This window comes from Stegodyphus dumicola, chromosome 9 (genome assembly GCF_044657685.1).
Source record: "Stegodyphus dumicola isolate Sdum_Otavi_A_Nest chromosome 9, ASM4465768v1".
In the NCBI taxonomy this organism is placed as follows: domain Eukaryota; kingdom Metazoa; phylum Arthropoda; class Arachnida; order Araneae; family Eresidae; genus Stegodyphus; species Stegodyphus dumicola.
The window spans coordinates 35,698,089-36,792,506 of NC_140776.1; the positions used below are offsets into that span (position 1 = coordinate 35,698,089).

Genomic DNA, 1,094,418 nt, shown 5'->3' on the forward strand with positions numbered 1-1,094,418 from the left:
ATTAGTCCATTTTATTTGATGGGCGCCTCATTCGGACAAGAGTTTTGAAACGGTGCCACAAATTTTCGATAGGATTGAGGTCAGAACTGTTTCCTAGCCATAACAACAATTTAATGCTCTTTGCACGAAACCACTCTTTCGATATTTTGGCCGTGTGGCAAAGAGCAGAATCCTGCTGAAAAAAAAAAAAAAAAAAAAAAAAGCATTGTTGGGAAAGAGATCTTTGATGGAAGGTAGAAGTTTTGGTTCTAGAATAGTGTCAATGCATTTTCTGGCATTTAGTGTCCCATCGATCACATGAAGGCTACCAATACCATCTGCTGACATGCATGACCAAATCATAATATAAACTGGGTTCTTCACAGTTGCTTGAATGCAGTCAGGATGTAGCTCTTCTCCTATTCTACGTCTTACATATTTTCGCCCATCACTACCGAATAACGATATCTTAGTTTCATCACTCCATATAACTTGTGACCACTGATCATCTGTTCAATTAATGTGTTCCTTTGCCTACTGTAGTCTTTTTTTTCGTTGCTGAAAATTAAAATAAGGCTTTTTTCCTGGAATTCTACCCCTCAGTGCAACATCTGTTAATCTTCTCCTGATTGTTCTTGAACTGACAGAAACATCAGCATCATTCAGATTATCTCTGATGCCCGCTGATGACATTTTTTTATCTTGGAGACATAGTCCTTTTATTCTTCTGTCCTTTTATTCTTCATTAGGTGTGGTGCCACCTTTTTCGGCCTTTTCCTTCTTTGTTTTTTATTGAATTTGGCTCCTGATATCGTAAACAAAACTTTCAGACTCCAGATGTAGTCACTGAACCACCCACCTGTCTTGTAATTTCAGCATAGGAAAGACCACTTTCTCGTAGCACAATAATATTAAATCTCTTTCTAGGTGTCCAATCTACTCTTTTATTTGATGTCATTGCTTCTTGACTAAATATTAAAAATTTTTGCAAAAATTCCTACTTGTAATTGCAGTGTATAAGAAACAGGTCCTCCTTCTACAGAACAAAGCAAAATAATGAATTGTTTCAAGTGTAAACATGATGTCAGCTTCTACTGGAAGTTACTAACATTTGATTGGTTCTCAGAACAAGAACAGTGATTGGCCAGGAAAGCTAGACATTACAAACCACTTCATAACTGTGTTTTTCATTTATATTAAAGTACATATAACTTTTTTTTATATTGCAAATAATTGAATTTTGTGTTTTGTATTGAATTCAGTAATAAATTGTCTTTAAAATGATACATACAAGTTTGCATTTTGGGAAAGGTAACATTTTCTATAAGCATACAAAGTTCAAAAACATAAAAATTTCCAAAAGTGTCCACAATTTTGGCCACCACTGTACTTCCATTTTGTTAACTGCACTAGTTTTTATTTACTCTTAACCCTTTTTTTTTTGGCTAGGTTGCTCATGTAATTTTACCCCTTGTCAGTTAAAGGGTTAATTGAGAGTTATAAAATTTATTTGCGAGTTAATAAAGTGAATATTATAATAAAATATACTATATAATTATTATAAATAAAGAAGAATATTATGTTATTATTATACACAATGAAGAGAAATATATTATAATTATAAATAATGAATATTGTATTATAGTATAATCACTTATATTAAAATAAAGTATTATAGTATATAATATTATAATAAAGGAAAAATGTCTTTACGAGGTTGTAGAGACATTAGGTTATTGTTTGGAAGCAGGTGAGATAAAAAATGAGCAACGCCTTCGGGAGTCCATCCATGGACTTCGAAATATGCGCCCAGCGTGCAGACCACTACACTACGAAGGCACGTTAAGAAGGCGGGAGAAATACCTTATATGGTCATTATTTTAATAAGGTAATAAAGGGTCATAAATTTTTTGTCATTTAAACGTTTTTAGAGTAAATGTTTAATGCCAAGAAATAACAATATTACTCTGTTAGTCTGTAGTTTAGGCATTCGGACAAAATGTAACTTATTAGTATGCATTGTTTTGTTACTTTTCTTTATGTTTTATGAATCTCATCAATAAGGTAGCTAAAGGAACATTCATCATAACAGCAACAACTGATATTGCAATACTGCTGCAATACTTTTGTTTCCTAGATATTTTACAGTTTACATGTAATTTACCTCTGACTAGCATGTTGGACGTATAATGTAACACGTTATTACTGTACATCCAGTCTAACAGCTATGTGCATTTCTTTTCCAAAACTGATCAGAAACTTTGTTTAAACAGTCTGTTTGTCTGTGTTATTTTTTCTTGATAAGAATCTGAAAGGAAAAAAAAATGATATATATTTCCTTTAGCGCAAATGCTCATCTCCGACCAAATGCAAAGACGTTAAACACTGGTAGTTCGATCCGGTGCCTGAATTCAGTGAAAGTGCTGACTGGGTGAACGTTTTCGTAGCATTACACTTGCATAACATGAATATGAGTCATTTTCCCTCTAGAAAGCTTCTATAAAGGCATTCCTCGAGTTCTCTCGAGATGTTTTGTATTAAAACTTGACCATGCCTAAGTGAAAATTAATTTTGCATTTTATACCATTAAAATAAAGAAAGAGAAATAAATTAAGAGAAATTTAAAAAAATGAAGGATCTGCATGAATGTATGCATGTTTTTTGCCCTGTGAAAAAACAATGATTCATAGAGCGATCAAATTGTGATTAAAGCAGGATTTTTATGAAATTTTTATTTCACTTTTTATATTTGAGTAAACTCTCAATGGGTATGAGGCTGATATCCTAAAATAAATTTCCTAATTATTTTAGGGTCCTAAAATAATATTTCAATTTAGAAGATCTTAAATCTATTCAATAACTGCTATTTATTAAATTATTATAAAAAGAGTAATATATTTGCTTTTTTTCTAATAACATTTGAATAGATGCGTATAAAATTACCTTCCTTTCATTGGAATATTCTGATACGGATATATGAATCATTCTTTAATTAATAGCATATTTATTAAGTTAAAGCGAAATTTAATTACTTTAAAATAGGAACAAAATTCAGTACGTAAAAAGAAAGTGTGAATATACGTATATTAATAAAAATGCAGCTTTCCTCTAATTTAATAAAATAAACAGTTTACATGTAAAATACCCAACCATGATTCTTCGCATTAATCTCACGAGAACCCATTTAGAAAAATGAAATTTGAAATTAAGTTTAATATGATCAAAAGAATTTTATCTGCTAGATGAGGAATAATATCTTCCTTTAATTAAATTCGATTTCCTCGTATGCATTTGAAAAAAGCGGTAATCTAGCCAAGTTAGGAAAATTTTCTTTCATGATTAAAGGAATTTAAGTGTTATTTCGAACCAAGCGCTGTGAATTTAATTGGTAAATATTTAAAAAAAATGATATTTCTATCTTTTTTTTTTTTTTTTTTTTTTTTCTGTTAGAAATGCATTCCTGTCTTCTGCGGTTAAACGAACACATGAAAATGTGTATATAATCTCTGCTATTTATACAGACTTTGTAACATGCATTTTCAAAGTATTCAGACAAAATACTATCATGTTTGCAAAAGTAATTTTTTTTACTGTTAAATTCTTTCATAAAAACAAAATAATGCTTTTAATTCCTTTTTACTACCATGCATGATGAGTTTATGTTCAGACATATTGATCATGTATTTGAGGATTTTCTGCAAATTCTTTCGAAGTACATTGCTATTTAAAATGATATCACTCGAATCTGTTAACTTTTTACTGCATTTTGTTATAGACTTTAATATGATATTTATTTGTTAAGGAAACTGTGAAAATATGCAGAGACCAGCACTTATGGTCTAAAACATAGAAAATAAGAAATAAGCTAACTTAATAAGAACTAAACTTAGATTCTTTACAGAGACTAGTAACACGAAGATTGGCCTTTTTGACACTACGTATGTAGTGAGCGAAATACAAAAGACTACAATACGTCAAATATCAGCGAGAGCTACATTCTAACCTTAAAGGCAGACGTGAACTGACTGAAAAGCACGCGCGTGGTACAGCAGCAAGATGTCTCTCTCTCTTGGCTAAAAGCCACTTCTTAAATACCAATGCAGTTTTCAACCTCATTAACATAAACAATTTTTCTCGCGCTTAATTTGGCCAGAAATGGAAAATAAGGGAGGATAGCAAAGTTCTAAAATAAAATAAATGTTAGTAAAACTTAAAATCCTTACATAACTTCCTTTACTGATGAGTCCTTTTTTTCTAATAGAAAAATTTTCCATTCAACAAAAGTAAAATGGTTGTACTTCTATTTATTTAAACACTTAAATGCTCTAATTACATTTAAAAAGTTACAATTTCAGCATAAAATTTTAAAAAATGCATGCAATTTTAAAGAAAATACAAAAGTGACTTTTACTTGAAAGGCTAAGGTTTCCAAGCACTCAAACTCTATGCTTTATGTATGGATTTCTTTGTTTGTTTGTATCTACGGATTCCTTAGTTGGCTTATTTTGGTGCTACCGTATTTCTAGGAAAATATTAATCATATTTATATCTAAAATCGAATTAGCTTTCTTCTCCCAAATAACTTATTATTCACCTAAGAAATGATTGCGAAATATGTAATTTTATTAATTTACTCTTAGGCTACAACTATCCATTCAGTTTCTTCAGATAAATCTTGAATACAATACATTGAGTTATTCGAAATTTTTTAATTGAAACGAAATATTAGATTTTTTAATTTTTTTTAATAATGAATTTAATTTTAGTAACCTGTAAGGTTCCCTTAATTTTATTAATCAGTTATTTAATGTTTTGGATCTGTACTGTCACTTCTGTACTGTACTTATTTTGGTATCCTGTAAGGTTCCTCTAATTTTATTAATGAGAATTTATTTTACTAATAAAAACTGTCACTTCTACCTTTCCGTTTTCTCGCCAGAATGCAAACTTAATTCTCGTGCATTCAAGGTTAGGTTTTGAGATTGTAAGGCAGAGAGTGTTTTGCCCTTCATGGCCACGTTACTGGGTTGTTATTATAGATAAGAGCTCCTACCTTCGGATTGCATTTTAATTGCTGATAGCTGAAATCCACGCCGGTGAAGTTCTGAGCCAGCTTCGCGTTAAATTGATCTGCGTAGCCTTTATCTATTAGCTTATTTAAAATTAAACTTTACATTGATCTACTGCTTTTAAGTTTCTGGTCATAACTGCTGACGGTACTCTAAGGAGAAAGGTTGCTTTCTGTTCACGTCTTTTAGTTTTAATGAAAGAGGCTTTTCCATTTTTCCCAAGTTTCTGTTGTTACTTAGCGCTAAGTCTCTGAATGTCTACCAAGATTTGGGTAGCAACGAAGGATTTTATAATGCTTCAAGCAAAATTTTATGCTTTAAATAATTGCTTCTTTCTCTCAATATACTATAAAACTAAAGGCATTAACTGAAGCCCAATTAAATTAAATGCTCAAATTTTAATAAAACTGAAGGTTTTAAAAACCTAACTATAACAGTGAAGGTAGGGAAGAAGACATTGCTATTTACAATCCTTATCCACAATTTTCGTTCTCGGGCAATTTTCCGAATTATAATTTCTTCAGGAAAAATTAAATATTCATATATGTTTGAAACTTGAATCAAATACTTTTGCATTCTTCAAACCAAAGAAATATTTCTTTCGGAATTTCAAATGCGTTCTTCGACAGCATATGAACATGCATTATACATTAATTTAGTCAAACAACAAAAATCAGCGTTATATTTGCATATTTTCACAGGACTGGCTTCGATAATTTTACCTAATCATCATCTTCAGCTGCCAAAGTGCAAATGAACAAGATAAGATAAGAATATAACTTACAGGTAAATAAATGTTGCTTAACAGGTAAATAATTGTACAACATACAGCTGAGGTTCTCAACTGGGGGTGTAATTTCATAGTTTCAGGGGGGAAATGCGATTTCCCTTTTATTTACCTGCTAAGTATTTAGTTACAGTTTATGAATATAAGAAACCACTTTTATTCAAGTTTTGATCTTTGTGAACATTATCTATAAAAGTTTTTTGTTTAACTTATAAAACACAATCTAAATGAAAATAAATGCATATGTGTTTCTGGAAATTTAAAAAAGATGGGGAGGATAATGTTCTAGTAATGGTAAAAGGGATGTATGTGGTTAAAACTGATGCAAACCACTGCTATATAACCAAAACAAGGATGTAGTTTAAAAGCTTTATATTGAAACCCAGGAAATCAAAAGTCAAGTAAGAAATCAAAGTTAGAAAGGGAATTTTTAAGAATCGAACCATTTAGTAATTGATGAAACCATTACTTAAAAATTGAACTCCTGGAGAATCCTTGTAATTTTGTAATGTAGGAAAATAGCTTCTGTTCAAAATGCACATGGGAGGAAACACAAAAAACAACCATTTGGGCAGTCTGTTCAACTGATTTCGAAACCAGGAAAAACTACTAGTACTCAGCGCTCTCAGCCACTCGACCGCTAGTGGAGCCACATACAAAGGAGCAAAGGAGGTATTGCAAAATTAAGCTTCCGATGAAAATTTATTTTTCATGGAGCTCCGAGTATAACTCCCATATTTTCAATTTATTTTCATGTAACTAGGGAAAAGTGTAGGAAAATGCATGCGTTAATTCAGATATTTTAAAAAAACTTTCATGTTTTTGTGTTAAAATCTGTTGTTTGTGCTTTCATCTGTTACACTATCAAAACAATTCATGAATTATTTAACATTATACAACAAGTAGGTTCAAAACAGGCAGATGTGACCCTTTAACCAACACAAAAGACTTTTACAGTTTAAGACGAATAATGTAATAAATGCTGTAATTTAAAAAAAAATCTAAAATACAGACGTATTCCGAACATGATATGATTAATGTCGAATCATCTAGGTTCTTTAGCACGCCTTCAAGTGTAAGTAGCTGTACTTTAACACATATTCGAATTGCAAGTTATGTGAATTTAATATTAATTAAAATAACAGTTCATTAATCTATATTGTGATTGACAGTTACTTAAATATAGTAAATGCAAAACACGTATCATATGGTACAGTATTACTTCAAAACATGTATAGTATGGTACATATCGTATCCTCTATGTTGTTTATTATGCCCCTCAAGATTAAATAGCTGTACATTAACATACATTCGAATTGCAAGTTATATAAAATTAATATTAAATAAAATAGCAGTTCATTAACTCATATTCCGGCTTACAGTTATCTAAATATAGTGTTAATTTAAAACGTGTGCAATATGGTGCAGGAGTAATTGAAAACATGTATAAAATGGTATAGTATTAATTCAAAATGTGTATAGTATGTTACAGTATTAATTCAAAACATGTATAATATGGTACATATCGGATGATGTAGGTTGTTTATTACGCCTTCACAAGTAAATAGCTGTACATTAACATACATTCGAATCACAAGTTATAGAAATTTAATATTAATTAAACAGCAGTGTAGTAACCTGTATTCTTATTGACAATTACTAAATATGGTATTCATTGAAAACGCTGAATTGCAGAAAATAGCAATGTTTTTTTTTTTTTTTTGTTTGTTAAACTTTTAATAAGTTTTAATAAGATTCAGTTTTAAAACCTAATTACAGAAGTACATTATTTTGAAACATTTTTTAATCTCATTTGTTTTAGCAACCAGTAAGTGGAAAACTTAAAAACCTATAATTTAATGCATCGTTTGACAGAAATCAATATCTAAAATAATTAGAAATATTCCTACCTATGAGAGATGACTCGACATATTTAATTACAAGTATCATTCTTACCAAATTGAAAAGGAGCAGGAAACTTAGTATGAAAACACGCTTCTGAGAAGTTTAAATGTTGGATCGATAATCATGGATGAGCATAATTCTTCACTCGAAAAAGGATCGCCCTTGCTGAAAATCGTTGCGAAAATCCATGCAAAATTGAAGTCGTTCTTCTTTCGAATATTTTTGTTCGTTCTCTCGTCTTCCCTCTTTCCATTTACCTCCAAATCTCGAACTATGTCCTGCATTGATTTCCATCGGATCGAAAATGCCACATGAGAAGAAAATGGCATCAATCAAAGTGACTTCTTTTTCTGAATTATTGATTTTCGCGAAAGAAAGTTTTGAATTACTTTATCAAGTCATGAGGATTTAGCTTTGAATAAGATTCTTTTCATATTTAAAATACTACTTTGCTGCGAACATTTCGGGTATTGGGAAGTTGCCCAACCTGCAAAGTCATCATTAATTTTAAAGGATTGAAAAGGAAATGCCAAAGCTTCGAAGAGACTGATGCGATTCATGGTTGGTTGGTTTATCTAGGAGTAACAGAGGTGTGAGAAGAATTTTGTACGATTTCTAAATATCGCTGTCCAGGCGTAAGCCCATTTGTTTCAGTAATTGAAGCGACAGGTTAGCTCAAAATACATGAATCAGCTTATGACTTATAATGTTTATCATGATTATTTCTTTAGAAATAACACTTATACAACGAGATAAAACATTCAGATTTCAAATTAATTTAAATTTTAATTTATAAATTAAGATTATTATGAGAATTATATAGTTATTTGCAAACTTTCTCTTCATTGGTTTCAAAATCCTACGTCCTGAGTTCTATCATTTATTAATTATAATCATCGTATTTCTGGTTGAAGATAATTTTTTAATCCTTCTCTCAATTTAATTTTTTAATATCTTTGGCATAGTTTCATTATTCATTGAAATTTGAAACATTATTATTAATTTTTTTTGACAGCAAATATGTTTGTGACTGATACTAGAATATAAATTTTTCATACCCATGTTTTTCAATGTTACAGAAATATGGCTTTATTATTATGTACCTCAAAAAATCTGATGTGGTCACCGCATGAATTCCTTGTATGCTGTATTAAATTATACACATTTCTTGCTGCATTTCATTTAAACATATTTCCTTGAATTTCGTTAGAGATTTACTTTTTATTTAGTTGATTCTGATCTCACTTCGCTGCAAAGCAAAAATACATAACATTTCAAAACATCTTCATTAAAAATTGTAAATTACACAGAAACATAAAGCACATTTACAAATTCAGTTCAAACAGCTAAAAGAAAAATATTTATACAATTAAATTTAGAGATTTTACGGAAAACCAAGCAACTCGGCCAGCGGGCAAGAAGGCAGACTTTTCGATGCATAAAACTGAAAAGTGGGATCAAAAGTTTACTTTTGATCCCACTAGGCAAAAAGACTTTGGAGGTGCAGAAATTGACTTAATTCACTATTACACTGAGTTTCAAATGTAAACAAATGACGGTTCATTTATCTTAAGTCGCCACTTTACATTGTTCATAATTATACATTTACTGTGCGCAGATTAAATAATGCATAAAAGCTTAACCAGAAGATAAAAGCCTTGTACTGCAATCAAATTTAAAGCAAAAAATGAACAATTTACCAACATATATGGATAAAAGAACTGAGCTCACCGAGCCAGGTAACAAATAGTATATATACGATTGTAGCAGTTGATTGCAATAAAAAACGGAGGCGCACAATACATGTTATAGCAGTTTAATATAGAAAATTTCAACATTCTTCAGCTACTCATTATTGAGTTATGCGAGATACATATACATAGGTACGTATAGAACTCAAGGAAAAAATATGTTCGGAATCCATTTTAAATTCATTTTATAATCGCTATTGGCAAAAGGTGTCCTCTATTATGTCCGTACGTAGAGATGTCACGCGAAAACATAGTTCAAATGGTTTCGAGAGCGCTTAAAATGGCTATTTTCGTTGAAACATGATATGCGAAATTTTTAGCGATACCAATACTACCTTTACCTCGCACAAGGAAATAAAAAGTACAAAAATATTATTAGTGAAAGGAAAGGCAACGAAATCGTGCCTGATATATGTCATATATAAAGAAAAATTTATAATGTATTGTAGAAAATTTAATGGTTGGATAATTATTAGCAAATAGAATGCTTGTATTTTTTTTTCTGCACAAAATTAAACAGCAGGAAATGAAACAAATTACTGGAAAAATATTCAATAAACTATTTCAGATTTCGTATTAAATAAATATATTTAGCAGTCAGAGCAGCATTTTTTGTAATTTATCCCTCCTGTCTCCTAAGTAATTAATGTTACTTACATACTCTTCAGTCTAGTCAATATTTCTTCTATAGAAGTAAACTTCGCCATGTTTAATGCTCACCGTAAGGAGATATATTGCACAGGAACTCGACTACCATTTCGATAAAAACTGGGTCAGCGAATGACAAACTGCAATACAGAAGACCAACAATCCGTGAAGATTTTATAGCCGTAATCCTGGAAACATTGAGAGTAAACATCTTTCCCCCATTTTTTTTTGAGGAGAATTATTTATATTCCTCAAAGTTGAATTGTTTTCAATTGTCGTCAAGATAAATTCAGTTCCAACTTTTATAGAAAAGATAAAAGTCCAAGGATATTGAGACTTTATTTAATTGCTGTAAATTATTTTTAGTCTGTAATTATGCGCGAAACTTTGGACACGATGGGCGTAGACAAATTAAAAACATTTATCAACTAAATACTGTAACTAACATTACATAACTACTTTAGTATGTTATCATCACGTCCGAATCAGTAAATGTATACTAGTATTCAGAAAATCTGCTATTTAGAAAACTTACTAGGAGCAATGACCTATCAAAACGTAGAATATTTGTTATAGAAACTTGCCTTGCAGTATTAAAGTAGGTCGCTAAAAATAATTTATAATGTATTGTAGAAAATTTAATGGTTGGATAATTATTAGCAAATAGAATGCTTGTATTTTTTTTCTGCACAAAATTAAACAGCAGGAAATGAAACAAATTACTGGAAAAATATTCAATAAACTATTTCAGATTTCGTATTAAATAAATATATTTAGCAGTCAGAGCAGCATTTTTTGTAATTTATCCCTCCTGTCTCCTAAGTAATTAATGTTACTTACATACTCTTCAGTCTAGTCAATATTTCTTCTATAGAAGTAAACTTCGCCATGTTTAATGCTCACCGTAAGGAGATATATTGCACAGGAACTCGACTACCATTTCGATAAAAACTGGGTCAGCGAATGACAAACTGCAATACAGAAGACCAACAATCCGTGAAGATTTTATAGCCGTAATCCTGGAAACATTGAGAGTAAACATCTTTCCCCCATTTTTTTTTGAGGAGAATTATTTATATTCCTCAAAGTTGAATTGTTTTCAATTGTCGTCAAGATAAATTCAGTTCCAACTTTTATAGAAAAGATAAAACATTCCAAATAAGAAAGTTATGTTAAAGGTTCCTTTTTTTTTCGAAGGAAAGCAGAAAACGTAAAAATTGAATATGTCAAAAATTTCATTTCTTCTGCTATAAACAGTTATTGTATATAACGAAAACATCGAAGTAATATTTAAGCATGTGACGATTCTTGAACAATATTCATCTAAGCGCTCTGGTTCTCAAAGCTAATTTTACCGTTATTTCGTCCATTTTAGTTAGCTATGCTGTCATATAAGATGTAGTCAATTAGTTGAACAATTACAGCTTGCATTCTATTGAAAATGGGCTTTATATTTTATTAACATCTTTTAACACATCAGCGCCAAATTAATGTTTCGTTCAATCAACCAGTTGAATATTATGAATCTAGCTCATTGCTTTCTAAAATAATGATAATATATTTTAATGAAATATTTTTAAAAATAATTACAACAGCCAATAAATAAAAAATATTAATAATTTTATTTATTGCAATAGGTATTTAGCGCAATAGGTTTCAAAATCCAAAGCAAATATATACTGACGGGGAAAAAATCCCAACATCAAGAAAACTGTTGGTTTGAAAGGTTTCAGATTTTAAATTACGTCCAAAGCGGCGTTTTTTTAACATTTTCTGTTTTACCTTTGTTTATTAAATATCATGTTCTTCGCACTTAAACCGTAAAATTCAGTTCAAGAGCAATATCGCAAATAATTTTAAAATGAGCATATCTTTAGAATTTCCGATGCACAGTTTGGCGGGCTGAAGAGAAAAATGCCTTTCCTGTACAACGTTGCCTTTGCTCAAATTCAAATACTTAAGTTGGTTAATCACAAATTCGTTAACGTTTTACAAAATATGAAATCGACAATAAAACAAAGCCCAAATTTCAAATTTGGGCTTCCAGATGCCCATATTCGCAGGAGGATTAGGTTATTCAAAATTGAATGGCTCTAGATACCGTTGTTTTATCCCAATGCGAGAAGCATATATACATTTTTGCAGATTCTTTATTATTTATTTTTTTTAGTATAATACAGTGCGATTTGGTCGCAGCAATTTGAAAAGTGCAACAACGCTTGTAAGTGAATCAACGGGAATTGCCGAAACGAAATTAATGGTCCTTCTCAGGCTTTTGATAGCTTCGCCATATTAATTAATATTTGGGGACCAACTACTCAAAATTCTTGATAGCTTCGGCTATATCTTTTAGTTAAGCTTCATTTCTTATTATTTTGAGTTCAAGCCCAAGTGGAGACTTTGCTGTACGTCCTGAGAAAGGGACCATCTGTGAAATTTTTATTTTGAGAAATAAAGGGTAATTAACCCTTCTTGAGTTTTACGTATTATATATATATATACGATTGTAGCAGCTGATTCCAATGAAAAACGGAGGCGCACAATACATGTTATAGCAGTCTAACATAGAAATTTTCAACGTTCTTCGGCTACTCGTAGGGTTTATATTTATTTTAACTAACATTTATTTTAAGTTTAAACTACCTTTCCTGTCAAGCCTTACTTTCCCCTGGAACTGCCAATGCCAGAGTATGTAAATTTTAGTAGAACGCGCAAGGATTCAAACTATCAGCGGAAGTATTCTGAGTTAAATAGAAAGGAAACGAGTTCGAGGTGTGCTGTTCTTACTTCACGAGCGCGGAGGTAGTTGGCCAGAAATTGAAGAACCCCGCGTTTCGGCCTGTGTGCTTGCCTGGAAGTATTGTTAATCGTTCAACGTGATCTTCAATTTGCTGAATTAGCAACGGTATTGTAAAACGCGGTGAGGTTAGTTACTTTTAGAGAGCCTCGTAGTTAGAGTCTTGTCTTTAGTTTCTTTTCAGGTTATTATTTTTATTTTACCGCCAAGTTGGCGTAGTTTGTGAGCGTCAAGAGCACGCACTTGTAATTTATTACGTTGAATAAAAAGGGACTTAAACCCTTAACAAGACTCTGTCTTTTATCCAGTTTCAACAGTCACCTCTTGGTTGCGTGCAAGTTGGAGGCGCGCAACGCTACAAGCTGTTAGATAAAAGGTTGGAACACCACAAGCTGCTACCTTACCGTGAATTTAGTCAATAGTCAAATATCAAAAGTTTCTCCTATTAGGAATGGAGAAGGGGTATAATTTATAAAGCATTATGAGCATTTACCACTTACGCACTAGTACAGATTCTCTAATTCCTAGGACATCGATGCTGTAATGTTAAAGCGTGGGATTATAATTTTAACCAAAATATGAATAATGTTTCAGCGTTTTCTCGTTTCCAGACTCCTCCTTCGGTCTCCGTAACAGGTGCTCGTCTAAAATGGAGGATGGTAGTGTATTAAAAAATAGGGATTTGTCAACTGATAGTTATTCCTCTCCTTCCAAGAGACATTAAGAGTTTGAACATGTATGAAGTTAAAGGTGCTTATCTTTTGTGATTTTTTGATGTAAAGTCAAGATATCAGTCTTCGACATTTGAAGGCTCAAGTGAAATTCTAGGCAAACGCAAGCTTATTTTTCAAACCATATCTTGCTTCAAATTCCTCTCCATAATTTGTGCAGATATATTAAAGAATTAAAATTATAGCTGTTCTGCAGGAATTAAAATCAGATAAATTTTCAATTACTTGAGGCAAGCTTCAATTAAAATTAAAATTTTAGTGCATGCCATACATAACCAAAAACTGCAATTGGCCTCTTCCCAAGGTTTTAACTAAATTTCATTTTCAATATTTATGCGAGACACTTGCTAGTTTTAAATTTAATTCACAGTGTCTTTACTTGTTTTTTAATTCGAAAAAGCTCTAGCTAAGGGTTCAAGAATATAATTTATTTTATTTTGTAGGCATATTTTTATTTAAACATAGTGATGATGTAACGGTTAATTCTCTGAACGACAGAGGGAAGCTTTGCAATATCATTTGCAGGGGCATTAAAAGAGTCATTATATATTCATTTAAGAACAAAATAGTCTTAAATATCATGAGTGAATTATACAAAATGTATGTTTATTGCAGATCACGCACTGTTTTGCACATATTCGATGTGCAATTGAAAGAATAATAAGATTTTTGTTCTCCTATTTAAGCACGAAATTACCAAACTAAGCAGCAGCAAAATTTGAAAAAGTCTTTATTCTTATTTATATAATGTGCATTTATTTACATATAAAAATATATCAGTTATGTAGCTAAGATTTTAAACATGTGGTAAAAAGCTTTTCAAATTTTAGTCTTTATCTCACATAATTTATGAATGTAGATAGCAAGTTAGATATATAAGTTGCCTGATTTTTAAATTTGTACATTAGTAAATCATATTATTAATATCATCATTCATATTACTCCTTTTGCAACTTTGAACGGATTTTGTTGTGACAATAATTATTTCCCCTTCAGCAAAAGCATCAGAAACATATCTTCTAGAAGAACAAGGGGGGAAACTGAAGAGATAAAAATGAAGGAAATATCTACCAAAAACAGGAATGTAAAAATCAAAGAAATCTCATTTAGAAATAAATATAAGAGAAAGGAACTCACAATTTCGTCCACAAAAGCTATCCGCTCCAATGAGTCCGGTCTTGAGCATCATTGTTTCAAGATGAGTTGGTAAATTGTATCAACCCATTCCCTTTCTCCTTACGAAATTCAATTGTGACTGTAGAACAAAGACTTTCCGTTCGAGAAGACTGCAAAAGAAAACAAGTACAGGAGGGAAAAGTCTCGCAGTAAAATCATAAAAGTAGCGAAAGGATAACCATTCCTGTGTCGCAGACTGAGGAAAGTGAGTTGCAAATTGCATGTATGACGTTATTGCCACTGAAATTTGCTTATTAGCAATCGGAATAGTCTTGAAAATGTCCTACTTCCTTACCGTGAAACCAGCTGTATATGGCCTCCCAACCAGTATAGTGGTTAGCGTCGGTGAGTGATGTGCCGAAGAGCCCAGGTTCGAATCATGGATGTTTGTAAATATATAGTGTCTGTGAAGCTTGACGGCACTCAAAATTTGAGGCAAGCCGAAATATCTGTCGAGAGGTTGATGTGAGGGAAAGAGCGGTTAGAAGACCCTCGGACCCGTGCCCCTGGGATGCTCTCCATCAAAATTAGGGGGGGGACTAAGCAAATAAGAAGACAACTCTCCCGGTTCTGATAGTATAAGATTATCATTTTCACCAAAAATAGAAATTAGTTTCGTCACCTGCAAAGTTTAAGTAATATTGGTTTTCGAAATGTTTGTAATTTCCTACGATAAACAAATGTAACAACAGATTTCAGTCCTTCAAAAATTATTTAAAATACTGGGAGAGGCATCATAAAAGAGATTTACAACGTACAATACAACACTGTAAAGATTGCGTGAGTTATTCTTCAAACAGAGCATCTGCTCTAAGTCAAGTGATGCGTGATTCAAGCAAATATATTGTTACGAATTTTGTACTTAGGTAATTTTAGTAGAATTATAAGTAAAAGTGTTGTATATTTCCGTGTAATATAGCGCGAGACAAATTTTAAGAAAAATCTACGCCGGAAAAGTAAGAATACAAGGGCAAGCACATTTAACATTGAGTAAATGGGTATCTCGGTAATTTGGCGATATATCACCAAGCTGGCGACGTTTTCGGCGACTTATTTTGAAATTTGGCGAGACATCTCAAAAACTCGCCAAATTTTGCGACATTTGGGTTCGGACCCTGTAAAACCGTAATATGCACTGAAATTGAATAAGTATAATTGAATACTGTGTTAGCTGTAACCGTCATTTCACCCTCGTATTGCTTTCTAGTAATTTCGAAAAGTAGAATGTACTAGAAATATCTCGCGGTCGGTTAAAAACTATTTAAGGTCGAAGAGAGAGTATCTGCTCTCAGTTGCTTAGTTATTGTTATTGCGAGACGTTTAGTTCCGCGTGCTTAACATGACCTTTCGATGTGCTTTGCATTGCGTTATGTTTAATGATCTTAGCAGTTTGAAGTGGAACGAATTTACACTGGTCCAATTATACGTTAATACAATTGATTTTATTTCTCTTCATTTTTATTGCTTTATTTATATAGTTTTCATCCGACCGCCGAGATATTTCTAGTACTTACTGCTTCTCTAAATTACTGAAAGGCATATGACGGCCGAATTACGGTTACAGCAACATCGAGCATGAATTACAGTTATTCAGTTACAATGTCCGTTATAGTTGTAAAGGGACAGGACCCAAATTTCACCAAGTTTTCTCGCCAATTTGGCGACAAAAATTAGTCGCCAAAACCGTTCTTAGCTTGGTGATATCACACCAAATTAGCGAAACAGTCATTTATTCAATGTTAATTAGACCTGTCTCTCTATTCTTATTTCTTCCGGTAGAAAAGAGATTTTCGCGCGAGATTCTCACTAGATTTTCAGGTTAAATTATGCAGAAGTATACCACAATTTCACATAAAATGTCTCCAAAATTTTTACACGTACAAAATTCGTAACACTATGCTTTTATATCACTCTGCCTCAATCAGTGTGGAAAAATCTTTTTTTACATTCACAATCTGATTAAAAATATATAGAGAGATTTACTCTGTTGTAATTTCAACAAAATTGCTATATCCAGTTAGTGGGAAAAGACCGTTTTTTAATTATAAATCATACCGCGAATTTGCAAAAGCAAGTTTGCTTTACGCTAAAACATGTGTACAGAACTTGCAGAAGCAGTATCATTGTTATATATTAATTTTGGAGAATTTATTATAGGTCATTTTCGGGCCCACCAGCGGCCGAGCGGTAAAGTCGCTGAACACTGGTAGTTCGGTCCGAGGTTCGAATTCCGCGAACGGGCTGGCTGCATGGGTGTTTTCGTGGTTTTCCCCATGTGTAACGTGTATACGAGCCAGTTTCCCTTAGAAAGTCCTCCACGAAGACATCCCTCCCCTGAGGCAGATAGCCCTCGAGGCTTTGCCATAATCACACACACACACACATATAGGTCATTTTCCAACCCATTATTCTTAAATTTAAAGTAAACAGTTTAAACCTGAATAGTTTTTCATAATGTCAGAAATATTCAAACAGATTTCACATATTCTGTTGTTGTTGTTGACTAATGCTCACTTGTCTGACCTATAGTCAGTCCAAGCCCACGAAAAGTTTCGCCGTAAGAACAAGTATACGCCTGTCGTTGGCCCGCGACTTACCTCAGTTTCGTTTCAGTTTTGATGAAGAGCACCCCGAGGGGGGACGGGTCCGATGCCCCCATGCCATGCATGGCTCTATGCATTTACAAATATCCTGTCTTTTCCGCGATTCGAATTCAGACCCTTTCGCACGGAAATCTGCGACGCTAACTACTATACCGGTTGGGCGGCTCGCATAATCTAATAAATTGCTATAATACCGATTTTATCCTTCGCAAAACATTTTCATGGCTTCTGATGTAAAACATAACATTATGTATCAATATGTGCTTTGCGTGTAAAGTGTACTTAATTGCGTATTGAAGAGTTAACACATTTTAAAAATACTTCTTAACATTGAATAAACCCAAATTTCCTTCGAAATATCGAGTAATCTACTTTTTAATGTGGTTATTAATTTTCATGAATGCTTAATTTCCATTCTCAGTAATGCAATTACTTCATTTGATTTCTTCTTCGTTTATTGATTTTATGAACTAACTTACCCTTTATAGGTTTTCATTCTTGAAAGGGCCATATTTTGATAAATCTTACTTTTACTGTATGAAGTATTTATAAATATTTTTACCTACGAAAATTATTGTTTGTTTTCAGATGATTAATCGTAAATTTATTCCTTCAATAATAGACTGCAAACAAAAATGCTTATTGTTAGCAATTATTCAACTCCTCGGTTAAATATCTCCATTTTAATTTTGCGAATGTTTCGTAAGCGGAAAAAATGCTGGCTAAATTAGCTAAATTTTACTCCGAGGATTAAAAGGAGCTAACTAGTAAAAATAAGTTAAGTTTCGGAAAAAGTTATTGAAAACTGATTAAAATATATTTTACTTTTTATTTATTTATATTTTTACGAATGCGTGCTTTTCATTTTAAAAAAGTCATGCTTCTAAGGAGTTATCAGACGCAAATGATTGCCTAAAAGGAAACAAAAAAACCACAAAGTTAAATATTACCTGATCAGAATTTTTGTAGCTCTATCCGTAAAGAGAATTGATACCAAAATTCATACTCTCGAATATTAGTGCGAAAAATTATTTTGCTGAATCGTAAATGAATTTTGGATATGTATGTGTTGTAGAAGACGTTTTACAGTGAAACATTGTAAACTGGCCTATAAGAGAAATGAAACAAACTGCAAAAATAATTTAACTGTTATTCCAGAAACATTTACAAGCAAAAAGCATGAAATCTTCGTTTGAAAAGTTTTTAAGCACATACTTCCTTGATGAGCGCATCACAATTATTCGTTTCCTGCTTGCTACAGGCAAGAGATATGGATCTCGATCCGTGGAATTTTTGACTGTGGTGCCACATGAAGAATGTTACTTATCGTGTTAGTGTTGAAAATTAGGCAGAATTAAAAATTTACATATCATAGAGATGTATTTTGGAATGCATTCTAGAAAATTATTTAACACGTAATAATGAAAGTTAAATATATTAGGTAAAAGGTATAGATATTATGCTGAAGAACGTATATCTTTCTCGATTAAATATGGTAGGCTCAACAAAATGCAGATTTTTCATGGAAGTAGTTTGTTTTATAATATATTTTTAAACAGCACTACTACTGTTATACATAAATTTTACACGGTATTATTTGTATAATGAGAGACTAGTCATATACGTTTCTGGGAAAGCGGTTTTATGTCATATACGTTTCGGGGAAAACAATTTCTTCCACGAATAGCTCTTTTTGATAATAATGCCATGTTAGCAAAGGAAAAGGAGCGTGATTTGCTAAATTCTGACACATTTTAAATTAATCATTGGAGTATAATTAAATGCCTGTCTTATTTCTTCGCTTTAATTCCAAACCTTCTTCTTTAATTATCGTCTCCTGATATTGGTTTTCTTTTAAGATTAAAAGGTCTTCTAAGATCGCAGAGTGTTATACGTTTTTCAAACTTTTTATTACCTGCAAACTTCTTAAATAGTATATGCAACAATATTACCAATGTTTTAAATATCTCTCTTCCCCATTAATGTGCACATTTAGATTTATAATTACTCTTAATAAATGCTGATTTCTATTAATCATTGAGAATATATATTAAAAATTTAAAATGGCATAAAATCAGATATGGTCTCTTAACCGACAAAAAATAAGACAAAAGAATTATATCATAAGACAAAGAATAATACCCGATCACAATAATTAAAGTTATCCAATCAGTTCAGATACCATGCCCGTTTTATGCCATTTTAAATTCTTCATATACTTTCTAAATGATTAATAGAATTAAGAATTTATTAAAAGTAATTTAAATATAAATACGCATATTACAGGGGAAGATAGATAGATATTCAAAAAATTGATAATATTGTTGGGTATACCAATTAAAAAGGTTGCAATCACTTGCAAATATTGTAAAACTTATAGTACTCTGCGATCTTAGAAGAAAACCAGTATCAGAAGATGGCAATTAAAGCAGGAGGATTAGAATTAAAGAGAGGAAATAAGAATTGAATAATAAGGCATTGAATTATGCCCCAATGATTAATTTAAAATGAGACAGGGTTTAGCAAAGAACGCTGGTTTTCCCTAGCTAACATGCCATTATTATCACGAAGAGGTATGCCGTCGAAGAAATCGTTTTCCCAGAATGGTATATGGCAAGAAATCGTATTCTCAGAAAAGTACATAAAGTGTCTCTCATTAAGGGGACTCATACACCTTAAAACCCATAAGATGTTCGAATAGGTGACTGTTGCAAGGATTGGAATAACTTATTTATTTCAAAAGCAATTACTGCCATTTTTTTACAGCTGACTACATAATATAACTGCTTTCTGAAATAGTAGTCAGAAAGTTTGTGTTGCCACAAATATATATATAATTTAATCCGCTTTGTGACAACATTTTTCGTCATGTTTTAAACTTGCGCGCACAGTTTAAAACATTCTGTTTCATAATTTAATTCCATATTTAATATATAGCTTTTATAACATCTGGAAACTACTGTGAACCTAAAATTCTAAAAATTTCATGTTAAATTTTTATTTTATTTGGAGTTGAGTTTATAAAATGTATTTTATTAAAAAAATTTGTAATGTTTTCGTCCATAAAATTTTTCAATATTAAAATATTCATCCATGGCGAAATATTTTGTCACAAAGAGGATTAAATTACAAAAATATTTGTGGCAACACAAACTTTCTGGTTACTATTTTCCAAAGCAGCTATATTATGTAGTCAGCTGTTAAACGTTGGAAGTAATTGCTTTTAAAATAAATAAAATATCCCAATTCTTGCAACAGTCACATATTCGAAGATCATAAGGGGTTTAAGGTGTATGAGTCCCCTTAAGGAATACTATATAAAATTTACAGATAATAAAAGCAATGCTATCTATTACGATAATTCCAACTCTGCCTTAGTAATTATAGATGAAATCATATATCAAAAGATATTTTGTATTGTGGACGATTTAATAGTTGCGTCTTTTTATTGTTTGGTTTGGTATAATTTTGACTGTATCCGCTTTTTTTTACAGGATAAGTTAAAGTAGCTTATATTTCAAAAACGTGTAAACGGAAGACACCATTGCATGTAGTGCAAAATTCAATGACAGCTTTAGCAAAACTGAAAATATTTATGCCTTGAAATAAATAAATTCTGAAGACAATGTGCGTTGCGATCGTCTGAAAGTAAAATGAATTAACCTGTCAACATTATTCTTATAATATAAGGTTTAGAGTTCATGAGAGTGACGTAGTTATTTTAAATGCACAGCACCTAGCCTTGCAGACATTAGCAAATTAATGGGTAGGAAGTTGACAGCAATAGCATTCCTAACTTGGTTTCCGCCATTTATAAAATTGAGACAAATACGTTTTCCACTTTCATTGCCTCAAGGGTGTAATTAGATGGAAATTTGAAAATGATTGAAATAAATGCGTTCAATTGGTATTTTAATGAAAAGGCTAAAAGCTTATCTGGCAGTTAGATTGCGAGATAACGGTCTAAGAACGTGAAACGTTCTGATGAGATGTAATCAGTTTTGCAAAATAAATGAAAATAAGAAAGTAATTATGTAAATAAAAGCAATTACTGATATTATACACAGCATTTTTATAAAAATTCTCATTGGTTTATAGTAATTTTGCATTAAAAACATTGTTGGTAGAAATAAGAATGCTGCTTAAAACAAATTATATTTCCCCCGCATATTATTCATTCTACTCTTATTTCTCTAAACTCCAGAGACCCCCGACCCTCCCAGACCTCCAGAGACTAGAATTATACTTCTACTTTAGCTTATGTACTTTGCTTACAAGATAAAGTATAAATAAACCGAAATAGTAACAGATAATACATGGACATTAAAAATAATTGGTAATTTTAAGTAACTGACCACACTAAAATAAAAACATTTCTTGGACATCACAAAGGAGACGTGACAGCGGGCAGACCCGTTTCGACTCTCGCAACTCCTTTCTGATTATATAAATGAACTAAAATCAATAATTCCTTTTTCTGAATTTTAAATTTATAAGCAAGCGCAGAGACGATGCCCCTAGGTATAATGATTGCACGGGGGCGTTACGGATGGCGTTAATGCGTTCGGTGCATAACTGTGCATTAAAAAAAAGAGATTTCAGATCATCTTTTCTCATTTTCATTTCCTATCGATGATAAAAGAGAAATTAGATGAAAAAGTAAAACAACTAAGCAATACTTAAAAAATTAAATTACATTTTAATCAAAAATGTATAACTTTGAAATTAATTTAAACATTTATGTATAAAAATTTAATTTCTTAAATAATAAATGAATTTTTTCCATATGATTTTTATATTTCTATACTTTAGATAAAGTATACGCAAAGCAAAGAAAGAAAAAAAAAAGTTTCGGGCAGTTCTATATCTCCCGTTTTACTGGGCCGATTAACAAAATCCAAACCGCGTTTTTCATGTTTCCAAAGCGCGACTTATTAGATTTACATGTTAGATTTATATATAGCATTATTCTAACATAGGGATTTCGACACAAAATCAGACTTTTTCTGAAATAACATGTCAATAATTTTTCATATGTTGTTTCTACGACTCAATTTATGCCTCAATATTAAATTTTGTAAAATTTGGAGAGGAATTTTCGGAGAAATTAAAAAATTTATCTTGGCGTATTTTTTTTTATTTTTTATTTTTATTTTTTTTTCAGTTTGCGCCAAGAATAATTCACTTGGCAAACTTCTTAATTTATGTCAATCTGTTTTCCTTTCTCTCTTTACATTGTGCACGAGGGTAAAAAAAAAAGTCACATCGTTCCCACCTTCAATAATTTTAACAAAGAGCATAAATCACATTTGATATTTTATTGCTTTCAACAAATATCCAAGTTTTTAAAACGCGCCAATATATAAAATCACGTATATCTTCGGAAATTTTTAATAAAATACTATAATTTTTTGCAGTTATGATTAGAAATACATCTACTTTAAGATGATGGTAAAAATTGTGTAATTTATGAATCAAAATTGTTTCCGAAAAATGTATACAATTTTTTTAAATAATTCATAAAAACTGGGTGAATATTATTTTGAATGAACCTAAATTTCGAAATAAGAAAGGAAGAATCAAATAAGTTTAATAAAAAAAGAGAGATTCATAAATACAACCAAATTCAATTAACATTCAGGGGCTAAAATTTTGAGAGCTAATTTTTGAAAAGCTATTCGTACGATTTTCACGAAACTTCGCAGTTTGGCATAATTTGAGTCGTAGAATTGAAATATGAAAAAAAAATGGCTTGTCATTGTGTCAAAATACTTAAAGCAGAACAATGTTATATATAAATCTAATACATATTCTAGGTTGCTCTTTGAAGATATAAAAAACGCAAGTTGAATTCCTTCAATCGGCGCAGTAGAGAACGGGGGATATAAAACTGCCCCATTTGTTTTTTCGCGCAGTGTACATAGAAGTTATTTCTTTTATATATAATACTACATGCACATAATTTTCAAATTACATGCAAAAAATCTTACTTTTGACTTATCCATATGTAAAACATCATCAGCAATACTCTTTAAACTAAATTTTGGAAAACGATCTTTCACCATTTGATATTCCTACAAGCAAAATCAGTAATATTTTTAATGAAATTAGGAAAGGTAAATCGCTAGATGGAATGAATAGCAGAATGTCAAAGAGATTTTGGGTTTTAAATTTATCTTTGTCAATATATCTAAACCACAGATCTTTAGCTTTTTTCTCAAAATTCTAACAGTTTCTCCATAGATCTTCGTTTATTGATCTCTGACAAACGTTTATAGAAAACTAAAATTATCATTGTGCACTTTAAGTAGTTTAAAATATTAGTTTTAGGATGTCCATACAATATCAAAAAACGGAAAAAATATAAAATTCAAAATTTGCCTTCAGGCCATTTGCAGTGATTCGTCTTGGTGTTGATAATAATAACTGATGAGCGTTTCGCCTTCACTGGATTTTGACCGCAAATTTCAATTTAAACTCCTCATCACATCTACATTGAATTCTCCCTCTGTTCTGCATGCCTTCGTGGTGTAATGGTTAGCACACTCGGAGCGTGTTTGAGCTTATCAAATTTGAGGATAATAATAGTACTTGAATGATTTATAATAAATATTACATAAGGTTGTTCTAAATTTTATCTTAAGGTTAAAATGAAATATTTTAGCCGTTGATTCATAATCAAATGATTGATTTAAAATTAATTATAACTGTCTTATAATAATTAATTTATAATCAATCGATTTCTGTATAATTAATTTATATTTAATTGATTGATTTACAGTTAATTATAATAATTCATTTGTCATGAAATTATATTTAAGTGTTTGATTTGTAATTAATTAGGTAACTTAAATTACAGTAATATTATTATCACGTGGACGGTTTTTTATCCGAACAGTTCGATTTTTCGAATATTCTCCTAGCTGTTGATTTTGTAGTGTGATTGTCCAGTTTTTCCAAGATTTCTGTCAGAAATATAATCATATAGCTTAAATTAAAATTAACTATTATGTTTTATGTATTTTTTTTTCTTTTTTTTTTCTCTTTGAGAACATACAGACTCCCCGTGCACCACATATGTACAACACGGGGCTTACAGAAGTAAGTTAACTAAAATATTAAAGGTTACATGTATAAATAAACATTAAAAATTACATGCATAAATAAAGCGAACAAAAGCAGAGAACAGCAGTCTGGACTTCACGAAAACAGATATGTTCACTGGCCAAGTCACTCCGAACATTTTCAAATCGTTCCGTAAGCATAATCTAAGGCCATCAAATGTAGGGCACGGGAAAATGAAATGTTCCACATCCTGAGGAACTCTTTTTGAACATTCACATAAATTGTTTCATCGTAGATTAAAACGAAACAGATAACTTTCAAATTTACCGTAACCAGATAAAAACTGAGACACTTTAAAATTTAACGAAAGGAAAGACTCGGAATTCAGTCTATGGTAAATAGAAGGGAGGAACTTTTTGGTGACTTCAGCATTACAAGATGAAATGTATTCCTCATTCCACATAGCTAAAAGCTTTTTATAATGAAATGACCTCCAATAACTCTTTGGAATGCTAATGTTGATATCAATGGGTAAATTTAAGGCATCTTTAGCTAAGAAATCAGCTCTTTCATTTCCGTAGAAACTATGATGAGCACGCATATAAGCAAAGCAGTGTTTTATATTGTTCTAGATAAAATGTTTAATTAATTACTTTCATAAGTAATTTCAATCTTATTCACTCCTTATATTTTAGTAGTCATTAACCATACGTTAGGAATCATAGTAAAAAATCGCTTAATCGAAATCAGTCCTAACAAGAATGGTGGAGGAAATCAGACCTCATTCACAATTGTGTCCAACGTTTTTCTTCTGGAAACATTGGCTGCAAAAGGAAACTCTGAAGTAAATCTTATCAATAGATACATTTTAGTGTTTTTGCTAGGTTATGTCAATTCGAATTTGAGTTGTTTCCAGCAAGTTAGAAATTGCTAATCTACAGAATCTGAAGCATTAAAGACTCTAATTATATTTGAAAGTATTCCGTACAAAAATATATCTTCTTAAGTGGATTCTGATATTCCATTAGGACATTTATCGTTGGTAAATCACTGAAATGGATAATGTAATGAACTCTTGAATATACATACGTGAATTATTCCTGTTCCTGTCTATCCTCGCGTCGTCGCATAGAAATTCTCTTGATTTTCCTATAACAAGAAATGGAACACAATTGACTTTATGGAAGAAACTCTCTTTCCTTGGCACAGTAAACCTCACTACTAAGCTTGAGGTGAACTGAGTTTAATGCTACATTGTGGCTCTGTTTTATAAAAAAATTCAAACGGCCTTCAGAAACTGAGGCAAAAGCATAGAGCTTCTGCAATAACTTCCTTGTTCAAGATTTTGAAAATATAAATGAAGTAAGCAAAGAAATGCCGAGGGGAAAAATAATAATAACAAAGACTGCAGGATTTTTTAAAACCAAGGCAGTTTAATAGAAGAGATTCAATAGAAGCCCACAACAAATCTGAAGACGAAAGTAAAGTAAATAAGAAATAACAATGATGATCAGTATGAAGCACTAAATTGTTATTTGAGTTCTTAAACTATAGTTATAATTGAAATTGAGTTTAATGTCATTATACCATTGCACAGGGATGCTGTTCTCACTCTCTCATAGCACTCTAAATAAAGCAATTTAAAATGCTTTATTTAGAGTCATATGAGAAATCGCTTTCATAAAAAAATATTTAAAATACAAATAGGCTCTGAGCTACAATTTATGCCATAGAGGGTCTATAATTTTCTGCCTCTAAATTCTTTGCAGCCCATTTCGTCGCAACGCCGGAGCTGGCTCGAAAGATATGTGAATTTTATTATTTAATTTCATTCTAAAGTAATTTTATATTAGACATTTATATTGAACTGAGTTTCTGTCATTACATTTAATTTTCGATTATTTGTTTACAAACGTCCAACTTGCAAAACTGCCAGTCTATATTAAATAACGCTTTTGTAAAAAAAATATATATATATATTTGAATCATCAGAGTGGCAGGTAACCATTCTACAATAAGTAACAGTGAGTTTTATTTCAATCGATATTCTTCAGTTTTGACCAATAGTTTAATATAGCTGAGCTATAATAGCAATACAATTTTCATTTATTGTACTTTACGTCTTATAGTTTAGGTTAGAAATATAAGTGATTTCTGAATTACATGATAGGAAATTTCGAACAGCAACGTTACATATGTAAATAAGGAAAAATTTACAAAATATCAACATTCAAAAGAAATGATGCATGCTGGTTTTATGAGAAATAATTCTATGCACTTCAAGATCATTCAACACCTATCTCTCTTCTCCAAGAGGCAAATTATTTTGCATATTTCATTTGGTCTCTCATTTATCTGAAATCTAAGAACACGTCTGTGAAGTATTTCTTGATTCAATGCAAATTAACTACAATGAATTTTGCCTTACTGATTATCAAAAATAAATTGATGATGTTGTGTTGAAGAAATTTAGACTGAATAATCAGGCTGTAAATCAGAAATCAGAAACACAAGTACGGATACTTATTAACAGATATCCTTTGAACATCACCAAGCACTACCGCAATAACTTCATGTGTTGAAGAAATTTAGACTGAATAATCAGGCTGTAAATCAGAAATCAGAAACACAAGTACGGATACTTATTAACAGATATCCTTTGAACATCACCAAGCACTACCGCAATAACTTCAACCCAGTTCACTTTGATAAAAACTATTTAGAATTCTTAAAGCTGTACTTTAGTAGACAGGGAAAACTATAATCTTATAAGTCTCAAATAGACCTTTAAAATGTTTCTTTAGCTTTAGTTTAACACGAGCATAACATACGTTAATATTTGGTACGTTATAAATTTCTTTAGAATGCTATTAAATGCAAAATTCAGCATGAAGGATCAGTGAATTTATTATTATATTCATTAGAACCATAGGGAAAAAATCTTAACTTATTAAGAATCTTGACCTATACTGACGTGAGTTCGTCGTCAAAGATTCATGCTACATGCTAAAGGTTCATGCTGCAAGTCATTTCTACATGCTAAGGGGAGCTGAGAAGTACTTACATGGAGTGATGACGAAATGTTCCATAGAATCACATCCTACCTTCTGGGATATAAGTTTACAATTTCAACTGATACTTAATCCTCAATACATCCTATATAAAACTTGTTGCACTTCCTTCATCATAGTTTGTTTTATTGTTCACCAGCACACAGCATGAGTGGATCTGTTTTCTCCCTCACAATAATTATTAGCCGTGTCTGTTCATAAGTCTGTTCTTAAGACAGTCTAATAACAGTCTGTTCTTAAGACGTCGCCAGTCAAGAGCACAATTCACGTATCTTCGAACAATCGTCTCAGTCGAAAACCGGTACTCAGTGTCATCTGAGACAGATACGTTCACTGAACTTTCTTTCATCACACACCGAATAACGATTTTGAACAATATTTCTGACCAATGCCTATCAATCATTCCAAAGGTAATATTATTGGTATTTTGTCTTGCTCAGCACGCAATCATGAACCTTCACAACGGTCACGCTCATCTCGTCGCAGTAAGAAACAGAACCTCACAATCCTTCCAAGCTGAAAACAACGATGACACTCAGGAAACAGTCCCTTCTTAAATATCAGTATCAAAACCAAAAAATTATAGTTCAATTGATCCTTTTCATGCCTTTCGCAAATCAATTCATAATAGACTCATTATATTTCTATTTTCTCCACTTTTATTTTCTACTGTCGTGTTTTCATTGCATCAAGTTTCCATTAGAATGTATTGGGGCTCACCAGCGGCCGAGCGGTAAAGTCGCTGAACACTGGTAGTTCGGTCCGAGGTTCGAATCCCCCGAACGCGCTGGCTGCATGGGCGTTTTCGTGATTTTTACCATATGTAACGTGTATACGAGCAAGTTTCTCTTATAAATCCTCCACGAAGGCATCCCTCCCCTTAGGAAGATAGCCCTAGTGTGCTAAACCACATAATTAAATACATAACCACATATTAAATAATATATAACTCTTAACTATAATTATTTTTAATCGACACTATAACATATAATACGTAATATTAATTTTTGCATTCATTATGCTTGTGTCGAAATTTCTGGCAAAATTTTAAGCATTATATCTCAAAAATATGTTTGAAAAGGTTTCGATACATTGTATTTCAAGATACATTTCTCAATTTCGTATTTTAATCGTAGAAATGTTTTAAACTTAAATATTTTGCACTATTGTGTTAATATTCTTTTAGATACTTTCCAAACAGCTGCCATATTCTAGTTGTTGGTAAACAGTTTAAAACCGAATCCGACGTTTTCAAAATTTAATTCACAATATGTGGAAATTTAGGTTGAGAAATTTAACGGTTCAGTACCCGACGCCTTTTGGAATTTCTGCAATTTGCTACACCTTTTTCTAAGCATAAAACCCCCAATATTTCACAACCGCTTCAAAGATCTTTCTTCAAACAGAAGGGCGTAGTCCTTGTCATTGTTCGTCTTAAAGAAAAAAAGGCTTTTGAATACGAGCAACGTCAGATGAATCTTTAAGTATCTATAGCTTCTCTTTGAGGCTCAGTATTCAAGACATAAGTAAACGCAATACCATTACAAAACTGCGGAGTGTACCATAGTACCAAAGTGGTATACGTCCTTAAATTTGCTCTTACAAATACTAATTCTTACTTTTGAGTTTTGCTTTTGCGTGCAGTAATTCTGTTCAAGGGTTCTTTTGCATGTTACAAACATCACCTACTGACTAATTTTACATTTATTTCATGTTTGTATTACTAAATTCATATGAAAGGAATAAGAGAAAAAACTAATAATTTATTTTTTCTCTTTAGTATTTGTTTATTACTGTAAAATTTACTTAACATATCATATAATCAAATTTATTTACTTTCGAAATTTCTTTTCGTTTTAATTGCAATGACTTCTTTTTAGTGTTCAATAATTTAAACTTCCTAATTGCATAATGCAGGATGTAAACTTAAATATGGATATTCCGCAGTATAATAATATCTAGAGGATGTAGTGGCAAGCCTTGAAAATTCTTAAAGTTGGCGTTAAGACACATTGCAGATTCTAAAATTTGCAAATGACTCTAGTGAAGATCAGAGCGAAACCTAACTTTTGCTCTCATTTTAATTCCCTAATTTCAATAAATGAGCAGGAAAAAATCGCATGCGAAAAAAAAAATTATGAACACAGTGGCGAAACTCAAGAAATTGGGGTATAAGGTATTTCTCCCGCCTTCTTAGTGAACCTTCGTGGTGTAGTGGTCACTACACTCAGCGCGTAATTGAAAGGTACGCGGTCCGATTCCCGGAGAAGGCGTTGCTAATTTTTCATCTTGCCTGCTTTAAAAAAATACCTGATGTCTACAATGGCACCCGAACTAAAAGGGTGTTGGGTGATGATTCTCCTCACCCAGGATTTGGTGATTGGGTCCCCTAAAAAACACCAGTTGCCCTTTAAAGGGGAAAGTATATAAGGTATTTGTCCCACCTTCTTGGCGTGCCTTAACGGTGTGGTGGTCTGCACGCTTAGCACGTAATTGAGAGGTCCTCGGTTCGATTCCCGGCGAAGGCGTTGCTAATTTTTCATCTTGCCTGCTTCCAAAAATACCTAATGTCTCTACATGGGCATGGGGCAAAATATGCAAAAGCCAAAAAATGAAATACGATATATTCATCTTTTGCAGAATCGTCATCAGGGGGTTGGTGGCACGAAATAAATAAATAAATAAAACAGCCTGCTTCTGGACAGAAAAAGACCGAAATCAAAGTTTAAGTATAGTCTTAGAAAAACAATAAATGTAATCTCTCTCTTTATCACACTAAACCTTGCAGGCCGAAGTAAGCAATGCAAAAAATTGCAAACTTATATCATGAAACCATGGAGAAAATCAAAAAGATTGCGAAAACATAGACCAATTTATAAACATATCCAAAAACAAAAAGAAAATTTCAAAGGACTAATGCAAAATCATTAAACTGCTCAGTGTCAGCTGTCAACAAGTGATTAATTCTGATCTGAATCTCAAAAAGGACGAAAAAACATAATGTGCATCGTCTTACTCCAAGACATAAACGGAGACATGAAAGATCTGACTGACATGAACGGACATCACTGAACGGAGAATGAACTGCAGAATTCTTTATGAGAAACATTTATCCAGAGAAAAATGAAAAAATGTTGTCACAATAGACGAAAATTGGTTGTATTTAAATGAATGGAATTAACCTGCGAGGCCCGGTCTTTACAAAAACGTAATACAAAAATTTCTCCCTTTGGTGAAATTTTTTACCTTCTCAGTAGCTGCGTTTAAGGTCATGTACTTGTCATTCACAAGCATTTCCGGAACTTAATCCTTCATCTTTTATAAGAAATTAAGTAACCGGGCTTCTCAGGCCCGAGGCTCGCGCTCGCATAGTCATTTAAAATTGTGAAAGAGATTAGGCAGTTGCAAAAATGTCTTGCTATTTGAGCTATGACGATGAAATGAAAAGACTACAGAAACTATAACCGAAGTGTCGATTGATGAAGATACAATTAATGAAGAAGAGGAAGAAATAGTTGGTGAAGAGCAGTTTAGTGATCAACAATCGAATTCTGAAGAGGCTAGACTCAAGCGATAATTCTAGCAATGAATAAGTAATTTTGCGTCTGTCAGCGAATTCTTATCTTGGCAAATATAATGTGACAAAATGGAATAAAAAAGAACCAAGACTTGCTGTGAGAACTCTTGCTCACAACATTGTGGGAAAATTGCTCGGAAATGTTTGTGAAGCAAAATTTGTGTCCTCCCCTATGAATTCTTGGCAACTGCTTATGGATAAAATAATAGTAAAAATTCCAGTAGATTGTGCAAACATTTATATCGAATCCATCGCCGTCAAATTTGAATGTTAGAGAGATGCTCGATCCACAAATATTACAGAAATCAGAGCATTTATCGGTCTTCTTTATTTTGAAGGACTCCACAAGGCTTCTCACATAAATGTTCTCGACCCTTGGGTGACTGACGGAACAGTGCTTGACATTTTTTATCGAACAATGTCTAACAAAAGTTTTTTTTTTTTTTTTTTTTTTTTTAATTTTTATTTCTAATGAGATATTTGAGATTTGATGACATAAGAGATCGCTTTTCTAGAAGGAAAATAAATAAACTGGCTCCGATAAGGTATGCCTTTGAAAAGTTCGTTGAAAATTGCAAACAATTTTACAGTCTTGGCGTAACGGACCGAAAATCACAAATTTGCTGTGCTATGTGCGAGAAAAATGTTTGTGGTAAACACAGCACGATTACTTGCAAGAAAATGGTTACTTGCAAAAGAATGGGAAATGTAACTTTTATTTTGAAACTATTGCTGTAAAAATTTAATACATAAATTAGTACTAAATTTCATTTGCACTCAAAAAGAAATCAGTTTAATTTTTGTTGTTAATGATAAATAATTTCAGTCTTGAGGAGCGCGTCTTCGCGGGTTAAATTAGATCCATTTATTATCATCAAACAGTAGAAAAATAATTTTAAGACATGAGTCAAATAATCTAAAAAACTTTTTCTTCGGGATTTATGATTCTTGCTGGTTTTTCATGTAACAGCAAATTAAAAATTAATAAAGAGAGAAATAAAATTAAGATTAACTCCATATTTGTCGAAAACATATTTCATATCCAATTTTCAAATATGAAATAATTTCTCTTTGCACACAGTGTGATGATTAGTAGAACTGCGTCAACACAGAGCAAGCAGCGATATGTCAAAATCTACACTAAATTTCCTAGAAAAAATGGTACAAGAAAGTGGTATCAAGACCACGTCCTTCACTTACATCCCTACACTCCTAGCCATTGCATTTTTGCGCTTTTTGACTTTTAATAAGTGGGTTGTCCAAGCGTCGACCTATCACCTCCTTAGACTTTGGTAAGCTGTTTGGGAGCAATGGGATAAAATGCCTCGTCCAGTGTTACAAAAGGATTTATTATCTTGGAAATTACGGTGTATAAAGGTAATGAAGTGTATGTTTATCAAATAGAAAATTACAATGCAAAATACTATACAGAAACATTTTCAATGCAGGTTTTTAATAATGGCCGGGCGCTTTATTTAATAGCCCTTAGCTATGCGCCATTACAAGGACCATATGTGGTGGCCATTTCATTATGGATGCACCTGATAGGTGGCCACCGTTGCCTTCTATAAACAAACGGATAGTTACAACCATGCCTTCTCCGAGATTCGAACCCGGGCCCATCGCAACAGCAGTCAGTTAGCATTGTAATATTAGTATTATTGATTCAGTGAATGCCGCCGGCAGTGGATGGTAGATTCTTTTCCGTCGAATGGGCATAATTATGATTGGTGAATTCTGATTGGTGAACCCCTTAGGTCGGAGGTTCATGCGACGGCGTTTCGGTCACTAACCACTATACCGACTGGGCGGCTTTGAATAAAATATTTCTGTAATTACAATGAAAATCCTCTAAAAGGTGTGCAAATAGCATAAGCGCATTGTGTTTTTGTTATGCAAGTTCTAATTCTTACGATTTTATAATAATCAAAACGTCATTTGTGGTTTCTAAAATACGATGTTTCTTGTGTTACTAATTTCATACTAAACATTCTCGACTAAAGAGATCCTTTGCATCCAATGAGAAGATCTTAATTAACAAGTGAAACATAACATGATCATTTCTACATATTTCCCACGTACGTTTCTATTAATCAGTATGCATAAAGATATAGGTCTGTGTAATTAAAATTCAGAAGGGGAGATTATTGGAGTGAGCATCATTTCTCCGCACGGCTGAATTGCACGAACTCTAATTTAATACAAGTAAGTATCGAGCTAATAGAAACCATTTCGCTTATTAATTCCTAAAGATTCGGTAAGTTTAATGGAATGAAAAGCAACGCTCAGTGAACAGTGAATATCCAGCGAAGGTAAAGTAAGTACTGTATCTGTTTACCTTATGGAATAAGGTAAGTACGGTGGAATTCTTCGAGATGAATTTCCTCTCATCCTTCCTAATCTAACATTAAGTAAAATTATCTTTGCGTCTGTCTTATCTGATCAAATTGCAAAATTTATAGGTGTAGTTAACAAGGTGAGATAATAAATGGATAATTAATGCAGGAAATTTTGTTTTTGTTATTTTAACTGTAATTCATAAAATGCTTATTTTGAATGTACACTATGAAGTAAGTTTTTATTTTAATTGAAGAAAATGTATAAATTGTATATTAGGAATCAATCCGTAGGAAGGGCGTTTTAATTTATAGTGTTTTTAACTTTTCTGTTATACATGATTCTAATAAATTGCTTAAATATTAAAACATTCGAAGGAAGTTAAATATTCTGGAATTGAATATGCGTGCATTTAATTTAAATTTATTATTTATTATTCTTAATGATTTTTAGCCCAAAAGAGCGGTAGTCCAGAAGGGCTATTAGGCTCGAACGGCATTTTGTAACGTTTCACTCTAAACGGTGAATCACTTTTAACATATTGCCACCAAATATGATCGCCATGTATTATAGTTAAAGAAACGAAATAACGAAGAATTTACATGGACGTATGCATGTTTCTCCCAATATGAAAAAAAAACGACGGTATCTAGAGCCATCAAATTTTGAATAACGTAATCCTTCGCCCGAACATGGGTTCTTGTAAGCCCGAATGTTGAATTTCGAATTTGTTTTATTATATGTTTCATATTTTATAAAACTTTAAGGAATTTCTGATTAATAAACCCAACGATTTCAAAGCGAGCAGTGGCAACATTGTATAAAAAAAAAAATATCTCCAGCGCTCGAGACTGCGTTTCTGCTGTTGAATTGAATTTTATCTGGTTTAAGTGCGAAGAAAATGATATTTAATAAATAGTAAAGGTAACACAAAAAACGTTAACAAATTCCCTTTTGGGCATAATATAAAAATTTGAAGGATTTCAGAATTTTATTTTATTTTACCTTTTCATTAATTTATTTTATATTTTCTAAGCATATTACCAATTTTTAATGTCCTGCTTTACTTTTTTATGACTAGTTAGTTGTTTACTTTGCTACGTTTCTTTGGAGTATTGTACTGGTTGTAATCCTTCTTGCAGTTCTAAGATATTAATATCCAGTTTATTTAATAATCCGACAAAAATAATATATGTTTTCCTTTTTAATTTTTTTTTTTTTTTTGTGTATGTTCTTTCTTATATATTTCAAACATCTGTGTCATTTTATTCATTCCTAGTATTTGTGATTTAATTTTTCTGAATAATTAAATTTGGCTTATTCTTTAACCGTTTAAAAAATATAAGTAGAGAAGAAGATATTTATTTATTTTTTATTATTTGTCAAATGCCAGTTACATTGGCCGTTAGGCCATTAAACTCCTTGCTTGCCAATAGCGCTGAAATCTACAAGAAAAATTTGTCAGTGCTTCACATTCGTCCAAACGTTCCGCCGTCATTGGCCGTCCACTATTACATAAAACCCACAACGGCGAATCAGCTAGTCCAATGCGAAATAAATGATTCTGTAGACAGTCATGTCCCGGAGAAGAAGGTATACTGAGCAGATATATGAAATTCTGAAATATAATTTTTTTATTATCAGATCAAAGGCTGATAGACATTAAGAAGCACTTTTATGCAATGTATGTTCGTGATACATCCTATTTTGAAATTCTCCCATCATTAGTAGAAAGCATAAAGCCATGAAAGTAGCTGAAATTCCATTCCTAATCAGTTCCATCTAAATACGGCTGATGAATGCGTTTTGTGGCTTTGAAATTTCTCCTATGTTTACAGTCGCTCCGTCAAAAGGACACCATTCCCTTTAGGGAACTGGCTTAAAATAAGAATTTTAGTGCAATGTATCCTCTTAATACATCTTATTTTCAACTAATGCCATCATTAAATGAAAGCATAAAGCCATGGAACTAACTGGAATTCCATTCTTAGTCAGTTCCATCTAAATACGGCTCATGAATGCGTTTTCTGGCTTTGAAATTTTTCCTATGTAATAACAGTTTCCTTTACAGTCGCTCCGTCAAAAGGACACCATTCCCTTTAGGGAACTGGCTTAAAATAAGAATTTTAGTGCAATTTATCTTCGTAATACATCTTATTTTCATCTTCGTTCTCTTTATTTTCAACAAGTGCCATCATTAAATTAAAGCATAAAGCCATGGAACTAACTGGAATTCCATTCCTAGTCAGTTCCATTTAAATACGGCTGATGAATGCGTTTTGTGGCTTTGAAATTTCTCCTATCTAATAACAGTTTCCTTTACAATGGCTTCCGTTTAAAGAAGACCATTCCCTTCAGGGACGTAACTTAAAACAAGCATTTTTTGTGCAATGTATGTTCGTAATACGTCCTATTTTCAACTAGTGCCATCATTAGATGAAAGCATAAAGCCATGAAGCTAACTGGAATTCCATTCCTAGTCTATTCCATCTAAATACGGCTGATTAATGAGTTTTGTGGTTTTGCAATTTCTCCTATCTAATAACAGCTTCATTTACGATGGTTTCCGTTAAAAGAAGACCATCCCATTTGGGGAAGTAGCTTAAAGGTTGCTTGTTGAAAATAGTTCTCAAAACAAGATAGTTTTTATTTGCATGGTTCTTAAAAGCATGGTTCTAGCTAAAGCAATCATTTCATTGCCAATCTCGAAAATGAATTTTATGCAGCTGTAATACACTTTAATTAGTAGAAAAGTTTCCTAATCTAAAACTGTAGTATTTTGTTGCTTAATGTTTAACTGAAAATAATTAAATATAACATGTTCTTCTTCTATTTTATTGTTGATAATTATTATTTAAAAAAATGAAGTTTCACATAACCTTATCAGTGAGAACAGAATTTAGTTAGCAATCTGGACAATAATGAGGCCAACATATGTGTGTATTTCTTTTATTTGAGAATTACAATTACCTTACTAATCATTAAATTCAATATAAAAATTACATGCTTCAAAATGCTTTTTAAAACCATGATTATTAAAAAATTTCAGCAATTTTTTTCTTTTCAGTTCCCTAAAATTGCAGTTAGCCTTCATCTGCAACGCAGTTTTGGCACTTAAGCCATACAAAATCCAGTTCAACAGTAATATCACAAAATATTTAAAAAACAGCATATCTTTAAAATTTTCCGATATACAGTCTTGCGATGCGCTGGAGATACACTCACTTCCAAATGTTAAGCACAGAAGATGTAAAATGCAAAAAAATCAACAGATACTGCTTGGATTGACACAAAATTCCGCAGGAAAGTAGCATATATATTTATGCATAAAACAATATCAATAATTATATACAGAAATGAAAACAATATTAAATTTTTGTAAATTATCAGATAATGACATACTAGAGACTTAAACATAATTATGTATAAAGTGAAAATAAACAGCATAAAATGAAAAAAAAGGACATTAATAGGATATGTGATCCCCTCTCATCTGTACACAAAGTTTATCCCTTGTGACCATGCTTTCAATTAAGTAGTCAACAACCGCATAATTAAGCAATCGCCATTCTTCTTGTAGAGCAGTTTCCAGCTCAATAAGAGTGGCTGGAGGTGGGAAACGTGAAGATACAGCACGGCCAAGAGCATCCCAAAGATTTTCAATGGTATTAAGGTCGGGCGAATATGCTGGCCACGCCATACACGCATTCCCAATACTCTCCAGGTAGTCATCGACGATGTCAGCTCTATGAGGAACTGCATTATCGTCCATTAAAACAAATGTAGGGCCAACTGCTGCTTACAATCTCACAATGGAGTCTACGACTACATCTCGATACCGGAAAGCCGTCAAAGAACCCCGTTTAAAGATGTGCAGGTAGGTGCGGTATCCTAATGAAATCCCTACCCACACAATAATGCTTCCGCCTCGGAATGCGTGATGTTCGGTGATGTTTTGTGGCTGATTGCGTTTTGTTGTTCACGCCATATCCTTATACGCTTGTCATCTGGCTCCAGAGCAAATCCTGGCTTATCAGCAGACATGACATTGCCCCAGTCACATTCCAATTGACATGTTCCCGGCACCACTGTAATCGTGCCCCTCTTGATTGGACGGATAGAGGAACACAAACTCGAGGTATCCGGGCGTACAGTCCACTCATATGTAATCTTCGGCGTACAGTAGCTGCAGATATCGCCTTACCAATGGACGCTGTAACCATAGATGTCACACGTGTGGAGGTCGCTCTAAGATTTCGCTTGGCTACAATAGCAATATATCGATCTTTCGCGGGGGTTGTAACCCTTGGGCGACCGGCTACGGGCCTTCGGACAACTGTCTGTGTGGTTTGGAATTGTTTCCATAAACGTGAAATTACAGAATGATGAACGCCGAAGAAAAGAGCAACATCTGTGATCGCGCTCAGAATCTTCCATTCGTCTTCCGGAAGTCGTAGAAACACGTATGTGTTGAAAACAAATTGTACAAAAGTTTTAAACACCTTCTATCAGCACTTACAGTCAACTTCTGTAACCTTTCATAAAGCTGGCTTCTTATAAGACTGCCTTTTTTGCATATTTATTGACATGAAAGCGCGATTGGCTGTAACCTAACATATTTAAACACTTCCATCTACCTCTTCAGCGAATTGGATCCTCTTCAATTCTGATTGGCTTCCGGAAATTACCATTTTCCTCTCTGTGCTTAACTTTTGGAAGTGAGTGTATTTTTTCCCCTTACGATGTTGCCATTACTCACTTTGAATTGTTGAGTTTGTAAATCTAAAATTCTTTAAATTTTTACAAAATAAGAAATAGATAATAAACCGAATTCGAAATTCAAAATTAGGTCTTCTAGGTGCCCAGGTGACCTCCCGGTGGCGAAGTGGCTAGCGCGTGGCGCAGCTGCACCAAAGGTCCGGGGTTCGATCTTCGAGCTGGGCAAGGTCTACTCAGTCTTTCATTCCTCGGATGGGTCGATAAAATTAGTACCAGTTCGCTTGGGAACTAAACACCGGGGGTCCAAACTGACGACTTGCTCAGGGCATATGCTGATTCTTTCCACGGCACAAGCTCAAGAAAGCAGATTTCGGGTCAAGCCGTGGCCCACTAGGGCTGTTGCGCCACTGAGTTTAGTTTGAAGTGCCCATGTTCGGGTGGCGGATTACAAAATTTGATGGCTCTAGGTACCGCTGTTTTATCCTAATGCGAGAAATATATATACATATATGCAGATTCTTCATTATTTAATTTCTTTAAATATAATACAGGGCGATAATATTCCGTGGCAATAATTAAAAAAGTGAAACGCCGTTTACAGTGAACCGACAAAAAATGCCAAAACGAAATTAATAGTTCTTGTGGGTAAATTGACCGGTCAGGCTAATAAAAACTTAACATATCCCATTTATATGTCACATTTCGTTTCCTAATAAAATATATTTATAACGTAACGCTTAATATATGTATATACTATCAGTTAGACAAAACGTTGCAAAGTTATTCTTGTTGACAATAATTTTTTTTTAAATGTAAAACAGAACAAGCTACCTAGATAATTGCTATAGAAATAAATCCAAATTAATTTGTTAAAAAGACAAAGATTCAATACGATAATTTTCTCTATCTATTCTATTTTCTCTACTCTCTAAGCTTTGCTCAAAATCTTACTTTCTTAATGTTTGAATTGGAAGTGTGTTGCGAAAACGTGTCCTAAGCTCAGGAGCAATATAGTTTGCAGTGGGTCTTCCTGTTTTTCATAATTCATGTTTTAATTCCTTTGCTCGGGTTTTAGTGTCATTTGTCAACTATGTGTTAATGGCTATGTTTTGCTACTGACATTGTACGCTGAATAACATTAGACACAGTATCCCTCATCAAATATTTTCATAATATTTCTAGGGTTAAATCTAATTTAAAGTTAAATTAAAATATTATATTTCTTGATTCTGATGAATTTTCATCTTTACACGGAACGAGAAATCCAGAGGACGAAGTACGCGTAGTTTAGAGATAGAACTTAAATATTTTTTTTAACCTCTGTTTTAGATACGAACAAAATTTAATATAACATAACTAAAACTACTTGCGAGGTCTTAAAAGTACAAATGCTTTAGCTGCACAACAGAAAGACTCTAGTAACCTAATTAAGACGAATCTGGCCATTCGTGACTTCTAGACTTAAGCGCTAACAAATTCATAACGGCATGCAACGAATCATTCACGAAATAATTGCTCTCATGAAGTCTTGTCAATGTTCTCTCTCTAAGTTAGTTATTGCCTGGCTACATTAATTCAACCTCATTTGCTTTCTGATGAAAGCTTGGGAAGAAACAGAAATTGCAGGAAAACATGTAAAAAAAAATTATGTGATAATAAGTTGAATCTTACACTGTAATAATTTGAAAATAGCTATTTTTCTACATCTACGAATTCACGACCCAGATGTTCCAGGCAGAACCTATAATTTGTCTATAATTTGTCTTTTATAAATTTTGTTTCCTATAATTTGTCTTTTATAAATTCTGTCAGTTCATTTACTTTTCCATCAACCATATCCAATTGTTGCACATCACATGATTTAAGCAAAATTATCAGAAAGCATGAAAATTATGTGAAAGAAATAAACTGGTAAATATTTTTGCGATTTATTTTGCTATTACAAAAAAAAAAAAAAAAAAAAAAAAAGTTTTTTTAAGTTGGATGTTTTCTTTGCTTTGTACAAACCCTTCATACTTACTATTATAGATTACATAAGCATGACATTTTGAGAGCTAGATTACAAATATTTCCCTTCTTAAAAATATGTAATAGGTTTAATACTACCTTATTCCGAAAACCATTGCATAAGAAACTATCTTATAATTTTAATTATTAGATTTAACGCCAAGATTAACTTAAAAGGAACATTTGTTTCAGAACTAATGCCTGTTATGCGTGGTCATCACGTACAGGGTGGTTGGAAAGTTTCCTTACATGTGCAGTCATTTCATAAACACTTACAGTTATTTGCTCAAAACATCCCTATGTGCAACACCGTTTTGTAGTTTAAACCCTTGCAAAATTATATCCATTTCATTCTCAAACGTTACAAGCTCAGAATCTCAAATACCAAGATAAACATTTCCACCCTAAATCTATTTAAACTTGAGTTTTGCTTGTAAATATTTTAAGGTACAAAAAAGAAACCATAAAAATGTTAATGAAATCATACTGAAGAGAGCAATGACTCTGTCATATAGACAGGAATGTAGAAAATATTTACTTAAATAAATTCAAAATTAATAAATAAATTTAATTTCTTGCATTCCTTGATTGCAATACTGATTTCTCAAAATTAGTTAATTATGAATGCATTTAATCTGAGAATAACACTCAAGATCGTGGAATTAAAATAAGAACACTCACGTTAAGATAAATTTTAAAATCATTTTTCTAGTGTACTTATCGATTATATGAATTTCTGCACTCGCAAAAGTTTAAAATTTTATTTGCCGTTTTTGTTTTCAAATTTTCCATAGGAAGATAATGGAATAAAACAAAAAGAAAGAAAAAACAAAAATCTGAAATTTTTCAGATTTTAAATTACGTCCAAAGGGGCGTTTTTTTAACGTTTTAAGTGTTAGCTTTATTTATTAAATATCATGTTCTTTGCATTTAAACCATAAAATTCAGTTCAAGAGCAATATCGCAAAATAATGTTAAATTAAGCATATCTTTAGAATTTCCGATATACACAGTCTCGCGAGCTGGAGATAAAAGTATTTTTTTTTATATATAACGTTGCCATTTCTCGCTTTTAAAGCATTGAGTTTGTAAATCAAAAATTCGTTAAAGTTTTACAAAATATAAAATCTATAATAAAACAAATTCCAAATTAGGGATTTCAAATGCCCATATTCGCAGTAGGATTTCGTCACTCAAAAGTCGATGGCTCTATGTACCATTGTTTTATCACAATGCGAGAAACAGACAATCATTTATGCAGATTTTTCATTATTTAATTTCTTCAAATATAATGCAGGACTCTAACATTTTTTGGCAACAGTTTGAAAAGTGAACCGACGTTTTTGAGTCCGACGCAAAATGCCAAAACGAAAGCAATAGTCCTTCGGGACTGAAATCCCTTTGGACTAAAAAAAAGAATTTTAAAATTCTGGAAATTAATTATAAAAGCGTAATTTTGTTTGTTTAATTATTTGCTGTTTGGCAACAACGCTTATCTATATTCGGGAAACTAGCCCATCCGTTTTCGATGTGAAAAATTCACATGCTAAGAAATGACTGTTATAAGTTCCGTGGCGCATTATTTGAATATATTAAATTATGCTGATTTTATTCATCTGCGCGCTGAAGACAGTCATTAAATGCCAACACACTTTATACTGGATATTAAAAGTTATTCGTCTCACGTTCGTTCGCTACTTACTGTACGAAAAGGAAACGAAATTAATCACCCTGCGCTGGTTGTTTCCTTGCAAAGCACCTCGCGTAAAATCCGCGGAAACAACACCTGCTCCCGCGTTAGTTTGACATTCACTGCATGCTCAGGAGTGAAATTTGAAAGAAGATGTAAAAGAATAAAATAAATAAATAAGAATGAAGGCGTACAGGGGAAGCATGGCGTATGAACAAGGCAAAAAATAAAAGTGCAAAAGTATCTCAAGGGATAAAATTAATTTCTCCGAACTGTACCGAAACTCATCGCTTTCCACTATCCATGCGCTTGGTAGTGGAAAGAGACGACCGCAAAACTGAGCAAGAATGGCTCTTTGAAGTCGAGCCGCACATTCCCACAGCGTATTGCGCATTAAAATCTTGCGCATGCTCTCGATGTCCCGTAATGATATACGGAGCGTCCCGCGTGCTTTTGGCGGCATTTCATCGTCAGATGCCGCACAGGGATTTGCCACGTTCGGCCGTGATGACGCTCAATCACGGAGAGCAACTCCAAACCATGTGCTCCCGATCCCGTCTTTGCATCAGCGCGTGGGAGCTGTCTCCTTGAGTAAACTATCTACCGTGTGATACACGTGTTGCTGTGGGAACTGTTTCATAATTTTGCAAGTTACTGATCAATAATTTTCGGCAACTGAAACTTTGTCATAACGAACAGAAAAACAAAATAGAAAAAGATGCACAAGAGAAGACAGTATGAGATTTCTCGTGTTTTGTATGTCATGACTATCTTGATGACAAGTAAGTGAGAAAATTTAGTTTAATTTTTTTTTAATATATTCTTGGTAATAAGTTTCTATGCAGTGTTTATGGTAATAATGTTACGTGACATGAAAAGCATAAATATTACGTTACAAACATCGTAAACAACACAAAAATAATGTAAAATATATGTATAAATCAAATATTCTGCTATGTTTATTTGTTTGTTTTTAAACTTATCATTTCTTGTTAACATCCAAAATATCAGAAAAAATATGTTCTTAATATTAAATCGATATTTTATACGATTACGTTTAATTTAGCTTTGTACAGGTATATAGTGAATGAAAAAAATATTTTGTGTAAGAAAACTGAAAATAATGTACTTGCAAAGTGATATGATAGCATATGGGAATGTTTTTATGTAAATTCTACGATTATTATATCTATAAGTAAGGACAATCAGTATCTTATGTGGAGGTGTTCTTCAAATACACGTAGTTTCATATGCTTCATTGAAAAGGCGTTTTCCAACTCTTCGCAATTTTCTGTGATAGATATGTATTTGGAAGAAATAGACAAATATTTCTAACAAAACAGAAGATAAACATTTCTAACAAAACGGAGGATAAACACAAGAGGGAAAACGTACACGATATTCAGTTACATTTACTAGCATATAAACGAATGAGATAGTTGAAAATGAGCCATTTAGCCTCGAGCACTGCTCTTAGCAAAGTGGAATATTGCATACAATATATTGTAAATGTGCTAGCATGAAACGTAGTTAACATTTAGCTAATACTTAAGAAAGCTTCACAAACTGAAGAGATTCTGATGCATTTTTTACTTGAAGTTCAAATATATGTTTACATTTTATGCTTCATGAAGATAATGTCAAAACATGAACACGAGTTTTAACTTCTGTCAGTCGTTTTCGTTTATTTAAAATAATTTAATGCTCATCTTTCTTAAAAAAGTTTCACTTTAATTTTATTTTTCTCATCTGTTTATTTCAGTCATTTAGGTAGTTTCAAAGTAAATATTGCTATTTTTTTATTTCTAGTTTAGAATTATTTTCAAATATACCGAGATCTGTTATTTTAATATTTCAAGGTTCGTTTATGAGTTACAAATTTAGTATTCAATTACATTCTGCGTTCTGTTCTTCGATACAAACACCTGTTACATAAATATTTTAGATTTGAATCTTTAGTTTAAAATTATAATGTTAACCTTAACACATAGTTTATAAAAATAGCTGTAAACATACTTTAAATGAATTTTAATAAAATCGCACTCATTGTAATGTAGAGACACCTCATATCAAAAGAATACACCTCTTATAAAGTATTTAATTTTTGAAACCTTCATCATGAAGGTTAAAACTGTGTATATTCTGTATAAACACAGCGTAGCATCTTTCCCTTTTAGCAAAAGAGAATGAATTCTCTCTCATGAAAAGATACGATTCTAATAATAAGCCGGGCGACTGTTTACACATTTTAAATCGCCCTTTTATATGATTAAAGACTTTAAAAAAATGCACGTAGTTCATATTCATAATAACATCGATTTCTTGCGGTGAGAACTTACGAATAAATTAGCGTTAACTCAAAACGCAAAGAATACTCCAGGACTACTTAAAACTAATAGGCTGATTAAGCAACCTACGCCAGTGATAGAGTTTAAATAAACGGCCAGAAGGCATATCAGCTACTCAAATTAACAGCAGGAAGGAGAAAATAGCAACGTGCGCTACGCTAGCGAAATCACGCTCTGACAAACGTTCTCTTTTCGTCCGTTAAATTACTCTTCTTTACTTTAATTTAATATGCATCTTAGCGAGGAAATGCAAGGGGAAACTGAGGATTTCAGAAAATATAACAAACATTAGAATAATTGGTTATTAAAACTAAGGGGAACCTTAAAACCGTATATATCTTATCCGTGTATCTGTATCTGTGTATATCTATTCAAGGTACCTCAAAATATATCAGTTATACACAGTATATAATAAATTATTTTCGAAGAGCCTTTTATAACCAAATAATAATAAACAGTTACAACTATTTAACAAATAAAATCCTCATATAATTGCTATACATTTTAAATGTTGAAGATTGGGGAAATGGATAATACCCTGCTAAACTGCATGCTTGTGCAAGTAAGTACTTGTATCGTGATGAGCTAGTACAGAGTCTGAGCAAAATGTCTTCTAAAACTGAACTACAGAACATTTAGCCAGCTTTTGGTGGCTTCTATTAGAATTGATGGTCAGAATAAGGTCGTTTCTATTTGAATTTATGGTCAAAATAAATATCGGTGATGTGTTGTTGTATGTAGAACATTGACTTGAAACCCCTTTTGTGTCTTATATATAATAGGCATCAAGGTTCAAACATTAAATAGAATTTAAACACACTTCAAAATTAAATTAAACTTAAACACAAGGTTCAAACATTAAATAGAATTTAAACACACTTCCCTTGCTCCAAATATCTGAGATCCTAGCAGCGGTTGAGAGCTAAAATAACTGAACACTAGAAGTTCGACCCAGGTTTAAATCCCAGAGGCCAAGCGGTAAAGTCGCTGAACACTGGTAGTTCGGTCCGAGGTTCGAATCCCGCGAACGGGCTGGCTGCATGGGCGTTTCCGTGGTGTTCTCCATGTGTAACGTTATATGAGCCAGTTTCCCTTAGAAATTCCTCCACGAAGGCATCCCTCCCCTTAGGCAGATAGCCCACGAGGCTTTGCCATAATAACACAGACACAGATAAATAAGTTAAATCCCAGCAAAATGACTGGCTGCATGATAGTTTTCATTGTGTTTCCTATGTGTCATGGGAATGCGAGTTAGTTTGCCTTAAAGCATGCTGCATCAAATCTTTAATACCCTCAAATGCTTTTCTGTAATTTAAATAAACAAACTAATCCATCCTCAAGTATACTAACTATATTCGCACAGTCAGATCTATATAGTGTGCTCGACAGGGTTGTCCTTGAAAGAACTGAATTTTCTCTAACGAGAAAAAGCTGTACTGTGCTTGTGACATTTGAAACACCGTGATATGATCGCATGTACTTCAGGCTTTTAATCGGCTGATATCTGATATTAAATTTCTCAAGTACAATTGCATAATATCCAAAGCAAGATTTCGGCAATTTTAAGAAACTTACAGTTGCCGGGAATAATTCATCGGGATATGAGCAGATTTTACCAGAGCGATTATTCTTTCGCGTATTGAATATTTCGTGAAGGCTTTCTGAATTATATTTATGTAGTATTAAACATTGTTGCTTATCTAAAATATTAAAAATTACTCAATATACCAATTCTGATATTCCCTTCTATCACTCGGCTCATCAGCGGCCGAGCAGCAAAGTCGCTGAATAGCGGTAGTTCAGATTGGGGACTCGAATTCCGGCAAACGGGCTACATTGGCATTTCCATGGTTTCCCTCCTGTGTGATATGCATACTAACCAGTTTCCCTTAAACGTCTTCAACGAAGGCATCCCTCCCGTTAGCCAGGTAGCTCTTCAGTAGCTTTGTAATGATGAAATAAACAAACAAACGAAACCTTTCTATTTCTCAACATATTGGTGCATGATGTAAGTGGGGTTAGCAGAAACGCCATCACTCTGCCGGGTCAGCTAACGGTCCTTTCTGCTGCATGACCTGCTGTAATGGCGTTGCTATACATTTAATGTAAAATATTTTTGTATTTATTTAATATAATTAACACGTTTCTTGAAAATTGCATTCTTTTTAAATTATGTATTATATCGCAAAAACTGAAGAAATGAAGATAGAAATAACAACCTCTGAAATACACGCGGATGGTTCTCATATTGCAGAAACTCGCCGGCACTGGCCGAAGCTGCCAGGTTTTGAACTCTTGTAGTCATCCACCTTAATGTGTCAACCTATGCCTACAAATTTTGAATTTACAACACTTTGCTTTTATGAGGATTTAATGAAATTTTGATCACCAAATTGGCTGATTTAAGAGCAATGAGTTGCTACTCGGCAAATCGTAAGTCGTATTAATCATTAATGATTAAAATTTAATCGGAAAACTCAGGTATTTAAAAGGTATGTATCGCCACTCGGCAAAGCATAAACTCAGCAACAGAAAAGAAATGCATTGCCATTATCCGTAATAAACTATTTTCATCTTCCACTCAACAATCTGTTGCCATACGCCAAAGTATAATTTATTTAATTTTCCTTTCAAAATTTAAACTACGTGTTTATGATTACCTGTCTAAGCGGCTTAAGACCAATAAACGCAATTTTTCATCTCTATTATTATCGATGAGTAGCTAAACTCATTAACGTATTAATGAGTAGCTGAACTTATTAACGAGCTGGTCTCATTAAAATCATGATATTTAACTATGTATCTATTTAACATATATATTTTAGGCTGTTGCTCCAGCAAGCGGCTAGTAAATTTAGAAAACATAAATAAATCCCTTTCTACGTCTGTTTATTTCCAACTAGAGAGGGATTTCTGCACGCTTTTAAGTTCACTTTCGAGTTAGTTAGCCATTAGTTTGACTTGCTTGCTATTGTTCCTTGCGATTCATGTTGAGGAAATACTTGTTTACATGATGAAATCATCTCATTTCATGTCTGGAAATCTAAGGATGAGATCTGGGAAGAAAATCTCTTATAAAAGATAATCCTGAATGGAAGAATCTTATGTGTTGCCAGGCATTGTGTACTTAAACATCTAGGATAACGAAAAACAGCATATTTCGTTTCCTAGGTTCTGAAACAAAAATGAAATAAATTTTAGGAAGTTGCTGCATGTGGAAGTTTTACACTGAAAAGGATATTTCAAAACATTGTTAACGTTCATTTCTTGCGGAATTCTGGAAATGCTTTCTGTCTAACAAAGCCATAATTTTGATCAGCACTAAACAAGAAAGTAAACATGAACTGTTGATACTGGCAAGCTGTTAAATAAACGTAACACATTCACTGGCGTATTCATTATATCTAAAAAAAAAAAAAAAAAAAAAAACCGCCCCATTGATCATCGAAATATGTTATTACGCATTTAAGAAAACAAATGTTTGTAGAAATTTTGCAGATCTGTGTATTAACCCTTTATGTTTCACAAAAAAATAATACATAAATAAATAAAATTAATTAAAATAAAATAACTGTTGTTTTACGTATGAAGAAGATTGCAGTTTGTTGTAATTAGCTTGCAATAAAATTCTAGTTAATTGCAGATGTGTGTATTAGCCGTTTACGATTTGAAAAAAAAAAAAAAAAAAAATAACCGTGCGTTTACATACCTACAGGATTGCAATTAGTTGTAACTGACTTCAAATAAAATTCAAAATTATTGCAAATGTGTGTATTAGCCCTTTACGTCTTGTTAAAATAATAATAATAACCTTTGTTTTACATATCTAGGAGACTGCAATTACTTGTAATTGGCTTGCAACCAAATTCCAATTCATTGCAGATATGTGTATTAGCTCTTTGCGTTTTTCAAAATAAATAAATAAGCGTTGGTTTACATATCTAGATGATTGCAATTAAATATAACTGGCAATAAAATTAAAGTTCATTGTCATTAATATTATACCTTTCATACATCCTTTTAGATTACAAGACTACCTGTTCAGGATTTTGGGTCTTTATTTTCCTTTATTGCCTGTATGCATTTCTCATTATACTTGACGAAAGGCTCATTATGTTCATGACTCATGACTTCTAAGCTTTCTGAAAGAAATCACTTTTTTACATGACATAACTCATTACAATCTTAAATTCAATAATTCATTATCTGTAACTTTATGCTTGATTAACTAAAGTTTTAAAAATAGAAGGATTTTAGAATAGTTTAGCATGTCATACATGTCAAAGATAAGACCAAATAATGTTTGTATAGTCTTTCTAAAATTTTTTCGAACTCAAGAAACTGAAACATTCTGCAATGCATTCGCTGGAATTCGAACTTCGGACATTTCCGTACACGTGTTGAGCGAGATTCAAGTTACGTAACGAAGGCATGCAGAAAGGAAGGAGAAAATACCTTATATACTTCCCCTTTTATAGGTGGCTGGAGACGAGGGGGCCCAACCGTCAAATCCTGGTGGCGACGAATTATCATCCTCCGCATTTTAGTTCTGGCGCCACTTCTACGGTGTTTTAGAATTTTTTCAAAGACAGGAAACTGAAGTCATCCGCAATACCCTCGCTAGTATTCGAACTTCAGAACTCTCAAAACCGCAGCGAGTCTGCTTCCAGTTATACCACAAAAACATGCGGAAAGGGTGGGAAAATACTTCATATATTTGCGTGAATGGAAAATGCCCTTCTTCTGATTATTATTATTTTTATTTATTCTTCTTATTATTATTTTTATATTATTATCATCATCATTGAGAATATCTACTCAAAATCCTGTCACTTCATAAGTATTTTGATTCCTACGTGGCTTTATAATACTTTACGCTTTAATTATTTGCTAATTCCATTTAAAAATTAAAATATTGGTTATTTCTAATAATATACAACAGTTTTTATTCCTCATTATTTCATTTAAATTAAATTCATCTTGGTGTATTTCGTTTTAAACCTAGATTTAACAATGGATGAAATTTGTAATTTTTATTCCAAGCATTCTGCAACTGCATTGGGAGTCTTATCAACCTTACTTTCTAATATATTTGATTTTCCTATTTAATTAGCTAATGCAGAAATCTATGAAGTACTGCTGAATATTCATGAATGTAGCTAATGAAATTGCGTGCATGTCACTTCTCTAATGAGCTATGCATAATTTCATTTTTAATGAATTTTGTGATGTGTTTATGTTTTTTAGAGATGTCAGTACAAACACGGAATGTTTTCATACTCACTGATTTATTGTTTATGATATTCTGTGAGGACTTCGTTTTCAGAGAATCCCATAGACTCTCGAAGAAGTCTAATGATTTGTAGTTTGGGATTTTTCTTTCCATATTCGTAAATTAGAAATTGTACACAAGTTTTATGTTTTATAAATTGTACACAACTCTGTGTTATTTGTATGCATTTTTATGTTTTGTAAATTCTATAAAATTTGGCTTTACTATTTGTATACAATTTTTATGTTTTCATTCTTGATCAGAATGCACAAAAATGAAATTTTATATGCTTTAGCTTTCTGCTTACAGAGAAAGCTTACATATACATATTTATATTAGATTAAATTCTAACTTTAATTTGCAAAAGTATCTTAAATCTTCCATGCGGTTTCGTTACTTTCCTTTTATATCCTAAACCTGTAATACGCTAAAAATTACTCTTTAGAATCTCTCGTATTTATTTCAAAACTTCTTCGTTCATTCGACTCATACATAATAATAACGACGAATTTAATTAAATAACATCGATATTAGGCTTAAAATCTTCTACCAAGATAGAATTAAATCATAGTTTTATAAGAACAATTGCAGCAAAGCGATATTTTCTCCATCTACTGGGAGAATAACATCACTGTTCTTCATTTAATTTGATAACATCATTTTCGCTCTCACACTCAACTTCCCTGTGCAAACATCTTTTTTGACATTTCATTTCTTTATATGCTGAAGTTCTGAAAATGTAAACGAATGCTTAATATAATGGGATGCAGAGTGTTATCTTGTGACTAATCTGTTGTGTAGGCTTTCAAATATATCATTCTAAGATTAAAAACTATGACGTGGACAACAATGTTACTTCCTTGTACGGCCTACTGAATTATAGATATTTTTGCTGCATCTCCTTTAAACGTATTTCATCGAATTTCATTAGAGATATATTTCTTATTCAATCAATTCAGTTATCACTTCGTGGCAAGGCAAAAAATCGTAAAAACTTCTTGGCAAGGCAAAAAACAGTTTTAAAATAATTTGCAATTCAAATTACAGTTTCCTCACAAAAACACGCAATTTGGTCAGCGGGCAGGAAGACAAATGCACAAAGCTGAAAGCTTAATTTTGGCCCCACTCGGCAAAAAGACACTGAAGTTGGTGCAGAAAGAGACTTCATTCCCTTAATAAAAGTTTAAAATGTAAACAAATGGCGCCTTCGTTATACATTAGCACTTTAAAAATTTAAAATCTTTCATAATTCTACAATTATTTAATGCAGATTAACAAAATGCATAAAACTTTAACCAGAAGCGTGAAAGAAAATAATTTTGATAGTTAACTAAGCAATTTGTAAACAGGTATTTGTCTGTTTGTAAAGAGATATTTGTCCTATGCAGATATATATATATTTTTTTGTTGTTGTTGTTTTGTTAGGGTGCAGCCCGGTTCACCTTGCAAAACAAAGTTTGCCCTATGACCATATGCGGGCTAAGCCAGTACAAAAATCACCACACAATTATGCAAATACACGAATCACACAATGTCAATGGTTTCGTTATTGTTTTAATAATCTTCATAATCTTATGAATCGTTTTGGTTTTCCCCATGTGTAACGTGTATACGAGCCAGTTTCCCTTAGAAAGTCCTCCACGAAGGCATCCCTCCTCTTAGGCAGATAGCCCTCGAGGCTTTGCCATAATTACACACACACATAATCTTATGCGCTATTCTTTTTGCACTAAGTAAACCATTTTTCACAAAATTTGTGTTCGCTCCATCATCCCATGCAGGTATTTTCTTCCTTTTTCTAAATATATTTAGACTATATTTTTCATGAAAATTATCAGCAAAACTTTATAAAAAAGATGAATTTATTAATAGCCTTTATTAATTAACTATGTTCATATAAAAATTCTATTAAGTGCTAAAGGTTGCATTAATTTTCTACGCATTTTCAATTTTTAAATGCATAAGTTTCCTTCTTACATTTTCAGCAAAAATTTACTAGTTCACTCTAATATATGAAATATAGAAGTAAAAATATGCCTTTTTCCTTCTTACGCTCCGAAGTCATTATGCGAAAATGCACTTACAACTTTTAAAACCTGAAACACGCATATGTGCGATGTTATCGTCATGCGATGATTTGTGGGTGCTTTTATTTTTATCACGATAATTTTAAGCTGCAAAGTTTATGAACTCCTTTATTTTCGAACACGATATTTTGTACCAAGATGTTCTAGAACTGCGATGTTTTCTCTTTGCTTTCTTTTCTCTCACGATGTTTTGTACTACGACGTTTTCGCCTTGCGTTGTTTTCTCCGCGACGTTTTCGTCCCCGATGTTTTTGCCGCGATGTTTTCGGCGGGCGCCTTTAATTCCCCCTTCCCTATTCTAAAAATAATAATGCCTCTTTCCGGACTGTGACATTTTAAGATTAATCCATCTCATATGACTTGAGTAACATTGATGACGCAGCTAATTTTTAACTTAAAATTCCAAGCACTGCAACTTTCTCTTAATATCCAACTTAAGCCGAAATTTCTCATTTGTGAGCCTTCATATTGGATAACTGCGCACCTTTTGCTTCAGCTCTCTTCCCTTTAAGACGTTAGTTCGCTCGCCTAGCCTCTGCCAGAGTCTTGTGTCCATTGTTCTAAATATAGAATCTCTCTAAAATTGTGGGACGCACAGCGCATACAAGATGCTGACGTAAAATGAAGCAGAACATGTGTCCTCAAAATTAATTATCCAAGAATAGAATTATGTGTGGAAGTTACGGCTACGTCTATCTTCCAGTATCAGCTTTCCAACTATGCTGTAAAGCCTCTCCAAGTTGTTACAAAGCAGGGAACCATCTCCATTGCAGCTTTCCGCAACTGTTATATATATATATATATATATATCCTATTGCATATATATAAATGTAATAATATATTTCATAAAAAGAGAGAAAGAGATGGGTCTTTCTCTCTTTTTATATTTCATAAAAAGAGAGAAAGATCTTAAATTATATATATATATATATAATTTAAGAAAGGAGAAAAAAAACTATAAAAGACCTTTGTGGTTAAGAATTTTGCGCATTGAGCTGCATAAATTAGAAAACAGGGTAAAAAGGATATTCTTCATGCTTCTACTTTATAGAAGATCTGATACTGTGATTTCGGTGAATAATTTTAACACTAAGTTAAAATAAATTGCAATTAAAAGTGTAAATACAAGCTAAATGAAATTATCACAAGGATTTTTACAAATAAAAAGCGAATTTAAAACTCAAATCAAATTGAAAGTAAAATGTTGATTACATTTAAAACTATCCTAAAACGTATAAATAGAAACACAAAAGTTATTTAAGACATAAGCAAAAATACAAAGATATAAAGAAGCGGTAAATTGCAAATTAGCCTAATTCGAATCTCATTATGGACTCTTCAAGGGAAATGCACAATGGTTTTCGATTCCAGCTAATTCCATATCGCTTTTCGTCAAAACAGAAGAATCGAGACTGTACACGAAACTTTTTGATTATTTAATTGACAAAATAATCTAGATAAAAACTTAAGTCTCAATTTATCTGCTTCATTTCCCGACGACCCACCAGCGGCCGAGCGGTAAAGTCGCTGAACACTGGTAGTTCGGTCCAAGGTTCGAATCCCGCGAACAGGCTGGCTGCATGGGCGTTTTCGTGGTTTTCCCCATGTGTAACGTGTATACGAGCCAGTTTTCCTTAGAAAGTCCTCCACGAAGGCATCCTTCATTCTAGGCAGATAGCCCTCGAGGCTTTGCCATAATCTCACACACACATTTCCCGACGTTCCGCTTGTTAAAAGTAAATGATAAACGCATTAATGGTGTAAGGAAAAACTATACAATCTAGCTTCGTTAGGCAAATGTACAAAATAAAACAAATAGCGAATTACTATTAGTCAATTAATACAAGATTTATAGGGAGGACCTACTAGCTTAAAGAGTTTAAACTTTGTAAAAGAAGGAAAAAACTTTGAAATTAAATCTAAAAGCGCCCCAACTTGAGTCTTGCTATCACCAAAATTAAAACAAGTGATAATATATGCACTCTCACTATATGTATGTAAGCTATAAGAGAATACGATAGCGGCTTTAAAAATAATTGGCGACCTTAAAATTAACTTTCTAGATTTGGTGCTCTCCCCCAAAATTTAGCTGTTCTCCCAAATTCGAGATCCTTCCATGTTATATGACGCTACTTAAAAAGGGACATTAAAACTAAATTTAACCAATCACAAATTAGCTGTACTTATACATCAGACTTAGTATAAATACCCAGCTGGTGAATTAATTACGCCATTCTTTTGCTAGCTTCTACCTTGCTAACATCTTCGCTCTGATTCGCTTCTAAAATACCTACGTCATTTCTTTAAAAAAAATGTACATAGAAATGTATTATATTGAATTCTGATTGAATAAGTGTCTGCCAAACTACTTGGTTACGTGTGAAAATAAAGATTGGCGATTTGACAGAATCCAGTTTCGTCATCTTCGTCTCGTCTTGCCACTCTGCTATCACGAACGACTAATCATCCAAATTATTATATATATATTTATACTCACGATATAGCCAAATATCACCGGATACACTGGATTGCACACATTCTTCCAAATTTCTAGAGAAATGCTTGACAAAGCGTACTTTAACTACGGCCATATAAATAATATGCTTGAAGTCACATTCCCAATGAAAACTCACTCACGAGTGCATCTAAGAAACGAACAAAAAATTACTAAGAAGAAAAATATTTCCGATATCATAGAAACCAGAAAATGGTTCGTAACGTTCACAAAATATTGAACATGCCATATGTAACTTTGGGATGCAATCTCTTAAAAATAACGTGCATGTTAAAGAAGCTATAAAAGTATCTTTGAGAAAAATTAGTTTTATTCGTATTTTTTCCTTGTAACATGCAGAGGTTTCGAATAAATTTAAAGAAACTGACAAAAAAAAAAAAAAAAAAAAAAAAAAAAGGTGACAACACTCAAGAGAAACATCAGACCATATTCTAAAATCAAAATACTGTGCATTCGATAAGATATGAGCAATTAAAGAAAAATATTATAAAAAATAACAGGTTTTTCCCTTTCATAATTTGGTAGTCTAGTACATAACGCAAGCTCTATGAAAATTCCGTATGAAGATCATGAAACGTCAGAATGATTTCGACCATATAATGAACTTTATATAGGAATAAGATATAATTTTAGTCGTTTGAATATTTACTTTTATTTAGGATTTATTATACCAAAGGGAAAATTTGCCCTGAATTACCATTAATTTCGTTTTGGCATTTTCCGTTGGTTCACTATAAATGGCGGTTCATTTTCCAAATTGTTGCTACCAAATGTTAGAGCCCTGTGTTATATTTAAAAAAATTAAATAATGAAGAATCTCCATAAAAGTATGTATGTTTCTCGCATTGGGATAAAACAACGGTACCTAGAGCCATCAAATTTTGAATAACGTAATCTTCTACCAAATATGGTCATATGGAAGCCCAAATTTGGAATTTGAAATTTGTTTTATTATCAATTTCATCTGGAACTCAACGATTTCAAAGCGAGCAATGACAAAACAAAACGATTTTTTTTTTTTTTTTTTTTTTTTTTTTTTTATCTCCAGCGCGCAAGCTTGTGTATCGGAAATTCTAAAGCTCTGCTAATTTTAATATGATTTTGCGAACTTGCTGTTGAATTAAATTTTATGGTTGAAGTGCGAAAACATGATATTTAATAAATAAAGGTAACACACAAAACGTTAAATAAACGCCCCTTTGGACGTAATGTAAATTTTTTTAAGTTTGTTTTCTCGCTTTTTTCTATATGTTTGCATTAAATCACTATTCCGGAAGTTTTACTTTATTACGAGTACGATCTTATTTTATTGTATTTAATATTTTTTTAAATTTTTAACCCAAAAGTGTGTTAGCCCAGAAAGGTTATCACTCTCAAGCCTGCATTTTGCGCCGATTCCCTACAAACGGCGTATCACTTTTTAGATTGTTGCCACCAGATATTATCGCCCTATATTATATTCAAAGAGATTAAATAATGAAGAACCATCATGAATGTATGCATATTTTTCGCATTGTGTAAAAACAACGGTACCTAGTACCATCAAATTTTGAATAACGCAATTCGATATTCGGCCTTCCACCTGCACACGAACATGGGCACGTGGAAAGCCAAATATTGAACTTCGAATTTGCTCTATTATCTATTTCACATTTTGTAAAACGTTAACGAATTTCTGATTAACTTACTCAACGATTTTAAAGATAGCGCTGACAACATTATAAGGAAAGTAACTTTTTTTGTCTTAAGCGCGAGTGACGATATTCTAAAGATATGCTGTTTTTAAATAATTTATGCTATTGTTGTTGAATTGAATTTTATTTTGTTTAAGTGCGAAGATTATGCCATTTAATAAATAAAGATAACACACAAAACGTTTTAGAAAGGCCGCTTTGGGCGTTATATAAAATCTGAAAGCTTTCAGATTTCCTTTTCCATTTATTATACGGAAACAATAGAGTGATAATTTGTTTCTCATTCTGTGGATTTCTGCATTTTTGTATCTCCTTTAAACCTAAAACTTTAACACTTTATTCCTACTACTTATTAATTTGTACACTTATTTCACTTTCAAGAGCTGTTTTAGAGCTGAACTGTGCTTCAAATGAAATTTTTATTTTGTTTTAGTGGTTACTTTACTTTGTTTTGCTGTTGGTTATAAGTAAATTTCTAATTTTAAAATCTTTCTGTCTTCGAAAAGATTTTTTTCCTATATTTAACTATTTTTAGCATATAAATATGTTACTGCTGAACACACATCGCTTAAACAATATTAATTTTCATTTGTTGTTCTTGTTATAAAAAACGCATCAAGCCTGAATTAATTAAGATAATTTTACTAAAGTTCTTACATATAATATGCATGCAGGGCAAAATCTGTAAATTGCATAATACCACAGAACATTTATGTCACACTCACTATGCAATATTTATACTATATTATTCATTTCTTTTTTCTTTATTTTTTGTATGAAGTAAATAATTATTTAAGGAAATAATCAAGCGTAATTATTTTTAAGTGACCAGATCTTGGTAAAACGATACAAGATGAAAAAAAAGTTACGTAAAAGCTACCTGTTAAAGTTATTTCATTACTATTACAGTTGGGTAAACGGCCAACGAGGATAGTGGTTAGCAACACTGACTCCGTACCAATCCCGATTCGAATCCCGGAAAAGACATGGATGTTTGCACTCTAAATATGCGGCCAGCCGAAAGTCCTTTTGAGAGGTTACTGTTAGAAGAAGAGGGTGGGAGCACCTCAAAACAATCCCCCCCGGCGTGCTCTCCATCAAATTTGGGGGAAGAAATGACAAAAGTCGTATTGTGCTATCTTGCAATCTTGCACTCCTTTCCTCGATGAATTTTGTGGGCTTGTTCTGAAGTTACTATCACAGAAGTGAGATTATTCACAACAACAACAGCACATTTCGGTGGGTTGAAGTCCTGCACATAAGTGCGCACTTGTACAACCAATGGCGATATTCTAAAGTCTCAATCTGGGATTAGACTTGGATCTAGTCCCACCAGCATCCCAGTCTGGGACTAGACTGGGATGCTGGTGTTAATGTTGAAAAGCACTTAAAATTTACATTATTTAATGTTCCTTTTGCTTTCTGTGAATATTTTTCGAAATTAAACTTCAAACTTAAGAAAGCTCAAAAATTCAAATTTAACTAATTGTCCTTCGTGGTGTAACTTTAGTACGCTCTCAAATGCGCGTCCATTGTGCTATCGTTTCACCACAAAGTCATACAGAAAGGCGAGAGAAAATACCTTAAATGCTCCCCCGTTTAAAGGACGACTGAGGATTAGGAGGCCCACACCAAATCCAGGTGGTGAAGAGTCATCATCCACCACCTTTCTGTTCGCCCGCCACGGTAGAGTTATTTGAATATTTTAAAGTAGGAGACATGAAAAATGTGCAGTACCCTCTGCGGGACTCGAACCCTAGACCCCTCGAATACGCGCCGAGTGTGCTACCGTTACACCATGAAAAAGGAGAGAGGAAATACCTTGTTTTGAATAGCAGTATTTCAATTACTAACAAAAATTGATTTACTAAATTACGTCCTTTAGGTATCGTTAAATTTGTGATAATCTACTGAAAACTGTTTGCATCACTCTGCGGAAAGAAATAAGCTATTAAAGGTATATAATCTCTTTGCAGAAACTGGACCCAACTTAGATGCAATACGAACAGTAATGGAGAAAACACAGAGTACAGAAATTCAACACAGCATTTTAAATTATCGATAGAAACTCATTTTTTGGGGGGTGGAGGAAACTAATTTCAGAGTATCGTGTTCAAACACTACAAGTTATATTAGTGTTAATTAACCTTTCGTTTAAAGAAATCTGCTTTTGGATTTCTTCATTTTCATTCCGCATAAAGTTAAAAGGAAATTAGAAATACCATAGCTAATATTATGGAAGAACGTATTAAAATGTATTTTCATTTGACAGTCTGTGATTACGTAATTTATTTTTATGCAATGTTTGTATCAGCAGCAATAAAGAAAAGAAAAAAAAAATATTAAAAACTTTTTTTTTTTTTTTTTTTTTTTTTTTTTTTTTTTGCTAATTTCTCACACGTTGAAATCTCCAAAACATTATGCTCGAATAAGTAGGCGGATAAGTTATTTAAAACGCCTGATCTTATACTAATCAGCGAGCATTTCTCTTCTGTTTTAATTGCGCACTTGAAATGACAAACAGATCTTATACATATTAAAAAATCGGGTTTTGAAACGAACAATTTTATCCCTATTAAAATAATGGTAAAAGATAAGTTAATTATCCCATTGCTCTCAAAACAACGGAGAACTGATAAAAAAAAAGAGTTACGGTTTTTCATTAAATGTTCCCCAAGGAGTTAATTAAGGCAGCAGAAAAATCAAACTTATTTTTCAAGAAATTCTAATTTCTCTCGGCAGTTTTTAATGAAAAACCATTTTTCCTTCTGTCATTTCATGACAGTAAATTAAAAGACGTATGTATATATATTTAAATTAAAAAAGACAGGACGGGATAAATTCCCTTCAGATATTTTTAAAGCGCTGAAATAGTGAGTTATTTACATATTTGGATTTTTGAATATGTTAATATCAGTTTGTCTTCCTTATCCTTGAGAAATGCTGGATTAAAAAGCGTAATTTTTTTATGTTTGTGTTGAAGTTACGATGCACAGAGTAATTTGAAATGTGTTTATTAAAAAAAATCCGTCCTTTACAGATATTAATTTTTTAATATTTAATTAATCGTTCGCATTACCCAGAGAGAAAATAGTTCGCATTACCCGAGAAAACTGAGCAAAATTGCGCTCTTTAGAATCTAGTAATCGAGGATGTCGTATTCAGTATCATCAGTTAAAGATAAGTTAGTTAACATACTTGGAATAGGATTAGTTAAAGAGATCGGTTTGCAATTGAAGAAAAGCAAACACACGAAGCTTCTTTTACGTAGAACATTCTGAGCTTATATTAAAATATCTATATTACAAAAATTTTTATAATTAAGACACAATAACACGCCGAATAAATGCTAATTCAGAAGTCAAACAACAAAAATCAGTGTTATATTTTCAAATTTTCACAGGACTAGTTTCGATGGTTTTACCGAACCGCCATCCTCAGCTGCAAAAACGCAAATGAACGAGATAGGATGTAATGATTAGATAAGATAAGAAAGCCTGGGCAGAAAATAAGCTAGTGGTGCTATCTGTTGATGAAACCAGAAATAAAACATAATTTCTCTAAAGGCCGAAGGCAAAGATGGATTGGACTTAGGATCGTTCTGTTAAAAAAATAATTATTATTGGAATTAGGATTTCTGTTCTAGTTAACGATCCTAATTCCAATCCATCTTTGCCTTTGGCCTTTAGAGAAATTATGTTTTAGTTCTGGTTTCAACAACAGATGGCGCCACTAGTTTATTTTCTGTTCAGGCTTTCTTATCTTATCTAATCATTAACTAGTCCTGTGAAAATTTGAGAAATATAACTCTGATTTTTGTTGTTTGACTTCTGAATTAAAAATTGTTATACTTAGAAGATACAAGCAAACTGCCCACGAAATTTATCGTGGCAAGTAAAGCAAGACTGCGCATGTCATTGGTAAGAGTCTTGTACACAGCACAAGTGACAGTAAAACTTCGCTCAGTTCCACTCAAACTTTGCTCAATTTTGATGGAGGGCGCCCCGGCGGGGACATGTCCGAGTGTTTCAAAGGCCTCTTTCTCTATCATCAGCATCTTGATTGGACTTTCGACTCACGATATGTTTAGATTGCCCCCCATGCAGCAAAGAAACTATACATTTACAAACATACATGCCTTCTCCGGGATTCAGTTCCGCGCCCTAGAGTACCACAGTAAGCTCCCCTAACCACTACAATATTTAAAATAAGACTGCAAATAAAAATAAATAAATAAATAAAAAAAAAATTTTTAAAAAATCATACTTTAATTTAACTTTCTTGAGTAAGTAGCCTCAAGATAATTTCTTTGTGTGTAAAGAAATGCAAATAAATTTAGCTGTTTCCACTATTAAGAAATTTAACCACACATATGCCATAACACAAACACTTTCTTATAATCGAAAAACATGCGTTAAATTTTCCCTCCGTAATTTATTAAAAAATGCGAAATTTAAAATTCCAAATAAGCATTTCATTGTTTTTCACTTAAAATAATATTAAAATATTAGTTACAATTATCGCAGATTTCAATCCAAAAAATGACACAGGAAAATTATGAGTACTACTTAAAATTATTATCTAACACCTATTACGTTTCTCAACTAAATTCTTACCTTTACTGAAATGCATTCATTTGGAAAACATATTGAGAATTAATAACAAGAGTAAAAAATGATTTTGGCAATGCATAATGGTAGTGAAGCAAATGTCTACAACATTTTGAAAGGACAGGGAACTGTTCCTTTTCAAAGCACAGGTATTAAATTTTCACCTACCGCCTGAGCAGGATATTTTATGTTATATATAACAATATTATATATTATAGAGTTGTTTACCTTAGAACGAAATACCCAGCGTAAAGCTTTTGTACTCCAGACAGTAAACTTTCCTAGAAAAAATGAAATTCCCTTCTAAATTAAATCTCAGGTATTATAACAAAGTCAAATATACAGTATATTTTGTGAAATGTACTTAAATTTCACTTGAATATATGAATGTTTGGGGATGTATACTTTTAGCCTTTAATCTCAGAATACTACATATACTGGGAATACCCTCTTTATTTGCAACAAAATTATTATATAGCTGAAATACATGTCTAATACAGTATCTCTGAAATATATAATTAAGTATTCATTTTGGTGTTTATGTGTATAAATGGTAAGTACCTAGAATTCTTCTCTCGAGATAAATATTAATTTTAAATTTAGAAATCAGAAATTAATTCCCGGTTTAACCATATTTAAACCATTGATTATGAATTCGCTTAAAAGTGCTTTCAGCTAAATTTTCCTTTCCTTCGTTTCATCTGAAATAACTTCGAATGCGACAAAGCTTAAAGTTGCTATAAGATTTAAGAGTGAAAAAAAATTATTTAAACGAAAATAAATTTGACTATAAAGGAAATATTACTTAATTTAACCTGTTATCCTACTAAAAGATAATCTTGAGTATTAGTAAAATGCTTCAGTATTAAATATTATGTGTAACGATATTTTTGCATCTGAGTGCTTATAATCGATTATGTTGGAAAGTGACATATCGATATGGCAGCAATCTTCAAAAATATTTTTGATTTTTTAAAAATCATTGAATGTTTAAAAGGAACAATTTAGTGGCTTCATATAAGCAAATTTTATGAAATATAACAATTTCAACTAATGTAAATATATTTGTAAATTTTAAGAAGTGTTCCTTTATAAAGATTTTTAATTTAAAAGTACATTTTAAAATTATATTGTAAGAAGACTCATTTTCTTAAGATAAGGTATATTCTATTGAGCCTGTGAAACAATTTTGAAAATTTCAGATACAGTTAGCAGGTCTAAAGGATGTAAAAATATATGCAATCAGAATAATTGTAGATGGGAACATTTATAAAAATCTGACATATTTTTTACGCCTAAAACGTGCTCCTTAGAGGCGAATACATTTTAACATGTGTAGTATTCGAGAGGTCCGTGGTTCGATTCCCGGCAAGGGCATTGCTCATTTTTCATCTCTCCTGCTTTAAAAAAATCCGAATGTCTCTACAAGGTCACTCTTAAATTCATATCTGGGTCGTTTTAAAATTAAATATTGGATCTATTGTTATGGTATTTACAACGTGTTAGATTAAGCAAATACTTTTGTTAATAGTTAAGTAATTTTTAATAATTAAAAAATTGACTGTTTTATACTTTGATGTTAAATTTCGATTTTTTAGAAGCATTTTAAAATAAGCCTATTAAACATTCGCTATAAAAGCAAAAGTACGGTAAAGAAAAAGCATATACCTAAGATTTTGCCAGCTATAAGGCCGTACGGTTCTTAGCATCTATATATCAGGAAATTCTTTGCATTAAGTCTCTGAATTATGCATAAAATGCTTCGCATATGCCAGTATACAACTAAAGGCTTATCCACGATAGAGAAGTTAACTTTTAACATACTTATTTATATAGTTATTAAATTTAAGAAAATAATATCCTGACAAAATTTTAAACTAATTTCTATTTTAATCAATATTTTGTAGAAATATGATTTTATAGCTTACGTGCATGATTCATCTGAACGGGCTGATTAGAACTTTAAGAAATTAAAAAAAAAACCTTAAATATCTATCAAGCCTAATTATTGTGCTTCTGGCATATGAACTATAACTAAATTTGGGTTGGTATGTAAATTTCTGCTACTCACTTTTCATTGTTTGAATTAAAAATGCGGTGGTTATGCATGCAATAATCTTTAAATATATAATTATGCATTCTTACAAACTCTAGTATATGTTTTTATATTTATCGTTGAAAATGAAAATAATGTATTTTTATAAGCATGAGAAGGTAATTATATTGTTAGTTACGGTTACTAAAAACCGCAGTTTTCTTGATTGCATGCATGATTTCCTTAAAACCGAAAGTCAGTGTTTCAAGAAATTTTATCCATTGCATAAAACTTATGTGAGTATAAAATTTCCAATCTCCTCTTACATAGAATATTTAGAAATTACCTTTAATTTTCCATTAAAAAATAGTCGATGCTGAGGTCTCAAAAGTAAAAAAAAAAATTATATTTTTAAGGAAACATAAATAAATATTTGACGCTTAATTTAGAACGCTAGACAAAATTGATTGTTAATTGTATGAATACAAGGTTTTGAAAGGAAAATATTATATGTATATTGTAACTGAAAGAAAGCTATTTTGGGTACATATAGATAAATATGGGAAGATTTTACAAAACCTTATAATTCTCGGATCATAAATTTATATTATGAATATTCTTCAAGTACTTTAATCATTCTCCTCTATTGAAACTCTGCAATAACGTTTCTGTACAATAGAAAGCAAAACTTATCAAGTACGCATTTTATCACCTCCAGCGATGGGCGGTAAATAGCTTTTGCATTTGGAATTGATTAATAAACATGATTATTAGCCCAAAGAGAAAATTTGGCCAGATGGAGTATTAATTCAGTTTTGCCATTTTGCGTAGTCCAGTATAAAACGGCGTTTCACGTTCCATATTGTTGTCACCAAATATTAGAGCTTTGCATTATATTTAAAAATATACAGTAATGAAGAATCTGCATGAAGTTATGTATGTCTGTCGCAGTGTGAAAAACAATTGTTCGGAGAGACATCAAATTTTAAATAACATAGCCCTCCATTCGAATATGGGCATCTGGAAGCCCAAATTTGAAATTAAGAATTTGTTTTATTTTCTTAATCATATTTTTTTAACTTTAACGAATTTTACATTAACAAACTCAACTATCTCAAAGCGAGCAGTGGCAACATTATACGGAAAAGAAAAATAGAAAATCCTTTATCTCCAGCGCGCAAGCCTGTTTATGGAAAATTCTAAAGATATGCTCTTTTTAAGTATTTTGTGATACTAACTCAGAAGTCAAAGAACAAAATTCAGCGTTATATTTTCAAATTTTCACAGGGCTAGTTTCGATGGTTTTACCGAATCACCATCCTCAGCTGCAAAAGCGCAAATTAGTACGTGTTATTGTATCTTAATTGTTTTGTGATAGTTCTGTTGAACTTTTATGGTTTAAGTGCGAAGAACATGATAAATAAATGTAACACACAAAACGTTTAAGAAACGCCTGTGTGGACCTAATATAAAATCTGAAACCTTTCAGATATTTTTATTAATTTATAGTTTTAATTCGCATTTATCCTTTTCTTGAATATTTAATAATCTTCGTATTTTAACTCGCTTTAATGTTTGATACTAATCTTATTTTATGTGTGTGTATTTAATTATGGCAAAGCACACGAGGGCTATCTGCCTAAATGGAGGGATGCCTTCGTGGAGGACTTTCTAAGGGAAACTGGCTCGTATACACGTTAGACATGGGGAAAACCACGAAAACACCCATGCAGGCAGCCCGTTCGCGGGATTCGAACCTCGCGACCGAACTACCAGTGTTCAGCGACTTTACCGCTTGGCCGCTGATGGGCAATCTTATTTTATGGATGAATTCAATTAATTCATGGCATGATCTTATTTTTTGCATGCTTTCCTTAAATACAGCACAATAATAACCGCACCAGAATCACTGCATGCCTAGAAAATTACACTGTGCATGCGACAGACACCTTAGGTTGTGCTAAAGGCTACATTACACAAACTGCATCCTGCAGAGATAAGGATATACATATGGTGCTAAAGGCGACAACGAAAATGTCAAGTGTTATCTTCGCGCACCTGCAGGTCAAATCTCCACCGTTGAGTATTTGACAAACAATGTGTTGAAATCAAATATCAATTTCAATTAAGTTACACCTGAGCAAGTACTCGTAGAATTTTTTTGTTTTAATTTAAAGAAACGAAGTAAAGCAAATCGTGTGAAATATGAATATATGAATTACAACGTAATTTATTCCATTCGACACAAACCTAAATATACAATTCAATTTTCCAATTTATCTGACAGCTCCGTAAATGCTCGCACGGAGTTCTAAAAGACGCCGTATTAATTAAGTGCTAATTAGTAGTTCAAAGAATTAATATTCAGCATTTAATCAAAGCGGCAAGATGCAATATTACTCTGGAAACTGTAATTTAAAATTGCTCTGGACTTCCTTGCCCGAAAATGTCGTCTTTTGTTAAAAGCAAGGCTTTACTTTAATTAGATCAGTGTTATAATTCAGAAATTTAGTTGCACGGGTTACGCTTTAAGTTACTTAATTTTTCGAAACATTATCTTCTAACAAACAGAACGGCACACTCGAGGCAAATTTGTATTAATTTAGGAATTTGTAATACCTGCTAGCATTATAAAATATAGTGTGATTTTGCTGTTACTAACAATTTTGCAGCATTTATGTATGTGTCTGATTAATAGTTTACTATGATTTATTTAATTCAAATTAAGAAGATTTTAACATTATCCTATCATTATTCGTACTTTTATACCACTACCTGTATAGCCGCCCAATCGGTACAGTGGTTAAAGTCGCTGACTGCCGTGCCGAATTGCCCGGGTTCGAATCGCGGACAAGCCTTGGATGTGTGTACATGTACAGTTTCCGTGTGGCACGGGGCACTCTAAATATGCGGACAGCCGAAAGTCCTCTCGTAAGATTGGTGGTAGGAGAAGAGGGGTGGGAGACCCTCAGACCCGTCCCTCTCAGGGTGCTCTCCATCAAATTTGGGAGCGGAACTCACCTAAATCGCACTGTCACCGGTAAGATGCTCAAGGTTATTGTCAACGACAGGCGTACGTAGCTAACTGCCATGCCGAAGGACCTGTGTTTGAATCCTGGAAAAGGCAAGAATGTTTATAGAGTTTATAGATTTATAGATATATAGTGTCTGTGCGGCATGCTTTAAATAGGTAGAGTAAAGTGGGATAATAGGTTGGTTTGACTTACGTGATTACGGGAAAGTGTCGAAGCTCTGTGCCCTGCCTAACGGGACGGATGCCTTCTTGGAAGATTTTTAAGGGAAACTGTTTCGTATATACGTTGCCCATAGCGAAAATCACGAAACCTCCCGTGCAGCCAGTCTTTCGTGGGATTCGAACCTCAGACCAAACTACCAGTGTTCAGCGACTTACCATTCAGTAGCTGGTGAACGGTGGGATAATAAGTAGGTAATGGTGGTAGAGGAAGACTGGGGTAGGAGACCCTCGGACCCGTTTATACGGTATACTCTTCTTCAAAACTGCGAGCGGAACTGAGCAAAAGAGGTACTGTTTTCTACATAGTGCTTAAGGCTCTTGCCAACGATAAGGCCCCTTGCCACGATGAATTTCGGGTTTGCTCTGATATCAGGGACCTGATCTGATGTTTCTGTTGATTGGGTGGGATACTTCATACACAAAAAGTGCATTTTCATGCAGTTCATTTGGTAAAGATGGATAAAAATTTTATTGCCTTAATACTGATCTTAGATACAGACTTTTAGTTATATTTCTCAAGGTGCTTAATGTTATAAAACATTTTTCAACGCTGTAGATGAGAGTAACAGGAAATTTGTAGAAATGAAATTTACTTTTTTTAATGGCCTTGTCAAACAAAAAATTACTCAGTTAATTTTCAGTTGACATTATAAAATCATAAACAAAATTTTCATTATCTTATCATGCAAAATTTTTCCCCGTAGGTGAGCGGGAAGTTTTGCTGAACGCAGGTGCTCGTTCCGGGCTCATGTGTCAGTGAATGGGCGGCTGGCTGTACCCGACTGCAATACCGATACTTTCGTATTTTTACCTATGTGTAAATGAATGCAAGCCAGTTTTTCTTTAAATGTGCTCCATTTAGGCACTCTCGTATACTTGCCATAATAAAACAATTCAATACATGCTAAATTTGCAGATATGTGAGTGAATTATATTTTTATTAGGCCCTCTTACAAATGCAATAATTTATAATGTTTGTACTAGGGGAATTATTTTAGACTTTATATTTAAAAGCAATATGATCAGTAGTGCATAAATCCTAGGTTCGCCATAATCAAAATAATCCTATATAGTAACAGTCCTTAAAACGAAAGAAATGTTATGTTTTTAAGGCGTTCGTTACCCATTAGATATGACTAACATGTTTACAGAAGAGCCTAAAACATTCAAGTTATAAAATGTAATATACATTTAAAATATAAATTCTATATGGGTAAAATTATGGGTATATCAAGAAAAATATTTGTTTTAAAGAAACACCATACGTGGAATACGAATTCTATTTATTCATGAAAAGGATTTAATTCTGATGTTAAATAAATGCTGGTTCTACTGATTACATGAAGAATTTTAGAAATGAAACAGTATTGAAGATATTTATATTAAAATAATTAATAAAAAGTAAAATGTTAAAACTGTATTATAAATGCAAATTTCATAAAACTTGTAACAAATTGTATACTTTGGTAATGAAAAAAAAAATTACATATTTGAAAAATGCTATAAACTTTACGTATCTACCAAAATTTTATGGATTGGTTATGTCTTTTGTGTAGGAACCGGCTTCACATCCATTTGGTTTTCCGTATCAGTGATTGTGCTTATGCTCAATTTTTAGGATTTTAATTTATTTTGCTAATAGTTATTTTTAATTCTGGAACAAACTTTTCCTTTCCCTTCTAATTTCCCACCTACGCTTTCCTACCAGAATGAGTTTTCAGTATTACAATTTGAGCAAATAAAGTAGAAACAAGTATTTAAACTGGTGGCTGAGTCACTTCAAGGCAAGAGCGTGTTCTTCTTTTCGGCTACGTTGTTGTTATTAGTTAAAGCTTACTATTCTATGGTCGTACTTAATACGTGTCTGCCATCCTTTTAATACGCCGGTTTTCATTAATAAAGGGCCAACTTTTCGAGTTTGATTCTGTGCAGCTTCAGCTAATTAAATTTATTAGTATTAATTTAGTTTTATATTTTTTGAGTTAAAGCCCAAGTAAAGGCTCCTTGTACTCCTAGAAGAGGCCATCTGTAAATATATTATGAGTTCGAATAAAAGGGTATTTTAACTCTTTTCTGGCGTTGTTACGTACAAGAACTCACGGAATAGTCGCTACATAATCCTTCAGTATTCTACTTTCAAGGAACTCTATTTTAGCTAGGACTACAACTTGCTTGGTTGCTTTGTATTCTGAAGAATGCTTTTAATTTTTTTCAAGTTTATGTTGTTAAATTACCTTATATTGAAAGAAAGTTAGGAATTTGTGTGTAATTATTGTGTAAAAGCAGTACCTTTTGTTCGAAGACCAATAGCTTACTGCCATTTCTTTTCTTTTTACTTTATAAAAAAATATTATTTTTAGGAAATTCATGCACTTCTTTGTTTTGAATTTCACAGAGAAAGCATTTCAACTTACACAAATACAAAACGTAATTTATTGATCATTCATTCATTATTGTACATATATAAAAATTTAATTACATAAAAATTTAAAAGAAAAACAGTTATTCGTATTACATACGTAAATATAAAAAATCATTTGTCTTGAGTAACTACCATAGTTTTTGTTATATACCGCAGAATTGATTATAAATTCACCCTAGGAAATCTTAAATAAAAAATTACAGACCAAACTTGAGGCCCGGAAAAAAGAAATGGTCGGTTTGCAATCGACTATATACGGTAGTCATGAAAACTTAAAATACTAAATGATGCAGTGCATCCTTTACAGTTAACTTTGGCGTTTCCTTAAAATACGATGAATCGCTTTGTCAAATATGAAATTACAACGTTAGGTACTCAGAGTCTACCAGGCCAGCCAGTTTAGGCATTTTATGACAGATACTTCAACACACTCATCTGACTAAGGATGCCTTTGAGACGGAACTTTCTAACGGAAACGACGATATTTGGGTAATACTTGACAAAGAGCACTAAACTATAAAAATAAATGCACGTTATGTGTTCGTTCAAAACGAAATTGAACTTGGCATGTGCTATGCGGAATTAGCTACATTGTAATCCTGGATATAAATTAAAGCACTAAACATCTTGAAACTGAAGAATGAAATTCAGTTTCTTATTATGATTTTTGTGTTCGTAATTCAGATAATTATTAAACCACAACAAAGATATTAAGTTTGAAAGTCTATTCAGTTTTTACATTACTATAAGATTCTCTGAGACAGAGAGTCGAGTTCTTCTTTTGAGAAATACATATTTTCGTTATGTTGTATTATTTTGGACAAGCAAAGTCATCACTTTATCTATATGCATTTGCACTACCTGCTTTGATTTTTTATCGTCCATATAAAGTCTGCTTATCTTTATCTTACATCTGTGTTGATTTTGCATGTTTAATCGAATATATTGCACCATGAGGAGGGTTGTCCTTTTCAGACTCACTAAACTCGTATTAAAAATGAAAACAAAGCTTTGTAATCAAATTTTAATCAAAGTAAAACATAGGAATGAGAAAATGTCACAAAAATTAACGTTTGCATAAATCGTTCAAAAAACAAATAATAACGTTTTTGTTTCTGCTTACTGCATAGGAGATTTCAAATCGTGGCACATCGTTGCTAACAGCAATTCGTAATATGAGCAATATTCAGTGAGGTTAATATAAAATCTGAAAGCTTCTAGAAATTGTCTGCTATTTATTTATTTATTTAGATTATCGAATATTTATGGAAAATATTTACTCTTTTTCCGTTTTTCTGAAGCTGCTTTACATTGCGTTCTGTTATTTTATATTCCAACGCAACACTTAAATTCTGAAAATTGGTATTCCTTAAATGAGCTAACGAAGTACATTTTCCATACCTTAATCTTCTTATCACTGAATTATCATCAGGAGTTTTTATTTTCGGTTAAAGGACTTCTCTCTCTAGCTGACTAAAATCGAGACTATTCTGTTATAAAATATTGAGGTAATCTCCTAAAAAGTAATCAAAAATAATATATGAATTCTCACGTTCACAATTTACGATTTCGACCGTCCTGAACAATGACAGTTGTGCGCAGGTCAGGGATTTGGATTAAAAGAAAACTTTCACCTAGATGATTAATTATAATAAAATTTTTGTACAGGATCGTGATAGCATTAAATAAAAAATAATAAAAAAAAAATTCTGAAAGCTTTCAGATTTTAAATTACGTCCAAAGGGGCGTTTTTTGTGATACCTTTATTTATTAAATATCATGTTCTACGTATTCAAACCATAAAATGTTGATCAACAGCAGTATCGCAAAATAATTTTAAAATGAGCGTGTCTTTAGAATTTCCGACAGAGTGTCTCGATCGCTGGAAATATTTTTTTTCTTCCCGTACAGTGTTGCCGAATGTCGCTTTGAAATCGTCAAGTTTGTTAATCAAAAAAAAAAAAAAAATGTTTGAAGTGTTGCAAAATATGAAATCGATAATAAAATAAATTTTCAAATTAAAATTAGGGCTTCCACATGCCCATATTCTATGGAAGATTACGTTATTCAAAATTTGATGACTCTATGTACCGTTGTTTTATCACAATGCGAGAAACATACATTCAGTTATGCAGATTCTTTATTATTTAATTCTTTAAATATATCGCTGGGCTCTAATAATTGGTGGCAAAAATTTGAAATGTGATTCGTCGTTTATAGTTTTCAATGTAAAATGCCAAAACAAAATTAATAGTCCGTTAAGGCAAATTGTCGCTTTGGGCTAAATATATATAAACGTGCATTTCTATGGTTAATAAATTTGGAAACATCTGTGCAGAAATGCAGCCTTATATTTTCTAGCAAGTTTTTATAATAGTTTATGACATGAGTGACTTAAGAATATATTTGTTTTTGCACGGTTTAATTGAGCGTTGTCGAAAGAATGACAGTGGTAGCTCTGTGTAAATAATAAAATACACATTGGAAAATTATTTTTTCTCAAGTGCAAGGTGTTTCTTACTCTAAAACGATATTTTTCATAAACCGTATGGTAGTTAACAAATTACTAAAATAATTACTCCACAAACACACACACACGGAAAAAAAATTGTAAAGCTCCATACCTCCCGTTTTACTCGGCCGATTCATGAAATTTAACTTGCGTCTTAGGATATGTATTAGATTTATGTATACCAATTGTTCTAACATAGGTAGACACAAAATCGGACATTTTCTGAAAGAACATACCACTTTTTTTCCATACTTCAATTATACGACTCAAATAATACCAAAGTGCCAAGATGCTTGAAAATCATACAAGTAGTTTTAAAAAATTCTCTCAAAATTTTAGCTCCTCCACGTTAATTGAACTCGGCATATATTTATTAATAACTTTTTTCATTAAACTTATTTAATTCTTCCTTTCACATTTCAAAATTTAGGTTCATTCCAAATAAAATTCGCAATTTTTTAAGATTTAGTTTCAAAATTTGTATTTTTAAAGAATTTTTATATTTTTTCAAAAAACACTTTTGAGTTATAACCTATAAACATTTTACCATCATCTTAAAGTAGCTGTATCTCTAAGCATGCGAGCAAAAAATTGCATTTTTTTATTTAAATTTCCTAAGGCATACGGGAATTTTCATACTGGCGTGTTTTGAAATTTGGAGTATTGATATGAACGATAATAAAGCCAAATGTAGTTTTGGTTAATTTGTTAAAATTGTTTGAAAGTATGAATGATGACCTTTTTCCCCTCGTGTACAATGAAAAAAAGGAAAGGAAAATAGGTTGCTATAATTTAAGATGTTCGCAAAGTGAATTACTCTTGGTGCAACTGAAAAAAATTGCCGAGATAAATTTTTTAAATTTCATTATAAATTTATCTCCAAAAATTATAGCATTTAGTACCTAGGTATATTTGAAACATAGAATACAAAAATGGAAAAGAAACTGTGTGCTGTTTCAGAAAAAGTCCGATTTTGTGTCATATGTTAGAATAATTTCCTATATATAAATCGAACATATATCCTCAGTCACGCTTTCGAGTCATGGAAAACGCAAGTTAGATTTCGACAATCACTTCATTAAAACAGAAGATATAGAACTGATTTCCATTTTGCGATTTTGTGTCAAATCACTCTGAATGTCCTTTTCACTTTCCAAAACTTCCAAATATTATCGTCCTGTATTGTAGTTGATGAAATTAAGCAATGAAGTATCTGCATAAATGCATGTATGTTTCTCGTATTGTGATAAAACAGCGGTACTTGGAACCATCCAATTTTGAATGACGTAATCCTACTGCGAATATGGCTATCTGGAACCCCAAATTTGAAATTTGGAATTGTTTTATTATCGATTTCATATTTTGTAAAACTTTAACGAATTTTTGATTAACAAACTCAAGGATTTCAAAGCGAACAATGGCAACATTGTACAGGAATCGCATTTTTATCTCCAGCGTGTGAGACTCTGTATAGGTATATGCTCAACTTAAAATTATTTGCAATATTGCTCTTGAACTGAATTTTATAGTTTAAGTGCGAAGAACATGAGATTTAAAAAATAAGGGTAACACACAAAATGTTAAAATTGGTGTTGATGTATTTAATTATGGCAAAGCACACTAGGGTTATCTGCCTAAGGGGAGGGATGCCTTCGTGTAGGACTTTCTAAGGGAAACTGGTTCGTATACACGTTACACACGGGGAAAACCACAAAAACGCCCATGCAGCCAGTCCGTTCGCGGGAATCGAACCTCAAACCGAACTACCAGTGTTCAGCGACTTTACCGCTCGGCCGTTGGTGGGCCTCACAAAATGTTAAAAAACGCCTCTTTAGGAGACGTAATTTAAAATCCGAAACCTTTCAGATTTTGTTTTTATTTATTTATTTAATTTTGTGCAAGGATTATCTAGAGTATAATTTATAATGCTGAACATGAATTTAAATATAAATTAAAAATTTCAGCAAACAATGAAGTCATATCTATTGCATTGTGAAAAGTTTTTTGATTAAAATACCGCGACAGAGGGTGCGCTTTAAATTATTATTGTATTACCAAGCAAAATGAGCTAAAATATTAAAATGTTTACAAACATTTTTAGATTTCGTAATACTTTCAGTCAATAACGAAATCATGAGTAGGTATTAACAAACATTCGAGCATTAACTTTTGTTAACTTTTGTTAGTGTTTCAGAAATTCTGAAACAGAACTTTACTTTTCAGCTCCTACGCGTCCAAAAATTGAGCAACAATTGGGTATTCAATTTATCTGGATCTTTCTATTTGAGAACGTCTGCTACTGATTGGATTTTGGAGATGCGCAAATCAGATCAATTTATTCCGAGCTTCTCGTAAGACTTTAATCTCCCAAATTTCTAACTTAGCGAATAGAGAGGAAATAAGGCTGTTGTCATGTAACTCACTAACTGGAAATAAACTGTAAAAGAATTTTTAGAAAAGTTTTATCCTGAAAATTTCATTAGGATAAAGTTTTCTATTTCATACTTTATTAATGGGATTTTATTTATTTTTTCCCCATTTAAGAGCTTTCTTTAATAGATTTTTCAAGTATAGAATCTCTTTAAAATGTACGTCAAGAAAGCGAAAATGTAACTATTCGTTAGTGCAATTTAATTGTCTTAGCTTTTTGTTAAAAAGTGCAGAAAAAGCAACTGCATATCGCTAAATGAGATAATTTATAATCCTGAAAGATACTGCTAGAAAATCCAGAACATTATACCCATTGAAAACGAACGTAAAGCAGTATTAATTAAATAAATTCGAAACAAATTAATGGCATCGTGAATGAGATGAACACCTGAACCTACTTCAAAAGCCCACGTAGAGACGTTTTCAGTGGCTGGTAGCCGAACGGGAAATGACACGTGCAGTATTCTTTTACAAATGCCGTAAAAGAATAATATTTGTGTCATGACAAAAACTTAGCCACTTACTATTCCACTTACTAACTGCAATTAATAGCCCTTCTGGGCTATTAATTTTGTTTTGGCATTTTGTGTCGAAAAACAGTGTTTCACTTTTCAAATTGTTGCCAGCAAACATTAGAGTCCTGCATTACATTTAAAGAAATTAAATAATGAATAATCTGCATGGATATATGTATGTTTCTCGCATTTTTTAAAAAAAAGTATCTAGAGACATCAAATTTTGAATAACGTAGTCCTCCACTAGAATAAGGGCATCTGCAAGCCCAAATTTGGAATTTGTTTTATTATCTATTTCATATTTTGTAAAACTTTAACGAATGTTTGATTAACAAACTCAACGATTCCAAAGCGAGCAATGGCAACACTGTACGATTGAAAAAAATATGTCCAGCGCGCGAGACTGTGTATTAGAAATTCTTAAGACATGCTCTTTATAAATACTTTTTGATATTGCATTTGAATTGAATTTTATGGTTTAACTGAGAAGAACATGATATATAATAAATAAAGATAACATACAAAGTAATAAAGAAACGTCCATTTGGGCATAATATAAATTTGAAAGCTTTCAGATTTTTTATTTATTTTTTCTTATTTACTATTCCATAAATTTGATGCTAATTTATTTAATTTAATATCTGTGTTTTCCTTGTTTTTTCGCGATGTATTGATACAAATTAAATACATAATTAATTAAAAACTGAAAGAATAAAACTAACTTAAATGTTTGTGAAGCAAATCGTGAAATACACTTTTATCTTACTTTATTAAATGTTATAATATGTGCAGAAATCTCTCTTTGATTCAATTAAATTATTAAAAACTGAAAGAATAAAACTAACTTAAATGTTTGTGAAGCAAATCGTGAAATACGCGTTTATCTTACTTTATTAAATGTTATAATATGTGCAGAAATCTCTCTTTGATTCGATTAAATTATTATTCATGCGGTGTTAAGAACTTCAAAGGATAAAGAATTTACTGTAGTCATGATCTTATTTGCACAGATTAATGTAGAGCAAATGCTCTTTTCTTTGAGTCTATATAGTTTTCAGTAAATTCTGTTAATGAATTTCTGTTATAACCAGAATTCCACATCATTCGTTTAAGTTACTAGTCATGTCGTTTTCCCAATTCGTCAACTTTAATTTGAATGTTAATAGTGGTAGTATTTCTTAAATATTACTTTAGCATAATACGATAACATTAGACCAAACCATTTTACAAAAGTTTTAAGAGATAAATAATTTTATCTCACATTCCAGTCACATCACTGTTCCTTTTACTCAGAAAACCTTTTGCTAAAACTACCTAATTTGCATTTCAAAGCAATAGAAATTTCAGTATTCCTGACCCATTTTTTTCATCATGAAAGGACTTTCAACTGAATTTTAAGGGTGCTCCCGGAACTACAATTTTTGGTTTTACGATAGGTTATGTCTTTGGCTTATTTTCTTTAAGAGGCAGTAATTTCTATTTTGGAAAGATAACAAATTTTCTTAATGAAAACAATGAAATCTCGAAAGTAATTTATTCGAAAGCATTTAAATATAATGAAAACATTTTGCATAGTTTTGAACATAGTGGAACTTTTATCTCCGTGAACTAATATTTCAGCTATGAAAGTTAAAAAAAAATAACTCGATCTTGTAGAACTTAATAAAATTGTAAATTACGCAACAAAGACCTTCTTGAATAAAGCTTATTTAAAAACGTGTTTGTCTGCAATATTTAAATACTTTTCAGAATATTAAAAAATGTTTCAAAGCCACAGTAACTCTTCTTTTATTCTACGAAATTATCTGGTCTTCTCTTTGGTAATCAGCTTTATTATGCACTATTGATTTGCAGAATATGCAATATCCTTACTTGTCTGCATTTTCATAATCGTCCTTTCATGTATCTTTGTGAAAGCCGAAATTAATTAAGCTGTCTTATTCGCAATAAAAGGAGTCTATCTGCGTAAAAATGTTATTTGTAATACATCTCTATCATGAAGGGGATCGCTAAGGTTTTCATCAAAACTATAGCTAAACAAGTTTCAGTTCTGTTTAATCTTAGGGCCATCCAGTTTCCTCTCTGAAACTATACCCTACGTAAGGAAACTCACGTTTCATCACCTCCGAATGCGATCTTAAGACTAAAGCTTCACCTGTAGCACTCACTGGAGGATTCTTTGAAGATAACGCTTTTGTTCTTCACGCATTTGTCCTCGAAGATTCCTGTAATCCTAAGACCTTAAAGGACACTCGAATGACTCCATTGTTTGGGAAAGATAAGCCGATTGTAAGAAATAAAGAAGATTGTTTGAAAGCTTTATTTGTTTATTTACATACAAGATGGGATTTCCTGCAGAAATCCCTTTCTTTCTATCATTGAATTAAGGTTTATAAACTAAAATAGAAGAAAAAAAGAAAATTCAATTAATTTAAGGACACGCAACTTAAAGTGCTTTATTTTAAAATTCCAAATTAGCGTATATTAAGATAATTTTAATAAAGCGTATTTAGAAATTTTGGCAAAATCTCATTTTTACTTCCTTGTACGAAGTAAAAAATGTATTGTAATCTAAAAACTTTTCGAGTATTATATTTCAATGAAAATATTCATTTAGACCGCTATCAATTGCAATTTAACGACGTTTTTTAGTGACATCTGTTCGTAAGAAGAGAATAAATGATTCTTTTTAGCAAAAGGAGTTGCAAAAGAATATAAAATGGATTGAGAAGAGCGTTTTTCGTAATATCTGTACGTGCGTGCGTACGTACATATGTATGTATGTACCTCGCATAACTCAAAAATGCGTAGCCTCAGAATGTTGTAATTTTGAATAGAGGACTGCTATAACATGTAGTTGTGCATCTCCATTTCGGTTGTAATCGGCCGCATCGAAATTATACAAATATATGCATATATATATTTTAACAAACATGTATATACGTAAAAAAGCAAATTTAAATATACTATATCTGTTACTCGGCTCCGTAAACTCAGTTTTTTATTCCTATATATTGGCAAATTATGTATTTTTGCTGTAAAAGGATTGAATTATATTGTTCTTATCTTACGATCTTATCTAAGATTTTTATGTCTTTAGTTAATCTGCATGCAATAGTTGTAGAAATATTAACAATTTTAAAGTTGTTTAATTGCGGTTAAGCCTATTTTTTGCCATAACGGACATATTTGTTTACATTGGGAACTTAGCAGATTAGTGAATTAAGTCAGTTTCTGCACATTCAGTGTTTTTTTACCGAGTGGGACCAAAAGTAAACTTTTAGTTTCGTGCACCGTTGCCCAGACGGTATAGTGGTCAGGGGAGTCTAACTGCGATACCGTAGGGCCTGGGTTCGAATCCTGCAGAAGGCATGGTTGTAAGTGTCCGTTCTTTTATAGGAGGTAATGGTGCCTCCATAGTAAAGAAACCACCACATCTGGCCTTAGTATAGATTAATGGGCTCTGTTGCAAAATTGTAACTGTTCACAATCTGCCTTTGTAAAACCAAAAAAAAAAAAAAAAAGTTTTTTGCACCAAAATTTCTACCTTCTTGCCCTGTTGCCAAATTGCTTGTTTTTGCGTAGAAACTATAATTTTAATTGTAAAAATTATTTTTAATTGCTTTAGCAGTATTTGGTCTTTTCTACAGTCTTTGCCGAGAAGTGAGAACTGTATTCGTTTCGCCGAATTTGCTTTATTTACAGAGAAAATAAGTGTATAATCGTATTTTCTCTGACGAAATTTAACATTTTATAAACACTTATTAATTAAATTCTGCAGGGTCAATGGAATTCTTTTAGATTATGAGAATTATTAAAAATAAGTTTAAAGTATTCCATTTCTATTCGAAAATTTAAATGAAAATGAGAGTGCTGAATTTAAGGTATTCCTATTTAAAAGTTTGGAGAAAATAAGAGAATCTACTATAAATAACATTATTATTCAAATGTGAATTATCAGTGCTGAATCATTGTGCAATAATTGTTTATTAAATATATCATCAGAAGTATAAATTACTTTGATAAGAATAAAATTACTCTGAAGATTAGGATTTTTATCTGAAACTCTCGAAATCATTAGAATTTTATTCAGTATCTACGTCAGTTACTAACGTTGCATTTTGCCTAATTTTAAATAGCATTACCTAGTATAATCACTTTCAAGTTTATGTAATTAATAATTATTCGACAGTAATAATCAAAATTTTTAAGAACTAAGGATGATCAATCGAAATCTTGATTACATTAGGGAATGATTAATGAGTAATGGAAAAGTTGTTTGAATCATCAATAGATTATTATTATTATTAACTTGTTCAGCCTAAAGAACAAAGGGGTTGCCTTCGTGGAGGTCTTTCTAAGGGAAATTCGCTCGTATTAACACGTTGCACATGGGGAAAACAACAAAAACGCACATGCAGCCAGACCGTTCGCGGGATTCGAACGATGGACCGAATTATCAGTGTTCAGGGATTTTACCGCTGGCCGCTAGTGGGCCTATATTAAATGTTAGAAAAGTAATTTTCATGCCGTCTTCATATTCAGATCTCAGCTTTGTTATTCTAACACGAAAAACTCTGTGGATCTGAAAAAGATATTTTTTTGTCCGATTTTATGTTTAGTTTAAGAAGATGGCTACGAAATAAGGCTGAAAATAATAAATATTTTTTACTCAGAAATGATGGGTCACTCATATTTCATGAATGGTCATCAACCATTTACATAATACCAAATGATAGTAATAACACAGTGAAAACATATCTGAATTACAGGTCATATTAATAATCAAAACTTAAGATTACAAGAATGAACGAACATAATTTTAAATTTAATTTAGCCAAAAAAAAATTAATAAACGATAGGAAATAAGGCAGTTTTAAATATAAGAACAAATATTTGAATTTTATATAAATTTTATATTATTATTGACATTTAAATAAAATTTTCATAAAATCCCATACTTTGAAATTTTTTAACTAAACATTTATTTTGAAGTCTTATAAATCAATAGCGTTCAGGCTGAAGAAGACAACGCTTCTATTCTGAGAGCCCTAAGCTATTTTTGAGATCAGAAAATAACACAGCAGCAGGCTCGAAATATTATTTTATTGCAGTCGTAGCACGAGCGACTATTTTCACGGTCTGTAGGAAGCATATGCCGTCGACATGTTCGTCGAAGACAAATCAGGTTGTCTGATAGCTCTAAGCGAAACTTTAATAACACAGAATACGCCACCCTTTCGAAAGACAAATATGTTTTTTTATTTTTATCTTCAAAGAGCAACCAATTGTTAAAATACTTATGACGTTTATTTTATTTATATATATATATATATATATATATGTTTCTGGATCCAGAAAATACGTCACTGAAAGCATTCGTTTCATTGTTTAGTGTTTAAATCATTCGAGGTTTCTACTCAGTCCTTTTGAACTTAGTTATAGTATAAATAGTATTGACAGCTAAGAGAGAAAATTAAATCGTTTTTCTTACTTGTTGTTACAATTCTTTATAACGTTTTTATATATTCTTTATATATTCTGTATAAGAGACTCATTAGTAAAGGGGAACTATCAGCCAGGTGAAATGGACCCTCCCTTTGTTCAGAACTAGAGTACTTTCTAGTATTGAATTCAAGACAATACCGCTGCCTTTCTTTCTTATGTTAGTATATTGATGGATTGTCATGAGGCTATTTTGCACAAATTGTGCCAAATGAGGCACGTTGCGTAAGCACTTGTATGGTTGTCTTTACCTGTACCGCGAATAGGAATTTTTCGTTTGGGAAATTCTCCATAAGGCCATCATAAGGCCCACCAGCGGCCGAGCGGTAAAGTCGCTGAACACTGGTAGTTCGGTCCGAGGTTCGAATCCCGCGAACGGGCTGGCTGCATGGGTGTTTTCGTGGTTTTCCCCATGTGTAACGTGTATACGAGCCAGTTTCCCTTAGAAAGTCCTCCACGAAAGGCATCCCTCCCCTTAGGCAGATAGCCCTAGTGGGCTTTGCCGTAATTAAAATACACATACACATACACATACACCATAAGGCCATCAGTCTTTATGTAGATAACAGTTGTATGCTTTGGCATGACGCTCAACCCGGATAGTGGTTAGCGACGCTGACTGCAGTAGTGGAATGTTATGTCAGAAATGTTATGTCAGTACGAAATGTTATGTCAGAAATGTAAGACAAATTGGAGGAAATATCACTGACGTGTAAAAAACGTTATTTTATTTTGTTGTACAGTGTTTTATTCTGTTTCTATAATTGTCTGCAATATAATATCTAATAACTAATACTCTACAAGCATAGTGTATCTGATTTCGCATTGTGTAACTATCTATAAGCATTATGTATCTAATATAAGCATTGCGTAACTACACAAAGTATATAAGCATTGTGTATATTGCTTGTACAAGTGCAAGATATCTAAAAACAAAATATAATATTCTACAATGTGTCTACATGCTTTATGTATGTTTTATATGCGCATTTTACATATGATCTATATATGTCTTTAAATGTGTAAGTGTATAATATATACTATATATATACTATTAGCTATAAAGCATATAAATGCTTTTTACAAGGAAATCTGTGTAAATATATTAATAGATGAATATATTTTCACACTTTCTGCACATTAAATTATTCACGCCAACATTGCTAAATGAAGAACATGAGAAGCAATGTGAGATTAACGAAAGCATTATATAATACTTCAAAGGATTATAATCAACATTAAACTTTCATTTAATAGATCTAATTTTACACTTGTAGAGTCGTAAGGATTTTACATTGAATCAGAATAGGTGAAAAATGCGAAGTGCCCTCATCGGGCCTCGAACCCTGCACTTGTGAAATACGCGTCAAGTATGCTTCCACTTACACTACGAAGGAATGTGAAAAGAAAGTAGAAAATACCTTATGCTGTATTTTGTGTATTACAAATGCAGTGAAACCTCGAGATACGATTTTAATTCGTTATAACATTGAGCTCGCATAGCGAATTTCTCGTATCTCGGAACAAACTTCCCCATTGAAAATAATGGAAATACGGTTAATCCTTTTCGCACCTTCAGTTTTGGATAGTGCTTTGAAGTAATGACAACTTCTTTGGCTACATCGAGTTTCTTAGGTTCTCCTTTCTTCTTCAGAACAGTGTAGATTGTCAATGTCGAAAGGCCGTAAGTCTTCGCCATTTCCGTCACTTATACATCACACTTATGTTTACCTATGATTTCTTTAATTTCAACTCTTATTTTTCTTTTCAGCACTATTTGAGGCAACAGTCTTCTTGGGAGGCATCCTGAAATATTTATTTTCCCGTTAAATGTAATAAACAGTTAACGCACAAGCGCACAAACACATAGATCAAAGAACACTGAGTGATTTGAAGAGGGGATTCCCCGAGTCGAGCCGCATCGAGAAATGGGGCCATGCATACTAACAGCCTGGTCCACTGCTCGTTACTCGAGTCAATGCTCGTACTTAGAAACACATTTTTCGCTCATACTTTCTTTGTATCTCGAATTTCTCGTATATGGAGATGCTCGTATCTCAAGGTTTCCACTGTAGAATTTACTTAGGTTGCAGACAGAAATATCTTATTTTACTTATTCGTTTCTGCTAGAATTCGTCACACGTTTTAAATACCTCAAAATAAGTGCTTTCAATTATCAGATTTCCTGTACTAGTAAATGAGCAATCATTGCCATTTTACGAAATTCTTCTTACAAGTTACTCTTATTCTTCTTGTGAGTATGTAATGTAGTGAAATAAATTTTAAATTATACATTGAATTATTAAACCTTTTTATAAAAATCAAATAAGTGCAAACATTTCTTGAGGGCGTTAATTTAATAAAATAATTCACAGCTAATATTTTTCGTAGCACTTGTTCATGTTGTTTTTAATAATTTAAGTATGTAGATGTCTCATTCTCTGAATTCCTGGAAGTTTATTTTTTTCAAGATCTGTCTTAAATGTTAAGTTTAAATCCTTTTCAAGAGTTAATTAAAATATGCACTTCCTGATTTGATGACATTTTTTCAATTATTCGGCTTTGATAAAATTGAGTTTTTGTTATTATTTTTATTATTCTGCTTTTTAATTTTTTATTGCAAACATTTCAAGATGATAGACTCGATCTGAAACTTCCGAAGTGCAGTTATTTCAGCGTTTTCGAACTTATTCTCAATCAGTTAATTGTTTTGATAACTTAAGAATGAAAACGTTGCGATGTTTTGTACCTTCCGGAAGTTTTTCACCTTCAACCTATTTGTTCAGTAATCAAATCCACTTACGTAACTGTTTCTAATAAATGAATCTCTATTGCGTCTAGACAGCTTTATCGAGTTTTTTAATTATTTTGTTTAAATTTTTAAAATTTTTAACCGTAAACACTTCAAAGTACTAGACTGCGATTTGACTTTTCACATTACAATTTTTCTTCGTTTTCTTATCAGTTAGCTTACTGCTTGCTAATTTAAAAATGAACCAGTTTCGAAGTTTTGCACCTTCTGGGGGAGCATCTGTTTTTCACCCTCATCCTATTTATAAGGGCTAGGCACTAAAATCCATTTATTAAAATTGCTTTTAATATAAATCCCTATAACTTTTGTCCACCCTTTGGTAGTTTGTAATAAAAGTATGATTTTAGTAAACTCGAGATTAATTATTTCATTCATTAAACTCTTCTTAAATTTAAGGCATATGAAGTAAAACAATTTTCATTTATCGAGAAATTCAGTGTTTTGTAGTTTGAAGCATTATGTAAACGCTAAAACAAATCTTCTCCCGAAGTTTTGCATTTAATAAGTGCGGAAGAAAATTCCAGACTAATTTCTGCTCCTTGCATCTAAATTGCTAATTATTTAATATAAGCATCGGGTGTTACTTTTGCAGGAAAATGGAATTCTATTTATACAAGTAAAATACACACTTTACATGCATTTCTGCTCTTGAGATATTCTTTGCAAACAAGAGTAAAAGGATAAAGAAAAAGAGAAAGAAGTGTTTTTCTTCCCTTTGATTTAATTGGCACGGAGGATAACAAAGGCTTTTGTTCTCAAAGTAAACAGAATTAAAATCGCTTCGATGCCCCTTTCCGTTAACATGTTTGATCCAACTTTTTTTCGTGAATGTTGAAAGGGATTCGTATGAATAAGTCATTACGTAGATTGAATTTCTCTGTTTTCTCGCTTGCGTGGCAATTTTCCTTGGCCACAGTAGTTTGTTGAGCGAAAAACTGAAATTGTACCCATTAATTTTCATTGTGTGAAGGCTATTGCCATTTAACGTTTTAGATATTATCTTCATTGTTTTCTTTGGGGTGGGAAGCAGTCAAGATTGGGTTCCGTAAGTTATAACGAATTGCTTCTTATTTTGCATAGGCAACCAAAGCGTGCAATGTATTTCATACCTCAGTCTTTGTTAGGAAGTGAAACATTTACCGTTTACAAACGTATACATATATATGCATAAATGCAGCATGTTACTATTAATATTTAAATAATGAGATATGTCAGTTTTCGTTTTTTTGGTCATATTGATCGTTATATGCGTGTCTATTTACGAATTTTTTTTAAACCTAATTGGTCATTATAAGATTACTAGCATGTTGTCATTTACATGAAGAGAAAAGTGGGTAAACTGTATCATTATTAATTTTTGGTGTTGATTTTCTTTCGCGTATTACACGTTTTCGTTACTTATAATATTGTGCAAAATGAAAATGTATGTTTTCGCAATTTAAATTGAAGATTTCTGTTCAGTATCAAGTATTAGATGTAAATTTTATTTTTAACCTATTGTAAATATAAATAAAACATTCCACTCGAGCAACCGTGTTTATGTTTTGTTATCATTATATTAATAGGAAATAAACCTGTTTTACAAATATCCCGGCAACACTTTCAGTTTATTTATAATTAGAAATCATTCTTCATTTACTTTTACGAGAGAAAAAATTAATAATATCAAGAATGTTATTCAAAATAAATTATATTTTACGTTATATTATTTTATTAGTAAATTCAGTGTATTAAACTTCAGAAACACCGACTTGAAGACCAATATTATTTTGTCGATAAATACAGGCTGCCGCATATTGTATCTAGTAAACTGATTAGTGCATGCATATATGCATAACTCAGTTGCACGTACAGTTTCATGAATGCATGAATTTACATGTTTGCATGAATTTTCATGAAAATATTTTTACATGCATTTCATATCTGCATCCTCGGAGAGCTGGAAGTCATTGAGTTAGATTACCATACAGCCGTTGGTTGCTGCGATTGTGGATTGTGTTGGTGGAAGTCATCATTAAAATATGCTTTCTCACAAATGCTTAACAGGTATTACGGTGGAACAACAAAGCCGCAACTATGAGCAAGACAGTTAAATATATTTTATTGTAATAGAACAGCGTTTTCACAGCAAAAGCATGTCACAAATTTCCAAATCGTCTGATTTCTTGCTTTGACGATTTGGCTTGGCCATACCGCTTTTCATATTTCACAACTCTGAATTTCTTCCTCCGACATTACCCAAATGAGAAAGTATTTATACATTATTTGTTTAACGATTTAAGAATAGAAGACTGCTATTAGCCGTGAAGTACATGTTATTCCAGGAAACATATTAAGATGTGTCTCAGAAGTATTTCTGCATCGCCTTAAGTAATATATCCAAGCAAAATATACTGAGAAAATTAAACATGCATTGATTTCCGATGTCCACTGCATTGAATGCCTATGCATATACTGTTACTTTGTAACCCCGCAAAGTTAACGAAATCTCGCCGTGTTTCTGTTGTTTAAATGGCATAGATACAATATGCGGCACCATGTATATATCTTGCGATATTTATTTGTTTAATATTTTAGTCTTACAGTGATTAAAATTAGATATATTTTAACCAATGTAAAGTATTAATGCTTATGAAAAGACGTAAAATTATAAGAACTCAGATGCTCATAAGCTATTGTTCTGCAGAGAGTAGTTAATATGCAGCATGAGATAAATGCATTTTATTAATATGTAAACAAGGGCAAGTGCTCATAAAATTCCTCAAATAGATACAAATGTTTAATTCATAATTTATCTAGTTTATATGAAATAGATACAGATAACATAAATTTGATAAATTATGATTTACACCATTTAAAGTCTTAATATAAACTAAGGATATAAAAAGTAATATTGCTACTAAATTATTTTAACTTAAATTATTTATAATTTGAAAAATAAACTAAAAGTCTCCCATTCATGTCAGATAACGTGCCGTTTCATGGTTGAATTAGGTTTACATACAGCTTTTTTCTGTCTGGTTTGACACATAAATTTCAGTCATTAATTATTAATCAAGAAATTAGCCTTAGCCCAAAAGGGCGTTAGACCCTGTAAGGCTATAAGTCTCAAAACGGTATTTTGCGTCATTTCATTTTCTGCGTTGATTCAATTTTCGAACATTTACCACCAAATATTATCGCTATGCAATATATTTAAAGGAAAAAATAGTGAAGGCTCTGCATAAATGTTTCTTACATTGTGAAAAAAAAGGTGCTTAGAGTCATCAAATTTTGAATAACCGAAAATAGTCTTCAAACCGAAAATAAGCACTTAACGATTTCAAAGCGAGCAATGACAACACTGCACAGAAAAAAAAAAAATAAAAATTATCTCCAGCTCGCGAGGCTGTGTATCGGAAATTCTAAAGATACGCTGTTTTTAAATATTTTGTGACTTTGCAGCTGAATAGAATGTTCATGTGGTTTATGTACGAAGAACATGATATTTAGTAAATAAAAGTAACGCACAAAACGTTAAAAAAAGCACTTTTGAGCGTAATATATAATCTGAAAGCTTTCAGATTATTTAGCTCAAAGTGCGTTAGCCCAGAAGGGCTATTAATTACGTTTTGTCATTTCGTGGAGTCTCACTGTAAACGACGTTTCACTTTTCAAATTGTTGCCACCAAATATTATCGTCCGGTATTATATTTAAGAAATTAAGTAATGAAGAATGTGAATAAATGAATGCATGTTTCGCGCATTGTGATAAAGCAGCAGTAACTAGATCTATCAAATTTTGAATAACGTACTTCTCAACCCGAATATGGGCATCTGGAAGCCCAAAAAATAGCAATAATTAATCATAGCTCTGTGCAAATACAGTTTTTAAAAAAAAATCCATCAATCGTAAATAAAAAAATACCGATTTTTTATTTAGTACATTCCATCTCCAGAGAATTTCAAATTCCTCGACATCTATGGAAGGCAAACAATTCTAATGCTTGTGTTAGAATTGTTTGCCTTCCATAGATGTTGTGTTATTCCGATTTTCTTTCTGCAGTAAAAAAGTAACTCAAAGTCAAGACACGAAGTCGCCATTGCTTTGGTGACTGCTTGAGATTACTTTTTGAAGATAGGTATTTCGTGGGTGGCCTAGAAAGGTATTGAAAGTAATCCTAAGATCATTCAGTTTCAAATAAATTGTTTTCCCGAAGGAGAAGTAATACAACATAAAGGATTCAAAAGAATATTTCGCAGTATCTTCTAAAAAATGGCTATTTTTTAATAAAAAATAATACTTTCAATTTTTGAACAGTACTTTAAAACTTAACTTACTTACATAAATATTTTATTAAGTTCCTAGTATTCACAAGTAATGGAATTTCTAAAATTAAAATAGTAAACTAAATGAAGCTGAAATCTTTTCATCAAAAATATATGAAATCAAAAAGTATGACGTTTACCCTTTTATATTTATTTGTTTTGTTTTCCACTTTTTAATAGTTGAAAGAATTATTGGTATTGAAATTCATAATAGTTTTGAACCACGACCTGTCATTATACAGTTACTAGCTACTGTACATCCATTTATTGCAGTTCCATGTGCTATGTAATTAAATTAGATTCAAATCAGTAGCACGTGACAGCCAATGATGTCTTAATGAAGAAACATTAAGGAATAAAATACTACCAAAAAATGCCAGACGTGATCATAAATCACTCTAGTAGTCAAAGGCTGGCAGAAGAAGCCAGTGTATATTAATCGCAAGATTGCGTATACCTTCACGACAATGAGAGCAACATATGAGAAGACCAACCAGGGATACCATTCAGCGACTGGTTGGGAGACACTATTTGCGCCACACAAAATTGCCCAAGTATTATTATATCTTCCATTCCCTGGACAACCTTATCCGGGGGAAATCCTTCGACAATAAGACAAGCTTGCGGCAATCTTGTAACCCTTCGACAATTAGACAGACTTGCAGCCCACACTCTTGGTCTTCTTTTTATCCAGGATCCTTTTGCCAGGACATTGCACATCTGTACGTTGGTAAAAGACACTGGATGGTGACGGAGATTACTTCGAGCCTTCGCTTTGAATACCGTGCGCAAATTTGCGATAAATATGTTAATATCCAACTATGTGTACATTGAAGATTCTGTAACTGTTTTGCTGCTAATCAAATGGAAGAGAAACACGAAAATGATATAGATTTCAATTTTTCAGTCAAAAATGCTTTCGTTCCTTAAAACCAGGATCAGTGTGTGATAATTCCAATGGGACCAGTGTGTGATTGATAGCATTTTGTTCAAACCCTGCACACAAATAAATTTCCTTTACTGCCTAATTTGTATTTTGTTGCTGTTCAGATTGTGCTACTTTGGATGCTATTATTACACATATACGAATCACATATATGTTATACATCTGCCACTTTCATGAAATTAGTTGTGTATGATGCAGGTGCCATAAACGCTGTTTCTATCTCATTTACATAAAAAACGATACTGAACACTCATTCTGACAGGAAATTATAGGTGGAAAACAAGAGAATAAAGGAACAGGGCTCAAAATTAAAAAATAAGTATTAGGAAATTAAAATAAACCTCTATAAGCTTATGTTACAATGTATGCTTTTTTCTAAAAGCTTGTTAAGGTAAACATTAGTGAATCAATCAACAGATTAACGCAGGGAAACAGAGAAAATTTAAGAACCAACTGCTAATTAATATACCATGCGAATTAGAAAGCTCATGACAATGTTCATCAAAATTTTAATTTTAAAATTTAAGGAAGCATTTTAAGCCACCAATTTGCTAAGTCAAAATCACTGCTTCTGTTTAGCATTTGCAAAATTATATCAGATAACGATCATGTCCATTTGCGAAAAAATTTAGGGCATCCATCCCTCCCAAAAAATAATTGTGTTTTTAAAAGATACAAAAATATTTATTAAGAGAAGAAGGGGGTTATTAAATTGCACTACTAAAATCTGCACTTATTTATACATGTGTTTCTGTAGGAATCTGTCATCTTAACTGGAATTCCTTTCAAAAACCTCACTAAATTTAATTTTTACAGCAAAATCTTCGGATTTTCTCTCTCTCTCTCTCTCTCTCTATATATATATATATATATGCAAAAACTGCAAAAATAATTTTCAAATATTTGTTACATATTTTACTGATGTATTATCGGCAGTGGTAAAATAATTCTAAACATCAGGGCGAAAAACAAAGAGACGTTTATTTATAACTTTATACATAAGAGCATTAAATTATTCAGATGAAAAATAAAAAATGAAAATTACCTTCATCAAAAGCTCATTCGCGTCCTTATCTTCTGAATAAAAAAAAATCGTAAACACTCCACTACATTTTCTGTTCTTATCTGAGAGTAATATTTCAAATAACCTAAGTTGTAAATTCTGAACAGTTCTTTTAGTAAATACATATAAAAGATTAGACTTACCCTTTCACAGAAATAGTATTCTTTATTTTTCAAAAAGATGACGTGACTGACAAAGAATATTGTCACTGTTCCTTCCAGAAAAGAGCCGGGAGAGTTCCCACCTTCATTATCTGTCCATCCGTCCACTTATAACGCCCATCTTATTCATTATCCGAATGCGGCACATTAAAGTAGGCGACACACCCAAAAATGCCTTTTAAGTTATTAAGATGCTGTAACCGTGAAACAAAGACGAAAAATATTGGACGACAGGTATTCTTAAGTCTTGTAATGTCTTAGATTTTATAGTTAAATGTTGAATACGTCTGACTTCAAGACTTAAATGTTGAATACGTCTGATTTCAAGACTTAAATGTTGAATACGTCTGACTTCAACACTATTCAGAGCAAAATAATAATAATAAAAAAATCTGTGCTATCACCGCAAGCAAGCATTTTTAGTTTCTAAAAATATAAAAATATTTCAGGATTTACATACATGAAAATACGTAAATGCAATTGGGAAAAAAGTAGATGTTAAAATGCCTAGGACATTTTTATTGCTCCAATATATGAATTCAGAGCTCTCTAATAAAGTATTAATTTATTAACCGGATCTAAGAAATTTACTTAAAAATAATCATCTTGATAATGAATGTTTAAATGTATATTTTACACTTAAAAGATAAATTTAGTTTTCAAAAATAATTATAACCGTGAAACGTTTTATGTTTCATATTTTGTAAGCTGAATTGTAAAATATTAAGAATATACAAATGCTTGTATATACCATTGAAAGATACATTTGAAATAAGTCATTTTAAACTCTTCTGGAAACTGATTTTTAAGAATATAATTTGCCAGTTGATAAAAAAAAAATATTATTTATTTCGACGTAGAAGAGAAATCTAAAATTAGATTTATAAGTTTTAGATTACTGTAGGTTTTTATTAAAACAAACTTTTCTTGAAACATGAGCTTGGAGTAAAAACTTAAAAGCCCACCTATCTTAACTTAAAAGCACAAGAAACCACAGAACAGAATGTTTAAAAACTCCATGTGATTACGTTATCTATTTCTTTTTGGACTTAGTTTAATGCAAGTACTTAATTTTAATGTGAATATAGGAAACCTGCTTTTTAATTTTTCGTATTTTATATTAGCATAGATTTTGTAGTTAATATAGAAATAGTTTCAGTTCCCTTAGGCAGAATAAACAAGTAATTTTCTCCGAGAAAATTAAACAACAACCCCATTTTTTGTTTATTTCCTTCAACAGTTAAATCATTTTTACTTTAACTAGGAGGAAGTAAGAATAAATTTTATTTTTGTTGAAACTTAAATTAAGCATATAAATTTGTTACAAAAGAATAACGGTGCATACAGTGCCTTGTTTAATAATCGAAATTCAATATACATACATATATTGTGTATGTGTAAATGTGTAAAATGAAATGTATGGTTTATTTTCTTTGAAATGAAATTAAGAATATACATTTTATGACCCTTAACTAATAAAATAATTTAAGTTCCATTTCAGTATTAAATTTTTGTGGTTAGAAAGTGTAGTAAATTTAAGATTAAAATAAAAATTGTCAACAAAATGAAGTATATTTTATAAGCACTTTAATTTATCATGCTGAATTTGATAAATTTTAGACACAAAAAAGGGCTATTATGATTTGGAGCTGTATATATCTGAATGCAAGTTAATTAGAGTATGTGCTTTAATATCCTTAAGATCGGACGCATTTATTCAATTCGTCTGATTTTGACCGTCTAAAATTTCAGTCATTTTAGGCGTTGGCCACTACTAGGCTGGAAGAGGTGATCACTTTATTCTGAAGGTACCTAGCAGGTGGGCCACCTTTGCCTCCTTTAGAAGGACATACATTTTGCATGATTCCTGCGACAAGATTCGAACCCGTACGGCATTAAGAGTGGCTAGCCACTTTTCCCTGTAGAAGGCGATAAACGAAATATTAATGAGTTCCAGTCTGAATCGGATGGAACTAGTAACCGTTTCGTATTTGCATTTGGCGCACTTATAACCAACTGACGATACTCGATTTTTCCTTTTAAGACAAATATTTGCAACATCACGTCCAGTTTCTGAAACTGAATACCTGAAACGAATTCTTCTTTCTCAGCATGACGTTCAGTTATTTACGTTTTATCAAAACTTTCTTACACCTCACTTCTTTTGTTTTGATAAAAACTCAAGATCATCATCGATAATGTGTAATGGAGACTAAAAAACAGAAAAAAATATGCAATTAAAAATTTTTATACAAGGAAATTTTATTTAACATGGATATGATAATTCATGTACTAAAAGAAAAAAAAAATTATTTTTCCTAATAAGAATAAAAGATTAAATATTTCTATCTGCAGAATTTATCTACAATTTTATATCGCGATTACAAAAGCGTGGGACGCCTAAACAATGAAATCTATTAACATATTTGCATTGTCAAATGTATAAGCCATTATCATTTTAAATTTTCTATTAATTTAGTAATTGGATTGTGAAATACAGAACCATTATCATTTTTAATTTATCACGGAAGCCCCACACTTTTATCATTCGCAATATAAAATTATAGATGAAACCTGTAAAAGTATTCACTTAAACGGTTATTCCCGTTAAAGTGCAGGATAAAATATTCTTTTCCTTTTAGTGCATTATCATATTTATTTTAAGTAAAAGCTTGCTGCATAAAAATCATTCATTTTTATAGTATTTTTTCTTGTTCTACATTTACCTCTGTGCCTAAATTAAATAACAATATATTTCAAAACAATAAATATACTTTTTTCTGCCTATAATAATTTTATTTAAAATTATGTTAATTCTAACTGTCCTACGTTTCTGGAAAATAGACTGTCATTTTTACAAAAGCCTGTTCATTGCTTAAGCTCTATATGCTATGCTAAGTCAATTAAATCATATATGGACATAAATGGAAATTAGAATACATTACTTTGTTAAGCATATTAACACATTTAGGAAGAAAAAGTAATATTTTAATACTGCCTCTGCAATTATGCACGAGATATGAAAAATGTATTTATATTTTAATTTTCATCGTGATCTTAAACCAAAAAGTTACGAAAAATGTTTTAAGTGCGCGTTTATGTCTTACTGTTATCAAATAATTAATGCTGACGCAGAGCTGTATAGTATTTGATTAGATGTTGAGTTCACGCAATTAGAATACGGAACGATAACCGTCAGCACATTCTGACTACTCAGTTCTCACAGATGGTAGACCTAGGTTAATTAATAGAGCTTACTACCACGGTAATTGATTTCCAGTTGTTGGATATTGATATACTAGAAAGACTTATTAGTAAAGCACAGATATGGTTCAATAGTCTGAGGATGCATCTGCTGAATGCATTTAACATGTACAGCACGATTCAATTATCAAGGTACATATCTTTTACATTACATGCCTAAAACTTTTGCGACCTTCTTAGTCTGAAATACACGTGCGGAGGGAGATGTCTAGGCACACAGAATAGTCATAACATATTTCTAGCAATTATAGAAGCTATTTCACTGAATACTTCGCACTAAATTGAATTTATTTCTAATCATTTGCATAGATTCTGGGTTATATGAAGGAAGTTATTTAGATTTGGATTTTTTTCGGGGGGGGGGGAAAGCAAGTATTGTCAATTTTTTTTTTCCTACAAAAAGTGAATGAATACGAAACACATATAAATACAGTTCTTGTTCTTCTGAATTAAATTATAAGGTATTTACTTCCTCCTTTGCCGCATGCCTTCGTGGTGTAACGGTAGCACACTCGGCAGGTATTCAAGAGGTCCATGTTCGAGTCCAGGTTCGAGGGCATTGCTCATTTTTTACTTATCCTGCTTCAAAATAACCTAACGACTCTACAAAATGAATTCGAAATTTACGATATAATTTATGTTTCTTCATTTTATGCTATACTAACAGATATTATTTAGTTCTTACATAAGAGAAGCCATGGTTTGCTATGTAGTTCCTCATTTTATTCTAGTCGGAACTCACTTCAACTTATCATGTACAGTTGTCTTTCCCAAAGCAAATCTACATATTTGACAAATATGCAGGTTCCAGGGATTCGTCGCTTTCAAAGAAAAGACAATTCTATCTCTGGTGCCTTGAATATTGAATTAATATATGCGTATATAAACCAATTATGCTTTTTGTGCGAAAGGAGTGTCAAATGTGAATATGAAGAACAGACAACCTCTGCCAGTTCTTGCCATTTAAATAAAATGTGCATTTAATGATAATTTAAGTCATGGCTAAAATATTATGAATTTTATTGACAGTATTAGTTAGTTCATATACTAATCTAAATTTAAAGCAATATTTCGGGGTACCGAATACAAACTTTTGCTTTGAAAGTTTAATTGATGTATTCAGAAAAAGCAGAATTTGAAAATCCTAGGATGAACTCTAATTACGTAGCATACAAATATAAACAAAACAAAAGTTAACAATTACTCGAGAACTAAAAAAATGTTTCTACGATACGAGTAATCCACCAGGGGCTAAGCGATAAAGTCGCTGAACACTGGTAATTTCGGGGAATGAACTCGCTATATGGGCATTTTCTTGGTTTTACACATATGTAACGTGGATATGAGAAGATTTCTATGATACATCTATGAAGGTGTTCGCCCTCTTACAACCTAAGATGGCATCGAAATTCAATACGTCTCAGAACAATACTTCTTGGTTTCCAAACACAATGAACTGAATTGACGCAGCCAGCACTCAGCAGCATGACAGAGCTCTTCATGCAATAGGACACCAGTTCCAGTTAACATTTTTTAACATATTGTTTTTTAATTTCTTGCTAATATTTCAAAATTGTATAACTTCCCGTTTAGTGTAATGTAAATGAATCAAATTTGTCCTATTTACTAGTGAAACTTAAAATAACTCACAAATGTAGGAAATGGGTTATTTTCGAATGAATTTTAAATGTTCCGTCATCATTTACTTCCATTCACCATTTTGAGAGCTAAATCTTTACGAAAGTATATTAAAATATGTGCTACACATCGGAAAAAGAACTTAAATTTATCTCTTATTGTATTAAATTTATTGACTGATAACAAATGACCCGTTAATTAGTTAAATTAGTCAGAAAGATCATTTTAGCTGTATTAAGAATTTTTTACGGTCACTCTTAATATAATGCTTTTCATTAAGTATATCTTGATCTACCTCAATAAAACACAATACGTATTGTTTGAGATAAGAGTTAGATACAAAATAAAATTGTGCAACAGGAAATTCGCAGAAAGTTGTATTCTGGAATAAAAAAACGAATAGAAGATTGGAAAATCTAATCATTAAACTTAAATTAATCTGAAAAGGAATACTATGATATAAAAAATTCGCAAATAGTGTCTTTGTAAAGTGAATTGTAGAATAACCGCAAGAACAGAATCCTAAGCATCCATTGATGCACCATTGAATACCTGTCTCTATGGTACAAGTTCAGCTGACTTTCAGCTGGCTGATAGGACAATAATCTGTTAAAATACATGATTAGCTTAAACTGGGAAACGGCTGAAACGTATCATCTGCGTAAAAGAATGACTGAAACCAGATATAACTAGAGCAGTTCCGTGCCGTATTATTGGGGATAAATTGCATTAGCCATTTTTGAAGTGAACATTTTCAGAATTTTCAAGTGAATTTACTGACCATATTCGAAGTGATTTACTCTTAGAGAGTTACCAGCTCTGCTTCTCAGCTTTACAACGCCTTGTGTTTGGGATTATAGAGATAAAAGGATAAATACCAAGTATCACAAGTAACTAAAGCTTAACACTCCTTTTATAGTAGTAGCAAGAGCGAGAAAATTATTTATCAATTTTTAAAGGAATTCAGAACTTACCTCTTATCCATATGCTGTTTGAAACATCGAAAAATCGCCGTATTTAGTGATATTTTTCAGATGCAACTAGTTTTATACTCAAGATCAATATATTTCGACATGTGATATCTCCTTATATTTTAAACTTTCTACAAACTGACAGCAGTGTAAAAAGAGAATTTCTAATGTAGAAAACAAAACAACCAAACAAAACACAAATAGGTATACTATGATATTATAATTTCAAATCAACTGACAAATAACATTTTATAAGGATGCAAATAAAGTACAGAGTGTCCAGAATTTAAAAAAAAAAATCCTATTTTAAGGCTGCCTACAGGGGAAACCAGTCACCAGAAAATCCTTAAACCTTTTTGGTGGACTTAATTAAGAGATAGAAATGTCTTTGAGTTAAACTAAAAGTTACAAATAGCTTCATCAGAGGGCGTTTCGCTTTGAAAATCTGTATTAAAAATGTAAATATTCATTGCCATCACGCAGCAACTATCACAAAACTTATATACTTTCTCTGAGATATTGTTTCAATGTGCTTGCAGCTCACCTTGACGATAATTTTACGAGATTGCGTTTTCTTTGCAAAAGTGTTTTAACAAAACAGTAATTCTGCACTAGTTGATTTCTGGAAATTTCGGACTTTGAAACTGATTCGAAAAAGTCCCATAAATATTAAAAAAAAAAAAAAAGTTCGGAAAAGAATAATGAACTTGAAGAAAAATGATCGTTTTCTGTTTGTCCAGGAAGAGGAAGAAATCCCGTTTCTCTAGAAACAGCACAGAAGGTTACGCTTCAGGTGGTCGAGGACAGAGTTTTAAATTTCAGGCTAGCACCAGTGGCCGACGTGTAACAGAGGCTTAGATAGGTCACATAGAACTGTCCATAAGATCTTGATGAATTATCCTCACAAACTTTCACTAAGCAGTGGTTGCTTATACATAATTTTGATGCTCGACTCCGATTTGTGACTTTAGTTTCCTGCTCGTTTTGAGGTCGTTTCAGAATGGCATTGGAACATCCTCTCGACAGACGAAGCGCTTTTTCATTTGGACAGTGAGGTAAATACCCAGAACTGCCAAATTTGGGGAGCAGAAAATCTGCGCCCTATCTCAGAGGTTCCTTTGCATTTGCATTATTTAAAGTGATGGTATAGTGTGGATTTTCTGGATAATTTATGCTCGGCGCCTACGTCTTCGAAGAATTAATTTCTACAGGTCCAGAGACATACTCGATCGCTTGGAGAGAAATATGCATCGCTGTTTGCTTGACGTGCTTTCGGTTCCGTAAGTACGCCAATGCCTTTCCGTACAATGTCTATGCACAGCGGAGCTCCTGCAAGCATTACACAGTTACAAATGTTCTTAAACGTCAGTTTGTAGGAGAACGTGCCACACTTTCGCAATGTATGGCTTCCCCAACACCCAGATCTAAATCCGTACATCTTTGAGCGTCGGGGCATTTGAAACATATTTTAAGTCTTGGAATCGAAATATATTACCTGGTCTTAAAGTCAGCATTTCACGCCTCATGCTCAACATTTCCCAGCATACAGTTCGGAAACCATAAAACATGCCATTTTGTGATTTCAGAAAGTAGCAAGAAGTGATGTCCATCATGTGGAATATAATTTTCTCTAATAAAATTTGAAAAACTGAAGAACTGTCGTAAAGGTGTGGCTAAATGTGTAATTTATTAATAAAATATTCGCTGATGGGGTTATTTGTACTATATTTTTTTTTCTAAAAGATATTCCTATCCCATCATTAATTCAGCCACAAAATTTCACTACTTCCTGATGAATGGATTTGCCTGTAAGCAGTTTTGAAATAGGGTTCTTTAATTTTGAAAATCCTGTTCTATAATACTGTAAGGATCTTAAGTTTTACTAACGTTTATTTTATTTTAAATCTTTACTATCACTTCTTATTTTCTACTTCCGGCCAGAATTATAAGCGTTAATGTATTTATGCAAAGTTTATCTGGCGAACGCCAAGTATTTAAGTTGTGGCTTTTTGCCAAGCGAGAGAGAGGAAGCAGTTAGTCGAAGCAGGCCGCTTACCTTAGAAGTTTTACTCAGTTGCTGGTTGCCTTCCAGGCCAGAGGTTTTAATCCTCTTGATAATTTTTAAATGTATTGTAGTGTTCACAGTTCTCTGTACTACATACGGCTTCCTGTTAATATAAGGCCAATCTTCCACGTTTATTATTTTAAAGTTAAATTAGAGTTTAGTTTTATTTTTATATTTTTACGTTAGACCACAAGTAGCGGGTCTGTGTATTCCGAAGTACGGAAGTTATTGTAAATAGAGAAAAATAAAGGGTTTTGTATACCCTTCTTGTGTATCCTGTCTATTTCCCACAGTGATTGAACATAGCTTTAGTAAGCTCTCTGTTCCGAGTCAGGTCCTTGCATGTTCCTGAAGAAAGTAAGACGGAACATTGAACCTGATAGTGGCGCCCAACGAAGAAGAATAAACATGGCCGAGTTTCAAGAAGAACCTGTGCTGCCTGCAGAAGCGGCTCAGAATCCAGAAATGCCAGCTGCCGCCCTGGAAGGATTTGGTTACATCGTCCAGACCATGCGCGCTTCGATGAAACCAGAAGCAACATTTAATGTAAACTCACCGGTAACCAGTTTTTTGGAAAAATTGGATGACCACTTCATGCTCTACCCCGTGCACGAATTTCAAAAAGTTACCTTAGCCACCAGCGCTTTGAGGGGCCAAGCGCTTAACTGGTTCAAGTGTATAGGCAGAAGTCTCTTGGGTCAAGCAGGAAGTCCCACCTATACTTACGAGAATTTCAAGACTGTTCTACTAAAAGCCTTCCCTGTTGTAAGGGATCGTGCGAAATTAGAAACGGAACTTTTCAGCATATATCAACAAAGAATCGAAAACCTCTCAAGCTTTATTTTAAGAAAAATTCACGTCTTCAAACTCTTGTATGGAAACCGTCCGGATCCTGAGATAATTCAAGTGATTTTGCCGAGGTTATTGCCCCAAGTGCAAGACTTTATTGAATTAAGAAATCCGACTACACTGGAAAAGTTATTTGAGCTAGCAATCCAGTTTGAAAGTAGAAGAACGACGGACGTTGAAAGAAGACGCCAATATCAACAGCGAAACCAATTTGGTGCGCCAAGACTACAGCAAACTCAAGCACACGGCTACGGAAGCAAAGCGAATCAGCGGGCAAGGAAACCCGATCATTCAAAAACAGCCGGCGAACGTCGACAGTTCAATAGCAATCCAGGAAAAAAGTCTCAAGGCCAGTGGAAAAAGAAGGAAAGCACGAAAATGAAAAATAAGTTAAACTAAAACGGATTTCTGCTGACGGGAGAGTGCGGAAATCCTAAGGCCAAGAAAACCCCTCTTCCTTCAAGTTAAATACAGTAATGGTGAAAAATTTGACTCTTCCGAAGATTGAAGTGTTGGTGAATAATATCCCAGCCACCGCACTCCTGGATACAGGCGCGCAGTGTTCCTGTGTGGCAGAAGAATTTTTTAGGAAGTATTTTCGGAAATACCGCATATATAATTCGGATAATACGATAGTGTTAGCGGCGCAAGGAGAAAAATGTAAGTGTATAGGTAAAGTACCGCTGTATGTCCGTATCAAGGACGAACAAGTAAAGGTGATTTTTTTATAGTAAAGAATCTGCAAGCACATATAATTTTAGGAATAGATTTTCTTTCAGAGGCACAAGCAACGCTGGATTTTAATGAAACGTCCCTTAAGCTGACAATGAAACCAGTTCGTGCAGAAAAGGCTGAACCGCCGATGTTAAATCTTGACCACCTGCCTAATGACGAGCAAGAAAGAATACGACAAGTGGTAAGTGAATTTGCTTCGTTATTTAGTGATATTCCAGGATTTACTCAGGTTACTAACCATAGTATTGACACCGGAGATTCAATGCCAGTTCGCCACAAAGCATACCGGTATGATAAGAATAAGGAAAAAATTGTAGAATGGCATATCATCGATATGCTACGTAAAAAGATCATAACGCCCATCTCAAGTAGTTATGCTAGCCCGGTGGTTTTATGTAAGAAAAATAATGACTATCCTTTGACACATCCAAAAAGGTGGAGATTCGCAATTGATTACCGTAAATTAAACTCCATAACTAAATATCCGGTATATCCGTTACCAATTATTGAAGAAATTCTAAGGAACATAACATCCACCAAATACATGACGACTTTAGACTTAACGACTGGTCATTTTCAAATAGGGTTTAGGCCTGAGGACGTGCCTAAGACTGCTTTTATAACCAAGTCTGGCACTTATGCATTTTTGCGTATGCCGTTTGGCCTTTCAGGGGCGCCGGCAACATTTCAGCGATGTATGGACATTGTGTTAAGACCTGTTCTTGGAAAGTACACATTTATATATTTAGACGATATCATTATTACTAGTGATAGTCTCGACCAACATGTACAGGATTTAAGACAGGTGTTTTCTTTATTAAATGAGGCCGGTCTAAAAGTTAATGTCGAAAAGTGCAAATTTGCAGCCCCTGAATTAAAATATTTAGGTTACAAAATATCTCAGAAAGGAATAGAGACAGACGAATCAAAAATAATTGCTGTACAAAAGTATCCGACTCCAAACACGGCGAAGAAGCTATCTTCTTTTCTAGGACTTTGTTCATATTATAGGTCCTTTATAAAAGATTTTGCAGCTATCGCTGAGCCATTGTTAAAATTAAAAAGGAAAAAGGCAAGATTCTCGTGGACGGCCGAAGCCAACAGTGCTTTCGAAAAATTAAAACAAGCATTAACGCAAGCCCCTGTGTTGAAATTTCCTAAAAAGGATGAGAATTTAGAAATTTCAGCGGATGCTTCGGATTATGCGGTAGGAGCGGTACTTTCGCAAAATCAGCAGCCCATGGCATTTTTTAGCCGAACTTTAAATCAAACAGAAAGAAACTATTCCGCGACCGAGAGAGAGGCACTTGCAGATCTGTTAGCAGTGCAAAAGTTCCGAGTCTATTTTGGAAAGGCGCCAATAACAGTGTACTCTGATCATGCGGCGGTAACTAGATTGTACTCAGGGAAAAACTTATCCCCAAGGTTAATAAGATGGGCACTCAAGCTACAAGAATATAATCTGGTAATCAAGCATACCCCCGGAAAGGAAAATATCGTAGCAGATGCCCTATCCAGAATTAAAATAGATGAAGAAGGTAATACCGTAAAGGTGGCAATGCTCACAGCATGTACAATAAATTCCCGAGAAACTGTAATAACCGAACTGGGTAAGGATCCTGAGTTTGGAAGCATTTATGAGTATTTAAAGGATCCTGAAAATTTTAGCCACCAAGATATTGTGGCGATAAGAAATAGGGCGGTCCATTACGAACTAATAGATGGTCTATTATTCTATACAAAAACTACGAATTCCAACAACGAATTTCGACCTGTTATCCCAGCTAGTCTTAGATTAAATATCCTGCAGGAGCTCCATGACAGCCCTTTAGCTTCTCATGCTGGTATTCGAAAAACTATCCAACGCGTACGCGAGGCAGTCTATTTTCCTGAACTGCAAAAGTTAACAAGGGCGTATGTCCAGTCCTGCCCAACATGTCAAGCAGTTAATTATATTAATTTCCGCCCGGCCGGGTTTCTAAATAGTATTAAATCCGAATTTCCAAATGAAATAATTGGCATCGATTTATTGGGCCCTTTCCCAAAAAGTCAGTTAAATAAAAGTCGCTATCTCCTTGTTATGGTTGATCATTTTAGTAAGTGGACCGAAATTGTTCCCTTAAAACGAGCCTCCGCGAAATTAGTTACTGATTCTATTTTAAATAAATATATTTTAAAATACGGGGCGCCCCTAAAAGTTATATCGGATAATGGTCCTCAATTTGTAAGTAATGTATTTGAAGACATGTGCCAAAAACTGGGCATACGTCATTTAAAAATGGTCCCGTATCGGCCGCAATCAATTATAGCGGAACGGGTCAATAGAAATATAGTCAAAATTATCCGTAGTTATGTTAAAATTTTTCATAAAAGCTGGGATAACTATGTCAATGAATTTGCTTTCGCCCTTAGGACCGCAAAACATGATACAACGGGCAAAACTCTTGCTGAGTTATTTTTAGGCAGAAAGATTATAACGCCGTTAGATAAATTATTTTATGTGCAACAAAGAGCCCCAGAATTTAAAATGGGTGATATAGAAAAACTAATTAAGGAAGCAAAGAAGAATACCGAAGTAGCACAGAGAAAACAAAAAATATATTATGATTTGAAACGACGGGGAGTAACTTATAAAGTAGGGGATGAAGTTTTAAAAATTAAGCATTCACTTTCTTCAGCACCAGAATATAAAACTGCCAAATTTTTTCCACGATTTGAAGGACCATATGTCATAGAAAAAATAACTCACGCTGTAGTAGTGTTAAAAGCTAGAAATGGTAAATCCTGCTCCGCAAACATTGATCAAATCAAACCCTACTATGATCGTAATAAAATGAAAATTTTCCAAGATCTTTTGCAGGATCCGGCACGGCAGACACCGCAGGCACAAGCTGCAGAGGTGGAAAAACGACAAGTACAAGGGCAAGGCATTAAGAGGCAGGAGCAAGTGAAAAAAATGTTTCCCCCCCGGAAAAATTGAAGGTGGCAAGAAAAAGAAGCCGTTCCACCGTCCAGAAAAGAGAGCTAACGAACACCCCCAGAATGAAGAAGGGAGAAGGACGACGTATGCAAAGAGAGCCAGGAGAAATGGCTGCAACTATAACCCGGCTCTAAAACGGAAGATCTACTCATCCGACAGGACTCTCCGCAGCAAATGTCGCCGAACTGCGGAAGGGCCACCAGCGACGGAGGAAAAGTTACAAGGAAAATTTGAACGGCCAGCAACGAGGTCCAAGCAGGAACACGACAGAAGTTTCCCGGTTCCGCCAAGACCAGCTGCCATCAAATGACCAAGACCACAGGCAGAAGCGAAAAAGAAGGTATTCAAGGGTAACCGAACTGGAGAAAAAAGAAAGCATCTAGAGGAAGGCACTGAAGGGCGAGCCCGTACAAGAAGGAGGATAAATCAAACAACAATCTGCACAACCTTTGAGGACTGGGCCCAGAAAAGAATGTCCGAATATCACAAAGATAAGTAAAATTTTATGTTACTTTGCAAACTTAAGTTAATCTTTCATTCTTACTGCAAGTGGCAGATTTCAAGAAGTTTTACCTCATGCGAGGTCTACCTTTATCGCCAAAAGGGCGAGAAATGAGTTGTTACCGATTTTGGTATTATGTTTTTCAATTACTCGCGTGTAAAACTAAAGTTGATGTATAATAGCGATGTGTAAAGACTTAAATATTGTAAAAGTTAGTGTATAAATTTTATTTAAAACATTCTGGCAAGAAAGAAGTTTTAGTCTGAAAGACTTTTTGAAATGTATTATTTCAATGTAGAAAGAATTGGCACTTGCTTTGAAAAGAATAGAAGTTAACAATGTACTACTAATGTATGTTTTCAAATCTGTAAAATTAACGGCATGTTGATATGTTCTTATATACAATGTGAACTGTTATTTTAAATGTTAAGAAATACCGTGATATGGTAAAAGTGAAAGTAATGTTAATTTTTTTTTTATTCGTGTGACTGTAAAAAGACTAAATCATGGTGAATATGTGTTAAAGGTTGAATGATGTAGTTAGGCTCTCTGACGCTACATATCAGAGTTAGCCACTTTCAGAATAGTACCTCAGGGTTTAGAGTTGAAATTAGGGTGTGTTACGAGGTCTTGGTATGTTGAATTTTAACACGTTAGTGTTTTGATTGTAGGAGGAAGTGTTGAACACATAGACATAAACACATTCGTATTTGGTGTTCTTCTACAACACATGTCAGAGAGCATGGGGAGAGATAACTAAAATAGTTATGAATGAAATAAGAATGTTAAGAGAAATATAATTATACATGTTACTTGCCATTTCATTGTGTAACATTTCATTAAACTAGTTTTCCTTCCAGATCTCTAGAAGGAACCAGATTTGAATAAAAGCTCCTGTTTAGATGCAGTACAGATGAAAAAAAAAAATTGTGTCCTGGGTGCTGCCATTGTAAAAACAAATTTCTTTCTTTTAAATTTCTAGTTTCTAGCGAAAAATATTTGTAAAAGATTGGCCTCGCGTTAGATTCTAGAGCTAAAAGTTTTCAACAAGGTCGTTTTAGACCTCAGTTTCAAACTAATTAACTCTGGCGGGAAGTATGTAAGGATCTTAAGTTTTACTAACGTTTATTTTATTTTAAATCTTTACTATCACTTCTTATTTTCTACTTCCGGCCAGAATTATAAGCGTTAATGTATTTATGCAAAGTTTGTCTGGCGAACGCCAAGTATTTAAGTTGTGGCTTTTTGCCAAGCGAGAGAGAGGAAGCAGTTAGTCGAAGCAGGCCGCTTATCTTAGAAGTTTTACTCAGTTGCTTGTTGCCTTCCAGGCCAGAGGTTTTAATCCTCTTGATAATTTTTAAACGTATTGTAGTGTTCACAGTTCTCTGTACTACATACGGCTTCCTGTTAATATAAGGCCAATCTTCCACGTTTATTATTTTAAAGTTAAATTAGAGTTTAGTTTTATTTTTATATTTTTACGTTAGACCATAAGTAGCGGGTCTGTGTATTCCGAAGTACGGAAGTTATTGTAAATAGAGAAAAATAAAGGGTTTTGTATACCCTTCTTGTGTATCCTGTCTACTTCCCACAGTTATTGAACATAGCTTTAGTAAGCTCTCTGTTCCGAGTCAGGTCCTTGCATGTTCCCGAAGAAAGTAAGACGGAACATTGAACCTGATAATACAAAGTACTAAGCTAGGGATTTAAAAATAAGACATACAAATACCTTTTCAGTCAAGAAATTCTGAAAATGTATTTTGGTAAATTTTAAAACAAATTTCAAAAGATAAATTGTCTCTGCTACATTTTTTCTTCATCTAAAATGTGCATTTATTGCTTTCATAATAGGCAGCTTAATTGAAAATATTTTGATGCGAGCAAATTGTGGTCAAAATTACTTTTACAAAATTCTGAAGACCTGGAGGACTAAATGAGTTGTTTTTCAAGTCCTGATTTACATGTTTTGAAAAGCACCCAATTTTAGCTCTTGATAAGCATAGCTGTACGGTTATTTTATCAAATAAATTCATCACACGTGTAACAATATCAATATTGTATTTCAAGCAGTGAAAGCTTTCAAGACAAATACATGCAAACTTAGCATAAATAGGTTATGTTATGCCGCTAAAAATGTACTTCTAAACCTGTTTAGTAGCACATATACGGTTAAATATCTTGCTAAAGCTGTAAAAACAATTTTGCAGTACTGGAATCTCAATGATAAATAAGTCATAAGTTTTTAAATTTACCTAATCCAGTGTTACTCAAACTTTTTCAACTTATGGAACCCTTAGAACTATAAGGTCTTGTCGGGGAATTCGATCTCAGCATTAAAAAATGGATCATAAAATAATGTATAAAGTAGATCAAATATGTTACAGGTATTTTATGTAAAGATAATTAAAGAAAAGCATTATGTTTTTATTGAAATATTTTAAATTAGTGTAATTTGCTCATTAATAGCATGAACTCGTGCTTCAGGTTTTTCGTACCTTTGCATTATATTTAGTAACGGGGCTCTGTTTACATTTGTTTTGCACAAACTGCCGAAATCTAGCTCTATTAATGTCACATGCAGTCGCGTTTCATAATCTGCATTTAATTTGCTTGTGTATTTTTTTTGCCACACATGCTGAGAAATGCTTTTCGCTTAAGTATGTTGTCCCGAATGGCATTAAAATGTTTATAGCTTTATGAAGAATTTCTAGATATTCTTCACGTATCTACAACCAAAAATGTACGAGCTACTCTTGCCAAAATTCAGATTCTAATGTCGAATCTGTTGATATGCTGATCAGTTGTTCCCTTGTCGTATTACTCGAATAGATGTTTTTTCCCAGTTATACATAGCTTTTACTTTTGGAAAATATTCTTTAATGGTTTTCTTCAATTGAAAAGGTGCTCCATTTGAGCAGTTTTTAAAACTGTCATCTAAATTCAATTCAATTCATTTTTCATTTACAAACTGTTTACTTTTGCAGAGTATTGCACGTCATTCTCTTTGAAATATGATGACCACATGTTAAATTTTAAAACCAATCTGTAACTGAATGTATCTTTATATCTTTGAATTAATGAACACTTGTCAACTAGTCGGATTTCTTTACAATGTTGTTTTCAAATTTCTTGTCATCACTTGTCAACTGGTCGGATTTCTTTACAATGTTGTTTTCAAATTTTGACTAATTGAACACAAAATATGAATTTCCCAATTTTCCAAAGATTAAAGGCTTTAAATCATTCATTTCTTGGAATAGATGAAACAAATGCATATAAACCCTCATCAGTTTCATCTTCGGAATGAAAACGACTTTCACTTAAGTTCTATTTTAGATTACAAAACAACCAAAAGTCACACGTAGCTAGATCGTGTGAATAGGGTGGATGCTCAATCACTTTGATGTGTTTTTATTCAAGTGTTATGTCGAGAATTTCAATTATTAATATGTGTTTTAAGTTATTATTATTCTAATATTTTTATTTGTATTCATGTGTATTTTAATCGGAAAAAAAAAGTATTCTTAGGCTCTTAAGGTTTTATTTAATTCATTATTCTTGAGTTGGAATTGTGACAAAGGCGAGAGACGGTTGCGAGGACACACATCTGGTTTATGGCCTTTTCCAACAATGGAGGCAGTAGGGTATATGTGTCGCCCTTTTTTAGCTAATGCGTGTGAAACGGAAATCGCTTTGTAAAGTTTGCAGTTTTGCGTACTTCAAGACAGTGGGGGTTAGGTAATTGGATGCTCATAAAGTTAGTTTCGCTTGTTAGTTGGGGGGTCTATTTTTTTTCTCACGTTGTGAGTGCAGATGTTTTTCGGATTTCATTGTCAGATTTTCTGGTGTTTGATTCGTCATGGGTGTGTCATTTTCTCAATTTAGATAACATAAAATTCCGGGATTGGTAAGATATAATTTTATGATTTTTTTGAAAGCCTATGAACTCACAGAGGCGGAGAAACCGAGATTTCCTGGGTACTTGCACCAGGCTAGAGATCATTCTGTTTCCTAATTTTTCAAGCTAAGAGTAAGAACAAAACGAGTGGCGGGGGCTTGACCCGTTTGCGGGTCTTGCTCTCGCAAATGCCGTGTACCAGCGGGCGGCGGTCATATATTTCTGTCGGCTTTCAGCTGATGAGAATTTTGCTCGAGTTGAGACTAAGTGATTATGCAAAATGTAGTTTGCTGCTGCTTCGTTATATTTTCCCAAGAACTTTAATTTGACATTCTCGAGGTTACCTTAATACATATTTTGTTGTAGCGTTAGCGTTCCTGATTTTAAAAGCAGTTGGACTAGCTGTTGAACTAACTAAAACTCCGTATTAATCCGTCGATGATGGCATTCTCGATCTCTTCGTATGGTCAACGAAATGAATAGGACGATCTGTTGAACTATCTAAAACTCCGTATTAATCCGTCGATGATGGCATTCTCGATCTCTTCGAATGGTGAACGAAAGGAGTAGGACGATCTGTTGAACTATCTAAAACTACGTATTAATCCGTCGATGATGGCATTCTCGATCTCTTCGAATGGTCAACGCAATGAGTAGGACGATCTGTTGAACTATCAGCACTCCATATTAATCAGTCGATGATGGCTTAGGAGTTGAATGTATGAACTTCACCCTGTGAGTGCATTTTTTTTCCTGTCTTTTGTATTTAAATTGTAGCCGAGTAATGATACTATATTAATATACGTATGGTACAACCGCCTAAATTGTGAGTTATGTAATGTTAAAAAAATTAGTACACCTAACTTGAGTATAAGATTTAAAATGATATATATGTTAATTTACCTCTTAAGGTTAATTTGTAGGGTACTGATCAGTTTACCTAGTTATCATATGTTTGAATATTCTAGAAATTAATAAATGTGTTTGATATGTATTTTATGTTTCATTTGTTTAATTTAGTGTAGTTTCTGTGGTCTGTCATCTCCCTCCATTTGTTTGAGCCGGGAGGCTTTTAAGAAACCTGGAATTTAATTGAATTTGGGGTTATTGAATTTTCCTTGGCATAGGTTACTTGTGAGTAACCTATGCCAAGGAACCTATGCCTAAAAGTTAGATTGTACTACCACTATACGATTGATTGATAGATATGATATACGATTGATTGATAGATTTACTATACGAATGTTTATAAGAATGTCGAAATGATATATGAATATTATGAATTAGATTTTGAATGTTTTGAATTATTTGATTTTTGAATTTTTTTAGTTAATCCTGTTCACGGCACCATTGTTAAATCTTGAAAGCCTATCAACTCACAGAGGCGGAGAAACCGAGATTTCCTGGGTGCTTGCACCAGGCTAGAGATCATTCTGTTTCCTGATTTTTCAAGCTAAGTGTAAGAACAAAACGAGTGGCGGGGGCTTGACACCTTTGCGGGTCTTGCTCTCGCGAATGCCGTGTACCAGCGGGCGGCGGTCTTGAATTTCTGTCGGCTTTCAGCTGATGAGAATTTTGCTCGAGTTGAGACTAAGTGCTTATGCAAAATATAGTTTGCTGCTGCTTCGTTATATTTTCCCAAGAAGTTTAATTTGACATTCTCGAGGTTACCTTAATACATATTTTGTTGTAGCGTTAGCGTTCCTGATTTTAAAAGCAGTTGGACTAGCTGTTGAACTATCTAAAACTCCGTATTAATCCGTCGATGATGGCATTCTCGATCTCTTCGTATGGTCAACGAAATGAGTAGGACGATCTGTTGAACTATCTAAAACTCCGTATTAATCCGTCGATGATGGCATTCTCTATCTCTTCGAATGGTGAACGAAATGAGTAGGACGATCTGTTGAACTATCTAAAACTCCGTATTAATCAGTCGATGATGGCATAGGTGTTGAATGTATGAACTTCACCCTGTGAGCGAATTTTATTTTCTGTCTTTTGTATTTAAATTGTAACCGAGTAATGATACTATATTTAATATACGTGTGGTACAACCGCCTAAATTGTGAGTTATGTAATGTTAAAAAAATTTAGTACACCTAACTTGAGTATAAGATTTAAAATGATATACATGTTAATTTACCTCTTAAGGTTAATTTGTAGGGGACTGATCAGTTTACCTAGTTATCATATGTTTGAATATTCTAGAAATTAATAAATGTGTTTGATATGTATTTTATATTTCATTTGTTTAATTTAGTGTAGTTTCTGTGGTCTGTCATCTCCCTCCATTTGTTTGAGCCGGGAGGCTTTTAAGAAACCTGGAATTTAATTGAATTTGGGGTTATTGATTTTTCCTTGGCATAGGTTACTCACAACGCAAACCTAAAAGTTAGATTGTACTACCACTATAGTATTGATTGATAGATATGGTATACGATTGATTGATAGATATGATATACGATTGATTGATAGATTTACTATACGAATGTTTATAAGAATGTCGGAATGATATATGAATATTATGAAATAGATTTTGAATGTTTTGAATTATTGGATTTTTGAATTTTTTTAGTTAATTTTGTCCGGCACCTTGCAGCAAAGGTTAAAGTAATAAAAACAAAAATTTAGATTTATTAATCCCGGAATTTTATGTTATCTAAATTGAGAAAATGACACACCCATGACGAATCAAACACCAGAAAATCTGACAATGAAATCCGAAAAACATCTGCACTCACAACGTGAGAAATAAAAAATAGACCCCTCAACTAACAAGCGAAACTAACTTTATGAGCATCCAATTACCTAACCCCCACTGTCTTGAAGTACGCAAAACTGCAAACTTTACAAAGCGATTTCCGTTTCACACGCATTAGCTAAAAAAGGGCGACACATATACCCTACTGCCTCCATTGTTGGAAAAGGCCATAAACCAGATGTGTGTCCTCGCAACCGTCTCTCGCCTTTGTCACAATTCCAACTCAAGAATAATGAGTTAAATAAAACCTTAAGAGCCTAAGAATGCCTTTTTTGTTCGATTAAAATACACATGAATACAAATAAAAATATTAGAATAATAATAACTTAAAACACATATTAATAATTGAAATTCTGGACATAACACAAGAAACCCAACTGTAAATCTTGCTGAATGAGAAGAAGCATTGTTATGGTGGAGCAAAAGTCCTCTAACATTCACTTCTTAAAGAATTTCTAAACACAGTAGTATACCAGTTAGCTGTGACTGCCTTTTCCCTTCCAGCGTTGATGGCTTCAACCAATCTTGTACTTCTGAGGAAAACGGCATACATTACGTTTTTCATGGCCCGTTGTCTTTTCACCATTGGAAGCGTTCGGCTACCTTCAAAGACCCCTACTTTTACTTTCTTTACGTGTTGGAAAGTATGAAAAAGATATGTGCACTGCGCAGAAAAAAAAAAAAAAAAAAAGACAGTTCTATATCTCTTGTTCTAATGGGTCGATTGTTTAAAGTCAAATCGCGTTTTCAATGTCTCGAAAGCGCGACATAGGATATATATTAGATTTATATATAGCATTGTTCTAACATAGGTATTTTGACAGAAAGTCGGACTTTTTGACTTTCTCTTAAATAACATACCAATTTTTTTTTCCATATTTCGATTCTCCGACTCAAATTATGCCTATATATTAAATTTTGTAAAATTTGATGCGAATTCAAACACATTTATCTTGGCATATTTTTTTCAGTTTGCTCCAAGAATAATTCACTTAGCGTACTTTTTAATATATGGCAACCAATTTTCCTTTCCCTTCCATTATGCTGGAGCGGAACAAAATACACTTCGTTCCTACCTTTAACACTGTGCATGAGCGAAAAAAAAATAACAAGACACATCGTTTTCACTTTCAAATAATTTTAGCGAAGTGTCTAAACCACATTTGGTGTTTCATCGCTTTCAACAAATATGCCAAATTTCACAATGCGCCATAATTTCACAATGCCGAAGATAAATTCGCATTTATCTTCGGAAATTTTGAATAAAGAACTGTAATTTTTTGCAGGTATGCTTAGAAATGCATACACTTTAAGATGATGGTTGTTATAGAAATTGTTATAGATTATAATTCAAAATATTTTCCGAAAAATTTATAAAACCTACTAAAAAGGAAAATTTTAAAAATAAATAATAAAAAATGCGTGAGTTTTATTTGGAAGAAACCTGAAATTCGAAATATGAAAGGAAGATTAAATTTAATAAAAAGAGAGACTAATAAATATATGCCAAACTCAATTAACATTGAAGAATAAATATTTTAAGATCTTATTTTTAAAAAACTACTAGTGCGATTTTTACAAAACTTAGCAGTTTGGCGTAATTTGAGTCGTAGAATTAAAATATGAAAAAAAAAAAAAAAAAAAAAAAAAAAAAAAATTTCAGAAAAAGTCCGCTTTTGTGTCAAAATACCTATATTAGAACACTGCTATATATAAATCTAATATATATCCTAATTCGCGCTTATGAGACATGAAAATCGCAAGTTGAATTTCGTCAATCGGCCCAGTGGATCGGGAGAAATTGAACTGTAATATTTTTTTTCGCAGTGTACATTTCATCACCAGTTACGATTTTATAAATAATGCGGTCGCCATCACCTTTAAGTAATTTAAGGATGCCTTTACTGATTCTGACACGCTTCTCTATTTGATGAAGTTAAATTATGAGGAAACCTACGGCAAAGTAGTTTTTTCATATGCAATTCTTCACGAATAACTTTATGTATATCAGCGGATCCAATGTGAAGTTCCTTCTGTATCATTTGGTAGGTACAGTGGTGATTATTGATTAACGTTTTCTGTATGGTAGACACATTATCCTGGATTACTGCTGACAACGATCCTACAGTGCTTTTTTCTTTCTGAAGACAGTTGCAACCTATGTGAAATTCTGTAAACCATCTAAGTATAGTAGCATAGGATGTGTCTTCCTTTCCTAAACATAATTGTATATTTTGGACCCATTCTTCTTGATTTAATCACTTTTCTAAAATCACAGGAAATAATAGCGCAATAATGTTCCCACGTCAACTCCATTTTTTCTTCTGCTTAAAATTTATTCTACGGTAAACTATTTATAAACTGCCAGTAAAAAAATTGTCTGCTAGGCTAAAATAATTCATATTTTCAAATCTAATCGTTAATTCTTTTCGACCATTTATCATCTGAGTGTATCTCAAAAATTTCAGAATGGCCTACGTAATAACTGATTTAAGAGCGCAATCTATTGATTGGATTTCACATTCTAATTAATAGATTCAATTATTCATGTGATTCATATTCCATTCATATGAATTCATATTCCATTAATATGAATTCATATTCATATGAATATTATATTCCATTCCAATCAATCATATTCAAAAGATTTCAGATTTATGTGCATTGCGTTTAGTTAGGAGCAATTTTTAAATGATTAAACTATGGTTTTAAAATAGAAGTCTAAATAATTTTCAAAAAGATCTATTCTCTGTTCCCCGAGAAAATAATTTATAATCCCATATAAAAATGTAAATGAATGTCGTTGAAATGCAATAATCTATAACCGACAAAATAACTCATTTTAGCACATTTACTGCAACTTTAAGCTTAACAGAGTCTTTCAAATTTCCTTTGTTTAAGACGAAACAATGACTTGTGAATAATCTCCGGATAATTAATTCATCTCTGTTGTTTCCCCTTTCTTTAGATACAGAATTTGCAATGTTCTAGGATTTCAGGACACTGAGATTGAATCTGAAAATTAATTACGATATGAAAAATTACCGAACGTTGCTAGCCATGTATTTTAGTTCCCACAAAGTGTTATTTCTTTAGGCTGGAACTAAGATCATTAGATTAGGGTATATTGATTTATACCAGCGACACAATAAACTTGACTCCACCAATTTACATCAAACACATAACATACGATAGCAATAAATAATAACACCAAAAACTACCAAGCTAATTTTAGCAATATTCCTTTGTAAACAATTATAATTTTGATTTCTCTAGATACTTTATATATCAGATAAGCTTTTATCCTGAATACAGATTACGTATATTTGAATCATTTCATTAAAAAAAAAAACTAAAATAAAAAAAATCCCAAAGATTTATAAAGTATTTTCTCTCGCCTCACCTCATGCATTCCTGGTGTAACGGTAGCATATTCTGCGCGTATTTCGAGAGGCCCAGGCTCGAGTCCCGGCGAGGAAATTGCTTTTTTTTTATACATCCTGCTTCAAAAAAAAATTTAATGACTGTACAGTGGTGCTGAAACTAAAAGGGGCTGGATAATAATTCGTCATCACCAGAATTTGGTGACTGAATCCCCTAATCCCCAATCGCTCTTTAAAAGGGGGCTGTATAAGGTATTTTCTCCCTCCTTCCAGCATGCCTTCGTTGTGTAACGGTTGCACACTCAGCGCGTATTCGAGATGTCCAGGTTCGTGTTACGGCGAAGGCATTGCTCATTTTTCATGCTTCCTTCTTCAAAAAAAGTCTAATTACATAACATGTTTCAGGTTTTAACGGCCGCGTAAAAGAGCTTTTAAAGTTTTATACTTTGAGTTCTCACTCTAACTGTCTGCTCTGTCACTCACTCCTGCTAAACTATTTTTTTCTTTTAGATTTATTATTAAACATCGCTTTCTTCGCACTTACACCACATACAGTTCAATTTTTAAAAGCTGCATAGCAGCCTGTTAATTAGCAGAAGTTCTAGGAGCATGGAATCAATCATGAAGTTACCAAAAGATGGCATGAGATCGTTTAACAGAATGGAAGATACTTGTCTGATTAAAGTTCGAGTTTCATTTTGCACTAAAAAACGCAAATTACTTCCTTGCAAAGCCGATTTGTATAATAAGTCTTTCTAAAATGCATCATTTAAAAATTAATTTTTCGCATTATATTTATTACATATGTATTCTTATATAAATATTTCCAACCAACGACATATCTTCTCATGCTAACCTTTATGCTTGCATGATAACAAACGTAATTTGTGTAAAGCTATCCAGCTTCGTAATCATCATATGTGCATCAGATCCCAAAATCATAAAAATTATATATAGATTAAACTTTCAAAATCATATATAAAGTAAGCCCACCAGCGGCCGAGCGGTAAAGTCGCTGAGCACTGGTAGTTCGGTCCGAGGTTCGAATCCCGCGAACGGGCTGGCTGCATGGGCGTTTTCGTGATTTCCTCCATGTGTAACGTGTATACGAGCCAGTTTCCCTTAGAAAGTCCTCCACGAAGGCATCGCCTACCTTAGGCAGATAGCCCTCGTGTGCTTTGCCATAATTAAATACACCAACACCATATATAAAGTAAGTAAAAAATGTAATGATGATTAATTTAAAATCTAGGCAAATTAATAAAATCGTATGATCAATATTTAAACTAGACAGCCGAAGGAAATATTTAGGCTGAAATTTGCTTTCTGTCATAAATGTGCCTTAAATATATATGGGTGAAAAAGTATAGTATAAAAAATGCGCTTTCCATTATATTATGCAGTTATCTTCGACGCAGGTAACGGCGAAATATAAGCTTAAGGTCAGAGTTTCAAACTATCATCATGTTGCAGACTTTCCGCTGTAAACGTAATTGCTATTCAAATACTTTCCGCTTCACGTATAATTGTCCTTTAATTAGGATTTTGTAAATAGTCGCGACTCTTCGGAAGCAACCGAAGCAGTCTTTGTTGCAATTTCCTCCTAATATACAGAAGCCAAATTGAATCTGCATTCTGAAGGAATTTCCGCTTGGAATAAATGAGTTTAGAGCAAGTAAAATGTGGGACGTTGCTAAGGTTTCGATCTTTGGAATTTAATGCCGTAGAAGCTTATTATACAGTTTTAAACTTCAGCATTGGGCCTGTCAATACACAGCAGCTGATTTGCATAGAATTTGTTATTCGGTTTCAAATAGAAAATACTCCTGTAACATTGAATTAAACGAAAAGTCTGCTATACTGACTTTTAATTAAAATAGTAATACGATATATTATATTTACTGCGCAGTGGAATTATAAAATGGTAATTTAAAGGGAGAATACTATATTCTTCACGTTCATTAGAACAAATTAAATATCTGTGAGACATAAAGTTAGAATGAGGGTAATTTTGGATAAAGTATGTATAGGATTTTGAGATTTTTAAGTATAATAATTTAGAAGATGTTGATACGTAAGTGTATGAAGTATGTGAAAGCAGTTGGGGGCGTATCCAGCTCGTTTCTTTTATTCTTTGGCCAACAATTCGTAGGACGCACGTTTTCATAAAGTCAATCTTATAGCGCAATGTGGGCACCCGATCTTGATACCAACTGCCTTGTTACTTCCCTCTGATTACTATAGTTAAAGAAATAGGGATAAAAGGTGAATAGCAAGCACGAGCAGAAATGCGACGATAAAGATTGTAGAGTCATTAGTATGGAACTTAGAGTCTCTCCCTGGAACTTGGAATCTCCCCCTGGAACTGATAGGGGAGAGTTCCTCCGTGTTCCCAAAATCCCTGAAAAACTGACGGTAAAATACAGAAGCATGAAATTTAGATATTTTTTAATGATTTTTTTTAATTCAAATACACAAAATTTAGGATTTTATTTCAAATAAAAAGTCTCAAACTTTAGCTACGTATCTTCAAATTCGCAGGGGTTAGTTGACCGCATTAAAGAATGTTGGTATTCACTTAAGACAATGATGTCATTTTCAGTCAATTTTTCCAATTGATAAAGGCAGTTTTTAAGTCGACTATCTGGAAAGTATCATGACATTAAGAATATACAGCTATAAAATATTATCAGAAATTATCACAAATAATGATATTATCACAAATGATGTATACATTACGAATTTCATACTAAAGTAATAATACCATAAACTATATTTGCTTCATTTTTAAATCAAATCCGAAACTATACGAAAGTGATCTGGGTAACAAAAACAATTTAACTCATCAGTGAATGTATCTTGATTAAATCTGATAATTACCATTAAGCAGAGTTCAAATAACGTGAAATTAGCGAAATTAAAAATTATCCAGTTTTGTTCCAACCAGAGCTCTAAGAATGTAATTAAAAATATGTTTAACTTTAGTTGAGTAAAATAAAATTTATGTATTATTTTAATACTCATAAAAAATTAAGTTTGCTTGAATTTCGTGTAACTAAAAGTTTGGTTTATGTGATTACGGCATACCCTCGATGGTTATATGCCTAAGGGAAGGGATGTCGTTGCGGACGACTTTCTAACGGAAACTGGCTAGCATACACGCTTTAAATAGGAAAAACCACGAAAACGCTCATGCAGCAAGCCCGTTCACGCGATTCGAACCTCGAAGAGAATTACCAGTGTTCAGCGACTTAACCGCTAAGCCGCTGGTGTGTCCGTGCTGTCAAAAAAAGGAAAATGTATTTAGTTATGAAGATTAATTAATGAAAAATAATCTAATTTAATTTGTCTGTTAAAGATTAATGCGCATTATAATGGGGGCAAAAGAATAATTGGTACTTTTCCGTTTCGCCGGCGCAAATCTCGCCAAGCAGACTTGGCGATAGCATAGAGTAGACACATAAAAAATGCTAACGAAATGTTAGTTCTAAGAATTTTTCATTTTGAAGGCATGCACATTTTAATATGGTTTACAATTTTGTAAAAAGCCAATAAATTTGTAAAAAGACATTAATTTAAGAACTTACTATGCTTTCATGTGCATGCATTCCTGATTCGCCGGTTCGTATCACGTGACTCCCAGTGATCTCCTATCACTTAAACTACATTACAAAAATATAATTCTCTCAGTAATTATCTAAATTAATTTCAAGTTAAATCTTAATTTGGAATGCAAGTTTAAATGCAAGAATTATTTCAGTTCGCACGAATAGCTTACTCAGAAATTATGTAAAACCGTAGTGCTTTACTTCGCTAGTGCATTCTCATTAGAACTGAAAAACCCTTCATTTTCCCTTTTCTTTATTTTCGCCTTCGGGTGAGTGGTGTGATTGCATACTAATTGACTATATTACCGCGAATGGACATAGGGCATAAAATTTAATATCTTGTAAAAATTTTATGTAATTGAATGCCAGTATTGAAAGAAACAAACAATATGATAAGAAACGGATTGGATTGGATTACTCAATTATGGCAAAGCACACGAGGGCTATCTGCCTAAAGGGAAGGATGCCTTCGTGGAGGACTTTCTAAGGGAAACTGGCTCGTATACACGTTACACATGGGGAAGACCACGAAAACGCCCATGCAGCCAGCCCGTTCGCGGAATTCGAACCTCGGACCGAACTACCAGTGCTCAGCGTCTTTACCGCTCGGCCGCTGGTGGGCTGATAAAAATGACTGCGACTTATTTTGAAAATGAAGCGTACAAAGTTACTAGCGAAGATATTCCGTTGGCATCAGTTGTACCATTATTGGCGACTTTATCGTTAGCGCCGGCAAAACGGAAAAGTACCGAATAAATTCTATTGACTATTTTGAACTGAAAAGGACGATTTCATTTTTTTACAAACATAGAAATGCATAATTAGCAAAGCACCAACCTTGGATGGCAAAAATTTAGTCAATAAGTCTAAGTATTTCAATGGCAAACAGGTAGAGATCCCTCTTTATCAGAAGGAAAGACGGTTTCTTTGCTCAAACACACGGGAGCAAACTCAAATAAACTACAACGAACTTTTTTTCATGTAAAGCAAGCTAATTTTGTGATATATTTAGAGGTTAGCATTCAAGTTATACCTTATTCTGGCCTGGAAAAATCCATACTTTCTTTTTGAAACGAAACTTCTCCAAAGTGCTTACTTTAGTATATTTTACTAACATGGTAATTCTGACATCTAACTTTTCCCATGTTCCTTCAACTCCTTCAGTTTATAGTTCCTTTAATTATTAGTTTCTTCAATTGTTAGTTCCTTTTTAATCATTAGTAAATTCAAGAAAATTGTTTACATTGATTAATGCTATAAAATGTATGTATTCTTAGGGACTGCAATTTTCAAAGTGATACTGAAATAAGATTAAAGACACTTTACTGTGTAATGATCAGTAATAACTTGCATACAAATTTTCTAATTTCTGAGTCTAAATGAGGGCAATGCATTTACAATTGTTTTATAGCTTTTATTAGTCCAAAGCGGCTTTGTTTTGTCCCTGAGGGACTATTGTTTTCATTTTGCGTCGAATCACTCTGTCCGTTTCACTTTTCTCTGTATGTCCATTTCAATTCTTGTCACCAAGGATTATCTCCCTGTATTATATTTGAAGATATTAAATAACGAAGAATCTGCATAAATGTATGTATGTCTCTCGCATCCCTATAAAACAGCGGTATCTAGAGCCATCGAATTTTTAATGACGTAATCCCATTGCGAATATGGGCATCTGAAAGCCCAAATTTGGAATTTATTTTATTATCGATTTCATATTTTGCAAACCTTTAACGAATTTTTGATTAACAAACTCAAGGATTTCAAAGCGAGCAATGGCAACGTTGTGCAGGGAAAAAAAAATTATCTTATTAAAATTGTAGTTAATAAATAAAGGTAGCACACAGAATGTTGAAAAAACGCCCCTTTGGACGTAATTTAAATTCTGAAACCTTTTAGATTTTTTTTTCTTTTTAATTCTCCTTTCATTAAAACGGATTTAATCTATTCTGTTTGATAACACAAATTAATTAAATCGTTTCTCTTCCCTATTATTAATTTTAATTACCATTAAAAACAATGAATGTTTTAATATTTCTGAAAAAGTTCTTCTAAGCAGAAAATATTTTCAATTTAACAGACAATGAATTTTTCAATTGATTAAGACTTCAAAAGTCGTTTACCTTTGTGAAGTGTAATTTTACGCTCACACGTCTACAGCGATATTGGAAGAATCGTTTTAACTCCGAAATTCCCTATCGCAAAATTTGCTTTCGCTTCATAATTGTAGGTGGTTCGATGATAAACACATAAAGCTTTCTCATAGTTTATAACCGACGGCCGGACAATCGCCTCTGAAATTAGAAACCTCTTGCCAGTAAATCCATCAGACTCTAATTTGGCACTTGTGACTCCTGGTGCGGGAATGGTATTCCGATAAGGTACTAGGTTTGGATAATGGGAATTCCTCTTACGCCCACAAGTTCGTTCGAATGAATGAATGCTTAGACTGTATATCACAATGTGCAGCTCGATTGCAACACGCTTGACAGCTGGACGTTATCTTATTGATGGATCTAATGGGTAGCATTTCAGATCATTCCCACTGATAAAAGGCTGGAAAAGATAAAATTCTGACATTTTGATTTTCGTATTACTGATAGTACGGGGTCATTGGATTAAAGATAAATAGTAGGAGACGTTACATTATTGAATTGAAAAATGCAGTTTATCTAGAATTCTGCAAGTTAAAAATATGTAAATCAAAATTATAATTTAAACTAACCCCTAATTCCCTTTATTTCCCCCTTTCTGTTTCAAAAAGCGTAATAACTTCTCTAGTTTGCATCATTTCTAGATCATTCCATTTGGCCTGCGCAACGCTGATGGCATAATAATTGGGAACTGAAACTTTTTGACTCAAAACCTTTCTCTTCGTGCGCTTCCATATTGCATAATCACGTACCTGAGGTTCGCTCTCTAGCCTGCTAGTATGTAATTTCGCTGTCTTGCTTTTTATCGCAATAATATAAAAAATGCAAATATTCTGTGAATAGGCACGACTAGGGCGTCAAGTGATTGTGGCCACAAATGTCAACTGGAAATAAAAATGGAATTAAAACTGCATCGATTACCAAGCTTTTTAGATATTACGAAGTCAACATACTAGCATAATACGCAATCATATTTCTTTCTTTTCAATATGGCTCTACGATCTATCCTATATAGCTATTACGAATCAACACTCCTCCGTCTTTTCCTTGCTTTTATTTCATGTATAAAATAAATGAAAAATACATTTAAAGTTCAACAAATATTCAACTTGGAATAAATCACATGAAATAACCAAAAATCTACAAACACAGTGCAAACTGTAAGAAATAGGGGGTCAAAACTTGCTAAAACAAAAAATGAAATGTTAAATTTACATCTTTCGCTGTATTGTCGTCAGAGGGTTGGGGCAACGTTGCAAAGAAAAAAAGTAAACGAAATAGCCTGTTTTGTTAGCAGAAAAACACAAATTAATGTTTAAAATTTATTAAGGCTTAGGGAAAAAATATAAAAGTAATCTATATCTGTATCAGTCCAGTCCTTGCAGGGGGAAGTAAGAAATCGCAAAATTGTATTATCAGAAGCACAGAAAAATTCAAGAATTTTGTGAAGTAACAGACAAATTAATAAAATTATGTTTAGTAGATCAAATCCAAAGACAAAAATAGTAATGCAATTCTTGAAAATAAAACCAAAAGCAAATTTTTACTCCAATATTTTAAAAATAAAAACCATATGCAAATTTGGAAAACCTACAGGCTGGAGTTAAAAATAAAAAAAAAAAAAAAAAAAAAAAAAAACTCATAAGCAGGCAGTAAAGTTTAAAAATCTTAAAAATGTTACAAGAATTTCACGATTATAATGGATCAAGTCCAAAAACTTATAAAACAAAAGCTATCCAACATACGAAAAATAAGTTAAATAAAGGAAAACTTAGATGTAAAAAATATTAAAAAATAAAATAAATAAAAACTTACTCATGTGAATTTATTTAACTTAAAATTTTCATTTATTTTTAAAATTTTACTCCTTTATTTTTCATGTTTTAGTTTACATAAAAAAGTAAAACATAATATTAAAAATAGAGGATTAAATTTTAAGAACTTACTTTCTTATATTTATTTACTTTTTATTTTATGTACTTTAGATAAATATTTTCATTTACTTTTAAGAACTTTAAATAGAAGAAATGCCGTCCGCGTGACGACAGAGCATTTTATGCGCACATCACTCAAAGCACTGTAGCAACAAAAAACAAAAAAAGAATAGAACACATAAATCACATACTCGAAAGGTTCGTTACCATAGCAGCCATAATTGAATCATGAGGCAGTAACGCCATCTATTGCTGCAAAGACACACTTAGAAATTTATTTGCTAACAAAAAAGGACTAAGCAATGACTATCTCAAAAAGGAAATGTAGACCTCTTTATTATTCTAGTATTACAAATGGATATCGCAAAAGGAGTCTACAATGTCTGCCTTTTAATTCCTGAACTATAATCTATTGTTATTGTGACTTATCTCACCTCATCAGAATAAGCCCACGAAATTCATTGCGCCAATTAGTATGATATTACTCCTGTAGTTTGCAAGAGCCTTGGGCACCATAAAGTAGAATTTTATCCAGTTCCATCCCAGTGTTATGGGTAAGCTACGCGGGAGCTATGTCCGAAGGTCACCCACCCCTTTTTCCTTACTACCAATCCACACCAGACTCACAATATTTAGCGTGCCTCCATGCCGCAAATACACTATACATTTACAAATATCCATGCCTTCTCTGGGATTCGAACCCGGGCACTTCTATACAGTGGACAGAATAACTAACCACTATCCCATTTGGGGGGACATATAATCCGTTCAATTAAAGTATTTCGCTCCTGTTTGTATGCTAAGAGATATATGTATACAGGGGGGTTTGAAAGTATGCAAGCAATATTTTATAGTATATATGTTGTTGTTTTTACTTATGCTCACTTTCCTGACGCTATTTTTATGTATGGAAGCAAGCACTGTTTTTTTTATGCTTAAATTTAGCTCACATTTGCACAAGAGATAATTTCAGGAAAATGTTCTAAACACTTTTAGAGAAGAATTTTGCATTATTGCCTGAGCTTTCATTGGAATTTTGTAAAGAAGACTTCTATTCTAATTAATTTTGCTCTCTTGAATTATTCTCTTAATAATCCTTCTCTTAAAGATATCGAAAAAAAAAAAGGGTTTTCAAGGGATGGTTTAAAATTTCCGTAAATCTTCCACATTTATCATTATCTGTTAAATTTATTTAATGATTCAATTTCCATTTCTATCCTTCCAAAGGTTTTAAAAGCATTATTTTAATTTTTCCCTATTCGAGTTTGCTTGATAAATCGCGTTCCAATTATCCTATTTATTCTCCGCCTTAGTAATGATAACTTTTACTTCTTTAAAAATAAAGATTCACATTAAAGTTTCCAGAAATGCTCAGATAATTTCTTGGAAATTAAAGTTGATTTAAAATCAGAACTTTCGTTTTTTTTTTTTTTTTTTTTTTTTTTTTTTCAGTCTCTGAAAAGTTTGAATTTGAATGATCTCTAACTTTACAACTGGCTCATTTCTTCTTAGTTCATAGCGAATATTAATATTTTAAATGACTTTTGTAACATGGATTGTGGCGGGATGTTCTTCAGAAACTTTATTAATAACTAGCTGATGAAAATTCGGCTATCCTATTACTTGAATTGGTCAAGAAAGCAGACAGGTAAACTTTTTATGGCAAAATCTGTTATTTATTTTGGATATCATGCCTTTGTCGAAAATTTCTACAGAACATGAGCTTTTATTTTATTTTTTTTATTATTATTCCAGCGTGAACGAAGAAGCCTGCCTCCCAAGCGGTATAGTGGTTACCGTCGCTGACTACTGCGCCAAATGGCTCGTGTCCGAATCCCGGAGAAGGCATTGATGCTTGTATTTTGTTTGTAGTGTCTGTGCGCACTCTAAATATGTGGAGAGCGGAAAGTCATCTCGAGAGGTTAATGGTAGGGAAAGAGCGGGTTGGGGACCTTGGAGCTTTTACGCCGGAGTCTTCTCCCTCAAAATTGGGAGCGGAACTGAATTAAATCGCACTGTCACCTAAAAGTGCTCAAGGCTGTTGCCAACTGTTAATGAGAGGCATAAAACTTGCGCGCCTTGCCACAAGGAATTTCGTGGCTTTGGGCTGATTTTATAGGTCAGGGAAGTGAGCATTGGCAGGTGACAGGGACGGGGACGCCTGAAGTTTAACAGACGTTAACAGGCATATGTCCCGCGTCCTTCCCTGGAGTTTATTTAATAATTAAAAGTGTGGATACATGGCCATACAGGAGCAACTGTTGAACATCTGGCATTTGAGATACATTTGAATTAACTTGTTGATACAGGCATGGGTTAAAAAAACACTTAATAGGTTATAAAAAAAGAAGAAAATTAAACACCTAAACATATAACATAAAACACGTAATATATACGAGCACATAACACTTAGGATCACATGACATAAATCACTTAAAAACGCATAGGGCATACATAGGGCACAATATCATTAAATATGTTTACAATTCCGGTACAGATAAGCATGGAGTATAAAACAAAGGAAAATAGGGAATGGTACTTATATTACAGATTCATTTCATGACAATAATGCTTAGAATACTGATGATGTTAACTGAAATAAACAAGGTCGAATAAAAACACATATATTATGCATACTAAGACTCTATATTGTGAATTGTACATATGGCCTAGTACAAGAACGCAACTTGTATCGAAGCATAAGGCATGGTACAAAGGGCATGGTACAAGGACAAAATATTGTTGTATGGTATAATTAAATATTACTGCTGTATGTTACAGTTAAATGAAATTTGAACATGTTGGAGTATGGAAGACACATGCTGAGGTGATATAATACAGAGTGCATGTTGTAGATTAAGCAGTGGATGGAGGGTATGCAATTATTATTGTACAGTTACATTACATTACGGGTGGTACATTCCATTACAGGTAGTACAGTTGGTGCAGTTTCATTACATTACAGTTGGTACAGATGCCTTACAATTAGATTATAAGTAGAATTACAATTGCAGTTACTATTACAATACGTAGCATTGCTCCCTATGCAGTCAGAGATTAGATGGTAGAGCATTAGAGCAAGTAATCAGTCAAGATGCCAGTGCAAGTAATGCATATAAGCCCTATTACTCTGTTTGACAGAGATCCTGGCCATATGCTGCAATGGTGGTTATTACTTTGCAGATTTTATTTATGTCCGCTCTGTTTTTGGCTAGGAACTTGTGAAATGCTGAGATATTGGCTGGTATCGGGCAGTGAGCATTGGCAACAACATCACCAAAATCAACACCAAGAAGCATTTTATGCTTTGACTGAGAAAAATCCGTCCACTTTTAGATTGTGTGGGTTATGGCAAAGTACAGAAGAGCCTTTCGGCTTACGAATGTTTTCATGAAATCTTGTTAAGGGAAATGGTGGTATTTATGTTTTATTCAGGGAACACCACGAAACCTGTCCTGCTGCCATTTATGCATCTGAGGCCGGATCGAAATGTTGATTCCATTGCTAGTGAATATATAGCAGCTTTCAGAGAGAGTTATTTGTAAGATTTTCATTTCAAATTCTTTCTCTATCGAGATAATTCTATGTTCTGCATTCCGTTTTAATTCTTTTCGAGTTTACAGAAAACAAGTCAAGAAATAAAATTTTTGTAGTAATCCTAAAACACGTTCGTTTAAGCAAATGATTATAAAGGAAAATAAAGGATTATTAGTCCAAAAGGGCTTTGTCAATGAAGGACTATTGTTTTCGTTTTGCGATTTTTCGTTGAATCGCTATAAATATCCATTTCACTTTCCAAACTGTTGCCACCAAATGTTAGAGTCCTACATTCTATTTGAAGAATTTAAGTAATGAAAAATTCTGCATAAATATATGTATATGTCTCGCATTGTGATAAAACAACGGTACATACAGCCATCGAATTTTGAATGACGTAATGCTACTGCGAATATGGACATGTGGAAGCCCAAATTTGAAATTTGGAGTTTGTTTTATTATCGATTTCATATTTTGTAAAACTTTAACGAATTTTTGAGTAACAAACTCAACAATGCAACAATCTACGGGGGACAAATATTTTTGCCTCCAGCGCGCGGAACTGTGTATCTGAAATTCTAAAGATAGGCTCATTTTAAAATTATTTTGCGACATTGCTATTGAACTAAAATTTCTGTTTAAGTGCGAAGAACATGCTGTTTAATAAATAGAGGTAACACACATAACGGTCAAAAAACGCCCATTTAGACGTAATTTAAAATCTTTTTCAGATTTTTTTATGAGATTATTTTTGATAGAGCATATAAGATTTGCATAGGAGTTACAGCATTAGATGTTGTGATGTCAAACAATCAAAGAAAACATTGTTTTGAGTCTAAATTATTTCAATTTAAGTAAACTGCGATACTAGGATGCTGTAGTGCTGTTCTAGTGTTCCCCTGCCTAAGGAGTAAGTCTCAGAGAAATTATAGGACCAGCAGCGGTAAAGTCGCTGAACACTGGTAGTTCGATTCGAGGTTCGAATCCCGCGAACGGGCTGGCTGCATGGGCGCTTTCGTCGTTTTCCCATGTGTAACGTGTATACGAGACAGTTTTCCTTAGAAAGTCCTCCACGAAAGCATTCCTCCGTCAGGCAGATAGCCCTAGTGTGCTTTGCCATAATTAAATAAACCAAACCAGAGAAATTGCAGGATTCCTTAGGTAGCATCTGTGCTGCTCAGACGCTGTTTCGTTTTGCTCTGTACCTATTGCAACAATATCGAAAATGTAAATGTTCTTGAATAGGTACAACTAGAGTGCGAAGTGAACTGTGGCCACAAACGTCAACTGGGGAATAGAAATTGAATTAAAACCACCTTGACTGGTAAGTTTTTTAGGTATTACCAAGTCAACATATTAGCATACTTCGCATCGCAATCAGAATTCTTCCTCTTCAATATATAGCTGCGTACGCATCAATACTGTTCTGTCGTTTCTTGCTACTATTTCATATATAAGCGTTAATATTTTATTTACCTAAGGATTTCGAAAATGTAGCTGTTTATTGAATTTTCATTAGAAATTTAGCTCCTGTTTTCTCCTTTTGTGAATTTGTAAATTTATTATCTCTGAGAACTACGTATATCTACCACATCGTTAATAACTGGAGTGAGTTTTCGATGTATGCCACTCGGAAATGAAGTTGGAAGACAAGTATTAACATCGCTCTGTATTATTGATTGTTATTGATTATTTTATACGTATTTAATGAGCAAGATATCGTTTACTGCATCATGGTAAACTCATTTTTTTTTCTGAAGTGTGTTATTATATTTGCCTGTAATGAACTCCCAGATGTGATCGTTTAATTCATAAAGCATGAGTAATGAATAACATATTATAATTTTAATATATATATCATCTGATGTATTTCAGGGTTTTTGCAGTAAGTTGGATTTATGATGTTTATCGTGTGATTGCAATGATGTTAAAAGATTCTTGCTTGGTAGTTTTTAGATTATCTTTTTTAATATATTGCGCTTTGAAATATATTATTAAATTATTATCCTTATTATCTTTACAGCGGTCAAAACAGATAAAATGGACAGAAGGACTTTAGCCTTCGTTAATGAACCAGCAGAACATGTGGACTTTTACAATACAACTGGAGCTGTGATTCCATGCACAGCAAGAGGCGATCCGGCCCCAGCAATACGATGGGAAACAAGAGACGGTAGTCCAGTAAAGGATGTCCCCGGACTGAGGCATATCCGCCCTGATGGATCTCTTGTATTTTCTCCATTCCATGCGGACCATTATCGTCAAGACGTTCATGCTGCCGTTTATAGATGCACCGCTTCGAATTCCGCAGGAGTAATTGGAAGCAGAGATGTTCATGTGAGAGGAAGTGAGTATTTTGCTTTATAATCTATATTATGCCTAGCATCCCTCTAGCTCCCATCACGTCTTCTTAAAACTTAAAGTTGTACTTCAGAAATGATGAAATAGTTTCTATTAGGAAATTATATTTGCAGGCATGTATTTAAATTAGATATTAAATTCGGTTTCGAAATTGGCGTATTGCTTAAATTTGTTAATTCATTTCTGATATTTAAGAAGAATGTTGCAATTGGGTGAATTACTAATTATTTTAATGCAATTAAATAACAATATATTTTCCCAACAAATCAATTGTTTTTAATCAATAACGAGAAACAGTATTAAGAAATATAGTACTGGGGGCAATAACTGTCATCGTTTTTCTGTTTTGTGAGATGTTAAATGCATTTCTCTTGCATTTTCTTTTAAATAGAATTTGGTAAGAAATAAACTCATATGAATAATTCAAAAGTATTCTTACATTATGATATGCTATTTCCAATTTATTCTTCAAATTTTATACTAATGGTTCTGTTATCTCCCACCCGTATTCCTGAAATGCAAATGGATATTTTAATGCAAGTATTTTACAAAGCTTATGGAAAATAAACACAAGATTTTAGACTTAAAATTAGGCAATATTGAGCTTTAGAATAGCTGTATTTCGTATATTTTTTGTGTATTGCTAGAGATCAATGTACGATTTTGGGAGAACGCTTATCATGCACGCTGCACACTGAGAATATCATATAGCGATTTTACTGCTTTAAGAAAAGATCCGTTCCTAAAGCACATTTTAAAAGGTTATCTTCTGATATATCTTCTGATATATATTAAATGAAATATATATTTTTTTCTAATGCTAGATTAGAAAGAAAACTGCAGACGGAACAAGAAAAAATGAAAGAGAACTACAAAACTAAAGTAGAATTCACAGTGTAATCTATAAATCTATTTTATGTCTCGCCTCCCGGTATCTCTCAGAGTTATCCAGCATTAAGTACAGGGCACGACTCAGATGTGACGCATCTATTACTTCATGAAGGTTACACAAAATACGAATAGTGGTTTGGATAATTTTCATTCGATGCTAATGTTTTAGAAAACAATCATGGACAATAACAAAAAGATAGCAACGGATTTCTTTCTGGGATCTAAAGGAATGCCTAAAATTCTGTCAATCCATATTTTAAGACTGTTCCTTTTATTAACGTCTTTCCAAAAAGCTTTTATGCAGTAATCTATATACATATTACCATTATCAATTCAAAGACAGGCTAATTTATTTGCAACATCCCCTTGATGAAGACGCGTCGAAAACAGTAAATAACCTTTCTTCTTTTACAGTTTTCTTTTTTGATTTACGCTACTTTTGCATATTTTTTTGCAACTAGTTACTGTGCTTCTCATTTTTAATTTGAAGAGTTTACCCGAGTTGAACGTAAGATGATTTTAAATATTTTATTTTTACTTTTTCTCGTATATAATACGTATATATCTATATACGCTTATTTAAAGAGGTAACACGTATTGTCCTTAGATTCTGGGTGAGCAACATTTTTGAGATCACCTTTGGACCGGATTTGCATGTATTTAAAATCCCCAAGGAAAAGCGCAAATATGACAGTAATAATAATCTAATAGCTTGGCAATAAGATACTAAAATGTAACGTAGTGCTGCAATAATTTGAATAATAATATTAATTAATTAATATAATATAATATTTTAAGATGTAATATTACAGTGGATATAATATAATAACATTAATAGGTTAGACTATTAATTAACTATAAATTAACTATAAATAAGAATTTATTAATCGATTGCAGAAACTATTAACTTCTCTTTTGTGTACTTCCTTCACTTTTTAACTCTCTTTATTTTTGTAAGAGAAATAACAATGAGAATAAATTAACGTCAACTCTAAACTAATGTTGTTTAATGAATGAAGTATTTTTAGATACAGTTTATTATGGTAATAACTATTTAAAACATGAAATGTTTCTTGAGTTGGGAAGGAGATTTTCAGATTTCTACGGACATTAAAATTTTCCTGGAAATCAAATAAATCCAAGATGTTTCCTTTTTTTATTTACAGTTTCCTATATATTTCCTAAATAATCTTTTGCACTTGAATAGATTTAAATTTGTAATTTGATGTTTTAAGATGACCATCAAATGGAATTTCAAACATATAAAAAGATATGAGTATAGTCTCATATAATGTCGTGCATTCATGAGTGCAAATAAAACCTGACTTGCGGTTCTCGATGCGTTTTGATCTGGATGAGGCAAAGAACACGTAATTTACCTTCCCTTGTTCATAAAAGTTCTCATTTCTACAAAAGAATGTTCATAGTTTGGGAATAGTGTCTTTCTAACTGGTTACATATATCTAGACGAGTTGTAATAAGACATGGAAGGCTGTTTAACGGTACTATTGGCCTAGATGTTTTGCTAGTGGAAAACAATGTTCGTTTGCCTGAAGAATTTCAGATACCAGAAGATATCACTTGAATGAACTGGCCATAAGATACGAACCTGATATACAATGCACGGGATGCCTTTGACCTAAATGCAGCATACCAAATGCAGATACTGACTTCCCATGATCCTGAAAGTGCTTTCTCAGAAGGATTCTCAGTGGGATTCAATTATACTAGTAAATTCTAGAAACTCAAGATACGAGTTTTGTTTACGTATCAGGAGTTATCGTACGAAATATTTAAGAAATATTTGTTCCAAATTAAAGGAGATTATTTTTTCTGTATTTTAAAATTTTCATAAATATGACTTCAGAACTTAAATATTAATAAACTGCATTTAGGTCACATAATGATTTGGTATAAAGATTTAACAGCTCATTAGGAAGAAACATTCATTTTATTTAAATTAATATGCATTGTAGATTCATTAGGTTTATGGATGTAGCAGATGTGAAAAATATGCTATGCGCTCATCGCGATTCTAAAACCGAACATCCCAAATTCCAGCCAGGTATGTTATCCAGTTATACCATGACGTTAAGACGTAAAAAAAAATGAGAAAATATTATATATTCCTTCTATTTATTGGTCAACGTGGGATGAGAGAACCAGGTTTCCAAATTATTGTGCTAACGAATTTATTATCCACCACCTTTTAACTTCAGCGTCACTTGTAGAGTCATTATGTTTATCGATGTAGGAGACGTGAAAAATTCGCTGTGCCGTAGCCGGGATTTTACCATCAGCTTTGCTAGTTGCCAACCAGATGTGCTATTCAATTGCACCACGAAGGCATGCGGTAAGGTGAGAGAAAATACTTTATAACCTCCTCCTTTTAAAGGGCGACTAAGGATGAGGGAACCCAAATGACAGATCCCAGGGGTGACAAATTATCATCCGCCATCTTTTAGATTCATTAAGTTTATTGGTGCCGGAGATCAGAAAAATTCACGTTGCCGTCACCAATGCAAATTAAAAATAAATCTAGTTTTGAGCATTTAGATGTCATGCACTGATTCTATTAATTAGCGGCTGTATGTAAGTCAAAATTGGATCCGTAGTGCTAACAAAACAAGAAAAAATAATTACACATATAATCACAGATTGATTATTTTAAAACACAAAATACTCAATTATAGATCGGAAGGGACTGGCTTAGATTCTTGTCATGTCTTGGCTATATCATGATTGTCAAGTCATGATATAGCCAAACTGATGTAGAATTTTAAAGAAGATTTCTATCCATATTGCACTTCCAACAGTAGATTACAGCCGCCTAGCCAGTATAGTGGTTAGTGACCCTCATTGCCGTCGTGCAGGCCCGAGTTCGAGATCCGGAGAAGGCATGGTTGTAACTGTCCGTCCCCTTTATAAGAGGAAAAGGTGACCACCTGTAGGTGATTCAATAATGAAACAGCCATCCCTTTCGGCCCCTGTAGTAGCGCAAGACTAATGACTATAAAATAAAGCGCTAGGCCAATGGAAAAAAATTAAATGAGAAGGAAGTACATGCAAAGGTGGTTTGTAGCAAAAGGAGAAATCCGGCAATCACGTGATTTATGAAGTTCTTTTTACATTTGTATTCTGTTTGACGCATACTCTTTTATTATTCAATAAAATATTTTTAACAGTTGAACAGTTCAGTTTGACTAGTCAAAATCCTTTCAGAGCAGATTTTGCTTTAGAACCATATGATTATTTTTTATTCTTGCTGCAAGACAGTAAAAGAAAGAGAAGATTGTTAAAAGTTATTTCAGATTTTAGAAAGAATTTCTCAAAAAATCCTTTTTCCTCTGCCTTTAATGCTAGCTGCATTCTCCCTCTATTTTTAACGGGGAAGTGAACGCTTTCAAAGAAAGTATATTTTGATGCATTTCTTTTGCTTTTCTGCTTTCAAAGTTGATATAGGCTGGCGGATAGCATGCAAACTAAGAGAAACGGTGTAATATTTTATTAAGCAATTCGCGAAAATATTTAGAAATCTACACAGACTTCGCATTTAATAAACTTAACATAAAAATTTTATTATAGTTATATAATGTATTGTAAATTTGTATTGTAAATTATTATATTGTAAATTTTTGCACAAGAAAAAATATGTGGTACAAAGTGCAATTACTTTTTTGAACCACTTTGAATAATAACTGAAAAGGTATCAACTGTTATAATAAATACAAAATATTTTAAAACTATTTGCATCTTTTTTACTCTTAAAATGTAGTTAAAATTAAACTTAATAAACTCTCTAATTTATGAATCGACGCAAAATGCCGTTTTCAAATTAATATGCCTTCTGGGCTAACGCCCTTTGGGTAATAATAAATTCAAAGTGTACAAATATATAAATAAAAATGCTTAAAATATTCATTTTAATTAAGAGTATCTTACTTTAATTAAAAAATAAGACAAGAAAAAATGTTTAAATTGACTTCAGTACAACGTACAAATGGGGTTATCTTATTAATTCAAAGGGCAAGAGTGTCCTAATTGCGTTAATTTATTTCCATTTATATTATAAGGTATTTCTCCCGCCTTCCTGGCATGTATTTGTGGTGTGGTGGTCTGCACGCTCGATGCGTATTCCAGAGGTCCGTGGTTCGATTCTTGGCGAAGGCGTTTGTCATTTATCACTTCTCCTGCTTCCAAAAAAATAAATAATATCCCTACAATATCTTAAATTTTTTTAAAGCTTCAAAAAATTCATACTTAACTTCAGAAACAGAAGGAATGGCTATTGGTTGAAGCGGAATTTTATTTTTGTATCGCAGCTGAATCCAAACTAGCAAAATTTTATTGTAAGTTTACGAGAGTATTTATACCTGGTGTGGAATTTACCTATCAAGTAATTTCAATGGAAATGTCCATGATATGCATTATTATTTCCATTGCGTCTAGTCGAACGCAATTCTTAAGATTTTTCTTTTGCATTTTGCCTTATTTTGTATGAATATATTTTATTTGTTGAAGTAACTGAGCTCCTAAATGCTTCCTATCTTCTTTCTCAGTACCAGGAGTTTATATTTCACTACACAATTTTTATAAAATTCTAAAATGGAAAGTTCAAAATATTTCACAGCTAATTTTAAGCCCGGTAAGGAGGTAGGTGTATATATACATATATATATATGTATATATGTAAATATGTTTCAACCTTCTTATATATATATATATATATATAATTCTCGCGTGAGTATGGTTTTGTATTAACTCTTAAAATGCATGAATTTTTGTTTTTATTTTGAAAGTTAAACACATGAGAATTAATATAAAAAAAAATAGGAAAATGCTAAAGAATCTAAACTAAGTTTTTATTCCTATTTTTGAAAAAATGTTATTAACGTTTACAAATAAATAACTAAATAAATTTTAAAAAAAATATGATAGGCAAATGTGTAATATCAATTTTATGTAATAATACGTACCTTATAAACTTGCTCAAATAATTTTAAAACCTTTGAATACATCAAAATAACAACAAAAACAAAATCCAAAATTTTTAAACACAGATGATGTCCACATCCTACACATCAACATACAATATTGAACGTTACACAATTAGCGGTTCCACCATAGCCAAACTTTCAAAACTATATACAAACTATATAACGACTAACTATTTCAAAACTATATAGATATAGTATATATCCAATTGGTTACACTATGCGGTAAGCTAAAGTTTCTGTTTTGATTTGATTTATGTGACTAAATATGAGTATGTTGCCAAATAGCAACTAAATGCATTTAAGGGATAAAATTAATGCACACAGGTCCGATGATACGTTGATAAAAAACAGTCTTCTTTTCTGTGCGTACGTATGTACGACACGCAAATCATTCATCCAAATTGGTTCTTCAACGGTTCAAATAGATACTTCAGTTAAAATATGGATATCCGCAATTTTCGGGAGTATAATACTTCCTTACCTTTATTTATTAAATATCATGAAGTAAAGTATTTATTAAATATCATGAAGTTCAAGGAAGTAAAAATAGAAATTAAACGAGAAAGTATGGGGCAGATTCTTCTGTTATAGTCTTTAGCTGAAAAGTATGTATCGAATTTCAGCTTGGCTTCTGTACTTAGAAATTTTAGAAATTCAATTCCTCACATGCAAGCACTATCCTTTAGGAAAAGCGAGGTGGATGTTCGTTATCACATTACGTGGTGTTGCAGAAGCTATAGATAGAATCAACTTTGTCATTTGAAACTAACTGTGAATAGGGGAGACTCTAGATTGTGATAGTACTGGTGGAAGTTTAACAGTCAGTTGTGCCTCCATATTTGCGGATAATACATCCCACAATTCACCGCAGTTAACAATGAACGCTGTAGGTATTGAAATATTCGTGAAATTCACTGAATTCCAGCTAAGGTTAACTGATAAATTATATATATTTCGTACCTGCGAGTAATAGATTATCGTTATAAAATGAAGTGATTATATAGCATTCTGTACACTACAATGCATTACAAATTCTATTTCTCAATAAACTGCATTGTATATTGTATTCCTTAATAAAGTGTTTAAACTGCATTGTAAGTATACTCTTTCTTGTGCTTATCAACGTAATATATTTCTGACATTTCAATTTACTACGTATCAGATTGTAGAGTCATTAGGCTTTTTTCTGAAGTAGGAGACGTAAAAAATATACATTGCCCAAGCCGGGATTCGTACCCTGGGCTCCTCCAGTACGCGTCTAATGTGCTACCGTCATACCACAAAGGTATACTGAAAAGGAGGGAAAATACCTTATATACTCCCACTTTTAAAAAGAAACTTCGCATTAGGGAGCCAGTCACCAAATAATGGTAGTCACGAATTACTGTTAACCACTTTTTAGTCCAGGTACTACTGTAGACACATTAGGAGTTTTTGAAGCATGAAAAGTGAAAAATGTGCAATGCCCTCGCTAGGACTCGAACCCTGGACTTCTGGAGTACGCTGAGTGTGCTACAGTTACACCACGAAGTCATGTTGGAAGGAGGAAGAAAATTCCTTATAAATAACTGTTCGATGTTATGCAAATTGTATTTCTTTCTTTGTACCGAGGAGCGGCGCAGACGCAAATTTGTTAGGTTTTTAAAGCTCGCGTTTAGAGCTTTGAGGTTACTGTGAATTACTGGAGTTTCAATTAAGCAGAGGTTCTTCTGAGTTTGTGTGATAAGCAGCTACCGAAGTCGAAGTTTGCAGTGTGGTCTTTGCCGTTCCTCAACCAACTTAATGTTTGAAAGCCAATAAAGAAGTTTCGGTCAACATTATGACTCTGAGGTTTCTTGGGTTCTATACTGAAGTAATATCAAGTCAATTTACAGTCCACTATTTTTAAACAACGGAACGTACATGTTTTTGGTCTGTCGGCTACGGAGTCGCAGTAAAATTGGTGAATCAGTGTGTTTTTATATCTTTCTTATTAGATAATGGAATTTACAACGCTTAAGACTAAAAAGCGTGTAGCTAAAGCTGAGTAAACTGAAAGAGAAAATTACAGTGACTTAGGATTCTGATGATGTTGATCAGTTAGAACTTTTTAAATCTAGGTTAAATAATGTAATGACCGAACTTTAGGATATTTTAGTAACATATTTGTAGTGTGTGAAGAAAAAGATATTGATGTCTTTATAGAAGAACAGCAGGTCATGAGTTAATTTTAATGCTAACCAGAGTTAAGAATGTTAAAAACATTAGTGTGGAAACTAAATCTTGTGAAATAGCGAGTATACGCTTACCTAAGGTAACTCTTCCTGTATTTAGTGGCAGTGCTGATGAATGGTTATCATTTTTTCATTTATTTATAACGGCGATAGTGGATAATGACCGTTTATCAGGTGCACAAAAGCTACAATATTTAAAGGGTTCTTTAAAAGGAGATGCTTTGCGGATTGTTCAAGCTTTAACTATTTGTGACAGGAATTTCGAAATAACGTGTCATTTATTGTGTCAAAGATTTTCACATAAGAGAGAATTACTTTCATCGTTATTAAAGAAAATCTTGTATTTATCAAATTTACAATCTGAAATTCCTAGTCAGATGTTAGCGTTAGTAGACACTGTAAGAGAATGCGTATGTTCGTTTGAAAATCTAGGATTCAAAGTGGAGCAATTCGCGGATACTATTTTAATGTTAATAGTACAGTTTAAATTGGATTCTTCGACGAGAGGATGGTGGGAAAGAACATTAAAGAGTGAGGAAATACCAACACTTAATGATCTGCTTGAAATCTCATGCCAGAACCTTGCAAGCAGGTAAAACGCAAGGTGGTAAAAAACAAGTTACAAAAGACAAATTAACTTCATTGGCTTCAGAGATTCGCGCGCAGTGTACGTATTGTAAAGCCAGTCATTCAGTTTTTAAATGTAATAAGATTTTAAATCTGAATGTTCAGGAACGCGTTAACTTTGTCAAGAGAAATAATGATTGTTTTAATTGTTTGGTTTCAAATCATAAAGCTTTCGAGTGTAGAAGTACACATAAATGTAAAAAGTGCTTTAAAAATCATCACACACTACTGCATTTCGAAAGAGTTCAAAATGAACCAAAGCCACGTAAAGGAATTACGAACAGTTCGAATGAATTATCAGTGACGGCTAAGCCATTTTTCCCTGAGCCAGAACTTCGCTCTCAATCGGCTGGGTCAGGGGAGAATATCGCAAGTTCTAGTCCAGTAATTAAATCTTGTGTTTCAGACTTTAATTTTCAGCGTGAAGTTTTATTATGTACGGCTGTTATTAAAGGGTTAGATTCATCGGGTGAATACAATTGTGTAGAACCCTCCTTGTCCCTGGCAGTCAAGCAAGCCTGATTTCAGAAGATTGTGTACAAAGGCTAGGGTTAGCAAGAAGAAATGCCAAAGTTTCTATTTCATGTTTAGGGTCTTTGGATACGAAAACTAATGGAATTACGGAAATAAGCTTTTCCGCATTTTCCGGCGAAAGTGTCATTTAAAACACCAGTATTTATCATCAATAGAATTATTGGAACTTTGCCGCATTTTACATTGGATAAGAAGTACGTTGAGGAATATATTTATTTAATGTTAGCAGATCCAACATTTTACAAAAATGGACCTGTTGATATACTTTTAGCCGTAGATATTGCCTTACCTCTTTGAAAGGGAGAAATAATTAAATGCGAAGAAGGTAAACCAGTAGTAACAAACTTCATTTAAAGGATTACTCTCCGCTCTATCCGAAGTTGTAAAGCGTGAATTCTTCAGATAAAAGTTTCTAGAATTAAAATAAACCATGTCCACAAATTCCCGAAAAAAGGTTTTAACATCAAATTTGAAAAAAAAAAAAAAAAAAAAAAAAAAAAATCTGCGTCAAAATTTTACAAAATCGGTCAACACGAACACTTTCACAATCCGTGTAGCATGTACACCAAATTTCATGACTCTGGTCTATCTGTCTTTGCTCTGTATGAAGAGCTTTACATAGCCATATATTCTTCATTTTATAAAAATTGATAGTATGAAAATTTTTCGAAAGCGTTTTAAAGTTAGAACACAAAAAATGAATTTTTATATGCACTGCAAATACATATTTCTAAATAATAACTTCCAGCTTATGTCTTCTTGAAAAATTATGAAATAAAATCCTTCACATGTATGTTGTTTTCTAGGTAATATTAGTTTCTGTTTGTGATTTTATGACATTTAAGAAACTAAAATAATTTTAATGAAAAAGTGCAGTATAATGTATTGGTTTTCATTCACTTTATTAACAATTTAAACTTTAAGCTATTTAAATTTTATCTTATTTAAAATGCTTTATTGATTTATATTTTAGATTTATCTTAAATTTCTGAAAGCGTCATTGAAAAATTATAAACAAAACTTGAAGTTTTCTATGGTTTGATGCAGGTTTATTTTGATATAAATTAGTCGAAATAATATGCATCTAAAATAATTTTTTAAATACGCCCCAAGGTTTCATATGATGTTATATTGTTGTTGCTACAGTAATGATAATTAAATTTGTATTTACATTGATTTTAATAATGCGAAAATAACTATACTCGAAATATTATTTTCTTCTCCTAAAATCCAAAGCTAGGCTTTTCTTTGTATCAAGTGAAAATGTTTTACGTCATATTAATTTGAGTGCTTCTTTTCGAGACAACTCAGTGTTATTATAGTTGAAAGGATAGTAAGCAATTTTTTAAGCAGAACCATTAAGTAAATCCCGCCAAAAAGAAACACGTTAAGGAAAATTAGTATTTTTTTTCCTCTGATCAAAATTTACGTAGCTTACTTGATTCATGCCTCGGTATTTTTTAATTTTAAGAATAGTTAAAATCCTTGTGCACCGCATAGTATTCCATAAGACTTAATTAAAGAAAAAAATGCAACAGCAAAAAACACAAAATTAAATAAAATTAAAAATTCACAGATGAAACGTAAGAAATGAATACGCAGAAAGAAGGGAATACAATTTTATCTTGTGCAAACACATGGAGAGGGGATGAAAACTTAATATTTGTAGAATTCAACTGATAAATAAGTTCTTTTCATCCTTCCGTAAGCTTTCAACAACAAATGCTCGACATTTTGCATTCCAACGACGCTATAGGAACACATGCCTGTATCAGATAGCCATAATCTCTTCAGATGTGAGTAGAAATCACCATGCCTAGTTAGGTAATTAGTAATTTCAAATGGCAGAAAAATTTTTCATTATTCAGTCTGTAAATAATAAAAGGCAAAAATAATTTAGTCAAAGAGGCAGTAGAAAAATTTTTGCATAATTCATTCCACTTGAAAATTGCTTTGTTATAACTTTGTTTCTTTAACCGTAACTCAGGCAGTTTCGCTGGAGTCTTAATTTGAAGGTTTGTAGCATGTTTGGCCAACCAAATGGCTCTTTGATTTCCTAGACATGTCCTAAATACTGAAACTTGCCTTTGTAGACATGACCTCAAACATGTATTAAATTAGAATCATATTTCTAGAAATCATTATTCGAACGGCTATAAATTATACAATTTCAACGAAACACTAACTATATATTTTCTGAGACTGTTAATTGTAAATATTATCTTTACAAACCTCTACTTAGCAGTTTTAAATTCGCAAAATTAAGCAAATTTAATAGAATTAAAAAAAAAAAAAAAAAAACTATTAAATAGTGGTGGTTTCACAATTTATGCAAGTACTATGCATAATATTGTTTAAAAATCTAAGTGACCCTAGACCAGGGTTGTAGACAGTGACTCTAACTGCCGTACCGAAGGGCCCGTATTCGAATCCCGGAGAAGTCATAGATGTTTGTAAATGCATAGTGTCGGCGCGGCATGGGAGCACTCCAAATATGCTGTGAGCCGAAAGTCCTCTCGAGAGGTTGCTGGTTGTACGGTCACCTATATGGTGCTCAAGGCTCTTGCCAACGACAGGCGCGTTGTTGGACTGCTTGCAGCTGTGCATTTCATGGTTTTGTTCTGATGTTACTGTCAGACATGTCACAACAGAAATCTAAATAGTTGATGACTTCAAAATTTTGTTATAAATATGAAATGGTTTTAAACTTTAAAAGATAATCGCGAATGCTGATGAAATATTGCCAAAAATAAGGTTATTTCATAATAGAATAATTCATTAAATCTAACTACCAATAGTGCTGATATGGTGAAACTGGAAGCTGATTAAAATATTATGGAGAACCTGATATTGAACTAAATAATATATATATATATATATATAAGAATTTATTTCCTAAACAGTATTGATTAATTGATTATATTATCTCCTAAGTTTAATTAAAGTAGAATTATTTTAAAAGTGTGCATCCATACTGGTAAGTTATATTTTGAAAGATGTTTTGAAGTAATTTGAAAGCAAAATGTTAATAATGTTTTAACGGGGACTGGAGTTATTTTTCCTTTTACAATTGATATATTATTCTTCGTGATGATTTAACTCCAGTCCCCGTTAAAACATTATTAACATTTTGCTTTCAAATTACTTCAAAACATCTTTCAAAATATAACTTACCAGTATGGATGCACACTTTTAAAATAATTCTACTTTAATTAAACTTAGGAGATAATATAATCAATTAATCAATACTGTTTAGGAAATAAAATCTTATTAACTAACTTTGCAGCAATTGCGCAAGTAATAATAACTTGTATTCGCACTAAATGGATTTAAGTTCATACAACATTATATATATATATATATATATACATGTTTTTACTAGTAGAATAATTACTGTAACATAAAAATTTAAACACAATACGTTTCATTGCTTTTTAAAAATTTTTAATTATTTAAAATCGTTTAATTTTTACACAGCGATTTTGTCAAAAATACCAAGCTTCTTTTACCTCATATTCTTCTTCTTTTTTAACATTCCGGCCCACCAGCGGCCGAGGGGTAAAGTCGCTGAACACCGCTGGCCGAGCGGTAGTTCGGTCCGAGGTTTGAATCCCGCGAAGGGGCTGGCTGCATGGGAGTTTTCTTGTTTATCCCCATGTGTAACGTGTATATGAGGCAGTTTCCCTTAGAAAGTCCTCCACGAAAGACATCCCTCCCCTTAGGCAGATAGCCCTAGTTTGCTTTGCCATAATTAAATACACCATACCACCTTTTTAATATTCCATTTCAGAGCATTGAAGAATAACTTAAAATATGTTTTAACACATTTCTACAAGAAAAGTGTTATTTTTTGCAAAAATTCTTTACGTTCTACAGCAGAATTTATAAAGTTTAATATTTGTTAAGGGAAATAACGTTATTTAAAGTACGATTTGTGCTTAGGGGTTGTTTGCAATTTATATGTTAAACTTCCAGAAAGCCTTATTTTCCTCATACACTTTAAATTCAGCTGTTTTTAAAGAATAATCACTAAATTACGCGATTTTGAAAATTTGTTTCAAAATGTGATACAATAAGAATTTCATAATGTTAATTAATGTAGTATATAAAGCGATTGAATTCAAGCTTTAATAACTTTTAGATATTCAATAACTTAATGAAATTTATTTCCCATAAATATCTGAAAACAAAATGCATCTTGAGATCGAAATACCAAACATTTTAATTAAAACAGAAAGCTATTAAGTAATATAATGAATTGTGCATAATGCTCATTCACTTCCATCTACAGCATATATCACATTACATAAAGACAGCTTGTCCGAACTACTATAATCGCTTGAGACATTGTCTTCGTGTAATAAGGTTGCATGATAAATGACATCATCTACTGCTCGTGGCGTATAGTCTTTCCGAGGTACCAATAATTTCTTGACCTCAATCTTAAACCATAATTTATCGCAACAGCGGTAAGAAAATCGATAACCATTGATTTAGCGGATTAGTCGCTTTGGTTTTAATATAAATTTAAAATGAAACATGGTTCACTAATCGAAGTACATATAAGGCATATTTACTGAAATATAATTCGTTCGTATAATGAATGATGAATAAAATAATTCTGGTAAGAAATGACTCGACTAAGAAAATAAATGTATTGCTTTTCTGCTTAGATGAGTAATTTTTGTGGAATTATAAGTAAAATTGTTATATTTCTTTTTGTATAATATAGCATGAAAAAAGAATACATTTAGTTGCAAGTGCGTTTAACTTTGAGTAAATGAGTATCTCGGTAATTTGGCGGGATATCGCCAAGCTAACAACGCTTTTAGCGACTTATCTCGTCGCCTTATTTGGCGAGAAATCGACAATACTCACCAAGCTTGGCGACATTTTGATCTGGTCCCTATAATTGGTACTTTATTTGAATAACTACAACTGATAACTATATGTAACTATAACACTGTCTGGCAGTTATATGTTATTATAACTGTATATGCCTTCCAGTACGATTAAGTCGCCAAACATACCGCCACCATTTGGCGACATTTTGGTCCCGGCCCTTATCATCGTAATAAGTATTGTCATTGAATAAATATAACTGACCACTATATTATGTTAGCTGTAACCGTAATTCTACCCTTATGTTGCTTTCCAGTAATTTCGAGAAGCAGAAAGTAATAGAAATATCTTGGCGGCTGCCCAGTTAAAAAATTTATAAACCCGAAGAGAGAGCATTTGCTCTCAGTTGTTTAGTTATCGTATTTGCGGGTTGTTAGTTCAGCGTGAACTGAGATATATTCACTTCTCTTTAGGTGCACTTTTCGTTGCGTTTTGTTTAACGTTTTCAGCTGTTTCAAGTGTAACTACTAATTGTACTCCGTTATACTGTGAATACGAGTAAGAGTAATAGTACGAGTAATTCTGCGGTAAATTCCAAAACTTTGAATTGCTCTTATTTTGATAAAAATAAATTGTATTAACCCATCAAACGGACAAAAAATATAACGAATCCGTACGCACGCAATAGTATTTTTCACAGATAAGGAAATGGGTCACTAAAACCGAAATCTGAAATATGTTGGTATTTTTAGCATTAAACACACATTGCTCATGGCTAATGGACACAGGAAATATCTTTATTTGGGGACAATAATTGTTTTAGGCAATGTAAATTTCGAACACGCATCTAAGACCCATCTTAAAAAATTCAGGGTAAAGTCTTCTTTCGTTTTGCAAATATACAGATGTATCGTCCATGTTTTGCAAATAATTTCTGATAGTGATGGATGGCCGTGTCACTTCTTTTGACAACAAAAGATAAATTCAAATGGTAAGAAACGTATGCTTTATTTTTAATATGTTATAAAAATTATTTTATTCGGTGAAGTAACTTGAAATTCAAAGCCTTAATATTATAATTTTTGCCAAAGTTTGACAACGAATTATTGCGAGTTGAATTAGAGCGTCAATTTTACAAATAGTACTTGAATTTCAGAACGCAACCACGAAATTTAGGCAGAAATATCTTTACTTATGATTTTTTAAAGTTTCAGAATTAAGATTAATTTACGCAAAGCGATATGTCTCAGCAATCATAGATTTCAATCAGATCAATTTAAACTTAGAAAATGAGTGTTGCATACTGAACATGTACGTATATGTGTGAAAAACATTTCTTAGAGCAAAAATGTTAATTTGAAAAAGTATATATTGGAAAAAAAAAGAATAACAGTTGTAAGGATCCTAAGTTTTACTAACGTTTATTTTATTTTGAATCTTTACTATCACTTCTTATTTTCTACTTCCGGCCAGAATTAAAAGTAACTTATTTATGCAAATTTGTCTTGCTAACGCCAAGTACTTAAGTTGTGGTTTTTGCCAAGCAAGTTAGAGGAAGGAGTTATTGGGAAGCAAGCCACTTGCCATTTTAGTGTTACGTGTTTTCACTCGGTTGCTGGTTGCCTTCAAGGCCAGAGGTTTAGTCCTCTTGATAATTTCAAACGTATCGTAGTTTTAGCAGCTCTCCGTACTACATACGGACTTTGTTAAATAACGGCCAATCTTATTGCTAGGCACTTGTATACTAATTCAAAGTTAGTTTTAGTTAGAGTTTTAGTTAGTAGTTTTATATTCTTACGTTCAGACCACAAGTGGTTGGTCTCTGTATTCCGAAGTTCCGGAAACACCTGTAAAGATAGAAAAATAAAGGGTTTCGTATACAATTCCTGTGTGTATTGTCTACTTCACAATTTATTGAACATAGCTTGAGTAAGCTCCCTGTTCCGAGTCAGGACACTTCATGTTTCCAAAGCAAGTCAAGAGGAACACAAGTCCTGATACAGTTTATTAACGAGGGCTGAATTCTATAAGAAGAAAGTTCTTTACATTTAAAACAATCGAAAGTCAAGTAGTAAAATCTGAAGGTGTGCGGGTTGAAAATTGCTTCTTAAATTCATTTTAGGCCCAGAATAAAAAGAATTTCTTTCGCATATAGTCGTAATCAGGTATGTTTTTCTTTTCAAGTAATTTCAATTATTTGCAAAGCCGTAGTACTCGTAATCAGGATTTCTTCATGTGCGAGGACAATTACGCTTTTTATGCTGACTATAGAAGTCATCAGATAGCTTCCGTTGATTTCCGCTTGAGATGATTGTTGGTATCCAAATGGTTATTTCTAGGAATGTTAACTGATGACGATACGGCATTTGAGCATTAAAAGCAAGCAAGTATTATCCGACGTACTTTCCTTTTAAAATATGAAATTCGAATTAAATTTTTGCTTTCACATTTGTGAGTAAATGGTTTGTGGAAATCTATATTTACAAGTTTAAATATTGCTACTATGTAGTATAAATTGAGCAAAATTTAAGCTGTCATTATAAATTTGCTGTAGTAATTTTAATATTCAAGTGAAATCCTGTCTGCAGCCAAAAGGCACTATATTTATAGTTACTATTACTTGTGTTCCATAACTTGTAAGCAATCATATTGTTTAATAAAAAATGATATAAATCACGATTTTTATAACTCAAACGATTTAAGCTACTGATTGCATAGATTTAACGTACCTTTCAACTTATCATTTAATTTACATTAAAAACATTAATAATGGTAAGTGCAGGGACTTTTTTTACGACTTATATAGTTTTTAGGTATAGATTTGGTACAGTAAAAGATACTTATAGTTAGAATATGGAATGCAATTAGTTTGAAATCTTTAAAGTAGTTTAGTATCCTCAACCTATTTAAAGCAATTTAGAAATCGTAACTTTTTTACGAGCATTACATAGCAATATTTTAAAGGTGAAATGACTTAAAGTAATTAATTTTAAACTGAAGTACGGAATGAGATAATTTATGTATGATCTCTGAGTAAAATGTGACGATGAAGTGATAATATTACTTCTACCGGAGTTACAAGTTTCTCACCAACAGAAAAATAAGTAAAGCAGATGGAGTAATTATGAAGCCTTTCTGAAAACTCTGTAACATCAGTGGAGGTTGTAAAGTTCAAAAATTAGGGAAAAGAGAACACCAGAGGTTAGTCTATATCTATTTCAGAAAAATGGAAGTTCGAGGGCTATTTAGTAAAATCATGTGACTTTCTGCGATGAAGACTAGATAACGCTAGAGCGGTTGATGACTAAAATCTTTACCATCATGTAGTTGAGATCAAATTTATTGTTATACCATAAAATTCATGTTCAGAGAGCTTCATGTTGGAAATATTGAGCTTTCAATGACTTAATGAAGATCCCCAGTGTTAAAGGTAACCCACACCTCACCACGCATGCAAATATGTTTTTAGATTTTAATTTATTGTTATTTGCTTTTAATTAATGTTTACGGTGATTAAATTTTTTTCTTTGAATTTAAACATTTCTAGAACTCGAATTATGTTTAAATATTGCAAAACAGGATTTTAGTAGAGTTGAATATTTATTTCACCATCAGCTAAATTTATGTAAACTAAAAAAAAAAAAAAAAAAAAACATTTGCTTACAATCTTGTTATCTGATGGCTAATGTATAAAATGGTGCTAACAGATAGGAATTGTTTATTGTATAAATATAGAAATTAAGAAACATTTTATGATCGATATCGGATCTGTTAGAACTTGAACACCTTGCAGTATAAAAAAAAGAATAAAAGGCTACAATGAAAAATAATTTACGAAAAACAAAACACTATTACATATATCTCGTAACATTTCTTCAGGTGGTTAAATTATATAAATATAAATATACGTATACAAAGAGAAGCGTAGTAATGTGCCAAAAATTTTAACAGTTCTGCGCTATAGCTGCAGAACTGAAGTAAATTAAACTTGGAACAAACTTGGAAAATTAAATTCGAATCAAAACGAGGCAATTCCCAAGCAATATTAATAATTGCAACCGTGTATAAGAGGTCTAACATTGTATCTAAGCAAATCAAAATTAATATAAGAATTCATCAACAGAATAAACCCGAAATGTAAAAATGTCAACAGGAAAAAATATATAAAATTTACAAAAATATAAAAAATAAAGTCCTTTTCCTGAAACCCCAATTCAGAACTCATCAGGGGAAGATAAATTAAAGTTTCATATAAGTTGATTAATATGTTTCGAATACATGCTTCGTTCTTCTGAATCATTTGAGTTCAAGAACCGAAAAAAGATTTAATTAAATTTTCATTTTAAACATTAAAATTCACTTGAAACCGAAAGATCGAAACTCAGATATGTTTATATATATATATATGTAATAGTAAAATCACAAGGAAAAGCCGGAGCAGTGTCGATGCGTAGTTACGCTAAATTAAAGAGGAAATATTCTAATTGCGTCGTAAGCTAATGTGTTGACTTCTTAAATAAAACTTGGCAATCGAGGTGATTTTAATTCCATTTTTATTTCCAATTGATATTTGTGGTCACAATCATTTGGCACTCTAGTCGTGCCTTTTCACAGAAGATTTACATTTTTGATATTGTTGAGATTGAAAGCAAGCCAGCGAAATTACATCTTAGCACAGTGGAGAGCAAAGCTGAAGAGCGTACTTATGTAAGATAAAAAGAACGCGGAGAGAAACGTTTTGGTTTGCAATTTGGTGATTGGTCAAGAGGCATCTGCATTAACGGTTACGTAAGATCGCATGATTAATTTGAATAAAGCAGTTTAGACTTAAGCGCTATTTTTAGGACAGAGCGATGAAGTTTCCAAATGAAATAAAAAGTAAAAGAGGTTATAGTGAATTAAATTTAGAAATTTTCTTTCATCTTTTGCTTTGATACATATATATATATTGGCGAGCTAACTACAATTTCTCTTCTCATTTCCTTTTTGCGTAAAAAAGCATATTGCGCAAAAAGTTTTAGACCAAATTGGTCTTTTTATATAGTACTTACTACCTAGCTTTTTAATTATATATATATATATATATATGAAATGTAATTTCTCATACATTATTTGTTTTGTGCAGCCGGGGCAACAGGAATGAGACAAATTTTGAATATAAAGTGGTAGGTTTATTTTAGCATCCATCTCACAAGCGTTTCTTCCGTACCTTGAGCAGAAGCCCTATTTATACCTATGTGTGCGTCAGGAGGCTCCTCCAATCAGCGATATTAATTGAAATCACGAGGTGACGCTATCTTTTCATCAGGAGTGTTCTAAAGGACATTATGTAATATGACAGATTTATGAGTTTGGCGATTTGGCGGGCGCCAACAGGTTAATATATTTTATACTAAAGAAAGGATTTCGCCAAAATTTAGGAACAGGGATGCAATTTAGGTAGAGAATCGCCAACACATTTTTAAGCAATATTATTAGAATTTAATTTAATCAATTAATTTAAAAATATCATTACATATATATATTAGTATTATAAATGCATATCTTTAATACATAACAGCATCACAAATCTTTATTTTAAAACAAAATTATCCCAATTTCATTTCTGAGCAATATGCTACTGAAAATCAGTCAGTTAAACAATCATATTGCTAAACGTACGAAATTCAAATCATTTAGCTAAACGTATGAAATTTAGAGCAAAATCCACAAAGACACAAAAGAAATGAAATTGAAAACGAGTAAATTTCAAAATTCCCTATAAATATATAAGTACTCAAACACAAAAATGGACAAATGAATAGGAAAAGGAATGCAGTTAAATCTGATTCAACGTTATCAAAAAGATATAGATCAGACTCAATTAACTCCTCTTCCTTGGAAAACTATTGCATTTTTATTCATCCAGAACTAGCTGATGTACTATTCTAAATTATTTAATTATAGCAGTTCATTCCTAAAATTTTTAACTCAACGCGGAGACAGTCAGAATGTAATAAAAAATGTATCAAAAGATACAAAAGCGAATCCATTTGTAAAAATTTTCAGTGTCCAATAAAGTAATAAAGAACAGTTAGACACTTTAACTGAGGACGAATTCGGTTCTAAATTTTCTATTTTTGTCTTTATATACATATACATATTTATATGACCTTTTAATAAGTAAATGAAATTACATTGTGATTTCTGCACGCAAATTAAAGAAAAGCAAGTTCTTTGCTCATAAGTCAAATACATACATTTTATCCAATATTTCCTTTTCTCCTAAATTTTGGTTTCAGTTCATGTATCATATACATTTATATTCAATTCATAAGTTTGAATACATGTTTTAAAATGCTATACTTAAAACTCGAATAATTTATTTTAGCACTTCTGAATAAATCAGCATTTTTGTGCATGTGAAAGCAATATGAGTGTCAACATATCTATTACATATGAAAATATTATGCAAAGAGCTACTTCACAAAAAGTAAAATTTCTATGATGCACCTAAGATGGAATCTGTTAAATAGATCGGGCTGCTATCATGAGATATTTACTGAAAATGAGTTATGCCTACAGGGTGGATATTTTAATCGACGCTTTTCTGTTCACGTTGCCCACATGAAAATATAGCAAGAAACGATTGCAGTACTATATATATATATACATATATATTTCTATATAAGATTAAATTGAAGTAAATATATCAAATACGCGTAATACGTTGCCTAATGCTTGCACAAAACCTGCCAAGTAATAAAATATAAATTTATTTTCTAATGGATTATTGAGTATATTATCTTCTTTGAGAAAGCGAAGGAGACTACAATTCTGCAAACTTTCTCAAATAAGTTACTTCATTCAACTGAAATTCTACTAACTTTCTCAAAATAAGTTATTTCATTCAACTAAAATTCTACTAATATTTTCAAAGGAGATGATATAATCAATAATCGATTACTAAATAAGTTAAATTTATATATATATATATATATATAATGTATATATATTAGAAAACTCTTTCATATACCATCTCCAAGAAACAGAAATTCAATAAAAACTAGGAATTATTATAAGAACAAAAATGTTTTTAGTCATTATATATATATATATATGTATAAAAGTAGTAAGTAGTAAATCATAAAAACGTCAGACCTAGTTGGTAAAAAACTGCGCTTTGAGCTACAAATTTTAAAATAAATTTTAAAATAAATTTGTCTGTGCAATATAATAAATTGGTAAAACGCAAATTAAAGAAAATTACAGAATTGTAACCAAAAAATTTTCACTTCAAAGAGAAAAAATATAATAAACAGAAAATTTGTATATATTAAAATCAAAATAATAAAAAATAATCTCCTTTGCTTAGCTCTTCAAACAGAACTTATCAAGGGAAAAGTGGTTTGAAGTCATAAAATTCATTTTTTCCCTACATTTTAGATATATATATATATATATCTAAAAAGGCCTAAAAAGACTAAACCAAAGATGAATAAAATACTATACGAAAATAAACATAAATCCTGTTTAAAGAATTTTAATAATCATTTTAATTTCAAAATTGAAAATGAAATTGTATAGTCATAGTATATGTATCCTAAAACTTATATATGTAAATAAGATGCATATATAAATATATGTTCCAATTATGTGTATGGCAAGTTAATGTTAATTTTAAAACTTCGAATCATGAATTCTGTATAGTTAGTTTGAAAAGGCAATATGACAGTAAAAGATCATTTCAAATAAATCTGTTTCATTAGTCCAATGTCATTTTTTATCATTTCGATAACAGCGGAATAGCTTAATTTTTTTTTTCTAATGCATTTTATCATATAGTACGGCTGCAAAAAATGTTCTCTAACTTAAATCTATCTGGTTGTCTGCTTTGTAAAAAGCAAAAATGCATCGTTTTTCATCTACATTTTAGCAACCTTTTTTCAGATAACACAAAGGCTAGCTAATAAATTGTATAGCTTTTCAAAGAGCTGAACTGAAGCTCATCATTTTAGTCGCGCCAAGGTAAAATGTATCACTCCTATCAGGAAGAGAAAGATGATTAGATGTATAAACGAAGGTAGGCTGCCTCTTGTCAATAACACGAAGAACACAGCATCCCCTAGATACGAACAACCCAATTCATTAGTCTGCGTTTAGAAGAGCTCTTGTACAAGGGGCTCCAGGGAAGTTCCAAAAAACAACAGATGCTTTTATTGGTGAGGTGGAGGAGACGTAAAATTGTTTTTGTGGAGAAGTATGTGTGGTGGTTGGATGATTGGTGGATATTTTCTTTTATTTTTATTTTGCTTATCTTTTCATTAGACTTTTCTTGGTGTGTTCGTCAGTTGGAGGATAAAAAATTGTTTTAAGGGTTGGAAAAAAATAGAAGAGAAAACCGCAAAAATGTAATATTGTTAGTCAATATTTTCTGGAAATAGTTGCTGTAGTATAACCTTAGGTCTTACATAAAATGAAATTTAAAAGTTTTATTATAGAAAATACTTTGCCTTTTTTTTTCTGGTTTGCACGAAGGAAATCTTCACACTCTCTGTCTTTCAAAATCTCTTTTGATATATTCTAAAGCACGGAGTAAAATGTTAAAGTAAAGCCAACTAATTTTCTATGATTTTTGTAATAATTATTTGATTTTATAAGCAGAATTTCTACTATAAAGTAAAAGCTTGAATTAGAGATATTTATTAGTAAACATAATTAATTTTGCCAACTATGTATCACACATTGGAATGGCATCAATAAGAAAAATATAAGCTAGAGGTTAAAATAAGTCTTTGCAATTAATACATACAGTGATTTAAATTTTTACTAGGGCATATATAATATTATTATTATTTACGTGTTCCGCCATAAGGCACTACACGGAATGAAGGGAACAAAATGAAGGGATGCTTACGTAGACGATTCTCTAAGCGAGACTGGCTCGTATTAACACGTTACATATGGGAAAAAAAAAAAAAACTCCCATGCAAGCAGCCCATTCGCGGGATTCAAACCTCTGACCGAGCTACCAGTGTACCGCTCAGCCGCTCGTAGTCCGGGGCATATATGAAAGGATATTATTTCATTATAGAAAAAAGTTCAAAATTTCAAGCAAAATAGATGTGTTTTGTGAAAATCTGAAGGCTCTAGGATTGCGGTTCTTAACCTATTTCGCTCTATGCACTCCTGTCACCACTGAAGATCATTCTCTCTCCTTTCCAAAACTCAAACAATCCGTATGCATTTATTTAAATTTTGGTTAAAGTGTTTTATTAATTAAGCGGTGAAAGGAATACAGAATGTTGCATCTCAGACGGTATAGTGGTCAGGAGAATCTACTGTGGAGCCCAAGGGCCCGGTTTTCAATACTGGAGAAGACATGGATATTTGTAAATGTGTAGCATCTTTGCGGCATGGGGGCACTCTGGATATATATGGCTAGTTGAAAGTCCTTTCATGTGGTTTCTGGTAGGCGAGAGGATGGGGAACATTTGGACCGCACACCCCTAGGTCAAAAATCGGTCAAAAAAGAAACCACTTCCTCAAAATTGGTGTGCAAGTAGAAGTCCAACCTCCTTGAGGCTCTGGCAACCATTCTTCTGCGCAATACATGGACAAGACAACAATAGAAAATATTGATAAAAACCCTATTTTTTCACATATTCAGAACTAAAACTGAATACTTAACAGCTAAATAACAGTCTGACTGCATTCTCCCTGAAACTGAGAAATTTTACTCTAACCTCCCCCCCCCCACTCCCTCTAGTATATGTACAACAATTTCGAGAAACTTCCGCCTCTGGCGACGACAATCTTTTAAAAAAAGTAAAATAAAATAAAAATTAAGATGTAAAGGTTCACCCGGTAAAAATAGGTATGCAAATAATTATCACATAAAATTAAAAGAAGCATCATATTAAATGTTTTTAAGTAAATATTATATAAATCAGTCACTGTCTCACAGCGTTAGAAATGTAGTGACAGGAATGTAGGATTGGGATTTAAAATGAGTTGAATCATCTTATTTATTACGCACATTTTATTATGTGTGTGTGTTTTTATGTGTATAGTGGGCACTGACCTTCTTAAGCAAGAAAAAGAAATGAGAAAGAAAAAAATACATGACATAGTTTATGAGTCCTGAAGTTGACAGAGAGCGGATTCATGATTTCTTAGAAAAACGAATTTTTTGGGCGTCAAGAAATTCTGGAAATTCTTGCTGGGTCTGTAAATTGAGCTGCTATCTTAAAAGCTAACGCAAAATTCTGATTTAGGCTTTAGTTCACTGTATTCTCTCGTGTTTAAGAAGCATTTTTTTATTCGCAAGAAAGCAGACGAAAATCAGGGGTGCGACTTATATGCACAAATGATTATTAATAGGTACAATGCAAAAAAAAAAAAAAAAAAAAAAAGAATAGTTCAACTTCTTCTGTTCTACTGGGCCGACTGACGAAATTCAGCTTGCGTTTCCATGTCTCGAAAGCTCGACGTATGATATGTATTAGATTTATAGTCAGCATTGTTCTAACATAGGAATTTTGACACAAAATCGGACATTTTCTGAAATAACATCCCCTTTTTTTCGATTCTACGACTCAAATTAGGCCACCCTGTTAAGTTTTGAAAACGTCGTAAGAGTAGTTTTTTTTTTTTTTAAATTAGCTCTAAAAATTTGAGCTCATCAGTGTTAATTGAATTTGTTATATATTCGTTTTTTTCACCAAACTTATTATATTCTTCCTTTCACATTCCGAAATCTAGGTTCATTCCAAATAAAATTTGCCCATTTTTTACGATTCATTTTTAAAATTTGTATTTTTAAATAATTTTTATAATTTTTTTCGGAAAAACATTTTAATTACAATCCATAAAATTTTTACCATCGTCTTAACGTAGATGTAATTCTAAGCATACCAGCAAAAGATTAGAGTTTTTTATTCAAAATTTCCTAAGATATTGGCGCGATTTGGAATTTGACATACTTGTTTTAAACGATAATTACGCTAATTGTGGTTTATGCACTTTGTTAAAATTATTTGAAAGTATGAATGATGTCTTTCTTTTCCACTCGAGCAGAATGTCAGAAAGGAAAACAGGTTGCTATAAATTAAGAAGTACGCCAAGTGAATCATTCTTGGCGCAAACCGAAAAAAAAGCGCCAAGATAATTTTTTTAATTTCTCCATAAGTTTATTACCAAAAATTACAAAATTTAATATCTAGGCATGATTTGAGTCGTAGAATAGAAATATGGAAAAAAATGGGTATGTTCGATTTTTGTGTCAAAATACCTATGTTAGAACAATGCTATATATAAATCGATATTAGCATGTTTTAACACATCGATATTAAACACAGAAACATGTTCATTTTGACCAATAATAAAATCTTCGTCTCGATGTGTAACAGCCATTTCAGCTGTTTGTACAACTTACAAGACAAAAGATTAAAATTATCGTAGATGGCAGACAGGCTGTCCATGGCTCATTCTCGATTTTTTTTTTTTTTTTTTTTTTTTTTTGGTAAAATTCAAGGGTGCGATTTATGCACGGAAACTGCAAAAATTCAATACAATTTGGGTAATTTTGCTCCATAGTAAACCTATTACCTTAATTATCATTAAGACTTATTACAGTAGCTTGTTTTCTAGAAATTTGTAATATTACTCGAATAATTCTTTGCTTTAATTGATTAAATTTTGAATTGTCTTTGTGAATGACTATGGGACTTTTCAATTTCGAAGAACATTTGAAGTAACTTCTGAACTTCCATTTGTGCTCCGTCCCTCTTTTTAAAGTTTCAACAAATAAAATTCCATTACCTTATGGAAAGTCACGGAACGTCGATTTTTGAGAGAACACTGTACTTGTAAATCTGCTTTCTACCCTGAGTACTTTTCCTTCATTTCTTCCATCCTTATCCTCCAACATCTTTTACGAGACTTACATTTCCTTCTACGGTCGCAAGAAATACACGACTCTTTCATTAAAACTTTGAGAAAGATATTTCATAAACTTAACACCTTCTTCTGAGAAAATGTCGTCAGAATGCCGAACGCATTACACTTTGTGGTTATTTCGAGAAATGTTTGCTTTGCTTGCATTGCACAACATTTCGGTCTGCAGTGTCACGAGGAATAGTTTCCGAAGCTATCAGGATTTCAAACAACACAGTTCAGCTATTTTAAGCGCAAAATAGCTCTTTAAAACACATTTTCCGAATAGGCATACTTTGAATTTTTAATGTTAAATTTTGTTTAAGTATGAATTCCTTTGAGTATATTCAAGTTTTAAGGGAAGGAACCAGATATTATTAATTGCAATTTGAAAACTCCATGCAGTATTTAATAAATATTTATTTTATCCTTAATACAATAAAAGTAATTGAAGCATTTGATTATAGTTTACACTATATGATATACATGCCATGAAAATAAACTGCGAAAAATATCCCAAGATTATTTGTTTTACCTAATTATGCAAAAATAAATAAATAAATAAATAAATCTCATATGTAAATTCAAGAATAAATAATGTAGTGTGCATATGGGTTCGTAATGTACTGAATGCATACAGAACCGATGACAGAAGCTTGATAAAATATATTTTCCCTAATTTATTTTTCACTTTAAATTTCTGCAGTTTCCGACAAAAGTACATGTAGAGCTCTTCTCAGGATGAAAGAGCATTATCAGTAGTTATTACTTGAAACTACTAAGAACATTAAACACAACGCAATGCAAAGCGCATCTAAAGAGCGAAGCTCGCATGGAGATCTCTCAGCACTGCAAAGTCAACTCAGTGCTAAACATTTCAGAACTGATGCTCTCTCCGGACTTATGTAAATTTAACTTGGCGACTGAGGAATTTCCAGTACCTTTCATTTCTAGAAAATACTGTAAGATATATAAGGTTAAAGTTATATATGAAGGTGGGATTAGAGTTACAGTTACACGTGAGGATCAATTACAGTTACCCAAGGCTCAAAATGGTAGTCAAGGTTGGCGGCTTTTGGTGATTTGTCTTCAAATCTGGCGGAAAAAAATCAGTCGCCAAAACCATTGCCAGCTTAGCGATAAATCGCCAATTTAGCGAGATAACGATTTACCTCTGTTAAGTAGACTTGCCCTTTAATCTTATTTTTACCTCAATTTTCCGATTTTGCTTGACGTCGTTATTGTTAAATTATGCAAATTTAGTAACAATAGTTTATCGCGTGTAAAATTTATTAAAATTGTGAAATTTCCTTTCAGCACACAATATATTACTTTTTAGTTTAATAAATTCCATATTATTTTTAAATGGAGCATGGTTTTTCAGTAAATCAAAATATAAAGCACCTTTTCTCCTGATAAATTAAATACGGCTTTACAGTTTTCTTCCAAAAGAAGCGATATTTACGTACATACGCCAACTAAAATAAATTATATAATTTCCATTTATATGATTATATATTATATAATTCCATAAAATCGTGTACATCATTTTGCTAAAAAAGAAAAAGAAAAAAACATGCTTTAAAAAAAAGGGTTGTAAGTTAATGCTAATCTCCACACTGTAATTAATAAATATTATTTCCAGTGGTCTTTCTGCAATATTTTACAACATTCGGAAATTTTGAAAATTCCCAAAATAGCGTTTCAAAAGCAAAATACAGCAATTTTTTTACAGATTGAAACCTAATTCAACAGCAGTAACATAAAACATTTTTATCGTTATACATTTATAGGTTGGCAAGATTTTTTTTTTTCTGGTTTGTTTTTTGTAAATTTTCACTTTAACGAAGTCATGTCGTTTTCTGTAAGCCCTACATCAACCTTTAAAAAAAATGTCAATACATACCGTATCCACTCATTTTCTTTCAAGTCCTTTATTTTGGCAACTATTGATCATAGTTGTTATATTTTCTCTCTGTATTTACGTTTAGTAAAAGTTTATTCTGAAAAAAAAAAATATATATATATATATATAAAACTCCAAATGTTTGACTTTTTTATGCAAAAATTTAAGGCGATGTTTCATTTTAAAATTGGCAACCATATTCAGGGTTTGTAGAAATATTCAAGAGCAACATGTTTTCTTTCGTAAGCAAATAAAAACGAAAAATCAATTTAGAAAGAGGTTTTTGACGTATTAGCTTAAGATCATTGATAAGCACGGGTAACGTATTGAGTAATGAGAGAGCTTCTCAATGGATTGGATTATTTAATTACGGCAAAGCACACAAGGGCTATTTGCCTAAAGGGAGGGATACCTTCGTGGATGACTTTCTAAGGAAAACTGGCTCGTCTACACGTTACACATGGGGAGAACCATGAAAACGCCCATGCAGCCAGCCCGTTCGCGGGATTCGAACCTCGGACCGAACTACCAGTGTTCAGCGTCTTTACCGCTCGGCCGCTGGTGGGACCGAGAGCTTCTCAAAACGGAAGCTGTATGCATTCATAGAATGTTTCAGAGGCCGTGTTTGAGAGAAATGTGTGGCAGGTTTCAGCACTGCCACCATTTTTGTAAATTAAAAGGGAAAAATATTTCTAACATGATAATTATTTGCTTAATAAATAAGTTATGTTTTTTAAGTATGAGGTTACTCATGAAAATATTAAAAAATAATTTTAACATTTTAATAAAAATTATAAATTACTTGTATAAAAATTTTTGTTGACATTCCAATATAACAAAATTATAAAGAAATATTATACATTATTATTAAGAAATATTATACATTAGTGAACAGCAAAATTATGAGAGAATGTCATTTATTACATAAAATTATGAGAAATTTATTTTTTATACATACCCCCTAAATAGAAACTCTAAAAGACGTCAAACGTAACATTTCCTTAACATAATTACAGGCAGCAGGGAATACGCACTATATTTTGCAATGTTTTAACTAACTAAATTCTGTAATGCATCTAGGTTAAAATACCGAAATTTTAACCTTTCTTTCAACTGCACCTCAGTGATATTAAACAATCAGTCCATAATTTGTGAACTAATTATTTCAGGAAACGTGTATTACTTGATTATGCTTACAGTTGTTCGTATGAATATGCTTACAGTTGTTCTTAAGACTTATCTCACTTGTCCGACAGCAACATCCAAATAAGCTCATGAAATTCATCGTGGCAAGGAGTGAAAGACTCGGTAAAAGTCTTGAACACCATAACAGGTGAATGTACGACTTTTCTCAGCTCCGCCCCTAATTTTAATGGAGCACTTCGGAGGGGCGGTCCGAGGGTCGCCCACTCCTTTTCCCTTACCATCAAACTCTCTCGAGGACTTTCGGCTTGCGGGATATTTAGAGTGCCCCCATACAACACAAACACTATACATTTACAAATATCCATGTCTTTTCTGGGATTCGAAACCGGTACGGTAGCCAGAGTTATTAACATCTATATCGATCAGGTGTTATACAGTAAAAATGCTTTTGAAATGAAAAATTTTTAGAATTCCTTGCATTCTAGCCGCATAATGTAAAAGCTGAATTTTCTTCAATTCTGCATGATACTTCAGAAAGCATATCCACCTGTTTGCTTTCAATCTATTAATCTATTGCTTAATATTTATCTTCCGAGAGCCAAACGTTTAGGCAATGGTTAAAAAAATTTTGGAATTTTGGAAAACGACAAAATAGCACGAATAAAAATTATCGAAATTTTTGTTTCAGACAAGCTGAGCATTTTCAGTTGAAATATTTCTTTCCATAACACTGCACTTTATTAAAGAAAAATTAATAAGTAATAAAATTACCGATGCAACACATAGTTCATTTAAAAATTCGCAGAATGATGACAGAAATTGAAAGAAATTTATCCAATTTAAAATAAATTTAAATTCATTTGTCCTAGAAATGGCAACGATAGATATGAAATTCGCCATTCCGTTTACGTAGAATTATATATTTGGATTTTTATTAAATCTATTGCACTTTCAACGAATGTTTCAGTAATTTTTAGCCTGACCTCAGCATTAATCATTTTAATATCTTTGGTTTTATTATGGTATAACATATGATTAGTCATGCGCAAAGATTATTTTTAAAACATGTTAATGGGATCTACTGGTCTAAGTACACCTGTGAAGATTTACTTAATTTACCTAAAAGTTAATTTTATTTTGAAGTAACCTTTAATATCGCTCTTACTTTCAACCCAAGCTTTCTTGTTAAAATGTAAATTAGCGCTTGTGTATAATAAGGTAGACCGGAGAAGTATTTAAGGGAAGGTTTTGGAAGTGGTTTTAGTGCGTATTATGCCCGTTTGAAGGGCACGTAGCTATTTTGATTTAATAGGATTATATTTTTTGTGGAATTGAGCGCTTCTAGCCATTAACCTTCTTTACGCCGATCATTATGAGTCAGAGCCATCCTTCGCGTCAAATTATCCTATGAGTCATTAGGCTAAACTTATAAAATTTACGTTCATCGTTAATGTTTTTAAGTAAGCCAAATGTTTGGCCTCTGTAAGCATAAGTCGATGCCATCTGTGATTATATTGAGTTGATAAAGGGTTATTTGCACCCTTCTATGAACTTTGTCGTACTTGCGCATAATTACTCACATAATCTTCTAGTGTCTCGTTAGTTTATGCTTGCGAATAACGATACACTATACACCATTATAGGAGATGAAACTGAGAGTGTCGCTGGACATTCTAAGTGAAATTCAACATTAGTTTTCTGTCAGATAATAGCTGGAAAAATTAAATAGAATAGGCTTGCTCATATAAAAACTTATATAATATAAATATATAGTCATACATACACTTTTATATATAAATAAAGAATATATATATATATTATATATAAATGAATATTCTAGAATAAGAAGAAGGAACTCATAAATATGTGAGACTAAAATGAAATTTAAAAATCATGAAAGTTTTGAAATCATGTTACATTATCGGGATCTTTTGTAAACCATTTTAATATTTATCTCTATCTCATAAATAAAAATGCAAAGAAGAATGCTTTCAGAGCTGTTGATACATGATTATGGGCTTCTGTGTTCTTTTGATTACATTCCATTTATATGAAAGATTCGATTATGATGAAAGCTTATCGAATTTAACATTTTCACGTTCGTTATTTATTCAGCTGCTCATATGTAAACACATTACGTTGCGAAATTTCGCTAAGTTCTGAGAAATTCATTCTGTTCGTTAATGATGCAATAAATCTCTTATTCAGAATACCAGAGTTTCCAAAGAAATGTGTTATTTCTGAAAATGGATTTATATATTGAGATGGTGAAGCAATATCAGAATATTCCCCATACGAATTACAAGTATTTCTAATGCAATTGAAACTTAATTAATGTAAAATTTATGTTGTATTGAAAACCTTTTTATGCAGTAGGATCCAAAGCTGAAAGAAATTTGCATTGATTTATTCTACGTAAGTATGACAATACACAAGTTTTATTCGACTATGGTAAAGTACTTAAGAGCTGTGTGTCTACGGAAAGGACTGCCTTCGTGGAAGACGTATCTAAAGGGGACCATCTTGGTCGAAGACTTCTAATAGAAGGAATCCACTCGCCTGTAGCCTATAAACAAACCTATGTCGAACTGACACTGTTCAGCGACGTTACAACTTGGCCGCCAGTCACCCGGGCTAGTGGCTAGTGACGCTAATTGCCGTACCCAAGGATCTGGGTTCAAATCTCGGAGAAATCATTGATGTTTGTAAATGTATAGCATCTGGTCGACATGGGGACACTAAAATATGCGGTTAGCCGAAATTGCTGTCGAGAGTTTGGGGATAAAGGAAGATGGGTGAGAGTCCCTCCGCCCGGGGTGTTGTCTCTCACAAGTGGGGATGGGACTGTATTAAAGGGGAGCTGTCACCTTTATGATGCTCAAGGCTGTTGCCAACTACAGATGCAGCAAACAAACATAGATCCTCGGCCCAGGTCCGACTTGTGGACCCATACGGAGTTTGTATATCTATGGTCCAGGGGACCTAGTCCTTGCGGGCGCAACCCCCGCAGTCCCCGCCCGGCTTTATACAAAGCATTGGGCATAACTAATCGTAGATATGAATTGAACTTAGTCATTTTGCCTCCGGGCACCACTCCCTCGGCTAAACGTACGTCGTAAAGTGCGCTCTGACCACTCTTACAGTCTCCGTCACGAGAACTGAATGGGTTCAAACCCCCGGGTAGTTGGTCGACGATTTCCAATCTAGCTCCACCACAACCGAAGGAACAGACACGACAGTACCAGTACGGTCTCTGCCAAGCCTGAACCTACGTGAGTACAACACTCGGGTTCTAGTCCTGTGAAGTCAAATTATATACCCCCGTGGTTGAGACTGCCTAGGTACAGATCCTAATCTTTACTTCACAAGAATTCTCCTGAGTCAATACCCGGGGAGATGTTGCCAGCGACAGGCGCATATGACTCCATGCTATGATAGATGTCGTGGGCTTGTGTTGATTTTTGTCAGACAAATGAGACTGGTAAAGTAAACACCGCTTGGCCACCGGTGGGCTCCGCCTTGTTTTGTATACTGAAATTACCACCTAATAAGGTTTTAGAAACAGTACAAACTGAATTCGTTGTAAGTTACTACATAAAGTTTATTGTATACTCATGTTCAGTGCATAAATTAATGTTATTATTAATCAGCATATAATTAATTTGTGCGTGTAATGTATAATATAAGTTTAATTTATCCTATTAAAGTTAAGCTTAACATTGAATAATAATTCTCGAAAATAAATTAAAAATTTTAATTAATTAAAAAATGTATTCAGTTACAATTTTGTGTTTTTTTGCAAAGCAGACTTTGCTAATAAATTCATTATAATAATAAACTGAGATTAATTCTCTTATTTAAATAGCATGTGTAGAAGATTCCAACAAAAAAATGGAATAATTTTTTTGAATCCCTATAGGAATAGTGAAAAAATAGCATATTGAATAAGACAGGCGATGCGGTATTGTATGAGAATACAATTATAAGAATCAAATTATCAATTAAAATATTAAAATAAATTATAATTCCTTAGCAAAGAAGTGCAAGTTAAAAATAATTCAAAAAGATGTTACCTGAATTCCGGAGTATTCTGCTCAATCATTTTTAAATATACGTATAAATCGCTTCACTTAGAAATTACCCGGCCATTAATATTCAAAACAAACACAGTCTGAAGCATGGACAGCATTCAGACGGGATTAGAGGGACGCAATATAGTGCTGAGATGTGTTCACAGGATATGGAACTATGTTGACTCCAGTGCGCTTGACAATTGCTGAAGGGTAAATGGAAGATCATCCATAGAGCGAAGCACCTAACTGACGCACTACTTTAGATTGTCAGTTGTTTTAAGTCGAGAAAATCCGGGGCTCCAGGAAAATTTGTAAAGCTTTCCTCGCCTTCTTCCAAACATTTACATACTTTGTTAGCTGTGATAAGCTAGGACATAAATCCTGCTGGATGATGTTTTTATTGTCTCCGAGATCGGCTTACGTATAGAATTTGCCTAGTTAGTATGGATTATTATTTTCATTTGAATCATAGTTTATTGTAAATCCATTGTTAAGATTGATAAAAAAATTAAATTGTGTAATACAATACATAAACAAATCATTTAAATAAATTGATTCCTTTCACCACAAGCACATTTTGTAACAGTTTCAGTGTGACAGGAACATGAAAAATTCGAATGAAAATGGAAAAAAAATATTATAATTTCGTTAATAAAAAAAATCTAATTAAATCTCTAATAAATATAGCATCTGATTAGATTTTACTTTCATTTAGTGCGGAAAGTAATATGGAATGTAATTTGGAAATTTGCTTTCTAACCCTAATTATATGTATAATGTCTCTGTTTTATCAAGTATTCCCTGAGAGTTAAATATATTTAAACACAGTGATTTCTTTCTTTATCTTGTAATACGTATCTTAACTAGAAACCGCACTAGTCACTCATTATACAGGGTGATCAGCGAATAAGCCCTGATTTCACAATTAAATATCTCTACAACAAAAATCGATAGAATTATGTGGTAAACTGTACATTTATTAGCAAAACTGTAAAAATGGTGTACAGAAATTTAGAAAATTTAGTTATGAAAATCATTAACAGATGGCGCTCTGCACTGAAAACATTTTCTCGAAAAGGTGTTAAAAAAATTAGTTAAAAAATAAAGTGAAGCAGCCTTTGCAATCAAAATACAACTTTTTCACAATGTTCACCGTTCGAAACAATGAGGTGGCGTAAACGAACAATGTAATTTGACATCACATCTTGCAATGTCTGGACAGAAATGGAATCACATGCAACACGAATCAACGATTTAAGCTCATCTAGAGTAACAGGATTATTTCGATAAACAGCGTCTCTCAATGCGCCCCACAGAAAGAAGTCACAAGGACTCAGATTGGGAGAATATGGATGTAAAGCTATTCCTGTGTCAGTAAATTGAGGATAATCTAACGCAATTACTCTATTCCCAAAGTATTCATGAAGAAAGTGTAAAACTTTATTTGTTCGATGTGGTCGAGCCCCATTTTGCAGGAACCAGTCAATACCTGGTCGATCCTCCAACGCTAGTTGAGTGCTGACAAATTGTTCCAAAATTGTAACGTAACGTTCAGTAGTTATCGTTTCTCGTACGAAAAAGAGTCCGATAATGCCTCTGACGCATACCGCAGCCCATGACGTAATTTTAGGCAAATGCAGTGCATTTTTTCACACAAATGAGGATTTTCGGTACCCCAAAATCTCCAGTTTTGTTTATTAACGATTCCATTCAAATGAAAATGTGTCTCATCTGTGAACCAGATGCAGCTCACATCAAATCTGTGGTTGTCGACCATTGTTAGAATCTGATTCGCACAGTCAGCCCTTTGTTGCACAGCTTTCATGGGTATGGCCTGATGACTTTTGATTTTGTATGGAAACAACCGTAGGCTATTTTTAAATATTTTTTGTGTGTTCGTGTACTTCAAACCTGTCTCTGATGCAATACGTCGGATGCTTTTTCTACGATTTTGCTGAACAAATCCAGAAACTTTGGCTGCATTTTCAGGGGTGACTATAGTTTGCGTAGGCTCAACATTTCCCTTTCGATCATCAGTCACGCTGCCAGTCCATTCGAATTTCGCGAACAGCATGCGAATGGTTTTCGCATCGGGTCCAACAGGAACATTGAATTAGTTTCGAAAACTGCGACGTGTTGCCGTAAGACTGTGTTCTAATTAGTGATATTTCAGAACCAAAATACACGTTGTTCAATGGAATACATTATTTCACTTTCTACGCTAGTCTCTTTTCTGATCGCTTTCGACTTTGAAGCACATTTTAAAGGCTACTGATAGGCCATTGCGATTAGAGCGCCATCTGTTAACGAATTTCATAACTAAATTTTGTGAACTTTTGTACACCATTTTTACAGTTTTGCTAATAAACGTACAGTTTACCGCATAATTCTATCGATCTTTGTTGTAGAGATATTTAATTTTGAAATCAGGGCTTATTCGCTGATCACCCTGTATTAGACTGATATTTCTACTATCGCTACTTCATTTTCTGACAATTCCGATGGAACGTACCCTTTATATGCCGCTCACCCCTCCTAAATTCTGAAGGTCGAAAGTTTAAAACGAAAGGCAAAAACTTTGAGAGACATTTTGTATTCTGGCATACCACAAGTGTGCAAGAGTTCTTGAAACAACTGTCATGAATTTTCTGCATTAATTATATCAGAGACATTCATGGATCATTTTGACCTCTAAATTATTAGTTTTAAAGTTCTCCTCAACTTTGAAAACCGACTTCTAAGATACGTCAAACATTTCCATTTTTGCCAATGGCCTTAAAAAGCTTTTCGCCAAGCCAGATTTTATACTTGCAAGTGATAGCAAAACCTTGTTTAAATTTATCAGTGGTACGTATTTAACCATTATATAGTCCTGGTATGAAAATTTCTCTTTATGAACCTATTTGTTTCCTAAAAATGTTTTTCTTTGCAATAATAATAACAATGTGGTTGCCATGTTTATATATGGAGGCTTGCAAAACCATGAGTAGAAAATTCAACTACTTTAAAAAAATTCCCAGTTTTTACCGCAATCTATCTCATTTTCCAATATTTTATAAGGCACTTGAAAATCCTCGTCAGAGCAAACAAAATAATTAAAAAACACTAATTAAGATGATTTTCTTTGTAAAAGAAGGTAATTATTTGGACATCTTAAATTTTATGAAGCAAAGCTCAGTTGTGAAATGCAATGTAATATTTTAATTATAAAAAGGAGATTAATGATATATCTTCAATAGTACTTAAAAATTTAATCAGACAGCCTGTTTTAATTTTTACGTAAAAAAAATTCCTAATTTATAGAAGTTTCCTTTTCTCGATATATTAGGCAACTTACACATATGTACATATGGCATGAGTAAAATAAATATTTTATAGTTTATTTGAATAGCACTAGTAATTAATAACTTTTTAACAGTATGAAAAGTTAATGACATCGAATTCAAGAAAAGGTTAATATTATAAACATAATAATAAATAATTATAAACAACAGCCATCATAAAATCTTATCTTATTCAGCAAATAAATCTGCAATGAATTTTCTCTTTTGATATTTGTTAATTTGTTTTATTAGAAAAGTAGAAGTCTTTCCAGAGTTCAAGAAAATATTTCCCATTCTAATTTTCTTGTCGAAAAACCTAATGGAACAAATACTTCTAATATCTCTCCTTTAGAGATATTAGCTTTTTAGTTTTACAACCACTTCGAGTTTTCTGTCAAAAGAAACCATTTTTGGGCTTTACATTTATTACTTGTTTTTCTAGGTCAAATTTCGGAGTGATGTTTTCTGTTTCTGAATTAAAATTTTTTACTCTGTTGTATTTATAAAATAATATTATTTTTTCCCTTAGCGAAATGAGTAAAACTGTTTATCATATAATTATTTTATTATTGAACATGGATTACGTTTCACCACTTTGCAAATTTATGAAATTTAATTCATATTGAGGTAAAACTAATCGGAAATCATGCATATTAGGAATCAGAAGTTGCAAATTTCTTGAAAATAATGATTACATACTTGAACATATTTTTTCAAATGCCTAGCCATCCAGATGCAAATGAAGAATTATATGGTGTCCTTTTTATTATCTATATTTTTCACAGGCAACTAAGTCACCATATTTAAATATTTGGGGCTTGATATTTATATTGCTTGTCTAGATTTCAAGTAATTGTTCTGCCTATAGTATACGTTTAGCAATATTTTTAACTTCTTGTTATTAACTTTTCGGTGTTAGTGATACCTAATTACATCGTCAGACCATTCGGCAATGATAAAAAGGTTCGCAGTGAGAATTGTATTATATATTTGTTAACTGTGACTTTAATACTTATCTCTTACATTGACCTTTAGTACTTATCTCCTTCTTTCGGAGTGCTTGAAATTGAAAGACATTATGAGTATATTATAAAAGGAGAGACTATCCTCAATTACTTTACAGATAATTTTCTGCCCAGAAAATAAAACTGTTTTGTCCTTCAATGGTTATCAATAAAATGACGTTAAACAAGAGAATTACAAAAAAATTCTATTTAAAAAGCATCTCAGAAGAAGAAAAATTTTTATTATCTGTTGCTTACTTTAACTTAATTAATCTCACTTACAATGTATTTAAAAAGCCGCTTTCTGGCATATGCAGGCATTTAGAATTTGCTAATTGAAACACGTTAATAAACTATTCTAATCTATGCCGAGGCGAAACTATCAATAATAATAATTCTTCAAACTAATCTATTCCGAGGCGAAACTATCAATAATAATAATAATAATAAAAGAAAAACTGAAAGGATACTGAGTAAAATTTAAAAGAGAATAATAAGTTCAAAAGTTTTTTTAACGCTCAGTTAAGTTGTCCTACATACGGTTTCGAATTATATTTAAATTTCAAAGTTCATTTTTAATTGGAATTTTGTTTTTGACATGGTTCTGACCAATTTCTAACGTTTATTGATATATCTCTGACTTAAAGAAATATGCAATGGTAAATGAGAGAAGGATCATTGAAACCTTACCTACATTTTTATGTTAATTATTCGATTGTATTCTTTCAAACTACTATATTTAAAAGTACAAAGACATATTTTTAAAATTTTAAAACCACGAACCTCTGGAATAACGGCCCAGCGTGCAGAACCACGAAGGCATGCTAGGAAAGTGGGAGAAATACCTTATATACTTCCCTTTTTATAGCGCGACTGGGGTTTTCAGGGGACTCAATCGCCAAATCCTGGATGTGGAGAACCCTTTTAGTTCGAGCGCCACTGTAGAGACATTAGTTATATTTTTGGAACAAGTCGGGAATCGAACCACGGACCTCTGGAATACTGACCCAGCGTGCAGGAAAACTGCACCACGAATGCACGCTAGGAAATCGGAAGAAATACCTTATAGTCTGATTGAATGTTGTTTAGTTTTCATATGTTTAAATTCTACTAATTCTATTGGGTCTGCGCACTTTTCTTCAAACATCCTCACGCATTAACCATATACACATTGAGTGGTAGTAATAGTATGACTCATTAGATCATAGTATGATTTATATTGATAAAACATAGAATGATTTATTAGTTTGATAAATATAAAGCATGTTTTCTATTATATTTAGCTAGAGGAGTACAAATACGATTTAGTAAAGTAACGGAAATTCAAATTTTCTTACTCTAAGCAAAACTAAGCTATTACTCGATTGTTTATTCTTATTCATATATATGTGTTGTAAAAATGTATTTAGTTTTAAACTAATCAGTTTTTTTTTCAACTACTTATCTTTTCTATCTTTCTCCATTTCCATTTCCTGCTTGCGTGATATTTCAGTTTTTTGAGTTATACAAAGTAGGGTTAGAAATATACAATTTAAGGTGGTGTCTGAGTTATTTTAAACAGACCATGCTCTGCCGTTCGGCCAAGTTATCCCGATGATTTAAGCTTGCTATTTTTAGGGCCGTGTTTCTTAATGGTGTTTAGGGTTAAGACCCAACTAGTGTTTATTATGTATGTGCAACTTCGGCCGATTATTTAACTTAATTTCAATTTTGTATTTCTCTTTTGAGTTGCTGCTAAAAGTATTGGCTAAGTTTATAGGCACCAGGAGTGCAATCTCTATTTCCTCCTTGAGTTAAATAAAATGGTCTTTTAACCCTCCTTACGTTTTGTTATTGATACTGTTTAGCTTAGTGAATAGTCACTTGATAGATCAAGTAAAGATTTAGCAGCAAGATAATATTAATTTAGTTAGAATCTTACAGTGTATAGCAAAGACATGTAGAAACATATATATTCTAAACATCGCATCATCTTGAAAGACCAAATGGGTCGGAAGAATGTGCGATGGAATGATCACGCTAATAACAAGTATGATAAACCTCAGCTTAAATGAATGCCTGAAAAAGGCGAAATATGCTGAAAATAGTGTACTTGTCGCTTGTTTTGAAAGTAGTGCTCATTTCTGAAGTAATACATGTCGGAAATCGTAAAGTGTCCCTGGAAGCACAATGCTGCCCACTATCCCCCGTCCCAACATGTCCCACACATGTTATATGGGATTCAGGTCCAGTGATCTAAAGGGTCACGGCACACGTGGAATAGTTTCACTCTCCAGATAAGTTCGCACCCCCCCTCGTGCCCTATGCTGGAGGACGTTATTGTCCATAAACAACCATCGGTATCCGTTGCAGCAATAAAAGGAGGCACAAGGAGGTGTAGAATTTCGGTCTCGATATAGGCCAACTAGATGGAGCCACCAGGAATCACATCGGTGCGGCCGCTCGTTGCTATCCCAGCACATACAAATAATTATATTCCTGTGTAATGGTGCGGCATTCGGTAGTGTACCCCTGATTCTTGACATATCATTATCCTTCGTAAATAGTTCCGATTATTAAATCGAGACTCATTTGTAACAAATGTGTGGACTCACTGCTCTGGTGTCCAACTGCTATGTTTACGGGCCCTATTTAATAGCGTTCTGATATGCCATGGGAGGAAAGGAATACAGTCGTCCGGTGTACAGTCCACTTTCATGGAGTCGACACGAAGACTTTGGCTTGAAGTTAGCCATCCTGCAGGAGCAGAGAATGCAACGCCAATTGTTGTGCTGTTAGTGATCTACGGCGTCTTACACAAAGCATAAGAAAGCGATCGTCTGCCGTTGTGGTAATCGTCCGGTGCCCAGACCCCTGTTCTCTACAGTGATTTTGATCACTTTGGTAGCGAATCCACAGCCTGTTGATGACACAATGATACACATTCTGCCCTCTCACAACAACAGATTATCTTCCATAAGCATGCAACATTCGATAACCGTGTAACCCATTTCATCGTACAAATCATGACTTGGTGCCTGTTTTCCGCTACGGGTATCTGGGATTATACTAAACTATTAGTGTTTGGGAACGACACATAGACTCGGTATGGTCCTTTTAAAGGCGTTGTGGTGTCACTATGGGATTGATTTTAATGTTAATTTTGGTTGCCTGTTTGCATTCTGCGATGCAACATCTGCCTCATATGTAAATTATATGTGTTTAATTTTCGTTTGTTTTACATTCGTATCCTTTCTTAGCCTTTGTTGCTTAATTTTTGGCACGAATGTGTATATGTGTATGTCTAGCTACTAATTATTTACGCTGTTGATGAGATATCGCTTCCAGATATATTTAAACTCAAGCTTTCTTATTGTTTGAAGGGAAGAAGTAACTAACTGAACCATTATTTTTTTAATTATAAATTAAAGCCTTTTTTATTGTGATTTTTAACTTTATTTTTGTTTTGTTCTAAATCCAAATTAGAAGTTTAAGAATTAGAGAGGAAAAGTTAATGTGTAATATGAACAGTCTGAAATTTCTTATAACCTCAGCTTTACAACTAGAAAGATAACATTTCAGCCAGCTGTTGTTCTTTTATGAAATCATAAACATGTAGAGAAAAGTGATTTAGCACTAATCGTAGTTCTTCAATTCAACTTATTAAAAATACCTTTCTGGTAAACAAAGTAGTGTTGGCTTTAAATTTAATATAAAAGGTATTTTATCAGCTTTTCTGTAAAATGTGTTCTTGCAAAGCACGTTTAAGTGACATACATTACTGAGGAAAAACAAACAGTCTTTTTATGTCAATTATGCTTGACAATAATGTGAACAAAAAAAGTCAAAGTTTCTAGTTGAATGTTTAATCATTGATGCTAGCAGACCTGCAATCGGAAGCAAAATCGTTTCGACTAAAAGCAAGCAGATTTTGCTGGAAAGGAAAGAACGCTGAGACAATTTAATACATTCAATAATCCTTTTATTTTCAGATCCACCAATAACATATTGGTTAAGTTACACTAAATACTGGTAGATATAACCGGGTTTAGATCCCAACAAACGGTTTGGTTTCTTTTATGTGATTACAGCAAAGCCTCTAGGGCTATCTGCCTAAGGGTCGGGATGCCTTAGGGGAGGAATTTCTAAGGAAAACTGGTTCGTTTATACGTTTCACATGGGGAAAATCACAAAAATGATCATGCACCCAGCCCGTTCGCGGGATACAAATCTCGGACCGAAATACCGTTATTTAATGACTTTAACGCTCGACCGCTTGTGGACCCACGCAAGCGGACTAGGTGAACTGGATTAGGGGCTTTATTTTATGCCGTAAATACGAACCAGTTCGCCTTAAAAAAATTCTTGGCGAAGGCATTCTTCTCTTAAACACATAACCCTCGTGTGTTCATTGCTAATAGATCAGCACACAGTTTTTAACGCCAGATCGAAATATATTGCTTCGGAATTGAAGTTAAATAAGGTACTTAACAAAATAATCGTTTACTTTATCTGGTCATTTTGTCATACATGTACTTAAAGGGCAACATAGTCAGAGTTTCGTAGTCATCCAGTAGAAAATTTAACGATTCTATGAAATGGATAAACGTTTGACGGAAAAAAAACTTTCTTTTTCTTTCTTGTTAGTCCAGAGGTGCTTTGTCCCTGAAGGACTATTGTTTTCGTTTTGCGATTGAATCCCTATAAATGTCCGTTTCACTTTTCAAACTGTTGCCACCAAATGTTAGAGTCTTGCATTATATTTGAAGAAATTGAATAATGAAAAATCTGCGTAAATGTATGTATATTTCTCGCATTGTGATAAAACAACGATACATAGAGTCATCTAATTTTGAATGACGTAATCCTCCTACGAATATGTGCATTTGGAAGACCAAATTTGAAATTTGGAATTTGTTTTGCTATCTATTTCATATTTTGTAAAACTTTAACGAATTTTCGATTAACTAACTGAAGGATTTCAAAGCGAGCAATGGCAACACTCTACGGAAAAAAAATATCTCCAGCGCGCGGAACTGTGTATCGGAAATTCTAAAGATATGCTCATACTGAAAAAAAAAAAAAAAAAAAAAAAAAAAAAAACATGATATTTAATAAATAAAGGTAACACACAAAACGCCCTTTTGGATGTAATTTAAAATCTGAAACCTTTTAGATTTTTTTTAAAACTTATATTTTGAAATACAGAACCACAAATGTATGTTCATGTAATTTGTAGACAGTTAACTAGGTAGGCGTAAATGTTAACACCTAGACATCAGCAACTATAATTAAGCTTCGTTACTACTAACTAAAAGAAACATCGATTACATTTAATTACCATTTTTCTATTTCCTATTTGCTAAAGGTAAATTTAAATACTATTAATAACATCTGGTTCAATTTAAATACTTTTGCATTTCATAGCAGAAATTTATTTAGTGAATAAAATTTCGTTAAAGTACTTTATTCATATTTGAATAGACTTAACATTTTCAGCTGATTACTTTTAAGCATACAATATATTCTAATTTTAGAGCTAAGAGAATATTAATTAATAACTGCTTCCGACAATGCTGAAGTGAAATTACTTAAAGCTCAGATATTTGTGTAATCTTATAGAAATTCGAAGAAATGGATTCTTCTAAAGTTATTAAGGCGTAGAGTGACTTTTCAAGAGTGGGTGAGTTATTTTTAACTTTAAAAATGTCAAAGGCTCTGCACGCCGAAAGGTTTTATGAAATAAATTTACTTTGAACTATGTAACCAATATACTGAACTTAAACTTACATTAGCCTTCTTGTAACTGTGAAACTTTCCCAAATTGAAATCATTTGTAAGACGTTTTACTAATATTGTAAAAGGATTACAAGTTCTACTACCCCAATACATAAATATTCATTCTTGTTTCAGAAACCCTGATTTTTGCACTTAAATTGCATTATTAATTTATGCATTATTTATTAATTTATTTTGCAATCAGTAATATTAGATTTCATTACGTTATTGTAGGAGAAATATAGCGACAGAAAATTTATTTTTGTTTAAAATGTAATTTATTGTATGTTTGCTTTCTTATATCACTGTTGATTTATAATTAAATGTTGAATGGATTTAATTTATGGATTACTCATTTTAATTTATGGAAGTGTTCTTTGAGCCTATGTATAACTAAAAATTCTGTAGATTTATTTGTACTTTCCAAAATCTGGGTATCGAATATAGTCGGATACCTTTAATTAATTTGCATATATGTATATGTAAAAAATTACTAATAAATTTACTTTCATATTGAATTTATATTTTGTTTGCTTCCATTAAAATATCTGCGCATATTAGAAGTATTGGAGGATTATCAGAAAGCTGCTGCGAAAATTAACATTGTATACAATTGGATACAAATTACAATAAAAAAAGCATTTAATGAATAATATGTCTAATATTCGTATTTTAAAAAATATTTTTGTAATAAATGATACTGAAGTTCTATTATTATTATAACAAAATCAAACGGAGTGGTTTTTGTCTCTCCGATCATTATTAAGTGGCAATACGAAATAATTAGCTTAAAAGGGCAATTAGCCCAGATGGGCTATTAGTATAGTCTTGGTATTTTGCGTCGTCCATTATAAACAACTCTTCACTTTTCAAACTGTTGCCACCAAATATTACAGCCCTACATTATATTTAAAGAAATTAAATGATGAAGAATCTGTATGAATGTACCTATGTATGTCTTTCTCATTGTGATAAAAGAACGGTACCTAAAGTCATCAAATTCTGAATAATGTAGTGCTCCGCTCGAATATGGGCATTTGGAAGCCCAAATATGGAACCTGGAATTTGTTATATATAATATTCTCAAATATGGAATTATCTATTTTATATTTTGAAAAACTTTATAACAAAGTTTTGATTGACAGACTCAAAGACTCAAACGCGAGCAATGGTAACACTATGTGGGAAAAAAATATCTCTGGCGCGCGAGACTGTGTGTCGGAAATTCTAAAGATAAGCTGTTTTTAAATACTTTTTATATTGCTGTTCAGTTCAATCTTATAGTTTAAGTGCGAAGAACGTGATATTTAATAAATAAAGGTAACACGCAAAACGTTAACCTCCCCTTTAGGCGTAATATAAAATCGGAACTCTTTCAGATTTTATTATTTTTTTTATTAATGTAATTGCAACACACACAATTTCTTTCAAAATAGGTAATTGTCTGTTACTTAGTTCGTTTTTCATTGTCAGGAGTTTTACTTAGTATGCAGTTTTTAAATATTAATTTCCTTCTTATAGAATTTAAAATAATTATTTTTTCTTACAATACCATGCAGGTAGCAACTATTCCTGAAGTTTTGCTTAAAAAATGTCAGTTTATAGGTAAAATAGTCATTGATTTTATTTTTACGTGTTTTAATATATCACGTGTACAATTTCCTCATAAATTTGGGTTCTGCGAGTCCCTTTTAGGAAAAGCATCATAACATGCCTGATGTTCTATATATAAATTCATCCGACAGTGAAATCGATTCTCGTTGACTATCATTTATCAGTAATCAATTGCGTGACATCTTCTGGCATTCTTTCTATCTAAGCTAAAAATGCAAATTGTGTAATGTAAAAAGTCACGCGAAAGGAAAAACTGTTTTCTAAAGGGGGAGATTTATTCTTTACCAATAGTCCAGAGGTTAGTACTCGATGTTTACTACGCACAAAAAATGTTTATTGAAGAAAAATCATTTTTTTCCAATATTTTATTTTATTAAGTATCATTCTTAATAATATAACGAAGGTGAATTTACTAAAAAAAACTGCAGACAGATTTCAGATCTAAAAGTTACATTGTTTTTGAATGAAAGGAAACAGATTCAAAAAATTTCATCAAGAAAGAAAATTTCATTCCTTAAAAGCATCAGCTTGCAAAATAAAATAATATTAAAAGTTATATTTATATATGTCCCTTATTAATTTTAACCGTAGCTGTTGTGGATTCAAAAGTATAGATTTCACATTACTGACCAGCATTTTGCTCATTTTTTCTGACCAGGAATATCATTAAAGCATATACTCCAAGTTTTAACATTCTTGCTGATGAAAGGGATAATATCAATAATCACAGTAACTGAGGTATTGTTTGTAAGAATTGTTACCTGCTGTTACATTTCCATTAAATTATATTTCCGAAAAGATTATTTTATTTTAATTAATTAAGTAAATAATATTGTTTAGTTTTTATTTATTAGCGCAATTTGGCATAAACCCAGAGGGTCTATTAGTCTCAAAACGGCCTTTCGCGTCGAATCACTTTTGAAATTTTTGCCACCAAATATTATAGCCCTGTATTATATTTAAAGAAGATAAATAATTAAGAAACTGCATGGACGTATGTATGTTTCTCGCATTTTGAAAAAAAAAAAAAAAAAAACAGCGATACATCAAATTTTGAATAAAGCCCGAACATTGACACATGGACGCACGAATTTTGAATTTTGAATTCATTTTATATCTATTTCCTATTTTGTGAATCTTTAACGAATTTTTGATTAAAAAACTCAAGAGTTTCAAAGCGAGCAGTGGCTACACTATAGGGATAAAAACATTTTTAACTCCAACGAGCGAGTTTGTCTAAATAACTCTCTAAATATAAACATTCTAAGCATATGCTGATTTTAAATAGTTTTAGCTGAAAGTGACGTTAGCCCATATGCTCTCGAAACGAGTATGCGTCCGTAAATGGAAAAACGCCAGTTGGGACGTAATATGAAATCTTAAAGCTTTCAGATTTTTTTTAAATTTTTTTAATTTATTCTGCATTATGTTTATATATATATATATTATTATATATATATAAACATAATGCAGAATAAATTAAAAAAATTTATAGCGAATATATATTATATATATAATATATATATATATATATATATATATATATATATATGTAATAATAAAATCACAAGGAAAGGAAAAAGCCGGCTTAATCGTCATAAATAAAAGCACAAGGAAATGCCGGAGCAGTGTCGACGCGTGATTAGATCCATATTGAAGAAGAATTTTGATTGCGTAGTATTTAAAGAACGTGGCATTCGAGGCAGTTTTAATTCCATTTTTATTTCCAATTGATATTTGTGGCCACAATCACTTGGCACTCCAGTCGTGCTTTCCACAGAAGATTTACATTTTTGATATTGTTGATATAGAAAGCAAGCCAGCGAAATTACATCTTAGCACAGTAGAGAGAGCAAAAGCTAAAGTGCGTAGTTATGAGAGATGGAAGCACGCGAAGAGAAAAGTTTTGGTTTACAATTCGGTGATTGGTCGTCAAGAGGCATCTGGTATTAACGGTTACGTAAGATCGCATGATTAATTTGAATGACGCAATGCAGATAAGTTATTATGATTTTAGAATAGAGAGGAAGAATTAATGTTTATAGTTATATTATAATTCTGATTCATACATTGTTATCTTATATATTTCCCCCTTAAAAAGAAAAAGGTGTAGCGACAGAGAAACTTTTTTAAAGAGAAAGTGTGCTTTAACTAGCAAATGTAAAAAAAATAAAAAAAATAATAAATCATAAAATTTTTGTCCTGTAAAGTATAATTTATAAATATCAATTTTTTTAAATAAATTTTTAATTTTTAGAGTCCTATTGAATTTTTTAGCATTTCAGTCCAAAAGTCTTTTTGTTTGAGAGTTCACATAATCATAATTCTTCAGGGAAGGTTCTTGTTATCACAGAATATCACAAAATAAACATTTACATAATCATTACTTATAATTAAATGTAATGCACATAAATATTTATGATACTTATTTACGTACTGATAAATTATAATTTAACATCATAAATAATAGGATTAAGATTTTCAGAATTTATGGTTTCACCGTTATCATCTTTCATTTACAATTCCTGATTTTACCAAACTGGAAGCCTCGCAATACTTCTAAACAAACATATCCATCAATAGGGCTGTCCTCTTGAGCTAACCAGTGTGTTCTATGCACTGGTGGCCCAGGGTGCCTAGACAGTTACTTGAAAAGGCCTCCGTTCCTTGCATTAAGGTAACTGGCCTTTGAGAACTGCACTAATACATTCCATAATAAAAAAATATAATAATAATATAAAAAAATTACAAACACTCATAAAATGAGAGCCTCCAACATTATCTTACTTGAAGAGGATGAAGGGAACAACTGTATAGAGATAATTACAGGCCTCTGTTGAAGGAACCAGTACACCCTCATCATACTATACTTAACACACAATAACCCACAAATTTTAACATGCATTTACCGTAATTTCATATTACTTATCTGTACTAATTTCACTTATTTTTAACATCTTTATTTTTAGAATAATTATAAAATTCGTATTCAAAATTCTCAACAAAATTTCAAAAACAAAAAAACTTATCTTAATATCCTTCCCTATGAATAATTTAAATAACTTAATTACTTAATTTGCTCACACATAATAATGAAAAATTAGAAAAATTAATGAAAAAGAATTCCAGATTTTCTCAAAACAAATTGCAGAAATTTTAACCAAAGTTGAAATGAAAACTATAGAATCCGCAGCACATCAAATAATTTAGTTCCTGAGCTAGATTCACACGAATGTAATAATTTTTGAGCTGTTGAAAAAGCGGAAGTGCAAATAATTTTCTGTCGCACATACTTGCAAACACTAACTAGGATCGACCTTGAACTCGCTGTAATGCTGAATTCCTAAACGGTAATTCACTGATGATTTCCTTTTCACTAGGCATTCGAACTTCTCAATTTATCGAGAGATTACTTTCAATCTGTAAACACTACGCGTGATTATTCTTTTGAAGCACTTGCAAAACACCACAGCAGAAGAATGATCTATATAAAATAGAGAGAGAGATAAGGAGAAAGTTGGATACATATAAACGAATAAATGCCCAGCAAAAAACAGTTCAAAACGTAATCCTTTTGCACGTTAATAGCAGGAAGTATTGGTTTTGTTATGGTTCACATCATAATAATACATTTTCTTTGAGAATTTGTTCCTCGCAATAATACTTGTACATAATCGAAGAAAGGATTTTTTAACTATATTCCTAAACTATAGCAATTTTTTATGTCTATAACTGTTTATGGGCAGCAATTAATGTAACACTTTTTTTAATAAATAAATTTAATTTGCTAAATTTCTTCATTTGTTAAGTAAAAAGTAAATCCTACATCAACACTTTTTGTCCGGAGCATTTGAGAAGGTAACATTGCTATTTCTAGAATTTTATGGGAGTATAATATCATCTAAGGCTGCTTGTGCAATTATTTACTAAGAGAAAAATTCTCATCATTTATCATTTAGAATATTTTGACGAAAAACAAAAAGATCCAGTACTCTGGAGAAAAACTCATTCAAAATCTTCCGACCATATGTTACAGTTAGAGGCAAGAGTGGGGAAAATACAAACAGCATCCAAAACGGACAATTTTCAAACATGACACGCATGCCATTTATCCGAGCCTTGCAAAAGGAATTCGCTGTCATACGCAAGAGGATGAAATGTGATACTGCATTGCAGACTATGACAAGAGAGCTCATCATATGACAGCATTGTACTATAAAGAACAAAAACTGGGACTCCAGGCGGGTCTGTAGATGGAACACGTTTCCGTGCGGGGGAATACAGTCCTCGTTCCCTTCGTGACTGGGGCATTCCGGAGAAAGATGGTTATTTTGTGAGGAGCATTCCTTAGCGTGAGACAAGTTCGTGACTTTTAGTTTATTCGCTGTCTTATTTTCAAAAGAGTGAAAGGATTTTCGCAGGGAAAACTTCAAAATAAAGGCTCACGAAGTGCACTGATATAACCATGTTAAAGTTTATGCTAGCAAAAAAATACAAAAATGCAAGTTGCCGTTATTGTCTAAAATATTTTGCATGAATACTCGCGGTTTTTTCTTTGGTTACAATAATAGATGACATTCCTTTCAAATTTCTGTTTTAACTAGAACATTAATAAATTTTAATGTAGATAGTAGTTCTGAAATATAATTAAATTAGTTGATTATTAGTCTTAACAAAGAAAGAGAATGCCTGAGATTTTAAAACAGATTAACAAACATAGAAGGAATTTATAAGGTCCTCCTTTCTGCATGTGTTTGTGGAAGCACACTCGACCCGTATTTGAGAGATCTTGGGTTCGAGTCCCGGGGATGGCATTGCACATTTTTCACATCTCCTGCTTTAAAAAAAATTCTATGTATTTATACATGTGTAACGGATAAATCTAACGCATAAGCAAATGCTGTGAAATATGTAGCATACCACTATAAATATCGATTTCTCATTAGAATGCTTTCACAACAGTTGTATTACAATATTGCTGGTCTAAGTCTAATTAACAGTTCATTGTGTTCACGTGACACTGGAAAAAATATCCACAAACAAACATTCCCTCTTTCTTCACAAACGAAAATGCTAAGCTTTGAGCTCATGTGCCCACTTTAAAATCGATGTTGCCAACTTCATGGTTTTAATTTCCTCAGAAATATATATATATATATATATATATATATAACAAAAACAACTACATACTATTATTTATTCGCTTTTATAAAATTTGTTTGGAGGGTATTTTATAACCGTATTCCGTCTGAATAGTTTTGCGATTTGAAATTTGTGAATGAAGCATCAACCACTAAACACTTTTGTTTCCTTCTTCGAAGTTTTCAACATACACTGAAATATTAATTTAATCAATATATACATATCACTCAAAAGTGAAGAGTACAAATGAGAAAGAAAAATAAATGAAGACCAAATGGAAGTATTCAGTTGTAAGGCAACGAAATCGAAGAAGCGAGGGACGTTTATTATATCAAAACAATCATCAACTCTCACTGATATAAGCCATCGTTTCGCAGCAGGTCAATGAATCGTACTCCAAAGGTCGATAGAATGATTCAATCATTTGTTTCGCTTCAACACAGAAATGACTTTTGTTAAGGTTCAGCTATTGTTAATTTGTTTTTAGATTTCAAAAATTGTAATGCTGTTGCATTTATAATGACAAGTTAAGATAACTACTGCCGTCATGTCAAAAGTTAATTCGTTCCTTGTGCATCCTAACTTTGTTTGAGTTTGCTAATGATATAGTTTTAAGTTATGCAAATTTCAATATGCAGTAATCTTCAGTATCACCGAGCAAATCTGCTGTTGTGTTAAAGCCATTGTTCATATTTCTGAGGATGAGATAGGAGAAGTGCAAAAACGCGTAAAACTTGTGTTAACATGTTTTTAACAGTTATCTTTAGTTAAAGCTACTTTCCTATCCCTCCTAATTTCCTACCAGAATGTGTTTTCAGAATCGCGGTTAATGCAGATGAGTAAGAGCAGTATTTAAGTCGAAGTTCCACCGACTTCGTTAGAGAGCCAGAGATTCTGACTAGCGCCCGTTTGCCTTGTGGCTACACTCTCTCTAAGCTATTACAACGCTCGGCCGTATTTCAGGTCCGACAGTTTCAGCTTTCGACAGTTTAGTTTATATTTAGGGGCCAACTACTTAGAATTTGGATAACTTCGGCTATATATTTTTAGTTAAGCATTAGTTAAGTTTTCTTTTTTAATACTCTTGTGTTCAAGCCCAAGTGGAGGCTTTACTGTACGCTCCGAAAAAGGAGCCGACTGTTCAATTCTTATTTTGAGAAATAAAGGGTAATTAACCCTTCTTGAGTTTTAAGTAGCTGTTCCTGAACTAAAGCGAATATTCGCTTACCTGTTCACAAAGTTCCTATACACTTAGCTGTTAAATAAAAGATGGAAGCCCACAGTTGTTTCTGAAGGTTCTTGATCTTTAGTAAACATGAGCTACGTTCCCTATTAATAGAAAATAATATAAAATACAATTTATATTAAATGGAGGAAACTTTCACAATTAAGCAGCTGTAACAGTGATTCCATTAACTTCATCAACAGTGATCTGAATTATAAAGTTTATCATTATATTGGTTTTAGCCCAAAGGTTTTTGTAAAACTTTAATGAAATTTTTGATTAAAAAACTCAACGGTTTCAAAGCGGGTAAAGGAAAACTGTTGGGAAAAAATAGTCTCTTAGGCGTTCCATACTGTCTATCAGAAATTCTAAAGATATGGTGTTGTAAAGTAGGGGAAAAAACCGCTACTTTTTGGTATAATGTAAAGTGTCAAAGTTTTCAGCAATAATATATGAGGAATCATCTAGTCAATGATGTTGCTATCTCAAGTACAGCATATTATCTTTGATATTATTGTTCTATACTAGCTTCACGGTACCCAATAATGTTCTGTACTAGTGTCATGGCACCAAAAATGTTATGGCTTCCTAAAATTCTGGTACCTAAAAGGTTTCCTACTCTGTTGACATAACACTTAAAATTTTTCTAACAACAGTAATATACTAATATCAATAAGCCCTGTACATTTGCGTTGTGTTTTCGGATTAACCCTGAAATCGATTTGAGAATGAGACGGGTGATAATCATGAGCACACACACACACAAAAAGAAATAAATAAACATTGACTGATCTAGAAAAGTGAGCCTATTTATTAACTTCTTCAAGAATTACTTAATCCATTAAATTGTAGGCAATTAATATTCAATCAGAACTATTAACATATTGATTATTACACAATGCAGAATTAACTTAGTAAGCAAATTATATTCAAGCTGAACTGTAAAATATTGCTTTCTACAAATGAATATCCCTACAGAGTAATATTACTTTTATCTTAGACTCTATAATATCAAACTATTATTTCTATTACATTCAGGTAAACATGATCAGATAAAACTTTGGATAAATTAACAATACCCTCCCCGGGGAGAAAAAAAAATAATTAACAAGTTATACTTTTTAAAAAACATTTCACACAGAGTAATCAATACCAATGTAATTCAGGTTATTGCACATAGTAACTTTCTATTTTCAAAAGAATGATTTAACCGGGTAATATGTTAATTAAAATCAGGCTTTTACATCCTACAAGCAATTTAGTCCCAAAGAGGAGCAAAGAAGCTCAAATAATGACACCTTTACCAATCAATCTTCACTATGAAAGAAATTCACAAGTTCAATTAAATAATTTAATGAAGAATATATTTCCTTAACCAATCTAACTAAGTTACATTCACTGTTTCAATTAAATAATTTAAATAAGGAAATATTTCCTTAGCCAATCTAATAATTTACTTTATGGACAAACAAAATGATTTCATTAGAATTAGGTTAATTTACTCAACTACAATATTTTTAATTCAACTAATTAAGTTATTTCAATCACTATTAACTATTTTAGTTGTTAGAATTACTATTAGATATTACTATTATAATTTACTATTAGAATTTACTATTATTATTTTTTTTTTTTTTTTTTTTTTACATCAGACCAACAAATAAAAGAAAACAAATAAAAAAACTTATCTGCGGAAATACAGGCTGCAAGTGAACAGGAGGAGGAGAAATGCCCTCATATTTAAACAATTATCAAGATGCCAAGGAGGACGGCTGCTGAGCGTAGTAGAAAATGAGAAGAGTTCATAGGTAGAAGAATTTTCAATAGAGTCCAGAAGTTACTTATTGATTTAGGATGCACTAAGGAGGTTCTCGTTGATTTCGAATCCAATATTGAAGTTAGCCGTGGTTTCAGTTAAGTGAAGCATTATGTAGTAGCGACCCCGGAGCTAGCGATGCCGGAGACTCTTGCAGGGCGGAAAATAATTCTTAAAGACGTGAAACATCGAGGCAGATGAAAACTCTATTCATGGAGGAGAGACTAAAATTTCTTCTTAACGGCACCAGTACTAGGCATCACCCTTCGTTGCATTTTTCTATTTTAATTATCTTTGAGTAACTTACATATTCAAGAACTAAAATGATGAGACTATAATTTAGTCGAGGTCATGATGCGTATAACTAAGTCCCTCGTTCAAAACTCAAGGGCAAGAAGCCCGTAGATCCAAAGGCGGAAAAATGCATTTTCCAAAATAAAATTCAGCTGCCAGCGAGTACAGCGTCCGATGGTAAGTCAAAAGTGCAAAAAAAAAGTGACCTTGTTCCTCAAAACACCCCGTTAAAAGGGAGGACGCCGGACTGCCTAGTTGGCAAAACCCACTCTTCGCCGAAAGTTAAAATAGTTGCAACAACAGCATACCCTCATGTTATCAAACTCGCCAAATCCTCTACTTTGAAACCTCAACGGAAAATCTATGTCGCCAAACCCTCGCCAAAAAAAAACCACCTGTGACAGGGGAAATTAGGAATTTCAACAACCCTGCAAGGGTCCCAACGAAAGAACGCTGAAAACTCGCAAAAAGTGACTTTTCAACCGGAAAGAAGGCATTTCATCCCCCTTTAACTAAATCACAAACAAACGAAGAAAAATCTACTAATTAAAGCTCATAACTGAAATGCAATTAAAGTTAGAAAAACGAAAGTTATGCCAAATTAAAGAGCTAATTTTTCTCCAACTAATGATATTAAATACTAAGAAATCAAATTAATTTTTGACATGAAAAACTGAGTTTATTACATAGAAAGAAATATTTATCCATTGTTTGCGTGTACAAGATTGAAGACGCAGTTCGCGTAAACTCGGAAAGCCAAAATATATTACACTAGAATTAATAGGCCCAAAAGAATATAACCAAACTTGTGTAGCTCAAATTTTGAATAATTACAAATTAAAATTTTGATTTTTATGAATCACTTAATTAAATTAAATTCGCTACACAACATTATTGGAAAGACTTCTATGCAGAATAATTTTACTAAGAAATATATATCTTTTGTCATTGACTTCAGTATTAATTTCCTGTAAAAAGTAACTCATTTTCTGAAGCACCAAATGAATGTGAATTTGTGTATGTGTTTTGTTCTTGACTACTGCAAATAGCAGTTTCAGTTTTAATATTTCCATATTGGAAGCAGCCTCCATTACGCAACTATTTAAGCTTCAGTGCATAAGTTTAGGCTTTGAATATTATGCATGATACCTTTGTTGTTGCTTTGAATTTCTGATTGAACCCAACTTTTAAGAATTAGCCATAGCACATAGTGATCATTAATATTGTAAAGAGAGAGTTAAGCTTTCTGCGTCAAGTGCGAAAGTTTAAGGAAATAAAACTGGCAAACAAATAAATCAAATTAAATTTAGATAGATAAGATTCTGTTTTGCACATACAGTGGAACCCCGAGATACGAGTTTAATTTGTTCTCTCATTGAGCTCGTATAGCGAATTTCTTGTATCAAGAAATATCAAATTTCTCTCCTATAGCGAAACAAACTTCTCCATTGGAAATAACGGAAATCTAATTAATCCTCACCTTACTCATACATAAAAATTGATTTTTCTAATAAATAACGCTGGTAAATAATATAATCGTAGTTTAGGTTTATAAAGAGTCCTGAGTGGGGATTGGGATGCGGGGAGACGAAACGGGTTACTGGGGAGGGGGGCGGGTTTCCTCACATGCCATGTCATCAACAGTCAACGTACCTGGTCTTCGGAGAAGGTCCAGTACAGATTCTTAGCCTTAGCGCAAATGATATTTTCCGACACTAAATCACCTTTTATCTGCTTCTCGTTAACCTACTACAACAACAGCTTCTCAACACCTTCTAGGAGTTTTGAACGATGCTTGATAATGCTTTTGACCACATCAAGTTTCTTTATATATTCCTTCTTCTTCAGAATAGTGCAGATCGTCGGTATCGAAAGGGCGTAAGTCTTCGCCAATTCCGTCACTCTTACGCCTCGCTTATATTTACCTATGATTTATCTCCCAATTTCAATAACCATGCCTTCCTTCGTTTGCTTTGTAGCACAATCTGAGGCAACAATCTTCTTGGGAGAATCGCGAAATAATTATTTTCAGGTTAATTGCAATCAACAATTAACTCATAAACGCACAGACACGTAGATCAAACAACACTGAGTGATCTGACGAGAGGATTCACGGAGTCGAGCCGGATCGGGAAAGGCACCACGTATACTAACAACCTGGCTCGTTCGGTCCAGTCAATGCTAGTATTTAGAGACGAATTTTTTGCTCATACTTTCCTCATCTCGAATTTCTTATACATAGAGGTTCTTGTATCTCGAGGTTCCACTGAATCGGATGAATATAAGAAAAGTGCGATAAAGGTATTAAATTTTAAAATTTTAACTGTAAACAAAATGGATACTATTGCTAATGTAGAAGAAACAACAAAAAATATTAACATATGAAAGGATACGAGACTGTGAGCAAGGTCATACAAATATTAATAAGTTTTTAAGATCAGAACGAATCTCTAAAAAATTAAATGAATTTAGTTCCAAAAATGCTAATTTTGTGTTTAAATTAATGGTTGGAACATTTTCTAGAATCGCAATTGAAATGTTTAGAAATGAGAATATTTTCTGAGGCATTAATTCATATTGAAGAAAAGTGTTTATGTGAAGCAAAATTCTGCAATGTAGATACTGTAAGAAAAAAATTATGTAGCCTCTTCAAAATGCTACTTAGCGTTGAAGACTTCGTAATTTTTGTATTCAATACTCTATAAGATGCTCACCAGCGGCCGAGCGATGAAAGCCGCTGATCGCTGGTAGTTCGGTCCGGGGTTCGAGTCCCGGCGAACGGGCCGGCTGCATGGGCGTTTTTGTGGTTTCGTGCGTAACATGGATACGATCCAGTTTCCCTTAAAAAGACCTCCACGGGGCATTTCTCCATTTCCGTGTAGTGCGTAAGTGTGGAGCACGTAATAAATTAAAAAAATAATAATAATAAAAAAAAATTAAACTTAAGCAAGAGGGAAAAAAAGGCCTTCGCCGGGAATCGAACCACCGACCTCTGGAATACCGACCCAGCGTGCGGAATCACTACACCTCAAAGGTACGCTAGAAAAGCGGGAGAGATACCTTATAGTCTTTATGTTTACTTAATAGAACTGTAATATTTCATGTTCCAGCTCAATGCTTCCAAAGAAAAAAAGGTTTAAATAATGTTCAAAATTGCGTAAATGCACGTTTGTTACAGGAACTTCTGAAATGTCTGGTTAATTTACAATCTTATAATACATTAATAAAATTTTTATTCAGTGCAATTAGTTGCTAACAAGATCAAATTCTAATCCTCAAAGAGACTGTATATCTAATTACAAAAGTAATATTTTGGATCTTAATTTTCCGAAAGTGGGGGATCTACCGCTGATATTCCTTAACGGCTATGCGACATTGTCTAACATCTGTCTTGCTCAACATACATCGCGGTATCCTGCCTGCCGTGACACCACAGTGCGTGCAAGTCAGAATTGCCGCTTTCTCCCGTCTCCCCACAAAGGGAATTCCTTTCCGTTCCTCATCAGTTACAGGGCATGTCTCTCTCCTGTATAGGCAGCGATCACTCTCTCTGGCATCCAGGAAACCATCCCGTAGGTGACATTCTAGTAAGAGGTGGGGAGATAGGGTCGTCGGATGGTATGCCATTACAGTAAAACATCTAGTGAATGATGGTGGTATTTGGTAGTAAAGGGTAACAATGCATGAGATTAAACTTAAGCAAGAGGGGAAAAAAAAGGCCTTTTTATGAAGTAAATTGCAGCTAACATGATTCATAAAAATGAAACAATATTAAAGGTGTGTTCCTTTAAAGTATAATTAAGGTAACAGGAAATTATCACTGATTTTTCATACGATACCTCAGAAACTGTCTTAATGTAAGATAAAACATTTTTTCAAGTTAGTTAGCTATATTAATAGCATCTTGTCATTAATAGGGTTTTATCTGCAACTTGGCAGCAATAAACAAATACTAGCTTTCAGTAGTACTATCGTTTGACTCTATCCCTGACAGAGATATCTATGCAGTATAATAACGTATTTGTAGTTTTTTCTCTGATTTCAGTAATATAAAAATGCAACACATTGAATAGTGTTTTATGAAACATTTTGGCAAACCCTATCCTCACGTGTATTATTCTCGCATATTACGATAAACATGCGCATGTGTGATTTTAAGAAAAGAGAATTAGATAGAAAGGACTTAAAACAGTTTAATAACAAACCAATAATGAATAATTTTTATTACTATTAAAATACTTAATAAATATTGGTGTAAAACTAATAATGCGAAGATAGTAGAACCTTTTTCCTTTATTTTTGGTTTATTGTTTAAACAAAACATATGCCCTATTTCGAAACTGTACTAAACAAATGTGGCGCCTTAAGTTATAAAAATTGTCCTCCTCGTCGGTTATCATAAAGCAGTTATTATTACAATTAACTAGTCAAATAAAAGATTTGGTTTGTTTTTCCCATAAATGAATATAAAATAAATTTTCGAAACTTTCTGCGTTTTTTAAGGACTCTGTATGTGTAAGGTAGACAATAAACAGTCAAAATCTTTCTTCGAAACACCGGGTCTCGCTTTGTTTCAAAATGAAGTTTTAAATAGGGAGCTATTTGAGGAATTAAAGATTTTGTTTCGAATATATACTCGTTATATTTATTACCTTGCACTTTAAAGAGTCAATGCAAAATCATTTTGGTCTCCCGGCGACTGGTAAGTGTGCAGTTGATTTTCAAGATTCCTTCGTAAACATTCTTTAAATTAAAAATTAGTTTCGTCAGTTCTCAGCATGTTCCATTCCTTCTTTAACCAGCGTCTTCTCCACCTCTCGATTGAACAACTGTTGTATTTTTGGACAGAGATATTTAAATGTATGAATACGTGATTTATTTATAAATTTACATGGTTTTCATATTTTTTATAATAGCAACTTTTAAACAAGTTTATATTACTCAAATTAGGTACAAGTATATATTTCTCAAATTAGGAACAAATATATATTACTCAAATTAGGAACAAGTATATATTACTCAAATTAAGAAAGCAGGATATTTAGAGAGAATGTGCAATATTTTTTAGAACAATGTGCACAATACAAAATTTTTTTTTATGAAACACAAAAGAAAATAAAAAATCGAGCAGGAGGAAAGGAATATTTCAAAGTAAACAAAAAAGCAGAAAATACCTGGTGATATAAGAACCATTGTTAAACATATCTTTCAGAGACGGAAACGCAAGCAATAACGAACTTTGTTAACGTTTCGTATAAGGCGCAAAGCCACCTTGAATGTGGAAAGACGGCTGTACAGCTGAGTTAATTTATTTATTTAAGATAGATTTGATTCTAGGGGGATTCTTCACTACTTTTTAAGATGTACTTTTCCAACTGACCATTCGGCAACAGACATATATTTCTACCATCAACACTACTGCCTAATATATATCTCAAGATTGTTAGTCAAATTCTGGGAGCATGCTGTCCACTCTGTACACTCTGCCATTTCTTCTTCAAACATCTAGTTCACGAGGCGTGCTCGATGAGGTTGAAAGTTATCACCTGTTAGGAGGATTAAAGTTGCCGATGGTTGCAATATAAAGTTCGACTAGAAAACAATGAATTTCATTTCTGTAACTCCAAACAGTCATAGACCGTTCCAAATGATGAGCAGATGATATTCTTACTTCAGTTTCTTCCAGCCTAAACAAGCACACTGCCACTACAAAAATACTATCTTTCTCGAAAATGCTTTGAATTGTATTGGGTATTATGCTTTCTTCAGATCAGAAGCCGTCGATTATGCAGCTCCAGACTGAATCTGTAAGAATCAGGGAAGAGGACTTGGTACCAACTGCCTGTTGTATAAGCCCTAAAAATGTGTTCTTAGTCCGGTTTAATTTAGCCCTAGTATTCTGAGAGATCATTTTGATACAAACTTACTCAGGAGAAGGGACTTCTGTGTATGTTGTGTCCATAACTTTCTTCTGATTGTACTTTACAGCTATTCTTGTAACTGCGTGGCATTTCATTTGCTCCAAAATAATTTTATTGACCAGTAGCGGTTATTGTTCAACGTGCTGCTCCATAAGCTACTCTTTTCGTATTACAGGCGTTACGAGATTGTAGTTTATAAAGAATCACTTGTTTTATGTGATATACATGTCGACGTCAGTTTTGATGACATTGATGTTAGCTGTTATTTAAGTACGGTGTTTCATTATTTGAAGAAAAATCAATAACACTTCATTCGACTGATCTAAAACATCTCTAGATCACGGAAAAAGTAGAGTGGTACAGCTTCTATTTGTCAAGAGACGTGGAGCACCAAAAGATAAAAGGCTGGCTTCGTTCGGACTTCACCTACTAGTTTTAGCTGGGCTAAGAGAAATGGACTTCATGCCTAGGGTGACCGTACGAAGAGAAACTCCCGACGTACTTAGCCCATTTCTCTCATTGTCACTCCCTCGCCACTCGAGGCAACTAGTAGGCCTTGAAGTTGATCTTTTCACTCCTGGACATCTTCTCATCTGTTTGGAACAAAGAGAACCTATTTAAGAGACCTACCTCCGTACTGGAAATATTGACGGCTCTTGAACTCATGAATCTGGTCTACCCTAATGGATAACTAGTCGAGATCAGTAACAGTAACAATAACAGCAAAAATAAAATATTTTAATCAATGTAATCTAATTTTATTGAGCAGTGCTTTTAAGGTACATTAAAAATTTACATGTAAAAGATGAAACGTCACATTACTTCAAGGATGTAAAGGATACATGCATCCTTTTTATGTCACACGTAAAGGATACAAAGGATACATGAAAAGCAATACAAATGAAGTTTTATTCGTTGCTTATCATAATAATTGTAGACATAACCATCGTAAGGTGTATTTTTATATTAAAATAAGGCATATTATGCTTTACATGCGTATATTTATGAACTTTTCGCATGCTATAATCTATTTAGAAAATCTATATTTAGTAGAAACTTTAAAAATGCATTTTCAGAAATTTAATAAAATTAACTAATATAAGAAATTTTATTATTTTAATTCTGAAAACGGAATACTAACATTAGAAAAATCTGATTCGGAATTCAACCAGCCGAATTTCCGGCCTCAGTATTTTTTTTAAATTCGTTTCAAAGATAGATTGCTTTTGTTTAAATGTTTTCTGTTTATTTATTCATTAAAGAACCAGAACGTCAATATTTCTTTCTCTATCCTAACAAATCTAAAATTATAGGAAACATTATTTTCAGATTACTATTTAAGCACATTTTAGACATTGCTAACAAGTAGTATTTCGCAAATGAATTAATACTATATTTATCATATATAGCGATAAATATATATATATATATATCCTCAAATAGGATAAACCGGATTATAAAAGGACTATTATATCCTAATGTACATTTAGTAGAATGTATCAAAAAGAGGGAGCCCATATGTATATATATATATATACTGTTTAAAACAGAACTTATATACATATATCCCATATATACCTTTATATTTCTTACTAAACAAAATCTGATATGGACACCACATGACTCCCTTGTACGGAATATTAAGTTATATGCATTTTTTGCTACATTTAACTTAAATTTGTTTCTTCGAATTTCATTAGAGATAGATTTCTCATTGAATTAATTCAGCTCTCACTTCGCGGTGAGACAAAAATTCATGAAACCTCAAAATATCTTCATTGAATTTGAAAATTATAGAAACAATAAAACAAAAAATACAATTAAAACAACTGAAAAACAAAGTTTACAATTAAAATTAGATATTCTATTAAAAAGCAAGCAATTCGGTCAGCAGGCAACAAGACAGATTGTGCGCTGCACAAACCTGAAAGTTTACGTTTGGTCCTACTCGCCAAAAAGCATTGAATTCGCAGAAACTGACTGAATTAACTATTCAAATGTAAACCAATATGACTGCTCTGGTAAACAAAAATTAGGCTTAGCTGCGGTTAAGTGTCCTTTATTCAGTCTTTAGAGATGTCACGCGAAAGCATAGTTAAATTGCATTCGATAGCAGTCAAACTGGATGTTTTGGAAGCCATATAACACTGTTTCGTGATTACAATACTCCCTATACTCCGCACAAGGAAATAAACAGAAAAGTAAAAACGAAACACGAATAGATTTTTGTAATATTTGAGGAATATTTTATCAAATCGCTATTGAAATCATTTCTCCATCTCTCTGTGTTTTTAATTTCTTCAAATAAAATCTGTTCATCTATTGAAAATTGGAGGAAATGTTCTGTCAATAAAACAGAGTTTGAAAATTGACTCTCAGAATTATTGAAGCAAACACATTTGTCAAAATGCAACGTTCTCTGCCGCAAATGTGATAACAATTCGCAGTTAGGAAATTTGCAGTCGAGTGTTTATACGAGGTCCATGAATTAAAACACTCCTTCAGGTCCCTACCACATCGACTAGGAGGTATACTTGGTAAACAAAAGCACATAACTCATGAAGCAATTTAAAAAAATGAAAGTCAGATGAAATGGATTTATGTATTTTTTCAAGTAAACAAGCGTGATTTAAGAATATAAAAAACTAGTAAAACAATTATTTGTTTTTAGTTTATTTAATGCATTTTATTGAAAGTATTTTATTATTCAAAGTATCCACTACAATTATTAAAACATCTCCTTCCCCTCGTTTCTAATCCTAAAAACTGATGAAATGTGTTCTTTATCCGAAAACACTTTTATTAAGAAGGTATTTTAAAGAAATTTCTCTCACACAAGAAACAAAAATAAAAAACCCCTTCAAACAATTAAGATTGTTTAAGAAAGGATCTATACAAAGAAAATTTGGAAAGGTATTTAAAAAGGCTTCTTTGAAAGGCAGTAAACACCAAAAAAACCACTTTCCGTTTTCTAAAACAACTTGCTATAGATAATGACTCTTTTGCGTTCCACTGCAACATCTCGGTGTTGCTCTTCCAAGCAACGCCACATATTTTTTATCGGTTTGGTGAAGCCTTTCTTCTTGAAGTTTCTTTCACAAAAATTTAACGTGCTAGGGAATTTTTCTAACAAATAAAGCTCAGCAGTTTAACGTTCGTAAGCAAAAGAAACATATTATTTGTCAAGTTTATCACGTTTTTGTTCAGATGTCTCTTTCTTTCTACGGTGCAAACCTTTGGAAGCCATACATATCATGTCGTATAAAAGGATTTGTGTCAGTAAACATACTTTACTTGTTCTTATTCTAGAGAGTGTTGCAAGCAGATAAAGAGGAAGTTCTTTTCTGTGTGTACCGATGAAAATGATTTCGAAATATGTATTTTACTTTCGTAGTTCTTAAGATGAATTATTTTTTCCTTTCCTTCTGAAAGAGCTAAGCCTTTAAAGTGCGAGTCTTAATCAGTAAGTTTAAATAGAATTTTTTGATATGGGTATTTGCCTGTGCATCACTGGCAGGAACTGATATTCTGTTGAGAATATTTTAAATTATATTCTTATTCTTAATTCCTCTTTACAGAATTTGAAACTGACCTTTGAGGAGAAAATAATCATAATCAAATATCAAATAATTAATATAATTAAATCGGAGAGTCTTCAGTTTTCACAGCAAGTAAATAATTATAACAAAACTTACAAATATTATTCTCATCAGAGGAAGTGCTTTAACGAAAGACACTCTAACATATTCATGTTACGCATAACGAGAGAAAGGAAACCTTGCGAATTCAGCTTTTTATCCGGGAACCGAACATGGAAAGAAATGCTATGTGCTGCTGTCTTAGGACACTGCTAGTGATAAGCCAAAAAACGTAAAACAATTTAAAGTAGTAAATATAGAGAATGGGGCATTTTACTCAATATGTAGAGGTAAACAAACATTTTGTAGGAAGGGGTGAATTTTACAATAATATATATTATAACGATAGATGAAGTGTTTATAGTCCCGTTACCTTTATCTAAGTTCAGATTGAATTTTCGCTTGAGAAAGAGTTCAAGTTAATCCGTTTGTTTAGGAAAAATCAGAATTTTATTTAATTCCGTGGATTATTAATTCGATGTATTAAATTAAATGTAATATTTTAATTCTTATGTTTTGGGAAAAACCAATGCTTCAATGATATTTTTTTTATTTAAACTTACAAGGTATTTCTCCCGCTTTGCTAGTGTGCCTCCGTGGTGTAGCGGTCAGCACACTGAGCCGATATTCAAAGATCCGTCGTTCGATTCTCGGCGAAGGCGGTTGCTAATTTTTCATCTCTTTGGCTTCCAAAAAATCATAATGTCTCTATAGTGGCGCCCAAATTAAAAGGGTGTTGGATGAGGTTTCTCCACACCCAGGATTTGGCAATTGGGTTCCCTGAAAACCCCAGTCGCCCTTTAAAAACGGGAGTATATAAGGTATTTCTCCCACTTTCCTAGCGTACCTTCGTGGTGTAGTGGTTCTGCACGCTGGGCCCGTATTCCAGAGGTCCGTGGTTCGATTCCCGGCGAAGGCGTTTCCTAATTTTTCATCTTCCCTGCTTCAAAAAAAAAAAAAAAAAATCTAATGTCTCTACAAGCTTAACCAATAAAACTTCTTTTTTTTTTTTTTTTTTTTTTGTAAAAAGATTCAGGAAAAGGGCGAATTTTGCTGTGTCATTCTTCTTTCAGGGTATGAGTCATTTAGAACATTCTAGAAAGATATTTCTTTGTTTCGGTTGCTTTGGGTGAAGTAGGTACGTGACAAAATTTAGGGGGTTTATGTTTCACTTACGACAAAAGGCCACTGGTTTTGGCGATAAAAGTATCCAGTTTGGCGCTGGGTCTTGACCGGTTGCGCATGCGCATTTGAGTTCTTTTGTTCCTTTGGGTGAAAAAGTGGAAATTTGATCTCTAAAGAGGGGCGAAATTCTAGTTTTTGTAGTACATATTTTTGTGATTGGTGAAGGAGGTTTTTTGAGTACAGGTCACTATGGTCTTCATCGTTGAATGGGTATGTGGTGGTTCTTTTTGAAGACCGAGAGGAAATAAGTAATTCCTCGGTTGTTCTAGGTTAATTAGCTAATCATGTTTCAACCTTGCTTCGTTTACGTTTTCCTGTGCGGTTACCCTTTTATTCCGCGACTATGGACGGCGGACTAATTTGTCGTGATGAAGGGACCTTTGGAGACTTCCCAGAAGTTTTGTTTTTTCCTTTCCAAGAAATTTTATTTTCTTGGGGCAACTTGCAGTTAGAAGTGTGCAGGAAAGCCTCCACATTATTCAGACGCTAGGTGTGTTAATCGCAATTGCAGGATGACAAGGCCAAAAGATTGCAACAATTGGTTTCTCGCTTTCTTCCTGATGCTGGGGTTGGAGGTTCCTGATGCTGGGGTTGGATGGCACTTTGGCTGTTCCTCTCCTGCCGAGGCAATGTGCCATTTTTTTTTTTTGCTTCTTCTTTGAATGCTGCTTGATAATACCATGGAAGATTTTGTAAGATTTTTTGGCTTAAAGGTAGAACGATAGAAAAGATTTTTCCAGACTCATAGAATATTGCTGCTGTTAATAATTCTTCTTTCCAGCCGCATGATCTTTTTAACATTACTTCACTTCGTAAGTAACCCCGCGCACGTGTTTTCTATTCTTCGATATAGAGACCAAATATTATCGTTTACCGAATATGCTTATGGACGGCCCAATTTTTAGACGGTTCCAACTTCTCCAGAACTTTTATTTCGTACTGATGGAAGAAAATTGACTTTGATAACGACGAGCTCAGCGTTATATTAGTAATGTGCATTAAGCACGTGTTATATGTTCCTGGTAGATTCCATTTAAGTACCTTGCATTCTCTTGTCTGGCAAATATCTTCTTATTTAATCTTTAAGGCTTATTCTAAAGTAGTGATGCTAGAAGAAAAAGAAAAATAATTAATTTCCTTGCGATATTTGAATTATCGTCTATGGGGGGTAAGTTTACTTTGATCTTATATTTCCCTTCACAGATCACACATATCTATTATGACATTTGTATGTATCTATAGGTTAATGCGGACACAACGCGATCTAGTAACCCTTTAAGAAATTCATTTGTATTACATTAAATCCATTTGGTGCCTTCATTCTCTATCATATCTAATTCATTATAATATTACAAGAGGCAGTAAGATTGGAGTTTCCCTTCAGTCGACTGGAGTCATTGTGCGCTTAAAAAGGCAATGACCTATTATACCTCGGCGAGTCGCCTACGGACTGTATTTCCAAGAATGCAAGCCTTAAAGTTGTAGCAGCTAACGGGCGGTAGATATTGTAGTTGAATAACATCGACTGTTCAGTGGGATTTGCCCATAGGTTCCGGATCTCCAATGTCATGGCCGCGTGTTCGAGGAGAAAAGGCGACCTGCTCGACTTCCATGTTCTACTTCTGATTTTGCCGAGTCCACGTAATGCAAACCTACATAAGTGTTGTAGGTTTGGTTCCTAGGAAAGCAGTCCCCTTCCATTTCAAGATTGCCACCCGCAAGATAAGTCATTTTTTTCTCTTTTTCGTGAAATAGAAAAAAAATATCAATTACCTAGTAGCCTGTCATTAACTTTGAATGAACTGTAATTTAAGAAATTTTAATCAGGAAGAAACTTTAATTGATTCACCTAAAAATTACGTCTTTGGAACTTAACTCTTTTCACTTGGAGAAAGTTATTAAGCCGAAAGCTCCCTGTAGTTTAAAACCAATAAGAATGTTAACCCTTTTGAAACTATTGCTTTTCCTAATGCGTATACTTAATAAAAATGTATTTCCCTTTTTATTCAATTGCCTTATAACAATTATGATAAATAGAAAATAGGTATGATTTATGATAATTTTTGGTGCCAACATAACATTTAGAAATATGGAATTTATAGGTAATTGCGAAAATAACTAAGAATAATTTGAGCCTTAATAAAGTTACTGATTAATCTGAAATTCATATTATGTTTCCTTGTGTATTGCATTTATCATTTATCCTAAGCTTTTTTCCTGAGCACGGTTCCGGAAAAGGCATACTCACAACGCGATATATCCTTAATAATTAAGATCACAAATAAATTCTTAATAGGTTAGCACTTATATTTTTATCTTATCTTAGGGTTTTGTTCTTGCTAGTTTAAATTGTAATTACTTATTTAAACTTTTGTTACGGATTCATTAGTTGATATTATTGGACCTAAAAAGCCACCACTATTACAATGGATATCTTAATACGGTATACGTATTAATGTGTACGCAATGTATACATGCGTATACGTATTAAGCTGAAGTGTCGAAAGTTTTGTTTCCTGGTTTAGCAACAAAAAATTTATTTGCGAATTGGTTGTTGCTTGGAAAGAACGAAATTATATCATTCATATTAAAATATTTTTATACATTTTCTTTTCATGTGTACATATAACTTATAAATTTTGCTTTAGCTTTAGCCAGCTAGTTTCTTATTACATTTTGAAAGTCACACAAAAGATTTTGCGTATTCGGCAGTATGTCGCGTATTTTTAGCATACATGTCATTGTTTTATTTTTATTTTTACTTAATTTTCATACCCTGATAAGAAAGAAATCGTGATGATTATTAAAAATTAAACTTAATTAAAAATAGCAGATAGACCGAGACTCAGAGATACAGCTATGCAGCTTTTCATAACATGCTATTTTTCACGTACGTTTTGAATTCCGCTCATAATTCTAATAGTTGACACCTTTGTAATTTAAGACATTAATAACAGCACATAGAAGAAAATCTGTCGATGCGCGTGGAAATTTTGGATATTTCAGGTTGTTAACAGCGAAGTTACAATGCTATTTATTCACGATTATCTTCCAGATTCTCAAAACGAAAAAAAAAAAACTCAACTGAATCGTTAACGACATAAAAAGAATCACCTATTTGCTCCCGGTGGTTGTCGCGTAATCGCAAATAAAGAACGCCACTTCCTGAATTCAGTGACAAAATGTCGCTTTTACCGGTGAATATGCAAATCAACCTTCACTCTTCTCCAAATTCAATAAGTGAAGGACTAGAGCCGATGTTGTGAAATAGCAATTGGGAAACGAATAATGAATGACGAAAGTGACGGTCTACGTTATTAACTTAATTAAGTTAGCGCCCTCATACTGGAGAAAAGGACAGAGTATCCAGGGAAATCATGGCTTCTTTTCAATTTCCCATCACGGAGAAAATTTCAGAGTTACATGCTAATGAATAGTTTCTCGCGTTTTCCAGTTAATGATAAATTTTCCTTAGACATGCTTCGTATTATTGATTCAATTTGCTTGTCGTGCTGAAGTGAATAAAATGAAATGCTTGTATCGGATAAGCGAGTGACAAAAATGTCGTCACTTCAATAACTGAGACCTTTTTTTATTGGTCTCTTTTATTTGTTTGGTGAATCATTAGAAATTTAAAAACTTAAGTATTATAAATAATTAAATGACAAATGAAGTCATGTTTGTAGCATATTTGTAGCAGCATATGTAAGCAGGATATGTAAAAACGTCAGTTCTCTTGCCGGAACTCGAACCTGAACTTCTCAACTGTGTGCCAAGTCTGCTACCGTTACACCACCAACACATACTGAAAGGAAGAAGGGTCGGGCTGTGCCCACTTCTGATAACTTATATAATCGCCCTTTTAAAGGGCGACTGGGGATGGGGGACCCAATAGCTAAATCCCGGTGGTGACGAAACAGCCACCATTTTTTGATTCCGATACAACTTGTTCAGTTATTACATTTTCTCGAAGCAGGAGAGGTGAAAAATGTGCAATGTTCTCGTTGGGATACGAACCTGGACCTCTCAAACCCCTCGAGCATGCTACAGTTGCACTCCGAAGATAAGCTAGAACGTGGGAGAAAATACATTATAAGTTGCCTGTTGCTTTACTGAAAATTACGGTGGAAAATAAATGTTAGTTACAAAAGCTCTCTATTCAGATATTTTCTTCGTGAAGTTTTCAATAAGAACACGGGGATTAATTTTTTAGTTTTTAGTTTCATTACAAAGACTTTTATTTTTACAATTTAATGCTGGAATTATAAAAAAAAAGTGTTAAATTGTTCATGCTAATCAATTCATGACTTCCTGAGAGATTAATACCCTTTAGGCTGCTTAGGACTAATTTAATCTAATAAATAAATAAAACAGCTAAGCCCCCTCGAAAGAAAAAACAGCTTCTCCATTAAAGTATTAAGTATTTATTTCCTCATGTTTCACAATTTATAAGCTTTTGTTAACATAATGAATTATAAAAGGTAGAATCTAACCTTGAATGAGTGAGTCAGTACATTTTACCTTATCTTCTAGCTACATCATTGATATGTAGCATTATTAATTTATTAATTTTTGCTTTAATTTCTATTCAATTTCGAATTGTAAATATTTAATACATCGGGATTTTAAGATTTTTTTTTAATAATTAATATTTTTGTTCTTCAGTCTTTATCTCTTCATCATAACATTTTGTTCTTTTTAGCAAAAATTCGATAAAGGTGCAGTTTAATTTACTATTACTTGCTTACAGTAGTTAAAATAACAACACGGGCACTGTTAAGTACTGTAAGTTGGCATTGCATGCCAGCTTACAGTACTTAAAATGTAATGTTGTGTCCTATTTCAAAAAATTACCTACGTAAACATTAATATGTATCTTGAATACATTGTTATAGGATTTTATTTACTTATTTCTCTCTTTCTTTACTTTTTCATATATTTCAGATTGATTGACTTTAATAGGTCTAACGTTTCCAGATAAAAAGTATCAAAAAAGGGGGAGAAGTATATTGCCCTGAAATTTAAGAAAAATACTTAGGAAGATTTATGTATACCACCTATGTTCTTTTTATAACTGAAACAATTGGTTATTTTTTCACTTCCTTGTACGAAGTAAAAAGGAAGTATTGTAATCGCGAAAAGTTTCAGGCAGCATTTTCAACGAAAATATCCATTTTGATCGCTATCGAATGCAATTTAACGATGTTTTTGCGTGATATCTGTACCTAAGGACAGAATAAAATACACTTTTCCTTCAAAAAAATTATAAAACTGCTTTAAAATGAATTTTGAAGAGAATTTTTCGTGGCATCTGTACGAACGTATGTACGTACGTGCGTACGTACGTATCTCGCATAACTCAAAAACGAGTAGCCTCAGAACGTTTAAATTTTGTATATAGGACTGCTATAACATGTAGATGTGCACCTCGTATTTTGGTTGTAATCGGCCGCACGAAACGTATATAAATATATTTATATATATATTCACTTACCCGGCTCAGTGATCTCAGTTTCTTCACTCTTATATGTTTGTAAATTATACATTTTTTGCTTTAAAAATGATTGTATTATGTTGTTTTTATCTTCCGTTTAAGGTGTTTAAGCCTTTAATAAATCTGTATGCAATACTTATTACTAATACTAGAATTATCAACAATTTTATTGTTGTCTAAGTGCCGCTAAGCCTCTTTTTAATGGCGGCCATTGATGCTTACATTTGAAACAGGAGACTAGTGGATTTGTTGCCAATCTAGAGAAACTTAGCTTTGCAACAACAAATATAACGCATTCATTTATTATTGCCAATTAAATCATGCTTAATTCTTTCTGGAATTTTTTCGAGGAAATAAGTTTTTAAGATTTACTTCGTAATTTTTTATATAGATATTTTGAGTTTTTATGTATTTTTGCCTTCTCCCGATGTGAGAACTGAATTTATTAAATGAGAAATACTCAATCGTCTGTGAAAAACTGTTTCTTTTTTGTTTTGTTTGCTTAATTTCTTTTATACATCATATTCTAGCTTTATTATATTATTTGAATAGAACATGTGGCAACGATTAGATAATTCTATTCTTTAAATGCTATAAATTTTGTGCATTATGTGTTATAATATAAACGAAATATATAAGTAAACTATTATATAATTATTGGATTATATAACAGTTAACTTAGATTCCGTTATATAATTATTATATAAGTTAACTGTTATATAATTATTAATACTGTTAGGTGAATCTAGCTCCAGAGTTTCGCTATGGTAAACAAATACTAGAGTGAATTTTTAAGAATGCATTTATTCTATTGTGGTTTATGCGCTGTCGGCGAAGTAGATTTAATTCAATCCAATAAGTTTAAATGCAATGCAAGAAAAAATGCGTATAATTGAATATTCCGTACAAGGAAGTCATGTGGTGTACACATCAGATTTTTTTTTGTACATAATTATGACCCACTTCTTGTTTAAAGTTCTTGTATAATTTATTATAAAATACTTAAATTCTATGGTTCGTAAGGAATGTTCACCTTCTCCTCTGCGTGTTTTCTCGATGCAACAGGTAACACATGCGGTCAGCAATCAGAATATATCGAGTTCGAATCTCGAGGAGGGCGTAGTTGATTTTTGTAACGTTCCGAATCTTTAAAAAACATTAATTTCTCTATTGATGGTGCCCGACTGGATGGTGGAGGATGATAATTCCTCACCATCTCGTTATCGTGGCCCACCAGCGGCCGAGCGGTAAAGTCGCTGAACACTGGTAGTTCGGTCTGAGGTTCGAATCCCGCGAACGGGCTGGCTGCATGGGTGTTTTCGTGGTTTTCCCCATGTGTAACGTGTATACGAGCCAGTTTCCCTTAGAAAGTCCTCCACGAAGGCATCCCTCCCCTTAGGCAGATAGCCCTAGTGTGCTTTGCCATAATTAAATACACCAAATACGTTATCGTGACTGTTTCTTATTTTTTATTTTACTTTATTTTATTTTTTTGCCGTCACTTTTTAACTGGAGTGAGATGTAAAGAATCTTAGCTTTTCCCACTGCGTGTCTTCGGAGTGTTCGGCTCTGAATCGGAAGATCGGCAATCGGAAAATAGGAGATCGGAGTTCGGATACCGGCGAGAATATGGCTACTTTTTCGTGTCTCATTTCAGCGAAAACATGCCTACAAATTTAATAAGGTAATAAAAAGTACTAAAATTATTGTATAATACTTAATCTGAAATGAGTGCTTAAATACAATGTACATCCAAACATCAAGTCAATCGCTCTCAGTACTAGTAAACGTTCCCATCATATTAATGCGTGGCTCATTGATCTGGACCTGTTGAGAGAGTTTTCATTTGTTTTTCTGTGCTTTCCTGAGTGCCTAAGATTCCTGAGTAGGTATTTCCCTTTGTATTTTCAGTTAGTGTCAATGTTTCCCTTATTCCCGCTATTATGCTTCGTAGACGAAATGCTGTTAAGACCCAGGTTTCAAGTATTCCTATAGGAAAAAGCTGAAAAGTTAAATACGTGATAATAGACCTAAGAGCAAAATGCACACTTCAATTAAGACTTTATAGGTTCTTTTTCTTCTTTAGGAGAATGAGAACTTTTTTGGACAGAGATTCGTAAATAAAAGCCTGATAAGGATATATATGAATATGATTGATGCAAAAGGATGTAAAAGTCACGCCAAAAATGCCCAATGAAAATACCTTGGAAAAATCATGAAAAGAGAGCAGCAGTACAGCAAATACAAGACGAAACTTAATGGAGATTAAAATAGAAGGGATAACCCTGAATGGAGCAAATATTTGAGACATAATTTTTTGAGAAAAACTGCTATTATCTGCAAGATGGGGCCAAATATATAAATGGAAGTTCGAATTTTTTGACCAAACTACGAATGTGCAATAATCCAAACTATACAAAAGAGAAGAAAAAATTAATACCAACGTAAATAAAATTATCTTTTAGTATTTTGGGCCTATTCTGCGTCTAAATAACATTTAAAATTTTCATTTGTTTTTCTCAAGCTTATTTAAAGTAAACTTAAATCAGATAGGTGTACAGTTACAGAGAGTTTAATTTTAATGTGAATGTAAGCTATGTAATGCTTAAATGCAAATGTTTTAAATGCTTTGTATAGCTATCAAAGAGACTAGTTACCTATCCCTTCTCATTAACATTCATCTTGTAGAAATTCTGTCGAAATTCCTGCATTAGTTTTTAATAAGTCTTATTTTACAGATTTTGGGCTGCAAGAATATTTCTGGTTTATTAAACAGACACGATATACATTTGGTGGTCTTGTCGTTTGTCCGTTTTCTGAAATTCGAATTTTGCTGTTGGTCTTTCAGAGCTTTCACTTGGAATTACATTTTCTTCAACCTTTGTGCTCCCTTCATCTGGAATTATCACAGAAATCATCTTCATATGTATTCGGAATTCCTATTGGCTTCCAAATGTTCTTGTCTCGATAAACTCCTTAGCTTTTTAAGTTTCCACCTATTAAGTTCCAATCTTATTTAAGTTTTCGACAGTTCTAAAACCCGAACATCACGAATGCTACTTTACAGGTAATTTGGAAGCTCCATCCTTGATGTTACTTTACGCAATTTCACAGGCTCCAGGTCTTCTTAGAAGCAACGCTTTCACTTCTTACTATGCATGACGAATTTTCCACTAGAAAACGTTTGGGAAAAATTTGTTTTTTCTTCGGGAACCGGTCAAATTCTTTACTTTCTCTTCATTCTACAGCGTGATACAGTATATTTCTTTCAGACCAAGTTGCTTCGAAGCATTTTGTATAAATTTTAACAGTTCTTCGGTTGCGAATGTAAAGCAACTATGGATATCAATTTTGTGCATAATGTTTGAAACTAGTTTAATAACAGCAACTAGATTACAATTGGCGTGCTGTACACGCCCATTTTCCTGAGATTTTTATTCACACGTCCATTTTGCTGAGCCGGTGTTTATTGCCCAACCTCTCCGAAAATTCTTTAAATTCATGATTTGTGAGTTCTTTCGTGTTTTAGCTTCGGATAATTTTAAGTCAATTTGTGTTTCAACCTCCAGTTTGTACATTTTAAATTCTTACCACCAGAAACATCGAGCTATCTTCCTATCTAGAGGCGCCAATGGCAGTCCAATCGGCTGCTCAGTGAATTAAGTGTATAAATGAAAATGCAAATACTTAATAATGCTTTTAATTACTTTTAATTATACCTGTTTAAGAACTTCTTTAAACAAATCTGGCCGGGTTTGTGATTTCCTTACGTAATGCGGAAGTTTTTTTTTTTCAAATGTGTCCACGAAACATATATTTTTCATTTTAAGTCTTTAACTAATGATAGCGAGGAAAAATAATCATTCGCCGCCAAACATCTACCTTAATTCAGATGAGGGCTTCGAAGACGCATTTATTCATTTTCAGGAAGACTTTCAATTTCCCTTCTCGATGTATCTTTTCCAAGATATGGAAAATGATTGCCAATAAACTACGGGTCTACATCGACTAGAATTCAAAATTTGATTCCGAATTTATCTGGTTCATTGGACATATACTGTATAAACTTACATCTGGCTTTGGACGGAAATAACTGCTCATCCACAACTAGATTTTGTCCTGGCTTATGCGGAATATCACAATTCTGAATAAATATATTAGAAATATGTGAAAAATGTGCAAAGCTGTCACTTTCTAAAGGTTAAGTCCTAGTTGAAAGTAAAACCCTAGTTATTTCATATTATCTCGAAGACGAGCGCGAGACATCGATTCTGAAAAAAAAGGAGGACTCCATGTATTATTCCACAAAATATCATAATCTATTTCATTGCAACCATATGCTCTTCTTGCATAAATAATAGCAATAAAATCATCAAACGTTTCTAAATATATTGTCCAGTCTCCTACATTGTTTAAAATTGCATCTGCTTCCGTGCATTTTCTTACATGGCGTAATACTGACTAATCCACAGACAACCTCCAAGCACTCGACACATTCTCCACGACATATTTATTTTCCATGACATCCGTTTTGCATATGTTTGTCGGACCTCGTATTTCTTATAGCACATTTTGGGCTTCACAATTTCGAGCTGTAGTATGTGAAGCATATGTCACAGTCCACGAGGTTCCATCTTTAGATACATAAGAAAGATCCTTCCTTTCTTCGTTTTTGAAAAGACATCCTCTTCACCCCGCCTATCCTCTAGTTAGGTGAATCAGGTTTTTTCTTTGATCCTCTATCAAATACATTAGCGGAACCTAAAATAAAGAAAAAATAGTATATGCATATTTAAACAACAAATGATTCATTACGCCTTTAAAAAATTCAAGTACTTGATAAATTGTAAAAATGTAAAATATGTGTGTGATTATGGCAAAGCCTCGAGGGCTATCTGCCTAAAGGGAGGGATGCCTTCGTGGAGGACTTTCTAAGGGAAACTGGCTCGTATACACGTTACACATGTCGAAAACCACGAAAACGCCCATGCAGCCAGCCCGTTCGCGGGATTCGAACCTCAGGCCAAACTACCAGTTTTCAGCGACTTTACCGCTCGGCCGCTGGTGGGCAAGCAAAATATGTAAAGATAGATATGTCTTATATGTTTCAGAGGATACGGACGTTGTGATTATTGATGACGAAATATTTGTTAAGGAAATTCCGATGGGCGGAATACTTTGTCCCAAGTATTGCTTATATGTGCTTTCTTCAACATCACTAGAACTACTTTTCTCCTCAAAGTATTACATATCACCATCAACACAATGTTGCGGATCATTTTCAGATAATTACTGTAAATTTGTGCCACTTCCTCTTGACTAAGATATCAATGTTCGAGCCGCCATTAAAGTGCACTTAATAAAATGTCACGAAACATAAACTGACTCAACTACTGCAAAATAATGACTGTAAAATTTCGCCAAGAAAGGGACGGAACGTTGACAGGAAGGCGAAGAATGTGCGAAATATTTCCTGTTGTAAATAATGATTGATTGAAAGGAATGTGTAGGTTAGAAGTTTTTTCAAGAAAGTTGTTTTCTGAGAGAGATAAGAAAATGAATCTATTTAGGTTTACTAGCAATCAGTATGACTCCTGGTGGCTCTTCTAGGGGTAACTAATAATATCTTCGTTTATTTTAATTTCATTCAATTCAGGTGTGGTACCAATAATTTTCAACTTTTTTTTTTACGAAAATAAAAAAAAAAAAAAAAGTAACAGCTGAAGATACGGCAAAGGCAGTCAAATTGACTGCTCTGGCGTTTCAAATCTCATGTCATTTCTCATCTTTCGCATAAGGCGTATATTGTATAGGCGTTTCTCATCTAGGAACGTTATAAAATATTTTATATCACACGAGGATGTCATTTTAATTGAATCAAAGATACCCGTGTGCTCAGTTTCTGTTATGTGTGTGATTTGTTTGAGAATGATTGCCTAGACTGTTTGTAGTTTACACACATTTCGTTTGGTATTAATTTGCGCACAGAGATGACAGGAGAATGTTGAAAGTTCTGTCATACCACGACTATTTCGGGTAAAGTTAAGAAAAACTTGCCAATCTACTAAATGTTTAAAAGCCAGTCAACTAATACAAGGTATCACCAGAGAAAAAACGCTCTAAATTATGTAATATATTATGTTTTTAATTATTTATTCTCAGTCTGTTGAAAAATGGAGAACTCATTTACAGAAATACTTATATTTTGTATTAAACTGATTATATTTAGACTACCTATCTTGATCTCTCTGTTACCACATCTACATATAATAAAATGAAGTGTTTATCTATGTGTGAGACTTTCGTTCGTGCTGTGCATAAGCTAATGAACCCAGGGCTACGAAATGTGGTAAATAGGTGCATCTAGACAAGAGGCCAGTGCACCTCGAAGCGAATTTTTCAAAATTTGAATGAGTTGTTTTAGTTTAAGTTTTTTGATGAAATCGCATCAAATGAATGGCACACAACCATTGTTGCTGATATAGCACTGTTGTCATTGCTGCGGATATCAGCACTCGGAAAAATGAGGGCGAAATTCCTGTGCATTTTTTAATGTTTCTCTTGGATACTGGACTTTTGTCGAGAGGTACTTGGATACGATGTTTGTCGATAAGACGTTTATTTCCCGGTACATTTAAAAGCCAGACGAAGGCTGACAGCACAGCATCTAATTACTTATAAATGAGTTTATACTTTTTATCACAGGCATTTTATGTGTGGAGAATTCCACATACAGGTGTTCTTGGAATCATCTCAGCTTTAATTCTAATAAACGAATCATAAACCAAAAGTTTTGTAAGTCGAAACCGCAGTTCACGGCATCTACTAGCTTAACAAAATTCATAACCTAGACTAGCATATATTTATTGATTTCACTTACTCTGATGTTAGAGGAATCATTTCATATAAAGTTTATTTCAAAATAAAACTCTGAATATATTATGCAGATTACTGAAAGAAAAAAAATATATATATAGCTTTACTGGTACTCACCTAAAATTTCAATAAGGAGAAGCAGAATAGGTTTTAAGAAAGTTTGGAACAAATAAATTTAAATGGATTGTCATATTGCTCATATTTTGAAGTAAGCAACTCCTCAACTTCTCGCCTTTTTCTAACTTTGTTCAGTTATTTAGCATAAAGAACTGATTCATTGACATTTGATGGTAGCTTTTTAGAGACATTAGGTTATTTCGAAGCAGGAAGAATGAAAAATGAGCAATGCCCTCGCCGGGACTCGAACCACGAACCTCTCGAATACGCACCGAGCGTGCTGACCACCATACCATGAAGGCATACTAAAAAGGCGGGAGAAATACATTATAGCTTAGCAAACTTACTGCTGTGCAGAATTATACATTTTTCCTATAGAGTCTCTTGTTTCCTTAAATATTTTTATCTAACAAAAAGAAGCATTCTTTAACTATCTTCCAGCTCTTTACTTCGCGTGTATATAATTATCCAGAGAAATAATCAAAGTTTGGAATTATAAAAAAAATATTAGTTGAATGTATAGTGCTTTTGCATGGGTTTAGAATTGTAAACACTTAAGATGGAACCCCATTAAATAGGGGATCACTTTAGATTGGCCAGCTTTTAGTGGAGTATTATGTTTGATAACGGAGTGATATTTTTCCATTAAACGCATATTCAAATCCAATGAGGAGTATACTTTTTTATAGATGCGGAATTACATTAATACCGATTAAGTTTATTGAATAAAACATTCTTCTCAAAAAACATTTACTTTGCGATTGGTCGATTCTTTCGGCAGTTTCAAAAGGCAAATATACATATTTATGAGGCGCATAACAGGAGTAAAAAAATGCATAATTTGAATACCTATTGGGAATAAAATTTTCTGTGTTCAGGAAATTTATTATTCGATTATTCATTTATTTCCCATTTACATAGTTACTAGTATAAATAAAATGTATATTCATGTCTTTTTAAGAAAATGACAACTAGAAAGAAAAAAGATAATGTTTATAACATATCCACGATAATTAGAAATGATTCCGTACTGAAGTATGCATAGTACGAAGAACGTCATTTAATGCTTATATTGATGGTATAATTCTACATAAAAAAATCTGTTGGATATATATTTAGTTAACTATGACAACACATATGAAAATTATCCGTTTAAGCGAAAGGATGGCTTCATCGATGGCATTTTAAGTGAAACTTGATGGTATTTAATTTGAACATTTGGAAGTCATGGTAATACCTATGTTCTAACCCATTTATCAGGATCTGGCGTGGTTCAAACTACCAATGATCAGCTGCTTACAGCCTCTTTTGGTTAAATATATTATTAATTATATCAATGTGCTTTATTATTACAAAATAAAATGACGAAGGAAATCATTAAGAAATACGATAGATAATAGATAATCAATTATGTTTACACATTTCGTGGCTAAAAATAGAGGCTACAAAGACTGACGTCCTTTTATCCTCCGTATTAGGCGTGAAGCTCGGAAGATAGTCAAAGATCACTAGAAAAGGAAAGGGATCATCAAAATATGCTTGCTGGAAACTTGGGGCCTAGCACTGCAGATTTTTAAAGCGAACTCTCTCTGACACACCCCTACGTTGAGCCGGCAACCCGGGCGGTCGTCAAACCTCGAGCGCACGGATGGAGGTAGGAAGTAAGATGGAGTCGCCCTAAACAAGTTTCTCCGTACCCTGCTCTGAAGCACCGGCGATCCCTACGTGGTGACCAAAACATTGGGTCAATTACCATTGAGTTCTATGAGATTTGACGCGTTCGAGTGTAAATATTTTGTAATTACGTCGCATATATACATATAAATGTATATATTTTCTTTTTCTACAACACTTCAGAGTCCTATGTATGTGAAAACAACATATTTTTAAACAACATTTCATTCTGAACGGAATTAAATGCTATACTTTTCACAGGACAGTTTTCTTAGAATGGTTTAATTTGAATGAAATATTTTCACAAGTTTTCGTTAATTACATTAGAAAAAAAATTAAGGTAATTCGATTTTATTCGGTTAAGGTACAAAAATTAAGATCAAAGTTTATTGTATTATTAATATTAAAATTATGCATTATTTCTTTTCTATTTATAGAGCTTCTTCTTAAAATACTTAAATATGACATGATTTTTTGGCTTCTTTTAAATCGAAAAATGTAAGTCAATTTATAATTAATGCTCTATTCGGTTCATTTTAAATTAAAGAATTATTAGAAATTAGCGAAAATTAAATAGGTATTAAATAGTATTTGACTTTCTCTGAACATTTCTGAAAGGGAATAAAATAAGTTTTTTTTTTTTTTTTTTTTAGTATTATTTAAAACTTGTAACTGAGTTATAAAATGTAAAAGGAATAATTCTTTTAATTATACTTATCAGATTTTTTTTTTTTTTACCTTTCATTTCAACAATACATATTCCAAAACTCTTTATTACGTTCTTAAGTGCGCATCTCATAGCATTTGCATTACAATACCTTTTAACAGATTGCTTTCCAATATGAACAATTCTTGCTTAAATAGTTTTATAACGTATTTGTCAACAGGATTTCAATTTATGTTTACAATTTAATATTAAGGTTATTATATATTTAGATAACATTTATAATCATTATAAATTAGATACATTTAATCATTAGATTTCTTCACAGTACTTTCACATTTGTTTATAAGTGAATAAATTCTTCATTTCAAATACATTTATAAATAATTTAATGAATATTTAAGTATTTTGTCAAAGGCAGATACATGCTTTTTGCAAGCACATGCATAAATACCCATACATATTTCCTATTTATCATTTCCGGCATGTGCAAATCTTTAATTTCTGTGCATTCACTATATTTTTCGTGTAAAGTAATTTACACTAATTTAGCATACACCCGAAAGTTTTACATAAAAAATATATATGAATATAATTTGAATGAAAATTATAAGTATTATATTTAATACCCACTCAAAGGTCAGTTTTTCTTCAAAATTCCTCCACGATGGCATCTCTCTCTTTAGGCAGATAGCCCTTGCATGCGTTACTCTATTTAATAAAAACTTAATCTGACCTATGTGCCTAATTACAAATATTTTAACATACATAATTTTATATTTACATTTAGCCATCAAGTTTCAAACTTTTCAAATCTTCTAGAAAATAAATTTTGGCAGATCTCTTTTAGCAATTTTCTTAAAATCTATATTTTTGTAGTGCAACAGCTTAGAATTTTATAAAACAAATTCATAATCAAAATCGCTGTTGTTAGTTATCGAAATATAACCAAGATATGATTTTTGTGCAAATGTCAGTAAACTATACAAATTGCTATTATCCATTACACTATGAATGTTTCTTTCATGTGAGAGTGTCCCTTTTTCGATTTCTATGGAACTGTCGTGTGTCGAAATACTATCAGAATCTTGTCAAGCGAGCTTCTGAATGTAAACAAAGAACACCCCGTCTGGTGACCCAAGCTTCAAAGCGTTGCTTCACTTCTAGCGCGGAATGGCCCCTCCTCCCTTTCCTACCTCCATACATACGATAAAGGGGGAGGCAATTATTGGCTCATGTTAATGACCATCACGTGACTCATTCGGTTGGCCGAAAACAGTACCGTCCGGGATAACGTAGACTGCCCGTTCTGGCAGCAGCAACCAGGTTCGTGTTATTATGTTCCCAGAGCCGTGAATGTCGTATTATAATACTGTTACGAAATGTCCAGGAGCGGTAAAATAGCTTCCCCGCAAAGCAGATTTAGGGTTGCCATAATGCAAAGGCAGGCACGGTTGTCACATTTGGCGAAAAATCGCCCATTTGGCGACAAAATTGGCGATAGGCCATGGACGGATGAATAATTTTCTGGAACAAATTCTTGCCGATTTATCCCAGAATGTTCTCGAACACAAGCCAAAACTATATGAACCCTGCTGGCACGCGGAAAGTTAGAGTGCGAGAGAGTTAGTCAGTCCGTGCGGAGTCGATCGAGTTGACAGCCGGGCATCGAGTGCCGAGTGCGTCGTTGAGTGCATCGCGGTTAGTACATCGTCGAGTGTTGGGCTCCGGGAACGACTGAACCGAAGAGTCGGGAGCTGTGCTCTGTGTGTCGGTCGAGTGCATCGCGAGTTGTAGCGTGGAGAGTCTCCAGAGCACGTGGAGTTACGAGAACGACCGAGCAGAGTTGGGAGCTGTACTCTGGTGCTTTGCAGTGAAGCTGTTTCCACCGTTATTGCCTGACAGTGTGAAGGCTGTGTCGCTGATTGTTCCAGCGTGTTTATAGTATATCTTCGACGCCTGCAAAAAGTGACTTGGAGCTATCCTGAATAATATTGGCTCAAAAAAGTGTGTTTCGCTACTTTATCAAGTGCTGTCGTCGTCATTTATTCCAAATCCGTACAAACCCATAACATAAAAGCGTGAAGAAAGAAAATAACGTAACAACTCGTGTTATTAAGTCCTCAGAGCCGTGAATGTCGTATTATAATACCAAAGTTATGCTAACCCAGGTGGTACATCGGAGATAAATTAACACTAGAACAGCCGAATTTCAGACTAACAGAAAACCGCCATTGGGGGTCAATTTGACCCTCATAAGAAATGTAAGTAGAAACACAGTAAATGGTTGAAATGATGCTGAAAGGACCACATAAAAGAGTTTTTAGATGTTTTTATTTATTTTTTATACTTTATAATTTTTTTTTCGTGCAATAAGTGCAAATTAGCACACAATATCTTTCAATGTAAGATTACAAAAAAAAAAAAAAAAAAAAAAAAATATGAAAAGCAAACAAAAGATACAAATGCAAAAAGTAGAAAATAGAACATATGCAAAAAAATAAAAAAAAAAAAAAAAAAAAAAAAAAAAAACATAAATTGGGAATAAACACGCAATGTTTTTCAAAGTTTGTTATACATTACCGCAGGTGATAGAATATGAACACTTGACAGTGACAGCAACACATTTACCACAAATTGGTTTCTGGCATCCCTCACAGCTGACAACAGTGTTGTTTTGTCCCTTGCAACTTTGAAGTGCACATGTCTTTCGTTTAAGTGTCTGCATTTGAGCAATTGGAAGGCATCGTAGTGCACCAACTCGTAGTTCTTCCCCGAGTGCAAGAATAAATTCTCGACGGGAAATAGAGGTGCCCAAGGATTCTTTGAATAAAATCCAAGCATTGAGTGCAGCAATGTCAAGGACGTTGTAAAAAACATGTACAGGCCATCTGCGACTTCCACTACTTGTACTATATTTCCTCAGCATCTGATCTGCGACATCAACGCCACATTTTGTACTGTTGTAGTAAGTGACAGTGTTCGGTTTTTTCTTTATGCTGTCGTCAACAAACACATTACTGTGCATCGTGCTGAGAATCACGACATTCCTTTTGCTCTTGCACCTATATATTGTGAGTGTTTTGTCTCAATTTTTCAGTGCAAAACATGAATATCGTTCCGAAGAAGTGTCACGAGCAATATGGGGTAATTCTCGCTTATTCAGACGCATCGTCCCGACAAGTTTCACAGAAGTAAAAAAATTGTCAGTTGTGACATTGAGTCCGGAGTTTAGATGTGGTTGCAGTAATCTGAGAACTACACTTTGACCCATGTTGTAAATTAGTTGTAAATTAGTCGTTCTTCATCCATTCAAACATAACAGGATAACCATTCAAAACATATTTGGATTTTACACCAGTTGCTAGCCAGAATTTGATGCCAAACTTGTCCGGTTTATTCGCCATGTACTGGATAAATCTACATCTTGATTTACAAGGCAACAATTGTTCATCAACGGTTATTTCTGGTCCAGGATTATAGCATAAATAACAGTTTTCCATTAGCTTGTGCCATGTTTCAAAAGGCACTCTTGTGTACTCAATCCTCTTCCTCTCGGCATTGCAATGGAGAGAGAATATGCTCCGTTTTGGAGTTTATTTTTCTTCCCTGAGTCATCGCGATAAGAGCTGCGTGTTTCCCAATGCGCAGAAAACGAAAACGTGGCATTGGGAATTCGAAAACGGACATTCGCTTAAAAATATGTCGTTTTTCTTATGAGGGTCAAAATGACCCCAATTGGCTCTTTTAGGTATATCTGCGGTTATTTATTTAAATAATTAACATAGAAATATGAAAAATTGACATAGTACACTTGGAAACATTTTAGAAAAAGTAAAAACATATCAGCTTCGAAGCTCAGCTGTATGTTAAAAAAAACGTTGAAAATTGGAAAAAAAGGTCAAAATGACCCAACGGCGCTTCTAATGTTAAGCAATTTGTATCTCAAAAGATCAGTGTGTTTTCGAACAAATCTAAAGTCCCACAAAACAGGAAAAATTCCACTAGAAATATTAATTGCCAGATTTTGAAATGGAAATGTTTGTATAATATACATGCTTCTGAATAGTGAATCTATTATTTTTAAGAAGTTATTTTTTTTAAATAGGGTATATGATTATCTGACACAGAGATAAGCTGTTTTTTAATCTTATGTTTTAAATGCATAAAAATTATGATAAATGTTCTAACCTGAAACAAAAATATTTCGCAGTGTTTGACTAAAAAGCGATATTTTAACTATTAAAATATTTTAATAATTTATGCTTAAAATATTTACATTTAATTTTCATGCTTCTTTTGAATAAAATGTGCTTCTTTTGAATAAAAGAGTAAAGTAAATAATATTTGTTTACTAAATAGTCATATAAATTGTTTACTAAATAGTAATAGTTTAAACCAAATCTTTATTCAAATACAAACGACAGCAGATGAAAGGCATGCCAAAATTTAATACTTTGTTGTATGGGAGCAAAAAATAATAATTTCCTGAATCCAACTTAGTAGCAAAGATTTCGAAAATTCGTCCCCAATATCAAATTTCCAATTACTGTAGGTAATTTTATTCGAGTACATACAACGGCTTGAGTAAAGGCTTTTATATTAGCTTTGTTAACTTGTTAAATATTTGGTATTGAATTTCGCCCATTTGGCGCAAATTATGTTAAGGAGATTATTAAGGAGAACTTTGAGATTTTGTTTAATTTTACTTTCTATAAATAGAAAAAAGTACTTTCTTGAAAATAAGTATAGTTCAAATAATTATTCGCATTTCGATATTAGAAATTTATGAGGAATTCAAAATTTCCTGGCATATAAGAAAATGGTTATATTTTAATTGTAAACTCGTATAAGAGGAAACAAATGTTAAGTATAAAAGGAAATAATACACGATAAAGTCAAACCATATGCGATTTTAATTTTTTCCCACATTTTCTTCACAGCATCTTAAAAACTCATTTTTTAAAAAAATAAGTGCTTCGTCACATTAAAAGGAAGCCTAAAGACACCTTTTTAAAGCTTCCTTTCAGGAACGGAAATAACCCTTTCAATAGTTATTTATTTATTTTCTTATTTTTGTGGTTTGATGTAATTTATCAATCTTGCTCAAAATCTCTTTTTCAGTTAATCGGAGAGCTTGTGAGGATGTATTTATTTATTTTGACTAACAGTTAAACTTAAGTTTAAAAAAAAACAAAAAACTTTCCTTTCATTGTTGTTTCACCTACGCTTTCCTGATAGAGTGCCAACCAGATAGTGCGGGTGCATTCAAAATAAGGGAGAGAGAAGAGCTATTTAAGCAAAGGTTTCGGAAGGTGATTTTAGACCGTGTTATGCCTGCTTGAAGGCCACGTTGTTATTTACTAGCGATTCGAATCTGTGGCGTTGAGTGCTTCTAGCTATTAAGCTTGTTTCTGCCGGCTACTACGAGTCAGAGCCTTTCTGCTGCTCTTTATGAATTCCAGTTCAGAAAAATATTTATATAAAGATTTAAATTATCCTGTGAGCTGTTAGGCTAGTTTAGTTGCATTTTATTTTCAGTTCAACTTGTACCTGTTTGAGTTAAACAAGGAGTTTTGGCTTGTGTAAGCCTTAGTGTGATCGTCTATTCAACTAGGTGATTGAATACATTCTTCTTCTGACTTTGTCTGTTGTTATCAATACCTGGGGATAATTCTTCATACCGTCTTTTGAGAGCTTGTTGGCTTATGCTACCAAAAAGAACGAGATAGTATAAGCTAAACATCAATAAGTGCTGTATTATTTTGCACAATTTCAGTTCAGAGAGATATTTATATAAAGATTATATGGTCGCATATCTTCGAAAAATTACACACATATTAAATTTTTATTACATTTAGAATAAAAAATGCAAAAGAGTATCTATTTATAATAAACAGACAATATCCTTTGACAGTTTTATAATTATCAAAGATTTGTCTATAGTATTTTCAAGCAACGTTTAATCAAAGTTTCAAACATATATTACATGGCCTCTGTAATTGTATGCTTAGTCCTCATAATTATTTTGATTTACTACTGAGTGCAAGTGTTCTAAAACTGTCCAACTCGAAGTCATTTATGTAATTTGACCATCTGAGAAACATCCTCTAATTTTCATCGCTCTTTTACAGTAAGTGTCGGAGTGCAATGGATATTTTCAGGACAAACAACCATTTGTTGAACTTGTCCCTAGATATTTAGAGACATCTGAATTGTTCAAGCTGCCTACAAGCGACCTGGTCCAACTCATGTCCTGTGTAATTAAAACCCCAGAAGCGGAAAGCGAGACGGAGAAGAGAGCGCTATTATCCTGCACGCTATTTGCAAATTCTCATAAATACGCTTTAATCACGCGGTGTGACGACTACAATTGGGAGTATTTAGGAGGGATGACTGCAGTTTCCAAGCGCTCCAGCGCACAGCGAAATCATTCGTTGATGTGTCAAGACACTTGAGTAGCATCTACATGACGGACGCATCTCCATATATGTTCTGCTTAACATGGAAATGCAGTTCGGTTTAATTTGGAATCATTTCAAAACGATGCTTTCAATTACTATTCCAATAATAGCTGTAACTAAATATTGGAAAGTTTGTTAAGTGGCTGTCATTATTAAATATTAATTAAGTTTCGAAATAATAGAATTCTATGAACTTATTTCTGCTTACTTTAAAATTTTAATTTCACTTTCCAAATTCCCTTAAAATAAATATTTAAATGGAAAATTTTACAGCAATTCAAATGAAACAGGAGTTTTGTAAATGAGGAATTTTGCAAGTTTTAGCTTTGTGAGGTATATTTTAATTTTATAGTTGTTATTTTAATTTTGAAACCCTTTCGTTTCAATCCTTGTTTCCATTTAACAACTCTATCAGAGTGAGTTTATAGAATCACGTTGAAAGCAAATGAGTTAGAAGAATTATTTAAGGAAGCCTCAGCTTACTTCGAGAGAGAGAGTGCTAGGAGTCTTTAGTGGCGCGTGCTTGCCTTCCGGCTAAGTCACTTTTGAAGCTGTTACTTTCGGCCGTATTGTACGTGCCTACTGATATTAACCGGCTAGTTTAATATAAGGACCAACTACGTTAGATAGTTGTGTCTGTTTAGTTTCGGTTAAGTCTCGCTTAGTTAATTATAGTTTAGTTTTTTATTTTTTAATCTGAGTTAAAGCCCGAGTAGAGCTCCTGTAAGGCCGAGAAGGAGCCAACGGTTATTTTTATTTGAGTCAATGAAAAGGTATTTTTATCCTTCTTGAGTCTATGTCTAAGTTGTTTTGAACTCAGTGATAAGCCGCTACATAGTTCACTAGGTTCCTCGACGTTCATCTTACAGAAAGGGCGAGAAACCCTACAACTTTATATGTAAATTTTAGTTTATACTACGTTATCGTTAAGAAAGCTATCGAACTTTAAATGTTGCAAATTATTTTATGGTGATTTAATACACCTTATGCATGTGCAATGCTTATTGATGTCACATCTGATCGAAATAAGTTACTGTTCGTAGTAGACAGAGTTATGGCAGTGATAGTTTGGTATAGTACTTATAAAGTGATCACTATCTACCAGATGATGTTGACGATCAGGCCTTTAGCGGAAAATTTTACATATTCTCATTTCTGTATCAGAAACTTGTTGTTGTTGTTGCTAATGCTCACTTGTCTGACCTATAGTCAGCCCAAGCCCACGAAATTCCTTGTGGCAAGGAGCGCAAGTTTACGCCTGTTGCTGACAACAGGCTTGAGCACTTTACAGATGACAAGGCGATTTAGTTCAGTTCTTCCCCCCCCCAATTTTGATGCAGAACACTTCGGGGGGGACGGGTCCGAGGATCACTCACCCCTCATCCCCTACCAACAACTTCTCGAGAGAACTTTCGACTCGTCGCATATTTAGAGTGCCTTCATCTCATACGTACACCATACATTTACAAACATTCGTGCCTTCTCCGGGATTCGAACTCGGGCGCTTTGGCACGGCATTCAGCGAAGCTTACCGATTGGGCGACATATTATAAACTATACAAGTTATAGAAAAATGCGTAAATTAGAAAAAATATAAATATAGGGTGTTATAAAATCAATAGCAAATTACTTTTTGTTGAAATTAATGGTAAAAAAATAAGCACTAAATGCTAAATGAAAGCCTTTGAAATTATATTCTGCAAAATCCATTCCATAGATTATACAATTTAATGTGCAGGTTATTGAGCTATAGATAAATTTGTGTAACACATGTTTTTATCTTAGCAAGAATTATCAAGTATGGCCTTTGTTATCATTGCGTACAGAATTATGTTAGCTGTTAAGAAATCAGAAAATATAGAGTTTCCCAGTTTTATCTTGTAGTGCATATACACTTTATTGAATACCAGTAAGCTTTTTTTTTAGATATGCCCATTTTCCTTGGAAAACCCATCACTGACATAAGACATTACTAGGGCATAGATAAGATACATGAGTGTATACATATCCTATGCAGGAATATGCGCTGCGCAAAACAAATCGGACAGTTCTATATCTCCCGTTCTACTGTGCCGATTGACGAAATTCAAATTGCGTTTTACATATCTTAGAAGCCTGATGTAGGATATATATTCGATTTATATACAACATTATTCCAACATAGGTATTTTGATACAAAATTGGACTTTTTCTGGAATGACAAATGCATTTTTTCCGTGCCTTTGTTAATGTATGTTTACCTTAATTAATGTAAGTTAACATATGCACTACTTTCAGTTTAGTTTCGTTTAATTTCCAAACAAAATACTTTCACCTGTATTAAATAATGTTTCTCTTCTTCCTTCTATTCAGATACTTACCGTTCTTAACTTACTAAAACATTATAGTCAATAATAACATGAAAACAGGAATAGGATTCATTTAAAAAATTAAAATCTTAAATAAGTTTTACTGCTATTATTCATAATATTAAAATGGACAATATAAAGTAAAGAAAGTATTATGATTTCATATATTTAACGAACGAGAGTAATGTACATAAGCAAACTTTCCTTTTCATAAATTTCTATATTTAAAAATAAAAAAAGGTCGTTTTTAAATCGCGCAGGGAAAGCTAAAAAATCTCATTAAGTTTGGAGTAATTAGCTTTTCGCCATGGTACATTAGCTTGGAAGGAATACTCTTTTCTTAAGATTAAGTAGGAGACTGAAGAAGTTCGTTAACTAAAATTAAATAGGAGAACGAAGTTGTAGGTTCACCAAGATTAAGTAGAAGATTGGAAAGCTACTTAATATCCTAATGCTGTAACAATTAAATAAAGAATAAAACAACACAGGTCTCACGTTGTTAAGATTAATGACTTTAAATTTAAAACAGGTGCTTGGACACCTAAAAGTGTTCCGTAAACTGACTACTGAAATTATTTCTGACTGAAGTTTTCTGAAACGTACGAGTACTTTCAGAAAACTTCATTTATTTCAGTAAAAATTTAGAATTCTCGGAAGACAAATTTTAGAAGAAGCTGCAGTGAATAATATAAATAACTACCATATTAGCTTTTAATTAAAATTAAAGTAATACTACCATATTAGCTTTTAATAAATAACTACCATATTAGCTTTTAATAAATAACTACCATATTAGCTTTTAATTAAAGTAATAATAGCTATAACTGTGCATAGTTTTACCAAACTTTCTCTGTAAATGATGTTATTTAAATATTTTGTTAGTTGTTTTATTTATGTATACAAAATACATATGCGAAATCTCAAATGAATTTAAAAAACCCCCTTTGAATTATAATAATTTTTCTCTTTCAGAAATATTAATAAAGTTCTCATGTAAATAACAAGTAAATAATTAGTCTGTAAGGATTATGTTAATTTTATTAGCAGTTAAATTTTAAGTTCCTTTCCTGTCGATTCTTAACTTCAACTTACTACTTCCGCCCAGAACATAGTTTTAGAATCACGTCTAAATACATAATGAGAAAGAGAGGTATTTAACCGCGAAGTTCTACTGTCTGGGCGAGAGAGTTACCAGGTATTCTGTCTGCATGCGTCCACCTTTTTAGGCTTCTCTCTCATAAGCTATTACTATTAAGCTCGGTCTTACTTAGGTCCTTGGTAGCTTCGCAGTCAGTTAGCGTTAAGGGGCCAACTCGGTTAGAATCTTGATAGCTTCTGCTATATCTCTTTAGTTTAGATTAGTTTTAGTTTACTTCTTAGCCTCTTAAGTTCAAGCCCAAGTGTCGACTTTTATTGTACACTCCAAGACGGAGTTCTGTTAAATCTTATGTGAATAATAAAGGGTTATTTATCCTTCCATCTAGTTGTTTCTTGTCAGACAAGCTCAACGATTATTCGCTTATCAATTCTTCAGATTCTTCACGTTCAACTGTCACTTAGCATTTAGAAAGTGGGGAACTCTACAAGGCTTCTGCGCAACACATTCTCACTGAAGTATGTAATTTCTATAGCTTGATTCTATTTAATATAAGTGGCATTTTCAAGTAGAATACTTGGAGAAGTATATAGAGACATTTTGATTACTTCTTGAAACGGAAAAAATAAAGTCCAAAGAAGGGTTAAAGTTCCCTTTTATTTGAACTCAAGAACATTCGCACTCGGCTACTCCCGGGCTTAAAGGAAGCCTTCGCTTGGACAAGGCAGAAAATACTCAACTGAGAACTTCAGAGCTGCTCTGAGGAATTGATCAAAATTTTTGACATTTCCTGATTTTTATAACTTTTGGGGATAATTTAGATAAGCTAGGTCTCTGATGAGAAATTATCACCTTTTTTATGCATCTCGAACAAGCATATGCTACAGTGATTGCAAAGAAACATTTAACTACGATTTATTACCTGCTATATAAGAAAAGTTTTACCTAGTTTATTCGTTACATATTTGAAAGTTTCCCTTATTTTATAAATTTATCGATAAAACATTATTTTGTAAAAGTAGTATACTTAAAGAATTCTGTAAATTACAACACTAAAATGGTTTCTTTAATTTTTCCTTAATCTATAGGAAATTTTACTAGCAACAATTCCATTACAATACTTACTATATAATGTGCATGATAATTAAATTAAACTAGTAGATGGAAAATGTCACTTGTGAATGTGATTATATTTCTTTCTTCTGTCTTTGCATATATTTACATATTTTAAACTATTTTATTTTCGATTCTAATAATTTAAATTATGTTAGCGAATAATAATTCACTTCTTTTAGAGACTTGTCTTTATTGCTTTTATTTCTTTATTGCTCTTAGAGACTTTTCTTTCGTTAGAAAATATTCATTTATATCAAAAGCATAATTTAGATGAAAAGATTTTATATGTAATATAATACTGTATATTACATATAGTGTTTATAATAATATTAGACACGTTAGACATAGGGAAAACCACGAAAAACGCCTATGCAACCTTCTCGTTCGCCTGAAATAAAACCCAGGTCTGAACTACCAGTATTAGCGACTTCATTCCTCGGCCGCTAGTGAGCCGATATTGCTTTTTAATTTGTGTTTAAAGCATCAGCTTTAGATACTGCTAAAAAAGGTGAAATAAAAGAAATTAAGAGCTACAAACGATTAGTCTAAGGCTTTACAAAATTACAATGATTTGAATTTTGTAATTCTCTTTTGATTTGAATTTGAATCTCTTTTGATGCGCTTGTTTAGATTGTAACAGAGTTCTATAAGAATGCTTTTGTGGAAGACTTTCCATAAGAAGATAACTCAAATTCACGTCACGCATGCGAAACCGTCGATAAATCCCATGCAGCGAACTCGTACGTGAGGGTCCAATATAGGGTGAACTATCAGTTTTTCTTTTGATAACATTAGCAGCTAAAATTTTAATAACATGTGATTTCTAGTGAGATTTAGAAGTTTCAAGCCATTTTTTTTTTTTAATTTGGAGTTTTGACTTTTCATAGTTTTCGATATATCGTTACAAATATCGATATTGTAATATAGTTAAATTCAGTCTTAGGTAAGGCCGAGCGTAATATCCATCTGGACAATGGGATGTTCGAACAATTTTTCCTGTAAAGTATGTACTGGATATTAAGAATCGCGTTTGAAGAAAAAAAAAAAAAAAGACTGAACTGAGAAATTTCATCTAAAATGTTAGACCATGAGAATTGCAGAAATATTTCAAGTACTCATACTTGGGAAAGTGGAAGAAAATACGAATATTTATAAGGCCGTAAGGAGGACATTTACCAAGCAAATACAAAGCTGTCCAAAGCATTGTGTGGAATGAATGATATTATTAGCAAAAAGGGCGTTAGCCTAGAATTGCTACTAATTTCGTTTTGACATTTTGCGTTGATTCAGTATAAACGCCGAATCACTTATTAAATTGTTGCCACCAAATATTAGAGCCTTGTATTATGTTTAAAGGAATTAAATAATGAAGAATCTGCATGAATGTATGTGTTTTTCTCGCATTGTAGTAAAAAAACGATACCTAGAGACATCCAAATTTAAATAACGTACGTCTCCACCCGAATATAGGCATCAGACAGAGCAAATTTGGAATTTGTTTTATTATCTATATCATATTATGTAAGGTATTTATTAATTTTTGATTAAGGAACTCAACGATTTCAAAGCGAGCAATGACAGCACTGTACGGGAAAAAAAATTATCTCCAGCGCTTGAGACTGCGTATCAGAAATTCTAAAAAATGTGTTGTTTTTAAATATTTGAAATATTGCTGTTGAATTGAGTTTTATGTGGTTTAACTGCGAAGAATATGATATTTAATAAATAAAGGTAACACACAAAACGTTAAAAAACGCCCCCTTGGGCGTAATGTAAAATGGGAAAGCTTTCAGATTCTCAGCTTTTTTCTTGGTTTATTTTGGTTTATCGAGATTACAGGAAAACACACTAGGGCTATCTGTCTAAGGGAAGATATGCCTTCGTAGAGAATTTTTTAAGGAAACCTGGCTTGTATACACGTTAGACATAGGAAAAACCACGAAAAACGCCTATGCAACCTTCCCGTTCGCCTGAAATAAAACCCAGGTCTGAACTACCAGTATAAGCGACATCATTGCTCGCCCGCTGGTGGGCCGATATTACTTTTTAATTTGTGTTTAAAGAATCAGCTTTAGATATTGCTAAAAAAGGTGAAATAAAAGAAATTAACAGCTACAAACGATTAGTCTAAGGCTTTAAGAAAAATAAATTCTCAGTTTTTCCCCCCTACAATGCATTTAATCGCGTATAATATAGAAATACAGATTTCAAACACTAAAAAGTTTATTTTTAATTCTGCATTAGCGTAATTTATAAGAGAAAGCTCAGTGAATTTTGGAGTATTCAGATAGGTATATAACAAGCATAGGATGTATCAAGTAGGTATATAACAGACATATTTTAATGGGAATGCATCTGTATTATAGGCTGATGACATCATTATCTTGTCATTAAACTGCATTCAATTCAGTCGGAAATTCCTGAAAGAAATAAATTAATATGAGAGCGAAAAGTCTGAAGGAATAGACGAGAAAATGACGGTAATTTTACATGCTGAAAAGTGTTTTTTTATTTATGATTATGATATTTTATTCTTTAGCAAATCTTTCGCTTGCGTAAATTTCAAAAATTTATATGGGATATTTTAATTTTATTTCGTATTGTTCAGACGTCTTCATCTTCCTAATATGCAATATTATAAAATATTATAAATGTGGAGGAAGGTGAAATAATATACAGGGTGTTTCATGGGGTACAGCGAAGTTTTAAATTGAATAAGTCTTGAGTGAGTAGGGTTAATACTGTTAAGCTGTGCACGCATACGCATGAAGCCAAAGAAAGGTTATTTATGGACACTGATTAGTTTCAAAGATTATTTTTGTTTTGTCAAAGTGTACCGCTATTCCAACGAAAAGTGACTTTTTCAGTCAAAGAGTTTTATCTTTGTGACCAGAGACCTGGCGAAACGCTCAAGAAATGGTCTAGTGTCTTCGAAAACAGGCCGAAGCCATCTTCAAGCATATTAAGGACATTAACTGCCAGGCTTAAACAGACAGGTTCAGTGTCTGATGACAAAATGGTCACGCAAATCAAACAAGAGTTAACAAGGACACCCGAAAACCCATCCGCTTCCAAAACAATAATGGAAGAGCCATCAATATCAACTCAATAATTTCCTCAAAAACTTTATGTCGGTGCAGCCATAGTATGGAGAACAGCCCTCAAAGATCTTAGTATTTTCTCTTACAAAATTCAGTTAGGACTCAAATGCTATTAAAAGTGATTGGAGATCGCCAAAACATACTATGCAAAATGAACAATACTGGTTTCAACTGTACCAATATAATTTTTTTCGATAAAGTGCACGGCTAAAATTAACGGATTAAGGGCAGCATAATAGAATTCGTCATTGTCAAACCTCCACATTCAAAAAAGTCACTATCTGGTATGAGTTGTTTGTTGATGAAATTTTGGGTCAGTATTACTTTATCCAGACAGAGAATTCTGAATGCTATCTCGATTCCTTGAGAACGAATTTTATTCACGATGCCTACCACAAACACTGGATCCAGGACACATTGTTTCAGCAGGAGGGAGCTAACTCCTATCTAACAAGTGGTATCCTAGACTTGTTCAGAAGTAACTATGACAAACTTGTCACTGCAATACTGTAGTCCTTTTGATGTCAAGAATGAAATGTACTTGATGTTTTAAATCTATTTTCATTAGCTTTGAAGCTAATAAAAAAACCCGCTTTAATTAGCTTTAAAGCTTTTTTGATTTAGTTACATTCCTACTTCTCTAACTTATTATAAATATAAAATTTAGAATATTTTTCATGATAATCTTAAATAAAAATATTTTATATCATTCAATTTAGTAGAATGAGTACCTTTATAAAACCAGCCATTTTATTAACCTCATAGTTCTGGATTTACTGCAAGAAAAAAAAAAAGGATAGTTCTATATCTCCCGTTCTACTGGGCCGAGAGACGAAATTCAAATTGCGTTTTTCATGCCCCGAAAACGCCACTTGGGACATGTATTAGCTTTATAAATAGCATTGTTCTAATATAGGTATTTTAACACGAAATCGGACTTTTTCTGAAACGACATACCATTGTTTTCCCATACTTCGATTCTGCGACTCAAATTGTGCCAAACTGCCAAGTTTTGTAAAAATAGCACGAGTAGTTTTTGAAATATTTGCTCTCAAAATTTTAGCACCTAAGTGTTAATTGAATTTCGTATATATTTATTCATCTCTCTTTTTTATTAAACTAATTTGAATCTTCCTTTCACATTTCGAAATTTAGGTTTATTCCACATAAACTTCGTCCATTTTTTGTGATTTATTTTTAAAATTTGTATTTAGAAAAAAAATTTGGAAAAACAATCTGAATTAGAGTCTATAAAATGTTCACTATCACCATAAATTAGATATATTTCTAAGCATACCTGTAAAAAATTAGACCTCTTTTCCAAAATTTCCGAAGATATACAATCTAAAAAGGGAAAGGAAAATAATTTTCCATATATTAAGAAGTTCCCCAAAGATAAATTTTTTGAATTTCTCTGTACATTTCTCAGCAAATTTTACAAAATTGAATATTTAGGCATAATTTGAGTCGTTGAATCGAAAGATGGGAAAAAATGGCATGCCATTTCAGAAAAAGTGCGATTTTGTGCCAAAATATCTAAATTAGAGCAATTGCTATATATGTAAATCTAATATATATCAAGTTGCGCTTTCGAAACATAAAAAACTCAATTTAAATTTCGTCAATCGGCCCAGGAGAACGGGAGATATTAAGCTGTCCTATTTACGAATTTAATATACTAAAAGCTCCCTGAAGAAAGATATATTTTTAAACTTTCAAACTTAGTTATTATGTTTTCCAGTTTTACATTTCATAAATGCAAAAATAAGGAACATAATAATTAAGATTTGTAGTTCCAAAATGTCTTCTATTTAGATATGCTTTACGTAATTGATTTTATATTGATAAATTAAATCCTGAATAATTAAATAGATTTAATTTTTGAAAATATAATACATTGTTCTATAGTTAAAATTTAACTTGTATTCCTATTTGATGATATTTTATACTTTCCTAGAAACAAGACCTAATTTCTTTAGGGAAGCCGTGGATATTTCTCGAATTACAACTATCATAAGCAAAACTTATTTATTTATTTATTTGCCCAAAGCGACTATTAGCTTAATTTTGGCATGTTGCATTGGTTCACCACAAAGCGTTGGTTCCCTATTTGCGTTTCACTTTTCAAATTGTTACTACCAAATATTAGAGCCCTGCATTACATTTAAAGAAATTAAATAATGAAGAAACTACATGAATATGTGAATGTTTCTCGCACTATGAAAAAACAACGGTACCTAGAGACATCAAATTTTGAATTATGTAGTTCTCCACTCGAATATGGACATCTGGAAGCACAAATTGGGAATTTGTTCTATTATCTGTTTCATATTTTGTAAAACTTTAAAGAGTTTTTGATTAACAAAGACAACGATTTCAAAGCGAGTAATGGTCACAATGTACGAAAAAAATATTTCCAGATCGTCAGACTGTGTATAGGAGATTCTAAAGACATGATCTTCTTAAATATTTTGTGATATTGCAGTTAAATTGAATTTTCTTGTTTAAGTACGGAGAACATGATACTTAATGAATAAGGGTAACACACAAAGCGTCAAAAATTCGCCCCTTTTGACGTAATATAAAATATGAAACCTTTCAGATTTTAAACTTTTTTATATTTATTTATATGTGTTTTATACAGGTTGCTATGATAATTACATAATTTTTTACTGTAAAGAAGTTATTTTTATGTTTAAGTTTATTTTTATAAAATATTACCGAAGTAATATCTAAACGAATTTGAAAATCCTTAGTTTCATAATATTCATTAAACATGTACATCTTAAAGTCTTGTTCACATTTAATTTTTTCCTGGGAAGACTGTGCGAAAATTCCCTCAGTGCGGAATTTGCTTCATTTGAACCCTCAAGTTACTCCATTGATGTCAAAATAAGCGCTTCATGGAATAACATTAAAAACATTTTTGTGTTAAAACAAAGGCACATATCTGGCTCTGTGTAATATATTTTTGTGAACTCATCATCTCCATGCTCTTAAACTTCTTAATCACGGAGTGTAGAAGTAAACAGAGTAAGCCCAGAAAATGCAGAACAAATTCTCGTGAGCTGGCTAAATAATTCATTGTGTCAACACAGCTTCTCAGACCAGGCCGAGATATTTGTCAACTGTTGCTGCGAGATTAAAGTCTTCGTCCTCAGAGGGTCCTCGTCTGGGAAGGTTTGTTTACGGAAGAATGTGGCATTCTTGAAAGGCTTTACTGGGTAAGTTCTGAAACTGTTTTAAATCACGAAGAAAGTAATTATGAGGTATGACTCAGGGAAATTGAAAAGTTTGTTGCTTCGTGTGTTTACTGTAAGGAAATGTTAAATATGGTAGAGATTATGCCTCGAGAAACGGGACCACCATTCTGAAATGTCTATTGTCACCTTTTTTTTCCTAAATGTCTGGAGTTAGAGACACGTATGCAATGAAAATAATATTTAACAGATTTCTTCTAGATATTTAGTTTAGTTTAGGTTTTTTTTTTTTTTTTTTTTTTTTTGTTCAAAATTATAAATAATACTATTAATGTTTATTATTACTTAAAACAATGAAGATATCCGATGTTAAGTATCATGACAATTATAATGACCCCTTTGAACATTTTCAAAATTATTATTTTTATGATTATTAGTATAAAAATTATTAGCATGAACTAAATTTATGATTAATTGCATTTATGAGTATTAGCATTATCAGCATTATAGCAAAAAATTAGCATAAAATAAATTTATGATTATTAGCATTTATGAGTATTAGCAGTATCGCAAAACATTAGCATAAACAATTACGATTATCAGCATTATAGGAAAAAATGTGCATAAATTATGATAAGTTATTAATCATCGTATCATATATATAAGAATTTCCTCAAAATTTATTTTTAAAATCAAGAATTTTTTACAAAAGAATGGAGATAATACATTTTTATATTTCTGTGCTGTTAACAGTTCTCCACTGTTATGCAAAATACCCTTGTGGGAAAGCGCAAATTCATTTTCAACCCGCAGTATTGAATTACGATGTATTGAAATCTAAAGAGAAACACAAAGAAAATCACCTCAAAGTTTCAACATTGAAATATATTTTAAGTCGAGCAAATTAAAATACCCTTCGGTTCAATCTATATAGATATTTGTTAGATAGTTATGGATGCACAGATAGGTATAGCCGGACAGCTATAAATATATGTAGATAGTTAGATAAGATTTTTAGACCTGAACATCTCAACATGTAGAATCCTAGTCAGTACGTTACATTTTGTTTTATTGCAACTTATTCCTTAACGTAGTGATGGACATTTTATCAGATTTGGTTTACTGAAATATAAAGCAATATATGGGAAAATAATCATTCAATAATTTCAGGGAAAGACAAATCAGTTTGTGAAAATTCATTTATTTTGACTTATAGTTTTTAATTTATAGTTAAGCATCTTCCCTTTCTTTCTCCTTTTCGCCCACGCTTTCCTACCAGAACGCTAATCAGTTAGCAGCATATATTAAAAGTAAGGAAGAAAGAAGTGCTACTATATGAGCGAAGGATTTGGAAGAATATTTTACAGTTATGTTATTTTACAGTTATATAATTTACGTGTTATGGTTCCTTGAAGGTCACGTTGTTACTTAGTAGAGATTTGATTCTGTGCCGTTGACTGCGTCTAGCCATTAAGCTTATTTCCGCCGGCTTCAACGTGTCAGAGCCTTCTCGCGCGTTTGAATTATCCTGTGAGCCGTTAGGCTAGCTTAATTACACTTTATTTTAAGTTCAATATTACTTTTATAGTTAAACCAGAAGCATTGGCTTATGTGAGGGCAAGTGGGGCCGTCTATGCAACTATTTGTGGTTGAATAAAGGTTTCTTTACACCCTTCTTCTGACTTTCTTGTCCGAGCACCTGAGAATTATTCCTCATGCAGTTTTCCCAGAGCTCCTTAGTTTATGCTACCTAAGAATACGAGACTCCATAAGCTGACCAATTGCAACATGCTTTGAGCAAGGAACATAGAAAGTTTTAAATGTCCTCCACAAAACAATTCAAACCAGCCCATAAAATAAATTCAAGTCATCACTTGATCAAGATAGCTTAATTTACATAATACGTGTCCTTCTGTTTTGGCATTCACAGCAGGCCAACTAATGAATAACCAGCCAGGAACTCCAGACCAACTAACCTTATGAAATGCCAACTAATAATAAATGATTTTACTTGAGTTCTCTGACATGTCTAAAATTACTCAGCAGTCAAGTAAATACTACTATGAAGGATATCTAATGAAGAATATCTTATACTTTTATTTGCCTACTATTTACGCTAAACTATCTTCGGAGATTTTTCCTTCTGTGCACGATACAACTCCGTCCCACGATGCGAGATTTTTCCGTAGCTGCGTCCCTTGCCTTTATTTTTTCTCTCTACTCATTCTATGTTGTCTTCCTATTACAGGCAGTGCCGTTTCAATAATTTTTAACAAATTCTCATTTTTAAAAGTTGTTCACAAAAAAAATATTCTGTTTCTTCATACGTAAAGAAGGTTATCAAGATGTTTAACGATCTGATGTGCATACGTCTCAACAGATTTCCTCCATTTTAAAGAAACTGTCGTAAACATTAACGTAGTTTACCTTTGGCGAATTCGAGAAACGCTGCTGCTCTTCTTACAGATGTATGTTACCTTGCTGTTATCAAATATTCTATATAAACTTCTACATGGTATCTTCTAACAATAATTGATTTTTATCAGGAACGTTTCAGGAGATGGGGGATAGAAAGCATCTCACTGTGTGATACCCAGAAAGGTTACTTCAGGATCTTTCATTTCAGAGTGTCCAGTTTTTGCTCCACGTCCGTAGGAAATAAGAATACTTATTTTCTTGCAAAAGATGGAATCTTTACAGAAATCCCCAAGATGCTTCCACTTTTTCCGAGATTTGCCCATATTTATGTTATTTTTTTAATGTTCGTATGTAGTATTTAAAATTTCACTTTCAGTATTGTCTATATTTTATAATTTTGACGAATTATAGCTGTACATACTAAGAATTCAGGATCACAAAATATTATTAGATATTCTTAGTTACATGTTATTCTTTGGGAATATCGAATGAAGGATAAGCGGCGCAAACTATGCATATTATGTCAGAAAACATACTATGCAAGATATGAAGTATGAAAGAATTTTGGTTTCTCGCCTTTCTAATATTATAAATAGTTTGTAACATTGTTTATAATAATATTCAGGTTTGCGTCTTTCCATTCCATTCTTATGTATTTCTTCAATAAGAATAGCTTTTGTACAATCCGATTAAAGAATTTTTTTTATAAATATTGCTGCTATTAATATACAGCCCTATGTTTCTGCTTCGTCAGTTGTTAATCATGCATAATTTACTGATCTCTTTCGTTCTTTATCTAAAATGTTATAAGCTGTACAAATTGTGGTGTGAATAGTGCACCCATAAATGATGATGTGTGAATCTATTTATGCTTATCAAGATAGGCTCTATTACAAAAATAAAGTTATGTGTTGAAATCGAAGGCCACGTCAGTAGCATGAAAATGACAGTTCTGCATCAGGAGGAGCTGAGGGCGTGGTCAATGACATCACAGAGGGCGGGGCCAAAGGCAACGTCATCACACTAGGAGGCGTGGTCACGAGTAGAGTTGAGGTGTTCGTAGACTGCTGGTTGAGTTGTAGACCTCCTGCTTTTCATTTAAAGTTAGTTTTTTTTTTAATTTGGCAACGGAGTCATGGCGTCCTCTAGGGACGAAAAAAGAAAATAATGTATTTAGGAATTGCTTATGGCGTCCTCTAGGGATGAAAAAGTGAATTATATGTTTTAGAAATATATTTTTTAAGTCTGGTGTTAAAATTATTCAATGCGCGACTCTGAAAACAATGTAAAAGAAACAAATATAAAAAAGACTTTCCTTTAATGATAGTTCATCATGTCATGAAAATGAAATTACAGGATAATTTGTTTTTATTACTCAATTTTATTCTGATACTTTTATCCTTTCTAGTTTTAAATGAAACTTTAACTTATTTCTTAGGTTTTCTGTTCATAATAACATATTCATTTACTGTCATATTTTTTTAATACTTAACACGTTTCTAATTTGTAATATTTATTTAATTTCCACATACTATTTTTTTTTCATACCTTTCATAAATTTCAGCATACCCTGATTTTTAACTTATATGTTATATTTCACAAACGTTCCCGCACATGCTGTTTATTTGTTACATTACTTAATTTTAGATGCAATTTAACACTTTTTTTAACGTTATAATGTTCAATATATTCTGAATTTTAACTTCATTTACTTTTTTAAACCACTCTAGTATTCTATACACACTTTAACTTAGTGGTATGAAATTGTATTTAAAAAGAAACGTTTATTTTTCGTGATCTTAGTTCTTTTACTAAATTTTCTACAGAATTTCTAATTTCTTTCACGTGTTTAACAATATCTTCCTTACATTACCGAATATTTTTTAAAAAAACTTAAGTCTATAACTGTTAATTGCTTTTCTTACGTTCATGATTTCCCTTCTGTGTTTATATTTCTTAATTCTAGCTTAACTTATTTATTATAATGTTTTTATTTCTGTCTCATCACTCGTAATTCCAACATTTTATCCCTTTTTATTCATTTTAACGATATGGATTGTTTTCATTTACTCCATATTCAAATATTTCCTTACAATTTTTATAATACTTGTTTTATTCCTCGATCATAATAGATCATCTACAGGTTTTACTCAGAAATTTCCATTCACAACTTTACAGTTTAATACCATTTATATCTAAATGTATTTCTTTCTCATATAGTTTTATGGTCTTCAAAGTTTCTAACATCATATTTAGTTTTAAATCCCGATTACCTTTAAGTGTGTTGATAATTTTCATTTCTAATTTTACAACCACGTTCAGTGTTTCATCCACACATACCAAAATATTTCTTACATTTTCTGATATTTAGTCTATGTCATATTTCAGTACTTCAAATGAATTTACACTGCTCACACTATTATTTTTTCATGTTTTAGAGACACTAACTATACTAATTTTACTATTTTTCCTGCACTAATTGCATCTATGTCAGCACTCATGCTAAACTAGCAATTGTTTTGCATCACATGCATAAAGAAATTCTTAAAACCAACTTTTTCAATACCGTACTCAAATTACTGTTTTCCAGATGGGAATTACCAGTATTCTTTGGTTTTACTCTGTTACATCTTTTTAAATTTTAACATCTTACTTTTAATTCTAACATACATCTTTTAAACAGTTTTTTCTTTTAATGATAGCCTTACCTTATTTGTTCAAATTAATTCTTTCATTCACCTTCTTTACTACCTTTCAGTACCTTCATAATTCACTATGCAAACGCAATGTCTTTCACTGACATTCTGTTTAATAATACCACAAGTTTCCTTAATTGACAAAAAGCGAATTATTTCTCATTTCAAAATAGAACTACTATATTTTTGCACAAACATTACCTTTATCCATTCAAGCCACCCCTTAACCTGTAACTGACGTAGCGATAGGAAAGGAGATTCTTATCATATGCTCTTTCGACATTTGAGGTTTCTAGAACTTCTTTGACAAGTATATCAATACCATCAGAAAATATACTTAACACTTTTACCCAGTTTAAAGGCAACATACTGTTATAAGAATGGTTTTAGTTAAATTTATAACACAAATAAAAGCATTTTGTGCTAAATAGGCATAAACATTTAGATTCAGAATATTTCTTTTTAATCCGATGTAAGACTTGAATTTCATTCATGATACGGATTGTCTCTTGATTTTCTTTTTGTTTACCTTACACTAATAGAAAATTTTTATTTTACAAGTTCAGCTTTTAATGAAATAAAAATAAAAACTACGATACACCTGCTGTTTTTAAGAAAAGGAACTTTGATATATTTCTGGAAATGTAAATGCTTTTAGAGTTTTCTTTCAATAACGTTGATTTTCATTACTTTACTAACTTCAATAATTCTCTTATTAGCTAATATGAATGAAAGAAGATTGTCAAAAATGTGACACAGTATAATTCTTTCGAACATATGTACCTTTACCAGCATACAGATATTACCGATTGAAATGAAGAAAGATACAGATATTTTACTCCAATCTACATTAAATTAAAAAAAAATATTTAAACTTTCATACATTCCAAAGAATAAACGAAAACTCAATAGATATTGTCATGTTTGTATATATGAGATAAAAATTTTATGAATGGTATCTAAAGTAATGCTTAGAACTTCATAAAAGCGAACATTCGCTATGTTAATACACATATCATCAGTTATTTACATTAATCAATGTAATATTAATCATTACATGTACTATATGCATATATATTTAAAGTTTAATTGTCTTACAATTGAATAATTAACTATTGAGAGAAAGAGGTTCATATCTTACACTAATGTTATGTAGAGAAATTACCGGATAGCGTTATAAAAATTAGGTGAATGATTTTATGATTTATGGAAATTTAAATTTTATTTTGATTATGAATTATTTATTTTAAGGCTTTAATTTTGGGGAAAGACAGATGCTTCTGGGAATATTATTTAGTTTAAAAGAGTATTATTTATTTTCCTCTATTTGTAAATCTTGTACAAACTTTTATTCATTGTGAAAGAAGCAGGGAAAGGGAGGCAATTTTCGCCAAGTCATGATTTCGCGCGCTTTAGAATGTTCGAGAAAGAATTTTCATTGTTAGTTGACCTTAAGAGAGGAAAGTACGTGACGGAAAGGTCAAAGGTTGCTACTTGTCTTTCAATGTAAGTCATTCAGGTTTTGGCGATTGAGGGTCCGGTTGTTGGCTAAGTGAAGAAGGGCACGCATGCGCGATCACCCTTATTTCCGCATTCTGGAGTTGAAAACGAAGATTTTGCCATAATTAAGGGGGCGATAAGTGAAGCCATAGTGGGAGCCCGTTTGGTGAAGGAGAAGAAGGAAATTTGAGTTGGACACTCTTTACTTTTGGCTGACTCTCTGACTGACTCGCTGATTTTTGGGCTTCCTGGAAAAAATGTAAGTGACTCCGAGAGGTGTTTTCCGGCGGGGAGCGGCAAATATGCTCCCCGGCCGCGTTTTGGTTAAGAGGCGAGACTCTCTTACACTCTTACTTTTGGACTCGCGCACTTACTGGTTGGCTGGACTTGTGGATGTTACTCTGGAACTTACTTGGGACGTTACCCGTGAAGCTTGCTCTTGGGATGAGTAAGAACAGGCGAGCCGTAATTTCCTAGCAACAACGTTTCTGACCGGCGAAATTTGAACGAGTTACCTGCGTGTTGACATAGGACTTTCAGGACCAAGCGGATAGCCGTCCTGGGCAGCAGTGCTCCTGTTTCTGTTCTACAGTAGTGAAGTGGGTCTACATTTTTAGAACCAGTGTCAAGATGAGCCCGGCCGACATCAACGCGGGATAAGATAAGAGTCCTCCGCTTCAAGATGTCCCTTCAAGATAAGTTTTATTTTTTTTTGGTGTGTTTGAACTTTAGGCAAGCTTTTCAAAAACGTCCTTAGCAGTAAAAAAAAACAACGTCAAATCTAAAATTTAACTCTCAGGCCTTAAATTGTTTCCCTTTCCTTTCTTTTAAATCACCAGACAAACCTTAAGTTTTTTTATGAATTTAAATGAACAGACTCTCAGATGAGGTTAAGATTTTTCTTATTGTGTTGTAATTGAATAAACTGATATTTAATCTGGAACCTCTTACAGTATGTTTTCTTTATATATTTAATATGAACTTTTCCTTTATACCTAAATTTCAATATATTTCTATTAAAAAAATATAATGAAAAAAAAAAAATACTCATAACATCAACCAAAGACAGAAATTTAAATAGAATAGCTGTACTTATATTAGTGCATTTTTATAATCTTCATAACATTTCGATTCAAAAAACCTATTACAAAATAAATGAAACATTTTTTTCTGCCTTAAAGAATCTCTTATATTTTTAAAATTAATACATAAAAATATATCTTCACCAATATATTTTAATTCTGTCCTCAACACTTATTATAATGCAATCATGTCTTGTTTGTGAAGGATGATTTACAATGCAACCTTCGCATTTATATAGCTTTTTTATCACTGAATTTAATTCAGTTTTGATAGAGTTTATGAGTTCTTTAAAAAGTTCATCATCATCACTTACCATATCCGAACAATTGTTTTTACATTTGATTTGCAACGGTAAAATAATTTCAAAAATACTTTTATATAAAGTATTAGATACATCAGGAATAATTTCTTTCAATTTTTTTAAAATATCACAGTTTACTTTTAGGTATGTAGGTTTTAGTTTAAAAGAATTTTCATCTTGTTTAAAAACTTGTTGAAAAATACACTCACCTTCTTTGTTGAAAACTACCAACTCATTATTGCAAATGATGCTGGCACTCATATAGACAAGATTAAATTCATATATTTTTGAGGAAAATTCTTGCCATGTTGCAAGAGTTATAACAACACCGCGTGTAGTAGGGTATAATATTTTATTTTGTTCCACACATTCACGTAGATGAATGTTCATTCTGTTTTCAAACTGATTTATGGACACAAAATATCCCCAACCAAGAGTCCACTGTGCAATCAACTTCGAACTTTCTTTTTTCTGTTCTCGATTATTCGGCATGAAGATATTTTCAGGAACAGACTTCATATAGTGGGCAAACCAGTCATCCTCTGGAAGTTCATCCTCATTATCTTCCAAGCGTCGTTTTTTAATTTTCGAAATTTTTATGTTTCGGAATGTGATACTAATTCTAGGATCTTTAACGTCAGGTTGAGAGGGTATTCCGTGCATCCAAAATTGATTCGTTGGGTGTTTCATTACAAGGAGAGTTCCATGAGTTAAGTCCACGCTTCGAGATGTGAAATTTCGCCTGGTAAATACCATTTGACGTTTTGCACCTAAACTGATGATAGGTATATCACTTTCAGGTTCGAGACAAGTTTCATTGTCTTTATGCGTTGAAATTTTCGCCACTCCGTCAGGATAATAGTTCAATAAAGCAAAATTATATTTTTTGCCAGTTATCGTTTCAACATAATCTTTTACATTTAGAAGAGTTTGAGTCCATGGTTCTGCACAAATGCTCGTTCCAGAGAATTCGTAACTAAGTCCTTCATCACCAAAACCGAGTACGTTTCTTCGTGGAACATACTGAGTCCCATTAATTTCAAAACTAATATTTTTAAAATCATAATTTGATAGTTCATCTAGCAAAATATCAGCTTCATTTCGTGAATAAAATTCTTCGTATAATTCCACATTTAACTCTGTATCACATATATTCCTCATATTCGCTTTTGAATCTAACGACAATTCTGAATGATATAGAAATACGTAGCATTCTTAAATAGCAAATTTATCTAAAACATACATTAACGAAATGATTTCATCAACACTTATCGTAATACATTCTTGTCATGTCTTGTTTGTGAAGCCAGTCTTTCCGGCGTCATATGTGTAAAAATAATCATGATAGGATAGTGGGAAAGAGTTTTAGTGTCCTAATGTTGTTATTCTGAACCTCGATATTACATATATGCATAAGGAGAATCTTAAAAGCATCATCCACTTATCATGATAGAGTAATGGAAAATTTTTAAAACTCTGATAATCATACGCGAAAGAATGTATTATCTTAAGGTTGTTGTTGCTATTCCAAATTTGACAATACATACAGAAGTGAAGGAAGACCCTTGATGAGTGCTGCACGTTATCATGATAACGTGAAGTCGACAGCGCTTATCAAGGATCTTCCTTCACTTCTGTATGTACTGTCAAATTTGGAATAGCAACAACAACCTTAAGATAATACATTCTTTCGCGTATGATTATCATAGTTTTAGAAATTTTCCATTACTCTATCATGATAAGTGGATGATGCTTTTAAGATTCTCCTTATGCATATATGTAATATCGAGGTTCAGAATAACAACATTAGGACACTATAACTCTTTCCCACTATCCTATCATGATTATTTTTACACATATGACGCCGGAAAGACTGGCTTCACAAACAAGACATGACAAGAATGTATTACGATAAGTGTTGATGAAATCATTTCGTTAATGTATGTTTTAGATAAATTTGCTATTTAAGAATGCTACGTATTTCTATATCATTCAGAATTGTCGTTAGATTCAAAAGCGAATATGAGGAATATATGTGATACAGAGTTAAATGTGGAATTATACGAAGAATTTTATTCACGAAATGAAGCTGATATTTTGCTAGATGAACTATCAAATTATGATTTTAAAAATATTAGTTTTGAAATTAATGGGACTCAGTATGTTCCACGAAGAAACGTACTCGGTTTTGGTGATGAAGGACTTAGTTACGAATTCTCTGGAACGAGCATTTGTGCAGAACCAATGACTCAAACTCTTCTAAATGTAAAAGATTATGTTGAAACGATAACTGGCAAAAAATATAATTTTGCTTTATTGAACTATTATCCTGACGGAGTGGCGAAAATTTCAACGCATAAAGACAATGAAACTTGTCTCGAACCTGAAAGTGATATACCTATCATCAGTTTAGGTGCAAAACGTCAAATGGTATTTACCAGGCGAAATTTCACATCTCGAAGCGTGGACTTAACTCATGGAACTCTCCTTGTAATGAAACACCCAACGAATCAATTTTGGATGCACGGAATACCCTCTCAACCTGACGTTAAAGATCCTAGAATTAGTATCACATTCCGAAACATAAAAATTTCGAAAATTAAAAAACGACGCTTGGAAGATAATGAGGATGAACTTCCAGAGGATGACTGGTTTGCCCACTATATGAAGTCTGTTCCTGAAAATATCTTCATGCCGAATAATCGAGAACAGAAAAAAGAAAGTTCGAAGTTGATTGCACAGTGGACTCTTGGTTGGGGATATTTTGTGTCCATAAATCAGTTTGAAAACAGAATGAACATTCATCTACGTGAATGTGTGGAACAAAATAAAATATTATACCCTTCTACACGCGGTGTTGTTATAACTCCTGCAACATGGCAAGAATTTTCCTCAAAAATATATGAATTTAATCTTGTCTATATGAGTGCCAGCATCATTTGCAATAATGAGTTGGTAGTTTTCAACAAAGAAGGTGAGTGTATTTTTCAACAAGTTTTTAAACAAGATGAAAATTCTTTTAAACTAAAACCTACATACCTAAAAGTAAACTGTGATACTTTAAAAAAATTGAAAGAAATTATTCCTGATGTATCTAATACTTTATATAAAAGTATTTTTGAAATTATTTTACCGTTGCAAATCAAATGTAAAAACAATTGTTCGGATATGGTAAGTGATGATGATGAACTTTTTAAAGAACTCATAAACTCTATCAAAACTGAATTAAATTCAGTGATAAAAAAGCTACATAAATTCGAAGGTTGCATTGTAAATCATCCTTCACAAACAAGACATGATTGCATTATAATAAGTGTTGAGGACAGAATTAAATATATTGGTGAAGATATATTTTTATGTATTAATTTTAAAAATATAAGAGATTCTTTAAGGCAGAAAAAAAATGTTTCATTTATTTTGTAATAGGTTTTTTGAATCGAAATGTTATGAAGATTATAAAAATGCACTAATATAAGTACAGCTATTCTATTTAAATTTCTGTCTTTGGTTGATGTTATGAGTATTTTTTTTTTTTTCATTATATTTTTTTAATAGAAATATATTGAAATTTTAGTTTTAATTTTAAAGCAAACATGTATATCAAATATCAGTAAATGGATATTGTTGTTAATTTGATATTAACTAATGAAAGAAAATTCTAAGTATATTTTATGTAAAATACAGAAACTTGTTCTTTGGAAATAAATAAATGTATTTAAATAGAAAAGCTTCTTGGTGAAATGAATGTATTTTTATTTTTTATAACAATTTTTTTAAGTATTGTATGTTTACAGTGCAGTATATGCTTCAAGTGATTCACTCGTGTTGAAAATTTAAGAGTTTATGAAGCGATTATTCGCTGAACTTATGTGATATATTTGTAAGGTTTCTTGAATACGAGTAATCTGAAGAGATATTTGAAATCTCATGAAAGAAACATCAGATGTAGTGTATGTTCTAAGAAATTTAAGTTTGTAGTTTGAAAAGTCGCGAAGCTTCTCGTCTTAGAATTTTGTAGTGAATAATCACAAGTTCTTTTCATGTAAAAAGGATATGAAAACTTATAAAGTTACTTTTAAGAGTAAATCGTGATAAAAAATATTTAGTGAGCATAAGAATTTAAAACAATATGAATCTTTACATCGTATTGAATGTTCGGACATTTTTTTCAAGTAAAACAGAATTTGAAGAAAATCTCACGAACCTTTTTTTTTTTTTTTTTTTTTTAATTTTGCTGGTGTCAAAAGAAACAGAAATATGCTGATGATGATGTTTTGAAACAGCATGATACTTCTCTTCTTATAAATTGTATCCATTGTTTACAAGTGTTTAAAAGAAAAAGTGATCTCTTACACCACATTCGAATGCGACATGGTTTGATACGAATCTTACAAAAACGAAGAAACGTTGACATCGTTAATACATGCAAGTCTTCTAAAATCGCAAGTCTTAATAGTATGTTCGCAATTGAATCGATTTGCTAGAACATAGAAAATGATCATGTCTTAGATGTACTTCTTGAATATATAAAATTGTAGTTAGTAGGGAAAAAATGAGTTATGATGTAGTTTTACTCTGAGTTATGATATCGGTGTTTGAAATGGTAATCAATAGTTACATTTAAAATGTGTCGTGAGTGTGAAAATGCAGAAATAAAAGAGCTTTGGCAAATTTAATAAACGTGGTTCAATGTGGTTGATGGAAAAATTTGTTCCATGTGAATTAAATAGTGTTAAATTGCTTAAGTTCACGCCGGGAAATAATGTTATGAATCTTACTTCACGGCACCAATGTTATATAGAAGAAAGTTTCGCCACCAAGGTTAAATAGTTTACTTCTAGGTACCAGTTATATCTGAAATTCCTATATTGTTAAATGTTAAATATGAAACTACTTGCCGTTAAAGGCAGTAATCGTATAGTGAAACGTGTACAGCATTTTTGCGTTGTGAAAAAAATGCATTCCGGGACCGCGCCGTGAGAGGATCGAAAACATAAAACATATACAAGATATAAAGGAAAAGTTCATATTAAATATATAAAGAAAACATACTGTAAGAGGTTCCAGATTAAATATCAGTTTATTCAATTACAACACAATAAGAAAAATCTTAACCTCATCTGAGAGTCTGTTCATTTAAATTCATAAAAAAACTTAAGGTTTGTCTGGTGATTTAAAAGAAAGGAAAGGGAAACAATTTAAGGCCTGAGAGTTAAATTTTAGATTTGACGTTGTTTTTTTTACTGCTAAGGACGTTTTTGAAAAGCTTGCCTAAAGTTCAAACACACCAAAAAAAATAAAACTTATCTTGAAGGGACATCTTGAAGCGGAGGACTCTTATCTTATCCCGCGTTGATGTCGGCCGGGCTCATCTTGACACTGGTTCTAAAAATGTAGACCCACTTCACTACTGTAGAACAGAAACAGGAGCACTGCTGCCCAGGACGGCTATCCGCTTGGTCCTGAAAGTCCTATGTCAACACGCAGGTAACTCGTTCAAATTTCACCGGTCAGAAACGTTGTTGCTAGGAAATTACGGCTCGCCTGTTCTTACTCATCCCAAGAGCAAGCTTCACGGGTAACGTCCCAAGTAAGTTCCAGAGTAACATCCACAAGTCCAGCCAACCAGTAAGTGCGCGAGTCCAAAAGTAAGAGTGTAAGAGAGTCTCGCCTCTTAACCAAAACGCGGCCGGGGAGCATATTTGCCGCTCCCCGCCGGAAAACACCTCTCGGAGTCACTTACATTTTTTCCAGGAAGCCCAAAAATCAGCGAGTCAGTCAGAGAGTCAGCCAAAAGTAAAGAGTGTCCAACTCAAATTTCCTTCTTCTCCTTCACCAAACGGGCTCCCACTATGGCTTCACTTATCGCCCCCTTAATTATGGCAAAATCTTCGTTTTCAACTCCAGAATGCGGAAATAAGGGTGATCGCGCATGCGTGCCCTTCTTCACTTAGCCAACAACCGGACCCTCAATCGCCAAAACCTGAATGACTTACATTGAAAGACAAGTAGCAACCTTTGACCTTTCCGTCACGTACTTTCCTCTCTTAAGGTCAACTAACAATGAAAATTCTTTCTCGAACATTCTAAAGCGCGCGAAATCATGACTTGGCGAAAATTGCCTCCCTTTCCCTGCTTCTTTCACAATGAATAAAAGTTTGTACAAGATTTACAAATAGAGGAAAATAAATAATACTCTTTTAAACTAAATAATATTCCCAGAAGCATCTGTCTTTCCCCAAAATTAAAGCCTTAAAATAAATAATTCATAATCAAAATAAAATTTAAATTTCCATAAATCATAAAATCATTCACCTAATTTTTATAACGCTATCCGGTAATTTCTCTACATAACATTAGTGTAAGATATGAACCTCTTTCTCTCAATAGTTAATTATTCAATTGTAAGACAATTAAACTTTAAATATATATGCATATAGTACATGTAATGATTAATATTACATTGATTAATGTAAATAACTGATGATATGTGTATTAACATAGCGAATGTTCGCTTTTATGAAGTTCTAAGCATTACTTTAGATACCATTCATAAAATTTTTATCTCATATATACAAACATGACAATATCTATTGAGTTTTCGTTTATTCTTTGGAATGTATGAAAGTTTAAATATTTTTTTTTTAATTTAATGTAGATTGGAGTAAAATATCTGTATCTTTCTTCATTTCAATCGGTAATATCTGTATGCTGGTAAAGGTACATATGTTCGAAAGAATTATACTGTGTCACATTTTTGACAATCTTCTTTCATTCATATTAGCTAATAAGAGAATTATTGAAGTTAGTAAAGTAATGAAAATCAACGTTATTGAAAGAAAACTCTAAAAGCATTTACATTTCCAGAAATATATCAAAGTTCCTTTTCTTAAAAACAGCAGGTGTATCGTAGTTTTTATTTTTATTTCATTAAAAGCTGAACTTGTAAAATAAAAATTTTCTATTAGTGTAAGGTAAACAAAAAGAAAATCAAGAGACAATCCGTATCATGAATGAAATTCAAGTCTTACATCGGATTAAAAAGAAATATTCTGAATCTAAATGTTTATGCCTATTTAGCACAAAATGCTTTTATTTGTGTTATAAATTTAACTAAAACCATTCTTATAACAGTATGTTGCCTTTAAACTGGGTAAAAGTGTTAAGTATATTTTCTGATCGTATTGATATACTTGTCAAAGAAGTTCTAGAAACCTCAAATGTCGAAAGAGCATATGATAAGAATCTCCTTTCCTATCGCTACGTCAGTTACAGGTTAAGGGGTGGCTTGAATGGATAAAGGTAATGTTTGTGCAAAAATATAGTAGTTCTATTTTGAAATGAGAAATAATTCGCTTTTTGTCAATTAAGGAAACTTGTGGTATTATTAAACAGAATGTCAGTGAAAGACATTGCGTTTGCATAGTGAATTATGAAGGTACTGAAAGGTAGTAAAGAAGGTGAATGAAAGAATTAATTTGAACAAATAAGGTAAGGCTATCATTAAAAGAAAAAACTGTTTAAAAGATGTATGTTAGAATTAAAAGTAAGATGTTAAAATTTAAAAAGATGTAACAGAGTAAAACCAAAGAATACTGGTAATTCCCATCTGGAAAACAGTAATTTGAGTACGGTATTGAAAAAGTTGGTTTTAAGAATTTCTTTATGCATGTGATGCAAAACAATTGCTAGTTTAGCATGAGTGCTGACATAGATGCAATTAGTGCAGGAAAAATAGTAAAATTAGTATAGTTAGTGTCTCTAAAACATGAAAAAATAATAGTGTGAGCAGTGTAAATTCATTTGAAGTACTGAAATATGACATAGACTAAATATCAGAAAATGTAAGAAATATTTTGGTATGTGTGGATGAAACACTGAACGTGGTTGTAAAATTAGAAATGAAAATTATCAACACACTTAAAGGTAATCGGGATTTAAAACTAAATATGATGTTAGAAACTTTGAAGACCATAAAACTATATGAGAAAGAAATACATTTAGATATAAATGGTATTAAACTGTAAAGTTGTGAATGGAAATTTCTGAGTAAAACCTGTAGATGATCTATTATGATCGAGGAATAAAACAAGTATTATAAAAATTGTAAGGAAATATTTGAATATGGAGTAAATGAAAACAATCCATATCGTTAAAATGAATAAAAAGGGATAAAATGTTGGAATTACGAGTGATGAGACAGAAATAAAAACATTATAATAAATAAGTTAAGCTAGAATTAAGAAATATAAACACAGAAGGGAAATCATGAACGTAAGAAAAGCAATTAACAGTTATAGACTTAAGTTTTTTTAAAAAATATTCGGTAATGTAAGGAAGATATTGTTAAACACGTGAAAGAAATTAGAAATTCTGTAGAAAATTTAGTAAAAGAACTAAGATCACGAAAAATAAACGTTTCTTTTTAAATACAATTTCATACCACTAAGTTAAAGTGTGTATAGAATACTAGAGTGGTTTAAAAAAGTAAATGAAGTTAAAATTCAGAATATATTGAACATTATAACGTTAAAAAAAGTGTTAAATTGCATCTAAAATTAAGTAATGTAACAAATAAACAGCATGTGCGGGAACGTTTGTGAAATATAACATATAAGTTAAAAATCAGGGTATGCTGAAATTTATGAAAGGTATGAAAAAAAAATAGTATGTGGAAATTAAATAAATATTACAAATTAGAAACGTGTTAAGTATTAAAAAAATATGACAGTAAATGAATATGTTATTATGAACAGAAAACCTAAGAAATAAGTTAAAGTTTCATTTAAAACTAGAAAGGATAAAAGTATCAGAATAAAATTGAGTAATAAAAACAAATTATCTTGTAATTTCAATTTCATGACATGATGAACTATCATTAAAGGAAAGTCTTTTTTATATTTGTTTCTTTTACATTGTTTTCAGAGTCGCGCATTGAATAATTTTAACACCAGACTTAAAAAATATATTTCTAAAACATATAATTCACTTTTTCATCCCTAGAGGACGCCATAAGCAATTCCTAAATACATTATTTTCTTTTTTCGTCCCTAGAGGACGCCATGACTCCGTTGCCAAATTAAAAAAAAACTAACTTTAAATGAAAAGCAGGAGGTCTACAACTCAACCAGCAGTCTACGAACACCTCAACTCTACTCGTGACCACGCCTCCTAGTGTGATGACGTTGCCTTTGGCCCCGCCCTCTGTGATGTCATTGACCACGCCCTCAGCTCCTCCTGATGCAGAACTGTCATTTTCATGCTACTCACGTCTGAAAGCTTTTCTTCTTCGTTGCATCATCGCATGTATCCACGTAGCTGTTTTTATAGTCTTAAGATACCTACAGACTTTCTATACGTATATAAATAGATAGCTAGAAAAATACCAAGAATAGAAAAATAGTAATAACTTATAAAATCAAAAAATAAATGAAACTTTAAAAGCTACTGTAAATTGAGAGGCAAAAATAATAAAATAAAACAATGAATAAATTCACTACCATTTTCTAACAGCAGTAAACTAATACTGCAGTGTAAAACAAATATAAAAAACAGGACCAAGTTTTACATTTCTCTTAATATCTCATTAGGAGGTTCATATATCCCTGGACTTCTTATATGATGCTGGAATTTTTGATGTGTTCTTCTCTCTTACTTGTTACTTCTTCCATCGATTCCTGTCGATTCTCAACTACGCATTGCATAAAATGCCATTTTCTCTCTTCCAACTTCACTCTGGAGGTATATATTCATTTGAATGACTTCATGGCTTGGGAAAAAGGTATTGCTTTTAACCTCTCCTCCATGCCATAATGTTAGCCATATTTCAACGTTATGTTCACTTCCCTACGCAGCTCTACACAGGATGGGGCAACCGTCCAGGCGCCTGATCACGTGACTGAGTTCACTGAGTTCATATTGTTACGAAATGTCCAACCGCGGTAAGATAGCTTCCCCACAAGATGGGTTTTGGGTTGCCAGAAAATGGCGAGGAAAGGCAGGGTTTCCAGATTTGTACCCTGGCTATACGCGGAGTTAGCAGTCAATCCCGAATTTATCGAGTGCCTCGTAGTCTATGTAGTTGATCATCAGTTTATCGAATGTCTCCTAATCTATCGAGACGCCCGCGTGTCTATCCAGTGTCTGGTAGTCTTGTGTCTCGTAGTCTATTGAGTCAATCGCCAGTCTAGTATCGAGTTAGTCGTCGAGTGTATCGCGAGTTATTGCATCGAGTGTCTCGTCAGTGTATCGCAATTGGTGCATTGAGAGTGTGCATCGTTGAAGATATCGAGTCTATCGTCGAGTGCATTCCGAGTTGTAACGTGAAGAGTCTCGAGAGTACTTAGAGTTCGGAGAACGGCCGAACCGAGTCGGGAGCTGTACTTTAGTGTTTTTCGGTGAAGCTGTCTTCATAGTTATAACCTGATAGCCTGAAGACTGTGATGCTGATTATTTCAGCGTGTTTGCCGTAGTTTTTCGACGACTGTAAACGTGTTTTCGGAGCTGTCCTGAGTAATAATGGCTAAGCTATTGTGTTTTCATTCTTCATCAAGTGTTGCCGTCAGTAACGCCAAATACCCAAAGCAGAAACATAAGTATCTTTGGCACAATTCGTGGCACCAACCGACTGACACCATATACCAAGAAAAAGATATTTCCACTTTCTTTAAATACCTTAAATCATTAACTGTGTCAACTTATAGGGATTTCTTGTATTATCTCTTATTTATATAAATAAATACTTCTCTACAAATTTTGATACATATTTTTGAATTGATGTCAGAATTAACAGACATCATTTGGTTTACTTAAAACTAATTTATATGTTTGACTAATTTATGTCTTATATTAGTAATTAGCATTCTGCAAATTGAGATTCAAATTTTATTTCTTTACTAAGAAATTAATCTAATACTCTTATTTAATACCTTCCATCAAGACTCTGTTTGTCTAATCTTATGAAATGCACAAAAATCACAAATTTATTGCTACTGCCCGTATATATATATCAATCAATTTCTCTTTCTCTCTCTCTACAAACATACATACACATTTATATATATATAATATATTTATATAGAGAGAGATATGGATAAAAAGAGAGAGATAAATGAAGTTAATGTTTAATAAGCCGCTTAGAAAGAATGAATTTTTGTATTGGTATTTAGCTTAGATTCCTTCTTGACAGTCACCGTACTGGCGATAAAAAGGGCTATAAACTGTTGTCTATCTCGGAAAACACATTTGCTTTAGTTTTGCTCACGACGCAGAGAAAAGAATTTTGGTCTAAAAGAAACCTATTATTCTACATTCTCTGTCGGATAAACCATGACCGGTGAGCTGGTTTTTCTCACAGGAGGATAAAAGTATCACATTAAAGGGTCCATTTGCTACCATTAGAAGCTCAGTGACTTTTATCAAAGGACTCCAGAACACAGATGGTGGACAGTGAATGACGAAGTTGTCACAATGGAGTCACAGCACTGCTGGACTGAAAGAAAATTGGGAGCGAAATGAAACCGACTGCAATTCTTTTTTATGGGGGCCAACAGCCATAAACGGTTCGATAAGCTTATTTGCTTGCAGTTTAAGCAAACATTGTTTACCCAACTCATATAAAGCTAACAACTGCTTTATTCTTCTTAGTAAACTCTTCTAATTTTAAATAAACCGAAGATGTAATTTGTAAACTGAATATTCATCAACGTAAATGATTATATATCTGAATAGCTTAGTATCAGCTGAAAAACCCATGACTGTATCGTATAGATTTAAATGTGTTCTTTAATGCATTTATAAGAGTTTAGCTTTATTTTAAGTTGTACTGCCACTTGCATAAAAATGGTGAACTAAATGAGAACGATATTCGAAGAAAAACTAATTTGGGTACTCTGGAAAAAAATATATATAAAAATAAAATTAGTTATCAAACAAATTTTTGAATACCTATGAGACGATATGTAATAAAAGTTTGATGTTATACCCATAAATGAGAATGTGTGTGGCTACTACAGGAAGATGATGGAAAAGCTTGCCTTCATTTCGAAAACATGGTTTTACCAATCTAAGTCAATACGCTACAAAGATATTTATTTATCTAAATATGCAATCAAATTAATATTGAAATTAAATTAAGATTTTTGGAATACACCTATCGTCTATCCAGGGACATTTATTGGCATGTTGTAGAGGGTAAATTGGGAATAAATACTGAATTAAATTTACAGCATATTATTTTTAGCCAAAACATTTATAAATGAAAATTATAATATAAATGCTATTTTTTATTGTCCCACCTACTAATGATCTAAATATTTTCCTTCCTTTATATATTATACATAAAGTGTATTGAAGCTTGTTGACATATCCAATATGTATAATTTGGAAAAGATTATTCACTGCGCTGTGGTATTCCCACTAGGAAACGTTTTGTTATTTTTTAAGTTCAACACGTAACTTGGGAGTTTCGAAAGCCTTCTATATACATCGCATGTATTTCATTCCAGATCTGCTAAAGTATCTCAAAAAAGCAGCATGGCCGATAAATCCCAGAATAAATCTGCTAAGTTCTTCAAAGATACATTCCTGGTAGAAATGATAGGCAATCCAATTGCTATCCAAAGTGTTTCAACGTTTTTTCAATTCTTAATAATTACATTTTGTAGAAGTACTATTTTACAAAACTTTGCGAAATTTTAAAAACAATATGATTTTGATTTAAAATTGTAGCTTTGGCTAAGTTCTCTTATTCATATGATCTAACTCAAAATGCCCATTTAATTAAAAAAGCCATACTTGTCTAATTACAAGATAAGTTTAATACTGTTTTCGATTTGATTAATATTTAAGATATTTTTAATTACTTCTAGGGAAGCAAGGTCATCTGAGAGAACATTTAGTCTGGAATTTGCAGTACTTTGGTTTATCCATATTCACCCTAGCATTACAAACTAAACTCAGCTTGATAGATGAAACATCGAGAGTCCAATTTCAGTTTTGGTTTCTGTGTTGAGTATAGTGGGTTAGAATAAAGCGATAGGTCTGCTAATTTTCATTAGTGTACTATACATTCTTAGTTATTTTATTTTTTATTTTACAATTTTTTAACAAGAAAAAAAATCCTGCAACATGTTGAAATATTAATTAAATTCAGAGCTATTTGATGAGTAATGAAGCAGGAATGCAGCCAGTTTCCGAATGCAGTTGTCAGATCTGCATAGGAGCAGGAAAATCCCATTCGATGAAACAAAAGTTTGTTGTCAACATCTTTTGAGTCTTTGCACAAGGACTTTTCTGAGCATTTTGAGGATATTTTGTCTCTGGAAGACCCTCAATGGATTATAAAGACTTTTATGAATATTCAGAAAACAGATGTTCAGATTCAGGAGGAGGTGGTCGATCTTTCGACTAATGAAACTTAGAGAGTCTACTCGTGCAAAGAGGGAACTCGCGCCCTCATCTCTCTAAAAGTATTTAACCGAATGTTCAGAAACTGGCTCTGAAACATCGAGCCCAAGCATCTCGCTAATCATACTTGATTCTTTTATTTATATTACTTGTTTAGTGTATTTTTCCTGTTCCTTTTTTAATTAATTAATTACTAAAGAATTTTTTAAACATGAAAGAGTTTTAGGACTTTTTTTAATTAATCATTTCAGATTTCATCAAAGGAATGTAATTATCTTCCAGGGAAAAACTATTGAGTTTAACAAACAAATTTGGTGTATAAGTCTACTGAAAAAAATTATTAAAAATGTTTGCCTTTCATAATTCAGGGACTCCCTTTATCATACCTTAAATTACAGGATTTTTCACATAGGGGCGCTGAAACATATTTCGCTACTTAGGGAAACGACAGATTTAAAATGTTTGAGAATCACTGGTTTAGACGATGGTTTCGTCTCCATAAAGCTCTGTGGTTTAAGACATGAAAGCCATTAAGTCCATTCACATATGTTAAGCAAAGTTTGAAATTAGTTGAATTGAAAAGTTTCGAATACAAATATGTGTATCTGAAACTCAGCGAAATCATTGATGTTATCTTCGCTGTGGTTGGTCGGCTCTTATGTCAAGTGGTATAAAGTGGAAAAGTTAGAGCATTTGGCAAAAACCTTGTGTTTTTCTGACGTAGCGAGGTCTGGTCGCCTAGCAACGAAGCTCAGCTTAGATCACTTATGATTTTAAAGCGTGATCTAAGCTTTAGTCACATGTTTTTTTAAACTTCTTAAAGTACTAATCAAGGAATTTTTCTATATGACGGCGTACAGGCAATCCTCCTCACAAATAATTCTCTTCTAAATTATCAGAAGTTCAGTTAAATCTTTTAATACCATTCTTATTTTTATCTCAAAAGGAATGCGTTTACCATCAAGAATATAGGATGTACTTTAGGAATGCCATGTTCTGTGTGATCGGTAAATAAAACTGAATCCACATGAAAAACTAGAATGCTTTCTGTTACTGAATTAGGGTTAAGAATTAAGAATATAGGATGTACTTTAGGAATGCCATGTTCTGTGTGATCGGTAAATAAAACTGAATCCACATGAAAAACTAGAATGCTTTCTGTTACTGAATTAGGGTTAAGAATTAAGAATATAGGATGTACTTTAGGAATGCCATGTTCTGTGTGATCGGTAAATAAAACTGAATCCACATGAAAAACTAGAATGCTTTCTGTTACTGAATTAGGGTTAAGAATTAAGAATATAGGATGTACTTTAGGAATGCCATGTTCTGTGTGATCGGTAAATAAAACTGAATCCACATGAAAAACTAGAATGCTTTCTGTTACTGAATTAGGGTTAAGAATTAAGAATATAGGATGTACTTTAGGAATGCCATGTTCTGTGTGATCGGTAAATAAAACTGAATCCACATGAAAAACTAGAATGCTTTCTGTTACTGAATTAGGGTTAAGAATTAAGAATATAGGATGTACTTTAGGAATGCCATGTTCTGTGTGATCGGTAAATAAAACTGAATCCACATGAAAAACTAGAATGCTTTCTGTTACTGAATTAGGGTTAAGAATTAAGAATATAGGATGTACTTTAGGAATGCCATGTTCTGTGTGATCGGTAAATAAAACTGAATCCACATGAAAAACTAGAATGCTTTCTGTTACTGAATTAGGGTTAAGAATTAAGAATATAGGATGTACTTTAGGAATGCCATGTTCTGTGTGATCGGTAAATAAAACTGAATCCACATGAAAAACTAGAATGCTTTCTGTTACTGAATTAGGGTTAAGAATTAAGAATATAGGATGTACTTTAGGAATGCCATGTTCTGTGTGATCGGTAAATAAAACTGAATCCACATGAAAAACTAGAATGCTTTCTGTTACTGAATTAGGGTTAAGAATTAAGAATATAGGATGTACTTTAGGAATGCCATGTTCTGTGTGATCGGTAAATAAAACTGAATCCACATGTAAAACTAGAATGCTTTCTGTTACTGAATTAGGGTTAAGAATTAAGAATATAGGATGTACTTTAGGAATGCCATGTTCTGTGTGATCGGTAAATAAAACTGAATCCACATGAAAAACTAGAATGCTTTCTGTTACTGAATTAGGGTTAAGAATTAAGAATATAGGATGTACTTTAGGAATGCCATGTTCTGTGTGATCGGTAAATAAAACTGAATCCACATGAAAAACTAGAATGCTTTCTGTTACTGAATTAGGGTTAAGAATTAAGAATATAGGATGTACTTTAGGAATGCCATGTTCTGTGTGATCGGTAAATAAAACTGAATCCACATGAAAAACTAGAATGCTTTCTGTTACTGAATTAGGGTTAAGAATTAAGAATATAGGATGTACTTTAGGAATGCCATGTTCTGTGTGATCGGTAAATAAAACTGAATCCACATGAAAAACTAGAATGCTTTCTGTTACTGAATTAGGGTTAAGAATTAAGAATATAGGATGTACTTTAGGAATGCCATGTTCTGTGTGATCGGTAAATAAAACTGAATCCACATGAAAAACTAGAATGCTTTCTGTTACTGAATTAGGGTTAAGAATTAAGAATATAGGATGTACTTTAGGAATGCCATGTTCTGTGTGATCGGTAAATAAAACTGAATCCACATGAAAAACTAGAATGCTTTCTGTTACTGAATTAGGGTTAAGAATTAAGAATATAGGATGTACTTTAGGAATGCCATGTTCTGTGTGATCGGTAAATAAAACTGAATCCACATGAAAAACTAGAATGCTTTCTGTTACTGAATTAGGGTTAAGAATTAAGAATATAGGATGTACTTTAGGAATGCCATGTTCTGTGTGATCGGTAAATAAAACTGAATCCACATGAAAAACTAGAATGCTTTCTGTTACTGAATTAGGGTTAAGAATTAAGAATATAGGATGTACTTTAGGAATGCCATGTTCTGTGTGATCGGTAAATAAAACTGAATCCACATGAAAAACTAGAATGCTTTCTGTTACTGAATTAGGGTTAAGAATTAAGAATATAGGATGTACTTTAGGAATGCCATGTTCTGTGTGATCGGTAAATAAAACTGAATCCACATGAAAAACTAGAATGCTTTCTGTTACTGAATTAGGGTTAAGAATTAAGAATATAGGATGTACTTTAGGAATGCCATGTTCTGTGTGATCGGTAAATAAAACTGAATCCACATGAAAAACTAGAATGCTTTCTGTTACTGAATTAGGGTTAAGAATTAAGAATATAGGATGTACTTTAGGAATGCCATGTTCTGTGTGATCGGTAAATAAAACTGAATCCACATGAAAAACTAGAATGCTTTCTGTTACTGAATTAGGGTTAAGAATTAAGAATATAGGATGTACTTTAGGAATGCCATGTTCTGTGTGATCGGTAAATAAAACTGAATCCACATGAAAAACTAGAATGCTTTCTGTTACTGAATTAGGGTTCCTGAAGTATTTTGTTGCGTGATTAAAACTTTTGCTATGTATATAGTCTGCTGCTGTGTTTGTTAACATTATATCAAAATGTCATAAAATCTTTATTACAAGATTTAGCTTTAGTCAGTTACATACTTAACAACAGCATTTAATAAAGCAGCAAATATCTCTGCTTAAATAGTCTATAAATGTTTTGTAAAAATATTTACATATGCACATATTATTACTATTAAAATATAGGTATAAATATCCTTGCCGTTGTTTTAATTAATGGAAAAATACAGCACGAAGGAACTATTTACTAATGATTTTTAGGGCTTTATATAGTATATCAAAAACAAATTTATATATTTCGTATCACTAGAAATGTTATTGGTATCTTTTTATTAAAGCTAAAGAGAGATTTTTTTATTTTATATATTTGCCCCAAAATATCCTGAAATGGTATACAAAAATTTCATTACTTTGGCTTCAAAATTAAACTAGTGAAGCAGAAAAGAATTATGAAGCATATTTTTAATATTTATTCCACAAATTCGTTTCCTAAATTGGTAAATCTGTGTTTAAAATTTTGTGATCTACAACACAAAGATTTAACTTATATAGCTCTAAAAGTGACTCATAAAAATGTAAAGTTTTGCTGTTATTCGGTCAATGTGATTTATCGTTTACTTAAACCATAATTGATATGTCAAAATTCATAACAAGAATTATTTTATTAAAAAGACTCATAATGCATGGCTTTCATGAAATGATAACATCACCAAGCTCACAGGAGAATCATTAAGCATTTTTATCTCAAGTTGAACATTCTTTGACTTAAAGCATAAGCATATTAGTTTTCATTAAAAGGGAAAAAATTTCTTTAAGAACTGAAAGAATAACGGTATTTAATGAGTCAAATAAAGTGATTAATATTCAGTAATAATTTTTATTTAAATAATGGAATCTACCTGTTCATTTAAGTTAGTACTTAAAATTAGAAACCTAAAACCAAAGATAAAATATCAGTATTTTCGTAATTCAAATGATTATATAAAAGTATGTCCATTTGCATGATAATTAATACTAACATGTGATTTTACAAAGCAACAATACTGTGATATTTCATTTAAGCATACTACACAACTATATGAATCTTATCACATCACCTCTTATGAAATCTCCCTTGACGAATACTGGTTATTTAATACTTTATTTTATTGCTCAGCTGCATCTGTGGTAGCATTCATCCAACTCCCATTGTTCATCTAATCCTGCAATGTTAAAATATATCAGTATATTCATAATCCAAATTAGGCCCACCAGCGGCCGAGCGGTAAAGTCGCTGAACACTGGTATTTCGGTCTCCACGAAGGCATCCCTCCCCTTAGGCAGATAGCCCTCGATGCTTTGCCATAATCACACGCACACACATAATCCAAATTACTATATAAAACTATACCATTTACATGATCATTAATGCTAACATGTGATTCTGCAGAGCAAATAATATCGTGATATTTCATTCAAACTTGCTGCACAACTATATAGAAAATATCACATCACCTTTTATGAATTCTCTCATGACGAATACTGTGAATTTAGTACTTTATTTTGTTGCGCCGCTGGTTTTGTTATATCATACATGCAACTTCCGTTGTTTCACCATTCTATTTTAAACAATCAAAAAATTTATTTAGTAAAAATCTTAAAAATCTCTGCAAATTTAATAAGGGCATCTTTATTACGTAACATAACTATAAATTTCTATTTTAAATCTCCAAATATTTTAATGAATCTTACTTGGATTAAACTCAATTATTTGTTAAGAAAATCACAAGGTCATTTAAAAGGAAATAAATGCTGGGGTCCTTGTAAATGTTGACGAATATACACTAACTTAAAGCATTTAATTCAGCAATCAAACAAACGACAAATTTTTGGCAATATAATAATTACAACATCAACTAATATTATATTAATAATAACAAATCAGTGTATTAAATGAATCTGATCATGTGGGGAAAAACTGATAAACCAAATGCATAATTGTAGCTTTCTGCGTTTATTCATTTTTCAAAATGTTGCCACCAAATATTATCACCATGTATTATATTTAAAAAAATTAGATAATGAAGAATTTCATGAATGCTTTTTGCATTGCAAAAAAAAAAAAAAAAAACGGTATCTAGAGCAATCAAATTTTGAATAACGTAAGCCTCCCAACGAACATCACTTGGAAGCCCGAATTTTGACTTTCGAATTTGTTTTTATTATCTATTTCAAATTTTTTAAAAATTTATTGAATTTTTAAGCAACAAGCTCAACGATTTCAAAGCGAGCAATGGCAACACTGTACGGGGGGAGGAAACACATTTTTATCTCCAGCGTGCATTACTGTGTATCGGAAATTCTGAACATATGCTGTTTTTCCTTTTTTTTAAATATTTTGTGGTATTGCTCGTGTACTGAATTTTATATTGTTTAAGCGCGAAGAACATTATATTTAACAAATAAAGTAACACATAAGACGTTAAAAAATGCCATTTTGAGTGTAATACAAATTTTGAAAGCTTTCAGAATTTTGTCTCTTTTTAGAAAATTAACTTGAGCGATATTTTATTTAAATCCATAGCATTTTGCAGACTGCATTGAGTTATTCAGGAATAACTAAAGTTTAACTCTTTCAATAATAGACGTTTATACACTTCTAAAGAATCTTATATTAGAAATCGTTTTTCGTGTTACAAATTTTCTTCTTCACCTGCACGTATGAACGAAATCGAAACGTCTGTGCATGGATGTTGCGGAGTTTTAGGGTATGACTGATAATTCTAATGAAACAAAATGAGCTAAATTTGTTGTTTTCAGATTTTATACTTGCTTTGAAATCTTAGGCCCCTATTTATGCTTTCCCGTCTTTTAAATGTTTTCGACCTAATTTCGACCACACGTTTTGTCTCTTTACTGTAAGGAATCTCATGTTTGCTATTTTGAAATTAATGAACGTTTTAATGCATATTAAAAATACGTTTAAATGCTAAAAATTGCTATTATTAATTTTTATACCCTTAAAAATTGCAAAACTAATTTTAAATGAATTCTATTATTACTATTATTATTATTATTACTATTATTAAAAATTACTATTATTAATTTTTAAACCCCATTTTTTGGGGTATATATATCCTGTCCTTACGTACAGATATCACGCAAAAACATCGTTAAATTGCATTCGATAGCGGTGAAAATGGATATTTGCGTTGAAATATGATGCTTGAAACTTTTCGCAATTACAATACTTCCTTCTTACTTCGTACAAAAAAGTAAAAAAGCTGATTGCAAATTATTTGCAGAGGAATTTGCTATTTTTAAGTCCAAGTTGCCTCTAAAAGTACAGTAACAATGCACACCAATGTTACATATATGCAATAAACTCTTGTAATATTCCCACTTGTTATAAAACATTAAGGAATTATTCTGCATTAAAGTGCAAAACATACGGCATTAAAATGTTATATTGATTGCGCAAATGAAGCCAAATTATCAGCTGAAACTTTCTAAATTATATCAGTTAAATGTATTAATTTACATTAATTAGTATAAAATATAAAGATGTGAATTTATTAAAAATTTTCTTTACTAGACAGGTAAAGTAGTTCTGTCACATCGATTGGCATCGCTTAGAAAAATGGCTAGTTTCTAAGTTGTGTGTGAAGTATGGTACCTATAGTAAAAAGATAATACTTACCACATTGCATGTTTAATAAAAGCCCTGTTAACTAACCGAATGCATCATACTGATCCAAAACACTTTTAAGATTTTTATTAATTGCTTTCATCGCAAAAATGCAATTTTTTATTATAAATAATAAAAAAAAAAAAATCTGAAATGTTTCAGATTTTAAATTACGTCCAAAGGGGCGTTTTTTAACATTTTGTGTGTTACCTTTCTTTATTAAATATCATGTTCCTCGCACTTAAACCATAAGATCCAGTGCAACAGCAATATCGCAAAATAGTTTTAAAACGAGCATATCTTTAGAATTTCCGATACAGAGACTCACGCGCTGGAGATAAAAATGTTTTTTCTGCACAACGTTGCCATTGCTCGCTTTGAAATCCTTGAGTTTGTTAATCAAACATTCGTCAAAGTTTTAAAAAATAGGAAATCGATCATAAAACAAATTTCAAATTTCAAATTTGGTCTTCCACATGCTCATATTCGTTGGAGGATTACGTTATTCAAAATTCGATGACTCTATGTACCGGTGTTTTATCACAATACGAGAAATATACATACATTTATGCAGATTTTTCATTATTTAATTTCTTCAAATATAATGCAGGTCTCTAACATTTTGTGGCAACAGTTTGAAAAGTGAACCGACATTTATCCGTCCGACGCAAAATGCCAAAACGAAACTAATAGTCCTTCGGGATTCAAATCCCTTTGAACTAAAAAAAAAAAAAAAATAATCTGAAATGTTTCAGATTTTAAGTTACGTCCAAAGGGGCGTTTTTTTAACATTTTGTGTGTTACCTTTCTTTATTAAATATCATGTTCCTCGCACTTAAACCATAAGATCCAGTGCAACAGCAATATCGCAAAATAGTTTTAAAACGAGCATATCTTTAGAATTTCCGATACAGAGACTCACGCGCTGGAGATAAAAATGTTTTTTCTGCACAACGTTGCCATTGCTCGCTTTGAAATCCTTGAGTTTGTTAATCAAAAATTCGTCAAAGTTTTAAAAAATAGGAAATCGATCATAAAACAAATTTCAAATTTCAAATTTGGTCTTCCGCATGCTCATATTCGTTGTAGGATTACGTTATTCAAAATTCGATGACTCTATGTACCGTTGTTTTATCACAATACGAGAAATATACATACATTTATGCAGATTTTTCATTATTTAATTTCTTCAAATATAATGCAGGTCTCTAACATTTTGTGGCAACAGTTTGAAAAGTGAACCGACATTTATGAGTCCGACTCAAAATGCCAAAACGAAACTAATAGTCCTCCGGGATTCAAATCCCTTTGGACTAATAATCTGTATGCATTTCTTTTAATGTTAACAATTCAAGTAAAAAGTGGTTTCGCACACTTAAGGAATTAATAAGGAACTTTCTTGTTTGTCAAGCATTTGGTATAACTAATATATTTTATATTCTTTATGTCATGCATACTCAGTAATTTTTACACATTATGTATTTTTATTTAATATATAACAAAATATGATGTTATATATTATATAGCAACAGTACAAGAAATAGCACAACGGCACAAGAAATTTCCAGAAGATTAAATTACTCTGCAAGGATATATTACATAAATGAGAGCAATATAGCTTTCCACTATATATCTCTCTCTTGCATACAGTGACGATAAGGCTCAATAATCATTATTCAACATATCATTGTGTCCTTCTGGAACTGATTCAGATCTAGCGGTCGAATCAAGCGGTAGATGATTGTGCTTCTATGCGTGCATTATAATGGCTTAATTTAACTGTAAATGTAATATGAGAGAGATGTAAAGACCTTAGCTGGAGTGAGAGCTGAGTCTTTGATCTCATTCTCGTCATGGTAATTATGCATTTATTCAGTTACTGAAATTCTCTAAATTTTCGGGTTCTTAGGAAAATATTTGTCTTTATTTATCTGCCTTTCATGGAACTGAACTACTTATATTTATGGACAACTAACATGATAAAATGCATATATGTGATCTGTTATGTTTCTCAAAATATATATTTTGAAAAAGTTTCTCATAGAAAACTTTCATTCTAATAATAGTAATTTCAGTGTTCAATTCTTCCAGAAATCTTCATATTCATTTCAAATGAAGAATTGTGTCATCCAGAAAAAGCGTTTCAGACTTTTATATCTGCACGCGAGTCTTTCTAACAGTATGTTAATTTCTCATTAATTAATTAAGTATGTAAACAAAAAAATGAAAGACGGCAAGATCTTTATCTAGTAATTTATTCAGCAAATTCGTAATAGTTTATAACAAAAACTCTATCATATGATAAAATTCTCAAAGCAATATAAAATAGCATTTTCGTATGATGTATTGTTAATTTAATCGTTTAATTAACGCTAGAACAAACACTTCCCAAAGCTATCAATATGGTAGTTTAAGTATTACTCAATATTGAACATATTACTGTTCATCCAAATAACCAGTTTCTACTGAAACTGGTCGCTTGGAAGTAAAAATTGAACAGAAATAACTCATTTAGTTTGTTGAGTGAGGAAACCAACGATCATAAGATGAAGAATTGCTTGATAAAATTCACAGAGCAGTTACCACGTGTTCTACGTGAAAGTACCACGTGGAAGTAACTTCGAAGATTGGTCTCTAAGTATTCTATGCAAAAGTATGAAGGTAATAATATTATCACCAGAAAATATATTATCAGATCCTTGCAAGGAAGAAAGAAAGAAGAAATACAATTCAATCCCTACAGTAATCCTAGAAATGGCACAGTCAAAGTTGTGAAAGGAGGACTTCCTGATGACTACTTAAAATCGGAAACTAAAGAGGAACTACTGCAACTTAAAATCCCCGTGTTCAAAGTAAGCCGGTTTAAGAGGAAACTGGAAAACCATTTTTAACATTTCTCTAATTATTTTGCGAACGCTTTCTGCAGTGATGACAAGCTTCAGATCTTCTATTAAAAATTACATTTCAGGAATATTCAGGATACTGCATTTAATTCATAAAACAGACCCACCATTTATTTCAGATGCCAAACCTTGGGTCGCAGTCATAGCTGTTGTTATAATGAGCTCATATGCATAAAATGCGGATAAGCGTACTTATCGTATATGTGTAATCTACCCAATAATCAGCCCGCAACATGCTATAAAAAAGATCATCCATAAGGTCCCACCTCAAGAGATTGCCCGACATTTTCAAAATTATAATGAATACAGATGACGAATGATACCCTCCCAATCTTATCCGTATTAGGAAAGACCTTTCAAGACTAAGAATTCTACAGTAACAAATGCCCAACTTGAAAATTCTCATAATATTGATAAAAAAACTAGCAAGTTCCTTAAGGAAATCCTAGAAAAAATGTCAAAAAGATAAATACCCTTGGAATAAATTCCAGTTGGGATTTCTGCAGTGACAAAGGATCTCGCCTTTTATGCCTATTACTTCCTCAATCTGATGCGGTGAAACATATTCATCGAGCAGGAATTGCCTGTGTTATTCGTCTAACAGACGGGCACGTCTTTATGGAGTCGGATACGTCCTTTCTTTCGGTTTTCTACACAAAAATATAATCAGTCATTAATACAAGATGCACGTGGTGCAAAAGCTGCACCTTTAAGACCCGTATAAACGCACTGATTTGGCGCACTGTTCTTCGATGAGATAACCATTTTACAATGCATGATTTTTTTAGGCATAAGTCATACTAGGTACATTTTACCCTAGCAAAAGCAGTGAATACTGAAAACGGCATATGGGAATATGCCCGTCCCAAAATTCTGAATGAGCAATCTATGCTTTCTTATTACATGACTGTAAGATTGTGACCCCGTATTGCTGAATTTATTCTTGGCTTCCTTTCTTTGAAAGAAGTTTCCAGCACTTTTAAACTTCTGGAAACGTCTTTTTCAAAACGTGAATCCCTGTGGCTTATGATTATAGGGAATTTTGAAAGGTGATATCAATGAAAAAAGTATACGGGCTCTCTCTGATTTGAAAGCAAGCACAGCACGCCATGGTGCTGCAATTCCTCTAGAAATCCTTCACGCTGCTGTTGAATATGTGATTGACCCAAATAAAATGCACATTAAAGAAATGCTGGGGTTTAAATAAAGTTACGAGTATTAGTTTTTTATTAACCACCTTTTCTCATGATGGTAAAATATTTAATAATTATTTTTTACTTCGTTTGCAATTTCTCTAAGCTTCGTATAAAGTACATACCAGATTTCAATGAGATACCTCAGTACGAAACGTCGATCCACAGAAGTTGGTCATTTAATAATAAATGTTATTTGAACACGAAAAATCGTCATCATTAATAGCATTTACATCTCCTTCCTTACTGTTGTTCTGTGCAGTTTCAGTGGATTACGTATTCTGCAATCATTACTGTTTGGAGAAAGCAGTTTCGTATATTCAGTTATCTTCCCTACATTCTTATCAACATTACGATTTGAGTCAATTATTCTTGTTTTCTTTAGTTCGGCAATAACTTCAAAATTACATTACGCGATAATGCCATTATAGGTAACTAAATACTGTCTAGTTCGTATGTTTTAACGTATGGATGGCGCTTGAGACTAAAACCTATATTTAATTCTATGCTAGTTATAAAATCAGGATTCTCTGGGCACTCCTCAACAAACTGGGGAATCTTCATGTTTGCGGTTTCAGTTGTCATGCCTACTGTTACCAACTGATTCCCGAATCCATCGGACTAAAAATAGATTTCTTTCCTTCCAGCTCGTCAAACAAATTATAATTTGACACTGTGCACGGCATACGAAACATCTGATTGATTAGAACGAACATATTTCATTTCTTTATGCTGAATTTTAATTTTAATTATGTTGAGAGTAGCTTAATTAAAACTTAGTTGCCTACCAATCGAGCATATTTGCCGAACGTTAAACATAAATTTTAATACGTGCCTTCAATGAGCTTAACAAAACCGATGTACAGGATATGTCAACCTATGACATGTGAGTAAAAAGCATAACGTGAAGATAAAAAATGGATAACAGGTGATTAATACTCGACCGTGATTTCGGCAGGTACTTGGCTGCAACAATTCCAAGCGATACTTCACATAAATGCTGTCCGGGTCCATCCGATAGATTCCAAGTCCCATTCTACTCTTTAAAAGCTTTTTCCATGTCAGGATTCCATGTATCACATCGCCACACCACGCTGGAGAGAATCAATGCTACTGGGCACTCTGATAAGCAGGTGCGATAATCACATTCGGTTAGGCACATCTGGAAGACAGACAGTCCTCAAACACCTTATTTTAGCTTTTATTATGGTACTTTAAATAGTGTTGAACTTAAACCCATGTTCAGTACTGCGCAGCCGCAAGAGAGAAAGCACATTTTCCAATACTTAAAATTTTAATATTTCTTTTTCTTCTCATGATCCAATGACGAACTTCATTTAAGTTACCATTAACCTCATTATTAGTACACATTCTCGATTTGCTTTTACAAAGAAGCTTTAAATATCTTTCATCAATGTAATCTCAGAGTGGACTTTCTTTAGTTTTAGAGTCTAATTTTCAACCCATTCTTTTCAGATATATGTAGCATACTACAATCTTTTGAAAGCTAAAATCCGCTGAATAAAATAAAAAATTTTGGAGAAATATATAGTTTATCAATTAATTCTCGGTTAACTCAGCTTTTGTCACGCCCTACTTTTATAGCAACATGACTGTTTACTCCCACAGCTAACACATTTTCTTTGCTTAGATCCATACTCTTAATTTGTTATTTTGTGATAAATCTCACTTTTCTTACCTAGTCAGAAAAGATACACGAGATTTATTGTGGCAATGGGCACAGTATTACGCCAGTAGTTAGCAAGAGCCTTGGGCACTATATAGATGACCGTACGGTTTTGTCCAGTTCCTCCCTAGTTTCGAGGAAGAGCGCCCCAGGTGACGATTCGAAAATCTCCCCCTTCTCCTACCAGCAAACCACACGAGAGAACGTTCTGCTCGTTATATATTTGCAGCCCATAAAACGCCTCAAAGACGCTGTGCATTTACAATATTCATGCCTTCTCTAGGATTTAAATCCGGGCCATTTGGTACGGTAGTCAGAATCGATAATCATTATCCCGTTGGGCGACAGACGTTTACAATCAAATGTCTCATATATAGTATGGTCACATATATAGTATGGACACTCATATATAGTATGGTCTCATATATAGTCTCATATATAGTTACAATCAAATGTCTCATATATAGTATGGACAAAATGTGCAAAAATAATGATACGCGAGGTCATGTATTCATTATTCATAGCGGTGACAATGCAAATTCCTTTCAGATAATTTCACCCTTCTGCAGAATACGAAATCCACGGATTTCTGTTCTACAGCTGAAGTGATTTTCAGAATGGATCGAGGTTGGTTTACATATTAAGATGACATCTAAGTAAAATTCAAAATTTCTAAACTCCGCTATACGTGAGTTGTACTCGTGTTCTATTTTTCGAAACCTTGTTGTCACATGCTTTTCTCTTTTTGCACAGACACAAAACGTATAGGTATATTGTGCAACTACTTTGCTCACCAATTAGAAAACTTATCACTTATAGATTTACACAAATGATGCCTGTCAGCAATATGTTATTATTTTCAAAATTTCTTTACGCCGATGAAGTGTCGAATGACCGGTGGAATGAAATTAGTACCTGCTGTTAAAAAAATAATCATCAGGTTGCCTTGGCAAGGCATATTTCTAAAGCTCAGGCTGACACAAGAAATAGGCGCATTTTTTAAATCGATTTGCAAAAATATCCAAGGATCTGTTTAATTTCTATGTCACAATGAATTTTCTGTCTTTGGTTGAACAGTGTTATGAATTAACCAATGCTTAATCTAATGTCAGTTATATAGCAATTTCTTCGTGTCTTTATACCAGAACTTTAAAAAGTTAAACATAGCACTAGAATGTATTATTTTCATGTGTAATGCATTTGGAAGATTAAATTTCACATTTCTTTTCTTTGGGTAATTCTTTGCTAAGCTACATAAACGTTATAGGGATAATTTTTAATGTCAACAATTACAAAGTCGAAAAATTAACAATCTAATCATTGGAAGCTGTTTCTTTTGCTTCCAACTTATTCAGCTGAAGTTAGCCACAATGGCAAAGCAAGACATTTTTCAGCACCAAAATTCCATATGCCGATGTATAGGCCATAGAAATTGGAATGATGCGGAGAGCAGGTGCATATTTCGATGAGTTACTATGATATGAAAATTTTCGCTCGACACTTTTCTTTCGACAATAGTGACGTATTCACTTGACATTTTGATTTATGTCTTTGATGATATTTATGATTTATTTGGGACGAAATACGTTTGAAGATTCAAAGATCGATACTTGAAGAAAATATTTCAACACATCTTCTTGTCCTCGAATAAAAAACTGTTTTTTCAGAGATGATAAATATTAAGAAAACACAACCTTACATATTAGACACGAAAAATATCAAACGAATTGTTAAAAGAGCTTGAATTTGTTTCTTCTAAAAATTATTTTACACAATCCTAGATAAAAATGTAATTCAGTATTTTCCATTTTCTTCAGCTTTTACGAACAAAATACATGCATATATATATATATATATATATATATATATATATATATACCTATAAGTGAACTAAATTTATTTCAGTGAGTTTAAACATACATTTAGTGAAAAGTAAATAAGTTTGAAAATTCGTGACACATTTCGCAGAAAATCAAAAGACTACCTTTGCCTTTGGGAAACATATTGAATTTAAGTTATATTTTCATATATGTAACATAAATGTCTGCGTTAATTACAAGGCAATGGTTAAAATCATTGCGTCTATATTTCGTAAACAGTATGTTTAAACACGGAAAAATAAAAAGAATATAAAATTCAGAAATCTTTTATAAAGCGTTCATAATAATTATTATTTTCTCTAAACTAATTAACATCAATTTAGTCCTGGATCAGAAATCTACATCTGCTTCAATGAATATTACACTATACTTCTTTTAGTGCAGAAACATAGATGCCTGTTCAATGGCAATAATAAAAGTGCATAGTCCTTTATATTTTAATATTTTAGTCCATTGTAGAAGATTATATTAGCCACACGTATAGGAATTTATATATATGATTTAATCCCCAGCATCACAGGTTTTGGCTTATAACATTAGAATCTATCTTTTATTCTATTTCACTGAAACTATGTGGCAAAATTCTTAAATACTTCCGATTATATGTATTCCATGGGTAGGGGAGATCTTCCAGTACTACATTAAGGAACTCAGGAAACTCTCGCCTGATGTGAGTTCAGTTTGAACGATGTTCAGTTATTGAAGAATGAAAAGGTAACATATTTTGCTCTAAAGAAGCTTTAAACAAGTGAATTAAAACATTCTGAAGCTATGCATTTTATTTTGTCGCCAGTTTCCTAGTATATATTTAATTTTAAAATATAGATTTTGTGAATCCCACCAGCGGCAGTTAGTTTAAAATTCTTGAATGCTGGTAGTTAGAGCCAATTCAAATCCTAACAAATGGCCGAACGCATGGACAAATGATTTCCCCATGTGTAACGTGAAAACGAGCAAATTTACCTTAGAAACACTTTGACGAAGGCATCCGTCTTCTTGCAAAAATCTCTCATAATGTATCGAAAAGGAAGAAGAAATTTTTTGGGCTAAAGGAGCTCTTCAGAAGCATCATTGTTTGTGTTCTGTAACATCCAAATTTTCCAAATTTTAATGCACTGCTCAATTAGATCTACAGTTTAGTTTAAATATGGATATACCATTTTCTTTTTAAGATTTTGTCTGCAAAGTACCATATTCTAATTATAGTTAAATTCCTGTTTCTACAATGATTTTAATAAAGCAGAGGTTTAGGACTTTAAGAGAAATACGAAATTTCTGCTTCTTAGGCTAAAAAATTAATACCATTTAAATTATCAATTCTAATTAGATTTCAGTTTAGTTTAAATATGGATATACCATTTTCTTTTTAAGATTTTGTCTGCAAAGCACCATATTCTAATTATAGTTAAATTCCTGTTTCTACAATGATTTTAATAAAGCAGAGGTTTAGGACTTTAAGAGAAATACGAAATTTCTGCTTCTTAGGCTAAAACATTAATACCATTTAAATTACCAATTCTAATTACGAACCCGCTAGTAGAGTACAAACCATGAAGCTAACAATAAAAAAAAAATATTTGCTTTTCACAAACATTTAGCGTGCTAAGGAAATTTTCCTGATGATGATTTTGATACTAATCCAGGTTTCGGAAATTTTATCGAAATATTGATATAATGATCCATAGGTATCATAAATTGAACGAAGGACTAGATTCGGTGAAGCTTTTAATATCTTCACTCAATAATTTTGATAGAAAGTACCTCTTTCAAATAAAAACTAAACTGTTGACTTTAATTGAGTTTGATTATTTTTATGCTCTGTTATAGATTATTTTTTTCTAATTAGTTTAGAATACCTTTTTTCAATTTTAGCCTAACTGGGCGGTTATTATCTATTCCTATCATTTATTGTATTTGCTTAACACAAGCATGTTTGTTGCTTATTAATACATATACTACTTATTAATATAAAAATATTTTAGACTATAATATTTCCACTTATGCTTCTTGAAATAACCTAATCTTCAGAGATCGTAACAGAACACAGAAATCATTTCATTTTTGAGAACGAATCCTTTAAAAAATTATTTGAAAGAAACTGAGGAAATAATATATCCATGTGTCCTATCATTGTTATGTATAAATTATGAAACCTACTGCAGCTTTTGATTCCATACATATAAAAATAGCATTTTTCAATTCGAATTTCCTGGATACTAATAGTGATATGGTCTGTGCAAAACAAGTGGCCAGAAAAAATTAAAAATGGAAAATCGTTGTTTTCTCTTGAATGAAATTTATACTTTTTTTCCATTGTTTTATGATATTTGGTGTCTTTTTGTTTTATCGAATTAAGCTACGGAATATTGAATCCTACAAAACTACAAATATTAAATTAAAAAGAATATTTTGTTTTAAAAGAAAAATCAAATACACACCGTGAGGGTGTGTGCAAATAAAGTTTATTCTTAACGCTAAAATCACACCTACTCTTAAAAGAAAGGAACTAAATTATTAAATCCATTTCATCTGTACTGAAGGCAAACTTCCGAGAGTAAATTAAATTACAATCTGTTAATCTGATATGATATTGGCTGCAAGCTAAAGTACCATGTCAAAAACTTCTTTTGCTAAGTTTTAATCATTTAACACGACACCTTTGGAGAATCTTTATGTGCGTAATATGAATTGTTAAGATATCATTTATAAAAAAGGAACAAGCAGTCAAAATAAAAGTAATACTTTATAAAGCACAGTTGATTAAGTGTAATGAGGTATTTTTGGAAAATTTTAGCTGTTAAAATTGTTTACGCGTTCGCTATTGCATTTTTCTGAAATTATTAAATATACATTAAAATATGCGACTTATTATATATTTGAAGACTTATATTTTGGTATCCTCCTCTAACCAATGCATCCTTCGATAAATTATTGTTATTTAATTTGTTGTCACCCCGCGATGACAATTTGATTTTTGTAATTTTTTTTTCAAGCAGAAAAATTTACAACTAATTTGTCCTTAAGTAAAATGGAGGTAAAATTAAAAATAATATTTGCAGCGTTTAATTTTCTTCTTGCCTTTAAAATGTTCTTCTGTACTTCTGAATATTGTTATTGGGCAGTTAATTTGGATGTAGATTCTTTCTTTTATTATTCTTCTTAGGCGGGAAAGTAAAATCTTCTCAAATCTCAAAATAAAACTCCAAAACAATATAAATAAAAAAACTAAATGGTTTCTAATTTTAAAACGGTGGCTAAAAGGGTTTGTTAAAGCCTTTTTAAGCTCTTTTCGCAGTTTACCGAGTTCGCAGTTTACCAGAGTGCTTTTGCACTTACCCCTCAAAACACATTTCTTTTTGTCATTTAACCTTAATTATTAAGAATCATTTTCTTCGCATTAACGTCATACGCAAGTCAACAACAAAATTATTAACTATTTAACAACAGCGTATGTTTAAAATTCCCGATTCAGTGCTAGGTGTTAGCATACATTTTTATATTTATTTCAATTGTTTCTCACTTCATCAAATCAATATTCAGTGTCCTTAGTAAGATGGCTTGTCAAACATTTTTTCTCTTCGTTATTTAACTTTCGTGTGTGCATTTTATTTATTAAATATCCCATTCCTTTAGCTTACGCCTTATAAAATTCAATTCAACAGCAAAAACAAAAATATTTAAAAGCTTATATTTTGATATATTTGTTATATTAGAATATAAGATATTTTTAGCACATATCTAGAATTTCTAATAAGCAGTTTTGCGCGCTGGAGATAACGATGTTTTATTCCCTACAGTGTTGCCTCTGCTCGCTTTCAAATCATTGAGTTTGTTAATAAAAAATTTAAGAGGATTCAAATTTTAATAGCCCTAGGTACTGTCATTTTCCACTAAGCGAGGAACATACGTGCATACTTGCAGATTCTTTATTATTTAATTTCTTTAAAAATATTAGGCGGCGACAATACTTTGTGGCAAACATTTTGTACAGTGATTCGCTGTTTACAAGGGACGACACAAAATCCCGCATGGAGACTAATAGCTTATTCAGGCATTTATATTGTGCCCAAAGGGGTCTTTTTTCATTTCCACGCACATACACGTTTCGAGTGCATTTGAGCTAATGTCCCTTTGGGCTAAAAGTATTTAAAAACAACATATCTTTAGAATTTCGGATTAAAAATTCGTTAAAGATTTACAAAATATTAAAGAGGCAATAAAAGAAACTCCAAATTTCAAATTCGTGCTTGCAGGTACCCATGTTTGGGTAGATGACTGTGTTATTCAAAATCTGATGACTCTATGTACCGTCGTTTTTTCACAATGTGAGAAACACATGTACATTGATGTAGATTCTTCATTATTTCGTTTCTTCAAACAGTTTAGTTTGTTTATACAGAGCGATAGTGTTTGGTGACAATACTTTGAAAAGTGATTTGGAAATTTAAAATGATCCCACCCAAAATACTGTTTCGAAACTAATATCCCTTCTGGGCTAAAAATAATACTAAATAAAATTTAAAGAAAAAAATGATTTCGACCATTTTATAAAGATCAATTTAAAATAATTTTTGAAATCTCTAAACAACTGAAAGATTGAAGACATGCCAAAATGTACTTTCTAGTAGAATGCAAATATTGCAAGTTATCATTAATATATTTCAAATTAAATATGTATTCTTAAGCCTGTGTGTTCATTATATTTTTACCGCCATATTAAAATATTAATTTATTTATGCTTACCTTTCAATTTATATTCAGGATAACAAGCCCAATTTAGAATTTATAGTCCGATTACAGAATTTGCATAGAAAGTGTGCTAATCCATTCCATTTAATTTGTTTCCTTAACTTCCTCAGCGTTACTTTCTTAGAAATTGATCGGGCTTACTTTCCTTGGCGATCAGAAAACTTTGTCCATAGATGACCATTTTCCCTTCTACAAGCACAATATTTATTCCCTCAATTGCGTACCTCGTAATAATTTACCGCCTTATGCCAAAAACATCTGCTGTTTTACCCGAAAGTCTTGTTTGAATGCTTTACGGCAAGGCTGTAGCTTATATGAGTAAACATTTTCAGTTTAACTATCCCTGCTGTTGAATCTTGTTGACAACTTATAAAGATTACGGTAATTGTATAGTAGTGTTATCTTAAGATATCTTCAAACACATCTGTTGCTTAATTTTGCGACGGAGAAATAACTTAGATTCATTATCGTTGAATAATTAAGAAACGTCATCTAAACTTGCGAACGCATATAGGGTAGGAGAACAATTTCGAGAAAAGATGTTTTTATTTACTGCAAATATGTATCTCTACCATTTTAAAGTAATTGGATAAAATATTAAAAAGAATGAGTCTTTGTGCATTCCGTTTAAACATTTATATACTGAGATCTCATTATGCGTTTTATTAATTTTTTAAGCAATTTAGTAACAGTTGTCTTCATTTGTCTTCAATGCTTTGACAGAAGTGAATTTTAAATGTATGATTCACAATATGAATTTTCTTGTGATAAGAATTAGATTTTTCACTTAGTTAGTTTTAGTTTTAGTTATTATTTAGATATTATTTAATTTTAGTTTTGTAGCTGTTAAAGAAATCTGTAAGAGATTTGCAGTTATATGATTTTTTCATCTGATACAAAGCGCTTTCAATAAATAATACAGATTTAATATATGCAGAAATCCTCAAATGAGAAAAATTCTGTATGGCGTCTTCCCAAAAGTTCTTGCTATTGAAAAAAATGTTGTTTTGCAAAAATACAGGTATAAGTATTCAACATTCATTTTTTCTCTAATTGAAATTTCTGTGAAATTTAATAAAATATAACCGGACTTGTTTTGCAATAATATCGAAATGAAAGTAAAAGAAAAATAGGAGGATTAAAAAACTACTTAACTGATATAAAACTATTTTTTTAATCTGTATAGGGTGAATCTGAACAAAAGGGGAAAATGTTAGAGGGGGATAGAAGGCAGCTATACCAGCAATATTCGTCATGAAATGTATGGTCCAAAAGCAAATGGCGAGGTGGCATTTTAAATAAATGGTATAAAAAAGGGACGATTCTCACATCGAACAGTTCTGCTATGATGTATTGTATGTGTATCTTCTGTAACCGGGAATATTTGAGATGCCAGTAATAGCTGGATATAATTCCAGCTGAAACTGGCAAAATGATTAGTATCATAGTAATCAGTGGCATTTTCTACTGGACTGCCGAGGACTGGCATTTTCTAGTGGACTGCCGAGAGTGAATTGGCGGAAATGGTGAATAGGAACTACGAAATTTCCAGCGAGATGGATTGGTTGACAGGGTTCCATAGCTTTGCCACTAAAATCACTGGATCTCTTATGTTGGGACATTTACCTGTGGAGCCAAATGAAAATCCTAATCTTAGAATCCCCCACTGAAACCAATATGGATCTAGTCGCCGGGATTGCCATTGTTGCCGGCGATGTTCGGGAAATATCTGATGCCTTCGTAAATATGCGTCAATCTTCCTTATCCCGCAGGTGTGGAGCTTGCATTACAGCTGGCGGAAAGTCTTTTGAGCAAGGTCTTTGAGAAGTCTATGGGCATGTTCTGTTAATAAAATGTTTTCTGAAGTATTTCCTCTCATGTTTGTATTAATTCTTTAAATGTGACACTGGAAATCTACCCCTTAACTTCTCAGGACTTGCGTTCCAACCATACATTGTATGACGAATATTGCTCGTATAGCTGCTATCTAGCATCCCCTAAAGCTTTTCCATCTTGTTCAGTTCTTCCTGTATAGCTATCTTACTTTCTACACTTAACAGCTACTTGCAGTTATCATTATGAACAAATCAGTAAGCATCTGCCTGAGTAAAATTTAAATTACTAGGTTTCTTAATTGCTAGAGATATTGAGTGATTGAATGAAACTAAAACATTAAAAAGCTTGAGGAAAAATCCATTTGATGCCAATGGGTTATTTCCCTTTCGCCTAGCCACAGCTATTGCTGAAATGTTTAGCAATAATGTATCTGCGTTATGTAAAAATATTTTCAAATTATACATTGTATAAAATGTTGAAGAGAATTGTGTGTTCCAATGGCCGGCTCTAGCCGATTATAGGCATTGGCCATTACTAAGGCCAGAAGCAGTGACCTTTTTATTACGGAGGCACCTAATAGGTGGCTCACCGTTACCTCCTATGATGGGACGGAAAAATTACATCTATGCTTTCTCCAGGATTCAACTCCGGAAACTTCGGGACTGCAGCCAGAGTCACTAACCACCTTTCCGACTGTTAGATTCATTATCACAATTTTAACGTTTCTTCGCACTTATTCTATTGTTCACATGCAAGGGAAAATGAATTCTTCAATACTGATAATTAAACAATTGATATTAAATCGACAGAGATCTGCCTATTGTCACAGAGATCGACAGAGATCTGCCTATCTTTTAATTTATAACAAATAGCAAATTATTGAAAACTTCATTTCGCAGTTCAGTCTAAAATACTAGATGTGTCTGGTATAGAACATGTACCAGGCATGATATATGAAGTGAATCTACATTCTACATTCTTCATTAGCTGATTCTTTTTTTTCTTCATGGCACTCACACTAACCTGAAAAAACTCATGTGATTTTTCATTAGGTTACGTCAAAAAGTTAGTTTTTTTGTTATCTTTGCTATATGAATCATCATGATTGAGAGAATGAATACTGAGCGCTTCACAGAAAGTGGATATTAAGATTCGTAAAATAAATGATGAAATTCTTTATGCACTCTTAAGCACATTTTTGCGCTATTTGTTACTTCCAATACAGACTTTGAAAACGTTTTTTTGCACTAAAATTACCCCTTTTAAATTAGTAAATATGAAGTTTACAGCTTAACAAGGGATGCTCCTGTAGGATACATACAAGAGAGTGGGGAAATACCTTATACACTACTGTGCACGTTTTCGCAACACTTGTTTGAGCTGTTGTATTACAGATACATCTTTCATATCTTTAAGAATCAGTCTTCTGCAATGATCTGATTCTTCTAACACTGACGTTGAAAATGTTTTCTATACTAAAATTGTTTTGATTTAAATATTAACTAATGCATAATTAATTTGATAACTCATTGTATTTAACTCTGTATTCCCTAGAGATTAACTAAAATTATTAATGCAAAATAATCTATTCCAAAATTGATACAAGGATTTCAACTATAAATTATTCAACAAGATTTCCATTCAGATTCAAGTCAATATCCAGCGAATGCTGTCAAGAGTTATTTAATATGGAAAAATATCATTCACTTTAATATTGTCATTCGTTATACGTCCATACCTGAAAAAATCATGGATGCCGAACGAACTTTTCTAAATTTAAAAAGTTGTTTTTAAAGGAGACAAACCCATCTTGCATTAAAGAAAAGTATCTGTTGACTGATTTATAGCACATGTATTGTATTTCAAGATATTTAACACTATTCATATTTAGTTATGTAAAAATCATTGAAATTATTAAAACATAATGAATTCATATCGGGGATATACTCTGTGCTTTAAAACTTCGCTCAAAGATTTTAGACTCAAAATGTTTAGCATAAACCCTGTGGCTCGAAGATTTTGCGGAATTTTATAATTTCCCCAATCAACAACTAATTATTTTGCTTTAGCCGCCCAACCGGTATAGTAGTTAGCGTCATTGACTGCCGTTCCCAAAGGTTCGGGTTCGAATCCCGGAGAAGACATGGATGTTTGTATATGTATAGTGTCGGTGGAGCATGGCGTCATTCTAAATACGCGGCAAGCCGAAAGTCCTCTCGTGCGGTTTGGTGGAAGTAAGTTTATGTAAGAGGACATGTCATCTAAACTTACAAGCAGGTTAATAAATTAATAAATAATCAAATTGAGAATATAACTATCAATACAGAACTACATACAAAATTGAATATGGGTAATAGCATTAAGTATAGATGAGGAATGTTCTCATGTTGTTACTTACGTTATATTTGTGTTTGGGTCAGGCTGCATATGGATTGACATGGCTAAATTCGCAATGGCACAGTATATAATGATTAAGCCAATTTTATTTTTTGCAGATCTGTTACTGCTCATGCTAGTGGCCTACGCTTACCAATTTGTGGACAAATAATACTAAAATTACTGTTAAAGGATTTTCAAGCATGTAAATTCACTTTAAAAGAAGTCATAAAAATATATTACTTCTGAGAATTAAAATAAGAGTTTTTCTTATTTTCAGATATCTTCTTTTCTCATAATTAAAATAAACTGTTAAGGAAATACGTATTTTTCTTAAATTTTATGTGATAAATAAATTAATTAATTGAAGTCGAACTGGTATTAAATAATAATTACGAATTCCTCTGATTATTCCAAAGAAGTACAGCTTCTTGCTAATAGATTTATTAAGGATCACATAGCAAATTAACAGATGGCAAATTAAAATAATAATGAGGAATTGTATTACCCATTTTTAATTTCCAAAATAAGTATTATTTGGATCTGAAGACTGATTTAATTAAAACGGAAAATGTTTTCCCACACAATCCCAACAAGAAGTATCACATTTCAAAATTAATTGAAACAAACTCATTAGTCAGCTTGTAATCTATTGTATGGTAAAGAATAATAATCTAACAACGATAAATACCTTTTAAATAACTGAATTTCTTTTTCTTTAGAGATGAAGCGAATAACGTATAAGGTAATTAATCAATCTTCCTTTTTTTCTTAAAGAATCATTTTTCGAATGGTTTAATCCAATTTTAAGAATGTATTGCTTACGGAATTCACAAATCTATATAACAGTTAATAATAAAATTTTTATTATTATGCAAAATATGCAGTACGTGTCAACTTTTAGGTCTGAATACTGTGCAATTAAAAATGTTTAGGAAAGTAATTTTGTTTAAATTTCTTTGCTATTAATTAACTGTAAAGTTTTGTATTACTTCGTATATTTATTTCAATAACCCTATAAGCTATATATAAATAATTTTAGAAAAATATTTGAATTAATTTATATACACATATTTTAATTTTTTAGCCCAAAGGTGCGTTAGCTCAGAATGGTTATTAACTTCGTTTTGGCATTTTGCGTCGATTCACTATAAACGGCGAATCACTTTTCAAATTGTTGCCACCAAATATTATTGCCCTGAATTATATTTAAAGAAATTAAATAATGAGGAATCTGCATAAATGTATGTATGCTTCTCACATACAAAATTAAACAACGGTACCTAGAGTCATGAAATTTTGAATCACGTACGTCTCCACACGAATATGAGCATCTGAAAGCCCAAATTTGGAATTGAAATTTATTTTACTATCTTGTTTATATTTTGTAAAGCATTTATGAGGTTTTATTTCAGAAATTCATCGATTTCAAAGCGAGCAATGGCAACACCCTCGTTTAAATATTTTGCGATAATGCTGTTGGGTTGAATTTTATGGTTTACGTGCGAAGAACATTATATTTAATAAATAAAGGCGACACACAAAACGTTGAAAAAACTTCACTTTGGGCGTAATATAAAATCTGGAAACTTTCAGATCCCCCCCCTTCATAAACGGAATTTTTTTTCTATATTTTACTTCTGAAATAAATGTAATTTTTCATATTTATATTTTTATTTTAATGTGTAACATTTATTATTTAAGTTAACAAGTTATTCGTAATTTCACTCTTTACTTCAACTTCTCCTTTACGTTTCCTCATCAGAAAGTGAATTGAATTAGAGAGTAAGGTGAGGTTTTAGGAATGCGAAACAGAGCATGTTTCTGCCCTCGTGTCCACGTTGCTTAGTTTTTCGATCTTTGATAAAGCTTAATTATTCGGCTTCGCATTAGTTAGATATTCAGATTTTTTACTCTGGTTTCAATTTTCTGAGCTCAATTAGGTTTAAATATAATTGCACAGTCTTTTACTACTAGCCTATGTTTTAATTTTTAAATTAGACTCTAATTTAAGCTACATTACTGCAAGTTGTAGTTGTTTACAGTTTGTTAACACGAGAAAGTGCATTTACGTTCAAAATTTTTGTTTGAAACAAAAAACGTTATTCTAAAACCTTTCCAAGTCATTGTAGTTATTTTCAGAAGCAAAGAAAAATTGCTTTACGTCTGTTAAGAGCTCGGAAACAGTTTAAGCAACGAAAGCAACAATGTTAGTTCCATAAATGGGTAGAAAAAATTCCTCTTTGTTATATCAATTTAACATTTTAAACACGGGTGCAGTTGTTTTACACCATTTGAGTTTCATGAAGCCGTGCATAAATATCGGTTTTGTCCTTTTTAGAAGGAGGGTAATAACGTTCATCATTTGTTTTGTACAATAATTACGGTAACGTATGTTTCTCAAACTGGTAGTTAGACTTTTAATGTACGACACATTAAAAAAACTGTATAATAAAGAGCTGCATCAGTGTGGCATTCAGACATAGTCATTTAATTCAAAGCGTTCATACTATGATCAGTAGGCCACAAGCCCAAACCCTCGGCATTTAGATAGGGAGACATGTATAGTTGTGGTATTGGTAGCGGATTTTCTGGCGCAAAATCTTATAGATTATATGCGCTGAAAACATGTCTGATAGTTCCAAATTAAATATGGTAAAAGCGCACATTTTATCAAAACACAGATTTAAAACGACAGCACGCTTACATTTCAAATGATGTGATAAAGTCACAAATACTAAAATAAACGAATTACGTAATACTTAGATAATTTCAGATCTCACATTTGAAAAAAAAAAAAAAAACTCATGTGAAACTGAGGGCTCGAGTAAAGGAAAAAATAACTCATTTTATTTCATACACATATATTTAAAGGGGGTAATGTTTTTTACACAAAAATTTGAAAAATTTGATCACGAATTTTCAATGACTGAGCACCAATTAGGTTCCCCACAAAATAGGTTTACTCTTTTGACGATGATATGTGTCTACTGTGTGTCTGTGACGATTTTCCTTCAGCTGTAATTTTGATATAAAACTTCCGAAAACTGACAAAATTTTTTTTTTTTTTTTTTAATATATATTTAAACTTTGAATATAACGAACTGACTAGATATTGGGTAAAATTGGGCACACCGAAGTGGTACTTTACATAAAAATCTTTAATTGACAACCGGAAGTAGTCATTTTACTTTAAACCCATAACAATGTTTAATGTAAAGCTATATTAAATTGCAATTGCTGCAGAGGCTGCAGACATTGGAGTAGCGAGAATAAATGACGCCGGGGCAAAATACCTTTTTGGTGCCCTCCCTCCGAAAGAAACACAGTGACATGATGAAAATCTCGTTTGGAGACCATTTGGCGCCCCTCTGCGAGCGGCGCCCGGGGCATCATATATCCCCTTGCCCCCCCCCTCGCTACGCCACTGGCTGCATAGGGTCATACACGTTTTTTTCCGACACGAAATTTATCTTAAGAGACTTGTGATGTGGTAAGGAAAGAAAAGGCCTTAAAGACATCACAGACATAGAGAATAGTTCAAATCTTAAAATTGCAAGCTATTTATTTAACCGTGATCACGTGATGTGGTCGAGCCAAACCGAAACATGTGTGGGAGTAATCGTAACTCACGATCCTAGTAATGTCATTGAAAGCTTTGACAGAGAGTGTCTAGGAGAGAATTTGCTAAATACTTCTGCTGGAAGACATAAAAGTCCAAAATGTATAAACATAATATAGTAAACATAATAAATATGTATATACGGTACATGGATATCTCAGATGCGTATATGCATAGTTATTAAAGCATATTTACTGCTAAGATGCAGCAGCACTACATAGGAAATGTCCTATTAATTATATGTGCAGCAAATTTCACATATACTTATCCTTACTGAGGATTATGCTACTTGAGTTTTTTTGTATTGATATACTTTAATGTAATTTAGGTTCTCATAGTTCTTAACATTTTTACAGAAAGTTTCGTTCACTTTCCTGAGGAACTCATTTAAATATTAATATTTAACTCTTTGAAAACCGAAGCCTTCGCTAACTTATATGTTAAAAAACCGAACAGCCCGAAATGGTTTTCGAGAGTAACAGCAATTTCTTCTCCTCCCCATTCATTAACGCACAAAGAAAAGTGAAAATTTCAAATGCCATCCTTTCTACTTCTAACAAATAAAGATAAGTAACCACAAGTAAATCCTTTCAGGGCAAGCTGTCTGTAATAAACTGATACCATGGATTGGGAGAAACTGCATACTTTAGGGGAGGGAAGAAAACAACTTCAGAAATTTAGCCGTTTGGAGCGGTTGTGATCGTTTGAATGAAAGGCCATCTGGGGCGTTATGGTCTTCAAAATCAAAGCTAAGTCAAAGTTAAATCCTTGTGTAAGATTTTGTTCCTCACAAAACAGAGAGCATTAGTGATAATAATTAGATATCTGCTTTGAACACCTTGCAACATTTTCAAAACAACTTGCAGTTTTAAATTTTTCTTTCATTTTAGCAAATGCAGCCCAAGCGTAAATCAAAATAAGTGTAATCACAGAGATGTAAAGTAAACGCTTATCACTTTGTTGGCTTTGCATGTAATAGTCTATTCTTTTATATTCGTGCACAACGGAATGTGTTCCTCTGATGTGATGATATTACAGCTTGACTGGAAGGAAAATTCCTAAAACTGCCAACTGCAGGGTTATTTTTGACCATGTGAGAAGTATAAGCCTAATACCCACATGCGGTGTAGAACAATAAATTTCGGAGTCTGCAATGCCTAGAAAAAGAAACGGATGGGGTTGGTTTCATCAATGCAGCCACTTTGCATAAATATGCCGACATCTTTCTGCAGATCGGTCATTTTCTGAAAAGTTATGAGAAGGCTCTGTTATAAAGACGGAAAATGGTGCACGACAGTTCAGTTTATATCATGAAGGACGCTGCCGCGTTGAGAAGGTGCGTGGGCGTCAATCATGTTCACAATTTCTTTGGGAAGGACCTTATCTTTCCGAACGTGAACCATGAAAGGTTGCACATTTTAAAAATCGCTAGAAACGTATCTCCGTAAGAAAGACGGTAGATGAAGATGTGGTTGCAAATATAAATAATGTATTTTTGGTCAGACAAGATAAATATTCAGAATTTTGATTTCATTCGACTAGGATCTTAAGGAGAGGGTTTCCATCTAAATGTTTCTGGCAACTTTACGAAAGTGGGGCCACGCTGCAACACATAACAGCTTCCGAAAACTTTATGAAGTTTGAGGAAACAACTTCGGTCGAAGTGCCCGTACAGTTATGCTAGAACATCTTCATAATGGTTATTGTCAAGACAAAATTCCCATCGCAAAGTTACTGGAAACTTTATGCAAATTGGTCGCTGTTTTGCGTGGATGTCCTACTGATCGTTGGACACAAATTTGCGAAGTTCGATTTATAACCTAAACAACTGTGGGATAATCATATGAAGGGCACTGTCTTGACGACTGCTCGCCAAGACATCGCTCGTATGAAAGTGTAGGCACAAGCTCATAAAAAAGCGTAGCATATTTTTGACTGGGCATATTTAAGATCTCACACGGATTGTGGGACGAGAAAATTCCTTGCTGTATACAGTGAAACAAAAAATTAAATCCAACAATTACGAATTTTAGACGACAGCTTTTATAGTTATAAATTTATTACGGTTAGCATTAGTTTATGTTTTGATTTTTTAAGGTGTCATTATTTTTTATCCTCCCCAGAGTTTATCGTTTTTTGCTGTATAAATTCTGCAGTTATAATCGATGTTTCATCTTCTTTTAAAATGATTTAAATATGACTTGGCCAGGCTACGCTACAGGCGCCGGCTCCATGGGAAATTTCCTGAATTTCTGATAGCCTCACCAAACCTTGAAGTACCTAACTTATAATAGATAACGAGCTCTTATTTTCAGTTAGTTTTGTCAGTAATTATCTTTCATTCAATTCCTTATACAGTTTTGGCACCCCCAGCGTCCAAGCAGTAAAATCACTGAACACTGATAGTTCGAATCCAGCAAACTAGCTAGCTGCATGGAAGTTTTCGTGGTCTTTCCCATGTGTAACATACAAACGAGCCAGTTTTTCTTAGAAAGTCCTCTACGAAGACACACCTTCCCTTAGAAAGGTAGCCCTCGATGATTTGCTGTAATCACATAAACCGAAAATCTTCTGCATTTTGAAGTTATGAGGTAAATACTCATATTTTCTTTTATGTTCAAGAAATTTTCTTTATATATGTATTAATTTTACATTTTAACACATTCATTTTTATTATTTTTTATCTAATATTGTGAACTTTTTAATAGTTTCCTTAATCTTGCTTTCTAAGATAATTCTATTAAGAGACGACTCTTTATTCAAAAATTTAATAGGTGCAAAATGTTTCCTTCTTACATTTATGACATTACTTGTTTTGTGAAAAGCATTTAACAAACTCATAATTTCGGCTGTTATGAGGACAGAAGCGATAAACGTATGCAGATAACCATTCTCTTTCAGGATCCAACAACACAAATGATAGCTATGAGTATCTGCTGATCTCGGGTCTTTATAACTAGCTGCATTACTTTGAGAACACTATAATTATTGGAGATAAAATTTTATCTTAACTAAAATAGCAAATACTTCCGTCTATAAATAACAATGTCCGATTTGATGAGGACTATGTGTGCTGAAAGGCATACTATTGATGCAATCTAAATAAAAGCAACATTTTATGTAAAAAAAGAAGTTTTATAAACTCTTTATAAATCAAAAGGTAATAAAACAGAGGTAAGACTAGGATATGTTTCAAAATTTTCAGCGACTGCTCAGGTTTAGTATTTTGATTTTTGAAAAATCGATTTGCGTATTTATTAAAAGGAACATAATTCTATGGATTTGCTATCTTTAAGTAAAGGTTTTCTAAATGACAAATTTTGTTTTCACTATTGTAAACGAAATCAAACTTTGAAAAAGAGATTGTAATATCATTTAGAAATAATGTGATATACATATATTATTGCATAGGAAAAGAAGCGTGTAATGTAATTTGATAGGTGTTATTATTTCATAAGTACATAAGTTGTGGCCTTTTATGTTGTACGTTCGCTAGTCTTTCAAACCGTTACGAATTTTATTTAATTATAATTTTCTGGATCTACGTTTCCTTATAAGCGAAATAAATTTCACAGAAGTTATCTAAAATTCTCTTATGGTTAACAAATATTTAAATTGTTATTAATATTAAATTTTTTATTTATTAATATAGTATAATTAAGTCTTTTCTCATTACTCACTATCTATTACAAATAAACACCAGTCTAAAAAATATCTTATGAAAGTTGACTGTTTGGATGACAGTTACGAACACGTCATTTTTTCAAAGAATGAAAACATTTCTTTTTTATCCTGAACTTGACGTATATGTATTTTAATTTAATTTATCATTGTGCGCGTGTTATTTTAGCTCTGGTTTTATTACATAACATTATCTTTATATTCATTGCTATAAAAAATCAAGTGTTTCCTCTTCTTTGTAAACAAACAGAATTGTCTGCCGAATATAATAAATTAGTTATCTTTCAAGCATGAATATTAAATAATTAAATACTAGTTTTAAAACTTTAGTCCAATTTAATGCGAAAGAGGGAAAAGGCACATTAGTTACAAAATGCACTTAATTATAAATTTCTTCACTTAAAACAACAGATTTAAAAAAAAAAGTGGTTTCAAAATTTGCAGAACTCTCAGACTGCGACCTTTTATGCAAGTCATTTATACTTAAGACTGAATACTTCAAATTAAACCACATTCTTATTTATAGAATTTTTTTTTAATTTATTCCTCATTCAAATTTAATGAAGCACTTTCAGAGTTTTGAAATAATTATTAAATTATGCAATAAAGTTAACATTTGCTAGGTTTCGTTTTGCTAAATAAACTAACTCATCTTTAGTCCAAATTTTTAAATTAGTTTAATTAAAGAGGAAAAAAGCACATACTTTTTTAGCGCATTTTAAAATGCCTTTATAGAGACAAGTGCTTAATTTTTCTTTTCTACTTATAGTCATTGTTTTCTTTCAAATAACAAACTAAATTAATGTTACGTCAATAACACTGCAGGGCAAGAATTTTTTCATTTGCAGATTTTAAACAGGTTACATACATATCTTTTTAGGAATGTCAAAAAGAGTCATGAGAATATACAATTGCTTTTCGTTTTGAAAATAATCATATTTCATATTTTTCTATTACATTACTTTATGGCATTTTTTATTACTTTTAGAAAGCAGATAAACTTATTGGGAGAATTACATTAAACACAGACTTGAAAATAGTCTTACTCAGTACGATTCTGGCCGTAACATCTGTCAGTTTATTTCGTATTTTTCGTATTCTATTTCATTATAGTGTATTCGTATTCTATTTCATATTTTTTTTTAAAATTGTCACCAAATATATGGCTATTTCGTAATGAACACACAATATCCCCTAAATGTTTTCCTCAGTGTAATTAATTGTCTATAATTAAGACACAATAACACGCCGAATAAGTAAGAGTCATGAGAATATACAATTACTTTTCGTTTTGAAAATAATCATATTTCATATTTTTCTATTACATTACTTTATGGCATTTTTTATTACTTTTAGAAAGCAGATAAACTTATAGACTCAGTAATTGTCTATAATTCATAATACCTATACATGTGCTTTATTTTACTATGTAATATATTTTAAAGCATTAATTACATTATTATTTCATCCAATTTACGAATTTTTATTAACTGAAAGGGTGAAAATGAATCTAATAAAAATTGTCTAAGCGAATGCAGAAATATTATTATTTTATCCCATCCTTTCATCGCATTTTCTGTCCTTCGACTACCCTCTAAAGGATTCATTTCATTTACTTTGATTTCAGTTACTTTAAATCTAAATATCTATTTCAACTGCAGTAAGATTTTTCTATTATTTCAGCCTGAATATTTTCTTTCATCATACTTCGGAAACTAAGAATCAGTGTCTCGCTTTTTCGCCTAAATTGAAAATATATTTAGATCCTCCCCCCCCCCGCCACACTACAAAATGAAACCTCGAACTATTTTCTTAAGATAAATATATGATTGTGAATGAGAATTTTCATTGGTCAGCTTTGGGAATAACAAAAACACAAGTTATCAAAATTGAAAAACTTTAAATATTTTCAATTACATTATTTTTTTCACATTTCCTGATATAAAATGGCTTAGACGATGGCTAAAAATAATAACCACCTTTCAAATGAAACTTCACGAATACCCCTTTCTTATATTACTCGCTTCCCATATCAAAGAATATTTGAATGAAAAAGCGCACATAAATATATATATATATATGCATATATATATCCTAGCTCATAAAAGCACAAAAAGTAGAGACATTTTGAAAGCTTAAACGGAAATAGGAATAAGCAACAAATAATATCAGCTAAAGGCGCAAGTTAGATAAAAAGTGACAGCTGCATTATCCCTTCTTAGGCCGGACGACAATTGCCTAGGGAACCATGTGTGGGAGGAGAGAAGGAGGCATAAAGATGAGACAAAAAAGGAAAGGGAATAAAAGGCTTTTAACTTTGTCCCCGCAAACGTAAATGGGGAACTAGAATGTTGTCTCGTATATAAGGAAAATGCAAAGGCTGATCAATATGCTGATATCAGTCACGGTAAAAGTGGCGTAATATCAAACTCAGCGTTCACTGTTAAATGCAGTGTCTAAACATTTAGTTGCAGGATTGTAACAAATTAATTATTTCTAAAAACTAGGTGTTGATTATGATGTAATTTACATGTTAGCATATTCAAAATTAAATTAAAGTTTACTTTTGTTTTATCACATTGCGGGTCGAAAACATCATAGCAGATATAGTAAAATTAAATATATACGCCTATACATAGCAGTATTGTTAGTATTGAATATACTGAAATTTCATTTTCTCCTAATTAGTTATTACATATACACATGTTTATTATCTTAATAAATAAACAAATATATATAATCAACAAAAGACTTTCAAAACTTGTTCTACAAAATAATTGTAAAATAACATAAATCAGTATTAAAGCAAATAAATGAAAAATATAAAAATACGTAATATATGCAAAATGCTACTATAGATGGGCCAATAAATATCTAAGTAAAGAGAATGAGACTGAATCCTTAAGTGCTTGAGTATTGCTTTATTGTGCTTAATTCAAAAATTAACGGCAATCTTTAACTGTTTACGACTGCCTGTAATAAAAAGAAATTTTCAGCAGTACAAAGCATTAACATAATCATGCACATATTACTTAATGAAGAGTCGTTATATCTCAAAATACTTCATTGTATACAGATATGTAGAGACATTAGGATTTTTTTGGAAGCAGAAAATGTAAAAAATGAGCAATTCCTCGCCTGGACCCGAACCTCTAGAATGTCTATTAACCATTACACTACGAAAGCATGCAGAAAACACCTTATATAATCCTCTTTTTAAAAGGCGACTGAAGCTTATGGGATCCAATCGCCAAATCCTGGTAATGAAGAATCATCATCTACCACCTTTTAGTTCGGGCTCCCCTGTAGAGGAATTAGATTATTTTGCAGCAAGAAAAATGAAAAATGAACAATGCTCCTGCTGGGACTCGAACTCAGACCTCTCGAATACGCACCGAGTGTGCTAACTATTACGCCACGAAGGCATGCAGAAAGGAGGGAGAAAATGCCATATAGATACATATACACAAAAGTTTCCTCAAAAATTTTTATTACAAATATATTAACTCAACTCTGTAAATAAAATAGGAGTCTATGTATAAATCTCATATCTCGAAATTTTTCATTGCATGTTTTATTACATCCATATTAAATATATATTTAAATTCTCCCCAAAGGTAACATAGGCGTATAATAAAGAAACTGTAGTTTAAAGTAAAATCACTATGGGAAATGTACATTTACAACTCGTAATGTAAACGATGTATATTGATTTGTTAATGACTTTTCTACCAGATGATTAGGAATACATTGCAATCAACTACAACTGTATCTTACTACTTGAAACAGAATATTAGTAAACATGAAGAAGAAAAATAAACATAAATCTGGAAAAGCACATCTTTGCAATTATTTTTAGATTTAACAGTTTCTGTGATGCTTTTACCTTTATACATATACAAATATATGCATTTTGAATAATTTTCTGTTAATGATTATCTCTTAAGAAAGGAAATGTAAAATTACTGCATACTGAAATTCTCAAATGTGAATACTTAAGAAGACCGTATTAAAACTATCAAAATCCTGTCATAAACTTAAAAGACATTTAAAAAAATTATGTATACATTAAAATCGTGGATTCTAAAAAAGAATAGTACTTATAAAAAATAAAGTAGAGCAGTGCATACACAAAAAATAAGTAAATTATTGTTTATTTTCGGAAGAGGGTTGACTTTCCAATGGGAATTAACTCAAATCCCAAGAACCCCCCCCCCCGAAAAAAAAAAGCCAATGAACTAAAAAGAAACTTTAACCCCTAAAGAATTAACCCGAAAAAATCGTCAATAATTTGTTTATAATTTGGGCATACATATATATACAGGGTTATTCAAAAAGAAAGAGCAGATTGCAAACACGTATTTCTTCCGAACTATAAAAGATAGAAACATGATTCTAACGTTAATGTATAGAGAAAAGTGTACAATTTAGTACGGGTAAAAGTTCCAATCATGGCCGCATTGGCGCTGTTGTTTGTTCTGGCATTATTTGTCGATTGGTAGTCTGTAGTGAAATGGCGGCGATACCACAGCAGAAGTCTTTCTGTGTTCTGCAAATTGGCAAAATTAGAGTCCATTGTTGCAGTTTAGCGAGCATTTCGGCGTCAATTTAATAAACAACCACCGCGTCATAAGCAAATTTACGAGTGGCATCGAAAATTCGTAGGAAATGGTTGCATCTGCAAAGGGAAAAGCACGAGACGTCCACGCACATCGAACGAGTGTGTCGAGCGTATTCGAACACTTTACGAAAGAAGCCCAAAGAAATCCACATCGCGAGCAAGCAAAGAACTTAAAATTCTTCAACCAACGTATGGCGAGTTCTAAAACATTCTCTGCACATGATGCCACACAAACTGCAATTATTGAATGCATAGCATAATTGTAAACTTTTCTCTATCCATTAACATTAGAATCATGTTTCTATCTTTTGTAGTTTGGAAGAAATAAATGATTGAAATCTGCTCATTCCTTTTGAATAACCCTGTATATATATATATATATATATAGAGAGAGAGAGAGAGAGATAATTAGATGAATTTATAGATAAATTATATTGAATACGATGATGCTGAAGCTACCGCATAAAAACGTATTTGCAATCACATCCGCATGTAACAATATAATATCACAACAATGTCACAATGTAATATCACTTTTAACAGGTATGGAAAAAAATATAAATCTAGTCTTGAAAACAAATGCATGATGATGGAAGGACGATACTTAAAAGATATTAAGAGTATTAGTGGCTAGTTTAGTCGCTTCTTACACTTCAGAAGTATATGTTTAACATGAATAACACAGCATAATTGAGCAATCTATGCCCTTCATGGTCACATTTGTGCCTTTTTTACATTTTTAAAATAATTAATTTCGATAGAGAAAAGAATAACCATTTTTTAGAGTAAAATCATTAAACATTAGAAAATGAAGGGAAACGTTTTAATATGGAAAATGAATTTGTATTTCACTTTCTTTATAATTTCTAATTTTATACTAATAAAAGGCTTCCATATTTTGTAAAAAATAAACCTGTTCATATATAATTATACAAATCCCCATAAAAGGACTAGTGAGCTACATCACGAGTGACTAAGAACAACTCGTACAACTAACTGAAAATAACCTCCGTTGCTTGCATAAAGCAACTAATCCTTCTGCGAATTGGTCCCACCAGCGGCCGAGCGTTGCTGTCGCTGAACACTGGTAGTTCAGTCCGAGGTTCGAATCCCGGGAACGGGCTGGCTGCATGGTCGTTTTCTTTGTTTTCCCCATGTGTAACGTGTATACGATCCAGCCTCCACAAAGGCATCTCTCCTCTTAGGCAGATAGCCCTCGAGGCTTTGACATAATCACACAGACGCGATCACCTTTTGCGAATTACATTAAAGAATTCAATAATAATAAGAACATTACACAAATGTACTATGTTCACTCGTATTTACTGACAGTTTTAACTTTCTTACAAATGGCGGAAAGGGGTAAATTATTTACTAGTAATATATTCTGCTCTGAGATTCCAAGCCAGTACTCCTTATATCATACTGTACTGTTAACATTCAATTATGTTGTATTACACAATTTGAAATTATAATATCATAATTCCAAATATTAGTTTTTCTACATTTAACAGTTTAATTTACATTACTTGCCCTTAATTTTCATAGTTTGCTCGCATAATTCATTAGCATTCTTACATTTATTATAATATTTAAAATCACATTCTAAAAATTCCTGTAATGATCATCAAAAACACAATTTGCATTCCTTACTAATATGCAAATACGTATTTCTTATAATTCCTTTCATTATATTCAAATCATTTTTATCATTATTATTATTATTGTTCTTTATTAATATACATGTGTAACGTGTATACGAGCCAGTTTTCCTTAGAAAGTCCTCCACGAAGGCATCCCTTCTCTTAGTCAGATAGCCCTCGAGGCTTTGCCACACTCACACACACTCTTTATTAATATAATTTTCAAAATAATACGAAATTTTTAAAAGTAGTTAAATACTAATTGTTTTTCTTGTATTGATTGACGTTTATAACGCATTTGGCGATATCTTGTTCTTTGCGCCGTCCTTGGCACATGACTAGAACGTCCCTCATGTTCCTCATGTCCCTTACACATGACTAGATGTCCCTATCATCTATGTACTTGCAGTTTAGTTTTCGCCTATAGCTGAAAACAACGCATTTAAACAATTCAATAAGTAGTTAAAGATAAAAATTTTATGTTTAACTGAACGCAACGCATTGCATCCGCATCCACAACAGCAGTAAAAATTATACTTATTAGTACATTAAATTTAATATTCTTCCCTAACTGAAATGCGTTAGAAATTTTAAAATCCGTTGCAAATTTATTCTGTATAATCCCAATAACATAAAATATCATATTTAATAATAAATTTCCCTAGTTGAAATGTTTGAAAGGTCTTAAAATCCTTTACTTGATTTTTCAACACCTTACTGAGAAGTAAATTTCAAATAATGTGTGGTTTTAGTATGCCATCATTTTTATAAAAATATATTTTATGTCTAAATGTCAAAATAATTAATATTATTAGCAATTTTACTTGTTGATGTTAAAAATCAATTAAATGGACTAATTAATTCATTCATTCATGAGAAACTTTAAAATAAATAATAAATACAAAATGAAAGAAACAACATAATTAATAAATGATAAAATTAAGTAAAATTACCAGAATAACTATGTTAGGTCTTAGGTCTTAGCTTATTCAATAGGTATATGACCCTGAAGTCTTTACCTATCTATAACTGTCCTTAGTAGGAATCCTAAAAGTGAAAAAAAAAAATTCCAAATATTGGAATAAACCTGTACGCTTGAAGTGTTGAATGACATCCAATGTGGCAGTATGTAACAGTGGCATAACTTGGGCAAAATATCGATTTAGCATCTGAAGCACATCGTAAAAGAAATTTAACATATCTGTAGCATAAAAACTTTGGCATAACTTTCTCCTCGTAAGTACTACGGTTGAGTGTCCTCCTTCCTCCGTGTCTTGGAGCACCAAAAAAGCGTGGGCATAATAGTTGAGGCATATAACAGTAGTGGGCGGAGCATAGTTGCACTGACCAAACGTTGAAATTTTATACACATAATACAAATCAAAGTCCTGCCTCCGGGGGCGCAAAGTCTATATCGCTTTGCAATAATTAAGTAATAATCAAGTAAAGATAAATAAGAGTAAACAATGAAAAGTAGAAAAAACATTAAATTCACTATGTACATCGATCACCATAACACGTTATGATGTATCGTTCTTGGTCTTTTGCAGCGTTGAATGACTGTATAGCCATAATCTCCTATGCTACGTACAGCTTCATTTTCGTGATTATCCCATTTGGTGCAGAAATTATGTGAGGCAATTAAAATCTCGATATCTAATGGTTTGATTTTCATTCCACGATGTATTGCAGTGTTTTTTACAAACCACGGTGAGTCTGTGATAGTTCTAAGAAATTTATTTTGCAATCTTTGCAAAATCTGGCGATTTGATCTGGCTGTAGCGGCCCATGCTGGTGCTGCGTACAATAAAATCGGTCTTATTGCTTGAAGTTAGAGAATTCTCTTAGTACTTAGTTGTAATTTTGAATGTCTCCCTATTAAGGCATAAATAGACTTAAAAGCTTTGTGAGCTTTTTCACGCGTATACATAATATGCGGCCTGAATGTAAGCTTATTTCCAAGAATTACACCCAAGTATTTAATATTTTTAACTGTAGGTACTGTGGCACAATCTAGTGCTATGTTGTTTACTTCTTTGAGGTTGTATCTGAAAAATATGACTTGAGACTTAGTTGCATTGGTTTTGATCTTTCAAGCGTAAAACCACTTGGTGAGGATATTAACGGCTTTTTAAAGCTTATCTCTTGCTTTGATGGGGCTAATAGAACTGCACATGATTGCGGTGTCATCCGCATAGCAGGCAAAGGTAGTATCTGGGATATTTGGAATATCGTTGATATATAGACAAAATAATATTGGTGACTATGTTTACTGTGTAAACTGCCTTAATAACTATGTTAATCATTTTTAAACAGTTTGTAGCTTTCACTGGAGATATATAGAAGCAGTTGTTGAAAAATTTAAAACTTATTACATTTGCTCCAGTAGAGTTTCATTGAAGAGTTTGTAAGTTAAGACAGTTTGAATGAAACAAAATATATAATAAAAATTTAAAAGTCTGGAAGCTTTCAGATTTTACATTATGCACAAATGTACGTTTTTTTAACGTTTTGTGTGTAACTTGTATTTATTAAATATCATGTTCTTTGCACTTAAACCACAAAATTCAATTCAACAGCAATATTGCAAAATGGTTTCAAAATGAGCATATCTTTAGAATACCAGATACAAAGTTTCGCGCACTGGAGAAATATATATTTTTTTTTCATACAGTGTTGCTATTGCTCACTTTTAAATCGTTGAGTTGGTTAATCAAAATTCGTTAAATTGTTACAAAATATGAAATCGATGTTAAAACATATTCCAAATTAGGTATTCCAGATGTCCATACTCGCTGGAAGATTAAGTTATTCAAAATTGGATGGCTCTTGGTACCCTATTTTTATCACAGTGCGAGAAACATGCAAACATTCTTCATTCTTTAATTTTATTAAATATAACACAGTGCGATAATATTTGGTAACAACAACTTGAAAATTGAAACGGATTTAACGTTTTCGATTCAAATTGCCAAAGTGAAGTTAATAGCCCTTCTCGTCTAACGCCTTTTGATCAGTTAAATCTAAATGAAATCGTTGAACTCGGAAGTAAATGAACAGCATTTCAAGCAAGCCTTTAACACGTTTTTTTCACTCCTAGAAAACAAGGCCTTAGAATCGCTGATAATCTAAGTCTTTGAAATCATTCGTACGTTGTATTTTAAGAATTTATTAAATCACAGTTGATGCGACAAGTATTTTGCGCATTTTTAGATACCGGTACATAGAATTTTTTACTTTCTATGGCACCTTCACCCTCCTTAGAACTTGCCTGTTTGGTGTAATTGGAAGCACGTCCGGTTAGCATCGGAAGGTCCAAAGTTCGAAACCCAGCGAGGGCAGTGCAATCTTTGCATGTTACCTGCTTCGATAAACCTAATAACTGTAAAACATAATCAGGGATTTTGAAAGGTGGCCAAAGGAATTATGCAGGTATAATGAAGAACTAAAATCTTGCAGCTGAGAAGAAAAACACTTCTTTTAATATCAACAGGTGAACTTCCGTTGACACACGAGTTTCCCAACAAGAGATCCACTGTGGAGTTATATAATGTGATGATACCATCTTTAATAACGGTGTGGATTCGTGACGATGAAAGCTAATTCATGAAGCAATCGGTGCATGAGGATGGAATGACGATGCATAAAAAGAATACCAGTCGTAGAAGCCGATTTAACCCTTCTAATAAAAACAACATTCTTAATATGAGTTACGCAATATAATGGCCGATATTTGCGTGACCGTTCATATTCCCAATTTACTCTGATGAAGGTAAGAGTGTGGAGACATTAGGTTATTTCGAACCAGGAGAGATGTAAAATGGGCACTGCCCTCACCGGAACTCGAACTACTGACCTCTCGAATACGCGCCGAGTGTGCTGACCACTACACCACGAAGGTATGCTAAGAAGGCGGGAGAAATACCTTATAAAAGCAGCAGGAGACTGCAAGTTGGCAGAAATATAGCGAGCGACAGAGAGAAAATACAGTGATCCCAATATCAATATTGTTTCAGTTTAAATCACTTTTTCTGAAGTTTCATTTTGATTGGTTGTTTGATTTTGTTTATTCCAAAACTTCAAATTGTTATTGGTTAGAACATCATCAGCGTTAATGCCGTTATTAAAGTATCATATGGAAAGAATGAACTCAAGAACACAGTTTGGAGAGATTTATTTGAAACTGTTACTATTATTTTTACGTTACAGAGAGGAAATAACCAAATTCAAATGCAGTATTAAGAGAATATTAGCAAATTAAATTTAGAATTTTGATTCGCATATTTATTACCTTATTTATGTTTACATATATGTAATGTTTTCAGTTATTCCAACACATCGTGGGTGAATAGTGAGGCTATTCCATTTCACCTTTTGGCAGATGGTTGACGAAGCTGGGATGATTGCACCACGGAGAAAAATGACGACTCAGGACTTTTCACTTTTAACAGCATATCTTTATTTTATTTTAGAGCAGATGATTTTTTCCAGATGAAGTTACTCAAATAACTTATTCAGTAATTGAATTATTAGATACGACTGATTTACATTATAACGTTCTAACAAAGAAAGAGGAGCATAGCTGAGGCGTTAGCAGAACGAAGGAGGGAAGGCATCTGTGTAGGAGAACTTATGACGCAGCATTTATATGAAAGGTTATGTAACAGAGTAGCTTCTAGAAAAATGTAGGAAAACTTATGACGCAGCATTTATATGAGGAGGTTATGTAATAGGCGCGAATGTTCTAGAAGGTACTGGTCTAGGGGAAGATCCTGAATTGCAGAAAATTAATTAAAGGTTGCTGGTTCGCAAAGAGCAAAGCCATCCTATATTTTTTTTTATTTTCTATCTCAACAATATCAAAAATGTAAATCTTCTGTGGAAAGGCACGAGAGTGCCAAGTGATTGTGGCCACAAATATCAGTTGCAAATAAAAGTGGAATTAAAACTGCCTTGACTGCCAAGTTCTTTAGATATTACAAAGTTAGCGTTACTAGCATACTACGCAATCAAAATCTTCTTCAATATGGGTCTAATCACGCATCTACAGTGTTCCATCTTTTCCTTGTGCTCTTATTATGACATATATATATATATATACAGATATTTATTTTTAGTATGTACTGTATATGAGTTTCATATGCTACATTTTAATAAACAATGACAAACATTCTACATATATTAATTTGCAATGCACATAGGTAGTAGATATATTTATTTGTATATATTAGGCAATATATATATCATATCTAAATCTTGGAATTCATATATTATTATTTTATATCATTGATTAAAAACATAATTTTTTGTTTTTTGTGCCACTTGGCTATAAGTCTGCTTGCAATCATGATGTTGAATTAGCTATTTATGAACACCATACATTTTATAATTTCAAGTTAGTTGTATTAATGGCTTCAAACGAAATAATTCTCTGTTTAATTGCAATTAAAATTACTACAAAATACTTTTTTGCTTTAAACTTAGAAATAAACCTCTTTAAAATTTTGAAATTAAAATTTAGAAATAATTTTAAATGATTGCTTTAAATTTAGAAATAAATTTAAATAAAATACTTGCTTTAAATTTTTAATACTTGCTTTAAATTTAGGAATAAATGTCTTTCCAAACAGCCACTGTACCTAGTATGTTGTATTAAAAGCCATTATAGCACGGTTACATTCAATTTGTAAAGCAATCGTCATTTAATATTTTCGTATGTGTTACTTGCTTACTGCTGGATTTTAAGTGTTACTTGACCTTTCTCTATTACAACATTTTAAGTGATAAAAAAAGTCCCAAAAATATTCTTATACCACTATGTCGTGTATGAAATCATACTTTTATAATGCTCGATGTATTGAATATATTTCTTTCGCGCGTGCAGTGGGAAACGGGAAAACGCAAAACCGCGGGCCTCCAGCGCGTATGGTTTAGAGTCCTGTTTAGAGTCATTGTATTCATCGCAGTCGCTATGGCAACAAATGGATGCGACAGTTACGGTTACAGAGCATTTTTTACGAAGAAGCATTGGTTGCGGAAAAGATTTTGTTGAAAGTCTTTTTTTGTTATTTGCTATATATTTGATCTTTGTCTATCGAGATACGATTCTTTGTTTACAGAAGAAAAGCGCATTTTTTCTCGATGTAGTCAAAGTCTGCTTACTCAGCAAAAACCTTAGAATGCTCATATCCCAAGAGTAAGAAGATTTCTTTTGAAAACCTCCTAAATATGCTTGGAAAAGTAAAAGATAATTTATGCAGAACAAAAAAAAAAAAAAAAAGAGAAAGGAAAAATGGAAATACCGCTTTCTTTATTTAAACATGCATTATCCTTAGTTGGTTAAGGATCATGTACTCAAGGGTAATGGGTTTGATTTGTTCTTATGTATGGCAAAGGACTGTTACACTGCTCAGATACATTGCTCCGTCCCATGTGTAGTTGCTTAACATATCAGATATTTATTATATGCGCATTTGCATTTACAAACAGACATTTATAAAAGAAACCGTAAAATTCGTGTATATTTTATACATTAATAAGGCATATGAAAATAATTTAAGATGGTCGTATAATTGCTAAAATATTATACTTACTAAAGCATAATAGATAAGAAGTGTCATATAATACGGTATCTTCTTTAGAAATTGCTGATGTTTGAGCCTCATGATTGAAAATCAAAAGAAATTTGTAAGGATATTTGATTATCCTTAAAAATATATTTAACTACTAAATTACTACAAATTTACTAAAAATAATTTTTATAGTAATTTAGTAATAATAATCAATCAAAATTACAAAATAATTTGTATAATATTGATTGATCCATTGATTATTACTACCGTATTGAAATTCAAACTGTTTATCTAAATTTTCACATCCTTTTCCTAGCTCTGATATCAATAAATGAAAAATCTTCTTTAGAATATTCTCATAACACCTGTAAAGGCGGCAAGTAGATAAGACATTTCAAGAGATAGTTTTCAGCTTTAACAAGAAGATAATTATTCCGCAAATTTTTATTTTATATTTCTAGTTTCGAGTTAGTATTGGAGAAGTCTGTACGCACCAGGGATGCCGACTGTAAATACTTTCTTGGGTCCTTTAACAAAAAGGCCTTTTTGCCCTTCGTACGTTTTGTTACTGATACAGTTTGAACTTAGTGAAGAGTCGCTTCACAGTTCAAAGGTCTAGTATCTTTACTTGAAATGTGTATAAAGTATCCTTAATTTGGCTAGAATCGTACAAGTTACTAAATCATATGCTGCGCACATAAAGTCAGTCTTAACAGGTGTTTAGCATTCCAGACTTGCAGACTAGTGAAATGTTATATTTGGTATGATTATGTAAACTTGTGAAATGTAAAATCATAGCATTTTATTACCATGCATCATTGTATAATATTCTTAACGTTATGTAATAACAATTTATTATTTAGTCTCTAAGAAAATCGAATAGGAAAAGTATATTTTATGGAAAGTTTATATACTATGGAAAGATATATTTGATACTTAAATTATGTGGAGTTAAGGGCGACAATATACTTGGCATTTTCAAGTTTGCAATTTTTCTCCTCTAAAGAACTAGTTGGTTATATCCCGCCTGCTATTAGCTAAAAACCGTAGTAAAAAATAGGGGTTCATAATATTTGAATCATATTTGCTTCATGTACAGTATTCGTAAAGCAAAACGATTTATTCTTTTCAGCAGAAACAAATATTTAACAATGATGATAAAGTAGTGAACAAATAATTCCATTACAAACAATTGCATTGCCTGTTGATGATTTTGATACTATAATTTTTCAATCTGTTACAGTATGACTTGTAGGGTTTGGAGTGATAGATGTACAGATTACATTGATTAATTTTCTGAGGTTTATTTTAAGTATTAAGCTTAAATGTGTGTCTTTGTTGGTTCAGAAATGTGCAATATATTTTCATTATTATTGCCCCCTTGGGTTTACGATGCAACCAAAGATGTCAATTTTGTTTTCCTTTCCATTTTGGGTTTTAGTATTTTTTGCACCTATCATACAGTTTACCTTTGTTCTTCTGTTTCTTGTTTCTTGCATATGATTTGTTCCAAACTGATTATAAGATAGATTTTAAACGTATTTCTTAATTTATTTTGTATATGCAGTGGTACTTTGGTAAACGTCATTAATATGTTCCGGATAACTGGACGTATACGAAATGAATTTTTGACCTAAAAAATAAAGCGAAAACGTAATTAATACGTTCTTATAAAAATTTATATTGGATTTACTGTAACACCCTTCAATACTAAAATGCAAATACTGTGGGTGAAATATATATTATATATAAATTAAGCCTCATATATAATACTGCAGATACATCTTTTGCTGCTAAGCAGAACCAAAACATTCTTAAACTTGTGTAACGTCTCTGATCTTTATTTGGTAATTGATTTCATCCCCTTCGTAACGTTAACCAATTTAATACCGTCTTTGGTTTTTATAATCGCAGATATTATCATACGTGTCATGCAGTATGCAGTAGTTGATCCAGGATATGCATGTCATCCTCATACGCTTCAACAACTCATTTTTCCCTTCCGATCGTGATCCTAACAATTTTTTTTTCTTTCTCTTCCCATTACCTTTTTGAAATTTATTGTTAATGAAATAATCAAATCCTAATGTGAAAAACAGGAATACCCCTTGAAATTTTAGAGATTTGCGCCGATTGTTTTCTGAATAGTAGATATTCTGGCGCGGATGGGCAGTTGTAGCATTGTTTTGAAAGACGTAAGCAAGTGTATTGTGCGCAGGTGTGACTCATCGAACTCAAGTCGTATTTCGAAAAAATATCATACACCAAAAAAAAAAAAAAAAAAAAAAAAAAAAAAAAAAAAATGCTTTCCCGTCCAAACAGGAGTATACGAAGTTGGACGTGTATCAGAGCGGATGCATATCTTGGTATCACTGTGTGTGTGTGGGTATATGTATGTATGTGCATAAATGCATAAGAAAAACATAATAAGAGACAAAAATGAAAGGCAAATTTTGTGGACCCGTCCTGCCTTATAGATACAGGCTTGAAGTAAAATAAACTTAAGCATCTAAATTTAAAAGTAAATTGGAATCAAAACAAGGCGATTCCTCAACAATATTGTTACGTTTTTCTCCTCACGTTAAGGGTTCATGGATTTGGAGTGAATAATGACGACACTCGATGAAGTATCGAAACACAATTTATTTTTTATAGCTCCAAAATCACGTTTTCAGTCGTCGAAGATGTACTCTTAACACGCTGAAACGATCAGCGAAGCAGCCTTCAGGTTACCAGGCTATAACTGTGCAGAAAGCTTCACTACTACTATTACTGCACTACAGACCAGGCTCCCGTCCTAAAGTTAAACCAATCGGAATATAGACAGTTTCACTGCAAATCAGGTCGCGTCTCTGCTCGGTCTTTCTCTACGTACTCTGGAGACTCTCCACGCTGCAACTCACGAGCACTCGAGGATACACTCCCGACTCAGTCCGAGTACAGCTCCCGACTCGGTTCGTCATTCTCAGAGCTCAGCACAGTCTAAGATAAAACTCGGCGATAAACTAACACGCGATACAGTAAAACTCTCGATGCACTCCACGACTAACTTGGCACTAAACTTCGAGACACTCACACACTGACTGACTCTCAACTTGCTAGACGAGGTACTAACTCACTGACTCTTAACTGACTCGACTAGGCAGTCTGTAGCTGACTATCAACTCGCTGAACGAGAGACTGACTCGACTAGGCATTCACTGACTGACTATTAGCTTGCTAGACGAGATACTAACTCTTAACTGACTCGACTAGGCACTCACTGACTGCCTCCCTGCGTACCAGCAGGGTTTATATAACTTTGGGCTTGCGTTCGAGAAAGTTCTAGGCTAAACCAGTACGAATTCGTTCCAGAAGGTTCTCCATCCGTTTATGCCATAGCGCCAAAAGTCGCCAAATGGGCAATTTCTCGCCAAATTTCTCTTCTAAAGGGAAGACCACCCTGCATTCCCTTGCCATTTTCTGGAGACCCTAAACCTGCATTGTGGGGAAGCTATCTTACCGCGTCTAGACATTTCGTAACAATATTAATAATTGCATCCTTGTAAAGGTGTTGAAACTTTAATTCAGATCTCATCAGGGAAAATTAAATTAAAGCTTCATAAAAGTTGATTAATATGCTTCGAAAACGTGTTTCTTTTACCCAGTAAACTTGAGATCAAAAACCGAGAAAAGAAAAAAAGTTATATAAAACCGAAAAAAGTAAATCTCAAATGTACCAGGATTTTCTCTACACGCCTTCGAAGCACTTGGAAAAAAGAATAAAACATAACATTGTTTCAAATTGACTACAAAAAAACTAAAACATTACATATTGCAAAATTAACACTCGAAAAAATACAAATTGATCTTAAAACATTATATGCAAATACTAAATTCAAATTCGAAAATAAAGATAGATCGCAATATAAGTATACTTTAAATCAAATAGCCATTTAAAAAATATTTAAAAAATCTTGGTACCACTTTGGTTCTCGATTATGTTTAACTAAACTTTTAATTCCAGAAAAACGAATAACTTTTCATAGACATTGCATAAATAACAAAATCATAGCAGAGCCTATTTCACCTGATGAGTTCTGAATTAAAGCTTCTATAAAGGGAGATTAGTTTTTATATTTTTATTATCTTTTATACATTTTCCATTTTTGCATTTTTCATTTTCGAGTTTGTACTACTATGATTGTTTTGATTTTATATTTAAACTCTTTATTAGAATGCAATTATTAATAATGTTGACGAATCGCCTTGCTTTGACTCCAATTTACATTTAACTTTAGATGCTTTATATATATTTATAGGTATATACATATGTATGTGAGGTGTATATATGTAAGATATAAAGATATGTGAGGTGTATATTTGCAAGATATATGTAAGATATATGTAAGATAAAATATGTAAATCAAAAATTATTATTTAAACTAGCGATAACTCCTAAATCCCCCCTTTCTATTCTAAAAATCGTAATAACTTTTTTGAACTGAGTCATTTCTAGATGAATCTATTTTGCATGGCTTGCTGACGAATAATGCTGACGGCATATATTGAAAATAATGTAGACGGCATAGGCAATTAAAAATTTTGGGAAATGAAACCTTTCTAACCTAAACCAAAAATCTTCTCTTGGTGAGCCTGGCATATTAGATATTTTATATTCATTTGTCCGCTATTTTTCAATTATTGAAAATCCTGAAAACGATTCAGTATATGTCTTGGCAGGGGGAAAACTATGTATTTAAATTAATCTGCACAACTAAAACTCTCATACTCCAAGAGGTAACTATAGTTAAAGCAGATATTTGAAAAACGTATTCAGCCATTTGTTTCAACTGCTAAAAGTATGCATAAAATTAACAAATTACAAAATTGTTTTTTTTTTTCAGCCAGTTGAAAAATTTAAGGCAACAAAAACCTTACCGTAATTAAATTGCATTAAAGAAATAACTAATATTCTAAAATACTCAGGTTTTGTAAAATCTTCTTACTTCATTTAAGCTCATATGAGCCTTCGAATTAACATATTTTCCGCTAAAAATATTGTCGAAACAGTACTGGGTTTTGGTGTCGCAGTTAGAAATGCGTGCTAAAAGAAATTGGAAAACTGAGGAAAAATTTTGCACACAATTTTGAAGATTATTTTCATTCTCTGTAAACCTTTCAATGGCTGGTCGTGTTACGGAGAATGAATTGTTTTTTGTACATTATATTCCCTGGAAACCTTTCAATGACTGGAAGTGCTACCGAGAATGAATTATTTTTGCATATCTATTATTCATGGGCCGTGGAGTACATCAGCATATCCACTGGGCAAGTGGTCGGCTTGTCGCAGGACCCCCAGAGTTTAGTTTCCAAGCGAACTTGGTACTCATTTCATCGACCCATTCAACAGACGAAAGGCTGAGTCAAACTTGCCCAGCCCGGGAATCGAACCCCGGAGCTGTGGTGCAGCTGCGCAAGGCGCTAGTCACTTCGCCACCGGGCGATAAATTATAAATGGTAAACTATTAAATGGTATTTTGCGCTGGGTATTATACTTTAGAAAAATTTAAGAGATTTTTCATTTGATGGTATAATTTTAAATACCTGTACATTTTCGTGTTTAAATTGATTTTCACTAAATGAAAATTTTGAAGAACGAAAGAAGTACAAATTTGGTAAACTATGCATTTGCATTTAAAATGTTTATATGAATCTTTTATATACTTTAATAATACATTTCTAGATTGAAATATTATCCGGAAATATCCCGGAGATTACTTTCGAATGAAAGTAATATTATAAACCTTTCAATGACTGGACGTATTATAAACCCTTCAATCAACCTATATCTATAAACCTTTCAACCAATCAACCTATATCTATAAACATTTCAATGGCTGGACGTGTTACGGAGAATTAATTGTTTTTTCTACATCATATTCCCTGGAAATCTTTCAATGACTGGAAGTGCTACCAAAAATGAATTATTTTTGCATTTGAGTTAAATACATAAACACGATTAGAGAAAAGGCATGTTTATTTCAGGCTAAGGAAGGTAAATGTAAACTTTCACAATCTATCTTGTGTGGGATTTTTTTCTTCTGTTGCAGGGTTATGCATCTGTTCTGCTTCATGCTCCATAAATATCAGTCCAAAAAACACACATCACGGATGTATGCCCTGTATCCAATATATCCTTGATTAAGTACAGGTCGTCTTGTGCTTAGCGCATATCGATCATTCTTATACAGTTCGTGAAAAAGCATCTAGGTATCTCCATCCCATTCCTGTCACGAATTTCTTAGGTTGTTGCTTCTTTAGGTAATGGACAGGGACCAAATAGATGCTACAGATGAAAATCAACAGAATTTCATCTGAAGGAGAATTATTGCGAAGGAAATATTTCCCATATTTTAGTGCATATGAACAATATCTGTGTCTCTGCAAATAAATCGCTGGAAAGATTCCGTATAATTTCATTAAATCTATAATGTGAAATCAGTAGTTATTACTCTTGTTTTTATTACAATCCGAATTTTGTGATATCCTCAGGTAACAAGCTAATTTATTTTTATATTGATGAGTAATAGAAAAGTGAAAATTTGGTGAATAAAATACTATAGAGCTAACGAGCACAGATAGTGAAAGAATATAAAGTCTAAATAATATAAATAATAAACAACAAAAATAAAAGGAAGCGTTCCTGTATACAATAGAACGCAAACGATTGAAAATTTTTATTTCATAACATGATACATTCTTCTAGCGTCTATTATTTTTGTTTAAGAATATAAATGTGATCTGTTTCCAAAAAGCTATTATGTCTTTCTCAAATATGTAAGTTTAAATGTGTTGCATATAGCTCTACAGGGCATAAGCATTCTAAAAGGCATTACACACTGTTACTTATTCGGATAAATAATAATAATAACTCAGCTCAATGCTTTGAAACATGCATTACACAGCGTTGCTTATTCGAACAAATAATAATAATAACTGAATATTTTGAAACACAATGTTACCAAATAAAATAAATAATAATAACAACTAATTGTTTTCAAACAACATTACATGGTATTACTAATTCCAATAAATAATAACTCAACTCGATGTTTTGAAACATGCATTAAACAGTGTTAATGACTCGAATAAATAATAATAATAACTCTGTGTTTTAGAATATGCATTATACAGTGTTACTGTTTCGAATAAATAATAATAACAACTAAATGTTTTGAAACATGCATTACATAGTGTTACTAATTCGAATAACTAATAATAATAACTCAACTCAATGTTTTGAAACATGCATTATACAGTATTATTAATTCGAATAAATATTAACAACAACTCAACTCAATGTTTTGAAACACGCATTACACAATGTTACTAACTCGTATACATAATAACAATAACTCAACTCAGGTGTCACGTGGCTCAATCTTATGTCAATTTGAAGAAAATGAAAAAAAAATATCACATAAAAGGAGTTCAGTAATATGTTTCCCATTTCGGTCTTAAAATTAAGAAAATTTGATTAACGAAAGCTAACTTTGATTGTTGTATTAATTGTACTATCATCAACAACGCGGTACAAACCTGAAAAATCGGTTAACCCGCTCCTGAAGGAAAAAAACTATTTATCGGGCTGGCAAACAAGCAGTTTCTATTTGCAGAAAGAGAGAGTATTATGTTCGTTTTGTTGAGATATGGCAGTTGCTATCGAAACAAAGTCCGTGTAATTTTGCTTACGATTGTTAGTTTATGGTCAATTTTAACATGAGATGCAAAAATAAACATTTTCGATGTACTATACTTTTTATTTTGAGAAAGGAAGTGTCTAGGCACACAAAGATATATCTGAAGTTCATGTTGTTGATTACTTAACATAATGCATTTGTCAGAAGTGTTTCAAAAAATTTCCTTCTGGCTAATTTTCACACGAACGCAACCAGCTTTCTGGTCGAACTTTTGAAGTTGATGTTGACAAAATTAAAACCACAACTTAATAGAATTGTCATATAAGTAATCGAGAGATAGCAGAAAGATCAAATGTATCGCACGCAATAATTGAATATCACATATATTGTCTTGGACTTGTTAAGAAGCTCAATAGTTGGTTTCCTCATTGGAAAAATTTGGATTTACGAATTGAAAAAAAAAAATCACTTAACACAATGAATCAATATTTGAGATATGCACTTTGAACGTAATACAATCGACCTTGTTTTGAAAAGAATTATCATTGTTGATGAAAAATCGATTGTCTACAATATCATTAATCGAAAACGATCACTCTCAAAGCATGATTAATCAGCACAATTGCGTAGAAATCTAACTTTGAATCAGAAAACGGTCTTCTTGACAGTTTGATGTGATTAGAAATGTGTTGAATATTTTGATCTGCTTCCAAGCAACCAAACGCTCAACTCAGTTGACTACTTCCAACAACTGATGAAATCCAATCAAAGAGAAAAGGCCAGAATTGCCAAATCGCAAAGTAAGTGTGTACCATCACCGCATATTTAGCAACACGTACGAAATCATTGCGGTTTATTTGAGAAGTAATGTCGTCTCCACCATATAGCCTAAATCTTGTGCCATCGGATTATCGTTTATTTCGAAGGAGCGATTGTGCTACGACACAATGGAATTTTTTAGAATAGAATTTACAACATTTTTGTGAGGAATGTGTAGATTAATTACTGGAATTTACGATTTTTTATACAAATATAGAAAATCGCTCTTTATTATGTTTATTACATTGGATTAAAAATTCTTTATGCTAATTTAGAAACTATCATGAAAATTATTTTCGGAAATTATGTTTCAGTTTTGATTATTAATTGTTAACTGATAATCAAAATAATTATTGGTTACATGGTTTCTTTATATAACTTCGTAATACAACCTACACATGAATTTGCAGAGCTGTATTGCTTGCGTCATATTATAATGGTATTACTTAAGATCAAAAAATTATTTTGAATTATAGTTATATTAGTTCTCATACACCTCATATTTCTCGTTTTCCGAATTACTTCATTTATTCATTAAACATCACATATGAAGTCTTATGTATTATGCAAGACTTATGTATTATAAAGACGGAGTTCATACATTCATACAAGCTATGGTTTGAAGCTACTTGCTTGTTGTTTTCTAATTTTCGTAAAGCTAATTGATTAGCTTTGCGAAAGAGTTATATTAAGCATTGTAATTTAGAACGAAGAAAATAAATTTAGAAAGCGATAAGATATCAATTACTCCTAGAGCTTTAATTGCCCTATTACCTATAGAGATTTATTTGTTCCAAGCTAAAATCCGTGATACGTTAAATATTTCAAATTTTGGAAATTTTAAGTTTTTAGAAAGGAGTAGAATTTAAGCTAATATTGGAAAATCAAGTAAATTACGTGCAATAATACTCGTAATAGTAAAACCATGAAATAAAACTTTTATTTAGATTCCTTAATCTGAAAACTACAACTTCAATTTAACAACTAGAAGGAATAAGAGTGTCTTTTAAGATATTAATTGCAACGAAATTTACCAGCTTCAAAATTTTGTTTTCAGGAAGGAAATATGAAAATATAAAAAAATCCTCTATTTATGACATAGGCATTTATATGTCATAAAAATATAAAAAATCATATCCTTATGACAAGATAAAAATCCTGTATTTTTATGGTTGGAAAATCCTGTATTTTTATCTTGTTATTATCGAGAATTTTAAATCAAACGGCCAACTAGAATTTTATCTTGATTTTCGTTGATAGGATATTATGTTTTATAATGTTACTTTTATTGATTCGTGCCTTAGGCAGAATTTTTTTTTTTTTTTTTATTTCGAACACTTTTTGAGTTGTCCAAAGACATACATGAGTATAATTTGCAGTGATATAAGAGACAAAGAATATGAGATATTTGAAGTAATCATTTTTTTTTTCAAAAATGTTCGTATCTAAAATTACTCTGCTGTTGAAACGTAAAAGTTTATATCAGTAAGTCTTGAAAGTTTCTGAAGGTAAAAGATGAAAAAAAATGCCTCGGCAGTTCCTGAATTTATATTTATTAAACAACGCAAAAGTAATGCGTTCTGTGAAACCAGAAATCATCATGTTCAAAAACGCAGAGTCGAAAGAGAAAATGGGAAAAATAAAAAAAATAAGAATTTTATACTTTATTTCATTCTTTCTTCAGTCCCCTAGTGACTTGCACAATTCGAGCGTCACGTCGAAATTCAATTTTCAAGAGAAATTCCATGATTTCCACTTGAAACTTCGCAGAAACCACTTTGCATATTTCCAGCACTCGCATTTCTCCTGTCTCTGAATTTTGTTTTAAATTGAAGTCTGATGACGGAGAAGGCCCTCAACATACACTGGGGTAAGGAGTGGGAGGGAGGTTGGGCTAGGACGCTTGGGACAAATAGGAAGCGTCAGAACAACCTGCTCTTGACAATTATTGTGTCATTCGAACTCACTACGAACACAATAGGGCATTGTTATTAAGGAGCAAGACGTTTTGGAGTGATGTCTTTGCACTGAGGTACTTATATCACAAATTGATGAGTAAGAATGCGATGGCCTTTCTTTTTCTTTTTTTCTGGGTTGAAATGCATGATTTTTATATAATAAAAATGCTCTTTACCATATTTTTGTAGCTAACTAAGTCAACAGGATTTTTGATGTGGCTCATAGTTTCTCATTCAATGAACAAAACTGATAAAATTAATTTACGTGTATAATAATTTCTCCACAGATCTGTTGGTTAAGCGAAGTTTTTCGATCTGCTTAATTTATAAGAAAAAATTAAATAATCACTTTATAAATATACGCAAATAATTTACATACTAAGTATATAACAGCAAAATGTTGCATTTTTCTTTAAAGCCCGAAAGGAATTTCGTTTGGGCATGTTTCCTTGATTTACTATAAACGCCGAATCGCTTTTTAAATTGTTGCCACCAAATATTAGAGTCCTGTATTATATTTAAAGAAAATAATGAAGAATCTTTATAAATATATGCATATATCTTGCATTGTGATAAAACAACGATACCCAGAGATATCACGTTTTGAAGAACGAACGTTTCCACCCGCATAATGGGCATCTGGAAGCCCAACTTTGTAATTTGTAAATTGTTTTATTATATATTTCTTATTTTGTAAAGCATTTATAGTTTTTTATTATTATTAAAAACACATACCTTATACTGTTGGGCGTTATATTACTGCAAATTATACTCACGTATGCCTTTGGGCAGCTCAAAAACGATCTACATAAAAAAATTGAAATTTTATGCCTAGGGCTCCTATGTGAATTTTAGTTTGAATCAATAAAAGTAGCATTATATAACAAAATATCTCACCAACAAAAATCAAGATAAAACTCTAGTTGATAACTTCATTTGAAATTCACAAGAATGACAAAACGAAAATATAGGATTCCTTTTATTTTCATATTTTCTCCCTGATAATGAAACATATAAACTTGTAAACTCCTTCGCATTTAATATCTTTAAAAAAACTGCGATTCAGTGGTTAGACTGAAATTTTAGTTTTCAGGTTAAATAATCTAAATAAATTATTTATATTATGGTTTTACCATAATAATTATATGCAATTGATTTGATTTTCTGATGTTAGCTTAAATTCTAGTTCTTTCTAAAAACTTAAATTTGTCAATATTTGAAGCATTTAACGTATAACGGGTTTTACCTTGGAACAAATAAATCTCTGAAAGTAATAGGTCAATTAAACCTGCCTCGGTAATTGATATCTTATCCCTTCCTAAATTTATTTTCTTCGTTCTAAATTATAATGCTTAAAATAACACTTTTTCAAGGTGAAGATGTCATATGAAAATCAGGAAACAGCATGAAGTTAATTTCCAACCAGAGCTTATATATATAGATGATTTCAAAGCCAGCAATGGGAACACTATACGAAAACACACGCACACACACAAAAACTTTAAAAAAAAGAGACTATTTGGGCATGATGTAAAATCTGAAAGTACTAAGCCATTTTTTTTTTTTTTTTTTTTTTTTTTTTCAGGGAATATTATTCTTTCTCGAAATGGAATTTTGACTTGATTCGCTAAAAACCAGGAGGTTAGACTAGACCGAGAAAGCGTGGCGTCACAAAAGGAAAGCAAAGGAAATGTCAACAGCATGACGTTACGACTTATGGCCCTACATACAACATACGCATTAGACTACGAAACATATTGTTAAAAAAAAAATGACACAAACGTGAAGAGCAAATTTCAGCATACGGATGCTTAGTGTCTAATGTCAGTCTAAGTGTTTTTAGGCATAATTTGCAAAAAATACCATTGAAACTTCCACTGGTCTTTTAGGTTTTACCATATGCGCACATTTGCATGTACCTAGATTTTATTAAGTTCAAACCAGTTACATGGAAGTCTTGTGATTTTTCTATGTACTAAGTAGAAAATTATTAACGTTAAGCACTACAATTAGAACGCGAGTCTCATGTATCTGGCTGCGGTCAGTCAATCAGCTGTCTATCTCGCGGGAAGAATACAGCAAGTGAGACAGAGAAGAGATGTCTGCAGAAAGTGTGGTAGGGCGTTTACGCCTGAGTTCTAGTTCCGATTTTAGCCAGAGTGGGTGATTAATTTGTAAGGTATTAAACAACTGTGTTTCATTGGAGTTATTTTCTTAAATCATATAATATGAACGTCATGTAAATATTTGTACATGAAAATCGTGCTTCTATATAATAGAGGAATCATTTTCAATAATGTATTGTGTCACGTCTCTGCCATCCCGACATGCATGACAGAGAGATTTATAAACATACAATGGCAAATAGCTAACATGTAGACAACACTAATTAAAATGTAAAGAAATACAACCAGATTTCTGCCCGTGGCAGTGGCCAAGATAAATCGTGACGTCACACTGTGCCGTTTCGTCGCTTCATTTTCATTGCACGGGACATACTGTGAGCTGTACTCCATTTACTCTAACTTTTGCTAAAATCGGCGTACTACTTTTGTTACCAAATATTATCGTCATGGAAAGAAATTAAATAACGAAAAATCTGCATGTATGTAGTATGTTCCTCGTATTGTGAAAAAAACCAAGATACCTAGAGCCATCAAATTTCGAATAACATAGTCTGACCCAAAGGTGATATTTAATAAATATCGCATAAAGGTATTAAAAAAAGGTATTTAATACTCACGTTTTCTATTAATATCACATAACGATATTACTAGAAAACATTTTATTTAATAAATATCTTAATATTCAAGTTAATATATAAAAGCTAATAATGAAAAGACAATCTTTTTTAGTTATCTTATTAAGAAAGCTAAACATTGATATAATGAACTGAGAACAGATTGAACATTAAAAAAAAATGTCATAAAAAATGTAAAACTTCATTTTTGTAAAATTGTTTCTTATTAACAAAATTCTCAGGAATATTTAAATTAGCCTAACTAAAAGTATTGGCCAGATAATTTAGAATTATTGCATTATCAAGAGATAAATTTGTAACACACTGTGTAAAACTAATCTAGGCACGTTCATCAAATAAAATTCGAAAGTTAAATAAACGCTTGAAGTTCCTCCTTTTCCTTACCTGTTTGCTTATTACTTTGGTTATTATAATTACGCTGTTAGGAAAATCAATGCTTCCAGATTATTTAATTTCTCTATGAATTCTCAAATTTATTTGATTTCTCGCCACAAATTTTGCGATGAAAGAAATTACCGGTAAATAGATTCCGCTCTAAATCCTGTTGCGTTGAATCTTAATCGATTTTAAGGACAGTCTAAATCTCAGTAGTATTTTATATTACACAATGGTAAATATGTTTCGTTCTAAATCCTATTGAGTTGAATTTTAATCTATTTTAAGTGTAGTCTGAATCTCAGTAGTGTTTTATACTACATATTTTCATTTTGAATCAAAATATAATAAACTGATTACATGATTACTATGTAAATCATGTAATCAATTTATTATATTTTGAAGTAATCAATTTTATGTTGATTTAAATAAAAAACAAAGTGACATTTTTTAATGAATAGTTATTTAAATCAAACACCTCTATTACACGTTAGAAAATATACTAGCAAGCAAACCCGCCAGATTAGTGGGCTGTGGCAAAGCAAAATAAGTTCTATATACACTTGAAACGAAAATGGGTAAAAACATTTCTACATGAATCAATTCATTTTCCCAGGAGCAACTAATTCGTAAATAGTTTTATTGTTGCCAGACCAGGAAACGTTTGACACATCTTACGTACAAGTTAATACCAAAGCGTAAGACGTCGTGATTTAAAATTTAATGTAATAAAAAAAATACCCCCCCCCAAAAAAAAAAAAAAAAAAAGAAAAAAAAGAAAAAAAAAATCAAGCTTTCAGATTTTACATCACTCTCAAAGGGGTGTTTCTTCAAAGTTTTCGTGTGTTACTTTTGTTTATTAAATATCATGTTCTTCGCATGTAAACCATAAAATTCAATTCAACAGCAATATCGCAAAATAATTTTAAAATGAGCATATCTTTAGAATTTCCGATACACAGCCTAGTGCTCTGGAGACAATTTTTTTCCCGTGCAGATTGCCATTCCTTGCTTTAAAATCGTGGATTTTTTAATCAAAAAATCCTTAAAGTTTTATAAAATATGAAACATATAATAAGACAAATTCCATATTCCAAATTTGGGCCTCCAGATGCCCATAGTTGGGTGGAAACGTACGTTATTCAAAATTTGATGGCTCTACGTGCAGTTGTTTTATCACCATGGGAGAAACATACATACATTTATGTAGATTCTTCATTATTTAATTTCTTTATAGTACAGGGCTGTAATATTTGGTGGCAACAGTTTGAAAAGTGAATTAGATTTATCGTGAATCAACGCAAAATGCCAAAACGAGACTAATAGCTCATCCGGGCTAACGCCTTTTGGGCTAATAAAAGGTTTTTTTCAATATCAATAAAATAATTAAGGTGACAATGACATATCGTGTCAATTAGCCTAACCTGAAAGAAAAAAGTTGCAAACAGCAGCTATTTATTTAAAATTCTGAAATTAACGAAACATTTCGACAAACAATGGCTTCACAAGCAATCGCACGCTTATGTCAGATCAGAATATGACCTTATAATAATATGTTTAATGCTTGGCATTGCTGTTTCTATATAATATTTTGTAAAATTTGCAAACTTTTTGATTAAAAAACTTTACGATTTGATAGCGAGCAGTAGAAACACTTTTCGAAATATGTTTATCTCCAACGCAACGCAAGGCTTGCCACTCAGGAAATGAGTACAAAAATTAGCTTTTTCATACTTTTTAATTAATATATTATCTGATTAAAGTTGTACGAAGATGAGAATAGTCGATATGTCTTTTCATGAATATGTGGAATCCGGAGGGGTACCTCTATCAAAACTCAACTCTTCGCCGTCCCGGAGAAAAGACAGTCACGCACAGACAGACAGACGCGCATAGATTATAATAATATAGATTAGGAAAAAAAAAAAAAACAGCAGTTTATTTTTATAATGATTATGTCTCTATGATGTGTCTGTGCTATAGAATATGTGTGTCTATTGTGTCTATGGACACAGATATGGGTTATAGAATATGTGTGTCTAGTCTATTGTGTCTATAGACACACAGATATGGGTTATAGAATATGTGTGTCTAAAAATATGTATTTGTATCTATGATAAATTTGCATGCATACCTTGTGCGCTTATATAAAAATAAAAATCATATGCAAGGTTATTAAAAATTCAATGAAACATTTTAAAATCTTATGTCACATAATCTCCCCAATGGATGGTGGGGTTAGTTGATCATGGCAACACTTTCAGAATACCGAAAGAATTAGACACTTTATAGAGTTTATTTTTCGAATTATTATTCATATTACGATAATTCATAGTAGTCATTCATCTATTCGGTTTGTATATAGGCGGCAACTGTATAACCGGTAGTAAATGTAACCTGTTTTTTTCATTGCGGATGCACAAAAACCACAAACCCCTTCCGCTTTGATAATGCAGACGCGATAGCAAACAAGATTCCAGAAGGAAGCACCTGTTTCCAATATTATCAGTAAATGTTAGGGAAATTCTCTGTTTACTCCACTCCCTACTAATCTAAGGGATCTTTTCAGCCCTGACATCTATGCTCGACTTTGACTGATCATGACATTTATGCTTAGCATATAATGATCAACTCAATCTGACCAGTGCATTGGCACGCTGGATAGTAATAGAATGAATGGTGATAAGAGTAGGATCTGAAATGAGTTATCTGCTTATCATCGCATCAGCAAAGGTGGACAGGTTAGCATTTTTGAAAACATTTATGTATTGAAATTTTATCATATTAAGTTTTTTCTCCTACAGAACATGCGTTAATTTAAAACTGCGATTGCGATGCGAGTGACGAATGTGTGGTTACGAGTAGTGGGAACAAATTCAGATATTTTCTCGATGCGGTAACTCGTTGTTAGTCAATTTCTTTGACCGTGCTGTGTTTGAAACGTTGATTTAAAATACTCTTAATAATAACATAGCAACATTAATATGTATTATGATTAAGGCGGCCCACCAGCGGCCAAGCGGTAAAGTCGCTGAACACTGGTAGCTCGGTCCGAGGTTCGAATTCGGCGAACGGGCTGGCTGCATTGGCGATTTCACGGTTTTTTTCCATGTGTAACGTGTATGAAAGTAAATTTCCCTTAAAAAGTCTTCCACGAAGGCATCCCTCCCCTTTGGCAGAGAGCCCTCGAAACTTTACCGTAATTCACATAAACCAAACCATGCTTAACCAGTGTTAAAAATGTAAGAATATACTAAATTTTTGCGCTTATTCTCTTTAAGTAGAATGTGAGATTTCTATACTTTCCTAGAGCTGAAATTTGTCTTTTTTAAATTTAGTTCAACCGCTACTGTTTGCTGTATATCATTTGCCTTTTGATTATTTTCTTTTCATTATAACAGTAGAATCAAATGAAATATACGTATTTTAAAAGCCGTGAGGCTGTATTTTAATGAAATTTAAATGCAGAAATAAGTGTGTGTGTGTGATTAGGGCAAAGCCTCGAGGGCTATCTGCCTAAGGGGAGGGATGCCTTCGTGGAGGACTTTCTAAGGGAAACTGGCTCGTATACACGTTACACATGGGGAAAACCACGAAAACGCCCATGCAGCCAGCCCGTTCGCGGGATTCGAACCTCGGACCGAACTACCAGTGTTCAGCGACTTTACCGCTCGGCCGCTGGTGGGCCACAGAAATAAGTGGAAAATGTAATTTGAGTGTTATTCCTTTTACCTTAACATATATTTCTATCATTAATTTAAATTATTATAAGGAAAAAATCTGTTTTTGATAGTTTTTATTGTTTTTAAAGCGTATTGATGTATTCAAATGGAATCTTCATGAAACATGAAAAATGTGAATTCTCATACATAAGCTTGCTACAGTCAATTGTTTTATAGGATTAAACTACAGACAGCAGAGCAGAAAAAAAGTTACATTCCAAACTTTGATAAACGTGGCATTCAAACCCATACTATCTTAAATGTTCATGGTTCAAAGCTAAACTTGAAAGTGCTTTGTTTTCAGTTTATCATCTGACAGTAAATATTTAAAAATAATTAAATGTATTAAAAAATTAAGAAATTCGGAGAAAGGTATTAATAGCATTCTAGTATTTGTAGGTTAATATATTAATCAGAAATTAATTAAATTATTTTTTTAGTTTCCCTTCTAGTTATATAATAAGTTAACTAAATATAGTTTATATAACACTGCTGAATAAGTATATTAGGATATTAACATTTCTCTCAGTATCAACTACGACGAACAAGTTTTCATTCTTTGAGCTTATAGATGGTACCAGCTGGAAATAAGGAAATTGTTTTATTATAGTTTTTCTCCTTCAATCGCAAGATATTCTCAGTACTCTATACCTTATTGAAGAAGTTAAACAACTGAAATCAGCCTAAAACTCGTAAATTTTGCAGGAGTAGTTTCGATGGTTTGAATACAGAACCAATTCTTGCCAAATTGTAAATGAACGAGATAGAATACGGTGATAATATAAGAATGACTTGAAAGAAGTTAAGTTACTGGCAACATGTATTGACGAAACAAGAAAACAAAAGCATAATTTCCTCAAAGTCTGATGGTAAAGATGGATTAGAATTAGGTTCGTTAAGTAGAAAAGAAAAATTTTTTGAATGAAAAACGCCTCTAGAAAATCTGCTTCTCCAATGGAAGATTTCTTTGATAATTTTGGCTCTCGATAAATGGAATGTGTGATTTTCTGACGAACAGTGATGGGAAACAAAGGATTTCTGTGTTTCCTTTAACGCGTTAAAGTATATGAGACATATGCTAGGAAAAAGGAAACCCAGAAGTCCTGTGTTACCCAGCACTGTTGGTCAGAAAAATCACACTTTCGATTTTTCTGCAGGCACAATTGTCAAAAATCACCTTCCACTGGAGAATTGGATTTACTAGAGGCGTTTGACATTCAAAAAATCCTTTTTTTCTAAATAACGAACCTGATTCTTATCCATGTTTACCATCAGATTTTAAGGAAATTATATTTTAGTTTTCTTGTTCGTCAACAGATGTCGCCAGTAGCTTGATTTATTTCCAGCCATTTTTCGATTATCATAGTTTATCTAGTTCATTTGCAATTTGGCAGCTGAAGGAGATGGCGCTGTTGTTAAACCATCGAAACTAGTCCTGCAGAATTTATACATACATTATGCTGATTCTTGTCGTTTAACTTCTCCAATAATTGTTATTTGGCGTGTTATTTTAACCTAAAAATATCTATATCTTTTTTGTAGATTATTGGCAACTGAAGAAATTTTTTTCGCGTTTCTATACCATAATGTTTAATAGACAACAAGGTTTATTAATAATAATAATGAGTTCAATAGTAATTTATCATGGTAATGGTATGGTCAACTAGGTATCCTGCCTTTCCACAGTTCGATATTTAACTGGGGGAAAATATAAGGAATTATTGCATCCCCGAGCTGCTATTTTAGTGCAAGCTAGCAAACCGGAAGATCTGCATTTCAAATCTTGAGGAAAGAATAATTATAGTTCACATACCCCGCCTCGAAAAACCTCACAGTCTACTATGGAGGGATACAACAACACTTCTATTTAAGCAGATGTCTCACAAAAGGCGATTATCGATGATAGAGATTATCGATTTTCATGATGTTTTTAATCTATTGGAGGATTACATTGAAGGCTGCTAAGAAAAAAAAATGAAATAGCTTTGTATGCTTTGATTATTTTCTAGAATTACAAATTGTATACCAAAAAAGCAACGATGAACAAAACCCAGAAAAACATTATTTTACATTTAGTTTTCCAAATTCAATTCGAATAATGTTATAAAAAAGAGTATACAGATTTTATGGTGTAAGAGGGAAAAAAAAATCATCCGTGTACTATAAACTTCGCTTAGCGACTGCATATGACTTACTCTTCTTTCCATCCAACTAAGTAAATTAATTAATTTTGTGCTCTGATTAATTACTTCTTTCTTAAAACAGATTAAACTTCATAAATTAAACAACCATTATATTTACTAGATTATGCCCTAATTATTTTATTAAATTACTACGTAATTGCTTTGACTTGCTTACAGAATTCAATGATTCATCCAAGGATTTTACTGGAATTTTTCTGTATTAAAAGCAGGCATTAATACTTTTTTAAAAATGCTCTTCACCAGCCAGCTTCAACCGAGAGTTTTTTTTTTTTTTTTTTTTTTTCATTGGTTCATTTTGATGTAAACACCTAACGTTAGACACAGCTCACAACTTCATTTTAGTTTTAGATCAAGGCTAGAATATATTAATTGAATTTTCCTGCAAACTGCAACTAATGACATCTTCTGGACGAAATATATTATCTTATTATTATTCATACTTTTCCATTGACCAAAGAAATTTCCTGAATTGGTTTGTTAAAGTAAACTAATAAAATGACTAGTGATGTCATATTAATCATTATATGACTCTATTAAATTGATGATATTAAAGTTTAAATTGAATTTATAATTCTGAAGTCTCAGATTTTGTAATTTATTAGCCAGAATTTAACACAAGCCAATGAATATACTGGAATGTTATCGAAAATTTGCAACTATCTAGTTATACTTTGACACAAAGTCAATGAATATACTTGATGTTATCTTTCCGTGGTATGGGAAACGAATAAACGTTGCATTATTAAAATTCCTCAGGTGGGTAGACATGAAATTAGACCAAAATAGTTATAAGGCAATTTCTACCTCTTTTCAGTTAGCATTGCCATGTAAATGGAACAACATCTGACACGTAATTTGGATGGTCCGGAGTATAAATTCCGGTCAAGGAGTTGCACATTTTTTATGTTTCCTGATATCGATAAACAAAATGACTCTACACATTATAAACCGTAAAAAAGTGACGTGGATTACCCTTATTATAATATATCACGTTGAGGATTGAATAAAAATATGCATTCTTGCAAGAATGACTTAACCCTTTGAAACCTAAAACGCCGAGACAGCCTTTCATTCAGACGACCACAACCGAACAAAATGACCGAGTTTACGATCTTGCTTTCTTCCCCCTAAAGCAAGGATGTCAAACTCGCGGCCCACAACAAATATTTTTGCGGCCCGGACAATATAACGGCAAATAATAATATATAATAATAAAATAACATATCGAGGAAGAAAAAAATGAAATGTTTACTGCTAAGTAATTAACGATAATTTATTCAGTGTTGTTAGATTACTCACAGCAAGCTGACGCACACACTACTTAAATTACACATGCGTGTGAGTAGCTTGCGTTCAGCTACCTTCGGCTTTTGGGTGACACGTGCACTCAGAACTTGTACGCATCCCCCGATAGCCGAATGTGGCCGAACTCAGTTTTCAATAATAGTTTTGTACGATATATTGGTACTTTGCTTTTATTAATTATTACTTAATTCATATTGTTACGGATTTCATAGTTATTTATTTATTTAAGTTTTTTTTTTTTTAATTTAGAATTGTAATTAGATTTGCTTCATGTTGCCTTAGCAACGCAGACGATTTTTGAAAAGACAGCTGCGTTGGAAGGTTAAAAATAGAACAGCGCGTGCATTTAATACCTAATAAATAAATATCTCGTAATTGCTGTTGCCATCCACAAAAATCCAGATATTTATAGATGTTTCCAGTATATTCGAGAAATTAATTATAAAGCTTATAAAAGCCGAGAACAAACAACTCATCTCAGTAGTAGCTGTAGTTCAAGCGAACTGTTTGTTTACTTAATGTTGTGATTGATTTGTAGCGATTTTGCTGTGAGATAGAATTAGTTTATCTGTTTTGAATTGATTTTTGCTAAACTTTTGACATTTTGTGATATTGTTAGAATATTTTTGAAGAAATATTTCAGCATTTTGATTTATCTCTTGTGGAAAGAATAAATTTTTGTTAACTTTTTAACGTTAACCGTGTTTATTCCAGCCCTTTGTATTCAGTATGTCTATATCAAAACCAAGTGGTAGCAAAATTAAACGAAAAATTGCTGACGAACATAGAATATTCCAAGTAAAATGGGAATTAGAATATTTTTGCTGTGAAATAAAAGATAAAATAAGCTGCTTGATATGTAATAATACTATTAATGTACCAAAGTTATATAATATTAAACTTCATTACGAACAACACAAATCGAAATATAACAATTACGAAGGATTAATGAGAGAAGAAAAGTTGAAAGAGCTCAAGTTAGGAGTGAAAAAGCAACAGTCCATGTTTAGTAAAGTATTGCAAGAAAGTGAAGCGGCGTACATGCAAGCTACGTCTTGTCCGAGTTGATAGCTAAACATTCGAAGCCTTTTACTGACGGTGATTTCATCAAGGAATTCCTAATGAAAGCTGGAGAAATTGTTTGTCCTGGAAATGTGAAGGCTTTTCAATCAATTTCATTGTTTCGAAATAGAGTTTCAGAAAGAGTTACTGATTTAGCCGCGAATTTAAGTGATCAGATCAAAGCAAAATCATCTAGTTTTGAAAGTTTCTCCATTGCCTGTGACGAGAGCACGGACATTAGTGACAAAGCTCAATTAGCAGTGTTCCTTTGTTCTTGTGACAAGAATTTTAACATTTTTGAGGAATTACTGGAACTAATACCGATGCCTGGTACTACCACAGGAGAAGATATATTTACTTGTGTTTTTGGACTTCTGCAGAAATACAATCTACCTTTGGCAAAATTAAATTCTGTAGCTACAGATGGCGCTCCATCAATGACCGGGAAAAACAATGGCTTCGTAGCATTACTAAGAAAAAAACTTAGTGAAATTCACGGTTCAAACATTCCTCATATGCATTGTATTATACATCAAGAAGTTCTATGCACGAAAGTAATACATATGGAGAATGTTTCGTCATATATAAAAAAGTTATAAATTTTATAATATCTCGAGGTTTAAATCAGCGTCAATTCACTGCTTTCTTAAGTGAGTTAGATAGTGAATATTTGGGTTTGTCCTACTATACCGAGGTACGTTGGTTATCTTGCTCCAAGATTCTCAAACAATTCTGGGATTTGAAAGAAGAAATATGTCAGTTTTTAAAAACGAAAAATCAAGACGTAAGTTTGTTTTACGATCCAATATGGATACAAGATTTATCTTTTTTGGTTGATATAACCAAACACTTAACCGATTTAAATTTATCGTTACAAGGAAAAGATCATATCATTACGAACATGTTTGACATAATTAAAGCATTCAAATGTCAACTAGTTCTTTGGGAAAAACAACTTAAAAATGAAGATTTGACGCACTTCCCGACGTGCAGCATGTACAAATCAAGTTTAGATGATACTTGTTCGTATCAAAAATACGCAGAAAAAAAATTGCAAATTTAACAACTGAATTTGAAACGAGGTTTAATGATTTTAGTTCCCTCGAAGAATTTTTTTTTTTGTTTTGTTTTCTTCGATTTTTTTCCCAATAAGTATTGACTCAGTACCCAGCCATATGCAAATGGAGGTGATCGAGATTCAATGCAACTCAAATTTGAAAGCAAAATTCATTGAAGTGGGCGTGCCTGAATTTTACAAATATTTACCAGCCAATTCGCATATGAAATTATTTCCATGTTTGGTAGCACTTATCGGTGCGAGCAGTTATTTTCAGTCATGAAAGGTAATAAGTCTCCTATTAGAAACCGTATTAATGATGCTCACCTTGGGTCAGCGTTGAAAGTTATCACTGCAAACAAAATTTCTCCCGAAATAGGAAAGATAATAGCAGAGAAGTGATATCAAGTATCAGGACGTAAACATTAAATTTTTCTTGTTCTTTTCTATATAAATATATATATATGTTTATTATTGTATTATTCGAAATAAATCTACGTTTCTATGAATATTGATTTTTTTTTTTGCGGCCCGCCTAAAGTTAAACCTTGTTTGTTTGGCGCAAGTGTACCTATGAGTTTGACATCCCTGCCCTAAAGCATGCAGTAGCAGGTGAAGTTCCCCAAAATGCATTTTATCATTTAATTGAAAAAAGCTTGTCCTAAAAGGCTGATGGGAGCTTCTTTGTTAGGAAGTAGAAATGATATCATTTGAAATCTTCGCATCTTTTTGTACATTAATGTACCGGGAGAGGAGGGGCGGGGATGGACGTTTCGGTATTTTAAGCATACTGATTAGCGAAGGCTTCAGTTTTCTAAGGGTTAAACACTATTTTCAGTAACAAATGACACATTTTATTTAATTAAGATTTAACTGTAATAGCCGTTTCAGTGCATAAGATATTTTAGCGAAAAATTTTGATAGCGAAGTTAGATATCGTCATGCTCGCCTTAATGCCTATTGATGACTTAGATCGTAATACAGGGTGGTCAAAGAATGTGGTGGTTAATGAAAAATACTACAAGTATGAGTATGATTCTTCTAAATATATGATATATATGATCTTCTAAATTTTTATCACTGTAAGAGATCAAAGATATTGCGTAAACGGTGTTATTGCATTTTATTGTTAATCAAATCAAGGCAAAATATAAGCATTTTAACTACATTAACGTGTAAAACACTAATTTATTTATTGCATTAATTAATGTGTTTTATTATTTTTTAATATTGTTGTTTTATTATCATTTGTGCATTATTTTTATTATCTTTTTATGATTATTTTGTTATGATTTTAAATTTTATTATTGTGTTATTTTTATTATGTTATTTGTGTGTTATTTTTATTATCTGTTTATGATTATTTGTATTACCTTTTTTAATTTTATTATTATTATCGTTATTATCCTTATTATTGTTTTATTATTATTGGTGTTAATTTTATTATCTTTTTAAAACTTGAACAGTCCCGTAAAAGTATCTAAAAATGCATTAGTTTATATGCTAAAAAATCATTAAAAAATAAAAATAAGCAGTAAAACTCATATCGGTTTTACAACGTACTACACATTAAGAAAAGTTAAATGCATTTGATATATGCATTTCTATAAACATTTGGAAGATCTGGGAAGCAATAAATGTACAATGTTATGCTTAATTGCATATATATATATTTGCGAAGCAAAGCCATTCTTTGGAGCTATTAAAGTGTGAGGATCCAGATTCAGGTTTTTATTCCCCAGGTTAGGTGAACATTTTAAAGTCGAATGTCAAAGCTATATTCTTCTTCTAGATTCAATTCCCAGTAGGTACATATACGAAACAATCCTCAATTCAAATGACATCCTTAACATTACCTTAGGAAGTGTCATTCCACACTTACAAAGTGCCATTAAATGAACATTTCAAAATATAAAATATTTCTCAATGCACAACTAACGACAAAAGGATCTTCTACTATAAGTCCATTATCGACAAGCAGCCTGAAATGCACCATCAGCGCCAGATTTTATCTTTCACACTTATCACGACATCATACTCAACTATGAGCTCCACATTAGTCTTTCCATCCTTTCAACTCCTGCACCCTTCTCCCACTTCATCTTCTAAAGTGCACCGAATAGGGACCATTTTCAACGCAAAATATCAAGCCTCTTATCTTCGGGCCATTTTGAACCGAAAGCTTTCAGGGAAAACTCGCTCTCCCTTCTCGATGCTGTATACTCCCCGTTTTCCTTTTAAACAAGCATGCGCTTAATTACCGAGAAGTAGTAGAGTCCCACGTTTAACCGAGATACCCAACAAGGCCCTTGAGGCTAAGCTTTCTTCTCGTGGTTGATACGAATGAGAGAGGTTTTAACTGGAATGCTATCTTTTCCTGGCACTATTTCGGAAAATGTCGTCCCCATTACAATGTCACCGACATTGTCCAAGAACAACATCGCGCCCGGGAGAATATGTTATTTCATACTCTGGTCAAATTCTTGGAATCCTGAGATGATTATATAGAAAATGCACTTTAATGCCAAAGGAAATGTTTCTCATTTGAAACCCGAAATATGTTTCTAAAATTCTGATATTTAATGTCATATTTTAAGTATTTTTAAATTTACAGCTATCAAAATGAAAAACAAATACTGAATATTATTGTATTTTGAGTTGTTAAAATATAGAAAGGCATGAAAATTAACAATTCTAATTCGCTCATTTTAATTTTTAATTTTTTTATAACAATGTAAAAGTGTTTTTTTTAATAAATATTTATGGCAACGTTCAGTTCAAAAGCATATATGTTTCTTCCTACTTGCTTTTATATTTATTTTATCTTCTTGCTTAACTAATTTTGAATTTAATCCCCACCTTCCAACGAATGGATTTTGGGTCCTAACTAATTTCTTGTGCACTTAAAGTGATTGTTGCTTTCTAAGTGGTCGTGGATATGGAGTGATCGATTGCAACACCTGAAAAAGAATCAAAACATAATTTATTCATCAGTATTACACAGGAAAGTTCCAAAGACACGTTTAAAGCCGTCGATAAAACTACGTTAAGCACGCTGAAATAATTAAACAATTAGCAACACAGCTATTCGACTGTCAGGCTATAATGGTAAAGACAGTTTGACGGAGGGGGAAAAAAAATTAAATACAGCCCCGACTTGTTCGATTGCCCTCGGAGCTCAGCACACTCGAGATCTTCTTCACGATAAAATTCACGATACACTCAACGATGCACTCGGCTAAACACTGCTACTCCGCGTATAGGCAGGTTTTGTATAGCTTTCGACCTACCTTCTAGAACATTCAGGGGCAAACCAATAAGACTTTGTTTCAGAATATTCTCACTCAGTCTATGGCATATCACCAATTATGTCGCCAAATGGTCGCTTTCGCGTCCAATCTGGCAACCCTGTATTTCCTTGCATTTTCTGGCAACATTAAACCCGCTTTCCAGGAAGCTATCTTAACGCAACTGGGCATTTCGTAACATTATTATATACGGCTACAGCGAATTTCCGAATATGCGAAAATCAGATATAAGGAATTTTATGCATCTCTTCAATTGAAATTACGTTTAGAATTTTGATAATTTTCTCCAGACATTCTGTAAGTTTTGAATGAAAAAAATACTAATCTTACCCCTGTTTAGGCTATTGGATAGGAAAAAAGATGTCTTTATGTTGGTGTTTTGCCTTTAATACGATCTTTCTTTGTGCTCTAAGCAAGAGATAAGCGAAGCAGTTTGTGAATTATAATTCAGGTTCGCTCACCAAGTTAAAACTTTTCTGTTTATTTCACTTTGTAACACACACGTCCATTCCCGAGATTATAGAGACATGAATGGCAAGAAGTTTAGTATAAATTTACGGAAAGAGGTAGTAAGTGTACGAGTGTTTGGACCAACATCTGGCTGTATGCCAATCCCCCTTGCCTACAGGAGCAAACCGTTGCTGAAGATAAAATTATAATCGCAAGACGTCATTTGATTTGTCAGCTAAGATTTAAGCTAACGTTTAATTACCAGCCAGTAGCTTTGCTTAAAATGTATTTAAATTTGCAAATACAGTGTCAAAAGCCAATTTATTTTAACGCTAAAATTCAAGAGACTGGTTATTTGTTTTGTAATATTTTAATTTATCATTCATAGGTGGTGAGGTAAATTACATTTCAGTTAAAATTCAACAATTTGTGTCGGTTTGATTTTATCAATTAGTTAAAATATCAGTGCTAACTTAGATGATATATTATCAGTAACATTTGAGGGATGAGAGTTAGATTCAAAATAGTTAATAGGTAAAAAGAGCCCATTATAATTGTTGCAAGATTAACACCTAATTCTTGGATATTCGCAATAAACATGCCTTAGGGTACAATATGATTGATGTCCATGACCGTTGAGCCAACGAGCTTGAAAGTATTCTCTGATTCCATTCACATTCTTTAATTCAGCTTCCAAATAGAGCTTTATTCAAGACTGATGATATAATGGAAATTGTGAAATTTTCTGTGTTTTGATAAAGAGGGAGTAATGAGTAGATTCCAGAAAGCTTGGGAATATTATTAGGTCGTCTTTTATGGAATGAAAATGTTTGATCCTTATTGCTATATTTATAGAATTTGAAACATTCGAATTTCTGTCTTCCGAATAGGTAGGTTGCATTCTTTAGGTCTTTTCAAGATTTAGTATATGCTTTATGAAGCCAAATAAAAATAACCTACTTTTGTTGACTAACCAGATATATATTGGGGTAAATGCATACTATGTCATTGACATTGAATAAAGTAGATTAGTGATTGAATTGTCTTAATAAGTTTTCCCGTTCACATTTCGAAACTTGGTATATTTTTTGATAGAACTTCATTCAAAGTGTATTGGTGAAAATTTTCTGTGTCAAACATTCATAATTCATTCCATGGCGAGCTGTAAATGTAAAAGCTTCTGCACTGAAGACAAAATGAGGATTTAGAATGGAATTGGTTGGAATTCAAATGGTTTCCATTTGAAATTTCATATGATTTGGAGAGAGCCCAAAGATCACTCATGTGACTGTCCCTTTTGTACAGTGAAAACGTAAGGATACAACAAGAAAAATAACTATGATAGAGTATCCCAATTTACTAATCAGCGACAAGCGTATTGTTTCACTCAACTGAACTCCCAGTATCAGTTTCCAAAGAAATATCCTCTTTGAAAATACAGGAATACGATTCTGGTGAATATCAAATTGACCCTCAAAGACAAAGATTTTGAAATTGAAGAGGCTGATTTCGTTCGTAAGGGATTTGACCAGCATGAGTTGAATGATTTGGTACGATCTAAAAAAGCTTCAGAGCAGTTAGCATGAAAACTGCATAGGAAAAACGTGCTTAGAAAAGGAGTTAAAGTATCTTATTTTCGATCAAGAGAAATCGCGATTCTGGAATATTTTCGAAGTGATGATGGATTTGTGTATTGTGGTAACATACATGAATTAATAGAAAAGTTGGGAATTTCAGCCTATAATGCAACTCAATGTCGATTGTTCATCGAATAGCTCAATATGCAGACATAAAGAAAGTCATTGATTTGTTGCAACATCACATGCAACAATGGATCATCTGACCTTAAAATGTTCTTCCTCCTGGGCCAAGAATGCGGATTTACCAAGTATACCTGTTTGCTGTGTTTGTGGGTTCTGCGTTCTTGAAAATACACAAGCACAGAATTAAAGGGAAATTGCCTAGCAAATTTCGGTCGTTTTCAAAATGCTTGGTTGCAACATGAACATCAAACTGCATTTTGTACATAGCTATTTTGTTACATTCCCGAAAAATTCTTTCGTGCAGTTAGTGATGAGCAGGCTGATTGAATCCACCAATTTTCGAATGCTATGGAAGCACAGAACCAAGGTAAATTGGTCTGTGAATACGACGGCTGACTATTGCTGAAGCATGAAGAGAAAAGGCTTGATTTATTCAGTAAATTTTATTTTAATTTTAAAGGTTTGTTTTAATTTTAAAGGATTATTTTAATTTTATAACCTATAAGGTTTATTTTAATTTTATAACCATTATTTTTTAATTTGAAACCATTTCCTTTAAATTCTTGTTTCCTACTTACAACTCTCTGCTAGAATGAGCTTTTAGTATCGTGTTGCATATAAATGAGGTATAAGGACTATTTAAGGAAGGTTCAGCTTACTTTAATAGGACAGTTTTGGAGTCCTTAGTGCCACGTGTTTGCCGTCAGGCTACTTCGTTATTAAGCTAATTACGCTCGACCGTATTGTGAGTGCCTATTGATGATCGCCGGGTAATTTAATTAAGTACGTTAGGTAGTTGTATTTAGTTATTAGTAGTTGTATTTACCACCTACGTTAGGTAGTTGTATTTAGCTTCGACTAGGTCAATTTAGTTTAGCATTAAATTAGTTTCATATTTTCTTATCTTGATTTAAAGCCCAAGTAGAGGCTTTCCTGTAAGCCTGAGAATGAGCCAACTCTTATTATTTCTTTGGGTGCATAAAAGGGTATTTTAACCCTTCTCTGGGCTTTTTTGTTAAACACTTGAACTCAGGGATAAGTCGCTAAGAAGTTCAATAGGTTCGTCTATGTTCAGCATAGACGAAGTAGTTAGGAACATTATAAGCTATAAGCGAAAATTTTTACTTAAATATGTATATCACTTTTTGAATAAAGACACTTTATTATTTGTATGAACAAAATGTAGCTTGGAAGATTGTATATAGCACTTGTATGAATCAAACTAATTTTTGTGAATCGTATAATTAGTCCCCCTTTATTTTCCATTATATCTCTATTTTGTATGAATGTTCAGACAAAGAGAGGATATCCTGCAGCTTAGAAAATTAACTTGATAGACACAACTGATATTACTTTTGGATTTAGAGTCCAAATGTTAATCAAAAACAAGTGGCAGATCTAAGAGAACGAAATCGCTCTTCCCTACTGTTATAGATAAAGTAAAAAAAATATATATATATATATATATATATATATATATTATTATATACTAAATGAAGACATTTTACGAACTGACAAGGCTAATTAAGGCCATAGTTCATAATTATTCTTTATTTTCATAATCATATTCTTTGATAATTTTCTATCATTCAATAACAATATAATTTATTTCACTTTATTGTAACAAATTTACATTAGCTATGAGTAATAATAGGAAATACGTAATATTTTCTTCTGTTTTTGTTGCAATTATTACTATTTATTTCTATAATATTTATATTGCCGCCTCAATATCTACAGTTACACGGATTTCTTAGATAAAAGCTTTCTATTGTAAAGAATATCAGCCTTAAGAAATTCATTCTCATAAAAAAACGTGTAGGCTTGTAGAGCCTCACTTTCTTTGGGAATATAGAATGGTGAACTCTAGAAAGAACGCAGAGGAATAATCCACATGTCTTAAACTACAGACAGACAAAGCCCGAAGAATGGTGTAAATAACCCTTTTATTTGAATACAAAAATTAACAATTACCGAACTTGTGTTTACATAAGCCAAGCACTTATGGCTTAACAGAAGTACGTAATATTGAACTAAATTAAATGTGGTAGATTATCCTAACGGCTAACAGAATAATTTAACGCGCAGGAAAGGCTCTGGTTTGTAGAAGAACCGGATATACAAGCTAAATGGCTAGAAGTACTCAACGCCACAGAATCAAATCGCTAATAATCACAGCACAACGTGGCTTGAAATAGGCAGACACGCTCTAGCACTAGCTTTGGGGTTATACTGGTTTTCAGCAGGCGATGTATTGGCCTGTTTTTCCCAGTTCCTTAATGTATTCCAAGTTAAGCTTGACGGTTATGAATACGTAGGGTGATTTTCTCCCGTAGAGGTACATCTGAAAGAGAAAAGAATGTGAAGGACCTTGCTTCTGGATGTTAGCTGCTAGGCTGGTGTATTCAAAAAGGGAGGTACTCCTGAATGGTCCTTGATCTTATTTTAAGAGATGGGCAGCAAAAGGGCGGTATCTCTTGTCTTCTGCTAGGATCTCGTATGCTAGGATATCTGCAAAATTGGCAGGATTATTGCAGATGGATTTTTTGAAGAAATTTTCGTTCATTCTGTGAATGAAGTCCGGAATTTTTCTAACACTAAATTCCGAAATCCTTGCCTAAATAGCACTTCTTTCTACCTTAATCTGAATAAACGCCCCTTACAGACTTACTAAATAAGTACTGGCTTGGGCTCACATTGCACAGAGGAAAACTGCTTACAAAATCGAATCATTAGCTTAAGAGACATCGCGTGTTCTACATTACCTTGCTTTATTTGACATTACCATTTTTTAACCATGCGCTCACTACTGTTACCATTTTTTCTAAACATTCGTCCGTAAACATTACCACTGCTTCTTTAAGCATTCGTCGACTATAATTTCCGTAGCATTTTCATTCTTGTTTCATTATCATTACTGTTGGTTTCTTAAATATTCATCCACTACCATTTTCAGTGCTTCTTAAACACTCAGCAGCTGTTATTAGCATTGCCTTTTAAACAAACACTCGCCCATAACCGTTACCATTTGCTTTCCTAAATAATCGTCGACTACCATTTACATTTTTCCATCATAATAATCATTGTTTTCTTAAATATACGACCACCACCATTATCACTGCTTCCTAAACACTGGAACACTATTATTAGCATTGCCTTTTAAACACTCATTCATTACTGGTGATTGCCAAATATTTATCTACAACAATTCACTCTGCGTTTTCAAACATACGTCCATTACCATAATTGTTGTTTCTTAAACATTATTCCATTACGAAAACCAATGCTTCTTAAGAATGAACTCAACAGGAAGCAGTTGCAAACTTTGAAAAGCAAGGTAGCCTGAAAATAACGGCATTTATTTAAGGGTTTAAATGAAGTTTTGTGGTTATTCCTGTTTGTATAACAGTTTTCAGAAGAACTTTATAGGTTTTGGCTTCATACTTTATGATATTCATAAAAATAACGATAAAGTTTACTTAAAATAGTTTTCATTAAAGAAAATACTAAAATATTTGTCACACACAAGTAAATTATTTTTATATAATTGGTAAAGTTCCAAATTTACCTTGATGCAGATGAATTTCTTCCGAACTAAAAGCTTTTTTATTTTCTTAAAGACCATCCAATTTTCATTCCTCCAGCAAAATAGCATTCTGGAGAAAAATAGTCAAACATTCGAGAACAAAAGAAGATAAACAATTTGCATCAGTCTTTTCGCTTATATTATATTGTGTACTGTCAATTGTCTTGGTTTGACGCAAAGACAAAAAATAATTTGTCTCTAATTAGGAGTTCTTTTTAATTGCTCTTTCTCTGTCATTGCAAGGAATTGGGAAATCTAGTCTTAATTGCATTTCTTTGTATTAAGGATTCTTCCTTAATTGGATGTTTTTGTCAGAACACATTAGTAAGGAATTTGCATAGGAGTTGGAGTTGCGGAAAAATTCCTATGCAATCAAATTAATTTTGCTCCTTGTCTTCGAGATTTGTTTCGTATAACAACAGATATGTTTGTTTTAACATATTTTTGTTTTAACGTTTTGGGTATGTATGATGACGAGTTTCGTATTTTAGAAATCAAGCATTTTATTTACCATAATCATTGATTACAGTGATAATGATGCAAATCTCTGCATATTCAAAAGATTTAGTTGCTACTAAATTCAAGTAATAATGTAATTCTAAATACGTATCTGGTGAAAACAATGTCACTTCATATAAATTGTAATTAATGTTTCGTTTAATTTTTTTGTAGCTATTTGCTAAATTTGACAAAAAATATAAAGGTGATTTCTAAATACCATTTGAGTTTATGTGTTTAAAACAAAATATTCATTGTATTTGATTAATGTTTTATAGAAGGATTAAATGAATAAGGTAATAACTCACAGATCTAAAATTAATTAATCGTTAATGTTTATGTCCAGATTTAATTAATTTTAGATTTATTATACTAAAAAACTTTAGAAACAAGGTCTATTTCTGTTTGATATGAGTTGATAAATACACTAGGTTTTTCTAGGTGCATATTTTAAATGAAATATTATACATAATTTATGGGTCATATGTTTGCTATTTAGTATTTTATGAATGGATATTTTACTATTGTTTTTCATTAACTTTCAATACAAAAACAGTATTTATACCTAACTTTAAAGTTTTTTGTGCCAGTGTCTTCATTGCAGTATGAATTATAGGCGGTTTTTGCTTTTTTAAGTAATTGCATATCTATACCTTGGAATTATTATCTTTTGAAATTTTTCATGAAATTGAAATCATGAGATTATTTAATTATATCATTTGAGTGACATTAAATTTACTGAGATATTTATGTATAAAATTTCCGATTAATTTAATTTAAAAAATAAATTTATTTAATGCTAACTTCTTTCAAGTAATATTTACTTTATAATTATTTGCCACTCATTCGATTTCATTGAAATTTTCAAACAAAGTATGGATTAATTGTTTAATTATTATATTTATAGCTAAAATATCTTTGTATGTGAAAATGAAACACTTTGAAATAAATAAAAATTATATTTTATAGTTTCCATCTACTCTGAAGTAATTATAGTTATACAACCTGAATATTCTGATACAATGATATTTCAAACGGTAAAGAAATATGAGCTTTTAAAGACTGAAACTAATTAGTATTCTAAATATACCTCACATAGATTTAACTCCAACGTCATGATGATGACTAAGGGATATAAATTTGTGTAATTTTTGGTAAAAACGTTACTTACATAAAAAGTCATTTTACATAACATTTTACGGGTGACCTACTTCTGGTTTCTATACTTCTGGAGACTGAAGAAAATGCTTTAGAAATCTTATATCACTTATTCTTGAAATTCGAAAATTTTATACAAGGTATTTCTCCCGCATTCTTAGCATGCTTTCGTGGTGTAATGATCAGCATGCTAGATGTGAATTCGAGAGGAGGTCTGTGGTTTGAGTCCTGGCGAGAGCATTTCTCATTTTTCACATCTCCTGCTTCGAAAAAACCTAATGTCTCTACAATACATTTTTTCTGAGTTAGCCTAATTTTACATTTTAATCGACGAATAAATTTTTGTTCTATAAATTGGAAATTAGTCTAATATATTATGTATTCCTAGTTTAGCCTATTATATTAATACTGTAAAATTGAATACAAGAATTTGCTAAAGGAAAGAAGAAATCAAAATGAAAATAACAGGAACCAAGTCCTGCCAATGTTGCTAATATTATAAGTTATTTCTCCCACTTCCCTAGCGTGCCTTCGTGGTGTAGCGGTAGCACGCTGGGCCGGTATTCCAGAGGTCCGTGGTTCGATTCCCGGCAAAGGCGGTTGCATATTTATCATCTTTTCTGCTTCCAATAAACCTAATGACTCTACAAGTGACGCCCGAACTAAAAGGGTTGTGGATGATGATTCTCCGCACCCAGGATTTGGCGACTAGGTCATTTAAAACCCTAGTCGCCCTTTAAAAAGGGGAGTATATAAAGTATTTCTCCTACTTTCCTAACGTCCTTCGTGGTGTAGTGGTTCTGCACGCTGGGCTGGTATTCCAGAGGTCCGTGGTTCGATTCCCGGCGAAGGCATCGCAGCGATTTTTCATCTTTTCTGCTTCCAATTAACCTAATTACTTTACAATATTACAATATTAGAAATGCTTGGTTAACTTTTATTGCAACTTTTATCCTCTGCATTAGTCTTTAGGTAGATATTCTTGAAACTTCGTTGAATACAAAAGTACCCTTGAAAATACTGTGCAATCCACATTTTATTTATAAATAAGATGCTCTGAAGTTAATCTAGAAAAAAAATTGGATTTAATTAATTTCTTTAATCTCACACTCGAATTCTAAACTTAATTTTCAAATTAGATAAACAAGAACATAATGTAATACTCATATCAAATTTAAAAAAAAATATTTAATACATGAAACATAAAAAATGATTTAATACTTGAAAACGGCTTTCGTGCTTGGGGACATGTTCAATCAAAGAAGATAGCAAAAGAAATCTAAGAAAAATTCACCGGAGAATCTTCGCATTATTAATGGTTATAGAATCTTAAGTCATGAGTCTACTTTTGTTCTTCCAGGATTTCCGCCTATTGATTTTGAAATTGAATATAAGAATAATATTTTCGGGGCATTGGCAACTGATACTTTGGAAGACTGCATGAATGGAAACGTCCGCTTACCGATACTCCTCATCCAACTACTTTAGAGCCCATAAATTTCTGCCAAAAAAGACTGTGGAAAAGTCTTATCATACGATTTGCTTCACAGATGGCAGTAAAATGAAAATTAAGTTTGGTCTTGCAATTAATCCTTTTGAAGCCCAATCTATGGTTTGCCATTTTAAGCACCGTATTAGAAATGAATGCACTGGTTTTCAAGCAGAGCGTCTTGGTACTTATCTTGCCACCAAGTAGATCAAGAATAATGGGACAGCATCCTGAACGCACCATATTTGTTCTAATTCTCTTTCTTTTCTTCACCTTTCAAGCAATATTACCAACAGCAACAAATTATTACTCAAAACTTAATTAACTGACAGTTCACTTAGAAATAGGGGACCTGATATTTTTTTCGCTTATGTGCGCGGTCACCTTGGATTCTATGGAAATGATAAAGTTCATTTATTAGCTAAAGATGCTGTAATTTACCAATAAATATTGATATTTCAAAGAGTTATTGGAAGTCTTTTCATTATAAGAAGCTCTTAGCTAGATGGAATGAGGAGTATGTTTTTATCTTGTCATACTGAGAGCGCCAAAAAGTTTTTTCTTTCTGTTTACCGTAGATTACATTCTGAGTATTTTCTTTTTAAATAATTTTAAAGTATCTCAGTTTTTATCTAGTCACGGTAAATTTGTAAGTTACTTGTTTCGTTTCAATCTAAGATCAAATAATTTAGATACAATAACACGCGGAACAAATATTAATTTTGAAATCAAACAACAAAAATCAGGGTTATACTTGAATAGCCATGGGAAGGCCCCTCAATCCCATCCTGGCTGATATCTACATGTATTATTATGAATCCAAATTGTTTGACACTTGCCTCCAGAAAATCCAGTTTCTTCTGGTATGGTTCCGCTACGTAGACGATAATTTTACCCTGTTTGAAGATAATAAAGATGATTCATTGTTGAAAGTTCTTTCAACAATGAATTCCATTGATCCTGATATTCAATTCACTTTTGAACTTGAAACTTGCCTTCTCTTCCGTTTGTCGACATTTTGGTCACACGTAACACATCCAACTTCAGTACTACAATATACTGTAAACCTTCATCGGTTTGCCTTCCACCACACTTCAAATCTTGTCATCCGACTAAACAAAGTTAGCTTCATTTTATTCCTATGTTTTCCGTGCTCTTGAAGTTTGCTCCTCTAAAAGGCACACTCTTATTTTAGGAAATTATAAAACTTCTGTTGTCATTCCCTTCTTTCCATCAGTTAGCTATAAAGTTGCACGTATTTTGCAGAAATTTAACTTTCGGGTCGTTTATTCTCCCATCAATAAAATTCCGAGTTCCATACTCAAGGACCCCATTCCAGATATGAATTCCAGATATGTATTTACAGGTTCATTGCCAGTGTGGCTTAATTTACATTGGCCAAACTAAGAGAGCCTTAAAATGTCGCGTTAAGGAACATGAGGCATATGAAAAAAAGAAACACAGAAGTCTTCTGTTGTCCAACTTTTTTGGTTCTAAAAATCACACTTTCAATTTTTTGCTGCCAAAATTATTCAAAAAACATCTTCCCGTGGTGAACTGGATTTTCTTGAGGCACTTCAAATTAAAAAAAGTCTTTCTGTTCTAGTTAACGACCCTAATTCCAATCCATATATGCTTTCAGCCTTTAAATAAATTATATGTTTGTTCTGGTTTCATCAACAGATGGCAGCTTATCTCCTTTCCAGACTTTCTTAACTTATCTAGTCATTATATCTTATCTCATTCATTTGCGCTTTTGAAGCTGAGGATGATGGTTCGGTAAAACCATCAAAACTAGTCCTGTGAAAATTTCAAAATATAACGCTGATTTTTGTTGTTTGAATTCTAAATCAAATAATTTACATGAGAAGAATTGGCGTGACTTGCAAGGCGAACTTCTCTGTTTTTGTGAAGTCTAGACTGCTGTTCTATGCTTTTGCTCGTTTCATTTAGTATCATATTTAATGCTTTAGTTAACTTACTTTTGTAAGCCCGTGTTGTACATTTGTAGTGCACGGGGAGACTGTATGTGTTAAAAAATTATACGGGAATACGCTTCCCCTATTTTAGTATTAATGATAAGTGGTGGCTATTTATGATATGGAATAAAATTATTCAAACAGTATCTAATGACATGTATTCATGTTGCTTTCTTCATGGCTATTTCTTTCTAAATGTGTCAAAGATTTGTGGGCCATCCTGCATATTCATATATTTGATTAATATATATTTTAACTAATTGAGTTCCTTGCATTAAAAGTTTTCCAAATTTTTTGTATTCAATGCTCTCGCAGCTATCATTTAAATTGTTAATTGCGTCTTTTTCTTTCCAGTGGTGAAACAACCTTACAAAATTCAAGTATTTGATGAATTTACTGTCAGTGGAAATACAGCTGTTCTGAGATGTAGCATTCCTACATTTATGAAGGATTACGTCACTGTCACGTCATGGATAAGAGATGATTCTAGGACAATTGTCGATACTCCTGAAAAAGGTATGTGTTTTAAAATAAGTCCCAATAATTTCTCTTACATGTAAAATTTCATGTAAGAGATGTACAACGAAATAAAATTTCATAAAGAATATATTAATACTAGAAAGTACGAAATAAGGAAAAAGCAATGTCAGTGATAATAAATTCATATTTGATAGCAACAAATTTACTTATTCCAATTTCGAAAAATTCTGCAATTCCAATTCGGCTGACATTTCTCTTTTTTAAACATAGAATTTACAATAAAACTCTCAATAAACTGAAAATTACCTTGGATTTCTGGGAATGGAACTATTCACAACTACCATCTTGGCATGCCAATTCTGTTTTGGGCCAGTTCGCAATTGGTCTATATTTCACCGTCAAGACAAGCTTATACTATATATATTCTGTTTACTTATCTCTGGCTGTGTTAAATTTTAAAAGAAAAAGCTTTTATAGTTAAACACATCTTCTAGATGTGTGGTGATTTTTGTACTGGTGTAGCCCGCATATGGTCATAGGGCAAACTTTGTTTGGCAATGTGGACCGGGCTCCGCCCTAACAAAACAAAACAAAACACATCTTCTAGAATTACTAAAATATCCTAAAGTAATAATTTCATTAATGGCATACTTAAAATTCAAATCAATGACCAAAAGCATTCGTAATGAAGATGAAATATGAAATAATGAAATAAAGCGTTAAAATTAAATTAAGCAAAATATAATGCAACATAGTAAGAAGGAAATTATTTTGAAATTTCAAATTAAACTAGCCTAATTAAACTAATTAAAGAGCAAGATAATATTTAAGGGGTATTTTATTTATATAATTAAAAGAAATTGAATTTTGTTTTTGATTTGACTCGACTGGTTGCAAGTACATTAAAATAAATCGCAATAATCGTACTTTAAAATAATTTGCTCTACCGCCAAATTTATGGCAAAATACACTGGTGTGCAAAAACTAAGGACGAAGTCGAAAAATTAGCATATCAGCTGAACGAAGAGGCAGAGTGGACAGAAAGACGAATCAGGAGATTAATAAGGTGATGTACGGTAGCACATGCGCAGATATGCAGGTAGACGTGATGAGGGAGTGTCTGAGTAGTATAAAGCATGTTGTCGGTGTAAGATCAGTATTTCTGGCAAAGAGATTGCACGCCGTATAGCAGTTAAAATCACACCGAGTTGCTGCCTCAGCGAGAAATGGCGAATAATCAATCTGTTAGGCGACATCTGGATTATTTTACCCGAGGTCGAATCATTGGGAAGTTGGAGGAAGGCCGCAGTGTGACAAGTGTGGCTGCAGAGTTCGGAATTGCTCACAGCATCGTTTCACGACTTTGGAGACAATTTCAAACTAGAGGAACAGCTATCCGGGGGTTTAGTAGTGGTCGTCCACGAGGAACCACACCCGCAGATGACCGGTATATTGCCTTACAGGCCAGAAGAAACAGGCGGCAGACAGCGGGAGAAATCGCTAGACACACGACACAGGTGACTGGACGACCGATATCGCGTTTTACCGTGGCCAGAAGACTGCACGGTGGTGGTCTGTTTGCACGACGCCCTGTACGGTGTGTACCTCTAACGCCTGCCGATCGGAGAAGGCGTTTTCTGTGGTGCCGGGAACACCGGAATTGGAGAGACAATGAATGGGGACGAGTACTCTTTACCGATGAGAGCAGATTCAGTCTGAGTAGCGATTCTCATCGCATACTCATCTGGAGAGAGCGGGGAAGCCGCAATCATCCCTCGAACATCATTGAAAAGAACAGGTATGGAGGTAGCGGTGTTCTCGTTTGGGGAGGCATCATGCTTGGTAGTCGTACAGACCTTCACATCTTCGACGCAGGTTCAGTCAACGGGACCCGTTATTGTAACGAGATTCTTCTTTCATATGTGCGCCTTTTTAGAGGCGCTATGGGTCCGCAGTTCCTTTTCATGGACGACAATGCACCATGTCATCGCACAGTAGCTGCCGAACAGCTCTTAGAGAGTGAGGATTGAACGTATGGATTGGCCGGCACGATATCCGGATCTCAATCCCATCGAGCATGTATGGGATTTTCTAGGCAGACGCTTGGCAGCTCTTACCTTAATACCAGTAACGATTCCGGAGCTTCGATTGGCGCTGCAAGACGAATGGGCAGCAATGCCTCAACAACTCATTGACACCTTCATTCTCAGCATGGGCAGACGCTGTGAAACCTGCCTAGCAGTCAGGGGAGATCATATCCCCTATTAAAGACCGGATGTTTCTTGCTAGACACCCATCACAGGGATTTTTCGGCCTTCAGTCGCATTGCGCCCCATGCTACTTTTTAAATAAAGCTTCTTTTTATCACTCTGATTTCTCTTTTAGTAAGTGTTGCTTACATTACTCATGTCCTTACGCATTGGGGATCTTACGGTATTAAATGTGTTGATTTGGAAAGCTTTTGTACAAAGTTATATTGAAAAAACCGTCTCGTCCTTACTTTTTGCACACCAGTGTATATTCTAAACTTCTATCATTTGAAGAACCCGTTGGTTTGTTAACATTCACATTTCAGGTAGTATTATAACATTTTGGATAATATAATACGAAATGTTTTTGTACTCAGTTTTATACAAATATATTGTTACATATGAATAAAAGTTGACTCATTAGAATATCTATTTATATATTTATTGATTTTAAGAGATGATTGTGCCAACAAGATTCCAAAGTAATTCCATTTTAGATTAAGATTTCATTAAAACATGAATGTCTAGTTTGCATGAGTGAATATCTGAACCGGCTGATTAAAATTTCACCACATTTTAACAAATCGTGTGATCTCTGTATCTGCATAATTTTAGGGACGATAGTATAATATAATAGTTCAGAAGTTGAGCCCATAATTATGAAATTCGATAATTTTGTTCATTTGACATTGACACAATTTTTGCGCTGCGTGAACTTTCTGTATATCGCAAATTTGTAATCAAGACATTATATATATTACAAGCAATCTTAGTAATGTTTGCCATTTCCACGTGTCGGCGAAATGCTCTGCGGCGGATCAGTTGCCTACTTGCCGGCGAAAAGACGACGAAGGAACGGCGACTGGGGAGTCCAGATCCGAATTTATAGGCATGTCTAATATGCAAATGGAGAGTTTGGGTCGTTCTTAGCTTAAAATTTTTAACCAGTTCAATGAAGAATTACTTTATTTATGAAACTAATTAATTAAAAAAATTGAAATTTTTCAGGTTTTATATTCCGTCTAAAGGGATGTATTTTATCGTACACACACTTGCACGTTACGAGAGCATTTGGGGCTAAAGCACCTTTGAGCTAAAAATATTTAAAAACTGCATGTCTTTAGAATTTTCGATAGACAGTCTCACGCGTTGGAGATAAAAAAGGCTTTATTCCATACAGTATTGCCACTCCTCACTTTGAGAAATCGTTAGTTTTTAATAAAATATATTTTAAACTTTTACAAAATATGAAATAGATAATAAAACAAGTTCGAAATTCGGAATTCGGCTTCCAAGTGCCCATATTCGGATAGAGGCCTACATTATTCGAAATTTGATGGCTTTGGGGTACTGTTGCTTTTTGGCAATGCGAGGCACATACATACATTCAGCCATATTCTTCATTAATTAATTTCTTTAAATGAAATATAGGGTGATAAAGTTTGATGGCAGCAATTTGAAAAGTGATTTTGAGATTAATAGCCCTTCTAAGCAATCGCGCCTTTGGCTAATAGAGTGAAAGGAGGATGATTTTATTTCAGCTAAAAACCTGCTCATTTATGTTTTTAAACCTTTTACTAAATGGGAATAATATACCCATTTGCATTTATTAACTGCGTTAAGTTAAACAAAATTCCTCTGACTTCAGTTTAAAAGCATAATCTTATAGCATTCATATATTTATGTCGCTAAAGATAAAATAAATATTATGGAAAAATTTTTATAGTCAGCTTATTACATTTTATTTATTATTTTTTGCAAACGTTAATCATCCAGTATTGATTATAGTTAAAAATAAAATGATTTTCAGATTATGTTTTATAATACACAGAATAAATTGTGACATATATTGAAAGAAAATTAGTTCTTTATTCCTATAATATGAACTAGTATTTGCAATTGAACTAGTATTCAAATATATTTCAACATTTTAGCCCAATAGGGCGTTAGCCCAGATGGGTTGTTAGTCTCCAAACGGCATTTTGCGTCGAATCACTTTAAACGTATGAATCACTTTTCATATTGTTGCGAACAAATATTATCGCCCTGGATTATAATAAAATAATGAAGAATAATTAAAGAAATCTAATAATGAAGAATGTACATGAATGTATGTATGTTTCTTGCACTGTGAAAAATCAAAGGTACCTGGATCTGTCAAATTTTGATTAACGTAATTCTCCACCCGAATATGGGCACCTGGAAATCCAAATCCTGAATTTAGAATTTGTTTTATTATCTATTTCAGAAAGTCCTCCACGAAGGCATCCCTCCATTTAGGCAGATAGCCCTCGAGGCTTTGCCATAATCACATACGCACACACATTATCTATTTCATATATTGTAAAACTTTGAAGAGTTCTTCTTGGTTAAGAAACTCAACAATTTCAAAGCGATCATTTTCATCACACTGCACGGAAAAAAATATTTTTATCTCTAGTGCACTAGGCTATCTATTGGAAATTCTAAAGATATGCAGTTTTTAAATATTTTTAGCCTAATGCGGCATTACCCCAAATGCTCTCGTACCATGTATGTGTCTGTAAATGAAAAAAAAAAATAAATAAAAATATAAATAAATAAATAAATAAATAAATAAACGCATGTTTGAACGTAATATAAAATCTGAAAAACCTTTAGATTTTTTTAGTAAATTTAGTTACTCACTTTTTTTATAATATATGTTTCAGAATAAAAGCTTGTAAATAGAAATTGTGTACCATTATGTTTCGAATGATCTTTCACCTCCACTAGTGTGTTTGATGCAACAAATCATTGCTGTTATTTTAAGCACTTAAATTTGTAGCAATTTCATGGATATGAAGTTTTTTACTTGCAAATGTATTAATTCATACAATTTTAATGAGAACTGTTCTTTCTTTAACATTAGTTCTTATCTCATTTAGGAATAATACGAATTTAAAGACAATTAAAATTTTTATATAATAAAACAACTTTGTAAATACATTAATGTGCTCTGCAACTCATTAAATGATAGTTTATATAGTGTTTTTGTACCTGATTAGATAACTGAGTAAACACAGTTACCAAAGTTTCATAGTTATTATGTTAAATTAGGTTTTCATAGTTACCAATTAGTTCTTTTTTAATTTTTTAAGTTAAAAAATTACCATTTTCATAGCTACCAATTTTAAGCATTCAAACTAAGGTTTACTTTCATGCTTTTTATCAATTGTTTGTACATTATTCCTAATTAGCAATTTTTTAGCTGCAGAAATTACTTTGAAAAACATTTCAGGATGCAAAAAAGTAGTTCCTGTAGCTACGCTGTGTTTCATTTCAGAATAATAAAATTGCAATACTTATTTAATTACTTAAGTTTGATTGCTAACGAAATATATTAAAACTATAACTGAGGTGAAAACGAAACAAGCTATTTTTATGTACAACTGATGAATATAAATATAAATATAATTTGTGTAAAAAATTTGCCGTTGCAGGTAAATTATTGTACCGTTGCATACAGCTATAGAAACGCAGTAAATTTCAATACAAAATAAGTTACATTAATGAAAAATTCGAATTTATGCAATGGACTACATTTTTGTAGAACAACGGACGAATTAAGTTTTAAAGATTTTGAATGTTTTGGAACTGTTATTTAAATCAATATAATTTGAATAATTCGAACAGACAGCAGTTCTAGCAATATATATAAATCATTGCAAATGACGATATTAACTACAACTTATTGTTATAATTATTTCAAACTACAAAACATTTGATTTTAGAAGAAATTTAAGCAGCTTTTCGCAACATAAACTCAGTTCCTTCTAAACATTTATAGTAGTTAATAGAAGAAATTTCATTAGACATACGTTGCGATTATAATTATTTACAACTAGCCGTCTAGCCCTCGAGTGAATGAAATAAACCAAATGAACCATTAATGAAATAAACCAAACGAAACAAAACGAAAACCTCATGTATGACCAAATAGGACAATTTTAATTAAGAGGACTATTAAAAAAATTCTCAAACAATGGTGACACAAATTTGGTTTACTCATAGAAAGGTACAATTAGTTTAAATCTGAAAAGTGTTATAAGAAAATCATGGTTTTACATTCAAACCAAAAATTATATATAAAACCCAAAATTCAAGTGTGGTCTTTCTTCGGAGATGTTTCCCGTGATGAACTAAAATATCTTTTTAAATCATCTTGTATTATTGTAGAGCTGTTAACTTAATTTTGAAAACTTTTGGAAAAAGAATTGTTTCCGCTTCTCTCTCCCCCATTCTTTTTGAAGCAGAATAGATGTATCCTCCCCGCATTTCTGGGATTACTACTTTATAAGGTGCGTTGGAAGTTATCAATGCTTTAACACTCATCATCTTTTCGATATGAAAATGTGACTAAATGTTTCTCCAGGAAGGTCAAGAAATTATTTCTTCTTTCTTTAATTGCGGAAGGAGTACTAAAGAATTTAAGGTATAATGACCTTTGTTTTCCTCCGGCAAATTTTTGGCATTGATTCAACATACAAGTAATGCATCTGAAAGTAACAAGTATAGGTAAGGCATCTGAAAAATAATGTACAACAGATAAAGCATTTCTGTTGGACAAAAAACTAAATTAAATTAACTTTTATATTATGTTGTTTCTCTCTTGTTCTAAATAATTTATATTGCGTAATAAAGTACGTTTCTATACTTTTCAAAGTAATAAATATGAACGTTTTGCCAACAAACCATTCTAGTTTAGAGAAAATGCAATATGAAGTTTTCATTTTAGGTATTAGATTATTTTAGTAGTATGTTTAAAATATAATATTTCTGACGTTAGAAACAAACACAGCCAGCTTTCGCATTTTATCACATCGCGTCATGCTTTTCTACAACTTATTTTCTGTTTTAATTACTTGCGTTCTTTTTACAATTATTGTAAAACCGCTGCCAGCTCCTGCTTCACTACAGTTCTGATAGCCTTAGTCAGTCAATATTACGATTTTAATTTATATTTCGTGTATTATTATGTGTCGTAAATAACGATTAGGTTACTATTAGTCCAAAGGGGCTTTGTCCCTGAGGGCTATTGTTTTCGTTTTGCGATTTTGCGTCGAATCACTCTGAATGTCCCTTTCATTTTTCAAGCAGTTGCCATATCGTCCTGTATTATATTTGAAAAAATTAAATAATGAAGAATCTACATAAATATATGTATGGTTCTCGCAATTGTGTTAAAACAACGGTATCTAGAGCCACCAAATATTATACTGCGAATATGGGCATCTGGAAGTCCAACTTGGAAATTTGAAATTTGTTTTATTATGGATTTCATATTTTGTAAAACTTTAACGAATTTTTGATTAACAAATTCAAGAATTTCAAAATGAGCAATGGCAACATTGCACAGGTAATATATTTTTATCTCCAGCGCATGTGACTTGGTATCGGAATTTCTAAAGTTAACTTCAATTTAAAATTATTTCGCGATGTTGCTCTTGAACTGAATTTTATGGTTTATGTGCGAAGAACATGATGTTTAATAAATAAAGATAACGCACAAAATGTTAAAAAAACGCCCTTTTGGACGTAATTTAAAATCTGAAACCTTTCAGATTTTCATTTATTATTTTTATTATTTTTTGAAATTCTGATTATGATATTCTCTGAGAGAATGTTTTTATTGTTAAATTTACTGTTTACCTTTTAAATGAGCTATAAAATCCACTGGTGAAAAAATGAAATCTCAACACCAAGACAATATCAGTATAGAGTGATGAAAGATAGGTAAAGTATTTGTGCAGATGACATATTTATTTGATTAGTGTTTCAGGGTCGCAGATTAAAGACATTTCAAATGCGAATGTCGGCACAATAATAACCGCTGAAGTCTCTACTATGTTGAATGTAAATATGCAAAAGAGCATGCATTATGTCGTTCAGCGCCTTGCGTCATTTTGTGAGATGGAGTTCTAACTCTGTTGCAACTGGTCAATGAAATTAGAAGCAGCACATGTTGGCTGTGTATGACGCTGGATTTGCTTGTCGCATACGTGCTCGATGGGAAAAAAGGAAAGTGATTTCGCAAGCCAAGGCAACATGTCCACTCTTTGCATATAGCACGTTGGGTGATACCTGTGGTATAAGGAAGAAAGTTATCCTGTTGGGGAAACTGCCCAGTGCAAACACAAATCTGACGTACAGCATTGCTGTCAAGGTATGTGTGATGATAACGACGAGAGCTTCTGCTGTAATATGGAGTTATCCCATTAGACCTAGCTCCTGGTGTAATTCCAATGTGTCTAAGCCGCAGACAGCTTGGTTTCAAACGCTCACCTGGCGTCTTTCTAAACAAATTACGGTCATCACTAGCACCAACGCAAAATTATTATATTAGAATTAATTCTCATATTAGAATAGAACAGATTATCCACTCCGAACATCAATGACCTCTAGCTTGACACTTCTGAAATCGTAAATGGCGGTGGTATGTATGGTGGTATTCCCACTGCTGAGCGTCTGTTCCGCAGCTGTCTCTCAAGTAGATTAAGTCATAGTCATCACGCATTGACTCTCAAGTAGCTGTGTCTCAACTGGTCATTGCAAGTAATCGATTAGTTAGTGTTTGCTTTGTCGCTCTGGTGCTAACAAAAGCGTGAACGTCTGCTGCACATGTAATGCGAAGCCATACAGATACGTGGGGAACTCAACGGTCTTCCTCGTGACTGGCGGCACTTGTGCGGCCGTACCTCTATCTACTTTTGGTCACTGATATCAATACAAGTGCACAGTGGATACATTCCGAGTCTATCTGCATTATCGAGAAAAGAAACTCTACCTCCTCACAGCCGTTTTATACGGCCCCGTTCAAACCTAGTAAGCTGCTGATACAGCTTTCATCGTCTCTTTAACGCATTCTTGACTCAAGTCTCGCTTCCAAATCCCAGTCCTGAAGATAAATAAAGCACACGAAATTTATATCGATTACTTAAAGTAAACGTGATTTATATATGGCGCACATATTTGTTGATTTGAATAGATGTTATCTTTCACATGTGCAAACATGCCTTCCAAATTTCGTTTATGTACCACAAGTTCTTCTTTCAACTTTTTTTTAGTCCAAAGGGATTTGAATCCCGAAGGACTATTAGTTTCGTTTTGGCATTTTGCGTCAGACTCATAAATGTCGATTCACTTTTCAAACTGTTGCCACAAAATGTTAGAGTCCTGCATTATATTTGAAGAAATTAAATAATGAAAAATCTGCATAAATGTATGTATATTTCTCGTATTGTGATAAAACAACGGTACATAGAGTCATCGAATTTTGAATAACGTAATCCTCCAACGAATATGAGCATGTGCAAGACCAAATTTGAAATTTGAAATTTGTTTTATGATCGATTTCCTATCTTTTAAAACTTTGACGAATTTTTGATTAACAAACTCAAGGATTTCAAAGCGAGCAATGGCAACGTTGTGCGGAAAAAACATTTTTATCTCCAGCGCGTGAGTCTCTGTATCGGAAATTCTAAAGATATGCTCGTTTTAAAACTATTTTGCGATATTGCTGTTGCACTGGATCTTATGGTTTAAGTGCGAGGAACATGATATTTAATAAAGAAAGGTAACACACAAAATGTTAAAAAACGCCCCTTTGGACGTAATTTAAAATCTGAAAAATTTCAGATTTTTTTTATTTTCAACTTTTTTTTTTTTTTTTTTTTTCATTTGAGATTTCGTTATCCATTAGTGTACATTGGATTGAATTACTTAGATTAGAGTACACAAAAGCTATTTGCTTAGGGAAGGATGTTATTGTCCACGTTTTGACCCAGTTTTGACGAGTTTCGAATGCTTACTGGCTTTACCGCTCGGTCGCTGGAGGATCTGACATTATGAAATGCAGTAAAATTTAGCTTCCACCTAAAATAATTTTTGATAGATCACAGTGCATTGAAATAAGAAGGTTAATATGAAAAACCACAGAAAATAAATTATATCTTATATTAAATCTGAAAGTTTATTTATTGTTGAAAACGTCTGATGCATTAATATGTTAGAGATTTTATTAATATGCTATTACAATGGATTAAATAATTTTTTATGAAAACATATTTTAACAAATACAAATTTATTACAGTAAAATATAAAATGCTATTAAATTTTTGAAAGCTTTTCTGTATCGTTCTTACGACACTGGTACATATTATAAATCTATAAAATATTCGGAAAATATATTCTGTGATAAAAAACTCCCGTGTTTAGAAAACGTATAAATAAATAGCATGTTCCTGTAGCAAATATTATGCTACCTTTCTGATTTCGAATAAAAAGTATGCATATAAAGAATATAAAAACGAATTCGAACTGATATTTTATGAAAGGGTCTTATGGTAAAATTGTGAATAATTTGATGAGGTTTAACAGTAAACTTGTTAATTAAACACACTGATAACATTTTATACGCATAAATAAGTTAGATAAGACATTGAACAACGCATATGAAATCGAACATATTTTGTTTTTAGTGGCAGATAAAATTTAATATCGGTTTCGAGTATATTACTTTAAAACGCAGAATTTGACAGATTATGTATTCCGATTTAGCAAAGAAATTTGAATGCGCATGCAAAATACCTGTGTAGTTATAACATATATCAAATTGGATGAATAGTAAAAGATATTTTCCAACAAAGAAAATAATTGATCCATCTGTTAAAAAATTCCCATTGTCATTTCCATTTCCATTGTCCATTCAATTGTATAACACTGTTCAATAATAAAAGACTGAAAACCCCCTCATCTTACGTTAGCCGGTTTAGTAGCGCTTTTATCTTTTACAATCGCAGACAACGTCTTTCTCGGTATACCCTATTGCAAAGCTATACTCTGAATGTGCATGCCATCTTCAGACTTCCCAACAATTTCTTTCACCTCCATGGTGACCTTAGACCTTTCTCCGTCATTTAACTCTTCACATTATCTTTGTTAAAATTTATTATCAACGAATTTATAAAATTTTTACAAACATTACAACACAAAATCATGTGAAAAACTCTGAGTTATCACGTGGATTGCTTACTGAATAATAGCAACAGGCGTACTGACTTTCATGGGCAGTCTCGAGGCATAATCTCAAAAAAATAAACAAATGTAATGCGTCCAATAGTAACTTTTCGATATTGAGTCGTAATCCAAATAAATGTCGCAAACCAAATAAAGATTTTCAGCCCAAGCTGGACGTAAATCAAGTTTTCAAAAAATGCTGTATGCGTTTTACATGTACAAACCAGGAGTTCTCAACCGGTGGTACGCAAGAGAAATTGTGGTAAACAAAGAAGCAAAGTATTTTTAACTACTGTAAAGGCCCTTATTTTCGCGAGCCGTAATTTTCGCGACAATGAATATATCGGTGATTTCATGAGCTGAAAATTTCGCGAATTTTATATGAACAGAACCGAAAATTGAAAAATTTCAAAAGTACCTAAGTAAACTTGAGATAGTTGAAAAATTCTAAAAGTGCACCTTTTGCTAAAGCATTTTAATAAACTTCCTTTTGTCCGAAACGTTTGTCTCCTCCGTTCCCGTCTAAATGGCGAGTTCAAGCGTTTGCTCAAGAATGAATTTATTGAGCGGTATTCTAATGAGATTCAATTTCTAGAGGAAAAAGTATCTGTGGACTTGCGAATATCACGATTAAAACCGATTTACGCTTCTTGGTTTGTGCGCTTATTTAACGGTATTGAAGCCAAACATGAGATAATTTTGAACGGCTTCAAAGAAGCTGGTATAAATAGTATTCTAAGTACATGAGCTGCCTTCTATTAATTTTATTGTTTTATATACGAGAAATGCAGTTGTATATTATTCAAAACTAGTTATAAGAAAGAAAGTTGTTAAGAAAAAGCTTGTAACTGTGCTATTAATCATTAAATTTTGGGTAAGTTAAAAATTTCTGATTTTTTATTAATATTTGAGGTCGGAAAAAAAAAAAGTATTTTGCGAGGCTTAAATTTTCGCGATTACGACGAGCTCGCGAAAATAAGGAACTTTACAGTATTAAATTCAAAAAATGAGTTTCCCAACAGCTTGATTGAGTTTTTTTCTTTAACACTTGTAAATTTATGCGATCTGAGCTTTGTTCAAGAGTGGTGGTAATAGTACTTTATAGTGGTGGTTCTAAAAGTTTTCAATTTTAGTTTAGATGGTAGAAGTTAGTCGAAAGGTTGATAACCGCTGGTGTAAACATTAATATTAATATAAATATTATAATTATAAATGTGTATTTGTATGTGTGTAAGAAACGAAATATATAACTTATAATTTAAAATATCAATAGCTTCTTAATGCTTAATTTTAATTTGTGTATTACCCCTCTCTATTAAAAAAATATTTCTAAACTGCGTTATTTCGAGATTTATTATATCATATGATGTATAAATAACGCTGGTGTCGTAAATGAAACTAAAACAGATAATAGTATTTTATTAATTATCAAAGCATTATTAATTATGTGCGTTGATTATGAAGATAATCTTTACACTTATGCCACATAAACTTAACAACAAAATCACAAACTCTTCAAAGCCTGAGTGTCTTTTATTAAGCCCTATAGAATATTAAGTGTTGCCTTACACTTTTTAATTCGTTATATTATTTATTTATATTTGCTATATTATTTGTTTAAAGGTAAGACATAGCGATAACATCTGGCTATAGATTTGAAAACTGATCTGACACTATGAAATGGACACAAAATTGAGTATTGAGGCTTATGCATTTAAATGCTTCATAATTCTTCTTTATAATGAGATTTTTCTTGTTACATTTAGCATAATTATAAAAATACATTTAATGCTTATAAATGTAATAAGTTGCTGTCAATCACATATATATTTTAAATACTAAATTTGTGGATTATCTTAAAATATATTCCTGCACGAAAATATGTTCAGAGCTTCGAGTAAAGTATTATTTCTTATTTATTAGTTTAAGTGAAAATGTAACAAATTTCTCCCATTGATATAAACGTCTTAAAAATTAAATTTTGAATATTTGGGATTATATATCAATATCATATTTAATTAAAAACGGTTACTGGCTTCAAGTAAAATACAACTTCATATTGTTCCATCAAAAACTCTTACGGACTTTATGTAAAGTACCACAACTCGTTGTCCAGTTTAACCTAAAAGCTAACTCTTTATATGAATGCAGAAAGAACTTAAATACGGAAAATCGAAATTTTGAGAAGTTTCATACAATAGTTTTCGTTGATATCATATCGTTCCGCACATACACCCAAACAGACATTCTAAAACTTTTTGGGGGACCACAAGTCATGCTTGGACTACAAGTCATGTTTGGGGACCACAAGTCAAAATTTCTAATGTATTTTCTCCCTTCTTTCCGCAAGCCTTATGCTTTTATTGACATAAGTTTAACATTTCGTTTTGTTTGCTTTGGTTCGCACTAACTTGTTGGATTAAGGTTGTTAGCACGTTTTTTAAACTAAGAAGGTAGTTATTATTGAGAGACTGAGGATATCGACAAAATATCCTGGAGGTATTTATCTTTAGCTAAATACAAACTTGCTAAAACTATTTTGGATACAATATGCGAGTATTTCTTTAAAATTTAATCCCTGAAATACTGTTTGATATCTCTTAGAAATTGGTAGTTATATGTAGGTAAGTTCTAATTTATAGATATTTCTTTTCACTTATATATTGTTTTGCTTTATTTAAATTATGTATTTGCAATCTTAATACCTACTTTTAAGATTAAATTTTGTATGAAATGATTGATGTGCCTAAACATGAAAATTCATGAAACTACATATTTAATCTTGGGTTTAATCAATAAATATACTGAATTTCATAATATAAAATGAAAAAAATCGTAACAGGTTTTTGTATACATCTTATCTTTTGCTTTACTTCTGAAAATAGTATGAAAATGTAGAAAATTAAATAATATACCATGAAATATACATTTTCAGTGAATATTTTAAAAATTATTACTGTCTTAAAATAAAATAAACTACTGACTTAAAAACAAGGAGATAGAATTTTTATAAGCTACATAAAATGAAACACAATTAATTCCGTTCTAAAAACATAGAACATAGTAATTTAATTCTGAGAAGCATAACACAAAAGACTGCCTTAGAACTAGATATCTAGGCATTCTAAATCTGAGTTTTTATATAGAAAAGGAATTGAAATAAATGTCCAACTCAATTCTTTTGAGTCCCATATATTTTTATTTACTATGTTATTTTTTATACCTTTCAGGTGGAAGATTCAGCATATTCCCGACAGGCGAACTGCACATTAGAGGGGCAAGCATCGAAGATGGTTTCAAAACTTACCGATGTGTTACTAGGAATCGGTTGACTGGAGAAGTAGCCCCCAGCACTGCGGCTGGAAAGCTTTTTGTTACAGGTAAACACCAGTCCCAGTTCTCTATTTTTAGAATGGAATTGCAATATTTCTATAGAATTGGAAAATACAATGCGAGAGATTATTTTCGTAGAATGGAATGCTATGAAAAATAATATTTTAATAATGAGAAAAAAGTACGTCAAAGTAATGGGTCTCTAAAGTTTCCGCAAATTCAAGTTACAGTTCAAATTCTAATTTATGTTAATTTTTTAGCTATCGACTAGAAAAGAAATTAGATTTCGTTGAAACTAAAAACAATGAACGTTGAAATTATTTGCATAAGCTTTCTTTATATTGTATTTATTACGTCATTATGCTTTTTCATCATAAAACTACAATACAAATAGTTTGATTGAGTATTTGTATTGATTCTAGCTCAAGAAATTTATAATGTTGCTTTTGGTGAAGCATGAAAAAAAATTAATAAAACTGCCTGTGCAAATTAATAACGATCTTCAACTTCCTAATTACAGTAAAATGCAACAAATGGGTAACAAAAAATTGTTAAAACATTCTTTAAAAGTGAAGAAATCGAAAATGATCTATATGGAGAAAAATATAAGAGTGAAAAGGTGCAGGAACCCTTCAAAAATAAATAAATAAGTTTAAAAAAATACCTGTAGAGAACTTTCTTCCTTTCTTCTAGAAATTATAGGTAAAGATTCATGAACTTGAATTCCCTTGAGAACAAGAAATTTTACTTAAGGAAGTTTGGTATCTCAAATTTTTCTGACTAATATAAAATTTAGAAGAATTTCAATACGCTTATAAATTACGTATCATGAATTATTTAATATATAATATTTTGTGGTTTACCTTGCAATAATTAAAAATAAATCTGACATAATATAAAAAAACTAATAATTAACTTTCATTTCGACCCCAGACTTCAGCCATATCTTAAAACTGTGCTAGCTTTTTTTAACCATCTGAATTTTAACATTTCAATTATAATGTTCCAGTTTGCAACCCCTTACATTTTTTAATTGAGAGAAAAATTTCAATCGCATGATTTTCCTCCTAGTTCTAATGCATATACACTATTTTTCTCTTCTTTTTTTAAAGTGTTTTTTTTCTCTTTAATTTTCGTTTAAATCTCTTTCTCTTCTTCTTCAGTCTTTGAAATAATTTTCCATCAGACCTACTAGAAAATGTACACATTCAAAATATTCACTTCGATTAATTAAAAAAAAGAATAAGTTAATTATATCAAATTCGTAATTCGAAAAAATAATTGCCTCACCGACTTCCAACCGTCTGTAATGAGGAAAAATAATACTAATTCAGTTTGAAAAGCATTCATCTCCAATTGTTCTATATTTTTTCTTTAATTCCATACCAATTCGTATTTCACAGTTAAAACAAGTAATTTGATATACTATGTAAAATAAATCTTATACAGTAGACCGCCAAAATGAAATTTATTTTAGTACACTAATTTTTAAGATTTCTAAAAAAGCTTTACATTACGCACTATTAATTCTATTAATTTTTATTTTATTTTTTATATAAATAGGTTCTGATTTATTAGCCCAAATGATTAGTTCTGATTTATTAAACAAGAAGGGCTATTAGCCGCAAAACGGAATTTTGAGTTAAACCACAACAAATGTCTGAATCACTTTTCAAATTGTTGCCACAAGATATTATTGACTTGTATTATATTTAAAGAAATTAAATAATAAAGAATCTGCATGAACATATGAATGTTTCTCGCATTATGAAAAAAACAACGGTACCAAGACTCATCAAATTTTGAATAACATAGCCCTCCACTCGAATATGAGCACCTGGAAGCCCGAATTTGGAATCTGGAATTTTGTTTTATTGCCTGTTTCATGTTTGTAAAATTTTAAGAAATTTTTGATTAAAAAACTCAACCATTTGAAAGCGACCCAAGGCAACATTATAGGAAGTAAAACATTTTTATCTGCAGTGCGTGAGACTATCTATCAGAAATTCTGTTTTTACGTATGCTGTTTTTACATAATTTTATCCCAAAGCGGCATTTGCCCAAATGCTCTCAAAACGTGTATGTGTCTTTAAATGAAAAAGACGCCTGTTTGGGCGAAATATAAAATCTGAAATCTGTCAGATTTTTAATCTTATTTGTTTTATGATTCAGTTCATTAAGTAAATTTTGGTATAAGCATTTCATATTACATATATGTATATATATTCATATTTCATATATTATTATAATAGCAACATAAATTATAGCGAATGACAAAGTAAGACAGTCTTTGATCTCTACGTATGCTAATTATACCTTTTGTTCTGAAAAAATATTGTCTGTGCCATCACGAAGAAAATCCATCCTAAAATATGCGCAGAAGGACTTCCTGGGATGTTGTTTAATGGGTTCAACTACTAAAGAGTTTTTGCCATTAATGTGAAAGTTTTGACCTAGTAACAACTGCTTGGTTTAGAAGAATTAACGATGCACGAAGACATGTATCAGCGCACAGAGGTGATAATAAAAAATGAGGAGACATTAACTTGTATCAATGAATTTTAAATTTGTGTAAAAGATTGTCAAAGTAAATCGCGGAGGCAGAGTTCGCGGTGGCACATGACAAAGATAACATCGCTGGTTGGTCCGGTCATTAGAGTCAGGTAACTCCACAAGACCATTGATCAAGGAAACGTAAATATTTTTCAAAATTCATGATGTAACCTCCTCAAAATTGATTCTGCCCCTTTTTCGACATCAAAATTACTAATTTAAGTCCTTCAGTGTTTTTAGCTTTTATCACTGTGTAAGGCAGTTACTCTTTTGTTAATTTAATATTTTGACACTAAATTTTACCTCTTTGCGGAACCCTTTTTTTGGCGATAAAAATAATTCTTTGACGATGTGGGGATAAAGGCTATAAGCTTAAGAACCTGGAAATAGAACCCTCCCTTGTCCTTGTTCTTGGTAAAGTAACGAAGAAGCTTCTGTTTGGGTGAACAAATGACAAAAGAGAATCCACTGAAAAGATCAAATAAAGTGATAAGAATGAGAAAAAGGAAATCAAGCTTTTGGTGCCATTTATTGATGACAACTGGAAACAACTACGAAATAATTTTCTTAAAAGGTGAGAGCAAAGGCAGTTTGGAACTGGACTATAAAACTATAAAACTATAGAACTGGAAGATTTTTATGAACGTTAAACGCTTGTAGAAAATTTAGTTCGCCAACGGAAGTTTTTGTTGAATAATTCTGGCTGGAAAAAAAAAAAAAAAAAAAAAAGGAAAATGTGATTTTCTGACCAACGGTGTTGGTAAACATAGGATTTAAGTGTGTCGTTTCTCCTAACATATGCCTCATGTTCCTTAGCGCGAAATTTTAAGACTTAGTTTGATTAATGTAAATTAAACAAATGGAAATAAAATAACTGTATCAAGAAGTTTATATTCGGAGAGGTCCTTAAGAACTGAAGTGCGAATTATATTGACAGAAGAGAAAACAATCCGAAAATCGAATTCCTGTAAAATACGTGCAATTTTATAACTAATCGATGCAAAGAAAGGAATGACAACAGAAGTATAATAATCTAAAACCAGCGGCTCTTTTTGATATGTTGAGAATTTTTTAATCTCTTGGTCAATAATGTAAAGTGAAAAGCCTCTGTCAATAGTAAATTTTTCAGTAATTTATATTAATAATATATATTTAATTTTTAGACTGTATAACATCATTACATTTTAGTAATTTAAAAAATGTTATTTAAGGCTAAAAAGAGTAGTAGGGTAACATTAGTAGGGTGGGTAACATTAAAAGTAAAACATTAGTAGGGTGTTTGACCGCCGAGAATCATCAAACACATTTTACAATAGCCTATGTTTTCAATGAGGTATCAAACCATGGCAGATGATAAACCTAGTCTTTTCTCCATTAGCGTACTTTCCAAATGTTTCAGTCTGGTTGAAGGAGCTAAGCGTGGACAGATAGCATACCCAAATACTCTCCCCGGTTAAAATTTAACCGCACTGAAAATCGCATTTTCACTGTTATCAAATGCGGCGAAAGGGGGAATATGACGGCCGCCTCAGTACGAAAAATGCCCTCACTCTCTAGACAGACATTGAGGATGTTGGCTCGATGAAACGAGTATTATTGTCATAAGGAGAAACTCAGTACCAATTGCTGCAGCGTAGAATTCTAGAAAAGTGAGTAAACTTCATCTCGACTCTCGCAGTCGCCCCAGAACCGTCACTAAAGATGTGCAGCTGAAACATTACCAATAATTCTTCAGGTTTTTATCAATGAACATGGGGCAAAATGCTTTGTCACGATAGCCGATTTCAAACTTATTTCGTGAGAAAGCACAGATTCTGAAGAATAAGCTTTGAGACAATGATATCTATAAATGGCTGTGTACTTCGGAGTTTATGAACTAACAGACTCTGTTCCAATTGTCGACTATCTCCGTTAGACGCTAAGTTTAGGTTAAACTGTAAGGTTTTCCTTATTTTGCATTACACATTTATTTTAAGTTTGATTCGTATTCTAAACTTCTCAACTTCCTCTCACATTCTCTCGCCACGATGTAAATTTAAAATTAAGTGAAGTGCTTATTTAAACGTGTGAATCTCTGAGATTATTCAGAGAGTGTTTCGCTAGCCAAGCGCACATTTCGTTATTTTTTTGATAACCTTTTGACCATATCGGACTAATCATCATGCCGGTTACGCTTTTGTGAGTATTCATGTTATGCGTAACTTAAATGCTATCTAGCACTATTTATTTTAGGTTTGACTTAAATTATATTCTACATTTTAGTTTTACCGCAAGTTGGACGGTGCTTTGTAATGCATGTAGACTGGGCCTTTCTGTTAACTGTTATGAATTTATTTTTAAAGGGTTGTTTTTCACCTTTCTTCTTGAGTCAGTAGTTTTCTTCACCCCTGAGGGAGAATTCACAACAGGTCATTTTAAGATCTACTCTAGTTTATGTGGAACAAGAGAGAAAGACTGTATAAAACATCTGGCTTAGTTTTGAAGAAAAACGTTTTTTTGACAGGTTGGGAGCAGGGTCAGCTACGCCAGATGTCTCGGTAGCTCATATAAACCCTAGTGTGAACGGCCTTTAAGAAGAATCCATTTACTGCTTAGCGTGGCACCATAATTTAGCCTGAGAATAGTAGCATGATTTAGCAATGGTTGACAAAGAGAAAGGAAACGTTTTACGATAAACAAACGATAACATAAACATTCTCATAAATATTCTTCATTCGTATTCTTCATCAAACATTGCGAATATATCATCTAAATAGCAAATCCAATGACAGCGTACCAAATCCAGAGGATGTTTAGGGATCAATCAGTGCAGATCTTCTTAAACGTATGTATGTTTGTGCATAAAAATGACCTTCCAACATTTATTAGCTTAAAAATTAATAATACATTTTCGAGAAGGCGTTCTTTCCCTTTTAGTTAAGACTCGAAATGGATGGTTTAATATTAAATGTAACTGTATGTTTAACTGTCATCACACCACACTGACAAAGTTGTCCAACTAAAAAGTGTAAAGAAAAGAAGATACAAATCTTCTGTCCAAAAAGAAGAAAGAAGCATTTATCAAAATTGTTGCAGTTTTATTTGAAATCTATGCCAGATTAAGTTTGCTGTTTTTTCTAATTTTAATAATTGTTTATTTGAAACAATTCGATTTCTGTGACATTCATTTAAAAGATAAAGCTAAATAACTTCAGCGTGTTATTTAGCTCTATATTTAAAATAATTATAACTTTTAAGCTACCTTTAATTAAGGAATAACGTTTATTCGTTTATAAAAAAATAGCATTAATATAATATAATCTCTACGGAAAAGAAATTAAGATTTAATATGAACAGAAAAGAATTTTCTAGTAGTAATTCTTCCTCTTTTTTGCCATTTTTAACTTTTAAATTTGAGTAATATGATTTTCGTTTGAAATTTATCTGTGCAGAAGGCATTTATGTGCGAAATTAACTATGACTGTCGCTTTGGTTGGTAATGTTTCCGTATCGGTTAGAGAAAACTCAGTATTACTATTCTTGCCTGCATGTCAAACTGGTATGTTCTGTGTTTGGCTGCATATAAATGTATGCAGTTCTTTTGGGCTTTAGACTTTTTTTTCTCCACTACAGATCTCAAATGGTTAATATTTACATTTACAAAATCCAACTCTCTTGCGCTGAAGTGTCTACATATTGCTTGCTCTCAGTGTCATTTTGAAAAGTTTTATGATTCAATGTAATCATATAACATTAGTTTCTTGAAAGTATTTATATTTATAGGTATTCTGAAAGTATGTATTGCTGATTTTAACGCCGTTTACAATGCTGTTTTTCTGATTGCTTACAACTGTTCGGGTATTACAGTCACTGATTTTATATTTTGATGATAATATTACCCGGATAACCAGTTCTTGAGACCACAGATAATATTTTTCAGCCATTTGTAATGGCATATATTTTATCAACATATGTTCGAGTATGAAATGTGACTTTTATTACCTCCTTTCGAATGCACAGAACGTCTAACATGGTATTAATTTTTATCTGAAAGTATCAAACTTTAAAGAGAAATTTGCATGATTTATTTAAAGAAATTTTATTCCCAAAGAGATAAAAAGCTTTGGGAAACATGAGTACCTACATGTGTCATACATCCCTGAAATTTTCATTCAACTTTTTTTTCCTATTTCAGACGCTCGAAGTAATGTATCTCCAAGAATTACTCACAGCCAACCAAAAATAGAAGCCGAAGTGGGCCATACAGTTGAACTTCCCTGCGCAGCTCAAGGATATCCCTTACCAAGATATACGTAAGTGGTCGGCAATTTTTTTGACATAATATCTTATTTTATCGCTTTCAAACTTTGAATTATTGAACAGATTTGGGGATATTGCGAAATGTGTGCGCAATTTCTAAGGGGGGAAAAAGGAAAAGAAGTGGTTTGGAATAAGATTTCTTTGCAGAAAATTGGGACATGTGGAACATTTATGACTTTGGAATTTCCATTCCATCGGTTCCTTGTTTAAATATCTTGACAGTCTTTCATTTTGCGATAGTAAATGCATCCATACTTTATTTATAGTTTTCGCCATCGTCACATACGAAGAGTTGAGTTTAAGAAACGCAGTTTGCAGCATTAAAAAAGGAAATACGTTTTTCCTTGGAACACATCCAAAAATATTTTATTTCATTAATATTTCAGAGTAAAGATTTCGAAGTATACCAAACGAATTCTCTTCATTGATGCAAAAATATTGTGTTGGGATATGGTACACTGCTGAGAATAACTATTCAGTTAAAAATTTTTTTTTGAGATAATACAGATATGCACATTAAGCTTAATCACTTAAAATTTAGTTGCTGGTATTTAATCTATCAATGTAACTTTAAGATAAATTTCTGTTTAGTAATAAAGTACTAGTTAATTGACGAAAATTAAAATTTAAAATTTCTGTGTTGTTTAATATATGCCAGTCAAAAATTTAGAACAAATTTGCGATCTGTACCAACTTCAGAATCAAGTGCATGTTCTGTGAGTGTTGTAATTAGGGGTATTTATAAATTTTCTGTGTGACTCCTTTAAAAATGGAGTCATGAAACAGATGCAATCATTCTTTTGCTTGTTTTGCCTAAAGTGTCTCTGTCGTTGTTTCTCAAGGTTTCATTTGCAACCTTTATTAACCAGACGGAATGTTTCGCTAAGTAAAAATATAATTTCTATAAATTGTACTTGGTCTGTTTCACTTGAGAAATTTATAAATAGAAATACCTTACAAAACATATTGCATATATTTAGCAAAGCAGTTTCGATCCGAAAATAAAAGTTTAAGTATTGTTATACATGTACGCATTAAAAAATCATTATTGTCTACCCTTATCTTTCATATAAATGATATGCATTATTAGTATTCACAGGAGATGAGTTTTCTTGCAGAGGAAAAATTAGTAATCACAAAAGTATATTAAAAATATGGAAGCTTCCCGATTTAATAACACGCCCAAAGCGGCGTCTTCTTAACGCTTTGTGTGTTACCCTTATTTATCAAATGCTATGTTCTTCGCACTTAAACCATAAAAATAATTTCTAAAACAATATCACAAAAAATCAAAAAGAGCATATATTTAAAATTCCGATACGCAGTGTGGCGCGCTGGAGAAATTTTTTTTTATTTTTTCGGTATAGTATTGCTATTGCTCCCTTTGAAATCGTGGAGTTAGTTAATCAAAAATTCGTTAAGGGTATATAAAATATGCAAAAGCATCGTTAAAGGATAATAAAAAAATACAGATTTGGGCTTCCAGATGCCCATATTCGAGTGAAGGACTACGTTATTCAAAATTTGATGGTTCTATGTATCTCTGCTTTTTCATAGGGCGAGAAATATACGTACATATATGCAGGTTCTTCATTATTTAGTTTCTTTAAATAAAATGCAAGTTTCTAATATTTAGTGGTAACAATTTCAAAAGTGAAGCACCATTTACAGTGAACCAACACAAAATGCTAAAAAGAAATTAATAGCTCTTCGAGGCAAATTATCCCTTTAGGTTAATAATATCCCACGTGAGTTTTACACAACCCACACTGAAGCTTCTGTGTTGTATACTTTTATATGATTGTACTTTAATTAAGTTTTACATACAGCCTAAAATTTTGTTTCATAATTCAGTCTTTTTGTTCATAAGCAGAAGTATGATACATTTTAATGAAGCAGGACTTAATTTTTTTACGTATGTTCATATCCTTGCGCGACGCATTTTACTTATGGCATAAATTGTTTCGGTTAACAGTTCTTTTAACTTTGAACTAGAAATTTCTAACGCATAGTATAACTTTGAGATGGAGATAAGAGTATGAAAGAATATTATAGTTAAAAATCAATGACTTTAAATAAATTGTTACAAATATCCAAAGAGATTGGCATTAGGCTCGTTTTCTTACGGAATAAAGGGAGTTTCTAAAGAAAAGTATGAAATGTTTTAACATTTTCTGTCAACCAATGCAATAGACCAGTTATTTGGTCATTAGAGACCATTAGTATATCTATTCACGTAATGCTATATAACTTTTATTAGGCAAAGTTATTCTTTAAAACTATTAATGTTAATTTTAAAAATGCCGTAATATATGATCATGAATTATGACATATAAACATCGCAATCATATTACAATCTATAATTACAAAACGCATTTTTAATATATAATATGAGTGTTTATGTAAAGGATATGATTTATTTTGCATGTTTACTGTTAAGTATTAATATAGATATTTTTATAATAACAGCAGGAAATAAACTTGAAATTTTCCTTTAGAACGTAGCCTCTTTTTATTAGTTTATCGAGATTTGAAAAGTTAAATGCTGTGACGCCTCAACAACCACCAGAAGCTCGATACTGAGTTAACAAACCTGGGACTTAATGTACAGCAGACATAAGAGAGTATGCATTGTAATATTAATTGGTAATAGCATGCCATCACACTAAAGTGACGTTGAGATTGATCACAGGCACGTGCTTAGCTTCCACCATCACAAATTCATTCAAATTGAAGATCTGTATCACGTAGATGTACATGATTAGAATTCCGTTCGCCGAGAGCTCCAGCAAAGCGTTGCAGTTTAAATTACAAAGTGCACTTTAGGCCTGTGGTATAACGTTAGAAATGAGCTTGATTTATCTTTAAAAGCTAGCAAGCTGTTTTAGTATAGTCATGATTAAGGTTTCGCATTCCGAAGGACATCAGATTGATGTGTAGGTCTTCATTATTCTATTCTGAGGGTAGTTTAATTGAGATATATCAAGCGATCAGGAAAATATCATGAGTGGTTGTACTAAATTTATCTAACATATTTTGTGGCGATAGGTTTAGTGATATGCTATAGATTGTTATAGATTCCAAACTAATGCTAAAGAAAATAAATATAGAGATCTACAGCGTCTTATGCTTAATTTACCCACTTATGTTTTACCTTTTAAATTCACCATTACTTCTACGCTCGTAGGTTTCCACCAGGATGCAAATTAGTTGACGTATTTAAAGCACAAAGTTTTGGGTTTCATAGAGAGCTTATGGTAGGTAACTCTGCCCATCTGGCTACTACTCCTCCAGCGTCTGAATTCCTTCAATTGGCTTGCTATCTGTGATTTCTTGCTGGAACTGGAAATTTATCAGAATTTTATGCTTTGTTTCTGTTATTCTTTCAAGTTTCGGACGTTGATTTGTATTATTGACAAGTTGTATAACGGTTGGACTGACGAACTAATAACAAGGATCATTTTAAACTTGCTTCTGTGTTGAAGTTACTTTATCGAAAGACGAGATAATAGGTCGCTTGATTGTCTTCAAGGAAATGAAATTTAACTTCATGTAACTAGGATTTGAACAATTCTTTTATTCTCGCTATTTCTATCTAATTTCATTTTTTTCTAGCTTTTTCGTTGAACTACTATATATGTATCTATATGTAGATTCGTAAATAAAAGTATACATGAAGTGAGAGAACATGCTAGGCTGTTGCGTGGAAGATCTCTGACTCGAATCAAGTCGAACTCATAATATATTTGTTATGATTCATAGCTTTGGAAACCGCAATAATATCTACAGCTTAATAGAAGAGAGAAGGATATTTAGGATGAAAATTTGTTGTGTTCTTAATTTTTATTTCTTTAAAGTTATAAATATATGTATATATGTAATAATAAAAGCAAAGGAAATGACGGAACACTGTAGATGCGTGATTAGATCCATATTGAAGAAGAATTTTGATTGCGTAGTATTTAAAGAACTTGGCAGTCGAGGCAGTTTTAATTCCATTTTTATTTCCAATTGATATTTGTGGCCACAATCACTTGGCACTCTAGTCGTGCCTTTCCATAGAAAATTTACATTTTTGATATTGCTGAGATAGAGCAAGCCAGCGAAATTACATCTTTGCACAGTAGAGAGCAAAAGCTGAAGTGCGTAGTTATGCAAGATGGAGGCACGCGAGGAGAAAAGTTTTGGTTTACAAGGACAGTTTCAGTTCCCAATGATTACGTCATCAGAGCTGCGCCGATCATAGAGTGATCTAGAAATGACGCAATGCAAAGAAGTTATTACGATTTTAGAATAGAGAGGAACGCATCTACAGTGTTCCGTCATTTCCTTTGCTTTTATTATTACATATATATACATAGATATGTGATACTGTGTGTAAAAAGTTTTGGAAATCTTTCCCTGAAGCATTAAATTTGTGATGTGAATGTTCCAGAAACAAGAACTTTTTACAGATTGGACTCAAATCTTAATAGGACATGAAAAATATGCAATTGTTTTAACATAATATTATAGTGTTTAAAATTATTATTGAACTCAAAATTTTACGGATTATAATTTTTTATATTGTTCAAAAGGTGATTTTATGTTTTGTATTTTGAAAGTTATATTTTTCATATTTTGTTGCTCTAATGCTTTTTCTTTCAAAAATGCTTCTCTATCACTCCGACTTTTTCTTTTTGAAGGGGTAATGTGTGTTTGAATGTGTAAGATAAGAAATATAAAAATAAACTTCTAATTGTAATTGGCTATAACCTCTTTTATTTTTTATTTATTTTGGGGACTTGATCTCTCTTTCTTAAAAATATCCCTGTAAGTCTAAACTGCGTCATTCAATTTAATCATGCGATCTTACGTAACCCTTAATGCAGATTTATCTTGCGCAATCAAAATAATTGTAAACCAGAATGTTTTGATTCCCTCTCTTCTTCCTCTGATCTGATGCGTCACTTTTGCTTGCGCATTCCTCTTGTCCTGCTGCAATCATCTATGTATCGCACTGATTGCTTCTATCGCCATAGTACCAGAATTGTAAATGCTCTGGAAATAGCCCATGGAAATTGTGGCCAAAAATGTGAATTTAAATAAATATGGAATTTAATCCGGCTCGACTGCTTCTTCTTCAAAATGGATGGGCGTTCTAAGCATCACGTATCTTCTCAATCAGCTTTTCTACGCATCTACATCTCAGTGTTCTTACATCTTCATCTCAGTGCTTCCAAAATTGTGCTATCATTGCATACATATATATATTGAATGAATTGAAATTCATTGAAATCTGAAATCAATTTTTTCTAGTACTTGCGCAATATCTGAAAAGTAAGATAATAATTTATTTAATAAAGAAATGTTGATTATATTATCTCCTAATATAAATTTAGTAGAATGCATCAAAATTAGGTAACCCAGAAATATAAAATTTAATTCCGAAAAATGTTTTAAAGGGATTTTAATGTAAATCATGAAAATATTCTTTTGTAAATCACGGAAAACATTTTCAAGGGGACTTGAATATAAATAATGAAAAATAAAAATTCAATCTTTGAAAAAGAAAATTAATAAACCAAGTAATTACCGGCATTCATCGGCAATTAGTTTACTTTTCAAGGGAACTCCAAACTAACTCCCGTTCAATGAAAAATAATTAATAAATGCGAAGGTGTTTCTTCGTTTACTCAAGTAAGACTGATGATGCCAAACTCACAGATTTAGTTAAGGTCAAAATAGCAGTTTCGTTATAGCAACTGGATTTTTGGAAATCTTGAGTTATTAAAGCCAAATTAAGTAGAGTACCAAATAATTCATTCTGAACGTACATTTTTGAGAAGTCAATGTATTCATTCACTCAGGATTTCTAAAGAATACATTGACTTAGAAAAAATGCTACATTCGGAATGCATTATTTGGTCAGAATGAATTTTTTGGAATTATTTTTCAGGATTTAAATCCCCTTGAACTTTAAAAGAATTTGAAACATTTTTTTCGTGATTTACAAAAATACTTTTTTATGATTTACATTAAAATCCCTTTAAAATTTTTTTTTCGGAATTAATTTCATACTTCTGGGTTACTAATTTTGATACATTCTACTAAATTTATATTATTAGATAATATAATCAACATTTCTTTATTAAATAAATTATATATATATAAATACATTTTAGCCATCTGTATACATATATATATGGCTAAAAGGTATAAATATATTTATTAAATTGTTTGTTACATATAATAATAGAATAATAAATTGCAAATAATAGAAAATTACTTAAAAGCTAAAATCGTGGGCTGGAGCTGTTTTTTATACATAAGTACACATAATAGCTTCCTTGTCTCCGGTTTTCCGGCAGGCCATGTTCGAAGTGTAGTAGTCCAGAGTCCTTGTATTCTTCACTTAATATTCTGTTTAGACATGTTTCGCTATATCCTGTTTATCTAGAGTAAGACTTTTGCTCATATCACAAAGCGCTTGCATATATCAAAAAAGTATTTTAATTTTGGAAGCATTCACCAGTGAATAATAGGCTATTTATGCTTTGCTTTGAGCAAGATGCATTAGTAATGTTAAAGTTTATGGATTCGTGTTGCTATGTTTTCTGGTTTTTGACTGGGATGAGGTTCCTTATGTGTGGGATGAGAGAAAAATGACTATAATCATAATAATTTTCTTAATGGAATAAATATCTGCACCTGTTGTTCGCGCCTTATGTAAATTTTGATTTTGTTCCCTGCAAGAGGGCGCCTGCGAGCGCCGAACTACTTGTATATCTATTGTACGAACTTGTTCTTCACACAGTCTAATAAACGCAGTAACGAACGTTTGTGTCTACTTTCCATCCGCTAACATGGTCCGCGGTGAGCCAGCGCATTTCTTTGGATTATGTGTCAAGACAATTTTTAACGTTCTGGTATAGGAGGACATTTCGTGCAGGGAAAACGGATTTATATTTTGTCTGGATTGTGAAAACAGCGGCAGGAATATGGAGTCGATTTTAAAGCAAAAGCGAATTATTAAGGGTAAGTTGACTCGTTTAATTTCACAAGTAAATAGTTTACAAAATCTAGAAAATTCTTTTTCTGCCATTGAAGTATACGAAAATGATGTTGGTGCATTAGGTGTTGAAGTGAACTGTTTAAACGATAACATTCTTGATACTTGTTCTGACGCAGAGTTTAGTAAATATGAAATAGAAATGCATGAACTATTTTCCAAATTAGATGTATTAAAAATTACTTTAAAGGAAGAATCAAGAAAACTTAGTAATTCAGGCAAAGCTATAATAAATGCTAATGCAAACGGCTTGAAACTTCCTCGCGTGGAATTTCCAGTGTTTACTTCTAATTATGTTGACTGGATATCATTTAGGGATTTATTTCTGGCCAGTGTTGGAAATAATAGTACATTAAGTGACAGTCAAAAATTGCAATATCTTAAGCTTTCTGTGAAAGGTGAAGCTGCTGTTTTACTACAATCAGTTCAAATTTCAAACGCGAATTATGAAAAGGCATGGGAAGCGCTTACTGAGCGTTATGAAAACGAAATAGAAATAATAAACGCAGCATTAAATAAATTAACTTCACAGCCTGTTCTAAAACATGAATCAGCTTCAGGTTTGCGGAGATTAATTGATACAACACAACAGTGTATTGATACATTAAAAATCCTTAACCAGCCGGTAGAGCATTGGGATACTATGATTATTTTTCTGTTAAAAGGAAAACTTGATCATGAAACACTAAAAGACTGGACGATGGAGCATTCGAACAAGAAAATTTCTGCTTTCGCTGAATTCAAGCGTTTTATTTTAAACAGAGCGAATGCTATTGCCTCTTTGGCGAAGTGCCAGAGGGAGAAGGCAGTTTTGCCTTCTGTTTTAATTTCAGAAGTTTTAATTTCAGAAGGCAGTTTTGCCTTCTGAAATTAAAACTCGCGGTTCAGGTAGCAGATATGCTTTTTCGTCCCAACTTGTTGCTAATATGTGCGTTCATTGTAAGAGTAATTCTCATTCTCAGTTATTTAAATGTGATAGTTTTTTAGAACTCCCTATCAAAGAAAAATGGGATATTATTAAAAGGAATAAGTTGTGTGCTAATTGTTTGAAAGATAGTAAAACGCATCCCATTTTTAAATGTCGTGCAGGAATGTGTAAATATTGTTCAAAGCCACATAATACAGTGTTATGTTCGAAAAATTCAAATGATGCAAAATGTCATATACCCATGGAACACGGAACTTCTGCTATTAGTAGCAATAACGCCACGGTGCCTGTTGCGCAAGCAGTTTTATTGCCTACTGCGATTGTTTATGTTAAAGATATTAATGGCGATTTACAAAAATGCAGGATGCTAATTGATTCAGGTAGCCAGGGCTCATTTATTCGAGAGCACTGTGTAAATTTACTGCAGTTAAAGCGCACTCCTGCAAACATAAGTGTAAATGGCCTGAGCTCGCAAAAAATTGGAAAGGTTTCAGGTTCAGTTCAATTACAAGTAACATCTCCATTTTATAAAAACGCAAGCATTTCAGTTAATGCATTAATAATACCCAAGATCACGTGTGACCTCCCTCAATATCAAGTTGATAGATCTGTTTTGACATCTTTCAAACATTTGTGGTTGGCAGATTCAAATTGTTTCCAGCCTGGCCCAATAGATATTCTTTTGGGGCAGATGTATTTGGCGAGATAATGCTTCATGGACGTTTAACTGTTCCGGGTCATTCGTTAACAGCCTTGGAATCAATATTCGGCTGGGTCATTATCGGAAAGACTAAAAGCGTATCACAAACAATGGTATCTAATCATGCTAGTTGTATATGTTCAGCTCCAGCTTGAAAAATTTTGGAAATTGGAAGAAATTTTGGACATAAAGCATTACACAGAAGAGGAAATTGAATGTGAAAATCATTTCAAGCGGAATTTTTCTCGTGATTCAACAGGTAGATTTGTTGTTAAGTTTCCATTTCGTAGATCGGGAAATGAACTTGGGTCATCAAGGGATGTTGCTGTACATCGTTTACAAAGCATTGAACGTCAATTTATTAAGAATAAATCTCTTTCCAGTCAATATCACAAATTTATGGAGGACTATCAACAACTTGGTCATATGGAATTGATTCCAGAAAATGAAATTGATGTTCCAGCTAATTCTAGTTTTTACCTTCCGCACCATTCAGTTCCGGATAAAAATGGTGATAAATTTCGAGTCGTATTTGATGGTTCTGCAAAATCTTCTAGCGGTATTTCTCTTAATGAGAAATTGATGGTTGGTCCACAGTTGCAGACTGATCTGACAACATTAATTATTCGTTTCAGAATTCACAGAGTAGCTATAACTGCAGATATAGAGAAAATGTACAGACAAATTATACTAAAAGATGCAGACTTTCAGAGAATAGTCTGGCGCGATTCACTTTATAAACCAATTCAGGATTTTCGATTAACTAGGATTGCTTAAGGTACTGCATCAGCTTCGTACCTTGCGGTAAGATGTTTACAGCAGTTAGCCATAGATGAAGCAACTAATTTTCCTTTGGCTTCCAAGACATGTCTTAGGGACTTCTACGTTGATGATTTGATGTCCGGAGCCAATTCAGTTACTGAAGCTATAGAATTACAAATGCAATTGAATCAGATGATGTCACGTGCAGGATTTATTCTAAGAAAATGGGCTTCTAACAGCAAAAAAGTCTTGAATTCAATTAATCCAGATTTGTGCTTATCAAATGTTTCTTTGAACATAGACAATGATGATACTGTAAAAACGTTAGGTATCCTGTGGCATCCAACTTCAGATATGTTTTTATTCAAAGTCAATTCATCATATCCTGAAGTCTTAACCAAACGAACATTACTTTCAATAATCGCAAAGATCTTTGACCCTCTTGGATGGTTGGCACCGATCACGGTTCGGTATAAATTAATTATGCAAAGATTGTGGAAACATCAGTTTCAGTGGGATGAAAAGGTTCCTCCAGATATTGAATGTGAGTGGAAACAACTTACAGAAGATTTGTTATTTATTAAAAGTATCAAAATTTCACGATTCTTGTTGGTCGAATCAGATAACCAGTTTCAACTGCACGGGTTTTGTGACGCCTCAGAGAAGGCCTACGCCGCTGCAATTTATTATCGTTCTGTATTAGATACTGGACAAATTAATGTTCAGTTAGTGATAGCCAAACAAGAGTTGCACCACTAAAAACCATATCACTTCCCCGATTGGAACTTTGTGGAGCATTACTGTTGACTAAATTAATGGATTTCACCTGTAGGGCTTTAAATACTCCTATATCGCAAGTTTATTTTCATACTGATTCCATTATTGTATTAGCCTGGATAAGATCTCATACAAGCCGATGGAAGACCTTCGTCGCCAACAGAGTAGCAAAAATCCAGACTTTATCCTTTCCTGTCCAGTGGCATCATGTGAGTGGAAATGCTAATCCTGCTGATCTTGCAACGCGTGGTGTGTCATCATCTGCACTGGTTACTTCATTGTGGTTACGTGGTCCAGATTTATTGTATAATTTATTTCCTTTTCAGCAAGCATTATCTGCACCACTACTGAATGATTCTGTGCCAGAGCAAAGATGTGCTTTACAGTCTACAACTGCTGCCAGTCACTTGACAGACGCTCATGATTTATTTTATAAATATTCCTCTCTCACTAAACTTAAACGTGTTGTAGCATTATGTCTGAGGTTTGTAAATAACTGTAAAAATTCAGAAGATCAGGTAAGTGGATTTCTAAAAACAAGTGAATTAACTAAAGCTATGCATGTGTTAATTAAATTAATGCAATATGTTGAATTTAAGAATGAAATTAACACTTTAGGCAGAAATCAATCATTATCTGGTACAAGCAAAATTTTATCTTTAAATCCATTTTTAGATAATTTAGGTATTCTCAGGGTGAGCGGTCGCTTGCGACATGCAAACCTTGCATATGGTTTTAGGCATCCAATTTTGCTTCCAAAGAAGCACATTTTAACTCATCTCATTTTTAGACATTACCATAAAAGACTTTTGCATGCAGGTCCACAACTTATGCAGTCTTGCATTCGAGAACAATATTGGATCATAAATGGTAGAGCTGTTATCAGAGATTTAGTTAGGAAATGTATAAAGTGTTGCAAAATTAGAGCATCTGTCACTAATCAATTGATGAGCGATTTGCCGTCTAGTCGCGTTTCGCCTGCTCCTGCGTTTTTGCGCTGTGGAGTGGATTACGCAGGTCCTTTTCAAATTAAAGCAAATAAGGGTCGAGGCTCTAGGTCATTCAAGGCATATATAGCTCTATTTGTTTGTTTTACGACAAGAGCTATTCACCTAGAATTAGTGACTGATCTTTCAGCAGATGCTTTTATTGCAGCTCTTAAGAGGTTCATTTCCCGCAGAGGCAAAAGCAGTGATATATATAGCGATTGTGGTTCCAATTTTGTTGGAGCAAAACGCAAACTGATGGAATTTGAAAGGCTTGCTAGGTCTGCAACTTATAACCAAAATGTTAGCAGATATTTGGTTGATAATGGCATTAAATGGCATCTAAACGTTCCAGGTGCGCCACATATGGGTGGACTCTGGGAAGCTGGCATAAAATCAACAAAATACCATTTAAAACGAGTAGTTGGTGAGGCGAGATTGACATATGAAGAATTTGAAACATTTCTCACACAAATAGAAGCTTGTCTTAATTCGCGACCTTTAACAAGTTTGTCTAATGATCCAAATGACTTATCAGCATTGACGCCTGGTCATTTTCTTATTGGTAGATCATTAACAAGCATTCCTGAACCAAATTACATTGAAGTTTCCCCTCTCACCAGATGGCAACATATTCAAAAAATGGTTCAACAATTTTGGAAGCGTTGGCACAAAGAATATCTGTGTCGATTACAACAAAGACCAAAATGGCTTTTGCCAACTAAAAATCTTCAAGTTAATGATCTGTGTCTCATAAAGGAGGATAACTTACCTCCAACTAAATGGAAATGGGTAGAATTACTCAGTTACATCCTGGTCTTGATAATATTGTTAGGGTTGTGACTATTAAGACTTCAGATGGCATGGTTAAAAGAAATATTACAAAATTGTGTCCATTACCAATTTGAGTTTTAATTCATGTATTATAAATTAAGTATTATATCATAATTTTAATATTGTATTGTGTTTTAAATTTACTGAATTTTAACCACTAAATGTTGAAATAGTATTTCAAGGTGGGCGGCATGTTCGCGCCTTATGTAAATTTTGATTTTGTTCCCTGCAAGAGGGCGCCTGCGAGCGCCGAACTACTTGTATATCTATTGTACGAACTTGTTCTTCACACAGTCTAATAAACGCAGTAACGAACGTTTGTGTCTACTTTCCATCCGCTAACACCTGTCACCGTAGCTTTTTATAGTTTTAGTGCGGAAATAATTTTTCAACCAGAGTAGCGTAATTTTATTTTCCTTTGTTAAACATAGTAATTAGTTATATAGAAATATAGAATCAAGAACATATTAAACAACATTTTGCAAAGCATGTTCGATTGGCTATAAATCTTAGAAATTGCATGTATTGAAATTTTGTACGATTTTTAATGTAGAATTAGTGTTTCAACATATGAGTGAGGCCCAGCGTCATTGGAAGCATAAAAAACCAGGTCATTTAGAATTTAAATATTCATAGCATATTTGCTGGTTTTTTTTCGCTTATTTTACCGTAAATTGCACACGTATTCACTCCTTTAGTCACATTAATCTATGCAAAGTTTCTAATTTATATCGCAAATCTTAATTCATATACACTGCTTTTTAGAGCATCATCTACAGCAACTGTTCTCAACCTTTTGACTAACGCATACCATCTACACAAAAACTGAAAAACTTTAGTACCATCACTACATTTTACAATGATTTGTCATTTTCACATTAGAGATATTTAAAATATATATGTACACTGGTGAAAAAAAAAATTAAGACAATTTTCATATTTGATCTAAAATCTCCAGAACTACTGGACAGATTTTGATAAAATGGTGTGAACATAGGTTTGTACAATGCAAACAAAATAAACATTCAACAGACACGCATGTTCGTGTGTGACACTCATGGGAGTCTGAAGGTCTGAAACAGCGGTGTCGAAAGACACAAAAGAAGTGGGTTAATAGGGGGTATGATCCCCTCTTACAGCCATACAGGCCTCGCAGCGTGATGTCATACTGGAGATAAGGCAGTTTATCAGTGCCTGTGGCAATTGGTTCCACTCATTCAGCAACACTGTTTTCAGTTCCTGGATGGTTCTCGGAGGGGGTTGCGAGTTGCAATTGCCATCCTCAGAGAGTCCCAGACATACCCTATAGGTTTGAGATCTGGAGACCTGGCTGGCCAATCCATCCGGCGAATATCCTCACTCTCGAGAAATCCGTCGACCAGAAGAGCTGTATGTGGCCTCGCGTTATCGTCCTGTAAGATGAACTTGGGGCCCACTGCAGCCCGAAAAAGGCAAACATAGGGCTCCAAGACCTCATGCCTATACCTCATACCAGTCACAGAGCCTCTGTCAAAGACGTGGAGAGGTATGCGGCCATCCAACATGATGCCTGCCCAGACCATTACACCGCCACCGCCATAATTGTTGATTTGACGGACATTGGAATGTAGGTAGCAGTTCCCTTGCTATCTCCGTATGAAAGTACGGAGAGAATCCGTGTTACGGGACTCGTCGGGTAACACCGAATCTCGCCGTACTCGTAGGCTAAAATGGTTTACAGAACGGTCGTCCATTGCTCCGTACTCAAATCACTATGCTGCCTGCACCATGCTAATCGGACTCTCTTGTCCGTAGACGTGAGCGGGATGCAAACAGCCGGTCTTCTGGCAAACAACCTTCTCTCATTCATTCTTTGGAAACAGTCAGCCTTGTTACACGGGTTCCTGTGACTGCATACAGGTCCAGAGAGAGCTGAGAAGCTGTAGGCTGTCTGATACGCCTCGCTAAAATGGACAAATAACGATCTTCTCTGGCCGTCGTGCCTCTTGGATGACCTTGCCCAGGCTTTCTCTCGATACATCCAGTATCCTGGAGCTGTTTCCATAGGTTACACACGACACTGGGCGTTAAAATAAAATCTCTGCATATCTAGTCTTGCGATTGGCCTACCTCTAGCCTTCTCACGATACGCCACATCATTCCATCATCTAAACGTTGGTGGTTACTCATTTTTACTGTCCGATGTGAATTTAACCGATTGCTGCAATATAATACTAAGAAATTCTCCGAGGTGTGCTATCGAACGCAATTCGTCTTACAATTCATGCGATTAGAAAGCCTGTTTTTCTGCTGGCTCCGCTTACACACACGTGTACGCTAACGCATTTGAAGTACAAGATTTTCCTTTTATCTAGAAGCAGTGGTTTTTTCTTCAGTTCAGTTCTTTTCATGCAATTCGATAAAATATGCAAATTCTATTAATTTATTTCACCAGTGTATGTATTGCTATTTGCACAACCTATTGATCACTTGCATTAAATATGCACATATAAAAATATTAGATTAAAAATTGGTTACCATTTTAGTTATCAAATTTTATGTTCTAATACTTTAATTCTAAAATTTAGTGTGAAATCAGGGCCTGTTTAAGAAAGATCAATTTCTTTATGTCTTGTCTTATTTCACTTAGTTTTAAGCTTAAGTTAGGATACAATTTAAATTTTGTTCTGTATTTATTTCTCAGATATGACGGGGAAGAAAATCCTTGATCACACAAATAGGTTGTGCAAATAGGCAATACAAATTTAATAGCTTTATTTAAAATGCCTTTAAATTCTTTTTTTCGGTTCAGCCAAAAGTTAACAAGTTTTTTTTTTTTTTTTTTTTTTTTTTTTTTTTTTTTTTGAAATCTTCAGTTAAACTTCGATTACAGGAAATTTCTATCAATTGTTCTCTTTCTTCATGATCTAAAATTTCAGGTACATTTGAACAAAATTGATTTCTAATCCAATTTTCTTTATCATAATCCTCAGGAAAATGCATGCTGCAATCACTCACGAATTAAAAATAATGGATTTTAATGTCGGAAGCTAATTATTATTTTATTTTCAAATAACTTTCGGTTAGAAATCTTTCTAAAAGTGGTAATAAGCTTAAAATATTATTATACAATTCTTGAATATTAGCTCGAGTTTTTTTATCATTGCATTTATTGCATCTCTAATGGCAAACAAATTAGCACTTTGTCCTTGTATTCCAAATTTTAATTAATTTAACTTTCCAAAAATATCAGCTAAATACGAGAACTGTTTTAGGCAGCTGTGCTCGTAAGCATCTAGTTTTTAACGAAATAGTAATATGAATATAAACAGTAACAGTCTATCAAAAGTTCTAAAAATATGATGTTTTCAAATATTTGGTGCTTTTGCCCTTGAATTAAATTTTATGCGGAGTATGTGCGAAGAATGTGATATTTAATAAATAAAGTTATCACAAAAATTTTAATAATAAAGAGATAAAGAAAGCTGCTTATGAGGAAAATTGAGCATTAATATGATGGAATGAGAAAAGAACGAAAACATATAAAATGTATGCAAACAGTTAGTACTGTATAAGGAAATTCTAAACATATACTGCAATCTGGGTTTAAAAATTGTGTGACTGTTCAGTTGAAATGTCTAGTGCTTAAGTTCGAAGAAAACGATGCTTAATAATAAACCTAAAAAGACAAAAAGAAATTAGTTTAGCAGGAGTAGGTGTAAGAGCAGACTGGTAAACTGCTAGCTCAAAGGGAGCGCAAAATAAAACCTTAACAAACCCTTTTGGGTGACCGTCAAAATCTGAACCTTATGAGATTTTTTTTAATTACAACTAATGTCATAAGATCTAGAATTGACGCAATTCGTGATACTTCCCTCAGAGACACTAAAGTATACATTCTATTGAATTTCAGTTACATTTGTTTCAGAAATTCTATTCATTACGCTACATAATGTACTATATAATATTTTTATGGTAAAAATGAAATTCACTTAGACTGCAAATTAAATTCTAATCCTACATTTTAATAAGCAGATGTATAAGAAATTAATTGCGTTTCAAGAAAGAATCGAATACGGTACTGGTTTTTGCAAATGATAATATTAATTACACTTTAAAAATTCGCTTGTGTAATACCATTAGATATTATTTTAAGCATTTAAGTTCTATGTTCTGGGAAATAAGTAATTTATTTTTAAACATTTAGTTACATTTTTTTAATTTGGAAAATGAAATTTTATTCCGATCAGGAATCTGAGGTAAAATAACAGATGGAATAACTGTTTTATGTAAATTATTCTATGTTCACATGAAGTATGTTAATAAAAATATAAATTATTGACAAAGAAACTTCTTTAAAACATCGCTTGGTACGAAAGCATTTTATTTGAAATTTTATTAAAATATTTACAAACCTTTTCCCTAAATGTTATTTTAAAAATTAATTTTCCATTGAATTATCTATAATGTATCCACGAGTAATAGACTTACCCGTGGCTTTCTTATATATGCATATATATATATATATATATATATATATTTACATATATATATATATATATATATATATATATTTACATATATATATATATATATATATATATTTACATATATATATATATATATATATGTAAAATATAAAAAAAAAAATACGATGCCTTTGCTCTTTGCAAACCAGCAATCTTTAATTAATTTTCTGCAATTCAGGATCTTCCCCTAAACCAGTATCTTCTAGAACATTCGCACCTATTACATAACCTCCTCATATAAATGCTGCGTCATAAGTTTTTCTACATTTTTCTAGAAGATACTGATTTTCGTCATTTCTCTCCGTGCTTCAATCATCTGCCAGAACGTGTAATGGAATAGCCTCACCATTCGCGCACGATGTGTTGGAATAACTGAAACATTACATATATATATATATATATATATAATACCTACATGGAAACGCGCTGACAAGCACGCAGGTATATACACGGGCATTTATTGCTGCGATTTGTGTGACTTTTGAATAAGACGTAATTGTGGGTTTAAGAAGAGTCCGTTTGAATATGGGTGAAATATATAATTTTCTAGGTCTATCTTCTGCAAAACATATATTAGTAATTAGCACTTTGCAATTATTTTTATTTCAATGGTGGCCCCTAGCCATCATGGACGTTGGCCACTAGTAAGGCCGGAAGTGGTGGTCACATTATTATAGGAGCACCTAATGGGTGGGCTACCGTTGCCTTCTATGAATGAACAGACAATTTACATCCATACCTTCTGTAAGATTCGAACCCGAACTCTTCGGTACGGAAGTCAGAATCATTAACCACTTTTCCTGTCTGGGTGTACTTTGCAATGTAAACGTTTTAATAGCAGAAGAGAGTTAAGGTTGCTGTTCTATCACTGGTAAACAGGAAATAATGATTGATGTGGACCCAGAATCATGGAATGAGGATAACAAGCAATCGGCGAAAGTTTACTCATTTTCTAGTCTACCCTGCAGGAGAAAAGATCAAAATAATAGTGCAAAGAAGAAAACGTCATGAGCCCTTCTTACCCAATGCCAATTCTTCTACCGTTGGTGTAGAATTATTGTCTCAGAACTGTTTCTTTGGACTACGTAGATTCCTTTATATGTCTGGAAAATACTTTAAACTCTTTAACTTCTCTTGGTACAGTTTCACATAACATACGCTTGTTTATGGCTTCAAAGTTCCCTGCTGCAGGATATTCAACAGAGCAATACTCCTTGTTACTGTGCATGAATCATTTTAAATTAGTTTAAAGAACAGAACCAGCTGTTTACACCAATAAAGTTCAGCAAGCTTCTATAATTCGGATCTTAATCCTATTTCGTATTTTGGGAACGAAATGGAAAGATCATTTCAATGCTTGAGAATGTTATAAGGTATTTCAACCACCTTCCTAGCGTGCCTGCGTGGTGTAGTGGTTCTGCACGCTAGGCCGGAATTCCAGAGGTCCGTGGTTCGATTCCCGGCGTGTTTAGTTTTTCATGTCTCTGGCTTTTCCAAAAATACCTAATGTCTCTACAAAGTCACCATCAAATCTGAACGAAATTAATGCTGATGTTATATCAGTCTGTTATTAATGCTGATATTACTATGTCTCCTTCATAAAACTTTGGTGCAAACAAACTATTGCACCAAAGGAAGGAGTGACCGTAATATTTTGGGAAACATTTTAAGATTATTTTAAGTTTATCATATAGGATGTAAATTTATAATTCAAAGTGAAATTTTCTTTTTTGAGAGTGTACAGCATTTTAATGTGCAAATATGCGCATTAACCATTGCAATGAATAATAAAATATTCACCTGAAGTCCACGATAAAAAATGACAGATATTTCCTCGCTCGGAACATATTTTGCAATTTAAAAAGAGAAGGACAATTTCTTGTATTTAAATGATAAAGAATATTTACACAACAAGCAGCTATGTAACTGCAAAATACGTTTTGTTATGAGGCAGAATATAAAATATTTGTAGAAATGTTCAATAAGAGGTTCAGTTTAAATGTATCAAGTTATTTAATTTCCATACAAATTCCTACTTTTGAATAAACTAAATCCACTATGAAATATATTTACATAAGCATTTTAAACTTACTGTTTTTAAGAAGCAATGTATGAAATGAGTGCATGTGAGTATATACTGAATAAAGGTATTTCTAGTTAAAAATATTCATATCTCAAACACTCAACATAAAATTCATATTGCAGTTTTCCTTTTGTAACTCATATCGAAATTTATCATGGCAGTAACTAGAGTGTTCAGTAAATATGCTTAAAATGCCTTAAAAGTACTTGTTCCAACAGTGAGTGAATGCAGCATATAGTTTAATCTCTATTCATCTAAACATCTTTTAGTTTCTATCAGTTTTGAATGCTTTCGGCATTTAATTGTTTTCTTATTCAAAGCACACATAAATCATCGCACAACATATTTTCAGTCAATTTATTCAAGAAACAGTTTATTTATAGGTATTTTGTGTTATCACTTTGATGGCAAAATTAAATTTCCTATTTTTCTATGCCATATTATTCGAATTATTTTTATTACATATTTCATGCAGTTATCAATATTAAATTCTTTAAAATATAGATTTTGAAGCATTTGCTTCTACGGATATTTTACACAAATTGCATTTTTTCGATGGATCCCGTGAGCATAATTCACAAGTGCCCATCAGCATCGCCACCAACAGAGGGGATCCAAAAAACGGACCAATGTTCTTCTATCGCTCTTGTAACGTTGGATTTTTGGAACAGTGCATATGAGCGCATGTTTTTGTTTACGTTTTAATTTACATTTGCTATCATTTAGCAGAAAATCTCGTAGTGCTTAAATTTTAGTAGTTTATTTAATAGTCATCATTATACTTTCGCGAAACTTATCACGCATTAATATTTGGATTAATGTTCGTTTCATATTATCGCACTTCATATCGGGAAAATGACTACAGCTAAAATTAGCGTCGAATATTATGCATTTACTAACACATGTGGATGAAGAGAATTCAAGCGTATAACATTTTTATTGAGCAGAGAATAACTGAAAGTGTTTCAATGACTCTAGTATTTCTTATCTCAATGCTTGCATTCCAATGATTTTTTAAAGTGTAAGATTGAAAATACGTATTATGAGTGATCTGATATACCTATTGCTAATATTAAAAGTCACACGTGAATAAATTAAGAAAACCTCTATATGTTTGAGTACAGCGTAGGCTATTATAAAGCAATCATATCGAATTGGTTTTAGTTTATTATTATATATCAGCCATATTTATTTCACTTTTCTATCAAGATATTAATTCATACACCAGTTAATGAAAGTCTTTTTTCCGCATTGTGTTTTAATTATTTTGTATTCAAAGTATAATAAGATTAGGTAGAGTTCTCTTCTATCGCATATTATCAAAGTAAATTCACACTTACGTATTTCCTAAAATGGACACTTTAAAAAAGAAAACTGAATCACAAAAGATACTGCTTTCTCCCCATTTCTTCCTTTCCTCTAAATTTTTCATTGTCTGAGAAACCGATCGTCTGGACACGCGATGTACTACTTCCTCTTGCGCTATAACGGTTTTCACGAAATCCCTATCTCAGAAATTGTTTTCTTTGTTTCCTTTTCGGTCAAGAACGTTACAGTTAACTTTGGACACTAAAGCCACTTCATCCCTTGGTCACTTTTGCAGTTCTGCTTTAAACTCTTTCATCGGAAAAGCCGTACGTGACCTGGTAACAGCTGTATTTCAGCTTTTTTACACGTAGCACATAACTTTGAGCATACATACCAAACCGATAATTTAAAAATGATATGATGATAAAAAATTTATTATCACTTTAAATTCTTGATTTGGGTTAAAATTCTCAGAGCATAACATTTATGTATATCGACGATGCCAAGCCAGAACATAGAAACGTCTATTATTGCTGTTTTCAGTTGGAAGCATTTTCTGCTTATTTTCCCACGTTACGGGCTTGGTAGAAAACAAATGACAGTACACATAAGGGGGCGTTTTTTTTTTTTTAACGTTTATTAAATATCATGTGCTTCTCATTTAAAACATAAAATTCAGTACAACAGCAATATCGAAAAATAACTTTAAAATGAGCATATCTTTAGAATTTCCGATACATAGTCTCGCGCGCCTGAGATATATATATATATTTTTTTTTTTTTTTTTTTTTTTTTTTTTGTTGTTGTTGTTGTTTTCTGTATAGTGTTGCCATTGCTCGCTTTGAAATCGTTGAGTTTGTTAATAAAAAGTTTGTTAAAGTTTTTACAAAATATAAAACTGATAATAAAACAAAAACAAATTCCGGATTCCTAACTTGGACTTCCAAATGCCCATTTTCGGGTGGAAACGTACGTTATTCAAAATTTGAGGGCTGCCGTGGCGTTGTTTTATCACAATGCGAGAAGCATACATACATTTATGCATATTCTTTATTATATAATTTCTCTAAATACAATACAGAGTTCTAATATTTGGTGGCAACAATCTGAAAAGTGAAATGTCTTTTATAGTGAATCAACTCAAAATGCCAAAACGAAATTAATAGTCCTTGTGAGCTAATTGCCTCTTTGGACTAATAATATAAGAGATATATGTAAAATATCTATTATAAAAAATCTATAACTCGACGTTTTTCAAAACTATACATGTATTAATAATTTATTATTCACTAAACAACGATTTTAGTGTCACGCTTTTGGCAAGCTGTCAATGATATCATAGTGATAATTCAACATTATGTGAATGCCTCAGTGGAAACACAAACTTAAAAAAAAGTCACAATAAAAACAATTTTTTTTAAACTTTCAGCACGAGTGAATTAATACTTACAATGCATTTGTGTAGTGTTTCCTACGAACTCCAGGTGTCCTTGCTGTGGCTCAAACGATGCGTGGTATAAATTAAAATTAATGTTAGGGTGCATGATCAATGTCGCGGTATCCCCAGAACGGTTGTTATAATATAAAATAATTACTAAAATTTGCTTTATTACGAAAGTCAAAATAAATAGCAATTATTAAAATGGTAGCAAATTTTACATCCTGAGAAAAATAAAACAAATTGTGTCCTTTTCATAGATATCAGTATCAAGTTAGCCGAATAAAGTTGCTGATTATCAGTGCTCTTAAAATACATTTGGCATAAGTCCATAGCGGGGGGAGGGAAGAAAGAGAGAGAACTACACTTTAAACCGTTGTAATACCATTTGACCGTCAAAAGAATTTGAAATTAGTAAAGAAACAACCTTGTATTTTGAGAACATTTAGTCAAAAATCTCAATCAATTATAAGGTCAGATAGGTTGCTCTTCATTAGGAGCAAAGATTTGATTTGCGTGATTGGAAGGCAACGTGCGTAACGATCATAAAGCAGTAAATCGTACAGGAAGGTAGTGCAAAATTAGTAACGAAAATTAAGTTAATACAATTTTAAAAGCGTTAGGAAGAACTGTATTGGATTTAAAACCATTAAATAATCAATATAAATCTTTGTAAATGTGAAAAGACCATTACGCCCTGCTTTGCTGTTCTGAATATTTCTTTGCTTCTGATGAAGAAGAACATATTTGCCTTCGAAATCGATTGAATTTTTTGTCTAAATTTTCGCCAAATATAAAGTTGCTTCTATACTAATTTTAAATTTCACTTTGACATGTTTCTCTTTTGATTTAGTCAAAAACATTTCAAAGTTAGTTATTGTATTACCACTACAAATGGAGGAAATTTTTTAATAAAATGGTTGTTACTAATTGTATTATCTTTACAAGTAGACGAACATTTTTAATGAAATGGTTGTTAGTAATTGTATTATCATTATAATATACAAAATTTTTTAATGAAATGGTTGTTAGTAACTGTATTATCATTACAAACAGACCAAAATTTTTAATGAAATGGTTGTTAGTAATTATATTATCATTACAAATAGACAAAACGTTTCAATTAAATGGTATGAAATGGATGTTAGTAATTGTATTATCATTAGAAATAGTCGCAAATTTTTAATGAAATGGTATTAAAAATGTATGCATAAACAACTTTTATTATCAAATATTTTTTATTTATCTTTAAAATATCATTTCTGTAACATTATAGCGCTATTTCACTTTTGATCCAATCAGCAAATCCTTTATTTTAGCTACGTTATAACGGGTAGAGTATTTCTTATTAAATAACCTTTCTGTTTACTTAAAAAATAATACAGCCTCATTACGTGCCATTACTGTGTTTTGCTTTCCATACCAAAGCAAAGATTTTATATTGTTGCCATCAAATCGATCATCATCAACGAAGGTAACGAGAGAAAAGCTTTCGTTTGAAGAGGAAAAAAAAGACATACGAAAAAAGCTGTCTGTGAAGGTTTAAAATCCAATTTATTTTCTTTCATACCTGATTTGACAGCACAAACGAAAGCAAAAGCACCCCTCAAAATGAAACCTTTTCTCTTAACGTAGCTTAGTCATCAATACTTAAACTCAAATCCTAAACGGGATAAAGGGATCCTCTCCATATTTCTGACTGAAAAGATTATTTCCCATTGCTTATTTTGAGTGGTTTTTTGGAGCGGTAAGACATACCCCCGAATGACATTGGTTAATACAATCTCTTTGGCCAGAAAAAGTCATCAGAATATATTCCTTCCAACATTAAAGGATTTTAGAAAAGTTTTCTTTCCATTTTTTATGATCCCATCCATGATCGTAATTTTGATCTCGGTGTTCTTGCGGTTTAAAAATCGGAATAAATTGTTTTTCTTTAAATGCTACTTTTAACTTTTTTTAATTCTATTTTTTAAACACATTTTTGGATATGATCAGTCTTTTATGTATTAGAAAAAAATCAGATTAAAGTAAATAAAACCCCTTTTGTGTAAGTAGCATGTTTATCAAATATTTAAGATGAAAAACCTGAAAGAAGATTGCGGGGAAAAAACATAATAATCTAGATATTTATGTTTTTATAAGCGTTCAAATTAACAAATTTTGTAAATATAGTTAATCTGTAATTAATCTAACATAAAAGCGTTTTTTTGCATTTCCGAAATAAATGGTTATTCTTTATGCATTTTTAAGAATATCTGAAATTTACAAAAGCTTTGGTAAAAATGCTAAATGGATGATTAAAATCCTTTCAATGCATTTAAATTCTCTTCGGGAATTTCTAGCCGCCATTTGGAAAATTAATGCAACCAAGGAAATTAATACTCGAAGAAATTATTTCTTAGGATGAATAACCTAAAGAGATAAGCTTCTTACGCGGTACTTAAGTTAATTGATTAGTTAATTTCAAAAGAATTAAAACAGTTTATATATAATAGTAAGACTATGAATAAGAATATAACAAAGAAAACAAATTTGCGATTAATGCCAGTAAGAAGCAAAAGTAATAAACGAGTATCGAATGGGATTACAGTTAAGATTAATATAACGAAATTTTAAAAAGATGAAAATATATTGAATAAGACAGAAAATACTAGTTTGTTTCAGATTTTCACAAAATGTTGCATTTAAAGAAATCAACATTCTACCCATATAATAAAGTAATACTCAGAAAGAGTATGACCTCAATCATGGCAACATTTACTGCAAGCAATAATAATAGCAAATTATCTTCAATATAATTTGCTATATAACGCTATGAAGATGCTATTCTAATAGCTTTTTCACTTCAATATTTGTAAAGAGAAACAAATAAAATAAATGTATAAAAAATGAGGCAAAAGTGCTAATGCAGCACATGAAAAGTAAATAAGAATACATATTAGTAATAAATAATCTGAATAAGGGCTAAATTAAAAACAAATTGAAGTATACATGCAGTTTAAAGACATTTTGAATTTTGGTTAATAAGTGCAATGTTTTCAGTATTTTGAAATTTTGCTTCGTTATTAATTCATATTTATCCCAGAAAAATACAAAATGATATTAAAATTAAATTTTAAAAAAATTGAAATCTTTCAGATTTTATATTATGCCCAAAGGTGCTTTTTTTTTTTTTTTTTTTTTTTTTTTTTTTTTTTTACACACACATGCGTGTTTCGAGAGAATTTTGGTTTAATATCCCTTTGGACTAAAAATATTTCAAAACCGTGTCTTTGAGAATTTTGAATAGAAAGTCTCACCGGCTGAACATAAAAATGTTTTTACTCTTTTGTAGGAAGTACAGGAAGTATTGTAATCACGAAAAATATCGGGCATCGTAAATTTCAACGAAATTATGCCTTTTGATTGCTATCGAATGTAATTTAACGATGTTTTTGCTTTACACCTATACGTAAGGACGGAATAAATGACTCTTTTTTCCAAAAACGGATTGCAAAATGGATTTAAAATGAAGTCAGAAGAGATTTTTTCCGTGACGTTTGTATGTGCGTATGTATGTATCAATCATAACTCAAAAACGAGTAGCCTCAGAAAATTGAAATGTTTTATATAGGATTGCTATAACATGCAGGTGTGCACCTTCCCTTTTGGTTGTAATCGGTCGTACCAAAAGTATGTAAATATGTATATATATATATATATGCACTCTGTATTCGGCTCGTTGTGCTCATTTTATTTATTTTTATATGCTGATAAACTGAACAGTTTTGCTTTAAAAATTACTGAATTATGTTGTTATTATGTTCCGGTTAAGGTTTAAAGGTCTTTAATTAATCTGCATGCAGTAGCTATAGAATTATCAATAATTTGTTTCGTATAGTGTTGCCATTGAGTCTTGAAATCATTACGTTTCTTATTTTAAAATTCGTTAAAGATTATCAAAATACGAAATAGCAAAACATATATGAAATATCAACAGCAAAACATTTTTTTTTTGAATATTTGCATTTTTTTCCCCTTCACTTCATGTTAATTCCAAGACTTAACATAATGCATTATTTATCCCTGTTGCACTTTAATGTCTTATTATTAGACACTACAATGCAAACATTAGTTATATAACATATGAGGCGGAAACTAAATGCTAAAACAGGTAAATAGTAAAGCTGTAAAATTTTGGCTCATCGTTGGTTTAAGTTGACATTCATGTAAGGCTTCACAAATTGCTTGTTGAGATGCTTTGTGCGAAGGGGAAAATCGAATCCAAGGTCTTAAAATATCGTTTTTCAGAAATCCAACTTCGCTTATCTGAAAAGAGGATTACGTGTTAGGTATATATGTAGCAGAAAGTAATTGATCACTTTGGACGTTGAAAAAAGTGAAGCATTAAAAGTAGAACAACACTTACAGTTTAAAATGTACCTATAAGAAATGAAACTGCGCAAAGAGTTCTTCTGAATAGAAGGAAATATTCACAATGTAGGCATAGATAGAAATGAGAAATGTAGTATTCCATTGCTATTGAAAATTTTTTGAATTAATTAGTTCTGTTAATTAGGAATTTACCGATAAGGTGTGGGAAATAAGAGTCCATCGTGCATTTGTACATCGTCCTTTCTGCCTGATTAATAATCAAGAGCAAGCAAGTTAATAATCAAGAGCAAGGCAGTTCTGCAGATGGATTTCAGATGAAGGGAACTTTGCGTGTTCAGCAACAGTTATAGATTTTCCCACTGTTGCATCACACTCTAAGGCTGTAGAGACATTAGGTTATTTCAAAGCAGGAGAGATGAAAAATGAGCAACACCTTCACCGGGACTCAAACCACGGGCCTCTCGTATACGCGCCGATCGTTCTGACCACTACACTACGAAGGCATGCTAAGAAGGAGTGAGAAATACCTTATAAGGTGTGTGCTAAGTGCTAAACTTTCTGGATAATAGCTTTTCAAATTCAACACCGAGTAAGTTTCCTTTTTCTTTTAGAGGTGACGGGATCATAGATCTCTTCAATGTGAAACATGTGAAAATGTAAATTTAACAACAGAATAACTACGGAGTCACTTTAAATACACGGCGAAAAATGCTCTCGCGTGGTTTGGCGGCAGGAGAGGAATGTTAGGTGACCTTGGAACCCGTTCCCTGGTTTGTTCTCCTTTAGAATTGGGACGGAGCTAGGCAAAATCGTACTACCGCTTATAAATTGGTGCAAACGACATACGCAATCCAGCCACAATAAGCATTCTAAAATTCGTGAACTTGTACTGATAATATTAGGCACATCAGATAACTCAAAACCACAACAACAGTAAAGCGAGATAATAAATCCCAGTTTAATAACAACAATGTAAGTTATATTTTAATTTCAATGTGCTTTTCTATCAATTCATGTTTCCACTTACAACTCCCTACCAGAATGAATTTTTAGAGTAACGATTAATGCAAATGAGAAGTAGTATTTAAGGAAAGTTGAATTTACTTCGTGAGAGAGAGCTAGGAATCCTGAGTATCGTGTGTTTGCCTTCAGGCTAAATCTGAAGCTATTACGCTCGGCCGTATACTAAGTACCTTTTGATATCGCCAGCTAGTTTAAATTAAGGGCCAACTACGTTAGATTATTGTGTTAGCTAAGTCTCTTAGCTACTACTAATTTAGTTCTCATTTCTTATTCTGAATTTTAGGTCAGGTGGAGGCTTTGTTGTAAGCCCCAGAAAGGAGCTAACTATTAATCTTATTTTGAGTGAAATAAAGGGTAGTTAGCCGTTATTGAGTGTACGGCTTTAGGTATTTGAACTCAACGATAAGGCGCTTAACAGTTCGCTAGGTTCCTTTACATTTACCTTAGCCAAAAGGCGTGAGGAAGCCAACAACCATAAAGTTTGAATATGGAAGGGGAAGGGTATATACCAAAAAAATAAATAAATAAATAAATAAAGCATTACTAAATTAGTTAGAACTAAATTAGTACCTAGAACTATTTAGAGAACTAAATTAGTTAGTACTAATTTAATTCTTTGTTCTTTGTAAGTTTGAATATAGAAGGCATTGGGAAGGTAATACACCAAAGAAGAAAATTCAAGCATTACAGAACTTACAAAAATTATTTGCCCAAATCTTGTGGAATTTGAAACCATAACTAATTTAGTATTTGAATTTGGAAGATGATAGGTAATACAAGCTGTTCGTAGATAGTACTTTTTATCGTTTTATTAAAATGTAAAGTTTCCATACATTACTTTCAATATAAGACCTGATTTCAAGACGATGAATATTTTTTACTCTGATAGAGGAGCAATGTACCACTAATTTGACCATAATACTTTGTATTTTTAATATAGAAGAAAAGACCTGAAAAATATTCATTTGCCAACATTGTATATGATCGTAAGGCAGTCTCATACATATTGATGACGGTAGACATAAATTATTTAAGTTCTGAAAAACCTAATATAAATGAAATATTGCAATGAAAATCATTGCAACAATATGTTTGAACAACGGTTGTGAACAATCTGCTTTTATCACCAGCGTCTAAAGGATTTCCTGTTACACATTGTAAAGCCCAAGTATAAAACTCCGAAGAAAAGAAGATACTTTTGTGTTTAAATTTCAGAATTTTTCAATTCTTTACAGTGTATAACACAGAAAGTTCTTCACAAAGAATGATGATAAAAAGAGAAGGCTATAAGAGCCTTAAATTTTATTTTCGAGGAGCTCGAAATCAAAATTGGGATGGAGTTTAGATAGATTTCCTGCATAGTGTGCAGGCAAGCCTCCACATTATTCAAGCGTCAGGTGTGCTAAACAAAACTGCAGAATGACAAGACGAAAAAGAATGCAACAACCGGTTTTTCCTTCCACTGCTGCTGGGGTGCGGAGTAGGGCTCACTGGCTGTTCCTCTCATGCCGATGCAATGTGCCATATTTTTTCTCGTTTTGCTTCTGTCTTAAATGCTGTCTATTAACACCATGGAATTTCTTTTTGTAAGATTTAAAAATTAAGGTTCAACTGGGAGGAAAAAAAAAAAAAAAAAAAGATTTCTCCAGATTCGTAGAATATGGTTGCGGTTAATAAATTTTGTTTAACCACTTTATCTTTTTGAGAAGTCTTCATACGCATGTGTGTCCCCTTTTCCCAACATAATAAAAAAAAAAAAAAAAAGAAGAAGAAGAAGAAAAAAAAACATTGTTCACCAAATATGCTTATATACTGCCGTTAAATTTTGATCGTTCTATTTTCAACAGAACTTTGATTTGTACAGATGGAAGACGATTGACTTTGAGTTCAGCGTTATTTCAGTAATGTGCATTACACGTGTTACATGTTCCGAGCGTGATTTTGTTTAAGACCTACGTTAGTCTGCCTGGCTAGTATTTTCTTATTTTATTTTTAATGCTTATTCAGAAATGGTGATGTTAAAGGAAAAATAAAAATTTAATGATTTTGTGATATTTGAATTATCATCCTCTGCGGTAAGTTTACTTTGATCTCATATTTCTTTTCATAGATCACACATTTTTATTTACACATTTGTATGTATCTATAGGTTGTTGTATCCACAATGCAACCTACTAAGTAAGTGATTTATTTGATTTTACATTTTATAATCCTTTATTCACATTTGCCAAAATATATCACATTTACATATTATTACACTTAGGCTTTGCCAAACTATAATAATAGAATAAAAAAGAAAATTACAAATAAAATATAAAAGAGAATTGCCTGTTTCATAAATAATATGCAAGGTAACTACTGTAAAACCAGCTATGAGATATGGGATACTTTAAATAAAAATAAAATCATTATAGTAGAATGTTTTATAACAAACAAGCACTCTAATGATTTATTTAGATTTAATAATATAAGACTTAAATGTTTCCCAAATAAATATAATGGGCTTTATTTTCATTAGTAAAGAAACCTTGGTTATAGTTTTTAATACTGTATATTTTTTTTTCTGAATTTAAGGAGGCAAAGAAGATCAGTGCCACTCAGTTTCTTTCTTTATCGTAAAATTCTAAGCATAAAACTTAAAAAAGGTAAGAAAGATTGGTTTACATAAAGCACTTTTCCGCTTTAGAAGTTTTAAGGGAAAAAAGCATTTTATGTTAACCTAAGGTTTCTTTTCACAAGTCCTTAGGGAACATATCTTTTTCATGAACATCCGTTTCACCCGAAGAATTAGAGTCAAGACTGGATAATGTTCGAAGTTGGAAGCTGATGGATTTTCGTCGGAAGTGCAATTGGCAGGGTAGAGAATGATTGAAGACCTCATTAACCAATGCATTAAATCCATTCTTCTGCCAATCAAAAAAAATGATTGATTTCTTCTTAGAAGTTTATTCCTTTGTTGATGAAGTCAACTATGATTATTATTCAGAGTTACATGAAATGCATAAAAAATTTTTTTCAATGTCCAGTAATCATTAGTTTGCACAAATATAAAAGAATAACATACAGGGCTTTCCATATACAACTGTACTGCCAAATGCAACCGTGAATATCCCCTTGTTCCTTGTATATATGTGATTTTAAACATATATTACTTACACATAATGAATTAATACTTTACTGAGCAGAAGAGAATTTTCATAGATACATGCACATTTAAGAATACATTATCATATGGCAATGATGTCATATGTCGATATATGATGCCATATGATGTTTAAATTTTAATTTCTTCTCGTTGCCAATTTAAAAATGGTATGCTTTAAAATAAAAAGTATGGCTGCGTGCGTACGGGTTCGTAATAAATTAAACGCACAAGTCCGATGAAAAGTGAATAAAATTTATTATTATCACAACAAATAAAGAAAAATGTTGAAATTTCCACAGGTATGCGTACAATATTGCAATATATCACAGTGCTTTTCCTTTAAACTACTCAAACGTTCAACAAAACTTAATTCAAAACATAGAAAGCTAATCCGATTTCACAGCGATTTCGGTGCAGCAAACAACAACAGTTTTCAGAACAAACTAAGCTGAAATGGTCTCTGTCTGGCTTTTACAGCTTTTTAAATCGGTCGCACGAGATTGTTTGAGCAATTTCTCGAAAGCAAAAAGAGTAAGATGACGGTTACGGCTAGTAAATTAACATTTATTCGAATTAAATATAAATTAAAAGAGATAGTTAGTTATTAAATGTTAAATGCACCTGCACTTGTATTTTTTAATTTTCTGGCTTAGCTTTCTCCAAATCGTCATGCGTTTCACTGCACTGGGAATAAAACAATTTAATTTATAATTCTAGTAACATTATCTACTTAAATACAAAATCCGTAACACTATTGTAGTTTTTCGGTAGACGATAATTTAAATGTTTTATAATTCTCACATTTTCGATTATCCTAATAATTTTTCCATTTTTTCTTTCTTTCTTGTCGTCTTTTTCTTAACATCTTCATCATCATAGAAGTCTAACACACGATCATCACTCATGCAAAACAAAACGAGTTTCTTTGTTGCCTCTTTCGTTAAACCTGGGGAATGAAAGGAGACCAAAAAGAGGAGAAGAGGAAAGAAAATGTAAACGTAGGAGTTTTATCTTTTATTTTTATTTTTTTCAATGTTGAGCTCTGTTCATTTATAGACGTTGGCCACTACTAATGCTTCAAACGGTGACCTCTATCCCTCCAAGCGTCACGGGATTAGCCCTGAATATTCTGCATGTAACTGGTGGGCTACCGTTGCCTCCTATGAAGGGACGGACAAATATCATCCATGCCTTCTTCAGGATTCGAACTTGGAATTTTCGGTACCGCAGACAGATTCACTAAATATTTTCTCGTGTGGGAGCCTAAACGTAAAAAGTATGAAAGGAAAATCTCTCTATTGGCGCCCTGCAGCCAGCCAAAGCTTCATGCATTCAGCGGCGGTGGAAGTAGGATTGGGTTCTTCATGATAAAGCAACGTCAAAACGGTCATTCTTCGCAACGTCAAAACGGTCATTGGGTTTGACTGCTTTGGTATAATTAGATTCGAAAACCCTCGGCTGTAATTTCAGTTCTGAATCAAACTGAGTCTACAACTATATTAGACTTCTTTTGTCTTCCAGTTGAGCTTTCATTGGTTCTCTTGCTGTAATATTATGTAATTCGTCGCTGTTTGTGCTTCACTAGTAAATTCGTGACAAGAATATTATTCTTGATTTTCTGTTCTATTCTTTCGATACGACAGCATCTGTAATATGAGAAGACAAAGCTTTGATTTATAATAATATAGATGTATGATTACTTAAACTACCTAGATAAAGGATACTGGTATTTGTTTCTATTTTTCTTACTTCATCATGGGCCTTCTGTGAAAAATCTTCTTTTTTAAATTTTGGTTGTATTACCCAATTTCAGAGTTTTCTCTAGTTCCTTTTTTTTCAGGTCCTTCTGCACTTTTAGAGAATATTTTAAGATTTGCCTTTCAGCATTCTTTCGTAAACCTAGTTAGAACTAATTCCGTTTGTGTTCACAGACGAGGCAGAAATATTACTCTTCAAATCCGTACTTCTATATAGGTTTATCATTTCTGTCATCTCATAATTCAAGCTATCAACAACAGTCACATTAACTCGGATTGCTGAGTAGAAATATTCTTGAAATATTTTATACTGTTTCATTAATTTATTTTTATTTTTATTTTGTTATAATAATAGTATTTTGGTTTATTTTGTGTTTAATCTAATAGTAGACATATCTTGCAGTTAAGTGGCAGTTGTTGCACAGAATTGTAGATCATTTAACTATGAGTGCAATGTTTTTGGGATTGTAAAGCGTGCTCATTTGAAAGACAACTCATAAGCAGTTACATTCCTAAGATTCCTTAATGACAATTTCGCCAAATTGGTAAATTTGGCGATTTTCTCGAAGAATCGCGAAGACATTTTCGAAGCCCTACAACCGATTCATCCAAAAGTTTGCAGAATTCATGCTGCAGAGTACGAACCGGGTAGCTAGGGAATCAAATGTCAAAATACCTATATTATAATAATGATATATATAAATCTAATATATATCCTAAGTCGGGCTTTCGAGACATGAAAAACGTAATTTGAATTTAGTAAATCGAAGCAGTAGAAAGGGAGATATAAAACTGTCATTTTTTTGGCCCACTGCACTTCTTCCATAAAGCTGTTAATAAGCTAACCTAACCTACACCGAAGCAACATATTTCCGAATAAATTTCTCTTGACGTCTACGGGACTTGCACCTGTCCATCTTCCTAGGGAAATATATTGTCGAGCAACAGGAACATGTCTCTAGTGGCTGCGCGAGGGTTATTGACCTTCATCACGAAGAGAAACAATGTTGCTGGAAGTTTAGGATGTCCAATGAAATTTCATGTTTAAATAATGAGTTATATAAGCAAGCTAAATTTTATTTTTCTATTATATTTGTTATAGTATTTTGTATATATTTGTTATAGTTTTTGTATGTTTGTTTCTATTATATTTGTTATTATGTTTGTTCTATTATATTTCTATTAATTTATTTTTTCATTTAAATTAGGTGTTTTAATTTCTTTATGATATCATTAATAAACTTTATTAACGACTTCGTGTTGTTCATAATCCGATGAATCCATGTTCATAATTTGACACTCGTTATTTACAGATGAGAATAAGATACAGAAAAGAGTAATGAAGGAACACGACCTTTGCAAACAGTGCTTATATTGCTATTAGATTTACTCCGAAATTTCAGTTTGCTTGTCTGTGTGATAGGGATTTCTTATTGGATACAAAATCTTGTAGATCATGTTAGATAATGCATTGTTAATATTGGATATAATGTATTGTACAAAAATCTCCTTTTGGTTATATCACGTACTGTTTAACCTGCTTGGTTGGCCTCGTAGCTCAGTGAAATTAGAGTAAAAAGATTACGAGTAAAACTTTAAAGAGAGAACATTATTATGTCACATTATGCATACGGGTCTTAAGTCGACATACATCAAAAAGATAATCAGTGTTGCGCCACATATGTTGTAAATGCAAAAATTCGCTGCAAAAATTCGAGTATTGCAAAAAAAGTTCGAGTATTGCAAAAAAGTATTGCAAAAATTCGCTGCTAATTATCTTATAGTGTGGTGATTTAGATGGCGCTAAAATTATCTAGAGCACTTTTTCTTTCGCTTACGAATCAATAAGCTTTGAGAGCTACTCCAGTCCTGTCCGTGAACCTTGGCAAAATTTTTCATTCGTCCTAAGTATCGTATTCGAATTTACTACAAGATCGCATTTAAAATTAAGTTCTTCTGGTATAAACATGCTTCTTTGGAGAGGAAATATCGAGCTTTCCGATTGTCCCCCGAGCAAAAAATAAGTAATATTTAAATCAAGTGATCAATACTAGCAGTATGGCACTGATGCTACATGAACCTTATATATTGCAAAGAATCACATCTGATAAGAGAAATTGCAGATGTTGTTTGCACAGTTTTAGATGGTTTTGCTTTGCTATAAAAATCGTCTGCTGAAATTCCTTTTTCACTGCAGCTATATGAAAGTATAAATTAAAGTCTATTGCTTGGCAGTTTTATTTTCAGTCAAAATGGCGCTTTTTAAAGAAGAAATTGATGGAAGGTTATGTTTGTTCTCTTTACGGTGAAAATTATTCGTATCTAGTTATTTCAAAACGCTATGAGATCCATGGTTTTTCGATATATAAAGGTACGATAGGTAATATTGTAAATAAGAGAGGGAAAAAAGCAAAAAACTGGCTTCAACTGTAAAAATTGTTCCAAATGCAGGTCCAAAGAAAAACTGGAATGTTTTGAATGTTAGAAAGATTTGAAATTTAATGTTAAAACAAAATCCGACAAGTCAAAGGCCTGTTGAAGAATCGCTAAAATGCTTACTGTCAACTGTAAACGAAATGATTAATGCTAATTTTAATCTTAAAAGCCAAAAAGCATAATGTGAATCGTCTTTCTTCACGACTTATCGCTGAACGCAGAATGCGCTGCAGAAGTCTTTGAGGGAAACATTTATCCGAACAAAAATGGGAAAATGTTGTCACAATAGAATAATGTTAGGTGTGTTTAAATGAATGCAATAAAAAGAGATCCATTTACATTCATCAAAGAGAAGACATAAGTATTAAAAGATGGTTCAAAAATATCAAGAAATGCCTTCAAAGGGATTAATGATTATTGCTGGTTTTTCATATAGTTGGCACATTAAAACTAGAGAGGAGAGAAATGTTAAGGTCAACTGCACATATTATCAGGAACGTATTTTATATCCAATTTTCAAATATAAAATATCTTCTCTTTATCCACAGTGCCATCAATCAGTAGAACTGTATTAAGGCGAAGCAGGCAGCCACACGTCAAACTCCAGTTATTTCCTGGACAAAAGTCTTGGAATCAAAGCCATACCTTTCACTCATATCCTTACATAATCGAATGCATCATCCTTGGACTTGTAGGTTTCTGGATTTTTCAAACATGGTTGTCAAAAATTTGACCTACAACCTTTCTTAGCCTTAGAAAGCCCTTCAAAAGGAATGAGATAAAATACCTCTTCCTATATTACAAAAGACTTTGTATGAAAGGATAAGGGAGAATAGGGGTTGTCAGACAGGGCACTCAAAGCAAAAACGTTTAGGTAAAATATTTCTTTTAAATACAATGAAAAATCGTCTAAAAACTGTGGGAATAGCCTCTGCAGATGTCACTAAGTGGAGACATATCATAAATTTACCAACTGTAATTGTTATATAATGAATCACAAAGTAAATCATGTGAAAGTGATAAACAATGTGAATCCGCCTAATAACAAAGACGGATTTAAATATATTTTCCTTTAATTCGGTGTCTCTGGTAAAGAAGGGTTTTTTTTTTTTTTTTTTTTTTTTTTTTTTTTTTTTTTTTTTGTTTCCAGTGTTTAATAATGCTGTTTTTCTTTTCATTTAGATGAATCTATTAACAACCTCCATTGTTACAGATGAGGTTTCCTATTATAACATCTAAGATTTGTTTTGAGCTTCTCGTTCAATGTGTATAAACTTCTCACTCAAAGGAGCTTATATTTTCGATACAAAATATAGTAGTTATGACAAAAACAGTATGGATCAATTCAAAATCCATTAGTGCATTGCCTCCATAATGACAGAAGAAGAAATCTCATAAAAGGGATTTTTGTTTGGAAATATCACAACTTTCCTACCATTTTGGTTACATTATACTCGTAAATGAATACTTTACGTGTCATATAAAGGAATATTACATGAGAAGTAAAATACGGAAAGATTCATTGCTATATACTTGATACAGACATTGATTTTCTAAAACGTACATAAAATTGTCAATAATAATATGGGAAAGTGAAAGGGGCTGTATTTTCTTACTTTAAAAATGGAGTTTGACGGAATATGTTTACATTCATATTTTTCAATGATATGATAAATATTTTCATGAGTCTTTTCCTACACATGAGTTAAAAACCTGTTTTAATGTATCTATTTTTACAAATATGCTTAGTAATAAATAAATGCGATAGAAATAAGTAAAATTCATGCATATTTATATTCATTGAGGGCTGAATGTTACGGAAAAATATATCGAAGTATTTTTAAATTATGCTTGATTTAAATTAACCTACTTGTAAAAAACGCTCGATACACTCTGAATGAATTTACAATCTAATAATTGGACATCGTATATGTTAAGCTAATTTATGTTCATTAAATATAATATATCAAGAAGTAAAGATCATTAGATGAGTTAAGAATGCTGTCCTTTTGCCATACACTAATTCCCAAAAAATCACCTAATAAGCCTGTCATGTTCTGTTCTTAATACCGTCACAGTCCCTGAGCTTAAATTCCTTAAAGTGTCTTTTCCTTTCTTCGCTGACATTAATGAAGCTATTTAGAGGTCTCTTAGCTGCTCTTTGATCCATTAGGTTCCATGTGGAGACTTAGCCAGCAGTAATTTCCGAATTTAAATTTTCATAGAAAGAGCGTTCTCTCTTTCTGCTTAATGGAAATTAGGAGTTAGTCTAAGAAGCCTCCAATGACCGGATATCTGGGAAGCTTTTAAAAAGAAAGCTCAGAATTTATTTTGTCCATCATTTTGCAAAACCAGATTGGAAAAAGGTCTGAATGGTGTTCTGGCTGGAGGGATGTTCTGAAATTAAATTTCCGCCTTTTCAAATGTACCCTAGTATAAGTAGCGTTTGGTTTATTAAAAACCATTTTCATATTCTTCCTGAAGTACTAGTTATTCAGATATGCTATACTACTCTTTAATACCTGTTTATTCTTCTAACGTAAGCTCTGAGATGTATATATATCTTATTTAAATAATAATATCAAAAAATCATTATAAATGTATCCTTATTTTTTTGCAAGTTGCGACATATATCTAACAACGTACAAAAATAACTATTAGAAAGGCTTAAATTCAACTTCTGAGCAGCAGTTAGTTTACCAGGATTGCGATATAATATTTGTTAACATTTGACTTAACATTTATATCACTCGGTGAAAACAAACAGAACGCAACTGACAGAACATTCCCGCTCTTTAAGATTCAAAACACTCAGTTTAAATACATTAAAAGCCAATTTGCAATTTCGTGAGGAACACGGTGGGAAGAAGTTATAAGAAAGATCGCTATCATAATTACTGGTTAATTAATATAAAAAACCTTACAGTTTTTAAACTTCAGCAGAATGCTGTGGGGAATAAGTGAATCATTAATGCATTTTTGGCAGCAAGGTGAGACTTCCTTCCCCTTCTAGAGATATTTGGGGCTACAAATGACCACCCCTGAATGAAAAGAATCAGAAAACAGCAGTCTATACTTCACAAAAACAGATATGCTCATTGGTCAATCCATTCCAAGCTTTAAAAGGCATTTATATTATTAAAAGATTTTACAAACACGATGTCAAGTATATAAACTTGGTATACTATTCTTCTGAACATGCAATTGTATTATAATTTAACGAATGCATTTGTGATTTTATTGTATACATTATAAGTCGTATATATTATAAAAAATACATCTCTTGAAAATGCATAAAACTTCGTTACAGACTGCATGTATACCATCAAATGGTGAACTATAATTTAACGAATGCATTTGTGATTTTATTGTATATATTATAACGAATGCATTTGTCGTATATATTATAACAAATGCATCTCTTGAAAATGCATAAAACTTCGTTGTAGACTGCATGCATACCATCAAATGTTAATAGATAGGCTCAATGTGTAGGAAATGCAAACTGGAAACTGATTAGCTGTGGGAAAAAAGCAAATAATCTTGATAAATTGAAAGCGTTTGGAAAAAAAAAAATACTAAATGGCCATAAATCTCATAATTTAGTATATGAATAATAAAACCTATCTTCATGATTCGAAGCCATTTTACTTTATTTTCATCTTAGAAATGTTCACTGGCAGCGACAGCGATTTGCGAATTTTATAATGTATTACGCTATCCAAGCTCCTTGGTTGGTTTAGTTTGCTTATTTGATTATGGCAAAGCAATTGTCAGCTACAAATTTTAGAAACTTTACCGTTCGATCGCCGGTGAGCCCCACGTTTCTTGGAAAGAAAAATAATGAAGTAAAAGAAGTATTTCCGTCCATACGCCAAACAGAGTGAGTTAATTACAAAAATAAGTAGCGAATAATGTAGAGGGAATTTAATTTGTATTTCATTTCTTAAAATACAGCAGGGATAATATTTTAAAATACTGAAAAGAGTCTGAAGTGAAGAAATCTGAATATGTATATCTACATCTATATTTATATCTGCGTAATGATATACAGTGGATGGACAAAAATATGGAAACACCTTGTGAAATGCATGTTTGAAAAGAAAGATTGATTTTAATGAAATATGTAGGTGGCGCTGGCGTTTTTGACTACTGACGCCACCTATACAACTTCGTAAATGTGCTAAACAGTTCATTTGTTGTCTGAGTACTGTTATGTGAGGTTGTCATTGCATTATGTCAGAGTTAACAGACTTCGAACGTGGGCAAATTGTTGGAGCACGTAGGTGCTTCCGTAAGCAAGGTAGCCGAGGTGTTTAGTGTTTCAAGAGGTACTGTATCGAAGATTTATTCCGCATATTTGAAAAGCGGAAAAACATCATCTGCTAAATCACAACGCGGGCGAAAGTGTGTCCTGAGTGATCGTGACAGACGATCATTAAGGGCAATTGTGACGAAAAATAAGAAGACCACAGCTGCAAAAGTTGCTGCTGAAATGAATGTTGTGTTACCGAACCCTGTGAGTACTAAAACAATTAGAAGGGAGCTTCATAAACAGGGAATTGCTGGCCGTGCTGCAATTGAGAAGCAACTCATCAGTGATGCTAATGCCCGTAACAGGAAAAGGTGGTGTTTAAGTCATAAAGCCTGGACTGTAGAGCAGTGGAAGCGAGTAATATGGTCTGACGAGGCTTCTTTCACATTGTTTCCCACTTCTGGCCGAGTTTACGTCTGGAGAACGCCATCTCAAGCCTATAATACAGACTGCTTGTTGCCAAAAGTGAAACATAGCGGGGGTTCTGTTATGGTTTGGGCAGCCATATCGTGGTTCTCTGCTAGCCCATGATAACTGTGTCAGGGCATATGACTGCCAAGAATTATGTGAACATTTTGGCCGATCAAGTTCATCCCATGGTACAAGCTTCGTTCCCCGATGGTGATGGTGTCTTCCAAGACAACAAAGCCCTTGTTCATACAGTTCACATTGTCCAGGACTGGTTTTCTGAGCACGAGGATGAGTTGTCCCATCTCCCCTGGCCACCACAGTCACCAGACCTAAATATTATCGAACCTTTGTGGTCTACATTGGAACGGAAAGTGCGTTCTCGTTATCCACCGCCAACATCGTTATCTGAACTTGCCACCGTTTTGCAGGAAGAATGGTGTAATATTCCCTTGGCAAACATACAGGAACTGTGTTTATCCATTCCGAGAAGACTGCAAGCTGTTTTGGATGCCAACGTGTTTCTTACACCATATTAAGCAAAGAAACATGTTTTTTTAAAGGTGTTTCCATATTTTTGTCCAACCCCTGTAGATACTGAACCACCTACTGAGAAATAACTTTTCAGAACTTTGGTACTTCTTCTCAGGCTACAAATCCCGTGAATGGCTTGGTTACATAGTTTAAGTTTTAGGAGTTTCCGTAGTTTTCCTCATTTGTATCGTCAGTATAACCCAGTTTTTTCTTAAACGTCCTCCACGAAGGCATCTCTTTCTTTAGGCAAATAGCTCTTCCGTAATTTAAACAACCATTTAAAGCATGTTAGTGAAACTGGCCTGATTTTTCATAATTTAAGAAATATATTCATGTACATATATATAAAGTGAGAAATTTAGAACTAATGTTTCACAAAGACCAAAAATTTTTAAATTGATAATTAATAAATTTCAAATAATCCTATAAATGCAACCAACAATTTAATAAATGTAAAAAACTAAACTTTTAAACAATCAATACACCAGTTAAAAATTTTTGAAATGAAAAAGAACATAACAGAAGAGAAATTCAATCAATTTAAACGCCATGTCATCAGGGAAAAGGAAAAACTGAAACCTCTCATATACAAAAATCCTTGCTTTTCTTTATTCAAAATTAGCCGATGAACCATTTCAGTGTATTTTAATAATAGTATTTTACCCGAAAATTCTGGCTCTTCCCCAAAGCAAGGAAAAATATTCCCTCTTTGGTTCAGTTTGTTGAGAATTTTGATTGCAATAACTTATAGGAAGAAATATAAAATAAATTATTTGTTGTAGATGGAGGTTTCTCCAGACCTGATTTTGGGGATTATAGTAATATATATATATATATATATTCATACATACTTTCTGTTATATTTTATGACTTCTTTTAATTTGACCTTTATAAAGTAATTTATTTCTGCCAACCGTTTGTTATACTATACTGCTAATGTCCTTAAAGATATTACATATTCACTAAGTAACCTTGTTTCTAAACTGCATTCTTTCACTTTATGTCAAGTATTTAATCTAATGCTAGTTTATCATATTAATCTACAGTTAATCAGTTAAGATTTACAAACTTTAAGAATTGTAAACAAAATAATGATAAAATTACATGCACAAAATTTTTAGCTATGAAATAAAACGGGCAGGTTGAATTTATGTCAGAAGCAAACTCCTGTGACCGCTCTTGAACTTAGATATTTTACCAGCCGAGCAGACAGGAAATAAAAAATTGCTATAGTCTGTTTTGGAATATTATGTATAATTCTAAGGATGCCTTATAATAAATGGTACCGTAAATATTGGGAATCCGGTAAAACATCAAATCTCCGACATTACTGCGGCCGAAAAAATCTCGTTAAAGAACGGAACAAACGCCGACTGATGAGAATCATTAAAGATGGCAAACGTGCAACCTTTCCTCAAATTTCTGCAGATTTCAGTCCTAGGGCATCAACAAGTGCCATCATGCGAACTATTCAACGTACCATCATTGATATGGGCTTTCTGAGCCGAAAGCCAACTCATTTACCATTGTTGACTGCACGACACATAGCTTTGCGCCTCTCCTGGGCCCGCCAACATCGCCATTGGACTGTCGATACCTAAAAACATTTTACTTGGTCTGCCGAGTCTCGTTTCCAGTTGTATACGTGGAAGAACATGTGCGGGTATGGAGATAGTCTCATGAATCCATGGACTCTGCATAACAACAGGGAAGTCTTGTGGGTGGTAGAGGCTCTGTTGCGATATGATAAAACCGATGCGTCTAGGTACGACTCTGTTAAAGACATACACATAAGCATCCCGTCCGATCACCTGCACCCATTCATACCCGTTGTGCATTCCGACAGACTTAGACACTTCTAGAAGGACAATGCGACACCTCACACATCTCGAGTTGCTAACGACTTGGTTCGAGGAACACTCTTCTGAATTTAGACATGTCCATTGGCCAACCAGATCCCCAAGCATGAACATTATTTAGCATATCTGGAATGCCTTGCAACGTGCTAGTCTGAAGAGATATCCACCACCTCGCACTCCTGAGGATTTGTGGATTAACTTTCAGGATTCATGGTGCGAATTACCTCCAGTACATCTTCAGACATTAGTGGAGTCCATGCTACGTAGGATTGTGGCACTTCTGCGCGCTCGAGTGAGCCTTATACGATATTAGGCTGGTGTACCAGTGTTTTTGGCTATTCAATGAAGAATAATATCATAAATCGTAATCTATATTAATATTAAATCTATCATTATCGATATTTCTTTCGTTTCCAAACATTTTGGCAATTTTCAGATGCAGTTGTATTAGAGTAGTCGTGTCTGGAGAGTTTTTTTTTTTATTCTATATGAATATACGTTTTTAGTAATAAATTTTATTTAAAAGTCTACATGTGTCGAGTGATAAGATGATTTAATACTTATAGTTTTTATTTGTTCGAGACCGGGCGAACGAGCTAAATGTCAGAACAATTTGTATTTTTCCGTATTTATAATACGAATGCCAGCTAGCTTACTTTAGAGCGTCCTCCACAAATAAGTCTCTTCTTCTCGCTCTCAAGTACTTTGTCATAATGCTCTAAATAAAAATATATAGTAAATCTATTACTTGCTGGGCGCAGTGAAAACGAAAATATTAAAAGCATTTCGAGGGCAAAATCGTTGCATTACATGAGAATAAATATGATACTCGTTATAGATTGCTTTACCCATTTTTCGAAAATACCGCAAGGAAACTAAAGCTTTCATGGTTTTAATTTCTTTAGATTTGTCTGAATTTCCGAAAGAAAACAGAACATCTTAAAACACTTTTCCGTAAATAATACGTTAAGAAAAAATACTAACATATCTCAATTACCGTCGTATGATTACATAAGACGCAATAAAGAACTTTAATATACTTCTATCTCTTTTAGCAAATAAGCTCATCTCTTTAAAAATTAAAGCTCGAAAAAGCAATGAAAGCGAATTATATATTAAAGTTTAATTAAATATCCATTACTTACATTCTACAAGCGTGCAACGCAACTTTAATAAAGTCATGTTCAAATTTGTAAAAGAGATAACTCAATAAGGCAGAAAAATAGCAAAATCAATGACACTCCTAAATTTCTAATCTTGCGAGGAATTCGAGACTCATTTTTCTAACAAATAACTTTTAATATCTAATGCTCTTTTCCACTACATTAAGCAAATATTTGACGTAAAATTAAAAGAAAATATTATTAAATGAAACAGCTTCCTTCTTTATGGAAACGTGTAACAAGTAGAATCAAATGCGCAATTAAAAGTTGCCATTTTTCTTATGAAAATAGTTGGATGCGAACAAACAAAAAACGTAATGAATTTTAATGATCCAAGAATGTTACCGCGCATTCCATTACCGAAAATGCGCTCAGCTGTCCGGAAAATCGTCGGTATCATGACAAGGGAAAGTTCTTTGGAAATTTATGATTTTCTTTTTAAATCGTTTAGAAAAGATTGCGTGAAAGAACATATTTCAATTATGCGTTATTTTCCTAGACAATTTAATCTGTCCGCATTATTTATTGCAGGCGATTTTCTTCTTCTGCCGTACTGCTCTAGAAGTGAAAGTCTCAGATTTCTCGCTTTAAAACTGTCCAAAGTTGGGACTTTAGGGAATTGTTTTGGAGGCTTAATTTTCGCTGGAACAGAATTTTATACAGAATATTTAGGAAACGTTCTTTGTTTCATTCTTTTGACGAGACAAAAAAGGGTTGATGGTCACTTCCATCAGTGTTAAATAACAACTGAAGAACGTACCTCAGTTTATTTGCATTTTTGGAACTGCAAATTTAAATTTTATTTCTGTGTGGTACTATGAATCATCATCTTCATCTGCTTTTTTTATTATTTACATATAATTGAAATTATTATCATTAAAATATATTTTAAATTTGAAAAAATATTCCATATAGTTGAAAAAAATATAAAATAAATGTACACCTTTATAATTAATTTAAAAGTGCACTTACTTTTACGAAGTAAGGTAATCTTGTAATCGCGAAAATTTCGGATGTTATATTTCGACAAAAATACCCATTTCAACCGCTCTCGAAACCATTTGAGCGATGTTTTTGGGTGATATCTGTACGTATAGACAATATAAAGGATTGGTTTCTGCCGAAACGGATCGTAAAATGGATTTAAAAGAGACTTTTTCTTGACGTATGTTTGAATCTCACATAACTCAAGAACGAGTAGCCGTAGAACGTTGAAATTTTGTATATGGGCCTACTACGAATTGAAGCTGTGCACCTTTCTTTTTCGTTGCCGTCAGCTGCACAAATAGAATATATATACATATATATTCCCACTCTGTAACCTGACTCGGTGAACTTAGTATTTTTATCTTATACATTAGTAAAAAGTGCATTTTTTGTTTTAAAAGTAATTGAATTATGTGGTTCATGTTTTTATGCCTTTAGTTATCCTGAATGCAGTAGTTGTAGAATTAGGAGAAATGTAAACTTTTTTAAGTGGAGAGTTAAGCCTAATGAACCGATGTTTGTTTACATTTAAAATTCAGTGGAATAGTAAATTAAGCCTGTTTCTGCACCATCAGTGTCTTTTTACCGAGTGGGACCAAAAGTAAACTTTCCGTTTTGTGCACCGAAAAATCTGCCTTCTTGCTCGCTGGTTGAATTGCTTGTTTTTGCGTAGAAACTCGAGACTTAATTGTAAACATTGCTTTGTTTAGGTGTTTTGTGTTCGCTTCATAATTTCTGCTTGCTATTACAATTTTTAATGAAGATGATTTGAGTTTCTATGTAACTTTGCTTTGCCGTAAAGTGAGAATGAGAAATAAATTTAATGAAATTCGAGGAAACAGGTTTAAACGAAATGCAGGAAAAAATGTATATAATTTAATAGGTCATGCAAGGAAGTCATATTGCGGTCATACAGGGAAGACATCAGATTTTTACTTCCTTGTACGTCGTAAAAAGGAAGTACTGTAATTGCGAAAAGTTTCAGGCAGCATATTTCAACGAAAATATCTATTTTGACCGCTATCGAATGCAATTTAACGATGTTTTTGCATGATATCTGTACGTATGGGCAGGATAAAATACTCTTTTACTCCAAACAAATTATAAAACTGCTTTAAAATGAATTCTGAAGAGAATTTTTCGTGGCGTCTGTACGAACGTATGTACGTATCTCGCATAACTCAAAAACGAGTAGCCTCAGAACGTTGAAATTTTGTATAGAGGACTGCTATAACATGTAGATGTGCACCTCGTATTTTGGTTGCAATCGGCCGCACATAACGTATATAAATATATTTATATATATAGCCACTCTGTTACCCGGCTCAGTGATCTCAGTTTCTTTACTCTTATATGTTTGTAAATTGTACATTTTTTGCTTTAAAAATGATTGAATTATGTTTCGCGACAACGCCTTCATTTATTATTGCGAATAAAATCATGCTTAATCCTTTCTGGAATTTTTTCGAGGAAACAAGTGTCTAAGATTTACTTCGTAATTTTTATTACAGATATTTTGAGTTTTTATGTATTTTTGTGAAGTGAGAACTGAATGAATTGAATGAGAAATACTCAATCGTCTGTGAAAAACTGTTTTTTTTTTTCCTTAATTTCTAAAAATATCTTACGTTTTTCAGAGTGGCAACAGATTTGAACGAAAAATGAAATATTGCAAAATCGGGTTTGAAGACTGGTAGCTCTATTTTGTCTTTAAAAAAAATTAAATAAAAAGAAAATCTCAAAGCTTTCAGATTTTATATTACACCCAAACGGGCCCTTTTTTTTTTTTTTTTTTTTGTTTTTTTTTAATTGCTTTGTGTGTTTTATTTATTTATTAAATATCATCTTCTTCGCACTTATCACAAAATTCAATTCAACAACAATATCACAAAATAATTTTAAAAGTGAATATTTTTAGAATTTCCGATTCTTAGTTTGCGCACTCGAGATAAAATTTTATTAGCCCAAAGGAGCAATTTGCCCAAAAGGATTATTAATTTTGTTTTGGCATTTTGCGTCGATTCACGATAAGCGTTGTTTCAGTTTTCAAATTGTTGCCACAAAATATTATCGCTCTATTATATTTAAATAAATAAAATAATGAAGAATCTGCATAAATGTATGTATGTTTCTCGCACTGGGATAAAACAACGGTACCTAGAGACATCAAAATTTGAATTATATCTTCCATACAATATAAGCATATGGAAGCTATAATTTGAATTTAAAACTTGTTTTATTATCGATTTCATATTTTGTAACACTTCAACGAATATTTGATTAACAAACTAAACGATTTTAAAGCGAACATTGGCAACACTGTGTTGAAAAAAAAAAAAAAAAATTGTCCCCAGCGAGCTAGACTCTGAATTGGAAATTCTAAATATATGCTCATTTTAAAATTATTTTGCGACATTTTTGTTGAACTGAATTTTATAGTTTGAGTACGTAAAACATGGTGTTTAATAAATAAAGATAACACACAAAACTTTAAAAAAACGCACCTTTGGATGTAATTTAAAATCTGAAACCTTTCAGATTTTTCTTTTTTTCGTTAAGTGCTGCCATTCCTCACTTTGAAATTGTTGAGTTTGTTAATTAAAAATTCATTAACGTTTGGCAAAATATGAAAAAGATGATAAAACGAATTCCGCATTCCAAATTTGGTCTTCCAGATGCTAGTGGCTAGTGGAGGACTACGTTGTTCAGAATTTAATGTCTCTAGGTACTGTTACTTTTTCACAGTGCGAGAAACATATATACATTCATGCAGATTCTTCATTATTTAATTTCCTTAAATACAATGCAGGGGTCTAATGTTTCGTGCAAACTATTTGATAAATGAAACGCCATTTCTTTGGGCTAAAAAATAATCTGAAAATATTATGCCGAAAGGGGCGTGTTTTACATTTAAAGACACGTAAAAGTTTCGAAAACATTTGCTTTACGATACTTAAATATCGTAATACATCTAAAAATATTAAAAACTGCATACATGTAGAATGTTGATAGACAGCCTTCTGGGGATAGAAATGTTTTAATTCCCTACAGTGTTGCAACTGCTCGCTTTGAAATTGCTAAATTTTGTAATCAAAATTTCGTTAAAGTTTTGCGAAATATGAAATAAACAATGAAACAAATTTGAAATTCCATGTTCGGGCTTCTAGGTGCCCGTATTCAGATGGAGGACTACATTACTCAAAATTTGATTGAAATTCCATGTTCGGGCTTCTAGGTGCCCGTATTCAGATGGAGGATTACATTACTCAAAATTTGATGACTCATTTAGGTACTGTTGTTTTTTCACAGTGGAACAAAAATACATATATTGTGAAGTTTCTTTGTTATTTAGTCTCTTTAAGTGTAATGTAGGGCGATAATATTTGGTGGCAACGATTTGAAAAGTGATGCATTACATTCAAGTGATGCAATGTAAAATGCGTTTCGAGACTGATAGCCCCTCTGGGCTAATTATTGAAGAAAAATATTTTCACTGGATGGCTTGAGGACGAGACGTTTTTGAGGAAACAGGAGAAAGAATTCTCGCTGACAAATATTCACAAGCCACACGCTTCTACTTTCATACAGTAGTCCAAACTAAAGACAATAAAGCTTTTCTCGAGGTGAATGTTATTTTATTTTAAGTTGGAAGTTCAGTAAGATCCATCCTTAAGCTAATTAAATTGTAAAAAACTGTTGCACGTAAAACTCTTATGCTTTAAATAAGATAACACAGGGAATAACTAACACAGGGAAGCATGTCCATTCTTGTCATTGACTGGCGAATAACTAGAATAAATTATATTTATATACTTTCAGAAAAAGTACTGAAAACAAAATTTAAAGGCTAAAAGGAAAGAAAACAATTCTTTTATATTTATGCTCAACTTACCATGCACTAGACGAATCATTGTCAATGCCATAAATGTGATACTATGCGATAGCTCAGGCACACTATTTCTAAGCATCCCAGCATTTGGAAAAGAACAAAGAAGCGGGAGAAAAGGCGAATCTTGTTAGTCCGATAAATCTTTCCAAACGGTGTCTTCTTATTTCTGCCGAGACATTAACTTCTCTTTCCGTTCTGATGGAAAGAGAAAGCATGCAGCATTTTCTCAGAGATAAAACTCCTGTTTTATGTCTCAGAATTCACTTTACTTTTAAAGTAATATTTTTTAAATGAGAAATATGAACGGAATGTTTTGTACCATAAATTATGCAATATATTTTTGACCTATAGATTTAAAATGTACGTTTATGCTTATATCTTGTTGAAGTTTCATCAACTTAGAGTAACATATTAATGAATGTTTTTGCGCATATTAAAACAGATTTTGTTATGATCCAAAGATAAAATAACAATTACGTTTTTATGAAGATATATCGTTATTCTGAAATATTTTGTTTAATAATATTGAGGGATGTAAATTTTTCTGAGATCATTGCCCATGAGGGCAATAATTATATATTACGTTTATTAAAATAGTCATCAGAATATTACAAAGTAAAAAAGAATGCTAAGCATGCAACTTACATCACTATCTCCCATAAAAAATACAAATATAGTCACGCTCACTCTGTTTTGTATTCTTAAAAATATGCTTGCGAATTTTTATGAAACTGAAGCCATAACCAAACCTCCGTGTAATAGATCCTTAGTGCTAGATTTTGTTACACTTTCTCTTGTACGAATTTCTCATTATGGAAGCATTAGGTATCTAAACTTATATTTATTTAGAAATTTGTTGCGTTGTGAGTAATCTCACTTGTGCGACATTAACAACAGAAAAAGCCCACGAAATCCATCGTGGCAAGAAATGCAAGCCTGCGCGTGTTGTTGACAAGAGTCTTCAGCACCACACAGATGACAGTACCATAGTTCCCCCGCCCAATTTTGATGGACAGCACCCCGTGGGGAGATGTTCGGGGACTCTCACTCCATCTTTCCTACCACCAACCTCTCAAGATGATTCCTGGCTCACCGCACATTGAGAGATCCCCATGCCGCACATTATAAATTTTTACATACGTACATGTCTTTACCGGTATTTCAACTCGGGCCCTTATGTGCAGCAATCAACGTGGCAAACTATCCTGGGCGACATTTAGAAACTTAAAATTTATGAAATAAATAAATATGAATTTAATTTAATGAATCGGTGATATTGTTGGTAATCCCATAACAGCACATATAAATTGTAAACAATTAGTTTAAAACTAAATGTACTATTTTTTTCATTTTCAATAAAAGCATCTTAATTTTAAAATAAGTGAATTCAAAATGTGTAGAAATATTTGAAATATTACGAAAGGAGTACATTATTTCACTAAGCTTAATTTATGTAAACTAGAGTAATTTAATTAAGGAAGTAATTTTAATAGATTTGCAGTTCCTAAGCATTTACCTTAATTGCTTAGTTTGTATCTTTATCATGTACATAATGGTCTGGCAGTGTATGTAGTTGTATTTCAGAGAATATATAAGGATCTGCATTCTCATTTAGGCTGTCTAATGTTAATTTATAGTCATTATTCTGATAATTAATAATTATTTGATATCGCTAGTTAGCGATGATATTTTATTACAGAAAGCAATATATTTATTAGCGGGCAAAACCCTCCAGAACAGCGGGCTGAAGCCAAAATATAGTCTATACGTTCAAGTACCCCTGAAAAGTAAATGTATAAAAACATTTCAATCTGAATGAAATCAGTTTTCTTTTCAAGCAATAACCAATTCGTAAATATTTTTTTTATTGCCAAGCCTAAAAACAAAAGTTTTTGACACTTCAGATTAATACGTATCACGTCATGATTTAAATTTAATGCAATCTGTACATATAATAAAAGAAAGAGTGTGTGTGTGGTCTTTCGTTCGTGCTGCGCGTAAGTAAATAGATCCAGGGCTACAAAATGTGGTACATAGGAGCATCCAGACAAGACCCAGCGCACCTCGAAGCGAGTTTTTCAAAATTCGAATCAGAATTGCTTTTTATTTCATCTTTTCGATTTATCGCATCATTTTGAATAGTTTCTTTCTTTTAGAAATGTGGTTTTGGCAAGAGTTTTTCATTCAATTTTATACTGGACTGGTGACTGTTGAAAATCAGCACTGTTGCCACTTGTAAAAATGAGGATAGTAATTCTGTACAGTTTTTAATTTAATGTTTCTCCTGTCTTCTCCTAACACTAATATTAAAGAGGAGCTTCTTTTTCATGGGCCAACTTGTCATTGAACCACTATTTCCTGAATCCTTATTGAACAATTTTCTTGATTTAATGAATATTTTCTAATTATTCAAGCAAGTGACTTCAGCAAAAAATCCAGAATTTTGTTAACATTTATTCAATTTGAAAGACTTAAAAAAACCCAAACTTTTTTTGTTTTTCAAAGAAGTTTCCTAAAAATTACTGCAGTAGGTATCTTTAAACTACATATGATATAAGCTTACAAATTTAAATTTTTGCCGCTTCAAACATCAAAATAAAATAAAACTGCTAGATACAGAAAATGCAACACCATGAATATCGGGCTGTATAAATATGCAAATTTCGGGGAATAATAGCGCCAAAAGTCAGGCAGATGAAGTTATATGCAAGTTGCTCATGTGAGTTTAGCGCAAGAAAAAAGGAAAGGAAACTGCGGGCGAATCAACAGTCGCTGCCCTCTTCTGCTTAGGGAATGCAGACTTTCGAGAAATCCAACGTTTTAGTAGCATACGTGATTGAAGAAATACCTGGAAGATGACACATCAGGCATCTGGTAAACGGATGATTTTACAAAGGGTCAAACTCAAACACAGCTGGTTGGTCTTACCTGTCGTATCACTCTGAAACGTACGTAGATCCACTGAGCCTAGAATTTTGTCTAGATGGATTGACGAAGAAAATGTAAGAAAGATCAAGTCCATCTAGAAGTACTACAGAACGCACAGATCGACGCATATGAAGAGAAGCAGTAACGGCCCCACAGTCGACATTTTGCAGAATGTGCAGTGAGCTTTGGATGTCCCAGTACGTGGGAGAATAGCTTCTCTACGTTTGGAATAAAGCGGCTTGCACGCAAGCATATTTGGAAAGACTGCCACTAGCCCCATCGTGAACGCTTTAAAGAAAACTAATTATGTCTTTTTAAGAACATTTACATTATTGATATTACTGCGATAGGAAGAAAGTAGCGAGACCGCGTCTTAGCGAGAACATATATCGCAACAAAGTGCGCAGATATCCAATATGGCGACTTATTACCAACACTTGAGTATTTACGTCATTTAAAACCCTTCTGTAATTAGATGCATATGAATACGACCAACGACTACGAAATTAAAGGTCCGGTAAGTACTTTTAAACCGAGTTAGGTGTACACTACGCGGGAAAAAAGGACACTTCTATATTTCCCGTTGCACTGGGCCCATTGACGAAATTTAAATAGCGTTTTCCATACCTCGAAAACGCGACTTGGATATATATTAGATTTATACATAGCTTTGCTCTAATATAGGCATTTTGACACAAAATCCCACTTTTTCTGAAATAACACGCCGATGTTTTTCCATATTTCGATTCCACAACTCAAATTATGCCTAAATATTAAATTTCGTAAAATTGGTGCAAAGTTTAAGGAGAAATTCAAAAATTTATCTTAGCATATTTTTTTCCAGTTTGTGCCAAGAATAATTGACTTGGCGCACTTTTTAATTTATGGCAACCTATTTTCCTTTCCCTTTTTACATTGTGAATGAGGGGGAAAAAAGTTACTTCATTTCTACTTTCAAACAATTTTAACAAAAGCGTAAACCACATAAGATGTTATTATCGCTTTCAACAAATATGCCAAATTTCAAAACGCGCCAATATATAAATTCACGTATATCTTCGGAAATTTTATATAAAAAGCTCTAATTTTTTGCAGGTATGCTTAGAAACACGTGAACTTTAAGATGATGGTAAACGGTTTATAAGTTATATTTCAATTTTTTTTAATTCTAAAAATTATTTAAAAATACAAATTTTTAAAAATATGTCATAAAAAATGGGTGAATTTTGTTTCGAATGAACCTAAATTTCGAACTGTGAAAGAAAGAATCAAGTACGTGTAATAAAAAAGGGGATATCTATAAATACATACCGAATTAAATTAACACTGAAAAGCATGGGCTTGGGCTGATGTTACTGTCAGACAAGTGTGCATAAGTAACAACAATTACAACAATATTAGAGATAAGCCATTTACAAAGATTTGCAACAGAATTTCCAGCGAACGATTAATTCTGTAATATAAAGTATGTGTCTTCCCTTCAACACATTATGAAATTATGTAAAGGACTAGTGGGTTCCGCTGATAATGGTAATTAAATTTCCAGTCGAGCGCGGTTAATCAACATTTTTGCTCTCAGCCCTATGGCTGCATATGTTGAGCGGATTTCTGATCAATTGTTTCGGCAATTTTGTCACAGGTTTTAAAATAGTCTCCCTGCAGTGCTCTTCATTGAAAGCAACTGGAGTTCAAAATATAGACACAGATAGATAAATTGGTCATACAGGGGTAGTCCAGCCACACTAGTGGCTGAACTCAGGCCTAGTTTTGTTGAGGAATTCCCCAAAAGAATGGTCATATAATCCCCATCCCTCTTCTACTCCCATCAAACCAATCGAGAGCGCTTTCGACTCGCCGAGTATTTACAAATCCCCCCACGTCATATACACACTATACACTGACAAGTATCCATGCCTTCTCCGTTCGTACCCGACCCAACAAGAGATGACACAGGAACACCAACCATTATAAAGATGAAATCGATTAAAAAATACAATACGATAAAATTCGATATAATTGTTAAAACAATAGCTGCTTGATGTGCTTGATAGCATTAAAATCCTTAAACTGTCATAAAATATAAACCTTTTTTCTCTGATTCTTTTTGATAAACGATGTTTAAACTTTACGCTTCTTACAAAAGAAATGTTCTTTAGAAAAATATTTTTGTTGGCATTAATATTAAAAGATAAACCTGGACATGGTAGATCATAGAATTTAAAGTTATTGAAATGTAAATTTTCAGTAGTCAGTCGTATGTTAATATATCAGATCAATACAAATTTCCAAAATGCTAAATATCTTCAAGATAGGAGGACCTGCTTTTGTGGTAAAAATAATATTTACTGACAGCTCCCTATGCAATTATTATGTAAACAACATGGGGTTTCTTGTCAATGTACTCTGATTGATATAACATAATGCTTTCAAATTTTATTAAAATGTATTCATATTCAACGAAATTTCGAAAATAAGTTCAGCGAATTGTAATTTTTCGAAATTTTTCAAAATATTTATTTTATATCATTACTAAGACTTTAGTTAAATTTTTTCCTTCAAACAGGTTTTGTAATTTTAAGACAAATATTCCATTATTAGTTAAATTAAATTTAGAATACAATTCCATCAGTCGTGATTATGAATAACTTAATTATGTAGAGCAATGTATATAAAAGTTCACAATATAATCACTGTTTGAAGAAGTACTATAACTATGAATAAATACGTCTATGAAGATAAGCATTTCGTTTGAATGTGAATTTCCAATACAATAAATAAAAATTCTGAAGGGTTTTTGATATTTTAAGAAAAGTACTTGAAAACATTTATAACGTTGCGCGCCTCTAACTAGCACGCAACCAAGAGGTGACTGTGAAAGCTTGTATAAACCACAGAGTCTTGTAAAGGGTTTAAGTCCCTTTTTATTCAACGTAATGAATTACAATTGCGTTCTCTTGACGCTTACAAACGGTGCCAACTCGGCAGTCAAAATAAAAATAAGAACTGAAAAGAAAGTAAAGACAATATTCTAACTACGAGGCTCTCTAAAATAACGAACTCACCGCGTTTTACAAAAGCCGCAGCTAATTCAGCAGACTTGAAGCTCACTGGAACAATTGCAACTACTTCCCGCCAAGCACATAGGCCGCAACGCGGGGTTCTTCAATTCTCGATTTCTACCTCCGCGCTCGCTAAGTAAGAATAACTCTCTCACCGAACTCGTTTCCTTCTATTTAAATCATACTACTTCCGCTGATAATTTGAATGCTTGCGCGTTCTACTCAAATTTACATATTCTGGCATTGGCAGTTCCAGGGGAAAGTAAGGATTGACAGGAAAGATAGTTTAAACTTAAAATAAATGTTAGTTAAAATAAATATAAACCCTACATGTGCCGCTGCCAGAATTTGGAAAACTTGGAAGCAGGTCCTACAAACGACCTGTTGTAAGTTTATCTAATTCTGAACTAACTGGCGAAAGCCTCGTTTACACAAAAAAAATCTTATGTAACAATTATATACTAAAATTCTTTTGCTCGTTACAAAGCTTTCTTCTTACAGCAACTTTTCCTGGACTTCATCAATCAATCTTGGTCTTTCCTTCCAGCATCTGGAAGGAATAAGTATCAGTATCTTTCTACATACATTATAATTTACACTTTCTTGACACAATAAATTTTTGTTTTTAAGCGATTCGTTTTTCTTAGTTATTGCTTACTTCACATTCATTCAATTTTTCAAGCATTAATTTAACTTTACCCTGGCTCTCCACCGTGTGTGGTGTCAAAGGGGAATATTCGTGTTTTAGTCTTACAACACTTCCCCTAACCACCATGATTTGTTAGAATTCAACAACCAAATAGACACACCTTACTCGACATTCTACAACTCAATGAGCTACTTTAATAGTCTTAAAAATTCAAATGTAGGTGGAGAACCCTACAAAACACATTCATTCTAACTTTCCCCTCATTCATCTTTAAACATGCAGGCTTTCGCTCTAAAGCATGACTTTATCTACAATTTACTACTTAAATTTTGACTTCATTGCTTTTAAGCATTCACTTTTAGCATCTACAATTTTATGCTTCTAGACTAAATTCTACTTTTACATAACATGCAAGTATTTACATACATTTACAAAAGTTTAATACATATGCTTTTTACAATTTACCATAAAATGAATAAGAGAAAATAAATTTTTACTTTACTCATTCTTCGCCAAGCTGGCGGCACTGAAACTAAAATTCTTATTAGTACAAGAATACGAAGTTATTTTTATCTCCGGCCAAATTTTGGCTTTAACATAACAGAATTAGTCTTTCGACCAACAGAAAATGCTTGTTTTTAGCTTTTACACTTAAAGAAAATAATACTTTTGCCTTATCTAAACAAAACTAAGTCTCAACCGAGACATATTGACTTTCGTCAAAACATAGAACTTCGTACTTATGCATAACATTTCGGAACAAAAGAGAAAAAAAAATTATAGAAGGTTTTAACTTATCTTTGAGTTTTCGATGCTTGAAACTCCGTCATCCGTTTTTGACATAATTGATCCCAAGTTAGAGGTGTCATAGATGTCAATCTTCTCCTTATTGATCTCCGCGTGTCGTCCCCGTTGATCTTTCTTTTGCGTCCTCTACATGCTGGCCTCTTGACGGAGTAATCGTCTGGTTGTTGGCCTTTGCGTTTCTGCCTGGGACGGCTGGTCTTGACGTCCTCCGGTCTGGAGTCCTTGAATTTCTTCTGTTCCTCGTACTTCAGTGCCTCCTGTTGGCGTTTCAGTTTCCGGAACGGCGGCCTTGCTGGCACCTGACTCTGTGGCCGTGTGCGCGTTTTCCTTGATGTGTAATTTCTCCTGCCATCTTTTGTAGGTGGTGTTTTCGTCTTTACCACGGTTTCTTTACCCGGTTCATCTGTATTTTTGTTTTTCTTAAACGCCGGAGTTTGAAACTCATTTTTTCTTTTTGATACCGACGTCCGGGTTGTAGAAGTGCTAGGTCTCTCTTCAGTTCTCCGTTTCTTGGGTGGTGGAATAGTTGTTGCAGTCTCTGGCCCTTCTATTTCGTTTAGACTTGAGTCCTGCAAGAAACTTTTAAGGATTTCAAAATCATTTGGATTATAGTATTTTTTCACCTGGTCGGGACTTGCTTTACAGATTTCCCCTCTCTCGTTTTTAAGATATAAGACTACTCCTTTGATTTCCTGAATTACATAGGGGCCTTCAAACTTTGGAGCTAGCTTTGCCATAAAATTGTCTGGGGCACTTGATAAAGAAAATTTCCGTTTCAATACTTTATCCCCAACTTTAAAATCTGCTTCACGGCGTTTTCTATCATAATAAATTTTCTGCCTATTTCTTGCCGTATCCGAGGTTTTAAGCGCCTGATCAATTAGCTTTTGCACGTCCTTTTGTCTGAATTCCTGCTCTCTTTGTTGCACAAAGAATAATTTATCTAAAGGCGTAATTAACTTTCTGCCTAAAAATAATTCTGCTGGAGTTTTTCCCGTAGTATCATGATGTGCCGTTCTTAAAGCATAAGCTAATTCATTTATGTAGCCATCCCAGCGCTTGTGATGTGTGCTAACGTACATGCGAATTATTTTTACAATGTTTTTATTAACTCTTTCTGCTATGTTAGCCTGTGGTCTATACGGAACCATTTTGATATGGCGTATATCAAGTCCATTGCATATGTTTTCAAATATTTGACTAATGAATTGTTTTCCGTTATCGCTAATGACTTTTATCGGTGCACCGTATTTTAAAATGTATCTGTGTAAGAATGCATCTGCGACTGTTTTGGCTGACGCGCGTTTAAGTGGAACAATTTCTATCCATTTTGAAAAATGATCTACTATTACTAAAAGAAAACGATTTTTATTTAACTCGCTCTGGGGTAAGGGACCAAGGAGATCTATGCCTAAAATTTCATTCGGAAATGTAGCGCGAATGCTATTTAAGTATCCGGCCGGGCTGTAATTAATATCATTTATTAACTGACATTGATTGCAGGACCTGACATACGCCGTAACTATTTTGTATAATTGCGGGAAATATACCGCCTCGCGTACCCTTTTTAAAGTCTTTCTGACCCCTAGGTGGCCCGCTGTTTTTTTTTCGTGCAACTCCTTCAAAATGCTTAATCGAAGCGAGGCTGGGATGACTGGCTTATACTCAAGATTTTCGTTTGTTGTTTTCGTATAGAATAATAAATTATCTATTATTTCATAGTTTTTTGCTCTATTTCTTATCGCATCGATATCTGTGTGCTCAAAGCTTTCGGGGTCTTTCAAATAAGCATAGATATTTCCAAATTCAGGATCAGCTTTCAGTTCAGTAATAACCGTATCTCTAGAATCTAAAATTTTTGAAGTCAACACAACGCATTTAAGTTCATTACCTTCATCGTCCAGTTTTATACGAGAAAGTGCGTCAGCTACATTGTTTTCCTTACCCGGTTTATATTTTATTGTGATATTATATTCTTGGAGTTTTAAAGCCCATCTTATTAACCTGAGCGTTAGGTTTTTTCCCGAGTAAAGTCTACCAACAGCCGCATGATCCGAAAAGACTGTTACTGGCGATTTGCAGAAATAAACTCGAAATTTGTGTACAGCCATTAATACGGCTAATGTTTCTCTTTCTGTAGCTGTATAATTCCTTTGTGTTTGATTCAATGTTTTACTAAAAAATGCCAGCGGATGGTTATTTTGCATAAGAACCGCACCCACCGCATAGTCTGATGCATCTGCCGCAATTTCCAGGTTTTCGTCCCCCTCAGGGAATTTTAAAACAGGGGCATTAATAAGCGCTTCTTTAAATCTTTCAAAAGCTGTGTTCGCTTCCGCTGTCCACGTAAATTTACTCTTTTTTCTTTTGATTACTAAGAGTGGTTCAACAATATTAGCGAAATCTTTTATGAAAGATCGATAGTAAGAACATAGTCCAAGGAAAGACGAAAGTTTCTTGGCGGTGTTGGGCGGTGGGAAATTCTTAATAGCTTTTATTTTTGAATCTTGCGTTTCTATACCCTTTTGCGAAATTTTATAACCGAAATATTTAAGTTCTTTAGTTGCGAACTTGCATTTTGAGGCGTTAATTGTAAGACCGGCCTCTTTTAATAATTTAAAAACTTGTTCGAGGTCATTAGTGTGTTGTTCCAACGTATTACTCGTTATAATTATATCATCTAGATAAATTAAGGTTGATTTTCCTAGGACAGGCTTTAGAACAATGTCCATAGCTCTCTGGAATGTTGATGGGGCCCCACACAACCCAAAGGGCATGCGTAAAAATGCATAAGTGCCCGATTTTGTTATAAACGCGGTTTTATGTATATCTTCGGGTCTCATAGCTATTTGATAGTAGCCAGACGTTAAGTCCAAAGTAGACATATATCTTGTCGATTTGATCTATCTAATGATCTCGTCTATAACCGGCAAAAGGTAAACTGGAAATTTAGTGATGCTATTTAGTTTTCTGTAATCGATAGCAAACCTCCAAGCCCTTTTATCTGAAGGAGGAAACTCGTTCTTTTTCCTACATAGTACGACTGGACTCGCGTACTCACTATTTATGGGCGTTATTATTTTATTCTTTAACATCTCCTGAATATGTTCTTCGATGATTAGGTCTTTTTGTTTATCATAGCGGTAAGGTTTAGTCCTACAAGGTTTTTCGGCATTTAATTGAATCTTGTGAGTCACGATCTGACAGTTTCCCGGTTTTTCTGAAAACAAATGAGAAAAATTACTCACCACTTGCTGTATTGCTTTACTTTCCAGGTCATTCAAATGGCTAAGGTCCAATTCAGGTGTCTCCACCGGTTCCACCACCCTCTGGTCCATCTCCAGCACCACGGAACTATCTTGAAAATTTAATTTGGCCCTCGCGGCCCTTAAAAAGTCCATACCTAAAATAAGAGAGTGTTGGAGGTCTTTCACCACAAAAATTAATACTTTGAGATTTTCCTCTTTTATCTGTAAGTTTAATGATACTTTCCCGATGCAGTGACATGTTTTTCCTTGCGCCGCTATAATTTCCGTATTTCTGGTTTTGAATAGTCGTATCCTATAAAAATTCTTTTTGAAGAACTTTTCACTCATGAAATTTCCTTCTGCCCCTGTATCGATGAGGGCTTCTACTGGTACATCGCCAACCAGGACTTGTATAATTGGTAGCTGTGAGTTTTTTACGATGACTGTATTTAGATGTCTATTTGAGGGTTTTTCTAAAACTTCCGGGGTCTGGACCCTCCCTTTCACAGGCCCCTCTAGTCGTTTAAAGCTTTCCTTTCAATCTGTGTCTTCTGGGTACGCGGATGCTTATTTTCAAATTTTCTTTTTGGGCCTTGACCTTCGAGTTTCGATGCGTTAGCTTGATAGTTCTTTCCCCCATATGAGCGATTTCCATTTCTGGTTTCCTCCTTCCTTCTGGTACTTTGAGAATATGTTTCCCCTCTCGCTCTTTCCGCTATTCTGCGATTTTGAAATTTCACCTCCAATTCGAAAAGTTCCTGCAATGTGGTTGGGTTTCTAATTTCAAAGTAGTCTTGGACAGCGGGTAACAATCTTGGTAATATTATTTCAATAATCTCCGCATCGGGTTTCTTGCCATACAGCATATCCGTTAGCTTGATTTTTCGTAAAATAAAGTCCGTCAATTGTGCTGTATCCCGTTGATAGAAACTATATAGCTCGGATTCCAGCCGTGCGCGATCTTTCACTATGGGGAAGGCCTTTACTAACGATTTTTTGAAATTTTCAAATGTATACTTCGGGCTTCCAAATTCACCTAGAAGAAATTTGCCTATATTTTTCCACCATAGCGCGGCCTGTCCTCTTAGTGCTGATGTGGCGATAGCAACTTTTTGTCTTTCAGGCACAGGATAGAGCTGAAAGTGGTTTTCTATACCTTCTAAAAATACGGACACCGAATTTTTTCCGTCGAAATAGACGTTTGGCTTGATTGATGCTCTCAAAGTCTGGACCAGGTATCCAAATCCTTCTAACTGAGTTGTCATTTCTTGGTGTTGTCCAGCGGCTTCCATCCAATTTTCGGCCATTTCAGTTCGATAAGTGTTCGGGCGCCAATATAACGTTGCGCGCCTCTAACTAGCACGCAACCAAGAGGTGACTGTGAAAGCTTGTATAAACCACAGAGTCTTGTAAAGGGTTTAAGTCCCTTTTTATTCAACGTAATGAATTACAATTGCGTTCTCTTGACGCTTACAAACGGTGCCAACTCGGCAGTCAAAATAAAAATAAGAACTGAAAAGAAAGTAAAGACAATATTCTAACTACGAGGCTCTCTAAAATAACGAACTCACCGCGTTTTACAAAAGCCGCAGCTAATTCAGCAGACTTGAAGCTCACTGGAACAATTGCAACTACTTCCCGCCAAGCACATAGGCCGCAACGCGGGGTTCTTCAATTCTCGATTTCTACCTCCGCGCTCGCTAAGTAAGAATAACTCTCTCACCGAACTCGTTTCCTTCTATTTAAATCATACTACTTCCGCTGATAATTTGAATGCTTGCGCGTTCTACTCAAATTTACATATTCTGCCATTGGCAGTTCCAGGGGAAAGTAAGGATTGACAGGAAAGATAGTTTAAACTTAAAATAAATGTTAGTTAAAATAAATATAAACCCTACACATTAAAAATGTAATGGAGGCATATACAGTATATTTATTATTTTCATAAATACTGAAAACTCTTAAAAGTAGTTACTATTGTTTTTCAAAATACGTGATTTTCAAATTAAACTCCCAGTTTTAGTGCTCAGTTTTCATTTTAATATTTTTAGTGATTTAGTCCTTTTTAGTGTAATTATGCTAATATTCAATTATGTGAATTTAAGAAATGAGTTAAATTATTTTAAACTTTTCTGAGTTTGACAATTATTGATGACAGATGTTTCCAAGTTTATGCTTCTATTTGCAGATCAGATGCATTGTATATAAACTATTGTAGAATCGGAACTTACTGTCTAGGAATATGATGTCTGTAAACTTACTTCTTAGCTGGCTCTCTAGGGGCTAACAAACTAGTCCGATTTACAAATAACTTGAATATTTAATGAAACATGAATAGTTGCAACAAACTACAAAGTAATTGCATACGTAGATGGAAATAGGTGAGATTATTTACAGATGAAGAGAAGGAATCATCTTTAATATGCAAACATCTTTTAATCGCGTCATCGTCTTAATGGCGGAATCGTCTGCCTTCTATCATCGAGAAAGTAAAAGATTTATTCTCACAGCTTGTCGCATTATCCGATTATAATGAACGATGCCATCTCACAACTGCTCGTCCATCCTGATGGAATGCGGCCTCGCATTCTCGTAGCACCACCATCTCATCTAGGGATCTGAAAAATTAAATTTAAAAAAAAAAAGTTTTTTAGTTACTATTGAGGGAAAAGTCGTCTTAAATGGTTTATTTCAGCCATCTTTTCTCATCATCTTAACATCTTCAGAAATAACGGCATTAGCTCTTCTTGAATGCTCTTTCAGTGTTCGTTCATCTTGAACAGTCTATCTGAATACATGTATTTCACAAACAGGTCTTCCTTTGATGTTGTCTGGAACAATTCGTCTTCGTATTTGCGTCTTCTTAAACATCATCTTGATACGTCTTCTGAAAGCGTCTTCTTAGATACCGTCTGGATACGTCTTCTGAATGCGTCTTAGATATCTTCAAAATCCGTCATTCGAATGCGTCTTCTTTAAGCTGTCTTCCTTCATACATTTCATCCTTAGCAATCATCTTCAGTCTTCTTAAATTAGTTCACGTCTTTAAAACAATAATTAGTCAAATCGGGAGAAATTAGTCAAGTCGGGAAAAAGTCTATAATCAGGAATCATCAAAATCGGTATTTCATTATCAAAGATTTTCGATTTTTTTCCTGAGTCTTCTGAATCTGCATTTCCGCTTCTTTTTCTCACCTTCTTTAATTTCTTTTGTTCCGTCTTTGCTTTTCGTATCAGCGTTGTTGTCATCAGGTTTTCTGATCGACTTTCACTGCTTTTCAATCTTCTCTTTTTCGGTGGTCTCGGTAGTTTCTTCGTCTCCAGTGGCTTCTTTTGCTTCTCTATTGCAAGGTATTTTACTGAAATTGTTCTAGTAGAATTCGCATTTGATTCATCATCTTTAGCAAATGACTCTTCATTGGAAAAATGCTTCTCTTCAGAATCTCTTTTTGCAGTGGCGTTTCTCCTCGTTGGCTTCAGAGCTAATTGTATTGTGCTTGAGTTTCTTTTTTGCACTAATTCATCTTTAATAGCATAACTTTCATTTACAGCAGAATCTGCATCACTCGGGACATCATCAGAATTCACAATCAGGGAATCAATGCCACTTGCTTTGATTGTAGATGAAGTATCCAGTTTGATCACATTCTGTATTGTAGCAGGAACTATACTAACAGAATCAGTTTCTGGTTTTGGAAGTAAAACATCATAATTAAAAACTTTTCCATATCCTTCTTCAGAACCATTTCCACTGCAATGAGCATTTTTCTGCCCTTCGGAATCACTATCAGATTTCTTATTTTCTGCGATAACGCAAATATTTGATTTAAATAAAGAACCATCAATTTGGAATTCACCTTCAAAACTTCCTATAGGTTTGTTGCCAAATTCTGTTAACTGTAGCTCTGCCGACTTAAGTTCAGGAGAACCAATCTTCTTATGTATATCTTCTCGGATTAACGTTACCTGAGTACCAGTATCTATTAAAGCATCAATTTGCAAATTACCTAAATTAACAGTTTTATGCATTGCTTTCTGACAAGTCTGAGTTATTGGAGTAACAGTTTTGGCATCTTGGATATTTTTAGATGATGGTTTCGAACAATCTACGGCTTTGTGTCCAAACAAGTCGCATTTAAAATACTTAAAGCCTTTAATCTTATTGTAACAGAAATTCGATTTATGGCCTAAACTTCCACAATTATAACACCTTGGCTCTTTAATCTTACTAGGTACAGCGCGTGTTTTATTTTGTGTGTTAGTACTTGAATAACCTTTATTTTCGTATCTGGAACGCGAATTTTCTCATAAAATTTTAATTTCTCTTTGAATTCAGAAATAGTTTTACTCGCATACAAAACAATTTTGTTACTACTCTGATCTGGTATCCCATTGATTACATAATCAAGAATTAATGAATCATCAACAGAACCGCGACTGGCTATTTCACGCATGGCAATTAAATATTCGGAAAGTGATTCAGCTAGTTTTAAGTGTTGTTTCTGTAACAAATTATGAAGTTGTGTACTGTTTATTTTAGAACCAAATTCAGATAAAATATTTTCTTTTAATTTGTCCCATGATATTGTACTCTTCAAAGACCTAATAAATACTTTAGCAGAACCAGTAAGCAATTTTTTAGCAAACACAATTTTCTGTAATTCCGATAACTTAAATAATTTAAAAGATTCTTCTAAATCACCAATGAAGGATTCAACTGGATATGTATCAGTGCCATTAAATTCAGAAACAGTTTCTAAAATATCACGAAAATGTAAGGAAATATTGCTAGGCATTATAATGTTTTCATTCACTGAGTTATTTATGGGAGGTAATTCTGACCGAACAGAATTAATATCATCATTTTTATCAGAATCATAAACACTTTCGTTTCCAGATAACTCATCATCGTCATCACTTTCGGATTTGAAAAGCTTAAAATCACAAAGACTATTCAATATTAAATCACAGTTTTTATCAGGATTTGAATCATAATTAAGATGTAGCAAATTACACACAGAAATAAAATCATTTGCAGTAAGAGTTTTAAGTAATTTTTGTTTTATTTCTTCAATATTAAAATCAGATGGAAAACCACAAAAGTTGCGCAATCTAGCTCTATTTTTTCGATCACCCAAAGTTCGAAACACAATTTGATGTAAAAGTTTAATTGACTTAGTAGGCCCAGTCTTTAAAGAATTTGAAATTCTAGGAATAGAATTTAAGGTAGTCATCTTAATTCACAGTATCATAGAACACTATTCTTAGAAGTAACAATGTGGAAATAATCGAAACAAAACTTACTTCTCTTCTTTTGTAATATTCATCATGCTTCTTCCTAGGCTCAAGGCCCACCAGCGGCCGAGCGGTAAAGTCGCTGAACACTGGTAGTTCGGTCCGAGGCTCGAATCCCGCGAACGGGCTGGCTGCATGAGCGTTTTCGTGGTTTTCCCCATGTGTAACGTGTATACGAGCCAGTTTCCCTTAGAAAGTCCTCCACGAAGGCATCCCTTCCCTTAGGCAGATAGCCCTCGAGGCTTTGCCATAATCACACACACACATTAATTTACGTTTACTGAATTTAGTAATTCTTTATCCGGAGAAGAACGCTTAGACCTTCATATAAAAGGAACAAAATTTCGTATTCAGATTCGTTCCGACATTTTCTTTTTTCATTTATATATATAAATTGTAGTTAACAACATTTAACTGTTCTACTAAATGAATTAAGCTTCTATGCCATTTCTCAAAGCCCACCAGCGGCCGAGCGGTAAAGTCGCTGAACTCTGGTAGTTCGGTCCGAGGTTCGAATCCCGCGAACGGGCTGGCTGCATGGGCGTTTTCGTGGTTTTCCCCATGTGTAACGTGTATACGATCCAGTTTCCCTTAGAAAGTCCTCCACGAAGGCATCCCTCCCCTTAGGCAGATAACCCTCGAGGCTTTGCCATAATCACACACACACACACCATTTCTCAAAATAAAATTGTAAAGGAAAAAATCGAAAAAAAAGCTTCTTATATACATTGGTCTGTTTCAAAACTATTCGGTAATTTATTATAGATTGTGCTTTCTCAGAAGTTTTGTGCTATATTTTCTGAGAAAAGAATAAAATCGAACGTTATTCGAAATAGAAAGTTAGTTTTCAACTAATGTTCCACATTTGTTCGCTGTTAATTTGAAATCAAAATGCTCAAGGCTATTCGAGAGAAAACAATGAGTGGGATGTCTTCTTCAAACGAAATCTATTCTTCGTAGATGCATTCATTCGAGAGCTCAGATAATAGAAACTGACAAATTTTACTGCAAATAAGAAGCTAAAAATAGTCTAAGTGATTAATTTAAGAAATTCTAAGCAAAAAGACATCATAATAAATTTCAATAAGAAGGGTAACTAATTAATATTTTTACCGATTATTAATTAATAATTGTCCTTTGAGAGAATACAGATAAAAGTTGCTTTGCCATAATTAAATAAACCATCTTCCTAGGCTCATCGCGGCCTGAGCGCCCAAATCTGTAGAATCGGAACTTACTGTCTAGGAATATGATGTCTGTAAACTTACTTCTTAGCTGGCTCTCTAGGGGCTAATAAACTAGTCCGATTTACAAATAACTTGAATATTTAATGAAACATGAATAGTTGCAACAAACTACAAAGTAATTGCATACGTAGAAGGAAATAGGTGAGATTATTTACAGATGAAGAGAAGGAATCATCTTTAATATGGAAACATCTTTTAATCGCGTCATCGTCTTAATGGCGGAATCGTCTGCCTTCTATCATCGAGAAAGTAAAAGATTTATTCTCGCAGCTTGTCGCGTTATCCGATTATAATGAACGATGCCATCCCACACTATCAAATTTGGTATTATTATGATGCGATGAATTGTGAAGTTTATTAGGTATTTCTTCCGCCTTTCTAAGCATGCCTTCGAGATGTAATGGTCAGCACGCTCGGGGCGTATTCGAGAGGTCCGTGGTTGGAATCCCGGCAAGGGCATTGCTCATTTTTCATCTCTCCTACTTCCAAATAACCTAATAGCTCTACAAGTTAAAAGATTGCGTAAATTTTTTTAGATATTAATTTTATGTTTGCTCAGTTATCCGAATATGTTTTTTATCTGTGATTTCATATATTTTCCTTCAGTACTTTTTTCATAATTTTTAACAAGAATTTATTGACTATATTTAAAGTAGCTACTTTTAGCTAACAAAACATTACTAGTCAACTGTAAAAAAAGGGCCCTTTTTAAAAATGATTTTATATGTACATAAATATGTGCTACATAAAAATAGAATGCAAAACATACAGAACACTTGAACGTTCTTTTCCAGGTAGTCAACTTTGATTCACTTTAGAGCAGATAATTTCCAGTCGCATTCTTTCAAAAAAAAAAAAAAAAAAAAAAAAAAAAAAAAAAAAGCTGTAATTTCAATTCATAGTACCAGTAGAAGTGAAATATACCTTGGGAATATTGTCATGTCTCGCGATTAACATTTTCCTACGCCCGTATGTGAAAGTCAAAAAGATATTTCAGTATCAGTTCATTTTGTTAGAAGTTGACTCTACTAAATTTCACAGAAACAAATTCAGGAGAAGAGAATAAATTTAAGAAGAGAAATCACTAAGAAGAAAGTAACGAACTTTAGAATGAAAAGACATTTGCTAGAGGAATAAAGAACTCCGATGAGCAGAAGGCAGAAGGTGTGAAATTATCCTTACTTCACTTGCTCTGAAAGTAATCATAGGAAAAGAACATCTCATCAAAATGCTTCGAATTCATTTTAAGTTTAAAATCTAGAGGGAATTTTACGATGGCAATTGGTACTTTTTTTAAACTTTTCTTTCTCCTTTCATTTTCACCTTCCATTCTTTCTCCTTTCATTTCTTTCTCCTTTCATTTACTATTGGAGATTTGAAAATGTTCAAAGAAACCATTTTTTTTTCCGAGAGGGAGGGGAGTGTTTCAGAAAAAAAAAAAAAAAAAGCTATGTTTTAGGCAAAATTCACACACAGACTGGAATGGATTAGAAATACATCTGAATGGTTTCTGAATGTACATATCAAACAGTGGTTATATCTATCTATCTATCTATCTATCTATATCTATATCTATCTATCTATATATATATATATATACGAGTATATAGTACATATCTCTCTCTCTCTCTCTCTATATATATATATATACATATCTCTCTCTCTATCTCTATCTATCTATCTATATATATATATATATATATATATATATATATATACAGGGTGTTTCATAGATCATGGGACAAACTTAGAGGGGTAGTGGAGCGTACTAAAACGTGCATTTTGTTATAGGAATGCAGGGTGTAGAGTGACAGGTTAAGGCAGGAACGCAAAAAAACGACACGAGAGGAAAATGTGCTTATGTTCAAAATCAACGTAAAGTACTTCTTTGTAGCAATACAGTATTCTCAATAAATGTTCAAAATTGCGACCACCAGCAGTAATACATGTTTGGTAACGCCGCAGAAGAGATTGACGGACATTTTGAAAAACGACAGCCATTTCGCTCACGCTTTCAGCCACAATGGATAGTCGTGCAACGAGGTCCTCCAATGAGTCAACGGGAGTCTCGTGAATGATGCTCTTCAGATGGTCGCACAAAAAAAAAAAATCCAAGCTGGATAAATCTGGCGAACAGGGTGTCAATCGACCGGGTACGCCACGGCCAATCCATCTGCCCGGAAATGTCCCATCCAAGTAATTGCGGATCCGAACGTGGTTATGGACTGGTGCACCATCATGCTGGAACCACATGCGATTACGAACGACAGCCGGAACATCCTGCAGCTGTTCCGGTAGCACCTCTTGGAGAAAAATTTGATAATATAAGCCATTTGTAAGCGCAGGTAAGAGGTATAGGCCTGTGAGGTAGTCGTTAACAATATCCGCTCACACATTCACGGAGAAGCGGGTTTGGAATGCATGCGGATGTGTGCCGTGTGGATTATGAGTTGCCCACACGTGCATGTTGTGGCTTCTGAAGATGGCGTCCTGAGAGAAAGTTACCTCGTCCGTGAATAGCACATCCGATGAGAACTCCGCATGCGCCGCACACTACTGCAAGAACCAATGAAAGAAATGAACTCGAAGAGGGTAATCTGTCTCATGCAAGGCTTGAACTTTCTGCAAATGGTATGGGTGCAAACCATTTCCATGCAATACTCTCCAAACGGTGGAATGACTCAGCTGCAGACGACGTGCAATAGCTCTTGTGCTCTTCTTCTCCCCCTCTTAGTGCCAGACGTGGCTTCAAATGACCCGTTTTCACACACAGACCGATGCAACCTCTCGAACATTGTGTGCTTCGGCATACGCCTGTTCGTTCCTGGTACAACCTTAGCGCTGTTCTGCCTTTCCCATTAACAGCACCATACATGAGATACGTGTCAGCTTTTTCTCTGAGCGTACACTCACCCATCACGCTTGACATCAGAGTTGCGAATGATCCTCTGATGCATCGGATCGTGGTTTGTCTAGCTCACTACCTCTCTCTACCGCTGAATTGCCAGCCAATCTTAATTGTAGTTCTTATTACTGTTAGTGTTCCCTTTTTTGAACATTTATTGTGAATACTGTATTACTGCAAAGAAGCACTTTGCGTTGATTTTGTACATAAACAAATTTTCCTCTCGTGTCGTTTTTTTTTTTTTTTTTCGTTCCTTCCTTAACCCGTCACTTTACACCCTACATTCCTATACAAAAAATACATATTGTAGTACACTCCACCACCCCTCCAAGTTTGTCTCATGATCTATGAAAAACCCTGTATGTATAAATATGTAAGAAAAATAAAGAATATATAAAAGTTCAAGTTATCAACATAATAATTTAAATTTCCTTCTGTATTCTAAAAATAGTAATCCCTCTGCACTGCATCATTTCAAGATTAATCCATTCATATAATTCTTATGTAATTCCGATGATGTAAATTGAACTAAAACTCAAGCAACCAATAGTACTTTATAGCAATATTAATTATCCAATCAAAATGCATTGAGAACCAAAACTAAGTCTGAATTAAGATTCCACCCTGAGTTTATTTGCGAACGGTATTTGTACTACATACATGCAGAAAGCACTCTAAGCTATGATTGGTTATTTTGAGGTACTTATATAATCATGGAAGAATCACGAATTTGGAAAAACAGAGAAATTAAGGAGGAGAGCACCAAATTTAGAATATTAATTTGAAGCCATTATGTTACATATTCTCTTCATTTGCTAATGCTTTAGCGCTTTCTGTCTTAAAAACGTTTTCTTTCACCCAGCTCCTTTCTTCTTGAAGGGGAGGGAATATTTTAAATATAAAATATAGCTTTCAAATAATAAATTAATAGTCCTTTAACTCTTGTCTTCATTCTAACAATAACAGAGCAATAATTTTTCTAACTAAACAGAAAAGATCCGTCATCTAATCTGTACTACGCGCTTACTAGCATCTTCATTATCAGAACATAATCAAATTGTAATATTATTTGCAGTATTTAAAAATAAACACATTTCTGGTTTAATGAGTTATTGTAAGATTATTACATTGTGACTCTAAAGTAATAAAACTTCATTTTAATATTCACAGTGGAATTTTAGGCTTTGAAAATTAACAAATTATCTGTGTGAAATCTCTTTAGGCATATCAAATGTAACAAAATCTTAAATTAAAGGCGTTATTAAATGTTAACATTATCTTCGAATGCTATTGAGGGGTTAAAATATCAACCTCGAATTTTTCTCATTTATTTACTAACCGATTCCTCAAAACAAATTGAAAACGACATCAAAAATTCAAATTTTCAATTTAAATATGTCGGTCACTTTTTGTCATACTTTAGTCAAACGTTTGTATTTTATTTTTTATAGTATTTTTCCTCATATAAATATAGGAACCGGAGAAACGTATAAAATGTTAGATTTCCTAAGTTTTACAAAATTTATATATATATATATTTTTAAGATCAAACATGAATCTTTGAGTCATTTAAAAACGTTTTGCAACTGGAAGTACATGTCTATTTTGATGGTTGCCAGAATAAAGGCCGGGTAAAATATCTTTTGCGGACACTGTGTACCTATAATGAGGTGATTCGCTACCAGACCGATAAACTTGCAGGGTGTGTAGGAGGTACAGAGACTACTCAGAATCACATAGGAATACAAGGCCGCAATTTCCGTAGTTGCGAGTTATGGTGCAAAGAAGCGGAGAAAAAAACAGGAACAGCAAAACAATAATGGAACAGAAAATATTTTATTGAAAGATTGTACTACAAAAGGTGTTAGAAATTAAGACCAGAAGACGTGTGGCAGGCCTGAAAGCGGAGTTGCATGGAATTCATTACGTTCTGGAAGATTCCTGACATGTCACGTACCTCCCGGCAAGCTATAGATATTCGAGCGACGAGGTCTTCAACCGAAGAAGCGGGAGTCTCGTACACCAGATTCCTCATGTGACCCCAGAAGAAGAGATAGACCCAGCGTAGGTCTATATGGTACCAGCATGGCGGGGCTCTTCTATATTACACGACTGACGTCCGCCGAAACCTCGAGGTAACCTTTGGGCAGCGGTGAATAGGTCGTGGTGGCTCAGTTCATTGGCTTGCCAGACTGGACCTATCATGCATGGATTGCTTCTTCTGCGGTCACATGAAATGTTTGGTATACAAAACGCCCGTTCCTTCAGTTGAAATCTTCTTCTCTCTAATATTTGTAGTTGCCAGGAGGATACGTGACATGTCAGGAATCTTCCAGAACGTAATGAAATCCATGCAGCGCTGCGTTCAGGCGTGACAGACGACTTCTGGTCGTAATTTCGAGCACCTGTTGCAGTAAAATCTTTCAAAAAAACTTTTCTTGCCCCATTACTGTGCTGCTTTTTCTGTTTTTTTTCTCCGCTTCTTTTCACCATTAATCGCAACTATGTCATTTGCGACCCTGCAAATGTTTCGGAATCTATGTGATTCCGAAACGTCTCTGTACCTCCTACGCACCCTGCATGTTTGTCGGTCTGGTAGCGAATCAACCTGTATATTAGTTATTTCTTCCGCCTTCTAAGCGTGCCTTCGTGGCGTAGTAGTCTGCATGCTGGGTACGTATTCCAGACGTCCCCGCTTCGATTACCGGTGAAGGCGTTGCTAAGTTTTCATCTTGACTGCTTCCAAAAAAAAATAATATCTCTACAAGTGTAATAATTATAGGTATCTTTAACCACATGAAAATGTGTTCATAGCACCTTCTCGTTCACAGCAAAATTACATTCGTAGACTTCATAATATCAAAAGGAAATCCTCTGGAAAAGGTTTCACTTTCATGAAATTTCAGGAAGAAAAATATTACTTTGTTTCTTTTATATACTGAAAAACAATCAGATTTAATTGTGAAATAACGTATGGGTTTGGAGATTTAACTAGCTATAAAAAATTATAGGATTAAAACAAAAATGTATCATGCTAAGTGGCCAAGCAATTAAACAGTCAAGTGACTAAGTGGTCAAGCTTAGATACGCGTTTTTATAGTTCGGATTGTACAGTTTGAGTATTTTTTATAGTGTTACATTAGGATGTTTTAATTTGATTTGTTTACATTTTCCTTCCCTCATATGCGATTACATCTTATCAAATTTTTCTAGCTGCCCAACCCGGATAGTGGTTAGCAACGCTGACTGCCGTAACGAAAACCCGGTGTTCGAATCCCGAAGAAAGCACTGATGTTTATAAATGTACAGTATCTGTGCGGTATGGGGCACTCTAAATGTGCGGTGAAACAAAAGTCCTCTCGAGAGGTTGTTGGTAGGGGAACAGGGGGTGGGAGACCCTCGGAACCCGTCCCCTGGGCTGCTCTCCATCAAAATTGTGTACAGAACTGAGCAAAGTTGTACTGTCACCTGTAAGGGCTCAGGGCTCTGGCCTAAAACAGGCGCAATCTTGCACTTCCTGCCACAATGAATTTCTAGGGCCTTTTCTGATTTTACCGTCAGACAAGGGAGATAAGAGAAAACAACACATTTTTCTTACAAATTTCGTATTGTAGTAATAAGGAAAGAAGCACATTTTATAATTGCTGAAGTCTATTGAAAGACTATATTCAAGTTCATGTTTTGTAACATGAACATGAATATAGTTCTTTCAACATAGTAATCGAAAGAATATAACTTTCGTATTCCTTGAATTCACTTTGGGAGTCCTAATAAACTAACTTTTACTCCATAAACAAAGATAGGTTACTTTTATAAATTTATTGTACATAAAAAAAAAAAAAAAAAAAAAAAAAAACTTTTTATATACTCCTAAGTTTTCCTGCTTTTATGATAAAATATGTAAATTATTATTAAAGAACTATAAAATAAATAAGGTTGAATAAAACGTTTTGGATGAAAATTACGCATTACAATATTCAAGTAAAAATATTCTTTCTTTTCTATCTTTCCCTCTGATTTTTATACTAACTACATGTGCCAGCACTTTTGTTGACAGCAGTTTTACGTTCTTAAATTCTATTAAATTTTACAGCTTTCACGCACATAAAAATACATTTTACCACATGAGATTGATATAAAACAACTCTTCCTTACTTTATATTTCAGTGTTTTGATTCTATTTAACATGAATAAAATTCTTTTTAATGCTGTAACTTCTATTCAGTTTATTTTCTGAGCTATTGCTATACATTTCTCTGTTATTACTATACATTATTGCACTCTTGTTCGGTATATGTATGCTATTTATTTCCGGGATGTACATTTATGTCACTTAATTCTATGCAGCATACTTCTATAGCAAAATACTTTCAGCGCGCATCGTTGAAAATTCACTTCATTCATTCATAATACAGGAATATCACTAAGACATAATAGTGTACTATCCCAAGTATGGCCAGATATCTTTCTACGAGCATTCTGTCAATATAGTTTTTGATTAGTTTAATAAGAATGGATGATACAACGGTGCTTTTTAACAAGATACTTTACTCCTTTTCGCAAGATACTTTACTAACATAAAGATACTCTCCATATTGCACACTTAGTTGCTGTAAAGTCACAGTGACGTCCCAATGTTACATTTTCGTCACATTGTGATGTGGATGTGAATGTCGTACCGATGTCACATACACATCACAGCACACATTTAATATGACCACACGAAATTTCTTTGTCTCCCCTAACCTGGCCTTGCTTGGCCTTGCTCATGCAATTCTTTTTTCAATGAGAGGTATCCCTACGCTCTGAACTTTTTAAATTTTCTTATGTAAATTTTTGAGATTATTTAAAAAAAAATTATTACATTAGTTCTTTAATTTCCGTAAATTATGATTTTACCTATAGCATATTTAAGTTGGGTGGTTAAAGTAATCGAAATTCTTCATTAAGTGATTTAGCTAAACAAAAGTATTTCCGAGTTTAGATTAGGCTATTTGAATATGGCAAAACATACAGGAATACCTTACCTTAGAGAAGCGGTGCCTTTGTGGCGGCTCTTTAAGAGAAACGGGCTCGTATTCATGTTACATATTAAAAAAAACTTTAAATAACAACCATGCAAAAGTATTTCTTGCTCAAAAGATTAAGGAAATTTAATTGCGGTATTAAATTTATAAATAGGTACATTAATTATTTAAACGATAACAGTATAAATATTGGTACTTATAATAGGAAGGAAGTTAAATCTCACATGGGACAAAAGACTGCAAATTAATATTAGTTCGTGTCCAATACAAGTTGCTTCATTTTGTAAAGAAATTGAATTTTAAACTCTCTTCTAACAGAATTTAACCTATTGTGGAAAATTTTATAAATATAATGAAAATTACTATACACCGAACTTAAGCCACACTGACAAACTTCATTCAAAATAATAATTTTATTTTAAATGAATGCATTTCACGTCCTCAAACAAAACATTTTATTTTGCGTTTAAAAAGTTCGAAAAAATTATGCAACTCTCTAATTTCGTTTAATTTAACTAACCTAGTTTGCTTTTAACATCTAGTTTTGCTCTGATATTTCATTTGCAGAAATGGACAATGAAAAGATATAAATATCTATAATTGTATTTAAAATGCTCGGGAAAATTAGGAAAATGATTGTTCACAAAGGAATTTAAAAATTTGCACACTGTAAACCATTGATTCATTACAGTCAAGTCTTTGCAGCATCCTGAGGAAGAAAACTGACTTAATGGAAGATGTAACTTCATAGAATTCTTTTTATTGCGACAGATCTCATGTTCTTTCCCGCATTCAGATAAGCAATTAAATATCTGTCGTAGGTTTGTTTACGACAGAAAGCCATTTCCTAGAGAGTAAGTCGAGTCATTTGAAAACACCGGATAACTGCGTGGTCTTTTACTGTAGGATAATATTTCTTTTAATTTAATAGGAGGAATTTTATAGTTTCGTTATTTTCTTATTTTAATATGAGTTGTAAATTTATGTACTTCAAAAATGAAATCCTTTCCCCGTACTGCAATATGATATCTGCTTAATTTCCGATAAAATTAAGCAGTAGAATTTCTTTTATATTCATAAATGCAGCCAATTCCATTTCAATTAAAATTAAATAAATGAATTTATGTTTTAGTGGAATAGATTCCGAAATGAAAGGCATAAACGGGTTTTTATATTTACTGTAATACTTGTAAATAAAAAACTAATTTTATGTTAAAGAAATCGTACAATCTATTTGTCTTCATTTAGAAGTATACTAGCAAAGTGCTTCGTATATTCCAGTCCAGTAATAAAATAATAAAATAAAATCTAAAATATGTATGAATGCCCTTTTGCATTTTGAAATCATATCTGATTTTAATAAAATCAAATGAATACTTTAAAGTCCACATGTAAACATGCCTCTCCGAATTATTTTTATTACCTTTCAAATCCTTTTTTATTTATGCAATATTTGAAACCAAGTGCCTAACTGACGTACAAACGGTGTCAGTCTTCGTTGTATATATTCATCTAAATTAAATTAACAACTTATAAAAAATATGCATCGTAAAATATAAGTTCTTCATATTATATAAATCAAAGCAAAAAAGTGAAATCACCTAAAGAAACGAAATTCGTTTCGGTTGAAATAGGAATAATAAATAATCCACGTAACTAGAACTTTGGATATCCTATTTCAAGTAACTGGAATTCCTGTCTCATTTCATATTTATGTTAAACGAAAATAATAGCAAGAACGCGCTGTATCTCATGTTATCTCATCTTTACTCGAAAATATATTTTCTCATCTTTACTTCAAAACATATTTCCTGAATTCTCATCTTTGCTCCGTCAAATCGTACTAAAATAATTCCCAGTGCCTAAGTTAAAAAATGGTTCGGGGTTTATTCTAAATTTGCAGAAATTTGTGGCTAGCAAAACATCTTTCTTGATTTTTCTTGCTCTTCTACAAAGTCCATTCTTTTCAGGTATTTTTCTTGACGTTAACCTTTTCATTCTTTATACATTCTTAATAATAACTTTTAAATTTCGCTTTAATTAACATATATTAATAATTACTACTATCCTTCAAGTCAGTTTACAATGAGTATTTATTTCTCGTATGTATTGATTAAAATATGTAACTTATGAAGTTTGTTACCTAAATAACTGATTTTCAAAAAGTTTGCCGTATAAGCTATTAATAGCACTTAAGTATTGCTATAAAGGTTGAGGCATAAGGTATTTTCTCCCTCCTTCAAGCATGCTTTCGTGGTGTAAAGGTAGCACACTCGGCGCGTATTTGAGAGGTCTAGGTTCGAGGCCCTGCGAGAGCATTACTCATTTTTGCGTCTCCTGCTTCAAAAAACCTAATGACTCTACAGTGGCTTCTACTAAAATAGTACAACGTATATTCTCAAAATCGAGCACTATAGATTTTCCGTAATTAGGCTATGTTAACTATGTGTTTTATGAACTGGAATTATTAATTAATGAAATTTGATATAGTTTTGCATAACAAACAGTGTAAGACTGTATTAAATTGTAATTTCATTGTTAAAAGAACAGAAAAATGCGTTCAGAAAATGCAGAACTATTTAAATTAAGTGATCCACATTAATCAGTTAATGAAACAAACAACGCGACATTTTACCTAACGCAATTATTGAAATATACTGACGCTCTGCAGTGTAAAAAAGTTATTTTAAAATTATAGATTTAAAACAGCGTAAAATTGTGATTTGTCAATGGAGAAATAAGAGTGAAAGAAATTGCATGTTTTATATAAGTACACATAAATTCTTTATATTCTATATTCTGTAACTAAATGTAATTCAATATCCAGAGCCAGGTTTTTGACCCACACACTTTTGTACCCATACCTGTTTGTTCAGTATTTCAGATTAAGCAACAAATCACTGATTTCAAAATTAAGATTATGATGTAACATTTTGGTCATTTAGAAAGAGTTTTATTCAAAACGAAGCATTTCATTTTACAAGAAAATATTCAAATAGGTAAATGGGCTATTTAAGCTATCAAATCTAATACTTTATTTCTTTTTCTGGAAACAATAGGTGCTTTTTACGGAGGAAATAGAGTGGGAAAATGCAGCATTAAAATCCAAACAATTAAAAAAAATATTGCAAGTTGATTAAGAAATATCTTTTTGAAATATTTATATTTAGAGACAGAAAAAAGGAACCAGATGTTAAATTAATAAATGTTGTTAAGTTTTTAATAAGCTATAATAACTCATATTTTTAATACAGTTTAGAGGCTCACCAGCGGCCGAGCGGTGAAGTCGCTGAACACTAGTAGTTCGGTTCGAGGTTCGAATCCCGCGAACGGGCTGGCTGCATGGGCGTTTTTGCGGTTTTCCCCATGTGTTACGTGTATACGAGCCAGTTTCCCCTAGAAAGTCCTCCACGAAGGCATCTCTCCTCTTAGGCAGATAGCCCTCGAGGCCATACTCGCGCACACACTCACTTTTTTTAATACAATTTAGAAATTTTGGAACGGTATGAAATGTTTTTAAATAATTCTAATGTAAGCAAAATTATGCTTCTGGGCAGGTATATATTTATTATGCTTCTAAGCAGGTATATAGGCATCTGCAAAAATATTTGCAATGTAATACATGCTTAGAAAATGACCATGTGATCACTTTTGTATCATATAGACTACGTTCTGCATTTGCAGATACAAAATGTGTAACAAGTAGTCATAGTTATGTAACCTTAATAGGATTAGATAAACTTTAGTATGATGAGAAAATTTCTCATAATAATATTGACCATTTTCAATAATTTAAAAGTGTCGAATATCACGGAAATACTTTAATACCTTGAAAAGCATAACTTTTTAATGAATTAATAAAATTAATTTGTAGTAATCTGTTTTACTGAAGCAATTATCTAAAGTAGGAGTAATGCAACATTACACTAGTCACTTAAAAGATAATACAGTGTTGCGTGACATCCATTCACATCTTTATTGACCCTTCAGTGTAACATCCATTCACATTCATGCCAGTTTATTATGTTACATTCATGTCACTCATTGACGTAAAAATCTCAGTGTGACTTAACAGCAGAGTCTCAGTGTAACTTCACAACAACCTCTCAACATGACTATCATGACAGATCAGAACCTGAAAAATAAAGACGAATGGAGTGATTTATTTTTATTATCTTCGTACATTCTCTCCATATTTAAAGTTAAATGAGTCCAGTAATATAGAATATTTCGATATATGCTTGGAAATCAGTCTTTTTTAGGGGGGGGGGAGGACTTTAAAACCACATATCTTAATTTTGTTATCTGTGTGTAACTGTGTTACAGGGATTAATAATTAATACTAAATTCGAGGACTAAAGCTCTGAACTTCTCGAATAACAAAGTATCTGCAACTAAAATGTATACACTATCGTTTCTACTTAGTGAACAGAGAGGACTATTTACTATCTTCTATTTTAATTTTTTACGTTCAAGTTTTTAAATGCCTTTTACAGCTGCTTCGATATTTTTCCGATAGCTCCAATAAGTTTCTAAAACTACGTACAAGGAATAGCTTAACCTTACTTTACTAAACCCAAAACGGGCGAGTTTTAGCCATCATAAATTAACTAAACATATGTACTGAACTACTGCTGAGGGAACAATAAAAACTCAATATTTATTTGATACTTACAACTACAGATACAAAAAATATACTAGACTTATTCACCGCTACTTGCAAGGTTTTAAAGTAATAAAGTTTTACAAATAGTCGAATAAAATTATGTCTATTATGTTTCGGCTCTAGTTGATATACTTATAACTAGCGTTTTATTTTAATAGCTAAGTAAATGACTCAGCTATCTTCTTCAGCATGGCACCTATAATTTGCAACTTTGAGGACTTAGCATTAAAACGAATTTTGCCTTTTTTCCAGCGCGTGTTTGCTAAGTATTAGTTACACTTGCTATTTAAGCTTAGCTTAAATTTTAGTCTATTGAAGATCAACAGAAAAATAAAAGGAACAGAAAACATTTAACATAAAAATTATTTGTTAATCATACATTAATATTCACGTTGCGTTTTATGTTATTTGCTAAGTGTGTCGCAGAAGTATGTATTGAAGGGGATTTCCCTTATCAGACATTAATATAACAAATGCATAACGAACAAATAATTCGGAGAGTAATCACCTATTCCTGCTTAGCGATTGGCATACTAAAAGTTTTCCCTTGACAGCTTGAGTTATGTACTCTATCGATATCTACCTTCAGAATCGATAGCAACCTTCAGAATGTTTATAATATACGCTTTAATGTGCATTAAAGTTATTCAGTTAATGAATTCTTCTTAATAGTATGATTTTAGAATAATTATAGTTTTAACATTCATGGTTCATGCATAGCATGTATGTATGATTATCAATAGTCGAGAGGATCTCCTCTAAAAGACTATCTACAAATTTTATTTTCACTAAGAAAAGTATTGACTTTATTTGAAGCGACCAAATGGAGTACGTACTTAAAGCCTACTTCAACGTACTTGAAAATCCTTTATGAAGTTTGATAAGTAAAATCTTTCCTTTGAATGCAAATAGCTATATCAAAATTATCCAGTCATTTAAAAAACGAGGAAATTTGAAACATTGTTCAGACTACATAGAATTATCAATTCCTTGATATTATTATTATTATCGATGAAAATCGTTGATATTGATGATAAATCAAAGCACTGATACTTTTAGCAACGGAAATGCCTTAGGTTTACAAGCGTAACAATAGCAAAATCTAAAATACTTTCTGCGAAGTGAATATTTATTTAAAAAGTGAATAAAAATTTCAATTACTAATGATTCACCAAAACATTAAGGGGACTCCTACACCTTAAAACCCATAAGATGTTCGAATAGGTGACTGTTGCAAGAATCGGGGTAACTTATTTATTTTAAAAGCAATTACTATTAACTTTTTTACAGCTGACTACATAATATAGCTGTTTTCTGAAATAATCATCAGATAGTTTGTGTTGCCACAAATATTTTTATAATTTAATCCGCTTTGTGACAACATTTTTCGCCATGTTTCCAACTTGCGCGCACAGTTTAAAACATTTTGTTTCATAATTTAATTTCATATTTAATATATAGATTTTATAACATTTGGAAACTACTGTGAACCTAAAATTCTAAAACTTTCATGTTCAATTTTTATTTTATTTTGAGTTGAGTTTATAAAATGTATTTTATTAACAAAATTTGTAATGTTTTCGTCCATAAAATTTTTCAATATTAAAATATTTATCAGATTGTTGGTTCAGCTCGAAAATAGTGCCTATATAAAGATATCCATCCAATTTCAAGTATGTACCATGAGCCATTTTTAAAATATCATGCGCGCAAAGTGGAAACATGGCGAAATATTTTGTCACAAATAGGATGAACTTACAAAAATATTTTTGACAATAGAAACTTTCTGGTTACTAGTTTCTAAAGCAGCTATATTATGTAGTCATCTGTAAAAAGTTGGAAGTAATTGCTTTTAAAATAAATAAAATATCCCAATTCTTGCAACAGTCACATATTCGAAGATCACGAGGGCTTTAAGGTGTATGAGTCCCCTTAAATTAGAATTATCAATATCAACCACGTTCCTTGATATCGAAGTTCCTTGAACGAACGCAGTTCCCCCAACGAAGTTACTTGAACGTAATAATATCAACGAATCATCAAAGAATGATTGAATTTCGTTGATATTGTTACCAACAAATTTGCGTTAGTCTCAGAAATATAACAACAAAATCTGAAATAATTTCTGCAAAGTGAATATCTATTTAAAAATGAATGAAAGTCTCAGTTACTAATGATTCACCAAAACATTAAATATGAATTTACAGAACAATTAAGCATTCCCAGCCAGACAAAAGAAAACTAACAATGCCCTCACAAGGATTCGAACTTCTGACTGCAACTGGACTTGATTCCAATTACACCACGAAGGTAGGCTTTAAAGGAGGAGAAATAACCCTTAGCATTTCCTTGTTTGAAATTATACTGCATTTTGCAAAAATTAATTTATTTATTTTAAATGATTTATAAAACCGTATACTTTTAATTGCTTTGTAAAATGGTTGAATTAAAGTTTAGAAGTAATTTAGAAAGATAAAATTAAAAAAAAAAAAAATTACTGAAATTTAATGCAAGTCTGGAAAATCCTATAGTATTTCCTGAATTACGCTTATCTAATACATAACATGCTCAAAGCCAAAGTACGGCAATTAATGGTTGATTACATTTTTTTCATTCAATTAGTTCTCTTATAACGGAATAAAGATGCAATTAGAAACTGGAAAAGATTTTCAAAAACAATTACTAACTAATCAGTGCTAAAAAACTTATTAGGATCAAAAGAAACTCTATACCAAGCCATTGTAAAAAATGTTCTATTTCTATTTGCTTGTTTTATATGAAATATCATCCTTAACGAGAAATAGTTTTCTTAGAAAATGTTCTACCTCAAATATGAAACATCCATATCTTATTTTCTTTCCGAAGAGAGAGAAACTGCTTCGAGGAATTTCATCAGATAAACAACTTTGAGAAATTTTCTTTTTCTTAAAATAGGGATAAATATAGAGAAATCCAGAAAACTGAAGTCAGAGAACAGTTATGCGAGGGAGGTATTTTCGAAATATTCATATAAACTTTAAAAATATTAAATAATAAAATCCTGATTAGGGCAGAGATCTTTTTTCCAGTTTATGAAAGTTTTGCTTTTCTTTATAGAATTACTTCTGATTTAGACGTTAGTTTTCCCACTTCCTAAGGTATATGCCACATAAATAAAATGTTGTAGTTTATATTTTGTAGGATCTTTAGAAATCAAATGTTTGAGAGCAATATGTATAAATCTTCTTAAGCGAAACTGGGAACTAATTGAACAAACAAATGTTTACTCTGATAAAACACTCTACATTCGAATACATGTATTATAAGCAATTCGGACTGAATGCTATGCGTTCCTTACAAAGTATTACCAATTTTTAGTTTGTAAATAAACCATAATCTCCATAGGGTACAAAATTTAAGCTACTGGGTCGTATATGATCTGTTTGGTGCTTTAAGATTTTGAACCACTGCTCTATCAGAAGCTGGAGTGACGAGGCCCACCACCGGCCAAGCGGTAAAATTCGATGAACACTGGTGGTGCTGTCAGGAGTTCGAGTCATGCAAATGGGCTGGCTGCATAGGCGGTTTCGTGTTTCTTCGCATGTGTAACGTAGATACGAGCCAATTTCCCGGTTTCGTGTTTCTTCGCATGTGTAACGTAGATACGAGCCAATTTCCCTTAAAAAGACTTCTACTGGTATTCCTCCCTTTCCGTGGTGTCCAAGGGCGAAGCACGTTATAAGTATATAAACGCACAAAACAAATAAATAAATAAATAAATAAATGTGCAGACTTACATTTCTGAGTAAAAACTGCGTAAGAACAGATTAATATTTCTGTATCATAATTTGTTTTTCGTAAATGATTTACTCTTAGACATAGCGCTGATACATCAAAATCATTAGTAAAACCGGGAACCTCTAAACACATAAATATATATCTTCAATGCGAAATAATTTTCTCAGATAGAATTTATATTTGTGCTTTGTGCACTTATTTACGTTCAATAATAACTGTAATTATCCACACGAATAGAAACCACATAATTAAATTGTAAAGTATTTATGTGAATTAAGTAGTTATTTTACGTTACGAATCATTACTCTCACTTCTGCCTCTGATTTTTCCTATCAGCAGGTAAATTTCAGCTCGCGCGTATTTAAGCGAGGGTTTCAGAGTGTTTTATTCAGAGCATATTCCACCTGCTGAAGACCAACTTACAAGCTGTTAATCTACGATAACGTTCCTATTTATGGCATTCCCTTCTTCTTGCATGTTTAAATATTGCTGCGTAGCCTTTGGTTATCTAAGATTTAGTTTTAATTTAAAACTTTACTTTTGAGTTCAAAACTGGCTGGTTTGTAAGCATCGAAAGTGCCTTCTTGAGAAAGAGGATTTTCTTGTCTAACCAAAGATTAACAAAGCCAGAAATTGATATACGAAGGAATACAGTGATGAATTCAGAATGCCTAAGGATTTTTGCTTTGAATAGGAACAGATTGTACGACATGAAACCTTATTATGATTTTTCATCCATTTTCGCATCCATGAAAACAGATTGAGTGCATATGATCAGAATAATATGATTTTATGATTTTCAAAGCCAACAGACCTGATACTTTTCAAATTTTGCATTTTGTTTGCAAGGTGTAAATTTAAAGTAAAATCAATATATAGAATTATACTAATTCAGAAGTCAAACAACAAAAATCAGGGTTATATTTACAAAATTTTCACAGGACTAGTTTCGATGGTTTAACCGAACCACCATCTTCAGCTGCAAAACCGCAAATTTTTAATCTACTTTCTGGATAGCAAATTTATTTTAATTCAAAATAAAAAAGGAGATAATGCATAAATTTTACAGAAAAAAGCATTGTCTGTAAAATTTTGTAAAAATTTCATTGCCCAAAATTTGTAACCAAATTTATGAGCCACAAATCCAGCTTTTGTATGATTTTATTAACTTGTTAATATTACTCGAAAAGCCAATGATTCAAAAATTTGACCTTATTACATCGGCATTTATTAATTCGAGTATAAAGTACTTTCTCCTTCCTGACTCTACAGTGATGCCTGAATTAAAAGATGGCGGATGATAGTTCGCCACCACGAGGATTTGGCGATTGGGCGTTGTCATCCCCAGTCGCCCTTTAAAAGGGGAATAAATAAGGTTTTTTTCCCTCCCTTCTTCCTGCATGCCGTCATAGTGTAACTGGAAGCATATTCGACGCGTATTTGAGAAGTCCGTAGCTCGAACCCCGGCGAGGGCACTGCACCTTTTTCACGTTCCAACATCTATACAGCCTAATAACTCTACACGAGTTAGTTTCGCCTAATAACTCTACACGAGTTAGTTTCGCCTAATAACTCTACACGAGTTAGTTTCGCCTAATAAATCTACACGAGTTAGTTTCGCCTAATAACTCTACACGAGTTAGTTTCCACTTGTAATTATTAGTGACTAAAACGTCTAATAAAACAATACTTTCGTGAATAATTTGACTAATTGTTGAATACTTATGAAGAGTTATTTGTATACGTTTGCATTATTAATTGTATTTTACATCCTAGTATCCATAAGCATGAAACGTAAAAGATTTAGGGATAAATATACTTCATCTTATGTCATGCGGGTGCATTGTAACGATTAGCAACCAATTATTTGGTGTTCTTTATCTTCACAGAATATTGGCAACTGCCCATGCCGTCTCCTCAAAGTGTCAACTACTACACTTATCTACCTACCGATAACCACCTAATTAGCGGGGCATCAGGAAATGACATCACGACATACAAGTCCGATCTTCAGCCGACACCAAATTGATTGTAGCATAAATATTCAGCAGCATTACATATGCAAAGGAAAGGGATATTTTGCATCAAAAAATGCTTTAAGTCGGTGCTTCCAAGCATTTTTACTTAGTGTTCTGATTTTGAAAACGTCAGTTTGTAAGGATCTTAAGTTTTACTAACGTTTATTTTATTTTAAATCTTTACTATCACTTCTTATTTTCTACTTCCGGCCAGAATTATAAGCGTGAAGGAGTTTATGCAAAGTTGTCTGGCGAACGCCAAGTATTTAAGTGTGGCCTTTTTGCCAAGCAGGAGAGAGGAAGCCGTGAGTTCGAAGCAGGCCGCTTACCTTAGAAGTTACGCAGTTGCTACTTTGCCTTCCAGGCCAGAGGTTTTAATCCTCTTGATAAATTAAACGTATTGTAGTGTTCACAGTCTCTGTGCTACATACGCTTTCTGTTATTATAAGGCCAATCTTATTCTAAAGTTAAATTAGAGTTTAGTTTTATTTTGATATCTTTTAAGTTAGACCCCGAGTGGAGGGTCATTGTATTCCGAAGTACGGAAGTCATTGTATATAAAGAAAAAATAAAGGGTTTTGTATACCCTTCGTCTGTATCCTGTCTACTTACTACAATTAGTGAACATAGCTTTAGTAAGCTCTCTGTTCTAGTCAGGTCATTGTATGTTTCCGAAGAAGGTTAGAAGAAACATTGAACCTGATAGTGGCGCCCGACGAAGAATAACCATGGCCGAGTTTCAAGAAGGACCTGTGCTGCCTGCAGAAACAGCTCAGAATCCAGAAATGCCAGCTGCCGCCCTGGAAGGATTTGGGTATATTGTCCAGACCATGCGCGCTTCGATGAAACCAGAAGCAACGTTTAATGGAAACTCACAGGTAACCAGTTTTTTGGAAAAATTGGATGACCACTTCATGCTCTACCCCGTGCACGAGTTTCAAAAAGTTACCTTAGCTACCAGCGCTTTGAGGGGCCAAGCGCTTAACTGGTTCAAATGTATCGGCAGAAGTCTCTTGGGTCAAGCAGGAAGTCCCACCTATACCTACGAAAATTTCAAGACTGCCCTACTAAAAGCCTTCCCTGTTGTAAGGGATCGTGCGAAATTAGAAACAGAACTTTTCAGTATATATCAACAAAGAATGGAAAACATCTCGAGTTTTATTTTAAGAAAAATTCACGTTTTCAAGCTCTTGTATGGAAACCGTCCGGATCCTGAAATAATTCAAGTGATTTTGCCGAAGTTACTACCCCAAGTGCAAGACTTTATTGAATTGAGAAATCCGACTACACTGGAAAAATTATTTGAGCTAGCAATCCAGTTTGAAAGTAGAAGAACGGCGGACGTCGAAAGAAGACGCCAATATCAACAGCGAAACCAATTTGGTACGCCAAGACTACAGCAAACTCAAGCACATGGCTACGGAGAAAAAGCGAATCAGTGGGCAAGGAAACCCGAGCATTCAAAAACAGCCGGCGAACGTCGACAGTTCAATAGCAACCCAGGAAAAAAGTCTCAAGGCCAGTGGAGAAAGAAGGAAAGCACCGAAAGAAAAAATAATTTAAACTAAAACGGATTTCTGCTGACGAGAGGGTGCGGAAATCCGAAGGCCACGAAAACCCCTCTTCCTACAAGTTAAATACAGTAATGGTGAAAAATTTAACTCTTCCGAAGATTGAAGTCTTGGTAAATAATATCCCGGCCACCGCACTCCTGGATACCGGCGCGCAGTGTTCCTGTGTGGCAGAAGTCTTTTTTAGAAAGTATTTTCGCAAATACCGCATATATAATGCGGATAATACAACAGTATTAGCGGCGCAAGGAGAACAATGTAAGTGCGTAGGTAAAGTACCTTTGTACATCCGTATCAAGGACGAACAAGTAAAGGTGATGTTTTTTATAGTAAAGAATTTGCAAGCACACTTAATACTAGGAATAGACTTTCTTTCAGACGCACAAGCTACACTGGATTTTAATGAAGCGTCTCTTAAGCTGACGATGAAACCAGTGCGTGTAGAAAAGGTTGAACCGCCAAGGTTAAATCTCGACCACCTGCCTAATGACGAGCAAGATAGAATCCGACAAGTGGTAAGTGAATTTGCTTCCTTATTTAGTGATATTCCAGGATTTACCCAGGTTACTAACCATAGTATTGACACCGGAGATGCATTGCCGGTTCGTCAAAAACCATACCGGTATGATAAGAATAAGGAAAAAATTATAGAATGGCATATTACCGATATGCTACGTAAAAAGATCATAACGCCTATCTCAAGTAGTTATGCTAGTCCGGTGGTTTTATGTAAGAAAAATAATGATTATCCTTTGGAGCATCCAAAAAGGTGGAGATTCGCTGTTGATTACCGTAAATTAAATTCCATAACGAAATATCCGGTATATCCGTTACCGATTATAGAAGAAATTTTAAGGAACATAAAATCAACCAAATTTATGACAACTTTAGACTTAACGAATGGTTATTTTCAAATAGGGATCAGGCCTGAGGACGTGCCTAAGACTGCTTTTATAACCAAGTCTGGCACTTATGCATTTTTGCGAATGCCGTTTGGCCTTTCAGGCGCCCCAGCAACATTTCAGCGATGCATGGACATTGTGTTAAGACCTGTTCTCGGAAAGTCCACATTTATCTATTTAGACGATATCATTATTACTAGTGATAATCTAGACCAACATGTACAGGATTTAAGACAGGTGTTTTCTTTATTAAATGAGGCCGGTCTAAAAGTTAATGTCGAAAAATGCAAATTTGCAGCCCCTGAATTAAAATATTTAGGTTACAAAATATCGCAAAAAGGGATCGAGACAGATGAATCAAAAATAATCGCTGTACAAAAGTATCCGACTCCAAACACGGCAAAGAAGCTCTCTTCTTTTCTAGGACTTTGTTCATATTATAGGTCCTTTATAAAAGATTTTGCGGCTATCGCTGAGCCATTGTTAAAATTAAAAAGGAAAAAGGCAAGATTCTCGTGGACGGCCGAAGCCAATAGTGCTTTCGAAAAATTAAAACAAGCATTAACGCAAGCCCCTGTGTTGAAATTTCCTGAAAAGGATGAAAATTTAGAAATTTCAGCGGATGCTTCGGATTATGCGGTAGGAGCGGTACTTTCGCAAAATCAGCAGCCAGTGGCATTTTTTAGCCGAACTTTAAATCAAACACAAAGAAACTATTCCGCGACCGAGAGAGAGGCACTTGCAGTTCTGTTAGCAGTGCAAAAGTTCCGAGTCTATTTTGGAAAGGCGCCGATAACAGTATATTCTGATCATGCGGCGGTAACTAGATTGTACTCTGGAAAAAATTTATCCCCAAGGTTAATAAGATGGGCACTCAAGCTGCAAGAATATAATCTGGTAATCAAGCATACCCCCGGAAAGGAAAATATCGTAGCAGATGCCCTGTCACGAATTAAATTAGACGAACAGGGTAATACCGTAAAAGTTGCAATGCTGACAGCGTGTACAATAAATTCCCGAGAAACTGTAATAACCGAACTGGGTAAGGATCCTGAGTTTGGAAGTATTTATGAGTATTTGAAGGATCCTGAAAATTTTAGCCACCAAGATATTGTGGCGATAAGAAATAGGGCGGCCCATTACGAACTAATAGATGGTCTATTATTTTATACAAAAACTACGAATTCCAACAACGAATTTCGACCTGTTATCCCAGCTAGTCTTAGATTAAATATCCTGCAAGAGCTCCATGACAGCCCTTTAGCTTCTCATGCTGGTATTCGAAAAACTACTCAACGCGTACGCGAGGCAGTCTACTTTCCTGAACTGCAAAAGTTAACAAGAGCGTATGTCCAGTCCTGCCCAACATGTCAAGCCGTTAATTATATTAATTTCCGCCCGGCCGGGTTTCTAAATAGTATTAAATCCGAATTTCCAAATGAAATAATCGGCATCGATTTATTGGGCCCTTTCCCAAAAAGTCAGTTAAACAAAAGTCGCTATCTCCTTGTTATAGTTGATCATTTTAGTAAATGGACCGAAATTGTTCCCTTAAAACGAGCCTCCGCGAAATTAGTTACCGATTCTATTTTAAATAAATATATTTTAAAATACGGGGCGCCCCTAAAAGTTATATCGGATAATGGTCCTCAATTTGTAAGTAATATATTTGAAGACATGTGCCAAAAACTGGGCATACGTCATTTAAAAATGGTCCCGTATCGGCCGCAATCAAATATAGCGGAACGGGTCAACAGAAATATAGTGAAAATTATCCGTAGTTATGTTAAAAATTTTCATAAAAGCTGGGATAACTATGTCAATGAATTTGCTTTCGCCCTTAGGACCGCAAAACATGATACAACGGGAAAAACTCCTGCTGAGTTATTTCTAGGCAGAAAGGTTATAACACCGTTAGATAAACTATTTTATGTGCAACAAAGAGCCCCAGAATTTAAAATGGATGATATAGAAAAACTAATAAAAGAAGCAAAAAAGAATACGGAAGTAGCACAAAGAAAACAAAAATTGTATTATGACTTGAAACGACGGGGAGTAACTTATAAAGTAGGGGATGAAGTACTAAAAATTAAGCATTCACTTTCTTCAGCACCAGAAGATAAAACTGCCAAATTTTTTCCACGCTTTGAAGGACCATATGTTATAGAAAAAATAACTCACGCTGTTGTAGTGTTAAAGGCAAGAAATGGTGAAACCTGTTCCGCAAACATTGACCAGATAAAACCATTCTATGACCGTAATAAAATGGAAATCTTTTCAGATCTTTTGCAGGATCCGGTACGGCAGACACCGCAGGTACAAGTTCCAGAGGTGGGAAAACGACAAGTACAAGGGCAAGCCAATGAGAGACATAAGCAAGTGAAAAGAAAATTGCCCCGCGGAAAAATTGAAGGTACAAAGAAAAGAAGCCGTTCCACCGTCCAAAAAACAGAGTTCACGAACACCCCCAGAATGAAGAAGGGAGAAGGACGACGTATGTGGAAAAGACCGGGAGAAAGGACGGCAACTATAACCCGGCTGTGAAACGGAAGATTGACTCATCCGACAGAACTCTCCGCAGCAAAAGTCGCCGAACTGCGGAAGGGCCATCAGCGGCGGAGGAAAAAGTACAAGAAAAATTTGAACGGCCAACAACGAGGTCCAAGCAGGATCACGACAGAAGTTTCCCGGTTCCACCAAGACCAGCTGCCTTCAAACGGCCAAGACCACAAGCAGAGGACAGAAGGAAGATGTTCAAGGGTGGCCGTAGTGGTGAAAAACGGAAGCTTCCAGAGGAAAGCACTGAAGGGCGAGCCCGTACAAGAAGGAGGATCAACCAAGCTACGGTCTGCAGCACCTTTAAAGACTGGGCCCAGAAAAGGATGTCTGAATATTACAAAGATAAGTAAAATTTTATGTTACTTTACAAACTTAAGTTAATCTTTCATTCTTACTGCAAGTGGCAGATTTCAAGAAGTTTTACCTCATGCGAGGTCTACCTTTATCGCCAAAAGGGCGAGAAATGAGTTGTGACCGATTTTCTTATTATGTTTTTCAGTTACTCGCGCGTAAAACTAAAGTTGATGTATAATAGCGTTGTATAAACACTTAAATATTGTAAAAAGTTATTGTATAAATTTTATTTAAAACATTCTAACAAGAAAGAAGTTTTAGTCTGAAAGACTTTTTGAAATGTAGTATTATTTCAATGTAGAAAGAATTGGCACTTGCTTTGAAAAGAATAGAAGTTAACAATGTACTACTAATGTATGTTTTCAAATGTGTAAAATTAACGGCATCTTGATATGTTCTTGTATACATGTGAACTGTTATTTTGAATGTTTAGAAATACCGTGATATGGTAAAAGTGAAAGTAATGTTAAAAATTTGTTATTCGTGTGACTGTAAAGATTAAATCATGGTGAATATGTGTTAAAGGTTGAATGATGTAGTTAGGCTCTCTGACGCTACACTTTAGAGTTAGCCACTTTCAGAATAGTACCTCAGGGTCTAGAGTTGAAATTAGGGTGTGTTAAGAGGTCTCGTATGTTGAATTTTAACACGTTATTGTTTTGATTGTAGGAGGAAGTGTTGAACACATAGACAGAAACACATTCGTGTTTGGTGTTTTTACAACACATGTCAGAGAGCACGGGGAGAGATAATTAAAATAGTCATGAATGACATAAGAATGTTAAGAAAAGTATATTCTATATGTTATTTGCAATGTCATTCTGTAACATTTCATTAAACTAGTTTTCCTTCCAGATCTCTGGAAGGAACCAGAATTGAATAAAGCTCCTGTTTTGATGCAGTACAGAAGAAAAAGAAAAAAGATTGTTGTATATTCCGGGAGCTGCTATTGTAACAAATTTCTTTCTTTTAAAATTTTCTAGTTTCTAGCTAAGTTATGATTGTAAAAGTTTGGCCTCGCGTTAGTTTCTAGAGCTAAAAGTTTTCAACAAGGTCGTTTTAGACCTCAGTTTCAAACTAATTAACTCTGGCGGGAAGTATGTAAGGATCTTAAGTTTTACTAACGTTTATTTTATTTTAAATCTTTACTATCACTTCTTATTTTCTACTTCCGGCCAGAATTATAAGCGTGAAGGAGTTTATGCAAAGTTGTCTGCCGAACGCCAAGTATTTAAGTGTGGCCTTTTTGCCAAGCAGGAGAGAGGAAGCCGTGAGTTCGAAGCAGGCCGCTTACCTTAGAAGTTACGCAGTTGCTACTTTGCCTTCCAGGCCAGAGGTTTTAATCCTCTTGATAAATTAAACGTATTGTAGTGTTCACAGTCTCTGTGCTACATACGCTTTCTGTTATTATAAGGCCAATCTTATGCTAAAGTTAAATTAGAGTTTAGTTTTATTTTGATATCTTTTAAGTTAGACCCCGAGTGGAGGGTCATTGTATTCCGAAGTACGGAAGTCATTGTATATAAAGAAAAAATAAAGGGTTTTGTATACCCTTCGTCTGTATCCTGTCTACTTACTACAATTAGTGAACATAGCTTTAGTAAGCTCTCTGTTCTAGTCAGGTCATTGTATGTTTCCGAAGAAGGTTAGAAGAAACATTGAACCTGATAAGTTTATGCTGATATATATGCCTGTATCTGCTCTGGAACAAAAATTAGAAAATTTTGTAATAAATTACTGAAAAACTGGTATAATAATAAATAATGTTGTTTGTATACGTTAATAGTACATATATTTATTTTTTATATGGGTCTGCTAATGTTATACGAATTAGAGACATTTCGCAAAACTTGGATACAAGGATTTACTTGAATGTTTTTGACCTCTTAAAAAGATAATAAATTTTCACTTCTTGCTTGGTGTTGGATGATGATTCTCCTCACCCAGGATTTGGCGATTGGGTTCCCTAAAAAAAAAAGTCGCCCTTTAAAAGGGAGAGTCTATAAGGTATTTCTCCCGCCTTCTTAGCGAGCCTTCGTGGTGTAGTGGTCTGCACGCTCAGCGCGTAATTGAGAGATTCGCGGTTCGATTCCCGGCGAATGCGTTGCATATTTTTCATCTTGCCTGTTCCAAAAAAATACCTAATATCTCTACAGACTTAATTGATTTTCTTTGGCGGATAAAGCTTAACGCATTAAAACATTAAAAATGCAAATGGGTTATGAAATATGATTATACTAAATTCATTTATTAATTGAATAATTATAAATTAATGAATAATTAGATTAGAAAATAAATAAAATTTTGCAAAAATTCTCAATTAACCAAAAATTAACTTTTAAACTGCTACTGGAGCAATAAAAATTTAAGAAATCGGTCATACTGTTTTAGTTATTTCTGGAAATTAACCAAGCGTATTTACATTGTATGCAGTGTTAGTTAATTGCAAAAGAATTTTAATTACAATAACCTTAATTAAGAAACTATGAATAACGTTTGATATTTATATTCTGGGCAAGTTAATAGGAATTTAAAAAAGTGTGGAAAAATTTTGTTAAAAAATCTCTCTCCTCCACTTGCGGTCAAATAAGCTGAAAAATAATCTCGATTAATCTTCTTTTATTAACAAAAAAACAATTTGAAAAAAAAATCATAAGGACATCTTCCAAGTCATTAAACAAGGAACACTAACCTTTTAATGCAAAGAATAGTCCTCATTCATCATCAAAGACCTTACAATATGTTCTTAAATATCATAAAAACTGCGTTCGCATTAATCAGAGAGTCTTTCTGTAATCCTTTTATATTTATAAACTATCTAAAATTAATTTTTCTGACGGCTGAAACATTTAATGGAATTTGGCAGAGAAGCAATCGATTTCTTGAGTGTAATTAACGAAACTTTCCTTTAATCGCAAGGAGGGAAGAACTCTAATTTTTATTATCGCTCGCTTGTAATAAAAATGCGGTAATGAGGAAGGCGGATGCAAAGTAATTAAAAATTTTATAGTCATTACACACGTTAACTAAATTTAGCATGAAAGAAAGTGAAACATCTGAGAAAATAGTTATTAGTTGCTTGCAGAATGTTTCATTTTGTAAATCACTGAAAGAATTCAGAAAGATCTCGCTCAAATGAAATTAAGGAGAGCTTGATAAAATATTAAGTATTCAATCTGGAAGCATAGCACTTATGTAAACGACGGAGATTTAATCAAGCTCTTTAATTATTCACAAATTTAGTTGACAATCCAATTGCGATTAAATAAAATAGAAACACTTACCATTTGGATCAGAAATGTATTTAGCAATGTAGATCACTGGATCTTTGACATTTATCCTCGATAATTAACAACTCTGCATTAAAGATTTAGCTTTTGATTAGCTGGTGATGAAGTGAGGGGGCTAAGATGACATTTCATCAGGGTTAACATTTCATTTACTATAAAGATTCCTAACGTAAAAATATGGCTTAGATATGTTTAAGAGTATTCCTTGTAGCAAAAGTACGCCATGCCAGAAAACCTGCTGCTGCATGATAAATTTTGAAAGTGAGGCTCAATTACTTTTAACTTTCTTCATCTTTGTTGTGATTTATCTATATTTTACCAGACATATTAAAGGTGACATTCTCTTAGGTAGCGTACTATTCTCAAGTCTTTAGTACTACAGAAAAAGTCAGAAGTAGGGTGTAAAGAACCCTTTATTCAATCAAACATAATTGCACAGATGGCTACACTTGGGCTTTCATGAATCAGCACTTCTGTAATAACTGCAACAAGTAACGTTGAACGTGCAATTAAATTTAAACTAACGGCTCGCAGGATAATTTAACGCGCAGAAAGGCTCTGATTCGTAGAAGCCGAAGGAAGCAAGCCTAATGGCTAGAAGCTTTCAACACCACAGAATAAAATCACTAGTAATTCAAAATAACAACGTGGCCATCAATCACTCATAACACGCTCTAAAAGCACCATCGAAAACCCTTTGCTTAAATAGCAATTCTTTATTCCTGATTAGAATGCAGGCTCACTATTTTATTAGCACTCTGGCAGGTAAACGTTGATGAAAACGAGACTGAAAGGAAAGATGTTTTAACCAAAAATCAACTGTTAGTCAAACTAACTAAATCTCCGCTAAATCAAAAAGAAACTAGACAATGCTGACGAGATTTTCAAAATTTCTTCACTTTGCAATTTGACTAAAATGTTTATTAGAATGATTCCAATCTTATTTTACTTAACGTTGTTTCTAGGTAACTCGGGTCCCCAGAATCACTATATTGTTACTGTGTTATTTATCAACATATGTAAACTATACCGTCCACATTATTATGGAATGAATGCTCCATAACTCTCCTACTTTGCTCTTCCACGGTTTGTAATCTCTGGCGGCTTATGTGCCATTCTACAGCTGAGACTGAATTTTAATAGCGTAGTTAATCAGGTAAGAGCCCAGTTGATGAAATTGTCATGATTTTCAGGAATTCTAGAGTGCACGGTATCAAAACATATTGTGGGGGTATTTAAGGTTATTATAAGGTGCTTTACTCTTCATTTATGCCTCAGGGTTGAAGAAGGAAAAGTCATGCGAAATGCCATTCTTGCGAATGTTTCTGAAATACATTAAAAAATTTACACATGTATTTTAACGTTTTTGAATTACATACCAGTTGGCTGGTCGTGAGGGAAAACGTAACTACCCTAAAGCACCAGCCCGAATGCGAGTGCAGACTGGGAAAAAAACAATATCTATCTGTCTATCTATCTATTAGTATGTATGTGTATATATATATAAATGTAATAATAAATTTTCATTATCAAGAATACACTTAAAATTCTAACTGTATGTTCTTTTCATTTTTAATGGCGATGTTCTCTTATTTGAAAGTACGTGGAATTAAATCCACAGCCCCGTAGTCAAGTTGTTTTTGCCGCCTTTTCTACACGTACAGTTATAGAATGTTCTGGAAATATTTAAAGCGAACTGGATTGGCTGACGAGGCTGACGTAATTTCTTCGAAGCTTCGCCTTTTCAGAGGCTATGAAAGGACTCGCAAAAGAATATCGGGGCTTTTTCTTAAATGTCACGATGCATTAAACCTTCATACAAAATATTATTAGTAGTTCTTTTTTATTTACTCCGGATATCTGATTTTGTAACTGCTATTTCTCCTGACCAATAATAAATGGATCCTGTTTTTTTAAACTTATCGTCTGATAATTTAAGCTACGACTACATTTATGATTCTTCAACAATCTATTTATTCCTGACAAGAGCGGGTACATCACACACACACACACATATATATATATATATATATATATATATATACTAATACATATATATATATATTTACTAATGGTTGGTATTGTTGCTTTACGGTAGTGGGACCTGCCGTTCATCAAAGAATGGTTTGCTGCAATTGCAGCTGACAATAATAGCTTCGCATGATTATAAGAAAGTATTTTCTGCAAGGAATAAAGGCGAGATAGAAATACAGTACACTGAAAATGGTACAGTGTAGTATACAGTATGGCCCCTCGACACAAAAGCGATCCAAAGAGGGAAGTTACGAACTATGTAGATAAATCTAAAAATACATAGAAATCAACATGTCGGAATATTCATTACATTGCTAGCATGCTCTCTGCCTCGCTTGACATGGCATAAGTACAAACGAGGGCTGTACATATTTGTAAAGGCATTACATTTATTTCTGCCATAACTGGTACCCTGGACATCAGCAGTAACGTCCGCAGTAACCAGTCCCTGTGGAGACTCAGGCCCGTTAGGTCCCAATCACATTATGTGTTGGCCACGCGGGACTTGGTGTCGAAAGGGACAATTCTCAGAACCCGAACAATTTCAGGAAATTTACGTAGCTACAAAGACACACTACTACAAATACTTGAACGTTAAACACTTATCAATTATCGCTCAAATTGGGATCACGGGATCCTTCAGAAGCAGAACTTTCATCTGATTGGTTGTCTGTACCCGGGACAGAGGCAAAGAATATGTATTGTTAAGAACTTCGCAGTAACAGGAGTGGCTCCCTTCGAACGAAAAGGGAAACATCTGCGCATGCGTGAAATATCTGTCTAAAAAAAGCGCCAAAGCTCGAAGCTGATGTCGAAGTTCGAACAGCTTCGAGCGTCACGTTTATCAAGAGATTAAAGCTGTGTAACTCCATTTGTTTCCTCCTCCATATTTGACGTGTATAAAATCAGACATCAGACTGCAATATGGATATTGCAAATTCAACAGCCAGTGAAAGTGAAACTTCACCTAATTTTCTTATTCATCTTAACTCGTGTTCCTCAATTTGCTGTACACGTCGCGGAGGAGGAAAATGATGGCCAGGTCCGGTACATCACAGAAGGGGAAATTCTCACCAACAGGTTCCATCGCCAAATCCCTTGGCGAATTTCCCTCTTCTTTCTAGCGGCGTAGAAGATAAACTATTTAACATTACGTCTATGGAGCCTTTCCTTCTTTACATAGGCGTTCTATGAAAGAGGTCCAGCCGAGACATTTCCGGTGAGGTTTGAAAAAACCCCGCGTAGCCGCAACATCGCTTCCGTAGCTAGGCAGGAATTCGCTTCGAGTGGGGCGCTTTTTTCTGGGAATCCTCCCGTTTAAACCAGTGCGACCAGAATCTCGTTTCTGAGAAAAGTCCCGTCTGGCAGGACTGTAGCCATATGTGATAACCTCTTTAGATGCACAGCGCATATAGTAGTACCATACATTGGCGCCTTCTTCTTTCACTTCGAGGTGGATAAATAATGGTACAGATTATATAAATGATACGTGGAGTGAAGCTTATAAATACCCCAATATTTTCTATGAGATTAAGGTATAATGAAGTAACACTCAAATATTTGCTACCTTTTCTTCCTCCCCAGATAAACGAAGTTTGCCCCAAATCAACCTGAACCGCCTAATTGTAACATTTACAAGGATGTTGGATAACATCACCCTATCCAAGAGAAAAATTCATTGTGATTTCTAAACTGTTAACTGAAAATTAACAAACACGATCATCTAATGGCACGCTTTCAAATGAGCATAAGCGTCGGCTGTAATGGCAATTGAAAGAGAGATTGAATTATATTCCTATTTCCTGCATTTTTAAGTATGCTTTGCTTTGTAGGCTCTTAATGTAACAATTGTCTGATGACAGTCTAGCCATTTAGGGTATAATTTCTTCTTTCCCTTTTCGCCATACTCGGGGGGGTTGGAAAACACCAAGCGACGAGTGTCTCTCGGGAATAACGATCCAGGCCATATTTAACCCCAACGAGTGTGTATCGTTGATAACGCTTGATGAAACTTTTCAAATCGACGAGTCTGTCTGGTGAGAGAATGGTGAAGTTCTTGATTGAGATTGATAAATTAAAGATACGTTCAAACAAATCAAATAATTGTCTCAGAGAAAGGTAGCAGTCGTGATTTTTCCCTATGAGACATAAGTAAATATCGGCTGATTTCCCTTGGAAAGCTCCCCAGATAGCTCTAACGCACTTTGCTCGATCATATTATTAAATTCAATCCATAAATTTGAAAGATAGAAAGCAGTCAGTCAAGCACTATGTTGGTGAAAAGTTTCAATTATACTGGAATTGGTATATTTTCTTTATTCCAAGCAGATTTTACAAAGCACGTTAACAAGTGTCTATTGTATAAGAATACTAAGTTATGATGTAGATATCATATTAGCTTTGCAATGTCTTCGACACTCGTTTACATAAGGGTAAATATGAATACTAATGCTGTAATAATAAGGCTAGATATGTCATTTGTGTAGATAGATTCTAAAAGCATGTTTGTCATATCTACGTAGTACTTCTATTACACTTATTAATAAAAGATATAATACATAAAATCAGATCACACATACATAGAAAGATACATAGATCATACATATACTACTGATCACAATATAACCCTACACTGAAACATTCATAGCGCGAGAAGCTGCGTTAGCTATTATAAGGCTGCTGTAAATGCAATAGATTTTGGAATTTATGTTATGATATTTCTACGTGAATTAAAAAATAATGGCTGTTAAGAGAAAGATTTCTGCATAGTATGAATGTATATATTGTAGCAAAATATTGTTTATTGTGATACATAGCAATAAATATATTAAGTATTTATTGTTTGTGTATTCTAATAAAAATATTTTGAGTATGAAAATGATCTAAAAAGGCAATTGATGCTCTACTAAGTATGGTATACACGGTATCCTCAAAAGTTTTTATCAGGCCTTTATTTTTTAAATCGCTGGTTGTAGATGTATAATTCCAATTACAAAAATATGTATAATAAAGCAATGATCCATGTTTTCGTTCTTTCAAAATTTTTAAAATTAATTCTGTATAAAATATGATATCTCAATTTTACACGGTCCTTTTGACCTTATATTTAGCAAAACGGTTTACTCATTACAAAAAAAGAAATTAGAAAATAGTTGACTCCCGTACAACAAAGTTTAACCGACATATTATATTGTTATGAATTTTGTATCTATGTAAAGAATTTAAGTTTTTTTAGAGACGAAGCTCTGTGGAGAAATAAGACTACAGAGTCACGTGATCACGTCTATTTAAAACTGAAGTAAAGAGCTATTTCGCAAAATTGGCGACATACCTCCAAGCTGGCGATGGTTTTGCCCACTAATTTTTGATGGCAAAAGTCGCCAAATTTGGTTTACCATTTAAGAAAATTTTGGTCCGGTCCCTCCATGAATGTAATTGGTACTTTAATTTAATACTTATAAGATATTTCTCCCGCCTTCTTAGCGTACCTTCGTGATGTTGTGGTCTGCACGCTGGGCGCATATTCCAAACAGTGGTGGATAGGGCCCGCCGGCGACCGGGAGGTGTCCGGTGGGCCGGAGCTATTTCAGGCCGATTTTATTAGATCAAGAAACTCGAACAATCAAATCGACATAAATGACTCGGCGTGACAGCTTTGCGCGTGAAGGAATGTGCGAAGAACTAATACTTTTACTCAAAATAATATCTTCAAATCAGATGGAAAATGCACAGACACGACACGTGGCGGAATCTATTCCGGATAAAATACCAACTTTAAAAAAAAATTGTCTTCTCACGTATATTAGAAACAGGGTTCGTACGGTCCTTAAAAGTTCTTAGGTTTTTTTGGAATCGATATTTTGTCCTTAAAAGTCCTTAATTTCGGCCAAATTCGGCAGGAGGTCCTTAATTTTAATAATCTGAAATTTCTGTCTTGTTCTTACCACTGCTGTTTTGAGTGTGAATTATCATCATGGAGGAATATTTTTGACAATTTTCTGACAAACATTATTTTTTGAATGGGCTCATGGGTTTCAATTTGTTCCTATTTCTAATGTAAAGGGTGAGATAATGGAGTTTCTGAGCAAGGAGTCAAACATAAGCATTTCAAAATTATTTATTTTTTTTAATGAACAGCATAGATCCGTGGTTAGATTCCCCGTGAAGTTGTTGCTCCTTTTTCATCTTTCCTGCTTCCAAAAAAGTACCTAATGTCTCTACAAACTATAATTGATCCCTATACGTAACTCTACAAACTATAATTAATTCCCATATGTAACTCTAATCGTATCCGGACCTTAGATGTAACTTTAAAAATATATACCTTTCAGTAATTTTGAGATGTGGAAGGTACTAGAGATTTCTAGGCCGCCGGGGGAAACTATGGAAGACCGGAGAGAGCATCTGCTCTCAGTTTCTCAGTTCCAAGTCGGTTAGGAAGTACTGAGTCTCCGTCTGAGCTTCACTCTGTAGATGCGCTTTACATTGCCGTTGTGTTGAACGTTTTTAGTAGTTTGAAGTATAATTAGTGAATGCGCTGAGTTATACTCAAACGTGCTGTATGAGTGTTTTTGTAGAAATTTCCAGAATTGTAAAGTGCTCCTTTTGGTAATATAATGTTGATCAAGATATCATTGGATATTTGCGAATTCAATCTATTATAAAAATCATATGCACGCAAAATATTGTTACGAAATGCGGTAAGATGACTTCCCCGCAAAGCAGTTTTAAGGTTGCCATAAAATGGCAAAGAAAGGCAGAGTTGCCACATTTGGAGAGAAATCGGCCATTTGGCGACAAAATGGGGAATATGCCATGGACAGATGGAGAACCTTTTGGAACGAATTCTTACCTGTTAAGCCTAGAATGTTCTCGAACACAAGCCAAAAATTATATAAACCTGCTGGACGCGGAGAATCGTGCGAGATAGTTGCAGTCCGTGCGGGGTGGATCGAGTTGAATCCAGTGCATCGGGAGAGAGCATCGGAGCCAGTGCATCGAGAGAGTCTCGTAGTGTATCGCGGTTAGTGCATCGTCGAGAGAGTTTGTTGAGCCCCGGGAACGACTGAACCGAAGAGTCAGGAGCTGAGCTCTGTGTGTCGTCGAGTGCATCGCGAGTTGCTGCGTAGAGAGTCTCGAGAGTACGTGGAGTTCCAAGAACGACAGAGCAGAGTCGGTAGCTGTACTGTGGTGCTTTTCACTGAAGCTGTCTCCACCGGTATAGCCTGATTACCTGGTGGCTGTGTCGCTGATATTTTCAGCGTATTTATTGTAGTTCTTCGACGACTGTGTAAACGTGTTTTTGGAGGTCTCCTGATTAATATTGGCTAAATAAAGTGTGTTTGGATACTTCATCAAGTGTCGCCATTACTCACTCAATCTACGAACCTCGTACGAACGTGAAGGAAAAAATAACGTAACAATATTAATATCCAAATCATATTCATAGGGCGTACCCAAGCTTCAGATCGAAATAATGGCATTTGCACTAAACTAAATGTAAAATATTATTTCAGAAACTTTTCTCAAGTTAAGAGATTATGTGACGGTCATTACCATACAGACTGAAAAAGTATTGATCAGTTCAAATCTTTCAAGTATGTTTTTTTAGATTCACCCCAAAATTCCGTTTTGAGACTAATAGCCCTTCTAGGCTAATGTTCCTTTAGGCTAAAAATCATTTAAATTATGTATGAAACTGCAAAGCATTAAGACTCTATGAGAATTCGCTATGCCTGTGAGCTGTCCTCCTTACTGCTAAATTTTGACGTGATTTAGATTAAAATGTCCAGAAGATATACATCCAGAAGTACGAGTGCAACAGGTTCGAAACCGCTGCTGCAGATTGCAATCTAAAATAATATGTACAAACAAATTTTAATAACACAGTATTGAATGCAATAAAGGATAGCTATCATAATGTTTTTGTACATATAGATAATTAAAATTAAAATCATAGCGGATTCATAAAATTGCATCAGGATATTAAAAAATCTGATGTGTACACCACATGACTTCCTTGTACGGAACATTAAATTATACGAATTTTTTCTTGCATTTCGTTTAAAATTATTGGATTTAATTAAATCTACTTCGAAGACAGCGCATAAACCACAATAGAATAAATGCATTCTTTATAATTCACTATATTTGTTTACCATAGCGACACTCTGGCGCTAGGTTCACTTAACTGTATTACATTTCGTTCATATTATAACTCAGCATGCACAAAGTTTATATCATTTAAAGAATGATCGAATCGTTGCCACATGTTCTATTCAAATACTATAATAAAGCTAGAACGATGTAGAAAAGAAATTAAGCAAACAAACAAACAAAAAAAAAACTGTTTTTCACAGACGATTGAGTATTTCTCATTCAATTAATTCAGTTCTCACTTCGCGACAAGGCAAAAATACATAAAAACTCAAAATATACGTATTAAAAATTGCTAATTATTAAAAATTAAATTATTAAAAATTAAGTAAATCTTAAACACTTATTTCCTCGAAAAAATTCCAGAAAGGATTAAGCATGATTTAATTCGCAATAATAAATGAAGGCGTTATCTTTGTTGTTGCGAAGCTACGTTTTTCTAGATTGGCAACAAATTCACTACTCTGCTGTTTCAAAGGTAAACAAACAATGGCCGCCATGAAAAAAATTATTAGGCTAAGCGGCACTTAAACAACTTTAAAATTGTTGATAATTCTAAACATATTGCATACAGATTTAATAAAGGCATAAAAACCCTAACCGGAAGCTAAGAACAACATAATTCAATCATTTTTAAAGCAAAAAATGTACAATTTACAAACATATAAGAGTAAAGAAACTGAGATCACTGAGCCGGGTAACAGAGTGGATATATATATAAATATATTTATATACGTTTGGTGCGGACGATTGCAACCAAAATACGAGGTGCGCAACTACATTTTATAGTAGTCCTATATACAAAATTTCAACATTCTGAGGCTACTCGTTTTTGAGTTATGCGAGATACGTACGTACGTACATACGTTCGTACAGACGCCACGAAAAATTATTTTCAGAATTCATTTTAAAGCAGTTTTATAATTTTTTTTGGAAGAAAAGAGCCTTTTATTCGTCCTTACGTACAAATATCACGCAAAATCATCGTTAAATTGCATTCGAAAGCGGTCAAAATGGATATTTTCGTTGAAATATGCTACATGAAACTTTTCGCGATTACAATACTTCCTTTTTACTTTGTACAAGGAATAAAAATTATCAGAAAGTAATATAAATGACAGAATAGAAATAATGTTTATATTAAAATAATGATTATATTAAGTTCCCTTAAATTTCTCTTTTTAAATTTTGGTTTAAAATAAGACCTTGCGAGCAGTACCACAGTTTCATTTTTAGTTCTACATTATCAAAAATATTAGGATAGCTATTTTTAAATGCATTCACAGACAGACAAACCTGTGCGTTTTAAAATGTTCATTACTTCCAAAATGTAATTATGTGTCTTTTTGTCGGCACATTTTGTATGCATTGCTTATTAAAATGATATTTATAAATTTTATTAACTACTTATTATGTGCACAGAAAAAAAATAAGTATCGTGATAGGGAAGCTTATAAATATGCTGATAAAAAAAAAAGAAAATGGTTAAAAATGCAAGAAAACTGTAAGAAATATCTAAATGAATAGTTTAAATTTGTTAAAACGAATAGTATTTTGTATGAATATTAACTATCTTTCACACACCCTTATTCTCATCTGTTATTTAGGCAAATCTCATCCAAGATTTATATCGCTTTCTTTTAATGGAAAACTTTGGTAAGCAACTAACTACCTAATTTTGTGGGCATCGATTACTGGATTTGATCCATCAGAAAATTGGGTATAACGGCAAAGCTTTAAAACTCTTTTCCTTAAACCGTTAATTACGGAAATTCGCTTCAACCAAGCTTGAAACTAGCTCAATTCCCCAATTCCAAAATTTCCCTGCTTCGAACTTGTGGGATAATTAAGCTGGTAGGAAATTAACTTTCTCTCCACTAACTCACTTTACTTTTAAGACGCTTTTTTGTATTTTTTATTTAAATTATGCTCGCCAAGTCTTCGAGGATTATTCCCAATTGGTTATTTTTAGCTATTTTGCAACTATGAGGTCTACGTGTGTAAGTCAATATACCTCATCACCCTCTGAAAGAAGGTATAATCAACTTTTAAAAGCGTTGCATCCTTCTGATAGGCTGTAAATACTTTCCGCCGTAGTCACCCTTGCGTTAAGTAGATTGAGTATATCTGAAGAATAATCTCAAATCTTGTTAAGTATTTGACATTTTACTCTCCCTGAGGGTATTACCTTATACCACTTTTATTTTATTTAAATATAACAGCGAATTTCGTTTCAAATTCACTTTTGTGGAAGATTGGTTTGGTTGCCACTGGCTCAGAATGTTTGTTTCGTTTTTTTTTTTCATACCACATGACGATTTACTGCACTTTTCCCTAAGTCTTTTGTTAATTTCGAATGAATTAATTGCGCTTTTTTGTGCTAAGACGCTTGTTAATTAGCGTGTTTAATTGGGCAAAACAATTAGTCCGCAGTGAGTACCACTGAAACATTTAGAAATTCAACTGTTGAATAATTTGTTTCCTTTCCGTTTGACATTAACTGGGAATTTAATGTGATAATTAAAAGTTGAAAATGTGAGCAATTTATAATAGTTCTGTCGTAATTTCATAACAAGAGCATGCATAATTTTCTGGTAGAGTACTTCAGTAATACTTAAGTGAAACTGCATTTAAAAAAAAAACTGTAAGCGGTTAATAGCTGCGCAGTAATACATAGCGTGAATAAAATTGCATTAGCGTGAAAAAGATCTTCCTCTCTCGAGCATTTTAATATGACTGTATTGATGACTTTAAGTAGTTTTTAGTAAGCATATAATTAACATATAATATTCAAGCCAGATTTTAAGAGTGCAGATTTATTTCATAGTTAAAATCTAACAAATCCGGTACTTACCTACACACTTCTATTGTCGCAACTACATATTTGTTTAAGAGGCAAAATGAAAAGAAATACGTTTCGTTTGAAAAGTTGGATATGTTTTACTTAATAAAATTTAACTATAGTTGCTTGTAACGAATGAAAAGTATGAGATCGAAAAATATGCATATAACTGAAGAAAAAATGCAATATCATCCTGATATTATTTTGCTTCTCCTTTACTTATATATTGATATCTTATATTTCTTTTAGTGATAATATAATTTCCATTACGAATTCATAACTTGTCCATTCTATTTTTAACTTAGTTATATTGATTTGAGAATTACATGAACACCAACATGGCAAGTTATGGAAAATAGTACGTGTTGGTTTGGTTTTATAATTGTAGCAAAGCATATAAGGGATAACTGCCTAAGGAAAGGGATGCCTTCATGGAGGACGTTTTAAGGAAAACTGGCTCTTAGCCACTTCACACATGGATAAAAATCACAAAAACGCCCAAGCAGACAGCCTGTTCGACGGGACTGGAAAGCCGGACCTGACTGTGACTTTTAAGCGACATTACTGCTTTTTTACACTGCATACAAAAAAGGACAGTTATATATCTCTCGCTCTATTGTGACAGTTGACGAAATTTAACTCGCGTTTTACATGTCTCGAAATTAAGACTAAGGATATGTATTAGATTTACATTAGCATTGTTCAAACGTAATTAATTTGATGCAAAATTCGACTTTTTCTGAAATGACATACTGAATGTTTTTTTCTCTATCGAGTCTACGACTCAAATTATGCCTAAATATTAAACTTTGTAAAATCTGGTGAGAACCTCACCGAGAAATTTAAACATTTCTTATTGCACATTTTTTAATTGCGTCAAGAAAAATTCATTTGGAGAAATTCTTAATTTATTATAACCTTTCCCTTTCATTTACACGAGCTGAAAAAAAGGTGCATCGTTTATTTTTACGAATGATTTTAACAAAGTGCTTAAACCGCATTTGGCGCTATTACCGCTTATAACAAATATGCCAAATTTCAAATCGCGTCAGTATATCAATTTATCTATATCTTGGGAAAATTTGAATAAAAATCTAATTTTTTTTACAGGTGGGCTTAAAAATATATCAACTTAAAGGTGATGGTAAAACACTGATAGCTTACAGTTCAAAAATGTTTTAAAAAAATTATAAAATTTGCGGAAATACACAAATTTTTAAAAATAAATCAGGAAATAACTGCAAATTTTATTTGGATTGAAATTAAATTATGAATTTTGAAGAAAAAACTAACACATGTAATTAAAAAAGAAATATTAATAAATTTATACCATATTCAATTAACAATTTTGAGAGCTCATTTTTTAAAATCTGCTAGTGTGATTTTTATGAAACTAGGCACTTTGGCATAATTGGAATCGTAAATCGAAATATGGAAAACGATTGGTATGCTGCTTCACAAAAGTCCGGTTTTGTGTCAAAATATCTATGTTTCGCCAGTATAGCCAGTAGAACAGGAGCTACTGAGTAGTATAGGATATGTCCGAATAGTATAGAACTGTCCCTCTTTAACCCAAGAGGCGTTAGCGCAGAAGGGCTATTAGTCTCGAAACGGCATTTTGCGTCTATTCACCATAAATGTCCGTTTTACATTTCAAATTGTTGCCGCCAAATATTAGAGCCCTCTATTATATTTAAAGAAATTAAATAATGAAGAATCTGCATGAATGTATGTATGTTTCTCGCATTGTGCAAAAACAAGTGTACATAAAGCCATGAATAATTTTTCCGCAATGTTTGGGCACTTGCCTATAACAGCATTGGTCACTCCTGAGGCCAGACGTGGTGTCATTTTTATTGTGGAAGCGCCTAATAGGTGGTCAGCGTTACCTCCTACGAAGGGACAGACAGGTTTACATCCATGTGTTCTCCGGTATTCGAACCTAGGCCCTGCGTCAGGTTCTTCCAATCTGGACGGCCCATCAAAATTTGAATAAAATAGTCGTCCACTCGAATATGGGCACCTGAATTTGGAATTTGTTTTATTGTTTATTTCAGAATTTATAAAACTTTAATAATTTTTTGATTAACTGTCTCAACGATTTCAAACCGAGCAATGACAGCACTATACGGAAAAATCCTTTGTTTCTAAGCGAGACTCACAATAATAGATTTCAGTTTGATAATTTTAAACTCTTTGCAAAACATTATCGAAATCTGCTACAATGTAATGAACGCATTGCCTCTACACATCTTAATTATAGTTTGCAAACATATTTTTTTACAAATTAATAGAAATAAAACACATTTCAAATATGTTTTAAACTATAATAATTCGAAAATTGAGTTGTTTGAGTTGTTTAAAAAATTATTTCATATTTTTAAAGAAAACAAATGTCAATGCACAATAAATGTCCAATTTTTTCATTAACTATTTCCATTCCGAAAAAGAGAGTTTATGTACAATACACATTTAGTAAATTAGGTCCAGTCGTGGAAAATAAATTTTTCTTTGATTTTCATCTTTTATATCACTGCAAAATATAAATACTGCAAGATTAATTACATTCTTCCTGATCAAATGTTAGTTTAGTGTTTAAAATGCTTAATATAGAATGAAGCTTAACAGAAATTACCTCGGTACTGTTGCTAAAATGTAAAATGGAACTAACTGTTACCAAGATATTAAATATTCAGAATTAAAGCATTATTGTTTCAAATCAAAAAGTGATTTTTTATTTAATTAAATTACTCGTTAATTAAATAGCTTAAAAAATATTCATTCAGGAAATCGCATTAATTTTTAACCTATTCGAATGCTTTATCTCCAACATCTGTGACCGTTACGATTGAAAAAAAGGTTTCAAAACTTTAACATTACTTACGAATAAATAGAAATTTAATTTTACAAATTATTTTGCCCACAGTTATGTATATATTTACGAGTGAAATGTTTTAGATAACGCTCCTAACAGTAGCAACTGTGGTTCTTCTTATCAAAAAGAGTGCTAAGTTAACAAATATTCGTTTTTAATTTTCATGACGTCCTAATGAAAGTCCGTACACAAATTTTCTCATTTCGTATTAAAGATCTCACATTATACAAGTTGAGTTATTACGTGAATGAAATCAATCAAACGAAAGATTGGCATTTTTGTATTGGAAAAGTTATCAAATGTATTCTGCTTCCAAGTGTGGGAGGATAATGATTAGTTACAAACTCTCACAGCATCATTTAGCTCTCATCAACATTAAAAAAACATTTCTAATCGACAATAGGTTTCATTTTAACTTTGTGATAGATAAATCTATTGCAAAATGCAATATATATTTTTAACAAATATATTTATTGATGAATTTCTGTCTTCTTTGATGATACAACCATTCTAAAGAGAAATGGCACTTTTATCCGGAATTCCTCACATGATTTGAAGCTTTAATCCGTGTGCTTCTTTCATCGCTTTCGTGTACAATGTTAGAATATAGAAACATATTACATGACAGAGCCTCTGGAATCAATCGCATACCTGAATAATGCCTGCTAAATGGTGCGTGGTATTTGTTATCTGAGCTGTAGATTGTAGCAATTTCAATACGGCATATTCAAATCAGTTGAAAGCTTCTGATGGCATGCTACTCATGCAATGACTATGATGATGTTGCTTACCATGTGTAATGCTTATTGCTAGAGATGCGTCTAGACAATATACACAGTGTATACTATTGCATCCACATTCATCATATAAAATCACTCATGTTGCCTAAACATCCTGAATAACGTAGTACCCTAAAAGGTAAGACTAGACATTCGTGCATTCGAAGCTTCGGGGATGACTTTGTCATTACAAACGTGAGCTGGAAATCGGAGTTAAACAGATTAACACTTCAGGACATCTAGCATCAAATTTTAAACAAGATTACCATTCATCTATAATGACAAAAATTCTTCTATAACTATATTTGTTTCTAACTACTGCGCCTTGCAGTCGATTTAGATTTTATTACATAAATAACTATTAATTCTTTCAGGTTCTTGCATTTATGAATACTGTCTCTTACTAATTTGACGTTGCTACGTCACTTCTTTCTAATGGTACGTGGAGATCTAATCACATGCAATTAGAATAGATTTGAGGATAGGAAAAGAGAAATAAGAGATTTTTGGGTTGGTCTTTGGGATGTTCTTCCATTAAAATTGTGACGGAGCTTTCACATTCTCGCAGATGTAATTCAGTCGTACTTTGTGGTGAACTGCAAGCAAATTTGAGGATCCACATGGCTCTTTGAACAATGAGACTGCCCTTTTCAGGCAAATGAATTAAATTGCAAGCGTCAGGCCATTTGGAACAACAATAGTATATAATATTATATGAAAAAAATGCTATTGTTGTTGTTATGGCTTATCTCATTTGTCTGACAGCAGCATCAGAACAAGCCCACCGAATTTATCTTGTCGAAGAATGCAAGATTACGCCTGTCGTTGAAAACAGCCTTGGGCAGCATACAGTTGACAGTACGACATTAGTTCCGCCCCCAGTTTTGATGGAAAGCACTTCGGAGGGTCTCACACCCTTCTTCCTCTAACACTAACCTCTCGAAAGAACTTTCGGCTTGCCGCATATTTAGAGTGATCCCATGTCGAACAGACATATTTGCAAAATCCATGCCTTCTCGGGAGTTCGAAAATAGGCCGTTCTGTATGGCAGTCAGGATCACTAACCACAATCTCGCTTGGGCAGGAAAAAAATAATAATAATGCGTTATTCCAGTTTTAGTTCAATTAGAATATTTTTCCATAAGAAGATAAATACTTACGAAACAGCAGGTAATAATGATATTTAATCTCTTTTGTATACAGAGGAATTTCCTTGGGCTGTAAATACATGTTTTTTTTTTTTTTTTTTTTTTTTAATGAAGTACTTTTAAAAGTCTGTCAATTGAATAAATTAATAATCGAACGAAATTTATAGAAGTATTTTTCTCCTTCTTTCAAAGATTTAAATTGTAATCTGGTTCTGTAATTTTGTCTAACCCGGCACATTCAATCAATTATTCAAAACCAAATTTTCTCTAATCCCTCGGTTAAGTAAATGTTATTTAAAACACGTCAAATCTCCGAACAGTTTAATTGCTAAAACATATCCCTGCGGCTCAGGATGGCCTAGATTCGATCCACATCAAAGGATTGTATATCACTATTATTGGTCTATGCTGAAGTTGAGTGCCCTGGATGGATAGAAGAGTTCTTCACCATTTACTTACTAGGATATATCTGATTCGGAAGAAGATGATGGTAAATATGACATGCTCAACCATCCACATCAGTTAGTTGACGCCAGAGCTACGCGGGTATCATGATTAAGTAGAAGACATTTGAAGATACATAAAGTCTCCAGATGATTTAGTTAGTTGAATAGACTACCGGCTTGATCCTTTGCAGGTTTAACGTTTCCAGAGTGTATAGTATCCATTACCCGACACAAAAGATCTTAGGTATGCCTTTGCAAGCAGCCATTTCCTATAGTGTGTCATTTAGCATGACATACGATTTTTAATTTATCTTCCAAACTTCAAGTAGATTTTTTAAAAATAAAAGCGAATTTAGTAACAATTATTTTATTCCTGAAAATTTTTTAATTTTATTTTATTTTGACTCTGTGTACTCTGTCTCTCCAACTGATAATTAATTATAGGATTCATTTGTACTACTAGTATAAATTATATAAATAGTATTAGCACAAGTATAATCATCGTATACACCTATTACAGCATATAAAATTTCTGTTTTGTGTCTTAAGTCGTTTAAGTTCAGAATGTCTGTAACTTAATTAGCATAAGCTATTTGTATACTCCCCTTACTTATTTGTGAAAGCAATGCATATGAAAAAATAAGGCAAAAAACGCAGAGTCGGACAAAAGTGCTCCAAAAATATATTGCTAGGGTGTGTAATCTTGGTAAACGCATATATCCAGTAATATTTATAACTGAAGGGAAAAAAATGAAATAATTTCCTACATGACATTTCAACTAACATAAGTATTACATGGAGTCAAACCTTGTCATTATCTTGCATTATTCACTTCATGCTTGCCTAAAGATAAGCGCTTTAACGGAGAAACCGGTATGCTCGTCAAATTGATAACGACTAGTAGGATCACGTCGTAGAAGCTGGATATCACGTATCGACATTAACCTTAATAACTATGTAACAATTATTATTTTAGAAACGTAGACTCTTACGTAATATTCAGTTTGAGGTGTGCATGACGTGAATGTGTAATTTTAAGCAGCATAATAACACAGGAAATTCTATTAATTTTTCTTAGCCAGTGTAGCAGTGTTAAATGGTCACAGTTGACGAAAAAAAGTGAAAGGATCTTTCAGCTATTATAAAACGTTTAGGTTTTGGAATTAGAAAAGGGATGTGATTTATATGTGCAGTGTCTCTTATTTTTCTTGAAATAAGAACTGTTGCTTAAATCTAATTGTTTAGTACTACTATAGATGAAGAAATTTAGATGAAACTCTGTCTTCAATAAAAAAAATGCGAGTAAATAGATAAATACTTGATCGCAAAGTAAAAGTACAGAAAGTAAAACCTTAGTTCAAACTCATGCATAGCTGAGATTAAAAAATGCTAACCATTGGATGATTGTTACAATCCGGATATTCAAAATTTCTGGGTCCTCAGGCAGCAGTTTAAAGTTTAAGGTTACGTAAAGAAGAATTGTAGAATTTTTCTGAAAATAAAATGAAAAAATCTGATGTGTACACCACATGACTTCCTTGTACGGAATATTAAATTGTACGCATTTTTTCTTGCATTTCATTTAAACTTATTGCATTCTTTAAAATTCACTCTAGTATTTGTTTACCATAACGACACTCTGGCGCTAGATTCACTTAACGGTATTAATAATTATATAACAGTTAACTTACATAATAATTATATAATGGAAACTAACTGTTGTATAATCAATTAATTATATAACAGTTAACTTATATATTTCGTTCATATTGTAACTCATAATGCGCAGAATTTATATCATTTAAAGAATAGTGTTATCTTATCGTTGCCACATGTTCTATTCAAATACCATAATAAAGCTAGAATGATGTATAAAAGAAATTAAGCAAACAAAACCAAAAAGAAACAGTTTTTCACAGACGATTGAGTATTTCTCATTTAATTAATTCAGTTCTCACTTTGCGAGAAAGCAAAAATACATAAAAACTCAAAATATCTATATTAAAAATTACGAAGTAAATCTTAAACACTTATTTCCTCGAAACAATTCCAGAAAGAATTAAGCATGATTTAATTGGCAATAATAAATAAATGCGTTATGTTTGTTGTTGCGAAGCTAAGTTTCTCTAGATTCGCAACAAATCCACTAGTCTCCTTTTTCAAATGTAAACATCAATGACCGCCATAAAAAAAAGGCTTAGCGGCACTTAGACAACTTTAAAATTGTTGACAATTCTAAAAATATTGCATACAGATTTACTAATGTCATAGAAACCTTAACCGGAAGATAAAAACAACATAATATAATCATTTTTAAAGCAAAAAATGTACAATTTACAAACATGTAAGAGTAAAGAAACAGATCACTGAGCCGGGTAACAGAGTGGATATATATATAAATATATTTATATACGTTTGGTGCTGCCGATTGCAACCAAAATACGAGGTGCACATCTACATGTTATAGCAGTCCTATATACAAAATTTCAACGTTCTGAGGCTTCTCGGCTTTGAGTTATGCGAGATACGTATGTACGTACGAACGTACGTACATACGTTCGTACAGACGCCACGAAAAATTCTCTTCAGAATTAATTTTAAAGCAGTTTTATAATTTTTTTTGAAGGAAAAGAGTATTTTATTATGTCTTTACGTACAGATATCACACAAAAACATCGTTAAATTGCATTCGATAGCGGTCAAAATGGATATTTTCGTTGAAATATGCTGCCTGAAGCATTTCGCGATTATAATACTTCCTTTTTACTTCGTACAAGGAAGTAAAAATAATAAATATATGTACATATATGCCATACATACGGATATTATACACGGTTATTAATCTACATGTTAAGCTGTGTTTTTTACAGAGGGTGTTTTTTGTAACATTTTTCATTTTTTCCGTGAATTTGAATATTCATTTTAAAATAAAAACGTGTCTGGTATCAAATTGGTTTAAGGTTTAGTTATCGTCTGCCGCATTAAAAGTATTTTTTTTTAAATGTCGCTGAAAAATAAACAATGGATCGAAGGCTATATTTTTGCGCTGTCCGAAAAGAAAACTCTTATTCAGTTATTAAAAAAGATGTAAAAGTATGGTTTTAATACTTCTAACGTAAAATTGAGTGACATAATTAATATGAAAGGAAACAAACGTCAAAGCTGGCATCTGACTGGGAAAATGGCAAAACGTGCATACGCAACAAAGGTACCTAGAGCTCCTATTAAAACTAAAGTCGCATCTCATGTTTTAAAGGACAATCAAGCCCCCCCCTCTAAAGAGCTATTTCAAAATCTTTAAATATTTCTGTAGGAACTGTGTACAAAATTTTAAAATCTGATTTAAGGCTAAAAAAAACAAAAACAAAAGAACATGATATTCATCGCCTAACGCCAAAACACGTTTTGCAGAGTAAGACTATGTGCAGATTGTCGTATGAAAATTATTTGGTAGGTGAAAATGGAAATGTGTGGTTAATAGTTGATAAGTCTTCGATATATTTATCTGATTGCAATAGAAAAAGATCGATTGTTAGCCAAAAAAAGAGGAGAAAAATACGTAATAGATTGGTTCAGAGGAAACAAGGAAATTGTTTCGTTAGGTTTTATGGTTATTACTGGATTCTCTTATAAGGAAAATTTAAAACAAAGAATGTAGAAAAAAATGTCAAAATTAATTCGGATTATTGTAAGAAATATGTTTTAACCACCTATTTTTAAAGACGAAATTCCATTCGTCTATCCAAATAATCTTTACTGTGTTTAATTTCACTAGGATAAGGCTCCAAGCGATACCTCTACATCTAACTGCTCTATATTTTGAAAAAAATGAGAAATGAAACTAGAATTGAAGCTATTACCTTTAAAATGTGCATCCAACTTAAGTCCTCTGATGCATCGCCTATAGATTACTGTGGATTTCAACTCTTAAAACAAACTCTTTATAAGCGGCATCCCAAAAAATTGGATAGACTCTGGAAGATTGCGAAGAAGGAGTGGAATAAAATCAACCTTGATGTATTAAAAAAAGGACTTATCTTGCAAATCAAGATGTAATATGATAGTTCAACAAAAGGGCTATCAGACTGATATTATAAAATAAAATTCAAAGGTTTGTTTATATATAAATCTTTACAAAATTGTTACAAAAGTGCGTGAACACCTTCGGTATATTAATTATATTTAGTTACTCATTAGCATCGTTAGTATCAGGGGACATACATTTACTGATATGCAATATTTTATCTTAAAACAACTGTAGAGTCTATTAAGGAAATTGAAAAAACGTGATAATTTAACTTTCCTTTTATTTGGGTTTAAATTACGAAGTTACTGATGACTAAATGGATGTGCTATGATGGCATGTGATAATTTATTTTACCAGAAAATATTTCTAACATAAGGAGTTAACAAATGAAGCTGTTTCTAAGATACAAACTAGATAAATATTTAGGACTTTTAAAATAACGTCCAAGATTCTACTTCATACAGATGATTTATCATAAATTTACAAGCGTCGTCTACTTCGAATTGTAAGACTTGTAATAGAACGATTAGTAAAACCAGAGTTCTTTTCCATTTGTTAAATAAGAAGAATAGATAAAAGTATTTAGAAATATTTATCTTTATTATAAATTTCATGTGTGTTAAAATCATTAGATATTACAAAATTCCTTCAATAAAAATATAGTAATTTTCATTATACGCCTGAGAATTTCGCAATAATTATTAACCTAATTTCAGTTGACTTTGCTATGTGCTTTACTTACTAACCTACCTTTTCTGCTCCCGTAGTCCCGTATTATGATATTTTAATTATAGAGCTTATTATTTGTGTGTACATATATTACAAATTTATATATATAGTTACATAAAATTTTTAAAATAAAATCATGCATAGTATTTTCGTGCACTAAGCTAAAACACTACCAGTAAAGGTATAGAGAAAGAAATATAGAACCAATTTTTGACATAGACCAAAAATTAAAATTCATAAGTAATAAATTTCAAATAGACAAAAAGGAATTTAAAAAATGTTAAAACCGAAACACTTCAAACAAGCAATACCCCAATTAAAAAAAATCAATGAAAATTAAAGAAAAAAGAACAAAACAGAAGAGAAATTCAATCAACTTCAATGCCACTTGGAGGAGGAACAGCGAAATCAATTGAAATCTCTCTTCCACAAAAATCCTTGCTTTTCTGTATCCAGAATACGCCAATGCACATTTCAATGTATTTTATTTAAAATAGTTCACCCGAAAAGTTGCTTGGTTGAAGTGTATTGGTTTTAACATTTTTAAATGCTTTTTTTGCATTTGTAGGATTATTTGAAATTAATGATCTATGAATTTCAATTTTTGGTCTTTGTGAAAAATTGATATACATATACATATAAATTTACATATATATATAAACTTTGAATTTATTAACTTACATCTCATTGTATAGTTTTCATACATAGTGTAATGAAAAATTCCAAGATTGATCACACCCTGATCATGCAACACAAAGGATACACAATACTTTTCTTAAGCTCCTGCATAGTCTTCTCCCAATCTAGTACAATGTTTGGATTGAGTATACAAGACCATAAATACCTTCTGGAATGCTTCCATTTCAACACTTTTAAGTTTCTATGTTACAGCCGCTTCATTCTCTTCTATTGACTCATACTATTGCCCTTTTATCCTCAATTTCAACTTGGGAAGTAAACAATATTACGGGGGAACAACCTGGTGAGTACGGGAAGCGGTTGATGCACGCAACCTGTCTTCTGAGCAAACCTGCTGCACAGGGATAGACTTGTGAGATGGTGCATTGCCGTACAAAGAAGCACCAATCTCCACAGTCAAACGAATAGGGTCTTACACGCCGCATTCGTTTGAAATGTCGATCCTGAACGTCTTTGTATACTGTTCGAGAAACGGAAAGACTGGCGACTAAATTATGTATGAATGATACAACTGTTAAAAAAATATAATCAACATCTTTTGTATTTTTGATTTCAAAACGGCCGATTATTTTTCGGACTTGTCCAAGTAGCACTTTGGCGTTTTGTCTCCGATTGTGCACGAGACCCCAAAGTCTCTCCTTGTGAACAATGGTAGATCCTGATTTGCAGAATGGCGGATCATGATTTGTCATGATAATCGATAATCACATCATTGCAGATGGATACTCGTTATTCTTTTGGTTAAGGTATCAGATTCTGATGCATAAAGGCCATACCGAGTGTTCTTTAGCCCAAAGGGGCAATTAGCCCAGAAACAGAAATCGAAAACAGGTCGCGGAACAGATCACTCACTAATATTTAAGGACTGTGCAACTGTTTTTCAATTTATTCCGACGGTAGGATCTCACCAGCGCTTGCACATGCTCAACATTTTCATCGCTTCCACTCGAACATCATTATCGTCTTCTGCCATGTTCCTTCAACATTTAAACCTCGAAAATCACTCAGATACTTGCGAACGATTCAGAGCACCGTCATCATATGCAGATTTAGCTCTTTCTTATGCTTCTGTTGACGATTTTTGCAGTTAAAAAAAAATTGATCTTCTTCTTTGCGCCATTTTTTTCGATAACAATCACTCATATACACTGTTTATGCAAATGAATGCTGTCTAAATAGTCAGAAATGAATGCACTCACTTGATACACGTGACACCAAAGGTCATTGGTTAGGTTATCCAGTCGGGTTTGCAGAAATAGCATAATTTGTACCTTTTGGGAAACACGAGTCCTGGAACGTTTTAATACACCAAACTCGTAGAAATCTAATGTGGTTGACTCACGATTTTATGAATTTTACCAAATACTGCTGATTTAAACCAATTCGTATCTGTAGGGATAGTTAAGATTCACTTTTAATTAGATTTTACTCTGTGTTTTTAAGCATAGAAATTTCCTATAAGCTAATTTATATAGTGCATTATGTTAAAAGATACTAAACCTACCTGTTTAAAATTCTGCTGCTGTCATTTTTCCCGTACCCTACAGGTAAAGCAGCGATTTTCCTACATAATTTTCTTATTTCTAGCAGCATACTAAAGTATGTTTATCTAAAATGAACTGAATTTCTTACATAAATGCATGGAATTTTTCCTGAACATATTCATATATGTTATTTTCAATGCTCGAGATTTAGTATGATCTTTATATGTAAAGCGCCCAAAATGTATTTATTTTTTAACTTGAAGCTTTGACTTTGACGTATATTGCATTGAAGAATGCAAATTGACTCTGTGTTTGACGGAAATGATTCCTCTCACGAATTTCGCTTTTTGCTGCACGAGCGATTTCCAATTTGCATTTGTATGAGGATTCAGCGATTCATGGAATGTGAATAAGAGGTAATCCAGATACCTTCCAAAATAAAGCATTCACGTTTTTCGGACTTTCTCGATGGTTTTAATAGAACGGAATCCTTTTTTAAAAGCCTAATTTCTAGTTATCCATTGTATCGTTTTACTCGTGCGGTAACTGAAAAATATTTTGCATTATAAACGCTTAAATTTACCGTTCGACTTAGAAATTTAGAAAATGATATGAAAATAAATTTACAAGTTAAGATGCCATAGTTTGATATTTTCACTTTGGTATTTGCATAGTTTTTGCCATCATCAATGGAGAATATCTTAAAAAGATCGCCAATGAATATTTAAATAAACATTTCATTATATTATAACTTTTGGAAAAAAAACTGAATTTATTGCTCAGTAATAAATTTAGAAACATCAATTTGCATTTTATTTTTTAATATTCGATCTCTAATAAGAGCTATTAAAACTCTATTGCAAAACATCGGTTACTAACATTATGATAAATCAAAATACTATTTCTACGTTTCTGTAACGAATAAAAATATGCAGATCTGAAATGCAATCAAATGGGCTTTTATACAACTGTAGAAATTTAAATAAGCAACTAGTTTGAATAAGCAGTTTCCGATATTCCAAAGCATGTACACAAAGTTTAAAAACCAGAAAACAAAAAAGGGAGAAAATTAAACTAAAGATGAGAATATATAAGTAATTTTTTCCTAAGTTGATTTAACCCAACAGTTTGGTTTAGTTTAATTGATTATGGTAAAGCACAGAAACTATTATACACGTTATCTGGCTATTATACACATTAAACATGGGGAAAACCACAAAACATCCATGTGGAAAGCCCGTTCGCTGGAATTCGAACCCCAGACCGAATTACGAGTGTACAGCGACTTTACTGCTCGACCGCTGTGGGCTTGATTGTGATGAACGTAAATATGGTTTCTGGAACCTGTTAAAAGCTGAGATTATAAGCGAGACCCCTTTTCATCCTAAGTAGTAAACCGATACCTGATCGCAGAAAAAACAATCTGGTTTGTCTTACAGAGAGTCACACTTCATTTTACTTCACATTTCATAGTACTTCTTCCCTTCATTTTCAAATTTTTGGTAACCTTATTTAGTAATAATAATAATAAATGAAAATGTAATTAATTACTTCCTTGTAGGAAATAAAGGAATTATTGTAATGTCTAAAATATTTGGCAGTCTTTCGGTAAAGTGATTCTAATTTTGTTCTGTGATATAGAAGTATCTTTAAAAAATATGAATACTATGCATTACGTAATTTTACTAATAATCATACTTAAATTTTTATAAGAGAGCTTTATACAGTACCTGATATCTTTGTACATGTAAGTGAATTAAAGAAACGTGCTGCGAAATTTATGAAACGTATTAGAACTTAGTTCATAATACAGCAACTTTCCATTAGGAGCTGTGCTCATTTCAAATCAGTACATTCCTTTCAGTTTAAAGAAATTTAAACTGAAATAAACCCGCAGACAATGGGCTGAAGTAATGAAGGCTGATTATACCTTCAGCACTAAGAAATAACGAGATATACAAACGTAATTTATAAAACATTGAAGGTCATCTTGTGCTCATACCTTAACTACCAAATATTCCTTTTACTCACTGCTATTCCTCCCAAACCTAGCGTGCCAATTCAAATACTCTGAAGGACACAGGCTCCTGTTATAAAGTTATTATATTCTAAGCCTTCTTAAAATTTTAAATTGCTACTTGTTTTACGTCGTGTATAATATTGTATCAACGACAATTGTTTTAAATTTCGAAGTAGAAAGCATTTTAGATTATTATCTGATACTTAGTGTCTTAATAAATGCTATCCAAAAATTCAGTGGTTATTGATATGAAGCAGCGTATGCAATATTAATTGATTATTTGTTATTTTTAGTTGGTATCGCCTGCGAGAAGGGCCTTCTCATGGAGTTAAAAAAGTGGATTCATCCAGTCAAAGAATAACAGAATTAAACGGAACTTTGCTAATTAGGAAAGCCACCATTCAGGATGGAGGAAAATATGTTTGCATTGTGAATAACAGCAACGGGCAGGAAAGGGCCGAGACAGAACTCTTAATTAGAGGTAAGAACTCTGAAAACACATTTATTACTTGTAAATAATAAATAGCAAATGTCATACGATGTAATTTAATGACTTATTTTTAAATAACCAATATGTAACGATCGAAAAAGGTGCCTTTTATACAATTCTCCATAATACATGGATAGGCAACTTATCTAGGATTGTATTTATTTTTCTTTGGTAAGGTATGAACCGGATTGAGGTTTCATGTAAGATCTATAACATATAATAAAAATTGACTTTAGGCCTTTCTCTTTTAGTTTAAAGAGCGGTTGGTGTTCAATGCATAGCATTACTAACGGAAGTGTGTGCACCTTAGAGGACAAACAAAACAAATAAAAGAATTTACGTACATATATATTATATTTTTTGTTTTTTATTTATTACATTTATTCAGTCAAATTAATCCTATGTAAAATTGATCGATGGAATGAGAAATACGATACATATTTTTAAATATTTGCAGCCATATTCCAGTAAATATTGGCATGCCTTCGTGGTGTGGTGATCCGCACGTTGGGCGCGTATTCCAGAGGTCCGCGGTTCGATTCCCGGCGAAGGCGTTGCTCATTTTTCATCTCTACTGCTTCCAAAAATACTTAATGTCTCTACAGTGGCCCCCGAACTAAAAGAGTGCTGGATGATTCTCCATAGCCAGGATTTGGTGATTGGGTCCCCTAAAAAATCCCCAGTCGCCCTTTAAAAAAAGCGGGAGTATATAAGGCATTTTTTCCGCCTTCTTGGCATGCCTTCGTGGTGGGGTGGTCTGCACGCTGGGCGCGTATTCCAGAGGTCCGCCGTTCGATTCCTGGTGAAGGCGTTGCTAATTTTTCAATCTCTCTTGTTTTAAAAAAATAACCTAATATCTCTGCAAAATGTCCCATCATAATAATAGGAGCATCTGTATCTGCAGTAAACTCTTCATTGATCGACACAGTAGCCTCAGAATATTTAGTCAATTCTCTTAACAAGAACATCTTCAAGTCTCCTGAATTATCAGTTGGGTAAATATATACGTGTGCTAGATAAAATCTTGAGTGTCCATTAGCAATTACATCAGCCATATATACATGTTTGTGAATCCTATATTGTTTCACGCTGCTTATCAGTAAACTCTATTCCTGCGCAATCTGCTATACTGATCAAATTTCTATAAATTGCAACGCCACTAGCTTGGGGAAATAAAATGAAGTACAGCAAATATCACCCTCAACACACTGACTGTGTACATGCGACTTGTACGATCTTGCCACTCACGCGGGCTTGCGCATGCGCCTGGAGCTTTGACTTCATCGACATTTTATCCAATCAAAGATTTTTTTTTTTTTTTTTTTTTCAATACGCTCTTTCATCTGTCTAGTGATATGTTTAGATGAATTGTAGTTTCGAAGATATAAGCATCCTCTCACACCTCAAATAGCGCCTTAATTTTTGCTTTTTCATTAGACCATTATGGAGGAACGTAATCCTACGTTAAAAAATGTATTCACATATTTTCAAAGATTTGTTCGGAGTGCAATGTATATGATTTGTTTTTTTCCTGTTAATTATATCGTTATAGTAAGTCTTCTGTACATATGAAGGACAATTTAGGCATAAAATTGCACAGAAAGTTTAATAAACATCATGATATTTTTGAAACTCTAAAAATATGAAAAATTAGGAATACAAATAATAATATATTTAAAAGAGTAAAGTTTGTATTTTAGGTAAAAGCAATATTTCTTTATGAAAGCACAGTTTATTTGTTGCCTTTTTTAAAATCAAGCATTTTATTAACGAATGGATTAGTAAAAAATACTAATAGATTTAATTGGGTAATTGCTGATCTTTTTCAGGTGGAATATTCAAGTAAGTCTTTAATGTAGATATAGTGCGAAGTATTAACTAAGTTTTAAATTAAACTATTTTAATTATAAAAATATTACAGAGCAAGAGGACTTTTGTCTGTTAATATCACTGACTAAGGAAAAGATTTTAAATGAGGCTTTGAAAATGCATTTGAAAATAAAAATTTTAATTGGAAGTTAAAACAGCTTTATACATATTTAAAATCAATAAAAAATATCAAATGCTTCTGCTATTCAAGCCTGTAGCTTAAATTCAATTTGTGAGTGTTAGTACAAAATCACCGCACATATGTTTTTCAAAATCGTAGCATGATGAAGAAAACTTCAGATTAAAAATACTTGCATGCTTCATATTACACTTATAATAAAAATGATGCACTTATATTTCTAAAAATTGCAGCACCATGAAGAAATCCTGAGAATAAAAAGATCTGCATGCCGCATATTACTAATTATAATACAAATTATGTACTTAAGTTTATGAGAATTGCATATGAAGAAATCTTTAGAAAAAAAGACTTGAATGCCGCTTATAACTAACTATAATGCAATTAAGTAATGAAAGTTTCCCGCCATTACAACTATATTACTGTTTCAAAATCAGTATTTTCTAAAGCGCCCAACACCAAACCTAAGTTCTTGTATTGTTGTGGCATAGACTTAAATTGGATATGATCCTGGGGTATTACCTGTCAGTCTGCCTGTTTCAAGTAAAGGTCTAAGTCGTGTGCTAATGAATATCTAAAGATGAATGAGGTTCTGTCGCCAAGTGACAAAGACATGCTTCTAATCACATTTAACATTTTAGTCTTTCAGATTACAGTTTTTTATCTCTACACAGAAAGAATTACTAAAATATTATAATCTAATACACGAGGCCTTGAAGCCATGCTGTAGTTTCTAAACAGGTATATAATGACGTAGTTACCTTCCTTATATATTCTTTTTAAAGTAGCCGCAATCAGATTATAATCGATTACAGATTACATTTGATTTGATTAATCGATTATAGATTTTAGATGATTCAGTTACAGTTGACAAATGGCTACAAATTACATTTTGCACACCAGGTTCGATAAAAACTATATGTGGTTCTAGTAATATATATTATATATACTACTAGAACACCTCAGAGAATGCAAGAAATGTAAATACGTAAAACCTTAGCTTATAAAATTAAATTTATCAACTCTGAAGTTGATATTACTAAAACTCTAAAATATTAAAAGCGCCATTTAATACGTAAATAAAATTCTAATATTTAAATAAACAATTTCTGGTAGTATTACAGTAAATGAAAAATACTTCCTAGAATATGATAATATAACTTAAAATACAATTCAATCCTAAAGAAATAACCAATACATCATTATATATATAAGTTCAAACATTTTGCTTCGCGTATTTTTAAATGTGGTAGGTTAGAAGTTTTGCCAACTGAAAGAAATATGGACATGGAAAAAAAAAGTGATTTTTTTTAATTACAGAAGCATTTTATTAAATAAAACTTTTTATACAATCATGTTCTCCAGAATTTAGTCATTAACAATTGTTGGGGAGAAAATGGGTCTATTGCTGCTGTTATTCTTGTCCTGTGTATGATGGAACCTATTCGAATAGTGCAATGGGGTAAAATGACAGAAGATGACAGCCCTCGCACTTTGCATAATGTTATCATCGAGGGGTTCGGTCTCTTAAACAAGACCCCACATTTTATCAATTCAGCAAAGATGGCTGGGCAATCAAAAATATGTGCAATTTTCAGTTCTTTGTCCCGAAAGATATAACTAACAGTTTCTGCAGGTTTTCCTACACTATCTGTCAATTTTTAGTCCTCTGTGATCATCAGTTATCAGCCGACTACGGGTGCATATTGTCGATATTAGTCGATCTCCATTGATGTCATAGATGTGATGCTTTAATTGAATTAATTGAAATTGGTTTATTAATGAAACATTTAAAAATCTATTTTCATATCTGAAGTGTTCCGAGGACGGCTATCAAAATTATTTACATAATCCGTATGTTCCAAAATATTCTCACAATTTCTGCAATGTGCAATCATTAAAATTAAAATAAAATATTATTGACCAATAATTTTGCGAAGCACAAGTATACCCAAAAAATATATTTTATCATGCTCAAAGGATCTCTTAAGATTCACATATCAATGATTTATGCACACTTAAAGAGGGAAAAAATCATTATAATGAAGTAAAATTTCCTTTTGAAAAGTTCTATGCTTAAGAATTATAAAAAGTGCATAGAAGCTTAGAAATAAAGCTGGTTATCATTACAAGGATTTTTCTGCCTATTAATTAATTGAACTTTGATTTCTCAATTCATATATTTACCTTCTTCTGTAGGGTTTCCCTTAGTTTGCATAGCAAATTATTTTACGTTTGGTATCTTTCCTGAACCTCTCATTTTCCCCTCGCATTTCCTCGCCAGGATGCAAACTTAAAGTTAAATGGAATGAGTATTTAAACGAACGAATCTTGTAGTTTATTCAGAACGTGATTTCGCTAGACAGCGTACATTACTAGTTGCCCTTGCTCTTACGCGGATTTTCTGATACGTATGTTTGGCAATTTAATAAGTATATCGCCGGGTAGGTTGTTGAATCAGCCTCGCTAGCCTTAAATCAAATTGTTAGTCCAGCACTACTCTTTGAATTTATTGTGAACTATTCTTAAATTCCACCGCAAGTCATCGGTGTTATTTTAAGCACGAAGTCCGTGTATTTGGTGTTAAGAGTTTGACGAATATAAAGGGTTGTTTTACCTTCTTCTTCTCTGCTATTATTGTTTACGCCTGTGGTAGAAGTCACATGGTTATCTCGTAAGATCATTTTAACTGTATGATAGGTATGACGGGACAATCTTACACTTTTACAAAATTTTTATGCTTAAGAATAATAATCACCTCATGAAAGATTCGAAATATAGCCAGTTATGATCAAAATGATTTTTAAATGTTCTATAGACTCCACTACACATATTTTTCTTTACCAAATGGCTAATTAACAGTTTCTTCAGACGACATTTTCTAAGAGAGTTGCAAGTAAAAATTTCTGAGCCTGGAATTATTTGGCATTTTCTTCCTTTAACTGTTGGAGATGTCTAAGGGCATTCACCCGCCTAACTGGAGGAACTCTCTCTGATATTCATGACGTCAAGAATAATAGAAGGCAAGCATCGAACAAATTACTCTAGAAAAGAAAGAAAACGTAAGTAACAAAACAATTTAGAGGGGATTCGATCTTAGGCTTGATTTTACTTTTGAGTGCTATCTGGTGACAACAGAAGGGCATTGTTCTGATTATCTCTCCCCATGATCATCATGATCCCTTGACCCCCCATCATGATCTCTTGACTCCGCCATTTTGACTGACTGGCAAAATTTTTAACAAACTTTGATGTTCTGAAGTTCCGTTTCAAACTGCGAATGTCTATCGATATCTCCGATCCCAGGCCTTTGCCTCACTTATTTAACCACTCTGAAACGCCATTCTTATAGCACTGATTGAAACCAGAGAATTGTCGAAAGAGAAACCAGGTCTAGTGGAAAATAGTTTGTGAGAAATCACAAAATCGCATAAGGATTTTCGCTTTTGAGAGTTAAGAGCTTGCATAGCAAATGGATTCGGAAAAGCTCCGCTCGAATCCTATAAGAGGCAAACAAACATGGTAAACCTTTCCGCCCAAGAATCACCTTCCGGATTTCAAAGGGAATCAGCCAGCCAAAGGTTCAGTTCCCCAGTTTGTCGAAGGAAACTGGAGAAAAAAGTAGTTTCTGAAATTATTCTCACATTTCTGAATACACGAAAACATATAGTGGACCTAATGATTTAACTTTTGTACATTTTCGTTTTCATTTTAAATTGGAACTTCATGATGGTACATTCAGTTTATCGGATTAGTTACAAAAAAATCTCTCTAACTTGGACAGTGAAAGGAGAAGATAATTAAATTAGCTTTAATTTGAAAAAATTATATAAATGCAAGCATTAAGTAAACACGTAAATATTTCAATTAAATACTATTATTTAATACTTAAGGAAAATTAGCTCTCTGAAATTACAAAAGTCTATAAATTACCCTTCTACAAATTAGCTTCGTCACCGCTAAATTTCTATCATTTAAGATTACATAAGCAAATAATTTACATAACACATGATTTACTAGTTGCTGGTTTCGGTTCGGGTTGATTATGTGCTCTTCCTCTTACAAGATTCTGGCATGTAATCAAACCCCAAACAGAAATATATCATTAAGTAGAAATTTTAAATAAGTTTTGCTTAGTTACGCAAAATTCTTCTACACTAGAAAAATGCATATGCATTTCTTTAAAATTAGATTTTTAAAACTTCTATCCATGATTAAATGAGAAAAAGTATAAAAAAGTGTTGATAAATACCAAAACTTGAATAAAAGAAGTTTTTTTATTTTCATAAAATAAAACTAAATACTTAACAGGTACATTTCAGGGAGAGGACTGACCGCATTCCCCCAGCTGTAAATATGAAATTTTGCCCCCAGGGAATATTGCTCCTTACTTGTAAACCCTGATCTAGTCGTTTATTATATCTGTATGTTCCAATTATATTAAAGTACAGGTACATTAGTTTATGTACACTTTGCACACAAAAAAGGGAGGGCAGTTCTGTGTTTCCCGTTTTATTGAACCGATTGACGAAATTTAAACTGCATTTTTCATGCCTTGGAAGCGCGACTTAGGATCTATATTAAATTTATATATAACATTATGTAGGTAGGTATTTTGACACAAAATCAGACTTATTCTGAAATGACATACATATTTTTTATACATTTCGTCTCTACGACTCTCCGACTATTATACCAAATACCAAGCTTTGTAAAAATCACACCAGCAGTTTTTCGAAAATTAGCTCTAAACATTTTAGCTCCTCAGTGTTAATTGAATATAATATATATTTACTAATATCTCTTTTTCTATTTAACTTACAGATTCTTTCTTTCGCAATACGAAATGCAAGTTCAATCCAAATAACTTTTGCAGCTATGATGTTATTTGTTTTTAAAATTTGTACTTTTTAGTAAGTTCTTTAAATTTTTCGAATGAAACATTGAATATAAAAATACCTATAAAATGTTTGCCATCATCTTAAGATAGATGTATGTCTAGGCATATCTGCAACAAATTAAAATTCATTGAAAACTTTACAAGACTTACGCATATTTATGTATTTGCACGCTTTGAAATTTGGCATATATGTTGTAAGCGAATATGAGGCCAAATATCGCGTACTTTATTAAAATTATTTGAAAGAATAAACGATGAGCCTTTTATTCTGGTTGCGCACAGTTAAGGGGAAAGGAAAATGGTTACCAAAATTAAGAAGGTCTTCAAATGAATTATTTTTGGTGCAAAATGAAAAAAGTGCGCAAAGACAAATTTTAAGATTTAAAATTAAAATTTAAGACCTAAACTTAAAATTTTTACAAAATTTAATATTTAGGCATATTTTGAGGCGTAGAATCGAAACATGGACAAAAGTAGTTATGTCACTTCAGAAAAAGCCCAATTTCTTGTCCAAACACTTATGTTATAAAAATTTGATTTGTACACCACATGACTTCCTTAGAAATCATACGCATTTTCTCCTGCCTTTCATTTAAACATATTTCCTCGAATTTTATTAGAGATATATTTCTCATTTAATTCATTCAGTTCTAACTTCGCAAAAAGGTAAAAATACATAAAATCTCAAAATATCTCTATTAAAAATTGAAAGATATAGAAAACTATAAAACACCAAACACAGTCAAAACAATTAAAAATGTGTTTTTACAATTAAATTTACAGTTTCTACAAAAACAAGCAATTCGGCCAGCGGGTATGAAAGCAAATTTTTTTGTTGCACAAAACTAAAAGTTTACTTTTGGTCTCTCTCGACAAAAAGACATTGAAAGACGTAGAAACTGAATTTATTGTGGGTGCTATGCTGAGTCAATATATGCGATAATTTAAAACCTTAAATGATAATTTCAGATGGATTAATCATAATTTAATTCGCAATAGTATAAGAAGACGTTACTTTGTTTGTTGCGAAGCTTAGTTTCTGCTAAGTTTCAAATGTAAACAAATATGACTGCTATGGTAAAAAAATTAGGATTAGCTTCACTCAAACTACTTTAAAATTGTTGATAATTCTACAAGTATAACGTGTAGGTTAATTAAAGGCATAAAAACCTTAACTGCATACTTTAAAAACATATAAGAATAAAGAAATTGTGCTTAGTGGATATATATATATATTAATACTTGTATTTATATACTTTTGGTGCCACCGATTGCAACGAATATAGGACGGGCACATCTACATGTTATAGCAATACTATATACAAAATTTCAACGTTCTGAGACTAATCGTGTTTGAGTTATGAGAACATCATACATACGTGCGTACGTATGTACAGATGCCAAAAAAACTCTCTTTTGAATCCATTTTAAATCAGTTTTATTTTTCATTTGGGAAAAAGGAGTCCTTTTTTCTGTCCTTAGGTACAGATGTCACGTAAAAATATAGTTAAATTGCATTCGATAGCGGTCAGTATGGATATTTCTTTGAAATATGGTACTCGAAATTTTTTGCGATTACAATACTCCCTTTTTTACTTCGTACAAGGAAGTAAAAATGCTAAATGCAAATCTAATTTATATCAAAATTCGTGCTTTCCAGACATGAATTAAGCTAATTAATTTTTTTAACCGGCCCAGCAGAACGGGAGATATAGAACTGTTCTTTTTTCTAGCCCAAAGGAGCAATTTGCGCAAAAGGGCCAGAAGGGATATTAATTTCGTTTCGGCATTTTGCGTCGTCCACTATAAAACGATATATTCACTTTTCAAAATTTTGCCACCAAATGTAGAAGCCCTCTTGCATTACATTTTAAGGAATTAAATAAGGAAGGATCTGCATGAATTCATACACGTTTCTGGCTTTACGGAAAAACAGAGGTGAATAGAGATATCAGATTTTGAATAACATCAATTTGGATATCAAACTTAGAACATCAAGTTTTGAATTTTTTACATTACATTTTGAAAGAGTCTCAACTCAAATATGGACATACAAAATCCCAAATTCGGAATTTAGAGTTTGTTTTGTTATCTATTTCATATTTTGTAAAACTTAACGAATTTTTAATTAACAAACTCGACGATTTCAAAGCCAGCAGTTACGACACTTTACGAAAAAAAATATATTTATCTCCTGAACGCGAGACTATGTATCAGAAATTGTAAAGATATGTTCTTTTTAAATATTTTGTCATATTGCTGTTGAATTAAATTTTAGAGTTTAAGTGCGAATAACATGATATTTAATAAATAAAGTAAACAAAACGTTAAAAATGTTAAACGTTAAAAGGAAAACGTTAAAAAAACGCCCCTTTAGGCGTAAGGTAAAACCTGAAAGCTTTCAGATTTTTTTTTCTGTTTTTGGGGAGGAGGGTGGATGGCAAGATGCACCTCAGTATTAACTGATATCTTATTATAGGCCACTGCTTTTATACTTTATGTGCGGTGCGCCTATTCACTAGTCGCCAGTTAGCTACAATTGGAGTTGATTTCATTTTAGCAAAATCCTTTGTTTATTTTATACAATTATTTTTTGAATTCCAGTCATATCCTTAGGAATCCCAATTCCTTCTACGTAGCTGCCATATATTTTTACATTTATACTGTATAAATTAATAATCTCTAATCTTATAAAGCCTCTCAAATTATAACATCATCCTTTATAGGCTAATTGATCTAATGTTTTAATTTAAGTTTCCCTGTTACCTTAAAATCATTACATTAAGATTAAGTATAGATAGATAGATAGATAGATACAGGTTGTATGTATGCACACAATTAAAACTAAATGTTGAAATGAATAAATGAATGAAGAACGTAAAGCATATATATAGAGAGAGAGAGATGGGAGAGAGAAAGCGTAACAGTTAAAATCATGCGTTAGTATATTCGAAAGTGCAAGGATCAGAAATTCATTTAAATTCCGAAAAAAATTATTACATCCAACTGTTGTTCTCCATAGCTGGCATACTAATGTAGAAGTCTTTATATTAATGCAAGAGAAAATCATTATCCCAAATAAATCTTCGACATGATTTTAAGACATGCGCAATAGTTTCAAGAACAGCATCTTCAAATGGGCCATCAGTATTTCTTGATATATTCCGGAAAATTGTAGTTTGTTTATATTCAGAAAGCTAAAGATTTCAGCTTTACACGCTAAAGATATTCTGCTATTAAATACAACGCTAAAACTTTTGGAAATTAATATATCACGTCGCACGTTACACTTGTTTACCCTATGCAAGCAAGATAGTCTGCTGTGCCTCGTGAATATTTATCACAAAATGCAACAATAAAACTATCGAAAGCGAGCAGATTTAAGGTTTCGCTCGGGCATCTATTCTATGAATAATTCTTCTGAACCAAAATAAATTCTTTGCTGTCGCGCCTATACAAGATCTATCCATCACCATCTATTTTGCATTAACAGATCGGGGAAAAGGTTGTTATGAATTATGCAAAAGTTTTCGGTGAAACTTAAAAATCGATCACTAAGGTTTAAATCTCTAGCATGGCGGCTGCCAATCATCTATCGTAAGATGTCTATGAAATCGCTAAAAAAGGACATCTTTTTCGCATCGCGTGAGAAATGTTGATTTGAAAATGCTTCTAAAGAATTCATTAAGATTTATTTTTTGTAGCATATATCTCTGAATGGACTTTAAATCCGTTTTCTTTTCTGAGATATTCAAAGCGGGATTTGTAAGAAGTTTAAATTCTGCTTTTATCTTCTGCAAAGTTAATCGTCTGTAAGCTTTAAAAGACTAATGATAGCTCACTCGAGACATGAGAAATGGTTTTACCCTTTCTTCCGTCTAGCATTATGGTTCAATAAATCAATTTTTAATGCAAGAATAACTGTGGTTAGCCAAAGCTTTGTATGTTAAGATGGAAGTGAAGTTGCTTTTTCACGCTACTTTGAATCATTTTACACTAAGTTAAAAGCATTCAGAGGAAATTTGTGGCATTTAGCATTTTAATTTCTTTAAATTCTTTAATAATTAGAGCGGAAATTAAAAATAACTCTTTGCATTTTGTTTTATTTTCTTGTTGTTTTCTAAATGAACTAACGCCATCTAACACATAACATTATAAATTTTGCTTGGTAAAAAACTGAACTTCCAAGCAGTCCATCTTGCAACATAAAATAATTCGCACACAGTTTTGTACTTATTTACTCTGCTCTTAACTGATGCTTTACATTAGGAGTTATACATTGAAGTCACATTCTGAAATTACCTAAAATTGAATAAACTACTTGCATAAATACATATCTTTAAATTTCTCATAAAATATAAAATATTTAGGGTAAGGTTGCTATCGATGGGCTGGCACTTTTTGTTGAGGCGAATCCATCATTTTTACTTCCTTTTGCACGAAGTAAAAAGGAAGTATTGTAATCGCGAAAATTTTCAGGCATCATATTTCAACGGAAATATCCATTTTGACAACTATCGAATGCAATTTAACAATGATTTTGTGTGACATCTGTCACAAATTACGCCTGAGTACATTAAATGCTTGCTAACGATCCCTCAATCACAACAAAAGGTTTCCTTCATTATGAAGAAACTTTTCTCATATAAAAGAGAAGACATATGTCAAGATGTTATCACATCTGTATAAATACCTCTCATTCCATAACTTGCAAAAATAATGCAAGATTTTAGAAATATTGCAAATGTCTGGAAACAGGCTAAATATGGTATGAATAGTTTTTACAAAATAATTACATTAAGAATTTGGACAGTATTAGGAGATGAGGGGGAAAATCTTGTAATAATTAAACCATTAATTAAAAAATATCATACGACTCTATTAGATATGTTAGTGTAAATGTAAGTATTATGTGATTTTCTAATGTGTATTTTCTGTGTTTATGATACATTAATTTACAAAAATAATAATGCAAGACTTCAGTGCTGATGCAATTGTGAGTAATAAGTTAAAAAAATGAAAGGAAATGTATTATTAAGATAATTCGCCTTAGGAATACAACTAAGTACAATGAGATGCACAAAAAACTTCTTCCCCAATTAGTTCCTTAAAAAGATGTTTATTGTAATTCGATGTAATTAGATATACAAATGTAAATATATTGTTTGTATGAAGTACAATGTACAATGAAAGTTTGTATGATGTATGTTCGAAGTAATTTTGTTATATTAATCAACTTTTGTTAATAGGTTAATTTTTTGTAATAATTGTATACTGTATCTTTTTAATTGTATATTCAATACGTAAGACTAGTATTAATGTAAAATTACTATGTAAATGTTTTGGTAGGCCAGCATCCGATGCAGGCCAACCAAATGCCCAGCGGGGTACAGTAGTGCGGCGGAGCAACACCTGTAAAAGTCACTGACGAAGTTCTGGTGCTCCGTCCACTTTTCCCTGTCCCTGTACATAAAGACATAATAAAAGACTCTTTTCCACCCAAAAAGTTATAAAACTAATTTAAAATGAATTCCAAAGAGAATTTTTCGTGGCGTCTGCACGTACGTACGTACATCTCGCATAACTCAAAAACGAGTAGCCTCAGAACGTTGAAATTTTGTAATAGAACTGCTATAACATGTAGATGTGCCCCTCGTATTTTGGTTGCAATCGGCCGCAACAAACGTATATAAATATATGTATATATATATATATATATATCCACTCTGTTAACCGGCTCAGTGATCTCAGCTTCTTTACTCTTATATGTTTGTAAATTGTGCATTTTTTGCTTTAAAAATGATTGAATTATGTTGTTCTTATCTTCCGGTTAATGGTTTTAAGCTTTAATAAACCTGCACGCAATATTTGTGGAGTTAACTATTTAAAAGATGTTTAAGTGCAGCTCAGCCTAATTAATTTTGCGATGGCGGACATGTTTGTTTACATTTCAAACTTGGCTAAATAGAGGATTTGTTGCCAATCTTAGATATCTAGAGAAAGTAAGCTTCGCAACAACAAAGATAGCGCTTACTTTTATTATTGCGAATTAAATCTTGTTTAATCCATTCTGCAATTTATTCAAGGAAATAAGTGTTTAAGATTTACTTCGTAATTTTGAATATAGATATTTTAAGTTTTTATGTATTTTTGCCTTATCGGGAAGTGAGAAAGAACTAAATTAATTGAATGAAAAATACTATATCGTCTGTTAAAAACTGATTTTTTTTTTTTTTTTTTTGGTTTTGTTTGCTTAATTTCTTTTATACATCGTTCTAGATATATTAGAGTATTTGAATAGAACATGTGGCAACGATTAGATAATTCTTTAAATGATATAAATTTTGTGCATTCTGAGTTATAATATGAACGAAATACAACGCTGTTAAGTGAACCTAGCGCCAGAGAGTCGCAATGGTAAACAAATATAGTGAATATTAAATAGTGCAGTTTTTCTAATGTGGTTTATGCGCTATCGACGAAGTAGATTTAATTCAATCCAATAAGTTTAAAAGAAATGCAAGAAAAATGCGTAGAAAGTAATATTTTTTAACTTTTCTTGTAATTCATCATTATAAACAAAGTATTTCACTATATTAACAATCGTTCTTCTCTTCTTTATAACAGAAATAACGGACGTATTACATATTTAACTGCTAGATGCCATCAATGAGCAAGCCTGCATATATATCTAATTTAAATGGGCTGGTGGCATAACCATGGAAACCATATCGATGCTAATATTTTGTAGCCTTTTTCAAGTTGAAGAATAAAATGTCACTATATCTGATTTAGTAAAAACTATCAAGAGTAATTAAATCTATACTTAGATAATGATCTCATTTTCTAAGTTATAAAAACTATAAGCTATTAATCAAATTTTAATCCATACCAGAGAATCCATAATTGGTGTATAAAATTATCGTTAGGTTAATTAGACGGAAATTATCGTAAAGATTTTCATTACTTCTTGCATAATTTATGCCTATTTGTAGTTTTAAAATTGTATCTATACAATAAATAGATTAAGAAATATTAAGGAACAGGTTTTTTACGACAGAGATGGGGAAAAGGAAAATTAGAAGTTGTCACCTAATTCCATATAGCAAAATTGTTTGGAAAAGCATTTGGATAAGCAGCAGTAGTAAGGACGGCAATGAATTGTTTTGCTAAAACAGGAGTTTGGCCAGTGGGGAGTGTAGCGAATAGTTTATCCAACAGATGGCAGTATCTGACAAGCTCCTTTGGTAATTGTCAATGCGCATGCACAAGTGGAGTGAAAAAAGAAGTATGTTATTAGGAGAATGAGCTTTCGTTAATAATGTTAATGCGCGTTTTCGCTGTGTAAATAAAAGTATATTTTTATATCATAGATGTTCTTTACTCTCTAATGCGAAGCACTAGGTTAGTGCACGAATCTCTTCTGATTCAGAAACCATTTTCAAACCATGGATCACCACAATAAAAAGTGGCGTCCGCGACAGGACGCATTAGTTAGGTAAAGGACACTTTTGATGGTTTAACAGCAGAAATGGAAGCCTTGAAAGTAAGAAGAATACCACTGCGTGCAGCCTTCACGAAAGCATATAATAGCCTACATGGACATTTGAATGAGTCAGAATTGAACAGTGATGTTCTATTATCGTCCCTGGAAATCCTGGAAGATAAAGGAATTCGACTACAACAGTTGGATGAAGAAATATTGGATCTCCTATCAAAATCGAAAGAAGTCTCGCAAGAAGAATATACTAAAGAATTTGAGTCATGTGAGACTTACAAGGAGAAATTAATAGCAGCCAGGATGAAAGTGAAGCAAATCACTGTGGAAATAGAGAAAAATTTGCTGACTCATGCATCGGTAAATGAAACCAGAACTGTTGATTCAAGAACAACGGCAACGAATTTGAAGCTTCCGAAAATAAATTTGATTGAATTTACAGGTGATCCACGACAATGGTTGAATTTCTGGAATACCTTTAGTAAGATACACGAAGATCTAGTGCTAGATGATCATTTGAAATTCGTATATCTGATCCAGGCTACTGCTGCCAAATCGAAAGCACGGGAAATAGTGCAGAGTTTCCCGACAACTAAAGAAAATTATCCGAAAGTCATCGAACATTTAAAGAATCGTTTTGGACGTGAAGATATTCTTATACAAGTGTACGTTCGGGATTTATTGAATCTTGTGTTGATAAATAATAATGCAACCAAAAAGGACTTTGCGCTATCATCGTTGTACGACAGTTTAGAAACAAAACTGCATGCTCTGGAATCTCTCGGTGTGACTGAAGATAAATACGCTAGTGTTATTTTTCCGTTAGTTGAATCTTGCCTGCCCCCTGACATCTTACGCGTGTGGGAGAGGGAACGGGAGAGCTCGTCACAACAAGGTAAGAGCGATCTTGAATCTATTCTTCTGTTTTTGAAAAATGAAGTGATATCTGAAGAGAGAATTAAATTAGCGCGTTTTTCTTTTGATAAAAGTAGAAAATCTAAACGTTACATTAATGATGAGTCTAATATTCCTACTTGTAATGATTGTATACAGAAGACAAATTTAAAGAAAATGCTCCTATTAAGAAAGTTGAGGAATCGTGTTTATTTTGTGATAAGCCACATTTAACAGAAAAATGTTTTAAAGCTAGTACGCTTACATATCAGGATAAAAAAGATTTAATATTTAAGAAGGGTTTATGTCTATTACGCTTGAAGAAAAACCATATTTCTCGTAACTGTAAGTCCAAGGTTAAGTGTTTAATTTGCCAGAAAAGGCATTTGGCAGTAATGTGTCAACAAGTTCCTTCTCAATTGAAAGAGACTAAACAAGTAGAGGTGGCGAAAAATGAGGTCAATGTTTTGGCTAGCAGATCCGCGAGCTCCGATGTGTTACTACAAACATTAATCGTAAGGGTAAAAAATGGCAACAGGGAAAGGATAGTCAGAGGGATTATAGATACGGGTTGCGAGAGAAGTTATTTAACGAAAGATATTACAGATTCTTTGAAATGTAACAGTGTTGGTGAAGTGAAATTAGTTCATAAATTATTCGGAGGTGTAGAAACAAAAGAAAAATTGCATTCTAAATATATAGTTAATGAGTATCCTTGATAATAAATATGTATGTAGTGTGCATTGTTTAAGTGAATCTGTTATCTGTTCTGATGTTAAGAAAATACCTAAAGGTCCTTGGTTGAAAGAACTTCGTAAATTAAATATTCAAGTGTCAGATGTAGAGGGTAATGCTCTCGAAAACGAAAGTGACATTAAATTGTTGATAGGTTCTGATATTGCTGGAAAATTATTCACCGGAAATATTAAATGTTTACAAAGTGGTCCGGTCGCGATGGAAACAAGTTTGGGATGGATTTTAATGGGTAAAATTCCAGCGAAGGAATCTTCGGGTATAAATGATTCTCTTGCATGTGTTTCTTTATTGCTAAACGAAAGATCAGCAGAAAACTTGTGGAAGTTAGACGTTATTGGTATAAATGACCCAGTTGAGTCTAAAAAGAAAGCTGAAACTCATGAGGAGACCATGCGATATTTTGAGGAAAATTTTAATTTGGATTCAGACGGGAGATATGAAACTGCATTACCTTGGGTACTGGACCCCTCTCGCTTGTCTAATAATAAAACGTTGGCAGAAAAACGCCTGACTAATACGCGAAGGAAATTATTAGATTCGAATCAAATTAAAGTTTATCAGGAAGTATTTGATACTTGGTTGAAGGAACGAATTATTGAAGAGGTAAATAAAGGCGAAGTAGATAGAGAGCACTATTTGCCTCATAGGCCGGTTTTTAAAGAATCTAGCGAAACTACGCGAGTAAGGCCAGTTTTTGATGCTTCGGCACACGCCAAAGGAGAACTTTCTTTAAATGATTGTCTTGAGAAAGGTCCCAACCTAATAGAAATAATTCCAACATTGTTGAATCGTTTTCGGAAATATCCTCTTGCAGTAATTTCAGACATTGAGAAAGCCTTCTTGCAGATTGGTATAAGAGAGAAGGATAGAGATTATTTGCGTTTCTTTTGGAAAGGTGCAGAAGAAGAGAATACTAAAATTTACAGACATAGTCGCGTGGTTTTTGGGCTTAACTGTAGTCCATTTTTGTTAGCCGCTACGTTGAACTATCATTTAAATCGTGCCCCAGATCAGTTTGCAGTTACAGCCAACATTTTGAAGGAGTCCTTCTATGTTGATAATTGCCTGACTAGTTTTAAGAATGTTGAAGAATTGAATAGATTTGTACTAGAATCGAGAATGTTATTGTCCCTGGGAAAGTTTAATCTTAGAGGATGGCAGTCGAATTATGAAACCGAAATAATTCCCAACTCTAAATTAGATACATTCGTTTGCGTTTTAGGGTTAAACTGGGATTTGAAGGATGATACTCTTTCCTGTAAAATTGAGTCACTAAAGAAAGAGGAGATTGTCGCGAGTAAACGAACACTCCTTTCTCGCGCGCATAAGTTATTTGACCCAGTAGGCTTCCTTTCTCCCGTTACCCTGTTCCCAAAGGTGATATTGCAAGAGTGTTGGAAATTACGATTAAATTGGGATCAAAAATTGCCAGAACATTTAGAAAAGAAGTCCATACAATGGGTAAAGGAAATGAAACTGCTGTCTCATGTCAAAATTCCTAGATGGCTTAATATTGACAGATCGGTTAACGGAGATTTAAGTCTTCATGTTTTCAGCGATGCCAGCAAGCATGCCTATGCTACCTGTATTTTCTTAAGAGTGAAGACCGAAAATAAGGTTTATTTAAATTTTGTGCAAGCACGCACTAGAGTTGCGCCTTTAAAGAGTATATCCATTCCTCGTTTGGAATTATTATCCTGCTTAATCGGAGCACGCTTGGGACGTATGGTCTTTTCAGATTTGAACATGCCAAATTTAAGAACATTCTTCTGGACTGACTCAACAACCGCTTTGTGCTGGATCCAGCGAGACGTACGGTGGGGAACTTTCGTTTGGAATCGTGTCCAAGAAATCAGAACACTTACAAAAATAGAAGATTGGCATTACATCCCTTCGGAGCTGAATGCCGCCGATCTCCCTTCTAGAGGCTGTTCAGTTAAACAGTTTTTGCTGTCGAAATGGTGGGAGGGCCCATCATGGCTGTTAGAACCAGAATCGTCATGGTCAAAAGGCACCGATTTGCCGGACGAAGAGATCATAAATTCAGAAAGGCGTAAATCAGTATTGACAACTCTTAACAAAGATTCTAAACCTGACAATTGGTATTACAGGTACTTTTCATCCATAAAGAAAATTGTACGCATGTTAGGTTGGATTCTTAGGTTTTACTTTAAATTACGAGGAATTACAAACGAAACCTCCAAAATTTTGTCAGTTTCGGAAATTGAAAGAGCTGAGATAACTCTTATGTTATTGGTTCAAAGAGAATCATTTAAGAGTGTGAACGATGATAAAATTAAAGACCTCAGACCTATAGTTGATCGTGATGGTTTGATCAGAGCTAAAACCAATATTTCTTATCGCGACGATACTGATGACTTTAAGTTTCCTGTCATTTTGCCATCTGATCATGCAGTAGTAAAATTACTAATAATGAATGCACATAATGAGCTGCTGCATGCTAGTACTTCTATGGTGATGTCTCATTTGCGGGAAAAGTATTGGATCCTCAAAACTCGTAAGACAGTACGAAACTGCATTAGAAAATGTGTTAAATGTCAAAGATTTAAATCCAAAAGTTGTGATGTAACTCCAGGAATTTTGCCGAAAGATAGAGTACATGATGCAAATGTTTTTGAGATAGTGGGTGTCGATCTGGCAGGACCCCTCTACCTTAAAGATGGTCGAAAAGCTTATATTGTTCTTTACACATGTGCGGTCTATAGGGCCATTCATCTGGAGTCAGTAACATCCTTGACAACTGAAGCTTTTTTCCAGTCATTGAGACGTTTCATTTCTCGTCGCGGAAGACCATCTATAATATACTCAGACAATGGCAGTAATTTTAAAGGAGCGGAGAGCCTTCTGCATACAATTGATTGGGAGAGTCTGCGATCAAAGGCCGCTGAGCAAAGAATTCAGTGGAAATTTATTGCTCCCTCCGCACCTTGGTGGGGCGGTTGGTGGGAACGTTTAGTTCAAATGGTGAAACAGATTCTGAGAAAAGTTCTAGGTCGTGCTGCCCTGGATTACGAGGAGTTGCTTACAGTACTATGCGACTGTGAGAGAGTAATCAATACTAGGCCACTTACCTACGTGTCGGAAGACGTTGAAGATTCATCCCCATTAACTCCAGAACTGTTCCTGCGGAAAATTTCCAAATCAGGAGTACCTGATATCGATACAGTGGATAAGGAAAAACTGAGTAAACGAGCTAAGTATCTACAAAAGGTGAGAGAACAACTTAGAGCAAGATTCCGTGTGGAATATCTAGGACAGTTACGTCAGCAGTCCATTAAAAACTCTATAGCTAAACCTCTCGAGGTGGGTGAAATTGTTCTACTTGAAGATAACAACAAAAAACGTGCTTTTTGGAACCTGGCGCGTGTCATAAAGCTGATACCTGGTCGTGATGGACAAATAAGACTTGCTGTCATAAAAACAGAGACTTCTGAGTTTCTGAGATCAGTGCAAAGACTGTACAGACTTGAGCTGGATAACCCAGTCCAAAAGGATATGACTGAAAATATTCCTATGACTACCAGCAGTGGTAGAACTGTGAAACCAGTGATACGTCTGTGAAATGTTTTGTACTTGTTTGAATACTTTTTAATAATTTGATTTATTTTTATTTTTCTAGGTTTAGTATTATCTGTTAATATGTCTAGAAAATTATGGAATGATGCATCTCCAGGTAAATTTGTATTTCAATTTAATTAGAACATCTTGGTAGGCATAATTTTATACTTCAATATTGTATACTGTACTATTATGCCTATATTATACTTAACAGATGTGTGAATTTACCTCCCAGTAACTTCAGGTGGGAGGAATATGTAGCGAATAGTTTATCCAACAGATGGCAGTATCTGACAAGCTCCTTTGGTAATTGTCAATGCGCATGCGCAAGTGGAGTGAAAAAAGAAGTATGTTATTAGGAGAATGAGCTTTCGTTAATAATGTTGCTGCGCGTTTTCGCTGTGTAAATAAAAGTATATTTTTATATCATAGATGTTCTTTACTCTCTAATGCGAAGCACTAGGTTAGTGCACGAATCTCTTCTGATTCGAAACCATTTTCAAACCGTGGATCACCACAGAGAGAGATCTATTTCAAGACTCTCATTTTGTTGCAGCAGTGCATTCTGAGATGATGTCTGATGTCGCTGTTGTAGAAGTTCCTGACACAAACCTAACTGCTTTTACTAGTGGACTGTCGCATAAAATGTAGTCTCCAGGGAGAAAATCTGTTTCAGCCACCAGTGGAATAGAATCACAATCGCTTCCAGCTGGTGCATCAACATTGTTTTCAAAAGTTAAAGTTTCTTTCAGTGAATTCTCTCCGATTACATCTCAATTGTCAGTTGGAAAATGCTCAAAGAAAGCTCAAATAACAATACTCATAACAAATAGCCAATACAAGTTGATCCTGGAAGAGGCTTAAAAAAACAAAAGGAAGAAGAGGCACCACTGCGAAAAGAGGATTCGAAATTTCTCAATCGGAGAATACAGTAAAGGCTAAATGTTCATTGACTTCAGCAAATAGGCCTATCAATTCCAACGAGGATTCATGGTTCTATGTTACCTGTTGTGATGACTTCAAGGAAGACATGATTCAACGTCTATTGTGTATAGTGCGGATTCATGAGAAGTGTGGTAGTGTCAGAAAGGGGAACAAAATGTATCATTTCAAAAAATGCAGTTGAACTCATGAAGGGCAAATAATTAATGCAGTAATTTATGTAAGATTTATAGCTTAATATTAATAGTAGGCTGAATAATTATTTTATGCTATATGAAAGTTTTCAGGCTACGATTATTGTTATTTTTATACTAACCTGAGTAGAAATTACCCTCAAATTCTCATTTTCAGTAAATTGTTTCTAATAAACGAAGTTTTTTCGTAGATTCTCGTGGACTGTATTAAAAAGAAAATAGCTACGTCGTAGAAACTCTCCGGCTCATTGAAGGCAAGCAACTGGTTTCTTTCACTGGACAAGTGGCACCTAGTTTTATTTTCCTAATATTTACTGCATATTTCATAATTATAACGTCTATAGATATGTGTAGTATGGAAAGTAATATTTACATTAACATGTAAAATAATTAAATTTGACGATTTTAAGGATTATTTAGTTAAAGTAGCCCATCAAAAGGAACCTTTCCCTATATTGGCAATTAAAATATTTTGTTTGATTTTGTTCAAATACGCTGTTTTTAGTACAAGGTGTGTCTTCATTTATGTCCTTGATGTAAAGATGATTTGAAAGGATTTCATTTCTTTTACAGAATTGTAAAAATATTTTTTTCATCTTTCGGACTTCTAGTACACAAGTTCTTAGGAATTATATCCTTTTTAAAATAAAAATATAGTAATACAAAAATATTCCTTAAACCTTTTTATCATGCACTGCTTTAATTAAAAGACGCGGTTTCGGTATTTGATTTTAAAAACGTGTATTACATCTTCTCTCTCATTTTAAACGTAAGGAATGTTCTCCTTTTCCACCTTCTGCTCTTGTGATGTAGGCCAGTTTACTTTGAAGCACCTAATAGGTGGGCGCCACCGTTACCTCCCATGAAGGCATGGACAATTACAGCTAAGCCTTCTCCTAGATTTGAACCCGGGCCCTTCGGTATCGCAGTAGGCTGCCCTATCCACTCTACCGTCGGAGTGACAATTAACTTACATTATATTACTGCATACATATAGCTTGTGAAATTTCGATTACGCTATAATAAAAATAACTGGTATACACACTAGCAGCGCTTACTAAATTACCCCCACTTTATCTTCTGAATAAATGAACGAAGACATGAAAAATATCCTTACTGATACTTGCATATCATTTTTATCACCCGAAAAATTTATATCTGTGATTTCATATGTATATACGTAGAAATGTTGTCTAATATATCAGAAACTCGGTAGATATTACTTAGATATTAGATATTATAGCTTTTTCATCAGTCTTAAAGCAATTTCAAAAAATACTTTGAGTGTAATTCCATTTATTTGCTATTGTTTTTAAGCATAAATTTTAAATTTCTACAGAATAAGCAACGTGCAATAGATCTTTTGAAAGATATTAAAACTTTGGTGGCTAAAATATTTTTTTTTTAATATACCTTATGTTTCCTTCGAAAAAAAAGGTAGCCTTTTAATAATAGTTGACAGCATGTTCGAGTCTAAACACAGAATTATAGTGACTCAAAGCATATTTGTAACACAATTGCCCATTTCCATTAAATTCTAGCATAGTTTATTCGAATAATTTGTTAAAGCAAAAATGGATTCTGACAGTCCTTCTAATGGGATATTTGGAAAATAGTTCATGAAGTAAAATGGGCCAAGGTCATTACAGCACAGTCAGACATGTCATGGCAAATAATGAATGATGATGAATATCGCAGTTTAAATTCCTTTATTGGGCGGTCATTCATTTTGTCCTTTCACCAAATTTCAGAAATCCTGAAAGTTTTCATAAGCGTTGATAACAATGTGATACACATTAGATTTTCTATGAAAGGTTAGACTCGTTTTGTTTTTATGCTGCGTATATTCTAACATCTTGAAAGTAGTAATTACATTTTTTTTTCTCTAATAAATTCAGCTAATATTTTGTATAATATGAACTTTATGGTTCCACAATCGTATCATTTAAAATTTCATGGAAAATAATGCTAATATAACTTTTCGTTTTAGCAAATTTTGTCATACACATCTACTGAAATTTAAATAGAAAATTTATATTATTTTCTTTCATAAATTTCCTTTTATAATCACAAAGAGCAGAAATTTGAAAAATTACATGTTGCTAAATTAATTAATTAATCAAGAAAGAGATCAATTTCACACAATTAATATCCCTGCATAGCTGTAAACCTAAAGAGAGAAAAGAATAATGTAATATATTCCAAAACTTTTGAATCCAAATTTAATGAAAGTAAAGTGAAATAAATAAAAACAATATTCACATATTATTTAATAAAGTTTGAAACTGTTTTGGTTTCTATCAAGGAGCATTCTACAGAATTTTCAACATATAAAAGTCTCTGATTATATCAAAACAAAACTTATATATAAAATTAATTAAAAACATATTTAAAATAATGAAAACTAATTAAATAAGAATAAATTATTAAAAATAAATTATTATAATTTAATGCAAAACATAGACGGAACACAAATTTTAATCCCAGATTTCACAGAACGCTGAAACTTTTAAATAACGTATCCACAAAGTTCATACTTAGCGTTTATTTTCAAAATCTTTGGTCGTAAACTTATGAAGCTGATTAAAAAATCTTTTAAATGACGTAAAGTTTCATGTTTCGGCATTTTTACATTTAAAGAAATCGATTTAATAAAATTTTCGAAATTTATTTGTTATACACTTCTCTGGTCCTTATGTAATTCTTTAGCAAATTGCTGTTTATGTAATTGTTAGCATAATATTTAGCAAAACATTGTATGTATATACAAATTCCGAATAACTTCTGAAATTTGCTTTTTCATACATTTCTCCGGCCTTTATGATGTTGTTCAGCAAATTTTCCTTATGTAATTGTTAGCATAATATTTCGTAAAATATTATATCTATATAAAAACTAAAACACAAATATTGACTTTCCAAAAATTTTAATCAATGCATTTAAGTTCAAAATCTTATCATTTTTGACGTCATTTTTAATTTGCATTGAAGGGTCAGTTAGTAAATAATTAAAAAAAACTTCGAGGTTGAGTTTTTACCCATTAAATGTCATTCAATGGTAGTCTTTTGGAATTTACTAACATCGTCAGTTTATAATTTTGTTACATTTGATAGGCCGAACGAATATTTACACGAGTAGCAAGTTTTTAATATCTAAACATACATTATTCATATTTTCATTAAGTTTTATTACTTTAGAATCATAATATGATAATCGTACAAAACGTTCATTTAAACTACAATGCTTTTTTATTTTTAACTACTGCAAATAATCTGCGTACAAGTACTGAATCCTGAGATTTTTTCTAAGAGCACACATTTTGTAAGATCCCTTAAGTAATTCTCTATTTTGAAAATATATACAGGGTGATCAAAAAGTCAGTATAAATTTGAAAACTTAATAAATCACGGAATAATGTAGATAGAGAGGTAAAAATTGACACACATACTTAGAATGACATGGGGTTTTATTAGAAAAGCAATAATTAGAAAAGCAATAATCTGATCAGAAAAGCAATAATTAGCATAACAAATTAAGACAAAGCAAAGATGATGTTCTTTACAGGAAATGCTCAATATGTTCACCATCATTCCTCAACAATAGCTGTAGTCGAGGAATAATGTTGTGAACAGCACTGTAAAGCATGTTCGGAGTTATGGTGAGGCATTGGCGTCAGATGTTGTCTTTCAGCATCCCTAGAGATGTCGGTCGATCACGATACACTTCAGGTAAACCCAAAGCCAATAATCGCACTGACTGAGGTCTGCGGACTGGGAGGCCAAGCACGACGAAAGTGGCGGCTGAGCACACGATCATCACCAAACGACGCGCTCAAGAGATCTTTCACGCGTCTAGCAATATGGGGTGGAGCTCCATCCTGCATAAAAATCGTACGTTCCAGCAGGTGTTTATCAGCAAGGCTGGGGACGATGCGATTCTGTAACATATCGGCTTACCTCTCACCCGTGACGGTAGCAGTTACAAAACCAGAATCACGCATTTCCTCGAAGAAAAAAGGCCCGATAACAGTATTTTTTTTTTTTTTTTTTGTTCTAATAAAACCCCATGTCATTCTAAGTATGTGTGTCAATTTTTACCTCTCTATCTACATTATTCCGTGATTTATTAAGTTTTCAAATTTATACTGACTTTTTGATCACCCGGTATATTGATTAGTACTTTTCCCAATAATCCGCACAGAAATGCTCATCGCTTAACAACAGAAACCTCTTTCAAAACTGATAATTTATTATTAGTTAAGTATAAATGCAAGCATTTGCCTTTTCAATTTATGTGCGACCTGCCTGAATAAGATTGAATATCAAATAACTAGGTCAATTTCTATCGTAGAATAATAATTCGTGTGTTTCATTTTTTATAATGATTATAAAATTTTCCTGAATGTTAACATGCTGACCTGAGAAACGTATAAGAAGTTAGATTTCGTTATTATTACAAAATTGGATACTTTAAAAATTCTAACACAATAATGTTTGCCTCTTTTAAAACGTTTTTGCATTTTGAAATACATGTCTACGCCCAGCGGTTGCGAAAATAAATGCTGGTTAGTGATGTTTGTGAACACGGTGTGTATTTCTAATGCAGGTAAGCAATACTGATAATTTCAGTCTGTTTATCAAATAAAACTATAAATTTACCGGTTTTAATTGGATAGAATACGTGAGATGTCCAACCGATATAGTGGTTAGCGTCGCTGACTGCCGTGGCGAAGAGACCGGGTTCGTTCGAGTCCCGGAGAAGGCATGGATATTTCTTAAATGTATACTGACCGTGCGGCATTGGGGCACCTACAAGTTTTCAGTTTACTTATGCATTGAAGAATTTATTATCATAATTAATTTAAAGGCTATTTGACTACAAAAAATTTACTTTAAACGCTTATATAGAACGTTGTATTTATGTATATATGTATATTATTCTCACATGTTATGTTATTGTTGCGTGCGTACGGGTTCGTAATAGATTGAATGCACAAGTCCGATAAAAGGTTAATAAAATTTATTCTTATAGCAAGAAATATAACAAAACGTTGGAATTTTCCTCAGATTCGTACAATATCACGCAATATATTCAGTAGCTATACAGTAAGACCCCGCTTAGCGCTGTTTCGGTTTAGCGCTCTTTTATTTCAACCCGGGAATTCCCCGAAATTGTGCGCAGCGCTAGGTTTCCAAATAACATATCCGAAACAATGTAGTTGTGTTTCTTGTTTGGTGTGATGCTGTACGGACGCAATTTTATCATTTTAAACATTTGTTGACATTATTGTAAGTATAAATTTATATAAATCTATAACGATTAATACAGTGACAAATATTATGATCTTTAGTTTTTATCATGGGTGATAATAAAAAACAAGAAAAGAAAGCAACCAGAAAAAGCATTTCACTGGAAACTAAAATGCAAGTGATTAGAAGATTAGATTCTGGTGAACGTCAATCTCAAATTAGTGCTTCATTGAATTTGGCAACTTCAACAATAAGGACAATTCTTAAGAATAAAGGAAAAATACTGTCATCGGCAACTGCAACTACGTCAAGCTCTGAAACTAAAATTACCCGTTCTAGAAGTAACATTATAGAGGATATGGAAAAACGATTGTCTGTATGGATTGACAACGAAATTTAACGCAATATGCCATTAAGCCAATCTATCATAATGCCTTCTTGAAAAAAAATGCAGAAAATTGGAAACACAGAATAGACTGAATGATCTGACTGGCTTAGAATTTTATTTGTTTTTATAAATATATTCGTTTATATTGTTTTTATTTTTGTAAGAAATAAATATTTTGTTTCATTTTTATTAAAAAAAATTATTAAATTTAATACCTAACCAATTTTCTATCCATCTTCCCCTAACTCCATTATTTACATGTTAAGATAGCCTCGTTTAGCGCTCTTTCGCATTACGCTCTACTTTGATGGAACGTATCCCCCGCGTTAAGCGGGGTCTTACTGTACTTTAAACTACTCAAAACGTTAAAATACAATGCAATGCAAAGAGAAAGCTAATCCAATCTCCACACGAATTCGCAAAAAATAACAGATAAACTTTTATTCAATTTTAAATGCAACTTGCTCCTGTATTTTTACTCTTTTTGGCATAGCTTTTTCATAAAATTTATCACGCGCTGCATTGTACGAGAAAATAAAACAATTTTAATTAATTATCGTACTAAATTAGTATTAATAGTCGTACTAACGATATCTAACTAAATACAGAATTTGTAACATTATTACGTATTGTTATTGTTATTATGTATTATTATATTTCGAATGTATGTTATTCGCATTTTCAGCATTTCTTCGCATTGCAGGATACCAACGATATCCAGATTTAAATTTGATTACACGTAGTCGTTCACCCGAGCATGTACACCCTAAAGTTCGAATTTTAAATTTCGAGATTCTTTTTTATTTTAATTTATTTCAGATTTTGTAAGAAGAGAAGTGTGTTGCCACATCCGGAAATAAAGCACTATTTCCTCGCTCCAGGTTATTGCCGTTCGATCAAATAGAAAAGTTTTAAGTTTTATAACAATTTGTCGGTTAAGGACAGAGACTTTCATTATATCTTATAGCCTTTTATAGTCTTTTAAAATAAAATTCTTCAAGTATTATATTGTAATATGGAATATTGGTGGCTATAGTCTTGCCTCGTTGGACCCGTGCTCACGATTCGTAGGATCATCGCTCAGCATGCATTAATTCGTCAGTAAAAACAAATGCAAATAATTTTTGTTTGATCTAGTACCAGTACTGCAAATATAAATTTAAAATAAAATGAGTGCTAATAAAAATCTGAAAGGTGTCAGATTTTAAATTACTTCCAAAGGAGCTTTTTTAAGCATTTTATCTGTTAACTTTATTTATTAAATATAACGTTCTTCGCACTTAAACTATACAATAAGATACATTCCGCAAGAGAAGAAGAGGAAGAATGACCTTGCCTGTTTGCATTAGCTGTACATAAGTCACATGATCTCTGAAGTCATCTGCATTGTTTGTTTACAAAAGGTATACATAAGTCACGTGATCAATGAGGTCATCGGAATGTATCTCATTCAGTTCAAGAGCAGTATCACAAAATAGTTTTAAACTGAGCATATCCCCCCATTTAGAACTTCTGACACAGAGTCTCACGCGCTGAAGATAATTTTTTTTTTTTTTTTTTTCTGTACAGCGTTGATATTGCTCGCCTTGAAATCCTTGAGTTTGTTAATCAAAAATTCGTTAAAATTTTACAAAATATGAAATCGATAATAAAACAAATTCCAAATTTCAAATTTTGGCTTCCACATGCCCATATTCGCAGTAGGATTACGTCATTCGAAATTCGATGGCTCTATGTACCGTTGTTTTATCACAATGTGAGAAATATACATACATTTATGCAGATTTTTCATTAATTAATTTCTTCAAATATGATGCAGGACTCTAACATTTGGTGGTAACAGTTTGAAAAGAGAAACCAATGCATAATCGCAAAAAGAGATATAGTGAACCAATGCAAAATCGCAAAACGAACACATTAGTCCTTCAGGGACAAAGCCCTTTTGGACTAAAAATTTGAAAGCTTTCCGACTTTTTTATTACACCCAAAGAGACTTTTTTTTTTCATTTAGACACACACACACGTTTCGAAAGCATTTTGGCTAATGTCACTTTTGGTTAAAAATATTTAAAAGCAGCATATTTTTGGAATTCCCGATAGGCACTCTTGCGAACTGGAGATAAAAATGTATTTTCTCCCCGTAAAATGTTGTCATTGTTTGCTTTGAAATCGTTCTGTTCGTTAATAAAAATCGTTAACGTTTTACAAAATATGAAACAGACAATAAATTAAAATTTGGGTTTGCAGGTGCCCATATTCACAGTGAAGGACTATGCCATTCAAAATTTATTTGATTTAGCTTTTTCATTACTTTTAACAATGTCAGAAACCTGCATATATTCATGCAGATTCCTCATTATTTAATTTCTTTAAATATAATACAGGGCAACAATCTTCAGTGGCAATATTTCAGTGTTCAATTCGAAAGGCCAAACGGGTATTTTATATTGAACAGACGTAAAATGACGTTTTGAGACTCATAGCCTTTTCTTACTAAAGCCCTTTTGGACTAAAAAAAAAAGGATAGCACACCCAAATTAACATAAATATAGCTGAGAAATCTGAATGAAAGAAAAACGTGCTCCACATTTCCAAATTCGTATTTAATTTGTACAGAATTTTAAAATTTTTCGAAGCAATGAATCTGAAAAATTCCGCTGGATTTCTCGACTACGTGACGATGTGCTACGATAAGATGCTTTTGTGCACTGAAAAATAAAATCCTCTAAAACATTTTTCTTCGTTTCAAGACCTATAAATGTTGTTGTGACTTACCTCACTTATTTGACAGTAACATCAGAATAAGCCTACGTAATTCATTGTGGCAACGAGAGCAAGACTGGACTGCGACTATCGTTGGCTACAGCCTTGAGTACAGGTGACACGACGACTTCACTCAGTTCAGTTCCAATTTTGATGAAGAGCACCCTTGGGTTATAGGCTCAACGGACTCTCACTATTCTTCCTCTACCATCAACTTCTCGAAAGAACTTTTGGTTCGCCATGTATTTAGAGTGCCCCCATGTCGCAAAGCCACTCTACATTTACAAACATCTAGGCATTCTTCAAGGTTCGAACCCGAGCCCTTTGTTATCGTAGTAGGCTACCCTAAGCACTACACCGTCTGGGCGGCAAGCCTATAAATTATTTGTCAGTACAGCAGTACGGATTGTTTCGTATTAGTACTGCTTAGAATTAAGCAATCTTATAAATATTTCATCAATAAATGTAGATATTAAATGCGAGGGAGATTCTTGGTACCAAATATTCAGATCATTTCCCGGTTTGAGATTATAAACTGTAAATCTAAGCTGTCTTGGGTAATTACTAGTCATTGTATCAGATGTAAGGTAATGGTAATATATTTCCCATATTAGTTAACATCGTGAGCTACCATAATCACAAGCCAATTTTATGCCAGTATTCAGGTTTCATAAAATACCAGCTATTAATCGTCTCCTTAAAGATATATGTTGCACACGTAAACATTCCGAAATATTCTCATCATTAATTACATGATTACAGTATTTCCGCCGTTGAAACTTTATAGCAAAAGGATTATTTTCTTAAATTACTATAATTAACAGAAATATTCTGAAACAAGTTTGATTATAGCTAGATAATGCATTGGAAACAGAAGTTAATCCTTGAGTATTGCTTAAAATAATTTTTTTATTTAGATAATTTATTCAAAAGCAATGTTTTGTATTGATATTCGGCAGAAGGTTCAGCAACTTATTTACTGTCTAATATTATTAAGTTTGATATACAGTTGATTTTCAGGCATTTAATTCATTTCTTTATTTAAAAGGTTACATTTTCTAACTTGTATTAGAATCGAAAAAAAGACTGGAAATACACAATCATAAGATCCCTTGACATCTGATGCCAACGATAAAAAAACGTGTTATTTCTAAACTATAAAACATATTGTAGCGTTTCTGGTATTTAAAATGTAGAGAACACTTGAAAAATCAGTGGATGGGAATTGTATGTATAAATGATACATTACCTAACTTACATGATACATTACATAATAATTAATGATACATTACATAAGCATATCAAATAATTGATATGCTTATGTAATATATCAGATCTTTTATCTTATACATGATCTTAGAATAGTTATATTTCAGGAAATGCTACCTCGCTCCTGTAGATTTCTTTTCGCTATCAATGCGTCAGGATATTGTGCATGGTAAAACGATGCATAATTTTTACCCATCTATAGAAGTATTATAGAAAAATTATAAATCATGAGAGGATTTAGTCTGATATCAAGTATAATTTCGACGCCTCTTTGTGCAAAATCTGTTCAAAAGGCAGAAATTTACTAAAGAAAGGCAACCGCTTTGGCTATTTCTAAGCATTTTCAATAACCATATATTGCAAAAAATGTTCATTAGTAACTAAATTTTACAAATTTATTCATAAATAAATATGATAAATTTCACTTGTATGTGCATCAGTTTATCACTTACAAATTGGTGAAACAAAATTTACAGCTAAGATACAATTTCGGATAAGAGTCGTACATGGAAACACTAAGACATAAAAGAAACTATTTGGGTGGAAAGAATTATTGTAAGCAAGAACACCTAAGCACAAAAAAAAACGTATATGTAGGAAAAAAATCTGAAAGCTTTCAGATTTTACGTTACGCGTAAAAGGGCGTTTTTTTAAGGTTTTGTGGGCTACCTTTATTTATTAAATATGATGTTCGTCGCAATTAAACCATAAGATTAATTTCAGCAGCAATATCGCAAAATAATTTTAAAGTAAGCATATCTTTATAATTTCCGATACACAGTTTTGCGCGCTGAAGATATTTTTTTTTTTTTTTTTTCGTACAGTGTTGCCCTTTTCGCTTTGAAATCGTTGAGTTTTTTAATCAAAAATTTGTTAAAGTTTTGATTCTTCATAATTTAATTTCTTTAAATGTAATACAGAGCTGTAATATTCGGCGGCAACAGTTTGAAACGTGAACAGGCATTTAAAGTTTTGAACGCAAAACGCTAAAACGAAATGAATAGCTCTTCTAGGCTAACGTCCTTTGGATTAATGCAGAGAAATTCATAAAAATTCATAAAAAACAAATAAAAAGTTTTTAATTCAGCATAATTTAAATTAAAATGATTTGCAAGTATGATATTGTTTTCGCATTGAAAGCATGAAATTCCGTTTGTTACCGATGGGAAACTTGTTGACTTTGTTACCTGATAGGAACATCATCCCACAGTCACTTTTTCCCTACCCCAATGGTGGAAACTAGTCGTTATAGATGTCGCCCACTACTAAGGCCAGAAATGGTGGTTACTTTATTATGGTGGGAGCTAATATGCGTGTCAGCGTTACCTCCTATCAAGGTACAAATAATTTACATCCACGCCTTCTCCGGAATCCTGGTCCCTTCGGTACTGTAGTCAGATTTATTAGCCACTTGCTCGTCTGGGTGATCTAATGGAGTCAATTTTTAACTCATCTGCTTAGTTTTATGAATATTTAAATCATTACGGATTTTTCAACTACCTGTATGAAATGGTAAATACAAGCATTCATTTAGGTTTAACACGCCAAGTAATGGTTATTGAAGAAATCAAACAACAATAATCAGACAAACAATAATAATATTTGTGAATTTTGCAGGACTGGTTTCCATGGTTTAACTAAAGAATCATCGAAACGGGTCCTGTAAAATTTATATATGTTTCTCTGATTCTTCTTGTTTGACTTCTCCAACCAGCATCCATTATTATTCATATAAAATATTGTTTTTGATAAAAAAATACTTTATTTCCAGATCGTCTTCATGTGCGCGCAGTTCCGCCTTCACAGATAGTAGATGTCGGTAAAACAGCTATTTTTACATGCAATGCCACTGGACACCCAGTACACATAATCAGTTGGAGGAAAGATATGGTGCCAGTGCTCTCTTCTCGTAGAATAACAGTCTCCAGAGAGGAGCTCCGTATCAGTCCTGTTGAGCGAGAAGACCGAGGGATGTATCAGTGCTTTGTCTATAATGATAAAGAATCCGCCCAAGACGCTGCACAGCTTGTGCTAGGTGGTAAGTGATAAACAAAGAATCAGTGATGTTTTGCGTTATTATTTATTGATTATTTTGGTTGCTGAACATGTGATTACATGATAAAATAGGATTTTATAAAATTTGTATCTTAATCATATATATATATTTGTGTGTGTGTGTGTGTGTATTATAATAAATGTTTAATACCATGAATCAATTTTTACCAATACCATGACTTTATTAGCTTTAGTTTAATTCCAAGCAACATTAGACAATACAATATTTCACTTTTAACAAAAGTCATACTATTTTCTTTTTCCACAAAATTTTGACTTCTGAATTTTTTGTCTTTGGCTATTTTGCTGTAGATTTGTGAAACTTATTTCGCGCATAATCATTCACATTACTTACAGTTATGTAGAGCAGAAATTCATAATTGTTATATTTTTGATTAGAAAATTATATAACATCTAAAGTTATTTTAGTTATATAAAACAAATTTTAATTAAATATTTTGTTTCGGAGTACATTAAGATGCACAATTTGAAGAGAAATTGGGGGGGGTGAGGCAGTTTTGTATCTTTCGTTCTACTGTGCAGATTGACGAAATTTAATTTGCTTTTATCGTGTCTCGAAAGTGCGAGAGAATATATATTAGATTTATATATAATATTGTTGTAAACATATGTATTTAGACATAAAGTTAACCTTTTATACAATTACATACCTATTTTACTTCATAATCGATTCTACTGCTCAAATTATCCCTAAATATAAATGTTTGTAAAATTTGGTGACATACTTACAGAGAAATTTAAAAATTTATCTTGGCGCACTTTGTTCAGGTCGTGCTAAAAATATTTCGCTTGACAAAATTCTCAGTTTATGGTAGCCTATTTTCATTTCCCTTTCTTTGTGTATGAACGGAAGAAATAATGCATCGTTCATTCTTTTAAATAATTTTAACAAAGGGCGTAAACCACATTTGGCATTACTATCGTTTACAACAAATATGACAAATTTCAAAACACGCCAATTTATAAATTCTCGTATATCTTGGGTAATTTTGAATAAAAAGCTGTAATTGTTTTGCAGGTAGACTAGAAATACATCTACCTTAAGGTGATAAAAAACCTTTGTAAGTTATAATTGAACAACGTTTCGAAAAATTCATAAAATTTATGAACATACAAATTTTGAAAGTAAATCCGAAAATGTCTGCGAATTTTATTCAAACTGAACTTAAATTTTGAATTGTGAAAGAAGTTTGATAAAAAAAAGTTTAGTAAAACACGAGATATTATAAATACATACAATATTCAATTAACATCTGGGAGCTAAGGCTTTGAATGCTAACGTTTTAAAAACTAGTCATGCGGTTTCTACAAAGCTTGGCACTATGGCACAAAGATCAGCACTTTGGCATAATTTGATTAGTAGAGTCGAAGTATGGAAAACCTCTGTATGTCATTGCAGAATATGAGTTTTATATGAAAATGCCTATGCTTGAACAATGTTATATATAAATTTATTATAAATGTTATATATAAATTAGACACAGAAAACGCAAGTTAAATTTCATAATCGGCCCAGTAGGATGGAAGATATAGAGCTGAGTCCCCCCCTTATTTTTGTTTTGTGCAGACGAACTTATTAATCAGTATATTTATTTGGCTGCGTTTATGATAATTCATTTTTAGATATAACATCAGTATATTTATTTGTATATACTGATTAAATACGCACAATCAGTATATTTATTTATATATACTGATTAAATACGAACTTTATCAATATATTTATTTATTTTCTCGGACGTGGCAAGTGATTGCTATTCCATTAAACCTCGGTTCGACTCCAAGGCACCATTTCTTTGTTTATGTGGCTTTTTTGACAAAAGAGAGATAAATTATGTTCACATGATAGTTCTATTTATAGGTTGTTAACAGATTAGGAATAATATAGAATCCCTGACCGCCGAGACTGACGTTGTCTTGGTTAAATTTAGAATTGAGCTGTGCTTATTTCAAATAATTATATTCCCAGAATAAAATTATACTGAAATGTTTCATTAGTGTTACTGCACAATTATTAGATTAATAATATTTCTTATTGTATTAGCTGCATAATCGATTTAACCTGCGTTTCCTTGCCATTTTCTATTTGCGGTAGCTAAGTTAATACACTTACCAAAAAATGCAGAATGCTGAAAATACTTAACTAATGCAAGTACATTTCACTGTACACGGAATCACAACTGATAAGAAAATAAGACTTCACTCTTTGCTTTTATGTTAAATTTGTGTGACTGTTTTGCGCAAAAGAAAAATTATGGTACTTAATATAAGGTTACGCAGTTTTAGACAAAACATTGGCTGAATTCTCAATTAAATTTTGTAGCACAAATTATAACTAACAACATTATTACCATAAGTAAATGTATTATATCTATGTACGATGCTTAATTGCATGTTAGCATTTCTAATTTATAACATCATAGTGAAATGGAAATTAAATTTGGTTTGGAGAGCAAGCATTATACCAAACATTAAACACGTAATTTCACTTTCATGACAATGTTTCACTGTTAGGAAAAAATAATTTAACTGTTAATTATCATGTAATTAATAATTATATTGCTACGTTTTTTTTCTGACACTAGTTGTTACATTATTTTCTTCCTTCGCGTTCGTATGGGGTTCGTAGATTTGGAGTGAATAACGACGGCACTTGATGAAGTAGCGAAACACACTTTATTTACCAATATTCTCAGGACAGCTCCTATAACCCGTTTACACAGTCGTAGAAGAACTACAAGAAACACGCTGAAAAAATCAGCGACACAGCCTCTAGGTTATCAGGCTGTAACGGGGAAGATAGCTTCACTGTAAAGCAGATTACAGTTTCCTGACTCTGCTCGGTCGTTCTCGGAACTCCACGTACTCTCGAGACTCTCCACGCTACAACTCGCGATGCACTCGACGTCAGACAAAGCACAGCTCCTGAATCTTCGGTTCAGTCGATCCTGGCGCTCAACACGCTCTCTCGACGATGCACTAACCGCGATACACTAAGAGATTCCTTCGGTGCACTCGACGACCCACTCGGCCCTCGCTGCCCGGCTGTCAACTGGAGCGACTCCGCAAGTACTAACTCGAGACCCACTGACTCAAACTAACTAACTCGCACTCTAGAAGACACTCGCTCAATGACTGACTATCAACTCGCTAGACGAGGTACACACTAACTGACTGCGGACCAGCAGGGTTTATATAGCTTTCGGCTTGTGTTCGAGAACATTCTGGGCTAAACCGGTAAGAATTCATTCCAGAAGGCTCTCCATCCTTCCATGGCATATCGCCAATTTTGTCGCCAAATGGGCAATTTCTCGCCAAATGCGGCAACTTTGCGTTCCTATGCCATTTTATGGCAACCCTAAAACTTCTTTTTGGGGAAGCTATCTCACCGCACCTGTACATTTCGTAACAATATTATAAGTTATCATAATAAGGAATTGCAATCTCAAACTCAAATATTACATATTTCAAAGAAAGTGTTTTTCTTAAAGAATAAATAATGTAAGGAAATTTGTAAAACTTCCAGTATCAAAAATGCTTTTTATTGAAATATTTTATCAAAATTAAGGTGTTAGTTACAGGAACGAATGTGTCTTTGTGATAAGACTTAACAAAGAACAAGATTTCTTTCCCTTAAGCGATATTTCAGATCCTCTTTCTACTAAGAGCAAGCGGTAAAATGCGATAAGCTGTTTTAATTTGAAAGATTTCTTAATGCAGTATGAATCAAAAGTGAACTCAGGAAAAGCCGTATTGCTTCCAAAGTATTCGCTAGAAGTTTTCCCGTCAATCTTTCTCTAGTGCCGGGCTTTAACAACGGAAGTTTCAGAAAGATTTCCAGAATTACAGGGTTGTCAGAAATGATAATATGTCATTGATTCTCTTTCAGAAATTCTTGAGCTAGAATTGAATCATTGCATTGAATGATAACTGCTGCAATTTGTCGAGCAGATGGTCGATTTTGTCCGAGCTTTTAACAGGTCAGAAGGATAATGAGAGCTTTAAGAGAAACATTTGCTATTGATTTAGAAAATTATACATTTTAATGAAGAAATTTAAAATGCATACTTGAAATTCGCTATTGATTTAGAAACATTTGCTATTGATTTAGAAAATTATACATTTTAATGAAGAAATTTAAAATGCATACTTGAAATTCGTATGACTAAATACTAATGAAATGTGCGATAAGTAAATAATTTCCAAAAGTAGATATCCGAGAGAAAATTTAAATTATATATATTTATATACATATTTTTTCATTAAAATCGGCTATATGGTTCTTTTCTAATATCTATGTGTGTTTAACGGATAACTTCTACAAATTTCATTAGCATACCATTTAATGCACTAACACGAAATAGCTAACGGAAAAATGGATATCGGGGGGGGGGGGGTCTGCACTGATGCATCAGGTTGCACAAATGCAAACACTTACTGATAGTGCTAAATACACGTAACACAAGTACATTAATGAGCACTGTGATTCAAAGAGTAAATTATATATTGTAAATAGATTGAGTTTGCTCATAATTCGACTTAGTTAAAACCTTAGCTATTAAGAAATCACATATACTTATCTATCACATAAACTATTTAATTTATTAATTTCTATCATTCTAGTACATAGTTTAAGAAAGAAAACTATAATTTTTGTTTCAAAGTCAGCAAAAAAACAATTATACAATTGTTTATAGTAAACCGGAGCACAATATTTTAGGAAATATAAATTCTTATTTTATTTAAGTTGGTTTATATTCATGTTTAACATTTGCTGCAAGTTACACAAGAATGGGTAGATAATAATTCACCAAAGAAAATCTCTGTTCCCAGCACTTTTTCTTATTAAACCACTAAATTTTATTATTTTGTAACATATAAAGTATGATTTATAGAAATTTTATGTTTAATTCAAGAGGCGTTTGTCGACGGCTATATATATTTTTAAATTTTATTTTCCAAAGTCTCTCGCACACAAAAAGACAAATAAAGCAAAACCACTATAGTGAAGGGATAGAGTTTACCATTGAAATGTTACCGCCAGGCCCACCACCAGCCCAGAGATAAAATCCGATGAATACTGGTAATTCGGTTCGGAGCTAGTCCTGGCGAGTGGGTTGGCTGCATGGGCGGTTTCGTGATTTTTTCCATGTGTAAAGTGGATACGAACCAGCTTCCCTCAAAAAGTCCTGCACGGGGCATTCCTTTTTTTCTGTATACTTCCTAAATATGGGCACGTAATAAATAAATAATAAAAAATGTTATTGGCATTATTTTTTCTGTTTCGAAAGAATCTTGTGGTTGCCATAGATTGTGTCGCAGGCATATAATAAAACGTAAATGTGTCATAAAAATCTAAATGGCTAAATTAGGCTGCACTAACTGTATTTTTAATGTAGTCTTTGGGCTTTTTTATTCCCTGAATAAGAAAACACATATAAAAACGGTTAATTTAAATTAATTTATATCTCAGTTTATAACTGAAACTGCATTTTGTATGCAATTTTATACTCTTTTGTTTAGTGCTATTAGTATTTAAATGCTGTTTTCGAAAATATTCAATTAATTCCGAGTATGACCAATTTTCTCCCTTTAAATTCAATTAAATATTTTTAAAACCATGCTTATTGATACTTACACATCTAGTTTCTCCCTAAAAACACTATATTTTGTTAGCTCTACATCAATAAATATCTACTAACGTATAGATGTACACAAGCGTTTTTTCAACTCCTTCAAATGTCAGTTAAAGTATAGATTTGAAATTCTGCATATATATAAGTGATGAATTGAATTAAGGATAGGTTACTGTTCATTGATACTTACATATTTAGTTTCTTCCTAAAATAACATTGTATTTAGTAAGATCCGCATCAATAAATCTCTAGTAACTTATAAATATATACACGTTTTTTTTACTCTTACAAAAATATGAGTTAAAGGATAGATTTGAAATTGTGCATTTATATAAGTATTGAACTGAATTAAGGGTACACTGCAGAAAGCTTCGTTATGATTCTTAAATTTTGTGATGCCCAAAAAAAAGTAATTAGAGCCATATGAAAATGAATCAAAGATGCTTAATAAATGAACATAAATTTAAAAAGGTTCTTTATGTTTATTTTTTGTTTATTTCACTTTTTTATTATTTTTACAAGTCTTGAAAAATGAATTGTATTTAGTAGGCTTACATAGCAAAAAAGCACAAAATAATGGATGATGAAATTGTAAAATAAAAATTCATATTCTTCTTCCTCCTTATTCTTCTTTAAAAAATCATATGTGCCAAAATGAAAGATGTGTTTTCAGCTCTTTCTGGGTAGACAAAGTATATCGCCTACAAGACTAAAGTGGGAATTAGATGATAAAGAAACATTTATAACATTGACATAGCTATAGTTTCACTTTCTATCAAACGATATTTATTATCAAAGCTATTAAAATATTCGAGATTAATTCACTTTTCGTAGCACATTATGAAACCTGTATGCAATCTAGTTCAGGTGTCTGGACACGTATCGAAGGGGAATGTACAAAACTTAATTATATATATAATTACATAATCATTTTTATAATGCTAATAAATATTTTCAAAATACTACTGGTTGCTGTTTTATTAACACATACTCTCAGCTTCGACAGTTTAAGCAAAACGAAAATACGAAGGTTGCTATTTATATTTCTGGCTTAGTAAACTACTCAGTATATGCGTTTTAAACGCATCAATCGCTTCTTCGGGTCGCTTGTCGCAAATCGCTGGACACATAATTTGCCTCAGATACGCGGGAATAAAAAAAAAAAATTAATCGGATGCCAAATCAGGACTGTAAGTCGGATGATCCATCAATTCGATGTGCTGGCCCTCAAAAATTCCTTCGTTTAAACCGATGCGTGAGTGATTGCATTGTCCATGATGAAGAACGGTTCGCCTCTTCTCCTTTTTTTTCGAATTTCTCCGATGACGTCCGGCAAACAGATGGTCGTCTACCAATTGGAATTGATCATTCTAACGCCACTGTCGCCATGTGACCGGTAATTACGAAGAAACAGACAACCATTTGCTTCGATGTGCTTCTTCCGTGAACAACTTTTGTTGGATTTGGCTCGTCTTGGAAGACCCAGACTGTCGACAGCTGTTTTGTTTCGGGCTGATATGCATAGATCCATAATTCGTCACCTGTGTAGATGTTATACAGACTTTGATGCACCTTGAACTTATTTTCCGAACATTTTCTTGCACCAGTCGATGCGAGCCTTCTTTTGAGCGTTTGTGAGATTATGAGGGATCCAACGCAAAAAAAAAAAAAAAATATTTTTACGGCCAGCGTGTAATATCTTATTTATGCTTTTCATATGCCTCAGTCTCACAGTATGTCACATGACAATCTTGCTTCACGCACAGCATCGATAGTTTCTGGCACAACAACCGATTTTGGGCAACCTTCACGGCATGCGTCCTGGAGCGAACGCCGACCATGACTGAATTCGTTATAGCAGTATTTTACAGTGCAGTAGGATGGTGCTTTATAGCTCTGTAAAGAATTATGTTAATCGAAGCACTTTTGCCTTGGTAATCTACGTAGAAATTTATGAAAAATAATAGCACGAATATGTTCCCGAGTCAATGCCCCTTCCTGACCGAGATGAATCTTTCAATTTACTGTAAATAACACAAATCACGCTAAAATGGCAAAACGTTCAGAAGACGTTATGGTTAAAAAAATTGTCTGGAGTCGCCTAGCAGCACTTACTATTGCCAAAGCCCAGAAATATAAATAGTAAACTTCGTATTCTAAGATATCCTGTACTTCTCGCTGTTGATCTTCTATAACATATACTCCTTTAAATTATTTCTTAAACTTGTAGCTCTCTCCAGATTTCTTCCAAATAATATTTACAATGAATAGCAATATCATTTTTCCAATTGTTAAGTGTATCGTATCACGTGATTTCGAGGTACAATTACATATATATTTCCGTAATAAATGCGGCTTAGATGCGATTAGTAGAAGAATAGAAGCCTTATTATACTCTTATAAAAATAAGTATTTCAGAAAGAAGGCTCCTGCGAACGGGCTGGCTGCATGGACGTTTTCTTGGTCTTCCCCATGTGTAACGTGTATACGAGCCAGTTTTCCTTAGAAAATCCTCCACGAAGTCATCCCTTCCCTTAGGCAGATAGCCCTAGTGTGCTTTGCCGTATTCTCAATACAACAACAGAAAGAAAGCTGAAATTCCAGATATTTGTAATCTTTGATTTTAACTCAGCCCACTACCCAATAGCCTACAAAATGTCTAAAGGATTTACAAGAGTAATTCACAGTAGGATTGCATAACAAAGATTCGAAAACTCATATTGTATCTGTTAACGTTTATGTATTTAAAAAAAATAATGTTGAAAAAACTTTAACAAATTTTATCAATGATCATCTGATAATCTTGCGTATGGTGAATTTAAAATATCATTACGCAGTCCTGTTTAGTTAGAATCAACACTTCAGTCTGAAGCATTGCTGCGCTCTGTTCCAGCGCTAAAAGAAATGTGGAATCAATGCTTACCTGATGAAATAATTTTTTCTACAGCGTTCTAGATTCTGAGCTTGAAATGACCTTTTTTAATCGAAGTTTTTTTCTATTTCGATACATATTTTAATTACGGGGTAGAAATGCAAATTTAATTGAAGAGGAAGAGAAAATAAATTAGAAATTCTGCATATCTTCTTTTTTTTTTCTTTTTTTTTTTCAATCAGTTATTTTTTTCGAAGCTCATAAAACATTATAATAATTCTGCTTTAAATCATTTTTTCATCAATTATCCATTTTTGCCTGGTTGCTTATTAAAACAAGTTTCTGTTCTTTTAAAAAAAGGAAAATAAAATCTTTTCTGAATTTTTTATATATCCCTTTATTTACAAAACGCGCTTATATTTGAAACTTTTCTATGTCTCCTAATGTAATCCTATTATCTTAAGCTGCTTACTTGGAAATAGTTTTAAAAGGCCGTTTTCTCCACAGAATGCTCCGCTCTTGCATAACAAAGGAAAAGCTCCTTATGCACCGAACTCTGTCCTACTCTTCAACTAAATTCAAAACATCAGTGTACGTCAGAGCATAATTAGGATCAAATTTGGAGAAATGTTTCCTGAAGACTACAAAAGGCTTTAAATCCTTTTTCACATTTCCGGATTTCTCTCCTATTTAATTTTTTTGTTTATTCTTAGTTAATGTGTTCAGCTTTGCGTACCATTTCAAGCACATTTTTATAAATAGTTCTAAAGAAACCGCAACGTAGAATAAAGAGGTAAACATCCTAGTATTTGATTATGAATTATTCGTTTATGGGATATTTTAAATTTGCTTATTTTTGCTTCCATTTGTTTGAATGTCTATCAGCAGTAAGGAAACGTTCCTTCACCTGTAAAAGTTTTCGTTACATTTTCAAAAAATTTTTAGCATTTTGCTTTCATAATTCATTGTAAAGTGTGAGTATTCCTTTACTTTCATATATGCATATAATTCCTATCACTGTTATCATGTCATTCATCAAGTAAATAATAATGTATAAATCATTCATCAAGTAAATTATAATATATATAATAAATGAATTCACGAAGTAAATAATAATATATATAAATGAATTCATCAAGTAAATAATAATGTATAAACCTTTCATCAAGTAAACAACATTGTATATCGTTCATCAAGTAAATATCACATCATCTATCAAGTATATGATTCATTATGTAAATAATAATGTATAAATTCTTATACATATCATTCATCAAGTAAATAATAAAGTGTATTCTTTGATTCCAAAGAAATCCAATAACAACGCTGAAATATATTTCATATAATTCAGTTTATTTAGTAAACGCAATATAATTATGCTCCCTGTTATCAATTGTTCAGACTTCATAAAATTAAAGGTTTAAATATTTAATATGTTTCAGCAGTTGTCTTAAACTAGCGGCTCCCAAAGTAATTTTACGCGCCCCACAAATGCATTTAAGTTATCTATTTCTTGTAATTACGGTGTTTATATTTTTAGAGACATAGAGATATGGACTAAGCTTATGTGCACGATTGCTAGTGAAGAAGAAAAAACGCGATAGAATAAACTAACTCGAGTTTTTGCTTTCTCACTATATGATGGCAGGCTAAGAACTGTGATAAAGTTAAGAAATTTGCATGTTGGTACGATCAGTAAATTTATTTCTCTCAGCTGCGCTGTAAGTATTGGTCCGTGGTCCATAGATAGAAAAGAAATAAACAGCTTATAACACATGTTTATTTGTTCTTGTTGTCAGGCGTACCTTATGTTAATATTTGTCAACTGAAATATTGCATAACATTCATGCGTTGCAATTATAGGACCCCTGATCTTGTTTATTTAAAGTTACAAGTAAAATTATCATAGTGCTGTACGTAAGTGAAAATATTTATTTTCTATTATCTTGTAGTTACATTGTAAATTGATATAATTATTTATTTATGTGTTTTGTATTCTGGTGGTACGGTTTTTATATAGGTGTTTGTGTCTTGTATGGAATTGTTGATCATTTTTGTTCTGAATGTGGCAACACTCAAATTGTAAAAATAGTATAAACGAAATGCGAAATACTTTCCTAATGCGCTTGGGAGAAGGATTTTCCCCCGAAATTTCTAGAAGCTCATTTTACGCTATATACTCGTATGTACCCATATTACACTATAAATACATATCAGGGAGCTCGGACTTGTTAGCTCGTTGTTGGTGTTGCTCATTGACTGCCATTTTTCGTTCATGTCCGTCTTACATATTTTCGTTCAAAATTACACATACATTTAAGCTACTTTTATTGCTGATATAAATACGATGGAACTACTTTTCTTATTTATATTTGACGCTCATTCTGAACAGCTGCTACTCTATCATGTGATTAATTGTGAACTGCTTTTCCTCTTATAGTACTGCAATATTTTTTTAATTACGTCATACAATGCATTTTGCCTACTTAGATTTTATATTTTCTTCCGTTCTTTTCAAGTCATAGTATCATCTACAGTCAGTGGCCTTATGGAAATTCCATTGAGAATTACAAAGAAAGGAAACCCTAGGAGGAGTCCCTTAGTGGATTGTCAATCCTTCATCTCTTCGGCTGGATTTATATTTCCCTTTGATAACTGCAACATATTTTGTTCCATCCGACGTTCTTCATCTCAAGAAAAATACCCTCCACGACAATGACTCACAACTGGGGTTATAGCAAGTAATGAATAACTTAGCACTGAAAGCATTACCATCCACTGCAGTTAAAAACTTGCAAGAATGTAAACTACTTATGAATGACGTCGCTAAGCGATTATAATCAACTTTCACTAGAAAAGGTGTGTCGCTGTTTCACTACACACGCCTTACTACAAATTAAAAAAGTTTGGCAAAACCGAAATGACCAAACATCTGGAAACACAATTTAAGGAGAAGTTGAAGCCTCTTTCGATCGACTTTCATCCTGCTGCCGACTAGCAAAAAGACTAAACGCGATTTAAAATCATCTCAATTTAATACAAGCAACCACGTCTGCCAGCTAAATCAAGAACCTCTCAATATCAACATGAATATGAAGCAGGTAACGTAAGTCTTAGCAGACCAATCAAAAAGCCTGTAGGCTTGAATAAATCATTCCACCTCATTGAACGATATCACGGTAATTCGATCCCCCTCCGTCTAAGTAAATTTCTCCTCAGCCAATGATCACGTCAGCCTGCCTGCTTCTTTTTCTCTACATTTAATCAATTCTCAGACTACTACACGGCCATTTCAAAACACTAATCAACATCCTGAATGAATAAAAGCTTCACCCATCTACACCGACGATTTGCAAAATCCTGACCACCGACCATAGCATATTTCAAGGCACGAAAGAAAATCTTTTCCAGCTTACTTATTCCTCTAGACTCCAATAATCACGGATTGATTCAAAAATAATTGAAGAAATGAGTGAGCATGTCTTCTCGCAATTTTGAATTACCAGGGAAAAAACTAAGCTGTAATACGTGGACTCTGTCAACTCCTGTATAACAAGTATTATTAATGAAATCACGAACATATGCTTTATAACCGAAACATATAACCCCACTATGCAATAGAAGAAAGCGTAAGGCTTTACCTGTCTTTCTAAAACATTTTCTTAAAACCGAAACAAAAGCAGATCCTATATTACCGATTGAGGCATATCAAGGTAAAAATGTAGTTATTCTGCAGACAACCTGCACGGTGCTACAGGTAGCCCTGCACAATGCTACATGTGCCAGGAATTGAAACATAGATCGTTGCAGTGCACCGACAATCCCACGTCGTCTGCTGTGTTGGAGACCATGAAACAAGGTCTGCAGCTGAGAGAGAATAGCTTCTCCAAAGTGTGCACGTTACTATGGACTGCGCCCAGCCAGTTTCTCAGGTTTCCACGAAATCAGAGGAATATCAATAATACAAAGACTTTGCAACCCGCAGCTGAGACAGCTACACACCTGAAATACTAAAATTTTGATTCAACAGCACCTGTCGTAATGCAGTTTCTCTTTCTACTAAATGCTATCACTAATAATTACCGAAATGAGCAAGCATGCTGTAGCAGCAAGAGTATGGATTTCTCAACATTTTGAAAATCTAGAACTTTATTCAGATAGCATGAGTAAACTCAAGGCATATTCTGGACATGTGTAAATATTCGTCATGCTTACGGAGCTTCTGTAGATTTACTTGCTTATATCTAATCATAGCTCCCAGAATAACACCGAAGAGTTAGTCATACTCACACAGAATGCTAACAACACGAAGAAAAGAAAGAAACACATTAGCTGCATTGAGAACCTTATCCCAGATATTTTCTTTACCCAGGAGACGGCTCCTTAAACCTTCATACAACGTACTCTTTCCAAAGTTACCTGGCCTACAGGCTTGTATGATGTGGCTGTGGCACTATAACCTACGTGATAAAACCAATCACTACAGGAACAACACGCACACCAATCTTTAAAAGCACACTCATCAGATTCATTCGTGACAAAAAGTAGTTACATATCGATCAGTTGCACTATTGATATTAACGTACTCAATAGCATTTTTTCACTAAAACCTGTCAACATAGCCAGTGGAGAGTGGAACACCAAATACACCTACTAAAGTAACTCCAGCACAAAAACACCAGGAACAGTTATTATCCAACCTGGCTCAGAGCAATGAAATCCGTTTTCTCTTCCCTGTTATAACTTCAAATATTAGGCTCACCGTACGAAGGCATTTTTCATCTTCAACATTCCCTGTCCACATGATACTGAGTCTGATAATCTTGCCTCATCTAATCGTAATCCTGTCACCTTTTTCTACAGTACGTTGGTTCTGCATAAATATCTTCTCCAACAATTCCTCTCACCAGCTGAACTGAATTCAACGAGCGTCTCAAGACATTTGTGTAAGGAAAACCAAAGAGTCTTAGGAATTTTCAAACACCATTTCAAGATGTAAGTTTTTATCTTTATTTGCAGCAAAACAAAAATTTCATTCCACCCACTATTTCTTACGACCGTATTTTCAAGTCGCTATATCATTTCCTGTCTCAAATCTTTCCCATATTAAGAACAAACAATTCTTGAAAGAGTTTCCAATTAGAGGATACTCAATATACTTTATAAATAGTGTATTCTGACGCTAACAAAAGCGAACTATATTGCTGATGAACTGGTAAACACTTCCCACATATGCCCCTGGCCATATGACGATAATATCATCAACTGAGATGAGGATAAATCAATAGAGAAATTATAAATTTCATATAACAACAACTTGGAACAAATAACAGTGCTAAGAGTGTGCCTCTAAAACAAATTTTGAACATCATTAAGAAACTCAAAACTATAAAAGCGACTAGACATGACGAAATCAAAAACAAACCTCTGAAGCATATTTCTTCTCCTGCCATGACCAATACTGCCAAAAGCATTAATTCCTAATTGCAGTTCAGTTACTTTCCTCATCAAAGTTGGATAACTGCAAAAATAGCCACGTTTTACAAGTCAAATAAAAATCATATGTTCCTGTAGAGCTATAGGTCCATCAGCTTGCTCAGTGTTCTTTTAAATGCTGAAAGAATCATCCTGCATCTACTTCTCCAGCACTGCAATATTACCAAAAACCTTTCTCCAGAACTATTTGGATTTCGAATAAATCACAGTACCTCACACCAACACATGATTGTAATGTGTGGTGTGAGGTAGAACACAGAGGTGTTCCGCTACAAATTACTGTCGCTGTCTTCCCAGATACCGTTAAAGCATTGGACAGGGTGTAACATACCGGTTTGCTTTATAAGCTTGTTCAACATATATTGCTTTAGTACATCATTAAGTACCATGATTTAGTACCATTTCCTTTCTCTAGAGCTGCAAATTGTGTGCCTGAATGAACTCGCCACTTTCTGTTACTCGCAATATGAATACTGGAGTTCTCCAAGGTAGAATTTTAACATCAAAACAGTACAGCAATGCGTTCAGCTTTGTCTGGGCGTCTTTAAGCACTTGTACACAAAATGTCGTATCTCACTAAATTCTTTAAAAATCTCCCAAAATGAGTTTTCGAAAAGACAATTCGAATAAACATATGAATGAGGTTAACCTATTTTCTTAGCGAAGTAAAGCTATCTAGCTTGATATCACCCTGGATTCCAAGCTTATGTTCAGCCACCATATAAAGAAAAATACAGAATAATAATATTATATTCTTTATAATACGCGATAGAAACGAATGGCTCCACCTACCACTACGTGATTCTTGTTGATTTTGTACCAGCCGTCCGATATGGCGAAGAAATTCTGCAATATCTTCTGCGTCCCTTTATCGCTCGCTCCATCAAGTATCGCTGCGATATTTATGAAGGATAACTCCCACCCTCATAGAATTCGAGTAGAGTGGAGTTATCTGAAGAATAAAACCATTCCGCATCTGCCGTGGCCTGCTAGATCTCCGGACCTGAATCCTATAGATCATGAATGGGAAACTTGTTGTTAAGCATTTCTCCTTTCTTGAACGTCATGGAGAAAATCTGGCATATTTTAATTTTCTGTTAAGGAGTATAGTATTGAACATTCATCACTAACGAAACTCACAGACAGACTGATGAAGTAGCTGAAAACCACTGCGAATGATAGCTCAGCCCATGCTGATAGCCTGGCCCGTGAGACCCAACCTGTGTTCAGAGTGCAGGAGAATGTAACCAACGGTTAAATAATGAATCCCATTTCGAAATACTTTTTCCTGGAAAACTTTTTTTTATTTGTTGTATATTTGCTTTCCTCTACAAGGTATTTCTCCCCCCTCCTTGGCGTGCCTTCGTGGTATAGAGGTTCTGCACACTGGGACGGTATTCCAGAGGTCCGCGGTTTGATTTCCGGCGAAGGCTAATTTTTCATCTCTACGACTTCTAAAAATCCTAATATCTCTACACCTTCTTTTTCTTGCTTATTCACTTACCTGTTACAGTATGCATGATACTATTAATCTCGTTTATTGTGTATTTTATTTAATTTTAATTTGAAACACTTTACGTTTCAAAATACTTACTACATATAAGATATTGTGGAGTACTTCTTATTCCATAATATATTTGAAGATAGATCCAGAGATCCAACATATCAAGAGGTTAAATCGAGACATACGGACAGCGTGCTGGACCTTAGTGACAATTCTGCTGGACTTATTGAATTCTACTGAACTTCCTAGGCCAGTCCCTTATAGGACATTAGAGGCAAAATCTGGCACTCAGTGAACGACATGTGGTGATTTTCGCAGCTTGAAAGCAATTTTGAACCGCTAGGAGCAATTTTTCTTGCAGGTTTCAGAAGTGCTTATCCTCTTTCTTGAGCAATCTTATAAACATGATTTCGTGACAAGGATAATACCATTTCCTTACATAATTTATCGAAATACAGAAGTTATCTGACTACTTTAACAGTGAATATTTTAACAATGACAATAAATTTTACGACAAATTATATTTCAAAATAAAACCCGAAAGCATGAAATAACTTGCACCAATATAAATTTTTTTTTTTATTTCTTGAAACGTACAACTGCACACAGAAGTTATTTCTAATTTTCTGTTTATTTTCGTAAATGATCCAGATTTTTCCTTCATTTAAATTCAAGACTTCGAGCAGCATTTACTATCTCTTTGAAGACAAATTAGAATTTGCATTTTAAGTTCTTGTTCATTAACATATGCTTAAAAGCATTTAAATTTTATTTAAGGTCAAAAGCAGAAAAATTTAAAGCATCTTCAAATAAGACAAGTTCTGAAGTAGTTTAATAATTTCATTAAATTTAATTGCTGTCTCAAAACCCTTTTTTCCGTTTTGAAATGCTCAGCTAATGAAAACTGCTTTCTTCTTTGGCTCAATTATTTTACAAACATGATCGACCCGCAATGAGCATAATAAAGAGTGATTGAAATTTTAATTAATATTTAAAATTTAGCAAATATATCATGTCAAAATTTTAAAAACCAGATAGTAACATACTTCCTTAACCTTTCTTTCTCCTTTTCATTTTCCTTCTTCTTTTTAAAGCTGAATTTTAATACCTTATTTTAAAACATTTTGCACTCCTTTTTTGATAGAGCAAATGAATCAAGTTTAATAAAAGTTATTAGTGGTTGTTAATGCAACATATTAAATGATGTTTTATAGAGCTGAAAATAAATATTATTGCACAGTAATGCAAAATCTTTCGTAAGACTTTATATTTTACAGGATACGCTAAAATGTGTAATCAAATTTAATTTAGTGCACTAGCTGTAATTTATATAGGAAAAATGTGTATTGCTTTTAATTATTGTATAATGTTACATTTAATACTTTGGCAAAATGTCGAGCTAGGTATCTTAGAAGCAATCCTTTCGAGATTTCAGAGATATATTCTAGAGTTATATTAAACTTTAAAGGGTCTACGTGAGATGAATTCAGCTTCTTTCTGCGTAAGTATCAGGACTTACTTGACGTAGGCAATGCTATCGATTTTGATAATGTATCATGACGGAAATGGAAAGTCATCCCAGAAATCCTCACATCTCATACCTAAATGCTGTTCCTGGAAAGGGAATTCGATGATAGAATTTGTAACACATTTTGATATGTGGATATCTATATACTTTTTATACAATAATGAGACAGCTAAACATTTCGACGAAAAATGCTTTAAATTTACTTATTTAGATTTAGAGGGATAAAATTTGAGGATATTTATGAAGTATACAAATGTGTTTACTTCGTATTTTACTTTCCTAAAACCCTGTAATATTAAATTGTTTCATTTCTAAGATAGTTAAAACATTCAGCACATAAAGCTTATAGCTTTCACATAGTTTATGCCTGAAAATGAATTCTGCTATTAAAATTCACAAATGTTTGTTTTCGCCAATTCTTTGTGTGTCAATATTATATTTATATAATTGTTTACTTTTATTTGAAAAAATGTATAAACCATGCGAAGGATATTTTATTGATGCAACTTAAGTATGAGCTTCATTTCCACTGTACATACGATTTCTGCAACTTTGCATGTTTAAAACGAATTCATTAATTTCATTTTTTCTAACTGTTGCCTCTAACAAAAATGCTTGAGGTCAGTGCTACCATATGTATCTGTAATGTATCATACCATCACTTCAATTTCTTTTTGCATGATTTCTTAAATGCATATTATGAAATTCATTTTGTTGCTTTTAATTTGAGTCATCCGTCGGGTAAGGACCTCCTGATGCTACCGCCTGTCATAATCATATTAGAGGAGGTCCATTTATAGACTGACATGCATCAAAAGATCTTAAACTTTCGCACCATTACACAAAGTTCGATTATCTGATTTCATACGGATATATGCAGTATATAAAATTTTCATGTTGAACTCAGATCGTATAATATTTTATTATTAAATACTATAATATTTTGATATCATATTTATAAATTGCATTTTTATATTTTTATATATACAGATAAGAGAACGTTTGTGAACCAAATGATCGGGCATTGTGAAAGTTAAAGGCTGTGCTCCTAAAGTCATTCATTTGCTCTATCACATCAGTTGTAACTATTATACAAAATGTCTCTTTAGCTAACACTCTAATGTTTTTCCTCAAAAGGCTTTTTCTATAGCCAAGCCTTTTTTTTTTCCTTCAAGGGGGGAGAGAATATGTAAAATATAAAATATAAAAGACACTTAATTAGCAACAGCACTTTAAATTTCTCTCTTTCACTGGAGTATTCCGCAGTGCTACGAGCTTTTATCCTGTCATCATTTAGAAATCAAACAAAGAAATTTTTTCTATAAATACTTCAGCTATCTTACGCGCATGATCCTTTGCTGCGTTCACTGTCCCGCAAAATCCCGTCACTTCCCTAAGATCTATTCATCCATGTAACTACGTAGTTTAAAATTGGGGGATTCAGACTAGCTCATTGTACTGTACCATGTAATGAGATATTTTATGTAGAATGATATGTTATAAGAATCGACGAGTAATTTAAAAGATATTCAAAGTATCAAATGACTTTTGTGATTCTTCAATTATCTACTATGTTTATCTACTACAATTATCTACTATGAGCTTCAATTATCTATTATGCAACGTCAAGCTGTCTTTTATAACCACCTATAGTCTCAAGTGGCGACTGCTAGACAATTCGTTTTTTCATGTCCCATTCCAAAATATTTTTATTTGGTTTAAGGCTTCAAAACCCTTTTCACGTAACAAGTTCTATTTGAAGCTTAAAATATAGAAGATTAATAAAAATAAAATATTTTGTTTTATGTATAATGTTCTTATTTTTTTTAAATTCCATCCTTTTTTCAATTTAATTTTCATTTAAAGATTCCGTTTTGAATGTTTCATTAATCTGCGTTTATTCAGTTTGGTAAATTTTACCCAGAGAAGAAAGGTTAGACCTTCACATTGCAGGAACAGAATTTTATTTATTTTCGTTCCGAACTTTACTTTTTGATTTATATACATATCCGCACCAGTAAGTAGAAAATCGTTGTATAGAACACACATCCTTTTTTTACTCCAATTTACAGTCTTATGTCATTAACACTGTGGGGTTTTATTTTATTTTCCTGACATTTAATTTTATTTTTGAAACAACACTGCCTTTAAACTCTCGTTTTCAACCCACTCTTTCTTGCCACAATGATATTCGATTTCATGCTTTATGCAAATTAGGGTAGGAAGCTGCTATTTAAGCTTATGTATGAGTCACTTCAGACAGAGCATGCTGAGAGCGTGTCCTGCCTTTCGGCCATGTTTTTACGATACTAGTGAAAGCTTTCTACTTTACGGTCATGCATATTGATTGCCTGTTATTCTATGTCGGTGATATTAACCAAGGGCAAACATACGTGTTATATAGCTCTGTTGGCGTGATACTGTAAATGCGACAAGTGCCGTCTGTTAAACTATTCTTGAGTCAATAAAAGGGTTTTGCTATCGTTATTCTGTAGTAAATACTGAACTATAGAACTTGGCAAGTATCCTCTTCACAGTTTTAGTAAGTTCTACCTGCAGGTAACTGAAATTTAGCTAATCTTTTAAGACGATGAAAATTTTCAGATATTGAACTTAAGTTTGAGTTTAATTACTTGTCTAAATACTTCCAGATATGTGTTTAATAAATAGCAAGCGTTTAATCGATTATAATTTGTTTTTCATTTCATTTATAACATTCATGAATGTGTTGAAAATGAAGGATGAGCCCTTACTTTCTAAAAACGTATCAGTGTCTTATCAGTAAAACCTTAATACTGATTAAAATGTATAGATAACAGAAAAATATATCTAGATAGTAGATAATTAATAATAAATATATAGCTAATGAGTAATAGATAAAATAGACAAATATATGTGTATAATAGATTAAAAAATAAAAAGTATTTAAAAAAAAAGAGAAGAAATGAAAAATAAAAAACGGAAAAAATTAAAATATCAGTCTTAATTCTTTACATTTTTATAATGTAACTGACATCACAGTGTACATATATTTTCTCGGAATTTTGTTTTTAAAATTTTATAGGTAGATATTAGTAATGTAGATATAAAAATTTCAAATAACTTCTAAGAATTAAAAATTGATTATTTTTAATCAAAACAAACTAACACGTCAGAAGTTACTGACTATAATAAAGTTTAAAATGATATATTAAAAAAATAACACATGCGAAATTTATATTTTACATATAGAGGACGTAAATGGAATATTTCGGTTTATATTAGGAGCGGAAACAAAGCCATTTCAATTTAGCAGCTCAAAAATATATTAACTGTAAGGAATTTTTATTGTTATTATATCAGTTACTCTCTTTTATTTTGTGTGCATTATCTAATCCTTTTATTGCGTCTCTGACAACTGCTATGTTCCATCATTCTCATGTTTTCATTCTTTCACAGACGTGGCTCCGGTGCTAAAACACACATTTGAGCCATCCAAAGTAGAACCTGGAAGTGCTCTTTCCTTGAAATGCATAGCTGCAGGAAATCCACTTCCTCAAGTCACGTGGACATTAGACGACCTACCCATTCCCGACCACATGCGGTTCTCCGTCGGGGATTACGTCACGTCCAGAGCAGAGGTGGTCAGTTTCGTCAACATTAGCAGCTTGAGAGTAGAAGATGGAGGTAAGAGAATGAAGAAGCACGATATATCTTCCTCGCGTGTAATGAGTAGTAACAACCACGTGCTAACACCCTAAGAATGCGGTCATGAAAAAAAGCCAGTTGTGAAAATCATAGAAAAACATTATCAAACTGTTCTTTGACAAAATGATTGAAAATGATATTTTTGATAATATGTATAACCAAATAATACAATTATAAAATCATAGAATTTTGCAGATATTCTTTTTTGGCAGTCTAAATATTTTTCCTGTTTTACATGCAACTCGATTTTTTCCACTGTTTAATTTAGGAGCTATATTTATAGAATAAAGAAATGACTCTTCCTTTAGGTGATTAAAAATAATTATGTAATTTAATTCACAATAAACATTTCATATGAGATGGTTTTATATTTGAATAGTTGCATTTTCCGCTATTGTTGAGAGATTTAACTCTTTGTATTTTTTTATCTCCGAATCTTAAATTAGTGTCGCCTTATGATCCGTTCAAACGGTGGTATAAATATCATAGTTATAAGACATAAAAGGCGGGAATGTCGTTCACACCTGCAAAACAGTGTCTAAGCCGCACCCAAATACAGAAGCTAAATGTGTGGATGTGTTTATGCTTTCCCACTCTGTTTTCCCGCCCAACAGGTTTCGCGCGTTCTCTCTGATCGGTCGACTCCTATACCAAATCGGCATAAAGATGAAAACTTCGAACTTTATGCCAAAACCCATAAATCAGATTTTGTGACGTAGCAAAATTTGGTTACCTAGAAAAGAAGCTTGGCTTCAACCAGTTATGACAATTCTGAACAATCATTAGGACGTTATCATGAGAATATTATCAGTTATGAAATTTTTACAACCGTCTGAACGGAGCCTTAAGTCTTAAATTATGAGCTCAGAGTGAGTGGCATCATCAAACAAACGGCTGTTTTATAATAGTAATTACATCCAAGTGTGTGTGTGATTATGGCAAAGCCTCGAGGGCTATCTGCCTAAGAGGAGGGATGCCTTCGTGGAGGACTTTCTAAGGGAAACTGGCTCGTATACACGTTACACATGGGGAAAACCGCGAAAACGCCCATGCAGTCAGCCCGTTCGCGGGATTCGAACCTCGGACCGAACTACCAGTGTTCAGCGACTTTACCGCTCGGCCGCTGGTGGGCCAATTACATCCAAGAAATTGTATTCCTTTAATTACGTACAATGATGGAAACAGCACTTTAACTTGTTTTGCAGTATGTAATTGTAAGAAAGATGTTAGGAGGCCTTAAGAATTAAAATTTTAAATTTCAGGATTTTGATATGTACGAAAATGGCCCATTTCCTATGGCGAGAACGTGACTACATTTTAAAATTTTCGAAGAAGTGAAAGTTTAGTGTATTAAGATAGAAAATTTATTAAATTATTAGAAAATTTATTATAAAATTAAGATAGAAAATAGAAAATTAAGATAGAAAATTTAAAGATTGGAAAAATGACCCAATAGTTGCAGAATAATGTTTTATTAAATTCAACTAAAATCAGTGCATTTTTTTCAAATAGTTTTCAGAAAACATTTTTTTTTATCTTAGTATCTCTTCATGCAGTAATTATTATTAAGACGTGAATTTGTCAGTGTTTATACTATAAGTGGTTAGTGATTGTGAATGCGATACGAAGGGCCCGGGTTCGACTCCCAGAGAAGGTCTGGATGTAAATTGTCTGTTTCTTCATAAGAGACAATAGCGGTTCATCTATTATGTGCCCCATAATAAAGTGACCATCGCTTTCGTCCTTAGTAGTGGCCAACGCCTATAATGGCTCGTCATTGGAAAAAAAATTATTTACCCTAATCTAAAAAAACATTGAATCGTTCTAAGTACATCCATCTAAGAGATGGCTATTATAAATCTGTGAAACTTGAGGAGTGTGAGAAGTTCGAAAAAACATTAAGTGAAAATTAATTAAAAATATTTTTCTCCTAAGTAAATGAATTAACTTGTTAAAGGAAACACAAATATATAGCTTAATTAAAAGAATATACCTGTTTTAAATTATCGGTGGGTCTATGATCCAATACTGAATCAATATGAAACTATAGAATGCCTTTCAATGAATTAATAGCTTGAGGGATAGTAGATCCCAGCTAATTTTTGGTGTCATAGGCATAAGTATGATTGAGGAACCTTACAAATTAAATATATTAACGATTAAAAGCAAAATATACTTTAATTAATTGTCGAGTATGGGTTTTTAACTTAGCTAAGATTATCATGCTGAAAGAAATAAAAGTATTGAGGTTAAATTAGCCATATTCAACGATTTGACAATTGTAAAAAGTGAAATCTGTTGGTGAAAAGTCATCTGTCGAAAATAAATTATTGTTTACGAGTAGAAGATATGTATTAAAATTAGAAAATAATAATATATTGCACAAGAATCGAAAAGGTTGTATAATATATATTAATATCACTTTAGGTTATTAACTCTGACAAAACATTTGAGGGTTTATAAGGAAACATAGGATGTTTCAAAGATGCTTTCGTTGAAGATCTTTTAAGAAGCTGTTCTAAAATCTTGCTACACATGGGAAAAGTTGAAAACCTATGACAGCAGTACACCTAAATGCTAGTAATCGAAGGCAGTATAATCCATCGATAATACTCACTTCACTGTCCTAGAAAAGTCAAAAATGTGCTTTTTATTTTGCCTCCAAGGACAACATTTTTGCCTCTGAAACTGCCCTTAGAATCTTTTTCTTCCTCTTTCACCAGCTGTCAAGAGCTGTTTTGAAGTTTACGTCAAATCAAAGTGAACCGCTTACTTGGGACACTCAAGGATTTTGAATACTGTCACCCTACCTAGGAGAAAAGATCGTTTTGTGTTCCCTAGAATCTTATCTGAAAATTAAAAAAGACGATCCCTTTAAGGCACACTTCCAAATGCAGTATATCCCGTTCGGATGTTACCTGAAAGGGTTTGGGAAAGCATTCCCAATTATTGTCTTTTTAAGTGAACTTTGCTTTGCATGATCCTGATGGAACCCCGTTGTTGTTAGACAGTGACATGAAGTCATAAATCTCCTCGTTTCGCTGCATTTTGAGGAATGAAAAATAAGTCTCGAGTCTCCCTCGGTTATAACCATCAGGCAGCATTTAATCAGGACGAGTGTGTGCCGTTGCTGATGCTTGACGACACTTTTCAAATCGACGGGTCTGTCTCAGGTTAAACCACGACGTGTTTAATTAGCCACTTTTTGTCTTGATAGGATGAAAAATATATTAGAAATCAAGAGTTTATTATTATTTAACATTGTGAGCAAAAACAAGATTGGATTCAGCAATTTTGGTGTTCTAGGCAATCAGTGCGTTTGGTGTAGCACATCAATTAAACATATGAATAATTAAAAGCAAAATATATCTTTAATTAGTTTCCGCTTCTTAGAAAAACTAGCAGCTTCCGACAAACTACGTCCTAGGCAGCAGCTTATTCATAACAACACATAATTCATAGTTACGTAATTAAGATAGAACATTTTCCGAGGAATGAAATAAGCCTATTCAACCAACCAACGTAAAGAGAATCGGGAAGGAAGAAAAAGATATAAGCCAGATTTTAAGAGTGAAGAAAAGGAGCAGCGATTTTGAAAGAAAGGCAATGCAAAATATGTGAATTCCTCCTTTTTTAGTGTAATTAATATAATAATTACCAGAACAAAATAAATTATGTAACTGAGAGAAATATTAACCTAAATGAAAGACACATCAATACATTTTCATGAAAAGGATATAGCTTATGAATCTAACTTAACTGAATATAAAACATTCCGTGCTGAATGAAACGATGCAGCCATAAAATAAGGATACTAAGTTCAAAGGCATCAATGTAATTAAAATAGCTGCGAAAGGCTGTGTAGAAATATATTACTAAAAGCCATAAGAGTCAGCTTTCAAAGGAAGATTGCCTATGATGTCTTTAATGAAAGTAGAAAAACTTTAGAAATGTATATATATATACTATATAGCTTAATTAATCTAAAAAATCCTTCCTAATTAAGAAGTGTATTATATATTCCAATCTCTTTTGAATAAAGAAAAAAATGTTAATTTAAGTTAATGTATTTTTATTTGGATTTTAATGCTTTTCATTTATAACATTAATTGGAAATAGGGAAAATTTCTTAGCAAGTTGTCCGAAATTGAGCAAACTTAAAAGGAACTGTATATTTATATTCATCCTCATAAAATATGCCGATATTGCATAATAAAGTGCTGTGAAAAGTATAATTTTTTTTTAAATGATTCTATTGGTTTTAATTAGAAATCTTTACTTTTTATTAATTAATTTTTGAATTATATTTGCAACTGTAAATTTTAAAATCTATGGTTTAAAGCGCCATAAAATTTGAAAGAAGAATTTTTTCTTTAATCATTTTTAAAACAAAGTGTGTTTATTTCACTTATCTTTAATCCATTAACCGCCAAAACTACAAGGAATGTTTCTTTTCTCATGAAAATAATAACAAATATTAAATTAAGCATTTTTAACATAAATTTACATTGAAAATAAAAAAAAAAAAATGCTCTTACCTGTGGAAAAAGCGAGTGTTGCGTTCGCGCAACGTCAGCGGAATAAGAGTACGGATGTTTAGTGAGTAGGATTGTACTCTTGCGATGTTTCTTTTGAATGGAGCGCAGGATTACATTTTAGCTGTATAACGTTTTATAAATCTACAAATCATTTTACTTGTAATTAATTTAATATTAAAATATACATTGTATTTCTTTTACAAATACAGATTATTTCATTTGAAAGATTCAAGCGTGAAAAGCTTGATTATAATCATGATGTAAAGCTACATTACATGGTCCGGCGATTTCTAAATGGACTGTAACTCTCAATTAAACTAATTTACAAACTACTTTGTAACATATCTTTATCTTTATTATAATAATTTTTGAGAGACGCTCAGGCTCCCACAATCACTCTCCGCTTCGCCATTGAAGCCAACTCTAAAGTAATTAACATTCTTTTGGTAAACAGTAACGATGGCAGCGCCATCTGGCTTCAGAGGGACTTAACACTCCCCCGGATTGAAATTACAAAATTTCAAGAAATTATACAAACATTCTTAAACAAAGTTAATATACTTATAAACAACATAATATACTATTACTATAACTACAGCTATTACAATACTATAACAATACAATATATATGCAAAAATATCATTTCAGTTTTCTATCGGAAGAACGGCGATCTTTGTTATCGCTCTTTTCAATTCTCCTGATTTTGTTTTGATTTTAACCGTTCTTTATTGTCAGATCCATGATAGACTTTAATAACCCGACCTAATATCCATTTGCAAATTGGCAGATAATCCTCCTTGACGAGTACCATAGTACCAACAGAAATATTGTCCTTTTCTATCATCTACTTGTTTCTCTGCTGCAGAGTTCCTAAATAGTCATTTGACCATTTCTTCCAAATAATTTGAACTACTTTCATTGTTCTCTGCCACCGGCTTAACCGATTTTCATTTACGTCTATTATCATTGGCTCCGGAATCGTCTGTATTGATCTCCCTATTAAAAGATGACCTGGGGTCAAAACGTCATAACAATCAAAATCATTGGAAATAGGTGTAAGAGGTCTCGACTTTAGTATTCCTTCTACCAGCACAATTATAGTTTCAAACTCCTCATATGTAAAACGCAAATTTCCTATCGTTCTCTTTAAATGATACTTTACGGACTTTACACCGGCTTCCCATAGCCCTCCGAAATGAGGGGACTTGAGAGGTATAAAGTTCCAGTCTATTCTTTCGGACGTGAAATATGAGGCCAAAGTTTTATCAGGAAAATTAATTACATTGTAAAATTTCTTCAACAGAGGATTTGCTCCTACAAAATTAGGGGCATTATCAGTGAATATTTTCGCACATTTGCCACGTCTGGCCATGAAACGCTTAAGAGTGGCAATTAAAGCACTAGAAGTTAAATCTGACAAAGGCTCAAGATGAATAGCTCGTGTCACAAAACATATACATACACAAATGTAAATTTTATTTAGCACGCCCTTTCTCTGATGCTTGTAAGTCACATAAAAGGGACCGCATAGATCCAAACCTGAAACACTAAATGGGGGTGATCTATTAACTCTCTCGTATGGCAAATTGCCCATAATCTGTGAAGACAAAATCGGTTTGCATTTAAAGCATGTCACACAAAGATGTACTGTTTTTCGCGCCAAATCTCTATCACCTAATGGCCAAAATTTTAAACGTACTGCATTCAATAATCCTTGGGGGCCAACATGCAATAATCTTCTGTGCACACTAGAAAAATAAATCTTACTTAGCTTAGAATTTTTTGGTAGGATTGCAGGATATTTCTGAGAAAATGGTAATGAAGCTTTTTCAAGACGGCCACCAACGCGAATTATTCCTTTACGATCAACAAAGGGATGTAAATTTTTTAAGTTACCTGTTATGTCCTTTTTACAAAATAGAGCTTTCTGATCATGCTTAATAAGCATTTCCTCAGCTATTCTTACCTCCTCTAGTTGAAGAGGGCCTACCTTTCTTGATTCACCTTTCCTGCAATTACAAATAAACCTAAAAATATAAGAAAGAACATTAATTATTCTAGAATAATTGTTACTAATATTCAAGAGTTCGTCTAAAACGTTAGAGTTCCTGTCAATCAACATAGTTCTCTCAGAAATGTCATTAATGTCACTAGAACTTTTACTTTCTTGCACAAAGGACTCCCTTTCATTTGCTGTTAGGTTCTCAACCTCTGGAACTATTGGTTGTAAGCACTTGTAGGGAACATGCGGCTCTGTAAAAAATTCTGCACAAGTCCACCACTTAGAATTGTTCACTAGAGAAGAGGCACTAACTCCACGCGTTAGAAGATCGGCTGGATTGTCTTTGGTTGAACAATACAACCATGAATCTGGATTAGTCAACTTCTGAATCTCGTCGATGCGATTCTGAACGAAAGATTTCCATCTCCTGCTTAATCCTTTGATCCAATACCGTGTAACCTTAGAATCACTCCAAAAAAAGATATTAGATGAACCTTTACGATCTAAAACCTTTTAAACTTCCGTTCCCAATCTTGCAGCAATCAGTGCACCCAGCAATTCAAGTCGAGGCAAGGAAACGTTTTTGACAGGAGAAACTCTGGTCTTGGAAGCCAGCAAATTCACAGAAATTTTTTCTGGATTCTGTACCTTTACGTAAACGGCTGCACCATACAACCTTTGACTTGCGTCAGAAAAAACATGGATCTCTATATTTTCATCCCATGAATCCAAAGCAAATCTTGGAACACTAATGTTACTAAGTTCTGAAAGCTCGCTACACCACTGAGACCACTCGTCGTTCAAATCAGAAGGAAGCTCTTCATCCCATGGTAATTTACGTAACCATAGCTTTTGTAGTAAAAGTTTTATTCTAACAGTGAATGGTGTGATGAGTCCAAGAGGATCATATATTTTTCCAGCTGTTTGGAGGATGAAGCGTTTGGTACTTTTCCTTCTCCTCGAAATTTTCGTCAAACAACAAGTCTCTATACTCAAACTATCTTCCTGAATGTTTCATTGAATTCCTAATACCTTCAGTATCTTTTCATTTGAGCTTAGGGGATGAATATCAAAATTTTCATCTTCCCATTTTTTAGCTAAATGATAATCATTCGTCACCCATTTGCGTAGATTCATCCCAGCTCCACGCATAATTTCCCTTGCTTCCCTTGAAGTTTTTAAGGCTTCTGATACATCATCTGCTCCTGTAACAAGATCATCAACATACATGCATGTATCAAGAATTTGAAAGGTATCGGGATACACATTTCTGTACTTTTGGATATGAAGCTTTATAGTTGCAGCTAACAAAAAAGGACTGGAATTAACACCAAAGAGCACACGCTTAAATCTATACACTTCTAGCTGATCGTCGGTATTCTGCAAAGGTGTATCAATATTCTTAACAAATAAAAATCTAACTGCATCTCGATCTTTCTCAGCTAACACGATCTGTAAAAATGCCTTTTCGATATCTCCTAAGATTGCAACTCTATTAAGTCTAAAATATATCAGCAAGTGAAATATATTTTGATTCAGATTAATACCTGGCCACAAACAATCATTCAGGGACAGACTACCTATTTCATGTGAGCTCGCATCAAATACAATACGCATTTTTGTTGTAATGCTTTCTTCACTATAAACTGCCTGATGCGGCATATAAAAACCTGGCTTGTTTACTGATTTCGTAGAATCTAATACTCTTTCTATTATCCCTTGATTTAGGTACTCTTCTAAAGTTTCTCTATATTTCAGGTATAATGTATTATCATGTTGCATTTTTCTCATCAGGATTTTTATTCTTTTTTCTGCGACACCAAAATTGTCGCCTAAATGTTCCCAACGTTTCTTCCAAGGCAGACTAACAATATAACGACCATCTTTGAAACTAACAGTTTTGTTGAATATATCTAATGCTTTATCTTCATCGTAAGAATTGGGATCATCTCTGATACCAATTGATTCCAAATCAAAAAACTTCTTCAACTGTGCTTCGACATTGTCATAAATTAACCCACAATGCATTAATTGTTTCTCATGTGGTAAATCTTCAATGCTACCGCTTACCAAATACCCAAATGCTGAGTTTTGTAACACTAAATTTGTATTTGGTACATAAATTTGCCCGGATCTTATCAAATCGAAAAATATTTCAGATCCTAAAAGTAACTGAATTTTACCCGGTTTGTGAAAGTCTGGATCAGCTAACGTAACTCCTTGTGGAATCTCAATATTACAGACATCAATTTGTCTAGAAGGCATCAAATGAGTAATTTTCGGAATTACGAAAAAATCTAGTTTACGACTGTATGTGTTTCTTTTATTTAAAATAACCGCACTTATTTTTGACTTCACCGTTGTTGAAATCCCAGATAAACATCCTACTGATAGGTTTACATTTTCTCTTTGCAAATGAAGCTTCTCAGCTAATTCCGATGAACAAAGATGAATCATACTTCCACTGTGAAGCAAAGTTCTGGCTGGAAATATTTCTCCTCCATTTCCCTTAATATAAACAATCGCTGTCGATAGTAGGACTCTATTAACTGCATTACAATTTTTATTTACATTAGCTGTCATAAAACACTCGTTATCCTTATTTATAAATGGCTTTGCATGAGCGTTCAGTTTCGCTACTTCCGTAGACGAACTGGCGTCTGACTTTTGATCCGACAGAGAGGCGATTTCGCAACTCTCTCTATTTTGGGAAATCGAAACTTTTTCTCGCTCATAACACAGTAACGAATTGTGCTTTTTTCTGCATAGCCTACAAGAGTAATTTGAAGGGCAATTTCTCACTCCATGATTTCCAAAACAGCAGAAACATAAGTTGTGCTTTCTAACATACTCGACTCTATCCTTTAAGCTGAATTTTTGAAATTTAGGGCATTTAAATAATTTATGTTCCACATTACACAGTTTACAAATTAAAGCACGTTTTTCAGTCACACATGAAACCATTGAAGAAACCTTTGATTGACTTACTGAAGCTTTTGATTTAGACATTACTGGAATTCTAGAAGCGTTTAATGTCCTCGCGTGATCCTTTAGCAATTCTAATAACTCTGTAATGTTCGGTATTTTTTCTTTCTTTAAATTCCTTTCCCACCATAACTTAGTATTCTGATCAAGTTTCTGGCTAAGAATAAAGGCAAATATAGCGGATGAAACCCCATCTAACTTTTGTTCTAAACATTCTAACGATCTTACAACTTCACTTGTAACATCAATTAAATTTAGAATCGCAGAAGCTGACTCGTTTTGAATAACGGGAATACTCATAAATCTTTTAAGATGAGCATACACTTGTTCTCTAGGATTCGAGTATCTTTCTTCAAGGAGAGACCACGCTAACTTATAATTATTATCTGTTATAGCTATCGTTTGGATAATTCTAAAAGCATCTCCTTTAAGCGCTGATTTAAAATATTGCAATTTTACAGCATCTGATAAATTTGGGTTTTGATCAATACTCGCTTTAAAAATATCTTTAAAGGAAAGCCAAGAATGCATTTCTCCTGAAAATGTCGGTAACAAAATCTTAGGTAAACGCACAACAGTATTTTCAGAAATTACTGCATTTTCTACTTTATTTTCTCTAACAACGTTCGACAATCTATTATTTATTTTAAATTCTATATCAATAATACTACTATTGATTTCATCTTGCTCACTGAAGATTTTTTCGATATTTTCTTCACTACTTAAACTGATAATAGAATCAAAAATAATATCAAATTCATTTTGCAGATTGTTAAATTTAGTTTTTAACAATTCTAAATCACTAACACTTAGATCTGGCTCACAAAGTTTCTTTTGCAACTTCGATAAGATAGTTTTTTTAGTTCTCTTTTTAGTGAGGACATCTTTCAGTTTCGTAGCCATTTTCGCTTCACTTATCAATAACAAATTATCACACAAACTTAATTCAGAATTTACTAAATGCAACAGTTAATAATGAATAGAGTGTCAAGGGTTTTTTACTTACCCCTTTCTTTCAGCAACTGGCTATAATCCACAAACACAAATTCCATAGAAACAAATGGCAACTCACTTGTTTTACACTAGATTATTTACTTAGCTGATATCCCTGCGGCTCTACTGGACCACTCAAATGGTCCGGCGATTTCTAAATGGACTGTAACTCTCAATTAAACTAATTTACAAACTACTTTGTAACATATTTTCATCTTTATTATAATAATTTTTGAGAGACGCTCAGGCTCCCACAATCACTCTACGTTTCGCCATTGAAGCCAACTCTAAAGTAATTAACATTCTTTTTGTAAACAGTAACGATGGCAGCGCCATCTGGCTTCAGAGGGACTTAAGATTACATACTTTGCATCTATAAACAGTCTGGCTATGGTACTCTTTACAACAAAGAGTACCATAGCCATCAACGGACTTTACGATAAAATGTCTGTCATCTCCATGCAATGGTTTTTTAATGCTGAATTTAATAGGTTTTCCTGTTGCTGATCTATTTCTGGCTAATTCTACACTCTCAATAGGAGTTTGCAAAAGGAATAATGCATTCTTGCGTCTGAAATCTAAAAGAGATATTTCCAGTAGTAAGAAGTGGTGATATTTAGTAAGTCTAGATACGGTCTCACCTCATATAATATATCAGTATTGTCAATTTGACTATTGTCAAATGCAAATTCTGCTTCGTATTCCTGTACTGCAAACGTGATATAAATTCTCGTACAACAGGAACAGAAATGTCCTTAACAAAAGACCAATACACTTTTTTTTGAGGTAAAGAATAATATACTGTAAGCAATAATATTTCAATAAATCTTCTCATATAAGCTTCAGATGCAATAAATTCTGTTTTTTTTTTTTTTTTTTTTTTTCTTAGCGTATATATTTGTCTGTTCAACGAGAAGAGAGTAAATGTCTAAACAAAAAAGAAAATCGAAAATCTGTGGACTAGTTTCACCTTGTGTTTTGTCTTTTATAATTTCTCTTCTATCTCTTTCTTCATGTTGTTCCTGAGACATAACTAATAGTTCTTTTTTTATCCACTTCAATATTTCAGCCTTCTGCTTTTTAAACTTTTTAGTATCACTATAACTGCTTTTAAAAGGCTGAAACTTACTTCTTACGTAAATTTCAACTTCCCCAGCAGTATCATTTGGTAAAATATCATTATCATTACATAAAACATTGCCATTCCTTTCTTCTTCGTCACTAGCCTCTGTAATTTCTGGGGGAATAACAACAATACCAGTTTCTTTCTGGTCATTATTAACATTATCATCATCTGTTTCTTCATCAAAAAATCTTTGAAGGGCTTCTTCTAATGTAGGGTACCTCGTTCTAGGCATTTTTAAACAACCAGAACATGAACCAGAACATCGAAAGGAATGAGTGAAAAAGGAGATTGACTACTCGTTTCCTGACGTTGCGTCAGCGCAACACCTGTTTTCAATTCCTTCCCAACACAAATATAAACATCTGACTCATGTAATGTTCTGATAAACGATGACCTTGACTAAAAATAGATCACTCATAAAGACGGCGATTCTTTCGTTAAATATTTTTAGCAAAAATACCCGGTCGAAAATTTTGCTTAAATTTTGCTTAAAGTATGACATTAATTATTATAAACAAAATGATTGTTGAAGGCAAATATTTTTTTTTTTACAGAAATAATCTTAATAATATTCCTTACACAAAATCATCTGCTGGTATAAAATATCTTAGGTAGTTATATTTATATACGCATTTATTTTGACCGTTGCGTCAACGCAACACCAGCGGCTAATGGGTTTAGTATCCAAGTCAAACTGCCGTTTAAAACTGTTTTTAATCCAATGCATTAAGGAACGTGTTTAAGGTATATTTTGGGATTCAATTCGGTGAAAATTCAATAAACCACTTTAAAATTTATTTGGTTGTACAGACCGAATATATATTGAGAATCTGATAAATATTTTTCGAAAAGCAAAACTTTTCTGAATCGAATTCGAAAAATATGCAATGAGAATTAAAAATATTTTTCTTAATCGCCGAAAATAATGCTTAAGACATGATGTGAGCTTAAAGAAACGTTCATGTCCCTGAAAAAGGAATCTGTTGCATGTAAAAAATAAAATTTACCTCTAAATTAAACAAAAAGCTGAAAAAATTTTAAAATTTATAAATATTAGCAGAAATTTAAATATATTTCAAATTACATCCATCCATATATATATATATATATATATATATATATGTAATGAAACTGTGGTTTGAGGGTGGCAGAGTGGAAATGATGACGCAATTTAGCACAACATATCTTGAAAAATCGCAATCTTTATTTTTTCCATGCATATCAAATAATCCTTTTTCAGATAAGATATTTCTTAATAATATTTGAATACAGTAAGTTGCATTTGGAAGTAGAACGTCATCTTAAGTAAGTAAGCGGCAGAAGCATAGATGAAAAGCGTCTTACCAGCAGGAGAGCTAGCGCGGAAAAAGGGGAAGGTTATAGTACTTTTATAGGAAGAAGGCTGAGAGTGGGAAAGTTTCAGTTCACAGTTTTGGTTTAGAATTAATTTGATTGGAGAAGAGGTATCTGCATTAAAACGTTACATAAGATAGAAAAGTCTGGAACATGTGAGAAGAGATGAATTTAGGGGCAGATTACCAAATTTAGAATGTTAATTTTGAGGTCGTCAATTATTTTTTTTTGAAACAGCTATCATATTTTATTATATCTTACATATCCCCCCCTTCAAAAGAAAAGTTGGATGAGCAGGGTGGAAGAATAAGCATTAGAGCAGCAAAATGTGAAAGATACAATTTTGAAAATACAAACATGTTAACTTTTAAACAAAAAATTATTGTGATAAAATTTTGACCGATATTTCGAATCAGAAAAATTTGACCGATATTCCTGTAGGATACTTTTCTTTTGAAAGGGGGGATATGTAAGATATAATAAAATATGATTGCTGTTTCAAAAAAATAATTTCGACGCTACAGGCGTGGAACTTCAGTGCAGTTTATTTCAACTAATCTCACATCGTTTAACGAGTGGATAAAATAAAAAAGGTAACTTTTCGTCTGAATTCCCAATCAAGCCACTACGGTCTTCTCGGTCATCTACGCAGTATCAAAAGTTGTTGGGAGTTCCACTGTTTTCATCTACGCTTTTAAAATCATTACATATTTATAAAAAGTCGACAGTGTCAAATCATCGTTTTGTGATAAATCCAAGATAATGTGAAAGAAGTGAATAATCAAATTTGTTTTTTCAGTGTTTAAAAAATAACAGATCATTCTTCTGCTGTGGTGTTTTGCAAGTGCTTCAAAAAAAAAATAATCTCGTGTAGTGTTTACAAATTGAAAGTAATTTTTAATTGAATTTGCTTCGCCGATCTCTACAATATTTAGAAAAAAAAGTTCTTTAAATAATCAGTGAATTACCGTTTAGGAATTCAGCATTACAGTGGGTTCAAGGTCAATCTGAGTTAGTGTTTGCAAGTATGTGCGATAGAAAATTATTTGCACTTCCGCTTTTTCAACAGCTCAAAAATTGTTACATTCGTGTGAATCTAACTCAGGAACTAAATCATTTAATATGCTGCGAATTCTATAGTTTTCATTTCAATTTTGGTTAAAATTTCTGGAATTTGTTTTGAGAAAATCTGAAATTCTTGTTCATTAATTTTTCTAATTTTTCATAATTATGTGTGAGCAAATTAAGTAACGAATTTTAAGCTATTTAAATTATTCATAGGGAAGGATATTAAGATAAGTTTTTATGCTTTTGAAATTTTGTTGAGAATTTTGAATACGAATTTCATAATTATTCTAAAAATGAAGTAGGTGTAAAAAATAAGTGAAATTATTACAGATACGTAATATGAAATTATGGTAAATGCATGTTAAATTTATGGGTGATTGTATGTTAAGTATAGTGTATGTCGAGAGAGTACTGGATTCCTAAGCAGAGGCCTGTAATTACCTCTGTACAGTTGTTCCCTTCACCCTCTTCAGATAAGATAATGTTGGAGGCTCTCATTTTATGAGTGTGTGTAATTTTTTTATATTATTATTATTATTATATTTTTTATTATGGAATGTATTAGTGCAGTTCTCAAAGGCCAGTTACCTTATGCAAGGAACGGAGGCCTTTTCAAGTAACTGCCTAGGCACCCTGGGCCACCAGTGCAGAGAACACACTGGTTAGCTCAAGAGGACAGCCTATTGATGGATATGTTTGTTTAGAAGTGTTGCGAGGCTTCCAGTTTGGTAAAATCAGGAATTGTAAATGAAAGATAATAACGGTGAAACCATATTTTCTGAAGCTTACCCCTATTATTATATGGTATTAAAATATCATTTATCAATATGAAAATAAATATCATAAATATTTATGTGCATTTAATTATAAGTAATGATTATGTAAAAGTTTATTTTGTGATATTCCGTAATAACAAGAACCTTCCCTGAAGAATTATGATTATGTGAACTCTCGAACAAAAAGACTTTTGGACTGAAATGCTGAAAAATTCAATAGGACTCTAAAAATAAAATTAAAAAAATATTTAAATAAATTAATTTTATAAATAATACTTTACAGGATAAAAATGTTATGATTTATGTTTTTTTTTTTTTTTTTTTTTTTTTTTTTTTTAACATTTCCTAGTGTTTTAACTCTTTCTCTTTAAAAAGGCTTCTCTGTCGCTACGCCTTTTTCTTTTTGAAGGGGGGGGTAAGATAAAAATATATGAATCAGAATTATAATATAACTATAAACATTAATTCTTCCTCTCTATTCTAAAATCGTAATAACTTCTCTGTATTGCGTCATTTCTAGATCACTCTATGGCCCGCGCAGCTCTGATGACGTAATAATTGGGAAATGAAACTGCCTTTGTAAACCAAAACTTTTCTTTCGCCGTGCTTCCATCCTTCATAACTACGCACTTCAGCTTTTCCTGTCCACTGTGCTAAGATGTAATTTCGCTGGCTTGCTTTCTATCTCAACAAGATCAAAAATGTAAATCTTCTGTGGAAAGGCACGGCTAGAGTGCCAAGTGATTGTGGCCACAAATATCAGTTGCAAATAAAAATGGAATTAAAACTGCCTCGACTGATAAGTTCTTTAGATATTACCAAGTTAGCATTACTAGCAGACTACGCAATCAAAATATTCTTCAATGGGTCTAATCACGCATCTACAGTGTTCCGACTTTTCCTTGTGCTTTTATTATTATATATATATATATATATATATATATATATATATTCTTAAAAAAACCAGTCATAGATTATGTTACAATAGCAAGATGTTTTGATTAGCGCCATCTTCAGACTGAAAGGATAAGAGAAGTGTCAATTTGCAAACCAAAAATTATACTATATTAAATTTTGAATGAATCCCAAATTTAAAAATTATTGGAGAGTTTAAGCGGTCTAGTAAAAATGGAAATTTGACTAAAAAAATGTGATCTCAATTTCAGAATGCATTTACAAAAAACTATACCACAGTAACCCAGAAATTTGGTAGACTCATAAATTTTGAAGGAAATATCTCATAAATCTGTTCGCAGCGAAACGCAAGGTTTGACGATAAAATGTGCAGGCCCCGAGAAAATTCCGTACTTTTCAGTCTGTCTTCCTTTATAAATTTATTAATTCATGAAGAGCAATTAATAACAATAATGAAACTTTAAACCACTTCTGCTCATACGCAATAATAGAAAATTCTTTTAACTTTAAATTTGGTAAATAACTCCAATTTACATACTTTTAATATCATAACATTTGAGCAGTTAATGGGGACACATTTGGAATTATCTATTTCTGGTATAGTATCAGAATTCATTTCACACCACTATAGTATTATAGATTTTCTAACCCTTTTATCTTATACTTGATTTAAAGCTAAGGTATAAAACAAGCTATTTTGGGAAAAAGAAGCCAAAACTAAAAACATTTTGCAGACAAGTTAATTTAATCAAAAAACAATAATTATCTAACATTTTTAGAAACATCAGTTGTAGAAAATGGAAATCTTATTAGGGGATATTTCAAGAAATCCAAAAGCAAATTAAAGCGTTACTTCTATAAATATATAATCATAAGAAGAATATGTATTTATATCTGTATACTAGGTAATTCAGAACTATTGTTCAAAAATCTACATATGGGTCAGAAACAAGGTAACAAGTAGGAAACATATAGGATCATATGGTCGCATGCGCAGATTGCGCATGCGACCGTATGATCCTATATGTTTCCTACTTGTTAATTAATCTTAATCTTGTTAATTAATCTACTTATTAATTAATCTAGAAGCTCAAGAAAGAACTAGAGGTCGCGAGGAAAGTTGGCCAGGATGAAGGGACGAAAAGCGTATTTTGGGTGTATGAAATATGAGGAGAGACATCGCTACACGAACAGAGAAATGGCGGATATGCACCTCTTTTATGGGGCAGCCAATTGCAGTGGAACAGCCGCTAGGGAACTGTGTGTTTCCTATTTCCTAACAGACGCATCCCTGCTCATACCATGCTCGGACAGCTGTATAACTGATTGAGCGAAACTGAAACGTTTCGAAACACGAATGAATGATACTGGTGCTGACAGAATAATGAGGTGGCTAGCCTGGAAGTTATGCTGTCAGATGTCGAAAACGACCCAAGAATGAGTACTGGAAATATTGTTAGCATGTGGAATGTCTGCAGGCTCTGTTCGCTGGTGATTACGAACAGCGTGTGGAGTTGACGCGCTGCTTTGTACTGCAGGTCCACAGCGTTGTAGCCGACGTCCTCTCTACTGACGAAGCGATGTCTACACTGAAAGGCATCTGCACTGTGCACAAAGTGCAAGTGTACAGGAGAATCCATGAGTCATACGACCCAATGGTGCTCATTGTCATTGCAACATTAGTGTCTAAGCAGGTTTGCTTGGTGGTAGAATGAATGATCGGCCTTTGCTTTCTTCCATCGACCCTAGATGGAGAGATTTATTTCATCTTTTTGGTTCAGGTCCTCCCAAAATTGCTGAACGACGTACCGTAACGTTCGTCGATCGCTGCATCGTCGTTGCGTGATGTATATTACAGCTGAAGGCGAAAACTTTGAACACCTACATAATTTTTTTTATAAACTAAAATATTTTGTGAACTTGTTTTTGTACAATAAATTATCATTAATTTGTGACCTGTCTCGCCACTGTCATTCTCTGGTTTGTGGTCGTCTAGCACATCTGGACTGCATTCGTGACTACATGTTCTTATATAGTTCTTGCTTGTTATCGTGTTCTTGACTTATATGCAAATTTTTTAAAAACGCTCTAAATCACCATTTTTGTAAAGAGTAATCGCAGTATTAGCGAGGTTATTTTAGGCAAAGAAATTCTAACAGGGTTCGTAGTGGTCCTTATAAGTGCTTATAAGTCCTTATATTTGAAAATGAAATAAAGAGGTGCCCTTATAGGTGCTTACGTTTTCATTAAAGCCCTTATTTTTTGTTTTTAGTGCTTATTTTTTGCTTTTAGTGCTTTTTTTTAATGAACGCGCTATTTTTCCCCGTACCAAAGCCGAAACTAAATAAACAACTTTTCTTCCTAATATGGAATTTCAGATGGTGAATCATACTCCCGGAAAATAGTTTCCCCCCTTTCTCTGCATTAACATAACCTTTGGTGTGCACGAAGAGTACAGACAGGTGCCCGTCGTTCTATTGGTCAAAGAATTGCGAAAGCAATAGAAAATTCCGGTACATTCGGCATTCTTTTCCTCCCACCCAAATACTACACACATTTGAATTTCTATCAAGATCTTAATAATTTGCATTCTCGTTCCGCGTGGTCTGTTTATATTCGTGATTATTATGATCATTATGCTTATATTATGAGCATATGTATGAATGTTTATAATAATACATAGTTACAGTAACTTCTGAAGTATAGTAAACTTCCAAAAATGGTTGTGTTTAAACACATATTAGCTTTCTAAGGAATAATATTCGCAATGGCTTAAATAAAGGGAAAGTAATCGAATAGTCAAAATAATTTCATTTTTTAGCCAATACATTATACAGCGGTTTACCAACCCAAGCGAAGAATGATTCTATTACGGAAATTTAACGCCGTCTGTTGAAAATTAGAATGAAAAACACCCCAGTTATTTAGTTGTTTATTCTACCAATACCGGCAGCTGTTGATTCCAATTGCGTAATATCACGTAGGGAAGAATTACGGCGCACGTATTGCGCAATAACGTTTGCGATATTTTGCAGAGATAATTAATTTTGAAGTTTTGTGCGAGATTTGTTTATGAACACTTAAAAGAGATTTACTGTGCTTGCTAAGCAGAATATTTTTCAGTTCCATTGGTTTATTTTTATATGATGCACATATCAAAATGTCAAAAGCATTTATTTAGCGGAAAAATCTAAAGAGCGGCTACAGTCTACCCTCCCTTCCGCTCCTCTTTTTCAAGTTACGCTCGACTGTCCGAATATCCGCCAATTTCCAAGTATGCGGGTTAGTTAAGCTTTTACTGTTAAAGGATGACTGCATGAAGCAAATTTCTGTCTTCTGATTTCAGAAATGTTCCTCTTTTTTTACTTAAATTACTTTGCTTGCAATATGTGTTAAAAGAAAACTGATATACAATGAAAATTTAGAAAATATTCAGAATTTAGATTTAAATTATTTAAATATCAATATGAGTGGGAAAATAAATTGTATTTATTATTAGGTTCCAAGCGAATACAATAAATAGTCCTTATTATTATTTATTTTCTCTATTTTGAACTGAAATTTCATCATTAAATCTTGCAATATAGTTTAGTTCTGCATAGTTTATTTTCCTCTCATTGTAAACTAGTTCTGTAAATTGAACTGTTATTTAAAATAAAAAAAAATTATTATTTTCCATGGTTGAGGTAATGCTTATTCTCTCTTAATAAATACTGCATTTCTCATTATTTTAAATTACAAGTCTAATTTTTAAGGTTATGCAGTTGTGTATAATGTTAATTAGACAAGTGCTTATTTTTTTTTTCTTAAAATGTGCTTGAAAAGTGCTTATAGGTGCTTATTTTTTTTAACTAAAATGTAGCTATGAACCCTGTCTGATTACACACATTTTTTGCTACACTTAGTTTTAGAACAATAAACTGGAATTAAACATACTTAGATATTTTTTGTTAGATTAACTACATATATAAACTGTTATTATACATGTAATTGAATTTCATTAATTTCGAAATTATTTTTTTTAAATTTGACTTATCCAAAATAGAAATATTTCCGTCATTTAAAATATTTCTTATAATCGAAAGTATAGGACTACGAACCAATTGCTGCGAAAAATAAAGGTCTGGTAAGAGTGTGTATACATATATATGTATATATATATATATATATACATATATATATGTAAATATAGTATATACGTTTGGTACTGCAGATTGCAATAAAAAATAATAAGGATGTGCATAACTAGATATTATAACAGCCCCATATACAATATTTCAACGTTTCTATGGCTAATCTTTCTTGAGTTAGTTGAGATTCATACGTACAAATGGCACGAAAAAAATCTTTTTTTAAACCATTTTACAATCCGTTAACAAATATTTTAACCTTTAAGTCAAAGTGTCTTTTATTCTGTACGTACGTACAGACGTCACCCAAAAAAATCGTCCAAACGAATTCGAGAATGTTTAAAATGTATATTTTTTGAAAAATGATACCCAAAAGTTTAAGGAAGGCAGAAATACATTTTTTTGATTCCATTTAAAAGCAAATAAATGCCTACTGAAAATTAATTTGAAAATGTTAAGATTATTGAAACCATAAAATTTTTTAATCTCTAAATGGATATTAAATGCTACCACGAAAAACCAAAGTCTCGCTTCCCATTAGCAGACATTCCCAAAATTTAGCTTGACACCGTTAAGAAATATGAGAAAGTGTCAAAACAATCTCTCAGTTAAATTATACTGAGCTCATATGTGAAATAGTAACAACAGGCGAGTCGCGTAGACCACTCATTTTCCTTATTTTTAGATATTGTTAAAAGCTTTTCGCGCTCGAATGAAGGAAATAATATTTCAAACTAATAACAATATTCTTTCTTCAGAGATTAAAATCTGAAGATGGACATAGAGCATCGAAAGAAAATTTCATTACAGCGGTAATATTCATGTTCTATTTTTGTTTGCATTTTGACAATTTTATACATATATTGTAGAGACATTAGGTATTTTTTGAAAGCAGGCAAGATGAAAAATTAGCAACGCCTTCGCCGGGAATCGAACCACGGACCTCTGGAATACCGCTGCAGCGTGCAGAACCACTACACCACGAAGGGAGGCGGGAGAAATACCTTATAATATATATTTTACTGAAAGCTTGAAATACTAAGTTTAATTCTAATAGCTTTAGTTTGCTTTGTAAAAAAGCATTTAATAAAAATATAATTTAAAGGGTTGTTGCTTATTTCATACACGCTAGACTACGTCTCATTATCAACACGGGAAAACTTCTGCCCTGGAGTCTACCTGGTACACGGAGCCAGCTGGCTCGTGAACTCAAATCCTGGAGTAATTTCTTCTCTGGAATATATCTTTCATTCTTAGATGGTTTAGATAGTCCTATTTTATACCTATAAAATATGGATATTTTTTGTTATCTAAATCCCCTTCTTGCAGGTAAATTAACGATTGCCTCGCTGTGATTAATTTTTGCTGGATCATGAAACGACTAAGTGACTGATGGAATCAGGCATTCTCGGTTGATGTTTAATGAGCAAGGGTTCTTACTTTCAAAGTGAAATTAATAGACCTGGACAAATTCACATAAAATAGTTCCATGAATGGCGAAACATATAATTACCAACTACTCATGTCATGCATACTTCGATTCGATATTCGGTTTCAAACCTTATTTCCATATATAGTAACCCCTAGTGACACATAAAAATATTCTACCTGTTTTGAGAAATTCGTAATGTACTTTTCATTGAAAGTTTTTCAAAATAAGCAAATAACTTTATGAAAGCAATTACAACAGTCTGGATGGAGCGAGTTTGTAGCTATTTTATGCAGTATTTATAGAGCAAAATTTTCAGTTAAAAAATATGCGTGATGGTTTAAATCATATACGAAACGTTATAAAATCTGTCTCTTCTTTTCCACATAAACTAAACTAGATCCTACAAATGAACCTGGCGAATTCTTGCACAGGCGTGAAGTAAATACCATCGCACAACAAGGGTGAAAATTACCCTTTATTAATTCCAACTAAGAACAGAGAGGCACGATCTTCATGTTTGCAGTAACACCAACAACTTAGGGTGGAAATTAAATGTTATATCATAAACATATTCAAGTCTAGATAGAATAGTGCTGGATTAACCCGTTAAGGCTAGTTTAGGTCGGCTCAACAAACCTAACAGGCGTGACAATTATCCGAAATGGCCAAGGGGTGTATTAGCGTAACAGCAAGATGAACAACGAACGTGCGCTGGCTAGCAACAACCCCAAGATTCACTGAATAAACCCCAAGATTCACCCGTTTAAATGCTCATTTCACTTAACTTTAAATTGACATCCTGGTAAGGAAATACGAAGGGAATTGGAGGAGTTTAGGAAAGATAATAAAAATTTGAATAATATGTTAATTTTAACTAAAGGAAACCCTATAACATTTTATAAATTTAAATACAAAATTCGAAGGGGTTTTAATATTCTTACAGAGCCATCCTTATTAAGTCTTACATTATCAAACAATATGGAATCTACCAGTCACTAAAACTCGGTTTTGTAGTTGCTTCCTAAATCTGTTAGAAATTTATAATTTCAAGAGATAAAAAGCAAGAAAACATTATCCCAATTAGTAACTTAGTTTTACAATATTTCCACGAAGTTTGAGGCAAGGGCGCAAAATCTTTTGTTTCTAACCGATTATATCATAATGGCGATTCCTATAAGTATAAAATGAAATACGATAAATATATATGCATAAAACATGTTTATTATATACGGCTTAAGTGTCTGTTTGTCCTCGATAGTTTATTGGTTGCTTGCGTAAATGCTAATGGAGGGAAGTTGCCACGGCATTCAAATAGTCCATATACACTGATAACATACATGCAGCTATCATTGTTTTAATTAAATTATCATGGTATTTAAGGACATTTAAATATTTTTAATTTATACAATTGTTGCTTATTATGCTTTTAACTATATTTACATATGAATTACCTAGAACCTTGGCAACGTTGAGAAATTAAGGAGACGAAACCAACTAACGAGTTGTGCGTAGTACATCTCATCAGGTAGGTTTACCCAAACTCTTATGCTAAATATCCTTTCGCGTAAGGAGTTTAAAATTTTGCCCGATTTTATTCCGACATTGTATTTTAAACTGAATTTTCATCTGAACGCAAACTGAGCGTGTCGGGGGGACGTGAACATTTGTTTGCATTAGCAATCATCTGTTTTTAATCAATTTATAATATCTTGTACAGCGGTCATTTCGTATGATCGCCGGTTTTTCTAGCAAGGTATAACTGGACAGTGCAGAAAAGCTAACTCTTTACAATGATTTTGTGTTCATGATGTTATAATTACTTTCATAAAATTAGCTGCCTCATTTATAGAAATTGTATGTTTCGAAATGCATATGTAAATATTACAAAAAAATATTCTAATATCCTTTTCTTCAAAAATCCATTATAAAATGAAACCTAGGTTTGCTTTCATATGAGGATAATATTTGATAGGAGAAAATTAAAATTTAAAATGTTTTAAAAAACTAAAGGATAATTAAACATATTCATAAAAGAAAATCCCCTGATATTTTGAAAGCAAAATTAATTGCGTTATATTATATAACACAATCTGGTTTAGGTACAGGTTGTAATTAATGCTTAAAACATGAAATCATGCGTTCCTTTAATCTTCAGTATAAATGTCTGCTTTCGAAATCGTTAGTTTTCTGTGAATAAACATAATGACTCGCAAAAAAATTAACGGATATCCTATTTTTATTATTACCTTTGAATCTTATTATTATGTTAATAGTAGCCAAAAAGGGCGTTAGACCAGAAGGGCAATTAGTCTCAAAACAGCATTTTGCGTCGGTTCACTATAAATGTCACTTTTCAACTTGTAGCCACGAAATCTTATCGCCTTGCATTATGTTTAAGGAAATTAAATGATGAAGGGTCTACATAAATGTATGCATGTTTCTCGCATTGTGTAAAAACAATCGTACCTAGAGCCATCAAATTTTCAGTAACGAAGTTCTCCACCCCAATATGAGGACCTGGAAGACCGAATTTGGAACTGCTGTTTCATATTTTTTAAAACTTTAGCGAATTTTTAATTAACAAACTCAATAATTTCAAAGTGAGCAGCGGCAACACTGTACGCAAAAAAACAAAACTTTTTTTTATCTCCAGCGCGTGAGATTTTCTATCTGAAATTCCAAACATATGCTATTTTAAAATAATTTTAGCCTAAAGGGATATTAGCCCAGTTGCTCTCGAAAAGTGTAAATGAAGTGTACTGCATGTAAATGAAAAGTGTGTAATTGTGCGTAAATGAAACAAACGCACTTTTGGGGATAATATAAAATCTTGAAGATTTTTATTTTCTTTTTACTAAGGTTTAGTTTTATTTTACATATAAGACAACTCGCTGCTGGATTCTTTTGAGGTTTACTGTAAGTGAGGTTATTTTAGTTCGTTTAAAGAGTAAAAAACCTCGGAAGTTTAAATTATAATTATTATCTTCGCATTTCTCCTTGTATGAGTAATTTCATTAATGCATTTCAAATAGCGTTTAGTAAGGTATCAGGAAAGTAAAAATTTAATTTCCGAATCAAATATGCCACACAAAAGTGCATTTTATTTTAAATGATGTCTGAGATTCAAATTTCTGTAAATACCTTACAATATGCTTTATTTTAATGGAACTTTTAATTTTTCAATACTTTACTGTATATCCATTTATTTGAGTAACATAGTGTCAAATATTTTGGCATAAAGTTTACACCGCGTTTGAATACACCGCGTTTGAATATTTTGTGATTTTTCCGGTTAAATTGTGTGTGTGTGTATGTAAATATGGCAAAGCCTCGAGGGCTATCTGCCTAAGAGGAGGGATGCCTTCGTGGAGGACTTTCTAAGGGAAACTGGATCGTATACACGTTACACATGGGGAAAACCACGAAAACGCCCATGCAGCCAGCCCGTTCGCGGGATTCGAACCTCAGACCGAACTACCAGTGTTCAGCGACTCTACCGCTCGGCCGCTGGTGGGCTCCCGCATAAAGTTTACAAAAATTTTGATAGTTACGTGTTTTCCACTCGTCCCATTCTAAAAAATCTAATACGGACACTAAATCACTTCATTGTCCGGAATATTAAATTATCCGTATATTTTTATGCATTTCATTTAAACTTATTTCATCGAATTTCATTAGAGATAGATTTCTCAATCAATTACTTCAGTTCTCACTTAGCTGCAAGACAAAAATGAAAAGAAAAGAACCTCAATAAACTTTCGTTAAAAGCTGAAAGATGTAGAAAAGCATAAAACACCAAATACAGTTAAACCAATTTAAAAAAAACATAGAATTAAAAATATCATTTCTACGCAAAACCAAACAATTCGGCTAGCAGGCAAAAAGGCAGATTTTCAGCGCACAAAATTAAAAGTTTCCTTTTGGTTCCATTAGCAAAACGACACTGAAGGTGCAGAAACTGACTTAATTCACTATTCTGCTGAATTTCAAATTTAAACAAATATGGCTGCTCTGGTAAAAAAATTAGGTTTAGCTGTAACTAAACAACTTTTAAATTGTTGCTAATTCTAAAACTATTGCATGCATATTAACTAAAGGCATAGAAAATTTAACCGGAAGGTAAGAACAACATAATTCTATTATTTTTAAAATAGAAAATGCACAATGTACTAATATATAAGAATAAAAAAAAGAACTGAGCTCACCGAGCCGAGTTCTGAGGATACTCATTTTTGAGTTATGCGAGATGCATACATACGTACGTACGGATGTCATGAAAAATCTCTTTTGAATCCATTTTAAATCATATTTTTAATTCATTTTGGAGTAAAGAGTCCTTTGTTCTGTCCTTACGTATATGCGAAAACATCATTAAATTGCATTTGATAGCGGTCAAAATGGATATTTTCTTTGAAATATGATACCCGGAATTTTCCGTGATTAAAGTATTTTACTTTGTACAAGGAAGTAATAAGAAATAACTTAGGCTCCTCATTGGTTTGGAGTGTAGGAATTCTGTACAGCTATTTCTTTATCTGACTGCATTTTTCAATCCTGTTATTATATAGAGACTGAGACAATATCCGAAGTTAACTTATACAAAGGTAGAGCTGCTATAACATTAATAATTTTGTGTATTTTGGACTCCTATTTATAGTGAAATATAAATCAGATTCGAAAGATATCACTTTCTTTAAGCCTTTGCATTTTTTCTTACATTTTACGTTACATAAATGCATTTCTTCTTATTCACAGTAGTCGATAATCAAGAAGTTTTCAGCATCTTTTTATATTTTTACAAACCTAATACTGGCATCAAATTCCAAAATAATTCTCATCACCAAACCCAATTAATTGTCTCAAAAAGAGCTTAGTTTCTCATAATGTGGTTTTTAATAAATGTGAATATCTTAATTCCTATGGTTTTGCTGACGACAGTATTCCTTAAAACTATACGATCATTGGCGCTATCCTCCTCGATTTATTGGCTGGCTCGGGTTAGAATCCTGAACAAGGTTTGATTTATGTACATGCGTAGAATCTCTGCGACAGATAGGCGATGAAATTCGCGTGGTGAGCTGAAAGTTCTCTGGAATAATTTGCTGGTAGGGGAAATGAGATGAAAAACTCTCAGAACAGTTAGTTCTTTGCGAAATTCTCCCTCAAAATTGGGAAAGTGCTACCTAGTGCTTTTCTGATGTATCAGATATATGGAAACATCACAAGAAGAATTTGGCTGGAAATCGTAGAACGTTTTCTTTAGTTAGATGACTTACTGTTAATGATGATCACGTTGCCATTTTTGTCACTCTAGGGTTTGGTTCGTATGTGACACATTAGAAAATTATGAATTGCGTAGCCAAATTTGCTGAGCATCCCTTCCTTGTCTTTTGGCCACTTGACATATCTCTTAAATTTTTCTCGACGATATCATAATCATCATAATCATAAATAAGACTTATCTATACAGTTATAAAGTATTATATAAGGTTCTTCTGATAACTGAAAAGGTAACTTCGAACTTTGATTAGCTGTCTCCAATCTTGGGTTTATTTTGCAATATTAATTTGGAACTTAATTCTAAAGCTCATCTGTACCTCGATACGCAGATATTATTTTAGACGACAGCTAAAAATTTCATTCTAGCATAACTCAGTAAGTTAAGTATTTGGGAATCAGTAACCCATGAATTCGGATTTCCGAAAACAGTAAGAGAGTTGCTCTCCAATAATGAATAAGGCTTTTTTCAAAACAACCGAAGCGGCTGTAATTCTTACATGAGTCGCACGCCGTGCTGGTAATGTACGGATAATAATTGGGTGGTTGGTAGCTACAATATGGCTTGTACCTTTTTTTTTTTTTTTTTTTTTTCAAAATCTAGTTTCGAGTTGTCTCCAGAATCTGCGTTAGTCATAATTCCTGTATTTTAATATGTTTACATGATCTTTCCATGTAAAGATTGTGCAATTATCACCTCAGTTTAGTGAGTCTTTCCTGTGAGTGGCACTTGACCTACTAAACTGATGATTTATCCCTGATTACTCTCTATGAAAATCCTATAATTTTTAATTACAAGCAGCTAAGACATATCTACTTTGTTATCTTCGTTATTTACACTACCTAATTACCTGGTTGTTAAGACATCATAATTTAGCTGCAGTGGACGTATCCTCCGTACAATTATAAATCATTTTCATTTTCGGACAATACTTTATGCTCACTCTTTAAAAAATGCAAATATTTTGGGATAATAATAACATTTCTTTTATTCTGCTAATACATATGCTGTACATTATGTGTATTTATATCGTTATAAATATACATTCAGAATAATAGATGCGTAGAAGTCTGCAAACACTCAATAATGTTTTGAATGCTCAGTTTTATAAACAACTGTATATATTCTAGTTCCATATTTGTTAAAATTAAAGATTGTGTTCATAATTCATTAAACGTCAAGTTGCTTCATTCAATTTTTATAGAAAACAAAAAATGCAGTTTATTTTTATCTAAAAATAAGATTTTTATATAAATTGTAGAGTTCCCCACTTTGTAAATGCTAAGTTACAGTTGAACGTGAAGAATTTCAACTCATAAGCGAATAATCGCTTGAGTTCGTGTGACAAAAACAACAAGATGGAAGGGTAACTAACCCTTTATTATTCAGATAAGATTCACAGAACTCCGTCTTGGAGTATACAATAAAAGCCGACACTTGGACTTGAACTTAAGAGGCTAAGAAGTAAACTAAAACTAATCTAAACTAAAATAGTTATGGCCGAAGCTATCAGGATTCTAACCGAGTTGGCCCTTTAACGCTAATCGACTGCGAAGCTATCAAGGACCTAAGTACGGCCGAGGGTAATAATAGCTTATGAGAGAGAAGCCTAAAAAAGGCGAACGCGTGCAGACAGATTATGTAACAAGTATTATGTATAAAATAATAAATTAAATGCATCCACAATTAGTGCTATAAATTTTAAAATGCCATTTTTATGTCTGGAACATTTTAAAAATTTTTAAGCAACTGTATTATATAAAAAAAATTATTGCTCAATCAAACGAACAATCATGTTAGCAAACACGTGCATCATCAGCATTTTCAAAATACACCTGCGTTATTTTGTGTTTCATTAAATAAACTATAGGCTTGCTGCTCTTCACAGCAATAAATTATTCGTTTTTTCAGCAACAGATGGACAGCGACGTGATTTTAGTCAAGATATTTTATATTTTCTCGAAGACATTTCAAACTGCATTAAAATGAATCTGAAGTTACAGTTAGATTTTCTTTTTTTATTGTGTAATCAATTTTGCTTTGGAAACTCTGTTCACTACAGCCATTTGTTAGGAAATTCTTTATATTGCAGGCATGTACCGATGTCTAGCCACTAATGAGATTGGTTCCTTAAGCCATGCTGCGAAGATCAACGTAATTGGACCTCCCTTTGTCAGGATAATGAAGGATATTGCTGCTGTGGAAGGAGATGTGCTGGTGGTGAGGTGCCCAGTCGCCGGATATCCAGTTGAAGAAGTCTACTGGGAAAAAAGTATGTTTTTTACCAGCTATTTAAATAACTTTCCTCAGTTCTGAAATATTATCCATGTATTTATGTTGCATTAATTACACATTGCCCAGTAATTCATTTAACATATTTTAAATTTGTTTTAATGATATGCCTTTTATCGGGGCTGAAATTAACCAAAAATTTATTCATTCAATTTTTATAGAAAATAAAAATTATTTCTGTGACACGAAGGCGCCAGATCCAGATGGCTTGGATTACGATATAATTAAAGTTGCAACTAAGGCCCATTCTGAATTCTCCTTTACATTTTTCAATAAACTCTGAGAATACAAAATATTTTCTAAAAATTTTAAAAGAGGCCAAGTTTTGTTTTTTTATATATTACGAACCTATGAACTTGAAGTAACTGAATATTACTTCAGGTTCTCAACCTATCTGACCTCTTTGTGATTTAGGTAAAATATATGAAAAATGTTATATCTAGTAGCATCAAATATCATATTTACTGAAAGATTTAAATAATCTTAAGTACGGATTTCACACTGGATATGTGATTCTATATGCACGTGGTAAAATTAAAGAAGTAATTTATGAAAATAGATAAGTAGGAATCCACAGAGCTGTATAGATAATAAAAGATAAGCCTAGATATTAAAATGTATTTGCTACGCTTTGATGAACATCTTAAAGAGGCATACCACCTCTTAAATTTATATGAGGTTGACATGAACCATCAAAAGACCGTGAATCGATAATTGTTCATAATAATGGTATAGAAAAATTAAACAATTAAAAGGCTGCCCTCAAGGATCTTGTACTGATCCTATATTTCTGAATATTACTTTTAACAGTCTGTCTTCAGCTGAGTGGCCTTTCACTGTGGTAGCTTACGCAAATGATACCGTATCTATTTGTAAAGATAACACTGCAGAGTAAAGGGAATATCATTACAATACTTTTATTAATTTATTCCATCTGAAAAGAAAATTATCCAGCTCTTTTCATCAGTAAATCTATAGAAAAGATTAAACAGTTACTTGTTTTAAAACTCAATGAGAAGAGAATTAAATGTGTTAAATCATTTTAATATTTACATTCAAGGGGATTCATACACCTTAAAAACTTTTAATATTTTCTAATATGTGACTATTGCAAGAAATGGGATAACTTATTTATTTTAAAAGCAAATACTTCTAACTCTTTACAGCTGACTACATAATATATCTGCTTTCTGAACTAGTAACCAGGAACTTTGTGTTTCCAAAAATATTTTTATAACTTAATCTGCTTTGCAACAAAATGTTTTATGCCTTTACGTCATGTTTTCACCTTGCGCGCACAGTTTAAAATATTCTGTTGCATAATTTAATTCCATATTTAATATATAGCTTCTATAATATTTGAAAACTACTGTGAAACAAAAATCCTAAGAATTTCATGTTACATTTTTATTTTATTTGGAGTTGAGTTTTTAAAGTATTTTATTTAAAAAAATTGTAATGTTTTCGTGCATAATTTTTTTAATATTAAAATATTCATCAGATTTTTGGTTCAGTTAGAAGATAGTGCCCGTATAAAGAATTCCATCAAATTCAAGTATTTACCATTAGCCATTTTCAAAATATCATGCCCGCAAGGTGGAAACATGACGTTAACGCATAAAAAATTTTGTCTCAAAGCAGATTAAATTATAAAAAATATTTGTGGCAATACAAACTTTCTGGTTACTAGTTCCCAAAGCAGCTGTGCAGTCATCTGTTAAATGTTGGAAGTAATTGCTTTTAATAATATATTTAAGATATCCCAATTCTTGCAACAGTCACATATTTGAAAATCCTAAGGGTTTTAAGGTGTATATGTCCCCTTAATATGGGATGAGAAGCTCAGCTGGAAACAATACATAGAAAATTTTGAAATAAGAACACAATTTATTACATATCATAGTAAAAGATTTTAGGGCAAAATTGGGTTTGATCCCATATGTACAGAAACAATTATATTGTAATATGATAGAAAAGACTGTTCCACAGCTGCTATCAGAGCATTTCCAATGCAGAAGAGAATATCTACTAAGCCCATATTTCCTTACTTTTGCTATTCCTTACCATATTACTAATCGTTCTGCTTACTTACTGCGTACGTAATCATACCGTACTGCAGCTATTGTACTTGCAAGTTAATTTTTATTGCATATCCGAATACAGGATGAAGCAATTCTCATGACTGTACTGCAACTCAAAAGGCAAGTATGCCGGAGAAGAATTTAACTCACTCTGTTATGAATCTGCCAAAACTCCTAATAACATTCGTATAAGCTTATAAGCACATAATAACATAAGTGTACATGAGAGTATAAGCATATAAGTACATTCATTAACAAACATTACAAAGAAACACAAGAAAAATAAAATTATTGTGAACAGAACAGACGCATTTTAATTATCTGCCAGCAAGTGACCGAAATCGTAAAGTTTCGATTTCGCTGTTATCAACATAATATAATACGATTTCATCCTAACATTTTACTATAAATATTGATTTACCATTACTGATAATTGTGTCTGTGGGGTGATTGGAACTCTAGTTCATTATACAATGGAATGTCTCTTACGAAACAATTTCCTGCAGCTAATGTGACTTAATTCGAAAGGTTCATTATTAAGCTAAAACATCTTGTTCTTATGTTTGTGAAATAATATATATAACTTCTGCATTGGTGAAACGTATTTGCCATTCCACTTACAAATATGAATATAATAGTACTATATTTATTTCTTATTCAAAATTTCATTATTTTTTATGAGCTCACATAGAGTAATTTTATGTCGTGAGAATAAAGCGTAAAGGCTTATTTAAGACATGATGATTATTTGTGTGATCGATTTCATAAACGTTGGATTGGATTTTGTGGACTCCATGAACTTTATTTGTAATGCAAACTGCATTTTATTTTAGTGTTGGTGTATTTAATTATGGCAAAGCACACGAGGGCTATCTGCCTAAAGGGAGGGATGCCTTTCGTGGAGGACTTTCTAAGGGAAACTGGCTCGTATACACGTTACACATGGGGAAAACCACGAAAACGCCCATGCAGCCAGCCCGTTCGCGGGATTCGAACCTCAGACCGAACTACCAGTGTTCAGCGTCTTTACCGCTCGGCCGCTGGTGGGCCCGCATTTTATTTTAAATTTTGTATTTCTATTTTATGTAAGTATGTTTCAAAATTTATAACTTTAATTTATGTATTGAATGTGGAAAATGTCATTAATTCTGTGATTATTATTTAAAATTAAAAGAAATCTAATTGATGATGAATGTGTGACAATAGCTGTTAACCATTCATTATCAAATGAACCGAAATAATATGTATACACCATGTCTACAAAAACGCTTCCCCAGCCTTTGATATCGTAAGCGTTGGGCGTAGATTTTCAGTTCCAGTTACAAGTTTTAAATAATGCAAATATTTATGTTTTATATTGCAAATAATTCGTATTTTTTTAATTTAAAGAAATAACTTTTAGAATATTTTAATAGAGTATTTATTTTTCGGTTATTCATAATGATAATTTGAATCACACTGTATATTTGGGCTCATTAATTTAAATATATGCAGAATTTTTTTTCGAGTTCGAAAAAACTCAAACTAACTACAAAATAATTTAAGTAAAAATCAACGTAAGAATTCAAAGTTCCTTAATCTTTCTGATCAACAATTAGTCAAAAGTGTTGTCAGATCGTATTATTTTTGCGAGCAAATTAGAGAATTCTTGCATATTTTATTATTCAGACAGCATATCCATTGAAAACATGTATTATTTATTTTATTATTTGTAAGAATGTAACAATTAGGCTATAAAAGCTTTCATTTTGAGATATTTAAAGACATAGGGTCAGAACTTGGCTATATTTGCATTTAGTTCCTCTGTTTTGTCGTCCATAAATGTGTATACCAGTTAATATATAAAGTAATGAATTAATAATTGTAAAGAATAAGGTATTTTACTAATAGCATGTCAATCAGAGATAAGCCGATATTTTATCACTCTATCAAATACTTAGGATAGCTTTTATAAAAATCGCTTTAAAAGATTCATTAAATTTTACGAATTTAAATAACGGAATTTCTTTTTTAAAGCGGAATCTTATATAATAAAACTGCTTCTCATATTTTATGGATTTTACACATATGTGCATACATATAGTCATAGAGATGAAATTGCTACTCATAAATTATAGTTATTATATCCGCGTATACTACGTACATTATATATAAGAATATGGATTTTCGTTTTTAAGTTGGAAAGGAATATGATAAAATTGCTTCTCATAAATTAAATAAACTGATGTGTTTCATTTGATAAAATCTCATCAATCAATCACGAAATAAATGTTTTTAGATCTTTTTATTATTTATATTTATGTATTAGAGAAAATATTTTATTACATTGCTCCAATATATGAATAAACAAGACAAATTTATAACAATTCTCCTGCATTTATACTAAATTCAATAGTGAAATGCGTACATTAAAAAAGCAAGCTATTTAATGCTAATTGTCCCCGGCATGCGCTGCAGTGTTAATTAAAGAAAAGAATGTGTTTATGTTTTAATTAAGGTTATTAAAATGTTTTTGGATACACAACATTTGTTTCCATCTGTTGCGGGCAATTTCACTTTTCTGCCCACATAGCAACATTCCTGGTGCTTCATTCTTAAATTTGATGGCTTTGCAATACGCTATAATTTCCAACGACCACACTTGGATGAAGACTGTAATCATAATTAGTATCGTAAGCGAATGCACTAAGATTTAAATCAGCGCGCAGTGTTCGTCTAGATCGAGTAGTGCGTACTCGAATATTTTCCAGTCTTGCTTTCCGTTGCTTGTTTTTTTCATACGATCGGGCTTGAGTAGTACATAATCGAACGTTTTCCAGCCTTGCTTCGTGTTTCCATTTTCTTTCTGAGGCCCATGATGCCTTTTTTTATTCATGCTTAGGTGCAAATCGAGCTACCGATTTTTGCTCTAGTAACAGAATTGATTTCATAGCAAAAGTAACGCTTTTTGACGATTATTACAAATTCACTTTCAAAAGCAAGGAAAATGCGTGTGATGCAATAACACGCATGTTGATACGTGCGTGTTATTGCATGAAAAATGTAATATTTTACGCTTTGCTGAAGGAGAACATACTTTGAAATACATTAATTTGAGCAATGCAACACATTTCTTTTAAATAGCCCAGTGTTTTGTTAAATTCGAGAAAAATTAATATAATTGCGTTTTTCCGAGTGACAACACAATTTTTTTATATCGCCGAGTATTCCGATTAAATTTGAAACATATATACATACATATATATATATATATATCTTATGCTTCTGCAGAGTGGTAATGCACAGCTTTCAGATCGCTGAGTTTTAAGTTCGTTAAATTCGCATAAAATGTATATATATATAGAATTGTTTTAGAAAAACGTGGATGTCGACCTATCCCAGGACCTCGAAAAGCATTGTAGAAAGTTTGGTGACGATGGCTATAGTAGTCACTGAGTGTATCGCGAACAAACAAACACACAAACAGGCTTTCTTCTTTATATGTATAGACGAAGAATGAAAAATATTAATTAAAAATTATTCAATATAAGAAATGAACTTACTACAGTCAATTATTCTCATTGCAATTTAATTCATAATCCCTTTAACTGTAGGGTACTTTCATAACAGAAAGACCAAGTTCTTTTTTCATGTCGTGAAAATAATGCAGTCAGCCAGATTTGTAAAATCACTTACAGCTGAGTCCCTCCGGATACCTTTGAACCTCCTTTTGATAAATTAATTTAACTACTGTATTTCATTTATGAAACTTCTTTGGGCCGCTTACCTTTGTACACAGTGAAAAATATTATATTATATTACTCTGAAGAAATAAGGGAGTCTCGTATGAAGACCATTTTGTTCAAGTTTTCTAATTTTAATTCATAACACATCTCGGTATTTTTCCATTTTGCAGGCGCAAATCTCGCTAAGCAGACTTTACTAGCGACAACAATATACATATAAAAATGTTAACAAATATCATTTCTAAGAATTTTTTACTTTAGAGGCATACACATTTTAACATCATTTAAAACTTTTTCAAATGGTTCTTTCGTTTCCCTTCTCCAAATAAATTTCTTAAGTTAAATTTTCAGATGATAACGGGCTGTTCCTCTGTGTTTCTTATTTCGCCATTTGGTGCTAGCCCATAGTCTTTCCATTTCTGTGCACGTGACAGTTTCCGGATCCACAAAATTGTATTTATAGTTCACTTTGAAATGTTCGAAACATTCCTCTTTCAGTTTTTTAGTGCAGTAGGATTTCCACGAATCCGAATATACTATTGCTCCTTCTTCGATATTTTCCTTAATCATTTGTAATATTATACTGCTAATATATACTATATACTTTCTAATATATACTCTATATTATATATTCCTAATGTTATACGGTTTGGCAGTTTAAAAAGAAACATTCGCTTTTTTTCCCACGGCAAGCTCCACTAAAGGTCCACTGTTGTGATAAAATCCGTCCCGCACTCTTTTTACGCTTTGTAAATATACTTTCATCCTCTTCGACAATCATATTAGATCATCCTGTTTATCGTTGTTGACGTTTAAGAAAATAATGTATACTAACCTCGCGCATGCAGGTATTCCACTCTCCAACTGACACACTTCAAGAAACTCAATTTCAATGACTCAAATTATATGCCTTTCCGGATACTTCTTTTACTGCAACAAATCGAAAGTTTGCAGCGCCACTGAATTTCGTTTTCGAAATGCAATTTCATTTCATGATAATTATCACAAGTAGCAATCTCAGGCAAAACGCCTATCGCTTGAAAGAATTAGAAAGATTCTTCCTCTGTTCCCAAATTTTCATTGGTTTCTCTTCCATCTTTGACGTATCAGGGAAAAGAGGTGACCGATAAAAAAAAGCCCGCGACTTGTTTTGAAAATGAGGCGGTAAACGTTTACCAGCCGCGGATATACCTTTTTGCGTTGGCTGCATCATTTTTAGCGACTTTATTACTTGCGCTGGCGAAATGGAAAAGTACCCACATCTCGTACATAAACATATTAGACTGAGTTATTACCAAGTATAATTAACCAGTAATCCGAGAAAAAGAATAAAGAATAAACTAAACCTAGTAAGCATAAAATATATATGCTACATTCAAAATTCTAAATGTTTACATAATCTTCACTCGCAAAGCCTGTTCACATGACCATTTTAATTTCAATACGCAGTGCTCGGTAAAAGATAAATACATGTTGTTTTATTAGTTAGTACTTTTTTTGTTTTTATAAGAGTAAGTGATTGCAACAAAATGGTTAAAATTATATTGCCTTTTTATTGCATTAGTTCATGAAATGAGTACGTAGGAAAGCAACTTATTACCATTTCTGGTTTACGCAAAACACAAATATATTCAAACCTTCTTTCTATTGTATTTTAAAGCAGGTGTTTCAAATGTATAATGCTTTCATGGTAACAAGATCAGCCTTTTTTCTTAATACAACTTAATGCAAAGAGCAAAATTATGACATCGACATGAGGCATTTTATTTGGGTATCTTTGAAGTTTCAAATTTTTCTCGCAGCAGCCTTTACAAAATAATCCTCTTTCTCAAAATCGGCGGAGTCAGACACATATGGTAACGTTCGTTAATAAAAGGATTCATTCGAGAAAGTACTTTTTTCCTGGAATCTAATTAAAATCCAAATTTTTCACAAGGATTTATTAAACGATAATCCCTGCAATAACAATCATCTTACTCGGCGCCTGTGAAATATTTGATCCAATTACATGTACGGGTCTAATCCAATTATGCAACTTAACATTCAGCAGAAGATTAACGGGGAGGTCCACCGTTAGAATGAAATCAAAGAACCCCCAAGGGAAGAAGGGGTAAAAAAGAAAAGAAAAAGTGTGTACTGAACCAGCATTCAAAAGACCCAATTAGAAAGACGAACTCAAAGCATTAAACCCAATTATAACGCGATAAATTTTGATTGGACGATAGCTTGACCTTTCTAGACAGAATTACGGAATCATGGCTTACCCTTTTTTAAGCTAACATCAATCTCAATAAACGTTTAAGCTTCTGTCCTAGCGTTAAAGGAACGGTCTGATGTTCGTTTCTCCGTGAAGAAATTTTTTAAAAAATTTTATTGAATTTTTACTTATGCACTTTATTTTGTTATTATTACATTTTTAGAACTGAGTTAGAATTCTCGATTTATTCGTTTGCAATGCTTTCAACTCGAAATCATTTATCATTTCAAATGGCTGTAACGTAGCTCCTGGCAAACAGTTTATGAAGCAAAAGGAAGACTAAATTGATTGCTTTTTTCATTTAAAGTGATTTAAAAAATTCAGGGTGAGGAAAAATAACAGTTTTAAGAAATAACTTGAATTCAGAAGCTGAAATAATATATTCGTTCTGTTGAATGTGAGGCAGTTTTCTATCGTCTAATGATTGATGAACGTTCTCGTTCAGGACTACTTTAGTATTTCCAGTAGATTACAAATGGCTGATCATTCAATTTCCATATTTATTTTTTAACTTTTGATAAGAAAGGTACTTGAGGATACTTCAAAGTAAGAAAAAATTACTTTTAGCTCCAAAAATAATTTCGAATATTTTGATTTCTTTATGTGTATTTACCCGTGATAAGGCTTGCTTTGATAATTGTATTAAAATCCAAAAAATAAAACCTAGAAAAAAAATTATTGTACAGAGATGATCCATCGAAGCCAATTAAAACTTACAGGTTGTGCACGGTTACGTACGGTACTACTTCAGCTTCATACCTGCCTACCCGCGTGCTCAAACAACTAACAATTGTCGAAGGAACTAAATTCCCAAAGGCAGCTGAGATAATATTACACAATTGTTATATTGATGATGTCCTATTTGGTTCAGACACAGTAGAGAACGCAGTAGAGTTAATTTTACAACGGAGTGAACTTTTACAAAACGGTGGCTTTTAATTGCATAAATGGTGTACAAATGATCGCTCGATTTTAAAACCTGTATTGAATGCTCAGAACACTAATTCTTTATGTACAGCAGTTGATATTAATCAAAAAAATTGTTGGGTTTAGTGTGTATCCAAGTTTTATTTAAAGTTGTCATTCACTTGGCCTTATTTACAATAAAAAATATATACTGTGGTGGCCGAAATTGTGGACACTTTTGGAAATTTTTATGTTTTTGAACTTTGTATGCTTATAGAAAATGTTACGTTTCGCAAAATGCAAACCTGTATATATCATTTTAAAGAGAATTTATTACTGAATTCAATACAAAACTTAAAATTCAATTATTTGCAATACAAAAAAGTTATATGTACTTTAATATAAATAAAAAACACAGTTATGAAGTGGCTTGTAACGGCTAGCTTTCCTGGCCAATCACTGTTTTTATTCTGAGAACCAATCAAATGTTAGTAGCTGCCAGTAGAAGCTGACATCATGCTTACACTTGAAACAATTCATTATTTTGCTTTTTTCTGTAGAAGGAGGACGTGTTTCTTATACACTGCAATTACAAGTAGGAATTTTTGTAAAAATTTTTAATATTTAGTCAAGAAGCAACGACATCAAATAAAAGAGTAGATTGGACACCCAGAAAGAGATGTAATATTATTGTGTTACGAGAAAGTGGTCTTTCCTATGCTGAAATTGCAAGGCAGGTGGGTGGTTCATTGACTACATCTGGAGTCCGAAAGTTTTGTTTACGATATCAGGAGACAAATTCAATGAAAAACAAAGAAGGAAAAGGCCGAAAAAGCGCACCACATCTATTGATGACAGAAGAATAAAAAGACTATGTCTCCAAGATAGTAGAAAAATGTCATCAGCGGCCATCAAAAGTGATCTGAATGATGCTGGTGTTTCTGTCAGTTCAAGTACAATCAGGAGAAGATCAACAGATGTTGGATTGAGAGGTAGAATTCCACGACAAAAGCCTTATCTTAATTTTAAGCAACGAAAAAAAAAAGACTACAGTGAGCAAAGGAACACATTAATTGGACAGATGATCAGTGGTCACAGGTTATATGGAGTGATGAAACTAAGATATCGTTATTCGGTAGTGATGGGCGAAAATATGTAAGACGTAGAATAGGAGAAGAGCTACATCCTGACTGCATTCAAGCAACTGTGAAGAACCCAGTTAGTGTTATGATTTGGTCATGCATGTCAGCAGATGGTATTGGTCGCCTTCATGTCATCGATGGGACACTGAATGCCAGAAAATACATTGACACTATTCTAGAACCAAAACATCTGCCTTTCATCAGAGATCTCTTTCCCAACAATGCTTCGTTTATTTTTCAGCAGGATTCTGCACCTTGCCACACTGCCAAAATATCGAAAGAGTGGTTTCGTATAAAGAGCATTCAATTGTTGTCATGGCCAGGAAACAGTATCAGGTTCCATGTTCCGCCATACTTTCTTTGGGAACATGCAAGGACTTGACTCGGAACAGGGAGCTTACTAAAGCTATGTTCAATAACTGTGGGAAGTAGACAGGCTACACAAGAAGGGTATACAAAACCCTTTATTTTTCACTCTTTACAATAATTTCCGTACTTCGGAATACAGAGACCAACTACTTGTGGTCTGAACGTAAGAATATAAAAATATAACTAAACTCTAACTTAAATTTGGAATAATAAACGTGGAAAATTGGCCCTATATTAACAGGAAGCCGTATGTAGTACAGAGAACTGTTAACACTACAATACGTTTAAAATTATCACGAGGATTAAACCTCTGGCCTGGAAGGCAACTAGCAACTGACTAAAACTTCTAAGGTAAGCGGCCTGCTTCGACTAACTCCTTCCTCTCTCTCGCTTGGAAAAAAGCCACAACTTAAGTACTTGGCGTTCACCAGACAAATTTTGCATAAATAAGTTAACGCTTTTAATTCTGGCCGGAAGTAGAAAATAAGAAGTGATAGTAGAGATTTAAAATAAAATAAACGTTAGTAAAACTTAAGATCCTTACAACAGTCCTGACCTCAATCCTATCGAAAATTTGTGGCACCGTTTGAAAACTCTTGTCCGAATGAGGCGCTCATCAAATAAAAGGGAACTAATTGAGGCTATAATTATTTCCTGGCATCATGTAATAAGGAAAGAAGAGCTTAAAACTCTTGTCAGCTCAATGAAACGTCGATGTGAAGCTGTAATCAAAAATAAAGGGTACCCTACTAAGTACTGATAACTCACTGCAATCATTTGATTTCGGGGATTTTTAAAAGAATATGGAAATCTCGGGAAAACTTGTGTTTGACAAAGTACAAGGAAGAAATTAGTAAAAGGAAGTCTCACCTAATGAATAGAAAAGATGGATTGTGAAAGAAATCAGGTGATACTATCAGGACTGGTGTTTCTCTTTACTTGCTTTTGAAACATTAACTGTCCTGATTCGGAACAGGGATCTTACTGAAGCTATGTTCAATAAATTGTGAAGTAGACAATACACACAGGAAGGGTATACGAAACCCTTTATTTTTCTCTCCTTACAATGATTTCCGGAACTTCGGAATTCAGAGACCAACCACTTGTGGTCTGAAGGTAAGAATATAAAAAATATTATCTAAAACTCTAACTAAACTAACTTTGGATTAATAAACAAGTGCTTAACTCCAAGATTGGCCGTAAATTAACGAAAAGCTGTGTGTAGTACAGAGAGCTGCTAAAACTACGATACGTTTAAAATTATCATGAGGATTTAACCTCTGGCCTTGAAGGCAACCATCAAACGAGTAAAGCTACTATAGCAAGCGGCCTGCTTCTAATAACTCCTTCCTCTCTCTTGCTTGGCAAAAAGCCACAACTTAAGTACTTGGCGTTAGCAAGACAAATTTGCATAAATAAGTAAAATCTTTTAATTCTGGCCGGAAGTACAAAATAAGAAGTGATAGTAAAGATTTAAAATAAAATAAACGTTAGTAAAACTTAGGATCCTTACAATACATTCAAGCTCCTTCGCGTATGAAAATTTCATAATACAGAAAACAAAAAGTTGTTTAACCACGGATGTTAACAAAAAAATGCTTAATATCTGCACAAACTGTTCAACGGAATGATCACCAACTGTAATGCATGCTCACAACAACACCAAAGTGATGAGCCAACACTTTCTTGGATGCCGATCGTGTCACATACTTTTATAACAGAAGCGTTAATTCTGACGCCAGGGTCTTCACTTAAATCAGTCTGCTTGTTTTAAAACGAGTCTCATTGTTGCTGTAATGCAAATATAGCAATTGATGATTTGAACAGCTTAACTATCAAACACTATTTCTTGTAAATATCCATGATTAAAATATCTTTTATTTTTCATGTTTTTTAAAGATACTGTGCTTCCGCACTTATATTTTAAATTCTACATTTCATTGTAGTATTTAGAGAAAACTTTTACGATGTTCTATCATCAATCTTTACAGTTATGATCATCAATTGCGTTACACTCTGACTACGTTGAGCAACAGGAAATTACATGTATATGTATATATACTAGTCATCAAAATTAATTCTTAATGACAGAAATAAAACGTAACTGAATGAAAATTTATTAATAGAAATTTGTACAAAAATATTAGTTAACATAAATTATAATGTTTGGCTGCTGATTATTCGCAAAATATTGAAATTAAAAAGAAATTTATGGAAATACCAAAATGATGGAAAAATTAAATCCTCATTCGTGAAGAAATATTTCTTTGATATGGTGTATGGTCACCACAGACAGAAATGCATATCTTACATCTTGCTTTCATATACTTTAACAAAGTGTTTTTGAAGTCTTGTGGAATAGCATGCCACTCTTTAAAAGTGCACCTTTCAGCTCCTGGTGTGTCCGGGGAAGGATTTGACGCGCTCAAATTCGGCGCCTTAAGGTATCCTATACATGCTCAATCGGGTTCAATTTGAGTGAGTAGGGTGACCAATCCATCAGAGTGTAATCTTCTGTTTTCAAGTATTCTATCGCCACATATGCTCGATGAGGCTGACCATTGTCAACCATTAGCAAAACAATCTTCGCCAAAAGCACTCCTAAATAGTCTAACTTGGTGGTCCAGTACCTCGTCCACATATCTCCGAGTGGTTACAGAAACTCCTCTAAGGGTATGCAGCTCAATGCGGCCATTTCTAATGATTCCTCACTAAACCATTAAACCGCTGTTCCGGAACGGGATATTTCACAGACAAGGGAAGGCAAGTTGCGTGTTTCTTCCTATCTCCAGATCAAAACATGTCTAGAATCACTGTTCACCTTATAACTTGACTCGTCAGTAAACAATACTCCGGCGCAATCATCTTTGTTCCGTTGGACATAACGACGGCCCCAGCTTGAACGGGCACCTTTGGAAACTGGAGTGAGTGGTACACAAACCATTAGTTTTCTAGCATTACAGTTCAACCTCGCTAAGCCTTCGCGCCACAGTAGAACGGCTAGTTTGAGTTGCTGTGGCAGCCAGAAAGTCTGAAAACAAATCTCTTTTAGTCGCTTCGCGGTTTCTTCGAACCACCAAAGACACGAAACGGCTTTATGATGCAGAGTTTGCTCGAGGTCGCCATTGACCAGGTTTTCAGTGAACTGATCCCGTGCTTAAAAAGCGGTTCCAAACTCTTGATGACACTTTGAGGGCTATTTAAATCAAACGACCTCCATCTATGCTTGAAGTCTCTTAGTTCTACCAATTATTCGCCACTTTTGTCCTTCGCTTACACGATGCCTTAATTACTGAATACTGATGATCACTCTCAGAAACCACACTCACTTTAAGCAGCACAACAGACCAAAATTCCAACATGTGTTCATAGCACACCACATTGCCAATCACAGAATTTACATGTTTCCGGGGCTAATGTAAGCTCGGAAATGCATTTTTGTACTCAATTGCATTTAATTAACATAAATAATTTAATAATTTTAATTAATATAAATAATTAGAGCATTGGCATTGCTTGCAATATTAATTTAGTGAGATTATTTCTTCTCATTATACTTTAATTTTGATGAGCAGTATATATATATAGATAGATAGATAGATAGATAGATAGAGATAGAGAGAGAGAGATAGACATATAGACAGATATAGATATATTGTACATATATTAATAGGTAAAAGAGAAATTGCTTCTGTTACGTAAAAATAATTTGGTAAAACAAACAAGTGCAACAATGTATTTAGAAAAAAAAAAATGTATGCTTTTTATTGTAATAGGAAGAATTCCTTATTGTCATAAAATATTTTCTGTCATAACAAGCGATTAAATATGAAAAAAAAAAAGTTAAGTAAACGGAATTAAATAGCACATCTAGAAACATGGATCCATTATGTTCTAGTATCTGAAATTTCAAAGAAATCTGACATTAAATGCCAAAGCCAGAATGAATCAAAGCGTGAAAAATATCAAGGAAATGAAAGCACAGTGGAAAAAGTAAAACGGCATCACAACATAGATTTATGAAAAGACATATTGTTTATTGAGCGTTTAAAAAATTCTCAATTCCACGACGTTTGTAAACTGACAGAAACAGAAGGCTGCACAATTTCCTATTCTATTTGACAGCGACAGTGAAAAATCAATTCTTTATGTTAAAAAATGTTAAGTGTTCAAAAAATTCTAAAAAAGAGGGGAATGAAAATTGGAAAATTTTCTTCAGCGTCTTTGTTCTTTTATGGTATTTATAAAACATGGCTGTCATCCACTTCCACTCAACTTGGAATTTATTTTTTTCCTAAACCGTTGTGGAACTGCCTGTCACATGATATCTTTTTTATATTAAAAGAAACGTTATTGTTTCTCTAGACAAGATAATGGCAGAGAAAATTATTTTGAAAGTTTCTTTTTTAAAAGCTTAGTTCCTTTTAATGGTAGCTATTGAAGTAATCATAGATGTGGGTTCTGAAATAATTTCTGTGGTAATACATTTATGATTTTATTTTATCTTTTTAGAAAATACTCAACATTATTTGCAACTTTGCCAGTTACTCTAGAAAAATGGAAGAACACTCGCGAACTCTCTATGTTTGCCAGTTTCTTTGTCACTCATTACGCATATATATATGTATATGCATATCTATCTATCTGTATACGTATATATTTAAGTTAATCAATCGTAATAAACTGCTTAATACATGCGCTAAAACTGCAAAGTAATAAAATAATAACTTATTTTCTATTAAATCATTTAGTATATATATATTATCTCGTTTGACAAAAGTAGATAGAATTCTATTAAAATTAAGTAACTCATTAGCATATTTAAGTATTAATTTATTCTAGATTCAATTTTTAAATATGCTAATGAGTTACATAATAATAATAGAATTCTAACTACTTCTGTCAAAGGAGTACTAAGTACTTCTTTGTACTCCTCCTACTCTTACTCCTAAGGAGTAGTCTAATGTACTAATTAATTAGTACATTAGCCTTGTTAGAAAATATGCATGCATATTTATATGTATGTGTGCGTAAAAGAACATTTCAATATTGTAATAAGATTACTTGGAGAAAGCTGAAACGGATTGGCAGTGGTTCTTGAGTCATAACATGGAGACTTTATTGAGTAGTTAGAAAGATGACACTCGAAAGAGACCATGGACTTGCAGACATAAGGGGCTAAATCGAACATAATTTTTATTTCTGGACGTAATTTTATTGTATCACATTTTAGATAATGACGTAGTTAGCAACACGACAAAGCAAAGAAAGCGAAGTAGCAGCTTGAGCGCAGGAGTGCTCAAGCTAAAAGTGCACAACTAATCCAATGTGAAGGCTGAGCAAGAGAAGGTTTGGATTTAGATTAGAAAGGTTTCAGTTCTCGAAATTTTGAGAACAGGTTCCGAATTAGCTACGTCATTAGAGTTACGCGAATCATGTATTGATCTAGAAATGATGCAATCTAGAAAAGTTATTACGATTTGTAGCATAGAAAGGGGGAATGAAGGGATAATTTAAGTTATTATTTCTACTTACTTATTTTTATCGTACATATATGTAATGCTCTAAAATGCGTAGATGAAGGCTTTGGAATTTTAACAGCTTTCGATAACAGTCATGGCTGAGCAGAGAGTAAAGTTTGAAGGTAAAAACTAGAATGACGCAGTTAACATACTTGAAGAATTTCTAGTATTTATTTTCGTACATAAAATTCATCTCAGTAGATATTTATCCAATCATAAGGAAATCGATACATTTCTATGATTCAATCATAATGAATATGATAAACTTCTATGTATATTGACTTTTAAAGAGAAATGACGAAGGCAGTTAAGCAAAGGTAAAGCGACGCAATGTTGACAAAGCAGTAGTTAGGGAAGGGAAGAACGGCGTAGTTTATTGTGTTAAGAGTATTTATACCAAGTCTGAGGTATAAGTAGAGCTAATCTGTGATTGGTTAAATCGACGTTGTTACATAACAAAGAAGATTCTTGAATTTGGGAGAACAGATGAATTTAGGGGGAGATCACCAAATCTAGAACGTTAATTTTGAGGTCACCAAATATTTTTAAAGCAGCTATCGTATTTTCTTATATTTGACATATCCCCCTTCAAAAGAAAGGTCGGAAAAGCAGGGAGAAACGCATCAATGAATTAGTGAAGCAAGAGAAATTTTATTGTATGAGAAATTCTTATATCTTACATATATAAATACATATGTAAATCAGCTTTATAATGTAATTAAATAATTCCTCATTTTTAATTTGGGTATTTCCTTTCTGCATTTTAAAAGTAGTAATCACTTTCATTGTGATTAACTTAACTAGTCATTAAGTTAATTGGAAATGCAGGAGAGATGAAAAATGAGCAAACGTCTTCCCCGGGAATCGAACCACGGACTTCTGGATTACCGGCCCAGCGTGCAGAACCACTATACCACGCAGGCACGTTAGGAAAGCGGGAGAAATACCTTATAACTTTATCGAAAGCGTCTTTTGTATATTGAACTATGTCACACGGCTTGCGTAACGCTGATGACGTAGATAATTCGGAATCTGAACTAAATATTTCAAGAATGAAACCTTTCTAACCTAAACTAAAACTTTCTCTTGATGAGTTTCCATACTGGCTAATTGCTACGTTGCTTTTAACTCTCTTTATGTTCAGACACTGGCGTGCTGCTTTTCTTTCTGTCATAATACTTTTATAAAAAATAAAGGTGTTCTTGACTAGGCACAATAAGAGTGCCAAATAAATTGTTGCCACAAATTTCAATCGAAATAAAAATGAATATTTAATCTTATTCGGCTGCCAAGTTTCCTACTTATTACGGATTCAACATATGAGAATTCTTTGAAATCAATCCTGTTCAGTATGGATCTATGTTCTATGCTATTTATGTGCTGCGCCATCAAGTAATTCTACGTTTCTAACGTCTTATTTGTTTTTATTACTTTATATATGTATATATATATATATGTAATAATATTCTGTATATATATATATATATAAATATTGAAAAAGAACAAGATGTTTTTAAAAACATTATAGCTTTATTGAAATATTTTTTTCCAGTTTTGAATCGTGTTTGATTTTCTTTCAGTATTTCCTTTTGCAAACCTAACCTCTTTCGTTATCTAGTCTTGACTTAATTTTTTATCTCTTGATTATATCAGTATATCAATAATAGATATGAGTTTTATTCTTCTTTTTTTTTGTAATATTAATCACTTAATTTCCTCCAAAAAGTATTCAATTTTATCCTTACACATCTGTTAAAATAAAATCTTTAACTCTGAACATTTATCTTATAGATAGCATCATTCAACATTATTCGTAAAAGTTATAGTAAAGGTTATCTTTAAATAGCTTAAGCCAAAACTACAAGTATAACTGTATTTAGATTATATATATTTTTATTATGTCATTTCTAGATGGTCGCCGGATTCCCTACAATCACAGGCAGAGGGGATTCAAAAATGGTACACTAATTATTCGAGAAATAGATCGTAGAAGCGATGGCGGTGAATACAGATGCATTGCAAGAAACAGTCAAGGGCAGAGGGGTGAGAGGACATTGAATATTAGAGTTCTAAGTAAGTATTAGCATGCATTTTCGCAATTATAATTTCTTAACAAATTAGGTTTTTAGATCCTGTAATCAGTTAAATTTTAAATCTAAAAAATAAGATTATCAATTTATAAAGTGATTTTTTATTTAAAGCATCCTTATCTGTAGTTATAAACATAATTAATCTTTTCTGATATTTATACATGAGTCGGAAATTTTAAAGTTAAAGAAAGATACAGAAAAATTAAGAAAGGTTAAAGAAAGGTAAAGAAAGTTTTTAAAAAAAGTTCAAGGCATTTTAATATAAGGAAAAGTATTTCAGGAATTTTAGCATATTTATGTAATATTTATCACGTTAAATGATAAAAGATGAATCACGATGAACAATATTTTGTGAATTTATTCATGAATATAAAAAATAAGAAAATACAAAATATGTTGTTAATGAATATAAACAAATATGAAAACGTTTTGAATAATTTATGGGAATATTCTCAAGCAGCTCTTTCTCTTAGTATTTATTCCTTGTTTCACGTAGTATCAATTAAATACGAGGGCTATCCAGAAAGTAGATTACGTTTTGGAATAAAAAATTAAACAAAGTATAGGAAACAAATTTTATTATATACAGATGAAAGCCACACTCAAATACTACTTTTCTACATAGTCACCATACAAATTAAGGCATTTATCGTAGCGATGTACGAACTTGGAAATTCCTTCGTCGAAAAATTCGGCCGCCTGCGCCTTCAACCACTTCGTTACCTCTTCTTGCAGCTATGCGTCGTCATCAAAACGCTGCATAGCCAGCCACTTATTCATTGCTGGGAATAGGTGGAAGTCGCTCGGTGCCAGGTCGGGACTGTACGACGGATGAGGAAACAACTCCCACTTAAAAGATTCAAGAACTTTACGAGTGACATTTGCCGTGTGGGGCCGGGCGTTGTCGTGAATCAACAAGATCTTAGAGCTCAACATTCCTCTGCGCTTGTTTTGAATTGCTCTTCTGAGTTTTTGGAGAGTTTGGCAATACCTTTGAGAGTTTATTGTAGTGCCTCTTTCCAGGAAGTCCACCAAAATTACACCTTTTCTGTCCCAAAAAACAGTCGCCATCATCTTCCTTGCCGACATTGTTTGCATGCATTTCTTGGGTTTTTGGGGAGAACTTGTGTGCCCCCACTGCATTGATTGCAATTTCGTTTCACAGTTCACATGTTTCACCCATGTTTCGTCACCAGTAACGATGCGATCGAGTAAAGAGTCACTATCCTTATGGTAAGCGTCCAAAAAGTTCAACGCTGCAGCCATTCGCTGATTTTTGTGGTCCTCTGTCAAGATTTTTGGAATCCATCTTGCACAAAACTTGTGGTAACCAAGCTTTTCGCTGATGATTTCGTGCAACAAACTTCGCGAAATTTGTGGAAAACTCAAAGAAAGTTCCGTTATTGTGAAATTTCGATTTTCACGGACTTTAGCATCGACTTTTTCGAGAAGTTCGGCGGTCACTATGCTGGGTCTCCCACTTCGATCTTCGTCGTGAACATTGGTTCGGCCATTTTGAAATCTTATGACCCACTGACGCACTCCACCTTCAGTGATAATGTTGTCCCCATACACTTCACGAAGCTGCCGATAGATTTCTATCGGTTTACAGTTTTTTGCAGTCAGAAACCTTATTACTGAGCGCACCTCGCAGCTCGCGGGATTTTCAATTAACGCAGACATTTCAAACCGTCACAGTATCTGAACGGAGCACAGCACGAACCTCTCACTAGCACGGCTAGATGCAGACTGAGCTGCGCAACGCTCTGACCCCAAGATGGCCGCGCTAGCCCCGCCCCTAGCGGACACAGACGGAAACGTAATCTACTTCCTGGATGGCCCTCGTAATAACAGACGTTTTCTAAATTTAGAGCTACTAAACGCATCACTAATATTAGACATCCTATTAGATTAATTAAAAGAAATGAAATTCATCAAGTGAAAGAAAGATATTTTCCTTTTCCTTCTTTTTATTAATGAAATGAAAACGGGAGTGTGAACATTTTACTTATTTATGCAGCATACAATTTATCTTGTAAATACTAATATAAAATTTTCGTATTTCCAAAGTAGCAAGTACAGTATCGAAATTTATAAAATTCCATTATTTAATGAAGGAAACTGAAACAGGCATAATATTCGCATTAATATCGTTTCATTAGCTTAATAATGACTGTGCTAAACAGTTTCTTGATATTTTGATAATGCTGATGTTTACCAATATTCTTAATTGGCTAAATCCTACTATGCATTATAAAGGAGATATATCAGTCTTTTTAAAGTTACAGATATTTTTATCTTCATACTACTCTTTAAATAAATATGCTACGGGGTCTATTTTCATCATGCTTTTAGGCAACCCCTTCAACTTGTTTCTGTTTTGGCTGCGTCCATGTGTTTTAAATGTTAGATGTTGTCTCAGATCCTAGCGCACAAATCTTATAGATACAAATAGAAATATTAAATGCACTTACGATACGATGTAAATTTTATACTCAAATGCAATTGATAATCTACCTTTCTCCATAATCTACCTTTATTATTATTTTGCCTACAATTTTAATAATTTATCCATCTTCCAGAAATAATTCCAGAATAGCTGCTTCTCCTCCAACGAACGAGGGATACATTTCTAGGCGTCATTGCATTTAATGAAATATGATTTTAAATTTATGTCTCCACCTAGATAACATGTTTATTATGAAATCTCATGCCGCATCAATGTTCGTGAGTTCTAAGGAATACCAAGTCACGGGCATTTTTAAGTTCATAGTGTCTTTGTGACGTAAAGGTACTTATAAAAACAAAAACTCTATCAAAAGATTCATTATAGGAAAAACAAAAGAGACAAGACGTTTGAATTCCATTCTTGAAGTGTTATCAAAGGTTCCTCTTACGGTTAAAAAATTGTATGACCTCTACTACTCCTTTTTCACCTTATTCTCATGAATGAAATGTTTAGAAATGAACATGAAAATAAGAATTTGCATGTTGTATATCTATGAAATTATTAATAGTAAAGGAAATCTCAGGTATTTATTCCATGTTTTCATTTGAATCTGCTATAAAACTTCAGACCTGAAAGCATTCTTTGTAGTTAAAGAAAGGAACTTCTGCTAATACTGCTATACTTTCTGCTAATTTCTGCTATACAACTATGGATTATGAGTATTTTAATAACAAATACTTTATACTCATTAATGTAATTAAAGGAAAACCCATTTTGGAACCAGGCAGTTAAAGTGCGTGTATTAAAATCATATGATGTAGATTTTATCAAAAACACTGCGTTTTCAAAGTAGCTGTGTGTACGTAGGCAATATGAATGTTAAGTTACTTATTCCTCTTTACATATTATGAGAAGGGAGGAATTAATTTTGAAGTAAAAAAAATTAAACCATACATTAATAAAAGTATCGAGATTTGTCTGTAAATGATACTGCAACTTGAAATAACAATGCTAGAAATAAATACCAATTACTTCGGATTTATTTATTTAATTTTGACATTTACCTGAAATAACCTGCTTCTACGTCAAAAATATTAATACATATTTGTAACTAAAACACATGGAAAAATTTACAACCTTACTTAAAATGTCACTTATATAGAAAATGTTAAAATAAAGCGAATAATAAATTTAAATAGTAAATTTGAAACCTGCGTGCTTTTAAAACGCATTTAAGTTGCATTTATGTTTCTCTACATATGTATTAATTATAGGCTCGAGGTATGAAGATTTAGGTAGCTATTTCACAGGGAAAAAAATAAAAATGAGTTTTTACTATTTCTCTATAATGTCATTCATTTATTATTCACACAGTATTTAATTGCTCGCAGAAAAATTTAGCTATCCCTTGCCGTAATTTTAAAGTTTACAGCAGTTAATATAGGCAGTTAAAAACCAATATTTTCTTGTCGCAAAATGTTTCTTTTCTTCAAAATAATAGATTCTGCTTTCGGAATTACGATTTCCTTCATCAGAAAATCACACCACGTCCGAAGTGTCGAGAAATTCAAACTCTTCTCCTTCAGAAGCAATAAATCTTAGAGCTGAAAAATTTGTTTCTTCAAGCTTAAAGACCGAAGCTTGCTGTCGACTATCGAAAAGCTAGAAGTTTGGTAGTTATGTCAAATCCAGCCGGTGTTGCCATGGAAATAGATAAAGTAACCCGATCTCAGGGATTTTACATTCCGGAAAGAAATAACAGTGTTTCTAATAACATGAAATCTTATTTATTTTACAGCTCCACCAGTTATAGAACCTTTTCACATACCAGAAGCCATAGAAGAAGGCGCTCGATCCAAACTCCTGTGCTCTGTGACAAAAGGAGATCCACCAATCACTATACAGTGGTTAAAAGACTCTAAACCCCTAACTCCAGATCTAGGAGTGACGGAAACTGTGTTAGACGAGTTTTCGAAGGCTTTGTTATTTCCCAGAGTGGAATTAAGACACAGGGGAAACTACACTTGTACTGCAAGGAATATGGCCGCTTCTGCGAGTTTTACGGCTTCAATGGTAATCCATGGTACGCTGTTTTCTGACATGCAGTTTTTATGTATTAGTTTTTTGTTATTTAAAATTTTTGCATGCTTAATATAGTATTCTGATTTAGGTTAGCATGCGAATTTTTTCATTTGTAAAGTATGTGTATAAATATTTATTAATTATTCTTGATTAATTCTTTTTCAATGTAAATATGGTTAAAATAGCATACGGATTTAAAGTTGCCATAAAATCATACGTTTTCTCCTTAAGTATACATAAGTTTTCGAAACTATTCATAACAATTTAGACATTCATTAGTATTTTTTTTTCGATTTTATTTATTCTCAATTTGACAACCAGGGAAATGCATGATAATTCACGAAGTGAAATTAGGTTTCCGATGAACCGTTATTATATTTATTATGAATGTTTCTCCTACTTGTGTGCGTTTCAAACGTCTACGCGCCAGCCAACGCGTAGGCGGTCAGAGTTATAGGAGCCCACCAGCGGCCGAGTGGTAAAGTTGCTGAACACTGGTAGTTCGGTCCGAGGTTCGAATCCCGAGAACGGGCTGGCTGCATGGGCGTTTTCGTGGTCTTCCCCATGTGTAACGTGTATACGAGCCAGTTTCCCTTAGGAAGTTCTCCACGAAGGCATCCCTCCCCTTAGGCAGATAGCCCTAGTGTGCTTTGTCATAATTAAATAAACAAAACCAAACCAGAGTTGTAGGAAGCAGGCGCCAGTCAGGATTTCAATTGTCTTCGACACCACTTCAAGCTGCATGGAGATTAGTTTGGCTTTAGCTTAAAGGGATTTCGGACGTGATCGTTAGGGTCCGTTTATTGAGACCGTGGTATAAATGTTATAGAGTATAAAATATGGGAGTTCTGTTCACATCTGCGAGACAGGGTCCAAACCGTAGTCAATTACAGGAGCTAAATTTGCGCATGAGTTTGGGTGTATCTACAGCTTTCCCGCTCTGTTTTGCCAACCAGGTTTCTTGCGTTCACTCTGGTTGGTCAACTCTTATAACAAGTTGGCATAGTTGGAAATTTCGAACTTTATGCCAAAGCCCCTAAACTAGATTTTGTGACCTAGCAAGATCTGGTTACCTAGCAGCCGCGCTCGGCTTAAATCACTTATGATTTTAAGCTTCGTTCAGAAGGTGATATTGTAGAGTTTCCGTTATTTTGCATTAACAATTTATTTTACGTTTAGTACCTCTCTTGAACCTCTCATTCTCCTTTCGCATTTCCTGGCCAGGACGCAAATTTAAAGTTAATTGAAGTGGATATAAAGTCAGACGAATCTTTTAGTTCATTCAGAGCGGGATTTCGTTAGCCAGCGCCAATTGCTAGTTTGCCCTTGCTGTTGCGCCGAGTTTCTGATACAAGTTTTCGGCCATTTAATAAGTGCATCGCATGATAGGGTGTTGAGTCAGCTACTTAGCATTAAATGAAATTGTTAGTCCAGCACTAATCTTTATCTTTGAAATTATTTTGTAACTATTCTTAAGTTTCATCGTAAGTAGGCGGTGTTATTGTAAGCAGGAAATGCATGTATTTATGTTCAGAGTTTGACGAATAATAAGGGGTGTAACAGACCTATTTAAGTGTAATTGAACTATTTTATTCACGCCATGAACTCATGAACTGTAACCGAACTATTTTATTTAAACGTCATCTCGTGGCGATATGAAAAAACGTCAGTCGACCTCCAGCCGCCATGATGATAGCTTACTATGTTATGTTATTCTCAATGTTTCATTTTTTATGTATATTTCTTTTGTTTGTAACCGTTCCTGTGTGCTCTGTTAATAAATCCTTTTAAAGCTAGCCGGCATTAGTGTCTATTGAGGAACGGCTACATCACATTGGCGCCCAACTAAATTTGAATCCAAAATGGCGCAACAAAATGTTTAGAATTTCCGTTTGGCTTTAACAAGCTCTTACTCCCGAATTTAACTTTTAGTTGCTGGAGATCGGCTCAGTTTCTTTTCAGGTGTGGACTACTGGTCAAATATTTTGGAAACCAATTCTGGAATTAAAATTGTCATACCGTGCTGCTAGCACATCGAATCATCAGTTGGACAATTTCAACGGAAAAGATAAGTTTCGTTTACATTATCGTTTAATCTGAGTTTAAAGTTCTTTTAAACTGATTATTTATTATAAGCTGCTTCTTAAAGCAAATGTAAATTCTTTACTGAAATCTCATTTATTGATACTACATAAGAGTATTAAACGAAAGCAAACGGCTTTCTGTTAACCAAACGTTATTTCTTGAATTGTAATTTGTTATTTTAAAATGTTAATGCGCATAGTAAATTAATTTGTGAATAATATTGTTTCACTGAATACGTGTTTTAATGTTAAAATTTGAATATATTCATGGACGTTGTTCATTAGAATTTATTAGTTTCGATTCTGACATACAGCAGCAGATGTTTTCCCCCCGCGGAAATGTTTAGACTAGCGATGATTTATGATGTGTTTACGTCAAATCTTTTATTATTTTTATTTCCTTTGAGTGCTGTTGTTCCTTATTAAATGTTTTATTCTACATAAAATAAAATATTGTACTTGTTGCTTTATCTTTCGACGAACATTTTGAGAAAATGATTATAGTATAATACTTTAAGAAAATACGATTGTTTTCCTTTAATGAATGCATGTCTTGAAAATATTTCTTGAAGCGAAAGAAAATAATTATGAACAAAATCGAATGACTATTTAAATAAAGTAAAAGAGTTACTAAGTGTGTGTTGCTTAATCAGCTTAATATTTTGTTAAGATTAAGATTTCGAAGAATTCAGCTTGAATATAAAAGCTTATAGTAAGACATTTATGTATGTTTTGCTAAGTAGTAAACAATTTTTGAGCAATTTATTATATGTTATTTTCTTGATACAAGTTGAATTTATGAGGGCATTTTATGATATTTTTACGACTCCGAAATAATAAACTTTGTGAGTATTATTGTTTACATTTATAAATACTGTTTAATAGTGGTATATAAATGTACGAGTAACATTGTTTACATTCATACATGCTGTTTAATAGAGGTATATACATTTTACTTAAAGGTATAATTATTAATTCTATAATACTGTATTGTGAATAAAATCGAAATAACAACAAATTCAACATCATCTTTTCCCTCCCCCCTGACCTCTCGTATAATTATGGCTTACCTTGCCAAAGCACGAAAAGAGGATTTAAAAACTCTCGCTGCAGAACTGGGTTTCACTGTAAACGACACTATGCGAGTAATAGATCTTAAAGATCTTATTGTCAATTCTGACACTTATGATGAGGCTTTTACCAGGAATCTTCTGGAAACTTTAATCGAAACTAGACAACAAAAACAACGTGAAAGCAACGATCTGGAGACACGTCAAAGAAAAGAACAAGAACTTTTATTAGAATTGGAACGTTTAAAATTAAACCTGGCAGCTGCTAGCTCAAACCCTAACTATGCCGCCTTTGCTTCAAATGCAGCTATTGGAACAAATATTCAACACCTAATCCCTAAATTTACAGGAACTCCTGACATTGCAACCTACCTGCAAATTTTTGAAAGACAATGTGAGAAAGTTAATATAAAACAAATAGATTACATCACTCATCTCCTACCTCTTCTGCCTATAGACATTTCGAAAATTATTTTAAGAGAACCAAAAGACAAATTAGAAGATTATTCTTACATCAAGAAGATTCTGCTACAAAGATTCAAATTAAATGCTGAATGATTTCGAATTAAACTTACTACACACCATAAACACCCTGGGTCTTTATGGAAAGATTTTACTTACGAATTAAACAATTATCTCGAAGAGTGGCTCCATAGTCTCGATGTTACAGACTTTGAATCACTCAAAGACTTGGTCCTGACGGATCAGCTTAAAAGAAGAGTCAGTAGTGACGTTAAGGAGCATTTTATTGATACTTGGGGAAAAATAAAGAGTTCATCTGAATTAGTACAGAAATTGGATGATTATGAAGCTGTACGTGTTAAAAATACGAACTATAAAACTCAGCTTCCTGGCAGGCGAAACTATTCTTACAAACCAACTAATCCATCCAAACACAAAGTAGAAAATCGAACAAGTGACATACAGGAAACTCATAAAACCTTTTCAAATCGTGTTCAGCAACAAACAGAGGAAAAGCGACCTCCTTTAACATGCTATGGGTGCGGAAAAACTGGTTTTATCAAGTCTAAATGTCCAGACTGTAACCCCCCAAAGACTTCAAATTCATCAAATTTTGGCACTATCCAAATCCGATCCTGTTTATCTTCCACTCGGACTGATGTATTTCGAATTAGTATTGGTGGTGTTTCCGGTACAGCTTTCGCCGACACTGGTGCTAGTCACTCAATTGCAAGTGAATCCCTCTATCATATTCTGCAAAAACAAGATGCAGTATTTGAAAAGACAACACTACAGGTGTCTTTCGCTGATGGTTTGGTATCTGAAAAAGAGGTACTTCGCACCGAACAAATCATTCTTCTCGAAGGCAGAGAGTTCAAAACTCCGATCCTTGTGTTGCCTGATGCCAAAAATAACTCGACTCTGTTAGGAACTGACTTTCTTCAAAAAGCTAAAATTGTTTTAAATCTTGCTGAAAATAAGTGGAACTTTTCTGATGAACCTCGAAGAAAATATAGCTTCGTGAAACCTCATCAATCCCAAGTACTGGAAGAAACCCCAGTTGTTGTAAACAACTGCCGACTACGAGAAAATGAAGGACAGCAATTAACTACAGCCCAACGGCTTGCAACTGATGCATTGCTTAACAAATATCACACTGTCTTCAAAGTAGGGGGAGAAGCCACTAATCAAAAGCCATCTGGCTTCCTTCAAACTCCAGTCTATGCTCAACGTTTTGAGACCTTGTCAATTGATCTTTTCGGTCCCCTTCATGAAACACCGTCTGGTGAAAAATGGATTTTTATTGTGCAGGACCGTGCCACGAAGTGGACAGAACTATTTGCTTTAAAGGAAGCCACGACCAGAGAATGTGCCACTATTCTTTTGGAGGAAGTCGCCCTTCGATTTGGGTTACCCAAGAAAATAATAAGTGATAATGGTACCCAGTTTACTAGTGCTGTTATGCAACAACTATGCTATATCTTGAACATTGATCAAAGTCTTACTCCTGTCTATCACCCACAATCTAACCCAGTTGAAATGAAGAATAGAGATCTGAAACCACGTTTAGCAATACTTGTTGGTAACGACCATCAGTCATGGAAGGATAAGCTGCCATTAATAAGGTTTGCTTTGAATACAGCCAAATGTGATTCAACTGGACATTCTGCTTCTTTTCTTCAATTTGCACGAGAGTTACGAACCTTAGATGATGTAAAGCATGATATAAAAGCCGTAATTGAGAACGATAATTTTGTTCCCGAAATTACTCCATATTTGAAACGTTTTGCAAGAAATGTACAACAGGTACGAGAAAGAGTCGAATTGCATCAAGATAAACAGAAACGTTATGCTGACAGAAAACGAAGAGAAACACCGAAATTCGTTCCTGGAGATAAAGTTTGGGTCACCCTCCATCCAATCAGCAAAGGTCCACTGAAGAAAACTGCTAAATTCATGCCCAAGAGAGATGGTCCTTATGTGATAGTGACTACAAGATCTCCAACCACTTATGATATTGCCGATCCTCATGAACCAGACAAAATTCTCGGCAAGTATCATGTTTCAGCCTTGAATCCATATCAAGATCGAAATAAGTTTCAAAACACAGCTCGTGTAACTCCAGTGGTTCCCTTAAAGAAAAGAGGACGCCCGAAACGTGTAATACCACCCGAATCTGCACCTGTTGCACAAGGTGCTGGTGACGCTAAATTTCCTGCTTGTCAAACTGGAGCCCATTCATCTGATTCTCCGCCCGCTGCACAAAGTAGACAAAGGTCAGTTCCTGACTTCTTGCCGAGACGTCTACGAAGTCAGAGGGGGAGGATGTAACAGACCTATTTAAGTGTAATTGAACTATTTTATTCACGCCATGAACTCATGAACTGTAACCGAACTATTTTATTTAAACGTCATCTCGTGGCGATATGAAAAAACGTCAGTCGACCTCCAGCCGCCATGATGATAGCTTACTATGTTATGTTATTCTCAATGTTTCATTTTTTATGTATATTTCTTTTGTTTGTAACCGTTCCTGTGTGCTCTGTTAATAAATCCTTTTAAAGCTAGCCGGCATTAGTGTCTATTGAGGAACGGCTACATCACAGGGGATATTTTACGCTTCTTCTGTCTTGGTGTTCTTTTACGCCTGTGCGAGAAGTGGCCAAGTTTCCTCGTAAGATTATTTAACTCTATGTTATCTAAGTAGGTCAGATCTTATAGTGTAAATGTCATAAAACATAAAATGTGGGAATTCCATTCACACCTGAGAAACATGGTATAAGACGTAGCCAATTAGAGAAGCTAAATTTGCGCATGCGTTGTGTCTACAGCTTTCCAGCTCTATTTTCCGGTTCAGGATCATCAATCAATCGTTTTATAAGGTAGTGTGTGATTACTATTATTGCTCGAGGGATCCTATATGATTATTTCCTAGATTTTAATTTATTTCCATATTGAATAAAATTAAATATTAATGTTTAATAAGAAGGTTTCAAAATACTTTGCCAAGGGTTGTGATCATATCTTAGTGCTTAGCACCAAACCAAATGTTAGTATAAGAGAAAAAAGGTCATAAATTATTGATCTAAAGTTGAAAAAAAAAATGCATTTTTTTTGGGGGGGGATATAAAATAAGAAATTTTTAAACAGTGAAATTTTAGTTTATCGAACTCGTCTGGACCGCAAAAACTCCGTAAAGCTGAAATTCGTAGACGAAAATTAACGAATATAAAAGATTACATTTTGGGGGCCTATATGCTTGGTATAAATACATGCGGTTCATAAATCGGAAAGTTAATTTAAAAAATAAATAAAAAAAGCGTCCAACATTAACAAAAATCTTCTTGTTCATATTTTCGTTCATATTCGGAATAAGTTAATTTCGTAAATATAATTTAATTTCGTACGCTAATATTCGGAATATGTATTTAAGAGCACATTATGACTTAGAAAAATGTTGATATAAAAACGCTTTGTTTCCAGATATAAAAGGTGGTTTCCCTTCTGGCTCAAAAATTTCCGATTAAAAATCTGAGCACATTAAATTTCTTATTCCTTAATAGATGTTATTTTTGATTATACTCAATTCAGAAGTGGTACATGGTTTTTCTGATTTATTCAAGTTAATTTTCTGATAAATTATGCATCACATTATTATATGTGCCAGATGCATGTGAAAGCTTAATTCTGTCGCAAGTTTCATAAGAAGCTTTTTATAAAAATTCTTGTATTTATGTAGTAATGATACTGAGACATTCTTACTTATTGCACGTTACGAAAATGTGCTGAAGTGCAATACATTCTTAATAAAGAAAACAATGTAATTTTCAAGAAAGATTTTACGGTTAACATTTCACGACGGAAACAGTTAATGAAGATGATAGTTCAACGAAAAGACAAAGAAAGCAAAGATTTATGATGCTCTAGTGTAAAAATTGATAAGCGAGGTCTTAAGAATAGGTTACAGTACCAGTATTTGTTAGTCATGTTCAATAATCTCATTAACTTAAGGAAAGATAAAAGTCCTTCCTCTTTCGTCTCAAATAAATCTTGAAAGAAATTTACATAAAATCTTTAGAAAAGTTTAATATTTTACAAAATAACATGCGCTGATAGCCGGTATGAGCACCAGAGTTTAAAAATAAAGTTAAATAAACATTTTAATAGTGTTTCTGTGTTTCAATATCGTTCGAATTTAAACGTTTAATATATCGAGCACGTCGCCGCAGATGCGAAAGTGGTTAGTGACTCTGAGTGTCGTACCAAAGGGCTCGGCCTCGAATCCCGGAGGAGGCATGGATGTAATTGTCTATCCCTTCATAGGAGGCAACTGCGGTTCACCTATTAGCTGCCTCCATCACCGCTTAGGCCTTAATATTGGCTAACGCCTATAAACAGCCGGAGACTGCCATGGGGATGAAAATATATATGTAGAGCATTCTATGCATAGTTTATTAAATTTCTCATGATTTCCGAGTTAAGGGTTTCTTTTAATATGATGTTAAAATCATATTAAAGCTGTAGAATCATTAAGATTATTGAAGCAGATAAGCTAAATAATGAGCAATGCTAACGCCGTTTCGAAACAATTTGGACCTTTCTATTGCTGGCCAGACTTCTCTTCCATTTATACTACTAAGGCTGACAAAAGGAGAAAAAAACCTTACATTCTACACCACTTAAAGACCGACTGGTTAGGAACTGAAATCCAATCGCCAAATCCTGATGATGAAGAATTTTTGTCCACCACCTTTTTATTCGGAAGCCGCTGTAGATTTATTAGGTTTATCAAAGTAGACAAAAAGAAAAATAAGCAGTACTCTAACCGAGATTCGAATTCCGGACTCTTCGATGGCTAACCCTACGTGCTTTCCATTTGTACCATGGAAGTACACAGTAAGAAGCGTGAAAAAACTTTCAAAGGCTTCAGAATGTCACCAATACTTCAGCTTTTATGATATGAAAAAAGAAAAGAATAAAGCCAGAAGTTTAATAAAGTAAATCAATCAATTAAATTAACTCAGTGGCGCAATATCCCTAGTGGGGCCACGGCCTCCGTGCCTTTTTCTGCTTTCTTGACCTTTGGGCCCGGAGTGCATCAGCATATTCTCTGGGCAAGTGGTCAGCTTGTCGAAAGAATTAACTACTTAAAAATAATAAAATAGACTATCAGTCTTCTAGGGGATTCCAGATAAAGCATTTTTAGACAACTTCCTACAGAATTTTTGGATACATTTACTTTTTTTTCACCTATGCGAAACTACGAAATTTTTCAAAAAAGCTGCGATTTAATCCATTAGGAAACAAACTGATTCTAGCTGTTCTGAATCATCAAAACCTCGTGCGCTCACTCGCAACTCCGGTCATAATAGCTGTCGAATCCCGATTTTCGTTATCAGTGTCCACACTAATGAAAGTATGAAAAAGAAATTTTAAAAAAACTTACTTTCATTACCTGAGAAATGAGTTTCCTTGTAGCAGAACCTTTATCTAGCCGAGTAAACCCAACTTTTGGCCTTGTTCTAGAAATTTGAAGCAAGGGGAAATATTGGACGACAAAAATGCTCAAATATGAGACATAGAGTGTTTGCACGTTTTAAGAAGTCATATTTTGCAGGAATCAACGTTGTCCAGAAATACTTGACATCACGGCTCCAAAATAGGGAAATTTCATAATATCATAACTCTTTATAAAACAAATGAAAAGAGTAGGGCCGTGAATAATTTCAGACACTTCTTCAGAAAAATTCGGATATTCTGGACTTCATTTGATTCTTCCGCAAGGTTTCATATACCGAGATATGTTAATGCTCGAAATTCTCGTATTTAGGCAAACAATAATTACATCGCGATACATGGAGAATATCTTGATTCCGAGAAATTTGATGCCTGATGTAGGATGGCCCATCTCCTTTCAAACAATTATCACAATATTTGCATTTACAGAAATGTCCAACAAGATTTTGAATCAATGGAACAATGTGTAACTCCGCATTCAATATCTTTGTTCGGATTAAGCGACATGCCACACGCACCAACGCCAGCAGGCTCGATATTTAGCATTTTCTAGAATATGTGACGTCCAGTTTAAAATTATCTAGACAGATATTGGGACAATTTTGAAATGCAATTCCATTTTTCATAAAATAAGGTAATCTTGTTTTCGTACATTTCCTGCAGTACCTTCGATAGTATAAAAATTATAACGGAAATTGCGAATCGACAGTTAGTGTAGCAGGACTTATCTTTATGTTTTCTCCTGCATTTCAAGCAACAAACAAGAAAGAAATGCAGCATCAAGAGACAGAACTATGCTACAGCGTATAAAAATATTACCTTAAATGGTTATTAATTTCAACCGAGCTTTTTTTAAACCTAAACTGATGTAATACTAAAGCTATGGAAAGTTAAATTCGGGTTAAATTTATTGCTTTGTCATGGACCAGCATGGAAATATGTTCCAAGTTTAGGAGTATTAAATTCGCTGTAATTTTTTTAATGTAACTACAGAAAAAAAAAATTCTATGAAAAATATTGAGTTCAATATTATGAAGCATATACTTTGATATATATTTGGCTTAATATACTGACAAGGATTCAATAACGTGCAAAGTATAAATTTATTTAATGCAAAATATTAAATTCTTTGCGGTTTTTTCCCGTCATAGATTATCCAGAACGTGGTTTCCATACAGACAACTTCCATACAGACAAAGATCAATAACGTTTTCATATTGACTCATATCCACGTTTAAAGTGCTTATTATAATTTAAAAATTATGAGGCATTTTTAAATCGTAAGTATTTATGCTTTGCAATGAAGAAAGTATATTTGAATTCATTAACAGTAAAAATTTAAAATGTGAAAAGAAATGGCTTACGATTATGTATAATAAATGAATATTACCGAGGCAAAATATCGTATTAAAAATAATTTCAAATTTAACTTTGGTATAAAGTAAAAATACTTTATTAATTATAACTTATTTAAATCGATTATTTTTTTATATTACCTAGAATTGATTTTATACATATAAATCTTTTCTTTGATGTCAAGTGTATGTTTTATTTAAAAATCAGAAAATAGGAATGCTTCAAAGATTTTTTTGAAGTAGCAAGTATATATATATTTTTTCCTTATGTTTAATTTTATTGAATTTTTTATTGGTTAGTTTCTTACTTTTTAGAGCCATAAAGCTATTTTCCCTAAAAATCTTTACTTTCCATGCGAATTTTAAATCATGAAATAATATTGAGCAGCTTTTACTAAATTACTGTAATACTTTTTTATTTTATCTTAAAGCAGTAATACTTAAAAGTATATATATAAAAAATATAAAAAACATTTAATATATAAAAAATATACCAAAGAAATATTAAAATATACCAAAGAAATATTAAAGCTATTGCAAAAAGTAAGCACAAAAATAAAATTAATCAAAATCATAAAAAGCAAAAAAATCTGAAATGATTCAGATTACGTCCAAAGGGGCGTTTATTTAACGTTTCGTGTATAACTTTTATTTATTAAATATCATGTTCTTCGCACCTAAACCATAAAATTCATTTCAAGAGCAATATCGCAAAATAATGTTAAAATGAGCATCTCTTTAGAATTTCCGATACACAGTCTCGCGCGCTGGGAATAAAAATGATTTTTCTGTACAGCGTTGCCATTGCTCTCTTTGAAATCCTTGAGTTTGTTAATCAAAAATTCGTTAAAAGTTTTACAAAATATGAAATCGATAATAAAACAAATTACAAATTTATATATATAAAAAACATTTAATACGTTGTAAAATGAATAAAAATAATTCTGCAATTTTATGGTAATTGCAAGAAAACAATCTTAAAAATCTTTCGCAAAATAAGTGAAACAGAAACTAAAGATTACCAAACCAATGCGCCTCATTCAGTAAAACTCGCTGATTACCGGCACTGGCATTAAAAGCAGGGCATAATATTCTGTTACTTTGTAGAGTCTGATAGGCTATTTAACAAGAAAGATGTGAAAACAGGAAATACGCTGCTTTCGCTGCGATTCGAACTCCCGAATTTCCGTCTGCTAATACGCTTTAAGACAAGTCTGCTAATACGCTTTAAAAGGGAGAAATTTCCTTACATTCCTTTCCGATTATAGAGTGACTGGAGAAGGAACAGATTATGTTGCTAAATCTAGGTGGTGTTTATGGCTTTCCACATTTTAGTTCGGACGCCATCAGCTTTATTTTGAAGTTTGAAACATGAAAAATTAACGATGCTCCCCCGTCGGTATACGAATTCTGGATCTCGCAATTGCCAGGTGAATGTGCTTCCCAATTTACCACGAAGTTACGGATAAGTAAGGAGAAAATTTCTTACAAATTGAATACTATAAAATACTAGATTTTATAGTATTTTATAGTATTATTATTTATAGTATATATTAATATAGTCAGGCCGCACACCCAAAACTTCTCATTTGAAACGTAAATTGCAAATTCTGTCTGTACTATCACAATAATTGTTTCGTTCCCTATAAAAGGAAAATTGAGATTTCGCAGCGGAAAGCGCATAAAGAAATTAGCAGATGGTAAATAAAAGTGATTGGCTATATGATATTTCTTGCCTGTTTCAGTTTAAAGGAAAAATATTGAATTCTTGAACATTACATGAAAAATGAAATTGAACTGAATTTCATGAAAAACTGAAAGGAATTCCATTAAAAATTGAATCAAACTGAATTTCATGGAAAATTGAAAACATTCCATTAAAAATGAAAATTCACGAATTTAATCTCGAACACGATGTTTTTCTAATTACAGGTTTGATTAATTAGTCTAATAATAGTAGAAAAGGGCTATTTACTATGTTGAAAGTAATAGTTTCTTAAAGGAAAATCCTGCATGTTAACCTTAGACACAACAGAAATTCAAGAATACAGAGGGAACAGTAGGCCCACGTTATGCCTCGGAACTTCAAGTATGCATGAAGTTTGAATATCGCACAGCAAGCAATGGATGTTTACTTAATGGGAGATATACCTTCGCATAGGTCTTTCTAAAGAAAGGCGGATGGTGTTTGCATTCCACATAAGGAAAACTGTGAATACCCCCATTCACTCAGCTTGTTGACAGATATTCGAATCAGGATGGAACTGCAGCCTTCAATGGTCTTATCTTCTCGTTCATTGGTGGCCAAACGCATGATGAAACAAATATTTCAAGGATTCATTTGTATGAACACTGATGCTACATTTCTAATGGCATTAAAATGAAATATTTCGGATGTAGGATAATCCAGAATGTGTACATGAATTTGTTTAATTATTTACTTATTTTTTACATTTTTAGTCCAAATGAGCAATTTGCACAGAAGGATTATTAATTCCGTTATAGCATTTTGCGTCGATTCACTATAAACGTCAGTTAACTTTTCAAATCGTTGCCACCAAATATTGCAGCTCTACACTACATTTAAAGAAATTAAATAACAAAGAAGCTACTTGAATATATGCATTTTTCTTTCACTGTGAAAAAACAACAGTACATAGAGCCATCCAATTTTGAATAACGTAATCCTCTTGCGAATATCGACATCTGGAAGCCCAAATTTGTAATTTGTTTTATTATCGATTTCATATTTTGTAAAACTTTAACGAATTTTTGATTAACAAACTCAAGGATTTCAAAGCGAGCAATGGCAACGCTGTACAGAAAAATCATTTTTATCCCCAGCGCGCGAGACTTGTGTATCGGAAATTCTAAAGAGATGCTCATTTTAACATTATTTTGCGATATTGCTCTTGAAATGAATTTTATGGTTTAGGTGCGAAAAATATGATATTTAATAAATAAAAGTTATACACGAAACGTTAAATAAACGCCCCTTTGGACGTAATCTGAATCATTTCAGATTTTTTTGCTTTTTATGATTTTGATTAATTTTATTTTTGTGCTTACTTTTTGCAATAGCTTTAATATTTCTTTGGTATATTTTTTATTATAAAACCAGTTCATTTCTTCGATTATCGATTTCAAAACCTGTTAATAATAGTTTTCGATATCCATTCTGTATTAAAAAGGATGATTCTTCTAGGATGCAAAGCAAATGCTGTCTTCTAAAAATTAAGCAAATAAAATCGAAAATTTGGCCGAAAGTCTCAATATGTTTCGTTTAAAAAAAGTATTTCATTAGTTTCTCTCTCGACAGCTTTATTATTTTTTTTAAATGAAGTTACGTGCTCTCTTCAAATAAATTAAGTATTTTTTCCAAAACTTATTTTCTCATTTTCACTTCCTTGTATGAAGTAAAGCAAGTATTCTAACCGACAAAAATTTCGGGTATCATGTTCAATGAAAATATCCATTTTGACCTCTCTCCATTCTATTTGAACGATATTTTGCCTGACATCTGTGCGTAAGGATAGAATAAAGGACTTTTGTTTTTCGTAAACGCATTGTAAAATGATTTTCAAATCGATTCAGTATGAATTTTTTTCTTAACGTCTGTACGTACGTATGTATGTATCTTGCATAACTCAAAAACGATCAGCGGTAGAACGTTAAAATTATGTATATGGGACTGCTATAACATGTGGTTGTGTACCTCCCTTGTTGTTGCAACCGACGGCAATGCATATATATATATATATATATATGTGTGTGTGTGTGTGTGTGTGTGTGTGTGTGTGTGTGTGTCAAAGCTGGGTAAGTGGGCGGGTATATATATATACCCACCCTGTTACCCGACTTTGTGAGTAAATGTGCCTGTTCCAAAAGACTTATCTGTAATGAAACTTATCTGTAATGAAATTTCGAAATACGTTTAAATGAAGCGCAGCAAAAATATGTATAAATTAAAAGTTGCTAAAGAAATTCATGTCGTGTTCACATCAGTATTTTTTATTTATTTATTTTTGATAACTTTGTCGCAAGAAAGCAGCAGCAGCACTCTAGCAAGGCAAAAGCGTAGAAAGCAAGTGCGTTATTTTCAGGGTGAAATCTTATTTAGACTGAGTTAGTTTTGGTTCTCAATACATTCTGATTGGACAGTTAATATTCCTCTAATATTACTATTGGCTGGTTGAGTTTTAGTTCCATTTACATCATCATAATTACGTCCGTTTTCTTCTTGAAGAGGGGGGATATGTAAGAAAAATAAATAATATGTAAAAGATTAAATTAGCAGCGTAAATTAATTTCCCTTCTCTATTCTAAAAATAGTACCCCCTCTCTGCACTCGTCATTTCGAGGCTATTCTATGTCATATGATTCTTACGTAATTATGTTGATGCAAATGGGTTTAAAACTCAACCAGCCAATAGTAATTTTAGACCAATATTCACTGTCCAATCAGAATGTATAGAGAACCAAAACTAACTCAGTCTGAATAAGATTTGACCCTTAAAACAACGCGCTTGATTTCCACGCTTTGGCCTAGCTACACTACTGTTTGTGCTACAAAGTTATCAAAAATGTAAGCATTTTGGAACAGGCACATTTAATGTGCCGACTTGTGTGTAGCCGCAACATGTTGCTCAAAATAAAACTGAAGATTTAATCTGCATTCGCCTCCAATTTCCTAGTCATTATGGATCAGCACTTCTACGCCATCAAAATTCCTGCTCTTGAAAATATTACATATATATATATGCCAAAGCCTGGTATATATATATATATATATATATATATATATACTCATCTTCTTACCCGACTTTGTGAGCTCTGCTTTTGCTCTTATATATTAGTAAATTGTGCAATTTTTCTTTAAAGATGATTAAATTATATTGTTCTTCTATTTCGGTTAAGGTTTTTATGCCTTTAGTTAATCTGCATGCAATTATTGCAGATTCATCAACAGTTTAAAAGTGGCGCTATGTCTAAAGAGGTTCAAATTTGTTTACATTTAAAACTCTTAGTATAATACTGAATTAACACAGCTAGCGCACTAACTTTGCGTCTTTTTACACAGTGGGACACAAAGTTAACTTTCGATTTTGAATGAAGCGCAGCAAAAATATGTATAAATTAAAAGTTGCTAAAGAAATTCATGTCGTGTTCACATCAGTATTTTTTATTTATTTATTTTTTATTTTTATACAATAGACTTTATAGAATAGCACTCTTCAATAATGTGAAAGATTTCCTTACATACATGGCAAATATTTTGCCGAAAAACCAGCAGAAAATTGAAAATCAATTTTTATATCCCTCTAGAAGTGTGTTATTTAAATTATAATGCTATGTTTTGCTACAGGGCATTTCGAAGAAAATTCTCTTCTAAGCATTTTCATAATTCTTTGCAAATTTCTTTGAAATAACTAATTTCATCTGATAGGAACGTAAAAGCATTTCAATATTTTCTAAATCAGATTATTTACGCTGTTCTAGTTTTGTTTTGCGCTTACAGAATGTTTTCACGCTAAGCTTTCAAATTCACAAAAACAGTACATTATGACATTGCTTTGTGAATTTCAATATGGTAATTTATAACGTATCGATTTATTTCTGTCCATGAACGACGGTACTTTAAATTTCAGGAGGTTCCGGATTGTTAGCACTAAGTATTATCTGCTGATTTAGTCATTCATTTGTTGCAAAATTTCCTTCTACTGCGGTGTAATAACTCATAAATTAGCACATTAGTTTAACATATAAGATATTGTATCTTTATTATATTTCAGTAGCAGCTTAGATTATCTTGTATTTATGATCTGCTAGCGCACTGAAAGCATTAAAAGTCTAGTGAAGGTAATAAATTTAGCTTAAATCAGGCACATTTTGAAGTAAGCTAATTCCTATGACACACATATAATTCTGAAGAATGCACAAAGGTATGAAATATTTGCATACTGCATCACTGAATACGGTTATCTATGTTAGAAGCCGCCCAGACATTAGGACAGTTAGGGGAACCTACGGCGGTAACTAAGGACCAGGGTTCGAATCCCGGAGAAGGCATGGATGTTTGTAAATGTACAGTGTCTTTGCGGCATAGGAGAGCACTCTAAATATAGGACGAGCCGAAAGTACTGTCTTGAGGATTGGTGGTAAGGGTGAGAGACCCTTAGAACATTCCTCAGGGTGCTCTCCCTTAAAACTAGGATGGACCCAGAAGTCCAACCTCTTTGATGTTCTGACAACCATTTTCCATGAAATTCATAGATAAGACAACAACATTTGCGTTAGACATAAAATTATTTTTTTTATTTCGTTTCTTCAGAACAGTATATACATTAATGAAAACATTAATAGCTGAATTTAATCTAACGGAATAGCTGAATTAAATCTAACGGAAAATTTCTTGTATACACAAGGGTTACACAAGGGTGAAATCGCGGAAACGCCCATACAACCAGCCCGTTCGCCGGAAATCGAACCCCACATCGAAATACCAGTGTTCAGCAACTTTACTGCTCGGCCGACAATGGGCGTGGAAGAGGTTGCTTTCGAAAAATTAAATATGTCTGACGTTCGGTAAATAACAGCTGCTTTTAGAAGTGTTCTTCATGAACTATTTTAATGTATTGTTACGAACTCTGTAATTATATAATAATTTTTAGTGAAATTGTATGTGAAATTGTAGTATGTTTTGTATAATGTAACTCAAATGCTTGAAAGAGAGTATGCAGTGCTATAAAAATTAGATTACTGTGGGGAAAGTATGGTGAGTGAATGGCTATGTTACTAAATTGTCGAGATACTGCCAAGCTGGACATTTTGGGTGACTAACTTTTTCGCCAAACTTGGCGACCATTTGGTGGCATTTTGGTCCGATCCCTGTATAACTGTAATTGGTATTATCATTGAATAATTGTAAATGAGCTCTATATGTAACTGTAACAGTATCCGGTAATCGTATGTCTTCCAGTAATTTTGAGAAGTGATAGGTAAGAGAGATTTCTGGGCGGCGGGGGGAAATTACATAACACAGCAGAGAGCATCAGTTTCTCAGATGGCAGTTCAAAGTCGACTTCGGAGTGCTGAGACTATCCCCTTGCGAGCTTCGTCCTTTAGATGAACTTTGCACTGCGTTGTGTTTAATGTTCTTATTCGTTTGAAGTGTAACTACTGATTGTGCTATGTGATGCAGAGAAGAACTGTACAAACATTTTTGTTGAAGGTTCTAGAACTGTAAAGGACTTCTTTTGCTTAAATAAATTTTACCAAACTATCTACGGTTCTGTATGAATTCAATGTATTAATCCTCCGTAGCATTGATAGTAATTGTCGAAATACACGCTGTACTGATGCAGTTTTTGGCAGAATTCAATTATTAATGTAAAGATTTGGAAGATTAATGGTTTCTTTGAAAATGGCAAAAAATGTAGGTCCATTTCGCTGAGCTTCATTGTGATAGTCGGGTAACTCCAATTTAACAATTGTATTTGATTAAATAATTTGTAAATACATAACAGATCTGCGCTAAAATATCTTCCAAAATTCCCTCATATTGAGACCATATTCGTCCATATTTTTTCATTCTACATTATTTTGCGTACCTCATTCATTTAGAATTCTGCAGATGATTTAATTTCAATGTTCACTTTTCTATATATTGTAATGTTCCTAACGACTTTGTCGGTGATGAACGTCGCAGAAATGCAGAACGTACTGAATTATGTAGCGACTTATCGCTGAGTCCAAACACGTGGAGTCCAAGCATGTAAAGTCCAGAGAAGGGTTAAAATACCTTTTTATTCTATCAAAGAAATAATGACAGTCGGTCTCTTCTCGGGCTTAAAAGAAAGCCTCCACTTGGGCTTTAAATTTAAGATAACAAAATAAGAAAAGAATCTAATGCTAAACTAGACTGTCTAATGCTAAATCTAATTAGCCTAATTAATTTAATCTAAATTAAAATAGCCCTTACAGTCTGAAACGCAACTGGTACAATCCTGAAATTTCTCTAACTAGCCGTTTTATGGGTCTCGTACTTTCCCTAAAACTTATCATTTTTATGATTCAATGCGTTTTTGATCCTCCAAAAATCCTCCATCACCGTACGGGACTAATTCATTCACATCAAATATTTACAAAATTGGTAGACCGAGAAGCAGTACATTTCTAAAAAATCCCGGAATCACTGGTTTAGAAGCTATTCGTTTCAGACTAGGAAGAATATCATAGGTACAAGTACTGTAGAGCAAGTGCATGAAATTTTAGAATTAATTGATGTTCTTTATCACAAGATCGAGCAAGTGTTTTGGCGTATTTAAAATTTACACGAATAACATAAAAAAAAATATTTCTTACTTTCTGTCAATCTAAATGGAATAGTCTTCCTACTTTTGGTAACGCCCCTTTCGGCTTAATGCAAAATTTGAAAGCCTTAAGATATTTTTTACTTATTATTATTTTTTCCTGTCTTGAAAAGATACGAAGATTGCCTAAATAAAAGTAAGAGAATAGAAATATATCTTTGTCAGTATGCAAAGAAAAATATGTGTTTTAAATATTTTGCAAGATTTACAGGAACATATATAAAAGATATTTATTATAAATAGGTTATGCTATATTTAATACAAGGAAAACGGTTTAATACTTCGTTCCATATAAATTTGGGTGAACGACGTTAAATTTGCTTGCCGTATAATTGTTTTTTAAACATACATATTAAAAAAAGCAGTTAAAGTGATTATATTAATGAAACAATATTTATCCATTTCTAAAGCTTCACAGCTTAAATGCAGAAATTTATATGAATAGCAGAATAATATAAATATTTTTCTCCGAATGTTTTTCTTCGTATTACATTTCTATGTAATTTGAATTTTCGATCAGTATTTCTTTCTATATATCTTATTACGCTGAGATGTAGTCAAATGAGTCTTCTTTGCGACATTGGAACCAAAGTTTAGGAAAAAAAATACGACGAGTCAAAAAGCAGATCCTGGTTCCGCAAGAGTACCGACCGTGGTTATTTAAATCTCCTTCTTGTATTATGTATGAACGTCTTCGAAAACTTTCAATGTAAACTGAGCTATTTATCATATACAAATGATAATTTTTTTATGTAAACTGTTCAGTGGATTCCTGAATAAACACAGATGTGGTTATAAATCATTGCTATTCAATATTTTTCTCTCTGAATGTTCTGAATGTTCAAACAGAATAAAACTGACTGTAGCCAGAGGATAATACTCAGTTATCAATTTCCAATGTGGATCCTTTAAAAATATCGTACTACAAACGTTTGTAAGTACTAATTGTCATATTTGTTTACATAATTCAAGTTTATAAGACTTAATATATAGGAGAATATTTAATTAGGTTATTACAACACTTGCGTGTACATTCTAGTGCTGACCACGCAAGTGTTTTTATAAATTTCTCTACATACAAATTGCATTAGAAAATCCTGTACAAATGTTTCTTTTTCCTTAGGTAGACGCCACGTACTTTGCCCTAGTTGATAATAAATAAGAAGAATAAAACATGTTACTTCAATATTAGAAATAGTATGACATTTATTTTTTTCTCGGGAAATGCAGAAAGTGAACGAAAGAAACAGGGATATTCCTGTAAGACAGCGGCATTCAAACTGTGTTTCGCAGAACCCCGGTGTTCTGCGAGTCAAATGAAAATTTTGAAAAAAAAAATTACAAAGCACTGATTCTAGCTGTCTAGTGTTTATTAAAAAAATTGTAGAAATATATTTAGTTATTGATTAGTTTTAAAACTGAACATGTGGCCATCATATGAGAGAATGATGTGCAAAAATAAACAGTTTTCTAATAGAAAATCAATTGAATTTAGACGACAGTGTTAAAAGTTATTAAAAGGCTCTCCATTACAGAATTTTGATGAAGAAAAGGAATAATGAAAGATGGATGAAGAAAATTATAACAGAATGTTTCCCAGAAGAAAGAATTTACGATTGGTTCAAAATTCATTTCAAGTACTGCTATAAATCAGAAGGCTTGCGAATGAACGAAAGAGAGCAACTTATCGAAATATCAACAGATTCGACGTTAGCCTAAATTGTTAGTTGTACATTCATACTGAATTCATAGAACATTCTCACATGTCTATAAACATTTAAGGCCCTTCGGAACAACGTATTCAAGTGAAAAATATTTCTCAACGTATATGATAATAAAAACAATATATAGAAACAAATTAAATGCATAATATGAAACCTGACAGCAAATAATATCAATAGAGCCAGACTTCCACAGTTTGTATAAAATAATGCAAGCACACCTCAGTCACTAAATACAATGCAAGGGTAGGTGACAGAACACGAGGTTAGAACACGAGTTAATGCTATGAATGAGTATATTGCATTAATTTTATGTTCAATTTTTTTAAACAGAAATACAATATTTTTCTTTAATTGTCTTTACATAAAATACCTACAACATATTGATCTACTTTAACCTTCTATTACGCGCGCTTGGCAATTTTACGTGAGCACCCGCGCGTCATTATTTTTTACCACATCCGTTATTTTACCGTTTTTGGCACCAAAAAGGACAGAAATGAGTGACTATTGATAATAAATTTGTTAAGAAGTAAAATATTAATCTTATCATTGCAAAATACAAATGATATCACATTCAAATGTAAGTAAATTACTTTTAAGTTCTTATGTTAGTGATATGGAAATGCAATGATGTATTTCATTATAGAAAAATTTTAATTTATTATTTAATAATTATATTTTAAAACCGAAGCTAATTTTAATATTCACCAAAGACAATTATAGACAATAGAAAGGATATACTTTGGTAGGAAAAAAAGTAAATTTAGCATTACTTACTTCTGCAAAGAAATTTACTACTTACTGGTTACAAAAACGCACTTTAAACTAACTTTAATGTTTTTATTGATTTCTAATAAAAAGAAATAAAAGAAAATAAGGCATGTAAATCGCTATTGTTCTCCCATCCAAAGGTTTCTTTGTATTCCTTTTTTCATCAGAGAATTCTTGATGAATCCGGTCAAAATCAGCTGGTTGCCCATATTTTTTGCCATGAAAACCGATATATAATTTACAGAGCCAAATGTATTCAAATTAAAATAATACATGGCAGTTAATAACACAAAATTACAAAATATTTGAGAAAAAAAATATTTTCCGAATTTTAAAACATGACCACGCGCGTGTCGTAAATCTTATGAAAACGCTGTCACGTAGCACATAAGCCAGTTAAAAAAGAAAAAAGTCAAATGACTTCCTGTTGGCACATTCCATGATGTGAAGAAGAGTAGAAAGGAGGAATAGAAATGACTTAAAGACGTCTCAGCTTCGATATGCGAAAAATGTGCATTAAAAACTGAATTTGTCGTAAATTTTGCGTATACACGAGTGCTGGAAGGTTAAGTATTATTTTATTGTTACGAAATGCCGAGCCGCGGTAAGATAGCACTCCAGTGGAACGGTGTTTGCAACACCCGGGTATCCTATGCTCAAGCCACTACCCCATGTACAATATTTTGAGTGCTTAAAAATATCACGAAAAAAATCTTTAAAGGAATAAGTAAGTAATATTTGGAAAGCATACATAGCCAAAGAATTAATTCGCGTGAATTTAATCTGGGAGCACAAAACTGTCGAGCTTGTGGCGTGTCTTGTAATAAATGGGTTTATAGCAAGTTATGATATTAGATAAATTAGTAAGTCTGACTGATGGCACCTCAAATCTGTTAGAAAGTAAAACAGAGAGTGGTGTTTAGCAGAACATAACATATTAATATGCAGTTATTTAAGATAAGTACATATTGAATGCAAAATGACATAAATTATACAGAACATATATACGCATTAGTACCATAAACCATAATACATAAACAAAAGCATAAGTTAGGACAGAATAACTGAAGGGGGTTACATTATCCATAGGTTAAGTACTGCAAGTGGTCTGTTAATATTATCAAGATCACTAGGATCATAATCAGCAATTTTGATGACCGGATTATCAATTGTTTTCTGTTTTTCGCGAAATTTCTTTGCGACCTTATTATAGTGGGTCCTAAGCAAACTGATCCCTAATTCTTCATGTATTATCTGATTTCTAATGTACCACTGCGAATTTGTAATCTGTCTAAGAATACAATTTTATTAAGATAGCTTCCCCACAAAGCGGGTTTAAGGTTGCCAGAAAATGGCAAGAGAAGACAGGATTGCCAGATGTGGCGCAAAATCGTCCAGTTGGCGACAAATCTGGCGACATGCCAAAAACAGAGCGGGAACATTCTAGAAAGAATTCTTACGTTTTGCCCTAGAATGTTCTGTAAGGCAGGCCAAAAACTAGATAAACTCGGCCCGTACGCAGAGTAGCAGTGTATCGGAAGTGTATCGTGTGTAGTCGTGAGTTTATCGTGAAGAATATCTTGATTGTGTTGAGCTCCGAGAGCGATCTATTGAATCTGGAACTGTATTTAGTGTTTTGCCCTGCAGCTGTCTTCACTGTCTGAAGACAGTTTCCGTCATAGATTGAAGTCTGAAGGATGTGTTGCTGATTGTTTCAGCGCGTTTGTCATAGTTTTTGAACAACTGTAACGTGTCTTTGGAACTGTCCTGTGAAATACTGCCGAACCATTTTTTTTCCATCATGTATTGTCAGCTATCACTCCAAATCAGCAAACCCGTAGAATGTCACAATATATTTTTCTAAAGACGGGATGGAGATTTCCAAAATAAAATCCTGCAATTCTATGAGTCGAGTCTTAGGCATTTGATGAGTCGAGAAAGTCTGATGACCACTAGTGTAAGATATGCTGCCGAATATAGTAAGACACGCTGTCGAATGTGAGTTTAATATCAGACTATTAATAAATCAGCATCAAATTAAAGCCACAAATGCCTGGTAAACTGGTTTTCGCTTAACTTCCTTGTCTGCGATAAATGTGTAGTTAAATTAAACAAATACGAAAGCGTCAATTTAATTTGTTAAACATTAAATAAGACATATGTCTATGGAAAGGGTTTACATTTTCTACAGAAAGCCTTTCCAAAAGTAATCAAACAAAATCAAATCGCAATGGCTACATTCCTGTATTAAATTTTACTTATCATACATGTTTTGCATGTATTTGGACTCTTAAAGAATTTTAAATTTTATAATATTCAGAGGCTGTTTGCACATTTTTAGACCACTTTGCTTTGCTATAAAAAATTGCTTGCTCGGGAAATATTAACTGCACTTGTGATTTTGAAAGTGTAAATTATGGTCCGCGACTTGATAACTTCGTTTGCATGCAAAATGGCACTTTTAAAAAAACCCTGGACGGAAGGCTATGTTTGTGCTCTTTCCGAAGAAAGTTATTTGTATTTAGTTATTAAAAAGTGCAGTGAAAGCTATAATTTTTTGGTATCTAAAGAGATGATAGATAGTATTGTCAGTAAGAAAGGGGCGGGGGAAGTCAACGTTTAGCTTCAAGGAAAAATATTGTTCAAAATACATATCTCAGGAAAACACTGGATGTTTCGAGTGTTGCAAAAGTAAGAAATTTGATTCTAAAAGAAAATCTGCGAAATCGAAGGACAGATGCATAATCATTAAAGTGGTCGGAGTCAACTGTCAACAAAGTGATATTAATTATGATTTTAATTTTAAAATGGAAAAAAAAACGTGATGGGCATCATCTTTCGCCACGACATATCGCCGGAAGCAGAAAGCGCTGCAGAATTCTCTATAACAAACAATTATTTTTATAAAAAATGTAAAATTGTTGTCACAATAGATGAATCTTGAATATATTTAGATGACCGCAATAAAAGAGATCCATTTAATATCATCAAAGAGAAGAAAAAAAAATCTTAGTACATGGTTCAAAGAATCTATATTAAGTTTTTCAAAGAGATTTAAGATTGTTGCTGGTTTTTGATATAACGACAAATAAAAATTGAAGAGGGTGCATAAATCTGTTACGATTAACTCCATATATTAGCAGGAACATATTTTATACGCAATTTTCATTTCAAATATGAAATGTCTTCTCTTTATGCACAATACCATCAATCCGCATCTCTTGATGGAATTGGTCATCAACCATGATCAAATCAATCAAGACAAAATAAGCAGCCGCTCGTCAAAAACCCTGTTAATTTTTTTTGGAAAAAAAAAGGATTAAAAAACATGTATCAAGGTCATATCCTTTGCTCATATCCCTACTGAACCCCCTGTGTTTTTGGACTTTTAAAAAGCGATTGTCCAAACGTCAGCCTACAACCCTCGTTGGACTTGAGGAAGTTGTTCAAGAGGAACGGGACAAAATATCGCTTTGGATACTAAAAGAGGCTTATTATCTTTAAAATTACGTTGCAGAAAGGTAGTGAAGAACAAGGGTTATCAAATGGAACATATAAGACACGAAACGTTTAGGGGAAAATATTTCTAGAAATACAATTAATTGTGTATTACTTATATTTGACTTATGTCACTTTCGACAAACCTTAAATGATCGGTCAAAAGAGAGAGTTTCGTTCAGTGTTATTTTTTTTAAACATCATTTTAGGTACTAGTTATAAAAAATAAATAAATATAAAAATGATAAAATAAATCATAATTTCTAACGTCCTTGTACATCCTTCAAGCAAAATATATTTTAATAAAATTGCAATGGTAATTTTATTACTGTCTCATAAATAATTACAGAGCTGTTGTGACACATTCCATCAGTGCTTTTTCCGCAACTTAAAAAGAAGGCATCCAGAAAAGATTTAATTCAATTTCCTGTCCAAATTCCCCTCCGTGACTTGTCACGCAGCTCTGAAACTGAGTTGTACATTAAAATATGCTTTCAGAGTATTCCCTTGCGCAAGAACAACGTCGGAAAAATTCAATAACGGTGTCACTTTCTTGTGACATCTGGCGGAGACCTATTACTTTTAAGCGTTTCGGAGTTTGGAAAAGTGCTGATTACGCGTGTCATCGTTCATTATTCACTTAGCCAGTAACAACAGCGAGCACTGGACCTTCCCAATAACCGATTTTTCTTCTTACAGACTTTTGCTTGTCCTTTTTAATACTTCGTCGTCAAAGCTGTTATTTTAATGGATATCGAGGCTGGGTTACCATATAATGCTTTAGATCGCCATCAAACGACGTTTTGCTACATTTCTTTTTTTTTTTTTTTTTTGCTAAATTCGGGTTTAGTTAATTGCATTTTCAAACTTAATTGCTCTCTGAAACTTTAATTCTTTATTTTATAACACATTAAGAGCTTTATTGGATTATTTGTTCAGATACTGAAATTTAAACTATCCACATTTTTTCAAAAACAGCATATCTTTTTTATAGTTTGGCAGTGTGCTTAAGAATGGCACTAATTACAACTTGGAAGACAGAATGGCTTATGTAAGCTTTGATTCTAACTCTTCGGTTGTGGTAGACAGTATAAGATAATGAAAATATCGAAAGAAAATTTACGTCGTAGAATGTCATATTCTTTTTGGTATAATAATAAAAAAAGTCTGAAACATGTGAAATGCTTCGTATTTTGGAAGTAATTAAGTGAATGTAATAAACTTGAGAGATTATATTTTAACATCCCGAAGAAGAGTTTTCCAATAGCACTTTTAAAAATTGATAAAATTTCAAATTTATAAAATAATATACAAATAGTTATTTTCTTTACTTAAGCGAAAATAATATCTGCTGTTGCCAAAACATTAAACTGAATATTTAAAACTAAAAAGGAATTAAAGTTTTGAAATCTAAGCGCCTTTCTCTACAATTGTTTTAAACGTCTAATGGAATAATAAAGAACTGTCAAAGAAGAGTCGGATCTACCCCTATCTACCATTTTAAATTGGCCTATTTCGATGTAACTTTTTTTTAAAATCTGCTATAGATATGCTTTTGAATTTTTTTTTTGTAATTAAAGCACACCTTTTTGAGTTTAGTGGAATGAGCTATTGAAACATTTTGAGTTTTACAGTAATTTATAGAATATCGTATTAGGCATAGTAAAATTTAGCACATTTTTCACAAACAAAAATTCATATATTTTTTAGTTTATCACAAAATGCTCATTTTAGTAAACATTAGGAAACAATAAATAATTCATAAAAAATTTACATAATGTGAGAAACATTATTATGTGAGAACATTTACATTCGTGAGAAAAGGGGCATCGAGTATAATAAAATGACATTTGGAGAAAAACGCAATTTTGTGTAAAAATACTCATTTATCAAAACAGTTGATGATAAATTAAAAGTAGATTTTTTACAGTTCTAATTTTCCTAGAAATTAAAGTACGGTATTTTTAAAAAGATTAAAGTATAGAATGCAAAATGTGTAGAACTTAAAGTAGAAATGTAGATTTTTAAAATGCAAAAATTCCAAATCACCATTTTCTGAAGTTGTTTAGCCTCCATCACTGCTTAAGTGATGGAAGATTTTTTTCCCTCACTTTTGCCTTTCTGGCAAAACTGAGGGGAAAATGTTTATATATACATATATATGTAACAGAGCTGGCACAACAGCTTCAGCTAAACAAATAGAAGAAGCACCAAATTAGTTACAAAAATTCAAAAACTGACTTTAAAAAATAAATTATTATTTAAACTTTCAACTCCGGAGGACATCAATGAATATGAAAAGGTTTTGAATTATAGCAACAAATTTGGATTAAAAGACGAATTAAAAATATTCATTTATCTTCAGAACAGATAACGTTTAAGACTAATATTATTCTCTCTAACATTAACACTTATTATTGGAAAAAGCACAGTTAATTTACATTTCTTGCAGGCTAAATGTGCACAAAAACTGTCATACTCTCGATATTTGTATTTCTTTACCTTGTCACCCGTTAACTTGCACTGCTTGTACTTCGCCATAACAAGCTTTCCAGACTGACGTAGACGACGACGCAATTGTAGACAGTTTTATGCAGCGAGACGCACAAAGGCCCATTGAAATAGTATCAGAAAACTGAGCGTGATTGTTTAAAAATAGAATATCTTATTAGTCTTTGATCTATTTTTTGTGTAGAATCTGCCAATGAATTTGCATGCTTTGAGGTTTGTCTTGTTCAATTTTCGCCTGAAATATACATATGATTTCATTTATGCTTATTTCTGAGCAGACGCATATTGCAAGACAGATTAAATGAATCAGTTTATTAGTTTCTGTCATTCTTTGTCACTTGGAACTAAAATGTAAGGCAAGCTATAACTTCGTTTTTTGTGCTATTCTGTTAATTATTGGGAAACAGTAAAATGCATTTCCTAGTTTCAAAGAAATAAAAGAGAAGATTTAAAATTCTGAATATTTTTGGAAGATTAAATTCTGGCTAATTCTAATATACTAATTGACGTTCAGTTCTAAATAGGTTAGTTGTTTTGCATGCTTAGTACAAATTGGAATATTAAATCCATTCACCATGTTGCGATGTAAATGTGAAGGAACTCAAAACACGTCCTCGTTTTAAACATGAAACTTATATTAAATAACTGCACAATACAAGTATAAACAAGAAAATAACATATAACACTTATAAGTACGAGAACAGAACTAAATAGTGAAGAATAGACAGCATAGCAGCTGCCTTGCGAATGCGTTCGTCTGCGTCTGACTATTCAACTGAATTAAATGTTCTTTGGCATAGTTCCAAAACCGAAAGAGTGAGGTTGAGTTGTTCTGTTCCGGCGCACCGGAACATACTCCCACCCTATCAGGCATTAGTCCTGATATATGGGCAAAGGTGCTAATTTATGAATGTTTCTTTTAAAAATAGAGCTTTTAGTTTTAACCGTGGCCACACGAACTAGTCCGTCAGCACCATGATGAAGTTCGACCACTTGTCCTAGTGGCCAAGAACCTGGAATATGACCATCATCTAGAAACAGGACGATGTCTCCAGTTTTCATATTCGGCTGAGTGTCCTTCCATTTCTTTCTGGTTTGAAGAGAAGATAGATATGCTTTGGTCCATGATTTTCAGAAGTCCTTGCGCATCTTTTGAAGGAGATCCCACCTATTCCGTATATTAGCAGGACTAGTAAGAGGTAGTTCAGGAGGGGATAGGATCACGTCTCCTGTAAGAAAATGTGAAGGAGTGAGAATATTAATGCAATCAATGTCAGTATTGTTTACACTACATAACGGACGAGAATTTAAAATGGCTTCTATCTGAGCCAATAGAGTTGTCAATTCTTCGAAAGTAAGTAGCGTTTCACCTATTACTCTTTTACAGTGATATTTGGTTGATTTAATTGCGGCCTCCCAAATTCCTCCGAAATGAGGAGATGCTGGAGGTATAAAGTGCCATTCTATTGATGCTTGAATTAAATGATGAGCAACGGCTTCGTTCTCAGGAAGTGAGGCCCACAATCGTTGTATTTCGCTGAGTTTTCGATTAGCCCCAACGAAGTTTGTTGCATTGTCGCTGTAAATGTGACTTGGAGCTCCTCGTCTAGCACTGAAGCGACGCAAAGCAGCTAAAAATGCATCAGCGGTTAAATCGCTCACTGCCTCGATGTGCAGTGCCTTAGTAGCGAGACAAATAAATAGAGCAATGTAACCCTTGGTTGATTTTGCTCCACGACCCTTGTTGAATTTGATTGAAATAGGACCGGCATAGTCCACTCCGCAGTTGAAGAAAGGCCTCTCGAGTGTTACACGATGCTTAGGTAGATTACCCATAAGCTGAGATGCGGTGGATGCTTTAAATTTGAAGCATTTGATGCATTTGTGAACACATTTATTAATGAGCTTTTTTCCACCTATTATCCAATATAATTGTTTGATAATGTGGGACAGTAATGAAGCACCAGCATGTAAATAATTCACACGCTTTTCTTTTACGATGAGATCTTGTGTTTAGCAGGTAGAATCACTGGGTGCTTTTGATTAAAAGATAATTCTGAATTTTGTAAACGCCCTCCCACCCGTAAAAGACTGTTTTCATCTATAAACGGATGGAGGGAGTGTAGCTGACTTTTCTTAGGCAACGATCTTTGATTTTTAATGCATTTTAGGTCTTCATTAAAATAATCTTTCTGAACCCATCGAATTATGATTATTTCTGCATTTTTAGTTTCCGTGTAAGTGAGTGGAGAAAAGGAATCAGTTATAAGTGTTTGACATTCGTTATTGGTTTTGCACTTATTAATGAATCTTAAACAATATGCTAAAATGCGTATAATCTTAGAAAATGATGAATATTTTTCAAATAAATCACTATATAATTCATTTGATGTAGCACTATGAAATGAAAATATAGGATCAGATCTTTGTTCAGCTTTAATTAGATCCTCGATTTCTTTGGAAGCGGATTCCTCTTTCGGCCAGTGAGACGAATCCAAAAAAAGCCAACTTGGGCCATTCCACCACAAGTTGCAATTAGGAAGACATTTGGGATCAATACCACGCGAAGCGATATCTGCTGGGTTCTCTTTGGAAGGGACATGCCTCCAGTATTTTGTTGGAAGTACTTCGATTATTTGAGACGTCCGGTTTGCAACAAAAGTCTTCCATTTACGGGGATGTGCCGAGAGCCAGGAAAGTACGACTTTGGAGTCAGTCCAAGCGTAAACATCAAACTTATATTTTAAGAGAGTGTTCATGACTGTACGATATAACTTTGAAAGCAAATGAGCACTGCATAGTTCCAATTTAGGAACAGATACTTGTTTGAGAGGTGCGACTTTAGTTTTAGAAACTAAGAGAGAAACCTTCATTTCATTTTCGTGTATTTGTTTGCAATATATTACAGCAGCGTAAGCAAGTGTTGACGCGTCGCAAAAGCCGTGCAATTCAAATGTGTCAGAGGAAATAAGCGTGACACCTCTAGGAACGGTAAAATGTTCAACTGCATTGAAAGATTTCTGAAATTTAAACAAATCTTCAGCAAGGCTTTGTGGAATAGGAGAATCCCAGTCCCCTTTTGTTAGCCAGAGCTTCTGAAAAAAAATTTTCATTACAACAGTACATGGTGAAATTAATCCTAATGGATCGAAAATGCGTGCCGATTGGGACAAAATGTGTCTTTTTGTCAGCGGTGAGGTGAGTGCAAGGGCGGGTTTGAAAATGAATGTGTCTGTTGAAGAATTCCAAAATAATCCTAAGACTTTCGTGCTTTCCTTATCATTAGGAATTATTTCTAAATTAGTGTCCGTTGAACAATGTTCTTGAAATTCAGCAAGAAATGCATTTGAATTAGAATTCCACTTTCGTAGGTGGAAACCGTGTGTTTGTAAAATATTGGTAATTTCCTTACAAAGTGATATTGCATCACTATCGGTACTTGAACCCGATAGCAAATCATCCATGTATACATCGTGTAGTAAAGTATGAGACACAGCACTATTTTGTGAATAATCTAGTGCAATTTGCTTAATGCATCTAGTGGCTAGGAAAGAAGCTGGAGCTAAACCATATGTTACGGTGTTTAACTTGTATGTGCGTATTTCTTCGTTAGGATTAAACCTCCAAAGAATTTGTTGGTAGTTCCGATCCTCATCGGACACTAAAACTTGACGGTACATTTTCTCTATGTCTGCTGAAAAGACTATTTCCGGAAATCGAAAATTAAGTAAAATTTCGAAAATGTCTCGTTGCAATTTAGGACCAACACCCAAGATAGAATTCAATGATTTACCGTTGGAAGTTTTACATGAAGCGTCGAAAACGACTCTTAATTTAGTAGTTGTACTAGACGGCTTGATCACTGCATGATGGGGAAGGAAATATTGCTCATTCTGAAATCTATTTAAACGGTTTTGTGTAACCAATTCCATATGACCTAAATTTTCATATTCATGCATAAAATCCTTGTATTGGGTTTCAAATTCCGAGTTTTCCTTAAATTTACGTTCCATAGCATATAATCGAGAAAGTGCAGCTGGTTTTGAATTACCTAATTCAGATTTAGATTTTAAAAATGGCAGCTTCACAACAAAACGACCATCTGAATTAATTGAGTAATTTTCCCGAAAATGTGTTTCAACAAATTGTTCTTCAGGTGAGAATACAGTGTCAGTTGAATTTGGTACTTCTTCTAACTCCCAAAACCTTTTCAATTCGCTGTCAATATTTATTTCATAAATATGCATGTTTGAAAGTGAATTTGATTTCGTTTGATATTCCGGTAGTTTTCCGGATATGAGGAAACCAAAAATTGAGTTTTGAGCAATTAAATCACTTTGAGAACAAGTTATTTGTCCAGGAAGTAAAATAGAAAACAAGTAGTCAGATCCTAGAATAATATCTATCTTATCCGGAATGTGAAAATATGGATCAGCTAACTTTACATTTTTCAAATGCGAAAAGTCTTTCTCATTTATTTTTTGGCTTGGAAGCGCAGCAGTTAGTTTATCTAATACAAATGCCTTAATTGGCATTCTCACTGATGCATCATGGATTGACATCAACTCGATTTCAACACAACCTTTTGTAACTGCGACTTCTGACTCAGCTAAACCCTTGACAGGAAAACGCGCATTTTTTCTTTTAAATCCCAATAAATTAATACAAGATTCAGATAATAATGTTGATTCGGAACCACTATCACAAAGCATTCTAATATTACGTTTTTGACCCATCGAATCAATTACATTTACATATGCAGTTGGCAATAAGCCAAAAGTTGTTTGAACGCTATTATTTTGAATTACAGTTCCGTTTTTGTTTTCATTCGTAGACGCAATGTTTGGTATTTCATTCGCGGTTGGATTCTTTCTTTGCTGTTCTGACTGAAAACTGGTCTCAGAAAGAGACGCAGATGTTGAATAACTTTTTAACGGATTTTCACACAGAGTACTATGATGCAATAACTGGCAATAATGTCAACGATGTTGAGACATACATTCAGATTTTTTGTGCTGACTAGAAAAACAATTTAAACAAAGATTATTTTTCCTGACAAATTGATTTCTTTCTTTGACAGTTAGTGCTTTAAATTTGGGGCATTTGAACAGAAAATGATCTGATTTACACATAATACATTTGATACCTTTGTTCATAGAAAATCTTTTAACACTAGGTTGAGTTTTTTCCCTTTCTTTTTCGTGGAAAATTTCTAACGAGGAACATCTATCATTTATAAATTGAATAAACATTTCAAAAGTAGGAAATTCCACTTTTGCTGAAAATTCAGACCATTGTTTACATGTTTCGTTGTCAGCCTTCTGTAATAAAATATAAATTAGCCAGACATCCCTTTCACTAGCTTTTGGATCAATAGATTTTAAACCTCTGATAATTTCATCAGATGTATCGGCAATTTTTCGCAAATTAATTGAGTTTGCATTAATCACACAAGATTGTTCCATGAAAGTTTTTATTAGTGATGTGACAATTTGTTTTTTCTTATCATACCTAGATAATAATTTTCCCCAGGCTTCCATATAACTATTTTCTGAAATGGGAATATGTTTAATAACAGAAGCCGGTTCATCAGTTAATAAACCCTTTAGATATTGAAATTTTTGAATGTTACTTAAATTTTCATTGTTATGCACTAATGATACATATAAGTCCTTGAAAGACATCCAGTTTCTGTAATTACCGTTGAAGGATTGCATATTTATTCTCGGTAATTTAAAATTATTAGCAGTATTTGGAGTACTATAACCTGGCATTTGACGTTCATTAACATTAGTAACTTGCATATTAACAGTAACATTTAATTTCTCAAGTTCTTGTTGTAGTTTGGCTTTGGTTTCATAGTATTTTTTCTCAAATTCTTCCATTTCAGAACTTTCCGGCGGAAGTTCTGAGTCTGCCTTGTCAAAATCAGAATAAACGCTTTCAATTTTTTGAAGTTTATTCATTAAATCGTATTTTTCGAATAACTGCTTATCATCATTAATGAAATTTGAAATTCTGGTAAGAGCAGCTTTCGCTCTACCTCTACTATTTTTTGCAATCCTAACCTTGTCTTCCATTACGACGTAATGGTGCAATGAGGAAAACCAAAGTCAAACTTGTAAAAAAAGAAAAAAAATACTTATCTTGCTTGGTCTTTAAATGAAGTTCGAAGCTAAAAGTATCCAGTAGTATCCATTACTGTACCGAATGCAGTGTTGCAGTGCTGATGAAACCGAAATCTCGCCGGTGCCTCCAAAATTATTATGTTGCGATGTAAATGTGAAGGAACTCAAAACACGTCCTCGTTTTAAACATGAAACTTATATTAAATAACTGCACAATACAAGTATAAACAAGAAAATAACATATAACACTTATAAGTACGAGAACAGAACTAAATAGTGAAGAATAGACAGCATAGCAGCTGCCTTGCGAATGCGTTCGTCTGCGTCTGACTATTCAACTGAATTAAATGTTCTTTGGCATAGTTCCAAAACCGAAAGAGTGAGGTTGAGTTGTTCTGTTCCGGCGTACCGGAACACACCATTTGTACGCGGTATTTAGAGCTTCCTATTATTTCAATGATTTCATATCGCAATAGGTATTGCTCTACACAGGGTGTACCACTACAGGTGACAGATGACAGCAGGGCCGGACACCCGGACGGCTTTCGAAGACTAATCAGGTATAGTCCGAGACCCGCTCCATCTAAAGCATAACATGTTTACAACAACATAAAATACCTAGCGTTGCATTACCTACACGACAGGTGGACATTGCATGGCGACATAACATAGCTCAGCATAGACATGACATCGCATACTATATAATATAGTCATTGCATAGCAACATAACATATTTAAAACATTAAATACACAACGTAATGTAACTTACACGACAGGTGGGCATAGTATAGCGACATAACATAGATAAGACATAGCGACATAACATATTGAGGTTACATATTTACAAAATTCAATTCGCAGTGTGGCATGACCTATGCGACAGGTGGACATTGCATGGTGACATATCATAGCGTCGCGTAGACATAACATGACACAGCATCGCAACATGATATGACATAGCATAGTATAAGGATTACATATTTATAACATTAAGTACACAACGTAGCTTAACTACATGAAAGGTGGATATAAAGTAGCGACATACCATAGCATCTCATAGACATAACATACATAGTACTGCGACGCAACATATTGACGTCACAGATTTACAACATAAAACAGCGTCATATAGCCTACACGGCATAGATGATGAGAAATCACACAGGAATGCATGGTCGGTAACGCTTTCCTGGCGCGGTAATGACGATCCAAACGTCAATAAAGAAAGGACACGAATGAGGTGAGAAAGCATGTTTATTATTCGGAATACAACAAAAACAAAGAAACAACAACAGAAACAGAAAATGATCATCAGCAAAAAAGATGTTCGAAACTACGACCTTTACCGTAATCCAGGTCCATCATGCATCTTCCATGCGATCTTCTATTCGTGATGCAGATCTTCCGTGCGCCAGAGAAGTGAGGCCTGCATCACGGTCCGGGGTCGTAATTTCGAACATCTTCTTGAATGGCGATCTTTGTTTGTTTTTTTCTTATTTGTAGGTTTCTGCAGTACTAAACATAACAAAACATGTTTTTTCTCACTGTTTGTGACCTTCCTTTTTTCGTTTTGTGTCGTCACTACCGCGCCAAGAAAGCGTTTCCGACAATGCATTGCTATGTGATTTCCCATCGTCTATGTGTGCACTATCTCTGCTAAGAGTTTTTCACCGCTGTACTGATACACCCTATATATGCTCATATAAAAAAACTTAAAGTAACGATAAAAATGAATATTTGTGATAAAAATGCTTATATTATGTATTTGTCTACCCTATTTTAGAGCTCTAAGAATTTAAATTTTTTTTATATGTCAAACTTAATTAAAAAATGTTCTCGACGCAAACTGGTAGTATATGGAAAAAGTAAAGTTAACAAATATGCAATCAAATTTTTATGAAATTTAAGAAACCTAGTCTATGTTTTACAACTCAGAATTTGTGGGGAGAAAAACATATTTTTTTAAATGATGGATTTTGTAATGATTTGCAATGCACGTTAACAGTATCGGAAATAAATTATCTATCTTACACATCGTGTATTGACAACGATGTCTTTTCACGAATGACAAGATTTTATCGGCAAAGGGAAAAATTAGCACCTTTTCTAGGTGCAAAGTTGGGGAAAAGAACTTAGGCTGAGGCTGACCTAGTTTTGAATAAATCTGTATTGATTTCAAGAGCAAACTGACATGGGTTTCTTTATAACAAGGAGGAAAAGAACTGTGGAAGTATTTTGGCTAAGTGTTATGTCGAAAAAAAATAATATATTTTTATTTAACCTTTATCTCTTTAACACTGACTGCTTGGTGCCGCAACAAAAAAAAAAAAAAAAAAAAAAAAAAAAAACCCCTAAAACTAACTATTCTAAACTTTGTACTTACATAAACAAAACTTTTAAATCTAAAAGACATCAAGGAAATACATCCTCCCCGGTGTTTTGGTAGAATCACGATTAATTATGCACATCCACAACAAAATCTTTAACAGGCTATCTCTCACTAAATTAAAACTAATTTACATCTCCAACCTGAAAACACATAAAATTCAATACTAAATCTAGAGATAGCGTTCAACCTTTAACATTTCAAATACCACACAGAACTCTTCAAAACACCGGGGAAAGATACAAATTCACAATTAAGAAATCTACTCTTCCAATCAAAATAAATTCAGCAAACCGATCGTATAGTCACCAACACTAAAATTAATTTTTCTACTACCGCAATATAATTACCCAGGTTCGGTTGAAAAACCATGTTTCCGTTAGGATCACATGGGTGACCTACAGTAGACCACAATTAATACACACAAAAAAAAAACATACAATATTAAAGATAATAAACACATTTATTGAAAATTCCCACACATTATAACTTAAGATAGCTGGCCAGACTACCCCTACAAAATCTTTTAAAGTTCCTCATAGTTTTTTTCTTTTCATAACAATCTCAATTTAAACATTATTTCATTAACTCAAAAATCATAGGGAAACACGTCACAGTTCTTAATCATTTTAAGCAGGAACTCCAGAATATTAAACTCATTTAAAAAAACTAATTTAGAATAAAACATATTGAACATAGCACTTAAACATTAAAACAAAGATTCACTTCCTCCAATTAGTTCAATTGACTTCTGACTATTAAACATTAAATAAAAAATTACTTTCTCAGCTAGAAATTGTTAAAAAAATATTCAATTTTTATCTACTTAACATGTCAACTCTTGCTTTATTATTAAACATTTCCAAATTTAAAAAGTTTATGTATCAAAATAAAAAGTCACTCACGAAATCGGCGTACCACCTTTGAGAGAATCAGGGAGCTGCCCAAATCCATTGATCCAATTTCAAAACACCGAAACAATAACTACTAAATCTTCATCGTTGTTTTCCGGAACCGGAGCCTTTTCATAGTTCATAGTTTTCAATTTGACTCAGGGAGCTGCCCCGATCTAAATTACAAATCCCGAAACAATAACATCCAAATCTTCATCGTTGTTTTCCGGAACCGGAGCCTTTTCATAGTTCCAGTTTAAAGTTTTCAAATTCCTCCGTTAAGCAGCACTTTCACTCAATCATCTTCCCGTTTTCGAAGTTCCACTGAAGATAAGAGAAAGAGGTCGAAACTGGAGACAAAAGACCAAAGCAGACCTCAGGCGATGACGACTTTCCATATTTCCACCTTTTCTAAAGCAAAATAGATACTCCAGCACGAACGAGCAGTTCAGAATGTTCCACAAATGGGAAAAAGAGATCTCAGCGACGAAATTGAAAATAATAGGCCGCAAGAATTGCCGCCGTCACCCTCCGTACCCAGAAATCTCGAAGATAAAAACTTAACTGTATACCGCGGTCGACCACGGCAGAACCGCCGCGTTTTCCTCCGCACCATCTCAGCACCTCACTGACCGCGGCCGGCCCCGTAGGGGCCGCCGTCTAAGTAGCAAACCCCTAAGGCTCCAAAAAAACCTTTTCAAAGTCTTCTCTCCAAATCGCTTTTTTTTTTCAAGTCCAAAAAAAAGATTCCCTGCCTTCCGTGCAACGGCTTAAGAAACCTCGGTTTACCCACACCAAGAAACGCCTCAAAATTACTATTGGTTCAAACAACACTAAAATTAAAAAATTTAGCCAATCTTACGAAAACTAGGACTCCCTTTCGCCAATTAAAAGAAAGGTCATAAATCGCCACTGAAATTCTCAGAAATTCAGAACTTTCTACAAGAAGACAGACCCTTTCTTTCCCACGCAACAGAAGAATGTTTCCAACCTATAACTCTGTCAAAATATCGCTGCCCCTTAGAACTATTCTCCTCTGGACGAGAAAAACACGTGTTTTCAATCCCCGCGAAAAAAGGGGAAAAATGCAGCTGGACAGTGACCTCTAACCTCCAAAGACGCCTACGCGTGAGAAACGGAAATACAACCGCGCCCTTTTAACTGTAACACATATTCAGCCAAACTTAAGGGAGTTTTGCCGTAAAGTTTAACAATATTAAATATTAAACATTAATTTAAAATAAGCTCAATACAAATTCATTAAACACAAAAAATAATATAATAACTAAGAATACATTATGCACAGTAAAATAATACGAACTAATTATATACAACAAAAATACATAAGAATTTTCCTTAACAATTCCCCCACGGAAAATACATAAGAATTTTCCATAACATAAGTTAACGTGAAGGTGTATAAAGACGAAATAGACGATTTCCATCAAATAATTTCAAAAGAATTATTTCAGTTTTTCAGTTTTTGTTCGATTTATTTTCCTCTCTTTTGGCATAGTTATGCACAAAGTTTATACGAATTGTTAACACATAAAAGTACTAACTTGGCATTTAAAAATACTGGAAAATATCAAAATATTTAATTAAATCATTTTTTTTAATTTGAAGCAGCCGCTGGCAACGATTTATATAGCAATTTAAAATCAAATCCTAAGTTTTGAAATTTTTATCTTGGAAAACAGGTAAGATGCTATTTTTATATGTTTAAAGTTGCGAATTTTAAAATTCCTCCAATACAATGAATATTATGTTACAAGCTTAATTATTATGATCTAATTTTATGATTTGTAATCTGAGAACTGTTTGATTAGGTTTATTTGACTATGGCAAACACCTCGAGAGCTATTTCTCTTACGCGAAAGGATGCCTTCGTGGAAGACATTCTAAAAGAAATTATTTCTTATGTAGGATACAAATGGGGAAAACCACGAAAACAATCATGCAGTCAGCCCGTTAACCGTCTTCAAACCCTGTTCCGAACTACCAGCGTACAAACACTTAATTGTTGCCATACTTTAATTTATTCACTTAAAGTACCCCGATGATAAAGATACCTAGATTTATTTCGAGTAGCTTCTACTGTAAAAATTATTACCGCTTCGAATTGTAAAATGTTTCCAAAGTTTAGTTTTATCTTTGGCCATATTTTAATTTACCGCTCGGCAACTGATGGGCAATGGAACTCTTTTGAGGTTAGATTTCAGATATAAGAAGATAAACGAGCTCAATGGATTACTAGTTAATAAAATCAGCATCTTGATTAATATGATTCAGAAAGATGAAGTGAAAAAAATGGCGAAGAAGAAGTAGAGCAAAGAGAAAAACATGTGAACTGATTCAATATTTACGTTCACAAGCAATATTTTCAAAAGTGATAGTAGTTAAAAATAATCTGACAGATATCACTGAGCAAACAAAGAAGTATAGTTCTCTCCGTACACTCGACGAGTTTACATCAGTATTAACACATCAAAAATAGTATTCGAAACAAGCTTTGCACAATTAAATTCTCAAACGGTGATTTATAGCTGTAGTCTCCTTTATCAAGAACATTTGAACAGATGATGTATTTTCTTTATTTGAATGAATAATTAAAATATATATATATATATACTTCGAAACGGCCACGACTGGAAGTTGTTTTATGCATCTATCTCTCTAACGACGCACTAGGTATGTGCCGACATACGAAGCACCTTTTTTAAAATACATAAAATTTTAATTAAAAACACATGTTTTTGAGTAAGATGGGATATAAAACTATGAATTTAAATGGGATTTTATAAAACGTTTCATTAATTTTTATAAATACAGGCAATATTTTGTAAAATTTTAGTGAAAATTTTCATTTACGCCAGATCTCCTATAATAGATTTTAATGAATATACTTCAATAATCTTTACCCAGTACATAAATAACACACTTACCTGTGTTCTGTAGCAAAAGATTTGCTGTACTTTTAAAACGTTTTGAAATATTCAAAACTTAGTATAAAAACTCAAAAGTAAAACAAAAAAAAAATCCTCTTTTCTTCATAATACTGTCAATAAAATCAATAAATAAATACAAAGAGGTCAGATTTTGCTACAGAACACAGATAAAGATAAATAAAACATTTTGGCAAAATTTCATTTCAATATTCTAAATACATTTTGAGAAATTAACGTAATCGCAATCAAAATTAACGAAAAACACAATTTCTCAGAAAATGCATTTAAAGATTTTAATACTGCACAAAAAATTTTGTAGCCACTTTAGACCTTTAAAACTCGCCGTATTTGTATGTTAGGCCTCTTTATACTTCATTCTTAACTAATTTTGACTTTCTTTTAGCATTTTTATGGATAACTTTGTTGCTTGTAGAGATTGGCGTTTAGATTTCTGAATTCGCTGTTTATCTATACCCATGTGACTTTCAAGCATAATGGGATTAATATCTACTTCTATATACCTGTAAATAGGTAAAAGACATAAATGTATTGAATTAAATAATAATACAGCAATATGGGCACCTAAAAGCAATGTTTTCAGTTGGACAAAAGTTTCTTTAGGTAAAATAGTCCTCAAAAGGTTATTAAAATACTCATTATTTTCTTGAGTCTTCCCATGTAGGCATTTTATCAGCAAAGTATCACACAGTGAAAGATGTGTTGCTTTCACATTGTTTGATAATTAGAAAATAGTTGTTTAAACTTATTGTTTACATTTTTACGACCATTTAAATGCCAACTTCCGGCATCCAAAAATTCACTTCCGGTTTAATTTTTATACTATAACTTTTATCGTAAAAACAAATATAAAGCATTTTTTAGAACCTAAATGTATGGCCTGTAAAATGAATAAATAAAAACATTTTCGAAAATTTTCACCAAAACGACAAATTTAGGGTAGGCACACACATACCTTAAAATATCATATGTATTGCTATTCGCACAACCTATTGTGTATTTGTATTAAATAAGCATAAAAATATCAGATTAATAAATACTTTAAGAATTATTAAAAAGAAATAGAAAGAAATCTAAAAGGCATTCAGATTTTACATTACACCTAAAGAGGCGTTTTTTAACGTTTTGTGTGTTATCCTAATTTAAATACCATGTCTTTCGCTCTTAAACCATAAAATTCAGTTCAACAGGAATATTGCAAAATAATTTTAAAATGAGCATATCTTTACAATTTCCGATACACAGTCCAGCGCGCTGGAGATAATTTTTTCCCCCGTACAGCGTTGCCATTGCTCGCACATTCTTCTTTATTTAAATTCTTTAAATATAACACAGTTCTCTAATATTTGGTGGCAACAATTTTAGTCAACCGACATTTATAGTGAATCAACGCAAAAGGCCAAAACGAAATTAATAGTCGATCTGGGCAAATTGCCCTTTTGGACTGAAAGACGAAAAAATGCTCTATACAAAATCTGGAAGCTTTCCGATTTTATATTATGCACCAAAAAATATAAATTTCAATTCAACAGTATTATCATAAAATATTTAATATTATTATATTACATTAATTAATTTATTATATTATTAAAATTTAGCAAATAATATAATTTATTTAAAATTATTATATGATATTATTAAAATTATTATATTATATTAAATTAATTATATCATATTATCATAAAATATTTATAAGAATTTCCGATACGTAGTCTCGCGTGCTGAAGATAGAAATGTTTTCTTTATTACAGTGTTGCCATTGTTGGCTTTGAAATCCTTGAGTTTGCTAATCAAAAATTGCTTAATGTTTAACAAAATATGAAATAGATAAAAAAAAGCAAATTCCAAATTTTGGCTTCCAGGTGCCAATATTAGAGTGGAGGACTACTTTATTCAGAATTCGATAGCTGTAGGTACCGTTGTTTTTTCACAGGGCGAGAAATATTTATACATTCATGAAAAATTATTAATTATTTAATTCTTTTAATGTAATGCAGGGCTCTAATATTTGGTGGCACTGATTTGAAAAAGGTGTACCGACATTTATAGTGAACTAACGCAAAATGTTAAAGCGAAAATAATATTTCTTCTGGACAAATTGCCCATTTGGTCTAATAACCGTATTCTAAACTTATGTATTTTTACAGTTACGTCTCTTTTCTCATACAAATTAAATTTTGTTTTATGACTGCATTGATTAAACTGTTAACATTGACCTTCTTAATTTATATATTGAGTGTTATTGTATTTCTTTTATCAAAATTTATTCAGTGCCAAATTTGAATGCACGCGTAAGAAAAAATATTCTCTTTCATATAAAATACATTACAACATTCTCTTTCATATAAAAACACTTGTTCTCGTAAAATTCATAATTATTGATTATATTGCATAACACTAATTTTGCACAAAAATGAATGATGTCATTATAATGACACAGATGTAATTAAATATAATGCTTACCATGAAAAAACTTTATAGAATTCGTTAGAGATAGTTTTAAGAAATACCTGTTAGCTGTTATTCTTATTAAATGATGAATTACATTAAATATTATATTTATTGTTATTCGCTGCAAAAGTGTTTGGAAGAAAATTCGGTATTGGTAAATAATGTATAATGTTGTCTCATAATAAACAAAATACGCGAAACCTGAATCTGTCGCGTCTCGTTGGCGAAGATATTAAATTTCCCAAATACCATTGCAACCCTTCATTCTGACAAAATAAATTCCATAACCTAGATATCTTCTCGAGACATACGACAGAAATTCCATATTAGAATTAATCAAGGAACAAAAACATTTCTCTTAACATAAATTGTTTCGTAACTCGAACTTATGGATTGACCTGTCAGCGATGACATCTTGCATTTTCTTCTGGACTCAGAAAATTACTCGCGTAATTGGCGACTTCTAAATCTGGGGCAAAGTAATTTTTTACGCCAAATAAGAGATGAAAGAATAAAAAGTGTGATAGATCGAAATGTAAAAGAAATTATTGTTTCAAGAGCAAATTGTTTTTGAAGGAATTAGTGCTTATTTTAGTCTGTGACACCCAAGTACCTAAAATATTTAACAATAAATATTTTAAAAGAATATCTGATTTATTCTGTTGGATTAAGATCATCAATTCTTTCTGAAATTAGAAAAACTGTCATTAAAAATAGTATTTAAATTTGAATTTAAATTCAGTTTAAACAACGATGTTATCATACACATAATCTGCGGTGCTGAAGAAATGTATTCCGAAAATCATAAAACATCATGTGTATTTTCAAAAATTAAGCAGAATCATAAATTAGACATAATTTGTAAAACAGCGCCTTAATTTTTCCGAAGAAAAACTAGTTATTATTCATAAGTACAAAATAAAAACACACTCCTAGCAATATTTAGGTTATGTGCCGGCATTTAGGACTTCCGTTATTCATAAGTGTGGGATGGCATTTTTCATTATAATCGAATGACGCGACAAGCTGTGAGAATAAATCTTTTACTTTCTCGATGATGGAAGTCGGACGATTCCGCCATTAAGACGATGACGCGACTGAAAGATGTTTACATGTAAAAGACAGTCGATTCTCTTCATCTGTATATATCATCTATGAAAATTCATCTTTCTGCACATTAATCATTTTGTAGTTTGTAGCAACTATTCATGTTTCATTAAATATTCAAGTTATCTGTAAATCGGACTAGTTTAATAGCCTCTAGACAGCCACCTAAGAAGTAAGTTTACAGACATCATATTCCTAGACAGTAAGTACCGATTCTACATAAGTACAATAAAAAAAAAAATGTGCCTGCATTTTGTACTTCCTTCGAAAATTATCCTTCACAGTTAATACATCTGAGATGAATGGCAATTAAATTTTGATACACCAAATGTAGCTCTCTGCTTATAACAAAAACATCGATGGGGGATCTAAGGTAAGAGAAAGTAAGGTAATACCACTTTCTGAAACTTAAGAGCTAGATCAACTTATTAAATTTCCAGCTGGATTGATATCCGGACAGTATGCTCCGCGTAATATACATTCGGTCCCAAGGCATTCCTCCACAAGCTCTATTGTTCTGTGTAGATGAAAATTTTTGCCTTTCAGAAGAAAATGTGAACACTCTGAGAGACGTAATGCTATTAAAGTTTTGAAATAACATTATTCACCGATGCTTATTGAACAAGTGGAGAATTTTTTTGTTCTTTGTATGCTGATTACAGGCCAATTTAAATCGGCATTTATGGGTTCCCTAAATGTATCAATTCAAATTATTTTTTAAAGGGGTGGGGGGAAATTCAAGCTTTGGTCCAGTTACAGGTACTTATATAATAACGCAACCACCTTCGCGCAGTTTGGTGGTATTTTTCAAATGAAAATATCGAAATTAGTTATCGAGCGTAAAATAGTAGTTTTTGTGGCTTCCTTTTTTAAACAGATTTCCAAACTATCTATATTTATCGTAAGTCGGTAAACATTATCAACATATGAAAACATATTTTAGCAATTTAAAATGCAAATTTTAACTACCAAACAAGGATTAAGTTATGCATTAAAAGTAAAACACTTACATTCTTCTTCAAATATTCACGCAATTTTTTGCTTTAGTCTTCTGCTGAAGTACACAGCAATCTGTTTCACTTTAAAAAAACAGAGATTTGCGGATACTTGGCTTCGTACAAACTTAGGCACCATCAGCTATCTAGAAAATCAATTGCTTCGTATTTCCTTTTATACAATTGTCAGCAAAATTCTCTAATCTTGCAAAAATTTTACCGTAGTTTCTTCGATTGCTGGTAAATTCCCCCAAACTCTTATTTTGAAACTAATCTCAAGGCAAAAAGTATCAGGATTTGTTTATAAAACCCGTTGGAACTTACGAATACAAAAAAAAAAAAAAAAAAAAAAAAAAAAAAAAAGAAGGGGTACGAAAAGGGCAGTGTTGTTTAAGTATTGTTAAAAAGGAGTGTGGTTGCCGGAAGAATGATTATGCGTATGGCTGCCAGACTTTGGCACATTCTGAAAATTTGGCGACTTCTGCTAAGGTGGTTACGCTATTACGTAAATACTGAGTTTCACACTGAGAATCCCTTTTTATCCAATTTCCTGAATATGGATCTCAGTGAACGTAGGTATTTTCCCTCTTCAAGCCAATATAACAGCATATTAGCTGAGTGGTCATCGCTCAGGATTGCAAGGGAAAAGACTAAGTTCTGACCTCATTCGTAACTTCTTTTATTTGAAGCTTTTCCCATCTCTGTGAATTCCGGTTGATCGTTAGCTTTTCTTATTTTATTAAATTTATTCGGTATTTAATTATGAATCATTACGTTCTTATGCTTCGGATCGTATGTGGATGTTGACATTCGTGTAATTATCGTGAAATCCTGCGAAGAGCAGATTTAAGTTCTCAGCGACTATGGCATTGGGGCTTGTGTGGTCACTCGACGATGTTATAACCTTCTAAGCCCAAACAGTGGCACGGCAAATCCAATTCAAAATACACCTTTAAAGACAACAGTTCCCCGATAGTTAAAATTATCCTATGTAAGCGTGTTTCGTTTTATTTGTATCTGTGTTTTGGGTATTTAAATGGAAGATAAATCTTTATCACCAAATTTCATGTTTGCAAATTCGATTTGAAGACAGTCCTAAAAATTGCAAAATAATAGGGTTTATGCAATAATTCGCATGACTGGTTTATTCCTTATTTTTGTTTCTTGGAATAAGTAATGGAATGAACAGCAGAAAAGATATTGTCATATAATGAATTGCTTTCTTTTCATCTCCCAACTGCGAATTCTTTGAAGTAATCTTCCAAAGAACCTTCTCGAGAAGCATGATAAACCAAATTTAATTCACACTATTCCTAAGATTTGAAATAGGTAGTTATTTCTCTGAACATTAATGTTCTTGAAAGCAGACGATACATTCTAATTTTTTGTGTTTGATTGTAAGTCTATCGAATTGAATTGAATTGCATGATATATAAGGAAAAAAATATTAAGGTAATATAAATGTTTCGCAATAAAATCTATAAATTTATTCATCATTTGAAAATTTCTGCTTAATTTCTGAAGGCTATTTTATATATCCTAATTATTCAACTCAAAATAAGCTATATTTCAGTTTACTTCTATTATAATTATAATAGTGTCTTATACTCATTCTAATGAGATATAATATCTAATTTTCGATCTGCAATTGAAATAAAAATATTTTATACACTCAGTTAGAAATTGAGCGTACCTATATAAATAAAAAAATTTTAAAAAATTTAAATGTAATTTTCGGGAATTATAAATGATAAATATATTTTGAAGTAAACAAAATTGTGCATGGAAATAAATTCTTATTTATTTGCATGTACATTACATACCATAGTTTCACAAATTATTGCCTTTAAGAAATATAGCAGATAACGATATTATGCTGCAGGATGAAGTTACAGTTTCGTTTTTTAAATTTACTTGTAACATTTTCATCGAAGTCATGTCTAGAATTTTTACAGTTACTCAAAAGAAAGCAAAATTAAAATCACGAGTCAGCACTGCAATGGAAGATAAAATTATTGCACCAATAACCTGATACTATGTTCTGTTTCTTTTTTGACTTGAAGTAAGAATTAATACATTTGGAATGCAGCTACTACTTGAACCAGACAACAATATTGATTTTAACTTTGTAAAAAAATCTTTAACAGCTATAAATTGCTTTTTTTTTTTTTTTTTTTTTTAGAGTACTTTAAAGCCGAATTTTCAAAAATACTTTTCTCCGATTTCGGCTTCTTGCTCAGATGAAGTTTTATTTAAATTATTTAACCTTAATATATATTGTAAAACTAAATAAACGATTTTTGTTTAATTTTAAATAATATACAGGGTGATTCTAAATTATTTTTACAAATTAAGAGGGGTGACAGTACTCATCCAGATGAGCAATAATTACCATAGAATATAGGGTCGCATTCCACGCTCAGAGGCAGAAAAGAGAAATATTAGAATTCCAACTCGAACATACAACAGTGTTAAGAGAGCGAATGAACGAGACCAAAATTTGCGCAATCAGTTCAGTGAAAGCGTCCTCGCAAACGGTTGGAACAAGTTAATCATCTAATCAAGGGCTGAATATTATCAAATAACTCCAACTTCCGCTGTATTCCGAGATTAGAATGAAAAGTTCATGATGTGTTCCGGCTGTCAGAGCTTCGTGTCCATAGAAGGGCGCTTCAAGTAGAATGAACGTAGGACAGTTATGTCCAGGACAGGATAGAAGATGGTGAAGGTGGAAAAAACTGGTACCTTGATAGTATCAAACCTACCTTGAGTTGGAGTTAGTTGATAATATTCAGCCCTTGATTAATTTTATTCGGACAAATCCGAATAAAATTAATCATCTGTAATCGTTTCAAATTAGGCCAGAAAAATTATATATTAAAAATCTGATAAATTTTTAAGGTATTTCTCCCACCTTCCTAGCGTGCCTTCGTGGTGTAGTGGTTCTGCACGCTGGGCCGGTATTCCAGAGGTCCGTGGTTCGATTCCCGGCGAAGGCGGTTGCTAATTTTTCATATTTTCTGCTTCCGAAAATACCTAATGTCTCTACAGTGGCGCCCGATCTAAAAGGGTTGTGGATGATGACTCTCCACACCCAGGATTTGCAAATGGGTCTCCTAAAATCCCCAGTCGCCCTTTAAAAGGGTATTTCTTCCGTATATGGCATTTCTCCGCCCTTCCTAGCGTGCCTTCGTGCTGTAGTGGTTCTGCACGCTGGGCCGGTATTCCAGAGGTCTGTGGTTCGATTCTCGGCGAAGGCGGTTGCTAATTTTCCATCTTTCTTGCTTCCAAAAATACTTAATGTCTCTACAAATTGAATAATAAAGATTGTTTTAAACCGCTTTCATCAAAAGGGAACACGAGTTTAAAACAATCAAAATTAATCTTAGTTAATTAAAAACTGCATTTCTTAAATTATACAAAACAAGATAAAATTTAATCCGAAAGGGTTTAATTTTTCAAGAATTGTAAAAGATAAATAAAATCATATATTTATCTGGTTTAATTCAAACCCCAATATAGTTTTTCTCTAATTTAGTGTATTAAAGCTTTAATTACAAAATAAATTAAAACTTCAAAGCTTTAAAGTTTTAATTAAAAATGTTTATTATTGCTGCTTTAGCGCGGATTATCTCATGTTTCCCTTGAAATTATACATATTATAATTCTCTTACTTCCTAATATGTTACAGTTATAAGCACCCAGTAGCGTGTTCAAAATGAGAAGGGGTATTACCGCTCACGGTTTTAAAATACATATCTTCAATAATGTTAAGTTTCTAAGAATGTTTCATGATCTCAATTTTAAGACACCTGTCTATCGTAAATTCTTTTGAATATTCCTTCAATTATCTTGCAGACTTCTGCAAATGATTTAATGCAGTGCTGTTTCGTAATATTTAGCCTTGTTTCGAGGAAAAGAAATTTATGTGGCAGAGTGAAAATGATTGTACGATATGACAAATATACTAGGAACACTCGAAGACACGCACGCCAGCATATCTATATAACTATATTTGATTTAATTTACTTTAATTTTAACTTATATGTATACAGCTATATATATTGTATGGTACATTTACACCAGCTTATACGCATGCACGAAATTAAAAATATGCAAATCAAAGTTCTAATGTTAATCCCTCAACTGTCTATTTAAATTTATTTTCCCCTTCTACCTTATATTGAACCGCTTTACACTGCGTCTTTTCGAAGTTAGTACATTACATACTAGTCTTTCAAATTTGGGAAAGGAAACTGAATGTTAACCAATTAAAATAAAGTTGAACCGAAACTAAATATTTCTGAAACTATATTTCATCTAAGCTACGCCACATTCTTTCTCTCTTTCCTTCTGCCAACCTGCTTGCTCTTGCTCTTTCTTCACTCCATGGAAATTAATTATGAATGTATAGATTTCTCCCTTTGAAGTAGATAATTCAAATTAAAAATATGCTTCTCAAGAATAAAGGAAAAAAACTGTTAAATTAGGACTACAGCCAATACCTTTAATGCACCAACCTCCGTCACTCAGTAAATCTTGTTTTGTGCCTCCCATTCATAAATATGTGTGTAATAATTCAATGTCTTAACTATTACATACGGATTTATACATACGAGGGACAGAAGCCATTGTAAATTATAAGTTTTAAGATTGGTCATGGGTAATTGTAGGTTTCATTGTAAGTCATATTTAGCGTGTGTGTAATCCGACATACCTTGGTATTACACATATCTTTGACTTGACTCCTTAATTCTGCAAGATTATTTCCCAATTTTCTATTTTATATTGCATGAGGGACCTCATCAGAAAACATAATGAATTTGAAAGCTGAAGTTTTAGAGAAGACGATATGATAACAGCTCGGCATGGTAAATTAAGGACAAAGTTTAGCAAAGTGGAACCCAAATGAAGTTGGTTCCAGCGCTAACAGTCCACATAATACAGACGCACGTTTAAAAGGGCACAATGTAGACGTTAATCCTCCTAACTATCTTTAATGATGGCAAGAGATGTAACTTTCTGCAGGAGATAACAGAAGTTCTTTCTTGACTATTGCATGTCCTCCTTAAAGGTAACTCTCCAAATAAAGTAAGCGCATTAAGCGTATACTTATAAAATTGACTACATGTCAAATGAAATATAAGCTTGTCAATGCAATGCTCTTAATTTGACATAGATTGTGTATCAAACTCTATTGATTTTAAGGATGATAAGACACAGCATTTTACACAAAAACCAGAAGCGACAAAACCATTTGTGTACCGAAAGATGGACAAAGCAAAGACAACACGGATGTTGCGGTCCCTGTCTAGAAAACAAGTCATGAAAAACAATAATATTTTCAGTTCTTAAAGCGTTTGGAAGGATTGGATTGGAATTGTGAAATAAAATAAAAACGATTATGAATGTAGAAACCTTTAGTGTGGTCCAAACAACCAACTGAAGAGACTTTATGGATGACTTTTATTAAACTAAAGACAATATATTTAGCTATCGGAAGCTAAGTTTACTTTCCGATTTTAACATAATGGTCATCTTCCTTTACGCAAAATTTTAACACGTTTTTCATTTGGCCGATATATGCGAAACCACACTGATAAGATATACTACAAAGTACTTAAAAACTCAATTCATATATAGGATCTTATAAGATCTTAAATATCGAAAACAAATTCCAAAGATAGGCGAGAAAAAAAACTTGAAAAGTTGATCTTCTGGAGAACCTGAGGAATTTCAAATTGTTGGAAGTATGATATGGAGTAAGAGAAATATTATCATAGTTTTTTTTGCAACCGAAAAGAGTCTTTCTTGATGGTAAAAGGGGCCCACCAGCGGCAGAGCGGTAAAGACGCTGAACACTGGTAGTTCAGTCCGAGGTTTGAATCCCGCGAACGGGCTGGCTGCATGGGTGTTTTCGTGGTTTTCCCCATGTGTAACGTGTATACGAGCCAGTTTCCCTTAGAAAATCCTCCACGAAGGCATCCCTCCCCTTAGGCAGATCGCCCTAATGTGCTTTTCCATAATTAAATACACACACACCTTGATGGCAAGAGGAACACTTTTGAAGACTTTTTCAATACTATGGAAGAGAGCCGCATGCCAATAGCAACCTGAGTGATGAACTCATAACTCATAATTGATTTCATGAGAACTCATAACTGAGTTCATGATGAAACAACACCTCATAAGAACAAATTTTGAGAATACCTTTTGATACACTTTGTGGTCGTGTTTCACCGCGCTTTAAATTTTGAGAATTCACACATGCATAGATTCAACGTGAACTTAAAGCATTTAAATAAAGCGCAATTGATTTCATATGGGGATGTGTTACGTTAGACGACATGTTACTAGTACAATACAAAAATAGAAATATATGTACTAATAATTCCGGAAGAGACAGTCTTATAAAAATGATGTGTTTTTCCTTACTGATACATACTGCATCTTCATTGTTCACCGACTACTTTACATTGTAAGCTATCAACCTACGTATAAATATGATATGTGATTATTTGCATATTATATGAGAATGTTATATGCTATAAACTTACTGTTTCTTATTACATCGAAAAGTGAATTTATACACATCTCATTCCAGTCGTTCAGTTCCAAGCAATGCATATGCATAATTTATTTTCTAGAGAGATTAGGATTTTTTTGGAAGCAGGCAAGATGAAAAATGAAAAAACGCCTTCGCCGGGAATCGAACCACGCACCTCTGGAATACCGGCCCAGCATGCAGAACCACTACACCACGAAGGCACGTTAGGAAGACGGGAGAAATATCTTATAATTTAAATAACCATAAATCCAAAGCTTAGAGATGGATGCTTTCAGATATGAAGTATCTCTAAAAACATAAACCAGTAATAGTACAAAATTTTCAAATTAATGCCACTAGTAAATTTATAGAAGAATAATGCTTCCAAGCCCAGTAAAAATTTGAGATTTGGGAATATATACTCCTACATAGTTCTTTCCCGATAGTAAAAATTAGCATTTCATAAATAGTTTTCATTCAAAAAAATTAAGTTTACTGTAAAGGTTTAGATGATGCAAATGTATGTTAACGCAAACAGACACCTTTCGCTAAAGTTAATAACAGAGGAATTTTTTATTCATAATAGTCCTTAGTGCTCTGATCGACAAAACCGTATATATACGGCCTAGAGTGTTTTCGTGATGTCTGTAAGAACTTATATATACGTGCATCTTGCAATATATCCAAGAAATGAAGGAAATATTTTAAAAGCACATCAATCCAGGTATAATATACCAAGGTCATTTTGGAATTAAAATCGGTCTCATGGTAGTTTCCGGAAATTTAGGCTTTCTTAGTGAAACTCCGTGCCGATCAGAGAGTTAATATTTATAATATTCATAATTACCTAATTAACATTTCATAATATTCCTCTGATTTGAAAACAAATTCTAAAAGTTGTATCATTTTGTCATTTTCGATTAGTGTTATTAAAGTTATGTAAAAGAGATTTCAGATGTATTTGATTACTGGTAACTATATTGTTCCTAAACTTTTCTCGTAATAAAAGACAGTTGCTTCATTTCTTTCTCAAGTTAAACTGTTTCCACCCCATTGGTCTTTTCTTGAGTATCACCGTTCAATTCTTCTTCTGAGTTAATGCACTATCTTGTCGACAGCTCTAGAAAAGAATAGCTCTTAGATTTCTTTACGTATATTTCGCTTGGGATAAACTGAAGGAAAGATTTGTAGAGCTCCATTGCTAGTAGAAGGAGAAAGTAAAGTATGGAACAGAAAGTGGTCGACGATTCCATAGGGAAAATGCCTATTGCTTAAAAAATATTTAATATATTTTTAGAGGGTCTGTAGAGAATAGATTTAGAAGCTATTGTGCACATTCCATTACACATATATCTTTTATTTCATTAATCCCTGCGGTTTCGATATACTGTTAGTTTTAAAATTTGAAATTAACGTATTTTATCCAATGCATGGAAAAAGTACAATCTGGAAAGCTTATATTATAATCTAACATCTCAAAGAGTTTAAAGTTTTTAAAAATATATAAAATTGTAAAATGAAAAAGAAATTGCAATCTGAGCTTCGTAAACATACGGGGTGATTGTAATTAAAGTTCCACTTCCAAAAGGCTGTAAAAAAGAACTACTGGTCACAATGACCTGAAATGTTACCTGTATATACATAAATCAATGAGAATTTGTCTGAAAATTTTATCAGTAAATGCCGTTGTACTTGTCATAATTTGCTAGTTCTCAAAGAAGTGGCATGAACACCTCATATTAGAGTTAATAAAAAAACGGAGTACAAAACGCAGTTCCCGTTTATCTGTTTCTGAGAAGATTATCGTGACTTTATCAATGAAGAATTGGGCTCTGCTTGTGAATAATTTTACAAGAACGGTGACTGTATTTCAACTGCCCTGAACAAATTCCGCACATTAATGGATATAAAATGAATGGTCCAATGTCTGCTATGTTCAGCAATTTTGAGTATTGCAAAACAATATGGAGATGAAAATGGTCTTCATCTGTCTACAAAATATTGCATGGCCATGCATTTTCTACTAGCATCTGAACAAGTAATAATAGGGCGAGCATTTGCCGTTCTAACCAGACTAGCAGGAAGCAACTTCTGAACTGGCGTAATTTTAACAATCCCTTTTGTATTGAGCATCTCAACCCACTTATCGTCTCTTCGTTCATTGCTATAGCTATATCTTCCACTGATGTCTAAACACTTTCCTCTCCTTTCTCTACCAGATCTCACGTCTGATGAACCGGTGTCTTCGAATTCATGAATTATTTTCACGGACCTTTGACGTGTATCAGACCAGAGCCGCATCATATAGATAAAAATGACTCGAACTTCTTTAGAGCAGTTGAAGCAGTCACCGTGCTATTAAAATGCCTCATAAGCATTACCCGATCTTTCAATGACAGAGTATTGGCGAGCTTCTCATACGCAGATTAACGAGAAATGCATGTGTTCCATGTTTTTATCTAGTCTAGTATGTAGTGTGCGTGTCATCTCTTTTAATTAGCATATTATGGCAATTGCAACGTCATTTATTGATACAAATGGGAAACATATTTTCTTTCGCCAGACTACTTTCCATTACTTCATGTATTTTCATGCCATTTGCAACCTTTTGAAAGTGAATTTTAATAATAATTCACAATGTATTTTAGTTTAACACATGACACAATTTTAAGTCAAGAAAATTCGATAAGCCTTCTAGTTTGCGAATTAATATTAGCAATACCCATAAAATATGGTCTTTTCAACCTGTTGTTACTTCCCCAGAAGTAAGATCATTTAACATCAAATTGGTAGATTCATAATCTCATACAGAGTTTACGACTAAGGGCATGTAGTCTTCCCTTGAAATCATGCAACCCGCAAGATTTAAAATAGTAAACATTTAGACATTACACAAGCTGAAAGAATTTAATAGAAAGATTTTCTTATTTGTAATTATTAAATATAATAAAATTCGCAGAATAATGGGCTAATAAAAATGCATATTTATTATGAATAATAAATTTTAAATTTCGCTGCACTTTTAGAACACTCCAAAATATTATTACAAGAAAACGTTTTAGGTATTATTGGGAGTATTCCTTTCAAAACAAATGTTTGGGTCGTTATTTAATAAAAAAATTAAATATTATTTCAAAAGATGATCCGAATTAATTTTACTGGATCTCTTGCAGAAGAGGCTTGCAAAAAATATTTTCCTCAAGTATCAGGGATTTTTATATTGCCAGTACGTTAAATCTTCGAGAGAAGATCAATAAATTCCTTGTTTCTAAAAAAAAAAAATAAAGTAAAAATATCTCTTTCTTTGAGGAATTTAATTAAATGTATTTGTTAGCATATTTAAACATTTTTAGTTAAATAATATTTTTAATGCAACTTCGTAGTTGTTTTCGCCTCTCAATACACTGACAAAAACATTTCCCTTATGTATTTATATTGTATATATCGTCTGAAAAGGTCTGAAAGTTTTCAAAAAACAATAAAATTAAATGTTATTTTAAAATAAAAGTTGACAAAATCTTCATAACCTGTACACAATTCAGAACCCTGACATTGAATGGAGGTTTCCTCTTATCTCTACAATTGATATATTTTTAAGTTCTCCTGAATTTTTTTTAAAAGACATTAAGAATATGTTTAAAATTAAATCCTTAAAGTTGTTAAAAGTTCATAAAAAATTCCTTTTGCGGTTTTAGTTAATTTTAAGTAATTTTTTAAATTATTTTCAAACACATATTAGCCTTTTATATATCCACTGAAATTTGAGGGAAAACTGTATGAAATTTAAGTCGACTTGATTTTAAAGCATCTTTATATACATTTTGTTTTAAAAATTTTAATTTATATGTCATATACTTTAGAAAGTGTAATTTAGGATAAAATTTATAACAACACAAAATTCAAATAAATTTCACCTGCTAAAACTAAATTCATTTAAGATCCAGTTTTTCAAAAAAAAAAAAAAAAATACTGCTTCTGTTCGAAAAAGTTAGTCAAAAATGACTAAATATCAAATGCTAATGTAAAAAGTATATGTTCTACCAGAAGATATTGAACCACATATTTTAATGCAACGGCTGTATTTACAAAAGAAGCGAATAAGAGTTACCTGGATCGTAAACTCTTAATACATAAAACATAAATATATTTTCCTAACTGTTTGAAATGAATTATTTTTAATTTAAGTTTCAAAAAATGATTGTGTAAAAAAACTCTTGTTTTACTAACGTTCCACATGGCTAACCAAATTATATGCCTAGCAACGTTACTTAGACGTTGTAGCAACTGAAATTATTAACGCGAGCTTTTTCCATAAGAAGAAAATTGAAGGTATAAAAAATTTATGCTATTAAATGGCGAGCAAAGTTGGGGGTCATTAACTTAGCAGTTTTTGAGAGATGAAATATCAGAATATGAAAAAAGAAAAGAAAGAAAAATTGAAAAAAAATTCTCAGCTTTAAACGTCTGCTTTTGTTAAATGAAATAAACAACAAAAACAGCACCTAAATCGATATTTTTTGTTCCCATGTAGCGCGTGCATGGTTTAATAACGCTAAATTTGATAAATATGTTAGAAGTTTTGGCATTTCTGTGAAGCGTTACATTTAAGTGATTAAAAAATTTGAAACCATTAAAAAGTTGTTTCTAAATGAATAGTGAGAAAATTAAACTGGAATATTTTAGTCATTAGTCTTTTTCATAGAACAGCAAAATATTTCTATCAATGTGCTGGGAAATTTTAAAGCATTAAATTAAAACTCAAGCCGAAATTTTTAAACATTATATAGAGTACTAAAATGTACCTCAGACAGTTACTTTTCAGATTCCATGAGATATGAAAAATTAGTATAATTTACATAATATGATGTTTAACTGTAGATAATTAATTTTATTTACAAAATGTTACCTTTTTTGAATGGCTCGATGATGTATACAAATGTAATAAATAAGTTCAAAATGCTGTTAAGAAGAACAAGTTATATAAAATGGGTTTCGTAACTTCAATACCTAGCCTAATAAAATACATTTCTACTTCGAGAATACAAATGCGTTTGATCCAAATTGGTTGTTTAAGATATATGCTATAAATATCAGACTATGAAAAAAGAAAAGAAGTAAATAGCATAAATTTTTTTTATACTTTCTCCCTCCTTTCTACAGGTTTTCGTGGTGTAGCGGGAGCACACTCGGCGCGTATTCCAGAGGTCCAAGGTTCGAGTCCCGGTGAGATTATTGCACGCTTTTAATATCTTCTACATAAAAAAGGGACTCAACAGTGGCGCCTAAAAAAGGTGGTGGATGATGATTCTTCACCACAAGGATTTGGTGATTGGTTCCCCTAATCCCCAGTCTCCCTTTAAAAGGGGGAGTATTTAAGATACATTCTCCCTCCTTTCTGTATGCCTTCGTGGTGTAAGGGCAGCATACTCGGCGCTTATTCGAGAGGTTCAGGTCATTTTTCATGTATCCAGCATCAAAAACATAATGCTTTTACAATGCTAAATATGAAGTTCAAATTTTTAGATGTTTAACGTTAAACAGCAAGTCATTTCAAAACATCGAAAAATATGCTGACTGAATTTCTTGTATCACTGCATAATTAAAATAGAAACGGAATTAAATATTTCTGAAGTATTTCCTTTGAGTAACCTGTTACTCTCGTACATTACGTATATTTTTATATCATAACCACGATCTTTTCACTTCAGCAGTTCCTTAACATTTTAAGTAATTGTTCATTATTATGGCAATAACATTGAAGATATTTGTAGTAAAGAATCCTTATAAGTCCTTCTTAACCCGTGTAAATTATTTTAAACCCAGACACATTTATTCAGAAGATTGGAAATTTTCTCATTAAAAGCAAATAACTGCATTTGTTAGTTAAAACATTGCCTTTTTAATCAACACAATAATATATATGAAAAAACTTAAATATTAAAGACGTAGATAACATCAAAAATGCTCCTTAATATGTGTTTTCTTTATTCGTGTCTATAAACAAAAAGGCAATCTGGTTAAATAAAACAAAGCCCCCGGATTAGATGATATTTCATCAGAAATCTTCTCAACAATGTCATCTGCAAATACATCTCACTCATCAACGCATGTCTCTGCAGATCCTACTACACAATGGCAGAAGGCAAAAAATACTTATTCCGAAAGCAAATAAAGATCATACCAAGCCTAAAAGCTACAGAGCAGTACGTTTCTTGCGAGGACATGGCAAAGTCTTCAAAAGAGTCATCTTACGATTAATGAAATTTTCTTTGCATTTGCTTCCCCGAAACATTTTGGCAGAAACTCTCGATGAACAAATAATTGGTCAGTATCACTGAGTTTGCAGCAGCTGCCCTGCACGGTAAGTAAAATGCGCTCTCATCATGCTAGACGTGGCGAAAGCATTTGACCTTGTCTTGCATGAGGAGCTTTTCTATAAACTCATTAACCTCAACTTCGAAAGATCATCCTTCTTCACTGATTCCTGTTTTATCGAAGCTCTCAAGTCGCGGTGGCCAATTTACTCCAAGAAATCTCTATCAACGCTGGTGTCATATAATTCGCCCGATATGATATCTGAATTATGTTTCAGACTTCCCAAAATCGGCCTCAAACCCCACATTAATGTTCTTAATGTTAGCATGTTACACGGAAGATACAGCCTTAGCAGGAAAATCTGCAAACATCAAATATTAATCATGCTATTTGAGAGCTACAAGACAACATCCCATTGATTGAGGAAGAAAGCAGACGATGGAAAGTTTGCAGAAATGCACAAAATCTCAGCTGCTAATTATGGGAATAACCAAGCGAAATCAAATAATCAAGTAAAATCTGTTACTTTTTGATGAACCAGTTCCGATTTTCAGACACATAAAATACCCTGGAGTTTACATAAACGATCGACTCGCTTGGAATAATCACATAAAATATGTAAGAAGTAAGGCCTTGTCTATCATTCCTTCATCGTCAATCATTGAAATTATCAAAACGCGTGTAATTCACCTCTTAACGGTCTCTTTATGCCTATTCTGATTTACACTCCGTGACGTGGGCGGCCGCAACTAAGAACGACATCTATTTATTGCATGCTGTACACATGAAATTTACTATTTGGTAAATGACTTACAGAGTAAAGATGTCAAAATTGATGCCCTAGATAATCATCTGAAAATGACATGGAAACTTCTCCTCGAAGGTCAGTGAATGTGCCACTCTTAACCATTCCGTAGTATTTCTTTAAGAGATCCTAAATGAAGACAGATGTCTAAGACCACTTATAGTACACTCTATAACAAAAAAGTCGACGCACCAAGAAGGAGTGGTCTCCTGCGGTGTTTCTTGCCAAATTTCCTCCCATTGTCGGGATAGGTAATTAACATTCCCTGGTAGATGTAGTACCCTTCTCATCATATCCGAGACATGCTAAATGGGAGAGAGATCTGGCGATCTGCCTGGCCAAGGAAGTGTTTAACAAGCTGTAAAACAGTTCATAGTAACACGTCCCTTATATAGTCTGGCATTATCTTGATGAAAAATAAGGCCAGGGTACTGCAAAGGAACTGTATCAAAACAGGTATCAGAATGTCGTCGACGTACCGCTGTGCTGTAAATGTACCCCTAATGAAGACCAAAGGGGTTCGGATATCAAGGAAAATAGCAACCCAGACCGTAACTCCTGGTTGAGGGCATTTGTAGCGTGCAATTGTGAAAGCAGGATAGGCACCTTACTCTGGTCGTCCAGACCCGTTTTCAGTGATCGTTATGACACAGTTGGAAGCGGTACACGTCGCTAAAGGCAATAGGTCCCCAGTCAGCATCATTCCAACCAGACCGAGCCAGGCACTACTATAATCTGGCTCGACAGAGGCCTGGCATGAGTGGCAGGTGGGTAACGGTTAGTACAAGCATAGATTTCGCATTATCAGGCTCTGTGAATGGTCTTGGTGGACACTCATGTGCAGGTCGCACTTCTGATGGTTGATAGCGATAAATGAGGTGTTGTGACATCTGATCTGACATTCTTGCCAACATCTTCTAATCGACTCATATGACGAGCGATTATCCAAATTGCCAAACCTGCCTCTTTCAATCCAATGATACGACCTCATTCAAACTCTGACATTTACTTGTAATGAACTCGAATCCTGTGGCAAGGCACTTTTTCAGTCATTGAAAGTAGCAACAGAAATCTTTAACAATTCAAGAGCAGCTCCTTACATAAATCTGTTGGATACGCAGTTTCGATGAGCTGGAGATCACATTATTCTTTCATTAGACACATAATTTTAATCATTTGTAAATTTGGTCAAAACATTTATGCATATAAAATTTCAAAGCAACTGGATGATTCCTTCTCGGTGCGTCCATACTGTTATTATAGAGTGTATATACCCTTGACGATACCTTTCCTATCTAAAAATCGGCCGTACTTGTAAATATGTAGGATTTGTACTTACGTTTAGTGAATTTAAAATTTATCATTCTGCCAGCTTTCCTTGTTGGACTATTTAATTTCCTGTGAATATCCTGTAAATACGTGGAGTTGCTTTATTCTATGTCGTAGCAGTTTACGAACTCAGTGAAGATTGCTATTTAGTAGCAATATAGCGAGAAATTAATGGCTCAGTAATACTGAGCGTGAAAGTTTCGCACACGTACTGAGATCGAGGGTTTTGAATCCTCTGTTCTACATTTGCTAATTTCGCCTCTTCCTGCACGAAATTATAAAATTTTGGACTGCACATGATGTAAATAATTCATGATTGAACTATTTTGTCTTTCTCGCATATTCCGTTATTTTATTTAATTTTATTTGTATTTGATTTTGCATGCGATGCATATGATTTTAGGACTTTACGAAACAATCAGACGACTGGCAGGCTCACGTGATAACGGTCACTCACGTTTCCCTACCTTCATCTTCTTACACAATACGAGACTACAGGTTAAACAGTTATTGTCATCAAGCGTCCATAGAGACACCAGAAAGCCGCAACACATCATGTTTTTACACATGGTATCTGAGGCTCAACGTGGAATCTAGAACCTGGTTAGATAAAAAGTCTAAAAGTATGTTATTTTATGTTGCACATTGTACTCCACATTAAAAAAAATAAATACGTATGGTTCAGTTTTTCAAAATACCATTTCATCAAAGGCAAATTCAAAGAGAATAATAAAGATACAAATACGTTTTACTGTGCTTTATTGATTGATATAAAGTTTGAGATAAATTTAGATGACTAGATTATCATACAGTATACTTGCTAAGCTCTTCATGTTATAAAAATGAAATTTCAATTCCCAAATGTCGCTTGATGAGTGAAAATGCACGATGAATGACATAAAGTGAATTCCATTTTTTGAAATCGTTAGTAATTAATAAAATTCCAATTCCCAAAATCGAAGCATTTTAATATTTTTGAGAGTTTTTAACCAAACCACAGCTCTAACTAAAAATAAAACCCTTATACAATTGTTTCATACTTGTCAAGATAAAATATAGTCTATCGCAGTTAAACGTGGAAGTCATCAAGGGCTGACATAGGTGGAATGCTTTAAAGAAAAACCTTTTCTTATTTACCTTAAAGTAAAGTACACAAAAATATCCCTCCATTAGGAACACCCATCTCAATAACCGAAACTCAAATAAAATCCATATGATATTTCAGCTTTATTCATTCGATCACTGCTAGTCTAACACTTCAAATGCACACATATGTATTTTGCCATTGCTGGTTTTCTACATCACCGGCAGAATGTCTCTCAACTACTAGGATAATTATATTTCGTTACAATGCTTTAAAATTTAACTTCTTAAAGCACTGAATGTGCATTTTCATATTTTGCACTATATTTTACAATTCATTACATTATATTTATTCATATTCTTGAGAGAGTCGACTAATAAATATCCATATTTCTTTGCTCCTAATCTTTTAAGCATCCTTTCTCTTTCACTGAAGAAATTTCTTCTAAGAGGCGACACAACACAAAAGTGTTTTCTATTGCATTTCTGTTCTTTGGAAATCCTTTACATTTGCCAATTCAGTTAACAAAAACAATCAACTGCTGCAATTTTTATTTCCAAATTTTCTTAGAAAACATTATATTTTTTTCATAGTCATACATGTTAGAGAAGATTCGAGATATACAGCTTGTCATGGATACAGTTTTGACAAATATCGCTTACATCCTTTGATTTCAAGTGAAACCGGCGTCCTGTAGAATATATACTTAATGCATATTGAGCAAATTTGTAAACTGCTTTTTTCCTTCATTAGGAGCTTCCCGTTTAACAGGAAACAGCTTTGGCTTGTTATTCCTCAGGTGTGTAAACTGTTGCTTGGTGTATTAAATTCCTACTTTCTTATTCTTCAGCAATTAATTGAAGTTTCGTTAATGTGAATGTTTACGTTAATAGCGGTGACATCTTTAGGATATCTTTTGTTGCTTAAGCTTTATATTTTTAAAATAAAGAGATAATAGAGTAGTCAAACATGTGTACAAAGTAATATGTTGACTTCCCCTGATTTTATTATATTTCCTAAGAACTCATTTCCTAATTTCTTAAATATTCACATCTAACAGCCATTAAATATGAAACCTTAATGAAGAACTAACTCCAACAATAACGGAGAAATGTTTCAACTTGAAAGCCATTTTTAGTTTTCATCAGTAGATAAAAAACCACAGTGTATTCTCTCAAGACCAGGAAATTTAGCATTTCTCTTTCAGCAAAATAAACGAGATTGCCGCTCCAGGTGGTAGTTAAATTACTGAAGAGATAATTAAGTATTATACTTCTTTTAAAATATAATCACCGAAAGCTCCCTGCGTTTCATGTTTCGGCAGCACTGCACGAAATTTATAACGAAGAAGTGTTATGAGCTTCGCTTACCTTCTTTGAACACTAAAGTTCATCAAAAGGCTGTTCCTCCGCTCATTTTATCAGCTTTGAACATAATAATTTCTCCTTTAATTTAAAGTAAATTTCAAAGTAATTTAAAGTAAATTTCAAAGTAACAGCCTACCGTATATTCATTCATGACTAGTGCTGATGCAAAATATTTAATAATAATTACTCAATAACCTGTTATCCGGATGATAACAGGTGAATGAAGTACGTCCTCTCGATTAACCCTATTCTCGATTTTCAGATACATATGTGTAGTAAGTGGATTAGGGAAGATTGGAAAAAGTTTCATAAGACTATATTCTATTACTTTGTTTAGTTTATTTTATTTTGTAATCTTTTTTATCAGAATATCTCGTAGTTTTAAATTAGAAATAATTCTTTGCTTAGAATTAAAGATGTAATTTAATACTGCTTAAACAGTGACAAAAAGCACTTACACTTAATTACTCTGAACTAATCTTTAGAAAATAAATTTTCGAGTAGATTGGTTTCTGTCGTCAAGATGTGTATGAAGAAAACGTTAGAATATATGTATCATCTCTACATATAATAAAAGTAAATGCCTGTGTGCGTATGTGTCTTTCGTTCGCGCTGCGCGTAAGCTAATAGACCCAGGGCTACGAAATTGGGTACATAGGGTGCATCTACAAAAGAGACAGTGCATCTTGAAGAGAGTTTTTCAAAATTCGAATGAGTTTTTTATTTTATGCTTTTTGGTAAAATCGCATCAAATCGATGATACTGAGCAACAATGGCATGCATCCATTGTTGCTGATATATCAATGTTGCCATTGTTGCTGATATCAGCACTGTTGCCACTCGGAAAAATGAGGGCGATAATTATGTGCAGTTTTTAAATTTAACGTTTTTCTTGGATGTTGGACGTTTATCGAGACGTACTTAGATTCGACGTTTGTCGAGAGGACGTTTGTTTCCCGGTAGATTTAAAAGCCAGACTAAGGCTGTCCGCAAAGCGGCTAGTAGTTTACATTTTAGCAACATTCTGTTTAGCAACGTTTTAAATTTTAAATTATAATATAGCTGAGAATTCCAAAACTAACTCAGATTTTAGTGAAAATATAAACTGTTTCGGAGCATAATCGGCATGCAAAATTGATTCATATTTTATGTATATTTAAAATATCTTAAACTGATATCTCTCATGTAATCTAATGCAGAAGCTGTTAGCACATTTTTAGGTGATTTTCATTGTATTTGCAGAAATATTTTACCTGAAACTTTTTTTGTTTAAATGTTCTATTTGATCGCTCTTATTCCTTACAATTTTTACACACCGTAATCTCCAAGTCATTAATGCCTCTTATAGTAAAGGAGGATGTATTTTACCCAATTCTTCTTGAACAGCTTTCCAGAGTCGAAGGAGGATTGTAGTTCGATGTTTGGACTATTCGCTTTTTAAAAGTCTAAAAGCGAAAAATATATGGGTTACATCAAAAGATTTAGTAGGTATATGAGTAAAACGTATGGATTTGATATCGTTTCTTGTGCCATTATTTTCCAGGAATTTAATAGTGGATTTTGATGTGCGTGTGCTTGCTTCGTCTTTATGCAGTTCTACTGATTGATGATACTGTGGCTAAAGAGAAGGTATATCATATTTGAAAATGAGGTACAAAATATATTTTTGATAATATATAGAGTTGATCTTGCCACTTTTCTTCACGCTCTTTATTTTTAATCTGCCGTTATATGAAAAAACAACGATCACAAATCACTTTGAAATACTTTATTAATATCCTTTGAAATATGCTTTAAGATTTTGTCCTCCAATTTGATGTTAATAAATAGAATCTCTTTTATTGAAGTCATTCAATTACACCCAAAATTTAAGTATTGTGACATCATTTTTCCATTTTTGTGCGAATAATTGTTTCTCATAGAGAATTCTGCAGCGCGTTCTGCTTTCGGCGATATGTTGCGGAGAAAGACGATGCACGTTACGTTTTTTTCGCCTTTTTAAGTTTCAAAACAGTATTAATCACTTAGCTGCCTGATGTTGCCTCTTCGTCAACCTGATGTTGCTGATATTTTCAGCAAGTGGTTCATCTTGGCTATTGTCTACTAAATATAGAGATGATTTTCTTACTTATTGATCTCAAAAGGGAAGTTCATATTTAAAAATGGAAGTCATCCAGCATTTGTTTCTGCATTAATAATTAATCGTTAGTATATTGACGTTTTTAAGTACATATGAGTCTTGCATTGTCTATATATAATATTCTTTGATAATGTACAGTATGTATCAATATCATTTATATATTATACATGCTGTTGCTAATCATTTATATATTATACATGCTGTTGCTAAATTGATGATGATGATGATAACAAAATGATATTGTTGCTAAATTTTTAACTGATCTTTAAAGAGCTAATATAACGGGAAAATAACAATAATAGGTGTTTTAATGGCTTCAAAGATTCAGTAATTGTTTTGGAAAAGAATGTATTAAGAAATCTCTCCTTTGTGGTTATTTATTTGCATTCTTAACCCTCAAAGCAGTTTTTACTTTATTTCTACTTGTTAAAAGTCTGCTTGAAACAGAGAAATTATCCCAATAATGTTTCAAATGCAAGTTCATCGTAACTTTTGAAATACTATCACAGCAATGCTACGAATTGCTACCGGAAGTGGCAAAGGGATTGCTGGTTGAGATAGCAACCACAAATTTCTAAAAGCCGTAGTAACAATAAAACGTAACTTAATGACTAGAAAATAATTATAATATGTGACTCATAGCAGTAAGATGATTGAAATATGTTATAGATTTCAAAAGTAATATTGTGCGAGTTCAAAATAATTTGTAAATAATAATTTGTGTAATACATAAAAAATTCTGTATTCCTTTATTATTTGTATATGGATAAAAATGTACCAAGTCAACTTATTTGACTCAAATTTAAATTTTGAAAATTAACATGATTAAAAATATTGATAAAATAATACATATAATAGCTAATATTTAATGAGTTATGTCAAAAATTAATAAATTATTAACTTTCGATGATTGCTCTAAATTTCAATTTCCTTAGCTTCTTAAATATATTAATGGGTTTAAAAAAAATATCAAATATAAACTTATACAGATTTCTTAATTTAAAAAAAAAAAAATTATAAACTGCAGTAACAGCTTTTCTATTTTTAATTTGATATTTTTTAATGTACTTTCATTAAAAGTATTTAATGAATTTCCAATCAATGACATATTGCAGGACTTTTGTAAATTTTATTATATTTCGTACATATTCCCACGTACATAAATAGGAAATAACATTTCTCCAGCTTTCTGTTGATATCAGTTCATTATAATTTTAGCCCCACCTCGCTGGACCACAGAGCCACCACATACAGAAGCTGTTCTGGGGTCTGATGTGATATTGAATTGTGTTGCTGATGGTTTTCCCAAGCCTCAGATACTTTGGAAGAGAGCAGAAGGTATGGTTTCTAATTCTATGTCTTAGATTTACTATTAGTTTCGCTGATTTACCTTATTTGTTGAAATATGCTAATCAAACAATTTTTGACTCCTCCCCAAAAAAAAAAAGATTGCGTTCAGACCAGGATAAAATCTTAATGAGAAAATGTGTTTGAAACTATACCGAAGTCATTATTATTGAAAAATATCTAGATTGAAAGTATCTACCACTTTCGATTCATTTGCCAGCAAAACTTCCGTAGCAAATACCTAACTCAGTATTTTTGATATTTTTCAGGGTAGTAATTCAGTTTTTTTCCCCTCATTCTTTCGATTATGCTTTGACAAACATTTCGAAATTTAGGTTAATTCCAAATAAAATTCACTCATTTTTATGATCTATTTTTAAAATTTGTACTTTCAAATAATTTTTAGAAATTTTTTGGTAAAAAAATCAATTATAACCTATAAAATTTTGCCATCATCTTAAAATATATACATTTCTAGGCACTTCTAAAAAAATTATTTTATTCAAAATTTCCTAACATACACGTAAAATGACATATTCGTTCGCTTTAAAATTATATTTTAATATTTGTTATAAGCGATAATAAAGCCTAATGTGGTTTACGCACTGTGTTAAAATTACTTGAAGGTATGAACGATGACTTTTTCCCGCTCCTGTACAATGAAAAAAAGGAAAGGAAAATAGAGTGCCATAAATTAAGAAGTTCGCCAAGTGAATTATTCTTGGCGCAAACTGAAACAAAAACACCAAGGTACATTTTTTAATTTCTCCATAAATTTCTCACCAAAAATTACACAATTTTATGTCTAGGCATAATTTCAGTGGTGGAATTGAAATATTTAAACAAATTGGTATGTTATTTCAGAAAAAGTCCGATTTTTTGTCAAAATACCTATATTAAAACAATGCTATATATATAAATTTAACATATATCCTATGTCTCTCGAGACGTAAAAACGCAAGTTGAATTTCGTCAATCGGCCTAGTAGAACAGAAGATACTGAACTCGCCCACTTATTTTCACGGTGTACGTATTTCATTAATATAAAAGCTAATACTAAAATGAAACTATAGAAATTAAGGTTTATAAAAATTCAGTTGAACTACTTCCAAAAGTTTATTATTGCAAGCATAAACAAATTTGTCACGTACCAGAACTGGTACTGATGTTCACTCTTATTTATCCAGGCTACATATATAAAAATTAAATAATTAAACAATTCTTTCTCTACAAATCTAATGTTTAATTCCAGGTATTCAATGTAAAGTATACCTGTCAGAAGGTATAGTTACAGGCGGAAACAATTCGCACCAAGATGTAGCTCCAGATCTTTTCATCTCTTACTATATTTCTCTATAACATTCTTGCTGACTAAAATAGTAATGAAATACAATGCGACAGGATTTTCTCCGTTTGACTTTTTTCGCTCGAAAATATATTTCGAATGGTTTCGAAACTCGTTCATAGAAGGTAATTCGACACTTTAGATTTTAAATAAAGATTGAGCAGAAAATGTAAAGTACATTTTCTATATTTTTTTCGTATGTCTCTTCTGGCTTCAATAGACTCGTAAAAAAGATCATATTACTTTTACTGTCCAAAAAGGTAAGTTGAAGAGCTGATATCTTTTTAAGGATATCCAGTTTCGGTGTTCAATAAAAGCATGCATTATATCCTCGTATATGGAAGAAAAGCTTTCGGATAAAAGGCGCATTCTTTATTTTAAATATTCTGACAAAGACCCCTTTTTAGCTATTTTTTTATTCATTTTTTCACAATAGTTCCTTCTTTCTTTCACAAGAAAAAGAAATAAAGGATAGTGTTGAGTAAATTGAGATTCTGTGTGTGCTCACTTTTTTCCTTATTTAGTAAGAAGGAAATATATTTTTTAAGTGATGTATAAATACTTTTGTGTTAAATGTGCTTTGTTATGCCATTAAATCCAAATGTCGGTTGCTTAAATATGAGATTATTTTATTAAAAGCTTTTTCCCTACAGAGAAAAAAATTAAATTAATGGGAAATGATAAACTTTATTTACTTATTACCTTTTAACTTATAAACTTACTCGCTTATTGTAAGAGTACAACAGCAGTCAAGCGGTAATTTTGCTGAACACTGGTAATTCGGTTCAAATTCAAAATCCCGCGAACGGGCTGGCTGCATGACGCTTTCGTGGTTTTCTTCATCTGTGACGTGTATATGAGCTGGTTTTTCTTAGAAAGTCCTCCAGGAAGGCATCCTTACCCTTAGGCAGATAACACTCGAGGATTTGCCATAATCACATAAACCACTTACCGTCCAATAATCAATCTTCTTCTTTCAAAATGAAAACGAAATGTACTAACAAGAGTATTAGAAATTATAGTATTAATCAGTTATTATGGGAATATTAACTGAAACAAATACCTAACTGTCATGACAGGATATATCCGGTCTTTAAACTGAACGGAGTAATATTTATTAATGCATTAATTTGGATCATTCAGTATTTCATTGAAGGTATGAAAGTAATGTTAACGGGCACTGAATGAAGAAGAAATTAATCAACTAACCCACAAAAGAAAATGAAATATTTGCAAAGGCATTTGCTTATACATCATTGGTACATTATATTATACGTCATTTGATTCTGAATCTTTGATGCTTAAGATTGGAGCATGGGGAAAAAAATAAGAAATACAAAAGGACAAAATAGTAATTAACCTCATCATTACAACAGTAATTACATCAAACCTGGGAGATGGAATACCAAATGACAAATAATTACAATAATAATTAGTCACTGCAACAACTTACTAGCCCACCAGTATCGACTGTATAGGTTTTCTTCCTTCAACAAGGTACAGTTTAGCAAATGATCTCTGTCCATCTCAAAAAAAATTCTGGTTGCACAAAGTGGACAAGGTACATTCATATATGGGTATATATATATATATATATATATATATATATATCTTGTATTTCAGTTCCTTTTTAATCTAGTTTATCAGCCCATTCATTATCAGTAATTCAAGCATGAGCCGGGATCCAGTGTAAAATAACAGTCTTACTTTTTGAGGCTAGAAAATTTAGAATTCTGCAAGATTCAATAATTTTTTATTCCGCTACATTATGTGCAATAATCGCTTGAATGGTTGAAAGGGAGTCTGAAAAAATAACAATATTTTTGAGTTCGATCGTTATAACAATAATTTGTTCAGATGCAGTTCTACTTGCTTACTTCCAAATTTTAGATGTTCCTAATTTTAGAGGGCGTATTTTTAAAAGCCTGCAGGTGGCCACGCTTTAGTCTCCAAAATCGTGGACTTTTCAAAAAAGCAATGAGTAAAAAGTATTTCGTAATTATAATTCCAAAATAACTCACCCTGTTTATACCTTAACTCTTTTTCCTTCAAAATATATACATATAGATAGAGATAGAGAGAGAGAGAGAGAGATACAAATACACACATACATACCCATACGTACGTACATCGCGAATACATACATTCAAATCCCGCGAACGGGCTGGCTGCATGGGCGTTTTCGTGGTTTTACCCATGTGTAACGTGTATACGAGCTAGTTCCTCTTAGAAAGTTCTCCACGAAGACAACCCTCTTTGAGGCAGATAGCCATCGAGGCTTTTCCGTAACTAAATAAAACCAAACCAATATATATATGTATATACATACAACTCAATCGTGTGGACACATTTCAGATTACGTGCCTATGTATTTAAAGGTACTGTGACAGATATTTTTGAATGTACATATGCACCTGGGCCGCTTGGAGGCCTTTAAGAGTAAGCAGTAAAATTTTCATATAAATTCCCCTGCAAACGAATATGGGTCTTAATAGTGATTACTGCGAATATCAGCTAAAGCCGCGAAAGTCAATTGACAAAGATGATCAAAAATGACCAGTCGAACGGTTCTTTCTTCGGTTGTAATTTCTCTCCGACAAACAGAGGACTGTGAAATGTTTACCGAAGAAAATGGAATCTCCTTCTTTCGTTCTAGCTGAGCACTTATCCGCGCGAGCATGACTATTGTGCACACGATCGTGCTTCCTATCATCCTACCCGTACTATATAGTGCATGTGTGTGTGTGTGTGTGATTATGGCAAAGCCTCGAGGGCTATCTGCCTAATAGGAGGGATGCCTTCGTGGAGGACTTTCTAAGGGAAACTGGCTCGTATACACGTTACACATGGGGGAAAACCACGAAAACGCCCATGCAGCCAGCCCGTTCGCGGGATTCGAACCTCGGACCGAACTACCAGTGTTCAGCGACTTTACCGCTCGTCCGCTGGTGGGCCTATATAGTGCAATGATAAAGGTTTTGCAGCTGATCATGCTAATCGTACTGTAATGCAGTAATAGTGATCATGCATCTAATCCTGTACACTAGTACTTTTACTCGTACAGGCATCCGATTATGCATTACCTGAAATTATGTATTCAGCAGAGTTTGGTGTTTTGCAAGTTGTGTTAGTTGCTTCATAAAATTAAAACTTAACAAGACATGCAAAATTTTAATTTTAAAATGCTTAACAACGTATAGTAACATACAGTGCAAGTGACCTCCAATATTTGTGTGTGGAACCGGTAAATAAATTCCATTTTTCGGCGGCATGTATAAGCTAATCCGGCCGCATGCGACTCGCAAGCCTCGCTTTAAGTATAGATTTTCTAGATGTACAGTCTCTATTCACATATCTGGAGGAGGATGTGAAGGGCTAGTGGTTAAGGGGCTCATACACCTTAAAACCCATAAGATCTTCGAATATGTGACTGTTGCAAGAATTGGGATAACTTATTTATTTTAAAAGATATCACTTCCAACTTTTTACAGCTGTTTACATAATATAGCTGCTTTCTGAAATAGTAATCAGAAAGTTTGTGTTGCCACAAATAATTTTATAATTTAATCCGCTTTGTGACAATAATTCTAAGAATTTCATGTTAAATTTTTATTTTATTTGGAGTTGAGTTTATAAAATATATTTTATTAAAAAATCTGTAATGTTTTCGTGCATAATTTTTTTAATACTAAAATATTCATCAAAATTTTGGTCCAGTTAGAAAATACTGCCCATACAAAAATTTTATGAAATTTCAAATATGTACCATTAGCCAATTTTAAATTATCATGCGCGCAAGGTGGAGACATGTTGAAATATTTTGCCATAGATCGGATTAAATTACAAAAATATTTGTGGCAACACAAACTATCTGGTTACTAGTTTCTAAAGCAGCTACATTATGTAGTCAGCTGTAAAAAGTTGGAAGTAATTGCTTTTAAAATAAATAAAATATCCCAATTCTTGCAACAGTCACATATTCGAAGATCATAAGGGGTTGAGGGTGTATGAGCCCCCTTAATGTACTATGTTTCAGCAACCATGCATGGAAGTGGTAATTGCTGTACTGTACACCATAACACTTGCGGACTATGTTAACATTGTTTGCCCTTTACACATCTGTCATCCCCACCCGAAATGGTTTCGTCCTGCAAGACAACGTTTCTTATCCCAAGTTCGGAATTATGTTGCAGCTGATAGCGGAACATTGGTGAAATCCATCAAATTTCTTGGCCTGCTGAAGAGATGAATATTAATTCCATGAAGCTTGTCTGAAATGTGGTGGAGAACAGGCTCAAAGTTCATCAACCGCTTCCTCGTAATCTATGGTAACTGTGAGACCGTTGCTCGTAAATCTGATACAAGCCTCCTTAGGACAATTTTTAAGGACCTGTAGAGTTTCTGCCATGCAGTAGCTCATGTTTGCCAAATGCAAGTAACGCAGTGTGAGAAGGTTGTAATAATAATTTTTCCGATTAGTGTATTTTTTAAGTAATATTATCGTAAATTTACATTTGTAAAATTTGATTACTTGCAACACAAACATTTTTGCAACATTTGGCTTAATTTAATTACTTAAGCAACATTCGGCGTTTAAAATTATACTGTAGTGGCATTTTCATACTGGATTTGTCGAGAAAATAGCAAACGCATTATTGTAAAAGATTGCTTGCATAATCTTTCATTATAATCTAAATACCGAAGAAGTTTTCTTTTTGGAAAACCATTTTTCCTTCATTCATGATAGAACTTAAACTATCAAGAAGAATGATATGTATAAAAGAACTATCTGACCGCTTTCAGAGAATAATAATGTAATCACTGCTTTGAATTCTCCATTATTGTTTGAATAAAATATTTTAATACTTTTTGAGCCAAGAATTTTATTCAAAATGTGTGATAATCGATTTTGTATTTAAGTGGTTGCTTTTGTTGTTGTGACAAGCCATCTAACAATTTAAGTTGTTTAAAAAAAAGAAAGGAATTCTAATTAAAGATTTTTCCGCAGCTTTTGATGACAAAGCAGACAGTTAATGGATCTAGTAATAAAAAATGTTGTCCATTATTTGGTTGTTGTTGCTAGTTATGGCTCTTGTTGCTAGATATAGGTTCATTTTACGTAATGTTAAGGAACATTCATTGCAGTAAAACTATTTATTTTATATATAGGTTTGTGTATTGGCTGCGATGATGAAAAAAATCTAAATGTTTTCTTTCAACAAGATATATCTCCTCTTAAATGTGTCTCACTACAGTTGCTTTTCATATTTATCTAGCTGTAGACATTCTGTACTTTCGTTCGTGTAATTTTTATGTGTATTATATTTGTAGATTACGATACTATTATTAAAGTTGACCTGCATATAATTCGTATAATTAGCAAATTTCTCGAAGTCTTTCTCTTTGCAAACATGACGTATAGTAACATTACTATTCATCGGCTTTCAAATGTTTGGACTTTGAATAAATTATTTCGAAGAAGAAACACAGCTCAGAACTACACTTTTATTGTCCTATTTAGCTCAAAGGGGCTTATGCCTATCTTTTGACAGCAAGCATCAACTACTTAAGAGTTTTGACATGTTCTCAATCTTTTTGCAACACAACTAGTATTTATACAAAGATATTTCAAATATAAAATTTGTCATTGCGTCATATTTCACATGCATATCGTTTTATTGTTAATGTAACATATCTCGCTTATCTCTGGTGTTCCTGTATTTTAAAATTAAGTATGTTTTAAATTTACTATTTTTAACCAGAAGTTGCTTATCACATATGTAAAATTCTTCTGAAATTTGATAAAACTGAATGTGTAATAATAATTAGAGAAAGCCTCATAAATAAACTCTTACTTCATATGACTTACTACTAAAATATTTCAAACTGATGTATTTTTAGATCGCAGTGACATTATATTTTCAAAATGAATACAGGAGAATAAATAAATCCTGATCCTTATGCTAATGAAATAAAAATTGCGAATTTAAACACATTTGGCGGAAATAGTCAAATAAGACATTTCTTTGCTAAGCACGAGTGCGTATTTTATGTCTTAGCGTGGCCAATAAATATAAATAACACAATGCTTTTTTCCTAAAAATACACTTCGAAAAATCATGCGCATAATGTGCAATTTAATACTGGACTTATTACTTAACCCTTAGATTTTATATTTAAAGGAAAGTTATTTACATTAGTTATATTAAGGTATAGCATTAAGACTTTATTATACTTGACGTAAATCATCTTTAATATATGAGTCTTGCATATGTAAAACTAAAAGCTGTTTTATCTTGCAATGTTTCTTGGAAAAACTAAGAATCGCCTTATATGAGAAAGTGTTTTAATTTGAGGTAGTCTGGTCTTTTAGTATGTTATTAAAGAAAATAAAATTTATAGTTATATAAACGTGTTAAATTATTTCTTCTTGGAAAAAAAATATAATTATTTTCCCCAGGTCTTTCATTTTATTTTTAGTCCAAAGGGGCAATTTGCCCAGAATTACAGTTAATTGCGTTTTGACATTTTGCATTGGTTCACTATAAATGTCGGTTCACTTTTCAAACTCTTGCCATCAAATATTAGAGCCCTGTAATATATTTAAATAAATTAAGTAATGAAGAATCCGCATTAAATGTATGAATGTTTCTCGCATTGTGATAAAACAACGGTTCCTACAGCCATAAAATGTTTAATAACGTAATTCTTCACCGAATATGAGAGTATCTGGAAGCCCTAATTTTGAATTTTGAATTTCTTTTATTATTGATTTCATATTTTGTAACCCTTTAACGAATTTCAATTAGCAAACTCAGAGATTTCAAAGCGAGCGTTGGCAACACTGTACGACAAAAAAAAGAAAAACATTTTGTCTCCAGCACGGCAGACTGTTTATCCGGATTCTAGATATGTTCATTTTCAAAATGTTCTGCGATATTGCTGTTGAATTGAATTTTATGGTTTCAGTGCAAAGAGCATGAGTTTTAATAAATAAAGGCGACACACAAAACATTAAAAAACGCCCCTTTGGGCCTAATGTAAAATTTGAAAGCTTACAGATATATTTCTTTTTTACATAAAAATTATTTTTACTCAAATATTCCATTGTTAAATTTGATGCAAATAATTAATTTATGTATTTACTTAATATTTTAATTGACTTAATGAATTTTTGTCACTTACTGAAATGTTAGCAGAATTATATAACATGAAAAACTAACGAATCAGTAATAATAAACACTATTTAAGAGATATTCGGATAAAAATATCAAATTTGCAACCTGAAAACGTATTATTTAATGCTTAGAAGAAGAGATTATAAACCAATAATTTTAAAAAAAATTAGCATGGAAATTACAGCTATATTTTTCTTGCCTTTTTAAGTAACAAAATATGTGCTGCTGCCATCTCATGAAACTAAATATTTACTGTGAAATTAAACTAAAATTTAACTAAAATATTTTCCATTTTAAAAGCTCTGAGCTCTGTTTCTGCTATAGATATAGTCATAATTATAGATCGAGCACTGGACAATAAAAACTGATTCCAGTAGCTATGAGAGTAGCAAAATGAAAATTTCAATTATCGTAATTGCTATTTTTGTATTGAAAGAGTACATTTTTGTTTAAAATCTCTGCATCAATGACACCATGAGTGATTTTTAAGGCCTGTTTCCATGTTAGAGCGTTAAAATCTTAAAAAACAGGTGCACATAATTATGACGCGTTTCTTCGGCTCATTCTGGTCAGTCGCATCCTCGTGAAAAGTTTAGAACTCATTGGCGGACATGGTTCTCGAACTGTGAAAAACCAAAAGTACCTAGACACATCGAATTTTGAATGAGGTAGTTGTCTGTTCGAATATATTCATCTGGAAGACAAAATTTTAAATTTTGAATTTAATTTGTTTTTTTATATGTTTCATAATTTATCAAACATTTAATAATATTTAATTAACAAACTCAACGATTTCAAAGCGAGCAATGGCAACGCTGTACGAAAAAAAATATTTGTATCTCCAGCACATGACACTGTATCTGAAATTCTAAAATATGTTTTTTTAAATATTCTGTGATATTGCATTTGAAGTGAATTTTATGGTTTAAGTGCGAAGAACATTAAATTTAATAATTAAGGGTAACACACAAAACGTTAAAAAAACGCTCCTTTGGGCGTAATACAAAATCTGATGGCTTTCAGATTTCTTTTTTAATTTTTGTCTTTTCCTTTTTTTTATTTTTGTTTAATTTCTCATCTAATTTTTATGTATATATCGGTTTACAAAAACAAAAAAAAAAAAAAAAAAGAAAAATAGCAAATATTATATTTTGTCTATTTGCGAAATCGTGCAAACTAGGCTTCCAGCTGGTTACTGATATTTTCCTTCAATTAATTTTATGAGAATGTGCTTTCAAAAATGAAAGAAAATGGAGAAGCTGAATATGTCTCTTGTGCTTTAGATCTTCGCTGTGGCGAGAGAAAAATTTCCCTTGCAAAATAATATATCATTATTTTGTGACTTTATTGCTGCTCCAAACATTAATTACAAGGGAATTTATTTCACCACAACTAAGACATCCGTAAAACAATGCTGCATTCTTCGAAACTTCTTCTTATATTCCTTAACAAGTATGTAAAAGAATTCGCCTGGAAAATTTATTTCGTTTTGTATGTTCTCTTGTCATTAATTTTGAGAACTTCTGCTTTTACGAACTACTTTTGTTAGTAACCAGTACATTTGCAATAATATACTTCCTTCTAAAATTCTTAAGCATGAAAATAAATATTTTTTCCTTTCTTGGTGCTTGTATTCAACAAAAGGGAAATGATAAAAACAATTCTCATTTCCGTTTAATGAAAAACATTAAATGTCTGTTTCACCTTTGTGTACTTACTTACAAATAACTCATTGCAATTGCTGGATATAAGACTAAAGATGAATTATGTTTATTTATTTACCTTTTCTAATTATGTTTTTAAAATGAAGACTGCAATTTGTCCCTTAGAAGTAAGATGATTCATTTTCTTTCTTCAACTTACTAATAAATTCCTTTATTTCAGATACTCTGCAAAGTGACTACAACACACTCTTGACTGATGCACATATCCATACCCTTGTCAATGGATCTCTGTCTATACGGAACGTTGAGAAATCTGATGAAGGATATTATATGTGTCAAGCATCTAATGGTATTGGTTCAGGAATCAGTACAGTAATTATGCTAAATGTTCGAGGTAAGTTGTTCAATAATTTTAATCAACAGTTTTCCAAGTGATATTCAGACATAGATCTGTTAAACATTTAGCTTAGTAAAATACAATAGAAGCAAATTATCTGTTTCCGTGAAAGACCGAAATAAGTGAATGTCGACTTTCACCGGAGAATATCAACATTCACCAAATACGTCGGTGAAAGACCGAATATTTCACTACATTCTTGTATATTCGGACCCTTACCGGTGTATATCGACAATCAGAGATATGCTCTGGTGAAAGTCGAAAAGAGAGGTCATAAAGTGCCATAATAGTTTAAGTTGTTTCAATAAATAAGATTTGAATCACATAATTTAGTAAGTTTTTTATTACTGTTATTTTATTTTCTCATTTAGAACGTACTGTATAATTAAGTAAGTTTTTAACTTCTATTATTTTCCTTTCTCATTTTGAATGTATTGTGTGTTTTAGCTTCTCATGTTCTTAAGTTCTTATTTCAAGTTTCAAGTGCGTGTATTCGCGACTGAATTACGGAGAAGAAAATATAATATTGTTATATGTTTAACATTCACCATTAGTACATGGTGAATGTCGGCATTGACCGGTTAAGTCAGAAATAAGAGTATTTGGAAAATATTTCGGACATACACCAAGAAACTATATTAATGTTGACATTCACCGGTGAAAGTCGAAATTCTCCAGATTTCGGTGTTTCACCGTAACATACATATATTATCTGAAAGCCATATGTTTTAGATCACACTTTAAAACGTCTCTTTTTTTAATGGTTAAGGATATGCAAAGCGGATAAAAGTAAATTCTGTAGTTCTTACTAAATCAGCTTGAGAACTCCAGACTTCCACGCTAGTAGTACAAATCGTGTTCATAAGTCATTAAAGGCTAATTCAAAATGGACGATGCTTTATATGAACGTACACTTGTTATTACTAATTAAGGAAAAGTCACAAAAAGGGCGATTACTCAATAAGTTACGTGTAGAATTAAATGAAACTGACCAACAGTACGCAACATAGTAAGGTGTAAAATAAAATGAAAAGAAATTACTAAACAATTATGGTGTTATATAAATTAGCATTTCTATAAAGTGAACAATTCGGATGTGCCAGTTTGGTAAAGAAATATTACCTTCAATATGGAGTATGACCTGCTCTAGAAGCAGAATAACGCTGTCAGGACTTGTGTTCCTCTTGAGTTGCTTTGGAAACATGAATGACCCTGAATAGGAACAGAGAGCTTACTCAAGCTATGTTCAAGAAGGTGTGAAGTAGACAACACAAGAAGGAAGGGTATACGAAACCCTTTATTTTCAATCTTTTACAGGCACTTCCGAACTTCGGAATACAGAGTCCAACCACTTGTCGTAACTTGTTCACTTGTCCTTGAACGTAAGAATATAAAAACTACTAACTAAAACTCTAACTAAAAGCTAACTTTGAATTAGTATACAAATGCCTAGCACTAAGACTACACCTAGCACTAAATGGTACGACGAGCTGCTTAAACTACAATACGTTTTCAAATATCAAGAGGGCTAAATCTCTGGCCTTCAAGGTGTGCGTGTGTATGTGTATGTGATTATGGCAAAGCCTCGAGGGCTATCCGCCTAAAGGGAAGGATGCCTTCGTGGAGGACTTTCTAGGGAAAACTGGCTCGTATACACGTTACACATGGGAAAAACCAAGAAAACGCCCATGCAGCCAGCCCGTTCGTGGGATTCGAAACTCGGACCGAACTACCAGTGTTCAGCGACTTTACCGCTCGGCCGCTGGTGGGCCCTGGCCTTCAAGGCAACCAGCAACCGAGTGAAAACTCGTAAAACTACAATGGCAAGCGGCTTGCTTCCTAAAACTTCTTCTCTCTCTCTCGCTTGGCAAAAAGCCACAACTTAAGTACTTGGGCGTTAGCAAGACAATTTGCATAAACAAGATAAAGCATTTAATTCTGGCCGGAAGTAGACAATAAGAAGTGATAGTACAGTTTTAAAATAAAATAAACGTTAGTAAAACTTAGGATCCTTACAGCGCATTCAGCGTTGTTTGATGCTCTCAGTTATGCGTTCTATCAATTCTGTATGAAGTGAGAGCCATTGTCCTTGCAAAGCATTTGCAAGCGTGGCAGGGGTCTGAAGAGGTGGATTGAGAGAAGCTACATGTCTCCTTAGAGCATCCTAAACATACTGGATAGGATTCAGGCCCGATCATCGAACTGCCCGCTCTTTGCGATGAATTGTTTGCTGCTGAAGATAATCATCGACGATGCGAACCCTGTGCTGTCTGGCGTTGTCGTCCTGTAGCAGGAAATCCTCATCTATTTGCCCTGCTTATCGGTGCACATAAGCATCATTGGCCACTTCTATTGGACTTTGCCCTGTCTCTAGTTTCTTAATAGCACTCCATCGCAGTTCTTCGGGCAACTGATGCCTGGAAATCATTATTAAAAATTGGCTATCGCAAATTTCTTATCTCAGTATGACAGCGAAATTTGCAGCCTTGCTCTCAAGTACGCAAGTTTATTCTCCACGCAGATGACGTATTATGAACGCAGCGTCATTAATTTGCCTATTGCAGTTCTACTCAGCAACTTTCATTTGACAACATATTCAAATTTTATACAAATTGGGTTATTTTTGAATGAGTTATCGCTATTTTTGTGATTTTTCGTTAATTTTTGGAAACCAGTGTAATTTAAATTTTCTTTTACATGTCAAAACATTACGGTTCTACGGAAAAAACGCACAGGAAAAGTGCTCATAGAATAATGCTGACAGGTATAAATGCTCACAGGAAAAAAGCCCACACAGAAATATGCTCAAATAGAAAAATACTCACATGGGAAAATGCTTACTTGGAAATATACTCACATGGAAAAAAGCTCACATAGATATATGCTCACATGGAAATAAGCCCACTGATAAATAAAATACGCAGGAATATCCTTACATTAATCAATCAATAATTAATCGATCTGAACATCGTACACCTATTTGTTTTTTTAAATAAAATTATTTGATCATTTGAAAAAAAAAATATTGGACAAATGCTCATAATAACCTTTTCAGAGGTGGTATATAAAAGAATGAAAACTCTAGTAAAATTTTTCATGTACTGTAATATTTTATACCACTGTCCCCTGTACGACATTTTTTCCCCTGTAACCTCCAATAGTTTATTTTTGTTCTTTATTTACTCTATTTTTGCATACTTTTGGTGTGTATCTATAGAAATTGAAGTTTGAATGTAGTTATTTACGTTTGGAGCCAAAAAAGTTCTAGATGACCACTTCCAATGGAAATGCGGAATCATTACGAAGCAGCCTTCGAAAAATCTCCTAAAACAACAAATTATTACGAAAGCTTCCATAAGGTACTAAATTCATTATTTAATTGTAGCCGTCCTAGTATGTGGTTTTTGTTTGACGGATTGAAAAACGATTTAGCACGTCAACGTTTATTACTAGCTAATGTAAATGCAGGGAGTACTGAAGTAAAAAAAAAAAAAAAAAAAAAAAAAAAAATATGAAAACTTACATTTGATAATCGCGAATCATGTAAGAAAGTATGATGAAATCGATGATACAATTAGATAGTAAGTTTTGTAGAAACATTAGGTATTTTGGAAGTAGGAGATGTGAAAAAAAAATGAGCAAAGCCTTCCTCGGAAATTGAAACACGGACCTCCGGAATACGCGACCAGCGTGCAGACCACCACACTACGAAGGCATGCTAAGAAGGCGGGAGAAATACCCTATAAGTTTATGTGAAATATACATGATTTATACATAACAAGGTATTTTACGTAATTTAAATAAGATAATTATTTCTATTTGCCTTTTATTCTCAATGTTGATATTATAAAATGTGTAGCTTACTATTATTTTATATTTTTAACAATTAAAATTGTAATAATTTTTTCGCTGTATATTCTGTTTCATTTTTCTTCCTTCCTCCTCTCTTTTTCCTAATTAAAAACGGCCCATTTTTTTAATCTTATATAGCAACTAACTCTACACATAGGTTATACAGATTTCGATATATATATATATATATATATATATATATATACTATAGTTGTTTTGGTAATTTAAATAATTTTTCTTTAAAAAATTCAAGTAGGTGTACGATGTTCAAATCGATTAATTATTATTGATTAATGTAATTATATTTTTACGCATTTTATTTATCACTGGGGTTATTTTCATGTGAGCATATATCTATGTGAGCTTTTTTCTGTGGGAGTATATTTCTAAGTGAGCATTTTTTCATATGAGCTTTTTTCTGTGTGAACGTATTTCTGTGTGGGCTTTTCTCGTGTGAGCATTTATACTTGTGAGCATTATTCTGTGAGCATTATTCCTGTGGGCTTTTTCCTGTGGGCATCTTTCCGGTCACCAAACATTACATATATAGTCTATGCTCCCTTCAAATATTTCTTGCTGATTTTCATGCTATTTGCTGATTTGAATAGACAACAGGAATTGCTTTCGGGAAATTTCCTTAATATGTTCCTGACTTTAAATTTTTTGTTGTCTCATATAAGTTGATTCGATAATACTGAATGAAGACTCAATTTACTAATTGTGATCAATATCCGGAAAACATTTTTCATTATTATCTGCAGTGGCTATCTGCAAATTTCGAGATAAAGCAATGCTGCGGTTACATTATCATTGATTGAAGCATGCCCTGAGAAATCACCGTATTATATATTCATTTTAATGCATTGTGTTCGAAATGCTCATTTCACACGGCACAAGGCAGCAATTCAATCAAAAATTCATTGATTTTCTAATCACGTAAAATATTCCAGTAACAGGTACGACAACTTATTGAAAGTTGAAAATGGGTGCTTAAGTCCAATTAATATCTCCAACTTTCTAATAATAAGAGAATATTAATTAGATATATTAATATCTCTAATTTTTCTTTGAAATTAAAATATTCTAGTTTATTAAATTGCGCATACATATAGATACAATGACACAAGAAATATTTATATTGTATTTATATATATATATATGTATATGTGTGTGTGCGTGTGTGTATAATGAAGCAGACTTCGATGTAATAATGCAGAAATATTGATTGCATAATGAACATTAACTTTGCAGCAGAATCTGATTAAATATTCTTTTTTATTTCAAATGTTCGTGGCAGCAGTTGACTTCTTTTCACTCTAATGGTGCCATTTCCAGAATATTTACAATGTTGCGGTAGTCTTGAGGCAAGAGAGACAGGAGCAAAGGCCGTGGTTATCCGGCATGGAAGCTTATTCAGAGAAATTTTTCGGTTCTCGAAGTTTTGAGTTCCGAATTAGCTACGTAATCATCATTACGTAAAAGTCATATAATATTGATTAGTTTAGAAAAGACGTAGTACAGAAATATTACTAAGGAATCATTATTTTAAAACTGAGAGGGGAAAATACCCAAATAAAAACGAAGAATTAAGGGACGATTGCTAATTTATTATTTTAGTTTACGTATTTTTTGTCTCAAAAACATATGAAACTCAAAATTACTAACGGTAATTTTCCTTTTAGTTCTCCCTTTTAATTTGGGTTTCTTCTCTTTCTGTTCTATATAGCTTATAATAAATTCTCTGGTTTGCGTCTTTCAAAATTAATCTGTTTATGTAATCATGCAGCAGTACTGTTAAGTTCTCAGCCAATCATTTAAAGAAATGGCTTATTATAAATATCACTGCAACTGTTGCGCATCTCTTTCCCTTTGCTCCGCTTGCTACTGCGAACGTACTCTGCCCTATTCATTTGTTAAATATATATAAGAAATATGAAATTCTGGAATGCATTTAGCTTTCTAAATGATGTGTGAAGTAGAATGCGTACAGAAGAACAAATGTCGAGAAATAAATTGTGTCTTATTATCGTCAGCCACTCCTGTAATTTTCTTCTCCGTTATGTCAACATATATATCTACGCAATAAACCATTTCCAAATAATTACGGATAAATGCCCCATATTTAACAGCTATCTTCTAACCCTCGAGTCACATATTGAATTACTAAAAATATATAAGAAATAAAATATGAAAGAAATTTGCTAACTTAGTGTTTTTATCCTCATATTAATTTGGCTGCATGCACTTTCTGTCTTACAACTATGAATCGAAAGAGAGTCATTTGATAACTAACCCGCATTATGTCACATTAAACCTGCAATGAGGTTAGCTGTTGTTAAATCACCGTTCAGATTGTAAGCAAAGCCATCATCTTTATGACCCTTTGTTGAAGTGCGCACTTATTTTTTTTCCTCCTTTATTGTGATTTCCTTTTTCTTCCACTAACGTATGGACTTTTCACTAATACCAAACATCCTTGCTGCAGCACGATTGCCATGTTCTTTCGCAAATTAAATAGCTTTGCATTTTGAATCTACCACCATGTTTGTTTCTTTTGGCAGGATCAGTATTTATTACTAAAAGGAACACTGGATCGACTGCATTTCAGATAAAGCAAATAGGATTTACTAAAGCTTTCTATTTTCACTTCAAAATGGCGGCTTCAAGTGACTATAGACAGAGAAAACATCTGATTCTTTATTCCGCGAATTTATTCGGGTGGGAGGTACATTCGTATTCCAAATTATTTCCCCATCTTTTTCGAAACCCTAGAATAACATTCTTGTACAAGCCTGCACTGAATACAACCCATCATCCCTGCAGAATTATTTACTCTCTCTGTCATTTTCGCTACACACATATTGTTCTCGTTATCGCTCGTCAATTCAGTATACCCTAGTTCGAAAGCCTGTGAGAAACAGAAGATAACAGATCTTCAGAAGATAACAGAATCACACAGTATCTTTGTAACGAAAAGGGTGCGCGTTATATGGTGAATGTACCAAAATTTTAATATATATATAATTTGAAATTACAGATGCGCGTGATACGCCGAATAATAATATACGTTTATAATTACCGCAATATACGGTAATTATAAACATATCTCCCACAAAATGAACGTCGAACACAGCCTCTCCATTATGCAAAAATTCTTGAAAATCAGAACAGCTATAAAAAGTTAAATCGGAAGCAAATGGTTAATATTTAATAAGTTTAAGGAAATCAGGACGCGAAGTGAACAGCGGAAATACTGAAATCAGACAAAGATATCATACCTGATAAAACACCTAAAGTACATCGGTAATTTCAGAAGAAATGAACATTATTGATGTTTTGAATGTTGCGTTAATGAAAGCCTACGGATAGCATCGCCAATGATATTAACAACAGGCATTATAGCAAGAGTAACTTTCAGATCTGTCACTTCCTTCCTGCTTTCCTTCCATGAAATGAAATCTCTTTTCCAAGAACTTCTCCCGCTCTTTGCAGTTTAGTAGAAGTTAAATATTTGCTTCGGCGCGTAATTAAATTTTATAAATTATTTCTTTGCATCTGGAAAATTATCGGCAGCTTTTATGTTAGGCAAAGGATTTTAGTCTCTAATTTATGAAGCTTCCTTAACTTCAAAAATCGATCATAACAACGATAAGTGCCTTAAAATTCCACTTTCGCAGTATTTTAATCATCATCGTCATGTGCTTTCTATTTCAGCTTATTAAAAGGATTGGCTGATAACTTAACGGAACTTCGGTTGTACATTTAACAATCCACTCAAGTAATAGATTTTTCCATTTTATCCATTACTGAACGCCGACTAAAAGAGGTCTTTCGGTTAGCAGAACCAATACTAAAATTGGCAGCTTTTAAGATATTTTCCCTGTGTAAATAATACGATTAGAAGGCGCAGGCAACACGTTCAGAAAGATCTTGATTTCCTTTCTCATTATCGAAAGATTAACTGCTTAAGTTTTATGTTAAGCATAATCATCGTACAAACTACCTTTTCTGATATTTGGGACATATTTAATGGATGAGCGAAATACATTCAGATTATGCTCAGGTGTTTATAAACGAGCTTAACTGGTTCTTGATCTTGAATGCCATTCTAGAAAGAAAACCTGCATTGCGTTTCCAGCATCTGGCGTGAGCGTATTTGCAGTCTGTCTTACTAAAAAAGAAGCAATAAATATAAATACTTTCATCCTTCGCCTCTTTTCGTAGAAACGTAAATGTGTTTGGTTTGGGTGACTTCTTTGGATGACTTCGATTAAGCCAAAAGCAAACTAATGCAAGCTTTTGTAGAAACATCGTGATTTAAAGTGGAGTATACAAAGTATACCAAAAAGATAAATTGAGCTTTATTTGTTTAGATAATCTTAGATGTAAACTTCAAACTTTAATGTTTCTTTCTATAAGATCTGTCTTTTTATGAAAACATTTTAATGCTGTGATTGGGGATGGTTATGTAATGTTTAGCTTTTTGCATGAATTATGCAGAATTAAAATTCCAATTACATGACATTTAACTATACTTTAGATTCATTAAAAATGAAACGTATTATACTTTTAACATAATAAATTTCCGGTTGTAATCTGAAACGGACTGACCCACTTAAGTAGATTTTCCCCATGGTTTTCAACTTATATTCATGATACTTCAGGAAAATTTAGGAAGCAAATACAAAACGAAACCTCCTCGCTTCGGTTTGGTTTGTTCTATTTGATTACGGCAAAGGCTCCAGGGCTATCTGACTAAGGGGAGGGATGCCTTCGTAGAGGACTTTCTAAGAGAACCTGGCTCGTATACACGTTATTCATGAGGAAAACAACGAAAACGCTCATGCAGCCAGCCCTTTCGTTGGATTTGAATCTCGGACCGAACTACCAGTACTCAGCGAGATTACTGCTCGGCCGCTGGTGGGTCTTGCTCGCTTCGGATTTTAATACTTCCAACTTTGGTAACCAGAATTCTTCACTCAATTCCATTTAATCCTCTTCGTATTTGGCGAAATTATTTACGAATCATACTTGAATGAATTTTGCAAAGAGGGATATGGAGAGTATTTTTTAATTGATGAAGCTTGATAAGTGACCTGTTACTTAAAATTTATCATATGAGGATCAAGAACTGCTTTATATTTTCTTTAGCCTCCCAACCGGGATAGTAATTAGCGACACTGACTGCCGGATCGAAGGTTCCGAGTTTGAATGCTAGAGAAGGCACAGATGTTTATAAATATGTAGTATCTGCGCAGCATGAGGGCATTATAACTATGCGGAGAGCCGAAAGTCTTCTGGAGAGGTTGATGGTAGGGGAAGAATCTCGGACCTGTCCCCCTCCTGGGGTGCTCTTCTTCGAAATTGAGGCGGAATTGAGCAAAATCGTACTATTCACCTGTATAATGCTCAAGGCTCTTGCTAGCCACAAGCGCAATCTTACATTCCTTGCCACGATGAATTTCGTAGACTTGCTCGGATATTATTGTGAGATAAATGAGATAAGTAGCAACAAAGAAAAAATAGGTTTTCTTTAACAAAACCCTTCTCAACGTTGAGACTGTTTGATAAAATTATGTGAAAATGTCTATATGTCTAGTATCAAAAACAGATACATGCATTAATAAGTTCAAAACGAGGTAAAGCATTTCATAGAAAAGTTTTCGGCTGCCGATGGGAAGAATTTCATAAATGTAGAAACTAATCTTCTATATCGTCATCATAGAGTAAACGTGCGATAGTTAGTAAAATGTCCATTATTAAGCAAAGTAAATTTAAAATATTTCATATCACTTTGTTGTACAAAATACTATGAAGTATGTACAAATTAATGTTTTAGGAGTGCAGTAACAAATACAGTGACAGGTCCTGTTTATCCAGATCAGAATGCTTAGCATTTATTTTCTTGTGTTTTCCTAATTTTGACAAAAAAAAGTAATGATATAATAATGAAAAAGATATTGAAACGCGAATTAATGACACACATGTTGTTAGAGAGTTTTTTGATAGCTTTTGAATGTGAAAGTGTTTTTTTTTTTTTTTTTTTTTTTTTAGATTAAGGGAAGTCATACACCTTAAAACCCAGAAGATCTTCGATTATGTGACTGTTGCAAGAATTGGGATAACTTATTTATTTTAAAAGCAATTACTTCCAACTTTTTACAGCTGACTACATAATACAGCTGCTTTCTGAAATAGTAATCACAAAGTTTGCGTCGCCACAAATATTTTTATAATTTAATCCGGTTTCTGACAAAACGTTTCGTCATGTTTCTACCTTGCGAGAACAGTTTAAAACATTCTGTCGCATAATTTAATTCTATATTTAATATATAGCTTTTATAAAATTTGTAAATTGCTGTGAACCAAGAATCATAAAGAATTTCATGTTATTTTTTTATTTTATTTGAAGTTGAGTTTAAAAAATGTATTTTATTAAAAAATCTGTAATGATTACGTGCATAACATTTTTAATATTAAAATATTCATCCGATTTTGGGTTCAGTTAGAAGGTAGTGTCCATATAAAGAATTCCATCAAATTTTAAATATGCACCATTAGCCATTTTTAAAATATCAAGCGCGCAAGGTGGAAACAGGACGAAAGATTTTGTCACAAATCGGATTAAATTACAAAAATATTTGCGCCAACACAAACTTTCTGGTTACTAGTTTCCAAAGCAGCTGTATTATGTAGTCAGCTGTAAAAAGTTGGAAATATTTGCTTTTAAAATAAATAAAATATCTCACTTCTTGCAACAGTCACATATTCGAAGTTTTATAATTTTGTGTGAATGCCAGGGATACCACTCTGCTTGTCTATGTTACACATCAAGTGTCCCTGCGTCAACAGTCGCTACCAGTATACTGTTTACAGAGCAAGCTGTTTGAATATTTTCTGCAGATATTACTAGCGTCTAATTCCACTTTTTTAAAGTACGGTTGGATAATTACGCACATATATAAATAGATGATGCACATATACATCCAATATGTATATAGAATGGGCATATTTATTATTAGCATACCTTACAGAAAGTCTTAGTGAGCTATTTAGGTAGAGTTAAAGCTGAAGATCAGAAGTTTCAATATATTCAACTTTTTACCATTACGAATCTTGAAAGTATTTATTTATCACCTAATATTGTTATATTTAAAATATTGTTTGATGTGAATTTTAGTGCCGGCTCATTTTAAAGAAGAATTCATGGCGGAAACCGTTCGAAGGGGAGAAAAAGTTGTAGTAAAATGCCAAGCATTTGGAGACAGACCACTTACTGTCACATGGAAGAAAGACGGTCAGCTTTTGGATAAACAGGCCGAAAAAAAGTAAGCTAACTTTTACCTATTAACACGACTGACATAAATTTGGTTTAAATCATTTGTTAATAAAATTGACATAAACGTATTTTATCCAAAAGTTCTTAAATATTTAGGCATATGACCATTTTGTTTAACAAGAAATTTCCTAAATGATTGTCACTATTTTATTAAACTCTTACAATTCCTTAATTTAATAAAATAGTGATAATTATTCTACGATATGTAATTCTATTACTGTTTTATTTACTACAGTTAATTTGGATTGACATTTCCTCATCAGTGATTAAAATGACCGAAATAAATATGAACATATTACTTGTTTTTAGATTCTTAATTTTGCTATGAATTTACAAGTATCCATTTGAATATTGTAAATGCCCAGGAAAAGGTTTACTTATTTTTAAGATGAACAAAGCTACGAACATTTGTAAGATGAATTATAACAGTTGTAGGATGACTAAAGCTCAGATGCATAAAATGCAATGTATTTATTTTATAATTATATTTCATATGTTTACTTACTTACGCATTCCAAACATCACAAAAGGTAAGATATACTCAACATATATTTATATAAACATCAATAATTTAAAAATAAGGGCAAGCGTATTAGTTTTCTTTACGCATAAAAAAATTACGACAGTGTCTTTTCTGAAATGTTAATTATACGGAGAGCAAAAAAATAATCTACGAAATATAATCGAAGATTTAGACTGCAGTCAATGAACAACCTTAAGAAATTACTGTCAGAAATTTACACTTTTACATTTATTTCTGCACTATTCGTACCTAGTAGTATATTTACTTCAGTTCAATTACATGTAAGCGAATGGCATTAGACATGGTATTAAACAGAGAAAAGATAACATTTTGTAAAAGATATATAATGATGTATATAGAGAGTCTGAAATAGCAACTACCAGGTCTTTTACAGAGCTAAGCTTCGGCTTCGAAGATTTTTTAAATTAAAGGGTTCCTTATAATAAAATGGTTTTACTTATCCAATCATGGATAAACTGTCGCTTTTATCTTTAGGTCTGAAATGAATCTGTAACCTGTCAATACATTCTTAATTGGGCCAAACATATAAATATCTAACGGTGCAAGATATGCAAGATATCCTACACAGATTATGTGTAGGATACTCCAATAGATCAAATTTCGTTTCTATTCATCCTTAATAAGTTGCTTCAAAGCTCGCCTGACACAAATCTTAAGATACCCGAAACTGTTATGAACAGTCTGTAGAGACTTTAGGTATTTTTTTGAAGCAGGCAAGATGTAAAATTAGCAACCGCCTTCGCCGGGAATCGAACCACGGACCTCTGAAATACCGGCCCAGCATGCAGAACCACTACACCACGAAGGTACGGCAAGAACGTGAAGAAATATCTTATAAGTCTGGAAAAAACGGCGCCTAATTTGTTACAGATTCGCCACAAGATCGATGGTTATTCGTCGGTTTCTGAGAATCATGGTACGTAGTTGTCCAATGTTCTAATCTTTTGGGCTTGATTACGTAGCTTCATTTTTCATGGGTTGTGAAGCATTACGCCTTGTAATCCTCCAGACGAGTTAGGTTATTGAGAAGACACAGAAATACTAATTCTAGATGAAATTGTTCCTTTATATAATAATAAGCATTTTTTATGGGAGTTGTTTACCCTGTTGCAGCTCTAACAGTAACAGTAATTGGCAATAACGCGGCAAACTGTTACGGTTCCTGAGACAGTCGATACTATGAAACAAAAAATGGCACGAATTCCGAATTCGACTAACCAGTGTTCATCAGATGACGTATAAGATGGAAGTCGTTTATGATAGAAAGTCTCAGATTTCACATCGCGTTTGCCAGTAAAAGGCTGCAAATATTGCGGAATGCGGCCCAATTTATAAACCTGGTTGTGGATCACAATGAAATACGTACTTAGCATTTTGATTTCTCTAGGAAGTTTCAAGGCAATTGTCGTTGAGATGTCAGATAACTTTCCTTCGTAAATAAAAATTGAGTATAAAGTAAAAGATGAATCTAAACAGACACGAGTCACAGAAAGGTGTTCAAGCAAACCTGCTTAAAATTGTTTGACATATAGTAAAGCTTCTTAAAAAATAGTAATTTCAAAGATATTGCTGAAAACATTTCATTAAAGGAATCTGAGATCATAGGTAACCGAGTTAACAGAAAATATTATTTTATTACGTGTTCTGTTATGCATATGCAAAAATAATTTCAAAAGTAGCTTTCCAAATGCCTAAATATATTTTACTGCACTGCCAGTTTCGGTATCGAATTTAGAAAGGAGATATTCAATTCAAAACATATAAAAATAATATGCTTCTTTCACGATAGCTAGCGAATTTCTGATACTCAAGCATTAATGCCAACGATATTCAGAGAGCATGAAATTGCATCTGCAGCAGCTATAAATGAATGAATTAATTTTTTAAAGCCTGGAAAAAGGTTTTCATGATTTTTGAATTAAAGAAAAATTTTTGGACTTTTCTTAGAAATACTAGTAGGAGCAATTATATTATCATTCAAATATATTAGTTTCACAATGTCCTTAATAATATTAATTTTATAAAAATTTGCATGTGAGTTCTATATTTGTGCTAGTCTGAATATGAATATTATATACACAAACCATTTTCTGGTAAAGTTTCAAATTTTATCTTCCTGAGAACGTCAGATATTTTTGCGACATTCTTGACATTCGCTTAAAAATTACCAATAATCTTTTCTAGGAAGTTAAAATCTGAAGAAAATTTAGAAATGTTTAAAGTAATATTGCATTTAGTTCAAATTATTGAAAACTGGGATTTTTTTTAGTTAATACTTTTTTATGCTATTAAATCACTTTTCAGCTCTTGCATATTAGAAGTCTTCATTGGCTTCAGAATTTTGAGCATTATATAGCAATTGTGATGTTTTACAGCATTATACATCAATCGATTTTTAAGTATACTTTGCAACGTATACTTACAATGGACATACAGAGAAAACCTTTAAGACAGCTAAGCGTACAATACTATGGCTGGCATAGTAGGTCATAAATTCGAAGATATATTTTTACATATGTATTTGTTTTAAATAATGTTTTCCTGAAATTGTCGTAAAAGAAGTTGTGCGATTGTAGTTCTTCTAATCATTGCTATGCAGAGGAAAATTATTTTTATAATAATTGGCTCTTCAGAACAAAAGAAGAAGTAATCATGTCCTCACGCATTTTACAGAAAACTAGCTGTTTTCTCTAAGGCAAAGAATTTCCTTCATTAATCTCTAAAAGCTTATATTCCAAACAAAGATGCTATGCTAGAATATTAAACATTTTAAATGTAAAATCAAGAGAAATTTCAATAATTCGCAGTATTTAGGCTTTCAGCAAAGTAATACAGTTAAATGAAACATTGCGTGGTACCATGTATCTCTGAAACATGCAGATAAAATTACATTAAGAATAATATAACTCCTTATAGAAATAAATATTGAAATTACTTTGGAATGTATTACTTTGGATTGTAACGTATTACTGTGTAATCGTTTTTCATCACAGTCACATGTATACTCACTAGAAAAGACCTGGCCGTAAATGTCCTAATGTGGCTTATTTTCGCAGATGTTAATCGTCAGCATATACTTCCAGGTTTTAACTAACACAAGTATTCGCGTTTCGGATTTTTAAATTTTAAAAATTCATTTTGTAAAAACTATAAAACTATATAATCTATTCGTACAAAAATTTAGGTTTCATAATTCGTACTTCCGGTCCCTATAGTTGTATTTAGTAAATATGTTAGAATAAATTAGTGTCACTTCTATATAATAAAACTCGGCAACGTCAAAAACAAAAGAGCGCCAAACGATATATTGACGAGAAAAAATTATATCGTTGGTTCACATGCAGAAGTATTAAAAAGATTTTGTGCTTCATTCTTTTTAGCATGCTACCTTCTTTTATAAAATATACTCCCGATAATATTGCCTAATAGGTAAGTCTGACTCTATTTAAAACTTGTAAACGAATCTCTTGTAAGTTCTTCATTTCAACACCTCGATTTAAATGTTTGTAAAGACTGTTCATTTTGATATTCTATTTGAGTTCTATCTGAGTTAAGCAAACTCTCTAACTTGTTAAAAACAGATTTCATTGTTATTCTAACTTAAGATTCTGTAATAAAACTGTGCTAAATAGATAATAGTGTTCTCAAACTTCTTAAGTGTGTTTAATGAACGGCATACCAAAAGTTTACACTGATTGTACAAAATAAAACTCAGAACGTTTGTTAGCGAACGTTTGTTCGCTAAGCATTTGCCATTTAATTTAAAGGAGACAAATTTATTACGAAAATTAGCATACTATACATATAACTAGCACGGCATACGTATAACTACTATATCTTTTAATGATTGGTCAGGTGTTCCATTTAGCATATTCATTTATCATGCATTTGTTCGTTATTTTTAAAAAACGGCTGTCACGACTGTTTTGACAGCTGTGATTAATCTGCATTGTTATTTTTTCACTTTTAGGGTTAAAAGGGTTTCAGGGTTCTGTATCCCCCCTCTCCTCTGCTTGGATATACACGTCTGCTGTTAGGGTATCATTGGCAATATTTACAAAAGGCAATTAAGTAAATATTTATGATACTGACTGCAATGTATGACAGATTGATTGCGAAATGAATCAAGTTTTCTCGCAGAATTTTCTCAGTTCGAGAAACATACATACACTCATGAAGATTCTTCATTATATAATTTCTTTAAGTATAACGTAGGTCTCTAATATTTGGTGGCAACAATTTGAAAAGTGAAAACCCGTTTATAGTGAACTAACGCAAAATGCCAAAACGAAGTTAATAACGCTTTCGGGATAACGTCATTTGGGCTAAAAAGCCCAAAGGGCTGAAGCTTTCAGATTTTATACTATGCTTAAACGTGCGTCGCTTTTTTTTTACTTTCATTTACAAACACATACAGGTTTCAAGAGCACTTGGGCTAATTCCACCCTGGGGGAAAAATGTTTAAAAACAGCAAATATTTAGAATTTCCAATAGAGAGTCTCGCGCGCTGGAGATAAAAATGTTTTATTCCTCACAGTGTTGCCACTGCTCGCTTTGAAATTGTTGAGTTTTGTAATCAGAAATTCTTTAAAGTTTATCAAAATATGAAATAGACAATTAAAAAAATTCAAAAGTCCAAATTCTAGCTTCCTGGTGCCCATGTTCGAGTTGAGGACTATGCTATTCCAAATTCAATGAGTCTTGGTACCGTTATTTTTTTAACGATGCGAGAAACATACATACGTTCTTGTAGATTCTTTAATATTTAGTTTATTTAATACACACGGTGATAATATTTGGTGGCAACAATGTGAAAAGTGAATTGGACAATTAAAGTGCTTCGTCGCAAAATGCCGTTTAGGGACTAAAAAACCTTCTTGGCTAACGCTCATTTGAACTAATAAATAAATAAACATTGAAACATTTCTGTAATGACGTGTACCTCCTTATGGATTCAAGTTAAGCATCCAGGATACGTATCTCACAGCTCTAGGATTATGATTAAGAAATTTGTCTTGAAAGTTACGTATTCTGTTTTTTCCGGGAGAGAAAAGTTGCAAGAAAAAAAAATTATGAATATTTTGTATATCCAATTTCATATCATTATCTGATAATGTTTTTGATTATGTTTTTAATAAAAGAAAATGATAAGTAAATAAAAATACTACTATTTAAAGGGCTTTGGGGTATTTTCAACAGATATAGTTTTCGGAACATATACTATTTCCAACACAGGTAAAAACTGCGTCATAGTATTGCCAGATAAATGCAAATACCTTTCGAAACTGCCTTGGGGAAATTTTATCTCTGGGATACGTTAGACTTTCAATCATGACCCAAGAGGTACAATCTACGAACGTTTCGAGAACCACTGATGTGAAATATTATAAGCATCTTTCAAGTTTTCAAATGCCCCAGGTGTACAGTTCCTAGGAATACAGAAATGAAATAAAATGCATTCTTGTCTGATGCGAAAAGCTTGTTCTGAGAGAGATATGCGATTTTTGTCAGCTAGAATAGAATTTGTTTCATTCGTTTAAAGCCTTTCTCATCACATATGTTTAATCACAAGCGTATATACAGTATTCATAAAATTCATTACATGGCTTTTATTTCCGCAACCGTTGGTTGTTGACATATATTTTCAGCTATAAAAATTCTTAAATGACGCAAATATTCAGGTGATGGTATATTTAAAATAAAAAATAAAATTTATAAATACTACGAAGTTTTTTATGGCTCCCCAGTTATCAGAATAATTATCCATTTGTAATATATTATACACATTTTAAGAAATAAAACACAAAACTTTCATTTCCATGCGACACAAATTGACTCAGATATTTAAAGTTTCAGAGTATGTTTTCTGATAATTCAAGGGATTGACCAATCCTATAAACATAGAGGAACGAAAGACTTAATTTTTTTTAATTGCTGTTGTGACTAAGTTCGCTTGTCTGATATCAAAGCAAGCCCATAAAATGTATTGTGGCAAGGAGGCAATATTGCGCCTGTCGTTGGCACCGTGTGGCTTTGCTCATTTAACGCCTCCAATTTTGAAGGAGAGCACCACTGCGGCACAGATCCGAGTGTCTTACACCCTTCCCCTTTATAAGCAAGTACCAATCACTTAATGGCAATAAAAGAGCTTACTATGAGTAATATAATTCAATTAATGCAAATACACCAAAAACAGTGAATAGTCATCAATATAAATAATACAGCTAATTAAAATCATCTTATAGTGCTGGTATTTAATATTGCATTTGGTCTTTTGTTATTATGAGCACTACAATAATTATAAATTACAGATTCTAATTTCAGAGCTGGGATTGCTTTTCATCTTACTGTGAAAAATTTTCGCTAATTGATAATAAATGTGCGAAACTGTACAACTTTGAGTTCCCACGTGGATTGCAACATTACGCACATACATTGTGCACCAGTAATTCGGCGGAGAACCAAATTCTGCGCTGTTTTGTAATTTTTTTTTTTTCCATACGATTTACAAGAATAATACAGGGCTCGAATGTCGGCGACCGTACAAACAGGTTTTTCACGTCTCCTGCTTTAAAAAGAAGCCTAATGACTCTGAAAGTGGCGCCCGAACTAAGAGATTGTCGACGATATTTCGCTACCACAGTCCGCTTTAAGAGGGGTCGCACTTTAAGAGAGTGAAATATATAAGGTATTTCTTCCCTCCTTTTTTCTTGGTGTAATGGGAAGCATACAGGACGTGTATTCGAGAGGTCCAAGGTTCGAGCCTCGCTTGAACACTGCACATTTTTCACGTCTCCTTCTTCAAAAAAGCCTAATGACTATACAATATTAACCATAAAGACCTGGACAAACGTAAAAAATTTAGGTTTAATAGTTTTTGAAAACATGAGGTTTCGAATTTAAAAATACTGTAACGTGAATAGCTGTATCATGTAAAATATTATAATTGTTTTTAATGTTTCAAAAGTTGCTTTTTTCTATGTAAAGAAAAATAAATACATATCTGCGATCTATGAAACAGAAAATAAGGATTACGAAAAGACTGCTTAAGGATTTGGTATATAATGCAAATTATATATATTAGTTAATAATATATTTATATCAATGTCATTTTTCAAAAGTTTGAATCCTATTACTATTCAAAATTTTGTTAAAAATAATCAAATATGATATTTATTTTTAATGGTAAATATGTTTTTAGCTCAAAAGGCCGTTAACCCAGAAGGGCTATTAATTTCGTTTTGAGACCTTGCGTCGAAACTTTTAAAAGCCTGAATCAGTTTTAAAATTGTTGCCACAAAATAGTTATTTTTTTAGTCCTGTATTATATTTTAAGAAAATAAACAATGAAGAATCTGCGTAAATGCAGATATGTTTCTCGCATTGTGATAAAACAACGATACCTATAACCATCAACTTTTGAATAACGTATGCCTCCATCCGAATATGGGGCTCTGGAGTCCAAATTTGGGATTTGTTTTATTATCTATTTGATATTTTGTATAGCATTTATGAGTTTTTGATTAAGAAACTCAAAGATTTCAAAGCCAGCAATAATAACACTATACGGGAAAAAAAAAAAAAAAAAAAAAAATTCTCCAGCGCGCGAGAGTGTGCATCGGAAATTCTAAAGATATGCTCTTTTAAACATTTTGTGACATTACTGTTGAATTGAATTTTACGGTTTCAGTGCAAAGAACATGATATTTAATAAATAAAGGTAGCACACAAAACGTTACAAAAAAAGCTCCTTTGGGCGTAATGCAAAATCTGAAAGCTTTCAGATTTCAGATTTGAAAAATTCATCTTGACTTAACGGCATCGCGATTATTGTCATGGTTCTAAGAACGAACAATTATGTAACTTTAATACATATTATTTCAGAAATATCGTATACATATTTGATAAAATGAAATAATCTAAAATTATTAGTTTCATAAAATACATTTTATTGTTAAATACTTCTGAAATATTTATTGCTTCCTATTTATTTCAGAATTTGATATTATTAGAAAAGAAATATTAAAAAAACATTTCTTTTTTAGTATTTCCCTAGGTTAGGTAAAACTTACTTTTAAAAATCAATAAAATTCCTTTTGTTTCGCGCTTTACATTATTTACAAACGATAATGCATTACTTGTGTTCTTATATCAGCACCAAAACCATTATAATGATCTCTTAAGTACTTTTGTTCCGACATCAGTCAAACTTAGTTGTGTAATTGCCGAAAAAAGTAATATCGAATTCTCCACTGAATTGTAAGTCATTTATTGTTTGATAAGGAGATTTTGTTTCCGCAGAGAGATCTGGATCGTTGAGAAATGTGATTTATGGCCACCAAGATTTCTTCTTCTTCCGTCGTATCTAAATCTCCATTAATGATTGTGATTATGATATCATGTTATATAGAAAAACATATTTATTTGACTTATTTTTGCTCTATCAAGACTATTCCATACTGAATACATGTAATTTCACTTACGTGGCGCAAGTTTCCCTTGCTATTTGATATTCTGAAATATGAGAATCTGATATGAAATAAAATATGTCTAGTTTCATCCTGAGTGATAGTGATAAAAGATAACAGAAAAAGATAAAATAAGCAATATAAATAGAATATGGCTTTCTTGCTTAATAAACCTTTTGTTTTCTTGCCTAACCAATGAGATAATTTTCCGTAATATGATTTCCTATACGAGATTATTTCGAAATATCGTCGATTTACTGTACTGTATTTAGTCATTTTAAGCAATCCCATGACGTTTTACATCGTTGAAAACTTTTTGGGTACAAATAACTGTGCTTTTCCTTTATATCCAATTATTAATTACAAAAATATAAATTATTTTATGTATATTCTTAAGGGGACAGTGGACGTTCAAATACTTTTTTTAATTATTGTGATAGAGATATAAAATTTTGCATGCATGTATATTTTACTATAGTTATATCAAATATCTTTGAAAAAAAATTCTGGCTCATGGCATTTAATTTTTTTTTTTAATATTTACATATTTTTTTTCAAAATGCTCCATGCGACTTAATTTTTTTCTGTTTCTTGTTATTTTGCTTTACCTTTTATTGAAAATGCATTTCAATTACAACTTAGAATCAATTAGTGAATTGCATAAAAATGTTAGTTTTTAATTAATACTTCTTTCACATATACCTAAATTTTGGACAAAATTTCCCACTTTAATACACTTTAATTGGACTTCTATCCCTTTAATTAATTTCCATTCAAAAATGCATACTAAGTTTTGTTACATGTAAAAGTAGGAATTTAAGTTACAAATCACAATCATTTTGAACATAAACTAAAGCGCATGGAGCATTTTGAAAATGTAATAATCACGAAACATTCATTATGAGAAAAATACATTTTAAGAATATTTTTACGCTTGCCTTTAATATTTACTTCTCAGTATGGCCTAATATATAATTTTATTTAATATAAATTATTTTAGCATTATTTTAAATATTCATAAATAATTTTTCTACTAATAAACCCGTAAGAAATACTTAATATTACTTTAAAACTTTTCTCGAACACTTTTAGCAAATTAAACTAAATACTTTTTTTTAACTAAGAATCACTTTAAAAACTGCCTGCACCATATGTTCGCAACCTGCAACCATATGTTTCCTCTTCCTTATTTACATTGTCATTATGTTTAGCTACTTTACACAGTTTTTAGCAATTCTTCTTTTCTTGTATCCAGATGAACACCTCTGTTTGCATTGGTCTATACGATGTGTATCTTGCCTTTGATCAATAGATATTGAACATGAATTTATATCTTCCTGTTCCATACCTAAAATATTTAAACACTCAAAATTGAAGTTACGAATTGCTGTGATAACAGCTATTTCGAGTCTGTTTTCGATTCAAATGTTTATCTGGGGCAGTTCTTTTAAATGACACTATGTAAACTCTGTTTAGTGTTTTGTGTTTCTCCAGATATGCATCTTTCTAAAAGCTCATTACTGGCTAGTCTTTGATACACTGGCAGTATTTTGGATAAAACATCTACTGTTAATTTGGTTTTTATCATTAAATGAGATTTAGTTTTCTTATTTTTAACAATGCTACTTGGGGGTGGGGGGTCCTTGGTGGTGCGAGTTTGCCGTCTGACTACTTAATCTACTTTGCTCGGCTGCATTGCACGTGCCTGTTGATAATCTCCGGCTAGGTTAAATTAAGAGCCAACTACGTTAGGTATTTGTGTCTAGCTTCGGCTTAGTCTGTTTAGTTTAGTATTATATTAGTTTCTTTTTTTCTTATGTTAAGTTAAAATCCCGAGTGGAAACTTTCCAGTAAGCCCAAAAATGGACCATCTGTTATTATTGCTTTTATTGAATAAAAGTGTATTTTATGCCTTCTCTAGACTCTGTCGTTAAATACACAAACTCAGCGGTACGTCGCTTCTTGGTTCATTAGGTTCCTCTACATTTAACATAGACAAAGTACTGAGGAACATTATAACCTACATTAGAATTAACAGAAAATGACTATATGAAGAATTTATTTGCATATTTGTCAAGTTTTATTTAAGAGAATAAGTTCATTTAATCACATAAATTAAACCAGCGTTTAAAACAAGTACACGCTTTAATCCAAAAAGAACAATGTTTTTGTTTATATTTTTTGCAAAAAGCACATATTTAAATTCAGCTTGTCATTGGCTTTACAAATATTTTATTAATTTTGAGTTTGGTTTATTTAGTTATGGCAAAGCACTCGAAGGCTATGTGCCTAAGGACAGAAATGCTTTCGTGGAGACATTTTAAGGGAAATTGGCTCGTGTACACGTTGCACATGAAGAAAACCACGAAAGCGCCCATGCAGTCAGCCTCGTTCGTCGGGATTCGAATACCGGACCGAACTACCAGTATTCAGGGACTTTACATTCGACTGCTGGCGGAGCTCGAAATTTCGAATGAATCATGGTTAGGTTACGTTGAGTATTTGAGTAAAGTATGCATGTTCTATATGCCTAACGTGAGGGATGGTATCGTGGAGGAATGTTTAATGGGAACTGGTTCGTATTCACATTATTCATAAAGAAATCGCGAAAAATCAAACATGCAGCCAGTTCGTTCAACTGAATTTGAATCCGAGTCTAGGTACCAACATCTAGTTATCTTAACAATTCGATCACTGGTAGGGCATCGATGAAATCCAACAATGAGGTCCTTCTCCATAAATGATCGTCACATTCTGGGTTTTATACTCTTCCTAAGTAACTAAAAACTAAAAAAATAAATAAATAAATAAATAAAACATACATATCATTAATGAAAACATAACATAGAATGAACAGCTCTCAGACTGTAAAAAAATGTTAATGGGAGAAGGAATGCTACGAAAGCGATAAGACAAAAACTACGTAATTGGAGATTACATGACGTACATCTGGGGCCTAATTTGCTGAATATTAAAGTGCCACAGCAACACTAAAAATGTAAGTATAAAGAAAATGATTTTTATAGAGTAAAGTAACATGTATTTTATTACTGAAAGAACGGAATTTTTTTTTTAAATCCATTCAGGGACCATAGTTTAATTTTTGAAAAAAGTAAAATTACTAATTTAATTTTCTAATCATTATGTTATAGTGATAAATAAATGTAAGAAAATATTATTTGAAATATGTATGTTTATAGAAAATAAAGACTCTATAGTGCCTGTAATAGCTCAATACCTTAAAAATATGTGCGTAAAACCAAATTAAATAGAATTATGATTATACACGAATTTAAAGCGAAATATGGTCCTAACATTCTTCTGCTAATTTATAGTAATCGAGAATATAAATGGAAACATCTGCTGTAAAAGATGTATCCAAATATGTAATAAAGTTACGCAGCATGAAATTCTGAAGAGGGTGGTAAATATTTTTGCTATGTCTCTTTTTACATTATCTGTCTTTAGACAGTATTTCATTACATTCTCTTCATAAAATTAGTCTGTTCAATGATTTCTCTTATAATGCCTATATCTTGATTACTATAATGAGCTTTGTAACTTCCGTAATTTAAACATGTTTTTAAAACTGAATTAGGATACACATCAAGTATTTCTTTGGCGAAATAACTTTTGACCAGAAGTCTGGAATCTTCAACAGAATTCTGTAGATTTCTTAAATGAAAGAAATCCTGAAACTGTAACTGGCATAATAAAATTTTTAGAAAAATTTTGAAATATATAATGATTGAAGAATTTAGCGGATAAAGAACGGAAAGCGAATGAACATACACAAAGATAGATTAAAACACACATTTATCATCTAATCCTCCAAGCGCCTTCGCAAATATTGCAACTCAGAGAAAATTGATCTTATTTTCCACGCATCTTTCTGCATAGCTGTTTCTCTGAGTGCTGTAATTCGGTAAGGAATATGATTTTTGAGTAGTCTTTCAAATTTACCTTTTTACTGATTAGCATGCTTAGAGGTTTAAAAGTATAAATATTCTAATTAAAGTTTAAAATCTTTTCTATTAACTTCTCTGTCTAATATAAATTTTAAAATGTGATGTGGACACTACATGAGTTCCTTGTACAGGTGAGCGGGAGACAGCGTTAAAATATATATTTCGCTATTTGTTAAAAATTAATTCTTTTTTTTTTTTTAATCTGGCATTGCCAAACTTGAATAATTTCGTCAATTAAAATATATATTAGTATATGACTGCGACCAACAATTGCGAAAATAAAGGCTGGGAAAGGACTTTTAAGAGGGTATATATATATATATATATATATACACAATGTCGCATTCATATACTAATACATATTTATAATACCACCGATTGCAATTAAAAGGGACGATGCACAACTAGTTGTAGCAATCCATATACAAAATTCCAAAGTTCACCCTTAATTATTTTTGAGTTATGCTAGGTACATATATACGTACATACGTATGTATAGACGAGGTACGCACGTATAGATGTATGTATAGTATAAGTATGTATAGACGTAAATACAGACGAGGTACGTACATACGTATGTATAGATGTCATGAAAAAATCCCATTTGAATCCATTTTAAATCCATTTTTATAAGCCAATTTAGACATTATTCTTTCTTCTTTGCAATCAACAAAGATTCTTTTTAATATATTATGCGATGTTCTTTATTACGATTGTTTAAAATTCGTACGCAAACTTCAGTGTCCAACTAAAAATAGAAAATTTAAATACCATTGTTTTAAATTCTAGGTACACCATTGACGAAACCATGACGGATGAAGGTGTGACATCGGAAGTTCACATTCAATCAGCTGATCGTAGAGATTCTTCGTTATTTACATGCGTTGCAGAGAATTCCTTTGGCAAAGATGAAATGAATATTCAAATCATAGTCCAAGGTAAATGCTAGGAGTAGAAGATTTTATATGTAGTATTCTTATGCTACTCATTGATAGTTGAGTGTTATATATCAAAATTTAAAACCATCATAATTAGAATTTTCTTTAAGATAAAAGAGCACTCATTCGACTAGAATTAAAATAAGGAACTTCAAATATAATTTAACTTTACAATGATAAATATACGGTAAATCGTTTTGCAAATTTTCCATCCACACTGTCATTTTTTGCAAAAAAAAGGAGAAATCGAAATCATACTAAAATGAAAGAAAACGAAAGAAAAGCTTTTTCAATACATTAAACTAAAAATAAATTATAAAGAATAACTAACTAAGTGAATAAAAGGGGACAGTAACATGAAAAAATGACGGAAGAGAAGTTTTTTCCAAAATTTTCCAAAAAAATTTCAAAAAAAAAAAAAAAAAAGAGAAGTCCAAAATTTTACAGATAATGTAAAATTTTTGAATTTTTTTTATTTATGTAAGCTATTGTTTTCTTACTATAATGTTTCTTTTGCGAGATTAATTGTCATTAATTAGGCTTTTATATATATTACTTACTTTTACACAAAATACAGTATATTAGTGCAATTTATTTGAAAGCCTCAGCATGTTTTATAAAAACTTTGCAAAAATTTCTAGAATGCTTTCATAAGTATGTGTTAAATAACCCTAATGAAATTTAACAAACGTTTTTGCATTAATATTAAGAAAACACGAGTTAATATTTGTAAAATTATTAATTGCTTAAAATTATCATACAGTATATTCATTACAGTCATTGGACTTTTTGGATTAGTATCTAAATCAAAAGAAATATTTATTTAATTATCAATTACGCACAATAATGAAATTCGTGAATTACACCATTGATCACCATACGAAATTAGACAGTCTGATACTTCCATTATATGCTATGAAGATTAAGTCTTAATTCCTAACTTTTAGTTTAATTTAGAAGGGTTTTGATCAGCATTTTTACTTTGTAAACAAAACTTTAGTTCTGAAACTCAGCGGCTAAATTCCTGAATTTTATACATTTAACGTTTGCAATAAATTAGTTACATGTAAATATTTTTCTGTTCATTCCTAAATTTTGCTTTAATTTAAAATGTTTTTGAACAATATACTCACTTTGTAAGGAAAACTTCAGTTCTGAGACTAGCCTTTATATTCGTGAATTTTATGCATCTAAGCTCGTAGTAAATTAGTTATATGTCAGTACTTTCAATGCTTTGTACACAGTTGCATAACTTTTATACATAGTACAAATTATCGTAATAATATAATTTCTACTAAGTATATCGACGCTAACGTAATTCACGATTGTAACGTGAGTCTGTGATCAACTTAAATCAATTAAAAATGCCAAAAATAAATGCACGCTGTACAAATTTCATTACAAAATATAAAACTTCTAATTTTATATCAAATTTCTAGCTGTTGCTTTTGAAGTCAATGTTTCTTTTTCTAAATTATGTTTGCATGTCAAATTAAAAGAATTCTGACTGTAATTTTATTATTTCATAGAAAGACCAGACAAACCATTCAAAGTAGCAGCGCATGAAAGTACGAGCAGGAGCATTTCTCTTTCTTGGTCACCTCCTTACTCTGGAAATAGTCCTATTTTACTCTATACGATACAGTACAAACCTAATACAGGTAAACAAAATCTTTCTTTGGTCCTCTGTTTGTGAACTTAATAATGAATATTTTTTCTCAATGTAAGAGAGAAAACGTAAATTTTATTAAGAGGTTTAGAACTCTAGTGCAAAACAGGAGTTAGCTGAAAGATATTTCGACATAATTTTCTTAAAAACAATTACTTTAAACACACTGCAATGCAGAAAAATATTGTTGGCTGTTTTGTATGCTGCGAAATGTTTTTAAAGAAAATTAGTTTTTTTATTAAAATATATTGTAGAAAATTAATTTTTTTTAAATGTGAAAATCGCTTAAAATAACATGATTTTATTGAATTTATATTGTAAGGATCTTAAGTTTTACTAACGTTTATTTTTATTTTAAATCTTTACTATCACTTCTTATTTTCTACTTCCGGCCAGAATTAAAAGCTTTAACTTATTTATGCAAATTTGTCTGGCGAACGCCAAGTACTTAAGTTGTGGCTTTTTGACAAGCGAGAGAGAGGAAGAGGTTAGTCGAAGCAGGCCGCTTACCTTAGCAGTTTTACTCAGTTGCTGGTTGCCTTCCAGGCCAGAGGTTTAATCCTCGTGATAATTTTTAAACGTATTGCAGTGTTAACAGTTCTCTGTACTACATACGGCTTCCTGTTAATATAAGGCCAATCTTCCACGTAGGCCCTTGTTTATTATTCAAAAGTTAAGTTAGAGTTTAGTTAAATATTCTTATATTCTTACGTTCAGACCACAAGTAGTTGGTCTCTGTATTCCGAAGTATGGAAATTATTGTAAAGAGTGAAAAATAAAGGGTTTCGTATACCCTTCCCGTGTATCTTGTCTACTTCCCACATTTATTGAACATAGCTTTAGTAAGCTCCCTGTTCCGAGTCAGGTCCTTGCATGTTCCCAAAGAAAGTAAGGCGGAACATTGAACCTGATAATATAAGGAAGAGGATTGATTAAAAACGTATAATATAAAAGTCGAAGATTTATTGTTATTATTATTATTACAGCTTTGTTACAGTTATACGCTTGTTACAACAATCATTTACTATATTAATTTAAGTTGCTGTAATAGATTGTTACAACAACGACTACAATATATCCCTAGATGGTGGTAATATATTAAATTTACTTGAATTAATAACGACGTTCGTGATAGTGGGTTTTTTCTTAGCACACAAGAGCCGTTATATCGCGAGTCGACCTAATTCTTTATTATTATTATTATTATTACACGAAGAAGGCTACATACTGCTTATATTTACTAACTATATTAAGCTCGCAAACGCGTATTTAATAAATTGAAGGTGAATTTAATGAAACGTAAGAATAGTAAAAATGAAAAGATAAGTAACTGTAAAATGGTATTGCATCTCTCTCTACTTACATACTTACTCATACTTAGATACGTACAAGTATCTATGTGCGCATATGTAGTAGTACTGATGCTAAGATTTTCAATTTTCTCTGTTACAATGAACGGTCCTAAACTGCCATTTTTCTGACAAAGAATCATTTCATCCACGAATCCTTCATAGCATTTGATCATTGAATATGCTACATATATAGCTAATAATCACAATTTTATGAAGAAACATCGGTCCGAATTTTTTCTTTCTCTCTCTCTCTCTCTTTTATTTAATGCTCCTTTTGATTTATCTACAGAGATTTATCTTTTTATTATAAGCTTCATTTTTTCCTTTAATTTAAAATTATTTTTGTTTTAGCAATTTTCTGCAAATTACATATAGTTTACAACAGTTATCAGAAATGAATGGTATTTATTCTAAGCAAGTCTAAAATGTTACTAACTTTGATTTCAATCATAAAATAAATGTTATTGAATGATAACATCATGGAATTGAAATTAAATTGGATATTTTTATACGTTTTGATACATTATTTATGACATTTTTGTACATTATTTATATTATTTTTTTTTTTTTCAGAATATTTCCGAATGTTCTGCAGAAATATTTATAATATAAATAATAGATGGCAGCACAAGTCTGACATCTTTAAACAGATACAAATACTAATATGGTCATAAATTCGAAAATCTTAATACCTTTATTTATTATTGTCAAATCTCCCATTGCTGTAAAATTGTAAAACTCTCTAATGAGTGATAAACAATCTAAAATATAGTGCACAATTTTCTAAAATGTGAATTCGAGCTCATCTATTCGTTACTATTTCATTATCTTTGATTTATATAAACTCAATAAATGTTTGCGTGTTAATAACTATGTGAAATATGAAATTTCGGTTATTTAACAAAAATACTGCTTCCAAGACTACTGAAAAACAGATTTAGAGAATGCTATTACAAAATCTTCTTAGTTTATATCTACATAGATGCAAGGACGACTTTAAAGTGGGACATTTTGCAAGCAAGTTAACAGCTTGAAAGCTTTTAGCTGTCAGCTAGTTAACAGCATGGAAAGAATAATGTAAATTCAAAATTTTCAAGAAACAGTGAACGCGAATTTTTTAATTATGTAGTGTTAAAATTTCTGAGACTTCCATGATTGGAGATCTTCCAGTAAAACTGGATTGAAATGACATTTGTAATTAATTTTATTAGTAGAAATTATTTTTCAAAATCACGATGACACCAATTACGTATTGTATTACAGTTATTTAATTAAATAATTCTGTTATTCAGGCGATTCACAAATGATTTCTTTGCCACATAAATAATTTAAAATTAAATTAAATTATAAAAATTAATTAATTTTTAGTGAAAATAATTAATAAATTAGATTTGAATTTACTATTACAAAATTAATCAAGATCTTTGGCTTTTAATAATTCACAAAAGAAACCCGAATAAATAAAAAAACATTTTCTAATATTATTAGTAAAACTTACAAAGCGAGACATGATTACATAATTTATTTTAAATGCTTTTAATAAAAATAATTTTAATGACTTTTTTGCGTGCATAAGTTTCTCAAATATTAAGTAAATTAGTCATCAGTTTCTTGAGGAAGATATTTTATGAAATACTAATTAAAAGTAAGTAAAGGCTTGCAATTGCATAATCATATGAAGATAGTGAATAAGTATGGGAACAGATTCTTTTTGATATATGAAGATAGCAAGTATTTAATTTCCAGATATGAATTACGTATTCCAACTATGAATTACGTAAGCACAGCAAGTATTGATTTAAATTTTTATGCTATAGAAGAGATAATAAGAATAAAGTTTTAATTTTACAATCGAGAAGTAAAAAATTATGTTATATCAACGAAAATTAACAAACTGAAGCAATTAATTCATTAGAAATTTCTTAAAGAAGATAATTGTTTATGCTGTAGTTGTAGTGTTGTTATTATCTTTATTTGAAATAGAAAAGTGGGTTCTGAAATGTGTGTATCTTGTTAGCATTTTTTGCTTTAGCTTTTAATTTCCGTTACTTTTTTCGAAGTCCACTTATCTTTAATTGTTTCAGACCATTTTAAGTATTTTTTCCCCCTACTACTTTCTTTAAAATTATAAGATTTAACTTTTTGTTTAGTTTAATTGTTGGCTAGGGAATTTAATTACGTCGCTGTGCTTAATTAGTGTGTTGCGGATTTAACCCACTCTATGTCTGACAATTTTGCTTTGAACTTCCGAAATGTCGACTAGTAATTGCGTTCTTAAGTTCTGTTCATTCTTTGAATACTTTTACTTCTCAAGACAGGGTCTAGCTTCCATTAATTTTCATTTAAAGAATTTATGCTTTGAAATTTATAAAATTTATGCTTGTTTTGAATAAATACAACTTTATACGTTGTTAACATTTTTACTTTTAATTAAAATCCTTTTGTAGCACATTGTCTCCTGTCCATTGCACCTGCATATTTACGTAATTAGTAATTATGATTTAAAAAATGTCTAAATTTTATCACGCAGTTTAAGAAAACATTAATTTGAAATTTTATAAATTAACCCTAGAGGATTTATAATCTCAAATATATATGAATAATAAATATATAAGGAAAAGTAAATTTAAAAAAATGTCCTGACAAAATTAAGTTATGCAAAAGAAACTGCTTAGATTTAATTTTTATAGGTAATTTATAAATTAAACTCATTTCAGAAAATTTAAAGACCTTTTCATCTCTTAAACTCTCATTTCAATATTTAAATAATAGAATCATGTCTTAATTAATATAATAATTTTCTTCAGGAGGCTGTTAAAAGCCATGGTGCTTTATTTACTGATCTGAATACTGATTAATTAATTCCTACATCATCAACTACAATCAATATATACTAGAGTATCAGCTTAACATTTGAATCTGACATCTCTCAAAGTTAAAAAATAATAAAGTTTGGAAATATTACTTGTTTACAGCACATAAAATTCTTAAATTAGAATTAAATTAGAAACTTAAAATTAATTTTCAGATGATTCTTAACTCCTTTACTGCAGCTTTAATTAAAACGTGCAGCAACCTGAAGGCTTATTAATTAATCCAATACGTTTAACAATTAATTAAACACATAATTATACCACAAAATATTACTAAACCTTTTTTATTATTTCTTTCTAACTTTCCTTTGAGTATCTTATTCGTTCTCAAAAATTCTAAAAGACTAAATACTCTAAAACACTCCAAAAGACTAAAAAGATTCTAAAATATAAAAATTCCATTATTGTTAATTAAATGATAGTTACTTAAATTTCTAATTTAATTAAAATTAAATTTTTGATTAAATAATACACTTAATAACTATATATAACTTGGCAGGTAGCTGGAAGGATGACGCAAAGGAAATTACAGCTTCTGGGGCCGATAGTAAAGCTATGATAACAGGACTTCTCCCATCAACAACTTACCATTTCCGAGTAATGGCAGAGAATTCATTCGGGAAAAGTGACTACAGTTCATATGTAGCTGCAACGACGGACTTAGAAGGTAAATATTTTGGAATTAGTCCACCATTTGTTACTTAATCTCGTTTTCAAGATTTATATCTTAAATTTTAAATTGCCAAATATCATTTTACGGGTACGTGTAATAGTTGATATAGTTACTGCTATATTAATTCTTATGCCCTCAGTATGGATATCACTTGATTATATCAATATGAATGGGAGCATATAAAATTCAGGCAATAATGACTCAAGAGATGTCTTCTGTACGAAGATTATGTAAAATTTGAAATGTTATATTAGATAGTTATAGAGTGTTAGATTAATTTAGTTTCCTTGTATAGCTTTTAAGCTTTCGCTCACATTCATTATATGATTTTTTGCTGCATGACATGCAAAAATAAATTTGCTTGTGTAAATACAGTAGAACTCCAATTATCCGAATCAAATGGGAACGGACCCCATTCGGATAATCAAAAATTCGGATAACTGGATTTTTCCCGAAAAACGGCTCTCTGTCCACTTTTGTTAATTACTGTATGCGCTGCATGTTGAAAATAAGAGAAAAAACTATTTCTAAAGAAAAGAAGGTTTTTAATTAATTAAAATGAAAAGGCAACACATTTACGTACATGTTAGATACTGTACAGTACTTACCAGTGCTGAAAATCATTGCTTGTTACGCATCTCAGTCAAAGGAATCTGCTTGACGGACACGATGCCTGCACGTACAATTTCTTAGCTAGTCGTCACATGCTTTAAATGACGACCAGCCAAACTTCTGAGCTAAGATCTTAGCTTTTTCAAAAAGAATCGGACCCGAAATTGGGTTTCGCATACAATGTTGCTTCAAAAACCACTTGAAAACCGACATCTCCTATACTTTTTTGTTGCTGCCGTCATTGATTTTCTTGAAGAACTTCCATCTTCGTTTTCAAGCAGTGACACGAAGCTTAAACGTGTAAGTTTGCTCCTTTTAACGTATGGAATCGTTGACTGTACAACAGTACGTTTTCGTCTTAATTTTTTTCTTAAATTCTTAAAGCAATTCGGATAATCAGCGATTCGGATAGTCGGAGTTCGGATAATTGGAGTTGTACTATAATTAGAGGATAAATTATGGAACTGGATCAAGCATACGGAGCTAATAAAATTTGGCTAAGATGTCATTAAATATTTAGCTTTTGAATTGTGTAGAATTTATATTTTCACCATGTGTTTTAGTTTATTATTGATTAATTCTCGGTAAATAATGCTCTTAGTTCCTGGAGGTCCACCTTTAAACGTTCGAGCAGAAGCCGTAGGCTCACAAGCAATCCGAGTAAGCTGGCAGGTAAGAACTCGCTGTGCATTTTTATTTCTCGGTCACAGGTTTCTAAATTATGGCATTGCTATTAAAATGATATAAATTCTTCCTGTTGTATTTCTTTAATCTTATTTATATGCGTATAATGTAATTTAAATTCAATTAATAATATTTTTATTTATGACTATCTCTTAGGAAATGACGAGTAAATTATTTCAAATAGAATCTATTTAAATATAAAGTTAATTCGTAAGAAGACTTGGATAAACTGATTAAAAACCTGTAATACAAGAAGTTTAATATTGTAATATGAATCATTAAATACCCAAGGTACAAAAAATATAAAAGTATTAAAAAAAAGCCCTAAGTTGCTCGTCATTTCTTTAATTTATATTAATTAATATAATAGGTCGTTGAGTATGTGAGAAATAAAATCAAGCACCGTTTGTAAAACTTGCATTTTACAGCATTAATGCAGAAATTTAAAACTGTGCAAATAATACTTGCCTACATCTTCCTTACGTAGAAGAAATATCTTTTAGCAGATGCAAAGAAAAAAGAATCGGTGAAAATTTTCAGATTGCTAATTTTGGACAATATAATAACGACATCACAGAGAAAAGCTTAAAAATTTGTAAGTTTATTGATAATTGTTAATGAGATACATTCCGCAGGAGAAGAAGAAGAAGAAGAATCTTTCTTGTTTACATTAGCTATACATAAGTCACGTGATCTCTGAGGTCATTTGCAATGTTTGCTTACAAAAGCTATACATAATTCACGTGATCTATGACGTCATCGGAATGCATCTCATTAAGAAGTCAGATATGTTTTTGTATTCAGAATATTACAATTATAAATATAAATTTAAATTCCAGTATCATTAAGTTATTAATTTTCTTTATGTTGCACGGTGGAAATAAACTGATATTCAGTACATTTCAATTTCACTAAAGGAATTTTCTGAATTCTAGGCTATTGCATGTATAAAATATCGTGCACACATATGAACAATGATGCTTTTACGTAAACAAATTTCTGCTTTCAATATAAAACTATTTAAGGAACTACATTTTCACGAAATTAACAAAAAGTAATGATCTCTCACTACAAATTCTAGGCATTCAATTTAAATTAAATTTGGGCCTTTTCATTTTCTCATCAGAGTTATTCCGGATTAGTTTAGCATCATTACGTACGCAAAAAATACCTTTATTATCTAACATCTTAACAATGTCAACAATTTAATTAACATCTTAACCATCTTAACAGTTTGTGAAGATAGAATTTTAGAAAAACTTGTATTAAAATTCCGATTATTGTTTTTTCTTACAGCCTCCAGCACCCAATCTACAAAATGGCAGATTAGCTGGTTATTATGTGGGTTATAAAGTCCACGGTTCCACAAAACCTTACACGTACAAAACGCTGGAAATCACTGACGCTTTCCGAAATGAGTGCCTCATAACGAATCTGAAGAGGGTAACAACCTACAGTGTAATTGTTCAAGCCTTCAATAGGCGTGGTGCTGGCCCACCTTCAGATGAAATCAAAGTTCGAACAAAAGACAATGGTAATTATTATAGTACGTCTGCTATAAAATCTCAGACTAATGCGTTTAATGGATTACGCATTTATTAGAAAATGGAATTTTTAATAGTGTTCTTGTCATGCTTATATGAAATATTCTTCTAAGTCTGGTTATTATTTTTAAATTGGAATAAAACTATGCTTATATAATAAAAATGCACTGATTAACCCACACCTTATGACAAAACACTTAGAAACTCATTGTTTGATGCTGCAATGCAAACCATCTGGGATGTGTCGTGGCATGGATATTGCAGATCCTTGATAGTTATTATGAATTATGTAAGTATGTATTATGAAACAAGATCAATGTATGCCCTTGTGTCGTCCATGAGGTGAGTTGCGGAGTCTGGACAAGACCCGAATAGTCTTGTCTGCATGGGTGTTCAGACTCTGCTCTCAACTGTCGACAATTGTCATTTACATTACTACTATGAGAGCATTTTTACAGCGTTAGGATGTCATATTTTGGCTGCTGATCTCCGAATGTTTGTAATGTTTTATGCATCTAATATGTAATTATATTTCTATATCAAACAATTATTTATCTTTTAACTCATAGTAGAAGCAAATGCAATATATTTTACATGCATTGCATACGAATGAATACATATATAGGTGTACTTTCGTAGTTTCAGGTACCCACTGTAGCAAATATAGACAGCCGTTTCTATAAACACTGTTTCACGGAGTGCTGTCGCATCCTAAGTCAGATCAAATAACCTCCGGGTACTTACTTATGAAACAATTTTAAAGATTTAATGTTATATAACAAGCAACCAAAATTCATAAATGTACAGCTATATGTTACATTTATGCAATTTATCAACAAATGTTTATTAAATGTCTTTTTCGTGGAACTATTTATGTCTATTCAGAGTTTATCATAATTCATTGTATACATATACTAATTTTTGTAGAATACTAAATGCATGGCAATCAATATATAAACCTAGAACGGAGTTGAGTATTCATATAGGTATGTGGAACAATAATAAGCCACTATTTTTCTTTTCTTTTCATTGTTACTCAATTGTAAATCATAGTAAACGGAACTTGTGAAAATATTGACGATGATTTCACTTTGTAATTGGGAATTTGGCTTTCTTAAATTTACTAAGAATTAGAGACTAAAAATAATAATAATAATAAAATAATTAGAGACTAAAATATTATTCAATACTAGTATTCATTAATTATTAACTAATAGTATCTACAACACATTAATTATTGGAATATGACAAAGCTCATAAGGAATAATTGTCTAAGGAGATGAATGCCTTCGAGGATGGCTATCTAGGAAAACCTGGCTCACATTTTGAGTGGGGAAAACCAACCACGTAGTTATCCTGTTCACTTGGATCGAAGCCAGGTAGTTTTAAAAGAATATATTTTCGTCTATATCTATTCATCTATCTGCCTATCTATATGTATGTATGTAGGTAGTTATGTATTTATCTACCTATCTATCTATCTCTATACATATGTAAGCATAGTGGAAAGAATGAATATTTTAACCTTCAATACATTTAAATCATAAAAAGAAAGGATTCCTTAATTAAAGCTGTTATTTTTATAGATCCGCCAACAAATCCGATTATGAGCGTCAGTGGAACGACCCATACTACCATCCAAGTGCAGTGGGAAATACGGTCTTCAGCTTCTAGTCCAATTGAAGGTAAATCAAGGCATGCATATAAATAATCGCTTTAATTTTTACATTACTTAAATTTTTATGCTATGTTTGGAAGCGAATTTGAGATTATGTATGTTGGGAAAAAGGCTGCTGATACATAGAAATATTTTATTTTATGCCATTATTATTTTCCTGTAATTTCGCTAATTGATAATTTTGTATTTGCCATACATGTCTGCATATCTTCATCTAAGTTGCATGCAGACCATTAAATGCCATACTTAGTTGGTGTGTTTTAAAATGAAGTATTGAACATCTAATTGATGCTCATGAAAATAGTGCTAATTGTCATAACTTGAGAATTTCACTGTAAAACGTTTTTTAGTGTGTATTTCATTTGGATTGGTTTTCTGAATAATTAAAAAAATATTGTCATAGAAAATTTAAGAGTCAGACGACTCGACATATAAACAAGAAGGTAAAATACTTCGCTTTAAAAAATATTATCTCCTTTCGTAATCTTTATTTGTCCAATAAACCAGATAGGAATAAAGAAATTAAGTGATGCATAAGTGTCAGAACTGTTGCATATTACGTTTAAGAATATTTTAGGTGTGAATTATTCATTCCGCAATAATAATGCGCACACTACTTGAAGCATGCCAAGATTAGGTTAATGGATATTTTCTTTCTATAAATAAACACATCCTTTAATGGGGCGTAATACCTATAATAACTGTACTTTTTACACTTCAAAATATATTCATTTCCTCTATTATGCTTCAATCAATTAAAGTCTTTCTATCCCCCCCCATTAAAGAATCATTTGGATTTACATTTATACTGGTGCATGAAGCCGATATGGATAAAATCATTTGGAAAATAATACTGGTATTTTTAAAATGCTACAAATTTGCGAGAGCATGTAAACCCATAAGCCCTATATTTATAATAGCGTATTTCTAAACCAAAGTTTGAAATCGATACTATAAAAGTATCATTGCAGGATTTAGATGCATTGCATACGTAAAATATCACCTTATTTTAATATTATTTCGGCAGCTCATCTCAAAATCCGCGTTTGTAAATACAAAACAGAAAATGTAACACGTTTGCATACCTTCAAGACAACTATGTAATTTTTCTCTAGTGCTACTACTGCCTTAATGTTTTGCAGGTTTTCATCTTCACTTCAAGCGAGAATTAGGCGGTTGGCAAGAAATACAGGTGCCAAGCAATAAGAGAGAATACACTTTTGAAAATTTGCAGTGTGGTACAAGGTACCACTTTTTCATGACTGCTTTTAATGAAGTTGGAGATGGACTACCTAGTGATGCTGTTACTGCCAAGACACTGGGGGTAGGTAGGTACTTTTGGTCTTGAATATATGCTTTGCAGCCTAAGATTTCTTTTATTCATTGCATTTATGTCCTCCGGGTATGCAACTTTAAACTGTGTGTATGCATTACCACAGAAATGAAAATAAATTAATACTTTCAGGGATCAACTTTGTCTTTGATTCCATAGTTTGTGTTTATCCATTAGAAATCTGAATTATTAACACTTTCCTTCTTTTAATTCTTAATAATCTGGTTTTTATCCCACTGACACTAAAATTATAAAGTTTGAACTTTTAATGTATCTTATTTTAATCACTTCTGAAGTAATCCATGTAAGCGAAATAAATAGCCTGAAGATATATAATGATGATCCTTCAAATGTCTTAAGTTAGTAGAAAAGTAAAATACTTAAAAAAGTAAAACTATATGTCATACAAAATAGAGTGAAAGGTTTTCTAAACACCAATTATCATGGTCGTCATTGCTCGTCGTAGAGGGATTTGTTTAACACTTGTAGGGTCCTCAGGTTAATTGGAAAAGCCGGAAAGATGCAAAATGAACAATCGCCTTCGCCGGGAATCGAACCACGGAAACACCGGTCCAGCGTGCAGAACCACTACACCACGAAGGCACACTTGAAAAGCGGGAAAAATACCTTATACACTCATGTACGATAATTTAGTGATATATGTTATGCAGTATGTTCCGGAAATGTGGTTAGAGTAGCATTATTCTTAAATATTGCTACTAGATATACACATCTATTGTAAAGCGGCGAATCTGTGAATCTATAACATCAGAAAAATACATCCGCCCCCCTCCAAAAAATGTTTGCATTATTAAATATAAACTTGCCTTCATTAATAGGAATTCAACAAAGTGTCCAGAAAACATGGTTACGGTTTCTGGTCTCATTAATTATTGTGTCTAGGCATACATTTCAGCCTTATTTTTTTTTTCGAAAATTAAAAAAAAATAATAATAAATAAAAATAAATTAATGTAAACATTATTAACTTTCTGAGAAAGGAGAGCTCAGTAAAGATAAGGAAGTCTATGAAAGCCACAGAAAAAAATTTTAATAGTATTCTTTTAATTTATTAAATTAGATATAAAGCATTCCACACATTTACAAGCATATTTTTTAGATATATATGCGCAGTTTTCAGACATGTGTAGAAATGCACGCACTTTTATGGAGCCCGCTATAAACGCTATAACAAAATTTGTATTACGCAAGGAAAACTGTCGATGGTCATTAAGAACAATTTTTGAAATTCTGACTAACGAGTCTTCAGCTTTGCTTGATGTTAGCCATTAAGAAGTGATCAAACATTGGTAATACATTCAGGAATTCCTGCATTCTTGTTTTTGCAAATACATGAAACCTTCTATGTTTAACGTATACGTATAATGAATATTTTAGTAACTGCAATTTATTTCCTCTGCGGATGTCACATGGAAAGTTATATGTGACAGTGGGTTTCCGCATGTTAAACACAAAATCACACGTACTAGCATATAGGATAAAAATTAAGCCTAATGCGAACAAACTGCAAAAATTCGATGTCGAACGTTCTTCATAAAATAACTGTAAGTTTTAATGTGGTCAGTTGTTATCTCTGAAACCACCATTAAATGTAAAGCACAAATGCCGCGTGGTCACCAAACTCAAGGCGGGTCACACACAGTCGGTCGTCTCCAAAATGTTGGGTATTCCCACAGTATGGCCTTAGAAAATCTGGGATAAAATTTAAAGCATGGAAATAGTCAGCATTTTAGTGGTAAATGTCATGCGAGGATAATTGCACTGGAATCAATTCTTTTTTCATTGCTAATGCGATGAAACTGTTACTTATCCACTAAAAAGTTGACTTGAGACCTCTGTCTAGCCACTGACACTCAAATAAACAGACCTTTTGCTTCAGGAGATCTCCATGGTACTGGCCTTTGTTAGAGATAATTACTTTGCGTTCTTACATTCTTCATCTTCCAGAGGAGAAAGTTAAATTCACATCATATCATTGTCTAGGAAGCAAGAAAATTAGTACAGGGGCTAACAATTGTTGATCCCGGGATATTTGAAACGAGCACAGTAAAAGGGAACTTCAATAGCATGTCCATGAAAGATTCCATGGCATTTTCATGCAAGCGGTTTCATTATATAGGAAAGATTTTTGAAAAACGGTCACACCGAGCTTCTTTTCTCCGAACTCTGTAGCCCTACAAAATATGCGGTTGGGATTTTTCCCGCTCCGCAAGTGAGACTCTTTATATTCTTGCCGTGCATTATTTTTGCTCATGGATAGCAACACTCTACCTCATGAAGTTACTAATGTGGCGGAATGATTTGAAAGTAATGATGCTAATGAAATAAAGTAGCCACTACATTCGCCTTACCTTAGCTTTATTCAGCATGCGTGGAATGTCCAATTGTAGACAACTGGGTAGGCAAGAGTAAACAAAAGGTGGACCAGAGTGGACAATTACTTCCTCCTCAGAGTTCCAGGGAACTCAAATAACTCCTTTTTGAAGAATCAAGTTTTACATCACAGGATTTAACTGACATTTTAGTTAATAATGTAACAAGATATTATGAAGCATGCATTTCCGTTAGAGGAATTTTCACAGACTATTAAATATTTATAACTTCGAGAGCGGAAATGAAGCAGATTTCCGTTAACTTTTGCGCATTAATTTGGTATTAGAAATAATATTTTAGTATTATTCAGATTACAAATAACGTAATATGTCTTTATAAATGTTTATCTAGAGTTTATATGCGTCTTTTTCTGCTGAAGCAAAAGTTTAATTTGATATGGATAATTATTCTTTAATTGGGAACAAAAGTGTATCTATGAAATCTCTTGCCCATTATTGCTGTTTTCAAATCTTCTGCTGTCCAGATACTTTCTTTTTTATTTTGATAAATTCTCTAACTAAAAATTAATTCTGAGTATCAATATTGAGGACAAAAAAGTATAACCTCTGTTTTGACAAAAAGTACATAGTAATTTTAAAAAGTTCATTACTTTTTTCCTAAATATATATAGTTATATATATACCGTAATATAATAATAATACTGTAATAATTTTGTAAATATTTATATATAAAAGTACTAAACAAGTAAAATTTAGTTATGATCTTTAATTCTAAAAATATTAGGAAAATATATCACATGAAATGTAAAGCTAGAGCACGCTTAAGGTTAACAATTAATAAAAATTCAAGAGTTGCTAAATAACTGAATAAAATTATTTTATTCTTAAACTAGAGTAAAACATTCTTCTTATATGCATCAAACAACATACACACAAGCATATTAACTTATTAGTATATGTATTAAATGATTGTGTATGAAATATAACCTCTTCCATTTCATTTACGTAATTCAGTTGGCAACCATGATCTGAAGTAATATGCAAATTTTCATCATTTAGAAGAAATTTACTTCCACAAATCTCCATTCCTACAATTAATTACTTGAATGTAGGTAAAGTAGTTAAAAGCATTACTGAATGATAATGAGACATAAAATTTTTCTTGAGTATTTTAGCATTTAAAGAGTACTAAAAGAGCAGAAAACTGTTTTACAAAATTCTAACTTTAAGGATGCTTCATAAAAAATGCAGTACATAAATATTTTAAACTTTTAAAATTTACCTCAGATGCTTGCTTTTACTACTATATTTCGATGAATAAAATACATTACAAACATTTTCAACGTTATAAATTGCTGTTTCTATGCACTTCCCAAATGGCATCTTGTATATCCAAAGATCAAGTTGATAGAGCCAAAATCTCTCAAGTGCCATTTTATATATTTTATGGTTATTTATCAGCTATCTTAATTCATTATGATAGTCCTATGTAGAAGCAGTGTTTCTTGAGAATTTATGACTGTCTATGTTTCAGTTCGTATTCAGATGGGGTGAATTATTAACCAATATATATCCGTCAGTACTCTGCATTCGTTTTATAAGCGACTCTAGATGTATTAGTTCATACCCGAATACGACAGACGATATAATTATTTTATTTAAATCTTCAAGAACATTTAAATATTAATTAGTTTTATATTATGGGAGGAAACGGTAATTATGCACCACACAGCCACGAATTTACACCACACTGTGCATGATCTTACATTATGAGAGATATTGGTAATTATGCACCACACAGCCACGAATTTACACCACACTGTGCATGATCTTACATTATGAGAGATATTGGTAATTATGTGATTTTAAATACTTTCACTAGAAACAGTTTTTTACTTCCTTGTACGAAATAAAAAAGAAGTACTGTAATCGCGAAAAGTTTCAGGCAGCATATTTCAACGAAAATATCCATTTTGACCACTATCGAATGCAATTTAACGATGTTTTTGCGTGATATATGTACGTAAGCAGAGAATAAAAGACTCTTTTCCTCCAAAAAAATTATATACTGCTTTAAAATTAATTCTGATGATAATTTTTCGTGACGTCTGTACGAACGTATGTACGTACGAACGTACGTACGTGTCTCGCATAACTCAAAAACGAGTAGCCTCAGAACGTTGGAATTTTTCATATAGGACTGCTATAACATGTAGATGTGCACCTCGTATTTTGGTTGCAATCGGCCGCACAAAACGTATATAAATATATTTACCTATATATCCGCTCTGTTACCCGGCTCATTGATCTCAGTTTCTTTACTCTTATATGTTTGTAAATTGTACATTTTTTGCTTTAAAAAGGATTGAATTATGATGTTCTTATCTTCCGGTTAAGGTTTTTATGCCTTTAGTAAATCTGTATGCAGTATTTTTAGAATTATCAACAGTTGTTTAAGTGCCCTAAGCCTAATAATGTTTTTGATGGCGGCCATTGCTTGTTTACATTTAAAACAGCAGAATAGTGGATTTCTTGCCAATCTAGAGAAACTTACCTTCGCAACAACAAAGATAACGCTTTTATTTATTATTGCGAATTAAATCATGCTTAATCCTTTCTGGAATTTTTTCGAGGAAATAAGTGTTTAAGATTTACTTCGTAATTTTTAATACAGGTATTTTGAGTTTTTATGTATTTTTGCCTTGTCGCGAAATGAGAACTGAATTAATTGAATGAGAAATACTCAATCGTCTGCGAAAATCTGTTTTTGTTTTGTTTTGTTTGCTTAATTTCTTTTATACATCGTTCTAGCTTTATTATAGTATTTGAATAGAACATCTGGCAACGATTAGATAATTGTTTAAATGATATAAATTTTGTGCATTCTGAGTTATAATATGAACGAAATATAATACTGTTAAGTGAACCTAGCGCCAGAGTGTCGCTATGGTAAACAAATAGAGTGAATTTTAAAGAATGCATTTATTGTGGTTTATGCGCTGTCGGCGAAGTAGGTTTAATTCAATCCAATAAGTTTAAACGAAATGCAAGAAAAAATGCCTATAATTTAATATTCCGTACAAGGAAGTCTTGAGGTGTACACATCATATTTTTATAATTCATTGTTCTTTCTAACATCATTATTAACAGAGATATCAAAATAATTTTTTTCTAAAAGTAACTCTCAGCAGAGATAAAAGTTAAATTTTTCTGCATTTAAACTGTGATATATCTCCTGATAAGTAATATTTAAATATTTATTCTCAATATTTACTCATTTTAAGTCTGCGAAAAATTGAGTTGTTATTTTGTGTTGAAAGTCATAATTCTGTAAAGGATTTTCTTGATGATTACGTGACTTTTACTTGAAGTTGATATTATATAAGATTTTCTTTACAGCACCCATTGCTCCAAGCCAGCATAGCTTTCTGCGTGCAAATGCCACGCACGCCGTCCTATACCTTAGTGAATGGAATGATGGAGGTTGTGCTATCACGTTCTTCGTAATCCAGTACCGCATGAAGACACATAGAGAATGGACGCTTGTGTCTGATCACGTGCTGATGCAGTCAGAACCCTTTGAACTGGATGGTTTAACGCCTGGAACTTGGTATAGACTCCATATTATGGCTCATAATGATGCTGGACCTACTCAAGCGGAATACACTTTCAGCACCAGTATAGTTAATGATGGTAATGTTTGTTGATGTCATTTTGAGTATCAATAATACAATAACCTTATATTTTTTGCTTATTATAAGATTCAAAATATTATTTGTATATTTTTGTGGAATTTTAAAAATATCGTTACCTTTTTGGTCTTTCGTTTTTCTTTAATTTTTGTTATCATTAAATGTACGTTATATAAATTTATTGTTTTATTTTGGAATTATAAGAATAATGCAGATTATATCACAGATAAAATATGGATTGGTTTTATGATAGACATCCGTAATTGTACACAATATAGTGCATTCTGCAACGCATTGGATAATAAATATCTTTGACAAAAACATACTTTATTTAAAATGATGTTTTTATTTAATTATTTGTTCTGTCTAAAAGTAGTTATCATCAGTTATAAAATTCTTCATTTAAATTGTTATATCAGAAAACAGCTAAGTTGACTTTTCAAGCCGTTTATTTGTAAAATAGCAGTACTCCCTATTTTTTTAATTGTTAATTTTTTATTTTTAATTGTTGTTATTTAATTGTTAATCAAATTAATAATGACGGGCTTGAACTGAAAGCCATTTTTATATCGAAATTTGAGATTGAACAGATAACAAGGAAATAATCTTAATGCATTGCTCATATTGTGTTAAATATGTTGTTATGCAATTATTTATTTTTAACACATATTATATATCATTTAAAAACATCAGTTTGAATTAAAAGGGATACAATTCTGTTTCCGGTTACGAGTATGGCATAGAGTATTTATAATATACTTATATATGCAGGTAAATCATGTGATCATACTGAACTGCCTTTTATTGCACATTATAATGATAAATTTGCAATGAAAATTATATCGTACCACTGTAGTTGAACGGCCGCACAATTACTCATCTGTCTATCAGATTTATGGTTATATATTTTCGATGCACAGAGTTCCTCAAATTTGAATTCTGATTATACACCACTGCGTTTAAACCGACAATCACCTTTTAACCCTTAAATGCATGTAGTTACCGTTTGGTAACATAATCATATTTAGTCATATAAATTAAATAAAAACACAAATTTTAGCTTACTGCATAGTGTAACCAATTGGATACATACTGTTTACGTGAATAGTTTTGAAAATTTCAATGTGGTGGCACCACTAACGCTGTAACGGTCATTATTATGAGTTGATGTGTAGGCTGTGCAGATCATTTGTATTTACGAATTTTTGATTTTGCGTTTGTTGTTATTTTGATTTATTCAAAGTTTGAAATTGTTTGAAAGAGTTTATAAGGTATGTATTGTTACACAAAATTGTTATTACACATTTGTCTATCATATTTTTTGGAAAAGTTAATAATATTTTTTTCAAACCTGAAATAAAAACTTAGTTTAAATTTTTGTTAGTATTTTTTCTATTTTATTTATGCATTTTTGACTTTAAAATAAGAATAAAAATTCATGCGTTTAACACTGTATTATTATAATTGCTGTATATATTTATACGTATGAATGTCTGCATGTTCTCTAGTTGTGTACAAAGTTTCTTTCTAGACTATTTCTTGGAACTTGTGCAGCAAATTTGGTGATAGGTTTTGTTCTTTTCGAGCAAATTCCAATCTACCTCATTTCTCCCCTTAGTAACAAAATAGCTGACAAAATTAGGTAACCGCTGTCGATTACCACTCACATTCCTTTCTGCTGCTAAATTATCAGGCTTACCTGAGGGATTGTGGCTGTACCATTTTGTAAGCTATGCCGAATAAAGAGAAAAGTAAAACAAATTAACAGGACTCTGAAATGAATCTTAATGCTTTAAAAGACTGGACGAAGAAGAGAATATTAATACAATTGCCAAAATTTAGGTTTTGAGGGAAACATTATGATAATGTGTGAATAATCCAATCCTTCTTCCATAAAACTCGACATTTTCAGTAACTCTTCTCCCTCTCATTCTATATTACGGCGCGTTTGTGGAAATCTACTGTATAATCAATTATCTTATTTTCTGGATATTTTCTCCTTTACTTGACAGTATATTTAGTTTTCAAATACATCATTTGACTTTTCTAATTATAGGCATGTAATTTATTCGATATTTATGCACAGTTTACGCCTTTATATGTACTTCTTATTTACTTTATAATATAACTGTAGGTGTCTTGTAATTAGCATGGAAAGTCGTAATGTCAATATTCTAATCAAAAAAAAAAAAAAAAATGTTAGAGGAATAGAACAGGTCACCTTCGAAATACACTGGTTTGAATTGCTTGGCTTGGATGAAGATATTTCCTAATAAATATATTAGAAATAAACTTTGAATATTTAGAGCTGTTTTAAAACATCTAGCGTGCAAATTAGGTAGTCTACAATAACCAAAGAATCTTTAAAAATTCTGAATTTTTAATGCAGAAATATATACAAACAGCAGTCTATTTTTGTTATTTACTATGAAAACATAAATGCAGTTTTATTATAAAATGTTAAAATTTACCAACATATTTGCAGAGAACCACACAGCGTTACAGCCAGTGAATGAAATACAGGCAAATATAGAGAAAGCAAATAAAATAAACTGTACTACACTGATGGAAAATTGCTAAGGAAAAATCACAAAAATGTTATATAGAAAACGTGTGGTTGGATGCCAAAGTAAATAAAAGAATACCAGAATGCTAAGATATAATAATGAAGATAATTTAGAGTGCTCTGAAATCCAGAAGGCTTTGAAAAATGTTCAAGGGACAAAATGGTTATTTTGTGATGAATACTTAAAAGTGAAAAAAAATGCAGTTACCGTTCGCAGGCATTCTGGCATAACATGCCAGTGCAGGACATGCCCAACATGCAGGGTGACGCAAGATTTTACACGTTGTGTAAAATATTATTCAATAGCTGTTGGGGGAATTTATCCCATTTCTCTGTCAGCGCACAGATGAGGGTGCCCTTGTTTATTGGAGAGCATTCTCGACGAGCAATACACCTCCCCAAAGCATCCTAAACATTTTAAATATGAATCAGATCTAAATAACATGCTGCCTATACGAGGTATTGAATATCCTCCCTGTCTAGACATTACTCAACAACAACTTTTCGATGACATGGTGCGTCATCGTCTATGAAAACAAATTTATCACCGGCAGCACCAGGGAATGTGCGAGCATGAGGCAGCAGAACATCATTAATATATCTTTGGCCAGTCATAGTTCCAGCTGGAAATATATAGAACGACGTACAGCCACTGATCATTATCTCAGCTCACACCATGACACTACATTTAGGATATTGGTCCCTTTTCCTCTATGTTTGACGCACTCGGTGCAGTACTACTCTTGTGCCACATCAGTTGTCGTCCACAATCAGACGAGAGACCGAACCTACTTTCATCTGAGAATAGTACACAAGCTCAGTCGTCTTCCCTCCAATGGCGATACTGACAACACCATTGTAAACTGTCGGAACGGTGACGTGTAGATAATGGAATGCAGACATCAGGACGGCGGGCGAACATATCAGGACGGCGGGTCTTCCTTGAAGCAAACAATGGCTACAGTTTTTCGGGAGCTTCACTTGCCAATAGCAACAAAAAACTGATTTGGTACCTCAGTAGCTGTTACTGCGTCGGTTCCTTTTTGTTGGTATCACTGTGCACCTATCTTCTGCAGACGTCGTACTGAGAACACAACCTTCCCCGTAATGTTTGCTGCATATTCTGCTTGTTCGAAATGATTTCTAAAACCTTGAAACTGCATTGTGACTGAGGTTGAACCCCCTAGTAATATATGTTATTTTTCACCTTTCTTCAATCTTAACAATAATATGGCCATACGTACAATCATGTAAGTGATGTCGGGGAGACACATTGAAATTTTCAAGTTCGTTAATTGATTTTTCCCCGACAAATTTTGCTTTTGAACAGCAACGTCAATACATGTCAAATCGTTTATATCTCTTGTCAGCGCTATCACGTGACAAATTCAGCATTCCAAAATTTGCTTACGATACAATAATCAATTCTTACAATAATCTTATTGTATCCTCCACTTATGCCAATGTCCGCATTTTCCACGCTTTAATTGTGTGGTTGCTATTGCTACTGTCATCCGTCCTTAGCAATTGTCCGCCAATGTATATGTGTTTTGCAGTTCAAATAATTATGTGACTATCTCCCACTACCGTAGTGAAATTAACTGTTGCGAATACTTGCTTAAAGTGAGTCATATAACACTCATATCCACTTGAATGACTAATTCATCAGTCCAACAAACTGATTATACAGTAAAGCGTAACTACCTATAGGCCTTCGATATTTTTGCCGTATTTAGTATATTATTACAAACCTTAAATAACACATTCATTTTTCAGATCATTCAAATGGTTAAATATTGTAATAATTCGAAACAAAATTTAAACTCAGTATTCTGAGATAAAAAGATACTAATTCAATAAAGTGTTTTACTTAATTATGCTAATGTGCAAAAGTGTTTATTTTTTATTCACTTTCAGGAAACTCTATCACACCCATAATTAAAGGCACCGCTCCATTTTATACAAACCTTGCCATCGTTGCACCAGTCGTAGTAACCGTGGTGATTCTTATATCTGTGTTGATTGTTGTCTGTGCCCTGAGCAGACGCAGAAGAAATGGTGATAGGCAGTATGATGGTGAGTATATTATCAACTTAGATTGTATAAATACTAAATTTGAATTAGAAAAGATTATAGAAGATTCAAATAAGAGAAATAAACAATTAATTAAAAAATGAATTATACAGCAATTGTTCATGCAAGTTAAAATCTGCATATAAAGCTCAGTAATTAATCGTTTCAATTTTATGGTATTTCTAAATAGTTTCCTTCCTAGCGCTTAGATTAACAATAAATCCATTATCTGCATGAAACAGTATGCAATTGTTGCACTGAGGTGCCTGTTATTACAGAACTGTTTTATTAATTAATGATAACATCAATTTTGTCATTAATTAGCTTCTGTATAAAAAAATTCTTAGTTATTTTATATATTCACAATTTTGTTTAATTCTATTCGTGTATTATTATTAATTTTGTACATATGTAAATAATTTTAGTTAAATTGTATGTGAAATTGTTCTATGCTTTGTATAATATAACATAAAATACTTGAAAGAGAAGCTTTGCAGAAAAAATAAGAATACAGGGACAAATGTATGTAACATTGAGGTCAATGGCTATCTCGTTAAACGGGCGAGATATCGTCAAGCTGGCGATCGTTTTCCCGATTAATTTTTGTCGCTAAATTTCAAATCTTCAAAATCGAGAAATTTCCAAAAGTCGCCATACGTGGCGATCATTTAGCCATATTTTGAGTCTGTCTCTCAATAACTGCAATAGTTATTGTAACTAAATGTCTGTAATTGATCATTTGGGTACCTGTAATCGTATTCGTCTCTCGTATTGCTTTCAGTAGTTTCGAAAAGTGGAAGGTACTAGAGATTTCTCGGTGGCTGAGAAAAATGGTCTAAGACTGGAGAGAGCATTAGTTTCTCAGTAGTTGTTAGATCAGAGCGACTTCTGAGCATTGAGATATACCTAAAAGTTTCGCCTTTTCGATGTGCTTTGCATTGCGTTGTGTTTAATGTTCTTAGTAGTTTAGAGCATAAATACTGATTATGCTCTGTGATACTGAGGAAAGCTGTACGAGGGCTTTTGTGGATGGTTCCAGAACTGTAAAGTGTTTTTCTTTTAGTAAACATAAATTTTATCAAGCTATCATTGGTTCTGTGCGCACGCAACACTATGTTTGTAAAGAAATCTCAAGAGCCAATTTACTTGACATTTAAGGGAACGGTGGACTTTAAAATAGCTAAAAATCAACCAAAATATTGAATTTGTTTTTTACTCTTGTAATATTCCACATACGTAACTACATCATATGCAAAAAACCATGTTCAAATATTCTAATTTTTAAAGAAGTTACAAGCATTTAAAATGTGCAAACAGCGTAAACTTTGCCCTTTACATTTTGTTGAAAATGTTAAAAAATTTATTTCAACAGTTATTTGCTGATGTTATAATTTATATATTTGACCAAAAGAAGTGTTTATTTCTTAAAAGAAGTCTAGAAATGTCAGTATGTTGTAAAGCAATAAAACAAAATGTTGTAAAGCAATAAAACAAAATGTTGTAAAGCAATAAAACAAAATGTTGTAAAGCAATAAAACATAATGTGAATGTAACATATGAAGGTAAAACATATGATGCTGATGAATTTTAAAATTTTCATTGGATATAATGCATAAATTATTTCTACCTCTAACTTCGAATCACATACCAATTTGCGATATGTTTATTTTTCTCAAATTTAATATTATGAGATTAAAAATAATTAAATGATACGAAAATGTTATCCAGTGTCTATATATTCATATTTAAAGTTAATTTGCTATTTCTCATGACCGTGTATTAAAGTTTGAAGAAAAACTTTAAATTCGGTTTACTCAAAAAAATTTTTTTCGCATTTCGTATGTCTTGAAAATGTTCTATGCGTCTCATTTTTAGTTAAAAATGAATGATATTTTGAAGAAACTGTCTTGTTATATGTTACAGTAGATCTGTGTATGAATTTTTGGATGTGAGGTTATTAACAAGTTAAACTTGTAATAATGTTTAACAAAAGGTGACTTTTTTCCGAAAACTGGGTTTAAGTTCACAAAAGTCCTTTTTAAAAATTTCTAATCCATCATATTCAATAACGGATACACAAAACTTTTGTCAAGTCTTTATAACTATGTTAAAGGAAAAATTAGGAAAAAATATTGAAAATTAGCGCGCAATGAGCATTTTAAATCTTTAATTAAAATAATTAATTATTTGGTTTAAATTTTTCTAGTTTAAAATAAATTGAAATTTTGAACATATATTTTATAAATTGATGTTATAATATGTATAAGAATAAAATTTCTTGTTAACTTAAAAAACTAATTTTTAAAGTCCACCGTCCCCTTAAATAAACGTTTTTTAAGTGTTAAAATAAATTGTTTCACTTTTAGTTTATAAACTATAGCATTCTTTCTTGACTAACTGTCAATCAATAGGAAACAGTTTGAATAAAGTCCTAAGATCTTGAACTGATTTTCTGCTTTTTTGCAATTTCTACGTGCTAAAAAAGCAATTTCCTAATGACAAGAAAACTCAAAGGATTTCACAAAATATGTAAGGAAAACCAAATGGAAAACTAGTCCCTTAAAATCGTGAAGAAATGTGATTCTTCTTTAGGAGGATAAAAAAAGCTCTCATGGAAGAGAAAGAAATAACGTGAAAGAGGAAATATAAATAAATAAATAAATAAAATACTTACTCTGACCTTTCGCTGTGGACGAGAAAATTACAATTCAACCTGTAATTCAAAAAGCATAAAACAACACAATATTTTTCCCATCAGCTACGCCAAGTATAATTAGATACGCAGTCCTTATGATGCATAACTGGAATTCACTAAACCTTCAAGTTGAAAAACAATATAAAATATATAATTCACAGGAATTATGTCAGGTTGAACACTTCAATTAAAATACAGCGAAATGTCATTTACAGTATGTATGTTGGCGAAGAAAGAAATAACAATGAGTGCTAGTAATACGGTGTTACATCTTTCAACCACATACTAATGCTGAGCTTTTCACCGTCAACAAATTTGATACACAAAAACCTTCGAGAGATTTTCTGAATAAGAAGTTTTTTAAGCTTGCAAAACATTCATTTAAAAATTTGACAAAAGACAGCATAAAACTGTTATCATAAATGGCAAACATATATTTTGGCATAAAAACATAAACCATTATTATTGAAAGGTTTGAAGTTTTCAATGGTTAACTTCTTAATGTCTGTCTTAAAAAAGAAGCTATACTTCTTGCAGAAAAACCTAAAAATTCTGAATCTGCATTTGGAAAAATTTACACTTTTGTTGTAAGTGGACCGTTGACTGTAAGGACTTGGAAAAATTATGTTAATTATGCGTTTCCCTTACCAATAGTCCATGTCACATAACATTACTAGACAATTTTATACATATATATTTTGGTTCATTTACTATCTAAAGATATGGGAATCACAGGATTCATGTCTTCCGTTGTTTTTGTTTCACATGATAGCAACAAACGTTTATACACCCAAATCAAGTTTATTAGATTCTTATTGCTTCTTTATTCTTTAACTCTGTATCATTTTTAGGTTAACTATACTTAAATAGGAAGCTTTATTGAGTGATTTATGTAATCTATTGCGGTTCGCTACATTATGATTTAGCCGAAATCTACCAACCTCATCAAATTAGATTATGTCTATGTGCCAAGGAAAACTTCTATCAATTGATTGGGAAGTGCATGTATATTAATTTTCTTGTTTTCTTTCAACAATTTAAATTTCTCATCAGAAACTCAATTTTTATTGTAAATCAACACAGTTTATCTCGCATATAAATGCTGAAGTGTTTTGCGTTATGTATATCTGTGTGGTCCGTGTGGCAGTTATGTATGTCTGTGTGGTTTCTGTGTGGCATCTCTTGCATTTGTATGCCACACACATTCTGTGTGGTATATAAATGCTAAACGTTTTCCTTCTCGTTTTTCAAAATTTACACTGAAGGAGATTATTTAATTTATTTCTACAAGAATCAGTACTAGGTCTCACGTTTTGCGGTACACCTAGCAGTTCTTACGACTTATCATGCTGAGGCTCATTAAGCAGAATTACCACAGTTTTTCCCATTTAAATACAAAATTCCGTACCCTGAAACAGTAACTGTTTGTTAAAAATACAAGTACTGTAGGTTCATTTTCATTTTACTTCTTTAACGGAAAGAACTTAAACTAGTAGCTATTACCCTGTTAGCCATTTTTGAGATGTTGTTTAAAAATACAAACTCTATATTTAGTTAGTTTATTAATTACTTTTGAAGTTGGGACATGATCAATCTAATGAAACCCTAACAATATGTTTTAAAGTATTTTGCCTTTCATTTAGATTTTCTGAAGAAACAAAATCGTTCAACCTGATACTGAATATTCTAAAGAATTAAAAGAAAGTTAAAAGGAAAACTTACGGAGCTGTTTCTTTTCTCTGTTTATTTAAATTTTCAGAGTCCTGAAGGAATGTCTTTATTAAAAAGAAGAACGCATCAGAACGCAATTTTATTTAATCGAAGGACGCTGTGACTTGCATGAAAAAATTATCAGCGGATGAATTAATGATAAAGATTATACAAGGAAATAGTTCGGAGCCTGTGATCTGACTTGGTGATAATATGATGTGGTTTTCCAAACAAGTTTAAGGAGACAGAGAAAAATGCGATTTTGCGGAAGAAAGGAAAGAATCGAAAGATTTTCGAGGGAAGAAAATATATTAAGGATTTTTGAAATACTTGAAATGGAAGAGTACCTATTATTGCCTTAGTACCACAACTATACTGAATATAACAATATTTTCGAATTCCAAATATTGAAAAAAAATTGTGTTTCCCTCCTGCGTAATGTTTATTGCATATTCTATATTCTAACGCACATGGTAAACTCGCAGAAATAGACTGCCTTTACTGCTATTAAAAATTTTAATTTGCCATTATACTGGTTTTTAAACTCTCTCCTTCGTTAGTTTGCAAATTTACATATACTACACGCTTGTGTTTATTATTTTTGAATAATAAGCATACTCAAATAATGGTAGTTACGTATTTTGCTCTAAGGAGATTCAATTTGTATTTAGGCATAAGTTATAAATTTCACAATATTTTTTACCAAGAGACAATGCATTTCTGCTACTGTCTCAATAAATGGAAAAACTGCTTTTTAAATTGTTTTATAATCTTTAGTTTTGAACGCACCATATAATATTTTGAGTACATTAATTTATTTAAAACATTGAATTTGAATAGAATGCAGAACAATAATAATGTACTTTTTTGCAATCATGTACGAAATATGAAATGCAAATTTCTAAAATCTATCTAACAAAAGCATGAAAAAGTGCGTTTGGTTTAAAATAATCATTTCATCATTCAAACCAAAAAATTCTATATAAAGAAATGCGAAACGATTTGCACGATTATTTCATACGGAAATAAGATAGAAAAAAACTGTATTTCGTTTCTCAAATTTCCATAACATTTAGACTATGTTATCCACATAGATACACAGAGTGTTCGAAAAGAAGTGAATACAGAGGCAGTTCAGATGTCAGAATATGAAGTTAAGCAAGACGGCACTTACGTCCAAACCAAAGATTCCATATATTTTCCTTCGCCATATGCTACAAGTAGAGTTCCCGTATTTTCTTTAGATGAACGAAGTTCAGGGGAGAGCAGTACAGATGGCAGATCGACGCTTCACGACATAGAAAGACCATACGATGTTCCATTTGCTGTTAAACAGGTAAATTAGTTTTATTATTACTCGATGAAGTCTAACTTTGCAATGGCTAAATGAATCAAATTCCTTGACTAATAACAAATTAATTTCGCAATGACAAAGTAATCGTTGTTTGCCAAAATTAACTCTCGTAAAGAAGAAATAGACTATTTCAGAGTTCAAAAGACCTTCTTTGAAAAACAGCCAATATACATCTTTAATTAAATAGAATATTTAAAACGCTAAAGTAACAGAATGTTTCCAGTTGTTCTGTACTAGTCCAGTTTGGTAAATAGGCTACCCCTCATAGCTGTTTTGGTATTAACACATTCCAATTAATGTTACAAGATGTTAAGTATTAACTTTAAAAAACATACGTTTTCCTTCATCTTTATGCTTAAAATACCAAAGTGCCCGTCCCTGTCTATTACCTGTCGCCTTCATTTCCTCCTCTCTACGTCCACTATAGGTGTGAAGATTTCAAATGCCATTCTTTCTTTTTCCTAACAAAGAAGCTTCCATTAGCCTTTTACGACAAAATGTCTGCAATAAAGTGATACAATGCATTTGAGGAAACTACACGTGATACTGCATACCTTAGGGGATGGGAAGAAAATTACAACGCAATCTCGGCCGTTTCGGGCGGTTGTGATCGTTTGAGTGAAAGTTCGTCTCTTACGTTTTACTTTTCAAAGAGTAATCGCACTTTTTCCTTAATTACATACTGCTTGACAGCGGATGCTGTTTGAATATAACCGCCTATTATTCGAAAAAGACGCTATCGTGTAATGAATGCTTTATTCGAACACTAGATTAATTAAAAATTCACCTGTCCGTAATTATACCATAAGTATATTATGAACCCCTTGCACTTGAGGTCTTTATCGCTCGGGTGACTCAGCAACTCGAGACAAGTTTGGCTATATTAGTGAAGATCTAATACAGTTATAATTTTTCTAAAGCTATATTTCTTTTTTGTTCAATCGAATGCTCTGCTGAGACTAACTAAACTAAGCTAAAAATTTGGCTAAGGACTCAAGCCAAGATTGGTCCACGAAAGTACTTCAGGTAAGAGTATATTATCGCACTTCGTAAATAAACAGATCGAGTTCCAGAACGCCGTAGCGCCGATACAGATCACATCAAGTGGACGCCACAAACATCCTGGGCGCCGTAACGGTGCCGTTCGAATGTAAAGAATTAATTATATTTAAGAAATCAGGTTGTTCGAAATTGTAACTACGAGTATTACTCATGTTAAGCTGTAAAATCCTTAAATAAACTAATAGTATTTGGCTGTAAGAAAATTAAATTTTCTCACATTTGTGTTACAAGTGTTTATACTATTTTATTTAGTCTATTACGTATTATTTTATACATGTTATTGCTTATTGTAATACTAAAAATATATTGCTATGATAAGTGTAAGAGTTTTAAGTAATGAATATCGAAGATTGTACTCTAAAATAACGAACTTGCATTCTTTGTTGTTGTTATTTATATCTACTGTAGATAATATTGACTACTTAACACTATTCTGAAATACGAAATGTATATCTGAAGTGCATAAAAACCGATATTATCCAGAGGACATTATTCGAACTTTTAAAGCAGAAATATATTTTATTAAAATGCGCGTTTCTGGAAACAACATATCCATAATTTAGCATGTTTTACTATCCAGTAAAATAATTACATATTATTGGGAAAGTAATTGTAGCTAGCTTCCAGCGAACTGCATGCAATAAGTTTCTTTATTTTTAAATTTGTGTTTTTTGCTACTTAATTTTAAGGACTATAAAAGCTAACTATTTTTGTCAAAGTTTGGACAAAGGAATTTTTAGTAAATGCATAGTATTAAAATAGTTTCTAGTTTGATGTAACTATATGCATAAGGTTCATACTTCATTGCTGTGTTTTAATTTTATACATTTGCATTTATAGACATTGATTTTATACATTATACGTATATATATATATATATATTTCATACTATTTCATTTAAAGAAAGAATTAAAATAACATTATTTTATATTAATTACATAAATAAGAAAGCTGCTTTCAACGAAGGTGAATTATGAATAAAAATGTATTGTTCTTAGTATCCTGTAAATTAGAATGAAATAATTTTCTTTTTTTCTTAGGCGAGTAACACGAAACATATGAAAGGGGGTAAAGCTCTAACGCAATCGGAAGTTGAGCACATGTACAGTTTTCCAAGTAAGTAATTATTTTAAATAAAAATTTCAAGTATGTACTTAAAATTAAATTCTTAAGAAACTCACTTATGTAACTGTGAACTTTACTTATGAAACTATTAATTGCAAGTTTTTGTAAAATATGTGAAATAATTAATGCCGTATAAATAGTGCTAAGTAACACTAAGTAATGTACTTACTAAAGGGTACGTATTAGATAAAACTGATCTATTTATTTGGTCTTCTGTAGAAAAGTGTTTTAAGCATTTATTAACAATTTTGATTCAACAAAATACCTCAAATTTACAGATTAATAAGGAAACTTTTAGTTTCAGAAAAACATACTATAACTTGCATGTGGCCTAATTATATATTTTATGGCCTTATTCCAGCTATAATATTATGATCTAATTCCAGCATAGAAACTGTCAAGATAATTTCCTAATTATATATACAATGAAATAAATAACGTAAATGTAATAAAATACAATTAGCTCAATGTACGTATATATATATATATATATATAATGTACGTATATATATATATATATATATATATTATATACATATAATAATTTATTTCCTAAACAGTATTGATTAATTGATTATATTATCTCCTAAGTTTAATTAAAGTAGAATTATTTTAAAAGTGTGCATCCATACTGGTAAGTTATATTTTGAAAGATGTTTTGAAGTAATTTGAAAGCAAAATGTTAATAATGTTTTAACGGGGACTGGAGTTAAATCATCACGAGGAATAATATTACAATTGTAAAAGTAAAAAATAAAACATGTAATTATTGTCATTGATCGGAAATTAGTTGACTTTTCAAGGGGAACAAACCAACTCCCGTTCAATGATCAATAATTGATAAAAATACGTAAATATGAAAGTGTTTCGTCTTTACTCGAGTTATAAGTTAAAGCCAAACCGGCAATTCTAGTCAGGCCAAATATTTCCGCGAATAGTTGTTACTCAAAGAACTGATTCTCATGAAGCATTTTAGTCAATTCAATTTGGAGTAAAAATCAATTACTGTAGAGAAATCTTGTAAAACTCGAGTAATCGTCCCCGACACTATCATCTTTATGTATTTGAGTACTATATTATTTGTAGAAATTAAACATTGGAAATTGTCATTATGAAATCGAAATCAAAGTAAAGTTGAAATAAACATAGAAGATTATAAAAAAGATAAATAATGCAAACTTTGCAAAAACAAATCACAGAGAACATAAAAGTAATATAAAAATAATATAAAAATAAAATAGAAAATAATATAAATAAGATCAGTGAATGTACATGAAGATATAAAGGCCAGAAAGGTATTAAGTAACTTACATTCTTTCTAGTGGGGGAGTTGGCAGTGTGTTCTCTTCGTGTCTGACTCAGAAGTGTAGGGTGTCCGAAAATTCTTAGCGGCAGTAGGGGCTTTGAATTATATCAGTCGGTAAGACTTGGTAGAAGAAATTTATGGTAGTGGGTGGGACTTTGAATTCTTGAGGGATGTATTTTGTGGAGTTCTTATCTGAGAGAGACCGTCTGTTAAGATTTTTTTAAAAATACTAGTGAATGGAAATTAATTAATTTCTGGCTAATTGTCGTGTCGCAATGATTAAGAATTTAAGAAAGGAAAAAGGCATTTTCGCTATCCAAGAGCTAGTAGACAGTCTAAAGGCAGGAAATTGGCCCATTTTTTAGTAACAGTATAGTAACAGTATATGTCTGAAGACAATTAGCTTTTTACAATATATACATTTGAGTAATTACACTATATACAAATCTTTCAACTGACAGTCATCCAACTTATACCGCCTTCTCAGGTTTAGGAATAAATTATCATATCCCTATCAGTTAAATGATTTAGAGTGAGTATTTAACGCCTGCTCTTTTAAGGCAATGGTTGATAAATTGAAAGGGAATTAGATTATTTTTGAGAATTTTGATAAGGATCAAAATTTCGCGTTGTAAATCTATTGTATCTGTGCATATAGTTTTAATTCGTTGTATTTGATTAATTATAGTATTGTTAATTACTTTTTTGGATATGTTGGAGTTCCAATTTATTAATTTGTTAGTATTGAAATTGAAGTTTCTTGTTTTGTCAAAAAGTAAAATTTTTTTGTAGTTAATGATTTGAAGATCTAGAAAGTCTATGCTATTTTGTGAATTATTAGTTTTATTAAGTTTAAGACAATTCGGATAAATGTCGGAGTTTTCAATTTTACCAAAATTATTAATTGTAATAAGGTCATCAATAAATCTGTAGGTGTGTTTGTAGTAATTTAACTCTTGTGGTTGTAGATTTTTTTGGAAGTTAAATTCTTTGACAAATAAAAAGATATTACAGATCGAGGTGCTGGAATGTAAGCCCATTGGCAATCCTCTGACTTGTTTAAAAAGTTGATTTTGAAACTTGATGTAGTTATGAAATATAAATTTAAACAAATTTAAATATATATTATATACATATATATATATATAAATTTAAACAAATTTAAATTTAAATTTTAACAAACACGTATAAAAGTGAAATTTAAATTTAAATTTTAACAAACACGTATAAAAATGAATTTGATATTTTTTGGAAAATGCTGGGGTTTTGAATTTATTTCTTCATGTCTTTGTTAATTTGGTTCTGAATTTCTTATTTTTTTGTTTATAATTGATTCATTATATATATATATATTCATTATATATTCATTATATATATGAATATATAATGAATATATATATATGAATATATATGAATATATATGAATATATATGAATATATATATATACTTAAATAAATGTAGACAAAAAAGGCGTTCAGAATTTTCGGATGGACTATTACAATTAAATTATTTAAGATGGTTCATAAGCTAATTTTGAGACAACAGAAACGAAATGGTTTTCCTGGGAGGGAGGGACTTAGTTGAATCTGATCTACCTCCTCTTGATAACGTCAAATCAGACTTTAATTGAATTCCTCTGTCTATCTTTTTCTGTTTTTCTATTAGTTTCGGAAATTATTCTGGTTTGAAAATAATTTGATATTTTTTGGAAAATGCTGGGGTTTTGAATTTATTTCTTCATGTCTTTGTTAATTTGGTTCTGATTTCTTATTTTTTGTTTATAATTGATTCATTTTTAGCAGCATTTTTCGCGGGAATAATATTGGTATATTTTGTTTTAAAATAATTATGGTACTATACATACATACATACATATATATATATATATATGTGTGTGTGTGTGGGACATTTCTTGTATAAAAATATAAAATTCAATTAAGATAGACACATAATGAATCCTTCAGACAGAATTTTTTTAATATTTCTAAAAAAAAAATAACAGAAAATAACAAACAAAACAAATGAACAGGTACAAATTAAGAGAAAATAGACCTCGTATTTGGTGAAACGAATATTACTTATTCGTTTTCATTAAAATGACAGCGACCAGTGGATAATTTGAGGCATTATCTAAGATAACAAAATCTGAGAATGTTAATTCATTTTCGATGCTGTAATAGTTTGCTATAGCGCAACTGTATTGGTGAATCAATCTGCAGAAAAAGCTCTTACTGGAGTACCTCGAAAATGATAGATTAGTTTTGCATATTATTTTAAAAGCTCTAGGATTTTCTGCGAGATACACCAGCATTGGTTTAACTTTGAAATTTTCTTCTGCATTTCCATCGGTATGAAACGGCATTTTGAACTTTATATTAGGACATGATAGTGAGTCAGGATTGATCGATGCAGGGCTGTGCGATATATCACAGTATATGATTGCTAACGAGTGATTATTTTGTTTCGTGCCAGCGAAGCTTTCAGTCAAAACAGAACATACATTTTATAAATCAAATGTATTATGTTTTATTCTCAATCCTTAATTATTAGACAGTAATATATCTTATGTGATATAATTCATATTAATCAGTAACGAATAAAAATACATTTCTGAAAGAATACGTTCATCAGATTTCCATTCCTCAAATAATGAGAGAAAGACGTGTTATTGCAGGAATGTATCATATATTTTTCTCAAGGCTTTACTAATTATTTGTTAATTTTGTAAATGTTCGCATTATTATGCATACAATTAGTACACATTTGGTTATCAATATATTTATTTCTAAGTGCAATTAAGTTATTTAAATTATTATTATTGATTATTACGACGGATTTTTATTTAAGCGTACTTTTGGTAACATCTACATATTTTATTTGAGAATAAAATTAATATGACAATGAGAATAAAAATTGTTTTATTTACTTTGCAATTTTTGCATATGTTTGACATTTTTCTTTCGATATGAACACTGACACGAAAATGTATTTACAGACAGGCAATCAAGTGGTCATCATCAGTCCACCGGATCTAACCGGAAGGAGTCCGGATCAGGACGTCGTTGGTCTGCGGATGTCGATGATGAATACGTCCCAGGCAATAACGATTCAAGACCCCGATCCACTGCAATTTCTTCCTCCAGATGGCAGTGCGGTACCAAACAAGGTGCTCCCTATGCTAAAACATGTCGGGATGGGTAAGACGGAGAGGGTTTGTAGATGTTGGGAAAATGCATTAAAAAACCTATCCTGAAACAAAACTAAGCGCTGTTGTATCCCTTTGTCTTCTGCATGTCCTCGCATTCCATTTTTGCTTTAATTCAGTGTGAGACGCCTAGCTTTCCATCTTCCTTTGAGTAAAAAGTATTTATTCCCTTTCCTACATTTTATTTTAGTAATTTTAATTTCCTATTTTAGTAAAACCGCAGCGTTAACGTATAAAAAATTAAGATAATGATTAAAAATATGGAACTTTAAATTCTAAACCTGAATTTAATTGTAATTTTAAATGCATGATACATTTCTATATGGCTCTTTTTTCTCCTTGATGAATTTTAAAATTCCTAAGATTCATGTTATATTATACAAGCGCTTACCTATATGAAAAAGAATTCATTATACTTTTTGTTATGAATGTTCAATCCTCCTACTTAATAGCAGCATGGAAAACATTATGAAATAATGGTTAGAATTTAGTTACGCCATGCTGTAAACTCAAAAAATAGGTGTACAAATTATCTGTATAAGTTATCAAAGATGTATTAAAGATGACTGCAGTTTCCATATAGAATTGCATTATATAGTGTATAAGAATCTAAAATTATATGAGACATTATATTCTTTTCTAAAATTGGCACGCTTAACGAGCCTAATATTTGACGCCAGTGGGATCATTTTTGTGACTAGTCAAGGCAACGAGGAAATTTCTGTTTATCTGTCTTTTGCGTTAACTACATTAACAGGGAAATAGAATTTTCTGTCGTAGAAATACTTATATAGTACTTCTTGTTGTTGTTGTGACTTATGTCACTTGTCTCAGAGCAACATCAAAACAAGTCCATGAAATTCATCGTGGCATGGAGTTTAAGACTGCGCCAGTCGTTTCCAAGAGCCTTGAGCACCATACAAGTGATAGTAATACTTTGCTCAGTTCCGCCTCCAATTTTGATGAACAGCCCCCCCGGGTGGTCGAGTCTGAAGATCTGCTCATACCACACAGACACTATACATTTATAAACATCCATGTCTTCACCGAGATTGAAACCCAAGCCCTTCGGTACGGCACTCACTCGCCACTACCCCAGTTGTGCAGCATGTAATATTTCCTTTATGCACCCACCAACGTTTTGTTATTGTCCCTGTGATATTTCTTGCAATTGATATGGGCACATCTTATGCCATCAGGCAAAGTCTATTAATTTATATGCTCATAAATTACATTTAATCTAAATAAAATATCTTCACTACTAGAATGCAATAAAACTTACGCTCATTAACTAATTAATTATATTTATTGCAGTAATGTTTCTTCAGTGATATCAAATCTTTTAATACCCGGAGTTAGAGTGAAAATGCGTTTTTACATATCAGATCAGTTCATATTTTGCTTCTACTTGTAATTCAACTCGAAATATTTAACATTTTTACAAAAGATATAATGTTAATAATAATTGTTACATGAACTCCGATTGGTGTATATTTTAATCCATAACCAGTCGGGGTAAAATTTTGAATTCTGAAATGATAATCAATCTAACAATCTAATCTAACTATAAAGTTAGATTTTAATCAATCTAACTGTAAAGTTAGATTGATTAAAATATTAAAGATTAAGATCTAGAAGGATATGAACGACTGAAATAGCTTATTGCTGCTTTATATACAGGCGTATATAGTCAGAAAAAAATAACTTTTTCCTTTTCTCTAACTTCTCAAATAATGGAATTTAAGCTTCGTATTTTTAAACAGCTTTCTTTGTATAATGTATATTCCAAAATGACTTGTAAATTTGCTGTTGCAGCATTTCTTTATTCGGTTCCTAAATTAATTTCCTTTCAGCATAGTAAACTGGAGTATTTATTACTGAGTAAGCGGTGCTTGCAATTTGTTGTTTAAAAAATGCCTTTTCCATTTAGCTAAATTCCCCATTATTCGAACCAGTTGATACAGTTTCCGAAAGAAGCGTTTTAGAAAATAAGACGAAAACTTACATATTTTACTTAACAGATTAAGTTAAAAAATAATCATAACAAACACATTATTTCTTTTCGTGCATACTATTAACCATATGAAAACTCTAAAATTTATTAACTTGTTATAATAACCTTCTACTGCTATGAGAGAACAAACATACACAGGGTGTTTGGAAACTCATATGCAAAAATTTAAGAGGTGATAAAGATGCGTATTAGAAATGCATTCACGCGTAAAGGTGCATTCATCGGTGAATAACACATGTGCACTTTAAATCAGGCTGTGGTGATAGCTGTTGAAAAAACAAAAGTATTATGCTTATGTATAATTAAAAGTATTATGGTTATACATAATGCAAACTCTACTCTTGATGTAGGTAGGGTAATCCTTCGTCCCGTAACACTCGCCAAACAAGTGAGTGGAGCACATTTGCAGCACGGGAAACCTCTCGCGAGCTAATATCCGGACGCTCTTCCACTCTTTGCAAAATGTCCTCTACAGCTTGTGACGTCCGCACACTCCTGCCACGAGCTGTATCATGCATGGCAGTGACAAAAAATCATGTTTCAAATAAGCACCAAAGCAGTGGCTCGAACATTTTTCGGTCTGATTCTACAGTCTTTCGGCTTTCAGATCATTCCTATTCTCAAGACCATACATAAAAGCCAGATCCGTCTTTTCCTGGTTACTGAACGTCGGTTTGCTCTACTGAAATCCACACTAGAAATGACGATGTATCAGGAATAGGCTGTATGCTTTCCATTACAGTTGCGTCTAGCGGTTCAGCGCTTGATCTCCGCGATATGGTGAAAACTGCTCGTTTAGATGTTTTGTAGCATCACTTAAGTTTTTGCCCATGAGTATCGAAACATCCTGTAGTTTAAGCAAAAAAAAAAAATTTTTTTTTTCTTTTTCAAAGGAAAATATGCGAGTGTATATGTCAAAGGTACGGAGGATTTTATAAGTTCTTGGATTGGTTGATTAAAACCCATTAATCACCAACATTGCGTTTTCGCAACATTACTCGAAACATTTTTTTTTTTCGTCTTCTGTATAAAGCTTTTTTTTTTTAATTTTTTTGATATACTGTAGACATAACTTCATTGTTTTTAGGTTAAAAAAAGCTGCTTCTCTCACACTATTTTTTTTTTTAATAAATTTTCATTTTGATACATTTTTTGCTAAGTTTTCCCTTTGAGTAGATCTCACTTCTAGAAACATAATTGCATTAAATATAATTTAATGCAATTATATTTAATGCAATTGACTTTATAATGTTAACTTCTAATTGCATTAAAAGGAAAGGTTATTATTTTACTTTTGTTGGCAAAAATATGCATTTTTTTAAATGCTGCGAAAACGCAATGTCATTCCAAAGCAGTGTCTTTGTGAGTATACACAGATTTTGATAGATGGTGGAATTTTCTTTTGCACATTCCACAAAACATCTATTCCAAAATAACGAATATCCAAGTCAACGGTTTTTAACGTTGAATGAAGCATTATAATATATGACGGATTGGATAACACTGAAAAACTGGCTAAGGTTCGTCTCTATTTAAATATTTTAAATGCCAGTTCATGCCATTTGAGGGTTTTTTCAATATATCTTTCTATAAATGAGAACATGATACCTTATTTTGGTAAACATTCATGTAAAATGTTTCTGAAAGGACAACCCGTTCATTTAGAATACCAAATTTGTGTTTTGTGTTCCTATGAAGAGTGCTTATATCATTTTGATATATATTTAGGAAAATCTTCAAAGACATTGATTGGTTTTGGAGTAGGTATATGCTGTAGTAGTGGAAGTTTCTTCAAATCATTACGTACGTAAATAAGTTACGAAAACGTTTTCAAGTCACACACGTTGTTATAGGAATAGAATGAGCTGAAATTTTATGCGGCTGAAGCAATTCTTCAGAAGAGATTAAGAAATGGTCCTATTACACCTAAACAAAATGACAAAAGAAGAACGTGAAACATATGACACTGCATTTGATGAAGATAACTCTTAAAAATTATTGAGAAACTCGTCGGAAAATACAACAAATATATGGATGGCATGACCTTCTGAACAATCTTATTGCGATGTATACTGTAGCGTGCTAGTAAAAAGTAAGAAATGGTGGTGGTCGATTTTTCGGAAATTTATTTATGTAGCTAAATCAAATGTATGGACATTTTATTAGATTGCTGTAGACCCCAAGATGTCCCTGTCAGATTTTCAAGTTGCGCTCGGATTGCTGAATATAGGCAAAATGTTTCTGAAAATTCGCATTCTGCTTCACACAGTGATTATCTTAACCGACCATCTTTCTTTCAGCATTTATCCTCTAGTGAAACCAAAAAGGATCCCATAAATCATATAATCGAAACAAAATCAAAAATTAAAAACGCGAAAAGAAAATGAAAGCTTTCAGATTTTATGTTACTCCTAAGGAAATTTTGTTTTTCATTTACACATACATATACGTTTCTAGAGCATTTGGACATATCTATAAAACCAGCATATCTATAAAAATTCCGAGTTTCGCTGCTGGACGTAAAAATGTTTTATTCCGTACAGTGTGTTGCCATTGCTCGCTCTGAACTCGTCGCGTTTCTTAATCAAAAATTCATTAAAGCTTAAAAAAAAATATGAAAAGAATAGAAAAACAAAGTCGAAATTCAAGATTCGATAAACAAATGGAGAATCGTTTTGTAAATTTCTTTTCAATAAAAGACGTTTTAGTTTTACGATGTATAACCTAATGTCCTTTACTGTGTTTTTTTTAATGTAAGAGCATTATATTCTGTACGCATGTATATCTGTACTTACATTTAAAAAAAAGGGTTTTTAATAAATAATGATTAGCTTTTTAATAAATAAATTTTAATTTTATTAAGTCTGCGGTACAAACGAAGATAAAAAGAGAGGCAAGATTTTATCAAATGGTATTTATTACAAAATATACAAAACAGCGGCAACACTGAGGGGAGACAAACCAATTATCTCTATTGTTGTTGTTACTTATGCTCACTTGTCTGACAGTAACATCAGCCCAAGTTCAACTCCTCGTGGTAAGGAGCGCAAGGTTACGCCTCTTGTTGGCAACAGCCTTGAGCACCTTACAGGTGACAGTGCGATTTGGCTCAGCTCTGCCCCAAAATTTGATGGCAAGCACCCCGGAGTATGGATCCGAGGTTCTCCCACTCCTCTCCTCTTCCTCCAAGCCACACGAGAGGAGTTTCGGCTCCCCGCATATTTGGAGTGCCGCCATGCCGCACCGACACACAAACATCCATGCCTTCTCAGGAAATTCGAACCCGAGCCTTTTGGCACGGCAGACAGCGACGTTAACCACTACACCGGTTGGGCGGCTTCCAATTATCTCTATTTATATTGATTGTTGTTAATTATCCCGGAATATCTGGAATACTGTGTTATGCGCATGATAAGTAATTTAAGTGAATAATGCTTGCCAAAATGAGAGGCAATTTTTAATTTTTTTCAAAAATTGCAATTGAGGAAATTAATAAATGGTGCTCGACATATATACATATGCAGTTGTCTCCAGAATTTTAATTTTGTCTTTTTTAGTTAACAGACTACAAATGTTGTGAGGTAAATGTATTAACTTTGGGATATTTTTCGCAACAAATATTGAGTTTAATACCTATGTGAACTTTGCAGCCACATGGGGAAATTGAGGCAAATTTAGGCGAGGATGGGAATTTATAAGGAAAGATTATAAATTTTTTAGTGTATGAGGTATTTCTCCCACCTTCCCAGCATGCATTCGTGGTGTGGCGGTCTGCAGACTGGACGCCTATCCAGAGGTATCCGATTCCTGGCGAAGGCATTGCTCATTTTTGATCTCGCCTGCTTCCAAAAATACCTAATATCTCTACAGTGGCGACCGAACTAAAAAAGGGTGTTGCATGATCATTCTTCACACCCAGGATTTGGCGATTAGGTTCCTTAGAAACACCAGTCGCTCTTTAAATGGGGAGTATCTAAGATATTTCTCCCACCTTCTTAGCATGTCTTCGTGGTGTAGTTGTCTGCAGGCGGGGAGCGTATTCCAGAGGTCCGTGGTTCGATTTCCGGCGAAGGCGTTGCTCATCCTGCTTCCAATTAAGCTATTGTCTCTACAGTGTCGCCCGAACTAAAAGGGTGGTGTATGATGATTCTCCCAACCCAGGATTTGACGATTGGGTCCCCTAAAACTCCCAGTCGCCCTTTAAAAGGGAGAGTATATAAGGCATTTCTCCCTCCTTTTGGTCTGCACGCTGGGCGTGTATCCATATGCCCGCAGTTCGATTCCCGGAGAAGGAGTTGCTCATTTTTTCAATTTGCCTGCTTCCAAAAATAACTTATATTTCTACAAGTGAATATGCTTAGTTTCGTAGAAAGTGTTAAGGACTTTATAAGTCTGATGAAATATAAGAACGTTTCATTAATATCCATTTTAGAGGTATAAAAGCAATCGGAATGTATTAGTAGACATTAGCAGAATGTTCTTCCTCTCTTTTCCTGTTTCTTATATAAAATGAGCTAACACAAATCATTAATTTAAGGAACTACACTTTGCCTTTATATGTTTGTTTTAGTCGAATTGTGGTTTTTATAAAACTTTACTTTTTAATTTCTAGGTATGAGGAGGATGATGACTGTGGAAGCCCCTTTCATGTACCCGGAGCACGTGACATAGGAGAGAGTAGTGATGCTGAGTGTGACAGGGACCAGATTCTATACGTCCATACCGACGCAGGTAAGTTCTCAAACACCAGAATCGCGGAAATTTGTCTAAACTTAAAACCGCAATAAAGGCCATTGTGATAGCTCTTAGGAAAAAAGTATGATTAATACTTATAAAAATTTTCTTCTGATCTATTAAAGAGAAAACTCAAATATACACCTAAAAACACACACTAAATTTAAATCCTATGAGAAATTTTTATTTAACCCATCGCTCTTTATATCAAATAAATACAATTTAAAGCTTTAAAAGCTCAAGACTTCTCAGGCTGTAAAAATTGTATCACTGAATATAATTAAATTTTCCTTCATTTGCATAACCTATGAAAAAACATGTCTATGTTTCAGTGTTTCAGTGTTACTTAGAAAGTTCATGTCTATGTTTCAGTGTTACTTAGAAAAATCAATCAAAAACCGTACTTGATTTACTTTCTGGAGACTTTTATTAGTGGCCCCAGAAATTCCATTTAATATCTTAGCATATTCACGTATCGCAGTGTGATGCATTTTTAAAGTTTTATGCGTAGGTTACTAAACTTTTAGCGTTATTATTTGTGTAACTGAAGATTTTATGGGCTGCAGTAATTCGTCTTTTCTTGAAGATTTCTTCTCATGATCTCCCTTGGGTGTCATAAATCAAGCTAGTATTTGTCACTCCCGTTTTTTTCAATGGCAAAGTATACTTTTTCTTCTCGCCATAAAAAATGGCTACATCATTATTTAGTCAGAAAAAGATAAAAAATCTGTCGGTTTCCTTAATATTATCTTGCCTCCGATCTTGTATTTAATGGTGAAGAAATGGGAGATGTCGTTTATATTTCTGATCTTATATTACTCACTTTTAAACGATTTCTAGCCGTTGATGAATGGAAGTAAGTAATGCTTTGCCAATAGAATTTTTTACACTATCTGATAAGCGCTTAATCACAATTGCAAAAGCTAAGTGTTTTGACTAATCTTTTCTAGCTTGATTATATTGTTGCACACGTACAAGTTCGTAATAGATTGAATGCACACAGGTCTCTGATGACAGGTTGTTAAAATTTATTTTGTCAAAAGAAACACTTCATATTTCTGGAACTTTCCACAAAAATACTCGCACAGGTGTGCACAGTATTACAGAGTTCCTCAAGCCTTCCCAAAATGATTTTAATAATGTCCATGATGTCGTATTCTGTAAATAACTTATTAATTTTAGAAACTACCTTAAATATGTCAGTAAACATAACAGTAATGCTCTCCGAGCTGTTTGCAGTTTTATTTATAGAGATAGTTTTCCTCTTAGGTGTACGAACTTTAGGTGTATTTGCCGGAGATTTTTCCAGAAACTTCTCTGCATGTTTAACTATTGCGTCATCACGTGGCCCTACTTTCTGAAGTTTATCCTATTTTTTTTAAACGTTGGAAGGGTTTTGGGGGCACTTCGAAAATTTGGCTGCGTGTTCACTTCTACAACTCCAACACGTAAGCTGCGGAATCTAGCCTGACTGTCAGAACTTTTGTGGGGCAGTGCGTGCAGATTTTTAACCACGGAGCGAGTTTGTACTTTTCGAGGAATGGTAAAAAAAACTTACCATTGTAGCACTGGGCCACACGACCTTTGAAAATGCACGGTTCTACTCACATAATAAAATGCATTAATTTAACACCATCATAAATATATTTACCGCTTGGCTGATTTATCAGCTGCAATTGAAACAATGGCACAGGAACTCGGATCCTAAATTTAATTATTTGCGCAACCTTTTTATTGAGTATGGTGCTTAAGTTCCTGTTTAATTCAAAATTCTTCAATTCTTTAAAGTTGATTTTATACGCTTTTCGTGCTCATCGCATTCAAAAAGTTTCCCATTTTAGAAAAATTGATTATAATTTATAAATCTTATTTTTCAATGTTAAGCATATTATCTATTATGTTTAACAGAATGTTTTCTCCTTTTGGATTCTAAAATTGCTTCTCTAACTTTAAATATAAATTTTAATTATAGTAGAGTTCCGCAAACTCGATCCCGATATTTCGACAGTCCATACAGCTCGACAACATTTTAGGACCTTTTTTAAGCTATCTCTAGGCCAAACAGAGAAAATATTGCATATAGTGCATAAAATTATTATTTATGCGTATGTCTTTCTTGTTCCGTTCAAAGATTTGAGTGTTCTTTTTCTGTAATTTATGCCATTTTCGCATTGCACCATTAATACTTGGAACTGCCTAACAAATTTCAAGATATGCTTTGTATACTTGGCAACGTTGTTTGCTTCTTTCGAGAATACTTTAAATGTAAATTTTAATTACAGTAGAGTTCCGCAAACTCGATGAATCAAGTCAATCAAGTCAGGCAAACTCGATCAATCAAGTCAGGTAGCGTCTGGCCGCTGGCTCACATTCCTTTCTATTGTTGCGAAATGTTAGAAGACTTGTCTGAAGTTTTGTGAACGCATCTTATTGCAAACTAAACCCATACCAGGTCATTGCGGGTGTCGATCCTCAGTTCACATTCAGGCGTATAAGTATTACATATTTTTGGGAACTTTCGATATTTTGCCAAGTGAAAATGTCGTTCGAAAAGAAAGCAAAACAAATGACAATGAAAATGAAACTAAATACCTTAAAAGAGACAGGGCAAAGGGGAAAGCGTATCCTGGATTAAAATTATCCTGGATTTAGGCGTTGGACATTAAGGGGGTCTAAGAGTTCTGGAAAGAGAGAGAGAGAGTTAAGAGTTCCGAAAAAGAATTAAGAGTTCTGAAAAACTTACCTCTTTTTCCGTAAACCTCGAGTTTTCCGAAGCTCGACAGTCTCTCAATCCAGATTATGTCGAGTTTGCGTGACTCTATTTGTATTTAAATCTTTCTCAAATTATAATGCTTGCAAGCTATAATACTGACTTGTTTGACTAAAATACTAAACCTGTTTTAATAACATTACTTTATGATTTTAGGTTCCTTTATAAGTGCTAAATTGCCGTACCATATCGCCTTGGGAAAGCAGGTTATGTTCCCCTCCAGGACAAGAATTGAAGCCTGAAGCATTTCGGCCCAGCACATATTGAACATGACTAACAAGCTGTCTCGTGTTTAATGTACTTTATGAAGATAAGGACTTCCAACTAATTCTGTAAATGAAATATAAAGTTGAATGTGAAAATGCTGCAATAAATGAAAGAATGTTATTTTGTAACTTTCGATGCTATTGATCAGTGTTGATCAGCATCACAAGTGATTCAGACACTTGTAAATATTAAATGTTTGAGTTTTTAATAATGTGATATATCGCCAAACAGAAATCATGTCATCAAAGCCTAATCTTTTCCTCCTCATTTAATTGGAACTGTGATGAAAGAACTAAGACAATTTATATGAAAGGTGTGATAATTAGAAACTGAAAAGCTACCTATATGGTGCATAATTTCAAATAATTCTCGTGTGTGAAAACAATAAACAATTATAATGTTTGTCACTTTTTAAATTTGATATGCATTTGAATTTTCAAGTTTTAAAATTAGAAGCATTTTATGATTTTAAATGTTATTTATGTAAGAGATATACAGTTTTGTACGTGTCGTGTATGCAGCAAAGACAGATTTAAATACCTTTTCTCTTTTTTTTTGTAAATTAATTCAAAATTACGAACTCGAGTTAATTTAACCAAAATGTCTAAACAGCTTGGTTTCTTAGCGTGTGAAATCAGTGTACATATTTAACATTTTAGGTAATTAATATATAGGTTATTTTATTTTATTTTACTTTATTTATTATCCCAAAGGAGCATTAGCTCACAAGAGCCATTAGTCTTGAAACGGGATGTTACGTTGCATCACTATAAACGGCTGAATCACCTTGTTGCCACCAAAAATTATCGCCGTATATTATATTAAAAAAATTAAATAATGAATAATCTACATGAAAGAATATATGATTCTCGCATTGTGAAAAAAACGACGGTACTAGAGCGAAATTTTGAATAACGTAATCCTCCATTCGAAAATGTCACCTAATTTTGAATTTCGATTTTTTAAGTAGTTAATTCATATTTTTTTAACATTTAGAAATTTCTCATTAACAAAACGATTTCAAAGCGAGAAATGGCCACATTGTATGAAAGTTTTTATTTCAAGCATGCGAGACTGCCTATCGGAAATTCTAAAGATACACTGTTTTCAAATATTTTATGGTATTGCTGTTGAATAGAATTTTATGTGATTTAAGTGCGAAGAACATGATATTTAATAAATAAAAATAACACACAAAGCGTTAAAAAACGCCATTTTGTGCGTTATATAAAATTTGAAACCTATTTTTTTCTTCTCTTTTGTTCTTTTTTGTTTTTAAAGAAATATATATTCCTTTAGTTAGTCTATGAATCATGATTTATTTTCACAAACACATTAAAATAATTAAACATCCTTTGAGAAATTTGTTTTCTTGCTTGACAACTAACACTTTTTGTTCATTTTACTCCCTAATTGGCTTCACCCTTATTACCTTTTACACACAAACATTCTCAGTTCTCACTTGAGATGATCTTTTGTTTGGAATGTGTATAATAAATCAACATTTGTCACTTTTTTCAACGTAACATAATAGGCACATGAATTTGTTTTTATAACAGTATCTGTAATACATACATAGAGAGCAGTATAAGATATCTTAAGAATTATATTTATTTTTATCGTTTCATGATCATCAGTTTACACACTGTCACCGATATCTCAAACTTATTAAAAGTGAGTCTTATGAAAACACTATTTTTCCCTTATACTAGTCAGTTGGAACAAAGAAGGAAAGATTTTCCCTAATGTAATATTGGGATATTTAATTAATGGAGCACATGAAAATTTTTTTTTTCATTAAACAGAAACAGGACATTTGCGTTTTTCTTTCGTTTTATAAATACTGTAAAAAATCCAAAAAGTTAAAACACATCCTTATTTTAATAAATTATAATTTTATGTTCCTGAAAATATTTAACTTCTGCATATGTCATAGAAAATACAAAAATCTACGTTTGTATATATTTAGGAGTCCCTACTTTGTTTACAATATCAGGTTTCGGAAACTCTAAACAAGTGATTTTTAAATGATCTTGTAAACATTACCTAATTCCATGTAAGCTCTCCATGTTAGTTTACTTATATTATAATAACGAACTGCATTTATTTTGAAATCAATAGTCAAATTAAGCAAGGAATTTAATTTAAATAGTGAAATAATTTATAAATTTTCAGCTGCACATTATGTTAGTATAATGTCTTGTCTTATTCTTCTTGCAAGATCATACATACATTTATAAAAATACACATAAAGAATTCCAATGTAAAAGAGTTACGTATTTATAGAGTCATTGTACCTTTATATAGTACGTTTTTAATGGGTAATTTTTAATAATGCGTAATTTACATTTATGGCACAGTAGCTAAATAATAAAGAAAGACGTATAGTGAGTCAAAATTCAAATTAAAAGGGTTATAAAATATAATAGAGAAAGCATAGCGAAGGTTTTTAAAAAATGCATTTTACTGTTTAAGGGGACGGTGGACTTTAAAAATTATTTTTTTAAGTTTTCGTTTTTTCAACAAGAAATTTTATACATGTACATCTTATAGCATCAGTAAACAAAATATATGCTCAAAATTTCAATTTATTTTAAATTAAAAATTTTTAAAGCAATTAATTAATTATTTTAATTAAAAATTTAAAATGCTCCATGCGCTCCAATTTTTAATATTTTTTCCTAATGTTTGCTTTATGTTACTTATAAAGGCTTGGTAAAAGTATTTGTGTATCCGTTATTGAATATGATGGATAAGAAATTTTTAAAGGCTATTTTTGTGAACTTAAACCCAAGTTTCGAAAAAATTTCACCTTTTGTTAAAGGTTTTCACAAGTTTAAACTTCTTAATAACCTCATATCTAAAAATGCATACACAGATCTACTGTAACATATAACAATATAGTTTCTTCCAAATATCATCCATTTTTAACTAAAAATGAGACGCATGGAGCATTTTCAAAACACACAAATTGCGAAAAAATTTGTTTTGAGAAAAATGAATTTAAAGTTTTCCTTCAAACTTACCTTTAATACATGGTCATGAGAAACAGCAAATTAACTTTGAATATAAATTTGTAAACATTCGATAACATTTTTGTAATATTTAACTATTTTTAATCTCATAATATTAAATATGACAAAAATAAACATATGACAAATTGCTAGGTGATTCGAAGTTATACAGGTAAAAACAATTTATGCCGTATACCCAATGAAATTTTTAAAAATCACCCGCACCATATGTTTTACCTTCACTTGCTACAATTGCATTATTGTTTAGTGATTTACAATATTTTTTACTATTTCTGTGTTTTTTCCATGCAGGTAAACTTCTCTTTTTACTTTGGTTCAAGCGACGCTGATCGCGCTTTTTTGCAATGAGTAGGGCAAACGAGTTCACTTCTTCCTGTTCTACGCTTATGGCATTTACACAACCAAAGTTAAATTCATTAATTGTTGATAATACTGACATTTCTAGCCTTTTTTTTAGAAATAAACACTTCTTTAGGGCAATTGTTCCAAATTAAACTATGGATACTTTCATTAGCATTTTGTGTTTCACCAGAAATGCATCTGGACAGCAATTCTGTGCTAGCTAGCCTTTGATAAATTGGCAATATTTGAGAAAGAACACTTTCAGATACTTTAGTTTTCATGGCTTTATGTGCTTTCGGCTGCTCTTCATTTGCTACTGCACGTTGATAAAAACACCATGACAACGTACCTGTAGGACATTTCGAATGTTTTGGTGAGACATCAGTGGATGAACAGTGTAGTAAGCTTGCATAAATTGCAGATTTCATTTTGTCTATATCCGGTATGTTATCTTTTATGGCCTTTCTGTAATAGTTTGTTAACTTTAAAATTGTAGTTTCCTTCACATTACCTTCTTTTCGTCCACCGATACATATACCTCTGGAACACAGCTCTTTAACTTTATTGCGCAATCCTGCCCCTAAACGTTTTGCCACATGATTGATACATTCTTCTTTACTAATTTTTACGTCATTACCATAAAGATTCAGAGTTAATAAATGTTGATATGTTTTCGCATCCCCATCAGAAAGTATCCCAACATATCGCATATTACATGTACTGATGGACCGTTTCCATAAAATTTCTGCGGCTTTCATTTCCATAGCATTAGATGAACCAGAAAAATTTTTGGAACACTCTGGTTTGTGGCTTTCAAACCATATATGAAATTCCGCACTGTCAGCATCCATATCTCTTTTCGCGCATACACATTCAGGACAATATTTTGACAGAATTTCGTAGTCGATAACTAACCCAGTCAAGATATCTACGACGATACCTATTCCATACAGTGATGTATGCCCACGTTTTTGCCATGTGCCATCATACGACACTGTGATATCTATACACTCATCATTATTTATATTAATTAATTTTTTATGCTTATTTCGAACAATATTTCGAGAAAACTGAAGGAAATCACCTTTTAGTTTCCTCTTTTCTTCAGACAAACTGTGTAAACATTTAGCAAATGTCTTTTTGTCCATAGCATGAATTCCCATAATCATGGAAAACACTTCTAAGGCGTCGTGGCCTTTGCCTATTTTCAAAAATGCTTCGACAAGTTTCGTATTCACATCAAAAGTATTTGACCGTTTTACCCGCTCACTTGAAAATGTTGAACTAAATATTTTATCACAGTTTTTACAAACTAATTCAAGTTTTGTAGAATATCCATATATTCCTTTCGAAACAATATCTAAAGAGTTGGTTGAGCACTCGTCACACTTTATATTACATAGCAATGGATTCCACATTTTACGATTTATCAAAATATATGAATCATCATTTCGGTTATCACCACAGTCAGACGTTCGTAATAAACTTTCATTCAGTTTCTTTACACTGGCACTTATTGAAGTACTCGCTTCAACTACAGAACTTTCAGAAAAAATTGTTTGTTTATTTTTGGAAGAAACTTCTTCACTGTTCAATGTCACGTCATTTTCCGAATGAGCTGCCCATCGTTTTTCAATTTTGCTGACAGCTGCAAGTTTTTTCTTCGATGGTCGCCCTTTAGGCTTACGGTAACGACGACTTATGGCATGCATAATGTACAATAAATATATATATATATATATATATATATACTCTTACGCAAGAGGTTATAAATTAATCCGCAGTTCTTCCAGTCCAAGAAACTCAGTTATAAACAGTCCTGCAAAATGTAGTTGTATAAAACACAGCAAAACACTTTTAGCAAAAGAACTAAAGAAAATAGCGAGGAAAAGCACTTTTAAACTGTAAACAGTGAAATGGCAGTTACAGTTAAAACGTTATATTGCCAGATTTATAAAGAATTAAATATATAAGTATATAAATATCAGCAAATAACTGTTGAAACATATTTGTTTACATTTTCGCCAAAATTTAAAGGGCAAAGTTTATGTTGTTTACACATTTTAAATGCTTGTAACTTCGTTAAAAATTAGAATATTTGAATTCGGTTTTTTACATACGATGCAGTTAAGTATATGTAATACAACGAGAGTAAAAAAAAAATTTCAATATTTTGGTCGATTTTTAGCTTTTTCAAAGTCCACGGTCCCCTTAAATACAGCAAGTATAGAAATATTTTATTGAAGAAGCTTGTATGAGGTGTAAGTAGCAACATAAAAATGTAATGATTTAAACATGTTTTAGATTTTATAAAGCATTATTTATTGCAGTATATTATTTAAACTATAATAAAAAATCCTATTACTTTTTAATAAAATATATTAAATTAAAAAAATATGAAATACTCTTTAAACCACAAGAATTATAATGCAAAATGAACGTCTGTCTCAAATTAAAAGTCCATACTGAGTTCATGCAATATGACGTACAAATACTTATTAAAAATACTTAAAATGTATTTTAATTTTATGCGTATTTTAAGTAAAGCATATTATTTTAATGAAAACATCAGTTTCTTTTATCATTAACAAAATAAACTACAATATTGGATAAAGAAAGGAACAGTTTTTCATGGACATTTTATTTCATAATTCAATAGACTGCATCATTAGTCTTCTAATGATGCAGAAATCTTTTGAATAAAGTACAGTTTAAGTAAATATACAGAGATATACTGACAGTTATGGAAATGTATTGTTTTTTCAGATTAAATTAATTACATAGCGATTTTCACTTTAACATGAGTGAATAAAATATACATAAGTAGAGGAAACACTATGCTACTTATATATTAAATATATATTATTATACCTAGGGCACGATTTCCCTTACATACTGCATCGTGAAAAATTCAAAAGGATCGTCAGTTTATGCCACATAATCTTTTTTAAATTAATTTTTTATTAATTTAGATATCTTACCATCTACACCGTAAATGCTGTCAAACAATATAGTTATAAATAGGTAGTTATAAGAGAAATACATATGCAATATTTTATTTTTCTGGATTATCATTCATTAAGCCTCTGATAATTTAACACGCACATATAAGCGCACATAGACTCAAAGAGTAATGAGGAAACGGACATTTTCATCTAAAATTCAAGTAGAATTATTTGAGATTTAATGTAACCCATTATGTAGTAAGTAAATGCTGTAAGCGAAGCATTTGTAATTATACACATCTTCATTAGAATTTATGGCAAGATTACTGTAAATATTAGGCTTTTAATTTTTTACAGTAAGACTCTTTTGCCAACTTTATAACAAGAGAAGAAAGAAAAAAAAAAAAACCTTTCATATATAAATTGAAATGTTTAAACCTCTCTTGGTTTTTTATTAATTTCATTATTTACTTTGGAAATCTGTAAATTACTAAGTTTTGAAGATGTTTAAGTTAATATTAATGTAAAATAAAGAGTAGTTGTTATTTGTTAGTGAATGTATACTCACCGTATTATTACAAGTGACAAGCATTTCTTACAAATTTATCATTGCAACTATTCATGTATTTCTTTCAGAAAAGAAAATCTATAGAGTAACATCTTTAAAAGCATCACTGATTCTTGATAAAAGGAAGAGAATAATTAAGTGTGAATAAACTCTTATTCTGGTTGATCAAATTTAATATATGTGTACTTAGAAGTTTTATACATGTTAAATGTATGGGGAAATTGTTATAAGTCTATTGTATTGGCTTCAAATATTGAATGTAAATAAAATTTTGTTATGAATAATATGTTTACTTATTATAAATATTATTTTGTGCATCTGAATTATATTTAGCCTAAATAATTTTGAGATATTTTCCCTATATTGTCGCAGTAAGTTCAAAATATTTGCTCAGAAAAAATTGAGACAAAAAACATCTGACACTAAAATACTTTAAGTATATAATGCTTAAATCGGCTTATAAATTACAAGCTTACTCAAGCACGTACTAAGCCCACCAGCGGCCGAGCGGTAAAGTCACTGAACACTCAGAGTTCGGTCTGAGGCTGCTCGAATCTCGCGAACGGGCTGGTTGTATGGGCAGTGGTTTTCCCCATGTGTAATGTGGAGAAGTGCCAGTTTCCCTTAGAACGGCTTCCACTAAGGCATCCTTTCCATTAGGCAGATGGGGAGCAATAGACGCTTGGGGAAAACTCGTTGCATGTCTTGTGCGCATTCACTGCAATGAGTAATACCATAGTTACGATTTGAATAATTTGGCGTCTTCTTTATTAAGTAAGCAAGTAGTTGTCTATGCAGCATTAATTTGTAATGAAATGATACTACACCAAATTTCACCCCTACCTTCATCCTTTCGCAATACTATTTACAACGGCTCCCCTTAAATAAATGATTTTATGTTTCATATTTTGAATTCCTAGAGGATTAATTCTTAAACTAGTAAGTAGTCATAACAATTCAACATAAAATTGTCTCATGCATTAAACTGGAATCAGTTTTCGAAATTAAGACTGATTTTCTTTCTTGCTTTTTTTTTTTTTTACTCTTATGATTTTTACATATAAAATAATTTTTTTAAAACTTTTCGAAACTTCAGTGATAAATATTTCAAAGTTTTCGATAATTTTTTTTCAGGTTTCATATCTTTCTTTCTTTTCTTCTTTTAGTGTACAGTATTTACAGTTTTGGTTATGTGTGTATGTTTAAGTTAATAATATTACTTATTAGAAGGTTACTGACAAAAATTGCAAATGATGAATATGCTGTCAATTAGCAGCAGGTATCGAACCATCGAAAATGTACAAAAGTTAGGGAAAAAAAGACTCCAAGAAGTTACAACCCATGTAAAGAAGGAGATATTTTTTATGGCAAAGATTTCAAAGTGTTCCGTATAAAGTGAAATTTCCAGATTTCATTTTCTTCCTTTCCTTTTTGCATCCTTTTGTTAATCTGCATGTCTTAATTGAAGAATTATCAGCCATTTAAATGTTTAAGTGGCGAGTAAAACTTAACGAACCGCCATTTACATTTGAAATCCAGTAGATTAGGGAATTAAGCCAGTTTCTGCACCTCCAGTGTCTTTTTGCCTAGTGGGACCAAAAGTAAACCTTCAGTTATGTGCACCGAAAAGTCTGCCTTCTTACCCGTTGACTTTTTTTTTTTTTTTTTTTTTTTTTTTTTAAGCAGAAATTCTAATTTTAATTGAAAAAGTTGCTTTTTAACTGTTTTAACTTTATTTGCTGTTTTATGTTTTTCTGTATTTTAGAAATTTTAACTGAAGATGTTTAGAATTGAATGAGAAATATAACTCCAATGAAATTCGAGGAAATAAGTTTAAATGAAATGACACAAAAAATGTTTACAACTTAATAGGCCATATAAGGAAATTCCTGCGTGTCCACATCAGATGTTTTTTCCTTATGTAGAGTTTCTACAGTTCTAGTGGTGTGTATATATACCTAAACGAAATTTAAGCTAAGTAACATTACTTACACAGGTCACTGAGAAAAAATGCTATGTGTATGAACGTGTATGAATAATAATGAACATTCAGAAGTCAAACGACAAAAATCAGCGTTATATTTTTTCAAAATTTTGAATTTCAAAATTTGTAACCCATGTAGAGAAGGAGATCTGAGATTTTTACGTGAGCTAAAATGGAATTAGAATTAAATAACATAATTTCGAAATGCATCTGCGGCATCAAGAGGTGGCGCCATCTCTTCGAAGCCAAAATTAAAATTTTCAGACCAGTCGTATTATTTTCCTAAGGTTGAAACAAATGAGTAGGATCAATTTGATGTTTTATGCTCAGATTAATTCACATTATAGTCAACTAGCTCATATGCTGTCATCTACGTTTGGTGTCATTTTATATATAAATAAAATTCACAGAAGTGTCAATCATAAAACTTTGTCTAATTTTCTTGTCCTTTGGTATTATTTTGCTGTGATGAAAAGTAGTTATTCATCATCATTATATATATCATTATATTATAAAATATAATCGTGAAGTAAGGCCTGCAGAAATTAGTCAGTGATTTTGACGCGCACGAATTAAATTTCTTGAACTTTCTATGTAAATAATCACTCATGTATTACACCGGGTTGTATTTATAACATTGCGTGTTTCTGAAAGTTAATGTTTTAAAAACTGAATTGTAATTTTATAAACACCTACAGAAAGGTTTATTACTGAAAGTTTTTTTTTTTTTTTTTTTTTTTTTTTTTTTTTTTTTTTTTTAAATCTTAGTTGCTTAGATATAATGGAATTGTCGTGATAAAGTGAGATATTTTCTTGCTTTCTGGGCTTGTCAAATGAACTAGCGTACTTAAAATTCTTGACAAAATTCAGAAACTTTGAATATAAGAAATTAAAAACTGCCTTATGAAACTTAAAAGTAGCTCTGATTTACATAGAATGTGAAATACCATTTCGCAGAGTCTGTTAAAGTATATCACTTATGCTTTGTTAAATTTTATTTACAACGGAATCTCAATTATCTCTTGTCATGATGACCGACAGTTCATTGTTTACTATGGAAGAGATTAAGATTCTAAGTTGGTTACGTTATATCAGTTTACCTTGCTGATTATTATTTAAACCATAATCAAAATGTTTAAAGAAAATCCGAAAAAAATTCTAATCGCAACACAATCAAATACTTTTTTCCAAAATGGAATATTTAAGTTTTTTTAATTTCATAAAATTTGCTGTTGTATTTTTATTTAATCTAGTGACGGAGAACTATGAGAAATAAATTCGAACCGATTTTGTATATCAACGTTTTTTTTTTTTTTCTTATTTCGGTGACTATGTAGTTAAAATAAATGCACATAATTACTTAACCAAGAGAATTTCTTTAATATTATGTAATGGTACACTGCGTAAAAATAAAAACGAGACAGTTCTATATCTCCCGTTCTACTGGGCCGATTGATGAAATTCAACTTGTGTTTTTTATGTCTCGAAAGCGCGACTTAGGATATGAATTAGATTTATATATAGCATTGTTCTAATGTACGTATTTTGACACAAAATAGCACCTTTTTCTGAAATGACTTGTCATTTTTTTTTTTTTTTTTTTTTTTTCATATTTCGATTCTAGGACTCATATTATGCCAAACTGCCAAGTTTTGTAAAAATCGCAGATGTTCTCAAAAACTTAGCTCTCAAAATTTTAGCTCCTCGGTGTTAATTGAATTTGGTATATATTTATTAATCTATCTTTTTTATTAAACTTATACGATTTTTCCTTTCACATTTCGAAATTTAGGTTCATTCCAAATAAAATTCGCCTATTTTTTATGATTTATTTTTAAAATTTGTATTTTTATATAATTTTTATAAATTTTTCGAAAAAAGTTTGAATTATAATCTCTAAACTTTTTACCATTATCTTAAAGTATCTGTATTTCTAAGCATACTTGCAAAAAATTACAGTATTTTATTCAAGAATTCCGAAGATATACGGGAAATTATATACTGGCGTGTAGTGAAATTTGGCATATTTGTTGAAAGCGCTAATAACATCAAATGAGGTTGAGGCACATTTTAAAATTATTTGAAAGTAGAAACGATGCGATTTTTTTCCGCTCCTGCACAATGAAGGGAAAGAAAAATAGGTTGTTATATATTAAGAACTTATTATTCACATGGTTCTTAATATTATATATTAAGAACCATGCGAATTATTCTTGGCGCGAACTGAAAAAAATGTGCTAAGTTAAATTCTTAAATTTCTCCGTAAATTTCGCACCAAATTTCACAAAATTTAATATTTAGGCATAATTCGAGTCGTAGAATCGAAATATGGAATAAAATTGGTATGTTATTTCAGAAAAATGTCCTATTTTGTGTCAAAATACGTATGTTAGAACAATGATATATATAAATCTATTACATATCCCAAGTCGAGCTTTTGAGACAAAAACGCAATTTGAATTTCATCAATCGGCCAAGTAGATTGGGAGATATGGAACTAACTTTTTTTTCTCAGTGTACATGAAGTTTAACAATAAAAGTTTTAGTAAAGAATATGATATTTATGATATTTTTTAAGTGCGGAACTTGCAAACTAATTTTTAGTATATTTTTTTTTTCCATGTAATTTTATGTAAAAGCAATAAATCGCATTCATTAAAACAATAGCATTATTTAGTCGGAATGTGGTAGCAAAAAGATCGTATTTTAATATACAGTCAGTTTTAAATTATGAATGTTGTTATGTGCGTACGGGTTCGTAATAGATTGAATGTACGCAGGTCCGATGATAGGTTAATAAAATTTATTTTATCGAAAAACACACTTCAGAGTTCTGTAACGTTTAACAAAAATACTGGTAAAGATCTTCACAGTATCACAGAGCGCAGTCAGTTGTTACATTTCAAATTTTTAGGAACATTAAACACAAAGAGTGCAAAGACGAAGCTAAAATTTGGAGCACTTTAGCACTTTGGAGAGCTTCATCTAAAAGACGAAGCTCTCCAAAGTGGCTCTGAGCTAAAAAGTGCAACAACTGAGAGTCGATGCCCTCTCCGGTTGTATATAGTTTCAGCCGGCCTACGAGATACTTCTAGTACTTTCTGCTTCTCGAAGTTCCTGACAGGCATATGAGCGCTGGATACAGTCCCAATTACATATAAAATTAATTACAATTATTCAGTTAGAATACCTATTACGGTGATACAGGGACTGGACCAAAATGTCACCAAATAGTTTCCAAGTTTGGGGACTTTTGGCGATTTCAATGCCAGCTTGGCAATATCTCACCAAATTAGCGAGATAGCCATTTACTCAGTGTTAAATAGACTTCTCCCTTTCTCTCAGCTTTTTCATACTACATTACACAGGAATTTCATGTATATGTATGTAAATTGCAGCAATTTCATTCATAATTTTGCTAAAATTATCTATCTATGCATACTATTCGTAACAATATTTTTACAATGTGTTTGCATTCCTCGCTTTTTCTTTTTTCATTCCATCCATCGGATTATTTTAGTAATTCACGAATAACTAAACTGCCAGTTAAAACTGAGAAGGATAATTTAGTTTCTACTGTGTTTACAATATTTTCAAACAGATGCCCGTAATTTCAAATTAATGTATTCCGCTCCCCCACAGAGCAACCCAATTGTCTATAAAATATCAGGAAATAAATGTTTTATAATAACTGTAGAATATTATTCACTTTAGTTAACTACTGAAAGAATTTAAAACTTGCGAACTTTAAATTTTCTTTTGTCAGTCAGAATATTATTAAAGATTATATTTTTTCCTAAAATCCAATGCTCAATTAAATATTTCTGACATATAAGCAAGCTGATCCTAGGTACCATAAGAAGCAAGCCTAGGCTACTTAGAGAAATATTGCCTTTTCCCGTCATACTCATTTTTCTAGAAACTTTTTCAGTTTCGTCATGTTATTATAAATATTTTTTAAAAATGTGTTAAAATATGGTCAGTGAATTTGCAATTAAGAATCGATCAATGATGTTTCCAGATCAGCCATACTGAGATTCAATGACAACATTTAAACGTATAGTAAATGTGGGATGGAAAATAAGGGAGTACATATCAGAGAAAAACTAACGTATCTAAAGCCCTAGGTGAATTTAATAGCATTTAAGCTTTGTTCCATGCGTTTTGCTTCGCTTCCTACGCAAACCGCATATTCTTTGGTTTTCATTTTATAATTTTCTATCGTTTTTAGCCATATACTAAAAATTTGAAATAAATGAGAGCTCATAATCTGTAATGAGCCTAAGGGGATTCTACTATATTCATCAAACTGGAAGAGCCATACAATAATGAAGCGAAAATGCTATATCAAACACATCTAGAGTATCCTGCTCTGCTAGCTGAGGTATAGTTTCATTGTTCATTAATACGGAAAAGATTAAAACAAGGATAAGCTGAATTTTTTCCAACATAAGCAACGAATAAAAAGTGTAAAATGAGCATGCATATATACAGTCCACTTAGTTTACCATAAAATACTTTTTTATAGGTTCTATGAATTTTAAAGCTCAGGACGTTTACACAGTACGAAAATCTTCCTTTCCTTTGTAATGACAAATGTTTTTGCGAAATTACTCTTTTCTGCCTGTGCAGTCGGTCCATGTAACAAGAGAGAGAGAGAAAGCCGAAATAGTAAAGAAAATTGCACTATGAAATGAAATGCTAGAGATGCAAATGAAAAATTCCTTGCATTACCATTACTATATTCCGTTTAAACTAGGTATGCGCAACTTTGACTACTCAGGCGGATTAGAAATGAGAAATATTAGATTAGCGCCGGAATAAGTCATTTGTTTACATGAAAATATAAACAATAAACACATTTTATTTAATTTAATTTTTCTTTATACTTCATATAAGCACATATTATAAAATCTAAAATGCAAATTAATGTAAGACTCTCAGGTTTAAAAAAGGCTCTTTTTAATGAGACGATTATGTCTTCATAACATGTTCAATATTTGGGGACACTGCGGACATTGAAACTATGTATTTTTACTACGTACACAACATATTTTCCAGGTGTGCATCAGTAATTCTCTTCTTTTTCTTCTATTTCACAAACTTCATTTTTAAAGAATGTTGCTGGACATTCCAAACAAAGAGGTTTTTCTTTCTGCATAATAAACAATTAATGATCAGTTCACTTCTCTTGAAATGTACGACTGTCAGAGTTTACTTTCCTTTTCTTTGATGAAGCCGTCTTAATTAGTGTTTAATAGCAAATTGTCAAATATATGAAAGTGAAACGTAGGCTCATATAGCTTGTAAACTGATAACTACATGCAACAACTGTGAACGTGATCAAACTGACAGGAGCAGAAGAGAATAAATGGCTACTTGTGCAGTACCTGTTGCATCTGTTGATTCATCCATCCCTACAGAATAAAACTCAAATTTTTTTGCATTTGCATTTTAATTAACTGAATATATCTATTGCGGGATCCTTTATACCTCTGTCTCTGTCACACCAGACAATTTAATATTCGATATGACTTGAGCTTGTGATGGGCAAAGCACGTCAACTGCACTCTGGAGACATTCTTTTACAAATTGTCTATCAGCAAAGGGTTTTTCGCTCGTAGCAATTTTTTCTATTATCATGTACATAACACGAACACTATTTTCAGATTCTTTATTCGCTGTGATGAAGAAAGACTGCTGAAAATTTAGTTTTGATTTTAATGCACTTACCTTATCACTCCGAAAATGACCTTCCAAAGCAGAATATTTCTCACTTCCAAAGCAGAATATTTCAATAGTATCATAATGTCGCCTAATGTTGTATTCCTTCATCACAGCTACATTGTAGTTACAAAAATGGCAAACTGCCTTACCCTTATGTACAACAAAAAAATAAAGATCTGACCACTTTTCTTGAAAAAATTACACTTTTCCTTCAACTTTTCTTCTCTCTTTTTTTTTTTTTTTTTTATTTTTTTTTATCACGGCTTGCCATTGTGCACTCATTTCTCTCCTCTTCCGTGGAACGGTGTGTGATATACCAGGGTACCTGAGCGACAAAGCTCTACCCCTTGTAGATGTGGTGTGGTGTATATAATTCTGGCAAAGCACACTAGGGCTATCTGCCTAAGGGGAGGGATGCCTTTCGTGGAGGACTTTCTAAGGGAAACTGGCTCGTATACACGTTACACATGGGGAAAACCACGAAAACGCCCATGCAGCCAGCCCGTTTGCGGGATTCGAACCTCGGACCGAACTACCAGTGTTCAGCGACTTTACCGCTCGGCCGCTGGTGGGCTACCCCTTGTAGAACACTTTGAGAATTGCGAATGGTATGAGGAAATAACCTAAAAGACATCTAAAATAATTTGTGTTTTATAACAAAGTTCTTAAACTGAATAATTTATAATTTAGAATTCATATTTAAGCCAGAAGTTAGGAAATGCTAATTAAAGTGTTAAGCGATGCCAAATGCATACTTGCCAACCTATGACACTCAAAAATCAGGAGATTTTTTTAAGAAATCAGGAGATTTTTCACAATGTTAAAAAGACTTTTTAAATGATAAAAATATAGTTTGTAATAATGAATTAACTTTAAATAGTTACTAAGACTTAAATGCAAGCAAAACAAAAATACCTTAGACATAAAAAACATTTTTATTGCTTTCATCGTTTAAAAAAAAAAAAAAAAAAAAAAAGGCACTTTAATCAGTTTTCATACATATGTTATGGACAGTGGCAGATTTTGCTCTCGTTAAGAAAGAAACTTTATAATTTTGTTCATAGCAATTGCCACGTAGGCCTGCTTTCGCTAATAAAAGTTTTTCTAATGTGTCATCACTAATATTAGATCTAAATTTAGTCCTCGTTTTCGCAACAACACTGAAAATCCTCTCACACTCCGCATTACTATGGGGAACTGTCAAGATGGCCAACATAATTCTAGAGAGTTCACTATATTTTAAAATTCCATCAGCACCTTTCAATTTTCCAATTAACCTCCACTGGGTGTCAGTCCTAGCTGATTTTATAACTTCATCCAAGTTTTCTAATTGTAAACTGCAAAATTGTGACTGCAGTATATCAGTAGCAACATCAATATCATCATCTTTCATGACTAAACGAAGTAACACAGGAAATCTGTTCAAAAAGTACCTTATATCAAAAAAAGATGCATTTGCTAGAGCAGAAACATCAGCAACTTTAGCATGCAAAATCACTTCATCGTTGACTGGAAATTTATGTAGTGGGTAATCACATACTCGACAGAAGTAACTTCTAACATGAAGATAAAACTTATTTTTGTCTTCTTCTGAAAGTTCTTTCACTACTTTTGTAGTTGCAGCTCCTATTACCAAATCTTCATCTTCCTTTTGATTTTCTGTTTCACCATAAATCACATCATATATAGAATTACAAGACAAAACACAGACTGGTTTTACAAACTTTGATAAAATGTCTTTAAACAGATTATAAATCATTGATTGCAAAACATGAATTAATGGAATTCTGCTTTGTAGAATTGTGTTCAGAACATCGAATGATGGCAAAATGAATTGTAAAAAAAAGCAAAATGCTTAAGGTCCGAAGAAAAAAGCATAAATATTCGTTCTTCACAAGATAAACTTACAGTAATCGGAAAATGTTTCGTGTGTTGAGCAATTTTTGTTTTTTTTATTTTGAGAGAAATTTGTATCAGCTTTACGCTTATATTTTGCAGTATTATTTTGAGAACTGCCAGTTGAATTGCTGAATGATGCAGAAATTACAAAAAATCAAAATTTTTCTCATTTTAGTATTATGCAGCTGTTGGAACTGTTTCAATTTTTCCTTTCTTTTAGAACTCCTTTCAAGATAATAATAAATATCAACAATGTGTTCATCCACATTTAATGGTAAAGAAGCTGCCCCTTTTTCAGCTGCTAAATTTAAGAGGTGACAGGTGCACCTCATAATCTGCAAATCTGAATTTGCCTTTCTTAAGATGCCTGCAACACCAGTCTTCAAGCCTACCATTACTGGTGCATTATCGGCACCAAGCGCTAAGCAATTATCCAGAGGGACTGCATTTTATTTTAAAGTTTTAATAATTAGCTGTGCTATATTAAAGCCTGTCGAATGTCCTTCTAAAGTGGGGTCAGAAAGTAAACTGCACTCAATTCCTGAAGACTCTGGATTAAAAAAAGAAACAACAATTAGATACAGTTTTGAATTGGTATTATTGCTTCCATCCGTAGAGAGGCAGAACGGAGCTGTTTGAATGCAATCAATAACTGAAGATTTATTTTTCAAACCTATTTCTTTAACAATTGCACCTGTTTTGGTCCTTGCACTTGAGTATTTCTTAGCGATTTCACTATCGGGAAACATTTTTCTAAATAAAGCTGCAGCGTGATCCGATGCATTCAGTGGCAGGTTGTGCTCCAGTAAAAAGGCAGAAAACAGACATTCTGCATTAATCACTTTTTGGTCTTTTGTTTCCGAAGAAAAATTTAATTTTTCGTTTTTTCAAAACAACTCATGTTGTCCTTGTGTTTTTGTGTACGCACATGTTTGAGAACATCTGCCCTTCCACCAAGCGAAATCGAAAAATCGCAACGACAGATGGTACACATCGCAAATTTATTACATTTCCGTGAAGAAATAATGGAAGGAAAGTCAACAGTGCACGATTTTTGAAACGTGCACGATTATTTCACCTTTCTCGCAGACATATCAAAAGACGATAATTTCTAAAACTATTTCCTAAAGGCACGTGTACTCACACAACTCAGGACAAGATGAACGAAATAGCGAAAGAACATCCAAAGAACGGCCAACGGCCTTTGTGCTCATTGGCTAATATATGCCAGATGACACGCAGTGGAGCTCGATGCTCATTGGACAACTGGAGAACGACGTTGCTGGATACGTATGCTGTCAATCACAAAGCAGAAATTCTCATCTGATTCGCAAGGTTTCATTTTAGATATAATCTAGAGAAAATTCAGTTGCTTTCAGACGTCCAAAATCACTTTTTTTTTTTTTTTTTTTTGTTTTGTTCATATAACGAAATATTAAGCCAAGTTCCATAAAAATCGTGAGAAATATTAAGAATAAGAAAAAGTCGGGAGAAATATATTGTAAATCGGGTTGGCGGGAGAGCGGTCGAAAATCGGGAGTCTCCCGCCTAAATCGGGAGAGTTGGCAACTCTGCAAATGAAAGTAGGCCAGAAGTCGTCGAGCTGATGAACGTGTGGATAAAGGCAAGGTTATGCGAACACTGGTAATTTAAATCCGATAAGTAAGACATAAATACTATAAATGTAAAACTAAAAATGCATAGCAGATACAATAAGAGAATGTTAACATAAACCGTAAAGGCATTATAATAAATATTAAATAATATATACATTCAGTTGGGCCATGGGCCTGTCCATATTTGCTAGGTTATTGTAGTCATGATTGCAAATCTTGATGGCCGGGTTGTTAATTGTTCTTTGTCTTTCATGAAAGCTTTTAGCAAGTTTATAATAATGTAAGCGTAGTTGCTCCATACTCAGGTCTTCATGAATGCTTTTGTTGCGGATATACCACTCCGCTTTAACTATTTGCCTAAGAACAGAATTTTGGCAGACATTTTTTCCTATTACATTTTTTGGTATAGGCCCAAACTAGACTAGCATAACATAGTAATGGACGGAGAACGGACTTATAAATGTTGTCAATTGATAAAACACTGTTTCGAGCAATTAAAGGTGTACTTATTCAAAGACCATAAACGGTACTGAGTTTTAGAATGTGGAATGAGCTTGAGTAACCTAGCTTAAAATCAACAGCAAGAAATCTGCTTATCACCGAATCAAACAGGACAATCACCGTTTCCTTTGACAACTAATTGCAACGTTAAGAGAAATAGAATTCTTTCAGTTTATCCCTCTTCCCCCTTCGTCAAAGGTGAGCTTGAGCGTGCCGCTCAAGCTCACCTTTGACGAAGTATTGACGAATGATTGATATCTGTTGCAAACCTGTTAGAGATAAGAATCTACCTTTTTATGAAATTGAGATTTTGAGATTTTATGCTTAGTAGATTTTTTTTATTTTTAAAATTACTTAAGTAAAATTTGTGAAACATTCGTCATTTTCAAAAAAATTTTTCTCAAATAATATCAGGCATGTCAATAAAATGTTTTAAATACCAAGAATAAGAGAAAATAAAAAGTTTTTTTCACGACAAAAAGCTGACAAAGCAATTTTTCTTGAAATCAAAATTTCTTAAAATTCTTCAATTATTCTTCAAAGTCAAACGTGATGCCACTAAATTGCCTTGCCACCGGTTGAAAACCACTAGTTAACAGAATGGTTCATAAAAACTATGAGATAGACATAAATTTCTTCATCTTAGTACGTGGCGCCATCTTTCGTTGTACGTTTTCATTAAAAGAAATAAATGTTAAGGGAAAAATATTTGACCGAGAATGCTGCTTCAGTGTGTCATACGTATTTTTTTTTTTTTTTTTTTTTTTTATCGAGAATGCAACATTTTAGTATTCATACTGATACGCACGTATACTGAGTTTGCGTAGGAAAACTGTAGTAGAAAAATCATTTAATAGTGCAATATACGAAATACTTCAAAAGAATTGTGGAATATGCTACCTATTTGTTGTTTTTTTAAACCTTCCTCTCAGCTATATATGACGTATCATTCGATACTTAAAACAGTACTTTGAAAAACAAATGCAATGATTCTAGGGCTGAATTCCTTCAGAAGTTGTTAATTAACATGGGTTTTTTTCGTAATATAAAATTCCTCTAAATCTGAATTTTTAAATTTATTGATAACTGAATAGTAAGAAATTCACTCATGAAAAAAAAATTAAGTGAGAACTTTAAAATATTTATAATGGCTCATAACAACGTAAACTAATTAATTTACAATTAAATAAATTTACTTTTCTTTAGAATTTATTTTTTTCCTTAATTTTCTTTTATTTGTAGACAAAGCTAAAAAAGAAAAAACTGAAAAATTCGAATACCTATCTGAAAAATTCGCATTACACTAATTTCGATCCTAATAAATACAAGTATATTATTTAGAATTACCGTAAAATTTAACGCCAATTTAGAATTACCGTAAAAATGCTGACCAAAAAAAAAAAAAAAAAAAAAAAAAAAAAAAAATTAGAAATTTAATTACTAGAAGGGTATCTAGAAGGGTTGTAAGGATCTTAAGTTTTACTAACGTTTATTTTATTTTAAATCTTTACTATCACTTCTTATTTTCTACTTCCGGCCAGAATTAAAAGTTTTAACTTATTTATGCAAATTTGTCTTGCGAACGCCAAGTACTTAAGTTGTGGCTTTTTGCCAAGCAAGAGAGAGGAAGGAGTGATTAGGAGCAGGCCGCTTGCCATTGCAGTTTTACTCGGTTGCTGGTTGCCTTCAAGGCCAGAGGCTTAATCCTCTTGATAATTTTAAACGTATCGTAGTGTTAACAGTTCTCTGTACTACATACGGCCTTTCTGTTAATATACGGCCAATCTTCAAGTAGACACTTGTTTATTAATCCAAAGTTAGTTTAGTTAGAATTTAGTTAATAGTTTTATATTCTTACGTTCAGACCACAAGTTGTTGGTCTCTGTATTCCGAAGTCCGGAAATCATATCATTGTAAAGAGAGAAAAATAAAGGGTTTCGTATACCCTTCTTGTATCTTGTCTACTTCCTACATTTATTGAACATAGCTTTAGTAAGATCCCTATTCCGAGTCAGGTCATTTAATGTTCCCAAAGCAAGTAAGGAGGAATACTGAACCTGATAGGGTAAGTATAGAAAATTAAGTCATTGTGCTGATTTATGGTAACAAAATGTAGTGTTATGTAATTACAATTACTTTATACATTTATTTATTTATGTGATTTAATCGTTTTCATTCAAAGTGAATATCTGAAACCAAACGCAGTGCATACGGGAGATATCTTCATTATACATATTCTTCACTGTTAAACTCCAAGTAATGTTTGACATCTGCACATTAGCCGACTGTCATATGATTTATCTGAATGAAAACTTAATTTTATCTAATTTTGTTCTTTTTCCTTCCAAAGGTAAAAATTAAATTCTTTTTCCATACAATTCATTCAAAAAATTCCTTCAGAGTTCATTTTCCATTAAAAAAATGTATAGAATAAATATATAAAGTTAACATAAAACGCTCTTGTTGTTCATGTTAAATTGTACTGCAAACAGAAATCATGATTATAAATCTTATGTATTTGGGACCTAAGATGAACGATGTATACATAATCATGCGTAAGGTTAAAACGTAAAAGCACATAATTATATTAATTCGACATTTATCAAACCCTGCAAGTAATGGCGTTTTAAATAACTTTTACTTGATAGATTTCTTTGAATAAGAAGAAAGATAATATACTTAGATTATTAACGCAATATGCGAATTATGTGTTTAGCTGAAAAAGTTATAAATGAGAGATAAGTAAAGAAATATTTTAACGCGGCGTTATATAACAAGAGGACAGATCAGTGTATAATCTTTTCAGTCTGTAATTTCTGGGAATCATATTATATCCTTAATTATGTGCATTATGGTTTATAAATGAAGTTGCAGCCCCCAAAAATCCCTTTGAGATTCAGCTGTCATATGTAATTACGCATCAATGCTGTTTATTTACAATACACTTCCATTATTACGACCGTTCATTGTAGCAACCATTTCATTACGACGTAAGCCCCAACTTTATAAAAGTAAGTTTAAATATATTTTCGTTACAACACGCTTTTTTAGAATCCTGAGGGTTGCTGTAATTTTAATGACTGTATTTGTTTCTCTGTATCATATGCTGATTCAAAATTTATGAAATCTACATCAAAATAATAAGATGTTAAATATTTCGATTTACGCGCAACAGATGGCGACACAGTTGAATTTGTTAAGTAAACGTCGTTCATCATGTTTGTTCGTGACTTTTTCGGAAACATCAAACAATGACAAAAAATATGACTTTGAATAAAAACAAAGAAATTTAGCTAATTCAATATAACTATACCCAGGAACATAGAAAATAAGCGCTTTCGCTGCATTTTAATTAGGAAAAGGCAAAAACCTGTTTATGAACTGTTCAAAATATCCTTAAATGCAAATGTTCATAACGTTTCTGGAAACTATTTGACTGGAAGCTGAACCCTTAATCTTAATACATGGACTGCATCGTTCATTGAAAGGGAACTGTAATAAACGATACTGTGTAGAGAGAAACTACTGAAGATTAAACAGATACTCCAGAAAGTTTCACCGAATAAATTAAAAGTGCTTCTTGTTAAGAAGATTAACGTCATTAAAATTATATAGTACAGATCTATGTCAAGATTTTAATGCTAAATTCATCCCTGTATGGATCTTAATACTAATTATAAATGGCTTAAGTGAGTTTAAATATATGCTACAAATCTTGAACCAATTTTCAGCATATTAAAAGTTTGATTGATTGAACTTATAGTTATTCTTTCTCTTTTATCCTTAAAAATGTTATTTAAAAAGCTCACATTTTTTACTTTCATTCAAATATGTTTAAGTATAAAACCATTTGAAAATTTTAATTTAAAAATGAATTTATTGCATGATATTTTCGTTTAGAAAGTGTATGCATAAGTAACAAAATACAAATTTAAATAATTCTAGTGTATCCAGTATTTTAAACCTATTAATAATATAGTAAAAAAGTCGCATTTAAAGATGCGAAAATTCACATTTCTGTTTTTTTCCCTAAAATATAATTTTAATAAAACTTTAAACTATGTACACTGCTAAAAAAAAAAAAAAAAAAAAAAAAAAAAAAATGGGACAGTCTTATATCTCCCGATCTACTGGGCCAATTGACAAAATTCAAATTGCGTTCTTCATGTCTCGAAAGCGCGACTTAGGATATATATTAGATTTATATATAGCACTATTCTAACATAGGTATTTTTTACATATTTCGATTCTACGACTCAAATTACGCCTAAATATGAAATTTTGTAAAATTTGGAGCGAAATTTACGGAGAAATTCACAAATTTATGTTGGCACTTTTTTGTCAGTTTGCGCCAAGAATACTTTACTTGGCGAACTTCTTAATATATGGCAACCTAGTTTCCTTTCCCGTGAGAGAAAAAAAAGTCACCATCGTTCCTTTTTTCCAAATAATATTCTTTATATTATATTTTTAATTGTAACTTTTTATTTTAAGTAATTTTTTCTTTTTCGAATTTCATTTTAATTGTTTAAGTTGCACGCTTTTTTTTTTTCGAAAAACTGTTTTAAAAATTTCTATTTACCTATTCGAATTGCGTAAATAAAGGTGCAGCGTTTATTTATTTTTTTTTTTTTCAAATAGTTTTCTTTATATATATTTTTCGTCATAGGTAATTTTTAAATTTTTATACTTTTATTTTAATTTTTTGTGTTGCATTGTCTCTTCAGATAATTGTTTTAAAATTTTCTATTTATTCTTTCGAACTGAGCATTTTAAATATTTTTATTAATATCAATTTTCCAGAATTTGATTTTATTTATTTGAACTGCGTTTCTTTCGGAAGAATACTTTGTAACCCAGACTACGATGAATTTGAAAACTGCATATTGTATTAAAAGAGAAAATACAGTAAAGCACAGTTTTACACGCCTTTCAATGTTCCGTTCAGAAAAGATATATATAAATAAGAAAGATGTATAACCGACATTTTAACTTAGGATGACTTACATACACTGCTTTAAACAGTTTTATCATTGTGCCCATTGCTTTACACAATTTTATCCTACATTTGGTTTCTTAAAATGTTATTCATATTTTAGTCAAATATTTTATTTAATCGCAAGAATCAAATATCATAACATTGAAAAGTTTTAAATTAAAAGAAATACAAATACTAAATTTTACGAAAAAAATTATTTTTCTTCTCTTTTCCTTTAAGCATTCTGAAAGTATATTAAAAAGTATCCAACTTTTCGAAGCATTTTGGTATTTCTGACAATCATTTTAAATAAAGTTATCGCCTTCCATTTCATAAAGGCCCACAAACGGCCGAGCGGTAAAGACGCTGATCACTGGTAGTTCGGTCCGAGGTTCGAATCCCGCGAACAGGCTGTTTGCATGGGTGTTTTCGTTGTTTTCCCGATGTGTAACGTGTATACGAGCCAGTTTCCCTTAGAAAATCCTCCACGAAGGCATCCCTCCCTTTAGGCAGATAGCCCTCGTGTGCTTTGCCATAATTAAATAATCCAATCCAATCCAATCCTCAATTAAATATAATTGACTTGTAACTTCTATTAGAACTGACGTTAAGAATTGAAGTGCAAATAAATAATATCGTGTGCAATCTTGATTAATATAAAATTAAAAATATTTGCACAGATAAATATTTGCATTCAGACAGAAAGTTTTTTTGAAATATTTGCAATTACTTTTATAAGAAGGATTTATTAATAACCGTAATAATTACTTATTATATTACTGATGATTAGGAATCAGTTCTTCACAATTACATTCTAAATTAGAATTTTAAGAATTATTAGAATTTTAAATTAGAATAATGAAAATACGCTACGCACAAAAATACATTTTAGGATAAAAAATGACTTGATTTTTTATGTTTTAAAACTTCTTGAATTCATTTAATAAACATCGTATCCTCGTTATTAATTGAATTCAGAATGTTGGGTGTCGTTTATATAATTATTCTTACTTGTCCACGGAATCTGCTGACTTATCCAGCGATTAAGTAGCTGCAGATCATTTCTACATAACCATTGAACTTCCATTAATTCAGTCTCTAGAGGGTTGTATATTTATATCATACTTTTATAAAAATGATTATTCTAAATCTTATGTTTCTATAAAAATATACTGTGCTTTAAAAATATGGATGATAGTACCAGCTGCTCTTTCAGCCACTTCAAACGCATCAGTTTGTTTAGAAATAAATTGTGCAGTTAATGTCATAAAATTCAAATAAACATCAAACGAAAATTCTCAGTTTTAGACAATTCGATTTAAGCGAAGTAAAGCAGCAGACGATAAAACGCCGAAGGTCAAAATTTACTCTTACAAAAATTTACTCTTATTTAAAAAAAAAAAAAAAAAAAAAAAAAGATAGAAATTAAAAAAAAATATTAAAAAATTTATTTAAAAAAATAGCTTTTCATATAGTATTAATAAATATATATTACGCATCATTGAGGGAAAAAATGTCATATAATTAATTCTCCGTAAAATTTTACTTGAAATTTAAGGTTAAAAATAGCTGTGGCAATACAGTGTAACAAAAATCCATAGACCACATTTGGCGTTATTATCGCACAAAAAAAAGATGCCAAATTTCAAAACGCGAAAATATATAAATTTGTGTATATCTTAGAAAATTTTGAATAAAAAAGTCTAATTTTTTGTAGATACGCTTAAAAATATACCTACTTTAAGATGATGGTAAAAAGTTTATAGGTTATAATTCAAAATTTTTTTCGAAAAATTTATAAAAATTATTTAAAAATAGAAATTTAAAAAATAAAACACAAAAAATGGGTAAATTTTATTTGGAATGAACCTAAATTTCGAAATGTGAGAGAAAAAATCAAAAAAGTTTAATAAAAAAAGAGATATAAATAAATATTTGCCAAATTCAATTAACATTGAGGAGCTAAAATTTTGAGAGCTAATATTTCAAAAACTACTCGTACGATTTTTACAAAACTTGGTATTCTGGCATAATTTGAGTCGTAGAATCGAAATATGTAAAAAAATTGGTATGTTATTTCAGAAAAAGTCCGATTTTGTGTCGAAATACCTATGTTAGAATAGTGCTATATATAAATCTAATATATATCCTAAGTCGCGCTTTCGAGACATGAAGAATGCAATTTGAATTTCGTGAATCGCCCCAGTAGAACGGGAGATATAGCACTGTCCCATTTTTTTTTTTTTTTTTTTTTTTTTTTTAGCAGTGTACATATAGCTGACTTCGATCAGAAACTAGAAAAATTGAAGCGAAAAAAATATATTCTAATTTCAGAATTGAGAACCTCGCTTACACTTGTGAGCTGAATTAAATTGATAGAGCTCTACTGAAGGATAAATTTATTGGTCATTAATTTACTTCCAGCTGCATCTTTCTGTCGTTACCGATAGTGTAACCAGAATTATCTAGCTAAGTTATATGTTTGTTCTAAAATTAATCGTTTTACCCAAATCAGCAAGGTTTCAAACTTGCCGGTTAATTCCGAAAAAACGGTTAATTCCGATATAATAAAACTATAAACAATAATAACCAACAGACTCAGGTATTCGGGACACACAAATTAATAGGCTGTGCGTGATACATGTCAGATTTTAAGAGTCGTGAGCTTTTGATTTCAACAAGCCTTTTCATTAAAAATAAGAACTATGAAAGTGCAAAGCTCTCCGCTCCCATAATATAAGAATATTATGTAGTACTTTAATAAAGGGGAGGGAGTAGAAGCCAACGAAAAGGGAAAAAAAGTGTCTGAGGATTAATCATGGGTGGAAGCGAAATTAAAGTAACAAATTTAATCACGCAAGGAGTATCCAATGTCAAAACATAGGACAGAAGAAAAAAAAAAAATACATGGGGATCGTAAATTTATGCAAAGCGCAACTAGGAAGTAAAAAAAAAGGGCTGGACAATGAAGGCAATAAGGTGATGTAATAAATAAAGCAAGAAAAATCCTAAGCAGAACGTAAGAAAGGCAAAACCCCAGCAGGTAGTATTCCTAGATAGATATTGTATGAAGAGTGTGATAAGTACTTAAAAATTCAAGCTAAAATGTGACCACTTTTAGTTGGATGGAATAATATTATAGACCTATCACTTTCAACAACTATTTTCGCCAATTCCGAAGCAGTTGCAGTTTATACCAGGAACTGGCTCATATAGCGTCGCGACTAATTCTATATGTAACATTTCCTTTGATTACAGGAAATATTGCTTCTAACATGTTATCTGAAGTTTAACCAACCAGAAGGAATATAGAGAACTATGGAAATTTCTTTTGCCAATGCATGCGAACGATAACAGGCTTTCGTTTTGTGTTCTTATGCATAAGCAAAATGCTCAAAATTTTTTTCACAGATTCTGTTTGCTCAATCTGATGGTACCTTAAAGAATAATTTTAATTTATAAATATGAAGGTGTGCAATCGTCTTTCGGTTTATTAACCACTTATGTCTTAAAGCATCTACGTGCCCTATTTATCACGGTCTAAATCGAGTAGTATTTGAGAGAAATTTTTAATTTAATCCTATTAAATCAATCGAGAAGTTACCTAGGGTTTGTAGCAAGTGCTTCCATCATCTTGCATAAGAATGCATGCTATCATTAGAAGTGCATTGGTCTCAAAGTCAAAGATCTGGAAGCATACCACGAAAGAGCACTTACGAGAAATAAACTTACTGTATTAGTCATAGATTTTAAAGGTTTAGTCTTGCGGCTGTCTTAAAAGGCAGAACTTTAGGAGCAAAAGTGCAGTGTATTTCTACTGTTGTCACTAGAATCTGAAAGCGTTGTCGAGAGGTGTATGAAATGAGACTGACATTTCAGCTGTTTTCTCTATACGCAAAGCATTCTTGCAGATCAAAGTCAAAATGATTTGTGACATCTATGCTGTTGTTGCGAGAAAACTAAAACGTTCAGGAAAAAAAATTTTAGGGAATTGTAAATGTTATGGTTAACACTGGTCAAAAGTTTGAAAAAAATATGCCTCATAATCGAACTTCTTGAGAATCTTCGAAGAATTGGTGGCTCATAAGGCAGTAACTTTCGCATTTTTCCTCTGTGTAACTAGAAGACGAATCAGAATAAACGCGATACAGGAGTAGTTTTACTTTTCTGCGCAAAATTTAATCACAAATCAAAACTCAGATTTTAGGATTTCAGAACAAGGTAGCGCTTGGCTTTGTTTAATTACAGTAAAAGAACACTTAAAAGAACTGTCAAGTTTATTCATTTTGTGTTTCCATTAAATGCCTGTAAGAGGAATTGAGGTTAATCTTTGGAATATGGTAACAGGTAGTTTGGCGACATTTTGGTACGGCGATAAAGGTTACTAGCTAGGACTTTAGCACTGTACATGGATATAGTTAAGAGTGTGCGCAATGCCATTTTTGTGCAATTCTGAGATGTTTTTACTTCCTTGTTTTAAGTGAAAATAGGTCGACGTGTACATGGATGATACCGTGTATGTGCAATTCGTAAAAACGCGGCAAGCAGTGGACGATTCTGCACTTTGTCCCAATTTCGCACCTAATCTTCGTCATGATTAAGCACTTGTGTTCCATAAAAGTTCTAGCATAAGCGTAATTCGGCTAGCAGATTGTTGGAAAAAAATGTTGAGTAAAAAAAAAAGAAAAAAAAAAAAAAAATGCCTTTACTTCGAGAAAATAAAATGGCGTCCAAACAAAAACTAGCAGGGTTGGTCGCCAAATTTTCGCCCCAAAATCGCCAAGTTACCATAATTCAAATATTAACCGGAACTGATTATCAAAAATAATATTTTTATATATGAGGCCAGAAATGTTTGGATTTATCTACATAAAATATGATAAAGTTGTCGCAAATATGCACACTTTCAACACCAATATGCCACTTTATTCATAAATAAGATTTCCTTGTCAATAGAATTGCTAAGAAAATCTTATACAAAATATGTTATAGAATTAATATGTATTACTGCATTACTGTAATATGCAATCGCCAATATTTTATACAAAGAGAGTCAGGAAGTAATATTTTATATCTGGTGCTAGAAATATTTCTTATATAGACTGCCGCAACAGAAACAACATGATTTCTTTTAACTACACCTTTCAAATTAATTTCTTGACTAAAACTGATAAAGCAAAAGGCGTTAAATAATATGATTGAAATATAATTAAAATTTAAGGTAAACCTATTTGCAAACTCGTGTACTACAGTGGTATTTAAAAATTAAAGAATAATAGAATGTAATGGAAAGAGGTAATATCAAAGAAAAAAAAAATCGTATGATGAACGATAACTTTTGTCCTGTAATCGAATCAAAGGAAATCATTCATTAGAAAAATAAAAAAAGTGAATGGAATAAATCTCCTGATTTATATCACGTGACTCGTATTATAATCGCTCTCCTTTTGGGCACTTCAAAGAAGTAAAAGATCCAAACAAGCTAGGAATATGTCAAAATATTAATTATGTGAAATACTATACTGAGTCGTTGTTTGACATTCATTATGTATATCTTTTAATTTAATATGCTTTAACATGCTCATTGATATTCATAAGATGGATCCTCATAAATTATCGATTTCAAGCCATCTCGCGAGTAAATTTCTTGTGACTACACACCGAAAATTTTATAATCACCTTTGGAAAACTTTCTTTGTATAGGAGTCATTTAATCATTTCCTGCTTGTTATTTTATTATTCACATAGTCACAACGTCCAACAGATACAGTAAATGCTACTTTTATCTCGGCATAAATTATATTAAGTCTACCAAAGTAATAACCTGTGACATGTGAATAAAAAGGAAGAAAATGAAAATTCTTTCAGTGAAAAATGAGAGAAAGTTAAATCGATATCACCTCCTGTTAAATACTATGTTATCTAATATTTGTTTAAAGCCTTATTAACCCGTAACACACATTATAGGTTACTTGTGTTATGTTTCTTTTGGCCGCCCCAAACATTAGGCAATATGAGATACTATGCTAACATATATTAGATACTATGTAATCTAATATTTAATACATTATAATTTACACTTTCTTGACACTGAATACATTTTTGTTTTTAAACGATTTATTTTCCTTAGTTACTGCTTACTTCACATTCATTCAAGTATTCAAACATTAATTTAACTTTACCCTGGCTCTCCACCATGTGTGGTGTCAAACGGGAATATTCGTGTTTTAGTATTGCAACACTTCCCCTAAACACAATGATTTGTTAGAATTCAACGACCAAATAGACACACCTTACTCGACATTCTACAACTCGATGAGCTACTTTAACATTCTTAAAATTCAAGTGTAGGTGGATAACCCTACAAAACACATTCATTCTAACTTCCCCCTCAAAGTCTTAATAATTGGTACAAATATTGTAATTTACTTGTACTATGTTTCTTCTGGCCGCCCAACCGGGGAAGTGAATAGTGATTTCCTGCCGTACCGAACAATGCACAGGTGTTTGTAAATGTATAGTGTCTTTGTGGCATGGGGGCACTCTAAATATGCGGAGAATCGAACATCCTTTCGAAAGGTTGGTGGTAGAGAAAGAGGGTGAGTGAGACACCCTCGAACTCGTCCCCCCTTGGTGCTCTTAATGAAAATTTGGAGGGGGGAGAGAACTGAGCAAAATCGCATTCTCATCTATATGGTGCTTAAGGCTCTTGCCAACGGCAGCCGCAATTTGTCACTTCTTGCCCCGATGAATTTCGCGGGATTAAATTGGATAACATTTTTATTATAGTTACGAGTTGTTCAAATATGCGACGTCTCAGCCAAAAACCAAAGACTCAGTACCTTAAAGGACAAGAGGGAAAAAAACTAACAAAATATTTCAGCCCTATTAAATGTAAACATAATTAAATGTAAACATAATAATTTAATATTAGTGAACATTGAGGCCGCTAGCCCATTTTAACAAAAATAAAGAAATAACAATTAAATCAAATAAGTAAAAATAAACCAGATTTAAATTATTAATTAAGTTTCATAACAAGAAATGAAATATCAGTTTCTCCTGGAAAATATCTAAGAGGAAAAACATTATCAATACCAGTTGAAGTAGTTAGAAAGTCCTCCACGAAAGCATCCCTCCCCTTAGGCAGATAGCCCTAGTGAGCTTTGCCATTGTACAGTTGCGCGCCTCCAACCTGCACGCAACAAAGTGGTGACTGCTGAAACTGGAAATTAGACAGAGTTGTGAGAAGGGTTTAAGTCCCTTTTTATTCAACTTTAGAAATTACAAATGCGTGCTCTTGACGCTCACAAACTACGCCGACCCGGCGGTAAAATAAAAATACGAAACTAAAAAAGATAATAACAAGAGACTAACTACGAGGCTCTCTAAACGTAACTCTGAAGATTTTGTTGAAAGATTAACAAATTGCCGAGGCAAGCACACAGGCCGAAACGCGTGGTTCTTCAATTTCTGACTACCTCCGCGCTTGTGAAGTAAGAAAGCACACTTCGAACTCGTTTCCTTTCTATTTAACTCAGAATACTTCCGCAGATAATTTGAATCCTTGCGCGTTCTACTAAAAATTTACATACTCTGGCATTGGCAGTTCCAGGGGAAAGTAAGGCTTGACAGGAAAGATAGTTTAAACTTAAAATAAATGTTAGTTAAAATAAATATAAACCCTACATTTGCCGCTGCCAGAATTTGGAAAACTTGGAAGCAGGTCCTACAAACGACCTGTTGTAAGTTTATCTAATTCTGAACTAACTGGCGAAAGCCTCGTTTACACAAAAAAATCTTATGTAACAATTAAAATTCTGTTAGTCGTTATAAAGCTTTCTTCTTACAGCAACTTTTCCTGGACTTCATCAATCAATCTTGGTCTTTCCTTCCAGCATCTGGAAGGAATAAGTATCAGTATCTTTCTAAATACATTATAATTTACACTTTCTTGACACTGAATACATTTTTGTTTTTAAACGATTTATTTTCCTTAGTTACTGCTTACTTCACATTCATTCAAGTACTCAAACATTAATTTAACTTTACCCTGGCTCTCCACCATGTGTGGTGTCAAACGGGAATATTCGTGTTTTAGTATTGCAAAACTTCCCCTAAACACAATGATTTGTTAGAATTCAACGACCAAATAGACACACCTTACTCGAGATTCTACAACTCGATGAGCTACTTTAACATTCTTAAAATTCAAGTGTAGGTGGAGAACCCTACAAAACACATTCATTCTAACTTCCCCGTCATTCATCTTTAGACATGCAGGCTTTCGTTCTAAAGCATGATTTTATCTACAGTTTAATACTTAAATTTGAATTCATTGCTTTTGAGCATTTACTTTTAGCATCTAAAATTTTATGCTTCTAGACTAAATTCTACTTTTACAGAACTTTCAAGTATTTACGTATATTTACAAAATTCTATTACATATGATTTTTACAATTTACCATAAAATGAATAAGAGAAAATAAATTTTTACTTTACTCATTCTTCGCCAAGCTGGCGGCACTGAAACTAAAGTTTTTATTAATACAAGAATACGAAGTTATTTTTATCTTCGGCCAAATTTTGGCTTTAACATAACAGAATTAGTCTTTCGACCAACAGAAACTGCTTGTTCTTAGATTTTATACTTAAAGAAAATAATACTTTTGCCTTAGCTAAATAAAGTAAAACAAAACTAAGTCTCAACCGAGACACATTGACTTTCGTCAAAACATAGAACTTCGTACTTACGCATAACATTTCGGAACAAAAGAAAAATTTTATAGAAGATTTTAACTTATCTTTGAGTTTTCGATGATTGGAACTCCGTCATTCTTTTCTGGCAGAACTGTTCCCACGTTATAGGTTTCATGGACGTCAATCTTCTCCTTACTGACCTCCGAGTGTCGTCCACATTAGTTTTTCTTTTGCGTCCTCTGCATGCAGGCCTCTTGGCGTAGTAGTCGTCGAGTTGCTGTTTTTTTCGTTTCCCCCCTGGACGGCTGGTCTTGGCATCCTCCGGTCTGGAGTCATTCTTGAATTTCTTCTGTTGTTGCTGGTCTTTTTGTTCCTCCTCCTGTCTTTTTATTTGCCTGAACCGCGGCCTTGTTTTCAGCTGACTCTCTGGCACTGGAAGCGTTCTCCTTGGTGTATAATTTCTACTGCGATACGTTGTAGGTGGTGTTTTCCTCTTTACCAATGTTTCTTTACGCGGTGGCTTTGCGTTCTTGTTTTTCTTAAATGCTGGAGTCTGAAAGTTTTCGTTTTTTCTTTTCGGTACCGTCGCCTGGGTCGTAGAAAGGCTAGGTTTCTCTTCAGTTCTCTGCTTCTTGGGTGGTGGAACGGGTAACGTTATTTCGGGACCTTCTACTTCTTTTACGCTTGAGTCCTGCAAGAAACTTTTAAGGATTTCAAAATCATTTTGATTATAGTATTTTTTCACCTGGTCGGGACTTGCTTTACAGATTTCCCCTCTCTCATTCTTAAGGTACAATACGACTCCTTTGATTTCCTGAATTACATAGGGACCGTCAAATTTTGGAGCTAACTTTACAGTAAAATTGTCTGGGGCACTTGATAAAGAAAATTTCCGCTTCAATACTTTATCTCCAACTTTAAAATCTGCTTCACGGCGTTTTCTATCGTAATATATTTTTTTGCCTATTTCTTGCCGTATCCGAGCTTTTAAGCGCCTGGTCAATAAGTTTTTGCACATCTTTCTGTTTGAATTCTTGCTCTCTTTGTTGCACAAAGAATAATTTATCTAAAGGCGTAATTAACTTTCGGCCTAAAAATAATTCTGCTGGGGTTTTTCCGTAGTATCGGGATTTGCCGTTCTTAAAGCATAAGCTAACTCATTTATGTAGCCATCCCAGCGCTTGTGATGTGTGCTAACGTAACTGCGAATTATTTTTACCATGTTTTTATTAACTCTTTCTGCTATGTTTGCCTGTGGTCTATACGGAACCATTTTGATATGGCGTATGCCAAGTCCAGTGCATATGTTTTCAAATATTTGACTAATGAATTGTTTACCGTTACCGCTAACGACTTTTATCGGTGCACCGTATTTTAAAATGTATCTGTGTAAGAATGCATCTACGACTGTTTTGGCTGACGCGCGTTTAAGTGGAACAATTTCTGTCCATTTTGAAAATTGATCTACAATTACTAAAAGAAAACGATTTTTATTTAACTCGCTCTGGGGGAAAGGACCAAGAAGATCTATGCCTAAAATTTCATTCGGAAATGTAGCGCGAATGCTATTTAAATACCCGACCGTGCTGTAATTAATATCATTTATTAACTGACATTGATTGCAGGACCTGACATACGCAGTTACTATTTTGTATAATTGCGGGAAATATGCCGCCTCGCGTACCCTTTTTAAAGTCTTTCTGACCCCTAAATGACCCGCTGTTTTCGCGTCGTGTAATTCCTTCCAACTGCTTAATCGAAGCGAGACTGGGATGACTGGTTTGTACTCGAGATTTTCGTTTGTTGTTTTCGTATAAAATAATAAAATATCTATTTTTTCATAGTTTTCTGCTCTATTTCTTATCGCATCGATATCTGTATGTTCAAAGCTTTCGGGGTCTTTCAAATATGCATAGATACTTCCAAATTCAGGGTCAGCTTTCAGTTCAGCGATAATTGTATCTCTAGAATCTAAAATTTTTGAAGTCAACACAGCACATTTAAGTTCATTACCTTCACCGTCCAGTTTTATACAGGAAAGTGCGTCAGCTACATTGTTTTCCTTACCCGGTTTATATTTTATTATTAGATTATATTCTTGGAGTTTTAAAGCCCATCTTATTAACCTGGGCGTTAGGTGTTTCCCCGAGTAAAGTCTACCAACAGCCGCATGATCCGAAAAGACTGTTACTGGCGCTTTGCCGAAATAAACTCGAAATTTGTGTACAGCCATTAATACGGCTAATGTTTCTCTCTCTGTAGCTGTATAATTCCTTTGTGTGTGATTCAACGTTTTACTAAAAAATGCCAGAGGATGGCTATTTTGCATAAGAACCGCACCCACCGCATAGTCCGACGCATCTGCTGCAATTTCCTGGTTTTCGTGTCCCTCCGGGAATTTCAAAACAGGGACATTGATGAGCGCTTTTTTTAATCTTTCAAATGCGGTATTTGCTTCCGCTGTCCACGTAAATTTACTTTTCTTTCTTTTAATTACTAACAGTGGTTCAACAATATTAGCGAAATCTTTTATGAATGACCGATAGTAAGAACATAACCCAAGGAAAGAAGAAAGTTTCTTGGCGGTGTTGGGCGGTGGGAAATTCTTGATTGCTTTTATTTTTGAATCTTGAGTTTCTATACCCTTTTGCGAAATTTTATAACCCAGATATTTAAGTTCTTTAGTTGCGAACTTGCATTTTGAGGCGTTAATTGTAAGACCGGCCTCTTTGAATAATTTAAACACTTCTTCTAGATCTTTAATATGTTGTTCCAACGTACTACTCGTTATAATTATAACATCTAGATAGATTAAAGCCGATTTTCCTAGGACAGGCTTTAGAACAATGTCCATAGCTCTCTGGAATGTTGATGGGGCCCCACACAACCCAAAGGGCATGCGAAAAATGCATAAGTGCCCGATTTTGTTATAAACGCGGTTTTATGTATGTGTGCGGGTCTCATAGCTATTTGATAGTAGCCAGACGTTAAGTCCAAAGTAGTCATGTATCTAGTAGATTTAATCTTTCTAATAATTTCCTCTATAACCGGCAAAGGGTAAACTGGGAATTTAGTAATGCTATTTAGTTTTCCGTAATCGATAGCAAACCTCCAAGCCCTTTTATCCGAAGGAGGAAACTCGTTCTTTTTCCTACATAGTCCGACTGGACTCGCGTACTCACTATTTATAGGCGTTATTATTTTGTTCTTTAACATTTCCTGAATATGTTCTTCGATGATTAGGTCTTTTCGTTTATCATAACGATACGGTTTAGTCCTACAAGGTTTTTCGGCAGTTAACTGTATCTGATGCGTAACTATTTGACAGCTACCAGGCCTTTCTGAAAACAAGTTTGAAAAATTACTCACCACTTGCTGGATGGCTTGAGTTTCATGGTCATTCAAATGGCTAAGGTCAACTTGCGGTTGTTCCACAGGTTCCACCACCCTCTGGTCCATCTCCAGCACAATAGAACTGTCCTGAAAATTCAATTTGGCCCTCGCGGCCCTTAAAAACTCCATACCTAAAATAAGAGGATTTTGCAAATGTTTTACTACAAAAATTAATACTTTGAGGCTTTCCTCTTTTACCATACCTGTATGTTTAATGATAATTTCCCGATGCAGTGACAGGTTTTTTTCCTTGCGCCGCTATAATTTCTAAGTTTTTGTTTTTAAATAATCGTAACCTATAAAAATTCTTTTTGAAAAATGTCTCACTCATAAAATTACCTTCTGCTCCTGTATCGATGAGGGCTTCTACTGGTACATCGCCAACCAGGACTTGTATAATTGGTAGATGTGAGTTCTTTACGATGATTTGTATATAGGACTGCTAGAAAATGTAAATGTGCACCTCGTATTTTGGTTGCAATCAGCCGCACCAAACGTATATAAATATATTTATATATATATCCACTATGTTACCCGGCTAGGTGATCTCAGTTGCTTTACTCTTATATGTTTGTAAATTGTACATTTTTTGCTTTAAAATTGATTGAATTATGTTGTTCTTATCTTCCGCTTAAGGTTTTTATGCCTTTAGTAAATCTGTATGCAATATTTTTAGAATTATCAACAATTTTAAAATTGTTTAAGTGCCGCTAAGCCTAATAATGTTTCTGATGGCGGCCATTGCTCTTGTTTACATTTGAAACAGCAGGATAGCGGATTTTGTGCCAATCTAGAGAAACTTAACTTCGCAACAACAAAGATAACGCCTTCATTTATTATTTAAATCATGTTTAATCCTTTCTGGAATTTTTTCGAGGAAATGAGCGTTTAAGGTTTACTTCGTAATTTTTAATACAGATATTTTGAGTTTTTATGTATTTTTGCCTTGTCGGGAAGTAAAAACTGAATTAATTGAATGAGAAATACTCAATCGTCTGTGAAAAACTGTTTGTTTTTTGTTTTGTTTGCTTAATTTCTTTTATACATCGTTCTAGCTTTATTATAGTATTTGAATAGAACACGTGGCAACGATTAGATAATTCTTTAAATGATATAAATTTTGTGCATCATGAGTTATAATATAAACGAAATATAATACTGTTAAGTGAATCTAGTGCCAGGGTGTCGCTATGGTAAACAAATACTAGAGTGAATTTTAAAGAATGCATTTATTCTATTGTGGTTTATGCGTTGTCGGCGAAGTAGATTTAATTCAATCCAATAAGTTTAAATGAAATGCAAGAAAAAATAAGTATAATTTAATATTCCGTAGAAGGAAGTCATGTGGTGTACACATCAGATTTTTAGTTTACGTGATCAAGAACATTTAAAGACCAGCGTCGGGAGAACGGAGCGCAGTCACGGGACCGGACCCGCTGAAATGGATCGTCGCCACCGGACCGCGCATTTTCAGCAGTTAAGCCTAAAAATAAAATAAATAAATAAATAAATAAATAAATAAATAAATAAATTAAAAAAACTAATTTAAAAAAATCGCATAAAATCAGCATTTTGATATTATGACTTCAATTTTTGAAGTTGCGTATTTAATGTGTTATTTTTAATGCGTATAAATATATAAAGAATATCACATTAATAGAAATATATTAAACATATATTATATATATATTAGGAAATATATTAGGCAAAATACTAAAATCATTACTATACACACAGAAATAAGTACTATAAACATTAAAAAAATTACAAATTTAAAATTAAAAAAAAAAAAATTACCTGTAAGTAATTAAATTCCAGTTTAAAATTTTTGCTGTGTGTGAAATAATTCAAAACACGGACATCGAAGCACAGTCTTACATTGCATATTTCTCACTCAAAATACGTTGTTTGGTTTCGCTTTTCCTTGGTTTTAGCGCACGCAACGCATTTTCTCCTACTTTTATTACCTTTTCAGTCAACGTAAATTTTCGCAAACTGTCTTTCAGTTAGACGGAAAGGTGGAGTATCCGGTGATTTTGGACAAATTTTTCAGTTTTTAAGTTAGGTCTCTTAGCCATGGCTAACGGAATGAAACTGAACATAACCCCAAGACATGTCCCAAAACTTCTTCATAAGACACTCAGAAATATTTCATCCTCAAACCTTGTGTGACATCAGGTTTATATTAGAAAATTTCATGTTTTTCTAAATCGAAAACAGCGTCCACGACGACCGGAAAGTGATAAAAAAAAGACCCCACTGGCGGGATATCCATTACTGATCACGTCAATCTATACATTATATGTAAATACATTATATACCAAAAATATAATGCTTGTGTTATTATATATAATGAACATTCGGGGAATTATATATATACCAACCTATTAAATAAAGTAAGAAAATCAAAAACGCTGGCTCTCTCCTGAGAAATGTGAGCAAGACGCATTCCGCGTCGGGAAAGCTGATAGTCTTTGCTGTTCTGTAATAATGTTGTAATGTTACTTTTTAATTAACCAAGAAAGCGTATGTTAAGTTTCAAAATAAGCAGAAAAACAAAAAAATCCTAACGAAATCACAAAAACGCCTGTGCTCCTCTAATTCATAGGCACATTTATAAAGAACGTGATTTCCAGTTCGTTTATTTCAATAAATCTCTCAAAACTAGAAGCACAAATCAAAAACTAATGCCAGTACACGAAGGTAAAATGCCGTATGACTCAACCTATGTGAAAACAATTACCACTTAGCTCCACTTACTGGTTTTTAAAAATTCAAATAAATCGTTCCGTTTTACTGTCGCGTATACGTGACGCTGGGCTCGTAGGAGCAGAATCGTTGCGTCGCGTACACGGAACGCTGGATTGGCAGGAGTGGAATCGTTGCGTCGCGTATACGCGACGCTGGGGCTAAACGGGTTAAGGCGTTAATTAAAAAAATAATTGTTGGTCAAAAACAAATGAAACCTTGCACAAGATTTTAATTTTTAGCATATTTATTCTGTTATAATTATCGAACTTAATAATTGTTCGTATCTTTTATATTTTTGTAAGTGGTTTCAGACGGATTAAAATTTACTTACCACTGTATAAAAATATTTCCCAGTATAAGATACAAAATTGCTTTGCTAGTGCATTCAATTAAACGAAAAAATATCCTGAAAATCGCGGAAAATTTTAATATTTAAAACACAACAAAAGATAAAAGATATAATTTTTTTTCCCAGACATATAAGTGTGAAACAGCAAGATATAATAATAATAATAATAATGAATTGAAATTGAAGTATTGTTTTTGTACTAAAAACAATATCATTTGTAACTGAATGAAGTTTTCTCTTAAACGTACTGGAACTTATATCATGTTTATATTTTGAAATTTAAATCAAAATCTTTCAAATTTTGTTGTAAATTTTATTCATTGCATACATGAAAAATTTTTGTATTGTATTGTACAGCATAAAATCTCATGATCTACTTGTCAACATGTTCAGTGATATTGGATGTTATTAAAATGAAGTCTGAGGCACTATAACTATAATATTTATATACATTTAAATTTTTATATTTTCTGCATCGAAAACCAGAATTTATAACAAGCATATTCAATTTTCGTATGAATACTATGCTAGAGTTAAAATTTAGTTTTCTTAAAAGTTCAGCGTCTGATATTTTCCAGTATATTTGTAAATTAAAGATCCCAACTTCAGAGCTGTTTATTTAATAGGACACCGTTGCATATCCAGGTGAAAATATTGACTTAAGTCAAATATTCTGAGAAAAGTGTAGTAAAAAATTGCCTGAAAATGGATTTCTTTTAAATATAGTGCTGAAATAAGCTTAAAAAATATTAAAATTATATTTCCTGATTTTACATCTAAAGTAAAAAAAGAGGAGTCTAACTTATGACTTACTTTTTTCTGGTCATTAAGTAAAGAGTTTTCGAGGAGTCTAACTGAAATCTTTATATATATATATAAGCGGCTAAAGTGTATGTCGCCGATAGTTTATTGTTGCCACTCGGAAAAATGAGCGCGGAAATTACCGTTTCCGCAATTTTTAATTAATATCTCGGCCGAGTCGTACGAAGATGAGAGCGGTATGAATGGATTCGGAGAATTTTTTGGAATCCGTAGATACGCGTCCCGAATTTCAACTCGGCGCCGTTCCATAGATATTCGAGAAAAAAGAATTTGGCACGTAGCCAAATCCCTCTAATAGGGAAAACACAGAGAAAGAAAGTGGAAAATGTAGGGAAAATATAGGGGAAAATTAGTTTTTTAATTAATGTGTCGGCTAATTAAAGTCCCACGAAGATGCGAATGGTCAAAAGGGCGTGGCACGGACTTGCGGAATCCAACGGTGCGCTTCGCCAAGCCCGGGAGCCAGTCGTTTCGGAAAAGATGGTGTTACTTCACCCCGTATGTATATGCGGCTTAAGTATCTGTTTGTCGCCGATAGTTTATCGGTTGTTTGCGTAACTGTACTAGCCAATGGGGTGAATTTGCCACGGCACAGGGTTGCCGTTTTAATTGAGACGTAGACAATTTCCTGTAAAACTTACCTTTGCTATGACCATCAATAAGTCTCAATGCCAAATGCTTAAGCGTATTGTAATTTTTTTACCTGAGCCTGCATTTGGACACGGCCAACTTTATGTTGCCTTTTCAAGAGTTCGTGAAAGAACCGACGTAAAATTAAAAATAATGGATGGTCCTCTGCAAGGCGAGCTTAAAAATGATGGAAAGATATACACTAGAAATGATGTGTACAAAGAGATCTTTGACATGTGAATTAACATTTTATTATTTAAATCACATTTATTTATTGAGCTAGCGGTGGCTCTTAAGAAATGTACCGCCAGTGTTTCCTTCATTGCACTCTACTTTAAACAATTAAGCAAGGGGCAATAAGCAAAGGGGCGACCTCGCCGCCTGCCCTGGGTAATTCAGTTTAAATTAGCAGACACTTTTGCACAAATCATTTTAATTACAATTTATAATATTTAGAACAGCGGTCATTTCGTATGACCACCAGGCTTTCTAGTATATAATATGCTGATTTGGACTTTAAAGTAGAAAATACAGATATTTGCGTGACACTGTATAGGATATTTCGAAACTCATTGGCAAAAATTTAAAGGTGTTAGAGCAATTTTCACCATACAATGCATTTTTACGTAGCGTAAGCGGTGAACCGCTAGACGGTGCTGTATTGGAAAGCATAAATGCGAGTTTTCTTAAACATTGTCATTTCTAGCGTGGATTTCAGAAGACATGTCGACGTGGTCAGTGGTCAGAAAAAAGCGGACATGCATTTTATATATGGTTTTACTATTAGGAATGCTCTGGAAGACTGTACAGGCAGCGTTTTCCCGAGAAGACATTTGACAGGCCAAAATATTTTCCAGCAATTGCATCGGTCCCTGTGTGAAACGGGATCCTTTGTCACTGGCGTGCATGGGTACAGGGCATGGCAGGAGTGTGAGGACGCCACAGGTTGTAGAGGACATTCTGCAATGAGTAGAAGATCGTCCGGATAATTAGCACGCGAGAGGTTTCCCGTGCCATAAATTGCCTCACTTATTTGTTTGGCGAGTATTACAGAACGAATGATTACACCCATACCATGTACAGAAAGTGCTAGCCTTGATACCTGCAGATTATGCGCAACGTGTCGAGTTTGCACTTTGGTTTTTGCAACAGCTAGCAGCGCAGCGTGATTTCAGAGCACATGTGTTATTCACCGCTGAATGCAGCTTTACTCGTGATGGCATTTCTATTACGAATCTTTAGTACTCCTTACATTTTTGTCCATGTGTTTCGAAACACTCTGTATACGTAGATCTGTCATACACAGAATCTCAAATTGATGATTCTTCTTGAAAGCGCAATTAAAACAATCCAAGTTTTACTTTTATGCAGTTTTAAAAGTGCTATGATGTTTTCTAGTCATGCTTGTACGAAAATTATGATACACGTAAGATCATTCGGAAGAAGCTTTGTATGGATCTCTTGAGAAGATATGTTGTTATATAAAAGCCACTTGAGATATGCAGAATTTAAAAGAATATTTTAATGTTCGCTTCCAAAAAAAAATAAAAATTATCAGAGAGCCGTGAATTATGGTATATCTAATCTTGATATTAAGATGCACGAACAGTAGTTGATTGCACTGAAGGAGGATGCTTATTGTGCAGGCAAGCCTCCACATTTATTCAACATCAAGTCTGTTCACTGCGACCGCACAATGACAGAGCGAGATTAACCACTACAACCGGTTTTCTGTCTCTTCTGCTGCTAGACTCCGAAGGTGTAGGGCGTGCTTCTGTCCGTTCTCACCGCCGATGATGCGTGTCTGCAGTTTTGTTCCTTTTCGTGCTTTTCTGAAGACCATCTCCACATAGTTTCGAGAGAATGCTTTTTGTTAAAAAATAATAGTAAGTGGTATGAAGATTCAACTAAATTGATCTAGATGCTGACTTCTGCGGTAAATGATCTTGATGCTAGAATTGGCCTTGTGTTTCCACAAAAATATATTGGAATAATAATTCAAGTCAAAGTCCTTCGCTATAAAAATTGAATTTTGTTATCATGTAACTTTTTGTAGCGAAGATGAACTGAGATTTACTAGATTGGGATTTTACGCATTTGTGCACGAAAAGTTAGGACTCAAAATGGTAGGACTGATTCTTACTGCTGCAGTAGTTCGTCGTCTATTGTCTTCTGTCTGGCTATGTTTTCTCGATTTATACTAGTATTAATTTAAAATTTCACGATGTCAAGATATAATAAATTTCTCGTAATTCACATTATTTGAAGTGTCATCCTTTGAGGGGTAAGTTACTTTAATTCCGTAATTTTTTTTTTCAGATCTCACATTTCATCCTGCACGTATCCAGTATTTCTGGGTTATTGCGGCTTCTGAATTCAGGCTTATTGCGCTCTATATTATTACACTTATACATACAGTGGATGGACAAAAATATGAAAACACCTTGTGAAATGCATGTTTGAAAAGAAAGATTGATTTTAATGAAATATGTAGGTGGCGTTGGCATTTTTGACTACTGACGCCACCTCTACAACTTCGTAAATGTGCTAAACAGTTCAGTTGTTGTCGGAGTACTGTTATGTGATGTTGTCATTGCATTATGTCAGAGTTAACAGACTTCGAACGTGGGCAAATTGCACGTATGGTAGGTGCTTCCGTAAGCAAGGTAGCAGAGGTGTTTAGTGTTTCAAGAGGTACTGTATCGAAGATTTATTCCGCATATTTGAAAAGCGGAAAAACATCATCTGCTAAATCACAGCGCGGACGAAAGTGTGTCCTGAGTGATCGTGACAGACGATCATTAAGGGCAATTGTGACGAAAAATAAAAAGACCACAGCTGCAAAAGTTACTGCTGAAATGAATGTTGTGTTACCGAACCCTGTGAGTACCAAAACAATTAGAACGGAGCTTCATAAACAGGGAATTGCTGGCCGTGCTGCAATTAAGAAGCCATTCATCAGTGATGCTAATGCCCGTAACAGGAAAATGTAGTGTTTAAGTCATAAAGCCTGGACTGTAGAGCAGTGGAAGCGAGTAATATGGATGGTCTGACGAGTCTTCTTTCACATTGTTTCCCACTTCTGGCCGAGTTTACGTCTGGAGAACGCCATCTCAAGCCTATAATACAGACTGCTTGTTGCCAAGAGTGAAACATGGCGGGGGTTCTGTTATGGTTTGGGCAGCCATATCGTGGTTCTCTGCTAGCCCCATGATAACTGTGTCAGGGCACATGACTGCCAAAATGTTCACATTATGAACATTTTGGCCGATCAAGTTCATCCCATGGTACAAACTTTGTTCCCCGATGGTGATGGTGTCTTCCAAGATGACATAGCTCCTGTTCACACAGCTCACATTGTCCAGGACTGGTTTTCTGAGCACGAGGATGAGTTGTCCCATCTCCCCTGGCCACCACAGTCACCAGACCTGAATATTATCGAACCTTTGTGGTCTACATTGGAACGGAAAGTGCGTTCTCGTTATCCACCGCCAACATCGTTATCTGAACTTGCCACCGTTTTGCAGGAAGAATGGTATAATATTCCCTTGGCAAACATACAGGCACTGTATTTATCCATTCCGAGAAGACTGCAAGCTGTTTTGGAAGCCAATGGGTTTCCTACACCATATTAAGCAGAGAAACATGTTTTTTTAAAGGTGTTTCCATATTTTTGTCCAACCCCTGTATGTCTTGTTCAAAGTACGCTAAGTCCTGGAATTTAAAAGTTGTCGGAAGGAAATGTCTCAAGATAAAATATGTTATGAAACAAACATTATTGTCTTATCTTTCTTCTTGTGTAGTGAAATTTGGCTTTAGTCATGCCATTAACCTAATACGGAAAACAATAAAGAGGTTGAATATTTTTGAACTATGTGACATAAAAATTTAGTTAAACAGCTTCAGGCTAGATATTCAACAAATTTGAGCTAAACATCAAGCGCAGCCACAATGTCAATTAAATTCGAAATTGTGCGCAACTAAAATCTGTGATATTGTTTCTGAAAGTTTTTCATATTTGTCAAATTAAAAATAACAATATTAAACAAATCTGAAAGTTTTCAGATTTTATACGACTCCCAAAGCGGCTTTTTGTTAACTTTTTGTGTGTTGCTTTTATATCATGTTCTTCGCACTTAAACTATAAAATTCAATTCAACAGCAACATCGCAAAATAATTTTAAAAGAGCATATCTTTAGAATTTCTGATATATAGTCTCACGCGCTGGAGATAATTTTTTTTTCCTGTACAGTGTTGCCATGGCTAGTATGGAAATCGTTGAGTTTATTAATCAAAAAAGCATAAATGCTTTACAAAGTATGAAATAGATAATAAAACAAGTTCCAAATTCCAAATTTGGGCTTCCAGATACTCTAGATACTGTTGTTTTATCACAATGCGAGAAATATACACACATTTATGCAGACTCTTCATTATTTAATTTCGTTAAATATAATAAAGGGCTGTAATATTTGGTGGCAACAATTTAATAAGTGATTCGTCGTTATAGTGAATGGGGCCAAAATGTCAAATCGAAATTAATAGCCCTTCTGGTATAAATATTAAAACAAATACCTAAAATCCATTTTTTTAAAAACTTTTTACATATTTTTAGTCTATTTAAAGTATTAAAAATAGCACACCGAATAACAATTATTAGAGATATCAAACAATCGGAATTGGCAGTTACTTTTATAAGGTTTCGATACTGCTTTCTAAGGCTTGACTGCAAAAACTACTACACTTTAAGAAAAAGATTCTCTACTCAAAACACTTCGAAACTAATATTTCAAATTCACAAAAACTAAGTGAAGAAATCTACTTTGCACCACTTGAAGTTTTTTCCCGCTTTAGTGGCGGCGACCCAGGCAAATGAGGCATATGTCATAATCGGTTTTACTGTAGATAGCTATATTAGTTTGTTTTTCGAGAGATCCAAGTTTAGAGAATTTCCCAATAAACTGAAAGTGGCACTTCATGACTTCAGCGTTTTATTTCTCACATGTTCGACATGATGTATCCATGTTAGTTTGCTATTTAGTATGACATTAAATACTTTGCTTGGAGAACACTCGGCAATGGCTCATTAAAGAGTTGCAAGCTTTTCTTGGGGATTAAAATGTGCTTTCTTCCGACAAATGAACAATAGCTTTGATTTGTACGTATTAATGCGTACTTTATGATTTTCGAACCATTCTCCGATGAACAGAATGGTCTGTTATAATTTTTTAATCGCTCAATCCTGCTGATTGAACTTTGTTAGTCTAATTGTCATCTTTAAATTATTTATGTGCGATTATTTGTTCAGAATTATGTTGAATGATGTATTTTACAGAAAAAAAGGTAAGGACATGACGAAGAAAACCATTTTTTTTTGGAAAACGGTCAGTGCAAGAAAAATACTGGGAATCCCTGATTTACTAATAATGACTTAAACGCATTCTGATCAAAGATATGCGATTTTTGTTTTGTTTTGTTTTGTTTTGTTTCTGCGTGGTGTTCTGTTATATGGCAGGCCAGGTTCGTACTGTTACAGCAGCATGGAAAATCATGCGATCAAAAACGAACTTTGATCATATAACCATAGTAGTATCAACTATACGCATGCAATGTACAGAAGGCAATATGACAAAAAAAGCCAAAGTAACAATAATTTGAGTGTTGACGTTGTATATCAAAATTATTTATTATACTACAGAGGCTGTTCACACATTTTTAGACGATGTATATTGTATTCACAAAACTAAATTACATAAAATTCTTGTATTTTAAATATTCTATTTGACATCCCTTATTCTGAACTATATTTCGACACCGCAATTTCCAAGATTGCAATTTCCAGGATTCCTTTTGAAGTGGCAGAAGAGGTATTCTATCTCATTCCTCCCGAACAGCTTTCCAGAGTCCTGTTAGGGTTTGGGGATAACGTTTGGATAATGCAGTTTTTAAAAGTCCGAAAGCACAAAAATCCATAGGTGACACATCGGGAGATTTAGTAGGTATATCAGTGAAGGGTATGGCCTTGATACCAGCTTTTGTTCCATTTCTTTTAGGAAATTTACAGTGGATTTTGATGTGTGACTGCTAGCCTTGTCCTGATGGAGTCTCACAGATTGATGGCACTGTGGGTAAGGCGATGGTATTTCATTCAGAAAAATTGGCGATAAAATATGTTCCTGATAGTATTTAGAATTAATCTTAATATTTTTTTGCACTCTCTTTATTTTTAACTTGCCATTATAAGAAAATCCAGCAACAATCATGAATCAATTAGAAAAACTTTCTTTCGATTCCTTGAAGCATGTACTTAGATTTTTTTCCTCCCCTTTTATAATAATAAATGGCTCTTTTTTTGTTACAATCATTTAAATACACTCATGCTTCATCTATTGTGACAATTGTTTCCCATTTTTTTTTTTTTTTTTTTTTTTTTTTGGATAAGTGTTTCTCATACAGAATTCTGCAGCGTGCTCTGCGTTGAGCGATATGCTTTGGAATAAGACGATGCACATTGCGTTTTTTCGCTTTCTTAAGATTTAAGTCAACGTTTATCATTTTGTTTACAGTGGACACCGAGCATTTTAATGATTTTGCAACTGTCCTTTGACTAGGGGGATTTTCTTTTAACATTAAACAACGTACCTTTGCAATAGTCGAAGATGTCCGTTTTTTCCTTGGATACTTGTTTGGAATTTTTGTCCCACTTGAGGCTCCAATTTGACGTTTTTTTCCTTTTTTGTTGATGATATTACCTACCGACGCTTTAGATATTATAAAACCATGACTCTCACATCGTTTTCGGATAACGGAGTATGCATATTTCTCTTCGAAAAGAGCGTAAATGTAGCCTTCGAACCACTGCTTTGTTAAATTCGCCATTTTGAATAAAAACAAAACTTTCAAGCCATAGACGATAATTTTAAAAACATAGTAGAATTGTAATTACTTCTTTTGCAGCAAACGATTTTTTATTACCGCTTACCAAAATCCTCTAAAAAATGTTCGAACAGCCTCTGTATATTGCATAAATACAAATTTAGACAGCAAAATTTTATTTATCTCCTTTCTGCTAAATTCAGATACGACCCAACATTGCATGTAATGCCTTGTTCATTTTCTGGTTATACATGGAAGACTTCTGATTCCATTCCGCTTTCATAATCTCCAAGGAACAAAACAAGCAAATGCCAATAATGTAACAGCATAAGAGATTTCGGCTGCTGTGCAAACGGGTGTAGTACATTGTTTCCCGAGAACCAAATAAGTCATTTTAAACTATTACATATTTTCAAAAGTTAATTAAGTTAAATTAAGTTTTAAAGTTAATTATTAGGTTTTAGCTTAAAGGAACGTTAGCTCAGAAGGGCTATTAATTTCGTTTTGGAATTTTGCGTCGATTCACTGTAGATGTTCGTACCACTTTTCAGACTTTTTCCACCAAATATCAGAGCCCTGTCTTATATTTAAAGCGATTAAATAATGAAGGATTTACATGAATGTATGTATGTTTCTCGCATTGTGATAAAACTACGATACCTGGAGCCATTGAATTTTGAATAACGTAAGCCTCCTCCGAATATGGGCAGCTGGAAGCCCAAATTAAGAATTTGTTTCATTATCGATTTCATATTTTGTAACATTTTAACGAATTTTTGATTAACAAACTCAACGATTTCAAAGCGAGCAATGGCAATACTATACGAAAAAAAAAAATAATTTTTATCTCCAGCGGGCGAGACTGGTAATCGGCAATTCAAAAGATAGGCTCATTTTAAAATTATTTTGCGATATTTCTGTTGAATTGAATTTCATGGTTTAAGTGCGAAGAACAAGATATTAATAAATAAATCTAACACAGTAAATGTTAAAAAAACGCCATTTTGGGTGAAATGTAAACTCTGAAAGCTTTCAGATTTTTTCCTTTAATTATTTTATTTTATTTTTTCTTTTGCTACATTGTTGTTTTAATAAACAATATTGGAAGAAGCACTCAAACCTTTAAACCGCAAACGTATTTTGTGCTGAATTCAACGTCGTAATATCCGGAAATGTGAGGGTGCTGGATTGAATGACTGTAATGCAATATTAAATAAACTTTAGTTTCTTAGATACATCTATGATTCTTTAACAGTCAGTCATTGGTTTAAATCTCATGAAATGTTAAGAAAGTGTTTTGAGTTTAAACAGAAATTTTAAGTTCTAAGAGAAATCCCGAAATCATCTAAAGAACTTATTTCTCCTATATTTCCTGAATATATGACCCTGAATTTTTGCGGAATCTCACTGTGTTCGACAATTTTCTACAGGCTGATTGACGATATTTCGAATATCTTATTAACATCTTCGAATATATCTACTAAAGCTTCGATTAGTATGATAACATTATTTAAAAATTAATAAAACTTCAGATTTTAGATGCATCGACTGTTTTTTAATGTTTGGTCACTGCTTTAAGACCTTATAAAATTCTTGTGTTTTGAGAAAACTATAAATTGAATTTATATGAATCAGAATTTTGAGTTCTAAAAGAGCTCACGGAAAACCCTAATGGAGATTTCCTCTTCCAGTTTACAGCACTGATATTTTTTCTGAAACACATTGATTTTGCAATTTTTTTAATTGTTAATTGTTAATATTTTGAATACTTTGCTATCCTCATACGACAAATGTGTATATACATTAGGATTTTTTGAAGCAGGAATAGATTAAAAATGAGCTATGCCATAGGCCGGAACTTGAACCTGGATCTCTCGAATATGCGCCGAGTGTGCTACCGTTACACAATGAATGCATGCTGAAAGGAGGGAGAAAATGTCTTATATACTACCCCTTTTAAAGGGTGAATGGGGATGAGGGGACCAAATCACCAAATCTTGGTGGTGACGAATTATCGTCCACAATCTTTTAGTTCTGTCACCTTTGTAGAGTCATTAGTTTTTTTTTTTTTTTTTTTTGAAACACGAGTACATGAAAAATGAGCAATTCCTTGCTGGGTGTGCTACCGTTACGTTACTAAGGCATGATGCACGGAAGGAGAAAATACTGATATATCTACTATCGCTTAAAACTATGATAGCAATATCAAACGAAAACGCGTTCGCAGTTATGAACTGGGTTAAAAATAATATATATATCAGAAAACTGATCGATATAGCCAATTTTTGCAAATTAATGGATTCAATGTTTATTGATTCTAACTAAAATATTTATAAAATCACTATCCTCTTTGCAGGGACATAGAAGAACTACAAGAAGATCTAAAAACTAAGATTTTGTACTAAAAGTCAAAAAAGTCTTTCAAGTGCTAGACTGGATTTAGAAGAATAAAACTGCGGTTTCTTTTTTTCCACTTTATTTATTTATATATTTATTTTTCATATGATGATCTTCAGTTACTAATTAAATTGAAATTTTCATTCGACTCTTCGACTTCATTCGACTAGCAGACTTCATTAAATGAAGGGCTTAAGTAATAAGGCTTAAGTTTCCAAAAAGCCTTCTCGTGGTTTATGCAGCTAAGTTACTAAATTAATTCAATTTATTTAATAAACATTTCATTTCTAATTGCTTTTATCCTTGCTTCGCATTTTACTGAATATTCGAAATATTCATAAATTAAATTTTCTTGTTATCGCTTCTTGTTGCCTTGTAATAGCTATTTCCTTGATGTTGAATGAAGACAGATTCAGATTTTCCTTCAGCCGTTTCTTGAGGTTTTTTTTATGGGGGTTGGGTAAAGAAGCATGTTTAATTACTAGGCATTAATTTTAGACTTATTAAAAACTTATACTGCAAATAATTTTATCGTTGCTAAATATTCATGTAACATAACTGAGATTTCCATGACATACAAGAAAATATCATTAGGTCTGTTATTTCACTGTGAATTACGACAATGAAATAACTAATTGTAGTTAACCATATGATTGAAAATATCTAACACTTAAATTTTAAGTTATATTGTGAATTCATATTTCAAAGGTGAAACATTCTCAGTCAGTAAATCAGAGTAATTGCTAATTACAAGCTGTGCCTTCTGCGTAAGAAAAATTTATCGAATAGCATAGCCTATCAACATAATAACAAAACATAGTTAAATTTATTGAAACAGATAATTTATTTAGCGTTTCTAAATATATTCACTTGATTAATAAACGAGATATTGTGAAGATTGACCATTTCATATAATTCTTTGTGATCCAGTGTGCACAAAATTATAAGAACATTAAATAAACATGTGCGTATAATTTAGAATACGATTAACTAAAACCTCTTTCTATGGAACTTAAGAACATAAAAAGAGCTCGATTTACGCTGGCTAGTCTTAACATTTATTAAATGCAAAAATAAAGCGAATGTCTTATAAAAGGCATCAGCAGGAGAGTTTATATATTTCCCACGTATTTAGAATCTCCTTTATAGCTTCGCATATTAAGACATGTAATATCTATAACCAAACGTATAAACGTGTTAAACAATACATGTGTACGTGTTAAACAATACATGCATAAGTGTTATGAGACATGTATACATGTTAAACAATAAAACATTTTCTAGTTAAAGCAACTTTCTTTCAGTCTCGTTTTCACCCACGCTTTCCTGCTAGAATTTTAATCAACTAGTTCGGGTGGCATATTTCATAAGTTCACATCATCTGTGTAGCCACCGAGGGAGTGGCTTCTAGGACGGACCAATGAGCATCGAGTAATATTTCTGTCATGTCACATGACCTTTTGCGTGCTCTGAGATTTAAGCAAGATGGTTGAAAATATTCTGCCACGCAATTTTCTGTAAAAAAAAAAAAAAAACATCTGTAAAAAAGGATCGTCGATCGCTTCTGAAACTTTTCATTATGAAGTTAGATCAAATATAGACAATTATGAAGCTTTCACTACCTGGTTGAAATAAATGCAAACACATGGTGGATACTTCGCAAAAATATCGATGTGAAATATTACTTAATAAGTGGTAAATAAGATGAAGAAAGAAATATATGATAAACATCTGAGCCCAAATGCAATCTTTACATAAAACTATGCGTATGATAAAAATATTTTCACCAGTTATATATGCAAATAGAAGTCAGCACTTTTTATTTCAGTCTACATAAAAAATCTGATGTGTACACCACATGACTTCCTTGTACGGAATATTAAATTATACGCATTTGTTTCTTGCATTTCTTTTAAACTTATTGGATTTAATTAAATCTACTTCGCCGACAGCGCATAAACCACAATAGAATAAAGGCATTCTTTAAAATTCACTCTATTTGTTTAACATAGCGACACTCTGGCACTAGGTTCATTCAACAGTATTATATTTCGTTCATATTATAACTCAGAATGCACAAAATGTATATCATTTAAACAATTATTTAATCGTTGGTACATGTTCTTTTCAAATACTATAATAAAGCTAGAACGATGTAAAAAAGAAATTAAACAAACAAAACAAAAAAGGAACAGTTTTTCACAGACGATTGAGTATTTCTCATTCAATTAATTCAGTTTTCACTTCAAGACAGGACAAAAATACATAAAAGCTCAAAATATCTGTATTAAAAATTACTAATTATTAAAAGTTAAATTACTAATTGTTAAAAATTAAATAAATCTTACACACATTTCCTCGAAAAATTCCATACAGGATTAAGCATGATTTAATTCGAAATAATAAATGAAGGCGTTATTTTTGTTGTTGCGAAGCTTAGTCTCTCTAGATTGGCAACAAATCTACAATTCTGCTATTTCAAATGTAAACAAATATGCCCGCCATGTTATTTAAAACTTAACCGCACTTGAACAGCTTTTAAATTGTTGATAATTGTACAAATATTGCTTCCAGAATTACGAAAGGCATAAAAACCTTAACCGGAAGATAAGAACAACATAATTCAATCATTTTTAAAGCAAAAAAATGTACAATTTACAAACATATAAGACTAAAGAAACTGAAATCAATGAGCCGGGTAACAGAGTGTATATATATATATTTATATACGTTTGGTGCGGCCGATTGCAACCAAAGTACGAGGTGCACATCTACATGTTATAGCAGTCCTATATACAAAATTTCAACGTTCTGAGGCTATTCGTTTTTGAGTTATGCGAGATACGTACGTACGCACGCACGTACGTACATACATTCATATAGACGCCACGAAAAATTCTCTTCAGAATTCATTTTAAAGCAGTTTTATAATTTTTTTGGAGGAAACGAGTCTTTTATTCTGTCCTTACGTACAGATATCACGCAAAAACATCGTTAAATTGCATTCGATAGCGGTCAAAATGGATATTTTCGTTGAAATATGCTGCCTGAATCTTTTCGCGATTACAATACTTCCTTTTTACTTCGCACAAGGAAGTAAAAATATTTTCTATACTAATAACCAATGCAGAATTTTAGTCAAAGTTAAATTTACTAATTTGCATTCGTATACATTTAGTGTGTTAAATTTCACACTTAATAACTGCTCACTCTTAAGTGAACTGTCTACACAAGAAATTCTCATCAAGCAGAGTGAATTTATCTTATTCGCAACGTGTATATTCAATTTATTCACATATAATTTTTAATTTTAACAATGGATATAATCAGATCAAATGTGTTCTGAATGTTACACTTTAAAAATCAAAATAATGCACTGAAATAAGAAAACACTAGATTCATTATAAGATTTTCAGTTATTCTCATCTCAATTAAAAAAAAATATACACTTGAATTCTCTTAATCCACATAATATGCCGTGAACATCAATCAAAATATTAATGATAAAAATCTCGGAAGTGAAATGTCAGCGATTAAATTAAACTCAGAAAACGAAAGCACTATAAGATTTCTACTATTACGCCATATATTTATAACTGCGAAACAAATGCAAATTAAAACGTATGTTGTTTACCAACATACGCTCACATGCACGAAAATTTAGCGTCACAAGAGCAATAGCAGCTCATTGGTCCATTTCCGAAACCCCTCCCTCAGTGGCTGCGCAGATGCGCACTTGTGAAATATGCGTTCGGGTGTATTCAAATAATTCATATAAATTGATAGAGAAAAAGTCCTATTTAAGCGTACGTTTTCGAAGGCGATTTTAGAGCTTGTTATGCCTTCTTGAAGGGCCACGTTGCTGTTTTGAATTACCAGCGATTTGATTCTCTGGTGTTAAATGTTTCCAGCCATTTGGCTTGCTTTCCCCGGCTTCTATGTGTCAGAGCCTTCCTGTGCCTTAAATTATCCTGTGAGCCGTTAGGTTAATTTGAATGCATTTTAATTTAAGTTCAACGTTACCTCTTTGAGTGAAGCCAGAAATGGTGATTTTAGATAAGTCCAAGTGGGGCCATATTCTCGTCTATATTTGATTGAATAAATGGTTCTTTATACATATCTTCAGAGTTTTCTGTTTTACCTAGACCTGGGGATAATTCCTCATACAGTCTTTTAGAGCTCGTTATTTTATGGTACAAAAGAGGCTGAAACTCTATAAACAGATGTAGCGAAACGTTTAGTCAGAGCTTGGTTTCGCTACTGTGAGCGCACCTTGCTATCGCTTTCAGCTGCTAAACTTGAATAGTGTCTTCTCATTCTTGCCGCCAAGTTAATATTCTGCCGATGTAGGTTCAGAGTCAACCTGTTAGATTAAATTGAATTGTGTAGTCTTGTACTACACTTAACTTAGTATTACGAATCATTTAAATTGTTACCTCAAGTAGTCGGTGTCTGCAGGCACATAAGTTCGTGCCTTCTGTTAATTACATTGTTCTAAATATAACAATTTTTTACATCCTTTCCTGGTTGTGTTCATCTTTAAGTCTTTGCAAGAAGTCATAAGGACTAACACTTAGGTAGATCTAGTTACATTTTATAATAGCGAAGAGAATAAGACCCCCCTCTCGGTCTTAAAATATGCTAAGGAAGTAACATGGCAAAATAGAAAGTCAAAAAAGACATCACTAGTCTTGAAATCTGCATCTGCATATGTGCGTGTGTCTGCGTATATATATTTGTGATGATTTTAAAAAGGCGTAGATGAAGACACTGGAACTTTTAACAGCTTTCGATACTGCGTAGATGACCGAGAATACCGTAGTGGATTAAAGGTGACAGAGTGGAAAGGATGATGACGCAATTTAGCACAACGTATCGTGAAAAATCACAAGTTTTATTTTTTTACGCACATCAAATCATCCTTTTTCATACAATATGTTTCCTAGTTATATTTGAATACAGTAAGTTGCATTTTGAAGTACGACGCCGTTTTAAGCAAGTAAGCGGCAGCAGCATATATAAAAAGCATCTTGCCAGCAGGAGAGCCTATGCGGAAAAGGAGAAGAGTTATTGTACTTTCAGACGAAGAAGGTTGTGAATGGGAAAGTTTCAGTTCAGACTTTTGGTTTACATTTAATTTGATTGGACAAAGAGGTATCTGCATTAAAACGCTACGTAAGATAGAAAAATCTGGAACCTGTGAGAAGAGATGAATTTAGGGGCAGATCACCAAATTTAGAATGTTAAATTTGAGGTCGTCAATTATATTTTTGATAAAGCTATCATATTTTGTTATATCTTACATATATATATATATATATATGAGTACGAGTATGTATGTGTGCCTGTATGTATATTATACATTATACATGTATGTTTGTGTGTGAATGTGGAGAGACAGAAGGAGATACATACAAAATATATAGCTAGATAAATACAGTGTGTTTGTATATATATATATATATATATATAGAGAGAGAGAGAGAGAGAGAGAGAAGAGAGAAAGATACACACATAATATATAGAGAGATAGATAGATAGATACATACGTACACATAGATAGATAGATAAATAGATACATAGATAGACTGATGAAAACATGTAAATAAATAAATTAAATTAAAAAATAATTAAAGGTCGGTTGTAAACTGAGGCTTGAATTAAAGTTACGAACTGGAATAGTAACTAAAGTGCATATTTTTTATAATATTCTACATCTGAAACGGATTGAAGTTTGAATAAAAATTAAGAATATGCTAAATGATAATGAGCTTCATAACTGAAGTAAAGAAAGAGCTTGTTGTCAGAAAGGAACAAAAGTAATTATCATAATTACATAAGAATATATAAGATGAACAAACGTCTTGGAGAGAAAAGACAATTACATGGTTATATCTGTAATTTTCTTAAAATGCGAGAAATCTGAAAACTGACTCTAAACCAAAAATGAAATTACGTATCAGAAACAGGTGAGAAGTAAAATGGAATTAAAATGTTATGATTACAAGCATAGCAAAGTTAATTAATTATGATCTAAAACTGTTCTATTCTCTCTGCAAAGGTAAGGAAATGCAATAAAATATAAAATTAAAATAAAAAGTATTTGAAAAGGAATTAAAGTATCAATAGACAGAGGAATAGGTTTAACTCATAAAATAAAACGGAATAAAAATTTTAAAGAGGGCAAGTAAACGTATGTGGTGGGATGACACAATGAAGGAAAATGGAAAATATTCCTCGGAAATAATAAATGTCTCATGCTCTATAACAGAATAAAAAAAAAAGCTTATGAAATGAAATTCCCTAGGTATTTAAATATAATAAAATATGCTGAAATTCTGGTCGCTTAAAATCGATGAAACAAGTAAATAACCTCAATTTGCAAAATTCGGAAAGGAACGGAAAACAAGAAATTATAATAAGTAGATATTTTATTTTAAAATGAACTCTCTTGTAAAATTCGAAGAGAACGGAAAACAAGAAATTATAATAAGTAGATATTTTATTTTAAAATGAACTCTCCTGTATTGAGGCAAATAACATATAGTATTAGAAATATTTTAAATATGCTGCAAATGTTTGTGAAAATTACCATTTTTATATAGTAGTAATTAAATATATCACTTATATAGATTACTTAAAATATTAATTCTTAAATTTTCAAGAAGAAAGGTTGCTTTCAAACTGTTCAGTCTTCTTAAGTTATCAGAGGAGTATGTTGTCGGACCTGCTACATAGTAGAAATATTTATTAATATATTAGAAATTATGCCAAAACCTCAAGAAGGTAAAACTGAACTTCACCCATCGACAAACTTTGGTATGAATTTTAATGAAAAAAAATTAAAGGTATTTCCAAATACTGTAATAATATACAGCACTTAAAGCTTTTCAGTTGTAAGGAACTTTGGAATTCTAAGTTAATGTTGGAAGTGAGGAACTTAAGAACTGATAAGCGAATAATCGCTAGGGTTCGATGACAAGAAACAACAAGAGAGAAGGGTAATTAACCCTTTATTATTTCGATAAGATTTAACAAAACTCCGCCTGGGAGTGTACAAGTAAAGCCCGCACTTTGGACTTGAACTTAAAAGACTAAGAATTAAACTAAAACTAAGATTAACTAAATAAGTATAGCAAAAGCTATCAAGGTTCAATTAGAGTTGGGCCCTTAACTTATTTTACTACAAAGCTTAGCAAGGGCCTGAGTACGGCCGAGCGTAAAAACAACTTTGAGAGAGAGAGCGGCCAAAAAGGCAGACGCGCGTAGTTCAGGACTCTGATTCTCTCTCTGTCTCCGTAAGTAACTTCGTGGTTTAAATACCGCTCCTTCTCGTTAAATATTCAGCAAATTCCAAAACTACGTTCTGGCCGGAAGTAGTAAGTTGAAGTTAAGAATTTGACAGGAAAGGAACTTTAACTTAAAATTTAACTGTTAATAAAATTAACATAATCCTTACACAGTTTTTTTTACGTTTTATTGTCTAGATTAAATCTAATGTTTAAGTGTGTGTTAGATAGTGTTCTCAATCTTCCTTAAACAATAATATAATGGCTGCAAAATTTACAGAAAGCCTGCTATATAGTTAATTTTTATGTCAAATGCAATATAAATCTTCAAGAAAGCTTATAAAGCAAAAGAAAAGTAATTACTCAAAAGTTCTCTATAAAAGCAAAAAGAAATATAATTACTCATAAGTTCCGTGCAAAAGAAAAAAGCTAAATAATTAGCCATAAGTTCCATGTAAAAGAAAAAAAAATAGCTACTCACAAGTTCCGTGTAAAAGAAAAAATAAAGAGTAATATTTCTGAAGCACATTTGATGAAAGTTTAGGTATTAAATACAAGGTATTTTCTCTCTCCTTTCTGCATGCCTTCGTGATGTAATGGTAGCACACTCGGCGCGTATTCGAGAGGTCCAGGTTCGAGTTCCGGCGAGGGCATTTCTCATTTTTCAGGTCTCCTGCTTCAAAATAACGTTATTCTAAAACTAGAGCTGATTAGAAATTTTCTGCTTTAAATATTTGTTTTTATTCTCATTATTAATATTTGCTTTGCTTTTTGTATGCATACGCGACGAAGATTAAAAATCTATGTTTGATTTTTCTTTCCATACTAATTTTGCATTCAGTTCGCCGATCAATAAACTATACAAGTGCCAACTATCCAGTATCTTTTCAGTCAGATAATTTTACTAATTTAAGGCTTAAACATCTCTTACATGCTAAAAATCTGTGAAAAGTAATTAGACTTGTAAAATTTTTCATCATCAAAATTACAAATATTGAAATTTAAGAAAAATTAAAAGAATAAATTTTAAGACTATAATTGCATTAAAGGAATACAAAAGTTCACTACTGTACTTTTTTTGATTAATCGTCATCAATATAAATCAGAGTATTGAAACTTTTAAATTAAGACGTATGTTTCTTCACTGAATATTGCACACTCTTTCTTATGTTTCATAAGTTCATACATACATATTGTTATGAATTCTGTATATATGTAAATAATTTATAACATCGTCTACGTAACATAACATGAAATGTATGAACAGACAAAATTCTGCCGGAAAAATAAGACTATGGGGTTCTATTTAACATCGTCTAGCTTGCGGTGGTTTTGGCGACTTATTTTTGTCTAAAAATTTGGCGAAGGATTATCAAAAGTCACAAGACTTGGTGACCATTTCATGAAATTTTGGTCTATTCCTTGTATAACTATAATTGGTATTGTAACTGGTTAACTGTAATGGTTCCCCATATGTGAACATAACCGTATCCGGCCCTTGTATGTAAGTGTAATCCTATATGCTTTGTAGTAATTTCGAGAAATGGAGCACACTAGAGATTTTCCGACAGCTTGGGGAAAACTGTATAAGCCAAGAAAGCATCTGTTCTCAGTTTTTCAATTCAGAGTCGATTTCGAAGTATTGAGAATACCTCCGTGTGAGCTTTGCTTTTTAGATGAGTTTTGCATTGCGTTGTGTTTAACGTTCTTCGTAGTTTTAAGTGTAACTAATGGCTAACCTCTGTGATACAAAGAAGTGTTGTACAAGTATATTGTGAAAATTTCCAAAACATTTAAGTGTTTCTTTTGGTAAAATTAATTTCATCAAAGTGTAATGGGTTCTGTGTGCATTTAATCCATTACGAACCCGAACGAAAGCGACAATATTTACGTGTGTACGCATAGAGAATATTGATCAATTTAAATCTTACCATATACATTAATTAATAAATCATCTAAATTAAAAATAAATAAATTTGAAGCTCTGGATCCGGTCAAGTTACTGTAACAAACGAGAAAATTCTTGATCAGCGAGCAAATATTTGGCTGCATTTTTTTGAATGGCCAAAGCCAACTATTATATGGGGTATACAGCTTGTGTGTTTATATTCCTACATTCGGCGTTCCAGTAATGAACAAGATAAATTCTCGGTACTACGCAGAGATTGAAAAAGTATATGAAATGTAACTAAGTATGTTCATATTAAAGGTGAATTAAATTAAATTATTTCACATAACAACCATTACGAAGATCAGCTCTGTGATCGATAACAGGCTATTTCCTATTTATTAAATTTATACTTTGGTTAAACACCCATAATTTATTCTACATAATTATTCCCTATAATCGCTTTATTAGTAGTTTCTTTACAATTGTGTACATATGCACGTGGATTGCCTGAATAATTTCATGGCCTCATAATAGCCAATTTTGCCAAAATTTTGAGTAATTATAGCAACCCGGAGTTTTATTTCAAAATGTAACTTATCTTATGTAAGGCATAATCGTAAGTAACTACTATGTAAATATAGCAGAAATAAGTTACAGTAGTTATATCGAAGCTAAATGAGAAAGTAAACTAGTTTTACGAATAAACTGGAAACTGTATCTAAAATTGAGGTTGAAAAAACTTAAATTTACTCTTTGACAAACTTCGAAATAATGAATTTCAATGGAATAATTAAAAGAATTTCCAAAATATGAGATAATATATGGCACTTAAAGCTTTTGAATTTCTGTACATTTTATTGTCTGGATTACATATGTTTAATGGCGTATCATCCTTAAACAAGTAACAGAAATTTGGAATTTTAATCAACACTAGGACACCAAAATACGAATAACCTTTCCATCGCCAATCCATGATTTTTGCTCTCTGCGCTTCTTTTACTCTGTTATACACTCATGTCCATAAATTAAGGATAATGCAAAATCAGGCAAAGGAAGAGTTAGAAGCACAACAAATTTGGCTTATTTGTAAAGCTTATTTATTAAACAAAAGGTAAAGAGCAAAAACAGATGCTATATGTTTGATATTATTAAAAAAATATCGATTTTTTCTCCCTGGAGCAAATTACAAAAAAAACCTATTTACAAAAAACCAATATTACATGGTTGCTATGATTGTTAATACATTGTATGTCTACCAGACGATGCAATAAAGTCCGTACAACGCCTAGGCATGCTGAGTATCAAATTATCGATCTGATCTTGGGGGATATTACACCACTCAAAAAGCAATGCTCTCCGAAGTTCCGGTAGACATGTAGGAAGAGGTTGACGGGCTGCAACTCGTCGGCCAAGCAGGTCCCACACGTGCTCTACTGGAGTCAAGTCCGGTGAGAATGCTGGCCAGTCCATACGGGTGATATCCTCCGACTGAAGGTATTCGCTTACGATGTTTGCACGGTGAGGACGGGCGTTATCATCCATAAACACATATTGTGCGCCCATGGCGCCCCGAAACAAACGTACATGTTGTTCCAGAATGACGTCCCGATAGATTTGGCTTGTCATGGTTCCAATTTGAACATGCAGGTCAGTTCTTGAACCCAGAATAATTCCACCCCCAAACGAACACTCCTGCACCACCGTAACGGTGTCGTTCAATGATGTTTTCTTGGTGGTAACGGGTATCTGGACCTCTCCATATGAAAGTCCGGCGAGAATCAGACTGCAAGATAAACCTGGACTCGTCGGAAAACATCACACAAGCCCATTGTTGCGGTGCCCACAATGCATGCTCTCTACTCCAGGCTAACCGCAGGCTATAGTGAGTTGCAGTAAGTGAAACGCATCTGACAGGTCTACGAGCACATAGACCAATCTGCCCTAAGCGTCTGTACATGGTCTGCCTTAAAATTGTCGTACCAGTGGCTGAAGAGCTGACGAGACAGGTCTGAGGCTGTGCTCCGCCTGTTTTTTTTTGGCGGTAACTGCCAAATACCGGTCCTCATTCGGTGTTGTAACTCTGGGGCGACCTGTGCTGTAACGTCTACTTACATTACCATCATCTTGGAATCGTTGCCAAAGCCTGAAGATGACACTCTGGGCAATTCCAAGTTCGTCTGATACTTCCAGTTGGGTACGCCCACATTCCAGACGGCCGATAATTCTACCACGTAAAAAATCATCCAAATGCGTCCTTTAAGTTTTAACTATTCGGTTATTGCACTGAAATGCTTATAAAGCTCCTGCGAACAGTTTTACTTCTTTGCCTGTATTCCTTATATATCACTCTCTTACACTCTCGTCATTGTGACGTACCATCGGTGTCATCTGGTTACTTTCTGAAATTTGCATATGATTTTAGAAGATGTGTGTAGTGATTTTACAGGTGATATATTTATTTTAGAGTTCGATTTTCGCGTGAGTCCGAATTATCCTTAATTTATGGACATGTGTGTATAATCAGTAAATCAGAATAGTTAGAAAAATTTCTTTCTTTTAAAATGTAAGTTCTTGAGTCTCTGAGTCTCATGTAACATCAGTATTAACTTATATCTGTATTTGCTACGAAGTGTATTGACTAAAATATTTATGAAATTTTTAATTACAATAAATGGAAAAAAAGAAAGTGTTTTTTTTTTTTTTTTTTTTTTTTTTAAAAAAAAGATGTGAATTTATATTACTCTAAAACCTTTAGAAAATAACTTCTGCAATTGAAAATAAATATTAGATTACTTCTTCGAAAATATGTGTACTTTCCTTTCCGTATAAAACACAAGTGTATTTCAAAGCAGAGGAAAGAAAGAAGGAAAAAATTTACAAAGAGTGATATCCACCAAACCAACTAGCATCACTCAGTGACCTGAATATCCTTCTTGATCCAGTGTATCGGAAACATAAAAGCAGAAACCAGATGCAACTTATAGCTCTGACTTTCAAACGAAACCATAAAAATCCCCAGGAAAGCAAAATCTAAACGCACTAAATCTCCCAAGCTTTTCGTTTCAGACGAAACACAATTCGAACCATTTGGAAGAAACGAGAATCAGAATAACGGAGAAGAATACAAATTACATGTTCTAATCCGGACCACGTAGCTTCGTGAACTCTGTCGAACACAGACAAATAAAATAAACGACAAGAAAGGGAAAGGATACACTGGGAATTCTGAGGCATGCTCAAGCCATCTGTATTAAGAACTGATAGAAATGGTGAGGAAGTTCTGGTTCATTTGTAAAATTTTCCCTTCACATCTGTTGTACTTATTGTTATGTTATTTTGGAAGGAATACAATTCACTATTCTTAATTTTTGGCTGCCCTCTTTTCTGGATTTAACTGTATTTGTCTCTATTTTATGCGGTTTTCCATTGCCAGTATAAAAAAAGAATGTCAGGAAATATTGATCTTATTAATTTAAATTAATTAAGCTACTTTAAGTTTACATTTAAATAACTTGAACAATTTTCTGTAAAAGAAGGGAAGCAAAATTATGCGGCCATCGAAAATCATGAAATTTTTCCATTTGCAATGAATTACAAAAGTAAACTTTCAGGATTTATTAATCTGTTATATGTAAGTTATATATAAAATTCGTAGGATGATCGTAAAATCGATTACAGATACAATAGCCGTTTACAGAAGCGAAACAAGAGCAGTTAATTTCCCTATTTGCCGAACGATTATGCGCTCCTATGTATTGTCTATAAAAGTAAACTTAGCGAATCCTCAATAAGACAACTATTGATGCTTCCAGATGATTTTGTTCTCCAGAAGAGAGAATCAAAGGTCACGTTCAATACTATTAAATATTCTATGTATAAACATTCGTTCAATACTTTAATCGCTCTTTCATTCCTTTCTTTAAAGCTATTTAGGTGCTGTTTGATAGTAACGACAATCAAAAATTGGCAGGATGTAGCACCAAACAAAACACATCCTGCAAACGTTCCATAGCATCCCAATTATTAGATGAGAGAGAAATTTGGAGAAAGGCTTGTTCAACAACCGAAATAAATGCTGTATATGTGTAAGAAATTCTATTAATATTTATAAAAAGGTGAATTTAAATTAGAACTGGAATAGAGACAATCATTTGAAATATATTCTTTTTTCAAATGGCTAGATGCATCAAATAGAACTCTAAAGGGCTGTTCAGACTGGGATTTATTTGAGCTAATGGATTCAGTTCCATGAATCGACTAGCTCCGCTATACACGCAGTTCAAATTTTTCACCTCGCTGCGCTATGGGGAAAAACGGGTTTTGGAGATGGGTCGGCTAAATCAGTTGTCTCCATTAGCTCAGATATCCCAGTCTGAACCAAGGTCCGTAGAATCTTTCTACGGACCTTGAGTCTGAACGGCCCTTTAAGGGCTTTCCAGGTCAAATAACTGGCTAATGTGATAAATGCTCTTCAGAACTTTTTTCCTGTTTCTTCAGAACTTTGATTAATTTCCTCAAGTATAAATGCTGTTCTATAACTGACTGATATTACTGATGAAGCAGATGATCATTTTTCAGCCTTTCAACCAATTTATTAAGGCGATCTTCGGCATATTTCTCTGATTCATCTGATTTTAAAAATCAGATGAAATTTCATTGCATGAGAATTTAACCTCATATCGATTTTATTTGCATTTGACAGTTTTCCAAGCAATCCTAATTCTTAAAATTGCTTTAACTGTGTTGAGATCAATTTATCGTCAACAATGTCCATATTTTATAAAACAGCATTAAATTCAAACTGACTTTAAAGGCACCGCCCAAATATTTTTTCGAAAGGTGTATGTTTATTTTTAAATATGTTTAAGTCTATCTGCCATTACTTCAGGACAGTAATTTGCACCGATCAGAGTAGCAATACTTTGTTACTGTATTCATAAGAATCGGCTTACTTTAATCCTCTTCCCTTTTTTTTTATCTGAAATATAAATAAATTACTTGCTCATACTTGCTTGGTTTCTAAATCTCAATTTCTGCGTTTAGGGACAGTTAAATTTGTTTCTATTTTGAATTTCATAACACTATGAATTCGTTTTGCTCCCTTGTTAGTCCCAAAGGCAAATACCGACAAATTCTATATTTTAATAACTTGTAATTCACATTTTTTGATATGTCCCCAATTATAAAACTTATCATCGAAGCATCGTTTAGAATTCGAAATGGTTCTAAATTACCCTCATCAGAGAATGGATGTATCACCACAATGAAAGTTGCTAGCAATGTACTGCGGAAAGTTTCAATTTTTAATTTACTAGTATCACAAATTTCTTTCTTTACATTCTTTTATTCTATGTGGAAGTAAGGCATAAAAACAACAAGCTTGATTTTGTTTTCTTTTAAATATTTCTTTTCTCATCTAAGGTTTAATTTCGCAACGGTCAGAATAGTTTAGTTCATAAGAATATATACATTGTGTATCAGTACATCGATGACAAGCTTTCAGGAGAGATAGAGTACACCTAGGCGATGGGAAATCACATAGCAATGTGTGGGCGGAAACGCTTTCCTGGCGTTGTAGTGACGCTACAAAAAGCAAAAAAAGGAAGGACGCAAACAGTGAGACAAAGCATGTTTTATTATGTTTAGTACCGCAAAAATCTAAAAATAAGAACGAAAACAAACGACGAACGGCATTAAAGAAGGTGTTCGAAATTACGACCCTGGACCGTGATGCAGGCCTCACATCTCCGCATGGAAGATCTGCATCACGAATGGAAGATGCATGACGCGCGGTGACTGCATCAATGTCCGGGTCGTAAGTTCGAACACATTCTTTGATAATGATTGTTGTCTCTTTATTTTGCTTTTCCTTTGTTTTTGGTTGTACTCCGAATAATAAACATGTTTTCTCATCCCGTTCGTGGCTTTTCTTTCTTGACTTTTTTGCCAGGAAAGCATTTCCGACCATGCATTCCCTATGTGATTTCCCATATTCTAGGTGTACTCTATCCCTCCTGAAAGTTTGTAACCGCTCTACTGATACACCCTATATAATTATTTCTAGTTACTGGAGCAATATATTCATAAGTTTTACTCGAATCTTTATCAAACTGGTTATTGCAATTCTTGTTTACATTATCGTGCGCGAATGGAGACGATCATTTAATTTATGTTTCTAGTTATTTCCGCTAGTTGTGTTTTTGTTTCTCCACTGTTATTCAACTACATAGCCCTTTCGAGGCTTTTAATTCTTTACACATAAATTCCATAATTCTTTAAAATTTCACGTTTAATCTCTGTTTTTACTGCAACTCTATTCAAATGTAATATCTGATGGAATTAATTTCAACAATATTGACCAAAGTGAGGTACTGTAAGTTTCTGATATCACATTCATTGACCTTAAAGTATGTAATTTGTTTCACATGGATCAGACGGTTTCTTGATATTCTCTGTATCCTTTACATTTCTAATAGGTGAAAGATTTACAGTTTCTTCTCGTGAGCATTTATTACCAAATATTTCTCCCAAAAGTGTTAGTTAACAAGTTAACAAGTCTGAACAGAAATTCTCATTTGCAAGCAAAAGTCCGGAACGGGCACTATAAGCTACCCCACCTAACAGCAACACCTATTACTGTTTCAGACAGATAGCTTACTGGAAATTCTTAAGAAAATTCAAAAACATTATATCCCAGCAAAAAGAAGTGAAGAAAAGGTACTTGATATTTTTTGTACTCCGTTAACAGCCACAGACGTAGAAACAAACACTAGAAAAATAATTTTTCACATTTTTGCGATTTATAACAAGAATTCATTGATAATTCTGATTTCTAATGCTGATACTGTAAGTTCTAATACTGCCAAATTTGGAATTTTAAAATTTCATCACAGATATAAAACATATATATAACTTTTTACAAACGATATAATTTATAAATAATATGTATCATGTGAATACACACACAGGCTTCAATTTTATAACATTTGTAAATTTATCGAGAACATTTTGTCATCACGTAATACATCATAAAAAGAGCAATTCTCGTTTGATTCAAGCATACTTTTTTCACGTTCTTGACACTAGTCACGAAACATTTCCTGTGTATAATAATAAGCATTATAGCGGGACGTGCTTGTGGGAAAAATGGAACTAAAATACTTTGGCCTGTGTTTTCTATTGTATTACATTTTCACGAAGTATATCTGTAAAGTGTATTTCCAAAATATCCATATTTAATGACTATATACACTTGGACAGGACTAAAGCATGAAGTGCTTTATGCCTCGTAAATAATCGAATCTTCTAATGTTATAGATACAAATTTCATTGTGTTGAAAATATCTAAATTTTTATTCCTGTTAAGCAAACAAATACTTTATCGCCTATTTTACAATGTTATCATTAGTTCATATATTTGCGCATTATATCAATTATTTTATTATTATTACGTTTTGATAATGAACAATCGTAATATTTTAATAAATGTTCCGTCTTGATATGTGCAGTTACATTTTGAATGTACTCGTAGGCATCTGATATTTTTGTTTTATCCTGCGCTATTTTATTTAATATACTAAATGAAGAACCTTTTTGACTACTACACTTGTCCCTGTTTTAATTTTTGTTTATTTGACGCTCTTCTTTATATGTTTGAATATGAATCTAACCGCAAAATATATCTGTGCTTGTCCCCATTAGGTGTGAAATTCACGGTCGCCCCAAAATCGCATAGTGCCATGCACATTTTTACTCAAAAGGTTTGTTGCTGATCGATAACATGTTGTTACAAATCTCACGTGCAGGACAATGGTCAACACAAGTCCACGAAATTCTTCGTGGCAAGGAGTCAAATGCAGCTGTCGTTGGCAAGAGCCTTGAGCACCATATCGGTGACAGTCCGACCTTAGCCCTTTCGCTCCCAATTTTGTGAGAAAGCACCGCGGGTGGTCGCGTCCGATGGTCTTCAGCCTCTGTTACTTTCCGTTAACCTATCTAGAGGACTTTCGGCTCGTCGCATATTTAAAGTGCCTCCATGCCGCACAGGTCCGTTTACCTACATAAATGCGATCTCCGGAATTCGAAACCGGAACCCTTCGATGCGATAGTCAGTGTCCCGCACATTATCTTGGTTAGGCAGCGCTGACTGATAAAACTTTTAACTTTTAGTCGTTGTGGAATATCATGATAACAATATTTTAATTTTTATTGAAGGACTCATATTCTGCAAAGCAAGATTTCCTACTAGTCTCCTACGGCGTCATTCACCCAGCGCCAGTCGCAGGTATGCGTCAGCCATTAGGAGAGCAGTTGTACTTGCTATGATCATTCTCGATGCCACGAAGAGCGTTGACATTCACATAAAGAGCAAAATGAGGTGGTATAAGAAAACAGCATAGAGAAAAATGAAGTGGTATAAAAAACTAACAACATTTTTGAAATCAACATGCCAATTTAACTTTGAAAAGCTCAAAATTCGATTTCAGCAGGAACAGTTTGTTTAAATTTTTTCGCAGTGTAATCCTTAAGCTTGTTTGTTTAATTTAATATAGCATATGTACTAGGATTATTTTCTGAAAGTGAGAAATACCATTGTGGAGGACTTTCTAAGGAAACAAGAGACTACACAGAGCCATTTTTTGCTTTAAAAGTACTATTTTGGAACAGTGTTTCTCTACACGTTTCGAAATTGAGAATAAGGTATCATAATTTATTTTTTAAACGTATTTCTGAAATTTCACTGGCACGTTTCCGACGTTCTATCTGTTCAAACGAGGAAACTTTATCACTCGTCGTACCTCGGATCTGGTATGAAGGCTCACTTTCGAGCCTGAAAATCTCCAGAGCTTTCTCTAGCAGAAGTGAAACTAAAAGCCTATTTATTCGCGAGGACACACTTTACTGTGGTTTCGCTGAAGGGTGCGATTTGCATAAATGCATCCAATATTAAAACTGCGGAAAAAGGTTTCTAGCATTTTCAGCCATTCGAAGCCAAGCGTCAAGGAGGCGGAAATACATTGGAGAAGGACTGCTAAGAATATTTTGTTATGAAAAATTTAATTTTAAGTACTTAAATCGGCGCTAACTAAACTATATGATGATAAGCAGGGCTAGGTTGGGAACAGTACATTACAGCAAATGCTGAATGGAAAATGAAGAATTTGCTGCACTAGTATTAAGAAAATTAGAGTTGCTCAAACTGTTAATTGTGTAAAAATTGAATAGGGAGACAATATAATTGATCTGCAACTGCAGCAGAATATAGAGCCTTTGTAGAGGTTCTATATAAAGCCACCATCAGAAAACACCGTTATACCCAAGCTCTAGAAAAGAATTTTAGCAGATTACTCATGGCCCTACAATGACGGAGTTAGAGAGAAATATCTTTTATTTACAATATGTTGATGTCGCTTGACATCAAAAGGGCTTATGGCTCTTTTGAATGCTTAGGTTCACTTGCATCGCTGCACCACCTGCAAGTCATTAAGCTTGCCATTCGTATAATCAACAGCTCTACAGCTATCAGAGCTGTTGATTATTCGTAGCACGCAGAGTACTGAGAGTCACCACAAATGGGTACAGACTATTTGTTGGGTGTGAAGTAGACGATATGAAAGATGTCTAATATCCCCGCCGGGATTCGAACAAAGAACCTCTCGACTGCTAGCTGGAATTGCTTTCAATTACACTACAAAGTCTAAAACATATCGTAACTTGAATGAAGACTGCAAACAATCGAGTATAATTGTCAAAGCCAGATAAAAAAAATGTTTAGCAATTTTAAGCGTGCAAAATATTTTCATGTAAAAATGCAATACATTTAACTGAAAAGTGAACTACGCAATTTAAGTATTTTCTTAAACAGTTTTATTTAACATCTTTTTTCTTTAAAAAAACATCCGCCACCTTTCATTCGAAAGACATTAAGACATAGTTGAGGTGTGAGCAATGTGCTGCGTGTCCAGCATTTATATCTGCTAAAAGTATATGTAAAATACCTTACTCAATTAACAGCTAATTAACAAGGTAACACTTCTTATCTTTAGATGTGTCAATTATGCAAAAATTTCTCATATATGTAACTAAAGACGAAGAGAATTTCATTACGTTTAAGCTATGCAATGCACATAATTGAAATTGATTTCGAATTAAAATAAGTGCCTTGTGATGAATATATTTATCTTGAAAATAATATAAAATGACCTTTTCTTCAAAGAAATCTGGAGGAATGGAAAGAAGTGATGTAGATTTGTTCTATTCAATGATTAAAGAAAATATACATTCGAATGGAAATTTCTGAAATTTTTATTTTAGAGGCAGACTGATTAAAAAGGTTTCATGATTGGAATTCTCTAAAAAGGTAGTTTTAAGATATTAGTTGTCGAATTAGACTAATTGTAATGGAAGGATTGTAATGGATTGTTATTTTTTATTTTATTTTATTTATTTATTTTTTGGCGCAAGGTGTACCTGATATTACACTGAAGTACACTTTAGTACTTTCATCACAGAACACATAATAAATATTTGTTCTTAGCGAAAAATATAATGTTCAATTTCCCTATTATTGTACATTAATTTACATTCCTATTATTGTACATTAATTATTTGTACATTAAACCATTCTTTCATCTTTTTAAGTTTATTTTTTTCCGTTTCCGTAACTGAACATTTAAAGTTTAGTATTCCGATTAGAAAAGATTGCTCTTGAGGCACATGTTATATTTTTCGTCTAGAAGCATTAAATATATGTTCATTCATGTTCCATATCCTCATTTTTATATTTTTTCATATATTATAAAAATGAGAAATATGTGTCACGTATTTCTTTCTTTTCTAATTATACTAGCAGCTTAGTGACTAAGCACGGGAGTGTTCCGTGGTGTTCACCAAGGTAAAGTATGCTCAAAGTATGCTTCAAAGTATGCTCTATGACGTCATCAACTCCTCGTCTGCGCAAAGGCAAATACTTTCTTTGTTTCTCCCGTATTTGTAAATGATAACAGAATTGGGGAGAGCGTGACGTTGGTTTTCCCCACGTGTAACCCTAAGAGGAAATATTAAATATGGCGCCTCCTTAAAGTCAAACTTCAATACTAATGTTATTCAACTGTAATATTTTCTATGCATTTGCAAAAACGTTTTAAATCTTTATAGCCCAGAGGTAGGTGTATGTGATTATGGTAAAACCTCGAGGGCTCTCTGCCTAAGGTTAGGGATGCCTTCGTGTAGGACTTTCTAAGACAAAGTGGCTCGTATACACGTTACACATGGAGAAAAGCACGAAAACGCACATGCAACCAGCCCGCTCGCAGGATTCGAACCTCGGACCGAACCACCAGTGCTCAGCGAAAGCTCGGCAGCTAGTGAGCTTATATAGCCCAAAGGGACAAATTTCCCAGAAGGGATGGATGTTTGCAAATTATAATTAATTTCGTTTTGGCACCTTGCTGCGTTGGTTCACTGTAAACGGCGTTCCACTTTTCAAATTGCTGCCACCAAATTATTAAAGCCCTGTATTACATTTAAAGAAATTAAATGATAAAGAATCTGCAGGAATATATGTATACTTCTCGCATTGAGGAAAACAACTGTACCCAAGACATTCTGAATAACGTAGTCCTCCACTCTAATATGCGTATCAGGAAACCCAAATTTTGGAATTTGTTTTATTATCGATTTCATATTTTATAAAATGTTAACGAAATTTGATAAAGAAACTCAAGGATTTCAAAGCGAGCAATGGCAACACTGTACGGGGGAAAAAATATATCTTCAGCGCGCGAGACTGTGTATCGGAGATTCTAAAGCTATATTTTTTAAAAATTATTTTGTGACATTGCTGTTAAATGGAATTTAATGGTTTAAGTCCAAAGAACGTGATGTTTAATAAATAAAGATAACATGCAAAACGTCAAAATAATGCCCGCCCCCCGTAATATAAAACCTGAAAGCTTTGAGATTTTATTTTTAGCCCAAAGGGACAATTTGCCCAGGAGGGCTATTAATTTCATTTTGGCATTTTGCGTCGATTCCCTATAAGCGGCGAATCAATTTTTAAATTGTTCCCACCAAATAATACAGCCCTGTATTATATTAAAAGAAAGTAAATAATGAAGAATCTGCATAACTATATATGTTACTCGCATTGTGATGAAGCAACGGTAACAAGAGCCATCCAATATTGAGTAACGTATGTGTCCTAACGAATATGAGCATCTAGAAGCCAAATTCCGAATTTGTTTTATTATCTACTTCATGTTTTGTAAAGCATTTATGAGTTTTAGATTAAGAAACTCAACGATTTCGAAGCGAGCAATAGCAACAATGTATGGAGGGAAATTATCTCCAGCGCGCGAGACTGTATATCTGAAATTCTAAACATATGTTCTTTTAAATATTTTGCAATATTGCCGTTGAAATTAATTTTGTTTTAAGTGCGAAGAACATGACATTTAATAAAGGTCACTCACAAAACGTTGAAAAACGCCCCTTCGGGTGTATTATAAAATCTGAAAGCTTTCAGATTGTTTTTTTTAGCCCAAACAGCTACTAATTTCTTTTTCTCATTTTGCGTTGAAAACTTTAAATGGTAACACGCAAAACGTTCACTTTTCAAATTCTTGCCACCAAATATTATCGCCTTGTATTATATTTAAAGAAATTAATAATGAAGAATCTGCATAAACATTTGTATGTTTCATTGTGATAAAACAACGGTACGTGCGAGGTGCGAAGAACATGATATTTAATGAATAAAAGGTAACCCCCAAGACGTTAAAAAAACGCCCCTTTGAGTGTATTATAAAATCAGAAACTTTCAGTTTTTTTTTAGCTCAAAGGTCGTTAGCCCAGAACGGCTATTAATTTCGCTTTTGTATTTTGCGTTGAGAACTTTAAATGTAGGTTCCCTTTTTAAATTGTTGCCCCCAAATATTATCACCCTGTGTTATATTTAACGAAATTTAATAAGGAAGAATGCATAAATGTATGTACGCGAGAAGCATTGTGATAAAACAGCGGCACGAGCGAAGAAAATGATACTTCATAAATAAAGGTAATCCACAAAGGTTAAACAGGCGTCCCTTTGGGCGTAACGTAAAATCTGGAAGTTTTAAGTTATTTTTAGATCTGTTTCTTTTCATGTAAAGTTAAGGGCTAATATCAGTTGCAAAATACAGAGGCATTTTAAGCAATCTTATGTTTCTTTCCAGTTTTCGAATTGCTAGAAAAGAAAATTTGCTTCTGAATGTATCAATTCGAAATATTTCGACGAAAGAGGTTTCAAAATGTTATTGAAATTTCCTTCTATTATGCAATTACTTAATATTAGATTAAAGAAATAAAATACATATTTGTTTGATACGCAGCTTTTGTTAAATTTTCTGTCAGCAGTTATTGGGTAATGCAAGATATGAAATGTTTGAAAAAAAATGACCAAATACAAATCTTGAAATAATTGTTTAGTAGCAATATTACTTGAAATGTACCTTATACACATTTTAAAACTTAGTAGCAATTATAATCAAATCTAAAAATCTAGTAGCTTTGCATAAAAGTATTTTCTTTTCGTTTCCCTCTTGCATAACGAAAAACAAAACAAAAACAAAACAGGCTATTTACTGCACATTAGCATTTCAAGATATAGGGGGGTCACGGGACCTGCAGCAGGGGGTCAGCAAAAATGTTAGCAGTTATTACATTTTCTTCACTTATTACAATAATTTTGCAATTACCAAATATTTTTACACAATGTATCTGAAAATAGATAAAGATAAGACAATACAGACAAAGAGAAAAGCGAAAACGTTTTGACGCATTCTTTTTATAATATAAGCATTCCTTTTCCTTGCTTTGCACATGACGCAGTCATTTCGTCTGTTGCTTATTTAAATTTTCCACATTGTTCTATGTCTTAAAATTAGAAATTAAAGTTAGTGACCTAAAACTGCAATAGTATATTGCACGTGAAATTAAAATGAAGTTTCACTCACGCGTGTGACGGATTTGCGCAATACTTATGGGTTCCTACAAAATTTTTGTAAATATTATGGGATCCTGAGGTCGCAAAAAAAAATTTTTAGTGATAAAAAGGGGTCGCGACTGAAAAAAGTTTAAGAAACCCTCAAAGCAAAGAAATATCAATCACATCGTATAAATGTTTACATTTTTACTTCCTTGTACGAAGTAAAAAGGAAGTATTGTAATCGCGAAAAGTTTCAGGCAGCATATTTCAACGAAAATATCCATTTTGACCGCTATCGAATGAATTTAACGATGTTTTTGCGTGATATATGTACGTAAGGACAGAATAAAAGACTCTTTTCCTGCAAAAAAATTATAAAACTGCTTTAAAGTTAATTCTGAAGAGAATTTTTCGTGGCGTCTGTACGAACGTATGTACGTACGTGCGTACGTACGTATCTCGCATAACTCAAAAACGAGTAGCCTCAGAACGTTGGAATTTTGTATATAGGACTGCTATAACATGTAGATGTGCACCTCGTATTTTGGTTGCAATCGGCCGCACAAAACGTATAGAAATATATTTACATATATATCCGCTCTGTTACCCGGCTCATTGATCTCAGTTTCTTTACTCTTATATGTTTGTAAATTGTACATTTTTTGCTTTAAAAATGATTGTATTATGTTGTTTTTATATTCGGGTTAAGACTTTTATGCCTTTAGTAAATCTGTATGCAATAATTTTAGAATTATCAACAATTTTAAAGTTGTCTAAGTGCCTCTAACCGTTTTTTTTATCGCGGCCATTGATGTTTACATTTGAAACAGGAGACTAGTGGATTTGTTGCCAATCTAGAGAAACTTCGCAACAACAAAGATAACGCATTCATTTATTATTGTCAATTAAATCATGCTTAATTCTTTCTGGAATTGTTTCGAGGAAATAAGTGTTTAAGATATACTTCGTAATTTTTAATATAGATATTTTGAGTTTTTATGTATTTTTCCCTTCACGCGAAGTGAGAACTGAATTAATTGAATGAGAAATACTCAATCGTCTGTTGAAAACTGTTTCGTTTTTGTTTTGTTTGCTTAATTTCTTTTATACATCATTGTAGGTTTATTATAGTATTTGAATAGAACATGTGGCAACGATTAGATAATTCTATTCTTTAAATGATATAAATTTTGTGCATTATGAATTATAATATGAACGAAATATATAAGTTAACTGTTATATAATTATTGGATTATATAACAGTTAACTTAGTTTCCGTTATATAATTATTATATAAGTTAACTGTTATATAATTATTAATACTGTAAAGTGAATCTAGCGCCAGAGTGTCGCTATGGTAAACAAAATACTAGAGTGAATTTTAAAGAATGCATTTATTCTATTGTGGTTTATGCGTTGTCGGCGAAGTAGATTTAATTCAATCCAATAAGTTCAAATGAAATGCAAGAAAAAAATTGGGATAATTTAATATTCCGTACAAGGAAGTCATGCAGTGTACACATCAGATTTTTTAGTTCTTGGTGTTAATGGTATCAACAAAAGAAATTTACATGTTTAGCAAAGTGTAATATTAAACAATAAAATAGCATTTAGTAAAAAAAAGGTAAATCTGAAAGATTTCAGATTTTATATTACGACTACAGGGCGTTTTGTTTAACATTTCGTTGGCCACCTTTATTTATTAAATATCATATTCTTGGCCCTTAAACCATAAAATCCAATTCGACAGGAATACCACAAAGTATTAACAAGAGGCACATCTTTAGAATTTCCGATACGCTGGACATATTTCTTTTTCCGCGCGCTGGACTCTCTGTTTGTTCCCAATTACGCGCGCTGGTGAGAATATCTTTTCCGTACAGTGTTGCCATTGCTCGCTTTGAAATAGTAAAATTTGCTAATGAAAAATTCGTTAAAGATTTACAAAGTATAAAATAGATAATAAAAGGAATTCCAAATTTGGGCTTCCAGATGCCCATATTCGAGTTATTCAAAATTGGATGTCTCTAGGGTCCTGTTGTTTTTTCAACAGTCAGAGAAACATATATAAATTCATGCAGATTCTTCATTATTGAACTTCTTTAAATATAATGAAGGCATCTAAAGTTTGGTGGCAACAATTTGAATAGTGAAACGCTGTTTTATAGTGGATGACGCAAAATGCCAAAACGCAATTAATAGCCCTTCTGGGCAAATTACCCCTTTGGACGAAAATAACCTGTGTACCATATCAAATTAATCTTCTTTGTAAATGTAAAATTATCGGGATTATCGGACTCCATTTTTACGGGATTAACGTATTCTATTTTAGCTCTGTTTAAAAGATCTTATAGCCCATAAGCAAGCCATGTAAAAATGTTAACTATTGCGGCTTTGAGTAATATGCATATACGGAAATTATTTTCTTGTTTCGTCATTGTCCTAAGTGGAATTTTTAAATGTCAGATGGAAAAGTTTATTTGCAAGAAATATATTCATGTCTGAAACAGAACAACAATGGGACAACAAAAAACGAAGTTTTGGCAAACATCCGATTGTTCTGAAGTACGAATATGCATAATTTTTCATTTCTATTTTGAAATGCTTTCAGTGAAACGAAAGCTTGGCACAAGACATCAAACTTTGCATCGTATTTTGAATTTGCACTCCAGGCAATGAAATATTGCAAAGGGAATAAAAAAAATCTTTCAGACAAAAACATTAAGGAAAATACTAAACCAAAAACTGCACGACAAAAATTTCAGCAGTCAGAAAAGAAAATTCTCGATATCCGATGTTTAAGGAAGCGACACACAAAAAATAATACCATCCTTTTTTTATTTTAACAACAGCTTCATTGTCGATAGTATCCGAAAAAGGATACAGACAAAAATGCTACTTAAAAAGCCGTTCGTTTATAAGATTTTTTCTTACCCTTTTTTATTCCCAACTTTTCAATCCCTTCCTTATATTTTTTTTTTCCTTTTGCAAGTACTCCCGAACAAGATCGATTGGTTCTAGCGCCAGAAGCAGATATCTGGCAGTTGGTGGAGACCACCCCTTTATATAAGGAGTTTCTATTCCTTAAACTTCTGCTTGAAGCTTCTGTTTTCTTACTTTCGTTTCTCTCCCATCTCTCTCTTGATTCGTTCGTTGCTCACACTGTTCGTTGTATGTGACGCAGGCCATAGTATTCTCCGGTTCAACGACAATGCATTTCGGGAAAGAATTTTGCGTGATTTTTGTGTTTGAACGGAATAAACTCGCAGAAAGTTTGAGGGGTTAAAGTTTTAGTCACGCTCATTTTATTTGAAGTCTCGAGGCTAAAAGGAAAGTTAAGAAAGTTCCTACTTTCCAAAAATAGAAATATAATTTAATTTGAAAAGTATCCAGTTTCAGGAAGATTTACTTCCCCTCTTCGTATAATGCTTATGCATGATGTCACCACTCATGACGTTACAGCCTAAAAATTACTGCACTTAAAATCGTAGTATTCAGTTAAAGGGACTTAATTTAATATCATACAGAAACATTAAAAAAGAATATTATAAATGAATACTAATTCATTTTACTTGTTGTTGTTGTGACTTATCTCACTTTTCTGACAGTAATCTCAAAACAAGCCCACGAAATTTATCGTGGCAAGGAGTGCAAGATTACGCTTGTCATTTGCAATAGCCTTGAGCATCACTCAGGTGACAGAACGACTTTGCACAGTTCCGGCTTCAATTTCGATGGAGAAACGGATCCGATGGTCTCCGGCCACTCTTCCCCCACCCACAATCTCTCGAAAGCACTTCCGACTCGCCGTATATTTAGAGTGCCCCCATGCTGTACAGACACTATATATTTACAAACATCAATGGCTTCTCCAAGATTCGCACGCGAACCCTTTGATATGGCAATCAACGTCGGGCTGTACGATAGAAATACTCGTACAGGTGTTCACAGTATCACAGAGTATAATTCGTAGGTACGCTTCAAACGACTAAGAACGTTAAACACAACGCAATGCAAAGCGCATCTAAAGAGAAAGACACTGAACTAACAATCGTGACAACAATAACTAAGCAAATGCGAGCAGATGCTCGCTCTCCGGTCTTATTTATCGTTTCCGCGTGGCCGCCGAGATATTTCTAGTATTTTCTGCTTCTCGAAATTACTGCAAAGAAATATGAGGGTTGAATAACGGTTGCAGATAATATAATGATCGGTTACATTTATTGGATTACAATGCTTGTTACGGTGGTACAGGAACCGTGCCCAAATGTCACCAAATAATCGCCAAGTTTGACGACTTTTGACTATTTATCGCCAAATTTGGCGACAGAATAAATCTTCAAGACTGTTATTAGCTTGGCAACTTTTCGCCAAATTACCTTCTTACTCAATGTTAAACGGACTTGCCCCTGTATTCTAACGTTTCCGGCATGGCTTCTTTCTTCAGATTTTTCGCTTTACATTACACAGTAAAATACAACAGTTTCACATATAATTGCACTAAAATCATATGTCTACGTACAAAATTCGTAACAATATGTTCTTTCATTCCTGGAATTTTAATAGCATTAGAATTAGTAATAGTTATACGTAATGCTGAAAAGATAATAATTGCCTCAGGTGACAGATATGCATATCAAAATACCATATTTTGTGAAAAAATGTGACACGTCCAGCAAAACATATTGTAATAAAATGTTGACTGAGGTAGATTTTTAATTAATTTACATCTTACTCATGATACAAATATGTATGCTACAGTAAAGCATCTAAAATAAACGTTAAACAAATTAGCATTAATTCAGAAGTCAAACAACAAAAATCAGCGTTATATTTACAAAATTTTCACAGGACTAGTTTCAATGGTTTTTACCGAACCACCATCCTCAGCTGCAAAACCGCAAACGAACAAGATAGGAAATAATGATTAGATAAGATAAGAAAGCCTGGACAAGAATAAGGAAGTGGCGCCATCTGTTGGTGAAACCAGAACTAAAACATAATTTCTTTAAAAGCCGAAGGCAAATTTGGATTGGAATTAGGATCGTTAACTAGAACAGAAAGATTTTTATGAATGTGAAATGCCTCTAATTTTTCTGCTGCCAAAATTATTCAAAAACATCTTCCATTGGAGAACTGGATTTTCTTACTTTGAGTTTGCTGCTTTGCTGCAAAATAGAGGCTCAAAAATTGTTTCTGAGATAACTAAAAATATTGACACCAATAAACAGCATAAATGTACTGAAGGTGCTGTAAGTAAAAAATATATATATATATATATATATATATATATATATAAATATAATTTTAATCTCAGTCATTCTTGTTGCTCTATTACCCATTTTGTTTCATCCGTAGGTCGGTATACAGAGATTTAGTAAAGCATCGTTTTTCAAGATGTTTTAATTTAAAAATTCTAGTAAAGAATAAAGTTGAGAATAAGGAGTTTACAGTACGTAGTTGGGAATAATAAAACACCCCGAAAAAAATTATAACTATGCTTCAAAAATAAAACATTAATTGAAGACAACGAATGAAATGTATTATTTTTCATATCCACTTTTAATTCTTCATAGATAGATAACTTAGCAGAATATTAAATTGCTCCAATTAAACATTGTTTAGGATGTGGTGATGTGGTGATGTTTGTTTAGGATGTGGTGATGGCGATAAGGAGCGCGCCTTGCGCCCTCCGATAAGTGTGGCAACCCTAGAGGAGAAATTTCTTCCGAGTAGCGAGCAGAGCGAAACAGGCAGGCTGTCGGGCAGTGTGCGCGATGTTCCTAAATAAAGCTTAATTTTTATTGTGCACTATGTCTTGTTAATATTTATATTAATGCAGTAAGAACATAATCTGTGATATGGAATTCGAGGATTGGTGGTAAAAACATAACCGGAAATTTCCATAATGGTAAATCGTATGAACAGTTCTCAAGCACTTTCGGTTTTGACTACAAGCCATCACTCAAGATCTCCAAACCAGAAGTAATGGATTACATCGGTTTTCGTCCTCCGGATCACAGATGAGTAGTAATTATAGATCATTTTATAATTCTGTTTTCTACTTATCATTTAATTTCATTTTCTTTAGTTAAATTTTTCCTTTTATTTTGGCTTAAAAACCTTGCACAATGTCTGATGTTTATGCCGTCCAAATTCCGGTTTATAACCGATCAGACCCATCTTTATGGTTTATTATGTGTGAAAGTACTTTTGCTCTTGCCACCCCCAAACCTATCACAGAATCCATTACTAAATATAATTATGTAGTTTCTCATCTTCCTCCAGATACCGCATCACTAGTACGGGATTTACTTATGAAACCAGACCCTATTGATCCATATGCAAAGCTTAAAACTGAGTTAGTAAATTCAGGAGAATCTTCTCAGCAAGAAATTCGCCAATTATTATCTGGAGAAGAATTAGGTTCTCGAAAACCTTCCGATTTGCTTAGAAATATGAAACGTCGAGCAGAATCTTTAAATGTTCCTGATAACTTAATGTTAGAATTATTCCTTCAACGTTTGCCTTCAACTGTTCAGTCTATTTTGGCAGCGGTTTCCAATTTAACTGTAGATAAAGCTGCAGAAATTGCCGACAGAATTTTAGAAGTAAATCCAACCCCAGGGACTTGTGCCGTTTCTCGCACAGTCGATCAGTCTCTTGAGGATAAATTATTTAAACAAATAGAAAAATTAAACAAACGTATTGATCGCATTTCTCTTTCTCGTGGTCGCTCGCCAAATCGCGGAGATCGCAATAAGGAAAGAAGCAATTCCAAAAGGAGAGATTATTCTGTTTGCTGGTATCATAGACGTTTTGGGAAAAAGTGTAGAGATGACAAATGTACAAAACCTTGTTCATGGCAGGGAAACGAAACCAGCAAAGAATAGAGGTGACTTATTCTTTGCCTCAAGTTTCACGTCGCCTGTTCGTTCGTGACCGTAGAACAAACCTTTCATTCTTGGTCGATACCGGCTCTGACGTGTCCTTACTTCCAGCAAATAATTCTCAAAAACGGAATTCGTCCCAACAAACACTTTTCGCTGCTAATTCTTCTACTATTCATGTTTATGGTCAAAAAAACACTTTCTTTGGATTTCAAATTAAGACGACAGTTTACATGGACTTTTCTTATAGCAAATGTTAGTACACCCATTCTTGGAGCAGATTTTCTCCATTTCTTTGAATTGGTGCCTGATCTCAGAAACAAATGTCTCAAAGATTTAAAAACGCATTTTAAAACCGTCGGTTGCGTGAAAAATGCAAGCATTTATTCAGTAAAAACTGTATTTAGTGATACACCATATCACAAAATTTTAAAAGAATTTCCTTCAGTTACTAGATTACCAGATCCTAACCAACCTGTTAAACATAACACCGTTCATTATATCATAACTAAAGGTCCACCTGTGGTTGCAAAACCTCGTCGGTTAGCTCCAGATCGCTTAAAAATAGCAAAACAAGAATTTCAAACTATGATGCAATTGGGGCATTTGAGACCTTCGAGCAGCAATTATGCATCCCCACTTCACATGGTTCCAAAAATGGGAAGTCTGGAATGGAGACCTGTAGGAGATTATCGAGCATTGAACGCTCAAACGATAAAAGACAAATACCCTATTCCATGCTTAGCCGATTTTACTGCTGCATTGCACGGTACTAAAATTTTTAGTCATGTCGACCTGATTAAGGCATACCATCAAATACCAATTAACCCAGCCGACATCCACAAAACCGCCATATGCACACCATTCGGTTTATTCGAAAATACCCGTATGCAATTCGGCTTATGCAATGCATCCGCGACTTTTCAACGTTTTATAGATGAAGTCACGCGGGATTTAGAAGGCGTTTACGCTTTCGTCGATGACTTGCTCATAGCCTCTAAAGATTCTGAGGAACATTGCAGGCATTTGAAAGCTTTATTTTCCAAACTTCAGGAATATGGACTTTGCATAAATGTTTCAAAATGCACCTTTGGTCAAACGTCTATTGATTTCTTAGGTTTTCACCTTAGTGAAAACGGAATTGAACCTCTTCCTGACAAAGTCAAATGTATTTTAGATTTTCCTCAACCTACCACTCTCACTCAGCTTCGCCGATTTTTAGGCATGTTTAACTTTTATAGATGTTTCATACCTAAAGCAGCACATATTCTTTCTCCTTTAATAAAATTGTTAGAAGGCTATATTAATAAAAAGAAATCTCGTTCTCGTGTTCAGGATTCATGCCCACAATTAAATTGGAACGAGAATGCTGAACAAGCCTTTATTGCTGCCAAAAATGCCATTGCTCAGGCTACCCTTTTGAGACACCCTATTCCCGGAGCCCAGCTAAGCATCTGGGTAGATGCCTCAGACGTCGCAATCGGCGGCACACTTATGCAGTTGTCTCAACAAACATGGGAACCTATAGCATTTTTCTCTATGAAACTCAGTAAAAGTCAACAGAAATGGTCCGCGTACGATAGGGAATTATTTTCTATTTATTCTGCAATTAAGAAATTCCGACACATGTTAGAGGGCAGAAATTTTATAATTTATACGGATCAAAAACCGTTAATATACGCTTTTAAACAGAACCCTCATAAATGTTCACCTCGACAATTGCGCCATTTAGATTTTATTTCTCAGTACTCTACTGATATTAGGCATGTGCAAGGTTCAAAAAACGTCGTTGCTGACGCTCTTTCAAGAATCGAAATTGATTCCATAACAAAATCTCCATTTTTGGATTTTAAAAAATTTTCGGAAGCTCAACGGCATGATCCGGAGGTACAAGACCTTCTCAAAAACAACACATCATCTTTGAAACTGGAATTTAAACCGTGCCAATATTCTGATGGTAATATTCTTTGTGACATATCAACGGACATTCCTCGTCCATTTGTTCCGAATTCCTTTCGCAGACTCATCTTTAATCATCTGCATAATCTGTCACATCCAGGAATTGCAGCTACTACGAAGCTTATTTGTTCTCGTTATGTATGGCCCGATATGAAACGTCATATCAAAAATTGGGTGAAATCCTGTGAATCTTGCCAAAAATCGAAAATTACTAGGCATACTAAAGCACCACTGGGCACATTCTCTCTTCCTGATGCACGTTTTTCAGAAATCCATATGGATATCGTCGGACCGTTACCTCCATCAGAAGGCAATGTGTACCTTTTGACTCTAATAGATAGATTCTCCAGATGGCCTGAAGCCATTCCCATCCCGGATATGAAAACGGAAACCATTTGCAGAGCCATCTTCAACTGTTGGATATCTCGTTTTGGCTGCCCATCGATCATAACAACAGACCAAGGTTCTCAAATGAGATTCGCACTTTTTGCAGAATTCACGCGCATTTTGGGTACGAACAGAATCACAACAACAGCCTATCATCCAATGTCCAACGGCATTGTTGAACGATTTCATCGACATTTAAAATCTTCTCTCAAGGCTCACGAGACCAATAACTGGACTGAAACACTACCAGTTGTTATGCTTGGTATTCGGACAGCCGTAAAGGAAGATCTACAGTCATCTTGTGCTGAACTGGTGTACGGCACAACTCTCAAGCTGCCTAGTGATATGATAACGTCATCTAAGATATCTCCGTATGACACACAATTTATCACGAATCTTCGGCATAGAATGCAACAGTTGAATCCAATAGCAACATCTGCACATTGCCAAGAAAAATGTTACGTAAGTGCTACCTTAAAGTCGTGTACGCATGTATACTTACGTGTCGATCGAGTAAAGCCACCTCTGTGCCAACCATATACAGGTCCGCATAAAGTCCTTTCTAGAACAGACAAAACTTTCACAATTGATGTTAACGGTCTGAAATCTACTGTGTCTATAGACCGTGTGAAACCAGCCTATTTGCTTTCGGACTCTAATTTGCCTGAACTAAAAACAAATAAAGACTTAAAGACAGTTCAGCAGAATAAATCTGCAAACGAACTCTCTAAGACACAAACTGTCACCAGATCGGGAAGACATGTTCACTTCCCTAAGAAACTTGCTTCTTACGTAACAATTTAAAACATTTCTTTTAAAATTCATATCTTAACATATTTCTTGTTATTTCATGTTTATTATATGTGTCAATACCTTGTTATATATTGAATTGCATTTTGATCTTTTCTAATTTTATATTCTAATTTTGTAATCATGTAAAAAATACCCGACAGTACCTTGTTATATATTGAATTGCATTTTGATCTTTTCTAATTTTATATTCTAATTTTGTAATCATGTAAAAAATACCCGACAGTACGGATCCTCTAAGATAATTTCATAACCTATGTCGTTCCTTTGAATAGTCATTAAAGGAACTGGGGGGAAACTCTGTGGTGATGGCGATAAGGAGCGCGCCTTGCGCCCTCCGATAAGTGTGGCAACCCTAGAGGAGAAATTTCTTACGAGTAGAGCAGAGCGAAACAGGCAGGCTGTCGGGCAGTGTGCGCGATGTTCCTAAATAAAGCTTAATTTTTATTGTGCACTATGTCTTGTTAATATTTATATTAATGCAGTAAGAACATAATCTGTGATATAGAATTCGAGGATTGGTGGTAAAAACATAACTGGAAATTACCATAAGGAGATACATTTTGCTTATTTGGTATTCCACAAATGTTTTATACAATGAAATAGATGTAACACGTCTAGAGGTATTCCGGGTGAATTTCAGTTAAAAAAGAAGTTTAAAAAAAAAAAAAAAAAAAAACTCTGAAATAATCTCATCCTAATCGTCATGCACGTTTTAGGGACTCTTCTAAATATTAGCTATTTGATCAAAAATTGCTGTATATACTTTAAGAAGGGAATAAACGTAACAAAAGTAATAGCTGCTTTTATAATTTGGAACAAACGTGCCTCTAAATTTAAAAATTTATACAGTATTGCCAATATCATTAAAATAGCCAATATTATTCTCCTTAAAATTCATTATTCATTAAAACATAAATACTATTGCAAATTATATAGTATTTTTTCAGAAAATTATGGCAGACTTACAATCATAAAAAACTAAGTTTATGACTTCATTCAATTCAAACTCCTTGAGAAAGGAACCCATATAAACAAAGACTGGATTCTGAATTTCCTCCATATATGTTTAAAAAAAATCAGTTTGAGCGAAAGCAAAATATTCCACTAATACAAAAAAGTGCTTTTCCATGAAAGATACTTCCAGACAAAGCAGTTTTAAATATAATTTAAAACTAGATTTTTATTAATAATTTAAAATTACAAGAAATTAATTAGACATCGATATAATACGAAAAATTGTATACAAATGTCACTCTACAATTGATTAAAAGTAATACTTTGACGGTAAGCTTATAAGGTTTTTTATCTCCACACTTCCAGCATGCCATCGTGGTGTAACGGTAGCACACTCGGCACGTATTCGTGAGGCCCAGGTTCGAGTCTCGGCGAGGGCACTGCTCATTTTTCATATGTTCTGTTTCAAAATAACCTAATGACTCTACGAACTAAAAGGTGATGGACAATAAACCGTCGCCACAAGGATTTGGCGATTGGGTGCCCTATCCCCAGTCGCCCTTTAAAAAAGGGACCATGTAAGGTATTTTCTTCCAGCATACCTTCGCATATTCGAGAGGTTCGGCTTGAGTCCCGGCTAGGACATTGCTAATTTTTCAGGTCTCCTGATTTAAAATAAACTAATGATTCTACTAGCTGTACTGAGAACAAATAAACCAACTTTTTTTAATATTAATTTTGTTTCGGTAACTTTCCTAAACAGTCAATATTGTTTTTTTACAGCAAAATTGCTATTTATTTTCTAATTAAGCACGGTTATTGTAAACACTCATGACATCCTCTATGTGGTTCCTTATATCAGATTGCTAGCTGTATGCAGTTTCATCTGTAACGTACTCATTAGTTACAAATTTTACTATTAGTGATGAAAGCGTTAGATTATGTACATATTATAAGCGCTTTAAGGAGAAAACATACTGCAGATTAAAAAAAAATTCTGAATTAAAGCAAACAACAAGATGTAAAGTTACTACATATGTTCACTCTTAAGATGTTATTTACAAAAATAATCCGTCATATATTGTTAGAATTACCTCGTTTGCCAACTAATAGTCCTTTGTCGTTTTATCTACGCAATAAAAGTAAGTCGATAAGTTTTCATTCAATAGTTGCTACAGACAAAATTTATTCACTACTAGCATTATTATTTTCACGTCCCGAGTTAACAGTAAATCACTGTCTTGAACGTGTTCTTTAGAATAATTCGGTAAAAGTCTTAGTTAAAAGTACTTTTGCACATGATAAGAATGTAGAGATATTTTTCAAACATAAAAATACGAAAATTCAGCCAGGGCATCTACTAAAAACTGCTACAAGAATACAGTAATACTTCCAGTCATTCCTCTCGGTATTTCAAAGGTCCGTGGTTCGATTCCCGGCGAAGGCGGTTGCTAATGTTTCATCTCTCCGGCTTTTCCAATTAACCTAATGTCTCTACAGTGGCGGTTGGGTCCCCTAAAAGCCTCAGTCGCCCTTTAAAAAGGGGGAGTATAAGGTATTTCTCCCGCCTTCCTAGCATGCCTTCGTGGTCAGCGCACTGAGCCGATATTTCAGAGGTCCGTGGTTCGATTCCCGGCGAAGGCGACTGCTAATTTTTCATCTCTCCAACTTCCAAAAATCCTAATGTCTCTATAAGGTATGTAAACATATTTCAAACATAAAGGTACGTGTAAAACTTTTCTTTATTTTTATTATAAGATTTTTATCATACTTTTCCCGGGACCTCTTTAGTTTTTCGTATACAGTGGGAGACACACTGTACACTAAAACAATGTGAGACACACTGTATACTAAAAACGAATTGTCATCATTATTATTCTCCAGTTTTTAAGTTGTCAACAGTTCTAAAATGCTGATTCCTCAAAGTGTTTGATGAAATGCCTGCGCGAAAAGAATCTCTGCTTAAACTGTTCCAGGACATCACATCTGGAAACGAAATGTAGCCATTGCTGCTTTTATCGTGTCATTCTAAAGAAGGCTAAACAAATTGATTTCTAAACTTTCAATTCACGTTTTTGTTCATATCTTGAATCATTACTTAGACAATTGGTTTTTAATGAGTAGGGGAACAATTATGAATTTTTTTAAAGATTTTAAAGCTTTTACTTTTTATTTAGGGGGCATTTTCTATTATTGAAAATTTTCGTTTTACTGCCCCTTTCATACTGGCACCTATAGATCAATAATTCATCTGTAGACAGTCCACCAACAGCCGAGCGGTAATGTCGCTGAAAGCTGGTAGTTCGGTCCAAGGTTCTAATCCCGTGATCAGTCTGGATGCATGAGTTTCCCCATATGTAACAGATATACGAGCCAGTTTACCTTGCAAAACCCTCTACGAAGGCATCCCTTCCCTTACTTAGATAGCCCTTGCGACTTTGCCGTAATCAAACAAACCAACGAACCAAACCGGGTAACTATAATGCGAGACAGTGTGCCTTACAAAGACCCTTACAAAGGATTTCCTCCAAAAGCAGATAGATCTTGCATGCTTTGTTATAATAAATTAATAATTAAGGAAATTAGTTTTTCCCTATATTTTCTCCCATAAATTTTTGTGTTTGTAGCATTGCGTAAAATATGCTAGCTGCGTCAGGCCTAAAAAAATTCTTTTCATCGTTGTGAAGAGAAATATACTGGACCAACTTCCTCCTTCCACTTTTCCACATCTGAAGGTAGGATTTTTGCTTCTTATTCTACATCTTTCCACAAAAGGTATCATTGCGCTTCTTCAGCCTGTCACGACAACCCTTGAGGCATATAAAAGACATTTTCCCAAAGCATTTGGAATATTTGTACAGAAGGTATTGGTAAGTTTCTTTGAGTTGTATGCTAAACCGCTGTAATAAAGCTTCTTATACATTTTCCCGTTTTGCCCTTTTAAGCCAGTATCACATTAGAATTTCGTTATCGTTAATAATAACTGCACTCCATTATATTCATATGATAAGAATCCTTTAAAGGTATATGACTACGTTCGACATCTACATTTTATGACATAGTATAAATAAGTTAGCATTTTATAGCAGAATACTACTTAAAATGATAGAAACTGGTAATAAAGGTATTAACAAAGCATAATTTTGGGGGTTTTTTTTCCTTACATTTTGGGTTAAAAATGAGTTAAATTTCAGGATTGCCAGGTATGTTCCCACAAAGGTTATTTATCACTATTTTACATATATTTTTGTCCGTTGTGTTTATTAGGAAGTACCGAATTAAATGGTCTAAAGTCTAAATGTCTGTTAGATCGATGTCTGATTTATCTAAAGTCTAAATGAGATAAAATGTCTGTTAAATATCTGTGTTTGAGTACATTGCACTAGCTATTTTTCAGAAAATTTTCTCTTTTCATTTACCAAATTGTCTGAAGTTTGTCTGAAATTTAGATGTGTACATAAACGTAAATTTTTGTCCATTTAATTTCATATTTCGTAGAATATTTGTGGAAATTTCCATAAAACTGCTATAGTATATTTTAAGTTAAAAGTTTTTTTCGTAACACGAAAGTTGAAGAAAATTAAGTTTTTCAGAAAATATGTTTAATGTAATGTAAACACAAACACAATGGTGCCAAGTATGAAAATTAAAACGAGAAAATAATCTTGTGCCCGATCACTTATTAACAAACAGAAAAGCACAAATCAACTTTTGGTATGCGATATGCGACGGAGGGCGTGAGCACCATGCCTCTACCATTAAGGTTAACTGGTATAGCGCCACATCCACCTATATCTAGAGATACATTTTGTAGTTCATATTACAACTGCATTGAGATTATTTGCTTAATGTATTACTACACTTGACAATACATGCTTAACATTTAAAACACTATTACGTTTAGAACACTGTTACTGCAATACACACATACATTTTACAACTGCTTATATACATTATATTACACATTACAATTTTTTTTAAAAGCACTATCATTAATTTCTAATACGCTCTTGCTTTTACATCTACTCGTTTGCTTTACATTTATAACACTTTCACGTTTAGAATTCTATTATTGCAATACACATTTACTTTATGTACGTTGTCTGCCATCTACTTATGTACATTATGTTTAATTCACTGCTTCTGTTAATCATTGCATTAATTATTACATTTCAATCTAATTGCTTGAGTACACACTTACATTACATTATACATGTCAAATAAAAAAAAAATATCATTAATTTTTAGAAACACTCTTGCTTTTACATCTACTTGTTTGTTTTACAATTAGAAAATCACCAAAAGTATTCAAATGAACACCAATATCCTTTAGACATCAGTATTCCGAGTTCTTAAACATAAACGTTCGGCTCACGGCGTAGGGCAAGAACATCCATAATTCTGCTTCTGACGACCAGAGAGAGACAAAAAAAAGCAATTTTAAGAGGCTTAATGTGTAATTTAAAAAACAAGTATAAAAAATCTTGTGATAAGTTTAATGAAAATTTACAATTAGAACGCAATCAAAGAGAAAAACATAAAAGCCTTAAACAGAAAAACTCTCGTATTTATTTGAGCTTGTCATTATATGGAATGTTCTAGAACAACATGCGATTTTTTTTTAGATTTCTTCGACTGATTGTGGTTTTTATACTTTCAATCAGCATAAGGCGCATGTTGTGCTTCTTCTGCTGTGATAAAAACATACCTATGTTGTAAGTTACCAAGGGAAAAATATCGCAATAAGCATTAAAAAAAAAAACTGATGTAGACTCCACACCAATTCATTGTACGGCATTTTAAGTTATACGCATTTTTGCTGCATTTCATTTAAACTTATTTTCTCAAACTTCATTAGAGAAATATTTCTCTTTCAGTTAATTCAGTTCTCACTTCGCGGCAAGGCAAAAGTCATAAAAAAGTAAAGAGTCAAAACACATTTATTAAAAATTGAAAAATGTAGAAAAACGTGAGGCACCGAATACAGTTAAAAAATTACAATTAAATTAAAGTTTCTGTGCTAAAACCAGAAATTCGGCCACCGGGCAGTAAGACAGATTTTTTCGATGCACAAAACTGAAAGTTTACTTTTGGTTCCGCTCCGTAAAAAGACATTAAAGGTGCAGAAACTGCTTTAATTCACTATTCTGCTAAGTTTCAAATGTAAGCAAATATGGCTGCGCCGTTAGGCTTAGTCGCACTTAAAGCACTTTTAAATTGTTGATAGTTCTACAACTACTGCATGGAGATTAAATAAAGGGATAAAAACCTTAACCGGAATATAAGAACAATCTAATTCAATCACTTTTAAAGAAAACAAAAATGGAGAATTTACCAATATATACTAATAAATGAATTTGAGCTATCCGAGCCGTGTAAGAGAGTTGTTATCTATCTATATATATTTATATTCTTTCGGTGCTGTCGATTGCAACCAGAAAGGGAGGTGCACAACGGCATGTTGCAGCACTCCAATATACCATATTCTGAGGCTATTCGTTTTTTGAGATATGCGAGACAACTACGTACGTACATACAGAAGTTGCGAAAAAATTCTCAAAACTCAATATTAAGAAAGAAGAAAGTTTAATGAAATTGATTGATTCTAAACCTCTAATTACGATAACCAATGATTGAAGTTATCGTAATGATTCAACCAATGATTGAATTAATAACTTCAAATATTTGTTTTTAAGTAAGAATAATCAGACTCAATTATGCAAAAAGGATAGTTTTTAAAGACAGTCAAAATTTACACTGACTTTTGGAGCGTTACAATCGCATATTTTTAAAAGATATACTTGTAAAATACGCATTAAATCGTTAAGCCCTTTTAAGAGAGTACAGTTTGCTTTATATATTGTCATTTATGATATGAAAACAAAATGCTGTCAATTTGTCACTAAATGCGGCATAAAGTTTTAAAGTATCACCTTAAATGTAGCAAGTACATTCAACTGTGAACAGATCGAAAAGTTAAGAAGTCTAATGTTTCGTCTTCGAATGCCGACTGGATATCTAATACATGTGACAAGACCGCCGGACTTTTCCATCCGAAATGCTTCGGCCAGTTAGTATCTTATTCTCTGTTCAATCTATTAGAAGCGACACTATCCCGAAAAGCTTTTATCCTGCTTCCTCACAGGGTGCCTTAACATGTCAAGATTTTGAGAGGTTACGTCTCCTAGAGAGCTGTAACAACGGAGACCCTTTCTTTGTTTTTAGTCTCTTGTTGTACTTTTTTCTGTTAGTCTGCCATGAAATGCTCATGTTTTTTAAAAGTTTTATTTCTTCTTCCGTACTTATAAGAAAATGAGGAACATAAAAGAAGAATACAAAATTATTGTTTTTTCTTTTCGTGTGATGGAAATGCATCCACGTTTTTCTACCGATATGATGTAATTTTGATTCAGGTATTGGTTAAATCGATTTTTCTTAGCATTCGGCGAGGAAGCGAGTGGGTCAGGAATCGACAGATATTTAAGTTGCGTAGCGTAGCGTTTCCGTTCCGATAATTTTCGATCACTAACTCGAAGTAATGGATAAGCGTCTTTATTTTATTTTATTTCCTGAATCTTCAGTATTTGGAGATCAAAGTATTCTCTTGTAGGTTATCGATATTCTGATTGTATTAAGAAAATAATCTAGCTAATGGAAAGATAATAGAACTGTATTCCTGAAAATGAAAACTTACTTTGTGAATAAAGAGGAGATAACATTTTGATAGAACACAAATGAATAGTGTATTGTTGAAGTGACAGTATTGATTTTAAAATTGGACTAGTTAAAATTATTTTGTACTTGAAACCGAGCACACATATATAGGTGGATAAGTGCTTAAAACAGCAGAGAATGTACACGTATAATGCTGCGTTATAAATACAGATTTTCATTTCCATTTGTTGAAATGCAAATGTTGTTGTAATGTGAGGACAATGAAAAAAGGTTTTTATTTATATTATTTCTTACAGTAAATCACAATGCATCAGTTCTTTTTGGGGGGCTTTAGAAGAAAAAACTATTGTCAAGAATTTTGTATATATGTAAATAATTTTAGGGAAGTTACATGTAAAATTGTAGCATCTTTTACATAATGGAATAAGAAATTCTTAAGAGGTAAAGTTATGCCGGAAAACTGAAAATGCAGGGGGAAGTGTATTTAACATTAGGTAAATCGCTATCTCGCTAAATTGGCATGAAATCACCAAAAGCCGCCAAACGTGGCGACCATTTGGCGACATTTTGATCGGTTCCATGTATAAATGTAATTGATATTGTGAGTGAACAAAATGCAATTAATCCATGTGTGTAATTGTAACCGTATTCGGCCCTCATATTCCTTCTAGTAATTTCGAGAAGGGAAAAATACTAGAGATTTTTTGGCGGTTGGGAAGAAACTATAAAAGAGGGGAGAGATCATCAGTTGAGTAGCGTTTAGTTAAGCGTGAATTCGGAGTAATGAGAAATATCCGTGTTAGCTTTGCTTTTTAGATGTGCTTTGCATTGCATTGTGTTTAACATTCTTAGTAAATTGAAGTGAAATTACTGATCGTACTCTATGATACCGTGAAGAAATATACGAGTATTTTTGTCGAAAGTTTCAGAGGTGTGAAGTGTTTCTTTTGGTAAAATAAATTTTTAATGCCGTCATCAATTCTGTGTACATTCTATCTATTACGAGCCCGTGCGAACGCAACAATATGTCTATGAACTGCCTGTTTCGAGAAAATGTTTTTTATGATTTATTCCGTATAATGTGTTCTACTTTTCTGGGTCTGCAAAACATTTTAGATTTTAAGAAAATTAAATAAATGTATAAGTAAATCTGAAAAGCTTCAGATTTTAAATTAAGCTCAAAGGGGCGTTTTTTAAACATTTTGTGTGTTATCTTTATTTATTTATTACGTATCGTCTTTTTCGCATTTAAAACATAAAATTCAGTTCAAGAGCAATATCACAAAATAATTTTAAATAGAGCATATATTTAGAATTTCCGCTGCGCTGGAGATAAAACTGTATTTTCTGTACAACGTTGCCATTGCTCGATTTTAAATCCTTGAGTTCTTTAATAAAAATAGTTAAAGTTTTACAAAATATCAAATCGATTTTAAAAGAAATTCCAAATTTCAATGTTGTGCTTCCAGATGCCCATATTCGCAAGAGGATTACGTCATTCCAAATTCGATGGCTCTATGTACCGTTGTTTTATCACAATTTAAAGTAAAATTAAACTAGATCATTTATATCGTCCTATCAGCAGAACAGAACGCACAGTAATATCTTTATTAGAAAGCATAGTTATTTAAATACACTGCTGTCCTTTAAAATTACAACACCAGGAAGGACTGATCTGACGAACGTCAAAATCACATGAAAGGAAGAATAGGCTGGGGTATGGTTTGGTTTATTTAATTATGGCAAAGCACACTAGGGCTATCTTCTTAAGGGGAGGGATGCCTTCGTGGAAGACTTTCTAAGGGAAACTGGCTCGTATACACTTTACACATGGGGAAAAACACGAAAACGCCCATGCAGCCAGCCCGTCCGCGGGATTCGAACCTCGGACCGAACCACCAGTGTTTAGCGACTTTACCGCTCGGCCGCTGGTGGACCGGCTGGGGTATGCAAATGATTAGTATTTCAGCGCATTTAAAGAGGAAGAAACGACGTCTGAAGCACTGCATAAAAGAAAAGTTAGGTACCGGATTTCTCATTCGGAAAGCGATTTGTAAAGTCGGAGTTTGTTCAGAATATCTTGTTATGCCTCGAATAATAAGAATAAATGTTTATCACCAAGTGTCGTAATTCGATAGAGGCAGGATCGTTGTCTATCGAGAATGTGAATTATCGTTCCATGATATTGCCCGTCGCATTAGTCGACATCCAGCCTCTGCCATACGAATATCGAACCAAAGTGTTGTTGAGGGTCATACAGAAAAGCATGCATGATCTCAACGTCCTCCCATGAACAATACCCGAGAATAGAGACATATTGTGAGTTCAGCTCTGCAAAACCGTACAGCCACATCGCGAAACAATTGTCAGGAAATGGGCATGTTTACCGTACACCTACTATCCGCTCGTAGGGTGTGTCGATGTTTGCAGCAGCGTAGACTATCAGCACGGCGGCCATTACTTCGGCTTCCTTGACAATGCAGCATAGAGAGAGAAGGCGACTCTGCTGCGCCGGATACAAAGCTGGATACAGGTGTGGCACAATGTCCCCTTTACAGATGAGTTCCTGTTCTGCGTGCAGTATTCTCATGGCCGTATACGTATATGGAAGCTTCTAGGAGACCACACATCGTCTGCTTGCATTCGATATCGGCATAGAAGCCCTGCACCTGATGTGACGGTTTGGACAGACTTCGGGTACACGACACGCACATCTCTAGTTCGGATCGGCGGCAATTTAAACGCAGATGGGTACATTTCTGACAGCTTACGTCCAGTGGCTGTGCCCTGTCTTCGAGGGCAGCCAAACGCCATCTTTCAACAAGACAATTCAAGACCATATGTTACACGTCGTGTTCTGACCTTCCTCGATACACAGGGTAGCATTGAAAACATCTGGTCATAGGTTGCTGAGAGACTGGCCCTCCACCCCTCTCCAGCTAATACGGATAATGAGGAGTGGTATAGACATGAAGAAGTACGGAATGAGTTACCCGTTCCTGTCTTCGAAGCCCAGTTCGACTCCATATCTAATTGGGTAAGGGCCATTTTAGTTGACAGACCTGACAGCTGTTTCTACTAATTTCGCACCCCTGTAAACGACCAGAATGCTTTTCAAATTTGATCATTTTGTCTTCATGCCATACTATTTACGCAGAATAAATATATATTTTTTTCTATTTGATTTCCTTCAGGGTGCTGCAATTTTAATGGCCAGCAGTGTATCTAACTACTTAACAATATCCTTCAAATCAAAATATAAAATGCAGATGTGACTTAAAGCAATTTAATGGTTTAGTGATTAGAATGTAGTAAAAGAAATTATTTTTTAAAATATGAAAATCATACGTCCATGCTTACAATATACTAACATGCTTGAAATGAGGAATCCTCTTTAGCAATTATTGATTTTTCCACTTCTATTGCATCTTAATTTAAAGAATTGAATTTTAAAACTCCAATGGAGTTTTAAAACAACGTATGATATTATGTTCAATAAATCAAAACATTGGCATAAGTTAAAAATTTTGATTTAATATAACAGAAATTCTACAGCATGCCATTTCAAGAATTTACATTTGCAAAGGAGACTTGCAGAGCCAGAAAATATTTTATTTATCAGGAAAATATTTTATTTATCATTATAAAATAGCTCGAAAATATTTTCAAGCAACTGGTAGTAAGAGAAATAAATTTAACTTTCTCAAAATCTATCTGGCATGGATATCGAAAATTGCTTTCTATTTGCCCTTCGAATTCAATGAATTACGTACAAAGTTATACTAACGTTATTTAAATAAATTAATTTAAATGAGTCTCTGCATTATTCATTTATTATCATTTTTTGAAATATTTCATGGCAAGAATGGCAGTTGATCAGTTTAAAAAATGTGATGTGTACACATGACTTCACTGTACGGAATATTAAATTATACGTATTTCTTCCTGCATTTTAGATAAATTTATTTCCTCGAATTTCATCAGAGATAGATTTCTCATTCAGTTAATTCAGTTATCATTTCACGGCAAAGCAAAATTTCATATAATATAACCTCAAAATATCTTCATTAAAACTTAAAACATATAGAAAAACAAAAAACACCAAATACAGTTAAAACATACATCAAGACATAAGTTTGCTTCCTAATCCAACATGGCTGCTTAGTCTATCTTTCATAGCAGATATCACAAAGCATTTAAAAGATTTGAATTTATCAATGCAAGGATGTGACAGAGATAAGGTATTCAAATATAATATAGTTCAAATGAGGATTTGACGTAATTTCCTACGAACAAATCAAGTTTATGTGAAGTATAAAAAATACGCAGAAAATATTCGAAGTCTTAGAAATGAATTTGAAACAAGATTTGAAGACTTTTAATCTTTGGAAGATATTTTGTTTTGTTTTCTTCTATTTTCTCAATTTAGTCAGTTCCTACACATATGCAAATGAAGGTAACTGAGATTCAATACGACTCAAATTTTAAAACACGATTCAATGAAGCTGGAATGCCCGAAATTTACAAATATTTACTTGTCAGGCTTAAAAATACACGATGATTTGCATGTGAAATTAATTTTATGTTTACAAGTACTTATCGTTGCGAGCAGTTATTTAACTTAAGAAAGGATATAAGTCTTCTGACAGATCAAGAATCATCGACCCTCATCTTGGGTCAGTTTTAAAAGTAATCAATGAGAGCAAATATTTCCCCCGAAAATAGACAAGATAGTAGCAGAGGTGAGATGACAAATGTCAGGAAGAAAGTAATAAATAATTTTCGTTTTCTTATATGACTGTATTTGATAAAATAAACCTGTATTTCTGTAAAAATTAAAGTAATTTTTTGCAGTCCCTTACCTGTTAATTTCAGCGCATTTAATCTTTGAATTTGATACGCATGTTTTAGATTGTTTACAATTTTGTATACAAAGGCTACACACAATTTTGTATACAATAGAACACATTTTACATGATTTTACTTTGCTATAAAGAAAGGCATCCACATGGAAATTTTTTTTTAACTGCAACTGTATTTTTGAAAGCCTAATTTATCGTCTGCTACTGAACAATTTCTTTTTAAACTTCCTAATCTAACATGGCTGCTAGATCTATCTTTCATAGCATATATCACAAAGCATTTAAAAGATTTGAATTTATCAATGCAAGGATGTGACAGAGATAAGGTATTCAAATGTAATCTAGTTCTTTGGGAAAAGAAATTAAAAAATGAGGATTTGACGTACTTTCCTACGAACAATACGAACAAATCAAGTTTATGTGAAACCGCACCGTGTAAAAACTGCAACTGTGCAGTTGCAGTTAAATTTGAATTTATCAATGCTCTTTTAAAAAACAATGCATGGAAGGTTATGTTTCTGCTTTTTCCAAGAAAATTATTCTTATCTAGATATTCCCCCCCGGGGGTCGACGTAGAGTACTCTGCGCTGTACTGCTAGGATCTGCTAGGATCTGTACCTAGGCAGTCTCGGCCACGGGGGTATAATATTTCGAGCTTGGCGGTTCCCGAAGGCCCATGGAGTAAGTTTACACTTGCTTTTCATGGGTTGGGTGGTGTAAGTCCCTTCCACCAGAGTATTGGTAGCCAAATAGCAAATTGGACCATTGAGAGTCTGGTTACTGCTGTCCTTGGTATTCCATGCAACGCCTAAGGAGAGGGGCATCCCGTGTAGTACTGGCGGATAGCATTTCAAAGTCCAGTCAAAGCGCCAAGTTCATAAGCCCACCCCATCGTGGTCTCTGATCGCTGGGACGGTGGTCTTGGTTGACCAGTGTAGTGGTGGGCCAATTTTACTGGTAGAGGTCATTTTCGAAGCTGTTGTCCTGGTGATGTGGGCACTGGGACCTCAGTTGGTGTGTTCTATCACCTCTATGGTGGCTTATATTCTGGTTTGCCCGCCCCGTGCCTGATATCGGGGGATCTCAGTTGGGCTATATCCAGATACCGTAGTGTTCTTAATTGAACGAAGCGAGAATAAAATATAGTTAGTTATCTAGATATTAAAAAACGCTGCGAATGCTATGGTTTTTTGATAGCTAAAACTACGACAGGTAACGTCAAAAAGAAAGGGAAAAAACGTCAAAGTCTGACCTCAAGTGGGAGAAGTGTTTCAAATGCATATTCAAGGAATAAAAAAAAAAGAATGTTTAGAATGTTGCAAAGGTAAGATATTTAATGCTAGACGAAAATTCACGAAGTCAAAGAAAAGTTGCAAAATCATTAAAACGCTCAGTGTTAACTGTAAACAAAGTGATTAATGCTGAAATAATTTTTAAAAAGTCTAAAAAAGGTAATGTGTATCGTGTTTTCCACGACATATTGCCGAACGTAGAACGCGTTGCAGACTTCTTTAAAGCAAAGATTTATCCGTGCAAAAATGTTGTCAAAGAAGAGATGAGTCTTGGATGTATTTAAATGACTGCAATAAAAAGCGTTTTATTACGATCAAGCAGGATAAAAAATCTTAAACTTTGGTTCAAAAACCCAAAGAAAGTTTTCCAAGGTATTTATGACCGTTTCTGGTTTTTCACATAATGGCAAATTAAAAATAAAGATAGTGGTAAAAAATATTAAAATCAGCTGCACAAATTATCAGGAATATATTTTATATCCAATTTGTAAATATGAAATACCCTCTCTTTACCCACAGTACCATTTAATTAGTAGAACTGCATCAAGTCAAAGCAAGCAGCCACACATTAAATTCCTGGATAAAAATGGAACAAGAAACTTGTATCAAGGCCATATCCTTCACTCATATCTATATTAAATCTTATGTATCGTCCATTCGTGTTTGTGCTTTTGGACTTTTAAAAAGCGGAATGTCCAAACGTCGACGTACAACTCTCCTTGGACTTAAGAAAGCAGTTCAAGAGGAATGGAATAAAATACCTTTTTTGATACTTCAGAAGGCTTTTATTTCTTGGAAATTACAGTGTAGAAAGGTAGTGCAGTATAAGGTTTATAAATTAGAATATTGGAAAACTAAAATTGAGAATCAAGTTAATATCTACTTGCAAGTTTTTTTTACATTACAGAACGATTATTCAGATCAGATGTTGCGTAAACAAATATGCTACAAATTCAAATAAGAAGTAAACGTATTATCTTAACATGCAGTTTTTTTGGTTCAAATGCCACGAAGCCTAATTAAAAACAACTTCCTTAACGGAAGGAGAAAAACATTCGTATTCCTTTATAATTCTCAACAACAAAATATTTACAAATTTTACAATGAAAAACGTAGTGTAGATATAAGGAGTTAGTCACTGCTTAGATTCTAAGCACAATTTCTTAGTTCACATTACTTCGTATTTCAAATTATGTGGCTGCGGCGCATTCCCATCTTATGTTAATATTAGTTGAATAATATAGGCAGGTCGCTAATTTAAAGAGAAGGAGCTGAGATAAAAGTTTCCACAGATTTACTAACACTAATTTGCCTCCAGTGCTGGATCCTTCAACATCAGGCAACTCGATAAATGTATAGACTTTAAACAACATGTATCATTTATTCACTCATGTTTAGCATATTAGGCATGTTATTCTTTCTGGGACATATTTCTGTAGCTTTAGCTAGATGGAGTTATAGCAACCACCTTTAGTAGAAGTCGACAATTTTCAAACATGCGCATAGCAATTCTCAAGGATCAAAGCGTTTTGATTAAGGAGTACCTTTGCAATTGAAATGCAATTACTTCCAAATTTTCTTTAATGAAAACTGAAGTAAATAAAAAAGAGCATTCGCGAAATATGCCATGCTGGGGTAAGTATGGAGCTCAATATGCGGAAAATGTGACGTATAAATTTAATTACTGCTCATGGGTTCAAGTACAGCATATGATAAGAAACTGACATAAATATGAAAGAAAGAAAAAACGTACCGCCCGAACAGGGACTCGAACCCTGGACCGTTAGGTTAAAAGCCTAACGCTCTACCGACTGAGCTATCCGGGCTCAAGCACATCCGTAACTGTAAGTTTGAATAAGCAACGTCCCCAGTTTCATATATGCCGTTTTGTGTGCATTAGAAGATCTGAAGGTAAACTACGATATTTTTGGTCTCCAGCTGAATTTTGAAATATGCGCTTGTCAAACGAAGAAAGTTCTGTAAAACCTTTGCAGGAATATAATATTTTGCCATAATTGAAGGAATGTTCAGATTCGCACTTGAAGATTTTGTATTTTTAAAAACAACCTTTTTGGAAGTGCAAAGTGAAAACGTGTAGCGAACATGTCATAATTAGTTTGAGAATAGTCGTCTGTCGTTTACTACACTAGTCAGATTAATAACAGGGGCTGTTCGCTTTCAAAATTTATGGAGATTGTAGGCCGATGTTTGGGCAACCCGCTTTTTAAAAGTCGAAGAGCGCAAAAATACATTTAATGATAGATTAGTAGAGCAGGGATATGAGAGAACGGTATGGCTTCGATACCCATTTCTTGTTCCACCTTTTCCTGCTTGCTTTGTCTTGATGCAGTTCTACTGATTGATCACATTTAGTGAGCACAGAAGGTATTTCATATTCAAAAACTAGATATGAAACATGTTTTTGATAGCAGGTGGAGTTGCTTTTAACATTTTTCTCCACTCTCTTTATTTTTCATATGCCTTTATGTGAAAAACAAGCAACAATCCTAAATCTCCTATAAAAACTTTCTTTAGATTCATTAAACTATGTTTAAGATTTTTTTCTCCTCTTTGATGATATCGAGTGGATCCCCTTTCATTGCAGTCATTTAAGTACAGCCAAGATTCGTCTATTGTGACAATAGTTTTAATTTTTTGTACGGATAAATGTTTCTTACAAAGAATTCTGCTGCACGTTCGGCGTTCGGCGGTATGTCGTCGAGGAAGATAATTCACATTATGTTTTTCTCCTTTTTCAGGTTTGAATCAGCATTAATCTCTGCTTACAGTTTCCATTGAGCATTTTAATGCTTTTTCACTGTCTTTTGACTTTGGGGATTTTCATTTAACTTAAAGATTTTACTTTTGCAACATTCGAAACATCCCGTTTTCTCCTTGGATACGTATTTGGAACAAAGTTTGAACTTCAGTTTAAATTTTGGCATTTCGTTCCTTCGATGTTGACAACATTACCTGTCGTAGCTTTAGATATCATTTTGCATGAAAATAAAATTGTCAAATAGCGGACAATAATAATTTACACTTTCAAAAATATAGATGCAGTTAAAGAAAAATCCAAGCAGAAGCCTTTTTTTATACAACAAACCAAAATCGTCTAAAAAATGCTCGAATAGCCTTTGTATATTACTGGAGTAAGGAATTAACGAGTGTCAAAGTTTGCTTTGAAGAGCAATGAATGGCCGGTAAGATTGCGTTGGAATAAAATAATGATTACATACTGGAGACAAGCAGAGCAAAGAAGAAATAAAATTTCCTTGTAAGTAGTCTTATAATTTGTTTTCCAAGGTAAATATGGAACTAAATTTAAAATATGTACCTAATAACATGTATGATATGGAACAAATAACTTTCTCCGATTTGCAATTACCATTCTTTTTCTTCTTGAAAAGATTGTCAAATAGTGCCACGATGACTGCGATAATACCAAAGTATCTATGTTTGTGAACCAGAAGCTCTATCTAAAAAGTTAGTACAAACGTCCCTCAGATATTTGTTCCAATCTTTTCTGTCAATCATATTCAGCTGACCATATCGTGTCCGTTAATATGCATTTTTTATAGTAGGATATAACTTTGAAAATAATCCCCTGCTTTCTATTCTGTAGATGCCAGGTCCAAAATTTAAATCACTTTTTTAATGAAAGAAAAATGCAGCATTAACAACTAATTTGTATCTTTGTTCATGAAGATAAAGGTGGATTGTCGAGAATGATCCGGAGTAGCATCAAACGAAAGCGCAGATGTTACGAGTGCCTTGTTATGTCACGCTTATCTGTAATTGACATTAAATCCCTCTCCTTGGCGATATTTTAATGGTTGAAGGGATGATACGGGAGTACTCAAAGCTGATACACGTATATATATATATATATATATGTAAATTGCATCATAATAAATTCCAACAACATTATACTACGGATTCGTAATGTGAAAAAAAAATGCATTGCTGTTACATGTAAAATTAGTTGTACTTTTAAGATAATAATGCTAAGGCAATGACTATCTTATAAATAGTATAATAGAATGCCAAGTGTAATTTTCAAACACATCATGTATTACGGGAAAAATTCAAAAGCTATGATGATAGCTCAAATTAAAATAGCAGGCATGGTCACACCTAGGAAGCTGAACTATCGCTGGTAGTCCACCACTTTCTGTGTTTGCGCAAAAAGTTTGCGCAAAGGAACAATACTTACACTAATTTAAGTGTTTCTGTGACTTCTTTTTGAACCGAGTTATCTTCATTTAATCTTAACAACCTTACTTACGAATTACAATTTGCACATGTTTGCTTCGTTCAGACGCTTTTGTAGATATCAACGTATATTTTGGAGGATGAAGTGGGAAGGTACTGTTCTGTTATCAGAACTGGAGCCAGAAATGCATGTATGGTATGGATATATGTGTTGATTTTTGCATGTATGTAAGAACGAATGTATGTGTGTATATACATATACACATATATACCCTTAATTCATACACACGCGAACACATGTCTGAATCCGGTTCCGATAACAGAACAGTACCAGTGTGAAGAATAGACTGTTGACTGTTCGGAATTCGAATCGTGAAATTTCCAACGCTAGCTGGATATATTTATCATGGGAAAGAGCTCAAGGGATTGAGGTAATGCTTTATAATAACCGCAATTTTTATAATTAATTCTATAATCAACAGCTGAAATATTTAAAATCAAATTTGGTTTTATTGCTAGGTATGTTGGGTCATATGTCAAAATATTTTAATTTGAAGCTTCAAAATGTAAGTTGATAGCTATTAAAAAATTTAAATTCTTCCCTTTACTCATTTCAGCCTGAACATTTTTCAGAAAATATTGAATTCAATAATCGGTAGAGCATTACTCTGAATTTTGGTTTTTAATAAATGATGCAAAAACGCAACTTTAGCCGAAATTGATTAACTCGTTATCTCTATAAAGCTACATTTTGTGTTGTTTTATAATTTTATAATGCAGAAATCATGCAAATCCTAAAACTTCCAAACACGTAATTCCACACACAATTCTGCTTGGTTTACTGAACAGTACAACTGAGGCAATTAACCGAAAGTTAAGATATCTGTAGTCAAGGGTGGTAATGTTAGGCTCTAACATATTCTATTCTCATAAAGTTTAACAGCAGTTTCTTGAAGTTTCTGCAATGTAAATACAATTGTAAAACAGACGTTTCCTTCTAAAGTTATTAATACAATAAAGAAAGGAGACTAAATTCAATTAAATCGAAAAAAGCATAAAAAATTCATGAAATTAGAGAAATTTAAGAGCATAAAATTTTCAGAAAACGCAATTTTCGAAAAGATATAAGAATAATTTAGAGATTTGTCAACGCCAAAATATCATATTGAAGTGCAATATGAAATGGTTAAAACAAGATCCTATACTAAAGATATTTCAGAGCTATACATCTCAATTTTTCATTTAATTTTGCTGAGCTTTTAATCTTCCAAAGGAGTTTTGGCGAAGCCCAAGGACGACAGAAGAGGAGGAGGGAAGAAAGGGGTAAGAAGAAACGGATTAAGGACAGAAAGGAGATCTTCGAAGCAACAGCAGACTGCAGTTACAGCGAGCTGGAGAAAGCTTAGTTTAGACATTCGCTGAGGCTTAAGAGTCAGGAGAAAAGCAAGATCACAAGGAAGATTTATAACTTGCACTGCAGCTTTTAGACAGAATTAAAAGCAAATTTGAGAAATGTTAGTTAACTCAAAACGAGAATTCCAAGAGAGATTCTATTTAGCAATTTAATTATTAAATCAAAAACGAAAGTTTAGTATGTGGCCTTAGCTATTTTTAGTAATCTTTTCCTTGCTAACTTAAGTTTTCTAAATCATAAAGAGGAATGCAGAGTTACTAAAAAAGTACCTATATTTTCTTCTCAATAAAATTATATAAAATGGTTTACGGTGAGAAGTTAAATATTAAAAAATATCCAGGGAAAAAAGATTAAATTGTTATTAAATTTAAATACGTTTAATTAGTGTACCTTTACCGTCCACCTTTAGTGTAAATAAAGCTTAACTACATTTTGCTGAAGTTACTTAATCGCATCAAAATAAGGCATAATACTTGTTATCGGAAGAATGATAAAGCGTACATTTTATGCAACGCTTGACATTTTAAGAAACAGATTTTTTTTGTTTCAGTTTTATATTTTACATACTCTCCCTAAATATTGTTTAAAAGAATATATCGGTTTATATACAGAATGACAAATACTATTGCAGTAATGTAAAAGAAAAGCTTTTATTAAAAAGACATATATGAAAATATAAGAACTACAGAATAGAAGATTCGGGCTTTATCTACAAGAAAAGAAAAATAACACAGCTGAAATAGTATTATTAGTTAGATTATTGCAGTTAATTTCCTTTTCTATATAAAAGCATATCAGGTTTCGACCGTTAGTCTTTCAAGTCTATTTCATGAAGCTTTGGAAACTATCCATTGACTGAGAGAAAGCTGCTGGTTGGAAAGTTTTGTCATGATCAGTAACATCTTCAGTTGTCAGTACGCTCTCGAATATAAAGTGAGTCATGATCTAGCATATGGAGGGTCTAAAATATTTAGCATTAGTAAATCGGTAAACCAATTACGTGTCTCATTCGTAACAACCACTAGCGGGGTGCATGAGTAGACTTATCCCTTTTCGGCATAAGGGGTACGAACTCTTCTTATGATTATCGAATACACTGGAAGAAAGTTTATATAGAAATTCAATTGCATTTACCGGATTATAATTCATTTATTCATAATTATTTTAGAGGAGATATTATCTTCTACAGTATTCTCAGTATTGAGGCAGATATTGGCCAAACTATATAAGTAATAATGCTTTATTTTCTTGCTTTGTCCATATGTACACAAATGGCATGAAACTTCAGTGACAATTTCTGCACCTCTGAATACCACTGGTTTTGTTCAAACAGTTTCAGCAGGAATGGAACGGGAATCTCTTCGATTGACATGTATTCATTACTATTTTCCACCGATGACTACACTCTTTTCTGTGTGTTGTTGAATGAACTCTCTTTTTTGTATCTTTCGACTTGTAATGTGTGAATGTTTTTCAACATTTTCTTCAGATTGTCCTTCATATGTCTTTCAAAACATCTTCGAGTAAGGAAGATGCTATAGGAATCATTTTAGCTTTGTAGCTAAAGAAAACCTTAGATGGATATTCCTTAATCACAAAATCAAATAATATCTTTTTCAGAAGGTATCCGACCCACACTAGGTCGGGTACCTTAAAGTACTATCCATCGGTATTTCTCATCCATAAACACAGCGTGTTCTTAATGTTCTGATCAGCCCTTTTGATGTTTCTTTGGCTTTCTGAATGTGGAGGTTTAAACATTTAGATTTCCATCACATTATTTACATATCCTGTGTCACTGTTTATTCGTAAAATCGAAATCATTTAAGTTACATGCCACTGATTTCTCAAATACCCATTAAAATCCTTGAAGTTATATGCCGCTGATTCCATTTTCTTTCATGTCAGAGCTTAGCGAAATGATCTTGGTATATGATTATGCACTTGCATTTCCTACCAGGGTGTGATCAGAAATAGATGAAGTGGATATCACAGAGGGAACGGAATTCGAAAAGCAATCAAACGCTTCACTAGAACATTCTTTGAAACATATGCTCGTAGCAGAACTCTCCAAACTGTATGCGTAATGAAACGCATCTAAAAGTAATGCTCCTACACGAATGTGAGATTTCTCTTTAAACATTCTTTTACACCATTCATGACGGCGTCGTAAGACCTAATAAGCTTCATGAATACATATGTATGAATCTGTGATTCGAAACCACATTTCGTCATCTGCTTTACAACAATAAATCACTTAATTTTACTTCCTCTGAACATTACATCAGAGTGAATAAAATGGCTAAAACGTAAAATCGGTACAAGTTTAATGCTAATAAATGCACTCTCACCAGATTGAGAGAAGTTCACCTCATGCAGATAGGGAAAAGTTTGGCCATTCTCTCACTTTGCAAGAGGCCAGAAGGGACAAAGATTTTACCTTTGACCTTGTAAACTCTACTGAATGAGCCCATGCCACAAACATTTTCTCTTCTCTGCCTTTTCTAACATAAAATTACAGACAGTTTCGTTATACAGCTCAATTTTCTCTATCATTAGATGTGTATTTTCATAATGCTAAAATTTTCTCACATCTTGCCACGTATTCCAAGGTATCATTTCGATTATTTATTTCCTTTTCACAGGCTTTAAAATTCCTGTCACAATCCTAATTGCCATTTAATTTTTATTTCCTGAATGTTTCCTTGTATAGGGTCATAAAACATCTGATTACTTTGAAAATGCAGCAGTTATATTCAATTAAAAAGATTTAGGTAATTTTTTGTAAAATAAGATACCCCTTGAAAAAATTTACCATTTTTTCGGTGAATATTTGTCCATAAATCTTCTGATTCATAATGAAAACCTGGACCAGATAAGAACTCAACAATACTCGGGAAAAAGTTACAAAGCTTATTATTGCCGTAGTAAGTATTACCTCTTAGAGATAGTGAGTTATAAGTCAAGCATGAATTAAAATTCCCCCATATGATTTAAATAAAATTAAACTTGTGTTCTGTGTTCAGTGTGATTAGGATCGAAAGAGATAGATAATCGGAAATTTAAGAACAGCTGAAATCAGACAACGCGCTAACTGAAGAAAATAAGTAAAAATGCATTAAGAGGAATGCAGAGATAAAATTTCAAGTAGCAGCACACATCTTGCTATACATTGTTTTCTTTTGTTTCGTGTGTTATAATTAAAAAAAAAAAATAAATATTCTATTTTCATCCCCTCCGTCTTTACGTCAATAACATGTTAATAACAAATTCTTCTTTTAGATAATATGTGAACATGAAAACAAATGCAAACTGTTTTGATTAATATGCATACACGAAAACAAATGCAAACCAGAACTCTGAATTATATAGGATATGGAACGTAATTTTCTCAGCAAATTGAAGGCATGACTAGATTAATATGAGTGAAGTTAGAAGTTAAATTAATGTTTCGAATGTAATTAAATTAGAAGAGAAATATGATTTTGAAGCTTTAGTGAAAAGAAATCTTATCTAGTGTATGACGCTTTGCAGATCGGGGCCAACAGCTCTTCGTGACACATTTGTGACGCATGTGAACTTAACAGAAGTAACAGCTGACACATCAAGCGCACTCCAGAGGTGCTTCTCAAAATGTTTCCCAGTTAACTCTGAGAGAAAAATCAATCTACGAGAACGAATTCGGCTTTAATTAAATTTCAGTTTAACTTCGTAGGATCAATTTTCAACGCTTCCCAATTTCATTTTCCTCGAATAACTCGCAAGTTATTTCTTCCCAACAAAAGTGGATTTAGAATTGATTTACTTATAAAATTGAAACTCCTTTAAATGTCTTGATACTTTGGTTAAGAATTTGTTTTATTATTGTCTGGTTTGCATTTAAAAACTTCATTAAGGAAGTTTTTAATCAAGTTACATATTGTCCAAAAACGTTTACATAAGTAAACCAAAAAAATACAGTGAATATCTTCCACTGAATAATCACAAAATGTGTTATTTTCGAAGATGTAATGGTTTTATAAATAACAGGAGTCTCCTAAGATAATTAAAAAAGTTGTCATTCAAAATATTATTTATGCATTAGGGCCGTTACAAAAAGTCATTCAAATAAGAAAGTCGTATAATAAAAATTCAACAACAGGATGCGATATGCGCAGTTTATCTTCAGCATTTTGAGACTGGTATTATACTCTTAAATTATTCCAATTTAACGTTACCATTTTGTTTTAAGATCCAAAATATTCTTGTTTCCGTTGTCTATCTTGAATAAGCATCATATATTTTAACAAAACAAATTGAAAGATTTACATTATTTTTTTAAATAAATTATCATATGTTTCTGTTGTGCCTTTTTGTTAATGAAATATTTTTTCATGTTTATTATGAGAAAGAAATAGAAAAATTGCATGTATACTATTAAGAGATGTGATTAATTTCCCCTTTCATACTTCTTTCTCTCTTATGTACATGCTTATTTGAAAATCAGAATTCAGTCAGTCGTTTAGCAGCTCATAGGTTTAATGCCATTAGTTTGGTATCACAATGACATATTCTTCGAAAGCAATGTCCTCTCACTGGATATTTCGGTCTCATTGAGTTATAACCAAATTTTATCATCATTTTCTCTGTCAACGATTCCGCTACATTCTTATCGTTCTCTGATGAGAGGATTTTTAAATATTTCTGATCTTACTTAAATCCAAACCAGAAAGATCATATTTGCAGCTTCAAATATATTTATCTTTCTCTCCGAGTATTTGTCTACTAGGGATCGTGCGATAAAATTGCTGAATAGAGGAAAATCAAACAGGTTTCAAATCACTGTGAACGAGTTAGCTGTCTGTGAGTTTTATTTTCCCGTAAGCCACGCTAATGGTAGAGTGCTTAAGAGTTGCGGAGTGGTGTTGATAAATGAAAAGCAAAATTTTGTCGTTTTGTTTTATCACTGACTATTTTACTTTAGCTGCTCTATAAAGATGTCTGCATCATTAACGGTTTTGTATTCGCTTCATGCCACACGATAAAATCTTTAGAGACTCTGAAATAGCTTCTGCACCTTTCCTTTAAACATAAATATTTTGTTTTCTGTTTAGTAACAAATGGACGAAATAAAACAATGAGGTTATGTGTGATTTTATCGATTTCATTGCTCTGATCGCCTTTAAAGTGTAATGTTATCGTTTAAAGTTTACTTGGCTCAGTAAAAGTAGGCGGCCAGTGCAACTCTGATTAAAAATCCAGTTATAACCACGTGCAGTGCTGATAAGGACCACGTGTTTCTGAGACTCCTTCCTCATTATTTTTTTCTTTCTAGGTATTTCTTTCTCCTGATGAGGAGGGACCTTTAGCTGCTCTCGAAATCGATTGAGTGTTTCAATATACTTACGCTAAATACAAGGTTCATTTTACGATTTTGATTATAACTAGGACTTAGATGGATTCACATATTTTTTGCTCGTGTTTCTTAAATTTCGGATTATGTAAACAGCTAATAATGTTCCTCTTCTTCCAAACTCCAGGGCTGTTTCTGAAGTATAGCAAATTTTTTCTTCTCCTATAAAGCACAGAAAATATAAAATGAATATACACAAGCCCGGAACAATATAATAATGCTAAACAAATAGAAGCAAATAAAACATTAATGCTGAAAAACATTAATGCCATTTAAGGTAACAAATTCAACTGAAATAAGGAATATAACGGCATTACTGCACTAATGTGTGTACGTTTACATTATTGATTTACTTTTATTATATTACTGTGAGCGCATTAAGGTATCATTATAAATGAAAACTGTCGTATGTACGTTTCATGGACTGTTTAAATTTTACATGAAGGTATGTACAATTGGATAATTGCATTAAATAATATGTAATTAAAAATAATTAATATATCAGTTTTTAACATTACTATTTCACATATTTAACTCTTCAACCGGGAGTGATAAGTCCTTTATCATGTTGCACTAATCAAAGTACTGTATAGCCCTAAATTTTGTTGAGACTTCTAGTTTACCTTCTCCATTAAGACAACAGAATAAGAATCTTCTTTTTTTACAAACAATAGAACTAAGAACAGAAAGACCGAAGTCATTGCCTAAGGAGCATTCTTGCCTCCCAGTATCTCCACTCTGCTGCAAGACCAGAAAGAGCCCCACATCGGAGAAGGTGGTCCCTCTCCATTTCTTCTCCAGAATCACAAAGTGGACAAATATGATCGTTTAAAATGTCTGTGTGGTGCAGGAGGGCGCCAAGGCAATCGTGTCCTGTAGACAGACATAAACCCTTAACCACTTTGCGTCTGGAACTACCGGGAATAAGAGATGGACTTCTCTCCATCTTTTTAAGGCTGTACGAGTTTGAAGATCTCGTAGGATATTACAAGAAATGGGGAGGAATAATGTTTAAAGTCATATTATTTTGAATACTTCATAATGAGGCCATCATTATTTTCTTAAGTTACTGATGAAAAAATTCCATTTGCCCTTTCTCTGGTAACATGCCCAGCATTATGACGAAGAATAACAAGAAGAGTTTTATGTTCCAGTTAATGTTAAATCTGTTGTTATATTACGGCAGGACTGACATCTGGCATGACATTCTGTTACTGACATCATGGCCAGGCGGGTTTACTCCGTGGTTTATAGACAACATGTGCTTTTACGAAATGAGAGGAATCATTTCCCTTCCACGATCGCCACCTACAGTGTTTCCAGTATTTCAATGGAATGCCATTAAATTACGCCCCACTCGATTTAAGAGGGGTGTCATCTTGATGGCGTACTGCCTCGATTGTTTGGTTTCGAAAGTTACAACGTATATTTTCGTTGCAAAAAATGGTTAAATGAATAAATACTTAAATTTAATAATATATTGTAAAAGCCATGATATTTACGACATTTTTATTTTTTAAATTAATTTTATTAAAGATATATAAAAGTGGTATGCTTTAGCAGCATTTATTTCTAAAATGTTTCTTTCTAAAATGCTTTCTTCTAAAATCTAAAATTCCTTTCTAAAAGCCTTTCTTCTAAATAACGTATCACTTACGTCGTTAAAATTCAGTATTGCTCAGTTCCTTCTAAAATGCTTGCTTTTAAAATGTCGAACAGAGTAGGCACCTTGCATTAGTTAACACCCAAGTAGAATATGCATTAAGGAAAGAATTAAGTATTTGCATCCAATAATTATAATGACTTCGTACACATCGTACACGTAATCACTTATTCTCCAATAAAAATGTAAACTTTCTGCAATCAAACTAAAGTTATCAAGAAACTATTGTAAAAATAATTTTCTCTTCGACTGGTTTTTGAAGATTGAGCAACATTATCGATTTCAAATTGTTCAGCGTCGCTTTGTTTCAAATGATAGTTTAAATTACTGAAATATTGATTTTTTTCCCGTTTAACCTTACATTATTGTGCCATTAGCTCCAACGTTTCTATAATATTTTTCTACACTTTCTTCTTTCTAAAATATTATTCCTATTCCTTCAAGTCAATATCCGTTACATGTGTAAAAATTTCACATCATAAATATTATATTCTTTTATTAAACGAAATGGATTTACATCAAGACTTCTGTAGTTAACCAAGTTACCTTTTACAGTACAACTGGTAAATAAAATATTCGCTTTGTCTTATAATTTTAATTTGCGGATTAATTTTGTTCATTGAGCATTATGAGATGTTTCTTACACTGGTTTTTAGCAAATTTTCTGGAGCTTTACAGTTTCATATTTAATGCACGTATTTTATTTATGGTATGTAAGAACATAAATTTTGAAAGTAAAGGTAAAAGATGAAAATAAAGGTATGTAAAATGATTATTTGTAATGAGATTTATTAACAAAGAAACATTAAAATTGTTAAACCTAATCATAAAGTAATTTTTTTATGCTGAGGAAAAATTTGTTTGTTCGTATTTTTGTAATTTCAGATGATTTTAGAACGCAAGATTCTTGAATTGAAAAAAAGAAATGTTACGACGTCGTTTAAATTCAGTTTTGCTCAGTGTCATATCACATTCTTGCCCTAAATTAAATCCATTCTTCCTTATAAGAATATTATAAAACAAAAGCCGGAAGGAAACTTAACCCATATAGATTTCACATACTGATAGCGTTCAAGAAGAGAAATAATCTAATGTTCCAGTACTTTAAGGGGCCCACCAGCGGCCAAGTGGTAAAGTCGCTGAAGAGTGGTAGTTCGGTCCGAGGCTCGAATCCCGCGATCTGGCTCCTTGGCCGCTTTCATGGTTTTCCCCATGCGTAGTGGGTATACAAGCCAGTTTACCTTAGGAAATCCTCAACGAAGGCATCCCTTTCGTTAAGCAGACAGCCCTCGAGTTCTTTACCATAATCCAATAACCCAAACTAAACCAAACCAATACTTCAAGTTGGAACTCGGAAGTAAGTTTCCTTCCAAACTTAAGGATGAGCAATAAACCAAAATTGATTTAATAAATTGAAGTCCTGGCTTAAATCTCCTTATGGATGCAACCCTGTGCACTATTTTCAATGCATTAAACATAATTGATTGGAATTATGTGAGTTATTCAATGAAATAATCTAATGACTAATTTCCTTTGAAAGTTTACTAAACAAACTGTCCTTTTTTTTTAATTCTTTGAATTCAGAAAATATTGTCCGAATAAACAATTAAAACACAATTTAAAATCTTCAAAGCAGCCATTCTTCTTTTATTTCTAAACAATAACCATGCTAATGCAAAAACTGGTAGCATGGTCACGCTTTACGACTGCGCAGATTGTTTCACAGATGATGTGCTAGCGCGCATCGCAGCACATATACAAACATTTTAACACACACCACCTTTACTCTGTTAAGAGTACCTTAAATATTAACAGGAGATCAAATAGAACCCAAATTAATAACTATAATAGAAACACAAATACATGAGCATACACTGTATTTAATCGCATTTGTTATGCGTAAAGCAATATTAAAGGAGAAATATCAAATTATTTCAAGTGGATAAATTAACTGGATTGGTCTTTTATGTTGTCCCTTGTCAGTTCAAATAATACGCAAACATACGTATCCGTCACGACCAGTAAAATACATCTTCTACAATACCAAGCGGCCAGCGAAATTTTGATTTAGACCTGAAAAAGTTGAAATCTTTTGAAACCTGAAACAGAAAATATTACACTTTAAATATCATTGGAGAATCTGAAGTTTCTCCTGAAAGTAGATTCCAGGTATACTCACCTTTATATGCCTTGGTGTTAAACAAGGTCTCCCGATGAGTAATGAATTAATGCATTTACAGGTAAATTAGGAGTATGAAATCTTGAGAAATCCCATTACGGCGATGTTAGAAAATAATTTCTTTATTTGTAAATGACAACTTTATTATCAGTGCGAAAGAACCTATATTGTGAAAATATGAACGTTTTGTCGCGCATACGGTATAGTATTTAGCGAAGTGTACTACAGTACCGAAGGGCCTGTGTTCGAATCCCGGAGAAGACACGGATGTTTGTATAGTGCCGGTGCGGCATAGTGACACTATAAATTTGTATACACGAAATTTTTTTAAAGTTTATTTTAACATTACCTTTTTTAAATGTTTCCTTCTCTCGCGTTTACTCGATTTTGTAACCTTTTTGGGGAGAAAGAACTAGGTAGACCTTTATAATTTTTAGAACAAAATGTTTATTTAATTTACGTTCCGACTTTCTTTACTATCAATATATATGTATGAGATTTGCTTTGAAAAGATAATGGAGGGTTTTGCATTAATTAGCTAAGGTGCTTAATTTACATGAGTACAGTTTCACAAAAAAGATTCTTAAAGTTAAATTATAACTCGACTGCAGCAAATGAATTTAATGCCAAGATGGCAATAATTTTCTTTATAAGTACGAGCATAAAAGGATAAAGCTATTTGACTGAGGAAATACCCTGAAAATATCAGTCCCTGTTCACTGTGATTGATTAATGGCTCATTGGGAGACGTGTATTTTATCTGAGACTTTCTTTCAATAGAAACATACGGAGTGAGACGATGAATCACTTTTCCTGGTTACCCTTTGAAGAATATTCCATCGTTAGAAGCCATCATGCCGACATATATGAAGCTCTTTAGCTCATCCATTTGAACAGTTCCGGATAAATTGAAGGAGTTATGAATACCGTCCTTCCATTTAGACAAATGGTAACGTTTCTTGGCGCCCGGATATTCGAAGCAAAATGCATTTCGCTTAAAAGCGCACATCAATATAGAAGGAGAAAGGATAACTTAGTATACACTCTCAGCTGTCACTTCTGATATATCAGATACCAGAAGCAACTGGATGCCCTCTATTTAATAAGGGAAGAAGGAGAATAATGTATACTGGGTTCATTACACGCACCGTCGGTAGATATGAGATCTGCATTAAAAGAAGTATTAGATGGAAGTGTCTAATACAAGAAGAATGTGCATTTAGAGAAGCGCCTGAAGGCAGCATTCTAAGTGCCCAGTCCTTTCGAATTATTTTGAACTTGAATTTAGCTCTTTCTGTCCTTAAAATTTATTCTATTCAATGTTTTATAACGGATGTGTTTTTTTAACATAACTTTTTGAAATGACGGACAGTTGCATTTCTAAATATTTATATAAGTGAAACTGTCTTTGTAAATTAGCCATATGTTAGAGGCTTAGAAATATAACTTTTTAACATAAAGTTTTTATTTCAGACTGCCGAAAACCATTAGTATAACCAACACAACTGATATAAAATAACAAACATCCTTTTTTCAAACAGAGGTTACTATTTCGATCTAAAATGTACTTTTGTCTTCCTATTCATGCAGTAAAAATTTTGAACATTTTGTGTCCAATACAGCGTGAATCGGAAATTTAAACTTTACTTTATATAGATGATAACATTTCGGCGCAGTATAAAATTATTATCAAATTCATATTGTTTATTAATTGTAGAAAAATTGTTCCTGTAGATCCATCTCCTACTCATTTGTATCGGCTATTCTTTTCCGATGAGCCTAAATGTTTTGAGGTATCTACTGAAAGATGAACTGATATATTGCATTAAGCTTGGTTTGGTTTATTTGACTACCGCAAAGCACTCGAGAGCTATCTGCCTAAGGATAGGGATGTCAACGTGGAGGAAGTTCTAAGGGAAACTGGCGCATAGACGTTAAACATGGGGAAAACCACGAAAACGCCCATGTAGCCAGCCGGTTCGCAGGATTCGAACCTTAGATCGAACTACCAGTGTTCAGCGAGTTTACAGCTCGGCCGCTGGCGGACGGTCTATTGTATTAATCAATACCTAAATGAGGAAAATATATATATACTTTTTGTGATCTTTTATTTTCAAGTATTTATTACTATGCCTTGTAAATTGTTCAATAAAATTTCTTTGAAGAATTTTAAACGTAAATTTTTCTCCTTTACCGCTCTATGAGAAAGAAATACAACAGATATTTTAGCTATCTGTACGGAATGTAATTAGACAGAAAACGATTAAATGCATGAAAGACATTTATTGAGACAATTAAATTCATATTTTTTTCATTGATTACTTTGGGACCTATATTTGTTGCGAGTGGATTTAAAATGTATTATACTGAGGTCAAACACTAAATTGCATTAACAGTTTTCGAATTATTGAATGCACATAAAATGTCAGTCTATTCAAAATTAGCTGATTACCCATACTAGTATCTGTAGTGGAAAAAAAAAAAAAGCGAAGTGATAATTTTTACATTTGTCTCTATTTATTTTTTTAACAAGTATTTTTTTTTAAATTTCATCTACTTGCAGTTTTTATGAAAATGATGAAAGAAAACAAATTAAACTGTAGAGCCATTAGTTTTTTCAAGCAGGAGTATATGAAAAATTGAGCAATGTCCTCGCATGGATTTGAATTTACAGTTTTCGAAATAGTCGTCGAGTGTGCTACCGTTATACTAAGAAGGCTTACTGCAAGGAAGAAGAAAACACCTTATATACTCCCCCTTTTAAAGAGCGGCTGGGGATTATCGGACCTTGTTGGCAAATCTCGGCAATGGCGAATTATTATCCACCAACGTTTTCGTTTGGGTGCTACTGTGGAGTCATTAGGCTTCTTTTTCCTTTTTTGTGCAGGAGACGTAAAAAAAATAGCAATGCCTTCGCCGTAACTCAAACTGGACTTCTCGAATACGTGCCGATTGTGCTACCTATACACCACAAAGGCGTGTTGGAGAGAGCAAGAGAATACCTTAGAATTTTTTTTTAATTTAATGAATCAACAACTAATTAAATATAATTATTGCAATTCTTTAATGGAATCTTTGAATTAAAAAAACTATGTTGTCGGTATTTAATAAAAATAAGAAACATAAATTACCCTATTTAGAAATTAAGGGTAATTATTTAAAATATAAGTATCCTTAATTACCAGCTTATTTTCTTTCAAGCAGTAAATTTAATAAGTTACAAAATTTGACGGAGTTTTGTCTTTTCTTTCTGGTATGAGGTGATTTGCAAGGATTTGAAATATTTTCTTAATCTATTGAATCTATCTTTTTTCTAATGAAATGCTTTTAAAATTAAATGATATGAAAAATAATAGAAAATCCAACTGCTTTATTAACCAGGAGGAAGACATCATTAAGTTATAATTCTTAATATTTCAAGAACTGTTTTAAAGAAGTGTTTTCATATTTCTTATACTTTTTATTATTATATACCATTAATTCGTTTATCAAATATGGAACTTCTAAGCTTTTACTGCCCTCACTGCGAAAAATATTTGATAACAGTAAAAAATGTCCAGTGCACTCAAGTTTTGAAAGATTTTACATTCCAGAAAAATGAAAATGGTTTAATATATGGATTTCATCAAACTGAACTATTTTTAATAAAAAATAAATCATGAAAGAGATTTTCTGCATCTTAGAATAGCCATATTTATGTAGTTATTCCACATAATTAAATTCTTTATTTGAAATTAGGTAAATAATTTTTTCCCCCCGAAATGCAACTCTCCGTCATTTCTTCGTCAATGAAGCAAATATGATTTGCTTCATTTGCAAAGTTATCAAAGAATTTAATAGAAGAAAGGAATGTCAGAACAATTTTAAAACCCATTTTTTATTTCATTCAGCAAATTTGTATCTTTTCAGAGACTCAGACAAAGGATTTATCCCGTTTCAGAATTTTAATTCTGAAAATCGTTTCAATTGTTGTATATGCTCCTTGATGTTCTTTTGAAGTTGGGTTAATCAAAATTGTTCTTCTAAGTATTTTAATCAAGTTATCAATTGTTTTGAGAATAAAAGAATTTTTTTTTACTTTTCTTCCACATTGAACTTGCTATTCACTTTAATATTTTTGTTATTCTTCAAATAATTAGAAAATATTTCATTCATAATTATTTTTATTTATGGTACTGAGAGCACTTTCTTTTGATTAATTATAATTCCCAAGATTCCGACATATAAAGATTTTTTATACATGCAAAACGAGAAGCAACTAGAAGATTTTCATAGTATTTTCTTCGTTTTCGTAATTAAATAATGTTTTCATGCTAATTGCAAACTGGACTTAAGTATAATTCTAAATTAACATCACGAGCGAACATTTTTATTTCTACTACTACATCATCAAGCATAAAATGTATTGTATATTCCGAAAAAATATATAATTTTATATTTGCAAACAGTAAAAAACTTTTCCTACATACCACTAGCTATACAAATTCCTCTATTGTGTAACATATTAATCTTTATTATCGACATTGTTGTTTATACTTACTATACGATTTCCTATCTGTGAGGTTACTATGTACAAAACATTGATAAATACTGAAGTACTCAGTTACCAGTAAATAAAATTCTGGAATTCTACATAAGCCTAAAATTTTGTATGCTAAAATAATAAAAATATTGTTAATGTATGGTTTTCAATTTTTACTATGGCAATAAAGTTAATTAAATCCATTCTATTTGCCAAATTTAATTAATAGACATTTCTAAATCAATCAGTTTATCTTTTTTAGGCCAGCTATGCCAAGTTTGATTTGGATTTATGATGAAAAATAAAAGAATTATCACTTTAATATATTATTTATTATGGTAATCTACACATTCCTCTAGTATGCAATACATTAATTTTTATTATTCACATTGTTGTTTACGCTTACCTCACGATTTCCTGTCTTTTAGGTTGTCATGAAAGAAACTTCTAAGCTTCAAGCATACATACATACACATGGATTGTCCACTAAAGTTCTTACCCGATTTTTATTTTCGCAAACGTTGGTTGTATTTATACTCTTTTAAATATAATTGTGTTTCAAATAACGTAAAGATTCATATTTTGGCGTATTTAAATTAAGAAATAACTTATTTTTTTTATAAATTACGAGGTATAATATCGTACACATTGCTCCTATCCCTATAATTGAGAAAATGATTACTCATTAAAACAACAAAACACACACACAAAAAGATTCCCATGTTACAATAATTGAACAAGATATGTAAAATATTTGCAATATTTGACGTCAGTTTTAATTTACATTGAGAGGTAGGTTAATAAATAAAATAGAAAAATTTGGGGTTGACTTTTCTCCATAAATGCCATTCAATAACCTTCTTTTGTTAATTGCTAGCGTCTTTATTTATAGTTTTGTTACTTTATTTGGAATGCAGAAATAATTTAATTAAAACACTAATGAGAATAATATTACATGCCTGTACTGAAGCTCACCAGTGCATTCTAGAGCATGAATTCTCCAAGATGTTCGCCAGCAGGTAATTTGGTTTTTCACTTGAATTCTCTTAAAATTCGTATTTTGTCTGGGAAATTTGAGGTATGTTGTTTATTTGTTTCATTTGTTTTGTGTTTTGGAACTTTTCGTTTCTTAGGGGGGCAGTACTGCTTTTATTTTGCTCTGCTCAGCTCGAAGTTCCGAGGTGCACCAATTCACTTGGAGTTTGCTGCTTCAGTTCTGAAGGAGTTACCTCAGCATTGCTATATTGTAGCAGCTGGAAGGTGGGGCCTTCGTTGAATTCTTCTCCTGTCCTATCTTTGATGAACTTTTTAATGCATAATGACCAAATTTTCTGTTATGACTCTGATAAAGGTTTGACTTGTCCTTTTAGAAATTTTATGCCTTTTCATTATTTGAATGCCTTGTGGATATTATTTTATGAACCGAGATAGTTGTCTCACTATGTATTTTCGAGACATTAATGTATCCATTATTAGGAGACAAGCCCTTACAACAGCAAACGAGGCAGTCAGGGACTCAGCTGTGTCAAAGACCATGACATAATTCATTTATATCTCAACAGATACTTAATAGTTAGCTCCAGAGAAACAAGCTGAGCTCCGAGTAACAGAATTGTTAAATTATGAAACCAGTCGATAACAAAATCATAACGACAACGATAAGAAAACCGTAAATCAGGTGGTAACATTTGCAAAGCTGGCCCCGCAGACAATCCTTCACGCAGAATCAAACTAAATAAAATAAAATACAAAACTTGTTAGCAAATAAAATAAAACAACACAGAAAACATAACATTCATTCATAGCAATCTATACATACCTATTTTAGTCTCCTTTTGATTCTTATTAATTATCAACATCATCACTGTTATAAAGTTTTACAAGTTCTTTCTATTCTTCATGAATGTTTCAATATTTATTTATGATATCATATTTCACTCCCAGTCAGCAGACAGTCTGCCAAGAAGTGCGTAGAATCCCCGTATAATACTAGCAGAATAGACAAAAGCTTAAGAGAAACAACTCTCATTTTAACAACTCGATTTATTTAACTATCTACTAGGCTTAATCTTTGCGTACCAGACTTATTTAAATCACGGCTTCGCGAACATGTTCTGAAGCATAACAAGAGACATTTAACTACCTGTATTGTCTTTGCATTAATACATCTAAGAATTACAATTATCTAATACACGTGGAGACTTTTGGAAATTTTTATGTTTTTGAACTTTATATTATTTATATTTTTATGTTTTAGAAAACGTTACGTTTCACAAAATGCAAACTTGTATATATCATTTTAAAGAGAATTTATTACTGAATTCAATACAACACACAAAATTCAGTTATTTGCAATACAAAAAAGTTAAACGATAATAGGTATCGATATACATTAGATAGTGATGATTGCAGTGTTAGTAGGGTACCCTTTATTTTTGATTACAGCTTCACATCGAAGTTTCATTCAGCTGACAAGCGTTTTAAGCTCTTCTTTCGTTATTACATGATGCCAAGAAACAATTATAACCTCAATTAGTTCCCTTTTATTTGATGGGTGCCTCGTTCGGACAAGAGATTTCAAATGGTGCCACAAATTTTCGATAGGATTGAGGTCAGGACTGTTTCCTGGCCATGACAACAATTTAATGCTCTTTGTACGAAACCACTCTTTCGATATTTTGGCCGTGTGGCAAGGAGCAGAATCCTGCTGAAAAATAAACGAAGCATTGTTGGGAAAGAGATCTCTGATGGAAGGTAGAAGTTTTGGTTCTAGAATAATGTCAATGTATTTTCTGGCATTCAGTGTCCCATCGATGACATGAAGGCGGCTAATACCATCTGCTGACATGCATGATCAAATCATAACACTAACTGGGTTCTTCACAGTTGCTTGAATGCAGTCAGGATGTAGCTCTTCTCCTATTCTACGTCTTACATATTTTCACCCATCACTACCGAATAACGATATCTTAGTTTTATCACTCTATATAACTTGTGACCACTGATCATCTGTCCAATTAATCTGTTCCTTTGCACACTGTAGCATTTTTTTTTTCGTTAAATTGCTTTCGAAAGCGGTCAAAATGGATATTTTCGTTTAAATATGCTGCCTGAAACTTTTCATGGTTACAATACTTCCTTTTTACTTCGTACAAGGAAGTAAAAATATAAATGATAAATCAAACTCATAATCAACACTTAACGTAAATGATAATACAATTAATGAGATAAAATTTTCTTTTAAGAAAATAAAACTAAAAGATAAATCAAGTTAAAATTTCCAGTCGTTTATTTCAACTATGGATCTGTTTGCTATTTATAATGCATCAAACCTTCATCAAATAATATTTGCTTATTTTATAGTTACTCATTTTAGGATTAACTTTGAATATAGCCATGACAAATGTTTATGTTTTTGTCGAAAGTCAAACATTAGAAAATGTAATTTATTTTGCAGTATTGGATATTGAACTATTTTAGCTGATTTTGGTAAACAAATAAGTTAAGCCTTGAGCTACACTGAAAAGCCAAATCGATTATTCTTGTCATATAGATACCAGAATATGCATTTCAGACTGATAAGGATCATTTGTTTGAATAAGAATGGGAGAAAAAGATTTTTACTAGGAAATCCGATGGTAGTGAAGATTTGCACGTTCTTTATCTGCTTCTCAACTAGGACCTAAGGGGAAATTCTGAATCTCAAAGAGAACAATGCTTTTTTGTTAAACGGTGTCGATAACACCAGATGTTGTAGTTAATTTCCAATTTTACAGAAGGGAGTGAACAATGTTTCTGCTATAAAATCGATAGCTAGTGTCATATGCAGGTTGAAGTCACTGACGATTAATGCAACATTTAAATAATAGGTAAAGCATTATACAGAAGTAGAATATGCATAAGACAAAGCCTTAGGAACAATTTATAAAATTTAAAAATGAAGAAAGAATGGATGAAACTTAAAATTTAATTCAAAAATAGTGTTGCGTGCGTATGGGTTCGTTACGAATTGAAAGCACAAGTCCGATGAAACATGAACAAAATTTATTATATCATAACAAAAATGCTTAATTCCCTCCGATATTCGTGCAGTATTACAATATCTCACAGTAGTTATCTTTTAATTACTCAAACGTTCAAGAGAACTTAATTCAAAACAGCTAAAGAAAGCTAATCCGCGAATTCGCTTCAGTCGACAAAAGCAGTTTTCTAAACAAACTCTTGAAACAGCAAACTAACTGAATTGAAATCGAAATCGAAATCGAGTCAATGGCTAGGCGGCAATTAGTAGCCAACCGCTACTTTACCGTCTCTGTTGGTAAATTGTCCTAAGGCATTGGTACTTATGTTTTTAATTAAGGCGATTTACGCCGCGCCAACTGGGTGAAACATGTCAAATTTTGTGAATTGTAGGTGGAGTGGAGGGAGATGATTGGCAGGAGCCTGTCACGTGGGTGGTCACCCACCCAAGTTCAGACTCCGAGCAAAGCAGCTTACGCGTGCAATGAGAAATATTGGATATATTAATAATTATCAAGTTTTGAAACAAGTTATCCAGATTGGAATAATTAAACTAATATCGCGATCTAAATGAAGACAAATGGCACAACTAAGTGCAACAGATTAGCTAAACAAAATATTCAAATTCATCCTTGCTGTAAAACACAGATTGGACAGTGGTAGTCACGTGGGGGTCATCCTCCCGTGAAGTGTCCACAGCCAATGCATCTTGAAATAGTAGATATCACAATTCAGTGAAGTCTTGGTCTGAGAAATTAAACACTAACGTTCTTGTACAACACTGAGGCACATGAGTTACTGAAACTGTACACTATGTACATATAGGAACGGCGGTATTTGAGCGAAGTAGCAAATGGTGAAAAACATTTTACACTAGCAATAAATAATCAGAGCTTTGAAGATCCAAGTACACGGATCATGTCCATAAGTCCACAATATTACAAAATCTTTGATATAGCAATAAGAAGATTACGAAAATGACAAATATAAGATCAGTGCTTTGAAGATCCAGGTACACGGATCATGTCCATAAGTCTATAAAGTTTCAAAGACACTGGTAAAATGACACAATGAAGATAAAATAAAGATAATAGTACTATGTACAATATATACACATTTCACCATTTGCTGATATGGAAGATGCCTCTTTGGCGCTTTGCTGCAATTTCTATAGTAGGATCATAATTTATCAGATCACAGATATGTTCGTATTGAGAAAGATCTATTTTAGCATAGAAATTGTGGCTCGTGGTGAGAATTTGATCAGCTATGGGTCTTACTTTTAGTTCTTTATGTATCTGCAGGTTACGTACGAACCATGGGGAGTCAACAATTTGTCTGAGTATTTTGGTCTGAAAGACCTGTAGTTTGTGTCTATGTCTTGTACACAGTGGCCCAGATAGTAACTGAATTAAGAGGTTTCCCTCCTTTTTATAAGATTTTAAATCGTGCGCGAGAAATTTCTGGAACTTTCTCGAAATCAAAAAGAGGTATTTATTTATTAAATGTTAAATGCACGTGCTCTTGTATCTTTAATTTTCAGGCTTACCTTTCCTTTAAAATTCGTCACGAGCTGCACTGCACGGGAAATAAAACAATTTAATTTATAATTCAACTAACATTAGCTATTTAAAAACGAAATTCGTAACAATAAAATACCTTAGTGAATTCGGCTTTGGAATAATTGGTTTTTATATCAACAGTTGCATAAATTGATATTTAATTAAAACTGGGAAATTTTTAGCAATAATTAAGGAAAAATTTGAAATTTACCAAAAAATCAGGAAAAAATCTGCAAAACAGGAATTAATTTCAATGAGCTTGATTTCGTCAATTATGTCAAAAATGGAAGAAGTTGATAGTAAAATTTATAGATCTAGAAGAGGAACGGTTTTATGAAAAATGCTGGTGTGTACAGCACATGGTTACCTTGTACGGAATATTAAATTATAGGCATTTTTCCTGCATTTCATTTAAACCTATTTTTCCGAATTTCATTAGAGATTTACTGCTTATTCAAATAATTCAGTTCCCACTTCAATGCAAGGCAAAAATACATAAAAACTCAAAATAGTTTCATTAAAAATTGAAAGGTATAAAAAACATATAAGACAAAATGCAGTTAAAACAATTAAAAAAAAACAATGTTTGCAATTGCAATTACAGTTTCTACGCAAAAAGCAAGCAAATCGGCCAGCAGGCAATAAGGCAGACTTTTCGGTGCACAAAGCTAAAAGATTCCTTTTGTTCTGATCCGGTAAAAGGACACTGTAGATGCAGAATGAATTATTCACTATTCTGCTAAGTTTCAAATGTAAGCAAATATGGGTGCTATAGTTAAAGGACATGAGGTTTAGCCGCATTGAAACAACCTTTAAATGCTTAATAATTCTACAAATATTGCATGCAGATTAACTAAAGGCATAATAACCTTAACCGGAAGATAAGAACAATATAATTCAATCATTTTTAAAGCAAAATGTACAGAATTTACCAACATATAAGAATACAAAAACTGAGCTCATCGAGCTGAGTAACAGAGTGGGTATATATTGTTACGTCTTTCTTCTCTTACATTCCGCACTGGGTTCGTGGATTTGGAGTGAATAACGACAACAGCACTCGATGAAGTATCGAAACACAATTTATTGGCCAGTATTATTCAAGACAGCTCCAAAAACACTTTTACAGTCGTCGAAGAACTACTAGAAACACGCTGGAACAATCAGCGACACAATCTTCGGACTATCAGACTATACCGGTGGAGACAGCTTTACGGCAGAGTAGAGAATAGGTCCCGACTCTCCTCGGTTGTTCTCGGAACTCTATGTACTCTCGAGACTCTCCATGCTACTACATGCGATGCACTCGACGATACACTAGAGTACAGCTCCCGACTTCGGTTTAGTCGTTCTCGGAGCTCAACACACTCTAAGATGAAACTCGACGATACACTAAAAGACTCTCTCGGTGCATTCGACGACAAAGTCGGCACTAGACTTCGAGACACTCGCTCACTGACTAACTATCAACTCGACAGACGAGACACTAACTCAGCACGGACTTTTAACTGACTCGATATAACTAACCGACTCTCCGCGTACCAGCAGGGTTTATATAACTTTTGGCTTGTGTTCGAGAACATTCTGGGCTAAACTGGTAAGAATTCGTTCCAAAAGGTTCTCCATCCGTCTATGGCATATCGCCAATTTTGTCGCCAATTGGCGATTTCTCACCAAATGTGGCAATCTGCCCTTGTCCTTTACTGGCAATCCTAACCCTGCTTTGAGGGGAAGCCATCTTACCGCGCCTGGACATTTCGTAACAATATATATGCTTTTGGTGCGGCCGATTGCAAACAAAAAGAGAGGTTTTACAACTACATGTTATAGCAGTCCTATATATAAAATTTCAACGTTGTGTTGCTACACACGTACAGACGCCACGAAAACATCTCTTCTGAATTCACTTTAAATCAGGTTGTTAACAAGTTTGGGATAAAAGAGTCGTCTATTCTATCCTTACGTAAGCATGTCACGCAAAAAACAGAGTTAAATTCGATAGCGGGTCAAATTGGATATTTTCGCTGAAATATGGTACCAGGAATTTTTCGTAATTACAGTACTTCCTTTACCTTGTACAAGGAAGTAAAAGCCGTATAGTCCATCTGGCAGAAATAATTGAATATGTTTTTTCATTCGAAGAAAAGTATTTATCAAAAAAAAAAAAAAAAAAACTTTCTATTCGTGTTTGATGTCTCTAATTTTGGAAACACACTGATTTATTTTACAATAAGTACTTTAAATCCTAGATATGTTCTGCTTCTTTATGAATACAGGCTCTAGCTAGCAAGAAAGCAAATCAATCTCACCAATGTTGAAAATTTCTTCGGATTTCGCTGTCACCATCAACAGTTACAGTATCGAGCTCTAAAATTCTCACATACTCCTTCTGTATCTGGATTAGCTGCCTCTTCTCTCACACGACTATCATGCAATTAAAATCTTTGCTTGCGGCATTTCAGCCAACCTGTAATATCACACAAGCATGAACTTTTAAAGTCTTGAATAGGTCACGTGGTTTCGTTTGAATATAAATTAGTGATAAAAGCACTTGTTTGTGCAACTAGACAGACATCCATGTTCTCAGAACTCAACGTACTATCGAGACTCTTCATGCTTCAACTCGCGATGCACTCGCCGATGCACTCTCGTGATATACTAACTCGCCGATACACTAGACGACCAACTCGATACTAGACTATAAGACACTAGATAGTTTGCTACTCCCCGTACAGGCAGGGTTTACATAGCTTTTGGACTTCTTTCGAGAACATTCTGGGCCAAACCTGTAAGAATTAGTTCCAGAATGTTCTCCATTCATCCATGGCATATAACTAATTCTGTCGCCAAAATATCGCTCCAAATATGGTAACCCTGCTTTCCTTTGCCATTTTCTGGCAACCCTGAAAACTCTTTGCGGGGAAGTTATCTTACCACAACTGGATGTTTCGTAACAATATATTTCTCATTCAATTAATTCAGTTTTCACTTCGTAAAATCCAGAAAACATCTTTTAAAAATTGTGATGCACAGAAAAACATAATACACCAAATACAGTTAAAAGAGTTAAACAATTTTACAATTAAAATTAGATTTTCTTTTACAAGACAACAAGCAATTCGGCCGATGGACAGAAAGAGACATTTTTCGATGCAAAAAACTGGAAGTGTTTTTTGTTACCACTCGGCAAAAAGACACTAAAGTTAGTGTAGAACCTGTATTATTAATTTTTTATTTTACTAAGAGCTTCAAATGTTAATAAATGTTAATAAATGACGGCTTCGTTAGGCTTAATAGCCCTTAAAAATTTTAAACAACTATCAAGCCGGATAACTGAGTGGATATATGTAAATATGTACATATATACATATATCAACCAAAAAGGGAGTTGCACTGCCATATATTACAGTATTCGCATATACAAAATTTCAATGTTCTGAGGCTACATTTTTTTTTTTTTTTTTTTTTTTTTAAGTTATGCGAGATAAATACACACGCACGTACGTACATACAGACGTTACGCTTAAAATCTCTTTTGAATCGATTTTAAATCTATTTTACAATTCGTTTTTGGAAAAACACTCCTTTATTCTGTCCGTATGTACTGATGTCAAGCACAATTATCGTTCAAATAGATTCAAAATGGATATTTCCGGTCAAAATGGATCTTTTCGTTGAATTAAGATACCGGGAATTTTTCGCAATTATAATAGTTCCTTTAAGTACAATGAAGTAAAAGTGTTACGAAAATTGAGATATCTATTATTCTGAGTGAATGGCGGCGAGATGGGGAGACAAGTTATTAGCAATACATGTTGTTCCCTTATTTAATGACGAATGAATATTCCCTTATTTAATGACGAAATTCAAACATTTCGCTTGGACAGTTAGTTACACTTTTTTAATGAAGACTAATGGTAGAAAGTGCTCTTAGAAAAGTTATCGTAAAGTAGGTCAGATGTAAGTCGAATCGTTCGTAAGTAGATGAATGCTTGTAGTTTGGAAGTCTAGTTAAAATAACGGAAATGTCTGAAAAATTGGTATACATTTTTAGTGATTTGAAACTTTTAAACCAAATGGCTGCTTCATTACCTCCGCATTTGCATGTATACGACTTAAAGCAAATTCAGGAAACAATAAACAATATATCGTTTATAAAGTTAAAATGTTCCAAATTTTAGATTCCTAAAAACGTACATAACTCCGCTTTGACGCAAAAATATTTTCAAATGTTTCGCTTGTGACTTCTGTCGCTTTAGAACTTCGCAAGAAAATAATCATTAAAACCTATTAAGTGTATTTATTACACACGAAGGAAGCAATGATGAATAGACTACAACATTATGCTATTTAAATATTTTAAAAATGAGTCTCCAAATTGTATGAAATAGTATGCTATTTTCAGGATGACGAAGCTAATCCATCAGAGGCATGATAATCCAAAAAAATACCGAGATATTTGAGATGCGTAGGCTTGACATTCAAAGGAAAATGATGAGAAAGCGTCTTTTAGTTGACTGAAAACACGTAGAAGTGCTGAGAGAGCATTACGGGATAAAATACAAAAATGGAATTCAAAGCGTTTTCTTTATGCAAAGAGTCTCTGGGAAGCTATTCGGACAGTTATTGAACAATTGTAATCATTCTGATTTCATAATGTACTGAGAAAGCCAGGATTTTGCTATAAAAATATTTGTATTTAAGAGCATTGAAAATAATATTTTTTATTTTGCAGCACAACGAAGAGTTTCATTTAAATTTAGAATGGGAATGCGATGTGTTAAACCAGGGATGGGCGAACTACGGCCCGCGGGCCAAAACCGGCCCGCCTGAAGATCATATCCGGCCCGCGGATAGAATTTTAATTTGCCGGTCTGAGGCAAATTAAAAGAAATACATATTTATATATTACATATTCATCTCCTTTTCTACTTCGTTTAAATATTATTTTTTTCTTCTTTCCCAAAAGACTGATGATCTTTTTATTTTCTATATTTTTGTTCTACAAAACATAAATTGACGGAAATAGCAAGCACAGACAGCTTTCAATCGGTAAAGTGTTAAAAGTGAGAAGTTCTTTGTTAGTTATAGCTGCAGATTGGCGCCAACAAGCGTTATCGCTTTCTCGGGGAGCAGACATATGGGAATCTAGTATAGGTGAATTAGATTTCACATGTGGCAGACTGCGCATTTCAAGCTCCAGCCAGCGGCCTTTTCTTTTGGCGCGAGGTCTAATATTATTCATAGCGTATGAAAAAATTGCGGACATATAGCATCATTGTGAATAGTGTTGAAATTATTAAAAGTATAGCGTAGCTAGTGCTTGTTTGGGTTATTCGTAAAATATTTAAACCCCGAAATGGCTACAAATAAACGTAAAGTTAATTCAGAGTGCTGTGCTTTTAATGATGAATGGACCTGGAAATATTTTTTACAGTTGTAAAAGATAAACCAGTGTGTCTCATGTGCAATGAAGCAGTCTTCAAGGAATATAACATTTCCCGTCATTTCACACCTAAGCATAAGAATTCCAGTTACGAAGAATATGAAAGCAAACAAAGTGCAGAAAGTCTTTGTAAAAAATTATTTGGCTGACATTAACAGTATCCAGATGGCAAGATTTCAGTGCCATTCAGATAGAAGTGGATATTTTTACCATACCTTTCAACATAAATTGTGAAGCAGTGTGTTCAGATTTGCAGCTTGAATTAATTGAGTTGCAATCTAACAATCATCTCAAGCAGTTGTTTCTAAATATGCCAAAGTTAGAGTTTTACAAATCATTATCGAACGTAAGTTTCCCAAATTTAATATCTCACGCCCAGAAAATCAGTGCTATGTTTGCTTCATCTTATGTATGTGAACAAGTGTTTCAAGTATAAACCTTGGAAAAGAATTATTTCAGAAGTAGACAGACTGATGAGCATTTAGCCTCGTTACTTAGAATCAGTACATCTCACTTCGAAGCTCAATATAAGGAACTTTTAAAACTTAAATCGCAATTTCATTCATCTCGTTAACATATTTAAATTCTAATACTTGTATATTGTTTTTAAAATTTTAGAAAATTTATGTTGGCCCGCCAAACTTTTTTTTATCGAAAAAGTTTGCCCATCCCTGTGTTAAACAGTCAACTCGCTCGAAAATGTGTGCATTAAATTGCATCTTTTAAATTAGCACTAGTTATGTCTCAGTTTCGAAACTCATTTAAATATACAGGTAAACTATGCAAAGATTATTTATAGAATTCCTATTTAATTTCTATCGGATACACAAAGGTTGTCAAAAAAATCTGAAAGATTACAGACTTTAAATTACGTCCAAACGGGCGGATTTTTTTAACGCTTTGTGCGTTACCTTTATTTATTAACTATCATCTTCTGCGTATTCAAACTATAAAATTCAGTTCAGCAGCAATATCGCAAATTAATTTTAAAATGAGCATATTTTTAGAATTTCCGATACAGAGTCTCGTGCGTTGGATATAAAAATATTTCCTTTTTTTTTTGTACAGTGTTGCCATTGCTCACTTTGAAATCGTTTAGTTTTCTAATCAAAAATTCGTTGAAATGTTAAAAAATCTGAAATTTATAATAAAACAAATTTCAAATTCAAATTAGGGCTTCCACATGCCCTATTCTATGGAAGATTACGTTATTCAAATTTTGGTGGCTCTAGGTACCGTTGTTTTATCACAGTGCGAGAAACATACATGCCTTTATGCAAATTCTTCATTATTTAATTTCTTTAAAGATAAGACAGGGCGATAATATATGGTGACAACGATGTGAAAAGGGATACAGCTTTTTAAAGGTTTCGACGCAAAATGCCAAAACGAAAATAATAGTACTTCAGGGCAAATTGCTCCTTTGGACTAATAAAACGTTTTGCCACGTTTTCTCTAATGTAACCAGTAAAATCCTTTCCTTATTTCAATATAATGAATATTGAATCTTGCAGGAAGAATAAAGATAATTTTTCAGAATAAACAAAATACTTTTATTTAAATTTTAAAACAGAACCAAAAAAATAAATACTGCAGCTCTAAACTATCAAAATTTTAAACTCTTAACTACTCAGTTAAAACTCTTACAACCCATACTCTCGGGGTGTCCTGGAGTGGAGAATCGTGGAGACACACCAAGTAAGTTCTCAAAGGCTAAATATTCAAAATCCTCACTCTCTAAAAAAAATATATATATAAAAATCTTTCGAATCCTCTTCTTGTTGCCACACCGTAAAATGTGAGTTCTTGTCCTATTATTTATATCTCCCGTTCTCTTTAAGTCACGATCTTCACAAGTCATGATCTTTACAAGTCACGATCTTTACAAATCATGATCTTTACAAGTCACGATCTTTACAAGTCCCCCCACAAGAAGCACATTCGTCACCGTAGAGACAATGTTGCTCAGAGTTCATTGAGAGAGAAAGAGTTAACAGCTAACCTTGACAAAGCATCTGCATTCCCATGTGAACTTCCTTTGCGGTATGTCACAGTCATGTTATACCGTTGTAACGCTAAGGCCCAACGAGACAGTTTAGCACCATGAGGGGCGCTTTGGGTCAAGTAGGTGAGGGGATTGTGATCAGACACAATCTGCACTTTGGCACCGAAAATCCATGTGTCAAATTTTTTCAAGGCTTCGATGACACAAAATGCTTCTCGTTCGATGGTTGACCATCGTTGTTGACAGGGCGTTAATTTCTTGCTGAAAAATGCTATGGGCATTTCTTTGCCATATTCATCGTTTTGAGCTAAACACGCTCCAATTGCGAAAGCAGATGCATCCGTATAGAGTTGAAAGGGCTTGCTGATGTCCGGAGTATGCAGAGATGGCATTTTAATCAACTCTTCTTTAAGTTTGTTGAAAGCTGCTTCTTTTTCAGAGTCCCATGGAATATTATTTGGAACACTCTTCTTTGTAAGGTTTGTTAGAGGTAAAACAATCTGAGAAAAATTTGGGATATAATCCCTATAGTAGCTTGCTAGCCCTAAAAGACTCCTGACTTCTTTTTTAGTGGTAGGCAAACAGGAGATAGGGAAGATTCAAATCCCAGTTTCTCCCATGTTCTTGGATATTTTTGTTCATCATCTCTTTTAAGGTTCTATTCCAACGCTCGACGGCACCCATACTCTCGGGGTGTCCTGGAGTGGAGAATCGTGGAGACACACCAAGTAAGTTCTCAAAGGCTCGGGTGAAATTAGTTCCCTGGTCGGAACAAATCACTTTTGGAAATCCAGTTTGAGTAAAAAACCTCATCAAAACGTTGCATGTTGTTTTCGCACTTATGTCTTTGACGGGGGTGGCTTCTGCCCATCTGGTGCATAGGTCAACTGCACATATCACAAACCGATGACCCCTCCTGGATGGAGGTTCTAATGGCCCTATACAATCCACACTCCATACTTCAAAGGGTGTTTCCGGTCTAACAATAGGTTGAATTGGAATTCGATCTTTGTACGTAACTGTTCTCCTCAATTGGCATTCTTTACAACTTTCACAGAATTTTTTAACATCTTGCTTAATAGTAGGCCAAAAGAATGAGTACTTGATTCGTTGAATTGTCTTTTTCTCACCGAGGTGGCCGGCAAGAGGGATTTCATGTGCCATTCTTAGGACTTCCCTTCTTTTTTCTAAAGGTAACACAACTTGCTTAATGTTTTCACCACAGATATATTCGGAATGAAGTAATATGCCATCATCGAAAGTATATGAATTTTGATTTTTATTTGCCCATTCAAAGCATTTTTTCAGAGTTTCGTCTTGTTCTTGATGTGTCTTGAATTCTAGTCTTATTCTATTCGTTGTTTTCCCAGACTCTATGTTTTCTTGAGAAAGCTGATTAACAACAGCCAAATTTGTAGTATTTTCTTCAACTGGTAACGGTTTATCATCTGTCTCTTTGTACTCTAAGGGGATGCATCCCAATAACGATCACAGTTAAACAGTTCGATATTCCCACAGAGTGTTTCATAAGCTGAAGAACTCAATAGCAAATCGGTAACTAGCTTTTTTGAAACAGCACACGTAATGGACACTCTACCGTGAAAATCATCATCAATTTTCATCTGGAAAATCTTTAGTGGAGTAATTTCGTTTTCACCAAAAGCAGAAGATATCTCTATTTTACTTTCTCCTTCGCAAGGTATGTTGTCAACCAATTCCTCACGGACTACTGAGATTTGTGCTCCCGTGTCTACGATTCCATTTAAAATAATATCTCCACATTTAACTTTGACAAGTTTTAATTCATCTATGTTTCTAGACACGTCCACTGATTTTGAGACAGGAATAGAGATCTTGGCAGTTAGCACTTCTAGTTTTTCTTTTTCTGTAAGGAGTGCTTGTGTTTGTATTAAGTTGTTTTGTGCTGTTGCAGAAGCACTTCTTGGTATCCGATTTTTGGTACATAACTTAGATGTATGACCTTCTTTTCCACAATTATAGCAAGTTAGTTTGAAACTAGGCTTTTGTGGTTCGTCACTCTTACGGGATGGGTACACTCTTGGCGTGTTTTCAGCGAACAGCGATTTATTTCTGAAAGCTCTTTCTGGAAGTGGAGAATGAGGTTGCCATTTTTTATTAGTTCTGTCTGCTGATGGATTACCACCAGTCCGTTTTGAGATATTACGAACACTGTCATATTCGTCAAGTTTATCAGCTAATTTGGTTGGAGAAAGGAACTTCGCCCAGTCGTCAAGAAGATGGTCTCTTACTTCATAGGGTACTCTTTTCTTAATTTGGTCAGTAATAATCAAGTCTTTTAACGCGTCAAAATTTGTGATTTCAAGACCATTGATCCATTCTTCAAAATAACTTGTAATTTCGTAGCAAAAATCTCTCCATGATTTTTGAGCGCTCTTTTGGTGCATCACAAATTTTTTTTCTAAAGCTTTCAGGATTTAATTTAAATCTCTTCAATAAAATGGCCTTAATGTACTCATAATCTTCAAAATTTTCTTCAGATTCCCTACCAATTAATTGAATGATTTCAGATGGCATTAAAGTCAATAAACATGAAACCCAATCTTTAGGATCAATCTTTGTCCTTTTAGCTTGTCTTTCAAATAAGGATAAGTAAATCACAATATCATCGTGTCTTAAATTGAATTTGGGAATAAGCTTAATTAAATCAAAATTATGATGTCCTTTTTCATTTGTTGGTGGAGTTTGTGTTAGTGGAACACGAGATTCAATTTCGAGTTTCCTCAATTCAAACTCCATTTGCTCTCTTTTCTGCTGTGCTTCTAATTCTTCTTTCCTTCGTTGTTCCTCAATCTCTTCTTTCCTTCGTTGTTCCTCAATCTCTTCTTTCCTTCGTTGTTCCTCAATCTCTTCTTTCCTTCGCCTTTCCTCAAGCTCTTCTTTCTCCTTTCTTCGCTGTTCCTCTTCTTTTCTTTTCCTCTCTTCAATAATCGTTAAAAACACTTCTTTAGCAAATGCTTCATCATATGTATCACTTTGAATTATTTCATTTTTTACCGCCACGATTTTCATACTTGGATCTACTTGAATTTCTAATTCAGCAGCTAAAGCCAGCAAATCCTCTTTTTTCCCACGTCTCATAAAAGCCATGTCTCGATTTTAATCAGCCAATAGACTCTTAGTTTTTTAAATAAAAAAAAAAAATTTTTTTTCTCTTTTCTTTTTCTATTTAAAATATAATTCACAATGAATTTAATTTTATTCGGCACGAAAATCAATCAGTGGAATCAATACTTAATGTGTTGTTCACTTACTCTGGCGAGTCAAACGAAATTACATTTGAACATTGGCGTATTCATTACTTTGACAAGTAAATAAACTAAGATTCCATGACGGAAACAATAATTAACTTTTCATAATCTTAATTAATTATTTTACGTTTACAAGGTAAATTGAGCTCTCACCTGAGTTATTTTGGTTCGTAATTATATGCGGGTAAATCCCGATCCTGCCGGCTGCGCCAGTAAAGATCCTTTCCTTATTTCAATATAATGAATATTGAATCTTGCAGGAAGAATAAAGATAATTTTTCAGAATAAACAAAATACTTTTATTTAAATTTTAAAACAGAACCAAAAAAATAAATACTGCAGCTCTAAACTATCAAAATTTTAAACTCTTAACTACTCAGTTAAAACTCTTACAACTATTAAAATATTCAAAATCCTCACTCTCTAAAAAAAATATATATATAAAAATCTTTCGAATCCTCTTCTTGTTGCCACACCGTAAAATGTAAGTTCTTGTCCTATTATTTATATCTCCCGTTCTCTTTAAGTCACGATCTTCACAAGTCACGATCTTCACAAGTCACGATCTTTACAAGTCATGATCTTTACAAGTCACGATCTTTACATAACCTGTGTCCTGTCCATAATAGTAAAAATGTGTTTTTTCACAACATCTGCATACAAAAGGATAAAATGGAAGCACTTTCTCACTGTTAGAAATAATATCAATGACCTTGCTTCCATTTTATCCTTCTGTTAGCTATAAAATTGCACGGATTCTCCAGAAATTCAATTTTCAAGTCGGTTTCTCCCCTATTAATAAAATTCACCCTTCGATTCTAAAAGATTGCGTTTCTGTCTTGAATTCTTGGGGAATTTATAGTATATCATGTCAGTGTGGTTTAAGATATATTGGCCAAACAAAAAGAGCGTTGAAGTTTCGTATCAAGGAACATGAATCTTATGTCAAAAAAGGGGAAATTAACAAGTCTTCAATAGCGTATCATAGCTGGACTTTTAACCATAATTTTGATTTTGGGTCTGCAAAAATCATCCAAAAGGCTTCTTCCATAGGCGAATTGGATTTTCTTGAGGCTTTTCACATTCACAAAGATTTAGAATGTTTAGTTAATGATTTGAAGTCCAATCCAGTCCTTCCTAATGCCTTTAAAATTCTACTATCTTAATTCAATTATTTTTGCCGATAGATGGCGTTACCTCCTCGCACTTGGTACTACCAGAGGGTATAAAAATCCGTTCAGTGGTTGCTTTCCATTATTTGAAGTTCAGATTTTGAGCGTAATGTGCATTTGCCCCTCGCTCCCTATTTGAACTTCGCTAATATTTCTTTATGCTTGATCAGACAGCCTGGCTTAGTAAAAGTAGGCGGCCAGTGCAACTCTGATTAAAAATCTAGTTATAACCACGTGCAGTGCTGATAAGCACCACGTGTTTCTGTGATTCCTATTTTCTTCTTTCTATGTATTTCTTTCTCCTGATGAGGAGGGACCTTTAGCTGCCCTCGAAATCGATTGAGTGTTTCATTATACCTACGCTAAATATAAGGTTGTTTTTTACGATTTTGATAATGATTATCAGTTTATTTTATAAGCCAATATACGGTAGATATTACGAGAGATAAATTCTCAACAATGAAACAAAACAGGAATATAAATATGTGCTGTAACATCTTACTGTTCGTAAGACAATATAAAAGTAAAGTGGAAATTCACAAAATGAACGAACGCGAAAAATGACACGGAGAGAAAAATGAGTTTATTTACAAAATCAACGCAAAGCGCTCTTTTGCAGCAATACAGTATTCACAAAGAAATGTTTAAATACCGGCAGTAATACATGCTTGATAGCGTCGTAGAAGAGTTCGTCGAACACTTTGAAAAATGTTAGGCATTTCGCGTACGCTTGCAGCCGCAACACATATTCGTGCTCCAGCGAGTCAGCGGGAGTCTCTTAAATGATGCCCTTCATATGTCCCCATAAAATGAAATCCACGTTCGATAAATCTGGCGAATAGGGTGGCCATCGCACTGGTCGACCACGCCTAATACATCGCCCCGCGAAATTCGCATCCAAGTAATTCTTCCGCTGATGCAATCGGATCGCGGTTTGTCCGGATCACTACCTCCCTCATTGGCAATATCCGTGCCCAATTTCGCAAGATACAGAACGAGATAAGGACCGAAACCCGCTTATTAAAACAAGCGGAGTGGAAAACATTCATTGAGTCCCTAACGACTGAAGACAAATCGATTTGGCGCGCAGCCGCCCGATTACGCAAACATAAAATACACATTCCTCCCCTTCAAACGGCCGATGGCGCGCAGATGGCCTACACTGACTCAGAAAAGGCAAATGTCATAGCTGACAGCCTTGCAACTCAATTCACAACAAACCACGACTCCTACTGTAACCGTCCGGTTACACAGGGGCGCATACAAGCACGGGTTAAAGATTTTCTATCACAACCTACCACACCAGAACTCAGGCCGACGGACCCTTCTGAAGTCATGGTTCTCATTGACAAACTGAAACCTGACAAGGCACCTGGCATAGATTCTATTTCGAATCGCATGATCAAAAACTTCCCCCCTATGTTTATTGTATGGATCACGGTCCTCATAAATTTAATGCTCAGGAGAAGCTATTTCCCCGACTGTTGGAAAATTGCAGCAGTCGTTCCCATTCCAAAACCGGGACAAAATTTAAACCTGCCCGTCAATTACAGACCCATCAGTCTGTTATCTTCTCTGTCTAAGATCTATGAATTTGTCTTACTTAATCGCCTGAATGAATTCTGTCGGGATCAAAATTTACTAATCCCGGAACAATTCGGCTTCCGACCTAAACACTCCACGGTACACCAGTTACTCCGTGTAGTGGAATTCATTCATGAAGGCTTTCGTAAGCGAGAGAGAACTGGAATTGTCTATCTAGACGTTGCCAAAGCCTTTGACAGGACTTGGCATGACGGGATTATTTACAAGCTCATGCGGCTTGGTTTTTCGGCTCATCTCATTAAAATTATTAACTCGTACTTGACCGGACGCAGTTTCCGCGTGCGAGTTAACCACGAATTCTCCTCTCCCCGCCCAATCTATGCTGGGGTGGCTCAAGGAAGTCTCCTCGCCCCCGCAATCTTTAACCTTTATGTAAATGATATTCCTAAGGCCCCAAATATCGATCTTGCATTATACGCAGACGATACAGCCATCATTTCTCAACACTCCAACACCCTCCAGGTAATCTCACAATTGCAGAGTTACCTTTCGACCTTAGAACTCTGGCTCGGTCTGTATAAAATCAAAATTAATGTCGCAAAATGTGCTGCCACCATGTTCATCCGAAGAAATATCCCAAATTTACCCAATTTAATGCTCTTCGGTGAACCTATTCCCTGGGTCTCTTCTTACAAATATCTAGGTGTTTTACTAGACTCAAAATTAACTTGGCAGCCTCACATCCGCAAAATCATAGCGGGTGCGACAACTGTCAAGACCGCCCTACGCCCCCTCTTAGCTAGTCATAGCGACCTGTCAACTGATAACAAAATCTTGCTCTACAAATCAATGATTAGGCCGGTTCTTACGTATGCGTGTCCCGTATGGGGCCCATGCGCACTGACTAACAGAAAACATGTCCAAATTTTTCAATCTAAAATGCTTCGGCAAATTCTAAAAGCTCCGTGGTATGTACGGAACGAAGAGATTCATAACGACCTCAAAATTATGCCCATTAATCGCTATATACAGCGACTTTCGGAAAAATTTTTCAAAAATATTCAACGTGTCGCTAATCCTGTGCTTCATATGCTACCCGTATACGATCCTGCAGTTGCTTCTTCCCGAAAGAGACCCAGAGCGGTACTCAATAGGGAATATTCGGCTCTGCCTTTTAAACGGGCTAGATATGAGCACACCGATAACCACGTGAATAATTACCTCTCGTTCCTTAACCCCCCCCCCGCCTCTAAAGTTCTTTAATGCACACGGCATTAACTCGAGGAACCTCTTTAACGTTTCTTTAACAAGAAACATCACAGTCAAATAGGACTGCTTTAACTTACTAAAATAAAACTGAAAAAGTTCCCTCTAAAACTGAAAAATATTCTTTAAACTTTAACTTCTCTCTTCTTTTAAGAAGGAACTTTCTTAGGCGCTTAACAGCGTCCTTTTTGGCTTTTAAAAACCGCAATGACTAGCGGTCAAAAATAAAATGAAACTTCTCCCTCCCAGCTGATCACTGACAGAACCACTTTTTCGACCTGTAAACAGGTTCCCCCCTCCCCCCCACCTCGAAGAGCGCGCATCGGAATTCCCCTGCGTGCCCTTCATCTGACGTATGCCAAGAAAATGATTATCAAGGTTCAAGGAAACTTCACCTTTTATATTTCTAGTCAAAATTTTTATGGCTGCCCCTATCTAAATTATTCTGGCCCTTTTTCGGCGCAAAATTAAGACCTTCTGAGTTTTTTGCCTTTTTTTGACTCAGTGTGAAGGCACTTACTCCAAGTCATTCGGCTTATCAAAATTTTTACCCTATTTGACAATACCCTCTTTCGGATGATTAAATTTCCTTTGAAGATGTGGAGGTAAAGGCGTAATTGCCTATGAACTCCGTAAATTGCACTTCCTTGATCCTTGATCCTTGATCCTCCCTCATTGGTCCCCATCTACTACCGCCCTCATTACCAGCTTTTCACAGCTGTAGTGCGTACAGATCGTGGTCGTACTTTTAAACATTTCTTGTGAATATTATATTGCTGCAAAGAGTCGCTTAGAAAAATTTGATTGATTCGATTGATCACATTTTTTATCAATCAAATTGATTGATTTTGTAAATAATTTTGATTGATTAATTGTAATTTTGTAAATAATCTCATTAATCAACCCGTGTCATTTTTTGTGCTCGTGCCTTGACATGTCACTTTAGACCCTACATTCCTATACATAAAATGTATCTTTTAGTACGCTCAACCACCGCTCCAGGTTTGTCCCATGATCATAGAATCGCCCTATATATATATAGTGAATAGATAAATATATTTTTGGATGAAAAATATCATAGCACATACGCACATATTTGTAACAGATTAAAAGTCAGAAGCTATGACTAGCAGAAATTTCGATGGCACAGAAGATTTGATCCATAATGAATAAGAAATTGGAGGCGAAGGCAGATTAAATCTTCATTTTTTATTTCAACAAACATGTTGCGGCCGCAAACAAGTTGGAACATTAATTCTGCGTATTCCAAATAATTTACATTTTAGATAAATTTTCGGTAAGATAGAAGGAGCAGACAGACAGCAGTCCAGCTAGGCGAAAGCATTGAAACCAAGTGAGTTATGTTCAGGGTGAAATCTTAATTCAGACTGCGTTAATTTTGCTTCTCAATGTATTTTGATTGAATAGTTAATATTGCTGTAAAATTACTATTAGCTGTGAGAAGAGCAATTAATTTACGATGCTAATTTAACCTTTCACGTATTCTTGATTTTTCCTACGTATTTATAGAGAGAGAGACAGAGAGAGAGTAAATAGATAAATATATTGTTGCGTTTTTCTTTTCTAACACCAGTTGTTACGTTATGTACGGGGTTCGTGTAGATTTGGAGTAAATAACGACAACACTTGGTGATGAAGTATCGAAACACACTTCATTTAGCCAATATTAATCAGGACAGCCCCAAAGTCACTTTTTACAGTCGTCGAAGATCTACTATAAAGAATCTGGAACAATCAGCGACACAGCCTTCATACTATCAGGCAATAAAGGTGGAAACAGCTTCACTGCAAAAAAACAGAGTACAACTCCCGACTCTGCTCTGTCGTTCTTGGAACTCCAAGTACTCTCAAGAGTCTCCACGCTACAACTCGCAATGCACTCGACGACGCACAGAGCACAGCTCCCGACTCTTCGGTTCAGTCGTTCTTGGAACTCAACACGCTCTCTCGACGATGCACTAACCGCGATATTTGAAGACACTCTTTCGATGCACTCGACGACCCACTCGGCACTCGCTGCCCGGCTGCCAACTCGATCGACTCCGCAGGGATTGACTCTCTAGACGAGACACACTATTTCGCACTCTAGACGAGAGGCACTCTGAATCGCCCTCTAGACGAGGCACACGCTCGATACTAACTAACTATTCGCCTACCAGCAAGGTTTATATAGCTTTTGCTTTGTGTTCGAGAACATTCTGGGCTAAACCGGTAAGAATTCGTTCCAGAAGGTTCTCCATCCGTCCATGGCATATCGAAAATTTTGTCGCCAAATGAGCGATTTCTTGCCAAATGTGGCAACCCTGCCTTCCCTTGTCATTTTATGGCAACCCTAAAACTGCTTTGTGGGGAAGCCATCTTACCGCGCCTGTACCTTTCGTAACAATATTTTTGGATAACGAATGTCTTAGCACATATTTTCTTAATTCGTAAAACAACAGTAGTGCTAAAGATTTCAAATAACGAACTTTAAATAAGTAAGTAAAAGTAGTAAAGATTAGGCGACACGTCGCAAGCAGGAACGCAAAGTGTCAAAAGAGGATGTGTAGTTTGCTGCGGTACTTTTATGAGCTTCGAAATTCCTTTCCCCAGTTCTGGATAGCGAATGGGCAAAAGCTTAGAGCAAAGTACATACTGCAGGAAAAACGTAGACACCTTGAAGGGGCTGTTCACTAATTAAAAATTCTTTATTTAAAGGTCTATTGTCAATCTGTTTGAATTAAATTTTTATTTGTTAATACATTTTCTTTATAGTATACATCTAAGATAAAAAATATGAAGAAAATTTTATTAACAAATTTAAACTTAATTGAAAAAAACTGACAACAGATCTCTAAATTACTAATTTTTATTATATATACTGTTGAGTGTGTACGGGTTCGTAGTAGAATTGGAATGAATGCACAAGTACGATAATAAGTTAATAAAATTTATTTTGATCAAAAGAAATAATTCAGAATTTTCCAGAGAAATATTCTTACACGATTTCACAGTATCGCACAGTATAATCAGTAGTTACACTTCAAACTATAAAAAGCGTTAAGCTCAGCTCAAAGCAAAGCGAATCTAAAGAGAAAGGTAACTCGGATATCTCAGTTCACGCGAAACTAAAGAACTAGCAATAACAATAACTCAGCAACTGCAGATGCTCTCTCTTCGGCCTTTTATATATTCAAACGGCCGCGAGATATTTCTATACTTTCTGCTTCTCGAGATTGCTGGAAACCAATAAGAGTGTGAAATTGTGGTTACAGGTAACATAGTGATCAGTTACATTTATTAAATTTCAGTAAAAATTCCTGACATACCCATTTACTCAATGTTAAATGCACGTGCACCTGTATTCTTACTTTTGCGGCATAGCTTTCTCTTAAAAATTTGTCTCTTTATTTATTACACAGAAAAATATAACAATTTTAATTACAATTCTACTAAAATTATCTATCTAAATACAAAATTCGTAACAATACATAAATGGATAACAAATTATTATTATTATTATTATTATTATTATTTTTTTTTAAATTTTCCTAATGTTGATATATCCTAATGTTTCTAATATTGAATGATATATATAGATTTATTTTCATGTGGCATAAATTAATTATCGCCCTGCGAAAGGCGATAAAACATATTAATCCACATTTCTTGCAATTTAGTATATCTTACTACTATTTCGGATATTTTGTGATTGCAGAAGTATGTATTTGAGAAAAACTAAGTTGAGTTTCTGTAGAAAATCACAATCATGAAACACAATTTTTCTAATATATTCTGCTTCTAAATTCAGAAAGTATTTATGACAAGTAAAAAAAAATAATAATTCCTTTTTTCCCGTAATTGTATTAGAATTTGCATAAACGAATGATGATGATACTTTAGAATTTTTAGAAAAAGCATCAGTTTCGATAACTGAAACCGCCTCTGAAATAATTCCTATTTTTAACTAATCGATTATTAATCACATTAGCATAAGATAACGAAAACTGGTTTTTCCTCCTCAAACATACAGATAATGATCTCTAATAATTACATTATAATGCAATTTTTTAAGCAGGCTTAATGAGTGTTAATATTTTGAAAATAGATAATGAAGATAATGAAGATTAATGAGTGTATGAATACTTCTGCATGAGATCAACTGGAAGTTAAATTGAGTTTTAATTTTCTATTTAAATATTTACGAAAAATGTACAGAAAAATTTCTCTACGAATAAACTCATTCACAAAGATATGACGATACGATTTGATGATATGGATATGACATGATTTCATCACTTTAATGCCTCTAAATATTATACTGTATTTATATTTAAAATAGGTACACTGAATGATAAGAGGTCTGATGAAAAATTTGACCCGTACTGTTATATGCTACAAAAGTGCAAAAACTTCTGAAAATAAAATAATTTCCCTTGTATATATATATATATATATATATACAAGGGAATATATATATACATATATATATGTGGGTTGGCATCGTTCATTTATAATCGGATGACGAGACAAGCTGTGAAAATAAATCTTTTACTTTTCCGATGATAGAAAGCAGACGATTCCGCCATTAAGACGATGACGCGATTAAAAGATGTTTGCATATTAAAGATGATTCCTTCTCTTCATCTGTAAATAATCTCATCTATTTCCTTCTATGTATGTAATTACTTTGTAGTTTGTAGCAACTATTCATGTTTCATTAAATATTCAAGTTTTACATAAATCGGACTAGTTTATTAGCCCCTAGACAGCCACATCGGAAGTAAGTTTACGAACATCATATTCCTAGACAGTAAGTACCGATTCTACAGATTTGGGTGCTCAGGCCGCGATGAGCCTAGGAAGAAGCATTATGAATATTACAAAATAAGAGATGTAAGTTTTGTTTCAATTATTTCGACATTGTTACTTCTAAGAATAGTGTTCTGTGATACTGTGAATTAAGATGACTACCTTAAATTCTATTCCTAGAATTTCAAATTCTTTAAAGACTGGGCCTACTAAGTCAATTAAACTTTTACATCAAACTGTGTTTGGAACTTTGGGTGATCGAAAAAATAGAGCTAGATTGCGTAACTTTTGTGGTTTTCCATCTGATTTTAATATTGAAGAAACAAAACAAAAATTACTTAAAACTCTTACTGCAAATGATTTTATTTCTGTGTGTAATTTGTTACATCTTAATTATGATTCAAATCCTGATAAAAACTGTGATTTAATATTGAATAGTCTTTGTGATTTTAAGCTTTTAAAATCCGAAAGTGATGACGATGATGAGTTATCTGAAAACGAAAGTGTTTATGATTCTGATAAAAATGATGATATTAATTCTGTTCGGTCAGAATCACCTCCCATAAATAACTCAGTGGATGAAAACATTATAATGCGTAGCAATATTTCCTTACATTTTCGTGATATCTTAGAAACTGTTTCTGAATTTAATGGCACTGATACATATCCAGTTGAATCCTTCATTGGTGATTTAGAAGAATCTTTTAAATTATTTAAGTTATCGGAATTACAGAAAATTGTGTTTGCTAAAAATTTGCTTACTGGTTCTGCTAAAGTATTTATTCGGTCTTTGAAAGGTATAATATCATGGGACAAATTAAAAGAAAATCTTTTATCTGAATTTGGTTCTAAAATAAACAGTGCACAACTTCATAATTTGTTACAGAAATGACACTTAAAACCTGGTGAATCACTTTCCGAATATTTAATTGCCATGCGTGAAATAGCCAGTCGCGGTTCTGTTGATGATTCATCAATTCTTGATTATGTAATCAATGGGATACCAGATCAGAGTAGTAACAAAATTGTTTTGTACGGTTGTAAAACTATTTCTGAATTCAAAGAGAAATTAAAAATTTATGAGAAAATATGCGTTCCAGATACGAAGAATAAGGGATATTCAAGTACTAACACACAAAATAAAACACGCGCTGTACCTAGTAAGATTAAAGAGCCAAGGTGTTATAATTGCGGAAGTTTAGGTCATAAGTCTAATTTTTGTAACAATAAGAGTAAAGGATTTAAGTGTTTTAAATGCAATTTGTTCGGACACAAGGCCATAGATTGTTCGAAAACATCATCTAAAAGTATCCAAGATGCCAAAGCTGTTACTCCGATAACTCAAACTTGTCAGAAAGAAATGCATAAAATTGTTAATTTGGGTAATTTTCAAATTGATGCTTTAATAGATACTGTAATAGATACTTTAATAGAGTCAGGTAACGTTAATCCGAGAAGATATACATAAGAAGATAGGTTCTCCTGAACTTAAGTCGGCAGATCTACAGTTAACGGGGTTTGCTAATGGAAAAATTAAGCCTATAGGAAGATTTGAAGGTGAATTCGAAATTGATGGTTCTTCATTTCGATCAAATATTTGTGTTATCGCAGAAAACGAAATGTTTTTACAAACGATCATTGGTACTGATATTATAAGGCAAGGGGAATTAACTGTAAATAAAAAAGGAGTCGAAATTAGAAAATTGCAACCTGAAAACTATTTGATGTGCATTCGTGATATTTATAATGACGAGGAAATTGATTTAAGCCATATCAAAGACGGAGTACATAGAAATGAAATACTACACTTAGTAAGGAATTATGAGCCGAATAAAATAAAAACATCAGGCCTGAAGATGCGAATAGTGCTGACAGATCAACTTCCAGTTTATTGCTCGCCGCGACGCTTTCCCCCAGCTGAGCAGCGTGAAATTGATAAACAGATTTCGGAGTGGTTGGAGAAACAAATCATTAAACAAAGCTGTTCTGATTACGCAAGTAATATCGTGCTAAGTAGGAAAAAATGTGGCTCATGGGGACTTTGTGTGGATTATCGGCGCCTGAATAAAAAAATAATTCGCGATCGCTTTCCTCTGCCATTAATTGATGATGTTATTGATAAATTACAAGCAGCAATGGTATTTACAACACTAGATTTAAAGAACGGATTTTTTCATGTTGAAGTGGACGAAGAAAGTAGAAAATACACATCTTTCGTGACACAAAACGGACAGTATGAATTTCTGAGAGTTCCGTTCGGTCTTGCCAACAGCCCAAGTGTTTTCCAAAGATACATCTACGATATATTTCGTGATCTTTTAAAGGAGAATATTGTTGTAATCTATATGGACGACATCATTATTCCTTCCGAAAATGAAGCTCAGGGAATTCAAAAATTGAAACGCGTATTACAGACTGCATCGGAATATGGACTAGAACTAAACATTAAGAAATGTCAATTTTTGAAGCGCGAAATCGAATTTTTAGGACACAAAATTAAAGATGGGAAATTATATCCTTCTTCTTCTAAAACGAAAGCAGTAATTAACTTTCCAGAACCTAGATGTTTAAAAGATGTTCAAAGTTATTTAGGTTTAACTGGTTACTTCAGAAAATTTATACCTAATTATTCATTAATTGCAAAACCGCTTAGTGATTTACTGAAGAAAGATTCTAAATTTAAATTCGAAACTAAAGAACTTTATGCTTTTAACGAATTGAAACGCATATTGACATCAGAACCTGTTTTGTGTATTTATAATCCGAAAGCAGAAACCGAAATACACACTGATGCTAGTGCTGACGGTTATGGTGCGGTTCTGTTACAGAAATCCTTAATTGATAATCAGATGCATCCTGTTTATTATATGAGTAGGAAAACGAATTAGAGGTTAAAGCAGTAGTAGAAGCTCTTAAAAAATTCAGGGTGTACGTATTAGGCATACCATTTAAAATCGTGACAGATTGTAATGCATTTAAACAAACTATGAGCAAGAAAGACATTTGTACTAAAATATCTAGATGGGCATTAATGTTACAAGATTATGATTACACAATCGAACACAGATCTGGCACCCGTATGGGACATGTGGATGCTCTTAGTCGAAATCCTGTATGTATTGTAATTCAAGATGGTATAACATTTAAAATAATTCAAGCTCAAGAAACTGACGAAAATATAAAAGTTATAAAAGAAGTTTTGAAGTCTAAGCCATATGAAGATTATTGTTTGCGGAATGACGTGCTTTACAAAATGGTGAATGGAATTGAAGCACTAGTAGTACCTGAGATTATGCAAATTGAAGTAATTAAAGACGCACATGAACGAGGTCATTTTGCTGCCAAACGTACTGAAGAACATGTGAGGAAACATTTTTATATCCCTAAATTGAAAGAGAAAATTGAAAAATGTATCGCAAATTGTATTACCTGTATACTGGCCAACCGGAAATCTGGAATGAAGGAAGGATTATTACATCCTTTACCTAAAGAAGATATTCCTCTAAACACTTACCACATAGACCATTTAGGACCTTTGGAGAGTTCTAACAAGAATTATAAATACATTTTCGCGGTTATTGATTCGTTTACAAAATTTGTTTGGTTACATCCAACTAAAACCACCTCTAGTGAAGAAGTAATAGCTAAACTTGAAATTCAAAAATCTTTATTTGGAAATCCCTGCAATATAGTAGCTGACAGAGGTACTGCATTTACTTCTCAAGAATTTGCTGATTATTGTACTAAGGAAAATATTCATCTATCCTTAATCACAACAGGATTACCAAGAGCCAATGGACAAGTAGAGCGGTTGAATTCCATTATCATATCAGTCATTTCTAAGTTGGCTATAGATGACCTTACGAAATGGTACAAACACGTAACGACTTTTCAGAGAAGTATCAATTCGACACCTTTCGAACTTTTGTTTGGTACGAAGATAAAGACGAATAAAGACAGGAAGATTAAAGAACTAATAGAAGCTGAAATTCAGAGGGACTTTATCGAGTCTAGAGAAAATCTACGTAAAGAGGCGAAAGAGCAGATTCGGAAGATCCAGGAAGAGAATCGAAAGACTTATAATCGAAGTCGAAAACTCCCTCGTAAATACAAGATCAATGATATGGTAGCTATTAAACGCACTCAACTAGGGCCAGGTATAAAGCTAAAATCCAAGTTTTTAGGTCCATACAAAATCACCAAGGTGAAGCCTAATGACACATACGACGTGGAGAAGGTTGGTTTTACGGAAGGACCGTTCAAGACTAGTACCTGTGCTGAATACCTGAAACCATGGACAGACGATCTTTGATAATGAAATACCAATTTTGATGATTCCTGATTTAGACGTTTTTCCCGACTAGACAAATTTCTCCCGATTTGACTATAGACTATTGTTTTAAAGACGTGAACTAATTTAAGAAGACTGAAGATGATGTCTAAGGATGAAATGTATGAAGGATGACGGCTTAAAGAAGATGATTTTGAGAAGACGCATTCGAATGACGGTATCTAAGAAGACGCATTCAGAAGACGTATTCATATGATGTTTAAGAAGACGTAAATACGAAGATGAATTGTTCCAGACAACATCAAAGGAAGAGGTGTTTGTAAAATACATGTATTCAGATAGACTGTTAAAGATGAACGAACACTGAAAGAGCATTTAAGAAGAGCTAACGCCGTTATTTCTGAGGATGTTAAGATGATGAGAAAAGATGGCTGAAATAAACCATTTAAGACGACTTTTCCATTAATAGTAACTAAAAATCTCTTTTTTTGTTTTTTTTAATTTTATTTTTCAGATCCCTAGATGTAGACAGTGGTGCTACGAGAATGCGAGGCCGCATTCCATCAGGATGGACGAGCAGTTGTGGGTTGGCATCGTTCATTTATAATCGGATGACGAGACAAGCTGTGAAAATAAATCTTTTACTTTTCCGATGATAGAAGGCAGACGATTCCGCCATTAAGACGATGACGCGATTAAAAGATGTTTGCATATTAAAGATGATTCCTTCTCTTCATCTGTAAATAATCTCATCTATTTCCTTCTATGTATGTAATTACTTTGTAGTTTGTAGCAACTATTCATGTTTCATTAAATATTCAAGTTTTACATAAATCGGACTAGTTTATTAGCCCCTAGACAGCCACATCGGAAGTAAGTTTACGAACATCATATTCCTAGACAGTAAGTACCGATTCTACATATATATATGATAACTTACGTTCCCCTATCTTTCCATTTTTTCCGCAGAAAAAAACGCACTTTTGTAGCATATAACAGCACAGGTAAATTTTTTCATCATTCAGTGTACCTATTTTAAATATAAAGAAAGCACAATATTTAGAAGCATTAAGTGATCAAATTATTTCATATCATTATAAGTATATCATATCATCAAATCGTATCATCATATATTTTCCGCAGAAAAAATTGAAAACATTAACAGAGTTTATCTCAAATTTAGCATACTTTATTTGTTTCGCATTTAGACATGACGGTAGTGCTTTAAAAGATTTGGAACTCTGAAGGGAAAAGAGAACTGCTTAGAAGAATTATACTGTTTCTCAGTGTTCTGTCTATGTTAAATGTAGAGGAACCTAGTGAATTAAGTACCGAGTTATCGCTGAGTTCGAGTATTTGCGACAGAGTATGAAAAAGGGTTAAAATACCCTTTTATTTACTCAAAGAAATAATAACAGATGGCCCCTTCTCGGGCTTACAGGAAGGACTCCAGTTGGCCTTTTAAGAAAATAAGAAACTTATCTAATACTAAACTAAACAGACTTAGCCGAATCTAGACATAATTACTTAACGTTTTTAATACACAAATACCTAACGGCCCTTAATTTTACACAAATACCTAACTGCAGCTGGACACAAATACCTAACGGCCCTTAATTTAACCTAGCCGGAGATTATCAACAGGCACGTACAATACGGCCGAGCGTAGTAGATTTAAGAACGAAGTAGTCAGACGGGAACACACGCCATTGGACTCCTAAGCACTCTCTCTCTGGAAGAACATTCATTAAATACTCTTTTTAACTCATTTGCATAAAACGCGATACTAAAATCTCATTCTGGTAAAGAATAGCAGATGGGAACCTCTGTAGTTTACAATTAACATTCCATCTTAAAAATGGTGAAGCACTATTTCATGCTTGGAGCTTTGATTTCATGAAAACGTTTTATAGAGCTGCCTGCTGATGTAAATTGTTTTCTCCTCTTAAATTTTAAAAAGAAGATAAAACAACAAAACATAGCTGTCTGCTGAATGGTATTATCTACACAATACCGATTTATGTGAGGATTCAATGTCACTGAATGCATTCAATGTAGATTAGGTTCCTGTGAAAGATACCACTGATTCCTCTATTCCCATAGAGACTTCTATGAAAATCGTGGTATTGCCTCTGCATAATAGTCTCTTTCAGCACTGTTAGTTTTGCTATGTTTAGTGCTCCATCATAAACATATTACGATGATGTATAAATCAGAATGAAAAACTGAATCTGAACTCATTTGTAAGCAAAAATGATTTCTTTACACAAATGGGATTATGTTACATTTTGAATATTTCTTCCCATTTTCTCGTTCTGTTGTTTTTAAACCTGAAAGTAAGTTCTAAATTAACTTGTTTACTATCTTTCTAAATCAATACTTTACCAGCTTATGTATAAACCTTAAACTGAAAGATATTGCCTCATTCTGCCATACATGATATTAATCTTTTCTACAAGTACCCGAAAAATCTCCTTCTCAGTGTGGGCAAATCTTTACCTAAAACTTTTACGAATCTTTAAAACTAATCTTACAGGATTTAGGACTAAGGTTAAAGGATAGTTTTAAAACATTAAATGAAACTTTCTTCACAGAAAACAGTTACGTAAAACAGTGCTTTACCGAGGACAACGTTATGTGTTCATCTGTTTCCAAGATGAGATTTTTAGTAAAAGAATCTTAGATAGCAATCAGTCGTACGTCTCGAAACAAAGACTTAAACTTTATATTTTATTTCATAAGATGTAATGCTTTATCGATTACTTGTTACTGTTGGCATAAAGATATTCGAAGATATTGTGATTCTTTAAATTGGTGTGTTTCCTTTTGAGACCAATGTTTTACATTTGAAATAGTCGTAAAAATTACGCTCTGTTTTTTTTTTTTTTTTTAATCCTTTTCTTTTCCTGTAAAGCATCAATGAAAGGTTTTTGTTTTCAGTAACAGTAATACCATTTATTTTGAATATATAAAAATATTTGGTTCTACTATTTTTCACATTTATAATAACAGAAAGGAATAATTATCTTAGACAATAATCTTATGAGATACTCTTATAATAATTATCGTTTGAGAAAATCATAAACTTCGAAATATAATTTTCTGATGCACGTCATATTTAAATCTGGAAATATATTAATTGTTTTAGGTAATATTTACGATTTTCTGATTAACGAGCTATTATGAAATTTCTTCTGAAACTATATTTGTAATATATTCATCATAGCCTTTCTGAACACTGTGTAAACAGCTTTCCTAATATACCTTTTAAAAATGTCTCACTCTAGAAAGAATTTACTCTATAAAGGGAGAATTTTTATGTTTTTTTCTTTTTAAACAGTACAAAAATTCGTTTTCGGTAAGAAAAAATTTTTTGTACTTTTAAGGGTTCGACGTCACTTACATAAAGAGATTAAGTTACTCTTAATATTTTGCGTAGAAAAAAAAACTGAAGAAAACATGTAAGGTTGTTTTAGTTAACCTGTTTTAACTTATGTTAAAATCAATACTGCTCTCCTACAGCTACATCATCTCCAATAGAACTGATAAATGAGTAGTAGCTTCATGGAATACATTTTACGACTAATTTTGGAAAATGGGTTATTATATAGGATTGACATGTTATATGAAGTGCATATACTGAAATTGTTTCATAACAACTATAACTAAAAGCTTTAATAATTTCAAACTAAACAAAACAATTTTTTCTCATTTCTGTGGAAGCATTTTGAAATAAGGGATGACTATTTCAAAACATATATTTTAAATGATATTTTATGCATCTAATGTCTAGCGCATGTTTATGAATAATGTAACTGATGTGAGAATTAGAAGAACATATTATCCAAAAATTCCGTATTACAATCGAATCTGTAATGTAACACTAAATGGTAAAATCAAAATAAATTGCAGGCATTAATTTAAATCTCTTTTACAAGGGATACAGTTTCCTTAGTGAAAGTGCCATTTAAAACTTACAGAGAAACCGAAGATATAAATATTAGAATATCATAATTATTATTAAGCTTTCTTGTCCAAATTGAGCAGTTCAGTGAAATCGAGACCTACACAAATCATTACATTAATCATTCACCACGGGTAAAAGAGCTGCGTTTTTATACCAGATTTAAAGATCCAAAAATGCGTCCAAAATTCAAATCCCTTTTGCATTTATCTTCACTACATTCAAGATTTCAAGATTTCAAGATTTGCGCTTCACGACAGTTTAAAAGGAAAAACCTCTTTTTAAATAAAGCGTATAGAGCTTCATAAATGGTCTAAGCTTCTGCCCACCCTGTCTTCCATCGCATGTTCATGAATATGAAATGAAGAATATTTTGTACCGAGGGGTGAATATTTACTCTGCATCATAATGGAACGATTTTTTTGTTGCTTCTATTGTTATTTCCTTCGTTTGATCTGGAATTTGAATTTCTTTAATGGTATTTTTCTCTTTTGTGCTATTTCGTTACAACTGCGAGATGAGAATGTTAATGTCGAATAGTTAAGCAATTCCCTTGGAGGCATCATTAATTTTTCGATCTGCCGTTCAAAGAATGAAAATCATAATATTCGCAAAATACAAACAAAAGAAGTTGCACTGAAGAATATAAAGGTGCATTGTAATTCTAAAGATGAATTTCTTCCCACTGAAATATTAATTTCAAAGGTGAAAAAGCATAATTAGGATTTTTCAGACTTCTTTTTTCAAATAAAAGACATAAGCAAAAACCATAAATAGAAACGTACGAATATTTCTAAATTTGATAAAATTCTTTATAATAATTTCGTGCATTTTCTGTAATTTAAAGAGAGCGGAAATGTTATAGTTTCAGAATTACCTTTTTAACCATTTATTACTCAGTATTAAAGGAAAATAGTGCAGAACTCAGTTTATTAGAACTGAGAAATGGGATCAGTTGTTTTTGTACATGCTTTGGAACTTCGGCATATATTTGGATAGCAGTCCAAAAATACTGCATAAGAGCATGTAAATAGAGAACTATAAAATTACCAAGAAAAATGAAAACGTGTCGCTGCCGTCATTTAATTTAATAGTGAGAATGTGTACTTCTTTTTCTAGTAATTAATTAAAATTTCTTATTTAGAAAAAGAAAAGGTGGTAAACTTTGTTTTCCAAGTACAAATAAAACAATATTCATGAACACTTGTTTTCCAAGTACAATTAAAACAATATTCATGAACAACATATAATTACACAGTATTAAAATACAGCCAATTATTTATAAAACCTATATGGTGTTGCAAAAATAAAGGCATTCGTTTACTACTGTAGAGCCATTATGTATATTTTTGGAAGCAGGAGAACTGGAAAATTAGCAAACGCCTTCGCCACCAGAGGTCCGTGGCCTTTAGCAAAAATTAGCAAATGCCTTCCAGGGTTCCGCGGTTCGAATCACGGACCACTGGAATATCGGCTCAACCCACAGAACAACTACACCACGAAGGCACGCTAGGAAAGCGGAAGAAATACCTTATAAACTAACAGGTATTAGCAAATAGGAATTCACAAATAGGAAATTCACTAATAGGTATTAACAAATAGGAATTCACGAATAGGAAATTCGCTATACGTATTAACAAATAGGATATTAAATAATAGGTATTAACAAATAGGAATTCACAAATAGGAAATTCACTAATAAGTATTTACAAATAAGAATTCACAAATAGGAAATTCACTAAAAGGTATTAACAAATAGGAATTCACAAATAGAAAATTCACAAATAGGAATTCACAAGTGGAAAATTTTCAGGAATTTTATAATGCACAAATAGAAAACATTATTCGTCAAAACAACGTTCTTTAGTTTGCATAAGTAATACATACATTTAAAGTATAGCTATTATTCATCACATCATTACTAATTCAGAAGTCAAACAACAAAAATCAGCGTTATATTTTCAAATTTTCACAGGACTAGTTTCGATGGTTTTACCGAACCACCATCCTCACCTGCACAAACGCACATGAACCAGATAAGATAAGAAAGCCTGGACAAGAATAAGCAAGTGGCGCCATCAGTTGATGTAGCCATAACTAAACATAATTTCTTGAAAGGCAGAAGGCAAAGATGGATTGGAATTAGGATCGTTAACTAGAACAGAAAGATTTTACTGAATATGAAATGCTTCTAGAAAATCCAGTTCTCCAATGGAAGATGCTTTTTGAATAAGTTTGGCAGCAGAAAAATTGAAAGTGGGATTTTTGGACCAACAATGTTGGGCAACAGAAGACTTCTGTGTTTCTTTTTTTCTAACATATGCCTCATGTTCCTTAACGCGAAATTTTAAGGCTGTCGTCTTAGTTTGGCCAATGTAAGTTAAACCACTCTGGCAAGGAATCCTATGAATACCCCAGGAATTCATATACGGAATGGGGTCCTTGAGTATGGAACTCGGCATTTTATTGATGGGAGAATAAACGAAAGTTAAATTTCTGCAAAATATGTGCATCTTTATAGCTAATTGATGGAAAGAAGGGAATGACAACAGAATTTTTGTAATCTCCTAAAACAAGAGTGTGCATTTTAGTGTGTTGAGATGAGAATTTTTTAACTGCCTGATTAATAATGTTGGGTGAAATGCCCCTGTCAATAGCTATTGCTTTTAAATAATTTAGTTCTTCATTACTAGCAAATAATCTGCATGTGCTTCAAGAATTTCAGCATTAATAACTTATTATTGTGATGTTGTTTGCCAGGCGCATTTTTTAATGCAAAGATTTACAATGGAATAATTGCATAGCGGAATTTAAAATCAGGATGATACATTACAGAAAGTTATTGAAGAGGATAAAATGAATAACTAGTAGTCACTCTAAAAAATAAACTTTACCTTTACCTTTTTTACTGCACCACCTTTTTACTACACGTTACTTTACTTTATCTTTTTTACATTTTTACCCTTTTACCATTACGGTTAATTGGTACCTCCACGAAGGTATCCACCCCCTTAGGCAGAAAGACCAAGTGTGCTTTGCTTGAACCTGCCAAACCAACCAATTTCGAAAAGGAAACTATTATCTGTTGCGCGATGTTCACAAGAAAGTATTCACTTGCAAATTAAAAACATTAACAAACCTTATTTGTTTATTGATAGTGAGAAATCGTGAGAGCAATAACTTGAAAATTATAGGACTTTAAAACCCAGTAAATGATTTGAAGTAATCATATGTTAGGAATACCGAACATATATTAATAACTTTAAAATTAGAAAGCGATCGATATATTTTTCAATCATTCAGAATGTAGGAAAAATTGTCACAAAGTTGCACCCAATTTATTAGTTTTCATAGTCTCAAAGTCTATAAAGTAACTGCAATTTTCATTTTTCAACAAAAACGGGTTAATTAATCTCAGCTACCTCTATTTAAAAAAAAAAAAAAAAAAAAAAAAAAAAAAAAAAAAATGTTTTAATCATTTAAAAATAAAATTTCGTATAATTTAAGTAGATATAAAATTTAAACATATATCAGCAATTTTTAATGTATTCCACTTTGTAGTGTTACTCTGATATTTGTTTACAGAACAACAATAATAACAAAAGGAATTTAACTTTTGCAGCACTTTAGACGACCTGTGGTAATTTATCGATTTCATCAAATTCCATTAGGTATAAATACAAAGACCAGGAAACCACAGAACATTCTAAAGGGCGATTTTATTGGCTGAAGATTTGGCATTCACGTGGTGGCACTGAGCTAATCAGATTGACGAGAGCGAAAGTTTGGTTCTTTAGCTGCACATTCAATTACAGTACCTTGCGGGCAGTAATCATAGGGATTCTGGAAAAGGGACTAATCCCTTTGATCCTTCGTTAAGAGATACCTTAATTAGTTTTGCTCAATCTCCTACCGGATAAATGGGAATTTCTTCCCAGTTAGATGCAATGAGTAATTTGGCTCGTCCCTTGTTATGCAGCAAATAATGCCCCAACATCCAAAGTTCGTTCGAATTTTACGTTTACCTCATTTGAATTTGAATTCTAAGGAGTCTGGTTTCGGCTGACGGGCAATCAGTTTCTCACTCAGACATTGTGAATGGAGAATGTGGTGGGCATAACAAACCCTTTCTAATTGAAGTTACACCGCAAGAATAGATCGAATACTTGAGTGAGTTAGAGCGCTGCTTTAAACACATGGCCCCAAGTCTTGAACTAAACGGTTCCTATGACGGTTTAATGAATCTATTTCTTAAAGATTATGCTAATTTAAATATACACATATTGTTTTTTATTTCATTATTCTAAAACATACAAATGAATAACAACAGTCGGAATTACGTTAAAAGAGAAAATTATATTATTATAGGAATTTACAATGTAAATTTTGCTTTTATTCATATATTATGAGTTTCCTTCAATTTATTCAGAAAATATTTGAATTGCTTTGTTGTAAGTATGTTTATATAGATGTATTTTCCTCGCAACTGAAAATTAAGAAGCCTAGGAAAATACCGCAATTTATTGGTACAATCTCTCAGGAAGGTAAATTCAAATATTTTTTCTTCAAGACTAAAAACATTATTAGATTTGGAACTCCATCAAGTATGATGCTGTAATAAAAAATACAGAAATTACAGACATTTATAATTATTTACGAACAAAGACGTGCGTTTTTTCTCTGTATGCCCAAGTAAAATAAATTAATGAAAAAAAAAAATAAGTTTTTCATTATTTATTATCAAAACTTGTGCCACTTGCAAAGTTTTCATAATGTGTTTAATTTTAATGCAAGTAAGTAATTTAGTATTCATTAGGTATAATTTAGTGGTTGGTAATTTATTAATTTATATATATTATTTACACTAACTGTGGTTGCAATTAATGCTGAACATATTAGGATTCTTTGAAATTAATATCAGAATCAAAATTCTCAGTGTATTTGAATTGCAAAGTATAATCAACAGAGATCACTTACAGGTACCAGCCTTCAAATTTCAAATTAAAAATAAATACAATTTCGAATTTTTAAATTTGCTTTATTATTGATATTGTTGTTTACGTATGTTTTCATAAATATGTAATAAGTGATTGGGTATCTAAAAAGAAAATTTATTTAAAGAAAGAGCAACATATTTTTAGGCAAGGTGAAGAGAAGAATATAAATTTAAGAATTTAAGTTAATACACAGTAAAACATTCTAGAAAATACCACCGAAATTATTGAAATGAATTTTTAATTAAACCATGTTCGAGGCAAACTAACATTTAAAATGAAAACTCCCAAATATATTTTAAACGCAGCATATCAAAAAAGAAATTTAAAGAAAAACGAACATACTAGAACAGGAACTCAATCAATTTCAATGCCACTCCGTCAGGAGAAGGAACACTGAAATCGATTGAAATCTCTCTTCTACAAAAATCCTTGATTTCTGTATCCAGAATTAGCCCATGATCCATTTTAATGTATTTTAATTATAATAGTTCATCCGAAAATTCTGGCCCCTCCCAAAAGCATGGAAAAAATAAATTTTACTTAGATTATTGTACTTTAAATAAAGATAATTCTAATTAAAGAATGAAAACTTAAGTGAAAGTTAAGATATACATCAGTGAAAAATTCAAATCAAAATTTTATCTTTAAACAAATAACATAATCCAAATTATTTAAAACGTCAGATGGTAAAACTTTAGTGAATACGTATATATATATATATATATATATATATATATATAAAGAAACATAGTAATAGGCCAAGAGTTGAAAACTAAAGTGTTTTAACCAGTCCTGCGTTATAGCTGCGAGATTGAAGTAAATTAAACTTAGAGCATCTAAAGCTAAAATTAAATTGGAATCAAAGCAAGGCAATCGTTCAGCTACACTAATAAGTGCAACCGTGGATAATAGGTTTAACATTGCATTTAAACATACCAAAATTAAAATAAAAATTCATTCTTAGAACAAACCCGAAAAATAAAAGTGCTAAAAGGAAAAAACATACAAATTTATACAAATATAAAAAGTAACCTCCTTTTACTGAAACCCTAATTCAGAACTCATCAGGGGAAAATGAATTAAAGTTTCATAAAATTCAGTTCCTATGTGTGTATGTAAGATATAACAAAATACGATAGCTGCTTTAAATATAATTGGCGACCTCAAAATGAACATTCTAGATTTTATACTCTCCTCTAAAATTCATTGGTTTTCCCGGATTCCAAATCTTTCTATGTTACGTAACGTTTTAATGCAGATACCTCTTGTCTAATTAAAATAATTGTAAACCAAAACTTTTTTGACTCCCGCCTTCCTCTGATCTGATGCGTCACTTTTGCTTGTGCTTTCCTCCTAGGCAGGCGCTGTTGCAGTCATCTATGTGCTGCTATGATCGCTTCTATCGCCAATTGTAAATGTCCTGGAAATTGTAAATGTCCTGGAAATAGGCGCGATTGGAGTGCCAAGTGAATTGTGTCCACGAATGTTAATTTAAATAAATATGGAATTTAATCCAGCTCGACAGCTTCTTCGTCAAAATGGATGGACGCTTTGAGCATCAAGTATCTACTCCAAACAACATTGCTACGCTTTTATATCTCAATGGTCTTACATAAGTGCTTCCAAATGTGTGCTTTTATTACATTTTTAGTCGTACAGGTTTGGATTACGTGCTACTAACTCAATGGATAAATTAATGGATTACGTGCTACTTACTCAATGGAACATTTATTCCTCAGTTGGATTTCTGTAAAATAATATCTGCAAAAAAAGTAAAGTTAAATAAGTGTTTTCCTTATACATAAATTAAATATTAAATTAGAATTTAAATAACGCTATTCCTGAACAATATAAACAATTCAAGCCAGTTACCCGCTTTCAGGTAGTACATTCTTCATGCATGCGATCTGAGTTTAAGACCACTATTCTAAATGATGCTGTTGAAAGCACTTTTATGAAACATTCGAAACTGAGATGGGATTTTCATCTTGAGTAAGGGGATATTTCTATCAAACATGCCAAAATGACATCTGAGATATGTGAAAAAATATTTCAGCTCGTCCTCTTTCCGTCTTTTTATGTTTCAGAAACTGGAGATGCCAGTTGGCATTTTCGAAAACTAAGATTGATAACCTGTGGTGCCTAACCTTTCTAAAATTCTTCAACATATTCTTCTGTTCGTCAGCAGTTATCATAAATTTTCTACTCTTCTATTATATTACATGCACAGCTCTTATCTGCCAATATTTTTTGACTTTCTTTTAGTAATTGACCAATGATGATAAAGAATGTTCAATATTTAAAATTTAGCAGTATTTGACGACGAAACTGTAAATTTCATAAATCTGTCTTTAGCTAAATGGATGTTTAAACCATCAGTAACACTTAAAAATATCTGAAATCTCAATCTTTTATGAAGATCTGAAAATTAAATTTTATTAATGTAATAGTAATTTAAATATTCAATTATGTTTATGATAAAATGAACGAAATTTGAGTATAGTATGTATCTATTCATTAGCTGTATACGAAGTACACCTCACAAATATTTTTTTATATTATAATACTGTATTGAATACCAAACTCTTTAGACTGACATAAATTTCAAATAATAATCTATACTACCAGGCAAGCCCACCAGATGGGCGGGCTGTCGCCAAAGTAAAGTTTTTATGTTCTATATACACCTGAAAAGAAAACCTATAAAAACATTTCAATATGAATGAAATCAGTTCCTTTATCCCAAGCAACACCCAATTCGTAATTTTTTTTTTGTTGCCAAACGATGAAACAAAAATTTGTGACACAGGTTAATAAATATACGTATGACGTCACGAATTAAATTTAATGCTAGCCGAAAATCCTCTCGGAAGGTTGGTGGTAGGGTAAGAGGGGGTGGAATATCCTTGGACTTGTCCCCAGGATTCTGTCCATCAAAATTGGGGCCAGAATTGAGCTAAATCGCACTGTCACCTATACGGTATCCAAGACTTTTGCGGAAGACAGCCGTATCTTGATCTCCTTGCCACAAGGAATTTCGTGGACTTGGAGCCAATCAAGTGAACATTAGTCAATCAAGTGAATATAAATCAATCAAGCGAACATTAGTCAACAACTACAACACCGAAGGCATTCAGAAAGGAGGGAGAAAATACTTATACACTTAGAAAAAGTATGCAAATTAAGCGAAATACTGTTAATATGGGTATAAGACTTTAATCCTAAATAAGTACTAGCCACATTTTATTAAAATTCTTCCATATATATTAGATAAATGAAGCACATAAGACATGAGACCTTATGCATAACGAAAAGGAATAGTCATTTGCTATCTGGAAAATGATACGCATAAAAATTCAAGGCTATTGGCAATAATTCTAACACAACACGTGAACTTATTCCAAAAAACATACCAAAATCTATGATTAATCATGCATAGGACAATTTTCTATACTAATAATCACACACACCATAAATTTAAAATTTTTCGCTTATGTTCCATTAATCTCAGTTAGTCCTTTAGCTCAAACATTCAAAAAACCAACGTATTTGGTATTACATATCCAAATCCCACTTTAGAGGATTTACAGGGGAAAAAATTATGACAAATTAACGCAAAAATGAATGCGGAAACAAAACCCTACTGCGCCTGCACAAATTTCCTCTCGATGCTTAAATAAATATTTAATGCGTCCGTTACTCCGTAATTTAGATATACGAGCATTGTACGGACCATTCGTTTTCTGAAGGAAAAGCAATATTTTGCCCTGACCGTGTAAATGTTCTCTGGGGCAACATTAAGGCCTTGATCTAACCTCGGCGGCAATGGCTCAGTGAAGTAATGTTAAAGTGGGGCTGGTGTTTACTGAACGTGTGGTGTTCGTTTCTAGCTTTATACTAGGATTTTGTGAGTTATGAACGTACGATTAAGGATTAGCTGGATTTCTAGCGAGAAAAAAGCACAATGATGGCCCTTCATTCCCAAGTAAACAGTGCTTTTATGTGTTCTCTGTGGAAATGAAAGGCACCGGCGTGTTAAATGAACCAGCAACATGAATAAGAAATGATTCCTTCGTGAATAATCACGAAATAAGGGAGATATCGATGCACTTAGTTTGGATGCAGTAAAACTTTATTTATTTTGCAGTTATATTTACTTGGCTTTAAATTATTAAGCTTGACTTGGATTCTGAATACTTGTAAGGGAATTCAATGGAATAAAACAAATGTCTCGTTAATTAAAGCTTACATATTTGTAAAGAATCAGAGTAAAAGGATATAAAAAGACAAATCTAAAGGCTGATAAGAGATAGCTGAACATATTTAGACAATCATGTAATTATTTTAATTCATTTGTAGCTATATCGCTCACTCTTTATATTTAAAATACCATATTTAGATATCAGTTTAATTACTCTTTGTTTAGCAGACAAAATTTAATATATTCTCAGCATTAAAATTTAATAAATTATAGCATTAACCCTCCGAGTGTTACGGGTTTAGATCTCAAATTTAAAAGCTCCTCCAAGTATCACGAATAAATTGTATTTACTTGATTAAAATGAAAAAAAAGAAACTTTCTCGCTTTGTACCTTGATTCCTTTCCTTCCAATACACTACCAATCTAGAATGAGATAAATGAAATACTGGTAGATATTTGTACATGTAATATATACGAAAGCCAGCCTTTTTTTATACGGAATTTTCCGTCCGCAACGCTGAGAGGATCATTAAATATATATATAGAAGTTCCGTCCAACTGAGATAGTTGTTAGCGACGCTGACTACTCTACCATAGGGCTAGGGTTCAAATCCAGGAAAAAGAAGAGATGTTTGTGTATGTATAGTTTCTGTGCGGCATTAGAGCATTCCAAATATGCAGAGAGCAAGAATGCCTCTCTCGAGAGGTTAGTGGTAAGCGATGAGGGGAGGGAGATCCCTGATCCGTCTTCCACCGGCGTGGTCTTCATCAAAATTGGGAGGGGGGCGCAACTGAGCAAAATCATATTGTCACATGTATGGTGCTCAAGACTCTTGCCAAAAGTCAGGCGCAAACTTGCACTCGATGCCACGATGAATTTTGCTGGCCTGTTATGATGTTACTATCAGACAAATGAGACAAGTCACATCAATAACAACACACCAGAAACATAAGTTCTCTTATAGATAGAGAAAATAAGAAACAGTTTCCATAAAAGGAAAATATATTTTCTAACTTCTTTCTTAAAAAATATTCTCTTTCTGTTTTTAATTTTCAGTTCCTTATTAAATTTTGTTATATGCGTTCCAAAAATTTTCAAAATTTCGCACATCTTCATGAATAAAAAACCAAAAAACCAACTTCCGTTTAATCGAGGTCAGATTAGCGGAATTGTGGATTAAACGATCTTTGCCTTCAAAAGAAATGTTATGTTTTTTTTTTTTTTTTTTTTTTTTTTTTCTGTTTTTGAAATGTTGAAATGAAGGAAAAAGGAAAAATGCTAACATAAGCAGCATAAAACAAAAGTAGCTACAGGAAATTTAAAAAAGAAAAATGTATGGACCAACTTTACTCAATTTAGACGATATCTGTAAGAAGAACTATGCTGAAAAAGAAAACGTTTAAACCAAATTTCGCAAGCAAATTTGAGTTAAATGACATTGTTAAAATTTCGATAAAAATGTCTTTTTCAGATTTAAACTTTCCTCTATCACCTCTTCTTCCATTCCTGTCTACTACCACCAAACCACACGTCGATACATATTTTGATGCCCCTGTGGCACAAAGACACTATACATTTACAAACATCTATACTTTCACCAGGCCGGACGCTTCGGTACTGCAGTATACTTCCCTAACCACTATACCGTGCGGGCGGCAGTTATTCCTCTTTCTTACGTTTTATAACTGTCCTTGAATTAATCGCAGTTTTGAATTAACACATGACATTTTTCTCGTGATTACCTGAGTTAATCAAGAGTTAACTGTACTCAGAGTCAGAAATACGGTTATTCTTTGGATTGCGTCGAATGATCACAATTTTAGGGCTAGGGAAAATAAAACTTTACCTTTTGTGAGTCAAGTCTTCAAAATGAAGAAAAATACAATACTATCCACGAAATTTCTTTTATGATTTCAAATTTCTCTTTTGAATATTTCCGAAAACTTATATATAAGTAAGGTTTCTTTTTCCAGATATTTTTGTATAAGCAATTATTTTCTCCTTTTTTCCGGTTTGATTCAAAATACCTGCATTAAAATTAAATGTGTCCAGTCTTTCAACATCTGATCATTCCAGCATACAATTGTCCATGTTGCATATGAAATTTGTATTGCACATTAGCCTCCTGCTATTGCATATCAAGCCCATCTTAGCAAATAAGTTCGGACACATGTACGTTTTTCGAAACTGACCAAAAAATTCAACTTTAATATCCCATCTATTATTTTCCTCTACAGTATAAAAAAACACATTAATTTAAATGAGTAGTCACATTTCTGATGACTAACTATTTTTACCGACCTACATAAATACACATAAAGAATACAATGCAAATATAACTATAAAAATTTTCGAAGGGTGCTCAATGTTCCATTTTTCAGAATGCATTATTTATAACATATGGCGATGCTGCTTTTTAAGTTATTACTTTTTTTACCTCTACTAAAATATTCATTAAAAATGCGCTAAACAGTAATGGTAATTTCATAAATGTTACCATTAAAAGATTGATAGAGAACTATTATGCAAGTTATTTATCATAGATTTAATTATAAATATTTCAAAATCTAGAATTTGGGAAGCAAGCAAATGGATTAGAAATGCGATTATTTCCTGTACTGACGACTTATCAATGATTTGTAGCTAAGGTGCTATTCTGAGTTTTAGTACTAAATATACGAAAAATGCGGAAATCCACCAGATATTTGATTAATTTATTTAATTTTTTCGAAACAATATTTCAACAATATTTTGCATTATTTCTGCAGTATGTATAAGTTTGGTTTGGTTTTGATTTATTAGATTTTGGCAATCCAAGCCTATCTACCTAAGGGGGAGAAATGCCTTCGGGGAGTACTACTTTCTCAGGGAAACTGACTCATATGTACGTTATACATTGAAAAAAACCACATGCAATATATGTATATATGTAATGTGATGTCTTGAGACTAGCGTTAATGAACTGGCAGACAGACGCGGCCGAGTTCAACTATAGAATAAGGTAATTTTGTAGACACAATGTTTGCTTCATACACGATTATGTGCATAATACACGTGCCGCGATTTTGAAAGCTATGAGGTATTGCTATGAGGTAAGCCATGAGGTATTTAAACAATGGAACATACTGCAGAGCGGCTAACAGATGTGAATTAATTAAGCATGAGGAAGCTGAGGACGACAGTGCGTATTAGGATTGCAGTGGTAATTATGGTAAAATGTTTCTTTAATCTGATTTACTAAGTTTTACACTCAGTACAGAAGGTTAAGATAACATTATGCGGAATTAGGTTTTGGATATGGCGCAGTTTATCAAAAGTTGTTACTATTTTAAAATTAAAGGTGGGAAGTGCCCAAACTATATTGCTAATTTATTGCATAATTCATAATTATAGTGTGTTTATCTTATAGATATGTTTCTTGCGGGAGGGTAATTGCCCTTGATAAGTCAAAAGTTTTCTGAAATATTGGAAATTATTTGCGTATTTGTTATGTGTGTACTGTTCTACCTTATTTTTAAGTATATTCGCACACTATTATTTTTCTTCGCTCGGTTTCAAATTGCACGTTAATCATGTATGCCATTAAAAATTTAAAATTTATTATAAGTCTATTATAAGTTTTTAATATATTTAACATAGTTATCTTAAGTAATAAAATTTCATAACTTCAATTTGAAATAATTTTTACACTTATTTCCCTAGGAGATAATCATAAATATAAAAGCAATAATTAAAGATATATATATATATATAACTTAGGAATGCAGAATAAAGTATAAGTAGGAATTTTTTTAATTCGTTGTTTGCATTTGTTTAAATACTGTCAAAAATCATGATATGGTACATTTTGTGTCATGATACGCCGCAAAATTTTCAATGAGGTTTGCACATATTGTGTTAACAGCTTTGTTCTATTATTTGAATTACCCTTAAATGTATCTTTCAATGATATTAAAGTATTGTAATTTAAGCATCAAGTAAAAAGAAAACTCTTCCCCAACTTATAACATTTGAAAATGTATAATGATCGCTTAGGCAATTTGAGCCGTATTTCTTGATAGCACTAACTATTTTAAGCGCTAGAATATTCATTACAGAAATAATTTAAATAGCATAAAACCACTTAAAACATTTCTGGATTTGACTTATTTTCAAAAATAATTAGAACAAATAATAAAATAATCTGGCATTCTCTAGTCAGATAAGGTCTGTATTTTAATATTAAATGAGATGCAATAATGATATTGATCTTTCAGTTGAGCTCGCTCTTCAAACGAATCGCACACTGAAATAAAATTAGGAATGATTTTACAGTTTCTATATTTCTAGCTAATTTAAAAGAAAGTAACACTTGGTTTAAGCTGCATTTAGGAATTTTTAAAGAAGTTTGTAGTCGAATGAGGGAATTTGGTATTCATATAGAAGCCGATAAAGGTGACAATTTCCTAGTTGATTTCCCCAAGATCTCTTTAATTACCAAGCCAAAATAATTTGTTGTTTTGGATGTTAAAGAAAACCCCTGTACAACCCCCCCCCCCCAAAAAAATATCAAAAGAAGTCAATAGTTAAACAAATATGCTTTGCATGTTTACTATGAAAACGGCAAGAAATCGTCCTGTCTTTAAGCAAATCATTCGCGGTCTGCCGGGAAAGAAGCGAACTAAACTCAACTTTAAATTAAGCTAAAAAGCAACGCTGATTAGCGTTAAGTCTGTGAACCTATAAAGCAGCGATCGTCAACCCTTAGAAATTCACGGACCACTACATATATAATTTTAAATTTTGAGGACCACTAATATGAATTCAAAAGAGGTACATTTACACAATAATAATCAGCAAACTACACATGTTTCGTTCACATTGAAAAATTGCATGAAAATTATAAAAATCTTACCTTCTTGTACAGAAAGCTTTACATTCCAAATAACTGAAAAGGTGTAGATGTAGGTGTGTGTGATTATGGCAAAGCCGCGAGGGCCACCTGCCTAAAGGGAGGGATGCCTTCGTGGATGACTTTCTATGGAAACTGGCTCGTATACACGTTACACATGACTCTCATGCAGCCAGCCCGTTCGCGGGATTCGAACCTCGGACCGAACTACCAGTGTTCAGCGATTTTACCAATCGGCCGCTGGTAGGCCACTGAAAAGGAACTTCACGAAAAGAAAGAATAAATCGTCAAAAGCAAATCAATATCAATAAATGCACGATATACATTGAGTGTTATTCCGAAAATTTTTAATTTTAATTGTAAATTTAATAATCATCGCTTAGTCAGCAATGGCGCTATCGATCAACAGTTAGACAAAACAAAAACGGGAACTTCCAATGATGCAATTATAAACAAGAATGCATATGGTTCTCATAAAAATCCATTAAGTTGCCTATTCACACGGAGAAAAACTATGCTATTAACAAGTGCAATAGCATTAACAAGTGCAATAGCATATGTTTGTAATTCACAAGGAAAGAGAATTCTATTTCGCGCTAACATTGATAACAGCAGCATATCCATGGATGCCAACTCTCACTTTCAAATGTCGTTAGGTTCACCTGCAAAAGTAGCTAAAAAGTCGCTATATTCAGAAGGAATTTCGTTAAAAATAGTAGCTGAAAGAAAAAAAGTATAATCCATATTCCATAATAAAATTTGTTACTCGTCATGTTTTAAACTGAATCTTCATAAAAATATAAATAATGTCCCTATTTTTCTGCGGACCAGCAAAAAGTTATCACGAACCACCAATAGTCAGTGGACCAGCGGTTGGCGACCACTGCTCTAAAGGTACTTTTTTTAGCTGATTTTAAACTGTTACTGCTTTTGCTAACAACCCATTTAAAGCTTTTAAGCGATCATTTGGCACAGGAAGGAGGTATGATCCACATTATACAAATTCATCATCTCTCGACACGAGAAATGGCTTTATTTTTTCGTAATGTTATTGTATCAGTACAGAAATCTAGAATAGTGGGTTTCAGAGTTATTAATACTTGGCTTTTATCTATATTATGCTATTGATTAATACTATTTATTAATATTTTTAAAGTCATTAATCTTATTAGAACTTTAATAGCAATAGAGCTGACGAAATGCGTGTATTGTTTTAAATCGCTTAAATTGTTATTCTCTAACGCGCATATTAAACATTAAATTAGGAAGAGCTACAAACTTTGGGTTGGCGTATATTTTAACGAAGACTCTATCGATTTCGAGGACAACATGTGCAAATCATTCATCATCAGGAGAAAAGAAATTTGGCAGAGAAGGGAGCTCTATTTATACCAAAAGCAAAAAAGTAAAACGTAATGAAAGTAAATGAACTAGAAGGTAGCACGAATTGTCCACATATATAATAGCAAAATATTAAGAATTAAGTTAATATCATTTTACAGTTTTGTAATTAATTTCCTTAACTAAACAAGATAAATCTTTGTGAATGAGAAAAATTGCAAGGAAATCTAATTCACCAATTGTATAATTTTTGAAGACCCAAAGTCAAAACTGTAATTAAATTTCCAACTATGAGTAGCTATCAAATATTTGTTTAATCTTTCTTTTCAGGTATCAGGTTTGTGATGTTTGATGCAAAGCTTTAACGTTGTTTAAGTTTGGCTGATATATCTCAAACAACAGTGAAACGATATGCTATATATTGCCAAAGAATTCAAGTCAGAAATGGAATACTTAAGAAACAAACAACGTATTTTATTGAAAGGTGAGAAAATTACTTAGAAATTGAACCTCTAGAGAATCCGTGCAAATTTATAACTCACAGATGATAAGATAAAAGATTTTTAAAGATTTTATAGCATGCACTTCTACTCAATTGTAACAAATAAACTTCTTATACACTGCGTAAAATCTCCTGTTCTACTGGGTCGATTGACGAAATTAAAATTGCGTTTTCATGTTTCGAAAGCGCGACTTAGGATACATATTAGATTTGTGTAGAGCACTGTTCTAATATAGGTATTTTTTCCCAGATTTCAATTCTATAACACAAATTATTCCTAGATATTTAATTTTGTAAAATTCGATAGGAAATTTATGAAGAAATTTAAAAATTTATCATGGCGCATTTTTTCAGTTTTTGCCAAGAATAATTTTAACTTCTCCATTTAAATCAAACTATTTTCCTTGAAATCTTTTTCATTGTAAGCGAGCAGAAAAGAAGTCATAGTTCATTATTTCAAATAATTTTAACGAATAGCGTAAATCACATTTGGCGTTATAATCGCTTATAAAAAATATGTCAAATTTCAGAAATGGCCATTGGTCGAATATAAAATATACTTCATAGTTGATCAACAAAGAATGAAAATGTACAGGAGTCATGCTAAGAAAACATAAATTAAAAATATTATTCGATAAATATGAATTTAAATGTTTCCATATAAAGTAAATATGTGATAGAAATTCCTCTCTCTAGTCCTGAACGTGTTAATCGAGAAAATAAAAAGAAAACTGAAAATTTGCATAGTTTTTACTAATGACTCTAGATGTTGTTGTTTATATGAAGCAACAGTAAAACATGTGGGAAATGTTTGATATCATGTTTCAAGAATACGACGGCGGAGCGTATACGAAAGGGAGAAAATGTACTTCTGATTTTCAACTGAAACACAAATCTTAGGTATTTAAACTCGATGTATGACTGTTACTCTAAATTTAGTAATAATAAAGCTTAATCTAAATTTGGTAATAGTTCGTGCTTTATTTATTAATAAATTTAGTAATACATATCTCTCTAGATTTCTAATCAAAAGGTCACACTTTGCTTACATAAAGCTTTGGATAAGTCTTTTGAAGTCTGAGCTGAAGTAATCGTTTTAAAGCTTTAAAAAAATACTAAAATTAAAGCACTTTGATTCTTAAGAAAAGTTTTTGTTGCAGTGTATGAAATTTTAATTTACGATAATTTTAATTAAAAAGTACAATTTGAAGAACAAAGTGTTTGTATTATAATATCAATTTTTAAATTTATAAATTTCTCTGATAATCTAACATATTTTATCATAATACATTGTGGAGTCATCATTTTATTTATTTATTTATTTTTTGATGCGGAGACCTGAAATATAAGCAATGCCCTCGCCGGGACGCGACTCAAACCTGGACCTCACGATCACGCGCTGAGTGTGCTACCGTTACACCACGAAGGTGTGCAGGAAGGAGGGAGGCAATACCTTATATACTCCATCTTTTAAAAAGCGACTGAAGATTAGGGTACCTAAGACCCAAATCCTGGTGGTGAGGAATTATTGTTCATCACCTTTTAGTTCAAGCGCCACTGTAGAATGAGCAGTTTTTTTTTTTTTTTTTTTAATTTTTTTATATGCGAAAGACGTGAAATATGACCATTCCTTTGCCAAGACTCGCACCTAGAACTAATGAATACACACCGAGTGTGCTACCGTTGCATTACGAAGGCATACTGGAAGGAAGGAGAAAATACCTTATAAGATATTGGCAGCAAATAACTCTAAGATAAAATTTCAACATTAAACTTGTTTTATAATCTATTGATAGGTAAATTGATATTATTAGAATGCAGAATAAATATGAAATTAAAAGGAAAATGATGTTACTAATGATTGCAGTTGAATAATCAGAATTTTAGACTTAAATCATAATATTTTCAATCCAAACATTAGGAGGAATTACAAAAAATCCTTTTATTTAACATAGAATTCACATGTTTAATATATATTTGCCTGCTGCGTATTCTCCATTAAATGAAAGCTCTGCATAACAAAAGCGGACAATGAAAAATTTTATATCCTTGTCAGAAATAAAAAGTAAGACTTAAGGAAAACGTTTACGATTCCGAAGGTATTCAAGGATGCTAACAAAGAAGACACAGATGGTTCTGAATACTACGATAACACATGTGGATAAAGACGTGCCTATAAGCAAGGATAAATTCGCAATAAAAATTTGAACAACATTATTCTCTAAACTCCATCTAATAATTGAGCATTTTATAACTTATCATTTTTAGTCCAAAGGGGCAATTTGTCTTGAAGGAATATTAATTTCCTTTTGGCATTTTGCGTTGAAAACCATAAACGGCGAATCGTTTTGCAAATTGTTGCCACCAAACATTATCGCCCTGTATTATAAAGAAATTAAATTATGAAGAATCTGCACGCATGTATGTATATTTCTCACATTGTGATAAAACAACAGGCATATGGAAGCCTTAATTTGAATTTGAAATTAGATTTATTATCATCTTTTGTAATTATTTCATCTTTTGTAACACTTGAACGAATTTTTGATTAAAAAACTATACGATTCCAAAGAGAGCAATGGCAATACTGTACGAAAAAAAAAAAACATTTTTATCTCCATCTCGCGAGACTCTGTATCGGAAATTTTAAAGATATGCTCATTTTAAAATTATTTTGAGATATTGCTGTTGAAATGGAATTTATGGTTTCAGTAGTTAGAATATGATATTTAATAAAGAAAGGCAACACACAAAACATTAAAAAACGTCCCTTTGGACGCAATTTAAAATCTGAAACCTTTCAGATATTATTTATTTTTTAAATTTTGTAAGCTTTTTTCTATTTTACTTTTTATGCTGCACCCACAGAATGACTATTTCTAAAATGAAAATTAATAATTAAAAATTAATTTTATGTATGACAATATTACAGAAATAAGCCTTTAAATCTTCTGTGATAATCAAATAAAATATCATAAATTTGCCGAATTAAATATTTATGCATTTATGACTCTCATATTAATAGATTTATTTTTAAGTATAATTTAATTGCCTGATCATTCCCCTTCTAAATATCTCCTGCAGTACGTATGGGGAGTGAAAATTAAAATTTCTGAAGGGCGCCATTTCTGAATTCGCCAAGAACTCTAGTGCCAGTCATATTTATATTTAAACCGTGCTTCATTATGCACAGGAATTTAATTATTTAAATATTTGCATTATCAAAATTACAAAATTTACTAAAAGCAAATTAAGATTTAAGCAATAGATCTTTCTTGTTATTATTGAGACAAAATATTATGTTTAATTTCATTACTTCGCAGCGAAACGTTCTCGAAAATCTACAGATGTGTATAAAAAAAAGAATGGAAATAAAAGAGATAGAGCCGATTGAAAAATTCTGTTCGCATAAATGCTTTTGAAAAGGAATGTGGAGCCATTCTATCCCAGAATAAAGATAACAATAGTCTCTAGCTTAACAATAAAGAATTTTATTTTAATTGTGCTTCCATCTTCATAGAGAACGAAAAACAAGTATAAAAGGACAATGCATTTTTGGGTTGGCGAAACATTTAAGGGTCTTTACAGTGTATTCAAATTTCCTTTCTTTCCAGTCTTGTTTCCGTTTTTTAAAGGCTTTCGAAAGAATTACTTTGCTCAAAGGGTAGCAGAATGTACGTCTATATAAGCTAGATATAAAAGCTTGGTTAGGTAACAAAGATGTACATCCCTTTTGTCCAAGAAATATGGGGTTGAAAGAGGCAAAGGCATTATTATTTCTTTCTTTAATGATGCGGTATGAAACGTATTATATTATAGTTTCTTTTCTAATTTTTTCTTTGCCCTTTAATTCTTTAAAAATATTGGAGCGAAATCTATTAGGCATCATTATTTCTTTGGGTATTAAGTGTTGTTAAACACTGAAATCATACATTCTGGATTAATCTGGATGCGATACAAGTTCGAGCACGAAATTCGTTTTCCTTCGTTAAAAAGGTAAATTGAAGGTAACTTAAAATTCAAATATTGGAATACCGGTGATTTTTGACACAAATTTATCATGTATATATACATATAGAATATTAATTAATGATATATATATATATATGATTAATGATATATATATATATATATGAATAAATTTACTGAGATAAGTACCAATACAGCTAAAATTTTTAATTTAATAAATAATTCAATTCAAATGTTGCAATACAAAATTTAACAATTAGAAATATTTAGTTGTGTACGGTTAATGATATATATAATGTTTATGAGTTTTTCGCATAGATAGGTGATCTTAGTGCAATTAGATGTGAAATTGTTGTATTTTTTCCCTGTGTAATGTAACAGAAGAAAAAAAAAAAGAAAAAAAAAAAAAAAAAGACAAGCTATACTGGAAAAGTAAGAATACAAGGACAAGTCCATTTAGCATTGAGTAAATGGGTATCTCGGTAATTTGGCGACGTATCGCCAAGCTGACAAGGCTTTTAAAAACTTACTTTGTCGCCAAATTTGGCGATAAATCTCTAATTGTCGCCAAGCTTGGCGATTATTTGGTGACATTTTGTCCGGTTCCTGTATCATCATAATAGTTATTATAATTGATTAAATGTAATTGATCACTATATTAGGTGCAACTGTCACTCGGCCTTCATATTGCTTTCCAGGATTTTGAGAAGCAGAATCTACAATAAATATCTCGGCGGCTGGTTGAAAACTATATAAGATAGGAGAGAGAGCGCCTTAGTTAATTAGTTCGTTGTTATTGTTGCGAGTTGTTAGTTCAGTGTGAGATCGGAGATATTTCCGGAGCTTTAGATAGATTAGCTTTCTCTTTAAATACGCTTTGAATTGCATTGTGCTTAAGATCCCAATCACATTATGTTTTGTCTACACGGGACTTGACGTCGAAAGGGACAATTCTCAGAACCCGCACAATTCCGGGAAACACACGTAGCTAGGTTACCATTCTTACTTACTACAAAGACTTCAACCCCGATCGATTATCGCTCAGATTGTAATCGATTATCGCCCAAATTGGGATCACGTGATCCTTCAGAAGCAGAACCTTCGTCTGATTGGTTGTCTCTACCCGGGACCCGAGACATTTCCGGTGAGGTTTGAAAAAAATCTCGCGTAGCCGCAACATTATTTCCGTAGCTAGGCGGGACGCCGCTTTCAGCGGGCTCTTTTTTCTAGAATCCTCCCCTTTAAACCAGTGCTCCCAGAATCTCGTTTCTCAGAAACGTCCCGTCTAGCAGGGACTGTAGCCATGTGTGATAAACTCTTTACGTCATAAAGCTTAACCACTGATTCTACTCTGTGATGCGAGTACTCGTACGAGTATTTCTGTGCAAAATTCTAGAACTTTGAAGTATTTCTGTTGATAAAATAAATTTTATTAACATGTCATCGGACTTGTGTGCATTCAATCTATTACGAGCCCGTACCCACGCAGTAATACTGTAGTGAATATCAAAAGTCTGGTTCTTTCGTAAAATTATCATCAACGCTGTTCAGACCTGAATAACATCTTTATAAATTATTCACGTTTCTGATGAAACATTTTTGGGAATGTTTTATATAATGAACTGCCATACAAAATTGGGTAATCTGAACATGAACACTCTGATTATCCGATTAATATTTAAATATTCATCGAAAAAATGTTAAATATTACATATTCATCGGAGAGATGCGAATTAATTTAATTATCAAAATGCATTTTCAGACTTTTTTTAGCCCAGAAGAGTTATTTAGTCTGGAATTGGCATTTTACGTCGGTTCACAGTAAATGTCTGTTTCACTTTTCAAATTGTTGACGCTAATTGGTAAAGAAATTAAATAATGAAGGAGCTGCATGGATGTATGCATGTTTCTCGCATTGTGAAGAAAACAGAGGTACCTAGGTACATCAGATCTTGAATAACGTATTCATCCACCCAAGCGCGGGCATCGGGAAGCCCGAATTTTGAATTTTGAATTTGTTTTACTGCATATTTCAAATTTTGTAAAACGTCAACGAAATTTGGATCAACAAACTCAACGATTTTAAAGTGAGCAATTGCAACACTGTGCAGACAGAGATATTTTTATCTCCAGCTCCCGGGACTGTGTATCGGAAATTCTAACGATACATTGTTTTTAAATATTTTTATCCCGAAGGGACATTAGACCAAATGCTCTTGAAACGTGTATGTGTGCAAAAATCGCCTCTTTCGGCGTAATATAAAATCTGAAAGCTTTCAGACTTATTTTTACAGTTGTAATATAAAAATCCGTTTTTTTATTAAAAAAATGGAACTTTGGTTTTCTTATTTAGAATAGAAACTTCTGAAACGGCTCTCTATAATGGAAACCGTTTGATACTGTTATATGAAATTCTTACTTCATTAATCGTCCTTATACTATTGCATTTTGAACAAATGTCTATATGCAAGGATAAAAAAGCTGTTTCTTACTAAAAACAACTCAAATATGTTCAAGACTGCTACTAAGTCGAAATTTTCTGTGTCTGAGAAGTTAAAAAGAAAAAGATAACATTCACTTAATATAAAATAGAACAGGCCATAAGCTAAAACTTCAGTTTTGAGATTAATATATTTCTGTCAATTAGGGTATTTCTTAGAAAGTACAGATGCATGAATTATCCCATTTCTAGCATTAACTACACTCTCTAGATAATATGCAAATGATGCCCTTTATCCTTCCGCTGTGCTTGGGATATTTTAACAAAATAAATAAGTCTCAGAGCAGCTTTATTTCCAATTATATTAAAAGGAGATTTAGATTTTTTTTTCTATTTTCGTTCAATTTTTCTTACGAATGTGAAGCTGTAAGATACTTAGCAAGAGGGACTAGTATTCCTTCAGCACATTGCACCTCATATTACTTGTAACACTTTACGTTTATTTCCTCTATAGCAACATATTTGCAATAGCAGTTTTTGAAGTCATTTAGGGAATTACTTTGAATTCATGTGTAAAATAATAGAGATTGATATTGCTTCGTTGTAAAATAAAATTACCTTTGTGCATATGACATAGGTTGTAACGTTGCGCGCCTCCAACTTGCACGCAACCAAGGGGTGACTGTGAAAACAGGATAAAACACAGAGTCTTGTAAAGGGTTTAAGTCCCTTTTTATTCAACGTAATAAATTACAATTGCGTGCTCTTGACGCTTACAGACGGCGCCAACTCGGCGGTCAAATAAAAATAATAACCTGAAAAGAACTTAAAGACAAGACTCTAACTACGAGGCTCTCTAAAATAACTAACTCACCGCGTTTTACAACACCGCTGCTAATTCAGCAGACTTGAAACTCACTTGAACGATTAACACTACTTCCCGCCAAGCACATAGGCCGAAACGCGGGGTTCTTCAATTTCTCGCTAACTACCTCCGCGCTCGTGAAGTAAGAATATCACACCGAACTCGTTTCCTTCTATTTAAATCAGAATACTTCCGCTGATAATTTGAATCCTTGCGCGTTCTACTCAAATTTACATATTCTGGCATTGGCAGTTCCAGGGGAAAGTAAGGCTTGACAGGAAAGATAGTTTAAACTTAAAATAAATGTTAGTTAAAATAAATATAAACCCTAAAAGGTATCTTCTGTTTCGCTTTTAGATTTTTCTAAAGTAATTGGTTATTATATAATTTGTAATAATAATTTTAATTAATTTATCACGGTTCAGAGCGAATGAAAAGCTATTGCTCTCAAACCTATTTTCTTTCTCTCGAACCTAGAATTTCTCAATAAAATTGTAGTTATAACAAATAATGGACTTCCTTAAGCCTTTAATTACTTAAATATCTTGCGCTGCGAATTTCATGGTACATCGCACGGAAAGATAAAACAACTTAACCATATTTCACTATTTAAATTAGAATTCTTATAAATCATATTATTATTTATAATTAAATTATAAATGTATAGAACACAAACTATTACTTTCTAAACTTGAAATAGTTTATCTCTATTAATTTAATGATTGCAAATTTCTTTATTATGGATAGTAAAAATTATAAATATTGTATTATGATATTACAAGTAATGCTGTTATATTATGCAAATTATTATTTTATAGAATAACGAAAACGTTTGTTTAAATTTAAATTGTAACTTACTAAATTTTAAAATTGCTACCATTCATTGTCCAAATACTGATTTTAGTGCAAATTATTAAATTAAAGAAAATAATATTTTGGTTTCAATTAGATTTTTCTGCTTTTTTATCAAAGGAAATATGCAAAGAAATTATATACATATATAAAATACTATAATTACAACTCATATTGACTATCTTAGACTTTGTGTCAGTTTTAACGTTTCTAAGAGCATAAAAAGTAACATAGAGGGGGAAACATGAATAATGACCGCCTCCCCACAACTGGCATTAAAATTCTTATGATATGCAAAGTTTCGTTTGGGTGTAATCGTAAATTTCAAAGCAAATTGCCTGAAATACCAAGATTTAGCAGTGATTCAGACGTCACTGATGACTTAAACTTAATTTATCAGGAAGCTGACTGGAAAAGATAAATGCAATTAATTAACAAATTTCGCTTATGTGGATTAAATTATTGATGTATATATCTACCTATATTTTTTCTATTTATATCTATATGTGTATATTGCTAAAATAGAAATAGAAGCAGATTAGAACACTATGTACAATGCTGAGGACTACATGTTGATTAAATTCAAAAAAGATGAAAGGAAAACTGAACATCATGACTGAGAATTAGACTTAAAGATAATGATACTATATATATTTTTTTTTATAAAAGCATAATTATTCATAGTATTTTCGTGCAATATGCTACTAAAATTTTATTAGCATAGATAAAATATAAGAAATTTAGAAAGCTTTTACACAAACACGTCAATAAATTTCAAAATATTCTATTACTGTACACAATAAGAATTAAAGAAATGTAAATTTAAAACCTAAAAGTTATAAATACCTGAAAAAATATATCAAACCCAATCTCATAAAAATAATAAATATATAAATAAATAAAGAAGAAGTATTTAATTAAATCTGATGTAACGTTATCAAGGAGATACATCAGACTCAATTATGACCCTTAATTGAAAAAGTAAGTTAACGTAAAAGATTCCTCCTACAGTTGTAAAGACTCTAAATTTTGATTTCATTCTTTTCTTCAGAATTGATTTTTTAAATTAAAAAAATACGAAGCTAGGGTAATTACATCGTTATGTGTAATAACATATTTTTAAACTACTAAAATTATAAATGTCTTCCCCTAGAATATATCCTTCATTTACAAAGATTGTTGTAAACTATTGACTTTATAAACTGTACTGTAAACTAAATCATCACTGGATATTGAATAACCTCACATTCCCCTCTTATATATGTCCTTGAGATTACTCATTCTTTATTAAAATCACGCATAAAATAAGTATACTTTCATCGATGTTAGAAAAACCCAAATGAAAACATCTTGAAATTTCAATATTATTACGGTTCATAATTCAAGGATTACCTTAAATATTTTCATTAGTTGATAGTGAATACAAAATCCCCCAGAATAGTAAAATAATAAGTTGCTCAACTTGATATACGGAGTACAATGGGGTAGTACAACTCCGAAGATAAATTACAGATAACCTGCAGAATTAATGGCAACAACGCGCACATCGAGGTGCCTGTATCGATGATTAAGGCTGAAGAAAAAGAATGTAACATAACATGAGAAAAAAATGCCATACCAGAGATTATTATAATATCAATAATATCAATATATTTATAATTTCGAGAGCTTCAAAAGGATGGATTAAAAATACTCCTTCTTCAAGATAAACCTTTTTCTATACGGTGTGAATCCATTTACTAAAATTCACTAATTACTTTAAGTATAGACACCAGCATTATTTTTCGCATCAGTTATATACATATACACATTGTCCGTTAATTATTCATCCGAATTTATAATTCATCCGATAAGTCGATATATTTATTATGCAAAAGTGTTTTTAAAAAGAAGTATCTGGTTGTAACGAAAGTTTTCCTCCAAAAACCATTCCTGATAAATTTAGAAAAAAAAGCATAAAAGCTGTATCTTTAGTGCGGAAGATAATCACCACCCAAATCTTTGATTTCTGCCAATGTTTTGGCAGTGTTCCAAAGCCTTCAGTCCAGAAACTTGGCGGCGAGTCTAAAAAAAGATCAACCTCATTTCGGACGTCCTATGCAGAATGGAAGGTAGCACAAACAAGATGTAACTGCAAGTGTGAAAAATGGTAGTAGAAATCCGAAGAAGCAACGTAGAGGCTATATGTTAGGTGTGGCAAAAGATCCCATTCGAATGCGTACAGAGTCCAGCCGGTGAATGCAGTATCCTGATGGGACATTACGCTTTTTACGCAGGGAGCTCTTCGACGTTTTCCTTTAGAACAGCTTCTACACGGACTCGCACATCTCTGTACACCATACTGTAGAGGGTTTTACTATTTCCAAATACTTTTTGTGGATAATACCACGGAAATCCCGCGAGATACAAAGCATGATCCTTTTGTTAGTCACATTGCGGTTTGCGACACTGCCGACGGCTTAAGCTTAATCGGCTGCAGGCCAACTTTCTTTCCAGTCTATGCTGTTGAAGTAAATCCACGTTTCACCCCAAGTGACGATCTGATAGGAATTTTGTCGTCGCGTTGATATTCAAGTAGATTAGTGCAGGCCGGAACACGTCTATCCTTATCTTATTGAGCCAGAGACGCCGGCCAGAGAGCTCTGCTTTTTGAATGTCATAGTGTTATTGAACTTTCGGTACCAACGCTTCACAGTGTCATGTGACACAACATTAGTACCTAAACCTGTGCAAATCCCTTAGTGACATTTTGCAGCTGACATTTTGAAATAAAAGTCGAAGTAAATGATGGTTCTAATCTAATAGCGTCGTAGTTCTATTCCAGATATCTTGTACTTGATGATAACGATATTTGTTTTTACAAATTTCACAACACAGTTTTCTGAAACAAGTCTCTTTCTTTCAAATGGCAAAAGTCGTTTGACAATTAAACACACGAATGTGATCTGTTTGCGCGTGCGTTATTTGCGGTGACGGGAAACTTCCCTTAAAACCCTATATTACGCCAGTGCATTTAATAATGACAGCATTTTTAATACGCACAGTTAGTCAGTATATTATGCCCATGTATAATGTCTTTTATATCAGCACAATACTGAGTACATCACTATTCATGTCTCTAATAAGAAATGCGATCATGAGACTTTGGATATGACCGTTTGATTGGCCGTCTCTCTTTCTGTGAGAAAAGTAGTTTTATAACATTTTACATACTTATCATGTGTGGGGAAAGCACTGCAGACAAAATTGATTTGGCATTCGGATGAAGCATTCTAGCAGTAGGTGTTGTTTATTATAAAGGATGTCACATACAGAACGTAATTTTGGAAATGCCAGCCATTTCTATTCCAATTACTTAATTTCATCAATAAATTTGCATGTTATGCATTCAAATGTTCCCTTCCTTATGGGACACCCTTTATAAGAGAAAGAAATATTCATATGAATATATATATATATATATATATATATATATATATATATAATGATATTTGTTTTTAAAAATTTCACAACGCAGTTTTCTGAAACGTTATATATATATATATGCATATGATGGAGGAATGTTAAGTCTCGATTATAGGATCTGGTATCTATGGAGTGAATTTGTCAGTAAATCTGGGTATATGAAAACTACCCAAGTTAATAAAATAAAAAGTAGAGTTGAAATTGCTCAGCATTCTATTTCCCACTTACCATCGAAATGAAAAATAAAATGATTTTTTTTCTTTGATGTAAAATTTAGAGCAAATTTCTCTTTTGAAACATTCTTTTTTAGAATTTTCGTTTCCAAGAATTCTTGCCGCAATTTATTTTGTCTATGAATTATTTACGGCTATGTGGGTATATGTGCAGACTTCTATAATGGTGCCACCAAATGTTTTAAAACAGCTTAATAACTGATTTTATGAATATTATGATCTTTATGAAATGATTTACTGGCTACTGGTCTTTAAAAGATTAACTTTTTTTATACACAAAACCTTCCGGAATCAAACAAAGAAATGCTTTTGTGGTAAATGGTACATGGTAAAAAATAATTCACACTAAATTCAGAATGGCGAGAAAAGCCGCGCGGTGTCTAATGCCCAGAGGATATAATTCTAAGAAATGAGTTCTATACTTTGCTCCTCACCCAGGCAATTTACTCCATCCACGAATGTGACCATATATTAGTCACAGAAAGGTTCTCTCTATTTTCGAAGAAAAGGGTTTGAGATAAAGGAAGCCTTGAATTTGGTCATGCATTTTATATACTTTGGGCCAATGGTTTCATTTTTTTCACATTTCGCCGTTGTGGCTTGATAGCTCTGGAGTTATGTATTTGCATATCTGATAAACTCTTTAATTCACTATGTGGAAACGAAACAGAGTTCACACATTCGATTTTTTTTATATTAAAGAAATGTAGAGCATTTCCATTTAAAGACCAACTGTGACAGTGCGTAAATAATAAATGCTATATACATAATTATCCAATTAAGTGGTACATAGCCACTATTTCTAAATTCCCTTTTCCTCCATATAATTTCCATTTCATACTTTATAAATCAAAATAATATATTAATATGGCACTAAATAGGTTAAACACATAATTTATTGATCTGACTCATTTTAGTGTGTAAAAGAATTACCATTATCAAATGTGTACAAAACACTAATAAAATTAGATATTTTAACAAATTTTTTGATTAATTACTTAACCCTTTTTCGGTCGAATAGTTTTCAAATTTCTGACCCCAAAAAGCAATTTTTTATTGATGAAAATTAATATATGTTCTATCCTAAATTCGAAATGCAAAATGTTTTTTTGCAGTAAGCAGTTTTTTACGGACCCACGGGAGTTCAAATACGCGATATCCCGTCCATGGTCACCAGTTTTATCTGCAATGCACTTAAGTCTTAAGGGTACTCATACACCTAAAAACCCATAAGATTTTGGAATATGTGACTGTTGCAAGAATTGGGATAACTTATTTATTTTATAAGCAATTACTTCCAAAGTTTTACAGCTGACTACATAATATAGCTGCTTTGGAAACTAGTAACCAGAAAGTCTGTGCTGACACAAATATTTTTGTAATTTAATCCGCTTTGTGACAAAATATTTTGTCATGTTTTCACCTTGCGCGCACATTTTAAAACATTCTGTTGCATAATTTAATTCCATATTTAATATATAGCTTTTATCACATTTGTAAACTACTGTAAACTAAAAATACTGAGAATTTCATGTCAAATTTTTATTTAATTTGGAGTTGAGTTTATAAAATGTATTTTTTTTTAATCTGTAATGTTTTCGTGCATAATTTTTTTAATATAAAAATATTCATCAGATTTTTCGTTCAGTTAGAAAATAATGCCCATATAAAGAATTCCATCAAATTTCAAGTTTATACCATTAGCTATTTTTATAATATCATGCGTGCAAAGTGAAAACATGACGAAATATTTTGTCACAAAGCGGATTAAATTACAAAAATATTTGTGGCAACACAAACTTTCTGGTCACTGGTTTCCAAAGCAGCTATATTATGTAGTCAGCTGTAAAATGCTGGAAATAATTGCTTTTAAAAAAAAATAAAATATCCCAATTTTTGCAACAATCACATATTCAAATATCATAAGGAGTTTAAGGTGTATGAGCCCTCTTAAATAAAAAAAATGCATTGCGATACTATATTTATTAACCCTACTTGATGATTTTAACATAAATATCTACATAAAATAATTATTAAATTTTTGTAAAAAATGCTATAGAAAATGGTTTTCCAACTTTACCATTAAAACAGCTTTGCGACTTGCCTTAGACATCAGACCATAAAAAGCACATTTATCACAAAACCAAAGTCATTTATTGAATAAATTTTTTTCGTTTACTTTAAGAAAAAATGTGGCTATAAATATAAAAAAAATATCTTGAATATTTTTTTAGTTGAAATTCTAGCATATATCACGCGGGTATTCGATAACAGATACTCAAGGCGGGAAATCTCACTGCGAAAAATTTGAAGAAACAAGGACTAGTCACGCTATTTCTTAACAGTATTCAGAAATACAAAAATAATGTCGGAATTTAAAGCGACGTATGAGTAGCGAGGAATTCAGTTTCAACGACGGAATTTCTCACTTCGTTGCTTGGCACGCGATGCCGAACGTACGGGCAGAAAAACGCCGATCGTGTGAGATGCGACGCCGACTTAGAAGGTGTTAAAAGAGAATTTCAACTTCTTAGATTTAATAACTACAATAATGCGTGGAACTTCTTAATTATAATATGATTTCAAATAAAATTGCATCCCAATGATTTACTTGATGTTTTCTTTTTCAAAAGACGAATTTGTTCTTTTTTCCAGTATCTAAAAATTGTACCATCAATATCAATTCACATAATCTTTGCAATAGCAGAAGTAGAAATGCGTATTACAGACGTTAGCACGTTACTTTCAAATAACATGACAGAGTAATATATATATATATATATATATATATATATATGCATAGATTACATAAGCTTATTATTCATCATGATAATTATTCATCATGATTATATTTTAAATTAAAATTATCATAAATCATAATTTCGTATAGTGCATCAAAAATCTTTCTTAGAAATTAAACTGCTTTAATTTCAGTTTTTGCCATTATAAAACGAGTCTTTCAGTTTTAAATTAGATAAAGAGGTCAAAAGAATTAAGTACTCAAAGCTGTAAGAAGAGTATCATCTTTTGATTTCTCATGCCTCATTTATTACTAAACTTAGAGTAAGAGCAATACATACAGTGAATATTTGTTTGGTTTTGCTCACTTTTCATGTCTCCTGCTTAAAATAACCTACTGACTCTACGGTATAATTAATTTTACATAAACTAAAATATGTTAAAAAATAAAGTACATTGAAAGAAAATAAAAAAGCTTCACCTCTCAGTTTCCCCTACCGAATTTTCCTCAGGGCATATCCCAATGATATGCCATTGAATCGGCTTTAAATAGTTCGAAATTATGAGGAATTAGATTTGAAATTTGATATAAATATAAATTTAAATAGAGGAAATAGTTTTATAAAATGATCCATGCAAGCATTTTTTAATATGTGTAATACTCATATGTTGAAAGGATGTAAAAGTGGCTTAAATTATAATAGAATAGAATAACATTGAATTTAATTCTGCTTTTGTTATGTTCTCAATTTTGGGTATTAACTAATAAGAAGGCCGTAATATTATTTCATTGGGAAACAAAAGTAAATATATATAAAATGTATTCCATACGTGTTTTTGATTTCGCTAGCGACTATAAGAAATATTTAATTTAAATCTACACTTATGACCTACTTCTAGAGGACCAAACATTTTGCCAATTACTCCATCCGTAAGTTAAGTGTAATTAAATTACGAATTTAGTTACTGACATACGCGACATAATACGAAAAGCGACTTGAAAATTTAGAAACTTAAGCAAATGGCGAACAGATAGTATTTAATTTTAAAATGCGTAGGAGCTACTTTTATTCAAGGCACATTTTCCTCTGTTGGCTCTTCATTCTGTGTTTTATCTTTGTAAAAGAAGCCCCTTGGAAAGTCACGTTCTAATTTAAAACATGCAAGGTGAGGGTGAGTGGTCAATAAAGTGAGAAGAATACAAATTTCCTTTTCCTCGGAAACTTCGAAACTCGAGAAAGAGTTTTAGAGTGCTTGCTTGTAAAGAGAGATAGGAAAAAAAACCTGTTCATTCGGTTGAAAATATAATCGAGCTGCAAGAGATAATTTCGAGGATGGAATTAAAAAAAATTAAACACAGGAAACCGTGATATGAGCCTTAAGTAAAAGGCTTAAGCTCCAAGAAATGCTCTTTCAGCTATAATTATGACTTTTACAGCTAATATGCAAAACAATGAAATATCGAATAAATATCGAATAAAAATGTTACGCATTGCGTAACATTTTTATTCGATATTTATTCTAAACTTCATGCATAATGAGATGACGTCTAAGTAAAATGAATGGAATCAATTTTTAGATTTAAGTAACATTGCAGTTTAATACGGTGTGAATACATAATAACTTTTACAAAATCATAAACTAAACTTTGTACCTTTCTCTTTCGATGTTAAAATGATTAAAAGAAATCAAGCTTTCGAAGCCAAACTGAACTCCATAGTTTAGCACTCTTTTATGCAAAAGAAGATCATTTATGTTAGAATTTTAAAAAAAAAAAATGCCATTCTCTCAGAATTTCAATTTTGTGTATGCTTCTTAAGATTGTGAGATTCTATAATAAAAAAGATAATTTGTATAAGATAAAGTAAGTACAGATTTGTCAACTGCTGGTCAAAAGCTTTAAAATCTTTAGAAAAAAATAAAGTTTGTTTTGATATCTTACATTTAAGAGCTGTTTGGTACAACGCAAATAGGTTTCAGTGAAAACCTACAATCTATCCTTTTATAAGATATGCCTTTCAGGAAATAAAACTGGAATGAGAACAAAATCTCATTACATTTCTTCAGTACCAGTTTTCGGTAATAAAAATATAAATATAGGTTCTAACTTTTTAAAAACTAATGTCATTAGGTTTGCGAAAAATGTTTTCCAAGACTGTGATAAAATAGCGTTAATTTCTTTAGTGTAGTCAATGTTATTGGCTATTGAAAAGACATAAAACAACATATTATTATGAGCAATCTCTTTACACATACGGCTGCCTGAACGTTTTGAGGAAGAAAAAAATGAATGCCATCTATATTTCTTCACAAAACGTGCAATTGGAGGAATATAATAATTACATGACGGAATCAATAGTTGGAATATTATGTCCACGTGAATTTTTATAACAAAAGTAACAGATATACAACTTCTGAGAAATATTTGGGTATTGGAAGTTTACATAATTATTTAAGGTTTTGACAATAAATTATTAAAGCGGTAGAGTATTAATTTGTAGAGTTCCTCACTTTGTAATTTATAAGTTACTGTTGGAAGTGAAGAATCTTGAGAACTGATAAGCGAATAATCGCTTGAGTTCGTGTGACAACAAGATGGAAGGGTAAACTAACCCTTTATTATTCCAACTAAATTTTAACAAAACTCCGTCTTGGAGTGTACAGTAAAGCCGACACTTGGGCTTGAACTTAAGAGACAAAGAATTAAACTAAAACTAATCTTAACTAAAAAAGAGATATAGCCGGAGCTATCAAGATTCTAAAAGAATTGACTCCTTATTTCTACACTCATGTCCATAAATTAAGGATAATTCGGAGTCACGCGGAAATCAAATTCTAAAATAAATATATCACCTGTAAAACCACTACACACATCTTCAAGAATCATATGCAAATTTCAAGAAGTAACCAGATGACACCGATGTTACGTCACAATGACGAGAGTGTAAAAGAGTGATATATAAGGAATACAGGCAAAGAAGTAAAATTGTTCGCAGGCGCTTTATAAGCGTTTCAGTGCAATAACCGAATGGTTATGACACAAAGGACGCTTTTGGATGATTTTTTACGTGGGAGAATTATCGGCCGTCCGGAATGTGGGCGTACCCAACTGGAAGTATCAGACGAACTTGGAATTACCCAGAGTGTCATCTCCAGGCTTTGGCAACGATTCCAAGAAGATGGTAATGTGAGTAGACGTTACAGCACAGGTCGCCCCAGAGTTACAACGCCGAATGAGGACCGGTATTTGGCAGTTACTGCCAAAAAAAAACAGACGGAGTACAGCCTCAGATCTGTCTCGTCAGCTCTCTTCAGCCACTGGTACGACAATTTCAAGGCAGACCGTGTACAGACGCTTAGGGCAGATTGGTCTATATGCTCGTAGACCTGTCAGATGCGTTCCATTTACTGCAACTCACTGTCGCCTGCGGTTAGCCTGGAGTAGAGAGCATGCATTGTGGACACCGCAACAGTGGGCTTGTGTGATGTTTTCCGACGAGTCCAGGTTTAGCTTGCAGTCTGATTATCGCCGGACTTTCATATGGAGAGCTCCAGGTACCCGTTACCACCAAGAAAACATCATTGAACGACACCGTTACGGTGGTGCAGGAGTGCTCGTTTGGGGTGGAATTATTCTGGGTTCCAGAACTGACCTGCATGTTCAAATTGGAACCATGACAAGCCAAATCTCTCGGGACGTCATTCTGGAGCAACATGTACGTTTGTTTCGGGGCGCCATGGGCGCACAATTTGTGTTTATGGATGACAACGCCCGTCCTCACCGTGCAAACATAGTAAGCGAATGCCTTCAATCGGAGGATATCATCCGTATGGACTGGCCAGCTTTCTCACCGGACTTGAATCCAGTAGAGAACGTGTGGGATATGCTTGGCCGACGAGTTGGAGCCCGTCAACCTCCTCCTACATGTCTGCCGGAACTTTGGAGAGCATTGCTTTCTGAGTGGTGTAATATCCCCCAAGATCAGATCGATAATTTGATACTCAACATGCCTAGGCATTGTACGGACTGCATTGCATCGTCTGGGAGACATACAATGTATTAACAATCATACCAACCATGTAATATTAGTTTTTTGTAAATAGGTCTTTTTTGTAATTTGCTTCAGGGAGAAAAAATCGCTAATTTGTTTAATAATATCAAACATATAGCATCGTTTTTTGCTCTTTACCTTTTGTTTAATAAATAAGCTTTACAAATAAGTCAAATTTGTTTTGCTTCTAACTCTTCCTTTGCCTGATTTTGCATTATCCTTAATTTATGGACATGAGTGTAATTAATTGCGTAGCTATCAAGCGCCTAAAGTGCGGCCGAGCGTAATAATAGCTTACGGGAGAGTAGCATAAAAAGGGCGGACGCGTGCAGCCAGAAAACCTGGTATCTCTCTTCCTAAGACCGAATAACTTCGAGGTTAAATACCGCTCTTCCTCATTACGTATTCAGACGACGTGATTCTAAAACTACGTTCTGGTCGGAAGTGGTAAATTGAAGGTAAGAATCGATAGGAAAGGAACTTTAACTCAAAATTTAAATGTTAATAAAATAAATATGATCCTTACAAGCGTTATCCAAGTTTTTCAAATCAACTATACATAAAAATAGATAGAACTATATAAATTACAATGAAAACTTTATTGAAGAAAATATAACTATTGATGATTGTTCGCTAAAATTGCCTTTTATTGTACGTTAATCAAAATACCTTAACCTGAATTGATAAATTATTTTATTAGTGCTGTTCCACGCTTATTATATGATTTGTACTTTTTATGTGCTCTTTGTTTATTATATTCTTGTATTTTGTGTATTATATGCTTATTATATTGTTGCGTGCGTATAGGTTCGTAATACATTGAATGCACACGTCGATAAAAGGTTAATAACATTTATTATTATCAAAAGAAATATAAGAGAACACTGGAATTTTCCTCAGGGATGTTAAAATAATAATCAGTAGTTATACTTCAAACTACTAAAAAAACAAACCTTTCTCAAAATACATCTATTTCAGTCAAATTGAGGTCTACTGCAGTATGTGAGGTCGACCATTTTTTTTTTCCGAAGACTTTTTGCTGAAGTTTGATTCGGAGTCTCGATTTTCATCGAATGCCGACTTTGAGACTCTATGCACCTATTCGTATTATTATTACATAGTTGATTTGTGATAGTATAGAAAGCATCAAATATGTCGCTTAGTTTATCTTGCCAGAAGAAATGCTGTAAACGTTAGATGCATCAACCTGCGAAGAATGTATTGAAGAAAATGAGTATGGAAGTGATCATGAATTTTTAGTTACACATGATACTGATTCTCAGAAACTGATATGGATTCTAAAAACGTGAGTGAGAGTAACATAAATTGCTCTATTGAAAAAAATTATGGGAAACGATAAAAAAGTAACACTTTTTCTGAAGATTTACAAATGTTCTTAAACAAACACGAATCAGATCTTTTGGACCCAGTGCGCGCGTTCTTGCAACTTCATATGAGCGCGCGTGCTCCCGAGCTAAAGAGAAAGCTAATCCGATCTCACGCTGAACTCGCAGCAAAAACAACAGCAGGTAACTAAAAAACTGAACTTAGACAGGGAATGAGACTATTCGCTGCGGCCATTTCGCCGTTTCCGTTTCGACGTGGTCGTTTCGCCGTCGGGACATTTCGCCGTTGGGATGTTTCGCCGTCAAGACATATTTTTCTTTACATGGTTGTATTATATTTTGCCATATTATATTAAGTTGATTTAAACTAATAAATCTGTTTAGTTTCATAATTTAAATTAATTTGATAAAAAAATTTTATAAAATAATATGTAAAATGCTTTTGCATATAGTTTTATACAAATACATCATTACACACGACATTAATTTCAAGAGAGTAAGGTACTGACAAGATTCCAAAGTAATTCCGTTTTCCATTAAGATTTCATGAAAATGTGAATATCCTACTTGTATGAGTGATTTCTCTGAACTATCCAATTAGAATTTCAAGAATTTTTTGACGAATCATGTAAATATTGTACCCGAATAATTGTACTCGAATCGATAATATAACTTCTGTTATATCAGAAGTTTAGTCCCAGTTTTCTTTGATACTGATATAATTTTCCAACTAACTATGTGCAATTTCTTTATATCTCATACTTGTAAATAACTATAAGTATTCATTAAGTATACAAAAGGTAATAGGAATTATTAAACTAAATAAAGTTAACACGAGTGTAATTCGACAACATAAAATACAGTCATGTAAAATGAAAATATGTCTTGACGGCGAAACGTCCAGAAGGCGGAACGGCCACGGCGAAACGGCAGCGGTGAAATGACGACGGTGAAAAGTTCTAAACCCACTGAGACACACTTCGGCCTTTTACAATTTTCAACCGGTCGCGCGAGAAAATTTCTGCTTCTCGAGATTTCTGGAAAGCAAAAATTACGGTTACAGCTAACATAGTGGTCAATTAAATTTAATCAATTTCAGTGTAAATTACCAAGATATCCATTTACTCAATGTTAAATGCATTGAGTACTCCCCTGTATTTCTACTTTTCTGGCACAGCTTTCTTTTAAAATTTTTCTGGTGCTGCATTGAACGGGAAAATAAAACAATTTTAATTATAATTCTACTAAATTAGCTATCTATATACAAAATTCGTAACAATATTATAGTTTAGTATGTACGTTATGGATAATAATCAATATCTATTTAACAATATGTTCTTACATTTCTGGAAGGAATAAAGAAAGGTGAGAGAGAGAGAAAAAATGCGAAATACCGCTTTAATAAACAGTTATAATACACATTATCTAACATCTTAACAACATTTATTAAAATTCCTTTTTTGAAAGTTTTGATCATAAAACAAATAACAATTCTTAATCGGTTTTAAATGGAAAGTTTAGTTTCACCAGGGATACTTTTTATGGCGGAAATACTTTAGCATCCTTAGAAAGGTTAAATCTTTCTTAAATATATTAAAAGATTTGTTCAACAACTTGCCGTAATTATTTGAAGTCATTTACTGTAAGCGTCACGTAAAGATACCAAGAATAAATTTAATTAAGTACAAGGAAAAATCGTAGAATTCTCTGGTCTCCAATCACGGCACAAACTTCGAAAGAAATCTTTTTGGGTTAGGATAGGGCATCCACTAATGGCTTTTTGACATTTTTTCTCCCTTAAACATCGGCAGGAAGTTTTCGGCTCATGTCAATTATCGATAATTAATAACCTGATTACTTCGCATTAAGTAATCGATAGTATATGACGCAATTTTCAGACTTTATCTTGAAGTCTCAAGGACATTCATTCCATTTCTCATTTTTAATATTTTAATCCATCAAATGCAGCTCAAACATTTTGAAATCAGTACGGTTTCAAAAACAGTTCCCGTAAATTTTTATTTGCTTTCATATAAATATTTAATTAGTTTGCCATTCAAAAAAATATCCGTTCTTTTTAAATCTAAATTGTATTACAAAGCAAAGTTTGACGTAACACTCTCTTTCAACGTTGTCACATGACATACCGTATATCCCGGCGTATAACGCGTACTTTTAATACAAAATGTGAGATCGAAATTTACGGATGCGCGTTATACACCGGATAAAAAAATCTGATGTGTACACTACATGACTTCCTTGTACGGAATATTAAATTATACGCATATTTCTTGCATTTCATTTAAACTTATTGGTTATTGGATTGAATTAAATCTACTTCGCAGACAGCGCATAAACCACAATAAAATAAATTCACTCTTTAAAATTCACTATATTTGTTTATTATAACGACACTCTGAATGCACAAAATTTATATCATTTGAAGAATTATCGTTGCCACATGTTCTATTCAAATACTATAATAAAGCTAAAACGATGTATGAAATAAATTAAACAAACAAAACAGAAAAGAAACAGTTTTTCACGGACGATTCAGTATTTCTCATTCAATTAATTCAGCTCTCACTTCGCGACACGGCAAAAATACATAAAAACTCAAAATATCTGCATTAAAAATTACGAAGTAAATCTTAAACACTTATTTCCTCGAAAAAATTCCAGAAAGGATTAAGCATGATTTAATTCGCAATAATAAATGAAGGCGTTATTTTTGTGTTGCGAAGCTTAGTCTCTCTAGATTGGCAACAAATCTACAATTCTGCTGTTTCAAATGTAAACAAATATGTCCGCCATGTTATTTAAAACTTAACCACACTTAAACAGCTTTTAAATTGTTGATAATTGTACAAATATTGCTTCCAGAATTACGAAAGGCATAAAAACCTTAACCGGAAGATAAAAACAACATAATTCAATCATTTTTAAAGCAAAAATTGTACAATTTACAAACATATAAGAGTAAAGATACTGAGATCACTGAGCCGTGTAACAGAGTGGATATATATATAAATATATTTATATACGTTTGGTGCGGCCGATTGCAACCAAAATACGAGGTGCACATCTACATGTTATAGCAGTCCTGTATACAAAATTTAAACGTTCTGAAACTACTCGTTTTTGAGTTATGCGAGATACGGGCGTACGTACATACGTTCGTGCGGACGCCACGAAAAATTCTCTTCAGAATTGATTTTAAAGCAGTTTTATAATTTGTTTTGGAGGAAAGGTGTCTTTTATTCTGTCCTTACGCACAGATATCACGCAATAACATCGTTAAATTGCATTCGATCGCGGTTAAAAGGGATATTTTCGTTGAAATATGTTGCCTGAAACATTTCGCGATTACAATACTTCCTTTTTACTTCGTACAAGGAAGTAAAAAAGATAGATTTAAAAATAAGGAATAGATAAGCATACAAAAATTAATTTATTTTTACGTGTACCCAAATCCTGTTACTGGGGGATCTGGCAATATCCTAGGACGAAATCTGCATCACTTTCTTCTAGGATAAACAAAGCACATTTATTCGTCGGCGTATTAATTATTGTGATTTCATTTTTCTTCCCCTTAAGTATGCAGCTTTCACCAATACCGAACATGCTTGCTGCAGCATTATTTCCATGTCTTTCGCAAATTCAATGACAATGGAATAGAGTTGATTCCAGTGTTCCTTTTTGTAGTAAATATGGATCCTGCCAAACGAAACAGACATAGTACATTTAAAATCGGTACTATGTTTGTTTCGTTTGTAAGGAGTCATATTTACTACAAAAAGGAACACTGGAATCAACTCTATTTCACCTAAAGCAAATGCCATTTACTAAAGCCTTCGAACTTCAAAATCACGGCATCAAATGACTATATAAACAGAAAACATCTGACTCCTAACTCCGCTAATTCATTCCGGCCAGAAGTGTATTCATTCCCAAAATTATATCCTCCTTTACTCGAAATCCTAGAATAACATTCTTGTGCACATCTGCACTGAGTACAACCCATAGTCTTTGCAGAATTAGTTACTACCTCGAGCATTCCCCACACATTATTCACCTTATCGATTGTTAATTCAATAAACCATTGTTCGAAACCCTGCGAAAAATCTTCCAGTGAAGGACTTCAAACGATAATAGCATCGCGCATGTATCTTTCAGGTTTCTTCGTAAGGAAAAGGGTGCGCGTTATGCGGTGAATATACCTAAAATTTATAAAATGCAATTTGAATTTACAGGTGCGCGTTAAACATCGGTACGCTTTGTACACTGCAAAAAACGTTGGCACTTTGGGCACGCAAGGCACTTTGGGAATTACGTAGTGCAAAAATATTATTCTTAAACTAATATATTTGTTAGCATAAAATTGAGGGAAAAAGTTGTAAATTATTGTGAATTATTCTGGCAAGATATTATTAATTTTATAAGCTACACATCAACTTTCATTTGAAGAAACTGCAGTAATTAAAAGTATTACGTCTCTTTTAGCTTTGATTACATAATTAAGAAAAGATTAACATACATTTGTTTCTATTTATTTATTTATAGATTTATATTAAGCCACATGTTTGCATTTTTTAAATCTTTCTTACAAAGTTAAAGCAACTACTATTACCTTTCAGGAATTGATTAATTTCTATAATTTGTACATGGCGTTTGGATCATAAACCAGTATGGGATACCATTTGCTTTGCATTTAAGAATAATAATCTGCAAATAGAAGTTGTTATTTAAGTGTAGCTTCAAAAAGAATTATTTGCATTTTATTTCTTTAAGTGACTAATAATCGTCGTTCATCTTAATTGAGAATTATTGACTATACTTGATCTCTCACTTTTGGTAAAACTTTCAAAAATACTTAAAATTCAATTATTTTATTAGTATTTTTTAATATACGCAATAAATTAGATTGCTGCTTGATTGCGCTTATGAGTCAATTCATATTTAATATCTGTCGTATGAACCACGTATTCCTTGGAGAAACAAATATTTTAAAGAATTTCAATCAGGGGAAAATTAACAGTTTTAGGAGTGCAATAAATTCAGCCTTTTATTTACAGCTGTGAGGTACTTCGTTTTCGGCTATGAACATAAAAGAAAATACTTTTACTTAAGTTTTTGTAGTTATTAGCATTTCCTACACATTTTTAGTGTTTAATTCATAAAACGCATTAAAAATAATCTAATCTAAATAAATGTATAGATGTATTTTCTGTGCTTGGAAAGCGGGTTTTGGGTGTTCTAGCGATAGTTAAAGGGGTGCATCCGTCTAAATACTAGATTGCGAACTACTGCTCTAGAATGATATAGCAATTTAGATTTAATTTTTGAACTGTGGTAGTTCGGTCTGGGTACAGACCCAGGCAAATGTGTTGATTGCATGGAAGTTTGCGTGGTTTTCTTCTACGTTTAACGTAGATAGAAGCCAATTTTTCTTGGAACGTTTTCTACGTTTCCCTATCTTTAGGCAGATAGCCCTTCTGGACTTTATCGATATTCAGATATCCAATCCAGTTCAAATTTTATGGGGTATTAACCATTGGTAAAAATAACATATTCATTGATATAACTTAGTATTATTTTATAAATGTTTTCCCAGACGCAAGTTTATAACGTTACGTTATATATAAAACGAAGATACTTGATAAAAATTAAAATAACTGTTTATTTTTAACTTTGTCTTTTTTTCCAAGAGAGATGAAAACATTTCACATATCTGCATAATATATAGCTGCCTATCTTGCTAACATATCTTTGAAAACTGCTTTTTGCTGCTTTATTAATATTTATTAATGGTCTCTTTGTGATTAGTGTTAAGAAGTATAATTCATTAAGAATTGCTGGTCTTTGTGATTCGTAAATTCAAAGGAAATGCCTGTTTAGATGCCCGTTGTTCTAAGTTACTATGCTTGTTTAGATGCCCGTTGTTCTAAGACCATTAGTATATTTTATTATTATTATATATCACAATATATAGAACTAAGGGAAAATTTTAAATCTCATATGTTCCGTCTGAGAAGTCTAATTATTCTCTGACCATAAACTGGATACATTTATAGAATCGTACGTTTTCGGAATCTTAGAACATTTCTTTAACATATATTTGTTAATAATGAAAGAAGAGATTTCTGTTAAAATCTGTTCTCCTTTTTGTGTGTAAAAGATGTGTGTAAAGATAAAAAGATGACATTAATAAAATATATTGCAAAAGGATTTTTACATGTTCTCTTCCTCCATTTTATTTACCTCATACTCTGACGACGCCTTTATCACAATTACATATTTCAATTATGTCTCAAATATTATCTAACATTTACTCTATAATCATTATATTATGATTATAATTAATTATTATGAAATCTAAATTGCGAGAAAGGGCGCATCGTGCAAGTATTATGTGAATGCAGTTAAAATTAACATATAGCGTTTAAAAAACAACAATTAAAAGTAACATATAGGTTTAAATATTGTAATGCATTTTATAGAAGTCTCAAACTACTTATTTTATCTGTATTTAACAGGTAAACTTTAACCTTTTTTATATCGAGCGTCATTTTATTTATTTTATATACTTATTTAATAATTGCTTTAATTCTATTTTATATGCATTTATATATGCTTCTAACTGGATAAAATTTATATAGTACATAAAATGGCCTTTTAAAATAAGAATCATGAATACTATGCTACAGAGTATGCTATAGTATGTAGTTCACAACAACACACGATAGCACAAATATATAAGCTTTATATTAAATAGTTTTTTTATTCTTTTTTGTTATTTGCTATATCTACTGTTTCTTCCATCAGCCGTAATCAGAATAAGTGTTAGGTTAAGCTTAGAAGCGAATTAGAACAGCTTAAGGAACAGTTAGGAAAATGCAGTGAGCCAGTAAAACAGTTTAATTTGAGACGCCCAACTAGGTAACTTATTAGTGAATTTTCATATTTGTTAGCGTTCAGGATTAGAAAACCCAAAAGCTGAAGTTAAACTACAAGCAGCTGAATGTGAGCTTGGATTGTGCATTTATTTAATATACATACAAGTTACGAAAACCAACAACAAAAAGCGATCACTAGAACTGATTAACTTTTGTTTGCACTATAAAACGAAGCCTACAATAAAACTTTTACATTTTGTCTATGTTCCTGCAGTTTAAATTCCTATTTAGTGTAGAGACGAATATTGATCAGCAAGCGTAGTAAGGTATTAATTGAGACGTAACATTGGACATAATTTAAGCTGAAGCTTCCATGAATATATTTATTTTATATTCTATTCAAGTTGTTTTCCACAAGTTCAATATGCTACAACTTTTGTTATAATACCCAAAAAGGTATACGAAAACACATTTGTAGCAAATATTTTATTTTAAAATTAGAATACTGAGTTTTAACCCTTTCAAGGCCAAAGCGCCCTAGACGGCCTTTCATTGACATGACCACAACTGCCCCACATAGCCGATACTGCAATACTATTTTCTTCCCTCGCCCTAAGCTATGCAGTAGCTCGTTGGTCTGAACTTCATGAACTTCAGAGCATGTTTTAGGCTCAAGGGCTAATGGAAATGTTTTTCTTAGGAAGTAGAAAAAAAGAAATTTGATATCTTCACACTTCTTTGTACGTTAAGGGATGGGCAAGGGGATGTGAATTTCGAAAAGAATTTGAAGTCTTCCGCTACCTGAAGCACCTATACAGGTTAGCGAAGGTTTGGGTTTTCTTAGGGTTAACTTTTTATAAAGCCACTTAAATAAGCCGACAAATGCATACATATGTAAAAGCTTTAAGAACTATGTATTAGCTATAAAACGCATCATATTTTAATCCGCATATTTAGTTTTATCATGCTTTTCATGTAAAGAAATTATTTAATAATTTTAATTAATTCGCATTACGATTTAAATTTAAAAGATGATTTTATTTTCAAGAAACATATGAGCTATTCTTTAATTTTAATTTTATAAAAGTGTATTTTTCTCTATTTTTTTGATGCCGCGCTAAAATATTTGTCCATGTTAACCATCTTTAAAGATTTAAATTCGATACAATATTCCAAAGGCATATTTCAGCAAATATACGTTTACATTCTAAAAAATTAATAAAAAGTGAGAGGTATTACTGTTTTTGTCTCTTTTTAACTAGCTGACTAATCCATCTTACGAAAAGGCTATTTCACAAAATGTAGCAAGAGCTTGAGACGCAATCCAGCTTACTTGCCGAAGAATTTCACATGACAATCATTCTACTGATCAATCATTCTATAGGAGAGGTTAAAAAAATTCTGCTACAGAGTTCAAGTTAATACCCATATTCTTTTGTTTCAGAATTGCTTTCGAATAAAAAAAAGTATGTCTTGATATTGTTTAGTTTCTTTTTTATTTAAAAACGCTTCAATTTCTACCAAATACGAAATAAGCGTTTAGTAACCCATTCTTTTGGCAGTAATTATGTTCATACTTTTATTCTGCTTTCTTCCGAGCGTTTGAGATTTTTCTCATAATAAAAATGGCAAAGGGAAAAAGAAGTTTGTATTTTGTTTGAATTTTACAAAGTTATAAAATATGAATTTCTTAAGAAGGAAATTCACTAGCATTGCCTCTTAACTCTAATGGTTTTGGGGACGGGAGCTCTGAATCGAATCTGCTAAAATTTAAAGATTACGAAAGTTCACTGCATAGATTTACTCAACATCGAAAATGCAACATCAAGAAGGAGTGGTCCGAAAATTATGCAAATTTCAGGGTAGACGCGAGTAGCCAAGTCATGCGAATGATGTGAAATGGCGCAGCTCTCCAGCGCCCCATGAAAAAGGTATAAAGGATGGAAACTGCAGAATATTCAATTTTTGTGCTGTTGTTTCTGCTAAGGAAATCATCGTATAAAATTTGTTTTTGTCACAGAGGACGCGTGTAATAACAAAGAATGCCAGACCGTCGTCAACGAAGGCAGTTACAGCAGACAGAAAATTTTGCGATATGGTCGGACTGAGGTGAGCAGATTGGTCCATACGGCAGATCTAAGCTGACACACACCTAGACTCGTCTGCTGTGCACCGGCTGAGGCGACGGTTGTTAGTACAAGGAAATGTGGCAACTTTGAGGAATGCCGGTGCAGATAGCGGGACGTCAGCACTTGTGCATCCACACATCCGACGACAAACGGTGACACACCATCAGACACTTTTACCTTCATTCTGGAGCATGTTCAAGATCGCCTAGATGCTCCCATATCGACCATTGCCGTCGATTGGTGGCTAATGGCTTGCATTCGTGACATCCGTTAAGAAGACTGCCATCGTCACCACGTCATAGACGTCAACGTCTGCAATGGTTCAGAGGACGACGAAATGGTATAGGGTCGTGTTATCGGATGAGTCACGCTTCTGTTTCTCTAATGATGATCGATGTGCTGAAGAACAACGTCGCACAAATCACTGGAGCACAAAGATGCTATAAATACCAAGACTTAGCCTAAAAGATTACCAATTGTGAATTCATGTCTAGCTATGTTTTCTGTGGAGGTATTGAGAAAGCTATACTTTCTTATCGAACCCAGTTCCAAGAGTTCGTTATAAAAGTGATAGTTGGATATTTTTACAGTGGTTTGCAACAGATCCAGTTATTTCCTGATAAGACAAATAAATTGTTATTGATTACGTATCCATTTTAAGTGATCATATCCATACACTAGCTAAGACTACGTTTCCTATGCGAAGAGGCATTTTTCAAGATGATAATGTTCATTCATTGAAGTCAAACTGACTGTTCAAATTCACCGAAATCAGATTGTTCAGTTGCAGTTTGAAGAACATAAGAATAAAGTTATATATTCTGCCTGGACTGCACATTAACAAGATTTCTATATCATTTATTTACTGAGGTATTTGCTGAAAAATAGAGCGAAATACCCTATTTCTTTTGTAACACCTCTGAAAGAATTAGAGCAGCTTTTGATAAAAGAACTAATGCAATGCATCTATTATCACCGTTCAAAATGTGTGTACCACTCATCCGAAACGTTTGAATACCAAAAAAAATCCCTACAGTATATTAGGTACACAATGTTTTCAAAATCATATTGTATGTCTCCATAAGTTAGGACAATTTTCTCTAACTAGTAAGAATTAATTTACATAGTTTCTGTGAGTACCTAAAATACCTATACAGAATCATGTCAGACATTAAAAAAAGCAACTTCAGGGGGTATAAAATCAGCCGACACTGTCATTAATGTCGACAGCAACTTTACAATTGACAAACTGGAGAAAAATCACCCCTTTATTTTTCTTATAAAACACAAATTAAAATTAAATTACTTTAGAAAACCTCGATAAACATATAATACAAGGTAACCAAAAACTTTCTTCCCGTTTCCGATATGACATTGGAAAAGTGAACCTCAACATAAGAATATTTGCCAAACCTGGCAATGTAGTATTTAGCATGGGAGTCCGGACATTGATGAAGAGTATAAAGGCGCGTTGCAATGGTACTTCAAACATACCCATCATATGAGACTCTAAGGGAGAATCATCCTATCCGTTTCTTCACCGTCAATCCCAGAAAGGGATTAGATAAGGAACTGGCAAGAGGAGACTAAAATTACCTGCTGTACGCCAGTATAACCCCAAAGTTAAAAACTTACAAACATAACCCACACAGCGACTGATTGAAATGGACCTGTCAAAGGCGCTCGTTCTGAGTTATTTGCTGTATGGTTTTAAAGTGGGCCTGTCAGCTGCAAAATCAAGTCGCTGAATTTGCCAGGCCTTCGGGGATGATGTCGTAATCGAACGAACAGCAAGGCAATGGTTCTAGAAGTTAAGGAATATGTCTCTTAGTGATGCAGGGAATATGTCTCTTAGTGATGCAGCACGCAGCGGCCGGCAACAAGCGCTGAACGATGAGGCCCTGAGAGCAACCATAGAGAGTGAGAGTAGCCAAACATATGGTGAGCTTGCTGCACACTCTCAGGTATGTGATGAAACGATCAAACTCCATTTGCACTGCATAGGAAAGGCAAATAAGCTGAGAACGTAGGTACCCCACTCACTGTCCGATGCAAAGAAGCAACAGCGTGTCGCTGCCTGTTTGTCATTACTTACTCGGCACCGCAATGCATCTATATTTGATCGAGTACTCACCAGAGATGAAAATTGGGTTCCGTATGACACACCCAGGTGTATCACACATGTTTTCACCACGGGACCCTGTGCCTCACACTGCGAGACCTTCTCTCCAATCACGCAAGATCATGCTCTGTGTCTGGTGGACTAGTCGCCAAGTGGTGCACTATGAGCTCATGCCAGTGGGCCAAACCATCACGGTAGGCCTGTACTCGCAACGGTTGGAATGTTTGTATCAGGCACTGATGCATAAAGATCCAGCATTGGTCAGTCCTAAGGGTGTACTCCTCCTCCATGACAATGCGAGGTCGCATATGGCTTGGGAGGTCAGAGACACTACACATCTACCATACTCCCCAGATCTCGCGCCAACATACTACCACTTTTTTATTCGCTGGACAACCATCTTCGTGGGAAATCCTTCAAAAACCGGTCAGAACTAGAAAAAGCCCTCATGGTCTTCTTTAAGTCCAAGACTCCTGAGTTTTACCGCGATGGCATCGCACATCTAGCCACTCGTTGGCAAAAGACACTGCATGCCGATGGTGATTACTTTGAGAATTATAACGGTAAACATTTTTGGTTACCTTGTATTTAAGCTGTTTTTGTTTTGTGTAGTTACTTGAAAGGATACCCTAAAGTTAATCTTAATTTATTGAAATATTTAATTGCATTTATTTCATGATAATCAATTTCAATACCTAAAAATGTAACTGTTGTTTAAAAACGTATTCCTGGTATACCGGTATAAAAATAATTACGTTTTCCCTTTAATAATCCAAATGCTTTCCTTTAAATTTTGATGAATTTTATCGAAAGTACATAAGACAGTTTATTTGTTAAAATCAGCATGAATCACATCTTGTTAAGATTCGCATGGTTTTAATTGTTTTCATAACAGCAATAAAACCAGTACATTTTATTTGTTTCTCAAGAGTGAATAATATTACGAGATGAGAGCATTCTTCAGAAGTATTTAAAATGTAACGTCTCAAATATCTAAACATTTATTTAAATTTAAACTGATTGAAAAAAAGGGACTGTTGGACTTTATAAGTTTCCATACAGGAAAAAAAATCAAATAAATAATTCCAAAATATTTCACCGTAGTTATTATATTATGACTGAGCTTGGAGATAGATTTATTTTCTACATCACTGTGTTGCATCCGGTGTCATTTTCTGGGCTATTAACCCGCTACAGCATAGCAGCCAAGAAAATGACTTTTGTGAGGATATATTCTGAAATGAGTCCTGAAATGCATGATGCGTAGAAAGGAGTTCTCCATAGAAGCAAAGTTATGAAGAGGAAGCACTAAAATTTGATTTTATACAGTTTTTACAACGTACGTAATTGTACAAAATAAATATTCTTAGAACTAAGGTAAAACCTCAAGGTTTAAAGAATTTAGGAATCAAATGTTTTACATTTCACGATCATATTTTGGTTCCTAAACGCTGTAAAGAATGATAAAACAAGATGTAAAGAAAATAAAACTCGGTGATGCTGAAAATGACAATTCAAGATTTTGCGACAATTAATTTTATAACTAAAATTAAGCTTTTATAAGTCTTTAGCAATCAGAAGCATATATACAGAACTGTCCGCTTATTCAAATCACTTCTATTTCAAGCATATTTGGGTTTAATAAACGGTAATTTCAGTATTGTACATTACAGTATTAACTTTGAGCTTTTTTAGTAAGATAATGACCATTAATATAATGATTAATATTCACATTACTAATTAAACTTAATGCTGAAAGTAAACTCTTGCAAAACGTGAAAATAATTTATGCTCTTATAAATAAATTTTATAATTACATGCCTGATGAAATTAACATTTAGAAAACTGTATGAACCCATGATTGGATTGTTCTTTCTAAAGATTATTATGGGACATAAGGCAGAGCTAGAAAGTCTATTTTAATTTAGACTAGATAATCTGGCTTAAATGTTATTTGTGACCTTGAATAGGTGTAGTGTATTTAATTATGGCAAAGCACACTAGGGCTATCTGCCTAAGGGGAGGGATGCCTTCGTGGAGGACTTTCTAAGGGAAACTGGCTCGTATACACGTTACACATGGGGAAAACCACGAAAACACCCATGCAGCCAGCCCGTTCCCGGGATTCGAACCTCCGACCTTGAATAGGAACACTGGTATTGTAGTCAGTTAAATTCCAGCCAGTTGCTGAAAGTCGAGGAGAGTTAGATTTTGTTTGTGTTACTTTAGTTTGAACTCAGAAGTAGAGGGTTCTGTAATATTAAGTTAATATTTGACATTTTTTGTATGCACGTTGCTTTCTCTGTCAGTTAAGGATAAAAACGATAACTTTTATACCACCTTTAAAAGTAACTTTTGAAGCTATTTTAGAATGCTCGCAGAATCGATATAAACTTACCAGCACTATTTGAGGTTTGTAAGAAACAGAATTAGAATAAATACTATTTACGTTATTTAAATTCAGAAACCCTTGCTTAATATAGGATTCGTAAGTGAGATAGTTACTTAATGAAACGTTTTGCACAGAAAGCATTGGAGTTAATCAAACTAAACGGTTAATATTCTTTGCTTTCTTATGTGAAAAAATTTAAGCGTTTTTCTCTAAAAATGGCGTTTAAATTTAAACATATTTATGCCTCATACAAAAATTTTGATTCTAACTTTCGGAGGCCACTAAATACAAATTTAATTTGTTATATTGTTTTTAAATTTAATAAAATATGAATTTACACTTCCTTTGCGAAATCACGTTAACGCGTATACTAAATTTTGCTGGACGTCTTTCTTCATCTGTAGCAATTTCCTGGAGAAAACAATAGGAAAATCCTGGAAAAAAATTTCCTGGAGCTCTGAAAGAGTGCTGCGCTGAGCTTGTCATTATCTCTCTCACCTTGCTTTCGATGACGAGAAACATGCTTTAAACGCCCTCCTAAACTGCAAAGAAAAAATTTTACATAAATTCTTACTTAATCTAAAGCAGAATTTTGTGTAACTCTGAACATTCATTGGATATATTTTCCCATACAAAAGTAAACATGTACGTTTAGAACCGTTACACATATATTACTTTTGTATTACTAAGTGTGTAGCGTTGCGCGCCTCCAACTTGCACGTAACCAAGAGGTGTTGTGTAGCGAATTTAATGTTGTGTAGCGAATTTAATTTAAGTGATTCATAAAAATCAAAATTTTAATTTGTAATTATTCAAAATTTGAGCTACACAAGTTTGGTTATATTCTTTTTTGGCCTATTAATTCTAGTGTAATATATTTTGGCTTTCCGAGTTTACGCGAACTGCATCTTCAATCTTGTACACGCAAACAATGGATAAGTGAATTTTTTCACGTAATAAACTCAGTTTTTCATGTCAAAAATTAATTTGATTTCTTAGTATTTAATATCATTAGTTGCAGAAAAATTAGCTCTTTAATTTGGCCGATTGAAAAGTCACTTTTTGCGAGTTTCAGCGTTCTTTCGTTGGGACCCCTTGCAGGGTTGTTGAAATTCCTAATTTTTCCCCTCACAGGTGGTGTTTATTTGGCGAGGGTTTGGCGACATAGATTTTCCGTTGAGGATTCAAAGTAGTGGATTTGGCGAGTTTGATAACATGAGGGTATGCTGTTGTTGCAACTATTTTAACTTTCGGCGAAGAGTGGGTTGTGCCAACTTGGCAGTCCGGTGTCCTCCCTTTTAACGGGATGTTTTGAGGGACAAGGCCACTTTTTTGCACTTTTGACTTACCATCGGACGCTGTACTCGCTGGCAGCTGAATTTTTTTGGAAAATGCATTTTTCCACCTTTGGATATACGGGCTTCTTGCCCTTGAGTTTTGAACGAGGGACTTAGTTTTATGCATCATGACCTCGACTAAATTATAGTCTCATCAGTTTTTTTTTTGTGTTTGAATATGTAAGTTACTCAAAAGATAATTAAAATAGAAAAATGCAACGAAAGGTGATACCTAGTAATGGTGCCGTTAAGAAGAAAATTTCAGTCTCTCCTCCACGAATAGAGTCTTCATCTGTCTCGATGTTTGTTCCACGCCTTTAAGAATTATTTTCCGCTATGCAAGAAAATTCGTTCTCCACGAATAGAGTCTTCATCTGTCTCGATGTTTCTTCCACGCCTTTAAGAATTATTTTCCGCTCTGCAAGAAATTCCGTCACTGCTAGCTCCGGGGTCGCTACAACATATTGCACCACTTAACTTGAACAACGACTAACTTCAATATTGGATTGTAAATCAACTATCAGAAGAACTGTGAACCTCCTTAGTGCATCCTAAATAAACTAGAAACTTCTCGGCTCCATTGAAAATTCATCTACATATGAACTCTTCTCCTTTTCCACCACGCTCGGCAGCCGTCCTCCTTGGCATCAATGATAATTTTTTTAAATATGAGGGTACTCTCCTCATCCTATTCACTTGCCGCCTGTGATTTCTCAGATAAGTCTTTTTTTTTTTTTTTTTTTTTTTTTGTTGTTGTTGGTCTGATGTTAAAAAAAATTCTGTAGTTAATAGTGATTGAAATAACCTAATTAGTTGAATTAAAATATTGTAGTTGAGTAAATTAACCTAATCCTAATGTAATCATTCTGTTTGTTCTTAAGGTAAATTATTAGATTGGCTAAGGAAATATATCCTTATTTAAATTATTTAATTGAAACGGTGAATGTAACTTAGTTAGATTGGTTAAGGAATTATATTCTCTATTAAATTATTTAATTGAATTTGTGAATTTCTTTCATGGTGAGGATTGATTGGTAAAGGTGTCATTATTTGAGCTTCTTTGCTCCTCTTAGGGACTAAATTGCTTGTAGGATGTAATGGCCTGATTTTAATTAACATATTACCCGGTTAAATCATTCTTTTTTGAAAATAGAAAGTTACTATGTGCAATAACCTGAATTACAGTGGTATTGATTATTCTGTGTGAAATGTTTTTTTTTTTTTTTGGAAAGTATAACTTGTTAATTATTCTCTTTTTTTCTCCCCGGGGAGAGTATTGTTAATTTATCCAAAGTTTTATCTGATTATGTTTACCTGAATGTAACAGAAATATTAGTTTGATATTATTGAGTCTAAGATAAAAGTAATATTTCTCTGTAGGGGTATGCATTTGTAGAAAGCAATATTTTACAGTTCAGCTTGAATATAATTTGCTTTCTAAGTTAATTTTTTTGTGTGTGTGTGTTCATGATTTTTACCAGTCTTTACTCTAATGGATTTTAGGGTTATTCCGAAATAAACACAACGCAATTAGAACAGGTTATTGGTACTGGAATGTGAAGGCGTGGAAGAAACATCGAGACAGATGAAGACTCTATTCGTGGAGGAGAGACTGAAATTTTCTTCTTAACGGCACCATTACTAGGCATCACCTTTCGTTGCATTTTGCTATTTTAATTATCTTTTGAGTAACTTACATATTCAAACACAAAAAAAAAAAAAAAACTGATGAGACTATAATTTAGTCGAGGTCATGATGCATAAAACTAAGTCCCTCGTTCAAAACTCAAGGGCAGGAAGCCCGTAGATCCAAAGGTGGAAAAATGCATTTTCCAAAAAAAAATTCAGCTGCCAGCGAGTACAGCGTCCGATGGTAAGTCAAAAGTGCAAAAAAGTGGCCTTGTCCCTCAAAACATCCCGTTAAAAGGGAGGACGCCGGACTGCCAAGTTGGCACAACCCACTCTTCGCCGAAAGTTAAAATAGTTGCAACAACAGCATACCCTCATGTTATCAAACTCGCCAAATCCACTACTTTGAATCCTCAACGGAAAATCTATGTCGCCAAACCCTCGCCAAATAAACACCACCTGTGACAGGGGAAAATTTAGAATTTCAACAACCTGCAAGGGGTCCCAACGAAAGAACGCTGAAACTCGCAAAAAGTGACTTTTCAATCGGAAAGAGGGCATTTCATCCCCCTTTAACTAAATCACAAGCAAACGAAGAAAGATCTACTAATTAAAGCTCATAACTGAAATGCAATTAAAGTTAGAAAAACGAAAGTTATGCCAAATTAAAGAGCTAATTTTTCTGCAACTAATGATATTAAATACTAAGAAATCAAATTAATTTTTGACATGAAAAACTGAGTTTATTACGTGAAAAAATTCACTTATCCATTGTTTGCGTTTTCAAGATTGAAGACGCAGTTCGCGTAAACTCGGAAAGCCAAAATATATTACACTAGAATTAATAGGCCAAAAAAGAATATAACCAAACTTGTGTAGCTCAAATTTTGAATAATTACAAATTAAAATTTTAATTTTTATGAATCACTTAAATTAAATTCGCTACACAACATTAAATTCGTTACACAACAGAGGTGACTGTTGAAACTGGATAAAAGACAGAGTCTTGTTAAGGGTTTAAGTCCCTTTTTATTCAACGTAATAAATTACAAGTGCGTGCTCTTGACGCTCACAAACTACGCCAACTCGGCGGTAAAATAAAAATAATAACCTGAAAAGAAACTAATGACAAGACTCTAACTACGAGGCTCTCTAAAAGTAACTAACCTCACCGCGTTTTACAATACCGCTGCTAATTCAGCAAACTTGAAGATCACGTTGAACGATTAACAATTCTTCCAGGCAAGCACACAGGCCGAAACGCGGGGTTCTTCAATTTTTGGCTAACTACCTCCGCGCTCGTGAAGTAAGAACAGCACACCTCGAACTCGTTTCCTTTCTATTTAACTCAGAATACTTCCGCTGATAATTTGAATCCTTTCGAGTTCTACTAAAATTTACATACTCTGGCATTGGCAGTTCCAGGGGAAAGTAAGGCTTGACAGGAAAGATAGTTTACACTTAAAATAAATGTTAGTTAAAATAAATATAAACCCTACAAGTGCCATATTTTAAATACAATTTTAACTTCAACTGTTTAAGTCAACATTTTTATTTAAGATTTGTTGTTCAAGTTCCTCGTTTAAACTTTCATTATTTAGTATTCCTAAATCGAAATTGGGATGCTTACAAATACGAAGCTAGTGCACGCCAGTCGCATATAAAAGTACTTATTTTGAAGCCTTTAGCCTTATCTGAAGATTTGCACCCTTTAGTCTTATTTTGAAGCCTTTGAAGTCACGTGCAGATTTAAAGTAAATTCGCAGACTATTAGTCTCATTTCTTTAGTGTTCTTGCTTCAGAAATTATTTTTGCTTTAGTAATTATTGTTATAAGACAAATAATTGTGATTGTTAGTCAAAATGCAGTTCTGAGCAACATTCATTAGCAAATGAATGCAGTTCTGAGCAATTATTCTTACCTCTGAATTAATTTTTATGTTCATTTCGAATGATTGATGCTTTTGAAGGAACAGTTAAGAAGACGTATGCCATTTAATGACATGTAAATAAATACGTGAACATTGCATTGCTTAATACACAATAAAAGTAAATATTAATTGATGCTGCTAAGATGTTTTCAAAAATATACGATGCTCTGGACAGCAAGCTGGTTTAATAATAATATAAGATACATTCAGTCGTTTTGAAAAAGAACCATAATGAACAATTGTATGTTAATTATTTCTGATGTTGAAGCAAATGTCCTATGCTTTTATATCTTGCATAAAGACAAGAAATGGATTAAGTCTGTATAAAAAAATCTGGTGTGTACACCACATAACTTCCTTGTACGGAATATTAAATTACACTCAATTTTTTCTTGCATTTCATTTAAACTTTATTGAATTGAATTAAATATACTTCGTCGATAGCACATAAACCACAATAGAATAAATGCACTCTTTAAAACTCACTATGTGTTTTATCATAGTGACACTCTGGCTTTAGGTTCACTTAAAAGCGTTATATTTTGTTCATATTATAACTAATATAATCTAATGATCCTGGCTAGGGCAGCCTTTAGTCGAACTCGACTTTTACTGCTTATCATGATTATATGCCATAGGCTTGGCAAATAGATGTTACAAAGGAGATACTTCCACGCCGGCAGGCGAGGTTTTCTTTAGTGATCACCACGGTTGGATGTTTACTGTTGCTATTTAAGGAAACGATATCTGTTTGATTTTCAAGTGTAACTTCTGAGTTTAGGCTACTGAATTTGTTTTTCTGTGATATTTAAGATTTTTTAGAGCTGTTTTCTTTCATCTTAGTGGTTTTTCTGGGAATGGACCATTCTAAACTGCTATCTGAAACGCCTATTCTATCGTTGGGTTCAGGAGTAACTTGCATGGGTGTGGTTTTGATGCTACTTCTAAATTCGGTAATGCCTTGCATAAGATTGGGAAATATTTTCTTTAAGTTTTCAAGATTATCAACTTTCATCGGATTACTGGCTTTTGCCTTTCTTTTCTTATGTCTTCGTTCTATAAAGCAATCTAATTCCTCTCCCAAGAATTTCCTGTATTCTAGGTTATATTTCGGGTATTCAGTATGCTGGGGGTTTTTGGCCTCAAATCGTTCTCGGGCAAGTTTAAAAACCTTTTCAGCTCTGTTTAGATCTCGATCAGATTTTTTCATCTGCATGGTCATCTATCATCATTACACTATTCTTATTCCCCTGCTTATGTCTATCAGGAGGTTCTTTCGCGTCTGGCATTTCGAGAGATTGCAACAGAAAATAATAAAAAAAAAACTATACTTACAGAGCACTTCAGCTTGCGACCTTCACGTACCAAAGCTGCGGTCAGAATCTCATATTATAACTCAGAATGCACAAAATTCATATCATTTGAAGAATTATCTAATCGTTGCCACATGTTCTATTCAAATACTATAACAAATCTAGAACGATGTATAAAAGAAATTAAGCAAACAAAACAAAAAAGAAACAGTTTTTCACAGACGATTGAGAATTTCTCATTCAATTAATTCAGTTCTCATTTCACGGAAAGGCAAAAATATATAAAAACTCAAAATATCCATATTGAACACTTATTTCCTCGAATAAATTGCAGAATGGATTAAGCATGATTTAATTCACAATAATAAAAGAAGGCGTTATCTTTGTGGTTGCGAAGCTTAGATACTCTAGATTGGCAACAAATCCGTAATTCTGCTAAGTTTCAAATGTATATAAACATAGCCGCCATCGCAAAAATAATTAGGCTTAGCCGCACTTAAACAACTTTTAAATTGTTGATAACTCTAAAAATATTGCATGCAGCTTTACTAAAGGCATAAATAAAATCCTTACAGTAAGATAACCACAACATAATTCAATGATTTTAAGGGGGGGGAAATGCACAATTTGCCAAACTGCATGGTGAATTCCGAAAATTTAATTTCCGAAAAAATACATAACCTATCGTAAAGTAAACATCAGTCTTATATCAGAGAACCGTTACATGGCACCTTTTTAGTACTTCACTGTTCTGAAACTTGTATTCCAGCTTGCCAAATTTTAGACAATTCAGTTTGAACAGAAAGAAATGGTAAATCACTATTTACTTAAGATTTCGAAAACTCTACCCCCTAGCCACCTAAATGAATCCTCTTTACATTGTATAAAACCTAGCCCCTTCGCGCCGACTGTCACGTATACGTGCCAGCAACGAACGCACTTACCTACCGGCCGACACGCAGGCGTGCCAGAGGATTGTTCCATTCTCTACCGACACTCCCGTATTTGTGCCAGTACTTTGGAACGTTTTTCAAACTATAATTTCTGCCACAAGATGGCACTGTATGTCCATATGGTTTCAGATATATGTAAATTAGACCTTCTACTCGAAATGAGAGAAGCATGACTCACATACACGTGTTTTTGATTATATAAACAAACGGAAAAATAAATGTTTCCGAATGGCGTGATTTATGACGTCTCTTTAAATCGCACTTTATTCGCACGTGGTAGTTGTTTACTGTAAGTAGAGAAGTTTTATTTGCTCTAAAGCGTTGGGTATTTCGGTTTGCAGTTCAGTTTTTAGAAATTAATTAGATCTTCTTAGACGTGAATTCTTTGTTTTTACCGTTGCAATGTCGAAGCGTCGAAAATGTTTAACAGAGCATGAAATAGCATAAATGATGCAAAATATTTCAGATATTGATTCTGAAATTCTGATATTCTGATATAGATTCTGAAAGATTAACTGAAAGACATTTTCCAAAACTTTGTTCAGAAGAGACTGATAAGAAAATGAGACGACGATGCTTCGTTTGTTCACATTCCCGGAAAAATCCTCCAAAACGGCAAATGAGTTATTACGAGTGCAAGGAATGTAACGTAGGACTGTGTGTAGATCCCTGTTTTCAAATTTTTCATACGAAAAGAGAATTTTAAGTAATATATTTAGTTTTCAGATGTATAATGTTAAAATTCATAAAATAGTGAGTAATTAAAATAAAATGTGTAAAATATGCATTTAAACAAGAAATAAGGTAATTAAAGTATATATATAAAAATATTTATAAAGCATAAGCCGTTTAAATACTCTATAGAGCATTATTAAACAATGCGTTGATACTTCGGAAATTTCATGGATTTAGGCTTAGTAGCAAAAAAGCCTCCGGCCCTGGAGAGACGCTCGCGTAAGACACTGCCGGCCTCAGCGATAAGCGCGCGTTTTCGCTACCCGGCTCGAAGGTGCTAGGTAATGTCCGTCGCTTCACCTGATAATAAATAGTATGTAGTTAAATTTTGATTGCACAGTGGAGAATAAAAAATTTATAAACACGAATTCAAATAATATATAAATATATGAACATAAAGATTATAAACATGAATACAAAGATTATATGAAAATAAAATTTATAAACATGAAGATGTTGTGTAGCGAATTTAATTTAATTAAGTGATTCATAAAAATCAAAATTTTAATTTGTAATTATTCAAAATTTGAGCTACACAAGTTTGGTTATATTCTTTTTGGGCCTATTAATTCTAGTATAATATATTTTGGCTTTCCGAGTTTACGCGAACTGCGTCTTCAATCTTGTACACGCAAACAATGGATAAGTATTTTTTTCTACGTAATAAACTCAGTTTTTCATGTCAAAAATTAATTTGATTTCTTAATATTTAATATCATTAGTTGCAGAAAAATTAGCTCTTTAATTTGGCCTAACTTTCATTTTTCTAACTTTAATTGCATTTCAGTTATGAGCTTTAATTAGTAGATTTTTCTTCGTTTCGCTTGTGATTTAGTTAAAGGGGGATGAAATGCCTTCTTTCCGGTTGAAAAGTCACTTTTTGCGAGTTTTCAGCGTTCTTTCGTTGGGACCCTTGCAGGGTTGTTGAAATTCCTAATTTCCCCCGGTCACATGTGGTGTTTATTTGGCGAGGGTTTGGCGACATAGATTTTCCGTTGAGGTTTCAAAGTAGTGGTTTTGGCGAGTTTGATAACATGAGGGTATGCTGTGGTTGCAATTATTTCAACTTTCGGCGAAAAATGGGTTGCGCCAACTTGGCAGTCCGGCGCTCTCCCTTTTAACGGGTTGTTTTGTGGGACGAGCGCACTTTTTTACACTTTTTTTGCACTTTCGACTTACCATCGGACGCTGTGTCGTTGGCAGCTGAATTTTATTTTGGAAAATGCATTTTTCCGCCTTTGGATCTACGGGCCTCTTGCCCTGGAGTTTTGAACGAGGGACTTAGTTGCACGCATTATGACCTCGACTAAATTATAGGCTCCTTATTGCCGTGCCTTAATATGTAAGTTACTCAAAGATAATTAAAATAGAAAAATGCAACGAAGGGTGATGCCTAGTACTAATTTAAATAATTAACTAATTTAATTAATTTGCCGTTAAGAATTATTTGCCGCCCTGCAAGAGTCTTCTGCATCGCTAGCTCCGGGGTCGCTACTACATAATGCTACACTTCAATATTCTCCTCCATGAATAGAGTTTTCATCTGCATCGCTAGCTCCGGGGTCGCTACTACATAATGCTAACTTCAATATTGGATTGGACATCAACGAGAACCTCCTTAGTGCTTCTTAAATCAATAGTAACTTCTGGACTTTTTGGAAAATTATCTACCTATGAACTCTTCTCATTTTCTACTACGCTCAGCAGCCGTCCTCCTTGGCATCTTGATAATTTTTAAATATGAGGGCATTTCTCCTCCTCCTGTTCACCTGCAGCCTGTATTTCAGCAGATAAGTGTTTTTTTTATTTGTTTTCTTTTATTTGTTGGTCTGATATTAAAAAAAAAAAAAAAAAAAAAAAAAGGAAAAAATTATAATAGTTAATTCTTATAGTAAAGTATAATAGACATTTCTAATAAGTAATTCTAACAACTAAAATAGTTAATAGTGATTGAAATAACTTAATTAGTTGAATTAAAATTTTGTAGTTGAGTAAATTAATCTAATTCTAATGAAATCATTTTGTTGTCCATAAAGTAAATTATTAGATTGGCCAAGGAAATATATCCTTATTTAAATTAGTTAATTGAAACAGTGAATGTAAATTAGTCAGATTGGTTAAGGAAATATATTCTTCATTAAATTATTTAATTGAACTTGTGAATTTCTTTCTTGGTGAAGATTGATTGGTAAAGGTGTCATTATTTGTGCTTCTTTGCTCCTCTTAGGGATTAAATTGCTTGTAGGATGTAATAGCCTGATTTTAATTAACATATTACCCGGTTAAATCATTCTTTTGAAAATAGAAAGTTACTATGGACTAAATTGCTTGTAGGATGCAATAGCTTGATTTTAATTAACATATTACCCGGTTAAATCATTCTTTTGAAAATAGAAAGTTACTATGTGCAATAACCAGAATTACATTGGTATTGATTACTCTGTGTGAAATGTTTTTTTTTTTTTGGAAAGTATAACTTGTTAATTATTCTTTTTTTTTCTCCCCGGGGAGGGTATTGTTAATTTATCCAAAGTTTTATCTGATCATGTTTATCTGAATGTAATAGCAATAATAGTTTGATATTGTTGCGTGCGTACGGGTTCGTTATGAAATGAATGCACAAGTCCGATGAAAAATGAACAAAAATTTATTATTATCACAACAAAAATGCTTAAATGTTCTCAAATTATCATGCAGTATTACAATATCTCACAGTAGTTATCTTTTAACTACTCAAATATCCAATAGAACGTAATTCAAAACAGCTAAAGAACGCTAATCCGCGAATTCGCTACAATCAACAAGAGCAGTTTTCTAAACAACAACAAACTAAGCAAGCAACTACTACGAACTGAGATGTTTTCCTCCTTTTATAAGATTTTAAAATCACGCGCTAGAATTTTCCAGTACTTTCTCGAAATCAAAAAGAGATATTTATTTATTTAACGCACGCGCTCTTGTATTTTTAATTTTTCCGGCTTAGCTTTCTTTTAATATTCGTCACGCGCTGCACTGCGCGAGAAATAAAACCATTTAATTTATAATTGAACTAACATTAGCTTTTTAAATAGCAAATTCGTAACAATATTATTGAGTCTAAGATAGAAGTAATATTACTCTGTAGAGGTATGCATTTTGTAGAAAGCAATATTTTACAGTTCAGCTTGAATATAATTTGCTTACTAAGTTAATTCTGCACTGTGTAATAATCAATATGTTAACAGTTCTGATTGAATATTAATTGCCTACAAATTACTGGACTAAGTAACTATTAAAAAATTTAATAAATAGGCTCACTCTTCTATATCAGTCAATGTTTATTTATTTCTTTTGTGTGTGTGCTCATGATTTTCACCCGTCTCATTCCCAAATTGATTTCAGGGTTAATCCGAAAACACAACGCAAATGTACAGGGCTTATTGATATTAGTATATTACTGTTAAAAAATTTTAAGTGTTATGTCAACAGAGTAGGAAACCTTTTAGGTACCAGACCTTTAGGAAACCATAACAAATTTGGTGCCATGACCTTTTAACTATACAAAGAATACATGAACATAAAATTTATAAACATGAATAAAAAGAATACATGAACATAAAGTTTATAAACATGAATAAAAAGAATACATGAACATAAAGTTTATAAACATGAATACAAAGAATACATGAACATAAAGTTTATAAACATGAATACAAAGAAGACATAAACATAAAGTTTATAAACATGAATACAAAGAATACATGAACAGAAAGTTTATAAACATGAATACAGAGAATACATGAACAGAAAGTTTATAAACATGAATACAAAGAAAACATAAATACATAAATATGGAGTTTATAAACATGAATACAAAGAATACATGAATGTAAAGTTTGTAAACGTGAATACAAAGAATACATGAACGTAAAGTTTATAAACATGAATACAAAGAATATATGAATATATGAACATAAAGTGTATAAACACAAATACAAAGAATACATGAATACATGAACATAAAAGTCTTAAACATGAATACAAATAATCCATGGACATAAATTTTATAAACATGAATACAAAGACTACATGAATACAAAAGCATAAAGTTTATAAACATGAATACATGAACATAAAATTTATAAACATGAAGACAAAGAATACATAAATACATGAATATGCAATTTATAGACATGAATACAAAGAATACGTGAATACAAAGAATACATGAATACAAAGAATACATGAATACATGATCATAAATTTTGAATACAAAGAATACCTGAATACAAAGTTTATAAACACTGGTAGATCTATCGATTTTGATAAAGGCTTCAAAATAAAATTCACAATCTCATATGAAGCTAGTGCACGCCAGTCGCATATATGTTTTATTAAAAATACTTATTTTGAAGCCTTTAGTCTTATTTTGAAGCCCTTGTAGTTATAGTTATGTGTAGATTTAAAGTAAATTCGCAGATTATTAATCTCATTTCTTTAGTGTTCTTGCTTCAGAAATTATTTTTGCTTTAGTAATTATTGTTATAAGAGAAATAATTGTGATTGTTAGTCAAAATGCAGTCCTGAGCAATTATTCTTACCTCTGAATTAATTTTTATGTTCATTTCGAATGATTGATGCTTTTGAAGGAACAGTTAAGAAGACGTATGCCATTTAATGACATGTAAATAAATACGTGAGCATTGCATTGCTTAATACACAATAAAAGTAAATATTAATTAATGCTGATAAAATGTTTTCAAAAATATACGACGCGCTGGACAGCAAGCTGGTTTAATAATAATATAAGATACATTCAATCGTTTTGAAAAAGAACCATAATGAGCAATTCTTACAGCGGCCGAGCGGTAAAATCACTGAACACGGGTAGTCCTGACCTGGATTCGTATCCAGGGAAGCGGGCTGGCTGTATAGCGTTTTTGTGTAACGTGTATACGAGCCAGTTTACCTCAGAAATTCCTTCAAGAAGGCGTCCCTCCTATTAAGCTGATAGACGTAGTGTGCTTTACCATAATCAACTAAAAAACAGTCTCTGTCCTCAACCTGTAGCAAAAATACTAAATTATCAGTGCCAAAACTAGATATTTTTTGACAAAGTATTCCCTTTCATATCAAGTAATTTATGAGAGAAGTTTATTGGAAATTAGTGAAAATATCATTTGAGTGATAATTTAAAATTATCGAAAATACATTACTTTGCCTTAGAATAGCCCTTTTAATTCAGAATTTTATGCAAATATATCAAGATGCAGTATTTAATTTGTTCAATATTTATTTACTACGAAAATCAAATAATTCTCGTTAAATAATCTAAATATTTGATCATATGAAAACAGAAAGTCAAATTATTTGAAATTTCTAGAGAAATATCTTTTTTCATTGTAATAGTGTTTGAAAAAAGTTAATTTTATAATAATACGTATAATAATAATCTTTAAACTTTCGATTATAAAGTAAAAAGAAAAAAATTTTTTTCTAAAAAGGAAAGTGTTTGTGCTAATCCTTTCTGTCCTGTTGCTAGAGTCACATTTAAAATGAAAGAATCTTACGATCGTCAACATATCAATTGTAAATTTGTTGAAGAAACAATGAGGCTTTAGAAACTCTCCGAAAGAAATACCGTTTATAGAAAATTCCCAGCAGAGAATTTCAAATGACACAGCAAAACAAGAAACAAACCTGACGGTTTTCCAAAGTAAATTTAATGCTTCCAACAGCTGAACTGAAAATCGCCGTAAAAACGAAACACTGAATTTAACAAAATGAGAACTGGCGCATCGTTTTCGGTAAGTTACCATATTGGAAAACATATATTATGTGCTTATAATTTTCTCGTATCAAAATCAAAGCAAAATTTGTTTTATAAATGTTTTATTGATTTTTATTTAATAGTTTTCTTAGTGTAGTTGTAAGTTTGAACTGTACTTGATATTTATTGAGAATATTGTTTTAAAGATAACTGTAAATGGAATTAATTTTGTAGACAAAAGTATCTGTAATATAAATATTGTAATAGTCAATATGCAATTTAATATTTTATAAACTGAAAATTACTAAATATACATATAATGCATTATATAGGAAATTACATCCAAATTGATGTAAAAGCAATCAGTTGCTTATAGACACACACAAACACACACACACACACACACACACACACAAAAAAAAAAAAAAAAAAAAAAAAAACTATCTGGTTTTTAATTTATAGATAAAATAAATTTGCAAACTTATAGGTGAAGACTACTATGACCAAGTGCATAAAATAATGGACAGCTAGTAGTTCGATATCAATTGAAATAAGATGAATGGGCTAGTTGCATGAGAAATTATTTCCTCATGTATTAACAGGTTACGTTAGAAAATTCTCCACGAATGCTTGTTTACTGTTATAAAGAAAGCCGTTGTGAAATTTGTTTTACTAATTAACAAAACAATAAAATAAAATAGAAGTCAGGGAAAGATTCCGAAGTAATATAGCTGACAAGGAAATTTCCAGCCCTCTCAAGTATTTTAAAAATGTTATATATGAACCTACTGATTTAAATATACATAACATACACTGATCGACATTGAAAATGCAACACCAAGAAGGAGTGGTCAGAAAGTGATGAAATTTGGAAAAAAGACAGAGACAGCAAGCAGCAATAAGTGATCTTTATTTCAAAATGATAGTCAGAATACAGAGCGAGAACTGCGTCGGCTCAGTAGGATGTTATGTTATGTTACGTAGAAGTGAGGGGCCACCTAATATTTACCCTAAGTAAGCAGGTATTAGCCCCACACACTAACTAGCCCCGCACCCTAGTCGTGATGGAAATTGTTACTCTAGTGAGCACTACAAGTACTGCCACCGGCGGCATCAACTGTACTCCTAACCTTTCAGCGTTAAATTAGCTCAAGTAAAAGGGATTAAATTACATGATTTACATTGCGATATACATAGTTGTGCAGGTGCATATTTTTAAGATGTTATCTATTGTAGTTGGTACAGGCAACATGTTTCAGGACATTACATATCGCATTAGAAACAGGCATGTTGTTCCCACGTTACAAATCATTTTTGTAAACATTATCTGTTTACTATCAGAATTAATTAAGAACTATAAAATTGTTTACAAAACTTGCATTTAAGTACTGTTGTAAAGTTGTGCTGAAACTTTAACAGCTCAATTTTGACGATTCATTATTTGCTTTAAAGTACGTTTTTATGCTAACTGATTTTCAGAAATTATATTGTTGTTTAGCAGTACATTGTTATCTGCATGTAAAAATTTATCATGACATTATAAATTTTGGTGGCTAGAAGCAACTTATTTATAGAGTATACATCATGCCTACAATCATGACTTGTGTACATAATTTTTTATTTACAAACAGCTGTCAAAATTTGAGAAGAATATAAAATAATAAAAAAGACATAAATTAATAAGCCTGAAAACAAAAGAAAAAAAAGAGCTTCATCTGCATAATTATGCATACTACGTACTTTTAGATATATCTGCATACATATATGCTGATACATTGCCAACTTATATTTGTCAGTTCATTGTATGCAAGTACATGTGATTTTACAATAATTAATTTGCATGAATTACATTCTATGATACATTACTTTGTTGATACTTTACCAACTCAATGCTGACTATTTATAATATGTGTTCACTTACCAGGTAATTGGTGATCTTATGTTACATAGAAATGTAGGGGCCATCTATTACCATTTACCTGAAGTAAACACATAGGAGCCCCTTACCCTACTTATGAGTGACCCATTTTGTGCTTCATATGGTTTGCAATGCTTATTTATTCCTATAAAGGTACACCCGCATACATTATATCTGCATTTAATTACTTTATTTTGCTATGGCTGGAGCATTTCTTTGAAGGTTAAATTACACTCCATAGCTCTTGCCTTCTAGCTGCCAAAAAGTCAATAACCTTCGTAATTTTATTCCTCAAGTGCTTATTCTTGACTGCATACCTTATAAATGGAAACAAATCCTCTTCTGAATTTGGCTTTTTAGATGAAGGGAATCTGGCTCAGTAGGATGTAGGACCACCACGGACAGCAATGAACGAAGAAAGACGTCTAGGCATAGAGTCAATAATAGTGCGGATGGTGTCCTGAGGGATGGCTCTCCATTCCCTTTCAACCATCTGCCACAGTTCGTCTTCTGAACGAGGCAGGGGCAGAGTCTGCAAACGGCGTCCAATCACATCCCACACATGTTCGATTGGTGACAGGTCAGGAGAGTACGGCGGCCAGGGAAGCATCTGTATACCTTGCAGAGCATGTCGGCAGAAGCGAACACTGTGTGGTCGGGCGTTATCCTGCTGAAAAATTGCATTAGGCAGCCCCTGAAGGTAGGGGATTGCCACCGGCCGCAGTACATTATCCAAGTATCGTTGGGTCGTCATAGTGCCCTGAATACGAACTAGAGGTGACCTGGAATCGTAGGCAATAGCGCCTACGATTCCAGGTCCTATTTGATGGATGGAATTTTCGAAGAGAAAGCGTTTTTTTTGAGCTCTGATAATTAGGACATCTCGGGCTTTATTTAATTCATCTGACGTTAGTAGTCCTTTGTGCTGATAAGTCATTATGTATCAACCTTAAAATAAAGCTTACATTTTTGATTAATTTCAAACAATTATCAATGAAGTTCATGGACTGACTAAAATATTGTCATCTACATTCAAAGTTAATACAGTTTCCACCCAAAAGTCACAGTTTCTTTAGATAAAGATCATCTGTAAAACTTTTTATGTCTTACCTGGCTTATATGTCTTTTGATGCAAAAACTGTGGACCATCGAGTTGATTGACGTAAACATCCTCCAACGTAGATGGCATCATTTTTATCTGAAAAGGGATTAAGAAAAGTGACTTTTTGAAGCTTCCTGTGGTCCTATTTGATGGATGGAATTTTCGAAGAGAAAGCGTTTTTTTTTAGCTCTGATAATTAGGACATCTCGGGCTTTATTTAATTCATCTGACGTTAGTAGTCCTTTGTGCTGATAAGTCATTATGTATCAACCTTAAAATAAAGCTTACATTTTTGATTAATTTCAAACAATTATCAATGAAGTTCATGGACTGACTAAAATATTGTCATCTACACTCAAAGTTAATACAGTTTCCACCCAAAAGTCACAGTTTCTTTAGATAAAGATCATCTGTAAAACTTTTTATGTCTTACCTGGCTTATATGTCTTTTGATGCAAAAACTGTGGACCATCGAGTTGATTGACTTAAACATCCTCCAACGTAGATGGCATCATTTTTATCTGAAAAGGGATTAAGAAAAGTTACTTTTTGAAGCTTCCTGTGGTCCTATTTGATGGATGGAATTTTCGAAGAGAAAGCATTTATTTGAGCTCTGATTATTAGGACATCTCGGACTTTATTTAATTCATCTGACATTAGTAGTAGAAAAACCAACGCATCGATTTCAATGATTTGCCCTTAGCTTCCAATGCAGGAGAGATTATGTGTATTAGATTACTGTCAGAGATTTCAGGACTCCATATGACGTTCTCGGAGAGTTGTTTGTGAGTTGCTGAAACACTGTTGCTTAAAAATATCTAAAATCGAGCCTAAAGGAGATATTTTAATCTACGGAAGGACGGTAGTTGAGTCTGACCGTCGACGGACTCAGTCAAATGATAATTTCAGCTTTAGCGGAGTCCTATACTGCATAAAAGACGGTTTTCTTTTGAAACAGTCTGAAGATAAGCCGGCTTCATACGCAGCCTCTGAACCATCAGCAAATCAGTGAATAAAATGTTTTTTCTATATCCCTGCTTAACGCACATCTCGGAATACGTAGATCTTCGATTGCGGGAAGCGTTGAGATTAAGTTGTGTCTTTTAAGAGATACTGGTCAGAGAAATGGTTCGGGCTACTCAAGTAATCAGAACTATTGTATAAATATTTTTTCTGTGGTAAAATGACTGCTCCAACCAACTCAGAGGGCCGCTAATACAATCTGTATTCGATGAAACTTCTCCTTTGGTGTATATTCTACCAATTTCCATGGACACTTTAGTATTTTTTTCTTCGGCTGAATAATAGAAATAATAATTTCTGAACTCCTCTTCATTTAATTCAGCTCAATTGCCATGCCATTTGTGTTGTTTCATTCCACCATTTGGAAAGAACTGGGTCAGCTCTCTCTGAAGACTGTTGGCTTAAGTCAAGTATGAAAAACACGACAAAATATTGTCCATGCAAAAGTCGGTTAAAATGCGGATGAGCTTAGAGGGAAATATTTTCCTTCATTAAAAGATTTTTGTTGAAGTGTCTGCTGGACGGAACACATGCTGTTACATACATAATGGTATGAAAAGATAGGCCTTTATCATAAAGTGTATACCTCTCTCCAAGAGAATTCTTTGAAGATCGACTTGGAACTTGCCAGTTTCGAATTATCGAAACATTTTTCTATGTCTCTTTGTATAACACCTCCCTTCAGAAGAACATCTGAAGAAGATTCTTTCCCTTCAGAAGTTGAGAAAATGAGCACTAGTAGATCTTTCACTAGCTTTTGAAGACTACGAACAGTCGAGTGGCATTCTAATCAAATCTGTTGACCCTTAATGAGATAGATAATAAAGCACCTTCGAACTAGTTCCCTTTCAGTCTGAACTTTATGATGCAAACCCCCGTGTTCTTTCTTAAAGTCAGTATTAACGCTTTCCTCGTTGGGTTGGTTTTCCAGACTTCACGAAATCTGATTTAAGCATTCCAATGCGTGCTCTTTGACACTGCCCAAAGTTATGTCTTTTGCAGCATCAGATTTAATTGGCATTTGTACGACAAAACAAAAATCTAGTTTTCCATGATGAGTTCGAGCATACTCTATTTCTCACAGTATCTCAACTCTTCACTTGGGGGTGGTTAGTAACTTTCTACATTTTCTATCTGCCAAAAGAACTGCAATCATGTTAACATGTGGGCAGAGTGTTCTTAGTTGTTTAATAAATTTAACTAATGTTATTTAATAATTCAACAAACTAACCGTGTCTAACGGTTTTATTACGCGGTGGTCTAAAGATTAAAAACGAAGAATACTTGCAGTTCTTCCTTGGCTTCAGGACAGGAAAAAGGGCTAAGTGTATGGCTGTGTTTTGTGGATTTCCATATGTGCCAAGTGAATGCAAGCCAGTTTCCCTTAAAGTATCCTTCGCAAAGCTATCACTTCATTTAGGGCAGATGTTCCTCGTGCGTTTGTCATATTCAAATAAACTATCGAGCTGCTGCTGAACAATCATTCATAATAGTGCAATAAACTTCAGTTCTTGCTCACCAGCGGCCGAGTTGTAAAGCCGCTGAACAATGATAGTTCAACCAAGGTTCCTATCTCTGTGAACGGGTTGAGTGCATTGGCATTTTCTTGTTTCCTTCGAGAATAATGTAAATACAAATCAATTTTCCTTAGAACGTCCTCAACGAAGGAGTCCGTTTGGGATGAGTTGGCCTCAGAGCCGTTCATTTTTAAGGAGGGACTACCAGGCTACCAGGTTTGGAATGTTAAAAGCAAATGATGCTTGGTGATGGCACCTTTCTCCAAACGATTCTTTTGATTACAACTCTTGAATTTACTAATTATTATGCCCTTCATCATGAAGTACACATTGTAATTTGCAGCCAAAAAACGGGTTAACAGTAGCAAATCAGAAAAACAAATACAATTACGTTACCATAACCATATGACTCAAACATCTTCTCAAAACCGAACTATACCTCTACGCTACCCCTGCGTGTTTTACCATAAACAAATAAACATGTAAACCGATTCAGTTTGTTAATATTGTTGGTTCAGACAGATTACTGCATTGATCATTTTTTAGAACTTGCTATACATTCATTTTAAACTCAAAATGCTATACATTCATTTAGTATGAATGTATAGCTAGAATGCTATACATTCATTTTAAACTCAGGGTATTTATGTACTTATTATTACGTAAAAAAGTTTACTGCTCTGATTTGATGACTCTGAACTTTTTACAGTATGAGACACTTTTCAGAAGTAAATTACATGACGTCTAAAATTTCTTATACTGTGGCTTTAGTTTTCAACCGTTAACTTTCCACGGCTTTCATTTTCTTTTATTTTTATGTTATCTTATATTGACAGGAAAAGTATATTTCTTTCTCTTTTTCGGGTGTGAATAGGTTAGTTTGGTCAATTTCTAGATTTTCAAAAACTATAATTTGAAACTTTCAAAGTCGCCAAATAGAGTTAAATTGTAAAAATCTGTTAATGTTTTGTAATTTTAGAAGAATAGATTAACATCTATCTGTCTCTCTCTCTCTCTCTCTGTATATATACTCGTATATATATATATATGTGTGTGTGTGTGTGAGTGAGTGCGAGAATTTAGGACTGAGGAGAGAGAGAAGATATAGAATCTCTTTAAATCGCCGCTAGCAATATCCTCACATGATGAGAACAGTAATCAACTATTAGTGCAGCATTCCATCATCACTACAATATTATCTATGTATCCTTAGATGTGTTTTTATATTTAAGCTTTTATTAGTCGCCATCAGATTTTCAAAAACAAAATATTTTCTTAATATCAATTACATCGTAAAAGTGATGGCAACGTTATAATAGTATGTTCGACATTTCTTTGATTCATTTGAAATACATAGATGACGAATGAGTAAAAATAAAATTTATTCCCTTCGCTTATGTATTTAGATGCATTTTTATTTAAGCTTTTACTAGCTGGCATCAATTTTCAAAAACAAAATATTTTCTTAATATCTATTTTATCGTAAAAGTGATGGCAACATTATAGTACCTCCAGCATTTCTTTGATTCATTTGAAATATATAGGTGACAAAAGCGTAAAAATAGTGTTTTATTCCTTTTGCTTCAGAAGACAGCTATCTAGAAAAGATGCAAATAAGATTTCGTAAACAAGCGGCAATAAACGAGTATTTAGTGCAGCAAAAGGCTTATAACCTTCCTTGCTGAGCTTCATTTTGTCTACCTTACTGCCATTTAACCTTCTACAAACGCAATCAAAATTCAGTGACAGTTGTGCAGATTACATTACGCAATCAGTATGATTAAAATTTTCGCTGCGCCGACAAGCAGATTAGAACAACAGTTGCGAAACATGAAACTTCTGTCAGTAATTAAATATACATATCGTATCCCATTTAAATTTGTAACATTAATCAAATTATTATGCATTTCCTTGAGCATCAGGTAAGTTTGGTTGCTTTCACAGCTGAAAGAAGTTTTATTCGGAGAATTTACGTATTTTGCTCAACATTAGAATTTATTTAGTAGTTTCTCCTCCACATTCGTATGAAGTTTAGTGAAACATTAAAGTTAATGGCAATCTGATTTTATAAGCATTGGATGCATACCGGCTTTTAATATCAAAAGATGATATTTTAATTCTGAATGAATTATTATGGCCAAAGAATTTGTATTAATATTCAAAAGAAGGAAACGATCAGATTTTTTATAACTGAAGAGATAAAATAGTGAGGTAAAATATATAGACAAAATTAGCAAATAAATGAGTTTGATTCTACAGATTTTAGATTTCATTCTAATACTTCGAAGAATTAAAGATTTAAATTTCAAAATGCTTGCAAAATATTAAAAAATTTAAAGCACATAAATGTTATAACATTAAAACAAATTCAAGCTAGTACTACAGACGTTGTACTCGCATTTTTTAGACGATGCTCACTGTAATTACAGAAATATTTTACCTACAGGTTTTATGTTTAAATTTTCCTTTTGATAACCCACAGTGCGAGAAAAATACATAAATTCATGCAGATTTTTCACCATTGAACTTTTATAAATATAATACAGATACAAAAAACCCGTTTGGAGACTAATACCCCATTGCAGACGAACTTTCGTTATTGATGAATAAATGTCTTTGAGGGCTTTATAAAATTGCTTCGAGGGCCGGTTTGAGACTACTGCCATAAGCAATAGGACTCTTCTATTTGTTTCGCCATTATTTTATCAACCCCATTCTTAGAGTTCTTATGAATGCAAGATGTTATTCCTGGCTTCAAAACTGCTCATAAGCATGACTTAGAGTTCACATTTCTAATGGTGTGGGTGGGGGGTCTTTCTGAGACTTTGAAAGTTACGATGGATGAAAATTTCTCGATTCCATTGACGTTACAGAACAGAAATTTAATCTTTGCTGTCTTTGTAAGTACAGCAAATTTCTCCCTTAAAATTCAGTTTTTCCTTTCCTTTTATTTCTTTTTTATTCCAAAAAGGCTTTGTCCCTGAGGGACTATTGTTTTCGTTTTGCTATTTTGCGTCGAATTACTGTAAATGTCCGTTTCACTTTTCAAATGTTGCCACCAAATATGATCGCCCTGTATTGTATTTGAAGAAATTAAATAAGGAAGAATCCGCATAAATGTAGGTATGTTTCTCGCATTGTGGTAAAACAACGGTAGCTAGACCCATCAAATTTTGAACGGCACAATCCTACTGTTAATATATGAATCTGGAAGCCCAAGTTTGAAATTTGGTATTTGTTTTATTATCGATTTCATATTTTGTAAAACGTTAACGAATATTTGAGTAACAAACTCAGCGATTACGGAAGGGGGTAGACCTTTTTATCTGCAGGGCGCGTAACTGTGTATCGGAAATTTTAAGATATGCTCAATTTAAAATTATTTTGCAATATTGTTCTTAAACTGAATTTTATGGTTTAAGTGCGCAGGACATCATATTTAATCAATAAATGTAACACATAAAATATTAAAAAAAACGCCCCTTTGGATGTAATTTAAAATCTGAAACCTTTCAGATTTCCTTTTTTAAACGTTGATAAAATAAGAGTGGAAATAGTTTTCACGTTGTAGACATTAATTAAATTGAGTATGTCAATCTCTACCGTTCTTTATTGGCTTTTATACTGTTACACTTCACGGTAATACAATGAATGTTTAGTGCATACTTGGAACTCTATTATTTAATAGAGTAATATTTCTGAGGGTAATATTTCCGACTAATTTCTGTAACATTACAAAGGTGGATTAATGGGAAGCTGCGTGGTAGTTATAAAGTCTGTTTATAACGTGAATACATAATTTTCCTTTAATCCATCATGGATGCATTCTTTCCTAATACTGTCTACGCATGGTTTATTATAATGTAAATAGCATGGCTTGGCTTCAGTTTTTAATTACCATCGGCAAGAATTTGAACTTTTTCAGTTTTGCGCTTTAATAATAAAACAGGTAATTTTCTTTTAGTAATTAACTGCTAGTGAGTAAATCGCAACTCGCATTTCTTTAAACTATTAAATTAAAGGCGAATTCAAAATCTTAAAATGTTCTATTTCGAATTCTAGATTGTTTCTTTGAATGCACTCGATTAACACTACAAAAGGTTTTGATGGCATCCTTGTTGTTCACGTTTCCTTTTGAGGTTTATTTTGATAACTAGACATTTTTGGTAACAGGTTCCCTTGATAGCATTTGCCATTTTATGGTCAGAGGGCTTCCTTCTTAAATAAGATCGATATAGCTTTTCTTTCGTTCGCGTTCCTAACATCACATATTTAAGAAAATTTAAAATTAATATTTTTACGAAGCACTTAAAATGATGAAGTGAAAAAAGAAAGTTTTTTTATTGGTGTCAGGTTCAAAGAAAAAAATTGTCAAAGATGATTTTTTATTTTTTTCATCTTGTAATTTAAAATATGCTTAAAAGTGCAGTCTGTAAAAGAGAGAAGCATAATTTTCATTTTCCTTACAATAGTTTCAAAACAATTTTTCATATAACCGAAAGACTATGAATGAAAAGCGGATAACTGAGAGATTCTATAGGTAGATTTTCATTTGATTGAGCATCTGGCCACTTCTGTATTTTTAATGTCTTCTGTTAAGTAATAAATGGTACCTTATTGCTGCCTCAAAAACTTAATATAAAATAGAGTTTCAAATATTAAAATTTAATTTGTATGAAGAGTTTAAAATTTTCATGTAATAAAGTATAAGCATATTTTGGAAAGTATTACAGTGAACTCCCGTATAACGCTCTCCCGTGAAACGCCAATTCCTGTACCACGACGAAAATATTTGGGCTAGTACTCATGCAGAGCGATAAACAGACCTGTATAACGCATAAGATTAATTTATTAGTTTCATATAATTTCTTTTCTTTGTTTAGAGAAGCAAATATGTACATTTATCTGTTCTTTATGTCATATGAACAGAGAAGATGTCAGTTTAAGAAATGTAGCGGTTTATAAAAATGCACCGGAGAGAGTTATTCGGGAGTGTATATGCGTTTAAAGATATGAGAGAAAATAATTTTAGCATCCAACCTTTTAATAAAAATAAAAATATGCAATTCCCTATTTAACATTTTTTCGCTACCGAAAGGATCAGTAAATAAGTTTCAACGATGTCTTCTTGTTGTACTGGTTGTACAGATTCAATGTTTAAATAGGCCATCGTTTCGTCTTGATTGTTATCGTTATTTAAAAACAGGTCTTTCTGCAGATCATTTTCAGATTAATAACATAGCGACAATCATTCAATTTTCTTTTAAATTTTGTAAACCCCTCTTAACGGATCAGTTTCTATAAAGTCTGTTTCTAACGTTTTGGCTATTTGTAACCCTCTATTTATACCTTGTAAACCCAAAAGTTGGTTTGGTGCATTAAAAGCCTCGACTGAGATTTTCTTCTCATTACTGGAATGACAACAATTTGTTAATTATATTAATTCTATTTCATCAGTTATTAATTCATTTATTTATATCTTATTATTATTGTTTATTAATTCATTTATTTATATCTGTTTCATTCATATCAACAAAACAATCTCCACCAATATTTTTTCCATCACATTGTCAAAGCCACTCAGTGTGGCACAGGGTGAGAAATCTACGTCACGCGTGGAAATGGAACGAAACGCGTGAGATTGTTCTGATAATGGATGTCTCGTATAAGGCGATTTCCTACTTTGCGGAATGTATTCTCCTCGTTGCCCTGGAGTCTATTGTATTTACAATTAACAGATGAAAATGTAATCCTTAAATAATTATAAATGTTAGGAATAACGATATCTTATTGTAAGCAGTACTCCGTTCCTGTTATCCTCACACCATTTTTTCGGATTTGGCATTTGCTCTACCACATGCACTCCAACGAGATCTTAGGCTAGCACACTGAAACATATAAAAGTTGAAAGATTAAAATAACAGTTGATTATAGATACGTGAGCAAAACGTAATGTTTCCATGAAAGTTTACATTTCGCTTACCTTTCCAAGAAAGGTTACGTTTTGCTTATGCTTAGGGTTACGTTCTTATTTCCAAATTTAGATGCTTATGACTTCTTTATAAGTGATTTTTTCACGATAAATATGTATGCTGGAGTGTTGCTGGAACTGAAAAAGAAGTCAAGAAATAAAAATTTTCATCAGTTTTTACTTATTTCAGATGTATTGCTTCTTTATTTTTATTATAACCCCATAAAAGAAATCTAAATATTGTAATGCACTTTTGTGTATTACAAATAATTTTGAATGCAATAGCCGAAAAAAAAAAGAAAACGAAATGCGCTGTGCGAATAATATGATATTTAATAAGTAAATGTAACACACAAAACGTTTAAAAATGTCCCATTGGGCGTAATATAAAATATAAAAGCTTTCAGATTGTTTATTTTGTATTTATGTATTCTTTTTTTTAATTTTGTGATATCTTATTTAATTGTCGTTCTTATTCTCTGAGGATAAATTACAAAACAAACCAGCTGCAGGAATGTGTACAAACAGCACAGAGCAAATGCATGTGTAATAGCACATTAAATACAATTTCTTAACGTAGCTTTCTCCCACAGGCTTCACTGTTTTCGAGTTGCGATATTAGAGCATAAAATTCCATCTGTAAGATTTAGCGCCTATGAAATATGCCTCTACATTTCATAGATCTGGCAAATTCCTCAATTCTTCTATTTAGAAACACTCTGCAGTTCTAACAACTGGATGTTTATAGCTGTCTTCGCGTAAACCAGCGAATGGATCTGAAGTACATTGTTTGCAAAAAATACAGTGGCTATTTCCGCTACGCGAATTTCTTTCGGCTTTCCAGCGGAGGAAAATACACCAAACCTAGGTAAGTTATAGAGAGAGAATAAACCGTAAGGGGTATGGGAATAAAGGAAGAGCAAAAGTTGGAAGAGAAAATAACTCCCAAGCAATATAAAGGGGATAAAACTCGGATCGATATGTTTTTACTGTCGGCCAGAATTCGCAATATGTATTTTTCATATGTTGTTTCATTCAGAGCTCCATTTAGGTTAGAGTATTGAGAAACTGTTTTCTAGAAAAACATTAAACATATTAGGTTCCATTTCATAAAGCTATATTGGTTTTAGTGATAGCACATTTTATGAGAACAAATTTAAAAACATTCCTCCCATTCTTTTAATACTGAATATAAATTCGCATATTTTTCTCCTATTCCCTTGCGCGAATTACTCAGAGCTGTTTATTCTTCAGAGAATAAATATTTATTTCTGTGGCATTAAAGCTATTCCCTGAACAGTGAACAGAATCTGCAACAGCGTAAAGTATTACTACAGCTTTGCGTCACTATTTTGATAGTGAAAATTAATAGCACTATAAAAATTGGGTCTCTAGGTAAATGGATTGCACATAAATGTCAGTTTATATTTATTCTTCACGAAGATTTGGAGGGTGAAATTTTGTCTTTGTCTGCATGCTTGCGTTAGGTATGTCCTCTCAACGTAGATATAATCTACGTTGAGAGGACATACCTAACGCAATCCCTAATCTCGACAATGTACTAAATCATGAATATTTAGCACTTTTCTACATCGCTTCTGTTTAGTGGGTTAAGGGTTATCGCCGACAAAACGACCGTCCCCATCCCCTGGCTGGGATTCAAATACTACATTTTAATCGCTTTTCCTCTTTTCTAAACGTTCCCTTTCAGATTTAAAGCATTTATTCGAACACGTAATTTTCGCTAATGAAGGAGAAATGGGTTCTAAGCTATTCTTTCCTTAAATATGGCTACATATATAAAACTTTCATTGGTCAGAATATTAGTCGCCCTTTTTGAATTTTTCCCAAAATGGTGTGTAATGTTTAGAATAGATTTCCTCAACAATCAAATTTAACATCAAGAAAGGAAAAAATACTTCTTCTGCTGTTGAATATTAGATAGTGCATATCACAATTAAACGCAATGATATATATGCATATTCCAGGATTCAACATTCCATTGATTTAAAAACTGAAAGCAGTCCACACATTTCAATGGAAACTAAAACATTTCCCATGTTCCTGAAGAAGTATTATTAAGTGTATTTAACATTTGATTCGGCGCAATCTACTGCTGTATACTGTAGAGTCATTAGGGTTTTTGATGCTGGAGACGCAGCAAATGAGCCCTACCTTCGCCGGGACTCGAACCCGGAGGCGGTGGTCAAAAGTTATCGCAAATGTTACGTTTAACGTACAAGATATTGTCTCCATGAATAATTACTTGAAGTGTAATGGAATGTGTCTAATGAGTAAAGTTATTCCAACTAAAAATAAATCTAAAAGCCCTGCGTGGAGGCGGCAGTAACCCAATTGTTTTAAAATATCAAAATTATCCACTATAATAATATTAAACTATGTTACTCGAATAGTGGCAATTCTTAAGATTAAGGACACACACAAGAAACATATTTCTCGCCTATTTCGATAATTGTATTACTTATTTAGCTACTTCCTGAATTTACTAATTTCTTTAATATATATACACTCATTTCCATGAAAATTTGCGCACCAAGAAAGAGTTGTCAGAATGAAGAGAAATTTTACCATATATAAGTACTACTTTAACCTTCCAGCACTCGCGTATGCGCAAAATTTACGACAAATTCAGTTTTTAATGCACGTTTTTCGCATATCGAAGCTGAGACGTCTGAAGGTCATTTCTATTCCTCCTTTCTACCCTTCCCCACATCATGGAATGTACCAACAAGAAGTCTTTTCTTTAACTAGGCTTTTGTGCTACGTGACAGCCTTTTCATAAAAGTTACGCGCGAGTGGTCGTGTTTTAAAATTCGGAAAATATTTTTTCTCAAATATTTTGTAATTTTGTGTTATTAATTGCCGTGTATTATTTTAATTTTTATACATTTGGCTCTGTATGTTTTATATCGGTTTTCATGGCAAAAAAATATGTGCAACCAGCTGATTTTGCTCGGATTCTTCAAGAATTATCTGATGAAGAAAAAGAAGACAAGGAAACCTTTGGAAGGGAGAACCATTCCTTATTTTCTTTTATTTCTATATTTTAGAAATAAATAAAAACATTAAAGTTAGTTTAAAGTGCATTTTTGTAACCAGTAAGAAGTAAATAATGCTAAGCTTAATTTTTTTTTCCTACCAAGGTATTTTCATTTTTTATTGTCTATACTTGTCTTTGATGGATATTAAAATTAGCTTCGATTTTAAAACATAATTAATGTAGGGGGGGCAGTCTTGTGAGATTCGTGCTGTGTGTGGCAGAGCAGGTTGAAAACAGGATCATGGAAGACTTGCCATGAGTGACAATACATGTGGCTGAAGGATGTCATAGACATACCGCTGACCTGTCATTGTGCCATGGATCAATACTAGGGGTTACCGTCTATCGTAAGCAATGACACCCCATACCATCACACCAACTGTGTAACGGGGTGTCGCTGTAAAGTGAAGGCAGGATTGAGGCGTTCACCACGGGGTTTCCACATATTATTTCTTGAATGTACGATCAATGTACGATTGTCATCACTGGTCAAACTGAATCTATATTCATCGCTGAAGACGACCCGGTTCCATTTCATTAGTCCAATCCTGTCGTGCGTGACTCCACTCGAAACGGTTACAGTCGAAAACATCGCGGCAAAAACATCGCGGACGAAAACGTCGCGGAGAAAACAACGCAAGGCAAAAACGTCGTGCTACAAAACATCGTGGGAGAAAACATCGCAGTCCTAAAACATCGTGGTACAAAACATCGTCGTCGAAAATAAAGCGGTTCAAAAACTTTGCAGTTTAAAACATCGTCGTCGAAAATGTCGTGGTAAAAAATAAAGTATCTACAAATCGTCGCATGACGATAACATCGCAGATATGCTTTTTTCAGACATGCTTTTCGCAGACATTCTTTAATAACTGTAAATTTATATTCCCATAATGTTTGTGAGCGCAAGATGGAAAGAAGGGTGATTTTTACTTTCATATTTTTTTATTAACTAATAAATTTTTGCTGAGAAAATAAGAAGGAAACTTAAGCATACAACTTATAGCACTTAATGGAATTTTAAACCGACATAGTTAACTAACAAAGGCCATTAATAAATAATTTTTGTAATGCTTTTACTGGTAATTTTTCATGAAAAGTATAAGCTATAAGTTGCATTTAATTATCTATGCTTAAGTTTCCATCTTACTTTTTCAGCAAAAATTTATTAGTTATTTAAAAAATTGTGAAAGTAAAAATTATCCTTCTTTACATCTTGCACTCACAAATCATTATGGGAATATCCATTTCCAATTATTAAAACCTGAAAAAAAATGTCTGCGATGTTATCGTCATGCGATGATTTGTAGATACTTCATTTTTTACCACGATATTTTCAACGACGATGTTTTTAAACTGCGAAGTTTTTGAACCGCTTTATTTTCGACGACGATGTTTTGTACCATGATGTTTTAGAACTGCGATGTTTTTTCTTTGTGATGTTTTCTCCCACGATGTTTTGTAGCACGACGTTTTCTCCTTGCGTTGTTTTCTCCGCGACGTTTTCGTCTGCGATGTTTTTGCCGCGATGTTATCGGCGGACACCCTCGAAACGGAGGCGTCGATTTTTGGGTATCATTGGCAGCACAGGTAATGGGCGCCGCAATAACAGATGTCCTTCAACCAGGTGCCTTGCGAAGGTTCGGGAAGACACAGGGGCCAGTAATGAAGATACAGGGGCCTGCAAGTGTCTGGATAGCGGCCAATGAGGCAGTTGGCTCTACGCCTGCTTGTAATACGATGTGACAGTGTTCTCGAAGACTGGTCTGTCGAAAGCGTCTTGAGCCTGGTCGCTGTGTAAATGACGTCTCTTCTGTCAACTGGTTCCAACACCTCCTCACAGTAAAACCAAAATGGCCTATCTGACGAGCTACTCGCCGAGCTGACCACCCAGCTTCCATTATCCCGATGATTCTTCCCCACTCTTACTCTGACAGCTCATGATATTGACTTCGATGGTGGCGTGACGGCATGTCTACCACAGCGTTTCCTTAGCAAGAGATTAAGTATGCTCAAACAAGCTCTTCTTACCTGTTTTATATGCTCCAAGAAGAACGAAATTCAACGCCCTCTATTCGCATTACGCAATGCGCAATCACGCTGCATTTCTATTCATTTGCATATCTACCCGACATGTACCTTCAGGCCAAGTTTCCTTACGATCTCACAATTATTTCTTGAATCGCAAATCCTTATGGCAATTAGTGTATATATTTATAAATATATAAGCGGCTAAAGTACGTGTCGCCGATAGTTTATTGTTGCCACTTGGAAAAATGAGCGCTGAAATTAACGTTTCCGCAGTTTTAATTAATGTCTCGGCCGATTAAAGTCGTACGAAGATGAGAACGGTATCGATGGATTCGAAGAATTTTTTGGAATCCGAGGATACGCGTCTCGAATTTCAACTCGGCGCCGTTCCATAGATATTCGAGAAAAAAGAATTTGGCACGTAGCCCAATCCCTGTAATATGTAAAACCCAAGAAAGAAAGTGGAAAATGTAGGAGAAAATTAGTTTTTAATTAATATATCGGCTAATTAAAGTCCCAAGAAGACGCTAATGGTCAAAATAGCGTGTCGCACACCTGTGGAATCCAATTGTGTGCTTCGCTAAGCCTGAAAGCCAGCCGTTTCGGAGAAGATGATGTTCATTCACCCCATATATATATATATATATATATATATATATATATATATATATATATATATATGCGGCTTAAGTGTCTGTTTGTCACCGATAATTTATTGGTTGCTTGCGTAACTGTACTAGTCAAAGGGGTGAAGTTGCCACTGTACAGGGTTACCGTTTTAATTGAGACGTAGACAATTTCCTGTAAAACTTGCCTTTGCTATGACCATCCATAAGTCTCAAGTCCAAAAGCTTAAGCGTGTTGGCATTTTTTTTACCTGAGCCTGCATTTGGACACGGTCAACTTTATATTGCCTCTTCAAGGGTTTGTGAAAGAACTGACGTAAAATTTAAAATAATGGATGGTCCTCTGCAAGGTGAGCTTAAAAATGATGCAAAGATCTACACAAGAAATGTTCTGTACAAAGAGATCTGTAACATGTGAAATAACATTTCATTATTTAAATCACCTTTATTGACCGAGCTAGCGGTGGCTCTTAAGAAATGTACAGCCAGTGATTTCCTTCATTGCACTCTACTTTAAGGAATTAAGAGAGTAGACGGGGGAAACCCCATGGGGCAGTAAGCAAAGGTTCGTCCTCGCCGCCTGCCCTGGGTAATTCACTTTAAATTAGCAGACACCTTTGCACAAATCATTTTAAGTCGTTCATGAGTGAATGAAAGATAGCACATCGTGATCGTATTCATGGCCACTGTTTCCAAGCTCGCACGCGCAGAGTTTAATATCTTGAAACATCTGGATTAAGTCATTAAGAAAACATAAAATATGTTGACGCGACGCCGCGAATGGTATGTTCTTCAAATCACTAGTGATATTTTATCATGCACTACGAATTATTTAGGCATTACCCATGCATTCAGAATACCTGCAGCATATGACGAACGATGGATGAAGCTGGCAGAAGTCGCCGGTAATAATTCGTCTTACTTTTCATATAAAATCAAGCATGAAGAAATTCCTGTAGTTCTCCGCACATTTTGACATGTTCATCCATGATGCCTTTGTAGAAAAATTGGAATCTGCTGACGATATCGACGAGACATTCGCTTCAACGTGCACACTAACAAAGTGGCGAAAGGGACGAGGTTACTGTAGCTCTCGGTGGAATAATGAGTCATAAAAACAGATTCGGCCCGACTTTATGCTTTCGCGTTTAAGGATGACGGTTAATTTTATCGATGTGGCAGTTTGAAAACTTGCTTTTATAAACCCTGGACCTCTCTAATACACGTCGAAATCAGTACATCACGAAGGCATGCGGGAAGGATGGAGAAAATACTTGATAACACTTTTCCGAATGTGAAGTTAAATAATTAAGCAATCAATAGAACGGTAACGTCATAACGCTATCTATGTTTACCTTTTTAATCATTTCCAATCATCAAAAATAGAACATGTGAGCATGAACTACATATAATGTAAATACATATATGCATGCAATATAAATTTCGGAATTTTTACATAGAAGATGATGAAATAGGCTCTACATAATGAAGGTTTAATAAGCCATAAATCGTAGTATAATTAATACAATTCAATAGAAAATATGTGCTGGACGTCATACTAACGCCGATACGCGTGACAAAAGTACAAGGATTACGGTGGTGGTACTATATTCAAAATATCAGAAATATAATTCCACTTTTTATGCAGTTTTAAATTACATTTTAATTGTATCCGTATTTAATTGTATCCGTACATTTTAATTGTCTCCGTAACAGTATTTTCCGTAAAACTTTACACGTTTTGTTTTTTCTTCCTTTTGATTTTAATTAAACTACTGTAGTGTCTAATCCTTTTAAAATGTTACGTTCATACTTTAGATAAATCTATCATATCTTTGAAGAAGTGATCTTTTAGAACAAATATATCGGTCTTTTGATGGTGTTTTCCACTTATGATCGAACACGAACAAGTTAGTTGAACTGGAAACATTTCATAGAATAAAGGAAAGATCAAGAAGCTACGCTCAATTTAATTAATTAGAAAATTTCGGAAGTATCTTAATCTTGTTTCCGCTGCAAAAGAGAGGAAAGCGGAAGATTCCAAACGTGAAAAATGTAAGGTGATTTGGATAGCGTAGGAAGTATTTTAAAAATTAGTTCACATGGCTGAACGCCATCAAACGTTTTTTATTTGAAACCATACTGCTATTTTAGGCGTCTAGGAAGTAATAAACAAATATTTAATCACGTCGGAAGCTCTTCTTCATAATTTTTAAGCAACTATTTTCTATTGAACTGAATAACTGGACTGAAATTTTACTAACTGTGAGAACGTTAACAGAGTATTTTTGTATTTCAGTTGTTACGTAAATTGGTACTTCAGTTGTTACGTAAATTGGTAATTCGGGTTTTGAGTTGTTTTAAAAGAACAAATAATATTTATTTTACTGTAAGAAATTTGTAACATTCCAGTGATTTATTTTTTTTTTCTCAAAGTAGATGTAATCCAGAATTGCATTATTGAATAATGAATAAGTATATCATAGTTAAATTTTTAAACTGATCAGTTGTTTAAAAGCATAATAGTATGCCAGACTTCGTGGTAATATTTTGCATAATCAATAAGAGTTTCAATTTGACTAATATCTATACATTAACCAAGCTCTGAAACCTCAGTCAGTGTTGTTGTTGTTGTTACAAGACTCATTTGTCTTACAAAGGTCAGCTCAATTTCACGACATTCATCGTGGTAAGGAGTCAAATGCTCCTGTCGTGAGCAAGAGTCTTGAACACCATATAGGTGACATCCAGACTTTAGCTTAATTCTGTCTCCAATTTAACAGAAAGCAACCCGGGTCCGAGGGTCTCCCAAACCGCTTCCGCTACCACCAACTTCCCTAGAGGATTTTTGGCTGGCAGCATATTTATTTTTTTCATTTAAAATAGACAGCTTGTAGATTATATAAAACACATGACGCGTAAATTTGAAGCCTTATGTTTTTACAAACCAGTTAGTTGTTTAATTTCTCTTACCTTTCACGAATCTTCTGTGACAGTGTGCTAGTTTGGTACACTTTTCTTAAAAAATACTGCAGCAAACTTCTTCATATTTTGCTTGATGGTTAAAAGCATATCATTTAAGAATAATTAAATATTTTTAATTTTACTTAAAAAGAAAAAATATTAAAAAGAAATTGGTAAAATGTTTTGAAAATAATAGAAAAAGATGGTATTAAAATTTTTAATACATCCAAAACTAATTCATAAATTTTATATCCGGCGTAGTTTCGCCGGATATAAATAGTTTATAGTTTATATCCGGCGGATCATAAATTTTATATCCGGCGTAGTTTCAAAGAAATAGTTGAGATAAATGACTGTGGAAAATTTAAACATTCTAACCTGAATATTTTTCAAGAAAGGTGTACCGAAAGTTAAAAGGTCAAGGTGCTGGACCGCTCAGAAGCATACATTGTAAAGACGGTAAAGGTGTGACTAATTTCAAGTGGCTGTAAGCGTGTTAGGATTATATAGAAAATTATAAAGACTGGCATAAAAGCCAGCAATTTTCCTCAATGCCTCACCTACAAAGGAAAAAAAAAAAAAAAAAAGAAGTTAGAGAACGGATATTTGTTAGAAGTGCTTGCATTGGACAAAACGTTAGGTATGCGAGAACATCTTTTTTGAGAAAAACTGAAAAAACAATATAAACACTAATAATTTATAAAAAAAATCATTTTAACATTTTCCTGCACCATAATCATCTCGAACTGACATATCTGCATCTAGTTCTTTTTGTTTCATTACTTATTTTTCTTTCTGGCCATTTTAGAAAGCTTTTGGTAAGCGAGATGAGCCTCACAAATTCTATCGCAATCTATTTTCGCAAAAACTTTACCGTATAAAACTCTGTTTGTATTTCCAATAATTCAATCATTTATTGCGACTTTGTACACCGTCATTAAAACATATTACGGTATCTAATAAACTTAATTTTAATGTGATGACACTCAAAACAACAATTTTTGGTATGCGTGTCCGGATGCAATTATTAAAACTGTAATTCGGGTTTTGAGTTGTTGTTGTTCACTAGTCTGACGCATAACAGCGCAAGAAGCACCTGTCGTGGCCAACAACCGTGAGCACCTAACAGGTGACAGTGCGATTTAGCTCAGTCCCCCCCCAGTTTTGATGGAGAGCACCCCAGAGTGGCCGGGTCCGAAGATCTCCTACCCTACTTCCCCTACCACCACCTCTCGACATTCAGCTCGCCGCATATTTCGGGTGCTTCCATGCCGCACGGACACTATACTTTACAAACATCAGTGATTTCTCCGAGATTTGAACATGGGCCCTTCGGCACGGCAGCGTCGCTAACCACTATAGCGGTTGAGAGGTGGGTTTTGACTTCTTCCATAAATGCACTTAGACAATAGTTTTTGTCAGATAGATTTCTAAAGACTTAATCTCAGCTAATACAGGTTCTAGCAAAGAATGTTTATGAACATATTTTTTCCCAGCTGATATGGCTTTATTGTTCCCACACCAGACCCTTCTCAACTGGTGGGTTTGCTAGTACTTGTTTACATTTTTTAATGAAAGATTTCGGTCTTAAAATTTCTAAACATGCATAAATTATATATTTTTGGAATCGTCTCAGGCTACTTTATTTTTTTAGCCTAAAAGTGAAAATTTGAATATTTGAAAATTTTTGTGTCATATGTCCCCTTAAAGGACGACTGGGGTTTTAGAGGACCCAATCGGCAAATCCTGGTGGTAAAGAATCATCATTCAACACCTTTTTAGTTCGTGCTCCACTGTAGAGACATTAGATTATTTCGAAGCAGGAAATTTAAAAAATGAGCAATGCCCTCGACGGGACTCGAACCAAGGACCTTTCGAATTTACATCGAGAATGCTGACCACTACACTACGAAGCCACGCTAAGAAGGCGGAAGAAATACTTCATAGATTAATCGATCGTGTTATTCAGAACTAAACTCTAAAATGCATTCTTTAAAAAATCATCTTAATAGCCATGTAGAGTCCATAGGCTATTTGGAAGCAGAAGGCATGAAAATGTGCAATGCCCTCTCCTGGACTCGAATCTGGACCTTTCGAATACGGGCCGAGTAAGTTACCGTTACACTACAAAGGCATGCAGAAAGGAGGAATAAAATGCCTTATGTAATCCGCATTTTAAAAGACGACTGGGTATTACGGGACCCAATCGCCTAAATCCTGGTGGTGAAGAATCATCATCCGTCAACTTTTAATTCGGGCGCCATCAGGTTTATGACATTACCGATTCCTTATACTTTAAGGTTTCTTTTCATTATGCCGAAGCTAGGCGTAGTGTTACAACACAGCGTCTGTCGGCACGCCAATCATTCATGCAATAGGTGTAAGCTTCAGTCCAAGTGCGTCAAGGTGCTGGACCGCTCAGAAGCATACATTGTAAAGAAGGTAAAGGTGTGACTAATTTCAAGTGGCTGTAAGCGTGTTAGGATTATACAGCAAATTATAAAGACTGGCATAAAAGCCAGCAATTTTCCTCAATGCCTCACCTACAAAGAAAGAAAAAAAAAAAAAAAAAAAAAGAACAAAGAAGTTAGAGAACGGATATTTGTTAGAAGTGCTTACATTGGACAAAACGTTAGGTATGCGAGAACATCTTTTTTTTTTTTTTTTTTTTTTTTTTTTTATTTTAATTAGGAAACCCGGAAAATGAGCAATGTCCTCTCAGGCACTCGAACCTGGACCTCTCGAATACGCGCCGAATGTGCTACCATTACACCACGAAGGCACGCAGAAAGGAAGGAGAAAATACCTTACAACCAGACATCAATTTAAGTATAAAAAATCAAAACTGTTGTTAATAGCAAATAGCATGATGATAACTCAACAAATTTACCTAACAAATCAAGGGTTCATTCAGTTATCTCACTCGTCTATTCATTAGACTAGCAAGCTTTAATCCATTCGAGAGACTGGGATTACTGCCTTTCGAACACTTTCTCGTGAAAGCTTACGTGGATTATGTGCAATTCAAAACAACTTAGCTGAAGATGTGCACCTCTAATCTTTCATTAGCCTGTCTGCGCTTTAGGAGGATTCATTTACTTAAATTCATTTGACTTTCCTCACCTTAAATTAATGTTTTCTCCCTTGACAGAGAAGAATGACACAGTAGAGGAAGATTTAAATTAAAAATCGAATCAGATAAATCTACTAATAATAATAATCAAGGTAAACATTTAATTTATTAAATTGAATATTAAAAAAAATGTGAAAAACTCGAAAAATGACATTTTCAGAACACATTAATATTACGCTGCAAATTTTAATGATAACACATTTGAGTAATTTATCATACTTACAACACTCTTTTAGTGACTTTATATTACTGTGAAGCACTTATAATTAATACAGTCTGTTTACAAATATACGTTAATTTTCGTAATATTCATTTATTATCTATTTATATATAATGCATAAAATTTATGTTTTATGTATGTATATGCGTATATATGTATGTATCTGTGTACATAATATGTCAATTTTGATGATAAAACATTTGAGTAATTTATCATACTCATAACATTATTTTAGTGATTTTATATTGCTGTAAAGTGTAAAGCATTTATATTTACTACAGTCTGTTAACTAATGTACACTTAATTTTATAATATTTATTTATTATGTATTAATGTATAAAATAAAAAAAAATTATGTTTTATCCATGTACGTATGTAACATCATGCATTATGAATGTATATACAATATGTACAACATATATCTAATATTATGCATTATGTATGTATGTATGTATGTATATTTATGTAAAATACTTTGTTTAAAAATGTAAACACTCGAAAAATTACTTTTCCAGAATAAATAATAAATAGTACTCTGTAATTTTTGATAATGAAAACATTTGAGTAATTTATCACACTGATAACACTATTTTAGTGAATTTATATTGCTCTAGAGCATTTATATTTATTATAGTCATTTAACAAATGTAAATTTTATTCTGATTTCTCAACGTAACTAATATAGATAAGTAATATTTAAAATAGAAATGTTGTGATTTTTAATTAAGATGCTTATTATTTTTTCTTTTGTGTACGGTAAGACAACAAGCACTTTTATATATTAATTAAAATGTATTAATAAGCAAAAACAAGAGCAAAATTTCACCTAGATCGCTAAGATAATTATTGTAAAATGAAGTTTTAATTAAATTCTGAAAGTTTGCTGTATTTCAGTAAAAGAACCCCGAAAAGAAATTCGGTTAAAATACCTTGCTACTTAAGCTTAATGCGTAGACCTGTATACCAGGGATGATCTTAATAAAACAATCAGGAATGATGTCGTAAAACTGTGATTTATAAAACATACTTTGTGACACTTAAAACTTTCTGCAGAAGCATCTTAAAACGCAGTAAAATGGTAAATTATTCAGCTATGGAAACTAATATTTTAGTGTCCTGCATTTATAATTAGCATATTCATTGATATTCGAAATGAAATTGCATTAAGCTTGATGTACTACTAGTTAGCAAAGCCCGAAGAGCGCAGTTTTCCTGTTTAAGATACTTCTTTGCAAATTTAAATACAATATCAGGTTATAAAAATGTTTTTAATCGAATGCTTTACACATTTTTCTTACAATTTATTTTAAAACACAGAAAGGAACAAACGATTTCTATATGTTCCACGATTTTAAAAACCACCTTATTAGACGACAATGAAAGTGGAAAGTCAAAATGACCCTCATTCTTTCTTCACAATGCATGTCCATTAATTTCCATCCTTCAGTTAAAAGGCCCAAGAGGAATTCAGAAGCAAAGAATATTTAAGGTTGAACCGCTGAAGCATGTTTTCTCTTGGATTCAAGCATGGGATTATATCCTGTAATCAGTTCATTTGTTTGGTATTTTGTTATACTCGAAGTCCTCCTAAGCAAGACTGGGAGTATACAGGTTGTTCCAAAATAGATTTTCCAAATTTGATTGCTTATAAATCTGAAATGGGAATGGATAGAAAGTTTCAGGTTTGCAGCATGATGTTCACACATACCTCAGATTTTGTCCTATAAAAACACTTCTAGCAAACTCTACTCTAATTTCTTTGTTTTTGTTTTTCCCTTTGAAGGTGAGGCATTGATGAAAATTGCTGCCTTTTATGTGAATCTTTGTAATTTGTCGTATGATCCCAAAACGCTTACACTACTTGAAAGTACCCTTTACCATCTTTACTATGTATGCTTCTGAGCGGTCAGGCAATTTGAAGCACGTGAACTGAAGCTTAAAGCTATTGGATGAATGTTTGACGTGCCGACAGACGTGGTGTTAAGTAACACCACGCCTAGCTTGGACATAATGGAAAGAAACCATAAAGTATAACAAATCGGTGATGTCATAAATCTTATTAACGCCAGAGACGTTAACATGCTGGATATGAAGCAAATGCAATCGCACACTGATTTTAAATTTAATCATATTTGATACCTTGATAACGCAAAAGTCATACGGGATGATAGCTTCTCTGATATCATCTAGAAGGCAATTCGAAAGCAATCCCTTTATAAGAAATCTCAAATGGGTTTTCGTTTCGTATACAGATAACGCTATTCTCAATAAACTGAACTCAGAGTAAGTTACATTTATTATGCTATTAATGTACATGTGAAGGATACGTTTTAATACCTTACTCTTGACTACATCGTTGTAAAGCTGATGAAAATTAAATCGTACATAATAAAAATCCTTGTTCTGGATTCAAAATAATTCCTTTGAACATGAATTGCGAAGTATTGTTCTTAGTATATGTACGTGTAATCTGAGCTGAATTTAAAACCTTCGTTTCATTGCATTATGTAAGTTTATAACTGAATTATATCGCTGAAGTGAATGATAAATTTTAAAATATTACCATTTATTTCATCGTGTATGTGACATCAAAAAATGCTACCATAAAATGACAGAAAAAAACTGATTAATTACGTTTCAGTTCGCATGTAAGTATGATTTGGGTACAAATTTACATATAAAACTATCCTAACTTTTAGTCTTAATAAGAATACATTTTTGGAAAATACTTAAGTCTTTTGTAGCCGACACCCAGTTAACAGATAATATTAAATTAATGGCACTTTTGAAGGTCTATTATTTAAATCCCAAATTGTATCCTATGGGAAAATATGTAATTGAATAACATCTTGAAGTCTTTAATGTACAAAATATTTATATTTTGTCTCTGCTGCCCAACTTAACAAGCTTTATGCAACCAACAAAACGAGGAGTTATCCAGAATATAACGATGAATTAGTGATCTTTCTTATGAGTCGATGTATCAAATTTGAAGTGTGTGTTTCGGAAGTAATTATCATAGCCAGAAGCATTCACAAAGTTTCCATATTTACTCTGTTTCTTGCCTTTAAAGATGTAAAGAACATTACTTTATCTTATTGTTCGCGTCAGTGGCCTATGATCATGTTCGTAGATCATTGGTTGGAGTGATGAATTCTGTTCTCTTTATGTGCTTCGACTACTACACTAATAGGCAATGGGGCATGTACTAAGAAGTAAGATGACAATAAGGAAGATGTGATAAGGTTGATAAGGAACGAGTGACAGACAATGACGGCATTCAAAGTATTAATGTTTGATTGGGGCCAAAGTTGTGTAACTGTGGATAACAAAACACGTCCAGTTCGTCTCTACAGATGGCTTCACAGAACATGAACAGGTAATTTCTAGAAATATGTATGCAAATATCAGGAAAATTCTCTTATCCGAAATGGACAGTTCCCCTTGCTGTTGGTTATGAGAGTTGTTCTTTATCATCATCCTTGAAATGTAGTTCATGTAATGTTTGAAGTTTTGATTTCGTGGACTTTTAAAGAGTGTAGTACACCATAATACTCACTATAAAAATTCATAAAGAACATTGTAGTGATAGCATTTGAACGCGCATAAGTAAAATAATATACAACTCAAGACCGAGCGTGTACTTATATGTCAGGAATCGTGACATCACAAAAACTGCATGAAATAACTGAAAATGTCAAAGGTCAAATGAAATGCAAATTCATATACATCATCATCTGTAGCAATACTAAAGAACATCGTAGCGATAGCATTGGAACGCGCATAAGTAAAATAATATACAACTCAAGATCTAGCGTGACCTCCTATATCAGGAATTGTGACATCACAAGAGGACCCTGCACTGCATGAAATAACTAAAAATGTCAAAGGGAATGAAATGCAAACTCATATGCATCATCATCTGCAGCAATATGTTCGACCACATCAAAATTACACTGAAAAATAATTGAGTCTGGTATCGTGGTGCTGTGAATCAAAAATTATTCAACTATTATTTCAACTATTTATTATCAACTATTGTTTCTCCATGACAGACGGCTAAAAAAAGGAGCAAGTCGCTGATGTAAAGCGACTAATGTTTACCTTAAAAGTATTTTTCAGAAAAAAAAAGGGTATAGAAATTTTGTTTCTCTGGTATTGTGATTATACGACCTGTAGAAGAAGATAAAAATTTCACTACTAGAAATACAACTTTTGTCTAAAACTCTTTTTTTTTTTTTTTTTTTTTCATTGAAGTCATTTTCCTCACTTACGTTTGTTAAATACATGCTTGAGATTACATTCAAATGTCCAAATGTTCAAATAGCTTCTGTCAGTAATACTGAATTCAAAAATATTATAACTTAATTTTCAAACGAATGCTTTGTGAGTTTTAAATTTTAGATTCAAATATTTTTTTAAGCTAATTGTTAATATCGCGCACAATACAAACTCCAGAGTAGTTTTATGAATGTATTTGATAAGTAAAATAATATTTCCAGAAATATGCATCTTTTTTTAAAATAAATAATTGTTGTTTAAACATCAAGAGAAAGTCTTATTAAAGACATATCATGACTTGAATAAGAACACTATTTTTACAGAAGACTTATGCAGATGTGCAACTTAACTATAGAAGAAGGAAAAGAATTTAACTGAAAGGAAATGAATTGCATTAGACATGCAAAAGCTTTTCTGAACTAACTAATTAAATATAGAAGTTACACGAGTTCGGATGCTGAAGTACGAGGAAGCAAATTTACAACCCGAATTTTCAAAATGAAGCTTAAGATTTAGCTAAGACCTTTTCATACTAAATTAGAAGTTTGCGTGACATTATAAGTTCGTTTAAGAATAGGCCAGAGAAATATAAGAATATTTTCAGGAAATAATCTCTGACAGAAAACAAATCTTAGCAAATGTCATAGAAAATGAACAAAATTAAACGCTTTACGAATATTTAAATGCATGGCATAATTTAACTTGAGTAGAACATTAGGTTTCTTTTCTAAAATGTCGTACGGTATGTTCAAAACATGTAATTTATAAAATCCTAGCTATAAAAATTTAAATACTACTACTACTAATATTTGTTTTTATTATTTAAATGATTCTTAAGCAATTTATGTTAAAATAATTAAATTTACCATTGGCATAGTCCAAGCTAAAGGAAATATTTTTTATTCCATTTTAATTTCCAGTAATTGAAATATAATTCCAATTGCAAATAGAAAATTATTTATTTCAGGTATTTTAAAGTGCGCTTCCGATTCAGTTATATATTTATGAGAATTATAACGCATATATGAAAGATAGAAGTTATTCAGTAAACATAAATGCTCAAACGTGATGGGAAAAAATATAATGTAAGTAGTATGTCTAGCATGTCTGCTAGCTACATAAAAATAAAACGTCCAAGAAGATATAGTATTGTACTTTCGAAACAAAACATCTAGAAAGAATATAGATAAAATTTTCAAGTTTTCAGGGTATCTAAAGTTGGCAGTACAGACCTAATGATTAGTATTTCAAAACAATATGAATTATTTACATCGATAAAATCAAAACTATTCGTATCCACCTCTGGATATAAATTTGTCACTGGATTTCGTAGGCACTGACATAAAAAGCTTTCTGGTTATATTTTACTGAATAAGCATCACAGGTGCATTAACCGGCATGCAAAACTTGTCTAATGCTGCTGGAGCACTGTCATAATGCATGAACTTTCCTTTTAATGTATCACAAAAATTCTCATAAGTCAGATGACCTTGGCAGCCATTCTCCTGTTTGAAAATTGTTACTGGAAGATGTTTTAAGTACGGATATGTGACTCGTCAGATAATGTCCGTGGTGACCTGAATTCTTATGAGGTATAAACAGAAGTAAACATATTAGGGTCCTACGCAAAACTGCTTTATGTTGGCGTGGTATACAAATCCAATATATCTCTCAGCACTCCAGCAGCGGACATCTATGTAAATATAATTTTCTCATAAATAAAAGCGCAATTTATCAGAGGAAACGGTGATGTCAGGCACCCTGATTGCCACATTCGATGCACGTTTGAAATCTAGCCATAAGCTGATAACAGATTAAATCTAACCAGAGAAGAAGTTTATTAATGTATGATATAGGTAATATAGAAATGTACTGATAATTAAATTAGCCAAACTATAATTATTCTGATTGCTAAGCCAGTGTTGTCGATGCCCAGGAAAATCAGCTAAACTCATGCTGATAAAATGACAATATTCTGTCAGAGTTGTCTCTACTGTACGCTCAGAATGTTCTCGTTGTATTTCTATCCACTTCTACATCCGGTCTCTGCACAGTATTTCAATCTCAGAAACATTCCTCCACATTCGTCTGGCAATATCACAGAGAGAAGTACTGAGGTCTGCCATGTTCAAGATGCATCCTCTGTCAGGGTGGTTTATATGATTATAGGGATGTCTTACCTAATGTGGAGACATCCCTTGATGTAGAGACATAAGTTGCTGCTGAATAAGGAAAAAGCTTCATATCTAGCCAGGATTTAATTATGACATAATCAAGGAAATTTCACGTATGGACACGTTTTGAACTCGCATTTACACAGATTCTGAATACGTGGACTCCAGAGGCTGAATTGCTACTGGATCTACATTGTCTGCTTTACTTATCCTGAAAACAATAAAAATTGTAGCTTTATTTCTTCTAGGTGTTCTGTTTCTTTAACACTTTCCGGCACGCTACCTTTTAAAGTCGGAGTTTTGATTTAAAAAAAAGTTAGACAGTCTAATTAGGCCTAGAGAAGTACACAAGTAAAATTTTGTGGCACACTGATTGAAGAGAGCTTCAAAAAGAGTGCTGAAACGAGCATTGTTGTCAATGAACTGAGCAATGAGATGCAGAGAAACTAAGAATACAGACTCTCAGATGTCCTAGATTATCCGTGAGCCCGGTCTGGGAACACCTAGGGTTCGCCGTTTGATTTTAGGTGAGATTTGAGGTAAAAATTTAAAACTAATATAGAATAAGGAGATTAGCATACAGCCAAAAATAACATAGACATTTCTTTTCAAACAATTCCTTTTATACCCAACAAAAATCTGGAAGATTTCTTTGAAAAGTCATTAGAGTCATTAGGTTATTTTGAAGCAGGATAGATGAAAAATGAGCACTGCCCTCACTGGGACTCGAAATACTGACCTCTCGAATACACGTCGAGCGTGCTGACCATTACACCACGAAGGCCTGTTAAAAAGGCGGCAGAAATATCTTATATACTCTCGCTTTAAAAGGCGACTAGAGATTAGGGGACCCAATCGCCAAATCCTAATGGTAAAGAATCATCATTCACCACCTTTTTTTTTCTAGTTCGGGCGGCACTTTAGAATCATTAAGTTAATTGGAAGCAGGAGAGGTGAAAAATGAGCAACGCCCTCGCCGGGAACCGAAACACGGACCTCTCGAATACGTGTTCACCCCTACCCCACGAATGTACGTTAAGAAGACGGGAGAAATACCTTATAGTACTACTGTTGTAATTAATAAAAATAATTTCAGTCACAAAAATTACGCATCTGACGCATAAGATTAATTTTCAACCAAAATGAATCTTATCTGTATGTGTAGGTTCCGTGTGAGACGTCTGTTCCGAAAATATACATACTCTTTGATCATTCCTTAATAACATTAAAATTAATAACCCCCAAAGAATCAAATAAGGTACGTATTTCTGATTGCTAAGGAATTTAGTAGAATGTATAAGTTTAAAATTTCTTTTTACTTTCTTGTAGGAAATAAACGAAGTATTGTCATTGGAAAAAAATTCCGGCATCATATTTCAACGAAAAATCCATTTTGACCACTCTTGAATTCATCTGAAGGATGTTCTTGCATGACATCCGTACATACGTACAGAATAAATGACTATATTTTTCCAAATGGATTGTAAAATATTCTTAAAATGGATTCAGAAAAGACGTTTTTTCGTGACACGTATACGTACGAACGTATGTATGTATCTCACATAATTCAAAAACGAGTAGCCTTAGAAAGTTGAAATAACCTGATCGTTCATATATGAGACTGCTATAGTACGTAGTTGTGCATCTTCTGTTTTGGTTGCAATCGGCCGAATCAAGAGTATATATATATATATATATATATATATATACACAAACATACCCCTCTGGTACTCGTCTCGGTGAGCTAAGGTTTGTTATAGTTATATGCTGGTAAACTGTGCATGTTTGATTTAAAAGTGAATGAATTATGTTGTTCTGATGTTTGCTTAAGGTTTTTATGTCTTTTGTTAATCTGCATGCAATAGTTGTAGAATTATCAACAATTTAAAATTGTTTAAGTGCTACTAATCTTAACGAAGCCACGATTTGCTTATATTTGAAACTCTAAATAGAAAAGAGAATTAAGTCTGTTTTTACTCAACTTCAGTGCCTTTTTGACTAGTAGGACCAAAATAAGATTTCCGTTTTGGGCACCGAAAAATCCGTTTACCCGTCCCCTGGCCGAATTGATTGCTTTTGCGTAGAAACTCTAATTTTAATTGTGAAAACGAATTTTAACGGTTTTTAACTGTATTTGTTGTTTTATGGTTTTCTGAACTATAGAGTTTTTAATGATGTTTTGAGTTTTGAAGTATTTTTGCCTTCCTGCGAAGTCAGAACTGAATTGATTGAACGAGAAATATATCTCTAATAAAACTAGAGGAAATAAATTTAAATGAAATGCAGCAGATAATGTGTAGAATTTAATAAGTCTTAGAAGGAAGTCACGTGGTGTCCACATCAGATTATTTAAGCATAAAATTTAATACATTCGAAACAACCTTTACTGATTTAATTACATTAGAATTTGACCTGGAAATGAAAAGATTTAATGTGCAGTAACGAACTCATAAAAATTTCTCAATTTCACAAAATTTTAATTTTAATGAAATTTAAAAATACTTAATTAAAGCTCTTGCACTTATCCAATAAAGGAATAGCAACTGTAAGCGACTTTTTTCATCCACGGTGTAGATATCTATAAAAGAATATTACTCCTTTATGTCTAATGTTTACTTGTATTACGTTGAATGATATGAAATTCACATTTCTATCTCTCATTCTTTATTTAAAATATCTATCTCTATGTTTACTTCATTTATGAAACAATGACAAAATTTTATTTCTACACTTACAAAAGATTACTTGCGAATACGGTAAACAGTATTATATGGGATCAAATTTAGTACGGTTATAAATGTTACGGTAACTTATTCACTCTCGCATCGTTATTGAAGTTTAAATAAACAAAGGATTAAATAGATGTTTGGGTGTAACTGTATAGATAAAACTCAGATGAATACATTTTTGCCAAAGAACTATCGAGTTATCAGCTTTGTTATGATATGTGCAGATAAAGAAACAAATATTAAAGGATCTTAAGTCTTTCGGTTGTAACAGAGAAAATTTTAAACTATGAAGCTATGATTTATGCAATATATTCCGAATTATGTAAGCATAATCAACTATTGCTGGTTGAAGAAGATAAACAAACGAAATCATATCGTTTTATATTAAATACATATGCTTCAGCATTAAAGTTTGTATCATTGCTATAAAAATTGTAGCTTTATTTCTTCTAGGTGTTCTGTTTCTTTAACCCTTTCCGGCACGCTACCTTTTAAAGTCGGAGTTTTGATTTAAAAAAAAGTTAGACAGTCTAATTAGGCCTAGAGAAGTACACAAGTAAAATTTTGTGGCACACTGATTGAAGAGAGCTTCGAAAAGAGTGCTGAAACGAGCATTGTTGTCAATGAACTGAGCAATGAGATGCAAAGAAACAAAGAATACAGACTCTCAGATGTTCTAGATTATCCGTGAGCCCGGTCTGGGAACACCTAGGGTTCTCCGTTTGATTTTAGGTGAGATTTGAGGTAAAAATTTAAAACTAATATAGAATAAGGAGATTAGAATACAGCCAAAAATAACATAGACATTTCTTTTCAAACAATTCCTTTTATACCCAACAAAAATCTGGAAGATTTCTTTGAAAAGTCATTAGAGTCATTAGGTTATTTTGAAGCAGGATAGATGAAAAATGAGCACTGCCCTCACTGGGACTCGAAATACTGACCTCTCGAATACACGTCGAGCGTGCTGACCATTACACCACGAAGGCCTGTTAAAAAGGCGGCAGAAATATCTTATATACTCCCGCTTTAAAAGGCGACTAGAGATTAGGGGACCCAATCGCCAAATCCTAATGGTAAAGAATCATCATTCACCACCTTTTTTTTTCTAGTTCGGGCGGCACTGTAGAATCATTAAGTTAATTGGAAGCAGGAGAGGTGAAAAATGAGCAACGCCCTCGCCGGGAACCGAAACACGGACCTCTCGAATACGTGTTCACCCCTACCCCACGAATGTACGTTAAGAAGACGGGAGAAATACCTTACTAATTACAATATTATATTCACGTTAATTACAATTCACGTTATTTTTATAATTGAAGTTATATAAATTATTTTTAAATAAGTTTCTATTTCCTTGTATTCGATAAATTTTGCTCTTAAAGTTAAATAACAAAGTCAAGTTAATTTATTATGAAACAATAAATTGCAAATTTTATAAATACTTATAAAAAATTATAAGTGTCTTATTACACAGTGAGTTATTGAAATAACACGAACAAATTACAGAATTAAGAACATGAATGATAATTCAGTGCATCTTCTTTTTGAATTAAACTTTTGAATGTTAAACGTTTGAAAGATGCGACACCATTGTTTCCTTATTAGTACACATTTGTATTGAGCACTATAGCAACTCTTGAATCTCTACCTTCAACTACGAATTATGCCACAGTAAAGGTTGGTAAACACAGTAAAGGTATATGTCAAAGCTCTTGAGGGCTGTCTGTGAACGGTAAGGTCTGCCTTCATGAAGAACTTTCTAAGGGATATTAGTGCCTTTTTTCAGGTTACACATGGATGAAACCACAGAAACCAACTATGCACTGGGATTGAACCAAGGTCTAACTATCAGCATTCAGCACTCTTAACCAATCAGCCTAGGGGCCTACATCTAAGCGAAATAACTTGTGATTCCTGTATTTATGGTGTATGCAAGAAAAAGTTTACTTTCAGGGACGCGAGTGAATACTCATCTGTTTGCATAGCAAAAATATCTTTAATAAATACTAAAGATTAAAGGAAATCTCAAATGGAATTTCAAGTAGTCATTAAAGCCATTAGCCATTAAACAGGAAACGATTTTCAGAAATACGAAACATTTCGGGAAAATGAGCGAAATTGGTGTACGTTTGCTCTGTTTGTCCAAATATTATTTATGAGATAATTATATGCATAATTTGAAGGTGATTTTCAATTTTTACTTTTTCGCTGAGGTTTCCAAATACATTGAGTTGGTTTCAAATCTTTTGCATCTTGCATTAATTAGGTTGTGACAGTTGTCTCTTCAATTTTCTTTCCGTTTTTCGATACAGAGAAAATGTATTGATTCCTCAAATCAGACGTAGCTTTGAGCAGAACTGTTATTGTCCATTAACTTCTATGGATGAACTATTAATATAGTTTTTTACCAAATACCTATCATGTTCTCTAATGCTAAGGAATATGTATTCGAGACATTTGCTGACTCCATTCGCTCAAAATGTGGCAGATATTTGTCGTTTTATCGTCTGCTGATGATTTAATGAGATAGAGAGTGAAACAAGGTGTCCATAGATATCATTTATATCTAAAATCAGTAATAGTGCTTTAAAGAATAACTTGCGAAAAACACGTTAATTCCAGCATTTTATTTTTTGAAACTGAATTTTATAACTTCTTTCCATCCGCGGCGGACCACACAGAGATAATAAAGTCGTGTGTGTGCGGTCCCTACAATTCACTGCTCCCAGTCTTTATGATGTGCCACTCGACATGTTTTTGACATTGCAGAGTCATAACTTCATGCCGAGTGTCAGGAGAATTTAACGTTGTGCACCGTGTTAGTCGTCAAAGCCTCTCGATTTCAGGAGGGGTGACGAACCAATGATCTAATTTTCCTCTGGTATCGTTCCAGATATAACGAATCAGATGATGTAAAATGCTACTGTAAAATTAAGTAGGCGAGGCTAAATCAGTTTGAAGATTTTCGCCATCGGAGTAACATGAAGTGAACGCTCCTGAACAATCGACTAGAGAGACCTTCATTAGCAGACTCTTCACACTACGAGGACTGTAATGCATGTAAATACTTATCTATGCTATCTATAAATTATGTATGTATGTGTAAAGAGTTTCTAGTAATAATAATAAATATGTTTGAGTTTAAAATGCTGTAGGACTACGTAACCTCACACATTCACCCAATCATTATAAGGAGTCAGATACGCTACCTGCCGCTACTCAACTCAGAATAGTCCCTCTCACACAAGTGAACCCCCCCCCCCCCCACACACACACATCCTTAAAGTTTTTAATAGCTGCAACAAGTTTAGGGTACTTCATCGGAAATCTTTTTATTTGTCTATTTAGTGGTGATAATTACAAGTGAAACTCAGGTTATTACTCAGGTAAATAGAAAAAAAAAATATTTCTTATCCTTTAGTTTGTTGTATATTTAATTCTCTTCCGCTCCGTTCCGTTTACCGTTGCCGCCGCATATATATCTTGCAAAGCTGCAAGCTGTACACCCGCTATCTTCATTTGACTGCTTCATGTAGCGATACAAGGACAGAAATGCCTAAGTAAGTCCTGGAGACAAGATAAAATATATAAAATACAAATTTTTCTCATGAACTGGAAGACTATATACGCAATATTTATAACCATTTGATTTTCATTTAATGAGTGACGAGGATGAAGTCAAAATCATGCTATAAACACATATTCAGCAGAAATTTTGGACAGAGAATTTAATTCTCTTCCCTTTGCAATCTGCTCATATATACAAATTAATTACTGAAATGATATCTTTCAAATTACTGCATTAATTTTGTGTAGTTATATGTGTGATATAGTTAGTTAAAATGGGTCCTATTTGCACAATTTTCATCCAATTATTTTTCTGTTTTAATAATATGTGAACTGTAATTCTTGAACATTTTTTTAAAAATAGAATTCTAAGGAAATGTTCTTTGTTTTTAGAAATTTAAGTTTTTTTTATTTTTTGTAAACATTTTCAAATTTATAATGGAGCTTGTTGCACAACATTTAAACAAGGAATCACAAACATTCCTAATATCCATGTGAAAAGGATATTATGAAAACATACATAAAAAAATTCAGAATAAGTTGAATCATACTTTTTTAAATTACATTATATTTTTTAAACAAGTTAAATAATAGTTGAATAAATAAAATATATTTAATACGTTTTGAAAACTTTCTTTCATCATATTTTTGCTTTATACATTCCTTCGCATTTTATGCATTCCTTGAAATATACTTCACAGATCTATAAACGGAATTTTTATTTATTTTTTATTATTACTTATTTTTTATTATTTTTATATTTTATTATTAAAATACTTGCTCTCACGCAAAGGAAATAAGAAAATATATTTAGCTTTAAATATTTTTCCCAAAAAGTAATTACAGATGCTGATAATAATTCCAAGCACAGTCCTATTCAAAATATGACGATAAATATGTCGAAAGAGTTTTAAATATCAGTTTTAATTCCAAAAAGCAGCACCCAAGAAATTTGATAATATATAAATGTCAACAAATCGTAAACAAGGACAATAATTAGTTTGACGTTTTCAGTTTAAAAGGAAATCTGTTTAAATCCATACACAATTTATAAAACAAAATAAAATCTAGAAGCTTTAAGATTTTATATTACAACCAAACGTGCGTTTTTTTAAAGTCTTTGTGCTGGTGATAAAAAAAAAAGTTTTATTTCCTACAATGTTGTCCGGCTCCTTTGAAACTGTCCAGTTTTTTAATCAAAAATTCGTTGAAATTTTACAAAATAAGAAATAGAAAAGAAATAAATTTGAAATTCCAAATTCTGGCTTCAAGATGTCCATGTTCGGGTGGAAGATTATGTTTTTCAAAATTTGAGGTCTCAAAGTATGTATATTCAGAGAAATATACATACATTCATGCAGACTCTTCATTGTTTGATTTCTTTAAATATAATACAGGGAGATAATATTATAATACAGACTGATGCATCCATTCAAGTAATTCAATTCAAAATGCCATTTCGAGTCTATTAGCCCTTCTGTATTAATGCTCCCTTCGGCTAAAAAAATTTTTAAAAATTAAAAGAAGAGCCAAAAAAATATTTACAAAAATAAATCTGAAAGCTTTAAGATTTTATATTAGGCCAAAAGGCGCGTTTTAACAACATTTTGGTCGTTACCTTTATTTATTAAATGTCATGTTCTTTGCACGTAAACCACATAAAATCCAGTATAACACTAATATCACAAAATCTTTAAAACATCATATCTTTAGAATTTCCGATACACATTCTCCCACGATGGAGATAAAAATGCCTTTCTATATACAGTTTTGTCATTGTTCGCTTTCAAATTGTTGAGATTGTTAACCATAAATTGTTTAAAGTTTTGCAAAATATATAATAGACAGGAAAATAAATTTGAAATTCAAAATTTGGGCTTCAGCTTGCCCATGTTTGGGTGGAGAATTAGGTTATTCAAAATTTCATAGTTCTAGGTTAGTTAGTTAGTTCTAAGCATTGGCCCACAGCCCACCTAGCAGGCGAAACCTTCCATATGGCTAGGAGAGGACAGGCCAAGCCACAAAGGCATAACAATAAAAAAAAAAGAAAAAAGTAAAGTAGATACATACATTCCAAGCACTCTCGGTGAAATAGTATATAAATGCGTCGTTTCAGTTTCTGTCTTTTTTCTGAAGTTTAAAATCTTTATAAGTTTTACTTTCAATTAGTTATTATTATTCAAATCTTCTTTATATTATCAAAATTCATCTTAAATTTATAAGTTACCTCCATTATTTCTGTTTTCAGTATGGTTTTCTGCTTTGTTATATCTCGATACCAATATTCTTCTTATTCTCATTCATCGTTTGCATAATATCTCTTGCAAATTTTCTAAACAATTTACAATTACTAAATAAATCCTCAAACTTCGCACATTTATATTTTTCTCTCACACTTCCAGTCAAGCAACAGTCCTCGACAAAATGCTTTGAATCGCCGAATTTATTATAAACTTTACACATATCATTTCCCTGGAGATGTGACCTTTTTAAGTAAGCAGGGAACCTTCTATGTGCAGAGAGAATTTGATTAAAATCTGCATCTCCTAAAATTCCCATTTTTTTGCTAATTTTTAAGCATTTTAGATAGTTTTTGTAGAGATCCCATAATTTTTTCCAGTCTCTAATAAGCTTCTCATATATTATAGTACATGCCCTCTTTTCCGAATCTTGAATAAAAACCTTTTCGGTCCCAACCCCCAGGGAGGCTTCTTTCACTAGAGCATCCTCTCTCTCATTCCCATAATGACCAGCGTGAGCTTTGATACAATGTAAATTCAAAATATGTTTCTTTCGTAGTTCTAAATATGGTACCGTCTCTAGGTACCGTAGTTTTTCCATAATGCGTGAAATATACACACATTCATGCAGATTGCTCATTAATTAATCTCTTTAAATGTAATACAGAGCGGTAATATTTGGTGGCAACAATTTAAAAAGTGATACATCGTTTATAGTGAACAGATGCAAAATGCGGTTTCGAGACTAATAGCTCTTCTGGGATAACGCTCCTTTGGTTTAAAGGAAAAGAAAAAGACGGAAAAGATAACAATGGTGATGACAAAGAGAGCAAAGATTAAGTTTCTTTACTGTAACATCAATGGAATCAAGAAAGCTTCACCTATTGTAACCGTCAATGTCTCGAAAGAACACTCCTTAGAAATGGGAATGCTATGTCGTGCAGAAGCATTTTTGAAGGCATGAGTGACGGCTTATATTTATAAGAACTCTATGAATGTATTTGACAAAATGATGGCGGAAGCGAATCGAAGAGTTTGGTAATTATGGCAGCAGTCTCAAGTTGGCGACCCGCGTGCCACATGCGGCCCTCGGTCCTCGAAGCAGTCTTATAAGGAACCGTACAGGCGTTATTGTTAACTCTGTGCATGATTTTAAAAACAAAATAGTAAAATAAAGGGAAAAATATCCTTTATCTTAATTATAAAAGGAAAATCTTAAAATTTTGAAACGTGAATATCAACAAAAATTGAACATCGGGATAACAATTTAGTTTTCCATGTAAAAATTACCAGTTTAACAACAAATCTATTTAAAGATAGATTTATTCCAGACTTTACTTCACTTCTCAAGCGCTTTTCGGCAGCAGGAAATAAAATCTTTTCAAATTCCATTATTCTATGACACTTGCAAATGGCAGTCATTTGAAGAGACTCCCCGTTTAATTGTTTGTTATCGAAACATAAATTTCTTAATAAAGTTTGAACTATAAATTCAAAGTTTTGAAATTTTCCATATATATATATATAATTTCTGCGAAAATTTAATCGAATAACACTTAAGTATGCTACATATTAGTCCAAATCAAATTACATTGATGTTTCATATGATGAAACATACACTTAGAAAGTAAAAAAAAAAAAAAAAAAAAAAAAAAAAAAAAAAAAAAATAAAATAAAAATTAAAAAAAAATCTTAAATGTTTCAGATTTTAAATTACATCCAAAGGAGCATTTTTCTAACATTTCGTGTGTTACCTTTAATTATTAAATATCATGTTCTTCGCACTTAAGCCATAAATTTCAGTTCAATAGCAATGTGGTAAAATAATTTTAAAATTAGCCTATCTTTCAAACTTTTGATACACAGATCCGCGCGGTAAAAATTAAAAGGTTCCCCCTCCCGTAGATTATTGCCATTGCTCGCTTTCAAATCGTTGAGTTTGTTACTCAAAACTTCGTTAAAGTTTTACAAAATATGAAATCGATAATAAAACAAATTCCAAATTTCAAATTTGGGCTTCCACATGCCCATATTCGCAGCAGGTTTACGTCATTCAAAATTCGATGGCTTTAATGTACCGTTTTTTTATTACAATGCGAGAAATATACATACATTTATGCAGATTTTTCATTATTTAATTTCTTCAAATGCAAGACTCTAACATTTGGTGGCAACTGTTTAAAAAGTGAAACGGACATTTATAGTAATTCAACGCAAAATGAAAACAATAGTTTTTCAGGGACAAAGCCCCTTTGGACTAATAAAAACTCAGGATTAAAGTAAAAATCAACTAAGAAATCTTACACTTAAATATTATTGAATTCTCAGTTAAGCAGGAAAAGCTTGTTTCTGCTAATAATGTCTAAAATTCTTCCTGAATTGGTGAATATTCTTCAAGATTACTTTGTGTCCATTCAGGTTTGTAAAAGCTGTAGAAAGCTGTAAACCTTAATCAAGGTATAAGTTCTAATATATCTTTCCAATAAATAGCCATGCATTAAATAAAATGCTTATTTAGTCCCCATTCATTAATATTATATATTCAGGTACTAATTTAGCACCTATATAATACTGCATCTGAGTATGAAAGATTACTGCAGTGGAGCTTTTGAAATGTAATGTGCATTTACATCTGACAATGATAAATGTCTTATTTGCTTTGCACCATCGTTTGTGTACTTTTGACTTCTTTTTTTTTTTTATTTTTTATAATAGTACACTTCGGTAAACAAATCATGATGTTGTGGAATTTAACATTACACAGGCTACTGCTATAATGTATTGTTACGTCCGTATGGGTTCATATTGGATTGAATGCCCACTATATTTTCCGTCTCTCAAATAGTGGACTGTAATTTGACTTGCGATTACCTGAGTGTAGGACTAAAGAAACTTCATGGTATGTTAACCGAGTCTCTTTATTGGCCTTCAAACGTTAAGTTGGCTAAGGAGCCGCGAAGGATATGGTAAACTTCTAGCTTCAGAAGATGCAACTCAAAGAACCTCTGCCTGGTTGGTACTCCAGTAATTCCCAGTCAACTTAAAAGCTTTTCAACCACTGGCTCAGTTGATAGACAGCCTGATCAAGGGCGACCAAGAGCAACAACTGCATCTAAAGACTGTTTTCTGTCGTGTCGGCTCGAACAACCGCGACGTGACTGCAAGAGATTAGGATTTAGACAGGTTGCAGCAGAAATTTGAATTAGTAGTTCTACCGTTGAATGAAGGTTTAAAGAGGTTAGACTGTATGCGAAAAAAACAATGGTTTGTGTTCCATTCACTCTGCCACAATTCAATGCCACAATTCACTCAGTGCCACAATGCACTCAGTGCCCAGGCTTCCAGAGGGGCCAGTTTACACTGGTGCCGTCGTCATGTTCTATGAAGCCAAGGCGAATGGGCGCGAGTATTGTTTACTAACAAGGCCAGATATAGTCTGATCTTATTGTAGTCATGTTCTTATCCGGAGACAGGGAAGAACACGTAACTTGCCTTCCATTGCCCATGTCTGGTATTTTTTTACCTTTATATGTTTATTGCACATACCTACTAAATTTTATCATTTTATGTGATTTTTTTTCCGCAGTATAATCAAAAACGGAATATTGATCGAATTAAGTCCTTTAAAAGTTCGTTTCTTTATCATCTGTGTTTCAAAATTCTGAAAAGCGGTGCTTCAGTTAAATGTACAATACATCATTATGAAACATTTTTAAGACGTCCGGAAATAAGAATAAACACCTTTAAATACAGCCAACTTTAAACAAAACTAAACAACTTTAAACTTAAATGTAAACCTTGTAGAAGCATTAGGTATATCTGGAAGCAGGTAAGATGAAAAGCAACGCCTTCCCCGGGAATCGAACCGCGGACCACTCAATTACGTGCTGAGCGTGCAGACCACTACACCACGAAGGCTCGCTAATAAATTTTGAAACAGAAAACTCGCCTTTACGTAATAGTAATGCCTAAAGCATAATAATTAATAGCGCTAAACTCAGTGATAAACAATTAGCATTAATTTCTTCCTTCTTGAATGTTATGCCGAGACAGCGCGCAGATAGGGAAAATTTAATCAACCATCTCACACTGCAGTAGAAAAGGAAGAATAATGTTTTTACTTTACCTTCCATAAATACATTATTTCATTAACGATGCTGGTATATGGATAGCATGCGGAAGCAGAATTAGAGAAGATACAACACAACGAGCAACTTGTTTTATTTTAAGTTACTGATACGGAATAAAATCGATGACGATATGCAAACGGTATGTTTTGTAGAGTCTATGTCTTTTTGGGAGCATTCACAGTAGAACCTACGTAGAAGACTGCGTAGCGAGTTCTCTATATGTCTTTGAGGAAATACTGCAGAAAAAAGTTTAAATAACTTTTTTAATTGAACTAAGAAAACGAGATGCAAGCACTCAGTGCCCACAATTCACCACCACTTGTGGCTAAACTCAATTGAACAGAAAATAAAAATGTAAAATCACAATAAATTAGGATGGCTAAACGACTGACCCCTTAGACCTAAGCCGCTAAAGCCCAGCCCAGAATATCAATATAATTTGAACGATGTCTCACACTAACTAAATAGCTAATTCAAACACGCAGCATAATTCCGGAAATAACTTCGCTACTCCTCCTCACGACCTCTTGAAACGCAGCTTAAATACTGCTTCTGAACACACTAAGAAAACTGACATCAGGAAGGAAAGTGAAGTCGAACTAAAAATAATTGGTTAGAATAAAATAAGGTCTTTACAATTTAAAGTAATTTAGTAGCAATGTCCTAGAAAATGGTATTTCCTTTTAAAAATCTCAAGTTTGTAGGCATCATCTCATCACCTTAAAAGATGCCTCTGATTTATTTTAAAATGTGAAGCAATGTCATTTTCAATTAATTAAATAAATCGTATAATACAACAATGCAGTTGCAATTTTTGATATTAATTTGGAGATGTTATGCTAAATTATTTATTTTTAATACTTAGCTCATTAGAAACGACGAACTAGCAGATATTAATTTCTTTATTTATTTTTAATGATTCTAACATTTCATATCTAAATGGCAGTACGCGTGTTGATCATATTTAATGAATGAAATGCATCCCAAGCGCTAAAGCAATATGAAAGAGTTAATTTTTCAGCATTTTTAATCTTTAATGTGTAACACCTAAAGTCTCTCCGTGACGAAAATGCTTTACTCAAATCAAACTTTTCAAGGAATTATGAATAAAAGACGAACCAAAGGCGTTTCCCGATTTCCGTACAGCACGAAAAGAATCTTTTATCTTTTCGTAACTTAAACTTCCGTAATTAATTCTCTGACCAAATGGATTTCTTGGATAAAATTGATACAAAAAGGAAGAAAGAAAGAAAGAAAAAACTGAGAAGTATTTCTCCCAGCCCCCTGGTTACCACTCGAAAGTTCGTATCGTATCTGGAATGAAAATGATGGCTCTATATCTTTGAGCTCTAAATGAAAAATAAAGTCTCGAGAGGAGAAAAATAAATAAGAAAGTTCCTCTTTCGTAACGTCATTTCTTATTTAACATTGTCTAGATTTTTTTCCTACTCTCTTTAAGTTTCTGTATTTGTGCCAAGCTTCATTTTTATTCTTTTCCTTTACTAGGCCTTAGGATATAATATAACGAGATGGATACTGAATTCTCATAGTATCAACGCAAAAACAATATGCAGATTAAAAGAAGTCTGATACTTTTGAAGCATTATCAATACTTTATACATTTTCTGCGATAGTTTTAAGATTCGAAATATAAGAAAGTATCATATGGTTTGTATGAACAAATCTAATTTACAATGCGCTCACGTACTATATGTAATTTTACATGTAAATGGCACATGAGGTAATATCAGATGCATCAAAGGATAAAATGGAAATTATATAAAAACATTCAGTTTACTTTTACAGATCATTCACACGCTTTTTTGATGCATAATTCTATTAAAATAACAAATATTTAATGTTGTATTTTTATTAAAAATAAACAACATAAAGAAATTAAATTTGTTCATACAGAATTTGATAATATATATATGTGTGTGTGAGAAAATAAGGAATACATAAAAGATTAAATTAGCAGAGTAAATTAAATTTTCTCTCTATTCTAAAAATAGTAATCTCTCTGCACTGCGTCATTTTGAGATTATTCCATGTCATATGACTCTTACACAATTCTGATGATGTAAATGGAACTAAAACTTAAAAAGCCAATAGGAATTTTGCAGCAGTATTTGCTATTTAATCAAAATGCATTCAGAACCCAAACTAAACTCAGTCTGAATTGATATTTCATCCTGAATATTACAAACTTTCTCTCTAGGCTTTGGTCTAGCTGGGCTGTTGTCTGCCTGTTCCTTCTTTCTTACAGAAATTTATCAAAAATGTAAACTTTTGAAATAGGCATAAATAATGTGCCAACTTGTTTGCGGGCTCAACATGTATGCTGAAATAAAAGTTGAATTAGATCTACCTCGACTGCCAAATTTCTTATTCATTGTGGCTTAGAGTTTCTACATCTCTAAGCCATCAAATTTCTTGCTTTTCATTATAGATTCAAAAAACCTAGACACCCGGTTCTATAACAGAACTTCAGCTGTCATGACAGTCTCTTGATTTGGAAATGGGTATGCGTCGGGCTATCTTCTTAATTTTTTTTAAGAATATATCCCGGTTGGAAAGCATGGAGACACTTTAAATATGCAGCGAACAGAGGTCTCTTGAGAGGACGGTGGTAGGAAAAGAGGGATGGAGGGCCATCAGATCCGCACCCCAGTTGCGTTCTTTTTCAAAATTGTGGGCATTTCCGCCCACAATTTTGAATCTTGACAAAGGCTGGTAATAAGCCCCCGGATGCAACGAACGAACCTTTCCTGTCCAGTTTTCTTTGTACACTTACTAATTATTTTATACTGATATACTCAAACTCCAAAAATGCGAAAAATGAGTATGATGACCTGCATAGATATCATCAATTAAAACATTTTTTATATTTTTCTCATTTTTTCCGAGTTTCTGCAAATTTCCACGAAAGCATTTAACAAACCAATAAAAGCTTCTACGTTTCGAATATTATGAATTATGATCAACCTTCTATTTGTGAAAGAAAAGGACCTTAAAAGTAGTTTTCTTTTACCTTCTAAACCACTTTTCTCTGAGTTCTAAACAAAGGCTATGCAAAAGGGGTGTGACACCCACCATGTATTGTTTAGAAAAGCAGACCTGCAATAAGCATATCTTAGAATGCAATATATTGTTTACATGACCATTAAACCACAAAACGTGAATGGGTCCTCTGACTCCATTCAAACTCTTTAATTTAGCTGCCAGACAGTACTCCGTCCAAGGCTAATTCTATAACGGATATACTGAAGTTTTCTCTATTCATTGAAAGACGAAATAGTGAATATAATGAGCTTGCCGTTTTACAGACTTCTTTTCTCTGAATAGGCGTTTTGCTTTCTTTAGGTCCTTTACAAGACATAAGATATTTATAAAGTTTATTGAATCCTTGTGTTGCAGCCGTACATATCTTGACTGAAATGGCTGTGTTTTGACTGTAATTTGAACATGGCTCGTAACACACGAAGCTATCTTGCTTTTCCATCTTTTTTCAAAAAAGCAAGCGTTCTCACATATTATTTCACCAAACTCTGTGCTCTGTGTTTCTGCGTCAAATATTCATCCGTATGACGAGCTATAAACGTATAGATTTTCAATAAATATAAAATGAACAATATTCGAAAAATGCAAAATGGACGAAGCCAAATCCACATGTGCTGAAACTACAATTTATCCAAATCTACTGTTTATACCACATAATTCAAATCTCAATAATTTTCGCTATTGAAAAAATTTGCACAGCAGGAAAAAGTTGAAAAAGGTGGAGCATAAGGATGCTTAAGAAGCATTGGCTGAAATGATTCGCATTTCAAAGAAGCCGTAATCTCGTAATATCCAAATAAACACTTCAGACAAAGCTAAGTGAATTTGCCAGGTACTGTAGAGATACTGAAAAGGATGAGCAAAAAATTTAAAAAAAGCGCTTAAACTTAATATGACTTCTTTTAAATTAGAAATATTATTCATTCCCATTGTTAGATATGACAACGTTAGCCAGTTTTTTTTCTTTACTCATGACTCCCTATTTATGCACTTTTGAGCGATAACCATTTTTTAGAGGGAACCAACGCTACAGTGAAATATTAACTTCTGTCCCTTGAAGTTCCTTGTAGCTAGGTTGGACTTTATTAAGAGATTATATAGTAGAATTAGAAGTATCTACGTAATAAGTAAAATCAAGTATTCATAAGCGCTTCTGATGTTGAGGCAAATTTATCAGATATTCTCGAAGATTAAATCACCAGCTGAAATTTAATCTGATGCAGCTGAACTAAAATGATCTGAATAGAATCAAAAAATGCCTTTAAATACAGCAACAAATTTTACTAAACGTTGATATTTATATTTTCCTAAGTGCTTCGGCTTAAGTTCTTCACTTGCTAATAATTTTCATAAAATTTTATTGCGCTTTTCGTAAGAAGTTGCATACTTTTGCATTACTTGACTACTTGTTTATGGCAAAACACATGAGGACTAACTGCTTCAGTGGAGAGATACCTTCGTAGAGGACTGTCTAAGAGAAACTGGATCCTGTTCACATTACACATTGGAATGCTAGAAAACGCTCATACAGAAATTTAGACCTTTATCAGTGACGCAACATGATGATTACCAGTTTGGGAGAAATGATGGGTAAAAATCTTGGAAAAGCTAAAACGTACCGATTAAAAAAGAGTGTTTAATTTACATACCACATTAAAAAACGAAATAGTAGAGCGTAACTTGTTATATTGCAATTTTGTAAGCATTTAGATAATTTACTTATTCTAAAAATTTATGTTTATTCAGTTCCGATGAATAGTAAAAAAACATATATGTGTCAATGCTTTTAATATACATTTAATAAAAATTTTGTTTGATAATCTTGTTAAGTATCAGAAAATAAAACCCATTAAATTGAGTGGTGTTCAATGAAGAATGGTAGGTATGGAATCAGAGATCATAAGTAGGGGGTTAACCGTTATGTATGCTAATATGATATACTAGAAAATTTAATTTAGCAAATTTCTCAGTTTTCGTGCCTTTAATTAAATAAATATTTATTTTTTTATATTGTAAGTTTAATTTTGCACTTTTTAAAATTTCTCGAATTTTTTGAATCACCATTCAAAAGATCTGAAATATTATTGGTTTAGTTAAAGCTTTCTGCTTGCGCCTTTTGTAAATCACGATATGACATGCTGTTTTCAAATTTTGATAATATGGAACAAGATTGTTTTGAATTTTCCCTTGTATGGCCATGTATTGTTCAATTAGAATCAATAAGTACTGGGCCTGGGCAGCTGGCTCGGAGTGCACCCTTGCTGGCGGATTGGTCAGCAGAACTGCAAACGGGACGGTCTGGACGCTCTGTGCGAGACCCCCACGTGGCTCCAAATGGTGAACTCTAGATAAAGGGCGGACGTGGTGCTATTACCGGTTAACCTTAACAGAGGGATGGTGTCCACGTCCTCCGTTACTACTACTACTGCAGCACTTCTTACGCATGGAAAATAACTTTTACTAAGCATGATTAACTTTCGTGAAGCTGATATGTTACAGTTATGTTCAAGATATATAACTAAATTATCTAAGTTCTATGACCTGAGATAAACTTTTAACAAATCTCCCTGGGTTTCTAGCAATTAAATTCTCATTCCTTGTTTAAAGCATCCGTTACAATTATTCGACGAGTTGAGAAACTTATTCAAATACTAAGAGGGAATTAAAACTTCTGCTGAATTCAGGACTTTAGAAACCGTTGATGAAAGTGATGGTTGCTGTTAGGAGATTTCAACTTGCACTCCTAGTTGGTCGAGGCTTGTTTGTTGATTAGTTGTAGGTAGTTAATATACGTAATTAATTCCTAAACGATGCGTGTTTAATTAAATGTAAACATAGATAATTAGTCTGTATTTTAGGATAGCATAGATAATTAATTCTCTCTTAAGTAATTTAAATAATTTGCAGAGACATTAGGTTATTTTTAATGCTGAAGAGATGAAACATCTGCAGTGCCCTCGCCGGGGCTAGAACCTGGAACTCTCGAATACACGCTGAGGGTACTACCGTTACACCACGAACGCATGCAGAAAGGAAAGAGAAAATATCTTGCATACCTTCCATTTTAAAGGGCGACTGGAGATTAGGGTACCCAATCGCCAAATCATGGTGGTGAAGACTCATCATCCACCACCTTTTAGTTCGGGCTTTAATGTAGAGCCATTAGTTTATTTTGAAGAAGGAGTACATGAAAATTTAGGACATTGGACTTTGGACATATATATCTCCCATGTTATACCATCATCCATCGTTTAAAGAATCATCATCCACCATCATTAGAGTCATTAGATTATTTTAAAACAGGAGATGTGGAAAATGTGCAATACCATCGCCGGAACTCGAACCTGGACCTCTTAAAATACGTGCCGAGTGTGCTAGTGTTGCACAAAGAAGGCATGCTGGAAGAAGGGAGAAAATAAATTGTATTTATTGAACGATTATCAGTATAAATACACATGAAAGCTTAACAGATTTAGATAACATGTTTACAGAAAACATTTCGTACTTCAATGTATTTTTCATTACGTAAAGTCCGGAATGTATCTTATGTAAAAGAAAAGAAAATACTTCATTCTTATTCTATAATTTAAAATAAGATCAAGTGAAAAATGAATTCCGTTATTAACCTGACTGCGGAATTTGCCGACGTTTTGTACACAACAATTTAATTACAATTAATAACCGCTGAACGCATAAGATTTAAATTATTTTTTATACCATGTAAACCATTTATGTCCAGTACATGCGCCTAAATTTTCTAGAAGCTATGCATAATAACTAGCATCACGTTTAATTAACTGCATTACTTTTCATTATTGAAATTAAAAAATGGAATAAAATAAACAGTTTATGTAATGCTAGAAATAAAATTAAGGTATTTTGTAAATAAAACTATAATTAATTGATAGAATCCATTGACGCAAATTACAGAATTGTTCTAATTAATGTTATTATCAATATGAAATAGATACATTGATTGCAAATATAACCTTAGGCTTTTTCTGTAATTAACGGAAAAGAATTTCCAAGATCAAAATATTTTACATTCACCATTTCTTGACATCTTAAAGAAAAATCATAATAACTATCTCCATCAAGCAATCAGCATTATATTTAATTAGCCATTTTTTTAAGTGGAAACTTACTGTATCATATCTTCTTTTCATTTTAACTATAAGAGAGTTGAAGAAAAATAGCATAAAACAGCATTCTTCAGTTTGCATCGTTTTGGACGTCCTTACGAAAAATTTAATGACTGCAGAATAGCGGTAGATGCAGTGTTTTTAAAAAATACGTCACATTAATGCTAATTAAAGTGGGTCATCGAAAAAAGAAAACTTGAGTTTTATTTAAAAAATAGTTTGCTTTTTAATATGTTTCTGCAGATGATTCTTACACGTTTATTTTAGATAGCAATTAACTTTTTTCATAATTTTTCCTAATAAATCTTTGTTAAGCAAACAAATTCGACCAGCAGGAAAAAAAAATATTAGAGCATTTCTTTTACGTACATTCTTTTTTTCTTTGTTCTAAATTTGTGGTTATCATTAGAAGAAACTAAAAGTTTTACTTAGTTATGCAGGAATTAATGAGTAGCTATAAAATTTATTTGTATTTTTTATGCTTAGAATTTTCACCTTTAAACAAACTTATTATGAAGTAAAAAGTTCAACTCTCTTGTGTTTGATTTCAGAATATTTCATTATTTTTATGGCATTTATTTTGTTTAAACGGAAAGGAGTTTTTGTCTTAAAATTGTTGTTAATAATATTATGTATTTTACTTTTACTTCTGAATGAAGATATTGTTTGATGATAACATAATGAGTTTCTGGACAAGTAACATTCACTACGTACGTTATATTTCATGTATATGAGCAATACTACTGACAGGCAGGGTAGCTGTGATTACTAGTGCGAAATATTTAAAGTAAAGAAAAGCAAATTGTACAGCTGTAATATCTCTTTGAAGAGCGTTGCATGCTAACTACTAGCAGTTAGATGGCGAAACTACCAACAGCCTTTCCTCAGCAGTCGTGATTCTGAACAGAAAACCCGTAACTGACAATCTTCTTTATTCCACCATTATCAAGCAAACAACAATACAATGTTCAAAGCAATATTCCATTAAATGCATTTAGATATACAAAACGTTGTTATAAATGAGGAGTTGTGTTACACATTTCTGCCTAGCAAGTCCTTTGAGAGTATTAACCGATGCTAAATTAGTTTATTCGGTAGGTAAGTGAGATCAATATATTTTCTGCCTACAATATTTTCAGCTTAAATTAGCTTATCAGAAAGTGATCCCATTGTAAAATGATAATTACTGTACATTCCGGCGTATAACGCACGTTTATAATTTCAAACTGTATTATTTTTTTTAAACTTTTATATATATTCGCAGTAATAACTCGCATCTTCTTCTTGACGAAGGGCCAAAAGAAAACTTTCAGTTTTGTGCACTGATAAATCTGCCTTCCTGTCCGCTGGCCTAATTGCTTGTCTTTGCGTAGATACCTTAATTTTAATTCCAAAAATTGTTTTTTAATTATTTGAACTGTATATGGTGTTTTACATTTTTTCTATATTTTTCAATTTTTGATAAAGATATTTTGAGTTTTATGTATTTTTGCCTTTCCGCGAAGTCAGAGCTGAACTAATTGAATGAAAAATATATCTCTAATGAAATTCGAGGTAATTACCTTTAAATGAAATACAGGAAAAATGCATATAATTTAATATTCTTTACAAGGAAGTCATGTGGTGCACACATCAGATATTTAAAAGATAAAATCACTAAATTGCTTGAGGAAAAAAGATGTGAAAAATTTTGTTTAACATGAGCTAAGCTTAAATTCCAATTTATTATGCAACGATTTAGTTATAAACATTTGTGCGCAATGCAGTTATCGTGTTTTCGGAAAATGGAACTACGTAAAAATAACACTCTGGCAAATAATGTTTCAAAATATATTATGATACCATTTTTACAGTACTAATTTTGCATCATTTTCTATTTGACTTAAGTCTGCCTTCTAGAGTTCTCCTTTCGCGCATCATTGCAATATCAGTTATCAGTTTTTTTCTGCCTTCCTATAACATTAGAGTATTGATTTTCCATGCTACCTACGAAACTGATACAGTGTAAGATCTTTCATTAGTCTCGCAAATTATAACATTACAGCAGATCTCACGCAAGAGCGGTTAATAATAGGCTCTAACATTTAAGATGGAAAATCCAGGATATTAGGAAATACTACGTACGAGTTCTTTAGACTGATGAAATATGTGCAGTACACCGTTACGAACAATAAATAAAATAATATAAAGTTTAATGCAGCATATACTACACCATATAACAAAGAAAACTCAGACATATTGAACACTTTTACGCTATTTCTTATTCCTGCATCTTGTAATTAAGAAAAATACAGTACTGTGACTTCTTACTCGAATCCTAATGTCAAAAATTGAAAGGAATAAATATAGCATTTATATGGAACATTAATTGATCAGGAGATAATAGAAACAATCATTTCTTTCCCAATACTGCTGAGAACCAAAACAAAGCAAAACGGACAAAATATCGTCTGATCACAAATAACTGGGACCCCTTGCTGACATATTAACGTATATTCAGTAGCAATATGAGCTAAGAAAAGCTTTCATCTGAGCAGTGATCTATAACCTGAGAAAACTCAGAAGAGTGTGCATAGGTCATTTTCATTCTCCTCAAGGTCAAAATCAAGCAAGCAGGTGACCATGGGCGTAAGAGGGATATAGAGTTCTCGTATTTTCTAGTTAGCTCTATTCTCATTTGACATAGATTTATGAACTGTTGGCCTTTTAACTTTTATCTTATATTTATATCCACTACGCATATCGTTTTGAGTTATTTATCAGGACAGAAATTCAAAACCAGTAACATCAAAATACTTTATTCTATTCTGTTTCTAAAAAATGCATGTGTAGTTGGTATCACCTGTTGTCATGGTTACATTCTATCTTTCACGATTACATTACCGCAATTACTTTTTAATGATCATGACGACATCTAGCGGTAAACTGTAGAAACTGCTAACAGAATTTAAGCAGCTTCCACTCTCAATGTAAATTTTAAATAACTGTAACATTCATATCAAATCAGTGAATATGGCGCACATCTGAACATTATTATCAATAGTGCAATAAACCTCTAACCTGGAAACAACATAAAAGTTCTTTTTAACTCTTAGAAAACGGAAGCCTTCGCTAACCCGTATGCTTAAAATACCAAAATACTTGTCTCCATCCATTACCCTCCAGCCCGTTTCCTCCCCTCCCCGTCCATTAACGCCCAAGAAGGTGTGAAGAATTTAAATGACATCTTTTTTACTTTCTAACAAAGAAGCTTCCATCAGCCATTTAGGACAAGCTGTCTGCAATAAACTGATACAATGCATTTAGGGATACTGCGCCTGTTTCTGCATATATTAGGGGGAGGGAAGAAAACAACATTGTAATCTCAGCCGTTTCGGGCGGTTGCGGTCGTTTAAATGAAAGGGCTATCTGGGGCCTTCTGGCCTTCCTCAGGGTAAATACCTCTAATAATGAAACTGAAAACACCATAAGTTACATAACTTTGTTAAAATACATAGTTTATCCTAGAACTGTATTGAAAAACTCACTCTTTCAGCAGCTTTATTTATCTTCTGAATTACTATTTACCAAAGAATTAATCTTGACGTATTTATTAAAGTAATGGGGCTCGTACATCTTAATATACAAGTTCTTCAAATAAGTTACTGTAGTAAGAATGGAGATAATTTATTTATTTTGAAAGCAAATATTTACGATTTTTACAGAAAACTACGTAACATAGAAGCTCTAAGAATTAGTAACCAGAAAGTTTGTGTATATTGCTTTTAATATTCACAGTAGGTTTTCACTTTTCGTGCATAATTTATAAAATATTGCATTACACATTTTAATTCAATATTTAATATAAATTTCTAAGATTCGTTAGAATTTTTTGAAGCAGAAAACATGAAAAATTAGCAGTACTCTCGTAGGGACTTGAACCTAGAACTTTCGATTAAGCTCCGAGTGTGCTACCATTACACAACGAAGACACAATGGAAGGAGAAATAAAACACCCTAGATACTCCTCCTTTGAAAGGGCGACTGGGAATTAGGGGACCTAATCACCAAATCCTGGTTGTGAGGAACAATTGTCCAGAATCTTTTAGTTCTGGCGTTACTGTAGAGTTATTAGTTTATCCGAAACACAAAACAAAAACGAGCAATGCCCTTTTCGGGATTCGAACATTGACTTTTCAAATACTCGCCGAGTGTGCTACAGTTACACCACGAAAGCATGCTGAAAGGACGGATAAAATACCTTGTATAATCTCTTCTTTCCCTACAACTTAAATTTACGTATGACCAATTTTGTCCGAGATATAATATAAAACAGAAATTAGTATATGACGATAAAGCAATTGCCAGCGAGGCCTTTTTAGACATAATCTGATTTCGAACCATATACTAGCGATATACTACGATAAAGATTATATTTCAACTGGAGAGACTGAAATTTATACAGATGGATCAGTTTTGATGGAGAGCATTGTTTGTGCCTTCGTTGTATTATTTCATGGTATTGATACCAATTGTAAAACGTTTACTCTAAGACCAGGAATTTCAGTTTATCAAGCAGAATTGGAGGCAATTAAGATGGCTTTATAATCAATCAAGAACTTATCCGTGAGGTATTACATTACTTTATACTCAGATGCCTTATCTGCACTTCTGACGTTCTCCCGCCCTTTTCGAAAGAATAAAATTGTTAATGAAATTAAGCAGGTTTATTTAGAACTACGAAAGAAGAATATTTTGAACTATCATTGGGTGAAGCTCATGCTGGTCATTATGGCAATGAGAGGGCGAATGCACCAGTAAAAGTTTCCGCCCTGGGGGTTGGGACCGAAAAGGTTTCTATTCAAGATTCGAAAGCGAATACCTGTACTATAATAGACGACAAGCTTATTAAAGACTAGAAAATCTGTAGATTCTCTCCGAAAGAAACAAAAATTATCTAAGTTGTTTAAAAATTAACAAAAAAAAAAAAAAAAAAAAAAAAAAAAAATTGAAAATATTAGGAGACGTAGATGCCAATCAGATTCTCACTGCACATGGAAGGATCCCTCCGTTACTCAGAAATGTTTCACCTCTGTTATGTAATATTATTTTTTAAATTTTGATTATCAGTAACTGTTTCTTACTTTTGATTTTAAGTAATTCAATTTTGTTGATTTGGTTTTATTTGTTCAGTTTAAGCTGTAATTGTTAATTTTAAAGTTAAGCTCGGTAGTGTTAATCTTTTATCCTTGAAAGGCGAAGTTTAGTTTTAACTTTCAATTTTTCCTTGAAAACTTAAATTTTATTTGCCTGATTTTATTTTACTGTTTTGTTTGAGGTTATTTTGGTTTGAGCCTTAAGATTATTTCACTTTTAAAGTTTTCTGTTTGTTACACTCGTTTTCTGTGTAAATTAAATTAGTTTTTGCTAAATTTACCTCTTTTTCTGTTAAAGTTATCACTTCTTTGGTAATTTCGACTGATGTAATGAAGAAACTTAATTTTTAGAAATGATTACTTTTCCAAATAACTGTGTAACTATAGTATTTCGACAGTTGTAATGAAAATGAGTATTGGAGTGTTAAAGTCAGTACATATAATTTGATTAATTGTAATGAAAGAGTTGTGTAATATAATTTAATTTTCTAATTGATAACACTATTTTTCAACAAGCTGATGATGTAAGGAAAAGCATTCATATTCTCAGATTGGGTTAAAAGCTAATTTCTTATCACTGGTAAACAGCGTCCCTTCACTTGAAAGTGACCTTGTCGTAGTTAAGTTGTGTAATACCACGTGAACACTCTTAACTCGCAGGGTCCTTCTATATGTAATTGTATTATGGGGTGCGCTTGCAAGGGGTGAAAATTTTGGCCATTCAGCTTTCCCGTGTAACTCTTGTCCCCTACTGTCTTTCAGACCAGACTAGCTCGAAATATTTGTTTACGTCGCTTTTCGGCGAAGGGGAGTTTGACCTTTCGGAATAGCCTTGAGGGGCTATATTGAAAATTCAGAAATGTAAGTTAACTTCTGAAAGTTGGAAAGACCCTCTTTCCCGGAGAAACTCAGGTTCGCACTCAGAGGGTTGTTGAAACTGGGCGACTGTTTCTTCCTCGTTCATCGCCAAGTTCAAGGTTCCCGCCAAATGAAGAAAAACGTCTGCGCGGGGGTTTTCGACCAGCAGCTGGAGCTTGGAAGCTGAAACTCAGACAGAGAAACCGTAGTATGGACCGGGAGACCTGGTAATCGACTATCGTGTTCCTAAAATGCTAGTCCCAAGAGAGAAGAATAATTGCTTGGGTGAGATGGAAAAAGAAGGGCAGTCAATGGCAGCGGTACCGAGGTCCAGCAGAATAAGACCATCATCTTCAAAAATAACTTTCACGATTAATCTAATGTTTTCCTGTATTTCTTCTAGATTTTGGTCTGACTACGTGTAATAATTTACAATAGTTGAAAATATGCACACCGTACCTTTCTCTATTTTCACCTCCTTCAGTGGTTGTAAACTTTTGTTATTTACCCTTACTTTTCCATACGTTTAAAGAAACTTTACTTATAAAGAAGTTCTATCTGTGGACTACTAATTGCCAATATACTAATACTGTAATTGCTCTGTCGGTAAAGAATGCTAATAACTAAATCCTTTAGCCATGTGATGAAACTGTATAAAATTATGCGAATTGTTACTTAAATATAATAGTGTTCAAGTTAAATCGCCCCTAAGCCTCGCCGGTTTTAACCAGGTTTTGTTACCTGCCTTATTTTTGTAAGAGTAATAATGTGAATAGAAGTACTGTTTTGTCAAAAGGTCAATTCGATAAAAATGTCCCCGGTGTTGTTCAGTATATTTTATATTTTAATTATATACAGCTAATATAGTGTTAATATATGAATGTTCAAGATAAATGTGTTGGGCCCACTGATTGGTGAATTATAAACGAAATAGCCATGTATGTGAGCTTTTGTACAGTTTCTTCAGTCCTAAAGTGTAAGTTTTGCCACCATACCTTGTATTCAATCCTGTAATTTAAATTCAATGAATGAACTTAAAAAACTTTAGATATTTATCTTTGCTTAATTTGTTTGTTTTATTTACTGAAACACTGGGCTAAACTAAATTGAACGGGGTTTAAATTGCTCATTTGTAATCTTAAAGCTAATGACAATTGTTTTCTATTTTATGTTACACAATGTTACAGCAATATTGGTAATAATATTGCTGTAACATTGTAATAATATACAGGGTGATCAGCGAATAAGCCCTGATTTCAAAATTAAATATCTCTACAACAAAGATCGATAGAATTATGCTATAAACTGTACGTTCATTAGCAAAACTGTAAAAATGGTGTACAAAAGTTTAGAAAATTTAGTTACGAAAATCGTTAACAGATGGCGCTCTGCGCTGAAAACTCTCCCTAAAAGGAGTTAAAAAAATAAAAAATAAAAAATAAAGTGAAGCAGCCTTTGCAATCAAAATACAATTTTTTCAAAATGTTCAGCGTTCGAAACAATGAGGTGGCGTAAACGAACAATGAAATTTGACATCACGTCTTGCAATGTCTCAACGGAAATGGAATCACATGCAACACCAATCAACGATTCAAGCTCAACTAGAGTAGCGGGATTGTTTCGATAGACAGTGTCTTTCAATGCGCCCCACAGAAAGAAGTCACAAGGACTCAGATCGGGAGAATATGGAGGCCAAGCTATTCATGTGTCAGTAAATTGCGGATAATCTAACGCAATTACTCTAATTCCAAAGTATTCATGAAGAAAGCGAAAACCTTTATCTGTTCGATGTGGTCGAGTCTCATCTTGCATGAACCAGTCGATACCTGGTCGATCCTCCAACGCTAGTTGAGTGCTGACAAATTGTTCCAAAATTGTAACGTAACGTTCAGTAGTTATCGTTTCTCGTACGAAAAATGGTCCGATAATGCCTCTGTCGCATACCGCAGCCCATGCTGTAACTTTAGGCGAATGCTGTGCTTTCTCTTCACACAAATGAAGATTTTCGGTACCCCAAAATCTCCAGTTTTGTTAGAATCTGATTCGCAGAGTCAACTTTTTGTTGCACAGCTTTCATGGGTATGGCCTGATGACTTTGGATTTTGTATGGAAACAGGCGTAGGCTATTTTTTAATATTTTTTGCGTGCTCATGTACTTCAAACCTGTCTCTGATGCCAGCCGTCGGATGCTTTTCCTAGGATTTTGCTGAACAATCCCAGAAACTTTGGCTGCATTTTCAGGAGTGACTACAGTTTGCCAAGGCCCAACATTTCCCTTTCGATCATCAGCCACGCTGCGAGTCCGTTCAACTTTCGCGAAGAGCATGAGAATGGTTTTCGCATCGGGTCCAACTGGAGCATTGAATCTGTTTTGAAAACTGCGACGTGTTGCCGTAGGACTGTCTTCTAATCTGTGAAATTCCAGAACCAAAAAAACACGTTGTTCAATGGAATGTATTATTTCACTTTCTACGCTAGCCTTTTTTCGCTAGCCAACAGTCGTACGAATTCCTTTTCGAATTCAAAGCACATTTTTAAAGGCTATTGATAGGTCATTGCGATTAGAGCGCCATCTGTTAACGATTTTCGTAACTAAATTTTCTAAACTTTTGTAAACCATTTTTAGAGCTTTGCTAATAAACGTATAGTTTACCGCATAATTCTATCGATCTTTGTTGTAGAGATATTTAATTTTGAAATCAGGGCTTATTCGCTGATCCCCTTGTACATGTACCATTTGCAGTATATATTGTTTATTTCTTGATATACCAATGTTTTGTTCAATAATAGATTATCACATTTATTTATGGTGGCAGTACAATTCTTAAGCAACATTGTATTTAACACCTCCAAGAAAATGATATATATAAAGTTTGTAATATATTCAGCTATTCAAAGTACTTCGTCGAGGACTGTAGCCTGATTGGAAGTGTGAAAGGAAAATATAGATTTAAAAAGTTTGAAGATTTATTAAGTAATTATAAAATGTTTAGAAAATTTGCAAAATATATTATGCAAACTGTGGATGAGAATAAGAAGAATATTGGTACCGATATATAACAAAACAGAAAATCGTATTGAAAACAGATATGATTGAAGTAAAATTATAAATTTAAGATGAATTTTGACATTAGAAAGAAAATTTGAATAATAATAATTGAAAGTAAAACTTATAAAGGTTTAAAACTTAGGAAAGGTCATAAAAATGAAAACGAGATTTCTTTATACTGATTCCATCGAGAGTGTTTGGGATATATGTATTTACTTGTATTTTACGTTTTCTGATTTTATTTCTTTTATAATCCGTTTTTTCTAATGATTTTCTTATGTTTGTTTTGAGTGACTGTATGAACTGTGTTCATATTAGCTCTGAAACTTATCACCAGATGCTTATTAAGTTTGTTGTTAAGTTTCGTTCTTTAATGTCCGTTTGTTGCTAGATTGGCCTGTCCCTTCATAATCATATACCTGCTAGGTAGTCTGTGGGCCAGTGCTTAGAACTAACTAACTAACCTTATATAATCGCTCTTTTGAAAGGGAACTGTGGATGAGAGGTTCCAATCACCAAATCCTTGTGGTGACGAATTATAATCCATCATCTTTTAATTCGGGTGCCAGTGAAGAGTCATTAGGATTTTCTGAAGCAGGAGACATGAAAAATGAGCAGTGCCCTTGTTATTTAAATAGTCTCGCGGACAGTGTGCTCAGTTATAACACGGAGGCATTTTGGAAGGAGGGAAAAACACCTTATAATAATATCTATAATTTGACTATTTAAAAATGACATAAAGACAAATTGTCACATGGAAAAATCTGCTACAGGTGCATATAAAATATTTTATTTCTAAATATATATATAGTTTTTACCTACAATTAAAGCCAATGTTTCGTTTTTATACACATTTCAAAATGTTCTATCATGCTGCAGAGAAGAAAAAATAAAATGGAACATTTCAATTATAGAGGACATTGCACGTCCATGTGTTACATTCGTTATTCGCCATTAATTATTCGTTATTTGCCATTAATCGATATTGACTTTCATTTTCCACATTAGTATTTTACATTCATTATTTGCAGAATAATCATAGTGGAGGTAAAATTATGTTCTTTGTCCCAGTTAAATGGAATGATCGATTTACGTTTTAAATCAAATAATGTATTTATTCATTACAATATTAAAATATAAATGCCTGTTTTGGAATGTAACGTTAACGATTGTACATTACCTACAGTGGATGGACAAAAATATGGAAACACCTTGTGAAATGCATGTTTAAAAAGAAAGATTGATTTTAATGAAATATGTAGGTGGCGCTGGCGTTTTTGACTACTGACGCCACCTATACAACTTCGTAAATGTGCTAAACAGTTCAGTTGTTGTCGGAGTACTGTTATGTGAGGTTGTCATTGCATTATGTCAGAGTTAACAGACTTCGAACGTGGGCAAATTGTTGGAGCACGTATGGTAGGTGCTTCCGTAAGCAATGTAGCCGAGGTGTTTAGTCTTTCAAGAGGTACTGTATCGAAGATTTATTCCGCATATTTGAAAAGCGGAAAAACATCATCTGCTAAATCACAGCGCGGACGAAAGTGTGTCCTGAGTGATCGTGACAGACGATCATTAAGGGCAATTATGACGAAAAGTAAGAAGACCACAGCTGCAAAAGTTACTGCGGAAATGAATGTTGTGTTACCGAACCCTGTAAGTACCAAAACAATTAGAAGGGAGCTTCATAAACAGGGAATGGCTGGCCGTGCTGCAATTGAGAAGCCACTCATCAGTGATGCCAATGCCCGTAACAGGAAAAGGTAGTGTTTAAGTCATAAAGCCTGGACTATAGAGCAGTGGAAGCGAGTAATATGGTCTGACGAGTCTTCTTTCACATTGTTTCCCACTTCTGGCCGAGTTTACGTATGGAGAACGCCATCTCAAGCCTATAATACAGACTGCTTGTTGTCAAGAGTGAAACATGGCGGGGTTCTGTTATGGTTTGGGCCGCCATATCGTGGTTCTCTGCTAGCCCCATGAAAACTGTGTCAGGGCACATGACTGCCAAGACTTATGTGAACATTTTGGCCGATCAAGTTCATCCCATGGTACAAACTTTGTTCCCCGATGGTGATGGCGTCTTCCAAGACGACAAAGTCCCTGTTCACACAGCTCACATTGTCCCGGACTGGTTTTCGGAGCACGAGGATGAGTTGTCCCATCTCCCCTGGCCACCACAGTCACCAGACCTGAATATTATCGAACCTTTGTGGTCTACATTGGAACGGAAAGTGCGTTCTCGTTATCCACCGCCAACATCGTTATCTGAACTTGCCACCGTTTTGCAGGAAGAATGGTATAATATTCCCTTGGCAAACATACAGGAACTGTATTTATCAATTCCGAGAAGACTGCAAGCTGTTTTGGATGCCAACGGGTTCCCTACACCATATTAAGCAAAGAAACATGTTTTTTAAAGGTGTTTCCATATTTTTCTCCAACCCCTGTAATATCTGCCTTTTTGTCTCTGTCTCATTTGCTAAAGTAGTAATTCAGCAATAAAATAATTAAACACTAAAAGCTTGTCCCTCACTGTAAAAGAGCTAGCTTCATGAAAATGTAGTGTTGCTATTTATTTTAGAAAGTAATTCAAGTGAAAATAGGAATATTTCATTAATATTATATTTAATAGATCTTCGGAAGTCCACACAAAATTAAGTTAAAATTTCGGAGACAAACTTTGAGCCATTTCTCTTTAAAATATTCAGAAACTTTCTAAACGTGAAACGATAAATTTTAACTACGTTACACAGGTGTCAGAACTAGGTTTCATTCTATAAGAGGGAGGAAGGGTGTAGGAGTTTCACTGTCATCCCCGCATGCAAAAGGCGGCAAGATATGAAAAATTACTTTACATATCTTAAAAGTCCTAATTCTTTTAACAGTTAAAACAAATATAAAGTAAACAAAAGACATGCTGCCATATCAACAAGATTTAAATAAACTTACACTTTCATTTCAGAATTTGCAAATAAAACCTAATTTATTTATAAACTTAATGCCTGAACGTTAATTATAAAAAGTGTTTAGTAAATTCCCACTATTAGCTCACACTCTCCCTATATCTTGTTCAAATTTTCAAATAATACTTTTTAATAAAATTAATTAATTCGTTAATAAAATACTTTTTATTCAGCCGCTCAAGTTAAAATATGTTTTTTAAACTTTTAATGGATGACACTTAGTGTTAATACAGTTTTTTCATACATTAAAAATTTTAAATTTTTAATATGTGAAAAAACAGTTATTAATTAAAAATTTAAAAATATTTAATTAAAAAAAATGTTGTTTGTATTTTTGAATTTTTTTTTTGTATTTTTATATTTTTTTTGTTGACCTAAGAAGGAATTGACTTTAAAATTCTTTTTTTATATTACTTATTTTTATTATGCTTTCTTGTTGATCGCTTGTAAATGAAATCTAATTTCTTGTTAAATTTTATGGGTCAATGTTAATTATTAAGATTTCTCATTTTTTATTATTGTTATTATTCCATACAATGGAAAATGCTAATTTTACGTTTTCATGTACACATCCGTTCTTATTCTTTATTCGAAATTATCGTATCGATAAATCGATATCCTTTCTTCAAACAGTGTTTCCGATTTACAAATAGCAAAGGTTTTTAAAAGCAAATTATCTTTAGAATTCCCGATAGAGTGTTAAGTGTTGCCACACATTTCTTTTTATATTCCATATATTAACTATATATTTTCTTAAAATAATAAAGTTAATACAAATAATGTAAATTATACATGAGATAGCATTAGGTACTAACATCCTAAAAAATCAATTCAATACAAAAGTAAAACGAACGAGAAATTGCGGCTTGAAAATAATATATTCAGTTGCTTCATAAAAAGAGAGCTTGTCTTCTTGATGAGTTTACTTTCGATACATTTAGTGTAATTTCCGGAATGCATTAATGCTTGTAAACGTAATATAGTGTTCTAAATCACACACTAAATTTCAGTACTAAATTTGAGAAGTTAGGAGTTTTCGATTATCTCATTTTTTAGAAATGTATGGTCAGACAAACTATTCTTTTCGTTTTATCAGTTTTAACTAAAATGTAAGATGTTCTTCCCATTGATATAAAATTCTTCTTCGTTAAAACTGGAAAATTTTGGATTATATTTGAATGTAGTTTTCATTAAAAAATTATATGCACTTCAAACAGACATCATCACTTCTGGTGGTCCATTACTAATTTAACCAAAATTAAATTATACCATTAAAATTACACTACTAATTTTAACAGATCCAGTACTAATTTTACCAGAATCTAATTAATTCTTTAACTAAAAGTAGAAAACATAAATATGAAAGAAAGACATTTTTAGAATTATCATGTAAGACTTATCATAGACGGAAAAGTAGTCACACACAGACAGAAAAACATCATTGTAAATATAGTCAAAATGTAGCGTGGTGGTACTTATTCCTACTTATTCACTGAAAATTCACTATCATATTTTTGGATCAAAAATATTTATCTCCGTTACCTATGTTTTATTGTTGGCGTATGGGTTCGTAATAGATTGAATGCACGCAGCTCTGAAGATAGCTTGATAAAATTGATTGTTTCAAGCGAAACACTTCAGGGTTCTGGAACTTAGCTCAGAAATACTCGTACAGGTGTTCACAGCATCGCAAAGTGTAATCAATAGTTACACCTCGAAATACTAAGAACGTTAAATACCATGCAATGCGAAGCCCATCTAAAAGGCAAATCTCGCAATATTCAGAACTAACAACTCTGAACAACAGCAACTAAGAACATATGCTCTCTTCGCTCTTATATAGTTTTAACCTGGCCGCCAAGATATTTCTAGTACTTTCTACTTCTCAAACTTACTGGAAGGCAAGCCGAGTATTGGTTACAGATCATCTAAGTTTTACAATTACTTACAGCTTTTCAATTGACACACCTGTTACAGTGATACACGAACCGTACTAAAATATCGCCAAATGGTAGGGAAGCTTGGCTAATTTTGTCGGTTTCTTGCCAAATTAGGAGACAGAAATTAGTCACCAAATACATCTGCCAGCTTGGCGATATTAGCCAAAATAGTCATTTATTAAATGTTAAATAAACGTGCCCCTGTATTCTTACCTTTCCTGCAAGCTAGGCTCCTTTAAATTTTTAAGTTACATTATACAGAAAAATGCAACGATTTCTCATATATCTTTTTAAAATTATCTACCTATGTACAATTTCGTGATAATATATAAGTTGGAGTGAGGTAAAAATAGCGAGTGCTCATCATTCCATTAGCGAACCTATCAAGTTGTGCTGAAATTCCACTAGGGTAAGCAAGACTTCAAGTAAAGTACCATTCCTATTTGTTGAACTTTATCTGAACTTTAATCAGCTCTTTACATGAATGTAGAAAGTTTAAATACCAAAATAGAAATTTTTAGAATTTTCATAAAATATTATTGTGGATGGAAAGATCTTCACACTCTTTCACATTAACAGACATCATTCTAAAAATAATAGAGACTTGTGTAGATCTAATTCGTGCTTATTCACTGAAAACTCACTGCTGAATTTTTGGACTGAAAATATTACCTCCCTTAACTACGTATTCAGGTTGGCAGGAGGTAATATGATAGCGACTGAGCAATGGTTAGCATAAAATAATAACATAAAATAACATAATATATTAAAACATTAAATATGTTTTAAATACAAAAATGCCTAATAAAATCTAAGCAAATGATCTGACCGCATAGACATTTTTGTAGTTTTTCGTAGGTATGGTGTAAATGTAAGCTATATTTTTTTTTCAATGTCGTTCACAAAATCATACTATAACTTCAGTAACTATATCTGTAAATGCTAGCTAGGGAGAAGTAGAGAAAGAGGAAGCGTTAAAGTTAGTTTTAAAGTTTTTTATTACTAAAGTCACAGTTAAAGTTTTCATTACTAAAGTCACAGTTTCGATAAACTGCAATAAAATCAAGAATATTTAATGTTTTCTTTTATAAATATTGGTTAAAATTAGACAAAGCAGACTTATTATTTTGGCATATATTTTAAATAAAGATTTGTTGATTTTAAGTGCTTTCAGGAAACAGATCTATCTCTCTATTTCGGAGCCAAAATTATTCTGCAAAGCGGGAGAATAGACGGCAGTTTTTATTTCGAAAGTAAAAAGCGAAACGAAGTGAACACGGAAGCAGTGCCCATAGATTGTAATTAATGTCATTATCGAAAATGTTTATTTTTTGTGAAAAAAAGATAATTTTGTAAAAGTAATATTTTCTTCTCCAGAAGACGCTACGTTCGTATTCACTTTGTTCCCCCTTTTGCTTTCGATATACGTATGGGCGTTACTTTTTCCCAGATGACAAAAGGGTTTCACTCCTGAAGAAGAAGTACATGTGTTCAAACTCCCTCGAATTGATAATGTTTTATTTAAATTTTAAGTCCAAAATAAACTTGTTATTTTACTTAATTTTAGATATCTTTTACATCAGAGTGTTCATAACGTGGTCTCACACACCATAAATTCTAAAAAAAAGAAACGAATTTTCAAATCTTGGTTCATTATAATTACAGTAACTGTGCTTCTGACTTTGCACCCCTCGCACAAGAATAGGTTTAGAAACTTCTTGACCTTAATAACATAAATGGTGAACATTTCCCATTAATAGCATCAAATACCTAAGTGCACTTCTGAGCATCTTAAATATAATTGGAGCCAAAATAAAAAAAAAAAAAAAAAAAAAAAAAAAATTAGTAAAATTCACAAATTAGCAAAAAATAAAGTATAAGGAAAAGTGTAGCTGTTGTTATATTAAGTTTAAAATTGCTAGATTCAATTGAAATGAGAAACAAATGATAGAGAATAATCCACATAGACCACAAGGAATACTTCCAACTAATAGCATTAAAGGTCCAACTTAACATGTACTTCGAAATTAATCAGCCATTATTTAGAATACAAGAAAAAAAATAAAAGAATTTAGGCATATATTCTTACTATTCCAAGTATGCCAAAAATAGTGCATTGAAAATTACAGAGTGTTTCATTAGATGTGAAAATTGTAAGGTACTTTCTCCGAGTTTTCTGCATGCCTTTGTGGTGTAACGGTAGCACACTCGGCGCTTATTCGAGAGGTCCAGCTTCGAGTCTTGGAGGGAACACTGCTTCAAAACTACTTAATAACTTTACGAAATAAATGGACTAGTTTTGAGAGCTAAATTCAGAGGAGTTAAAAAACAACAGAAGAGAACAGTGACAGATTTGTTTAAAAAAAAACATGAAAATGAACTTGAACATCTTACGCCTTGAACTCAAAATCGTCGATCTTGCCTTATGGAAGTTAGAATTCAGAGATCGAGGACATTTTCCTCCTCCGGCATAATGAATGAAAATAGTCCTTGTTTTAAAAGCGAAACAGCTAAAAATAAATTTAGCGATAGAAAAAGAAATATTCTCCTCAAAAAAGGCACCTACAGCAAATTGATAAAGTATTATATTAAATTCGGTTTTCCAGATGCCCATATTCAGGTGGAGACGTACGTTATTCAAAATTTGATGGCTCTAGGTACCGTTGTTCTTTAATAACCCGAGAAACATTCATGCATTCATGCAGATTCTTCATTATTTAGTTTATTTAAATATAATACATGAGGATAATATTTAGTGGCAACAATTTGAGAGTGAATCAACACAGAAAGTGAAACGACGCAAAATGCCGTTTTGAGACTAATAGCCCTTTTAACGTCCCTTTGGGCTAACAATTTTTTGGCTTCAAGATACAGACTGCTAGATACATGATTTAATTCCAACACCTCTGAAATATTTATAATTTCTTAAATTTAGTTAAAAGTAAATATTTCATTCCATATTTATATCCATGTGTATTTTAATTTTTAAAGTAAATTTGATATACATTCGAGTTAAGTTCCAAGCATTAATTCCAGATCTGTAAATAAAATTATTAAGCACCTAATGAGAAATACCATAAGATTGATATTAACGATGTTTTGTAAATTATATGAAATTTTAGGTATTTTCATTAGCATTTATTATCTAGTACCGAAATCGCTGAAGTTCGAAAGTCATTATCGAAAAACCTATACATTTAATTGTTTCAGATTATTGACTAAAGACAGATCAATAACCTGCGTTGGGTTCGTCTGCTCTTAATAGGTAGTTTAATCAAACTGATGTAGCTGTTGGATTTTAGCAAATTCAGTTACCCATTTTTTTTTTTTTTATTATATCATGATTTTAACAATTGGATTACAATACATGATAAGTTTGCACTTTTCATTTTTTATTTAGCAGTTTAATATTGTCTATTATTTGAATTATTCGTAAAGATCTATTTGCGTTATTTCGTTAATGTTTTAATAAGCAAAATACGAAACAAGCTTTAATTATACGGCATTTACTGAAATTTTGTTTCTACTCATTTAACTGAAGGTACATTTTTATAGTATCATAATAAATGCGCTTGATTTTATTCTCTTTTATGCTTTTGCTCTTCATTTAGTCTCCATAGTTCATTAACGTACGTTGTTCCCGCTTTCAATTCAATATGAGCAACTAATTTCGAGTAATTTAAACAGTTGTAATGTTTATTTAAGCTTTACGACAGTTATTTTTAATTTCCAAACCCTTTACTCTCAATTCTAGTTTCCCACTTACAACTCTCAACCAGAATGAGTTTTTAGTTTCGCGTTGCATGTAAATGAGGTAATAGGAGTATTTAAGGGAGGTTCAGATACAGGTATAAGTAGGGAGACACCAGATATTTACCAACAGGGTGATTCAGGTGTTGTCCCTTCCTACTAACTTTCCCGAACAGCCTAGCATAGAACTGAGATGCCCATGCTAGACCGCGGACACTACCACTTCCAGCAATGCATTAGGTGCCCTTTTTTCCGCATATTCCAAGTGAATCTTTTATACATATATATATAAGCTACATTATGAATGGTGGTACATAAATATTACTTATATATAGTGATACAACTGATTAAGGAAGGCTCAACTTACTTCAGTAGGACGTTTAGGTGCCCTTAGCGGCGAGTATTTGCCGTCAGGCTACTTCGTTATTAAGCCCGTTACGTTCGGCCGTATTGTACGTTCCTGTTGCTAATGACCGCGTAATTTAATTAAGGGCCAACTATGTTAGGTAATTGTGTCTAGCTTCGGCTAACACAGTTCAATTAGTATTATATTATTTTTTTTATTTACTTATCTCGATTTGAAGCCCAGCTGGAAGCTTTGATATCAGTTGGCCCCAGAAGGGGCCAACTGTTATTATTTCTTCGAGTGAATAAAAGGATATTTTAACCCTTCTCTGGACTTTGTCGTTACAAACTTAATGAAAAGTAGCTACACAGTTTAATAGGTTCCTCTATGTTTAGCATAGATGAAGTAGTTAGGAACATTGTAGAGTTTTGAATTATTATGTGGCAATCAACATATTTAAAATAATACTTTCGCTTGGCATTACTTTCTTGTTTGTAAATTAGCATCATAAATATAAGGCGTTTAGAGAAAAAGTCTAAAGGAAAGAAAAGTAGCTATATTTGAATCCAGGTTGTATCTCAATGTAATGCAAATAAACATGTAAAGACTCTTTGCGGGGACCGAAATCAGCAGGGATCTTGAGAATCTAGTAACCTGGCCGCAAGAATTAATTAAACTAGAGGCCATGCAGTTGCTAGTTAGACAGGCAGACCTTTCCTTCATTTACAGCGTAACTGAGAGTAAAAGATGAGATCCAGTCTTCCAACTAAAGATGATAATGAGTTATTGTCCAACAATTTTGTAGACAAAATAGAACACCCTCTCCCTTTCGTGCGCCTGAACTAAAGCATGAATCATGAAAGATCGTCAATGCACTCACTAAGAACTGAAGTAGAAAACTTGAAACTAATATGCTGTTACCAGGATATATAGTAGCAGGTTTGGTTTATTCGTTTATGGTAAAGCACTCGAGGACTGTCTATTAGGACTTTCGAGGACTAAGAGGAGGGATCCTTCGTGGAGGATATTTCAAGAAAAATTAGCTCGTATACACGTTATACATGTATAAAACCACAAGGACATGTTCAAGGAATGCCCTTCATTGCGAGTATAAGGATATCTTTCAGTTCGTAGGTTTTAGTTGGCTACATTTTTGTCTTAAGGAGAATTTTCAGACGAATTTTCTATATTGGACATTTTTATGCGATGTAAAATCAAAGAAGAAATACCTTTGCTTCCAAGCCTAAAACTACGATTTTCAGTCTGTGATCGTCTAGGTTATCTTTTTAGTTAGCTTCATTTCGATTTTAAAGGAAATTTTCAGAAAATATAAATTCAACAGCTTTATGCTATTTAAAATCTCGTCAATGAAGAACGAGTTTCCTATACTGATATAACTGGGTTAGTTTAATCTCTTCGTCGTCTGTAACACGTCTAGCACGTTCAAGTGAAACTTTCGCAGGGCGGCCGTAACGCGCCTCAAGCGTTCTTCTACATTTTAAAACTTTAAAACGCTTTCTAAATGTTTACTTGTTTGACTTTTTATTTTTGTTTGTTCTAATACCTCCTAGAGGGTAGCAATAATCAGGCATTCTATTTCTAATTGAATTTGCCCCGGGTTTTATGAATATTCGCGCCACTTTACATAAGATACAAGACGGTGAGAGATGGCTTCAACTTCTACTCAGCAGAAAAAGAGAAAAAATGAGGTTATGAATTGGAAAGACAAGAAGGATATACGTTTGACGAGTACAGTCCATAATTACTCGATGATTGATGTTGGAACATGGAAACGAACTGTAAAAAGCACAATAATTGTAAAAGATTACAAGAACAAAATGGGAGGAGTGAACCGCCTGGATCAGATGTTATCAAATTATCCTGCTGTTAGAAATAAGCAGAGATATTATTATTATACCATTATGCTTTATTTCCTTATAATTTTACCTAATATTCATTGACATTGATCCACAACGAAAATCATGTAGGAAAGTTATGATGTACAGAGAAAACAACATTACACGCTACGAAAAACAGACGTCCGCTGGGGGGGATTTTCGCGGACAGGAGAGGACGGCGAAAGGGTTAAGTAGGACTAAATTCAAAATTCTCGACTAAAACCCCATTTTAATAATACATTTTAAATAAATAAACATTTTAATAAAAGTTAACGTTTTAAATGTAATTATGATACTGAATGTATAAAATCTGAATATGAATATGCTTTGCTGCCTGAATCAAAATTTAAAAACGTCATTTCCTTTAGATATTCATACGCTCCCTTAATGCAAACCCAATGAAGCTTTTAGCCAAACGTGTAGGGCTAGAGATTCTTCTCATTCTGAACTCAAAATTCATTCAAGTGAAGTGCATTCGAGAGCCGCTTTGAAAAGCAATAACTTTAAATGCCACTTTTATTTACATGAGACCTAAGCTCTGACGGGGTATATCGATTTTTTTTCTTATTGAATGAAGTCTTGTTTTGGAATGAAAAGTGGGTCGCTCTTTGTGCTTAGCTTAACAGTATCGTGTATATACAAAGAGAGAAAAATAATAAAAATAATAAAAAAATCACTGCATAGCTGAATCCCCAGCTTTATTTTCCTTGCAATTCTTTTTTGTTTAGCATGGTATTCATCAGCGAAATATAAGACTAATTTGAATATAGTTTGAGAAATGGTACATTTTTAGGGGTTATCGAGGAATTTCATTTCCTCCGAAGTAAGTCTAGGATTTTCGTAAGAGGTTTAACGCTTTGTTAAAACTCAGAAATAAAGCATTTTCTGTGCCCTTAGGATTTAAGGCGAAAAAATAACACTTTTGGCTTTCATGTTAAAATCTCCTTAGTGCTCAGTTTTTATATTTTCCTGAATAGTGATTTAAGTGGAAATATTTTGTTTCTAAACAAATACACGTGTATTTAAATACACGTATACACTTATAATCCACGAATGTGACACATATTCGGAGCCTGAGAAAATGACACATGTTTCACTTGAATCAACAAATTCATTTTCATTGATTCGTATAGGAAATAAAGGGAAACTACAGGGGAGGACAAATTACTGAATTAAAATAGAGTTAGAATACGTATGTCCTTAGCTGTATAGCAATTAAGATAACGATTGTTGAAAAGTATACCCTGCTAAAAATGCACCATACATATTAGTAAAAAAGTTGTACTAGGATTTGGCTTACGAGTTAAAAGTCAGTATCAAAAACCGTACAGCTGTATGGGTACCCCGTAGTAAAAGTCTCCGTAAAATCCAAGAGCCAAAATTTTGTAGACCTATATAGGTACCCGTAGGACAAGTCTGCGTAAAAAACAGTAGGCAAAAATCTGAAGACGCTTATGGGTACCAGAAGACTCTTAAAATCTAGTAGACCTTATATAGGTACACGTAGTACGTCAAATCCTCGTAAGAAGCGTCTGACAAAAATCCGTAGAAATGCACGAACACTCGTAGACAAAATTCCCGTAAACATCGCATCCGGAATAAAACGAAGGTTGAGGGATTAAAGTGTACTAGAATAACACCGAAGTATCGAAGCTAATTCAAACATTACATTCAGTTTGACGTGAGTGGCTCTATTGGTATTTCCTACCAATTGATTTCGTATTCGCATTTAGTATTGGTTATTTTATTTTTGATGGTAAACATTTTCAACGGTAAAACAGATTAAAAATACTATTTCTTGCATATTTCAGAGAACCATCCATCAAGACCCTAACATAAATTTCCCATAACAACGTTAAGAAGTATCGCACCATGTTGTTTACCCGACAACTTCTATTTCTGAAAAGAAGGATAGTGGAATTTTTTTTCCACGTCTGGATTAACACGGGGGGAGGAGGTTTTGCTCTCAGAAAACTTTCCATTTCGCTAATAAAATTTAAATTGTCGCTCTTAAGAGACTGAAAATACGTTTTTGTTCTGAAGAGGAATAAAGAAAAGGTGGTCCCTATACAGAGCGAGAAACTGTCAAAAGGCAGGTTCGTTTAGCTATTTTTATGAACTGTGACTTGAGCCCTTGCCTGCAACCACATCTAAAAATGACCCGCAATTCGTAGACCATAAGCAAATAATAAACATTGAACATCAGATCACTAAGAAGATCACATCAATAAGTAATCAAGAGAGTATGGAATCATAGACTTTCGTCTTATATGATAATCTCTATAATTACAGGTAGCCAGCCTACTCATGGCGATCACCTCTGTAAGACGATCACATATAAAGAGGAGTATATTTCTGAGAACTCACCTATATATTTATATTTAATATCACTTCTCTAAGGCGACCACTCGCAAAGAGAAAATCATGGATCTGTGGCTAGTCTTCTTAGAGATACCTCATTGTGTGTCGGTACACACTTATATACATATATTCTTTGTTCCTGATGAAGAGGGACCTGTACTGTTTGCCTTTGAAATCGATTGATTTTTTGACTAAATCTACGCCAAACACATAGTCGGTTCTTTTCTAACCATTTATTTATTATAATTATATTTATTTAAATGACGCATTCGGTATAAAGTCTTAGAATATACTAATTCTTGAATTCAGAGTTAGCTATGCAAATTTTGCAAGAAGCATGCAATATCAAGAAAGAAAAAAAACGATGCCAAACTATTTCTAAAATTTATGTACTTTTAATAAATTTGAGAATTTAAACTTGTGAACTTAACATTAAAACAATAAATCATTTAGATAATAAATTATTTAAAATATGTTTGAAGTGTTCTTTCAAGAAATTTCAGTTGTATTCTATATTTCTGAAACTTACGAAATTTTTATCTTTTACTTAATTCTCCTTAAATATTACCATTGCTTGTTCTTTATATTTTGAGCTTTACAAATTTATTATTATTTATTACTGTTAGTAATACAGCTCTCTCTCAACAGCAGTTAATGATTAATTCGGGGTTGAATTCCATTTCTGCAGTACCTGTGTTGAGCAATTAAATTTAACTATATCAAATTACATTGCTTTATTAGAAAATTATGGAATGAGATTTTCTAGCATATCTTCATACCATATTTAGAATTGCAAACGGGTGTTACAGAAGTTATTAACATTAAACCTACAGATATGAGTATTATTACCTATGTTATAGATTCTAGCTAGATAAAAACACAACTGCTATTATTTCTTTCAGCAATATTAGAAGACAGAAAGTAAGCCTTGGAAATTAATTGCCTTCCAATAGGCAGGCATGCCTAAATTTTAGATTACAAAGGTATTAAAATTTTACACATGGATATTAATTTATTATTCATGTCAAATTCACGCATTTACTTGTAATGCACTAACACATTTCTTACATTTTATAATATCATCTGCATTTGGTTAGTTGTAATACAGCATTCAAAGTATGAGGTTAACTATTCTGCTGTTATTTACATTTCAGATTTTAGTTTGGTAGTTAATTAGTTTATTGTTTCAGGTTACAAGATCAGTTTGCAAGTATTCACGATGATGAAACTCTTCAGGGTAATGATAAAATATCGCTGTTTACTTTAGAGATGTGTACAAGTCGAAACATTCCAACGCAGCGGAAAATTACCCAGAGACTTCAGATAACTTGAATTAACATTTTGGTTAAAACAGTGCTGTTATGCAAATAAAAGTAGTTATTGAAACTTGTTTGTAGGATATTTATAGTACCAATCATATATACGTTTCCGTTATATGATAGTTTTGAAATACAAATTATTATGATGCTTTCAATACTTAATCCTTTGAATGTCACAAATCTTAAGTATATTCTAATGCTTTTCTCATTAAAAAATTCGAGTTTGCCAAATAAATTCTTCATTCGTAAGATAGTTTATATAGCGGATCGAACTTCACAGAATCATTTATGTAACTCTGCTATTATGTGTGTGTATGTGTATATAATATATATATATATATGTAAGATAAAAAATATGCAAATCAGCTTTATAATTTAATTTATTAATAGCTTCTTAATTCCTCATTTTTTAGTTTGGGTGTTTTGTTTCTTTATTCTAAAAATAATAATATTTCTAGGCTGCGTCATTTCTAGATTTATCTATGCCAAAGATTTTGCGTAACGCTCATGACGTAGCTATTTCGGAACTTTAACTCTGAGAACTGAAAACTTTGTAAACCTAAACCTTCCTCTTTGGTGAGCTGTCATATTGGATAATGTTTATTTCACTTGCATCTTTGTCGCTGCTTGGACTCATTTCATTTCGCCGTGTTCTCTTCCTGTTGCAATAGTAATCAAAAATCCGAAAATTCTGAAAATAGGCACGATTACAGTGTCCAGTGAACCGTGGATATATATGTGAATTTATATAAAAATCGAATTGAAACCGCCGTGACTGATAAGTTTCTTGTCATCACGAATTCTACGTTCTAAGTATCAAATATCTATGGTTCAGGGTTCTCACTACAGTACTTCTAACTTCTAATTTGCGCTTTTTTATTGCATATACATCTATAGGTATGTGTATGTAGTTATAGATAAAAAGTAAGAAATTTAGAACAAATTCCACAAAGATCCAAACGAAATGAAATTCAAAACCAGTTAATTTTAAAATTCCCAAAATATATTGAAATAAATCAATCAAAGGTCAGAAGAATTAAAGAAATGCGAAAACGAAACCAAAATATACAAAAAAAAAAAAAAAAAAAAAAAAAAAAATGAAGAAGAGGAATTAATTCAATTAAATCTTTTTCAACGTTTACAAGCGGAAGTAGATCAGACTCAATTAAACCCTCTTCCCAACTGAAAAACCACTGCGTTCCTATTTATCCAAATTAGCTGATGAACCAGTCCATTTATTTAATTATGACAGTTCAAGCTTAAATTCTGAACTTTCCTCGCTTAAGAGAAAATAGGTGATAGTTTTTGATATTTGGCATACTATTAATTAACGTTATGAAAAAATGTAGTGGACTTAAACGCATTAAATTACATGTTGAGAATCCAAAAGACACATGAGAAGCTTTATGCATACCGTTCTCTAATATAAATAACGGTCGATGCTTATTTTAATGTAGAAATCAAAATCCGGACTGAGTATTCGAAGTTACTGACGATATGAAGATAGTCCCTGTTTTAATCATAGAAAATAATCAAACAAGATTAAAGGATAAACAGCGTGCATTTGCTCAGAAGCAAGTTAAACAGGATACTTTAATACTGAACATTTAACAGTAAAAAGAGGAAAAGGGCGAAAACTGAGATGAAAAGAAAGGCAAAAGCTCAAAAAAGAGAAAATGACCATAGCGGGTAGCAGATGACGAACAATCCGTATTCATGCAAAATTCAAAGAGGAAAGTAGTATGAGCAATACAGTAACTACGCGACAAACAGTAATCATAATTAATAATGATGTCTTTCGGAAGTTGGGCAGACGAGAATGCAGACATATGAAATAACTCATGAGAAATCCAAGGAAAAGACGAGGAAAAATCGAAGAGCCACAAACGGAAGTGAAAAGGAGAACAGATAAAAAGAGATGTCATATGAGAGCATCTAAATAAAGAAAATCATTGTGATGAAATGTGCTCCAAAAGCTGCAGGCCAACATATCAAATAGCAGCCGAAATATCAAGGACCAATTACAGTAGCGATACGCATAGAGTAGTGACCCACTTACGTTTAAAACCCAAGTGATACTTAAAAAGTAACAGAACTAGAAGCGAAAGAAATAGGGTTACCATTTCACCGCGGCAGCTCAAGTGAGTCGACTGAAACAGTGGAAGCGCGAGTCCAGGTCTGATGATGATAAAAAGGAGAAGGAGGAATATGATAACCAGGATACCGACAAGTTAACAAGATCGATTCCTCGAAGGAATCCCCTAAGATCCATTCGTAAAGACTCATGATGGCAAATTTTACTGGTTCTAAGTTAAAAACTCTCCTTTCTGTGTCTTTATATATAAAAGCCGTATCCTGCATTTCATTTAATTAATAACCAAGATGAGTAATGACATTACATTTTGATCATTTAAGGACTCCTAATGCAACATTAATTTTTAAAATTAGTTCTGTATTTATTTACAATCTAGAGAGGCTTTTTGTTGTATAATTAATTATCCAAGGCGCATTTAGTCAATTAATGTCGATTTAGGTGTAACGTGTATGTTCGATGTATCAGTAATGTGATTTGTGTATTGTAAGATGAATGTAAACGTAATGAGTCCGTTAAATAGTATGTAATACCAATGTAATGCGTAGATAATGTTGTTGCTTTCTACAGAATGGTGGATTTGGAGTAATTGATGATAACACTTGAAAAATAAAAAAACACAATTTAGTCGCCCGTAAGCACAATTACACAGGACAGTTCTAAAGACAATTTTACACTCATTGGAAAACTACATCACGCAGAAAGAATCAGCAACACAACCTTCAGGCTATAATGGTTAAGACGGCTTCACGGCAAATCACTAAATCACCGTTTCCGACTCGATCGATCACTTTCAAGCTAATCTCTGAACTCAAGACACTACAATTCTCCCAGGACAGGTAGGGTGTATATAGCTCTAGCCTACCTTCGAGAATATTCCCGAAGAAAACGGCTAAAATTGCATTCCAGAATGTTCTCGCTCCGTCTATGGCATATCGCCAATTTTATCGCCAAATGGACGATTTCGCGCCTGACTAATAATAACTGAGTGTTATCTGCCAACATATTTCATTGTAAGAGAACAGCCGTTAGGCGGTACGGGGTGAGAAGAGGGAGTGCGTTCCGTTTGAAAAAAGATCTTTTCCAGCATGCGGCTGGTAGTACAAAGTTATATAACTATATTAATAAATTTAAAAAAAGAAAATAATTTTAATGTGCTATATATCTAATATCATCTACAACAATAATGTTGTGGAATATTTACGCAAGTTAAGAAAATGGACAGCTTTAAGGTAAATTAGAGAAAATAATTTTAAAACCATTTTTCTACTGTGAATTAATAGAAAACTTTTACTTAAATTTATAATTATTTGATATTTTACTGCTCTAAGAATTTAACTGCTTTTACATACGTTATAAGATTTGCATAAATATTTGTTCTCTTTCTAGTGGATTTTTAGTAAATTTATTATTATTATGTTACTTTAAATGTAGAAGTTGTTAGTCCAGAAGAGCTATTCATTTCGTTTTGGCATTTTGCGTTCAAAACGTTAAATGTCAGTTCATTTTTTAAATTGTTCCCACTAAATATTATCATCCTGTGTTATTAATTAATAAAAAATATGTATTCTCTCACTGTGATAAAACAACGGTACCTAGAGCCATCAAATTTTGAATAACGTAATCTTCCGTATTGTCATATTCCATATGCCAATATGGAAGATTACGTTATATTGGCATATGGAAGCCCTAATTTTGTAACACTTTAACGAAATTTTTATTAACAAACTCAACGATTTGAAAGCGAGCAATGGCAACACTGTACGAAAAAAAAAAAAAACATTTTTATCTCCAGCGCGCGAGACTGTGTACCGGAATTTCTAAGGATATGCTGTTTAGCTGTTTTTAAATATTTTGTGGTATTGCTGTTGAATTGAATTTTATCTGGTTTAAGCATGAAGAACATGATATTTAATAAATAAAGGTAACACACCAAACGTTAAAAAACACCCTTTCGGGCGTAATATAAAATCAAAGCATTAAGATTTTTTTTTTATTTCTGTATTAGTTTGGCTCGCATGAAATGGTGGTACCATTTTTTGTTTATAAAATATTGGACATCTTATACTAATAGTTGTTTTTTTACAAATTACATCATCATGCAAAATATATATTTTTAGTTCTGATGCTTGTTTTCTTTCTTGGCATTTGAAGTAAATAATTTTTACAAACTTCGTACAGATTGCTACTAACGCTTTAACTGATATGCGATTAAAAAAAGAACTTTAACGTTGAACATAACAGCAAAAATGTTAATGCTCTCGATAGATATTTTCCTTTCATTTTTATGAATTTCAACATTCAGATTCATATTACAAATTAAATACTGGTGAGAAAAGCAGAAACAAAAATTGCAATTTCAAAAGTACCTTTTGAAACGATATTAAGTTTCCTTTTTCTAGAACCATTTTTAGCAGTGGAAAGTACAGCGTAAATAAGACTCTTTACCACTGTTGCAGTAGCAAACTCAGGTTTCAGCTGACGGTTGTTGTCAGAATTCTCCTTTTTTTTTGGCAATGAAATAATTCTATTGTCATAAAAAAGCAACTTTCTGAGAGACAGACGTACCATTAAATAATAAATATTTTAGTCCTCACTTTTTAGCAATAAAATGCGGCATTAAAGAAGAAAAAAACTACGAAAGAATATTCTAAGTAACAAAATACTGTAGCTGAAAATGATAGAAAGTCAACAAACGAAATATCGTAAAATTTTAGTACTGAAATAAGTACTCATAAAAATGTGTCATGAAATATAAAATATGAGAAAGTTCGGCTATAAATGAGGATAACATAAAGAGAGTATTGATTCAAATAAGTGCATAAGGCAATTAACGAGATATATTTAATTTAGATAGGTAAAATACATTCATGCCTTTTCTAAACTAATTTAGATTTTAAGTTCATATTACGGAAAACTACTTACTGGTACAGTTATTAAAATGAGCTCAAAAATATGTGATGTGATCTCAAAATTTTCGGTCCTGTCTTTAAAACTCCTGTTCCTATTTTAGATATCGTTATGACAGAAAACAAGAGCTATAAGGTATTTATCTCGCCTTCTTAATATGTCTTCGTGGTGTAATGGCCAGCATGCTCAGAGCGTATTTGAGAGGTCTGAGGTTTGAGTCTCGGGGAGGGCGATTGCTCGTTTCTTCAGTTTCCTGGCACTGAAAAATTCTAAGTGGTGCCCGAAATAAAAGGGTGGTGAATAGTGATCCTCCACCACCAGGATTTGGCGATTGGGCCCCTAATCCCCAGTCGCCTTTCACCAGGGGGGATATAAGGTATTTCTCCAGCCTTCTTAGCGTGCTTCGCGGTGTAATCGTCAGCACACTCGGCGCGTATCCGAAAGGTTCGAGTCCCGTTGAGCGCATTGCTCATTTTTCCCGTCTTCCAGCATCACAAATCCTAATGCCTCTGCAGTGGCGCCCGAACTAAAAATGGTTATGGAGTGATGATTCTCCAACACCCTGATTTGTCGACTGGGTTCCCTGATTCCTAGTTGCCCTGAGGGAGCATATAAGGTATTTCTCTCGCGTTCTTAGCATTCCTTCGTGGTGTAATGGCCAGCACGCTCAGCGCTTATTCGAGAGATCCGAGGATAGAGTTCCGGCGAGGGCTTGGCCCACTTTTCCCATCTCCTGCTTTTAAGAAAAACAGCAGTCTAGTGTCTCTACAGAGTAAGGCACATGATATCATTCTTACCGTGGTTTAAAAATAAAATAAAATTTCAGATACGAAGAAAATTTGCGAGCTGATCACACATATGAACAAATAGCAATCTCATTTTAACGCAATTAACGAGTTTTAGATGCATTGTTGGCAGTTGTACGTTAAGGTCTTGATATCTGAAGCAAACTGTGTACGGGAATTAGAGAGGGTTTACTGTATAGGAATATTATTTAAAACTACTACAACAATAAAAATAGGAAATAAGTATAAAACATTAAAATTATGTATTTTACTGAATAATTTTAATGTTTTGTACTGAAATAATGCACTTACTGAAATAATTATGGAAAATGTATATATTTTTGATATTATTATATGTAGAGAGAGAAGCTGGCAAAAACAAATGAACATCAAACATGACAGAATGGCTGCAGTAAATATAAACAGATATTATGTAAAAGTCGAAGAACTAGAGAAAAAATAATCCGATTTTAATGAAGCTTTGTACGTGAATATATTTCGATAATAACACAGACGTTATAAATAAAACGCCTGAGCTCATGTGCGTCGAAACGTATGCCTTTAACGCAACTTGCGTTAAAAGCAAAACTCCGATTAAAAAGTTTGACTGCAGCTATACCTCAACTTTAACAAAGCCTCACTGAAGGCTCCGCATTAATTACGGATATACATCGCAATCTGAAGGAGGCTGAGTAATCGGACGGAAAGAGGTTGAAGAGGCAATTCAGAGTTTCATTCGATATTTGTGTGGGAGTAATTCGACAGTAAGATGATCTTAATGAGAGTGACTGAACAAGGGAAGATTTCAGGGTGCAAAATCTAGGGAAGCAAGAACAGGAAGATAGAGTGGTTTTAAGAGCAGTTTTCGGAAGACTCTTTTCGTCTGTTCAAAGATCCCGCACAGAAATTACATCAAGGATCTTTGATAAGCGACTCACAGAGATGATTCTAACCTTGCACCGCTTATTATGATATGTAAGCATAACCAGTGGAAGTCAAATAATACTACCTGCAATGTTACCATGTTCGAAAATGCTAATGATCACCGCAGGTAATTCAGCTGACTTCTAGTAAATCCTGTTTTCGTGTCTACATTTAGCCACAAGGAACATGAAGTTGTGGCATGAAGTAGCATTTATGTTAACAATTTAACACCTCTAGTATCATTCCTGGCACTTTTATAATGTATAGTAAGTTAAAAGGTATTTCTCCCACCTTATTTACATGCCTTCGTGGTGTAGTGGTCAGCACGCTCAGCATGTATTTGAGTGGTACGTGGTTCGAGTCCCGGCGATTTCGTCTCTCCTGCTTCGAAATAACCTAATATTCCTACAGAGGTGCCCGAACTTAAATGATGGATGATGATTGTCCACCACCAGGACTTGGCGAATGGGTTCCCTAATCCGCAGTCGCCCATTAAAAGGGGAAGTATATAAGGTATTTCTCCCGCCTTCTTAGTTGTCAACACGTTAGACGCGTATTTGAGAGGTCCGTGGTTCGAGTTCCGTTGAGGGCATTGCTCAATTTCCCTCTCTCCTGCTTTCGGAAAATACATAATGTCTCTACAGTGACCCCGAACTAAAAAAAGATGGTGAATGGTGAATTTTCACCACCAGGATCCCAGTCGCCCTTTAGAAAGAGGAAGTATATAAGGTATTTCTCCTGCCTTCTTAGCATGCCTTTGTGTTGTCTTGGTCAGCACGTTCGGCGCTATTTGAGAGGTCCTTGATTCTAGTTCTAAGGCACTGCTCATTTTTCATTTCTCCTGCTTCGAAATAACCTACTCTACAAGTTAACAAAATTCTGCAATTCATTATGTCGCCGTTCTGTTCACTCCACGTCAGTATGACTGTTCAACACGATAACGTCTAGCTGCATATGGCTTCTTATAGTTTAATGGTGACCAGATACTTACTTCATGAGCTAGGTCACAACAACCTTTCTCTATGGAGCGAATTCCAATGCTGAAGGGAAAAAAATCTCCAACCAACTCAGATTTTCGAAGAATTTAACCGATAGTTACAGACAACGTGACAAGAAATCTGCACAGTGTTATCCTCCAAATTTATGAATTAGTGTTACCCCGCGTAAACTAAAGTTGAACCAAAATAATTTTTTTACATGTACACCACATCGACCAATACCGACACCACATCGTCTCTATAAATAATTCCTTCTTTTATGTGTTAGAAAGTCTATTAGCACATCATTATAAATCTTTCTATTTAATCCAGTATTAAGTGAAAGCTTTAATTAGTGTATTTGGATGACTTTCTATAGAAAAGTTTATTGTGTTGACTAAAGATTAATTTTTAACACCAAATTCAGAGCGAAATTGAGGAATTTTTATTCAGATGAACTTTGCACATCAATTAGATAAACATATGTTTTTATTGATTGCGTATGAATTTCCCAAAGTTATAGTTCAGGCTTTATCTTTATGCTTTACAAAATTTAGAACATTCTATAGAGCTTCAATTGAATTTCTTTCTCAACTAACCGCAAGAAAGTCAGCCGTAAAGTTTGCAATCTCTTTAAGGAGGTCCACAATTGCGCATTTCGAACTGGTCATATCACAATTAAACGTTATGCAGCTCTTTTAAGAGGCAACACCTTACCTCATTTAAAGATAGAAAAATACTTCACAGTATAACCAGATCTTATATGCTGCGAATTTTAAGTATAAGGCTACTTAGGTTAGAGGTATATAGATGACAGCTGACATTATTGACCATGTTGAAAGAAGATATTCCCCACTAGGCGACACAATTAAAACTGAGCCTTCTTCTATCCTGTGCAAAGTCCTGTGCTTCGTCTTACGGATACTATCATAAATGATTGCCGCCACACTAAACATTTGGTGTCCCACTTGCATTATAGACTGTACTATGTCACTGTATAAGCTTCAGACACAACTAAAGCAACACCTGTCGATGAAAATTGTATATATTCTAGCAATACAAAATTTCACCATTAAAAATCCCATATATTTCTGTGCATATCTGGGCAAAGTGCATTGTCTTATTATCTGCATTTTTGAAATAATTAAATTTTTCATTTTTCCATTACCTTTGGATCACCAGGTCCATATTACATGGAATGTTATTATAATGTAAAAATAGACCACTACCTTCGAATGCCGAATTCACGACTACGCAGTTATAATGCCGAGAACCATTGTCAATCCTTTGCAACGTTTTATCACAAAGTCATGCTATTACAATAATGGAGCAGTCATATTACATATACACATATATAACGAACACATATATATGTATACAGTATGGTGAAAGCTGAAAATGACTAACGTAATTGGAATGCAAAAAAAAAATTCTTCTACTTCTTTCTGCTTCGTTATTTTCTAATTTATGTGCATGTTTTGACTATGTAATAAACGAAATTCCTGTTTAACAATGCAATAAAAGAAATTTCTGTTTAATTTTAAACGTTTCTTCTGAGATCCTTCGGATTACGCGCATTAGAGAATGTAGCCTTAATTTTCAATAGACCTGATTATGAAAAGTGGCAAATTGTATTTATTTTAAAGAACAATTTAGATTTACTTTATTTCATAATATTTAAATCAATTTTTTTACATTGTTATTCACACAGTTATTTAAACAGTTATGTTTGCCAGTACCTAAGAATCTTTGTTACCAAAGTATTCTCATAAATTTTACTTTGGCCTTATTACATTATTAAGCACCAAAGCAGCTGTCGAATGTGAATAATTATTCTTTAAACTATATACTAAATATACATTCAATTTCGAAGTAAAAGAAAAACATTACTCTTGCATCTTTCATATGAATGCCGATAGCATTAACGGATGTGATATATTACTGAAAGAGCAAAAAAATAAACCTTTTCTCTGCTTATTTGTGCAAAATATTACTTATCGATGCGAAATATGGAGCCATGTTACTTCGAACAGATCTGACAGTTCTGCTGAAATAATTATAGCCAGTTTCTCGTATAAGCATTCAATAACATGATTAATGATTCTTGCATCATATTCAAAGAAACTGCGAAAATTCTTGTAATTGACTCATTTAAAATCTTCGTAAAATAGAATGCGATTATAAATAACCTTTAGTTAAATTTTGCTACGGAACTTTTTGATACTTCCGGGGTTAAAAATTTCGGCATTCGATGTGCCCAGAAAGTGAAGAGTTCGATATGTAAACATAACAACAAAAATACAAAATGAGTCCAAAAGGATTGAAAGAAATTTCTTGAAAAGCGGAAACAATATCACTTTCATTGAAGGAAGTAAAATTTAGTTATTTTAAAACTTAACTTTTTAATATATCTTTCCCCGGCAGTCTAGCCAACATTTTTATGAAGACTGGTTAAGATATTTTATCATGACAAAGTACACGATAGATGTCTATCTAAGGGAGGAAAACTTTCGTGGATGGCATTTTCAAGGAAAGTGGATCATGTTTTCGATGTAAATGGAGAAACCCATGACAAAGCCAATGAAAGGAAACAGTTCGCCATTATTTGAACACAAGTGAAACTACCAGTGTTCAGCGATCCTATAGCTCTGCTGATGAAGGGCGCCATTTCTCAAAGGGAAGGGTATCGTATTACCTCTTCAGAAAAGTAACTGAGCTTTGAATCATATTAGCAACATTTATTATGAGAAACACCATGAACAATATTTATTGTTTAGCTAATCTTCTGCTAGTAGCTAATGAAAGTGTGAAATATCATTTGGTAAGATGAAACTTCGAAGATTCAATAGAACTAAAAATTTATAAAAAATAAATTATTATTTCTGGTTCTAATTCTTTTTTAGATGTATAAATAGATTTAGTATAGATTTTATTATCTGACGCAAAATTTAATTCCGTTGGAATATTTACGAAAGGCTCAATCGCTCAGTGGCTAGCGCGCCGCGCAGCACACCCCACGTCCGGGGCTCGATTCCCGAGCTGGACAAGGTTGACTCAGCCTTTCATCCCCTGAGTGGTTCGATAAAATGAGTACGAAGTTCGTTATAGGAACTAAATAGCTGGAATCCTGCTGCAAACTCTGACCATTTGTCCAGGATATATGCTCGGGGTCCACGGTCAAGATAACCAGATACCAGGGCACTGCAGGCTTGGCTCACTAAGGGCTGTTGCGCCGTTGAGTTTTGTAGTTTACAATATTTACGCCTGAAATTAGAGGATAATATGCGAATAGTATTTGAGTTTATCTGTTTAGCATCAAAACCCACAAATAAAGCTATATTTTCAACAATCGGTGTTCTCCTGTGTTGCGTTGTGGCTTATCTCACTTGTCTGACAGTAGCATCATACAATCCTCCGAAGTTCATCGTGGAAGGAGAGCACGATTGCGCCTGTGGTTGACAAGAGCACTGTGTACCATATGGGTGACAGTACGACTTCGCTTACTTATTACGCCCCCAATTTTGATGGAGAGCACCCCGAGGGCCTCCCACCCCTCTTCCCCTAACATAACCTCTCGAGAGGATATTCGGCTCGTGATGTATTTAGAGTATCTTCATGCTGCAAAGACACTATACATTTACGGACCCGATTTCGAACCCGGGCCACAGTAGGCTCTCTGCCCGGACGACACAATCCGTGTTCTTGTTAGGCAAAGTAAATACGAGTAAATACTTTAAAATAATACCAGTAAACGGTTTTAGTTACATAATTACATAATGTTATAAAATAGGCTTAGGGTAGTACATCGTACACGTTATTCTTGCACTCAAACAACGTATATGATATATTCGCAATAAAAGGTTATTTAAACAACATGATTATATTCCAGCATCTTAAAAGATAAAATAAATAATTATAAATATTTTAAAATTTACTGAAAACAGCCTTCATTTAACAAAAACAATTCCAACTGCGCAGAATTATACATTTAAGATCATATACACGTTAAAAGATATCCAGAGGTTCACTAAAATTCCTCATTTTATTCTTGAAATATAGACTGCAGAATTTTTTATGCAATAGAATATAAAACTTCACGAAATGTATTAATAATTTCTAATTTGTTAGATTCGTAACTGAGACGCATATATTAAAGAATCTATCGCAAGCTTTGCCAACTTGTTTGCTGCGGAAATCGATATTTCATATATAAATTTAATTGCCTATCTACCAAATTCAAAATACGTAATACATTTAAATTCTTTGGGCTGAAAGATAACGTTGCAGGGTTGGAAATGAAGCATAAAATAGGAGTATATAATATTTTCTGGCTAGTAACTGTACAGTTGAACACTCCATCGTTTGCATGTCATATCTATGTTTGGGAAAGTCATACTGTATATATGCTAGAGAATTAGAAATGCTGTGTCTTGGTGGATATTTTCTGTCCTTGCTGAGCTTGATTTCGGGGAGAGAGCTTGCTGTATAGATGCTGTATAGCTTCCAAAGTAAATATAAATAAAAGTTAGTTTCCCTTAGGAAGACTTCCACATAGGCATCCCTTTCCTTAGACAAATGATCCTAGAGATTTCGAAATGTTTTAATAAATTATATTAACATTTATTATTTTTTTTCGCTATTCGCCTAATGTTCTATTTTTCTTACTTAAAAAACTTGCCACAAAGGCTATCGAAAAAACGCCTGTGCAGAAAAAAACAGAATGTTAGATACAAAGATCCAATCTTGGTTCCTCTCTTTCGAGGGCTGTAATGACCATCCTCAAAGATTTAACTAGATGTAGACAAATCAGTGCCTCAATCACGTGGCTGGGGTTCTGCCCACAAATAGTACTCTCGGACGGGAATTGTATAGTGGCTTATCCTGAATTTTCTCAAAGGACATGCTCCTTAACACCAGTTTATTTTAAATATGAACAAGCAGGAGTTATGGTTATATGTATTTTAAGTTAGCTTCCTTATTTGTGCATTAAATTCGGTGAACCCTCCGTAGCATATAAAATTATGGAATGCACAAAATAAAGGTTTAAAATTCACAAGGTTTGAGACCTGAAGTGCAAATCCTTATAAAATTTTTTAATTAATCGAATCGTTAGAATTCACAGTTTAAATTTTACCAAATAAATTTTTGGGAGATCAGATTTGAAGAATAGATTTCTTCATTTGGAAACCTCACGAATCCAAACTTATATGAAGCTTAATATAATAATTTCACAATACACTTACCTGATGTCACATTTTTCAAGGAGCATTTATTCCTTTGAAAAAAAAAAAAAAAACCAGTGTCTTTTCACTATTGCGTACCAGCTCAGCTGACTTTGCTATTTCATTGAAACAAACGGAAAAATTACTGTTTCGTTTTAATAGTAGTCATGCACAATTTTCAACAGCAATTAACATAATTTTGAACAACACGAAATATCCACGGTTTACTCTGCTTAATTTCCTTCTTATTTAGGTTTAAATATTTTGTATAATTTTACCTATCTTTGGTGTCAGCAAATTTATCACTGAGTCTCAGTTTTTATCTTTCGAGTACGTTTTTATGATTTTTCAGGCAATTTAGTCTTTCCTGCCTTTTTACTTCCTTGTACGAAGTAAAAAGGAAGTATTGTAATCGCGAAAAGTTTCAGGCAGCATATTTCAACGCAAATATCCATTTTGACCGCTATCGAATGCAATTTAACGATGTTTTTGCGTCAAATCTGTACGTAAAGACAGAATAAAATACTAGTTTCCTTCAAAAAATTATAAAACTGCTTTAAAATTAATTCTGAAGATAATTTTTTGTAGCGTCTGTACGGACGTATGTACGTACGTGGGTACGTACGTATCTCGCATAACTCAAAAACGAGTAGCCTCTGAACGTTGAAATTTTGTATATAGGACTGCTATAACATGTAGATGTGCACCTCGTATTTTGGTTGCAATCGGCTGCACCAAACGTATATAAATATATTTATATATATATCCACTCTATTACCCGGCTAAGTTTCTTTACTCTTATATATTTGTAAATTGTACATTTTTTTTGCTTTAAAAATGATTGAATTATGTTGTTTTTATCTTCCGGTTAAGGATTTTATGCCTTTAATAAATCTGTGTGCAATATTTTTAGAATTATCAGCAATTTTATAGTTGTTTAATTACCGCTAAGCCTGTTTTTAATGGCGGCCATTGATGTTTACATTTGAAACAGGAGACTAGTGGATTTGTTGCCAATCTAGAGAAACTTAGCTTCGCAACAACAAAGATAACGCTTTCATTTATTATTGCCAATTAAATCATGCTTAATTCTTTCTGAAATTTTTTCGAGGAAATAAGCGTTTGAGATTTACTTTAATTATTAATATAGATATTTTGAGTTCTTATGTATTTTTGCCTTCTCGCGAAGTGAGAACTGAATTAATTAAATGAGAAATACTCAATCGTCTGTGAAAAACTGTTTCTGTTTTGTTTTGTTTGCTTAATTTCTTTTATACATAGTTCTAGCTTTATTATAGTATTTGAATAGAACATGTGGCAACGATTAGATAATTATTTAAATGATATACATTTTGTGCATTCTGAGATATAATATGAATGAAATATAATACTGTTAAGTAAACCTAGCGCCAGAAGTCTCGCTATGGTAAACAAAGTGAATTTTAAAGAATGCATTTATTCTATTGTGGTTTATGCGCTGTCGGCGAAGTAGATTTAATTCAATCTAATAAGTTTAAATAAAATGCAAGAAAAAATGCGTATAATTTAATATTCCGCACAAGGAAGTCATGTGGTGTACGCATCAGATTTTTTTAATAAATCTTTACTGAAGGTAATCTTATTTTCTGATTTAAATGAAGACTCTATCTATATCGCTTATCTGTGCCAATTTCTAAAGTTATGCAATAGGAAGATTATTTTTTAGAGTAAAATAAATTTCCGATATGTTTAAGATAAAAAATTTCTTTTTGTCCGCACAGTGTTGTCATTGCTCATTTTGAAATAGTTGAGTTTCTTAATCAAAAACTCCTAAATGCTTTACAAAATGTGAAATATATAATAAAACAAATTCCAAATTTGGGCTTCCAGATGCCCATATTCGGGTGGAGACGTACGTTATTCAAAATTTGACCGTTGTTCTATCACAATGCAATAAACATATATATATATTTATGGCTATTTTTCATTATTTAATTTCTTGAAATATAATACATGGCTCTAATATTTGGTGGCAACAATTTAAAAAGTGATTCTTCATTTATAGGGAATTAACGCAAAATGCCAAAACGAAATTAATTGCTTTTCTGGGCAATTGCCCTTTTGGGCTTTTAACACAATGTAGTTACTAAATTCCTGCTTAGTTTAAGCTCTTATTCTGACAGTATCAAACAACTGAAAAGGGAAAACAAAAACATTTCCTGAAAGTTTCCTCTGCTCCTAGAAAAGCAAAGAAGAGCAAGGTCTGTCAGTTTTAATATTTGATTTTCAGAAAATGTTCTAGAATTTAATATCTACTGTACTATACCTTTAGACACATCTCAGTTTCATTTTCAAACGTGCTTCAAATTTCTAGAGAAGATACATGGTATTATTGATATAATACATTGTCATATGGTATTTGAAAGAAGTTCCGAAACAAGAACAAGCCAGCTACAAATTAGATACATAGTGCAATATAAAACTGAAAAGAGAAGCATCGTCTCTAACATACTGCGAAACAATAATAAATTGTGCTAAATTTATTGGAAAAAATAAATATTATTTCCTTGTAGCTATAACACGATATGAAGAGTAGAGAAATCCTCTTTGCCAATGTTTCGACTATTGAATCGTGAATTCATCAGTGTCATCTTACAGTTGTATTATAACCCTATTTCAAACTTGCCTACGAGCTGAACCACTGATCAGAAAATTGTGAAATTTTGTGGAACGCATGAGAAAGTCTTTCAGCGAAGAAATGTTAGTTCCAAATGCTGTCACCAGATTGCATCTTAATATTTAGCCAAACCTTTGCAATCGTCTTAAAAGTTTATAAAATTTGTTTCAAATAATGGCAATCATTTTCAACTGCCATCTAAAATCGTAACACATGTTCCGCAGTTGAGTGAAGTCTGTGCTGGGAAATGTTCAGCACGTGACTTGAAATACTGGCGTTAAGATCAGATAACGTTCTAGGATTGTCACGACCTACCAGATGTTTCAGAGATAAGCGAAAACTGTCGTGTATTGGGGAGGCCACACATTACGAAAGTGCCCGCTGTTTTTGTAAAACAATTTTACAAACAAAAAGTTATTTCGTAAACTTATCGTCATTGTGAGCAACACGCCCATTGAAAATAATGCCACTGCAAATGTTTTTAGGTTTTATAACAGCTCTCGCATGATGTATAATAAGAAGTACATTTCTACTACAAATTTGAAAAATAAAAGGACCTATGGTGACGGTAATTGTAACTATTGTTTTGTCTGAAAAACATTCTCATCACTTCATTAACCCTTAGAAAATCGATGCCTTCCCTAACCTTCATGCTTAAAATAACATGACATCCTTTCTACTTCCTAATGAAGAAGCTCTCATTAGCCCTTTAAGACAAGTTGTCTAGAATAAACTGATACAATGCATATGGGAAAATTGCATTTGCTTCATACCTTAAGGGGAGTGAAGAAATCAGCAACGCAATCTCGCCCGTTTAGGGCAGTTGGTAGTTTGAACGAAAGATTGTCTTGGGCGTCCCTGCATCTATCTGCATACATGTATATATATAACCAACACACACATAACAGAAACATATATATGGTATATTATTGTGCGAAAAACAAACGTTGAACAATATGATATTTTTTTGGCATTGCAAGTGTAATACAATAATTTAAAATGTTCTAAGCGTCAGCGGTAGAATTTAAATATTTACGGCAATTTTCGACAATATCGACTGTATTAGGAATTCTATTAGGGGTCATCAGTTTCTGTCTATCTATATGATTGACGTTTGACTTGAAAAATCATACTCCAAAAGTGATTCAACACAAATATGAGGAGGGAGAGAAATAATGTCTCTGGTATTAATAGGAAACATATAAAGAGATGTTTATTAGCATCATGCACAATCAATACATAAGCAAAATTACTTCGCGTCTTAATCTCAAAACAGAAAGGAATACTTTTATACTTCACAAGAAAGAAAGCAATTTATAAGAGACCTCGACATTTTGATATTTTAATTACAACCATATCTTTCACCATACCGTAAATCTTTACAAATCCTGGCTTCTCCTTTTTACACTCACGATTCTACACTTAGAATCGCTTCATTACCTCAGTTTCAGAACGATCTGGGATATTTAACTAAGAAAGAAAAGAAAATGTACAGAAATTTTTTGGACATACCCATCTCAAATGCTTATCTAAAAAAAATAATCTTATTTTCAATGATTTAAAAGTGTTTGTTTGAAGATTATGTAACACATAAAAATAATTAGTGCAGCTAAACATTTCCTAAAACAGAGAGAAATGCAAGAATGCATGAATTTTTAAACTAAAGTCCGTTTTTTTCATTTATTGGATAATGCTGGACGTAGCTCAGTAAATTCTTTTAAAATCTTGGGTGATGTCTTGTACCTTTTTTTACACCATATTATAAACAAATTAAACGCAATACAATTACGTTTTACAAGATTAACGATCACAATAGAAATTGGATTGCGGATGAAACAAATATAGAGATAAAATGATGCATGAGAGTCTGTTTATGTTTAACGGGCCCTAAATATTTACAAGATTTTTTTTTTTTTTTTTTTTTTAAAGATGGAGGAAAAAAACGAAAAGGAAAAGAAAACGCAGCTAAAATTGTTCGTAAACTATTTTTATACATCTTATGAAGGCGCAATTATATTTACGTTATTACTTCTTAATATTGTAAGTTTTTTTTTTTTTTTTTTTTTTTTTTAATTTATCCAGTTATATTATCATTTATCATTTTGATTTTACTTGGAGCTGCTGTCGACTATTCCCACCAGGATGCAAATTAGTTACTGTATTTAAGCACATAATTGTTAAAATAGAGAAAAAGCCTCAGGCAGTGAGATCATTAACTAGATCTTGTTACAGAAGCGAATTCTTGGCTTAAGCTTCAATGTCCGCAACTTGCTTTGTCAAATTTTAAAGTCGAAGCCAAAGCTTAGGCTCATGACTTCGTTTTTAACCTTTTAATTCGACTTCAGCATTTGTTAATTGTTCTAAATTTCCCTCAAAGTACGGCGGTTGTGTTCTGTTATGTTTTCAAGTTTGTGTGATCGTAAGGCTGAAGTATCAATTAAAAAAGTTTTGTTTTTATCTTCATCTAAGTTTGTGCTATAATACTTAGAAAGTGCGAGGAACAGATAAATCTTTCGATTGTCTCTACAGTTCTGGGACTTGTTATTGAAAACTAATCCGGAATCGTATATTCCTTTCTTAGTTATTTCAAAACATTTTCTTGATATAAGAATTATTGTTTTGCAATTGTTCGGGACTATACGACAGGTAGTTATTTATCGAAAAGCGTCAAACATTTATGGACAGGAGAAATGAAGTCAATTTTGACTTCATTTGAAACGAAGTAAAAATGAAATTTGCTCTCACTGGTTTTAAGCATGGATACTTTTATTGGTAGAACATCACTAGTTTTTCTTCATCAAGTTTTTCTTCGCTTCAGGAAGAAATTTCGAAAGAAGACAATAGTTAAAAGATATATTTACGAAACCTCGTGTACAGCAAGGGATTGTTTTTCTACGCATCTTTCTTTCTCGAAGCAGCCATTTTTTAAATATTAGCTTGTAATAGTTATAAAATTTAATTTATGAGAAGACGTATTTTTCTAACAAATTGTGCTCACAGAGAAGATCAAAACAGTTTTCTTTCTTTCCGAACTGCGGGAGTTCTGTTATGAAATAGGTTTCTTAGAACATTCTTTTCCTTTGCAACTTCCTGCATTTTCCAAGCTAGTTAGTATACAAATATATTTTTCAGTACTTAAAATCTGTTAGTTGGAAAAAAATCTACGAATTTGTTGTAGATATTAAGGTCAGTGTGATAAGAAAAAGTAGGGAAAACTGTGGCACTGCACCTTAGAGGATTAGTGTGCCGAGCAAGTAACATATTCAAGTTCAGCCGAGCAATTTACATATTTCGTATCTAATATTTCATGAAGCAATAGGATATGGAAAATGCTACGCAGTTATAAATACTTGAAAATTACACTCAAATTCAGATATTCAATAAATACAGAAATCTCGAAACTATGCAATGATGATACATCCTAGTAGAGATTATACAGATACAATTATCTGAAAATTACACTTGCCTAAAACTATTAAATGCTTGATAAATATTGCAATTCATGTATTTAATAATACAGTGCAGGTACAATATTTGATAGAGTTATTATTATTATTCGTAAAAGAATGTGATATGGACAGTGATACACAGTTATAAGTACTCAAAAGAATGACACATGTCTCCAAAAACACATAAATATTATGAGTCATTACGGTGGATTAGGTAGAACAAAACATGATTCTCAATGCATTTGCAGATTAAATACTGAGGAGCAAAACAAATTACAAATATTTAAACACATAAAATTAATTCACAGTATTTACTATCAGTGAGTCAGCTATTGCAAGTTACGATCTGTTCTGAGTTGTGAGATGTAAAGACTGCTCCGCAAAGAGTTGTTGTAGCAGCTAAGTTATTTAAGATCTATTTAAGACTTAATGAGACCTATTGCCAATATCAAAATCCATATTGAATTGAATTGCTGAATTATCGCGCTGAGCGCGATGTTACCAGTTCAGTTGAAAATACTGCCACAAAACGGCACTTGATTGTGGTATATCTGTGACGATGGAGATCCGCGAGAGCAGGGGAGTGATGACAAAGGAGAAGAGGACAACCATGAGTTACCGTGAAGTACACTTCGTGGCGATGTCAGCAGGCAAATAACAGCAGTGAGTTCGTGATGACGGGAGTATCCAGAGAGAACGTAGTGGTTATATGATTTTTAGGGTTGAATTAGGTGAGGCATAATGAGGAGACAAGATCATTGGCTGGACCTTGATCCTGAGTACTTGAGTTTCAGGGAAGTCAAGTGACTACGGGAGCCAGTCCGAAGCTTGGGCTAGGAATTCATCTTCATTGGTCAGTGAGTGTATTTGCTATTTAATGTATTTCTGGGAACTGTTAACTATTAATTAACCTGAAATATTTATAGCTGTTGTTTACAGCAATAAAAACAATTTGTTATATCAACATATTGACTAAATTATTGAAATTGACTAAATTATTGAAAATTACATATTTCATAAATGTTAGGAATTTTTTTTCGAAATTTTACATTTTGTAATTAGCTCTTATCTGTAACTATCACAAGGTACTTCACTTAATTTTTTTTTTGGGGGAACAGTCCATTTAGTAAACACTTGTAATTAATTCATTAATACTTTGGGAAAACACCACTTAACACAGTGTGTTAATCCTTCAGATGGGCTGTCTGATGTCTTTTCCCATACTAACATATCTGTTAACGTAAACAAGGAAAAATATCTGCCGGATTATCAAGACAACTGGCGCTCAAAAGAATTAAAAATATTCCAGTGGACGCAGTTCAGGGCTTACACGGACGGTAGTAAGAATGATAATATAGTTTAAGTAGAATTTACATAAAATTCTAAATCAAGAGATAAGGATTCAGATGAGAAATCCCGACTACTTCTTTATTTTCATAGTTATCTACTTACCATAAATGAAGGACTTGACTCTCTTGTGTCACTCACTAATGGGAAAGAAATCTGGATCATTTCTGATCGCAAATTTCCATTCAAAACTTCACATGTTTGCATAGTGTGAGAAGTAATATAGTAGGAGTGAATATTCTTAAAAATCTGACGCACCTTTCCTTGTCTCCTCAGATTCACCTATAGTGGATTCCTCCCATCTTGAAATCTTGGGTAATGAGATTGCAGACACCCTGGCTAAGACCGCTAATGAAAATGGCTTCGCGCCTTCTACGTCTGTTACCATCTGTTACCAGATCATTTTTCCATAATTGAGTGCAAGAATAAAACAGCTTGACTTGTTTCCCCGATGCACCTCTGGTGTCAAAGTAATCGGCCGGTGTCTCTCTGACATTTTATTGCAACAGGCAAGATGAAAACACCCTCATCCGCTTCTTCAGTGGGAAACTTAGGTCTTTTGAGAGTTCCAAGTGTTTTGAAGTATGCACCAAGTTTTCTTCTGGGCAAACTTTTCCTGATCATATTCTTGCATGCCTGAGGCTCTCTAGGCAGGATATTTCCCACAATCCTTTGTTGGTTCTGGATATCTTGAGGGTGCACAGTGTCATTGATCTTATTTAGCCTTGCTAGACTTTGGAGATGAGCCACAGCAACAATACAATATATACCGTGCACCACCCCACATCCACAAACAGATCCTATTATGTTAGTGAAATGCAAATGTCTTTCATCCAAATTTGAAGATTTTTTGGATCAGTCTGCTTCTAGAAGGTTCCGTGAGCTTAAGTGAAAGATATGAAATTAAGATTCACGTATTTATTAAAGCCAAGAATTGATTGCAGTAAAAATGTCATTGGTTAGATTTCCCATTTATCATTACAGGAAAGCAAATTCTTTCCGATGAGCACAGAATTGTTAATTGCGACATCAAATATACTGTTAGGAAAGTAACAAGCACTTTTCGGTGATTCAGGAGAGGAAAATAACCAGAAAAAAAGTATCCTTATTCACTTGAAAAGATTATTTTATGGCAAGTTCAAGTAGAAGATATTTAAGGTTTATATTTTTTTTTCAAAATGTTTTCTCACATGGCTTGAATCTTTAAAGGAATTATAGCCTTTTCTCACTAAATGCCTAAATGGTACAAATGGTAGCACATCCCGTTAGGAATCCGGAGCTATGGAGTTTTAATATCGGTAAGAGGTATAACAGATTTTACCATATTCCTTGGTTTCAAACCGTTTAATAGACACTAAAAAGCTTCGTTCACAAGGTGGTTTTGAAGTCATAACAGGTTTGAGCCGAACTTCGTTGCTAAGCCACCAGATCTTGCTACATCACAAAAATTGGTTTAAGGATTTCGCCTAAAATTTCTGACATTCCAGCTTTAAGAGAAGTTGGTATAAGAACAGACAATCACAGCAAAGAAGACATTAGGGCAAACTTTGGCAGATACAACTACACATCTACGTATGCGCAACTTTCCATTCTCTGACTAGGAAGCCCTGCTAAGCAGAAATAAATATACTTAACTACTTTTTTGCCTTAAACTACAAAGCGTTATGACTTCAAAACCATCATATGAACGAAGCCTAAGTGACGACTAACTAAACTTTTAGTAGATGATCAACCGAATTTGGATACTGATTCTTCTGTGTCACCAGTCGCCTTAAAAATAAGTAAAAATGCAAGGAATTTTCACATTTCATCCTGCATGTTTTCGAGGTGTAAGACGTCTGGCTAGCACTCAGAAGATTTTGTGTTAATTTCCCGATGAGAGCAATAATTTTGTTTTCTCACATTTTCGGCTTATGGAAAAAAATCCTACCGAAGAAGGTAGAAATGAGAAAAAAAGTCATTTTAAACCCATTTGAAATTTATTCCTTCCCTAAATTTTTAGCTTCTTAGACTGAGGATAAAAAAATTATTTTTTTAATTGCATTGCCTTTTTTGATACATTCATGGTTTCCTCGTACAAAAAGAATAAAAATCTTTTATTCATAAGAGTTTCTTATTCCTTATTTCTTAAAATAATAGGAAGAAATAACTTTTTGAAAATTTTTCAGTTTCCACATTACTTTAATTGTTCCAGTTTGCACCTTCGGTATTCTGTTTTCAGCAGTCTTTGTCCGTTGCAACGAATTCTCCAGATGGAATTCATCTTATAAATATCCTGCTGAGGCACTTTTAAATAGGAACCACCAGATTTGTAATGAATTATATCAGATCTTAGGAATGTGAAATTACAACTTTCCGCTATAATATTATTAATCATTACTACAATCTTGTATTCATTAAGTAATAAAGAATTATAAATATATTGGATAATTAAGTAAAATCAAATATGTAAAAGAGGTACTTTGCAAGATATATTTTAATTTTATAACAGTTGTTTTAATTTAGATTAGCCTTTCCTATCAAACCTTGTTTCCCATTTACGACTCCCTAGCAGGATGAGCTTTTAGAATCGCACTGAATGCAAATGAGTTAGAAGTAGTGCTAAATGAAGGTTCAACTTACTTCGAGAGAGAGAGAGCTAGGAATCTTGAATAGCGTGTGTTTGCCTTCGGACTAAGTCTTTCTAGAAGCTCTTACGCTCGGCCGTATATTACGTGCCTTTTGACAGTCACCAGTTAGGTTAAATAGGCCAAATATGTCAGATTTGTATTAGCTTCGCCTAAGTCTCTTTTATTTAGTTCGAAGTTAGCTCTTATTTCTTATTTTTGAGTTTAAGCCCAAGTGGAGGTTTCGTGTAAGCCCGAAAAAGTGGCCAACTGTTCATCTTATTGAGTAAAATAAAGGGTAGTTAACCCTTCATGAGTCTGCTTCTTAGATGTTTGAACTCAACGATAAGTCGATAACAAGTTCACTAGGTTCCTCAACGTTCATTTTAGTACACAAAGAGTGAGGAACTCTACAACTTTTAGAAATGTGCTAAGAAGATTATTACTGTTTTGTTGTTTACTTTTATTTTAGTTTTTATTCATGTTTGCTTTTCACACGGAAATTTCGGGCTTTGCAATGTGCTCATCTCTTATCAAATGGTGTCTCAGAATGTCACACTAATATCCTAAGCGTTTTCGCTTTCTAAAAAGAACTGCACTCAATTCAGTATTGACTCTGTTTGTTGTAGACAAACCCCCTAATGTTTGTGTTGCCATTAATTATATTAAAACACGTTTAAATCATATTCGAACGTCAAACCATCTGTAATTTAATATACACCCCTCAATGATGGTTTATACTTAAAGTTTATCTTCCCTCCATAAACTTACAGAGTTTCCAAGACAACTGTTCCAACTGACATTCGATATATGTAACGTGAAGAGAGTAATTGATGATGGATATTCTAGAGAAAATACAATCCTTTATTTTTGAATTTAATTCAGTCTTTATTACAGTAACATTCTAAATGGAAAGAACATTTCTTCCTTCACTTAGGACATGGCTTATGGTGGCCCAACACACTTATTTGCTTAGAGTAGAAGACTAAACATCTATTCGTCTACATTCATACTTAAGGGAAAATTATCTTGCAAAATCCAAGAATACTATTTTAAATTGTTCATTTCCATTAAAGATTAAAAACAAAAAATTTTTAGAAGAGGACAGAGTATAAAAATTTACTCCATTCGTGGGCTCATGTATAGGCTGTCAGCCAAAATTTACTTGCATACTTCGATTTGGACCGGTGACAGATAATAAATTCTCTCTTAATTAAAATTACATTTTCAATAATTTATTACATCAAACGTTTATCATTAATGATATGATAACAATTCGTCAATTTGGTCAATTTTCGAATCATTAGGTTTTTTGTTTGAAATAGGAGACATGTAAAATTAGCAACGCCCTTGCCGGGACTAGAACCTGAACCTCTCGAATATGCGCCGAGTGTGCTACCGATACATTAGGAAGACATGCTAGAAGGAGGAAGAAAATACTTTTTATATACTCATCCCTTTTAAAGGACGGTTAGGGATTAGGGCACCAATCGCCTAATCCTGCTGGTGACGAATTATTGTTCACCACCTTTTATTTCGGGCGCCATTGCAGAGCGATTAGGTTTTTTTTTGAAGCAGAAGGCTTCAAATTGACGAGTGCTCTCCTCAAGACCTGAACCTGGACCTTTCGAATACGCGCAGAGTATGCTACCGTTACACCACGAAGGCATCTCAAAATGAGGGCGAAAATGCCTTATATTATAATAAATGTCTTCTCCGGCTATCATGCGATGCGTCTAGATCTCAAAGTTCTGGCTCGCACAGGCGTGAAAATGAGTACAACAGGGAAAGGGCGTAAAAAGATCTTTTTATTTACCAGAACTCTTTAAAGGCCTAGACTGCGTGCTTACAAAGCACCGACTACTTGAGGAAAGAACTCAAAGATAATCTAATAATAACTTCAAAAGAACAAGTAGTGCTTGACTATACAATTTAATTTAATCTACGAGGGTAAGTTGAAAAATAAGTTTCCTCTGTCGACTGTGGTCAGAGTTGTGTATGAAAGTCAAAAAATAGAATGAGACATTAAAGATATGACATACCTTTATTTTTCCACATAGGTACCAAGTACATTGAGACATTTGTCATATCGCTTGATAAGCTTCAAAAAGCCATCCAGGAAAAATCAGGGCTTTGCATATGGAAGAAGCCTTGAACGGCTTGTTTCACTTCAGTATTGCTTCCAAAGCGCCTTCCCCCGAGATTTTTCTTCAAAGCCGGAAACAGATGGAAGTCGCTTGGTGCGAGATCAGGACTGTATGGCGGATGGTGTAGGCGCTCCCAACCAAGAGTTGCAATATGGTTTTGCGTTGCCGTCGCCGAATGTGGTCTGGCACTGTCATCCAACAGCAGAACGCCAGATGTGAGAAGGCCAGGCCGCTTTTTCCGAATTGCGTCTCTCAATTTCGACAGGGTGTCACAGTAGCGCGTAGCATTGAGGGTTGCAACCTCCAAAAAGTCCAGCAACAAAACTCCTTGGGCGTCCCAGAAAACTGTGAGGAGCACTTTACCTGCAGAGGGAGTTGTCTTGAACTTCTTTCGGACAGGTGATGACGGATGTTTTCACTTCATAGATGCGGCCTTCGATTCTGGCGTGAAATGGTGGACCCACGTTTCATCCCCCGTCACAATCCGAAACAGAAAGTCATTGCCATCTTCATGGTAACGCACGAGATGTTCCAGGCTGACCCCCATGCGTTGTTCCTTGTGTGTCGAGGACAATTGTCGGCGCACCCATCGTGCTGACACTTTTCTGTATCGAAGAATGTCGTGGATGATGTTTTAAGCTCGCTCATGTGAGATTCCAAGTTCTTCCGCTACTTCATCGATGGTGATACGCCGGTTCGCTCTAATCATGTCATCCACCTTCCTGACATTTGCATCTGTAGTGGCCGTGCGCGTCCGTTTAGCTCTCGGTATGTCCTCCACTTGTTGACGTCCATCACTGAATGTGCGACACCATCTCCGCACCATTTGCTTCGACATCACACCTGGCCCATAGACTTCCACGAGGAGGTTATGAATTTCTGTTCCTGATACTCCAAGTGCCTATTCATAGCGGATAAATCTCGGGGAAAGGCGCTTTGGAAGCAATACTGAAGTGAAAAAAGCCGTTCAACGCCCATATCCCTTCCATATGCAAAGCCCTGATTTTTTCCTGAAGGGCTTTTTGAAGCTTATCAAGCGATATGACAAATGTCTCAATGTACTTGGTACCTATGTGGAAAAATAAAGGTATGTCATATCTTTAATGTCTCATTGTATTTTTTGACTTTCATACACAACTCTGACCACAGTCGACAGGGGAAACTTATTTTTCAACTTACCTTACGTAATCAGCTGACTCAGCAACCTACTCCGGCGATAGACTAACTAAACGGCCAGAATGCGCAGCCGGTACGAATATTAACAGCTAGAAGACAAAATAGCAAACGTACGCTACGCTAGCATAATCATTGCTTTGTCTAACTTTCTTGTTTCACCTGTTCACCTATTGTTCCTATTGTTCACCTACTTAATTTGCATCCTGGTGAGAAAATGTGAGGGGAAATACAGAATTAAGAAAAAATACTAAAATTAAAATAACTGATTTGTGATTTAAGCGGAATCCTACAATATACTCCCTCTTTCAAAGGCCTACTGGGAATAAGGGGACACGATCGCCAAACACTGGCTGGGACGAATTATCGTTCACCAGCATTTTGTTTGTACGCTTCTTTATTTGAAACTGGAGACGTGAAAAATAAACAATACCCTCACCGGAAGTAGAATCTGGACCTTTGGAATACGCGCCGAGTGTACTGCCGTTACACCACGAAGACATGCTGGAAAGGAGGGAGAAAATATGAGGCGTTATTTTTGAATGGTATGAGGAAATTTACATCCAGTTTGTGCTAAGCTAAATGATTATTTAATTTTGTTAACTCGGAACATTGAAGTTTTACATAATCTCATTGTTCTCCTTCATGAAAAACACTTTTAGCAGACAAAGTATATACTGAAGAAAACGTTTCATATGCGAAAATTTTTAGAACTATAAAATACATTCGAAAATGCAGCGCCGTCTTATACATGGACCGACCTAATATACAGGACAAGGTAAATTAGAATTTATATTCAGGACTATAATGACCAATACATACAATTGGCTACTTTTTAAAAATATTCAGGAATAAACTTAAAAAAGTTCTTATTAAAAAGTAATACATATGTGCTTAAAATGCGTGCTTTTTACATTGGATAAATAAAAAACGCTTTTAAATCTTCTCATTAAGAAGCAAGAATTTTCCGTCCGTTAGATTAAATTAATAAATCTATCATCCTTAAAATCATAGTTGTTCTCTTAACAGTTCTTCAAATTTTTTTTCATTTAAATTCCCCAAAAAAGCGGTTTTTAGCTGGTAAATTAGTTTCCCTTGAAGAGTACCACATTCATGAAAAATCTGCCAATTTAATTAATGATTCTAATCCCAATCCTCACAATCCAACTGTTTTTGCAAACATTTATTGAATGATTTTTTTTCTTTTCTTTCCTAACTTCCCTTTCTCCTTAATAAATTACTTTAAGTGTTCGTTGTGCAACCTTATTGATTAGAAACGGTTTTTCGTCGAATAACAGAATAATTTTATTTCTTTGTTCGGAATGGCAATCAGTATATTCAATTGGATTTTATTTTCTTTATTATGTACTGAAAATTTAAAAACAAAATGAATACTGATAATTTTTAATATTCTCATTGCTTTACATGTTCAGCGTTCAGAACTTTTATTTTCTGCATTTTGCAAACAAATAAAGTGCATATTTTCCACCTGAACAAACGTACAGTTACTTCAGGAATATGAACATTACATTATTTTTTTACAGGCTTTCGCAATGCGTGTTATATCGGTTTATATCCATCGCGCACACTGAACAGCAATTGAACTGTAGACTTAACTTCTAGGTAAAGAAATAGCAAATTATTGGAAAATTTTAACCCATACATTCTTGGCAAAAAACATGTGATGAAACAAATAAATGTGGGCAACACATGACCTCACACACTGAGGAATGAAATTAGCGGAAAAGCAACGAACTTGAAATGAAGTATTCCATTTGATCGTTTGTAAATAAATTTTAATTTTCTATAAACTTTATAGTTCAATATTTATTATAAATACAACCCATTTTTTATTATTCTCTTCTCCAATGATCTTCTGTACAATGATAACTATGAATGGTCATATATACATCCATTCTCATGCTTTAGTTTGAAAACATCGCATCGATACTTTTCACTCTGGTCATAGAGTGTTTCGTCGTCTAGAAGGTATACTGGAGAAGGTATACTTCGGTACCGTAGCCTACTACGGTATCCGGGTTCGAATCCCGGAGAAGACATGGATGTATGTAAATGTCCAGCAACGGTACGGAATAGTGGCACTCTAAATATGCGGCGAGCCGAAAGTTCTCTTGTGTGGATTGGTGGAAGGGGAGAGAAGAGTAGAAATAAAGATAGAAGATAGAAAGAAAGATAGAAAAAAAAATAGAAGTCCAATCTCTCTTAGGAGTATGCTCTGGCAACCATTATTCAATATAATATGGAGAAGACAACAACAAAAACATAGTCTTTCAGATTCACAAATCTGTGGCTAAACAATGGCAAATTTTTAAAAGCAGCATGTCTCTAGAATTCCTGATGAGGGCTAAGTGTTGCCATATATTTCGTTTTCTGTCTTCTACTCAGTTTAGGATATCAGTGTTCGTTTTCTTAATAAGCTGTCCAAATTTTTTGTTCGTAATTTTAGGTTTACCTATTGAACGTCACTTTCTTCCCATTTCACCGCATAAAATTCTAAAATATATATATATATATATCACAGAACCTTCAAAATCAGCATATCTTCAGAAGCCAAATCCGGGTTTTAATTTTTGTAATACATTTACTTTAATTGCTATATTTTTTTATATTTATCGTACTATTACGTTGAAAATAATACATAGCGATACCATATAGTGGCAGCATCCTTTTATTCGAAACCTGATTCGATACAAAACTAGAACGAAAACAAAATTGAGGATTGAATCTAATAATTTAATATTTTGAAAACGAGAGCTCATCTTCGTAATCAGCTTGTTCGCCCTGCAATTAGCGCAATTCCAAGAATACGTTACAGATGTAATATGTTGCTCTTAATCAGTTACCTATTTTAAAATCAGAGTTTCAAGTAAAGATATCAGGTTTATCAGTTTAAACTAGAATCTAATATATTGTTCTCTTTGATATAAAAGTGCCCAGTTGAGAAATTTTAGGAAATAATATTTTAATACAGTTTTTTATTAAATCTGTTATGGACTTCAAGTAAAATTACAGTGCCGGTTGCCTTTTAAAGAGTGTTATTGGCTCCCCGTAAAGTTGTCCAGTTTTACCCCAGATCTTTCGCTTTACTCCCATTTGCCCTGTTTTACCCTAAACCTGTCCATTTCACCATAAATTAACCAGTTTTTTATAAGATGGAAGAACACTTAAATGTTAAAGACAGGAACCTTATAACGTAAATTTTTGAAAGTTTGATGTAAGCATGATTATTAACAAAAACATTCGTCACGCGCATGCAGACAGACATCATTTAAGTGTAGTAAAAATGTGTTGTAGGGACACTAATTCATTGTTATTTACTGAAAACTCGCTATCGAATTTTTGAACGAAAAGCATTTGCTCCCTTTCCTATACATAGAGGCTGGGGGGAGGTAAGAAAGGAGAAATTTAATAGAATTAAATAATACCGTAATTATCGGCGTATATAAGAAGCAATTTTTTTCCTTTGAAAATAGGTCTGAAAAATGGGATGCGTCTTATACGTCGATACTCAGTTTCTTCGGAGTTAGCATTTCCAAGTTTGTGAATAGGTAAGTGCATCATGGGATGTTGTGAAAACGGAGACAGTGCTTCAATCACTTAAGAAGTGTGGCATTAGTAATGCACTGGATGATACTGAGGACAATTTGCTGTATGAGGACACATATGCTTATTTAGAAAAGATTTCACTTAACTGTGTAGATGAGTGTCTAGGGTTTGAGGAAGGAAGATTAAAAGGTGTTCTTTCCCAGATAGATTGGGTATTTGAGGAAAGTATTACTTATATTTGCATTATTTTATATTTAAAATGATGCAAATTCATTATAATGACCAGTAATAAAGTTTTATCTTTCAAAAATGTGTATAAAAAAGAGGGTGTGTTTTATAGGACGGTGGGTCTTATACGCAGCAAATACGGTACTTAGCAATTATTTCTCTTGCTATAGAGATTTGAAGAACTTCTTACCCTTACATGTTTCCTGCCATGGTTGTAAATTTTACTCATGTAAGATTCTTTAATATCTAGAAGAGGAATTTAAAAAAATAATTTTAAACTAAGTTTTCAGTTTAAAACAATTCCAGACAAGTTTTATATCTTTTAAACAAAGAAAGTAAAATGTTACCCTTTTTGTTACTTGAAATATTTTTAATTAAAACCATATTTTCTAAAACGCTACATTTTAAAATTTAACTCATAAGAAAAATGAAAGAAATGCTCAGATTCTTCTGCGAAATTCCAGGTGAAACTGAGCAGGTTTCATCCGGAATTTCGCATTCTATACAACAGGATCCAAAGTTGTCACGACTTTCATGACTAGGATAAATCAATATTGCTACTGACAATTTGTAGCTATCTCCACAGTCCTGTTTTCTTGCATTTTGGTTTTTTGGTTGAATCCTATGTTGCGCTCATTGGATTATATTTTTATCTACCGGAGCCAGTGTGTTCAGATGACGCTGTGTTTTTACCTGATCTTAAAGACAAAAAGAAATTCAGGTGAAATTAATTATCTTCGGTTTTACTCATCATCATTTTTTTTTTTTTTTTTTTTTTTTTTTTTTAGAATCGTGTTTCAGAATCAGTTGATTTTGCATCACTAGAGCTTATCGTTTTTCTAAATAGCACACTCTACGCATATCATGTGTATTTATTTACTGCAAAGCCTATCTATTTTAATACTTATTTATTGCAAAATTTGATATCATATTTTCCTCAAATTTAATTAAAACTTTCCTTTTTCGCGAACTTAATAAATGGATATATTGTGGAAGATGCATCTGTCTCTTCGGATTTTTTTTTTACTTGAAAGTATAAAAATATTTCATGCTGTTCTAACATATCTTTGCTATTAATTTAAGATGCTATCATTTAATAGTTTCATAAGGTATTTTTCCGCATTCTTAGCATTTCTGTAGCGGTCAGCACGCTCGACGCATATTCGAGAGGCCCGAGGTTCGACTCCCGACGAGAGCATCGTCGGAATATCTCCTGTTTCACATCTCCTGTTTTAAAAAATACCTAATGCCTCTATAATGGCATCCAAACTAAAAACGGTGGTGGACGATGATGCTCCACCACCAGGATTTTGCAACTGGGTCCCCTAATCCACAGTTGTCTTTTAAAAAGGGGGAGTATATGAGGTATTTATCCCGTCTTCTTAGCATGCCTTCGTGGTGTAATAACCATCACAATCAGCGTGTCTTCGACGGGTCGAGTTTCGAGTCCCGGCAAGTGCATTGTTCATTTTTAACGTCTCCAGCATCGAAACAAAATGATAACCTTATAGATGTAGGATTTGTGGCTTTAAAAATGAAAACGTCTTTTATTTTCTTTCGTTACAAAATACCTTTGTATTAAACTAAACACAAAAATAGGAAATAAATCATTATTTTTGACTTTCTGAGCCTGAAAGCTCTTAAGCGTTTTCCTTAAGTCGTTCATTCAGTTTCACTATTACACTTGCTGGAAATTTCACTCAGTTTTATTGGAAAGCTATTTATTCATCAAAGTGTTCATTTTAAAGTAATAAAACCATTTATTAGATTTTTACTAAGCTTCAACGTACTGTATGGGGTTTTGAAATCAGAGTGTTATCGATCAGAGAGTTTGTGTTTTATATGCTATGTTTCGCGATGTTATTTTAAAGCAAACAAAATTTCTTGTATCAGAAATTTTGTTTGCTTTAAAATGTTTGTTTTAAAAAGAAATTTTGTTTGCTTTAAAAAGAAATTTTGTTTGCTTTAAAACGTATGTATATGTACTTCGTATAACTCAAGAAAGATTAGCCGCGGAAATTTGAAATTTTGTATATGGGACTGCTATAACATGTAATTGTGCACCTCCATTTTTCGTTGCTATCAGCTGCACCAGTAATATATATATATATCCTAAGATTAATTTTAGTAGAATTATCTAAAAAGAGTGAATCCATAGTTAGTAAGTTTAATTCCGAAAATTGTTTTAAAGTAACTTGAATGTAAATTGTAAAAAATGTTAATGGGGACTTGAATTAAATCATGAATATTAAAATTTCAATTGTAAAACGAAATTAAATTAAAAGCAAGTAATTAAATTAAGAGTAAGTAATCATTACCATTGATCGGAAATTAGTTGACTTTTCAAGGGGAACAAATCAACTCCCGTTCCATGTACAATAATTAAGAAATAAATACGAAGGTGTTTCGTCCTTTACTATATATATATAATAATAATAAGAAATATTGTAGTGAGCTCGCCACAAAGTTACCAGGAGCTGTGGCTCCAAGGAATTGTTCAACGCAGTATTTTGGCATAAAACATCGTAGTTTTAAATGTTAACAAACTTCTTTAGATTTAGTTATATTTTATGAAGTAAACAGAGTTTGATGAAAGATTCTTGACACGAAAATGATTTAATCGAAGCAAAGTTTAACAATATGAATTATGGATGGCTTTTTATTTTAAGTTACTTTTAACTAATTCATATCATTATAATGCCTTATTACTTCCTTGTACGAAGAAAGGAAAGTATTGTAATCGAGTAAAATTTCGGGTATCATATTTCAACCGAAGAATCCATTTCAACCGCTCCCGAAACCATTTGAACGATGTTTTTGCATGACATATAACGTACAGACAAAATAAAGAACTAATTTAATCAAAAAAAGATTTTAAATTGCATTTAAAATGGATTCAGAAGAGAGTTTAGGTTTTTGACGTTTGTACGTATGTATTTACGTATGTACATGTACTTCGTATAACTCAAGAAAGATTAGCCGCGGAAATATGAAATTTTGTATATGGGACTGCTATAACATGTAATTGTGCACCTCCATTTTTCGTTGCTATCAGCTGCACCAGTAGTATATATATATATCCTAAGATTAATTTTAGTAGAATTATCTAAAAAGAGTGAATCCATAGTTAGTAAGTTTAATTCCGAAAATTGTTTTAAAGTAACTTGAATGTAAATTGTAAAAAATGTTAACGGGGACTTGAATTAAATCATGAATATTAAAATTTCAATTGTAAAACGAAATTAAATTAAAAGCAAGTAATTAAATTAAGAGTAAGTAATCATTACCATTGATCGGAAATTAGTTGACTTTTCAAGGGGAACAAATCAACTCCCGTTCCATGTACAATAATTAAGAAATAAATACGAAGGTGTTTCGTCCTTTACTATATATATAATAATAATAATAAGAAATATTGTAGTGAGCTCGCCACAAAGTTACCAGGAGCTGTGGCTCCAAGGAATTGTTCAACGCAGTATTTTTTAAAAATAATAACATTGAAGGGTGAAAAAATAGCCTAAACGCTAAATAAAATGCATATATATACCCATTCTGTTACCTGGCTCGGTGAGCTCAGATTTAGTTAGTCTTATATGGGCCTTTTTGGCTTGAAATGTGATTTTATGTTCTGGTTAAGGTTTTTATGCCTTTTATTAATCTGTATGCAATAACTGTAGAATTATCAACACCTAAAAGCTTAAGTGGTGAGTTAAGCTTAACGAACCACCATTTGTTTACATTTGAAACTCAGCAGAAGAGTGAATAAAGTCAGTTTCTGCACCTTCAATGTCTTTTTGCCGAGTGGGATGAAAAGTAAACGTTCAGTTTTCTGCACCGAAAAATCTGCTTTTTTGCCCGCCGGCCGAATTGCTTGTTTTTGCGTAGAAACTATAATTTTAATTGCAGATTTTTTTTTTAATTATTTTTTCTGTATTTGGCGTTTTATGTTTTTCTGTATTTTACAATTTTTAATGAACATGTTTTAAGTTTTTCTGTATTCTTGCTTTGCCGCGAAGTGATAACTGAATTACTTGAATGATTGATATATCTCTAAAGAAATTCGAGGAAAAATCGGCAATGACAGATAACACTGAGTATTCTAAAACTTCTGCATTGAAAGGAATAAACCTTTGTTGTATTTAGAATTTATTTTCATAAAAAAGTAATCTTAAAATGTTTTATTAGCTAAGTTTTAGATAAAAAGGTAAGTTTTACAACAAATAGAAATTTTTAGCCAACGAAAACTTTATTGAAACAAATGTCTTCAGCAAGCATATAACAAATATGTCAAATAGTATTATTTAAATAATTAGAAACTTTAACAGCTTGAGGAAATATTGCCTTAACGCTCTGGGATTACTGAATGAATTTTAGTTGATATATAGCTTGGTTATTTCAATCGTCTCATCCGAAACACATTTAAAGCCATATTTCTTCGAACAGAATTTCTGCAGATCCAGTAATTAATTGGGCGAGTATAAAAATTACTTACGACAACATTGAAGGATTCTTTTTAACCTAGTATACAAAATCATCTCCAAAAACATTCACAACGATAAGCATCATATTTACATTGCAAAGTCTGCACTTATCTAACTTAGTAGCATAAACAATAAGACCGTTATTGAGCTTGGACTTAAATACTATTTTCGAACTTGGTACTGCTATGTTGAAGTGCAGACAAGGAACATCCACTATATTAAAAGAAATGGCTGTGTGCATAAAAATTCTTTATTTGTCGAGACAATGTAATATGCGAAATCTTAATCAATACAGAAAAGGTTTAATTGTTTACCACATTTCCATATTCAATTGAATCGCATTAAACCGCTTTTTAATTCCATGGATAAAGCGACAGACAAGTAATCTTCTTTAGGGCGGACATTTTCTTGTGAAAGTGAGTTAAGATAAAGGAAGGAAATCTTATGAGACCATAAATTATATAATATTTTGGAACCGTAATTTCACGGAATTTAGTAATAAGGTAATGAAAAGAAGCAAAGCTAAGAGACTTTCAAAAATGTCTTCAGCAAATTTTGGTAAAATGACCAATCTGAAATTTATGAGAATTACTTAAATGAATTTCTTCTTACTATATTTGCATTTTCTTCATCCTTTCTGAATTTCTCCCTAAACGTTCGAGACATGTTTGAAATAAGCACGAATAATTTTTCTTCAAATTGTGTGCATATTTAAACGAAGTACTTTGCAAATGGGACTTAAACATGATGATTTACTATTAGTGAATTATTAGATGACGTATCCGATATGAGGCCTTCGAAAGAAAGAATAAACAATTAAATAAAGGTACTTTTTACCAATCAACATACGAAAAATCTAACTAGTTATGAAAAATAACATTTCCGTACGGAATGACTTTATGACCAAAGTTAATTAATGCTAACTTTAAGTTTTATATTACCAAGCGTAGTTCATATTTCTATTACAATTGATTTGTGATAATGAAAAACATGGATTGAAATATAAGCCTGAAAAGCGTTACCGAGAGTAAAAACACTTTGGACTCAGAGCGGTGCATTTGTTTGGAAAATAATTAAAACATTTTGGCTAAATTGAAAGAAAATCCTTTATAATGTATTTGTGCAAGCAGTATTTTAACAGCTTAATGACGGAAATTATATTAAAAATTATGCGGAAAATCCCCTAAGTTTTTACAACATTTTTATTATCTACAGCTATAGCTCTCTAGATGTAGCTTTGTAAGGCGACTTTTTTTCCCTAGGGAGAAAACAAGGTATTTATTATGGTTCGTGACATTAGAGTTAACTCGGGCTACAATAAAACAACCAGGGAAAAAAAAAAAAAAAAAAACGCAATTTAGCCAAAAGTAATACAAAACTGTAGTCTAGGGAGTAATAGGTAATAAGAGTTGCAACCCTCCTGGTCTATATTATTTGGCCCCATGGTTAGGTAATAAGAGCTAAAGCAAAAATCAAGCAAATATATTTTACGATCTATTCTTCTGACCGGCCGCGGTTTTCGCTAAGAAAGCACAAATTTCCCAAAACTAATATGAGAAAAAATATTTTCTTGATTTTAATGTAAAAATTCTCTTGGTATTTTATACCTGGATTTATGCGCTCTTATTATATTGTCATAATTCCTTTGACATATTTTAATACGCACATATATGCGTTTTTACAGGTATCACTAAAAACAATCTAGCTCGTATATATACAGTTTTGCCGGTTAGAGGGTACAGATGTCATTGACAGTATGCTACAGTCTGAAACAGGGTGTAACACATAGCGACACATTACAATCTGCAACTGCGTGATAATATGGTAATCTACATCGACTAACAAAACAAACTGAAATTACAGTTCATTTAGAATGCCGACTGCAGCTCAGAGTCATGCAGGAACCAATGACAAAAGACACTTGGACCCGTCCCCCAGCTAAGAAAACATGTGCATGGCAGAGAGTCAATTGTCACGCGATATTACGGGTAACGGCATTAAATATCCGTAAACTTTTCAGCGCCCGAGTTAATTCGTTTATAGGAAAATCGAAACAACATCTGTTCCCGAGATACACTCACTTCCAAAAGTTAAGCATGAAGATGTAAAATGCAAAAAAAATCAACAAATATTGCTTTGATCGACACAAAATTCGGTAGGAAGGTAGCATATATACTTAGGCATAGAACAAAATCAATAAGTATATAGAGAAATGAAAACAATATTAAATTTTGGTAAGTTATCAGATAATGACATACTGGAGACTTAAACAGAATTATGTATAAAGTAAAAATAAACAGCATAAAATGAAAAAAAAAAAAAAAAAAAAAAAAAAGGGACATTAAGAGGGTATGCAATCTCTCCTCATCTGTATACAAATTTTACACATTGTGACCATGCTTTCAATTACGTGGTCAACCACCGCATAAATAAGCAATCACCATTCTTCTTGTAGAGAAGTTACCAGCTCAATAAGAGTGGCTGGAGGTAGGAAACGTGAAGATACAGCACGACTGAGAGCATCCCAAAGATTTTCAATGGGATTAAGGTCGGGCGAATATGCTGTCCACGCCATACGCGCAATCCCTTCACTCTCCAGGTAGTCATCGACGATGTCAGCTTTATGGGGAGGTGAGTTATCGTCCATTAAAACAAAAGTATGGCCAACTGCTGTAGCGTACAATATCACAATGGGTTCTAGGACTTCATCTCGATACCGGACAGCCGTCGAAAAACCCCGTTTAAAGATGTGCAGGTCGGTGCGATATCCTAATGAAATCCCTGCCCACACCATAATGCTTCCGTATCGGAATGCGTGATGTTCGGTGATGTTTTGGGACTGATTGCGTGTTCGTTGTTCACGCCATATCCTTATACGCTTGTCATCTGGCACCAGAGCAAATCTTGACTCATCAATAAACATGACATCGCCCCAGTCAGATACATTCCAGTTGACATGTTCCCGGTACCACTGTAATCGTGTCCCTCTTGATTGGACGGATAGAGGAACACAAACTCGAGTTACTCGGGCGTACAGGCTACTCATATGTAATCTTCGGCGTACAGTAGCTTCAGATATCGCCTTACCAATGGACGTTGTAACCATAGATGTCAAACTTGTGGAGGTCGCTCTGCGATTCCGCTTGGCTACAATAGCAATATATCGATCTTCCGCGGGGGTTGTAACCCTTGGGAGACGGCTACGGGCCTTCGGACTGTATGTGTGGTTTGGAATTGTTTCCATGAACGTGAAATTACAGAATGATGAACGCCGAAGGAAAGAGCAACATCTGTGATCGACTGTCCTGCTTCAATGAGCCCCACAGCACGCCAGCGCTCAAAATCTTCCATTCGTCTCCTGGAAGTCATAGAAACACGTATGTCTTGAAAACAAATTGTAACAAAGTTGTAAACACTTTATATCAGCACTTACAATCAACTTCTGTAACCCTTCATAAAGCTGGCTTCTTATAAGACTGCCTTTTTTGCATATTTCTTGACATGAAAGCGCGATTGGCTGTTACGTAACATATTTGTATACTTCCATCTACCATTGCAGCGAATTGCATCCTCTTCAATTCTTATTGGCTTCCGGAAATAAGCATTTTTCCTCTCCGTGCTTAACTTTTGGAAGTAAGTGTATCTCGGGCGCGATCGTTAAGCGGGTAAAGCAAATATTTTCCTTCGTCGAGTAGATGTATCGAGCCATATCAAAATACACGCTTTCACGAAGCAGCATTTAATTTTAATAAGTTAATTCAAATCTATGAAATTTAATGTAAAATTTACGGAAACAATTCAGCTGAAGTTTATCGCTTTTTATTTAAAAGAATTTTTCATTTCAAAGAAAATTTCCTGTTTTTCACAGCTGATTATATTTCACAAGTATTCTAAATTTACTGCATCGCCAAATAGGAATGATTTCTAAACAAAAATCTATTTTTAACTGGTGTTAAAATGCAGTTTTGGTTAAAGTAAAATAATTCTATTATCTTATCATATATACTAATATAATTAATTATATTATTACATTTTATGACAAATTGAACATTAGTTCACATATTGTACTACTTTACAGATTAAAGGCTTAAAATCTAGATTCATAGACCTTCCAACAGCTCTTTTAACCTTCATAGCTGTTGGAACCCAAAAACTAATTATGAATTCCTATAATATCTTATTATTCTATATAATAACGAAAATGTTTGAAATAAACAATTGATTTTTATTTAGTATTTTGCTGTTTGAAAGAAACACTTGATTTTTACTTACATACGTATATACGAACACAACCTATCCTTTTATGAACCATCTGTAGTTTTCGATCAAAAATTTTGGGCGTATCCATAAATTTAATGTAATTCTTTCTTGCGACTTAAACAACAATCCTGAAATTAATTAAAGTTGCTAAAATTTAGAAATTAATGAAATTTAGATGTTAATGGAAATTAGAGGTCAAGTGTTTTACAGATACGGGCGAATGCATAGAATTAATGCAACACAACTTCTATGCCATGCAGGATTTACATTTCTTTCACATTTCCTCCTATATTAATTTAAGAACCATCTCCATTTTTTAGCAACTAATACGAATTTTTACTCAACGATAAATAAATAATCTCTTTTCAGTCTGTTAAATGTGAAGGATGATTTCGTGATACGCTTAAAAATTATTTTACGCAAAATATTCGGTAAACATATAAATATTTCAAGTAAATTCTCTTTTTAGCAGGGAAAATGAAATTGTTATTAACGGTAATTTAATTTAAAATTAATTAATTCTATGCATGAATTTCTCTGAAACGTAATCAGTAATTTAACTAAGCATATGAATTTTAAACTTTGCAAAAAAAAAAATAATTACACAAATAAACACGTATTTGGAAAATAATTAGCTTTAAAAGTGTGCATATTTTAAAGACTTTCAGCGATTAGCGAAGCAATTTCATTTTACGATATTCCTCATAGCAAGAAATACAAACGTTATGCTTTTCATAACGCTCTAAGATTAAGCACTTGAAAAAAATAAGTGAAAACAATGATCAAAGAGAATAACGGAAACTTCAAAAGAAGATTTATCACTACCAGGTGCGGCAGTAATTTGTTTTGCATATGCAAGGGCAAGCATGAAAAGATGATGACTTTGTAGTGTTAACGCATCGCGTGTGAACTTGATGAAAGAGAAGGTTCGGTGATGGTACAGCTACGCCATTAATTAGGAAAAAAAGGCTTTTCGTGTTCGCAATTGCATGCTTTCCGCCCCATTTTTCAAAACTCTCACACATTTATTAGAAATTTCTCTACGCGTTTTGGCAGCGCAAGAGCCCGGTGAGTAATAATAGCATAAGTTTCGCAATTCATGTTCAGGTAAAAGTAGACGCAAATGAAATATGTGCAGATCTAGGTAATTCCTATCTTAATAATTATCTTGATCTAAATTGCTAAATAAATCTAGAACTGAAAGAAAATTACAGGAAAAGAGATTATCTCTTCTGCGTATTTTTCTGCATTAATTTTAGAATACTGCGTCATATTTATTATAACTCGTGCACTTAAATTAGCTGTATCCAACGTAGTGTTGTGAAAAATTACGTGGCAACACTCGCGTAAATAGAACTTCAATTGTCATGTTACTGTAACATTTTTTAAACCATTGGAAAATTTGTAGAACCTGTTGCATTTAACTAAATAAATTAAACAAAATTTTATGGAGATTATACATTTACTGACATAAGCATATTTAAAAACTCCGTGCAAATACATTTATGAAACTACTTGCTTTAGTTTGATGACAGAAGTCAACGTAAATATAATTTTTATTACAAATATACCTGAAATAAACAGAAATGATATTTCGACATTTGTCTTTTTAGCTTATTTTATTTCTCCATAAAGTAGGTTACGTCTATTAGGATTTTTAATCTTTTCTGTCTTTTTAAGCTAATTTACTAAGATAAATTTTCCAGTAAATTAATAATTGAGGCAACAAAAACTGGAAGGATATAAATTGCACTTTAATTAGTGATGGAAATTCATACTAATTTAAGGCTGTCTGATTTTAGACTTTATTCTGCGTTTCTGTAATACTCCAGAGATGCAACGTAATTGCTATAAATACAAGCTGAATATATAAATTATAGAGGAATTTAACCTTAAATCCCTCCTGAAGGCCCACCAGCGATCGAGCGGTAAAAGCCGCTGAACACTGGCAATTCGGCCCGGGGTTCCAGTCCTGGTACATGGGCTGGCTACATGGGCGTTTTCGTGGTTTTCCCCATGTGTAACGTGGACAGGAGCCAGTTTCCCTTAAAAAGACCTCCACGGGGCATCCCTCACGTCCGTGTAGTGCCTAAGAACGGAGAACGTATTAAGCAAAAATCCCTTCCTGAACACAGCTGTTTGTTGCAAATGATGAAGATGAAAGCTTAAAATGTAATTTGATCGATGATTATAAAATGGATTCTGAATAATTTCATTTTCATTATTTATGTGCTCCAAACATAGGCACTACATGTAAGTGAGAGATGCCTTCGTAAAGAACTTTCTAAGGGAAACTGGCTCGTATAGAGGTTACAGATGGGAAAAACCACGAAAATGTTCGTGCAGCCAGCTGGTTCAGAGAAATGGAACATCGAACCGAACTACCAGAGTTCCATAACGTTACCGCTCAGCCTATGGTGGGCTTTGTAAATAATTTACGAAGTACTTTCTTGCCGCTTTGGATATAATAAACTGTATTAGTAGTCTCATAATTTCGATTTCACAAGCAATAGGTTGATATTTGCAAAACAACGTTACATTTAAAATTTCTGAATACTACAGCCCTCTTAAATAGCAAATAATAAAGAAATGTTTGAATATCAGTGATGTAATTCAACTAAAACATATTAAGATTTGCTTGAACTTAGATTACGTACAGCTTCAAAGATTAAGTCTCTACTTATTATATAAAACGCAGCTTTTACGTTATTGCAATTCAATAAAGTAAAAACCTGATGCGCATACCACATGATTTCCTTGTACAAATTGTCACATTATACGCATTTTTCTTGCTTTTCATTTACACTTATTTCCTCGAACTTGATTAGAGATGCATTTGTAATTCAATTAATTCAGTTCTCAGTAAAGCAAAAATACATAAAATCTCAAAATATCTTCATTAAAAATTGAAAGCTATAGAAAAACATATAATGCCAAATACTGCTAAAACAATTAAAAAAAAATTTACAATTTAAATTAGAAATTCTATGAAATATCAAGCAATTCGTAAGGCATAAAAAGGCATAAAAACTTTAACCCAAATATAAGAACAATTCAAAAATTTTGAAAACAAAAAATGCACAATTTACCAACATATAAGAACGAAAAATCTGAATTCATTGAGCCGAGTAACAAAGTAGGTATATATGTATATATATATATATATATATATATATACCCACTCTTTCAATATATACGAGTATATATATAAACATTTGGTGAGGCCGATTGTAATCAAAAAGGGAGGCGCACATATTATAGCAGTGCTATATACAAAATTTCAACGTTTGCGGTTACTCGATTTTGAGTTATGCGAGATACGTACATACATACGTAAACTGAAAGAAAAAAAAAAGGGGGGATGATAGCTCTATTTCTCCCGTTCTACTGGGCCCAATTGACGAAATTGAAATTTCTTTTTTTATGTCTCCAAAGCGCGACTTAGGATATATATTAGATTTACATACAGCAGTCATTCTAACATAGGTATTGTGACACAAAATCCGACTTTTTCTGAAATGACATGCTAATTATTTTCCATATTTTTATTTTAAAATTCAAATTATGCCTAAATATTAAATTTTGTAAAATTTTGTGCGAAATTTAGGAAGAAATTCAAAAGTTTATCTTGGCGAATTTATTTCAGAACGAATTCATTTCGGCAAGAGCATTCTACTTGGCGAACTTCTTAATTTATAGCAACCTATTTTCATTATCTTTTTTTCATAGACGAGCGGAAAAAAAGTCATAGTTCACACCTGCAAATGATTTTAACAAAGTTCGCAAACCACATTTGGTGTTATTATCGCTCAAAAACAAGATATCAAATTTGAAAACGCTCCAGTATGTAGATTTATGTATATCTTAGAAAATTTTGAATAAAAAACTAGAATTTTCTGCAGGTGTGCCAAGAATTACATCTATTTTAAAGCGATGTTAAAAATTTTATAGGTCATAATATAAACGTTTTCTCGAAAAATTTATAAAAAAATATTTTAAAATACAATTTTAAGTATAAATCAAAAAAAATGTGCGAATTAAATTTGGATTAAGCCCAAATTTCGAATTCTGGAAGAAGGAATCAAGTAAGTTAAACAAAAAAAAAAGAGATATTAGTAAATATAAATCAAATTCAATTTACATTAAGGAGCTAAAATTTTGCGACTCAATTCTTCAAAACTACTCGTGCGATTTTTACCAAACTTCGCAGTTTGGCATAATTTGAGTAATTTTTAAAAAAAATTACATAATTTGAGTAGTATTTAAAAAAAATTGGCATGTCATTACAGAAAAAATTATATATATTTTTTTTTTTTTTTTGTCAAAATACCTATGTTAAAATGCTGCTATATAAACCTAATATATATTCTAAGACGTACTTTCGAGACACGAAAGAGACAAGTTGAATTTCGTCAATCGACTCAGTAGAACGGCAGATATAGGAAATGTCCCACTTTTTTTTCCCTCAGTGTACATATGTGCGTACGCACTGACACTACAAAAAAGTTTCTTCTGAATCCATTTTAAATCAGTTTTATAATTCCTTTGGGAAAAAAAAGGAGTCCCTTAGTCTATCCTTACGTGCAGATGTCACGCAAAAACATCATTACATTGCTTTCGATAGCGGTCAAAATGGATATTTTTGTTGAAATATGATACCCAGAATTTTTCGCGATTGCAACACTTCCCTTACTTAATACAAGTAAGTAATACGAACTAAAAAACAATTGTAACAAATATTAAAATTAACAATATCAGGATATTATATTCGACTGCCTGTAAGTGAATTTATGACACATTCTCAGAGGATAGTTAGGTTAGGTATTTTAAATATAGCAAAGAACAAGAGGGCTATCTCCCTCAGGGCAGGGATACCTTTATGAAGGATCTTTACGTTGCAAATGCGAAAAACCACGAAAACTAACCATGCAGTAAGCACGTTCAGCTATAATCAGACTCCAGTCGAATTTCCAGCATTCAATGACTTAACAGCTTAGCAACTGGTGACTGGAGCCTCAGTTCAAGTTACTGTTAAACTATTAAAAATTCTGTTTATTATTTGCAACTAAGCAATTAATAACAGCTCTACAACGGTACAACTGCACTATGGAATATTCGATTTTTGTATGCATAAATCATGCCTACATTAAGATACGAACTATCTTTAGTAAATAATCTTTAAATAAATTTTTAACTCCAATTTCATCTGGCATAAATTTCCTTATTCAATTAATTATTAATTGAATAAACTAACTAACGCGCATGTGCTTTTCATAAATGATTAATAATTAATCACATTTACAATATCATTTATAACAAGTGAGTAAATTAATAAAAGTGCGTGCTTATTATAAATATCATAAATGGGAACTATTCCGTTTTGAGGACCGTAAAAAAATTGTATGCGCAAAAGCGCCAAATCTAGCAAACGCGCCCATTTAACAGCGCGACAAATCTAGCGTACGCGCTGATTTCAGATTGCGTAAGTTTATATGGTTCTATATTTATTAACCGCCATTGAAATACTAGTTTAATTTTTAAATCCTTTTTTTTTATTTTAAATTCTTTTTTTGATATCCTATGGATTTAAAAATTTGGGAATTGCCCAAGTCTGCAATAGATTTAAAGTGCAGAATCACCCACTGCTTGACGCGTTTTTAGGAATTGCACATACTCGGTATCCATGTACACATCGACCTATTTTCACTTTAAAAAAATAATAATAATCCCAGAATTGCACAAAAATGGCACTGCGCACACCTTTGACTTTATCTTTCACTTGAAACGTACTTTCACTTGAAAAGTAAAAGAAAACTGACAAAAATCCAATTGTTTTTACGCTTATAAAAAGCGGCAAACAAATAAGTGGGCGATTCTCAACTTTAACCGAGAATTTTATCAAAGAAAAGGCATCATTCATTATAGAAAATTATGCTTGAACAACCAAAGAGATAAAATTATGCTTTAGTGATAACTCGGTAGCGAAATAGCGATGTAGACATCAATTCACCTATGTTTAGCAATTTTTATATAAATTATAATAATGATCTGAAATAGTTATTTATTCTTATGCTTCCATTCAGCCATGTTTAGCCTTTTTCATAAAAATTATAATAATAAAAAGTATTATATGAAATTAACCTTTAATCTAAATGAAAACATCAATCTTAAATAGTTATTTACTATTATACTTCCTTTCTTGCATTAGGGTTGCCGCACTTATTTTTGGCAAACCGAATAGTACCCATAAATGCAATGATAAATAAAGTTTTATTGCAGTTCGCTAGATAATCGGCTCTTAAACAAACAATCATTCCTACAGGAATTATAAATTTAAAATTTGCTTCTAAGAAAAACTTTTATTGAAATTTATCAACAGGAATATTATACTGCTTACGATGCTCTAAATGTCAAGATGGCTTTCGAATGTAGCGACAGAAATCTAACGGAATTTAAATACTCTCCTAATGGAAATTTAAATAATTTCCTATTTAATGAATTTCCCTTCGCTATGATAATTAAACTAGTTAAATATAGATTATTCATTAAACAGGGACAGATTAAAACAAGGCATGCATAAATATGCAATGAAGCAATCAAATTACGCATTGACATCAAAAAGAGAATGACGATAAAATGTATGATTGAAGGCTATTTTGTACAGAAAGTACAAAATGGATTTTGTACTTTCTGTACAAAATAGCCTTTAATCATACATTTTGATTTGATTATTTTGATGGAATTTATAAAATACCATTTTAAAGCCAGGAATTAATATTCAAAAAGGCAATTTGACATTTAATATTCAAATGTGTTATTTTATACTTCACTAAGAATGCTTTTGCGCTCACTGTATAAAAATAAGCATTCAGTGTGTATGTTTTCTAGCAATCAGTTCTCATATTTAACATCAGCCGTTGAAAACTGGTAATTAGGTCCGGGTTCGAGTTTTGTCTGCATGGGTGTTTTTGTGGTTTTACCCATGTACAAAATGGATACGTGTAAATTTCTCTAAAATGCCTTCCATGGGGACATACCTCCCTTTGCGTGTATCGTCTAATGATCATCTAATGATGTCTTACATCGTGGTGGAGCAACCACCTCATGGAAATAAAAAGCAAAATATGAGCCCTGAGAAGACAGGTGCAAGCGGAAAATGATGAAGAACAGAAAATATTAAAGTTGGTACGCTACAGGAACGAACTAGCTCAATACAAAAAACAAATCAAGGCAGTGAAACAAGAGTCATGGCGTAAGCACTGCAGTAACCTGCAAGCAACCTATGGTACATTACAGAAAATAGCCACCAATAAGGTTTTTCAACCCCTACAGCTTACCGCTAAAGTAAAACAAGACGCAAAAAGCAAAACAGATGCTCTAAACACTATCCTAGAAACAATTCCCAGGTTTGTTTCCAAAACTATGCAGATCTTGCTGGCGACTCGGCCACTTCCCTAGAAGCATGAAACTAGCCGAAATTGCATTCTTTCACAAGCAGGGCAAAGACCCGTCAGACCGGCATCATATAGGCCGATAAGCTTACTGCCTTCAATCAGTAAGATTTTAGAAAAAGTAATTCTACAACGCCTTAACTTCCACATGTACGAGAATAAGTCTATAAACAAAAAACAATATGGCTTCTGCGCAGGAAAGTCCACAGACAATGCCTTAAAAAACAACGGCTGGATAACATAGATTAGAACAAAGACAACAATTTGGATACACTGGTTATAACATTGGACATCAAAGAGGCATTCGACTCGTTGTGGTGGCCAGATGTAGTCGAATGCCTAGACATCATCAAATGTCCAAAGGGAATCCTGAATCTTATACGCATCTACTTGCAGGATCTTTGGATACAGGTTACAAGGGACAATGATGTACTCAAAGTCAAGTTTGAAAGAGGCTGTTCTCAGGGTTCCTGCTTGGAACCTACACTTTAGAATTTTGTAGGAAACACAGCCTTTGCGCTCTATGACCAACAGCAAGGAGTGGGTATCCAAGCGTACGCGGACGACTTTTTATTGGTCATTTCAGGTAGCACGGACATTAGGTTAAAGGCAAAAAACGCAGTCAACACTTTTGCAAGCTGGGCAAATCAGCACAAATTAAATACCTCAGCAGATAAAACTAAACAATTGTTTATATGTTAGGCATGGAGCGCGAAATAGGAATCCCAACATCAAGCTAAATTGAGTCTCTATAAAAGAGGTCACTGACCTTAAATATCTAGGTATTATAATTAATAACAGGCTTTCCTGGGTATATCACATTAAAGAGTTTAAGTAGAAGATAAATCAGCTTAGTAATTCCACGGTTAGAACAACAGGACCTCACTGGGGCACTCCAATCACTATGTTCAAAAACTTGTACAGAACAATCTTAGAAAAGATCATATTATATGAGGCTGTCATATGGGTAAGGACACTTACTGCTCATATGAGGAAGCAGCTTCTCACCATCGAAAGAATGCAACTTTTGATCATATGCAAAGGCTGTAGAACATTCCCAACTGTGGCACTGCAAATGCTGGCGGGTATTCCTACACTGGACCTTCTAGTTGAAAGAGAATCACTATTAGTAAGGACATTGCGCCTGGAAAATAACGTCTCTGGAAAATAACGTCTGGAAAATAACGTCTGACGAAAAACATTCTACCACACAGACTATGAGAAGCATTAGCCGATCAAGCTTGGACATCCTGCAGATACAGATTTATCGCACACAATACACATGCAATTCACACCGCCAAATGATAAAGCATTAGCTATTTATACAGATGGCTCAAAGACTGAGAAAGACACAGTCTGCGCCTACTGTGTACCCCAAGAAGAAGAAGTGGTTAAAACTTGGGAAAGACGACTGGCAGACAAAAATACCGTCTTTCAGGCAGAGCTTCTTGCATTAAAAGCAGCCATCAATTTGGAGAAATATCAATTAGGAATAAAGGTCAACATATATAGCGTTCTGCCTCAAGTTTGGTGTCAATCCGAGGGCACAAGACAAGGAGTCTTTTGGTGCAAGATATTCAGAAAATTCTTCTAAGTATCCCGCCAGATGACAGACCTATCCTGATCTGCGTTCCAGCTCATATGCTTATTGCTCGCAACGAAGCGGCGGACGTGCTTGCAAAATCTGCAGCCAATGAGTCCAGTAGACTGAAAAACGCAGTAAGTGCTCCACAGTCCTATTTAACAAAAATCATGTTCAGTAGCCTTTTACAAGAATGGCATAAAAGACGGGAAAGGAAAAGCACAGGGAGGAGAACCTACAAGTTCTTCCCACAATATATTAAGAGATTCGGCAAACGAGTATCAGAATTGTGTGAATGTAGTGCGGTAGGTGATGCAGATCACTTCATCTTCAACTGCCCACAAACCGATAAACTGCATTTAAAACTGCCAAGCGGTGAATACTGGCCCCAATGGGCGAAGAATACCTGCGGCAACAAACAGAAAAAAACTAAAATATAGTAGGTGATCAGGCTATGCTCAGCAAGGTACTAAGAAATTCTCCCCCTCCCTTGAGAATTGTATCTTGGCAGAATAATTTTAATAGCAATTCAAAATACTACAACAACTGAAAATCAACACTAGAAAAATAGCTCACCCCGTAGAATAGTAACAAGACTGTAAGAGCACACCTATTGTAATGTAAGCATATTACTACCCAGTTTGTATGTACCTTTTGATAAAAATAATATTATAAAGCAGTTTAAAATGACACTAAAAATCAAGTCAATGTGAAAATGAATTATAAGTTTACTTTGATTATCTCAGTAAAAGTATTGTAAATATGAATTCAGATAATGTTTAAATGTACACATAACTGTCATGATTTTATGTAACTACCACATGTAACTTGTACAAGACAATGTTTGTAGTTAACATATCTATGCTTATACACAGGCCTTGTGTACCCATGTAATATTTATATTTATATTTTTACACGGAAGAAATATTCTCTTCTGCCAGGATGACTATTAACACTGTAAGACTTTTACAACAGTCAGGTTAGTGGTTAGGCGCTCAGTGTTGTTAAAGTAAATCCACTTTTCATCAAAAATACTATACGTCTAGAATTTTGTCCTTGCGTTGATACTCGATCAGATTGAATTCAAGATTGATTCGAAGAAATTTGAGTGATTGAACTTGTACGTCAATTTTATGCGATGCATAGCGCGACTAGTGGACATGACACTAATGTCTAACTCCCTAGAGAGCTCTCGAGTGGTTGCATACTGATCTTCCACGAGTTCTCGCAAGCTGGCCTCATCAACATCAGTAGGCCGGCCACAGTGCTCTGCAACTTGAATGTCATAGTCCTTGTTTTTGAACTTTCGGTACCAGACCTTCACAATGTCGGATGATACAACATTAGTACCTTAAGCTGTACAGGTGATTTGGTGACATTCTGTAGCTGAAGTGTTTCAACATAACTGAAGTAAATGATGGTTCTAATATTGTAACGTCATAGTTCCATTTCAGACATCTTGTACTTAATAATAACGATAGATGTTTTACACATTTCACAACATTGTGTTCTAAAGCAAGTTTCTTTCTTGTAAATGCCAATAATCGTTTGACAAAATATGATTAAACACGCCAAATGTTTGCGCCTATGATATTTGCGGTGGGGAGGAACTTTGGTTAAATCCCATACATTGATAGGTCGCATATATGCATATATGTACAATAGACTTCCATTTCTTTACATGTTTCTCTTAAGTTAGGTCATACCTTTGGGTAGAATCCCTGTTTCATTTTAGACCAGCTACGTTCTAGATTTGAAGGTCTTTCCGCCAGTTTTATGGATGCTCTTTGTATACCATAAGAATTTCATACTAATTGCTGTTAACTTTTAATAATGGAACAAACTATATACATTTATATAATTTTCAGTTAAAGTTTTGATACTAAAACAAGTATGCACTTGAGACCTCAGGTGGTATGGCATTTTGTGGTGTGAGTATTTGGAAATGGAGGGTACGTGTATTGAGTATTGTAATGAAAAATTGTATTTGAAAAACTGACTGTTGATATTTCTCAAACAGAAAAAAACAATTGGCTCCCGAAACAAGAAAAATGTTACATGAATTAGAAATAAAGCGGTTTAATTTATAAAATCAAGAAATAAGAGATAGAGTTTCGCAAGCAAATACAGTGGAACTGAAACATAAAATGCGATTCGATGAAAATACTTAAGTGGTTACTATGCTTATTACATCTTGAAAGAAGAACCGAAATGACACAGGTTTTTAAGAAAGGTTAAGTGACCTATCTTGTGAGTGTTTTACTTGCCCAGATCTCCAATATTTTAGCCACAGAGCCACCTGAAGATGTAAATATGTACTAATTTCATGTGAAAAATCTAATCTTAAAAAGATATGTATAGACTTAATACTGAAAAGGTGAAATATTGCTCTTATCGACATCTTTCTTGAAGAAATTTTAAACGTTATAGTTATTTTTTATTTTATTTATAGCTTTAGAGCTCTTTTTATTTTATTTATCATGCACTAGAGTTTTATTAAAAGCTCATTTTATTTTTATTTTTATTAAAAGCTTATTATTCAGAGCTCATCCTATTAATACTTATTTTTACAGTGAATTCGGAGCTTAAAAGTTATATTTGAGAATCTGAAATATTTATTTGTAGTTACTGAGCAAATAAAATATTGGATCCAGGGAAATCAGAGGAGCATTTTCTTGACGAATGGATGAAACTGAAAACACCATATGACGTGATAGAAAAATAAGACGAATATGAGAGCATTAAACAAAGCTTTAAGGAAGAATTCCCTGGAAAATAAGGTTTAAAATTCCAAGTGGGCCACCGAAATGTGAACAGAATGTAAGATAACTCTCATAGTAGACAAAGTCCTGCAGAAATCTCGAAAGAATTTCGTATTAAGCCTATGATTAAAACCATTTTTTCTAATGAATTTAGTGAAAATGAATTTAAAATTAAATATAACCTCGTTAATATGAATTGGATACTACCTTTATCTTCGACTTCAGTGTGACAAACTGAAAAGGAATTTTTGGAAAATGCAGCTGTAAATGAAAAATTAAAATTAGATTTAAGGATAATATTGCTCGATTCGTCAGCCTAGGTAAAGGTAAACGGTTATACAATGCCCATAGTTAGATATAGTGACGTAACTTTACAAAGTATTGTAAAGTGATAAGACAAGTTAAAGCAATAAGAATGAGAGTAACGCAGTCAAGCTGCTAGTCCCATCTATTGATGAAAATTAAAAACCGGGAAGAAAAGAATGAAAGGATTTCTTTATAAGTTCAGAGCGATTGAGTGATTGAACTTGTACGTCAATTTTATGCGATGCATAGCGCGACTAGTGGACATGACACTAATGTCTAACTCCCTAGAGAGCTCTCGAGTGGTTGCATACTGATCTTCCACGAGTTCTCGCAAGCTGGCCTCATCAACATCAGTAGGCCGGCCACAGTGCTCTGCAACTTGAATGTCATAGTCCTTGTTTTTGAACTTTCGGTACCAGACCTTCACAATGTCGGATGATACAACATTAGTACCTTAAGCTGTACAGGTGATTTGGTGACATTCTGTAGCTGAAGTGTTTCAACATAACTGAAGTAAATGATGGTTCTAATATTGTAACGTCATAGTTCCATTTCAGACATCTTGTACTTAATAATAACGATAGATGTTTTACACATTTCACAACATTGTGTTCTAAAGCAAGTTTCTTTCTTGTAAATGCCAATAATCGTTTGACAAAATATGATTAAACACGCCAAATGTTTGCGCCTATGATATTTGCGGTGGGGAGGAACTTTGGTTAAATCCCATACATTGATAGGTCGCATATATGCATATATGTACAATAGACTTCCATTTCTTTACATGTTTCTCTTAAGTTAGGTCATACCTTTGGGTAGAATCCCTGTTTCATTTTAGACCAGCTACGTTCTAGATTTGAAGGTCTTTCCGCCAGTTTTATGGATGCTCTTTGTATACCATAAGAATTTCATACTAATTGCTGTTAACTTTTAATAATGGAACAAACTATATACATTTATATAATTTTCAGTTAAAGTTTTGATACTAAAACAAGTATGCACTTGAGACCTCAGGTGGTATGGCATTTTGTGGTGTGAGTATTTGGAAATGGAGGGTACGTGTATTGAGTATTGTAATGAAAAATTGTATTTGAAAAACTGACTGTTGATATTTCTCAAACAGAAAAAAACAATTGGCTCCCGAAACAAGAAAAATGTTACATGAATTAGAAATAAAGCGGTTTAATTTATAAAATCAAGAAATAAGAGATAGAGTTTCGCAAGCAAATACAGTGGAACTGAAACATAAAATGCGATTCGATGAAAATACTTAAGTGGTTACTATGCTTATTACATCTTGAAAGAAGAACCGAAATGACACAGGTTTTTAAGAAAGGTTAAGTGACCTATCTTGTGAGTGTTTTACTTGCCCAGATCTCCAATATTTTAGCCACAGAGCCACCTGAAGATGTAAATATGTACTAATTTCATGTGAAAAATCTAATCTTAAAAAGATATGTATAGACTTAATACTGAAAAGGTGAAATATTGCTCTTATCGACATCTTTCTTGAAGAAATTTTAAACGTTATAGTTATTTTTTATTTTATTTATAGCTTTAGAGCTCTTTTTATTTTATTTATCATGCACTAGAGTTTTATTAAAAGCTCATTTTATTTTTATTTTTATTAAAAGCTTATTATTCAGAGCTCATCCTATTAATACTTATTTTTACAGTGAATTCGGAGCTTAAAAGTTATATTTGAGAATCTGAAATATTTATTTGTAGTTACTGAGCAAATAAAATATTGGATCCAGGGAAATCAGAGGAGCATTTTCTTGACGAATGGATGAAACTGAAAACACCATATGACGTGATAGAAAAATAAGACGAATATGAGAGCATTAAACAAAGCTTTAAGGAAGAATTCCCTGGAAAATAAGGTTTAAAATTCCAAGTGGGCCACCGAAATGTGAACAGAATGCAAGATAACTCTCATAGTAGACAAAGTCCTGCAGAAATCTCGAAAGAATTTCGTATTAAGCTTATGATTAAAACCATTTTTTCTAATGAATTTAGTGAAAATGAATTTAAAATTAAATAAAACCTCGTTAATATGAATTGGATACTACCTTTATCTTCGACTTCAGTGTGACAAACTGAAAAGGAATTTTTGGAAAATGCAGCTGTAAATGAAAAATTAAAATTAGATTTAAGGATAATATTGCTCGATTCGTCAGCCTAGGTAAAGGTAAACGGTTATACAATGCCCATAGTTAGATATAGTGACGTAACTTTACAAAGTATTGTAAAGTGATAAGACAAGTTAAAGCAATAAGAATGAGAGTAACGCAGTCAAGCTGCTAGTCCCATCTATTGATGAAAATTAAAAACCGGGAAGAAAAGAATGAAAGGATTTCTTTATAAGTTCAGAGCGAAGACGGATTGGAGGTTGGATCATGAACCAGAAATGAAGTTTTATGAATATGAAATGCCTCTAAAAAATCTAATTCACCAATGGAAGATGTTTCTTGAGTAATTTTGGCAGCAGAAAAATGGACACCAGAATTTACTGGCCAACACTGTTGAGCAATAGAGGATTTATGTACTTCCTTTCTCTTAACATTGGCCTCATGTTCCTTAGCTGTAAATTTAAAGGCTCTCTTAATTAGAGCAATATAAATTACATCAAATTAACAGGAAATACTATATATACACCAGGAAGTCGTATTCGTAATGGTTCCTGAAGTATGGAAATGCTAATTTTATTCATAGACGAGAAAATGACCCGGAATTTGAATTTCTGTAAAATATGTGAAATTTTATAGCTACGAACATTACAAACTAAATAGTCTCAGCAGTTTAGATAATTTAAGGAACAAAGAACTGAATACTATTCAAGCGACTGTCAATTATTCTAGATCTAAAGCAAATATCGATTTTTCGTTTGTCTGGAAGAACTTAAGAAACACTTTTCTATTGCGTATAAAAATTAGACTATTAGACGTTCTTACAACGTTATTTTTCGGATTCTGCATTAAGTGAAAAGTTTCTTGGTTTAAAAAATACGATATTTTGAAGTCTTTCATATTTATAAACATGTGTTCTCTCTAATAATTGCATTTTTAATATTAATATTTAAAATGTGTTTATGTACTTAACATCAATGTTTTCCTTACCTTAACTTTTCTCCCCTTTTTCAATTTAATGGCGAATCGTATCCATTATATGTAAGACAAGAGAACAAAAGCAATCACACAAGACAATTGTTTATTTAAAAAGTAAAAATATCTTACTTGCTTCTAGAAATGAACTCTGTATTTTCATTTGAAATCAAAGCTAATGACAAGTTTGAATTTAGAATATTTTTAGTTGTGAACGCTCATACTACAGGTACCTGATGGCAAACTTTTGCCACTGTTAGGCTCGTCATAATTTGAATAGAGTACTTCCGTGCAAAATTTAGGTTTTGCTAGAGAAATATTTTTCTTCATAATTAGTAATCCTAGAATCCATTGAAATTTCTAGTAGCTACATATTTTAATATAAGCTATGCTGGTAATCAACATGCAAGATAATTTGTGTTTTTTAATCTGCAAATTTTATGATATTTAATATTTTAACAAAGGGAATAAAAAGGCTGATGTGTACACCACATGATTTCCTTACACGTCCTTAAACGTAATATTAAATTACACGTACTTTTCCTACATTTTATTTAAACTTATTTCCTCGAATATCATTAGAGATATATTTCTCATTCAATTAATTCAGTTAATTCAATTAATTTTAATTTTATATATAAATGTGTGTGTGTTGGAATGGATTTCCCCTCATGACAAGTAGAGTGCTATAGCGCTAACAATAACCTACTTAACTAAAGCCACAATTTCTCTCTTGGGATCTTCATATTCTTTCACCACTGTGTGCATTTCCCTCTTAGGATGGGATTGCAATTTCGGGTATCAATAGGAAAACACTGACGTTAAAGAAAGGCAAAGAAAGGTGCATTCAAAACAGGACTTCTTTTAGTTACTTCAAAAGAATGCTTGACATGTAATGTAACAAATCCGTAAGCAATGAATCGTGCACTAGCGTGAGAGAGGAAAGAACCTGGTGCAATTTGATTTAGGATTTTGGGAGACCAGCCCATGTCTGAATGGTCCGGCGTTCTGAGCGACTTTTATGCGAAAGAATTAAGCGAGAAGGGAAGAATGTAAGCATTTTCTCCCTCCTTAAAGTATGCTTTCGTGAAGCAGTTGGAAGCATATCTATCGGTCGAATCCCAGCAATGAAATTTTGCGCTTTTCAAGACTTCTGCTTCAAAAACCTGAGACTTTATAACAATACATTTTAAAATCATTATTACTAGTCGGGAATTAGAATTTCTGAAATACTCAAAAAAGAATAAAACTAATCATCCCTTTTTAAAATAAAATATCATTTATGATAAAAAATATGAATCTTAATTTCAATGACATACTTAAACCGCGATGACTCAAAATGAAAAAGATTTCCTTATAAGAAAAGAAACAACCTCTTCATCAAAATTCATGAATGATCTTAATTAATGCTTGTCTTTATTCATTACTTTCGCTTTAATACGTAAAAAATTCTAGATTGTTGTCCAAATTCTAAAGAAATATTTTATTTCTTCCATATCAAACTAGTTTCAATTAGGAAGGATTTAATACCTGGAAGGACTAATCGAATGACCTACATAAAAAGCGAAGCAAAATAAACTTAAACGAAAGCAAATTTTTTAAATTTTCGAAATAAATTTAATGTAGATTTTAGAGAATTACCACAATTAAAATTCTTATCTAACTCTGCATAAATTACCTTGTATAAATTACTCTGTATAATTTACCTGTAAAAATAAACATAATAATGGCAAAAATATTTAATCATTTGCTTTTTGTCTAAATCTGGATTTATAGTTTCTCTAAAACTGCATTAAGCGAATGTAATTAAAAGTAATTTTTAAAAGCTTTTGGAAGGATTTTCTTCACTAACATATATAAAGATATTATTGCAATGCTGCTTTTTCGTTTAAAGCAGTGGTAGAGAGAAAGAGAGTGGTAGTTATTTTTACTCCGTTATCTGATCTGTTTCACCTCACGGGAACAGATTTGCATTTCTTCAGATTTTCATATGTAATGAAATAGAAATGAGCGCCCCACCTAAGAATTGACAGCCACGCCTTTGTTTTCAGATGGAAACTTGCCTGTGCATATTTATCGTGTAATAATCTGATACATGTGAAATAAAAAAAAAAAAAAGAAAATTACTGAGTTTTATATTATTCAGAAAATTGTTTACATAGAATACTACGCTTTCTTATCAGTGTGCTACTGCGAAACTTAATCCACCAAAGTAAGTCGATATTCTTGTATTTGATAGTTGTCTTATACCATACGACATACGCTCTTAAATAGATGTCTGAAAAACCTGGCTGCAAAAATATATATTAATATGTATACTAACTGATTATCTGGTTCGAAAGCACCAGTAGATGCTGATAACACTAATATTTTGGTCTCATGTATATAAAAGATCTACTTCTAAAAGTTGATAATACATAAAGTGAAAATGAACTGGGTGAAAGTCTATATTGGTATAGGCAATGAGACGGCCGATATGCTGGCCAAAGACGCTACAATGGGAAATGCCGGGGGTTGCGTTCGATGTTTAGGCATCAAAAAGAATTGTTACTGTTAAAATCAAGGATTTCTGTTTTAATTGCTGGAGAGAGAAATGGAACATTTTGGGAAAAGGTAAGATTATTTATCCAATTTGAAGTTTCCCAAAATATAGTAATGATATGTGATTTTTATTAAAATCAAATTATTAGTGGACACGGACCCTTCCCGGCGCACCTGAAACTATATAATTTACAACATAATAATCTTTGTATTTTTTGTAGTGCTGAAGGCAATGCATGACATTTCGTAGAAGACTGAGTATTATTGCGACATATTAGAAAAAAAAAAAAAAAAAAAAAAAAAAAAAACATAGTAACATAAATTCTATTGCTGCAAGAAAGAGTTTATCTTTTCAAAGGATTTGAGGAAATTTATAAATGGCAATAGAACAGTACTGTGTATTTTGGTTTAATATTTTTGACTGTACTGTTGATTTCATATGTGCTGGTGTGCAGCGTTAACTATGACGCCGATTTTTATAGGTCAGGACAGTTGCAACGAACTCTTATATTGCATTTACATTATCATACGACATTTATTCCCTTTCCCCCCATTCGCTTTTCTTTTTTGTTTTATCGTTAGGGTTGTTTAGTGTTGTTCCTGTGCCACTCTTGCTCACAAGCGTATGGGCTTTTAAGAATAAATTTGCATCTCTGAAATATATAGGTGTTATACATATAACTACCAGAATCAACATATAATTATAAGTAGATATAGCATGCAGTATTTATTTTATTTCATACTTCACTGAGCGTTTTAAATATCAAACATGTAATTGTACTTTTCTGTAGACGTGTTTCAGGATGTGTTTCATCTATTGCAAACCCGTATGTAAGCAACAATATAAATGACAAGAAGCATATGCAAATCATGTACTAACAACTTGAATTTAACTGAAACAAAGCTCAAATAAACAGGAAAAAATACAACAGTTTTAAAATTTTTATTAAAGGCCATCTAGAGATTACAGTAAAAAACCAGGTTTAAAAAAGCCTTTTCCATAGTAATTAGTTTTCAAATAGGACTTAATATATCATATATTATTTTCATAATTTACGATAAATTAGGATAATGTATTTTTCACTGCTTATACATATGATTGTTTGAATTTGATTATTTTATGATAATAATTTGAATATGATTATTTCACAAATTCGGCGTTAATTTTTAAATTGCATTTAAAAGCTTCTGAATTTTCATGAGACTTAGCAGTTATCTGTTTTAAAATTTATATATTTATTGAGGCTTTCCTTACGAGAGATATTATTATGGATCATTAACAAAACTTATGATTTTCGTCATTCTTTTCAGTGTTTCGAACACAGAATTTAAAGACTCGAGTTATTGAAATTTTAAAAACTGCAGAAAAATGTACCACCGTAGTAGTAAATATCCATTTGCCTACCATATATAATATCCAGTAAAATAATAAAGGTCTATTGATCATAACAAATACCAATATTATGAAATTTTGCAAATATATATTGTATTTGTGATTTCTTTGATATATGGCACAGATTTTAAACTGAAAGGCATCGGAACAATAAGAATGAAATGAATGCCAAAGCTTTCAAAATACAGACTTGGATGCATATCCATTTTGCACGTTCCATTTTTGATTCTACCTACACGCAAGTTCTTGATTAAACTCCAAGGCGGAAAAATGGTGCAAAACATAGTCTATTTTCTTCTAGATGGTGGTTTCTAGAAAAATTGGATTTTGCTTTGCTGTGAAAAGAACCGCATAAATAATATTTTGAAGGAGAGTTTCTTTGTTTAGAAAATGAAGCGCAAATTACTTTATGTGTAAAAATAAATCAGAGCTATCTTTTCGATTTAGGTTGAAGTTCATTTTCTTTTACTAATGTTTTCTGCATAGATTTTGCAATTTCCAAACAGCGGCAAATGTTACCAAATTTGATTTATATTATTCCTTAGTATGTTGATGATATTTTGATTATTAAATTGTTCTGAAGTATTTTGAAACTTATATGTTCCTGTATAATTTTTCTTTCATTAAAATCTTGCAAAAAATATTCAAAAATAGTGTACATATTTTTTGCATATATTTGACCGGACAGGATTATCTTAGCGTCATTTTTGTTCCTTCTTAAATTGACTAATTCATCTGAATGTGGTCTGTGCGACTCCGGGCAAGACGTGACTGCTGCTCATCTGAACGAGTGTTTTTCACTAAAGGATTCGGATTGTACTGTTAAAAAACATTGCAGATCTCGCCCGGCTGGATGACTTTATGATTACTGTCCTTGCATTTGTTCAACAATATAATTGTAGGATCGGTACTTACTGTCCAGGAATATGATGTATGTAAACTTACTTCTTAGGTGGTTATCTAGGGGCTAATAAACCAGTCCGATTTATAGAAAACTCGATAATTTAATGAAACATGAATAGTTGCTACAAACTAAGAAATGATTATATGTGTAGAAGGAAATAGATGAAATTTACAGATGAAAAGAATAGACCGTCTTTTACATGCAAACATCTTTCAGTCGCATCTGCGTCTCAATGGAGGAATCGTCTGACTTCTATCATCGGAAAAGTAGAAGATTTATTCTCACAGCTTGTCGCGTCATCCGATTATAATGAACGATGCCATCCCACATAATATTCATATATGAAGAGAAAATAGACAAAATAAAACTGAATATGTGTTTGTTATAGTTAAACCACTATGTGTTTGCTATAGTTAAACCACTGATCAAAATTCTGTCCCTAAACACATCGTATAGAGACAGTTTTTCCTTAGTTTTTCTCATGTATCTATATTTAGGACTAAAATATATATTTTTCTTGTTGAAGAACGGAATCAGAGTTTTCATATGGGGTACAGAGAATACAAAATTTCTTATAAACGAATTTAGTACTACAATTGAGGAGTCTGAATTATGATTCGTCAGTGTTGAAGTCTTACTATTAGATTTGATGAGGGTATTTGGACGTTATTGATATTTGTATTAAATTGCCAAATGACAAATAAGACACTGTATTTATGAAACGTGTATTCGAAGTTTTATTCTTTGAGTATTAAATCTGCAAGAAAAGTTATGCTGTATGTCCTTTTGCTATTAAAGGTTTTATTTGAAAATTACAAAATGAAACTTCTAAATTTATTACTATATTATTCTGCATTTAAAATATTTTCCTGCCCGTAATTAATGAATATTTTTAAGAAAAACAACCGGTGAATCTATTTATATCATTTAGGTTCTGCTATTTCAGCCGTTTCCATAAAACTCGGAGAACTGAAGCAATGTTAAAGCATTGCTTTTGTAAGAAATAACTATGGGATTTCATATAAGAATCTAAGAGGGCTCAGCAATTTATTTTTACTGTATTTTTTAACATACGGCTATGATTCTTATGAAACCTTTCCCCAGTGCTCATGCAAACAGCTCCCATATGTTCAATAAAGAATGCAAATAGGAACGAAAGAAATGCAGCTTAAGTGAAATATTGCAACGTAAGTCCTTCCAGGTTGAAAGCAATTCTCCTGCGAGATCATTGTGGTTTTCGTATTTTTTATCACTAGGATGTTCCTGCAAAATGATTTAAATTCACTTTGTGTATTATATTCGAATTATTCCTAGAATTAAGAGAGCAGAAATTACTTACATTGATAATCTTAAAACGTTTGCTCTCTTAGACTAATTTGTAACAAGAGATTTCTCTTTTAAACAAGAGTTTCAATCTCTTTCCTTATCCATAGTTTATCCATGCAAACATGTCGGTAAGATTGAGTTTTCTTTGAAATTGAAGTTACGTAATCTTTCTTTTATCCACTTATGCTGCAAGAGCCTTATTTTGTTGCCATGAACAACCTTTTTATACTGGAAGATAACTGTTTTTAGTCCCAAAAAATTTTTCTTTTTGCATAATTAGACGTAATTATTTTGATATGGATGTGTGATAAGGCACAAAAACATGAGCATATAAAAGCAATATTCAATAGGTCGTTTCTGTACATTATCCATAGTCTTTAAATGGTTAAAAAATTCTTCAGATGATTTCGTATTTTATATTTTGTAGCAAGGTTCAGAAACTCGATAAAGTAGGTCATAGAGTGTTTCAAAAAGAATATACATATTTCGAATGCATATATTGATTAAACTGTATTACATATGAAAATTTAACTTACACAAATATGTATGAAATATATGTACGAAACTCTCAAGTTCAGATTACGGATGTTCAATATGTCCTCCATCAGCGACACGAACAATATCAGATCGATACTGAAATTCCTCCCATACTCAGGCAAGCATGTCCGTCGTCACTGGTGTTATGACAGTACGGATCTGGTTCTTCCCCTCTTCCAGGTTCTGTGGTAGTGGTAGTATAAAAACGTTATCTTTTATGAAACTCCACAGGAAGAAGTCACAGGGTGTCAAATCTGGTGACCGTGGAATACGGTTGAGACATGCTAAGTTGCCAGCTCCTTGACGACCAATCCCATAGTTCGGTAGAGTTTCATTCAGATAAACATGCACATGGCGACACCAGTGACGGGGTGCCCAGTTTTGTTGAAAAATGAAGTTGCCTTAGTGCAGCCTCGGAAACAACCAGTTTTGTAACATAACGAGATACTGCTGACCGTTAACCGTGTTTCCATCAAAGAAGAATGGGCCGTAAACAGATGATCGTGATATTGCACAAAACACATTGATTTTGGGCGAATCTCTCACATGTTCAATGGCCGCACGTAGGTGCTGTAGGCCCTAAATTCGAGCATTGTGTTTGAAGCATGAAAAGTCTCTTCATCATTGAACACGATGCGTTATGCGAAAGTATTATCATTGTCAGTAGCATCAATAATCTCGTTACAAAATGCCCCATGTTTGCGTTTGTCATCAGGACGCAGAGCCTGTAACAAATGTAACTTATACGGCTTCTTAACCATCCGACATCTCAAAACACGCCAAACGGTTGCTGTAGGCAATTGTTTCTCCCGACTGGCAAGACGAGTTGATTTTCAAGGACTGCGTTGGAAAGCAGTTTGAATTCGTGCAACATTTTCGTCGGGAACATGAGGGCGGCCGGGACTCTTTCCTTTACATACACATACTGTATTTACAAACTGTCGATACCATCTGCGAATGTTCCACCCATTCGGAGGATCACTTCGGTACCTCAACTTGAAACGTCTTTGCACTGTAATCACGGAATTGCACTTCTCAAACTCGAGAACACAAAAAGATTTCTGCTGCGGTGTAGCCTTTATAAGCATGTGACGGTTACCATGTAAAATAAAAGACAACTGACATCTAGCGGCTATTAATATAAACTAGACTATTTATTCTTTTCGACAATAGCAGAGCCGAGGCGCAGTGATCTAAAATTTGGACAAAATAACACTTTACAATACGTATATTCTTTTTGAAACACGGTTACATTAAGAATACATTTGTATTATGGTTTAAATACATTGCTAGTTACTAAAATTGGTACACTAGGAAAGAAAGCAAATGACAAAATCTTAGTTATTGTATATACACAATTTAATAGGGAAAAGACATGAGGTGATATGCAAGTGGTTCGAGATACATAGCGTGCATATTTCCGTACACAGAGCTACACATCTCTGACAACTACTCCGCCTGAGCATCGAATTAAACTGGCTTGGGTGACATATGTGGCTTCAATTCAGAGTATTCGTAGTGGCTGGAAAGTGGTAGTGTTCTCCCTCCGTAACTAGAAACGTCGCGGTAGCACACGCAACATACGGTCGTGCATCATCTTATTGAAAGATGACTTCATCTAGGCCTCGAAGATAGGAAACAACCACAGGATTTAACACCTTCCGTAAGACGTCAAAAATGTAACGCTGTTCAAATTACCAGCTAGGCGAACAGGAATTAGCCGGAATGTATACCTAATGACAACTAATCAAGCGAGTTTCTGGGCCCATATGACGATGAAGAAAACAAGCTGGCAACTTCCTCGGAGCATTCGCACACGAATACGACCATCATAAAGCTGTACGCAGAATCGAGATTAATCAGAAAAATATGATCTATTACTGCACCTGTATCCAGTGTCGTCGTTTGTCTCAGCAAGTGAGATGGCTTGTCTCTGCTGCAGCGTCAAGAGGAGCTACAACAATAGTTGCCGTGCTAACTGTTCGTGATGCTGCAGACGTTGTCACACTCTCTCTGTGGACATTGCTCGTCTTGAGAATGAAGCAAGTTCCTGACTCGGAGTATGTGACGTAGTTTCAGAGTCATCCAAGGCCAAGTTTCAGAGTCTTCCAAGGCGTGTAAAGTAATTTTGTGTTCTAAACGCGCCACAATATGCCGTCGATGGTTGTCTTGCAGAGTCTCCAAGCGGCAACTTCTGTTGCATTATTTGAGTGAGTTCTGAGATGCCAACAAGAAATGTGAATTATACGGCTCTCTGAATAAAAAATAAATTAATAATACAGTCCGTGGTGGTGTTGTTAAGTGAAGTGTTTTTGATTTTTTAAATATGAGTTTAACTGAACTATTGACTGTCCCAGTTACATTAAGTAAATGTCTTCTATTAAAATCTATTGTTCTGTTAAAAAATTTCATTGCCTTATTTCCTACATCTTGTTTCGAACATTCGTCCACCTGCGCTTCGTTATACACGTCACCTTCGTTTTCTCCCCGTTTCGCATTTTGATCGTCTAACAGCGCCATCTGTACCCTCAGCGATGCTATTTACGCAGAAGGTGTTATACAAATTAAAAATCCCCTTCAAAATCATTGAGAAATTAATTGTGTAGAATATATCTCAGTTTTATAGAGAGTATGGCTTTACAGGACAGCATTATTACCGCGTTATTGTTGAAAGTGAACCGAACCTTATGCTTTTTCTTTATTCAGAAAATCATATAATTTTAACGAGCACCCTCAAGGTTATTTGATATCATCATAGGAATTAATTTAGTAATTATCAGTTAATTTTAATTCATTTTAAAATAATATGAGGGAAATATAATGTAAAAAGTATTCAAAGTGTTACATTTCTTTTCAGTTAAATTATCCGGAAGAATATTTTAAGTAATTTCATTTAACTTCAACTACACTAGAATAACAAATATTGCTCTAAGATTTATGACGTTTTCAAAATATTATATGGTAATATTGAATAATGCATGTCGTTTTGTTTTTAAGCTGTTGTAAATATTTCTGCATTGAAAGAAAAAGCCTAGTTTATTACTGATAAATTAGATTTGAACTGTCTAATATCAGCTCATCTAGTACTGTACTAGTAAATGATGTTTAAATGCTATTGCCTGAAAATGCTTGCTACTGTTCATTCGAAATGATCTTGGATTGCGTGACCACTCATCCCTTTGAGGCTTCGCTTATTGTCTGTTAGAGATCTAATAATATAATCCGGATAATAGTGCCACGCAATCAGAAGATGGAGCCCTATTATCCGTTCCATTAAAACAAATACTGAATAATTTGGTCAGCACTTCTACAGCTTAATGCGTAAACACAATAATGCATTTTGCAATTTTACTGTGAAAGCGAATGTAGGATATCAAAAACTACATTGAACCTCCATATGTAAATAAAAACATTTGAAATTACTACATAGTGATAATTTAGTAGCAATACTTTCAGAAACTCATTTCATGTGAGACATAAAAACCGCCAAACAGAAGTTATACATCATTCATAGAATACATTTCCCGAAAGACTACTGTACTCTATTACACTTGGAGAAAATACGAATCACTTCATTCAAATATCTACGCACTAGAAAACACTCTATATATTTAAGATACTATAGACAAACAATTTTGATTCTATTTTACTTAATTTTTTATTGCAGAATGTATGATCTGGGCAAGTACAGGAGATTTTCTATGAAGCCTTGCTCTCTAAAAATATATGAAGTTTATGAAATTTAAAGGGAAGGATTTTGTATAGAAAGAGAGAGAGAAAATGTTTCTTACAAAAGGCAAAAAATTTTGCTAAAGCTGAAATTGCCCCATGTGAACAATGTATCGAAAATTATACCGACTTTTTAATTTTTTTTTATTCGAGGTTCAGTCTTGGTGAGTGAAGATGCAGTTGCCCCTCGCTCCCTATTTTTTTTACTTCCTTGATTTGTTTGCGTTTTAGTCTATGTGTTATATGTTTGATCAGATAGCATGGCTCAGTAAAAGTAGGCGGCCAGTGTAAATTCTGATTCAAAATCAGTACGTGTGTGCTGATAACGGCCACGTGTTTCTGAGACTCCTTTGGCAATGCTTTATATTTCTTCTTTTTCCCCTTTCTAGTAATTTCGTTCTCCTGATGAGGAGGGACCTTTATTTGCCCTCGAAATCGATTGAGTGTTTTAACATATGTACGCTAAATACAAGGTTGTTATTGCGATTTTAATTGTCACATTAGCGTGTTTCTCTTCTATTATGTTATACCGAACTGTCTACTTATATCCGTTTCTGTATGTACATGTGCAAAATAAACAACATACATGTGTTCTCAGTTTTATAGAATTAGAAGTTTTTCACGAAAGCTGTCACAGATGAAATGACGGAAAGTGATGATGCAGTTGCAGGTAATTTTTTTTTCATACAATATCATTCAAAAATGATAATCGGATCCTACCAAATAACCATTAATATTAATTAATAAAACGTTAATCGGGGATCAGACATGGGAAGATGCAGGATATTAAAATATAATGCAGAGAGAACAACACTAATCTAGCAATATCTCATTGTCATTTGTATTTGTTGAGTAACAACTTCCGTATTGTTTGTCTTCTTATCGTATTACTGAATAGTAAAAAGTAATCATGGAGGTTTAATGAAATGAGTTTCAAAAGCACAATAATGTATAGTTTACTTAGGAATAACACAGCAGTATGCTTGACTTATTAGATTTCAAATTTCTCTCTCTTATGCCTTTAAATGTAATTAATTAAAATATCCTGCAAACTAATTCTTCACTTTACTGATCTTTCATAATTAAAGTCCTACATTTTTGCATTTATTGCCCAAAAAACGTAAATGTTATTTCAGATTTCCTCACGTTTTTCGTAAAAGTGAATATCATCTTTGAATCTCTTCTGATAACCAAAAATAACACTAATATGTCTTCCATAAGTGATAAAACATGCAAGCAGAAGATACCAGTTGTATATGTAGGAAATGTATATATCCTGTGCATATCTCCATGCTGTATCCTTGGAGAATCCCTCTATGAGGCAACGTGATCATCATAAGAAAAATTATTAAATTTTGGGCATTGAGTTTAGTTTTAGATGTTTAGTTTATCTTATTGCATCCTTTTGTCATGGGTTTTCTCAATTTAGAAATTTATCCAGATTTGAGTTGTAAGCAATTGAGTATAAACTTAGAGGAAGAGCTTGTAACCGTATGTAGGAGTCTGGCTTCCCATATTCCGTCCATCATGTCATTTGGAGAATAGCCGAGACCAAGCATAAGAGTAAAATTTTAAGCTAAATTTTGTTGGTAATTTCATATTTTGTGTAACTGTTTATGGTCATAAATGAACTTCGTGACTTTAATTTGAAGTTCTTGCACTTGCCAGAGGTTTAACGACAAAATTTAGGTTCCCAGCCAAATCTAGCTTACCGAAAACTTTGTGGTGTTATATTTTTAGCTTCAATTACTTAAGAAATGAAAGAGAATAAATTTAAATTTCAAGTATATGTCTTTATATCATTATATGTCTTTGTCTGCTTATTTAGCGCTTAGTTAAGTTTATAGTGAAAGTTTAACAGAGAACATTTTACAACACCTAGTTGAATTCTACTTTTGCTAGTTAATTAAAAACCTACTTTACATTAAAGATAAGTGTATAAAATCTCAATCTTGATACAATGTTATATTACTCATACTTTTATTGTTAAATATCATTGTTTATGATGCATTGTTACGGGGTTAATTTTAGTTGAGAAGATCAAAATACATCACTTCTATTCTTTATAAATGATATATGTAATGTAGTTTTGTGTATTTTAGATTGTACTGTGTATTAAAGAAAGAAAAAGCATATTGTTAAGCAAATTCTATAATATATAAGTTATAACATATACCTAAGAGCAATTTAAAGGACCCCGAATGAAACAATATACTGTTCACAACATGCAGTCTTTATAATTTTCTCCGTCAGGTATGATAGCAAAACTAATGTTGATATAATCCCAGTCGTAGAAAAAGAAAGTAACCCAGAGTGCAGCTTTCTAATCTTTTTACACCTCTTTTCCAGTCATTCGTAAACTGCCGTAAATATTTCATTCACCAGTCATCACTTCATTCATTGCCGTTAATATTTTATTCAACATTTCATTCATAGTTGTTTCCTTATATCTTCTATTTACAATAATTTATAACTGTTTTACGTTAACAGTAACTACTTAATTAATTTGATTAAAGGAGAATTTTGAAATCTTGATAAATTTATTAATAAAGGCTATTCTGCTTTTATACCTGTTATTTTTGTAGCCTTTTTCAAATTATATCTTCTAAATCCCGTGCTTTCTCAGCCAGCAGTTTACCCCCTTTGCGATTTTGCCAGTCTGGTTACCTTACGAGGTCCATTTATACTAGAGATATAGAGTATTTATCCTCAACTTTAAGAGTTATAAAACACGGAAATTTGAAAGATTTTTCTTGAACCTTTATTGCATGGTTTAATGTGAAACGTGAACTCGAAACCATCGTAAGTATGAAGAACGCAGAAAATGGAAAAAGCGTTTTCTTTACGTATATTTATAAGAAATAAACATTCAAATGAACTTCCAATAGCTGCAAAACATACACCACAACGACGGTAGATCTCGTTTACGAGACGCAGTTTGATTTCATTAAACCCTTGTAAGGTTATAATACTGCGTGAGCTTAGGTTCTACAAACCTACTAGACAACTAGGCACGTCTGAAAATAGTACTCCAGAGACTTGCGAAGGTTTTTAACAATCTTTTTATTAAACTGCACTTTTGACATAAAAATGGCATGACTTATGCTACAAATAAACTACTACTTGTGGCGATGTAAATTAATCAAATACAGACAATTAAATTAAAAAAGTTGACAAAAGCAGTCTAAGACTATATATACAATAAACTAATTTGAAAGATGTCTTAAACGCTTTTACAGGTGCTTACGTTTTAGACAATCAGCTGCGAGAGATGACAAATTACCGATGACTCAAATGTCGAAATAATTGCATTTAAATAGAGCTGGCGGAAGTTTAACAGAGTTCCAAACGCCCTCTCTCTGTACCGGCCTTAAAAAAAAAAAAAAAAAAAAAAAAAAAAAAAAAAAAAAAAGAGCTTAAAGCTAATTGCATTTTGGTGAGGAATACAACGCTGGTGACGAGACAGCTTCCGTCCTACGGCTAAGTTACCAATCGGAATTAAGTGCCTCCCCGCCACAAATCAATCTACAATGTTTCGACCCCACAGAAGCAAGGTCAGACAAGGCAGTGCCAGTACGGTCCCTGCCAAGCCTTACACTGCCCCGAGTAGCCTCAGGCCTTCTGTGAAGACTGATTATATACCCTCGTGGTTGAGATTGTCAATCTCAAGTAGATCTGAAGTACAGATCCCAGCCAGTACTTCCCAGGAATTTTCCTGAGTCAACCACCGATGGGAGGAGAGGAATTTACAGATAGAAGTTGTTGCTGTTGCTTTTGTTGTAACTTTTCTCATTTGTCTGACAATAACTTCACAGCAAGCCCACAAAATTTATCATGGCAAGGAAAACAAGACTGTGCCTGTCGTCGTTGGCAAGAGCCTTGAGCACCATACAAGTGACAATACACTTTGCACTTCCACCAGAATTGTGGTTGAGAGCACCCCAGGGGACGGGTCTCAGGGTCTCACATGTCTCTTCCCCTACCACAACCTCTTGAGAGGGTTTTCGGTTCGCCCCATATATAGAGTACCCCCATGCCGCACAAAGACCCCTGGGATGCTCTCAACCATATCTTCTCCTTGATTCGAACTAGGGCCCTTCAGTACGGCAGTCAGCCTCGCTAACCCCTATCCGTGTAGGGCGGTGGAAGACGAAGTTAAAGTACAGTTCAGAAACCGGTTAATTAGCCTAAGAAACTAACCTTGTCACCAAATTAGCATCACTGCTGCAGAAGTCTAGGATATGCTAAGCTCTTTTTTCGTCATGATGGCATGTACTACAGTTGGTACTCGTTCATTTGAATTATTTATGTAAATGTCAAAATTATTTGCTCTAAATATCTGTAATTGAAGCTACTTTAGTTCTCCACAATAGACTTTCGATGTAGATAGGTGGATATATCTATGTAGAGATTTACAGATATGTAGGTATATGTAATCCAAATAATAAAGAAATTCTTACATTCAAAACGAAATACATTCGAAAATCATGTCATATAAAAAATTACACTCTGAATGTACCCTAATATCATTTTTCTTCCTATCTCAAAATTAGTGAAGCATCATAAATTACGAAAAAGTAATAATAATAAGTCTGCATGCTGATTTACGGTTTTTTTAAGCTTTGAAGAACTAGAAGTGTGTTAGTACGATCTCCTAAGAAATAAAAAAGGTTATCGGCTTTGTAGCAAAGTAATACATGATTTTATTTGAATTTTAAAACTTTTCCTTTTCTTTTCAGATAATTCTGAACTACCCACTTTTCTGTCATACTGATATTTTTTTATCATAATCCTATTTTTCAGAAAATAGTTTAAAATTATCCTTTGTGATACATTGGTCACTTATGCACTTTACTATCAATACCGCCATTTTAAAATTATGTAAATTCGTAAAAAGGAATACATTCATTCATTTGAAAATCACTGAAGTTAATTAATTACCTCTAAGAAATAATCCCAAAGAAAGAAAGTATTTTTGAATGAAACTCTTTCCTCAAACTATTCGAGAAATCACATAAGATTATACAAATTGCATATTTTGAGTCGTATGGTAATTTCTCTTTCTTCCAGAGAAATTCCCCATGTTCTTGAAGTGCTTTTTCGAAGTTAAGGACAATAACTAAGGAAATAGACATAGTTCGTATTCTAAAACATTTAACATCTAGCATGTAATTAATTATATATTTGTTATTATGCAGAGCGAAAATTAATTAAAAATAGCAGATTTTGCTGAAATTTCACATATTCCAAGTCTGTTTAGCTAATCTTATATCCCAACAATATCAGAATCAAACACTGCCTTTATAGTGGCTGAAATTAATTTTATTCAGTTTTTCATTATTTATAAAAATAAAGGTGATTTCATTCACGATTTAATGTTAATTCCTTCAATATCAGTTTATGCGTTTGGAAATTCTATACAATTAAGTAGGTGAAAACTGAAGGGCCTCTTTTGTGAGCGTGACTTGCATTCTATATGCCATTTACATATTAAATAGATTTGCGCATTAATAATAAATCTTCCGAAATAATAATTCGATGTGTCTTTTCCCCGGTGAGGCGGTATGATTATTCAGGTTATTTAGAAATTATGCCTTATTATTTCGCTCAAAATATTTAAAAAGGAGGTTATTTTACTATATATAACTGCATGTTCTCCGTTTTTTACTTCTTTTAGGAATAAGACGTTTTATTTAAGTTACTAGGCCAGGCAAATCTTTTACGTAGAAAATTTGATTCAATTATACAATTATTTTTTACATCTTTTGACTAACTGATAATTTCTCTAATATTTTACTTAAAGTACCTTATTTCAAGCAGCGACTTCGAATGTCTTCTAAGAGTGGAAAGATGAATAGAGCGTAGGACTAACCGATTTCGAATTAAATCCTCCCATTAGGGCCTACGTAGTATCCATGTACAGCCTTTAAAAGCCTTATAAACATAAAATATTTTTGATAAGTTTAATTTCAAAGCTCTGAAGACTACATACATGGGACAAATGTACATATATAGACGCCACTGGTACTTTTAACAACTTTCGACGTTCGCCATGTCTGATGGTTAAGGCATACAGACAAAACTGGATTTCGTCAAATCACCAATCTTTATTTTCGCACATATCAAAAATCGCCCTTTTGCAAACAAGATTATTTTTTAAACATAGTGAGAACTCAATTACTTCCGTGTACAGGGTGGCCCCTCTAGAACCTGTTCTACTTATTGAATTTTGATGAAATTTGGTATATATATTTATATGGAACATGGGGAAATGATTTCCGCAATTAAAAAAATCATAATCATCTTCTTCAAACCATTCTTCGACATGGGCCATTTTCGCAATCCCTTTAAAGATATTCAGGCTATGCAACTAAGCTATTGCTGCCGTTCTGATAAAACAGTTTTACGAGTAAAGCTCGATCTTTCTTCTGTAAGGGCATGATTAACGATGACAAAGGCACACAGAAGGATTTTCTGGCTCTGAATGCAAGTCTCTTAATATGTTTACTAAATTGCATAAGAATGTTTTGAAAATTACCATCTGCTGGTCAAAATTTAAACTATTTTTTTTTGCAGAAATCTTTTCCCCATAATCCATATAACATATATACCAAGTTTCATCAAAATCCGATAGGCAGAACGGGTTCTACAGGGGTCTGAATAGGGTCACTTTAATTATAACCACCTAGAAGATTTGTTTGCAGGGTAGAAGCTAGGAAAAGGAATGATGTAATTGTTTTGCAAAGATTATTTAATCCTAGTAAATGCTGAAAGTACTCGAAACTGTGATTAGTTTTAGTTACGTTTTGCAAGCAGCGTTATGCAATATGGAAAGATCTCGAATTTGGGAGAACAGTTGTATTCAGCTGGAAGAACATAAAATATAGAATAGTAAATTTCGTGGTCGCAATTATTTCTTAAAGCAGCTATCGTATTTTGTTATAACTTACATTTATAAAATGTATAACATAAAAAGTGACTCACCAAGGAGTTATTCGAATGAGACGATATTTCGTAATCCCATGAGGCACGATAGAACAGAGAAATGATTTACTTTCGGTGGCCAATGACTCTCTAGCTGGAGCTCGAGCGTATTGTAACCGAATGTCCAAATGGTGTATGAAGGAGAGTTTATTCCAAAGTTCTCTGCGAATAGTGTTCTGTCGATCCATGGAACTCCACCAACGTCTCGGAAACGGGCTTGCGAAGAGGAAGAGCAGATGTCACCATTTGACAGAGAATGTGCAATAGGATTAAAGTAAGTAGACGGTCAAATCGAAGGATTGCTAGAAATTTGGGTCGAAACGATGCTATCATCAACGAAGTTGGCAAGATTAGCTGAACCATGACGAACAGAGCGTCAGGAAGGTAGAGAGCGACAACAGAACACGAGGATAGAGTGATTAATTCCTCTGCACTACCGTCCTGATGCGTCCATATTAACGATCCCATGTATAATCGGAACACCAGTAACTTCAAAAACTATTGATAAGTAACTCTGTGAAAGTGAGCTGAGGTCGCATAAGCCATTGAGCCAATATCCCTTCACTCCCTTCACCGTTGCTAGTCGTCAGACCCGTCTGCAGTGATGCCGGACGCACTGGAAACGGAATCTTTCCAGCTGGAGTAGAATCGTTTTCAGGAAAGAATCCCACTTTAAATACAACCTCCTATTGTAGGAAGAATACATGTTTTAGGAAGTAAGTTAAAAGCATTTTCAGAATTCTGTATTAGAGATAAGAGAAGATAAGAAACAATGGACAAGTGTTAAATGCTTCGTAGCAGTGAATGCTCTTTCTGCACCAACCTCAGTGTCCTTTTGTTCAGTGTAATCAAAATTTAGCTTTCAGTTTAGCGACTGAAAATTTGCCTTTCTTTCCGATGGCCAAATTTCTTGTTTTCCCGTAGAAACTGTAATTTTATTTGCAAAAACAATAACTGTTTGTAACTGTATTTGGTGATTTACGTTTTAATGCATTTTGCAAATTTTAATGACGATTGAGAGTTTATATATTTATACCATAACGCGAATTGATTGATTTAGAAATATGTCTTTAATGAAATTCCAGGAATGAAGTTTAAATTTGCAGCAAAACATTTGTATAATTTATTATCTCGTATAAAGTCATGTGTTGTCCACATCAGATAATACATTTTGGTCTTCCAGTCATTTAATTAAATATTTTTCAAGTTCTTTTCTTGAAGCAAATTATCTCTTTTGTCATGCAGGTACTAATTTGAATAATTTCATGTGCTTGTTAACTTCGAATTATAAAGTTTATATAAAGTTTATATTCGAATTATAAAGTTTATTATAAAGTTGTTTTTACTGCTATCAGTCCTAAAATATTTGCACCTTATGCATTCTTAAGGTTATGTAATTCGAAACAATGGGGTAAGAAATAGAAATTTACTTTGCTTCGAGTAATTCACTTTTCAGAGATGGAAAAGCAAAGAAATTTTGTAACATGAACGAACATTTTGAATTGCGAGCATATTTTAATCTTCTTGTTGAACTAGAAAATATATTATTACAGTACCCAAAGAAACTGTTGCATTAATTGGTTTTTTTACGTGCGGAGAATAAGCTTCACAAAAGAATGAATTTTCTGTTTGTCATATCCTGTTACGTAAAATAAATGCGAAAGTAAGTTGAATGAACAACCAGACTGGGAAGTATATTTTTTCCATTTTCGTGATTAGCAGAAGTATAGAATTATTTAAATTAAAAAACAAAATTTAATAATATATACATAAACACAAATGAAATATAATGTAAAAAATATATACTGTATATTATAGTATACTAAGAGCAAAAATCTTTGAATTTTTGCATTCAACACGCAGCAAAATACTCTGAAAAATATTATGAGTGAAATCATAGCAGCCATATCTTCAGTCAGAATTTAAAATTACTTTGTGACAATTTATTTAGATAATTTTTAAATATAAAGCTTTGTTAAAGGTTAAATATGGTACGATTAATAAAACAATGAGTTCATTTAACTAATAATTTTATTGGCAATCAGCTTATTTCCACTTCAATAGTTCAATGCAAAACTTATTGCCAAAATTCTAGTCCCATAAAATAACAGATCAAAATTTTAATAAAACTCAAATTGTTTATATTCAGTTTATAATCAGACCCTAAGTAAACAAAATTATAAAAGTTATATGTACAAATATATTTTGTGTGATATTGCTTTAATGAGGAAAATCCTCAAAGACAAGCGTTAAACATTGTTATGAAATGTCCAGCTTCGGTAAGATAGTTTCCATGCAAAGCGGGTTTAGGATTGTCAGAAAATGGCAAGGTTGCCAAATTTTGCCAGAAAGGCCCATTTGGCGACATTGGTAACAAAACCGATGATATGCCATACACGGATGGAGAACATTCTATAACGAATTCTTACCGGTTTGGCTCAGAATGTTTTCGAAGGCAGGCCAAAAGCTATGTGAACCCTGCCTGTACGCAGAGAAGCAGTGCGTATCGCAAATTAGTGCATACCGAGAGATTATCGTGAAGAGTACATTGCCAATTTTATCGTGAAATATCGAAAATACGTTGAGTTCAGTAACAGTGCCTTGAGCTCTGAGGGCGATCGACCGAGTCGGGAGCTGTATTTCAGTGTTTTGCCTTGAAGCTGTCTTCACCGTTGTATCCTGAAGGCTGATTACTGATTCTTTCAGCTGTGTTGATGATTACTTCAGCGTGGTTAGCGTAGTTTTTCGATAACTGTAGACGTGATTTTGAAACTGTTATGAGTAATACTGGGTAAATAAATTGTGTTTTGTTTCTTCAATCACTCCAAATCCACGAACCCGTTAGAACGCAACAACTGCTGTCAGAAATGGGATTTTTGAGTAAATGCCAGTGAATCGCCTACATGAGAAAGCCATGACTGGGAAATAAAGTTCAAGGACTTATGAGCAGCTGTAAAAGCCGGACTAGAAGAGTTCAAATCCAGATATGAAGAGATGAAGCCTAAAGTGAAAGCCGAATATGAGAGAAAAAAACTGGATATGAACTGAAAGAGGGCTGAGATGAAGGTCGGACGAGAAGAAATAAAAGCCGGTCAAGAAAAGCTGCGAGAGCAACTCCAGCAGATGAAAGTGAAGCTTACAGAAAAAACAGAAGCTAAAATGAAAGATGTAGAAATGACAGTAGTGACATTTGAAGAATCAAAGAATGATGAAATGAAGGAAGTTGCTAATGAAGAGTCTGAGGAAGATCAAGAAATGAAGGATGAAACATCTAACGAGATTAAAGAAACAGATCGAAAAAATGAAAAAATGAAAGATGGGGAATACGTTCCTGATTTTCAGGTGCTTGAAGTAGAGATTGAAGAAAGTAAAAATGTGACTTTTAAGGTGGTAGGAATTGATAGAAAAGTTACGAAGTCACAGTTAGCAAGAATTTACAATTTGAAAATTAAGGTGATGCTGAGATGGTAGAAGCGGATGTACAGCTCACGCAGAGCGCACCAGTATTGCAAGAAAATTCACCCACTTCACAAATTAAGTGTGTGTCGCCTAATACAAGTTCTACAGACACCAATTTGATTTTAAACCAGGATTCTTCTGATCGTAAATAATCGGATTCCATTCATAACTCTGATACAAAAATCGGAACTGGTTTCCAAGAAATAGAGGAAAATAATTATTTACCAACTGCTAAAAGTACCAAGGTACTGTACACATGTACACTGTACACATGATTCGAATAAATTACAGAGTGGTTTGTAAACTCTTTTGGATCTTCCTGTGGATGAAAGATCTGAAAGGGCTGAATCTTCAGACTGTGATATGCAGAACAGAAATACATCTGAAAACTGCAGTGAAAAAGTATTTAACACGGGTTTAATTTAATGAAAAACCTGAGACTGAAATTCATTCTGAACTTTAATTTATATAACTTAAAATCGTCATGTGGTTAATTAGTGTCTACAACTTGTAAAATAGTGTAAATATTTGTTTTTTATTTATATTTGTCATATTTGTCTGTTTCATTACCTTTTGTTTGTATCGAATTTGGATTCTGACCAAGGATTGTACTTCCCGGGACGTGCAGTCTTTGGGAGGGGCAGTATATCGAAATGCCACGCCCTGGCAAGATAATTTCCCCACAAAGCCGTTTAGGGTTGCCAGATTTGGGGCGAAATACCCATTTGGTGAAACATTTGGCCATATGCCGTCGACGGATGGAGAACATTCTAGAACGAATTCTTACCGGTTTGGCCCAGAATGTCTCGAAGGCGACCTGCTTTCGAGACCTATATAAACCCGGCCTATATAAATCCTGCATTAACGCGGAGTAGCAGTGTATCGCGAGAGCTTAATGTGAAGAGTGCATCATCAGTTTTATGGTGAACAATATCGAGGGTACGTTGAGTTCACTAACAGTGCCTTGAGCTCCGAGGGCGATCCACCGAGTCAGGAGCTGTACTTTAGTGTTTTGCCGTGAAGCTGTCTTCACCGTTGTAGCCTGAAGGCTGATTGCTGTTTGTTTCAGCGTGTTTATCGTAGTTTTTGAGGGACTGTAAACGTGATTTTGGAACTGTCCTGTGAAATACTGGCTAAATAAATTGGGTTTTGATTAACAATACAATAAGTTCAACAACAATATTTATAAAACTTTATTTAATTACGCTTGCAATATGAAAATGTTCTTAAAGGCATGAACGCCGAAGGTCGATGAGGTGTGTATTTTTAAAAGAAAAACAAGATACTAGTAAGACAGTTTCGCGTGTGCAATTACTACGTAAAATATCCTCTTTAATAATTCCTCCTCGCTCTTCAAAAATATCAGATACGCAGTTTATATTCTGTTGGAGACTTTTTTCTCCTTAAACCTTATGATTTACAAAAATTATAACCACAATTTGAATGTCTAGTAAGCAAAGCTCAATTTCTGGAAATTATCATATTTCTTATATCTTCAAATTATGTTTCACAAGTTTTACGTGGCAAATATTAGCTCTGGTGGTTATCCTAAACGCGTCCCTCCGCAACATATCAAGTACAGGCAAAGAGCCTCTGTGACATGTTTTATGCTCTGAGTCTGAAATTCGACGTCTTCTGGCAATGCGCAGTCAAGGTGTATTTCTAAGCATTTGTATGTGCCTTTGTTTCCAGAAATGTACCTTTTGTTTTGTACCAACTTTTTTATGTTTCAACAATTACTTCCTAGTACGTGAATTCTTATGGCAATGAATAGGCAAGCAATGTGATTTCTAAATTCGAAATTATCTCACTTTTTAATCTTACTCGAAATTTACATTTCATTCCTTGCCAAAAGATTTTAATTCTTAAATATAATATCTCCGAAATTTTTGACAAAAAAACTTTAATTGTTTTGAAGAATATGTTTAAAATTACATGTTTTACAGGATGTGCATATATTTACGGGGTATAACTTAAAAGGTTTTCCAAAAATTTATAAAAATGGCTAAAATTAAAATTTTTGAAACAAATCAAATAAAATGACTGCTCTTTTTTTGGTATAAGCAACAATTATATATTATGCAAAAAGAAAATAATATCATTATAATATTTTAAAATTATAAAAGACTTAATGATTAGAAGAAATTTAATTACATTATAAAACATAGAAGAACTTCGATTAGTCTAAAGTCATCAGTCTAAACCAATTTTAGAAATCTAACTCAGTTGTAATAATATTTTCTTCCGAAAGATATTTATGTGTTTATAATTCGATAGGATATTTCCCGTGGCAGTACTGGGTGCCAATTAGAATATCTCATATGCTAGTACATGAGTGATCGCTGTTGATTTCGGTCTCCTTCATACTACAGTCAGGGGATCTAGAACACAAAGCAACAGCACACATCTAGAGCAGCGTATACAGCTACTGTAGTCTGAGCATTATCCCTAGAAGCTTGCTTCTTCTGAAAGATATTTGCATAAATGTATATCAGACCTCTTTCTGCGTCATCCATGTTATTCACGTTACCATTGACTAGGCAAGATTGGTGTAACGCACTAACTCGTGTGTGTGAACAGTGGAGAATCACCATGCTACAAGAACATATTGCTCACTGCAGCGGTTTGCTGTGAGAAGTTTGGTCCAGTATTGTGAGGGACAATTTAATAGGCATATATATCTTTTGCTTGTACGTTTGGGCAGATAGTGTTATATAATACCAGTGAGCCACAGTTTCTCTAACGCACTGAATAAGCGAATGTGTTAAATTCGCAACGGTATAAGGTATTTCTCCCACTCCCCTAGCGTGCCTTCGTGGTGTAACGGTAGAACACTGGGCCGGTATTCCAGAGGTCCGCGGTTCAATTCCTGGCGAAGGCAGTTGCATATTTTTCACCTTTTCTGCTTCCAATTAACCTAATAACTCTAAACGGTATGATTGGTTTGGTTTATTTGATTACAATAAAGTTCTCAATCACTGTCTGCCTAAGGCGAGCGATGCCTTCGTGGAGCACATTTTAAAAGAAACTGGCTTGTGTACTCGTTAAACATTGCAACAATATGAATTTCATAGGAAGAAAAATTGGGGAAGTAAAACGTAGAGAACAGCTCAAATTTATACACGTTTTAAGATTAAATGAACTAAATTAATAATTAAATAACATTAAATAAAGGTCAAAAGAAAGTTAATTAATCGTTTTATTGTTTTACGTTACAGCATAACAAAAATTTTGATCAACAGTGATAATGTTAACAAAGTAAATTAATTCATAAAGTTAGCCAGAAACTTCACAGTAGACAATTCTACCAATCAAAACATTGTTAAACATTAATGAATACTGAAGCTCAGCGCGCCCATGCAACTTAATTTTTTTTCTCTTCGCTTTCTCTAATGTAAGATTTGTGAAGAAAGTCTTTCTCAAACACTAGTAATTTTCGAAACAGACAACAGATCTAGGAGTCTCGCCATGATGTATGTGCTTCGCATGGTGTATTCTTGGCCCATTTCAGACGAGATGATTTTGAGCACATTAATGCTACACCGGGACAGCAATGGATACGGCGTTTCTCTTTCTTGATCTGTACGTCTTCTCTCTCGATTATTTTCCTGGAGCCACACAAAACTTCCGTTATACGATGCGCCCATACACAGCTTGGAGGACTTTGTATCACACAAGTGCCGTAGTTGCCTGAGGAATAGATCTCCAAAGTTGACACGGTTGTCTTACAGACTCTTCAGCTGTGGAGAGATCCATGATTCTATGCAATGTCGATGGCAATCCATTTCAAGAGATCTATGATTCCATGCAACGTCGATGGCAGACTTATCTTGCAGTTGGTGACCCAAACTTCAAACACCTTCCAATCTCTTTCCTAATATGAATATTGTTTACATATTGATGAATCAAAAATGTGTTTTCCATTTTTGTGTTGCTGCTACATTTCTGTTACTCGCTGAGCACTTGTTCATGATGAAGGCGCTTCCTATCGTGAATTGCTAACTGATCTTCATTCCTCTTCGATTAACCTAACCCTCCGAAAAGTTTCTATACTCAGTAATACACACATACATACATTTATTGGAACTACATATATAAAACCTTTTGCTTCTATATAATACATATGAATGAGCAACAGGTCATTATTGTTTTATATATATATATGAAGGGCGACAGGTTAAGTATGTTTTTATATATATGGATATAAGCTTCTTTTTACATCTAAGAAGGCAACGGGCTCACCAATAAGGTCATTTTGGTCACAACCAACAAGATCCCAACCATTTTTGGCAGAAGAGGCCCTAGACAGAAATGATGAGGAAGTTTGAAAAACTAAAAGAATTTTGAACTTTTCTTAGGTTGTGATTTCGCTTAATGTGATGTTGTTCCGCTTTTATGATATCATGGAAACATTTTTTTTTATTCTTATTTCTTTTTATGTGTTATCTTCGTGTTAATCTTTGAGTGTTTCGTCATTAAATTGCTAAATGTCACTATCGTTGTCACCAATAGGACTGTTCCTATAATTCGTAAATACAACTACATCCTACATATATATATATACATATATGAATAGGCGACAGGTTAATATGTATATTTTGAATAAGCAACAGGTTGGGTGATTGAATAGGCGACAGATTAATTATCAAATTTTTATAATTAATTATCAATGTTTATTGTCGATCACTTATTATAGACAATAGTCTTTGTTGCATGATTAATTTTTACGATTATAACATAAATACGAGTCCTTTGCCCATAGGAATACAACAGCTCATTTTGCATTGCTGCTTTCTGGCAAATGGTTTTGGAGTAATTTGCCATAATTAGATATGCAGTCTGTTTTTCCATAAGGTTGAAGGAATTTCCAGATCAGATTGCATACAAACTCTATGAAGCCAGGAAAGGTATTCAATAAGTTTCCAAGCACTCTTTGTACATGAACTGATCTATGTCCATTAAGAGCTTTGTTAGTTCACGAAAACTAACTGAAGAAATATTCTAATAACATTTCCTTAGCTACCGTAATGGTTTTTTGACATTAATTGGTGCAAAGTGGAAAACAAGAGGATTGATTTTATATTATAAATTAATGAATACATTGAAGTTTCTAGTAAATATTTGTGCACAAATGTCTTCCAGTTAAGTATATAATTTTATGCTATGTTTTAGAGTAAGGACAATTTTAAATTATAGTCCAGACAATTTTAGATTAGAGTTCTATATCTAGAAGATATGGAATTAACGAATTTTTTGATGCAGGAGAACTTGAGAACTACTTAAAGTTTGGCAAAATGTCGACAATATCGATATTTTTTTCTTTTTCGTATCGTGAATGTCGCTGTAAACTGCATTCTTAACTAAACGAGCTTCTATTTCATCGCAGTATGTATTATTGTTATTATTATTATTATTATTATTATTATTATTTTTTTTTTTTTTTTTTTTTTGTGTGTGTGTGTGTGTTGTGTTGAGAATGGAGCTATGCTTCTTAGGGATATATCTGTGATATTTTGGAGCAAATTGTAAAGAATTATTTGTCATTTTAGGTAAAGAGTTTAATTGATAAATTTATCGTTGCTGTTATATCACGTATGTTACGAAGTTTGTATACATGTAAATAATTTTAGTGAAATTATATGTAAATGTTAACTCTTGTATACTTTAATATGAAAGAGCTCAAAAAGCGAAACATGGCCGAGAAATTTGGGTTAGAGCGGTAAGACTATTTAAGATTGATGGGGTAAATGATTTTCAGGGAGATAATACTAACCTGGGGCTGGTTTTAGTGACTAATGTTTGAAACCAAATCTGGCGGTAAATCGCAAAAGTCGCCAATCTTGAGAGGCATTTGGCGACAGTTTGTTCCAATCTCTGTATTATTGTAACTGTGTATGCCTTCTAGAAATTTCGAGAAAACGAAAGTGCAGGAAATTTTTCGGTGGATTTGAAAACTTAAATGACACCAAAGGGAGCGTAAGATTTCAATTGAGTTCAGAATATTGAGAGATGGCTGTGCGAGTTTCCTTTTTAGATGCATTTTGCATTGCCTTGTGTTCATGTTCTTAGTAACTTGAAGTGGTGTCTCTAAACTGTGCTCTGTCATACTAAGAAGAGCTGTATAAGCACTTTTGTGAGAAAAGGTCGACAACTGTGAAGTGTTTTTGGAAAAGAAATTTCATCATGCTTTTATCGATTCTGAGCGCATTCAGTCTATTGCGAAATCGTAAGTATATAACAAATATACAAAGATCAAGTTTTCGGTATCATAGCTGCGTTTCTTCATGAGATCATAAACAGAGCCTAAAAATATTAATAAATATTATATTGTTTAAATTCATCTTGTAAGATCCATTTCGCAATTCATTTTAAGAGACACTTTTAGCGCATTTAGGCAATTATACTTCGTGTTAATGAAATATTCATAAAACGTTTATATTTGGATAATATTTGAGTAGTATTATAACGTATTTCAATAAAATTAAAGGAATGATGATGACAACACTGAAAAATTAATTTTTCAAGGGCATCTGAATAAAATTAAATAAATAAGTTTCTATAAAGAAATTACTCACGAAAATATTTAAATTTTTTACAAAGCATTCAGTCAAAGTACTAAATATATTTTATACGGTTTTATATACAGATAACAAAATTGTTTCAAAAATATTCCAAAGAACGTAATTCGTGTATTAATAACTTCTAAAATCTTTATGAATATTAAAAATAAAGGAAAATATTATAATGCGTATCATGACTTATTCCTATAGGTTTCAGTTTTTTATTTATATTTTTACTTATTTTTTATTTATATTTTTATATATTTATATATTATGTATTACATAGGACATATTCTTAATTTGAGTTTTCGTTGCACCAATTTAAATTTCACTTTTACAGTTTTCTGAATTATATGTTTACTGTCAATTGCAATGTATAAATATTTTTATATAGTGTTTGGGGCTATCAACGGTGATTAGTATATATTGATACTCACCAAAAATAGAAATATATATCTATAAAAATACATATGAAATATATATTAAATTTCGGAAATATAAGCTTATTAAAATTGTTGTTTCTATGCAGAATAGGGAGCTAAAAGCATTCAAAATATAAAATGCAATGTTAAATAGCTTCCAGAGATACTAGAATGCAACAGCAAATAAAAATATACTAGTGGGCAAGCCGGCCAGATGAGCGGAGCAAGGCCAAACAAAATTTATAAGTTCTATGTACACCTGAAAATAGAATACATAAAAACATTTCAGTATGAATAAATCAGTTCCTTCTTTCCGATCAACAACCAATTCATAAATAAGTTTTTGTTCCCCAAAATAAGACATAAAAACTTTTGACACATCAGGTTAGTACGTACACGTATGATATTATGATTTAAATTTAATGTAATATAAGAACTTTTTCTCAATATCAGTAAAAAATTAATGGGACAATAACATATCGTGCCAGTTATCCTAAAAGCAGCTATTTATTTAAAATTCTAACATTAAGGAAACATTTTAGATATACAATGACGTCGCATGAAATCGCGTTCTTTCTTCAACAAAGAGCGTTAGCAGAGAAAGCCTATTAATTCCGTTTTGGCCTTTTGCGTAGATTAACTTTCTACATTGATTCACTTTTTCAACTGTTGCCACCAAACATTACAGCCCTGTATTGTATTTAAAGAAATTAAATAATGAAGATTTTGCATAAAAGTATGTATGCTTCTGGCATTGTGATAAAACAGCGGTATCTAGAGCCATCGAATTTTGAATACGTAATTCTGCTCCAAATATGGGTATCTGGAAATCCAAATTTGGAATTTGTTTTATTCTCAATTTTATATCTTATAATACTTTAACGAATTTTTGAATAAAAAACTAAACGATTTCAAAACGAGCAATGGTAACACTGTACGAAAAAAAAATATTTCTATCTTCAGCGCGCGAGAATGTGTATCGGAAATTCTAAAGATATGCTTATTTTAAAAGTATTTTGCGATATGATTGTCGAATTGAAATTTGTGATTTAAGTACGAAGAACATGATATTTGACAAATAGAGGTAACACGAAAAACGTTAAAAACGCCCCTTTGGGCGTAATGTAAAATCTGATAGCTTTCAGAATTTTTTGTTTACTTTTTAACTATTAAATTCAAAAATTAATTACCCAAACACCCTAGTTTTTTTCATTATTTTATTATTTATTTTTGTTAAACTTTAACGAATTTTTGATTAGCAAACTCAATGATTTCAAATGGAGCAACGGCAAACATTGTGTGCGAAAAAAAAAAAAAAAATATCTGCAGCGCGCGACACTGTGTATCGGAAATTCTAAAGATACGTATGTTGTTTTGGTGTTTTTTTAAATATTTTCTGATATTAATTGAATTTTATGTGGGTTAAATGCGAAGAACATGATATTTGATAAATAAAGTAAAACACGAAACGTTAAAAAACGCACTTTTGGGAGTAATATAAAATCTGAAGGCTTTTAGATTTTTTTTTATTATTTCATATTTTGTAAATCTTACAAATTTTTGACTAACAAACTCTGCGATTTCAAAGCGAGCAGTGGCAACACATTTCGAAGACTTTTTATCTTCAACTTCCGCGGCTGTTGCTACTTGGAAAAATGAGGGTAAAAATTAGCATTTTCAAAGTTTTTAATTAATATCTATGCTGACTAAAGTCGTACGAGGATGAAAATGGTCGAAATGGCTTCACACGAATTTTTGGAATCCAGGGCTACCTAGCTAGATGATGCCACAAACAAACAAGCAAACATACGGTCATATATTTTAACAGTATTGATTTCTATAAAGCAATCAGATTTAGCCAGTGAAAGTTGAAAAATAAAGCATTAATCAATATCTATATTTTTTATGTATTATTTTGTATTAGTATTTTAACTTGCTTTTTAGTGTATATACTTTTTGTAATATTTATTGGGCAATCTTGGTCATTTAAACTTTTCTACTATTACTCTTTTATCTTTTGCATTTTGTAAAACAATCCAATATATTTTTTACTTGCATTTGTAATGCGTTTTTAAAATAAATTTACTTTTAATAATTTTATTATAAAAAGCTTCTTATTAAAAAAGTAACCGATTTAAATATTATTTCGTATGTATATGGAAATCGATTATCATCAGTGTCTCTTCAATGCGTATTCACGACAGAAATAAGGAATGAAATTAAGCATCAGATTGCCCATAAAACACATAAAAGTTCAGAGTTAAAACGTTGAAAAGAGAAATTGATTCAGGTTTCTATTAAATTCAACATCAATAAAGGAAAAAAAAACAATTTAATGCCTGACTCTTGGTAATTGAACTTGAAGTAGAGGCATATTTATCTTAAAGTAGCAATCATTAAATTGCACGCTTATTAGGGATTGCAATCTATCTTCGAGAAATTTGTGCATAACTTAATTAGGCATCATCACAAAAAATGTTATTTTGGCAATTTCTAATTGGACAGGAATTCTTTTTTCCGTTAGTTTTGTGCTTTTGTTGATAATATTTTATTTCTTCTAAGAGATACTCATTATACCGCATATCAGAATAATGACGAAAACTTAAGCGAAGTAAGATATTTTTCTGGAATTTATTCTCCTCAGTGAAGATAGAAATTTACAGACATCATTAGAGGCCGCTAAATCTTCCGCAAATATTTTTCAAGAGAATACGGAGTAATTTGTGCATTCAGATGCTAGAAAGTAATTATAAACTTTGATTAAAGAAGATGTTAGATGAATCGTTAAGGTCGTATAATTTGAAGTAAATCGTTTGAAAGATTTAATTCGGTATCTGAAGATAAATCAAACTCTGAGCTAAAATTAAATTATTAGTAACCAGTGTTAGTTTTCCTCAAACACTTGCTGTAGTTTGAATTCGTAATTTTTAGCATTTTGAAATTTTTCTTAAAAATATGTTTATAGTCTTTATAGAATCAAATTATAGTGTCATGAAATATATGAATTTTAAATCACAGAGTTTAATACGTATTTTCAAAAATAAATAATTAATTATTAAATATATTAAAATACTCTCTTCAATTCTAAGAAGTAATAGCATGGATATATGTACTGATTGCCGAAATTTAAACTTTCAATTGAAACATACGTCTGTATTTGATTGGACTTGGTAGAAAAAAATATGATTTCAAATTAGAATCATGTATGCTGATTGATACACAGATTTGGGATGTAATGCCATTTCGAGTTTCTCAATTTAATTCCGATAAAAGGCTAATTTTTTTCAAACTATACTGGCAGGCTATTTAAATTTATATAAGTATTATGAATTTCTGAAAAATATTAAAACTTTCGAATTTTAATTTGGTGATGACGTGAGTTTAGGCATAGTGTCAAACTTCGTTCCTTACCAAAAGGATTATACGTGAAAAACATGTTTACATTCTTTTCTTAGAATACAATTATAGTATCATGACATATATGAATTTTAAATCGCAGAGGTTAATAGTTATTTTTTAAAATAAATAATGCGTTAAATGTGCTTAATACACAAGAATATTCAGCTCTAATAGCGCAGATATTTAAAGTGACGGGTGACGGGTGATTTAATTTGACTGGTATGTTAAGAGGTACGGCTGCAGCAATTCCATACGATACTTCATATAAAGGATGTGTGGAACATTCTGTTAGATTCCTATTTCCATTATAATCTTCGACAGCTTCTTTTCATGTCAGGATTCCACATATCAGATTGCCGCACCAGGCTAAAGATAATCACGGCTACTGGCCACGTCGATAACCAGGACGTCGAAAGGACACTCAGCCTTCACTCACACACACACACCTTCTTGGTTTCTATCGCGGGACTATATAGAGTTAAACTTTATGCATCTTCTGCACTCAACAGCCGCAAAGAGAAGAGAAAACTCCCCCCCCCCCGAGAAAAGCAAATATACATTATTTAAAAAATATTCTTTCCGTAGCTGTGTTATTTTTTAATACGTTAAATCTCCCCCCTTTTTTATTTTTTTTAAAGTTGTAAAAAGTTATGAAGTTTAGATGCGAAATTTAATATCCCTATAACTTTCCATAGCTAGCGAGAATTAATTCTTTCTTCCGTATAATTCACTAATTTCTTACTATAATTAATTTAGGTGCCAAATTATACCATGATAATATATTAGGTATATTTTTGAACTGTTACTCAGTAATACTAAAATATTATTTTGCTATAGGTATTTCTACTTTGAACACAAAAAGCGCATTTTTTTTTTGTGATTCGAATAAATAATAGCTTAAAAACCCTCTATCTATCTATATAAATTACATATATACATGTAATAAAAAGGGAATTCTGCAATACTGACGGTGTAGAATATAGAAGTTTAAATCCGTCATTACGGGCAAGAATTTTAAAAACGTAGAATGCTGAAATGCAATACACAATGAATAGGAAACTGGCAGCCGAGGAAGATTAAAGTTTTATTTTATTTCATTAAATATGTTGAGGCCACAAGCAACTTGGCACATTATTTGTGTCTATTTCCAGAGCATTTACATTTTTATACGGTTGCGATAGAAAGAGAACACAGCGAAATTTCGTCCCAGCAGCACAAAGACACTAAAGTGCACTTTTATCCAGTATAGAAGATCGCCAAAAGGAAGATTATGGTTGAAATCAGAAAGGTTTTAGTTCTAAAAATTTTCAGTTTAGGTTCCGGATTACCCACGTCATCAGCGTTGCGCATTCCATGCAAAATGAATTTATCTAAAAATGAAGTAATCCAGAGAATGTATTACGATTTTAGGATAGAGAGGGAGATTTAAGGGGATAGCATTAGTTTAAAATATAATTTTTATTTACAAATCTTTTATCTTACATATTCCCCTTCCCCTTCAAAGAGATAAAAACTTGGGGACACAGAAGTCTTTTTAAAAATAAGCATTACAATGAAATAAAGGAAAATAAAATTGTGAAAGAAAATCACAGAATTTTGATCTAAATAATTTTTTAACGTAAAATCTGGTAGATATTATTTTTAACAATAAATTCACATGAAAATCTATTGAAATTTAGTCTTGAAGTTCATTTTTCTGTGAAAATACTGTAAAAATGTGCCAGTGTTTTCAAACAATACCTGGAAGAATTCACAGTCCTGTAAAATCTTTGCTTGAATATTTATATACTATATGCATATAATTACGAAATATATGAATAATAGGTACCAAAAGACAATAAAAATTAGAAAATTATGTTTATATATAGGGGGTTAATAAACGCAACTGAAACAGAAAACTGAAAAAAAAAATTACCCCTAATTTTTTACATTTATAAGAATATATGAAAAATAATCTAACACTTTTGATTTGTATTTCAGGACTTACTTAAATTTAAGTAATCAGAATTACATAATTATGAATAATAATCTAATTTATATCAATATTGCATACTTACTATTTTATAATTCAGTAAATGTGTAGTATTATTCATTTTTATGATATTTATATTTCGACGCGAAATTTGTGTAATGCCTGAAATTTGCTGTCGTAAAATATTCAGAGATTTTTTTAAAATGTCATAAAGCAAACTGTCATTTCAAAGATTAAACTTTTGATTTGTTAGATCTCTTATATTATTCATAAAATATTATTAATAATTATAAGATCAAGAAATGTACTTAACTATAAAATAAGTGTTAGCGAAATTTCAAACTGAAGAATTTAGCTATTGCATAGTCAACGTGCAATACTATTTTTAATGCATCTGAACAGCATACAAAAATAGCTTATATTAATGTGTATTTATTAGATATAAATGTGAATACAGTATTATTATAATGTTTTACTTTATGTTACATTTATATATTATATGTAGCCAAAAATAACTTTCTGATTTTTATTGTCTTCTGGTATTCATATAGTTCGTAATTTTCAGCAGTTTATGTTACATGATTGGGAATTTGCGAAAATGTATTTCATTCACAGCTTAAATTTATCTGAAGTTATAATTTATTCCGAATAATGAAATTTTTATCCCAAAGGGACACTTATCCCTGAAGGGCTATTAATTTCGTTTTGGCGTTTTGCGTTGATTCACTATAAAAAGCCGTTTCACTTTTCAAATTGTTGCCAAGCACTGCATTATATTTAAAGAAATTAAATAATGAAGAATGTGAATGAATGTATGTATGTTTCTCGCATTGTGACAAAAACAAGACATTAAATTTTGAATGACGCAGTCCTCCACTCGAATATCGGTATCTGGAAGCCCAAATTTGGAATTTGTTTTATTATCTATTTCCTATTTTGCAAAACTTATCTCCAAAATATATTATCTCCAGCTCCGCGAGACTGTGTATTGGAAATTCTATAGACATGCTCTTTTTAAACATTTTGTGATCTTGCTGTTGAATTGAATTTTAGAGTTTAAGCGCGAAGAACAGAATATTTAGTAATTTGTGTAAAGTGGCTTTTTTAAAGAAAAGTGGCCTTTTTTAAAGAAAAAGCTTTAAAAAAGCCACTTTGAGCGTAATATAAAATCAGAAAGCTTTAATTTTTATTTTATTTTATTTATTTATTTATTTATTTTTTTTTAAATTTTATATTGAAATGGCACAGTAAAGACTTCGTCGCTGATAGAGACTATGTGCGTTAATTAGGTATTATAAATTTTCGAACACTGCTATATCATTGTAATATACATAATATTCAGCAATACAAAAAAGGAAAACGTGCATGGGATTGTAGACAGATGTGAAAAATCATTTGCTTAAGGTAAACATATCGTATATTAGGAAATGCATCATTTTTAAAGTGCTTAAACAAAACTAATTTTACAAAATTGTGTATTTAGTATATGAGCAATTTAATAGATGTGGCATCCAGGAACTATAAATAATAAAAGCGGATTAGTAATATTAATATAATATCATAAGGCAGACTTTTATTTTCCACTTATTAATTAGTGCCTTGTACAACAAGGAACAAAGAATTGATGTAATTTCCAATTAGCTAAAAATGCAACTAAAAGTGAATTCGTTTTTTTTTTCAGTTCTCCGAATAATAAAAAAATAATTAATGAATTTCATCTGAAACAGATTTCAAATAAAAAGAATGTTTCTTTACGGCCATGAAATAATCTGAGATATTTCCCTCTTCCATCACATTTAATTTCTCTTCGCACGCACGCACCCCCTCATGTAAAAGTTCTTATCATTCATTAGAGGCTTCATATCTAGATTATGCGCAGAAAAAAAAAAAAAAAAAAAAAAAAGATAATGCACCAGCAACTACTTTTCTCCAACAAAAGAAAGAGAAAAAAATCACGAGTGGGTCATTATAATGATGTTAAGATATACATAGAATCACTTACACGAGGAAATACCGAAATAGAGTACACTGCATAATTTTCTTACATTTCCGTCTTCTTGATACGAAATTCACAGAATGTTTTTAAGGAACGATGCTTAATAAATAGAACATTTTATTAGCATTAAAAGTGTCTAGTGTTTGAAGCGGGGAATTTTGATATCGTGATGTACTGAAAGAGAAAACTGTTAAGAACACAAATGTTCAATGAACCTAAGCAAACTTAACAGAGAATTCACAATTATTTAAGTAGATGGAATCAGTTAGACAAAATCTGAACAATTGCTATTGAAGCTTGTATATTATTCTTATCGTCTGTATATGGCACGCAGTAACGTTTTAATCCTGAATGAGTGAAATAAGTGACTCGTTTCGACGTTAAAAATAGAATCAGAAGTAAGGGAAAAAACTGAAATATGTCCAATCATATCCAGGTGTTTGATTTTTGTAATAGCTCAAACTCGTTAATCTTAACTAGTTTTCATGCAGTAAGTCTATAATATTAAAATTTGTGCGCGTCTGCCTGTTTCTTTGTTTGTTTGTTTGTGGTATTATTTTCTCCATAAAAGCGGGAAGTTGAATTTCAAGAGAAACACCTCTCAGATTCCAAAATTTCGTGGGAAGCCCTTTCGACAATTCTCAACTTCGTACGAGTTTAATGAGCGGAGATATTAATTAAAAACTCCGAAAACGCTAATTTTCGCCCTAATTTTTCCGAGTGGCAAGAATCAGACATGAAAATGTTTTCGAAAAGTGTTGCCAGTGCTCGCATTCAAATCTTGGAATTTGTTAATCAAAAATTTAGAATTTAAACGTTTTGCAAGGTATGAAATAAAAATAGCATTTCCAAACTTTAAGAAGCCATTTCGACTGTTCCCATCTTTTTACGACTTTAATCAGACGAGATATTAATTTAAAACTCTGTAAACACTAATTTTCGCAATCATTTTTCCGAGTGGCAACTGTCTCGCCCGTTGGAGATAAAATTGCTTTATTTCGAAAAGGGTTGCTACTGTTCGCTTTCAAATCGTAGAGTTTGTCAATCAAAAACTTGTAAGTTTTACCAAAATATGAAATAACATTACCAAACATTAAACATATTCTCATGTTAAGCACGGTTCGCATGTGACGTCACTGTATGTCGAAAATTGTTGGTTAATGTCAGCATTTTAAATCAATATCTGCTGTTGGCAACTTTGTTTTGTTTCAGGTTAGTATAGTTGACTCTACTGCCACGTTAAATCTTTTATTACTATTGAGAAAATATTGTTATATTGCATTAAATGTAAGTCATGCCGTCATACCTATTAACCTGAAGTGTCAAAAGTTTTTTTTCAGACATAATAATATTTAAGAATTGTTTACAGCTTGAAAAGAAGGAACTAATATCATTTCATACTGAAATATTTTCATAAATTAGCTCTTCAGTAATACATAGAACTTACAAATTTTGCTTTGATTGCTCATCTAGCGGGCTTACCCGTTAGTATATCATTATTTTGTGTATAGTTCATCTTATTCTGCACTCTGTTAATAAAAATTTCCAGTGAACATATTAGGTCTAAATATTATTTAAAAAGCAAACTATCTGGAATATTTAAAAGATAAGGTTTTATGGTAGCTCATAACTCCATTACTCATAACAAGCAGTTAAACAATGGTATTTGTTTTAAAATAAAATGACAGGAAAAATGAGTTATGACTTTCGAAAGAAGATCTTTTTTTCTATAGAATCCATAAATCTAAATCGCACAGAGAGTTAAGGGAAAGAAATGGGATGTCTGGAAGAAGTAAGAAACCAGCATCTTGGAAGAATTAAGATGAAAACAAATTCGGATTTATATTGAATTCAGAGTCAGACATTTATTAAAATTTTCTCAGCTTTCAGATCTATTGGCAACGATATGAGAATTTTAGCATTTTATACGTGTTGAATTTTATTTACAAAACTCTATTGCTGAAGAAATATATTTCATGCATATAACTAAAACTTGTTTATTGCATGTCTTGTGGTACTACAATATGCTTCAAGAAGGAATTCTGATATTTGTAAAAGGTTTTTTAAGAATTATGGTAATATTTCAATGATTGTAATATGTTTCCTATAGGTTTATGTAGAATGAAGTGCTTAGAATACACACTGTTTACTTTCACACCTCACGTAATTAATTTACATTTCTTTTTTGCCCTGTTTTGGCAACACATTTTGAAATGGCCGTCCATAGAATTTTGTCTCTAGAATGTAGTTGACCAATAACTATTTTATTGAACTACGTTATCGGATTATTAGTAAATATTTATGTATAGATATTTGATTATTATCTGTTTACAATTCGGTTTGTATAAACTAAAAGTAATTGAATTTATTAAAGGTGTCTGAAAACGAAACTTCTGATTTAACTTCGGCTCCATTTGAATAAAGGCCAATAAACACATATTGTAAAAAATAAACGCATATTGTTCTGTAATAATGGAATTATTCTTGCAAAGATGTTAATGGGGAAGAACTTCGCATTTATATATTTCATAGTTTTAAATAGTATGCAAAGCAACTTTGCTAATCATTTTCAGTTTTAAAATAGCTTCGTTTAATCATTTCAGTGGCGTAAAGACAGGATCTGTAGTAAATTATTTTAAAAATTTAAATGTTATTATAAAACCCGACATTTTTTAAGCTTAAAGAAAAAAAAAAGGAAAAGCCAGATTAGAATTCAGAATGTTTTTTGATTTATGCATTTATTTAGAATGCGTCATTTTAACCGATAAGGCCCATTTGATGTTCACACATATGTTCAACACAACAAAATTCCGGGCAACTTCAATTTCTGTAAATGTATTCCGTAGTAGTTTTAAAAATAACAAATAAAACAGATGTAGGTTTCGATGCGAATGATCGAGAATGCGTTTTACTGTGAAACAATTTTAAAGCATTTTTCATAAAATAAAAGTAAAAAAAATATAATTTATAATTAAAATTCTCTCTGTTTGTCATAAATATTTTGCCTACAAAAATTGCCGACAAGAAACCTGCCAAAATATGCAGACAAACAATTAACATTACGTGCTTACGAGATCGTAATGGATTCAATGCACACAGAACCGATGGTAGCTTGATAAAAATTTATTTTATTTTCCCAAAAGAAATATTTTACAATCTTGAAGCTTTCTACAAATTTGCTAGTATAGCTCTTCTTAGTATCAGAGAGCACAGTCAGTAGTTAACATATTAAGAACGTTGAAAGCAAACAAGCGCAGAGAGCATTTAAAGAGCAAAGCTCGCACGGATATCTCTCAATATTCTGAACTAAGAACTGGAAACTGATTATCTCTTTAGTCTCCATAAATTTCTCCAGGCCTCCGAGATATTTCCAGTGCTCTCAATTTCCCGAAATTGCTGGAAGGTATATACCGTTACATGTGGCGAAATGCAGGTAGATTTACCTATGAATTGGATTAATTACAGTTATAGGTACACGTAAAAGTATGGGGCCACCAGGGATGTACTATGGGTCAACTGGTAATGCCTTCCCTCACTAACTATATAAAAAAGAGAAAGAAAAAAATGTAAAATAAAATATCTGAAAGTTTTCAGATTTGAAATTACGTCCATGAGGGAGTTTTTAAAACATTTTGTGTGTTACCTTTATTTATTAAATATCACGTTATTCTCACCTAAACCATACAGTTCTACAGCAATATCGCAAAATAATTTTAAAATGAGCATACATTTAGAAATTCAGATACACAATCTCGAGCGCTGGAGATAAAAATGTTTTTTTTTTTCGTATAGTGTTGCCTTTGCTCCCTTTGAAATCGTTGAGCTTGTTAATCAAAAATTCGTTGAATTGTTACAAAATATGAAATCGATAATAAAATTCATTTCAAATTAAAATTAGGGCTCCAACATGCCAATATTCTATGGAAGATCACGTTATTCAAACTTTGATGGCTCTAGCTACCGTTGCTTTATCACAGTGCCAGAAACATACACTTATTCATGCAGATTCTTCATTATTTAATTTCTTTAAGTATAATACAGGACGATAATATTCGGTGGCAACAATTTGAAAATGAAACAACGCTTATCGTGAATTAACGCAGGATTCCAAAACGAAATTAATAGTCCTGGGGAAATTGCTCCTTTGGACTAAAAAGGGAGAAAATGCGAGTTTTATAGGAATTTACGTAGATGGGTTGAGGAACTGGGCAACTGAAGCTTTCCAAATGGTCAAAAGTTTGCCTGTTATGGTACATCGTGTTACAGTTACACGAGGTTACACAATTATTGTTATACAAGGATCACACAATTACAATTATACAAGTATCGGAACAATGTTTCACCAAGTTTGGAGACTTTTGGCGATAAAAATTAGCCATCACCAGACAAAACCATCACCAGTTTGGCGCTATCTCGCCAATTTGAGGAGATTTCCCTTTTCCTCCATGTTGAATGGACTACTTGCACTTGTAACATTATTTGTTCGGCAGGAATTCGATTTTTGAGACATTTCAAGTTACCTTATGCAAGAGGTACTATAATTTCACATATGATTTCATAACAATTATATATATATATATATATATATATATATATATATATTTGTGTGTGTGTGTGCGTGTGTAATATTTTGGCAGGCAGGCACAGGAATGGCAAAGCTTGATATAACTACATCAGAGTCCGGACATTCTTGTGGCTGAGTGAAAAGCTACAAAATGACGACAAAAAGAATTTAGCTTTTTAGATTTCACATCTTTATTCAATTTTTACCGCAGATAATTTTTTCTTTAGAATAGTGATTTAAACTAAGTAAGATTAAATTTAGACTTTCTACGTCATAACAGTTCGAACAACGGGAAGAAAAAGATGGGATGAGCAGCAGCTAAGTCTTGTAGCAGCGGTAGAAGAAAAGAAGTTTGACGAAAAAAAGTCGCGTACTCAGTATTTATACTAGTGGTTATATAAATGCCAGAATATTCTCTACAGTACTGGTCTACAGGCAAGATCCTGAAATTGCGGAAAATTACAGGTTGCATGTTCACGCAAAGCAAAGCCATAGTATTTTTTCTATTTTACATGTCTATATATATATATATACAGAATTCGTAAGAATATCTTTAATATTTTTATTGATGAGTTTTGCCTTTCTCTCGAACAAAGCAATAATGCGTGCTACAGAAAATTGTACGACCGCGAGACATAACTGAATTTAAATTATTATACACTGAGCAGAGCATTGTTCA

At 32.7% G+C, this 1,094,418-nt stretch overlaps 1 protein-coding gene and 1 non-coding gene across 3 annotated transcripts; one reads left to right on the forward strand and one right to left on the reverse strand.

The window, feature by feature from the left end:
* The first annotated feature begins 42,400 nt into the window (after window positions 1-42,400).
* LOC118193346 (cell adhesion molecule Dscam1-like) lies at window positions 42,401-715,328 on the forward strand. Of its 2 annotated transcripts, none has more exons than XR_015042955.1 (28): window positions 42,401-42,694; window positions 124,708-125,031; window positions 324,178-324,339; window positions 338,819-338,968; window positions 345,649-345,766; window positions 462,876-463,063; window positions 495,284-495,550; window positions 516,063-516,290; window positions 545,000-545,179; window positions 563,113-563,274; window positions 567,539-567,823; window positions 632,918-633,037; window positions 643,454-643,627; window positions 654,663-654,810; window positions 668,591-668,739; window positions 670,269-670,400; window positions 675,133-675,300; window positions 676,520-676,590; window positions 677,899-678,136; window positions 679,733-679,831; window positions 680,967-681,152; window positions 686,910-687,203; window positions 691,686-691,844; window positions 697,341-697,582; window positions 699,703-699,778; window positions 704,090-704,260; window positions 710,926-711,044; window positions 713,974-715,328. XR_015042955.1 is itself a non-coding variant. In XM_085823337.1 (28 exons), the coding sequence occupies exons 1-28, from the start codon at window positions 42,631-42,633 to the stop codon at window positions 714,057-714,059; spliced, it is 4,791 nt and encodes a 1,596-aa protein (XP_085679463.1). In that variant the 5' UTR covers window positions 42,401-42,630; the 3' UTR covers window positions 714,060-715,328. The 2 variants fall into 2 exon arrangements, 1 of the variants encoding a protein (XP_085679463.1); XM_085823337.1 differs by having other exon boundaries at window positions 704,090-704,291.
* Window positions 715,329-812,329: 97,001 nt separating this feature from the next.
* On the reverse strand, window positions 812,330-812,402 carry TRNAK-UUU (transfer RNA lysine (anticodon UUU)). The gene has a single exon. It is a non-coding gene; the product is annotated as a tRNA-Lys (tRNA).
* Window positions 812,403-1,094,418: the final 282,016 nt, after the last annotated feature.

Excerpts from the sequence above, each read along its gene's own strand:
- LOC118193346 (XM_085823337.1), top strand. The coding sequence starts at position 42,631 with ATGCACAAGAGAAGACAGTATGAGATTTCTCGTGTTTTGTATGTCATG. Across the intron at positions 463,064-495,283 it reads GACAGAACTCTTAATTAGAG|ATCGTCTTCATGTGCGCGCA; the intron begins GTAAGAACTCTG and ends CTTTATTTCCAG. Across the intron at positions 563,275-567,538 it reads ATTGAATATTAGAGTTCTAA|CTCCACCAGTTATAGAACCT; the intron begins GTAAGTATTAGC and ends TTTATTTTACAG.